This window comes from Zalophus californianus, chromosome 15, assembly GCF_009762305.2.
Source record: "Zalophus californianus isolate mZalCal1 chromosome 15, mZalCal1.pri.v2, whole genome shotgun sequence".
NCBI classification, from domain to species: Eukaryota; Metazoa; Chordata; class Mammalia; order Carnivora; family Otariidae; genus Zalophus; species Zalophus californianus.
This window is the reverse complement of record NC_045609.1, coordinates 65186818-66340250: the sequence shown is the minus strand read 5'-3', so window position 1 is coordinate 66340250 and position 1153433 is coordinate 65186818. Positions and strand designations below refer to the sequence as shown.

General features: G+C 39.5%; 1 protein-coding gene and 2 pseudogenes across 5 annotated transcripts; 2 read left to right on the top strand and 1 right to left on the bottom strand.

Annotated features, from left to right (window-relative positions):
* The first annotated feature begins 69286 nt into the window (after window positions 1-69286).
* Window positions 69287-69486, top strand: LOC113924007 (annotated as a pseudogene).
* A 319325-nt stretch (window positions 69487-388811) lies between these two features.
* On the top strand, window positions 388812-950864 carry SORCS1 (sortilin related VPS10 domain containing receptor 1). Of its 5 annotated transcripts, none has more exons than XM_027596987.2 (27): window positions 388824-389381; window positions 586017-586084; window positions 689820-689919; window positions 743691-743849; window positions 760205-760278; window positions 798338-798402; window positions 819767-819885; window positions 822416-822505; window positions 828598-828777; window positions 836992-837138; window positions 844888-844990; window positions 845254-845330; window positions 847189-847280; window positions 848567-848674; window positions 850388-850505; window positions 852336-852466; window positions 855631-855744; window positions 876020-876191; window positions 903274-903460; window positions 911259-911392; window positions 913547-913670; window positions 919872-919984; window positions 922691-922822; window positions 932425-932524; window positions 947260-947365; window positions 947488-947648; window positions 949462-950864. In XM_027596987.2, exons 1-27 carry the CDS (start codon window positions 388824-388826, stop codon window positions 949524-949526), a joined length of 3597 nt encoding a protein of 1198 aa, XP_027452788.2. In that variant the 3' UTR covers window positions 949527-950864. The 5 variants fall into 5 exon arrangements, with proteins under 5 accessions (XP_027452793.2, XP_027452788.2, XP_027452790.2 ...); XM_027596989.2 differs by lacking the exon at window positions 949462-950864 and adding an exon at window positions 949182-949310; XM_027596992.2 differs by lacking the exon at window positions 947488-947648 and having other exon boundaries at window positions 388812-389381; window positions 949182-950864.
* Window positions 950865-1061384: 110520 nt separating this feature from the next.
* Window positions 1061385-1061873, bottom strand: LOC113920250 (annotated as a pseudogene).
* Between the last annotated feature and the right edge of the window lie 91560 nt (window positions 1061874-1153433).

Genomic DNA, 1153433 nt, shown 5'->3' with positions numbered 1-1153433 from the left:
TCCTTCTTTCTCCTTCCTTCCTTCCTTCCTTCCTTCCTTCCTTCCTTCCTTCCTTCCTTCCTTCCTTCCTTCCTTCCTTCCTTCCTTCCTACCTTCCTTCCTTCCTTCCTTCCTTCCTTCCTTCCTTCCTTCTTTCTTCCCTTAAATGCTTGATACTTATTGAACACACAATGTATTCCAACATCTGCGGATGTAAGAGGATCATGATCTACACACACCACGGAAACCCACATAAGCACACCCACAGACTGATGATCAGAATGTGGGAAGAACAGTGCTATAGAGCCACATACACTGGGAGTTCTGAGTGCATAGAATAGGGACAGCTGAAGTGGATGAAACCAGGAGAGGCTCACATATAGCTAGAACCAGGGGGTAGGTAAAACTGAATGACCTAGAAGTAATCCCCTCTTGGAGAGAGGACCAAGTCAGCTAACAGTGTTTCTTGCATAAACGAGGGCCCAGGTTTACCTACTCGTTATAATAGTGATTCTCCTATAAAGATACATAGCCTAAGTGGGGAGAAAGGAACAAAAAAATCCTTTTGCATGTAATTACTATTCCCAACAACTTCCACCCTGATGAGAGAAAAAGTTTGGGGATGTTTCACAAATATATTTTAGCTGAGTCAAATACTTTTGTTTGGTGCCTGTTCAGGCAATAACCAGGCAGCAAGCCACTTGTGGCTTAATTACTAAATCATATTAAAACAAGGCAATATAATTGCAATTAGTGTTAGAATAATTTATTCATAAAATGCCAGTATATGTATTTATTTTCTACAATCCATTACTTTCAGCCTGGTCCTATGTGTGCTCCATTAAATTATAAAGTACAAGGTCATTAACCTACAGTTCTGCTTGTGATCATGTTTTTAGATTGCATTGTTTGCTCTTCAGTTAGGATTAAATTGTTAGCCCTCTTAGGTCATTTATCCTCAGCTATTTAATTTCTCTGTGATCATCTAAAGGCTCTTATTATTGCTAATTAAACAGGTGTGATCCACTCAGAAAACAGTTGTCTTTCTCTGAATATCTGGTAGGATCCAAAATCAAGTCAATCCTCTTCAGCTTTCATTGTTCCTCATAACTGAATCCCCTCGTTAGTGATTTTGAAATTGTGGTATGTGTCTGCCTGTTCTGGATTATTCAAGTTTTGGAGGCCTCTACACAGAGCACTGGGCATATGGAAAAGTACACACATGCAGGCACTCTTTTATTCTTTTTTTTTTTTCCTGCGTCCAGCCTAGGACTTTAGTTTTCCAGGGATGGTCAGCAGAGTATACAGATAATGAATCTGGAATTGTGATATGAGGCTTCCCAGGCAAGTAGCTTCACATAGAGAAAAACCCATGTTCTACCAGTAGAGAATGCATGTACCTCTACTCAAAGTTAGCCTTCTAAATAGCTCTTTAATAAATGTGTTTGAGAAAGAATAAATGGTTTAATCCAAACCCACTCCCACTATTGGCAGATTCACTGCTTGTTGGTAGGAATAGGAGAGAAATCCAATTTGTTAAGTTCCTCCTGCCAAAGTGGCAAGGAATGTTGAGATAGAGATTTTCAGAACCATGGCCCCAGACAAATTTCCCAACTCTTCAAGAGAAGAACTACTGCAACAACTATTCTCTGTAGAAGGAGAAACCGGATCCTAGAGATAGTTACTTACCCCAGATAGCTGATATAGAATTCAAATCTCCAGGATTTTAAGGCTCAATATAATATGCAACATTCTCTTTTCTCTTTAGCATTACCATATGCAGAACAAGCAATATTCTAGGAACTAGTTGCACTGTTTGAGAATTAATCACATTTGGCCTTTTTTTTTTTTTTTCCCTATTCCACATTCTTGCTATCCTCTACTAAGCATGAGACTTCCTGAGAGGCCAGGACAGCATATGTAAGGCAGTCTGTGCTGTGTATCATGGTGTGTCACAGAGGTTTGCCCCTTGAGGACAAACATCCACTAACCCGGCTTCAGGGAATGTTGTTACTGATAGATCTCAGCTGAATTTCTCCCCAGAAAATTCCCTTGGCCAATGGGAAATGCTTTGCCCAAGTTTAAACACCCTCTCCATGAAACCCCCCTCCACCCAGTCGAATGGCAGGTTGATATAGGGACATAAAGGTCTGGCCCTTGCCTCAATTAGGGATACCTCTGGTTATTCCAATTTTGAGCTCCCTGCATGCTTAGCTCAGGCCGCTATTGTAACTGGATCATGGTCCAGTTCTTGCTCTGTCTTCCTGCATCTCTCTCTCCCATACAGGCATTGTTATTGAACACTCCCAACTAAAATGCCAGAACACCAATCTGTATCGCAGAGTCTGTTTTATGACTTTGACACTTGATGTAGAAAGAGTCAGGAGTGTTGGGGGAAAATCTAAAATGATGTTTTGGAGCAGGATCACTCGCCAGCTGTCAGTGAAGACTTCAACATTGATGGAAGTTGGAGTATTGATAGTCTCTTTAATGCTTGTGCTGTGCGTGTATTTAACTTCCACCAGTGGTGAAATAGGATGGGACAATGGTGAAAGGGAATGCGGTATGAGGTGAGCTGTCTCTGGCGTTTGAAAAGTACAGAGAAAGCAGTTGTTCCGTGGAGCAGGATGGTTGTGGCTAGGGCTGATCAATGTATTATAGAAAGACAATGATGGGTGTTACAGAGGGCACGTTCTGCGTGGAGCACTGGGTGTTATACGCAATGACTCATGGAACACTACATCAAAAACTAATGATGCAATGTATGGTGATTAACATAACATAATAAAAAAAAGACAATGAAATTCTAAGGGATTAATCAATAGTTTATTTTTTTAAAAGATTTTATTTATTTGACAGAGAGAGACACAGCAAGAGAGGGAACACAAGCAGGGGGAGTGGGAGAGGGAGACGCAGGCTTCCCGCCGAGCAGGGAGCCCGAGGCGGGGCTCGATCCCAGGACCCTGGGATCATGACCTGAGCCGAAGGCAGAGGCTTAACGACTGAGCCACCCAGGCACCCCCAACAGTTTAAAGATAAGAGCAACTGGTTTTGAAATCAGATGACGGGAAAAACCTGAGGATCAAGTCTGATACTCCATTTAAGGGAAATAGAAGTCCAGAGAAGGTTGAAGTCTCAAAAATATCAAGTTTGCTGTTCTAGAGCAGAGCCCTGACTACAAAGACGTGGTGAGAGCCTGAGAATTGGGCTGCAGTTATATAGAGAGGTAAACTCATTAATCTTGATTACTCTCTAGTACCTAAGCTGCAAAAGGAAAACATTCTTCCTTGCTAGAGGCCAGTACTTCCCCATCATTCGAAGACAAAGAAGAGGTCTCTGCCTTACAAGTCCATATAAATCCCCTTTGAGAATCGACCCTTATCACTCATACTGGCCCAAGACCAGCATGCAGGGTTAATCACAGTGCATGCTAGGCAGGGGAATCTGAGCTAGTAAAGTAGAAAAGTACTCTACCCCATGGAGCTGCAGGACTTGAAGAACCAAGCCAGCTCAAACTGACAGGAGCCAGGAAATTATGTGTAGGACTGGGTCCAGAGGATGCTTCATCTAGGGACAGAAAGACATAATTATCAAGGAATAGGTTACTGAAGAAAGTGATCACTATCCCACAATATAGGACTTACCCGCCCCCCCCCCCCCCCCCCCCGCCTTGTAAGAGTCTGGGAGACAGCGCTGATGTGCTGCTAGGGTAGCTCTTGAGGACTTTAATAGTGAGATGGCTCATAACAAACTGACGTAGAAATGCTAGGGCCACTGAGGGGGATGCTGGGAAAAGGGATTGAAAGGCTCAGAGACATGGAAATAATAGAGCATATATACTATAAAAAGCTATTTAAAAACCAGCTGGATTTGTTCCATGACAGGACAAGAAGGCTTTGTGTTCCAAAGAGATAAGGTGTGTCCTGGTGAGAGGAACCCTAGCATCCCTGAGTAGTTCATACGGACTGTCCTCTGTAGGCTGAGGCTATGCTGGGACATCCTATTACAGAATGGACCTACCTAATAACAGTGAAATGATAAGATACTAAAATCACAGGGGCCAGGGTGCCATGCTGAAACATTAGATAGGTAGGCACAATACTCCTAATGAGTTATACAATCAGAATGACAGCCAGGGCAGTCTAACGTATAAAAAGATATGGAAAAAGTTAAAACATAGCATCACTAGGGGCAAGAATGCGAGCCTGGAAACAAGAGTGTTGCTCAATCTATAAAATCAAAAGAAACCAAGTACAATCAAGGGACTAAGGGAAGACACCCTAATAATAAAATCACAATTCTTTGCCCAGATTTGCTCAATTTTATGGAAAAGAATCAATTTTCAGATACATTATACTTTGGTGAAAAGGTTGTATTCTCTGGAGGAAGGATCATGTAACATCAAAAGTATATATACTAATGGAGTCCCTTGTTACCAGAGTCAAGACTATAAATAGATCATTTTTCACTTGAGAAATGGGAATACCAAGGTATTTTGAAGAATATTAGATACAGGATCTGCTTTAACATTAAAGCCCAGAAACCAGACATGTGATTATGGTGCCCCTGTTAGAGTAGGATATGAGTATTCTCAATGATTATTACCTTGGTCTTCAAATGAATAGTTGGAGTAAACATATGTGGTTGTTGGTAGAAGTTTCCACTGGTTCCTTGGCCTTTGGGGAAAAGCCTACAAAGTGACAAAAGCCACATAAGCCAAGATTTTAAATTAAAAACAATATTGTATTCCAAGAAAGGCCAGGACTAGAGTGGGACAAGTGAGCCTCGTAGGGCACAAAATTTAATAAAATATTCACTTTCAGGATCATGTACTCTAGCCCTGACCCTGCTCCTGAACTAAGAGGCAGAGATTAGTGGTATACCGAAAGACCTAAAGGAGCCAGGGAGATGGTCCAAATTGTATCCATATTTAATGACTCCACCAAAAAACAAACAAACAAACAAAAAAACCCAGAGAGCTATGGGGAGATGGCAGCAAATTACCACAAACTCCATGAAGTAATACATCTAATTGCATATGCTCTGCCAGATGAGGTAACTTTGCTAGAGCAGATTGACAAAACCTCAGATACATACTATGAGGTCATTGATCTGGAAAATGTATTCTTCCCCATCCCTACCAAGATGTATCAAAAACATTTTGCTTTCATGCAGGATAAAGAACAGTATACATTTATATTTATGCTTTAGGGCTACATTTGTTCTACTATCCTCTGGTATAATATAATCTCAAATGATCTTCACTGTCTGGACAGTCTACAGAACATACTATTGGTTCACTATTTTAATAATATTATGTAAATCAGACCAGATGAGCAAGAAGTAGCATATATGTTGGTGCCTTTGGCTCTTCACATGCACACTAGGCTGGGAGGTAAACTCTGTAGGAGTTTGGGGGCCAGACACAAAAGTGGAGTTTTTAGAGATCTCATGTTCTTGACATGACAAGATATCTGCTTAAAAATAAAGCACAAATTACTGCTTCTTGCACCTCCCACAACTAAGAAAGGAGCACATGATAATCTTCCAGTTCTAAAGACAGCGTATTTTACACTTAATATAATTTCAAAGCATTTGCCAAGTGACATAAAAGACTACCTCCTTTGAGCGGATCCTAGAGCATATAAAGACTATGAATCAAATTCAGGATGTGGTGCAAGTTCTACCATATGACCCATCATATACTTTGGTGTTGTATCTGTCTATAATGGACAAGATGCCACGCAGTGTTTAAAGTCAGATCCAATAAAAGAAGCGGATTATAGATCCCCTGTGTTTCTTGAGGCAGATCATGATATCATATGACTTTATGGCCATAACTGTTCATCATCAGTTCATTTCTCTCAGACCCAGCAATTTATTTTTTTAAAGATTTTATTTATTTATTTGAGAGAGAGAGAGAGAGTGAGCAAGAGAGAATACACACAAGCAGGGGGAGTGGGAGAGGGAGAAGCAGACTCCCCTACTGAGCAGGGAGCCTGATGTGGGGCTTGATCCTAGGACCCCAGGATCATGACACAACCCAAAGGCAGATGTTTAACAGACTAAGCCACCCAGGTGCCCCATGACCTAGCAATTTATAAACTTGGACACCATTACATAGAAATGATATATCCAAGATCAGGCAGGTGTAGGGTGCAAGTAAGCTGATCAATCAGGTTTCCTAGATACCCAGGCCATCTACCACTTTTTGCTTTAGTTACCTCAGTCTCTGCTAACACCTATGGTAACCAGCCAACACATAGAAAATTTCTGAACTTGATTCACAGGCATGTTAGCTCAATAAGTTGACAGATACTGAATGATTGGTGGACACACTACAGATCCACCACAGTGACCCTGACAGATAGAAATGAGGGAAAATCATTCCAAGTGGCAAAGTTTCAAGTAAAAACTTAAGACTTTATTTTTTAAGAGCAGTTTTAGGTTCATGCAAAATTGAGCGGATGGTTCAGAGATTTCCCATTTAGCCCCTCCCCCACACATGCATAGCCTTCCCTATTATCAACATCTCCCACCAGAATGACTTAGACTAGTAGGAAAAACAAAAGATTTTTCTGCCCCATGTGTTGAACTACCCTGGTCACTTCACTTAGAACTTAGGTAAGTAAAGCAGATATTGTTATAACTATTTTAAAAATGAGAAAACAGGCATTCAGACATATCTGAAATTTTTCAATGGCCTGTAGCCAGTAGATAGTGGAGACCACTGGATTCCAAGCCATGACTTCCTTCCTGTCCTCTCTCAGTGGAAACAGCATGTTTCTGCCTGTGTTATAACAGCACTAAGCAAACTTATTTTCTTTATTCAGACAGACCAGCAAATAAATTGCCTTTTGCATGGTGAGCAAGCCATTTTGCTGCAAGTTTTTGCTTTCTTCCCAAGCAAAGGGAAAAAATAAAATTATCAACTAACAAAATAAAACTATTAACTGTTTTCTCTTTTGGGTGGGATCTTTTCCTTCTCATCATCAGTAAGGAGACATATTTTTCTCAAATATGTGAGTGACCCAATCATGTGTTTTGCTGACCATTAACATTGCATAATCAATATTTATTCTTTTTTCACTGGTTCAACCCTTTAGAGAACTTACTATAGACCAGCTCTCTGCTCATGCTTGGAGCTTTATAAAGGAACATTAAACATGCTCTTTGCCCTTGCAAGTCTCACATTTTATGGTATAAACAGATGTGGAGACTAAAAATGACAATATGGGGAGAAAAATATTTTAATTGATACCTCTGTCTGTTTGAGTCAAGGATGACCCGGACACAATGAAGTAAGGTCTTGTTGGCAGAAGTGGGAAGATGTATATAGTACAGCAATTCTGAATGGTTGGAATATACATGAGGGAGAGATGTCAGGGTAAAGTTAAAGGGAAGAGTAAGAACCAGATCAGTAAGTTGAACATCAAGGATTGAACATATTTGGATTTAAAAAATATGCCAGAATTTTAACCTCTATTGTTAGCTTCACAGCCTCCATAATTGGCAGACAATGAAAGTAACCATCTTTCTACACTACCTTGTTCTGACATCTGGAGGAAACTCATACCATTACAGGAGGAAATAGAGTGATTTACTAGAAGTATAGGAATTGATGATCATGTTTTCAGAGCAATTTTGGATTTATGCCAGACCACAAGCAAGCATATTTTAAATTGAAATGGCTGGAGGGAATCTAGGATAATTTAGTACCTTTTAATGTTTTCTAGGGGAAGTGAATTAGATTAGGGTTTCCTTGTCCTTCTGTCCAGCAGAGTCCTATTCAGGTAATTTGAATCTGCATCTCTTGGCTCTAAAGTCTGGGTGCTTAATAATACTGCCACAATTCTGACATGGTTTCTAGGTCTAGTATTATATGATTCTGTAGGGCTATTCCTTCCTGGCCTCTTCATTCGCAAAGTATGTGTTTTCATCACCTCAGTGCTTGACAAATGACCTCCCCAGGGCTTGTCTACAGTGTTGGCTGGACATCTGAATCACCTGGTAGTGGTTAAAAACCATGACTCCCAAGCCAAACCCATGACAAATTGAATCAGAATATCTGACATTTGGAGATGGGACAAGGCGTACATGCACGTGTGTGTGTGTGTGTGTGTGTGTGTGTGTGTAACTTACCAGGTTACTCAAATGGGCAGTTAAGGTTAAGAATGACTACTATGTAGTATCAGCCATGAATTATTTATTTTGTTTTAAATTCACATACTAGCTGTTTACTGTGTACCTGCTAGCAGAGGGTTAAGCAGTAATTGGAAAAACAAAGGACATAATGTAGGTTCTATGTTCTCTGGGACTGGGACGTGACATTTTAGATTGCAGCTCAAGTCAAACACATATGAAACAGTTAATAAAGAACTGAGAGATCATAGTAGCAAGTTACTCTGTATCTCCGTATATATGTGCCTTTTCTATGAAAGGGGGACAACAATACATTTAAGTTTGCCCAGAGACAATAATGGCTTACATTATCTCTGTCTTCTTGGAATAATTATTAGCAGCACTCATGTGCTCTCATGTTTCCTGTTTAGTTGATAAGTTATAAGCTCACCCTAAATATTAAATAATGAGACATTGGGAAATCATTGGATTTCCAGTAGAGTGCCCAGCTCTGTGCTCAATCTTAAGCATCCACCATGGACCCCCAGTTCCTGTTGGACTTCATGGTCTAGCTGTCTCCTGTTCTGCACAGAGGTCTACACTGAGCTGTTACATAAATCATGAAACTAAGATAATTATTTCCTACACTCTGCCACACCATACTCTCTGCACTGGCCCCATGATCAGCAGTCCACCCGATGTGAAGCAACTAACAGATGCTACATCCACAGCATCAGAGCTACATTCTATTTATATATAGAAACCCATCCCTCAGCAAATTCTGCAGCTATGGGCATGTGGAGCTGTGTTTTCAAGGACAATTTCTATGTTGACATGTCCAAGGAAGCTTAATGAAATCACTGACTTCAATCTCAAGTTCCCCTTGGAGCTTGAGGAGCAGGCAGACTGAAAGACTCTGTACCCAGGTGAAACAAAGGAACATCCAGTGTCTACCTTGTCACAAAACCTCTTCCTCAGAAAATGATTGTCTCTGGGATGGGCTACCTGTTGTTTCTAGAAGATAATTCAGCTGAATTCTGCCAAGTCATTGAATACATTTAACAGTCATTTATCATAAATATGTACACGCTGCAGTGATATGTTTGGCTATAGAATCAGCTCAAACTTTTACCTATTTATTTTACTCTTTCATTCCTTTTGTTTTCCTTCATGTAAGCTTCTCATCATCTCTCTGACTTTAGTTTTGCTTGTATTTTTAATGAAACTATTAGCTGAACCAATAATTGGTGGGCAAGCAACTGTTGTGCATTAAAGATATAGATGACCTTAAAATCTAAGGCAGAAAAAAAAGATACAATATTAGGCAAAGCATGTGGTAATAATTGGTTTACTTCTTGGAAATTTTTTCCTATGGCTGTTTGTCCTTGAACCTTGTGGGCATGGTGCTGGGCTTAAGGGCCAGTCTTACACTATAAGTAACAACTGCATCAATAGTAATTTCTTTTCTGTTAACACCTATTAAAAGGAATAGCACCATGGGGTAGAAGGTGTGAAGTGCCCCAATCAATCAGAAATTACAGGAGCAATAAAGTAGTAAAGGCATAACTTATTTATTCAACACATATCCATTGTGCCCTCTGTATCTTGAGCAGGAGCCTAAACGGCAGGATAGAAGGATGTGTGACACAGCATCCTATCTTCTCAGGGAGCTCACAGACCAGAACACAAACACACAATTATAAAAGACACAAGTGCTGTAGGGAAAGAGAAGTGGGGATGGGCATGCAACCTCATCTAAGGAGATGTTTTCTGAGAAAGAGAGACCTTGGAGCTCAGATCAGAAGTAAGAATGATGAGTGAGAGGCAGCAAAGGGGCAGGGAGGGGAAAGTGCTCTAGGCAGAGGCGTACAACATAGAGATGAAGGAGCCTGTGGTGTAGTGGGAAGCAGTATGGCAGGAGAAGGATGGGAGACATGTGGCCGGAGAGGTCTGCAGAGCCACAGGATACAGACCACTAGAGGGCACCCTTGAGGCTTTACCAACATGGTTTTGTTGCCAAAAATGCATCATACAAATCCCTTTGTGAGCGAAACATCAAACACAAATTGACAGACATTCTACAAAGGAACTAGACTCTTCTCTTCAAAAAAATATCAAGTTCATGGAACACAAGGGTAGAATGAAGAATTTTGCTGAATAAAAGAGACTAAAGAGTCATGTCACTAAATGCTGTTTGTGATCCTTGCTTATATTCTAGTCAGGAAACAAACATACAAACAAAGTTATAAAGATAATTACTCCAAAAATTGGACACATTTGAATACAGACTGTGGATTGCATTATAATATTATATGACATTATATTTCATTATTATGCCAATTGTACTTTAGTTATGTGATAGAATGTCCTTGTTTTAAGAAAATACTGTGATGCATTTTAAGGGTAAAAAGATACGTGTGTGTCATTTGTGAGAGATAGACAGACATTGTTCCCCCTTGATTTCCATGCCTTTGTTATGTTCAAGCTCTGACAACTAAGCGTGATAGAATGTCAGAAAAGATTGAAATCCTCTCTAAATCCTTGAAAAAAACTAAAACCTCCTGTTCCTTAAGACCAAAAAATGCATATTAGTTATCTTATTCAGCTCCTGAAAAATGTTCCCTGGGGTCACCTAAATTTTATACTAAACTTAGAAATTATTAATAAAAATAACCAGTTATTAAATGCTTCCTTGTGCATAGCACTATAAGAAGTACTTAATCCTCAAATAGCCCTACAAAATATGAATAGTCATTATCCCCATGTTTTGGTGAGGATCTGAAATTTTAAATAAGCCATTGATGGTCACACCACCAGTAAGTGTCAGAGTCAGGCTACAAATCCAGCTTATGTTGTTTCCAAATCCATTCTCTTAATCACTACACTAAGACTAAGAAGTACACCTTGACATTTTAATCTTAAAGACAATTCCCAGATCCTCTGGCCTGCCAACAATGCCACTTTGGCACACAAGGGACAAAGCATCGGCTTTTCGAATGATGTTGGAGATGTAAAGTTCTTACTGTTCTGTTCTTCCATGTCAGTAGGACCAGGGACTCTCTGTGAATGTTACAAGATGTTGGCTACAGACTCATGCCATTTCACCACTGTCCCAAGCACAGAGATGACTGGGTGTCCTGAATGTTCAAGTCCTCAGTTCCCTCCGAGTGACAAGCACTGGGATGTGACACGGTGCATCTCCTGCCAGGTCACCTGCCAAGCACCTGAGTTAACAGCGAGGACACCTGCAATGTCATGGTCAGTTTTATGCTTTGTCCTTTCCTAGGAATATGGTATTGGGAGTAAGTACTACAAATGCAGGCCTGGACGTGAACAATGACCTAGAGTCAAAGGGAGACTCTTGTCTCTGCAATAGGTTGTTTCCTTTTTTTAATTCAAGAGATCTATCCTCACCTGTCTACCTTCTTGCCTCACTTTCCATCAACCATTTAATTGAAGATGCAGATTAGCTTCCTCCTATGGTCGTTTGTGTTTGTGTTTTGTGACTAGCAGTGTTAGCTGCTGACAAAATGTGGGAAAGGGGAAGCAGGACACAATAGAAGTGAGGTAGGGTAGCCCCGATGCGTACCTCCCGAAACCTGGTTGGTCCTGGCTCTGGCACCCATGAGCCAGGCATCTCCAGGCCTCGGACAGCACATCAGTAATAACTCAAGAGAACTAATTCCTTGTTCACTCAAGGCAGCCTTTTTTATGCCTGTTTTCCCAACATAGTTATTACTAGGGCTCAAAAGTGTCCCCATCTGGATGATAAATTATACAATCACCCAAACACTAGAGAGAATAATTGGGTTGATATGAGGATCAAGAGGAATAATACAGCATGGAGTGGAGATTACCTGCACAGACCATGAACCCAGACTGCTGAGGTCCGAATACTGACTTAGCCACTTCTTAGCTCTGTGGCTACGAACATGAGACATGGTAGGTTGGGCCACCCCCTCCAGGAACTATGGGCGCGTCATGAAGTGATACACGTGTATAAAACAATGTACTTTTTGGGATAGTCCTTTTGTAAACATTCCTCATGAGCCTGTAGGAGGCAGATATTTGGCTATCCTGGTTCTTATTAATATACAACCTCTTGTGATGAATATAGATAAACCAATTCTTGTCAAAAGTCATACAATGACCATTTCTACATACAGGGCAATACCTACATGCGTACATGGATTTAACTAGCTCTAGGGAAAACACTTATAAATGTTTTCTATATTTTAAAAAAGGATGCTATTGCCTTAATGTCAATAGAACTTCTCCTTGAAATTTCCCCTAATAGTGGTGATGGGTTTGCTCTGAATAATCTGTACTTTCTAGCCTAGGTCTCTCGGTGAGAGAGCTGGGTTGGGCACTAGCTATACAGACTTATTCATTCCCAAGAATGATCCCTCTGCCTCTGGGCTGACCCTGTGGGTTCCCCTGTGGCCCTGTGAGGTGTGGCATGCCCCTTCCTCTTAGGAACTCTGAGTAACACACTGTTTGTTAAGGGCAATTGTCTCCTGATGTGTTGACCTCACCATACCTGTAAATAATGAAACCTGCAATTTTAAACAGATCTCAGGGCTCAGAGTCACTCACTTGCCTGGTCTGGGACATTTGACTCGGTCCTTAGAGAATCATTTGTTCTTCTCTTGGCAATCCATTCAATCACAGCAATTATTTGCTTTTCCAGTCAAGTATCATGGACTCTCTCAGGACTTTAGAAAACCCCATTTACAACATATTTGCAACAGGTAAGGAAAGAGAGTGATGAGTTGACAAAAACTATCTTAACATTGCCCTAGGAATAATTTTAACATATAGAACAAAATCCCCTTGCACCAAAGCTTAAAATAACCTTAGAAGGAATACCTATTATTCAACACTACTTCACAACCAATGCCTTATGATTTTTCCTTCTTAAAGCACATCACGTACATCCCATCATTTGATCACTGTGATAACAGGTTTATTATTTGTACTTTCTACATGAAGGACATTAAATTCAGAGAGGTTGTGACTCACTAGCTGCAGAGCTAACATTAGAACTGTGGTCGACTTGGTTCCAGCCTTCTGTTCCTTCCTTTGAATCATGTTGTTTCCCACCTATGACATTACTTTTTATGAAGAAAGAGAGATAATGATGATAATGATGATAATGAGATGTATTCAAAGTGTTTCATGGCTGACATTTTTATTTTTATTTCTGTGAAGGTAGGCTTTCCTTTATGCCCAAACATAAATAAGAGGTCATGTTTCATGATCTAGAGAAAAGAAATTATTCTTTCAATTTTTCCCTAGGCTTTTTTCTTCCACGCTAAGAAATATTTTTCAATGTTGTTTTCTTAACTGTAAATAAGGTTACAAGAGGGAGTATTCAACCAAAACAATTATAATTGGCTACAAACATAATCCAATAACCTCATTTCACCCATATTGTTAAAGGAGTTAATCGGACCGGCACATACAGCCACCAGCTAAATATATTGTTGTATGCAAACAGTGAATCCAATGTCCTCCATAAATATCCCTCTGCAAAAAGAAAGGGGAAGGAGGGAAGATCCTGCAGTGTAAGTCCCCAAATTCACCCATTTATCCATTTGGTCCAAGGACGTGATTCAATCAATTCAGGAAGGAGAGAAACAGACAATATGTATTTATTATCTGTATGCATTTTCAAATGAAACAGTTAAACAGTAAAAAACCAAAACAAAACAAACAAAAAAAAACTTGTAATTGCAGGAAGTTCAGCCCAAATCAGGTGTCTTTTCTGCCAGGACACCTTGTAAACATTGCATCTCACATCTATGACATTAATCTGAAGGAGATGAAGTATCTTTTGTCTAGGTAATTATTCCCCCTCCGGGCATATCAGCATATTTATATTTTTCTTTAAAAACTCCAGATATAAGAGCTCCTTATACCTTGGTTGGTTAAGTGTCTGACTTTGGCTCAGGTCATGATCCTGAGGTCCTGGAATCGAGTCCCGCATTGGGCTCCCTGCTCAGTGGGGAGTCTGCTTCTCCCTCTCCCTCTGCTTGCCACTCCTCCTGCTTGTGCTCTCTCTCTCTCTCTCTCTCTCTCTGACAAATAAATAAATAAAATCTTTAAGAAATAAATAAATAAAAACTCAAAGTATAACAAAATCTTACTTTTTTCAGATTTTCCTGGCTTAGAAATGTTGTTCAGCCAGTAGTTACCTCATCAGCAACATTACAAAGACATTTTGTGTCTGGACCTCTGCTCCCACTGTGCTCCTTATTCACACTGTAACCTAAGGCCAATCTGGAAACATTTTAAGCCTTATATTCTTTGCTTCTGAAAGGGAGTCATGATCATGCTTTTTTTTTTAATTAATGGGGTCATGAATGAATGCGAATGGATTTTTTTAAATGTGCAATATGTACAATGTGAGGAAATATTCAATAAACAAATTCAACAAACAATAATGGAAACAAGGATAAAAGAGAAAATTTATCTTACTTCCAAATACAAGTCACTTTGAGTAACTCTTAGAGCATAAATTATATCCTAACAAAGAATTTGCAAATGGCACATGTTCACTGTTAGTTCATTAAGGAAGGTCTCTACCTTGAATGTTTTCTGGTAATGTTTAGTTAATTCAGATTTTAGTTGTTGTGGCTTTTAAATACACCTCTTAAATGGGGTTTTCCCTGATTCCGTTGTTTATCATTTTCATTAGTCCAAATGAGTGAGCTTGTCTGCCAGCCATTTTCATGGTCTGAGTTGACAAACCTCACACTTGGAATTTGTGTTAAAGCAAAAGTTCTATTTTTCTAGAAAATAAATTATTTTTCTCTGTAAATTGTATTAACCGCCTTTGCTTCTGAGACATTCCTTAAATAAGGAAAAGGCAAAATAGAATACTGATTCCTCATTCCAAGTTTAAGCATTTTACAAATACTGTGTTTGAGTTTATCCCTTAACATATTAGTCAGTATTTTTTTAAAAGATTTTATTTATTTATTTGAGAGAGACAGAAAGCATGAGAGGGAAGAGGGTCAAGAGGGAGAAGCAGACCCCGCACTGAGCAGGGAGCCCGATGCGGGACTCGATCCCGGGACTCCAGGATCATGACCTGAGCTGAAGGTAGTCGCTTAACCAACTGAGCCACCCAGGTGCCCCTTAGTCAGTATTTATTAGCCCATTTATGTCTCAAGAAAGAGACCATACCCCGCCACTCATCTGTTCTGCTTGCTTTGAGGATCTTCAATGTGCTTTGTACAATTAGTGTTAATCTTATCTCCCCCAAATTTGTTCCTATACATATGTTTACCAAGAGTACACTCTGCATTGTGCTATCTGCTGTGAGAGGCAGAATAAAGGTAATTTTAATTGTTAGTGTACCAATAATAGTTATTATAAAAGACTTATGGAGCTCACAGTTCTTTGGGGGAGATGAACCACAAGCCCAAAATAGTTAACAATACAAGACAGTATATGATTAAGGAAAGCAATTTGTGAACCCAGTTGTCAGTGTTAATAGGAATGGAGAGAAGACAGGAAACAATACTTGGGGGAAAGCTTCTTGGAGGAGGTGAGGCATGAACTGAGCCTGAGGGTGAGGGTTGTATGCGACTAGGATATAAATAGCATAAAATGTGAGAAGAAAGATTTGAGACTGAGACTTCAAAGTGACTTCAGGGCTGAGCTATTGATGCCTTTGGGCGAGTGGGTATAGTAAGCTGCTCTTTTTTATCCTTTGCTTTAAATGAAGGTAAATTCATGAATGTCAGTGATTTGGGCTTTTCCCAATTTATGTAGCCTCAGTGGCTCTTAATTGTTTTGTCTCATCTTTAATATTTCTTATTGGAATAGCAATCTACTTCTTGGAATACTCCTTCCTAGCTCAAACTGTATATTTTATAGAGATTTTTTTTTTCCCCTAGAACCCTATTGAGATTTTATACACACACACACATACACACACACACACACACACACACACACACATATATATTTCTTTTGGCTATTCTGCCTATATTTGATTGGTTCAGGATAGGACCTTGACCTAAGCTTAATAAATGAGTCACCTAGCCAAGATTTTTGATCTCAGAACAAGGGAGCTCATTAGGTCACTTTCTCCATTTGCATCTGTAAGATGTGAAACTTGGAAGCTCTTATCAATTGTGTGTTTGGTCAGGTGTAGAAAGCTCTTCTAGATAGGAGAGAAGAATGATTTCTTCTTCACATAGAAATGGGTGTGCATGCATGCATGTGTGTGTGTGTGTATGTGTGTGTGTATGTGTGAGGGAGAGATCATCTTCAATACATTGATGGTTCTATTACATTTAAGGCCCAACCACAATCTTGTTCTCAGTTACGTTTTTAGTTCTTGCAAGTAAAACGATATTTATTCTTTAACAAATGGTATGTTCTGAATGATTGTGTCTGCCTCCCTCCCCAAAATTCACGTTGAAATCTTAACCTGCCAGGATGATGATTTTAGGAGGTGGGGCCTATGAGACAGGATTAGGTAATAAGGTTAGAGCCCTCCTGAAGGGAATTAATGGCTTTATAAGAGCAGCCCCACATTGCTCCCTAGCCCCTTCTGCCAAGAGATGAAATGCAAAATCTGAAACCCAGAGAAGGCCCTCTGCCTACCATGCTGGCACCTTGATCTTGTGCTTCCGGCCTCCACAACTGTGAGAAATACATTTCTGTTGTTTGTAAGTGACCAAGTCTGTGGTGTTTTGTTGTATCAGTGCACATGGATGAAGACAGCAAATTAACAGTTGATTTGGAGATACAAAGTTCAGACTGTGCTTGTCCACATAACACCATTTTGCAAATTAAAATAAATATATTCCCTCTGGTTGCCCCATAAGCATAGGACTCATAAAAGGAGCACAGAATGTCTTATAGTCTCCATTGACCCACCCCTTAACCTGTTGTCTCTTTACAGTAAAAAAACCTATACAACCATTCACAGCAATCTTACAGAGGTCATGGATCTTTAGCCATGGCTGTAAGGACTATTTTCGTTTAATTATTGTCCTCTATGTCTTAAACAGCCTATTAATTTATTCTGTCCAGTCAAAATATCCTGGGGCACTTACCAGGAATATAGACTAGCTGTGTGGAGCTTTCCAGTCATCAGGAGATGGGTTTGTGATTGCCTTCTTTTCCTGATAAATTCTGCCATAACATAAACAAGAAACCTTTTTTTTTTTCAATGAAAGTGAGGAATAGTAGTGGATATGAGTGAAAACTGTGTGCAAAAAAGAGCCAGTCCTATTTGCCTTAAGTTTTATGATTTGAATACTCTAAGCAGGGAGCTGTAACTTGGTTCCTGAGCCATGAATACTTTTGACAGTTACACTAAACTTGGGCACCAAATAATGTCCCTAGAGAAATTGAAAATTGGTATGTACATATTATATTGCAGCACCAAATGAAGTCATAATGCAAACAGAATGCTCACAGCAGGAACAGTTATTCCTGGGCAGGTCTGGTCATGCCCCACGGCCTCTACAAACAGAGGAAGCCCTCCCCAAGGTTTGGGAAAAGGCTAGGACATTTTATTTTGTGTGTAGAAAGGAGGGCCGTAGTGGGGTAAATTCTTCAACATAAATTATTGCACAGTCTGTAACTATTTTTAAAATGAAGAATATAATTTAACTTGTCAGCTCAGGGGTAGAAAAATCCATTTTCTTTATAAAGGAGATAACTTGCAGGGTAACTGAATACGGAACTAAGGAGAAATGCCCTTCCTAAGAACAGATATGCCTCAACCACGGATTTAAAGATAAAGAAACCAATCTGAATGGGAGGGTGGCAGCTTGTGATTTATGAAGCCAATCAATCAACCTGAGTTTACGTGACAGGCAGGTGGGAAACATAGTTGAAAACACAACTCCTGCCTCCGATTGAGTATAATTTCTTTCCAACCTCAGAGCAGTTGTTTAGATCTTATCCAGATTATGACTTTCCAATATCTCTGATCTTAGCCTTGTCTCCCTGAGCTGTGTGGTCACAGTTATTTTGCTCGGTCTTGGGAAACACTGTGTTGCTTGGGGTTCAGACCACCTTGGCTCTGATCCTGACTCTGTCATTTTCCAAGTAGACCTTGGTCAAATCTTTTCAGGATCTTGCTTTCTGCACCCATGAAATGGAGGTTCAAATAGCACCTGCCCTGCAGAGTTGTTGACCTTTTCAAAGAGAAACCTTTTGGTTTCATATATTTTCTGTATATTTTTCTACTATTTCCCTTACTTCCAGTTGAATTTTTATTATTGCCTTCCTTTCCCTTGCTTTGAGGTCAGTTTGCTCTGCCTTATCTAGTTTTGCTGCATCCAATAAGTTTTGGTATGTTGTGTCTTCACTTTCATTTATATCAAAGTATTTTCTGATTGCTCTCTTACTTTTCAAGTCATTGGTTACTTAGGAGTACATTGTACAATTTCCACATATTTGTGAATTTCCCAAATTCCCTTTTATTCTTGATTCCTAATTAAACCTCACTGTGGTTGGTGAACATACTTTGCATGAGTTCGATACTTTTAAAATTACTGAATTTTTAAAATCACCTCATATATGGTTTATTTTGAGGAATCCTGCTGTTGTTGGGTAGAATGTTGGATAGATATCTGTTGGGTCTAATTAGTCTATACTGCGGTTCCAGTCTTGTTTTTCCGTATTGATCTTCTGTCTAGTTGTTGTATGCATGATGGAAAGTAGAGCACCGGAGACGCCATAACCCGAGTAGTCCTGCCAACGAATTCTTTATGTGTTAGTGCATATCTCCAATGCTTAGGCAGGAAGTTTACAACTCTGACTTAGCCTTAATTTCATGACAGCAGAGTCTCAAGGTCAGCCAGAGGAGAGAGATTAGAGACTCTTTGGGTCTTTTCCTGTACGTGTGCATAGCCCAGGGCATGCAAACAGCCCTGGCTATGTGTGTGGCCTTCTACATTCCCAAGAATATGTCAGAGATTCCCAAAGCTCCCTGTAACATCTATTCATTCCTCTCCCCAGCATTTCCTTTTATTGTAATTATTTTTATTCTTTGAGAACTTATTTTGTGCCCCATTTCTTGCCTCCACCTCAAGTAGATGTAGTATTAAACAAGTGACACTGATTTTTTTTTTTTTTTCCTGTTTACAGACACCCCTGGGAGAAAGTGCATTCACATGGTGTGAACTCTGAGTCAGGTCAAATCAAGACAAATGAGTGCAGTTCAACAGGGAACTTCTAGAGAGATCAAAGAGCAGTTCTTTGGGAATGGGACTTTGGAGAAGCTCAAGTCCTATTCTGTCCCGTCCAGTGCTGCTGACGTTTTGGTTTTCCCTGTGACTATGGGGCAGCTGCTTCTCAGGACAACCATGGAGGCACAGAGCGGGAGATGGTAATAGGGTAAGTTCATTGCAGTAAAGCTCATTATTATAACCAAAGTTCAGTCTTCCTCTCTAATAGATGCCCCTTACATTGTTATAGGCCTTTGCTTAATTCCCAGAGCTCTGAAAAAATTGATTTTCACAATTTTTCCCACTGTTCTCATTACTCCAGGGAGGAAAGAATTTTCAGAGTTCCTTATTTTGCCATTCTGCCTGACTTTATCCAGGTGCAATTTTAATCTTCATTCTCTTATGAATAATGTTTTTATTGCCTTTCAGGCTTCTTTTTTCTTCTTTATTTTTTAAATCTTTTTATGATATGCCCCTTTTGTGGTGATTTTCTTGCTTCAACTTATTTTAGTTTCTTTGTATGTAGATTAAGGTGTTTTCATTAATTTCAAATTGGCCATTTTTTATGTTGTTTTCTTCTTCCTTCCTTCCTCCTCCTTTTTCTCCTTCTCTTCTTCTTCCTCTTCTTCCTCTTCTTCTTCCCTCCCTCCCTCCTTCCTTCCTTCCCTCCTTCCTTCCTTCCTTCCTTCCTCTCTTTCTTTCTCTCTTAAATCTAGCCCCACCCATCTCTCCTCCCTTTCTTGGACTCCAATTATACATGTGTAGAAAATACGCTATTGTCACAGATTCTTTGCTTGTTTTTAGTCATTTATGTGTCCTGACTGCTTCAATTTGTATAGTGTCTACAACTATGAGGTCAGCTACATTGTGCTGTTTTTTTTCTGCTGTGTCTAATCTGATGTTTGAGTGATTTTTTTTAAATTTTAAGATATGATATATTTCAATTCTGGAAATTCTGTCAGGTTACCTTTTAAATTATCCATTTCCCGCTACATTCTATTCATGCTTTCTCCTTAATTCCTTGACTATATTTGTAACAGATATGGTAAGACCTTTCTCTGCATATCCCATCCTGTCTCTCATTCTCAGTAGGTTTCTAATGATTGATTTTTCTCTTTTTTTATGGATGACATCTTTTATTTTTCTCATGTCTAGTCATTTTTGATTGGTTGTTATATATGGTAAGTTTTCTGAAGTTTGTGCTTGATTTTATTTTCTAGCCATGTTTACAAACCATTGAGCTTTGATCTAAAGGCAATTAAGTTACTTGAGGAACAATTTCATACTTTCAAGATTAATGTTTTAGTTTTGTTAGGATATAGTACTGCCTGGGTGGCTCAGTTGTTAAGCATCTGCCTTTGGCTCAGGTCATGATCCAGGGTCCTGGGATCAAGCCCCACATTAGGCTCCCTGCTCAGCGGGGAGCCTGCTTCTTCCTCTCCCTCAGTCCCTCTCCCCACTCATTCTCTCTATCTCAAATAAATAAATCTTTAAAAATAAAGGATATAGTAGCTTATACAGACATTTCTTGGGCTTCTATTGAATGTGCTAGATATTTAACAATGACTCCTCACTCTGGCCAGTTGGAACTTGAAAACCTTCCAGCCCTAGGTGAATGGTAGGTATGTTCAGCTTGCAGCTGTTTGATAATATTTTTGCCCAGTACCCTGGGGTGTCATATGAGATTTCTTAGTACTTAACCCAAAACTCAAGGGACTTGAATGTAGATTTATGATATTCTTTCCCTGGGAAGAAATCTCTAGCACGCAGCTCCTCAAATTCTACTTGTGTCCACTACCCTGAATTCTAGACTGCATCTCAGATTTCAACACAACACATTTCCCAAGTACTGTTGGGTTTCTTTTGACCCCTCAAACTGTGATTTGCAAAATATTTGTCAGGATAATTGTAGGGTTGGCATTATTAGTTTCCCTTTTATCAGAGACCATAACTTTACACTGCCAGTGGGTCAATACCTGAAAATAGTTATTTCTCATGTTTTGTTCGGCTTCCTCACTGCTAAAAGTAGGAGGAAGAGTCCATATCCAGCTACAGAATCAAGGTTGGAAGCAGAAGTTCCAGTCCTTGCTAGCTGATTTTTAATTCCTTGGCAATTTTGATCTTTTTTCCAAAAATACTTCATGTAATTAGCAATTTTAAAATGCCCTGAAAGATTTATTAACAGTAATAGCAAATGCATCAGTCTCATGCTTAACCCTACCCCATTTCCCATTAAGCTTTCCAAAAATAATTACTTTTCTTTCTTTTATCTGTTTCTTAAAACAGATTAGCCATTAGCTCCCTGGATTTTCCTTCCAATGTTGATGCTGACTTGTTACTTTTGGTTAAGAAAATTTCTTCTATGCATTAATAAGCCAGTCATACTCTCTATACATTAATGCTATTATATTCAAGATAAAACACAAAGCTAATTAATCACTTCAGCATGTACCAAGACCTCTGCATCAAAGGGTTCAGACATGCTTTCACATAAGAGGTGGCATAGCATAATGGTTAAGGACTCAGGCTCTAGATTTAGAAAGACAACTCCATCTCTGGCATTCACAAATTTTTTAGCTTTCTGCAATTTGAAGACATCTTTGGTTTTTACATGGATAATGGCTATAGTGAGAGTTCCTACTTCATAGGAATTTTTCTGAGAAGTAAATTAGATAATGCTCGTAAAGTGCTTAGCCTAGTATATGCTTTATCTAGTATATGGTACATATTTACATTTTATCAGTGTCGTAGAGAAGTAAAAGAAGGAGGTGGGAAAAAGAAGATCAGATGAGAAAGAGGAAGGAAAAGAACAGGAAGAGAAGAAGACATAAAGTGTCAAGAGCTATCAAGAAATATTATAAAAAGCCTTGGGTTGTATCTTACAAGCTTAATTTTTAACAAGAGTTTCCCTCTGTTATTGTAATGGACATTTATTCAACCCACTGTTATTGAGCTGTATAACTTTACTTTTCTACCGGAGGAAAATTGGATCTGTCACTAGTTAATTATATTAGTTAAATACCTGGAAAGGTGGTAGGAGTAATTTACTGGGAGCAATACCTGCCACATTATGACATCTTCGTGTAGTACAGTTAATGATAGCCCCATTACAAATTTAATCACACGTAAATATATACTGTGGCCCCTGGGACTCCAACCAAATTTAAACTCTAGGGAAATTTACAGTACAAAAAATGAAGGAGATGAATGTTTTCAGTAGCTCTTTTAAAAATAGTTAATCTTTGGGGAGTGCAATAGGAAGGTTTTCCAAATCAGACTGATCATTAAGGTAGATAAATATCATTAACTCAAGATGTCCTAGAGATTTTTGTCCTCTATCTGAAGTCATCTTCTTTCTTTCAGGGTGCTGCTAAATCCAAAAGTATAACACAGAGCTACTTGCTCTCAGAGCCCAGGTGTTCTATGGACATTTAGGGTGTACCCCATAATCCAGCTCATGGGTAAATCATAGCCAGGGATGGTTATGCAGCTACATTATTTCTAAAGCTCCCAGAAAACTTCAATCTAATGCTTTAAACTTCTCCTAACAAAGCATCAGAGGTAGAACCAATTCTGTTCCCAAAGACACCCTGGCCCTTGAGTACATACCCAGTAATAGAATCAAGGTTTCATACAGGTAGACAACTATATAATGACTATAGACAGAGCAACTGCTTGCAACTCAGTGAAGGGCTTCAGGTCTTAACACACAGTAGATTTTCAACACAGGAATGTTGATCTCATCTCAATTCCCTGTAATAGAATGTAACAACTAGGCTCACTCCACCAACCCCCCAACATATTTCTCGTCAAACATGATTCCACAATTTGGTGTTCTAGAAAAGGTGTTTTTTTTTTTTTTTTTCATAATATCTGGAATAAAATTTACTTAGGAAAACAAGCTGCTATAAATAAAAATATAAATCCATGTAGAAAAGGTTATTATAGTTTAATTGTTTCTCTTTATTTTCTACTGGGTAAAATTGGGCTGCTGCCTTATACCCATCAGATTCAGAGTTAATTACTCACACAAAATCAGCATGCTAGGTTTGGGGCCATTATCATAACCACCTTATTTGCTTTGCTTTTCATATCACACACATATATACGGATATATGTGTGTATGTGTATGTGAATGTATATATGTGAGCAAAGTAAAATGCAGCATAAACAAAACACCAGACAGAAAGCCTATTTCATTTGGAATAGGTGTATTGCGGACCACAAGTGAATAACTTCTATATGACATTCAGGTAATAAAGCAGTGCCTACTCCAGGCAGCCTGTCTTAACACCGAATCTGTTCTAATTCCAGAAAAAAGGCAACTCCGCATGAGGAAGGCATATATTTTCTTTCAATAAATCTCTGTTGTGAGCATATGCCTCACTGACATCAGCAACACCAATGTTACTTATGAAGAATCACATTTAGAACATGTACCTCGGGGCACACAACATACTTGCTAACTGAAGATGGGGCCAGGATCTGTTTATTGATTGTTTTGTGCCAGGATTTTTACATTTATTCTTATAGTAACACTGCAAGAAAGTTCATTTTATAACTTAAGAGAAAAAGTCTCAATGACATTAATTAATTTGTCTAAGGCTACACAGCTGGTATATTACACAGCAGAGATGCCCACCAGTTCTACATTTGTTCAACGTTCTACCATTCTCCCTTGCATCAAGATAAAAATAGAAGAAGAAAGGTAAGCAGGGGTATCTTTATTATATATGTCAAAGTGAAAAAAATGCACTGGACAATATTAAACAAAGAAAGATTTTATTCAAGCCTGTTGCAATAGGGAAAAGAAGCCAGAACCATTTCTAAACTCAACTCCACTGAAACAAACAAACAGTAGGGTTTTAGGAGCTGGATTAGGAGGAGATCATAGGCCATCTGTGTTTGCTAGTTGGCTTTACCCAAAGTAAAAGTAAACTTTCTCATATCTTCAGGACAGGAGGTAGTTTTACTTCTTGGGGCAAGGCACCCCCAGGGGAAGGTGGGCTTCTTACGCTTCCACAGATACTGAGAGGTAGAAGCACTACCTTCTCTCATGATGACATTTCAAACAGATCGCTCCCAGATCCTTCAGAAAGACACTCCTGGGTTGTAAAATTGGCAAGAGAATTTTAAAAAAGATTTACATCTCAAAGAGGCAGAGAACGAATTTATAATTACAAGTTTTCAAAAGGAAATGCTCTAAGAGAAGGGAAATCAGGAGCCTAGAGGCAGAAAGAATTCAGCACAAAATGCAGTCAAACTGAGGGGAACACTAAGGTAGTTTCAGTGAATATGCATACATCTGCGTCTAGCTTCTTGCCCCTTTGCCTCTTGTGCCTCATCCTTCTCCTCAGTTTCTGTATTTGTGTACTTCTCTCTCATCTCACCATTAGTAAAGCATAATAGATAAATGTGACTCTCATGCAAATATACACAGTATTAATAGCTGACTGGTTTTGCTTATTGGTAATGGCAGGAGTGCCCAGGAGGGCCTTCTCTCCAGGAACTTCTTGTCTTACATCTTCTAACACTGTTTCTTTTGGTGAATCCTCATGTCCTCCAAGGCATAGGTTATCTAAAAAATATATGTTGTTACTGTTATTCTGCATTTACCTTTAGATTTTCCATTGTTACATTTCATTATCTTTTGCTATAGTGTTTGCAGCATTAGATTTTTAAATCATGTGTGATGTGTGCTTGGATTTATTTTTAGGTATACATTTTGCTTTCTTATCTGGAGAGTTGCAGTAAAAAGGAACTGGCATCTTGGCAAAATTAGGGACTTAAGAGCATTCTAGTGGTATCACTTTTGATCAGATGAGGCTCTCTCATTTTCCTCATCTCTTTCTCTCCCACTTCCTCCCTCCTTCATCCTCTCTCTCTCTCCCCCTCTGTCTGTCTCCTCTTCCTCTATCTCTTCTCTCTCTCTCTGTCTCTCTCTCTCCTCTCTCTATCTCCACTTTCTCTCTCTGTCTCTCTCTCCCTCTATCTCCACTCTCTCTCTCCTTCTCTCTCCCTCTATCTCCTCTCTCTCTCTCTCTGTCTCTGTTTCTTCTTTCTCTATCTCCTCTCTCTCTCAATCTCTCTCTCTCTCTCTTCTTTATAGTTCCAAACTCTGGCCCACCTCATGTGAGCTCTTTCTTAGGTCATGGTGAACTCACGGAGAGGTCTTACATGAGAAAATGCAAGACGGAAACAGACTAACCTGCACAGGCTGCAGCATTTGAAACACCACACTGCTTGCACTAATCAAATAATTCCTCTGGGTAAATGCTGTTACCCTGACAATACGATCTTGGAAGATGGATATTTGAAAAATGAGCATCCTAGAAGGATATGAGCAGGGAAATGAACTTCAGGTTATAAAGAAAATTAGAAGGGAAATAAACATATCAATAACAGAGGAGCCGAGGTGGCTATCTATCAGGGGACAGTGTTATCCATCCTGGTTCATTGAGCAGAAGTGTAAACACTGAAATATTCATGAAGAGGATGGATGCAGGGAAGCTGAGTTACAACCCAGAGCTCCAATTTGATGAATGCTATGCCGCGAGGGTAAAGGGACAAAAAGAAATGGGCATAAACGAAGGCAAAGGTTCATCTTTTATTTTTTTTTTTTTGCTTTTGCTTTCCATTATACTCAATTATACAATAAAATGTCAGAAAATAGAAATATAAACACACATGCTTTGTGTAGTATATTGAAACTTTCTGCAGACAGGAAAGAGATAGAGTATGTCTTTCTGTCTTCTGGGAATATTTAGATATTTAGATACTTTTGTCTGAGAAATCAGTGGGGGTCTTGATGGTGGTGGACTCCATGAGGAGTGGGTACAGCCTCAGTACAACCTTGCTGTCTGATGACATTGACTCCTTGTGCATGCATGGAAGCCAGTGTTCAGTTATAAGCATCACACTTACACAATATTTCATCGATGGGATGAAGGCAGATGAGACATCACTCACACACACAATGTGCCAACATTGCCAGAGGAAAGACTGGTGAAGGACCCCTCTGCAGGGTCCTCAGGAGTAAGTCTGTTTGCTAATCAATATCTCAGTGACACTGTATTTTACTACTGCTAACAGTCAATTAAAGAGATTTATTCTTCTGTTTTCCCTTAAAATGTATTTCTAGAAAGCAAGCTGAGGAAATAGTGACTATACAGGAAATAATGAATACCCTGATTATGTTTCCAAGAAAACCAGCCAACAATACTGTTTATTTATCCCTTCATTTTGAAGATATATGAAAAAGGCAACAAACTGTGCTTGAGAATATAAATTGCCTAGAGTGCTAAAAATACTAGTTGGGCATTTACTTAATAAATGTATAGACAACATGCAAACTGTTTTCAATTAGATGGACTTTGCCTTTCCTCTCTAAAATAGGGCAATTTGAGTAAACTTCAACAACTTTTATTCAATGACCAATAATCCAGTTCATCCATATTTTGATCTAGCAAAATATTGAAGTTTAAGATGAAGCTCTGCCCAGTACTTATAGTCAAAAACATTTAGTAAATAGATAAATTAGGGTAAAAGGGAACACTTAGCAAATTAATGAAGGAAGGGTCTGCTTATACATCTCTTGTGAAAGGTAATTTATTTTTCATATGCTCTGAATTACTTGTAGAAATAGAACTTAAGGGAAGTCCTACTGTGAACTAATAAAATATATGAAGTTAAAACAGAAGTGAGCACAGAAGTGAGAACATTTTAATGGCCACTAATGACTTAATTAGTATAGACCATCACACTGTTAACAAATTATTACCCTTGATAGATAGAAGTGTGCCTAATGGATTTGGCCATTATTTTTCTGTGCTCCACACTTGAGATAGTTATTGATCTTGGTCTACGACATGTATTTATGATGCACTTGTCTCCAATCTTCGTGTACCTAAAGAGGCTAGCGGGTCTCGACTTGCTCTTTCTGTACTATTTTCATGTAATTGTCTCAGGTAAACTGCCCCCTACCTCTTAATTTTCTCATGAAACAGGTCTGCCTATGGCTACATTTCCTCACTTGTCTCTCTCTCTGCTTCTTTGTCATGCAGACATCAGGATGCATGTAAGATGTTCCACTCTTTTTGTCCACACTGCAGCTCTTTGTCTCTAGCTGGACTAAGACCTCTAAGCATAGCACTTGATACTTCTGGGAGTTGCAAAGAGCATCAACTTTTCTCATTATATTCACTACAAGAAAATTCAGAGAAGAACTTGTATGGCCACCCCTTATGAGCATAAAGGAAGGGAGGAAGGAGGGAGGGAGGGAGAGAGGGATAAAGGAAGGAAGGAAGGAAGAAGTTTATATCTTTCTATCCTTTGTGCTTGTTGGCTATGGCACGGTTCACAAGCAAGATGCCCTCCTCATCCCGCTCCCAGCTCACCACCCAACCAGGAAGGCTAAAAAGGATGAATATATAACTGCTGTGATTTGTTTACTCTGAAGAAAGTCTCTATTTTAAGGTGAAATTAGAAAATGCGTCATTTTAATGGTTGAGAACAGGTGTCATTGCTGCTTTTCAAGCTTTTTGGGAAAGTTAAAAGATGACAGATGTCACAGATGTGGTTGGGAGGCAAGAAATCTGCCCCTTCACTCTTCACCCACCATTAATAATAATTGTAATTTCTCCTTGACTTTATGAGCCGCTGCTTTCCCATGAGGAGATGCTTGAGTCCCCTTAAAAGCTCCGTGTTCTGGCATCATTTGCTGGCCTTACTCCACGTAGCTTAGCCCAAAAAAGATTTAAGGTGAGGGGGTGGCATAGATGGTGACATATACTGAGGCAGCTGATTTGCTTTTTATGGGGTTTTAATGCTAACTGCTGAGCTATATGTGATTGCTCAACAAACTTTACAATGGAAGTTCTCATCCATACTCTGTGCTGCTTATTGCTAGCCACAAGAAGCCATTATGAACAATGGCACAGCACACTGTGGATGTGCCTGCCCCTTGGGGCAATAAAACAGTTACCTCAAACTCACTGCTCTCTTCTATAAAATCCCATTCATCTGAAATCCAAGAGATTCTAGAGAAAGCAAGATTCCTATTAAAGGAGATCTCCTGGTGAAAATGGGGCACTTACTAAAAATTAGCTCATAACCTTCAAATCCCAATAGTAACTAGACAAGGTTTGTGAATTTCTTCATTTCTCTGTCTTTTCTCCCCTCTCCTCCCACCACCACCCCTGGTTTTCTTGCAACTTACTCTCCTTTGACTCTTCATAATTTCATGTAACCAGGCCCTCTATGCCTCTTCTCTGATGTGAAGTATATACCACTGCTGTTAGGGTAAAATGACTGCTTTGGGTCTTAAAAGAACATCTATCATATTTCTAACCATCTCCTGCTCATCTGCAGCAGGAAATCCATTAGCTTCTTGAGTCAGCATGATTCAAAAACACCTCCTCCTTCAGTACCCATCATCCCAGTGCCTGGCATTACTATCTCCTTTGCCACCCAAGCATAGACATTTTTCCCCATTTTGTCCTTTTTCGAATCTCACCTCTAACTGTCACCAGTGGTTGTTGACTTACGTTCAATGTTATTTCCTGAGCTGCCAATGCCTTGTCAACCCAACAGAGTTACTGAAAGACCCTGAAACTGTTGACCCCTGTCTTGTCCCTTATCATCCATATCCCTACCATCACTAGTATGATTTCATTAATATGCAAATGGAATGTTTCTTCCTTGTTTCAAATCCCAGGGGGTTTCTTAAATCTCAGACTGTAAAGCTCAAACTCCTTAACTGGAATTGCATACCAGCCTCTTCTTGCTTTGCCCGCTATCTTTTATTATATGCTAGTGTTTCCCTTTCACACTCATTGGTGGTTCTGAGTCCCTGTAAAGCGCCATGCTTCCAAATGATTCTGCAACAATTTATACACTTTTTCTTCTTCTTAAAATGCTTCACTCAGCACTTCTTTCCCTGGAAAAATTCTTACTGAGACCTCAAAACAAGGCTCAAATATCACCTCCTTCCCTCCTCACCTTGTGAGTTAATGACTTTCCTTTGCATTGTAATTTTTACTCCTTATGGCACTATTTTCTAATCTGATCTTTTCTGTTGTTTCCACAGAACCATGAGTTCATAATGGTTTCATAAAGAAACTATATAGAATCAATGAAATACATTCAATAATAAATGAGGGTACTTTCTCTTCTAGCCAAGAAGGAGTAACCAGAGTCAAACTGACCTTACTGCACAAACAAATTAAAAAAAAAACCTAGAAAATAGAATACATGAAATAAGAGTTTTCAAGACAATGGACACCAGGCAACTGAAAATGGTGAGCCCTGAAAATAAGAAAATGGACAAGGGCAATTATGATTGATGGCTTGTTGCCTGGAGAGCATGTCCAAGCCATGGCACAATGAGGGGAAACCCAGGGAGAGACTGGTGGTCTCCTTGAGTTGAGGAAATAAAATTATGAGTCGGGTGGCCAAGGAGCTAGAGTTGATAGGGCAGAATACCAGAAAAGAGAGGCCAGCAGAGAGGAGAGTAATCGATTAGATTTGTTTTGTCTTTTTATATAAATTATCATTATAAAATGCCCTCCCTATTCCTGATAATATTCTTTGTTGTGAAATCTAAAAAACCTAAGATTTATATAGTCTCTTCAGCTTCAGCTTTCTTTTGATTAGTATTAAGTCATACATCATTTTCCATCCTTTTACTTTTAATTAACTTTTGTGTTTATATTTCAAGCATTTTTTTCAGCCTTATGGACATATAATAGACATGTAACACTGTAAGTTTAAGGTGCACAATGTGATGATTTGATACATGAATATGCTGAAAAATGATTACCACCGTAAAGTTAGTAACTCATCCATCACCTCACATAATTACAATTTTTATTGTGTACATGTTGAGAACATTTAAGATCTACTCCCTTAGCAACTTTCAAGTATACAGCACAGTATTGTTAACTATAAGTCACCATGCTAGATAGTAGATTCCAGAACTTACTCCTCTTATAACTGAAAGTGTATAACCCTTTGGCCAACATCTCAACAATGAACACCTGTATCTTGCTTTTTCCTCCAACCTGATAATCTGTCTTTTAATTTGGCTGTTTAAACCATTTAATTTAATGTGATTACTGATAAGACTGAGTTTAAAATCTACCATCTTATTTGTTTCCTATGTATTTGTTGTTTTCCTTTTTTTACTGCCCTTTGGGGGACTTCTATGTATACAGATTGTTCCATCTATAGACTAGGCTGTGGTTTGAAAAATACAATTGTGATCTAAAATGACACTCTGTTATAATTATTTCATTGTTAAGAACAAAATAAAAATCAAATACTTACAAACCAAAACATATCCAGAAAGAATACTACCATTGAGACTATGGTAATAAAGACATAGATGACAGAGACAGAGACAAGGAGATGATACAAATAGATAGATATAGACATGAAATGGCTATAGAAATGGGTACAGACATAATTTTGACATTTGGATCTCTAGCCTGAAGTATATGCAAGATTATATCTCCATATCTTGCAAGCACATTTTCTGACATTGTATGAATGTCTCAGAAACACTATTTTGATGTTAGCACATGATAAATCTTGCTGACTTCATCCCTATCCTCACACTATTTTTAAACAGGGCTCACATCCTGTCTTGTTTCCCCCTGATGTCTTTGGGTGGCAACCTTATAAAGTTCTAAGTTGCAAGAGATTTATCTGTTGTTTTTATAACTTTGCTTTACTCTAAAATAAATAATCAGAGCAAATCAATTGAAAAGAGAAAATAAAGCAGTGGGGTGGGGGGCAATATGATTTCTTCTTAGAGCCAAGGCTATCAGGGCTGCCTGACATTATAGTAAGCACACTGTCAGTAAAGCACTTCATGTCAATTAAGTACTTGTCTAAGGGGCTGAACATTTGTTGGGAACGAGAATCTGTGTGTATAATAGTGAACACTGTTGATCCACTGGTTCAAGAACTTGGAATCTGAAAGGGTCCGGGATTATAGAGCTTTCCAAAAGGGTTGTGCTGTGATCATGCTGATTTCTGCAGCCTACTGAATTTGGACAAGTCTTCTTATAAAGGAAGTATGATAAATTTTATGTATTTATATATTTTAGGGGCTACATTTCATCCCCCCTCACCCAAATTCCTATGTTGAAGTCCTAACCACAGTACCTCAGTATGTGACTGTATTTGGAGACAGGGTTTTAAAGAGGTAATTAAGGTAGAACAAAGTCATATGAATGGGCCCTATTCCAATATGACTGATGTCCTCATACTAAGAAGAGATTAGGTAGGACACAGACATATACAGAGAGGAGACCATGAGAAGATACTGGAAGAAATGTATATCTATAAGCCAAGGGGAAGAAATCCCTTAGAAAAACCAAGACTGACACCTTGATCTTGGACTTCTAGCTTCTGGAACTGTGAGAAAATAAATTTCCAGTATTTAAGCAACTCAGTTTTTGGTACTTTGTTATGGTAAGCCTAGCAAACTAATGCAATTTATTTATTTACTGTGTTATACTGTATTAACACAAGATCAGTTGTTCAAGTATCACCTTTTAAATATTTGTCCCATTTTCCACCAAGAAAATTAAATGGGAAAGAATAGTCTTTTCAATGATGCTGGACAGTTGGATCAACCCATGCAAAAGAATGAAATTGAATACCTTATTATACCATATGCAAAATTTAATTCAACATAGATTATAGATCTAAATATAAGAACTAAAACTCAAAGATGTCCAGAATTTAGTTCTGATTGGAGGAGGAGAGCAGGCTCTAAGTGGAAAAGATTAAGTATCCCTCACCAGTGGCGCGTCCCATGAGTTTAACATTGGGCACAAAGTTCCCAGGATTTAGAAGCATCTTTAATGGTAATAGGAGGAAGGGAGCGAGCAATAGAACAGATGAGAGTGGGGATGAAAGGTAAACTTTGTCTCTCACAACCCCCTCCTTTTTTTTTTGCTAATGCTAAATCTAGAATGAGCCATGATAAAGGTGGGTACATCTTCTATATGAATGCAACACTGGGAAGATTTGAGAAAATGATCGCCTTTTTTCAAAGTGAACATGGGACTAGGATGTGGTTCTTAGAAACAAGGAAAGAAAAGAGAATGCAGAAATTATTGGGCCTGAGCTGCGGAGTTTCACTATTCTTTATTCTCCAGGTCAAAAATTGTCAGCTCAAGTGAGCTACATCACTTTCTGTAAGGTTATCTTTTTGAGCAAACCAAAGACAAAGCTGGTTTCAGTAAACTGTAAGGTCACTGAGTACATATGTTCTGAAGTACAGTTTTGGGCAGTGAAGTTTGTTGAGCTCCCATTATTTTCCTTCTTTCTTTCTTTCTCCCCTTCTTTCTCTCTTTCTCTCTCTCTCTTTCTTTTTCTTTTTCTTTCTTTCTTTCTTTCTTTCTTTCTTTCTTTCTTTCTTTCTTTCTTTCTTTCTTTCTTTCTTTCTTTCTTTCTTTCTTTCTTTCTTTCTTTCTTTCTTTCTTTCTTTCTTTCTTTCTCTTTCTTTCTTTCTTTCTCCCTCTCTCCCTCTCTCTCTTTCTTTCTTCTTCTCTCTCTTTTTCTTTCTTTCTCTCTTTCTCTTTCTTTCTTCTTTCCTTCCTTCCCTCCTTCCTTTCTTTCCCTTTTTCTTTCTTTCTTTCAACAGCTCTACTGGGGGTGCCTGGGTGGCTTAGTCGGTTAAGTGTCAGCTCAGGTCATGATCCCAGGACCTTGGGATTGCCTTGCATCTGGCTCCCTGCTCAGTGGGGAGTCTGCTTCTCCCTCTCCCTCTGACCCTCTCACGCCACTCTTTTTTTTCCCTCTCTCTCTCTCAAATAAATAAATAAATAAAATCTCTTTAAAAACCCAGCTCCACTGGGCATCATTATAAGCTCTTAGGCATTGCTATTGTCTTTAGATCCTAAAACATACAGGGTGATTGTCCTACATGTTTCTTACTGCAATTAGGAACCTTCTGGGGGAAGTTTTGTCCCAAACTCTTGATGAAATCATAATGACTGACATAAAGACAAATATCCTGAAATCTTAAGGGCACCTAACAATTATTGAGCACTCACAATATGCAAGAACTTATTTAACAATTCACTTACCATATCACCCAAGATTCTCAAGCAGTCTTTGAAATATTAAAATGTATATGCATGTACATACATTTGTATATGCACACATGAATACGTATAGGCACACACATGCAAATACATATATGTGCACATATACATGTATAATGTGTATTGTGCATATACATTTATGTGTATGAACAAATTATATAAAAACACATTCCTAAAATTCTAAGACTTCCATCAGTTATTTTGTTCTATATTTCCCATATGTACCCCTTAAATTTTACCTTCTTCACAGGGAGTTATCTTTCTCTCAACCTTACTCACTGGAGATATATAAAAAAAAATTTGTTAAATTCACAGTATCCCAGTGTGTAAGGCAAAGATAATAAAACAGGTGTGTTCAGGACTCACACCATATCATATGTACATATACATATATAGCTTATTATGTCTGGCTAGCTGAAGTTTCTCAAAATTACAGAGTGTATGTGTGATGAGAGAGAAAGAGAGAGAGAGGTTGAGAAGAATGATAATAGATTATGGACTATACCACACAAAATAAAAGGAAAGAATCCTAGAACTGAGTATATGAGGTATCTCCTAAAGTATGGAAATACAGGCAGATATACATCTTGTCTATCAAGTACATCTTTAGTATTAAAAGTAATCATTATTATATTATTATCTATGTTTCCAGACTAAATGGATAGCTGATATGCTATTGGGGAACTCTGTTCCCTCAATGAATTCCTATTATTTCTGCTTCTGAAGGTCATACACACAAGAATAATTATTACAAGGATTTTTCTCTCATTGCATTTTTTTTCTAGAAATGCTTCACAACCCTACATGTGCAACAACCACTTAACAAAATGTCATCATGAGACTGAGGGTTTATAATTTTAAAAAACATAACTAGGAGCCCTGGCCACTATGACTCATAAAATACGCAATAAGATGTTTTGAGAAAGATTGAAAAAAACAGGAAGAATATGTATGCTCTCAGCAGGCAAAACATTGCTGACATTTTAAATAGTAATGAAACCCAAGAATTTAATCAATTTTGCATGTCAAAAATAGGTGATTAATTTGTTTAGTTTACTTCTTTAAGTTTTGTGTTTCTTATGGAATAAGTTCCAGGGTATTAAAAGTAAAATAAAATAAAAGCCTAGTGATTGTAGAGAAGTAACTGATAGTTGACTTTTTTTTTTTACAGATTTATTTATTTATTTATTTATTTATTTATTTATTTATTTGAGAGAGAGTAGAGGGAGTAGCAGAGGGAAAGAATCTCAAGCAGACTCCCTGCTGAGCACAGAGCTCAACATGGGGCTTGATCTCAAAACCCTGAGATCACAACCTGAGCTGAAATCAAAAGGCAGATGCTCAACCAACTGAGCCACCCAGGCACCCTAAGAGTTGACTTTTAAAACCAGACTGAGGGTCACCTGGGTGGCTCAGTAGGGTTAAGCCACCTGCTCATGATTTTGGCTCAGGTCATGATCTCAGGGTCATGAGATCTAGCCTCAGGAGGGACTTTGCCCTGGGTGTGGAGCCTGCTTAAGATTCTCTTTCTCCCTCTGCCCCCCACCCAACCCTGCATGTGTGCGTTCTCTCTCTCTTGAAAAAAAAAATTAAAATTAATGAAAAAAATAAAATAAAATAAAACCAGACTGAAGAGATACTTATGCAACAACTGACTTTTTAGCTTCGTCAACACAGTTGTGTTTCACTTTCAGAAAGCAGAAGGAAAAGCCCACCATTAGCCAACTTATATTAATATGATCTATGTCCCTATGGCTGTGCATAAAATTAGGGCTCTCTTCCTGCTTCTTGTTCTAACTGGTGAGATTTAACTAACTGTAACATTTCTGAATTTTCCTCAAGAGAAATTCCATCACACTGAACCCCTGAAGTTTAAAAGTGTGGAGGTCATCTAACACCTTACTGTATCTCTCTTCCATGGAAAAGCTAAAGGGACAGGGCTGTGATTCAAGGTGAAATACAGACCCACAGTGGAAGTCTTAGTGTTGACACAATAATCTGCCAATTGAACTTTAGTTTGACTGAAAATTAATCGATGTAAGGGCAATTTTTAAAACGCTTATAGTATACTTAAAAATAATATTCTTACATTAAATATTTAGCTTGTAATTGGTCATTCAGCAAGCAAAGAGTGCCTTTCATGATTAGACAGTTTCTAGGGTCAGGTGGACAATTCTTCCATAAACTTTTATATGTTAATCATGTCATACTTGTTATTTATTTAAGGAAGAGGGAGGGAGGAGGAGAGAGTGAGAGAGAAAGGAAGGGGGGAAGAAAGAGAATAAGAGATGCTGAAAAAGTGTTGGACTCAAACAGAAACATGAGGTCCTTTCGGAAGGAAAATCATTTTCTTAAGTTGAAGTAGCTGAAGAAGGGAGAACTCAGTTTTACAAGTGCTCACACCTTATTGACAAATATTCCCTAGACTTTGTTGAACTACTCCACAATGATCAGAATTTCAAATATCACTTAGGCATATTTTAAGGTATTGAAATATGCCATTTCCAAAAATTTTGAAATAATTGTCTACCACTGAATTTTCTTCCCTGTAAAGTATAAAATCAGTACCTAATGTGCTATCATAAGCTATGTAGCCTAAGTGTTCAGGTTATTGTAGAAATATAGATGTTTGAATAAATTAATAAAAGGATGAGTAAGGGTGCCTGGGTGGCTCAGTCGGTTAAGCATCTGCCTTTGGCTCAGGTCATGATCCCAGGGTCCTGGGATCAAGTCACCCATTGGGCTCCTTGCTCAGCAGGGAGCCTGCCTCTCCCTCTGTTTGTGTGCTCTCTCTCGCTCTCTGACAAATAAATAAATAAATAAATAAATAAATAAATAAATAAATAAATAAATAAAATCTTTTTTAAAAAAAAGGATGGGTACATGTGTGGATAGGGGATTTTAACTTGAATTTTTGGCAGGACCTGTGCTAACTTGCCAACATGTGAGGGCAGTGACTCAGACTGGTTGAGATTCACATTTGGGGCTGCTGATCTCACAGGTGGGAGCCACAGCTTGTTATATAAATAAGATTTGTATCTTAATCATAAGTTTAGATTATCTGTTACATCAATTTAAAATGAGAATCTAACTGCCATTTGTCTTATTGTGAACTCTCGCAAAAATTTTCTTAATATCACAATGTCTTGAGTACTTTCACAACATATCTTACCAATATCTTCTAAATATCCATGGGTCTTCTCTGTGGCATTTTTTGAGTCCTAATCTCACTATCTGTGAACTCCTGGTTCTAAATCTCATTTTATTTGGAAGTTTGGAAAAATTACTTACATTAAACTACTACTTTATTAAAGGCTGACACTATACTCACCTTTAAGTTATAAAGAGCCAATGAAATAATATATGTCTAATGCTAAAAATGAGATCTGGTCTCTAAGAATATGACAGAACAGCTATTATTATTATCACTAATACATCATAATAGCCTCTCAAAATCATACTCTCTTAATGGAGACAACAAATAAGTTACCTATAAACTCATCTGTCCCAGTGCTAATTGATCAATTGCTTACTCCTAAGATAAATACATAACATAGGAACAGTATATTATTTCCATTTTTTGAAAGATCTTTTGGGAAAAAAAGTCCTTTGGAATTATGGGAATTGCAATTTTCATAAACACCTATCTTATTGCTGCCTAGTTTATGTTTTACATGGAAGAAAAAAAACTATGCAATATAGGGAAGCATGAATTTTGACATAAGCATGTCAAAACATCCCAGAAAAATACAAAATCTACACTGATATATTTTTTAAAGATTAAGTAATAATGTAGAAGTTACAACTTATATTACCCAAGATTATAGAAAACCTTCAATTTCTTCTTTATTTCATAAGGAAGATTAGTTTGTTTCACTTATTATAATAGTAGAGTAGATCTTATTGGAATAACTCTCCCACAGATAAATATAAATTCTTATAAATATTATATTTTTAAAAATATCTTTAAAGCCATGAGAAAGCAAAAAAAAAGGGGGGGGGAACAGAAACTAGAAGAAAATTGAGCCTTGAAATAAAGGGATTGCAATGGGAATCATTTGCATTGCTACAGCATTTCACCTGGGCATATTTATAGTTTGGGCATGGGATACTTGAAATGCAAAGATAAAGCGAGAGTATTACCAGATTGAGACATTACAGGACTGACTCTAAGGCCACCAAATTGACTAGAAATAAAGGAGAAATTCCTAGAAAGGACCAAGACTCAGGAGTGAGTGGAAGAATGAAAATCTGTGTGTAAACTCAGTCCAGTTCCATGACTGACCCTGAAATATCCTTTACTAGGGGAAGTGCCAAGGGATCAAGTTCAAGTTACAAGGTAAAAGAATGAGGGAATTAAACAGAGGTTTCAGCTGCTTCCCACTATAGAAGCAATAGAGTTTGCCATTCAAAACCAGGTTACCTACTTACCAACATAATTTCTACTATGTAACCTACAAATATTAGGTATACAATAAAAAATTACTAGACATGCAGAGAAACAGAAAAATGTGACTCAGAGACAAGGGATAAAAACAGTCAATAGAAAGTGACCTTGAGATATCTCAGCTGTTGGAATTTGCAGAAAAAGATTTGAGAGCATCTATTATAAGAACATTCAAGGATATATACAAAATAAAATAAGAAAATATGTTCATCATGCAGGATGAAATGTGACATATCAGTGAATAAATATAAACTATAAAAATTCCAATCTGGAAACACTAGAAATGTAGAGTTCATTATCTAATAGATAAATGAATAAATATAGAAGTCTTTGTACATGTTGGCTAGTATAAATCCTTCTGTTTCCCAGTTTGGTCCATTGAGAGGGCCTAGAAGTCATAAAACCATAGTAAGAATAAACATACATAGAACCCCGATGTTGGTTTCTAAGGACCATTCTCTATAAAAGAAATCAGGGATCCTTGGAAAATGGCCAGTTCTAGAGCTGGGGAAAGGGGAAATATGAGGATCCTGTAGCATCTACTAACACGAAAAAGTAAATGGATGCTTGGGGCTAGAGAAAAGATGAGCATATGCCAGAATGACAAAGCTGCACCAATATGAACAAAAATAACAGCAGGATTGAATTCTAACACAGGGAGTAAAACAAATATGAGTCCATATTGATATAAATACATGATTAAATTAATAAATAATGGTGGAGAAGGGATATATCTGCCTTTTATAAGAATTCCAAATAATAATGTAAAGCAATGAGGGAAATAAAAACTTACCATTAGAATATCTCAGTAATAACTATTGCAGGCAAATCCTCTAGGCAAAACTTTTAAGAAAAAACAGTATATCTTCATAGGCTGCAAGTATCTCTCATCAACTATTAATTACTGGGGTGTCTTTAACTTTTGTCCACAAATTATTTGATATACCTCCCTATAAAAAGTAGAGCTTAATTCACTCCCCCTTGAGTGTGGGCTGGACTTAGTGACTTACTTCCATCAAATATAATATGGAAAGGGGAAATTATTACTGTAAGGAAATCTCTGAAGAAACTGGGCAGATCCCACCTTAACTAAGCTATCAGATTGAAAGTCACCAATAGTAAGTCATGCTGAAATGGTGTCAAAAGGGCACTGAAGCTAACCAGAAAAAAATTCCAATGGCCAAAGTGAGAACAACATACACAGCAAAATAAATAACATGATATACATGTGTACACATGTACACATTGTGTATGTACACATACACAATGTATATATACATTATACATATAATACACACACACATATATATATGCACACAATGAAAACAGTACTCAACTTCTATGGCATTTTTTCCCCATATATCCATAGTGCCAGTTTAATCATGAGATCTATTCAGCCAAATCTACCTTGAGAGACACTCCACAAAATACCTGATCATTACTCTTAAAAAGGGTTAAGGTCATGAAAGACAAGGAAAGCCTTAGAAATCATCACAGATTGGAAGAGATTATGTAGACATTATAATTAAATGTAATGTGGTATTCTGGATTGAATTTTAAAATAGGAATAAAGGACATTAGTGAGGGAAGTTTTGAAATCCAAATAGTCTGCAGTTCAATTAATAGTGTTGTGTCAATATTAGTTTCTTAGTTTTGATATCTGTATTATGGTTATACAAGATGTTAACATTAGGGAAACGTGGGTGACAGATGGACAGGAATTTTCTGTACTATCCGTGTAACTCTTCTGTAAATCTAGAATGATTTAAAATAAAGTTAAAAAAAAAAACAGTTACCTCCAAGAAAGGTATCTTAGACCTGGTTAATCCTTCACAGGTTCCTGACTCTAAACCCTCCCTCTAAAGGAATTTCATTGAACAGAAATGATGGATGTATATTTTTCAAAGTGTAGCACTACTTTTTATGAAGTAAATTGAGGGCTTCTTCTGAAGTCTGAAATTCTGACCAAGAAACATACTGTGGTTCCCATAACCTTACTCGTCCTTCCTCTCTGCCAACCACATATATATGTGGTGAGTTCATACATATGTATGTGGTGTGTGTTCACACAAATGTTAGGAATGCTACAGAAACATGGGCATTCCAACTCTAGACTTTCACACTGAAAAAAGAATATGTTTAGTGATTAAGCAGCCAACTATATTAATTAATTAATTGAGAGTAATTGAGTTCATGTCTCTATAATTGTCAGAAATAAATCAGAGCATGCAATAAGACTAAGCTAAACATGAATTCTGAGATGGAGCATTTACCTAGATTAATTGATAGTTCTTTCTAAGATAAGTAAAATTTAAAGCAAATTTATCTCCACCTCAAGCATGCCTTCAACAAATACAGACCGTCTTGGTAAACTAAACCACCAGACCCTGGCCTGCCTTCACAGAGCATATATTCTAGCTGGGTGTCGGATGTCATGGAAATGAAATACAGAACAAATTTTTAAAATATGTGTATAAATTCAATTCAGATACCATAAAAGAATTGCGAAGAAAATAAGAAAAGATCATGTAAGAAAGAGTTACCATGGATGTATTGTTAGACTGAATGGCCAGAGGAAATCTCTCTGAGGAGGCTACAGCTTTAAACTATTTTCTCTCCACTTTGAAACCAGCCTTCTACATTCTTCTTCATGATGGGGCTGGAAATCTGCAAACTGTGTATTTGCTTTTCCAGCTGCTCCTTATTAGGCTCTGCCAGTAAGTGGCACTGAGAGTAGTCTGAATGTCTCTGGAAGGGAAGAGATACACTCCTTTCTGTTGCTTTCAGCCTCATCTCAGCCAGAGTTTTCACCATGGTTGTGGGAGTTCATCCTAGAAGCAACAGTTCATTATAGAATACAACAATTTACTTTATTCCCCACATTCCCATGATGAGCCTCATCACATCCCAATAAGAAGCCAGAACCAGCTGCCTGGCAACCCAGAGATTTTAATGGATGCAGACTAAACAGGCCCAACAAAATTTTACTCTCTCTAGACAAAGGACCACGGAAAGGACAGTCTAGCAAAATAGAATGCTTTTAGACACTAACCATGCTACTGCAGCCAAATACCACCAAGGTTAGGAAAGGCTAAGTGGAGAGCTGTGACTTCTACTTTCAACAGGCTCAGTTTTTCAGGGCAACTTCCTTTGATACAGTCTACAGCAAATGTCCATTCTTGGACAAATGTGTTGTGCTGTATTTATGCCAGTTAAACCTTATCATTAAAGTCTTTTCTTCCATGTTTTCAGGTATTATCAGTAATTCTGGTAAAGGAACATATATAAACTTGGTATATTTTTTATATAACACATTATCCTGGTAAGTTTATAACAAATGGCATGGATGAACACACATGGAACATGGATGAATCCATATGCAGACTATAAATTCTTTGAAGCAGAACCTGTTTTATGCCCTCTTATGTAAATCAGGATTTCTTAACTTTGGCACTACTGACATTTTGTGGCTAATAATTCTTGGTTGAGGGCTGTCTTGTGCATTATTGTATGTTTAACAGCATGCTTGCAATAGATGCCAGTAGCACCATAGCTGTGATGACCAAAAATGTCTTCAGACATTGCCAAATATCCCTTGGGGGCAAAATTGTCCCTCTGTTAAGAAACACTGTTGTAAACAAATCTCTAACATAGCATTGTGGCCAGTATTTCAAACAGAAAATGGAGAGAGATTTGCATGAGCATTCTTCCATCTCAAGCAACGGTATATGCAGGAATGTTTGTCAGGATAGCTATTAAAAGTGGGAATTGTGTCTATGTTTTGCTGGGGTTCAGGGCACATTCCCCCAAAACATGACACTTTGTCATGTTTTAAGCTGAAGGAGTTTGAGAAGATGGCAGAAGCACAAAGGTCTCTCTGCCCATCCCTCTGCTATTCTCCCCTGAAGCAGGTCCTAAGACTTTCATGAGAGAGGTGCCCTCTATACCCAGAGAAAGGAGCATCCCTCTCTCCAAGATGGAGCAACACGAAGAAAGAGCTGAGCAGCAGACCTTGTGAAGGCTTCCATCTTTTATTACACTTAGCTCATAATCTTTGTCCTATCATATGATTCCATGGCTGTCAACTCTTTATCAAACCTAGCATAACCATTCCCTTATGAAGGCTCCCATGTCACATAAAACTTAGATAAATGAATACAGTTTTCTTGGTGAATCTGTGCTTTTCAGTTTAATTTTCAGGCCCACCAGCAACCTTAGGAGAGTTGAGGAGAACTTTTTACCCCTCTACAGATCTTCTCCGGTGTCTTTCCAGGGCCTAGTGCATAGTCATGACCAGAAATTGCCTTATGGATAAATGAAAATACAAATAAGCAGTAATGACAATCTGTAGCTTGCCAGTGGGACTTGATAGTTGATAGTTGTCTTCAAATTCTTTACAGATATGTTCAAATGAGACTTGTTGTGTCTAATGAAAGAAGTTATCCCAGAACAGTGAGTATAATTTGAGACAGGAGAGTACAGTTCCAAATAAGGAAAAATGTGATCTCTGCTGACTCAATTTTCTCTCTCAATATATTCTTGCTTCTCTAGGGTAGGAGTTACATATTCCTTGATCACTGTTACGTTTCCCCTGTTGGAAGAGTGACTGCTAAATAGGAGAGAGTTAAAAAAAATTACATAAATTCCCAAGTGAAAAAATTCAGACCTTTTCAAATATAAAAGTAGTGAGTTCCCCATCACTGGAGTTATTTTCACACACCCAAATGATCACACATTGTGGATCTCATCGCAAAGATGCAGGCATCAGGTAGGTGTTGAACTATATGATATGAAAGACTTTTTGCCTAGTCTGACCATGATGTTTTAGAATTCTATTAAATTTATGCACTTAATTTGCCTACTCTTGGCACAGTTGTTAGGAAAATCTGCCCCACCACCTGTGAAGCTTTCCTCAAAAAATGAAGCTCATTGGACCAAGTGAGATGAGAGAGGTAGATCTCTTATCCTGGGGCCATGAGATGAATCTTTCACAGTGGTTTAAAGACATTAAAAAGCCCTTTTCCTTTATTCTCCTTTCAGATTATCTCACCCTATTACATAAATCTCAGAACTTTCAGTTTTCCCAGACCTGGGGTAGGAGCCCGCCTTCATAGAAGCTAACTGAATAAAATTTTCTTCTTATATGGTGGCTGATTATTGGGCTTCTGTCGGGGAATACACCACGGAAGCCAGGCCATAATCAATAAAACTTATGTTGTTAAATGTTCCTGAAGTGTTGCTCCAAAGTGCCGTACAAATGTTATATATTGGGGTGTGTGAGCATTCTCTTCCTTGTGGATGCATTAGTGGAGTAAACAGAGAGAAGTAATAGCAGTGTCTTTAGGGCCTTCTAGCTCCTGGAGCACCTTTTTGTGGGGACAAAACCACACTGGTTGAAATTCTCTTTCTGGTGGAAATATTCTGTTATTGAAAGACATTCCCAGAGAGGCATTGTCTGTTGCCACAGAAGAGCATCTTAGTTTTAAAAATAGCACCTGCTGAGGTTTTCTTAATCTGCCTGGAAATGGTTGTGTGCCATTTGGGCATTTGCCTGTTTATTTCATTTCTCATGCACATATTGCTCAATAGAAACATAATTTCCTCTTTTCATTTTTTTCTTAATTTAGAAATATTATCAGCTTTTGAGTGACTAGAAATAACCATTAGTAATAAATAATGGTTACAGAATGCTGGAAAAAATCTGCAAAGGAGACTGCAGTTGATTAGAAAAATGGTCACAATACTTTATAGTACCTCTGATTGAAAGATGGGGCTTGAATCCCCAGCTCTTTCTGTGTGCTGTGGTATTTTGACTTACCTATTGCAGAGGTGACCTTGTGAACTTAGGTCCTGGGCCTATGCTTGAGATGCCTTGCAGCTTCAGCTGTTGCTTCTTGTGGATTCCTGTACCCCTGTGTGAAGAAACTGAGGCTTGCAGGCCCCCCACTGTTGCCACAGCTGACAACCTGCCAAATGCCAGACTTGGGAATGCCTGGAGCCCAGTTCACCCAACTGCTAGGCAATCTGCTAGCCAGAGCCAGGTGACTACAGACTTACAGGGAGCCCGGCTGAGTTCAACCAGAGGAACTGCCCAATTGACTCATTAGTGTGAGCTAAAAAAGGTTGCTGTTTTAAGCTACCAAATATGAGTATGGTTTGTCACATAGCAAAAGATAACTGGTACAGAAACTGCTTCATAGAAACGAGGACATACAGTAACAGATGTAGATCTTATGCCTATTTTTTTACTCCTCTTGTAGATGTAAGCTTAATAAAAGCAGCAACCTCATTTTTCTTGCTTATGGCTGTGTGGCCAATAACTAGGACGGTACATGAAAAAGAGTTAATGAATTCAATTTAGTGGCAAATACTTTGAGCATGACACTGTGTTAATTTTACAAGATTCTGTCCTCCCATATACTCTAAGAAAACTGCCATCAAGGGGCAACCTCTATCCAAGTCAAACCAGAGGATTTCACTCCTGGGTGCAATTTGAATGTTCCTTTCATCCTAAGCTACAACTGCATAAAGAATGGTATCAGGCAGGCAGTCTCTCTCTCTCTCTCTCTTTCTCCCTCTCTCCCTCTGCCCTCACTCCTCTTTGTCTATAAAGTAGAACTTAATATACTGTATACCTTATACCAATAGTCTGATAGTTAATCAGCCATAGCAACTGGTTACAACTGGTTTTAAAGCTGGGTTGCTGTCAACCATAATATTTAAAGATGCTTGTCTTTGGGGAAAAGGGCTTTCTCTAAGCTGAAAATATGGTAGTGATATAAGAGATACAGTTGTGGTTTAAAATAACTGTTTATAAATAAGAATAATACCATGCCCACTTTCGGGGCTAAACTTCTCTTGAGTGGATTGTGGTTTGGGAGAAGAGAAGAACTAGGTTTTATATTTCCTTGATTGGGTATGGCAGATAGCAAAATATTATCCTGACACATTCACAGAAGGCAACAGCAATCTTGTAAACTTTATGAACATAGAAAACCCTGACAAGTCTCAAGCTAACATCAGATGGTTAATGTCAATGTATATTCAGGGAAAATAAACAAACCAAACCAAACCAAAACAAAAACAACCTATAGTCTAAATAAATAGCGGCAAGAGTAAAATATACCTTAACAAAATGCTGAATTTAATTGATAATTTTGAATTACAAGCCACAGTTCACTAATTCATATTATAAATATGTTTATATAAAAGAAAGGAAATGACATGTTAATGTTTTATTTAGTTAATAAATTGACATGAGGAAATTACTTGAAGTGGCTGATTGGTTAACTTCTATCATTTTCCTACAGAAAGATTTGAATTTTAAAATGTTACTGATATTTGCTAATATTCTAATTAGTAAGCCCTACGATCATACCGCACACCTCTGAATTCGAATCCTTAGATCAGCAACCATTAGAAAGGAAGATTTAAAAATTAATATTAATTGTTTTACTACTACAGCAAAGACATATATAGGGTAGAAAGGGATAATCATTTTTCTTAGTCCATTCATTTAGCACTTGTTTAATGACTGATGCCATTTAATTTTGGTGAGGAGGGTAGAAGAGAGGTGGAGCAGCTAAGGAAGTAGAATAAAGAAGCCAATTAACCACCCTTCTCTCTGTTCTCTGTGTTGCCCAATACCAGAAACACTAGCTGGTGATAAGGAGAGATTTAAATATATATTAATGGACACTAAATAAAAATAAAAATTCAGTTCTTCAGCCGCACGAGCCACATTTCAAGGGCACAGTATCCAAATGTGGCTACTGCCTGCCCTTTTAGACAATGCAGATATGGAACATTTCCAGCATGACAGAAAATTCTATTGGACAGCACGATTTTAGAGTATGATTTCTTCAGTCTCAAATGTCATTCAAATGAAAAACTACATACTATAGCCGAGTATGGGCACAATCTTTATTTCATATTCTTCTATCCATATTATTGATATTTATGAACATTTCCCAAGTATTATATAACAAGAAGATGGTTCCATATGCACTTGAGAAGATTGTGTATTTTGCTGTTTGGGGGTGAATTTTTATATCGATGTCCATTGTGTCTAGTTGATTTATAGTGTGCTTCAGGTTGTCTTCTACCTAGTTGTTCTTTATATTATTAAAAGTTACTTGGACTTCTGCTTTTGCTCCAACATGTAAAGAGCTTGGAAGTCACCACACCCATCCTACAATAAGAAAAAAAGAGAACAAACTAAAAATCAGCAACTGCTAAATGCATCGGAGACTTCAAGTCTCAGAACAAACAAATGCCGTAGAAACTGGAGAGATAGATAAATACAGGGATTTGGAGCATACTAGGAGTTGAAGCTGCTGGAGGCAGAAACTTAGAGGAAAACTTAAATGGTAATTGACAAATTTCTGGAGGTTAAGCATGGACTAGTTTGAGAGTTAGAGACTCCTGGGGCCTCAGTCTTGAGGACTTCCACACTTTTGTGTTTTACCTCCAGGAGCCTAACCAGGTTCTCACAGTGAAGATCAGAGTAAAATTTCCTGTGTTTCCATCAGAAGTACAATGAAAGTAGTCATTTAAAAATATTCCCAGAGTGTTCCTTTTTCACCTTCCCTAAAGAGAAACAATTTCAGCAAAGCCTAATTAAGGTATAGGAAGGGAAATACTCAATTCCACACCCTCCACACACTCCATACCTTTTACTGTATTCTGTATTCTTGTCATGTGTGGCCATTGAAATCTCTGCTCAGTAATCTTAACAGTCAGCTAAGAACTGAACGGAGATTTTATTAAAGTCCTTGGACCAGAAAATCTCCCACCCTTTGTTGCTGGACTCTGTGTGTGTCTTAGGACACAACTTCAGCACTCCAGAAGTTTAAATCTCTGCATTAGTCTTCATCTATCTCTTATGCAGAGTCTCAAGGTCAGCCAGAGGTGAAAGATTTGAGCTTGCTTAGATTTTTTTTTCCTGTGCATGAGCAAAACTTTATATATGTTTACAGCCTTCTAGATCCCTAGGAATATGTCAGAGTTTTTAAAAAGTCGGTAGACATCTCATTCTCCAGATTTTCATTTTAAGTTTATCATCTAGTTTTTTGACCCAATTTATTCACCAATTCAAGTAGCCACAATGTTAAGCAATTGCTGCTGGTTGTTTTCAACGAACATATTAGGGATAAGGTTTTCCTCCATGAGAAAGCTCTGAGAACAAGACTAGCCCTATGAATGGAACTTTTTTTATGAGTTCCCAAAGAAGTCAAATTGTGACCATTCCTTAAGGATGACAATTTTGTGCAGCACTGCCAGATCTATTCTACCTCCTCAGTTAATTGTTAGACTGCTGATTTTCACAACCTCCATGGCTTCTGAAGCTACTAGTTTTCAAGTTTACCTTGGACCTGTGGAGAGGGGTATGGTAATAGAGCAAGTTACAGTACTGCAAATTGTTTTGTTCTTTCTGAGAGTTAGCCGTTTTTCTTAAATAAGGGCTCCTCAGATTGGTAATACTGGTTAATTTTTAGAGTTCTGAAAATTTGATTTGACAAAGTTTGCCAGTGTTCTGATTGGTGTTATGGAGGAGCATGTTTTTGGCAATCCTTACTCCATTATTCTGGATATGTTTCCATATTAATAGCTTTTAATTTAAAATATCTAGAATTGATAACTCTAAAATTATTATTATTATTATTATTATTATTAATTCTAAAATTTAATGTGTATTAAAACAAAGTTAAGAAGGTATGGTTCATACCAGTTTTTCACCTGTTCATGCACAATGGTGCTTTCAAGTAGGGTTTAATAAAGGGATTATATATAGGGATTAATATAAGGAACTCCTCCCAAAATTGCTTGACTGTAAGACTTTCATTTGGAAGATTTGTTTCCTTGTTTGTTTATGGGATGAGTACTTTGTAAAATACTGGGAAATGCTGGGATAAGAAGGTCTTGGTTATTCTCACTAGGTATTTATAGTTGAATCAGCAAGGAGTCACTAAAGAACAGTGCAGGAATTTCATCTTCTCAACAGACCATGGATCCTCTATGTGCCAGGTAAAATTTCCTGCCTATGATCAAGAGGATGGTTTATGTTGAGGGAGGTCCCAACTGCCTTCTCAACTCACCCCCTACAAGTTTAGTAGTTTACTAAAAATCAAATCTCATGGTAATAAGAAAGCTTTCTCTAATCACTTTAAGTAATTGAAAGGACAATTAAATCACTAAAAATCAGTAACATTTTAATACATTTCAAAAGTTTTCAAAGGGATTTTAAATCTCATAAAAGGATTAGAGACAATGAACACTCAAAGAGTTGTCTGTGTTGCCAAAAAGTAATTCAAACATGCTAGTAATTTATCCCCGATTTAAGCTAATATTTATTGAACACCTAATACATGAAAGAAAATGTGCTACCAGGATCAGCTAAATCATTTGAGGGGTTAAAAATAAAAATGTGGGCTCTTTTATTCAAAACTATCAAGAATTTGAAGTAAGCAACAGCAGAGCTTAAAAACCAAGTGTAGGACCCTTCTAAGAATGGAGCCCTGTGTGATGGCATAGATCTCATATTCAACATCTGGCCCACTATGCTAGACACACTCGTAAGTAGTATCATATTTAACGAGGTAAACTCTTTATTCTCTTTTATGAGACATTTAACCTTCAACAAATTAAATGTTTGCCCAACTTACAGAGCTTGCAGATGGATTTGGGATGGGAACCCAGGGCTTCTGGTTTTAACCAGTCCCTTCCAGCCTGCCAAATCACACCATCAGCAAATTGAACTTATTTTTCTTGATGGCTAGAAGGGACATCAGAGCAATACGTGAAAAATGATGTGTTTAAAAATAGGAAAATAAATTGCTAAAATAAAATATTTTATAAAACATCATGTGGTGGAAAAGCAGGAAACTTGTTAATAAAATAATTACCATTAGTAAATGTACCTGTTAAAAGATAGGCATTGAGCAAAATACTCTCACAAGTTATTGTGTCATTTAGTCCACGTAATGACTCTATGATCAGTGCACTAAGATTATTATCCTCAATTCACAAATGAGTTCACTGAGGCTTATAAAGAATAAATTATATATGTAAGAACACAGAGCTTGGGATTTAAATTTGAGCAGCCTAATCACTACATGATATTCCCCTTGGTTGGAGTCAGGAGACCTGACTCCTAGTTCTGGCTCTTTCAGAGCCTCAGTTATAAACTTTAGACAAATCACTGACCCTTACTTGACTTTTGTTTTCTAACACTGGATTAAACAGATGCTTAGATCCTTTATACCTCTCAAAGGCACTTCTTTTATACAAAATGAAGGTAGTGGTATGGGAAACTATAGCCTATTTTTTCTAAAAGCGTGTTTTTCCAGACTGTCTCTGAAACCCAGTGAAATTTCAACCCAGTTGAAATAAAAAACACTTCTCACAACCAAGTGCAGATGCATTGATTGCTCTTATATTTGAGGTCTACTGTGTACTATCAGCATAGATTTTCATTTGTGATTATTTACCCTATGGGATATATTGGAATATTAATATTAATATTAATTTAGAATATTAATAGATATTACCTGTGAAAGGGTTTCTAGCATTAACAGTTTCCAGGTTCTCTCTAAGTTAACTAAAAATGCATATAGCAGAACTTTTCATTGCATTTAAAGTGTTTGTGCTTGTGGTGACTCTTCAAGGAGTATAATATGTACACTGATTCCTAAAGTTATTTAACCCAAGAAACGTATTTTAAAAGTTTTTTCCGGGGGGGGGGCATTCTTATTCAGAATTCATAGTTCTATTGGCAACATTCAGGTTTCTTATGAAAAATACCAATTAGCAATGCATAAATTCCAGCAACCCTTCTCAGAAGGCTACACATCTCTGTGTCAAGGAAAATTGCCCAAACAAGGAAAGGTGTGCTTATGTTAATGGCAGGTCCTATTTATTTTCTGAAATTCCCTCCTCCCTTGAAAAGTTAGTAGGTTGTTAAAACTAAACTTCTCAGAAATAGGCAAGAGTTTTACAGCAATGGTCACATAAGTACAGGAAACAGTGGATCACTAAGATTCGGAGTTATGGTTTATCAATCAAAAAAGCATTTACATCAGTCCCTAAATCCCATAAAGAGGAAAAGTGATGGAAATCCAAATGTCTGTGTTACCAAAGATTTAGTAGAATCTGACTTATGGAGCACTATTTCCATCCCTGATTCAAGTTAATATCTACTGAATACCTACTATGTGTCAGACAACGTGTTAACTAGGCACATTTGTGGATGGTATCTCATTTAGTCCTTCTGATACTTCTACAAAGATAGGTCTTATTATTCCCCTTTCAGTAAGCATCTATCATTCAAGTGAAAGTTTCCCTGACCGATAGGGCTGGTGTATAGAGAAGCTAATATGGAAACACAGGGCTTCTGATTCCATAATCCTTTCCCACCTACCACCGCCCTGACCAATACAACTGACTCTTCTTGGTGAGAGGAAAAGGAACTTCAGAGTCCTGCAAAGAATAAGAGCTGAAATAGACAATTCTGTTTTTTTAAGAAAAGGAATACAGTAAGAGGAAAATAGCAGTTATTGGTCCAGAGTGGTTCCAAAATGCAGCTGGAAACATGGTGTCTATTCCTTAATTAGCGTTCAATTCTGCCACCTGAGAATGCTTCTTTATAGCTTTTGGGTCTATCTACTTGCCCTTAGTTCATTTCTGTGAATCATTCTTTTCTTTTTTTTTTCCTTAATTGAAATTATCTTAAAGTCTTCATGAGATTCTTCTGAATGCTTTGGGGTTCAATTCATTAGAAGAAGTCATACCTACAAATCTCTTCAAGGCAGGTTCCTCTCTGGGTGGGCTGAGAGCCTGAATGCTATAGACAAGGCTCCTAAGATTCTTAAAAGCCTAAGGGGGTCTATGAAGCATAGCTTTAAATCCTTTTGAAATTGTAACAAAGGGCCTAGGTTTTAAACCTTTAAAATATTATTTATCCTGATGTCATTTCTTACTTTGAGAGGTATTTGCTTTCTGGATAGACTGGTAATGAAAAATAGTTTAGTTTTGAATCCAGAAAAACTGGACTCATTTATATAAAGTTTGCCTAAAGTCTGAATAACTCTTTGTTTAAAATCTCTCATAGATAGATAGATAGATAGATAGATAGATAGATAGATAGATATCCATATTTTATCATCTGTCACTAAAAGAGACCAGATAACACTTTCAATGATGTATGTAGGTATTCTTTTAGCCAAATCACCAGTTCATCACCGGTTTATATTTTCCATTTTATCCCAGGTGACAATGTTGTCAAACTTTCTGCCATCACATTACAAGTTTTACTTTTTATCCAGCCTTCATTAACGGTCTGCCTGAGACTTTTTCAGCATGCCTGCTGCTGCCCAGTCCTATTTCAATGTTAGATTTTGTAAGGTTTTGTTATAGAAGCATTCCACTTCCATGTACCAAATTCTATGCCAATAAGCGGTTGCTGAGTAACAAACTACTCCTGGGTGGCTCAGTTGGTTGAACGACTACCTTCTGCTCAGGTCATGATCCTGGAGTCCCGGGATCGAGCCCCGCATTGGGCTCCCTGCTCAGCGGGGAGTCTGCTTCTCCCTCTGACACTCCTCCCTCTCATTCTCTCGCAAAAAAAAAAAAAAAAAAAAACTAAAACAAACTACTCCAAAACCTAGTGGCTTAAGTTATAAATATTGTGGGTCAGGACTTTAAGCGAGGATTGGCTGTGTGATACTTCTGTTCACATAGCACTAATGTATGTTAATGGATTATAGTTACCTGCAGAATGAGTTCGTCTGCAGGGTCCAAAATGGCTTCATTCCTATTTCTTGTACCTGGATGTGGATGGCTGGAATTCTGGGCTCAGGTTGGGTGAGGGGGGGTGTTAAGCTAAACATTTACATTTTGCTTTTTCAGCATGGATTTTCAGGTTTGGATTTCTTACTTGTGGGCTTAGCACTTTCAATGAGTTTTTCAAGAGGCCTAAACAGAAGCTACAGGTCTTGTAACGACATACATTTGGTAAAGCTAGTCACTAATACCACACTGGATTCAACAAGATAGAATTAGATTCCACTTCCCTGTAGGAAAAGTAGCAAATGATTTTTCAGCATCTTTAATCGTAAAAGAGTTCCCCTTCTAGACTGTTTTTCATGAGAATGTGAAGTGCAGGCCCACACTGGATGAAGGTGTCAATTGCAGAGAATTTTTTGTTTTCCAAACAATTTTCTCTTCTCTAACCTATTTTTTTCTCTGAAACCCCAGTGTTTTCCCAGTGTTATACATTTGTTCAATAATCAGTTAGATCCATTACATTCTAAGTGACTGAATGGGGTGGCTGGGTGACAGACATTGGGGAGGGTATGTGCTATGGTGAGCGCTGTGAATTGTGTAAGACTGTTGAATCACAGACCTGTACCACTGAAACAAATACATTATATGTTAAAAAAAAAAGAAGAAGAAGAAGAAGAAGAAGATAGAAGGAAGGGAAAAATGAAGGGGGGAAATCGGAGGGGGAGATGAACCATGAGAGACTATGGACTCTGAGAAACAAACTGAGGGTTCTAGAGGGGAGGAGGGTGGGGGGATGGGTTAGCCTGGTGATGGGTATTAATCAGGGCACGTACTGAATGGAGCACTGGGTGTGCTCCGCAAACAATGAATCATGGAACACTACATCAAAAACTAATGATGTAATGTATGGTGATTAACATAACATAATAAAAAAAAGAACATATGAAGCATATATACAGTTTGAAGAAAAATTATAAAGTGACATACTTGTAAGGTAATAAAACTCTGCTATCAGCCCCCCAAAAAACAAAAAATAAAACAAAACAAAAAAAACCAAAACCAATATAAAACAAACAAAAAAATAAGTGACTGAATGTCTGACTAAAATCAGATTTTCAGATACAAAAATTTTAAAAGAATCTTGGTGAAAAGAACACATTTCTGACCCAAATAATGGAAGAGACAAGTCACCTGATTTTGAATGAAGATTAAACTAGAGAATCGAATGGTATGATCAAATCTCAGTGTCTCCATATTCTGACTCTATGTTCATTCAGTCTTTTTGCAATGGCAAAATTTCTGTAAGATTTTTTAGGTCTGTATATCCCCACATTAAAATTCAGTGGCAAAAATGCCAATTTTTTCAGTAATTAAAAAAAAAGTCCCAGGATTAGTTCTGACTGGATCTGAACCAGCATTATGGACAAGAAAATAGAACAATGAGCCTCGATCACATGCCTGTGGTCACATACACTCCTGGAGCAAGGGGTGTGTGAAGCTATCTCATTTCAAAAAGCATATGAGTAGGGCAGGTATTTCTACAGAAAACAATTATGGTATTTTTATCAAGAAACTAACAACTTGATGCTAAGAGGCAGATAAAACTTTCTGTCACACTTATGCTGTTCCTTCACATGAAGGACCATCCTTACCATCTCAACCTGTTGAGTCCTACCCAACCTTGCAGTGCTGTCTAAAATGCCACTGCCTCTCTGAAATCTATCTTGATTCATTAACCTCTTTTAATACCTGAACTAGATGTTCTAATTTCGGTTAAACTGAGTTTTAAATTTCTTATGTGGCTTTATATGAGCCTGTCTTACAGCTGTTCTTGCACTTCTCTTAAATTCTCCACAAACACATATAATTCTTTTCTTTTTAAAGATTTAGGAGGCCTGGGTGGCTCAATCGGTTAAGTGGCTGCCATCGGCTCAGGTTACGATCTCAGCATCTGAGATCAAGTCCCACATCAGGTTCCTTGCTCAGTGGGGAGTCTGCTTCTCCCTCTGCCTGCCTCTCTCCCTGCTTGTGTGCTCCCTACCTCCCTCCCTCTCTATCTCTCTCTGACAAATAAATAAATAAAATCTTAAAAAAAAATAAAGATTTTATTATTTATTTATTTTAGAGAGAGAGCACAAGTGGGAGGGGGAGGGGGAGAGGAAGAGAGAATCTCAAGCAGACTCCACACTCAGCGTGGAGCCCCACATGGGGCTCAATCTCACAACCCTACGATCATGACCTGAGCCGACACCAAGAGTCAGTTGCTTACTTAACCAACAGTACCACCGAAGCACCCCATAAGCACATATAATTCTTCAGAGTAGAAACTTTGATACCTTTGCAGATGTATGTCAGTAACCTGTACTTCGCAGATACAGTAGATAAAGATCTATTGAAATAGGTGAGTTCAGTGACCCCATACTTATCAGAAAGAAATTATGCTTCCATTATATATGTTTTAATTTTATATAAGCCTTTTTATATCAATTTGTACAACTAGTCAATGACATAGTATAATAACCACTCTATTTTCCTACCTAAGAATCAGTCCTGGGTGTTAACTTCTTCACATGTGATTTAGGGAGGAAATATCGGTTAGGTTAAGCCAAATTAGCCATTTTTTTTTCTCACTTTTCTTTTCTCTTTTCTCCTGTGATTAGTTTAAGGGTATCCATGTGACTGATGGAAAGATGAGCAATCTTCTGGAGGGCTCTCTGAGTAAAATGTCTTTCTCTTAAAAAGAAACACAAGGGAAGAGACTGTAGCATTTCTTTGGTTAGATCTTTTCCTACCTGTGTGATACATGAAACTCTAGCAGATAGTCTGTGACCATTAGAGGAGCTTGCCTTGATGGATAAGGGGAACACAGTGAGGCTGGAGAGCAGAGATAGAGCACAGTTGTGAGGAGAATGGTAAGCTTCTGTCTTAATAATCCTTGAACTGCCAAACTCTTCACATGATAAATGTGTTCATTGTTTAAGCCAGTGGTGTTGATTTTTCCATTATTTGTAGCCAAAAGCATCTTCATTAATGACAACAGGCAGGAATGGAATGTAGGTTTATTGATTCTCAGCTCAGGGATTTGTCCAAGAGATCTTTACACTTAGTGAGAAAGAAGAACTTTGCCTGGAGCATGGAAGCCCTGTGATTTGTGGGCCTGGCCTAAGTTGATAGAGAACACTGATCACTGCGATAGCTACTTCATAGATTTAATGCTTAGGAAAGGATATACTGGCATCTTTAGATATTCTTGGAGCAATAGAACAACCTTCATAACATAGATTCTATCCTTAAGTATCTTTCATTCTTACCATATGCCTGCAAACTGAACTGCCCAGACTCTTAATGCATACCATGGCAGATTTTTCTGTTTCTAATCTCAACTGTGCTACATAGGATGTAAATGATAGGCTCTCAGGCACTTGATATCCACAAGGTGATTGGCTGCCTGTGTGACTCCAGAGAAAACAAATCCCAAGAAGGACAGAGGGAGAAGAAGAAATGCAGGACAGAGAGAAAAATTTGGCCGATTTCTTTTCTGTGGTGGAAACATCATCCTAATTTTTACTCTGAAATACTGTCAGGGCTAGTTTCAGAAATTAGCAGTGACTTGCACTCAGAGTTCTACATTTCCACGTGGATGAATGAGGAGCATCTCTTATAAATTATAAATCATAAGGCAGAAGATGTTCTATGTAACTCTTTCTAAATTGCCATCTTAATGTGGTAATTATTTTGTGTGGGCATGTCCTGAACAGATATTTAAATCAGAAAGCAGAGAAGAGGTTGGGGAGAGACATGGTTGGACAATACTAGTGCTTTTTCTAGCAAGTTTTGGCTCCTTAGAGCTGAGGTGCGTTTCATAAACACAGCACAGAATCAATTGTCACGTTTTCTAGGGATCTGTGGTAAAACAAGATAAAATGACAAAAAGCTAGTCAGTGTCTTCTTATTTGTCATGATTTATTTTTCCTGTTGTACTAATTAAGTACTACATTAGAATCCACCCTGACCTCTAAGTGATGGGCACATGAAACTGAATTGTAATTTAACTTCCACACTTTTAAAATGTGTTTTATTTCCTGGGGGAAAAGCATAGCTCTGAAATCGGTATTTTCTTTTTTTCCCATGAACTGATTATGACCTCAACTGACATGATTAAATGGACTCTTCTTATTGTTTGTGTTGTGTTTGTAATTAATTTATCCATTAAATCTTTATTAAACATCTATAATGTGCTGAGCATCCTACTGGATGGTGCATTGGATTCCTACCACTGCTGTAGCAAATTACCACAAACTTAGTGACTTAAAACAACACAAATGTATTTTCCTACCATTCTGGGGGTCAAAATCTAAAATGAATCCTATGGAGCTAAAATGAAGGTGTCAGCAGCGCTGGTTACCACTGGAGGCTCCAAGGGAGAATCTTTGTCTTGCCTCTTCCATTTTCAGAGGCTGATGGCATTCCTTGGCTCATTACTATGTTATTCCGGCCTTATTTTCTGTCCTTTATCTCTTTTTTTAATTTTTTTATTTTATTATGTATGTTAATCACCATACATGCCATCTATCTCTTATGTCTCACTCTGATCTCCCTCCGCCTCCCATTTCTAAGGATCCTTGTGATTAAATCATATCCACCCAGATAATCCAGTATATCTCCCCATCTCAAGCTCTTTAATTTAATTACATCTGCAAAACCCATTTTTCCATATGAGGTAAGAAAGATTCATAGATTTGTGGAATTAAGAAGTGAACGTGTGTGTGTGTGTGTGTGTGTGTGTGTGTGTGTGTGATGGTGGTGGTGCTGGTAGTGAGGATACTATTCAGCTAGCCATAAACAAAAACAAGGAGATAGCTTTCTTCTGTTTTTTTAATTATGTTATGTTAATCACCATGCATCACATCATTAGTTTTTGATGTAGTGTTCCATGATTCATTTGTGCATAACACCCGGTGCTCCACGCAGAATGTGCCCTCTGTAATACCCATCACCAGGCTAACCCATCCCCCCACCCCCCTCCCCTCTAGAACCCTCAGTTTGTTTTTCAGAGTCCATCGTCTCTCATGGTTTGTCTCCCCCTCCAATTTTTTCTTAAGAGTTTTATGGTCTAAAAAGGGAAATTAATATATTTAATTACAATCCTTTGTAAAAAGAGAAATACTGGGGAAATGGGAGGTCAAAAGTGAGAATGCTCATACCCATCTGAGGGTACAGGAAAGGTTCCCTAAAGGAGATTGTTGTAAAGGAATTTGAAGGATGGGAATATTTGGAGCTTCATCAATGAGAAAAGACATGTTTTAAGTACTTGGTAAGAGGCAGGACACTTTAATAAGTGCTTTATGAATTCCTTTATTTGTTATGAATGTCTCATAAGGTACGGACTACTATGATTCCATTATAACAAATGGCTAAAGGGAGATGAAGACAGATTAAGCTGTTTGCCCCAAACCACACACATCCTGATTGGAAAAGCTCTTCGGCAGGACACCCCAGGCTGAGGTAAGAGCAACTGTTAGGGCAGAGGCATAATGGTAAATGGAAAGTGGCTTTACTTGTCTCCCCTACACTCACCACAATAAGCCCTGTCACTGATAGAAATCTCAAGACCCTAACTAGGCAGAGGAATTGGCTTGTGCAACAACTAAGCTCAGTTGGTTAAGCATCTGCCTTCGGCTCAGGCTCAGGTCATGATCCCAGGGTCCTGGGATCCAGTCCTGCCTTGGGCTCCCTGCTCAGTGGGGAAACTGCTTCTCCCTCTCCCTCTACTGCTCCCCCCTCTTGCTTGCACTTTCCCTCTCTCTCTCTCTCTCAAATAAATAAATAAAATCTTTAAAAAATACCCTCAGACTCTTAAAAATAGCTCTGCTTCTGTTTATCCAGCTTTTAAAAAGAGTGACTTCTAGAAGGTAGTCATGTTGCATAATTAAAACTTTGTATAGTGGTGTGGCTTTAGTTAACAGTACTGTATTGTATACCTGAATTTTATGAGTATAATTCTTCAGTGTTCTCATCACAAGAGAAAAAAAGAAAAAGAAAAAATGGTAACTGTATGAGGTGACAGATATCTTAATTAGCTTGATCGTGGTGATTACTTCACAATGTTTTGTATGTGTGTGTGTGACATATCAAACATCAAGCCGGGAATATACCCCAAATATATATAATTTTTCTTTGTCAATTATACTTCAATAAAACTGGGGGGGGGATTGACTTCTAAGATCGGGGTAGAAGAATTGCTGTCACTGATCCATAGAGCTTCTAACGTGGGTCAAAACAGCCTCATTTTAGAAGGAAATCCCGTATCAGTCCTCCCACTAGACTACAGGAGAGCAGTCAGAAAGAAACAGAACCAAATACACTGGCTACACCCACATAGCTATTCGGGTTGAGCCTGGAACAATACGGGATTGAACTGCATGGGTACACTGATACGCAGAAATTTTTTCTCATACAGTATAGTATCATAAATATATTTTCTCTTCCTTATGATTTCCTTAATAACAATTTTTCTAACTGGCTTTATTGTAAGAGTACCGTATATGATACATTTAACACAAAATATGTATTAATTGACTTCTTTATGTTATCGATAAGTCTTCCAGTTAACACTAGGCTATTAGTAGTTAAGTTTTGGGAGAGTCAAAAGTTATATGCAGATATTTGACTGAGTGGGGGTTGATGTCCCTAACTCCCATGTTGTTCAAAGGTTAAACTCTATATAGCAATTGAAAATTGGCAACATAACTTGTATCTATGCAACCATTAAAAACGATGATGTGAATCTGTATTTATAGACATGGAAAGATGCACCATCTTGTTAATTGAGAAAAATAGGTTACAAAACAATCTCACAGAATCTCAATTTTGTTAAAAAAATATGTGTACAATGCACAGATAAATGTTGCCAGAATAAACAACAAGGTGTTAGCTTCTATTTGCTTGACTAGGATGTAGATGGTTCTGTTTCTTTTCTTCTTGGTTTTCTTTATATTCTATTCCTTCACTCCTTTTTAATGGTGAACACGGATTTCCTTTGTAATAAAAAAAGAAAAAGAAAACGATGCCAATAAAGACCTTTTAAAAGAGAGTTCCCCATTTTTATTCCCTTCCATCTCACCCCAAACACTACAAATATTTTATAGGATTATCTCAGGGATATCCCTGGGGGCTCAAGCAAACAAAAGTTCCAGAGCAGGGAAGCATGAACGTGAAAATGTTTGAGAAAACAAAGAAGTTTTTTCTGCTTTCCCCAGCACTGATTTGTGGTTTCTCAGGGGGATAATTATAACATTGAAGTTGGGGGGAAAATAGTACAATTATATTAGTTCCAGTGCTGTTGGCTATTTTAACCCTAACCTATGAATATTATTAGTGAGAGGATTGAATCTTGCCATTGTAACCTACATTAAATAAGTTTTGTGTTCACTTGCTTATTTTATTTTTATTCCTTGTTTGTTTGTTTTCTTTTTCCTTGGCAAGCACTACTGGGGTAATAGATTAGATTACTGTTAAGTCTTATATGATACATTATTTTAGCAGTGCTTATACGACAGTAATAAAGAGAAAATTCAATAGTATTGGCATGATAAAGTGGAAACTATCAATAAGGAGAAAGAATTCATCATAGTCATTAGATTTGAGGGTTGGAAAGAAGCACAGTATGTTAAGGGTTGGCAAAATTGCATTACGGAGTCATTTAATTTCTATATGGATTTTCATTTTTTTAGTGAGTAATTAGTATAAATAACTCTGACTGGTTTTAAAAACCATGGATACTGACAAAAATAAAGGAGTAGATGATGGGAAGCAGATGGATCATTTAATTTATTTCTCAATTACAGTTGACACATTGGGCACGGAAATCTGCAAGTCATCTATTTCTTTATGGTCCATTTTGCAGCTGTGTTTATTGTCATAACACATAAATACATTATCTCATTAATGGAACACTGAATAATTTTTATTCCAAAAAACACATTCACACACAATGCTTATGCTCCAGAGAGAATACAAAAAAAGGAGAATATTTACCCAACCTAATGCAGCAGGGGAGTAGGGCTTGTGTGGAGTGAAGGCTTTAGAAAATAAGACATGGTCACGGCAGAGGGTAACCTGCTACCTTTTAGATATCATCTATTAGTCACTGGGACACTCTTCTTCTCAGATAGTAACACTACCTAATGAAGCCACACTTGGAAATCTGTGTGCAGTTCCTAGGTAATGTGTATTGCATCTGAGATGCAGTTGGATAGTAAACTTTATTATAGTCCGTTTTAGGATCTCTCTTCTAGAAATGCCAGATAGAGTGAGGGAAATACCAGAGCCTACTTCTGGTGCTGTATTTAAAGTTGTAAAAGCAATACACATCAGACTGGGAGCAGATAGATCCTTTATTCTCAAGTGAACAGATGGATTGTTACATTCCAACAGCTTCCCCATTAGAGTAGTATAGTTGATGGTGGGGTTGTGTACCAGTTTAGGATATAGAAAAATGACTTATGTTTCAACAACACATGCTAACCCAATAAGACATAATTTCAAATTCTTTGCACTTCCATATTATGCTGAGGTAAGGTGCTATATAAACACTCAAAGTTCATAAGGATTCCAGTGGTTGGATAATGTTAAGACTTTGGTATGATGATAGATTTGATGTCATTGAAGAGGTAAAAGTTAATCCAGCAAAAGTGATTTGGATGCCAGCATATTAGAATATCTGGTACCTTATTCATTGTAATTTCTAAAACTCACAGACTATTGTGAATGGAGAGATCCTTACTGATAGACCTCTCTCTCTCTCTCTCTCTCTCTCTCTCTCTCACACACACACACACACACACACACACACACACACACACACACACACAGGATGTCAGTGTCTCTTCATTGTTGGAGATCTGATGATGCATAACTGTTGTGTTCTTATCCCAGGATGCTCTCTGATGGTGAGTCCAGGGCAAAGTGAAAGACTGACTACACAAGAGAAAGGAGAAATTGGCAAAGGAGGGTCTGGATTCTGGGTCGTGAGCTGCTAAATAGGACCTTAGGAAGAAAATGTCTAATGAAAACCATCAAATTGTTTACTTTATAGTTTGTCACGTGACTGCCGATTTCTTCATGACCCCTACGTCTTCAGTGAAGTAAAATAAGTGAATTAATTGTGCAGTTGTGGCATTGATGAGGAATGCATTGGAGGATTGAGTTTAAAATCTGGATCAGTGTCCCGGAAGTAAACAAAGATACCAGCCCTAAGAAGCAAGAGAGGTCAAGGAAACTGAAGCCCCCATGAAATTCACAGAAATCTTTTGTGGATCTGTGGACCCCCACAGGCCATGGAATTACATGTGTCCTACATTTAAGGCAATTTTGCCCAGATCCTTAGGGCCAGAGGCTCCAGCAACCATCTGATTTACAGTTACAATTTTCATGACATTTACTTTTGAGAGTATGTCTCCTATATATGTTGTGTGATTAAAAGCATGGGCTCTCCAGACAGTGATGGGGAGGAAGGATGGCCACAGCAGTTACTGCCTCTATGGAGGCATCTTCCCAGAGGATGTTTTGATCTTTCACCAAATGATGAGCAAAGAGAATGCAGCTGTCTCCAAGTCTTCTCAGAAACACAATATGTAAAACTCTGGGCTCTCTCTCTCTTTGCAAAACTCAATTTTCCTGAGTTGACAGCTCAACTTACTCATAAGCAAGCTCAGACAATTCACTCTCTTGATCCCTGCTCAGTGGGGGTGTTGCGTGAATAACAGTGACAGCTCAAGACAAGCAGTCCTGGGAACAATTGCAAGAATGCAGGGGTGGTTGGCTGTGGTTTTCAAGAGTGTGAAGGGATGTGTGGGTTCCTTGAAGATGCCAATTCCATGAGTCTCAGGAGGCAGCAGTTGGAAGGGTAAATGAGGAAACAGAGGAGTTTTAATTTCAGGCTAAGGTCTCAATTGCAGTGGAAAATGGGTGACAGGTGGTGGCTGCTTTCTCAGTGATTTTAAGCTCATTTAAAAATTACATAACTTGGCCATCAAGTGACAAAAACTAACTCTGTAACAGATGACTTTTACTTTTTAGTCCAATGGTGCTTTCTTCCATACATATCTCTCTCTCAAGTTGGAGCTGGGATTGGACATGAATTTGTGCCTGTTTAAAAGACAAAATTTTACAGAGGATATTAGCAGTATCTGGCAGAGCAGTCCATGGGCAAGCCTGCATTCAAGTGATCACTTAATCCTAGCAAAGTGCACTGCAAAATTTATCATTTCTTCCTAGAAATGAATCCTGAGTCCTATACTAATTAAGTTTTGGAAACAAAATGGAAAATTTCCTGTTCACTGCCATAGTTCTACATGTATTCATTTGTTCTCTCCAAAGCAATTAGTTCAAGCAATCTTTTAGATGCTGTCAGTTATGGATTTTATTAGACTGTATGTAACAGAAAACCTATTATAATGGCTTAGCCAAATGGAGATTATTGATGTTCGTCATGTAATGAAAACCCAGAGCTAGGTAATCCTGGGCTTGTGTAGCTGCTCAAAGGACCAGGCTCCTTCTACTTTCCTATAATTTAGCTCAGGGATTTCTTTCTCACCTTGTAAGTAGGCTTCTCCTTTTGGCTCATGTCAGTATTTCAGGTAGAAGAAAAGAAAAAAGCAACAAGAAATGGTAATGCTTGCATTAAAAAACTAAAATATTTCCAGAAATTCCCAGTAGATATTTGCTTACATTTCCTAGGAAAGTACTGTCATTTGGCTTCTCTTACCTTAAGAAAAACTGGGAAATTGAATATTTTAGTTTGCTACATCACTGACCAAAGTAAAATAAAGCTTATATAAGAGAGAATAAAAGTCGAAGGGATACTGGGAAGAAAAACAGCCATGTCTGCTACACCTATGATAAGCTCATGCAGATGAGCTTCTGCTCTGGAGGAATCTAAACATGAAGCAAATTATATTAATTCATTCACATACTCATTTACTCATTAAGCAAATGTTGATTGAGTTATAATAGTGGTGCTGATGGTGCAAAGGTTATATGCAATCCCTTCCTTCAAACATATTAAGGTCTAGTGAGAGGAAACAGACACATGGATGACTGCCCTGCGATGGGGTACCCCTTGTGAGAACAGAACCAGGGTGCAGCTAAGGAAGCACGAAGGAAGGGCAGGTGGGCCCTCAGGAAGGCGGTAAGCAAAGACTTCTCACATGAGGTGCTTGATAAAGGAACACTTATACACTACATTTCCAAAGGATTGACTTGAATATCATGTCAATTAAAAGGTAGAAAATTTTAGAGTCCATGTGCCTCTTATTAACTATATGATCTTCCTGAGCATTGAGTTCCTTCCACTGTTTTTACCAAAATCATAGGGCTAGCATAAAGATCAAATGAGCTGGGGTGCCTGGGTGATTCAGCTGGCTGAGCATCCAACTCTTGGTTTCAGCTGAGGTCATGGTCTTGGAGTCCAGAGATTGAGCCATGTCTCAGGCTCTGAGCTCAGGGGTGAGTCTGCTTGAGATTCTTTCCCTCTGCCCAACGCCCTCACCCAACTTGCACTCTCTCTTTCTCTCTCTCTAAAATAAAATTTTTATAAAAATATCAAATGAGCTAATAAGAAATGAAATTAACTTGCACTAATAAGTACTAAATCACTGTTGATTGAACACAAGACTGAATGCAGATTCTACCACTATCTCCATTTCACAGCTAAGGACAATGCTGTTGACAAGGTCAGGTACCTTATTTATAGTCTCATAGACAGCAGTGAAAGAACTGAAGTCCCTAACCCAAGACATCTGACTCTAAAACCCACCTGCTTCATGCCTTCCCCACTTCCACCACAGGATTTAGAAAACATCCAATAGTGTAGTTTATGTTGTGCATTATCAGTTTACACAATGTCTGTGAAGAAAATGTGTTGGTTCTATAAAGTCATCAAATTAGGGTAATTTGGCCAATTTGGTGGAATGCTCTCTTTACTGGAACTTTGAGTTTTATGTGAAATTATTTTGCTTTCTATAAATGCCCAGTGTATTTATAAGTATCAGTTATTCCTCTTTCATTAAGGGCTTTCAAAAAACACTTAAAGTAGTGTTTAATAAAATATACAAATACCAAAACAGGATAAAACTCACTAACTAAAAAAACCAAAACAATGAAAACAAAGCTAAATATAATCACCAAAGGAAAAGGAAGAATTAAACAATAATGAGTAATATTGATAGAACTGAAATCAAAAAGTCTACATTTAAGAATTTTAAGATCATGAGATACATTTAAGAACTGTAAGATCATGAGACATAAAACTCACTAACGATCTTCCAGAGAACCAAAGCAAAATTGAAATAGGACATGTGACAGAGTTCTAATTGCATAATAAAAGGAAGTGGCTCTTCCTGTATTATAAAAGGAACTGAAGCTAGATTTTCATTTGTTTTACCAATTTTGAAATCACAGGAGATTGTCATTTTGCTCTTTATGGAAGAGGTGCTTAATGTCCCTATTTAGAAGATTGTTAAGGTTACAGGTATTTTTAAAATACAGGTGACCTACTTGCCAATCTTCTCAAAGAATTGTTTTAAAATAGGTAACATGTCCATAAACATGCCTAAGACCAAAGTGGTTTGATGCTAGGATACAGAGTGGACAAAGGAGCCTTTCTGGGAGCACATAACACTCTGTTGCTCTGGACAAGTGGAGATCTGTAATTGCACTAATTCTTTAATATCAACAAGGCACTAGCACTAGTGGAGACTTTCCAGGCAGCTGTCTTCAGAGAATAAACCAATTATATCCCAGAAAAAAGGGGCTGAATCCTTCAGTCTTGCCTTTAAATGACACAGTATTGCTTCTAAACATCTTTTCCCGACGTCCCTAGGTATTTGAGAAACAAAGCTTGTTTATGTTAGTTTCATTGAAATGAAGCAAGAAGAGAAATACAGAAAACTCTGGTATATCATCAGGTCAGAATTGTTTTCAAATAGTACTTAATTTTACCCTTCTGGACATTCCTACTATTTTAAAGTTCATATTTACTCATTTTATTCGGAGGTCTGGGTGGGTGACAGCCAAGCACAATGTCTTTTTCAAAGGAGAATATTTTCCAGGAAGAAAAGCCCAAGAATGTTGGGATGTGTTTGTAAGTATACAGCATCTAGGTTTTCTTAATGGAGTGCTGGAATGTCATACCAATAAAATGGGAATGGAAATGAAATCCTTTTTTGTGTGTGTATGGGGGAACTGGATACTGCAGAGATTTGTCAGTGATCTTATCTGGCAATCAATTCCTGGAAGGGGGAGTTAAAGTAAGTCCATGCATTCATTAAAATCACTGAACAAAAATCTCAGCTTCATATGAATAGACATAGCATTTCTCCTATTTTATTTTTAATATATTTATGAGGGAAAAATCTCACTTCAACAGTTTCATTAGAGCATTTTTGACTTACAATTGGCATGCAAATGTCTGGCTAAATTGTTGAGCAGATTCATCACTATTCATCACAGAGGAGCACTCCTGAGGGAGACAGAGAGAGCAGAATTACTGGCCTGCACCTTATTAAATCCACATAATCCAGAGATAGAAACTGCCTTTAAATGAAAAGTCAGGTGCAGGAGTTAGGGGGTGGGTATTCTCGGCCACTGATGTGGAGATTAGGGCCCTGTGGCAAACCTTGGCTCTGTTTTTGGTCTCTGCTTCTCCAATTCTGACACTTGACCTCTTGTGATCTCAACATCTTACCCAAGTGTTTCTCAAACTCTATGTCAATTTCATAATAATAATTAATTATATTTTCCTGAAGAATAAATTCATGTTGTTTCAAACCTGTAGCATTGCTTCTCTTGCCACTAGGCATGCAGATCAGACAGTCAGACAGCTGTAGAAGTTGGCATAAGTTCATACTGTACTACAGGATCCTGGAGTCCCACAAATAAATGCAGGGAGCCTCCACTCACTCTGTTTCAATGTGGCCATCCCATAATGCATTTCCATAAGCTTTTAACATCCTAAGTGGAAGCAGAACTCTCCATAATGTTTTTAAACTTACTGTATGAGATATTTAAAGTTTATAGTCAGAACACTTCAAATGTCAAGCAACAAATATCATTGGTCTCCTCCGTGAAAAAGAAATAGTGTTAGTCTCCAAAAGCATTTCTGCTATCATGGAGCTCACAGAATATGGGGGTAACAAGACAATCATAACAAATTGATTCTACAAAATGGGGAATTAGGAAGTAAGAGCTAACAGTACCTATTCATTTTTATTCAAGTGACATTATTTATTCCTCTGACTTGGTCACTGTGCTTGGTCCTGCAACCAAATTAATGAATAAAACACACAAGACTCTTGCCTTCTTCAACTCCCAGTGAAATGAGGGACCAAATACTAAAAATAATCAAACACATAATGCAGTATCAAATTCTTATGAAGGAATAGTCCAGACCACTATCAAAAACAGGGGGATTCAATTTATATTGGACCTTCAAGATATTCTGTCTGCAGATGTGAACTTTATTCTGAATAACGGAAACAAATGAAACAAGGAGGGGAAGGCAGGCGGTAACCTGGAAAGAAGATAAAGCTTGGACCCAGTGGAGACATAATCTTGGTACATTTAAGAAACAGAAGACAAATGTGACTAGTGTATGCTCCAAGAGCAAGTAAGTGTGGTTGAAGTTAAGAGAGGGGAGATAGGCTGAGGTTTTATGAAAGAGATAAAACTTGAGTCTTGATACTTCTATGGAAAGTATTCTTCCTGTGATAGAGAACAAGCTTGACCTTCTCTCCCCCATGCTTTCTCTTGAGGTAACATAAAGCCTGACAGTGGTCTGTGATCCCAGCAAATTTCATCACTGTCAACCATTCCGGAGAAATTTTCAAGAAAGTCTCTTGGAAAAGCAAAATGTGAAACAGGTAATATCAAAAAGTGTCTTAGAGAAGGTCAGCTGTTTGCTTATAAATCTTCCTTTGCTTCCCACATGAAATAATATTCCAGGGGCACCTGGGTGGCTCAGTCGGTTAAGCATCTGCCTTCGGCTCCGGTCATGATCTCAGGGTCCTGGGACTGAGCCCCGTGACGGGCTCCCTGCTCAGCGGGGAGTCTGCTTCTCCCTCTCCCTCTGCCACTACCCCCCTGCTTGTGCTTTCTCTCTCTCTCAAATAAATAAAATCTTTTAAAAAAATAAATAAATAATATTCCAAAAACTTTCTTCAGATGTTCTTGTGCACTTTGGTATTTGTGTTTGGTTGAAAGAAAGGTCTGCGGGGTTTGCGGAAGTTGACATTTGCAATATCCAATTTGTAAAGCTCTATGTAAAAGTGTCACGGAGATGATTCAAACTTACTTTCACTGGTCAGCTGGACTGGTGAATGAACAAATGTTTTACATGCGCTGATTGTTTTTAGACTTTCCTTCAGGGAAGACGATGACTCTTACTATCTGCATCATGAGGTTGTTCTTTCTAGAGCTCTTTGAAAGCTACTCACTATTTGAGGGCATCACAGTCTCCTCAGCCTGCCTGGGAATGAAAGCTTTTGCATCCAAAACATAAATTAGAATGAACTTTAAGATTTCATATTCAAATAGTTTGCAGGTTTGCCACTGGAAACATTTTTGCTTTGATGAGACCAACATGTCCTCCAACATGCCCCTGAACTGGCCTGGATTAATTAATTCTGAGCAGAAGCAAGAATAAACAAGAACCAAGATTCACCCTTTAATAACAAAAAATGCATGCATATACATGTACATATATTGATATGTGCATATTTCATTTTATTTACACATAAAGAGAATTATGTGATATATAATAAGCAAGACCATAGGCCAAGCATAATTTCAATTATGTCAGCCTAGCTCTCCAGCGCTCACAAATGATCACTCCCATATGATATCCACATCATTCACCCCATGGGCAGACTCTCCCTCTTACAAAGACATTTCAAATGTAAGCATTGTTTGTCTTTTTTTTTTAAGGTTTTATTTATTTATTTATTTATTTATCAGAGAGAGAGAGAGCAGGGGGAACTTGGAGCAAGGAGCCTGATGTGGGACCCTAGGATCATGACCTGAGCAAAAGGCAGACCCTTAACTGACTGAGCCATCCAGGCATCTGTGAAGTGTTCGCTTTTGAATTTTCAAGTCATCTTCTTCAGGAGTAAAGGCAATGATAACTGCCATTTATTGAGTATTTACTGGTGTCAGACACTGGGCTGGGCACTTTACAATAATTTCATTTACTATTTGGAATAACTCTATAACAAAGATATATATTATGATATTATTTCTATTTTTCATGTAAGCAAATTGAGGTTTATATAGGTTACTTAGCTTGCCCTGAAACACACATGTACAATAAATCAATATTAGAATACAGTCCAGAATGACCACAGAACATAAGCTTTGAAATGTCTATGAAAAAGTTGGTAATAATGTCCACAATAGCCAAACTGTCGAAAGAGCCAAGATGTCCATTGACAGATGAATGGATAAAGAAGATGTGGTATATATATACAATGGGATATTATGTAACCATCAAAAGGAATGAAATCTTGCCATTTGCAATGACATGGATGGAACTGGAGGGTATTATGCTGAGTGAAATAAGTCAATCAGAGAAAGACATGTATCATATGATCTCACTGATATGAGGAATTCTTAATCTCAGGAAAGAAACTGAGGGTTGCTGGAGTGGTGGGGGGTGGGAGGGATGGGGTGGCTGGGTGATAGACATTGGGGAGGGTATGTGCTATGGTGAGCGCTGTGAACTGTGTAAGACTGATGAATCACAGACCTGTACCTCTGAAACAAATAATACATTATATGTTAAAAAAAAAAAAAGAAGAAGAAGAAGATAGCAGGAAGGGTAAAATGAAGGGGGGAAAACCGGAGGGGGGGATGAACCATGAGAGACTATGGACTCTGAAAAACAAACTGAGGGTTCTAGAGGGGAGGGGGTGGGGAGATGGGTTAGCCTGGTGATGGGTATTAAAGAGGGCACGTTCTGTGTGGAGCACTGGGTGTTATGCACACAATGAATCATGAAACACTACATCAAAAACTAATGATGTAATGTATGGTGATTAACATAACATAATAAAATTTAAAAAAATAGAGAAAGAGATCTAGATTTAAAGCCAGGAAGACTGAGTTTATATCCAAATTACCCTAATTTTCATGTGTGCCTCTTATTCAACCATTCCAGTTCCTCAGAGGTAAACTCCTCAGAGGTGTAGTTTCCTTATCTTAGAAAAAGAGACAAAAGATTTATGAAAAGTGGACAGTGCCTTATCTAGTATTAAGGGTAGAAACCATTAACCTGAACTTTAAAGTTATACCAAAATTCAGATAATTTTTTATCATGTGGTGCTGTTTGAGGTAATACACCATATTTTCATGAATGACTAGCTATTAGCATCCTCCAAGCAATTTGGAAATTCTGTCTTTGATGGTACTGGCTCCGTAAGTTTCCAGTATTTTGGATGGAAAGGACTGCGTTTTGGAAATAATCACATGGGATACTGTGAGAGTTTATAGATGGCTTAAACTCAATAGGTAATGTTCTATTCCTTTGGCTGAGAGGTAGGTACAGATGCACAGTAAGTTACTTGTTTTGTGCTTTGACTAGCTTTGCGCAGTGGCAGTATCGTAGCCAATGAGGTTTATCCGAGGCGCGATTATTGCTAATTGAAAACTTTGTGCTTTTACTATGGGAAAAAATTAACAAATGCAAAATTGAGTACTGACAAATGAGCCCTCTTAATGCCTATGATCTCCAGGCAGGACTCGATTATCTTTGTATTACCTGTGTTCTCCTTTCTTAGGGAGAACTCTCAAAAGGAGATACCTTTCTCCTTATGCCCATGATCCCTCTCTGGACCACTGCACTAAAATTCTTGTGAGGTTCATCATTGAATTGTTTCATGTGTGATTCTAATGTCTCCAGGTAGAACGTCTACACCCTGAGGACAGGGTCTGTATCTGCCAGTCTCGGGTTTGTTTCCTCACAGCATAAAAATACCTGCAGAACCAAGACTGAAGGCCCCAGCTCTCCATTCTGTCCTAGCCTAGGTTTTTGGGGACTAGACATACTGGATTTGAATACTCTTTTTCTTTCCTATCTGACATTCTATGATTCTGTGAATTCTCATATAGAAACACCCATGAATAATCTGCAGGGAAAAAAAAAACAGCTCTCAAAATCTAGATGCTTCTCAAATCATAACGTAAACAAAGGAACTTACAGAACTCTGCAGTAATCAGGCTGAAAACTATGATATTTTGGAAATAGAACTTCTGCCTTTGAAAGAAACTAGTGATAACATTTCATTAAAATCATATCTATTTCTAAAGGCTACAGTTTCCCTTTCCAAACTCAGGACATTTAAGTACAAAAGCCCAGTGGCTTTTTTTGGATGTCCCATCATAGGGGACATTTACAGGGCAAACACACAGGTTTTGTTTTTCTTTTTTTTTTAATTTTATTTATTTATTTGAGAGAGAGTGAGAGGGCGAGAGGGAGGAGAGGCAGAGGGAGAGGGAGGGAGAGAGAGATAATCTCAAGTAAACTCTGTGCTGAGCACAGAGCTGAACATGGGGCTCGATCTTAGGACCCAGAGATCATGACCTGAGCTGAAATTAAAAGTCGGAGGCTCAACCAACTGAGCCACCCAGGCACCCCACAAACACATAGGTTTTTAAAACCCTTCCCTGCCAAGCAGCCATGGAGCTTCTGAACTGCATTTCCGAGCATCCTTCAGTGCAGTTTCCCAATTTCCTAAGTGAATGGAGTACTTTGGCATTTGGCCTCTAGCTAGTTCTTGATGCCCATTGATAAAACTGGGCTATAGGAAAAGCTTGTCCTAAAGATGCCTCGGTGTCTTTCCCATTCTGCATTTCTATCTCTTCTTTCCACTCTTCCACTGCAGCCCACATACTGGATCCTTTGTATAGACTGCTGACATCTGAATGGCTAGGACTCCACATACGGCACTATTGGAACTGAAGTGCTGTCTTATCTTTTGACTCTCTGTACTCCCTTCATTGCTTAGAAAGGCTAAAATTCAGATAATATATTGGATTTCCGAGCCTACTTTGAGTTTAGTTTGGACCTAGAGTAGGTCAACGAAGCCTGGAAGAAGGAAGAGAGTATCCACCGAGAGAAAGCAAGGGTGGCCGAAGGGAAGATGGGAGAGGTAGACAGAGAACTTACAGAAGAGACTCGGGAGGACCCAGTTTCCTTCCTGCGGTGGAGCACAGACGTGCAGGAGAAGGCCTTCAGCAGGGAGCCAGCGTGCGATCTGTCAGGATCTGGAGAGTGCAGGCAAGAGTTGCGGCCAGCAAACTGAAGATGGCTAACAAGCAAGATGGAAGCACATGGGTTACTGACACCACCGTGACGCTTAATGAATCAACCCTGGGACCGTCTATATCTTGCTCAATGACAAAAGAAACACACTTATTCTAAGCTATTTTGAATTAGCTAAAATCTTTCTAATTCAAGACCAACATAGACTCTTTGGGGTTTTTCCACCCCACTGTCTTTTATACCATATTTTAATTCACAACCGTACTAGAAGGGAGATGATACATTCTCCTTAATTCTAACAGTTGGAGGACATTTTTATGCAATAAAATTGGACTGTGAAAAGTGCATGGAATGACTAAATTTTAAAACATATGTCAGATTTATTTATTCTGCAATTGTATAAAAGCATACAACTTTGATGAAGGTAGAAAGAAATATCAAGGAAAATTTGAACACAGGAGAGGTGGAACAGGACTCTCCCTGCCCCTGATCTGTGGGATATAAACATATCCTATTACAAAATAATAGTTTAGAAGTGAAGCTAGTGACACTCAAGTTTCATACAACCCTGACATTTGAGTCAGGCCAGCTATAAAGCCTGTAGTTGATCCTCTGGGGGAGGCTGAGGGTAATTGAAATGTGGCTAAATAGGGAATCATTATTCATTGCCTCCTGGCTCTTGTCAGTAGCACTCAAAGGTCTAGGGAACTGGAAACGTCATTAAATCCATAATAACCACATTTCCAAATTGTGGCCTTTGTCTTGGTTTAGTTACCGGCTTGCCACCAAATTACCCCTTGCTATTAGTGTGGAAATTAGCTGAAAGATGGTAACTGCTTTCCTCAGGATCTTCCTCAGAATAAATTCATGCACAGCTCTCCTTCTATTTGAGGACTGGAGGAATTTGAAAACAGCAAATCAGTTATCATTCGTTAATGTTTTGTTCACTAGGGAACATTTTTAATTTAAAAAAAAATTGTTTGAAAGTGGTGTTTTCCTCACATCTGCTGACGTCTGGGAAACTAACTGTGACCCACCCTTCAGCTGTGGGTGACCATGTTTGAATATACCGCCGTAGAGTATTAGTTTGATACCTTAAAAAAAGAAAGACAGTTTTACTATTGAAATAAAATTTAAAACTGCATTTTATTTCTGAGAACATAGCCTGGTTAAATGGAAATGAGGGGAATATAGTTATTAAATTTTTCTCCACAAATGCTCTGTGTCCCTTGGGCTGGGCTGCTGTTCCTGGTGGCAGCTCTCGCTGCTTAATTGCTTTCATCGGCGTGTCAGACTAAGGTTGAAAACAAACAATGTGTTTCAGAATGTCTTCTCTTTTAATTAATTATGACAGTGTAATTTGCTTCAATCTTAAACCAAGTCAGAACTTGACAATATTTTTCTTAAAATGTTGAGAACAAGTCCATAAAAGCATGGAATAAAAGTACATCTCCTCGTGCAACATTTTTAAAAATGAAATGTCCAAATGATTTTTACAATTTTACTGAACTAGCTGTTATAAATATTAACTTTTTAGACTGACACAATCTTTATACTATCATTAATGAACTATGGAAAATGAGGTCTAAATGCTGAACTCATTTGGCAATTATTCAAATAGTTGGAGTATCTTCTCCAAGGAAGAATTATGAAAGGTGAAGTGTCAGTGTTGGATGGGAACATATTTTATACATTCATCGGTAATTGGGTAATCAGTACAGTTATTTCTGATATTGGGAGTGCTGAAAATTTTTTTACATAGAATATTGAGTAAAGGCATTCAATTTAACAAATACTTAGGCCTTTACTGTACTCACGAGAACCATCCTTCCTGTCCCCACACACTCAGTCAGTCAGTTACAAAACTAAGATTACAGGTAGATTCCTATTCAAGAATAAAAAACACTGTTATTTACTGAGGGCACTTAGGTCCAGTGCATAAAGTTTGTAATACTCAAAACACTCCTGTGAAGTTATATAACAAGCCCATTTGACACCCATGGTAAATGAAGACCAAGGAGTTTACAGATCATGCTCTGGAAGTTATTGAACCAGAATTCAGAGAGAAGTTTATTTTGTTATTCTACAATTAAGCTCTTAACCCACTATGGAACAAACGGTGTGCAAGTGCATGCGCGCACACACACACACACACACACACACACACACACACTCATGCACATTCACAGCGTGAGGAAGATTGCTATAGTGCTGGTGCTAATTACAGGGGGAAAAATGGAGAAAGTGCATTCTAAAAAGAGAAATTCATGAGGGTCAAAACTAGTGGCTTCATTAACCTTCTCCCACTAACTTCTGAAAGTTTTAGGGGACTGTCTCAAAGAACAGTTATGAGACATGACTGTAGGCTCCAGATTGAAAGCATGAAAACAAAGTTATGAAGTGTGCTCTGTGCCAGAGAAATAGAATCTAGCTGAAGAAATTCCGTACAGACAGGAGCAGCACAGAATCCTACACCTATTTGCTTTAAAATTCTTGTTTCACTCAAGCTTCACTTCATAAATATAGGAAATGATTTTAGATACACACTTTATAGTAGACTCTGTTTTTACTTCCCATTTGATTTTTAGAATGAATGTGGTTAGCAGGAAATACATCATGCTCAACTTAGGATCTTTAAAACTCAAATATCCAGGACAATTTAACCTTATTTTTATTTTTTAAGTATTATTTAAAGATATTTTAAAGCTGGTTTGGGAATGGGGTAAATTATATTAGGTTTGAAAAGGACAATTGTAAAAGTAAATGTAACAGTAAAAATAAACAATGCCTCAAAGAGTACCCAGCACATAGTAGGTCTTAACTAAATATCTGGTAGATGGTTAGATAAAGGACAATGTCAATGTATTATATTATTGTTTTTGTAGCATATGAACACTTACCATGCTACAAAATTTCATCTAGGGGTGCCTGGCTGGCTCAGTCAGTTAAGCATCTGACTCTTGATTTCAGCTGAGGTCGTGATCTCAGAGTTATGAGATTGAGCCCTGTTTGGGGCTCCACACTGGGCATGGAGTCTGCTTAGGATTCTCTCTCTCCCAATTCCTCTGCCACTCCCTCCTCTAAAAAATTCATCTAGCATTGGCTAAATATCATCTTGAGATTTTATTTAAAACATGTCTGAAATGATGTTTCATTCTGGGGAAAAAAAAAACAGAAGGAAAAAATCTTGCATTTGAATCATATACTAAAATACCAATTTTCATAAATAATATAAAAATATTTTCAGTGACCTGTTTCATTTTAGATTAAGCCTGAACAAATAATTACTATGAAATCCTTCAGAAATAGTATTTCTGTTCCTCAAGGAGGAAATAGATGTGAAGAAAGAAATGCCTTCTTTTTTTTTTCAAAATGCTTTTTAGATTTTTCATTTTATAAAATTGGGGGAAAAAAACCTCCTGTCTCCTACTTTTTATGTTCCACAAATGAAAGACATTTTTAGGAGTCTACAGCTCTCCAAGTAAAAAATAATCATAAATTGAATTTTGCAAGGCTCTGTTTTTTTTTAATGCTGACTTAAAAAATATAAAAACAAGGAGGGGTTGCTTGAGAGAGATTCAGAATCAATCTCATTTTAGTGGTGACTGCTCATGATTTGCATAAAATAAATTAGTCTTGTTTGGAACAACCAGAAGTACATAACAGGATTGTAAAGTAAGACAGCATGGTTGCCTATCTGGCAAAATAACAGAAGGAAATATTCGGCTCATCTTTGTTAATCGTTTTACAAAATCATTAATGTTTGTGGCAGAAAAGGGAAGGAGGTGTCAATGTTTAACTTCTCCAGCCAACAGCCTGGTCGATTAAATACATTGTATGTGCATTGGGCTTAATGTAGTCCAAATAAAAGATGTTACTTCTCATTGTCAAGAATAAAGTTTAGGGCGCCTGGGTGGCTCAGTTGGTTAAGCGACTGCCTTCGGCTCAGGTCATGATCCTGGAGTCCCGGGATCGAGTCCCGGTCTGCTTCTCCCTCTGACCCTCTTCCCTCTCATGCTCTCTGGTTCTCATTCTCTCTCTCTCAAATAAATAAATAAAATCTTAAAAAAAAAAAGTTTGGTATGAAATACGTAATAACCATTTAGTTAACTTTTTGTTTCATTTTGGACTTCTCAAATCTTCAGATTGTTTTCTGGATGAGTCATAATAAGCTAAGAAATCTAGCATATTCCATGTGCAGCTATGTTACCAACAGACGTTTGTCGGAGTACTGTTTACATGCAAATCACCAGGTGCACTAGGGATTGGTGCTCTCTGGCAGCTCTGTTCTCCAGGGGTTGCTGACCTGCCTAACAGAAGAGTGACTCAAATGATGCAGTTCTTCACCAAGTCTGGCAAAACAACTGCTCTTTGACCTCTGCTTCAGGAAACTGAGGCTTGGCCACTGTGACAGAATTGTCACTCTTTCTAGACCTCCTTCACCCCCTTAGAAGTCTCTCATCCAAGTACTTGTGTTAGGGAAATTGTTATGCCCCTTGCCCCTGAATATTTTCCGAATTGTTCTCAGAAGGTCATTTTGGTGTCATGGACTCTCTCTGTAATCAGGAGTTTAGATATTTTTCCCTGGATTTTTTTCTCTCAGGAGTACTTAAGGCAGGTTGAATGCATGCCCCATATTAGTGCACATTTGTGTTAGCACATTCGCGTTAGCTCCCTGTTAGCCCACTCCTGGTAACAGCCCATGTCCCATGTTAGTCTCTGGCATTTTAGGCTTCTTTCATGTCAAAGACACAAAGGAGAAGCACTTTTTATTCTTTAAAAGCAGGGTTAACTACATGGAAAAGATTTCTGAAAGGCCAAGGAAGGAAGTTCATGTGCATTTAAACAGCTTCAAGTTTGAGCAAATGCAACTCCAGCGAAGCTGGCTTTTGTTACAGGACAGTGCCAGAAGTTAAGGGCTGGGGAGGTCAGCCCAGAACAGGTAGCCATCCAGTGAATGGAAGAAGAGCCAAACAGAGATAAGGTACAAGCAAAGTCGGCTGGGCATGCAGGCTTTCTACCTCTTACTCTTACCTAACTACTATATTTTCCTCATTTCCAAAGTTCCAGCTGCAAAAGGCCATGTGTATAAGGACATGTTTGAGGATCTTGTAGACTGAATCTAGAGGATGTGAAGGAGAAGCATTTGTGAATAGCAGAATCAGGTGGCTAGATGAGAGGCTGCTCAGAATCCTGCACTATTCCATGATGCTGGGATCAGGACAGGTGTGAGTTTCACTGTGTTTGCTGTTTCCCATAAAGAATTCTCTGTGCTGAGAGTGGAATCACTTGCTTTTTTTGGTTTAGTTATTTTTAGAGAGGCAGAGGGGAAGGGCAGAGGGAGAGGGAAAGAGAATCTTAAGCAGGCTCCATGACTAGCACAGAGCCCTATGTGGGGCTCAGTCTCAGAACCCCAAGATTATGACCCGAACTGAAATTAAGAGGCAGACACTTAACCAACTGAGTCACCTGGGTACCCCTAAAATGACTTGTTTTTTCTAGCTACATGCTAGAAGTTCATCCTTCTCCCTGCAGTGAATGGTGGCAGTGTAGAGATTTTCTTAGAAGCCCATCATTTTTTGTTTTTGATTAATTATGCAATTTCACTGTTGAATTTTGCATCTTATTTTCTTCACTTCCTATTTGCCTATAAAGTTCATTGTTGGGATTTAATTATAATCATTTCATAATTACTGTATTACATCATTAACTGATGTCCATTTAAGCCATTAACAATATCATTTGATATAAAATTCATAAAGTCTCAGTGGTAATCTGTGGCATCACTGTAGTGGTCAATCTCTCCTCTCTAGCTCGTTTTTTTTCTTTTTTTTTTTAAGATCTGAAAGTGCTTTTGGATCCAGAGATGATCTTAAATCCTACCCCATTGGTAATCTATAACACCCATACACTTCTTATGGAGTCTGTTCTCAAACATAGTTCTGTCTCCCTTCACCATCAGTTACTATGTTCCTCTCTGTTCCTACCAGCTCGAATTCATTATATTTCTTCCCAAAAAATATCAGAAAGGAAGTGATAGTTTCAGAAACATAGTGCTGTATTGTGACCTCCCTCAGGACTGGCTTCATGCCTCCTAATGTCAAACTGCATGCTTGTCATTCTACTCTTAAGGCTTTACTAGGTTTGAGTGTCCTTGTATTTTCTGGATCTTCAAGAAGATTTCTATTTTATTTCCACCCACACTCTATGTGGGCTCCTTTGGTACATTATCTTACCATTGTTGGACCTTAGTTTCCTCATCTGTACAATGTGGAAATGGGGCAGGATCATGGTCAAAATCGATTGCTATATTTTTTTGTTATATTCAATTCCATTTAAATATAATTATATCCTAATTGCTTACAGGCTAAAAGAGGCCCATCACTAGCTTTTATGTGAATTAAAAATTAACTAGAGTTAATACTGTGTTGTGTACTTGAAATTTGCTAAAAAAAAAATAGACCTTAAGTATTCTTCTACACACACACACATAAAAAAATTAATGCTACCTATTTGAGATGATATATTTTTAATTAAGCCAATCATGGCAATCATTTCACAAAATATAAGCAGGTCAATGCATCATGTTACAATGTATAAATATATACAATGCATAAATATATACAGTTTTGTCAACTATACCTCAATAAAGCTGAAGAAAGAAATGTTAACTACTAATAAAATGTGTGCTTCTCAATGAAGAATGATTTAAATGGACTGAATATTACCTCTTTAGAATACGTTGGATCTCAGATCTGGTATACACCAAAGGTTCATCCACTCGGAACAATGGAACAACAATGATAGAACCCCTATGAAAGTAAACCCAAAAATATCCATTTTGTCTCAGCAGAGTCTGGGGAATAAAAATCATGAAGCAGGCTTGGGCAGGCAGATTCTAAGCCTCTAGCAGACAGCACAAGCATGGGAAGGACATGGGCAAGTGGTACAAAGAAAGATCAGGGAACAAACTCAAAAATATTAGTTTTAATGAGGATGTATTTTGTACCAATTTTGCTGAAATATTTCCTCTTGGACCAGCTTGGCACCAACTAGGATTCTCTAATCTCATAAGACATTCCTCCCATTAACACATTTCTTCGGATAAGGCAACAAATTATGTCATTTTGTGAAAACTCAAACCTAGCTATGCTCCATTGTGCAATATTTTCAAGCTTTGTGGTATTATTTGATCCATTTCAGGATGGAGGATCAGCCTTACTTTTTTGGAAGGTTTCTCTAATCATAGAATCCTTAATGTCTCTTGTGGGATCTTCTCTTTATCCCCGGCATTCTGAAATTCTGAAATATGTTCCTAGCTTTGGGTGTATTCTCATTCTTTGGGCTAAGCTAATAGTAAACTATTTTAATCACTGTCACTCTGTCTTAAGAAATTTGAAAAAATTGATAGAAGTATTGATATCTATCATGTTCATTGGAAACAAATTCACATCTCTTCACACCATACTTGCTTCTTTGAGGTCCTGGAGACATTGTTTGGCACAGTCATGATTTCTAGGCTCATGCCTCATTCCCCTCCTTCCCGTACATAGTCAGTCCAAACTTTGTGCCCTCTCTCATTCAATTCCGTTAGTCATCAGGGCTTGGTCCAAGTCCCATGTGCTCTATCTAGCAAGACCTCTGACAATTCCAATGTTTATGACTCTATTATTTACTGAATCCCATTGTCAATGCCGCACACTTAAGCACCATGTTATATACATGGCCACAGGCGTGAGGAACTGTAAATATATTAGCATTTCCTAATCTCTTCTATTTAAGTATGTATACTTTCTCTCTCTCTCTCTTTTTACTTTGTTGTCGAAAGAATATCAGGTGATTTTAATAACAGAATAACTAGTGATGATAGTCATCATAATAGATTAGAACTTTAGTTTCATAGGGGTGCCTGGGTGGCTCGGTTAAGCATCTGACTTCCGATTTTGGTAAGGTCATGATCTCAGGATCATGAGATCCAGCTCCATGTCCTACCTATTTGAGGTGATATATTTTTAATTAAGCCAATCACGGTAATCATTTCACAAAATATAAACAGGTCTTAAGATTCTCTCTCTGTCCCTCTCCCTCTGCCCCTCTTCCCCCCTCTCCCTCACACATGGTCTCTCTCTCTAAAAAAAAAAAAAAAAAAAGAACTTCACTTTCATAGAAAATGTAATGTTTTTCCAACAGCTTTCACTTGAAATCTTCTACCATTTCCTCTCTCAGATAAACTATACAAGTTCCTTTCAACTTTCCCAAGGAAGAATGTTAAACTATCGCGAATTACTACAAAGCTTTCTTACAGGAGTAGAAAACAAGTTTCTTGACTGCTTTAAAAAAATTAGCTAGAAAATTAAGCCCTTACTTTCTCATGGCGACTGAAATAAATACATGCTCCAATGAAAAGGAGCATAAATCAATTTCAATGTTCTCATTGAGCTGCAAATTTTGTTATTGTCCCTCTAGCACAATATAGTTGCCATAAACCATGTCTAAGTAGGCAGAAGAAATTATTTCCATGAGATATTTTCAACTGGATGAGACTTTTTAGGTTTTTCTGTTCTACCTTATAAGTGCATTTTAATTTAAATGTATTCTTAATCATAGCAAAAGAAAACTCATCTCCTCACAAACTAACCAAAGAGCATTAATTTCTAAAGTAATGGAATATCTTAAAAATTCATCCAAAATATCCTAGTCAAGATCTTTAAATATTCTACTGGTATTATTTTTTAAAGGTATTCCATTGCACTGTAATTATATAGAGCTTTTTTATTAGTGGAACACATGAGATGATGTAAACTTTCCAGCTCCCATTTCCAGGCTTGTTATCAGAGGAACACATGAAATAACAGAGTTTACAAAAACAGAGGCTTTCAGGGAACGTCCTGATGAGGAGCTGGGGCATGCAAACTTCTGAGTGTTAAAGCCGTCAAAGACAAATGTAATCAAATACAAGAAAGCAGGCTTGTGAAATGGGGAAGAGAGGAAACTGACCTTCACACAGTACATTAGGTGATATATGATCTGCTGAGACAAAATGCCAACTTCCTCACTTTCACATTCATCCCAAATCCTCACTTTCAATGCTTTCGTTTCAAAGGAGTCTGCCAGGGATGAGGAAGTGGGTTCGATTTGGTATATGAGTGATAAAAATGAAGTGTCCAATTTGTGCACATATATATCCTGCTAAGGACAAACTGCTAGATTGCCCCAAGAGAGTGAGCTGCCACTGTTTCCACCAAGATGCCCACTCTCCTTTGCAGCGAAGTGGGCATATGGCTCGTGTGTAATCAATAGAGTGCAGCAGAAGAGACACTGCATGACTCTTAGATTAACTATAGCTTCCACCTGATTCACTGCAACAGCTGTCCTCAGAGCCTTGAGCTACCATGTAAGAAATTTAACTTCCCTAAAGCATCCAGGCTTTAAGGAAGCCAAGCCAAATAAAATAATCACATGTAAACTCTAAGGTTGGCAGTACTAATCTTTGAGTCATTTCAGTCATATGAATGCATGTAAATTATCCCTTTGATGACTCTAGTTTTCAGCTAGAGAGTCACCTCCAGTCTCTGAGACTACCCACCCGAGGCTCCAGCCATAAAAAGAGTTAGGGTACCCCACTGAACAATAACCAAATTCCCAACTTGCAGAATCCACAAGAATAATAAAGTAGCTATTTTAAGCAAATGAGTTTGGGAATAATTTGTCACACAGCAATATAAAATAGAAAAGAAATTTGTTATTTGCAATTTGGGGCAAATAAAACAACATATAGCTACCACTAGCACATAAGGAATACAATAATATGAGGGAGACAGGTGTGTTTTTTTTTAAATATGTTTCCTAGATTTTTTTGGTGGGATGGGTTGGAAGTAGAGCATGCAAGTGAGAAATAAGCCTAGAAATATTGGTTTGAACCAATATGTCCTTTCAATCAATTGAATTTCACTTTATATGCTATTTCAAAAGAGGATATGCAAAGACCTTCCTGGACACTCCTTCTCTCTAGAGTCCCCTTAGCAGATTTTGCCATCTTGAGCCTTAATTTTAAAATCTAGTACCTAAGATTTTGTTTCACTTTCACATCATCAAAGGATGCTCAGGCACAAAACTATAGCTAGGCCCTTTGGGCACCACACACTCACTCATGATAAACACCACATCTTGGAGATATTCTTGGAAGAATGAAGACTCCAGTTATGGTGTTTATGGATTTCATAATGTCTTCAGTCAGGAGACAGGGACTGTAATCAAACCTTGAACCTTTATAGTAATATGTTCCGCACCAGCCTGGACATTGATCTGCTCCTGATCCACTGTGTTCCGTTTCACTCCCTCTCAGTGAATTACAGAGTGCTTTTCCACTTTTTTTTGAAAGAATTTTTCCTTTGAATTTGGAAGGAATGCTTCAAGATAAGTGTGACAGTGGCAATTTTCTTATTTTTCTGAAGCACTATACCTCAGAAAGAGAGATGCTTTTCCAAGGTTAAATGGGTAATTAGTAACTCATTCAGGATTGGAACCCATACCATAAAATTTAACATTAGAGGGCGGAGCAAGATGGCGGAGGAGTAGGAGACCTGGATTTCGTCTGGTCTCAGGAATTGAGCTGAATAGGGATCAAACCATTCTGAACACCTATGAACTCAACAGGAGATCGAAGAAGAGAGTAGCAACAACTCTCTGAACAGAGAAGCGACCACTTACTGGAAGGTAGGATGTGCGGAGAAGTGAATCCGAGGCGATATTCGGGAGGATAGACGGCGGGGGAGGGGCCTCCGTCGGCCGCTTCTGGCAAGTGATAGAGCCCCGGAGCACAAAATAGGACCTTTTAGAAGTTGGCTCGGTGGAGGGACGTCGCTGCAGTGGCTAAGTGGGGGTGGAACCCTCGCGGGACAGTGTGGTCTCAGGACACTCGGGGTCACAGAAAGACCGGGGATGCCTGAGTGCAGCAGAGCTCCCAGGTATCGGAGCGGGGAAGCCGGCTGCAGAGACGGAGCCGAGGCGCGGGCTCTCAGCTCGGGGTTGCCATAAACTGTGATCCGCGGCCCAGTCGAGCCACTGCGCCTCCAGCAGGGACCCAACAAGCGGCAGAGCCGGGGAGACTCCCCTTTCTCCCCGGGGAGGAGCGGCGCGGGAGCACACCGCAGGGATCTGCTGGGTTTGCAGACTCCACACGGGGTCGGGTGCCAGAGATAGAAACGCTCGGTCACAGGCCGGGTGAGCACGGAGTGCAGCCGAGAGACTGCGGAGATGGGAGTGACTACTTTTCTCTGGGGGCGCACTGAGGAGCGGGGCCCCGTGTTCTCAGCTCCTCCGGGTGGAGATTGGGAGGCCACCATTTTCACTCTCGTCCTCCAAAGCTGTACCGAGAGCTTGCAGGGAACAAAAGCTCCCGAGAGCAAACCCGAGCAGATTGCTTAGCCTGGACCGACAAGGGTGGGGCAATTCTGCCTCCGGCAAAGACATTTGGGAACCATGGCAACAGGCCTCTCCCCCAGAAGATCAGCATGAACAGCCAGCAAGCCAAGACCAAGTTTACCGATCAAGGAGAACGAGAGAACTCCAGCGCTAGGGGAATACTGCACATAGAATTCATGGCTTTTTTTTTTTTTTTAAAGATTTTATTTATTTATTTGAGAGAGAGAATGAGATATAGAGAGAGAGAGCATGAGACGGGGGAGGTCAGAGGGAGAAGCAAACCCCCCGCTGAGCAGGGAGCCCAATGCGGGACTCGATCCCGGGACTCCAGGATCATGACCTGAGCCGAAGGCAGTGGCTTAACCAACTGAGCCACCCAGGCGCCCGAATTCATGGCTTTTTTACCATGATTCATTAGTTTTTCAAAGTTAATTTTTTAACTGTTTTTTTTTTGAATTTTTCTTTTTCCCTTTTTCAACCAACATCTTATCAATCCCTTTTTTATAAAAAAAACATTATTTTATTTTTCTTTTTTAGAGTCATATTTTCTCCCTTCATAGTAGTTACCCTTATTTTTGGCATATATATATAGGTTGTTCTCTCTTTAAAATTTTGAGATACAGTTTCTTCTAACAGATCAAAATATACCCTAAATCACTGGTGTATGGCTTTGTTCTAGTCTCCTGCCTGATCACATTCTCTCCCTTTTTTTTTTTTAATCTTCTTTCTTTTTTCAAACAACTTTTATCTTATCAATTCCTTTTATAAAATCTTATAATTTTAATCTTTACAGTCATCTTCCATCCCTTCATTGTATCAGACCTCATTTTTACATATATAAGTCTTTCTTCCTTTAAAATTTTAGGAGGCACTTTCTTCTAACAGACCAAAATATACCCAAAATCCAGTGTGTGGCACTGATCTATGCACTAACCTGAACATATTTGATCATATTCTGTTTTTTTTTTGTTTTGTTCTGTTTTTGTTTGTTTTTATCTTGATCTTTTTCTTTTTCTTTTTTCTCCTCCTTCTTTTTTCTTTCTTTCCCTTTCTTTTCCCCTGGTTTCAGGTCTTTTCTGATGTGTATAAAGTATATTTGCTGGAGACGTTGTTAACCTGTTAGCATTCTGTTCTCTCATTCATCTATTCTCCTCTGGACAAAATGACAAGACGAAAAAAATCACCTCAGCAAAAAGAACAAGAGGTATTACCGTCTGCCAGGGACCTACTCAATACTGACATTAGTATGATGTTAGAAATAGAGTTCAGAATCATGACTTTAAAGATACTAGCTGGGCTTGAAAAAAACATGGAAGTTATTAGAGGAACCTTTCTGGAGAAATAAAAGAACTAAAATCTAACCAAGTTGAAATCAAAAAGGTTATTAATGAGGTGCAATCAAACATGGGGGCACTAACTGCTAGGATAAATGAGGCAGAAGAAAGAATCAGCGATACAGAAGACCAAATGATGGAAAATAAAGAGGCTGAGAAAAAGAGAGAGAAACAACTACAGGATCACGAGGGCAGAATTCGAGAGATAAGTGATACGATAAGACGAAACAACATTAGAATAATTGGGATCCCAGAAGAAGAAGAAAGAGAGAGAGGGGCAGAAGGTATATTGGAGCAAATTATAGCAGAGAACTTCCCTAATGTGGGGAAGGAAACAGGCATCAATATCCAAGAGGCACAGAGAACCCCTCTCAAAATCAATCAAAATAGGTCAACACCCCGACATCTAATAGTAAGTTCCGAGTCTCAGAGATAAAGAGAAAATCCTGAAAGCAGCTCGGGAGAAGACATATGTAACCTACAATGGTAGAAATATTAGATTGGCAACAGACCTATCCACAGAGACCTGGCAGGCCAGAAAGGACTGGCATGATATCTTCAGAGCACTAAATGAGAAAAATATGCAGCCAAGAATACTATATCCAGCTAGGCTATCATTGAAAATAGAAGGAGAGATAAAAAGCTTCCAGGACAAACAAAAACTAAAGGAATTTGCAAACATGAAACCAGCCCTCCAAGAAATATTGAAAGAGGTCCTCTAAGCAAAAAGAGAGCCTAAAAGCAGCTTAGATCAGAAAGGAACACAGACAATATACAGTCACAGTCACCTTACAGGCAATACAATGGCACTAAATTAATACCTTTCAATAGTTACCCTGAATGTAAATGGGCTCAATGTCCCAATCAAAAGACACAGGCTATCAGATTGGATTAAAAAACAAGACCCATCAATATGCTATCTGCAAGAGACTCATTTTAGACCCAAAGACACCCCCACATTGAAAGTGAGGGGGTGGAAAAAGATTTACCATGCTAATGGACACCAAAAGAAAGTGGGGGTGGCAATCCTTATATCAGACAAATTAGATTTTAAACCAAAGACTGTAATAAGATATGAAGAAGGACACTATATCCTAATTAAAGGGTCTATCCAACAAGAAGATCTAACAATTGTAAATATCTATGCCCCTATGATGGGAGCAGCCAATTTTATAAGGAAATTAATAACAAAAGCAAAGAAACACATTGACAACAATACAATAATAATGGGGGACTTTAACTCCCCCCGACTGAAATGGACAGATCATCTAAGCAAAACATCAACAAGGAAATAAAGACTTTAAATGAAACACTGGCCCAAATGGATTTCACAGACATTCAGAGCATTCCATCCCAAAGCAATGGAATACACATTCTTCTCTAGTGTCCATGGAACATTCTCCAGAATTGATCACATCCTAGGTCACAAATCAGGTATCAACCGGTACCAAAAGATTGGGATCATTCCCTGCATATTTTCAGACCACAATGCTTTGAAACCAGAACTCAATCACAAGAGGAAAGTCGGAAAGAACTCAAATACATGGAGGCTAAAGAGCATCCTACTAAAGAATGAATGGGTCAACCAGGAAATTAAAGAAGAATTAAAAAAATTCATAGAAACTCATGAAAATGAAAACACAATTGTTCAAAATCTTTGGGATACAGCAAAGGCAGTCCTGAGAGGAAAGTATATAGCAATACAAGCCTTTCTCAAGAAACAAGAAAGGTCTCAAATACACAACCCTACCCTACACCTAAAGGAGCTAGAGAAAAAACAGCAAATAAAGCCTTACCCCAGTAGGAGAAGAGAAATAATAAAGATCAGAGCAGAAATCAATGAACCAGAAACCAAAAGAACAGTAGAACAGATCAACAAAAGTAGGAGATGGTTCTTTGAAAGAATTAACAAGATTGATAAACCGCCGGCCAGACTTATCAAAAAGAAAAGAGAAAGGACCCAAATCAACAAAATTACGAAAGAAAGAGGAGAGATCACAACTAACACCAAAGAAATACAAACAATTATGCGAACATATTATGAGCAACTCTATGCCTGCAAATTAGATAACCTGGAAGAAATGGATGCATTCCTAGAAATGTATCAACTACCAAAATTGAACCAGGAAGAAATAGAAAACCTGAACAGACCTATAACCGCTAAGGAAATTGAAGCAGTCATAAAAATCTCCCAAGAAACAAAAGCCCGGGGCAAGATGGCTTCCCAGGGGAATTCTATCAGACATTTCAAGAAGAATTAATACCTATTCTCCTGAAACTGTTCCAAAAAATAGAAATGGAAGGAAAACTTCCAAACTCATTTTATGAGGCCAGCATTACCTTGATCCCAAAACCAGACAAAGATCCCATCAAAATGAGAATTACAGACCAATATCCTTGATGAACATGGATGCAAAAATCCTCACCAAAATACTGGCCAATAGGATCCAACAGTACATTAAAGGGATTATTCACCATGACCAAGTGGGATTTATCCCTGGGCTGCAAGGTTGGTTCAACATCCACAAATCAATCAATGTGATACAATACATTAACAAAAGAAAGAACAAGAATCCTATGATCCTCTCAATAGATGCAGAAAAAGCATTTGACAAAGTACAGCATCCTTTCTTGATCAAAACTCTTCAGAGTATAGGCATAGAGGGTACATACCTCAATATCATAAAAGCCATCTATGAAAAACCTACAGCGAATATCATTCTCAATGGGGAAAAGCTGAGAGCTTTTCCCCTAAGGTCAGGAACGCGGCAGGGATGTCCACTCTCACCACTGCTATTCAACATAGTATTAGATGTCCTAGTCACAGCAATCAGACAACAAAAAGAAATCAAAGGCATCCAAATCGGCAAAGAGGAAGTCAAACTCTCACTCTTGGCAGATGATATGATACTTTATGTGGAAAACCTATAACACTCCACCCGAAAACTGCTAGAACTCATACAGGAATTCAGTAAATTAGCAGGATATAAAATCAATGCACAGAAATCAGTGGCATTCCTATACAGCAACAACAAGACAGAAGAGAGAGAAATTAAGGAGTCGATCCCATTTACAATTGCACCCAAAACCATAAGATACCTAGGAATTAATTTAACCAAAGAGGCAAAGGATCTGTACTCAGGAAACTATAAAATACTCATGAAAGGAATTGAAGAAGACACAAAGAAATGGAAAAACGTTCCATGCTCATGGATTGGAAGAACAAACATTGTGAAGATGTCAATGCTACCTAGAGCAATCTACATATTCAATGCAATCCCCATGAAAATATCATCCACCTTTTTCAAAGAAATGGAACAAATATTCCTAAAATTTGTATGGAACCAGAAAAGACCCCGAATAGCCAGAGGAATATTGAAAAAGAAAAGCAAAGCCGGTGACATCACAATTCCGGACTTCCAGCTCTATTACAAAGCTGTCATCATCAAAACAGTATGGGACTGGCACAAAAACAGACACATAGATCAATGGAACAGAATCGAGAGCCCAGAAATGGACCCTCAACTCTATGGTCAACTAATCTTTGACAAAGCAGGAAAGAATATCCAATGGCAAAAAGCCAGTCTCTTCAACAAATGGTGTTGGGAAAATTGGACAGCCACATGCAGAAGAATGAAACTGGACCATTTCCTTACACTGCACACAATAGACTCCAAATGGTTGAAAGACCTAAACGTGAGACAGGAGTCCATCAAAATCCAAAAGGAAAACACAGGCAGCAACCTCTTTGACCTCAGCCGCAGCAACTTCTTCCTAGAAACATCGCCAAAGGCAAGGGAAGCAAGGGCAAAAATGAACTATTGGGATTTCATCAAGATAAAAAGCTTTTGCACAGCAAAAGAAACAGTCCACAAAACAAAAAGACAACCGACAGAATGGGAGAAAATATTTGCAAATGACATATCAGATAAAGCGCTAGTACCCAAAATCTATAAAGAACTCATCAAACTCAACACCCAAAGAACACGTAATCCAATCAAGAAAAGGGCAGAAGACATGAACAGACATTTTTCCAAAGAAGACATCCAAATGGCCAACAGACACATGAAAAAGTGTTCAACATCGCTCGGCATCAGGGAAATCCAAATCAAAACCTTAATGAGATACCACCTCACACCCGTCAGAATGGCTAAAATTAACAAGTCAGGAAACGACAGATGTTGGCGGGGATGTGGAGAAAGGGGAACCCTCCTACACTGTTGGTGGGAATGCAAGCTGGTGCAACCCCTCTGGAAAACAGTATGGAGGTTCCTCAAACAGTTGAAAATAGAGCTACCATTCGATCCAGCAATTGCACTACTGGATATTTACCCCAAAGATACAAATGTAGGGATCTGAAGGGGTACGTGCATCCCAATGTTTATAGTAGCAATGTCCACAATAGCCAAACTGTGGAAAGAGTCAAGATGTCCATTGACAGATGAATGGATAAAGAAGAAGTGGTATATACACAATGGAATAATATGCAGCTATCAAAAGGAATGAGATCTTGCCATTTGCAACGACGTGGTTGGAACTGGAGGGTGTTATGCTGAGTGAAATAAGTCAATCAGAGGAAGACATGTATCATATGACCTCACTGATATGAGGAATTCTTAATCTCAGGAAACAAACTGAGGGTTGCTGGAGTGGTGGGGGTTGGGAGGGAGGGAGTGGCTGGGTGATAGACATTGGAGGGGCATGTGCTATGGTGAGTGCTGTGAATTGTGCAAGACTGTTGAATCACAGATCTGTACCTGTGAAACAAATAATGCAATATATGTTAAAAAGAAGAAGAAGAAGAAGAAGAAGATAGCAGGAGGGGAAGAATGAAGGGGAGAAAGTTGGAGGGCGAGACGAACCATGAGAGACAATGGACTCTGAAAACAAACTGAGGGTTCTAGAGGGGAGAGGGTGGGGGGATGGGTTAGCCTGGTGATGGGTATTAAAGAAGGCACATTCTGCGTGGAGCATTGGGTGTTATGCTCAAACAATGAATCATGGAACACTACATCAAAAGCTAATGATGTAATGTAATTAACATAACAATAAAAAAGTTAAAAAAATTTAAAATGAGTAATTTAACAAATATTTATGGAACACCTCTCTAAGGCCTGGTCCTGGGTCAGGCATTCCTTGTTCATAAGGACTGAATGCTTGCTATATAAAAGGGGCTTTGCAATCAGCATGGTGAGGACTAAACCAAGTACAATGAGATTACAGAGAAGAAGCAAATGACTTTGAGCCGAAATGAAATGCTGGCATGTTTTAAGTTATGTCGTTGAGGATAAAAATGATGAGCTGCAGGGAGCAAAGAGGCATTTAAATGTCTTCCTGTCTCAAAGAAGAGAATGGGCAAGGACACAAAGTGCCCAAAGTGTGGAGGGAACAGGACGGCATTCAGTGTAACTGAAGTAGGGCCAGAAAAATACAGGTAGGATATCGAGGTGTCCCTTGAGACGATTATAAATTCATATTAATATGAATACACACCAATATACACACAAATATTTATTTATTTAAAAATGTGTGGCTTACTGTCAACTGGGATAAAGGTCATGGGAAAGGACTATTGGGAATCTGCCTGGTTTCTATTACAGTGAGACATTCTCATCTATTCCAAATTTACCTGTAGACAAAGTTACTTTCCATAGTCAACACTTGTCTTAGGGTAGTGTCTAATGTAGGGACCACATGATGAAATTCAGCCTTGCATTTTGGAAGTTTCACTATAGACCCAAAGCAGCCCCCCAAAATATCACTTACAACCATTGTAAAATTACCCCAAAATGAGATGTGGTCAGTGAATATTTTCCTCTTGTAAAATTTGAGCATCATTTTTGTGCTTTTTTATAGATTAGTGTCCTGGGCAACTACTTTCCCAGCAGCCACTCTCCCCTGCCCACTGTCAGGCTGAAACATAGGGAGAAAAATGGAAAAAATGGCAGAAGATAAGGCCGGTGGCCAAGTTACAACATTTGGACTAAATTCTGCAACCTATTGAGAGAGAGAAGAAGTTCTCTCTCTCTCTCTCTCTCTCTCTCTCTCTCTCTCTCTCTCTCTCTCTCTGTGTGTGTGTGTGTGTGTGTGTGTGTGAGAGAGAGAGAGAGAGAGAGAGAACAGAACACAGAGCCTGACCTCCCTTCAATCTGTCAGTAGGTCTTAAATTCCAGGTGAGAGTTCTGACTGGTCTTTGTTAGTCTATAACTTTAGAGAAAGATATAGCCAGGAAATGCCCTAATAACCTATTTTAAAACTTTATACCATAAATTCATTGGTTTTCACTTTCTTTCCGCTTCATTTTTAATTTTAGCTACACCTTACTTCTTCCTTCCTAATTCTACCTCATTACCCCAGTCTCTCTATTTTAACCCCACGATTCTTTTTATAATACTATATAGATGACACCTTTATTTTGTGTTATGGAGACAAAGTCATCTTTCCCTCATTAAACCAATAAAGAAGCCAAACTATTGTAATACCTCAAAACACTTCTCCAGTGAAAGGAATCACCTGAGCAACTAAAAGATACTGTATCAAAACTTGTAGACAGTCTCATAAGATAAAGCACATACAAAACCTACTGCAGTACACATTCAACACATGCTCCATAGATAGATGCTTAACGATTAAGTCTTAAAAGACTTAGACAAACCTGTCCCTCACTAGAACTCTGTTCCCATTGTGACAAACCAGAGGGATTTAAGTTCTCCGTTAGAAGAGACTTCACTGAATAATGTACCCCTATTAGATTTAATGATTTGGGGTGGGGATGTCTGATTTTTTTTTCCTCCTGTAGGAAATATATGTAGTGTCATTTCGTTCTACCAAAAAATTTGAGCACGCAATTTCAGGAACCAACAATGAATCTGAGGACAGAAAGTAACCCGTGAGTTTTGACCTCAGTTGCTTCCTGAGACTGGAATCCAACAGTGTGCCCACCGATGGCGTGGTGCATTTGAGTGACACAAAGCGCATATGTGCAGGCCATGGCTATGTGGAACTTGTTCCCTAATTTAAACAAGGCAGGGTATTATCCTGGAACCTGATAGCATTCATAGACATTCCATTTAAGTCAGCTAGAAGAGTAATCAAGTTGCAGTGAATAAAACTATTGCCTTGGAGGATCAGAAAGTGTTCTCTTTTCCTATGGTCCATTATTCTATAATTTTTCTGAGATAGTGTTCAGTCTGGGGACAAAATTGCTACATTACACAGGGCTGCTTTCAAATCCAAATAGGTTATGCTGAAAACATCAGGAAACCTGGAAAGTAACTCTAAGGTCTCTCTAGTTCTTCTCTGGAAAGGAACTTCAGAATCATTTATTTTCGTAGTTTCCAACCTTCTTTTAGCTGCTAACACTTTTTTTTTCTCTCTCTAAATCAACCTTGGACAATTAATTCAACACAAATAATACATAGAAGTCAAGTGTTCTGATAAGAGATCCAAATTTTTATCTTAGCTAAGAATGTTCCTAACAATGTGAAATTGAAAAGTCACCTAATTTCTCTGTGCCTCCCTTACTTTTAATCTTTGAATGGGAAAAATAATACCTGTCTTCATAATATTTTAAAAACCAAACAGGTAATTTATGTGAAAATACCTTGGAAATATTATATGTATCTAAGATATTCTTAGGGTGTGAAAATAAAAGCATAAAGTTAGCGTGTTTTTAAAGTAATAAATTGTGTTAAAAACCAGGAGTATTCTAAAATGGAGAAAATGAAATATTATTGGTAGTGTAGGCAATGACCCTTTTCCGGAAATTCTGGGTTGCCCAAGGATTAGGATTTAGTTTGTCTGGGTTTGGGGATAAGAGAACATGCTTTTTCTCGTGTAATGCAGAAGGGGGTGCTGTGCATTTGCCACCCCCTCTCCTGGGTTTTCTTCTTCCTTCTCTTCTTTTCCAAATTTCTCCATTCTTCTTCCTTGGTGTTAGGACCCATATTGCTTGTCAGGACACATAGGGTACATTATTCACATTTGCCCAGTGAGGCTGGGAATCACACAATATTTCATTAGCAGTCTGTTTCCAGTAGCCAGAGCCTTGCTGTTGTGAATTCTGACCAGTCTGAATGGGAGTCTGGCATTCTCCTCAGTGCCTTTTCTGCATACCACATTCTCTTTAAATTACATAGGACTAAGTAATCACCTAAAATGATAAAATTCCATTGGGATCCATATCACTAGGGATGGACAAAGTTACCAATATAACATTGTAAATGTTTCTTCTCTCTTTCTATCACATTTTGAATAGAAAAGCAAGTGCTCTATGTAGGAGGAGGGTGGGTATCCTGAACATGTTCAGTGGACCAGCAAAATAAGAACATAGTCTTATCAGGGCACAGTGGGGACATATAACACAGGGAACATATAACTTCCTATGCTAGGACTTGTTTATCTGTTTTCAAACCTGGCCCTCCTTCTTGGAGATGGAACAGGAGTATAAGATACACAACCCCACAGGCTTCCTATAGATGTGATGAAACAAATTGCCTGCATCCCAGAGGCAGCCCTGGGGCCTCCTGATGTCCCACATGGAAGCACTGCCACAAAGTCAAGTCTCTGATATATCTGCAAACATTCTGCTGCTCAAAGCAATAATCCAAATTATGCCAAGAGAGAGGTGGTGACAACAGCATTTCTATGTCTCAGTCTTGCCCCTATAATTGTGGTGGCTCATGAAGATACTGGTCTTAAGTCTATCTTTGGAATCAGCAGAAAACAACCATTTTCTATTCTGAAGCAGGCACAATGACTGATTGGAGTAGGTATAAAAATCGCTTTCTGCTTTATGATGTGTGGATTAATGAAAGTATTAAACCATACTAATGATAGATAAGGAAATTGTTTCCACTGTAGCTGAAAGAAATAAAACTGCTCCATCTTAAATTAAAGAGGTCTAAAACTTTGCAAGCTCATCAAAAGCGCATGGGCAACAAAGAGGTACAAGTTTATAACCCGTTCTGGAGCACCTTAATTTCTTAACATCCATCATTTTTCTGCTTCATTAGTGTTGGTGTGCTTCTCAAAAGCTTCTGGGAAAACTAATTTTTGCAGAAAAGGATAATAAATATGGGTCAGGCTAATATCTTTTTTTTTTTAATAGGGAACACTGGGATTTCCCCATTTTATTAGCATGCTGCTCTGTTAATTTTATTTCATTGACACTGTTACCTTTGTAGCAGCTGGGTCCTAAGCTTGAACGGCATGATTTACTACTCAAAGATTAAATCTGAACTTGAAAAATATCCAGGCAATATCATTCCTGAGAAGGTCACAGCCTGTGTGCATATCCCCTCAAACTGGTGAGATTTGGTCGAGTTTTGTTTATAGAGTCAGCATAAGCTTGTGGAAAATGGGAACATAAAGAGTGATGTCAAGATATACGTACCAATAATCTCCTGTGCAACACTTTTTCCTCTCAGAGGTTCATCTGATTTCAGAAACAGCTGTAGTTCTCAATTCAACACAAGACTTTGACCAACTTTATTAAAATTCAACCTCAGGGCCTGGGCCACTTGTCCTTTTCCTAACAAAACTGTGGCCTGGGAAACTGATGGGAATTTATTTGTCATTCAGGCATGCACAATGTGGAAGTTCAGTCAATCAGTGACCATGGAGCTGCCCCTTGACCCATGGGTTAAGAACTTAAGAACACATGCTTTCCCCCTTTCATTCCCTGGGCAAGAAATTTAGAGAGCCATTTCAAAAGCTCCACAGAAGGTGCCTGGGATCAGTCACCCCGAACAGTGGCCAAATCAATAACTTGTCCTTGTGTTGGCTTCACTTTATTTCCTCTGTCCCTCATATGTGCTCTATGAGATTACACTACAAAATAAACTACCTTTTTCTCCTGCTAAGCTTTAGGGGGGGAGCCATACTAAAACAACATTTCTCTTACTTCTCTTCAAAGGTGTTGATTATAAGTCACTTGTGCTGATGTTCTTTCTTCCATTACCCACCACTAATGAATCATGGAACTCCTGCACCCAGCCAAAGAATGGCCTCACAAACCTTTCAAGTATAATGTCCAGTTAGATTTATCACTTGTTTTAATTTGGCACATATCACCCTTCCTTGCCTGAGGTCCTCTGCCTCTGTTCCAGAGGGAATCCAAAGTCAGCATGGGCCTCTGCTTGTCTTTCTGGAATGAGCCGCTTTCCATAACTGCATGAAGGACTAAGGCCTCCATCACTCAGTGTGTAGTTCTTCCATCCTTTCATGCATTTGGATGTGGATGCCAGGCAGTCTGCTAAGCTATTCCTCAGAGCAGTTCTCTTTCTTGCATATCAGCCAATGGTGTGTAGGATTCAATTTCCTGTCTCACAAAGAACCTGCATTTTTGAGTTCCTGACTTCAATACCTGATCATTTTTCTTCAACTTACTAACTTAATCTGCCATTTTTCAGTCTCTTTTTTACCAAATTAAGCCTCAGAGATGCTTAACCATGTCTTCATTTCTTGATTCTAATTAATTTGACTTCATCCCTGGAAACCTGGAATAGTGTCCTTTACCTCAAGAATACAAAATTTGTTTCCAGAAGTAAGAATGAGAATATTATGATGGTATGGAAGTTCTGATACCTGTTTCCTCCCCAATTATTTCATAGCAATGTGAAGGTGAGGTGTAGCTCTAGCTAATTACTATGTCCTTCTTGCCATCATTGCACATTAAAGATTTACCATGAGTAATTGTTGAAAGAAATTATTAATGGATAAATCAATACTGGCTGGAGAAAAGCCACTAATCATGAAAAATGTGGAAATCCTGACAAAGTGAAGTGAAGAATTTCAGGCAACAGAGAAGAGGGTGTTTCCTTTACCTCCCAATATGTAGGCAATTGTAAACTCCTGAAATGTGCCTTAGGAATTTCATTTATAAAGACCCTGAAGTGAAAAGCATTTGTCCCAGTACTCAATACATGGATGGGTAGGTATGCTCTATGGTATACCACTTTTACCCAAACTCACCACGTCTTAGATCATATTTTATTCGAGTCATTGCTGAGCAACCAGTTGCATGTAGGTGTAAGCTGACAGCAATTCTATGGATCTAGACTTGCTTAGATTTAATAGTTAATTTGGCTAATATGTTACTTTGTGTTCTTAAGCAAATTTGGGTTATATTTCTGCTATTCCTGAGTGATCTAAGCCCACCATGGTATGTACTTATCAGACCATGGTTGCTGAAATTGCCTATTTACAGTTAAACCTGGGCATGGAAATAGCCACAGATGTTCAAGTACATTATTTTGATGTCATATTCTTCTATGTACCCATAATGAAGCAGCACCCTACCTTTTGATGATCAGGGTCAGTTACCAGTGTGTATATGAAAATGTCTTTCTTTGCTCACTGAGGAGGCAAAAGTGACTAAATCCAGCTACAGACTTCAAGATTAGTGGAATTCATATTATACTGCCTGGCCAGGATGAACAACCATCCAATTTGTCTGGGATGAAGGAGGATCCTAGGAGGCAAGACTTTAAGTTTTAAATATGGGTAGTTGTAGGCAGCCTGGGACAAGTTGGTTACCTTACCTTTGGTCAAGGGCTTTCCTAATTAGGAAGAAGTACCTCTATATCCATGGGCACATGATGCACAAATATTGCAAGTGGTTTACTATGAGGGCTGGGAAGAAGGTCCACTCCTGTATTTACCCTTAAAATCCCAGACCTATATATTCTACCTATTAGAACCACAATACCATATAATCACTATTGGTTTAAGTTTTAAAATATTGCCCAACATTCATTGATTGTCAGCTCAACCTGGTGCTTCAGCTGCACTTTGAAGAGGCAACTGTTACTATAGTTTATTACACTAAGCCTGATCTTTTGAGAAGATGAATGGTTTGTCATAGAATAAGAGCCTTTTTGTGGATTGGATTTAATGTGAACATTAGTGGATCTGAGCCACCCAAGGGATGAACTATCATCAGGTACTTCCTGTGCTCTGCTTAAGAGTACACCTGCAGGAAACTACTTAGCCATTTCTAATACCTGTGTCTGGAGGTAGAAAGAAGTTAGAACTCTGAGGGACAGTCTGTGACCTATGGAGACAGAAGCCAATTCTCTTTTCCCATTCCTTGCACATAAAATATTGAGGCTCATTCTACATTGGTTTCCACAAAATCTCTTATGGGGTCTAGCCCCATTTTCTCCATTCTCCTAGTGGTGACTAAACTTAAAAACACACTGTTGAATTTGCCTTCCCTCTTTTCCTCTTTCACCCCCATCGCCTGATATTATTTACCAGAATAAACTACCTCTTCATGAACCTTGTTTCAGGCTATAATGTATGCATTGTAGAAGTGAAGTTAGGGGATCACCTAGCCTAAAAACAATGTCTTGGTACTTTGTGCAAGTTGGAACTCTTGCTTGCAAGTGACAGAAATCTAACCCAAACTGGTTTAAATGAACAATTTGATTCACTGGTCAAATTAACTGTTAAATCTAGGCAAATCTGGATCCAGAGCCTCAGAAAATTATATTAGCATCTTTCCACTCTGCTTTCTTCTTGTGATAGCTTCATTTTGAAGCAGACTCCCAGACACAGTGACCCCAGGCAGCTACAGATATAGAGCAAATAGGTTTTTTTAATTATTTTTTTTATTTTATTATGTTATGTTAATCACCATACATTACAACATTAGTTTTTGATGTAGTGTTCCATGATTCATTGTATGCGTAGAGCAAATAGTTTTAAGATCAACAGAAAGAGATGTATTCTTTCCTGAATTCCAACAAAAGGCTTGGAATTGGACCTCATATTGTTGTCCTAGATCCATGGGTTGTATCTACCCCCGCAACCCCAACAAATTGTTGACTGGGATGATATGACACCCTGACTGACACTCTTGAGCTACATTTCAGTCCCTGGAATGGAGAGCAGGGGGGACACCACATCCCTAGCTCAACAGATGCTTTCAGAGTAGGAAAAGGGGGGTTCACCAAGGAAAATGAGGAAGCAATGACCACTAAAAGCAATAGAGAAGTTGGGTAGGCAAACATACAAGTGTTCCTACACACTGCAACCCTCTCAATCTTACAGTCCCTTAGCCCCTTTTCAAAACAAAACAAAACAACAACAAAAACAAAAACAAAAACAGCTTGGGGGTTTGTGTTCTTCTCTGCCCTAACCTCTACTCCTAAACAAAACACACAGCCTTCTCTCTAGGATCCCCACTTCTTTTCCTCTGCTTTTCCTGGTAAATGTGCATCCCTTTACAAACCCTCCATTAGCTTTTATATTTGCCTCTGTGTCCAGGTGTGCTGAACAGCTTCTCTAAGGTCTGCTGACTCGTCTCCAGTGCTCTCCATGAGATTCTCCATTTCTTCATGAGACCATCATTCAGAGAAAGTCACTCACTTCATCATTACCCTTTAACACCATTTGTCTGTGTGTGAGAGAGCATGTAAGCAGCAAGGGAGACATACTGAGGTCATCAGAGCTTTACCAATGCATTTTGTCAAGTACCGGGGAGTCTCCATAATAAACAGAGAAACAGGCTGAGGCATTTTGACTGCTCAATTCATCATGGAAGAAACAGCACATGTGAAGTGGGATGATGGAAGAAATGCCAAGGGGATAGGGAAGAGGCACTGCTTAAAATGTCCAGCAAAGTCTCTTATTTTTTTATGTTTACTGCGCATAGGGCTTAAAAATGGATCCATTTTTCAGAGGCTCCTACAACAATTCTATCTTGAATTTCAAGGAAAGGTGCAGTCTCTGTTCTCTGCTGCTTGTCAGCTGTGCAGTGGGGAAAACTCAACTATCCCTAATTGGAACAGGTACTTACTTAGTAACTCATGTCAAAAGGACTGGATGATATTGCCTCAATGGTACTATTAAAGTTGTCCATGGTCAGTGCCCACTGCAGTTTACAATGAAGGATTCAGTTCCTAGGTGTCCTAGTTAAATTCAGTTCCTGTTCCTGGCTGCAGCTAAATTCTTATTTAGGCATTTCATAAAGAAGCATTGCTTTGTCACAATGTGAAGGAAGGAAGAAAGCATATTTAGGTCAGGGCATATGGACCTATACTACTTTTAAGGGAAATCAACATGTATGATTTATTCATGATAAGTTCAAGAATGTCATTTTCAAAGTAAAGAATGCCTAGCAATTAGAGCATGATTCATGCATGGGCAGGTGAAAAGGTGTTCTAGTGGACTTGCCAGAACCCTCATCCCTTTTTATAGCTACACAAAGAAGATGTATTCCTGAAGTCTTAAAAGAGTTTGTCTTGGTTTCCTCTCTAGCTCAAGGTAGGGTCTTCATTAAACAGCTCTATCAGAAGGATTATGCCACCATTTTTCAGAGTTCCAATTTCTGTATATCTAGGGACATTTATTCTTCCCAAACTAGATTTGTCATCTATTGACATCAGATTTAAATACCACACACTGTATCCCCACCATGATTAAACATTTCTCTTGACCTTGCATTGCCTATAGGTTACATCCAAATTTTTGGCATGTCATGTTAAAAATTTCAGAATTTTGTCCCGACCAGACACTCCAACCATATAATCGCAATCTGGCCATTTCCTGAATACACTATGTTCATTGGTCCCATTATACATGTTTTTAATTCTCTCTGAAATGGCCTTCTGTGACTGGAGATATCCTATCAAAAAGTTACCTTTCTGAGAAATCTTTCCAAATCCTTGAGCAGAGGTTAGCTTTTCCCTCCTCTGTGCCTCTCAAGAAAAGGAATCCCTTTTCAATTTATTATAATTATTATTATTTGCTACTAGGTTAAGGTAGTCCCAGATGAGACAATTTTACTCTGCTCCAAGTGATCTTGCATTCTCTAGTAGACCACCTCAGGCTTATCTCATGTCAGATTCAGTCATAGAGTCAGAATAGAATAAGAAAAGGCCTCTTGAACCCTAAGTTCAAAACTGGCACACTATCACTTCTATTGCCTCCTACTGATCAAGTGACAAAGGGATTTTTTAAAATTTGTTTTATTGTTATGTTAATCACCATACATTACATCATTAGTTTTTGATGTAGTGTTCCATGATTCATTGTTTGTGCCTAACACCCAGTGCTCCATGCAGAACATGCCCTCTTTAATACCCATCACTAGGCTAACCCATCCCCCCACCTCCCTCCCCTCTAGAACCCTCAGTTTGTTTTTCAGAGTCCATTGTCTCTCATGGTTCATCTCCCCCTCCGATTTACTCCTCTTCATTATTCCCCTCCTGCTATCTTCTTCTTCTTTTTTTTTCTTAACATATATTGCATTATTTGTTTCAGAAGTACAGATCTGTGATTCAACAATCTTAAACAATTCACAGCGCTCACCATAGCACATACCCTCCCCAATGTCTATCACCCAGCCACCCCATCCCTCCCATCCCCCCCAGCACTCCAGCAACCCTCAGTTTGTTTCCTGAGATTAAGAATTCCTCATATCAGTGAGGTCATATGATACATGTCTTTCTCTGATTGACTTATTTCACTCAGCATAACACCCTCCAGTTCCATCCACATCGTTGCAAATGGCAAGATCTCATTCCTTTAGATGGCCGCATAATATTCCATAGTGTATATATACCACATCTTCTTTATCCATTCATCTGTCAATGGACATCTTGGCTCTTTCCACAGTTTGGCTATTGTGGACATTGCTGCTATAAACATTGGGGTGCACGTACCCCTTTGGATCCCTACATTTGTATCTTTGTGGTAAATACCCAGTAGTGCAACTGCTGGATGGTATGGTGGTAGCTCTATTTTCAACTGTTTGAGGAACCTCCATACTGTTTTCCAGAGTGGTTGCACCAGCTTGCATTCCCACCAACAGTGTAGGAGGGTTCCCCTTTCTCCGCATCCCCGCCAACATCTGTCGTTTCCTGACTTGTTAATTTTAGCCATTCTGACAAAGGGATTTTTAATGGGCCTGAAAAGTGTGGCAATAAATTCCACCTTTAATGGTGGGAATAGGTGGCTGCATTTTATATATATATATATATATATCTCACATCTTCTTTATCCATTCATCTGTTGGTGGACATCTTGGCTCTTTCCAATGTGTGGCTATTGTGGACATTGCTTCTATAAACATTGGGGTGCACATACCCCTTCAGATCACTACACTTGTATCTTTGGGGTAAATACCCAGCAGTGCAATTGCTGGGTTGTAGGGTAGCTCTATTTTCAACTTTTTGAGGAACCTCCATACTGTTTTCTTTTTTTTTTTACTTTTTTTTATTATGTTATGTTAATCACCATACATTACATCATTAGTTTTTGATGTAGTGTTCCATGATTCATTGTTTGCGTATAATACCCAGTGCTCCATTCAGTACGTGCCCTCTTTAATACCCATCACCAGGCTAACCCATTCCCCCACCCCTCTCCCCTCTAGAACCCTCAGTTTGTTTCTCAGAGTCCATTGTCTCTCATCGTTCTTCTCCCCCTCCGATTTCCTCCATACTGTTTTCTAGAGTGGCTGCACCAGCTTGCATTCCCACCAACAGTGTAGGAGGTGTCCCCTTTCTCCACATCCTTACCAAGATCTGTTGTTTCCTGAATTGTTAATTTTAGCCATTCTGACTGGTGTGAGGTGGTATCTCATTGAGGTTTTGATTTGGATTTCCCTGATGCCAAGTGGTGTTGAGCACTTTTTCATGTGTCTGTTGGCCATTTGGATGTCTTCTTTGAATAAATGTCTGTTCATGTCTTCTGCCCGTTTCTTTATTGGATTATTTGTTCTTTGGGTGTTGAGTTTGCTAGGTTCTTTATAGATTTTGGATACTAACCCTTTATCTGAAATGTCATTTACAAATATCTTTTCGCATTCTAATCTCACTGATATGAGGAATTCTTAATCTCAGGAAACAAACTGAGTGTTGCTGGCCTGGTGGGGGGTGGGAGGGATGGGGTGGCTGGTGATAGACATTGGTGAGAGTATGTGCTATGGTGAGTGCTGTGAATTGTGTAAGACTGATGAATCATAGACCTGTACCTCTGAAACAAATAATACATTATATGTTAAAAAAAAAAGAAGATAGCAAGAAGAGTAAAATGAAGGGGGGGAAACCGGAGGGGGGGATGAATCATGAGAGACTATGGGCTCTGAGAAACAAGCTGAGGGTTTTAGAGGGGAGAGGGGTGGGGGGATGGGTTAGCCTGGTGATTGGTATTCAGGAGGGCACGTATTGAATGGAGCCCTAGGTGTTATTTGCAAACAATGAATCATGGAACACTACATCAAAAACTAATGATGTAATGTATGGTGATTAACATAACATACTAAATAAAATTAAAAAAAAGAAGCAATAAAAAATGGTGGGAATATGAAGGCAGGGGAATAGGCAAGTCACTTTGCAAAATGTTGTGAGGTGGAACATTGGGGCATTTTGGTAATCAATCAGTCACTCACAGTGAGCCTTCTTGCAGGTCTGGAATTGTATATGGCACATATATGTGTATATTATTTTTCAAACTCTTCTGGAAACCAAGACTTACTTCTCTGTAATTGCAGAAGATGGATTTTTTTAAAAGGCACATTCTGAAATTTTCCCATAACCACTGGTATAGATAACAGTAATCCATGAAATACATTTCATCAGTCATGTATTAACTTGGCTTAAATTTCAAAAAATGAATGTATTCCCTATATGTCAGTATTTGTAGCCTAGTACTCAACATTGCACAGTGCGGACAGCATGCTAACTGACTTATTGCCTCTACACTTCTGCCTTCTCCCTGTCATTTTGTCTACTGTCTCCATCTGTGTTGTCATTGGTTCAACCTTGTTGGAAGGATCTCTTAGAGGGTTTGGGGAAAAGGTAGAAACTTGTGGAAATTTTTCGGTGTGATGTAATTCACAGGACTGAGACTCTAGAGCCATGCATGCCCATAACTGTGTTATTGATACTCAAATTCAACTCCTATAAATAAAGATGTTAGACTGTGTCTTTTCCAGTTTTAACATTGGTTGTTTCTTGGATTTAGTGCCTTTATGCAATTTGTTATGAAACTTTTTTGATGGATGTCAGAGAACTTAATAATGTCCCTAAAAAATCTTTGTGGTATGTCATATTGTAGGTGCAACATCTGGAATCATCACTGCCATTATTGCAATCTTTTACCTAGTGCTTTTGATGTATCAGACATACATTACTTCATTTACTCTCCCCTTAGAAAATTCAGTAAGAGATATACGATTATCCTAATTTTACAACTGACATTCAAACAAAACAAACAAACAAAAACAATCCTGAACCTTGCAGGGAGCTTGCTCTGGGTCCCATAACTGGGAAAATATAGAATTTTGGTTAAGTTTGGGTCTGTGTGATTCAAAGGTCATGTTCTTGTCCACTGAGCTCCATCCCCCCCATGAATTCAGAGTAAGAGCAATCGATGACTGAACGTTTTCAGGATTCTTTACAAGATCCAGAAATACAGCAGAAATTGGTATTTCCATTCTTGAGGACTCCCACTCCAACCAATACACACCCACTATGTTCTTTGAAACCAAGCCTCTATATCTTACCCCTTCCAATGAAAATAATCTCAGAGACCTGATAATATTAAGATTTCAATATTTATAGCTTCAAAATATTTCCCTTACATAATTTTTAGTTTTGAACCTTTCTCATTAAGAAGTACTGGCTGTGACATTGATTTCTATGCTAGAAATTTTATATACCTTATATTACACATATATACACATCTAAATATAGGTATATAAATATATATTATAATGTGTTCATGTATATATAATCTGTACAATTTTTGTTAGGTTAAAGCCTATGGATTTTACAGGATTCCCAATTTTTCAAATAAGAATAAGTTTAGCAATCCACAAATATAATTTATGGACAGAGTGATCCAAAAATTAAAAGCCAAAACTCAGAGTGGCCAGCGTGCTGATGTTCTCAACTTTCAAACAAACAGTGGAACAAGACCTATGGACATTTTTCCCCTTGCAGCAAACCTTCGAAAAAGGAAATTAGTCATACTAACTTTTAAGATGCATTTCTTTACAAAATATTGCAACTGGTCATTTCCTTATGGGCATCACAGAAAGATGAGGAGAACAAATAGTTCCACAGACAACTGCATAAGAATCTTAAATTAGTCTCCAAAGACTAGAACCAGAAGGAGGACTGCAGGAAGAATTTGCATATATTGCTTGCCTATGTTTATTTAATGTACTTCCAAATATTTCCTATAACCTTAACACATATATTCAAAAATCAGATAAAATGTGGAGATTTCCACTCATTTTGAGGAATGAAATTCAGAAAAGATATATTTATGGTGGCAGAATAACATTCTATATGTTATCACCAAGAGAAACGTGATAAAAGCAACAGAACCTATTTATTAGAATTAAGCAGTAAATACTTATATTGAGGGTTCAATGTATGCCACCTCTGGGCTTGAAAGCCTTGTTCTTGAGTAATTTGTCATACAAAATAGGATGCGTGTGTGTAAGATTTTTAGTTGTGTATCTACTAAATGGTAAGTGCTTTAGAGACATTATCTCACACCAGGCACACCAGGTTAGTGTTATTATCTTCACCTGATAGGTCACCAAACAATTTATTCAAACTGTATGGTCTTTATCTACTCAGTGTATATAGCCTGCAGTGTGTTGGGTGTGGTGGATGATGAAGACAAAACATGTTGTAACATTGGGAAACTCAGTATGACATGAATGTCAATAGACACAAAATATCCTATTTTAAGCACAAACTTGGATGTCTCAGGCTGTTAAGTAGGGGGGAATAGAGATCGGTGGACAAGAATATGACCTTTAAGGGCACCTGGGTGGCTCAGATCGTTAAGCATCTGCCTTCGGCTCAGGTCATGATCTCAGGGTCCTGGGATCGAGTCCCGCGTCAGGCTCCCTGCTCAGAGGGGATCTTCCTTCTCCCTCTGCCTCTTTCTCTCTCTCTCTCTCTCTGTCTCTCATGAATAAATAAATAAAATCTTAAAAAAAAAAAAAAAGAACATGACCTTTGAATCACATAGGCCCAAACTTAACCAAAATTCTTTATTTTCCCAGTTATGGGACCCAGAGCAAGCTCCCTGTAAAGTTCAGGTTGTTTTCTTAAGGGAGATCTTGTGAAAACAAGACAAGTGAAGAGCTTTCCCTGTATGGGTAACAGTACAAGCAACGACATTCAGGCGGAGAAACACAGTAACAACCTTGCACGTTCAGTGATGTGCATTATGTGGCATAGATCAGTATTAGGAAGGAAGGACTAGACTCAAGAGAATGAGGGTTTATTGGGGAAGAATTCTCCAGAAAATGATGTGTCCTGACTCTTTGGCAATGTTTCTTCCCCTCCCTGTGATTGATTCTGCTATGATTGTTAATCAATGGGTATTCCACATTTCTTCTTGGGAAAGAAGATTTGCTCCAGGCCAGCCATTAACAGCTCCTTTGAAGACTGATATGGATGGTTGGGCCATCTCCATGTTCCTGAGTGTTGAGGAGCACTTAGGAATGAAGCTGCTGGAAGTCAGAGTGTTCCCACCACAAGACAGAATCTCCCTCAGAGAATACAGGCAGAGGCCACAGAGGCAAGAATGAGAAACAAAATCCTGATGGTGTACTCGGATTGCTGGATACAGCCCCCACAAGGATCACTACAATTCCTATTGTTGTTTTTCTTGCAAGATGGAAAATTTGATAACTTTAATTACAATTGAGCAAAAGACTTTGGGATCTCTAAACAAAAGATAAATCAGGAGAACATGAATATTTATTACAAAACATCCAAAATGAGAGTTGTTCCACTGTGTCCTATTAGAAATATTAAAGTGCGTTAGGAGCTGGGAAGAGGTGCATTTTTCAATAACCAAAAGTCATCTATTTAACTTGCACTGTTGGTTTATTATTTCTTTTACAGGAGTAATTTCACATACTGCTGCTTCTGAGAGAGCTGCTGCCCCCCTTCCCTCACACCCCCCCACCCCCTGTCTTCTTTTCTTTCACAGTCACTCAGCCAGTCTGTGTGAGGGTTGCTCTTTTTCCCTTCACTTCCTCAGCATTTTCCATCTCAGAAAGAGAATCTTCTAACTCTGAACTGGGCAAGTGATAGGCAACCCAGAAAATTATCTTCTTAAAGGGATTTAATCATTTTTATATGTCCACTGACTGACATTTTCTATCCCTCACCCCACACCAAAAGAAAAAGCAGTGACATGCCGGCCTTCACATCTTAAATGGAAGTAAACTTTGTTCACTACCTTTGGCTTCTTGTGATCAGAACTTGCACTCCTAAAAGTTGATGCTGTTGGTGGGATAGATGTAAATTCGAGTTTATAATGAGAATGAAACTTCATTATTCCCAAAAGATCTTGTGCTGTGTGTAGGCAGTGATTAAATAAGCATCTCAGGACTCATGAAAACATACAGAAGTTTCCTAGTAACAGATCTTTATTGAAGCCAGTCTAGGACTGAGCTTAGAATAACTATGTAGCCTTTCTTGTCAAGGAACTATTTCAAGAATCAGGTAGGGAAGGGATAGGGTGAAGTATGTTGAGGCCCCAGTTGATAACAAGCTCTGTTCTGAAGTATCCTCAGAAATGTAGAGAGGTCTTGTGGGAGTTATCACAGCTATTAAAGAAGGGCAAGTAGATCTCTGAGAAAAGCTTCAGATTCAATATGAGTAGTTCTTAGGTAGGATGAATTTTTCAGTCACTAACCTTAATAAATATTGGTTTAAGCAAGGGGGAATGAGGGGGTTATGTACCTATAAGAAGTTGGGTGAGGCAGAAGTAAAACTTTTGAACCAGGTAGATGGATAGGCTTTAGAATGGAGACCAAACAGTAGTAATTGAAGGACAGGAAAGACAGGAAGAAAGATCCCAGTGTATGCATCCATTATTCAGTGACCAGCAGGACAAGTGTCATCAGGTGGAAATGAACATCAACAGTATGGAAGGAATAAAAATCAGAAACTGAGCTATAAGGTAGCAACTTTCAGCATGAGAGCTAGAGTATGACACAGCTAGGAGAGGGCTATGATACAAAGTCAGCCAATCTAGTTTTCTCTCAGTGTCAGGAGATAGCCTAGACCTGAGTAGTTTCTTGTTAATTGTATGAGTTCTTTGTTCCTTTTGTAATCTGTTTTTTTGCTTTGTTTTCTTTTTCCCTTTGTAATCTATTGGTAGTGGCACCTCTCTCTCACTCTCTTTCTCTCTCCATTCTCCTTTCTGTTTCAATAAATTAGTGCATCAAAGCATCTGATGTTGAGAGTTACACGAGGTTTGGCCAAGTGTTCTAGTTTGACGTATGCTGATTATGCCTGAGAAAAGTAAAGATCCAGCACAAGTGATGTGTATTAAAACAACAGCCAGACAGATCTGCGTGTGATGTTCTACATTACACTGCATAAATGTTGTGGCCTTACCAAGTTTATTAATCTCTCTAAGACTCAGTTTCCTTATCTTTAAAATGTGTATAAATGCATTCATTTTAGGATTGCAGTGAAGAATGAAATGCAAAAGTGCTTAACATCGTTCTTGGCATTGAATATTATAAAATCCCATAGGAATAAGGTAAACAAAGAATCCAAGATGAAGTTTTTGATACTGAGGAAGAGCAAGAGGCAATATAGTGTTCTAAAAAAAGCTTTGGCTTAGGAGACTGGCAGTCCTCAATTAAAATTCCAGCCCTTCAATGTACCAATTCTTTGTATTGGATATGCCATTAATTTTCTTAGCTTCAGCTTGCCCATCTTCAAATGAAAATAATAAATCTACCCTATGGCTTTTGTAAGGATTAGTCATAATGCTTAGAAAGAGCAGCTTAATCGTGAAGAGGAATGATTTATAGGAAAAGAATATGGAAAGACTATGTGTCCTTCTTATGCTACCTCTTGACTTAGACTAAAAAGATTGGGATGATAATGAATCATCCAGGTAAAGACTATCAATTCCTGATCAGAAGGTGAAGAAATTGCTTTGATGTGTCAATTGAGGCTTGAGGAACATCTCTCACTGGCAGTGGAATTAATGTCTAAAGGTTGGAGATGGTGCGGATAAAAACAAGAGAGTAAACTGTTGCATGTTCAGAGCAGACAGCTACTAATGTGAGTGTCTGTAAAAAAGGCAGGGCAAGCAGAAAAAAAATAAACCTATCAAGGAAGGGAAAAATGAAGGGGGGGAAATTGGCGGGGGAGACGAACCATGAGAGACTATGGACTCTGAGAAACAAACCGAGGGTTCTAGAGGGGAGGGCGGTGAAAGGGTGGGTTAGCCTGGTGATGGGTATTAAAGAGGGAACGTACTGAATGGAGCACGGGGTGTTATATGCAAACAATGAATCACGGAACACTACCTCAAAAACTAATGATGTAATGTATGGTGGTTAACATAATAAAAAAATAAATAAACCTATCAAATAATCACCTTAACAAACAGTGTTTGCCTCTGTTAGATTTACTCTGACCTGTCTTCATGACTTCAGATCTTCAGGAGTTTCCAGACCCCAGAATATTAAAACTTTCAGAAATCCAGGACACGGCTACTTAGCTTCTTAGTTTCTTTATATTCCTCATTCCTATTTCTCATGGTTTCCCTCTGGTTTCTCTCTCTCTCCATCAGTTCCTCCCTCCCTTCCTCCCCACCTTCCCTCCTTCCCTTTCTCTCTTCCTCCCCTCTTTACAGAACCCTTTTCTCTGCTACAGAGGGCATATAGTGGTAGAAGATAACTTCCCTCAACTCTAAAATGCATGTATTTTAATTCCACATAGAAGCACAGACTCCCTCTGGCCACAGCAGCTCCCAGTCTGCATTCAAGACACCTACTAGAGAGAAGGCAATATTTATCTAAATTATATCAATGCCAAAGGATGGTTCAATCAACTAAAATCAGAGAGTCGGGGTCATACTGTGGTCAAGAAAACAGTATGAACTAGTAGATCCTATAAAATTTAAATAAGGAAGAGTTGCCCAAAGAGATTGTCCCATAGTTTTCCACTTTACACAGGGCACTTAGTGACAATTTTTCTCACTTATTATTTTGCTTCAAGTGAAGCAACATGTTAGAAGTGAACATGCTAGAGGAGAAATGCTCAACTGGAAAGAGTCCAAAGGAAAAAATATGGTGGACTGTAGTTTTCCTCAGCCAGTCAGAAGAAGGTATTAGAGATTTTCCCATCACCCCTTCCATATTTCAATTTCCCATCAGAAAACATTTGTTTTTTACATAGGCTAAGAATTTTCTTGGGGAGTCAGTGTGACAGACTTTTCCCATCACATCCTGTTCAAATCAAGGACCATAGCTAGAGGTATTGCACCAAATCCCATTCACTTAAAAATAAACCCAGCATCAATCCAGTAATTAACTGCATTGAGTGTTAATCAACCTTCCTGTGAGAAAATAAATTTCATAATCTTTCCCTACTTGTGAAGAATAACTGCCAGATGATATTCTCTGCATTTTCCCTCCTCCATACCCCAAGTTGCACAGATAAATTCTACTGTCATTTTTATGGAAGCATCTATATGAACCCGAAACTTTTATTATGTTAGCTTTTCCATTGATAAATTTCCAAAAGTAGCTAATTTAAGGTCTTGTAAATCACAATTCTGGGTTAATGAAGAATGACAGGAAATGAATTTAACACAAGTTGCAGGCAATAGTAACCAGTCTTGGTCCTCTTTCTGACCACCTTAGTCAACCTCCTGTCCTCCCTCCAGCTTAACTCTGTGTCTGAGCTGCAGTTCAGCATTATGTCAGCAGAGAGTTGGCAAATTTGTTACATCTCAGGCACTGGAATGGATTAGTAGTGCTGTCTACAATATGTGTTGAGAAGAATTCTGATGGTTTTGTCTAGACTTTGTTTGGAAAGAAGGCAAGGATTGACATTACTGACTCTCCTGGAGTAGAAGAGATTACCAACATGTATACCTTTCTATACATACTGCTGCTTCTATCAAAAGGAGGCTGGGGGAGTACAGTTGCTCCCATACTGGCATTAAGTCCTTTGGAATATGACTGACACTCAACATCTATGACTATGCTAACACAATCTCCCTCTCCCTCCCCTCTCCATTCTCTCCCTCCACTAATTCCCCTACAGAGTAGGTACTATTATCCTACAGGCCAGGAAGCTGAGGCAATGAGAAGGAATGTTCCCATGATCACATCGCTAGGAATGGGAATCTAGGCCAGACAATCTGAGTCCAGTGCTCTTAAACCCTGTGCTTACAGGCTCCAGAGGGTAGGGAATTAACACTAACTTAGACCCAAATGTTGGACAGTCAGCTGTCTATTAGCTCAATGATGTGCTCCTTCATACCAACCTCACTGCTAGCTTGATTCAGATCTTTCATTGTCTCTTTTACCTCCACAACAATCCTATGGAATAACTGTAATTACTCTTAAATATGCACCATTAGAACTGCTTGCAAATAGTAAAAATTGTGACCATTAAAACCCTAAATAACAAGGAGAGATTCAAGTATATCCCACCCTATAGTTAAGATACTGGCATCTGGAGAAGGCTGCAATAGAAACACAAAGGCAAACACATTTGCAAGTCCCTATGAAGGCTCAACAATGGTTTATTTCAAAAAAGAAGTTTCTTAGGGGACAAATTAAACAAGAATTCTGGTTGCAGTGGAGTGGTATATTTGTATATATTTATTGTCAAATAGTATCAAATCCACTTGACTGCAGGTAAATATTTTATGAACTCATTTGTGTTTATAACTCATTGTGTATCTCATTTCTTGTCTGTCAGTTATTTATGCTTTATTTTAAAGGACAACAAATTCATAAAAAATTACAGTATTAGCAAAACCTTCTATCAGCCACTTCTCTCTCCCCTAAGTAATTTGTGTCTAGAGAATCAGTTTCAGGCTGATTTATTTTTATCAAACCTTTGCTTGGAAAAGTCCCTTTTCTGCTTATGACCAGTACAAATAAATCTTGGATTCCTCATTCCCAATCCATTGCCTAGGCAACACGCACAGATGGTCAATAGTTCACACAAGCATGCAACAGACCATGTAAACAAGCCTTCAAATAATTACCAGCACATTTCAGTAATAAAGTAAAAATTCTGCCTAAGAGCTGATTGCATGTATATACCTCCATGCCCATCCCCTTGGGAAAAGCAACAACTAGGCTTTCCAATGCTATGTGATTTCAGCCCATTATTAGCATGGCTGCTTCACCAGATAGTGTAGACATCAGAGAAAGAAGCCTCAGTTGGCAGAAAAAGGGGTTCATTTTCTGCACCAGTTTTTTAGAGTCAGAAAGGTTTGTATATAAGAACTGACAAGGGTATGTCTATATGCCAGATGGAAAGTTGGAACTGCACCTACAAACCAAACAGAAGACAAGGAAAGCAGCCTCCATGATACAATGGAGGAAGCAAGGACTATCACAAATACAGACCCAGGATCCAATGCATTTACCATCTGTGAGGCTTCTGAGCAGGTTACTTAATATCACAGACTATTTCTTCATCTGTGAAACAGAGAGATGATGATGGTTTCATATTGTTGGGCCAATTAAATGAGATAATATAATGTCCACAACACTCTGGCTAAACGTTTGCCTCAAGGTAGTTGTTCAGCAAAGGTCAGTTCCATGAGTAATACTGTCTAGCACCTCCCAACAGAAACTAAGATTTAATTTAATCCCATACCCATCATTTCCGCAAAGACCTCTTGTTAATTGCTAACTGAATAACTCTACAGGATGAAGCCCCTCTTTTGTTGAACACTAAGGTTATCAGGGCTGGGATTTCTGTGTGTGTGTGTGTGTGTGTATGTGTGTATGTGTGTGTGTATTGTGCTTCAAGCAGGGTTGTCTACCACTTTCAAGATTATTCTCCCTTCATCCATCTAGTACCCTCTGATTGTTTAATTTATTCCTTCTTCTGGGTGATTATACCCTGCACCCTCTCTTCAATATACTCTTGAGAAATCATCACTTTTCCCATTCTCTGTCCACTAAATTCAGGTTGGGTGAACTGTATATCCTGGTTCAGCACTTAACTCAGGCCCTGGTCAGTGTAAGCATTCAGGGTTGCTTTTGTTAAAGCAAGTTCAAAGAAGGCCATTTTTTTCTTTCAGAGATGATGGACCAGAACCCAAAATATGAAGAATTTTTCTCCACAGTGAGTTTAACATTGGGACAGAGGGGAAAAAAAAGATAGTTTTTGTTGGCATGATTTGAGACCTTTGATCCATCTATGTCTGAAGAGTGAACTTTTGATATTAGCACAAGTGCTAAAGGATGATGAACACCTAATGCAGACTGGGTTTAAAGCCAGAGATGTCTTTTCAGAGAGAAGTGTTTGATCATAGTCAGTCAGGAAAGAATGTAGATAATGTGAGCCTTGAAAAGGAAGCACAAGTGTACCACTATGTGAATATGAAAGAGAAGATAGAGGTTTGGGCAATGGGAAGAATTTAAAGATTGGAGATACAGTTTGATGGGACAGGTATGTGGTAGAGCAATTTGTTATCAATACTTTCATTTTGTTGTTGTTGTTGTTGTTTTGGAGGTGGGGGAGAGAGTGAGACAGAATCTTAAGCAGGTTCCATACCCAGCATAGAGTCTGAACTGGGGCTCAATCTCATGACCTTGACATCATGACCTGAGCTGAAATCAAGAGTCAGACACTTAACCTACTAAGCCACTGAGGCGCCCCTCATTATTTTTCTTTGCAACTCATCACCCTTTAACTATAAATGTGAATGGTGGAAAAACTCCCGATAGTCACGTAAATAATAAAGACTATATGTTTCTGAGGAAGAGAAGCTAAATAATCTGGATAATAAAGCAGTTCAAAGAAATAAGATAGAACAAAACATTAATGAGGAAACAAATGAGAGTAGTATTTACTACCAACAGGATGGTTCAAAATGCCTACTAGAAGCAGAGAGGAATATTTTCCTTCATTTATAAAAGTGTATAAACTGGCTTCTTACGTATAATGTAAAATATTCCTTCCTTCCATGCCACATCTATTCCCTCTTTTAATGTCTGCTTTTCTACTTCTTCAAGAAAATGCTAGTAGATTCTTCCCATATAAGCCCAGCCCACAGCTTACTTCTTTTCTTCCACCATTATGACTTTGACATTATCTTTACCAAACAGAGTTCCATAAATATTTGTCAAATGAATGAATAATGATATAATGCCAAATAATGTCAGATGAATGTACATTGAATAATTTGTTCATTTATTCAATAAGCAATTATTGAGCTCAGACTATTAGGCACTGGGGATATGGAAATGAAAAATCCATTCCTTATCCTCAAGGAGTTTACACATGATTGCTTGTCAGAGGAGTTTCCCAAGAGCAGAATTTGTTTCTCCTTTCCTCTTTCTTTGTGTGTGAGAGCCACAAGATGAAATATCTAGAACATAAATAAGTATTTATTAACATACTCTGTCCATTTCATGCCTTATGAAAAGGGAAGCAAGTAATTTTCATTGCAAGAGAGGTGGAGTTGTCCAGGAGGTGGGGTCAGGTTCATGATGTCTGCTATGAAAATGAATTGAAAGTCTTTTTTTTAAAGATTTTATTTATTTATTTGACAGAGAGAGAGAGAGCTAGAGAGTGAATACAAGCAGGGGGGGGGTGGGAGAGGGAGAAGCAGGCTTCCCACTGAGCAGGGAGCCCCATGCAGGGCTCCATCCCAGGACCCTGGGATCATGACCTGAGCCGAAGACAGACGCTTAAAGACTGAGCCACCCAGGTGTCCCGAATTGAAAGTCTTGTAGGGTTCCAAGAACCATGATTTTCTCAAAGCTGAACACTCAGTCTTTTTCCACTACAAAGTTTGGAAATTCTCAGTGCTGAACTCCTGAAGTGAGGATTACTGCCAGGAGCAAGGAGACACAAAGCATTGGGTCTTATCACCAGAGTGTGAGCAAATATTGATATCTTCATAAGATGGTCAATTGTCCCTTCTGGCTGTAGTGGGGGAAGATGTAGAATCTGGAAAGAGGGAAAGAGTTTTGCTTTCAGTGAAAAAAACCTTTAATGCTAAAGTTCTAAATTATCCCAGCATTAATAGATTTGTTTGAGTCATAATTTATATTTCAAACTCCATCGTCTTTGAATATTTTAACCAGATATGAGCTGGTATTGTGTTCATTGATCCATAAGATATTTTAACAGAATATTTTTGTTTACAGATTTCTTTTGTTTTTATATTTTCTAGTCTTTGAGAAAGAATATATAGCAATGTCATAGAAGCCAGATGATGGGTTTTTAGTCCTTCTTTATCAGCTAGGAGGATTTTGATTGAGAAAAGACAGTTTCTTAAATTCTGTGCCTCTATCACCTCACCTAGAAAATGGGGATAATGTTTCTAGAATATTGAGCTAAGAGTTTGTTTAAGATCCTGTGAGTACATTGCCATGATAATTCCCTATTCTTAACCTCCCTCCGAATCATTCTTTTTCTTATAAGTTGAATCTGAGATAAAATCCTTCACATTGCCTTTTCTTAGGATCTTATTATAGTTATTATAGTATAGCACAGAGTAGGTGCTCAGTTAATGTACTTGGGAGGAGAGGGGAAGGAGGCAAAAATATTTATTCATTAACTCATTCAACAAATACATATAGGAGCAAGTGCCATTTAAATACCAGGTATCAGGGGCTCCTGGGTAGCTCAGTCAGTTAAAGCATCCAACTCTTGATTTTGGCTCAGGTCATGATCTTAGGGTCATGGGATCGATCCCCGTGTCGGTCTCTGCGCTGAGCATGGAGCCTGTTTAGGATTTTCTCCTTCTCGCTCTGTCCCTCCTACCCCACTCCCTGCTCACACACACACACCCTCTCTCTAAAAAATAAATAAATAAACAAACAAATAAATACCAAGTAACATTATGATTTATAACCAGTAAGACAATGTGACTTCAGCTCTCTGTTTGTTTCACCAACTGATCCCCATTGTGCTTTCCTGGGACATTGACCTGCAGGTATTATGTTCATTTGGTCATCCTATGAAGCTCTCAGACTTAAAGCAGTGGAACACATCTAAACATCTACTCAATACATGGGAGAAAGGGAGGACAAACTGGAAGTAGAGGACTGGTTTGAAGTGACATGAACTTTTCCCCATTCATTTCTTTGAGCATTATTTTTCTCCACCTAATGCGGGCAGGATTCATTGATGTTTGGGAAGGAACATCCCCCCACCCCATGTTCCAGCCTGCCCTTTCTTCTGTAGGATAAATGTTTTGTATAACACAAGCGATTTATGTATTGACTAGTATATATTTGTAAACATAGGTTATAGTGTAATGAATATACATTTTGGAAGTAACAGATTGTAGGTTCAAATCAAATCTCTACCATAATCTGTGATTTTAAAAAATACTTAACTTCTCTGCACCTTATTTTCTCTTCTTAAGAACAGGGTAACAATATTAACCTCATGGTAAGCATTAAATAAAATCATGCATACCAATATCCTGGTCTTCATGTAAGGTAGGTAGTAAGTAACATTCTAAAATCTAAAGATTCTAAGATGCCAAGATTCAACAATCAAATTTGAATAAAATTCACTATTTAACAAAGATTAGTCTAATTTCTCATAATCCTAGATTTTTAACTGTATCTGTCTTTATTTAGTTCTTTTTTGGTGGGAGAAGTTCAGACTCATTTCAGAATCAAGACCGAAACCTGACAACCTTCCCACCACCCAGAATCCAGTCTTGGTAGTGACACTTGTTTCCAGAAAACCTGCTCTTCTCAACTGACCCACAGGATCACGATAAAAGGGTTCTCTATGGATGGATGACAGGATGTCTTTGATTATTTCCCAAATCAGGGAGCTGTTTCTGGAGTTAGGATGTTTTGTCCTGAGATTCTTTAATCACTTAGCATCCTCTCTTCACAGATTTAATCTTTCTTCCAAGGGACCTAATGTTGCAGATAAATGCTTCCTGCAGTCTGGGAATTCGTAATGGACAGTAATTAATTACAAGTTAAGAAAATAAAATAGGAATGGTGCGCCTGGGTGGCTCAGTCGTTAAGTGTCTGTCTTCGGCTCAGGTCATGATCCCAGGGTCCTGAGATTGAGCCCCACATCGGGCTCCCTGCTCAGCGGGAAGCCTGCTTCTCCTTCTCTCACTCTGCCTGCTTGTGTTCCCTCTCTTGCTGTCTCTCTCTGTTAAATAAATAAATAAAATCTTAAAAAAAAAAGAATAGGAAATAAGGTAGTAGTTTTCAAGTTCAGAACAGATAGAGTCAAGGGTTGGACCTCAAATAATTGGTTTCCTGATAAAGTTTTCCTCCAGGGGCTCTGAAAGACCTTTTATTTTAATAAGTATTTGCCAAGATTAGAGATTTCTCTAAGCTACTGCCACCCTGTTACCATGAAGAAAGGCTGAAGAGTCTTGTGTTACAGGCTCCAAGATTTGCTGCATTCAAAAAGAATATCATATCAAAAATGACAGTGCAGTTGGAGGGTGATTGGTTTTCCTTCTGTAAGTCACCCGAGGGATCTTATTTGAATTTTATGATTGTGCAGAGTTGAGACTCAGGATAGATGGGATTTGCTCTGTCAAAAGTTTCTAAGTTAGAATTAAGGTTTCCTGATCCCCACACCTGAGCCTCTACCTAGAGCCCCACTCTGCCAGGTAATTAAGAAAGCTCTATGTTTTTATCAATTATGGAATAATTTCTATTTTTATTATTAATATAATAAATGACCCTCAAATGCCTGAATTAATCAATGAGCTAGCCATTCAGAGTTGTTCTTCTCTTTTAAGACTGCACTGTATCTTTCCCGTGAGGGAGGTAGGACATGCACATGCAAAATGATACATAGTATGGCGGGCTGTAAAAAATATTGAAGGAAACAAACAAAAAAGTGTTGAAGAAAGTAGTTCTGACATCACCGGTGGCTTCTGTGAAGAAGTGATAGTTAACTGTGATGTTAAAATAAATAGGACTTAAATGAGTAGAAAAATGAGGTAATCTTGGGAAATGGTATCTCTATTAATACAGAATCTTGAAAGTACAAATTATTATGTATGTTTTTGGTGGTGTAGCATTTTTACATATCTTCAATCAAGAGTTGGAGTCTAATTCCATACCCTTGAATATTTCCTGGCCTAACTGACTTGCTTATAACAAATAAAATGTGGCAAAATGATGTTGCATGACCTCCAAGGTTATATCATAATAGGTGTTCCAGTTTCAGTCTGGCTCTCTCTTTTATGGTACTTGTGACTTAGGAACTCTAAACTGCCATCTAGAATTCTGGCTGCACCGAAGCTGCCATGCTGGGGAGAACACATGGAGAAACTACATGGAGGAAAATGGAGATGCCTAAGGAGATCTGCTGATTCATCCCCCAGGTGTTCAAATCTTCCCAGTTCATGTACCATGTGAATAAAGAAGACCTCAAGCTGTCACCTCTCTTCAACTACATGAGAAGACCAATCAAAGAATGCCTAGCTTAGTTCAGACAACCCCAAGAACCATGACAGACGATAACAGTAAGGGATTGTTGTTGTTCGTGCTTCTAAATTTGGGGTGTATGATTACATAGCAATAGATAATGAAAATAGGAGAATAGATATGATTAGACTGGTGGGAAAAAAATATATCATCCTAGGGATAAGAGTGAAATATAACTGGAGAACATGGTTAGGCTAGACCAAGTGGAAACTTGAATATTGGGCTGAAAGGTTCAATGTTTTCTCTTTGACAAAAGTAAAACATTTGGCATCTTCAGGAGATAATCCTGGCAGGGGTGTGCAGACCATGACTTGGAAAGAGGTGACAAAGTCTGGGTAAGGAAATTATTGGAAATTTCTAATGATTCACAGATAGCACAATGAAAGTTCTAAGAGAGCGAAGTGGTGGAAATGGAGATCATGAGACTTATTCCAAATTTATGAAAAAATTGTCTTAGTTTAAAAAAAATCGTCTTAGTTTGACTTCTGGCAGATCAAATGCTCTTCCCTTATTCTTGTTTTCTTGTCCTTATGTACTTTCCTCATGATGAGCATATGGTTGGTCCTTATGTACCTTCCTCATGATGAGCATATAGTCATGGGCAAGAAAGAAAGCATGGCTTAATAAAAGTATTTTTGGATTGGGGCACTTGGGTTGTACAGTCAGTTGAGTGTCCAACTCTTGATTTCAGCTCAAGTCATGATCTCAGGGTCAGAGATCAAGCCCTGCACCAGGCTCCACTCAGTGTGGAGTCTGCTTGGGATTCTCTCTCCCCTCTGCCCCTGCCCCTAACTCATGTGCTCTCTCTCTCGGTCTGTCTAAAAATAAATAAATAAATCTTTAAAAATATTTTTGAATTAAGAGAAGAACTTGGTTCTAATTTTGGCTTCATGACTTACTGAGCATATAAAAATTGAGTAAACATCATGGGACTAATTTTCATCTCTTGAAAATGTAATAATATTAACTGCTTCATAGGCTTGCTGCAATCAATTCATCTTCTTTTTAAATCTCTCCTTAACCAATTATATCAGTATCTGTGGTTTCTGCTGCCTTGTATAGGCAGACCCTCTGAACAAAATCTCTATCCCCAATCTGTCCCCCAGTCCAGATGATAGACCCACCTGACATATACATCTGAGTGCCTACAGGTAACTCAAACATGTCAAAAATGTTCCTTATTCCAAATTCCCCACTGCCACCACAAACAGTTTAAAGAATGCTTGTTCAAAGGAGCCATGACTTAACCAAGAGAAACAATTTTTAGTGACAAAATCTGGCTCCAGGGTAAAATCATCAAGAGGAAAATATTTGATTTGAAAAACTGTCTAGAACCATTTGCATTTTCCACCATCATAAACAGCTATCCCTTCTAACCAAATCTAGCTTTGTCCAACTTACCTCTTGTGCCCTGCATTTATTGTTTACTAGATATTAATGAATTAATGAATAGAAAGCCTGACGTGCGGTGTATACACATGTAACTGATGGATTTAAAAGTCATATGCCCACATTCACATACTTTAGGGCACCTACAGCTGAAAAGTAAAACAAAAGATATAACCAGGATGCCCAATGATACCACAGACTGTGATCATAAATTCATTTACTATTGACTCCAAAATAGCTCCTAATTTCCTTTACTTAGAAAACATGAAGCATATACAGTGACACCTGACTTTAGGGTTTCTCTGAAAACACAGAATGAGAGCTCAGATCACTGTTAACACACAGAATTCTGAATATTAATTTAGACTTCCATTTGAAAGGAACAAGATGGCATAATATAGTCTAGATTTTGGTACCAGAGTGCATATGTATCCTAAACAAAACAGAAGGAAGTAAAATTACGATCATTTCCCCCTATTAATCCCAAGTGGAAAGGGATTCTGAACCCCATCAAGTCCTCTTTGCACTTTCAGACCTCTCTCATTCTCTACCTCGTGTCAAGGAGAACTCTTAGCTAGATTTCAAATCAATCTTAATTAAGATCACAGCTGAGATAAGAGCGTCCCTTCTGGTCTGAATAATTGAACTTTTATTTGGTGTAGGGTTTATTCGGTGTAAGTTTGATGCATTCTTTTACATAACAAGGAATGTGAAAGAAACTATAGCTTCTCATAAATCAGTGGGGTAGAGAGTTTTGAAGAGTTTCTTCTGCTCTTTTTCTTAGTGGCTGCTATTTTTTTTTTTTCTTTAGCAGCCTGAGCTGATTTACATTTGGCAGTTTGGAGACAGCTGGGGCAAAGCCCAGGTTTACTGAGGGTGACTGGGGAAGCATCGACTGCTGGAAAAGCACAAGCCAAACTAGAATTTGCATAAAAAGAAGCCAGGCTTGACACTACTAAAAATGCCACCTGTTTTCTGAAAGCCTAAACCTGCTTCTGTCTTGCTTTCCAGGTTATTATCTATAGGCAGGATCAGCTGTCCCTGATTTCAAGGAATAAGTCCTGAACATGATGATGTCAGCCATTTCTACAGCCCAGATATATCACAAGTGAAGTTATGGCTCCACCCAAAACCCTTAGGAACCCATTCTTTAGGAGCTAGTTAAAAGGACGCTAGATCATAATAAAAATAATTCTTTGTTCTAGTGGTAAGAAAAACTGGTACTTATACAAACCAAACTCATTACCAAACAATATTTAAGTGCAATTAGAGGCAAATGTTTATCAAAGAGAGCCATTTAATAACTACATTTGGAAAATTTTATTCATCTGAAGAATTAGGTATAAGCTATACCCTCACCTACTAAGTCACCAGAAATGCCAGAGATAGTATTTTTGTTTGCTTGACTCTTTGTTTTTAAGTAAGCTCTCTGTCCAATGTGGGTCTTGAACTCAGGAGCCTGAGATCAAGACTCACATGCTCTACTGACTGAGCCAGCCAGGTACCCTGAGAGATATTTTTATTTTTTTATTTTTTTAAAGATTTTATCTATCTATCTATCTATCTATCTATCATCTATCTATCTATCTATCATCTACCATCTATCTATCATCTACCTATCTAAGAGAGGAGGTGAGCCGAAGGGGAGGAAGAGGGAGAGAGAATCTTGAGCAGAATTCACACTAAGCATGGAGACCTATGTGGTGGCCCAATCTCATGACCCTAAAATCATGACCTGAGCCGAAACCAAGAGTCTGATACTTAACTAACTAAAGCACCCAGGCACCCCCAGAGAAAAATATTTTTTAAAATACCATGTTTCTTGAATACAAGAAGGAGGAACTGTAGCAGATGAGAAACAGAGACATCCTAAAAATGGTAGAAATCAAAAGGGAAAGAGTGCATTCCAGTTCCAACAATGCTAAAATAAAGTATATTAACCCCTCTTAAATAAAAATTTAGAACTCTGGAAAAATTATAAAAAATACTGCTTGCAGTAATAGAGAATGACAAAAAGGCAAAAACGCAAGGCCACTTGAACTTCGAAGGGAGGAAATGGCATCGTGTGAGATCTGTGTTTTATGGATTTTATCCTTGGGGCACTCTGCATTACTGTGAAATACAACTCATGTTGTAAACGGCAGGGTTACTAGGTTGATGTGATAGAAGACAGAGGCTGCAGCTGAAATAGTGGCTGCAAATGGAGAGAATAATCCTAAAATGGAAAGAGCCACAGTTGGGGCAGCCCCCAAATTTACATATCCCAAACCCACAGCTGAGGACCCCTGCATTTCATTTGCACAGGGAAAATTCTCAAGGAACCCAGCAGAAAGTAGTTAAGTGCAAAACTGAAAGAGCTGAGCAGAAATTTGAGCTGTTCATACCACAGAGGGTAGAGGGGGAGTTTGGGGTTTGAATCCTGCTAAATCACATATGTGGTAAAAACATTGGGATTCCCATTGAAACTCCAGAGGGATTAAGCCTTAGGAATAAAGACAAGATTCCCCAAACTAAGAATTCTTAGTTTCCATAAGACTAAGGGAAAATTTGTAGGAAAACAAAAACACCCTTATGGAGTATAAACCTAAGAATGCATACTTTCAGTGTGATTAATAATTGTTTATTAGAATAAAAGTGAACTCTCCTCAGAGGAAAATAGTTGAAACCAGAATCTGCAATTTAACATATCCAGTACACGATTTTCTCCAGCATACCAAATTTTCTAGGAATGTGAAGAAACAGAGCAATTTTAGTGAACGTTAAGAGAAATAGCAGCCAACAAAAAAAAATGTCAGTATTACACTAGTGTTAAGTTAGCAGAAAATAAGAGATCTCAAGGTAAAATCAACAGATAAATTAATTGCTTGTAAAAGAAGTGAAAGGAAATTCTAGGATCGTGAAATGAAATATATGAATTGAAAACATACTGATGGTGTTCAAAGCCAACTGAACAGCAAAAGAAGATAGGGTCAGTGATAATGAAAACAGACTGATAAAAAAAAGTTTGAGAAAAAAAAGGTAGAAGATCAATGAGCAAAATATCAGTAATCCATGAGACAATATCCAGGGATTTACCGTATGGGTATTTGAAACCCTAGGAGGAGAGGAGAGAAAAAGTAGTGGATTGTTTATTAACCCTTATGATAATTATTAGTAATATTTATTAAGCATTTATCATGTTCTAGGCATTACGCTAAGCCCTTTCATAGAGAGTTTCACATTTAACTCTCTTATCAACCTCATTTGTTAGGTATTAGTATGCTCCCCTTTTCACAGATGTGTAAAATAGACTCAGAGAACTTAACTGGTTTTCCCAAGTTCCCAGAGGGACAGAAAATAACTAAATACTGCCACAGATCTCTTCAGCCTGTTGGTTTCTATGCTTGTGTTCTTAACACATCTTACCTTTCATTAATAAGAGTTTTATAAAATAACTCAAGTGTTCTAAATCTACTCCTAAAGTTTTCATGGGGTTGTTATTCTTCATCCTCTACTGGCAAACTGAGGAGAAAGTATTCCAAGCATTATCATGTCACAGCAACAATTTACAGATGGAGAAAAAAAAAAAAAAAAGATGTGATTTTTTAGAGATAGTTCCTCTGAACTTGCAAGAGCCAATTATAGACATCTCTTTCCAGGTCCATGTTCAGTGGCATCAGACTAATAGCATGAAATTGGCATAATAGAGCATTTACACGAGAGAGATTGCCAGACACTACAAACTGGAACTTGACTTCCACTTTCATTCCACTTCCTCTCCCTGCCTGGACAGCCAGGGACAAACATTTGCCAGCTTACAACTGACACTTACCAGTATACACTGGATCCCACCTCAATGGCTTAAAATAAAACCTACTTTTTTCATGAACATACATAAAAAATCAAAGATAAAATTTATCTTCATGTGTAGCATGAACCCAGTAGTACATCATTTTTTTCTCTATATATGCGGGCTCCACTTTCTCCTCTGCATTGGCCCCATTCTCAGACAGGTTCTCACTTTATGATGAAAAGGAGGCAACAGACATCTCAGGAGGAAAAGGAAAAACAAAAGCATGTCCTTCTCTTGGGCATCTTGATCACAACCTGAGATTAGTTTCATTGGTTCCAGGTTGGTTCCCTAACTACCTGTGCATCCAATTTTGTGGCCAAGGGAGATGTTCAAGCCTATATTGCATGCCTCTCTCTGGAAGTGGGGTCAGCTCCACCAAAGCACATAACTTGAGATAAAGGAGTTCCAGTTGCTCAGAGAGAAATGAGGGCTCTTTTTTACCAAAGAAGGGTGATTCCAGGTTGCATGGCTAAAATAATGACAGACATACACTCTATTCAGTGTGTACATGGATATTCTATTTCAAACTATGGTGGGAAATAACTCATGAAATAAGGCTGCTAATACCTCCCAAATTATGGAAACTTTTAGCCTTGCTATATAATATGCAGGTCTTTTATGCCCATTGGAGCCCTCTCTCATACACCTTCTTTTCCACTGAACTATTTGAGTATGATCTCAACCAAACTCCTTAGCAGCCAAATCTTGTCCACATATGTCTTAGATGCTGTCCAGGCACCTAGCACAGTTTCAGGGCAGTGGGAACCACTGACTTTGTTCAAAGCTGGGGGGAAAAAAGGAATGGCAAAAACTTTATTTTTCTAACTTTACTAGAGTCTATATACACACACACAAGAACATGAGTTTAACCTTCTGTGTTTTTTCCTACCGATCTGGGATTTAGCATAAGAAATATTGAATGCAATCTAAAACCTTGAGAAAGAATGTGATTCTATGCGTTAGTCTTATTTAAAATGAATGAGGCTGCCAGTTCCCATTTCAGCAACAATATTTTATAAAATTGTGCTTTGTAGGTTGATCTTGCTGCACACATGGATTACCAGAGAGGTACTGCTTGGGTTTCCAGAGCACAGGAGTGGTCCTTTGAGACACAGCTAAAGAGACAAACAGTGACAGATAAATCTCTGACTTTCAACTTATTTTCCCCTTTTCACTTCCCCTTTTTCCTTGAATAGGGTTACATTGCTGTCACAAATGATTCATTCTGCTGTGGCTATGTTTACCATCCCCTTTTGCCCAAAGTGAAATCGGTCCATATATTTCCAAACCATGTCTTTGGTGGGGACAAGGGATTCTGTTGGTCAAATGCTCAGTCACATTTAACTGTTATAGAAAAACGTGTATGCTCTCCATGCTGGATCAAGAGATGACCTTTTCTCTAAAACATAACAATGCACTTTGAAATTATTGGATCTCAGACCTCCCCATCACTACTTTTGGACATGCACAGAATTGTGTAACCTTTATCCTCAAGACATTCTCTCAGCTCTTCGTTAGCCTAAGCCTATTTATCACCACTGCACATTTATTCATATTGTTTCTTCCTGTCACAAAATTTCTTTTCTCTTTCATCCATCCCATCTAAATCCTGACCACATTTTAAGACCTCTTATCTTACCATTTCCTTCCCAAATCGTCACCATCTATGTTCACTGGTCAATCACTGAAACCCTATATCATTTATCACTTAAATGAGCATAATTCATTTTAGTATTCTTCATGGGAGTTCTTTTTTTTTCTTACATACTTCCCATTGTTTTTGTTTTGTTTTGTTTACATTTTTAGAGCCAAAGTAGCCTCTACCCCTGAAGAGCTGGGCACACAACTTTGTATTCCTTATACCTAATTTTCTAGTAACACTTGTTGCTGTGGTAAGCCCAATTCCTTCCTCATATGTTAGCATATTTCTCTAACTCCTGATGTCTTAATTCTCAAATTTGGTATATTTCAATATTATCTAGGAGGTTTGGAAATATAAACCCATATTCATGGGATTTGCTCCTGAGGTTTCAATTTAGAAGATCTTGATAGACTCAGGAATTTTGCTTTCATTTTCATAATATTAACCCAAATTATTCTGAGGCGAGTGAGGAAAAAGTGAACTGAAAAAAATGTTTGTGAGGAACTTTTAGCTGAATCTTTCCAGAGTGTTCCTGAATCATTAGTAAATGCTGTCTTAAAAAAAATGGCATCTCTGCACATCCCACAGCCACACAGCCCTCAAAATCCTCATCATTTAAAGAAGGAGGGGGAGGAGAAAAGGGAAGGGGAGGAGGAGGAGAAGAAGAAGAAGTGGTGAAGGCTGGAATTAGAAGGGATCACTGTTGAGAATATGAAGTTTGAGAACATCTTGCTGCCCTTGGGCATGGAAATAGCACGGGTCTTTTATAAGTGAATTTTCCAAACTAATGATGCCACAGAAGAAGCCATATCCTAGGTGACCATTATATCGTGCAACACTCTAGGATTTGTGAAAGTCATCAGCTGGAATCCCAAGCCATCATTTACCTAACAAATCATGTAATTTGATTCCCTCATTTCTGATTCCCTACCAGTTGCTGTGAAATGGTCATAAAAGAATTCAATCCTATTTACAGCCTAGTCTTTTTATATGATCACTGGGTCATCTCACAGATAGAGCCTTCTGCATATTTACCTTATAAGAAGTTCTGGGGTGGAGCAGATGGTGAGTAGTTGCAGGGGGTCATCAATGTCCATTAATAGCCCCAGTGAGGTTTTCTCCTGTGAAACTTCAGAAACCGTGGACTAGGGAGACGCATGAGACAAGAGGTATAGCAGAATGGCACAGTAGAGATAGCCCCATTTTGGTTCCAGGAGACACGGGTCCTTGTGCCCAGTCTGTACAAAATAAGGATACTAAGTTTATTAAACGCTTAGCTAAAGGTTTTCATTCGTTTTTCTCATTTGAGCTTCTCAATTAATGTCACATTGTCCATTTTGCAGCTGAAGTAATCATGTTAAGAAAGATTAAATGATTTGCCTAATATTGCAGAGCCCGTCAGTGCTAAAATGGAGATTTAAAGCCGGCCGACTGATTCTGGAAACAACTCCAAACTACTAAAGCTATATGCCACTACTTCTCTTGTTAGGGACATCAGCTAACTCAGTCTACAAATATCTGTAACATATGTGTATGCACATGCCAATTCTGGGTATTGCATAGGGTTAACATACAGTTCAAGTTTTAAAAAGTGCATAGAAGAGAAGGTAAGGTAAAATCAAATGCCTACATTGTACAGACAGGTAGTGGGCAGTATGTAATTCCTGTTTAAATGGGTAAGCAACATTTACCTTGTCAACCAAGAAAGAATTCACTGAAAATTTAAACAAAGAAACATATATTGGGGTAATCAGAATTGCAATTCAGGAGACACAAATTCAGGTTAGAAACATGAAGTATATTCCCAGAAAGACAGCAGAATTTTAGGGCAAAAGGTCATTTAGGTTCTCTATGCAAAACAGGGATCGAAAGGATAGCTGGGATTGGTTGGGTTAATATGCAAATGAGCAATTGAGACTTGTCAAATGGTGTTGGCTCCTTTCAAAGAATGCAAAGGATTCAGGTGTCCCATGAGGAGGGGGAGTTAAGTCCAGGCTGAGGGCATGCAGCTGGCAAAAGTTTCATGGGTTTATCCAATGAGGATATGCATAAATTGCTCCTCTCTTCCGGCCTCTCAACCCTATTTTAAAAAGACTCTCTTAGGTAGGCTTGCTTTTTCTCTTACTCTCTCTGTTTTGAAATCCTTGACAATCTCCAGCCTTTTGTTACTATGTAGAATGCCAAGCTAAAATTATAAGGTCTTTTAATGTTTCTTCAGGAGTGGTAGGTAAAGTATTTGACTTTAGAAATTTAAGAAAAGGCTATGATGGGGTGACTGGGTGGCTCAGTTGATTAAGCATCTACCTTTGGCTCAGATCATGAGCTCAGGGTCCTGGGATTGGGCCCCTTGTGGGGCTCCCTGCTTAGGGAAGAGTCTGCTTCTCCCTCCCTCTGCCCCCCCACTCCTGCCCTCTCTCTCTCTCTCTCAAATAAATAAAATCTTTAAAAAAGGAAAAGAAAAGGCTATGATGAATAGAAAAACATGTCTGCAGGGTGCTAGTATGAGTTCTATGCAATACACAAATGTAGTCTCACTTACAGAAGTGGCCTTTGTACTAAGAGACAGGAGGAAATCACTTACCTTACTAGGATCTTTGATGTTTTAGCTCCAAAATGGGTCCAAGGGTAGAAATTTGCACCATTTGTTTTTTTAACACCTGCAACTGTATCCCATTCTAAATCTCTGGGTTCTAACTGAATAAATCCTACTCTTGATCTTGAGCAACTTACATGATGATTGAGGACATGGAGACCACATAAATAAAAAATCTGAGACTCTGCAAAAGTTTAAACAAAGAACATATTCCCTATGCATTTGAGAAAGAATAAGACATTAAAAAAAAAAAAAAAAACTTCTAAGGGGGGCAGTTATCAGAAAATAGTAAGGATAAGGCAACTGAAACTCCAGCAGTGGGAGTACATTTGGCAACATTTAGTAAACTGGAAGCTGGGATTCTGGGACATGGGCTTTGTCAGGACGCATGGCCGTATATGACAGAGAAGACTCAGGAAGACAAATAACTTCAGGGTTTTCTAATGAGAGGAAGGGTTAAATTTTTCTTCGTAACTCCAAGGCTTAGAATTAGCATGTGGAGGCAGATTTTGTTTCTCAGAAGAGGAGCACTTCTCATACCGGTCAAACCTATCCAAGAGATAGCAAGTTCCTTATCACTGAGAAACCTCCGGGGCGCCTGGGTGGCTCAGTCATTAAGCCTCTGCCTTCAGCTCAGGTCATGATCCCAGGGTCCTGGGATGGAGCCCCGCGTCGGGCTCCCTGCTCTGCGGGAAGCCTGCTTCTCCCTCTCCCACTCCCCCTGCTTGTGTTCCCTCTCTCGCTGTGTCGCTCTCTGTCAAATAGATAAAATCTTTAAAAAAAAAAAAGAAAAACCTCTAAAGAGAAGCTAGAAGATGAGTAGGGACGCTCTGAGAGATTTAAACTTTAAAAGATGGGGTTAAGGTGGCACTGCTACACAAACCCATCTGCTCATCAGAATCCTCTAGAAAGATTTTCAACATGCAAACATAGTAGAATCTGATTCACTAGGGGTAGAGAAAGCCTGCAAACTTGTTTGGGGCAAGCAATGCCCAGTTGCTCTGTCGTCACCACCTGTCGTTGAAACCAATGGACTATGTTCCCCAAAAGTCCTCTTTCCGGTTTAGGAATCTCTAAAATAGCTTTTAAAATATTTACCTTGTATTGAGTATACACGTACGGTGGGCTATGATACTTGCATTCCATTCATGGTCTTTTCTAGTGCTTGTCCTATCCCATTGGACTGGTTCTCTTTTATAAATGAGGAAAGTGATATTTTTTGAGGTGTGCAGTGATGAAGTAGAAAACTACTAGTCATACTGCCCAGTGCCTATTTCTTTGTGCCTAAAAATAGTTCCCCCTGGACTCAGAATCCAGAGTAACAGAAAGAATGTGCCTCCAGGAGGATAGTAATACCTGTGCACGTCTTGTGAGCAATGACTCTTTGTAAAGCCCTTTACCTCACACAGGTAAATTGCAGTTACTAGTTTTCCAACCCACACCTGAGTACTAAGTGCCTTCCGTAGCATATGAGTGAAATTAATTCAACGGACAAGGATAATCAGGAAGGGAATTGTAAGAGAAGAATCTGGAAGAAGAATTTTTTCCATATGCAATGCATTTATCTGATTAATGCCTTGGCTTCCTGCCCAAATTTAATGTGTATCAACACTTAGGGATATACAGAATATTCACAAAAGGAGCTGACTGAGCAGGACTGTGGTGAATACGTAAAGAAAACTCAATAATACAAACGCAATCAAGTTGACCAGTTTCGGGAGAGGGGCAGTGCCTGTAGTATTACAAATGGTCATTTTTGATGCCTCCTCAGCTGCAGAAAGGCAGCATGGGCATTTTGTGATGATCAGATGGCTCTATTCACCTCTTTGATTTATTTTTCCCTTCAGGCTAGGACAAGAGAAGTAAGAAAGTCAGATTTTTTTCTCAACCCAAAGCCGACCAAATTTTGCTAAATTAAAATGATTCTGGATAAGTCAGATTGTAGGGCTCTTCCATCATTAACAAAAAATCAACAACTGTGTTGTTGCTTCTAGCATTTTTTATCAAATGAAGATACTGGCCGATGCCATCAGCAGGACCCAGGGAAAAATGCGTTACATTATCAGAATCATAAACTGCTGAGACAAGGGCCAATTATTATATGTATGCATGAAATATGTATTCATGTAAGCATTAAAATTATATTTCACTGTTTTAAATAATACCATTTACATTAGGGATAATGACCTTTCTGAAAATAACAGTGGGGTAATTATAGTGTATAATTATGCTTACTCAGGTGTTTTGTGTTGTTCTGTAATAAGACTATAACAATGGAAGCCAGATGGCCTCTGAGACGTGGTATGACAGTTCTCTCGTTAAAAAACAAAATTCATGTGTAAGACTGATGAATCACAGACCTGTACCTCTGAAACAAATAAATCATTATATGTTAAAAAAAGAAGATAGTAGGAAGGGAAAAATGAGGGGGGCGGAAATCGGAGGGGGAGACAAACCATGAGAGACTATGGATTCTGAGAAACAAACTGAGGGTTTTAGAGGGGAGGGGGTGGGGGGATGGGTTAGCCTGGTGATGGGTATTAAGGAGGGCACGTACGGCATGGAGCACCGGGTGTTATACAGAAACGATGAATCATGGAACACTGCATCAAAAACTAATGATGTAATGTATGGTGACTAACATAATATAATAAAATAAAATTTAAAAACAAAATTCAACAGTAAATTTAAAGATATAATTGGCTTCATTAAACGATCTATGAATTGGGCAGCATCCTACCCAGCAAATAGAAAAGAGCTCTGTCCAGCTGCAGAAATGGATGGAAGGTTTTTAAAGACAGGGAGTGGGGTGAAAAAGGAAGTTATTAGCAAAGAATGCATTGTTTTAGGCAAGGTCACCCTTCTCCAGAATGGAAGGGGCTAATCAATGAACTACCTCCAGTGTTGACCAGGACATCCAGTTTGGCTAGTTAAAGGTTATATTCCTGGGGCAGTTGAAACTGCAGTTAAGTTAGGTATTAAGTTTTTGGTTTACTGACGTGGGGCTTTAATGTAAGTGACTCCATTTGGGGACCTGGGATTGACTTGAACAGAATGAAATCTACCTCAGTCTAATGGCTTTCTTTAATTAATTAAACAGTATACAGTGGTAGACATCGATGAAATTTGCTGTGGAAATAAGATTTGTACCATGTCAGGTAAATAGCATGTATTCAGGAAATGTTATTGAACTGATTTGAATTAGGAATTTGATTAGGCATAGAAGCTAAAAATTGTTATTAGGCATAATGCCTACATCGGGAGTAATCCTAGTACTTCCTAGGGGCCAGCTGTTTTTGTAAATAGTTTTATTGGAACACAGCCCTGCTTCTTTGTTTACATATTGTCCATAGCTGCTTTGTGTTACAGTGGTAGAGTTTGCATAGTTCTACGAGAGACCCTATAGCTTTTAAGCCTACAAGTCTAAAATGTTTAATCTCTGGGACTTCATAAAATGTTTGCCAGCACCTGTTCTGCATATTTGTAATGGTGATGGTAGGAAATACAGAAGGAGGTCTGAAATTGGAAAGAAGGTAATGAGTTGAATTTGAGCAATTGGCTTTGCAAACAACTGCTATCACTGTAAGAAAAATACCCAAAAAAGGGCATAAAAATATAGATCATGTGTTATCAGTATTATATCAAAAGGTTTTCTCTACATTTAAGAAACACCGAAGTTTGTTTTTTTTGGGGGGGGGGATTTGTTGTTTTTGACTTGATTTTTTTTTTTTTTTTAACATACTAGACTCCTAAGGAAAGTCTGACCCTGTGATATGGTCAGAAAGTAAGGAATAAACAACAGCAAGACTTTATGAAGAAAATGGACAATTATTATCACTTTTTCCCCCACATCTTGAAACTATTTTATGAAGAATAAAAAAAAGAGATCAGAATTATATACTAGAGTGCTGTCAGGAAATTAAAACCCCACTAGCTATTCCAGCAGTGAATTTATTATAGGATTTTTGGGTGGAGAATGGGCAGGCTAAGCTTCTTTGATACTGTAAGTCAGGATGTTTCTGAAAAGAGTCAGAAAGATTCAAAATTTCCAAGTTCATCCAGCTATTCCCACCAACTTTTCAGAACCTCACTCTGTCTCTGTCAATGCCTTGTTTATGACAAAACAAATGCAGCAAATCTGTGAATTCAACATATGTTGTAATTCTGCAACACAAACTAATAGATTTTCTGTGTACTTATCAGTAAAGTCATCCCTGCAGATAAAAGGAATTAGGGAATATTTAGGGAATATCAAAGATGCATTCTAATTGCTTGATAATGATTTAAGCTGGGATTTAAAATTCAGAGCTTGTAATTTTTTTTATGAGGTCTCCAGCATAGTCACAAATAGTCACACTGCTTTCACAGTTTTTTATAAAGCTAGTATAAAACCACAGTAGTGAAATATGTCTCTCACTTTGTCCTCCAAAGTTCCTGCTTAGTAAGTACATCATTACATTCAAGCTTACAACAAACCTCTGGATACTCACCTACATTGTGCCACAAACATTTTATTATATTATGTATCCATGCGTAAATCCATAACTTTCTCCATTTTATTATTGATGTATTTAAATAAGTTACATATATCAGTATACTTCATCCTAAATATTTACTCACTAAAGTTCAATGTTTGTTTATTTTTTGCCCCCCATTTAAGTAAGATTTATATATTAAAATTTATAGATGTTAACATTCACTGAATTTTTACTCAAACCTGTGTAAATATTTACTTTGCTTCATTGTTTACAAGTATACTATAAAATACTATTGATTTTTATATAGTAATATCATTCTACAATCTTGCTAAATGCATTTTCTTATTCTAGCACTTGTAGGTTTTATAAAACTCTTCATGAAAACAATTTTTTATTTCAGTGATTGGGACCTCCAGTGTAATAATGAATAGAAGGGGAGACAGGGATCCTATATAATTTTTTTCCAATCTTGAGAAGAAAGCATTCAGTATTTCACCATTCAGTATAGGATATTAACTGTAGGCTTTTCATAGATGTTCTTGATTATGTTAAGGAAATGCTCTTCTAATTTCATTTTGAGAGTTTTTATGATGGATAAAAGTTAAGCTTTTCAAATTTACTGCTTGCAAATAGGGAAACAGTCATATGGTTGAATAAATTTCTGCAGTATATCTTAAGTTATTCTAGCAATTAATTCTTAGGTCTATTTGATTGTTTGAAAAAGTCTTTCCTTGATTTATTTTTGAAAGATATTTTTTATGATTATGGAACTCTGACCAGATAGATTTTTGTTCTTTGCCTACCTCCTCCAGCTTTCAGTACTTCAAAATTTTAAAGATGTTGCTTCTTTGTTTTCTAGTTTCCCAAGTTCTGAAAAGGGATCTGTAGGAATCCATATTTTTTCTTGTGTATTTTGTTTCTCTTTCCTCCAGCTACACTCAAGGTTATTCCTTTCTCTTTGTTTCAAGAGTTTGACTATGATATGCCTGTGTGTATATCTGTTTGGTTTGGTTTGATCTTGTTTGGGGTTTTTTGTTGGTTTTTATCCTAAATTCTGAATAGGGATTTCTGAGCTTCTTGGATCTTGGTTTGTTGTTGTTAATTTTGGAAAATTCTTGGCCATTAACACTTCAAATATTTCTTGAGCAAAACTTTTTCCCTCTCTTCTCTTTGGGACATCAATTACATATATATTAAATGTAAGATACTCTCCCATGATTCTTAGATGGTCATAGGGTTCTTCACATTTTTTTTGTTGTTGTTGTTTTACTTTAGACAATTTATGTTGGCCTATTTTCAAATTTGCTGATTGTTCCTCTGTTGTGATCAGATCATTGAAAATGTATCAGATTATTGAAAAAGTTCTTTGAAAACACCATATATGTATCTGTGTGTGTGTGTGTAAGCTGTGTGTTATTTCTATCATTTGTATTTCAATCTTTTTTTATTTTGTTAAGAATTATAGCCACCCAAATATGTATATAACCCAATCCTCAGAACTGGTGAAAATGTTCTATTTCATGGTGAAAGGGACCCTTGAAGATATGATTGAGGTTAGGGCCTTATACAGAGTGTCCTGGATTACCTGGGTGGGCCTAATTTAATCACACAGACCCTTAACAGAATTTTCCCTGGCTGGAGGCAGAGGAGATATGGCAGAGGTAAAGTCAGACAGAGCTGAAACATGAAACAGCCTGACACACCAACCTCTTTTAAGATAAGAGAGTTTAAGGTGATGAAGAATTCAGATGGTCTTCAGGAGATGGGAGAGATACCATACAGACAACAGGAAAGCAGAGATCTTAGTCCTAGGACCACAAAGATTTGAATTCTGCCCACAACCTAAACATTGTATAGCCCTTTATTTATTTAAACCTTCTTGATTTGTTTTATCAGAGTTCTGTTGTCTTCAGCAAGCAGCTTGCAAATATTTTGCAGGATTATAATCAATCCATTTTTCCTTACTATTGTAAATGATATTTTTTAAAATAATGAACTTTCTGAAAAATGTTTTTAGGGATTGCCCTAGAGTTCAATGCATCAAACATGTTTAATAGATTAGATATTCAAGTATTTTTATGCCAATTCCCAACTGAATTATTTCAGTTGTGTATGTATGAAGAAGTCCTTGTTTCTCCATTTTTGAAATCTACTTTCTCTAGGTGTAGAATTCTTGTTTGTGCTGTTTTTTGTGTTTTTCAACTCATCACTTTAGGTATTATTTTATTTCCTTCCATTTTGCATAGTTTCATACAAGAAGTCTGCTGTAATTCTTATATTTGTTACTCTAAATGCTAAATGTCCCAGCTACACCCCACCCCCATGTCTTCTATTTGGTTTTTGTTTCTGGCAGTTAGAACATTATATGCTTAGAGGTAGTGTTCTTGGTATTTATTCTGCTTGGTGCTCTCTGAAATTCTCAGGTCTGGTGTTTGATGCCTGTCATTTTTAAGTTTTCAGCTATTTCTTGAATATCTTTTCAGTGCCATTTTTCCCTTTCCCTTCTGTGATTCTAATTACACAACTGTTGGATCATTTGATACTCTATTTACATATCGTGATGCTTTATTCTACTGTCTCTCTCTGCTTTTGTTTGATAATTTCTACTGACACATCTTCAAGGTCCCTCATTCTTCTGTGACCTGTCTACTGATGAGTGGTAGAAGGCACTATATATTTCCATTATTGTGGTTTTCATTTTCAGTGCTTAAATTTGATAGTTTCTTAGAGTTCCCATCTCTCAACTGAAACCACCTATCTGATCTTTGGTGTTGTCCAACATTTCCACTAGAATCTGGATCATACTAAGAGTTATTTTAAATCCCATCAGATAATCCTAATCTCTGTGTTCTTGGTTGAGCTTATTTTCTTCTTGTTCTTTCACATCCTTAATATGTTTTGTTATTGAAAGCCAGATACTTTGTGCAGAGTAGGAAAGATGGAGATAAACAGCTCTTATGTCTGGAAATGGGCACATTTTTCTTTCTGCTTGGTCTTTATTGATGGGCTTTGACTTAATGTAGTTAGAAATTTCACTGATACTGATTTTTTTTGTTGCTATGGTTACTGTCAATGCATCACATTCTTCAGATAGTGATGTCCTTTATTTAAAAAGGCGGCTGGTTTCCAGACATTTTTTGTTTTCAATGCTGCTGACCCTTCAGCTTCATCAGCCCTGTGTCTTGGGTCTGGGGGATATAGCCTACACTATAGCCTATAGGAATAGGTCCTGCTGCTACCTTGGCTATGGTTTTGAGCCCACCATTCATTCCTGCCTCTCCCCTAGGATAGGATAGGGACATTTGTTCCCCCATTCTCTTTCCTTAGTTAAAATGGATCTTCATCAATGCCCTAAATACAACAGTGTTTTATTGATTTATTTTGTTAAATAATTTATTTGACAAGAGAGAGCACAAGTGGTGGGAGTGGCAGGCAGAGGGAGAGAGGGAGAAGCAGTCTCCCCAAGGAGCAGGGAGCCCGATGTGGGGCTCTATCCCAGGATCCTGGGATCATGACCTGAGCTGAAGGCAGACACTTAACCAACTGAGCCACCCAGGTGCCCCACAAACTGTTTTTTGTTTGTTTGTTTGTTTGTTTTTGTTTTACCCTTCCCCACACACAGATGAAAGCTTTTGTTCCCTGGAGGAGATAGGGGAGAATTCTTTCTTCTGTTTGAACTCCTGTACCCTCCCCAGCTCTGTATCATAAAAGACTTCTTAAATTTTTTCCCAACCTTTCTGTGAAGATCCAATGAGGTTAATGGATTACAAAATATATAAAAATCTTACACCCTTCTAAAGGGTATAGGATTCCTCAATTCCTGTGGCTTTCAAGAAGCTTCATGGTCTCTCAACAGACATGACCAGTCTCTACCAATTTAACCAATGATCATTGCTGAGATAATAGCATAACAATTTCCAATATATGTGGGCCTAAAAAATGGCTTAATAGCACATCTGACCATATTTTGTATAAAATATTGGGGGGAATATATAAATTGAAGGAAGAGAATCAGATATAGTTGTAGGAAAGAGAATAAACATAAATGCAGTCATGGTTATATTTTTATACAGTATGGAAGTGTAATATCTTTCAGTATGGTTTCATTACTTTGTGATCCTAGTTAAGAAAAACCTGGTACATATGTGTGTAGAAGAGTCCAGGAATATGAGTGTATGTATGTTTCTCTATTCTTATGCTCCTCATCGTATTTGAACTTAAACAGCAAGTCTTGTATGCACATTTACCCCAAGTCAAATCAATTCTCATTCATTTTGTAATAAAATTAAGTATAAGTCAAAGCAATACAACAAATCATTACAGTAAATAAGTATCAAACATAAAACAAAAAAATAAATAAAACAAAATTAAGGTAGTGACAGCTTATTGAAATTACCTTGCAAGAGGTCTCCTTTTTTCTAAATGGTTTATCTTTCCTAAAGAAACATTATATGGGAACTCAAATGCAATGTCATGGTGCCCAGTAATAAGAGAGTAGAGCCTTTTGAAATTCCTCATTTTATGTCTCCATATTCTTCCTGTATAAGCCACAAAAAAATACTATAGATGGTGATTCCCTCTACAAGAAAGGAGTCCCCTTACAGGAAATAAAAGGAATCAGAGTGGTTTTGGAATAGTTAAATGTTATTTATAAACCATGATCTCTAGCAGAAAGACAAACAGGAAAAATTGGTTGTACTGGAAAGGTTTTAAGAGATAAATAAGAGGGAAAGCAAAGAGCTAGATTTTGCCAATCAAACTACAAATTGGCAGACAGTTCTGGATTTCTCTCAAGTTCCTGTGTCTACAAATAATTACACCACTAATTGCCAGATAACCCAGAGCATTCAGGAGGAAGAGCTACAGAAATAATTTGGAATCAAAAGCAAAAAATTATGAAATGAGACTTGGGCTAAAAAATCCTGCTCTGAAGTTTGGAGATTCAATATGTATTGTTAAAATTCTGCCCCTCTAGTTCATGCCCTGATTGATGAGCAAGTTCAGGGGATTTGAATAATAAATAAAAGATAGGAGAAGACAAGATAATCTCCTCTACAAATTGTAGATACTGTATCAAGGTCAAAGAGCATATTCTTAACACTAAAAATAGTGATTTTTTTTTTAAGAAAGATCAATATGGTCAAACTAATATAGGACTCACTTGAAATCCTGCATGATTAAGTTGGGCAATTGCCTTCATTCCCATTTTTTTTTTTAACCTGGGGGTGGGGAGGGAAGTCAGAGTCAACAAAATGTGGTTATCACTTTTCCATCAGATGTTGGTGATAAGTTCCTAGAATTTTGGTTTTTCAATGCTGATATTTTTCATAATCAACCTATACAGCATTCTTTGACTAATGGGCTTGGAATCAACTGAATGGTTTAGGATCAAAGCTAGTTGTCCTTGCCTTGAACCAAGACTTGGGTGGATCACAATTTATTTCAATCTAAGATTCTTGAGGCATGCCTGAGTTACCAGTTCTTATGTGGGTCAGTTCTCAGCTGCCATGATATAACCTAGAAGCTGATTGAGTAAATAACTACACGGTGACAAACTTCAACCTCCTAGCAACCTCCTCATCTGTGTCTCTGCATGTTCATTCCTTCAAAAGCTGGAGCCTGATCGCCCATATCTTCATGTGGGAAACTCCTATTCATTAAACATCTGCAGTGGACCAGACACTGGTATGAGGGATTCAAAGCTGAATGAAGCACAGCCCTTTCCCTCAGGATGTTTACAGTCTTCTAAAGGGAGATAAACCTATTTAGAAAGGGGGGGGGTGGAGTCCTACATTAGGTAACAAATCAAAGTATGCCCAGTGTTTTAAGGGAACCCACTGGAGGAAAAAGAATAGAACAGGATGGTAGAATTCCAGGCCAAAATGGTCCTTGAAGATGTATGGTCAAAGTCTTAAAACATGAATAGGTCCTTTAGAAAAAGAAAAATGAGGTGATAGAAATATTAGTATCAATAATTTGGAGTGACTATGTTTATAACTATGCTAATTTATTTACATGCATTACTACCCTAAATACCCTAAACAACGCTATGGTATAGATGTCATTACTATTTTCACTTTACAAAAAAGAAAAGGGCAATTCAATGGCATGAAGTGTGAACTCAACATTCAGAATCAGGGTATCTAACTCTAAAACACATGCTCTTGAATACTATGATCCTTGCCTCCCATATTGCAATGGAGCAAGATCACTGGAGGCAAATAATAGTACCTACAAAAATAGGGAGCTGGGCAAGAACATAGAAAAGCAAGAAAATGACTATATAGTAGAAAGGCAGGAAGGAATCACATCAGAGAAGACCTTGACACCACAGTTTGAAGCATGGGTTTTTAAATGGAAAGCAATTGGAGGCCATTGACATTTAGCTAGAGGGATGCCATGGTTGGATTTGCAATTTATTAACTTATTCCAGCAGAATTGCTCATAAATGGATTACAGACCAATGACACCAGGGACAGGGAGACAAGTCCAAAATTTGTATAATCCAAATTAAAAATAGGATCTGAAATAAAGTCAGTGCCGTAGAATATAGGGGTGAAACAAGAACTAAAACCCACCTAAAGGAACAGTTATAGATCTTGTTTAACAGTTGTGCACAGAAGGTGAGAGTAGAAATCTCACATGCATCCATGGATATTAGGCAACTGGATAATTGATCATGCCATTCACTGAAATATAGAATAGAGGAAGAGAGAGAGACAGTTATACAGAGGAAATAATGAGCTTACTTTCTGTCCAAGCAAAGAGGGGTTTCTAGGTCATCCATGTAGAGCTATTTGCAGGAATATGTGGACCCAGAATTCAGTTGAGAGATGACTCAGGATGAATTATCTTTGAAGAGATTGCCTTGGTGGAGATGTAGAGATTGAATATAACCATCTGATAGATATTGGGGTTATATGCCACAAATATTGACTGATAATGTTCTAAAGGCTAAATTGCAGTACCAGAATATTTAGTAATATATCTGCTTACATTTGTACCTAATACTGATGATAATACATGCAAGGTTTAAACAAAATGACTCCAATTCTCCACTCTTCCCTGCATTCACATCCTTTGATGTGGGTGAATGCCTTTACGTTCCTCCCATCATCATAAATAGTTGGTGTATATTTTCCCAGCCCTTAAATTTGGGTTAGGCTTTGACTTGCTTTGGGCAATGGAATTCATCAGAAGTTGTGAGCCAGGGTCTCAAGAGGCTTTGTGTGCTTCCCTCTCTGTCTCTTGGAACCTCACCACCGTCATTATGAAAAGTCCTAGCTAATCTGCTGGGACATGAGAGATGACATGGAGGAAAGTCCCAGTGGTTCCAGCCAAGGCCAATCCAGAGCAATCCAGCTGTTACAGGAGCTCCAACACAACTGAGTCCTGTGAAACTTCCCCCTGACCTCTAGACTCATTGGTAATAGCAAATGCTTGTTGTTTCAATCCACTGTTTTGAAATATTTTGCTGCCCAATAAAACCTTTCAATGTTTAAATTACCTTTGGAGTTTTCTACAGGAATTCAAAGAAAAAGTAATGAGAATATAATTTCTAAAAAGATTTTAGTGATATTAAATATTCAGTTACATGAAAATTTGGCTTTTATGTTTTATTATGCACATAGATATTTCTGTATGACCTATTCATATATTTTTATGGTTTGTACTAGAACATGAATACCACCATTCTAAAGGGAATATTTTTTTTCTGCAATCTGAATCACTTGTCATTTAGAAAGACATTCCAAGACCCTTGGAAGAGGCAGATCATGGCTAACAGCTACTCTACACGGTCATTATTATCATGACCCAGAGCAGGAGCCCCTTTGTTCTCTATTCTCCTCTGATTTTTTTCCCTCTCTTTTCAGACCTCATGTGATGATTTCATTTTATAATAGTGGGAAACCTCCTTAAAGAACAAATACATTCAGATGAATTTTCATCAGAATAGTCATAAAGGGATTGTACTATGTCTCCTATATCTCCTATCTCTTCAACATCCTTTAAATTTTTTAATTAAAAAAGGATTCTGATAAAAGATGTTATGTGATCACACATAGGTTTCTCTGACCTAGAGCCCCTGAGAGCAGAACTATCTATTCCAACCCATGCACAGCTTCCACATGCTCTGTTTCACATCCATTTGGACATATCTGGTTGACTGGATAGAAGATACTTTTAATGAAAAGATTTCCTGGCCCAAATCAGTCTACCAATCCTTTTACTCTTAGCCTAGCCTTCTAATTGGTATTTGAACTGGACTGGGCCTTAAGTATCATTGCTATCCCACAAAACCTGCACTGTTCTTAGGCACTCGGCAGTTGGATGTTCAGGGAGGAAATGATTGTTTCCTGCAACCACGGAAGGGGCTCCCTTGCCTGAGCCCGGGTCTGACGGGCCCCAGCCTCTGGGGCTGGTGAGCCTTCCTTACTGAGGACATGGGACTCTGCTCTGGTCTGATGTCACTATCTCTCTGGCTCCCAGGATTTCCTGTATCTGACTTGGTTCTTTTGCTCTTTTCTACATCTGCCTCAACAGTCCTAGTTATGACTGACAAATTCACAAAGATAACCAAAAAAATATGAATGGTCCCTGTGCTCATGGAGCTTGTTTTTTTGTTTTTGTTTTTGGGGTTTTTTTCCCCCCCTTTATCCCTTCAGAGCATATTTGCTAAGAACAAGAACATTCTTCTATATAACCACAGTGAAGTTATCAAAATCAGGAATTTAATATTGATATAATATTCTTTAGTTTCACCACCGTTCCAATCATGTCCAAAGGACATATTTAGACCATTTGTTCCAGTCAGTTGTCATATTTTTTAACCTGCATTTAATCTGGAAGTCTTCTTAAATTTTTGTTTCAGGACATTGATATTTTTGAATAGTCCAAAACAAGAATTTGTGGAATTGTTTTATGGAATTTCCCTGAATTTGGGCTTACCTGATGTTTCCAAATGACTAAATTCAGATCATTAGTGGCTGGAATTCCATATCAGTGATGTTTTTCCTTCTCAGCGTATCTTGTCCCAAGGCAGGTGATATTGATCTATTGCATTTCTGGTGATATTAACTATGATCACTTGGTGTGTCCAAAGTATAGTTACTATGTTGTCCCTTTTCCAAATATCTTGGTAAGATATATTTGGAAACTTTTATGGACTGACAGTGACCCTCCCCAAAATTTATACATTGAAGAACTAAACCCCAGTGTGATGACATGTGGAGGTAGGGCCTTTGGAGGTATTAGGTTAAAATGAGGGTGCAGCCCCACATGATGAGACTAGTGTCCTTATAAGAATAGAGACGAAAATTAACCCCCTTTCCTATCATCTCTCTTCCCTTCATCCCATAGATCCCTGGTCATGCAAGAAGATGACCATGTGAAAGCCAGAAAAATGACTCTCAAGAGGTTTGAATATTGACAAACCTTGATCTTAGAATTCCTAGTGTGTAGAACTGTGAGAAGTAAATGTCTGTTTAAGCAACTCAGTCATTGCTATTTTGCTGTGGTAGCCCCAGCAGACTAAGACAGAAACAATGCAAATATGCCCTTACTCAATTTTTCACCCACCAGTTTCAGCATCCATTAATGATTTTTGCCTGAAACAATGAGTATAATGATGATTACCAAATGGTGATTTTCTAATTCCCTCATTCCTTCTACATTTACTATTGAAACTTTTATTGTAAAGATATATCCAAATGGACTCATGGATGATTATTTTATTGTATGTATTAAAAACTCTACTTCTATTTATTTAGATGTGCTCAAATGGTACAAGATTTAGCATGTGATGCCCCTTGAAGCTGACATTTTTCAAGTACCTCTTTACTTTATGGCACAAAATAATATTCCAGGCACATCTAGTTCTCTTCCATTCTATTCCTGAAATCAGCCATTTCTATCAAGTATCCTCCTAGATTCTTTAAGTGGAAGATGGTATGAGAAACCAACATATGACCACTAGGTGTGCTCATTGCTACTTAAGTTCTAGTCTTTCTCAGTACACAGTTAGAACTATAGGTATGTACAAACAAATATGTATACAGTAATACATATATACCTACATATTTATATGTATTTCTCAACATATCTATATTGATGCATGCATATACATACAACCATACACACATATACATATATGTGAATATACATATACAACCCAAAACATCTAACTTTCTTTAACTATTAAACGAAAATCATCTGTTCACACCAATGCCTCCAATTTCAACTAAATACTAGACAGTTCATAATGTCCTTCTCAATATTTGTAACTTCCTTTTATGACACTAAGAAACCTGGCTCCCATTTTCTTCAATATAGTTATTTATTTGCTTTTATCAAGAATACACAGAAAATAGTTTTCAGAATTGTTAACACCCATTACTTTGTGAAAAAGAAACGTACCAGAGTCCAACATATTTTAGAATTTTGTCTTTAGCCTGAAGCATATAATGTACTGAATAGTTGAAAAGTTAGTTCCTTTTGTCTGACTTAGTTCTTTTTCTCTTAGTTCTGATTTAGTTCTTTTTCTCTTTCCCTCCAGTGTGGTTACATTATTTCTTCAAATATGGTTTATAAAATGTGCTTAAACTATGTTTTAGTATTCCCCTTGTACATATTTATATTTTCCTTTTTTGAGGATTTGGAACATAAGCATAGTTGTAAAAGTGAAACTATTCAAAAATGGTTCATCAGAGAAACATTATTGCCCACCCTATACTTCCATACTTTTCATCTTCCTCACCCATGTCCTGAGAGTACCCAGTTTCATTAAGCTCTAGTTTATCCTTCCTATGTTTCTACATGTACAGTTAAAGGATAGAAGTGTATCTTCTCATTTTGTCCCTCTTACACAAAGAATACCATACTTTGCGTGACTTTTTTTTGTATTTTGATTTTTTTACTGAATTATATATCCTAAAAATTATTCCATATCATAGAAATCTTTCATCCCCATTCTTTTATTCTGGCTGCATTGTATTCCATTATGTAGCTATATGATAATTTACTGAACCCCTCTTCAATGTATGAATATATAGGTTTGCAATATTTTTTCATTTATAATTAATAAAATGAATGAATTTAGATATGCTAATTTAGATATTCCTAAATATTAATTTTTCTATTTTTGGAGATACACCTTCAGAGAAATCCCTAGAAGTTAGATTTCTTGGACCTAATGTGTACATACATGTAATTTTGTTGAATATTGACAAAATCTCCATAATTTATTGCCAAGTACATTCCAAAGAGCATCACATGAGTATCAGAGTGACTGTTTCTCCCTTTTTTCCAACAGAACATGTTGTCATATTTTTTTTTTTTTTTGCCAGTCTGATATATGAGAAATGGCAATCTGGTATAATTTTGTCTTCTGTATTTCCATTATGAGAGAAATTAAATATCTAGACATGGAGGGTGCCTGGGTGGCTCAGATGGTTAAGCGTCTGCCTTTGGCTCAGGTCATGATCCCAGGGTCCTGGGATCGAGTCCCACATTGGGCTCCCTGCTCCTTGGGAGCCTGCTTCTCCCTCTGCTTCTCTCTCTCTCTCTCTCTCCCTCTCTTTCTCTCCTCCTCTGTCTCTCATGAATAAATAAATAAAATCTTTTAAAAAAATAAATAAATAAATAAATATCTAGACATGGAGAGACTTTAGATATTATGACCTTAGCGCCATTAAATAGGTGAGGGAATGGAGCCTCAGAGAAACTGAATTATCCAAGTCAAGATACACACACACACACACACACACACTCACTCTCACATTATGTTATATAAACTAAGCCATATATATAGATATTTAAATAAATATCTCAATATCATATAAATGACAGCAAGCTAGTTTTTTCTGGAGATACAATGGGGAAGATAACCAGGCATCCTACCTGTAAAGAACTTGCACTCTGGGAAATACATTTTAAGGGAAGGTTACAAATATTAATCAAATATAGAAAAATTATAGCAAGTTATAATTTAATTTCTGTATTGTTAGAGCATATCATAGAAATGATTGACCTTGTCAGGGAGGTTACTGTGAATATTCCTAAAGGAGCAAGAAATGAGCTTGCATAGAGGAAGAGTGCATGTTAATTAGGTGACTGAGCACACTGAGGACCAAACAGAAGACGCTGTGTGTGTTGAGGGGGTACAACAGGTGTCAAGAGCAGAGAGCAGAACTGTGGTTGTCACAGCAGACAAAAGGACAGTGTGCAAGGTGCGCTGGGTCTGTAAAGAGAGAGATTGGCTAATTGATGTGATTCAGGAAGATCAAAACTTTAAGTTATTCAAGCTGAGGAAAGGGAGATGACATGATCTTACCTTGTTTTGGAAAGTATCCAACTTAGTGGCAAAATGGAGAATTCATACAGTGAGGTAAATTTGGATTGAGGAGATAATTCAGAAACTCTGCAACAGGCCAGGCTTTAGTGGAGTGTTGATGATAGAGACTCTTTTAATTCAAAATTACTGAGTTTCCCTTATGTCAGGCCCTGAGTTAGGGTCTGGAAAGAGGTAAATAGATACGAACAATACTTCAGAGTTAAAATAGGCAATCCATGTTGGTAGTTTGGATATGAAGTACAAGAGAGACTAATTTAAAGATAACTCAACTTTCTGGCTTGTGGAAAACAAAATGTATAGTGATTTTGAAGGAGACATATTTGGGGAGGAAATTCAAACATTTGGGCTGGACATTTTGAGAATCTGTGAAGACTTTGAGACATCTTTTGGAAGCTGTCAGAGGTTCAGTTGGTCAGGGGAGTTCAGAGCTCAAGGAGCTGTCGGAGTCAGAGATGCAGGGTAATTTGTGAGTTGCCTGCAAATAGATGACATTCCATGTGTTGGTGTAGGTGAGGTCCTCTAGGGGAGAGTGAAGGGGAGGAGAAAAGAGCAGGGCTTGGACCGAGCCTTGAGGGACATCAGCACTGAATGACTGTGGGTGGAAGGGAATAAATTTAGCAAGAGCAGTAGGAGGGAAATAGAATGGTATAGAATCATGGAAACTAATTGACTCTGGTTTTTAAAGAAGCAGGGATGCACTGATAATGTCAAATTCTTCTACTAGAAAAGGGCTAAAACAATTTATTTGATTTAATGACAAGGAGTCTTTTCTTGATTTCAGTGAAAACTGGCCAGTGATGGAGAGGTGAGGTTGTGGAAGAGGAGGAAGTTCGGCTGTAAAGAGTTAAAAAAGGAGATTGGAAGCTGCGTAATATTTTCAATGAAAACATGCAAGTTTACTCTGGGTCTGAGATTCTACTTTTTTTTTTTTTATTATTCCCTTTAGTTCCACACTTTATCAAACCATGCAGGTGTGGATCTTAGGTTCTCACAGGAAGTGCCCCCAGGGATCAGTTAAAAAAAACCCACCTGGGATTCTGAAAAACACACACGAAGATCCCCCACTAAGCAAATCATCTCAGAGAATTTCCCAGGTTGCTGTCGGAAGGGTTCCCGAGATAGGAAGAAAACATCTGACAACTAACATAAGGGTTTTATCTTTATTAACCAAAGTGCAGCTCTGGGGAGCATGCAATATGAATAAATGATGTTTTTACTAATGCAGCCAACATTCAAAAGTAACAAATCCACTGCTTTACATAGCAAGCAATAGTGACAGTTCTATTTTCCTAAATCTGTCTCATTAACAGGAGCTGTCTACTTTTTAAGCATTAACTCACTGAATGCTGCCACTTGGATAGACACAAACTGCTTGCAACAGATATATATGCTTTATGATCCCCCAAACCCTGCATTTCTATGGCTCCTTTTGTTTTTATTGAGCGAATTTTATTGTGGCAAAAAGTTTGCAAAGTGAGACTTGTCACTTTCCAGTGGCAGTAATTTAGCATCTAACAAGCAAAACTCATAAGCCCTGGAGAAGTGCAGTAGCTCAGGAAATGATGCTGGGGTGCAAATGGGGTTGACTTTCCAAAGCAGTGAATGTGAGTCAGAAATGGAAATGAGGCTGGGAAAGCATTCTCCAGTATGGATGTGAGAAGGAACAAAGAGGAAATACAGATCAGATTAGTAGAAGATGTTAATCCAACTAAAAAGGGGCAGCTGATGGCATGGGAGTAATGTTAATAAAATAATAATCAGGATATTGGTAATAGCCTTCATTGATAAAGTGCCATAAACGATGGAGTCATGCACTATACCATGAGCTTTACAAACACTACCATTTCATTACTATGTTATAAATTCTGTGAAGGTCTTAACTTCTTGAAACTCTATTTATAAATCTGAAAAAATTGAAATAAAAATGACTGAAGTCCAAAGCAAGTTCAAGTCGTGGAGATAGATTTTAAATTTCAGTTCATTGTTTAAACTCTTAACCATCATGTCCATTGCTGAACAAGTAATAAGGGTCCTTCTACTTATGGCTACAGATCAACTATGTGACTCAGTAAGGTGGAAGTAAGAAGTTAACATATGAGCTGCCCCACATGTAAAATAAGGAGACAATTAGACAAAATCATCTGATCCTATTCAGAATTAACCATTTACCCCTTTTTATTGCTAGAAATTTATACAGAGAGGCTGACTCTTAAATCCCTACTAAAGCCACTAGAGAAAATAAAACCTAAAGAGACCTTCAGAGCTGAAGCCCAGGATGCATAAATGAAGGATTAAATGGGTGAATGCATGAATGATCAAAGGCCTGTGTCCACAGCATTATTTTAAGTGCTGTGGAGATGCAGTGATAGATAATGTGAGGCTCAGAATGTGTACTGTCTCATGTCCCTGGGGGAGGGGGTTTTCTTATGTAAGAATTCTTAGATTGGGTGGAACACTCAGATGTCATTCAAAAAAAAAAAAACTCTTTAGCGTTCTTTTTTTTTTAAGATTTTATTTATTCATTTAAGAGAAAGTGAGAGAGAGAGCACAAGCAAGGGGAGAGGCAGAGGGAGAGGGAGAAGCAGACTCCCTGCTGAGCTGGGAGCCTGACATGGGGCTCAATCCCAGGACCTAGGGATCATGACCCGAGCTGAAGGCAGACGCTTAACCATCTGAGCCACCCAGGAGCCCTTCTCCTTAACATTCTTGATGCAAGAATTGTTTTTCCATTTTGATTTCCAAATACATAGTGTCCTTGAGGGCACAATACTCTCCATGAGAGAGTAAATATGGGTATTACTATTATGTGACTACTCATAAATACAAGAGAATTCCTGTCTATACTTATTTTATTATCAGGATCTCTGGGACTGAAAAATGTGAGTATAAAACTTGCAACTTCATAACACATATATATTGCAAAACTTTAATATTCAAATCAATTTTTATGATACCAATATTAATACACCAGATTTTTGCTTCATACTTATTTTGCTAATCCTCCCACTATTTTTGTTAGGTATACCTCTTGTTATAATATAAAAGACTTATTTAAAAATCTGAAACCTTTTTTAAACATACAAGTATAATTAATTTACATTTACTATTGTGTTTATATTTTTGCTTTATTTTGCTTTATCATTCTCACTTTTTCCTTCTCTTCTTCCTGCAATCTGTTATCTTTTACCTTCTTTCCTTCCTGCACTAAACTGTGTTACATTTTTTCTACAATTTTCAAAAACATTATTTCATCTATAGATTTTTTGCAAATCTATAGATGTTTGCCATTTTTTCTTATTCATTTGACAATTTTGTAATGATTTTGTAGTCTTTTATATTTTTTTGCTTTTGATTTATTAAGATACGTGATTGGTTATCTCCTACAAATCTTATTTGATATTTGTTTTTATTTCATCAATAATAACCCTAGCATTTTTTGTTTTATCTCATTTTAATCTCATCAAAAATGGCCAAAGGGTTGTGGAAGCGACCTAAGCGTCCCTCGACGAGTGAATAGATAAACAAAAGGTCACATATACACTCAATGGACTATTACTCACCCTTAAAAAGGGAGGAATTTCTAACACATGCTGCAATATGGATGTATTTTGAAGATACTATACTAAGTGAAATAAGCCAGTTGCCGAAAGACAAACCATAAGATTCCACTTATGAGGTACTTAGAGAAGTCAAAATCCTATAGTACAGAGGAAAGAGAATGGTGGTTGCCAGGGGCTAAGGGTTAAAGGGGAAATGGGGAGTTAGTATTTCACGGGTATAGAGTTGCAGTTCCATAAGATGAAGAGTTCTGCAAATAAATAGAAGTGATGGTAGCACATTGTGAATGCATCTCATATCACTGACTATATAGTAAAAAAGGTTATGATCAACTTTATGTATTTTACCACAATGTAAAAAAAAAATTGTGCATAGCTGGTCCATGTATACACGTGTTTCTGTTGAAGCTGTAACATTTTTTTTTCCTGCCAGGAATCCAGGAATTAATTCATCTTATGAGTTCTGTTAATGTCTCAAATAGAAATTTCAAATTCACAGAACTCATGAAAATCTAGGTCACCTGTCTTATGTGTTCCAGACATAGATAGGAATAGTTTCAGTTTTTTTTTCTTCCCAAAAGCTCTTTAAGTCCAAATACTACCAATCACTAGTTATTTCAGCAGCTATTAGGATAGGGAACATCTCATCAATTTAAGAGAGAGATGAATATCGGAAATAAATTAACCAGGCCTATTCATAATCTGACAAATGAAATAGTTTAGTCATATATTTGTTGGTTCATAGTTAATATCTTTACATATCTTTTTTTTTTTTACTGAGGTATAATTGACCTACAACATTATACTAGTTTCAGGTATACAACATAATGTTTTGATATTTGTATATATTATGAAATGATCCTCACAAAAAGTCTAGTGAACATGGATCATTATACATAGTTACAGAATTCCCCTTCTTGTGATGAGAACTTTTAAGGTCTGTTCTCTCTGCAACTTATTTTTTTAGAGATTTTGTTTATTTTAGAGTGAGAGAGAAAACAAGTGGAGGGGAGAGGCAGAGAGAGAGGGAGAAGCAGACTCCCCTCTGAGCAGGGAGCCCGATGCAGAGCTCCACCCCAGGACCCGAGGATCACAACCTGAGCCAAAAGCAGATGATTAACTGAGCCACCCAGGTGCCCCTCTCTGCAACTTATAAATATGGAATACAGAAATATAGTCACCGTGCTGTGTATTACATTCCCATGACTTATTTTATAACTGGACATTTGTACCTTTTGGACTCCCTTCACCCATTTTCCCATTCCCCCTCTCCCACCTACTGGTGAACACCCATGTGTTCTCTGTATCTTTAAGCTTGGTTTTGTTTTGTTGTTGTTTTGTTTTTTTTTAAGTCCACATATAAATGAGATCCTATGGTATTTGTCTTTGTCTGCTTTAGTTCACTTAGAATAATGCCTTCAAGTCTATCTATGTTGCTGCAAATGACAAGATTTCATTCTTTGGTACGACAAAGTAATACATACATAATAATACTTCCTTTATTCATCATCAATTGGACACTTAGGTTGTTTCCACATCTTGGCTACTGTAAATAATGCTGCAATGAACATGGGGGTATCTATAACTTTAGGTATCTTTACACATTTGTATATCAACTCATGGAATAAGCTGAAGCTACAAACAGCATATGGTAAAGAAAGAAAATTAAAATATCAATTAGGTTGAAATTTTAATTTAAATATATTTTATACCTTTAGATACAATAATTCCACCCTCAGAATTTACTCTAGGGATGTAATTAGAGAAGTGTGAAAAGATGTAAATATAAGAATGTCCACTGAACACTGAATAATGCATGGAATTACTGAACTGTTACTGTACACCTGAAACTAATATAACACTGTACACTAATGATACTGGAATTAAAATGAAAAAGTTAGTAAAAAGAGTTTATCACAGCATTGTTGACAGTATTGGAAAATCTGCAATATACTTGTCCCAATAATAACTGCTTAAATTATGACTTCTACACAATAGAATATTATAAAGCTATTAAAATGATGTAAGTAGAGTAAGGTATAAATGGATTCAAATTTAGTTGCCTTAAAAAGGCACAAGTTAGGGCACCTGGGTGGCTCAGTTGGTTAAGTGACTGCCTTCGGCTCAGGTCATGATCCTGGAGTCCTGGGATCGAGTCCCACATTGGCTCCCTGCTCAGCGGGGAGTCTGCTTTACCTCTGACCCTTCCCCCTCTCATGCTCTCTATCTCATTCTCTCTCTCAAATAAATAAAATATTTTTTAAAAAATGGTACAAGATAGTTGCCTTAAAAAGGTACAAATTATAACATAAGTCCATTTTCTTTTTTTCAAGATTGAGAAGTCCATTTTCAAAAGAAAAAAAGTTGTAGAATTAGATTATTTTTAGATGGTGGGTTGATGAATATTTTTATTCATGCTTATCTTGAATTTTTATTTTCTCTCTCTATATAAATGTGTGCAATGAAATTGATAAATTAATATTATAAATATTATAAATATTAAGTATTAATATTAAAATATTAGGGAAGATTTTGAGCATATAAAATATTTTTCTTCGGGTTTGCTGGAATTATTGCTTCCAATTGGCTAATAAATATGAAATCTAAGATTTTGCAATTTTTTTTCCAACTGAGTGCCAGGTTTTAGAATTAAAATGTGATCACCTGAATAATTCATAAATTGGTCTTTCATGCTTCCTATCTGAGGTCATAGTGCCCATTGACAGGCTGACCAAAACTGGAGAGAAAGTAGAAAATGTGTTTTCTTGGACAGGACCTACAGTAGGGATGTTGCATTCATTCTCATCATGAGTCATTCTGCAACCACTCCTGCCTCCTTCCTGATACAAAGCAAACACTTGGGGGGTCCTTCTGTGATGTTCTGACTTCAAAAAGTATTCTTTAGCGGGGCAGAGCAAGATGGTGGAGGAGTAGGAGACCTAGATTTCGTCTGGTCTCAGGAATTCAGCTGAATAGGGATCAAACCATTCTGAACAACTACGAACTCAACAGATCGAAGAGGAGAGTAGCAACAACTCTCTGAACAGAGAAGCGACCACTTACTGGAAGGTAGGACCTGCGGAGAAGTGAATCCGAGGCGATATTCGGGAGGATAGATGGTGGGGGAGGGGGCCTCCGTCGGCTGCTTCTGGCAAGGGATAGAGACGCGGAGCACAAAATTGGAACTTTTAGAAGTTGGCTCCGCTGAGGGACGTCGCTCCAGTGGCTAAGCGGGGGGTGGAATCCTCCCGGGACAGTGTGGTCTCAGGACCCTTGTGGTCACAGAAAGACCGGGGGTGCCTGAGTGCGGCAGAGCTCCCAGGTATCGGAACGGGGAAGCCGGCTGCAGAGACAGAACCAAGGCATGGACTCTCAGCTCGGGGTTGCCATAAACTGTGATCCGCAGCCCAGTTGGGCCACTGCTCCTCCAACAGGGACCCAACAAGTGGCAGAGCTGGGGAGACTCCCCTTCCTCCCCTGGGAGGAGCGGCGTGAAAGCGCACCACAGGGATATGCTGGGTTTGGAGACTCCACACGGGGTCGGGTGCCAGACATAGAAACGCTCAGTCACAGGCCAGGTGAGCAGAGTGAGGCCGGAGACCAGGGAGACTGGAGTGACTGCTTTTCTCTGGGGGCGCACTGAGGAGCAGGGCCCAGAGTTCTCAGCTCCTCCGCGTGGAGATTGGGAGGCCACCATTTTTGCCCTGGTCCTCCAAAGCAGTACCAAGAGGTTGCAGGGAACAAGAGCTCCTGAGAGCAAACTGGAGCAGCTTGCTTAGCCCGGACTGACGAGGGCGGGGCAATTCAGCCTCCAACAAAGACATTTGGAAACCACGGCAACAGGCCCCTCCCCCAGAAGATCAGTACAAACAGCCAGCAAGCCAAGACCAAGTTTACCGATCAAGGAGAACGGGAGAACTCCAGCCCTAGGGGAATACTGCACATAGAATTCATGGCTTTTTTTAACATGATTCATTAGTTCATCAAAGTTAATTTTTTAACTGTTTTTTTTTTTATTTTACTTTTTCCCTTTTTCAACCAACATCTTATCAATCCCTTTTTTAAAAAAAAAACATTTTTTATTTTTCATTTTTAGAGTCATATTTTCTCCCTTCATAGTAGTTACCCTTATTTTTGGCATATATATGTAAGTGGTTCTCTCTTTAAAATTTTCAGATACAGTTTCTTCTAACAGATCAAAATATACCCTAAATCACTAGTGTATGGCTTCATTCTAGTTTCCTGCCTGATCACATTCTCTCCCTTTTTTTTTTTTAAATCTTCTTTCTTTTTTCAAACAATTTATCAATTCCTTTTATAAAATCTTTTATAATTTTCTTCTTTACAATCATCTTCCATCCCTTCATTGTATCAACCCTTATTTTGTACATATGTCTTTCTTCCTTTAAAATTTTAGGAGGCACTTTCTTCTAACAGAACAAAATATGCCCAAAATCTAGTGTGCGGCACTGATCTATGCACTAGCCTGATCATATTTGATCATATTCTGCTTTTTTTGTTTTGTTCTGTTTTTGTTTTTATCTTTTTTCTCTTTCTTTTTCTTTCCCTTTCTTTTCCCCTGGTTTCAGGTCTTTTCTGATTTGTATACAGTATATTTGCTGGGGACATTGTTAACCTGTTAGCATTTTGTTCTCTCATTCATCTATTCTCCTCTGGACAAAATGACAAGATGAAAAAAATCACCTCAGCAAAAAGAACAAGAGGTAGTACCATCAGCCAGGGACCTACTCAATACGAACATTAGTACGATGTCGGACCTACACTTCAGAATCATGACTTTAAATATACTAGCTGGACTTGAAAAAAGCGTGGAAGTTATTAGAGAAACCCTTTCTGGAGAAATAAAAGAACTAAAATCTAACCAAGTCGAAATCAAAAAGGCTATTGATGAGGTGCAATCAAAAATGGGGGTATTAACTGCTAGGATAAATGAGGCAGAAGAGAGAATCAGCGATATAGAAGACCAAATGATGGAAAATAAAGAGGCTGAGAAAAAGAGAGAGAAACAACTACAGGATCACGAGGGCAGAATTCGAGAGATAAGTGATACCATAAGATGAAACAACATTAGAATAATTGGGATCCCAGAAGAAGAAGAAGAGAGAGAGAGGGGCAGAAGTTATATTGGAGCAAATTATAGCAGAGAACTTCCCTAATGTGAGGAAGGAAACAGGCATCAAAATCCAGGAGGCCCAGAGAACCCCTCTCAAAATCAATAATAATAGGTCAACACCCCGACATCTAATAGTAAAACTTACGAGTCTCAGAGATAAAGAGAAAATCCTGAAAGCAGCTCGGGAGAACACATATGTAACCTACAATGGTAGAAATATTAGATTGGCAACAGACCTATCCACAGAGACCTGGCAGGCCAGAAAGGACTGGCATGATATCTTCAGAGCATTAACGAGAAAAATATGCAAGAATACTATAACCAGCTAGGCTGTCATTGAAAATAGAAGGAGAGATAAAAAGCTTCCAGAACAAACAAAAACTAAAGGAATTTGCAAACACGAAACCAGCCCTCCAAGAAATATTGAAAGGGGTCCTCTAAGCAAAGAAAGAGCCTAAAAGCAGCATAGATCAGAAAGGAACACAGACAATATACAGTCACAGTCACCTTACAGGCAATACAATGGCACTAAATTCATACCTTTCAATAGTTACCCTGAATGTAAATGGGCTCAATGCCCCAATCAAAAGACACAGGCTATCAGATTGGATTAAAAAACAAGACCCATCAATATGCTGTCTGCAAGAGACTCATTTTAGACCCAAAGACACCCCCTCATTGAAAGTGAGGGGTGGAAAACCATTTACCATGTTAATGGACACCAAAAGAAAGCGGGGGTGGCAATCCTTATATCAGACAAATAAGATTTTAAGCCAAAGACTGTAATAAGAGATGAGGAAGGACACTATATCCTACTTAAAGAGTCTATCCAACAAGAAGATCTAACAATTGTAAATATCTATGCCCCTAATATGGGAGGAGCCAATTATATAAGGCAATTAATAACAAAAGTGAAGAAACACATAGACAAAAATACAATAATAGTGGGGGACTTTAACACCTCCCTGACTGAAATGGACAGATCATCTAAGCAAAGGATCAACAAGGAAATAAAGACTTTAAAGGACACACTGGACCAAATGGACTTCACAGACATATTCAGAACATTCCATCCCAAAGCAACAGAATACACATTCTTCTCTAGTGCCCATGGAACATTCTCCAGAATAGATCACATCCTAGGTCACAAATCAGGTCTCAACCGGTACCAAAAGATTGGGATTATTCCCTGCATATTTTAGACCACAATGCTTTGAAACTAGAACTCAATCACAAGAGGAAAGTCGGAAAGAACTCAAATACATGCAGGCTAAAGAGCATCCTACTAAAGAATGAATGGGTCAACCAGGAAATTAAAGAAGAATTTAAAAAATTCATGAAAACCAATGAAAATGAAAACACAACTGGTCAAAATCTCTGGGATGCAGCAAAGACAGTCCTGAGAGGAAAGTATATAGCAATACAAGCCTTTCTCAAGAAACAAGAAAGGTCTCAAATACACAACCTAACCCTACACCTAAAGGAGCTGGAAAAAGAACAGCAAATAAAGCCTAAAGCCAGCAGAAGAGAAATAATAAAGATCAGAGCAGAAATCAATGAACTAGAAACCAAAAGAACAGTAGAACAGATCAACGAAACTAGGAGATGGTTTTTTGAAAGAATTAACAAGATTGATAAACCCCTGGCCAGACTTATCAAAAAGAAAAGAGAAATGACCCAAATCAACAAAATCCTGAAAGAAAGAGGAGAGATCATAACCAACACCAAAGAAATACAAACAATTATAAGAACATATTATAGGAACACAATGCCAGCAAATTAGATAACCTGGAAGAAATGGGTGCATTCCTAGAGATGTATCAACTACCAAAATTGAACCAGGAAGAAATTGAAACCTGAACAAAACTATAGCCACTAAGGAAATTGAAGCAGTCATCAAAAATCTCCCAACAAACAAAAGCCCAGGGCCAGATGGCTTCCCAGGGGAATTCTATCAGACATTTAAAGAAGAATTAATACGTATTCTCCTGAAACTGTTCCAAAAAATAGAAATGGAAGGAAAATTTTCAAACTCATTTTATGAGGCCATCATTACCTTGATCCCAGAACCAGACAAAGATCCCATCAAAAAGGAGAATTACAGACCAATATCCTTGATGAACATGGATGCGAAAATCCTCACCAAAATCCTAGCCAATAGGATCCAACAGTACATTAAAAGGATTATTCACCACGACCAAGTGGGATTTATCCCTGGGCTGCAAGGATGGTTCAACATCCGCAAATCAATCAACGTGATACAATACATTAACAAAAGAAAGAACAAGAATCCTATGATCCTCTCAATAGATGCAGAAAAAGCATTTGACAAAGTACAGCATCCTTTCTTGATCAAAACTCTTCAGAGTATAGGCATAGAGGGTACATACCTCAATATCATAAAAGCCATCTATGAAAAACCTACAGCGAATATCATTCTCAATGGGGAAAAGCTGAGAACTTTTCCCCTAAGGTCAGGAACGCGGCAGGGATGTCCACTCTCACCACTGCTATTCAACATAGTATTAGAAGTCCTAGCCACAGCAATCAGACAACAAAGAGAAACCAAAGGCATCCAAATCGGCAAAGAGGAAGTCAAACTCTCACTCTTTGCAGATGATATGATACTGTATGTGGAAAACCCAAAAGACTCCACCCCAAAACTGCTAGAACTCATACAGGAATTCAGTAAAGTAGCAGGATAACAAATCAATGCACAGAAATCAGTGGCATTCCTATACACCAACAACAAGACAGAAGAGAGACAAATCAAGGACTCAATCCCACTTACAATTGCACCCAAAACCATAAGATACCTAGGAATAAATTTAAGCAAAGAGGCAAAGGATCTGTACTCAGAAAACTATAAAATACTCATGAAAGAAATTGAAGAAGACACAAAGAAATGGAACAACATTCCATGCTCATGGATTGGGAGAACAAACATTGTGAAGATGTCAATGCTACCTAGAGCAATCTACACATTCAATGCAATCCCCATCAAAATACCATCCACTTTTATCAAAGAAATGGAACAAATAATCCTAAAATTTGTATGGAACCAGAAGAGACCCCGAATAGTCAGAGGAATATTGAAAAAGAAAAGCAAAGCCGGTGGCATCACAATTCCGGACTTCCAGCTCTATTACAAAGCTGTCATCATCAAGACAGTATGGGATTGGCACAAAAACAGACACATAGATCAATGGAACAGAATCGAGAACCCAGAAATGGACCCTCAACTCTATGGTCAACTTATCTTTGACAAAGCAGGAAAGAATGTCCAATGGCAGAAAGACAGTCTCTTCAACAAATGGTGTTGGGAAAATTGGAAAGCCACATGCAGAAGAATGAAACTGGACCATTTCCTTACACCACACACAAAAATAGACTCCAAATGGTTGAAAGACCTAAATTTGAGACAGGAATCCATCAAAATCCTAAAGGAGAACACAGGTAGCAACCTCTTCGACCTCAGCCGCAGCAACTACTTCCTAGAAACATTGCCAAAGGCAAGGGAAGCAAGGGCGAAAATGAACTATTGGGATTTCATCAAGATAAAAAGCCTTTGCACAGCAAAAGAAACAGTCCACAAAACCAAAAGACAACCGACAGAATGGGAGAAAATATTTGCAAATGACATATCAGATAAAGGGCTAGTATCCAAAATCTATAAAGAACTTATCAAACTCAACATCCAAAGAACAAATAATTCAATCAAGAAATGGGCAGAAGACATGAAGAGACTTTTTTCCAAAAAAGACATCCAAATGGCCAACAGACACATGAAAAATTGCTCTACATCGCTGGGCATCAGGGAAATCCAAATCAAAACCTCAATGAGATACCACCTCACACCAGTCAGAATGGCTAAAATGAACAAGGCAGGAAACGACAGATGTTGGTGGGGATGTGGAGAAAGGGGAACCCTACTACACTGTTGGTGGGAATGCAAGCTGGTGCAACCACTCTGGAAAACAGTATGGAGGTTCCTCAAACAGTTGAAAATAGAGCTACCATATGATCCAGCAATTGCACTACTGGGTATTTACCCCAACGATACAAATGTAGGGATCCGAAGGGGTACGTGCACCCCAATGTTTATAGGAGGAATGTCCACAATAGCCAAACTGTGGAAAGAGCCAAGATGTCCATCGACAGATGAATGGATAAAGAAGAGGTGGTATATTTACACTATGGAATATTATGCAGCCATCAAAAGGAATGAGATCTTGCCATTTGCAACTACATGGATGGAACTGGAGTGTGTTATGCTGAGTGAAATAATTCAGTCAGAGAAAGACATGTATCATATGACCTCACTGATAGGAGGAATTCTTAATCTCAGGAAACAGAGTGTTGCTGGAGTGGTGGGGGGGTGGGAGGGATGGGGTGCTTGGGTGATAGACATTGGGTAGGGTATGTGCTATGGTGAGCGGTGTGAATTGTGCAAGACTGTTGAATCACAGATCTGTACTTCTGAAACAAATAATGCAACATATGTTAAGAAAAAAGAAAAAGAAGAAGTTAGCAGGAGGAGAAGAATGAAGGGAGGGGGAGATTAACCATGAGAGATGATGGACTGTGAAAAACAAACTGAGGGTTCTAGAGGGGAGGAGGGTAGGGGGATGGGTTAGCCTGGTGATGGGTATTAAAGAGGGCACGTTCTGCATGGAGCACTGGGTGTTATGCACAAACAATGAATCATGGAACACTACATCAAAAACTAATGATGTAATGTATGGTGATCAACATAACAATAAAAACATGCATCATGGCTGTAAGTTAATTCATTAATATATGTAATATTGCATATTGAACTGAACAGATTTGGTCATGCTCAATGCCATAAATAAACCAGTAGATCAATCTTAATGTGGATTATTGTGTAATGATGGAAAGGCTGAGACCTTAAGACACTCTTTCACCTTACTCCCAAACTCCCTGTCTTAGTTTCTGTTTTATAGTTCTCCCACATACAGATTAGACAGTATGTCTGTTGGGGAATTTATTTCCCCTGTCCCTGTGCTTTTACTTAAGTCATTTATCATACTTGGGGTGCCCTCCCCTTCCATACTGCTTATGCAGATCCTATCCTATCAAATATTGCCTCCCAGAAATTTAATTACCTTGCCTCCAATATACAGGCAAGAGTCCTTTGTTTTCAGATAAGTAGCATGTCTGAGTGTCTGTCACATATGTCCAATGTAAAGTCAAACATCACGGTTGCTGACTGCATTAAAGAATCAATGAATAGATTCTAACATATAAAACATAAGACTTTTCTGTGTCTGTCTATCATCTATCTATCTCTAGCACTTTCTTTTATATCTTAGGTTTACCTGGACACACACTTTCTTCTTTTTTTGATGCCAAGCCATTTTAGACCAGGGACTGTGTCAATGGTAACTCTGTACTTTGCCTCTTTTTCTCTAACAGTGACTGGCACTGTTCTTCACATAGATTAGAATTTCAAAATAAATTGATTAAATGCAGGATTTTATACACTAATGAATAAACTTATTGCCATCATGCATGTTTTACACTCATCATATGGTAGTATTCTCATGTTGCCATGTATTATTTGTTAGCCATTTTCTTTTCATTGAACAGGAAATCAATTGAAGAAAGAACCTACATCTTGCGCATATTTATACATGTATTACCTTGTTCCACTTTTGTGTCTGAAGTTGAAGAACTCGTGTCTCCCACTCATCATGTGTTTGTTGAATAAATGAATAAGTCTTAGCATAAAAAGACACTATCCCATCCTTCCAGGTTTTTTATTTATTTACTCTTGTTATTTGGGGTACTCCCTCTGTGCCAGACATTAAATTATTCACTGCATATCACAAACACTTAGTACATCCCTGCTTAAAGTCAATTGTGTGTGTGTGTATGTGTGTGTGCATGCAGGCTCATAGAAGAGTTCATTGTTTAGAGAGGGCAGAAGAAGTAGGTGTTATGCTTATACTCGAGAAGAGAGCTTATATTCTGATTTCCTACTATGATGATGATAATATTGAATATGTGCAGAGGACATTCAGGATAATACTGAATATGTGCAGAGGTGAGAAATTCAGTTTCCAGCCAAGAAGGGCTAAGCTGCTCTAACCACAGACCCACACTCTGGGTTCTGAGTACACACCCAGATTAAAGGGGTTGGGAAGATTTTGAGATTTCTTTACATCTCAAAAAATAGGGGTGCCTGGGTGGCTCAGTCAGTTAAGTGTCTGCCTTCAGCTCAGGTCATGATCCCAGGGTCCTGGGATCGAGCCCCACGTCCGGCTCCCTGCTCAGCAGGGAGTCTGCTTCTCCCTCTCCCTCTCCCTGCCATTCCCCCTGCTTGTGCTCTCTCCCTCTGTCAAATAAATAAATAAAATTTTAGAAAAAAAAAAAAAGCTAGAGAACTAGAAGGCCACGGTCCAGGCAAAATGTGTACTTGGGACATTTAGACAGCAAAGAGGAATCCAAAACTAGAGCTACTCAGAAGTGAAGGGCCTCAGGCATTTGGCATGGTGGAAATCTATTTCTGAGCCATGGATCTTAGTAAAGCTTTCATTTTAAGGAGTTAAAATAAAAGAACAGCAAACCACACTCGAAGAATGTTAACAAACAAATCGTGAAACTCTCCTGGCATAAAAATTTCCATTTAATAAGATTTAAAAAAAGATGCAGTTCTTTGACCACAATAGTAACATAATATTCTTCACCAAGACTTATGAAAATGAATCAAAGAAAAATAGAAAAGAGATCAAGAGATCAATGTGAAGATTATATAATGGTAGATCATTTCAGATTTGTACAGATATTAAAATAATAATACGAACAATATTATCAGTGGTGAAATACTGAATTTCCCACAGAAAGATAGAAAAAGGAAACTATGCCCTTTATAATCACTTTATTTAACATTTTACTGGATATCTTAACTATTTCAACAAGATAAGCAAATGAAAGACTGATCAGTTTGGAAAAGTTCTTTTTTTTTTTAATACCTGTCAGTTTTCTTGAATGATGACTATCCCCTTAGTATATCTAAATACTAAGAATACAGTATTAAAGTACAGAAAATTAAATTAATTTTAACAAAGCAGTAAAGTTCATATGCTAATGTCAATTGTATATATATATAGCCAATGAAGAAATAAACAAATTAAAAAATCAGTCTGCTTTTATTTGGCAACAAATAGCAACAAATACTTGGGAATAAATCTTTTTAAAAATGTCCAAAACTCTATACAGAAAACCACAAATGTTATTGATATAAAATGTTTAAGGTTACAAGAGTGTACATATTTGCTACATGAACTAGAAAAATCAATAATGTGAAAAATTTAATTTTCTTAAATGTTTTATAAAGTGAAACCAATCTCACTGTAAGTCCCATCAGGATATTTTGAAATTATAAACTGATTCTAAAGTATATTTGGGAATTCTAAGAGAAAAAAACAGCCAAGACAATTTTTTGGAAAAAAAAAAAAGCCAGGGAATTTATACTAACAAATAACAATACTTGTTACTAAACTACAGTAATAGAGGTAGTGTGGTATTGGCACAAGGATTGACAAATAGACCACTGGAACTCAATAGAAAAATCAACAGACTCACAATTATATTGTCTTATTTCTCTACAAAAATGTTGTTGTATAAATGGGAAAGGATAGATATTTCAATAAATTAGGCTAATCTAGGGGATCTCCATATTGGATCTCTACCACCCAGAACATTTTTTTAAAAATTGCAGGCAGATTACAAATTTATATAGAAAATAATAACTCTGTCTTTAAAAAGCATAGAATATCTTTGTGATCTTAAGGTAGGCAAATACTTTTTTTAAAAAGTAACTATTACTAAGCTGGACTACATTCATAACATTTTTTTTAAATCAAAAGAGGCATGTAGAAAGTGAAGGAGAGTCAATTTTCCGTATCTGTATATCTGTATCCGTAAACATATAGATATATAGGTAGATAGAAAAACAATCCGTCTTTACACTATGCTTTAAAAATATTAATTTGCAATGGTTAAAGTATTCTTCTAAAAAAATAAAGAAATAGGATCACACGGAAGGCAAAGATTACCTAAATGTAAAACAAGGACAAACCACAAAATAAAATACTAATAATAGAGATTAAAATTAACTTTTCATTCAACAGCATTAAGAGAATGAAAAAGGGGGCACCTGGGTGGCTCAGTCTTTAAGCGTCTGCCTTCGGCTCAGGTCATGATCCCAGCGTCCTGGGATCAAGCCCTGCATCGGGCTCCCTGCTTGGCGGGGAGCCTGCTTCTTCTTCTCACACTCCCCCTGCTTGTGTTCCTTCTCTCACTGTCTCTCTCTGTCAAATAAATAAATAAAAATCTTTAAAAAAAAAAAAAGAGAATGAAAAAGAAAACCAGACAGGGAGAAAATATTCCTAAAACATTTATATAATAAATGACTAATCACCAGAATATACAAACAATCCCTTCAAATTAATGATTGAGAGGCTAAAACCCAATAGAAAATGGGTAAAATAATTGAACCACCTCCACAGAATGAGGTTTGTCAAATAACTATATGAAAAGATGGTCAAATGCATGTCATCATGACATGGAAATTAAAACTACTGTGGGGGGTGCCTGGGTGGCTCAGTAAGTTAAGTGTCTGCCTTCCACTCAGGTCATGATCCGGAGGCCCTAGGATTGAACCCTATGTCAGGCTCCCTGTTCAGCAGAGACTCTGCTTCTTCCTCTCCCTCTGCCCCTCCCCCTGCTCATGTTCTTGCGTTTTACCTCTCTTTTTCTCTCTCTCTCTCTCTCTCTTTCTCAAACGAATAAATAAAAAATCTTTAAAAATGGGCACCTGGGTGGCTCAGTCAGTTAAGCATCTGCCTTTGGCTGGGGTTATGATCCCAGGGTCCTGGGATCGAGTCCCACATCTGGCTGCTTCTCACTCTCCCTCTGCTGCTCCCCCTGCTTGTGCTCACTTGCTCTTTCTTTCTCTCTCTCTGTCAAATAAATAAAACCTAATATATATATATATCTTTAAAAACTGTGAAACCTCTACAAATCTACCCAAATTACTAAAATGATAAAGACAGATGATATTAAGTGTAGGTAATGAAGAACTGGAACACTGCAGTTATGAGTGTGGTGAGTGTAAATGTGCTAAAACACATTTAAAACTCTTTGCATTCGCTAAAGCTGAATATATGCATACCTTACGGTGCAATGATCCTCCTCCCAGGTGTCTACCCAGTAGAAATTCCAAATCTCCTAAAGGTCTACACAAGAATTTCCAACAAGAGTTAAATAAACTGTGATATATTCTTTTTTTTCAGTTTTTTTAAAATTTTTTATTGTTATGTTAATCACCATACATGACATCATTAGTTCTTGATGTAGTGTTCCATGATTCATTGTTTGTGCATAACACCCAGTGCTCCATGCAGTACGTGCCCTCTTTAATACCCATCACCAGGCTAACCCATCCCCCCACCCTCCTCCCCTCTAGAACCCTCAGTTTGTTTTTCAGAGTCCATCGTCTCTCATGGTTCGTCTCCCCCTCCGATTTACCCCCTTCATTCTTCCCCTCCTGCTATCTTCTTCTTTTTCTTTTTTCTTAATATATCTTGCATTATTTGTTTCAGAAATAACTGTGATATATTCTTATCTGGAAATACTAGGCATCAGTGAGAATGAGTGAATTATGAACTGCATAAAACAGTGTAGATGAATATCCCAGTCTAACACTGAGGAAGAGAAGCCAGACACAAGCAAGTACATACTATATATATGAGAACATTTCTATCAGGTTTGAAGAGAGACAGCAATAATCTATAATGGTAGAAGTCCATGTATCAGTTACTTTTCTTGGATAGAGGGTGGGGGATATAGAGACTGGAGAGAATGGAACTATTTTGTCCACATTTCCTCTTCTTATAAGGACAGCAGTCAGACCATATTAGGACCCACCCTCACAACCTGGTTTTAACTTGAGCACCTGCCAGTGGAATGGTTGAATAAAGATAGCCTAGTAAGAGAGTTTGAGGGGAGGGGGATAAAAGGTAGGGGGCAAATATTCCTAGAAGAGCAAGCAGCCTAAATATAAACCAAGGATATGTAGGAAATTATTCATGTTACCAAAAGTGGTTCAACTAGCATGGGTTCTGAGTATGAATCATTGAGTAGTGAAGGAGAAGGCAAGAATAGTTAGGCTTTTGTCCAGTTATGAAAAATTAGGATTATGGATGGTAATAAGGTACTTTGCCTTTTGATGGGAAATTTGATAAATACTGCATTTGTCCCATATGAAGGTTGATGACTGACAGACAATTACTATAACTAAGAATCACTTTAACTTATGAAGTGGCCTAGAAACCATCAGGCCGTAACTCACTCCCAAATTTATTTTAATCCTATTTAGATTGAGGAAAATGCATTTTCTGTTCTATGATTTAAATGTCAAGTGTGCCACATTTAAAAAATTCTCTAGAAAAATTTTCCAGGAGAAATACAATCTGACTGGACTTCTTTGCCTATCATTGTCTTTCTTTTAACACCAGCATTTCAGCTGGGTATGTTCAGGTGTGTAACGTGGCTTCATTTCCCACAGGACTGCAACTCAGGACATCCAGCCATGGTGTGGATCTCACCAAGTGCACAGACCTAGAGGCTCAGCCAGAGGCAGGGCTAATTCTTCTTGGAGTGCCATGTGAGGCCAACACAGTGGTTCTGGCCCAGAAAACGTGAAAGCATCTAAAAGCCCTTTTGTTGTTTTCTCTCTCCATGCTTTTTTCTTTTATTTATTTTCCCTTCAGTCTTTCTATATTATTTTCTTCATTCCTATTTTTCCTTACAATTTCTCATTGGATTCTCTGTTTTCTCTATCTCCCCCTGCCTCCGTCATATACTTTATCATCTGAAGTTCATGTGCTGCAGATTTCCCAGTTGAGTACAGCCTTTCTCTATCTCTCTTCCTCTCTACCTGCTGAGAGTGCCCTCGATCCTTGCTTCTATTTCTTTGGTCCTACGCAGACTACATGATCCACTGAACCCTCATTCCTGCTGTGAATCCTTTCCTCAATTCTCCAGCTGGAACAGACCTCTCCCTCTTCTGAAAGCCTGTCCTTCTGAGAGTCTGTCCTACCCACTTGGCACTTACCCACCATTGCACAAATGATTGATGCACCTCAAAAGACGCATTTGAGGAGATATATATATACCCAGAAAATAATAGATGCTCATTCAATGCTCGTTGATCAATTCTCCTGCTAGTGAGAAAGAGAAAATGGGAAAACAGACATATAGTTAAACAGGCATTTTAGTGACCCCTCTCCTATCTTTCTATAATCTTTTCTCTGTACACTTTTTCAGTTATGAGTTCCCCTCATCCTTTCTTGGCCTCTGTTTTATTTTCCTACCTGTTTTACTCTCTCACTTCCTCTCATTCTTCGACAGGTGGTCACATATTTTTCTCCTCTTCCTTCCTTGAAAGATGTCAAGACCACTGTGTAGACAGCATGCACTTTCTCTCTCTTTCTCTCTCTGTTTCTCTTCTGCTCTCCTCCTTTTCTGCCCTTTTCTTTCTCCTTCTCTTGCCAGCCTTCTCTTTCCTGTTCACCCACCCATACACTCTGAATAATTCAAGTTTTATTTAGAATGAGTCAAAATAAAATTGCTTGAGGGCTCAGGCCATGTAGGCCAAGCTTTGCCTGGAGACAATATTTACAGCTGAGTGATAAATAGGGATTGCTGGCAAGGGGTTGGTGGCCTGTCAACTAAAGCAAGCCTAGAAATACTGCCATAACAATTGCTGAATGTAGGAGAGTTCATAGTTAATGACTCCTGCACTAAAAACAAATTGGCAAATGGCAACCAGCACAAAGAGAATTACTGTGGTCAGTTTGGAGATAGAGTTGTGCTATGAGGTTAGGCTTGTCAGAACACACTTTCACCTGGCCTGGAGACATTACCTACAGGATAAGACAAAAATTCCTTGGGAATCCAGGCTGACAGTTTGCAATATCTGAAAGCTGGCCTTTGGACAAGTAGTGGCAAATGGGTCTTTCTAAATATATCAGAGTCTCCTGTCTCAAAGTACTAGAACCATAATACCGGCTGGGGCTCAGACATAGAAAACGAGAAAAGAAGTTCTTCTTTTGGACTGGAGCATGCATGGCTTTTTTTTCCAGGAACCAGAAGTCATTTATTAGCTTCAATGAATGAGTTCCAAGTTCTTTCTATGCTCAGAGATGCACTGCATCATCAATACCCCTACAGTTAGGTTTAGCTAAGTTCCTAAGTTGTAGCAAATAAAATGCAGGTTTAAGTCTTATACATATCTCCAGCCTGCCCTATATGACTATCCCATGCATGCTCCCAATCTGCATATCTTCCCCTAGCTGTGACTAGCTGAAGAAAACTTTCAGATGGTGAGTCTCAAGACAGAAGAAACCTGGAAGCCTGAGTAACACCTAAGGAGAGTCATTCGGGGAAAAAAAAATGCAAACATATGCCCAATTACAAATGCCAGTAAAACTTTGGTCAGAATGTAGAATATTAAATAAGTGTTCATTTTATTTTTTGTAAGATTTATTTATTTAATTTAGAGAGAATGCATGGGGGTGTGGGCATGGTGGAGGTTTGAGGGAGAGAGAAACTTCAGCAGACTCTGCACTGAGCACAGAGCCTGATGTGGGACTTAATCTCACAAACCTGAGATCAGGACCTGAGCCGAAACCAAGAGTCAGATGCTTAACAGACTGCACCCACCAGGAGCCCCAGTGTTCATTTTATGAAGAAAATAAACAATGGACAGAAATTAGTCTACCATGACAAATATAGGATCATAGAATAGTTGGCAACAAGATTGATCAGAATGAACACAAGTTGGTTGTGATCTTCCTCCTTTGCCATTCCTAATTTTTTAAAGCCCCTCATTCTTAGAAAACAATTACTATTCTCAGTTCATGTGGTTTGGTTGGTCCCAATGTTCTCCATATTCAGAGGTGGCATATGACTCAGGTTTGGATAATCAACATATTCATTCTCTTAGACTCTTGCTCATATATGGATTCATAAACAAAAATGGTCCACTGAAAATGAATCTTGAGACATGCTAGGGCCAACTAGAAAGAAAACTTGCTAATGGATATGTTACAAGAATTAGAGTCTGGATCTTCTGGGGGTGTCCATGAGGGGAAAAACTCTCCTAAGAATGAAGCCAGCATAGTACAAAGCAAAAAGGAGAGGTAGACATAGTTTCTTGATAACATTGTTTGAACATCCAAAGACAACTATTCCTGAAACGAAGTAGTTTTGAACTTTTTATTTACATAGACTATAAATGGACTTTTCCTTTATGAAAGTCCAAGTGGGATTTTTGAGAATCAGAACTAAAATTATTTTGAAACTTTCTACCTGACCTTTTATTACCTTGCATCTGCAGGTCAGGTAAAGCGGCCCCAAATAAAAGTAAAAATGGGAAGAGAAGATGTGTGGGTCGGAATGTCTTCCTATCTGGTCCTCATTCAAAGGAACAACTAATACTGAGCTTAGTAGACAGAGAACACTCAATAAACGTTTTTGATGGATCAGGTAAATATTCTGTACCATGTAAATATATGACTCTTCTTTGATTTCTTATGATATCTTATCATAAAACTTCCTTATGACTGGTATGAAAATATGATTTTTCTTCAAAACTGAGACTCTTCTGCGAGTAAAAGAAGGAGCTCTTAATAATTACACCAAAATAACATGCATAAACTGGGACTTTCCTGGGCAAAGCTGGGCATATATTTTTTCTACATGTAAATAAGCACTTTTGACACAAGCTCATATATAACATAAACCTATTTATTCAAATCCCAAGAATGATACCCAATTCTGATTTATTCTCTCTAGGAAATAAAGAATAATAAAAAGAAGTATGAGTATGTTAAAAAAAAAAGGCAAGAAAGAAACCATAAATAAAAATTATCCGGTAAGATTTTTGTTCCTCCTAAGATAAAAATAATTGTGAATATATCTATAAAACATTGAATTTTTATGAGGGCCATAAGAAACTCTACAGTCATTGTGATCTTCTAGAAAATAATTCTTGCTCAATGCACAAATTCTTACCAGGCAGATCTAAGGCTTGCTACTCCTTTCCTTCCCTTATTTTCATTCATCCATTCATTAAGGAAATATTGACTGAATCTTTTAATCTTCCATTCACTATGCTGAGACATAGATTAGTCTTAGGCATTTCAGGTGTAAAACAAAACAAAACAAAACAAAAACTAAGAAAACCAGGAAGAAGTTCATTGAAAGGAAATAAAAAGATGCATTATGTTTGAAGAAGAAGGATATGTTTACTAGGTAGGACCTAAATATTGCATAAAGTTAGAGAGTACTCAAAGGAAAGAGGTAGAATGGGTTCAGATACTGAAAGGCCAAAGATTTGGGAGTTTGCCTTCCTTTCTCCTGACATGACCATAAATATGCTTTCAGATATGTGGGTGATAAGGTTCTGAACACTGTGTGATAGCTAAGATACCATGAGGCTGGAGTCCATGTTGAAAATAGTAAAAATGATGGTAAACATTTACAGAGCTCCTACTATTTTCTGGGCACTGTTACAGGTGCTTTACATGTTTTAATTTACATAATCCTCATAAATCCCAGTAAATTAGTTATTCTTACTAACCCTATTTGATTGGGGAGGAAAACAAGGCACTAATATAGTAAGAAACTGTTAAAGGACTTAAAGATTGCAAGTAGTGTTGCTGAGATTTAAATCTAGACTTTTTTTTTTTCAAACCCCTCATATGATCACTACACTATAAGCAAGACCTCCCTGAGATGAATAAGCATTCTCAGCTAAGGAGAATAACCTTAGGAGAAATGTGAAAAAGCAAGGTATAAGATAGAACTTTGGAGTGGCAATGTTTTGATGTTCTGATAATACAATAATGTTGTTTTAAGATTCAGGGAGAGGAAAGAATTGGGAATAAGGTTGAATTTAATACTTGAACTATAGAATGGATGGTATCAGAAAAACCCAATCTCACAGAGCAAAGAGTAACAAAACCCTAAAGAACATGGCTAAGCCAGCAAGCAGATTGGTTTGCAATAACTCCATAGGTACAAAAAGTAGACATTGAGACTCAGTGGATCAGAATAAGACAAGATATTAGTCACTGCACAGAACACAGCAGGAATGTGAGCATGGAAGTACCAGTGTGTCTCCCCAAGGCCCACAGAGTGATGTGATGAGCCCAGATGGAAGTTACACACTCTATGGGTTGCACTGCAGCTGACGAGCCCATGGCCAATGGCCCAGTACATTTTATAGCAAGCAGTAAAAGGAAGAGTCCCCAGGCTCCAGGGGGTGAGTAGTTGTACTATAGTCGTGCTGCAGCTGTCTTGTCCTACTTAATTGCTTACATGACTAGCAATAGAAATGACTCCGTGTCAAGGGACAGTTAGGTCTTGAGGTTTGGCACACCAGTTAGAATGGGCAAAGACAGACAGCCTCTCCTAATAGGTGTAGTGATGACCTCAGTCAAGAAAGGAACTATATATAGTGCCCATTTTTAAAGAAAAGATAATACTCCCAATACATGTAAGAACGTCCTGAATCTGAGATATTGTTAGGATATCTAGAGAGCTGTTTTCCAAGAACCAGTGAGAAGAGTCGGGGGTGAAGACATATAAAGGAATTATCAGTAAGTTGTTAAAGCCAAAGCAAAGGAAAAATTGAATAACATTCTTTTTTTTAATTCTTAGTCAATAAATCCATAGAGAAATAATCCCTGTTGCCCCCTTTTCTCTATGTATTTCCTATTTTCCTTTTAAATCCCAACCTATCATTATCTCTAGCACAGTTCTTGGGACAATATTGGTATCACTAATATTAGAAATTGACAGACTAACTAGAAAAATGAAAGACTAAATAAAACAAAAGATGACTTTTTTTGTGAAATGTTTCCCATTTGCTCATCTCAATTCCTATAATACTTGCTATTTTGACTGTTCATTAAGTCCCATGTATATATGACATTTTCCAACTTTTTTTTCCTATTTATGTTTTACTGGCTTAGAAGCTATTTAAACACAAGGCTACTAAGTAAATATCTTTTTATTCCCCACAGGTTCTAGCAAACTGCCTTGTCCAAGATTGGCACTAAATAAGGCCTTCATTTTGACATAAGCAGGCAGAAAAGTAACCTATAGTTTGTGTGTGTGTGTGTGTGTGTGTGTGTGTGTGTGTGTTCACCAAAGAAGAAAGCATCAAATACTTTCATATTTGAACATTTACTGTATGTCCCTCACAACACTCATCTGATCGCATATGTTATCTTATTTAATCACATTACATTACAACAGATCAGAAGGCTGGCATTATTATCCCCATTGAATAGATGAGGACCCAGAGACTCAGAGAGCATGTATCATCTATAGAGAACTGTAAAGACCGTGAATAGCAGAGCTGGGTTTTGTCCCATTGTATACCCGATTCCTAAGCCCTTGGTAATCATAAGTGTACCCCTTTTGCCTTTTTTATGCTGTTGCTTTCTCTTGAAAAGACAGCTCTTATTATCATTATTTCTGGAATCTCGCTTTCAGCAACAAAACTATCCTTTGCAGGCCAGCCTGTTTCCAGGTCACAGCCACTGAGTAAGCCTGGGGTGCAGCCAAAAGTTACAGAAGTGGGTGCCACAGTTATTAGGAAAGTTGTTGGCCTTGTTCCACCTGCCTGCTTTGCCCAGCTCCCCCCGCACACAAGACACTCTGCATCTGCTCTCCCAAGGACCAGCACGAAAGGGCTGAGGCTGAGGAAGACAGATCTATCTTACTCCTTTCTCTTGAAAAAGGAAGAGCACAGACTTGCCTAGCTCAAGCTCTTATCAAGACAAGATTAGTAGTAGTAGTAAATAAACTTTTATCTACCAAGTCTTCTTAAACCCCCATCACTGAAGAGAAATGCAGTTGACCCTTTTCCAGCCAACTCAGACTATGGAGCATAACCATCCAGTACAGGTTACTCCTTTATACAGGCACCTCCATAAGGCCCTCAGGGGCCTGCAGTTCTTTCAACAAATCAGACTCATCTCAGTGTATATTTACATGCATTTTATAGGAAGTCCTTACTTCCTACCAATAATCAGTTACAGTAGAGATTAGAATGATCTGCAAACAACTAAATTCTAAGCAAACACCCTAACCAAACTTCACAGGAACCCTGTGAGTAATCCAAAATCCCCATTTTTCTGATTAGGAAACTGAAGCTCAGGGATTAGGAAACTGAAGTTCAGTGACATGCACAAGCTCACTCTGACAGCGACTGGCATCACTAGGATGTTATAGGGACGGAAAACATTTCTCTTCTTCCCTTCTGGGTTCTTTGGCTGGCCTAATAGTTAAATTGACAGAAGATAGATTAGCAAGAGAAAAATTGAATTTCATATGTATGGAGGCCTCAAAAGTATGAGGCTTAAAGAAGCGGGCATAGCAGCCAGTCTTTATAGATAGTAGACAAATAATTTGTGAGGTATTGACAAAACAAAGGGGTTTGTCTTGGGGGAGCTAATTAGTGAAGAAGTAATAAAGTTTGTTTATACAGTCTTCTTGGTCCCAAATTCCCTATCTCTGGTGATAAGGGTGTTTCTCTACCTCCTGGCACAAGGAGGGTATTCTCACATGAGAGATTTATTTTCTGATTTCAGGGACATGAAGGAAGGTCAGTGTCTTCTTACACCTGCTATTTCTTAAGTAACTTTAATTCAAGATAATCAATATGCCAAAATGGGTGCCTATTCTACTTCCCTTCATTGTGAACTCAGCTCCTGTTATTCTGATTGCTTCTGTACAGCAAATCTGCCTGCCAAATAATAACGCTCTCCATTTGTTTAATGCTTTATAATTTAAATTTTTTCGATCTGAATGATCTGATTTCATCCTCATAGCAGCAGGCAGTGTTCCCTTTTTTCATAGATGAAGACACTGAGGTCCAAAGCATTTAAGAAGATATTTGTCTGAGGGAACTTAGCAAGTGAGTGGCTGAGTCAGATCCTAAAGCTGCTCACAGGTTAAGTTCCATCATTGCTCCTCTCAGAGCATGCCATGTGGCCATTCATTGAAAGGTCCATTTTATAACTATCTTTTCTGTCAATAGCACGCAGACAGAGTTGTATAAGTTTTCAAAGGAATACATAGTTGACTGAGAAGAGAAGGAAAAGAATATTTAGGGGCCCAAGGATAAAGCCAAAGGAAGATGCCAAAATGGGATGCCCTGGGTATCCGAATTCTAAGTCTCAAGGAGCAGCATATGGGCAGCATGTCCCTGGCAACAAAGTCTCTGTGGTATAACCATAAAGTCCTATAGCAAAAACTTGTCAGCCTTGGCATCTAACAGAGATGTACTAGATTCAAGCCCTGATTCAGCTAACTAAAGACTATGACCTTGGCCTGTGTACCTACCTACCTCAGTACCACTTTTTCTATCTGGGAAATAAAGAAACAATCATGCCTACATGCAAATAATGATTTGAAATCATGCAAATAATGATAATGAGAGGTTGGAGAAGGAAGTAGTTAAATACATGGCATTGACTTATACAGCATGTACCACTGAAGAGAGAGAATGAAGTCAGGATTCATGTATGAATGGAGGTGGTGATGTTTGGGGGTTGGTGTGGAAAAGAAGTATACAGGAGATTGAAGTCTAGCTCTATCTTCTACCCTGTTCCCAGTACCAATTGTGAGTTTAAAATATCAAATTCATTCTACTTTCCTCGGTCTTACATTGACACTGTCCATGACAACTTAGCACATTCATAGAAATTTCTTAAATCTTCACAGCCTCCAGTGGGAGAGATACTGAAGGGGGATACTTCTCCACGCTACCCATATTGTATGATGTGTGAGGAACATACCCATGGAATCAATGACAGGGGAGGGCCAAGAAATCACCTTTTTTTTAGCCCAATATATTCATATTGGCAGGACCCACACAGCCAACCACAGCATCTGAGCTTAAGGAAAAAGTTGGAAGTCATCCATCCATCTTCCACCTGAATCAGGATTTCCTTGTGATGATTGTGGTATTGGGGATCTCCCCACAAACTTAGGCACCTCTTTCTTTTCTTGAAGATTTGTTTGTGCTCAAGCATGCCTCCAGACCCAGATTCTACCACTAACCTATAAGACCATTCTCTCCTCCATTCTTCTAAACAGGAAGAATCTGCTCCAACCAAGAGGATCCACTCATTGTAGAGACCAGAGCCTTCCTTTTTCCATTCCCTCCTACATGTGCCATGAATTTTCTTTCCCTTTCATCCAGACCGCATGTATTTCTCCTGTAAAGTCTAACTTAAACTGTTCCCCATAAGTGGTCCCTCCATAGCTCATACTGATCTCTCTCTCCTTTCAATTTGAAACATATATTATTTATACAATCTATTTGACAAATTATCATTAATAGAGCAGTCTGTGATGCCATTTACATGTATTCATACCTTACTGTACTACCCTGTTGCCTGCTCCTTAAGAGAAGGAATGGTCATTTTTATTTTTTGTCAGCTACATTATATAGACTGGTACTTAGCACATATCAAGGATTTGATAAATATTTGTTGAGTCATAAATTTAAAAAGAGAATGCTTCTTGGAATTGTGATGAACTTACACAAAATCAGTGCCCCAGGTAAATAATAATGGTAGTTCCCATTTATTGGGTCTCATTGTTTGACAAACACTGTTCTACATGTTCCAAAGGGATTGTCTGATCTTATAATTGCAATAACACAAAGTATGACAAAAAAAGGAAAGAGAGGTTAGGTAAGTTGTTCAAAGGTACACATAGGGTAAGATGGTGGAATTGAACTTTGATCTCAGGTGGTTTGACTTCAGCTCACATTTTTAACCACTATTTTATTTTTTTTTAATTTTTTTATTGTTATGTTAATCACCATATATTACATCATTAGTTTTTGGTGCAGTGTTCCATGTTAACCACTATTTTATATTGGTTTTCAGTACTTGGCTGAGCCACCTAGGATTTCTTTACATAAAGTAGTAAATGAGTTTCGTCCTTGGTCATAGTGTTGGCTCACAAGACTCCAAGGAGGGAAGCTATTGTCATCTCAGATTCCTGGAATGTAATTGTATCTCAATAGATTTTCAATCTGATTTAGATTGTCATACCTACAGTGAAAGAAAGAGTGGTGTTTTTTTTTATACCTGCTCCCACCAGCGAGGTCCAAAATATACTTTCCATAATTATACATATGTCTTTCTTACAAAACATGCAAATGCCCAATAACCTGAGCGGAGTTTCATTTTCCATGGCAGTTCCCTTCTAGCCAAAATAGACCAGCCGGCAAATATCTCCAAAACATAGTTAAAAAATATATTTTTATCTGTAATAGAAATGTCACTTGTCCTAGTATCCCCTTTAGCAGCAGGAAGGGGAGAGTGAGAATGAGAGAGAGAGATCTATTTTGTGTGATTCTGCTTTTAAAATGCATGGCACTTTGTCCCTTTCAAACAAATGTTTCAATCTTTGAGGAGTTTTTGGGTCCTGCGCCCAAGATTTTTTTTTTTAATCACTTTCAAGTTTCTCTATAGTCTTGGCTTATTTGGAATTCAGAGTCCTATTTTTAAAAAATAAAGGAAAAGAAAGAGAAATGGGCTTTCTTATCCTGTTTTTCTCTGGAAGGTCAGAGGCCATTCCTCTCAACAATTCATGTAGCTCTGCAGGACCCCAGAGGAGCAGCCTTGAAACCCAGCTCTGTCAGGGTATGCAGCCCTGGAAAGGAAAGGTTTACTGACTTAACAAAAGCTCCAGAGCAGAAACAAATTAGGAAGAGCTGTTCCCATGTTCTCAGTGTCAATCCACTGTGTCAGCTCAGTCTTGAAACTGAGGACTGAGAAAATCTTTGACTCCAAAGAATGACCGAGTGATATAGAGAATGGACCAAAGGGAGTTAGACTTCTGTACAGTCCCTGTAGTATGTTACTGCCTTAACTGCTTTGTCCCCTGGTCACTGAAACAGTCTCCTGTGTCCTTCCCCGGGGTCCGAATCACACTGAAGTAAGCCTTCCCTTGACCATCCCCTTTTACTGGATAGTCACTCCTCACCCTCCATATTTCAGCTCACTCACTGCTTTATCCTATTTTTTACCACCTCCTCTGAGTCATTTACTATCCTGGACGTGGTGGATAGAGCCAGGAGCAGAAACAAGGAAAAAAAAAAAACCGTATTCAAATAAGCAAGCACATACATAAGATTTCCAGGGTTCAGAAGTGCTGTGAAGAGAAAGGAAGCACGGTAAGGCAATGAATAAGAGCAAGATAGGAGGGAGCTATGTTGCTTCGGATGTTCAGGAAAGGTTTCTCTAATATGGTGACAAAAGAACTGAGATCTGCAGAATGTGAGGCTGAGACAGGCCAATATTAGAGAGAAAAGCATTCTAGGCAAAGGGAACAGCAATCACAAAGACACTTGGGTAAGAGGACATAAGAACTGAAAGATAGAGAATGTGGCTGGAGGGGGAGGACATGATGGAGGGAGGTTTGTGACCGATCAGTCAGAGCAATAGTTGGGGCCGGATTATAAAGCGGTCTGCCAGTTGTGATATGGGTTTGGGATTTTATTCTGACTGAGATGGGAAGCCAGTGATGATTTTTGAGGTGAGATGTGATATGATGTGACCTTTGGTTTAAGGAGACACCCTGGGGCAAACAGGTTGACCATGGAGTATATGTGTGACCGTGGGTCCTCATGGAGTGATGATGGCAGGTGAACCATCCATGTAACAGTAGTATGATACTTCAGATGAGAGAGATCATTGAATCCAGAGTGGTAGAGATGGAGTTATTATGAAGTGATTGCATTTTGTGATACACTGTGAAGTTAGTCTCTGCAATAATTAAGGTTTTCATGTGGTGTGAGAAAAAGGAGAGAATTAAGAGTGACTTCAGTTTCGGGTCTGAGAAAATTAAGAATAGAAAGCTGAAATTGCCATTTACTGAAAGAGAATTAGCAGAGATGATTTGGGATGAAAAATCAAAATTTTGCTTTTGAAACTATTAAGTTTGAAATGCCTATATCAAAGGAAGAACATCCCCTTGGTTCCTCTTACTGCTGAATAAGGTTATGTAAAGACAAGGTAAGTGGTATCTCCTCATGACTTTCAAACCAGTCTTCTGTAGGAGTTTCCAAACCTGGCAGCTCATAAGACACAGAAGACAGAAAAAATAAATAAAGACATAGGTTTCTATTTCTTTGTCAACAATGTGTCACTACTTATGGAATCACTTTTGACAAAAATTTTTCAGCTGCCCCATGACCATCACAAGCATGGTGCTTCACTAAAAGGATTCCAGAGACTCAGCATATAGTTTTCATGGTCAAGATATATATTGCCACAATGCAGTAAGAATGCACAACTGTGTCAGTAAGGGGAAAAGATATATCAAGCAGTGTCTAGTGTCTATATTCATGTGCAGGCTTCTTTTAGCTCTCCCTAAAGAGAGCACACAGAGCATATTCTCCCTCCACCCTTGAAATGCAGAAGGAAATGCATACACTGTTCTTCTGCCCAGGTATGCCCATTGAAAACTCAGAGGCCAGGATTTTCATTAGGAACTGGTCACATTAGGCATGATGGCTGACCATAACTATCAAGCTCCAGACTCCTAGAAGGAAATTAGGTGATCGTGATTGGTATGATAGGCAGGCAAAGCATTCTTATCACTTAGAGAACTTGACAAGATCCAAGTGTCCAGACACCAGGCAAGGGCCAGCCTGCACACAGACCTTTCCAAAGAGTAGGCATGTTGTGTTAATTCTTTCCTGCCTAATCATAGATTTTAGGACAGGGGCACTAGCATAGATTCAGATATCACAAGCTATGGAGTGAGACTTAGCTGTCGGTTTTTAAAAGATTCATAGCTAAATCTGATGATCACCCAGGTTTTAGAACCATCACTTGTAGTTCAGCTACATGAAGCTACTTTTCCAGTGAACACGCAGACAGGCATGGAAGAGGAGGTCGGAGACTCTCTGTCAATAATTAACTAAGGTTTTAGGCAAATCACCTCATCACTCTGTTTCTTTATCTATAAATGAATGGGGATGGATTTAAATGATCCCCAAAGCCCCTTCAGTTCTAATATTCTTTGGTCTAGGTTAGAGAAAGCAGGTGAGATGGAAAGATACAGGCATCTTGCCCAATGCTCTTCCCTACTCCCTCTCTTCACTTCCTTGAAATCCAGAAAGCAAAGCCCATTGTCTCCTCTCTATCTCTTGAGGGATGCCTGAGCTGAGGCATGCCATAAGATCAATAGAAGCAAAGACTGCCTTTAACATATTTCCCCTTTACATTAATGTCACAAATGACAAGACAATTTTATAGGGGAAGAAGGACATGTACTTAGTTTGTCGGAGTGAAAGAGAAATTAAAATTTTGAAGAACCACAAGGGCCTTTTGGGTAATTTTAAAGACAAGTCTACTCTAAGACAACTCTACTGATAAATCTAGATTCCCAGCCGGGGGTGTGGGGGGGGTGTGTGTTCTTTAGCATATTTTCTGTCTGTAATCTTTTGTGGGCTTTATGAGAAAACTGTGCGTACATCTTACCTGCAGTAACCAAGATGAAATGAGAAACACAAGTTTGTAACTCTGTCATAGAATTAAGAGATCTTGATGGCAGGTCTCTTTGTTTACATTTAGGGTCTACAGAGGGATTGAGTGGGCTTAGGTGCCCCACTAAGGTGTAGTTTGGGACTAATAAAAGGATTAATGCCTGACATGTATTAAACCCCTTTTAATAGAGCAGATCAATAATAATATACAATAAAGTCTCTCTTAAAAGTCTCAAGTTTAAAGAAAAACACTCCTCCTTCATTTATCCTCTCTTTTTTACTAGCTCAAATTCTTCCTGTCTCCTGAATTGTATCCATATACAAGCATATATTAGTATCTCCATCATGGTAAACATGATATCATCTCAAATTATTAACCTCCTATTCACTACACACCTACTATAAAATGAGATTTCTCCCCAACTGTTTCCATGAACACTGCTCTCATCAAGTATATCAACAACCTCCAGGTTGCTTAATCCTGCAGTTTTCATCTCCCTCAATCTTTTGACCACATCGACAGAGTTGACCATTATTCTCTCCAACTTCTGTGATACAGTACTCACCCAGTTTTTCTCACAACTCATGGTAAATCCTCCAGCTACACACATGTGTGTGAGTGTGTGTGCATGAGCACACTTGTGTATAGAGAGTAGGGACAATATTCACAAGAGTAAATAATACTTGAGCTCATTGAATTTTTACATATGCACATATATGTGTAACTACCATCCTGATAAGGACATATAATATTTTCAGCAGGTTCCTTCGTGCCACCTCCCAGGGAACACACTCCTGCTCAAAGAATTCAGTGCTATTCTGACTTCTGTAAACCTACATTGCAGGGCTCCCAATAGCAGCAGGAGGTAGTAAGGCCTGCTGACAAGCAGTTTGCTTTTCTCTGTGTGAGAAAATTTATTTTCTTTTAATATCCCACTGGACAAATTAGGTAACGTGGATAAACCCAGATTAAGAGTAGAGCAAGAGACTCACCTTCTTGTTGAGAGGAGCTGCAAAGTCATGGTCATTACAAAAGGATGTCCCTGCTATGCTAAATACAGAGAGAGAGAGAGAGAGAGCAAAATTTGAACATATATCCTCTACCCATCTACCACCACTCTAACTGTGAGTCAAATTACATCATGACAGGGGAAAAGCCTACTGCTTTCCAATTCTTCCCTAGAGCCAAGTCTACTGTAACATAGATACTAATAAATATTGTATTAAAGGAATTAATGACTAATAGTTGATAGTTTTTTAGATCCATGTTTAGATCCCATTTGATGTGTAGAGAATGGTCTTAGAGCATGGTGGCTGTAGATTTGCAGAGGGATGAACCCAGGGCAGGGTACAGGTTACCGACATGGGTGGATATTATAGATTATGCTGAGGTGACAACATTTCCCCATATCCCCATGTTCCAAGTCAAGGAAAGATCCATAATTTTTTATCGTTGTTGCTGTTCTTTCAGAACCTCTGCTTCTGTTTGGTTTGCTCATTAGTTTTCTGCTGGAAGAATTGTTTATTGTCCCTTCTGCTTTCAATTACTTTCAGTAATAAGGCTAATGATAATAACAGCTAATATTTGTTCAGTGTTTAGAATATGGCAGGCACTGTGATACACATCTTTAATTATTACATTTAATTCTCAAAATATTTTTGTAGTGATATTTTTATTCCCATTTCATAGGCTAGGATCCTGACACTCAGAGAATTAAGCAACATTTCAAGGTATCAAAGAAAATGTGGTAGAACTCAAACACAGGACTATCTGATTCCAAGCTCATTATCTTAAGCAACACACCATCCTGGCTCTCATGGATATATTTGTTTAGAAGTTTTAGAGTTAAAAATTTAGTGGAATTTGGGGCGCCTGGGTAACTCAGTCGTTAAGCATCTGCCTTTGGCTCAGGTCATGATCCCAGTGTCCTTGGATCGAGCCCTGCATCGGGCTCCCGGCTCCGCGGGAAGCCTGCTTCTCCCTCTCCCACTCCCCCTGCTTGTGTTCCCTCTCTTGCTGTGTCTCTTTGTCAAATAAAATAAATAAAATCTTTTAAAAAAAATTTAGTGGAATTTATCTACACAAGTAGATTCTTAAGCTTGTACACAACTTTAAGTGTCATCTGGTTCAAAATCCAAAGTTTGAAACTTCTCTCCAATATACTTGGCAAGCACTCACCTGGTTATTTTTGTAATCCCTCCAGTAACAAGGTAGCTAATGGCTTTATTAGAAAGCCCATGACCTTTCTAGGGTACAAAATGTATTTTATGATCATAATGAAGTTGAAACCCAACAGATTATCTTGAATTGTTAGGTATGCTAATATTATAATCCATCATCTCATTGCCAGTAAATTGGTAACAATCAAACACGGGAACCCCACGGAGATTAGGTTGACAGTGCATTCATTTTATTACTGGCAAAGCTGGACTGGAATTGTTTATGGCTTCCTACCTCAGACCTTGGTTTAAATTGAAATGCCAGATCAGAAATGGGGAGACTGTGAATGGGAGATTTACTTCATTGGGAAGAGGGAAAAAGAGCAAAAGCATCTGGTCCTGTCAAGCTCTGTAATGTGAGGCAAATATTCAACATTGAAGAGAAAAAGAAATAGTCAGATGAGCCCCATGCCAATATTTCAGGTCAGTATCCGTGCCTTCTCGTGGGAGATTATCCAACTGATGTCAGATTCTCCCCCAGTATCTCTTATCAGATTAGGAAATTCCTCTTCCAGAAGGGACAGAGAGGGAAGGAATTGGCAAATGAAACAAAAGTACTCACTCAGAAATGCCAAATTTGGAATGCACATGTGTGTCTGTGCACATGTGCATGGATCAAGGAAGCTGAAATAAAAATCTCAGGGAATCATGGGGAAGTAAATGAGACGTAAGTGCCCCTCCCTCACCCCAACAAATACTCACACATCATCCAATGGGAAGGAGTAGGGTTCTTCTTTCTTAGCAAAGCTGATGTAATGATGGTGACTATAGGGGAAATGAGGAGTGTTATTTCTTTAGATAAATTTTCTTCCAGATCTGTTTCACAGAACATTTTCCCTGTAGTTTGTCCCTTAAGAAAAGGGTTTATTCGCCTCCTCCCCTCCTTTGGGCCTAGAACTCTGGGGAATGCAGTTATCCTCCTGTTTAGAAATCTATAAAACCCATTAGTCTATGAAAGGATATGGCAAGTACAACAATCAAAACAAAGCAAACACTAATTAAACATAACTCTCAATCACTCATTTCCCCATATAACATTTTTATTAGTCTGTAGAACTAGTGTCTGAGAAAACAGAGGTCACCACTTACCATTGTTCAAGTTGTACGCTGCACAAGTCCGGAGGATGCCTTTCACCTTGTCGTTCTCCTAGATTTGCGTAGCTATTATTTCAATTTCCCGGCAGATGGCAATAAAGTTTCTTAAGGAAGGGATGTCTTTTCTTTTCTTCCTTTTTTTTTTTTCCTAATTCACCTGAATTCACCCTTTACTGAAGCTAGAAGAATATCCCCATGCATCTCAGAGCTATGCTTTTCACTGGCACTGGAAGAAATTGTGTGATCCAAGACATGGTTCCTTTAAGGTAGTAAGCTGAGTTGTACTCCTTCAGGGTTTTTAAAAAACATAAAATTAGTGTTCCAGGAATCATTAAATTCGATTTCCTTCAAATATCTAATACCTTCAACTGAAGACACAATTTTTTTCCCTCTTCAGAACTTAATAAAACCAGTCAGCAAACAAATGGGTTTCATCTCTGACCTGGGACAACAAGCCATGTGAAACCAGAGTTCTTTGCCCTTTCAAAGCAGTAGCATTTGTGGACTTCATTAGTTACAGGGATTCCAGTTACCTGTGGATTTGTAGGAGTCACCTGCAACAGGGATTAGTCAATGATCTGGTAGACAGGGTGTCCTGGTTCCAATTCTGCCTTTGTGACACATGTGATTTTGGCATATGAATGGCTGTCTACTCCCATTTCTTCATATGGGAAATTAAGGTGATAATGTCTGCCATTCCTGCCTTTTGGAACTGTGGAGCTGAATTACAATTAACTGTTTTAAAAAAAAAGTGAAAGGACGTTATAAACCATAATGTAATATATAAAATATAAAGGATTCTAAAATTTCCATTTTCTCCTTAAGGCAAAGGTCACAAGGTCTAGTCTTTAAAGGACCAGTTAGGTAGTTCTGTCAGTTATTAAACTACTGATTCTCAACTTCTTTTTTTTTTTATTTTATTTTATTATGTTATGTTGATCACCATACATTACATCATTAGTTTTTGATGTAGTGTTCCATGATTCATTGTTTGTGCATAACACCCAGTGCTCCATGCAGAACGTGCCCTCTTTAATACCCATCACCAGGCTAACCCATCCCCCCACCCCCTTCCCCTCTAGAACCCTCAGTTTGTTTCTCAGAGTCCATTGTCTCTCATGGTTCATCTCCCCCTCCGATTCCCCCCCCTTCATTTTTTCTATCACTGTGAGCATCACATTTCACCACCCTCGTAAAAGCAGTCCATTCCAGAACTAGCAGTTCATCCTAGTGTGCCAATTGTCCAAACTTTGCAGGTTAAGCCTTATTGTTCCTTTTCAAAGACACACACCCCAACCAGTGCCCTTTTCTGCAAAAGCCCAGGATGTCCCTCAGAGTATTCCTTCTCAGAGACTTATTTCGGCTCTTGAGAGGCCCTCCCAAGACCTTTGCATTTTAACAGGTACAGCCACTTGCCTGTTTTTCTCCCACCCGCTGAGGTGACAACAATGGCTTCCTGAAGTTGTGTGGGTTCCATCACCTCACTGTCTCCTGACTAATACAGAAACAGAAACGAAGCAGGCTTGGGATAATTGTTTTTCTTACACATTTACTCTCAATTTGCATAGTAAACATGTATCTCCACTTCCACAGATTTATGTGTTCTTTTTCTTTCCTCTCTTCCTTCTTTTTTCTGTTGAAGCATGTAATGCTCTTATACTAGTTTAATTTACATGTGTCTGCTAAATGTGTGTGTCCAATGAATATTTCACTTTTCCATTAACATTATTGGAAAATCTGAGTACAATTGCAACAAAAAAAGACAACTGTCGGGGTGCCTGGGTGGCTCAGTCATTAAGTGTCTGCCTTCAGCTCAGGTCATGATCCCAGGGTCCTGGGATCGAGCCCCGCATTGGGCTCCCTGCTCGGCAGGAAGCCTACTTCTCCCTCTCCCACTCCCCCTGCTTGTGTTCCTTCTCTCGCTGTCTCTCTCTGTCTGTCAAATAAATAAATTAAATAAATAAATAAATAAATAAATCTTTAAAAAAAGATAACTCTCACTGGAACTCAGTATTGAGGGGAAATAAGGAGAGATGGGGACAGTGACAAAGCAGAGAGGACATACTGAAGGTGAGAATTGAGGACTCTGACTGTTACAAGGGAGGCATGTGAGCTCAGCATCACTAGATCCTCAAGTTCTTCGTGAGAAAACAGAAATCCAGAGTTTTGTGTCCTGAATGTAAATGCTCATAACTTGTGGAAAAGAACATTAAATATTGTGCCGGTTAACACTGGGTGTTGCAAACAATAGCCATCAGTGGGTCAGAGCTGGTCCGGTAGTTGTCAAAGTTGCTTCACGGCATCAGATACTGTTTCTATAAGCCAAATTTTCATGCATGTACTCACTCTTGGAAAATTACTTTGCAGCAGAAGAAGAACATAGACTCTACAGCCAAGAAGAAAAGCCCAGTTATTAATGGAAGTCTTTGATCACATAATCATGATTTTAGAAAGTCCTACTAAGAAGTAAGTGCTCTTTATTACTGAAACAATTTAGGAAAAAGTTGATGTTGGAAGGTTTTGTGGAATAGAGGCTAGCTTGGAAAGAAAATCCTCTAAATTACCTTTTAAAATCACTTGAATATAATTGACATTTCTATCCAAAATAGAAACCTCAAAATAGTAATAGCAAGTTCCAGACCCTTGAATGGTATTAACAGTTCTTTGTACAGAGCAACTGCTGTTCACTAGGGGACCTCTGAAAAGTTTTAGAAAATGTTGATTGTGGGTTATCTTTCAGTAGCATATGATTTTGGAACTTTTTAATGGTAGATAATTGGGCCAAATTTGTAGTTTGAGATATTCTTGCACATGGTGGTGGACTGAACATAGTATTTACAGTGGGAAGATTCCAGTTTTAGTTTACAATCAGTTAATTTGCCAATGACTCATTCATTTAATGGGACTAGCTGTTCATTGATTGAGAAGCTGTGAAGAAAGATTGTCCACTTCCTCTTCACTTTCGCTCAACCTGTTTAAATTACCTTTATCCCTTCCTATCTTATACTATTTCCAGCTGCCATAATATTACTGAATTTTCACTTCCCACCTACCTAGATAACTTTTTTTTGAAGACTTTATCTCTTTAGAGCAGTTTTAGGTTCACAGCAAAAAGTATAGAAATCTCTCAGAGATTGATGAACCTACATAGACACATGATCATAATCCAAAGTCCATAGTTTATAGTTCACTCTTGGTGGTGTATATTCTGTGAGTTTAGATAAATGTGCAATGACATATAACCATCATTACAGCATCATACAGAGTATTTTTACTGCCCTAAAAAATCCTCTGTACTCTACCTAGTCATCTCCCCCCTTAATTCAACCCCCTGATATCCACTGATCTTTTTACTGTCTCCGTAGTTTTACCTTTTCCAGAATGCCATTTAATTGGAATCAAAAGTTGTGTAGCCATTTTAGATTGGCTTCTTTTTTCTTATTAACATGCATTTAAGTTTGTTCCATGTCTTTTTGTGGCTTGGTAGCTCATTTCTTTGTAGCCCTGAAAAATATTCCATTGTCTGAATGTGTCACAGTATATTTATCCATTCACGTACTGAAGGACATCTCAGTTGCTTCCAAGCTTGGGCAATTATGAATAAAGCTGCTATAAATATCCATGTGCAGGTTCTTGTACTGACACAAATTTTCCACTCTTTTGGGTAAAATACCAATGAGTGTAATTGCTGAATCATATAATAAAATTATGTTTAGTTTTTGTAAGAAATGGCCAAACTCTTCCAAACTGTCTGAACCATTTTGAATTTAACCATGAATGACAGTTCCTGTTGATCTACATCCTTGCCCAGCATTTGATGTTGTTGCTGTTCTGGATTTTGGACATTCTAATAGGTATGCCGTGAAATCTCCTTGTTTTAATTTTATTTCCCTGATGGCATATGTCCCATGGAGGAGTATCTTTTCATAGGTTTTCTTGGCCATTTTTGTATATATCTTCTTTGATGAAGTGTCTGTTAAGATCTTTGGCTCATTTTTTAAAAATATTTTTTATTGTTATGTTAATCACCATACATTACATCATTAGTTTTTGATGTAGTGTTCTGTGATTCATTGTTTGTGCATAACACCCAGTGCTCCACGCAGAATGTGCCCTCTTTAATACCCATCACCAGGCTAACCCATCCCCCCACCCCCTTCCCCTCTAGAACCCTCAGTTTGTTTTTCAGAGTCCATCGTCTCTAATGGTTCATCTCCCCCCTCCAACTTACTCCCCTTCATTCTTCCCCTCCTGCTATCTTCTTCTTCTTTTTTTTTCTTAGCATATATTGCATTATTTGTTTCAGAAGTACAGATCCGTGATTCATCAGTCTTGTACAATTCACAGCGCTCACCATAGCACATACCCTCCCCAATGTCTATCACCCAGCCACCCAATCCCTCCCACCCCCCACCACTCCAGCAACCCTCAGTTTGTTTCCTGAGATTAAGAATTCCTCATATCAGTGAGGTCATATGATACATGTCTTTCTCTGATTGACTCATTTCACTCAGCATAACACCCTCCAGTTCCAACCACATCGTTGCAAATGGCAAGATCTCATTCCTTTTGATGGCTGCATAATATTCCATTGTGTATATATACCACATCTTCTTTATCCATTCATTTGGCTCATTTTTTAAACCGGTTGTTTTTTTTTTTTTCTCTTATTGTTGAGTTTTAAAGGTTCTTTGTGTATTCTGGGTAACAGTCTTTGTCAGATACGTCTTTTGAAAATATTTTCTCCTAGTCTGTGGCTTGTTTTCTCATTCTCTTTTCTCTCTTCTGGGGAGCAGAAATTTTTAATTTTGATGAAGTCCAGCTTATCAATTGTTTTTTTCATGGATCATGCCTTTAGTGTCATACCTAAAAAGTTATCACTATACACAAGATCATCTAGATTTTCTTCTATGCATTATAGTCTAGGAGTTTAATAATTTTGCATTTTATATTTTTCTCTGTCTCATTTTGAATTAATTTTTTGTGAGAAGTGTGAGGTCTGTGCCCAGATTCTTGTTTTTTTGCATGTCAGGTATAGATTTCTTTTCAGAACCATTTTGTTGAAAAGACTTTATTTCTCCATCATTTTGCCTTTGCTCCTTTGTCAAAGATCAGTTGAGTATATTTGGGTCTATCCTGGACTCTCAATTCTGTTGAATTCTTTCATTTGTGTGTCACAAACACGACGCTGTAGCTTCATAGTAAGTCTTGACATCAGGTAGTGTCAGTCCTTCAACTTTTTTATTCTCCTTTAATATTGTGTTGTATATTTTGCATTTTTTACCTCTCCATGTGATATATAACCTTTTAAATATTCTTCCTTGATTTCTTCTAAAAAATGATGTTTTGGGGTGCCTGGGTGGCTCAGTTGGTTAAGCGACTGCCTTCGGCTCAGGTCATGATCCTGGAGTCCCGGGATCGAGTCCCACATCGGGCTCCCTGCTCGGCAGGGAGTCTGCCTCTCCCTCTGACCCTCTTCCCTCTCGTGCTCTCTATCGCTCTCATTCTCTCTCTCTCAAATAAATAAATAAATCTTTAAAAAAAAATGATGTTTTGTTTCTCTTCTCTTCCCTTGTTAAGCTCTTTGTATAGTTGACCTCCATAATTCCATAGTTTTTCTTCTAAGATTACTTCAAGTGAGACTCTTCTACTACCACTCCTTAATTATTGTATATTCAAGGTTTAATATTCAGCCCCTTTCCTTCTTTCCCCATATCCTCATCCTGAACTATTTTATCTACACTCTTTGCTTGAATTATAGTCTATGTTATGATAGATCCTATAGTATAGATTTGGTTCCAAGCTCTTTCTTGATTTCAGACAAATCATGCTGCATGACTGTTGGGCCTTCCCAACTGGCTGCCAAATGGCTCTCCATCCCAATATCATCACAACAGATCCAACTGTCTTTTTCTTTCCCCTTGTCTATAGGTTTCTGCCATAGCTCTTAGAATTAAAGCAATTAAGCCTGGGTATTCACTCTCTAACTTATCTCTCAAGCCAATGAGTCATGACACTTACTCTTTTTTTACCTTGTAGTATTTTTAAAGTCTCTTTAACTTCTCATTTCCACAACAACTATCATCTCAGTCAAGACCTAAATTCCTCTTATCTATATTTCTGCTGCAAGCTATGAACAAACCATTCAGGTTCAAGTCATGCCATAAATCAACCCATTGTCCACATTGTGGACAGTGAAATTTTTCCCCAGTACAATTACAATCTGCTTTCCTGCTTGAAAAACATGCATTGGCTTAGTTTTTATAAGTATTTTGTCATCTGTCCCATGATTGACTCTGCAGCTTTCTTTCTGTTTCCCTTGTGCCCTTTACTCCTGTGTCCATATAGGATCATTTTCTTTTCACTGAACTTACCTTGATCTTGATCTTTGCAGGCCATTCTCAACCTATTTCCTTTTCTTTTATTATATATTAAGTATTCTCTTCTAACCTTCTTTCCTTTTATTCAGTGTTAAATTTATCTATTTGCTTGCTGGTGTCTCCAGTTAGACAAAGGAAAATATAAAGATCATGACCTACATATCAAATCCAATTAGTTGGTAGATGTTGTATGAAGCTGTGTTGACAAGATTTCTGAAGATTAGTTGGACTCATTAAGGAGAAAAATGACATGATTGATTATTATTGTCTGCTCCAGAAAAGACAACAACTGACACATATTTTTATTCTTTGCACTAGAAGGAATAATATTTATCTGAATATTATTGGATCATGTTTATCTGAGTACCTGCTATATGTAAGGCACTGTTAAGACCAATTTGTCTATAATTTTACTCTTATAATCATTGTTTGTGGAACATAATCCTATGTGTTCAAATAAGAAGAACTAAATTGTTAAGTTGTGTTTTTATTTAAGGACACATAATACATGGCAAAGGCAAGATTAACCCTATACCCTCTGACTCAAACACCTGTAGGTCTTTGAGAAACACATGCTATACCCAATGTTCATAAAATTAAATAGCTTGGTGGAAAAATCTGATATACTCCCGGTCCTGTGCCAGATATTGTTAGAATAAGAAGGATACAAAAGAAGATATTATACTTGCCTTCTTTGAGTTCATGTGAATGTGACAGAAAATATGAAGTAGCTGGCAGAAAAACTAAGGATTAGACCTTATTCTGCATCTCTGCTTGTTTGGGAAAAGCAAATGAGAGAAAGGAAAAAGAGACATTTTATAATTGCAAGGCTATAATGATGGCAGTGTAAATGTAGATGCTATGAAATCTCTCATGGAGAGTTAATTACTCCTTATTAAGACAAATTTTATTCTTTAGAAAAACAGACTACCTTATATCCATTAGGCCTTGCTACTTTGGGCATCCTTTAGCTTTCTCGAGGAAAGTTAGAATGGATGATGCCCTTATTATTGGAGCTACAATTAGGTGCTGAGAATTATCACCTTTCCCAAGCACAAAAGTCCATGTAAAGTACTGGAAAGAACTTTGATTCAAAGTAATCCAGGTACTAATGGAAGTTTCTGTCTTATCACTTAGTAATTTTATAATTTTGTATAAGTAACATATTTGCTCTACATCATCCATAAAATGAGGATGATAAGACCTACTTACCAGGATTTTTGTGCTGATGAAATGAAATCATGCATACAAAGCACCTGACAAGAGGTAGGTGATACAAAATGGGGATTGTGATGGTGGCAGCCATGATGCCTATGGCGCTAATGACAACAATGACAATGAGATGATGACGATATCATAAGGTATTTTGGTTGGGATGCAGACCCGGGATCTCCCAACTCTATATTCCAAATCTAGCACCTGAGGCCTGACTAGTCCCTCTAAACTTAGTCGGCCTCCATTGTCTCTAGGAGTTAAATTCTGCTTGATGTATTCACATACTCGGGGGTAACAACCACACTTCGAATTTTATAATATTTGACAGTTCACAGATATTTTCTGATCAAATCAATTAATATTACAGAACACACTTGAAAGAAATCCTGGTATGTAATAAGTCCTATATAAATTTTAGCTGTTATTAGTATTAATGTTATTATCAATATTTGTCAGTGCATTTAATTCTTATATCAATATACTGGGAAGTAGAGGATTTTTTAATTCCCAATAAAGAGACTAAGATACCAAATCTCACAAGAGTCTGGTGATTGCCAGCATTTAGCTCTGTGCTCAAGGGCAAGTAACTTTTATGCTTAAGATGACTTCTCCCAGCACCTGTGCATAGCTGCTCACACAGCAGGTGCTTGGTCAATATTGTTAAATGCTTATGTAGCTGATTTATAGAGGCCATAGGAAAACATTGGTTCAGAGGCCTATTTAGGTCTAAGTCAAGGATAACCTCCATATTAATGTCAAAAATAAGAATTAATAACTTGACTCAAACATTTATATACAAATAAAACAAATAACTAATTAAATATACATACTGTATAAACTGCACAAAGTCTTTGCTTAAAATCACAAGGTCTTGTGCATCCACTGACCCTTCAAATATCCTCAATTGACTAATTTCCTTGCTTTTGCTACCTTTAAGAAAACTCTGAAAAGGGCTGGTGAACAATACTATACTTAGAGAGCTGGACAAAAGAAGTAAATGTCCAGGCCCTTGACTGGGGCAAAAATGACTGGGAGATGCTCCCTTGCAATTATCTCTTAAGATAAAGTTCACTTACTGAACCAAGGTCCTTCCTCTTTCTAGAATGTAGTACAAGAGGCATATAGACCTGGAAACTAGCAACCACAACAACTACTTGTTATATAAACATATTTAACTTAAGTCAAGAAAAACATAAGTAACTTGATCCAACTGATGAGGTAGCACTTGAAATTCTCAACAGGTCACCAATATGAGACAGGCTTCACACTAGGTGAGATGGGGAGGAGGTTTTGTGCTACACAAATAAGAGAACTCCAGTATTTTATACAACAACAATGTTCATCACTCAGTATGTAGCATTATTTTCACAAATGTACCACAGTAATTTAAGCTGATAACTAGTGAAGAAGAATATAGGATACTCTCTGTATTATTTTTACAATTCTTCTATAAATCTAAAATTATTCAAAAATAGTATTTTAAATGTCTCATAAGTTTCCTATGTTAGGGTGGTATGAGGGTACAGAGGATGACTGGGATAGTCAGGAGCATTTTCATGCAAAGATGGTAGTTAAACTGAAAGTTTAAAAAAAAAAGTGAATAGGGGCACCTGGGTGGCTCAGTTATTAAGCATCTGCCTTTGGTTCGGGTCATGATCCCGGGATCCTGGGATCCAGCCCCCACCAGTCTCCCTGCGCAGAGGGAAGTCTGCTTCTCCCTCTCCCACTCCCCCTGCTTGTTTTCCTTCTCTCACTTTGTCTCTCTCTGTCAAATAAATAAAATCTTAAAAAAAAATGAATAATGGTAAATAAGGTGAAACAGGTATAAGGAAGTCCATGTTAAGTAACCTAACCTTGTTACCAAATAATATTTCACAAACATCTTTATATGTCAATTACTAAAGATATATATCATTTTTATTGAGTTCATATTTGTTTCTGAAATGTACACTAATTATTTCTTTGAATATTCAAGGTATGATCATTTTTCTTTTTTAATCAAATCTATAGGAAACCTATAATTCCATTTACACTTATATTTTAAGTATCTGCTAAATTTTCTCCCAGGAAACTGTAATCTTCCTAAAGACAAAAGCTGTGTCTATCTTGTTCACTTAGTCTCTAGGACATAGTATGCTATTCAATAAAACTTGATTGAATAAATGTGGATGTATGCTGTGCAAAGACACAGACAGAAAACACAACAAGGAATGTAAGAGAGTTGCAAGTGGTTTTTCTACAACTGGAGTAAAGGATTCCTGTTGTGGAATTTGCAAGGCAGGAATTGAATTTTAATTCTCTCTCTAATACAATCAACAAAATGTTTATTTTGAACCTGGTCTGTGTCACACACTATAACTACAAAGATGGAGACCTATTGGCTCACTAGGGAGGTTATGGGATTGCAGGGTCCATAATATGAAGAATTTTTTTTCTCCTCGTAAAAACTACAGGACATCTCTGAGGTATTTTATGTAGGAACCTTAGAAAGATCTTTGAATCAGCTATTCTTCTGCAGAAGGAAATAGAAGGAGGGTCAACGTTAGGGGGCAGAAATTCAGATGTCTGTTTCAATTGTTGAGGCAGAAATGATGAGTGTTTCCACTCCATTAGTTGTGTGGAGATCAAGGAGTGGCTGGAAGGGTAGCTGAGGTTAGGAGAATGCAATATGGTGGCAGTTGTGAGAGGAGATTCAGGAGGAAGAAGATGGATTAAAATCAGTCTGAAGGGTGGCACCTGGGTGTCACAGTCGGTTGAGTGTCCAATTCTTGGTTTTGGCTGAGGTCACAATCTCATGGTCATGAGATCGAGGTCCACATTGGGCCCTGCGCTCAGCAGGGAGGCTGCTTTTGATTTTCTCTCCCTCTCCCTCTACCCCCACTTAAATAAATAAGTCTTTAAAATAAAATAAAATCAGGGTGCCTGGGTGGCTCAGTTGGTTAAGCGAGAGCCTTCAGCTCAGGTCATGATCCTGGAGTCCCAGGATCGAGTCCCACATCAGGCTCCCTGCTCAGTGGGGAGTCTGCTTCTCCCTCTGACCCTCCCCCCTCTCATGCTCTCTCTCTCTCTCATTCTCTCTCTCAAATAAATAAATAAAATCTTTAAAAAAATAATAAAAAATAAAAAATAAAATAAAATAAAATAAAATCAGTTTAAAGGTAGTAATATCAGCTGTCCTGTGACGGATTTGATGTGAAGGAAGATGAGCAAAGATGGAGAATGATTCTCAATTTAACGGCTTGCATAACTAGGTGGGTAGAAATAGCACATAATGGGGAAGTAAGCTAGAAGACAACACATCCTATTGTAGGATGGGGATGGGTTGCTGGAACACACCGAGTTGGAGGTAACTGGAAGACTTCTAGGTGAAGGGGCTAGTTGGCAGTTGAGTGAGTATACCAGTCTCTAGGGAGAGAGCTCTGGGCTAAAGATGGGGACTTCCAAGTGAAGAGTATATGAGTAAACATTGATTCCAAAGATCCTATCTCTAACCCTTTCTTTATGTAATCATTGTAAATGAGACCACTCAAGGAGACTAAATAGAGGAGAAGTAAAGAGAATCCACAATAACCTCTAGAGAACACCAGCATTTAAGATAGAAAGAGAAGAGCATGAGAAAGAAGAACATTTTGAAGTCATGGTCAGAGTGGTGCCAAAGGTAATAGGTGAGAATGATTTAGAAGAGTCCATTGAAGTATTGTTCAGGAAGGAGGAATAATTCAACACTCAAGTGACAAAGCTCCCATAAACGATAGGATTTGCAATCAGGAAGTCATCCATGGCCATAATTAGAGCAATGCCTGGCACTGAGCTGATTGCTTTACATGGAGAATTATGTTTAATTTATACACAGTTGATGAGGCACATAATATAATCCTAATTTTACAAATGACAAAACAGTAGCTTAACTAACTGACTCAGAGCCACACGACTAGTTAGTGGTAAAACTCAGATTCACACCTAGGAAAGCTGATGCTGAAAACTGCACTGTGAGTAACTAAGCTCTACTGTGCCACCCACTGACACATCTAATTATTTTCAACTCAGCACTTGATAGTTCAGAATTATGTGGGAGTTTTTGTCCTCCAATTTTTCATAAACACAAATATTAATTCTCCAGTGTTAGGCATCCTTAGGACTGAGATATACCATATGCTTCTGTGTGTTCCCCGAGTTTTTAGCCCAAAATGAGGTATACCCATAGGTGTCGTATCAATAAACAATACTGAAGAAAATGAGCATTTAAGGTGTTATTATAAAGGCAGACCAGCCAGATTGTCCTCCAATGACACAAGTAACAGATCAAAAGAGCAACATAACTTTTGACTATGCTCCTTGCTTCTAAGCACTAGATCATTATACCTCTCTAATGATTTATGTGTGAAGTTTCCAAGGTGATGAGAATAGGCCACATATAGACCTTAATACAACCATAATGGGTTAATAATACATCCTCCGTTCTTTTTTTTTTTTTAAGATTTTATTTATTTGCGAGAGAGAGAATGAGAGACAGAGAACATGAGAGGGAGGAGGGTCAGAGGGAGAAGCAGACTTCCTGCTGAGCAGGGAACCCAATGTGGGACTCAATCCCGGGACTCCAGGATCATGACCTGAGCCAAAGGCAGTCGCTTAACCAACTGAGCCACCCAGGCACCCTACATCCTCCATTCTTAATGCAAGAAAAAGCAAGCCACGAGAATTGCACAAAAGAGGTCAAACTCACATCTCTGGTGGGCAGTTCCTTTGAGCTTAGAGTCTGGAACAAACTACTGTGGAAGGAGAATACTCTTCATCTTCCAGCTGATAAATCAGTCACCAGTTGTTTTATATTTTAAAACATCTGAACAGTATCTCAGGGCTCAGGAAAGGCTTTATTCCCTAGTTCCATTGGCACACAAGCCATTGTCTTAATTGTGTACATAATCTCCTACATAAGCAACACCATGGATTTTGCACCCTTCTGAAAAAGAGGGCACTATAGATATCTCTTGCATAGAACTACTGCCATGGTTCAATTAGAGGAGAAATAAATTTTACTATCTTGATGAGAGCCTGTGAAACCAAAACTAGGCAATATAGCCGGCTTTAAGAAAATGGAATCTTGTATTCTTTGACAGTGTAATTATTACTCTCTGTCAGCTTATTCTACTTTTTCATAAAAATCACTGAATGCTTCACAAAGATATTACTTTTGTAATCAAATATCACTTTGGGAACTGTTAATAATTTAGGAACTTCTATATTAAAAATGGCTAATTCACTAAATGCATGAGATGCCATAACCTGAGAATACCCCCATCCTGAAAGTTCTGTTTTAATGGTTTGCTCCCAATGTAGGACATTAGAGAGAGCCAGGGGACTGCATTGAGGTTCTACAGTCTGGTGTTTAGAGCCCAGAGAGTCAACGATTCAACTGCAAAGAATTTAGGAAAGTTATTGCGAATATTTTTAGAAGAAAGAGTTTTACTCTGTAGCAACAGACTTCTACGTTATTATATGATTATTTTTTAAACTTAAGGTTAAATAAAGCCTTGTTTTTAGAGACTTTTCTCATTGAGCTAAAGTATTCTGACAATGGGAAGCTTTTAATCATTTTAGTTGACTTTTTAAATGTATTTTTAAAAAGTAAAACTTGCTCTTTCTGATGTAGACCAATGTGAATTTTTACCAATACATTCAGTCTTGCGTCCACCACCACAATTAAAATACAGAACAATTCTGTCCACCCTAAAATTCTTTTGTTTTGTCCCTTTATTTGTAATCAACCTCTCTCTCCTTCCCCAGTCCCTGGAAACCACTGATCTGTTTTCCGTTCCTATAGTTTTGCTTTCTGCTCTTGTATAAATGAAATTATGCAGTGTGCCACCTTCTGAGCCTGGATTCTTTCTCTTAGAATAATGAACTTGAGATTCTTCTACATTGTGTGTCATAGTTTATTATTTGGTGGATACTATTCCATTGTAGAGAATAGTAGCTTGTTAATTCTGAAAAAATGCATATGTAATGCTACCCTGGCAATGATAATAGTGACACATGGCATCATGTGGGTGCTTATTGTGGATCAGGCATTGTTGTAGCTCTGTCCACACACTACCTCATTAAAATCTGTCATCCTAGGAAATAGGCAATATCACTATTCCACTTTATAAAAGGAAAAGGAGGAGAGGCTACATGAAGTCACCTTCCCAGGATTATACCATTTGTAAATGTCATAGTCTGTATTAGAATCTGGGCAGCTTCACTTCAGACCCACCAGTACAGCCACTATCACAAACTGCTGCCCAGTAATAGCGACCAACACTAAGCATTTACCCTTGGGCCATGGAAAGCATTTCCTCTTTATTTTCACACAAATAAAGGTGGGTTGAGGAAACAGAGGTTTACAGAGATACAACATGCACCAAATCACCATGATAATAACTAATTTTCAACCAAATTGTGAAAACTGAGTCCTAGTACCTTTAAGAGTATTTAGTTTTGAGGGGATTCTGGGTTTCAATTTCAATTTTTTGTTTCCTCCTATGACACTGAATTTTCAGTTCATCGCAACATGCACAGAGCCTTTTGCAGTTGGAATAACTTCTTGGACCTTGGTACAAATCATCTCCCAGCCTTTAAGATTAGATAATAAAATGTATTTAGTACAGAAGAGACCTAGTCGCTATCTTGATTTATCTCTGCCTGTGGGGGAATTGAAGGGATGAAAAAAATTCATCCTCAACCAAACTACATGAAGTTGACATGTAGAAAACATTCTTAGATTCATTTTAACTTCAGGTTGTTCTTCAAGAGGTTAAATCTTTATTCCAGGAGAAAAAGATAAAAATAAAATTTGATGCTAGATTGCATGTTATCACCTTATCATAAACACTGTAGACTTGGAAGCAATATCCTCCAGTAGAGATGAGTAAAGGGAAAATGTGATTTTATTTTTCAATTGTATTTTTAGTAAAAGTACTATACTCAGCTCACATCTGTAAGAAAAAGGGCTTAAGGTACTTAATGTATTTTAATTAACACTTACTCTACTAAGGACATAAATAGTATACCAATTTTATTAAGGCGTAGAATAGGAGGAAAATTTGAGGTCTTAGGGTTGAAGTCAGGCCCTGCTGGTAGTAATGTTTCATGGTGGAGACAGATTTACTAAATGAAAGAATTGGAAACAACACCAAGAAAACACTGTGGGCTGACATTTCAGCAAAAAAATGCATTCTTGCACACCACAGTAGTCCTTGTATTATTCATTTTCTCAATAAGTTTCCATAAAAGAAACCTATCTTGAATACTCTTTCCTACCTTCCTTTCTGGATTCATTTACAGGATGTAATTGGGGAGTAGTGTGGAATGAGTGAAGTATGGAAGGTGTATCTCTTTTCTGAACAACATTCTGGTCAACTTTCAAATGATTCCTAGTTAGATATTTGGACAGCTATCCTTTTGAGACCCAGATACATTTGGGGCATTATAGAAACTATGCTACAAAACAAAAGATTTGTTCTGAGGTGGAGCTAGGACAAGACCAGTCTTGATATGGGGCAGGATTATGGCCTTGTTCTTAGGTCTTCATACTGGTGGTAACTGCCAGCTATTTGCAAATTTCCGCTCAATATAAGGGTGAGTTTTTTTCAGATAACTGTAGTGGGATATCCAAAATGAGCTAGTTTATCTTGAAGACAGTGAATTGAGAAGATTCCTGAATGCTGTGGGTGAGATGACAAGGCACAAAGCAAGAAACAAGCTAGGAAAATAGCTTAAACTTTAAAAAATAGCTTTATTGAAATGTAACTGACATACAAGAAGATGCACATACTTAAAATATATCATTTGATAAATTTATTTTGCCATTAAGCATGCAGTCCAGAAGTATTAAGTATGTTACACTATTGTGCAACAGATCTCTAGAACTTTTTCTTCTTGCAAAACTGGAACTCTATACGCATTAAACAACTCTCCTTTTTCCCTCCCTCCAACCCCTGTAATCACCACTCTGTTTTCTTATTCTATGAATTTGACTACTTTAAATCTTGCATATAATTGGAAGCTTAACATATTTGTGTTTTTGTAACTGGCTTATTTCACTTAAGGTAATGTCCTAGGGGTAAATCCATGTTGCAGCAGGTGACAAGATTTCTTTCCTTGTTGAGACTGAATAATACTCGTGTGTGTGTGTGTGTGTGTGTGTGTGTGTGTGTGTGTGTGTGTGTGTTGTTTATCCATGTACCCACTGATGGACACTTCAGTTGTTTCCCTATCTTGCCTATTATGAATAATGCTTCTATGAATATGGATGTGTAAATATCTCATTCAAATCCTGCTTTCAGTTCTTTTGGACATATATAAGCAGAAGTGAAATTTCTGGAGCATATAGTAATTTTATTCTTAAGTTTTTGAGGAACTGCCATACTTTTTTCATAGTGGCAGCCCCATTTTATATTTCCACCAACAGTGCACATGGGTTCCAAGTTCTCTACATGCTCACTGACACTCAATATGTTCTTTTTTTTATTATAGTAGTGATCCTAATGGATTTGAGTTATAAATTTATAACTAGAAAACTTATGAATTGAAAACCATACAATTTTCCAAGTTCAGATTATTTTCCTTCTGTTACTAATTATATACCTGACCTTATACACATCCACTTCACCTCTTCTTTCCAATTTTCTAACACATTAATTAGAATAATACATATCCTAAAAACAAGGTTTTTAATATTATATGTGATATGATTATATGTGATATAGAAAGATACGGTATGCAGAGAGATGGGGATATAAATAGAGATGATTATATGTCATGGATGATTATATGTCATTGAATCCTTATGTATAATAAGATATAGTAAATAGAGATAGGATAACTTCCTTGGCAAATTTCCCTATATAGCTGCCTTCTTTCTCTGTCTCACTCCCCATTTCCCTAGGATCACCTCTCAAATTAACTCCTTCCCTGGAGTCCTTGTCTCAGGGTCTGCTTCTAAGGGAACCAAACTAACACAAGTACCTAATCATTCTTAATTATTCAGAAATATTATTTATTTAAAGTTTAAATTAGAAGGAGTATATTTGATGGGCCTGGCACAGTTCTTGGCAATTAGATTCTGTTTGTTATACTCATCATAAAGTGTGACAAGTGATTCACAATCCTTTATCACTCCCCACCACCATCTCTCCTCCTGGAGGAAGAATGATAGCCCTGGAGAGAGCCCTATGCAAATGGAAGTTGAGAATCTAGACCTAAGCGAGACCCACAGCAGCACAAGGACCATTTTCTCCATGTCTATTAGCAAATATAAGGGCTATGTTTGACAGTCTCATTTTTCCCTCTGTATTTACACTTCTAATCATCAGAAGATGAGCAGTGATGAAAAATAAGAATAATAGAAATTGGAATTAATTCTGTGTAGGTTTAAAGAGTGTTTGACCTCCCTGAGGCTAACTCCTGGAAAGAATTGTGTAGAGGGTGGATTTTTCTGTTTGGATGGAATGTGGACTCCTTAAAAGTCAGAACCACACTTTTTTCTTCTTTTTCTTTTCTGGGATCCAACACAGTACTTGGCATATATGCATGGGTAGAAGTTTTAAAATCTAGCACTGAATCTATAAGCTGTTTATTTCAGTGACTCAGAGTAGCAGCTGACATTATTGACTGTTTACTCTGTGCTGGGCACCATGTTAAATACTTTATAAACTCATGTAATCTCACAAACACTCTGTCCTTTATATGTGGCTGCAAAACAAACTATCCAAAACTAAGTTGCTTAAAACAAAAACAACTAAGTTTCTAAAGCTGGTCATCAGAGGGCACTGGTTTGGGCATATGCAAAGTCACCTAGGATGACAGTGATTTTAGCAGGTGTCTCTCTGTCTCTTTCCTGATCTCTCTTCCTCTGTTTCTTTCTCTTTTTTTTTAAATTACTATTATTTTATTTCTTTTTATTGAAGTATAGTCAATATACAATACTACATTAGTTTCCGTGTACAACGTAGTCCTTTTGACGATGCCATACATTACATGATGCTCTCCATGACGTGCAGTTACCATACAACATTATTACAATATTATTGATTATATTCCCTACATGGTACTTTACATCCCCGTGACTTATTTATTTTTATTTATTTATTTTTATTTTGTTATGTTGATCACCATACATCATTAGTTTTTGATGCAGTGTTCCATGATTCATTGTTTGCGTATAACACCCAGTGCACCATGCAGAACGTGCCCTCTTAAATACCCATCACCAGGCTAACCCATCCCCCCACCCCCCTCCCCTCTAGAACCCTCAGTTTGTTTCTCAGAGTCCATAGTCTCTCATGGTTCATCTCCCCCTCTGATTTCCCCCCCTTCATTTTTCCCTACCTGCTACCTTCTTTTTCTTCTTCTTTTTTTTTAAGATAATACTGTATTATTTGTTTCAGAGGTGCAGGTCTGTGATTCTTTTAGTATCACACCACCTGTTAATCTCCACTATTTGCTGGCTGATTGCCCTATTGTTACTAACAATGCCCTAGGGCATAAATTGCTACTTAGTCTGGGACAGTTATATTTGAGTCCTTCTACTGAGCAGCTTTTGAGACTAATCTTTGGGGTTTGTTCTGACCTCGGGGGCAGTGTCTGCTTAGTTGTTTCCGGGCTCTCTGCTCTGAAGGACTACCTCCATCCCTGGGGAAATCGTCAGAGCTACTGATGTGGAGCTGGAGACTCAGGATCAGTGTTCAGCTCCTCTGGTAGATATATCCCTACTTTATGAGAAGGGAGCTCTGTGGGGACAGTAACTTTTGGTCTTCCAGGCTTCTCTGTCCAGTATGGAACCTCTGCCCTATGAGTGAGCTGCACAAAAACAATTGGGGCCCTATTATTCTTAGCCAGCTACGCCCGAAGTGGAGCCTCTTCTCTATTTGTTGGAGGAGGGAGAAACACACTTTTGGCCATACTCACCAGAAATTTAGGTGCTGCAAGACACAGCTCAAGGCGATGGGGGCTTAGAAATGATTACTCCTCTTCCAGGGGAAAAAAAAAAAAAAAGGTCAAAGTCATGCCTCATGTCTCATGACGATACCATTGTGCTCAGGTTCTTAACAGTGAGCTGAACTGTCATTGCTGCGACCACTACTGCTCTGGACCCTGAAAGTGGCTCTTTCTGCCACTGCCTTCACTACAATGGACTTTAAAATGCTTTCCTTCCTGATTTTTGCTTCACTAGCTTTAGAACCAAAGTTGAGTGTGGGCGGCTCTGATTTACAGAATCTCGGTTACATACCATAACCTAGCTATAAGAGATGTTGAAGGAGTAATCATTTCATCCCTATAATGTGAAGTGAAATGTGCCTTCTACCAATAGTTAAGATTCTGCAAGTTCTTTGTAGATGGTAGATAAGGAGTACAGATCTCATTATATGGATCTTTGGAAAGAATCTGTTGAATTAATGAATAACAGAACTGGGAATAGTTACTAAGAGAGGTTATACTTGCCTGTTAATGTGGATTTCCCTGAGGTTTCTCTCAAGGACGAAGAGTAGGATCACACTTTCCTCATATTCCTAGGTTACCAATGAGGAGAGTGACCTGTTTCATTCTTTTCATGAGTCTTTGTCACATACCTTCTCTGTGCCAGCCATTGTGTTAGGTACTAGGATCAATGGTGAGGACAAACAGACATGTGCTTGGATTGATGGAGATTATGGTCTATTACAGGATAAACATGTTAATTTAAAAAAAAATGTAAACATGTAAGTATCTCATAAGTATGAGAATGTGCAAAGGCATATGACCTGGGAAAAAGATTCAGAGAAACTTACCTGAGAAGGAATGGCTGAACAAAGATCCGAAGGATAAAGAGAAATTAACTTTATAAGAAGGGAGATAGGGATGGCAAATAAAAAGTATTCCTCACAGCAGAGGGAAAATACTTGCAAAGGTCATAAGGAGGTTGAACAAGTTCCCTCTGAAATACTGAAAAGGAGTAGTTGTTGGATGCCAGAGAGGATTTTGTGCAATTTCAGGATGCAAATGGATACAGAGATAAAACAATATTGAGATTTAGAGAGCTTATTAAGGATAGGCACTTTTTAAAAAATTTTTTATTGTTATGTTAATCACCATACATCACAACATTAGTTTTTGATGTCGTGTTCCATGGATAGGCACTTATCCAAACAACTATGGGAAGTCATTATGGGAAGTCACTGAGGGGTTTCCAGGGAGTTTTCAGAAAAAGAGGCCTGAATGCAGAGTCAGTCGGCACTACTGACTATTGTTGGTACTACTACGCTCCTCATCTTCCCCCTCAAGGCTGTTCTGGGAGTTCCAAATCCTTTTTTTTTATAAGCTGAACTTTACTCTTCCTCTGTTAATCACATCTGTGTTTTGAGAAGGAAACTCTAGTTCCAGTGAGGAGAATGGCTTAGAGGGTGTATGAGGACACCAGCTGGGGGACGCTGTCAGACTAGCCTTGGTAAGGGGGGATGGTGGCTCCACCTGGAGCAGTGGCAATAAAGATAGAAACAAAGAACTCGGTCCTAAACTGGAGCCAAGGGTGATGCTGGACACGTAGGTGGTGAAGGAGGACAGACACCGGCTCTGTATTCACTGAAGCCTAAATTAATTCTGTGCAAGGGGTAGTAGTGAGTGTCTAACCAGATCATACTTTTCCCAAAATTCATTATCTGCTGCTATTGACTTTAAGCAAAATATATTTAGGTTCTCATTATTCTTCTTTAGTAAAACTCAATGTCCAGTTGATTCAGCAAAATTCTTAATAACTTCTTTGCATTTCTAAACTTGAAAAGTCATCATCTTTTAAATATTTCAGGTAAAATAGTTATTTACTAGGAATCATATTTTTTGAATCCACAATTATCTCATTAAATATCACTAGCTTTAACATGTTCAAAATCTAAGATCTGTACAACAAATAATATATTTGGTTTAATAAGTATAATAATTTCCTCTAAATTATTTAAGGTGTAGGAGAGAAATTTATTTGAACCAAAAAGCTCTGGTCTTTATTTTTAGAAGACATCTCCTCTGGTAAAAGTCAGACAGAACTTATCTGTCATCGCGAAGTGAGGCAGCAATAGATTAAGTACCTTGTTTCCTGTGGAGTATTAATATATGTGAACATATATGTATGTTTTTAATTTGTGCATATGGTGTGTGTATGAGAGAGAGAGAGTGTGTGCATAGAGAATGGAGCTTGTCATAAAAGAAGTGTGTTTCCCCAACAGGTAACCTAAAGTTGAATGATTATACATGGGAGTCTCAGTGGCCAGGAGATGTAATGAGTTGTTGTCTTTGTGGCATGGATTCTTTCTACCCTGATCCCATGCCCCATAGTATCCCTCTCTGGTCTCTATCTCAGTACATGAAATGTCTTTGTGTTAAATAGAAATACTCCTTAGAGAGGTGTTGCAGGAAATTTGGGTCAAATCTTAGATGCTTGATGAGATCATAATTACAGATCTTCTGTATTTGCCAATGGTGGAGAATAAATCACAGGAGCCATGGGAGCTTTGAGGGATGACATATCAAAATCATAAATTTGGGGTCCATGGTTCTTCTGGGAACTACAATGGACAAGTATAGGGTACTGGACACTTGTTCGTGAATAATGATTGTGAGAACAGGTAACCAAAACAAACTTAGCTAATTTCTCAAAATTGTGGGGGCCAGCCCTGCCTACTATCTTGAGAGTCTTCCAAAGGCTTATCAAAGCTCACCTTTTTAGAAACAAATGTGTGTTCCTTCAGAGGACAGTGCTTTTCATAGTATGGTCTCCAGATCATCAGCATAAACATCACCATGGAACAACATTCACCACACACATTTGGAAGTAAAATATACTACAGAATATTTTAGGGAAATTGGAAAAGAGCTCCGAGTGCATAGTCAGCCATCTTTGGAAGCTCTGTACTTCTATGTCTGTTCCTCCTCTCCTCCCTCTGGGACTATCCTGGGAGTTCCAAATTCTTTTCCTTTATAAGCTGAGCATTACTCTTACCTGGCATCAGGCACTCAGTCTCACTTTCTACACCTAACCCCTAATAAAAATGATCCAATTATTCAGTCTCCCAGCAAGAAGGAGGCTGATGCTTGTTGTCAATGTAAGCAGTTTACTGTGCTTCATTCCATTCTCCTACTTCCTTTCCTAGATTGAATGCTACCTGGGAGCCAGGACTGTGTCTGCCTTACCCACTCCTCTATTCCCAACAGTATGTCTGGCACATAATTCTGGGAATAAATTATTGAACAAGTAGATGAATAAATGCAAAGTTAATGATTAAATTAGGGGAATATCATCCACCTATGGAAGTGACTAGAGTCTTTGGCTTTATGATATTCTTAGTCAATAAACTCATGGGTTGGTCAGCCCTGCAGGGAGATCATTCAAGGTAATGAGGGGGAAGGAAAGACAATGCACATGTAAAACAGAAAATGGTGATAAGCTAGTGGAGAGTAATATGTGTACTGGGAAAATGTGAGATCCAAGAGCAGACAAGTACAAACTGTGGTTGCAGATGCCTGTGTCAGAAGACTGAAGGCAAAGCATTTGGGCCCATACCTGAGAGTGTAATAAGCCACTATAGGCTCTTGAGCAGAAGAATGACATGATATCAACTTTTGCTAATTCTTTTTAGCCAAATCTAAGCTCCACCCACAACTACCTTGTGGTGGAGCTTAGATAATGTTTCCAAAGATAACAGAACTGAGGTTCAGAGAGGCTATGTAATTTTTCCAAGGTCATGGAGCAAGTGAAAGACAGACATGAGATCCATCCCAGAGTCCCTCACTCCAAGGCCACTGCCCTTGAAAGAAAGATTAATCAGTCAGTAATGTGTGAAGAGGCACAACTTTCAGAAAAAAAAGTTACTGGTGTTAAAAAAAAAAAAAAAAAGTTACTGGTCCTAAGGTGGCCCTCTCTTTCCTAATAAGTGGAAGGAAATGGGAGGGGTAGGTGTGAAACTCTCAGTAGGTTAAGACTGCACATAACAAATGCTCGCAAAGGCTCAGGCTCCCAGTTCACTATGAACTAACTGACCAAGGGCAGTCTGTGATCCACTCTATACTCTTACAGCATCTCCCTTCTCTGGACTGTGAATCGTGTCTCTGAGAAATCACAGCAGGGCAGGCGAGGTGCGAAATGAATGTTTCGTCCCTGAATGTGAGCCAATGCTGACACTCCAGTCAGTCCCTAATGATTTTCTGTCTGAGTTTCTACCCACTTTGAGGTTTCTTGATTTCCTGCATGGTCTCTAACCAACATGTGGTCCCAGAGTGCAATTGTGACATTAGGGAAGGGTGAGGTAGCAAAACAAAGAGAAGAAGGAGGGGAAAAAAAGGTAGCTATCCACTGTTCAGTGACTTGATCCACATGTTTATATGGACACACAGCAGGGATCTACCTCGTGGTCAGACATTTCTATGGGACTCTGCACAGGCCCCATATCAGTAATGATTAGAGAACAGTGTTAGGGGACCCATCAGGCCAGGCTGCCATTTTTAAAAATTTGAATATAGTTGACACACAATGTTACATTAGTTTCAAGTGTACAACATAGTGATTCAACAAGCTTATACAGTATGTTATGCTTACCACATGTGTAGTCACCATCTGTCACCATACAATGCTATTAAAATATTATTGATTACATTCTTTATGCTGTGCCTTTTATTCCCATGACTTAGTCATTCTGTAGCTGGAAGCCTATATCTCCCAGTCCTTCATCCATTGTGCCCATCTGCCAACCCCCTCCCCTCTCGCAACCATCAGTTTGTTTTTGTACTTACAAGTCTGATTCTGCTTTTTCTTTGCTTATTCATTTTTTTCTAGATTCCACATATGAAGGAAATCATGGTATTTGTCTTTCTCAGTCTGATTTCTTTCACTTAGCATAATACTCTCTAGGGGTCCATCCATGTTGTCACAAATAGCGTGATCCAATCCTTTTTTATGGTTGTGTGATATTCGTGTGTGTGTGTGTGTGTGTGTGTGTGTGTGTGTATCACATCTTCCTTGTCCATTCTTCTATTGATGGACACAGGTTGCTTCCATATTTTGGTTATTGTAAATAACGCTGCAGCAAACATAAAGGTACATATTTATTTTTTAAATTAGTATTTTTGTTTTCAGCCTGCCATTTTGATTCAAAGAAGGTAAGAACCACTCAGAGGATGTCTCTAAATGTCCACTTTGTCTGGTTAGTCTCTAATCAAGCATGGCTTCTGTTGACAATTCCATGAGGTTTCTTTCTTTCAGTATTCCTAGAGGCATTGCATACTCATAGTTTCTTGTTTACATGGAATATATCACTCTGTCAGCTAAATCTCTCTGCTAGAGATGAGAAATGGCCCTTGCCACTGTTAGATGGGTGCTAAGAATGAGGAATATTAGCTTCTACTTGAGTTTCAAGAGTAGAACTGGGATATTCATGGAAGCAATAGAAATAATTATATTCACATTATTGGTTCTAAATGTATTTCTCATTTACCAATGCATTTTTATGAGCCAGGCACTGGGCTAAATTATTTTTACATATTATTGTTAATCCTTACCACACACTTGTAAGTAAATGTTATGTTTTCCTGTTTTTCAGTAAAAGAAACTGAGAATTAGAGAACTGAGCTGACTTGTCTAAGATCCTTCAGCTCATACATGGTAAAATTAGGATTAAAACTTCAGTTTATCTGTCTGAAATCTTAATACTTCCTACTGCATCACTCACACTGAAATTTCAATCAACAAAAATTCAGAGGTTGGTTCACAGTGAGGCTTTATTTGAAGTCAGGAAAATTCAGTGTATTCTATGTGTCCTGTTTCCAGATCATAAAGTGTTGTGGTTGATTTTTCCATAATTGTCATGCCTGATTATTTTTCCACAGAAAAAGTCACATAGAGCAAAACATTATATAGTATTTCTATCATATGATTTAAGAAAATTATAGTCAGGTTTTTTTCTTTCATATTTTACTCTTTAGCCATAAAGTACTAAAAGGTGTGTCTATATTCAGGATAGTTTCCTTCTCAGAGAGAAGCCAGACAAGGAAGGAACCCAAGTGAGTAGAAACTGGATAATCTTGGCCTCCATAGTATAGACATAAAATGGTGTTATTCCAAAGATCAGAGCATCCCTTATTACATTTCAGTGGAAGAGAAGATCAGCAGAGTGGCTACAAGGTGTAACAAAATGGAAATGACTAGGGCATCAGGATGCCAGTGATCCAGCCCTAAAGTTTCCCCTACCTCCCTGAGGTGAGGGAGGTTTCTTCTCTTTGGGTCTTCTAGAGTCTCATGTAAAAAGAATAGTTTGTTTAATTCACATTTATATCTATTTAAATTTCAGACAAAATATCTAGCAAAATTAAATCCTTATTTGAAAAAGACTAAGTATAGGGGTGCCTGGGTGGCTCAGTCGGTTAAGCAGCTGCCTTTGGTTCAGATTATGATACAGGGGTCCTGGAGTCAAGCCCTCAGTGGGGCTCCCTGATACTCTCTCCTTCTGCCCCTCCCCCCACATGCACACACACACGCACATACACTCTCTCTCTTTCTTTAGCTTGTTTCTCTCTCAAGTAAATAAATAAAATCTTAAAAAAAAGAAAAAGACTAAGTATAAATACATATGAAAATAAATAAAAATCCAAATCTTCTGAGAATTCTTTATTTGTAGGAATTACCAGCTGATATAGGAACTCTGGAGACAAAATTAACTTTTAGTAAGTAAAGGAATATCAGTAATACCCTCAGCTCTGAAATAGGATGAGCTATCCCAGGCAGTAAATTTTTAAATGACTAGTTAATATAGGTTTCTCTTTGAAATATAGCCTGACTACTACAGAGTTCAAATTGTTTTAATAAACTTGATTCTGAACACTAGAATATTAATAAATTGAAGATAAGAAGTACTAAGTTGAAACCTAGTTAGTTACAATGACCACAGAATCTTAACAGCACTATTATTGCCTGGGGTGCTGTAATCCCACAGCATAATGGAACAGGATGGTAAGAGTGTCAGACAACAGGAAGACCAGGAGCCCATGAACTGGATCCCACACAGTCCTATTAACACAGACTACACTTAGATAAACACATTTTTTTTGGTGTTAAAAGCAAAATGTCAATTATATTAGAAACTGTATATTAAATGAAAAATCTCTGGTCTACCTGGGTCCCGGGATTGAGCCCAGTGTTGGGCTCCCTGCTTAGCATGGAGTCTGTTCTCCCTTTCCCTCTCCCTCTGGCTCCCTTGCTCATGCTCTCTCTCTCTCTCTCTCAAACAAATAAATAAAATCTTTAAATAAATAAATAAATAAATAAATAAATAAATAAATAAATGCAATATCTCTGAATAGTTGACAGTCAAGGGAAATGAATTGTTACACTCCAAACACTGAGCAAATATGGTAGTCTCAGATCATGCAGCTGTAGTGGAAGAACAGTAGTGCTTTTGCATCAAGTTAGGGCAGAGCCTCTGTTGTTGAACAGACAAAGGATTGTAAAGAGCATTGAGGTACGGTACTTGGGCAAGCTTGGCAGCAAGGAATATGCACTGATAGAAGTCAGTGTTCAAAATACCAAAACAGGGTGTTAGAAAACTGGTTTGTAATATGAGAATTCACAGGAAAGCAAATTGTACAACAATTTTTGAGTGTCACCTCATAGTTTCTTAAAAAGTCAGGGATAATAAAACCTGTTACCTGACAATTATATTTTGGGAGTACCCCTAGAGAAACCTGCCCACCTGTGTGCACAAAGACATCCATAAGAGTGTTCAATATTTATTTAAACATTGAAGCCATCTAGATTTTCATTAATGATAAATGGGTAAATAAATCGGAGTATGGCCACACAATGGGACACTCTTCAGCAGAGAACACAGCTTCAGTAGAAGAGCATATCCAAGGTTGGGGGTTCCCCAGCAAAGAGACCCCAAGTCACACATTTCCCACAGGAAGTTTATTAGGCATTGCTCTTAGGAAGGAGATGTTCTGCCGTGATGCAGTCACAGCAAAGTCCTCAGCTAATCCCATGTGGAACTCTGACATGGGGAGAGCTTTTCAAAATTATCCAAAATTCAGACAAAGGGAGCCACACCTTTGTATCTTAATCAGCTGTTCAGTGGATAGTTGTTCCTGGGGAAGAGTCACCAGGTATACGGCAGACCCCTTTGGCTGAGGGCACCCCTTGGAGTGGGCATCCCCTGGAGATGGTGCCTCCTGCAGAGGGTCTCAGCTGAGAGCAATCAGCAGCCAACATATCCAGTTGCTGAGGGAAGGACTGGCTAGCTCAATTCTGGAAGTTCTGAAAGAAAATCTGAGCAGCATACCAGAGCATCCAGAATTGGCATATAATAACATGATTTATTTCCTAACATAATGTTGATGCAAAAAGTTGCTTAAGAATACAGAAAAATGCGATGTAATAACTGTATAACATTTAAAAACATGAAAAAACAATAATGTATGTTGTTAGACCTCCATAAAGAAGAAACATTCCATATAATAGTTACCAATGAGCACAAAAGGAGGTGTATTTAGATGTTCACTACCTAGGTGTCAGGATGGCACATGTAATGACTCGTACTATTATACAAATATTTATACATTGGATATATTTCATTGGAAAATCTTAAAAGTTTAATCTGAAAAAATAAGATTTCTCATATATTTATCCATCCATGCATTCATTCCGTAAATATCCTTTTTTTTAACTGAGCTCAAACTTAGAAATAAGCCTTCTTCTAAAGGCTAAGAGAGAAATAAGAGAAGTACAAGGTATTTGTCTCTTACAGCTCAATAAATCTGGAGAAAATATGAACTAAGAGAAATAGCAGATATTGTCAAGTTCGGGATATCCTAAAGAAATTCTATTAGATCATTCCATCTGAAGGCTATTATTAATGGTTCTCAGTCAATGATAAAGGATTCTGTGAAGAAATGAGCCCAGGGGAAGTTCAGTGAAAAAATACGAAGTATGTTTCTGTGCTGCAGGAATTTTCAGAGCCTTTAGAATATTAATGGTTACTCTCTAAGCATAGATACAGGGGATGTTAGAATACATTTTCTCAGGTTATTTTGATCACTGAATTCTTGTGAGTATTGCTTTGTCTTGCCAAACACATTTTGGCAAACACTAGTCTGAGCCAATGCTATAAATATGTAAAACAGGAAACTAAAGCATGGAGAAATGGAGTGATTTATCCAAGGTCACTCAGCTGATTAGTGAGTGATACCAGAGAGCCGGCAAAGAGAAGAGAGAATGCTCATTGAAGAGCATTCGCCCAGATACATCTGAAAAACAGGCAGCCATTTTTTACAGCTTGCATGATGCTAATGAGAAAATGTGCCCATCTGTAAAACCAAATAGAGGGTAGTGTGCAATACGTATGACTTTTTTTCATATTTTTAAAGATGTCCATCATCATTAAACAGCAGACAGAAAACCCTGAAACAGATTACGGCAACAACAATACTATTCTTCTGTTAAATACCTTTTAGACATCTGGAACTCATAGGAGTTGCTTAACATTGCTAATGGGATTATCCTCTTGCATGTACATTACTTAATAATATGCATGTTGCTGTTAAATTATGTTAATAGATTGTCAAAGGAGAATGGGACCTTAGGGATCTCTTACTCTAAACTTTAGTCACTTTTCAGAAATGGAAACTGAGACCCAGTTTGGGTAAACAGCAAGGTCAAATGACTATTTTGTGGCAACACTGGGCTTGAGACCCTGGGTCTCCATCGTTCTCGAGAAAAGTGCTTCCAGTCATGTATGAGTGTGTATAAGAATGCCAGATTACTGGAGGTTGTTCATAGGGTGCCACACTGAGTTTTGATTTAGACTTCCATTAGGTTTTTCATGAAAGATAATGATTCTAGAAATAAGGTGACTTGTCATCCCCTGGAAGCTAGGGCTCCTGTTTAAGGAAGCCAGAATGTGAGGACTTCGGCCTTTGCCATCTGGGTGAGGTGAGAGGTAGAGAATAGTTGTTTACTGCATGCATGAGTCATCAGACACAAATCCCTGCTGAAGAAATATTTCCACATAGATCTTGCTTACCCCCTTCAGGGGGAATAATAGCTTGGCTTTCTTATCTATAAATGTCAACAGTGCTGCAAAGCATAAGTAAGAGCAGTAATCAAAAGAAATATGAAGATGAACTAGCTCAGAACAAAAGAACGGCAGATGGCAGATTCAGCTTCTCCTTAGAATATACAGTGAAGGGAAATATTGAGGTGCATGTTGTTATTCTGATTTTTGACTATAGGGGAAAGGCAAATCCAAGAGTGTTGCTCCTCAGCCACTTAAATATTTGTCTTTGGGGAGGCGTGGCGTCACCAAGAAGGCTCATAATGTAAGAGGAAGAACCACATGGACTCTATTAACTGCACAATAACTGGCTGCAGCTGCCTTACCACTGAAGTCCAGATTGATCCTGATTATAATACTTCCTTACTTCCTTTAATAATAAATGTGTCCATTTATCTGTAGCTCCTAGATTCTCTCACCTTGCCTCTCTACTACCAGTAAAATAAGAAAGCCCATCTCTAACTGGAGGACTTTCTCATGGTCATGCCTGGCCTACAGAGTAAAGAAAACATAGATAACTTCAAGGTTGAAGCTGCTCTCCTTACAAATATATTTATCATTTAAGGAGATGTCTTCTGAGCCTTCCCAGGGAATGTAGCTAGGTTATGTCATGAAGAATATTAAATATAATGCATTAAGCAGATCAATAGCCAAATTTTATGTACCCAAGGTCAGGCTGATCGGTTACAGTAAAAAAGAAAAGAAAAAGAAAAATCCTGTCTTGAACAATTATGCATTTGGGAAACAGGAAAGGACTACTGTGTTCCAGTGCAAGCCAGGAATCCATTGATTACTTGACGCTCAGATGCTCTTGTTTTATCAGAGGTCTAATGATACTTCATTTTTCCTAATATCTGAGGTTATCTGATAAGCTCAATGTTGTGTTACAGCATCTCTTAAATGATTTCAGTTTTCCCAGAACTACAAGTAGACATTTGTGAACAAGTGAATTGACGACCTATGACAAAAGCCCTAGGTGTGGACTCTATTTATTGCTATAAATTTTTGGAGGGGACATGTATTAGTTAGGGTTCTTGAGAGAAACAGAACCAATAGGATGTCCAAAATTTGCAGAGTGCTCCAGCAGGCTGAAGATCCAGGGAGAGGACCCAGTCAAGAGCCGTTGTGGTAGTTCAAGTATGAAGGCACTCTGATGGTAAAATTCCCTCTTGCTCAGGGGAAGTCAGGCTTTTGTTCTATTCAGGCCTTAAATTGATTGGATGAAGCCCACCTGCATTATGGGGGGGGAGGGACAATCTGTTTTACTCAAAGTCCACCAATTTAAATGTTAATTCCATTCAAAAACACCCTCATAGAAACATCCAGAATAATGTTTGACCATATATTTGGGCACTGCACCCTGCTAAGTTAACAGATAAAAATTAACTATCACAGAGCCTTTTGGAATTTTGTTTCCCTTTACATCTGTAAGGACAGCCCTTGGGATGTAGGCAATGTTGGGGTTCAGAGCCAGTGGTCAAAAGAGAATTCTTGAGATGTCTTCAGTGCAAAAAGTGGATGGGGACAGGACCCATGGGCAGAAAGAGCCGCACGGGGTTGTGATGGGTGACTGATTATATACTTACAAGTCAGGACAGGGTTAGAGATAACAGAGTCCTCCAAAGTATTTTGGAAACAAGGTTTCCAGGATGCTGAGGGGGCTAGCTATTGTTAGGAAAAGGTCATTTATTGCTGTTTAGCAAAAACTCAGTCATGAGATCCTTCAGATGTATATTGGTGGGCCAGAGGATTGGAGGATGATTACCAACATGTATCCTGTGGGGTAGAGATAAAGGAAGTTTCTAAAGGAATATTTATATGTTAAAGTAAACTTATTGGGATCCTGGGGGCATCGGGCTAAGATTGCCTCTTGCCCTTAGCAAAGTATCCACATCGAGGCAACTGAGTCCCTAGAGGAATTTCACCCTGCCTGTTTCACAGACTTGTTGATGGGCTGTAAGTAGTAAGGAAATTTAACTTTTCTTTTGTCTTTGTTTCCCACATCACTTGTATCTAACAGCTCTTGAAAGATCTGGAGATCTTGCTCTCTTACATACAGTTAGATGGGTAATTCAAGGAAAGTCCTGCTTTAGAAAGAATCACTCTAGTCCTACTGGCTGTGCTATTGCATGTTTGGTTTGGTTTGGTTTCTTGTTGGTTTTGTCTATCTTTCAAATGATGTGTATTTTGTCTGACAACTGGCTCTGATTTGGAAACCAGGCAAGGCATCCTGCCTTTTATTTGTGTGGCTGATGTTAAGCTTTTGTTAATCTATTTTTAATCTCTTTTAAAGATATATATAATCTCAAATTCTTGTCAGCTGCCCATCTAGCTTAAACCCAAGAATACATCACTTTTAAGTCATCTCCACAAATCCTTGCAGATCAGAGTCCACTGAATGTTCTTTACCATAATGATATCCACCTTACTTTTCATGTTTATGTGCTATCACCTGGCTTCTGCTATTCCAGAACCCTATCAACCCCATTGATACTAGGGAGCCCAATTTCCTAACAGTATCTCCTACTCCTCTCTGGCCTGCAACAAATACCTGTGGCTGAACTTCTCACTAATGTCAATGGCTTCTTCACCAGCACATTCCTTATCATCTTAGCAGGGAGAATATCTTTGGGTCCCTCCTGAGGAGCATAGCTAGATGATGATTTTTCAAGTTTTATATAATAGTTCCATTCTAGCTTTCCAACTTATGAGTCTTTTAATCTCCACACAGACACTATGCCAAAGCAGTTCTGGCATCTCTTCTATACTTACCATGGGCTGCTATTTTTTCTAACCTTCTAAGAGTCATTATAGAAGCATATTAGAACCAGTTCCTGGGATGCTGGCCTGGGTGTGAGGACTTGAGATTCAAGAGAGTGCCCCAATAGACACAAAATCTACTTTTAGGTATAATCTCTCAGTTCCTGCCTGGATATATGATTCAGGTCTTCAGTGTATGATCCCTGAGTATAATCCCTCTCTCTCCTTAGCTGGCACGGGATGCCCCAGTAAGGCCATTGTGAGACTTGCCCTTGGTTATTATTCTGATATCCAGAGGGAAGACCCTGCAGGTGTCTGTCTCACTTGAAGTCTCCACATAGTCTTTGGCCAAAAGATGAGCTGTGGGTCTGTAACAAGGGGAAACAGTCTGCTTATCCAGGCCCAGAGGCTCCAGGGCAACCTGGAGTTTCAGTTTACAGGTAAGTCTAACCATATGTCCCAACCCAAGTCTAAGTTTTCCACTTACTCCCCATCAAGGTGCTGATTTGGGCATTAGAGACTTACCAAGCCTACAAATTTAGCCTTCTCTCAGGTTCAACTACTTCTATAATTAAGTCCAGTCCTTGGTGGTCACTACGGTTTGTTCTCTTGCCGCTGGGGAAGGACACTTTAAATGCTGCCATGTAAACCACCAAGATTTCCTATATTACCTTAAATTGTTAACTGGTCACATTTGTCATGTTCTCTCTTTAGTGCTTCAGTGATGATCAGCAGCAATCTCCCAGTTCTACTGCCCTTTATAATTTCTATTTTTCCCTTACCACTCAGATTCCAGCAATACCCCACAACCCATCCTATCAGTACCCTGCCCCTAGCTGAGCAGAGGTAAAAGCTCCAGTTATTGCAGTGCTACTGCGTGCCTTGGGTTACCAACATTCCCTTTCTACCATAATGGGTTCCTCATTGCCTGCTGGCCAATGAGTGCTCTAACTCCAGAATCCTTTTCTTAGAAGTACCAGCTGTCTTAGGTCAGATTTTCTAAAAGAAGCTTGCAAAATTAGAGTGCTTCTTTGAGAGGTTTAGTAAGGAAATGTTCCTGGGGAGAAACTAGTAAGTGAGTGGGGAAGGTACGTTAACAAAGAGAAGCCAAATTACAACTCAATTTCAGTTGAAAACCCATCCTTACTCTGAACTCATGAGAAGTACTAGATTCTAAAAAACTCTGATTTGTCCTAAGTTGACAAAAGAAAGTTGAGCTTTTATCCCCCCCACCCTTATCAAGTATTTACTGGTTGCGAGCTGCCGCGAACCAGGCAGAGTGGTGTAAATCCCTGGAATTTCTAGATGTCCATAAAAGCAAATGCCCCTTATAGCCCAAGAGTATACTCTAAAGAAAGTTATGGGTGGAAGCCCTTTGCAGGAAAGCTAACAGATGCATGATTGCAGAAGAGTAGTAAAGGGGATCTAAACAGACCTGGGAAGAGCACAAGCAGCATCTGCTCTACTTTGAAGGTTTTTCTGGCACCCAGAGAGCACTATGGCACCATAGGCTCGGGTTAATACTCATGCCTGGGAATTTGCATGACATTACACGTTTTACATCCATATTTCTTTTGTATTCATAATATCCAGGTAGGAGAGGAAGAAGGATATTATGTCTTATGTTTGATGAAGAAACACAGTTACAAGTAATTAAATTAGTTAAGAACCACAGATGGGTCAAAGCCCCAATTATCTGACTCTGTCTACATCTCTGGTTCTCCCATTACTGGGTTCACCATAGTCTATATTTGAGCATCCCCCAAACATATTATTCACTTGTCCAAAGTAGCTTTCTCATCTAAAAGTCCTTTTACTTGCCAAACTTGTCAGTTTTCAACAAAATTTGTGTTCCCTAACATACCAAATATCAAATATTAGTGTGATCAACACTATCCTAGGAGACACAGGTGACACAGAAGAGGACAAGAGGAACTTTTTTGTCTGTAAAGAGATTATGGTCTGTTACTGGTTGAATTGTTCCCCTAAAATGATATGCTGAAGTCTTAAATTCCAGTACCTGTGAATGTGACCATGTGACCCTACTTGGAAATAAGATCTTTGCAGGTTTAATTAGGTTAAGATGAGGTCATTAGGGTGGGGCTTCATCCAATCTGACTGGTGTCTTTATAAGACAGCTGTGAAAGGATGCACTGGGGGAATCCCGTATGATGACAGCAGTGAGGGAGGTGAGTCAGCTGCAAGCCAAGGAACAAGAGCAGTGATGTCCTCCACTAGAAGCTAGGAAGAGACAGGAAAGGATGCTCCCCAGCCTTCCGAGGGAGCATGGCCCCACTGTCACCTTGATTCAGACTTCTAGCCTCCAGAATTTGGATACAATTGAATGTCTATTTTTCTAAGCCTTCCAACTTGTGGCACTTTGCTATGGCAGCCCTGGGAAACCAGTACATGTTCTATGTGGAGAGACAAGAATAACACGCATGCCAAGACCCAGCAGATGATGAGCATAAAAAGGGAACATTAAAAGACTTGCTGTAGAATCTTGAGTGTCCATGAGGTGTAGGTGCGAACTTTGCATAAGTCATTTGTTCTCCTTGAATCTGAAGTTGCTCAGGTAAGCTGTTCTCTTCCCTCCCACAGGTGTAGCACCAAGTCAAGCAAAGGAGCAGTTAGGCAATGGAAAGTGAACAGTACTTCCCACCTAACTTCTGTTTTAACTGGAGGGGAGAGATTTACATTATTACTTTTTAATTCGGGTGTAAAAGCAAGTCGCTTTCTATTTCTTTAAACATATTTCAAAAGCAGTCCAAAGATACAAAATGCTCTCTGGAGTTGGACTACATTTAACTTCTCTTTGCATATTTCCAGGAACTCACAGGCATTTGGTTTTTAAGGTTCTTTGCTTAACTGACAAACATTCCTATACCTGTGCCATACTAAAGGGAAGACAGAGATAAATTGAGAGGAGACTATTGTTACAACACTTGGATGATGACAACTCATAAGGAAAAAGCAACACCGCATTAAGAAGACTAAAATCGGTGCACAATTGTCGGAAATCACTTATGTCACTGGAATACTTTACCAAGTTCCCGTGCATAAAAGAGAGATGTTTGGACACAAGCCTTCACTGAGAGTAAGAAGTTCCAAATATATTCACAGTTGTCTCCCCTCAGAGTTTAGGTTTTGCTCCAGAGCCAGTTTCAGAAGCTTATATCAAATAAAAGATTTTACTCAATCTGTAATGAATTGAGATTCATTCCAGCAGGTAAATCTCATTGAGGGAAATTACTTCCTGCAATGATATATGATTCATTCATTCACATCTATGAGCTATTTAGAGGAAATTATCCATGGGATTGTATCATTAGTTTAAAAGCTGCTTCAGTTGTTTTTCTGTCAGTATAATTTTAAAACATGTTAGTGTATTCGTGGGGAAAAATGTATTTGAAAACACATCTAGCTCTTTCCATATTGTTAAAATTGGGATATCAGAGATTTTTTTTTCATTTGTAACCAGTTTCATGAATAAAATTGACAAGAGTTAGCCTTCTGCTATGTATATCACAAGACATAGTTCCTTGCTAATTCTTCTGTTAGAAAAACTTTTCTGAACTCTGCTTTAAGATTGGTCATCTGGATATATCAATTCAGTTTCTAAGTTCCATATGGAATTTGAGCTACCATTCCAAATTCCAAATGGAATAGTTTTCCTCCAAGCCACATATGAAATTATTTTTGCTAATAGGACAAAAATAGAAAATTATATCCATGAAGGAAATATTAAGACACTGGAGAAGTAAGCAATGGCGAGACATTAGGCCTACATAGCATGTCATCTGGGTTTTCCTGATGGAATTTTAAATGTCAACAGAAGCAAGTAAATAAATATGTAAAGAAATACCCCACAGAAGGAAAGGATGGAACATTGAAAGAAAACTTAATTGAAACTTATTATGTAAGCTTTTCCTTCCAATAAGCAGAACATCTTTAGCTTTTATTCTGTTTGCTTTGTTTTGTTTTGCTTTCTTATAAGATATATCTGTTGGTATATGTGGGGGAAAATGGGAGTTTTTCTTTTTCTTCCCTAGACTATTGGTATAAAATTTAATATATAAAGTTTGTCTGTGGTAAATAGTATATAGTTGATCTTTGCTTTTAAATAGTCTAAAAATCTTAAACTTTCACTTGGAATAATTCACTCAGTTACAATTAATGTAATTAATGATATAGTGAGTTTGTAACTTCCTCCTTTATTTTCTATTTGGTTTATGTTTGCTGACTTTTTTTTCCACTTTTTATTGTCCTCATTTGAATTAATATATTTTAATTTACTTTTTTCCAGTAATGTGTTATTTTTTTATAATTTTTATTGGATATGTTGGAAACAACAGAATGCAATATAAAGCAAATTGCTTTATATATGTAATTCTTTGCTGATTACAACCTAATGAAAATCACTACTTTATCATTTGCTCTATTAGAATATCAACATTTTAAAACAGAATATACATTTTTTAATTTTTTCACTGGCTATCTCTTTCTAAGTTAGAAATTTTCTTTCACACTGTGACTACTTTCTCAACCTAAGGTATTGAGAAATTAGTTTTGTTGTTGTTCTATTGAAGATAATGACTTTTATTCGTTTTGTGTTACATTTAATATTATTTCTTTCTTTTTGATTTTCAGCATTGTTTGCATAATATGCCAAAGTGTGTATTGTGTGTGTGTGTGTGTGTGTGTGTGTGTGTATCATGTCCAGTGTTTGCTGAGCTCCTTTAATTTTTAGGTTTATATCTTTCATTAGTGTTAATATTTTTTCAAGCATTTTATCTTCAGATATTATCCATTCTCTCTTCTCTAAATGTAACTCTTCTTATTCTTATAACTTCTTGGTATGCCTCAAATATCTCTTACATTCTGGTTTCTTTCCATCTTCTACATTTTATAAAATTCTATTTTGGAATTTGTTGGAATCGGTTAGATTTTTGAGTTCATGAATACTTTGTCCAGTTAGTTGATAAATCCATTGATTGAATAGTTTTTCCTTTTCTTCCTCACTTCAACTCAGGTATGAATTATATGCAATAAAATTCAACAATTTAAAGTGCATAATTCAATGGATTTTGATGAATATATAGTTTTTTAACCATCACCTTAATCATTACATATAACATTTCCATCACCCCCAAAATATTTCCTGTGTAGCATTCATCTCCCCTTTCAGTCTTGGACTACTACCAGTATGATTTCATTCATTATAACTTTGCCTTTCCTAAAAATTTGTATTGATAGAATCCTATATTTGTATTGTATATCTGGCTTCTTAGTATATTCTTTTTAAATTTTAATAATGATCTTGAATATATCAGTCATTTATTTTTTATTAATGGGTAGCAAGCTCTTGTATGGATATACAACAACTTGTTTATCCATTCCCATGCTGATGAACATTTATGTCGCTTTCAAATTTGTCTATTATGAATAAAGCTATTATAAACATTTTTGCATTTTTGCATGAGTCTCTGCATGGATATACATTTTCATCCTGCTTAAGACAATAACTAGGGAGAATGTCTGGATCATTTCGTAGGTATATATATAAAACTCCTTTTTTTCAGTTTTATTGACATATAATTGACAAATAAACTGATAATATATTTAAAGTGTACAACATGATGCTTTGATATGAGTATACACCATGAAAGGGTTTCTACAATCAAATTAATAAACATATCCATCACATCCCTTCACACATTTCCTTCTCTTATTTTTTTTTGCTGATACTTAAATTCTACTCTCAGCAAATTTCAATTAAACAATACAGTATTATGAACTATGTCACCATGTTATACATTAGATCCTCAGACCTTACTCATAATGGAAAATTTGTTCCTTTTTATCAGGCTCTCTCCATTTAACCGAACCCCCAGCCTCTGGAAACCACCTTTCTGCTCTGTTTAATAAGTTTCTTTTAAAAAAAATATTCCACGTATTTAAATTCAATTAGCCAAGTTACAGTACATCATTAATTTTTGATATAATGTTCAATGATTCATCAGTTAAATAAAACAATAGAGATTCCACATATGAGTGACAGTGTGCAGAACTGTCTTTCTCTGTCTGGTTTATTTCACTTAACATGATGGCCTCAAGTTTGATTCAGGATTTTCTTCTTTTTAAGGTTGGATAAGATTCATAGTGTGTTTGTATGTGTGTGTATGTATCTATATAAAACTTCTTAAACTTCTTAAAAATTGCCCAACATTTCTAACATGGTTTGTTCTATTTGATGTTCAATGTATGAGAGTTTCAGTTGCTCCAAATTCTCACCAACACTTGGTATTGTGAGTCTTGTTAATTTAATATATTCTTAAGCTGTGGTATTCCATTATGGTTTTCATTTCTAATAGATAATTATGTTGAAAATCTTTTCATATGCTTATTTGACTCCCACATATCTTCTCTGGTCTTAAAATTTGTAACTAATTTTTAATTGAGCTGTTTCTTATTCTTGGATTTCAAGAGTTCTTTATATATTCTGATATGTCATTTATCAGATAAGCAAATATTTCATCCCAGTTTGTGGTTTATATTTTCATTTTCTTAATAGTGTCTTTTGAAGTCCCATTTATCAATATTTCCTTTTATGGATCTTGCTATTGTTACCATACCCAGGAAAACTTTGCCTGGGTATGGTAAAATGTGCTCCTATGTTTTCATCTATAATTTTTATAGTCTTAGGTTTTACATTTAAGTCTATGATCCATTTAGAGTGAATTTTTTTAAAGATTTTATTGATTTGCCAGAGAGAGAGCGAGAGAGAGAGGGAGAGAGAGTGCAAGAGTACAAGCGGGGCCGGGAGGGTGGCAGGCAGAGGGAGAAGCAGGCTCCCTGCTGAGCAGGGAACCCAATGCGGGACTCGATCCCAGGACCCTGGGATCATGACCTGAGCCGAAGGCAGACACTTAACCGACTGAGCCACCCAGGTGTCCCTAGAGTGAATTTTTATATGATGAATTAGGAGCCATAATTCCTTACTTCTTTTGTTTTTTTGCACATACGTATCCAATAGTTCCAGGACCATTTGTTGAAATTATGATTCTTTTTAAAGATTTTATGTATTTGTTTGACAGAGAAAGAGATAGTGAGAGCAGGAACACAAGCAGGGGGAATGGGAGAGGGAGAAGCAGGCTTCCTGCCGAGCAGGGAGCCCGATGTGGGGCTGGATCCCAGGATCATGACCTAAGCCGAAGGCAGACGCTTAGCGACTGAGCCACCCAGGCGCCCATGATTCTTTTTTTTAATTGTCTTTGCACATTTATCAAAATCAATTGACTTTGAGTGTGAACTAATTTCTTAACTTTTTGCTTTGTTCCTACTTTTTTTATTTATCTATTTTCTAATACTAGACTGTTTTGGTTGTTTAGATTTATTTTAAAAGTCTTGATATCAGGTAGTTTAGGTTACCAACCTCTGTTTTGAAGTTCTATAGGCAATTCTAGATACTTTGCATTTCCTTATGAATTTTAAAACAAAGCTTGTCAGTTTTCTACCAACTAATGCCTACTGAGATTAGGATTGTGTTAAACATATAGATAATTGTGGGGAGAAGTGACATCTTAAAAATATTGAATCTTCCAATCCATGAATATGACATAAATTTCCATTTATTTAGGTCTACTATAACTTCCGTAAGCAATATTTTCTGGTATTCTGTATACAGGTTTTGTGCATCTCTTGTCAGATTTACTTCCGAGTATTTTGTATTTTATTATAAGTGGTATTTTTTAGCTTGAAACTTTTATTTTTCATTCTATTGAAAACACAATTGAATTTTTTGTATGTTTATCTTGTATTTTGATGATGAGTGTCTGAACTTGTCAGTTTTTTCCTGTTTCAATTAGATAGTTTCTATTACTATGTCTTTAAGTTTACCAATCATAATTTACCATTAATTTCTTCCATTATAATTTTTACCTCAGATGTTATCATTTTCATTTCTAAAAATTTGATTTGGATATTTTTTGTATCTCTTATGCCTCTACTTAACAGGTACACCTTTACTCTAGCACCTTGAATATATGCAATATTTTTGTAATAATAATATTTATAATAACTGTTGCAATACCATTGTCTATCAAGTTTGTCATTTTGGTCATTTCTGGGTACGTTTCTATTGATAAATTTTTCTCCTGATTATGGGTCTTTTTTACTACCTTTTATCATGCCTGATAATTTTTTATTGAATATCATACTATACAAATTTTACCTTCTTGCATGCTGGATGTTTATAGAAGGGGGGGAAGATAAGTCATCAGCCTTCCCTGAATCTAAAGGAGGTCATGATCAATTTGATATGAAATATATTTTGCTCCCTAATAATATGAGATTTACAAAGGAAAACCCACATTTTCTCCCTGCCCTCATTTTCCAGTTCTAGACTCTATTGAATGAGAAACTGATGCTTGGCGAGGGAGTCATTTCGCAAATATAAGAAGTAACTTCATCAACATACTGAGGATAGAAGAGCAGAAAAACCTAGGTCTTATATGACATTGTAACACCATATCATGCCTACAGGTGTCTAATTTTAAATTTAAGTTTAACTTTAAATGCCATTATAGATTAGGCCATTATTCTTTGTTATGGTTGTATTGATGTTTCATACATTCTAAAATCCCCAAACGTTTTAGGCACATGTTATTTTATGGGATAGAAATGGGCTCAGGTCTGCTGGGGCAGCAGTCTTTAGTATTGAGAGGACTTACTGTGTTTTCCTGGAAAGGAAGTCTAATTGATCACAGATGCAAAAAAGTTTAATTTGATAATTCTCTCACAGATATGCTGTGAATCGTATTATAGAAACACAGAATTGGAAATTAGATGCCAAAACTCAAATTATCCTCAGAAAATATAGCTCAGCCTCCCCTATCCTTGAAACTCTCCATAGCAATCTATAATACCTCATACATTGAAAGATATCATGAAAGTCTAAAGATATTTCTAGCTGTTCAGAATACTATATAAGTATAATTTCTATAAAATCTTTAACTATAATTATAAATATGATTATGTTATCTCACTGAACAAAATTTGCAGAAACCATCCCAAAGTCCCATTATATATATATATAATATGCTGTATATATATATATATAATATGCTGTATATATATATATAATATGCTATATATATATATATATATATATATATATATATTCCATAGCTTTCTAAGTGTGATGACTTTCTTGGTAGTTCATGCCTGTCTTCTTAGAGCTTCTTTGGTCATGAATCAGGAAACATCACAATTTCCACTTCTACCCTATTTGATAAGGTTTTATGTAGAACAATGGTATAAAGGTTGGGTAGGTGAAATTGGTGGCTTATAAAATCCTATGAGAAGTATTAAGTCCTATTTCCTATATGACTTAATCATACCTAATACTAGAGTTTTGGGTAGTAAATAAGATGTGTAAAATAATTAAGATCATATGTGTGAAATACTTATACAGTGTCTGGCCCATATTATGAGTGTTTAGGAAAGAATATCTATAAAGAGGAAGGAAAAGAAGAGAATGCCCTCCCCTAATTATTTTTACTTCATTTTTCTTTCCATTTTTCGATTTAAGAGAAAAATCATTCCCAAGATTCTAATTCAAATAGTCACAAAATTCAACGTTCTGTCCAGACTAATTTCATGGTTTGCTTTTCTAACTATATGGGAATACAGTATACCTGTATGGAATCTGTTCAGGGATAACTCCTTCAAAACATTTAAGATTGAAGGACCAAACAGTATAGAGATCTAGTGACACAGTGGCAGTGGCTATTTCTTTCCTTTTCCTTGACACTTAGGAAGAACATGACCATGGCAGGGAGAAGGCAGAACAAACAGAAACAAATGTCAACAGGAAGATAAAGTTTTTTTCCCCCATCTCCCAAAACAAGTGTTCATGCATGCGCACGCGTGCTCACACACACACACACACACACACACACACACACAGGGTTGTTCCCCTGTGGCTCTTTTTTCTGGACTCTGGACACTTCTCTTCCCTCTAAGGCATCCTTCCTTTTCCACGAGGCATGGCCTGTGTTTGCAGCTGAATAACCTTATTCCTCCTTGCAGAAGATTGGGAATTCAGAGGACCCTTTCCCTTTGAACTACTCTTTGGAATTTGTCTTGTCACTATGGGGGCTGTGGGACACCAAGCCTCATATTCTCGGAAATGCTCTAGTTTTCTACCTGAGAATGTTCATACAACAGCACTATAAATTTAACAAGGGATGTTGCAACCATACACTGGATGTATATTACGCTAAGACTGAGTCTTACATGCAATAAACAAGATTTTATCTTTATTCTGGTGTCATTTCTTTCTTTAAGAACCTTTTGCCAGTTGGAATAGTTAAAACTTACAGTTTGGTCCATTCCCACAGAATTCATCATTTCTTTCCTCCACTCTGTATCTGTATCCATTTTTGTCCGTAGTGAGAAACTAGGCTCCCAATATTACCAATACTTTTGCTCATTTGTGCAAAGGGATAGTACAGTGAAATAGTTTCATGATTGTGTCAGTCATACCACTTAAACTCAAAGCAGAGTTCAGTTTACTTCCTCCCATCCCAAATAAGCATGTATAATTAAATTAGTATAAATCTGTGTATAAAAAGTTACCTAGATTAAGTTTTTATTTATTTATTTTTAAAGATTTTATCTATTTATTTGACAGAGAGAGACAGAGTGAGAGAGGGAACACAAGCAGGGGGAGTGGGAGAGGGAGAAGCAGGCTTCCTGCCAAGCAGGGAGCCCGATGCTCGATTCCAGGATCCTGGGATCATGACCTGAGCCGAAGACAGATGCTTAACGATTGAGCCACCTAGATGCCCCAGTTTTTTTGTTTTATATTTTCATTTTTCCTTGAATATAGCTATATTATCCTTTTGGGACTGAGTTGGGTCCATTTGTCTTGGTATGATTTGCTTTAGCTCTCTTTCCCTTACAGATCCTTTACAGTAGGGTTTTGTATTTGTATTTGGCTTTTCTTAGAATATCAACATGTTTCCATAAATTAAAATAGATATTTATGGCACCCCTCGGTATAAGCGTATCCTTTTTGTATTATATATCACTCATTTCCTTGCTTCTTCCACCCATCCCCCAAAACCTTGTGAGGTCTCCATTATTCTGAATGGGTGCAAAACATCAAGATGCCAAATAGAGGAGAAGCTGAATTACAGGCAGAGAAGAATTTTGAATTCTTGGGAATAACCCAGAATAAGGTGGAAAGAAAGATAGAATTGATAGAAGAGAGAAGAGGCAAAAAATTGGTGAAAGCTATGCAACACGACTTAATCCTGTCTCTTTCTGGTCCCCCCCGGAACTCAAAAAACCATCTGACACTTCTACTAGCACCACAAGAACATATTGCGTTTCTTGTCAAGTTGAGAGTTCTTATGGAGAGAGAGCGCATCATGAAGATTCAGAAAATTAGTGATTCTTAATACAGAATCAGAAGTAGGGGTGCCTGGGTGGCTCAGTCGATCAAGTCATGATCTCATAGGTCATGGGATGGAGCCCTAGGTCAGGCTCTGTGCTGGATGTGGAGTCTGCTTGAGATTCTTTCTCTCCCTCTCTCTCTGCCCCTCCCCCTACTCTCTCTCTCTCTCTCAAATAAGTAATTCTTTTTAAAAAATGGACTCAAGGATGGTATCACCCCATCATCCAGCAAGCATATGCTCTTAGGAATGTATATGTGAAAACATGTGGGATAAAGAGAAACTGTAAACTGGGGGAAGCCAACTTTGCACTACCATTATTGGCAATTATATAATAATAGCTAATAGTTTTATATATAAAACCCATAATAATAATTTGGAGTAATTTGAAATAGCTACTGTGGTTTTGTCTGTGTATGGGTACATATCAGGAAATCAATGTTCAGAGGGACAAAGTAACTTGTCTAGAGTGAGCTAATAAATAGCAGAATTGGACTTAATGAAATTTGATCCCAGAGCACAAGTAACTAACCACTTTTCTGGTGCTCCTCAATGTGTTACTACATCTGGCTAGATGGAATGTGTGACAAGCAGAGATGACATTTGGAGAAAGACTATGCAAATCAAAAAAAAAGATCAAGGGTTAACTGAGAAAACCTTTCAGTGCTTCTCTTTTTCTGCCAAAAAAATAAAAGAAAGAAAGAAAAAACCTAAAACAAGAACAAAAAAAGAATAACAGCCAAGAAATAAATCACATGTGTAGGTGACACTTGTAGTAGTCCCTTGAACAGCTTCTGTGTTCCAGAAGGTCATCAGTTCGTGTCTTTTCTCTTGTCTAGGACAAGAGTTGCTCTTTCTAAAAGAACTAAAGAAATGCATAAAAAAGAAAAATAAAGCCAATCTTTACAAAACATTTACAATATATATTCTGTTTTGGAGGAAAAACAGCAGGTAATTTTATTTTATTTTTTTCAAATTTTGCCCCAGGTGACTATTGTTAGCTCTAAATCACAGCCACAGAATCTGTTAATATTGTGGTAATTAATGCATGCTGTATAATGTCTCATTATTTCAATGTATTTTATTGCCAAGATATGATAAAAGAAAACTAAAATAACCAAGGAAGCATAATTTGTGGCTTTTTTTCCTAAAGCATGCTTTTAAATAACATTTAGTCAGAGCAGTGTTATCCAAGTCATTTGGGAATTACACATTGTATTAATAAGTAGTTTGGGTAAGATAAATTATATTAGGAGTGGCAACACAATGACATATGTATTTCATAGTGTGAATGTCTTCCTGGGGAGAGTGAGCTATTGTGTAACCCTGGATAGGTCATGGAAGAGAGATATTGAGAAAGCAACAGGAGATCTGTGGAGATAGGGATCAGAAACCACTACTACCCTCAGATTCAAGTATACTTTGACCAAGGAGGGATAGGTGAATCTGCCAGCCTGTGGGGTGGGAGTATAGCCAGTCTCCACTTCCCTCCTGCTCCTTGAAGAGAGTCATGGTCACAAAGACCCTGTGGTAGATAAATTAGTTCTTTGTCTCTAGGATGATTCTTATGGCTCTGGGATTCCTTACAAACCTCATTGCTTCATTTGGGGCTACATCTGGATATCTGCTATATGCAAAACCATGTTTCCCCATGTAGAGGACAGAACAGAGAACAGGGGAGTAGAGTGATATATGGGAAAGAAAAAAATAACAGGGCCTAAAGATAATGCAATTTCTTTCAAAATTTGCAGAGCTAAGAAATATGAGGTACATGAGAGACTGGAAAGAAAACTCAGGCCAGTATCATGGAAAATGAGGCACCAACCCCTCAGAGGACAGATGGAGATGGTGGACAGGGGGGCAGAATAGAAAGGGGCTTCTTTTCAATAGTGTATTTGATGTCTCAGTGAGTGCAGTAAGGCACTCACTAAGTAAGTAGTGAGTAAGTACACAGTAAGTAGATAGAGGATAGACATATAAGAAAGGTAGACATAAAATCTGTGAATATCAGAAAATAAGAAAACTCTTAACCCATTAATCTTTAGACTGTTGAAGTTTTTTTAATCTACTAACAAACTATGAAAATTACAAACAATTTTAACAAAGTTTCTGCGTACATATTCAACAACAAAATAAAATATATTTCTACATACTGGCAGTCAAAAATAATGGAAAATAAAGTTTTAAAAATTACACTTACCAGAGTATAAAAAGAAATATTTATGAATAAATCTAAGTGAAAATTATAATATATTGCTGTGAGAAATTAAAAGACTAAATAATTTTGAGAAATAATTGAATCAAAATTCTCAACAATATTAGAATGTCTGTTTTCTTCAAAGGTATATATAGATTCAAAACATTCCTCTCAGAATTATGATACTGACTTACAAATATGTGAAAATTAGCATGTTGGATCTGAAATTTATAGGGAAACACAAAGACTTATAAGACCCAAGACAATCTTGAAGGCAAAGAAAGTTAATTATGCTACCAGATGTAAAGTCTTATTATAAAACACAATAATTATTTCAATGGTATATTGGCAGAAACATGGACAAACGGACTGATAGACTATAATAGACTCCCAAAATAGATCAACATATAAGGGACACTTAATTTATGACTTAATTCATAATTTATTTAAGTGGTGGAAAGTATGGGCTTGGCATTAAAACTTGGGGAAGCAACTGTATATTTATAAGAACAATATTCTTTTTTTAAGATTTTATTTATTTACGAGAGAGAGAGAGAGCAAGCAAGAGAGAGCACGAACAGGGAAGGGAAAAGAGAGGGAGAGGGAGAAGCAGGCTCCCCACTAAGCAGGGAGCCCAATGAGGGCTCCATCCCAGGACCTCAGGATCGACCTGAGCCAAAAGGCAGATGCTTAACTGACTGAGCCACCCAGGTACCCCTATATGTACTATATTCTTAAGTCCTAATAGAAACGATTAGACATGAATCATAGACCTAAATATGAAGATTACAATTGTAAATCTTTCTAGAAGATGTAAAAAGATATCTTCAGAACCTAAGGATTTTTTAAGCAAGTAACAAAATACGCTAATTTTAATAGATACAGATAAATTATGATGATAGATAGATGGGAAATAGTCAGAGAAATAGATAGATATAGATAAATGATGACTTAGAGAATATTTTTGATAACAGAATATATCTGGAAAAAACCCTATATCCTGAATATATAAAAAAATTTCAAATATAAGTAATAACCAAATCAAACCACCCTGTTAAATGTGGGAGAAATTTTTTGAACAGTCTCTTTATAAAAGAACATAACCAAATGGGGAATAAGACATCAAAAGTTGTTCAACATCACCATGTATCACGGCAATGCAAATATTAGCATAATGTGATACCACAGCAATCACATCAGATGAATAAAATAAAAAGACTTAAAATACTAATGCTGGCAGGAATGGGAGCAACTGAAACCTTTGAATATTGCTGGGAGTGCAAATTAATTCTGCCACTTGGGAAAGTTACTTTGTAGAATTTATTAAAGTTAAATATACCTATTCTACAGTCCAAGATTTCCATTCCTTGAAACATACCCAAGGTAAATAAATAAATCCACCAAAATACAAGTATAATTTTATTCATAATGACCCCAAACTAGAAATTTTACAAATGCTTATTAACACTGGAATGGTAAATTGTTGTATATTCATAAAAAGATCAAATCATTGATATACCTAACAACACGGATGAGGTTCACAAACTTTATGTTCAGCTAAAGAAGCCAGAAAGAAAATAGGGTGTCATAAGATTCTGTTTATATGATGCTTAAGAACAGGTTAAAATAATCTATGTGTTTATCTAAGTTTTAGCCTAAGATTACTTCTTTGGAAGTATTAACTTGAAATGGTTATCAGGGGACCTTGTGGGGTTCTGGAATTAGTCCATACCTTGATGTTGTCATGTTTACCCAGGTGACTACATATAAAAAATGCATTGAACTTTGCACATAAGATTAGATTACTAGGCATGTTCATTTAATTAAATGAATGAATAAAAGAAGTAGAAATATATTAATGAATGAATGATTGAATAAATGAATGAATAAAGCAACATGAGCAATATTACCTCATCTTGTATATATTAACCACCTAACCACAGCCTGTTTAGTGACTACATGTCTGGAGTTGCCCATAATGTGCTGAGTATTGTGGTGTCCATATCACTGTGAAGGAAATACAAAAAATGCAAATGACCATAGAATCCATTCATCCTACCACATATACATCTCTCAGACACTACCAGTTAATGCAATATTGAAATGACCTCCTAGAAGCTTATCTAAGGCACCAGGTGAGGATGATTCTCTGAGGGCTTGCGGTGCTATCCTTTAAAAACTCGTTTTATACTTTGAAATGACAGCCATTATATGGGGTAATTTCCCTAATAAGTAAAAAAACGGGGGTGGGAAACCGGAAGGTGGACTGAAGAATGGGTCTACCTGCCATCACTCTCAGTAATCCATTTGGGGATTTAGGGATTTGCTGAATTAGAAGTTCAGTTTTCCAGGATGAGAATGTTTCTGCTGAGGGATAAAATAAAAGTTCTATTAAACTTGAGAATATAGCTGCTGTTGGTCATTTGGTCTTTTATTGTTATATGAGCAGGCAAAGAAAAGAGTTGCTATTCTGGTAGTGGTAATCTTCCCAATTATCATGAGATCTGGTTGCTGCTACATAATGGGACAGAAAAGATGTCTATAATTTAGGGTATTCACTGGGATATATTTTGGTTCTTCTATCCCCAATTATAACCATGAATGGGAAGTTAGAACCAGAGTTTAGTAAGGGCATGATAAATACATCAGACCCCATAGGGATGCTGGTGTGGTTTATGACACAGACTAATCAATCTGGAGTAACCAAGGGCTGGACAAGTTTGAAGGGGATTTTTATAATGCCTGGCAGAGGAGAGAGACATTGAAAAGCAGGGAGTACCTTAACAACAACCACAGCAACAAAAACTCCTATGATGGGCTAGCCATTAAAGTGTTCATGACAGGATGAAGCACATTTAAGCTGCTGCTGAGTGGATGCATGGTACAAAAGCTGGACTGTAGTAGAGGCCATGCTGCCCAGCCTCTGCCCTCTGAACCCTGCTCTCCTACCATCCCATGCATCTCTTTCCTTGAAAGTGTTCTTTGGATACTTCCACCAGCTCTGCCTACATGTCTTGTATGCTGAACATTTCAGTCAGTACCAATCAGGAGGAAAATTCAACAAATGAGTAATATTAGTAATTGCAAATGATTTCTCATTCTTTGGGTGAAGTAACTCTGAGATGCGTGTAATACACTGGCTTCAAGAGTTCTCCAGAAGGCTTAAGCCTTGAACACTAAATGGTACCTTGCTTGACAATGCATTTTATTGACTGCCTCTTCTTTCCTATAGCCTCTCCTCACTTAGCTACCAACGTGTCCTAGAATCACCTCCCAAATAAAATTCTTATGCCAATGTTGACTTCTGGAAGACCACCAAACAGAGCACTATATGCAATATTGCCCAGTAGATTTTTGAAAACAAGACTACATGTCATTAAATAAGTTTCCTTTGCATTTTGGGGTAACTATTTAAAACAGAAGAAAGAAAAAGCAAAGCATTGAGTTTAGGAGATGGGGACTAACACCCCAGCTTTAGTTACTGAGTAACCTTGGAGAAGTCACATAATCCCCCTGGACCTCATTTTCTACCACTATAAAATGAACTCTTAATGATGTAAAGCTGGTCTTATGTAATTCAATTCTATGCATTGTTCTACAAAAGACTTAAATCTTACATTTTTCCTTCCCATCCTCTCTCCTCTCTTCTTCCCAGGCATGACCTCTGCACCATATTATTTTCAAATATATGACACAAATTATATTTTTGTCTAGTTACTATGGTGATCAATGTAACTCAAATCCGTAGATAGAAGTGCTAAATTTTATTCCCATCAAAAATAATACTTACGGTTCGTGTTGCCTCTTGCATGGAGTAGAGAAGCCAGAGAGCTGGTAGGACTGGAGAACTGGACTCAGGCTGATATCCTCTGCAGCAGGGCAAGAAGAAACACACAAGAAAGAATCCAAAGCAGCAGCACACTTAATAACCAGGAGGTAAGGTTGTACAGGGTTAGGGATTATTTGTGAGTATTTTACATAGTATTTTTAAAAACATTTTCAAATCCATATCCCACCTATAAAAATTCAGAACTTCTACATAGCTATGGAGCCCTTCAGTTTGACCTATCCTCACCTCTCCCTGTTGTCTCCCAACGACAAGGCCAAGACATTGTCTTCTCTCTCAGGCTATTGGCCTTACCCTTGACCAGCTTCACTTATTTATGTTCCTTCCCTGGTCCCTAGCAGTTTTTGAGATTACAACCCATGTCCTTCAAATATCTTTTTTTTTTTTTAATAGATAGCTCATCATCCAGAGATACGCAGAGAACACATTGCTGTCTTTTAGCACAATTCAAACATGCTTGGACATACTCTAAAACTTGATTATTTCATCTCTATTTTTCTAATGGCTCAATTATTTATTAGTATTTCTTTATCCCCCACAAGACCATCACACACACACACACACACACACACACACACACACACACACACACACACTGAGACTGAGTCATAGACATTTACTGGATCATCAATTCACTCTAAATATAAGATTTGTAAAATGTGGAGTGAAGTAGGGAGGTTACATGGAGTAAGCATAAGAGAATGGAAACAGCTCGTTTAGAAAGGTATGGTCCTGCTGATGAGAATAGAAATTTGCAAAGATACTTGGGATAGCAGTTTGAAGAAAAAACAGGGCTATGTTCCTAATGATCCATCATTTTCATTTCTCAGCATCTACCTTAGAGAAACACACTTGTGGCTCCACAGGCACGCACAGTGATGGCGATGCTCATTTAGCATTTATTCAGACTGCAAAATCTGGCGACAAACTACATGACAATGAATGGAGGAATAGTTAAATTGTGGAATGTCTGTATTATGAAATATTAAACAGAGTTCAAAGAATGAGATACATCTTTACCGGCTTTGTAAGACCTTTGTAACTTAGCAAGTTAAAAGAGAAAGTAGTAGAACAAAATATGTAACACAAAATATTACATAAACACAAAAATGAAACTATATATGTAAGTATGTTACTGCATGCATTAAAAAAGTATCTGGAAGGAAACACAACAAACTCGTAACAGCAAATCTCTCTAGGAAGTGAACAAGATTTCAAATGTCATCAAAGGAGATTTAGCTATTTATCTTTTTCTTTTAAGAGAGAGAATTACAAATACAGAAAAAAAGGAGAAAATTGTAAACATCCGTATTGCTATCACTGATAACTAACCACTGTTAATTATTACTTTTTGCTTCCAATTTATCATTTGTAGAAATAATGGTTGTTATTATAAATATTTCAAAAGTGTGGAAAACTACACAAAAATAAAAACACCTCATATCATGCCACCCAGAAAATAGCTATCTTTTATATTCACTAGGCATTATTCCAAAGAACTTTCTTAAGAGTATATAAAGAGAGATAGTTAGATACATATACAGATGATTTTCTAAGTATGATTTCATATTGTATAGATGATTTTTTAAATATAAAAAGTATTAATTTTCCATCAACAGATGAATGGATAAAGAAGATGTGACATATATAAACACTGGAATATTACTCAGCCACCAAAAAGGATGAAATCTTACAATTTGCAATGATGTGGATGGAACTGGAGGGTATTACGCCAAGCAAGATAGGTCAGTCAGAAAGACAATTATGATATGGTTTCACTCATAGGTGGAATTTAAGAAATAAGACAGAGGATCATAGGGAAAGGGAGGGGAAAATAAAATAAGATGTAATCAGAGAGGGAGACAATCCATAAGAGACTCCTAACTCTAGGAAACAAACTGAGGTTTCCTGGAGGGGAGGTGGGTGGGGGGATGAAGTAACAGAGAGATGGGCATTAAGGAGGGTGAGTGATATAATTAGCACTGGGTGTTTTATGCAATTGATGAATAACTGAACTCTATCTCTGGAACTAATGATATACTATATGTTAAATAATTGAATTTAAATAAAATAAGATAAAAGATAAAAAATAAAAAGTATTAATCTTTTTACTCATTTTATTTAAAAATGAGTAAAAATACTTATTTTATTTAAATAAAATAAATTTTATTTAAATTAACAGAAGATAGTAAACTAAAGTAATTCTTGAATTTAAAACATATGATGTATTACCACAGATATTAGTTCCAAAATTATAACGTAAGGGAAAATTCAATTAAAAGACTAAGGGGGAGGGGGCGAAGCAAGATGGCGGAGGAATAAGAGACTTAGATTTCGTCTGGTCTCAGGAATTCAGCTGAATAGGGATCAAACTATTCTGAACACCTACGAACTCAACAGGAGATCGAAGAGGAGAGTAGCAACAACTCTCTGAACAGAGAAGGGACCACTTACTGGAAGGTAGGACGTGAGGAGAAGTGAATCCGAGGCGATATTCGGGAGGATAGATGGGGGGGGGGTGCCTCGATCGGCTGCTTCTGGCAAGTGAGAGAGACGCGGAGCACAAAATCGGAACTTTTAGAAGTCGGCTCCGCGGAGGGACGTCGCCCCAGTGGCTAAGCGGGGGGTGGAAACCTCGCGGGACAGTGTGGTCTCAGGACCCTCGGGGTCACAGAAAGACTGGGGGTGCCTGAGTGCGGCAGAGCTCCCAGGTATCGGAGCGGGGAAGCTGGCTGCAGAGACGGAGCCGAGGCGCGGGCTCTCAGCTCGGGGTTGCCATAAACTGTGATCCGCGGCCCAGTTGGGCCACTCCTCCTCCAGCAGGGACCCCAACAAGTGGCAGAGCCGGGAGACTCCCCTTCCTCCTCTGGGAGGAGCTGCACGGGAGCGCACCGCAGGGATCTGCTGGGTTTGAAGACTCCACTCGGGGTCGGGTGCCAGAGATAGAAACGCTCGGTCACAGGCCGGGTGAGCACAGAGTATGGCCGGAGACCGGGGAGACGGGAGTGACTGCTTTTCTCTGGGGGCGCACTGAGGAGCGGGGCCCCGAGTTCTCAGCTCCTCCGGGTGGAGATTAGGAGGCCACCATTTTCGCCCTGGTCCTCCAAAGCTGTAGCAAGACCTTGCAGGGAACAAAAGCTCCTGAGAGCAAACCTGAGCAGCTTGCTTAGCCCAGACTGACAAGGGCGGGGCAATTCAGCCTCCAGCAAAGACATTTGGAAACCACGGCAACAGGCCCCTCCCCCAGAAGATCAGCATGAACAGCCAGGAAGCCAAGACCAAGTTTACCGATCAAGGAGAACAGGAGAACTCCAGCGCTAGGGGAATACTGCACATAGAATTCGTGGCTTTTTTTTACCATGATTCATTAGTTCATCAAAGTTAATTTTTTTAACTGTTTTTTTTTATTTTTCTTTTTCCCTTTTTCAACCAACATCTTATCAATCCCATTTAAAAAAAAATTTTTTTTATTTTTCATTTTTAGAGTCATATTTTATCCCTTAATAGTAGTTACCCTTATTTTTGGCATATATATATATGTTGTTCTCTCTTTATAATTTTGAGATACAGTTTCTTCTAACAGATCAAAATATACCCTAAATCACTAGCGTATGGCTTTGTTCTAGTTTCCTGCCTGATCACATTCTCTCCCTTTTTTCTTTCTTTTTTTTTTAAATCTTCTTCTTTCTTTTTTCAAACAACTTATCAATTCCTTTTATAAAATCTTTTATAATTTTCATCTTTACAGTCATCTTCCATCCCTTCATTGTATCAACCCTTATTTTGTACATATATGTCTTTCTTCCTTTAAAATTTTAGGAGGCACTTTCTTCTAACAGACCAAAATACACCCAAAATCTAGTGTGTGGCACTGATCTATGCACTAGCCTGATCATATTTAATCATATTCTGCTTTTTTTGTATTGTTCTGTTTTTATCTTTTTTCTTTTTTTTTCTCCTTCTTTTTTCTTTCTTTCCCTTTCTTTTCCCTTGGTTTCAGGTCTTTTCTGATTTGTATAGACTATATTTGCTGGGGACGTTGTTAACCTGTTAGCATTTTGTTCTCTCTTTCATCTATTCTCCTCTGGACAAAATGACAAGACGAAAAAAATCACCTCAGCAAAAAGAACAAGAGGTAGTACCATCAGGCAGGGACCTACTCAATACGGACATTAGTACGATGTCGGACCTAGAGTTCAGAATGATGACTTTAAAGATACTAGCTGGGCTTGAAAAAAGCATGGAAGTTATTAGAGAAACCCTTTCTGGAGAAATGAAAGAACTAAAATCTAACCAAGTCGAAATCAAAAAGGATATTAATGAGGTGCAATCAAAAATGGGGGTGCTAACTGCTAGGATAAATGAGGCAGAAGAGAGAATCAGTGATATAGAAGACCAAATGATGGAAAATAAAGAGGCTGAGAAAAAGATAAACAACTACAGGATCACGAGGGCAGAATTCGAGAGATAAGTGATAAGATAAGATGAAACAACATTAGAATAATTGGGATCCCAGAAGAAGAAGAAAGAGAGAGAGGGGCAGAAGGTATATTGGAGCAAATAATAGCCGAGAACTTCCCTAATGTGAGGAAGGAAACAGGCATCAAAATCCAGGAGGCACAGAGAACCCCTCTCAAAATCAATAATAATAGGTCAACACTCCGACATCTATTAGTAAAACTTACGAGTCTCAGAGACAAAGAGAAAATCCTGAAAGCAGCTCAGGAGAAGAGATATGTAACCTACAATGGTAGAAATATTAGATTGGCAACAGACCTATCCACAGAGACCTGGCAGGGCAGAAAGGACTGACAAGATATCTTCAGAGCACTAAACGAGAAAAATATGCAGCCAAGAATACTATATCCAGCTAGGCTGTCATTGAAAATAGAAGGAGAGATAAAAATCTTCCAGGAAAAACAAAAACTAAAGGAAATTGCAAACACGAAACCAGCCCTCCAAGAAATATGGAAAGGGGTCCTCTAAGCAAAGAGAAAGCCTAAAAGCAGTATAGATCAGAAAGGAACAGAGACAATATACAGTAACAGTCACCTTACCGGCAATACAATGGCACTAAATTCATACCTTTCAATAGTTACCCTGGATGTAAATGGGCTAAATGCCCCAATCAAAAGACACAGGCTATCAGATTGGATTAAAAAACAAGACCCATCAATATGCTGTCTGCAAGAGACTCATTTTAGACCCAAAGACACCCCCAGATTGAAAATGAGGGGGTGGAAAACCATTTACCATGCTAATGGACACCAAAAGAAAGCTGGGGTGGCAATCCTTATATCAGACAAATTAGATTTTGAAACAAAGACTGTAAAGAAATGAGGAAGGACACTATATCCTACTTAAAGGGTCTATCCAACAAGAAGATCTAACAATTGTACATATCTATGCCCCTAACATGGGAGCAGCCAATTATATAAGGTAATAGTAACAAAACAAAGGAAACACATTGACAACAATACAATAATAGTGGGGGACTTTAACACCCCCATGACTGAAATGGACAAATCATCTAAGCAAAAGATCAACAAGGAAATAAAGACTTTAAAGGACACACGGCACCAAATGGACTTCACAGATATATTCAGATCATTCCATCCCAAAGCAACGGAATACACATTCTTCTCTAGTGCCAATGGAACATTCTCCAGAATAGATCACATCCTAGGTCACAAATCAGGTCTCAACCAAATCCAAAACATTGGGATCATTACCTGCATATTTTCAGACCACAATGCTTTGAAACTAGAACTCAATCACAAGAGGAAAGTTGGAAAGAACTCAAAAACATGGAGGCTAAAGAGCATCCTACTAAAAAATGAATGGGTCAACCAGGAAATTAAAGAAGAATTAAAAAACTTCATGGAAACCAATGAAAATGAAAACACAACTGTTCAAAATCTTTGGGATACAGCAAAAGCAGTCCTGAGAGGAAAGTATATAGCAATACAAGCCTTTCTCAAGAAACAAGAAAGGTCTCAAATACACAACCTAACCCTACACCTAAAGGAGCTGGAGAAAGAACAGCAAAGAAATCCTAATCCCAGCAGGAGAAGAGAAATAATAAAGATCAGAGCAGAAATCGATGAACTAGAAACCAAAAGAACAGTAGAACAGATCAACGAAACTAGGAGCTGGTTCTTTGAAAGAATTAACAAGATTGATAAATTCCTGGCCAGACTTATCAAAAAGAAAAGAGAAATGACGCAAATCAACAAAATCCTGAATGAAAGAGGAGAGATCACAACCAACACCAAAGAAATACAAACAATTATAAGGACATATTATGAGCAACCCTATGCCAGCAAATTAGATAACCTGGAAGAAATGGGTGCATTCCTAGAGATGTATCAACTACCAAAATTGAACCAGGAAGAAATAGAAAACCTGAACAGACCTATAGCCACTAAGGAAATTGAAGCAGTCATCAAAAATCTCCCAAGAAACAAAAGCCCAGGGCCAGATGGCTTGCCAGGGGAATTCTATCAGACATTAAAAGAAGAAATAATACCTATTCTCCTGAAACTGCTCCAAAAAATAGAAATGGAAGGAAAACTTCAAACTCATCTTATGAGGCCAGCATTACCTTGATCCCAAAACCAGACAAAGACCCCATCAAAAAGGAGAATTACTGACCAATATCCTTGATGAACATGGATCCAAAAATTTTCACGAAAATACTAGCCAATAGGATCCAACAGTACATTAAAAGGATTATTCACCACGACCAAGTGGGATTTATCCCTGGGCTGCAAGGATGGTTCAACATCCGCAAATCAATCAACGTGATACAATACATTAACAAAAGAAAAAACAAGAATCCTATGATCCTCTCAATAGATGCAGAAAAAGCATTTGACAAAGTACAGCATCCTCTCTTGATCAAAACTCTTCAGAGTATAGGGATAGAGGGTACATACCTCAATATCATAAAAGCCATCTATGAAAAACCTACAGCGAATATCATTCTCAATGGGGAAAAACTGAGAGCTTTTCCCCTAAGGTCAGGAATGCGGCAGGGATGTCCACTCTCACCACTGCTATTCAACATAGTATTAGAAGTCCTAGCCACAGCAATCAGACAACAAAGAGAAACCAAAGGCATCCAAATCGGCAAAGAGGAAGTCAAACTCTCACTCTTTGCAGATGATATGATACTGTATGTGGAAAACCCAAAAGACTCCACCCCAAAACTGCTAGAACTCATCCAGGAATTCAGTAAAGTAGCAGGATATAAAATCAATGCACAGAAATCAGTGGCATTCCTATACACAAACAACAAGACAGAAGAGAGACAAATCAAGGACTCAATCCCATTTACAGTTGCACCCAAAACCATAAGATACCTGGGAATAAATCTAACCAAAGAGGCAAAGGATCTGTACTCAGAAAACTATAAAATACTCATGAAAGAAATTGAAGAAGACACAAAGAAATGGAAAAACGTTCCATGCTCATGGATTGGGAGAACCAACAGTGTGAAGATGTCAATGCTACCTAGAGCAATCTACACATTCAATGCAATCCCCATCAAAATACCATCCACTTTTTTCAAAGAAATGGAACAAATAATCCTAAAATTTGTATGGAACCAGAAGAGACCCCGAATAGCCAGAGGAATACTGAAAAAGAAGAGCAAAGCTGGCGGCATCACCATTCCGGACTTCCAGCTCTATTACAAAGCTGTCATCATCAAGACAGTAGGGTACTGGCACAAAAACAGACACTTAGATCAATGGAACAGAATCAAGAGCCCAGAAATGGACCCTCAACTCTATGGTCAACTTATCTTTGACAAAGCAGGAAAGAATGTCTAATGGCAAAAAAACAGTCTCTTCAACAAATGGTGTTGGGAAAATTGGACAGCCACATGCAGAAGAATGAAACTGGACCATTTCCTTACACCACACACAAAAATAGACTCCAAATGTTTGAAAGACCTAAACGTGAGACAGGAGTCCATCAAAATCCTAAAGGAGAACACAGGCAGCAACCTCTTCGACCTCAGCTGCAGCAACTTCTTCCTAGAAACACTGCCAAAGGCAAGGGAAACAAGGACAAAAATGAACTATTGGGATTCCATCAAGATAAAAAGCTTTTGCACAGCAAAAGAAACAGTCCACAAAACCAAAAGATAACCGAAAGAATGGGAGAAAATATTTGCAAATGATATATCAGATAAAGGCTAGTATCCAAAATCTATAAAGAACTTATCAATCTCAACACAAAAAGAACAAGTAATCCAATCAAGAAATGGGCAGAAGACATGAACAGACTTTTTTCCAAAGAAGACATCCAAATGGCCAACAGACACATGAAAAATTGCTCTACATCGCTGGGCATCAGGGAAATCCAAATCAAAACCTCAATGAGATACCACCCCACACCCGTCAGAATGGCTAAAATAACAAGTCAGGAAATGACAGATGTTGGCGGGAATGTGGAGAAAGGGGAACCATCCTACACTGTTGGTGGGAATGCAAGCTGGTGCAACCCCTCTGGAAAGGGTTTGAGGTTCCTCAAACAGTTGAAAATAGAGCTACCATACGATCCAGCAATTGCACTACTGGGTATTTACCACAAAGATACAAATGTAGGGATCCGAATGGGTACGTGCACCCCAATGTTTATAGCAGCGATGTCCACAATAGCCAAACTGTGGAAAGAGCCAAGATGTCCATCGACAGATGAATGGATAAAGAAGAGGTGGTATATATACACAATGGAATATTATGCAGCCATCCAAAGGAATGAGATCTTGCCATTTGCAACGACATGGTTGGAACTGGAGTGTGTTATGCTGAGTGAAATAAGTCAATCAGAGAAAGACATGTATCATATGACCTCACTGATAGGAGGAATTCTTAATCTCAGGAAACAAACTGAGTGTTGCTGAAGTGCTGGGGGGTGGGAGGGATGGGGTGGCTGGGTGATAGACATTGGGTAGGGTATGTGCTATGGTGAGTGCTGTGAATTGTGCAAGACTGTTGAATCACAGATCTGTACTTCTGAAACAAATAGTGCAACATATGTTAAGAAAAAAGAAAAAGAAGAAGATAGCAGGAGGGGAAGAATGAAGGGGAGTAAGTCGGAGGGGGAGATGAACCATGAGAGATGATGGACTCTGAAAAACAAACTGAGGGTTCTAGAGGGGAGGAGGGTAGGGGGATTGGTTAGCCTGGTGATGGGTATTAAAGAGGGCACACTCTGCATGGAGTACTGGGTGTTATGCACAAACAATAAATCATGGAACACTACATCAAAAACTAATGATGTAATATATGGTGATTAACATAACAATAAAAAATTAAAAAAAAAAGACTAAGGGGGAAAAGATGAGGATAAATACATAATGTGTCTCTTTAACATTGCGTTTCAGTTTAATGCAATATCAATTTACTCCATGGTGGTGGATGAGGGTAGTGGGCTGCTTACCCTGCCTTACATTTTCCCTTCCCATGTTTTAAGTTACACTGGTATTTCCACTGCCAACTTCCTTTAGCAGCCTGTTCTATAAGCATCATTTGATATAGTTTTTTACAGAAACTTATTAACTGCCCACCATCAATCCTTTTTGCAGTTTGTCCACTCCTGAGAGCGTTTTTACAATATCTTAAATCACATGAATTGAACATTAGCCTGGTAATGGGTATTAAAGAGGGCACATTTTGCGTGGAGCACTGGGTGTTATGCACAAACAATGAATCATGGAACACTACATCAAAAACTAATGATGTAATATATGGTGATTAACATAACAATAAAAAATTAAAAAACAAAAAAAATAAAATGCTACCAACCAAAAAATTAAAACCTACTAAATAATAATAAAAATGCACAAAAGAACAAGACTTAAGGATTTTGCCAGAACAATCCCTGAACCCTGTGAGGATACAAATTATGTGCACCTGATCTTAGAAGTTTCAAACTATATCCTGTAATTTAAAATTCATTTCTTATGCCATATTCAAAGATACATAACAGTCTCAAAGCTTTGAAAGCTCTAGGTATAATTAAAATTCTTTGAAATTTCAAAAAAAAAAGAAGGACTCATGGGTACTTTGTTCTCTGAGATATTTCATTTTTGAGACTGTTTGCCTGTTGCCTTTGCATTTGGATATTCTCGGATCACTCTTTTTTGTCTTCAGAACATTATTGCTATAGAGAAATCAGAACACCTTCTGATTTTTTTTTTACCTTATAAATCCTTTTTTTCCCCTTTTCTTTCTTTCTTTCTTTTATTTTATTTATTTATTTTTTTTGATGCCTGAAGTGTCTTTAGGGTTATTCCTGATGCTGAGAAGCTTAACTATCAGCTTGTATGTTTTGTATCAAGTTTTCATGAAATATTTTATAATCTTTCAATATTTAGATATAGTGCTCATTTTTTAAAATTCAGGATATATTTTATTTCATAATTGAATGAATTTCTCTTTTGCATTTTCTCAAATACTCCAGTTATTTCTCTGTTGGAATGCATTTATCAAGTTGTTTTTCTTTTTTTTAAAGATTTTATTGATTTATTTGAGAAAGAGAGAGAGAGAGAGAGAGCACAAGCTGGGAGAGGGGCAGAGGGAGAAGCAGGCTCTCCACTGAGCAGGACCCTGGGATCATGACCTGAGCCTAAGGCAGATGCTCAACAGACTGAGCCACCCAGGTGCCCCGTCTTTCTTTTTCATGTATACTTCTGTTGAAATTAGCTTAAACTTGTCCTTTCTGTCAATAATTTTCTATTTTTTTTACCATTTTTTGTTTCCATTCATTTTTTACTTCGGCTATTATCGTTCTGAATTTCTACCTAGATCTACAGGCTTCTGTCCCATCTCCTTGTGTCTTTCTTTCCTCTAGTCTTTCAGTCCTTACTTCTTTGAATTAAAATTACTTTTATGTACTGACATAAAATGAAGAAATTATAAATAAGCTCCCTATTTTCCTTGGAATATATTCATCATTTGGATCTGGTTGTTTTCATTTTCTCTGATGTCTTCCTCTCCTTCCTTCTCTCTTTTTCTTTCTTAGTTTACTTTGATGAGGGAACCCTTGGACAGTACATCAGGTCTGCAGGTCAGTGTATCACCCTGAAATCTCAGCATTTGTCAGAGGCAGCCTGTTCTCTTTTTACCAGCTTGCAATTCTCCTAAGTCAAAAGAGGTGAAAACCATAAATATTTATAGTGCTTCTTTCCCAATTAGGTGTACTAGGAAGAATTCTCAGAAATTTTTTGCAACAAAGACTGTTTGGGGTGGTGGGGATTCAATTAAGAATCAAAGTGTCACTGTAGCTCCCTGTTTCCCTCCAGAATCTTCTGTTTCTTTTCTTTCCTGTGTACCTGTTTTTGAAACCTATCAATTGCAGTTCTAAATCCTAGGTGCATATTAGACTCATTTGGGAATTTTTTTTAATGCAAACACCTAACTCCCATCTCTCAGAAAATCTGCTTTAAAGGGTCCAGAGTGGGATCGTGGCATCCTTATTTTTTTTTAATTACCTAGGAAATTCTAATAATCAGGCAAGTTTGAGAGGCACTGCATTATACTCTGCCTCTCCCTTTGTTTGATCGCTATTAATAATTACTTTTTAGGGGGTGAGGTTCAATTTTGCTCAGCTAATGAAGGGTAGGAGTCTGAGACACAGCATCAATTTATGTTCTCAACCTTGAAATAGTAAAATAAACTATATCTGTAGCAAATGGTCCCCAGTCTCCAAGTCCTAACACAATAAAGATTTCTTTCTCTTACATCCTAAGTGAAAAGTCCAACATGGATGTCCCTGACTGTGTAAATCCCCTGAGTGGCTCTGAGGTCACAGCTCTCTAGTTATGGCCCCACCATGTTCAACACATGCTTTGGAAATTACACTGTCATCACCCAACTGGCAAATGAGGGAGCAGAAGATGGAGAAACACATGCACTCCTCACTGACACGGCCTAGAAAACACCTTACATGATGTGAGTCCCATGCCAGATATTCAGCCATGAAAATGAAATAAGCTTAGTGAGCAACCAGCCAGTCTCTTCCACATATGCTTGCTTAAATTTTCATATTTTTCTGCAGCAAATATTCATGTATTATTTTTATAACTAAATTTAGTTTTTAAGATAAAGGGGAAATGATAAAAATTTGACAAAGAAATCTGGCAATGAAGAAACACGGCTGTCTAGAGGAGAGGGTTTTCTGAAAAAGAGGAGAAAAATAATGATGGATTGGACAGAATAAACAGAAAGAAAGAGAAAGAAAAGGAAGGAAGGAAAGAAAGAAAGAGCAAGAAAGAGCAAGGAAGGAAGGAAGGAAGGAAGGAAGGAAGGAAGGAAGGAAGGAAGGAAGGAAGGAAGAAAGAAAACAAAGGAGAACCTAGGCTTCCACACGGAGGATCCTAAACTGGATAGAATTGGCAGCAAGAGCTACAAGTTTCTTGAGCAGGGACAGAAACATTACACATCGAGCCAACTTGAGTTTCAGTGCAGAAAATTAGATGAGATCTTTGCCAAATTCCCCAAAGATATCAGAAAATAGTCGTATATATTTAGAAGCCATAGTTCTTCTTGTCCCAATTTGTTCCTGACTTTCTGGCAGAACAGGTAGAATAGAACTCTGTTTTCTATGCTCCCAAAACTTTTCTTTGACCTTCGTGTACAAAATTAGAGAGGCAGGCATGTTTACAGGAAAATGAAAAACCATCCAGAAAGCAATAACCGTATCCCAACAGGAGGCTCCATTTTTTTGTGGAAAAGCACTAATAAAAGTAGAGAAATAAAGATCCATGTAATCTGCAGAGGGAAAAATGGCTTTGTTTCCTGCAGGTGTTTGGAACAGAACAGTCTGTTGAAACAAAGTGTCACTGACTTCTCTCCCAGACACATTCCCAGAGCCTCCTGAAGAAGCAGCTGGGAGAGTTATTAGCAGAATAACCTCAGAATCTCTGTTTCCATCCTGCCCTGCCTTATATTAAGCTTACAGAAACACTGGGTGGAATGGTTTCCTGAAACGTGGTGCTGTGTCCTGTAGGCTGGGCCCACTAGGTGGCCCTTGCTCTGAGCAGAATTAGGACACTGCACAAAGCTTCCCTGGACACAGAGAACAGGGCTACAATTTAGACTATACTTATACTTCTTGCCAGACCATGAGTCATTGCTCCCTGCTTCCCAAGGTGGACACCCTTGAAGATTTCTTCACACTAAAGGCAGAGTCTTCCAATTGCTCTCCTAAAAATGTGGACCTTTTCTAATTTGCACCAAAGGCTCCATTCAGGTGAGGTATAAACTATCCCAAACGGAAGCCATTTCTGGCTGATACTTGATCAGATGTGAATCTGGTCTTTGAGATGCATGACAGGTGCTCTGTCCTTTTATTTTGCTGGTCGTGGACAGATTAGAAGTAACCTTTCCTATCCTCTGTCCTTTTATGTGGTATTTTCTTGCCAAGGATGCACACACAAGACTTAGCATATTTTCTTCTGAGGCCTATCAGTCCATCGTTGAACTCCATTGAGAAAGCAGAAATTCAATTCTCTTATCTGTATCCAAGGAAAATAATAATAGTTAATATTTTTGAAGTCTTTCAGTAGACCACCTTCTGGCTTAATCACTTGCTATCCATCATTTAAGCCTTGTAAATACTCTGTAAGGTATGTATTATTGCTCTCGTTCAAAAAAGGACCCACAGAGAAGTTAAGTCACAAGTGCATGGTCATGCTTCTGACAGGGGTGGGGGGCAGAGGTTTAGAATTGGAACCCAGGCTTCTGTGACTCATAGGCCCATATACTACTCCAGTTTTCCCTACATGCTTGCTACAGAGTTGCACTGGTGCTTTAATAGCTCCTATTTGCAGGACATGCTGTGTAAAAGGAAAAGTAGTGCCTATTCACTGGTGCTTATTTCCAGTCTGCATCAGTGGTGTGATATGAAACTGTCACAAACCCTTTTGAATTTAGGTCATTGTACTCTAAAATTAGGATGTAATCCCTCTTTTTTTTTTGATTTTTTATTGTTATGTTAATCACCATACATTGCATCATTAGTTTTTGATGTAGTGTTCCATGATTCATTGTGCATAACACCCAGTGCTCCATGCAGAACGTGCCCTCTTTAATACCCATCACCAGGCTAACCCATCCTCCCACCAACCCTCCCCTCTAGAACCCTCGGTTTGTTTCTCAGAGTCCATCATCCCTCATGGTTCGTGTCCCCCTCCGATTTCCACCCCTTCACTCTTCCCCTCGTGATATTTCTCCTTTTTTTTTCTTAACATATAATGTATTATTTGTTTCAGAGATACAGATCTGTGATTCAACAGTCTTGCACAATTCACAGTGCTCACCATAGCACATACCCTCCCTAATGTCTACCACCCAGCCTCCCCAACCCTCTCACCTCCCCTCACTCCAGCAACACTCAGTTTGTTTCCTGAGATTAAGAATTCCTCATATCAGTGAGGTCATATGATACATGTCTTTCTCTGATTGACTTATTTCACTCAGCATAACACCCTCCAGTTCCATCCACGTCGTTGCAAATGGCAAGATCTCATTCTTTTGGATGGCTGCATAATATTCCATTGTGTATATATACCACCTCTTCTTTATCCATTCATCTGCCCATGGACATCTTGGCTCTTTCCACAGTTTGGCTATTGTGGACATTGCTGCTATAAACATTGGGGTGCACGTAACCTTTTGGATCCCTACATCTGTATCTTTGTGGTAAATACCCAGTAGTGCAATTGCTGGGTCTTATGGTAGCTCTATTTTCAACTATTTGAGGAACTTCCATACTGTTTTCCAGGGTGGTTGCCCCAGCTTGCATTCCCCCCAACAGTGTAGGAAGGTTCCCCTTTCTCCGCATCCCCTAACATCTGTTGTTTCCTGATTTGTTAATTTTAGCCATTCTGACTGGTGTGAGGTGGTATCTTATTGAGGTTTTGATTTGGATTTCCCTGATGCCGAGCGATGTTGAACACTTTTTCATGTGTCTGTTGGCCATTTGGATGTCTTCTTTGGAAAAAAGTCTGTTCATGTCTTCTGCCCATTTCTTGATTGGATTATTTGTTCTGTGTGTTGAGATTGATAAGTTCTTTATAGATTTTGGATACTAGCCCTTTATCTGATATGTCATTTGCAAATATCTTCTCCCATTCTGTCGGTTGTCTTTTGGTTTGTGGACTGTTTCTTTTGCTGTGCAAAAGCTTTTTATTTTGATGAAATCCCAATAGTTCATTTTTGCTCTTGCTTCCCTTGGCTTTGGCGGTGTTTCTAGGAAGAAGTTGCTGCGGCTGAGGTCGAAGAGGTTGCTGCCTGCGTTCTCCTTTAGGATTTTGATGGACTCCTATCTCACATTTAAGTCTTTCAACCATTTGGAGTCTATTTTTGTGTGTGGTGTAAGGAAATGGTCCAGTTTCATTCTTCTGCATGTGGCTGTCCAATTTTCCCAACACCATTTGTTGAAGAGACTGTCTTTTTTCCATTGGACATTCTTTCCTGCTTTGTCAAAGATTAGTTGACCATAGAGTTGAGGGTCCATTTCTGGGCTCTTGATTCTGTTCCATTGATCTATGTGTCTGTTTTTGTGCCAGTACCCTACTGTCTTGATGAAGACAGCTTTGTAATAGAGCTGGAAGTCTGGAATGGTGATGCCGCCAGCTTTGCTCTTCTTTTTCAGTATTCCTCTGGCTATTCGGGGTCTCTTCTGGTTCCATACAAATTTTAGGATTATTTGTTCCATTTCTTTGAAAAAAGTGGATGGTATTTTGATGGGGATTGCATTGAATGTGTAGATTGCTCTAGGTAGCATTGACATCTTCACACTGTTGGTTCTCCCAATCCATGAGCATGGAACGTTTTTCCATTTCTTTGTGTCTTCTTCAATTCCTTTCATGAGTATTTTATAGTTTTCTGAGTACAGATCCTTTGCCTCTTTGGTTAGATTTATTCCCAGGTATCTTATGGTTTGGGGTGCAATTGTAAATGGGATTGACTCCTTGATTTGTCTCTCTTCTGTCTTGTTGTTGATGTATAGGAATGCCACTGATTTCTGTGCATTGATTTTATATCCTGCTACTTTACTGAATTCCTGGATGAGTTCTAGCAGTTTTGGGGTGGAGTCTTTTGGGTTTTCCACATACAGTATCATATCATCTGCAAAGAGTGAGAGTTTGACTTCCTCTTTGCCGATTTGGATGCTTTAATTTCTTTTTGTTGTCTGATTGCTGTGGCTAGGACTTCTAATACTATGTTGAATAGCAGTGGTGATAGTGGACATCCCTGCCACATCCTGCCTTTAGGGGGAAAGCTCTCAGTATTTCCCCAGTGAGAATGATATTCACTGTGGGTTTTTTATAGAGGGCTTTTATGATTTTGATGTATGTACCCTCTATTCCTATACTCTGAAGAGTTTTGATCAAGAGAGGATGCTGTACTTTGTCAAATGCTTTTTCTGCATCTATTGGAGGATCATATGATCCTTGTTCTTTCCTTTGTTAAAGTATTGTATCATGTTGATTGATTTGCAGATGTTGAAGCAGCCTTGCAGCCCAGGGATAAATCCCACTTGGTCGTGGTGAATAATCATTTTAATGTACTGTTGGATCCTATTGGCTAGTATTTTCATGAAAATTTTTGCATCCATGTTCTTCAAGGATCTTGGTCTGTAATTCTCCTTTTTGTTGGGGTCTTTTTCTGGTTTGCGGATCAAGGTAATGATGGCCTCATATAAGGAGTTTGGAAGTTTTCCTTCCATTTCTATTTTTTGGAAGAGTTTCAGAAGAATAAGAATTCTTTAAATTAATTCTTTAAATGTTTGGTAGAACTCCCCTGGCAAGCCATCTGGCCCTGGACTTTTGTTTCTTGGGAGATTTTTGATGACTGCTTCAATTTCCTTAGTGGTTAGAGGTCTGTTCAGGTTTTCTGTTTCTTCCTGGTTCTGTTTTGGTAGTTGATACATCTCTAGGAATGCATCCATTTCTTCCAGTTTATCTATTTTGCTGACATAGAGTTGCTCATAAAATATTCTGATAATTGTTTGTATTTCTTTGGTGTTGGTTGTGGTCTCTCCTCTTTCATTCATGATTTTGTTGATTTGGGTCATTTCTCTTTTCTTTCTAATAAGTCTGGCCAGGGGTTTATCAAACTTGTTAATTCTTTCAAAGAACCAGCTCCTGGTTTCATTGATCTGTTCTACTGTTCTTTTGGTTTCTAGTTCATTGATTTCTGCTCTGATCTTTATTATTTCTCTTCTCCTGCTGGGTTTAGGCTTTATTTGCTGTTCTTTCTCCAGCTCCTTTAGGTGTAGGGTTAGGTTGTGTATTTGAGACCTTTCTTGTTTCTTGAGAAAGGCTTGTATTGCTATATACTTTCCTCTCAGGACTGCCTTTGCTGTATCCCAAAGATTTTGTCCAGTCGTGTTTTCATTTTCATTGGTTTCCATGAATTTTTTTAATTTTTCTTTAATTTCCTGGTTGACCATTCATTCTTTAGTAGGATGCTCTTTAGCTTCCATGTATTTGAGTTCTTTCTGACTTTCCTCTTGAGATTGAATTCTAGTTTCAAAGCATTGTGTCTGAAAATATGCAGGGAATGATCCCAATCTTTTGGTACTAGTTGAGACCTGATTTGTGACCTAGGATGTGTTCTGTTCTGGAGAATGTTCCATGGGCACTAGAGAAGAATGTGTATTCTGTTGCTTTGGGATGGAATGTTCTGAATATATCTGTGAAGTCCATTTGGTCCAGTGTGTCATTTAAAGTCCTTATTTCCTTGTTGATCTTTTGCTTAGATAATCTGTCCATTTCAGTCAGGGGGGTGTTAAAGTCCCCCACTATTATTTATTGTTGTCAATGTGTTTCTTTGCTCTTGTTATTAATTGCCTTATATAATTGGCTGCTCCCATGTTAGGGGCATAGATATTTACAATTGTTAGATCTTCTTGCTGGATAGACCCTTTAATTAAGATATAGTGTCCTTCCTTATCTCTTATTACAGTCTTTGGTTTAAAATCTAATTAGTCTGATATAAGGATTGCCACCCCAGCTTTCTTTTGGTGTCCATTAGCCTGGTAAATGGTTTTCCACCCCCTTACTTTCAATCTGCGGGTGTCTTTGGGTCTAAAATGAGTCTCTTGCAGACAGCATATCGATGGGACTGGTTTTTTAATCTAATCTAATAGCCTGTGTCTTTTGATTGGGGCATTTAGCCCATTTACATTCAGGGTAACTATTGAAAGATATGATTATTTAGTGCCATTGTATTGCCTGTTAAGGTGATGGTTACTGCATATTGTCTGTGTTCCTTTCTGCTCTATGTTACTTTTATGCTCTCTCTTTGCTTAGAGGACCCCTTTCAAGATTTCTTGTAGGGCTGGTTTCGTGTTTGCAAATTCCTTTAGTTTTTGTTTGTCCTGGAAAATTTTTATCTCTCTATTTTCAATGACAGCCTAGCTGGATATAATATTATTGGCTGCATATTTTTTTTTAAAGATTTTATTTATTTATTTGAGAGAGAGAGAATGAGAGATAGAGAGCACGAGAGGGAAGAGGGTCAGAGGGAGAAGCAGACTCCCCGCTGAGCAGGGAGCCCGATGTGGGACTCGATCCCGGGACTCCAGGATCATGACCTGAGCCGAAGGCAGTCGCTTAACCAACTGAGCCACCCAGGCGCCCCTGGCTGCATATTTTTCTCATTTAGTGCTCTTAATATATCATGCCAGTCCTTTCTGGCCTGCCAGGTCTCTGTAGATAGGTCTGTTGCCAATCTAATGTTTTTACCATTGTAGGTTACATATCTCTTCTCCCGAGCTGCTTTCAGGATTTTCTCTTTGTCTTTGAGACTCATAAGTTTTACTATTAGATGTTGGGGTGTTGATCTATTTTTATTGATTTTGAGAGGGGTTCTCTGTGCCTCCTGGATTTTGATGCCTGTTTCCTTCCCCACATTAGGGAATTTCCCTGCTGTAATTTTCTCCAGTATACCTTCTGCCTCTCTCTCTCTTTCTTCTTCTTCTGGGATCCCAATTATTCTAATGTTGTTTCATCTTCTGGTATCACTTATCTCTTGAAATCTGCCCTCGTGATCCAGTAGTTGTTTCTCTCTCTTTTTCTCAGCTTCTTTATTTTCCATCATTTGGTCTTCTATATCACTGATTCTCTCTTCTGCCTCAATTATCCTAGCAGTTAGTGCCCCCATTTTTTATTGCACCTCATTAATATCCTTTTTGATTTCGACTTGGTTAGATTTTAGTTCTTTTATTTCTCCAGAAAGGGTCTCTGTAATAACTTCCATGCTTTTTTCAAGCCCAGCTAGTATCTTTAAAATCAGGATTCTGAACTCTAGGTCCGACATTGTACTAATGTCTGTATTGAGTAGGTCTCTGGCAGTCGGTACTACCTGTTGTTCTTTTTGTTGAGGTGATTTTTTCTGTCTTGTCATTTTGTCTAGAGGAGAATAGATGAATGAGAGAACAAAATGCTAGCAGGGTAACAACTTCCCCAGAAAATATATTCTAAACAAATCAGAAAAGACCTGAAGAAAGGGGAAAAGAAAGGAAAGAAGGAAAAAAGAAAAAGAAAAAGATAAAAACGAACAAAACAAAAGAAACAGAATATGATCAAATATGATCAGGTGGTGCATAGATCCGTGCCACACACTAGATTTTGGGTGTATTTTGGTCTGTTAGAAGAAAGTGTCCCCCAAAATTTTAAAGAAAGAAATAGTTATATATGTACAAAAATGAGTGTTGACATGATGAAGGGATGGAATGTGAATGTAAAGATGAAAATTATAAAAAATTTTATAAAAGGAATTGATAAGAAGTTCTTTGAAAAAAGAAAGAAGAGGATTTAAAAAAACAGGAACAAAAAAAAAGGGAGAGAATGTGATCAGGCAGGAGACTAGAACAAAGCCATACACTAGAGATTTAGTATATATTTTGATCTGTTAGAGGAAAGTGTATCTCAAAATTTTGAAGAGAGAATAACATATATATATGCCAAAAATAAAGGTAACTACTAGAAGGGATAGAATATGACTCTACAAATGAAAAATAAAAATGTCTTTTAAAAAAGGGATTGATAAGATGTTGGTTGAAAAAGGGAAAAAGAAAAATTAAAAAAAAAAAGACAGTTAAAAAAAATTAACTTTGAAAGACTAAAGAATCATGGTAAAAAAGCCATGGATTCTATGTGCAGTATTCCCCTAGCGCTGGAGTTCTGCCATTCTCATTGATCGGTAAACTTGGTCTTGGCTTGCTGGCTGTTCGGGCTGATCTTCTGGGGGAGGGGCCTGTTGCCGTGGTTCCCAAATGTCTTTGCCCGAGGTGGAATTGCCCGGTCCTTGCCGGGTCCGGGCTAAAAATCTGCTCACGTTTGCTCTCAGGAGCTTTTGTTCCCTGCAAGTTTTCCATACAGCTTTGGAGGACAAGAGTGAAAATGGTGGCCTCCCAACCTCTGCCCCAGAGGAGCTGAGAACTTGGGGCCCCGCTCCTCAGTGCGCCCCCAGAGAAAAGCCGTCACTCCCGTCTCCCTGGTCTCCGGCCGCACTGCGTGCTCACCCGGCCTGTGACCGAGCGTTTCTATCTCTGGCACCCGATGCCGTGTGGAGTCTCCAAACCCAGCAGATCCCTGCAGTGCGCTCCAGCGCCGCTCCTCCCCGAGGGAGGAAGGGGAGTCTCCCTGGCTCTGTAGCTTCTTGGGTCCCTGCTGGAGGAGCAGTGGCATGACTGAGCCACGGATCATGGTTTAGGGCAACCTTGAGCTGAGATCCAGCTCCTTGGCTCCGTCTCTGCAGCCGGCTTCCCTGCTCTGATACCTGGGAGCTCTGCCACACTCAGGCATCCCCAGTCTTTCTGTGACCCCAAGGGTCCTGAGACCACACTGTCCCGCGAGGGTTCCACCCCCAGCTTAGCCACTGAAGCAACATCCCTTAATGGAGCTGACTTCTAAAATTTCCGATTTTGTCGGGGTGTCGATCTGTCTCTTACCAGAAGCGGCGGGCGGAGGCCCCCTCCCCTGCCATCTATCCTCCCGAATATCGCCTCAGATTCACTTCTCTGCACGTCCTGCCTTCCCAAAAGTGGTTGCTTTTCTGTTCAGAGAGTTGTTGCTATTCTTTTCTTCGATCTCCTGTTGAGTTTGTTGGTGTTCAGAATGGTTTGGTCCCTATCCAGCTGAATTCCTGAGACTAGACGAAATCCAGGTTTCCTATTCTTCCACCATTTGCTCCACCTCTTCCCTCTTTTCTTCTTAACATTGTTTCTGAAAGGCCCAGATTTATTTATTTATTTATGTTTACACTCCATTAAAATATGTTAATGCTCTTATGTGTCAGGAATTATTCTAAGTGCTGGAGATACAATGGCAAAGAAACAGATGAGAACATTGCCCTCATGGAACCTACAATCTAGTGGGGCAGTCTGATAAAGCATTAATAGAACAAGCAAAGCCAAGGGGCACTCTTTAAGAATAACTGTCTCTCCAAATCATAAAATACTCTTAATCTCAGGAAACAAACTGAGGGATGATGCAGCAGTGGGGGCTGGAAGGGAGGGGGTGGCTGGGTGATGGACTTTGGGGAGGGTAGGTACTATGGTGAGTGCTGTGAATTGTGTAAGACTGATGAATCACAGACCTGTACCCCTAAAACAAATAATACATTATATGTTAATTAAAAATTTTTTTAAAAAAGAATAACTGTCTCTCTGATGAGGTGCTATCTGAGCAGGGACCTGAAGGCAGGAGGCACAGAGCTGTGCTAAGCTTCCTAGAGGGATGATGCTAGTTCACGTCGACACACATTCCAACAACATGAGAGAAGAATGAGCTTAATATACCCAAGAAAGCATAAATTTACTTAAAATCATGTGTGCAAAATTTTTATAATGTATTATTTCTTCTGAATTATAGTTAATCTTTATTATTTATTCATTGTTTTCATTAAAGAAGCAAGTGGCAAAATTTGGGAGGATCTTCTGCAGGTTAGGGAGTCAGAGTGATCTTTTTATCCTTTTGGAGAATTTTATTCCTTCAGAATAACACTACTTAGCAAGGAGTTGTGAGAACACCCCAACCCAGGGTAGAAAGGTGAAAGAAAGGGGCTGTTAGGGTAAAATATAGAAGTGGATGAAAGTGATCTCACATATGTGGTCTGTGACTGCCCTGTGTGTGTGTGTGTGTGTGTGTGTGTGTGTGTGTGTGAGAGAGAGAGAGAGAGAGAGAGAGAGAGGGAGAAAGAGAGAGAGACAGAGATAGAGATAGTGGGCGTAGTCAATTTGATGACAGGAAGGATTTTCAGTGCCCTCTAACAAAGAGAGAAAAAGTCTGGGAGAGGTCCATTTTTAAAATTTTTAATTTTATTTATTTATTTATTTATTTATTTTTAGAGAGAATGGGTGTGTGAGTGGGTGGGGAGGGGCAGACGGAGAGAGAGAATCTTAAGCAGGCTCCACGTCTAGCACGAAGCCCAACCACGGGCTCAGTCTCACAACCCTGAGGTTATGACCTGAGCCAAAATCAAGAGTCAGACATTTAAGTAATGTAGCCATGCAGGCACCCCAAAGGAGAGGTCCATTAAATCTTATCTTGAGGGGAAAATATCCAGAAATACAGGAACCAAAGCATCATAAATTATAATATTGTAATAGCTGATCATTTAATTCAATTGCACCAATACCAACCATTGATATGGTCTATTGTTGTTTATGTATTGATATTTTATTGCATCTGTTCAAAGCTGCACCCTTTGTGGGATGTAACCCCCACCCTACCCTCGCCCCCACCATCAGCCTCACGGTTACCATGGAGTGAGCACAATTTTGTGACACACTGGTCTGATTCAGTTGATTGATTTAGGATGGACATCAAAAGGAAACAACATTAATCTGTTCATCTCATTTTTTGCCCTAAGAATATGATAGTTTTCTTGTGATTCCAATTTCTGGGGGAGAAATAATACAGATGGCTACCAGATTTTCTGTGGATCAGGGAAAGGGAAGGGGAAACTCTACATAAAAAAGGAAGAGGGGAATGAAGAAAGGATCCGGTGGTGTTAAAGCTTCAGGTTCCACTCGTTTCTTAAGGTTGGTAGAATCCTTCCTTATCCTTGAATTCCATGAGACAGTCCAATCTCTCTTTTTTTGTTGTTTTAAGATTTACTTATTTATTTGAGAGAGAGAGAGAGCACAGGGGGCGGGGCAGAGGGAGAAAGAGAATCTGGAGCAGACTACACGCTGAGCCCAGAGCCTGAGACTGGCCGTGATCTCACCACCCTGAGATCAGGGCCATGAGATCACGACCTGAGTGGAAACCAAGAGTCAGACGCTTAACCGACATGCCACCCAGCTGCCCCCAGACAGTCCCAATTTCTTAATAGCATTTTCCCTTTTATTAATTTAAGGTAGTTGGTGTTGGGTTTCATTTCCTTGTAATCAAAAGTATCCTTTCTAGAATTTTCCACATATTTCTAGCTGGATCTTCACAATACCTGTGTAAAGTGTATATAATTTCTTCCATTTTATTGATAGGAACTCTGAATCAGAAAGTTGAAGTGAAGAGCATACAGTCACATAGCTCCTGAAGAGACAGTTCCCCTTTAGCATGATCTTGAGCACAATACACAAGCTGCAGAAGAGGAGGAGAATAGGTGTATGTGTTAGGGTTGCGTCTATAAAGATTTCAATGGCTTTATTATCAGACAAATCAGAAATATTTCTTAAGGGTAGGTGTGGCACTTACTGCTGGCTGTGACTTACATCTTCCAGGTTAGTTTTCACAGAACTGATGTTGGTTGGTCATATGAAACTACACACTGAGGGGTAATGTAGGTGGAACTGTGCCTTGGGCAAGAAATCCCCTTGTAAGTTATGGCCCATCACCAAAGTATCTTCTGGCTCCCAAATCCAGAAGAAAATAGAAGCCTTTAAAAAATGTCAACAGACTGACACAACACCCAGCCTATGCTCTCTATCGACCTTTCTTTTCTCCTTTGCTGTTCCAGTGGGAAATGTGTCCAGTCTCCTTCCAAGGCAAATCATTCCACCTATGTGTTTAAAATCTTTCTCATCTGCCTCCTTCCGGGGACCTTATTCTCTGGCTATGTCTCCACTCTCTTATCTTACCCACCCCTCCAAATATGTTTTAAAGTAATTGAAACACCTTCCCAGGATCTCACAGCCTCCTTTATCACCATGTTTCTTAACCACTCTTCCTAAAGAAGGTTCTTAAAAAACTGGTCCATGCCTGTTACAGCCACATATTCTTCAATCCATTATAATTCAGTTCATTTCCCTCATCATGTCACAGAAACTTTTCACACTTTGGACAAAAAATAACCTTTTTTGCTAAAACTCAATGCACTCTTTTCAGTCCTCATCCTTCTTATACTCTGGCACTATTTAATGCTATTGATTATTCTTTCTTTCACAAACTGGTCCTTTAGGTGTTTTTCCCCTTCAATCTTTGACCATTCCTCACCCTCCTCTATAGGATTTCCTCCCTTTTTCCCTTTTGTCCATCCCTTACCCTTTGATGCTCTGAAGGTTGATCTCTCAGCCATTTTCCTTTTCATTCCATAGTTGATCGATTGGTTGTCGCTTCCACTATTATGGCTTCATTTACTATCCATACCCCTGTGATCCCATAGCTTATGCCAAAAGTTTAACTTCCCACTGCTGAGTGGATATCTCTCTTTGGGTGTGTCACTATAACTGAATACATTGTTTTCCCCACACAGTGAAAATTAACATCATCAACAAAGCTGCTCGATTCAGAAAATGTGAAGTGACCTTTGACTCCACCCTTTATTCATCCCCATTTCCAGGTTGGCAAATTAGGGCTTTCCCTTCCTAAATATTTCCCAAATGTTTTCTATCTCCACCACGGTAACTCCTCTTCATCTTTTGTGATGTCCCCTGACAGCACTCTTGTCCCTCTATACAGTTCCCCACCATGAAGCCTGAAAGAGCTTAATAATACGCAATTCTGACCTTGTCAACTTTTACTTTAGACCCTTCAATAGGTTCTGATTATATTTACAATAATGTTTGATATCTTAATGTCTTCCCTCTTATTTTATGGACAGGGATTATGTCTATCTTGCTCACAACTGTATCCCCAGTGCCAAAGTACAGTTCTTGGCACACAGTAGGGATTAGTAACATAAATAAATTCATGTTTACCTACTTTGCCTTTTGGTAAATATTCCAAAAAGAACTGCATGACAGAAATACCTTGTAGCACAGGGAACTGAGTCCTAATTTCCATTCTACCACCAACTTAAATTGCATCCTTGGATCACTGAGGGTTTTGCAACCTGGGGAACCTGCTGGTCTCCCAGGTTCCTCAACATCTAACATCCTGTGCTTCTTTGTTTGATAATCCTCTTCTTAGTCTGTGTCAGAGTTCATGAATGAACAAAAGAAAATTAGGGGGAAAGAAGAGTCAATGTTTACTAATAAACAGAGTCTATAAAAATAAAATGGCTTTTTCTAGTGCCTTTTTATTACATGAACTTCTAGTAGTCATGTGTTGAGAAAACAAAAAATTGTTCTCATCCCACCTTCTCTATTAAATTGTGCAGATAGAGCACACATTCCCATTAACTGGGATGCCAAGTGTGAAATTAATTCATGTTGTCCACATAAATCAAGGAAAAGAGAAAGAAATCTAATGTCTCAATGCTTGTTAGCTTGTGAACATCAGAATACACTATTATCATTTCATGGAGTGGCCACATTAATCCATACATTGTCATCTGAAATTATCAGCCCTGCCAAAAGAGTTCATCAAGATTGTAACACTAATGTTTTTGTGTGACAATGTTAATCTAGAAAAAAAAGTGCTAATTGTCCTTAATTGCATGCATAATCTCAAAATAATGCATATCAATTTCTAAAAGAAAAATTTCTGAGCAATGCTTGATAGTCAAAAATATTTAGTGAGATGATTCACCACTTGAGATTATAAAATCTTCTCTGAAAAGGAAAGCTCAATATGTTTTCAATGAGGCAAATTGGCTCTCCTACATTCATAATAGTTTTCTTTTCCTATCTGAGTAGTGTTTAATGACATCAACAATTCTGACTTTAGCTTGTTTTCATTCACACTATCATAAACAACCTTGGAATATTTCAAGTTTTGTACTCAGTTGAAATTAATTATCACAGACTGCCAATGGAATGTTACAGTGTGACGTATTGTACTCTGGGTATCTTGCCACCAAATGTAGCAAATGTATCAACAACACTATGATGAATATCTTAATTATTAATGATTATATTAACTGCTCATTTGATTGTTATGACAAATGTATTTAGTAGCCACATACAGAAGTAACTAAATGTTGGTCGCTTCTTGGAAAAATGCAAAAATCTCACTGTTATTTTTAATAATCTAAAATGATCTTTTTGGTTTACTTTTTACCCTAGAGTCAGATGCCAGCAGTAAAATTAAGAAGGAGCTAAGGTTATTTTAAGCATTTTCCCAGTCTCCTTTCAAACCTTCTCTTCCACATGGAATCACATGCATACACATCGCAGTCAAATATTGCCTTCATGTGGTATTCTGGACACCCAGAGAGTATCCCTGCACAGTCCAACCCTCTCCAATTGATATCCTGGTACAGAACATTACCAGTTCTTCCATACCAACATATTCTCTCTTTTAGTTCTGTGTCCCTTCCCTGCTTTCTTCTTTTAGATGAGTATCAGTTGAAAAGGACTGGTGAATTTCATTGGAAGTACTGTTTATCTTGCTTTTTTGTTTTCAGGTATGGGGAAAAGCTAGTGAAAATACATTTCCCATCCTGCATGGCTCTATCCTTCACCCTTTTTTCAACACGAGGAGTGATTTATCTACCTTAGTAAGTCCAATATTCTGTCCTTTAATTTCCTGCCTAGCCTACAAGATCTATGGAGTGAGAAGCCCTGGGGATTTTCTTTGGCTGTGCTGCCCATTTGGTGAGCAGATCAGGCTAGACCTGAGAGAATCAATCCACCATTCTTCCAGGTTCTTACTGCGTCACTGGGTGGGGGTTCAGTCCATTTCAATAGGGAAAAGAATAGAAAGCCCTGCTGGTCTCCTCTAAAGCTGAGTTCTCCCTTTCAAGTTTCCTTTTAATGGTGTCTCTCCCTATGCCTCACTGAATTTGAGAACCCAGAGGAGAGGAGCGAGAACTCAGAAATACCAATATGCAAAGCCATCTATGGAGTGTTTGCAGAGAAATGGGAAGTTATATTTTAGTTATCACAATGAAAAACAACTTAGAAGAAATTTTATTTATCACTGAGAGACCAATGTGAAAAATATTTGAGGCTAGGAGACTTCTTCAGTACACCGTAAACATAGGAAAACTATTATGTCCCCATCTCTCTATTCCAAAGAAACATACTGAAGTTTGATCATGTCATCATATTTTATATCATTTTGTTTATAAACTCTGGATTCAGTGCATTCGGCTCCTGATCTCTTCTCCCCTTTCTAATAGATCGGTGACTCAGAGCAAGTTACTTAAATTTTCTATGCCTCAGTTTGCCCATTTGCAAAATGGGGATAATATTATGAAGCTCATAGGATTGTTATGAGGAGTGAATGAATTAATGCTTAAAAATTCATAGAATAAAAAATTTATGGAATAACACCTACAATATAATAAGCAAACTCATTATGATTACTATGTTTAATCTAATACTTGTAATTTACACTGTTTTTAGTTTTCAGGACTTTTCTCTGCTATCTTTCTCCTTCACTCCCGTCCTCCTTTCTGCCCTCATGAGTTTCTATCCTTCATGCTTGCTATAATATATTGACCACACTCGTTTCTTTCTCCTTGGAATGTGTTCTCTTCTGGTGTTTGGAAGAAATTGACATTCACAGTTCACAGTCAGTAATGTACTGAAAATTAGCTGGACACTTGGAATATTCTAAGCAACCTTAAGTGTTGGGGACATTTACAGGCATTAAAACTAATTGTTCCAGCTGGAATTTATCCAGAAGAGCCATGGGAAATGCATCGTGAAGATTTTATTGACTATAAGTGGCAAAGACCTTGATTTTATGTGTCCTCTAAATGAAAACACCTCCCTTCTCTCAATTGTCTGCCAGAAGTAGAAGAAAGCAAATTGCATTTCTTGACAGAGATTACTTGGACCTAAAATGTCATAAAACCAATTTTTTTCAGGGGTAGCAGCAACATATCAAGAATGTGAGAGGCTAGGTGACAGAGACTCATCAAAGTATGGGTTTCCCTGACTTCTAATCTCCAACCTGCTAATTACTAGCTGTTAAGCTTGGACAAGTGCCTTATTGCTTTAGAATCTTGGTTTCCTCATTTGAAAAATGAGAATGAAAACATCTGTAGGACAGGTTTGCTCTGAAGAGTAAAGGAGGTAACATTACGAATGTGCCTTGCACGGGGTCTGGATCAAGTAGGCAGTCAATAAACACTACTTTTGCCAACCTGGTTTCAAAGCCTTCCCTTGTTTTCAGATTTCACTTAGGCTGAATTTTGGGGAAGAAGTTACATCTCTAATACATCAATATTCAAACATAGAATAAGGAAACGATAGCCCCAAATCTGAGTTCAGAAGCCTTCCTTTTCAAGTCTTCACAGATTCTACTGCTCATGAGATACCTTATACCCAGTCAATAATCAGGATGTTGAGTTATTATTCATTTATCTGATGCATTAAATAAAGGAGTTTTAACACCTGCTGTGGACGAGGGACTGTTCAAAATACTTAGTAAGACAGTCAATGGTCCTCTCAGAGGACTGAGATCCTAAAGATGGAGAGTCAGAATGAATAAACAAACAAGAAAGATAATTACAGAAATCCAAGAGTGCTATAAACTAAAACAGGAAACTCTAAGAGACAATGTCTGGGTGGGGGATATAATTTTATTGATGAATTTCTTTGATAAATATTTCAACTCACTATTTCTAAATGATGAGGGAGTCCAGCTGCGAGACAATCTCTGGGAAGAGCCTTCCAGGCAGAGGAGAGAGTAGTTCATAGGCCCAGAGGTGAGAATGAGATTAGAATATTTAAAGACCAGAAAGAAGGCCAGTGTTGCTGTAGCACAGTGACCTTACAGGGGAGTGGTAGAAAGAGAGGCAAGAGCCAGATTAGGCGAATCTCGAGATGATGAGTCATACTTGGGTTTTATTCCGTATGCAGTGGGCAGACTGAAAAGTTTTAAGCATGAAAACAGCTTAATCTGAATGCTGATAATATTTTCAAGGATGCCTTTGTCTGAGAAGTGGGTAAAGATAGAGACTCCTTGAGCTGGAAAGGGCCAATACATCTTTAACTTTAAATTCCTCGTTTTAAGATAAAATTGTGGCCCACAAAAATAATTTATTCAAAAGCTTACGTAGTGTTACTAAGTACACATGGAGAATGGGTTCTTGGCCTATGTTCTTTCTACACTAGTACTCTAAAGTCTGCTTCATATCACCCAAGTCCTCAATGTTGCTTAATTATAAGAAAATAAAGTAGACCAAGTGTCCCATCAGGGCCCTCGCAAGGATCTCTAAGAGTCTCCAGAGATGCCCCATATATTAGCTAGCATGTCTTTTCTAATCTTTCTCTCCTCTGGGGTTCTCACAAGAGTGAGAAGGAAGTGTCTGTGTCTGGAGTGCCAGCTCCCAGTCCTCAAAATCCATCAGTCCTGAAGGGGACAAAGGAGTACCATAAAGCATTGGGAAAATTGTCCTTTTATAGCTCCACAAAACATGTTGTCTTCTCAGCCCCAAATTGACACTTGGGCCACAGGTTCAGAGCCTCCATTAAAATAGCTCCTTCATTGTCCCCCTAAGCTCTTTCTGGCCAGGGACCATAACAGAAACAAGTGACTAGGAAAAAAATATACACCACTTATTTCTCTCTGTTCTCTCCTCTCTCTGCCCATCCTTCTTGTATCAATCAACAGTCAAATATACTTCTGCCCAAATCAAAACCTAACAAAACAAAACCTACATATTTCAATTTATGCAACTGGGTACTCTAAGGAGTCATTTCACCATAGTTTGGTTTTTCAAAGACCCCAACTCTGGATGCCAGTCTAGATCACTCAATATTCCTTCCTAGGTGAAGCATTACTTATAATAGCCATGATATAGAAACAACCTAAGTGTCCACTGATAGATGAACGGATAAGTGAGATGTGATACATATACGTGTGCGTGTGTGCGTGCTTTATCTCTCTCTCTCTCTCTCTCTCACACACACACACACACACACACAATGGAATATTCTCAGCCATAAAAAAGAATGAAATCTTGCTACTTGTGACAACACAGATGGACCTAGATGGTATTATGCTAAGTGTAATAGGTCAGAGAAAGACAAATGCTATATGACTTCACATACATGCAAAATCTAAAAAATAAAGCAAACAAAATAAAACAGAAACATATTCATATATACAGGAAACAAACTGTTAGTTACCAAAGCAAAGAGGGTTTAGAGGTTGGGAAAAATAGGTGAAGGGGATTAGGAGGTACAAAGCTCCAGTTACAAAATAAGTAAGTCATGGGGCTGTAATGTGCAGCTTAGGGAATATAGTCAATAATGTAATAACTTTGTATGGTGACAGGTGGTAATAGACTCTTCATGGGGATCATTTAGTAATGTATAAAAATACAGAATCACTGGAAGGCACAACTGAAACTAATAGGATATTGTATGTCAATTTTACTTTAATAATAATAATAATAATAATAAAGATTCTTTGCTACATGAGAACAGTGGGAAATATGGCTGCTGATTGAGGTTGCTGACCCTGCCCAAAGTCCTCCCTGATGTGGCTTCAGCAAGTAAAAATTTGCATTTTAAGGTGTCACCTCAGCAAAGGGTAGTCCTGTATTTCTCTGTGACTTAAGCGATGCCATTACTGCCTAGAGAATGGAGAAAGACGGGATTTACTGCTTGAAAGACTTCTTAATAAGTCATTGGCCTCAGCAAAGGTGCTTTTCCTTAATTTATAGAGGAAGCTATCAATCACGAGAAAATACGTCCTGCTCATTAAAGAGAGCAGTTGGCCTCCTGCCAGCTATCCCACTGAACTGGAGGGTCTGGGTCAAGTGCACACGGACAGCCACTGCCATTGGTTTTCAGGGGATGGTTATGAATTTTGTCATTGCAACCAGACCCCAAAAAAACATAAAGGAGCAGTGATTTGTAACAAAGTTATGTGGGATGAGATAGGAGGGCAAACAAGGTTTACGTTTCATGGGGCTGACTGAAAAAGTTATCTGACCCTCCCTGAACGTATAAATGACCCTATGCCTATGGACGGTGATCATCTTTAAGATTTAGAAGCCTGAGGCTGGCGCTCAAACCAAGGGATTGTGAGATGGACAATGAGCACTGTGTTATCAAACACCTAAGCCTCTCCTCTTCAGAATACAGGACCAGGGTGGGAGGAAGTTTGGAGCACAGCAGGAATGAGAGGAAAATCGCTGGCACCCTGAGGAACCCAAAGCGACAGAGGAAGCTGGAATGTGGAGTCACAGTACATCTGCGGTTGTTCAGCACTCTGGAAAACTGGGCCCAAATCTAATGTCACTTATTTACAAACAATGCTCAGGAGCTCAAAGAGATACCTGTCCCTGAGATCTACGGAAATGAAAAACCAGATGCCAGGAGGCCATCTTGGCAGACATTCCAGGTCACGCTGGCCGCTTCTCTGGACCACACGGCAGGAGCTTTGGGATTGCTGCTTCCCGACCCACAGGAACTATCCGTGAGCTCCTTGCCCTCCTAAGAAGAGAAAGGCTTTGGCCAAGAGAGAGATTTTGCTCTCCTGCTTTTAACAAGGCATTTCTATAAGGGCCATCACAGGCCAAATTATGGAGCAGGCCCCGAGTACTTCTGTTTCCTTCACTCCAGGCTCTCATAGGAGAATTCATCCCCTACTCTCCCCATACAATCTGTTCTCAGAGATATCATTTGTCCCAAGATGTCATGAATCTTCCATCTGTGTTTAAACTCTTAGTCCAAAAGAATCAATTACTTAGAGTGGGATTTAGTTACTTTCTAGACTTACAAGCAGTTTGTAATTAACAGAGCCCACTGAAACCACCCTTGAGACCATATCTCTAAGATCCTAACTGATCTGGCCTCTTCCCAGGTTTCTGACTTATATTCTGCCACCTGTGATACTCCTCTTCCCTCAAACCACCATTTCACCAGCCAGAGGGCCTTTGTACATGTTCTTCTTTCATCTGGAACTGTCTTCTGTACTTCATATAGTTACACCCAGCCTAGCCTTCATATCTCAGCTCAAATGTCACTCTTTCAGGGAAGTCTTCCCTGCCTCCCCAGACTGGGTCAGGCCTCCCAGCTCTTAGTGCTTACAGTGCTTATGGTTTGTTTCTTATTGGTATCATTTCTTCAATGGTCAACTCTTCCCCAGCACTGTAAATGGTATGAGTCTGGAAGTTTGCCTGCTTTTTATATATTTTTTTTTAATTTTTAAATTTTTAAAAAATATTTTATCTATTTATTTGAGTGACAGAGCAAGCGGGGAGAGGGAGAAAGATAAGCAGACTCCGTGCTGAGTGTGGAGCCCAACATGGGGCTCAATCCCACCAACCTGAGATCATGACCTGAGCCAAAATCGTCAAGCAACCGAGCCACCCAGGGGCCTCACATGTTTTTACATGTTGTTTTCCCAGTATTAAATGAAAATCTAGAAGGAGAAAATTGCAGACTGAAAGAGAGCTATCTTAAAGGCCCTAAGATGAAAATAAGCTTGACATGTTCCAGTCAACAGAGGAGGCTCAATATGTATGACCAGTGGGCAAGAGGGAAGAGGAGCAGAAGATGAGATCAAGGAAGAAAACATGGACAGAACTGTAGGAACCTCAAGGCTTAGTCCCAGATTTACTGTGAGAAGACAAATCATTAGAAAGGAATTCTTATATGGATATTTTACTTTTCAGTTTGCAAAAACAGTATAGATTTCCTATATACCTTTCAAGCAGGTTTCCATAATGAAAACACCTTTATAAGTACATTATCAGAATGAAGAAATTTACAATGATACAATACCGCTAACTACAGGGTGGATTTCATCAATTTTACACGCACTGTGTGTACATTACTGTGAAATCATATCACATGTATAGATTCATATAACTAGCACCACATTCAGGATGTAGAATGATTCCATCAAACTACCTCATGGTCACAACTACTGATCTCTTAGCTATCACTATAATTTTGTCATTTCTAAAGTATCACATAAATGGAGTCATATACTATATAACTTTTGCAGTTGGCTATTTTCACTCAACATAATGCCCTTCCTTGTGGTCATCTTGCAGAGATGAAAAGGATGCCTGATCCAAAATTTGGTCTGGATGTCATAATTTAGTTTGGATACTACATACCTGCCAAGAGGGTACGAAAATGTTTATTTCTTTTTTTAAGATTTATTTGTTTATTTGAGAGAGCACAAGCATGAGGGACAGAGAGAGAGGGAGAGAGAAACTCAAGCAGACCCCACACTGAGTGCAGAGCCCGAAGTGGGACTTGATCTCATGACCCTGGGATCATGACCTGAGCCAAAACAAGAGCCAGATGCTTAACTGACTGCATTACCCAGGTGCCCCAAAAATGTTTATTTCTATTATAACAAGGCTTTGTGGAGAAATCTGAGTATGCTCACAAGAAAATCCAAGTGTTTTGAGAGAGCAAGGAGGGGAAAGTACCTTTGTCTTTTATTGTGGTCAGGAAGTGGGACTGTGGTGAATGTTCCCAAATGCAGCCCAGGGCTTGTGTGGTTTAAACTTTCCACCAGCACCAGAGGAGAGAGAATCCAAGCTTTCTTATCAGCTTGCCCACATATGAGACAAAGGGGGAAAAGGAAGTGTGGTCTTCAAAGAGGCAGATGTCAAATATAAAAAATGGTGTCAGACATTTTAACGTACCTTGAGATCCATCTAATCGTTGCATGTATCAGTTGTTTGTTTTCGTCGCTGGGTAGTTTTTATTGCATGGTTGTATCACAGTGCATTTATCCATTCACCCTTTAAAGGATTTGTGAATTGTTTCTGGCTTCTAGCTATTACAAATACAGCCTCTCTGAACATTTGTATATGGGTATTTTTGTGGATATATGTTTTCATTTCTCTATAATAAGTACCCAGGACGGTGATTGCTCAATCCTGTGGTAAGCATGTCTAACTACGTAAGAAGTTGCCAAACCATATTCCAGAGTGGCTATGCCATTTTACATTCACTAACAATGCATGAGAAATTGCATTAGAGGGGTTAAGTATGAGAATGACATAAACTCATTTACACTTTTAAAAGGATCACTTTAGCTGCCAAGTGAAAAATGGAAAAGAAAGAATTAAGGGCAATAGTAGGATCAGGAAGACTAGTTAGGAGACCAATGTAATACTCCAAGGTGAGAGATAATTATTTTATGTATGGAATTATAGTAGTAGAAGTAGAAGGGGGTAGACAAAGTCAGCACATCAGTTGAAAAAAAAAAGTTCAATGAATTTGGTAATGTGTCTGTGGTGGTAGTTGAGGGAAAAAGAGAAATTAAAGAATCAAGATTCTAGCTTGAGTAATTGCATAAAAAATGATGGGTTTGCTTATTGACATGAATGCAGTGGGAGAAGAGCGGTTTATGGAAGGAATCAATTATTATAGTTTGGTCATCTTAAGCTTGTAGTGCACTTTACCTAAATGGAAATGCTAAGGAGGCTGGTAAACTTGTTAGGGAAGGTCAGAACTGGAAATAAAGATTTTTTTTTTTCAGTAATTGACAGGAAGGTCTAATCAGGTTTGAATTTTTCCATTTGAGTACAAGGAGGGGGCAGGGATTGAATAATTCATCGTGTTTGTAGGACAAAATAAAATGGATCATAGAACCTAGCAGGGTAAAAGTGGTGAGAAGGACATGAAACAGTAGGGATAATGAAAAAATAACATCAGAAGATTAAAGACTGCAGTGAGTTATATAATTGGTAAAATGGAGGTAGCAGGTCAATGATCTGGAAGGACAGAAGTCTAAGAGTGTAATTCAGGAATCAGATACCTTCTCTTCAGAACCACCATCCCGTGTATTCCCAATCTTAAACCTTGACTAAGGTGGTGGTGTTGACATGATCTAGGACAGTGTTATGGTTCATTTTCCATGGCAATTTGGCTAGGCCATGGTACCAATGTTAAACTATTCTAGATGTTTCTGTGAAGGAAATTTTTAAATAAGATTAAAACTTAAGTCAGTTTATTTTTAGTAAAGCAGTTTACCCTCTATAATTTGAGAGGGATTCATTCAGTCTGTTGAGACCTTAATTAAAAAAAAAAAAAAAAAACTGACCACCCCTAAACAAGAAAGAAATATGACAGCCAACTGTGTTTGGACACGAATTGCAACTCTTATCTGGGTCTCAAGCCTACCAGCCTACTTTGCAGATTTGGGACTTGCCAGCCTCCTCCATATGAGCCAATTCCTTAAAAGTCTCCACACACACACACACACACACACACACACACACACACACACAAACACACACTTCCTATCAGTTGCGTTTTGTTTCTCTGGAAAACAAAACCTGGTGAATACAAACCCCCTCCCTCTCTTTTTAGGTACAATTTAATCCACATCCTTTAAGCCAATTCTGAAGCTGTAAAACAACTTGATATTCCTAGGGGCTATGCACACATCTGCAAATAAAGGAGAGTTGAGAAGACTCCAAAGATGTTTATGAAAATCTTTACAGAATACTTCTTGTTTGCTGCTCTCTTGCTTGGTTCCTGAACTCTAGGCTCCAGATTTTTGGTTTCACCATACACTTGTCTTCCTGCCACAGTTAGCCCCTTACACCTCAAACCCTGGCCTAGAGGGTAGTTCAGCTGGGGGAAAATGGCTGCCTTTGCAAACTCAACTCAATTTTGCAAACTTCTCTTCTTCTGCATCTCTACCCCATCTTCTCCCAACATTTGGGAATATGTTCCACTTTGACTACTTTGGTTATTATACCTACTTTATTTCATTTGAATATTTTGATGAAATACTAAAATATTTTGAAATACTTTGATGAAACAATGAAATACTATTCAGTCATTAAAAAATAAGTAAATTCTGCCATTTGTAACAACATGGATTAAAATGGAACACATTATACCGAGTGAAATAAGTCAGACACCGAATAACAAATACCGCATGTTCTCACTTTTATGTGAAATCTAAGAAATGCCAAACACATAAAAGCAGAGTATAGAGTGGTGTTGCCAGAGTTTGGAGGGTGGGGGAAAATGGGGAGATGTTGGTCATAGGGTACAAACTTTTAGTTATAAAATGAGTGTGTTCTGAAGACTTAATGTACACCAGGGTGACTATAGTGAAGCACATATATTGTATACTTGAAATTTGCTAGGAGAGTAGGTCTCACATCTTCTCACCACAAATGAAAAAAGTTGATGCATATATAAGTTGATGTATATTTTAATTAGTTTGATTTTGGTAATTATTTCATAATGCATACACTTATCACAATACTGCATACACCTTAAGTAAGCAAAATTTGTGTCTATTTATCTCAGTAAAAATGGAAAAAGCACAGTTACACATAAAAATAACATAGTGTTAGCTGATTAAAAATGACCAATTTTTTTTCCTTTTCTGTTCTCGTACATTTATGTTAATGTCTCTGGAGATATTTGTTTTTGATGGTCTGAAGCTTGTTTTGTAGTAGAATTCTGGAGGAGACTCATGTGAACAATATTCTCTGAGTTGTCGGTTGTTAGTGACAATTTATCTTCCATCTTTATACTTGGAAATTTATTTGGGTGGTTATAACATCCTTGCATTCTATTTTCCTTCTTTGGAAATACTGAAAGTGTCACTACATTTTCTTGTAGTGTTGCTGTAGAAAGTACTGATGATAAACTGATTTTATTTCACTTATACGTGTTGTAATTTTGCTGGGGTATGCAGAGTTGTTGTTGTTGTTGTTGTTTTCAAGTTGAGAAATTTTACTAAATATATCTCAGATTTGGTTTTTCTGGTTTCCTAAGGATGTAATGGGCCTTTTAAAATGTAATTTTAAGTCTTTTGTTTGTTTTTTGTTTTCAGAAAAATTACTTAGAATTATAATTGTTTGTATTCACTCTGTTTCTATACCTTGTTACTCTTTTCTGGAGACACATTATTTTTTCTTTAAGTTTTTTATTGTTATGTTAATCACTATACATTACATCATTAGTTTTTGATGTAGTGTTCCATGATTCATTGTTTGTGCATAACTCCCAATGCTCCATGCAGAACGTGCCCTCTTTAATATCCATCACTAGGCTAAGCCATCCCCCCACCCCATCCCCTCTAGAACCCTCAGTTTGTTTTTCAGAGTCCATTGTCTCTCATGGTTCATCTCCCCCTCTGATTCCCCCCCCTTCATTTTTCCCTTCCTACTATATTCTTTTTTTTTAAACTTATATTATTTGTTTCAGAGGTACAGGTCTGTGATTCAACAGTCTTGCACAATTCACAGTGCTCACCATAGCACATACCCTTCCCAATGTCTATCACCCAGCCACCCCATCCCTCCCACCCCACCCCCACTCCAGCAACCCTCAGTTTGTTTCCTGAGATCAAGAATTCCTCATAACAGTGAGGTCATATGATACATGTCTTTCTCTGATTGACTTATTTCGCTCAGCATAACACCCTCCAGTTCCATCCACGTCGTTGCAAATGGCAAGATCTCATTCCTTTGGATGGCTGCATGATATTCCATTGTATATATATACCACTTCTTCTTTATCCATTCATCTGTCAATGGACATCTTGGCTCTTTCCACAGTTTGGCTGTTGTGGACATTGCTGCTATAAACATCGGGGTGCACGTACCCCTTCGGATCCCTATATTTGTATCTTTGGGGTTAATACCCAGTAGTGCAATTGCTGGATCAAATGGTAGCTCTATTTTCAACTTTTTGAGGAACCTCCATACTGTTTTCCAGAGTGGTTGCACCAGCTTGCATTCCCACCCACAGTGTAGGAGGGTTCCCCTTTCTGGAGACACATTTTATATCATGCTGTATCTTCTTACCTATGTTTAAGGTTACCACTTCCTATCAAATCATTTTTTTAATTCAATCTTCTGTGCATTCATTGTTCATTTTCATTTCTGAACTAATTATTTTTAAATTTGACCTACAAATCTTTATTAAGATCTAATACATATGCAACTGTTTCTAATTATGGTTTATGTTTTATTTCCTATCTTGTGCCATTATCTTTATGTAGTTATCTTCCTTTGAAATACATTACAATTCTCATCTCTTCTGTGGTCATGTTTTCAGGCAAGCTTTCCTTGATGTGGGACTATCATTCCCCTCCTTACTCTCTTTTTCTTATAGGACTGTATAAAATTTCATCTTAATCTTCTTGTTACTTATAACATAAGAAATTAGGGTTTTTTCCCCTTCATGTCTCTTGAGTACCCTTTTCTGTTGTTTTGGTGTGATGTTCAAAATATGTTTACTCTTTGAAAGCTCCTTCCTCTGTTCCTCTCCTCCACTTTGACGTGGACTGTCTTTTGTCCATGTAGTATGTCCCCGAAAGAAAGCTTCTCTTGACTGATTTAAGAATTCATGAGCTTCAAACTGCTCAGCCCCTTTAGAGAACCTATCAACACCCTGCATTCCATCCCTTTTGGAGTTGGCAAGCCTCTCCAGTTTTTTGTTTTGTTTCGTTTTGTTTTATTTGACAGAGAGAGACACAGAGAGGGAACACAAGCAGGGGGAGTGGGAGAGGGAGAAGCAGGCTTCCCGCTGAGCATGGAGCCCGACGCAGGGCTCGATCCCAGGGCCCCGGGATCATGACCCAAGCTGAAGGCAGATGCTTAACAACTGAGCCACCCAGGTGCCCCAAGCCTCTCCAGTCTGAGCAACTGTTTTCAAGTTGGCTGTCTGAAGTTTCCAGTGAGCGCATGTTGATTCACACACTTTTTTGTTTCTGTTCTAGGGACTTTCAAGTCCACTAGATGCCTAGTTATTTCCCTTTGCTTTGTCCTGCAAATTTTATAGTAATATAATGACTATGATGGTGGTTTAATAATGACAAGACTGATGGTGGTTTACCTCCACATTCTATATGGCTCATGTTGAAAAAAACATTTTAACTGGTATTAATGTAAACCTTTTCTGATTTGGTTATGTTGTTTGTTAGGATCTTTGTTGCTACATAGATATTGTCTATTTCACAGGGCATTGGAATGTGTTTTAAATTGTGCTATCATTTCTATTTTCAAGAATTTCCTTAGATTATCTTATTTGTTATTTTTCACAATCCCTGAAACTATTTAATGTTATTATTCTCATTTTATGGAGGAGACAAAGCTTTAGATATTAAACAAATTTTCCAAGGGCAAGCCTCTAGTAAGAGAAAGCATTGAGATATGAATTTGTCATTATTTTGCAGAGTACCAACTATCAAACACCCTCATAGGCTGCTTCTGAGTGTAACTGAAGCTGACAACAGAAGGATAACTCGGAAGTGAATAAGTGAAGGATAGGGAGGAACTTGAGGCATGGGGAGAGAATGGAATTGTCACAAGCCCTGGTGCTTAGGGTTTGGGAAATTGAAAGGTTAGTGTGGCCAGAGGCTTGTGGGCTAGGAGAAAATCATGAACTAACAAATAAGGAGTGAACAGGGGTATATGATTCAGAACACTGTAGAACAGAGCCAAGACTTTGGATTTTATGTGAGTCCAAGTATTTTAACATGTGCGCAAAATAACATGCATGTTCAGAAGGATAAATTAGGCACTAGGTATCTTGGACTTTGAATCATTCATAGACTACAGGTCCAAGAGCAGAGGAGGATGGGACATGTATAGAGCATTCATGGTTTGGTGGGATGTTAACCAAACCTGAAATTAAAGTCCCAGGGCATCTGGGTGGCTCAGTCAGTTAAGCAACTGCCTTCAGCTCTTGTCATGATCCCAGGGTCCTGGGATTGAGCCCCACATCAGGCTCCCTGCTCAGCAGGAGAGTCTGTTTCTCCCTTTTCCTTTGCCCCTACCACTGCTCGTGGGCTTGTACTCTCTCTCTCAATAAATAAATAAAATCTTTAAAAAAATATAAAATAAAAAATAAAGTGGTATCCAATGTGGGCAGAAGCCACAGGAAGTGAACTGGAGAGTTGGAGTAGGTGAAGCCAGTCCTCACCCAGGACCTCATGGGAACTATGGCTTCACCATCACAGTAATCACTGCTGTCAGTTGCCATGGAGACCATGAAGCCAGGTTGCATAATCAGAAACTGAAGAGAACAACAGCTTTGGTTTGAAATAGGAAAACACATTTTTTTTAAAAAAGCCACATTATCTTAACCACGTTATAGTATTCAGACCCCTGCAGCAGAAGGTCCATGATATGTACATGTGAAAATGTTGTGGCAATAATGACTTCACTTCCTTACTTTGTATATCAGCTAGCTTTTATTCCTACCCCTGAGACTTTGTGAGTTGGTTTTGTGATGTCTCTTAGTACACTGTAACATCCTGTACTTTGTCCTTTCTTACTCAACAAAGCAAATGCATCAGGGAAAACAGTGGAAAGGAAAATGTCTGTGACTCAGGTATTATTTTTATATGCATTCAAATGACTAAGGATGTTGAAATGCTTGTACCTCTGTTTATATGACTTAATATACGCATTACTAAAATAGAAATTAAAATAATACATAAATTAAAGTCACAGTTTCACGTTCCATTATCACATCCATTATCCCTTTAGTGTTAAAAGTTTTGTGTTTCTATTTAAACTTTGGCTTCTTCTATGTTTGGGATATGTGGGAAGTGTTTGTGTAAAAAACACTGAATAATGTGATGCAGATGAGGGGACATTAATACCTTCAAGGAGGTAGTTAATCAGCAATATTTTTAAGGACCTACTTTTAAAAATTCTTACCTTGTTCTGAATTATGAGTCATCTCACCACCTCCAATGAGTTGAATGATTGATTATGTCTTATGTATCTTTACATGCCCAACTGTCTGGATACAGAATTGTAAGACAGTTCCAAAAAAACGCAAACATAACTGGACATCTGCTCTGTGCCAATCACTGTTCTTGATATTGGAGATTATAGAGCTGATAAAGATGCTATACTTGCCCTTAGTGAGCAGACGAATTTGTATGCTCAAATGTGGGCATTATAAACAGCTTTAGATGGAACAAATAATGATATAAGTTATAAATAGAGCTTTCTCTTGCTTTAGTCCCCTTTACTTAAAACCTCTGTGAGAGCACTGACTGGGTCCTAATCAATTCCACATCTCTCAAAGTGCCTGAAACTTATTTTTGTTAACATAATCCTTGTGTTGGGAAGACAAAGCAAAAATACCTGAAAAATTTTAACAATGTTATAAAGACACCATGAAAACACAATAATTCAGAAATGATAACAAATATTTATTTACCTGAATTCCATTGTTGAAGGTGATATAAGAAATACAGTTTCTATTTCCTTTTTTTTTTCATGGACCTTGCAACTTTATGGGAAAGTAGCAAAACCAAGCACTGAAAACATTCTAGAACTTTTAGGAAGAAACCTACAAATACACGGGAATACAAAATGCATGTGGTAAGAAGGGTAGGGGATAAAGACTGCTTTTTTTTAAGGTGTTTTGCAGTAGTTTAACTCATTCTTTGGGAAGCAAGAGCACTGTATTATCGTTAATAGAGGGAAAGGCTGTGGTTGAGGTTAGGTGAAAGGCAGTGACATCCAAAAAGCAACAGATATTTGCTTTGAATTTGTCATAAAATAGCCACAGTGTCTGGCCTAGTGGAGAATTTTGAAAAGATTCCTCTCCTATCATTAATGATCATAACATCTCACTGGTCATCAGAAATCCATTGCTCTCTTACTTCATCCCTTCAGTAAAATTTGATAGTTTTGCCTTCAGATTTCTCTCTTGGAGTACTTAATGGTTTTAAATACTGGTTAGCTGTTCTCTATGAAATGTGTTTTTTCTCTTAAATAAAAAAAAAGAAAAAATGTCTATTTTAGTTCATGACAATGGTTAGCAGAGACAAGTCAAGTCATTTAGAGAGTGTGTTCTGCTCTATTGCCCATCTCAAATATATTCAGTGCCCCTACAATAGTAAATTGTCAGTTTTCTCTTCCATGGATTTTAGCTTTTCTCCATCAAGTACTTTTACTGTTAACTCCCACCATATGTTTAGGGTCTAATGGCCCTATTTTATTTCCTGCTAGTTCCAAAATAATCCTCTTTTCCCAGAATTCTGTCTTCTGTGCCTCTAACCATCTTTCATATCCAATGGGCAAAACAGTAATCCACTTGTGAGACCCTGGGACCCTGGCAATAGCCACCTACAGCAGTTTCCTTTTCCACGATACTGCCCACCTAACCTCAAGGAAAACCTGGGCAGCCTGGCAGTACAGAGAGGAAAGCAGAGGGATATCCTCACTGAATTTCCAGGTCCCTGTCAGGCATTATAGGAAAGATTATATATAGGAGGAGCATAAGGTTGAATCTAGGTTTACTGGCACCTAGCCAACAAAGCATAGTGAACTCTTTTAAGAAAATAAAAGTATCAATGATAATCAGATAGAAAAGTCACTCTTTACTAAAATAAGAAACTAGGGAGCTTTGTCTTAAGTGGGTTCAGGAAGGTCTTCAGTCCTTCATCTCTTATAGGCACAAGTCCCAGGAAGAAGACTCTAAGGGATGGGAATATGTTATTCACTAAAAATTTTCTTAGGGGCATGATGTCTGGCTAGAAGGGAAGACCCCGAGTGCAAGCTCAAGTACACAACTACAGTCACAGGAGTGTTTTGTTATATCAAGGAAGAACTCGTGGAGCTACTGACTGAGATGGTAAAAGAGGGTAAATAGAAAAATAAGTGAAGAGGCATGCTAGAGTATTCCAGTGTGTCCACTGGTGGTACAGGAGTCAAAAATATCGTTAGGAGAATATAATTTCCAATAGGTGTGCTTTAGATCATCTTGCTGAAAATAGACAATATAAAAAATTGCCACTGCTCTCACCCCAGCCTTCTATCCCCATGAGACCTTCAGTATAGGCCTTTTTGCTCACTAGTGCACTAGAGGGGAAATAGAGAAAGTACTGCATTTTGCATTCAGAAAGTCAACATCAGCAGACACAAGGCAAGCAGAGCTGTATCTGATACTTTACAACCAGAATAAATGTGGGAGTTATGATGGAAATGAAGCAATAAAAGGGGAGAAATCCTTTTTTTGTGTTAGTTTAATGCAGGAGCATTTTTGTTCTACCTCTCATTATTCTCCATTTTACAGCTGGAGAAATGAAACAAAAACCCTGAAGACATGTGCTTTGTATAGGCTAGATTCTATTCATCCCAGAGCATCGAGTCCTTGGACTCCAAGCCCAGCTGTCTATGTCCAAACCACACTTACTTTGACTGGCTTAGCTAATCCCTTTTCTTTCCTCTTGGAGATAAAGGGGATGTCTTTACCCTGCACTAAGATCTGAGCATTGACATCTGCTTGGTATCTGTAAACAGAGCCAGCAGAAGCCCCAGAGCATCACATTCTCAAAGTCTGCACATCACATCAGTGGAGCCTTGGTGTGAAGACATGAGAGCACCTTGCTGCTTGTTCTTTATCCTTGAATTCCCTGTGGGCCTCAAGGCATGTTTTTAAGTGGCGAATCTACTTGTAAACATTAAGCATTTATCAGACCCTTCCTAATAATGCCGTAAGTTTTAAATTTAATGATTACATAAAAAAGGGGGATTTTTAAAAAAGTCACATTTCTTTTGTTTTGCATTTTGTGGGCCAGAACTCATTATTTTAAAGGTCTCTCTACATATTCCGATAATTTTCATGAACACAATAAAATGCTGAGATTTTGTCTCCTCTGTCCTGGAGCCATTTCCTTGGCAGATTGTAGGTAACTCACCCCAGCGGCTCTCTACCTCACTGTATTATCATCTATTCAGGCATAAGAAAGACGTGTTAGGCAAGGTGTGGGTTCTGACTGGGCAGTGTGGCCTAGCACAAGAAATCCAGATGTTTCTGTTAGTTTCTGGGGTCAGGGAAACCCAAATCAAACTTGAAACAGACACAGGGGTGCAGAAAATTGGTGGATAAAGAACTGATAGACCTCGCTTGAAATCCTTTGTTCAATTGCAGTTTTAAGATGCTCTTTTTTCTATCTGTATATTAAGAATTTAAGTCTGAAATTACTCTAAATGTGTACTTTTTATTTCCAGAAAACATGGAATGCCAAAAAGCCACATTCATAATTTTTTTCTGAGGTGTCTCACTCCATCTCTAGAATCCAGAGTTAATTAAGGAAACAGAGTTTATCAGGTTTCTATCAGATCATGCCCTTAATACTTCTGAGAATCCTTTTGTTCTGCTGAAAGGATTGAGTTAGATCACCTTAATCCTTCCAGAAATTCTTAACAAAGAATGTGACAACCACATCCTAGACTTCCTTTGCCCTTAGATTGCCTCTTAATGGCAGTGTCCAGTTTGGGACTTTGTCCTAAAGCTTTGTTTGAATAGCCAAAACTTTGAAATAATTAAAAAGTTTTCTATTTTAACTTTGCAAATCTTAGAATGTGTAGGCTATATATATTTTCTCTCAATTACATTTACCAATCTTCTTTCTTTCTTTTTTTTGGGGGGGGTGCATCATTTGTTTTGTAATAAGAGCTTCTCAAATTTACTTGGTAGCCACCAGCTTACGCTTTCAATACTATGACTCAAAACCACCTAGCTGAGGGCTCATATATCAATAATACCTTCTGTATTGCAAGTTTCCACAGGTGATGGATTTACCAAATATTTTGCCACTACATATAATGGATTACCACTTTTCCAGCATCCTCTCCATGTTTTCTCACTATTCATTCCCAGTACCAAAGCCAGCATTTTAGACATCTGTTATTGTAGCACATCACTGTCAATGCCAATTTCTTTATCAGTCAGCAACTGCACAGTAATATTGCAAAATATGCCACACCAAATATTAACAGCTTGCAACAACTAACTGATCTTATTTTCAGAGTCTGTATATCAGCTATGGTTTGGCTTACCTAGACTGGCTCCATTCTAGGCTGCTTGTTTGATTTATGTCACATATATTCTGAGGTCTGCACAGAAGGAACAGCAGCTACTCAGAACATGTTCTTCTAATGGCAGACCAGTGGAGTGTAAAAAGACAACCTTTGGAGCACAGTTAAAGCTTCTGCTTCTATTATTATCAATTAAAATCCCATCAGCCAAAGCACCTCACACACCGAAGCCCAAAGAGTAGTCTCTGCCCAATATGAAGCCATCATGAGGGTAGGAATGTTATTATTCTTCTACAGGGAAATAATGAATTAGGACCAATTATTTAATCTACCACAGCATGAAAGTCAGCAAATGTTCATTGACATTGAACAGTTACTTTTTTATCAAAAGAGCCAAAGAACAGCACCCTGTACCATGTAATTGCATGTGGGGGTAAGGGGAAATCCAGTGTATAGAGAAGGAGAAGCATGAAGCAGAATGACCACATAAGGCAGAAATGTGAGAGGCACAGAAGACTCCGTTGATTCCTGACATCTTTCCCAATCCTGCTTCCAGTTCCTTCCTGAGCCTCAGGAGACTTCTTCTGCTTCTTTGAGACCCTGACCTTATTCTTAAAATACATTTCAATGTTGTTCTTAAACTCAATCAAAAGATTTTCTTGTAATTTGAAACTAGACATTACCAGAAATTACACAAGGGTGTTAATGAGGGCAAAATCCTGTATTATGTACCCTCCCTGCATTCAACATACCAGCCCTAGTGAATAGGAAACCAAACTAGATGGTCTCTCAGGTCACTTCTAGCTTAGAACTGGTGGAGGAGATTCCTTTGAGGGATCTAGCTGTCAGGGGGTGGCCATGTTTCATCACACTAGCACGTGTCACCAGTGTCAGTGAAAAACACACAAAAGTAGGTAGATAACTTGGCATACTCCAATGCTACACAAATGACTCAATGTGTGTATACTCTCCTGGGAGAAAGTAACAATTATCTAAACATCTACTGTGTACCTTCTTTCAAGATATAAAATAAGCCCATTAGCTCGAGGATTATTGTCTTTATTAATGTAAGTGTTAAAAAAAAAGGTAAGCCAAAGAGTCATGAGGAAGTGACATGAGTTGACTTTATAGATGGTACTCTTCACAGATAGCAATGATGTGTACATACAACACTGCTTAAGGGTAGAATAGTTTGGGTTTTTTGTTTTGTTTTTGTTTTGTTTTGTTTCTAGGGCACAGGACTATTCATCCAATCCACTTATTCTGCTTTCCCCTTCTTCAGAAAACTGGTTTGCAAGTTGGAGATTTGTGTCCTTGGGAATATTGTTGGTGAACACAGCAGAGATGCTGCCTCCTGAGAAAGGACAAGCAGAACACTCACTCCATCTCGCATCTGCCTGAAGTGAATGATACTTCTTAATTAGTCAAAGCACACTGTTGATAGAAACATGTAAATTCCAGATTTCTTCATAGACCCTGGAACAAAACCTCCTATTATCTTCCCTTACACCGGTAAGGACTCTAGAGTTCTCCAGTGTGGATCCAAGTATTAAACCCAGAAATTTGCTAAAGAATATGGTGTGGCACCAGCCTCCAGCCTTCTGGGTTGGCAGTGTTATTTACTTCAAGAAGATTTGGATTGGAATATGATACACACAATTTGTTAGTGATCTGTATTTAACCTCTTTAAGGCTCATGTGTAAAAAAGTCTCCACCTCCATGCCTACCTATAGAGCCTACCTATAGAGTTGTATTTTAAGAAGGTGATACATGCAAATTGATCAGCACAGTGCCTGACAAATAGTAAGTTCTTACTATTTTCTCTTATCTTGCCTTATTGCAATAATGTTATACATGGAAACACTATGGATGATACAGCTTTTTTTAGGAGAAAATAAAGGCATTTCCTCTTGACTTTTTAATATCTATTTTCTCTTATCTTGCCTTATTGCAATAATGTTATACATGGAAACACTATGGATGATATAGCTTTTTTTAGGAGAAAATAAAGGCATTTCCTCTTGACTTTTTAATATCTATTGATCTTGACTTCAGTCTTTAACCAAGTATTCAGTGGACTAAAGCAGTTCTGTCCCTCTCTATGGCTTTCTGGCTTCTGTGCTTTCTCCATAGTGTATTAGAACCAGAGAGAGCTTTGGAGTTATTTGTTGTGCTGATGGAGAAACAGACAACTGAAAAGATGAGGTGGGTTGCTCAAGGTCATTCAGCAAGGTAGTAACAAGGCTGAAATTACACTCTATTCTAGTCCACCTTTCATTTCACCATCCAAACTAATAAAAGAAAATAAAGTAACATACGCATTTCTCTGGGTTAGTTTCCTGGTGAGTTTCTTAGCTAAACCCACAACAAAAATTAAAAACAGGGATAAAAAGTACAAAATGGGAACAGGTATATTTTCCCAACTCAGATAATGTGCTTATATATTAAATCTAAAGTTTCGCAGGCATGAGACATAAACACAAATAACTGTGGGTGGATTTCAAAAATCAGTGTGAACTAAATAATTTTGTAGAGCCCAGATATCTCTAAAAAACAATAATCATACACTACAGGACCCAACAAGGGAATAGAAGGGCCTTCCCAGAACCCCACCAAACTTTGGATGTGGGAAGACTCAGCAGGGAGCCAACGTATGATCCCAAAGCAAGCTTAATTAAAGCACACAGCGGTGTACAAAATTGGACCACCTGCATCCATCGCTGAGACCTGGAATTTGTTCAAAACAGATAGAATAAAAGAGAGAAAGAAAAGAAAAAGAAAATTCCAAAGCTTTAGTTAGCTCCAAGAAAGATATGTAATGGTTGCCATAATGCTACCTGAGAGGGTGTCTGCATGGAGTAGCCAGGCCTGAACATCCACAGCTGTGTGGTTGAGAGTTCAGCTTTAGGACAAAGATACATCAAGAGAGTTGGTAGGATATGTCTGGTGATTGCTGGGACTGTAGGTGGAATGATGCATGTGACTTAGAGAGAATGGCTGTTTACCAACTTGAGGCATCTGTAGGCATCACATTTTGTGCCAGGCATAGATGTAGTAAAAAGAATGACTCAAGGTGCTACATTTGAAGACAGTGACCACCAGAAGCGTCAAAATCTCAGTGCCTTGCTAGCAAAACAGGCAATGAGTACAGTAGAGCCTAAGTGAAAAGAGACTACTAGGGTTGAGGGGTAAAGGAAGACTGCACATAGGAAGTGAGCCTGGGCTCCGTTCACCTCAGCCCCGCACATCCAGGATGAGCTGTCTTCTCCCTTCTGGGTCATCCATTATTGGGTCTTTGGGCCCTGAACTTGGCAGCTCAATTTAGGTGTGGTATCAATTTGCTGGGATATCACCCTTGGCTAAACGTTCGATTCCAATTTAGAGGTTTTCTAAACATTATGACCATGAGACACTACTTCTGAGATTGCCTCCTGATGTTTTTAACTGTCAGTACCAATTTCTGTGGAATGCTCTCTACCAACCCATACTTAGTGCACTGATTGGTTTTCATGCTTCTTCTTACATAATTTCCAAGCTTCTGTGTCTTCCTAGCAAAGGCCATAAAATACTGCGAATACCCTCATATTCCTAAAAATATCCCTGCCCTTTCACCCCAGCAATAACTCTGGAATAGATCTCTTCTCACAACATAATCTGCTAATGCTGAATTTTAAATTTACCAGTTCCCTTTATTCATATCTTGAATGACTCAGCTTCTGAATGATCAAGAATTGTTCCTATCTACAGTAGGGTACTTCAGCCTTATAAGCCAGTCCTTACCTCTACAGGAATTTGAGTACCACAGTTAGCCATACTCTGTTAGTGACTAACTGTAGCCTGCTCTGAGAGCCTCTTAATTTTCTCAAGATACAGGTAATCATTATCCTTAACTATTATAACCATTGTTTTTTTTTTTCTGGTAAATATTCAACAGCCAGTCCTCCATAGAAGACAGCCCTGATTTCTAATGTTTGCTGATTTTCGTTCTGTAAATATTCCTACCATGTCTGACTTCAAGCTACATATTTGACATGACTGAACACAGAATTGGGAAGAGAAGCTCACAATTGGCTTTTGCAAGCCAATAGACGCTGGCTTCAGCACACCACCGAATAAGTTATTATTTAACAGTGCACTTTATGCTGTAACAAAATAAAGATGTCATCACATTTCAGTAGATTTACAGTCTGAATCAGAAAAAAAAAATACACAAGCATATAAACATGCATATGCACATGTATAAACCATCAGGGGGATTTTTCAGAATCCACAAAGGAAAGGTAACTATTAGGATGTTTCAAGTATATGGTGAAGTAGTGTCTGTGTTACATTGTTGCGTAAAACACTAGGCATCTATTACAAGATAGTTGCACATGTTTAGAGATCGATTTGGTAACTTAAAAAGGCAGCAAACAAGTTTCCACATGGAAAATGCTTTGTTTACTCAGTTCAATTATTTTGAACAGCCACCCAAAGGTCTCTGAAGTTGGGCAGTTATCTAGTTATTCTCTGGCCATTCTCAGGTAGGGTTGTAACACACAAAGTTATTTATCCAGCAAAAAGCTACATAATGTACACTCTGTATCAGGCGCTGAAATAGACAAGGTCTCTCCCTGTCTTCATGCAATTTGCTGTCCAATGGGGAAGGACAGGGGGAAAGGACACAGCTGCATATTTACCTATACAACTGTGTGCGTTTACCTGCTATAAAAGACCTGTGCAGGGCATTGTGAGAGCTCATGACAGGTAAATTGACTTAGTATGGGAGTACGGGTGCTCAGAGAACTTTTTTCTGAAGGTGTGACAAATAATAATATGAAAAGTGAGTGGAGTTTGGTGACGGAAAGCGGAAGGTATTGGAGGGTGCAGTAAACCCAAGGGAACTTGCAGCATGTTGAGACCTCTGAGGCATGAAGGAGTGTGACTCATTTTAGAAACTTGATCAGTGTGGACAGGATGCAGGGTAGATGGCCAGAGATAAGGCTGGAGAAACAAAGTCCAGATCAGGCCGGGTCCAGTGGATGGTGTTCAGTATTTTAAATTTTATTCCAAGAACTAGGTTAGTCATTGGGCTGGAAGGTGGAGGAGAGATCAACAAGAGAGTGATATGATTAGAGGCATCCCCAGAACCTCAAAACTGTGGCATTAAATGTATATAATATATGGAAGGTTTTGATTCCATTTAAAGCATTTCTGCTTCAGGGCAACATAAAGAAATATGTCTTTTAATATCACTCCTATTTCTGCATATCTTTTTACAAAACAGCCTTAAGAATGTCATTGGATGTTTTTATCTTTGTGGCAATCATCCGGAAGGACTACCCTGACAGGTGGGTGGGGGAAATCTGGTGTTTTTTGTCTCTGGAGACAATAGAGACCAACCAGCTTCTTGTTGCTAATTACAGGAATTGCATACTTGGAGAACTGAGTTCCAAGACTGATGGACAGGAGGATGTCTTCTGGGATGGGGAAGAGGAGTAGTGGTTGTCTGTGGGAAAAGGAACAGATAGATTACAATATTAGAATTTAGAAGAGAGTTCATCTCTTCAACAGGATTTTCCAACCCCGCCAGCACAAATGTTCAAGGACAAACATTACTGTGCAGCTTTTTCAAATGGTTAAATATCATTTCGAAGTTAACAACTTGAGACTCCAGCAAATCCACAGAAAGTACCAAAATCAGCAGCTTGAGGTTCATTTCACACAGAGTGAGAAGAGTCAGACGGGGGATTTGCTATTGATTCTGGTCTGGGTTGCCTCCTCAGATCCATTCGGAGGGGCATGTTTTATTTTTGTCTCTGCTCAACTCATCTTTCCTTTCATGGTGTCCTGGTATAGGCTGCCTCCTCCTGCATCCCCCGTACCCTGTCAAAACAAAACAAAACAAAACAAAACAAAACAAACACTCCCTTGCTCCAGTTCATCTCACTGCCACTTTCTTCTCTTGTTTTTCTATTTGTATTCTTATTGATTTTCTTTATGGAGGTAAAATTGAGTAAAGGAAAATTCCTCCAGAATTCAACACAAGAATATCCTATCAAGAACTCTCTAACGGTCAGCTCCACTTTATGGTGGAATTAGATCCCAGGAGGAATAGTAAGAGGGCAATCATCTGAGTTATTTAAAACTCAACTGGACAGAGTCATGGGATATGTGCTACCAGTAATGTCACAGCCTGTGCCAAATGGGAATGAAGAAAATGAACATAAAAGATGTATCTCCATCCTCAGCCCAATTTTTCTCAAAGGTGAATTATGTAGCTGCGGCTAAGGTCAGCTGAATCCACAGGCAAAAAGATGGCCTGTTTCTCTGTTCCACTTTCCTTAAACAAGGTGGGGAAAGGATGATTCCTCCTTTGTTTATCAAGGAGGAGCATGGACTCATAAGCTCACAAGTAAAAATTTTAGGACCCAAGTGTGAATTTCAGGCTTGCTCCAGACTCAATAGCAATTCTATGGAAATTATATGGGAAAAGATCAGTATGTGCCATTTCCGCAAATGTGCCTCCTTATACATCACTTCCTGTGATTCCTAAGTGTCACTTTTAATTACAAATGAGTAATATTTTCTTGTCACCAAAAAAGCACCTACTTTCTGACAGCAAGATATTATAGCAACTGCTCTGAGGTATATTTATATATTTCTCTATTTTTTGTGGGTTTTGTTCGTTTGTTTGTTTTTTAAAACATATAGCAGCTGGGAAGTCTGGTTCCAGGCCCAGATCTTATGTGATCTTTCAGGGCTGCCCATGGCCATTTCCAAGCGTTGCCGGGCAGGCTTCACGATGCACACCCTGGGAACTGCAGTTGTTTGGAGGAAGTACAGTCAAGGACTCTGGCTTAGGCAGCTGCATCCAGAGGCACTTCTGCCAAGACCTCCCAATCAGAGGCCTTGGTTGATACCCTTTTTTCACTCTGAGCCCATTTTCCTCCACTGCTACCTCTCCCCTCTCTTCCTCTGGTCCCTGGGTCCATGGAAAGGAATGAGCCCTATCTGCAGGCTCGTCAGCAGTAAGATCATTCCCCCATCTATGCTACATGTCCTCTGACCCCAGCCAGGTGCTGCTTTGAGGGGAAAAATAGAACACTGGGGAGTTGGCACGTTTTCCTTTTGCCTCTTGCTTGCTGTCTCCTGAGGGAATAAAAGCTTGATTGCTAACTTTGAGTTTGACTCATTGTCTCCTCACCTGGCAGCTTGACACCAGGACTGCAAAGTGTTACAATTTTTCTGGTCCTAAATATGTGGCATATATGCATCAAGGCGTGGAGGTAAGTCAATGTCCCTATCGCCTAGCCCTCTAGGTCCAAGGAAAGATGAAGTGACTTTCCGTGACAGTGGCAAAAGTTAGATAAATATAATCCTCATCCCTCCCCAGAATTTCAGTTAAAAACCACAATGTACTAATATGCCAATGGCCTCATGCGCGTAGCTCCACAGCATATCAGCTCTGGGTGGACAGAAGAGTTCCCCCAGAAGCATCCACATCCTAATCCCTGGACACTATGGCTATGTTCCACTACATGGTGAAAAGACTGTGTGGATGTGATTACACTGAGATGGGAAGATTATTCTGGATTATCAGGTGGGCCCAATGTAATCACTAGGAGAGAGGGCACGAAGAGGAAGTCAAAATGATGCAGCAGAGAAGGACTTGCCCCACCCCACTTCTGGCTTTGAAGATGGAAGAAGGGGATATGAGCCAGGGAATGTTGAGGATCTCTAGTTGCCGGAAAGGGCAAGGAAATGGATTCTTCCCTAGAACCTTCAGAAAGCAATGCCACGTTGCTACCACCTTGACTTTAACCCATTGGGACGTGTGCTGGACATCTATCCTACAAAAGTATAAGATAATAAATGTTTGTTTTTTTAAGCCACCCCAAGTATCATGGTCATTTTTTTATAGAAGCAATGGTGAATGAATACAGGCTCTTCCACAAGTGTTCTTTTGCTTGATCCTCAAAAGCGCTTCCTAAAGTAGGTATTGTTATTGTTATTAACTCTATTTGAAGTTATTGCCTATTTCTAAGCTTTAAGTGGTCCCTTTTACCTAACGTTCAGCTGGGGGAAATAATTTGCTCAGGGTTGCATGGCCAGTAAGAGGCAGAGCAGGAACTCAAACGCAGCTATATATGAACCCAAGCCATGTCTCCTTTCTATGATATTCCCCTATCCCTCTCAAGTGTTTTCGCAACCTCAACCTCAGATGAGTTTCATTGCTAAATATTGCCTCTTAACCCAGTCTTTTACATATGCCTGGCCAAATCACCACACACATAAATGCAATGTTTAAATCAGGATCCTGAAAGCAATTCCTTCTTAGCCACTTGCAATTGGGAAAACTCTCATGAAAATTGTCCTGGATTTTATATCGCTAGGATGAAGAAATTAACCTTGCACCTTATCTCTGTGATCACTTTGCAAGACTCTCTGTTCCCTGGCCCCTTTACAAACTCAACCTCCACTACCACCAGACCACAGCACTTAAAAGCATTTCCTTCATGAGGTAGCAATAGTTTACTAGTGACTAGAGTTAACAGAAGGGCCATGTTTACAACCCCACTGTTACAAGCAAGAGTGTGCTGTCTCCTGCAGCTGATTGTTTCCTTTGGCCAGGCATGGATAACCACCAAAAAAAGTCAAAGCCCTGGCTTAACAGGTGACAAGTGTAGAAGTGGCAAAGTGGTAGACATGGAATGAATAGTCAGAATATTGGGACTATTGCTCAGGAGGAAATGTGCCTCAGTAAAGTAGTCAATCAGATCTCCACTCAGTTGTCCTTCACGGATGAACTGCACCACATTCACTCTTCAGGTATCCCTAACAGTGGGTTATGTCATTGTCACCTGTCTATAGGACCCGTCGACAAAGTGTCTCTAATCTACTGTATATCCCTTTTTTATCCACTTAACAATATCTGTACTACTGAGCTCTGCTTTCTGATATTTAGCAAAGATCATCTCAGAAAAAATAATAATAATAAAAATCACTTCTCTTGATTTTTGTCTTGTGGGTCCTTGCTCTCATGGATCCCTCAGAAAAGGCTTGTCTTTGGAAGAAATAGCTGCCTACACAGACAGCCAACAGAGCCTAAAGCCCGGATGCCAGGGCAGGGTGAGTCAGCAGGCAATACTCCTTGGATTCTCTAGAAGTTGCCAAGAAATGGATTATTTGGAATTGGTCCAACTACTCGGGCCCATTGTAAATAGTGGTAGTGGTGTAGTAATAAGCATAATAATAGCATTAAAGTAGTAATGATATAAACTTTTATTTCATTTTCCTATGCTAGAATAGTAAGAATATTAATTCATATTCTCATTTAGTCATCACATAAACCCTTAGAGGCATGTATTAACATTCACTTTATTTTTTCAGCTAAAAATAATTGAGCTTAAAGAAATTAAGTATTTCTGAAGATCACATGTACACAGACCTGGGTTTGATTCATAACCAAATATTCTTTCTACTGCTGCTTGGCAGGGTGAGAATGCATAACTGGCTTTCTTACTGGTGACTTCTTTGGGCCATAGGTGTCTGATTCTGTGCCATCTCATCATCTCTGCACAATGAACAAGGACTGGGCTCCGGGAAAGTGGATGAAGATTTATGGTCAAGGTGCAAAGGTGCCCATTAAAAAGACCAGGCAGACAGATAAACTGAGTGATCAGTCTAAAAGTTTTATAAAGAAGAAAGAATCTGGATTCAAGACTAATGGTATATTAAGGAGGGCACTTGTGATGAGCACTGGGTGTTATATGTAAGTGATGAAGCACTACATTCTATTCCTGAAACAAATACTACACTATATATTAACTAACTTGAATTTAAATAAAAATTGGAAGAAAAAAAAACTAGTGGTATAGAAATTAGCCCAAAGCTAGGGCAAAAAGTAAGTGGTAGAGCCTGGATTAATTCTCCACACTGACTGGCACCAGGATGGTATCTAATTATAGTGAAGATATGTCTCTAGGGTTTAAGAAGATGGGCAAAAATACATAAAATGTAATTTTAAAAAGGGGTGCCTAGGTGGCTCAGTCAGTTAAGCATCTGCCTTTGGCTCAGGTCATGATCTTGGGGTCCTGGGATCGAGTCCTACGTTGGGCTCCCTGCTCAGTGGGGAGTCTGCTGCTTCTTCTCCCTCTGTCCCTCCCCCATTCATGCATGCTGTCTCTGTCTCTGTCTCCCTCTCTCTTTCTCAAGTAAATAAATAAAATCTTTCAAAAAATATAATCTAAAAAAATAAAATAAGACTGGCCTATCCTCCATATGGACAATCTAACTCTTGTGACTTGTAGGAAAATTTGGGTGGTACAGAGAGACTTTTAAAAGTTATTGTCATTGCTATCAGGAAAAAATAAAGCTTCAGTAATGCATTTAACTCATGTTTCATGTTTGCTGTGAGGCTAAGTAGATTCAATAGGTGATTGACAGATAGATAAAAAAAAATTAAAGCCAATTTAAGGAAATACCACTAAGCACATAAAATGGGTGGTAGTTATGGCAAATTGGATAAGGCAGAAGCTGTTAAGCTCTTATGAGGATAGTATTTAAATTTTTAAAAATTCTTTATTAATCAATATAATTGTAGCATTCCCAACCAAAAGAGACAGATGACTACACATTTTATTGAACAATATTTCTTATGATTACCTTAGAAGCTCAATGTGTTTGTTTCTTTAGTGTTTGACAAAACAGGGAGAAGATAAAAAAAAAAAAAGTACTGCCTGTTCTCAAGAAACTTATAGTCTATTGTGAAGAGATGTTAAAACCCAGAGGAAAATTGGCAAAAACAAAGTGTGTATGAGTCTGAGAGGACCTGATGATATATCAGAGGAGCAAATACAGAGGCATGAGAGTGTCCAGAGAGGTTCCATGGAATGGAGGAGGCATAGTCTTGTGCTTGAAGGATATGTTGTATTTGCCTAAGTATGGAGGACAGGAACAATATAGGAGACTAAAAGGTATTATTCCAGGTGGAATAAGTATGCTGCATTTTGATAGAAATGTACAGGTGAGGGGGGGTAGGAAGTGGGTGTTACAGAAGTAACCTGAGGTTTGATTCAGTAATCTACCCAAAATTAGTGTGTTCAAGTACTTCAACCAACATAAAGACCTGGGATTAGTGTCTACTTTCTAATTGGGAGGTCTCCTGGACTGGTAGTGACAAAGATTTTCCATCTCACACACTTTTCCCTTTATGAATAATAGGGCTCAAAAACTCACCTCTTTCAGTCTAAGTATGAAGTCAAAAATATTCATGAGTAAACCCACTAAAAAGTGACCTAGCACATGCTATGTGTCAGGCACTATACTAGCACTAGACCCCAGAGGTACTGAAATGTACCTAACAGAATCCCTCTCAATAAAAACTCACAATCTAGGGATAGAAACAGACAAATGAACATCTGATTATAATATATTATGAAAATGTTATGGGAACAGTTAAAGACAGTTTCAAGTATCATATAAAAGTATTAACCAATTCATCTTGGTGGGGAAAAAGAGACCGTTAAGGATGGTTAAGTCAGTACTAACTTGAAAGACAAGTAGTCATTTACAAAGTTGATGGGGTAGGAAGAGGTATCAAGGAGAGAAGGAATACCTTATGTAAAACAAGGAGACTAAGAAAGAAGAATGATCGGAGAATACTAAATATTTCAGTATACTAAAGTATAGGTTGCATTGAAGTAGCAGTTAAAAACATGAAGTTACCAAGAGAAGCAGATATTACAGTTTACAAATGTGTGAATTAGATTAATCTTCTAGAAAAGAATTATAAATATATATACACAAATATATATACATATATATGGTTATGGTTAGATGTATGTTTGTATTAAAGAGCAACCAACTCAAATAGTACCTGAGGGGCCCCAATCCTTGGTGATAAGGATAATATACAAGGTGAGGGACACATGATTCTTGAGTTTTCTTGGGGTATTTTCTTGTTGGCAGTGCAGGGAATAGAGCCCCAAGCATTAAGTGTCAATTTTAGTAAACTGAGGAGTATGAAGAGTCAGAGACCATGCTTCAGGGCACCAGACAGCATAAATATGAGGGACAAAGTTGTGGAGCAGAGAGAACCACAGAGAAACAATACTCAAAATCCGCAAACACATATTCTCAAGTCATCAAATAAATCCCAAAGTCTTTATAGAAAACTCCATGAAACCCAGCACAAAACATTAGGTAGTAAGTGAAAGACCAGAGTAGAGTTTTCTGTTGTCACTCAGAGTGGGTGTGATACAAGTTGGAGTTCAAACACATAGGGATTTCTCCTGCAACCCAAGAAGGACTTGGCCTTGGGAATAAGGACCATTCCTAGGATTAAACAAAAATGAACTAGATCAATAAAGCCTAAAATCATTCTTGAAAGAATAAAGCCTATTTGTTGTAACACTACCTGCCCGATAAGAAAATGTAAACATCTTTGCCGAAAGAAAACATCAAGATTCCTTTTTTTAAATTCATAAGTCCAGCATCCAATTAATAAATTGTAATACATGGCAAAAATGAAGACTGAGTGACATCAAATCAATAGTAAAATAGGGAAAAATAGAGAAAAGACCAAAATAAATTGGACTTTTCACAAAATAATTTTAATTAATACATTTAAGAAAATAAAAGAAGATAAATTTTGAGAAAAGATTTAAAACATGAAAATGCCCAAATCAGAAATTATAGACATGAAAAATTCAATCACTAAAATTAAATTCTGTGCATAATATCATATAAGAAATAGCAGAGGGATACCTGGTGCCTCAGTTGTTCAGCTCAGGTCATGGTCTTGGCTCAGGTCATGACCTCAGGGTCATGAGATCGAGCCCCTCCTCAGGCTCCACACTTGGCATCGAGCCTGCTTAAGATTCTGTCTTTTTCTCTCCGTCTGCCCCTCCCCTATCTTTCCCTCTTGAAAGAGAGAGAAGGAAGGAAGGAAGAAAGAAAGAGCAGAGAGCCTATAGAAAATATCCAAATTGAAGGAGGAGACCAAAACTGATAGGAAATAGAAAAAGAAAACTATAAAATACTGTAGAAAACATGCAAATTGAAGGAGACCAAAACTGATAGGAAATAGAAAAAGAAAACTATAAAGTACACACGATACATGGGATTAGGCTCACGTGAAAAAAAAAAAATTGTGTAGAAATACTAGCCTTTTTTTTTAACCTGACATATTTCAAGAAACTCCAAGAATCCTAAGAGGAAAAATATCTTAGAGAGCTCCATCTAAGCAAATGATACACAAACAATTAAAAACCAAAGATAATAAATTAAGAGCATGCAGAGGGGAGGAAAAAAGATGAGTTACCTTGAAGAAAACAATAATAAACTGATGACTGTTTTAATTAAGTGAATGATTAAAAACAGAAGTCAATTAAATGATGTATCTAAAGTACTGAAAGAGGATAAAGAATATTCCATCCTGTTCAAGGTAGTAGTTTTTAACTCCCACTGTGGACATTATAACCACATATCTGCTGATTTGGGGTTCTTCTTATACTGTGGTTAAAATATATGCAAGTGGGAAGTGCAAGAGAGTGCACGTCCAAGCAAACTACAAGAAGAACTCCAAGACATACCCTGAACCCTTTGTGCTATTGAACATGGAACAATGATTACATTTGAATACAGAAATGAAGAAATACACAGTGGAGATTAACCATGACTGGGGATTAGCAACACAGGGAGAGATTCTAAAGTAGAGGCATCTGCATTGCTCGAATCGCTGACAAAAGTCCAACAAAGTGAACAACTTTTGAAATCAGACCTTAAATAAGAGGTCTAGAGAATATGGAATAGTGTGTGCCTGGTAATCAAGATGAGGTCAAAGAACAAGTTTTACTAGAAAGAGGAAATAGGAGGGAAAAAAAAGAAAGAAAGAAAGAGGGAATAGGAGAGAATGGGGAATTTAATCAGAGAGGGAATTTTGAGAGTTTGAGGTAGAATCAGTAAAGTGTAGGGGATGTCCCGATGATGGACTGAGAGAGTTGACTGAGTACCATGGAGTGAGGCATATGAGGCCTGGTCTCAAGAGAGTCAACATGGTACCAAGCAATGGGCAGAGGAAAAATGAGAGCAAGGGGCTAAAAACATTAAAAAAGAAAGAAAGAAAAAGTACTTTAGACAGGCAGACAATGGACCAAGATGGGAAGAAAGCATTTAACTTGATGATACTAGTTTCAAAGATGGAGGAATGACAGGAATTTCAAAGATGGAGGAATGACAGATGGTTGAGTGTAGAATGTGGTCTGAAGTGGCAGGGAAAGCAAGCCCTAATGAAGATGATTCCATTGTATCGTAAGTCAGGAAAGAGAAGCATGTGACATTGGAGAGGGTTGTGAGGAAAGTGTAAATGTCAAAGGAAAAGCAAGACTCATTCAAAGAACAAGAACTAAAGATCTATTTGTGGAGAAAAGGTCAAATGTACTACCTCTTAAAACCTGCCTCCTATGTGAAAGCTATCATATGACTCTATTTGCTTTTGTACGTTCTTTTAGCTTTAATGTTTACAAAGTTTTAGAAATCTCTTATTTTGTAATTTTTGTTTATATTGACAATAATATTATTTATTTAATAGCTAAACATTTTTCAATGAAAAAAACAAAAGAATATGCCATCCTAGAATTCTATCCCAAGGAGAATATGTCCCATAATTGAGAGCAATTCCCAGACATTTTCAGATTAATAGATCTGGAAGAATCTGTTGCCCATATACTTGCCTGTAAAATATATTAAAAGCTGAAAAATAATCTCAGATATAAATATGAAACTGCAAAAAAATGAAGGACATAGGAAAAAAGAAAATATGAGAATGCCACAAGTTAGGTTTTTGAGGAAGTGCACAGAAAGTTCACTGAGGAGTCCTCTCAGAATCAACACCTTAGGGGGAAGTGAAGATGCTGAATTGAGTAGAGGAATCTGGCTGCTGTAGGGGACCTACAAAGGCCTCAGCCAATCCTCCAAAGATAAAAGCCTAACCTTTTATCTTTCATTCTTTGCATGAGGCCTTCTCCAGGAAGTGAGGGGTGATTCTTGGGCAAGATGGCTCTCTTCCAAGGGCAAATGCTGTGAAGGAAAACCAAGTTTTGTAATATTGGTTATTAACACTACCAGCAGCTGAGTGAATGAGTGTTTCCGTCCCAAAGAAGTTAGATCTGGACAGTGCACCACCGTATCTATTATAGACCACCTCTTGGGCACTTGGTTCTATTTATATCCTATAAGTTCTGGTAGCAACTTCTTCAGGATTCTAGTAGGCTCCCCCCCCCACTGGATGATTTGTATGAGGAAAATATTTATGGTATTAATTAGAGCCCTAACTATGGCAGCTGCTTTCTTGGCCAAAACTGATACTTACCATCCTTTTCACCTACCTGAGCTGAAGGCAGATGCTTAATTGACGGAGCCACCCAGGCACCCCTGCAGGAGAAAATCTTTATGGCTGTCAGGAAATCATATTTTTTTTAGATAGAATCTTATAATAAGGAAGAACTATAAAAGAAAAGAAAACTGATTAAATGGGCTTCATGAAACTTAAGAACTTTTGTAGTTTATAAAAGTTTAAAAATTAGGGGTGCCTGGGTGGCTCAGTCGTTAAGTGTCTGCCTTCGGCTCAGGTCATGATCCCAGGGTCCTAGGATTGAGCCCCTCATTGGGCTCCCTGCTCAGCGGGAAGCCTGCTTCTCCCTCTCCCACTCCCCCTGCTTGTGTTCCCTCTCTCGCTGTGTCTCTCTCTGTCAAATAAATAAATAAAATCTTTAAAAAAAAAAGTTTAAAAATTAGTATTGTCTATCCTTTTAGAAGTGAGGGAGTAGCTACCTCGAAGGGTGTTGTGAGCATAAGGGAGCTTCTGCAATGCTCTTAATGCTCTCTGTGGCTATATAATATATATTTCTATAGGGATGAACGCATTTTGGTTTCCATTTTCCATGCATTGGGCAAGAATTGGTCATTATGGGGCACCTGGGTGGCTCAGTGGTTAAGTGTCTGCCTTCTGCTCTGGTCACGATCCCAGGATTCTGGGATCGAGCCCCACATCGGACTCCCTGCTCGGCAGGAAGCCTGCTTCTCCCTCTCCCACTCCCCCTGCTTGTGTTCCTTCTCTTGCTATATCTCTCTCTGTCAAATAAATAAATAAAATCTTAAAAAGAAAAAAAAAAGAATTGGTCATTATTCCATGAATAACTCCGATCTGGTCAAATAATGAACGCCATGTGGGGTGACAGAGCCTCAGTCCTGGTTGAATTACCAGGACTTTCTCTGGATGAGGTTGCCATGTTTATTCATTTACCATCAAAGTCAAGAGAGTCCCATGTGGATCATTTAGATGCTAAACATGTTTCCCTGCCGCATTTTATAACAGTAATCTTAGCTCTTCCCAATGATCGAAGCCTATGACATGCCATGATGGTGACTCCTTTCCTTGCCTGAAGTTTGAGAAACTCAAAACATTTGGGGGATAGTTACTATGTGCAAGTTAGTAGCATTACTACTGTCTGGAAGTCGAGACCTCTAAACGTACAGAGTCTAGGATTGGTTTTTCTCAGCAGGCGCTGGGCCCTGTGGGGCTGAGATCATGGCAGGAATTTGAGGATTCATGACTGTCCAAAACCACCCTATATCTGCCACATGATAATGAAAGTACCTATTCTAACCTCCTCCCAGGAAGGAGAGAACCAAGCCTTCTCATTCTTCTTGTTTAACCGTCAATGTTAAAGAGAACTATAGAACTAGAGGCAGGCAGCTGGGGTACTTTGCAGCACTTGGAAGAATGCCAGAATAAGTTACCTTCTCTGACCTAAAGAGTGGCATATAGGGGACTTGTGGACATGACACGTTTGGCACAACAGTCAGCCTCCCGTTCCAGGCTTTCTTTCTCCCCAGCACCGCCAGGTTCCAGCTTGACTCCCATGACATGATCTGCTATTTACTGATGTGCATTGTGGCTAAAGTGAAAAGAAAATCAATAAGCTGTCCATCCAACATCCAATGCTAATGATATTTGCCTTCTGGTCCAGCCACCTCCTCCATACTGCAGACTCTTGTTGCCGCTGACAATGCCTATTATATGCTCACTGTCCTTCTTGGTGTGTGGTAAGGAAAGTCAGGAATGCCACCAGGATTGCTTGTTTTCTTCTGACTTCCTATTCATTTTCATCCCCCCACCTAGATTTTGTATCTAGACTATTACTGGAAACAGTTGGAATAACAGCGAGAGGGCAGGATTTAGAATTTGGTAACCTAAGGCTATAATATTCCAACATCACTTTGGGTAAAGCATTGTACACTCCGGGACATCACGTCCCTCAGCTCTAAAAGGAAGGAGTTTAATAGAGATATTACCAATTTCCATTTCAATCAAATAATTTTGTGATTCTATAACCAAAGACATTTCAGGGATTTGAATTTGCCAAAGATTTACCTAAGGGAAATGAAATCTTACATAATCTTAAAACTTTCTAAGGATGAGAGAGACCTGATTCATTGCTATTATTTCTGCCACATGGCATCTATTTGACCACACCTGAGTTAATTATTCATGAAAGGAATTGAGTTTAGTTACCCAGCGGATTTCATGAACATGGTATAATGAAACACTATCTCATGACCATGACATAGGACCAAATATAGAAATTCACGCAACACATGAATTGGCCCTAGTTAAACCTCAGCTTCCTTATCTATGAATTAGGGACATTACCTACCTCACAAGGTTTCCAGAAGATGACATAATTTAATATTTATAAATCACATAGCATAGTGCCTAGGCATATTAACCTTGCTGCTTTCCTTAGGTTTTGAACATAACCATGATTTCAGAGTCAGTAATCATGTAAATAAACAATAAGGTCCCTCTTGACAAAGATTAGAAAGAATGTTCCTCTTCCTTTTGACTAATAAACCTCATAAGCCTGGCCATGAAAATACTGAGTTCTAAACCTCCAGCTTTCCTACACATATGGTACCATTACAAGCAAAGTGAAAAATGGGAAAATGGGATCCAAAATGTGTTCATCCCTATGGAAATATATATTATATAGCCAAGGAGAATATTAATAGCATTGCAGAAGCCCCTACCTTGTGCTCCCTTATGGTCCAACACCGTTCTAGGTAGCTACTCCCTCACTTCTAAGAGGATAGATGATACTAGTTTTTAAACTTTTTATAAAACACAAAATTTCTTAAGTTTCATGAAGTCCATTTAATCAATTTTCTTTTCTTTTATAGTTCTTCCTTATTATAAGGTTCTAACTAAAAAAAAAAACAAAAAACAAAAAAACAAAACAAAAAAAAACTATGATTTCCCGACAGCAATAAAGATTTGCTCCTGCAGGGGAACCTGGGTGGCTCAATTGGTTACACTTCTGCCTTTACTTTATGTCATGATCCCAGGATCCTGGGATAGAGCCCCACATCCGGCTCCCTGCTCAGCATGGAGCCTGCTTTTCCCTCACCCTCTGCAGCTCCTCCTGCTTGTGTTTCTCTCTCTCTCTCAAATAAATAAAGAAAATCTTTAAAAAAAAAAGATTCACTCCTGTAATTATTTCAGACTGTGTGGTTTTATTTATATGATCCATTTTGAGTAAATTTTTGCATTTAGTGTGATGTAAGGGTCAAAGTTTGTTGTTTTATCCCAAATAGATATCTAGTCATTCCAGCTTCATTTCATGAAAGATGACTCTTTCAGTTTGACATCTGATAATTTTACCAGAATATCAATTAAATAAACAAACAAACTACTTCTGATGTCATTGTTCTATTCAATTGATCTATATGTCAATTTTTAATGTAAATATGACATTGTCATAACTGCTGAAGTTCAGGTAGTGTGATTCCTCTAATGTTTTCTTTTTCAAGATTATTTTGTGTATTTTAAATCTTTTTGTACTTTCATAAAAAATTAGTATTAGATTGCATTTTTTTTCTCTTTTTAAATACTGCTCATATTTTGACAGGGCTTGTGTTGAATCTAGAGATAAATTTTGGCAGAACTGACATTTTAACAATACTAAATCTTCCAGTCTATGACTATGGCACGTATCTCCATTTATTTAGTTCTTTTCAAATTTACCAAAGCAATATTTTCTTTTTTGTGGTCTGTGGTTCAAGCACACATTTTGCTATATTTATATCTTAAGTATTTCATGTTTTGATATTATTATAAATGATATTGTTTTTCAATGTTATTGTTAAGTATTTATTACTAATATATATAAACAAAATTCATTAGTGATTATAAAACTTGCATCAGGTGACTCTGCTATTTTATGTCTTAATTTAGTAGAGTGTTTTGGGGTTTCTTTTGGTAAATTCCTTGGCAGATAATCATTGAATTAAGGCAAATGAGAGTTAGATAGATTCTTCCTCTCTAATCGTATGCTTTTAGTTTATTCTTCTGAATCATTGGTAACTAGGACCTCCAATACAATACTGAGTAGAAGTGATGAGAGTATAACCTTGTATTATTAATAATATTAAGCAGATAATATTCATTCTTTGATCTTTAAAGAATGATTTTTGCAGTGGACATTTATTAAATGTCTTTTATCAATTTTAGGAAGGTCTTTTCTATTTTTTTTATTATGTTAAGTTCATCACCATACATTACAACTATAAAATACTCATGAAAGAAATTGAAGAAGACACAAAGAAATGAAAAAATGTTCCATGCTCATGGATTGGAAGAACAAACATTGTGAAGATGTCAATGCTACCTAGAGCAATCTACACATTCAATGCAATCCCCATCAAAATACCATCCACTTTTTTCAAAGAAATGGAACAAATAATCCTAAAATATGTATGGAACCCGAAGAGACCCCGAATAGCCAGAGGAATGTTGAAAAAGAAAAACAAAGCTGACGGCATCACAATTCCGGACTTCCAGCTCTATTACAAAGCTGTCATCATCAAGACAGTATGGTACTGGCACAAAAACAGACACATCGATCAATGGAACAGAATAGAGAGTACATCATTAGTTTTTGATGTAGTGTTCCATGATATATTGTTTGCATATAACACCCAGTGCTCCATTCAATATGTGCCCCCTTTAATACCCATCACCAGGCTAACCCATCCCCCCACGCCCCTCCCCTCTAGAAACCTCAGTTTGTTTTTCAGAGTCCATAGTCTCTCATTGTTCATCTACCCCTCCGATTTTCCCCCACTTCATTTTACCCTTCCTACTATCTTCTTTTTTATAACATATAATGTATTATTTGTTTCAGAGGTACAGGTCTGTGATTCAACAGTCTTACACAATTCACAGCGCTCACCATAGCACACACGCTCCCCAATGTCCATCACCCAGCCACCCCATCCCTCCCACCCCTACCACTCCAGCAACCCTCAGTTTGTTTCCTGAGATTAAGAATTCCTCATAACAGTGAGGTCGTATGATACATGTCTTTCTCTGATTGACTTATTTCACTCAGCATAATACCCTCCAATTCCATCAATGTCGTTGCAAAAGGCAAGATCTCATTCCTTTTGATGGCTGCATAATATTCCATTCTATATATTTACCACATCTTCTTTATCCATTCATCTGTTGATGGACATCTTGGCTCTTTCCATAGTTTAGCTATTGTGGACATTGCTGCTATAAACATTGAGGTGCACATACCCCTTCAGATCCCTACATTTGTATCTTTGGGGTAAATACCCAGTAGTGCAATTGCTGGATCATAGGGTAGCTCTATTTTCAACTTTTTGAGGAACCTCCATACTGTTTTCCAGAGTGACTGCACCAGCTTGCATTCCCACCAACAGTGTAGGAGTTTTCCCCATTCTCCGCATCCCCACCAACATCTGTCATTTCCTGACTAGTTAATTTTAGCCATTCTGACTGGTGTGAGGTGGTATCTCACTGAGGCTTTGATTTGGATTTCCCTGATACTGAGGGATGTTGAGCACTTTTTCATGTGTCTGTGGCCATTTGGATGTCTTCTTTGGAAAAATGTCTGTTCATGTCTTCTGCCAATTTCTTGATTGGACCATTTGTTCTTCGGGTGTGGAGTTTAATAAGTTCTTTATAGATTTTTGGATACTAGCCCTTTATCTGATATGTCATTTGCAAATATCTTCTCTCATTCAGTCGGTTGTCTTTTGGTTTTGTGGACTGTTTCTTTTGCTGTGCAAAAACTTTTTATTTTGATGAAGTCCCAATAGTTCATTTCTGCACTTGTTTCCCTCACCTTTGGCGTTGTTTCTAGGAAGAAGTTGCTGGGGCTAAGGTCGAAGAGGTTGTTGCCTGTGTTCTCCTTTCACATTTTGATGGGATCCTGTCTCACATTTAGGTCTTTCAACCGTTTGGAGTCTATTTTTGTGTGTGGTGTAAGGAAATGGTCCAGTTTCATTCTTCTGCATGTGGCTGTCCAATTTTCCCAACACAATTTGTTGAAGAGACTCTTTTTTTCCATTGGACATTCTTTCCTGCTTTGTTGAAGATTAGCTGACCATAGAGTTGAGGGTCCATTTCTGGGCTCTCTATTCTGTTCCACTGATCTATGTGTCTGTTTTTGTGCCAGTACCCTACTGTCTTGATGATGACAGCTTTGTAATAGAGCCGGAAGTCCAGAATTGTGATGTCACCAGCTTTGCTCTTCTTTTTCAACATTCCTCTAGCTATTCGGGGTCTTTTCTTGTTCCATACAAATTTTCGAAGAATTTGTTCCATTTCTTTGAAAAAAGTTGATTGTATTTTGTTAGAGATTGCATTAAATGTGTAGATTGCTCTAGGTAGCATTGACATCTTCACACTATTTGTTCTTCCAATCTATGAGCATGGAACATTTTTCCATTTCTTTGTGTCTTCCTCAATTTCTTTCATGAGTATTTTTTGTTTTCTGAGTACAGATTCTTTGCCTCTTTGGTTAGATTTATTCCTAGGTATCTTATGGTTTGAGGTGCAATTGGAAATGGGATTGACTCCTTAATTTCCCTTTCTTCTGTCTTATTGTTGGTGTATAGAAATGCCACTGATTTCTTTTTTTTTTAATTTTTTTATTGTTATGTTAATCACCATATATTACATCATTAGTTTTTGGTGCAGTGTTCCATGATTCATTGTTTGTTCATAACACCCAGTGCTCCATGCAGAACGTGCCCTCCTCAATACCCATCACCAGGCTAACCCATCCCCCTACCCCCCTCCCCTCTAGAACCCTCAGTTTGTTTTTCAGAGTCCATCATCTCTCATGGTTCGTCTCCCCCTCTGACATACTCCCCTTTTCTTCCTCTCCTGTTATCTTCTTCTTTTTCTTTTTTCTTAAAATATGTTGCGTTATTTGTTTCAGAAGTACAGATCTGTGATTCAACAGTCTTGCACATTTCACAGCGCTCACCGTAGCACATACCCTCCCCAATGTCTATCACCCAGCCACCCCATCCCTCCCACCCCCAACCACTCCAGTAACACTCAGTTTCTTTCCTGAGATTAAGAATTCCTCATATCAGTGAGGTCATGTGATACATGTCTTTCTCTGATTGACTTATTTCACTCAGCATAACACCCTCCAGTTCCATCCACGTCGTTGCAAATGGCAAGATCTCATTCCTTTTGATGGCTGCATAATATTCCATTGTGTATATATACCACTTCTTCTTTATCCATTCATCTGTCGATGGGCATCTTGGCTCTTTCCACAGTTTGGCTATGGTGGACATTGCTGCTATAAACATTGGGGTACACGTACCCCTTCGGATCCCTACATTTGTATCTTTGGGGTAAATACCCAGTAGTGCAATTGCTGGATCGAATGGTAGCTCTAATTTCAACTGTTTGAGGAACCTCCATACTGTTTTCCAGAGGGGTTGCACCAGCTTGAAATGCCACTGATTTCTGTGCATTGATTTTATATCCTGCCACTTTAGTGAATTCCCGTATGAGTTCTAGCAGTTTTGGGGTGGAGTCTTTTGGGTTTTCCACATAAAGTATCATATCATCTGCAAAGAGTGAGAGTTTGACTTCTTCTTTGCTGATTCAGATGCCTTTTTTGTTGTTGTTGTTGTCTGATTGCTGTGGCTAGGACTACTAATACTATGTTGATTAGCACTGGTGATAGTGGATGTCCCTGCCATGTATCTGATCTTAGGGGGAAAGCTCTCAGTTTTTCCCCATTACAATGATATTTGCTGTAGGTTTTTCATAGATGGCTTTTATGACATTAAGGTATGTACCTCTATCCCTATACTCTGAAGAATTTGATCAAGAAAGGATGCTGTACTTTGTCAAATGCTTTTTCTGCATCTATTGAAAGGATCATATGGTTCTTGTTCTTTCTTTTATTAATGTATTATATAATATTGATTAATTTGTGGATGCTGAACCAACTTTGCAGCCCAGGAATAAATCCCACTTGGTCGTGGTGAATAATCCTTTTAATGTACTCTTGGATCCTATTGGCTAGTATTTTGGTGAGAATTTTTGCATCCATGTTCATCAGGGATATTGGTCTGTAATTCTCCTTTTTGATGGGGTCTTTGTCTGGTTTTGGGATCAAGGTAATGCTGGCCTCATAAAACGAGTTTGGAACTTTTCCATCCATTTCTATTTTTTGGAACAGTTTCAGAAGAATAGGTATTAATTCTTCTTTAAATGCTTGGTAGACTTCCCCTGGGAAGCCATCTAGCCCTTGACTCTTGTTTGTTGGGAGATTTTTGATTACTGATTCAATTTCCTTAGTGGTTTTAGGTCTGTTCAGGTTTTCTATTTCTTCCTGATTCAGTTTTGGTAGTTTATACATCTCTAGGAATGCATCCATTTCTTCCAAATTATCTAATTTGCAGGCATAGAGTTGTTCATAATATGTTCTAATAATTGTTTGTATTTCTTTGGTGTTGGTTGTGATCTCTCCTCTTTCATTCATGATTTTATGTATTTGATTATATATATCATTTCTCTTTTCTTTTTGTTAAGTCTAGCCAGGGGTGTATCAGTCTTATTAATTCTTTCAAAGAATCAGCTCCTAGTTTCATTGATCTGTTCTATTTCATTGATTTCTGCTCTGATCTTTATTATTTCTCTTCTCCTGCTGGGTTTAGGATTTATTTGCTGTTTTTTCTCTAGCTCCTTTAGGTGTAGGGTTAGGTTGTGTATTTGAGACCTTTCTTGTTTCTTGAGAAAGGCTTGTATTGCTATATACTTTCCTCTTAGAACAGCCTTTGCTGCCTCCTAAAGATTTTGAACAGTTGTGTTTTCATTTTCATTGGTTTCCATGAAGTTTTTTAATTCTTCTTTAATTTCCTGGTTGACCCATTCATTCCTTAGTAGGATGCTCTTTAGCCTCCATGTATTTGAGTTCTTTTTGACTTTCCTCTTGTGATTGAGTTCTAGTTTCAAAGCATTGTGTTCTGAAAATATGCAGGGAATAATCCCAATTTTTGGTACCAGTTGAGACCTGATTTGTGACCTAGGTTGTGTTCTGTTCTGGAGAATGTTCCCTGGGCACTAGAGAAGAATGTGTATTCTGTTGCTTTGGGATGGAATGTTCAGAATACATCTGTGAAGTCCATTTGGTTCAGTGTGTCATTTAAAGTCTTTATTTCCTTGATGATCTTTTGCTTAGATGACCTGTCCATTTCAGTGAGGGAGGTGTTAAAGTCTCCTACTATTATTGTATAGCTGTCAATGTGTTTCTGTGCTTTTGTTATTAATTGCCTTATATAATTGGCTGCTCCCATGTTAGGGGCATAGGTATTTACAATTGTTAGATCTTCCTGTTGAATAGACCTTTTAAGTATGCTATAGTGTCCTTCCTCATCTCTTATTATAGTCTTTGATTTAAAATCTAATTTGTCTGATATAAGGATTGCCACCCCAGCTTTCTTTTGGTGTCCATTCGCATGGTAAATGTTTTTCCACCCCCTCACTTTCAATTTGGAGGTGTCTTTGGGTCTAAAATGAGTCTCTTGCAGACAGCATATTGATGGGTCTTGTTTTTTTATCCATTCTGATACACTGTGTCTTTTGATTGGGGCATTTAGCCCATTTACGTTCAGGGTAACTATTGAAAGATAGGAATTTAGTGCCATTGTATTGCCTGTAAGGTGACGGTTACTGTATATTGTCTGTTTTCTTTTCTGGTCTGTGTTACTTTTAGGCTCTCTCTTTGCTTAGAGGACCCGTTTCAATATTTCTTGTAGGGCTGATTTCGTGTTTGCAAATTCCTTTAGTTTTTGTTTGTCCTGGAAGATTTTTATCTCTCCTTCTATTTTCAATGACAGCTTAGCTGGATATAGTATTCTTGGCTGCATATTTTTCTCATTTAGTGCTCTGAATATATCATGCCAGTCCTTTCTGGCCTGCCAGGTTTCTGTGGATACGTTTGCTGCCAATCTAATGTTTCTACCATTGTAGGTTACAGATCTCTTGTCCCGAGCTGCTTTCAGGTTTTTCACTTTGTCTCTGAGACTCGTAAGTTTTACTATTAGATGTCAGGGTGTTGACCTCTTTTTATTGATTTTAAGTGGGGTTCTCTGTGCCTCCTGGATTTTCATGCCTGTTTCCCTCCCCATATTAGGGAAGTTCTCTGCTATAATTTGCTCCAATATACCTTCTGCCCCTCTCTCTCTTTCTTCTTCTTCTGGGATCCCAATTATTCTAATATTGTTTCTTCTTATGGTATCGTTTATCTCTCAAATTCTGCCCTCATGATCCTGTAGTTGTTTCTCTCTCTTTTTCTCAGCCTCTTTATTTTCCATCATTTGGTCTTCTATATCACTAATTCTCTCTTCTGCCTCATTTATCCTAGCAGTTCGAGCCTCCATTTTTGATTGTCCCTCATTAATAGCCTTTTTGATTTCAACTTGGTTAGATTTAAGTTTTTATTTCTCCAGAAAGGGTTTCTCTAATATCTTCCATGCTTTTTTCAAGCCCAGCTAGTACCTTTATAATCGTCATTCTCAACTCTATTTCTCACATCTTACTAATGTCCATATTGATTAGGCACCTGGCACTCAGTACTGCCTCTTGTTCTTTTTTTTGAGGTGATTTTTTCCATCGTGTCATTTTGTCCAGAGGAGAATAGATGAATGAGAGAACAAAATGCTAACAGGGTAACAACAACCCCAGAAAAATATACACTAAACAAATCAGAAGAGACCTGAAACTGGGGGAAAAGAAAGGGAAAGAAAGAAAAAAGAAAAAGATAAAAAAAAAGAATATGATCAAATATGTTCAGGCTGGTGAATAGATCAGTGCCACCCACTAGATTTTGGGCGTATTTTGGTCTGTTAGAAGAAAGTGCCTCCCAAATTTTTTAAAGAAAGAAAAGCTTACTTATATACAAAAATAAGGGTAAATACAATGAAGGGATGGAATATGACTGTAAAGATGAAAATTATAAAAGATTTTATAAAATGAAGTGATAAGGTAAGAAGCTTATTGAAAAAAGAAAGAAGAGAAATTAAAAAAAAAAAGGGAGAGAATGTGATCAGGCAGGAGACTAGAACAAAGCCATACACTATAGATTTGGGGTATATTTTGGTCTGTTAGAATAAACTGTATCCCAAAATTTTAAAGAGAGTACAACATATATACATATATATATGTATATATGCCAAAAATAAGGTTAACTACTATGAAGGGATAGAATATGACTCTAAAAATGAAAAGTAAAAAAGAAAAAAAGTGATTGATAAGATGTCGGTTGAAAAAAGGAAAAAGAAAAATTCAAGAAAAAAAAGAAAAAGAAAATTAAAAAAAGTAACTTTGAAAGACTCTAGAATCATGGGGAAAAAAGCCATGAATTCTATGTTCAGTATTCCCCTAGCGCTAGGGTCCTGCCGTTCTCATTGATCAGTAAACTTGGTCTTGGCTGGCTGTGCTTGCTGATCTTCTGGGGGAGGGGCCTGTTGCCGTGGTTCCCAAAGGTCTTTGCCGGAGGCGGAATTGCCCCGCCCTTGCCAGTCCGGGCTAAGTAATCTGCTGGGGTTTGCTCTCGGGAGCTTTTGATCCCTGCAAGCTTTCCGTACAGCTCTGGAGAGTGCAAATGGCGGCCTCCCAATCTCGGTCCTGGAGGAGTCAAGAACTCGGGGCCCCACTCCTCAGTGCGCCCCCAGAGAAAAGCAGACAGTCACTCCTGTCTCCCCGGTCTCCGGCCGCACTCTGTGCTCACCTGGCCTGTGACCGGGCGTTTCTGTCTCTGGCACCTGACCCCGTGTGGAGTCTCCAAACCCAGCAGATCCCTGCGGTGCGCTCTCACGCTGCTCCTCCCAGGGGAGGAAGGGGATTCTCCCTGGATCTGCTGCTTGTTGGGTCCCTGCTGGAAGAGCAGTGGCCGACTTTGTCCTGGATCACAGTTTACGGCAACCCCGAGCTGAGAGCACACTCCTCGGTTCCGTCTCTGCAGCCGGCTTCCCCGCTCCGATACCTGGGAGCTCTGCCGCACTCAGGCACCCCTGGTCTTTCTGTGACCCTGAGGGTCCTGAGACCACACTGTCCCAGCAAGGGTTCCACCCCCCACTTAGCCACTGGAGCAATGTCCCTCAGCGGAGCAGACTTCTAAAAGTTCTGATTTTGTGCTCCGCGGCTCTATCACTTGCCAGAAGCAGCCTCGGAGGCCCCCTCCCCCACCATCTATCCTCCCGAATATCGCCTCGGATTCACTTCTCTGCGCGTCCTACCTTCCAGTAAGTGGTCGCTTTTCTGTTCAGAGAATTGTTGCTATTCTTTTCTTTGATCTCCTGTTGAGTTCGTAGGTGTTCAGAATGGTTTGATCCCTATCTAGCTGAATTCCTGGGACCAGATGAAATTCAGGTCTCCTCCTCCTCTGCCACCATCTTGCTCCTCCCCAGGTCTTTTCTATTCTTTATTTGTGTAATGAATGTGTTGACTTCTGTCAAATGCTCTTTCAGGGTATATTGATATAATCCTATCATTTGTCCCCTTCATTTTATTTAATATGGCCAATAGAATTAAAAGTTCAGTTGTTAAAACAGCCTTGCTCCTTGGTATAATTCCTCTTCCGATGTTATATATTATTAATTATATAATTGGAGTTGTTCTTCTAATATTATCTTAAAGATTTTTTTTTGTCTCAATTCACAAAAAAAAAGTGGTTGGTAATATTTTTTGTGGTGTCTTTATCTGGTTTTGCTTTCAGGTTTAACTTATTCTCACAAAATGTGTTGGGGTAGTTTTCCTTGTAATCCCTGTTCTGAAAGAGTTAATGGAGAATTCAGAATATTTCTCCCTTATATGTTTGATAGAATTCGCCTGTGAGGCCACCTTTACCAAAAGTTGGGTTTTTTGGAAAGTTAATGTGTTATTAATTCAATTCATTTACTATCTATTGTATTTACTATTTGGATTTTGTCTTCGTCTCCTAGTTTCAGTCATTTGTGTCTTTTAGAAATTTTTATCTTTAAGTTATCAAATTTATCAGTATACCTTTCTTCATAATATTCGTGTATTCTCCCATTTAAACAACTGCTTTAATGAGGTATACTTCATGTACTATACAATTCATCCCTATATAATGTACAATTCATTGTGGGTTTGGGGATGTTGTTTGTATTTTTTTTTTTTTTACTTTATTTGCAGAGCTCATCAACAAGGATAATAATTAGTTTTAGAACATTTTCTCAGCTTAGAAAGAAACCCACCACCCATTAGCAGTCACTCAGCATTTCTTCCCACCAACCCCAGCCCTAGGCAACCACTAACATAAGTTCTGTCTGTGTATTTGCCTATTCTGGATGTGTCATATAAATGGAATCATGCAATATGTGATATTTTGTGACTGACTTCTTTCACTTAACCATAATATTTATAAGGATTATCCATGTGGTAGCATGTATTAGAACTTCATTTTTTATTGCCTAACAAATATTCCATTGTATAAATATATCACTTCTTTTATCCATCATTCAGTTGATAGACGTTTGGGTTGTTAAATAATATTTTTCCTATTATAAATAATGGCTCTATCAACATTAGTATACGAGTTTTTGTGTGAATGCATTGTTTTATCATGCAGCAACTTTACATTTAACCTTTGGAGTAACAGCCAAACCATTTTACAAAATGGCCATGACATTTTACATTCCTACCAGTAATATATGAGAGTTCAAGTTTCTCCACATCCTTACTGATGCTTGTTTTTATCTGTCTTTTTTATTGTAAGCATCCTAGTAGATGTGATGTATTATCTCATTGTGGCTAATGATATTGAACATCTTTTCATTTGCTTATTAGATAATTTTATAATTTTTAGACATGTGTATTCAAATATTTGGCCCATTTGTAATTGAGTTAATTGTCTTTTTATTGAATTGTAATAGCTCCGTATGTATCTTAGATACATGTCCCTTAGCATATATAAGATTTTCAAATAGTTTATCCCATCCTATGTGGTGTTTGCTCACTTTCTTGATGATAGGTTATGAAGTACAGAAGATTCCAATTTTGTTTAAGTCAAATATATATGTATTTGTCTTCTTTTGTTGCATGTGCTTTTGCTGTCATAACTAAGGAACCATTGCCTAATCCAAGTCATGAAGATTTATGCTTGTGTTCTCTTCCAAGAGTTTTATGGTATTAAATCTTACATTTGGGTATTTGATCCATTTTCAGTTAATGTTGGAGAAAGGGTCAAATTCAGTTTTCCTATGAGGATACCCAGCGGTCCCAGCACCATGTACTGTCCCAGCACCATGTACTGAAGTCTCCAACTACTAATGTAAAGACTATTCTTTCTCCCATTGAATGGTCTTGGCACACTTGTGATGCCTGAGTTTATTTCTAAACTATCCATTTTATTCCAAAAACCTATCTTCTCATTGTGTTTTTTGTCAGTCTAGATAAATGTCTACAAATTTATTCAAACATTTCAAAGAACCGACTTCTTAAAACTTTTTTCTTTTATTTTTCTTCATGAATTTCCAGTTGATAGTTTACTATTTCCTGAGTTTTGCCTGCTTTACTCTTCTTTCTTAAGTGTATAAATGTGGAAAGTCATTTATTTCGGTTATTTCTCCTTTTTTGATGAGGGTATTTATAGCTATGATTTCCTATCGAGGCATTGCTTTTGCTCCATTCCCTATGTTTTGGTACATTGTCTTTTTTTTAAGTTTGTCTCAGTATTTTCTAATTTCCCTGTAATTTTGCTTCTGATGATTTCATTATTTAGTATGGTGTTTAATATCCACATATTTACAAATTTTGCAAATTCCTATGTTGTTTCTAATTTCACTCCATTCCGTTTAAAGAACATATTCTACATGATTGTAATTCTTTTAAATATTTCGAGACATGTTTTATTGGTTAGCAAATGGTGTCAAGGAGAATGTTCCGTGTGCATTTGAAGACCAATTTATATTTTGCTGTACTTATTTAGAAAGTTCTATGGATGTCTATTAGCCCTTGTTGGACTATACTATTGTCCAAAGCTCTCATTTCCTTGTTGCTCTTCTAATTAGTTTTTCTACCCATTTTTGAAAGGGGGTACTGCAGTCTCCAACGACGATTATCAAATTGTCTATTTCTCTCCTTCTTGTCGTTTTTACTCTTCCTCTTTGTTTAGACTTCTGCTTTTTACTTCCTCAAATTCCGTGCTCTGTCATTAGGTGTGTATATATTTATAGTGCTATATCTTCCTGATGGGTTTATTTATTTTTTAAATTGTGGTAAAAAACACTTAAACGAAATTTATCCTCTTGAAGATTTTAAGTGAACAATATTATTAGTTATAGACACAGTGTTATACAGCAGCTCTCTAGAACTGATTCATCTCGAACATTGAAATCTCATGCCCCTTAATTAGCTCCATCTCCTGTCCCCTGACACCCAGTCTCCCTGGCAACTACCATTCCCTTCTCTGTTTCTATGAGTTTGATTATTTTGGGTGCCTCATATAGGCTAGTCATGAAGTATTTGTCCTTCTATGACTGGATTATCACATTTTGCGTAATGTCATCAACATTCATCCAAGTTGTCATATGTTGCAGGATTTTTTCTTTTTTAAGACTGAATACTATGCCATTGTATGTATATACCATCCTTTTAGAATCCATTCTTCTTTCCATAAACAATTATGTTGTTTCAGCATCTTGATTTTACTGTGAATCGTGTGGTCAAGATAGGAATGCAGTTATCTCCTCAAGATTCTGATTTCAAATTTTTTGGATAAACACCTAGAAGTGGGATTGCTGGTTCATATGACAGTTCTATTTTTAAATTTGGAGAAACGTCCGCACTGTTTTCCATAGTGGTTGCACCATTTTGCATTCCCATAAACAATATACAAGGGTTCCAATTTCTTTACATCATCACCAACACTTGATATCTTTTGTTTTGGTGATGACAGCCATCCAAAACGTGTGCGGAGATATCTCACTGGGCTTTAATTTGTATTTATTACCCTGATGATTCATGACATCAAGCACCTTTTCATACATGTTGGATATCAGTATGTCTTCTTTAGAGAAATGTCTACTAAAGTCCTTAGGCCACTTTTCATTATATTATTACTTTTTTATTCTGATTAGTGAATTGTAGGTGTTACTTACATACTTTAGGAATTAACCCTTCATCAGATATATGATTTGCAAATATCTTTGCCCACTCTATAGATGTTCTTTTCACTTTATTGATTGTCTCCTTTCCTGAGCAGAAGGCTTTTAGTTTGGTGCAATCCCATTTGTCTATTTCTGCTTTTGTTCCCTGTGATTTTGGTGAAATCAGGAAATATTCATGAAATCATTGGCAAGACCAATGTCATGAGGCTTTTCCCCCGTATTTTCTTCCAGGAGTTTTATGGTCTTAAGTATTATGTTTGAGTCTTTAATGAATTTTGAATTGGTTTTTGTTTATGATGTAAGACAAGGGTCCAATTTCATTTTTTTGGCATGTGGATACTCAGTTTTCCCAACATCATTTGTTGAAGACACTCTCCTATCCCCATTATGTATTCTTGACATTTTTGTGAAAGATTTGCTGACCACATATGCATGGCGTTATTTCTGGGTTCTCTATTTTGTTTCATTGGTCTGTATGTCTATCTTTATGCCAGTACCATACTGTGTTTTAATTAGTGCAGCTTTGTAATATATTTTGAAATCAGGATGTGTTATACCTCCACCTTTGCTCTTTCTCAAGATTGTTTGACTTTTAGGGGTGTTATTTGGTTAAATTTGCATTTTAGAATTGTTTTTTCTACTTCTATAAAAATTCCATTGGATTTGGTGGGGATTTTATTGAATCAGTAGATTGTTTTGAGTGGTATAGACATTTTGACAATACGAAGTCTTCTAATATATGAACATGGGATTTCTTTCCTTTTTTTTAATCTTACTTAATTTCTTTCATCAGTGTTTGGAGCTTTCGGTACATAAGTATTTTACATCCTTAGTTAGGTTTATACCTAAGTATTTGATCCTTTTTGATGCTGTTATAAATTGAATTGTTTTCCTAATTCCCTTTTAAAATATTTAATTATCAGTGTATAGAAAAAACAGTTTTAGTATTTTGATTCTATATCCTGCAATTTTACTGTATTATCTATTAGTCCTAACAGTTTTTTGGTGGAATCTGTAGGGTTTTCTATATGAGATCAAGTCATCTGCAAGCAAAGACAATTTAATTCTTTCTTTCAGATTTTTTTTTTTTTTTTTTTTTTTTACTTCTCTTTCTTGGCTAAATTGCTCTAGCTAGGACTTACAGTATTATGTTGAAGAGAAGGGGCGAGAGTGGACATTTTTGTTTTGTTCCTGATCTTAGTGGAAAAACTTAGTTTTTCATTGTTGAAAATGATGTTAGCTGTGGTCTTTTCCTATTCAGCCTTTATCATGTTGAGGTAATTTCCCACTATTCCTAGTTTGTTGAGAGTGTTTATGATTAAAAGGTGTTGGATTTTGTCAAATGCTTTTTCTGCATTTACCAAGATAATCATCTGTTTTTTTTTATCCTTATTCTTTTAATGTGGTGTATCACATTGATTGATTTTTCATTTGCTGATCCTCCTTGCATCCCAGGGATAAACCCCAGTTGGTCGTGGTGTATGATCTTTTTAATGTGCTATTGAATTTGGTTTGCTAATATTTTGTTGAGTATTTTTACATCTATAGTCATCCAGGATGTTGGCCCATAATTTTCTTTTCTTGTACTGTCTTTGGCTTTGGTTTTGGGGTAATGCTTGCCTCATAAAATGAGTTTTGAAGTGCTCCCTCCTTTTAAATTTTTTGGAAGACTGTCAGAAGGATTGCCTTTAATCTTCTTTAATTGTGCAGTAGAATTTGCCAGTGAAGCCATCTGGTCCTGGGCTTTACTTTGCTGGGAGATTTTGATTACTGATTCAATCTCCTTACCAGTTATATGTCTGTATATTTATAAGATTTTATCCAACTCTTTTACTTATCCAGTTCATTGCTGTATAATTGTTCATAGTCTCTTATGATCATTTTATTTCTGTGGCATCATTGTAATATCACCTCTTTCAATTTTTTATTTTTTAAAATTTGGATTCTCACATTTTCTTAGTTGTTCTAATGATTTGTTCATCTTGTCTTTAAAAAAACCAGTTTCATTGAGTTTTTCTGTTTTTCTACTCTCTATTTCTGATATAATCCTTATTATTCCATTCATTCTGCTAACTGTAGGCTTAGTTCTTTTTCTCATCCCTTGCGGTGTAAAATTATATGTTGTGGGGTTTTTTTAGATCTTTCTGTAAGCATTTATCATTTAAACTTCTCTCTTAGTATGGCTTTTGCTTCATCCCATATATTTTAGTCTGTGTGTTTTCATTTTCGTCTGTTTCAAGATATTTTCTGATTTCTTTTTTTATTTTTCCTTTGACTTATTAGTTGTTCAAAAGTATGTTAATTTCCACATATTTGTGCATTTTCTAGTTTTCCTTCTGCTATTGATGTTTAGATTCCTTCCATTATGGTAAAAAAAATATACTCAGTATGATTTCAGTCTTTTAAATTTGTTAATACTTGTTTTCTGACCTAACATGTGGTCTGCCATTCAGAATGTTCCATGTGCACTTGAGAAGAATGGCTTATTTTACTGTGGTTGGGTTGTATATTCTGTATATGTCTGTAAAGTCTATTTGCTCTATACTGGTGCTGACGTCTTCTGTGTCTTTATTTATTTTCTGTCTTGTTATTTAATTCATTATTGAAAGTGGGGTATTATAGTCTTCTACTAGTGTACTGTTGTCTATTTCTCTCTTCAGTTCTGTTGACATTTGATTTATATATTTAGGAATCTTGATATCAGGTCTATATCCATTTATAATTGTTATATCTTCCTGGTAGATTGACCCAACTATCATTATGTAATGCCCTTTTATCTTGTAACATCATTGACTTAATATTTATTTTGTCTAGCACTGGGTAGGGTATGTGCTATGGTGAGCACTGTGAATTGTGCAAGACTGTTGAATCACAGATCTGTACTTCTGAAACAAATAATGCAACATATGTTAAGAAAAAAGAAAAAGAAGAAGATAGCAGGAGGGGAAGAATGAAGGGGAGTAAGTCGGAGGGGGAGACGAACCATGAGAGACGATGGACTCTGAAAAACAAACTGAGGGTTCTAGAGGGGAGGGGGGTGGGAGGATGGGTTAGCCTGGTGATGGGTATTAAAGAGGGCACATTCTGTGTGGAGTACTGGGTGTTATGCACAAACAATGAATCATGGAACACTACATCAAGAACTAATGATGTAATGTATGGTGATTAACATAACAATAAAATTTTAAAAAAAAATTTATTTTGTCTGGTATATATATAAATATTAAGTCTATATTATATAGAGAGAGCTATATAGCTATATATATAGAGAGAGCCATCTTCATCTCTTTTGGTTACTATTTACAGGGAATATTTTCCCCCATCCCCTTATTCTCAGCACATGTGTGTCCTTAAATCTAAAGTGAGTCATTTGTTGGCAGCATATAGTTGGCTCTTGTTTTAATATATATTTATTAAATATATATTTAGCGGGCGTCTGGGTGGTTCAGTCGGTTAAGCGAATGCCTTCGGCTCAGGTCATGATCCTGGAGTCCCGGGATCGAGTCCCGCATCGGGCTCCCTGCTCAGCAGGGAGTCTGCTTCGCCCTCTGACCCTCCTCCCTCTCGTGCTCTCTGTCTCTCATTCTCTCTCTCTCAAATAAATAAATAAAATAAATAAAATCTTTAAAAATAAATAAATATATATATATATTTAGCTACCCTATGTCTTTGGGGGAGGTTAATCCATTTATACATAAAGTAATTACTGGTAGGGAAGTATTTACTGTATAGCCTTTTGTTAATTGTTTTATGATTGGCTTGTAGTTCTTTTGTCCCTCTTTTCCTCCCTTGCTATCTTCCTTTGTGTTTCGTGTGTTGTATTCATATGCTTTGATTTCTTCTCCTTTTCCTTTTGTGTAACTTCTATAGGTTATAGAATATAGAATATAAGTATATTCCTTGTGGTTACCATGGGCGTACATAGCACATCTTATAAGTCTATTTTAAGCTGATTACAACTTATTTCAAGCTCATACAAAAACTCTACACTTTTATTTCTCCTCACTTTGTTATTGATATCAGAATTTATACACTTGATATTATTGATACCACAATTTGCATCTATTTATACTGTGCATCTGTTAAATTTTATTAGTTATATTTATTTTACTAACTTTCTCTTTTAGGTTTTATGCTACAATTAAGTGAGTTACCTACCACCATTACACTAATACAGTATTCATTTGTCTATATATTTAACTTTACCAACAAGTTTTATATTTTCTATGCTAACCTATTACTGGGCTGTCGTGTTTTGCCTCCTTTCATTTCAACTTGAAGAAATACCTTTAACCTTTCTTTCAAGTCAGGTCTAGTGATGAACTCCTCCTTTTATTTGTCTGGAAGGGTCTTTATCTCTCCTCCATCTTTGATGACAGTTTTGCTGGGTATAGTATTCTTGGCTTGTTTTAGTTTTTCTTTCAGCACTTTGAATATATCACTCCACTCCCTTCTAGACTGCAAGGGTTTTGGCTAAAAACGTCACTGATAATCTGAGGATTCCCTCAAATGTGACAATTCTCTTCTCAAGCTGCTTCAAAATTATCTCTTATTTTTGACAATTTGATAATAATAAGTCTCAGTGTTGATTTCTTTATGTTCATCTAATTTGAGATGTCAAATTTTTTCTCTCCCCAGAGATAAGTTGAGATCTAAGGTTTTTCACCTGTTTGCCTTTCACAAAGCTGGAAGAAACTATAACAACTACTTGCATGCTATATCACATTTTCATCTTTGTTCTCACTGGCCACCAGGAAGCAAGAGTATACTGGTCATGTTAATGCTCTGAGATAGGCAAGATGGAAGTCTTTAAACCACCCTGCAGAAATATTGGGGCATTGTAAGCAGGGTCAAACTCCTTCCTTCCTCATGGAGAAGCTGGGAGCTGGGGTATATCACGATTCACAGGTTACAGTTGTTGTGGAATGGATCTACAGGTTTCACACAACTATTCCAGAAGTGGAATAATTCCATTTATCCTACAAATGACTATAGGATCTGTAACATCTCACTTTTCTTTTTATTTCTACTTTTCATTTTGATATTCGTAATTTCTGTGTTCTTTCTTTTTGCTTCATTGGTCTAGCATATGGATTACTAATATTCTTTTCAAAAATCCAGATATTGATTTTATTGAATTTTCTCTATTTTGTAGATACTACTGGATTTCTGGGTAGGTAAACACTTAAGGTTTGATATAAAAAAGTCTCGAGTTCCAAACCTAATTTTCAGCTTATTAGCTGTGTAAAATTGAAACCAATTATTTACTTTCATTGTGTCTGTTTCTTTATCTTTGGAAGCAGATTAGAATGCTATATATATATATCTCATTTGGCTGTAGTAAAATCACTAACTATAAAACCCTGGTATAATGTCAGCCATTACATGGGGTTTAGTTTATTTTCTCTTTATATCATCAGTTGTTATATCTTTGAAGATCTGTGGAAAGGACATTGTGAAGGAGATGGACCCCACTTCAAAGAATTTTAGAGGACCTGGAGGTAAAGGTGCCTAGAAAGCCAGACCCAGGTATGACTTCAAGTACAAAACATTGAATTTTTCAGACTGTGAAGGGATTTATTTTGCATATGAGAAATCTGCTACAGCTTTGAAAGAATGACAAAATAGTTCCTCAGAATTGGGGGCATTGGAATTTCTAAGATCCTTAAGCATGGGGCTCATTTAGAGTTCCTGTTTTCTGAAAGAAGCACTCAGGTGTCTGGCTGTTATTTCAAGGCTCATATTGCTGTGGTGTTTGTTGTTGTTGTTGTTGTTTTTAGTTTAGTATTGCTCTGCCAAGCTATACTGCCTGAGAGTATGTCCAGCCTGTGAAGCTGGGAATTAAAATCCTAACTTATATTTTCAGAAACTAGGGAAGCATTTTTCCTCAGGAGCACATGTCAGTTATATGTAAGAAGAAATAAACCTCATGAAAACATGGGAATGATGTGAATACTATGGATGAAAGTCACAGACAGATAAATTTATGGGACAGGGTAATGTTTTAAGGAGGCTTCTTAGAGAAAGCCCTTTGTGTCCACTAGTGGCCAATGTCAACAATATAACTTCTTTTTTTTTAACTTTTTTATTGTTATGTTAATCACCATACATTACATCATTAGTTTTTGATGCAGTGTTCCATGATTCATTGTTTGTTCATAACACCCAGTGCTCCATGCAGAACGTGCCCTCCTCAAAACCCATCACCAGGCTAACCCATCCCCCTACCCTCCTCCTCTCTAGAACCCTCAGTTTGTTTTTCAGAGTCCATTGTCTCTCATGGTTCATCTCCCCCCTGACTTACTCCCCTTCATTCTTCCTCTCCTGTTATCTTCTTCTTTTTATTTTTTCTTAAAATATGTTGCGTTATTTGTTTCAGAAGTACAGATCTGTGATTCAACAGTCTTCCACAATTCACAGCGCTAACCGTAGCACATACCCTCCCCAATGTCTATCACCCAGCCACCCCATCCCTCCCACCCCCAACCACTCCAGTAACACTCAGTTTGTTTCCTGAGATTAAGAATTCCTCATATCAGTGAGGTCATATGATACATGTCTTTCTCTGATTGACTTATTTCACTCAGCATAACACCCTCCAGTTCCATCCACGTCGTTGCAAATGGCAAGATCTCATTCCTTTTGATGGCTGCATAATATTCCATTGTGTATATATATCACCTCTTCTTTATCCATTCATCTGTCGATGGACATCTTGGCTCTTTCCACAGTTTGGCTATAGTGGACATTGCTGCTATAAACATTGGGGTGCCCATACCACTTCGGGTCCCTACATTTGTATCTTTGTGGTAAATACCCAGTAGTGCAATTGCTGGATCGAATGGTAGCTCTAATTTCAACTGTTTGAGGAACCTCCATACTGTTTTCCAGAGTGGTTGCACCAGCTTGCATTCACACCAACAATGTAGGAGGGTTCCCCTTTCTCCACATCCCCGCCAACATCTGTCGTTCCCTGACTTGTTAATTTTAGGCACTCTGATGGGTGTGAGGTGGTATCTCATTAAGGTTTTGATTTGGATTTCCCTGATGCCAAGCGATGTTGAGCACTTTTTCATGTGTCTGTTGGCCATTTGGATGTCTTCTTTGGAAAAATGTCTGTTCATGTCTTCTGCCCATTTCTTGATTGGATTATTTGTTCTTTGGGTGTTGAGTTTGGTAAGTTCTTTATAGATTTTGGATACTAGCTCTTTATCTGATATGTCATTTGCAAATATTTTCTCCCATTCTGTCGGTTGTCTTTTGGTTTTGTGGACTGTTTCTTTTGCTGTGCAAAAGCTTTTTATCTTGATGAAATCCCAATAGTTCATTTTTGCCCTGGCTTCCCGTGCCTTTGGCGAGGTTTCTAGGAAGAAGTTGCTGCGGCTGAGGTCGAAGAGGTTGCTACCTGTGTTCTCCTTTAGGATTTTGATGGACTCCTGTCTCATGTTTAGGTCTTTCAACCATTTGGAGTCTATTTTTGTGTGTGGTGTAAGGAAATGGTCCAGTTTCATTCTTCTGCATGTGGCTTTCCAATTTTCCCAACACCATTTGTTGAAGAGACTCTCTTTTTTCCATTGGACATTCTTTCCTGCTTTGTCAAAGATAAGTTGACCATAGAGTTGAGGGTCCATTTCTGGGCTCTCTATTCTGTTCCATTGATATATCTGTCTGTTTTTGTGCCAGTACCCTACTGTCTTGATGATGACAGCTTTGTAATAGAGCTGGAAGTCCGGAATTGTGATGCCGCCAGCTTTGCTTTTCTTTTTCAATATTCCTCTGGCTATTCGGGGTCTCTTCTGGTTCCATACAAATTTTAGGATTATTTGTTCCATTTCTTTGAAAAAAGTGGATGGTATTTTGATGGGGATTGCATTGAATGTGTAGATTGCTCTAGGTAGCATTGACATCTTCACACTGTTGGTTCTCCCAATCCATGAGCATGGAACGTTTTTCCATTTCTTTGTGTCTTCTTCAATTTCTTTCATGAGTATTTTATAGTTTTCTGAGTACAGATCCTTTGCCTCTTTGGTTAAATTTATTCCTAGATATCTAATGGTTTTGGGTGCAGTTGTAAATGGGATGGACTCCTTGATTTGTCTCTCTTCTGTCTTGTTGTTGGTGTATAGGAATGCCACTGATTTCTGTGCATTGATTTTATATCCTGCTACTTTACTGAATTCCTGTATGAGTTCTAGCAGTTTTGGGGTGGAGTCTTTTGGGTTTTCCACATACAGTATCATATCATCTGCAAAGAGTGAGAGTTTGACTTCCTCTTTGCCGATTTGGATGCCTTTGATTTCTTTTTGTTGTCTGATTGCTGTGGCTAGGACTTCTAATACTATGTTGAATAGCAGTGGTGAGAGTGGACATCCCTGCCGCGTTCCTGGCCTTCGGGGAAAAGCTCTCAGCCTTTCCCCATTGAGAATGATATTCGCTGTAGGTTTTTCATAGATGGCTTTTATGATATTGAGGGTGTACCCTCTAACCCTATACTCTGCAGAGTTTTGATCAAGAAAGGATGCTGTACTTTGTCAAATGCTTTTTCTGCATCTATTGAGAAGATCATATGATTCTTGTTCTTTCTTTTGTTAATGTATTGTATCACGTTGATTGATTTGCGAATGTTGAACCAGCCTTGCAGCTCCGGGATAAATCCCACTTGGTCGTGGTGAATAATCCTTTTAATGTACTGTTGGATCCTATTGGCTAGTATTTTGGTGAGAATTTTTGCATCCATGTTCATCAAGGATATTGGTCTGTAATTCTCCTTTTTGATGGGGTCTTTGTCTGGTTTTGGGATCAAGGTAATGCTGGCCTCATAAAATGAGTTCGGAAATTTTCCTTCCATTTCTGTTTTTTGGAACAGTTTCAGGAGAATAGGTATTAATTCTTCTTGAAATGTCTGATAGAATTCCCCTGGGAAGCCATCTGGCCCTGGGCTTTTGTTTCTTGGGAGATTTTTGATGACTGCTTCAATTTCCTTAGTGGTTATAGGTCTGTTCAGGTTTTCTATTTCTTCCTGGTTCATATATGGTAGTTGATATATCTCTAGGAATGCACCCATTTCTTCCAGGTTATCTAATTTGCTGGAATAGAGTTGCTCATAATATGTTCTTATAATTGTTTGTATTTCATTGGTGTTGGTTGTGATCTCTCCTCTTTCATTCATGATTTTGTTGATTTGGGTCATTTCTCTTTTCTTTTTGATCAGTCTGGCCAGGGGTTTATCAATCTTGTTAATTCTTTCAAAGAACCAGCTCCTGGTTTCGTTGATCTGTTCTACTGTTCTTTTGGTTTCTAGTTCATTGATATCTGCTCTGATCTTTGTTATTTCTCTTCTCCTGCTGGGTTTAGGCTTTATTTGCTGTTCTTTCTCCAGCTCCTTTAGGTGTAGGGTTAGGTTGTGTATTTGAGACCTTTCTTGTTTCTTGAGAAAGGCTTGTATTGCTATATAGTTTCCTCTCAGGACTGCCTTTGTTGTATCCCAAAGATTTTGAACAGTTGTGTTTTCATTTTCATTGGTTTCCATGAAGTTTTTTAATTCTTCTTTAATTTCCTGGTTGACCCATTCATTCTTTAGTAGGATGCTCTTTAGCCTGCATGTATTTGAGTTCTTTCTGACTTTCCTCTTGTGATTGAGTTCTAGTTTCAAAGCATTGTGGTCTGAAAATATGCAGGGAATGATCCCAATCTTTTGGTACCAGTTGAGACCTGATTTGTGACCTAGGATGTGATCTATTCTGGAGAATGTTCCATGGGCACTAGAGAAGAATGTGTATTCCGTTGCTTTGGGATGGAATGTTCTGTATATGTCTGGGAAGTCCATTTGGTCCAGTGTGTCATTTAAAGTCTTTATTTCCTTGTTGATCTTTTGCTTAGATGATCTGTCCATTTCAGTCAGGGGGGTGTTAAAGTCCCCCACTATCATTGTATTGTTGTCAATGTGTTTCTTTGCTTTTGTTATTAATTGCCTTATATAATTGGCTGCTCCCATGTTAGGGGCATAGATATCTACAATTGTTAGATCTTCTTGTTGGATAGACCCTTTAAGTAGGATATAGTGTCCTTCCTGATCTCTTATTACATTCTTTGTTTTGAAATCTAGTTTGTCTGAAAGAAGGATTGCCACCCCAGCTTTCTTTTGGTGTCCATTAGCATGGTAAATGGTTTTCCACCCCCTCACTTTCAATCTTGGGGTGTCTTTGGGTCTAAAATGAGTCTCTTGCAGACAGCATATTGATGGGTCTTGTTTTTTAATCCAATCTGATAGCCTGTGTCTTTTGATTGGGGCATTTAGCCCATTTACATTCAGGGTAACTATCGAAAGGTATGAATTTAGTGCCATTGTTTTGCCTGTAAGGTGACTGTTAACTGTATGTTGTCTGTGTTCCTTTCTGATCTTTGCTGCTTTTAGGCTCTCTCTTTGCTTAGAGGACCCCTTTCAATATTTCTTGGAGGGCTGGTTTCGTGTTTGCAATTTCCTTTAGTTTTTGTTTGTTCTGGAAGCTTTTTATCTCTCCTTCTATTTTCAATGACAGCCTAGCTGGATATAGTATTCTTGGCTGCATATTTTTCTCGTTTAGTGCTCTGAAGATATCTTGCCAGTCCTTTCTTGCCTGCCAGGTCTCTGTGGATAGGTCAGTTGCCAATCTAATGTTTCTACCATTGTAGGTTACAGATCTCTTCTCCCGAGCTGCTTTCAGGATTTTCTCTTTGTCTCTGAGACTCGTAAGTTTTACTATTAGATGTCGGGGTGTTGACCTATTTTTATTGATTTTGAGAGGGGTTCTCTGTGCCTCCTGGATTTTGATGCCTGTTTCCTTCCTCACATTAGGGAAGTTCTCGGCTATTATTTGCTCCAATATACCTTCTGCCCCTCTCTCTCTCTCTTCTTCTTCTGCGATCCCAATTATTCTAATGTTGTTTCATCTTATCGTATCACTTATCTCTCGAATTCTGCCCTCGTGATCCTGTAGTTGTTTCTCTCTCTTTTTCTCAGCCTCTTTATTTTCCATCATTTGGTCTTCTATATCACTGATTCTCTCTTCTGCCTCATTTATCCTAGCATTTAGTGCCCCCATTTTTGATTGTACCTCATCAATAGCCTTTTTGATTTCGACTTGGTTAGATTTTAGTTCTTTTATTTCTCCAGAAAGGGTTTCTGTAATAACTTCCATGCTTTTTTCAAGCCCAGCTAGTATCTTTAAAGTCATGATTCTGAACTCTAGGTCCGACATCGTACTAATGTCCGTATTGAGTAGGTCCCTGGCTGAGGGGACCCTCTTGTTCTTTTTGCTGAGGTGATTTTTTTTCATCTTGTCATTTTGTCCAGAGGAAAATAGATGAATGAGAGAACAAAATGCTAACAGGTTTACAACGTCCCCAGCAAATATACTGTATAGAAATCAGAAAAGACCTGATACCAGGGGAAAAGAAAGGGAAAGAAAGAAAAAAGAAAGAGAAAAGAAAAAAAAAGAAAAAAAGATAAAAACAAAAACAGAACAATACAAAAAAAACAGAATATGATCAAATATGATCAGGCTGGTGCATAGATCAGTGCCACACACTAGGTTTTGGGCGTATTTTGGTCTGTTAGAAAAAAGTGCCTCCTAAAATTTTAAAGGAAGAAAGACATATATGTACAAAATAAGGGTTGATACAATGAAGGGATGGAAGATGACTGTAAAGATGAAAATTATAAAAGATTTTATAAAAGGACTTGATAAGATAATAAGTTGTTTGAAGAAAGAAAGAAGATTTAAAAAAAAAAAAAAGGAAAAAGGGAGAGAATGTGATCAGGTAGGAGACTAGAACAAAGCCATACACTAGTGATTTAGGGTATATTTTGATTTTAGAAGAAACTGTATCTCAAAATTTTAAAGAGAGAACAACTTATATATATATATGCCAAAAATAAGGGTAACTACTATGAAGGGATAAAATATGACTCTAAAAATGAAAAATAAAAAATGTTTTTTTTTTTAAAAGGGATTGATAAGATGTTGGTTGAAAAAGGGAAAAAGAAAAATAAAATAAAAAAGAAAACAGTCAACAAAAATTAACTTTGATGAACTAATGAATCATGGTAAAAAAAAGCCATGAATTCTATGTGCAGTATTCCCCTAGCGCTGGAGTTCTCCTGTTCTCCTTGATCGGTAAATTTGGTCTTGGCTTGCTGGCTGTTCGTGCTGATCTTCTGGGGGAGGGGCCTGTTGCTGTGGTTCCCAAATGTCTTTACCGGAGGTTGAATTGCCCCGCCCTTTTCGGTCCGGGCTAAGGAAGCTGCTCCAGTTTGCTCTCAGGAGCTTTTGTTCCCTGCAAGCTCTCGGTACAGCTTCGGAGGACCAGGGCAAAAATGGTGGCCTCCCAATCTCCACCTGGAGGAGCTGAGAACTCGGGGCCCCGCTCCTCAGTGCGCCCCCAGAGAAAAGCTAACACTCCCGTCTCCCTGGTCTCCTGCCACACTCCGTGCTCACCGAGCCTGTGACTGACCGTTGCTATCTCTGGCACCCGACGCCGTGTGGAGTCTCCAAACCCAGCAGATCCCTGCGGTGCGCTCCCGCGCCGCTCCTCCCGGGGGAGGAAGGGGAGTCTCCCCGGCTCTGCCGCTTGTGGTGTCCTTGCTGGAGGAGCAGTGGCCCGACTGGGCCGCGGATCACAGTTTATGGCCACCCCGCGCCTCGGCTCTGTCTCTGCAGCCGGCTTCCCCGCTCTGATACCTAGGAGCTCTGCCGCACTCAGGCACCCCCAGTCTTTCTGTGACCCCGAGGGTCCTGAGACCACACTGTCCCGGGAGGATTCCACCCCCCGCTTAGCCACTGCAGCGACATCCCTCAGCAGAGCCAACTTCTAAAAGTTCCGATTTTGTGCTCCGCGGCTCTATCACTTGCCAGAAGCGGCCGACGGAGGCCCCTCCCCCGCCATCTATCCTCCCGAATATCGCCTCAGATTCACTTCTCCGCACGTCCTACCTTCCAGTAAGTGGTCGCTTCTCTGTTCAGAGAGTTGTTGCTACTCTCCTCTTCGATCTCCTGTTGAGTTTGTAGTGTTCAGAATGGTTTGATTCCTATTCAGCTGAATTCCTGAGACCAGACGAAATCCAGGTCTCCTATTCCTCCGCCATCTTGCTCCACCCCTTAACAATATAACTTCTTGAAAGAGAGATCTGACTATCTAGATGTTCTCGATTTTGACTCTTAAACTTCAAGTTATTAAATATGCCAGACGATATAGCTGCGGGAGCAGATAAGAGTCTTATCTCTTATTTCATGCCCACATAGGAAAGAATAAGGAGGTCTGATGGAAAAATAAAGGAGTCCAAATTTTTTGGTTCAAAATAGTGGAACCCAACTTTTTTTAAGTCCAGCACCCAACAAATAGATTCTGATAAAGAGTTGCTTCAAGTTTGTTTGGGGAATCACCTTTACCAATGCTCAGCTCATGTGTTTTGAAATGAATTGGCCTTAGTCAGATGTCCAGGGTTGGGTCCTAAATCATGTGAACTGGGCTTTGCCAAACCAGGATATAAACTGGAATTACTAGGGTGCTTCCAAAAACTAGTGCCTGGATCTCACTCCCAGATATGCTGACCTAATTTCTCTAGAGTAGTAAACCTACTTAAGTATTTCAATCTCCTAAGAGATTCTACTGTAAGTCCATCCAGATCTTAGAGCTTCTGCTACAAGATTATCAATGGATATAATCTCACTGGCCAGAGTGATTTGTTCACAGATAGGAATTCAACCTAACAAAAACCAAGATGAGATCCTGGTCCTACACAACTGTCAGGGCCTAGGGAGGAGAAAGTTCTCTCTTTTCACCCGGACCTCATGATAAAATAATGTAACCCATGGAGCTTCTGTGGCTATCTTGTAACTACGAAGATGGTGTCATTTGAGAATAAAGCCAAAACAAAGGAGAGTGGCACTGTACTGAGAGAGAGAGAGAGAGAGGGAAGGATCCCGGTGACACTGTTCAAGTCATACCTGAAATCAGCCCTGTCTCTGGACTTTACAATTCTGGGAGTTAACGACATTCTTTTTTTGGCTTAAGAGACCTTGAGCTGGATTTCCTAATACTTGGATCAGAAAGTGTCCTAAGTAATACAGTGGCGTGGAAATTGGGCCAAAGTTAATTTTCAAGCTTAATTTACAAATAATAATAAAAAAATAGAGTCATTGAAACTAAGAGGTTTTAATTCAATGTTTTTAATTTAGAAATGAAAAAACTAAGGTACATAGTGGCTGGTTATTATAGTTCAAGCTATATTTCAAATGTAAGGTTACTAGAACACTAGTGCATTGTCCACCACCCTATACTACTTTCATATTTGATTTCTTGAGATCCAACAATATACTTATCTCTGTGTTCTTTAATGAAGTAGAGGAAGAATAAATAAATGAACCTATGCCTCAGCACCAAGTCTTTGAATCAACATTTGCTAAAAATCTTCTATATGAAAGAAAATTGCAAGATTTGGGGAAAAATATATGACGCATGGTTCCTGTCTTCAACAAGTGACATTCAACCTCAGAAACAAAAGAGACATTAATTGGACATAAGTAAAATACTGTCCAGCTTACAGAAAAGAAGATTTATGCAATATATAGCATTAGCAATCAGGCATCTGGACTTAATGTCAAACACATTAAGTAAGCCTCAATCGTGCCACTTCCACCTACTAATTTTTGGCCTTATACAAGCTACATACCCTATTTTAAAGCCTCCATTTTGTGGTCTTAAAACTGGAACCATGTATACCTTCCCAAAGTAAAGATTAAGGGAAATATTATAGCATGAGTGCTCAGCACAATACTTGATAAGTAATGCTCAATAAAATAATACTGTTTTCCTTATGCACATAAAAATACATATGAAAATGTATGTCTCAAATATCATTATAACACTGTGGTATGCAAAATAGATCTCAAAATAGCAGATGCATGTTATTCAGAAGGTACAATAGGCAGATGGTTGAATGTGGTCAGCACATTTTTTTGTTTGGCCCATACAGTATTTTTTTTAATATTTTATTTATTTATTTGACAGAGAGACAGCGAGAGAGGAAACACAAGCAGGGGGAGTGGGAGAGAGAGAAGCAGGCTCCCTACTGAGCAGGGAGCCTGATGCGGGGCTCGATCCCAGGACCCCGGGATCACGACCCAAGCTGAAGGCAGACTCCTAACTGACTGAGCCACCCAGGTGCCCCTGGCCTATACAGTATTTTTAAAACTTTCTAATTATTTGCCAATATTTAAAAATAAGATTATTTCACATAAATATCTGGATTATTGTCTTCTCTTGGAAAATCAAACGATCTGAATATATTATGCCTAAACTTTTCCCTAGCAGCAATCAGCTGGAGCAGGTCAGTAAGTGCCCATTTTTATGAACATAAACTTTCTTATTTGCCAAATTCCGTACCTTGTCTCCTTACTCATTTACAGTATCTGCCTGGTCTTTGCAGGCATTTAAATTAGGGAATGCTAATGAATCTGTACCAAAATATCATCAGTTCCATGATCTGTTAAATAGGGTTTACACACACACACACACACACACACACACACACACACACACATAGAATTATATACACACACAAAGAATTACTCAGCTAAAATGGTTGGAATTAGAAATGCTTTAAACTGTAACTTCCCCTTCCTGCAGTATCTCAATTGACTAAGTCTCCAAGAAATGCTTAAAGAAACCTATCTTTTAAATTAATTTAAGCCAGTTTTTCCAAGTGTATTTCCCCAAAGAAGGTTTGTTAAGAGTGCTAAGAAAAGGTGTTAGTGTAACACAGTTGCTGTCCACTGGTACAGATGTAAACATACCTGTGGGTTCATGTCCTATATTTCTAATATTCAAATACACTCTCCAGAGCAGGGCCTCAGAATGGAATTAATAAATAATCTAAAATTGAAAAAATACAACAAAAATTTAAAAATAAATTTTAATTTTAAAAATAGTAATCTAAGAATAAGAAAATATTGGCTATCAAGTGGGTGTATATAATTATGTGAGTTGTATGTTGGACTTTCAGGAAAAGTGAGTGTGCAAAATTAACATGCCTAAATTATTGACCCCATTCCTTGAACTGAAGGTCTCCATGGTAATAACACAGCATTATATCATCTTAATTTTGAGCAAGTGTCAGCTTTGTATGTTTCCCCTTTTCCCCCATATTTTACATTATGATGATCACAGTCTTCGAGAAGAGCATTAAGTTCTGTTTTATAATCAAAAGGATTGGAGGATGTGAGGACTAATTATTTGCTTTTCTTCTCTGACCTGAACTCAGGATGATCAGTAAGCTTCCACTTTACATCTTTTGTCTATTTGATCTTATTGTTCTCTCTTCCCTTTGAGGGATGTTACTCAGAGAAGCATGGTTTTGCTCTGCACCACTGGCTTTCCTTGGGAAGATTTGAAATATTAATAAATGTCAATAATAAATTAAGATATTCATTACATATAGTAGGCAATTTGTAACATGCAGATTAGAATAAAGACAATGAAAATGAAATCAACCAGCAATAGTGCTAGGTTATATTTTAACTTTCTATGACCAACATGATCTTAATGTTCATTTCCCTAATGTTCATTCAGACAGCTTTCTTCCTGACTATAAGGCCCTACCCTCCCTTTGTTTAGTGCATGTACTTTAGAAAACTTGCAATTGTAAATTCTTTCTATCCCCCTCTGAGATGTAAATCTTCTCCCAGTCCCTTGCTAGTTTCATCACCCAGGAATGTCTTTCTCCAAGACCAGGGAACCATTCTTCTAAATGGAAAAAATAGGGTAGAAGCCTACCTCCCAGTTACACTGGGAGTAATAAGAGCCATAGACCAATGTCTTCCATAATATCCTCCAGTACTTTCTTCTCCCCAGGGGTTAAAAAACCCTCCTGCCTTCTGTTTCATCTTCCTTATGTTTCAACCAAGTTGAGTTCAGTCTCTCTCACCTGTGGTGACAGTTTTAATTGAAGTCTTCCTTTGCCTGTTTAATTCTGTACAATTCTTTGACAGCTCTTTATTTGCTGCCCTCCCCCCAAAGTACAGTTTAATAAAGTCCTTACATTGTCCTGTATCCCATATAATATGTATTTTAACCACAGGGTCATAAGAAGTTCATTCAAACACTATTTAATATTAATCAAAGAAAACTACTCAAATATCTATCAACAATAGAAAATTGCATTGTCATGTATTTATAACATAGTATAATATACGCAAAAAGAGTAAACTTCAACTGCATGCAGAAGTATGGATGAATCCCACAAACATAATGTTGAACAAAATAAAGAAGACATGAAAGAGTAGATATTCTAAGATATTATTGATACAAATTCAAAAAAAGACAAAACTAGTTTATGTTAACATAACTAATGTTTGACACTCCCTTGGGATTGGTAAAGACTGGGAGAGATCATGTGGTGGGATTCTGGAGTGGGGGTAATGATCTGAGTTTTGATCTATAGTGTTTAACTGTACCCTTCTGGTAATATGCAAGTTTTCCTAAATAATTGTTCAAAAAACTACATATGTCAGGGCACCTGGGTGGCTCAGTCATGAAGCATCTGGCTTCGGCTCAAGTCATGATCCCAGGGTCCTGGGATGGAGCCCCTCATCAGGCTCCCCACTCAGTGGGAGGTCTGCTTCTCCCTCTCCTACTCCCCCTGCTTGTGTTCCCTCTCTCTCTGTGTCTCTCTCTGTCAAATAAATAAATAAGATCTTTAAGAAATAAAAAAATAAAAAACTACATATGTCACACATCATAAAATCTACAATACCATGATACTGTATCATACCAACTCCATCATTCATTTATATCAGAGCCTTTTGAGGACAACCACCTGCAGATGATGGAGACACTGCTTTCTTTTTTTTTTTTTAATTTCAGGGTGTCTATTATTCTACTTCATAACATGTTAGTAAGTTATTTTATAAGATAAGGTATCACATAATTTAAAACTTTTTAAAGGTCACCAAAAAGATTTCCTAGGTAAACAGCAACCTGGGGGTAAAAAATCCCTTGGATAATAAGTTGTAGACAAAGAGTAATCTTAGTAAATGTAAAAACATTCTATGGACCAATAAGGAAAACAAATCATCAAAATGTCAAAATAAGAAAGTTATAAAAGAAGAAATACAAGTGGACAAAAATATAAAAAAAAATATGTCACCTAACCAGTAAACAAGCAACAGATTAAAATGATACCATTTTCACCTACCAAATTGATAAAGATTTAAAAATTTATTAATACTTGCTGTTGACAAGGTACAGAAAAAGAAGTGCTCTCAACCACTGTTGGTTGGAGTATAAACTAGTTCAACATTTTTACATATTTGAATGATTATGATCTTCTATGATCTTGATAATTTTTATTTTTCAATTATACCTCAATAAAACTGAAAAAAGTGAGGGAACGTTTGGGAGCAAAAAAAAACATGCACTACACTGACAGGCTGTTTTCTTCAAAAACAAGTTAATTGTTCATTAATTTCTTCTCTTGCTCCTCTCTTCCTACCCTCTCTGCTCAGTCTCCACCATCGCATTTATCAAGTAATACTGAACAGTACTTCCTTCTGTAGGTTATTTGTTCACTGGTAACATTTAATTGAGAAGTCCTTAAGTATATCTGTATATATACATACATTTACATACACTACATATGTGTGTGAATATATATATATATATATGGCTATGCTTATTTTAAATAGGATCCCAGCCTGCACTTGGAAGCAAATAACTCACATTTGGATGATCATCTTCACATTTCTTTGTCATAAGAGAATGAATTTCTAATTCAAATCCATTAATAAAATTAAAATTTCTATTTTCAAATATAACCAAGCAGTTATCACCCTCCCTCAGTCTAATTTTAAACCTAGTGTTCTAGATTTATTGAAGTCCAAGGATAATTGATGCCCATCTTATGTTTTTATTTACTTTTAGTCAGCTCAAGGAAAAATATATTATGTTTATTCCAAGAAGTCATTCCATTTAGTAAGGGAGATTCTATCCATGTAATTAGAAGTATTGAGTTAACAATGATTTATAAATATGGGTTGCTATTTGCTATAGACCAAATGTTTGTGTTTCCCCAATATTTGTATGTTGAGATCTAACCTCAATGTAATGGCATGTGGAAATGGGGCATCTGGAAGTGATTAGGTCATGCGTGGGGAGCCCTCCTGAATGGGATTAGTCGCCTCATAAAGGGTCTCCAGAAAACTCTCTTGCCTATTCAGCAATGTGAGGACACAGCAAGAAGACAGGTATCTGTGAATCAGAAATCAAGTCCTGGGGCACCTGGGTGGCTCAATCATTAAGTGTCTGCCTTTGACTCAGGTCGTGATCCTGGGGTCCTGGGATGGAGCCCCACATTGGGCTCCAGGCTCTGCGGGAAGCCTGCTTCTCCCTCTCCCACTCCCCCTGCTTGTGTTCCCTCTCTGGCTGTGTCCCTCTCTGTCAAATAAATAAATAAAATCTTAAAAGAAGAAGAAGAAGAAGAAATAATCAAGTCCTCACTAGACACCGAATCCCCTGGCACTTTGATCTTGAATTTCCCAACCTTGAGAATTGTGAGAAATAAATTTCTGTTATTTGTTAAGCCCCACCCAGTCTATGCTATTTTGTTATGGCAGCCTGAATGGACTAAGACACTATTACATGAGAAACAAGTGGGCTTTGGGGATCTGTTTCAATATGGGTTATTATGGCATGCACTGTCAAATGTAAATGCAAGAATCACAATAATTTTTCCCCTTGAGATTAATTCCTATTTCTCATGTGAAATTGTTTCTCTCAAAAGACAACATACTGATGGGGCGCCTGGGTGGCTCAGTGTGTTAAGCATCCGACTTGATTTTGGCTCAAGTCATGATCCCAGGGTTGTGAGGTACAGCTGGGTGTTGGGCTCCATGCTCAGCAGGGAGTCTGCTTCAGATTCTCTCTCCCTCTTTCTTTTCCCCTCCCCCACCCAGGTAAACACACGTGCATGCACTTTTTTTCTCTCTCTCTACTAAAAAATAAATCTTAAAAAAAAGACAACATACTGATGATTTGTTGCTCTGGATCTGAAAAATTATTTTCTGCAACATGCAATTGTCACCTCTGATGACTAAGAGATATGTCCTTGAGGTGGTCCTTCAAACTGAGGATTGTGTTCTTACTTTTAATAATTTTCAAGTAAATTCACCCACCTGGAAGGGGGAGCGCCTCCCTCCCTGTCCCAAGGGATTGAGACAGAATTCTGATTTAAGATAGCATTTAAGACAGCATTTTGATTTAAGGCCTGTGTAATTTCTTTGTTCTCATTATGGAAGTATTTTTCCAAGGGCTGCAACTTAGGGAGAATTTTGTTTGGCCCTTGGTAGGCTTACTGGTTGTGAGAGGGCAGAAGGAGGAAAATTGGCAAAGCATTTTCAGCAACTGTACAGGTAGAATCTATTAATTTTCTCCATAATTTTGGTACTTTTCATTTCTCAATCCTCAGAAACTCAGGCATTCTTAAATAGCACTGTTGAAGCAAATTTTGCCATTATACATCTAATTAATAAGAGAAATGAAAAATGAAAATAATGAATAAAAAGTCTAAATGAAGCTTTTCAACAGCTTATTGTCAGAAAGCAAGTGACCTATCATAAATGCCAAGAAATGACCATGGCATAATTTTTTTAAAACTGGAGAAACTTTTCAATGACTAATGTCAACCTAACTTGATCACACATTTTTAAGATGCTAGATGACCAGAAAGCCATGAATTTCATCCATCAATAAAGAAACTTGAAAATGTTAAGATCTATTGAAGGAATACATATAAGTTTGCTATCCTGTAAGTTACTAATAAAAGAACAATTTTCAGACTATAATATATCATGGGATAGAAGAGAACTAATTGCCAGTCTGTTTGTGAGGGTGAGGAAGGGAGGGGGAGTAGCAGGAAGAATTGTCTGCTTCAATTTAAGGCCTTTGAGATCACCTAGATCTGAGCTCACCAACTTTCAGGCTATGTGATGCTAATGCAGAAGACAATGGAATTTAGAGGTTATTGTGGCTGTGATTTCCAGGGTGATTTCTGTGCTCTTAAATACCTTTTGTAAACAAACATTATTTCATGTTAAAACAGAGATGTGCAATAAATTCAAATAAGCAATTTGCATAAATTTGACAAATAAAAGTTAATATTGTAATGAATTTTACTGATTTTTTAAGTTTTGTAAGTTTGGTAAGGATAAGTTAGATTTTTTTATATTCTTGATGAATAGGTGAAGTAATAGCCTGAGTTCTCACCACACCCAGATGCCAGTGGTACTAATGAGCATCTTTGTGATTTCCCATACAGATTATATTCACCTAGTTGGGAGATCATCATAACTTCTGGTATGGGTAGAGTACATTTTGTTTGACACAGAATTTTCATACACATCATTTTATTTGATTCTTGTAACAACTCTATAAGATGTAAAGCACAAAATACCATTATCCTCATTTTACAGAGGTAAAAACATAAACAATTAATGTTTAGTAAATGTCTACTCTATGTCATCAATGCCATGAATGCTGCAAATATAAATTTGAGCAAAGCACCTTCCCCCCTCCCTCGAGAAATGAATAGTCTATTGCAGAAGATGAATAGAAAAACAGAAAATTAAAATACAAAATGGTATAGGCACCCTAATAACATCATACCATTGTACAAGCATGAAAATAATGAAGGTTATGCCATTGTTATTATTATTCAAGGATTGTTGTTAATCAACTCTACAGGGGAAAATCAGAGGGAATGTCTATTAGAGGTGAAACTTGAAGAAAGAGGAGGAATACTCCAAGACATTGGGGAAAGAAGGGAGGTGTTTTCAAGAGGTAACACCTTTTGCAGAGGCCAAGGGCATTAATTATGTAGTTTGTACCATCAGCCTAAGGTTGTGCAAATATTTAAAGCCAGAGCTTAGGTTCAAGTTCCTGTTTTTTCTATGTGGTCTTTCCTCCCCAATTACAAGTATTCAAAGTCTGACCAACATACTACTTTGAGCTTCCTAAATAAAATACTGCCTGACCAATTACCTCTAAAATGGCTGCTCAGAGAAAACTGTCATTGACATTCTTGATTTCAAGCCCTATTACTTTGGGGAAAAAATCGCTCTGTACTGACAAATCACAACAGTTATGAACATAGTAATAACATAACAAGAACAATCAAATGCAATTGAAATGAAAATCCATCAATTCAAGCTGAGTTTCAGTTCTCGTAACGTTCATTGAAGTTTAACGTCCTTTATGACTTTTCTGGAAGTTCAGATAAACTGGTTTCTGCAGTTTGGGCTTGTTTGGCTATTTATGTTCACATCCACATTCTCAAATTTTTAAGAGCAGAAAACCAACCCATGTACTATCATCTGGTCATATACCCACTAATAGGGCTACGGTAAGAGGATTGGGTAATTTATATTCATGTTCAAACTATTATCACAAGGCTCGGACTGAACTAGTATACGTTTATGTGTAAGGAACCTTTGAAAAGCAACTTGCTAAAAATTCGGTTCTTTTATTCTCAGAGACTGGTCAGAGATTATGGAATCTTGCCCAGTGTTGACGATCTCATTCTGATTGCTCTAGTCATGTTCATATGCTTGGCTGGTGACAGTTTTTGCCATCGATTTTCTATTTTAAAAAAGAAGGGGGTAGAATCTGGTTGGAAGTGGGAGCTCTCAGATTTGTTTTGAAGCTTTTTTTTTTTCTTTAACTGGGATTGAAAAGCAGGAGGAAAAGATGAGGGGGTTTGGTGGCATAGCTGGAGGTCTCCCAGGTCACTCCCCAGAGCCACCAATGATTGGAGTTCAGGTTTCCTGTTTCCCTCTCTTCCATTGTAATGGGGTGAGTTTTTCCCAATGGCTGATTGCATGTTGTCCTTAAGTCGGCTGTGCGCATGTTCTTAAATAACCCAATGAAAGAAGACACTCTGGCTGTGGGACAACTCACATCAAGAAAGACTTAGCCTCTCCCTCACTGGCTTCTCTCTCATTATTTGCCCGTATAACAAAAACAAGCGAAACACTTATACTCTCTAAAATTGGACTAAAATTGGAAGCTTGCCACGGTAACTGATTTCCTGACCAGCTATTTTCCCAACAAAGAAATACAAACTGAAAACACTAGATTGACAAGTTGCTGAAGTTAGTTATTGAATTGATTTACCTTGGCTACATGTCCTATGATGGTCTTGCAATATATGTCTTATTAGCCTCTGTGCAAAGAGGTTTTCCCTGGTATAACTAGGTTATCTCTGTGTGGGGAGAGAGTGGCCTTCTTTAGAGCTCCACCTGTCGGTTCTTGATGAAAATAATAGTGAATTCATTCATTCACCTACTCTGTTGTAACCTTAGATGTTCTCTACAAACTATAGCCTGGGGACAAAAATCCAGCCAAGTGCCTCTTCTGCTTATGTGTGTGTGTGTGTGTGTGTGTGTGTGTGTGTGTGTGTGTGTGTGTGTGGTGTGTATTATTTTTCTGATTGTTTTTTAAGCACATGTATAGAGTTTATTATAAGGATACAGTGGTGTCTCATGAATGCTGGATGGAAAATACTTAAATGAGGCATCACTCAATGGTGAATTTCACTACCTCCGTGTTTTCCTCTGGTTTTACTTTCTTCGGGTCTTCGCCTGTTTCTGTAAATAAAGTTTTATTGGAACACAGTCAAGCCCATTCACTTATGGGTCCATGGCAGAATAGGATAGTTATAACAGAGGCCATATGCTTCCTGCAAAACCTAAAATACTTACTGTCTAGTCCTATCCGGGAGAAGTTTGCCAATTCCTGCTCTGTTCTAAACAGCTTCAAACATAAGCATCTCACTCCCTTTTATTTTCACAGAAATAAAAAATAATGGGAATTTACATATTAAAAATTTTACTTTTCTTGCAGTTCAAATAGATCAAAGAAATAGTTTAGAATTAGCACACTAAATTAACCCTAAGTCTACAGTCATGAGAAATAGAATCCACTTATTCGCATTAGCATTACTATTACTGTTATTATTATCAACATGCATTACCCATGTGAATGTCACGATGAAGAGCATCTTACAAATTTCTGTAATCCCTACACCAACCCTGCAAGACAGGTAATGTTCTTATGTCCATTTTATAGATGAAGAAATCGAAACTCATCAGTGCCTCATAACTTGCCCACAAAACATTTCCCCAAGTACACGATAGCCAAAAACTAGTCTATGACTTTCTGACACAAAAGCTTATGATCTGGGGGCACCTGGGTGGCTCAGTCGGTTAAGGGTCTGCCTTTGACTCAGGTCATGATCCCAGGGTCATGGGACCTAGCCCCGAGTTGGGCTCCCTGCTCAGGGCTCACTGCTCAGTGGGGAGTCTGCTTCTCCTTCTCCTCCTCTCCCCCAGCTTCTGTTCTCTCGCTCACTCTCTCAAATAAATAAAATCTTAAAAAAAACAAAAGCTTATGATTTTAAATACAAAAGGAGTATTTAATTCATTTGATCGCAGTGAACTCAACATTTATTTGAATTCTTCACTTACTCAAGGCATTGTGGCAAATACTGAGGGATACAGAAACATGAATGAGATTCAGATATGTCTTTAAGGAACTCAGTTTTGGTTAGCATGTGTTGTCCTTTAAAAAATAAATACTCCATAAATGATAAAACTTTGTTTTTACTTTGCACTGAATTTCTTTTATTCATTTCCTTTCTTCTAAGCCTTAGCTAAATAAACTGGTTTCAGTGGAAGTGTAACTGATTTATATAGCTGTAGCACTTTCTGATATACTAACAGAATATAAAATTGGATATTAAGAGAGTGAAGAAATGTGGTTTTGAGTCAGGGAATATGATGATGTTTCACAAGAACTAAGTATGGGTCAGGCTGGGCTTGCAGAAAGCAGCACGAGCATCCTGGGTGTCTGTGTAAATGAAAAGATGAGAGGTGAGAAAAAAAAAAAACAAGAAGTCGAAAACGAAGGCCTTCAATAACAAACTCGCCTATTGGGCAAATTAACCAAAGTCATGCTGAACAGGAGATTTGGTGAGAAGGTGACTGAGTACAGTGTCAGTTTTAAGTACATCTAGTCTGTGTTGCTATATTTGGAGGGTCCAGTTGATCAGAGCACAGGGTCAGGTCCCAAATCCAGGAGGCACATTCTGTGATGTAACTCAGGCCGCTAAAACAGTAAGAAGGATGAGTAGTGCTGCCTCCAGGGATGCCCGTGGTAGAGTAGTTGGGGGAGGTGACCACCTCGGTGAGTGATCCCATTCTGCCCCTCCTCTGCCTCTTTGGTGGGCAGGGCCCTCCTCATCTCCAGTCTATCTGATACTATCTCAGAGCACAGTGACAGGCCTATCCCACATCCCATCCCAGCAACAACGAGGCCATTTCTAAGTCTGGATCTCTCCCAAGCTTGCAAATTAGAGAAGGTCAAGTCAACAAAAGAGAAAATGTTTTCTTTTGCTTTTATGCTGCCAACCTTCATTTTTCCTGATGTCTTTGTCTCCAGTATCCTGGATCTCATCTGAAGATGTCAGTATGAAAAGAAGGGCTTTGAATCCACCAAGACTCTCTTTAAAATTAATGTTAAAAAAATCCTCTTAGTCAGAAATGGGTACAGTCCTGAAGTCATCAGGAAAAATGAAGACTGACAGTTTAATTTTACTAAATACTAGTAGAGAAAGGATGTCAGCCACAGTGGCTGGTGGGCCTGCCCTGGGTGACAGCAATAGACTATGTCGAAGAGAATTAATAGGTATTTTTTAATCTTTTCATGATTTTACATGGAAAACCCGAGGGACAACTACTCTGGGTGGGGACTTCAGATGATATTTTGCCTCACTTCTTGATTTCAGTCTACCACATTGAGTGAATTGGGCTTATTTATGTATGGATGCATAAAACAAAATTCCCAAATGCCTCTTCATGTTCATCTTGCTCAGGCAGTGTGCCCTCTGTGCATCCCCAGCTTATGCAGTCTTTGAGGATGACATCTCAGCGGTGACAAGTACATTTACAAGGCTTAGGTCTTCTCCATTCAGATGCTTCTCAATTTAGAATCCGTCAAACACATCATGTGCAAGAGGTTTGACATTGTTGAAATAGGTAAATACATACCATGTTCTCACTTTCCCTTGGAGACAGGGATGGTAACCTTGGAATTAATTGCAGAGGGCAAGTTTACTCAACTGAAAAAGCAGAACCAGTACCCCAGACAGAAAACAGGACTCCACACAGTGGGGAGGCAATGATGAAAATAGGAATTTCAGACAATTTAACCTGTATGTCAGTAAATGAAAGGATAACTAGGAGAGTGAGTTTTAAGGTAGGTATGGTGTGCGGACAGGACCTGCCAAAGATCAGGGCATCTAGGAAGTGGAGTCTACAAGAAATGTTTCAAGGAGCACTCAAGTCGACACCTGTGGAAGAAGTGAAGGAAGAGAATTTTCAGGAGAAACTGGATTATGATGAAACCATAATAAAGGACTCAGTTGACCTTATGGGGGAACCCAGACACTGAGATGACCCTGCAGAGTTGTTACAACTTGGGGTAAGGGAGTGCTGGCCCTTTATTCCTCCATTTTACCTGGAGAGAAGATGTGAAGTTGGGAAACGTGTTTCTATTGAGCCTATGGCAGGATCTTGTGGATAGTAAGCTGCAAAATTTTAGTCTCCAAAACCAATGGTAGCTGGAAGAATTAGGGTTTTGGTCTGAAGCAGGAGGAATTGGAGATGCAATGTTGCAACATGACAGCTTTCCTCATGAGTCACTCCAATTCATTTCCTTCATTTGAGTTCTGGAAGCCATTTCTTCATGATTCTGGTGGCCTCTTCCCTTAGAGTAAATTTGCAAGAAGAAGGATGAGTCCAGGGACTCCCACTGCTGCAGCTGGTCTTGAAGCACAACTACATTCATCACCTCTCTCTTCTATTGTCCATTCTGTATTCCCTTTTGCTTGTCTAGGTGACTTACACTTGTCAGGCTGTAGCTACTATACTTGTCTAATAATTGCTAGCGTTGGTATCAAGAAACCCTTCTGTGGATCAGTAGGGTGAAAATAATATTTCTCCCCACCTCCAAGAATATTCTCTCTACTTCCTCTCAATGAGTAAGATCATGACCACTGTCATAGTAGTGACTCTTTTCCTTCTGGTTTCTCAGTTCAGGAGGCCCATGGGGACTAGCTATGAGCCAAGGGCTATTTTTAAAAAGATTAATACATTACTGTGAATTACATAGTCTTGCTCAGAACCCTAGGGCAATACATTATGGAATCTCCTACTCAGTGCTTGCCAGAATTTACTGAGCATCTTTTCTACCACAGTCACCTTAATACACAGGGGATGATGACAGATCCTATATACCAAGCAGCAGGGCTCTTTCACCAGAGCATGGTCCTGCTACAGGATACTTTCCTAATACCTTTTATGTGACCTGATATGTGAGTCAGTACAGTACTCCCAAAGGTGGAATGTGCTGCCTCCAAAATGTCAGAGGTCTACCAGGCATTGTGCTTCCTTCTTCATGATAAGTATTATGAGATGCAATAGTTTGTCCTTTGGAGGTAATGTCTTGGCATGCCTCATTGGATCCTAAATAATTAACTGATGTAGCTAGTTCCTGATATTCATGGGCTTTATCACCCATTCTTTGAAGTGCATGCCTTATACCAAGTCCTCCAGTGAACTTGTCACTTCTTTCTAATCTGGCCTGATTAGCATGATGTCACAAATTAGTTCATCACTGTGATGCTCTGTGGGGTGTCCAGATGGCCTAGGTCTCTTCAGACTATATAATAGCACAGAATAAGAGAACATAACGGTCTCTGAGCTTCTTGGGGGGGGGGTGCTGGTTCCCTGCTCACCAGCACATTCTTTATTTGTTTTGGCAAGTGGATGGCCTTTCAAGTCTTCCCAAGGAAAAATACTCATCTAGTGGATTTTCAAGACTTATATGGTATATAACTCTAACAAATCCACTTTTCTGAGCCTTTTGAATCCTTCATTGACCTTCTCCCACAAAAATGCTGGCATTTCTTTTCTATCAAGCAGGGACCACTGCTTTCTCTGACTCCTGAGAGAGTATACCCATATCAATAAAGTCTCCAAACTCCGGCTCCACATTCTGCAACCCTTGATCCAGCACCTTAAGAATTTTGTTCCATATGTACTGTCCCAACTCCTGCCTGTATATGATTAGTATGTCTTGCAGCTCTTTAAAAATATAATTCATCTCTTCCTTTAATAATCACAGCATTCACTGGCTCAGCTATGTTGTGCATTAACTCTATCTCATAGGCAAGAGTGGAGGTTCTGTCCAGCAAAGGCAAAGGCTTCTACATAATCTTCAAGTAAGGGGGTAGGTCTTGGGATACCACTTCTGTAGAAAGTGGGTGAAATGGTACACTTCTGTCAGCACAGATAATTTGAGGGAATCTAAGGAATCAACATTTTTTTAGTTCAGCAACCCAATCCCATTTTCCAGGATTCTATTCCTTCCCAAATTGGATCCTGATCATGGCTCACAAACCAATCGGGTCTGGGAAACCTGGCCCTCTTTAAAGCTCTGGAGGTCTTATGAGTAAGTCCTGAGAATTGTGCTCATCTTTTTAATCAGTCCAGCTGTAAGAGATAGGAATCTCTTTATATGCTACCAACAAGGTCCTCTGGCTTACATTGTTTGCTTTTAATTGCTAGCTAATTGGTCTTCAGCCTTTTATTATCTTTCTTCAAAGCTTTTATCACATCCAGGAATAGCATTCCTTTGTTCCTGTTTCCCGGTGTTACTCAAATCCTGGATATCTTGCTCCTGCTAGTAAATTTCCTTCCCCAGTATTATCTCAGTTCTTCACTGGTCAAAGTTTTTAAAATTGTATTGCAGTTTTGCACCAGGGTCTATCCATGCTCCACATAACACCAGTAATGAGTTCTCATTGTCATCCTCCAGTTGGTGCTTCACCTCCAAAATCTGATTGTAAGACCCACTTTCTCAGACCACTCCTGGACACAACTATCACAGGTTTTTTCCTGGATGTCAGATTCTGAGATGGAGATTGTAGTAGAGGGAATGTGTTAGGGAATGATCTTGGAATCAATTCCTAGGGAGAAGTTGGGCTGTGAGACAGTCACGTAAAAGGCCGGAGCCAGTCCACCAGGAAACTTTGATGGTCCTTTAGAGTTTTCTCCAATCAGGACAAGGATCTTTATATCCCACATCTACCCGTCATTATTTCTGTATGTCCCCCAGGAGGGTCCTGTGATCCAGACAAGACAGCTGCCATTCATGAAGGGTGATTTCCGGAAGGGACTGAGCAATAATCTGCCATTAGCGCTCAGCCTCTGAGGGAATGATTGCACCAGTGCTTAATCAGGAGAATATAGACACAGCACAACATCCAATATAAGAACAGAAACATCAATACATCAATAAAATGAGAATATGTTCAGCACTGGGACTAGGCCAGTGAGGCCTCCCAAGCAAAATTTAAGGGGGCACCAAAAAGTCAGTAATAAAAATAAATATTTTAACTCAATATTTTATAACAAAAAGCAGTGCAAAAACAGTGATGAACAAGATATCAACATTTTAAATGAGGACAAGATCAGTATTACTGGTTTTGTTTTTTTTTCTTTTGCCTTGGGCTCTAATATGGCTTGGCACAGCATGGATGTACTTGATTGGTTTTGTTTTATTTGTTGAAAATAATTTCTTAAAATATAACTAACTCTTCAGTACCCCTGGGAATGGTGCACATAATAATAAAATCACAGCAAAAAATTACTGAGGGTCTTTTATACAAGGGATTGAACTAGAGACTTCAGTAAAGCACAGGCTCCAAGATCTGCAAGACAGGTCTTGTGTTTCCTGTTTTACAGAGGAGGTGGAGATAAGTTAAAAGATTAACAATTTTTATGCACAGAAATATTTGCATGAATCATGGTCTGTGTTTTATGTATTTTTAAAATTTTTACTCATTTTTTTAAACAAAACAAACAAAAAAACCCAGTTTACCCATTTATCCCACTCCCTACCTCTTGCATCCACCAACCTCTTTGCTATAGCTATGAATTTGGTTTTGTTTTCTGTTTCTGTTTCTTTTTTTGATTCCACATATGAGTGAAATCATATGGTACTTGTCTTTCTCTCACTTATTTCACTTAGCATAATGCCCTAGGGGTCCATCCCTATTGTTGCAATTGACAAGATATAATTTTTTTATTGATGGAATAATATCCCATTGTATTATATGTATATACCACCATTTATCCATTTTTTTTCATCAGTGGACATTTAGATTGCTTCCATATTTTGGCTATTATAAATAATGCTGCAATAAACATGGAGATGCATATATCTATTTGAATTAGTGTTTTCATTTTCTTTGGATAAATATCCACAAGTGGAATTGCTGGATAGTATGGTATTTCTATTTTTAATTTTTTGGGAACCTCCATAGTGTTTTCCATAGTGCCTGTACCAATTTGCATTCCCACCAGTCGTGCACAATGGTTCCCTTTTCTCCTCATCCTCAACAACATTTGGTATTTTTTTTGTGTGTGGGGGGGTTTTTTTGGTACTAGCCATTCTGACAGGTATGCAGTGGTATCTCACTGTGGTTTTGATTTGCATTTCCCTGATGATTGGTCAGGTTGAGTATATTTTCATGTGTCTGTTTGCTCTTCATCCATTTCTCACACTTTTTCAATTAATGCTGTCAGTGAGATATGTTCAATTATCTTTCAAAATTTCAAAAGAAGGTTTAGCAAGATAAGCTACAGGACTTGTTGCTGCAATTAATCTCCAAGATATAACTGATATTCATACTCTCTGGCCCCCCAAGTTAGCTGATCCATTTCACATTCCACTTACCCTTTGCTTGTACTTCTGTTGGTCTAGATAATATATCACATGGCATCATGCCTACCTAATTACTGAGGTATCTACCCCAGTTACTGTTCACTTTTCAGGCTGTGTCTACTGTACTTACCCATTCAGGGAAAAACCTGGCTAGGCAAACATCAAGAGACACCAAATGGTGCCTGAGTGGCTCAGTCAGTTAAGCCTCCAACTCTTAATTTCAGCTCAGGTCATGACCTCCAGATTGTCAGATAGAGCCCCATGTCAGGCTTCATGCTGAGCTTGGAGCCTGCTTGAGAATGTCCCTCTCCTTCTTCCCCTCCCCCTGCTCATGTTTTCTTTCTCTCTCTCTCTCTCAAGAAAAAAAAAAGAGAGAGAGAGACAGCAAATGGATCACCTGATTAACATATTCCCACTACCATCTTCTTGTACAAGAATGCTGTTTCCTCAAGAAGATGAAAGCCAACTATTTTCATCAAATGGTACTTCCCTTCTTTGTCTTCTGTTACACTGTCATGAGGAAACCAAACTGATCAGACAGCAGTGACAGTTTTAAGTTTAATGAAACTCATGTTGGGTCTACTAGTGTAAGTATCCCCCCTCATAGAATCAGGACCTCTCCTACACTATCCAATACGGTAGCCTCTAGCCACACATGTCTTCTGAGCACTGGAAATGTGGTTAGTGCAACTGAGAAACAGCATTTTAAAGTTCCTTCGTTTTAATGAATTTAAATTGGAAGTTAAATTTAAGAACTGGCATAGTGTAAGTTTTGTGTGTGTGTGAAACACAACCTTATCATTCTGGGACAATAACATTTTGCTTTAAGAGTGAAATTTTATAGCAATAAACACATTAAGAAACAAAGATCTCAAACAATCTAACTGTACATCTCAAAGAACTAGAAAAAGTAAAAAGTAAGTCCAAAATTAGTAGAAGATTGTCTTACGTTACTGCTTTCCAGATAATTTATGATGTCCTATTTGATTTTCCCCTTTAACCCAAGGCATACATTCCTTAATCTCCAAAATTTAGGATTTTTGGTTCCTTTTAGTAAATATATTTTTTAAACATTTCATTTATTTATTTGACAGAGAGAGAGAGAGAGAGAGAGAGAGAGCACACAAGTTGGGGGGAGGGGCAGAGAGAGAGGGAGAAGCAGGCTCCCTGTGGAACAGGGAGCCCGATGCATGGCTTGATTCCAGGGCCCCGGCATCATGACCTGAGCCAAAAGCAGACACTTAACCGACTGAGCCACCCAAGTGCCCCAATATTTTAATTTTATTGTGTATGACCAAAGAACCTGGTTAAAAAAACATTGTTTTTTTATTTTAATTTATAACCAAACCATGATCTATTTTTGAAACATTCTATGAACAAAATAAACCTAACATTTTTATTCAAAAAAAAGAGTGAAATACATAGATATTATTGTTTTGTTATAGCGCTCATTTAATGTTTGTGTGTAATTTCCAGGATACCATAAACACAATACCAATCTAAGCATCTTAACAGTATCAGCAGTTTGATTTAATTAGAAGGATTTTTTTCTATCCATTGATATAACATTATAATATGCTTATTTGAATATATTATACAGACGGCAAAATTAAGATATACTGTGTGAATTATAATAGATAATTCAAGCATATATTTATAATGATATAATTAAATTATTTTTCATGTTTAAAAATAAGTATGAACAAAATTTAATATTTAAAGTATAGACATGGCACTAATGTAGAATACAGTGGGGCAGAACCACAACCAGCAATTTTCTTAAAAAGAAAACAGAAACTGGAAGAAAGTATGTCATAAATTTCATATTGAATGACAATTGTAATTTTCGGAAATGGAGCAAAATAAAAAGTCCATCTGTTCCTTGTATTAAAAAAATTAAGGTAATAAAGTGAAGTGTTAAGAGACATTCTCGGAAAATGCATGGTGAATTTGGTAAGAAGTTTATTCTCAAATCATAAGAAAGTCGATCAAAATTAGTCAACTGATATCAGAATTAAACATCCAACAATAAATTTTTTAATGATTTTTAAAAGGACCTGAAATTGTAACTTCTACCTATTATAAAATGGTACGAATGCTTGTGAGTGTGCACAGACATGCACACACACACACACACACACACACACATTAGATGGAAAGGTTATTGCTTCAGTTTCAAAATTTTGCTGCAAATCTGTGAGAAACAGACTAGAAAAGATATTTCACAAAAACAAAATTCCTCAATTGAACCACCAAGTAATTACGGTTACCAGATCTTTCTAGCAATATGAAAGATCAATTGATTCAAATTTGAAAAATTGCAAATACTTTTCTTTAGCTTTAGATGTTTAGTTTGATATAAGAATCATGGCCCAATTAATATGTTAGATACATTTTACCTCAAAGGGCTTCCAAATTTACCAAGAAATGTCAATTTAAGGCCAAAGAAAATAAACTCAGAGCACAGATATTTTTTAATCTTTCACATCTGCCCAAGGAGAATTTCAGGTTGATATTAAAAATTTTGTTTCTATCACAATAAGTGGTGCTCCAGCTTTGTTAGGTCAAAAGTCTGGATGTATTAGATTTTAAAATAAGATACTATTCTCCCTAAAATAAGAGACTGTTATTCCACTGAATGAGAGATTTAAACAATTTGTACACAGTTAAGCAGACTATATGAAAATTATCAAAGATGTAGTTGTTAAATTTTCTCACTATATTAGTGCAAATCATCACCAGTTTATACAACCTTTCTAAGAATTAAAGGATAATGAATCTATTAATTTTATGTTGTATGCCAATACTAACTGGTTGAGTCATGAAGTAATATTTCCAAGATGCACAATTTAACTCCAGTCCAAGATTTTCTTGAAATAAAAGTAATTGTCTTAGTTTGGGCTGCCATAACTCAGAGTACAGACCAGGTTATTTAAACAACAAATGTCTATTTCCTAAAATTCTGGAGGCGAGGAAGTGCAAGGTCAAGGTGCCATCAGGGTGGTGCCTGGAGGGAGCCTATCTCCTGGCTTGTAGACAGCTGACTCCTTGTATTTCTATCCTCATATGGCAGAAAGAGAGGAGTGAGGAAGGGAGTGAGAGCTGCCTCTTTCTATATGGACATTAATTCCATCACGAGAGGCACACACTCTTATGATCTAATCTTACCCTAATTATTTCACAAAGGTCCCACCTCCAAATACCATCACATTGAGGATTAGTGTTTCAACATCTGAATTTGGATGTATGAACATTCAGCCTATAGCAATAATATTTGATAGATATTCTGTAATCAAAGACAAAACTGGCAATGTGATTTATGTTTTTCTCACTGATATTACACTGCATATGAAGAAGTTAAATTTGAAGATTCAAGGAAAAGAAAAGCTTATTTGTGAACTACTTAGACAAGTGTGATCATTTTTGTTGAAATTAAAACTTTCATATTAACCACAAAGCATTTTACACATTTTTCTAACTTGAATCCAATGTGCAGACTTTAACTATATAAATTGACTTCAGGGGCACCTGGGTGGCTCAGATGGTTAGACGTCTGCCTTTGGCTCAGGTCATGATCCCAGGGTCCTGGGATCGAGCCCCGCATCGGGCTCCCTGCTCAGTGGGAAGCCTGCTTCTCCCTCTCCCACTCCCCCTGCTTGTGTTCCCTCTCTTGCTCTGTCTCTCTCTGTCAAATAAATAAATAAAATCTTAAAAAAAATAAATTGACTTCAAAAATTCCAAAAAAAATTGAAAACTCTTTGTTGATAAGTTTGGAGTTCCTTTTCATAATGATAGCTTGACACAAAAAATAGTAAATTTATTTAACACAGACAGATGTAGTTTCAAAATGGATAAACTTTCACTTCAAAGCCAAATGAAAAGATGAATCAGTGTTGTGTGGATGCAAACACTGAAGAAATTTTTTTGCTTCATTCAGTTATTGGAAACTTTTTAAAATATGTTTGAAATAACTCAGGTATGTTAATCTACTTTTTCAACTATAAATTGGATTGGGCAAGAATCATCCAGGATGTTAAACCTAAGGGGAAATTTTGATGAGAACCAGGATATTTGCATTATATTAAAGTGATTCTTCACCAAATGTTTATTACTTGCAGTGGATAAAAACAATAACGATACAGTACAGTACAGGGCTGCCTGGGCATTTTCCTTCAGCTCAGGTAATGATCTCAGGGCCCTGGGATGGAGCCCAGTGTTGGGCTCCCTGCTCAGCGAGGAGTCTACTTCGTCCTCTCCCTCTGCCCCTCACCTCCATTTGCTCTGTCTCTCTTTCTCAAATATATAAATAAAAATATTTTTAAAAATAACTATACAGTGCAAATATCAGACAATACTATGACTGAGTGATCAGAATTTACACTCTCAACAAGGGAAATATAGCAATCATGTGCTTCAGGCTGTGATACCTGGAGGAAAATACAGGTTCACCTATCTAGCATTCTGGCACAGAAGTCATATCCTAATCAAATCTTGAGTGAACATAAGGCAAACACAAAATGAACAATAGTTTATTAATCAAGGGAGAGGATGACTATATTATTTCAAAATGTTAAGGTTATTTTTAAAAATGGGCTGTGGAAATATTACAGATTAAAAGAAACTAAAAAACATGACAACTGGGGCCCCTGGGTGGTGCAGTCCATTGAGCATCCGACTCTTGGTTTTGGCTCAGGTCGTGATCTCAGTGTCATGAGATCGAGCTCCATTTCAGCCTCCATGCTCAGTGCAAAGTCTGCTTAAGACTCTCTCTCCCCCTGCCCCTCCCCCTGCCCCTAAAATAAACAAATAAATCTTTAAAAAATGGTGACGACTAAATGTGACACCTGACTATAGACTGGATTCTGGTTTGGGGGTTATATAATGTTCTAAAGGATCTATTGGGTCACCTGGTGAGACAGGAACACAATGTTAGATGAAAATATGATACTGAAGTGAAATTTACTGAGGCTGATAACTGTATTGTGGTCATGTTAAAAATTGTAATCATCATTAGTAGTAGTATGATTACTGTTATCATCATGACCATTTGTTGAACACACGCTCTGCTAAAAGCGTTATGTGTGTTGTTTCCTTCAATCCACACAAAACCCAGAGAGAGAGACAATCCTCCAGTGGAGCTTTGTCCTTTTAAAAGTTTTCCAATGTGGGCATCTCTGGGATTACAGCCAGCTGATTATTGAATCCAGACAAGTGAAAGCATCTCTGTTGTGAAATGTAGTTTAATTCTGCTTGAAAACAAATTCTGTCCCTCAAAGCAGAGCACATCTGGATGGAATTAGTGCAACCAAGGTGAGAGGCTCAGAAAGGTGTACTTGCTCTCCTGTGAAGTGGGGAGTTGGGAGAGGGTTCAGAAAGCATTATCTGAGGATGCCTTTACTTGATAACATGAGAAAAAAAGACAATAGAAGGTGGTCATGATCAAAAGTACAATATTAACCATTAGATGTGTGAGGCTTTAATCAGATTTGTTGTATGTCCCCTTGGGTAAGTCACCTGACTCTCAGAGCTGACTTTCTCTTATAATTGGAATCACAAGAAAGTTTCATCAGATCTGTGGTTCTTAACACTGGCTGCAGATTAGAATCACCAGGGAAGCTTGCTAAAGTAAAATAGCAAGGCAGACAAATTACGTCAGCCTCTGGAGGGTGGAGTCGGGAGATACATATATATCCCCAGGTGATTTTTGTTGTTGTTGAGGTATGACTTACATGTAAGTGAACTAATCTTATGTTTACAGTTCAATGTATTTTTACCATTTATACACCTATGTAACTACCTCCTGCATCAAAAATATAGTAGAACAATTCCACCACTAAAGATGACTCCTTCAGGTTTTCTCCCCATCAATACCCCCCAATGCATACCCCAAAAGTAACTACCATGCTGATTTCCAACACCATAGATCAGTTTTGCTAGTTTTTAAACTTAATATAACTGGAATCAGGCAGTATTTCTTATTCTGAGTCTGGTTTCTTTCACTTAGTATTAAGCATATACAATTTAACCATCATTTTTTTTGTGCAGCTCATTCATTTATTATTGTTTCACAGTATTCCATTAACTGAATACATCACAAGTTTTAGTCCATGTTATGGTTGATGGATATTTGAGTTGTTTCCAAAATCTTGCATATTATAAATGGTACTATTATGAAAATATTCATACAAGTCATTTGGAAAATAAACACACTGTTCTCGGGTGTATACCTAGCAGAGGAATTGTTGGAGCATAGGGTGGTAGCTCTGTATTTCCTTTTAGTAGAAAGGACAGAAATATGTTTCAAAGTAGTTGAGCCAATCTAACTCCCACCAGTAATATATGAGTTATCCAGCTGTTCCCCATCCTTATCAATATTTGCTATTGTCAGTCATTGTGATCTGGGCCTTCTAGTGAGTGTATAGTGTATGGCATTGCTCCACAGTTTTTTTCTGTTTTGTAGTCTGTTTCAGTTTCACTCATGATGAGAAGAGAGCACCTTTATCTATGTTTACAGGCCATATGTATATTCTATTTGGGAAATACCTTCTTGAGTTTTCTCAATTTGTAATACAATTGTCATCTTCTTATGGATTTGTAGAAATTCTTCATCTATTCTAGATGTGTGACAGGTCTTAGATATATGTGTTGCAAATATCTTAATGGGGTCTTTTGACGAATAGAAGTTCTTAGTTTGAATGACTTCTAACAGTTTGAGTTCTCCAGACAGCGAGCTCTGAGAGAGTTAGTGTTCAAGATGTTTATAGACTGTCCTTCGGACAAACACTGATGGGAAAGAGGAGAGAAAAGGACATGTCTGTTCATGGTGTATGTCCAACAGTCTTGGCTGACCACAGGAGCTCTGGAGCACATATAATTTCTTAGAGTTGTCCTACATTGGCCCAAATGGCAGAACTTTTGTACCTTTGTCTGGATCGGGTCACTGATCTGACCCTGAAAGAGTATGACTTTGGGCAAGATAGTTCTCTGCCCCTGAGGCAATCCCTAAAGTGGATTGCTAGCTGAACAGTGTCCACTGACAACCTTCCCTGCAGCTGGGACAAGTCATTCTTTGGAGGGGGCTCTAAGTATCACATCTCTATGCCTCCCCAATAACCAAATCATACATTTTTCAATTCACAGTTAATGCTTTTTTGTGTTACATTTAAGAAATTTTTGCTTCCTTCAATATTACGAAGGTTTTCTCCTGTGTTTTCTTCTTGAAGCTTTTAATTTTTTTTCATATTTGGCCTCATCTATAATTTTTGTGTATGTTATGAAGAAAGAGTCAAAGTTACTTTTTTTCTAATATGGATATATAACTGAAATCAGCTCTGTTTATATAAAAGACCATTGTTTGTCCACTGCATTTCAATGGTACCTGTTGTATTTTAATGTGCAATTGGAGTTGTGAATTATGCTAAAGATGAATTATAAGCTCTCTCTCAGGTCTGAGATTCCAGGTACAAGATAATAGGTAGTAGTGTGTAAATAAAGGGATGTTACACCATTGGTTAGCATGAAAAGTGGTCAATGATAATGGTGTGCAACAAGTAGCAGTTATGGCAACCTAATAAGTTTGGTAAAATATTTGTGAGACTGAACCAAACCTGATGAAGTGATGTTTGAGTTCAGATATGGAAAACTGAAGTGGCAGTGGAAGATTTGTTGGCCATGTGCAAGCTATGAAACATAGCGGAACACTTATAAAATGTATGAAAGTATGAATACTGGCAAAGTCTTTTCAGTCTATTCAGAGACAATTAGACACACCATAGAAACACTAATACCTTTTTCCTATCGGCATCAGAAAAGTTTCTTTGAATATGTGGTATTTTAATTAATTATTTTAATAAAGAGTGGAGAGTAAAGAATATGTTCATGGGGAATGCAAGATTGAAAGTGGAAGAAATTTGAGGCAGGAGAAATTTCATAAACAAAGATTTGCTTCCACCCAGCAACATTGAACTCTCTATGCCATTACATTTATTTTCAAGTCTTCTCATTCTTTAAGAGCTTTCTCAGGGTTACCTACTCTAGGAAATCCATCTCTTGCTCATCTGACTTCTTGCCACCATCATATTTACCATGTCAAATCCTCAACTAGGCTGTGAGCCCATCAAAGGCAAGGACCATGAATTGTAAATTCCTTCATTGTTTTGTTCCCAGGATTTGTCCCATGGCCTGGATCACAATATGTTATCAACAAATTTTTGTTTGTTAACTTTAGTTAACAAAGGTAAATCAAATGGTGTCATTTCCCAGCTCAAAATCCTGAAATGGGGCTTGACACATAGTAGGCTCTCCATATTTCTCTACTTAAGAAAAGTGAATCCTCCTCACAGTGTTCTCATTTTAATGTTATGATGGTAATCACTTTACAATATATATCAAATCAACACATTCTATACCTTAAACTTACACAACAATATGTCAGTTATATCTCAATAAGGCTGAAAAAATGAATTAATTTAATTTTTTAATTTTAAAACAACCACCTCCAAAGAAAAGTGAAAGTAAGTGTATAGGAAATGATGACTTTTTTCCACTTGATTTATCATGCTTGTTAATTAGAGAAGTGAGAGAAAAAGCCAAGTTTTACTGGTACTGAATCATAGGAGTAAAGGAGCTTATCTTAAACTGCCAAATCCTTACATTTGCTATTTGTCTTTATGAGCAAAAATAATAACCCGACAGATGAAGTGGGATAGACTCCTAGAAAGTTGTGTAACTGACTTAATTTCTGGAAATTTACTTTTTACAAAAAATGATGTCTTTCTCACAAAATCATTCCTGGTTTGAAGAATGGGTTAGCTGTGGCTATTCATCTTGGCATCCCACATTTCCAATGCATAAGTAAGGTAGATGTTTTTTAAACAACACATTGACGTTCAAGCCATATCCTCAGAAGCCTTCAGTTTCTTTAAAAAAAGAGAAAATATACTTGTAACCTAGAGAAAGTAGTAAGTATACCCTTCCTTGTCACCAAATCAATAAAGAAAGAACATTAACAAAAATGGTAGCTTTGGGAAGACATTTCCAATTGTTGTTTTCATTTTCCCCCTTATTATTTCTAATTATAACATTTTTTCATAGTCCCAAGCATAAAGTCCCTAGAATAAAGGCATAACAAGATGTAGGAAAGATATTGCATTTTCCTGAATTTTATGAAGCTGGTATCAATCTTTTGTTTCACAAACTTCAGACGGGCTATTACCCTAAACAGAGGCTTGGTGCATTAGAAGTGGTATTGACAGAATAAGAGAATTCCCAAGGATACAAACAAGGGGTGGGGGATAGGCTTCTTTCCTACTCCCAGAGAATGGAATTCGGGAAAGGTCACACAGTGGTCAGACTGGAGATAAATTTGAGCTTAACTAGCTCAATAAATGACTCAGAGATACAGTTTTCACTCTTGTTTGTTTCCCAGTAAGAGGAGAAAGGACAAAGGATTGATTGAACCTCAGGACCAAAGCTGAGGGTGGTGCATTTGGAAGTGCCCAGACCTAAAGTCAGGAACCTGGAGGGGTTTTTTGACCCAGCTTCTAAGGGTCATGTGACCTTGGACAACTCATTCAACCCGCTTGGCCTCAGAGGTTTTTTTGGTTGGATTTTGGTGAGTTCCTTTTTTTTTTTTCCCCTAATATGTGTAATTACAGTATCGAATTTCTAACGGCTTTTCTGGCTTAACATGTTTGTGGACCTACAGCTGCAATCCATAATACTTGTGAAATTCTTGACCATACCAGTTGACCATTCACAACTGAGAAGAATTAAAAGTAGATATTGTTATTCCCAGTTTTCAAACTGAGTAAACTGAACCTATCCTAGGCAAATGACTCACACCTGGCTACAAACTGATGAATCTGGTTCTAGACTTCATGGCTTCTAATCATGTGGCTTTTTTTACTCCCCCACACCACACTTCAACAAAGAAAATACAAGTTCTGTATTATTTGAGCATTCAGATAAAACTGGGAAATAGTTCATTTAGTCTCCTAGTGATATCCAAGTACAAGGAAGGCAGAGAAATAAAGTCTTTAGTGAAATGGCTTCATGCTGAACTAAAATTCTAAATTTATCTAAGAAGGGGAGATTGAATAATTAGGATATGACCCCAAAATCAGTGGAGGACGGCTAATTAGGGTCAACAAAAAAATCAGCCACAGAGACCATCAAAGGCTTCTAAGCAAATAGTGATGTAATTAAATTGTAAGAGAAAGGAACGTATATTATGCATTTTTATAGAATCACCAAAGATATTTCAAAATACATTATATAACTACTTAAACTTTATTTTTTCGAGAGAAGCCAAAGCTAGATATAGTATATATAAAAAGTAAATGTGGCTCAGTAAAATATATAACTCAAGTGATAAATGCTGTGAGTAATCAATCAGGAAGCAGTGAGGTTTATATGAAGAAAGGCTATCATTGAAGGCTTCATGGAGGAGGTGAGACTAGACCATGATAGGTAGGATTGGGCTGGTAGATCAGAATGGTGAGAGCTCTTTAAGTAAAAAAAGAGGCTTGATTTTTCCTTAATAAACGGGCAACCTTAGAAGTAGCCAGGTAGCAGATTTCAAGTATAATGTAATCTGGGTTATTCATAAAAAAGAGTAATTAGTTATAAGATGCAGATGACAAATAGATGCATGACCGTCAGGAGTTCTTCAGCCCAAGGGATTCTTTCTGGGCATTGTAGTAAATACCTACTCTGTATAAGACACCATGCTACACACTTCATATTGAATTTAGTTTTCACAGTTTTGTTCTGTTGAGCATAATATGAGCCCTACTGTGTAAATGAGGATATACTAGTAGATAAATGTGAAAGTAATTTTATTAGAGCACTCACTCTCAGTGATTTAATCCCTGGCATCTGAGACCTCAACCCCTTGTTGAGCAGAAGGTACAGGGAAGTTCTGGTGAGAAATGGCAACTGTTACCTTATTCCCCCTGTCACAGACTGCCAAGTGATTACCAAATGCAAGTTCACAGCTCCTTCTGATAATGCAGACTACATGGAGGTTCTGCCATATTCAGCATGTTGCCTTCCAGGTCATTGTGACGGTTTTGTGGATCCCACCCCACCAGAGGGGGAACAACAGAGTAGGCATGAGAGTTCATTTTTTTTTTTTTTAAGATTTTATTTATTTATTTGAGAGAGAGAGAGAGAATGAGAGAGAAAGCACATGAGATGGGGGGAGGGTCAGAGGGAGAAGCAGACCCCCTGCCGAGCAGGGAGCCCGATGCGGGACTCGATCCAGGGACTCCAGGATCATGACCTGAGCCGAAGGCAGTCGCCCAACCAACTGAGCCACCCAGGCGCCCGGCATGAGAGTTCATTTAAGGGCAATTTCTGGAAATGGTTTGATCACTTTGTTTATACCCCATGACTAAAACTTAGTCCTAGGCTACACCTAATGGCAAAGTGTGTGTCGCACTCACACTCTTCTTCTTCACTATGGTCTCCTACCTCCTGTCAAGATGGAGGGAGACACAAATCACTGAAGAATTTCATGAGAAATATATTTTTTCACAGCCCTAAGCATGCATGTAAATTCCCACTCTCACAGAACTGATAATTCTGCTCTGCTTTAGGAGGTTCATCCAGAAGTGAGATGTTGGGAAGAGCACTTGGAAACTGGTAGGTTTTCTCTCCTTTACAGCTCCCTCAAGGAAATCAAAAGTGCTTGTTTTGACAGTGGTACAAGGAGATAAAGAAAAGATTTTATGTTACATGACTTGGAGTAATTTCTCCATTGCCCACGAATAAAAAAACAAAATCCTGAATTTGGCTTTCAGGGTCTTCAATTGGCTTTTATTGCTTGCTATCCAATCTTATCCTTGAAAATACAAGTTTTCCTCTGTTCCTGCCCCATAATTTCCTAAAATCACATTTTTACTCACCTTACTTCCTTTTTCTATAATGGTCTTCACCCTTACCTTATGACTGCCATATTTCTAAAAACCAGTCCTGGTTCTTCCAATGGGGCATTCATATTCTCTCTCTCTCTCTCTCTCTCTTTCTCTCTCTCTCTTTCTCTCTCATTCTCTCACTCTTTTCTTCCCTCTTTCTCTCCTTCCCTCCCTACCCCTTCCCCTAAACCTTTGTAGCCACTTTACTTTTCTCCTGTACTATAATCTTTTCTGAACTTACTTTATCACCCCTATTGAATGCTATATTCCTTTAGAGAGATCTGAAATTTTACAAGACATGGAATTAGGTGTGTAATGCAAACATCTATATCTCCAAGGCCCTGGGAAACCAAGCTACATGCTAAGTAGGTATGATTGACTAATAGGGGTGTCTGGGTGGTGCAGTTGGTTAAGCCCAACTCTTGGTTTCAGCTCAGGTCTAATCTGAGTCCTGAGAGTTTCTCTCTCCCTCTCTCCTTCTGCCCCTGCCCCCCAAAATAAATAAATAAATCTTTTAAAAAATAGATATGCTTCACTAATAAAAAGAGCCCTTGAGATAATAAGTATTCAAAAACATTTGTTGAGTTTTGTTTTCTTGTTTGCTTGATTTTTGAGGCCACTGTAACATTAAATTTTTTTCATTATTAATACATTAATTAAAACTGATACCAAATATATATCATTTGTTACCATTTTAGTGTCCTATTTAGTGTACTGTTTTAGTTATCTCTATCATGGACTTAATGGTTAAACAAAAAATTAATATCTTATAATTCTGGTGGTCAGAAGTCTGTAAAGTGTCTCAGTGAACAGAAATCAAGGTGCTGGCAAGACTGCATTCCTTCTAGAGGCTCTGAAGAATCCTTTTCCTTGCCTGTTCTAGCTTCTAGAGATTGCCTACCTTCATTAGCTTCTTCCTCCATTTTCAAGTGAGCAGCAGAGCATCTTCTAACTTCTCTAATTATAAGCCCTGCGTCCACCTCCCACCATCTCAAGATTCTTAATCACATCTGCAAAATCTCCTTTACCATGTAAGGTGACATAAACACAACTCTAGGGATTCAGATGTGGACATCTTTTCCATTATTCTGTTGACCAAAATAAATGTGTGACCTAGCTGAGGATTTGTAATTAGATTTTTTATAGCATTTCCTCTTAGAATAAGAAAGAACTGCAAATCACAACTCAGGACTCTCACTCTTGGTATCACCAGGAGAATGTTGGGTTTGGTCCTAATATGTAAGAAGTAAAAATAATATTGAGATGTATTTTCAAAGCTCTCAGATAAATATAAAAAAAGAAACTTTTTCATTTTGATGCCATAAAACATTATTCAGTTGACTACTAAAACACACTTAATCATGGTACATTTATAAAGCCATGAAATATTTACAATCCAATGCCTAAGGCGGATGTCATATACTATATTCCTTCCACATTTGAGCAAATCATGGATACAAACACTCAAATTGGTGCTTTCAAGCATGTTAGTGAAAACAAACCTTTCTTTAAAAGTTGTTTTTTTGTTTGGCAATTTTTTTCATTCTGAAATAAACCATTTTCTAGATACTTCTGAAATGACATAAATGAGCCTTGCTTGTAAAATTCTTTTTCAGCTATCATTCAGTCTTTTGGCTCTACTATTTCCATAGAGATATGATGATCTAACTGTTCTTTACCAGACATAGTATGGTTATGCCATGCCATGCCATATAATTTAAGTAGATACCTTTAGGTGTACTTTTGAGCATGTATATTTATAGATTTATCTATCTATGAATACAGAGATATAGTTATTTTCCCTAAGCTGATTTTTCTAGAGCTCTAAAAAGCTCTTCACTACTGTTTTGGTGCTTCTAGCTCTAGCTACATAAGTGCATTTGTAATCCCTGTGAAGCCCTAAGTTGATGACAATTGGCACAGACACACACACACACACACACACACACACACACACACACACACACACACAGTCATATGGGAAACTTTACTTTGTAGAATATTTATATTGTTTTACTAACTTTTATCTTGTATGTATTTACCCTTTTGTATTTACCTTTCTGTATTATAATGATTCTACTTTATGGTCTATAACCATTATTCTTTCTTTACTCTTCTCATTTTAAGCAGTTGTCACAAATGTAGTTACATGGTATTTGATCAATATTTATAAAGTAAATAGAACATTATTTATGAAAGCAAGTATTATGTACTGAGTGTTGTACCAGGTTCTGGGATACAATATGAAGAAAAATGACATTGCCCCTTCCCTCATGGAGCTTATAGGAGTCTAGTAGGGAATACAGATATTAGGTCAAATTATCACAGAAATGGAGACTCACAGCTGTGATGAGTGATAAGAAGGAGAGGCATGTGATGATATGATGGTTTATGAAAGCTCATCAGGAAGGTCAGGGAGAGCTCCCCTGAGAAATGTATTTAAATTGAGACCTGAACAATAAATGATGTGTGACCAGGTGAAGAAGGGAGAAGCTAAGCATTCCACGCATGGAGAACAGCATGGGCAAATGCCCATGTGGGAAGCCACAAGCTGCTGGAAGTAGGGTGGTGAAATTGGAACAAAGGTATATGTGGGCTCAACATGACGAGGGGTAAGTCCATGGCAGAAGGGTGACATCAGATGATGCAGCCCCTAACTGTACTACAGGGCCTTTATTCGAAGAGCTATCAGAAGCTATGGAAAGATTCTAAGCAGAAGGGCAACATGGTCAGTTTGGATTTCAAAACCGGTATTTGAGAATTTAAAACTAATGTGCAAATTTTTGAAGACCATGGTGCAAAGGAAGGAAGGCAGTAGAACTTCACGATCAGAAGAGGGAAATATTAAGTAAAAGATCATAATAATATTCATACAGCCTCATTTATTTCCCTCTTAACTGTTTGCCAGTCATTTTATTAAATCGTCATGTCTGATCCTCAAAGAAAAGTCCATTTCAAATCAATCCAAGTATATTCTTGGCAGCCTAACCTCTTACTGGCCTTTTGCCCTGCATAGGTATTATCATTATCATTATATACATTATATAATGTAGAGAAGGTCAGCATTATGTGACCAGTTGTTTGAAAGTATGGTGTTTATGTCACTGGTCATTAATTATTTCATTCAGCATGAGCTGGAGTCTAGAGCTCAGAGGCAATCTGGTGGGCAGAGTCCCATGGCTTTGTATCCTAACCAGTTTCACATTGTTATTAAGTTCCAGACTCCTTACTATGATGACCATTTTGTGAATGTGGGTCTTTGTTACAGAGGACCAGTTGGCAGAGTGCCACCACCCTTGCAGAATCTCAGAGCATATGACTTATTGAACATGGTCAATGGCATTGTTTTTATAAAGAATGAACAGTGCAGGGCGCCTGGGTGGCTCAGATGGTTGAGCGTCTGCCTTCGGCTCACGTCATGATCCCAGGGTCCTGGGATTGAGTCCCGCATCGGGCTCCCTGCTCCTTGGGAGCCTGCTTCTCCCTCTGCTTCTCTCTCTCTCTCTGTCTCTCATGAATAAATAAAAAAAATCTTTAAAAGAAAAAAAGAATAAACAGTGCATTTGCTTATCATCTAGGATATGATACCTAATACAGCTCTGAATTTCTAGTTCATGCTACAGACCTATCTATTATGTTATATAGCTTAATAAATAAGGATTTTACCCAATCGTGATTTTAATCATCTTTTCATGGTCCATGAAATTGATATTTGGATTATAATTTAACTATGAGTACTCTTTATGTGCCAAGGGCATTCTAATTAAATATTTGAGTCTATTATTCCTAATTTCTATCCTCCCAACTAACATACCATCTCTTGACACAGAGTCTAATTATTCACTGGCTCTACCATGTCTGTGTATCCAAACACAACTCATTGGCTTTTTCTTGTCCTTTTCTTCAGCTGAAATCCCTCCCAAACTTCAAGGTCATACTACTAACATCCAATGAGTTTTTGCCGAATACTGCTCTTTAGGTGGTTCTAATAGTTTTCTCCTCCAAATCCTCAAATCTTCCTTCCTCTCAAATGAATCATGTGGCACAATGCCTGCTATAAGACACTTTAGATATTAAGTTAGGCAGAGATTTCCACCCTCCCCCCACAGATGTACCTTAAGCAGTAGATGCTTAATATATTGAGTTTAACTTTAACAGAGTTAAGAGTCTCTGAGACCCCTCACTTGAGGCAGTATCTTTCCACATTGCCTTGACGCTACAGGAAAACTTGCTTCTTATGTTAAAGCTGGGCCAGGTCTCCTTGCTGCCAAGCTAATAATAAACATAAATCCAGGATTCTTAACTGAGAGAAGCTTTTCCGCTGAAATGATTTCAATCCCAAGTGTTAAAATGTGTGAAAATAGCTAAAAATAACAATGAACGTCAATTACTGTATATAAGGGGCTTCTTTTCCACTTCTTTTTTTTTTTTTTTAGCAGTTAGTTTTGTGTTCTCATAGAAACACACTCTGAGAGGAGCAAGGCTGGCTTTGTTGGTTAGTTGGTTATTAGTTTGTTTGTTTTATTACCTGCATAAGAAAATCTTCAACTCTCTAGTATAATAGTTGTTCTAAAGAGCATAAATAGAGGTTGTGATATGGACTTTAAAAGTTCATAGTGTAGAGGAAAATAAACTACCTAAATCAATCAACCTATTAAGAAAGGAAGTAATGAACACCTATTTCCTATACCAGGTCCTGTGCCTCATTCAAAAAATGTGAATATTTCCATAGCATTTACTATATGAAGAACAATGTCCTAAGTACTTTACATACATCACCCTCTTTGATTTTCCAACGTTACAAGTATGGTTCTTTAATTACTGCCATAACTCCCATTTTATAGACTGAACTGAGGTACAGAGAGGTTGGTCATCTACTTTGCGGTAGATCTACCCCAAGTCACATGGCTAATAAACTGTGGAGCTGAGCTATGAGATCAAATAGGTCTAAGGATTCTGCTACAGTTATGTGGTAAAGCATAAGAACTTCCAAAATAAAGGTGATAAAAGCACTTTAGATACATTAGAACTCTTGTTCCATGGTATAAAATAGAGAATGTAATAAAATTGGATAGAAGACAGATTAGTGTGATTTAAGCTGGGGAGTTGGGAAAACCCTTTAAGTGATGACAATAATATGGACTTGAATTTGGCTTTGAAGATAAAAATTTAGGCCCTCAGCCTAACGCTGTCTTCCTAGAAACCTCTGTGCCATGAGAGCCAAGTGGAGGAAGAAGTGAATGTGCAAGCTGAAGCGAAAAAGAAGGAAGACGAGGCAGAGGTCCAAGTGAAGTGCTAGCTTGTGCATCCATGGAAGCCACAGGAGCAGAAATAAGGAAAGCCAGAGGCCAGGGATGCTGGTTTAAATTATTGGACTGCATGCCCACTTTCTACAACTTGAATCAATGGATCAAAAACATCCATTGCTATCTGATCACAGTGACCACCTGTAAGAGACCTACCTTGCTCTCATATTAAAACAGTCTGTTTTGGTCCTTTGCCCTGGACCTGTGACTTTTGGGACTAAACTCTGTCATTACTACCATAACTTCCAATTTATAAAGTCCCAAAAGTGGAACTTCATACATTTGTGGCTAAATGTAATGTGTGTACAATAAATCATGTCTTCCGCTGTCTTAGCTGAAGGAAAAAGTCATTCAAAAAATAGAAAAGAGAAGAAAAGAGCACAAAACAAAACAGAATGAAAGATTTAGCTCCACTCAGAGGGAAGGAAGAAGCCACTGCAGGTAGAAAAGAAAAGAAAAAGAGAATTAGGAAAGGCAGGGGCATGACCAAACCTAGTGTCTAGGGAGAGGCAGTGGAAGAAGGTTGGTTCAGGACTTACATCAAGCCACACCCCGAGCTTACCTGTTTTTTAATGTTTTCATTTTTTCAATATTTTCATTTCCATATAATTTCAAACTTAGAAGAGGTAAAAGAATAGTGCAGGAAAAATACACCTTTAACCCAAATTTTCCATCTTGTAGACATATTGTCACATTTGCTCTGTGTAGGTATGTGCATATGTGCACACACACCTTTCTCCGGATCCACTTGAGAGCAAATTGGAAGCACTGTGTTCCTTTATCTCAAATTCTGTGATGTATAATTACTAAGAAGTTTATTTTCTTATATTAATTACCATGGTACAATTTTTAAAATCATGAAACCTACATTAATACAAGATTATTAACTAATTTGCAGGCCATAATCAAATTATGTCAAATGGCCAAATAATGCCCTTCATAGGTATTTTTTCATCAGGTCCGGGATCTAATGAAAGATCGAGCACTGTATACATGTCATAACTCTTTGGTTCTTTTTCATCTGAAAAAATTTTCAATCTTTTTTTTTTTTCATGACCTTGACATTTTGAAGAGCAATTATTTGTTAGGTTGCCCCATAATTTGGGATTGTCTGGTGTTTTCTTATGATTAGGTTCAGGTTATATAATTTTGGCAGAAAATGGCAGAAAAGATTCTGTGTCTCTATCAGTACCTCACAATAAGGGTTACAAAATGTCAATTAGCTCCAAAATTGATGGTGTTAGTTTTGATCATATGGAAGTGTGAATTCAATCAGGAAACATAAAATACTAGAAGGTTAAACAGGAGAGGTTTAACATAAAGAATTATTAGCTGTGATAAAAGAGTAAATATTAGACAAAATATAACTACAAAGAAAATCTATATGGTATTTTAGGTGGAGGGAGAGTACCCATGAAAGTACAAACTTAGAAGTTCAGACCTCTTTGGAGAAGGTGTGGTTCATTCCACAAGATAGCAGAGACATTTCCTGGTTTAGCCAGCTTGGAGCTGGTTTGGACTTGCTGGGTAAACAACAAATGATCCTCCAGAGAGCTGGCAGAGATAGGAGGCCATCAAAGCATGCAGGACATATGGGGGCTTACAAATCTGTGGGATCACTCACGACACAGGTAGGCAGCCTGCAGAAAGTTCCATTGGTAGTTTGGCTTCCACTTCTAGAGAGCTATAGAGCAATTGTCACAAGCTGAAGCTGCAATATTGTGGAAGTATTACATTCCGGCATTCTGGGCTCATGCGGGGGCACACTCTACTAGATATCTATGTGTGTGTGTGTTTGTGTGTGTGTGTGTGTGTGTATATATATATATATATATATATATAGGTATAGGTATAGGTATATGTATATATGTTTTTTCATACTGATATTTAAAAATTCCAATCTAACACAATATGGTATATTAAAGTATTCTCCTCTTTCATATTTGTAACTACCTTCTCCAACAATGAAAATTCTTGCTCCCATTACATTCTATATAGTTACTCAATTGCTCAATCCTAGAATATATGGCAGTAGCCTCATAACAGCAAACACACCATCAACGAAAGTAAACCTATTAGAGTTATCTATTTGTGATTCTTTTTTCCCTTCTTTTTGGTAGAATGTTTATGCTTATACAATGAAATTCACCAACATTAAGTGTGAAATTCAAGGATTTTTAAACTGCATAAATGTTTATCACCCCAGAAAATTCATTTGTGCCCCTTATGACTCACTCAGTCATGCCTCCACCCAAATAAAATATTTCTTTGAATATTAAGTTTGCCTGTTTTAGGATGTCATACAAATAAAATAATACCGCATGTGCTTTCTTGTGTCTGGATTCTTTCACTTAATATAATGCTATAAGGTTTATCATGTTGTTGTGTATATCAGTAATATACACTTTTTTATTGCTAAGTATCATTCCATTATTTAAACACATGACAATTTGTTTAGATAGTCTTCTGTTTATGTGTTTCTGGGTGGTTCCCATGTTTCCAGTTGTTAAGTTTTATGAACAAGACCACTATAAATATTCTTGCACGGACCTTTGTGTGGACATATATTTTCATTTATCTTAGCCAAGTACCTAGGAGTATATTCATGTTTACCTTTATAACAAACCTTCCAAATACGTCTCCATTTTCAGTACTCCCATCAACGACTGAGCGCGCCAGTTGCACCATGTCAGTGCCAGCATCTGCTGTTGTAAGACTTCTTTTGTTTTTGCCATCCTAGTAGATGTGACATACTGTATCTGTGAGGATTTAGTTTGCACTTACTGGCAAAAACCATGTCCAGTATCATTTCATGAGATTATTTGTCTATTAGAACATTGTTATAAACTACATGTTTGTATACCCATGAAATTTTTCTGTTGAAGACCTACCCCCCATGTGACTATATATTTGGAGATGAAGCCTTTAAAGAAGTAATTAGGGTAAAATGAGGCCATAGTGTCCTTATAAGAAGAAACACCAAAGTCCTTTTTTTCCCCTGCTGCATCACTCTCTCCCCATCCATGTACTGAGAAAAGGTCATGTGAGCACAAAGTGAGAAGATGGGTAACTCTAACCCAAGGGAGAGTCCTCACCAGACACTAATCCTGCTAGCACCTTGGTCTTGAACCTCCAGTCTCCAGAATTGTGTGAGAATAAAGTCTTGTTGTTTTAGTCACCCAACCTGTGCTTTTTGTTGTTGTTGTTGTTATGGCAGCCCAAGGTGACAAATACAGATCTCTTTTTTTGTGAAGTATCTGTTCAGTTTGTTTGTCCATGTGTTTTATTTGAGTTGCTTGCCTTCTTATTGTTGACTTATAAGAATTTCATCATAATTCTATCTCAGTCAAGTGGTATGGGATCATAATGGCTGCTGTACTGGATTATTTAACACATGCTGAGTACTGAACTGTGTGCTTTCTGTACTTTATCTTATTTAAACCTCAAAACAATGCTATGAGGGAAATTGCTGTTTTATTTCCTTAAGATCTGGCACAAGGCTCTATGTTACCCAGGTGGACTAATTCCATTCCTGACTTTTACTAACCAAAGTTATGTTGATTAATAAAGAGATAGTTTTGTCTTTTTATATATTTTTCATTTTTAGAATTCTTCATAATTTTTCTCATATTGCCTATTAACTGATATGTAGAAATATGTGTATGTGTGTTGGTATGAATGTGTGTAGAAGGCACTTAATAATGCATACAATTTCATCACAAGTTGCTTTTGTGCTTCACTTCTCTATTGCTGTGTAACAAACCACCCCATAATTTAATTCATTAAAAAAATGATTTACTGTTATTCCCTATTCCTGTGGGTTTACTGGGCAATTTGTGTTGATCTCACTTGTAGATCACCAGACTCACTTGTGTGGTTGAAATCAGATATGGCTTGAAAGGCAGATGGTCTCAAAGGACCTTACTCACCTGTCTGTCACTGTGTTGCCTATGGGCTGGGATGCCTCAGTTCTTCTCTGTGACGCCTTTCTTTTTCCAGTAGGAGAGATCAGCTTTCATGTGGCATGAAGATCTCAGGGCAACCTAACAACAGGGACAGTGCTAATGTGTACTTGTCAAGTCTTACTTTGTTGATGGCCCCTTGCCCAAAGGAAACCACATGGTCAAATTTGAGTAAATGTCTGAGGGGACTTGAATGCACCTCTTGGTGAAAAACGTGGGTGTCTCAAAGTGTACCTGTGTGATTTTAATTTAAAGAAGTGACCAATTAGGGGTGCCTGGGTAGCTCAGTTGGTTAAGAGTCTGACTCTTGATTTTGGTTCGTGGAATGATCTCAGGGTCATGAGATGGAGCCGTGTGTCTGGCTCTGTGCTGGGTGTGGAGCCTGCTTGAGATTCTCTTTCTCCCTCTCCCTTTGCCCCTTCCACTTCCTCCCCACCCTCCCCACCCCCTGGCTCATGCTCTCTCTCTCTCAAAAATATTAAAAATAAAAATGAATAAAGAAGTGACCAAGTGATGACATGGAGAGTCCAGTGTTGTTGAAAGACAAATTTAATGTAACTTGTTGTTTCCCTAGAAATGAGAGGCAAGGCACATCACACAGGTCACAAAGGAAAAACCAGTGTCAATCAGAGGCAGAAAGAAAAAAAGGGAAATACATAGGTCATAGCCTTTATTGGGGTTTCTGCAAGAACGATAAGGCAGAACAGGGTAAACATCTTAGTATTGGCTAGTTTGAATAATTTTCCTGTGGGCTCTGGTGTTTAGAAGCTGTCCCTCATTGTCTGGCACCTGTCCCTGAGTTGATTTAAGGCTGGAGAAATATTGGCTTAGTGTGTGGAAGTTAGATAAAAGAGATGGTTGAGGATACAGATTCCAGGTTGATTGGTTTGTAAATGAAAGGCAGGTCACCAGCAAGCTGTTTACCGTATAGAAGGAAGTAGTTAGCCCTGGGAGGGACAATCTCTCTTCAGCCAGCAAGGGTCCCCCAAAATGTCAAAATGTCATAAAATATAGAAAATTAAGAGTATGATTAATACACTGGAGAAAATTTTGTGCCCACTATTAATCCACTTTTAGTTGAAGAACCCCAAGCATCAGTGTTCTGTGTAGCCCCTGTCAGAAAAGTGCTAGGTAAATCTCCTTCTCTACAAATAACAATAGTGACAAATAATGTTTATTGAGAGAGTACTGTGTGCCAAACATGACACACATAGTACATCATGACTTGAATGATCACTATTAATTCTCACATAAATCTTATAATATAGGCACTATTATAATCTCTACTTTCCAGATAAGTAAACCAGAGTTTTAACAATAGAATTTTTTTTCTTTTGGATCTCAGAAGCAGAAAGTTGAATTAACCAGTCTCTTTAGTGCAGAACACATTATAATGGTTGACCTGTACAATAAAAACAAGTTTCAATGAGGGGACTTGCCTGTCATTGGGCCGGGGTAGGGGTTCCTCTAACATCTTTTCATCAGCGTCTTAACAGTTATCCTAACAAAATAAAACCTTTAAAAAATATTGAATAGGGATCGTTTTTTTTGGAGAATTTGTACTGAATTTCTGACCTTTGTGTGACTCTATAGCTTACACATTTAATCACCAAGGTCAACTGTCCTGAATAATTAGCTGTAGAGAACATTTCTTATCATTGCTCACTCTGTGTATTCTCTCCTGTATCAGAGAAGGTACACATTTCCATAGTTTAAGTAATTCCAGTTTAACTTCAAACTTAACTCCCTTTGCTCATCTTTATTGTGCTAAATCAGTCAGAGCTTCTCGGTCATAGATACATTTCCAACCAACTGAATGAAAAAATAAATGTGTGTGAAAAGTACATAAAAATGTTTCTTCTAGACTGCTTAGTTATCTGTCTCCATCTGGATTCCTCGGTAATTCTCTCCTTGTTTTGCGTTTTTTTGTTTAATTTTTTCTGGAAAGTAACATTTGTACACTTTACAAAACCATTTATTTTCTTTACTTCTCTAAGTGCCAATCTAGGGGCCATTTCTGAGTATCTGAGATTTTTTTCCTTTGCTCATTTCCCACTTTTCTTTTTATGGTAACTTCATGAAGCAGGTGGTCCCTCCTGTCGTAATTACATTCCCTGAATTTTCTGGGTGCAGTTCTAAGAATTACTGCAGAACCTTTAGTAGTGAAGACAAGAGAAGTGAACACCATTGCCTCCTCATCATGAAGGCTCAGGTCTACAAGAAAGATCTCGGGAAATGCTCCACCTCTGCTGCTTTCATGGCGTTCAGTAGACAGCATCATCTCCTTCGCATAAGAACCAGGAGAGAGAGTCTTGGGGGGGGGGGAAGAAAAGTTGAAAGCTAAGAAACCAGGTATATCCTCATATTTTATGGATTATAGTACCGAGAGCACTAAACAAACAATAACACTAGCAATATTATACCACACAGATATGCCAGAATCCAATCTGGAATTAATTTAAAAAAATTTTTTTAATAGCAACGACCATCGTCAACCCACAAAAACTGAAACATATTGAGATTGGATAAAAATTAAGACCCTCTGGGCGCCTGGGTGGCTCAGATGGTTAAGTGTCTGCCTTCGGCTTGGGTCATGATCCCAGGGTCCTGGGATCGAGTCCCGCATCGGGCTCCCTGCTCAGTGGGGAGCCTGCTTCTCCCTCTGCTTCTCTCTCTCTCTCTGTCTCTCATGAATAAATAAATAAAATCTTTAAAAAAAAAAAATTAAGACCCTCTGAGAGGTGTCTAAGACATAAAACAAATGCATTCATGATTACATTTTATTTTTCTAGCCTAAAAGCTACAAGGGGACAATTCAGATTATGAAAATATTATTGTTTATTGGCTGACAGAATTTTAAAGTCACAGATACAAGAGAAAAGGGAGACCCAGTTGTGTCAAAATTCTGGAGAACAAATGTTGAGATTTTTAAATTTAGGAATGGTTTAAGGGGACTTTATAGCAAAATATAGGATCAAATAAAAATGTAAATGAGCTAGCTGATCCATTGTGGGATTATGAAATTTTATATATGTGTATATATGTATGTGTGTGTGTGTACATATATACATATAGATATACAAAATTGGAAGATGTTAGATGAATTTTGTGCATGCAATATCATTATTAGTTTTTATATTTTAACACTATAAATAGTGAATCATCCCCTCTTCTTCTTTAGAAATATTTCCCTACTATGGTTTCTGAATTACAAAGTTCAGTTCACAAATATATTTTCATTTAAATATCAGTCAAGTTCCGGTAAGGAGGCAGAAGCAAGATCTTCCATTTTAACAGGAAGAATTTATATTATTAACTAGGTATTAGAGACCTGAATAAAACAAAAAGAGGAATCTGAGGTATGGCAGAAGCAGTGATTGAGGAAAGAGCTACTGCCTGGGGGATGGAGTGGGGGGTGGGGAGAAAGGAACGAAGTTGGGATTTTTTAAACGTACAGGTTTGGGGAAGTGCCTAGAAGGAGCTGGAATTCAGGACTTTAAGGAGGACCTACTACTGCTTGATTACCACAAGTACTTTAAAAGCTCAGAGCAAGTTCCTGCAGAAGTAGGGCCAAGACTACTGATGCATGGTTGCTTCTAGACTAGTGGTCATAGCTAAGAAGCTTGGAAGTCAACCCCAGTAGCGCCACAAATCACACTACTAAGAAGAAGGTCCTGGAGAGGTGACATGTCTCTAGCTTCATGGGTTTCTCAGTGAAAGTCTCAGAGTGGCATCTGAAAATACGTATAAATTGCCCATAAGATACAAAAAGTCCTGCTAAGCATGGTGCCTTCTATGTAATAGTATCAATGCAAGTTGTCTTTCACCTCAGAGGGCATAGCTCAGCATACTTCACAGGACCTTCAGATATTTCGCAAAGATTGTGTGAGCCTTCATAAAGTTCAGTGCACCACCTGGATTGCATGCATTTTTCCAACGAAATGGATGTAATTGCTATTATCTGTGCTTCTGGTCTGACTGGCACAATGTCATCAGTGTAGTGGACATTGTAAAGACCTTCAAGATTTCTGCACACCATAATATGATAGTATGAGATTTGATGTTGCCATGAGGTAACTTTGTGAAGATCAATTGTGGGATAAAATAGAATTGTTTCAAATGGATGGATCTTACAAACTGGCATGGAGGGGGAAAAAACTTTTGCTAGCAGCAATCTGGGTACCAGGAAATGTATTCATTTGTTCTGAAAGCTACTTTACCTTATCTGACACAGCAGCTCTATTTGGAGTTGCCACTTAATTAAGTTTAAGATAATTCGCAGTCGTTCTTGGAGATCTTTCTCCCTTTATCATGGGTTGAATAGGACAACTAAATGAGGTATGATAGGTATCAGGACTCATGAATATTTCAAGATTTTGATGGAAGCACTAAATTTTGCAGTCTTTATAGGGGGATGGTATGATTTTTTCTTTCTTATTCTAGTAAGGGAAGAGAAATTCTCAGGGCTCCCACTTAGTTTTCATTTTCACAATGACCTTCAGTCAATGGTCAAAGAGATATGTGAATTCCAACGTTTGCTATGTCTGTCTATTACAATTATTCATTCAAGCAGTGGGAAAATATATTAGAGTGTATCGACAAAACTGCTGGGCCAATTTTAATTCACATTTGGCTAAAAACTCCATTTATGGCCTAAACTCCATTGTCCCCTAATTAACTTGTAGATCACAGTCACATTTTGGGATTCCCAGAAATTACTGTCAGATCAAATACAGTGTCTACTGATCTTGATAAGTGCTAAGTGTTCCCATTTCCCTTTGTTAAAGGGCCTCAAGCCCCTTTGAAGAAGGTTTGGAGGAATATTTCCATACATATTTGTGGCAGTGTGGCAGGCCCTGTTCCTAGGTATAGCTCCAGGTTTGCGAGCTGGCTATGATCTCAAAACTGGGTGAGTGGCCATGATTCTCCATGATGGTAATTGTTTGTTTGTTTTTTAAGATTTTATTTATTCACGAGAGAGAGAGAGCACAAGCAGGAGGAGGAGCAGAGAGAGAAGGAGAAGCAGGCAAGCAGGGAGCCCAACTTGGGGATCAATCCCAGGACCCTGGGATCACGACCCAGGCAGAAGGCAGATGCTTAACCGACTGAGCCACCCAGGCACCCCTCCATGACGGTAATTAAAAATCACCAGAACTAGAGTGTTTTTTCTTTTATTTTTTTAATGTGGATCAAGTAATATTTATTAGACCAATCATCTATTTTTTCATAAAGGCATCATAATTAGTGACCTCAAAAGTTCACTACAGGTACAAATAGTCTGATTTCTACCGCATCCTTACTGTTGGTTAGGTAAATATCCCCAGCTTGTCCATGGTGGTTATGCACTGTCAATTGTCTTTTGTTCCTCTGATCTTATCATCCCATTTGAAATCAGGGAGTTATTTCCTATTCTTATACCCATACGAATGCTCTCATCATTCAGGTATTTCTGAATGCCTTAGTGAAACTATAACCTTCTGGGCACTCCTGGAGGAGGTAGGGGGGATGTGATGAAATGCATGCCTCTTCCACGTTTCTATGTCTCTGAACCTTTGGATTTCTTCCTTTACATTGTTCCATGGAAGTTCTGGCATCTCAATCACATTAAGTGAGGTTTGAAACCATTAAGTTCAAGCTTTAGTCTATCATCAAAATTCTTAAAAACTTTTCTAAATTGGTGAACATCAAATCCAGAATTTCTGGTAAATACACCTATATAAATATATTTAACTGAATCAAGAGTTACACTAAAACTTCCTTTATCCTTAAGGGGCTACCATAGAAGCTGTTAGAATCCATTCTCATAGATAGTCCCTGGTTTCTGCTGGTATAAATTAGCAAGATCTTGATTTTTTTTTAAATTTTATTGTGTTATGTTAGTCATTAGTTTTTGATGTGGTGATCCATGATTCATTGTTTTCATATAACACCCAGTGCTCCATGCAGTATGTGCCCTCCTTAATACCCATCACTGGGCTAACCCATCCCCCCACCCCCTCCCCTCTAGAACCCTGTTTGTTTCTCAGAGTCCATAGTCTCTCATGGTTCGTCTCTCCTCTGAATTCCCCCCCTTCATTTTTCCCTTCCTTTTCCTAATGTCCTCCCTGTTATTCCTCATGTTCCACAAATAAGTGAAACCATATGATAGTTGACTTTCTCTGCTTGACTTATTTCACTGAGCATAATCTCCTCCAGTCCCATCCATGTTGATGTAAAAGTTGGGTATTCATCCTTTCTGATGGCTGAGTAATATTCCATTGTATATATGGACCACATCTTCTTTATCCGTTCATCTGTTGAAGGGCATCTCGGCTCTTTCCACAGTTTGGCTATTGCGGACATTGCTGCTATGAACATTGGGGTGCATATGGCCTTTCTTTTCACTCCATCTGTGTCTTTGGGATAAATACCCAGGAGTACAATTTCTGAGTCATAGGGTAGCTCTATTTTTAAATTTTTGAGGAACCTCCACACTGTTTTCCCAAGTGGCTGTACCAACTTGCATTCCCACCAACAGTGTAAGAGGGTTCCCCTTTCTCCACAACCTCTCCAACATTTGTTGTTTCTTTCCCTGTCCATTTTGCCATTCTAACTGGTGTAAGGTGGTATCTCAATGTGCTTTTGATTTAAAAATCCCTGATGGCTAATGATGATGAACATTTTTTCATGTGTCTGTTAGCCATTTGTATGTCTACTTCAGAGAAGTGCCTTTTCATATCTTCTGCCCACTTTTTGACTTGATTATTTGTTTTTTGGGTGTTGAGTTTGAGAAGTTCTTTATAGATCTTGGGTACCAGCCCTTTATCTGTAGTGTCATTTGCAAATATCTTCTCCCATTCTGTGGGTTGCCTCTTTGTTTTGTTGACTGTTTCCTTTGCTATGCAGAAGCTTTTTATCTTGATGAAGTCCCAAAAGTTCATTTTTGCTTTTGTTTCACTAGCTTTTGGAGATGTATCTTGAAAGAAATTGCTGTGGGCGATGTCAAAGAGGTTACTGCCTATGTTCTCCTCTAGGATTTTGATGGATTCCTGTCTCACATTGAGGTCTTTCACCCACTTTGAGTTTATCTTTGTGAATGGTGTTAGAGAATGGTCGAGTTTCATTCTTCTGCATGTGACTGTCCAATTTTCTCAGCACCATTTATTGAAGAGGCTGTCTTTTTTCCATTGCATGTTTTTTCCTGCTTTGTCAAAGATTATTTGACCATAGAGCTGAGGGTCCATATCTGGGTTCTCTATTCTGTTCCATTGGTCTATATGTCTGTTTTTGTGCCAGTACCATGCTGTCTTGGTGATCACTGCTTTGTAATATAGCTTGAAATCAGGCAATGTGATGCCCCCAGCTTTGTTTTTCTTTTTCAACATTTCCTTGGTGATTCACGGTCTTTTCTGATTCCATACAAATTTTAGGATTGTTTGTTCCAGCACTTTGAAAAATGTCATTGGAATTTTGATCGGGATGGCATTGAAGGTATAGATTGTTCTGGGTAGCATAGACATTTTAACAATGTTTATTCTTCTGATCCATGAGCATGGAATATTTTTCCATCTTTCTGTGTCTTCTTCAATTTCTTTCATGAGTCTTCTGTAGTTCCTAGAGTATAGATCCTTTACCTCTTTGGTTAGGTTTATTCCAAGGTATCTTATGGTTTTTGGTGCTATTGTAAATGGAATCGTTTCTCTAATTTTCTACAGTTGCATTGTTAGTGTATAAGAAAGCAACTGATTTTTGTGCATTGATTTTGTATCCTGCCACATTACTGAATTGCTGTATGAGTTCTAGTAATTTGGGGGTGGAGTCTTTTGGGTTTGCCACATAAAGTATCATGTCATCTGCGAAAAGAGAGAGTTTGAATTCTTCTTTGCCAATTTGAATACCTTTTATTTCTTTTTGTTGTCTGATTGCTGTTGCTAGGACTTCTAGTACTATGTTGAACAATAGTGGTGAGAGTGGTCATCCTTGATGTGTTCCTGATCTTAAGGGAAAGGCTCTCAGCTTTTCCCCATTGAGGATGATATTCGCTGTGCGTTTTTCATAGATGGATTTTATGAACTTGAGGAATGTTCCCTCTATCCCTCTATGCTGAAGAGTTTTAATCAGGAAAGGATGTTGTATTTTGTCAAATGCTTTTTCTGCATCAGTTGAGAGGACCATATCGTTCTTCTCCCTCCTCTTATTAATGTGTTCTATCGCATTAATTTATTTGTGGATGTTGAATCACCCTTGCATCCCAGGGATAAATCCCACTTGGTTGTGGTGAATGATCCTTTTAATGGATTGTTGGATCCTATTAGCTAAGATTTTGTTGAGGATTTTGGAAGATGTTGATAATTTTTAAGAGTACAGCTCTTTTCTACTGGGTCAAATTTTGAGCTTTTTTTTTTAGAGGATTTTAAGATATTATCCTGGGAGTCTAAGTTATGATTCTGGTGGTAATAATAGGTGGGCATATAGCGGGACTTGGAGATAATAGACGTTCCCCTGTAAGGCAACACCCCAGATGAAATTACATGGTATTCAAGAAAAAGAAAACTAGACTCCTCAGACACAAGAAGGTAGGTTGTATAGATTGGCAAAAGAGACTCAAAATAACTTGAGAATCAAGAGTCTCAACTTCATCTGAGTTCACCTATATATCCCCATTCCAAATGCTAAGACCCCAATATTTTCTAATAAATGTCTTAACTTTCACATGAGGTACTTGGCAAAACTCTGAATCAATGTAATCTGTAATTCTGCAACTTGCACAATTAATGTTTGTGTCTGGATTTATTGAGCTTACCCCAGTGGCTATAAGAATAAGATACTCTCTTCAGGGCCACCAGAGAAGTTGTTGGTTGTTGAGTTGTGACCTTGTAACAGCACTCAACCAGTCTTAAGGGTGAACTTGCTTCAAGCTTATGCACTCCTTGCTCACTGACCTAAGTCCCTTGGTCTGTAGAAGAACTAACCTACTTTCCTTAACATTTCCAGACTGCTGCTCTGGAGGAGTGAAGAACCAAACTTTCCCAGAAAATAAGGCCTGACTACATTTGAAAACATCTGCCACTGATGCCAGCAAGTCTGTTCAGGGTCATGTCCACATATGACTAACTGCATAAGCACTTGCCTCTCCTGCACATAACCCCCCTCCCTTTCCCCATGCCTTCCCCTTTAAAACCTTCACCTAGTTGGGGGAGATGGTCTTTGGGATGTTAGTCCACAATCTTCTCAGGTTGCCAGGTTCCCAAATAAGGCAGCATTTCCTTTCCCACCATCACTTCTCTCAAGTATTGATTTGCAAGTGGTAAGCAGCTGAACCTGAGTTCAAAACTGGTTGTCTGTGTGGTACCAGCCTCAACTTGTCATTTCTTTCTTTAAGCACTCCAAGACACTTAGAAGCAGTTGCCCCACACCAAAGTTCATGGGATCATCATTGCTGCCATCATAGTCAAATGCAGCAAGTATTGCATCTCGTAAACAAACGCCTTACCTCAGAGGGCACTTTATCACAACCATGGGTAATAATTTAATTGCTTCTCATACCACTAAATGCCAGAGATTACCAGCATTCCATTCCTATTTCAGGGAGTACAGAACTGCATTCAAACCCAGAGATACAGACAATCGAATCCCAATATGTCATCTTCGAGGGTTTGTTTCCTGGGACCACAAATTACCAATTTTGCATCATTTGGGTTCCAGTGAGGATACAGAGCAGCCCACCAAACTGTAAGAGAACAAATTTAATGTATCATGCTTAACCAGATATTAGATAACCAAAAGGCAAAAGACATCACTGATGTACAGCTACCACCCCCAGGACCTGGGAAGACAACAGGAAGACGATGAAAAGGAAGAAGTCCCACTGAGCAGACACTCAGCTCTCTGAGGAGAAGACATCAGCCGACTGCAACCCACATTTCAGAGTCTCAGAGATGCACTCCCATTAACCTGGAACTCAAACCTCCAAGGAAAGTGTGCTGATATTTCAGAGGGAGTACTAGGGGGCAAATTGGAACCAACCACTGATACAGAAACCAGCTACCACAGTCAGGATGAACACAGTCCCTCTGGTGGTGACTCTTTGTCTTTCTCCTCTTACAAGGCTCCATCTAGCTCCCCCTGCTGGTCGAGCCTCACAGGAAGCCGGCAGAACGGAAATAAGTATAATTTGCACAGTACTAGGCACAGCATCCCATAGTATGAAAGGGTGGGTTTTAAAAGAAGAGACACTATCATGATATTCACCACATACCGAATGATTTGAATAATCCCCAAATCAAAACAAACTGCAGGCGTTAGCTAAAAATGGGAATAAAAAGATACTTTGGCATTAGCTCAAAACTTACTTAATGTGGGAATAATTTCCCATATTAATGTGTTAGAGAAGACTGTTTCTCTTCACGGTAGCACAACTAAGAATAAAATAATTACGTGCTTTAAAAAAATCTGTCCTAATTAAAATGAAATGATTTTTTGCAGTAATAAAAATGGTGAGATTCTGGAATTGGTGACTAAGAGTATTTGCTGAATTTCTGTGCATGAGATTTTTAAGAAAAGAATATGCCATCTGGATAAGAAGAAGAATGAGCTGTGGAGGAAGATGCAGGTTCTCTGGATAACCTTTAGAATTTCTTCCCCACTCGTGGTAGCATTTTGGTATGCTTTAAAAAAAAAATGTTCATATCACATCCTTTTAGAATATCTATCTTTATCACCACCAGAGCCTGCCTTTGCACTGGGTTCTGAACTTTTAAAAATGTTCACACTTGTTTTAGTTTTCTGTGGCTGCCATAACAAATTACCATAGATGTAGTGGCTTACCGATACAAATGTATTCTCTGGAGGTGAAAAGTCTAAATGGGTCCTACTAGACTAAAATCAGGCCATTGGCAGGCTTGTGCTCCTTTCTGGCGGCCATGGGGAAAAAGCACTTTCCTTGCCATCTTTAGCTCTAGAGACCTCCCACATCCCTTGGCTTGCACTCCCTTTCTCTATCTTTAAAACCAGCAACTTTCCATCTCTTTGACCATTCTTCTATGGTCATTGTTCCCTCTAACCACAGCTGGGAATGGTATCTGATTTTAAGGACCTGTGTGACTGGGTTAGGCAGACCTGGAAAAGTACTCATTTGTAGGTCTTTTCCTTAAGCACATACGTAAAGTCCCATTTCTCATGTAAACTGATATAGTCACAGTCTCCAGGGATTAAGACATGGACATATTTGGAGGCTATTACTCTAACTACCAACATCTTTCTGAGTTGCATAACCACCTATAGGAATGCAAGGCGGGCATTTTACAGGTAAGGGAACTGTAACATGCAGAAATTAGGAGACTTGCTAAAGATCTCATTTCAAGCTAATAGCAAAAGCTTGAACTAAATGTATATTTCACACCTTAATTTGCTTTTATGATGTCATGGAATCATAACTGCCAACATTTAAAATTATCTAGCCCAGTCTTCTATAACACAGATGAAGAAACTGAGACCTACAGAATTAGTGGTTTACTCTGTACCACATGCTAGGGAATGGCAGATCTAATATTTCAAGAAAGTACTGAAAACAGAAGCATGAAATCTATATTTATTACACCACTTTGGCCCTACAAAATCACTCCATATCTTCATCAACTATTTTAAACATAAAATTCACAGTCAACATTTCTGTGGGCATCTGGGCACTTGTCCACATGTGGACTTGCTGTAGTCTAGGCTTCACGTGCACAGAGCTGGCTCAGCTCTGGTTTTTAGAATTTTTGGACTTGAACCAAATTGTTTAAGGCTCAGTCTGTGTGTAACCAGTGTGTTGAGCAAGCACGACTCCTGACATAATCAAAACAAAACTTTATTTTTGTCTCTCACCATCTTTCCAAAATGTGTTCAGTTGTGATAATGTTTCTCTGCCCCTGGATGAAAACTTCAAGTCAATGATATTTTTGCTCACTTTTTTTTTTTTTTTTTTTTTTTTTGGTTAAAATATCCTGGAGTCACTTTAAGTAACAAACTGGTCCTAATTCAGGAAGTAGAATGTCCAGTTCAAGATACTGATACAAACTTTGGATTTGATTTAGCATTAAAAACTCTCACCTTCCGAGCCTGCAGAAGCCTGCATCTCCTGGAGGCCTGCAGTGGAAGAGAAGCATGGTTGGCTTCTTTTGTATTTCCTTGCGTGTGCTTTCACTGCCCTCACCCTACCTTGCTAGATTGTTTATGACTCCTATGCAGTTGGAGCGGAGTGAGAATGGAGTGGAAAAGAAGTGTAATCTTTTGTTTAAATGGCAGTTTCATGAGCTAGTTTTCTGCTCCCTGGGCAACTGTTTAGAACCGCTTTTTCTTTGGATGCTGTCAGACTTTTTTGAGTTTCTTTATTGGGGCCCTCTGTCCATAGATCTCATACTCTGGACATCATACTGTAGTTGATGGCATGCCCTAACTTCAGCAAGCCCTAGTATCTGGGGCCATCCCTTAGCTTTTTGCTGCTGAGACCTGAAATTCATTCCTGAACTCTCTCAGTGACACTACTAGATGGTGGCTACTACTAGATGGTGGCTACTACTAGATGGTGTCTACTACTAGATGGTGGCTACTACTAGATGGTGGCTACTACTAGATGGTGTCTACTACTAGATGGTGGCTACTACTAGATGGTGGCTACTACTAGATGGTGTCTACTACTAGATGGTGGCTACTACTAGATGGTGGCTACTACTAGATGGTGTCTACTACTAGATGGTGGCTACTACTAGATGGTGGCTACTACTAGATGGTGTCTACTACTAGATGGTGGCTACTACTAGATGGTGTCTACTACTAGATGGTGGCTACTACTAGATGGTGGCTACTACTAGATGGTGGCTACTACTAGATGGTGGCTACTACTAGATGGTGGCTACTACTAGATGGTGTCTACTACTAGATGGTGGCTACTACTAGATGGTGTCTACTACTAGATGGTGGCTACTACTAGATGGTGGCTACTACTAGATGGTGGCTACTACTAGATGGTGGCTACTACTACAAGGTGATTCTAGGTTGGACAATATTCTCCCACATGACCTGCCACTGGCCCAAGAAAAAGACCTAAATATCCTCTGTACTGACCAATTCTTGGAGGAATGCAGGTTTATTGCAAAATAATAACAAAGCTGGGGCACCTGGGTGGCTCAGTCGGTTAAGCATCTGCCTTTGGCTCAGGTCATGATCTCAAGGTCCTGGGATCGAGCCCCGCATCAGGATCTCCGCTCAATGGTGAGTCTGCTTCTCCCTCTCCCTCTGTGATCTCTCTCGCTTTCACTCTCTCAAATAAATAAATAAAATTTTTTTTAAAAAGATAATGACAAAGCAGCCCCTCTAGCACCACTGAGATTTCAGTAATAGGAGTTAGACGATAATCTTTGATCACAGAAATCATATATTAAGTTTCCTATATTCTCAGGAACACACACACACACACACACACACATACACACACACACGTTTATATTATCTAGCTAAAAGTTCTCAAAGTTATAGAACTAAAGACTTTCCTTTGAACATTTGCATATATTAATTTGGAAAGTTACTTTGGAATTTTCCATCTCTTGTACCTTGGTGCTTAGTTGAAATATCACCTATAATTAACTTTTCCATGTGATTCATTGCCAACTTATTAAAATCCATATCCTAGAGCAGTGGTTCTTAAAGTTTTGTGTGCACTGGGATCCCCTGGAAGGTCTGTAAACTTTCTGTTTCCGATTCAGTGAGTCTCTACATTTCTAACAAGTTCTCCAGTAATGGTAATGCTACTGGTTCCAGGGACCACACATTGAAACCACTACTGTAGGACAACAGGATGTCAATGTATCCCTGCTCTGGTACTGTCTTGGAGTTAACATTTGGGAGATAGAGAAAATTCATACATATGAACTTCTCATATAAAATTTAATAAATGTAATCCTTCCTCCCATCATCTCTGATCCTAGTATCATAGAGTTAGGAACTTTGTTTCCAAATTACAAGTGATTCTATGGAGCAGTATGATTGATTTTGTTTATCAATCCATCTATTTATTCAATTATTCAATAAGCAACTATTGATCACCTATATGGTGCCAGGTATTGTATTCTGGGATAATGTTTCTCAAAGTGTGGTCTCTGGTCCACCAGCATGAGCTGTGGGGTTTTTTTTTTTTTGCATGAATCAGAATCACCTGGAGGGCTTGTTAAACACAGATGGCTGAGCTCCACCCCCCGTGTTTCTAATTTAGGAAGTCCAGAGTGGGGCATGAGAATTTACATCTCTAACAAGTTCCCAGTTGTTAATAGACACTTCTAAACTGTCAGTAGACACTTCTAAACTGTCTTGAAGTGTTAGGCATTTCTGTTTTCTCTTTCCAGTTTTTAAAAGTAAGGAAAAACAATGTCTTTCTTATATGACCTCACTGATATGAGGAATTCTTAATCTCAGGAAACAAACTGAGGATTGCTGGAGTGGTGGGGGTTGGGGGAGATAGGGTGACTGGGTGATAGACACTGGGGAGGGTGCGAGGCTGTTGAATCACAGATCTGTACTTCTGAAACAAATAGTGCAATATGTGTTAAGAAAAAAAAAAGTTCGCAAGAGGGGAGGAATGAGGGGGAGTAAGTCGGAGGGGGAGACGAACCATGAGAGACGATGGACGCTGAAAAACAAACTGAGGGTTCTAGGGGGGTGGGGGGATGGGTTAGCCTGGTGATGGGTATTAAAGAGGGCATGTTTTGCGTGGAGCACTGGGTGTGATGCACAAACAATGAATCATGGAACACTACATCAAAAATTAATGATGTAAGATATGGTGATTAACATAACAATAAAAAAATTAAAAAAAGAAAAAAAACAATGTCTTTCTTTAAAAATTAAAGTCTCCATCCAGCACTGGGTGTTTTGCACAAACAATGAATCGTGGAACACTACATCAAAAACTAATGATGTAATGTATGGTGATTAACATAACAATAAAAAATTAAAGTCTCCATCTAAATCATTTTGGAATTATTTGCCAACAAAGAAAAAGGCTTATTTTTAGCAGTACAAAACATACCATCTTTAATGATGAACAACTACAAACACAGTTCAGAGTTCATTTTATTTACAATCTTCTCCTTTTTCTCATTATTCTCTTTCTTCCAATTAGCTCTTTCAAAATAAAGGGCTTGTAGGTGACAGTGATAGACAAGAATTTTTATAATCCTGTCAATCAAAATAAATTCCTAGTATGAATATGTCATACTCTTGTTGGCAATGACTAAAATCCAGTGATGTATTTTAAAGGGTCCAGTGGACACACAAAAACAAAAGAGCACTATGATATTTTAGAATTGTGATTATAGCCAAGGTGTAGGAACTTGAATCAGAATAACCCCCTGTTGAAAACTGAAAAATTTAGGCGATAACACAAAATGACTGTTTTAATGGCCTTGGAAATAAACTATGCATAGAGGACTCAAGGGGCTACAGTTCATACAATGAGTTGAGCTCCATTTTCCCAGGGTTTTACTCTTGGAGTCCATTTATCATTTCATGCTTGGGGGAATATTTTCCTTAGCAAAGTAGCAGTCACATTGGGCCAAGGAGACTGAAGCTTAAATTTAGGATGGACAAAGCATCTAGGACTTAAAGGAAAGATACCACAGATATAAGAAACACTTAAAGTGAGTAAAATAATATGCATATAATCTCCCCTTGGAAATTCGTGATTGCACATTACAGGATAAAACTTGAAAGAAAGCAGCAGAAAGTAGCACCTGCTTGGAGATTAAAGAGCTGAGCTGCACAGTGATTTCAGCCACCGTTCCATTCTGGGGAAACAAAAGTTGAAGACCCATCAAGATGCAGTGGTCCTTTCCCTAGTTTGGTTTGAGAACCCAGAACTATCATATCATAGCAGCAAGGGCAAAACTGACATAGAGCAGTTCTAACAAACCCTAAAAACAAATCTCATCCAGATAAAGTTTGTGTATTCTATCTGTCATCCAAAAGAAATGTTTATACAATATGTTAAAGATAATTCATCCAGATATCTAAATAATTATATTGTGTCTGAGATCTAAATAAAAGTACAAAGCATGCAAGAAAACAGGACTAAAATACTGAGAAAGAGAGAGAGAGAGAAAGAGAATAGAAACAGATCCATAGATGAGTCACATAAACAGGCATGTCAAAATAATTATATTTAATATGTTCCTAAAAAGAAAAAAGAATAATGCTTAAAGAATCCTATAAGCTATAAAGAAATAGTCTACAACTGAAAAAAAGTTTAATTTTGAACCTAAGAATTCAATAAGGGGGTGTAACAGAACAGAGTATGTTTGATTGAGAATGATGTCAGAATAATGTGATCAGACTGATGCTTTAAAGGAAAAAAGATGGGATAGTTTTAACACACTTTTTTTTTTACAATTTTATTTATTCATTTGTCAGAGAGAGAGAGAGAGAGAGCACAAGCAGGGGTAGCAGCAGGCAGAGGGAGAAGCAGGATGCCCGCTGAGCAAGGAGCCTGATGCGGGGCTCGATCCCAGGACCCTGAGATCATGACCAGAGCCAAAGGCATTCGCTTAACGACTGAGCCACCCAGGTGTCCCAACACACTTCTAATTACATTCCATAAGAAGAGGAAGATTCATAGGCAATATTTGAAGAAATACTTGCCAATATAACTCTCCAAAACTGGCAAAAAAAAAAAAAAAGTGAAATGTAGCATCAAGAACAAATGAATATCATGTGATCGTGAACTTCTTATTGGATACCATTACTTAATTAGAACTTGGGGAGTCCTAGATTGGTTGCACGTCTTGCATTAATCTCATGGAGGATAGCATGAGCATCTTTGATTTTTGACTTTGGATTCAGTCATGAGACTTGCTGAGACTAGTTAGATGATAGCATACAATATACAGAAGAGACTTGGGAAATACTTCCACACTAGGGCTTCTTCTCTCTTTCTTCTATTATCATCATGGAAGAATATACCTCAGACAGCCTGCTGAACCAAGAGGGATGGCAAACCAATAAAGCCCTTGTGTAAACAGGTGCCTCCTTTATGCAGACCCAGCCAATCAAAGCTCACACCCAATCACAACCAACCTGCAGATGTATGACTAAGAATTAAAGACTCTTGGGGTGCCTGGGTGGCTCAGTCGTTAAGCGTCTGCCTTTGGCTCAGGTCATGATCCCAGGGTCCTGGGATCAAGCCCTGCATCAGGCTCCCTGCTCCATGGGAAGCCTGCTTCTCCCTCTCCCACTCCCCCTGCTTGTGTTCCCTCTCTCGCTGTGTCTCTCTCTGTCAAATAAATAAATAAAATCTTAAAAAAAAAAAGAATTAAAGACCCTTGTTTGTAATTCTATCTTTAAGTTAATAGTTTGAAGGACTTTTTATGCAGGATTATGTGGCAAATAATATAAAATGTAAAATGTAAACGTACTAAATTCTCTATAAATTGAAAGAAAGTTGTTGGGAAGATGGGGTAGAAATACTTTTCCCTCTTCCTCTCTGTGATACATTTAAGAACATTGGGCATTAGACATTACAAACAAAATGATTTTGAAAAGCGGAAACAAGAGGGCAGATCAGCTGGGTACCTTAATGCCCAGAGAGCAATATGGTAGCAAGTTCCCTAGGTTTTCTTTTTGCCTTATATATCACAGATTTCAAGTTGGAAAGGCTGACAACCTAAAAATACTAACAGTCACAGACAAAGAATTCTAACAAAAGACTGTTCTCTCTAGCCAAAGGACAAGGAAAGGTACAGACTAGCAAGACACAAACTTTTAGTCAACAACTGCGCTACTTAAGCCAAACATAACAAAACACACACATACACACCCTACCTGTGGTCTCACCCTCAACCATGGCAACAAAGGCCACATGAGGATCTTAGCCTTCCATTCTTGCCAGGCTGTGACAAGGTATGCCAAATCCCCCCCCCCTCATGTGTGGTATCAGAGAAGACAGAGGAGGGAGCAAAGATTTTCATCCCTTCCAGGCAATAATAAGGCACTCCTTCCCCGTAGTGAAGACCATATAAGGAGCTTAGACTTCCATATGTAATGAAAGTAATGCAGAGTCCCTCTCTCTGCCTTCTGAGGTAGTGTATAGGAGGCCTAGTAGAGACACAGATCTTTCACAACTGTCCAGTGGTAACACGGCAACCCTCACTTGGGTGTTATTGAGGGTATACAGACGGCAGTACTAAGAACTTTTAGTCTCCTAGATAGTGAGGTATTAATGCTAACCTAGTGGAGAGCCAGAACTCTAACCCCACCTGGTAGTAACAGGGAAGACACCCTTGTGAGTGTCAAAGAGACTGAGAGGGCAATGTGGAATTCTTCCCTCACCTGGCAGGAATGAGACAGCAGTCCATTTTTCTCTCTTGGGAAGAAGCAACTAAACCAGAGGTTTAAATAACATAATACCATAAATGCCCAGTTTTCAATTGAAAATCTCTCATCATATCTAGAACCAGGAAGATCACAATCTAATTGAAAAAAAGACAAGCAATAGAAGCAAAGACCAAGATCACAGAAATATTAGAATTATCTGACAACAATTTTAAAGTACTCCTTAAAAAAAATACTTCAATGAACAATTATGAGCATACTTGAAACAAATGTAAACATAGAAAATCTCAAGAAATACATAAAGACACGGAAAATGGAAGACAAAGAAGAACCAAATGAAAATTTTAGAACTAAAGAATACAATAACTAAAATGTAAAACTCAGTAGATGGGCTTAGAAGAAGAATGGAGAGGACAAGAGAAAAATATAAATGCAGAAATTATCAATAAAATATTAATAAATCAAATCCAAAAAAGTATAGAAAGAATTATACACCACAACCAATTGGATTTATCCCAGTTATACAAAGCTCACTCACCATTTGAAAATCAATTAGTGTAATCCATCATATCAACAGAGTAAAAAAGAAAATCACATGATCATATTAATAGACGTAGAAAGAGCATTTGACAAAATCCAGCCCTCACCCATGACAAATATTCTTGGTAAACTGGGAATAGAGGGGAATTTTCTCAACTTTATAAAGTCTATCTACAAAAAATCACCAACTAACATCATACTTGATAAAAAAATTCAATGCTTTGCCACTAAGATTAGGTACAAGGCAAGGATGTCCACTCTCACTACTCCTCTTCAATATTACAGTTGAAGTCCATGCTAATGCATTAAGGCAAGAAAAGGAAACAAAAGTTATGCAGATTGAGAAAGAGGACATAAAACTGCTTTGTTCACAGATGTCATGATTATCTATGTAGAAAATCTGAAATAATTGAAACAAACAAACAAACCTGGAACTAATAAGCAACTGTGGCAAGTCACAGGATGCAAGGTTAATAAACAGAAGGCAATTGTTTTCCTATATATTAACAATGAAATATAAAACAATACCATTTACATTTCTATCCCCTCAAAATGAAATACTCAGGTATAATTCTAACAAAAGATGTGTAAGATCTATATGAGGAAAACCAGAAAACTCTGATGAATGAAATCAAAAAACTAGACAGAAAGACTTATTATTGTCAAGATGTCAGTTCTTCCCAATTTGATATGTAGATTCAACGCAATCTCAATCAAACCTCCAGCACATTATTTTGTGGATATCAACAAAACTGATTCTAAAGTTTATAGAGGCACAACACCCAGAATAGCCAATACAATATTGAAGGAAAAGAACAAAGTTGGGGGATTGATGCTACCCAACCTCAAGACTTACTATAGTGCTACAGTAATCAATACAGTGTGGGGGCGCCTGGGTGGCTCAGTCAGTTAAGCGTCTGCCTTCAGCTCAGGTCATGATCTCAGGGTCCTAGGATTGAGCCTCATGTCAGGATCCCTGCTCAGCAGGGAGTTTGTTTCTCCTTCTTCTGCCCCTCTCCCACTGACGCTCCCCCACCCCACTCATGCATGCTCTCTCAAATAGATAAATAAAATCTCAAAAAAAAAAAGACATTGTGATATTGGCAAAAGAATAGACAAATAGATCAATGAAACAAAATAGAGAAATAGACCCCCATAAGTATAGTCAACTGATTTTTGACAAAGGAACAGAGATAATACAATGGAGAAAATATAGTCTCTTCAGTAAATGGTGCTAGAACAAGTGAGCATCTACAAGCAAAATAAATAAATAAATAAATAATAAATCTAGCAGAGTTTACACCCTTCACAAAAATTAATTCAAAACAAATCATAAATCTAAATGTAAAACACAAAACTATAAAACTTCAAGAAATAACATAGGAGAAAACCTAGATGACCTTGGGTACGGTGATGCCTTTTTAGATACAACACTGAAGACACAATCCATGAAAGAAATATCTGATAAATTGAAATTCATTAAAGTTTAAAAGTTCTCTTCTATGAAAGACAAAATCAGGGGAATTAAAAGACAAGTCACAGACTGGAAGAAAAGACATCTGATAAAGGATTGCTGTACAAAATATACAAAACATTCTTAAAACTCTTTAAAAACTCTTAATAGGAAAATAAACAACATAATTAAAAGTGAGCCAAAATCATAACAGAGACCTCAATTAAGATATACATTTAGATCTTTCATCCATTTTGAGTCTATTTTTGTGTATGGTGGAAGGAAATGGTCCAATTTCATTCTTCTGTGTGTAGCTGTCCAATTTTCCCATTTGTTGAAGAGACTGTCTTTTTTCCATTGGACATTCTTTCCTGCTTTGTCGAAGATGAATTGACCATAGAGTTGAGGATCCATTTCTGGGCTCTCTATTCTGTTCCATTGATCTATGTGTCTGTTTTTGTGCCAGCACCATACTGTCTTGATGATTACAGCTTTGTAATAGAGCTTGTAGACTCAAAATGGATGAAAGATCTAAATGTGAGACAGGAATCCATCAAAATCCTTGAGGAGAACACAGGCAGCAACCTCTTTAACCTCAGCTGCAGCAACTTCCTCCTAGACACATCTCCAAAGGCAAGGGAAGCAAGGGCAAAAATGAACTATTGGGACTTCATCAAGATAAAAAGCTTTTGCACAGCAAAGGAAACAGTCAAGAAAAGCAAAAGACAACTGACAGAATGGGAGAAGATATTTGCAAATGACATATCAGATAAAGGGCTAGTATTAAAAATCTATAAAGAACTTCTCAACTCAACACCCAAGGAACAAATAACCCAATCAAGAAATGGACAGAAGACACGAACAGACATTTCTGCAAAGAAGACAACCCAATGGCCAACAGACACATGAAAAAGTGCTAAACATCACTCAGCATCAGGGGACTACAAATCAAAACCATAATGAGATACCACCTTACACCGGTCAGAATGGCTAAAATTAACAAGTCAGGAAGGAACAGATGTTGGTGGGGATGTGGAGAAAGGGGAACCCTCCTAAACTGTTGGTGGGAATGCAAGCTGGTGCAGCCACTCTGGAAAACAGTATGGAGGTTCCTCAAAAAGTTGAAAATAGAGCTACCCTATGACCCAGGAATTGCACTACTGGGTATTTACCCCAAAGATACAAATGTAGTAATCTAAAAGGGCATGTGCACCTCAATGTTTATAGCAGCAATGTCCACAATAGCCAAACTATGGAAAGAGCCTAGATGTCCAACAACAGATGAACGGATAAAGAAGATGTGGTGTGTATGTGTGTGTATACACACACACACACACACACACACACACACACACACAGGAATATTATGCAGCCATAAAAAATGAAATCTTGCCATTTGCAACAATGTGGATGGAACCAGAGGGCATTATGGTAAGCAAAATAAGTCAATCGGAGAAAGACAATTATCATATAATCTCACTGATATGTGGAATTTTAGAAATAAGGCAGAGAATCATAAAGGAAGAGAGGAAAAAATGAAACAAGATGAAACCAGAGAGGGAGACAAACCATAAGAGACTCTTAATCTCAGGAAACAAACTGAGGGTTCCTGGAGTGGTGGGGTGTGGGAGGGATGGGGTGGCTGGGTGATGGACCTTGGGGAGGGTATGTACTACGGTGAGCGCTATGAATTGTGTAAGACTGATGAATCACATGAAACAAAGAACACATTATAGGTTAATTAAAAAAATAAAAAGAAGATATACAGATAGCAAATAAGTTTATGATGCTCCACATCATATGTCATCACAAAACTACAAATTAAAACAACCATGAGGTATTGATACACACCTTCAAATAACCAAAATACAGAACACCAACAACACTAAATGCTGACAAAGATAGGGACAACAGGAGTTCTCATACACTGCTAGTGAGAATACAAAGTGGTATGGCCACTTTGGAAGACAGTTTAGCAGTTTCTTATAAAACCAAACATACTCTTAGAATATGATCCAACAATTATGCTTGTTTGTATTTACTCAAAAGAGTTTAAATTTATGCCCACACAAACACCTGCATAGGGATATTTATAGCAGCTGTGTTTACAATTGCCAAAATTTTGTTGCAGGCAAAATGCCCTTCAGTAGGTGAATGGATACATGAACTGCTATACCCAGACATTGAAATATTATTCATCTCTATTAAGCTATGAAAACACATGGAGGAACCTTAAATGCATATTACTAAGTGAACAAAGCCAATATGGAAAGGTTACAATACTGTATGATTCCAATTCTATGACATTCTGGGAAAGGCAAAATTATGGGACAGTAAAAAGTTCCATGGTTTCCAGGGATTAGGGCATCATGGAGAAATGAATAGGTAGAGCACAGAGGACTCTTAGGGAAATAAAAATACTCTGTTACAATAATGGATGGATACATGTCATTATACATTGTTCAACCCATAGAATGCCCAGCACCAAGAGTGAACCCCAAGATGAACTATGGACTTTACATGGTTACAAAATGTCACTGTAAGTTCATGCTTGGTTAAAAAAAAAAAAAAAAAAAAAAAAAAAAGTACCAGTCTGGTGAGTAGTGTTGATAATGGGAGAGGCTATGTATATGTGGGGCTTGTGAGAAACCTCTGTAACTCCCTCTCAAATTTGTTGTAAACTGAAAACTGCCTTAAAATGAAAAATGTTAAAAAAGAATACAAAGTAGGAAGAATTCACCTACCCAGTTTCAAGATGTGTTATACATCTATAGCATCAAGACTGTATGGAGGGTAAGCACACAAATCAACGGAACAGAAGAGAGCTCAGAAATGAAAACCCCATATGCCCAACTAATTTTTTACAAAGATGCATGCAAAATCTTATGGGGGGAAGATACTTTTCAACTTAAGACTCACACCTTATGCAAAAAATAACTCAACATATATCATAGGCTTAAACATAAAGTGTTAAACTATTTTCTGAGCCCAATGCCATCAGCTAAAGTAGCCCATTGCCACCACTTCAATTCAACATCATATTTGTCTTCCTATCCAAAGCAATAAGCAAGGCATAAATAAATAAGTATATGATAGAAATATTTGAAGGAAAGAAATAGATGTTCAATTTGCACATGATATATCATTAGGCACATAAAAATTCTAAAAGATTCTAAAAATTATTAGAATTAATAAGTAAAATTAACAAGGTCACTAGGTGCAAAATTAATATAAGAATTAATTCCATTTCTATAGACTAACAAATAATTGAAAATTAAGATAAATATAATATTCAAAGTGTCACAAAACACCTCCTATATCTGAGAATAAATTTATTGAAAGGTGTGCAGGATTTCTACACTGAAAACTAATGAATATTGCTGAGAGAATTTAAAGAATGTCTACATAAAGAAAGAAAAATAATGTATTCACAGATTGGAGAACTCAATATTTTTAAAATGTTAATTTCTCCCTAATTGATCTATAGATGCAATGTAATCCCATTAAAAAGTCCAGCCTTTTCAAAATCAACAAGGTAGTTCTGAAATGATCTGGAAGAACGAAGTAGGGGACTTCACCCCAGATACCAAGATTTATTATAAAGTTACAGTAACTAATGTATTTTATTAGCACAGGGTTTGACAAACTGATTAAACAGAATAGAAAACTCTGAAACAGACACACACGCATATGTTACCTGATTTATAGTAATTATGTTACAGCAGTGTAGTGGGAAAAGGATGGTCTTTTTAATTAATGGTATTGGGTTAATTGGTAGCCAAATGAAACAATATGAATGTTCACCTCATACCATATACAAAAATTAATTACAGATGGACTATAGACATAAATCAGTAAGTAAAACAACACAGTTTACGGAAAAAATAAGATAATACATCCATGGATATGGTATAAGAAAAGACTGCTTGAACTAAAAATAAAAAGCATTACCATAAAGTTTTGAAGTAATTGATGAATTGTATTACATCAAGATTAAGAATTTCTATTCATCAGGAAATAGAATATAGAAAAAGCAAACCATAGATTGGGACATTATATATAAAATATCACTACTGTCTCTATAAATCATATGAGGAAAAGGATTATATAAGAACTTCTACAAATCAATAAGAAATACTGACCAACTAATATTTTTAAAATGACTAAAGCCTGAGACAAGCACTTTAGAAAATAGGATATTCAAACGGTCAATAAATACTTTAAAAATACTCAGCGTCGTTAGTCTTCAGGAAAATGTAAATTAAATGACCAGAAGTTACCTCTAAACTTTCGCCAGCTTGGCTAAAATTTTTTTTTTTAATTAAGTGTTGGTGAGGATGTAAAATTACTGGAACTCTCATACGTTTATATTTGGAACAAACACTTTGAAAAATTGGTACTATATAGTACAAGTAAACACATGCCTTCCTAGGACTTCTGGATTCCAGGCCCAAGAATGTATCCTAGAGAATGAGTGCTTATGTCTACCAAATAACATGAACAGTGATGCTCATACCCATTGTATTCATAACAGCCATAAAGGGGAAAGTACTTAAAGATCTGCCACTAGTAGAATGAAAGAATAAATGGTTGTATATTCATACTGTTGGAATACTACACGGTAGTAGAATGGACTGATCACTAGTACATACTACATGCATGACGAATCTTACAAATATAGTATTGAATTATAACACCCAGATACAAGGATATATATTATTTGGTTCTATTAAATATTTTCAAGAAGAGCAAAATTAATTTTTGCTGACAGAAGTCAGAATAGGCATATCTTTGTCAGAGTGGATGCACATTGGTGTTATTGACTGGTAACATTCAAGAAGCCTTGTGATTCTGGAAAAGAATTCTATCTGTGTGTGTGTGTGTGTACGCACATGCATGTGTATGTGCAAAAACAAAATCACTGAGCAATATAGTTAAGATTTGGACATTCTTTTGGCTGTAGGTTAAACTTCAAAATAATTTATTAAAATAAATTTTAAATGCTAAAAACCATTGTCATGTTTATGGGGTAGGATTCTCTTCAAACAAGCTGTAGCTAATAGTGATAGGTTGGAAGACATTAACATTTCAGTTAATGATTTTTTAATTGCTTATTTATTGATTCAACTTTTGTCTTGGGTGTAAATTTAGCTTTATGTGACATCCGGGGTGGGTGGCTGTGATTCATCCTAGTGATGATTATCTGACAATATTAAGAAAAGCTATTGAAAAAATAAAAAGAACCATATCAAAGATGGGAGAATGCCAGCCTTGTCGTTCATTTATTCATTCAATAAACACTTACTGCATGTCTACTGTGCTTCTGCCTTGGGTTGGATACTGAGGCTGGGAGATAAATATATAAGACCTACAGGACCCCTAGTCCACTGGAGTTTGCAGTCCAATGAAGAAGACGGATGGATAAGACAGATGATTATAACAAAAATATAACGTCAGAATAGATGCAGGATGGCAACAGAATATAGAAAACAGATACTGGTTACCTATGTAGTACTAAAACAACAGCACTGAAATATATATTATAAGATGATTTCCATGGTAAGAACCCTTAAAAGTCAATGGGTAAATTCCAAACATTCCCTAATGAAATACTCGGGTCTAAGAGGTAATGATATATAGGCCATGGTAGGCAGGGACCAAGAGTTAGGTTATAAAAAAGATGACTGGTACGTACCATGAGGCTATCAATTCAGAGCTGAATCCATGGTCAGCAGATATAAAGGAAACAAAAGTAGATAATGTGAATCTAAGTAGGTAAGGGAATCAAAACCTAGAAATATCAGGGAGTTAGACTAGGAGATGGAGAAATGGGATAAAATACATTGGTGTGGGACCTAGATAGCAGGCACATAGCACTAGATTAACAATGAACCAATCACCTTCTTAAAAAGGAGTTCTTTAGACCACCACAGCTAGGACCACATCTGACTTTAGAAAATGGACCAGCCTCTGCCCACAATGTGACTCTGAGTCATACCTGGTCATAGTAACTGAGAAGATAAAGGTAGCTAGCTGAGCGCTTTAGTAACATTGTTCAAGGCAAACAATTATGGGTCCCCGTCTAAGTGTTGATCTAAGCTTACTCACATCTTCAAACTCTAGAATATCTCTACATGATAAATTGTATGTATTTATTCCATGATGTCTTAAATAAGGGATTCCCTCTGACCTATCTTAAGTTTATTTTCCACATTGCAAAAAATAATTCAAATACATAGTCAAAATTTCAGACTACCATCCAATCTACTGCTTACCTCCTAGAAGCTTGTGAAACTCAAGGGCAGAGTCCTTGTACTATGATTCACATAAAAGACAGGTTTGACAAAATGTAGGAAGACAGTAGTTCATTCCATCCTTTTAATTTAATTACAACACAAAACGTCTGAGTTTCAACCCCTGTTCTCTATTTCTCAGTATGGTGGCCTTTAAATTTTGTTTTATTTCTAGCAGGAAATAAGTTTATTTTTGACTGGATTTTAACTTCTTGTCTTCCATCTAGGCAGGCATGTTGGAGGACAGTGTCAAGTGAAAGGTGATATTTGAACTGTGAAATAAATTTAACAACAGCTAACATGTATTACTCTGTGCAATTTGTGTATTTGCTCCATGCCATATAGAGCAAACTTACCTATAGAAGGTGACGAAATGTCCATTTTACAGATTAGGCAACAGAGATTCAGAAAGTCAAATGATCTTGTACAGCTAGTGACTAGCATATACTGGACTGAAAACTAGGATTTTGACTTCAAAATTTAGGAATTTAAGCCCCACCCTGTACTATTCCAAGCAGTAGAGGCTGATAGACACAATAAACCTTGGGCTTTGATAATTTCCCTTCCTTTCTGTTCTGTGCTCCTATCAGAGATTAACATACTGTCGGGCATATCTGCACTCTTGGGGGCTGGACTATATCTACTCTTTGTCCAGATCAAATAGAGAAATGGGAAGCCACACAGAGTAGTTAATATCTACCCAGCTGTGCTACTTATTCTTTGATTTATTTCCTCCTTTTCTTTGCAAGCTACTCTTGCCCTCTGAAAGAGAAGTCCCAAAGATCTTATTTTTCAATGGCTACTGTACATTTTATGGAGTTGTATTCTGCTAGAATATTACGCCCTAGAAATCTACTGAATTTGGCTTCAATGTTAACCTCATTCATCCTTGGATCAGTTCTATGGAAAAGAGACAAAAATAACAAAAGACTTCTTGTGATATGAAAGCTTTTGGTTGTCATTTCAGTGGCCCTTAAAGATTTGGGGAGTAGCTTCCTGTCTCTTTCTTCACTCCCCTACCCAGTACTCCCAAAGAAAAAGAAGCAAAACCAACTGAGTTCATTTCTTACTACTTGTACTTTCAAGGGGACCGTAATCAAAAAAGTGTTATGAAGCTGGTTTTGTGATTTACTATGATAAAACCTTTTTATTTTGGACTAACACAATTGGAGGACAGGAGAGAGATGACAGAAGTTACTTTTTATGGTTTCTAGATAATTTTAAGATTACAATAATTTTTAAAAACATTCTAAGTCTTTTTGGTAACGGTATAGTTTTAAAGTCTAATAATACTGCTCTAAATAAACTTACTTAGTCATAGTACACATTTTATCTATTCCACATTAAGTAGGACTATTAAAATGGGAAAAATACGTATGCATATATGAGTTCACACAATAACAGTGATATTATTTCATGCTTCTCTCTTCCTATTTAATTATACAATCTTTTGAAACCTGAAATGATTGTGTAGGCAGTGCGTAGTAGCTAAACAAAAATAACGGGGAGTTTTAATTCATGTATATATAAATTGGGTGCAGATTTGGACTAAATGGTAGAAGTGAAGTATAACAAAATTCAGTGCTAAGTTTTTTCTCAAACTCCATGACCTTGGATAAATTTCTTTTTATTCTGTATGATGCAGGCAAAAACTGCCCCCTACCTACCTTTTGAAGCTGCTGCAAGATTTATTAAACTAGGGGAAAAAAACCCAAAAACTCTTTACAGGTCTGATGAGATAAGAGTTTCGTAAATATGAAGTTGTATTGTTATCTCCAAGAGGTATACGAAGTTGAATTAAGTTTTACAACATCCTTATGAGTCAGGTAGATAATCTTAGACCTATTTTTACAGATAAGAGAGTTTAAGCCCTTGCATTAAAGCCACTTAAATTGGGTATATGAGAAGAGATAAAATTACTGGATTCAGACTCAGGTCAGTATTTGTTGATACCTCAAAGTATTTTAAAGGGCAGTTTTGCAAAACTCCCATCTCCCCTCAGCAGTAATGAGAAGAGTCTGCATCTTCTTCTCCCTCACTTTCTTCCTATGGTTCCTCGTGTAATTGATCTGAAATGCAAGACACCTTGTCTCAATGGTATCCAAGGGGAGCCAAGTATTTTCAGAGCTATTAAAAGACATTGTTCTAATGATGAAGCATATAATGTGATTTAGTGCAGCTGAAGCCAAGTTATCCACTAGCTATGGAGAGACCTAGGGAAAGGGGAAGAGAGGAAACCGATGTGACAACTCCTATAACTGGTGCAGGAAGGTCATGTGTGTAGTGAATACACCACGGTCTTTAATATTAACCCCCACCCCCACCAAATAAAAGCGAACGTAAACTGGAGAACACAAATTTCACCTTCAACCTAAACAACTTGTTTTCAAAATTGTTTGTTCAACATTACTAGAAATTATTCAAAGTGCTAATTGTAGAGCCTGACACAAAATAAATCACCAATAAACATTATCTGTTATTAGTGGGATTGGGAGAAAAAGGAGTATTGCATAAAGTCAAGAACATACTAGGAATAAGAAGCCTACACTGAAGCCTTCATCTTTCACTAAATTGGTGTGTGACTGCATTGTTTCGAAAGGGATCTGTGAAGTGGGAACAATGATCATACTTAGCTGAGTTTTGCTTAAAATAATTAATTAATTAGTTAATTAACTAATGAGCGGATACATGTAAAATCCTTAGCAAGTTTTCCGGCATGGGTACACATCTAATTGACAAAATGTTAATACTGGACATTGTGCAGCTGAGGCTGCTATACCCGTGTGGCTCAGCCAGCCAAACATTATTCAGTGAGCCCTCCCAATGAGTCACGCACTGAAGGAGGCACTGGGGAAACAACAGATGAATAAGGGAGATGTGATCCATACCTACTTGTAGATTTGTGGGGAGTTTTAGCAAAAACCACTCAAATGAAAGAATTGAAGACTACCATATATGCTAAGAAGAAACTAATAGGGGACTGACACAGAAAATGTGAAAGGAATTTTTTTGTTGGGTAGGGAGTCAGAGAAAGTTTCTCCAAGGAAGTACATTTAAAGTACAGATGTCAAAGAAGAGGAGTCACCCATATGAAGTAGGCGTGGTCATGGGGATTCCAGGCAGCATATGCAAAACTGAATGAGTTGAAAAAAACTTGGCACATGGGAGGAAAGGATGCCCAGAATGGCTGGAGCATATGGGTGAGGGGAAAGAGAGCTGCCAAAAGTAGTTGAAGAACAGGCAGCACTCACCTCTTGCAGGCCTAATTGTCCATGCAAGGATCCCATGGGGATTTTATTCTGTTTGCAATGGTAAGTCAGTGAAGAGTTTCAAATAATGGCAAGGAATAATATTTTTTTATCCATTTCAAAGACCATTTTTGCTGCTTGGGAGGGCAAGTCCTCGGAACCTTTTTGATCATTCAACACCAATTAGCACATGGCTCCAAAATGTTCATATTCTTTTTCTGTCTCTCTGTGTATAGTTAGAAACATACATTTATATATGTTAATCGGTAATTAAATATTAACAAGGCTGTTTTCTTCCTGCACACAATGAATTATCTTATGGTACTATTTGGATACTTGTGCCCCACTTTGGAGATGACTATTTCAGAGATAAGATGGAGCAGAGCGTATCTTTCAATGTACAATGAAAAGACTCCTTATTGGAATTACAGAGTTCTCTACTGACATTTGATAGCAACTATTTTCGTAATAACCCATTCTTAATGCAGTATATTAATACAATCTGTCGGGTTGCTTAGTGAGTTGTTGGATTGGAAATACCTTGAAATAGGCTAGACCACTTTCCCCCATAATTAAGCCATTTCTTGAAGTCTTCCAGGAAAAGAAAATGGTTTAGGAAACTACTGGTACTTTCCTTTTCCGCTTGTTGACAAAGGATCAGAGACATAAGAAATGAAATGAATTTATATAAAAAACAATTCTTGGAGCCAATTTCACCCACATCTGTGTAACCTTTTTCTCAAATGAATAATTAGAATCAGGCGTTTAAAAAACGCCTGCCCTCTATGAATTCTCAGCAAATGGATTGCAAATGATTTCATTTTAAAGGGATTATTGTAATGGGTCTGTTTTAAAAGATGGGAGTTGTAAATGATTTGGGAAGGAAAAGTCAGCTCTCTTTCTACCAATTCTTCAGGTGGAACTTCATTTTGAAATCAAAACCACCTAAATTTTGGTAGGGCAATAATAGACTAAGGCCAGAAAATTTGAATTCACTAATTTCTTTCTTTTTTCCATTTTGCATTTTCCAGTCCTATATTAGGATGGGAATTTATTCGGGTTCTAACTCTTTAATCTGGTTTTTCCTCTCTTGGAGGAAATCTCACACACTCATCCAGACTGGAAAGGAGTTTAGCAGGGTATAGAAAGAAGACATAAGGCAAAGAATCCCACAAAGCTCTGAAAACCTTTCTCAGGAGAGGAAAACAGTTGCCCTGGGTTTTAAGGAAGAACATTTGCAGTTTTGGGAGGAGGGAGGACCTCTGGCTCTCCTCTCCATCTAGAAGTGTGCCAGACAATGTTCCTTTTTTAGGAGGATCCAGGCTTGGGTAGTCGAGGTGCTTCTGGAAGAACAGTCTGTGTCTCTCTTAAAAACAAACAGGTCACTCTGTCTTTAGTACTTACATTCAAAGGCTAAGAAGTCGGCTTCCTTGCATTTGCATATTTCTTGGATTGGACATAAGAACAAGAATTTAAATAATTGTTTGTGTAACACAGCTCTGGGTTGGACTGATATAAGAGAATTTCCTCTTGAACAGTATCAAAAAGAGTATCATTAATTGAAGAATAATCATCACCGCTACTTTTAAGTTGGTCTTATCACAAACTCACAATTTAGATTTTTTGGGAAGGTTACCTTTGCAAGTGTGAAAATGAACAAAAATATAATTAGAAACTGAAGATTTGCATGGCATTCATTTGTTTAATCAGTAAATATGCTTTGAATAATTTAATAGCTACCATGTGATAAGGAAGTGTTATTAGGCACATGAAGACTACAGAAAAATTCGAAGGTATTTCAACCCTTAGAAGCAAACTTTCCATTTGAAAAAGGCTTGGGTTTGGGAAAATTCTTTGTAATTTTCAAAGCCCATTCACCTACTATAAATCTTCATCTGAACTTCTGAACAGTAGCAGGGGAGCTGGAATGGACAGACATTATAATCATACAATTATAGAATTTTAGAAGTGGAAGGAATTTTAAAGGTCATCTGATGCAACCGCTTAATTTTAAAGTGTAGGAAGCTGAGAGATTGCCCCTTCGTCTGAGGCCCCACAGCAAACTAGGCTGTGGCAGAGCATCCAGCATAGCCGTGAAGTTTGCTGATAAGAATCTTCAGGTATGTGGCTAGCAGCTCTGGGCTAGGCACAAAAGATATAGGATAAATATAGCACCGTGCCTTTTTCCCTGTATCTATGTGCATACGGACGTAGAATAGACTCACAATGCGTATGTATTCAATTAAAGACTGACAGATTTCCTACCGCGTAGGACACTGTGTCAAGCAGAGGATAAAAATAGCAAAGAAAATAAACTGGCCACTTCTTCCAAGTTGCTCACAATTCCTGTCCTCAGTGAGTTTGTGGTCTCTTAGGGGAGCCAAGATACATGTCCACAAAATGCAGGAAGATTGAATTCAAATACAGTGAGCGCTTTAGGAGGTCCGGAAAGGAATCTAAGCGTAATAATTTATGGGGAAAAAAAAAAAAATCCCCCCAGACCACACACACACACACACACACACACACACACACGATCATTTAATTACATCATTCTCTGCAGTTGCCTTCCTGGGATCTCCCCCAGGCTGGGACACTCAGGCTCTGCCTAAGCTACCGTCAAGACGCCAACTCGCGGAGACGAAGGAGGGAAAGACCAGGAGCCCACCCAACCTTATCATCTAAACTGGAAGAGACGAGGAGGGGGTGGAGTGCGGGGGAGAAAACGGCAGCAGAGACTGACAGAAACAGTAAAACAGGAATAGGAAGTCCCCAACACAGCGAGCACTCCGCGAGCTCCGGCTGGCCGCCCCCACGGGAGGGAGAGCGGAGACCGCGGCCGCGGGGGCGCAGAGCGGGCGGCGGCAGCGCCCGCGAGCCCAAGGGGAGGGCCGACGACGCATCCAGTCCCCGCAGCCACCCGCGCGGCGCAGCTCGGCAACGGGACGCGGCGCCCGGAGCCCCGGCAGCTCCCTCCCTCCCCCCCTTCCCGCGTCGCCCGCCAGCGCGCCAGCGCCCGCTCCGCCCGTGACTTCAGTTCAGCTCCACCCCCGCGTGGCGGCGGCTCGCTCGGTCCGAAGCCACGCTCGGCACCAGCCCAGCCTGGGCAAGCGGCCGCCACCTGCCCCGCGCCGCCTTCGCCCGCCCCCTCCGCGGCCCAACTTGGATGGAGTTGGGGTCCTGAGCGCCTGCCCCCCAACAGCCGGCCAGCGGAGAGCCCCGCGCAGCCGCCTCGGCTCCGGCCCCCTCTCCGCTCCTGCTCTCCGCTCCCGCGATGGGAAAAGTTGGCGCCGGCGGCGGCTCCCCAGCCCGGCTGAGCGCGCTCCTCACGGGCGCGGGGCTCTTGGCCCTCTGCGTCCCGGGCGCCTGCGGCGGCGGCTCCTGCTACCCCCAGCTATCCCCCGGCTCGGCCCCGCGCTGGGCTCCGACCCCAGGGGGCTTCCTTCGCCAGGGGCCGCGAGGCAGAGCTGCTGCCACGCCCCTGCCCCTCCTTGGGCGCCCCTTGTTCGCAGTGGCCCCCGGAGACCGAGCGCTGTCCCTGGAGCGGGCCCCTGGCACCGGGGGGTCGGTGGCGGTTGCCCCACGCTCTGGCCGGCGGAGACGGAGTGAAGCGGATCCCGGGAAGGCAGAAAGGGGAGAGGGCGCGAGTCGAAGCCCCCGGGGAGTGCTAAGGGATGGAGGGCAGCAGGAGCCTGGGACTCTGGAGCGGGACCCGGACAAAGCCACTCGCTTCCGGATGGAGGAGCTGAGACTGACCAGCACCACGTTCGCGCTGACAGGCGACTCCGCACACAACCAAGCCATGGTCCACTGGTCTGGCCACAACAGCAGCGTGAGTAGATGGGGACTGAGGGCAAGGGGTGAAAGATGGAAAGGGTTAAAGCAGAATGTTGTGTTCTGATGGAGAATTTGGGGGAAATGAGGTTTCTGGACTTGAGAGATGCTGCAAACTAAAGTCTTCCCTGCCCACCTCCCTTAGGAGTTAATGTCATCTATCAGGAGACCCATGACACCATCAGAGTCCTCTCAGAACCCCCCAAAAGCTTCAAACTGGGCAGGCAAATCCCTGTTTCCTGTTTCGTGGTCTCATTGGTGTAGTAACAGTTGAAGACAGGCAAACAGAGGGGGTTAAGTATTCTGAATGTGGAGGTGAATGGGTTAAATTTCCAGGCAGGATGACATTCCTTTAAGTGACTTTCCTTTTACTTGCTAGACTTATGGGTGAGCACAAGTAAGATCAAGAAGACTTTATGTGTAAGCTTATTTTTCTGCAAAGCTTCTAACCCCCTCTTCCCCAGAAGGGAAGAGAGATGCAGCGGACACTAAGGTGCCCTTAATGTATTCTCTGTTTCTGGGGACCAAGTGGATGCAAGTTTCAGGACGGGAACTCTCTAGCATCTTCTAACAGCACCAGCCAGTGTGTTTTGAGAGCTGGGGCTTTCCAGCCTGTGAATGAGTGGTTGTTCTCCGGCATGATCAGTCCCAGGAAGATCAGATATATCCCAGTGACAACAACTCCCTGTTCTTCCCCATTGACGGACCTCCTCTAGAGAAGAGCACAAATAAAGACAGCCCTCCTTTTATGAAGGGACCAGGGAATTGCTGGATTCCCCATGCTGACGCTGGGGAGAGTGGGTGCAAGTCCATGAGCATTGGCCACGTCAGGGGAGGTTTTAGATTTTTGGAAAAGCCTGCATGTCTGGAATCTGGGGTAGCTATTCCAGCTTAAACTGCACCTAGAAAACTTCAATGAGCTGAAATAGTAAAGATCCAGCTTTGATGGTAATAAGTGAAGATGACTTAAAAGTGTGGAAAGTTCTCTGAGCTGCCATTAAGCAGACAAGAACATAAAAACCAAGGATGGGTAAAATTAAAAAAAAAAAATCAGAGTTTCAGCTTCCATTGGGTTATTGAGAGTGTAGTATTTGTAATAGGTACAGTCTATGCAGCCTGGTACCTTTCAGAATGTTTTCAGTTGTGATGTCATTGCCAGAAACCTTCCCAGGGAAGTGCCACTTTAGTGAGTTGTGCTCATTGTCAGCTTTTTAACGAAAGTTGTGAACGTTTTAAAATAATAGTCTGTCATCATGGGTTCTTTGGGTATATAGATATAAACTGTATTAAGGCAAACCATGATAAATGGTTTTTTTTGCATTGATGTCTCTGTCCTGAGAGGATCAGCAGGGTTTTCCCTACAATTCAGCTCTCATGACTGAGGCTATGGTTTTCTATGGTTCTCAGGAATGATTTAATCAAATAATTGAAGCTGAAATTCTTTCCATTCAAGTTCTGCAGACCCTTGCCCTCATTTCTTTCCTTAACTATCATATCTTTCATATCAAAACCGCTAAAATTAATCCCCCAATTTGAACTCAAATCTTAAACTGATTGAATGACTTTCACACTGCTTTAAGTGATTAACTCAAAGCTCCTGGCTTTAAGGGGAGATTTTAAACACATCAAACATTATATCTGGTTGTACCGAGAAGTAAAAGACATTGGACTCAAAATATTTCTGGCTGTTAATGTAATTCGAGCTGTAAAATATCACTCACCCATTAGACCTCTACTTTAGTTCATCTCTTGAAAGATCTTGGAAAGAGCTGGAAACGGAGAGTACATCTTTGGCAAATTTTAAACTCCATTTAAGAAATGGCGCCAATCACTGCCAGCCTTTTTTATTTTTTAAATGATGCTTATAAGCACAGTCCGGCTTATTAGGGTCAGGACTTGGATGGGCAACATGCAGGCATGTCTGAGATAATGTAGCAAATAATCAAGGTAGTGCATGTGAAAGGTTTGAGCATTCAGATCATGTTGCTAGTGAGATTTCTACCCTTTGAAGTTTTTAATTCTGTAAGGAACCCCCCTGCTCCGCATCCCTGCCTGTTTACACACAAATTGTTTTTTTTTTTTTTAGCATATATATGCAGATGGCAGAGGGAGAGCTATAGTCTTAATCCAGGTCCCACAAAACAAAACTGGCCCAGATTCATAGGAGACACAAAGTTTAACATTTGTTTTTAAAGGAAGGAAGGCAGAAAAACTTTTTCTGGGCAACTCTGTGAGGTGAAAAGCTGTGTGGAGACTTGAGTTCTAGTTCTGCTTATTTGTGGTTTGATCTTGGCAAGTCGATTGCACTCTGAGTGTGAATTTCCTCATCCTTAAAATGGGGTCCGTGCCAATTCATTACGTGCCAGGTTGCACATAAGTGTGTTGTGATTGTCAAGTGCAGTACAGTACACCTGTTTGGAACTCTCAACTTACAGCACTTCACATCTTCCTAGAGCAAGAAACCCACTAACTTAAACCTGAGGGCAACACTGTGGGGCTCTCATTTTTTTCCTATTTAGATGTCAGTACCCCTGTAAATCCACCCCCTGACCCACTCAGGGCCAGAGGCAATACACATCCTCTGACCCTGTCTCACCTTTAGCTAAAAGTCTTGTTAAGTAGGGTTTCTGATTACAATAACACCCGCATTAAGGTGTAAATGTATGGTAATTATAGCCTGCCTGTCAAACTTGTGAGGAATTCTGGATGTTTTTCTCGCCTCCTTCCCTTCTTCCTGCCCCCTCCACTGTTGGACTTGTGCAGTTGTGTAAAGACATGACTGTTTTGCCTCATCCGTGGGAGTGATGTGATTCCTCTATACTGCAGTCTAGCTTGATGGAAAGTGTTGCTAGAGTTGGTGGAACACCTGGGGGTATCTTTTGGCATGAAAGGTGCTGGGTATGAATCATTTGTCATGAGCTTGGTGTCGTAAGCAAGAACATATTGTTCCTACCCTACTCATCCTAGGCATGCTGTGCCCTGATCTAAATTTATACAGTAATCCTTAGTTTGTTAAAATATATATTTGTCTATATATGCATGTGTGATGGGGCATGTGTTTATTCTTTATTTCCAAGAAATTTCAAAGCTCCACACTTATTAACCCTTATAAAACCCTAGTTAGGTAATAGGTGAGTGGCAAGTGTTAATATTGATTATTCATATTTTTATGCTGGAGTCAATTTGAGTATTTCAGTTCACTGCCTTGTCCTTTTCTTACCGGAAATAGTGTCAGAGGCTTTTATTTCTATTTTGCCATTATGATACTTTAATGCTGCATTAGTATAGACCACGATGGTCTGGTTGATTTCCGTGTACCACTTTGCCTTTCGTTGTTCTGGAACTTGACATTTACCATCCAACCTTCGTGAATAAACTGAGTCCCAGCTTGGGTCAGGTTTTGGGTAGATGCCTTACGTCCTATAATCTCACTTAATTTTCACAAAAATGTTATAAGTAGGTATTCTCATTACATAGAGAAGCAACCTGAAGCTCTGGAAGCTAACTGAGTTACTGAGATGGTACAAAAGGTCAGTGGCAAATAGGGGCTGGCACCCAAACCTCACCGAATGGCTGGTCTTAAAGATTTTCAGGTAGGACAGAAGAGCTCAGACCTCTTGGAGTCAGTATTTTAAATAATCCTCTCTTGGGGTGGCTGTCAGATGATGCTGGAAGAGGGCGCGGTGTTAGCTGGGAGCTCCATCTCCTTGTAGAAAAGCAAGGGTTTTAACACGTGCCTGTCACATTGCACTCTTTACCTTAAGTAGTGATTTGGTTGTTCTCTTATCCGCCTACCTCTTCATCTTTAGTGAGACATGGAATCCGCACCTGGTGATTCATTGAGCACGAGGTAACCTGCCGTCATTCAGCTCTCAGATCTGGTGTTCTTCAGGAACAGATTCCTTTTCTAAGTGTCTTACAAACCTGATTTTGGAGAGAGGTTGCATGTAAACACTTGCTTTGACTGCACATTTAAACATATTTTTTACTTTTTAATAAAGTAAAATGATAAACGATTTTAGCTTTCTCTAACAAGCCCACATATTTCCTTCTCTGATAGGTGCTTTATGCTATTAACGAATGTTAATGTGGTGTGACATGGAAGGCAGTGGGTTTGGAGCAGACAAATTTGAGTTTGAATGTTAGCTCTCCTGCTTACCACATTCTGCCTTGAACAAGACATTTAAATTCTTGGAGCTTCACCTTCCTCAACTAAAATATGGGGATAGTGTGTCTTTCGCAGGCTTTTCTTGAAGATATGACATCATGTATGTGAAGTGGCTGGTACATAGTAAGTGCTCAATAAATGCTATTTGTTCTTTTAATTGCAGAAATAATTCTCTACTGGCAGATAAGAATCCTGAGTTGTAGTCTTGACTGTGTACAACAATTAGATATGTAGTCATAATGTGGCTTCAGTTTCATCCTCTGTAAAATGATGGAAATAGACCAGAGCACCACAGAAATCCCTGAGGGGTTAAAAGTAACTTAATAGTTTGTTCAGCGTGCAGATATTGTGCGCCTACTACATTTAAGTGCACTAGGAGTGTTGGGGATGCACAAATGACACAATGACCTATACCCTTGACGTATAAGGAGCGAGCCTCTCATTCACGTGATTCCTCCTTTTTTCCATGGTTCATGTGTGTATCTACTTATAGGAAATCAAAACATTTAAGATCCAAGTAGGCATTCATTTCAATGCATGTTTGCAGCAAAACCTAATTTAGTATATTTATTGTATCACATCTTCATGTTAAGGAGTTTTTTATCTTTGGACAAAAAAAATGCTTCATATGAAATTGGGAAGTTAGCTTCTCTTAAGATATTTAAGGGGTTTTCTAGAGGAAAATGACATGAATGTTAACTCTGGGAACTCTCTCCACATCCTTTTATAGAAGACCCCCAGAAACTCAGACCAAGGTACAAAAGCTGATGGACTTATTTATTTAACAATTATTTAGTAAGAGAAGAATGATTGCTCACCTTCAAGGAGAGATTGCCATGTGGCAACATTATGCTAAGAAGCTTACACAAATTATCATATTTACTTTTAATTCTACAAATATGTATTGAATCCTAATATTTGTTAGACACTGATAATAGAGATATATGCGGAGTGATGCACAAAGGTGAAAAGAAATAATACGCGCCCTCAAAGCACTTTCTGTCTTGTACTGAAAGAATCCTCTGAAGAGGCAGCCAAAGCTAAGTGTCCTCTGAGGGCATAGCAGGCTGTAGGAGTTCAGAAGAGGATCAGACATCTACAAACTGGGGTGGTCTTCAAAGTTCATTGCAGAGCAGGTGCTTCAAGTGAACCTTGAAATGGAGAGAATATTTTGATTAAGAGATGGAGGTTATTTATTTTTATTATGTTAATCACCATACATTACATCATTAGTTTTTGATGTAGTGTTCCATGATTCATTGTTTGCGTATAACACCCAGTGCTCCACGCAGAATGTGCCCTTTTTAATACCCATCACCAGGCTAGCCCATCCTCCCACCCCCTCCCCTCTAGAACCCTCAGTTTGTTTTTCAGAGTCCATAGTCAAGAGACGGAGATTATTATGAGAATATTTTGAGCTGAATGGATGGTGTGACTGAAGGTCAAGGGTAGAGATATATAAATTCCTATGTATTCCAAAAAATTAGCCTACATTAAATGTAAACTATGTTTAATTGAAGTTTTTGTCTTAGAAATAGTTTAAAAAATACTCCTTAAGCAAAAATATACACATTCATCTTCTAGTGACTTTGGGTATAATCCAAGCCCAAAAAGAAAATAAAACCAGAGTGGTCACTTAAAGATATGATTGCATTTATTGTCTTTATTTGCACATTAAATCTCAGCTGGAGACATCATTGTTTCATTTTTACCTAGACATTTGCCACACACAGTTTTCTCCAAAGGGCTTTCTTTTGTTTAAGTCCTTGGTCAGAAATATCATAGGCCCGGCTGCCCAGAGGGTAAATTAATTTGGTTCCCAGCCAGCTGATGTTAAATCACTAAACATATGTAAAATATTTATCCTGTCTTTGTGTATGTCTCAATTACTGTTCTGTATCTCTGGCTAGAAAGGGTGGAGAATGCATCTGTGTGTCCTAGGGAGGAAACTAGCCAAAATGGCGTTGCTGCGGTGGCCAATGGTGATGGCAGAGAATAGGCATGGTCAGCGTGAGGGGGAGCCAGGTGCTGTGGTGGAGGAATGGTTACTCTGAAGGGGGGTGCGCTGTGCTCAGGTGGGATGAAAGGAATCGTCAAGTGGTTGGCAAGAAACAAAGGTGGAATCTTACTGTGCAAGGTTTATGAAGAAAGAACAGAGCCTCTTCTAAAAGGTAAGTAGAGAGAAAAAGAACATGAATGTTCTGTAGGAAATCCCACGTGAAATTTTCCATGTGTATAAAAGATATTGTGTCTGTTTCTATAGCACTCCTGAATGTTGTTGTACCACTTTAGATCAGTTATAGCCATTTCCTTTGCAAAATGCTTCAGCTTTCAAAGATTGGAATATTATTTCCCCTACCTCTGTTTTTTTTTTTTTTTTTTCACCAAGGGCCTATGAGATAAGAAAGGCAAATATCATCTACATTTCTCAGGTAAGGAAATCAAGGCACTGCTCTTAAGCAGGTCAGTTAGTGGAAGAAGAGGGTCAACAATGCTTTGTCACACTGTAGACTGATTCTTGGTTTGGCCCACCGCTGGCTTTCCAGAGGTAAGAGTTAGAACAGCTGCATCCCAGCCTCTCGGTTTGCCTGAAGCCTATGCACCTGTGTCTATAATGTTTGCTGATGTGGGAAGAAGTGTGGATATTGGCCACGAAGCTCCTGAGTTCTAGGCTCAGCTACTCAAGTTATTTATACTGGGCTTCAGAGCAAGTGGCCTTATCAAAAGTCATGCTCTTGGCATTGTTTAAACCTCTCAGAGGGAACCTTAAAAAGAGATGATGGGACTTTCTGCAAGCCAGGTCTCTGGCAAAAGCCCATTCTCCATCTTCCATGGCTAATGGACTTCAGAGGTCAGATTACTTATAACTGAACTAGTTGTAGCAGGGGCTTGGGGGCAAGAGGGAAATGGCCACGTCTTCCCCTCCTTAATTGTCTGATGCAGAGGAAATGCCATTTGAAATAATATTAAGTATGGTCTAGTCAAGGGAATGTCAACATTTGGGGACAGCAGTAGCCAAACTGAAGTGCCTGTTGAAACTCATGGATTTTATTTGCTCAAGGATTATAATTGAGTTACCAGCTATTGCCTTTTCTACTCCTTCTGACTTTGGGGGTTGGGGTGGGGATGTGAGCAAAGGAGAATTTGCTGAACACCGTGATAGCTCCCTATGGCCAGATAAGGTATATCGATTATAATAGAATCCCCTCTTCATAATACTATAAATAACCACTAATTTAGTGAGCAGCTTCCCTGGAAGTACATTCTAGAGCATCACATTATTTCACTCCATCCTCCCACCACCATAATACAAACGAGGTATTATTGTCCTCATTCTAAAGTTGTGGAAGTCGGGGGCACCTGGGTGGCTCAGTCATTACAGTTGTGGAAGTCATGGCTTAAGGAACTTGCCCAAGGTCACCCAGCTGAAGGGTGGCACAGCTGGAATTTGATTTTTGCCCTTTCTGGCTCTAAAGTTTTTTCTCTTTGATCACGTTGACCCTCTGTAAGGGTTCAGTTCTGAGTCTCTTTAGGGAGAACCTCACAAGTCAGGGCAGAGGGGTCCTAGGGGAGCTCCTAGCACAGGCACCCCACCTCAGTGTTTTCCCTGTCCTATCCCGATCTCAGGGCACTAACCTGATACATTTTACTTGATAATAAGCTACTTCGTGATGGAGCTTGATCAAAGCCTTAAGGGCCATCTGTCCGCATGAGTGGCTCTCCTGGGGTTATTAATATGTGTCGTCTTGTTATTCTAGGAGGATGTGTGGGATGTGCTATTTGGTTTCTCCCTGCTGGCTAATGAACCTAGAGTGACAGTGTGGGCAATTTGTATGCTTTCTAAAGAAAGTGCTAATAAGAGTCATGTTATTAGACCACCAACTAATCCCGTTGCGCCCTGAAGCCAGTGGATTGATGCCTCTAGTCATCTTCCCCTAACCAGAGTAGCAGAGACTCCTGAGACACAAAATTATGGGCCATAGATCCTTCTGCTTCAGGGTCTTTGGAGGAGCGTTGGGTGGGTTAAATGCAAAAGGTCTTCCCCTTAACACTTCCCAAAATACACTCTTTAAACATTTTTTTATCTATTTGAGAGAGAGTCTATGTGCAAGAGTGGAGGGGAGGAGCAGAGAGAGAGAGAGAGAGGGAAAACAGACTCCCCACTGAGCAGGGAGCCCAACTGGGGCCTCAATCCTAGGATCTTGAGATCATGACCTAATCTGAAGGCAGACACTTAACTGACTGAGCCCCCAGGAGCCCCCCAAAATATACTCTTGATATGAACCATTAAAGGGGAGAAAAAGCTTTTTTAGGCATGGTTGTCACCTGCTTAGAAACCTATCTGTAACCCTGTTTACCCTGACTTACATTTTGCTGAGTTGATGGGAGAATCCTAAACTGGGCAGCCATGGTCACCTCAGGCAGCATTTCTCAAAGCTTGACCTCATGGGACCTGCTTTTAAATCTGTTGATGGGGACTAGGAATCTTTATTTTACAAATTCCCTTAGGAACTCTATAACGATTGAAAATCATTTCCCTAAAATTCATATGTGAGATTTGGGGTCCATGAACCCCTTCCATTGTCTGCACAGTGTATAAGTATCAATATGCTTCACTTTTCCCCATGGCAAACTAAAGCCCACAGCTTTTATCAGCTTCTCCATGGAAACTATGACCCCAGGGAAGAAGACCTGGTGTGACGTATTGTAGGAGAATGAGAGACAATTACAGGGGACAGCACAAGTCCCCAGACAGAAGAAGATGATACTTTTTGGCCAAATGGTGATATTTTTATCACTGGATGTATTCTAGGCAGTTTCTTTCCTGGATGTCCATATGACCATGAGTAAACCATGTCTTCAGTGGCTGAAAGACTACATTATTTTAACTAGAACATAATGTTTTGTGATGGGGTTGAATTCTTGCTCCACTATCTACTAGATATGTGAACTTGGGCAATTAGCTTTACGACCCTGTGCTTTAGTTTTCTCAACTGCAAAATGGAAATAAGAATGATATACTTTTTATAGGGTTTCTTAATGGTTAAAGGAGACAATAGATATAAAAATGCTGAAAATGGCATGTGGCACATAGCAAGCAATCAGTAAAGTTTAACTATTATCATCATTGTTATCACCATTATTTTGTTAGTATTAATACTAGAATTACTCATGCTCAAGTAGGACCTACTAAATGGTGTTTTTAATATTTTGCTCTTGATATTGCTTCTGTTTCTGCAGTTACATTCTTCCATTCCAGTTCCATTTTCTTATAATGAGGCCAGGACTCTGTCTTACTCTTTCTGTCATCCCTCTCAAGGTCTCCAGCTATTTACACATAATAGTTGTAATAAGGCTCTGGACCTAATTTCCAGTGTGTGTGTGTGTGTGTGTGTGTGTGTGTGTGTGTGTGTGTGTGTGTGTATGTGTTGGGGTGGGGGTGGGGGTCCATACCAACAAACAATTCCCTGACACCAGATGGGTGTCTATAATTCAACTCAGTTTTGACACCATCCACCCAGAGGTAGCATTGGATTCCACTAGTTAAGGGCTCAGTCCCACAGGACTGCCATCTCCCACCTCCCAAATTCAGATGTCAGGGTGTCTCCTGTGCTTTTGACTAAGCAGCTATAGATTAGAAGTTCCAATGACTCTTTCCTTGAGTTTGGTTAATTTGCTAGAGCAGTTTACAGAACTTAAGAGAAACATTTCACTTACCAAATTGCCAGTTTCTTACAAAAGGATATAACTCAGGAATAGTCAGATGGAAGAGATGAGCAAGATGATGCCTTGAGCAAGGTATGGGGAAAGGGCATGGTGGTCTCTCTGAGCATGCTGTCCCTGAATCTCCACATGTTTACCAAACTAGGATCTTTTGGAACCCTGTCCTTTTGGGTTTTATGGAGGCTTTATTACATAGGCATTATTGATTAAGTCATTGGCCGTCAATTCAGCCTTCAGCTCCTCTTCCCTCCCCAGAGGCTAAGGAGTGGGACTGAAATTTCAGAACCTTCCAATCAGGGTTGTAACCAGCCTCCATTCTTAGGTGTGAACCCATAGTCATCTCATTAATATAACAAAGGACACTTTTTTTTAAGATTTTATTTATTTATTTGACAGAGACACAGAGAGAGAGGGAACACTAGCGGGGCGGGGGGGGGGGGCGGGGAGTGGGAGAGGGAGAAGCAGTCTTCCCACTAAGCAGGGAGCCCGATGTGGGGCTCGATCCCAGGACCCTGGGATCATGACCTGAGCCGAAGGCAGACGCTTAACGACTGAGCCACCCAGGTGCCCCAACAAAGGACACCCTTATCTTTCTCATCACTTGGGAAATTCCCAGGGTCTTGGGAACTTGGTGCCAGAGATGAAATGAAGATCAAATATACATTTCTTATTATAAATCACAATATCACAACTTGCTTACTAAATATTTGCTGTTTTGGGGATGGGGAAATTGTCTAAATTCTAAAGAAAGTGCTTCTAGCTAGGGGCGGCACCTGGGTGGCTCAGTTGGTTAAGTGTCTGCCTTTGGCTCTGGTTATGATCTGTGGTCCTGGGATTAAGCCCCACGCTTGGGCTCCCTGCTCCATGGGGAATCTGCTTCTCCCTCTCCCTGTACCCCCTCCCCCTGCTCGTGTGCATACTCTTTCTCTCTAACGAATAAATAAAATCTTAAAAAAAAAAGTTCTTCTAGCTGATCGAAGGATTACATTGACAGGCAGAGTAAGAGAAAATAACATTTAATTCTTGTGTGTAAGGAATCCACATAAGCATGAGATCCCAAAGAGAGTAAAGCAAAATGGGGTATATATGTCATTCTGAACTAAGGAGAAAGGGGTATGGGTCTGAGACTTGAAAGGGGAGGAGGACAATTCACGGGAAGATGAAAAAGAAAAAATGTTTGGTAAACAAAATATTTTCTGGACCGTATAGAAACAATGGGACACAGAGAGGAATTTTAACAAAGACTTCGCTGGGTTCTTCCCTGTCTCCTACACCTTGTTCATGTTATACTATAGTTGTCTATGGGGATAGCTCCCGTCCCGGAGCAGGTCCTCCATCTAAATTCTTTTTAGGAGTTGTGGGGTAGGTCAAAAATTCTTCCCAAGTCTTTTGGGCTTTGATTATTTTCAGCTTGAAATAATCTGCACACCAAAGTGGTGCATTTTGGGGCCATCAGCCCTTAGCAACTACAGTGTTTTATTTGCTCTTTCCATGGGGAAAATGCCTTTTCACTTAGAACAAACAACCCATGATCTTATTCATGAGTGTTATGGATATTCAGCCACTAAAAGATTGCTTATGTAAAAATATACATTGAATTGGGAAACCCCCCACAAAATAGTAGAAAAGGAAAAAATAGATTAAAAAATAGTACAAATATAAGCCACATGAAGTCAGGGGGTTTTTTTGGTCTGTGTTGTTCCATCAAATATCTCAAGCCCCTGGAAATATACCTGGACATGGAAGGGACTCAATATTTTTAAAAACTTATTATATACTATAAAATACCACTTTTGTAAAAAAAAAAAAAAAAGACGAGGAAGAAGAGGAAGAGTATGATTCGAAATGTTCACCTGCGATTATAATGAATGTTGGGTTTATAGGTGATGTTTTTCACTTGTCCATAGTTTCACTGTTGTTGTTTCTCAATAAACACGCATTGTTTGAGTTATTTTTAAAAGTTATTTGAAAAATGAAAAAAACAAAACAAGAGAGCAGGCGTGATTTTGAACTTGGCCTCATTAGAACTGAATTCCAGGCAACTGTACTAAACAAAGAGCCCACGTTCAAGTTGCCTGATTTGCTTCCAATCACTGTTGTTGGGAGAGAGCTAGTGTCCAGGGCTTTTGCAAAGCAGTAAGATCACTCTGTGTCTCTCTTCGGGTGGCAGTGAGCAGCAGCAGGGGCTACCAGGCCTTTTGTTTACCGTCCCCCTTGCTGATTTCAGAAAGAGAGATCCAGAGGTAATTTCAGCAACCTGCCTGACAGCCCCTTCCAGAAATTCTAGTGACCTCCAGTCTCCAATAAAAGAGCGTGTATTTTGTTTTAAATCTTAGTCTCTGACTTGAGCTTCGTCTCCATCTCTAAATCATATATGTACATATGATTGCATACATAATAGATGTGTGCATCCCTGTGTGTCTCCATATACTCACAGTGGCTTAAGCTCCGATATACAACACTTAGGTCTCTACCCTTAAAAGTGGAATGTTGGATACAGCTGTAGCGATGGTCACTGATTGTGAGAGCTGAGTGGAAGAACACCTCCAAGACAGAGAGAGAGAAAAAAGAAACACAGGAATGAGAGAGACAGTAGAAGCAGAGAGCTGGTGAGCAAGACAGAATAAGAGGGAGAGGGAGAGACGGTATGAGATCCTGACAGAGGCAGAGAGAGACAGCCAGACGGAGACAGCAGAGGTAGACCAAGAGAGAGGAGGATAAAGAGAAGATGAGGCAAGAGACAGACAGACCAGAGACAGAGAAAGGCAGATGGAGAGACAAAAAAGACAGAATTATAACAGAGGCGTGGAAGCGCTGGAGTAGATCATGGGAAAAGAATAAGAGATGAAATAGAGAGGAAGCGTGTCCGTGAGCGAAGAGAACTCACTATCAACTCCAAGACTTCGCAGTAGAACTGAGTGCTAGTCTAATGGCACCCTTGTCCTGTAGCGACAGCACTTCTCTGGCCGTTACCCTGGGGTCAGGGGACTCATACCCAGCCCTGCTGTGTTGCCAGCAGAGGCGGCCAACCTTGCATGTGTGGCAGCTTTGAGAGCCATGCATGTTGGTTAGCTGGGTGTGGGGTAAAAGGGGGGCATGTAGTGCTGAGGCATTTTTAAGCATGCCTTAAGAGTGATTTCCTGTGGGAAATGGAACCAATGGTCTGGATGATGGAAAGGCAACTTTTAACCTTTCCCTTTATACCAGTCTGTGCTGTTTTGAATTTTTAACATGGTCATGCATTTCTTTAATAATAAAAATACTAAAACATGTTTTAAGTGGCTGTTGGGTCAGTGCTGACTGTGCTGAGCACTGAGAATACAAAGATGAATATGACCTGACCTTTAACCTCGAGGGTGCATATTCTGGTGGAAATAGACACATAAACAGATAAATTGCAATTTAGTATGATAAGTGCATAATAGCTGTAATAGAGTTTTGTGCAAAGTGCTACTGGAGCAAAGATGAGCAGAGAACAACTAATTTTTCCTGAGAGTGGGAGGCAGTGCTTTAAAGGGAGGTGATATTTAAGCTGGTCTTTATACAAGATGAGGAGTTTTGCAGACAGAATAGGATGGACAGGAGGAAAGGCCCCTCCTGCCTATTCTATTTTATTTTTTTAAAGATTTTATTTATTTGACACAGAGAGAGAGATAGAGAGCACAAGCAGGGGGAGCAGCAGGCAGAGGGAGAAGGAGAAGCAGGCTCTCCGCTGAGCAAGGAGCCCAGTACGGGGCTCGATCCCAGGACCCTGGGATCGTGACCGGAGCCGAAGGCAGCCGCTTACCCGACTGAGCCACCCAGGCGCCCCTCCTGCCTATTTTAAACTCCCCAAATCTTAGGTCCTGGATTCATTTTCGGTTGTTAGCACAGTCAACAAGCTGTGACAACGGATGGTACTCTCTTCATTATCTCCATGCCCAAGATATTTGGAACGGAGCCTCACAGTATGTTTAAATATCAGATTGGACTCCCCAGTTTAAAAAGTCCTATTAAGTTCTTGACCTCACACTGACCAAGGGAACCTGATTTGCCCAAAGGGAAAAATTTTTCCCCTGAATCTTTGCGTACCCATGTATACTTGTAGACCATGTGCACAGATGCATACACACACACACACACAAAATCCTATTGCTATCTGCTGTATTCATGGGAGAATTTGATTAAGCAATGATGGAATTTTCCATTGGTTATTCTGTATGTTTCTGCTTTTAAAGAGTTAAAAGTGGGTGTTTCTGTCATTTTCTTGGACATGCCTCCCAAATCAATATGGGGACTTGGGTACATTAGGATGAGTTGGATGATCACCCTGCAGTATGGACTGCAGTATGATACAAGGCAGTAAGAGAATACCATAGAGTATTGCATATCAGTGTTATCCATACTGCACTAGTATGCCTGGCAAATCACAGGGAGAACATATAAAAATATATAGGAAAATCCCAAAGAATAAATTTAGCTTTTTATTGGTTGGCCCCTTTTCTTCCTTCTTGTACACAAAGAAGAAAAAAGAAAAAGGGGGGGGTAGCTGGTGAGGAAAGGCATGGCCAGAGATAGACCATGAGTGGTCAAAGGGACATTTCTGTGGTCTTTGAGTTCCACCCTCTGCGTGCACAGGACTCTCAATCAGACTGTGGTTTAAGATGATGTTACAAGGTCCAGATCTGTCTTTGGAGTATTGTGACTAAGGAATTTTTGCCTAGCTTTTTGTGCTACTGTAGTCAATTTAGTGACTTAGGAATGTCACCATTTTCAGACAGAAATTTGAGAATGTGCTTTTCAGCTGATAATAAATATACCTTGAGACATATAAATGACCATCCCCGAAGAGTAAGATGAACTCTGCCATGGTCTGAATGCACCCTCCCCAATTCATGTGTAGAAGCCTAACCCCCAAAGTGATGGTGTTATCAGGTAGGGCTTTTGGGAGGTGATTTGGTCATGAGGATGGAACCCTCATGAGTAGGATTGGTGCCTTTATAAAAGTGACCTAAGAAACTCCCTTGCCCTTTCCACCATGTGAAGACCCAGCAAGAAGGTGCCATCTATGCAATCAGGAAGTGGGCCTTTATCAGACACTGGATTTTATGCTGTCTTGATCTAAAACTCCCTGGACTCCAGAACTGTGAGAAAGAAGTGTCTGCTGTAAGCCACCCAGTCGATGGTATTTTGTTATAGCAGCCTGAATGGACTAGACAAGTTCTCTGCCAGTCGCCTAAGCTTCATTTCCTATGAGACTCTCCTTGATACTCATTTAAGTTAGGTTAAAATCTTAGGAAAAGGAGAAATAAAAATTGTATTTGCCTTAAAATCTCATCAACTATGGAAGTACCCAAGTACCTCTTGCTCAACCTAAATGTAGGTTTTGTCATGAATAGACATTTCTCCAAAGAAGACATGCAAATGGCTAACAGACACATGAAAAAATGCTCAATATCATTCATCATCAGGGAAATACAAATCGAAACCACGGTGAGATACCACCTCATGCCTGTCAGAATGGCTAAAATTAACAACTCAGGAAATAACAGATGTTGGTGAGGATGCAGAGAAAGGAGAACTCTCTTACACTGTTGATGGGAGTACAAACTGGTGCAGCCACTCTGGAAAAGAGTATGGAGGTTCCACAAAAGGTTAAAAATGGAACTACCCTACGACCCAGCAATTATTACACTACTAGGTATTTATCCAAAGGATACAAAAGCCGTGATTTGAAGGGGCACGTGCACCTCAATGTTTATAGCAGCACAATCAATAATAGCCAAATTATGAAAAGAGCCCAAATGTCCATTGACTGATGAATGGATAAAAAAGATGTGGTATGTATAAAATGTGTGTGTGTGTATCCAAAACTAATGATGTAATGTAATGTATGGTGATTAACATAACAATAAAAAATTTAAAAAAATAAAATGTGTGTGTGTAATGGAATATTACTCAGCCACGAAAAAGAATGAAATCTTGCCATTTGCAATGATGTGGATGAAACTAGAGAGTATTATGCTAAGCGAAATAAGTCAGTCAGAGAAAGACAAATACCATATGACTTCTCTCACATGTGGAATTTAAGAAACAAAACAGATGAATATAGGGGAAGGAAATGAAGAATAAAATAAGATAAAAACAGAGAGGCAAACCATAAGGGTCTCTTAACTATAGAGAACAAACTGAGTGTTACTGTAGGGGAGGTGAACAAGGGGGATGGGTTAAATGAGTGATGGGCATTAAAGAGGGCACTTGTGATGAGCACAGGATGTTATATGTAAGTGAGGAATCACTAAATTTTGCTTCTGAAACCAATGCTATGCTATATGTTAACTAATTTGAATTTAAAGAAAATCTTAGAATATAAATAAATGAATAAATAAATAAGTAAATGTAGGTCTTGAAAATATCTGTAAAGAAACAGCACTTCTATTACCATTTGAGGGAGAGGGATTAATTTATCTTTCTTTTACATGGGGGATTTAAGGTAGTTTATTTAAGGCAGGCTTGGCAAACTATGACCCATGTACCAAATCTGGCCTAAGACCTGAGTTTGTATGGCCCAAAAGATAGGAGTAATTTTTACATTTTTAAATGGCAGAGAAAAATAAAAATAAGAATGATAGGTTGTAACACCTGAAAATTATCTGATATAACATTTTATTGGAACACAACCCTCATTCATTTGCATATTATGTAGGGCTGCTTTTGTGCAAAAATGACAAAGTTGAAAAATAAAATGACAAAGTTGAGTAGTTGTGACATAGATCATATAGCTCATAAAGTCTAAAATATTTATCTTCTTCCCCTTTTTGAGAAAGATTTGCTGTCCCCTGATGAGATTGGAGAGCATATGAGCAGTGGTGCATGAGAATGAAGATACCGAAGTTGTTGTCTGCGTGCTAACTTGAGGGTGGTCACTTGACCCTGGTTCCCTTGCCTCAGAGGCATACATAATCCTAGCCACTGCAAATTCTTGGTTCCTGTGTGGACCTTTTGTTCTCTGTTTCTGTCCCTTTGCTCACACTATTTCCTCTGCTTAGAAACTTAATCGGCCTTGGTTCTGCTCAGTTAAATCCATTTCATTTTTTAAGTCCTTGCCTGGGTATCACCTCGTTGGTGAGAGTTTCTTCAATACTTCCAAGAAGAAGAGACAGCTGAATCTTATGAGAAGAGATCTTGTGTCCCAAGTTACTCTCTTTGTGCCTCTCTCCAAGCACTGGCTTGTATTCCAATCAATGGACAAGGCTCCATCCCATTCATTTTTATATACCAGTATTTGGCACACAGGAGGTGCTTGATAAATGTACTTTAAATAGGGGCACCTGGGTGGCTTAGTTGGTTAAGTGTCTGACTTTTGATCTCAAATCAGGTCATGATCTCAGGGTCTTGAGATCGAGCCCTGTGTGGGCCTCCGTACTCCGTGTGCACTCTACTGGAGATTGTCTCTCTCCCTCTGCCCCTCACACTCTCTCTCAATAAACCTTTAAAAAATTAAAATAAAATATTAGAACACTAAAGCAGTATAGGATCATTTTATTGGCCTTTTTTGATAGGGAGGGTTACTCGTCAACATTGAGACACCATAATGATGGGCCACGTGGATATTTTTCACTGTCCTGATTCATGAAGTATAAACTATCTGGATTGTCTCATCCAGATAATTCTAGTAAAATGACCCAAAATTAGACAGGCAGACAGACAGACAGACTGAGAGGGAGAGATTGAGAAAGCATAGATTCAAACCAAATAAATCAGATTGTGCTGGAGTCACAGCATCCTCATAGCAGGAGGGGTAGGGCTGTGTCCTAATGAAGTCTGATGTTCTGGCTGCCAGGATGTGCTGATGGCTGGTAGGGGCTAGCATTGCCTCAGGCCTGAGGGAGAAAAAAACTTCATGCTCCTAATTTAAGGAGCTGGATTGAGAACCAGTCCCCATGATACAGAAGTCTTAGCAAGGCTTTGAGAAATGGTGAGGACATATTGCACTGTGAGAGATAAAATTGCATGTGTGATAATGGACTGAACTGAGAGCCCCGTGACAATGAGAAAAGAATTATATATTAAGCAGACATGTTTTTTTCCGGCACATTTACCCGGAAGGGTAAATTGAGGGTTGGTGGATTTTCCAAGTGAGTTTGGACAGAATGGGAATTCAATTAAAGGTGGGCAAGGACTGCTATGTATTGATGACTTAGGCAAAGGTTGATAAAATGATAACCAACACTTACTGGGTGTTTACAATGTGCCAGGCACAATTCTTGGTAAGACACATATCAGCAATAGGAACTAGGCAATGTTGTTATCCCCATTTTAGAAATAAGAAACTGAAAAATGGGAGGTTAAATAACCCACCCAAAGTCAGTAGGATAGCAGAAGGTAGAATTGGGATTTCAATACAGATGATTATGGTTTAAAAAGCTCAGCTCTTTGCCATTATATCCTACTGCATTTGGGACACTATGACATTTCATCTTTAAGTAGCTTCAGCTTGTTCAGGTAGTAAATCGTTATTTATCATGTGCCTAATACATGTCAGGCATGTGCCAGACACTGGGAATTTGTTCACGATTATAAACCAGTAATCGTCTTGACCCTCCATGTGCTTAGTTAGAGCTTGGTGGTCCACCCACAGATTCTCTGTAGACTTTGAGAGATTATGATCCAGGACTCCTTTTGAGAGTTAGGCTTTTCAGAACTCCTAGAGCTTACTCATTCTTTAGGAGTTAATTGAAAAAAAATGTGGGAGAAACATTTTTTTTAAAATGAGATGAACATTGTTAGGCAGCAGGTAGAGTTCTGGTTGTCATGGCTGAAATTATTCACAGAAATCTTTTTTTAAAGATTTTATTTGCTTATTTGAGAGAGAGAGAGAATGAGAGAGAGAGAGCACGAGAGGGAAGAGGGTCAGAGGGAGAAGCAGACTCCCCGCCGAGCAGGGAGCCCGACGCGGGACTCGATCCCGGGACTCCAGGATCATGACCTGAGCCGAAGGCAGTCGCTTAGCCAACTGAGCCACCCAGGCGCCCTATTCACAGAAATCTTTGTCCAGAGAGATATAAACACTTGGGGGTTCTCTTTGTCGCGGACTTTGGCAAATTAATGTTTGTGCGTGGGTGTGTGTGTGTGAAGGACATTTATAAATGCACACACATCTCTGCTTCTGCCTTCATATCTAAATCATCAGCCATACTTATAGCTGGACAGTCTCATTCAGTGTCTCTGCTTTATTTTGCAAGTTTGAGGCAAATTCTGTTATGTAAGTATATAATAAAACTATAGGGCTGCTTTTCTATGAAAACAAAACTGCTTGCCCCAGTTATGTGATTAAGTAAATATTTTCTCTATAGATGGGGAAAAATGATAAAAGTGTTGCAAATGCAGTAGTAGCTACAGCACTGAATTAAAAGTAGAGCTGGGCGCCTGGTGGCTCAGTTGGTTAAGCGTCTGCCTTTGGCTCAGGTCATGATCCCAGGGACCTGGGATTGAGTCCCGCATCCAGCTCCCTGCTCCGTGAGGAGTCTTCTTCTTCCTCTCCCTTTGCTCCTACCCCCGGCTTGTGCACGCTCTCTCTCTCAAATAAATAAATAAGATCTTAAAAAAAAAATGTAGACCTTAAGTGGAAGTTATTTAGCAAAGAATTTGGGGTTCTTTATTCTTGCAGTAGTTCAGTACCTTTTCTTACTTGGAGAATGCTCCTTTCTATTTTTTTTTAAGAAGGAGTGCTTGATTTCTTTCTCTAAATCAGGGACTGTTTAAACTAGATAGTGTTGTATGCAACTGCTATATTTCATCCTAACAGCTAAGTGGCCCTAATTCAATCAGAACACATTCGAATTGTCTGACCTTGATTTATTATTAAAATGACCCTATAGCTAACATTTTTGTGTCTTTAGTGGACTTCCTTATTTTTAGGCCTGCTTACATTTTATTTATGCTAAATTGCTTGCAAAATCATGGGTTTCTAATTAAAACCTATTCTGTTTCTTTGTTAAAACACTTGGTGCGTGCTGCTGGATTTTCCTACACAGTGATTTTTTGTTGGATAGAGTTTCTTAAAATGCAATATTTGGACTGCAGTCTGGACAGAAAACCAGGATAGTAAATGAGTTCCACATCCTTTAGACAAGACCATTTCTGCAATGTGCCCATCTGGGATGACTGACAAAATGTTTCCTTCCCATAAGTTGCTGGTTTCTGGCCTTTCTCCAGTCTCATTTTCTTGTAGGTGATTTAATTCAGGAACTTTCACTTCACTGTTCCTGGTAGTTCAAATATCTTATACCAGCCAGAAATGCCTAATGTGTTTGCCCAAGATTTTCCTACCAAACAATCTGCTTTATTCATTGCTTGCCCATGTTTTAACACCACCTCCCACTCACATCAGTATTTATCACATTGTTTGGTGATGGATAGGAGCAGAGAAATCAGAATGCTTTCATACCTCTCCCTTTATCCACAGGAAGATAGAGATTATCACCACCTTGCTGAAGAGGAAGGTCCTTTAAATAACACCATGCATCCTGATAGCTTAATTCTTTAAAAGAGGCACTACAGAAAGTCTTGGCATATTGACGTAACCATTTATTTTTCTTCCCTCTTTTTCAAGAGGTGGTGTGGTTATTTGTCACACATACAGCCTTATAATCCTGTACAAAATGCAGGCAAGCAACTGAATGCAAAATGCCTTTGTCCCCTCTGTGAAGCTATTGTTTCTCAAAAATTGTGACCACACTTACACAATAGGTTAGAGGAAAACTGCTAAATGGGGAGAGAAATATGGAGGAATTCAGCAGGTGGAGCTGTTCCCATGAAGCAGTGCTGAACCTAGCTCTTGCAGTGGGCTTCAGCCACTCCCTGCTGCATGCCCACCTGGGCAAGGCCACGGGCTCTTATTTGTTTGGCAGAGACAAGTTAGCTGCAGGATTATGCTCTCTTTAAACTCAGGCAATCTCCACATGGGTATATCCCTTTATATGATGAGATGTTGCCAATGTGTGCCTAGCTCTGTAACTGACCATTCTGATTCTCAGGAACATCATGTGTGGTCAATAAAGGCTTACTAAGAGGAAGGGGAGAGTAGTAGTTGAAAATATGGACTGTGTTGCCTCCTGGTTTTGTTTTATATTTACTAACTCCTTGCCTTTTGTTGTATCATCACATAAACCTTTCATGTGCTTAATTTTCTGGTAGGGCTGAGAACACAGAAGTAGTCCTCCTCTCAGGTGGCTCACAGTCTAAGGGGGAAGATAAATAGTTAAAATACTTTTGGTAAGTGCAATATGCAGGTATTTACAGAGGAGAAGAATCTAGCCAGAAGGGCGGTGGGTGAGGTGATGACATAAGCAAAGACTTCCAAGAAGAAGTAACATATCATGTCCCTGGTAACGTAAAAGGATAAATGGGAATTTTCAGGTGAAGCAGTGAAGAGAACATGCTCCTTGTGAAAGGATTGGCTCATATGGCAGCTCAGAGGCACCAGAGGGAACAGATCATGAAGGGAACGGAGAGCCACTGGCACTCTGTGGGGGAAGTAGATGAGGCCAGAGAAGCAAACTAGCATCATGTCCTGAAGGGTCTTGCGAACCAAAGTGAAGAACTTGGGATGAATTCTGAGCATATTATGGAGTGATATGATCAACATTTCAATCTGGAAGAAGAAATATGGTGACAATGAATTGGATGGAGGAAACATTGGAGAAAGAGGGGCTGCTTAGAAAGTGTCTTGTAGGACTCACTTGTCCATGGAACCCATTTGTGAGGCACTGTGTGAACCGCTGAGTGCCTGCCTATGGATGATGATGCTGTCTTGTGACTTTCACACGTACTTTTCAAGGAAACACTACAGAGGGCAGGGCCAACACACAGTGTGTCACAAAATGTGTGATCAATAGTGATATCCTTTGTCTGTTATGACTTTAGCCTTCATCTTTGGAAACATAACGCATATTATCTCAGCAATGCAGAAGCCAGGTAGAGGGAGGTCTGTGGTAGGATTCAGGATGCCCGGGTGTGGCCCTAGTTTCCCCCCCAAATTTCTGAGTACCTAATGTGAGTCATTTTAGTTCCCTGGGCTTATGTTCTCCCTTCCAAAATGGAAATGCCAGACTGGACAATAGCAAAGGTCTCATCCATTCTATAGACTTATAAATGTGATCCTACCTATGATCTAGTGATAAGAAGGATTTGAAATGGTATTTAGGAAGCGCTGGGAGAGGAGCCACAGGTGAAACTGGAATTTACACTGATGTTCTAATGATTGAGAGGACTTTGTAGGGTTAGAGAGTATGGATTTGAACCATGCTAAGACATTTTAATATAGGTCACTACACAGATAGCAGCATATAAATAAGGGCTATGGATAAATAGGCTGAGCATACAGGTGGTGTTAAATAAATATTCAAATTAATTTTAAGCAGCTTTAACAAACAGATGACATCTGTTTTCCTCTAGTCTCCATGCCTAATTCAGTGCCCTCCTTACGCTAATGCTTGAGAAATGTCAGCTAATGAAGACGATTTAAAATGCCTTCTTCTGAGCATGGTTGGACATTTTTGTAAGAATAGCACTAATGTTTTCAGCTGCTTCTTGCATTGCAGATTTTCTATGCCACAAAATCCAAGCTTCCCACACAATCCTGGGTAGGATTCATGAAAGCAATCCCCAGTGGGACCTCTCCTACAGTCCTTATCTCCCAGGCTCACATTTTAATATCTTTCCTCCTCCAAAACCTCTGCTACATTGTAACACTACAGGACAATGGAGAATGCCCCCAGGGAAGCAGGACATGAGAGGGCTAGCTACCCCAGGATCCATTTTCCCAAAGTTGAATGAGGGAAGCTTTGGAAGACGAAAGCAGGGGAGGGTAGGTAATACAAGGTGCCTGATCTCTTTTCCTCCTTCACCATCTTTTCTGTCTCCTTAGAATTAAGCTTCATTTAAGTGTGTTGTCAAGGACTGTGTTGCAAGTCAGCGGGGAAGAATGGGGCTGTTTTTCAGGACGGTGAACACTGTTGTTTTTTCTAATGCTGTGTTCAGTGAAGTCAATGGGATGGTGTTGAAGACAGGAAGTGACACTGTTGCCTCAGCATAGCTCCCCGAGTGCGGGACCTGCCACTGGGACCCCACTGGGAAAGCTCCTGTGTTCAGCATGAAGCCAGGCATCTGGGGAGTTGTGATCAAAGGCAAAAACTCCTCTTTGCTACAGCCAGCCTCTAAAATAGACCCAATTAAGCCCTTAACTAGGAGCCCAAGGGATTCCTCTGTGCCATGCCCGTCATCACTCCACACTACCTAGGACTTCTGCATGCACACAAACAAGAAACAGTAATAATAACTTCTTTGCATTACATGATAAAGAGCCAGGAAAAATTTTGAGTTAATGATCTGAGCACTGCCCCAAAGCAAGTCTGCCTTATATAACTACCACTTTCTTGAAAAATAGTCCAATAATCCCTGTTGGGCACTCTGCATACTTTCTCAGCTTGTTCTGGCTTGGAGAATTGTAACAGTGCTAACAACTGGCTCAGAGAGGAAATGTTGAAGTTTATGTTCACAGTAATAATATTAATTTGTTCTAATGTTAAATAACATGGTTGTACCCCTCCCCTCCATGATGTCCATCTCTGGAAATTTGGCCAAGATGAAAGTTTGCCCAAAGGATGATCAATACAGATGCTTAGGAGCTCAATTTGAGTGCACATGGAGATTTGGCTAGATACTTCCATCCCTTGCTTTTCCACCAGTCTGATTTTGGTAATTGAGTGTTGTTAACTGTTGGGTCCCTTATGAAGCAGAAAGATCTCTGAGATCATTCCCTCCGATGCTCTCATTTTACAGATGAGAGATCTGAAAACTGTAGAAACAGAACTAAATATGCTGTGAAGGACTTCAGTGGATTCTTGATTTTTACAAAGGGTTCAAAAGATGTGTGGTGTAATTTGGACGGGGTTTGGATTCTTGGTTCTGCCGTTTCCTAGTTGGGCAATATTGGATAGGTCACTTAATCTCTCTAAGACAGTTTCTTCACCCCTAAAATGAAACTAATATTGCATCCACCTAACAGGATTCACCTGAGTCTTACCAGAGATAATACAAGCAAAGCATTTTGAGCAATGCCAGTACTATGTGTGTTACCTGTTGGGACATTGAAAGACCTTTTGAGGGGTGCCTGGGTGGCTAAGTCATTGAGCGTCTGCCTTCGGCTCAGGTCATGATCCTAGGGTCCTGGGATCAAGCCCTGCATCGGGCTCCCTGCTCAGCGGGAAGCCTGCTTCTCCCTCTCCCAACCCCTCTGCTTATGTTCCCTCTCTTGCTGTGTCTCTCTCTGTCAAATAAAAAAAAAAACAAAGAAAGAAAGATCATTTGAGAGGATGTACCTATAGACATCTTGAAAATCATTAGTTGCAGGAATATGTATATATGTGCATATATACAATTTTTTCCATATCACAGAGTTTGATGAGGCAGCAGACCTTTATAACAGAAGAATTTTCTACTAAAAGCAGTTGCAGAATGCATTTCACTTATAAAGTAATAGGCATTCACTGAGAACATTCAGAGCTTTAGCTCAGTTGTGACAACATCGTCCAATAAAAATGAATATGTGTTCATTTGCTTGAAAACTCAACACTTAAAAGTCAACCACAAAGAAGCAAACCACAAAAATGACAGTGTGAAATGATTGCTGACAGTAAAACCGCCTGTCATGCAGTTAGAAGTTTGAATTTTAACAGGTTTTAACATAACACATTTTTTATTTTCATTATTTATTTATTGAGGCAAAAATTGGTATATAATACTACACTAGTTTCAGGTGTACAACATAATTTGATATTGCATAACACCACATACAAAGTGTCACCACAGTAAGTCTGGTATCAGTTTTGTTTGTTTTGTTTTTAGGATTCCACAAATAAGTGAAATCTTAGATATTTGTCTTCTCTCTCTGACTTATTTCACTTGATACCCTCGAGGTCCATCCATGTTGCCATAAATGACAAGGTTTCATTCCTTTTTATGGCTAAATAATATTCCATTGTATATATACCACAATTTCTTTAACCATTCATCCAATGATGGGCACTTAGACTTGTTTCCATATTTTGACTATTGTAAATAATGCTGCAGTTAACAAAAGGGTGCATATATCTTTTCAAATTAGCATTTTTGTTTTCTTCAGATAAATAGTCAAAAGTGGAATAACTGGATTGTATAGTAGTTCTATTTTTAATTTTTAAGGAACCTCCATACCGTTTTCCAAAGTAGCTCTGCCCATTTACATTCCTACCAGCAGTGTACAAGGGTTCCTTTTCTCCATAACCTCTCCAATAATACTTGTTATTTCTTGTCTTTTTAATGATAAGCCATTGTGACAGGTGTAGATGATATCTCATTAGGGTTTTGACTTGCATTTCCCTAATGATGAGTGATGTTGAGCAACTTTTCATGTGTCTGTTGGCCATCTCTGTGTCATTTTTTTTCTTGGAAAAATGTCTATTCAGATCCTCTGACCATTTTTTGATTGCATGGGTTTTGTTATTATCATTATTGAGTTATCTGAGTTCTTTATATATTTGGATATCTGCTCATTGGCAGATATATGATTTGCACATATTTTCTCCCATTCAGAAAGTTGCCTTTTTAATTTTGTTGATGGTTTCCTTCATTGTGTAGAAGCTTTTTAGTTTGATGTGGTCCCATGTGTTTATTTTGCTTCCATTGCCATTGCCTTTGGAATCAGATCAAAAAAATATATATATTACAAAGCCATAATAATCAAAACATCATAGTACTGGCATAAAAACAAGCAAATAGATCAATGGAACAGAATAGAGAGCCCAGAAATAAACCCACACATATATGGTCAATTAATTTACGACAAAGGAAGCAAGAATATGCAAAGGGGAAAAGACAGTCTCTTCAATAAATGGTATTGGGAAAACTGGACAGCCATGTGCAAAAGAATGAAGCATACTGCTATGTGGACTACAAAATTAACTCAAAATGGATTAAAGATTTGAGTGTAAAACCAGAAGCTGTAAAACTCCTAGAAGGAAACCTAGGTGGTGAGCTTCTTAACATAGCACACTTTTAAAGGCCTCTTTGGAAACCTGTGTTGCTGGAATTGGTATGTATGAAAGAATTGTGATGGTAGTAAACCTAGCTTCATGGATTTCACGAGGAAATTTGGTTGCCTAAGCTTGAGATATTTAGTGCACATTCGGATAAACACAACTATACACTCATTTTCTTTTCAAATGTTAGGGAACTGAATATTGTGAATGACTCTTCAGTCAAAATTGAGATTGTTTTATTCCTGGATTAATTTGAATGCTGCTTTGGCATTACCTTTGTTGATATGCAGGAGGGAAATGCAGTGGTTAAGAGAATCACTAATAAAATAAGATGAAAATTGAGAGGGAAAGACCATAAGAGACACTGAACTCTAGGAAACAAACTGAGGGTTTGCTGGAGGGGAGGTTGGTTGGGTGAAGGGGTGAATGGGTGATGGGCATTAAGGAGGGGACTTGATGTAATGAGCACGGGGTGTTATATGCAACTGATAAATCACGAAATTCATCCTCTGAAACTAAATAAAAAGAGAGAGAGAGAATTGCTAGAGGCCCACAAACATGGGTTTGCATCTTGGGTCTCCTTTTTACCAGCCAGAAGACTTGGACAAATCACTTAAACATTCTGCCCCTCAGTTCCTTCACGTTCAAAATGGGGTTGATGATGGTGACCCTATAGAAGTGTTGTGAGAGACAAGTGAGAGAACATACCTGAAGCACTTTGTGCTTGGTTAGGTGTGAGGAGGTTCTGAATACCTGCCAGTTATAATTTTTAGTTTTATGTCTGGGCTATTATTATTATCTCTTGGTGACTCTGGATTTCTCAGAAAGGACTGTACAATCACTAGAAATAGTTAAAAAAAAAAAAAAAGTCCTGCCGAAAGACTAGTCAACAAGGATTGGTTCCATTTTCTGTTCTGGATGGCAATGGAACAGCCTCATGCATACAGGCTTCATGAATTCCTAAGTCCTGGTGTGTATGTGTGGGAGCCTGACTATACTTTTAAGGGTCTCCTTTCCATTTGTCCCTCTATCTTTCTTTTTCTCTTCCTCTCCCTCTCTCCTCCTTGCCCTCTCATTTGTGTCCCCTGGACTTCCTAGGAGTTCACTGCTAAGTCACCAATTGATTTCAAGAGCAGACCACAGGGTCTACAAGTCCTTATTTTATTTGGAAAGATTTTGGAAGGATAAAACAATAATGGGAATTATCTTTTGTCCCCCCACCCCCACCCCACCAGGCTTTCCAGATAAGCTCATCTTGCATCAGCAAGGCTAAAACTAAGTGTATACCTCTGCCTTTTACCAGCTTGGTTTCTAATTTTAAAAATTATGTTTGTATATGTCTTTCTAAAACCAGCAACTTAAATGTCCTCCTTTCTACCTGCAATTTCTTTTAAAGAAAGAAAGAATATCCAGATGATTTAAGCAAATGAGAATTTAATTCATAAGATTTAATCTTATTTCTGTGCTTAGATTCATAGCTTTAATCTGTAAACAAGCACATCATTAGGGAGATAGGTAATTACACAAATTAGATTGGAGAAACTTTGCCAGGAGAGATGGATTTTGTTTACCCTCATGTATTTGGCACCAAAGGAATTTCTCTCTCATACAAAGCTATGTCTTGTGTGGCTTGAGAAAAGGAAAAGAGTGGGAAGTCTAGAGAAGGAACACTTTTGGCCCTAGGACTAAATCTTGTAGCAATGAACGCTTGTCTGGTCTCTTGATGGGGGTTAAGTCTATACTGAAAGATAGCAGAGAGCATGGAGCAAATAGAAGCATGAAGGTGTCCACTTCTCAGGAGCCGGGCACATGTTTGTTGCTCAAACTATGTGGTTTGGTTTAAATGGAGAGTCTGCTAAAATTTCAGGATGTGCTTTGCACATGTTGAAGTGTGCCCATGAACAATCAATCAGATTGTCCTGGGGATCTTTACTGTTACAAGTAATTTCTAAGATTTAAAAAGAGGTACATTGTTCCCAGAGTGTGCTTGGTCTACTTGAGAAGTAAACTGTAAATATGAATTGATGTTTCTGTTTGCTCATCTTAAAGAGGGACTGGTAAAAGTTGGTGAGTCATGTAGGCCACCAACCTTGGAAGGAGTTTGCAGGCAGATATGGTTACTGTGGGTTGAGGTAGGCAGAGAAGGTGGGGAAGGAGAAAAGACATTGTCTGTGGAAAGATTGATCCTCATGAAGAGTAATCAACAATAGATTTGCAAAGATAGTTTGGATCTGGGCACTAAGTATTATCTTTCTCTCATGGGCATTAAGGACAAGTAAATACTTTAAATAAAAAGTGACCTAAAGATAATTGCATTAAAATAAGGGTGATCAGGTATGAAGTTCAGAAAGAATTACGGAAGTGGAGGGATCGTTTAGGAAGTCAGCCATTCATTCTTTTATTTAAAGAAGATTGAGCACCTGCTATGCACTAGGGACCATACCAAGAACAGGACATTCAACAGTAACAAAGCAAATATGAATTTTGCCCTGAAAATTTTCAGATATCAAGACCTGAGAAAGATGATTATAGCTTTGATTATTTTGGTGATAATGAGAATTGAAAGGAAACTATTTATCCATCTCTTCCACACCTCACTCAACAAGTATATGAGAGAGCTCATTATATTCTGGGAACATAATAACAGGAGACAGAGTTCCTCTAATGAACTGGATGCTCATGGTCCCTGCCCTCATGGACATCAGAGTTTAGTAGGTAGAGAAAGATATCAAGTACAGAACAGTATTGCTTTTTTCTTGGTAAAAAATTACTGAAGTATAACACATACAAATCATAAATGGTACATTTTCACAGAGTTAGCACACTTGTGTAGCCAGCACTTAGATCAAGAAATAGAATATTATCAGTACCCCAAAATGCCCTGTGCTCTCTCTCAGTCACTAGCCGCCAGGGGTAATCACTATATTACTCTTAAAAGCAAAAAAATAATGTCACCTGTTTTTGAACTTGATATAAATGGAATCATACCCTACACACTCTTTGTAACTGGCTTCTTTTGCAACATTCATCCACATTGCTCCATATAGTAGGAGTTTGTTCCTTCTTTTTGCTATAGAGTGTCCCACAGTGTGGATAATCCCCCATTTATCTATCCATTCTCCCCATAATATGTGCTTGACTAGTTTCCAGTTTGGGGCCGAATACTGCTGCCATGGACATTCTTGTAAAGAGCAATATTACAACAGTTGATACATTCTATGAAAGCACATATAGAGGAGGTTTAACCTAACCTAGTGGGGCGGAAGAAACCATGAGGAAGTGAAATTCAGCTTAGGGGAGATGTAGTCCAGACAGAATGAATGCTATATGCTGACATCCAGGGCAGGAACAGTTTCAAGAGCTCCTCTAGGGCAGGAATGGCTAGAGAGTGAGTGAGATCAGTGCAGTGGGCTTCACAGCTCCCTCAGCACCTGCGTTTTCTACAGCCCATGCAACAGCCAAGGTCTACTCTGTCCTTTCTGGCGGTCCCACCTCCCCGCCCTCTCCTCCTCTACTTGGCTCTCAGGCTAGAATGACTGAGGGGCCAGGCTGGTAACCACAGAATACAGGGGTTCCTTGGTGGGAGACAACAGGAGCCCTGAGACCACAAAGCCCCAGATTCTTCCGTTGATGAACACTTATTTCCAGGATGGAACACTGGGCATGATTTTTCATTAAGAGAGATGGCTATACCATGGTCTTAGACCTGTCTAGTGCAGTGATTTGAAGGGAATTTGTCCCCAAATAGAGTTAGATGGAACTGATTGGTTCTCCTAAATTTGTTCTACAAATGGGAAGAAAGGAGGGGGGGTGCTCAATGGAGTAGAGGGAAGTAGCCAGTGTACACTGCATTAGTGGAAATAAGGAAAGGCCAAGAGAATATTGTGTTTTATTAGAAACTTGACCTCGCAGCTATTTCTATTTGGGTGCAAGGCAAGGACAAATGGCTGAGTGGCTTACTCAGCAGATAGCAGTTCCTGAGGGGAGGCAGTGTTGCAAAGAGGCTAAGAGAAATGAACCCTGAGGTCAGATGGCATGGACTTGAATCCTGACATTCCTCTTTAGTAGCTGGGTCATCTTGAGCATGACACTTAACCTCCCATGTCTCTGTTTGCTCATATCTAACATGGACATCATAATAAAAGCAGGCACAATGACTACAGGATTATATACAAGGCGTGCAGAACACTGTCTGCTATATCTCAGCATCTTGTGTTAGTTATTGAACTGGGCACCCTGCCTTACCAGCTGTGACTTTGAACAAGTCGCATTCCCTCTCTGAGCCTCAGTTCTTTCACCTGCACTCCAAACTCAGGTCTCCACGCTGCCCTCTGATGGTAAAACGTGATTCTCCAGAACTAAAATGGTATGATCACAGCCTGGTGCTGAAGTATGTTTTCTATGCTCCCGATGATGGCAATCACAGCCCCAAATTTGTCTAGTGAAACCCACTGCTTTCAAGCTTTGACTCAATCTGGACTTGATGCATTCTGTTTTCATTGAAGTCTCTGTGGAACCCTAGAGTGGATCAGAAAAAGCAAAGATTTATTGTTTGTATTCTATTCTTTCATTCCCTTTTGATTTTTAAGATTTTAACAGATCATTTGCATGAAGACCAGTCAGGATTCTTTGCACTCTCCTTGAATATGGGTTCACTGGCCACGCCTATGAAAAGTCTAATGAAAAACACCCCTGTAAGTTTTGCATAAACAGATTTCTGGCTTCTGCCTTCTTGATCTCAAATCGTCTGTTCCTTTCAGCCTTTTTGTTTCTTTTTCTGTTTTCCCCTAGGACTTCAGAATCTTTCCTACTAAACAGAGGCCACAGTTGACTTTCATCCTGATGAACATCTTAAAAGAAAAACCAGAGGTTATTTATCTGAAAACAGGATTGTGACAAAGGGTGGGGACCAATGAGGAGATCAGATACACTTTCAGTTGCTATAACAACCATATGTAATATCTATATTCTCTTTCTTTTTTGCTTTTAGTAGCATATCTAACCCATCTTTTGGTTTCTGATTCTAAAACTCACCTGGGATCATTTTACAAAAGGACATGTGATTTTTAACAATACTTGAAAAAGAAACACAAATGCAACAGTGACTATCAAGTGTTGTGGGTCCCCTACCTGCCAGGTGCTCTACTGGATGTGTTAATATATGTCATTTCATGGTAATTTTCTGTCTCTTCTAGAACACTGGAAGATATATTGCTTCCTGGAGAATACAATATTAATCTGAAACACGTATAGCTGGAGTCATTAGGAAACTCCTAATGCATGTTCTGAGCTTCTAGAGGAGCTCTCTTATGGATTGGCAGGTGTTGGGTGGGGAGGCTAGTTTGATCAGTGCCCTTGCATGACTTGTCCAGTGACTTCTGCTCATTTTATACAATTAAAGCTGTGTTTGGCCACATAACTGTCTGAATATCTTTCTCCTTTGTCAAAGGGAATTCTGATCTGTGTGTATGACACTATTACTTCTTCAATGCTTAACTAGAAAAGAATATAAACCACAGTTATACTTCAGTGCATTCAATTTTGTACCTACTATGTGCAAAGCACTGCACTCAGTGCCAATTTGGGTGAGTAGATACAGTCTGCAGCCAATACAAAGAGTCTTGTAATTGTGGTAAATCCTGGGAGAAGCATTCAATGATTAAAGGATGCTGAAGACTTCTCTTCAGAATAAATTTACTGTAACAAAGACTTATCTATCATTGTATAATAGTTTTTTCTCAAGGTCCCTTTTTTCTCTCTTTGAAATCAATTCACAAATATTTAGGGAGCACCTACAATGTATTGGGCTCTCTGTGCAGCACAGGGTTTACAGTGGTAAATAAGAAAGGACCCTCAATCAAAGATATATTGTACATATTTAAATGTGGAGTAGTATGAGTGTGTTTTCCAAAGCAACGTCTTCTTCTTTCCAAATTTGCCACCATTAGCCAGAGTTAGGTTTTCAAAGATTTTATTTTGTCACTCCTCTTCAAATCCTTCAGGGCTCCCTATAGGGAATAATAATGGGAACGATAAGGGCCATCCCTGCTGAGCTTTCCATGGCCCACTCCACTCTACCCCTCACATTCTTGTCTAACAACATGAAACTCCAGTAGACTGACAGGATGTCAATCTTCAATGATGCACTCTAGTCAGAGATGGAGGGAGGGAAGGCTGGTCTGTAAGAATTAATAGCATAAAGCCTAAAAGTTACAAAGTGTTGTAGTGGACTGATAGCTATTTCTTTATGAAGTGTATCGTACCCACATCATTTCCTTTCTTCCTTCCTCACATCTGTGTCCCACCCCACACCTCCTTCCCATTAGAGTGAAAGTACACCAGTTACTTTGCCCAGAGGCCACATGCCTCTGACCACTTTCTTATTTTTAGTAGTAACAGCAACAGCACGGTACACAGGGACAATAATCTCAATGACTCACCCAGAAATTTCAGCACAAGGTTGTGGGAATCTGTAGTTGTCTCTTTCAGCGGCTCTCCCACATATAATGGAAGAGCACTTCCATAAGCTGCTCATGTTTGTTGCAGACATAGCAATAGACAGAAGACAATCATTTAACTTGGAATGGAAATCTGGGGATCTGTTGAGGATTTCCATTCCGTTCTCGACCCTATCCTGGTTTTCAAATTCCTGGAGTCATGATACTAGAGATTTTCAAAAGTTGTGGCTGTGTTCAAGTGCCGAGAGTAGTCAAAGAGAGGCGATGCGGAAAGAAGGATGTGAAGGAAGCGGCAGGGCTGCGTTGAAGGGCTCTTCCAACAAAGTCTGTCCCGCAGTCTAGATTTCCAGCCCCTTTAAAGACGTCTTATGTTCTTGACAAGGGAAAAACAAAACAAAACTGCTCTAAGGCTCTTCCAAAAGTGTGACTTTTTTTCAAAGCCAAGAAAAAGCCTGCATATGTTGTTAAAGTAAGCTATGCAAGGACTCATTTCTCTAGATTTTATTCTTAAAATATGTGACAGAGAAGAAATAATAGCTGAAACGTGGTTGCACGCTTAGGGTAACAGCACGGCTGTTGAATGAAGATCGTAATCTTAGTGAATCTTGTTAATGCTTTAACAAACAGACGATAATCACAATCAGCCCATTGATTCTTTGAATGGAAGCAGCCTCGGAAGTGCTGCTTAAAATAGTGTGTTGGTTTTCACATTAAAGTAGGCCAAACTCTCTCTGTTTACAGTATTAATTTGCTTAGCAAGCCCTTTATTTCATAGACAGTAAGGAGATAAGCTTCAGCCCAGCTGCGACTGAATTATCAATCAAGCAACAAGTATTTGTTGTCTACTGTCTGCTAAGGATTGCTAGGCACCATGGTGGATATGTCACAAATAATATATAATAACTCCAGTTTTGAAGGAGATTCAGTCCACAACTAAGGACTTAATGTTCACTGATTTAAAACTTAAATGCTACCTTGTGGAAATGAACATAGAGCATGGGAAATGAGAACAGAGACAGAGGGATAGAGCTTTGTAGAACACAGCAGATTCTCACCAGATGATTTAGGATAGGTGTGTTTGGGTCCAAAAATTTAGGTGTTTCCCATCAGTGGGGAAAGGCTTGGCTATAGGGAGAAGTAATGAGATTTTCTGGAGTTAACAAAAACTTGACCCTGGTAAGGTGTTATGGATGAAGGCTGGGGATGATGAGGGAGAGAAGTGGGGAAAGAGGGGGAGAGCTGATGGGGGAGGGGGAGACCGATCAGACTTGGAAGCCTTTCAATGTGAGGAAGAAGAGAATTATAAATTCCAGCTCAGTTGAGTCTGAGAGGTTTAATTTTTGAGGTTTGATTTTACTACTTTATTCTTCTTAAAGAAAAACATTGATGGCAAACAAAGTTTCTATTTTGGGTCAACAGTAGACTTGTTGGAAGGAGGCTGGGGACGAGTGACAGGAAGCAATGGACAAGGGAGAGGAGGGATTGTCTCGTCTATGATTCTGTCTCACCTGCCCAGTCTGTAAATGGGTGGGAGATAACTCAGTCACAAAGTATCATCGTGGTGGTGTCCTCTGTGTAGTATAGACTCTGCCTAGAAATATTCTAGATGAGGGGCGCCTGGGTGGCTCAGTCTTTAAGCATCTGCCTTCGGCTCAGGTCATGATCCCAGAGTCCTGGGATCCAGCCCTGCACCGGGCTCCCTGCTCGGCGGGAAGCCTGCTTCTCCCTCTCCTAGTCTCCCTGCTTGTGTTCCCTCTCTCGCTGTCTCTCTCTCTGTCAAATAAATAAATAAAATCTTTAAAAAAATATTCTGGATGATAGAAGAGTGAGGTACCCTTTCTAAGGTACCATAACATCCAAGAGAGGTGTTGAAGCCAGACCATGACAGTGACAGTTTTTGAAAGAAGTTTGCAGTTGGTAGATGAGTTATAGGAGAGGGAAGTGGGGGTCAGAGGAGCTGGAATTGGGAGAGGACATAAGGCAGAAATGAGATCTGAATGATCTCAGTAACAGGCCCAGGGAAGAGGGCATGCCAGTAATAATGGCTCTGCCAACACCAGCGGACAGACATGCTTAAAGAGCCCATGTGCAAGACAGTTCAGAATTGGAATAGGTAGAGTAAGGAGCAAGAGAGAGTACTCAGGGTCTAGCAACCTATGTGTGGTGTTTGCAACAAGAAAGCCTTGAAAAGCGATTTCAGCTTCTAGCCCTTCACACCTATATGAGGTACCTAGAATAGGCAAATTCAGAGACAGAAAGTGAAACAGAGGTCACCGGGGTTAGGGGAGGGAAAAATGGGGAGTTACTGCTTTATTGCTGTAGAGTTTTTGTTTGGGATGATGATACCCTTCTGGAAGTAGATTGTGGTGATGGTTATATGACATCAAGAATGCATTTAATGCCACTCAGTTGCACACCTAAGCCGAAGGCAGATGCTTAACTGAATGAGCCACCCAGGCGCTCCTCAAATAAATAAAATATTAAAAAGAATAAAATGAAATACAGTTTACCATGGGGCACCTGGCTGGCTCAATTGGTTAAGTGTCTGACTCGTGATTTGGCTTGGGTCATGATCTCAGCATTGTGAGATCGAGCCCCAAGTTGGGCTCCACGCTGGGCGTGGAGCCTGCTTAAGATTCTTTCTCTCCCTCTCCCTCTGTCCCTCCGCCTCCTTTTTCTCTCTCCCCTTATCAAAAATAAATAAATAAATAAATAAATAAATAAATTAATTAATTAAATAAATAAAATTTACCTCTTCAAGTTATTTAACTCTGTCACTGCTTGGAGAACTTTTTGCATTTTCCCTTTTAAAGATTAGAAATATCAAGCTTGATTTCAGGAAATGCTGATTATTTGTTGCTATGCAGTCTGTAACTCTATAGCAGTCAACTTGTTCCTTCTGCAGATAAAAGCAGCCTTAAGATAAAGCATCCTATTTTTTTTTTTTTTTTTGAAAAATTTACTCTGGCCCTAGGGCTGTCAAATGGCTTAGATTTTCCAGATTTTCTCACTGTTGGTGGTTCTAGTGAGGGTGCTTGCATTCTCTTGACTCCCACTGAAGTCTCAGTTTCAGGATCTTAAGACAGCGATTCCTTCTAGTCAGTCCTTTATTGTATGTAAAACTCATCCCTCCTTCCCTGATAGTTTGGTCTTTTTTCCTCAAAAATATATAGAAACCTTGGACATACCTGAAGACGTTATTGAGTCTGCTTTAGTTATAGGGGATGGAATCTTTGTAATGCAGAACAACATAATTCCATCTCCAATAAATAAACTGACACTGACACCCACAGGAACTCCCACTTGAGCAGGGCAGAGCTTTTGTGAACTTCAGAAAATGATCAATGATCTCTCCCGTAGAACCCAACAATAGCACTAGTGCTAGTGACCGGGAAACTAAAATCAATAAAGAAAAGAGATTTCAGCCAAGGCATCAGAGAGGTTATTAAGGACAGTGAGAAAGGGGAATTAGAAGAGCACCTGGAGAGGGTCTTAAAGATCTCCCTTGGAGGGCTTGTTCAGAGAAGGCTCTTGAATGTAAGATGACAGATCTGCACTCCCATTTTCAAATTAAACGGCAAATTGGGAAAAGTGGATAAAATATAAAAACCTAAATCATGTTTATGTGAAACGCTTTCCTAATTAATAAGTTAATCCATCTCTACCTGGTTTCTCCCTAATGCCTAGTAAAGGCAATTGTGTTTTCGTTCAGGCTCGTGTGGAGCCTCTGATAACAGGAGTTATTTGTACATTTTTTTCTCCCTCCTTTTAAAGCTAGTGTCCAGTTGAGCCCAATCATTGTATTTCTTTTGCTGTTGAAGGAAATGGCAGCTCTTGTGTGAGCCTGACTGATTTATTCTGTGTTCTTTCATCCCACAGCAACTAAATTCTAGTTAAATTTATTTTTGGACAAAGGTAGTCCGCTTCCGAGAGATCCTCTTTTAAATGAATGACAGCAGACAGTTCCAAGACCATTCATTTGCTTATATCTATTTGCTGTATCTAGACAGCTATTATCATGCATGTGGTACTTCAGAGCAATTTTACCCAGTCTGCTGTCAGCAACAACCAGCTGAAGGAGCCTGCTCAGCCAGACTTGTGCTTGGCATCTTGAATCAGAACTGAAACTTTTGATATTGCCTTGCTGTTTTTGCAAGTTTGTGTTCAGAGATAGGTGATGGGAAAGAGCATCCTTATTTGCAAATAATTTATTGCTTTTAAGGGGCTATAGGTGTGTATGATAGGGTTTTCGGCAACCATCTTAGGAACAAGTTTGTACACTTGAAATGAAATGTGTTCCTCCGCAGAGCCTGGTTGCTAGAAATAGTGACACCACCTGAGAATAAGACTCCGGAAACTATCAAATACTGAGATGATAGCTAAAGGGAAGTGAGGAAAAATGCCGGAGAACTAATGTTAATCCACATTATGAAGCAAGGAGAAGGCTGGGGGAAGTGCTCCCCCTCCAACTTTTAAAGGGATGTTGGCATTCATGAAATCCCAGTTAGGAAAATGTGTCCTAGAAAAATAATGTTGGTAATTATTTAGTAATCCCTTATGTTGTGGTTAAGATTTTTGTTTCTTTGCTTGCTTGTTTTTGCTAGGCACATTATATGGATTTTGTCATTAGATTTAATCCTCAAAAGCACCCTTGTGACTTCCATTTTGCAGAAGAGAATACTGAGGCTCAGTAAGCTTCAGACACTTGTCCAAAGCCAAGCAACTGGTAGATGGCAGAGATAGAGTCAACCACATACCAGCCTGATGATTCCAAAATCTTAACTACACTGCCCATTTGCCTCCTCCCTGCCAGTGAAAGTTCGCTCTTGCTTCAGGCAGGCTTTCCTAAATGTGAAGGGAGAATGAAGCCTAGTCTCAGCCCTGGATCCTGCTCTCACAGAGGATGCCTGAGGTTTCTGTTGCTTTTGTGTAAAGTCTTCTTCATGTAGGGCATGCTTTAAGCTAAGTTTACCTTTTTTTTTTTTTTTAGATTTATTTATTTGAGACAGAGAGAGAGAAAGAGAGAGAGAAAGAGAGAGGGGGGACATTGTGAGAGAGAGAGAGAACCTTAAGCAGACTCCCAACTGAGCATGGAGCCTGATGTGGGGCTTGATGATCTTACGACCCTGAGATCGTGACCTGAGCCGAAGCCAAGAGTCAGAGGCTTAACTGACTGTACCACCTAGCTGCCCCTAAGCTAAGTTTATTTTTATCTGGAAGAAGGAATTAACACCCCTGAGCAATGCAGGTGTTGTGGAATTTTTGAAGATTTGTAAGACTTTTCGCTTACCCTGAAGAGCTTACAATCTAGTAGAAACATCGACAGAAAGTAAAGTAACATGTTTTGAGAACCTCCTGAGTTGTAGTCACTTTCCTAGCTATTTTGCAGAACTACTTTTATTCAGTCTTTGAAACAGCTGAAGACACCCTTGTGTCCCCATTTTCCAGTGAGAAAAGGTTCCAAGATGGAAAGTTTTTGGCCCAAGGTCACACAACTGGTAATCATATGAGAGAGGCACAATTTAAACCCAGGTGTGCCCGAGTCCAAAACCAGTCTTGATTGCCATGTTCGCCCAAACCCCTGTTACACAAGACAGTGTGCCATCAGATCCAGGGGAGGAAGTAGGTCCAACCTACCAGTTGGAAGAAATCAAGCAAGGTGTCATGGCTTTGAACCAAACCACATGGAAAGGCAGAATTTGAGCATAAGAGCAGAGGGGTGATCGCTCCACACAGGAATGAAGCATAAGTGAAGTGACAGAGAATCAGAAAGGCCTGGGGTCCATACAGAAGACATGATCAGAGATTGTTTAAGTTTCTCTGCTGTCTTCAGGAAAATGATTCCATCTTCCTACCACCTTGAGAACTAAACAGATGGTAGGCCAAGTTATGCCATGTGGGAAAGATACCCACAAGGACACACAGACATTTAAGAAAATGAACTAAAAGTCATACCGGTCACATAGAAGTGCCTACAAACAACATGTCTTCTAAGAAAATCAAAGTACTGGTGGGGTCCAAACCTATGCAGCGTCAAGCAGTTACATCCTCGAATTGGAGGAATTTGAAGCATAGCCCTGAAAGCAGAAGGAGCTGTGTACAGGGAAAGTGCATTCATTGGTCCAAGAAACATAAGGAAAAGAAATACCCTAAGTGGCAGCATAGAATCCTGGACCAGTTAATTTCTCTTACCTGGCATGATCTGGCTCATTATCAGCAAGCTTTCTTGAAGAGCCAATGTACCATGGGCATTTTTTGCAATTACACATCTCCTCTGAATAATCAGCCTGTCATGAACAGGATTGAGGTTGGCATCTCATTTGCTGCCGAAGCCACCAAAGATCTGTAAATCATGTTAACCACTGCTGGGCTCAAAAGAATGGGTGGGGGAAGGAAAGGCTACTTGCCCATGGCGCTAAGTTGTGTGTGTTCCCTCGCTGTTGCTCTTTATGGCAAGCAGAGTGCTTATAAGTATTCTCCCAATTTGCTCATTAGTTCCTAACAAATCTTTTAGACTCCTTTTTCTGTCATGGACAGACTGTGTCCCTTCTGCTTGGAATTGATTCATTAATACAATTATCTTGAGGTCACAGATCCTCTCTCATAACTGGGATACAGGGAAATGCCCACAGTTAGAGGAGATTAAATTCCCATCTATCAAAAGAAGTGCCCCAGTGATGAGCAGAACTGTTGTGTCCCCTCTCATTGGTGTTTCATAATGAGGCTAGAGACATGGACACAGGCACTCACTCCACACATGTGCAGGGAAAGGGTCCTAAGGAAGATTTCTGACTTCATCCCAGAGGCTGAACATGGCTTAAATCAAATTAGTGGAATGCAAAAGATCACAGGGGTTATTCTCCCTTAAAAGTCACAGGTGGTCAGATTATTTTTGTTTCTCATTGAAATTTAATTATAATCTAGAGTCCAAGGATTGTAGTAAAGTAGAAACCTGTCTGCCTAAGATTTTTCTGGTTTATGAACCGTAGTATTCTGAGTGGTACGGGGAAATTTTCAAAGATGCTGACCATGTGTCTTCGAAGTCCTAGGATGTCAGCTTCTTCTAGGCTGATGACCTAAGTGTTTTATTTAATGGCAGTTTTTAAATTTAGAAGCAGGATTGGAGGGTTGTTTTTTGTTTGTTTTGTTTTAGACAGGGTGAGGTGATCATTGGTTTCCTTGGAGGAGGTCAGGCTTAAAGTGAGCTTAAAATGAAGAGGAATATGATGTGACTCAAGAGACTCTTCCAAAGCAATGACATAGACAAGAAGGAAAGTAAAGGGACAAGAAGGTCAAAGAGGAGAAAATAAAGTCAAGCAGAGACAAGTATGACCTTAAAGAGGTGTTTAATCAGGTTGCATCATGTTTAATCATGTGTTATAGACCTTTGCTGACATGTTAGTCTATTGGCAAATCACCTTAGGGACGAAGGAAGGAAGAACATTCCAATTTAGAAGCATTGGTCGCCTTTCTTCTGGGACCTGAAGTATTTCCCATAATGATGGTTTAATACAATCTTGGTCAATTACCTTTCTGTGAGAGCTGGGGATATGTGCCACCTTGCTGGAAATGTTAAAATCCCATTAAACTTCAGTTATTAGGGCAGAGGAGAAAAAAAAGAAACACAAAACTGAGTGATTCAATTAAGACACAAGCGACCAGATGTCTTTGGCACGGAATTAGCTTTCCTGTTATGACCAAGAAATACTGATTTTCAAGTTAGCTTGAAGCCTATTTCCCCCCGTATTCACCATTGTTATTAGCTTCCCAGTGTTCCCATGCTGTGCCCATTGCCAGATTTTCAGAGATTTAGCTCGTATCCAAACACATTAAGCCATTTCTTCTGTATAGAAAGACGCTATAGCCACCACCACGAAGACAGGTGTGCAGTGAAGTATTTACATCCCCTGCCTTGCTTTGTTTCCAGAGTGTAGCTGGAAAGATATTGCCAGGGTTTGAGATACTGCTTCTTGGGACTAAGGGACTGAATGAAACTTCCTTACTCTTGTGTAGGGCACATTTGTGTATAGCTCACTAGCAATTTCTTTCTTTCTTTCTTTTTTTAATCTTTTTTTTTAACGATTTTATTTACTTGACAGAGAGAGAGAGAGAGCACAAGCAGGTGGAATAGCAGGCAGAGGGAGAGGGAAAAGCAGGCTCCCTGCAGAGCCAGGAGCCTGATGTGGGGCTCGATCCCAGGACCCTGGGATCATGACCTGAGCCGAAGGCAGACGCTTAACTGACTGAGCCACCCACGTGCCCCCACTAGCAATTTCTAAGAAATGAACAAATTGCAGTGTTTGTTGGCAAAGGGAGAAAATTACCTCCAAAGAATGCTGAATTTTAGGTCCAGCTTCGTTAATGTTCAGTGGTGGGTAAAGTGCTTAGTACTTGAGAACACCTTTGTTTTTTTTTTTTTCTTCCATAAATTTAAGAGAGAGGGTGTTCTGTAATTTCTATGGATCCTTCTAGCAGCTCTGTTTGTGAAATGGTTCTGCAAACACCAGGAAAGACCAAAGCAAGGCAAACAAACAAAACACACACAAATCTTAAAATCTATGTGTTAGATACCAGTAGATTTTCCCATAATGATAATTTTTATATTGAATTTTTTGTCATTGTGTTTGTAGGTCCCTTAATTATTACTTTTGGAGGGAATCTACCTTGATTTTAATTGTATTGTGATACTCAGGACTTTGGGTGAATGGATTTATTTTGGTTAGTCATTAGTTCATGATCGATATTACATTGGTAACCATATCATGATTGATATTACATTGGTAACAAAATCAGGCTGATCTAGGGAGCTTGAATGAAGCTCAGTATTGGAGGTCTATGTAATTGGTAAGAGGGAGATCTAGAGAGGCAGGCTTTTCTGATCTGATAGTTCTAAGGAAGCCCTTCTAGTGAGAACAGGCACAGCAAGGGTGGTTGCTGTGAGTTGGTCCCAACTTCCAGTGGCACAGCCAAAACAATTTTCATGTTGAGATGGCCAAATATCACTATAATCCTTGCAAATTTCTGGCTGAGCAAATTGACGAAGCTTCCAGACCCTTCTGGAAATAAAGAAAATGGGCATTTTTGTTTTGAGAAAGCTGGGAACAATGGGTAGTAAAGAGAGAATTCAGCTCTCAACTGTTGCATTTAGCTGACCAAAAGGCTGACAGTTCCCGTGATCAGGTTGGAAAACTGCTGTCTACTGTGTGAGTTTCATAAACAGAAACTTACACATTTTATACACGCTGGCTGGTTCCTTCCTTTTTTTTTTTTTTTTTTTTTTTTTTTTGGTTTTGCTCTGACATAACTTTGCAAGTTGATGGATCACTGACTCTTAGATTGGATTACCTTTTTGTTTGTTTTGTACTTCCCACCACGGGTAACTACACCAGTGCTCACATCAGACTAGCTACCAGTTCCCAAGAAAACGTAGACAGGGAAGAGTAGACACTATTAATGATAGGCTTCCTTTCTTTTCAGTTTTCTGTACTCTGAACACTTTAGAGCTAGCTTAAGATGTCACCAGTTTGGGAGAAAAACATATATTTCAAAACTGCCCATCCTTGATTCTGTTTCCTGTCAGCTGTTTGGCAGGTTTCCCACTGCATGCCTGATCCTAACATTGGAATCAGAGTCGCAGAGGGAGTAGGACTTAGGTGCATTTAATAGAGGCTTGTCTCCACTGCAGACAGGCGTCAGAACTGGGAACTCTAGGTTGGAACACGCCATGCTTATTGAGACCACTGCACACATCTCCTATCTTTTGGAGACGGCCGTGCTCGACAAGAACAATGACAACATGTATTTCATAAGCACACGGACACTGAGAGGCATGGTATAAAGGAGTTTTCATGCAGTGTATTATTTAACCCTCACTCCATGGGTTTCAGTGCTGTGTCCCTTTTGCAGAGGAGGAAACTGAATCTTTGACAGGGTAATGTGCTCAAGTCACCCAGCTTGTAAAATGGTAAATCACAGATTTTAACTCTTATCTGCCTTCTCCATGGCACCTGAATTTAAACATTAAGCTCTATCTTATGGGTAAAAGAAGGTTGTCACATTTTGAGTTAAACATTCCAGAAATTATCCAGCGATAATATCATCTTTAACTCTGGACAGACTTTAATCTTGTTTGTAATCTTGGCATTAATTTGTGACACATTGTATTTATTGAGTGTGCCTCATGTGCTAGGTTCTTGGCTAATTGCTGGGGTATAAAAATGTTTAGAATGTATTTTATATTCCTTGCTCTCAAAGTGTCCTGCCTTGTGACTTTTCATCCATTCATTTCAAGATTCTCTAGTTGAACCTACTTTCAAGAATTAACATTCACATAGTTCCAGTCCATTTTAAGTTCTTTTTTACTGGTTATTGAATAGTATGGTTGTCTACCATATTGCTTCATGACCATATGCACATTATTTCATCTGTTCTATGCACTCGGCATCATTTGTGGGAAAACTGTGAACGTAAGGACCAATCATTTCACTTTTTAGTGAGGAGATGCAACTTCATTTAGAATCTTTCACCATGCACCCACTTCTCAGTTGGAAATTGCTTTGGCTCTTTAATTAAATGCTTTGGGCCTCATTCAGTTTGTTTGCTTGTTTTCTTACCTTTTTTTTTTTTTTTTTTTTTTTGGCCAGTTTGTTTCTCCTCCGTAATTTTTAGAAGTTAGAGAAAAGTGAAAATGAGAGAGGGGAAATTGTGGAGGTGAAGCAATATATTTTCTCATCTTGAATAGGCGGGAAAGCAGTAACAATGAACAGAAAGGGGCTTGTCAAAATGACTGATATTGTCTCTGCATCTCTAATAATGTCTAGAGTAACATCAACAACACGGAGGGTTTGCTGAGCATTATCCCAACTTGAGTTTCCTCTCCTGCTTCCCTTCACGTCCAATTCATAGCTTATCTCCAGCTGCAAATTCAGGCTGCAAGACAAGTGCTAAATTGGTGCCTCACTTTGGACCATGGATGGGATGTTTTTCCTCTCTTTGTTTTTAGCCTGTAAGGAGATGATAGACATTTAGACACTGAGGTTTTCCTGAAGCTGCATCATGCTATTGTGCTATCAGTATCAGTATCAATACTTTTGTTCAATAAAAAAATAACAGAATCTATAGCCATTCATTTATGAATCATTTAAGATTAGGGTTTTGTGTTCTTTCCTTCTTCAGACTCTCTCTCTTTCACACACACACCCAGAGTCAAATGTCCTATTTTTATCTATAATTAATTTGAGTAGCTTCTTCCTCACCTTTCCTGGTTTAGTGATCAGGGAAGCAGAACCCTGACATTAGAGCAGAATGCCTGCTACTTTCTGCTCAGCAGTTCTCATTCTGAATGGGAAAAAAAAAGGAAGAAAATGAAAAACAGACTTCTGATGGTTTTACTTGAAGATGAAAAAAACAAACAAACATGGAAGAAATATCAAGACTGACCACGGTCAGGAAAGGCTTAGGGGTGAGAACAGAGAGATGGAAATAAGGATGTAATTTGAAAGGATATTTTCCCCTATGAGATGACCTCTTTGTGCCCTCTGGAGCAGAGGAGGCCAGATAGAGGCTCTGCAGCACTTGCCCATCCTGGCAGTGCGTGCAGACCAGCACCGTCTACATCCATGGAGGCGTCCTTCTGTTGCTCTCCTCCACTTGGCACATGCCCCGTGCCGACGTCTGCATGTAGACGTGCTTGCCTTCATTTCCTTATCTCCTTTTTCTGTTATAAAAGTAATGCATGAGAAAATTTTTGCTGTAAAAGATAAAAAAATTGATAAAAATATTGGTTTTTCTCTGGTCTGTGCCCAAACCATGGTTCTTTTGCCAAAGGGAACTGCTGTGTATTTTTTTCAGATGTTTCATATTTGTTGTGTATGGAGATGCATATACAGGGAAAGAAAATGCATTTTTTGTTGTTTTTAAATAACTGGCTTCTCCCTGTGTATACTGCTGTACAGTTTTCTTTCTTCTCTAAATGGTATTTCATGGGCATTTGCCATGATGTTACCTACAGAATACCATGCGATTTTTACTTATAGGATGGCGTTTTAGAATGTGGTTAAATCACAGCCATTTTACTACTAATATATTTCACAATATGGTGATGACAGCCACCATCTAGCCTCCTCTGCTGTGATTTTCTTGAAACACCTGAAAAGCAGGATGGCATTGGCCCAAACCCATCACTGTTTGGATTTTGCCCTATGAAAGCCTAATTCATGGAGAGCAGGGAGAATGCTTATGTTCTTGTGGTCAGCTCAGCTCTGAACTCCTGCCCCACTTTAATCTGTGCATTTTGTGGATCATCTCAACATGCCACACATGTTTGTTGAATCAAGAATGTCTCTGAGGAGAGCCAGAAAGGAATCATATTTTACAAGCTCCTCCTATATGCCAGACACACTTAGGAATGACCTCATGTCATCCTATGGCAATTCTGAGAAACTGCCTCCAGTTTATAAGGGAAAATGAAGCTCAGGAAAATGAAGTAACCTGTCTGAGACGACACACACACTCAGTAAGTAAGCGCATTATAAATTTAAATACTCTGGCTTCAAAGACATTTGTGAATTGCACTGTGCCACATTGCCTTCTAATTTGAACTTCATTGTTCAAAGTGCTGGTTATTTTGCTCTTCATCCTCTTCATTTCTTCATACAGAACTTAGGTAAAGCTCTCACCGACCAGGGTTCCTCTGCTCCTCCTAGATCAGTGCTTGCTGCTTTTCGCACCGGAGCCTTGAAATATGGAACCTAGGGATTTTCTCACTGTGGTCTTCCCTACAAGGAGCGTGTTACAAGAAGGGATGTTCTATGGAAATTAAATGGGTTTTCTTGAATGGGGTTAGCCTGCTTTTCACATTTTCAGTTGTAGCAATTTGGTGCCAGTGATGCATGGCTGGTTTAGGCAGTCGTGCTTTGCCTCTCAAGTTAGTCATCTCTGATTTCATGGAAAGAACCCTCCCTTAGAGAAATAACAGGTGGAAAAGATCTATTAGGCTATCCTTTGCATTATGCAATTGCTTACTGCTGGGAATTTGTTGGGTCTTTGCTTTATCCCTATTTCAAGTGACCCACGTTAGAAGTCTTTGGTCTTTTTCTATAAACTAATAAGTATCACTGTTGTGATTTGCTTCGTCTGAATGGCCTCTTACTTATTTTGAATCTGCCAGTCTAAATCAGACTCTTACCATCAGAGAACAGAATAATATAGTACTATACAATCATCTCTCCCAGGCACTTGGTTATTCCCAAGTAAGTTTCTTTTATTAGTTTGTTTCTTTATTCATACATTTATTTATTCACTCAGAAAATATAAATTAAGTGCCTTCTATGTGTATAACACTGTAATACCTTATGACCTAGCAATATGGGATGTGTTTTATGATACACAATGATGCAAGGTACTCAACATCTAATACCTACACCCTCAAAGGTTTTGACTAATTATTTATTTCTGACACGAAATGTGTTCACTTGCGAAGGTAGTGCCAATATGAAGTGGAATTAATAACAATGATAACAAGGAGATAGGTTACAAAGCAGGCTATGATTAAAATCCTGGTATTTCTCCCAGATGGCATGTGCTTTGTGCTCTGAAAAGGTAGGTAGAATGAACTGGAAGAGACCATGAAAAGCTCTACTGAGGGACAGGTTTTGGAATAGTTGTGATAGGTCTTGGATCTCAATGGATAACTCCATGCACAGATACTCCCCAGATTCCTTCATTTTCTACAACTGCATTGTCTTGATGATCAATACACATATTATGTTACCTATCTGAAAATTAATCTGATTTAATTTGTAACGGATCGACTTATTTGGTCCTTAGGAAATATGAAAAGTACCCAACACCTATGAGGAATCGTAAGACTTTTTTCTTAGCTCTACTGACCAATTCTGGGATGTGGACAACTAGGTTAACCTCCCTGGACATAGGACATTCATATGTAAAATGAGAAGTTTGAAGAGGCTTCTAACAATTCTTGAGGTTTTGTTTTGTTTTTTGGCCAAGGATTTATGTTGACTATTCGATTGCCTCAACAGTGCTGTAAAGCAGGCACAATACTCTCTCCATTTTACTAGTAAAACAGAAATCAAGGCCAAGCAAGGCAGGTAACTTTCTCAAGGCCTGAGATATAGTAAGGTATTTCTGCTTTATAATTCTCTTAACAGGTTTAATTGGATTTCTGCTAGGGACCATTTAAATACAAACCTCATATAAGCCATCTTCTTTCTCTAAAACCAGCTGTATACCTCAGCTGAGTACAAAGCAACAGGAATCTGCAGGTAAACAATAACAGCACCTCCCATATTTGTTTCTTGTATCTGTGTCCATCCTAGTAACTTTGGTCATGCGTCTCTGAACTCTTCCTAATTCTTTTGCACAATTTTGAAAGCATATATCAAAATCCACAATAAAGTTTTGCTATTTTTACCTTCTTCTTTTACTTCCTGTACTAAAAGATTTGGCTCCTTTGTAGGGTTGTCTGCTGCTTTCATTTTACTGGCTGTGTGCTGCTTTTCATTAGAGTATGTAGCAGGACAAACTAGCTGATGCTGCAGTAACAAGCAACTCTGAATTATCCGAAGCTTTAAACAGGGAATATTTGTGTCTTATTTATATTATGTGACAAGAGTAAGTCATTTAGGGGCTGTGCTCTGTGTAACTATTGTTCAGAGACCAAGATATTGAGGAGTTCACCACCTGTAACTTTCCTAGTTTTGAGGCTGGGGAAGAAAGCTGCAGAGGATCTTACATTATAATTAAGTGTTCTGATCTGGAAGCTGTATATGCCACTTCTTATCACTACCCATTGCTCACATCTGGTAATATGTCTTTAGGTGCCTAGAAACAATCAAGATGCTGATGTACTCAGTTGTTAATATTTCAAGAGAAAAATGGTGTTAGTCTTGCAGATATCATGAAAAACTAAAAGGAAGTGGACAAGGGCATAACAACCTTACTTGATAGGTGTTGTGTACCATAGCTATCAATTCACCTATGTAGTCACCCATTGATCTGTTTATCCTTGTAAATTATATACATTTTTATCAAGTTCCTTATGATCTTATGGAATAAGATAGGGATAATTTTTAAATCAAAGGACCTTGGATGTTAAGTAAGTCAGTGGAGGAAAATGATAAAGTACTAGAATAAATCTGTCATGGGCATTTGTATATGATACAGTTCTCTTCAACTGATGGATTATTCTCCACATTCACTATAAACTTTCTAGTAGCTAAAGCAAAAAATATACACATGTATTTATAAGATTAACAATGTTCGTTTGATAAAAAAAATTGTGGTTAAGGAGAGGAATCTTACTCTTTTTTAAAGATTTATTTATTTATTTTGGGGGTGCAGGGGCAGAAGGAGAGGAAGGGAGAGAATCCCAAGCAGACTCAGTGTGGAGCCCGATATGGGGCTGGATCCCAGGATCCCGAGATCATGACCTGAGCTGAAATCAAGAGTTGGATGCTTAACCATCTGAGCCATCCAGGTGCCCCAGAGTCTTTCTTATTCCAGATACTGCAAGCTAGGTGTGATTTTTCTTCAGAGCTCTGCAGGAGTAATTTCCTTTAAGAGCTATAACAGCTTTGTCTTATAATGCATTCAATATTTAGATGGCTGGCTGGTGGAGGAGGGGCACTTTTTTGCTAGCTAAGTAAGTACAGAGTAAATAGGTAATTCTTAGATTTGGCTTGATTCCAGTAAAAGACCTTTTGTACTCATCTGTCCATAGTACCCATTTGACAAATACTTATTGAGCTTGTGATATGCTGAGAACTGTGCTTGATTTGGGAAGTACCAAGATTAGGGGCTCATTGTGTAGCTGGATTGACCTATTGCGTAATTACTGTCAAGGAAAAGCCTCTTGCTCTTATCAAATGTGGAGTGATGTTTGAATTTGTCCAACATAAGGCTATCCTAGGAGTGAGTCTCCTTTATATCATCTGAATGTACATGGTAATAGGAGAGCATATTTGGCGAGGAGATCCTAAACCTAACTTCTCATTATCTGCATCCAATAGCAGAGGCATATCCATTTCTTGCTTTGATCAGTCCTGGGGGCTGAAGAAGTCCAAATCCAGTGCAGCTTTTTAACATTTTTTTTTTTTTTTTTGCCCTTCTAACCTTCTGGACATCTTCTATTCTTTTTCTCCCCTCCTTTTGCCCTTTACATGGGATGTGTTAGCCATGAAGAAGTACTCTTTCCTTCCTGATCTCTGCATTCTCTGACCTGTCACAAGGGCTTTGTATATATTGTGTTCACTTTCTAGATCAATCTCCCTCTCACTCTGCCTTTTACAGTGTCCTTCAGATCTTAACTGACGTATCACCTTCTGTCTTTATACTTCCTGGAGTCTCCAGATAGTTAATATGAGCCACTCTTATGTTTGCCCCCACAATTTGATTCCTCATTAGGCTAGGTATGCTAAGCCCAGTGATTGATCCATAGTTTTCACTCAATACATGTTAACAGTTTGATTGCTAGTATTATTATTATACTTTCAAAATTTATGTTGATTATTGAGAAATAAAATTGAGCTTTCTGTCCAGCATTTCTTTCCCAGGTTGGTTCTTTTGGATACACCACTGGCAGTCAGGTCATCTTTGGCTCTTCAGGTTCTGCCCTTTCTGATTCTATCTTCCACATAAAGTTGAGTTTGTTTCATACTTGCCAGCTCCCTATTTCTTAAGCCTGACTACTAACTCCTGACATGCCCTTTCTTAAAACCTAGACCCAGATGTGACTCTTTAAAAGGAAATTAATATGACTGTATCCCAAAGGAATTTTCTGCACTCTTCAGGGGGTTTGGTAAAGGGGTGGGGTGGGGCGTGAACAAAGGAAAGGACTCTGCCAATACTATGATCAGATGAGGTTAAATAAGTATCCAAAATGCCAAGTCCTAGAATGTATTTTGGGCTTCCCATTCTGGAGTAGACACCTTTGCTTTGGGTCTGTTTAAACATGATTTCTACTGGGAATGTCACACTGATAGTCCTTTCTGCTTCCCTACTCTCAGCCCATGTGGTTCCAGTAGAGTAGATCCCACACTCCAAATCCTGAGGGACACATACTCTGATCTGTCAGTAAGGGTATAGCATCCCTCTTGGCCAGAATCACTGGCTCAAAAGAAGGAAGGTGACCAGAACCTTTCAATCCAAAACCTTTCAAGCCAAAGAAACTCAATTTCTAGATTTTTGCTGGAACTAATGAATAATAGGGCTGCTAAGCAGGTCAGATATTAACTCAGCATAAAAGGATGGCATCCTGATGAGAATTTACTTGAGTAAAATCCGACAGCAAGGAAAGCTGAGCTAACGGGTGGGGGAGGCTGTTTCCTGAGACTATTTGAGCACCTGGACCAGTCAAACCTGAGGATTCCCTCCTTAAACTTCTCAGATGCACGGACAATATATCTTCTTTGTTGTTGAAGCTTGATAGAGTTGGGTTTCTGTCATTTGTATCTAAAAGGGTTCTGACTAAGCCACCACTCATTAAGGCAGAGGAAAAACTATATCTGGAATTTTTTTTTCCGAATAGAGGGGTGGACTGTGAGTCAATTCACAATGAAATGATGGCCTGTTTAGAACTTGAGTTTGCCCTGCTTTAAAATGGTGCCCATGGCAGTGGTCACAGGTGATCAGGAGCATTTGGTCTTTGAGTCATGAATGAAGGAGCACAAAGGGGGTATTTTATGGCTAATGGATTCCTCTTTGGGATTCCCCTCTTTGCTTCCTACTGAAATGTAAAAACCTACACAATGCAGATGGCATATTTCATTAATACAAACAGAAGTCCAGGCAACAGATGCTTCGGGGACTGAGGGGAAAGGAGATTTCTATATTTCTCCAACAGCAACAACTCCGATGACAAATTTCTCCCACTGAGCATATTGAACCAGGAGCAAAGAAACATGTAGTTTTCAAGCCTTAGGCACTCTATGGTATTTAAAAGTAGGAAGATCAAAACCAGCATTTTCGTACAAAGAATGTTTATGCAGAGGAAGCTGTAGGGAAAAGGAAGGAGCAGAAAAGTGAGGCATGCTCTGCGAATTTCCTGGGGCTTCAGGATGGGTAGGACTTATAATGTTCTCTGTCTGTCTAGAGAGCATATATTAATAAACCTTAGTCAGGGCCACTGTCCTCTACAATGACAAAAGCCAAGTCAGGCAAATTATTTGCACATCAAGGACTGGATTAGAATGGTTCCTGTTCCTTTGTTTCTTATATTGTTTTGTGGAAAATGTAATGCAGAAATGATTAATTACAGAGTAGACCCAGTTCTTTTTCTGTTTATGATCAGGTTAAATCAAAATGCCCAAGTTTAAATTATGAAACTGTGTCAAGGTGCAGTGATTAAAGAATTATAAGAATTATACAATACTTTCTGATCGTATTCTCCTGAGCTCATTGTGACTTTGGACAACTGCCCAGTCAGGAATATGAAAAGAGAGAGGTATGGGGACAGAAAGAATACAATAGGCAGAAAGTGCTTCTTTTTGTGCTATTTCATGGAAGAGGGAAGATTGATAGCAAACATTTGGAAGCAACATTATGGTAATTTTTGTGACTCCTCAGTAGGGTAGGCATTATAATGACTGTGATCACAGGACATCTTTCTGCTTAGAAAATGTAAAGATTTGCATTACTCTTTACAATGTGTGTGTGTTACACACACTCACACACACACATATATATATTCTTTATTTGACCCTCTAATTGTGTGTGCATTTTTAGCCTGTTCAGTTGTCAGAGTAGAAAAGGCTGAGTTAGGCCAAAGAATCACAATCCATAGCTTTGCATCTTATAGGTAGATGTTCAGACTCCTCTGTTTTTTAAAGGCTTTTCTTTCTTTTTCTTTTTCTTTTTTCTTTTTAGAACAGAAGTAAAACCCTAATGAAATGCCTAGTGAGATATAGGAAGCAAAATAAAACACTTTTAACAAATCCCAGTTAGATTCCCTTTTTAAGTGTAACTCAAAAGAGGTGATACCATTGAAAGTATGAACACCTTAAAATTCGATACCATGCTGCTGCTGGAAACCAGGCTTCACTTGGTACAATTTGCTTAATCCTGCTGTCCTGGCCCACATCCCTCATACCTTACCCATTCCCCTGACTTTCCAGAACTCAGAGGTCTCCTTGTATCCAGCTCCAGGGAGGTAAGATATGCAGATTGGTTTGCACAAGAAAGGCCACAGGTTTTACCTTCTAAACTTTAAATTCCCTCATATCCACAGTGTTTGAAAGAATAATGAAATAGGGGTGCCTGGGTGGCTCAGTCGGTTAAGCGTCTGCCTTTGACTCAAGTCATCATCCCAGGGTCCTGGGATGGAGCCCTGCATTGGGCTCCCTGCTTGGCGGGGAGCCTGCCTCTCCCTCTACTGTTCCCCCTACTTGTGCTCTTTCTCTCTCTGTTAAATAAATAAATTTTAAAAAAATCTTAAAAGATAAAAGAATAATAAAATAAAATAATGAAGGCTTAATAATGACAAGTGTCTAAAATGCAATGACTGCTGTTAACCATTCATGTATTCATTCATTCTGTGTTTACTGTATAACAAATACTTATTTTGTGATGCCTTATTCTAGTCATCAGGGGAAAATGGTGAACATGATATATGTGGTCTCTTATGATCTATAAAGGAAAGCTCCTTTTCTATTTTGTCCAATCCATGTTGAAAACGTTGAATATTCCACAGCAAGGAAAAAAGATAACAAGTAGATCATGGGCAATTAAGAATTGCATAGACTAAAGAGACTGTGTAGGTTACATTTGTGTACAAGGTGGGTCATCTTAAAGTTGATAGGGTGCAAAGGGACTCATAGTTAACTGGACAATGTCATGCTTAAAGACATTCAAGTTATTTTTATTTTAAAGAAAATTGAGTCAACTCTGCCCAAACATAAACACACACACACACACACACACACACACACACACACATTTAGTCCATGGAAGACTTGCTTCTGGAAATATTTTATTTTATTCTAGAATTTGAGGTTATTGCTTTTGTTCAGTATATGCCCATTGTTTCTCCGCAGGAAGAATTCATATTTTCTTAAGGAGGGAGAATTTTGAAGTAACATTAAGAATCTTGTCAGATAAACTTTTGCTCTTATATGGGTATTTTTTTTTTTAATCTTTCTCTTGAATCCTCTGTGGGAGTTAGATCTTAAAACAATGCCAGGAGGGAGTGATCAAGATCCAGCCCACTAACCACCGAAGTTGTGGGTTAGAACTAGTGCTCACTCCTCTGAGTAATGTTCAGTTTGAAGAGATATCTGTAGTCATCTGTAGGATGACTTAAACCAACCTAACTGAAGCTGATTTTCAGGCTCCTTTTTTGATATTTTTCAATGCTGGCTTGTGCCACAAGACACATAGCTTTGATGCTATCATAAAGCCTGCCTAAGAGACTCTGTAGTTACCTATTATTACAGATTACAAAATGTACCCATGTCAGAAAGACTCATATTTGAATCTGTGTGAGGTAAATAGACCTAAATTCTTGTTCTTAAGCTCAAACCTCAATAACCTACAGAAATGTCTAGAAGAAAAGTTCCCTTTAGTTAGTAGGGGTTTTTATGTGACTCAGAAAGATTGTAACCTCTCAGGAGACAAAAGTGTTTGCTCCCCTTCTCACATGTAAATGTCAGAGAGTTGCCATTTGTTGTAATTGCAACAAAATTAGAAGTAACAGTAAATAATCACGTTCTTTTGAAATTACATATTTTGTCTGTGAGATGAATGAGGTCAGGAATCATATCTGTTTTGCTAATTATGTCTCCTACTACCAGTGCAATGCCTGACATATAGTAGGCACTTAATACATAATTGTTAAATCCATGCAGAACAAATGAATGGATTAATTTTAGAATACTTTCATCTATAATGTTCTTGTGGCTTTTTATTATGTGGTCCTATGGTTCTTTGATTCAACAGCTTCAAGGAAAATGTATTTCAAACATACACTAGCACTGTTCAATAGAATTTTCCACAATGATAAAAATGTCTTCTACTCCTCTGTTCAATATGGTATTAACCACATGTAGCTATTAGCACTTTAAATGTAACTAGTGTGACTGAGAAAGTGAATTTTTAACTTGGTTTAAATTTAGTTTTACTTAATTTAAATTTAAACAGGCATGTGTGGCAAGTGGTTGTCATACTGTATGGCACATAGACCATTTCTTAACTTTAGGGAATAATGTTTAACTATTGACTAGGAGCTCAGTGTTTGCACCTGCTTATGGAAAGGGTCACATTTTAGGAGGTAGATGTCCAGACGTCTTGTATTTTCTAGTAGTTACTCCCTCAAGAGGAGATGCAATTTGAGTCTTAGTTAAAGTACAGAGGATACATTATGTAGCCTATAGTTAATAGAGGAAGAAAACATCTTGTATCAAAACTTCCACTTTAATGCAATGGACCCCGTATCTTTTTATTTTTGTGCAAAAGGTATACTGGGCCTAACTTAATACCTCACCCATGGTTGGTCTTGCATGAATAGTTAGTGAAAAAGAACGAAATTTCGTGTCAGCAGATCTGAATTCTAGTCCCATCTCTGCCATGTTCTTAGGGATCTTGGGTCTAACACAATACTTCTCAGTCTCAGTTTTCTTAATTGGAAAACAAGAATATTAACAAGTGCTTCCCAAGGGTAATGCTTGAGTATTGCATGGAAGAGAGTATACACGCATCAAGGTTATCAAGAGTAAGTGGATCTAACTGTTGTCACTCTGGAGCTTCAGACTGATATCTCCAAGGAACTGACTTTAATTCCAGGAAGAAGTCATTCAGAAGTGTTGGGAGTTATGCCACAAGGCATTAAATTCCCTCATTCCATATAAAATGATGTCATCTGCAAGAACAAGGTGTTGGGTGAGCCCAAGCAGAAAATGATACATTATCTAATTGGACATACCTCCATGCCATATGATACCCACTCATATGCCAGGTCCTTTGCCTTTATAACAGATGAAGGTAGTCTAGAAACGTCATGGGGGAAAAACAAAACATACAATTATTGATCTAGACCATAGGAAGAACTCGCCACTCTACATTCAGAAAAAATGACTAGTTCTAGCAGCTCCTGGAAAATGGTCGTTGTTTCTGGGCCCCTCATTATCTGCTGAGTGGCTCTCTACATGTTCCAAGAAGAGCCATAGGATTGATTAGGGTGGCATGGATTGACTTGGGAGGAAAGATAGAAAGAAATAAAGACAAGCTGGCAAAGAAAGGCCTACGGGGAAATATCATAACTGCTTGCCAGTAGTTGTCTTAACTTAAAGAACAACCTGGGTAGTAGCCAGAAAATGCAGTTGTTACGAAAGTTTGCTCTACAGCTTACCTAATGATCGTTTGCATATGACACAGGACCTGATCTGCACAGGCAAAAATCCTATCAAGGTAGTGCTTTGCAGAAAATGCTGCTTCACAGTAGGATTTAACAGATATTCATTGATCACCTAACTGTGCAACAGGCGGACATTTTCACTTGTTTCATATCATTTTTACAATGTCTCAGTGATGTAGACTTTTGTGTGAGTCAATCCTGGCAGCAAAGGGATGGCACACTCAAATGGGAATAGAGGAACATTTAATGAAGGGACTATTCAAGACTTACTGTCAGAGTTAAAGGAAACTAATAAGCAATGAGGATGCACATAGACACTAACAAGAGTGTGCAGCTATCACCTCCAGTCCAAAAGAGACAAGGAGAGAATATGGTGACCAGGTTGGAGAGGGAGCCATTGCAGTGATGGAGGCAGAACATAGGAGAGTGGTAAGCACAGATAGAGGAACATGGCCACTGCTTATCAGTGGCCTGAGAGAGAGGCAGATGGAAAGGAGAGAGGGATGAACAACTTTGATCTCTCTCTCCAGCCTTGAAACTCCTGCCACTTCCTCCCCTTGGCCCAACCAGAAGCCATAGGGCAAGGGAGCCCAGTTGACACAGCCCCAAATATCAGCATCCTTTGGCACACAGCCAAAAGGAGAAGGAGGGTAGGAAAGAATCTGGAGGGGCAAATGGAAATTATCCAGCCAATTTTTTGCCTTCATTTTGCAAATAGGGAACTTGAAGCCCAGAGGGAATAGATGATTTGCTTAATTGCATGCAACAAAGGGATCAAATCAAACATTTCTGATTCCAGAAATTTTGTTTAGTTAAGTTCTCCACTTCTGGCTCACTTGTTTAACATAAAGTGCTAGGTTAGACTTTATTGGACTAGGTTCATGACTCTATCTGCTGAGCACAGAGGGTTTTATTCAGTTCCTTGATTGAAGACTACACCCTAACACTGACCAGTGATTTCCCAGAACTTTACATTCATCCCAAGTGGATATGGTGAGCATAGATCTCAATACCAAGAAAGGTTGTTCTCTTTAAAGTACATGAGTCATTTAATACAATGTGAGAGTTGGGGGAAATTAATGTTGGGATAGCATAGAAAAGTGAATGGGGGAAAATCAGATGGGAGATCTAACTGAGAATCACGTGTGTAGGGGGGAAGCTTATGGGAAAAATCTTGGGTTAAGAGTGAGTTTCAGATTGGTTATGTTAGGAATTTGGCCTTTAAAAATATTGATAATTTTAGCAAATCTTTAGTGTGTATGATGTGGCAAGCTGTGTTCTAAGCTCCGTCTTTACCTACGAAAGCTCTGTGTTCCCTAGCAATTTGAGCACTTATATGTGAGAAAATGGAGGCATTACAGAAGCTGGAAGTCATACCAGTAATATGTGGTAAGTAGGAATTGAATCTAGTCATCTGGCTTACCTCATGGCCAGTTCTACTTTTTAATGTGTATTAAAGCAATGCACAAAGCCTTCCAATTCTTATTCCTCATTTCTTAAGTGGGAGTGAGACATAATTTTGTCTATGTGTTGCTTCTGCAATACAACAATAACTTAGCTATATATTATCCACATGGAAGGTGACTGCAGATACCAGATAAGATGTAACTCATCTATTAGCAAACATAAGTAACTGTGTCGACTTAGTATATTTTATAATGGTGATGATTGTTTCTAGTTGGTCGGAAACAGAATCCACAGTGAGGGTTTCATAAATACCCCAGAGGGAAATTATGGGGCAAGTTGTGAAGTTTCTTTTTATTCTTGGGTTTTTATGCATATTGAATCCCACACACCATTTGGAAATAACTACGTTGAGGTTATATAGTTTTTTGTAGACAGGACACATAACTGTTTTTCATATTTGGCTTTAAAATATTTTAGCTGAATCACTTTTATCATGCTTCCTTGGATGAGAAGTAAGAAGTAAGTTTTTTTTTTTTTCTTTCTTTCTTAACTTTTTTTTTTTTTTTTTTAATTCCCCATGATTTCTGCCATATACCTAGCCATTTGGTAGCTTTCTAAAATTTTATTTTACTGTGAAACTCAGCACTGATAAATCACTGGCCCTTACATATAGAGTGGATTTAAAATTTATACACTGTGACTCAATTGGGTAGAAATATAATATCTTTATTTCTCCATAACTGAATATTGCTTGCTCACTAGCACCCATTTCTGCCTAAGGAAGGAATACTCATATGCCATTTGAATGTGTCTCCCTTACTTCCAATTTCAGTCTGTCTCTTTTCGGTTAAATCCAACCCCCCAAACCCTCTAGAGAAGATACTCTTTCAGACTTTTTAACTCATCCTTTCTCTTGCTCTTCCACCTGGGTTCAGGGGGACCATGAGTTCAAGAGCCACATGGAGCCCCTGAAGTGGGGAAGAGGCTCAGTCATACTCTGGTTGTTACACACTTCCACTGACGAACGTCACCCCTTGGTCTTTAGTGTTGACTCTGATGTGGTTGTAGATGAGATAAATTGTTTTCGCTTTCCTTTTGTATGTTACGCTTTAAGATCACTGACCTGGTGGAGTAGGCCTCCATCTTCATGCTCACTTGTGTGATGATGTTCCCCAAGACTGACTGTGGCTACCATTTAATCCCTAGCTTGGACTGTCTACCCTAATTCTTCTGTGTGTTCCCTTCCCCTCTTACCTGATGACTAGCCAGTGCCCTTAGGAAATGTCTGTGTCCTACATGAGGCCAGGGAAATTTCCACATTTCTTCACACCATGCCGATACCCCGCCTTAATATGAGATACTCTGAAAGGCTGCCTTCTTCCGTTTCCAGAAAGAAATGGAGTCCCTACTACCCACGGATCACCATACCTGTCTATGAGACTCCTGCTGTTTTCCCAACTGAAGATTTTCTCTCCAAAGGGGGCAGGGTTGATTGAGTCAGGGACCATACTTAAATCTAACCATGTTGCTTCTTTAATTCTCAAGGTTTCTGCCTCCAGGTCAAATGGTTCCCTCATTTTTTGTGGGGTGGGGGGAGGGTGCTGGCAAACTACTCCTGTATCTTTTTATACTCAGTGCTTACCCTACTCTCTCATTCTACCAACCATTGATACATGGAGACTTACAAAAAAAAAAATTTAAAAAACCACTTCTCTATTTTTTTTGTATCTAAATATTACCAATCAAAAGTCTTGGGCTCTAAATCATTTGTAGAGGCTATGACTTTGGGAGAAAAATTTTTGGAATTCACAGTTGAATAATGAAATTACCTCTCTAGTCTATAACTGTTGCCCTCCCTTGAGTTATGTGCCTCACCTTCCTGGTCTATTCTTAAGGAGGAGGGACTGCTTAAGGGAAAAAAATTACTAAACAGGAATGTAATTTAGGTAATATTTAGAAATATTAGCCAACTTTAGTAATAGATAGGAACAAATGTCAATTTGAAAGAATACTTAATAGAAAAGATTTCCCAGTGAGTTAAGATTCTCTATATGATTGACAGACACTCCTTAGAATAGTAAGACTATGCATTATGCATTCTACAACAAATATTTGCCATGCATCACTGTTTGGGGGCTAGAAATATAGCAGAAAATAAAAAAAAACAAAACGAAACTCCCTCCCTCATAGAGTTGATATTCTAGAGAAGAAATAGAAAATGTATGATACATAAGCAAAATATGAAGGACATTATATGGTCATCAGTATTATGGAGAAAACAAAGCCAGAAGAGTGATAGGACATCTGGGAGAAGCAGGCTTTCTGCAGTGTTAAATGCAGTGATGAAAGTTGGCACATCTTGAGGAGATTAGGGAATGAGCCATGTGTGCATCTGGAGCCATCGTGGTCTAGGCAAGGGTATGGCAGGTGGAAAGTTTCTGAGGCAGGAAGGACCCTGGTGTGTTCCAGACAGAGCAAGGAGACACAGTGGCTGGAACAGAGCAAGTGAACGAGAGAGTAGAATGGGGTGAGGTCAGAGAGGTCATGGAGGAAGAGATAGTGACAGGCACACAGCCTGAGGTTTTGGGGGCCATTGAAGAGAATGTGGCTTTTATTCTGAAGGAGTTGGGGATCTGGTAAAAGGTCTTTAATAAGGAGTGACAGGAAAGGCTCACTTTTTAAAAGAATTACTCTAGTTGAGAGTAGACTGGAGTGAAGAGTAGAAGGAAGAGATTCTAGTCAGGAACTTATTTCAGAAAGTGAAGCAGGTATGCAGCATGTAGTTGAGGAAGGTGCTCACATGATGGACGTATATGTGGAAATCACTCATACATTTTGGGAGCCAGTACTGCATTATGGTTCAAAACAAACAGACAAAGAAAAACAGAAGAAACCACACACACACAGGCTGTGCTCTCTGGCTGCTTAGGTCCAAGCTGTAGTTTAAGTACTTACTGACTATGGAATCTTGGAGAATTCCACTAACGTCTAAGCCACATGGGGCTTTTAAAAGGATTATATGAGAAATGACATGAAAAGCAACAAAGAGTACCTAGCTCATAAAAACTCAAACTGTCACCTGACATCATTATTGTCATGGTTACTTTTATCATTGAACTTGAGAAAAGCAAAACTGGAATCACAGAGCATTTAGGATCTTTTCCCTTTCGTTTTCATGGTTGGTTTTCAGCCCGAGCATCTGGGGATATTTTCCAAAAAGCTTTCAATGCTTTCAAGATTTGTCTGGTATAGGTGCTTAGAAGTAAAATATAGAGCCTTCTGTTTCTCAAGTCCTACACTTGGTTCTCAAGTTGAAAGCCACAAAAACATGCATTTGGCATCTTATGGTTACTGCGAAAGAGAGTGTAAAAAGAAAATTGTGATAGGTCTCTCACATCACCTTAATTCGTTCTCAAGCCAATTCCTTGCTGATATGTAGTAGAAGTTTTGTTCCCAAATGGTGACTCAGTAGGAAGAATGAAAGATCTTAGGAGCCATTTGACTGGCAAGCATATTGGACTGCATCCCTCTCCTGTCCAAGGCAGGGAGGATGATACCATCAAGAGTCAACATTAATAGCTGTCCTGCATTCAGCACTTAGTGTGTACCAAGCACCATGCGACATCCATAACTTTCATCCTGCAATAGAGATATTGTTCCTACTTTCTAGATAAGTGAAGCTCAACACTACTCATTTCCATGGACATAAACAGCCATCTACTGAAGGGTCTTTGTCTAACATCCTGGCTTTTTACTGCAAAAGTTGCTTACCTCCATCTTGAGCAACATCAACTCTTGAAGTGTTCTTGGCATCTTACAGTCTACCAGAAGGTATATCTAACAGTCAGTGAGTCTCTATTTTCCGAGCTCACATTTTTTTTCCAGTTGCGTTTAGCATGGCTTCCAATGCTTCTAGGTAGGAGCATATCTGAACTTCCGATGTGTGCATGTGCTCTCTTTACTATCTTTCCACAATTGGCTTAAGTATGGTATCTTTTCATTTTCCTTCGTAAATCAACTTCCAATACTCTTAAATCATCCTTGTTCCTCTTCTAGTTCTCTTAGATTTACTGGCATTTTGGGTCCTGTATGTGCTCCCATAGGCAGTGAGGTTTAGAGAGTTGTGCATTCTGATGGCTTTACTGAGGAACTCGCTTGTACACAAGAACAGGATAATAAGAAAGTGAGTGATGGGTCATGAAACCATATGGCAGCTACTTTGCTATTGGGGGATCCTAAGGTTTTTCTATTTCACCATCCAAAAAAGTAAAATGAGTTGAAGAAAATATGTAGCCATATGGACCATTTATGCTCTGAGGAAGCAGGGTCCAGCTGTTAGAAGCAGGTGGGGGGTTCCGGTGGTTACTCTATCTTTAGTATTCAAAAGCTTTTAGGCAAGAGGCTCTGAGGTAAGCATTATTGCTAAAGGTGTTTGAATCTCAGTGACTTATTCTCCACCTGACACTTTAGCAGCAGATGAACTCAGTCAGTCTCTGGAATTTCAAGCCCATGCCTAAACTGTTAATGATGACTTTAAAAGAGACACTCCATTCATCTTCCTGAGTTTACAGGATTGTCAGAAGACCAGAGGCACCGATTTAGAAACTACAGAAAAGTTATCCTGCCAGAAATGGAAATTGATGCCTCGTCTTCACTTCTGAAATCCCCCTCCTGTTTATAGGACCCCACTGAGTGATGAAACAATGGATTGTCATCATCAGAAGGCTGATTCCATAAAAAAGGGAGGGGGGCAGTGTTCACTTGAAATTCTAAGACATCGGCATCATTAATGCGCGGGACTCGTAAACAAATGGTGAGGATTATGGGATTTATCAGAGAAAGCTTAGACAGGGCTACTCACCAGCTCCATTACACAGGCAGGGAAAGGATTAGTAGAGAAGTTAGGTTAGGCAGCTGCAGGACAAGATTTGTGACAGACTGTGGTAAAGGATGGCTGTATTAACTGCTTTTGTTGTTTTCCCAAGCTGCACCAGACCAGAAGGCTTGGGTCTCCCTTGCTTTTTCGTCTGGAAACCCCATGGAGGGAATACTTTTTCTCATATGATTGCTCTCTTTTGGGAGCTGGCTCTCTCACCTTTCATTCCACTCACCAGATAGGTGTGTGTGTGTGTGTGTGTGTGTGTGTGTGTGTGTGTGTGTGTGTGTGTGTGTGTGTGTGTGTGTTTGTGCGCATGCGTGCTTGCATGCACAAATGCTCACTTGTGTGTGTATGTTAGAATAGATTTCTGGCCATGTTGTTTTGGCCCATTAATCCTATATTTAGGGTTTCCCCTGACAATGTTTCTCCATATCATTTCAGCTGTGAAATCTTGGTGTAGCAAAGGGCAGGAGAGCACCAGATGAAAAGTTTGGCTTGTGTGCCTGAGAGACTTGGGTCTATATGCCTGCTCAGCATCTCACTGGCCAACCTTTCCAGAACCTTGAATAAAGGCTTTGGTCCAAATTAAGTGTGCAGTCAATGAGGCTATTATTATTTATGGTTTCACCATCTCTCCCATGGCCAGAATTTCCCAACCCCACTAAGCTAAGCATCCAGGTTGAGTGTTGGTTCCACACAGTTGGAAAAGAATAACTAACAGCTACCCACAGCTTTAAATTTTGTAAAGTAATTGCATACTTTCTCTTAACATCATCAAAAGTATTGGAAGATAGAAAGTATTAATATCATTGTCAATTGTCATCGTCACCATCACCATCATCATCATCACTACTACCATGATTTTACACAGGAGAAAAGGAAGGTCAGCAAAGCAGTGACCCAGTCCAAATTACAAATCTGCTTTGTTCACTCTTTCTATGGGGACAATGCTAAACAAATCAACAAAAAAAGATAAGTTACACTACGGAAAACTCTAATTTCTCCTCAGCTTACATGGTCACTGGAGGCTGATGCCTCCCATTCCATTTTGCTCTCCTACCCTACTTCTTCCCTCATAGTACCTGATTCAGCTCATGCTTCTACAAGGTTCTCTCCAGGGGTGAATAGACTGTGACAGTTCACTGGTGGGAAAAGTGCTCTTGGTCCTCCTCTTCCTACCCTTACAAAAGGAATTGTGAGTGAGAGGAATGGAGATCAAGAAGGCTTATTCACCCCAGGCAAAGTCCTGAGCTCCTCTGCTTGGAATTCATCAGCCTCTCCACCTCTTCTCGTTCTGTCATTGTTGGCTGAGTTAGGAAATGAAATAAACACAGACTTAAGGGATTTGGTGGTTCTATGGATGATTCATTTTTCCCAGTTTTCCGTTCAGGGTTTTAAGTCTGAAAAGAGCTTCAGGATTCTTAGAGTCCTTTTAAAAATTGTAAAGATGGATGGAATAAGTATTGCTCGAGTTTGGTGGGCTTATTTTAAGGCTCTAGGAATTTACAGTAACTTGAATTTAGTTTTGTGCCATTTTTCTGAGTTCTGTGCCTTAGGTGGATAAGAGACAGTGTTTGGGAAGGTGTACAAGTGACAGCACTGCATCGACTTTATACTTGGGAGAACTGGTTTGCTTTTTTCCTGACAGCATCAGACTTGAATCTTGTCGTCATTTTGTTAGATTATTTTACCTCTTTACTTCATGCGTTTATTCTTTCCTTAACTTAATTATATAATAACCGGTTTGAGCCCTTGCTCAAGGTTTGACTCTGTGCTTAGTGATGGGAACAAGGCAGTGAGAAGGGCACACACTGAATCCTCAGAGATAGGCAGTATATGTTAAGACAAGATAGATTTTTCGTGTGCCTGGATTAATTTAGACTACTCTTTCCCGAAGCTCAGAGTAATAGACTATGTATAGTATTAGTATTATTTGTGCAGAAATCACACAAAAATGAGGACATCTATGCCATTTTTTGATAACCTCAATAAATATTCTTAGTTCACCATCAAGTAACATCAGCCTTTTTGTTAGTTTATGCTGTGAAAACTTTGGCTTTATATTTTATTTCACTCTAACAAAGATGCCAACAAAACAAAATTAACAAGTAAAATGCTCAAAAAATGACAGGGTTTGTCATATACTTACATGAAAAACATAGGGTGATTATACCTATTGATGTTTTAAAGATTAGCCATTGATTGATACAGACTATTTTTCACGAGTGACTTTGGCATGTCATGAGATTCTGAATCAGCCTCCTATTGCAATTTGAGTGTGGCCAATAGCAGCAATTAATGTTAGTTAACAAAAATAAATTGTAGTAACATTAATGGTAATTTTCTCAAATGAGCTTAAATAAAGGGGGCACTAGTTGGAAGGGACACAGATCTCTCTCCAGTAAGCCAAGGAAGAGCTGAACCAGAAGGTTCCAGGAAAAGCAGGAAACATAGCAACTCCAGGGGCTGCAGTAGAAGTTGTTCAGGAACTTTATTCTAAGACCTACCACTGGTGTGATGGAAACTCTGCATCTGCATTCCACATGACTGTGCCCAGAGAGGTAGAGGCAGAAGGCTACTGATGACCGAGTCCTGGCTGTAAGAGCTGACTTTCTGAGTGAAGGTGAGTCAGACACATGACCGGCATGCCTACTTCATTACATCTCTGGGTCTGCCACATCCGTGTGTATATACTCTTTTCCCTGTGGTTTAAAGATAACCCAGCTCAGCACTATCCAGCTATTACACAGACAATCAGTGTGCCAGTCATCCCATACCCAACCAGGAAAAAGCCAAAGTTCCAACCAGAGGCTGCCTCCAAATGCAGTGAGTGCAGTGAACCACCGTAAAGTAGCTTGTCCGTCCCTGAGTTTCCTAGGTGATGTGCTTGCCTCTCCCAATGTTTATGTCCATCTTGTCTCACAGTTCTGAGACTCCTGGATCAAAAGGTGAATTTAACTATCATCAATGCAATCTGTGTACAGTATTTGGGGAAGAGAGTGGGGAACAAAACAAAAATCCAACCATTTAAAAAAAAAAGGAAAGAAAAATTCAGTGTGTGAGTCAGTTACCTGAACCGTAGCAATTGAGAAACTCTAGGAACCAAAAGAGAAAGAGGTAGAGGCTATAAGAAAGATTTCTGCAGAGAGAAGTCTCTCACTAATATTTCTCTTTCTCCTCCTCTACTCTTCGTTTTATTTTTGCCATGTCTTCATGATGAATGAAATGCTTATTCTTCAGACATTTGACTCCTTGATGGCCCTGCCTATAGAAGGTTCTAGTCATCTTCCTCTTCATATTTTTTACTTGTCATTATCTTCATCATCACTACTTCTATGTATTGAACACCCACCAGGCTCCAGGAATTAGGCTTGATATATAGTTACATAGTTATATGTATAGCTATAGTTCTATAGTTTTATATATATATATATATATATATATATATATATATAATTCAGTTTTTATAGCAATTTAAAAGATCATTATTATTTAGAGAAAATTTAATGGCTATTCAGATACATGAAACATTTGCCCGTTAGTGTAGCTAGGAAGTAATAGAACCAATCTACATAGGTCTTTCAGGATCTTTCCATTATACTGTGTTGCCTTTTATTTATGAAATAAAGGTGTTTTTCTCCAGGAAAACTGAGCATATGGCACGAGGATGAAGCTGCTTAATAAAACTAGACTGGCTAGTGCTACTATGGAGTGCCATGTTTTCTAAGGGAAAAAAAAGGAGGGGAGCTGTTCTTAACCCATTGATAATGGTCCAAATTTGAAGAACCAGCCAACCACATCATGGCAGGTTAAGTGCACCGGGCTTCTTATATTTTATAGAGGACAATTATTTGCCATTACCAAGGACAATACCAAGACTTAAAGTACAAGAGGAGAAGTCATAGAGGAATAAAAATGAAATCCAAATTTTGAGACTCTCACGTTGTGTTCTGATTACTGGCATTATTTTCTAGTGGACTTAAATAGCATGATGTGCTGGCAGTGCTGTCTTTCCAAACCATGCTGGTAGGTCACTTAATCCACCCAAGAACAATGATAGACATGTTATTTCAATAGTTTTGTCTTATTTTTTTACAGTGAGAAACAAATCCAAGAGATTGGTTAGTGCCTAAAGTCACACAGTTAGAGGTGACAAAGTCAAAATAATGAATCTAGACCTACCTGATTCCTAATTCATGGTCTTTCCACTCTGACATATTATTTCTAATTTGATAAATTTATTTGAAGAGTTAAAAAATCTAGGATAGAAATTTCAGACTACCTCAACATTTTAAGCTATTACATATTAACTTCTCTTGGCTATTAAAAACTGTAGTCTCTTAAGGAGTTTAGAAACCCCCCAGCCACTCCCCCCAAAATAATCCATCTGTGTTATTAAGTATATCATCTACTCACATTGGAGTCTTGAGAGTAGATTAATTTTGCATCTGTATATTCACATCTTGGACTTTCTGTAGTATTGGCTGGGTCTTACTACAATACACAATGGATTAGGACTTCTGTGTGAATTGTGAAGCTATTAAATGATTATATGTCTCTAGAAAGCAATAAGCCCTCTAGGTATTGTGTTTCTATGAGATTACTCAGATGCTTCTCTGGTGCCTGAATTCTCTTCACTGTGAAAGCAAGCTTTGAAAATTCTTATTTTGACAGCATCTGTGGAAGTGCTTTAAACCCCAAGTCACTTCCAGGCTTTGAACTTCTTTATTCAGTCACATTCTTCTTTTGAACAATACAGCTTAGAAATTTGTTTGGTAATGGGGAAAAGGCCTTAGTTTGTTTTATTGTCAAATTCCAATTGCTTTGTGAGTGATTGTAAAATGTAGAGCTAGTGTCTGTAATGCAATTGCCTCGGCATAAATACAAAATGCTCATTGTTGACTCCTCCTGAGAAAAACATTGTATGGCTGTTAGGAAGGATTGTGCTCATGCTTCTACAATGTGCAGCCAAGTAGGATCTTTAAGATCCATCTTCAGCACGTGATGTGCATTTGGGTGTCACCAAACTTCTGTATTTTCTGGGTTGAGAAATGGAGCAAATGCACTCAGGGGCTTGATTTACTTGCCCTATTTCCCTTCACAGGAGCCCTTGGCAATTTTTCTTTTTCACCCGCATTTCCCCATGGTCACATTATGTTGTCCTTACTGTAGTCTCTAATTAGGATGCTATTCGATAGTAAATAAATTATTTAAGAGTTTAATAAAATAAAACATGGCATGAATTGTCCATAAAGGATAAACTAAAATGAGCTTTAATCATGTTTCTGTGTTTGGAAGTAAATTTCACATTTATTTGCAGAAGATGAACCATTAAACTCTGCATAATAAGTCACCCCAACTTGAGGACACCCGTGTTGGGTCAGCTCAGATGTGGTATGTTGATATTCGGATCAGCTTTTGTTTGTTGTTGTGTTTAAATGGGATTACCTAAGGACAAAGGAGGCTTTCCTAACATTCAGACAATGTAGTTTTCAGAGTTATCTAAGATACGATGATTTAGAAAATCCCAGAGTCAGAGCGACCTTGAGTAACATTGAGTAAATCTCTGTCCCTATCTCTGTCTCTCCCTGTCTCTTTTCAAATGTGAATGGGCCAAAGGACTTGCCTCTTGGGTCTCTAAGATTTTAAGTATCTGGAACCTGAGGTCTCTTCAATAAAACAGGGGCTTTGAGGGCTTCATCCTTCTCTAACCTCTCATAAAGACCTGATACTGGTATTGAGAGATGAGCACACAGTTTCAGAAGCTGAGATTTTGAAAATCGTTATCCCCTTGAGTTTATATGAGGTGGATCATCAATGTTTTAATAAGCTTGTCATCAGGATTTCATGAACCATGGACCCAGTATTTTTCAGGGAATGGAATAGATTAGAGCCCCAAATAATTTTGGAAGTTGTATTCTTTTTAAACCAATTCATAATATCTTTTGAATAATTTGTCTTTGTAGTTTTGTAGCATTTACTTGGTCTCATTATGGGGCAGGAAGTTCATTGAGAAATACATCAAAGAATGCATTATTATACTTCTATTTATTTTTTAGATTAAGAAGCCGAAGCATGCATTTGATTAGCTTGCATTTGTAACTCTGTTGTAGACTATTATTGACCATTAACAGATGAAATTACATTTCAGTTTTCTAAGTCCTTTTTCTTTACATCAGAAAATTCAGTGTAATATTTTCATTCTCCCCCCCCATCCTCTCCCTCCGTCCGCCCTCTCTGTTTCCCCACTCTTCTCTCTCCATACATGTACATACATACACACACACACTGACATCTGTGCTCATTATACAAACCATGGCTTAAACGAAGATTTGGCTTCTGACAATAAAAAAAAAAAAAAAGTATAGTTCTTGTTCATTTACAACCTTTTTTTTATCCCCTACTGTAGAAATTCACATTAGCATTAGGAATACCTAACAGTTATAGATGTATACACTTTTAAAAAGTACCCTTAGCTAGAATATGGGAGGACATATCATATTCATCCAGTCCTGGATGAATTTCCTTACAGTATGCCCTTAAATAGCAAGACAAAAGGCCACATGCTGGAGTGCTAGAGTCACATCCAAACCCTTAATAGGATCCTTTTGCAGTCAGAATCTAAATGGAATGCCTGCGGTTGCCCCAGTTCCTATCAGTGTTCCCAGTTAGAGGCCCAGTGTTTCCAGAAAGAGGTCTATTCAGCCTCTTTCTCGTGAAGATATAGATCCCTTGTCCAGAGAAGGAAAGCTTTCACTTCAAGCAGTTATGACTCATTTTGAAGCATAAGGATAGGTTAGGGATCTTCTAAAAATGGGGTCCCATTTCCTAGAATTGGGAGGTAATTGGTTTGAAGGGTTACTCGAGTTCACAAAACGGTTATGAACATTCCTAATCTTTCTGAGAGTAAGGATTAAAAACATAAAAAAGAAGTATGACCCATGACACTCTTGTACTTTAAATGTCTGGGTCTTAGGCAAGAAAGTTGTTAATTAAAAAGCATGTGAAATGGGATTGGAATAATAACATGAAAAAAATAAAACTCACAATTGAAATAAAATCATTTGAAAGTCTGATGGAAAAAATGAAACAAAGCTAGAAGTCTGTTTTGAAATATATAATATTAACAGTCCTCCAAGATTTTATGTCATAGGATGTTGCATTGGATTTAAATATTTTCTTCTTCAGATGATCATTTCCTTTAAAATTTTCCTTTGAAATATTTAAGCATCTCACTCCCATAGATACCTTCTCATATCAGAAAATCCAGCTCTTGGATTTTTTAAGGACCTTATTTATTTAAAAAAAAAAACTACTTCCCTGCGTAGTAAACAACCTCTTCACCTTTGAACAGAACTGTGTCTAAAATGAAAAAGAAGAGAAATGTATACGTAAGAAATGTTTACAAAGTAAAAAAAAAAAAAAAGTTAATTAAAATAAGCTCTTTTTAAAGAGTAGGGAAAGTAAAGTTTCCAACATTTGAGGCCATTTCAATTCTACCCTCAGAGCCCCTGAGGGCAGAGGAAGCTCTGTTCAGACAGCTGGGAAACCGGGCTTTGACAACAGGAAAATCTTTGCTCTGAGAGTTTCTGGAAGTGCAGGTGTGATTAAAAAACAAACAAAGCCTGAAATTAAAATGAAGGAAAACTGAGCAATTTCACAACAAATTGGGCAATTTAGAAACTGCACTGTTGCTTCAAATATGCCAAATGGGAAAGTGCTGCTGTCTCTTTGTGGGATCTCTTCTTATCAGTTTTAAACTGAGTTTTTTCTTCACTAACATAAAAAGAAGGCCATGTATATTTGTTGTAAGTTGAGAGACTAAGAGGATTTTTTCTGGTGCTGTCCTCTTGGTCTGGGTAGCTTACAGCAGTGTTTTACTTTGTGAGTTCTTCCTCGTGGTTTCTGGGTCATGTTTGTCACCCATGAGATGGAGAGCCACAGAAGGGGCCAATGATGGTTGCAGAGTTCTTGGTTTTTGTTTGTTGATGTTCTTCCTATTGTTTCATCTTAATCTATTTTTCTTCCCATCATGTATTGTTGGTTTCTTTCCCTTTCTCTTTGTGTCTTTATATATTCACTAGGTCTAAACCTCTGCTAATCTAGAAATGGACTAAGTGATAGCCATGGGCAGGCAATGCATAACATGTGATTAACTTTTTCTGAATGCAGCTGGATTCAGTTGTTACAGAGGGCAAAGAGAGAAAGCAGCATTGAGGGGAAATAGCTGCTCAAGTCTTTCACCCACCGGAGACAGACTGGGTGGTTGGGTTGCTGAGAACAGCTCTCAAAATGGCAAACCTTGTGGGTCAATGCTACAGTGGTTTCCTATAGTGGTAGGCATGTGTCTGAATTTACATTCCGTTCACATCATATATGAAAAGCAATCAAGTCGACTTTCTATTCCAATGACTTAGACAAGATTCCTGGTAAAGAAACATAAGCTGTTTTCAACTTAGGTGATTTTATTTGGGGTCAGACTGTGACTCGGTGACCTGGGACTTATTTCAGGAAATGTGTTCTTACTTTAGTATGATCCCTGAGTTGTAAAGTTATGGTAAGTTTGGACTCATGTGGAAGAGAGAGGGAATGACTATTGAAGTGTCTTAGCAAAGTGCTTAGCGGTACAGGTTCTAGAATCAGAAAGATTTTGAATTGTGTCTAGAGTACTTCCTAGCTTTGTTATCAGGTTGACTGACCTCTCCACACCCCTGTGGATTCATTTATTGAATGGGAATATTGATAATACTTCAAAAGGTCGTAAGACTAAAATGAGATGAAAAATGTAATGTGCTTAACACACTGTCTTCTAAGGAGAATATTAGCTGTAATCATGAAAGGTGGATGGGGGGAGTGAAGAGAAGGCTCTAGGTGCATTAACCTGAGGACCAACCATGCCCTTGAATTTTCTGTACGATTATTTTAAATGTGATATTTTTTAAGCCATTGAGATCAGTCATTGAGATACAGTTGATCTAGGAGATTGTGTATTATTTTTACTGTTTTAGTAATCAAGTTTTGAGGATGAATAAAGAGGAGAACTTGTTAAAATTTACTTTGCTATTTATTATAGCAGAGGGGCAACTTTTAGCCCTTGTGTGCAAAGCACTTCTGATAAAAGTGTAGTAACTTCTTAACACTTTGGTTACAGAACTGCCAAAAGTCCTTCACTTGCAAAGCTCTTTATAAAATGAAGCACTATTTGATTAAAGGCAATCTTGTATCAATAAGTATGTCGTTACTTAGACACAGGGACTTAGAGAAAGGATTGTGGGTAGTTGATCAAAGAGTTACATAGGTTTTTCGATCTAAGGAAGCAAGTTGTCTTTAAATTGGAAGCATTATGAGTGTTTAGAATCCCTTCTGGCTAATGCTGGAATGACATGGGTTTAAGGGAGATCGTCTCATTTTATGGGTTGCCTGTGGATTGCAGAAGATACCTTGGAGGAGAGATTTAGTGCTGGGGAACCTGAGAGAAAGCTCTTACTTGGCAGCAGGAAGACTGCACACTGAAAAATAACATTATTGTTTAGTGTCAGCCACTCAAAAAAAACACTGCGGGTTTTGTCATTCATTGGAAGACTTTGAGGGTGCTAATAAAATACATTAGAAGCAGGTTGTTCAAAATGGTTCTAAAAATGGAAAAGAACCCAAATGTTTATTGCAGCAATTTTATTGCTGGGTAACATGGTCTTTACGACCAGCTTGTTTATAATATATTCAGTTGCGTCTCTGAGGAATTTCAGGCTGGTGAGAATTATTTGGATTGCATGAGCATAATTATGTTACAATTTGAAAACTAAATCTCTCTTTGTTTTTATCATACATTTTATTTTATTAATCTTTTAGATCGGAGCAGCTCATGAGGAAAATTGTTAGCCAGCCAAAGGCAGGCACTGGGGTCCATCCAAGATACCTTCGTTATTGGCCAGTAAATCCAGGTTTTGTGACAACTCAGAGTTCTCCCCTTGGCAATGTTTGTGTGGCATCTGTGCTGACTTCCACTGAATTGTCACTCCACCAAGGATGCTAGTCGGATAGAATGAGTTTCTCGCACAGGACCTCCCTGGTTTGTTTCTAGAGAATCGTTTGCCTCAATTTTTTATTATCCATTTTTCCAGAATCAGGGGGCAAAATTTCTTTGGAGGGTTCATTAGTTGATACCTTGGCATCTAGGAACCTTTTTCTTTCCTTACTCCTTGCTTTATACTGAAAGATGTAGCAAAAAAAAAAAAAAAAAAAAAAAAAAAAGAAAAAGAAAGAAAGAAACCTTTAGTAATGGTGACTTTTGGAACAAGTGATAATTGTTCATTTCCTTGGTATTTCCTTCAGGATTAAGTGCTAAGAACACATGAAGCATCAAAACCAACCCTCCACTCTAGTCAATGTTATAGAATGTGGCTACTTAAAAGATGTGTAGTTCTTCATACCTTAACACCAAAGACCCAATTCCAGATAGAATCTGTGTTGACACACCTATGGAACTCTTCCAAAGTATGGTGAAAATTCTGTATGTAGTGAGAGGTATTATCTCCTTCAGAGTATTTCCTTATGATCTCACCATCATTTATAACCAATTAACTTCTTTTTTAATTTAATTTAATTTTATTATGTTATGTTAGTCACCGTACAATAATACATCGTTAGTTTTTGATGTAGAGATCCATGATTCATTGTTTTCGTATAACACCTAGTGCTCCATGCAGTACGTGCCCTCCTTAATACCCATTAACTTCTTGAGAAGCTTTTATGTATTTCATGGGGAATACAGTATAATAAAATGTGACAACTGGGCTCAATGAATTTAAGGCTTGTTGTTGAGAATATTTTACATAAATACCACCGCCGTGAATCAATGAATGATCTTACTATTGTTTGGTGCTTAATTATGAGATATGGGATGTTACTGCTTTGGAAGCTTAGAAGAGAGAATGTTGGATCGTCAGTCTCAGTAGTGATCCTGGAAGAATGACAAAGTACAAAGGTTTAGGTAATTCAACTGGGAAGAGTTTCCTAAACACAGCGCATGGAGAAAAATGCAGAGAGCAGCTTGTGTAAGATTGGGTGCTGGAGGGATTCTTGGGGACTGGGTTGAATGGAAGAGGTGTATCCAGACCAAAGGCATTCATTATGTTTGGAATTGTTTTCATTGCCAGAGAAAACTTTAGTCTGGGACCTGGGCAAGACTATTATGCAGAAAGAGTTCACATGCAAAGTCCCTAACCCCACAATTCAGTGTCAGACACAGGCTCCCCTCCCTTTCTTGTTTCTAATCTGGTTTTGAATTCTCTGCAGGCTGAGCTAGAACTGAATGAGTATTTTTTTTTTAATCCCACACACTTCTACTACTCCAGGGTGGGAACCCCTTTTTCTGGCTGTAAGTTATCTAACAGTGTGGCCTTCTTCTAGGAAAAGTGAAAATTGTTACATTGGAAGACTTTGTTGGTAGGATTAATGAAATAGAACCACTGTCCCAAAGTATTTTTACAATAGTATTTAATGTACATCACCTAGGAAAGCATTTCAAACGTAACATTGGGCTTCCTCTAAGTTTTTCTAATTCCCTTTTACTCACGTAACACTCTATATTGATTTTAAGTGATCTAGGAATAGCAGTTACATTGAACAGATGGGAACCATAAGTTTCCCAGACATTAAATGGTGGTTTGGAATTGCAAAATCAGTGAAAATGAGTTTCTCGATGTCCCAAATTCTCACCCTACTTTTCCTAAATGTTTCCTTCTCCCCAAATTGCCATATTCTCATCTAAACCTTTTCCTTTCCTCTTGCTATTGGAAGCATATAGAGAGCAGATTGTCATTTTCTAGAGGCATCAAGGCCTCATGGGTAAAAGGGAAGTCTCTGGAGTTAGAGATCTGAGTTTGAGATCTAGCTCTGTGTTACACAGAAGTGTGGCCTTGACCCATTTATTCAATTTTTCTGTGTTTTGGTTCTCTCAAGTGTAAAATGGATATAATAGTGGTAGCTAACTAATAGATTATTGTGAGAATTAAATATGGCACTTAAAATGCTTAATACAGTGCTTATATTTTAACAAATATTCAATCAACTTCAGTTATTAATAAATGAATACATAAAATGAAGATCTCTATGTATGTTTTCCCAAGTTTTATCCTATACTTCTTTTCATATAAGCATCCAGAAGCTACAACAGTAAAATCATGCCCGTTATTTGACAATAACTAGTAGTAGATGAGTGGTAACAGTTTATAAGAATGGTATGATTTTCAAGTATGTACTTTTTTAAACATTTGAGACTGAATTTAGAATTCATACAGCACATGACATTCATTATGCCATCTAACTTGAGCTAAAAATGTTTATAAAAATGGTATTCAGTTTTGAGAATTTTGATTACCTAATTAAATGTTTAAGTATTTTAAAAACTGGAAACATGGTTAAACCACATGCAAGAGCACAGAGACCATGGGGGGAAAAAGTAATAAAACATCAGAGGGGAAAAATGAAACAGGAACACATGAAACTCTAGGTCATTAGAGACTGAAAGTTGGGGGAAGAAAAGCATGATTAGGAATGAAAAAAAAAAATAGGGCGAATCCCTCCAAGGTAGAGTTATTAGAAGTAACAGATGCCCATAGTCAACAGGCTGCTTTCATCTTGAAGAAGCACAACAGATAAAGGATGCATGTCAAATGTGAGCGCTACAATATAAGACTTTTCACAAAGGAGTTAAATGTATTGGATAAACACACCAACTTCTCCCATGATGCAAATCTTTCATTCATACCACTGTCCCAGATACCTACAGTATTATGAGAAACGGTTCCAGGGATGAGTGGGGTAACAACTGCCATAGTCAGGACAATCAGGAAAACAAGCTCCAGGGACTCCTAGCAGAGTCCTCCTTACCATGATCCTCCCCTCAGCGGGAGCCCAAATAATGGTTCCTTACAAACAGCTCTGTGGTGCTTTCTCAAAAGTTCCATCCCTGGGCTCACTAAGTGTTGGCTCAGAAAAGGAAAGCGAATTATGCTCAGACTGAACCAAAAGAATAAACAACTTGCCTTTACATATTATTAATTATTGGCAAATAGTTGCTGGATGAATGAATTAGACCTTGTTCAAACATTGGTGATGTGCTGGGCGCCCTAGTTTTGAACTCACTGGGGTACTGTGCTTATTGTTTAGAAGAGATTGCTATGAGGAATATCAATGTTAGAGGATATTAATATGTGTTAACAAAAGTGTTAAAAAGGCTTCCATAGTCAAATATGTTTGGGATATGCTGGCTTATGCAATGTTAAGTAGATTTCCTGACTGTAGGGCGTCAGAGACTTTCATATGCTGGTGTGCATTGTAAATCACCAAGAAGGCTTCTTACTTATGTCACTGTGGCCTGAGTTTTTCAGAGTATCGTATCTCACAGTCCTGATGTTCTGCTAAACTCAGTGCCAAAAAACCTAAGAGCAGACTTTGATATTAAAATATCACCAATTTGTGGCAGCCCTTGGAAGCCTATGGTCTGAGATAATTTTTAATTTTGTCCAAGTTAGTATTTGAGTTTCAGGCACTGTACGGAAAGTCATTTTAGTTAATCAGTGAGTCCAGCTGTTTTCTACATCCTTAATTTTTTTTTCCTGGTGGTGTCACCCTTTTGAAGTAATAAAGCTTTGTTTCTTTATGGGAAAAGATAAAAGAGAGAGAGAAGGGGCATCAGAAGAAAGTCAGCTGATATGGTGATATGGCTGGGGACAATGATAAAGTGAATGGGAAGCGAAGAAATCTTAGCCAGAAAACAGAAACTGCAGAGACAACTAAGGAGTGAAAAACTGAATTCAGCTGTGGCTGTTCTTGATAGGAACACATCCAACATGTAATCTGTATGGAATCAAGAATGATTCAAGAACAGATTTCACTAAGTTCTCCAGCTAGGGCCAAAGTTGCTCTCTATATAGCGAAAAGAGCTTTCCTGAAAGGTAAAAAGCTACATTATTTGTCTGTAAAGCTGTACATAGGAAGGGTGTGACTTTAGAGACATGAATGGAGGAATTCAGGGGTCTGAAGAAGTGTTCTCTATTTGTGAACCTGAGGATTTCTGACAATCTTCATGATTTTATCATGTGAGAATATTGATCTCTCTTCTGTGTGGTGGTAATGTTTATCCAGTTCTCTGTGCCAAGGACATTTACTCTAAAGAAGACATTGACTCCACTTTGCAGATGAGTAAACTGAGGTCCAGAGAGATTAAGGCTCCCCATCACATAAGACTGCCTACTTCCATACCATGCTGTACCATCCTGCTTTCTAATAAGGAAGTGGCTTCTTCAGTTGGCATTAATTGAGGAGTCACCATTACTGGTTTGTGGTATCAGAACCTCAAGCCCTCTATTTTAACATATCAAATTTAATATATTCTATTCATTATGAAGCTGAACTGTCCAGTTGATAAAATCTCCAGTGATAATTTTGAAGATTTCTTCCAGGTAAATGAACTTAATAAGGCTGATTTTTACAGATATTTACTATCCCAATTTTGGATATCTATGCCTTGACTTTCTACTGCCTAACAGTCAATACTCAATAAATGTGATTACTATTATCAATGAAAACCGTTATAGAATGTATCTTATTGAAGAGACCCCTGAGCCCAATTACATGTTATCTTCTCCATGCCATTTTCCCTGGTCCCCCAAATTAGAAGATATTTCTCCAGTCTCTAAGTGTCCAAAATGCTATATGGCATTTTGTATTTCCTTGCTGTCATTATGAGAGGCAGTAGGGCCCAGGAGAGCACAAAGGCTTTGGAGTCAGAGTTCCTGGAATTAAATGCTGGTTCCACCATTAACTGGCAATGTGACTTGGGCAAAATGCTTAAACTTTCTGCGCTTCAGTTTCCTTATCTGTAAAATGGAGATGCTAAGAATATCTGCCTTTTAAGGTGTTGTATGTTATTGTATGGTCAGCAGGTGCAACAGTGGCTGGCAAGTGTTAAAACTTAACAAATGGAGGTTGCTATTGAATTCATGTCCCTACTCTCCATTTGATTGTAACCTCCTTGAAGATAGTGGTCATACCTCATTCATCCCTGTCTGGCAAATGATAAGCACTGGATAAATATTTTTTACTGAATAAATGTGCCGAGTGAATGCCTATGGAGATGTTTTCCTCACGGTTTTGCGGTGGTTTTCATGTGTTTTTTAAAGAACTGTAAACGTCAGGTGAATGCTCTTTAGAAAATTAGTTGCATCTCTTTACCCTGTTATTCTTGGCCATTCCACCTTGGCTGATCCCATCTCTCCAAATCTTTTCCTCTGTTTAAAGTAGTATCCTTAGGGAAGAATTATATAGGAATATCTGTGCTACATGTAATTGAAGCAGTAGCTCATTGTAATTAAAAGTAATTGAGACCATACTGTGAACGGGCTTTAGTTGAAGAACAACAGGCATCAACTAGACAGAGTGTCCTGATGCTCTCCTAGCCCAGTGAACTCTAGTAACCCTACAGCCCTGGGGCACAACGGGCCTTTGTGTCAGTGCCACTGAAGAGCACTGAGGGCCCTACTGGGGAAGTGGCCTTTGAAAGACAGAGATCTGGTGTGTCTCTTGCGGGCTTTGGATAGTAGTGTGTAGATAGAGTAGTTAAGAGCTTAGGGTTGAGGGTCAGGTCTGCATGTGGCTTCTGGGGCAATTACTCAAACTTTCCTAGTCTTGCTAGTTCCTTTCTGTTGTTGTTGTTATGTGTTGTTTTGTTATATTAGTTCTCTAGAATTGATCCAAATAATGCATGTGCTCTCATTTTCTTTCTCTTTAAAGATTTTATTTATTCATTTGTGTGTGTGTGTGTGTGTGTGTGTGTGTGTGTGTGTGTGTCTGAGAGAGAGAGAGAGAGAAAGTGAGAGAGTGCTGGGGGGAGAAGCAGAGGGAGAGGGGCGAGCCCACTCAATGCTGAGTGCGGAGCTTGACACAGGGCTTGACCTCTCAACCCTGAGACCATGAGCTGAGCCGAAATCGAGAGTCAGAGGCCTTAGCGACTGAGCCACCCAGGCACCCCTCATTTTCCTTCTCTTTTTTTATACAATATTAAGAGCTCATTCTTTTTTTCTCTTTTTATACATATGTCTATAGAGGTATGTATATATGTGTGTCCATATTATATATACTATTAATATACATATATAAAGAGAAAGAAATTCATGTTATAGAGATGAAATGAAATAGTGCCGATTAAATCATACTCTGACATTTGCAGATGCTCAAGGTATGTTGTAGTGTGATTGGCCTTTTAAGGCATCTGTATGGGTTAGGTAGATAAAAACTTATTTAATTGCTGATTTGAAAATGAAATAATCTGGTTGTTCTCATTGGCGGAATGTGGCTTGCCTGATTTTATTACTGGCTCCAAATCCACCCCAAGGTGCTCCTCTAACCGCCCTTCTTTCTCTGGGACTCCATGTTCAGCTCCGCCCAGAGAGGGCGCTAGAGCAAACCGGCAGGTGGGAAGGGAGGTCAGGACCCGCTCCTTCGCTGCCTTTGGCTCCCTGTCTTCCGGTTACCATGAGCATCACCATAGCAATGCTGCTCACCTGAACAGCGGGGTTGCTTCCCTTCCTGTAAAGTCAGTCGAACCCAGGTGTAGTTTTGCCAGCACTTGAAGAACCAACCTCATGGTGCCCCTCAGAGACGCCCCACGAGCCAAGCAGCACCCGCTTCTCTCGGGTATGAATTCCTGAGTTTTGGCAATTCCGGCCTCTTTCCCCTCTAACCCCCAGCTTTCTGCAGTTAATCACCTCGTGATACCCTTTAAGTTCCCTTTAGCCACGGTCAGTTACCTAGTTCACAGTTTTATACCTAGCTCACAGTTCTTCATTTGAAATTCTGCCTCTCGAGATACGATACGCTTTCCGCCTGATGCGGGGGTTGCCACGTGGGTCAGTGCGCAGTGTGGGCAGTGCCGGAGTGAGGCCAGTCGGCAGATGCCAGTTGGGTGGTGGCTTGCTAAGTACTGTGTATTTCTTAGAGCCAAGGAAGTGCACCGGTCTGGAGGGACAGTTCTCCACGGATGTGGTGCCCTCAATGCCTACTTAAATGAAGAAGTCTCACTTTCCCATGGGAACCTTAATTGCAGAGGATGTTCTCTGCCCATGACCAGGGCCACAGAGGTGAAATGACTCACCCCAAGGCAGGTGTCCCTATGAAGGTTCATAAGTTGCAGGGGTTTCACATAATCTCTTGCAGTGGTGTGCAAAAGCTGAGTGCATGGTGGACACTTTTCGAAGGGGAGGCTTTTGTTTTCAGTAGGTTTTTCATGGAGCCCCGACCCATAAAAACTTAAGAAACACAGTTGCAGTGGCGTTATTTGGAAGGAAAATATAGATGGATTTTTAAGAAAGCCTTTAGAATTATTTTAGGAATGAACATAAATAAAAATAACTACACAAAAAATCTAGTGGGATATTTCCTGCCCTTGAGGCTGATGTTGGGAAGAGCTACTCCTCTTCCCTGCCAAAGTCCATGCTCCCTCTTTTGGCATCATGATTCTGAGCCAGATGGGCTGTGTTTCTGACTTGTGCTGGTCATTCCAGCATGTCTGACCTCAGGCTGGATAGAGCCAAAGCAAATGTTTACATTTTGTATCTTTTGCATTATTCATTGTTAACACCTAGTAGATGCCAAGTGGGGGAAAAAAACTTTCTGGTGACTTGACTCAGGTCAGTAGCAAGCCTCATTTATGAGACTTTTTTTGTGTGTGTGTGTATCTTCTCTTAAAATGATCATTGGAAGATTTATATTACTCTCCTTATGTAGCATATATTCACAGGATAAATGTATGTATTTGTAAATATATACTTTTATATATATATATATAAATATATATTCATATATAAGCATATATATGAATTAGAGTCTCCAAAATATTCAGTGTCATCATTAAATAAGTAATAATGATTTTTGGTGGTTTTTTTTGTCTTGAGAATTTTCCAGCAATCCATGCAATCATTGCAAACCGCATATTATTTTTCTGTATTACTCATGCCCTATGAGAGTTGGTAGAGTGGATTAAAAAAAGATTTTAAAAAATGATGAGGGGAAAGTAAATTGTCTTTCTTGAGACTGATTTTGCATCCACCAGATCTGAGCACGGTAGGAAGCCTAGGAAAAGATGATTTAAGTGGAGGATAAGTACTCAAAACTGAGTTTTAAATTCTGCAATTCTCTTCTCTTATTTGTCATTATTTCTTATTCTCTCATAGTGAAGAAAGAGGCATTTGAGTGGGAGTGTAAAATGGTGCAGCTGCTGTAGAAAACAGTCTGTCAGTTCCTCAAAAAGTGTAGACTTACCATGTGACCCAGCAATTCCACTCCTAGATATATACCCAAGAGAATAGTCACAGGCAAGAAAATGTACCTGAATGTTCATAACAGCATTATTCTTACTAGCCAAAATGTGGAAATAACCCATGTCAGTCAGCTGATGAATGGAAAAAGAAAATGTAGTCAATCCATATTTTGGAATATTATTCAGCCATAAAAAGGAATAAAGTACTGATAACATGCTACAACATGGATGAACCTTAAAACATGCTAAGTGAGAGAACTCAGACACAAAAAAAGTATATACTATATAATTTTATTTATATGAAATCTCCAGAATAGGCAATTTCATAGAGAATAGAATCAAAATAAATTAGCGGCTTGGGGGAGGGGAGAAAGAGGAGTGACTGACAAGGTGTATGGGGTTTCTTTTGGAGTGGTGAAAGTGTTCTGAAATTTGGTAGTGGTGATAACTGCACATTTCTGCAAATATACTAAAACTCACCGAATAGCGTGATTTAAAAAGATGAATTTCAGGGTTTGTGAATTATATCTCATTAAATTAAAAAGAATTGATAAAAATTAATTTTTTGCATTGAAAGAATCATTGCATAAGACACTGTTTGAATTGTGTACTCCTTCCTCTTTCAAATAAAGACTGCTTAATTTGCCTAATTCAAAAGAGATTTTTAGGGACAGACCCATGATTTTTAAAACGTAATCTTCGATGGAATTTTGGAAACACGAAAATGTTAGAGATGCAAATGGAGTCAGCCTGGATATCTTGCAGTTTTGTGGCCGCATTCCCTTCCCCAGGTAAGATCCCTCCACGCTCACGCTGGAGCATCTCCTCAGCTCCTCTGGAGGTGCTTATTCATCCATAGCTACACCTACAATGTCAAACCAAAGTCAAGGACACTCTTAAGATTGAGAACTGAATTTGTAATCAGAAAGACAGATGAGGTAAACAGCAACAACAATAAAAGAGCAAGTATGCGTCTTAGAAGCTATTGGGAATCTGCTAGCAGTATGTTCTCTCACCAGCTAGGTCTCGTATATAATTAATTATTGTTGTGCTTGGATAATGCCCACTCTCCCCCACCACCCAAGATCATAGTGAAGGAGAAAAACAAACAAAAAAAACCACCACCACGAAACCTCAAGCTTTTAGTCAGACTGATTTGTGCCTAAAGTAATGATTGTTCAAATACTACTAGTTACCCGACCTTTAGAAGAAAATACTAACCACTTAAGTAACCAGTTCTTTGTGGTTTATCGTAAGATTTGAAAGGTATAATGTATATGGGGCTTGATAATATTTTGAGGAGTTAAAACTATTGTCTCTCCTTGTTACCTTGTACTGTTACACCAAATTCAAGCAGGTAGTGTGCTTGCTGCTCAATTGCCTCAGTGAGGAAATTGGTTGGAAAAAACGACAAATGTGCTTTACAAATCTTCCAGGCCTTTCTTTCCAAAAGCCCAAGTTCAGGGTAGACTCCGGACTTGTGGTAATAGGCTTCTCTAGAGCAGATGAGAGAGAGTTCCTCCACGCTAGGAAGGGGAGGGGGATTAACATCACCAAAAAGCAAGGCAGTCCTTGTCTTGTTTCTCAGCAATACCATTATGATGGAGGCAAGACCTTGGAGAGGAAATGAGAAATGGGGTCTTTTTTTTTTTTTAAAGATTTTATTTATTTATTTAGTTGACAGAGAGAGACACAACGAGAGAGGGAACACAAGCAGGGGGAGTGGGAGAGGGAGAAGCAGGCTTCCCGCTGAGCAGGGAGCCCGATGCGGGGCTCGATCCCAGGACCCTGGGATCACGACCTGAGCCAAAGGTAGATGCCTAATGACTGAGCCACCCAGGTGCCCCAAGAGATGGGGTCTTAAGAAAGCTAACAAAATCATTCTGCACCTTGCTTGCCATGGAGGCAGCAAAAAGCTGGCTTTTCTTTTTTCTTCCTTTTTTTCTCTTGACTGCTTTGTGGGATAGGGGCTTAGAATCATCACAGTTTTCATCATTGTCATCATTGCCAACAATGAAGGTAGTGCTTTAAATGTGCCAGACATTTTCTAAGCACTTTACACATATTGCTTTATTTAATCCTTAGAACAACTCTTATGAAGTAGGTTCTCTTTATTATCTTCCTTTTACTAATGAGGAAACTGATGAGGACCACAGAGGTAGAGTGAGTTGTCCTGGGTAACACAGCTAATAATGGGAAGAACAGCCATTTGAACCCGGTCTGATTCCAGTGGCATTTAGGCACCATGTTATGTGCCTCTCGTGATGATGAATTAAATCTTGTGTAAAATAAGGGAACTAATAGTTCCTAAAAACGTGTATTTATGGACCAGATTTCACACCTCCTCTGCCTGAAAAGCACATAACATTGTATAAACCTCATCAATATAGTTCTATAAATACAAAAAATACACTAAGATGTTTTGGAGTGCTAGACAAATTGATGCCCCATTTCAAAGGAAATGTTGTAAGTGTCACCTGGCAGTAGGGACAAGTCTAGGAGGCCAGTGTGACCTTTGCTCAGACCACTGGGCAAGGGTCAGAAGATGGTCATCCAGATGGGCATCCAGAGACTGGCCAAAAACTTACTGTGTGGGGAAAAATGTTGAACCAGCTAGCTGCTTTTCTCCCGAGGATTTGGACTTGGATCCAGGGGAACTGTGTCAGTCAGCTATAGGAGAGAAGGCAGGCTGCATTTATAGAGCAGATGAGTTTACAAATGGCAGAACCCAGGGGGATGACTTCAAAAATCCCACAGCTGAAATCCCTGGAACTGCCTCATCGCTAGAGTGATTCTGAGTTTCAGCTGAAACTCCCATGTTCCCATGAAACCACGCTACCCTATCAGTTCTTTATAGGTTTACCAACATACTAGATGTTAGAACTTTTCTGTATTAACCACACATTTTTAGTATTAGAGTTGGCTAATTAGATAAGCAAGATTATGTTACAGAGGGCCCCACTGTGGCCAAAAACAGATTTTTTTTTTTCATATCCCAGTGGCAACAAGTCAACATCTGTCATTTCTCCTTTCCCTCTGCTTATATGTTTGAGAACACTCTTTTCTTCTTCCATTTATCCCTTAATCTTTAATAAAGGACCCAATCCTGTGTTGTGTTTCTCCCCTAGAAAAATTTCACTAGGGTTCAGAAAATAGTGATAAAAATGATTAAATTATTGTAACAAAGTAGGCATCTGGACTCTTAATAAGAGTCAAGGCCTAATCAGCATTAACTGAATGACTCTTGATCACTGAACTTCATTTCTCTCCAGTCTTGGGTCTCCAGTGTCTAAGCAATAGATTCATTTGTGGAGCCTTGTAGCAGATGGCTGGCTCTTCATTTTCAGATGGCTATTATCTTTGAAAAGGAAGACTGAAGATACTAAGTAATATTTGCAGATTTCCTTGTGGTTTGCATAGCGCATTCTCATTTCACTCATAAACATTTTTATTTGGTAAAGCGATTGAAGGATAATGAACATGGTAGCAACTCCTAGTTTTCTGCCTGAAGGGATTTGAGGCTCTTGGAACACAGGGTACAGAGACAACTCTAGAGTGAAATGTAGGAGCTATTTCATGCCTCAGTGGCAATAGAAAGTGCTCCTGATGCTTGGAACCCTAGGGGTGGACTCCGAGCCACAGATGCCCTCTCAGCTTCGGACAGAATGAGAAAATCAGCCATCTAGATTGATTTGAGGTAACCTTAGGACTTGGGGGAAAAAGTCATAAAAATATTAATGCCCATGAACATTTCCACTTTTCTTCAAAGGTTCAGTCTCCGTAGGATTGAGAACTTGCTTTATGAAGGTTGAGAAAAATTGTTTTCTTTATAACAAGGAGGTGGTGGTTAAGTTTCAGGTCCTAAAATTAAACAGATTGGATTTGAATCCTGTCTCTGCAACATTTTAGGTTTGAGTTTGAGCCTCAGTTTTTTTTATTTGTAAAATGAGGGAAATAATAGTACCTACCCTTAGAGCTTCTGACAAGATTAAAAGAGATGATGTTATTAGAAGCTTGAAGCACTCACTAAATGTTAACCATTGATCTTTTTATTATTGTCTTTTGCTGCATTCTTAGGGCTTGATGTCAGAACATGATAGTTAGGAATGCTAACTATGCAGAGCTGCTTAGGATTCATGGTATTGATAAGGGAAGAGAATACTCATTCAAATTACAGGCAGTTCTAGGATTTCAAAACAAAGTGGTGCTGCCTTTATTTGGGTTCACTACTCTGCTTTGCCACTATTTAGATGTTGTCCTTAGGCAAGAACTTGAGACTCACTTTCACCTTCTGTTAAATGGGAATCACTGTAAATGACACTTCATGGTTGTCTTGAAGATGGACGGAAGCTATTTGCAAAAATAACACTGTAGAATTGCTACTTCCTTTAATCTGTAATCCAGACCACTGGGGGTGTATAGTAAGTCTTCTGAACAGCGCTTACAGAGATGGTATAATTATACAAAATATAACACAGTACATCAACAATAGGAGGTTGCTGTCAGCAAGAGAAGAGGAATTCATGTCTGCCGAGGGATGGGTAGGATCAGGGGGGTAGATCCCACTTCGGGCTAGACTGTCAATAAACAAACCTTCAAAGAGATTAAGTATTAATAAAATTCCATCATATAAAATAAAATTCCATCATATAAAATTCCATCATAAATAAAGTGCAGCAGACTGTTTACATTAACTGGGGCTTGATAGGAGGCAGGCTGGAGGGAAGGCTTCAGAGAGAAATCACTTTCCTGGTTCTTCCTTTTTGCCCTAAGCACTGTTTCCTTGGGAACAGCTGTTACCAGTGAGCCAGAGTGGATCTGCTTCTCCTCCTTGTTTGTCTCCCTCAGGTGCAGAACGTATAGCTTTGAGCAACAGGCTATTGAAGGCCTAAAATCAATCAAGACAAATGTATCAATTGATTGTGGGGGTCAGGGGAGACAAGGGTAGGACAGATAAGTCTAAATAATTTTTAATGTCCCTTCCAGTTCTGAGTTTAGGATTCTAAGATGGTAGGCCCAGCTGCTGGTACCTTATTTAATCTCCTATTATTAGCCAAGACAACTGTTTAGGTTTTAGAAGTGAGTTAAGCTTGGTGGGGGAGGGGGGGCGGTTTAAAGCCCCAGGTAGCTGCCTAAAAAAAATTGTAAACTTTTGAGAACAAACAGTATTAGTTAGTGGAGGGAGTGAGGGTGAAGGGAGGATGTAATGAAGATTGTTGGTTAAATGTCTTTCAGCTCAACGAGGTTTAGCAAGTATTGAACTCTACTGAACATTTTCGGCCTGGTATCTTTACTGTTCTTCCCATTCTTCATTTACTTCAAGTATTTTAAAATACACTCAGATTTCATTGCAACTAAAGAGTTACTATCATGAACTTTTGCACGATCCCAGTGAGTTTCCATTTTTAATTGGGAATGTGGAGAACTGAGGAAGAAGTTGCAAATTCATTTAGGTACTTGACTGTGGTATGAGAAAGCTAAGGACTGATATCAAAATCTTATCATCTATATTCATATGTTATAATATGGGGGTAATAAACATGCTAAGCTCCTTTCATTAAGAATGCAAAAATGAGGGATGCCTAGATGGCTCAGTTGGTTGAGCATGTGACTCTTGGTTTTGGCTCAGGTCATGATCTCAGGGTCCTAAGATTGAGCCCCATGGCGGCTCTGCACTGAGCACAGTCTACTTGTTCCTCTCCCTTTGCTCCTCCCCCCACCCCCCCAACTCATGCTTGTGTGTGTGCATGCTCTCTCTCAAATAAATAAAGACAATCTCAAAAAAAAAAAAAAAAGAATGCAAAAATGAAAACTTATAGCCAGGCTTTGTTTAGACTCATGGTCAATGAGGATTTATTTTTATTGTTATGACCATGAGGCACCATGAGAATTTGATTGCCTTTCAAATTATCAAATGGTTAGTAAATAATGTTAAACATCAATGAGTGTCACATATCCTAGTGTTTGGGAATTGATTTTCTACATATGGTACTCATGGTTACTTTTTATTAACCAGAATTGAAAAAGCCACCAGCTTTTAAATTTTTTTTTAAGATTTATTTGAGAGAGAGAGAGAGAGAAACATGTATGAGGGCACACACAGGAGTTAGGGGTAGAGGGAGGAACAGACTCCCCACTGCGCAGGGAGCTCAACACAGGGCTTCATCCCAGGGCCCGGAGATTATGACCTGAACTGAAGGCAGAGGCTTAACCAACAGAGCCACACACGCACTCCAAGCTTTTTTTTTTTTTAAGATTTTATTTATTTGAGAGAGAGAGAGCATAGAGGGAAAGTGAGAAGAAGCAGACTCCCCACTGAGCAGGGAGCCTAACGTGGGGCTCAGTCCCAGGACCCTGAGATCATGACCTGACCTGAGGTCAGACACTTAACAGACAGCCACCCAGGCACCCTGCCCCCAGCTTTTAAATGGTCTTAAATGGTTGGGGTTCTGCAGAACTTTCTCAGCTACTGGTAATATCGGAATGTTCTCCTCTCATAGAAATAATAATAGTGTTTAAGTATTGTGATTTTCTCCAGAAGGTTTTTTTATAAAACTGCCTACTCACTTTAGAAAACGTGAAAATAGAGAATCATATACAGAAGAACACAAAAGCTCCTATTTTTCCACTAATAAGAAATAACCCCTAACATGTTGGTGCATTTCATTACATACCCATACACATTTACATAAATATATACAATAATTTATGTATCCACACATAGATATGTACATACACATATATACGTAAACATATGTGAGAATAATTGCATATACACACCCCTTCTGGCCAACTTTCTAGTGTCTAGCAGTCATTCAAGGCAAGGTCATCCTCTTCTACTGTCTGATTGTCTGATTTTCTGGAAGCATATTTATTCCTCTGTAATTTGAAATGAATACTGTGGAATTTGTCTCTTGGCTAGAAAGAATTATTTGAAATAACAAAAGCAAAAATCAAGCACAAAGCACCTCCGTGAAGCACAGTAAAACTCTTAAGTCTTCATACATTCTTACCACTGACTTCACATTAAAGGGTGCATTATCCCTGACCTTGCTGAATTCTTGGAACTGGAGAAAGAAGAGGTACTAAGGAAAAAGGAAGTAATGAAGGCATGGCATAGATTCAAGTGATTTGCAGATCAGTCCCCATGCACTTATGGAGTGGCCACAATTCCTTTTGTGGAGCTCTCTTTGGATTGTTTAAACAACTAACTTCTCTTTTCTTGACCCTGAAATTCAGACCGCATGTCTCAGCTGGGCTGTATTAATTGTTCTGAGCTATCACAGGTAGGTGATAAATAGTTTCAGCTTCCTGTGGTGTTTTAACATTACATCTCCTGTTTTTATGAATATTTTAATGAAGAGTGTTTTTAGTTAGCTCTAATTATAACCCAAAGTGCCCCCTCCTCAAATTAATTTCACCTACCTCACTCATCTATAATGGAAAATGATACCATGGAGGTATTAATCAATTTTAAAATGTTAATATTGATTAAAATATGGTGAGGATTGAAGGGATGACTTGATTTTTCCATCAACTTTAGAAGAAATTAAATTCAACATGCATTCCTTTTATGAGTATTACTGTTGTGAATATAAGCTCTTTTAAGTTAAGAAAATAACCTTGCCTTTAAAATGATATATGTGGGGTACCTGGGTGGCTCAGTTGGTTAAGCGACCGCCTTTGGTTCAGGTCATGATCCTGGAGTCCCTAGATCGAGTCCAGCATCGGGCTCCCTGCTCGGCAGGGAGTCTGCTTCTCCCTCTGACCCTACCCCCCTCTCATGTGCTTTCTCTCTCTCTCATTCTTTCTCTTTCAAATAAATAAATAAAATCTTTTAAAAAAATGATATATGTGTGTCCTGCAGGCTGTGTGGTTTTGGACAGATTACTTTACTTCTCTGTGCCTCAGTTTCCTCCTCAGTAGATGAGGAACTGGGGGCTGCTTATACCTACTTTATAGGGTCATTGTGAGGATTCATTCATATAATAAAATGTGAAGTACATTTAACAGTGTCTGATATACAGTAAGAACTCAGTAAATGTTAGCTACTAATATTACTATCCACTCAGATTAGTTTCTAATGTTTCTTTCACATTTATTATTGACCAAACCTTATTCTGTTAATGTATTTCTCTGTTGCATTGCAATCAGCAGATTTGCAATTTGCAATGATTCATTCATGTATATACTTTGCCCTACTTATTTCCAAATTAATTTTAAGGTATTTTATATGATAGATAAAATGAAATAAGTTATATGAATGAAATAAAACAACCGCATTACTAAAGGGATGAAAGAATAATTATATCAGAGCCTAGGCTAAGAAAGCTATTATATCGGAGGCCTGGAGTTTGCTCAGAACTGCCCACAAAAAAGGCAAAAAGGAAAACAGTGAATTATGAGTTTTTAGTATCTTATAAGGGAAAGGCTGTTGGTTTTTCAAAGTTTTTTTCTTATACTGCAATCTAAATGAAACGTATTGTATTGGCCTTTACGTAAGGGATGTTGAAAAACCAAGTGGATGGTGTCTTTGTTAACAGTTTTACTCCAAAAAAATCATGAATAGTCTTAAAGTCATATTCTTTGCCTTTTATAAGCTGGAAGTAAGCATTTTAATTAGGTATGTAGTCTTTTGTTATGATGTTATAGTGATGCTTGGGAATTTACTTATTAAATTTATTTTCCATATGATAAGCATCCATTAGGGATGTTTTTGAACAAGTTATTTTTCTTTTATCCTTTGATTATTAAGTTGTATATTTTGTTCCCTGAAATAGATTATATAATAAGCGGTGAAAATTCATGTTGAGTATCAGTAGATTACTTGGTAGAGAGTCTGAGCTGGTTCATTTTTACATCTAATTTTCCTTAAAGTTGTCTTTTTCTTGATAGAATATATCACTAGCATAGCTCTTATACTTGTCAGGGAAGATTACTGTTATTTTTTACTCTTAGATTTATCTAGGTGGAATGGAGACAGAGGATAATTTTTTTTTTTTATATTTTATTTATTTATTTGACAGAGAGAGAGAGACAGCAAGAGAGGGAACACAAGCCGAGGGAGAAGCAGGTTTCCTGCAGAGCAGGGAGCCCCATGTGGGACTTGATCCCAGGACTCCGGGATCATGACCTGAGCTGAAGGCAGTCGCTTAACCAACTGAGCCACCCAGGCACCCGAGGATAAATTTTTATGAGTTAACTTGGGAAGACGAAGAAGGTATATTTGAAAATGTTCTTGATTCAGCATTTTTAAGGCTTTGGTTTGGGTCTAGTGATTATTAAAATTAACTAACATATGATTTTTTAAAAAGATTTTATTTATTTGACAGAGTACAAGTAGGGGGGAGTGGGAGAGGGAGAAGCAGGCTCCCCGCTGAGCAGGGAGCCCAATGTGGGACTCGATCCCAGGACCCTGGGATCATGACCTGAGCCAAAGGCAGATGCTTAACCGACTGAGCCATCCAGGCACCCCTAAAATATGACTTTTAAGCCCCTTAAAAATCTAGTGGAAAAGGAAGACAAACACAAGGCGATAAAGAGAGGAATGAAGTGAGTTACATTCAGTATTTTTTTTTCATCTAAAATATATTGTCTAAGAGTAAACATAATTGGAAATGTCAAAGAGAGGGGAGAATTGTGACCTAGGGCTTGTGGTCACAATTATGACAAAGTAAAGGAAGAGAGTTGTTGGCACAGATACTGAATTGGGCAGCTCCTTTCGTGATTACACAGGGATGCTTTTGATCCAAAGGGGGTGCTCGAGGGCTGAGAGCCTGCTGGGGACTCTAAGGAGGAAATAGCCCTGTGTGAACAGAGGACAGAGTAAGTCTGGCAGCCTGCATTTGTAGGTCTGGAACGTCTGAGACCTCACTAAGTACATGTCAGTAAAAATTAGAGCAAAGAGACCTACTTCTGTGTATACTTTGTTATCTTCAAGGCATTTCATATGCGTTAATTAATTATAACCTCACAAGAACCCTCCTCAGTACTATTATCCCAGTTATACAAATGAGAAAAAAAAGTAAGTTGGATGGGTCATAAATTACTGAGAAACTGATAAATAAAAGCATGGAAGACAGGTGTAAAACTCAGACTTTCTGTTTGTTTGTTTTTGAACTCAGACTTTCTAAATCCTTGTTGCCATTTCCATTCTGCTCTCTACATTTTAATATTGCGGTGATCATGTGTACAAGTGTGTGTGTGTGTGTGTGTGTGTGAGACAAGGTCTGGCAGGGGATATTTAGTTACAGTAGAGCTTGTTCAGTCACTGGTAAGGATTCTGTGTATGAGGACAAATGATAAATTAAAGATTACTGTGTTTGTCAGAAGCATTCTTTGACTCTCATGATAATCAAATCTCTGACATTCTGATATACTTCATAATTGAATTTTATTTCATTTGGTAGAACATCTACTGTAGAGTCTGAGTAGATTACTGAGGGTTTTTTTTAAATTTACCCTTTTTTTTGACATCCAAAAACATTAAATAAAGTATTATCTCCATTGTCTGTGCTTGTGGAACATAAGCCTGCTTGATGTCAGGAGGATGGGCCAGATGGACTTCTGAGGTCCCTTTCATTTTACAGAACTCATTATTGTCTCATCTCCAACTGCTCCAAAGCAGTCCTTTCATAATAAAGCTCATAGTCAAAGCACTAAACACGGCCGTTTATACAGAATCCCCTGGATTCTTTATAACAGCAGGACTGCAGTTCCTTGAATCTGACATCCACAGTGTTTCTGAGACTTTTGCTTTCATTGTCATTAATGACCTCGTGGGAAATCTGAGCTTCTTGTTTCACTGGGATTTTGAACATCTCTTCGGCCATCTGAGCAGTTATCAGGCAGCATAGAGGCTTTGTCTCAACCAGAGATGATGCCTTTAAACAGTGTAAAACATAGCAAAGTAATTGCTTTTGTTTTAAGGTCCTTATCTTGGAAGAGAAAACACTGAACAATAAGATTGTGTGGGAAACTATAGCCATATCATGTCACAGTTTCAGCAAAATGAGACTGTTTGCATTTGTCACTTTTGCTGAAAGAGTGTCTTTATAATGTGTGCGTGGGATTTGCTTTGGCCCTCGTTGTAGGAGCTGGCTCTGTGGAGGGAAGTCCCTTATTTTGAGCCTATTGGCTGGCCTGCCTGTAACCCGAGGCTCCAATGAGAAAACAACAAAGACAGGTTTTATGTTCTGTGCTAGAGATGATTTAGATTATGCTAAGGAATTTTTATACAGACATTCGTCATAGGAAACAAATTCAGGTCAATGAAGACATAAAAATGGCGTATTGGTTTTCTGTCACAAGATGCACGACAAGGAAGAGTTTCAGCACATGAAAAACAGCCAGGGTACCACTGTTAGCGTTGTGCCTTTCCAGTTGGTGATTTCCCTAGTCTTCTCTGAAAAGTTGAAAAACTGTGTTTACTTTAATGCCATTTTGATATCAAACAAATTCAGATTTTTTTGTGCTTTAAGTTGTACTACTTGAAAATAAAATCTTAGGCAGTTGGAATTGTAAACCAAAATTCTGTGTCAGCCCCCCCTTTAAGGATAGTTAATATTAGGAAAAAAAAAGGATAGTTAATATTTGTAATTGCTAACGTGTGATTGCTAACATTTGCTTTCTGGTTCCCATGTGTCATACCTGGTTCTGTCTATACAAATCTACCACCCTATGAGGTATTATTTTCCCCATTTAGCCATAAGGAAACTGAAGCTAGAGCGGGTGAGCCGCTGACTCCAGACCACACTGACAAGTTAGCAGGGCTGGGATTCCAACTCAAGCATTCCGAACTGGGAGTCCTTGTTCCCTAAGAAAGGACAGCAAACAACTTGAAGTGCTTTCTGAATCATCGAAGAAAATTACAGTCAAGATAACTCAAGATAACTTTATTGTTTCTTAATCTAACACATTCTGTATTTTTGAATGACAATCCATGTTGGATATTTAAATACAAATCCTCTGTTAGCCAGAATATTTATTAACCAGAAATCCCTATTTCTCTGTCATGTTGAATAAAAGTTGACTTTGTCTCACTTTTGAATTAGGTCCAACAGACACATTCCACTATAGGAGGGTTGTTATTTTTGTGCCATAATAGTTGTCTTGTAACAAGTTCTGTGTACTCTTTTTTTCTTTCGACAAGCAACAAAAATGGTCCGCAAATCAAATGGGTTTCTTTCATTTAAGGTGCTATAGCCTGAGTATTTTTATCCCCTCAAAATTCATATGTTGAAACCTAATCCCTAGAGTGATGGCATTTGGAGGTGAGGCTTTTGGGGAGGTGATTAGGTCATGAGGGTGAAGCCCTCGTGGATGGGATTAGTGCCCTTATTAAAGAGGCTCCATGGAGCCCCCTTGCCCCTTCTGCCATGTGAGGACACAGCCATCTAGGAACAAGGGATCTAGCAGAAGAATTAGTATTAATGTGTTGATTGCAGTATCCTTCTATTTTCATGTAACATTTAAGTGTGTAATTTTAAATTGGGCTATACAGAATTTGGAATTTCTAAATTGAGAACAAATCTCATCTAAAATTTAATATATTTTTCTCTTATTGCCCTTGTTAAATGCTGGAATCTGTGCGCCAAATAAGATACTGAAGCTCAGTTCTATCAGACATTGTAAGAACCTGGATTTTGAGAGAGAGAGGGAGGGAGGAAGGAAGAGATGGGGGGAAGAAAAGGAGAGACAGCCACAGCTCATGGACAGAAACTCTATACCTAACTCTAGTTAAACATGAGAACAGAATAACTTTGTTCAGGTTTAGGAGCTGAGAGCAGTTGGACTCTTGTTGCAGGAGGTGTGGATTGGGAAAGCCTATGACTGAAGACTATAACCACAAGAGGCAGAGGCAGATAATGTTTTATAATGCCTGTTATATAAAGGATAGGCCATTATTGTAAAGGATTCCTTTTTCTAATAATTAAAGTTAGTGAGTTGTGTTTATGTGTATGTAAGAAAGAACACACTGGTTGTCTTTATAACGATGATCACTTTAAGTTGAGATTTGTGTTCAAGAAACTCATGGGTAATTTTTAAGTTGGGGGGATACATCTGTTTCACAAAATGGTTTTACACTAATTATTTGAGAATAAACAATGGGGATTTCATCCTTTTCCGTGTCCTTTGAGCTCTAGTGGTGTGTTTTTCACTCCTCTGTGTGTCCCAGTCATGTTTTTTGGAGTATTAATGATGACATTTAGAACAGAGAGAGGTCAGTGGTCAGACGTGAGGATTTGGGAAGTGAAGATTGGGTGCTGGAGTTTTTGAGTATAAGGTGACAAGGAAGCCACCCAGCACAAAGAGGAATAAGCAGAAAATAAATAAATAGAAAATGACAATAAACTGAACATATAATGTCTCATGTATGGGTATATTAACTGTGGCTTCTTAGTGACATGAACCTCCCCTATATGATTGGGCCATAGATAGTTACTATAAGACAATAGTAAGATTAGAAATACAGCTCCAGTTTTCTCTCTCTGGCCTGGAAAAAAGTTTGGCTAAGGAGAGAATAAATTTCTCCAGTGCATTAGCCAATGCGATCAGTTTATTTCCCTTATTTCTTGCCCTCTTGCCCTTTGTGAGTTATAAATGAGTTGAATGAAAAAGAGCAATACTATTCTGCTTTCTGTACATCTTTGAATTAGCTATCAGTGGCTATGTGCTCAATATATGGTGGGAGATTTTCTCCCGCCCTCAAGAGCCATTTCCTTCAGTAAACTCAAGTTTCTGTGCCACTGGGGGACATGGCGCATCCTTCTATTTCCCAGTAATTGGCAGAGAACAATTAAAATGAAAAGCTCAGTGGCAAAGGCAGGGCATTTTATCTGTGTCTCACAGACTGATGGCCAATAGCCCTCCTCCCGTGCGCCCTGCAAGGTGGGGCGGTGGTCTTGCCCCGTGCTTTCCCAATGAGGCAAGAGAGCAGAGTGTGGTAAGTGACTTGTTTTTCCAGGACATGGTGGCGGTTTGGAATCTCTTGAGTCCTGGCCCATTGCTCAGTTCACTGAACCATACAAGTACATCACTTCATCTAGGCTCTTTTATGAGGTTCTTTCCCATTCCTAGAGCACATTTTTTATAATGGTTGATGGGCTGTTTGTCGTGATTAAAGCCCCCCAGACATCTGTACTCTGTAACAACCAATGTCTATAAGGAGCTAGTTCCACAACTTCTAACATTCTTTTCTGCCAAATGTCATAAAGAAACTACTGGTTTCTGAAATTAAATAGCTTTGTTTCTCCATGGCTGGAGATCAAATCATCGAAGGGGGGTGTGTAAAGAAGAGTAATCTCTCAAAGTAATCCCTCACGGGTGACTTCAGCCTTCAAAAGAGAAAAGGGAGTTACGGATTGGGTCTGATAGCAACTGCTTTGAAGGGAGTATTTCTCCTTGTTTCTATGTTGATATGGCTCATGTTGTAGCAAGTTGCACTCTCAGCAGACTGGTGCCAGGCATGTCCTGGTATCTTCTCTGTTTCTGAAGCAACCAGGAGGCAACTCCAGATTTTAATTAGAAATGTCTTGCTGCATTATTTTCCCGGTCTCCTGTCACCTCTGTGGACTTCTCTTCCCTTTGAATCAAACTGTCATTGCTGCTGTCCGGTAGGGAAAAAAACACAAACTTTGTGTATTGACGAACAAGTTCATCACCAAGTCAGATGGTGCAGAGTGCACTTAAAAGAGCACTAATATGCTCATAGCAATATTCCCTGCCCACTGGTGAAGTGCAAACATGTAAGGCCGACACTGCTTTTGAAAAGTATTTTTTAAATTATTTTTTGTTTAAGTTATAAAAATGTTATCAGTTAAAGTCATCTTCGTTGTAAGTAATGTAGGGAATCTTTGGACATGTATGAAGCGCTCTTCTTTATTAAACCCTGCCTGTATAAATTGAACTTAGCAACTATTCCTTTATGTCCATCTCTCTTTCCCCTGGGCCAGATCTCTGCTTCTCTTCTGCATCCTGTCTTAACATGAAAGGATGCTAGTGCTTTGCTCTTGTTTAGAACACGGAAGGTAACAGGGATGAAAGAGCTGGTGGTACAGGCGAAATAAACCAGAGGGGAACAGGAAGATGATCTCTTTGTTCTTCAAGGGTTCCCTCAGACATCTTCTCTCCCCATGAAGTCTTCTCTGGTCCCACGATTCAGAATCAATGCGCTTTCCCTCAGTGCATTCTCTGGTGGATCCGAGGTAGCCATGTTCACATCTGGTCTCTGACTACGTGGTAGGCTCTTGTGAGTCTTAAGGAGTATAGCTAACTTTTATTGGGCTTGCCCTAGTGACAGGGGCTCAACAAGCATGATCTCATTTGATCTTTTCCTAGTAGGCACTAGGAGGAGAGTCTACGCGTTACTGCATTTTATAGCTAAAGTGAAGGGATGGTAAATAATTTGCTTATGTCAGATAGTACTTCCTAGGTGTTGGGATTGAATTTGACAACCCCAAACCCACTCTGATCAGTGCATAGCTCCTGCCCTGCTGTTGCCACTTGGCCATTGATTAATAAATAAATGTCTGACGGAGTAGAATTCTCGGCATTTAGCTGAACCCGTTTCACCCCCTGCCCTGAGTTGTCATGTTAGTCTTTCAGCAAGATTGTAAACCTGACTTTTCCCTGGTTATCCTTAACTCTCAGTTAAAATCTCTCTCTTGCACTCAGTTCCAGCCAGACTTTCCTTCTTTCTGTCCACCGAATGGGCCCCCGCTGTTTCTGTTGCACAGGTAAGGTATACATGCTGATCTCTCTGAAATCCTCCTCTCTTCACCTGGTGCTTTTCTTCTCCTCCTTTAGAACTCAGTCGAAACTTCCTCAGGTTATCCTCCAACCAGAGCCCCCAGTTACACACTCTCACGGTGCCATGTACCTTTTCTTTTTCAAAAGTTATTACAGTTGGAGTTCTGTGTTGTCTCAAGGCCTTTGGCTGGATTTGCTTATCACTGTATCATCACCACCCATCACAATAAAGATACTGAAGTTAAAAAAAAATATTTAAGTTGTTTGTTCACTTTTCCACTTGTATCTCACCTGTTGTGAAGGTTTCCACTTCCTATTTCCTCTCTCTGCACCATATTCCATATCCATATCCTTCTGGAACCATTTGTGAGGCATTTCAAAATAAATATCACCTAAATGAGAGGTCTTCAACACTTGAGGGATATCAAAGTCACCTAGGGAGCTTTTAAAAATTTTGATAGCTGGGTCCCACTCCTGACCAATTAAGTTGGAATCTGGGGTAGGTCCCAGGTATTGACATTTTTATTCCCTTAAGGGCTTCTAAGTGCAACAAGGATTGGGAACTACTGATTTGAATGGTGATTGCGCACCATAGGGACTCTGTATAGAAATGCTCTTTGCCAAACAGGTGTGTGCATTTCATAAATATAGACAAGTTATGTGCAGCAGGAGGTGAACTTGTGTGATTGAAGGGACTTACAAACTCCTACAAGTGATGGTAAGACACCAAAATCTTTATGAGACACCAGGATTTCTGCTTAGTTTCATTTTTAATGAAACCTGTTCAACTTTTGAATCATTTGGTTTGCCTCTTCTTTTGCCCCAGGCAGATTTTTTTTTAAAGATTATTTATTTATTTTGAGAGAGTGAGAATGAGAGAGAGAGAGAGAGAGAGAGAGAGAGGGTACATGAGAAGGGGGAGGGTTGGAGGGAGAAGCAGTCTCCCCGCCGAGCAGGGAGCCCGATGCTGGACTCGATCCCGGGACCCCAGGATCATGACCTGAACCGAAGGCAGTTGCTTAACCAACTGAGCCACCCAGGCGCGCCCCCCTCTGGCAGATTTTTGCAAGCATTTTCAGTGAGCTCTGTAGGAGGACTATCCATGTGTGCGTTTCAAATATTGTAGTTCTTCAAAGTTGCAAGTCAACCTTCTTTTCCAGTTGGAGTCACTTGACTAAAAGTGTTTTTTCTGATTCAGAAAGAAAATACACAAATGGTGAAGTATAAATATTCATATCTGGCTCACTCTGCATTTCATATTCAACTACCTACTTAACCTTTGCCTGTCCAACTTCATTTACCTGTGACAAAATGTGATCTGCAGGGTTTTTTTTTTTTTTAGAAGTAAAAATTTTTAAAGACTTTCAGTAATGGCAAAAAGCCTGCTAAAAGCTGTTCTTATTTTAATATAATAAATCATAAATGTGTAAAGTGGATTTCCCTGGAAGTATGCATTTTAAAATTTAAGTGGGGGGGTACATATTTGAAGAGACTAATGCATCACTACTCTGCTAGTGGAAATCACAAAGAATTTAAGTAGGAGAATTTGGCTTAGGACAGGGTTTCTTAAGCGTTTGAGTGAATGATTGAGTGGCTTTAAGTGAGAAAAAGCAATGGGATTTGCCTGTAGGCTTTTAATGTACACATAGAAAATGTACTTCCAGGTTAGATGTGCCATTGCCTCAAGATTTCACCACACGTAGAAAGTAGTTGATTCCTGCTTTGTACTGATTATGTCCTTAAAGTAAAGTGAGCCATATGGCTTGCAGTAAAAATGCTGAGAAGGGAGAGGGGAAAGTTCCTTTGTGATGAGTTTCTTATAGAGTTCAATGGGGGAAAAATCATTTTCTGCAAATATGGATTTCAGGCCTTTTCCTATCACTGATGTTCTAAAAAGGGACTCTTCTACTAGAATATGATCCACAAAATTTGATGAAAAAAATTCCCATTGTAGGACAGAAGTTGACAGGTAGCTGGAAAATAATTCATGGGGACAAGGGAAGACAAATAAATCCATGGGAGACTAGGAGCAGATTTAGGATTTCTGTAATATTGTTGTTTTAAAAAGTGCTTCTGTGATTGCAGAGGCTGGAATTCAGTGTATGTCTTCACATTATTGCTTAAGGAGTTGATATCTACTTATCTATCTACCTATCTGTATCTCTATATGTATATATACCTGCCAGTACCTGGTGCTCAGTAAATGATATTTGAATCCGAAGATTCGGAGAAGTAAGGTGAAAGTTGTCCTGGAGGGTTACAGTTTACATCTGTTGTTCTGGGTAATTATTCGTGGTGCCCTTTTCCAAAAACATCCTGAGTAATTGCTCATTTATATGGTCACTTTCCTTAGAAGCAGTAAGTCCAACCTCGTGGATTTGATTAACTGAGATGTAACTGGACAGATCTTGAAATCTGAAAATGATGCTTGATTTGGACTAAAATGTCATCCTCATGTCTGAGGTTGTAACCCATGGATTCCCAGCTGCTGAGAAGTGATAAATGAATCTGTCCTGTAACCAGCAGGTATCTGCAGGGGTGGGTCAGGACCAGAGGTATTTAACAGCTCCATTAATGACCTGGAAGAGCTGTGATAAGCAGCTTGCTAATGAAACCTGCAGATGATGCTAAATTTGTAGGTGTTGGAAGCAACAATTGAAGCATGAATAAAAAAGGATCCAAGCCAGGCAGGGGCCAGAACGCAAAAGTCCATTTAGGGTGACTTTGTAAAGCAATTTTATGGAATATCAGTAATCCATAAGACCAAAGTGAGGCATAGCACAGAAGTGACTTACGTCATTGAAAAGTCTGTGGCCACAATTCCCTTTGTCTCTAAGTCAGAGAGAGAATACTGGCAAGACATAGGATTAGTGTCAAATAACTGGATCCAAATTCCAGCCCTTTCATGGATTAGCAAGGTTTGAGTGACTTTCTGCATCTCTGGGATTCTCAGTTCCTTTTGTAAATGTTAAAATAATTACGTATCGGAAAATGTTTGGTACACCCATGTAGCTCATTATGGATTGGTTGAATCAAATTTTAAGAGCAGCATCGTAACACCAAAAATTGTACTTTCTTTTGTATCAAGAGTCCACGAGTCTCCAGTAAATATATAGATGGGCTTCAAAGCTCTGAGATAATATACCAAATATTTGGTGTGTGCCTATGAGCGTGGCCGGGTGTTTTCCTGGAGAAAGTGTCTATAGCTTTCATCCTGTATTCGATGGTGCTGACATCTAGAAACACATTAGAGCCTCAGCACTGGACTGTGAGCTTCTTGTAATTTCCTTTTCAGTGCTCTGGCCACACATTGCACTTTCTCTACCTTCATCATGCCAGAATGGCTTGCAGCTCCGGCCTCGGGCAGTTGCTGTTACTTCTGCCATCCCCTAGATGTTTTCGTGGAGGAAAAAATGCCAGCTCCTTGGAAAGGTCTAAAGTTCTACCCCATCCATCTTCAGGTACTCTCTATCACTGTTTTGTTATCCTCAAAACACAAAACCAGCCCATAGTGTGAGAACTTCTTGTTTATTATTTCATTCACTTGTGTGTTGCCAGCCATTAAACTACAAGCTCCTTGAGAACAGTGTCCTCGATTTTCTCACTCACTGCCACATGCCTAATACCTAAAACTGACCCATAATAGGTGCTCAGTGGCTATTTGTGGCAGGGAGAAATGAAAACACCTACCTTACTTCACATGGGACCTGGCACGTAGTATATATTAAATGATTTAATGACTACAAGATGGAAAGGATATGTGAATGAATAAATACAACTCACTGAGGGCTGCCTGGGTGGCTCAGTTGGTTAAGTGCCTGACTTCGGCTCAGGTCATGATCCCAGGGTCCTGGGATCCAGCCCTGTGTCAGGCTCCCCGCTCAGCAGGGAGTCTGCTTGATCCCTTTGCTCTGCTCATGCTCTCTCTCTCTCTCAAATAAATAAAATCTTAAAAAAAGGTACTACTCACTGAGATCGTAAAAATGTGGAGGGAAGGATGACATCTGAGCAACGGCAAAATTCACGCCACTGTTCTTTGGCACAATAGAGAGTTTTGCTCTCTAGCCTTCAAAACCTTTTATATTATCTAGTCCTTAAGTAGATTTGGGTGGTGCTTTTGATTCTAAAAAGAAGATTCCCAGGCACATTTCCTCTGTTGCAAGAATGGACTGAACTATCCACCGATCCATTTCTTGGGTATACACAGGAACTGTGGTTCAACTGCTGACAAGATGAACTCTTGACATATTGAAGTTCTATCCAGAATTCAGTTTTGAGGAGAGGTTCCAATAAAAGTATTTGTGCCTCCTTTTATTCAGCAGGACTAGAAGATTCCAGAAATAAAGTGTAAATGGAATGGCATTTTTGTCACTGGGGTTTCTGTTGAACTGCTCTGCAATCAAAATACATCCTTCAGAATCAGAAAGCAATGCCTTAGATTCTTCCCCTCACAGGAATCAACCTCTTCTGATTGTGGAAATGGAATTTGCCTTATGGCTGAAGCCTATACTCCTGTTCTTATTGGATTGATTCATATCTCACATTGGATTTACTCTGTCAAGTGTTTAAAAGTGACCATTTTCTCTGAAAGCCTGTAACCCTGGATAGCAAGCTGCAGAATAAAAGAAAATATATGACCCTCATATGTAAGCATTGGCTATTGAGCCAAATCTACCAATATCTAAGATTCAGAAAGGTTAATTAACAAATATATTTGTTTTGACCTAATCTCTCCCTTAGGCTAGTTTTTTTTTTTAAAAACTTAAGGATTCTGGTTGCTGAGACCTCTTCCTACAGGAGCATGTGTTAATAGGCCAGGTTTCTTGAAACTCTTGGGATATATGTGTGTACTTTGTGGAACAACAAACCCAATTTCTTATACTAATATCCCTTATTAAATGGGCTTGAAGCCAAAATCCTAAACTGAGGCAGATTGCATTTGTTTACTGATTATCCTCTCTTCATATAAACCATGAACCAGAACTGGAACTTCAGCAATATCTTATATGTGCCAGAAGTACTGGAAAAATCTTTTTCCTAAAAATCCAAATTCATTTCTAGACTTGTAATTTTTACTGCATAATTAACAATAATGTCTGACACTGTCATTCTCTTGACAGAATCTAACCTGGAGCATCTGGTATTATTTAGCCAAGAGCCTAGTTCTATCCTCCCAGTACAAAAGGGCTCTGATTAATTAATCATTGCTCAACCTGAATAATACATTAAAGATAAACTTCAATGCTTAGTAAAAAAACAAAGGGGAAAGTTTTCTTATGTTCTAGATGATGGGGTTTCCTATGAATAGAAATGTAAAAATGAGTATGGTTTAGCATTTACTCACCACAGGTTTTAAGCCAGAAATGAAATAGGCAAATGTCTTCTTAGATGGCTAGTTGTAGGTTCAACCAGCTGAGCTTACCACCTGCCCTAGGGTGTTTGTTCCCGACTCCACCCCACCCCCAGGCATGCTGCCTTACCTGTGATGCCTCTGTCTCACACCTAATATGTCGTTGTCGATGAGCCAAGAAGGACTCAAGGAGAGGGCAGTTCATTGGGAGGCTAGATTGTGAATTCTGTGTGAACTTTCTCTGTTTCATTCTCTGTTGGGTCCATAGTGCCCAATGGAGTCCCAACCAGCTGTGCCAACTAATGGTGTCTAGGTTCCCAACCTATTAGTGCCCTCCTCTGATCAAGGACTAGAAGTTGGTGCAGTTTATCATCCCGTCTGTTTTTCTCTGTGTGAATGTGGCTCTCTAACCCACAGGTTCCGTATCTACAGGCTTCTAAAATGCTTAAAGCGTGTGATCTTCATTGGGCTGAATAAGATTATAACGTGTTTATGATTGGTGTTGCTTTTTTGCCTATTTTAAGAGTCTTTAATGTGAGTTTTTCAAACACAGAGTCTCTGTTACTGTTATTAAATGTGGCCTTGCGTGGCTTTGTCAGAATACCTCCTCCATAAAACCTGTCCTTCTGTTTGCTCATTATGTCCCTTCGATGGCTTTTCATTTAGACCTAACACAGATGACTTTTCTACCAATCCAAAAGATTCTCTCACCTACATTCTGAATGGGTGTGAAAAGTTGCACTTCACTAAACTTACGTAGAGCGTATAGCTCAATTCCAAAGGTCATGAGATATTTTTCCATCTTCACATACCCCATGCAGTACTTATTTCTGAGTGCTTATCAGTTATCAGTTCATTCAAAAAACATTCACTTTGCAAATAGTATACCCCAGGCAAGGTCCTAGGCACTGGAGATAGAACAGTGAACAAAACAACAGGCTCCTGCTTTCATGGAGTTTACACCTCATTGAAAGATAGCAAATAAATGCAAGGCGTACTATTTTAAATGGTGTTAAGTGCTACGAAAAAAAGTAAGGCAGAAAAAGTGGAAAGACAGTGAGATGGTAGGCTAACTTGTGTTGTAACTGAAGAGCTTCTTGGGCATGACTGAGCACCAGTTAGATGCAGCGCTTTATACTAATAGCTCATTCCTTATAACGCGCTTTCAGTGTAATGATGGAGATAAGGAGTCATAAAAATAGTTAAAACAATATTGAATATAAGCAAGCCAATAAGAGAGGTACACTGTATTGTACCCCTCTTATTGGGCTCTGAAAAAGAGAAAAGACCCAGAACAGGGGTGTAGAAGGTGGGACTCCATTCACAGGGAACAACATGAGCAAGGACATGACATTGGAAAAGGGTTGGCAATGCACTGAAGTAATGAATGACCCATTTTGGCTAGAGTGCAGTGAAAGAGAGAGAAGTGTCAAGTTTCCTTGCTGCCGGATTTTGAAGGGCTTGGTATGCCGAAATGAGAGATCTGAATAGAAGAGCAACTTTAAAATATATATATTTAAAACATTTTTTCTGGTTATCAAAATAACACATTTTTATGATGTAAAATGCAGGCAGTTCTTAATAATGAAGTTTCAGACAGAAAGGCAACTTGATCAGAGCTATGGTAACACAGTAATAAACTGTCAGTAGTATATAGACAAGCTTAGAGTAGAAGAGTTGCAAAATATCATTTAAGTTTATTGACGTCACCTGCAATAGTTTTGATTTTTGATTTTTAATTACTTGTTCTCCTGACATCTGGGTTCTATCTAAAATAAAATTGAATGCCAGATGGGCCTTTTCCAGAAACCTTATGAAATTCAAATATGCAGCCACCATCATGGTTTACGGACTGTTTGACAGATACCAGGCCACCTTTGCTGAATACTTTTTCTTGTACTTTCTACTCTAAATGGTTGTCCAAAGTGTCGTCAGGCCTCAAGGGAGACTGAACCTAATTAAAGATTGTATTTTTTTCTGGAAGGATTTTAAATCCCAACAATTAATACAGGAATTTAGAAAGGCAAATGATTCTTTCCCTGGAATCAAAGCCATCCCGCTTTTTGGATTTGTTGTTTCCTGTTGGAATAATAACTGTGTCTCCTTTCATACCCCCTGGCGCATGTAAGATGTCTGTCAGTGCCCGATGTAAAGACTTCTTCATCCTGTTGCATTTTCTCACCCTCTCTTGGCTGCGTATGGACTTTTATGGGCTCTAGTCACTTTGCCTGTGGAGCCTGTTTCTCTCTAAAAATATATTAAAATTATATTTTATGACTGAATTGGTATAAAGACAAACATGTTATTTATTTAAACATTTGAGCTAAAATCTATTTTTTTCTTCTGATTTCAAAATAAATTAAAACCTTGCCCTGGCAATCTAAAACTAATATGAGCCTTAGGAACTCTGTGTACTGTGCCTTTTGGGTTGGTTTGTACTTATTCCTTTCTGTGGAGAATTGATGATAAGCTGAATTGAAAACCCGTATGCATGGCTGGGTCCAGGGTTGTTCATGCCCCATAAGACTACAAATATGGACTTCAAGTCAGATATTGCATACTTTGAAAATACCTTCCGTTCTCCAATAGGAGCATGGGGAAAGGTCAGATGCATTTTACTGACCTTTTCATTCTGGTCAGTAAATGGCAGGTGTAATCTCTTATTTGCAGTGAATTTGGGAAAAATAAAACACTTGCATAAGAACAACCAGCTTCCAGAATACTTACATGAGAACTACCAGGAGCAGTTAACTAGGCCCCTTTTAATGGACTTTCAGCTGCTTAGGCCCTGTTTAATGGAATCAGGTATTTTGGATCAGAGTCATAGTGTGTGAGGCATAGAAATCTCATGCACACATGAGCTTGTAGTCACTGTCCTAACAAAAATCTATTTGTGTTCCTTCCTTCTAGTAGTTCTCCATTATAAGATAAAGCCTAACTCTTAACCTGCACTGACTGTCCTTCATACTATGGTCTGACAGCTCTCAAAGCCTGGCAGCTCGTTCTCCAGCCATGCTGAAGTACCTGAAGTTGCTCAAATGCTCAGCCTTCTCTTTGGGCTAAAATCCCCTTCTTTCAGAGTCCTGAGCTTGTGTTGACCCCTTTGTGTAAAAGCCTTTCCTTTCTTTGTGCCCTGTCCGCATATCTGCTATACCATTGATGACACATTATTGCATTTGTTTAGTTGTGACTTTACCCATACGAGTAGAATGTTTGTTTCTTTAGAGTAGGACCTATTATTGCTTTACAAATTGCAATGCATGTTTCTTAAAAGTAGAGTAGGGGGCGCCTGGGTGGCTCAGTCATTAAGCGTCTGCCTTCAGCTCAGGTCATGATCCCAGGGTCCTGGGATGGAGCCCCACATCGGGCTCCCCGCTCCACGGGAAGCCTGCTTCTCCCTCTCCCACTCCCCCTGCTTGTGTTCCCTCTCTCGCTGTCTCTCTCTCTCTGTCAAATAAATAAATTAAAAAAAAGTAGGGTAGATTTCTTATTTATGTTTGTTTGCTCTGTGTGTGTGTGTGATTTGTTTATTTATTTAAATCCTAAGACTAAACACAGACTCTAACTAATGTTAGGCAGGCAGATAGGATATCTTGATTTCTTTCCTTCCTCCCTTTTTTACCTCCTTCCTTCTCCTTCCTCCTCCTCCTCCTTTTTTTTTTTTTTTTTTTTTAATGAGGAAATAGCCAGGCATGTATTGGGTTAGATAAGATTGAGATTAGGAAACAAGTTGAACATCACCAGAAAAATATTGAAAGCCAACAGTTAAAAATAAAGGATCATCTGACTTCATTATAAGACTTCATTATGAACAGTTCTCCACCTAGGTTTTTGTTTTTGTTTTTGTTTTATTTTTCTCTAGCAAGAGAGAGAAGAGAAAAACTAGCAAAGAACCAACACTGTGTGATCTGTTGTTAGAGTGAGTAAAGGTGGGGAAGCTAATGTGGCATAATTGGGAGAATATAAAAAGGGACAAGTATGTACTCCCTACTTTTGTGGAACTTAAATTTAAATGCAAACATTATCAAAGCCCAGAGACAGAAACTAGCAGGGCTTTTGGAGAGATAGTTCAGTTCAATTCATTGAATATTTATTGAACCAAAGACACACAGATCATGGAACTTTTTTACTTTAGTAGATGGAAAGACATTAAACATCAAATCCTACAGTGAAAAATATAATTGTCATTTCTTGTAAACATCACAGGTAGTTTCTTGTGGATGGGCAGGGGCAAAAGGGGGCTCGGTGTGAAACATGAGGCTGGAGGGATAAAATAGGGCCAGATCTTGGCAGAGAAGAGTGTGGCCTGAAGGCAGTGATAACTTAGAACACTTTAAGGCAATGGAGAAAATATTTACTTTGGAAGTTTTGGGGCCATGGAAGAAGGGAAGAAGACCACCACAAAGAGTGCTAAGAAACACTCCTTACCTTATTAAAGGTAGAATGATTTGATTGCTTTTTGTGTTTGGAGAGCTGTTCTTCCTATAACCTCAATACAGCTATTTCCTATTTCCCTTATGTCTTCATGGAAGGAGCACCATTTTGATACAGGCTGGCTGAGTCTGAGGACCCAGAGGGGATCCCACAGGACTAACCAGGAGGGTCCTTGGTGTCAAGCAGGATAGAAATCAAACACAAGCTGAGAGGAAGTGGGAATAGTTTATTGAAGACAGAGAGTACAGACACAAACAAGAGTGTCTGGGATACAGAAAGGAGAGTGTGTCTCTGTCTTAGCCCCAGGGGGCTGTAGTTTTTATTGAGGATTGTTGTCCAGCACATGTCTTCTCATGCAGCCAGGAACAAGAATGAGTGTTTAGGTTCCTCCATTAAGTCACTTTTACCCTGGAGCCAGGGGTCTTGGTGAGTCAGTAGTCTCGGAAAACATTCATGACAAGCTTACCCGGTCACTCCTTAGATGTTATCTCCTATGCTGGAAGACTCCAGAGAAATCATTAACTCCTTGCCATTTACAAGGAGGACATGCATTCCCTGTTCTACAAGGCCTGTGTAAGGTGGAGGTGTAGGTCCTAGCGAGAGCAGAAGCAGGAAAAGGAGGAAAAAAAAAAAATCCTTCACGGAGTCCCTTCAGTTTCCCTATCTCAGTTTCATCTGGCAAGGGAGAACATGAACCTTTCAAATGCAAAGTCAACGTTGTAAGACATTTTCCAATATGAAACCTGCAGGTTGAATAAAAACTGTGACAGAAAGGATCTATGACACTACCCAAAATAAGTCCTCCTCCTTCGGTATGTGCGAAAAGCGTTTTTTCCTTCTCCTTACATGCTTTCCAGATTTTACCTGCACCAGATTTTAATAATTGAGAATCCACAGGTCCCAGTATTTCCCTGGAAAAATTTCCTATCAAATCGGATTATCTTGCAGATTTTTTTTCTTTTTCTCTTCACTTAATTTGATTCTTGATTTGGTGGGTGACAGATGATGAAGAGGAATGAATTAGAAGCCTGGGGTCTTTGGGAAAATACTTGGGTAATCTAGCTCAAATATTTTAACACATTTATTTGGGAATAGCCGCAGCATCTGCAACATGGAGCTCTTACCTGCCACCATCACCTCCCCACTGGTACAGTGGAAGCCTGAGCTGAGTCAGAGGTTTCCCACATGCAGCATTGAGAGCAACAACTCTCTCTTCCCTTGCCAAAGGCAGATATTCCTGATCTGTGGCAACACATTCACAGTCCTTGGATGGCCGTGAAAAAGACTCACTACCAAGAAATTTGAGTTAGAACCAGAAAGAACACTTACTTGCCAGCCTGCTTCTTGATGATTTCCAAGGTTCTTTGTAAGTCTAGATGATGTGAGTCTCCTCCAGGTGTTTGTCCTAGAATTCAGTATGGGCCCCTTCCTGCCAGGTGAGAGCTCTTTGTTATTATTATTCCGATTCATAGTTCTTGTTTTTGTTGAGTTATTGGATAATTTTTCCCAGTACAATGCCCGAAATGATTACACCAGACCCTAAGACAGAGTGAAATCTATAGGTACAAGTTCGAAACCACAACAGATCTGTGGCCATCTGGTTTGTCAGCACCCTTTATTTAGTGTGGTTGTCCCATGCATAATTACAGAGGGGGTGTTTAAGAGTTTGCTCTGCTTGAGGGTTGACGGGATTGTGAAGTTTTGGAAGCTGTCATCTCTTTGCTTGAGATGGTGCATTTTAAGGTTAATGAATCTTTGTTATGGACTCATATTTGAAACCCAAACAAGGATTTTAATTTTAAAAAGCTTTACAGTTTTCCAAAATGCCTTAAGAACTGTTCTTCTCTCTTTTATCAAAACCTGAAAGGTACACAAGGAACATATTATTATTCGCATTTGTGATAAAGAAATCGAGGCATTGGAAGGTTAATTGGCTTGTCTAGGGAAACATAGATATGGACTCTGAAAGCACTGTTTGAAATGCAGTGCCCCAGCCCTGCTGGCTAAGGGTTCTGAGGTCTGTGATCTCATTCCTCCTCACTTTTCACTGCATAGCTGGATTTACTGGGCTTTTATGTAAAATTCTATTTGAATGTAGGGCTAAAAATGTTTAAAAAACGATTGGTGTAAAGGAAGGAGAAATGAGCTGGAAGCCTGAGTGTTTTCCATTTGCAAGTGAAGAACACAAATGGAGCCCCACTGACTCCAGAGCAGAGGGGGTACCACTCCTGTAACTACAACCGTAAGCAGCGGCCCTATCTTCGGGGCCCCCTTGAAGCCTGGTGCTTTAGTCATCAGAAAGCTCCCTCCCCTGCTTCCCTCTGGACATTTCTCTAAGTATGTTTCATTCTTGGCCAGGATCTTCCAAGGTGGCCAAGATAGCCACCAGTCAAGAAATGCTTAAGCCACCGCAGAGGGAGAGACCCTCCCTCTCTCCCCGTGGCGTTAACCAGAGGTCTGTGGCTGCCTTTCGTTGCATTAGACAGAGCCATGTACTCCTGGATGAATTATCAGATAGGAATATATGTAGTAAAATATGCTGCATTTTAGTGGTTCCCCCCAAAATACAAGTTATGTCATACCACACATTTGTTCTGAACTTGCATTTTCCCTCCCACTTAGGAATACATTTCATAGATGTGTGTGTGTGTGTGTGTGTGTGTGTGTGTGTGTGTGAGTGAATACATGTAGATCTATCTTATTCTTTTCAACTGCTGCATGGTATTACATTGTGCAAATAGAATATTGATTATTTAAAAATTTACCAATGTGAGTGGTTTTTGTCTTAGCAAATAATACATCATAGTAACAGCATTGGGCTACATATGAGGTTGTTTCTCAAGAATGGATGTCAAGGAGGTAGATCTACTGCGTTAAAAGCTATGGGCTTCCCACCTTTGATGGGTGCCACTTGACCTCTAAAATTTTCACCAGTCTCATTAGATCTTCAAGTTAAAATAATGTTGCTGGGGCTGTTCCTAGCAAATTCATGTTGAATATTTACTCTGTCAGATGCTCAGTCAAGTGTTCCCTTTTAATTCTTATAACAGGCCAGATAGGGTTACCCTTGCAAATGAGATACATGTTAATACTAGCATGACTGTTTACAGAAAAATCTGCTGAGGCTCAGAGAGTTCTAGTCACTTCGCTAAATTTAGAAAGGTGTTTGTATCATCTTGATAAACTAAAGATGAACTTTATGTTCTAAAGGTAGAGGGTATATTACGTAGGCCATCCCAGCTGGCCAGGGATTCTTTGACCCCTCAGTCTTGGGCTAAGGAGCACATCCCCAAATGTTCTATCCTGGTGTTCTGTATATGGGATCTGGGTTCTGTGCAGTATTTCTACACTTCCTATCTGGCATAATGAAACGTGCAGTGAAACACAAAGTCAATAAAAGAAAATTGCTACTGAGGTTCTTACTGATCTGAGAGCAACCCAGAGAAAATTAACATGGCACGGAGAAAACTGGAAAAAAAAATGGGTCATTGGTTAATGCAACATATACCTTCCATAGAGTAGGGCATGTGGAGAACAGTGCAGTCTTTGGCTCTTGTGCAACATGCTTAATGTGGTGACAGTGACCTAGGAATTCTTGAAAGATGTAAATGTTGTCACTTTGTTGCTGGCTTCCTGGAATCAGTTGGTATTAAGTAGCCTGATTTTCCTTAATCCTGTGAAGAAATGTGTTTATTTAACCCTGTTATTGTGGTCACATGTTTAGCTTATTTAACGTAGATTGCAGTGGTGGAAGAGTGTCTGGTCTCTTTAAAAAGTAGATCAGCTGCTGAGCTCTTCAGAGGTAGTTAATTGGTAGCTGCTGAGTCGGAAAAGCACCCCATGCCTCCCAGCTGAATCCAGAGGAGACCCAGAGAGGAAGGAAGGCTGCTTCCAACTATTCCAGCACGAATGAGCTGAGCGCAGTTATTCTGAGAACCAGGAAATAATCAGACCAGATAAATTTAAGACACTTTGGCCCATGCTAGAGAATATTAAAATATTCTTGGTACATCGAAATTTTAGAAGTTTCTATAGAACAAATGAGAAATTAGCATATGTAGGGCCAGAATTTTCAATTTATAAAGAGGTCTGGGATACTTTTTATTTTACGCTTTTTGGATTACCTTCATACTGTTTAGCTTAATTGTGTTTGGTAGTTTATCTCTGTTTTGATCTTGTAAATGACTCCTCCTTGTTTTGGCGTAAACTCTTGTGGCTTATCTTTAGCATTATTTTTTTTAAACATTCTGGACCTATCATGTTTTAATATTGGTCTTTTTTTCTGTCCTCCTCAAGGTCCTCAAAAGAAGAACCAATCACTGTCGACCTCTTGGCAGGGATTAGAAGGTAGAGCATCCTATCAGATACTAGAAATAGCTGACTCAGCCGATGGGAGGCTGACTCTCTGCCCATAGATGGTGAATATTTATTTGGAGCATATTCTTCTGTCATGCAAGTTTAGGTCCCATTTCTAACAGAAGTGCTACCAATTATGACCTTTATTGCCCTTGAAATGTGTGTCATGCACCTGGGAACGTTAAACATTGCCTTATGTCTTTTAATCCACACCCCCCCGACCCCTCTCAGGGAGGTTACACCTTCACCCTCACCCCAATTTTACCAGTTAGAAGCAAAGAGAATTCCAGCAGCTCCCATGGGACCATAGTTATTGAGCAACTCAGAGGTGGAACTCACTTCTCTCTGATTCCAGGATTCATTACACTACCTTGCTAAATGCTTGCTTTAATTTCCCTGCCCTTTTTCCCCCTACGCATCTTCTACAGCTTTAGGAGAAATTTGTTTGTTTTTTGTTTTGTTTTTCCATTTAGAGAAGCTTGGTACTCTTTAACAAATCTCCTTTTTCCTCTGTAACTTTGTTTGGTGACACCTGGCCATAAATAGCTAAGAGGAAGAATGAACACATGAATAAAGTGTCCTCAAAACTAAGTGCAAAGAAAGTTCCTTCTTTTAAAATTTTATCTGGGACCTGATGAGCAAGTTTCGCCTATTAGCCTCTCCAGCTGAAGCAATTGGGACTAATGATCCTTTTCTGGTGTTTACCTCAAAGGGATGTTATAAGAATTAGATGAGTCGTTTGCTGGAATAACAATATAATATTCAATATTTTGAGAATTGCACCAAGTGTCCCCATGGTTTGATTTTTATCTGAGAAAGACACTGGATTTCCCTACTCCTGCAACTTATTTATAAAATATGCCAATATTTATTCGAACTTCTTTGGGTCCGGAAGGCAGATAGAAAATGCAAACATATTATGGTCATTTAATTCTTATTGAGCTACCACCTGGGCCGTATACAGTCCCAAAATGAGCATACAGACTCCTCGCTCCTTTCTGGGAGCTTGTGTACTAGCGTGTCCTCATGCGCTAAAATTAATTACATAACTAGTGTCACCATGGGAGTGTATTACAATCATTGAACCTATTGAAAGACTGGCTTCATTTGCTTGGTTCCTAATTTTAAAACATAAATGACCAGATAGAGAACTAGCAAAAGTGGAGCCTTCTTTTTAAATGGAATTCTGAACAAAAAGGAAGGGTGACTATAACGCCCAATTAAATATTTTAGAACTCGAAATTTTCCTAACCAAGAGATTTCCTTTACCCAAATGTGAGTTGGGTGGTGTGAGTCTAGATATTTTTGCAGGGGGTGTTCAGGAGATGCAGAAAAGGAGGAAGCAGCTCCTAAGGAGGTCTCACGTCTTAGGTCTGAAGCTACGGCTGACTCTAACAGTTGTAGTTCTAACTTGTGTTGAAATGACCATTATGAACAGTCATGTGGAACCAGCTCAGAGAGAAACAATGGATCTCTAGGCCAGACAACTTGATGAGGTCACCTATAGGCTTGATGGACTAGAGAATTTGAGTCATGTATAAGTATCACCGCCCTCTTCAACAAACTTGTGTGTGTGCGCACACGTGGGAACATGAAGTATACTGGCGCTGGTTCAAGGTTCCCCATCTGTACTTCACAAATACTCCCTCGAAGTGATGTCTAAAATGAAGGGACCTGTCTATGGCTGTAGTGCCCTGAATGCACCTGATCTTGTCTAAAATGAACCTAAAACCCAGCATTTCTTATTACCAAAGCATTAAATACTTTCCCTTTATGCTGCCTAAATTAAACAAAAAATACATGCTTTGGGGGCAGGTTTTTAATGTCGCTTTATCCCTAGCAGGTACAGCCTTTTGTCACAGTATAATCATGTACAGTCAGGAATCACACTGTCTGGGTTCAAATCCTGATTCTGCCATTTACAATAAATATGACTTTGAAATATAAAATATAAAATGAGAATAGTAGTTATAATGTCAGTTTCATAGGAAGTTTGTGAGGATAAAATCAAACCATCCACATAAATTTATGCACTAAGAGGACCAGAATTCTAGAAGTGTTATCCCTTTAACTATCAGTCTGTTTGGAAGCACAGATTTAATGATTCTCAAATGTGAAATAACTTTGAATTGAGATATGAGATTTACCATTGACAGGCAAAAGCAAGTTAAAGGAGGAAAAGCCCAAATTATGGGTGATGTTTGCAATCACTCACCGAGCCCTTGTGTGTCATCTGTGGAAAACCTCATCGGTGGGACGCCTGGGTGGCTCAGTCGGTTAAGCATCCGCCTTCAGCTCAGGCCATGATCCCAGGGTCCTGGGATTGAGACCCTCATCAGGCTCCTTGCTCAGTGGGGAGCCTGCTTCTCCCTCTGCCTGCCACTCCCCCTGCTTGTGTTCTCTCTCAATCTCTCTGATAAGTAAATAAAATCTTTAAAAAAATAGACCTCATTGGCAACGATAAAGCACCATACATAGAGTCCTGATTCACTTTCAATCTTTACTAATAATAAATAGGAGGTTTTTACTCCATTCTTCTATCAAAGCATGGTTCTCCTATGGAGTTGGCAAAAGGTGGGGCTCTGGGTCACTGGGTTCACTTTGAAGGGTTTTTTGTTTGTTTGTTTGTTATCACTGGGAAGAGATGTCTCATTCTTGGTGGGAAGCTAAGCGCCTGTTTCCCTGTGCTTTTCCCTCAAAGAGTAATCCTGCATAATGTCATGTGTCAAAATTATTTTTTTTTTCTGGAGGAATTCACTGAAGCAAGATGTTCTAAGCTGCCTTATAGGAACGCTGGAGCAGACTCAGCCTCCACATCTCTAAATATGTAGGGAACCCAGCGATCATGTGCAGCAGTATCTTCCCTTTAATGTGGAGATTGGTTGGGATTATCAAGGTGATAATAAATATCCTAAGCTGCTTTTTTTTAATTATAGATGCTCAGTTAAAAGTCTATATATTTGTGTTTTTAATTACGCAGAATAGCTAAATCATTCAGCTTTTGGTGGATATTCTTTTAATATGCTGAGGATTACATTGAGTTTATCAAAGTGATTCAGAAGTCAGGTTGGCATTTTTATATATTGAATAAAAATAAGTAAATCGATACCTCACAATATATTTTTAAAAAGGTAAAACTTGATGTTTATGGGAGAACACTGTGAATGGTGTGGTAAAAGAAAAATAAAAGATAGAGGAGTCAACATCCTTGTAACCCAACCTCCTCAGAGAAACAGGTATTTCTTCCATTCTTGAGGTTTGGAGTGGAGCTGGAGAGAGATTCAGTTTTCTCCATTAGAATCATTAGCGTTGCTTTACACTGAAGTACAAAGGAAGGAAAGGTAGCACCCTCCTAAATGCCTCCCAGCCACACTTCCTTAAGCAGCCTCTGGGCTCCTCACTCTCCACTTGCCTCTGATCCTTGGAGCCAGGCCCGCCGGACGCAGATTCAACCACCTCAAGCTCCCGTCTTGCCCCTTCCCACCCGTTTGCTTATGAGACCCTCTTTACTACACAGTCTAATTAAGACTTAGCCAGGGTGCTTCCAGATGTGACAAATAAGAGATTTTCCTGTTGAATTGATCTGCCTATCTCTGTTCTCGCCAAGCTGTCCCGTGGAACTCTCTTTCCAAATGTGTTTATGATGCTGATTAACAGTTTCCCCAACCCACTATCAATGAGCTAGGGGATTAACGGACTTATAATTATATCTCACTTCTCCCAGAGCATCAGGAGTGATTAATGTGCCACATGCGGCTGGCTTTGCTCACTCTGTATTTTCAGTATCTGGGAGGCTTATCTCCCCAGGCTCCTTCACTGTACATGGCTGAAAAGTTCTCCTGGAAGCAGAAAACTCACTTGTTCTGTAGACAACAGAACTCAGAAAATAAGGAAGTGGGGAAGGATTTAAGAAAAGCAGCCAAAACTTCATATACCTCAAGGAGGGAAGAAACAACCGCTAAACTCTAGAAGCTTTCTTTATTTTTTAAAATTTTTTAAAGATTTTTTTTTTTATTTGGGAGAGAGAGAGAGAACGCACAGGCAGGGGGGAGTGGCAGGCAGACGGAGAAGCAGGCTCTCCGCTGAGCAAGGAGCCCGATGAGGGACTCCATCCAAGGACCCTGGGATCATGACCTGAGCCAAAGGCAGACGCTTAACTGACTGAGCCACCCAGGCATCCCTAGAAGATTTTTTGAAACTGTGAATAGGAGTATTTAATCTTGTTCACCTGTAGTTCTTCTCTCTGTAAAAGGAGGGCTTCCCTACCATACTGAATAGTTGCATGATTGTTTATTATTTAATTGAAGAGCGTAGCATGGTTCTTGGCACATAGACATTAGTGTTTACTTGTAGATAAGTCACTGTTTTTGTTCAAGGCCTTCACCATCACCTGTTGGCTGTAGCAACCAAACACTTTGCACAGCCCATGCTGTGCCCTGGACAGGATTCAAACCGTTGCCATTTTGTAGCAGTGAGACTGGCGCTTTGTGGGGAACAGGATTCGAGAACGGCATGTCATATTATATTGGCTCTTGGACCCATTCCTCCCTTTGAAAAGAGGACGATGAGCTTGTTCTTTTGGCAGGTTTTGTGGTGGACAGTTTTGGTAGTGATTGTGACACAGATCCCTCCAGTGGTCAATTTTTGTTTCAGATTAATGGGTGCAGCAGTGAGTTTGAAGATGTGATGTGGTCTGAAGTGTCCTGAGTGAGGAGGAGGGTGGGCAGGAGGCTTAAGTGTTGATCGCTCCTACCAAAACGATGTCAAATAACAACAGCCCTGTTGTCATTTTCCTTTGGCATTGGACACTGTGGAGAACTACCCAACTCATAAGACCTCTTTTTTTCTGGAGACATCTCCACATATCTGTGGGGCAACAAGAGGAGGTTCCTAGCAGGCTTGTTTATAGTAAGTGACTTACCTCTCCTAACTTAAAGCTGGTTGAAATCAATGCACTTTCCGACCCCAGGAAACTGGAATTGAGACTGAGGGAGAACAGCTGTTGGTACAACTGACAGAAAGTCTGGTTGTTCTGGGGAGGCCACTTTCCACCCATCGTGCGGACTGAGGAGCGAGAGAGGGGGAAAACATTCAAATAACGAGAGAAACCAAGAAAAGATATGGACAAAGAGCACTCCTTGGATCTTCATGGTTTTCATGCCTGCTTTCAGCCCCAAGGCTTTCAATCCATGCTATGCCCCTTTATGCATGTAATAACTTTCCCTTTATTTTCTCTTTTTTGTTTAATCTAGTTCCATCTGGTGTCTGTTAATTGTTGGAACCACAAGAGTCCTCACTAGTCGATGTATGTGTGTTTTATGTGTATTTATGTATCTGGAATGCAGCTCTGGGTAACATCCAATTCAAAAGGCAATCCTTCAGAGTCTCAGTCCCACAGAGAAGCTGTGAGACTTTGTTTTTGGGTCTATCAAAACATTGCAAATGATGCTGCTGATTCCAGTGGACTCTCCTTTCTCTCTGTTGGCACCACTGGATCATGCCTAGGTCTGAGATTCTGAACGTGATTGAATAACATATGAGGAAGGATGACATATCAGTTAGTCCAGATTTCTGGCTTTGGAAGACAGAACTACACAGGGTCCTAGAGCAGAAAAGTTGGGCAAGGGAACCAGAAGAAAGGAGAGGAGATGCTGAGGCTACTATGGAGCACAAATAGGCTTTCAGGTGTCAGAGAGAACTCCAGAGAAGGGTCTGTAAGCAGTTAAACATAATTACCCGAAAGCCAGGGCTGAGTGGAGATTGGGTGTCATTCACATTTTGAGGCTGTTAATGCAAAGTTCTTCTTTCCTATCAACATTACAGAAACCTTCCAAAAAAAGTCAATCATTTTCAATAAGAATGGAAATAAAGTCATTCAAGGCAGTTTGCCAAATTATATTATTCTGTGCCTCCAAGCTGTAGGCATTGATTCCTGAAATGACTCTGGACATGATCAATTGCTTTTGGATTGCTAATCTGATGAGTATTATAGGCCATGGCTAGAAAAAAAATGCGTTAGAAATGGGGAAAAAAAATCTGGCAGGGGTTGGAAAGGATCACTGGAAAGTTACTTTTTAATGAAACCAAAAGAGGTAGCTTAACAGTGAAAGAAAGGAGACACTATCGACACGCCGAATAGTTCTCATGATCTCTCATGATCTCTTACCTCAAGGATTAGGGAAAGGAGAGTTTGTTCTATCATTATTTTCAGCCAGAGGTGGGACATTTCTCACTTGTGCTGTGACTTCATGTGTTCAGACATCTGCCTCAGCATGGGAGATAATGCCCCCCAGGTAAGCTTAGCTCTCCTCTTTGGAAACAAGCCAGTTTCTGAAAAAAGAACAGTTTGAGAACTGTGGGCAGTAATACCCCCCCTCTACTTGTTTCTCTGAGGACAGCGATGAGAGGCAAGATTCCAGGATTCAGGTGAACTGTGCAAATGGTACTTAGAAGACTCAGAAGACTCAGTGCCCTGTGTGTATCTCCACGTTGTGGCCCTTCTTTTACTGGCATTTCTCCTGCTCTCTTTTTGTGTTTGTGATTCTCTGCCTTTTCTTTAGTTCTTTATGAGCCACTCTTTCTTTTTCTCTTGTATTCTCTTTCTCCCTTATGTCTATTTCTCTTTTTTATATTTTTTAAATCCTTTCAGCATAATGTAGAAATGAGTTTTGCCCTTAAAGTGATTATTGTATTAATCGAGCAAATTTTTTTTTTCCGTTCAAAGTTGAGTTTGGCCATGAATATGCTTTTACTGCAATCTTTCACTATCCCTCCAAACAAAGAAAAATACTGAGTAATTAAAGTTGCTGTTCCACTTCTGTGAATTTGGACTTAAAAGAGTTTTATTGGGGTGCTTGGGTGGCTCAGTCAGTAAGGCCTCTGACTCTTGATTTTGACTTGGGTCATGATCTCAGGGTCATGGGATCGAGCCCCACATTGGGCTCCATGCTCAGTGTGGAGTCTGCTGATCCCTCTCCCTCTGCTCCTCCCCCTGCTTGCACTCTCTCTCAACTAAATAAATAAAATCTAAAAAAAAAGTCTTATTAATATATTTCAATACCTTTATATTTGTGATTTCTCTTTGTTTGCACAGCAGAGCTATGGGTATGGGGAACCAAGACACAAAGAGGGCATAGATAAAAGCACAATGGACTTTAGAATGTACAAATTTTGGATTTAGATGTGCTTCAACTACTGAAGAACAGTTATATGACTTCAAACAAGATATTTAACCCCATTTTCTTATCTGTGACTTTTGGGATCAAAATAACGCCTACCTTATGGTATAGAGAGGAGGATAAAGTACTATGTGATGTAGGTAGAGCACTTCACCCAGGTCTTTGGGCATTCTCAATAAATGATTGCCATTATTATTAATAATGCTGTTATTAGACTTGTCTGAGTTCATCTGATACTAAGTAATAAATGTGGGGACTGGCATTTGACCAACAAAAGAGATGTTCTTAGGACTAAAAGAAGCAACATAGAGTTGCTTCTCTATGTCCTTCACTTTTTCAAGTGGCAAAATGGTTCACATAATTTTTGAATCTGTAAGTTCTTGTATGCCATGGTAATCCTCTCTGGTCCAGCATACCCCTCCAAAGCTTCCTTCTATCAACTCTTCCTTTGCCACAATGTTCCTTCCTACCTCAAAGACATCACACAAGCTGTTCACCCTGCTTAGAATGTAGCTTATGTTTTCAACACTAGTAATTCTCTGGTATAAGAATAAAGAGCCTACCTGCCAGACTAGAACTTGGATAAGAGTGAGACAGACAGAATGAGTTTGTATGTGTACGTGCAACTGTATGTGCTTATATTTGATTAATGCCTGTTCCCCACCCTTAATTGTAATGTCTGTGAAATCAAAGACATACTTTCTTTACCTCATCCCATATCTTGAATACCTAGTTCTGGTCTGACAGAAAATACGAGTTCAATACATATTTGTTGGGTTAATTGAATGACCTGTTGAGCATTTAGGAAAGAGGTTTAAAATGGAAAGGCTCTCTTTTCAGTTGTGGGATTTTATTGGGAGTGAGTGAGCTAACATTCACTGTACACGTTTACCACATACTATGGTTTGGGGAAATTACAGGGAAAGGGAGACGCAGACTGATTTTTGCAGTTGAATGCTTGCATGAGTGGTGTATGGTAAGGAGGCTGTGGACGCCCACGCAAGTAGGTAGATTTAGTGTGACTTTTCCTGACTAATGTGTTCCCAAACCAATAAGCCCATCCCCCTGACTGTTGGAAGGGAATATTGACCAAAATGCACATGCCTTTATGGTACTCTCCCGGTATTACACAGAGATGCCAAGTTACCAATGAATGACCCAAACATTCTGTATAAAAACAAAATTAAATTTCAGGCTTGCCTTAGGGAATTTGCTTTAATGAAGTATAACAATTGATTGAAATCCCTTATGAGAACATCTAGCACAGTGTCTGTACATCCTATGGGCTTAATATATATTAATCTTCCCATTAGAGCAAAGTTAAGAAAATTATAGGGCTTCATTTGGCTTAATATCTTTAACTGGGCTGACTTCTTGATTTGTTATCTAGCAACTGTGAGTGTTCATTTCCTAGAATCACAGACCATTGAGCTGGAATGACTTTAGAGATTCTCTGGTCCAACTGATTCATTTTTATAACAAAGAGTAAAGAGAAGCCAAGGGAGGTTAAGTGACTTGGCAAAGGTCACACATGTGCTTCTTTGATTTAGAAGTCAGCATGTGTAATATGTTCTGTCCCTCAAGTGAAGAGACGTGGGGAGAGAACACAGATTGATAGTGCTTTCTTCTACTTATTGAGCACCTGCTACCCCAGCCAATATGTTAGAGCCCTGACACTCAGTACCGTATTTCACTTAAAGTCAAGTAGGCACCATGATCACATGTGGTCTAGAAAGATAGGAAAACTGAGGCTCCAAGGTAATTGACACATTGCCAAAATTACAGATATAAGAAGTGGTGTGGGTGGGAGCCTGCCTGAAAATGGGCCACTTTTTTTTTCTGTTCCCTGGCGGCAGTTTCACATGAGGAAAAGATGGGAAATTCAACATTAAGGATAGTCAGATGAGAAACGATTAATGCCACCATCTAATATGTGTTAGCCGAAACCTTAAAATGCCTTTTGAACTGAACAGTTTTACCAGGTAAAGATATAGAGGCCCCCAATCCACGTGGCAGAAGTCTGCTGATCCAGAAAACACCTTCCTCCCCATTAAAACTAGCCAATTAGTTCCAAATTGTGAGGGATAAAATTAAAAAAAAAATAGAGAAGTAAATTCAACCCCAACTTTCTGTTTTCTTTGGTAAAATAACCTTATCTCCTTCACCAAAACTCATTTATTCATTCTTTTATTTGCTCACCAAACATAGTTTAAGAACTTACTTAGTAGAGACACCAGGTGGAGAACTGAGAAGACAGACGAAGAAGTCTCTGTTCTTTCCATCAGAGTGTTCACATTCTCATTGAGGGTTGATGGACAGGCTAACAAATAATTGTGATGCAGTGGTTTCTGTACCTTGACAGAAATCCATTTGCCATTGAACCCAGTGGGTTGTGTTTGGCTCTCAGGTAATTCTGTATGTAAGGACCTGCCAGAGGAATCGAGGATGGGAACCTTCCCCTGTAGCACTGGGTGATTGAAACTTCTGCAGTGCCCTTGCTGATCCTGCTAATAAATCAGGTAGGATCCACTGGGTGGCTTTCATGGCTGTCCTTGAGGAAAGGTGTCATACAGCGTCTCGGGGATGAGTGTAATGGTTTATGACTAAAGCACCTGAAGTCCTATCACACAGCAAGTTCCCTGGAGATGGTGATCATACAGAACGAATATTGCTTAGCTGGTGATAATGTCACGCTGCCGTGCTGAGTTACACGGGTTGCCTGATTCCTGCAGCTAAAAAACTCCTGGGTGATTAATCCTGATGTAATGTAAATAGAGTCAGTGTCAAGGAGATCATAAATGAGAAAATGGATGCTCGGATGGGGACATTAGTGAGGAATAGAGAGACGCCATCACCCTGTTCATTCCTCAGTCAGCCCCTGACAACATCATTATCCAAGTGAGAAGAGGCACATCACTCAGCTAGATCCTGGAAGACTTCCAGATCTTCCTCCCCTACCCCCACCCCCAGCTCTATTTTAAACAGTAAATATTTTACAAGTCGTGTAACCAGGTTTTCTCTTGCTTGCCATGCCTTCGGGGAGGAGTTATAGGACCACCCCAGTATAAGAGAATCTGATAGTCAGGCACCTTAATTGCCAACCAGACAAACTGGGGCATGAGTTATTCATAATTGTTAAAGGCCTCATTAGAGATTCCTTTAAGACATGGTCTCACACATATGACTTACAGAAATTTAATTGCACATACATGCTAGATTTCCGGTTTGCTGACATTCAGCTCTTTAATTGGTTTCTACCCAGACATGTAGAAGTCCACCCACATCATTTGTCTTGTGTGTTTGGTAACTTGACTGCCGATGTGAAGGGTCCTGGGAAGGTGTCCCATCACACTGGACACTTTCTCGCCACCATGCTTGAGCTTCTCTTTTCTTTGTTTTCCTAGTCCTTCCCTTTCCTCCCCTTCCTACTTCTTCCCTTCCCTTTCTCTGTGTCTCTCTTCCCATCTGGAAAAAGATATATATATTTTAGAGGTAGCCTCTGCTTCAAGCTTTAATCAGAGCACTCCCTCCAAACAAATCCGTTGCTCTTCCAAAGGAAAAAAAAAAAAAGAAAAGAAAAAAAGAAACCCATTGCTCTAGTCAGCTGAAGAAATAAATACTGTGAAAGAAATTTCATTGAATAACATTTTTCTCCATCTTGTTAAACTTCTCAGAAACATTTCATTGTGTAAATGAAGTTTATCTCAAACTCATTTGAAAGTCTGTAGAGCTTTGGAGTCATTTATTCTTTACCAAGATGCTCGCGATTTCCTTTTAATGTGGGTGGTCACATTCCTGCAGCAGATGGTGGATTTTTAGGTTGGCAACCATGGGGTCCTGGGTGGGAGAGAGGAAGGCTGTTAAGTTGTCTGAAGAGAGGCTGATGTAACTCTCAAGGCTGACATTCAGTTGACCTTCAGCTGTTCCAGGGCTTATCTCTTCATGCCAGGATTATTTCAGCAATCCCTCCGCTGGCCCTACTTCTTCTCGGATCTCCCTCTTGCTTACTGCTGTTATCAGAAGCACCTTTCTGAAGGGCTCTTTTTACCCGGCAGACTCCCCTGGCTTCCTACTTAAACTGCCTGTGGAGCTAAGTTCCAGCTCCTTAACTCCGACATCTGGGGTACTCCAGAATATATCCTTCCTCTGACTGAATTTACCTTCCTGAAATGTGCCGTGGTTTTGACATTCCCCTTGGAGTATCCCTCGGGACACAGAAATTAACCATTCCGGGGGTGCCTGAGTGGCTCAGCTGGCTAAACGGCCAACTCTTGCTTTTCGCCTAGGTCATGATCTCGGGGTTCTGGGATTGAGCCCCGCTGATATCAGGCTCTGTGCTCAGCAGGGAGTCAGCTTGATATTCTCTCTTTCCCTCTCCCTTTGCCCCTCCCTCCCACTCCCACTCTCTCTCTCGCTTTCAAATATATTTTTTTTAAAGAAATTAACCATTTTGTTACACTCCATAATCAATTGGTTTTGTTTTGGGTCTTGTTTCCAGTGTATCTGATTTTCTTCATCTTCTCTATATTCATATATGCTGAGCATTATAAAATATAACATGGTCACACCTCTCTCTCTCACCTAAACCCCCCAAATAGTTCATGATCATTCATTTCATGATTAGGCTTCCTTTGTAATTTCAGTTACCTGCTTCAGTTGAGGGGCACGCCTCTTGGAAACTCCCTGAATTTTCAAGTCTTCCTACAAGTCTTAGCCACACATCTGGGGTCTGCTTGAGCCTTCAAGAACTATTTATACCCAAGCTGGCATTTCTTGGGTTTGATTCCTTCTTTTAGACAGACTTTACCATGACAGTAGTTCTAAATCTCTGTGTTTTATCTAGAATTTTTAGCCAGGTTATTATAAACTTAGTTTTGTTTGTTTGTTTTTAGTTTTAACATTTTCAGTCCCTTTTACTCCCTTGGCAAGCCATTTATAACAATGAACCCCTCCTCACTTTTTAGATTCAGGCTTTGTGACCCCTTATATAACACCTGCATCTGGCAAAAGTCATTTGCCATAACTCATGTTAGTAGGGATCTGGTGTGCTTTGCATCAGGTAATTTTGTGGGCATTATTCAGCTTCACAAGTCTCCAATACTGAGAAGACTATCCCTCAGCTTTAAGCAGCCTAGGTAAATCTCTGCAGAATCTTCCAAAATAGAATATCCTTTCTCTTCCTAATCTATTCAGATGCTTCCAGAATATTTAATGATATTCAGGAATTATTATATTTTTAGATATGGCAAATGTCTTACAGTTATAAATGTCTTACAGTTATTATTCTTTGTAAGAGACCATGCCTTTTAAAAAATGTACCCTGTGAAACAATTATCAATGAAATGATAGGGCATACTGGCTTTCCTTTAAAGTAATCCAAGAGGAAGGTGAGAAATTAGGCTGAGGTACACATACAACAGGACAGCCTATGGGTGACTATTTAACCTGGGTGATGGGTACTTGGGTGCTCATTACACTCCAGCCTCTCAAAACTTAATACACAGAAGTCACTTGAAGTTCTTGTTAAAATGCAGATTCTGATTCGAGAAATCTGGGGTTGGCATGGAATTCTGTATTCCTAACAAACCTCCAGGTGACACTGATGTGCTGATCCTCTGACCACACTTTTGGAAGCTTTGAGAAGTAAGGTATTAATAATATTTTCTTCTCATTTGTAAATATTTGGGATTTTCCAAACAACAAACCCCTTCTGTCCATCATGTTCTAACTCAGGTTCTAGGACTACCTTGAGGTTTTTCTCCTCATTTTAGAACAGATTGGTTTCTCCATGTTTTAAGCTTCACTAGACCTTCTAGTCTATAGTATGCACTGATAGATATAATCGTAGAGTATCCTGACTTGTTAGTTTAAATTACTATGTCCCTGTTTTTCTGAGACTGCAAAAATTCTCAAGTCCCAACTGTGCTTTATGTCTTTTGTACCCTTATTCCCCCTAACACTTGCTTTTAGAGTTAGATTTGCCTCAGGGTAGGAGAGGAAAAGGTAGATATTGCCTAGATTCTGAAATGCTAAAATGGATGCAACCAATTAAAACCCAGAAAGGTAGTTCGGGGACAGAGAGTGGCAGATAATGATGGACAACCTGTTAGTCTTAGAGGGCCATTGATTAGCTCCCTTGGTGGCAGGAAGGCCAACATTTCTGGGAAACCTTTGTGTGTGGGTAAAAGAGTGTGGTAAGGACACCAGGGGCCCTGGATGTTGCCGTGACTCAAGAGTGACGAGCTGCCTGGCCTGCAGCTAGTGCTGGAGCTCAGGAGATGGTGGCTACAAGTGTGCGATGTTCCAGATGCACAGATTTACATACATCATCTGATAAAACCCTCATAATACCACTGCAGGTAGTTACTACTAGGTTCCTTTTCCTGAAGGCATACTTCATGGTGAACTTGGACAGGCCACTTAACCTCTCTGAGTCTGTACCATATCAGGGTTTCAAACTCAGACCTTGGATTTTGGAGGCCAAGCCCTTCCTTATTAGGCTCTCACTTTGATCAAAAGTGTCTTAAGTGTGGTCTGCTTAACTTGAGGGAGTCTACCTGGGGTGTTTATGCTCCTCTCTCCCCACACCCTAAATCAGAATGTTGAGGGTGGGGTTTAGCAATCTGTATTTTTACCAAGTGGGTTTGGGCACCCTGAAGTCTGACCCATTGCCATGTTGTTCTGACAGGTTGAATTACACACATGTGCATGCACACGCACAAAGCCAGCCCTCAGCGTAAACTAGACTGGTACTCTGGTAGCTTTACACATGCTCTCTGGGTCTGTTTACTCATCTGCTTTTCTTTAATTGTAAGGTTTCATTGAAATTTTGTATGTAAGACATTGGGCATATAATAGGCACTCAGTAGATATCAGGATGTTCTTCCCTTTTCAATTTTTAATGGGGAAGAGAAAAAGCTTAGTTATCCAAATGAAAGTTCTGTATCTTATAAATGTGTATATTGTATGTATGCAGAGAGGATCCAGTGGGGAGGGGTAAAGTAGATTTAATTGAGAATTTAGTTCCCTAGGGGAACAACAACAACAAAAGTTTAGAGATTACTGCCCTCTGTTGTTCAAAATTTCTTAAAATTGCTTTCTCTGAATCAACCACCCAGTCAAAAGTACGAAATTTTGCACAGCTTCCAAAATCCATTAGAGAGATTTCCCTCTAAATGTTTAGGGAAGAGACCTACGAGACAGAGATTCAGTGTGTTTGTTTTCCACACTGTCTGAGGGCTTGCGTACCAAAATGAGCCCTGGAACAGAATTTCCTTAAAGTACCTTTTGAGGAACATTGATTGGAGCAGTGTTCATTGATTGTGTTAATCACAAAAAAGGTGTAGGGATGCTAAACCTAAACAGATTTTCTTACTAAAGAATGTTTTAGGTCTTTAATATGCCAACATCTATAGGAACAAAAGTTAAAGGCCTCAAACATGTGGACATTACACATTCTCCCTTTCCATCCTCCTTTCTGCCCCCTTGCCCCTCCCCCCAGCATTGCAGAGGACAGATAATCCTAGCAACAAATCCAGGCATCAGTTTTGAACAAATCTTACAGGCCAAGTCATTTGGGGGTTATTCCAATTCCATCCTGCAGTCCATTTACTACATGTAATTCTAACCAAGGTTTTTGTTTTTTTTTTAAGCCTATTAGTGAAATTCAGAGATTAGAGGCTACACATTTATTAGCATAAAAGGTAGAGGCATTTGTCCTATTCATGGCTCCTTTTAGTCATTCTTGTCTGGGCAGAGTGACTTGGATAATTTGAGATAAAAGCACTCATCCCAAATTGACTTGAGCTCAGTGGTCATCACCATAGGGGACATGGGGCAACTCTCCCTAGATAGAAGGTACAGAATGGCCTTGGCTTATTGAATTTTGGGTCCATATCCTCAATGACTGCATTACTTCTAAAAAGCCTTCTCAGATTTTCTGTAGTTTACAGTGATTGCTCCTTCTTGGAATCCCAGAGCACTCACTCTGTTTGTAGCTCTTGTTCTGGCATTTACTTTCCTTGTCGGTCCAACAGATTCCCCTGTTGGAGCTGCCTCCCTAAGTAGATCATAGGTTCCAAAAGGGCAGAGTCACACCCCAGTGGGCTTGGCACAGCATACCACATGCAGTGCACGGCTGATTAGGACAGAAAGCACAGCCCCTCTGTACTTGCCTTTGGCATTTGAGAAATTCTAGTGATACATTTTGATTGAATGGCATTTCCCCCACTGGGGCTGTTAGGGCTTTAAAAGGGATGACTTCTAGAAGGAGCCTGCAGAGACTGAAATACGTAGCACAGGAAAAGGGATCGGCAGAGTGAACGAGCTCCCTGTCAGAAAACCCCCTGACTGAACCCTACTTCAGTCTGGAATTCTGCAAACCAATTGCCTCTTTCGGTTTAGACAAGTTAAAACACAATCTTTATAATACTGTGTTTTGTGGTTCACAGAATCCTATTCCTATAATAGCCAGTTTTGCAATAAAAAGGAATAGTGGAGGCTGTGGTGAGCCTGAGAATATATGATCCATTGAAGGAGGAGCAGCTACTTCTTACCTTCACTCAGGTGTTGCCGTCAAGGATGTGAGCCAAGGATTGCAAGATACACAAATGTTAAAACAACAACAATAATCTGAAACCAGTATTTATAATGACAAATCTGATTTTTACGAAGTTTGTTTATTGAAAGTTTATAGAGCTATATTCTAAATCTACAGTTTACCCACTAGTCTGCATTGTATATTTATGTGATGCTTAAGAGTTTAACAAACAGTTCACAGTTATCTCATTTAGTATTTTCAACTACCCTGTGAGATGGGCAGGGATCCCCTTCACAGGTGCAAAAACTGAAGTTTAGATTGGTGAAGTGAGTTACCCAAATTTATAAAGCTATTAAATAACAGAGCTGGGGCTAAAATGTGGAACTCCCAGTTGTGTTTTTTTTGTTTTGTTTTGTTTGGTCTTCTTTCATCCAAACTGCTTTGTCCTAAGCCTGTATTTATTTTTTCTTTCAGTTTTGAAAATCTATTTTCTTACTAAAATAGAACACATACACATAAAAATGTACAAATCATGAATTCACTGCTCAATGGATTATCACAAAAAAAGAGAATGTGCCTATAAAACTATCACTGTTGTGAACGGACAGAGCATTCCCAGCATGTCAGGAACCCAGGTCTGTCCCGGCCTTAGTCCTCAAAGCTAACTACTCTCCTGATTTTTGACTCAGTAGATTATTTAGATTTTGCCTGTTCTTGTTCTTTTTGTAAATTGAATTAGACACTTCATATTATTATTCCATGTCTGGTTTCTTTCGATCAGAATTGTGACTCTAAGATTTATTGCTGTTTGTTTCATGTAGTGGTGGTTTGCTTATTTCACTGATTGTAGTTTTCTATTGTATAAATATTCCACGATTAATTTATCAGTTTCACTGTTCACGGGCATGTGAATTGTTTCTAGTTTTTGGTTGCTACAAGTAATGCTGAAATGAACATTGTTGCACCTATCTCTTAGTATCTAAATATATGAATTTTTGTTGGATATATGGGATTTCTGCTTTATGGAGTAAGCACTGTTCACTTTTATTTTTTAAAAGATTTATGTATTTATTTTAGAGAGGGAAAGAGAGCAAAATAGAGCATGAGAGAGTGTGAGTGGGGGGGAGGCAGAGGGAGAGAATCTCAAGCAGACTCCCTGCTGAGTGAGGAGACTTGTGTGGGACTCGATCTCATGACCCATGAAATCATGGCCTGGGCCCAAACTAAGAGTCAGATGTTTAAGTGAGCCACCCAGGTGCCCACACTGTTCACTTTTAATAAACACTGCCAGAGAGTTTTTCAAAGTAATTAAACCAATAATCATACTCCCACTGGTGGTGTAGGAGGGTTCCAGTGGCTCCACATTTCACGACTATATATTTTTCATGTCTTTCTGATCTTAACTGTTCTTGTGGGTATGTTCAGGTGTATCATGATAGCTTTTATTTGCATTTCTGTGAAGAATAATGAAGTTAAGAATTTTTAAAATGATTATTAGCCACCTAGCTCTCCTCTTATGGGAACTCCTTGTTCATGCCCTCTTTTTTTCTGTTAGGGAATCTTTCCTTTTGACTGAAGGATTCTTTATATATTCTAGATATAAGCCCCTTATCAGTTACATATATTGCAACTATGTTCTCCCACTTGACACCTTGCTTCCCTTTTCACTCTGTTCATGGTTTCTTTTGATAAGTAGAAGTTTCTCATTTTAAAATAGTCAGTTTACCATTTCTTGCATTTCTGGTTAGTGCTTTATGTGTTCTGTTTAAAAAAGTCTCTTGTCTACCCCAAGGTCAGACAGATATTCTCTTATATTATCTTCTGGAAATTTTATTGTGTTGCCTTTCACATTTAGACCTACAGTCCAGCTGGAATTGATTTCTGTGTATGATTCACATTAAAGGTCAGGATTATTATTTTTTTTTATGTACGGTTGTACAGTTGACCCAGCATCATTTATTGAAGAGACCATATTTTCCTCACTATTCTACAGTGTACCATTGTTATAAATCATGTTTCTATCACTGTGAGCCTGTTTCTGAATTCTCTGTTCTTTCCTGTTCATTTAGCCTTTCACATTGTTTAATTTTTACAGATTTACAGAAAATCATAATATCTAATATGTGGTAGTTTAAGTCCTCTAAATTGTGGGTGGCTCAGTCTGTTAAGTGTCTGACTCATGATTTCAGCTCAGATTATGATCTCAGGGTTGTGAGATTGAGCCTCTGCTCTGGGCATGGACCCTGCTTAAGATTCTCTCTCTTCCTCTCCCTCTCCACCCCCCAGCCAGCCCCGTTCCCTCTCAAAAAAAAAAATATTCTTGGACCTTCTTGGCCAGTTGTGCTTCCCTTTTATTTTATAATCAACTGCTAATGTTCCATTTTGACTTAGATGTTTTTAGTCCAAAGTTATTTCTTTGAGAACTTCATAAATTTGTCACCTGCAAAGTATATATATTATTTTCAAATATATATGTCAATTCTCCATATTTTGATTCCAGGATAACTGTCTTTGTTCAAGTTTGGGTTCTTCGGCCTCTGAGCCTTTGCACTGGCTGTACCTTAGGCCGAGAATGTTTTTCCCCCATTACTGGCATGCCTAACTCCCTCACCTTTTTCCAGATCTTGCTTAAATACCACATTCTCAATGAAACCTGATTGTAGTTAAACTTATAACTTCTAACCCCCTTGCCCTGTTCTACTGGTATGTATGTGCTTGTGTGTGTGTGTGTGTGAGAGAGAGAGAGAGAGAAAGAGAGAGAGAGATGACAGTAACACTTGTCACTTTCTGATGTACCATCTAATGTATTTCTGATTAGGGGTCATTTATATTGTCTGTCCACATCAACAGAGGTGTTGGCTTTATTGACTAATATATCCCAAGGGAAGAATAGTACCTTGCACATAGTATATGCTCAATAAGTATTTGTAGAATGAATTGAATGAATGGAAGGTTTCTTTCTTACGCCTAACCCGTCTCTACCTGTGATTTAGACATATAGGACAGTCTAGTGAAAGGGTTTGACAGCCCTAGAAAATTAGTTGGTGTGCATGAGAATCTGAGGAGCTTCCTGGAAAGAACCCATCCTAATCTTAAACATGGCATTTTAATCCAGCAATTTACTGCTTCAGTGTTTGTAGAGGAAGGGTGATTCTGGCCACACTGGCTGTTTCTTCTAGGAATTCATGTCTGTATCCTAGAGGGAGAGAAGATGTAAGTTGGAAAGAAAATGAATCTTTTCTTTTTCTATAGAAATTCTGTAAAACACAGACTGCAGGGCTCCAACCCCAGTGTTGTGTTGTTGTTGTTGGCATTGACCTGGAACCAGATCATTTGTATTTCTAACAAGTTTCTAGATTGTGCAGGTCCTGCTGGTCCAGGGCCAACACTTTAAGAACCAGTGTTATTACAAGGTATCAGGAAGCAAATGCCCTGGACTCCACGACCCCTTTGAATGTGACCCTAAGACAGAAAGAAACATTTTGGCACTCCCTAGTCTGGCAGTTTGCCACAAAAAAGCTTTCCAAACTTTGACACTTTGAAGCATTTTAACAGGTATGAAGTATCCACTGAGATGAACAGTGGAACCCATAAGAGGGCCAGTGCCCTGAAGCACTAAAGCAAAAGCCAGAGAAAGGGTGAAAGAGAATGGATGCCACTTGATGGAAATGTTTCCTTTTTTCCTTCACTCAACCTCCTTTTTTCTCTTTATGCTTTCCTTCCCTCCCTCCCTCCCTCCCTCCCTTCATCCTTTCCTCCCTTTCTTCCTTCCTTCTTTTAATGAGCACATTTGAGTTGCCCCCCTCCCAGAAGACTATGGGAAATAACCAAGTGTGTCTTCTTTGTGGGAACCTAGAGATTCTGAATTAGCAGGAACAGGAGTCAAGAGTGACACATTTTTCCAGACCTTTTAGTCCTGATAATCTTGTTAGAAACAAAACCTTCAGCAGCCTGGACCTACATCTTTGTAGCATGAGGAGATCGGGTATGTTAGCAGCAGGAGGCCTAGAGGGAATTTACGGTGTCATTGCAGAGTCCAGGTTTTATTTAATTCTGTTTTCCAACCACTAGCCAAAGGGAGCCTACAAGCTGAGGTAGTTCTGCATTCTAATAAATAATCCTAAAGAGCTCTTCAGGTTCCATCTAGGCATAAGTACTACGTATAAAGACGCAGACAGCCCATCATTGATGTTGATCCCAGTGCTAGTGCAGGAAGGGGGGCTCGCAATGAAGGGAAGTGTGGGTAAGGGCCTCTTATTAGCCCCTTCAAAGTTCGAGTGAGTCTCCTGCTGGCTCCTTGTGACTCACAGTTACCTCAGAACTAATTACCTTCGTCTTGGTGGCAGGTTCCATCTCAGCGCTCTGTGGAGTTCCTGGCTAGTTTGATGCCATTTACTTTACCTTCTGCAAGCCGCCTTACTGAATTTCAGCGAAGCCTGGGCTCTGGGTTAAATGCCACGTTAGTTATGCAACTTTTCCTACAGGTTTGATTCCTTGCCGTCCTCCAAACCTACTTGAGGCAGATGCAGTTTAACATTGTGAAGAGAGCCTATCTACCAAGGGCTAGGGCACAGTACCTAGACTTCTTTTTGTTCATTAATTCAACATTAATGAGCTACCGACTTAGTACCAGGTACTCTGCAAGCCCCTGGGGTGTGGAAGTGAATGCTCTTTCCCTGCTCTTGAGGAGCCCAATAAAGGGACAACACTGGACACATTGACAGAAAATGGCAGAGACATGAACCAAGTATTAAGAGCTTCTAGAAGAGGGATAAGCAGTACAGCCGGAAGGGGCAGGTGCAAGCTTCTTAGTAGAGGTGGGAACCTGACATGCATCTTTACTATTTTATAGGAGTTAGGGAAATGGAGAGAGAGAGAGAAGAGCATGAGGTGTAGATGTTATAAAATGTTATAAATAAAAACATAAACATGAGTCACAGAGTATCTTTGGAGAAGTGTATTTATTAAGACAGGGATGGAGGAGAAAGGATCATGGTGAGCTAACAGTCATCCTGTTAATGGTCATTCAGTTTTCATGTATAAAATAGTGGTAGAGTACATGGATTCTGGAACTAGATAGTCTAGGTTCAAATTTTGATTCTTCCACAATTAACTGTGTGACCCTAGGCAGGCCACTTAATCTCTCTGTGCAGGGTGCTTAGCTTCTTCATGTCTTAGTCATATGTAAAATAAGGATGATGATATTCTCTCAGAGTTACTGTGAAAACAAGTTCAATGCTTAGCATAGCAAGAGTTAAATAAATATTAGCAATTATTATTATTTATTGTTATTAAACGTTTAGTATGCTTAATATCATCATCATCTCCATCATTTCTCCCAATAATCCAATGAGCTGTTAGTGTCCCCACTTGGATTTTTTTTCCAAACCCGTCCAATGTCAGGACATTGGCTCCTAATCCTAATACTACACTATGTTCCACAAACTACTACTGGTATGCCTCAGATGTCTGGCCAAAAAGTCGGTAAGGGAGTGTGAGAAATGAAACCAGATCAGTACAGAGGGTTATCCCCTGAAGCTAAACAACGATGTGGGGAATGGAAGGCAGGTGCACAATTGAAGCCAAGCAAATATCCCCTTGCGGTTTTAGGCGGTTTGTGTAGGAATCCATGAAGTCCAAACCCACTGCAGTAACAGCCCGCCCTCTCCTTTGCCCGGATCCACACAGTGCTTGTGTGGTCCTCAGACAGCTGCTTCCGATGTTACATATTGCCAAGAAAGAAGATGAAGCAGTAAACATATTTCATGATATTTTTTTTCCCCTTTGAGAAATGAACATCTCCTTATCCCACTATTCATCATAAAGATAAAATAGTGAAATCTGTGTTTGAACAGATTCACCTTTTCAATCCAGTGTCTTCTGACCTAAAATTCTCCAAGTGTAGTAAATTAACTGGTTCTCTGTGTCATATACTGAAGGAGACTGGGGAGGGAGAACCCCTTCTGCAGGCAGGCAGTGATTTTTGCCTAAGTGGGAGCTATGTAGGGAAAAGATGGGATATTCTGTTGGGTTCTCTGTTGTATTCCTTTGTATTATCTGACAAATCTTTAAACACCTCCATGGACCAGGTTTCTAAGAGGTGGAGACTTGTCAAGATCTCCTGAGAATTGGAATTCTGCAGGAGGTTGTGGCTAGCTGCAAGATAAACCTTGTGTCCATAAAGATTGGATGAGAGTCCACATAGCATCTGAAGGAGCAATCATCAGGTGGCTCTCAGGGCAGAAGCAAGGATACAGTGTTGGCAGGAAAGAATGAGAGCAATTGTCTGAGGCTTACATGGATTTTTATTAAGAAAACAACGTGCTTTTCTCTTATGGGGAAGGTCTTATTTTTTGTTATCTGCTCTTGGTGAGTTTGATCTCTCATTCTCTCTCAGACTTCCAATGAGCACATTCTTCCTGCCTGCATGAGGCGCATTTGAATAAGGAGTGAAAAGTGGTTTTGGACATAAGAAGTGAAAGTTTTTCCCCCTGTGGACAACGATGTGTGAAAGGGAGAATAGAACTAAAACCAACCCCAAAATGGGGGCTTCGTTTTGTCCACGGCCAAGAAGGTGGAGCAGTGAATACAAGGAGCTGCTGTTCATGGGGTATCTGTCTGGATTACCTGGTGATTAGAGCAGAATTATTTTTTTCTCCTCCTCTGCCCCCTTTCCTCTGCCCAGCCCGACGTGCAAGACTGGACTTTGTCATTTTGGGCAGATCTTATAGTGTGTTGCAGAGTAACAAGTCTCAGCTCCATACAGTTCAGTTGACTTATGCATTTTCTGGTGGGGACTGTGAAAACTCATTGTGTGTCTGTTTCTGGTGGGATTATCTGATTTGAAAGCTCTGATATGAGAGAAGCTAAAACATTATCTGCAAGATGTGTTCCATACAGCAGGAAAACAAAGATGCAAGACAACTCTGCCAATAGAAGCTGCCATGGGCCCTTGTGGCCACCAGAGCTCTGAGCTCTGCCTTAGAAAAGGGAAGGGACATCTGACTTACTCAGACATATGAGTCCTCCCTAAATGACCACAGCCCTGAGGTTAACTTAATTATTCCATCTGTTCCTACTAAACTCTCCAAGCTGGGCTGATTTTCCGAGCTTTGTGCTTGGTTTGGTAAGGGAAGAGCCTGATAGAAACTGACGCCGCAGTACTTGACATCCCAGAGCTGTGGATAAACACATCTGCTGGAGAGATGAGCTGAGTGATGAATGTTCACCAAAGCAGGATGTGTAACTGAATGGCATTTTCTTTTCAAGAGCCATTCAGAGAAAGCTGGGGTGAAAAAATGCTCTGCCTTGTGAGCAGGTAACTAGGCCTCAGATCAGTGGAGCATGACCAGGTATGTCTGGAGTTTTATATTCTGTCCTGCAGAGGAGCTGTTTGAAATATTTCTGGCTTGGTGGATCTTCAAACTCATTTAGCTGGGAACCCATTTTATAAACAAAACTTTTTCTGAAATCTCCCTTACTCCATCCTATCAAAAGATTTAAATAGTATTTTGTTTAAGTAATTTATAAGTTTGGATTTACATGTGCTTTTAAAATCTGCCACTTCAAACATTAAGCTTATTTTGATGAACAAAAACTTGATGAGCAGATGTTATGGATGGTTATAACTGCTTTTAGAAATATGTTCAATGCTGTGGTTGTTGATGCTAGTGTGATTTTCCAGAGTTGGAATACACTAGCCCACACAGTTAAGTAATTACGCGTCGTAACAATTTTTCAACAGCGCAATCTCAATCTCAAAATGTCCTTCTGTTTTCCTCCGGTCTTCTTTCTAGTTGAATCCACGGAATGCCTTGAATCACTAATAATTATTTACATTTTCCAATAAATAAAACCCAACTTAAAAGAAGTAAAAAAAATAGGTTCCTCAGTGAGTTTAAAAGCTTTTTGTTTTTTTACAAAATACTTTTATGTATATTATGAGATTGTGATATTGTCAATCATTTTTTAATTGTGCATATTTTGGTGAGTTTCTCAGTGATTCAGCACTTTATTTTTTTTTAAAGCTTTTATTTATTTGACAGAGAGAGACACAGCAAGAGAGGGGACACAAGCAGGGTGAGTGGGAGAGGGAGAAGCAGGCTTCCTGCCAAGCAGGGAGCCTGATGCAGGGCTGAATCCCCGGACCCTGGAATGATGACCTGAGCCAAAGGCAGATGCTTAACGACTGAGCCACCCAGGCGTCCCAGTGACTCAGCACTTTAAAACAGAAAATTTTATTTTGCTTTGCCTGTTGACTACAAACTTTAAATTTCCATTTTATTCTAGTCCCTTTGTCCGTAGTTTGTAAGCTCAAAAACCTTATGGCCTGCGTTGCTAAATTGAGTGTGTTCTATGTACTAAAAACTTTAACAAGATTCACAAAAATCTTGCTGCAACCATATTCTATGTTTGAGAGAAACAAACAAAAATTTAGTGATTTCTTGTCTCACTTGAAATAGTCATACTTGTACCTTGCATCCAGCATAAGAGCTGAAGAACTCCAGTGAAAACATAAAACTTGGAACTCACTGCCTAAATAGTTGTAAAATGTCTGTAATTTAATGAACAGTATAAAATGCATTCTCCAACAGAGTTTTGATAGAAGATGGCATTTTAGAAAGTGGTGTTAGCTCATGCAAGATACAGAGGCTACTTGAACATATTAGGGGAATAGCTTTTACAAGGACCATGATGTTTTACAGATTTTCCTATTGTTTTCTCAGCATCTCTACAGATGTAATTACATTTTGCTGTACTGGATTATATGTTTAAAAATCTGATCCAGGGGTGCCTGGGGAGCTCAGTTGGCTAAGTGTCTGATTCTTTTATTTTTTTTTAAGATTTTATTTATTTATTTGACAGAGAGAGAGACAGCGAGAGAGGGAACACAAGCAGGGGGAGTGGGAGAGGGAGAAGCAGGCTTCCTGCGGAGCAGCGAGCCTGATGGGGGGCTCGATCCCAGGACCCTGGGACCATGACCTGAGCCAAAGGCAGACGCTCAACGACTGAGGCAGAGGACACCCCAAGTGTCTGACTCCTGATTTCCGTTCAGGTCATGATCTCAGGTTCATGAGATCGAGCCCTACTGGGCTCTGTGCTGGGTGTGGCGTCTGCTTAAGATTCTCTCTCTCCCTTGGCTCCCCTCCCCACTCAAGTGCTCTCTCTCTCTCTCTTTCTTTCTGTTCTCTCTTAAAAAAACAAACAGAAAACCAAAACTGATCCAGACCCATAAGAGTTTCTGTTGTATAAACAGAATAATCAAATAATAAATCTTCCCAGATATCTACTTGCCTGTTCACAACTTACCTAAATATGCAAAATGGAGAGAGCCTATGATAACCATTTTCATTTACAGTTGGAGTCTCACGATCCCATATAACCTGGTTCCAGGCAGATTTATCCCATATGTAGAATTCACGTTCTCAGCTCCATCTCTGCCCTCTATTATCAAATAATATTTCTGATTGTGTTTTTTTAACATGATCTGTTTCCTAAGACTCCATACTGCAGTGTCATGGTCAGGGATTAATACACTTTTTGTCTGTTGTGGGCACACCTCCTTTACATGTGATGAAGCAATTTATGTTGGACAGTGCTGCAATTGTGTTTTCATCAACATGTTTGAATTTTTTTTTTTTTTGCATTCATCTCTTTAATAACATTTACATGTTAATGGGCTCTGAGAGAATCTAGGATGTACTTTTGTATTTTGGTGTTAAAATGACCTTGTGATTTGGCCGAAACACTGAAACACAAAATTGCACTGCATAAATTACATTGAGGGTTGGGACTTCTATCACCTTAAAAAGTGAAACCAATGATAAATGCTTATTGTACTTTCTTTTTATGAGTGACTTTATGAAATATTGGGGACACTGCTATTTTATGTATTATTGAAGTTGTCATTAGCACTAGTTGAAGAATCATATGATGGTAGTATAAATTGCTATCACATTTTGAAACTGATCAATGTCATCGCAGTCTATTCTAATAAAAAAATTATCTGTAAATGTAATGATACATTTCTAATATTATTTAACCTGGAGTAACTAACTAAAGTGCTCTTGAAATGTATACAACATACAAAAATTTTATAATAGTTGTCATAGGAAGACCTAAAACTTAAATAAGCACTGAAATTCTATAAGAATATGTTGTACAGTTGACCCTTGAGTAGCAGGGGTTCGAACTGCATGGGTCCACTTACATGTGGAATTTTTACCATATGGTACTGTACATGTATTTTCTATTTCTTGTGATTTTCTTAATGACATTTTTTCTCTAGTTTCCTTTATTGTAAGAATACAGTATTTAATACATGTAACATATGAAATATGTGTTAATCAACTGTTTTGTTATTGGCAAGGCTTCCAGTCTGTAGTAGGCTGTTAGTGGTTAAGTTTTGGGGAGTCACAAGTCATACATGGATTTTTGACTGCCTGGAGATCAGCGCCCCTAACCCTATGCTGCTCAAGGGTCAACTGTGTATTCACTTGCTATTGCACACGTATCAAACTGTCATGACCAGGGCTTGAGCCTTGAGTGGGACCCGGAATAGATAGCAGTTCATTCACTTTAGTACACTCCTGTGTAATGGACCAGCACAAGTCTGATTTTTTAAATCTTTTTTAAAGAGTCATGTAGAATATTCCATTTAGCTACTTCTGAGTTACTAACCACTCCAGAACGTTATGGCCTAAAATCCCAACACTACTTATTTTGGTTATGGATCTGCATTTTGGGCATGGCTTAGCCATGGCATTGCCATGCAGTATCAGCTGGTGAGGCTCAGCTGGGGCTGGAGAATCCATCTTCGAGATGGCTCACATACATGACATGACACGACGGTGATGGCCGTTCCCTGGGAACTCAGCCAAGGGCCGACCTTCACTGGGGCCTCTCTGTGGGGTTTCTTGGGCTTCTTCTCAGCATGCAGGCTGTGTTTCAAGAGAGAGTGTTTCAAGAGACAGGAAATGGAAGCTGACAGTTTGTTAGGGTCTAGCCTGGAAGATGGCACAGTATCACTTCTGCTACATTCTGTTCTATTTAACCGTCAGAGACCTACACAGATTCACAGGGATGAGCCCAGGATTCTCCTTCTTGGGAGCATTATCAAGGAATTTGTGACTATCTCTAATCACCACACAGAATTACCACCTTGGGAGTCGATGAATCTTTACAAGAAATTCCAAATAATTACACAGAATTACAGGAGATGTTTTAGACTGAGTTAACACAGGTAAATAACCTAAAGAAAAATGAACAACTTTGATTTCCTGTGGAATGTTAGTATTTGCTATAGAACACCTTTGAGCGTGCAAGATTGTTTTTTAATTATAATCAGTAAAAATACTGAAAATGTAGTTTTATTTTTTTCAATTTTTTTCAAGATTTTATTTATTTATTTGACACAGAGAGAGACACAGAGAGAAAGGGAACACAAGCAGGTGGAGTGGGAGAGGGAGAAGCAGGCTTCCCTTTTTTTTTCTTTAAATTTTTTTATTGTTATGTTAATCATCATATATTACATCATTAGTTTTTGCTGTAGTGTTCCATGATTCATTGTTTGTGCATAACACCCAGTGCTCTATGCAGAATGTGCCCTCTTTAATACCCATCGCCAGGCTAACACATCCCCCCACCCCCTCCCCTCTAGAACCCTCAGTTTGTTTTTCAGAGTCCATCGTCTCTCATGGTTTGTCTCCCCCTCCGATTTACCCCCCTTCATTCTTCCCCTCCTGCTATCTTCTTTTTTTTTTTTCTTAAAATATATTGCATTATTTGTTTCATGGGTACAGATCTGTGATTCAACAGCGTTGCACAATTCACAGCACTCACCATAGCACACACCCTCCCCAATGTCTATCACCCAGTCACCCCATCCCTCCCACCCCCCACCACTCCAGCAACCCTCAGTTTGTTTCCTGAGATTAAGAATTCCTCACATCAGTGAGGTCATATGATACATGTCTTTCTCTGATTGACTTATTTCACTCAGCATAACACCCTCCAGTTCCATCCACGTCATTACAAATGGTAAGATCTCATTCCTTTTGATGGCTGCATAATATTCCATTGTGTATATATAACACATCTTCTTTATCCATTCATCTGTCAACGGACATCTTGGCTCTTTCCACAGTTTGGCTATCGTGGACATTGCTGCTATAAACATTGGGGTGCACGTACCCCTTCGGATCCCTACATTTGTATCTTTGGGGTAAATACCCAGTAGTGCAGTTGCTGGATCCTATGGTAGCTCTAATTTCAACTGTTTGAGGAACCTCCATACTGTTTTCCAGAGTGGCTGCACCAGCTTGCATTCCCACCAACAGTATAGGAGGGTTCCCCTTTCTCCACATCCCCGCCAACATCTGTCATTTCCTGACTTGTTAATTTTAGCCATTCTGACGGGTGTGAGGTGGTATCTCATTGAAGTTTTGATTTGGATTTCCCTGATGCCGAGTGATGTTGAGCACTTTTTCATGTGTCTGTTGGCGAAATCAAAGGCATCCAAATCAGCAAAGAGGAAGTCAAACTCTCACTCTTTGCAGATGATATGATACTTTATGTGGAAAACCCAAAAGACTCCACCCAAAACTGCTAGAACTCATACAGGAATTCGGCAAAGTGGCAGGATATAAAATCAATGCACAGAAATCAGTGGCATTCCTATACACCAACAACAAGACAGAAGAGAAAGAAATGAAGGAGTCGATCCCATTTACAATTTCACCCAAAACCATAAGACACCTAGGAATAAATCTAACCAAAGAGGCAAAGGATCTGTACTCAGAAAACTATAAAATACTCATGAAAGAAATTGAGGAAGACACAAAGAAGCAGGCTTCCCGAGGAGCAGGGAGCCTGATGCAGGGCTCGATCCCAGGATCCTGGGATCATGACCTGAGCCGAAGGCAGATGCTTAGCGACTGAGCCACCCAGGTGCCCCTGAAAATGTAGTTTTAAAAAGAATGAGGCTAATAGAGAAATCTGGGATTCTGTGAACATAATTTGAAACATATTTTCATGTACTCCTCTTTCAAAGTTGAATTCTCGTTCTTTCTGCAAAAATATTCTTCTTAGTTCTATTTGTTACCCTCCTGGGCTTCCTTAGTTTTTTCATTGCTTATGTAGTGCATCACTCTGCTGTCTATTTTTTTGTTGCTCTGATTTAATATATTTTAATTCATTTATTCATTCATTTAACAAATGCATATTGAATATTAGTGTTAAGGACAGGGTGAGCTGTGATACAGAGACAAAAGGATGTGAGTTAGACTTTTCTCTCTCTTTTCCACCCACTGATCTATCACCAGAACCTTGAACAGGGTCTGTGAGATAAGTTGTCAATAAGTATGAGTTTTGAGTGCCTGAATGAAAGTTCACAGTGTTCAGTGAACTGAAAACCTAGTAGGAGATACAGAAGTACGTTATTAAAACCCTGTGATATGTATTCTAACAGATATACAGTGTGTTATGGACATATGAAGGGGGCCCCAGATCCAGCCTCCAATTACACACCACAGCCAAAAACAAATTACCACAAAATCAAGAATGAACAATCAACAATTGAAAATTTTCAATCACAATAGTATATAAACTGGAATATTGATTCTAACTAATTCAAGTCTTCACTCAGATAATTATCATTAGGTATTAACAGAGAGATAAAAAGGGGACCTGTACTTTCCTTTAATTTCAGTGTCAGAAGATACCTCAGGATCATATGTCTATTTTGCCATTTTCTTTATTTTTATGATCTCACTCATTAACATTTTTTCTCTGATTACCACAGCAAATATTCTCATTGTAGGAAATATGTAAGGTACAGAATAGTACAAAAAGGAAAAAAATACCAAAAAATTACCTAGAGTTCTAGCAAGAAATAACTATGTTAATATATGTTATATGTAGTCATATATATGTATGTATATATATGTAGTCATATAGAAAAAGAACAAAATACAGTTGGGGATCATAATGCTTACACAGTTTTTAAAAGTTCTATATATTTCAGTTAAAATTCTCTACTCAGCCTTTATTCATGAATTACTTTTCAAAAAATCATAATTTCTGACATGAATTGTTATTACATTATATGAAATTTCTGCAATGTAATCATCCTCTTTTCAAAGCTTGTATGGTGTTCACCCTTTTTTTTCTGTTATAAATAATGCTGTGGCAAAATTTTATATGCTTATCTTTGACCATATTTCAGTTATTTGCTTAGAATTGTTTGCTGTATCTGTGATTTTTTTAGTAACAGCCAGGAACATTATAGAATTTTTTTTTTGTATGTGTAGACACATTCTTTTCTTGAAGTTTGCATGAAAGTATCACTTCCTCTCTGTCTCTGTCTCTGTCACACACACACGCGCACACACACATGCGCATGCACATGCACACGCATGCACACACACACACGCCAGCATACTTATGGGGCTTTATCCATTTCCTCTTTTACAATGCCTTGACTACAATGGGGGTGATGTGTTCCACATTTTTACCTGCCCTGCCTGTAACCTGAAGTATGGACCTGTAGAGGAGGAGTCTAAGGGGGATTTCCCAGAAAAGCAGACACTTGAACCGAATTATGAAGAATAATTAGGAATTAACCAAGGAAGGGAATGGGAGAATGATTGTAGTGGCCTGTGTAAAAATCCAAGCTTGCATATGGGAATTTATTACACATAGGAACAGTAGGATTCTTAGCTTTAAAGAGGAATATGGCATGGATTTTTTTTTAATTTTTATTTATTTTGGGGGAGGTTTTAGGAATCTCTTTATTTTACTTTTTAATGCAGTGTTCTATAAAATACACTTGATGGTATTGAAAGTATCACCAGGTAAATCATTCACTGATACTTTTTTTTTTTTTTTTTACAAAGTAAAGACATTAAGGTTTATTTATACAGTAAAACACACTATGGGGATTATGGTGAAATGCTTGTGTATGTATTTATAATGGAAACTTATTGGTAAATTACACATTTAAAATAGATTAGGGAATAGAAGGTATAATTGAATCATATTCCTTCTTTTTTGACAAATAGAAGTGTATATATTAAAGTATACAATGTGATGATTTGATATACATAAATATGTGGAATAATTGCCAAGATCAAAGTAATTAATATATCCATCACCTCACATAGTTAATTCTTGGTGTGTATGTGGTAAGAATGCTTGAGATCTACTCTTAGCAACTTTCCAGTGTACAATACGGGATTATTAACTACAGTTACATGGGTTGCCTTTTTTTTTTTTAAGATTTTATTTATTTATTTGAGAGAGAGAGAATGAGAGATAGAGAGCACGAGAGGGAAGAGGGTCAGAGGGAGAAGCAGACTCCCTGCTGAGCAGGGAGCCCGATGTGGGACTCGATCCCAGGACTCCAGGATCATGTCCTGAGCCGAAGGCAGTCGCTTAACCAACTGAGCCACCCAGGTGTCCAATGATGGCACATTTTTATTAGCTAGCATTTTATATATGGAAAAGACACCAAGAGAGCATCGGAGCTAATACTCCCCCTTGGATATTTAAATGATTAATAGTAGATTAAGAAAACAAATTTATTAATAGGTAAGTAGGTAATCAAAAAATATTTGTCTCTCTACTTGTATATGGACTTTAGCTTTCCATAGACCTATGTGTTCTTATACTGCTACTCCACTGAAAGAATGTAAAGGGTAGGTATTTTGTTTATGCACGTAGGCACCTCTTGTAGAACAACTTTTTGTAGTAACAGGTGGGCTGAGCAATACAACTCTACACTGATTTCTGTCAGAATGCCAGTTCCCTGACAGAGTCTCAGTGACGGCCGCCGCACTGAATGATACATGTCAGTAAATAGTGGGACAGAAGCTATGTGGAACCTGTACACTTTTGTTTAAAAAAACCTATGTTATTTCTTCTAGGATTTAAAATCAGATGTATTAAGTTATGAAGAGAATATAGTGGAACCTGCTTGTTGAGCTCTTGCTAGATAGAGATGAGTTTCTTTGTACAGAATGTAGCCTGGATTTTCTAGACATAATTGTCTTAGTTCTTATGTGTAGGAAACTCCAGCATGCATACAATTCATGTGATCTAGCATATTCAGGAAAGTTACACTGTTTTCTTAAATTCTCCCAGGTTTTTGTAGCTATAGAAATGAGGACTCATTAGCTACCGTTTCTGCTTCAGCCTGTGCTCTGTGGGCTGGAAGGAGTTGCAACCAGGAAGGGAGGCAGGGCATACAGTAGCCCCAAAGAGTGACTGTTTCTCAAGGCCTCCTATATTAGTCTCAGGTAGGAGCTTCCCAGGGCCCAGGTCTGAGAGAGTAATTAAAGGAAATTGGGAAGGTACACTTGCTCCATAATTATTTTTTAGTTCCAATGTAGTCTGACTTGACTAATTCAGAATTATTGAGAGAGATATTAGTTTGGCTTAATGAGAAGCATGAAAAATGTAACATTTTAAATTAAAACACGGCTTTATTACCTGAGGCTATATTCAAAACCACAAACTAGTAGCCTAACACCTTTTGTGGTGATGCTCCTGGGCCTGCTTTAATGATGAGATAAAGATGATTTTTAATTTGCTCAGGGCCATTCTTTTTCCTGATTTGGCATACAAATCCAGTAGTCTTTGCTGTGTTCATTTGCTATGTAACTCCTTTTTAAAAAAGATATATTCTTGGAATTTTTTCCTTCAAAATCATAAAAGTGACACATTACCACTAAGAAGTCAAAGGAAAATAAATTATATGAGGAACAAAGTTAATAAAGACCTTCTCTTTCAAGTCAAATCTCAAATATAACCACTAATAACAGTTTGACATGAAATCTTTTAGATCTAAATTTAACTGTCTCAGCCAGGGTATACAATAGATGCTCAATTAATAGTTGTTAAACTGACCTGAAGCCAGCCCCAGCTTATAAACAGCCAAATTCTGTCTCTGTCCTATTACCCCAAACCCAGCTTGACCCTCCATGGCTTTGCTTTTATGTAGATTACTGAAATGGCTTCTAATGGTCTGAAATGTGCTCTGTGTTATATTTCCTTCTCCCAGAAGCCTCCCACCACACTCCCCATTGCTAACAAAACAATGAAATTCCATTTAGACACCTCCACATTTGACCACAATCTAAATAACCTCCATTTTCTTGCACTTTTCCCCCTTACACATCTTAAGTTCCAGACAAATTAGACTTCTGAAATTTCTTGTCTACACCTTACTCCTTTCTACATCTCTGCTTATATTAATGATCAGCCTCAGCCTGGCCTTCAATCCAACATTAATTTAAAGGAACTACTGTGTTCAAGACAAGGAGCTAGTCACTCCAGAGTGACTTACCTTAGGTAAGACATTTTTACTACCTTTAAAGGTAATGTGAGAGGGCAGAGCAAGATGGCGGAGGAGTAGGAGACCTGGATTTCGTCTGGTCTCAGGAATTCAGCTGATAGAGATCAAACCATTCTGAACACCTACGAACTCAACAGGAGATCGAAGATAAGAAGAGTAACAACACTCTGAACAGAAAAGCGACCACTTTCTGGAAGGTAGGACGTGCGGAGAAGTGAATCCGAGGCGATATTCGGGAGGAGAGACAGCGGGGGAGGGGGCCTCCGTCGGCCGCTTCTGGCAAGTGATAGAGCCGCGGGGCACAAAATTGGAACTTTTAGAAGTTGGCTCCGCTGAGGGACGTCATTCCAGTGGCTAAGCGGGGGGTGGAACCCTCGCGGGACAGTGTGGTCTCAGGACCCTCAAGGTCACAGAAAGACTGGGGGTGCCTGAGTGCGACAGAGCTCCCAGGTATCGGAGCGGGGAAGCTGGCTGCAGAGACGGAGCCGAGGCGCGGGCTCTCAGCTCGGGGTTGCCATAAACTGTGATCCGCGGCCCAGTCGGGCCACTGCTCCTCCAGCAGGGACCCAACAAGCGGCAGAGCCGGGGAGACTCCCCTTCCTCCCCGGGGAGGAGCGGCACGGGAGCGCACCGCAGGGATCTGCTGGGTTTGGAGACTCCACACGGAGTCGGGTGCCAGACATAGAAATGCTCGATCACAGGCCGGGTGAGCACGGAGTGTGGCTGGAGACCGGGGAGACGGGAGTGACTGCTTTTCTCTGGGGGCGCACTGAGGAGCGGGGCCCCGAGTTCTCAGCTCCTCGGGGTGGAGATTGGGAGGCCACCATTTTTACCCTAGTCCTCCAAATCTGTACTGAGAGCTTGCAGGGAACAAAAGCTCCTGAGAGCAAACGGGAGCAGCTTGCTTAGCCCGGACACACAAGGGCGGGGCAATTCCGCCTCCAGCAAAGACATTTGGGAACCATGGCAACAGGCCCCTCCCCCAGAAGATGAGCACGAACACCCAGCAAGCCAAGACCAAGTTTACCGATCAAGGAGAACGCGAGAACTCCAGCGCTAGGGGAATACTGCACATAAAATTCATGGCTTTTTTACCATAATTCATTAGTTTTTCAAAGTTAATTTTTTAACTGTTTTTTTTAATTTTTCTTTTTCCCTTTTTCAAACAACATCTTATCAATCCCTTTTTTAAAAAAAACTTTTTATTTTTCATTTTTAGAGTCATATTTTTATCCATTCATAGTAGTTACCCTTATTTTTGGTATATATATGTAGTTGTTCTCTCTTTAAAATTTTGAGATACAATTTCTTCTAACGGATCAAAATATACCTTAAATCACTAGTGTATGGCTTTGTTCTAGTCTCCTGCCTGATCACATTCTCTCCCTTTTTTTTTCTTTTTTCTTTTTCTTTTTAAATTTTCTTCTTTCTTTTTAAAAACAACTTCTTTTCAAGTCCTTTTATAAAATCTTTTATAATTTTCATTTTTACAGTCATCTGCCATCCCTTCATTGTATCAACCCTTATTTTGTACATATATAAGTCTTTCTTCCTTTAAAATTTTAGCAGGCACTTTCTTCTAACCAAAATAAGCCCAAAAGCTACTGTGTGGCACTGATCTATGCACTAGCCTGATCATATGTGATCATATTCTGTTTTTTTTTTGTTTTATTTTGTTCTGTTTTTATCTTTTTCTTTTTCCTTTTTTTTTTCTCTTCTTTCTTTCACTTTCTTGTCCCCTGGTTTCAGGTCTTTTCTGATTTGTATAGAGGATATTTGCTGGAGATGTTGTTAACCTGTGAGCATTCTGTTCTCTCATTCATCTGTTCTCCTCTGGACAAAATGACAAGACGAAAAAAATTACTTCAGCAAAAAGAACAAGAGATAGTACCGTCTGCCAGGGACTTACTCAATACTGACATTAGTACGATGTCAGACCTAGAGTTCAGAATCATGACTTTAAAGATACTAGCTGGGCTTGAAAAAAAGTGTGGAAGTTATTCGAGAAACCCTTTCTGGAGAAATAAAAGAACTAAAATCTAACCAAGTCAAAATCAAAAAGGCTATTAATGAGGTGCAATCAAAAATAGGGGTACTAACTGCTAGGATAAATGAGGCAGAAGAAAGAATCAGTGATATAGAAGACCAAATGATGGAAAATAAAGAGGCTGAGAAAAAAGAGAGATAAACAACTACAGGATCACGAGGGCAGAATTCAAGAGATAAGCGATACAATAAGACAAAACAACATCAGAATAATTGGGATCCCAGAAGAAGAAGAAGTAAGAGAGAGAGGGGCAGAAGGTATATTGGAGCAAATAATAGCAGAGAACTTCCCTAATGTGGGGAAGGAAACAGGCATCATTTTCCAAGAGGCACAGAGAACCCCTCTCAAAATCAATAAAAATAAGTCAACACCCCGACATCTAATAGTAAAACTTACGAGTCTCAGAGACAAAGAGAAAATCCTGAAAGCAGCTCGGGACAAGAGATCTGTAACCTACAATGGTAGAAACATTAGATTGGCAACTGACCTATCCACAGAGACGTGGCAGGCCAGAAAGGACTGGCATGATATCTTCAGAGCACTGAACAAGAAAAATATGCAGCCAAGAATACTATACCAGCTAGGGTATCATTGAAAATAGAAGGAAAGATAAAAAGCTTCCAGGACAAACAAAACTAAAGGAATTTGCAAACATGAAACCAGCCCTCCAAGAAATACTGAAAGGGGTCCTCTAAGCAAAAAGAAAGCCTAAAAGCAGCATAGATCAGAAAGGAACAGAGACAATATACAGTAACAGTCACCTGACAGGAAATACAATGGCACTAAATTCATACCTTTCAATAGTTACCTGAATGTAAATGGGCTATATGCCCAATCAAAAAACACAGGCTATCAGATTGGATTAAAAAACAAGACCCATCCATATGCTGTCTGCAAGAGACTCATTTTAGACCCAAAGACACCCCCAGATTGAAAGTGAGGGGGTGGAAAACCATTTACCATGCTAATGGACACCAAAAGAAAGCTGGGGTGGCAATCCTTATATCAGACAAATTAGATTTTAAAACAAAGACTGTAATAAGAGATGAAGAAGGACACTATATCCTACTTAAAGGGTCTATCCAACAAGAAGATCTAACAATTGTAAATATCTATGCCCCTAATGTGGGAGCAGCCAATTATATAAGGCAATTGATAACAAAAGCAAAGAAACACATTGACAACAATACAATAATAGTGGGGGACTTTAACACCCCCCTAACTGAAATGGACAGATCATCTAAGCAAAAGATCAACAAGGAAATAAAGACTTTAAATGACACACTGGACCAAATGGACTTCACAGACATATTCAGAATGTTCCATCCCAAAGCAACGGAATACACATTCTTCTCTAGTGCCCATGGAACGTTCTCCAGAATTGATCACATCCTAGGTCACAAATCAGGTCTCAATCGGTACCAAAAGATTGGGATCATTCCCTGCATATTTTCAGACCACAATGCTTTGAAACTAGAACTCAATCACAAGAGGAAAGTCGGAAAGAACTCAAATATGTGGAGGCTAAAGAGCATCCTACTAGAGAATGAATGGGTCAACCAGGAAATTAAAGAAGAATTATAAAATTTCATGGAAACCAATGAAAATGAAAACACAACTGTCGAAAATCTTTGGGATACAGCAAAGGCAGTCCTGGGAGGAAAGTTTATAGCAATACAGCCTTTCTCAAGAAACAAGAAAGGTCTCAAATACACAACCTAACCCTACACCTAAAGGAGCTGGAGAAAGAACAGCAAATAAAGCATAAACCCAAGAGAAGAAGAGAAATAATAAAGATCAGAGCAGAAATCAATGAACTAGAAACCAAAAGAACAGTAGAACAGATCAATGAAACTAGGAGCTGGTTCTTTGAAAGAATTAACAAGATTGATAAACCCCTGGTCAGACTTATCAAAAAGAAAAGAGAAATGACCCAAATCAACAAAATCATGAATGAAAGAGGAGAAATCACAACCAACACCAAAGAAATACAAACAATTATAAGAATATATTATGAGCAACTCTATGCCAGCAAATTAGATCACCTGGAAGAAATGGGTGCATTCCTAGAGATGTATCAACTACCAAAAGTGAACCAGGAAGAAATAGAAACCTGAACAGACCTGTAACCACTAACAAATTGAAGCAGTCATCAAAAATCTCTCAAGAAACAAAAGCCCAGGGCCAGATGGCTTCCCAGGGGAATTCTATCAGACATTTCAAGAAGAATTAATACCTATTCTCCTGAAACTGTTCCAAAAAATAGAAATGGAAGGAAAACTTCCAAACTCATTTTATGAGGCCACCATTACCTTGATGCCAAAACCAGACAAAGACCCCATCAAAAAGGAGAATTACAGACCAATATCCTTGATGAACACGGATGCAAAAATTCTCACCAAAGTACTAACCAATAGGATCCAGCAGTACATTAAAAGGATTATTCACCACGACCAAGTGGGATTTATCCCTGGGCTTCAAGGCTGGTTCAACATCCGCAAATCAATCAACGTGATACAATACATTAACAAAAGAAAGAAGAAGAATCATATGATCATCTCAAAGGATGCAGAAAAAGCATTTGACAAAGTACAGCATCCTTTCTTGATCAAAACTCTTCAAGTATAGGGATAGAGGGTACATACCTCAATATCATAAAAGCCATCTATGAAAAACCTACAGCAAATATCATTCTCAATGAGGAAAAGCTGAGAGCTTTTCCCCTAAGATCAGGAACACGGTAGGGATGTCCACTCTCACCACTGCTATTCAACATAGTATTAGAAGTCCTAGCCACAGCAATCAGACAACAAAAAGAAATCAAAGGCATCCAAATCGGCAAAGAGGAAGTCAAACTCTCACTCTTTGCAGATGATATGATAGTGTATGTGGAAAACTCAAAAGACTCCACCCCAAAACTGCTAGAACTCATACAGGAGTTCAGTAAAGTGCCAGGATATAAAATCAATGCACAGAAATCAGTGGCATTCCTATACATCAACAACAAGACAGAAGAGAGACAAATCAAGGAGTCGATCCCATTTACAATTACACCCAAAACCATAAGATACCTAGGAATAAATCTAACCAAAGAGGCAAAGGATCTGTACTCAGAAAACTATAAAATACTCATGAAAGAAATTGAAGAAGACACAAAAAATGGAAAAACATTCCATGCTCATGGGTTGGAAGAACAAACATTGTGAAGATGTCAATGCTACCTAGAGCAATGTACACATTCAGTGCAATACCCATCAAATACCATCCACCTTTTTCAAAGAAATGGAACAATCCTAACATTTGTATGGAACCAGAAGAGACCCCGAATAGCCAGAGGAATATTGAAAAAGAAAAGCAAAGCTGACGGCATCACAATTCCGGACTTTCTGCTCTATTACAAAGCTGTCAACATCAAGACAGTATGGTACTGGCACAAAAACAGACACATAGATCAATGGAACAGAATAGAGAGCCCAGAAATGGACCCTCATCTCTATGGTCAACTGATCTTTGACAAAGCAGGAAAGAATGTCCAATGGAAAAAAGACAGTCTCTTCAACAAATGGTGTTGGGACAATTGGACAGCCACATGCAGAAGAATGAAACTGGACCATTTCCTTACACCACACACAAAAATAGACTCCAAATGGTTGAAAGACCTAATCGTGAGACAGGAATCCATCAAAATCCTAAAGGAGAACACAGGCAGCAACCTCTTCGACCTCAGCCACAGCAACTTCTTCCTAGAAACATTGCCAAAGGCAAGGGAAGCAAGGGCAAAAATGAACTATTGGGATTTCATCAAGATAAAAAGCTTTTGCACAGCAAAAGAAACAGTCCAACAAAACGAAAAGACAACCAACAGAATGGGAGAAAATATTTGCAAATGACATATCAGATAAAGGGCTAGTATCCAAAATCTATAAAGAACTTATGAAACTCAACACCCAAAGAAGAAATAATCCAATGAAGAAATGGGCAGAAGACATGAACAGACATTTTTCCAAAGAAGACATCCAAATGGCCAGCCGACACATGAAAAAGTGCTCAACATCGTTCAGCATCAGGGAAATCCAAATCAAAACCTCAATGAGATATCACCTCACACCCGTGAGAATGGCTAAAATTAACCAGTCAGGAAACAACAGATGTTGGCGGGGATGTGGAGAAAGGGGAACCCTCCTACACTGTTGGTGGAATGCAAGCTGGTGCAACCACTCTGGAAAAGAGTATGGAGGTTCCTCAAGCAGTTGAAAATAAAGCTACCATCCGATCCAGCAACTGCACTACTGGGTATTTATCCCAAAGATACAAATGTACGGATCCGAAGGGGTATGTGCACACCAATGTTTATAGAAGCAATGTCCACAATAGCCAAACTGTGGAAAGAGCCAAGATGTCCATTGACAGATGAATGGATAAAGAATTGGTATATATACACAATGGAATATTATGCAGCCATCCAAAGGAATGAGATCTTGCCATTTGCAATGACGTGGATGGAACTGGAGGGTGTTATGCTGAGTGAAATAAGTGAATCAGAGAAAGACATGTATCATATGACCTCACTGATATGAGGAATTCTTAATCTCAGGAAACAAACTGAGGGTTGCTGGAGTGGTGGGGGGTGGGAGGGATTGGGTGGATGGGTGATAGACATTGGGTAGGGTATGTGCTATGGTGAGCACTGTGAATTGTGCAAGGCTGTTGAATCACAGATCTGTACTTCTGAAACAAAGAATGCAATATATGTTAAGAAAAAAAAAGAAGAAGATAGCAGGAGGGGAAGAATGAAGGGGAGTAAGTCGGAGGGGGAGACAAACCATGAGAGACGATGGACTCTGAAAAAGAAACTGAGGGTTCTAGAGGGGAGGCGGGTGGGGGGATGTGTTAGCCTGGTGATGGGTATTAAGGAGGGCACATTCTGTGTTATGCACAAACAATCATGGAACACTACATCAAAAACTAATGATGTAATATATGGTGATTAACATAACAATAAAAATTATTATAGAAAAATAAAGGTAATGTGAGAGATGTTGAGATAATTATGTATGAAACTCTAATGAAATAACCTCTCCCGCACTACCCATTATTTTTGTCCATACACATAACATCCTCTTTTCTTATTCACTGACATCTTCCTTTCCTACCCTCCCCGAAAGTGGCATTGATACTTCTCCTGGATTTGTGTTCTCACTGGACTTCTTATTCTGCCTCAGATTACAGACTGTCCCAATTTTATGATTTTTCAACATTATCATGCAGGCAAGTGATACACATTCAGTAGAAACTACTTGGAATTTGAATTTGGATCTTTCCCAAGGTGAGCAATGCATGGTAGGATCCTTATTGGTGATGCTGGGTGTGGCAGCCTCAGCTCCATCAACCCCATGATCACCAGGCTAAACAACCGAGACACCTACCACCATTCTCTGTCTGTACAGCCACTCTGTCCTTCACTCGCAGTACAGTATTCAATAAGTTAAATGAGGTATCCAACACTTTATTATAAAATAGGCTTATGTTGGATGATTTTGTCCACCCCGAGGCTGTCAGTATTCTGAGCATGTTTAAGGTAGGGGAGACTAAGCTATGATATTTGGTACGTTAGGCCTATTAAATGCATTGTTGACTTAGGATATTTTCAATTTACAGTGGATTTATTGGGACATAATCCCATCATAAATTGAGGAAGATGTGTGGAAGTACTTATGTCTGTATCTTATCCTCCCCCTACCCCCTGCTAGGTTGTAAAACCCTTGAGGACAGGGATTGTGTCATTCATTCCATGGGTCCCCTGAAGCAAACAAAGTACTGAGACTAATGTCTTAAAAATATGACCTCTGAAACAAATAATACATTCTATGTTAAAAAAAAAAAAACGATAGCAGGAAGGGAAAAATGAAGGGGGGGAATCGGAGGGGGAGACGAACCATGAGAGACGCTGGACTCTGAAAAACAAACAGGGTTCTAGAGGGAAGGGGGGTGGGGGGATGGGTTAGCCTGGTGATGGGTATTAAAGAGGGCACGTTCTGCGTGGAGCACTGGGTGTTATGCACAAACAATGAATCATGGAACACTACATCAAAAACTAATGATGTAATATATGCGATTAACATAACATAATAAAAAAATACAAGTATTTATGAATTTGTATGTATTTGTTCAATATTACCTGTGTAATCTAATTTAAAGACTCATGTTGGGTAAGATAGGTATTAGCATTAGGCTTACTGAAACTCAAATTTTTAAAGATTTATTTGTTTTTTTTGAGAGGGAGGGATGGGCATAGGGAGAGGGAGAGAGAGTCTTAAGCAGACTCCACACCCAGCACAGAGCCCAACGTGGGGCTCGAACTCACAACCCTGATATCATAACCTGAGCCAAAACCAAGCAAGAGTCAGACCCTTAACCACCTGTGTCACCCAGGTGCCCCCCTGAGATTCAAGTTTTGAGGTAAAATTGACTCCTACAGTTAATGACCTCCCCGAGGTTTTTGCAAGTTCAGGGAGAAAGGTAGATGTTCTCAGGACCACTCTGGCATCCACTTCCTGGGTGTGCACCACACAAAGTAAAATAAAATCTTTTTCTGGCTTCTACGGTAACAACCTTTTTAAAAAATCAGCAATTTCAAATCTTTGTGAGTTTTGTGGACTTATCTGAAGATTTGGCAGCGGGGGGTGGGGGTGGGGGAAGGAGGGACCCCAAGAGCATAGGTTTCCACCATGACTCGGGTTTGATTTCTTTCTTCCTTCTCCACGTCTCTTTCCTCCTCACCTGCCCCTTTCCAGTTTGCTCCCTGTAACTCTAAATGTTCCTACCAGCCATCATCTGCTCAGATCTTTTTCCAAAACAAAGAGAACAAAACAAAACAGAAAACAACAACAACAAAAAAACCCAGGATCCAAATCCAAGAGGAATTCTGGTGTCAACGGTTAAGATAATACAATTTTCCCTCTTGTTACAATTGAGAAATCTCATTTTCATCAGGCATAAATAAAATTTAAGCTCAGCCCTTGGCTGAATTTGTAAGGCCTGAATTAAGGAGGTGTATTCTTGAGGCTACTGCCTGATCTGGAAATAAAAATGGCTCAGAAGTCTCTGAAGCTCAGTTATTGTTTGAAAGAGCTGAGCTTCTGCTGGTGCAAATGGAAACAGTTTGTCTTCAAGTCAAGTCGAAGTGATTTCGCTTTTGACAAAGTGAAGAGATGGGAGAATAAATATGTACCCTGAACTCCAGAATCCTGTTTCTGTTTCTGCTGTTTAATCTAAGGCCAGGGACTAAGCACATTTTCTGAAATGAAACAAGTGGTGCTATAAATGGTAATAGGAACAATGCATCTTCACGTTTTGATGTGGCTCTGATGAGCTCCTTTTAATGAAACAGGACACAGCAGATGCAAAATGATCAGAGTAGAAGACCAGAGATGGAATTCCACATGAAATATAGACCCTCATGCCTGGACATCTGATGTTAGGAAAAATGATGTCTATTTGTGTATGTGTATGTGTATCAGTGTGTATGTTTGGCAGTGAATGTGTGTATGATGGGTTGTGTGTGGGGGAGGTGTGTATCAGTATGTGTGTTTGGTGGTGATGGTGGTGTGCATGTGTATTTTTGGCAGTATATGTGTATATGATGGTGTGTGTGTGTGTGTGTGTGTGTGTGTGTGACAGGATGCGTGTGGGGAAGTATGTATCATTGTGTGTGTTTGGCAGTGTGTGTAGATGATGGATGTGCGTGGGGCAGTGTGTATCATTGTGTTTAACAGTGTGTGTGTGTGTGTGTGTGTGTACGATGGGGTGTGTGTGTGTATAAGTACATATTTAGTGGTCTGAAGGTGCTGGGCATTACTCGTGTGTTTCTATTAAACCTGCAGAGTATAAATCTAAAGCTGTTATTTGACTCAGGCTTTTGGGAAGGCATTTGAGGACTTGCCTTTGTTTGACCAAACGGAGTTTTATTACTAGTTATTTCTTAAGATTTTACTTAGAGTCATTCCTTGCCAACCTCAGATCCCAGGAATTATTCGTCGTTGAAGGTGTATAGTCAGTGACAAATGGGAGAATTGAGAAACGGTGCAAGGAGCTACTTCTAATTGCTCGTTTATTGTCTTTACCATCTGATTCTACTCTAGAGACTGTTAGCTTTACTAACCACAGAAATTAATTTTTGCAGAGTTCAAAACTTTAGGAGCTCAATGTATCGGAGAGGTTATTTTTTTTAAAAGATTTTATTTATTTATTTGACAGAGAGAGACACTGAGAGAGGGACACAAGCAGGGGGAGTGGGAGAGGGAGAAGCAGGCTTCCCACGGAGCAGGGAGCCCAATGCGGGGCTCGATCCCAGGACCCTGGGATCATGACCTGAGCCAAAGGCAGACACTTAACAACTGAGCCACCCAGGCGCCCCCCAGAGAGATTATTTTTAAAAAGAGATGCCTGGGTGGCTCAGTTGGTTCAGCGACTGCCTTCGGCTCAGGTCATGATCCTGGAGTCCCGGGATCGAGTCCCGCATCCGGCTCCCTGCTCAGCAGGGAGTCGGCCTCTCCCACTGACCCTCCTCCCTCTCATGCTCTCTCTATCTCATTCTCTCTCTCAAATAAATAAATAAAATCTTTAAAAAAAGGAGATGAAACCACTCCTTGTTTAAAATGAGGTAATGGTATGTGTGTAGGGGGAGGGAATTTGGAAACATTTAGTGCTAATGAATAATTCAATTTGATTTACTGGAGAAATGAAAGGGGATGGCATTCTGCCCTTCTCTTAATGTAAAAAAGATAATGGCTGTTTCACTTTAACATTGTATCTGAAAGTATCTAATACAGCTTATTTTTATTCCAGGTCAAGCTATCAGCCTTTAAAAGTAGTTTAAGACTGGCTGTCATATTAAAGTTCACTTTTAAAAATAAAAGGAGTCTGAGATGAAATTGTGCTTGCTTGCTCCTTTATGCCACCCCTACCCCGGTCTCCTTGCAAAAGCAAAATGTGTTTCTTAATTGAACATTAAAGACAGGAAAGAAGCCAGAGGTTGGGAATCCTGATGACAAGAAAGGCCAGTGTGAACGAGCCCAGTAGTTCAGGTAACCAGGCCAGCCTGCTGTTAGGCTACTACTACAGGGAAATGATTTTCACAGCCTGAGCTGATGCTTGTGGCTGTTACTTGGCACCGTTCTAGAAAGTTCTATGCCCCTTGGCTCAGGCACATTTTAATACAAGACTGACAAGTCATGTGAAGGCAGTGGATATGAACATGCGTGAATGCGTGTGTTAGAGTGTGCTGGTGAAGTTGTGGGGGTTGACATTCTCACTACAAGGAGGTTTTGTACGTTAGGCTTCTGTTCTTACATTTGCAAGGCTGCTCATAGGTTGCATTCAGGGTAAGTCTTCTAAATTAAAAGCAGACAGTGTAAGTATCTGCTGAAATCTCTGAGAAGTGACCAGAATAAATGGTCTCTAATGCAGAGTCTTTTCTCTCTCCTTGCCCCACCCACACAGCTACAAGCAAGGGAGGTGGGCAGCTAAGAGGTAGTGAGAAAGGGCACTGTTCAGTGTGGGGGGAGACAGGTAGTTCACCAGTGGAAGCACATTTTCACATTTGTTTGTTTTTTTACTGCAAAAATGGCCAAATCATATTCTTGAGCTTTTCTGTAGACATTTAGGAAAAACCTTCAGTAGAGTAGCCCACATTTCTTTGGCTTTTGATGCCCTTTGGGAGGTTTCTTGAGTAAGGGAACTCTCTCTGTGTTGGTTATAATTTCTTTTCAAAGGACTTGAAACATGCCCCTGTTTGCATGCGTGTAAAGTGCTTAGACATGAGATGAGTTGGGATAGTTATGTTCCTGGGGGCTGGGGATTGCTCTATGTCAGCATATCTATGATAGTGTAGTCTAGCCATAGTCAAAGAGCAAAGCACTGGGTCAGATTCAGAGAATTTGTGCCAGTAGGGAAGTTCTAAGAACATGGCAAAGCTATAAGCGTGGGAAAATGAGTCAGAAATTCAGAAGCAGTAATGATCAGGACAGGACTGGGGAACAGAGGCGAGCCCAGGATGAAGGCAGAACAAGGTGAAGGCTGAGTTTATAACCCACCTACTGTGTGCCAGGCACTGTGTTGAGTATAAAGGTAAATAATGCATAGCTCTTGCCCTCAGGGTAGTTAAAATTACTGTGAACAAGAGTATCAGAGGATTAATTTATGTGGTATCAGCTTTGCGGCCACAACACTGTATTCAACACCTTAAAGGCACCAGGCTATTCTGGTGCAGCTTTATAAAGAAAAAAGGATGTGAAAGGGATTTTATGCATTCCTCCTACTCTTTCCTTTTCCCTAAATGAAAAAAATCCAAGAAAAAAATAGCGATGGAAATGGAGTCCCATATGCTTCTCTTGTGATTTTAAATATATATATATTTTCATTTTTAGAAAACATCATAGATATTCCTTTATAACTGTCATGTAGGCACTGGGCAAGTTTCCTTAAGTGTTAGAGACATTGAGTTTAAGTTCTTTACAAATTGGGCTCTATCATTTCCCCAGAGTATCAGCACTAATCACATTATGTAGGTGACACGCTCCGGTCAAATCATCCAGAATGGTCACCACATTGCCTATCTGCTATTATATCATCGGGCTGCCTCATTTGCAAATGGGAAAATTGAAGCTCTGAAAACAATATGCTTCTGATTTCTTGATACAAAAAAAGGCAGGTGGTGGTTGGGGTAATGCCTGAGAGAAGTTATGACATGTGACTGTAATGTGGAATTCACACTGATTTCTGAGGATCTTGCGTTTCCAGTTTTAGCTCAGATAATTCAGGTTTTGTGTGTTTGTGTGTGTGTGTGTGTGTGTGTGTGTGTGTGTGTGTGTGTGAAAAATTTGTGCCTCGGTGGAAAACTTTACATTGTAGCACACCCTTCTGGTAGCTACCTGATTCTGATTTTATGAAAGCCGTTTTACAGTTTTTAAAATTGTAGATAAGTGCTAGCCAGCCACACAAAAATAATTTTTGTCGATAGACAAGCAAATTCTGTCCTGACCTGGGGAGGTCCATTGACACCCCAGCCCTGCAAAGGGGGTTTTGCCTGCATTTGCACATTCATTTCAACGTTCTTGTAATCTATATACATTGGTGCTTTTTTGGACTTGACTTTGACGGGTTATAACATCTTGCAGGTTCCTTTGTGATAAGTAAAAGAAGTCTTTAAGCCATGTTCTTTTCCTGTCTGTATGAGAATAACGATGTTGCCGTTTTTGGAAAGTGATCTCTGAGCACCATGTTACCACTGTTGCTGCTGCTGTTACCAGGGTTGCTATAAGTATTATGTCTGCCGTGACCGGTGTTTTGGGGATAGTGTCCGTGCCCATGTAGTCCTAATTTAGGAAGAAAAGAACAACCTAATGCTCCAGAAAAGCAACACTTCAGGTAACTTTTAGTAACATATTTCACCTGGCAAAGCAAAGGCTACACTTCATGCCTGCACAGCCTTCCCCCACCCCCCACACCTTTCCAACTTAGAGGATCACCTGATGGTAGCCTCCTCTGTGGTAATCCTTGCCAGAGTGTAACAGAAAACCTATAACTTGTTGAACGGATCCCATTCATTTTCCTGACCGCCCCCCCGGCCAAACCCCCACCACCAACAGATGTGTAACTACAAGATTCAGTGCCAATTCAAATTCCTAATTCATTCCTAACACTGCTCTTCTAGTCTCTGCAATTCTGTTCTCCCTTCTTAACCCCTAATATCACCCATCCCACATGTATTTTATCCCTCCTTTCAGGTATTACTAATAGTCCTTCTGTTGACAAGGTTTCCGTTTCGTTTTTACGAAATGGAGTGGTAGGTTTACTTTGCTTTTTGTGCTCAAGGGATGGAGAGGAGGCAAAACACATTTCGGCACCCGCCTCCCTGGGGTAGTTGTCGACTCAGCCAGACTGCTATCAGTAAGTTATGGCCTCTTCATATCATCCTTCTCCTCAGAAATATTCGTCACCATTTCAGAATATTTTATCCTGAGTTGTTCAGACTTCACTAGTATTTTCACATTCAAATAATGCTAAATAGCACGTTCACCAGCAAAATTTAAATGGAATCTGAACTATTACCTTTACTTCAGGGCAAAAACAGCTCAGGGGCATATACTTCTGTCCAAGATAGTTTTAATCAGCTGCTAAAATCAAAATCACCATTTAAATTGATAGCATTTTCATTAAAAAATGGTTTCAGAATCTTTTCCCAGAGTTATCTGTTGGCTTAAATAGGGTCAATTGCTATAACTGTATCTCTGTGATCTTTATTTGCTCTTTATATGATATAATCCTATTTTTTTTAATTCCCTGATTACTTAGAATGGAATTACATAGTGAAGAGTACCATACTGGTAGAGAAATGGATACCTGATTATATTGTTTTTCTCAGTTCTATTTTTTAAGACATTCAGCATATTTCCTGAGGATTGTTGTCATGCTGTGGTCATTTTCCATAAAGGGTTGACCTCAAAAAAAAAAAAAAATCAATTCTGTAGGTAGAAGAATTCGGTATTATGCAGGTTCTCTGAAACTCCTTGGGATTAGATTTAATTAGAGTTTTATTTTTTTATTTTTTTAAGATTTTATTTATTTATTTGAGAGAGGGAGAATGAGAGACAGAGAGCACGAGAGGGAAGAGGGTCAGAGGGAGAAGCAGACTCCCTGCCGAGCAGGGACCCCGATGTGGGACTCGATCCCGGGACTCCAGGATCATGACCTGAGCCGAAGGCAGTCGCTTAACCAACTGAGCCACCCAGGCGCCCTTAATTAGAGTTTTAAAAGGCCTATATTAATAGCAAAGTAGGTTTATTTTTTCTTATCAGTATCATAAATTAAGAATATATTTGTTTCTAATTTCCCCTTCTATACATCTTATTTCCCCTTCTTCATATCACATCCTTGGATGAATAAAATTTACTTGGTTGATTAACTTCGAAAAGAGCATTTTTCCCCTCATAGATAGCACATTCAAATAAAGTGCTGATAGTTTCAACTGTGAATGCTGGGGGAGGATACCAGGCCAGACTGACACTTATATTTGCTGCAGAATGAACAAAAATATTATCTAGTTTTTAGCTTTCAAAAATTATTTGTTTACAAAGGGAAATCTTGGGGTGCTCAGGTGGCTCAGTTGGTTAAGCATCTGCCTTAGGCTTAGGTCATGATCCTGGGGTCCTGGGATCAAGTCCTGAGTTTGGCTCCCTGCTCAGCGGGGAGCCTGCTTCTCCCTCTCTCTCTGCCCCTCCTCCCACTTGTGCTCTCTCTATCTCTCTCTCAAAAAAGATAGATAAAATCTTTAAAAAAAAGAATAAGGGAAATCTGTACACTCCTCTAAAAGTCAAACATTCGAATTCAAAGTTTCACCTTCATCATTTCCCTTATGTCATTGACAGATCTTTTATTTCTTTGAGCCTCAATGTTCTCATCTGTGAAATGGACATGATAAAACTAGTAAGATAGATACTTTGAGGGTTATAGTAATCAAAAATACCAGTGGAGCTTCATGTGAAGTTGGTGACCCAAACCAAAGCAAGTGAGCAGTCTGCTGTTGGCGCCCATGCATGGGAAGAGTTGTCAGTCCGACAGGGGAACTGAACAAATGCTTAGAACCTTGGCCCAGGAAGTAGCATCTTGACCTGATAGAAAGCCCTATGAGAAACAAGCGGGGCCTTAGGGTTGATAGGAAAGTCTAGGAGAGGAGTCTGCGATACACGTCATTAGAAACCACTGTATAGTTTTCCCATCTTGGAAAAACTGGTAAATTTATGATACTTTTCACTCTATTATAAACTGTTGCTAGTGAGTCCAGAATCAGCCTCTCTTTTCCTGGTTTGAGCCTATACAGAAGGCCACTCCAGCTCCTCATTATCATGACAAGGAGAGGAAGTCTGAGCACCGTGAATGCTGGGGAAGCCTGTACAGAAGCAGGGGCTCCTTTGTCAATGCCTGTGCTTTTGAAGAGCATGCAGACTGTGGTTCTTGAGAGATGTACCGAGAAGCAAATTACAAGCAAGCATCCAACAGCCTAGCTATTGTGATCCTGTGTTGATTGCTCAGTCTTCACCTTTTTGTTCCCTGTACCTTTCTTCACACTAAGTTCTTGAGACAGTATTCACACTGAGTCACATTATAACATACGATATTTAATTGCATAAAATATTTCATCTCTTTCAGATCTGTCACTGGTAGAAGTGGAGATAAAAAGACCCAAAAGACTAATTTACTTTTACCATCAGAATCAGATTCTAAATGTAGAAATTAATGAGACGTTTGCATACTTTTAAAATGAAGTTACAAATGGAAAACGCAAAAATGACTTTATACAACCCCAGTTTCATGCTTTTTTCTTCTCGTCTCTCTCTTGTTCTCTCTCCTTCTTCCATTCTCTTTCTCCCTGTGTATTCCCCCTTTCCCCTTCTAGTATTTTATGTAGCCTGCCTGGGATTTAAAATCTAGCTCTGCTCCTGGGGTAATGATTTTTTAATCAAAGACAGATAATTATTAGTGATGTTTGAGGCTGAAAATCATGGATTCACCTTTCCTTGATTCTATTGACTCTGTTCCCAAAAGGCGTCAGTACTTTTGTCAGTAAAACTGGCAGGCACACGTTGAGGACTCACACAGAGATCTGTTCTGAGAAAATCAATTTTCAAGTTAGAATTGCCCACTACAATTAAGATCTATGCCCTTTCAAACATTTCAGCCTAGCTCACCTGTTAAGTCCAGCTAAACGTGTTCTCATTGTTTCAGGTTTGATTTCACCTACCTGGGGAGTATAGAAAGGACAGAATGAGGGTGCTGTCTCCCCACCGGCTTGTCAGACACATCACTGTGGGGAGAATTATTGAGCCATTTGAGTCCTGTGCCCAGGAAACGAGAAAGCTGCAATAACACTCTTACTTCTAGAACACATGCTGAGTAGGCATTGGTTTGGGTGGAAAGCTCTCTGGTATCCCAAGGGCCTTGCATGTCACATATAAAACGTAAGTCAGAGGCAGTGGAACATAAAGTTCTGTGCTGTACCTGGTATTTGACAAATGGCTAAACATAAGTCACATTAGTTTGGCTCATGGAATACTGAACAGGTGAAAAAGTGACAGCCTTCTTTTCAGCAGAGTAACGGAGCTCCAGTAATCATTGGCCATGGATAAGACTCTCTTTAAGCAAACTTATTTTTTCAACAATTGTAACTATGAAAAGCACAAATTAGAAGGTCATTGTTCATTTTGCAGAAGGGTCATTTGCCCTGATTAAAAGAGGAGTACATAAATCTCTTTAAATTATAAACTCTTGATAAAATTATAATTTTTGTGTTTTTAATTGGTTTTGTCTTTTTTTTTTAAGGAATCAGTTTACTCACACTTTTAAAAGTAGACCTATTGCATTAACTGTATGTGTGCACAAAAAATGAATAGGATATAGGTAGAAATGGAAAGTGGCAAATAAAGACTTAGGTTCTCTCCGATCTCTTTAAATCCTGTTCTTAATTGCAACTATTTGGTCTCCATTTGCCCTTTGGTTTGTGGTACCATACACTATGACACTGGTTGTAGCATTCATTCTGAGGAAAGAGCAATTTGAAACATGTAGTAGACTCCCAAAGCTGTGAAAAGGATTTCAGTTTTCAGAGTAGGATGAATGCTTGCTTCAGTTGGGCCTTGACTGGATAAGATGTGTTAGGTTTGAAGGGACCTAAGGAGACTATCTCCTCCCAACTACTTGCTTCTGAGCAGGTGATCTTTTTTTTTTTTTAAGATTTTATTTATTTATTTGACAGAGATAGAGAGAGCACAAGTAGGCAGAGAGGCAGGCAGAGGGAGAGGGAGAAGCAGGCTCCCCACTGAGCAGGGAGCCCGATGCAGGACTCAATCCCAGGACCCCAGGACCATGACCCGAGCCTAAGGCAGCTGCTTAACCAACTGAGCCATCCAGCCCTGAGCTGGTGATCTTAAAAAGGAAGCTGTGTGCTATTTCAGAAGTGTCTTCATCACAAGAGAATTTTTTACAAGGTGACCCTTTTTGTACCTATTCAATAAATGACCCTTAATATTAAGAGCAACTTAGATGAAGCTGAATTAGGGAAGGATGTGCACATAAAGAGAAGCTCTGATTTAGAATGGATTATGTCAATGAAGGCATACCCAGAACCAGTTGTTCAACTTGAAAAGTCCTCTGCCATAAGACAGAGAGGATCTCCATGGTGGATAATGGGGAGGGGCTCTACTAGGGAAACTGCATTGTGGTTGAGCTTTAAAGTGTCAGCGATGTCCTGCTGAGTGGAGACAGAAGAGATGAGGCTTGAATATGGGTAGTAGAGAAAAGAAGTGAGAGAGAGTTAACTCTCCATACATCAAGGTTATTGCTTACTATTAGTGAACTTGACAGAATGAGGGTACTGCCAAGGGAGAAAGGCAGCCTGAAGGGGAGTTTTAGGGAATGCATTTGCAATATTCTAACATCATTTAAATTAGAGGGGAAAAAAAAAAAGCCCCTCCTAGGGACATTTGATCCTTGTCTCATCAGTACAAGATTGTGTTTTATAGAATAGTCTCCTCCACTTTGCTCAGGATACTATAGTTTTATGTGATGGGACTTCTGGCTGTTTCCCCTGGGAGGTTATTACAAACTCTGAAGATATTTCTATGTTACAATTGTGTTAAAAAGGCAAATTTTGAGACCTGATTTTATTTATTGTGGAGCATTGCAAGCATTTATACTGCTATATGAGTGTTAAATATTAATGCATTTTTCCTGCTCTACTGATACCTAGGCATCACATGACTGTATAATTCTGGAAAAGCAGTCGAAAGCTTCCCAGGAGCTGTCCTACTTTACACTTAAAAGGATGCCCTCTTGCAAAGGATTCTTTAAAAAAAAAAATTAAAATGATTTACCCACTTTTTAACCCAGTGGCTCCCTAGAAATGAGTTTCTCTCCAGAAGTAGACAGATTTTCTTAAATACACAGAAGCTGAGCTGAGGGGTTGGCATAATTATCAACCCTCTAGCTTTATGTTAGGGCTAGGTAGTCTTCCCTTAACCAGTGGTAAGCAGAGATCATATATTTTTCAACCACTGCCTTTCTTGTCAGCTGAGATATGGATGCCGCTCTTCCTCTGGTACCTCTCTGAACAAACAATAACTTTAAACCCACCCCTACTTTAGATCTTGGGAGTAGGTAGATTGATCCCTTTGCCCCACGTCAATGTGGGTATGGTGGTGACTCACATTTTGTGGAATAAATGTGCTTTTCCAAGTTGATATGTGAGATAGAGGTCTGCTTCTGCTTTTCCCATTGCTTCCTGTGATGACTTAATTTGACACGATATAGGAACTTCACCGAGCATGGAAAGAAATGGCAGATTGATAGCTTCCCATATTCCTCTCTAATCCAGGAAGAGGAAAGGAAGATGAGGCTGCTGAAACGTCCTTGCTCTAACCATTTAGTCTGTTTTTGTTTCTATCATTTTTTTTGTTAAAGGTGACCCTGGAATCCACCTTGAACACAGCAGAAAAGATGAAGAACATTCTAGAACATAAGCAAACAACTGATTTTGCAATCGTTGTTGTCGTCTTCCAAACGTTATTTGAAATCGAGTTAAAAAAGGAAACAGCACTTGTAAAAGACAGAGTTTGGGAGGTTTTTTGTTTGTTTGTTTTTGAGAAGGAGCCCTAGGGTGTTAGAGGAGTAGTTCATAGTGGACTAGCTCTTCTGCAGCTAATCATTATAAACTCCTGAAAACAAACACACAGAAACTACCGGAAACACTGGAGAGCAATCAACAACAGGCAGACTGAAGGCGATTTAGCTCATGAAAGAAAGGAACCAAACTGGGTGAGACCTGAGTTTTCCCTGAGAACGTAGCCCTATTCATGTGGCACAGGGCGAGTGGACCTCAGGGAGGGCAGCTATATTCAGGGTGTCAGTGGGTGGGGTGTGCGGCATCCAAAGACGCTGTGACGATGCCTCTAAAAGGAAGAAGCCACAGAGGTGGGAGCCTCAGCACTTCTCAAATACTAGCTGATTCCTGAATAGTAAGGAGCCAGCAGATGAAACAGTTTTAGGATGAAAAGGGCTAAAACAGGGTGTCAGCTGCTGCTTACTGAAAGGGAAACAGTTTATAGTTTGAACTTTGCCCAACCAAGAGAGAAATACCTTGAGCCTTCCATTCAAACACAGAAGGAATACACCTTAGGGATAAAGAGTATATAGGAAAGCTAAGGAGTTTTCCAGAAGCCTAAGTGAAAACTTATACTGTCTCGTGCTGATAAAGTATAAAGATAAGCTTCCACAAGCTCCAGGTAATTGGTTAGTAATTTTTTAATAGCCTATTTGGAGGAAAAAAAAAATCTTCATAAGAAGGTAACAAAGTCTAATTCCTTGCAACAAAGCATCCAGTATCCGAGATGTTCAATGAACAGTAAAAAGTTACTAGTCATACAAAAGTGGAAAATGTCACTTAAGGTCAAGGGAAAAAGTTGTCCACAGAAACCCACTTGAAGATGCCCTAATTGTTAGAATTGACAACAAAGACTTTAAAGTAGCTTTCATAAATATGTTCAAGGACTTAAAAGGTGATCATACTGAGAGAATAGTTGGAGGCCTCAGAAGAAAAATGGCAACTATCAAAAAAAAAAAAAAAAGAACCAGATTGGGGGGAAAAACTATATAAAATGAAAACACGTATTAGATGAGGAGATTTGACAGAGTGTAAGGAAAAGATTAATAAACTTGAAGATAGGTCACTAGAAATTACCTAACCTGAAGAATAAAAGAAAACAAAACTCCCCTCTAAAATATTTTTTAAAAATAGAGCTTTAGTGACCTGTGAGAAAAAACAAGTTATTTACATATGTATATTATATATATGCTAAAAAGTCTCCAAATTTGATTAAAACATTTAAATATCTATGAAGCTCAGCAAACCCGAAGTATGATAGATACAAAGGAAACCACAGTTAGCCACATCATAGTCAAGCTGCTGAAAAAACATCATTTGTGTTTCAAAATTCATTTTAGACAAGACTGCCATCTAATATGGAGCCAATTCTTAGGAAACTTTTAATTGTTACATTATGATTACCGGTAGAATACAAGGATGTGAATGGAACATGCCAACTGTGAACAAATAGACCAGAATTTGAATTTTGGCTCTGATGCTCAATGACTGCACCTTTGGAGAAAGGGGCACCCTGTGTCACATTTTGTCTGTAAGATTGTCAGTAACCATAGAAACCCCAAAAGGCTGTGTGAAGCTTGAATGAGATAATAGGAGATGCACAGACTTAACATAAGGCCCTGTGAGAGGTGCTCTGTAAATGCTCGCTTCTTTTCTTTCTTCTTCCCAGGCATTTAGAGTGCCTTTGAGTATACATGATTCTGGCTATTCTATGGGATATACATAAATGTATATATTATGAGAGGGGAAAATCCACTTTCTAATTCTAAATCAAAGACCTCTGGTAATTTCAACTTGATTTTTAAAATATTTCACATAATGTTTCCACTTAGAAGACATGTCTCCACTTACAAGTCTTTGGAAGACATGCATGGAAAACAGAAGTCTGAAAATTAGCTCATCCATGAGCAACTTAATGAGAAGGTAGTTCACATTTGCTAATGTTTTCATTGTCTTCATGTGTCCGTGAGGTTTCAGGATTGAAAGCATCTCTGAAGTAAGTTTTTAAGAATGTGCCTATAAAGATAAAATTCACTTCCATGTCTTCTAGTACCACATGAATGATGGCAAGAACATTAATTCTTATGATTAAGAATGGTGATCACTGTCATTTCTGTAAAGTTAAATTGATTTAGCTATGCCTAAAGCTTTGCAAGGAAATCTGACAAATAACTTGAGACATTGGTTAGGCAGTTTACATGTCAGTAAATAAGCCTGTGCCATTGGAAATATTTCTAAATTAATTAAAAAGATAACACTCTCAGCTATAAATTATCATTCCATCCTCTTAAAACCTCACATTTTGATTTTGGAAATGTTTCAGTGGGACTTTTAGGATTCTCTTTTATAATTGATTAAAATGTATCATCCTTGTGTGCCTGGGTGGCTCAGTGTGTAAATGTCCAGCTCTTGGTTTCCGCTCAGGTTGTGATCTCACTAGTCCTCTGGTCTGCACCCAGCCAGAAGTCAGCTTCTCTGCCTCCTCTTCCTCTGCCCTTCCCCCTGAGTGCTCTCTTTCTCTCTCTCTCTCTTTCTCTGTCTCTAAAATAAATAAGTAAATCTTTACAAAATGCATCATCCTGTTTCAATATGTGGTCCCTTATTCCACTCCAGTTCCTCTGTAACATAAAATGCATTGGTAATTTCCATTAATCCAGACATTGGCAAAAGTCATTAGCTCTTGCATTTAAAATTTCTTACCAACTGGCCTTTAACAAATTGTCATCTTTCTTAATAATTATCACCCTACGTATGAACATAAAGTTAGATGTGACCTTTACGAGTTGTCATTAGGGCCTTGGAAAACTTAGAGGTAACAAGAATTTTGCCATTGGTTCCCCTATTGGAATATTCCTCATGATTGCTGCTGCCTCGGTGACTTAGGCTTCTGTCGTTCTGTTGCTGCTGTTTTGTAGAGTTATTCCATCAGGAAGTTGTGGTAAAGTCAAAGACAGAGATGGCAGTGCACTGTATGAACTTAAATAAATGTTTACCAGTGGTTACTAGTCATAAGAATGGCTACTAATATGGTTTCAAAGACGATGGGCAGTGTTGCTTATGGAACTCTAGTAGTGACAAAAAGGCAGTAAATCCATGGGAAGCAGGAAGCACTTTTTTAAAAAATTTTATTTTATTATGTTATGTTAATCACCATACATTACATCATTAGTTTTTGGTGTAGTGTTCCATGACTCATTGTTTGCGTATAACACCCAGTGCTCCATTCAGTATGTGCCCCGCTTAATACCCATCACCAGGCTAACCCGTCCCCCCACCCTCCTCCCCTCTAGAACCCTCAGTTTGTTTCTCAGAGTCCATAGTCTCTCACGGTTCGTCTCCCCCTCCGATTCCCCCCCTTCATTTTTCCCTTCCTGCTATCTTCTTTTTTTTATTTTTTTCTTTTCTTAACATATAATGTGTTATTTGTTTCAGAGGTACAGGTCTGTGATTCATCAGTCTTACACAATTCACAGCGCTCACCATAGCACTTTTTACTTGAATGGCTGACCACATTCACTTCTTACGTGACAGAACAAAAGCAGGGCTGTTTTTGTCAGGGCCCCCATTGACTAAGGAAAGAGAAAAAAACACTGTCTCTGATTTTCAGAATTCTGTCCATTGCCTATAAGGGTAGATTACATAAGAAAATAATATTGGAATGCAACTGTATATATGATCATTCTGAGTTAGGCAATATACTGTATATTGTTAAAATGAATATTTAAAAGACAGCACAAGTTTAAATGTTCTTTTTTAGTAGTGTCTTTGGTATTTCATTCATTTGACCAACGGTTACCATCCTGTGCCAGGAAGCTAGGCACTTGTCTTATCAGATAAATATAATAAGGCCTCTGATATCAAAGAACTTTCCATAGATAGCCTTCGAGAATAATCCAATGTTCTTTATTTGGTTATTTTATATCATTAAAAAAATTAACACTGGGGGGGATCAACATATTAATGGGTAAATTTTAGGGAAACTCTGATAACATTCCAATAACATTAAAATGCAGTTCTGGTAAGCTATAACCAGCAAGGCAGAACTTTGTCTTTTCTAGAATATTTGATTGTCATGTTTATATCTTTTACCCATGATACTGATCTCTTTAAGGGACCGGGAGCAAAATTATACCCATAAGAAACATAAGACAATAGAAAGCCTGTCTTAAACAACCAAGTGCCTTGAAAAGATATTTTTCTTAACTGTGAGTTCAGATAGATTTCTGAAATGGTAATAGTTTGATGAAAGAAAAGTTCCCCCCAAACCCCTTAAAATCTAAATTAGTTTTCTCATCCTTGAAACCAGGCACAGTTCTCTGTTTACATTTCCACATTCCATGGACTAACATACTGTAAAATTTCAAGCCTAGCTGTCTTGGCTAATGAATATACAGTATGTTGAAAAAGCATGATCCTTAGCTTAGAAGACAGAAGCACAGTTTTGTTAGCAATTCCTTTATATCAATAGTTATTTAGCTCTAGTTATATACATATATATATTCCCCCTAGTGTTAATATATATATATATATATATTAATGTTATTCTTATAAGTCAACACAGTGAGAATCTTAGGCATTAAGTTGTGGTTGAATCTAAAGATTGCATTTTCCTTGATCAGATTTCAATAACGGCCTTTCTTGTGGTTAAGGAATCCAATTTAGCCTCTTACACACAATCTAATCTAAGTCTATGTTCTATCTCTTTTAATTATACCTGACCATCTACAGGGGCCAAAGTCCTTAGAGAAATAATTACCATGCTTTGGCTAATGTATCTTGCTGACTTAGGATTTGGAAGTCTAGAAACATGATGAAAGCCAATAGGCTTGGTTGGGTCTTGGGGTCAGTAACTCAGTAACCCTCAGTGAATATTTGGTACTCATAACATTTTCTGAGCTTCTCACAGGATATCCACGAGAGTTTCATACCCTAATGGACATAAGAGAATTGAGCAATTGGGAATGCATTTATAGAGAAGGAGGTGACAGGAAAAACCAACAGACAACAAAACAAACAGGCTGTTAAATGCCCCTTTGCCCTATAATGAGGAGCCCTGTTCTACCTGTTTTCTCTTTGGATAACTGGTTATTTTTCTGAATCCCTCAGTCTAAAGTTAGAGACAGGGATAGAATTCTCAAAGATGAAAAATCAATTATTCTTTTGAATCCTCTGAGGTTGTAAGTGCCCCAGAGAGGTGATTACATCGGTCTTCCTCTATCCTCTGTTTTGAAAGCACATAGGTTGTATGAGAAAGATCATCTGCATCTCTATAACTGATGATGTTCTTTACCCAGAGTTAAATAAATTAGCTTCAGAAAGTTGCCCCAGAATTTTGTTTATAGCTATTGTTCATTGGAAGTGGTGTATCTAAAGTCCTTAGCTTTTATCAGATATTCAAAGAAATTTATACCCTCCCCTCAAAAAACAGGTGCAACAAGCTCAGAACTCACGATCTCACTAGAATTCTGATTTTTTAAAAAGATTTTATTTATTTATTAGAGAGAGAGAGAGCATGAGCCTGGGGGAGGGGCAGAGGGAGAGGGAGAAACAGATTTTCCACCAAGTAGGGAGCTTGACGTTGAGACCATCCCAGGACCCTGAGATCATGACCAGAGCCTAAGGCAGATGCTTAATCGACTGAGCCACCCAGGTGCCCCTAGAATTCAGATGTAATTATTCTCCCCGATGAAGCATTTGGACAGACTCCTGGCAGCCCATAGTTATAAGCAAATGCATTCTTGCACACAGGTTGAAACTCCTTTAGCTTCTAGTATTGGGTGGATTTCGGCAACATTTACCTCCTATTTTATTTTTTGATTTGGGGGGAAGGACAATGTTAAGCCTCTCATATACTGACAACATAAAGACATCTTCTGGATCACTGGATTCCTGGAAAATAGACTTTATGAATCTCCTCTCCGTACTGTGATCTTTTGATTGGTTCAAATCCCTTGAAACTTTTACCGTGTACCTATTTTTTTTTTCTTTCTCATAAACAAATGAAACCTTTAGTTCAAAGTTCAAGGAATCATGTTTCCATGAAACAAATTATATCTCTCAAGAGAATGAACATTGAAAGAGAAGAACGAAGAATTGATGACTTATTGACAGTTGTAATTCTCCACCTTGAATTATTGACAGCATGTGACATTATAACCTTACAAATTGCAATCTATAAACAGCTTAGAAAATATGACCTTTGCATTACAAATGGTCTCACAAAGCCTTCGGCTTATTTCAAACAGCTACCACCAGCATATTTTCTTATGGGCTGCAGAAAAGAGGGCAGGCATATAACCAGAGAACTGGATGCTATTTAGAAAGAGCTCAGCAAGGCCACTTACAGGCAGAAGTGATGGATGGTGAGTGGCAGCAAACTTCTCAGCCAGGGTGAAAGTATTAGAAGTTTGCTTGTCATTGATTTACAGTCACCAAATAAAAAGAACTAATTAGCCGAAGTTGGTTGACTTAGCACTTTCTCTCCTCCGCTTTTGAAACAGACAGGGACTTAGAATTCATAAGCAGGACAAAGTAGCTCCAGGGTATTTTTGCCAGTCTTTCTACCCACAGTTGTTCTTCAGGATAGAATGCAGCTAAAAGTCACCAGACTTTGATTTGAGATGTAGGCTGGTTTTTACTCTGCCACAAATGATAGAATAAATGTTTAGAATCCCTTATGTAGCTTTGGCAAAAAAAAAAGTCAGTTAGAGACACACAAGTATTGTCTGTTTGTTCCAGTATACTGCATGTGTTGGATGTTACCCATGAAAATGCTTCATCATACTGGCCCATAATCATATCTGACTTGTTCCTTTTACTTTTTCTTCTTGATTCAGGGCTTACCTTTGTTAGGTTTTCCAAACATCCCAATTGCATTTGTGGTAGAGTACCCTCAGAGTATTGGAAATAGCCCTGAAGTCATGAGAAATGAGTTTTGTTACTGGTTCTATCACAAACTGAGTGTGGACTTTGGCAACTCATGTGACCTCTCTGGGCTTCAGTTTCCCTTCATGATAATAAATACAGTATCTAGCATTTAAGGGGCTGCTCTGTGACAGTACTTTACATACAGTCCTCCAGTTAAGCCTCCTAATAACTCTCTGAGAGCCTCTAAGGGGCTGAAATTTTCCCACAATCCCCTGATGGAGAAACTGGAGCTTATGAAAGTTAGGTTACCTCCCATTAGAAGGAGGCTGAGTCGGAACACCAGCCCGGCAGTTTGCCTCCAGAGCCCAGACGTTGAACTCAGGACTCACTAGTTTCACGGGTGGTGTCTGTGATTAATAGCATTGCATTTGCTCCGGGGAAAGAACTCAGTTATGGAGAACAACTGCTGTATCCTGCTGGCTAATGATGCTGTGTGGGGATAGGAACCTAGTATTGCTCGAGTTTTCTGATTTTTTTTTTTCAAGAGAAGTAAGAATTCCAGTTCAGTATATAAATTCCTGAATTTTGAATGCTGGCAACTTGATCCACTTTGTTTTTCAAACTTGCTGAGGACCAGTATTGTGTAGGACGAAAGCATGATTTGGGGCAGCTGTGGTGTGTCCTCTGCTTAATGATCTATTATTTAAATGCTACCTACCCTGCTACATTATAAAATGGCAAATTTGGACTAATTTGATAATTTTAGTAATCTCTAGGTACCCCCTAGCACCAAAATTCTGTAGAATTCTTTGATTATCTCGTTTCTAGTTCTCATATATGCATCTTTTCAAATTGCTTTCTTCCAAACTTTTTAGAATTTTTCTCAGATGCTTAACACAGAAGACCCTGTCCTGTCAAAGATGCCTCTAGTCTTCTAGTCCTCTTTTTTAAGATTTTATTTATTTATTTATTTATGTATTTGAGAGAAAGAGAAAGCTCAAGAGGGGAGAGGGCCAGAGGGAAAAGCAGACTCCCTGCCAAGCAGGGAGCCTGATGCAAGACTTGATCTCGGGACTCTGGGATCATGACCTGAGCCAAAGGCAGTCACTTAACCAACTGACCCACCCAGGCACCCAGAGTCCTCTTTTTTCAAAACCTCAAAGAGTTACTACCTTAGATGCTTTCTCATTTTCCCCTACATCATCAGTTAGTCGCCTCATCTCCCCAACCCACCATAATCTCTCTTTCTTTTGTTCTCTTCTTTCCATTTCGACTCCTACCACCCTGGGACCAGCCTCCAGAATTTAGCACCATTGCATTGAAATAGACTTTTAAATGTCTCCTTAACTTTCGGCCACTTATTGCTCTAATCCAGGGGTTGGCAAACTACAGTCTGAGGGCCAGATTTGGCCATCACCTGGTTTTGTAAATAAAGGGTTTTGGAACACAGCCACACCCATTTGTGGACATATTTTCTATGGCTGGTTTCATGACACAACTGTGGAAATGAGTAGTTGTGACAAACATTTTGTGGTTCACAAGCCTAAATTATTTACTCTCTTATTCTTTAAGAAAAAGTTTGATGGTAAACCACTAATCTATTTCTTACATAGGTGTCAGATTTAAAATACATAGCTTTGTATCTTTAGTATTATGTGTGTCTCCTCTGTGCTCAAAAGTCTTAAATTCCTCTTCATATTTTACCACGTAGATAGATACACACAACAAGTTCTAGAGATTTCTCATCCTGGCATTAGAGACCATCCAAAAATTACCTCAGTTTATCTTTACAAGCCATATTTTTCAAACATCATTGTAATCTCTGGTCAGGTTTGGTTAAATGATGAACCACAAATATACCATGCTCACCCTAAGTCTGAACTTTTGAGAATGTGCTGCCAGCAGTATAATTTATACTCCATCATTCTTCAAACTATGATATTCAATGGGCATTTGATTCTAACCACACTAATTTTTATTGAGCATCTATCTACTGTGTATCAAGGATGGCAGTAAGCTTGCAACATATAAATCAATTTCATTCCTTCCAAATTGACTCACATTTTTAAGCATACATGTCTGTATATTGTGTAATTATTCACTGACCATATATACTGTTTTTTTATGTCATATTCCATCTTAGTACAAGAAATTATATTTGTCATTAAAATTATTTTTTTTAAGATTTTATTTATTTGAGAGAGAGAGAGAGAGATAGCGAGAGAGAGCAGGAGCTGGGGGTGGGGGGTGAGTAGTGGGCAGGGAGGGAGGGAGAGGCAGAGGGAGAGGGAGAAGCACTGAGCAGGGAGCCCAAAGTGGGGCTTGATCCGAGGACCCCGAGATCATGATCTGAGCCAAAGGCAGATGCTTAACCAACTGAGCCACCCAGGCATCCCAAGCACAAGAAATTAACTAGATGATAACCTAATGGAAGAGACAGGTAAACAAGAAATGAAAGTGGTGTGTGTAGGCCATAGTTGAAACACACTACACTAAAGAGGCAAGATGGAGCCACACACTCTGCTCAGAGAGGCTGGGATGGCTTCATGGAGGACATGGTGTTTGAACTGGGTACTGGAAATCAAGAAAGCCCTAGAAGCCTGAAAATTCATGGTGGATCAAAGAATAGCAGGGTGGTCATGAAGGCAGGATTACAAGGAGAAGCAGCAACCAATACAAAATAGAAAGAGGATCGGTGCTGTACGGAATGGACTTTCGATGTTCTATGGAAGAAGAGGGAATTAATTTAGTCCTCTTGAGGCAAGGGAACCTTGAGTGTTTCTGAACAACAGAGTGATAATCAGATTCTGCCTAGATCGTAAATACCTAGGTGGCAGAAATTACATTTTCTATCCTTTTGTCTCCCATAGGGTCTACCGGTTCTGCTGTGAACATAGTGAACATTCAGTAGAGAGTTGTTCATTGATTAGTTTCTTCCTGAGAGGGAAGCATTTCTGATTGGCTGGTAGCCAACAACATTTTGAGTTTTGTCTGAGCTTGATAAAATGCTGATACCGAGATAGTTAAAAAAAGAAAAAAAAAGGAAATATCATTAAGGTGATGAGAAGCGTCAAATTCGTGACATTTCTCAGTGCCTTGTCACCTTCACTCCAGCGGCCAGAAGTGTTGTTTTCAGCTTTCAGCAAATTTTTGGCAAAGTTGAGACTATCTTATAAAATAAGAGGCCGAGAATTTATTCTTTCTTAAACCACTTAAAGTAGGGCTGGGGAGTAGGAGTTTTCTACACTCCTTGAGGGTGACATGCTATTAATTATTACTATTGAAGCTGGAGGGAAATGAGATGAAGGTTTTCGCCGCGGAAACCTTTGATGCAGTTGATAGAATGGAAGGGTTTTGCTCTTTGCTCTTCCTCCAGATGTGTGAACATCAAGCTGTCAGCCTTCTGCACTGTAAGTGACAGGAATTACCAGCCTGTACTAATTGTCACAAGTTGCCAGAAGTAATGGAAGGCTGCGGGGATCTCAGCTTTAAGTGTCCGACCTCAGGTTATGTTTGTGACATTGGTTAAAAAAAAAAAAAAAGACGTTTTAAAATTTGTAATCTGAGATGGTTTAGCTCCTGGGGGACTGCTTTGTTTCTCTCCCCAACAAAAACTAGGATTATTATTTCATTGGGAGAACTTCATAAAGCTGGGACAATAGAACATTCCACTTTCTGATTTGACTGTAAGGAGAGAACCAGGGTCATTCTTTTGGCCTGAACCAGTTTCCCTTGCTGTGGTTCCAATGTAGATAAATGTGGTAATTAATTAGCAAGACAGGTAAAGAACAGCATTCATAGCCTTGCCTTGCAGACTGACGCTGGTTTTGGATTGTGGTCTCTCAGGCCAAAGTATCTAAGAGGCACAGTGTCTGCACAGGGTCCATGAAGATCTCCCTGCACCCCTGCTGATCCTCATCAGCCTCTTCTCCTGCCTCCCTTCTCTCATTTCCTTCTCCACCCTCAACGAGTTGTACCATCTCAAAACACACCCTCTCCACCCAGATATCATGTGCATATCATGTGCATTTCACGCTTGCGCATTCCTCTGGCCCCACACACTTAAGATTTTATTTATTTATTTGAGAGAGAGAGAGCATGAGACAGGGGAGGGTCAGAGGGAGAAGCAGACTCCCTGCTGAGCAGGGAGCCCGATGCGGGACTTGATCCCGGGACTCCAGGATCATGACCTGAGCCGAAGGCAGTCGCTTAACCAACTGAGCCACCCAGGCACCCTTGCAATGTATGATTTTCACTTTTTTAGCCCCCTTAGCTAGACCAAGCTTTGGATACAATATTACCCCCTTGGTGAAATCTTGTTTCAGACTCCCATCCCCCTACTAGGCAAATCCTCATAGCATTTTGTATGCACCACTATCTTTTTTTTTTTTTTAAAGATTTTATTTATTTATTTGAGAGAGAGAGAGAGAAACAGCATGAGAGGGGAGAAGGTCAGAGGGAGAAGCAGGCTCCCCGCTGAGCTGGGAGCCCGATGTGGGACTCGATCCCAGGACTCCTGGATCATGACCACTATCTTATGTATATGACATTGTATGTATAATGTCATACATATAATTATATGTATAGCCCTGAGGTAATAATAAGTTATGCCCTGCTAGTCGTAATATCAGATGCATTAGCAGAAGTAGGTGCTCATTTAAACCTTGTGACTAAAGGGAAGGGTCTCATTCCTGAATCTTATTCAGACCCAGAGTCCTTCGAAATCCCCAAGTGCAAGGACATCACCGTTATCTTTATTGTGCCTGCCTCCCCGCCAGGCACTGCCATTCAATAATTCTGCCAAGTGGTATCTTTTCCTCACGACAGAGTGCTAAACAGTGATTTATTGCTTGAATACACATTGCTTCCATGGAAGTCATTTGTTTAAAACAACAGTAAAGCACTAAGTAAATTATTCATTCCATGCTAATTCTTCACTTTTATGTTCTGTAGTAAGCATCAAAATAAGCAGCCTGTGGGGCGTTTTATTTTTGCCACATTAATCTTGGACAGTTTAAAGAAGAAAAAAAAAACAGGAGGAAATCTAAAGAAGAGGATCTATTCTCAAGAAAATAGATTATTTTTTCTTTTTTTCTTTTTTTCCTTCTAGCCTCCTGCAGCAGGCGCTTCTCCTTTCTCCAGTTTCTCTGAATCACTTCCCGAAGCTTCCCTCCTGACGGGCCCAGAGAGCCCCTCACACTCATGGTCAGCTTTGTGATCAACACATGACCTTCTCTCTGCATAGAGCCATTCACAGTGGGTCAGCAAGTGGGGTCTTTCCTGGGAGATTTGCATTTCCTAGGGCAGACAGGGTATGGGGTTTCTAAATTTCACTAGTGTCTTGATTTAGGGTTAAAGGATTAAGAGGAGAGAAGCAGCAGTGACATACTTACCCGTTTTTGCAACTGATTTCCCACATGGGACTGAGATACCATTCTAGTCTTATCTTTCTTTACTGAAGCCTTGTTTCCTGTGTTTGGGACATTTGAGTGACTTTCAGCTTTTTTCATTAGCAGAGGGGCAGATAAATGGTCTTGTTGTAGACTCTTGGGAAGTTTCTCTCCTCTTTTCTGCACACGACCCCTCCATGTTTTATACCTGCTGGTGGATGAGGAGAGGTGTGACTTTCTGGCCTGTGGAGTCCACAGAGGTCTCGGGAGGAAAGACGCAAAGCTGACCCCTCCTCAGGACAGTGGAAATGCTAACTCAGCCTGTCGTTCAAGCCCCCGCTCCAGATCAGAAGCCAAGAAGATCTAAGCTTACATATGTGTGACCCAAGCCCCAGGCCATCCCAGTTTCCTGTGTGAGAATTGCAACTACTACCACCCAGCACTGTGAAATGAATTAAATGACATACTGTGTGTAAAGCACCTGCTTGTTGTAAGAACTTGAAAAGATCCCATTTATATCCAGCTAGGGATTGCTCCTTTCTCTTTATTCCCACAGTACTTCCTTTCTAAAGCATTCAGCTCTGTGAGTCCCTTCCCAGCTACAATAGACAATGAGGGCAGGTATCCGTTTTCTCTTTTTGCATTCTCAGTAGCACTTAGAAAAACAAATGTGGATTGTGGAAAAACGACCGAATACGTGATGGATAGATTGATTGATAGCTAGCTCGCTAGCGTTTGGCATCAGGTTGATTGAAAGCAAGAAGTATACTCTTTGAAACTCTTTAAAGCTCTGTCTTTCCCTCTCCAAAGAGACCGAGTATCATGGTGGTTAAGCACCTGAGCTCTGGTCTAAGTTTATTTGGGTTCAAATACCAACATCCCACTTATATGCTAGCTGATGTTGGACAAATTCCTTAAACTCTCCTCTGTCATCTGAAAATGACCAAAAAAAAAAAAAAAAAAAAGTATTGGCTTTATAGGATAGTTAAGAATGTACATAGACTGGGGTGCCCGGGTGGCTCAGTTGGTTAAGCAGTCAACTCTTGATTTTAGCTCAGGTCATGATCTCAGTGTCCTGGGATCAAGCCCCATGTCGAGCCCCTGCACTCGTGGGGAGTTTGCTTGAAGATTCTCTCTCTCTCCCTCTCCCTCTATTGCATACATGCACACTTGCTCTCTCTCTAAAATAAATAAATCTTAAAATAAATAATGTACATAGATTATATTATTCAAAATGCTTAGCAGAGTGAAAAAAATTTTTTAAAGTATTCCATAAAGTAAACTGGTGATAATAATCCAGTTAGAAATGGAATTCTGATGTTACCAATCTTATTCAATAGGAAAAGGAGGAAAAAGAGTTAACCTGGCTAAGGGCATACGAGGAATTAAAATTGACTCTGTAGCCAGAATCTAGTCCTCTCAACTTCTAATTTTAAGTCTCCATCCTACCAAAATAGAGACTTGATTTGGCTTTGTCCCATTGTACAGAGGAAGCAATTTTGAGTGTCCTATAGGAAATAGTTGAAAGACCTAGAATTCAGACTGTGATTCCAAATATGCACCCTGATATACTTGTACTGATCCAGGGCTGTCCATTTCTGGATAGAAGAAACTCACGGAATGGGAAGCAGTTCTCTGCAGTTCCTGGCCAACTTTTGGGGCTCTTGCGGATCTGTGCATGAAAGCTAACACTTTTGAATGAAAGGACAGAAAATCAGTAAACCTTTGGATTGGTTCATAGGCACATTTTACAACTACCAGCCCTCCCAAAAGAGATACACAGAATTGAATCATGTAGCATTTAATTCCTTAATCAGCCCACACTTCCAAGAGGAAATCCAAAGTGTTTGGAATATCATTCCTAAGATTAGAATTTCATGAAATAGCAATGCCCTTGTGTTACAATTACTCAGATTTTTTGATCCCACTCTATTCTAGGTGCTTGCTACAATAATTGCTCATGTAACTGAAACGTCTTGTTTATGCCTAGAAAAGTCCATCACCAATATAACTACAGTCAGTTAGTCAGACCATTAACAAATACTGAGGTTCTTTAGGTCAGCAAGAGAACATTATGTCTGGGTTCACATGCAGTTGTGAGAGTAAAGAAGTATTGAAAGGAGTGATTTGAATGTGCATGTAGGGGCCATGTCATACTTGGCCTTGTAGGTCAGATTATGAAATTTAAACTTTAAGATCAATGGGAGGACACACAGATGTTTTGAAGAGGGGGGAAAAACAATTTTAATATTTAAAGAAAGTTATCGTGGTTATCAGTACAGAGGGCGGTTGGAGGGAAGCAAGACAGAAAGCTGGTGGCATTGTCAAAAGCAGTGCAGTAGGCCAGAACAGTTGAGGTGAGGTTAATGAGAGAGGTTTGTAGGGCTCAGTGACTGATTAGGTTTGGGGAGAAAAGGAGGGGGGAGAGTCAAGGAAGACTCACTCAGAGCTCTAGATTGAGCAATGACAGTAGCATTTATTAAGCCTGGGAACACTGAAGATTAGAGTAGATTGGGGTATTTGACATTGGATGGTATTATAATGAGAAGAGATCTTACAAATGTGTAGTGTAACCATGGAGGAGACTGAAGCCCCAAGAGTGCATTGGCTTCCTCAGTATCCCAGAGCTCAGGCGTAAGTCCATCTCTCTGGATTCACAGCCCAGGGTGGCAGAAATGGAGAGCTCCATTCTTAATGAGCGTCTAATGTGGGATCCCACTCAAAGGGGACTTCACAGTGAAGCCAATGAAGCTTAAGATTCAGAGCCTTCACAGGCATAAACTCCTGTGTATGCTGGGCATTTGGGGGGAATTGTAGATTGTTTCAGGTGTAGAAAGCTAGGTTGCAATCAGGAAACATTTCTATTTTCCTATTTTTGCCAAACTGCCTACAGGTATCTCAGAAGAGAAGTATGTGAATTTTTAAGGCACTGGTAATTTGTTTTGAGCTAATTTGTCATTCTCATAAATGTTCACTGTTAAACTTCATTTTATTCATCATTTTGTGTTCTGTTTTGTGAAAAAAAGCCCTCAAATTGTGTGACTCTCATCCTCACAAAACCGGTGTCTAGGCCTGATGCTCCTGGTTGCAGTCCTCACTTGACTCCTTGATCTCTCCCCCTTGTCAGAACTGGCCCCCTCCAGTCCTCCTTCTGTACATAGGAACCCCTGCTTCGTGCTCCGAGTCAGCATATGGTATGTTCAGATTATTCCTTACTCTCAGAAGTGCCTTATTCAAGAACATATTCTTCTAAAAGTATAACCTCCACCATTTGTCAGACGAGATGGTTAGAGTTACATGATCTTTGCAGTCCTTTCCAATTTTGTCTTAAGTTTCCTGTAAAAGAGTGACAAAGTGCTAAATATTTTTATAACCACCCACCAGTCATCTAGATGCCGTTGTAGAGGATCAGAACTAGAGTCCTGTAGAAGCATTTGGGTTCTGTGATTAGATGACAAGAAATGCGTAAGAATCATTTAACTTCTAGAGGATTCTTTCCTCCAACAGAAGCCTTTATTATTTATTAATATATTTTACTTGGGATTTCAAGATGTTATTTAAATTTCACTTTCAAGACAGCTTTTTTAAGCTTTGAATTTCCTCTTGGGCAAATTGTGTCCCATCACGCCTTAGCACTCAGACAAGGAGAACAAAAGATCTCTTAATAGAGGTCTGTTGTTTTTGCTTATTTATTTATTTTTTTAAAGAGAGTAAAATGTTTCTCTTTCTCCCTGGTTCACCTTAAGATTTTCCCAAGGTAAAGGAAAATATTTGAACTTACCATATTAACTGTCACTGATTTTTTTTTAAGGACTTTATTTATTTGACAGAGAGATAGAGAAATAGAGAGCACGAGTAGGCAGAGTGGCAGGCAGAGGGGAGAGGCAGACTCCCCGCCAAGCAGGGAGCCCTACATGGGGCTCGATCCCAGGACCCTGGGATCATGACCTGAGCCATCTTAATGGACTGAGCCGCCCAGGTGCCCCTACTGTCTCTGATTTTTTATTCTTACTGTTTTTGTTAGTTTCACTGTATGGTAAATGAGAAGAGAAAATGAAAAAAAAAATTAAAGCCTTTATTCTCATTTTTTTATTCCATTTTTATTGAGGTTCATCTTCTGACACTTGGATCACCGTTAAGATGCATATCTTTATTTATTAGCTTCCTGTTAGTGTGTTGTGTTAACCTTGGAAAAATAGTATTTTTAAAAATTGAGTTAACCTCTTCAGATCCATGAATAACAGCATAAAAACCAAGATGCCAAAGTAGAAAAGGAATGACTTGGTTCATTTCTTTGTATTGAAGCTTAATATAAGGAAGCATAAGAACAGAAGGTCCCCTCATCATTAACAGACAGTTTGATGCTTAATGGTTTGTTCATTTCATGTGTGGCTTCTCATGTCGGGAGAGTTTAATATTTAGATTATGTCTATAATTCAGATAGAGAGTGATTTGAGAACTTGGAGGCCTGTATCCCTCAGATCAGTGTATGGGGGAAGTTGAAAGGAACTTCTCCATTCTTCATATTCCTTTTCCCTCTCCTTACATCTCTCTCTCCTTACAACCTCAGGTTGTCCCCCTTTAACATAGACATAGGGGTTTCCTCTCTTTGTTTTATAGATTTCCAGAGAGAAGATAATGCAAGAAATATTTCCTTACTGTTTTATAACTCCTTATTTGTGTTTCTATAACTAAGTACCCAGTGACCTAATTCAAATAGGGATTAAGTCAAAGAAAGATGGTCTGTTCCCTTCTTATGCAGGGGAATGAGGACAGCCTGGTATATGGTTGTCCATAAAGTACTATGTCCAACATACTACTTTATGAAATAGTAGATTTGCACTGGGTATTTTTTGTGGTTTCCTTGAACTGTGTCTCTCCAAACAACTCACTGATTTTCCTGCTTCTCTCCCCCTCCTCCCTAGCCTCATTTGCTTTGATGTCTTGAAGCTTTGCCTTTAGGTCTCTCCAGGTCTAATTTTTCTATTTTACTCTCTCCTTCTTGTCTAGAGGTCTTGTCTAGAGTATGCATTTTCTTTATATTTTGTACAATCATTTTAGCATGGTACTCTTTGGGGATTACATTGATACAGGTATCAGCCTTTTTTCTAGGAAAAAAAAAGATCATTTAGCATCTCTCTAGCTCTCCTGGTGTAATGCAGATGTTTAAAATAAAGTATAATTTAGGGCGGAGCAAGATGGCCGAGGAGTAGGAGACCTGAATTTCGTCTGGTCTCAGGAATTCAGCTGAATAGGGATCAAACCATTCTGAACACCTACGAACTCAACAGGAGATCGAAGAGGAGAGTAGCAACACTCTGAACAGAAAAGCAACCACTTTCAGGAAGGTAGGACGTGCGGAGAAGTGAATCCGAGGCGATATTCGGGAGGATAGACAGCGGGGGAGGGGCCTCCGTCTGCCGCTTCTGGCAAGTGCTAGAGCCGCGAAGCACAAAATCGGAACTTTTAGAAGTCGGCTCCGCTGAGGGACGTCGCTCCAGTGGCTAAGCAGGAGGTGGAACCCTCGTGGGACAGTGTGGTCTCAGGACCCTCGGGGTCACAGAAAGACCGGGGGTGCCTGAGTGCAGCAGTGCTCCCAGGTATCGGAGCGGGGAAGCCGGCTGCAGAGACGGAGCCGAGGCGCGGGCTCTCAGCTCGGGGTTGCCATAAACTGTGATCCGCGGCCCAGTCGGGCCACTGCTCCTCCAGCAGGGACCCAACAAGCGGCAGAGCTGGGGAGACTCCCCCTCCTCCCCTGGGAGGAACGGCGCAGAAGCGCACCGCAGGGACCTGCTGGGTTTGGAGACTCCACACGGGGTCGGGGGACAGAGATAGAAACGCTCGGTCACAGCCCAGGTGAGCACGGAGTGCGGCCGGAGACCAGGGAGACGGGAGTGACTGCTTTTCTCTGGGGGCACACTGAGGAGCGGGGCCCCGAGTTCTCAGCTCCTCCGAGTGGAGATTGGGAGGCCACCATTTTCACTCTGGTCCTCCAAAGCTGTACCGAGAACTTGCAGGGAACAAAAGCTCCTGAGAGCAAACCGGAGCAGCTTGCTTAGCCCCGACACACAAGGGCGGGGCAATTCCGCCTCCGGCAAAGACATTTGGAAACCACGACAACAGGCCCCTCCCCCAGAAGATCAGCACAAACAGCCAGCAAGCCAAGACCAAGTTTATCGATCAAGGAGAACGGGAGAACTCCAGCGCTAGGGGAATACTGCACATAGAATTCATGGCTTTTTTACCATAATTCATTAGTTTTTAAAAGTTAATTTTTTAAATGTTTTTTTTTAATTTTTCTTTTTGCCTTTTTCAAACAATATCTTATCAATCCCTTTTTTAAAAAAACATTTTTTTATTTTTCATTTTTAGAGTCATATTTTTATCCATTCATAGTAGTTACCCTTATTTTTGGCATATAGATATAAGTTCTCTCTTTAAAATTTTGAGATACAATTTCTTCTAACAGATCAAAATATACCCTAAATCACTAGTGTATGGCTTTGTTCTATTCTACTGCCTGATGACATTCTCTCCCTTTTTTTTTCTTTTTTCTTTTCCTTTTTAAATCTTCTTTCTTTTTAAAAACAACTTCTTATCAATTCCTTTTATAAAATCTTTTATAATTTTCATCTCTACAGTCATCTGCCATCACTTCATTATATCAACCCTTATTTTGTACATATATGAGTCTTTTTTCCTTTAAAATTTTAACAGGCACTTTCTTCTAACAGACCAAAATATGCCCAAAAGCTAGTGTGTGGCACTGATCTATGCACTAGCCTGAACATATTTGATCATATTCTGTTTTTTTTTTGTTTTGTTCTGTTTTTCTTTGTTTTTATCTTTTTCTTTTTCCTTTTTTTTTTCTCTTCTTTCTTTCCCTTTCTTGTCCCCTGGTTTCCGGTCTTTTCTGATTTGTATAGAGGATATTTGCTGGAGACCTTGTTAACCTGTTAGCATTCTGTTATCTCATTCATCTGTTCTCTGGACAAAATGACAAGATGAAAAAAATCACTTCAGCAAAAAGAACAAGAGGTAGTACCGTCTGCCAGGGACCTACTCAATACGGACATTAGTACGATGTCGGACCTAGAGTTCAGAATCATGACTTTAAAGATACTAGCTGGGCTTGAAAAAAGTGTGGAAGTCATTCGAGAAACCCTTTCTGGAGAAATAAAAGAACTAAAGTCTAAACAAGTCGAAAACAAAAAGGCTATTAATGAGGTGCAATTAAAAATGGGGGCACTAACTGCTAGGATAAATGAGGCAGAAGAAAGAATCAGCAATATAGAAGACCAAATGATGGAAAATAAAGAGGCTGAGAAAAAGAGAGAGAAACAACTACAGGATCACGAGGGCAGAATTCGAGAGATAAGCAATACAATAAGACGAAACAACATTAGAATAATTGGGATCCCAGAAGAAGAAAAAGAGAGAGAGGGGCAGAAGGTATATTGGAGCAAATAATAGCAGAGAACTTCCCTAATGTGGGGAACTTCCCTAATGTGAGGAAGGAAACAGGCATCAAAATCCAGGAGGCACAGAGAACCCCTCTCAAAATCAATAAAAATAGGTCAAAACCCCGACATCTAATAGTAAAACTTACGAGTGTCAGAGACAAAGAGAAAATCCTGAAAGCAGCTCGGGAGAAGAGATATGTAACCTACAATGGTAGAAACATTAGATTGGCAACTGACCTATCCACAGAGACGTGGCAGGCCAGAAAGGACTGGCATGATATCTTCAGAGCACTAAACGGGAAAAATATGCAGCCAAGAACACTATATCCAGCTAGGCTGTTATTGGAAATAGAAGGAGAGATAAAAAGCTTCCAGGACAAACAAAAACTAAAGGAATTTGCAAACACGAAACCAGCCCTCCAAGAAATCTTGAAAGGGGTCCTCTAAGCAAAGAGAGAGCCTAAAAGCAGTATAGATCAGAAAGGAACACAGACAACATACAGTAAAAGTCACCTTACGGGCAATACAATGGCACTAAATTCATACCTTTCAATAGTTACCCTGAATGTAAATGGGCTAAATGCCCCAATCAAAAGACACAGGCCATCAGATTGATTAAAAAACAAGACCCATCCATATGCTGTCTGCAAAAGACTCATTTTAGGCCCAAAGACACCCCCAGATTGAAAGTGAGAGGGTGGAAAACCATTTACCATGCTAATGGACACCAAAAGAAAGCTGGGGTGGCAATCCCTGTATCAGACAAATTAGATTTTAAAACGAAGACTGTAATAAGAGATGAAGAAGGACACTATATCCTACTTAAAGGGTCTATCCAACAAGAAGATCTAACAATTGTAAATATCTATGCCCCTAATGTGGGAGCAGCCAATTATATAAGGCAATTGATAACAAAAGCAAAGAAACACATTGACAACAATACAATAATAGTGGGGGACTTTAACACCCCCCCAACTGAAATGGACAGATCATCTAAGCAAAGATCAACAAGGAAATAAAGACTTTAAATGACACACTGGACCAAATGGACTTCACAGACATATTCAGAACATTCCATCCCAAAGCAACAGAATACACATTCTTCTCTAGTGCCCATGGAACATTCTCCAGAATTGATCACATCCTAGGTCACAAATCAGGTCTCAACCGGTACCAAAAGATTGGGATCATTCCCTACATATTTTCAGAGCACAATGCTTTGAAACTAGAACTCAATCACAAGAGGAAAGTCGGAAAGAACTCAAATATATGGAGGCTAAAGAGCATCCTACTAGAGAATGAATGGGTCAATCAGGCAATTAAAGAAGAATTAAAGAAATTCATGGAAACCAATGAAAAGGAAAACACAACTGTTCAAAATCTTTGGGATACAGCAAAGGCAGTCCTGAGAGGAAAGTATATAGCAATACAAGCCTTTCTCAAGAAACAAGAAAGGTCTCAAATACACAACCTAACCCTACACCTAAAGGAGCTGGAGAAAGAACAGCAAATAAAGCCTAAACCCATCAGGAGAAGAGAAATAATAAAGATCAGAGCAGAAATCAATGAACTAGAAACCAAAAGAACAGTAGAACAGATCAACGAAACTAGGAGCTGGTTCTTTGAAGAATTAACAGGATTGGTAAACCCCTGGCCAGACTTACCAAAAAGAAAAGAGAAAGGACCCAAATCCACAAAATCATGAATGAAAGAAGAGAGATCACAACCAACACCAAAGAAATACAAACAATTATAAGAACATATTATGAGCAACTCTATGCCAGCAAATTAGATAACCTGGAAGAAATGGGTGTATTCCTAGAGATGTATCAACTACCAGAATTGAACCAGGAAGAAATAGAAAACCTGAACAGACCTGTAACCACTAACTAATTGAAGCAGTCATCAAAAATCTCCCAAGAAACAAAAGCCCAGGGCCAGATGGCTTCCCAGGGGAATTCTATCAGACATTTCAAGAAGAATTAATACCTATTCTCCTGAAAGTGTTCCAAAAAATAGAAATGGAAGGAAAACTTCCAAACTCATTTTATGAGGCCACCATTCATTACCTTGATCCCAAAACCAGACAAAGACCCCATCAAAAAGGAGAATTACAGACCAATACCCTTGATGAACATGGATGCAAAAATTCTCACCAAAGTACTAACCAATAGGATCCAACAGTACATTAAAAGGATTATTCACCATGACCAAGTGGGATTTATCCCTGGGCTTCAAGGCTGGTTCAACATCCGCAAATCAATCAACGTGATACAGTACATTAACAAAAGAAAGAACAAGAATCATATGATGCTCTCAATAGATGCAGAAAAAGCATTTGACAAAGTACAGCATCTTTTCTTCAAAACTCTTCAGAGTATAGGGATAGAGGGTACATACTCAATATCATAAAAGCCATCTATGAAAAACCTACAGCGAATATCATTCTCTATGGGGAAAAGCTGAGAGCTTTTCCCCAAAGGTCAGGAACGCGGCAGGGATGTCCACTCTCACCACTGCTATTCAACATAGTATTAGAAGTCCTAGCCACAGCAATCAGACAACAAAAAGAAATCAAAGGCATCCAAATCGGCAAAGAGGAAGTCAAACTCTCACTCTTTGCAGATGATATGATACTGTATGTGGAAAACCCAAAAGACTCCACCCCAACACTGCTAGAACTCCTACAGGAATTCAGTAAAGTGGCAGGATATCAAATCAATGCACAGAAATCAGTGGCATTCCTATACACCAACAACAAGACAGAAGAGAGACAAATCAAGGAGTCGATCCCATTTACAATTGCACCCAAAACCATAAGATACCTAGGAATAAATCTAACCAAAGAGGCAAAGGATCTGTACTCAGAAAACTATAAAATACTCATGAAAGAAATTGAAGAAGACACAAAGAAATGGAAAAACGTTCCATGCTCATGGATTGGAAGAACAAACATTGTGAAGATGTCAGTGCTACCTAGAGCAATATACACATTCAATGCAATCCCCATCTAAATACCATCCACTTTTTTCAAAGAAATGGAACAAATAATCCTAAAATTTCTATGGAACCAGAAGAGACCCCGAATAGCCAGAGGAATCTTGAAAAAGAAAAACAAAGCTGGCGGCATCACAATTCCGGACTTCCAGCTCTATCACAAAGCTGTAATCATCAAGACAGTTTGGTATTGGCTCAAAAACAAACACATCGATCAATGGAACACAATCGAGAGCCCAGAAATGGACCCTCAACTGTATGGTCAACTCATCTTTGACAAAGCAAGAAAGAATGTCCAATGGAAAAAAGACGGTCTCTTCAAGAAATGGTGTTGGGAAATCGGACAGCCACATAGAGAAGAATGAAACTGGACCATTTCCTTACACCACACACAAAATAGACTCCAAATGGTTGAAAGACCTAAACGTGAGACAGGAGTCCATCAAAATCCTAAAGGAGAACACAGGCAGCAACCTCTTCGACCTCAGCCGCACAACTTCTTCCTAGAAACATTGCCAAAGGCAAGGGAAGCTAGGACAAAAATGAACTATTGGGATTTCATCAAGATCAGAATCTTTTGCACAACAAAAGAAACAGTCCACAAAACCAAAAGACAACCGACAGAATGGGAGAAAATATTTGCAAAGGACATATCAGATAAAGGGCTAGTATCCAAAATGTATAAAGAACTCATCAAACTCAACACCCAAAGAACAAATAATCTTATCAAGAAATGGGCAGAAGACATGAACAGACATTTTTCCAAAGAAGACATCCAAATTGCCAACAGACACATGAAAAAGTGCTCAACATCGCTCGGCATCAGGGAAATCCAAATCAAAACCTCAATGAGATTACCGCCTCACACCTGTCAGAATGGCTAAAATTAACAAGTCAGGAAACGACAGATGTTGGTGGGGATGTGGAGAAAGGGGAACCATCCTACACTGTTGGTGGGAATGCAAGCTGATGCAACCACTGTGGAAAACAGTATGGAGGTTTTTCAAATAGTTGAAAATAGAGCTACCATCCAATCCAGCAATTGCACTACTGGGTATTTACCCCAAAGATACAAATGTAGGGATCTGAAGGGGTACATGCACACCAATATTTATAGCAGCAATGTCCACAATAGCCAAACTGTGGAAAGAGCCAAGATGTCCATCGACAGATGAATGGTTAAAGAAGCGGTGGTATATATACCCAATGGAATATTATGCAGCCATCAAAAGGAATGAGATCTTGCCATTTGCAACGATGTGGATGGAACTGGAGGGTGTTATGCTGAGTGAAATAAGTGAATCAGAGAAAGACATGTATCATATGACCTCACTGATATGAGGAATTCTTAATCTCAGGAAACAAACTGAGTGTTCCTGGAGTGGTGGGGGGTGGGAGGGATTGGGTGGCTGGGTGATAGACATTGGAGAGGGTATGTGCTAATGTGAGCACTGTGAATTGTACAAGACTGATGAATCACGGATCTGTACTTCTGAAACAAATAATGCAATATATGTTAAGAAAAAAAGAAGAAGAAGATAGGGGAAGAATGAAGGGAAGTAAGTCGGAGGGGTTTATGAAGCATTAGAGACGATGGACTCTGAAAAAGAAACTGAGGGTTCTAGAGGGGAGGGGGTGGGTGGATGGGTTAGCCTGGTAATGTGTATTAAAGAGGGCACATTCTGCGTGGAGCACTGGGTGTTATGCACAAACAATGAATCATGGAACACTACATCAAAAACTAATGATGTATGGTGATTAACATAACAATAAAAATTATTTAAAAAAATAAAGTATAATTTAGAGCAGAGTAATTTAAATAGAGAAAGGAGAATATGAAATGGTTAACATTATCCACTAGCTATGGATATATGCTTTGGGAATTATCCTTTTTTATTCAAAAAAGAAGTGGAGGAGAAGAAAGAAGACTATGGAGGCCTGAAGTGTTGCGTATTGTGAGATTAACAGATTTTGGAAAAAATGCTTTTATTTTTTGAAGTTGATAGTGTCCCTCCCCTTGAAGAATAGAAAAACTAGTTCTATTTTCAAGACTTGCATCAAAGAACAACTTAGGTCCATTGGGTTTGTTTGCTAAATATAATGACCTGCCTCTAGGAAGAGAGTTAATAGCCTTTTAGTACACGCATTTCTTTGCTGGTCACTACCAGGAAAGAACTTCAACTTTCAGCAGAAGACGGGAGAGAGATGAGAGTTGTCTTGAGTGAGAGCGGTAGTTTTTCTCACATGGAAACTCCTAGGACAGCGGTCCACAGCTCACGTGCCATCAGTGACCTCATATCTTAGCTGCAAATGACCTCTAGAGGGGAACAGAGTCAGGGGAGGATATGGCAGATTTTTACTTAAAAACGTTCTACTCTCCAAAAGGGCAGTCCCATATTCTACGGTGTGCTCTGTGCCTCATGCTGAGTCAGTTACCTATATACTGCTGTGTCTGTCTGCAATAATGTTGGCTGTCTGGTCTTTTAAGTTCCTCAGGGAGGTCCACTAGCCATGTAACTCACTCACACTATTTCAGTGTCATTCAGAGGATATTACATAAAGAAACGTTTTATTAAATTATGTGTGGGTTCTTAGAAAACATGAAGGCCATTTGGAATGAAGGACTCCCCAGAGGCAAAAATCTGATTGCTTTCTGGCTGGCCCTATACCCCAAATTCATCCCACCCTTTCTACTGTTTTTTCTTTTCAAACTGTGTTTGTGTGTGCTGAATTACCTCTGTCTGATGACTTCAGACGCCCATGTGTGGTGGTTGTGCGCACCCTTATACCAACCTTTCAACTCCCCTCTGAGGGCTCTTAATCCGATTTAGCTTTTATGGAATTCTCATCCCTTTGATGAGTCAAATGGAGTGCAATTACACATTCACTTAAATCTTCTGAAAATGAAGATACTATAAGCTGTTCTGTTGAAATCTGCAGTTCCATGTGCATGCATTCATTATCCGGAACCTCTGATCTGGAAGCCGCCAACTTCTGTGATTGAAGTGGAATGATCATCCCTTAACACTGGATTTCACAAAGGTTTTTTAAAACAAATTAAAAATGACAAATGAAAATGCTGCTTACCTAAGGTCAATAAAGAATTAAAACTCAAGTTTATCTCATTTAAGGAAAACATATTCCAGGGATGTCTGGAAGAAGGCAGAGTGAAGGAGGAATCTGTGGCCAGTACCCTGTCTCATGGATAACAGGTCTACAATACTCTTGAATTGCACAGAAAGTGAAGATCCTTCACTAACCTTTAGTAACAGAAATACTCAGGACAACATACCATAGAGATAATGAAGCACAGTGAGTAAGAGTCTATATATAATGTGATTTAAACTTGTCCACCACTTACCAGCTGAATAAATTACCTAGCCTCTGTGTGCCTCAATTTCCTCATCAGAAAAGAGAGAGAGAGAGAATTACTTGAAATATGCTTAATAATGAAATTTGGCACACAGACTAGTGCTCCAATAAATTCGAGATGTTATTAATGATAGCAACTACTTACATTTGCAGAGTAGTTGAACATTTTAACAGAATTTTTCCACTTCCTGTTGTTTGCTTCTCCCATTTCTAAGAGATTAAGGAGAGAGACAACATTATCTCCTTTTTTTTAATGCTTGTTTTTAATGTCTTTTCAGTATTTGAGTGACTTATTTGAGGTCTCTCAGTGGCAGACATTACTCGTTGTTACTTGGCAGCCACTACCCACTATTTCTTTACTGGCAGAGCCTATCTCCTACCACAGAAAACACCAAGTCCATTTCCAGAACCCTGTCTTCCTCATTTTCCCAACTTTCATTGAAGCCATGATGTGGGCCTGTGGCTGAATAGTGTTCATTGAGACTACAGAGATTTTGCTGGAAGGGCTTTTAGGAAAGTGTCCTTTCTAATTTGAAAACAAAAAAGCAGATGTACAGTAGAGGTCTTTCTTTTCTTTGCTGAGTGTAGCTGTGTCTGCACGTGCTACAAAGAAGTGTCAGGACCACCTTGCAAACAGGAGGGCACACAACTCTAAGTGTTAACACTTTCAGAGAGGAACTGTGTACATGGTGTGGATGCCTGATGGCATTGTTAAGCTGTATTAGTCCTGGAACTGCATAAACTGAGGGCCTTTTTTTTTTATCTGAGACAATATATCCCTCATTATTTGAGTGGTTTTTAGTGTTCTGTTTCTTGCTGCCAAAGACATTCCAGCAGATATGGGGCTAAACCAAGACTCAAAGTCTGGTCTTCTTCTGATTCCAAAGCCTTTATTTGTTTGCTTGTTTATTTGTGTGTTTTGGCAGAGCCTACTGTCATCCTGTATTTAAGGCATCCACAGTAGAGCCTCACGTATCTCTCTATTCTGATACTCTCTGTGTCCCAGGGACTTGCTCTCTTCTGACTGCTCTGTGAGCTTTCACACCTCTGGACTGCTATCCTCATGCCCCCTCCCCTTAGAATACCAGCTCTATAGCTTCTCGTCACCATCAGAATCACGCACATCTTCTGGTTTTTGTCTTGACTGTCTTCTTTTGTAAGAGTCTATACCTGATTATACTTTTCTTTCGTGCTTGCTAGATTTAAACACTGTTCTCCTGCTGCAAACCTTTGTCTTCCTTAGTGTAACCATCTGCACAGCTCTGCCTCCTCACTTGACTGTGAGCTTCCAGGGCCCGTACCGAGTCTCATTCTTTCTTTGTGTCCTCATAGCATGTAGTTTTTTGTTTTGTTTTGTTTTTTGTTTTTTTGTGTTTTTTTTATCCCTGCCTCTTAAGAAGGCTTAGTAAGTGTTTATTGAATTAAATGTGTGCTGAATGTTCTTTCTTCTGAAGGAAGTTCTCATTTTCTGGGAATTACAGAAGGTTCTTGTTCTTGGATTCATGACCTGCTTAGGATTCAGGAGATCAGTGATATCATTAAAGTTATAGTCATTGTTTTATGCTCCTAGATTTTATTGGATCAGATTCTTAAAGAATTCATGGCTACTCAAAGGAATGAGAACTTGTTTAAGTTAGAAAGTTGAATAATTTTGTCTTTGGCTCTCTCAGCCAAAGACACAATCTGGAGTGTGCATATTTTTAGGAAAACCACTGTTGTAAGTTTGCTTCTTTTTCCCTAAAACTGGAGTGTGAAGAAAACAACCCAAAACAAAAACAAAAACAAAAAATTCTGGCTATTGAACACCCCTCTTATATTGTATCCGGTTCTTCAGTCCCCTGAAAGATTGTTCTAAATCTCTTTAGGCCTTATAATTTTTTGTCCCCATATCACTTCTATCCACGTTTTTTAAAATATCCAACCAGCTGGTCTCTGGTAAGCAGAGAGGAGGCCATTGGAGACAGGGAATTGAGGAAACATCAGGGCATGCTGGAAGTTGGTGGTAAAAGGATGGAGGTAGCCAGCTTTAGCCCCTGAGCCAATCTACTGGCATCTTCAGTGTGGCTTTGCCATTGCTCACCCACGCTAGACTGTGGCCCATCCCAGGTAGGTGGAATTAGGAGTATTAGCACGGATGAGTTCTGTGGAGTCTCCCCATGTGTTACAATGACAAAAACACCTGCCCAGGCCAGCCCTGAATCACTAATAACCGAGAGAAATACAAAAGAAAATGCCTTGTTTTATAGACTAGCATCTGTGTTGCCATCTACATTATTCAGGATTTGGAACTATAGATCTTCAGGAATAAAAGAGACTTTAGGATCTTCTAGCCTAGATCGCTCACTGTCAAGGAGCCAGGGCCACACTTCTGTTTGCCTCAGGATTAGAATCTTCTTCTGCAGTTGGACACAAAGAAAAAAGGAGGCAAATCACTAATAATTGGAAAGTGAGGGGACATGTCTTGCTTTTCTAAGATTTCCCAGAGAGGATGAGATGAGGTGAGGTGCAATGGCCAGGCCAAGGATTCTGGTAGAAGTCAAATCTCCCCAAATGTCCATAAGTTCTCCTATAGCTATCCTAACCTAAATTCATCATTTAAGAAGAATAGTAAACTTGCTAAGCAAGCTCCTCCTTCAAGAAAGATTCTCAGTAGCCCTCTACCAGGTTGCTACTCCTAAGCTAAAGAATTAGGAGAGAACACTCGCAGGGGGAATATGTACATCCTCCTCAGGGAGTGGGGGGAATGGGAGATATATTGATGCCCATCAACCTTCCATCCCCCTTCCACCAACATACATTGTTGTAAGTTAGCAAAGGAGAGGGTCAGCACACTATATTCCTTCCTTAGGAAAAGAAATGGAGAATTCCTATCCTTCTACTTGGGAAGTGTGGAATAAACGTTGCTGTAGTTATTCATACAGGTGTTTTCAAAAATATATTGTGTCGAACCAGGTTACCAGGAAGGTGTTTTGGGGTTCCTTAAGTGTTTGGGGTTTCATTTCTAAATTATATTTTTACGTTGATTAAACAAAATATGCTGTCATATTCAAAGGTGTCGTATGTCCAAATACTGGGCATAATGGAGACTGCTCACGTGTAAATTTAGGTTGCTGCCATACAACAGTCGAATGCACACCTGGAAATAAGGCTTGTCCTGATGTTTGGCTGCAACAGAATAGTTTTGGCCTCCTTTTGCTGTTTCACAAGAGAACACTTTTAATAGCCATTGGCATAGTAGTGTCTCTGTTTATCTCTATGCATGCTTTTGTTTTGTAACCCAGTGAAGACGGGAAGTTGGGGTTAGATGAGGGGGGAGGTGGATTGACATTTTCCTCCCCTAGGGTCCATTGTGATGGTTGCTTCTCGCTCCCCAACTTTATTTGAGAAATAATTGACAAATATAATTGTATATATTTAAAGTATTCAGTGTGGTGCTTTGATAAACATATGCATCGTGTAATTATTGCTAAGATCGAGATAATTAACATTTCCATCACCTTACATAGTTAACTTTCTCTCTCTCTCGATTTTTGTTTTGTGTTTTTTGTTTTGTTTTGTTTTGTTTTTGGTGAGAATGCTTAATAACCACTCTCAGTAACTTTCAAATGGACAATTTTTTTTTTTTTTGCTTTTATGGTATTTTTGTTTTGTTTAGTTTTTTTATTATGTTATGTTAATCACCATACATTACATCATTAGTTATTGATGTAGTGTTCCATGATTCATTGTTTGCATATAACACCCAGTGCTCCATGCAGTACATGCCCTCCTTAATACCCATCACCGGGCTAACCCATCCCCCACCCCCTCCCCTCTAGAACCCTCAGTTTGTTTCTCAGAGTCCATAATCTCTCATGGTTCATCTCCCCCTCCGATTTCCCCGCTTCATTTTTCCCTTCCTGCTATCTTCTTTTTTTTTTTTTAAACATATAATGTATTATTTGTTTCAGAGGTATAGGTCTGTGATTCAACAGTCTTACAAAATTCACAGCACTCACCATAGCACATACCCTCCCCAATGTCTATCACCAGCCACCCCATCCCTCCCACCCACTACCACTCCAGCAACCCTCAGTTTGTTTCTGAGATTAAGAATTCCTCATATCAGTGAGATCAGAATGTGAGAAGATATTTGCAAATGACATATCAGATAAAGGGCTAGTATCCAAAATCTATAAAGAACTTACTAAACTCAACACCCAAAGAACAAATGATCCAATCAAGAAATGGGCAGAAGACATGAACAGACATTTTTCCAAAGAAGACATCCAAATGGCCAACAGACACATGAAACATCACTCAACATTGCTCGGCATCAGGGAAATCCAAATAAAAACCTCAATGAGACAATATTGTATTATTAATTATAGTCACCCTGATGTACATTAGAGCCTCAGAACTTATAACTGAAAGTTTGTACTTTAGATCCTTTGACCTGGATCTCCCCATTTCCCTTTCCCCTCCCAGTCCCTAACAAACCCCATTATATTCTGTCCTTATGAAATCAGTTTTTGTTTGTTTGTTTTTTATTCTGCATGTAAGTGATACCATACAGTATTTTCTATCTGGCTTATTTCACCTGGCAAAATGCCCTCCAGTTTCACCCATATTGATACAAATGGCAAGATTTTCTTTTTAATGGCCAAACAACATCCCACATAGATACATATACATAGTGTATATGTGCACGTATATGTATATACCATAAACATTTTTTTTTATTTATTCATGAAAGAGAGAGAGAGAGGCAGAGGGAGAAGCAGGCTCCCAAGGAGCAGGGAGCCCGATGCGGGACTCGATCCCAGGACCCCGGGATCATAACCTGAGCCAAAGGCAGACGCTCAACCATCTGAGCCACCCAGGTGCCCCTACCATAAACATTTTTTTAACGTGATGGTTTCTTAGCACCTACGTAGAGGGGTGGGTGAGAGGCTGGAGTGGGTGAGTTGGTGGAATTATTCTGTAGGAGCTTTGGAAAACTCTGGGAACAGGGGTAGTAGTTTGGTGAGCCCAGATAGTGTCAATTTAGCTCAGTCCTAAGGAGGAAGCCCGTGATCACTTCCTGGAGGAACCTCACTCATCCCTGCACAGATCCTGGCACTGTTTCTGGCACTCTCTCACCTTCTAAGGGATGGATGGTTTGAAAATAACAGCTTGGTGGGTTGGCTTCAACATGCTCTTTATGCACACGGACCAAGTGACGTTCCCCCAGTAGCTTTGTAAACAGTGGATATGGCAGGAAGGAGCCACAGCAAAACAAAAGTACAGATGGCACATGGTGACAGACCGGGTGGGGAATCCTGAGCCATGCCGTTGCGCCAAGACCCACAGATAACTGGGTGCTGAGGTCCTGGCCCAGAGTAGGTAGAGGTTGTTAAGCCACTGATAGTTGGATTATAGCTATTTAAAGAAAGTATCCTAAAATTTAAAAAGGAACCTAAAAAGGCTATTACCATATGGTCATCACTTGCTGTTTTGAATCAGGGATATTTTGGTACTATCTAATGAAAACGAGATATAGAAAGAAAGGAGATGCTGATGAGTATTCCATTTTGTGTGTGTATGTATCAAAACAGCCTTTCTCTCATTGATTGGATTTATAATTCTATGCAGTTGGGCTCGTAGAATTAAATCTATACATGAAAATTGTTTACCGAATGAATAAAAATAAATTACCATTTATGTATTTTTAAGTACATATAACATTTCACTTGATGAAAAAGTTTCACTGATTTTTTTTTTAAGTTTGGGAAGAATGCACATAAACAGTAGACAATGGGACCAGAATAGGCAGGTAATTGCGTTCTCCCCTTTTCCTCATGTAATACTGGTAGTTTGGGTTGTGGGCCCTTTAACAGGTAGTAATTCTAGTAATAGTATTGCTAATTAACCAGGACAGAAAAGTGAAGAAACAACAACAAACCAGATCTAATACAATGAGGCATCACTATCCAGGAGTATGGGGGTAAATAATGCACACAGACAGAGAAGGGGAAAAAAATGGGGGAGAGAGATCGCAAGGAATCGACTGGAGACATAACTAAAGGTTAGCAGTTCGCCCTTCTTTCTTGCTCTCGTTCTGAAAACAGAAAGATTAGATTGATTCAAGCAGATATACTTTGCAATGCCAGAAAGGATGCCTCTTCGGGTGCGGTATTGATAAACTGCCCGAGTGTATCAGTGGCATTTTGTTTTACTGGCCCCTCAAGAAGAGGCAGGGAGTGGATTTTTACCTTCCTGCCCACCTGTCTGAGAATTGCTTAAACAGTTTCTGTGTGTGTGCGTGTGTGAGGGGCTCCACACCATTACCTGCTGGGTTAAAAGATTCCTTCTCTGGGACTCCTCTGGATTCCTTCATCAGATGGATGGGAGATGCAGCCTGTGCCCAGCTGAACTTCATTATTGAGTGTACTGCTGTATTGTATCAAGAGAGCAACTACCGAGAAATGCTTTATGTCCATACCCCCATATTCTTGGTGGGGGATTTATAGGTCTATTTGGCAAAATCATACCGAGGTGGAGTGGTAACGTCACTCTGTGTCTTCCAACAAACAGCCACCCTGCTGCCGCTGATCAGCGTTCCTGGGATGGCGGTGATTGAAATTTAGCACTTAGAGTGACTTAATTGGCACGCAGAACTGTTCAGCATATGCCCCCACCACAGGTGCACCATCTGATATACCTGTAGGGTGCCCAGTACCTCACACATGCTCACATTTTGTTAAAGAAGGAAGTTTTGAGCAGGTCCTTGAAGGAAGCCTGCGCAGTGGTTCAGTAGAGGGGTGGTCTTAGAGCACAGCTCCTCAGATCTCTGTCTGTCTTTGGGTTACCATAGTTCTTCATTCCCTTGAACTTGGAACAGACCTAAGATTGTGGAGTTCTAGTTTGCTTACTGTGAAAGAACTGTTGGGTATCTGCTCATTGATGCTTGTGCCTTCGGTAAATCAAGCCCTGTGCTAGCAGAGTGGAACTTGGAAAGGTTCAGTACTCCTTGGCAGCTTGCTGCCTTGAAATTCAAGGTTAGAATGTTCTGTGCTCACTGTGACTAGAACCGATCCCTTGGCCTTCAGGGAAAATCCTGGAAATCGATGTCAACATTTTTCTGCTGAGTTGGAAACAGCAGGGCTGGGCCAAATGGTCTCGGTTATGTGAATCAGGAGAGAAATGGAAACCTCAACAGAAAACAGAGCAGACCTATTAAGTTCTTGGCCTTATGTAAGGAGAGCGAATGAGGGGTGAGGACTCACTGGGTAGGAACACACTGCTCTGTGGACTCTTCCCATGTGTCCTGGGGCTCATGTGCTCCAGGTAATGGGGGGCCCTGGTCATCACTGCAGATGCCGGAAGAAGCAGTCTTCTCAAGCTGCCATGATGGGCATGAGTGTCCGCGGGACTGAGGAGGGGTAGATAAGCTGTCTGTCAACTGAGGTTTTCTTTGATGAGCTCCTCCTGTCCTAACTGGATCACAGACTACAGGCCTCATCTGTATTTACGTTCTCCTCAGGCATCAGGCGAAATCCTGGGTTCCTAATAAGTGTTCAATGAGTGTTGAATTCTGAAAGAAAGAACAAAATCGTTGGGGTTCCTCTGAGTGATGTTGAGAATAGCAGTGGCTTCAAAGCCAAGAAGGGTTTGCCGTGAAGCTGTGGAGCTGAAGTGTCAGTGTCCCAGGACCTGTTCTGAAGTTTGAATTTGTATGTTTATATGCTGTTCCTTACAGAGGGTTCCCCAAATTCTGTAAGCTTCAGGACCCCATAAAACATAAATAAACTCCTGTTAAAATGTTCTTGCTGAGCTCTTGTGGCAGCCTGGATTCCATCCAGTGGCTTTCCCAGAAATTGGAGAATCAGAAGAAACAGATAAAGCCAGCCCTGCAAAGGAGAGGAAAGGGAAGGAACTGACATTTAAGAAGCCCATGCAGATGGAAGAATAATTAGCCTTTATTACCTATTTTAACTCCTCACAGCAAGCCTTTCTGGGTGATGGCATTACTGCTTGCCCTCTTAATAGATGGGGACATTGAGGTTCAGAGAAGCTAAGCAACCTGCCCAGTGTGGTACAGCTACTAGGGCTGGGACCTACATCACTGACCTTACTCTCTCCTGACCATCTGCTCAGGGGCTCCCTTACAGGGTGCATATTTGACAGCTCTGCTAGCCTTCCCTGAAAGCCTTTCAGCCCACCAGGGTAAGGAATGCCTGGATGGGCAGGCAACTCTTACTGCAGGACAGAGGGAGAAAGTTGGGGAGGGGATCAGGCCTGAGTGGTTTAAAGGAAGGCCCTGGCAAACCCTTCCCCAGTCGGTGTTAAGTGATGCTGTAACAATTCATTCAATTATGTTAAGCACCCATTAAAGGAATCCTAAGTCCTCCCTTGGGCCATTTCAGTTCTATGATATTATAATTGTTTGAGACTAACCATGATGTCTTCTTTTGCCTTCAGGTGATTCTCATTTTGACAAAGCTCTATGACTATAACCTGGGGAGCATCACTGAGAGCTCGCTTTGGAGGTACGTAGATAAAGTGAGCTAAGGATTACTGTGTTACTTAAACATGACGCCCATGACTGCTCTTCCCCACCCCTTTTTTTTTCCAGGGGTGGGGAGATTTTTGGCTCTGTGTTCTCACTGCTTCGTCTGTTTGCTCTCCGTTTTCTTTAGTCACAGGTTGGGGTTTATCGCCAGGCAGGCCAGATCCTTACTTCTTTATAGACCCCTTGTTTTGGCCACAGGTCTTTTTGCTAAACTGTTCATTATTGGGTTGCCTTTATGCGTTTTGGTTCCCACGGTTCTCACTGATTTATGAGCTTGTTGGAGCAGAAACAAAAGAACGGAGGGGTGTCTGCAGAGAGAATCTACAGCACCACTTCCTTCCAGGCCCTCAGCTCACTAGCACACACGTGTATGCACACACACTCGCGTGCATGCCTTCCTCTCTGGGATTCACACTGTATTGTGTGAATATAAATTCTTCAGATGAATGCTATTGATCCTCGAGGATCTGACTGACTCATTGAACACCAGCACACATGTGCAGTTAGGCTGAAACTAGGGACAGGAAGGTGCTCAGAAATCCAGGCAGCTCTCGGCTCCTTTTGTTCTTAGGGGCTATATGTTCCGTTGTTTCTGTTTGTTTGTAAACATGGGCTTTATTGGTCTCATCCTGCTTGGGTCTTTGCCAGCCCGTGTCATGTGCCCACACCCAAACTGACCTCAGGCACAGGAGGTGCATGGTTGCTTAGGCCTGGGTCTTGTGATAATCCCTGAGCCAGGGAGAGGGTGGAGATGACCCCAGGGATGATATTCAGCAATCACTGGGTTGGCGCCCAGCCCAGAGTCTGATGGGTCAGTGCCGTCATTACAGTGATGGCTTAAATATGTTGACTATCACTTCTGATCAGCCATCCCTGAGCACATACACTGCTGTGCACAGAGGATGGTGGGGGAGGGGGGGAGGTGGTACTAAGAACATAGGAGCTGGGAGTCGCCTCCGGGCAGACATAAGCGGGCGGTTCTCCCACACGTAGGATTACGGGGAACTTCACCCGCTGTCAGTTAACATGACCAGGAGAGACTGGCTGCTGGGCCTCAGTCGCAGGGCTAATGTCTAGGGAGAAGGGGTCCAATCTGCCCTTTGGGTCAGGGGTCCATCCCTGCTACAGTGAACAGTGATGGGGCTGGAGGGGAGGTAACTGTACTTGCTTTAGCAATTGGGTTGTAGGGCAATGCCCTTGTCACACAGAAGAGGGTCCTGAGTTATACACCCTAAAGGAATCTACCCCACAAAAGGATTGTTCGCTAAATTTCATTTTAACCTGATGGCTGTTTTCCATTAGGCTTCACACTCTATATAAGAAACCCCGAATAAATTGTTGTGTGCTTTAGGAAAACCCCAGCAGACCAAAGAAAATGATAGGATCCTGTTCTTGTGCTTGTGGTGAGGTGTTTAGATTATTGAACTCTTCCCCCAACAAGGTCAATTATGCAGAGTTTTGGTCCCAAGGAAATGATGTAACGAAATTAAAGTGTGGGAAGTTTGGTAGGAGCCTCAGAAAGTACAATTCTTTAATGCATTAAGGGCCTGACACTCGCTTTATTGTTTAAATTCAGGACCCCTTCATCAGACTCTCTGTGACTCCACGTAAGCTTATGTTTCCTTGATAGATTGCTCTAATGTATGTACATACATGAAAGTAAAAGCCAGCTTTTATTTTGCGGTGCATCTGCTGTGTGAAGTGTAGTCGGCATGTTAGAAAATTAAAAGATATGCAATTCTGTCTCAGTGGGGACAGAGGCTGTTAGAGGCCCTAAGTCTCAACCCGAGCAGTGAGAAGGGCATGCCCCAGGGACAGGAGGAACAGCTTGCCCTAGACTGCTAAAGTCAGGTTCACCAGGCTCCTTTCCCCCTTGTGGGGCACTGTGACTGATGCCCTGGCCTAGGGAGGATGTTTTTTTCCTCATCTCAAGAAGGGGGGTGAGTTAGTAAAATAAAAAGATAAATAAAAATTTAGTGTGCAAATAAGCAAACAAAAGTAATACCAGGCCTTTCTTCTGAAGGAGCAACCTCTATGGGCTTAAGCTTTGGAAAGTGTGGAAGGAATCATCTGTTGACCCTTCAGTCTTAGGATCACTTTCAATGGAGGATATGTGCACATACATATGCACACGTAAATACACACACACACGTATACACATATAATATACCTGCATATGTTTACTTTTCTGATCGAGCCACGATAGTCATTTACCGTGTCTGCCCTATGTTACATGTCTCATTTGTAGCAAATAACTACTGTGGGTGCTCTATACCATTAGAACTATCAGTTTAATACTTTGATAGAAGAACCCATGCCTAAATGAAAATATAATTTAGAAAAGAAAAGAGGGAAGGAAAAAGAAAATATTTTGAATACTTCATAACTGCTTTGGTAGGGCTTGTGTTTTAGGGTGGTTCACAATTCCCATGTTTGGTCTTTAGGGGATCTCTTTGGGGTGTTAATATAGAAGAGGAGAGGGGGAGTCTGGGTTAGCCCTGCTTGAAGGAAACTGGTGCCAAATTCGTTTTCTCCTACATCAGCTCTTACTTTCTTTTTAGAAACCTGGCTTAAAATTGGGGGCTTGCTGGGGACAAGGTGGAATTTAGGTATTCTCATTATATCCCTAGCACAGAGCACTGGACTTAGCCCATTGACGATGCTCAGTAAGCATCTGTTCTTGAACAGACCAGTGAATACTTAAATTTCATATTCTTACTCATTTATTCAACAAAGATGTATTGATTAACTCCTGTAGGTCTTAGATTGTTCTGGTCCACGGAGGCGAACTTGGGTGTGTACATAGATCAAGAGCACGTAAGCTCTGTCTGTCTTTCAGGTGTTCATTGTCTACAGGGGGGCAAAGATCTGTGGACGGTTCAAATGAGAGTTAAATGTACTTGTATGGAACCTACCTTCTATAACTGTATTGGATTGGGTACTTAGGCAGCCACCTAAAGCTGCCCGATCCCAGAAGAAGATAGATCTAACGTAAACAGACAGACTGTCATACGACCTAAGTTTTGTAATAAAGACACGAGATAAGCGTTGCTTCTTTACTTTACTCACATGTCTATTTTCTCTCAACTAGACTTTAAATCCTTAAACCCAACACCTTTCTGGTTTAATGATAATGGCAATGATGCTTGTGATAATGATGATAATGACAACAATAATAAAAACGAACTGTTATTGAGCGGTCACTATGTGCCAGGCATGAAATTAAGTGCCACACATGCAGTATTGCGTCCTCTTACTTCATTTTTATGGTGTGCTCTGGGTTATGCAATTAGTAAATAATAGGCCATACACTTACGGGGATGTTAATAAACTTCAATCATTTTACCGCTTACCTGTCTTTGGGAGTCCCCTCTGCCTTCTGGTGATTCTTTCTGTACCTGAGCAAATGAGCAAACAAAATTTTAATCCTAAATATATGAAATAGAGTTTTTAAAGAACTGTGACATTCTGAGCAGCTTATTACTATTCCAGAAAAATATCAGGCAAAAGGGAAATGGCTTCTTGTCCAACAAAGAGACACAAGCACTTTTCAGTGGAGCCCTTATTCTTTACAAATTTTTCCCACCAAACAGTGAGAAGGGGTCAAGTGGCAAATGGCGTGGGGTGTCAGAACAAGAGAGAGGTCGAGAGGCAGTTGACCTTGTAGTGATGTCCTAGGCTTCGCACCTTGCTGGCTCAGCAAGCTGTGGATGATAGGGTGAGGTGCAGCTGCGCTGAATTAATGAGCTCCTACTCCCAGGTTGTCTTGTCATTGACTACACCTTAATCTTGGAGCAAGTTGTTGATTTTGTTTTGTGTTGAGTTGTTGTTCACTCAGGGAGTCCAACCGAGAGGAAAGGGGGATAATCTGACACACAACAATTCACTACCCCTCAGAATCTTCTCCACTTCACAGTGGATTAAGCTTTGAGATTCGGTAGAGCTGGTGGTTTTGCCATATTGGAGCAAGATAAGCTTAAAGGTTGAGATAAATAAAATGTCAAAATCTAGATACAGTATCTCTGAGAAGAAATATATTCATCTTTTTTCCCTCTAGTGCCTGGGTAATCAGCACTTTGCTGAGAGAGGCTTAGCTGGTGAGAAAGCCCTAGGCAATTCTGGAAGGAGCTGAAAGGGATACTCTTTTTTTTTTTCTATTTATTTATTTATTTCTGATGTAGTGTTCCATGATTCACTGTTTGCGTATAACACCCAGTGCTCCACGCAGAACGTGCCCTCCTTAATACCCATCACCGGGCTAACCCATCCCCCACGCCCTCCCCTCTAGAACCCTCAGTTTGTTTCTCAGAGTCCATCGTCTCTCATGGTTCGTCTCCCCTCCAATTACCCCTCTTCATTTTTGAAAGGGATACTCTTAAAGGGACAGGCAGCCCTCAGTGCCCGTGTCCTAGAGCTCAGCTGACATGGCTGACTTCTCTTCAAATCCAGGGTACCATTTCAGATTCAGGTGAAACACAAGCGTCCGAACACATCTTCAAATTGGGTACTTTTCTAGGAGCAATACCTGCTTTTTGGGCACAGGGAGCATGTGGCTAAGGTAGGGAGCATGGGTAGGCTTTCTGTGTGATTCCACCCTGGGAGCCAGCCCTGTGTCCTCATTCCAGGAGCAGCTTTGTTTCATCTTGGGTGTTACACACAGCAATTATCAAGAGAGGCTTCCCCGTGAAGTCTTTGTGGAGAGAATAGCTCTGTGGAGAGTCCCCTGAGGCAGCGTCTGTGGGGGGTTGGCTGCAGACAGTGCTGTCTGGAGAGTGTCCGCAGTTCAGGCTGACAGAAGCTGACCGGAAGTCTGGGACTCTGCCTTCCCTGTGGTGGATGCGCATTAGCTGGGCATGTCTTGCCTTCCCACTCCTCATCCAGGGCAAGAACAAAGGGCCGCTTGGGACAGACAGGTTGTTAGTCCCTGCTTTGAAGGATGCTTTGCTACAAAATCCAGCTTTCAGTCAACTACAAAAATAAGAATATAAAAAATAGGGATACCCACCCTAAAAAAAGAAAAAGAATCAAGCTACAGTATGGTAATTTCCCCATAGGAGGACTCTTCATGTCACACAGCTCTGATGATGTTACTCTTCCTGGTGCATGCACATGTCTAGTGCCTTTCCAGGGGCCGCAAGGAGAGAGCCACACTCCCCGGCAGGATCATGACATGCTTTGGATTCTGGCTTCTGGATTCTTTTGAGCTTTCTAAATCTCACTCCCTTTCCCATATTTGAGTCACATGGAGTTGCTTGTCGCTCCTGGAGTTATAAGACTATTGTATTAAACCTTATTGTTATTTTTTAAAAAAATTGAAAAAATCTAATATATGCTCAATTATGATGAGCCAAACAGTGCAGAGACAAATAAAAATGTTAATAGTCTCTTCCCACACAGATCTCGCCTTCCTGAGGTCGATGATGCTAAGAGTCTTTGGTGATTCCACCCATACCATCATGCCCCAACTCAAAAAGATCAACAGATACACACGTATGTCAGGATCACTTTTTTGTTTGTTTAGGAAAATAGGAATAACTAGTCACAGAACTCTGATAACCTGTTTGTTTCCTTGACAATGAGTCATCGGTGTCTGTCCTGATGACTGTGTTAAGAAGATAAAGTTAAGCATCAGATCGTATGGATGTGCAGTGCAGAGTTAAACAGCTACACCCTAACTTACGCAGTGCTTCATGCGTGCCAGGAAACGTTCTCAGTGCTTTTCACCTTCCTATCAGCCTACAGAACAGGCACTCCTAGGATCCCAGGTTTGCAGGTGAGAGGAGTGAAGCTTGCAAAGCTGAGTCATGTTCCCAACACAGTGCAGCCAGAAGTGGTTCCTGAATCGATCCCTTTAATGTCTGTGCCCCACGGCCTCCCCATTACCCTTTCAGTGGATCTCTAGCTCACGTCCACAATATTTGCTATTACATATAGCACTTCCATAAACATATTGTAATCATGTCCTTGTGTTGGGGTAACTTTCTTGCTGTAGCTACTCTGGAGTCCTAAAGGTGATACTGTGGTATCAAAAATGTATACATAATTAGCGTTAATGGATAGCTGAGATGATTTTTAAAAAAGATTGGAACAATTCACACCCATAAGCAGTAATAAATTATGTATTTCCCAATGATTTCGCCAGCCCTGGGGATTTTCAATTTAAAAATTGAATTTAAAATTAAAATTTAAAATTTAATTCAGTTGAAAATTTTGCGAGTCTTTTCAGTGAAAATGGTGTGTTGATCTCCGTGTGGTTTAAGGGGTATTTCTCTGGTGGCTAGTGACGCTGAACACTTTTTCATAGGTTTATTTCTCTGTGGCTCTGTAGACCTTCTGTTCCCACCTGCCTCTCCCTGAAGCCAAACTAAATTGCTCCTTCCTCATTAATACTGTAGCACATTATGTATCTTTGTTTTAGGATGGTTGTCAGGTATATATTTATTTCGTTCAGTTTAACGAACATCGACTAGCCCCCTATTTTGTGCCAGGCACTGTGCTAGACAGACCCTGGGGAAAAAGATCCAAGTAAGAAATCGTTTCTTCCCTACAAAAACTGCAAATCTAGTGAAGGGCAGACACTCAGCAGGTGATTACAGAAGTGTGGCAAATGCAGCGTGTAGCTACGCACGAGCTATTGTCAATACTCATCTATTTTCATACTGGCCTGGAAACTCAAAGTCTGTGACCACGTCTTAGTTACTTTTGTTTGCTTGGCACCTAAAATAGAACTTGGCACACATTAAATAGCATTATATGTTTTTTTTGCTTAGAAGCAATATATTAAGAAATGGTTTAGGGTTTCTAAAATCCGGGTTTGTGTCTTGTACTGGTTTATATCCTAAATTTTTTTTTAAGTTTTATTTATTTATTTGACAGAGAGAGAGAGAGAGAGAGCGAGAGAGGGAACACAAGCAGGGGGAGTGGGAGAGGGAGAAGCAGGCTTCCTGCCGAGCAGGGAGCCCGATGTGGGGCTTGGTCCCAGGACCCTGGGATCATGACCGGAGCCGAAGGCAGACGCCCAACAACTGAGCCACCCAGGTTTATATCCTAAATTTTTTAACCTCATGCCCTCCAGGTAGCAGATACTGTTATGAATCATGTGCTACATTATCTTGTGAAAGGACATCACAGTCGATCAAAGAGTAGGAACACAGCCAGTGCCAAGTGGGAAGAGCCCAGATTCAAGTTCGGGAAACTGGTAATGTCCATAGATGACCATGAATGTTTGTTGGCCTCCTCAATTCTGACAAAATCTTCTTGAATACCCACATGAAGGCCGTTTCTATAAGGATCCTCCTGCAGACTCTGCACACCTTCGTGAGATCTCTGTGAGGGTTAGGCCTCGGGCTGCCCCCTCTCTGCGCTCCTCGTTGACCTCAGTGGTTGGCTCTGTGCTGAGTCCCCCATTTCTCTTTTTAGCAAAGTAATGGATGAGATACACATTAAAGCAATCATTGCCCTGATGTTCTCGTAACTTTATCAATATGAGCCCAGGAAACAAGAAAATATTCCTAGAGAAAGCGGAGCAACTAACATTCTAATATCAAAACTCGTTATAGATTCAGGAAATACTTAGAATGTTAATTACCATTTTACTCCACTGTCTTTGAGTATAGAATTCTATACTGAGCACAAAGAATTTCAGAAGATGCACAATTTAATTATGTGTAGCAACATACAGTTTCATTATTCGGTCAATGTAACTCATTCATATTTCAGATCTCAGCCTGAATACCACCTTATTTCTAAAAAACTATTTATATCCACCTTATTTAAAAGAAGGCCCTTGTTTTTGTCTGCCACAGGTTCTTTATGTATTTCATTCAGTGTACATGTTGTGATCTGTAATGATTTTATTACTTGGCTATTGTCTGATGTCCACCGCTCGAATATAAACTCCCTGAGGGCAGAGACTTTGTATTTTTCACTTTCTGTTTTATTGCAAATGCCCAGAAAAGTGCCTGGCACATTGCCATTTAAGTGAGATTTGTCAAATTAACTGAATTTATAAGTAAGTACACATCTGGAATCATGCTAAATGGTGTGAATCCAGATATGAATAAGATCTGATTGTCACCCTTAAGCAACTCACAGTCTGGTGGGAGAGACAGATAAATAAATGAGATTAATGTGTCAAGTACCATAATAGAGGCACCATAACACGCTCTGGGTTGGGGAAGAGAAAGCTTCCTGGATGAAAGGATACCTGATCTGACTTTTTTTTTTAAGATTTTATTTATTTGAGAGAGAGATTGTGCATCAGCAGAGGGGAGAAGCAGAGGGAGAGGGAGAAACAGACTCCCCACTGAGCAGGGAGCCCAATGTGGGGCTCAATCCCAGGACCCTGAGATCATGACCAGAGTTGAAGGCAGCCGCTTAACTGACTGAGCCACCCAGATGCCCCCCTCACTCTTGATGAACAAGTAGGAATCAGGCCAATAAAAGAGGCTAATTATTTTTTTTAAAGATTTTATTTATTTATTTGAGAGAGAGAAACAGAGATAGCAAGAGAGAGCACAAACAGGGAGGAGAGGGAGAAGCAGGTTCCCTGCTGAGCAGGGAACCTGATGTGGTACTCAGTCCCAGGACCCCAGGATCATAACCTGAGCTGAAGTCAGAAGCTTAACCGACTGAGCCACCCAGGCGCCCGAGGCTAATTATTTATTTATTAAGTGTATACTGTATTCCAGGCATTTTTATATGCTGATGACACAGCCTCTTAAGGAGATTACACAAGATCACAGTATAGTCTGTGTATGGATGGAGTATTTTAGAGATGATGTCAGAAAAATAGAAATGGGCCAATTCAAATTCATCTGTGCTAGGTATTCTGACATTTATCCCAGAGGAAGTAATGCATCATTGAAAGTTTGGAGCAAGGGAAAGACTTGATGAAATGGGAATTTTAGGGAAAAAATTTTCATGGTATCATGTTGAAGATATAGTTGGAAAAGAACAAGACTGGTGACCATGAGAACAGTGGTCAGTAAGGTAAGAGATGAAAAGGGGTTGACTTTTGGTGGTGGGCGGGCAGGAGTATGGGATTTCATGGGGTGGTGAGTCCAATAGATCTTATAAAGTAAAAATGAATGGAACAATTGGATGAGTGAGAAGGTGGGAGGAAGAGACATTTCTAGAATGACTTTTCTGCTATTTTCTTGGATAGTCCAGTGGATGGTGAGGGCATGTACTGCATACATCTGCTCTACTGATGTCTACTGAGCACCTACAACTGAGAATAGGTTATAGAAACAACTCTTCCAAGGAAGAAGCTGTGAAGGGAAATAAAGGAAGAAACATGATTTTCCATAAAGGAGGTCATAGATTATATCTTCCTTTCTTGAAGAGAGAGCAACCCTGACCATGTTTTATGGGGGGGATGAATCAGTGGGAAGATGTTGAAAATGTGGGAAAACCTCAGAGTGAATCCAACTGGTAGAAGGTTGAGTGGCAGAGAAGATAAGTGTTGGGAGCTTATCCAGTCATGGTAGATCAGGATGGACTGAGGGGTGAGCACAGGGGAGTATTTCTTCTACCAAGCAAGGAAGCCAGAGTGGGGCACACACAGATCAGCTTTCCTGGGAGACCAGGAGTTGAGGGAGTTCCTGACATTTGGATTTACGGTGAGTGAGAAACAGACTTGAGGATCAACAATGTGGAAGGGCTGCTGAGGAGGCATGAGGCGGGAGGGCTCAGGGGCCTGCAGGTGCAGTGCTGGGCGGCTATAGACTGGGGTTAGCATGACTGTGCTTTCACTGCAGTGAGCCTTATGTCATACTCAAGAAGACAGTTGGTTTTGTAGTTCCTGAGAGGTGTTGAACAATGACAACAGGGTGAGGGAGCTGAGGAGGTTGCCATGGTAGATGAGGGGGTCCGTGCTACATAGAGAAGAAAGTGAAGCTGGGGGTTGGGGGAGGACAAACAGCAGAACAGTAGGATCCCCAATCCAAGTGTGTTTAAAAGCCTACAGCACACTTAAGAAATAATATCCAGAGGAGTGTGACTTTTAATAATATTAAACTTAGTACATATCTAGCCCCCAGGGGACTTTGTGAAAAGGAACTGGTCAGAGCAGGTGGAGTTTATCTGAAAAGCCTTTTATTAAAGCTATTGTTAAGAAATCCATTCAGCTCTGTAGGAGAAGGAGTTGCTATTTTTCTGCATGTGTATGGAACTGCTGGATCTGCTTGTCAGGTCCCCCACGTTCCTAGGTATTCGTGAGTGACAACTTACCTCCATAGCTTTGGCGAACACTGAGCAGCCTCCTCTGATCTGGTTATGGCAGGTTTTTACCAGGCAGCTCTTAACCTCCAAGACCTACGGCTTGTGTATTAACCACGTCTGGTAGTCACTGTCATACCTTTCTTGAGGGAGAAAAAAGAGAGACAGAGACAGACCAGCTCAGATGTCACATTGAAGTGATGTTGAGTTTCTTTTGGTCCCTTTTTTTTTTTCTTTCCACAGTTTGCTCTGGAGCCCATTCCAATGATTTGCTCCTTTTATATTTAAAAGTCTAGTTTTTGGACTTTAATTTTCTGGATTCTAAATTTATGTTGCTTTGGCTTCCCCTATCCCTCTCCTCTTGGATAACCATATTCCTTGAGTTTGATCACTCCGCTTCCTAGAATTCCAATGAAGGAAGATCATTATATGCTCTAGCCATGGTCAACTGCTTGTAGGTTCCACCAGACAACAGGTGCGCTTGGAAGGCCAATCCATAAACAGGTCAGCACTTGGGCTTGGATGTTGAACTGCCTAGACAGGAATCCAGGCTATGTCCACTCACTAGCTCTGAGATGGTGGTGGGGTTTCTTAATCTCTCTGCTCCATTTCCTCATCAGAGAAAAAGGAGTCATAATAGCACTTATCTCATAGAATTATGGTGATGGTTATGTTAAATGTGTATCACCTGCTAAACACTCAGTAAATAATGCAAAACAAACAAAAACATTGGATTTTATACTGCTGTGGTTGTCTTTGCTTGAAATATTTTTTCTCCTGTATTCGATTTATCTAATAAATGATGATGATAGCCATTTATAATGGCTGTTTCCTTTGTGCCAGGAACTTCTTCAAGAGAGCTTTATTCATATCAACTAAATTAATTCTTCCAATAACCCTATGAGTTGGTACTATTTTTGTACCCATTTTATAGATGAGGAAACTTATACACAGGATCATAAGGGTAGTAAGCAGTAGAGAAGGGATCTGAATCCAGGCATTCTGGGTCTAGGATGCAGGCTTTGAACCCCATAGGGATTCTCTCTTCCCTGACCACCCTCTTCCATATAGAGAATAAATTACTGCTCATGTGCTTTTACTGTTTTACATGTTTTCCTTTTTGAATGCATTACTTTGAATTGTAAGTACTTTCTGTATATTTATTCCCCTTACTGGCAATATTTTGAAGGTTGCCTGTTCTCTTATTTTCTTTTGTATCCCCAGTGCTGAGCACAGTTCTCGGCCTGTAGTATGTGTTCAGTAAAAAGGAGCACCAGGACAAATATATTGGGGAAAGAAGATTTTTAAAAAAATTATCTATGTCACCTGTGTACTTAATTAATGGATGTAAAGCTTGCCGCATACTGTATATCACAGGTAATCAAAGGTTAACTTCCCTCTGTTATTGAACTCGAATGTCAGTTCTTGGTGTAATTTATTGCCATGGCACATGAAGGAGGGGACAAATATTAATTTGATTTCAGTGTGTAGGTTGACACTGTTATGCTGCATGTCTATAGCGATGTTTCCATAAGTGTCAGAAGCTGGTATGCTAGTAAAAGGAAGATAAATTTATTCCCATTTGTGTCTCCTGGTTGTATTTCCTTCTGTTAGCATCAGAGGGTTGTTGAAAAACAAATATATGTTGGGCCTATTTGGATTCCTGATCCTGAGCTCTGTGCTGTGCTGTCACCAGAGAATTAACTTTAGGTGGAGGGACATGGGACAGTCATGATAGAGCAGCCTCCCTGTGAGCAGAGGCCAGGGGAGTTGTGCATGTCAAAGAAGCTGGTAGCCAGGGGCGGGGGCTTGCCCTGTGTGTCATAGAACAAGAGGAAAGCAGCCTTTACTGGAGAACTTCAGAAAACCCTTCCTTTTCTTTCAGGTGAGGTTTCTGAAATACTGTTCATCCATAAATCAAGCTGGGGCACTTTCAGTTCCGTTCTCCTGTTTCCAAAGGGAAATGGTGTGCTGAAGAGTTATTCCTCAGCACGGCTTTATTTCTTCCTCCTGCTGGGATGTATTAGCAAGGTCATCACCTTTGGTTTATTGGCTTCAAACAATCTGTGATTGCAGAGGATTATGACTTCTTAGCTTGCAGAAGCAGGAGATGCAATCAATTCATGAAAGGCACAGGACTCTTTTTTTTTTTCTTTTAAAAAATGTATATTTATTTCTGCCAGCATTTCTGGGGACCAGGACTTAAAAGAGCTTTTTGAAAAGAATTTATCTTTGAGTGTCCTGCTTCTTTGCCACTTTCAAATAAGAACATTGAATCAGGCCAGTGTGAACTTAGCTTTAACTCTTTGAGTTTGAAAGAAAGAAGATGACTTGATGAAAGTCTGTCTTCTCCATTCCCAACTCTAAACCACATTAATTGGGAAATTTATACTTGCTGCATTATGCATTATTCCATATGCTTGGAAATAATTTGGGACTTGGATTAGCCATGCCTGTAATAAGTCGATGCATAAATTCTTTTCTTTGGTGGGACAAGGAGATTTCTTCATCTGAAAACCCTTAGAACTTGATTAGTATTTATTGTGAAATTTTTCTCACTTATATTGTCATTTCCCAACTTCCTAGATCACCCGTTCTTGATTTATTTTTGCCTTCTCTCAGTTGGGAATCCATCACTTCTGACCTCAAAGGAGCGTGTCAGAATTTAAACCACTCTCTTCCTTCTACATTGCATGAGACATTTCCTCTTGTTGGGTTGCAGAAAGCAATCCCAACAACCTGTCTCTTCAAAACTGAAATGAATGTTATACGATGGAGACTATACTTTTACCAGGTGACAGTGGGTCCCAGCCTGTAGTAGCCTTAGCAATCAGAGTTTCGCTGACGTCAAATGATTCTAGTTACTGCTGCTTTCTTGATAGAGGTCTGGCCTCTAATTTTCCCTTCTTGGCAGCGCTGCAAAGAGGCTGATGCTCTTGATGCTGAGATGATCTATGAATCTATGGACTCTGCCTATATCTATTACATTTTTTTTTTTTAATTTGGGCCAGTTTTAGAGTATCTACAAAACTGGAAGACTCTTACTCAAAAGGGCTCCGCTTACATTTTCCATTGGCTTGTTTGAAACCAACATGATACAATTGTTCCTCCAATCACTAGGAAGCATTTGGAGCTGCAGAAGGGGGCGACAGAAGTCAGCTACTGTCTGGACTCTGGTCAGCTAAGAAGGCTGCCTCCATGACAGTCCTGATTAGCTTAGCTAATGGCAGCATGGCATTGGTAGCCCGAGGTACATCGGTTTGCCACCTTTGCTCCTGGGTACTAACTCATCTGTGTTCTTCACCTTTTCCAGATACAGCTCTGCAGGGTGTATTCAGACTGAAACTTAGAGCAATTTCACTTACTCCAAAGACCCATTGTAGTTGGGCAAAGGTCAAGGTACTGGTACCAGTCTAGTTTATAGTGGCAAACATCAAGCTGATGGATGTGGGGTGTGATAAGCCTTGAAATAGGTCTTGTAGACTAGAGCAGATTTAGATTGTGGATTTTGGTTCCTCTTGCCTCTAGTTCCTGGGCCATCTTTCTTCATTGATTTGACACTTTCTGTCACCCAGTAGTTCCTGTACCCACTGGAAATAATGCTACCCTTCCTTTCTTATGGATTCTTTATCCTCCTGGAGGAGATAGAGTTGAGATGTGTAATTACCCTCATGGGCCCTCATTTCCCTCAGAAAATACACATGTGCTAATTTAAGATTAGATAGAGTTTTTATTGTATTTAAGCAAGGGCAGAGATTTATCAAAAACTGGGTGGTCACCAAGAACTGTTAGTGATTTTGTCTGTGAAAGATGGTCTGCAGCCCTATCTGAAAGTCCAGTGTTTTGATTTTCCAAGATGCTTCTGGAGTTGAAGCTTACATTATATTCAAGAACAGTCTTTGCACTTGATGCTTCCTTTTAAGTTTTCATTTTCCTCCAGGGCTAATGTCATCATCATCAAACCTGTCATCATCACGGCCACAGCTGATCTGTGGAGGAAATCATGGTTCACTAAATCCCTGAACAATAGCTCTGCTTCCAGCTTCCCAATGTCCATGAAAACCTCATTCCCTACAATTACATTTCATGTTAGTTTGCTGTGAGGAAAAAATGTCTTTGAAGCTCCAGATGCAGAGTAGGGCTCATTAAATGTAAGTTCCCTCTTTCAATAGTATGTTCATACTTCGTTTTTTTCTTAATGGCCGAAGACGTTGATTTCAAGCCACTGAAAATTGCATGGGGGCTAGTAGAAAACCTGTTCTCAGATTGGCTCAACAAATCGGGGCTCCGGTCATGGACTTCAGTATCTCCTCACTGCATTTCATCTCAGTTTTGTGCTCTTTTCTGGGCATAGGATCCTGGGGTTGTGAGTTAGTAGCAGTCCTGTTGTTCTGCCTCAGAAAATCATGCAACTGTGGTCCAAGATACCACTCAGGGCCCAAGTGGACATAGGAAGGAAAGAGCTTGGGTGAAGTACCTCTGTCACAGCTGATGCTTTGGGGCCAAGTTGAAAGTTAGAAAAGAGGGGAGTTGAGATTTTCAGCAGTGAATCTGCATTTAAGAATGTTAGTTTCCTGCATCATACTGCAAAGATCACCTTTGCAGATTTTCAGGAGGTAGAAAAGAAAAGTTAATATTCAAATGTGGTTCAATCAGATGGTGATAGAGGTATGTACTCAAAAGAACAGAGCTTAAAAACAAACAAACCACAAAACCAAAAAAAAGAAAGAAAAAAACAAAAAAAAAGAACAGAGCTTACAGGATGCCAGTTTTTAAATTTCATTCTTAAGTTTCAGAGTATTTTTAGAAATGTTAGAAATTCTAAATGCAAATTGAATAAGCATTATCTCCCTAGATTTTTCTCAAACTTTTGCAGATACATAAAAATGTTTAATCTGTTAGATCAGTACTTTAGTCAGTCCTATAAAGAGTAAATAGTATGTCCTGTGTGTGTTTTGAAAGCTGGTATGAACACATCCTGTGCACTGCCACTAATTGTGTGATCTCAGCCAAATCATTTTATTTCATAGAGTCCCAAGCTCCCCATTTATAAGAAGAAAAGTACGTACTAGATGTGATGTAGGAAAGACATTAGGGTTCGAAGCCGATGGCCAAGAAAGAATTCTTGAGTTGTCTTTGGTGCAAAAAGGTGGTTTTAGGAGGCGGAGCAAGATGGCGGAGGAGTAGGAGACCTAGATTTCGTCTGGTCTCAGGAATTCAGCTGAATAGGGATCAAACCATTCTGAACACCTATGAACTCAACAGGAGATCGAAGAGGAGAGTAGCAACAACTCTCTGAACAGAGAAGCGACCACTTACTGGAAGGTAGGACCTGCGGAGAAGTGAATCCGAGGCGATATTCGGGAGAATAGACGGCGGGGGAGGGGCCTCCGTCGGCCGCTTCTGGCAAGTGCTAGAGCCACGGAGCACAAAATCGGACCTTTCAGAAGTTGGCTCGGCTGAGGGACGTCACTGCAGTGGCTAAGCAGGGGGTGGAATCCTCCCGGGACAGTGTGGTCTCAGGAGGCTCGGGGTCACAGAAAGACCGGGGGGGCCTGAGTGCGCCAGAGCTCCCAGGTATCGGAGCGGGTAAGCTGGCTGCAGAGGCAGAGCCGAGGCGCGGGCTCTCAGCTCGGGGCTGCCATAAACTGTGATCCGCGGCCCCGTCGGGCCACTGCTCCTCCAGCAGGGACCCAACAAGCGGCAGAGCCGGGGAGACTCCCCTTCCTTCCCGGGGAGGAGCGGCACGGGAATGCACCGCAGGGATCTGCTGGGTTTGGAGACTCCACACGGGGTCGGGGGCCAGAGATAGCAACGCTCGGTCACAGCCCAGGTGAGCACGGAGTGCGGCCGGAGACCGGGGACACGGGAGTGACTGCTTTTCTCTGGGGGCGCACTGAGGAGCGGGGCCCTGAGTTCTCAGCTCCTCCAGGTGGAGATTGGGAGGCCACCATTTTTGCCCTGGTCCTCCAAGGCTGTACCAAGAGCTTGCAGGGAACAAAAGCTCCTGAGATCAAACCCGAGCAGCTTGCTTAGGCCTGACCGACAAGGGTGGGGCAATTCCGCCTCCGGCAAAGACATTTGGGAACCACGGCAACAGGCCCCTCCCCAGAAGATCAGCACGAAAAGCCAGCAAGCCAAGACCAAGTTTACGGATCAAGGAGAACGGGAGAACTCCAGCGCTAGGGGAATACTGCACATAGAATTCATGGCTTTTTTTTTAACCATGATTCATTAGTTCATCAAAGTTAATTTTTGTTAACTGTTTTTTTTTTTTATTTTTCTTTTTCCCTTTTGCAACCAACATCTTATCAATCTCTTTTTAAAAAAAAAACATTTTTTATTTTTCATTTTTAGAGTCATATTTTATCCCTTCATAGTAGTTACACTTATATTTGGCATACAAATATAAGTTGTTCTCTCTTTAAAATTTTGAGATACAGTTTCTTCTAACAGATCAAAATATACCCTAAATCACTGGTGTATGGCTCTGTTCTAGTCTCCTGCCTGATCACATTCTCTCCCTTTTTTCTTTTCTTTTTTTCTTCTTCTTTCTTTTTTCAAACAACTTCTTATCAAGTCCTTTTATAAAATCTTTTATAATTTTCATGTTTACAGTCATCTTCCATCCCTTCATTGTATCAACCCTTATTTGGTACATATATGTCTTTCTTCCTTTAAAATTTTAGGAGGCACTTTTTTCTAACAGACCAAAATACGCCCAAAATCTAGTGTGTGGCACTGATCTATGCACTAGCCTGATCATATTTGATCATATTCTGCTATTTTTGTATTGTTCTGCTTTTCTTTTTATCTTTTTTCTTCTCTTTCTTTTTTCTTTCTTTCCCTTTCTTTTACCCTGGTTTCAGGTCTTTTCTGATTTGTATACAGTATATTTGCTGGGGACGTTGTAAACCTGTTAGCATTTTGTTCTCTCATTCATCTATTCTCCTCTGGACAAAATGACAAGATGAAAAAAATCACCTCAGCAAAAAGAACAAGAGGTAGTACCGTCAGCCAGGGACCTACTCAATACGGACATTAGTACGATGTCGGACCTACAGTTCAGAATCATGACTTTAAAGATACTAGCTGGGCTTGAAAAAAGCGTGGAAGTTATTAGAGAAACCCTTTCTGGAGAAATAAAAGAACTAAAATCTAACCAAGTCGAAATCAAAAAGGCTATTGATGAGGTGCAATCAAAAATGGGGGCACTAACTGCTAGGATAAATGAGGCAGAAGAGAGAATCAGTGATATAGAAGACCAAATGATGGAAAATAAAGAGGCTGAGAAAAAGAGAGAAACAACTACAGGATCACGAGGGCAGAAATTGAGAGATAAGTGATTCGATAAGACGAAACAACATTAGAATAATTGGGATCCCAGAAGAAGAAGAAAGAGAGAGAGGGGCAGAAGGTATATTGGAGCAAATAATAGCAGAGAACTTCCCTAATGTGAGGAAGGAAACAGGCATCAAAATCCAGGAGGCACAGAGAACCCCTCTCAAAACCAATAAAAATAAGTCAACACCCCGACATCTAATAGTAAAACATACGAGTCTCAGAGACAAAGAGAAAATCCTGAAAGCAGCTCGGGAGAAGAGATATGTAACCTACAATGGTAGAAATATTAGATTGGCAACAGACCTATCCACAGAGAACTGGCAGGCCAGAGGGACTGGCAAGATATCTTCAGAGCACTAAACGATAAAAATATGCAGCCAAGAATACTATATCCAGCTGTCATTGAAAATAGAAGGAGAGATAAAAAGCTTCCAGAACAAACAAAAACTAAAGGAATTTGCAAACACGAAACCAGCCCTCCAAGAAATCTTGACAGGGGTCCTCTAAGCAAAGAGAGAGCCTAAAAGCAGCAAGGATCAGAAAGGAACACAGACAACATAAAGAGTCACCTGACAGGCAATACAATGGCACTAAATTCATACCTTTCAATAGTTACCCTGGATGTAAATGGGTTAAATGCCCCAATCAAAAGACACAGGCTATCAGATTGAATTAAAAAACAAGACCCATCAATATGCTGTGTGCAAGAGACTCATTTTAGACCCAAGGACACCCCCAGATTGAAAGTGAGGGGGTGGAAAACAATTTACCATGCTAATGGACACCAAAAGAAAGCTGGGGTGGCAATCCTTATATCAGACAAATTAGATTTCAAAACAAAGACTGTAATAAGAGATGAGGAAGGACACTATATCCTACTTAAAGGGTCTATCCAACAAGAAGATCTAACAACTGTAAATATCTATGCCCCGAACATGGGAGCAGCCAATTATATAAGGCAATTAATAACAAAAGCAAAGAAACACATTGACAACAATAAATAATAGTGGGGGACTTTAACACCCCCCTAACTGAAATGGACAGATCCTCTAAGCAAAAGATCAACAAGGAAATAAAGACTTTAAAGGACACACTGGACCAAATGGACTTCACAGACATATTCAGAACATTCCATCCCAAAGCAACGGAATACACATTCTTCCCTAGTGCCCATGGAACATTCTCCAGAATTGATCACATCCTAGGTCACAAATGAGGTCTCAACCGGTACCAAAAGATTGGGATCATTCCCTGCATATTTTCAGACCACAATGCTTTGAAACTAGAACTCAATCACAAGAGGAAAATCGGAAGGGACTCAAAAGTGGAGGCTAAAGAGCATCCTACTAAAGAATGAATCGGTCAACCAGGAAATTAAAGAAGAATTAAAAAAATTCATGGAAACCAATGAAAATGAAAACACAACTGTCGAAAATCTTTGGGATACAGCAAAGGCAGTCCTGAGAGGAAAGTATATAGCAATACAAGCCTTTCTCAAGAAACAAGAAAGGTCTCAAATACACAACCTAACCCTACACCTAAAGGAGCTAGAGAAAGAACAGCAAATAAAGCCTAAACCCAGCAGGAGAAGAGAAATCATAAAGATCAGAGCAGAAATCAATGAACTAGAAACCAAAAGAACAGTAGAACAGATCAACGAAACTAGGAGCTGGTTCTTTGAAAGAATTAACAAGATTGATAAACCCCTGGCCAGACTGATCAAAAAGAAAAGAGAAATGACCCAAATCAACAAAATCCTGAATGAAAGAGGAGAGATCACAACCAACACCAAAGAAATACAAACAATTATAAGAACATATTATGAGCAACTCTATGCCAGCAAATTAGATAACCTGGAAGAAATAGGTGCATTCCTAGAGATGTATCAACTACCAAAACTGAACCAGGAAGAAATAGAAAACCTGAACAGACCTATAACCAGTAAGGAAATTGAAGCAGTCATCAAAAATCTCCCAAGAAACAAAAGCCCAGGGCCAGATGGCTTCCCAGGGGAATTCTATCAGACATTTCAAGAAGAATTAATACCTATTCTCCTGAAACTGTTCCAAAAAATAGAAATGGAAGGAAAACTTCCAAATTCATTTTATGAGGCCACCGTTACCTTGATCCCAAAATCAGACAAAGACCCCATCAAAAAGGAGAATTACAGACCAATATCCTTGATGAACATGGATGCAAAAATTCTCACCAAAATACTAGCCAATAGGATCCAACAGTACATTAAAAGGGTTATTCACTATGACCAAGTGGGATTTATCCCTGGACTGCAAGGCTGGTTCAACATCCGCAAATCAATCAACGTGATACAATACATTAACAAAAGAAAGAACAAGAATCCTATGATCCTCTCAATAGATGCAGAAAAAGCATTTGACAAAGTACAGCATCCTTTCTTGATCAAAACTCTTCAGAGTATAGGGATAGAGGGTACATACCTCAATATCATAAAAGCCATCTACAAAAAACCTACAGCGAATATCATTCTCAATGGGGAAAGGCTGAGAGCTTTTCCCCTAAGGTCAGGAACGCGGCAGGGATGTGCACTCTCACCACTTCTATTCAACATAGTATTAGAAGTCCTAGCCACAGCAATCAGACAACAAAAAGAAATCAAAGGCATCCAAATCGGCAAAGAGGAAGGCAAACTCTCACTCTTTGCAGATGATCTGATACTGTATGTGGAAAACCCAAAAGACTCCACCCCAAAACTGCTAGAACTCATACAGGAATTCAGTCAAGTAGCAGGCTATAAAATCAATGCACAGAAATCAGTGGCATTCCTATACACCAACAACAAGACAGAAGAGAGACAAATCAAGGAGTCGATCCCATTTACAATTGCACCCAAAACCATAGGATACCTAGGAATAAATCTAACCAAAGAGGCAAAGGATCTGTACTCAGAAAACTACAAAATACTCATGAAAGAAATTGAAGAAGACACAAAGAAATGGAAAAACGTTCCATGCTCATGGATTGGGAGAACCAACATTGTGAAGATGTCAATGCTACCTAGAGCAATCTACACATTCAATGCAATCCCCATCAAAATACCATCCACTTTTTTCAAAGAAATGGAACAAATAATCCTAAAATTTGTATGGAACCAGAAGAGACCCCGAATAGACAGAGGAATCTTGAAAAAGAAAAGCAAAGCTAGCGGCATCACAATTCCGGACTTCCAGCTCTATTACAAAGCTGTCATCATCAAGACAGTATGGTACTGGCACAAAAACAGACACATAGATCAATGGAACAGAATCGAGAGCCCAGAAATGGACCCTCAACTCTATGGTCAACTTATCTTTGACAAAGCAGGAAAGAATGTCCAGTGGAAAAAAGAGAGTCTCTTCAACAAATGGTGTTGGGAAAATTGGACAGCCACATGCAAAAGAATGAAACTGGACCATTTCCTTACACCACACACAAAAATAGACTCCAAATGGTTGAAAGACCTAAACGTGAGACAGGAGTCCATCAAAATCCTAAAGGAGAACACAGGTAGCAACCTCTTCGACGTCAGCCGCAGCAACTTCTTCCTAGAAACATCGCCAAAGGCACGGGAAGCCAGGGCAAAAATGAACTATTGGGATTTCATCAAGATAAAAAGCTTTTGCACAGCAAAAGAGTCCACAAAACCAAAAGACAACCGACAGAATGGGAGAAAATATTTGCAAAGGACATATCAGATAAAGGGCTAGTATCCACAATCTGTAAAGTACTTATCAAACTCAACACCCAAAGAACAAATAATCCAATCAAGAAATGGGCAGAAGACATGAAGAGACATTTTTGCAAAGAAGACATCCAAATGGCCAACAGACACATGAAAAAGTGCTCAACATCGCTCGGCATCAGGGAAATCCAGATCAAAACCTCAATGAGATACCACCTCACACCCGTCAGAATGGCTAAAATTAACAAGTCAGGGAATGACAGATGTTGGTGGGGATGTGGAGAAAGGGGAACCCTCCTCCACTGTTGGTGGGAATGCAAGCTGGTGCAGCCACTCTGGAAAACAGTATGGAGGTTCCTCAAACAGTTGAAATTAGAGCTACCATTCGATCCAGCAATCGCACTACTGGGTATTTACCCCAAAGATACAAATGTAGGGACCCGAAGGGGTACGTGCACCCCAATGTTTATAACAGCAATGTCCACAATAGCCAAACTGTGGAAAGAGCCAAGATGTCCATCGACAGATGAATGGATAAAGAAGAAGTGGTATATATACACAATGGAATATAATGCAGCCATCAAAAGGAATGAGATCTTGCCATTTGCAACGACGTGGATGGAACTGGAGGGTGTTATGCTGAGTGAAATAAGTCAATCAGAGAAAGACATGTATCATATTATCTCACTGATATGAGGAATTCTTAATCTCAGGAACAAAGAGTGTTACTGGAGTGGTTGGGGGTGGGAGGCATGGGGTGGCTGGGTGATAGACATTGGGGAGGGTATGTGCTATGGTGAGTGCTGTCAATTGTGCAAGACTGTTGAATCACAGATCTGTACTTCTGAAACAAATAACGCAACATATTTTAAGAAAAAAGAAAAAGAAGAAGATAGGAGGAGAGGAAGAATGAAGGGGAGGAAGTCAGAGGGGGAGACGAACCATGAGAGAGGATGGACTCTGAAAAACAAACTGAGGGTTCTAGAGGGGAGGAGGGTGGGGGGATGGGTTAGCCTGGTGTTGGGTATTAAAGAGGGCACATTCTGCATGGAGCACTGGGTGTTATGAACAAACAGTGAATCATGGAACACTACATCAAAAACAAATGATGTAATATATGGTGATTAACATAACAATAAAAAATTTTTAAAAAAAAGGTGGTTTTAGTAAAGCACAGGGACAGGGCCCGTGGGCAGAAATGCTGTACCTGGGTCATGAGGAGTGGCCCATTATACACTTTCAAGTTGTGAGGGGGTTTGGGATAGTGTAAGTCTCTAAGGAATTTTGGAAGCAAAGTTTCCAGGACCTTGAGGGGTCTAGCTATAGTTGGGAAAAGGTCATTTATTTCTGTCTAATAAAACCTGAGCCATGAGAACCTTCAGATGTATATCAGTGGGTCATATGCTTGGGGTATGATTGCCAACATGTATCTTGGAGGGTAGAGAGAAAGGAAGTTTCCAAAGGAATTTTTTTATGTTAATGTAGACTTACAGGATCCTGGGGGGTTGGGCTAAGATTGCCTGTTGCCCTTAGCAAGGTATCAACATCCAGGCAGCTGAGTCCCTAGAGGAATGTCACTTGGCCTGTTTCAAAGATTTGTCAATGGGCTGTAGGTAGTAAGGAAATTTAATAATTTTTCTTCTGCCTTTGTTTCCCACATCAGATGGACTCTGTTTTTCAGTATAGCTTTGGCATTCCATATTTCTGAAAATTGTTGCCCCAAATAGCTGCCATTAAAAGCACATGTCCTCATATATTTTGGACTGCTAATGAGAAAATACTAGTACCCTTGTTCTAGGATTTTTTTTTCCTTAAATGTCTCCATCATAGCTCATTGCTAGTTGATTAGAGGTCGACAGAGGCTGGCAAACTCACTCTGGTTTTGCAGATAGTAATCTGGTTTTATGTGCACTAAATTAAAAAATCCATATCCCAAATTAAAATGATAGAAAACAAAGAATTACCTTGCCTAAGTCACCTTATGTCTCTGACCCTTGATTTCCATATCCTATTGGGTATAATAGTAATTCCATCAATTAGGTTCTATGAGGAGTAAATAAACATTTTTAAGAACTTGTCTGGTACATTTTCAGTTTTAAAAGGTAAAAGCAACTAACAGGTCTTCTGACTGTAAAGGAAAAGAGGGAGGAGAACTAGCTATCATTTACTGAAAAGCCTCTGTGAGCCACAGTTTTGTAAATTTGTGAAATGAGGATTTTAAAAATGCTTTCCTTAGTTAAGGTTGCTATAAATATGTGGTAGCCAGATATCATCATGGTCCCCACGTTCTTCAAGTTGTGAAGTGCTCTGTGGACATAGTTATCCTTAGTTAGAAGTTGGAGCAGGGAAAACTTGACCTTTCTGTTTCCTCCAACATGGCAGGGGACTAAGTATGATTGTAATTCACTAGATACTGGTATCCTTGAGAATAAGTGTTTAGTTTGCAACCTTTTTTTTTTTTTTTTTTTTTTTGCCTTACAGCACTGGAGCAAGAAGAAGGCCTGTCACATAGTGAGCACTCAATAAGTATCTCTTTAGGGCGCCTGGGTGGCTCAGTTGGTTAAGCGACTGCCTTCGGTTCAGGTCATGATCCTGGAGTCCCTGGATCGAGTCCCGCATCGGGCTCCCTGCTCAGCGGGGAGTCTGCTCCCCCCTCTGGCCCTTCCCCCCCTCATGTGCTTTCTCTCTCTCTCATTCTCTCTCTCTCAAATAAATAAATAAAATCTTTAAAAAAAAATAAGTATCTCTTTAATGAATCAGTGAATTAATAAATCACTGATTTTATTTTAGCTTCTATTTTATTGATCATATGCCTGGCAATATGCTAAGTATATTTCACAGTGGCTTTTAATCCTGGGGAGCTTTTTAAAAATATGTGTGTTGTCCCACCCAAAATTCATGGAATCAGAATCTCTGGGACTGAGCCCAGGACATAGGTAGTTTAAAAGCTATACCCAAGTGATTTTAATGTGTGAGAGACACACAGAATCAATGAACTCTTGATCCATTGTTTTCCTGGGGTTTGCATGACTGGGCTGCTTGCTAATGTTGCCAATTACTTACTTCTGGGCATCCAAGTTTCAGTGAGCATGTTCTCCCATCTTGCTATTTGTCATGGCTAAAATATTCTACTTTAACAAGGATGCAAATTTATCATCCACATTAAGAGTGTAATCTTTTTTGCATCTAGTCCTGAAACACAGTCGTGCTCTCCATGTAAATCATAAACTTAGATCCTTTTGTAGTGTGAAAGAAAACACGTGAATCAAGATGGAGAAAATTAATGTTGACAAAGATCACTGATATGTTGTAAATTGCAGAGGCCTGGGTCTCAGACTGGTTTCAGAATCACAGCCATTGGTAATTGCCATAACATTATGAAAGGAGGAGGCAGCACTGGGAAGGTGGTTTGAATTGGAGGCTAATTCCTGTTTAAGTGTTTGCTTCGCAACTGTATTGGCACAGACCAGCTAACTATTGCCATTGCCACTCAAGAGGGAGTGGTCACCTTGAAGGTACTTCTGATTCTATGGATTGTAGAGCAAACAGCCTCCTCCTGGGTGTGTGATGAGGATCTCCTTAGAGCAAAACCTGGTCTGGATTCTTGGAAACTATGTTGCTTTGTTCTTCTTGGATGGTTAACATTTTCTTCCTCTTTAGTTCCTGAGTCCCACCAATGTGTCATTTTGTTTAAAAAGTTAACATAAGTCCTGCAGTAGAAGGTATGCTCACACATGTGGTGAGGACTAGGAGAAAAATTGCTGTCACTCCAAGGCAGCAACATAGACCTTTGCTTTGTCACCCAGTGACAAAGTAAAATAACAACTCAGGATTCTAGTAATAACACAGGGTGACAGGAGTGCTGTGAGGTGGGTGCTTCAAGGAAGGGTGATTAGATGCCAAATGAATGGTATCGGGGAGCTATTAGCAGCCACATGTGAAGTCATTTTTACTGAAGGCAGTGATTTCTACACTGTTTTTTGTTTTTTTTTTTTAAACCTTAGGGTATCTCCAGGTATTTCAAAAAATGTCACATACTTCTCAAAAATAATAATATACTTGTAGAGTATATTAATATCATAGTATGCTTTTTAAGTGAGCATGGGGGTGGACAAAAATTCACATAATGTGCTGATCTGCTTGACACATCATTTCCCTGTGAGAACACCCCCAGACTCTGACTGTCAGTGTCCCCAAACCCTGTATTTCTTGAGCTTCCTGGAATGGTGCAAGCCTGTGACTATTCCTGCTCTTCTGGAAGAATCTGCATTTCCCCGCCCCAGACTTTTGTGCTATCTCAGTGGCACATGCATTCTGGATTTGCAGTGCATTGATCTCTTATCACCCTTTTGTTTCTCTCTTTACTCTTACCTTTGATTCCAGAAACATTTTTAAAATAATGGTTGGCAGTTAATAAACAGCATGGCAGGCAGGAAAAATGAACAGTGGTGTGCTCATTTTGATAGACTATGCTGTCTGCAGATAATTTACCAGGGCAGAGTGCTGACATACACAGCCCCACAAAAAGGGCTTATCCCTGATCTTAAACCAAAATCATTCTTGAGAGTTTCCATTATTCATAAGGCATGATCCATGAAACCTGCAGGAGGCTGTGCTGTGATGATGCCCCTGAGCTGGTGGCTCTCCGGCTCAGGAGTTAGAAACAAGCAAACATCTGTATTTGTGCACTTGGGGAGATTGCCAACTTTCAGAGAAAGAACTTCACTCTGGAGTTCAGCATGGTGAAACAGAGTTTTCTGCCTTTATTACCAAGCATCCCCCATACCCCCTTCCATGCTCTCCCTGATGAGTTCTGAGACCCTACTCTTGCAGCTGCTTTGAGCTTCATCACATTGAATATATTTCATCACTCTTCCGTCTTGCTTCTACTGTAAACCCTTTGATGGTAGGACAACATGGCTTTGTGTGTCCCTCGCCTACAGGAGTGCCTGCCACATGATGTCGGCTCATTAAAATTAAATGACCAACCGAATGAATGAATAAAGATCCAAAAGGATATTTCTGGAATTTTCTACGTAGGATCTAAGTGAAACCTCCTCCCAAATATTATTGAGCCTTCAGAGTCCGCCAGGAGACAAAGAACAGGATAAGGATTTCCAGGTCTTCTCAGAATTAGAAGAGAAATCAGACAGTATTAATCTTCCCAGGATCCTATCTCACAACATGTGGCTTTTCCAGAATCAGACCCCTCTAATTTGTGGGGATCCTAAGGCCACAGTATCTGCATTCATATACCACACAGCCGGTTTCACCACACTTCTACTCTAGGAAATTCAGATTGCAAAGGTATTGAAATCTGTGGAGATAGTCCTGCGTTTGAAAGGCACGTTCCCTCATGGCTGTCTTTGGTTACTAAGGCTTTGAGCCTTTTGAGTTGTGGGGGTCATGGGAAGTATTAGGACACCAGGCTTCCTAAACTTTTGATAGAAATTTCACTTAGGAACTTTACCTGATCAACAGTGCCATTAAAAAAATAAAACAAAAAGAGAGTCCTTATTCCTCTAAGAAGTTCCTATTCCTTTCCAGATTCTACGGAAAAAAACAAAACAATACAAAACAAGACACGACTGATCTAAGCACTTGGCACATAGGTAGAGCCCTCCTGTCTAGGTGCCATGCCTATGAGCTGGCCAGTCTCTTTAATACAAAGACAGTGATTTATAATGAGATGTGCAAATGTACACATTCATGCCAGCTTCTGCATATTCCCAGTGGCAGAATGAGGCAAGGCTAGCCGAGCGCTCTGCAAATAATTTGTATTCAGACATAGAGCAGCCATGCCACTTATTTTGCAGGGTAAGCCGATAGCTATTTACTCTAAGCATAAATGACTCTGTTAAGAGTGACCTTTCCTGATGATTTTCTAACCAATCAGTCTTAACACTTTAATTAATTAATTTGCTTAAGCAGAGGGAGCATTTCTACCCCTTCTCTCTTAGCAATCATTCATTTTACGCCATACTCGAAATTATTAGTTTGGGAATTGTAATGACCATACACCATTTATTTTCATCCTTCTGGCTGGAATCTCAGCAACTTGAGTGTTCTGATTATTTGTGTGTGTGTGTGTGTGTGTGTGTGTGTGTGTGTGTGCGCGCATATACCTTTGCAAGTGTGTATGGTCATCTGTTTATTCTAGAAACCTTGCTGATTGCTCCAAAATCCAGCCAAGAACAACAGCATAAGTGACAAAGTTTGATTTTTCATATACCCAGGATCCTAAAACAATGGAGGGAAAATGAACCAGAAAGGCTGTAAAATAGCCTTCCTTGGGTGATCTGCTTTTTCAGAAGCTGATTAGAGTTCTGATCTGTCTTGGTGTGGCTTCATTATTAGAGAGATGGAAAGAGGAAGAAAGAAACAGTGCCTTTTCTTTTATTAAAAAGCCATTTTTATAGGGAAGGAAAGTAAACACAGTCCATATCTCTGTGGATCTCAGTTTTCTCTAATGGGCCAATTCCCATCTTTTTCTGTTCTAATATCCCAGGTCTTTTTTCTTTCTTTTTTTTTATGATTTGAATTTTTCTATTAACTATTACAAGGAGACCTACATATAATGTATAGTGGAAAGGAGATGGAAAAAGGCTGAGCAATTTTAGAAGATTTTAGAAATCTTTTGTTCTGGAAAAATTCATTCTCTTCTGATCTTTGATATAATCGTAAGCCCCTTCTAAGTCTCTCCTCTAAGGCTAAGCCACCCTTGAACATGAAGCTGTTCGTAACCACTAAAGCATATTCATGGAGACCAAGTGGCACAGAAGTGGCCATTGATATGTCACCTGTGAGAGTCCGTGCCTTTCCTCTGCATGTTTCGGTGCTTCTCGTCATTGGTATACTTTAGTTGTCGTCTTTAATTGGATGCAACTGCAAGTAAAAGAAAATGTTCTTTTTTTTGCTATAAAATCACACATATACACAATCACAATCACAGTAGGAAAAACATTTGAAGAAATAGAGCAAGTTTATTTGCTAAGACAAAAGGCAGAAGTGAGAAAAAGTAGACATAGGGGCAGGGGTGGGTGGGTGGAAGCTATCAGCTCCCCTCCTCTTGTAGGGCAGCCTTCCTTTCCCTTACTCCTCCCAGAAGAATGGAATACTTCTGCTATGGTCACTTGAAATGCCAGATCCCATGCTCCGATGGAGCCCCCTGCTTCTGTGGGCCCAGGACCCAGCCAGGACAGGACCCCGCCCTCCCCTGTGCTCTGTGCTGTCTCTCCTGTTTACCTACCCAGCTCCGAAGAACCTTGGCTACCACCTTGTACCACATAGTATTTTTATTTTATGTTCTATTTCTATGATAGCATAGATAAACCCATGTTATGACTGACATAAGCATTAGTCATTGTCTCTTCAGTATGTAAATATATCTTTGTGGGAAGAATGGTTGTAGTTTAAGACTCTTGATCTAATATCAATTTAATACCAGTACCATTCTTTAATAATTCTTCGACTTCAGAGGTAACTATTCCATGTGTGCCTGCTTATACTTCTGGGTGAGATTTCACAGTCTACTTCTGTATCCTGTCTTCTCTAGTATTCTTTTTAGTTTTAAACATGTGAACTTGGAAATTTCTGACCATTTTGAACTATGAGAATAGGAAGTACTCAGTAAAAGGTGACTTTATCATTCACTGAACACTTCCCACGTATCACCTGCATTAAGTCCCAAAACAGTCCACTCAGGATTGTTCTTTAATTCCCACTTTTCAGATGAAATAATTGAGGCTCAGAAAGGTAAAGTGGCTGCTCGGTACTAGATGTCAGACAAGGAGGCAAGCCAGTATTAATATTCAGTTCTCTTTGACTTTCCAGCTTTTTATTCAAGGCACACACGTTATTTAAAAAATACATATTCTTAATGGCAGCATAATAGCTCATTAGATGAATCTATTTTAGTAGTTTTACCTTTAAAATAGTAAATCCCCTGATTAAGATTTACATTGTTGCTATTTCCTCATTATTATGAAGAATGCTGTGATGAATATAATTCTTAATGTATGTATAACCATGTGCTATGGCTGGGATTGAAAGTATTTTCTGTCTCTGTATCTAATCCTCTGGTCTCCATAGATGGATAATATCCAGTACGAGCCTCGAGATACCAACAGGGAACTTAACTTTTTCTTAAGTCATTTTTTTTTACATTCAAAGTGTTTTATTTCAGAATATTTTTAACAGCAGAGCCCTGGTAATGTGTTTATATAAAACATTAGGTTTGTGCACAAATTTCCAGAGATACACCTACTTTAGAGAGCCTGATATACCTGTAATTGCATCTCCTTTCCATCACCAAGAAAATCTTAGCAAAGTCATTGGCTTTCCTACTCCATAGAACACATTGTCCCTTGGGCTCTAGTATTACCCCCAAAGATATAGGGCAGTTGTTTTGCATTGTGCTGTTTTGCTGGGAAGGAACAATTTCATCATAAAAATACAGAAATAGACTTGAAGCAATTGTATGTGAAATGCTATATGAACAAATTTCAGGTTATCTAGACATAAAAGGAAACACTAATTGTCTGGGCTCAAACATTCTTCTTCTCTCAAGCAATTTTCTTTTCTTTTTTTTTTAAGATTTTATTTATTTATTTGACAGAGAGAGACATAGTGAGAGAGGGCACACAAGCAGGGGGAGTTGGAGAGGGAGAAGCAGGCTTCCGTGCGGAGCAGGGAGTCCGATGTGAGGCTGGATCCCAAGACCCTGGGATCACGACATGAGCTGAAGGCAGACACTTAATGACTGAGCCACCCAGGCGCCCCTCAAGCAATTTTCAAATGGTGGGAACAGTGAAGGGGGGAATTGCTAATCAGGGTTGGAGAGACCCTGGCTTTTGTCCTGGGGTCTCAACCAGTTACATATCAGTAAGCAAGCTTGAGGCCAACAAGAGGGGCTGGTTATTAGCCTCTGTATTTCAAGTCAATTTTATGCTAAGCAAGGAGCCAGTGTAATTTGGGTGTTTAGTGTGTGCTGCAGGGACAGCCGAGTTAAAGTGTGGTGGTGGCCCATCCAGGAGTCCAAAAGCAGAGAGCGAATGCTGTGCTTGGTGGAAGATGAATCATGCAGTCTGTGTAGCATGAGCAGTGGCCAGCAATAGGCCCTGGGGGAGATCTGAGGCTGCTTTGGCTGCAGGAGAAGACAGGACTGGGGAAGGGACCTTTGGTATACCACAGAAAACCACATAGAAGACAATCATTTATCCAGAATTATGAGGCTTTTCCTGCTCCAAGTTAGTCATCCTGCCAGAGTTTTGATACTTTAATTTGCAAGGATTCAGTGGTTGCAAAATGATATTTTTGTGCATACGATATGATGCATACTACAGGATTGAAGAGTAAAGTATAATTTTTAAAATAATTTTTGAAGTCAACATGTTTTAGAAACTATGTGTGTATTTTTTTAGTATAAATCTATCTCATGAGTGAGAAAATCATTGTCACTCTGCGTAGATCAGAGCATCTGAAGTTTGTTGAAAGCAGAGCAAAGATTGCAAAAAGCCTAGATAGTTATGAAAGTTACACAAGGAATACATTTTGCTGGTCTGTTTTTGCAGAAAAAGTCAATTCACCTTACAGTCACGTTACCTTAAAATGAAAACAAAACAAAATATAGTTAAATGTAAAAAAAAATTAAATGAGTAGAGGATTCCAGTATTCCTGTTCACTCTGGGGGATATCCAGCAGCATCACGAACATCTGCAGAAATAGAGAGCATGGTGGGCACCTGTTTGAACTGTCCTTCCATGCCACTCATCCTCTTGTTCTTACACTTTGTTTTCAAATTTCTCTTTTGCTTTTTGCATACCTTTTGGAACAGCTCCTACAAAGACGTATATAATATAGGTATTCTATCTATCATCTATCTATCTAACATCTATGTCTATCCATCTATCTAGTGAAGTTTCTGGGATTTTCATGATATTAACAAATGGCAGAGCCTTTGTTTTGATTTTGTTTTACCTCATTTTATTTTTTACCATATTGGACCATGGTATCATATCCAATAGGCTAAAAGATCCCTTTTAATCATTGATTAAGGTATCACATGCCTCTGTCATCTGGCATTTCTCACTGGAACAAATTTTTTTTAAAGATGTTATTTATTTATTTGACAGAGAGAGACACAGGGAGGGGGGGAACACAAGCAAGGGGAGTGGTAGAGGGAGAAGCAGGCCTCCCATGGAGCAGGGAGCCCGATGCGGGACTCGATCCCAGGACCCTGGGACCATGACCTGAGCCGAAGGCAGACGCTTAACGACTGAGCCACCCAGGTGCCTGGAACAAATGATTTTTAATTAAAATGTAGATGATCATTTTAGAAGCTTTTTCAAAAGAATGAGAACGTAAGCCATAGACTGAAAGAATGTTTGTAAAAGGCATATCTGATAGAGGTGTGTTATCCAAAATTTCTAAAGGGTGCTTAAAACTCATCAATAAGAAAAGAATCCACTTAAAAAATAGGCAAAAGATATGAACAGACACCTCACCAAAGAATATATGCAGGGGGAAACCATATGAAAAGATGCTCATCATCATCTATTATAAAGGAATTGCAAATTAAAACAACAGTATTCTACTGCACACTTTTTAGAATGGCTGAAATCCAAAACACTGGCAAAACTACACGCTAGGGAGGATTTGGAGTAACAGGAATTCTCATTCATTGCTGTTGGAAATGCAAAATGGCATAGCCACTTTGGAAGGCAGTCTGGCAGGTTTATACAAAACTAAACATAATCTTACCATATGATCCAGCAGTCTTGCTCCTTGGTATTTACCCAAATAAGTTGAGAAATTACATTCACAGAAAAAACTTGCACATGGATGTTTATAGCGACTTCATAATTGCCAAGGCTTGGATGCAACCAACATGTCCTTTAGTGGGTAAGTGGATAAATAAACTGTGGTATATTCAGACAATGGATTATTATTCACCACTGAAAAGACATGAGCTATCAAGCCATGAAAAGGGGTGGAGAAACAAACCTTAAGTACATTCTTCAAAGTGAAAGCAGCCAATCGGAAAGGCTACATGATTCCAATTATATGCCATTCTGGAAAGGGTAAAACTCTTGAGACTATAAAAGGATCAGTGATCACCAGGATTTTGGGAGGAGGGGAGGGATGATAGGTGAAACAGAGGGGGTATTTATTTATTTATTTTATTTTATTTTTTTGAAGATTTTATTTATTTATTTGACAGAGAGAGACAAAGTGAGAGAAGGAACACAAGCGGGGGGAGTGGGAGAGGGAGAAGCAGGCTTCCCGCGGAGCAGGGAGCCCGATGTGGGACTCGATCCCAGGACCCTGGGATCATGACCTGAGCCAAAGGCAGACGCTTAATGACTGAGCCACCCAGGCGCCCCCAGAGGGGATATTTAGAGCAGTGAAACTATTCTGTGAGATACTACAGTGGTGGGTATTTGTCATTATATACATTTGCCAAAACCCGTAGAATGTATAACACCAGGAGCTGAACCTTAATGTAAACTATGGACTTTGAGTGATGGAAGGTATCAATGTAGGTTTATCCATTATAGCAAATTTACCACTTGGGTGTAGATGTTGATAGCGGGGAAGACTACATGTTGGAGGCCAGGATATAGGAAGTCTTGTACTTTCCACTTAATTTTGCTATGAATCTAAAATTGCTTTAAATGAAATGAAGTCTATTAAAAAAGAAGAGAACTTAAAAAAATCTTTGATGATTCTATTACTTTTTGGTTTCGGCGCTTTGACGTTCTGGTCAACAGTTTTGTCTGTTTGTGGTGTTTGCTTACTTTTATAAGCCCTTCAAAGGGGAATTGGGGACCTGCCCAGATGACAGAACCTACTGGAGTCTTCATGTTGAGGTGAAGCTAAGTAGTTTCATCCTCCATGTCCCTTATGAGGCAATCCTATAATTCCTTGTTGAGGTTCTGCATTAGTGCTTAGTGGCAGTTGCATTTTGAGCACATGACACATGGAAAAGAAATAAAAACTTTGTCCTTGGCACAAAATTAAAGTGTTCAAAGTAACTTATACCTTTCATTCTTTCTTAAGCCCTAATTCACCACCTGAGGAGCCCGGTCTACTCAATACGACTGTCCATTTACAAGTGGCATTTTCAGATTCTTGACCTTATTATATATTTCTTAGTGTTTTCTACTTCTGGGACTTCAAAAGTTCAGCAGATCAGAGGGGATTTCTCAACTCTGTATAAGATAGAGCACACAGGAAAGCAATTTCTTAGATTTCCCTTGTGGGAGTAAGGTGCTTGGATTGTATGAGGTTGGACCCCAGAGAGAGCTTTTCTGGAAACCCAGGCAACACAGAAAGAAATAAGCATTGTTCAGATTGAAGTTGTAACGGGTAGAGAAGGGATGTCAGCCTGCTAACCTGGTTTTGTGTTCCTGGGCACTAGACCCTTAATGTTAATACTCACAGAGGGTTTATAGTTGCCTCTGAGTCTGCATAGTTTCTGCTGAGGGCCCAGTGTGATAGAGGTCATGGTTAAGTGTGAGGTGGACACTCCCCTCCCTTCTCAATCCCTGCTCCCCCCTCCCCCACCGTGTACTGACTTATAAGGCAAATGTTAATTGTAACCTGTTTCTGGACATTTACACCCTTCAATCAAATAGAGGAGTGGGATAGAGAATATGCAAATAGGCAAGGAGGGTGAGAGAATTTTGTAAGGTGGTACCTCAGAAGGTAGACTCTGAACCCTACCTTCTCAATTTTGTGAGGTTGGTGCCTGTCACATCTGCTGAGCCAGATAAGGATCAGCAGGCAGAGGCATTCAGTAGGACTCACATGTGAGGAGGTAGATGAAGAGGATGTCTCGAAAAAAGAGTTGTCAAAGCACTGAGTTATTTCTTGTCTCCATCACATGGTGGTGAAGGATTGCGCTTCAAGAAGGCTTCCTCAGTGTCTCCCCAAATTTGGGGTTACAAAGACTGGCACCTGACTCTTGATTGAAACAAAATGATTTATGGATTGTGTTGTGACTCCTGCCTGGGAAGTATAAAGCAAGAGGCAGCAACTGATGCCTGGGTCCAAGAGGGAGCTGCAGCTTTGGTGCCCTGGGTCTGGGGAAGTGGGATCATTTAGCAAGGACCACGAAGGAGGAAGGAGAGAGTGTCCCTGGTGTCCTCTTGGGTTCATTCAGCAGGCCTGTCCAAAGGGGCAAGGAGACTGCTTCTGACGGGGAGGTGGAAAGGGGTGGAGTTGGGCTTCCAGGTGACCACCAGCTGGGGAGAGGGTCTCCAGTTACTACTTAGAATGGAGATGCAACAGAAAGCCCAGGGGTCTGCCAGGAGTTTCATCCAGGGAACATTGCCCAAAGAATAAAATTTAAGGGGAGGAAGAAACAAAAGCATGTTTTAAGACACTAGTCATGCTTGTTTAACACTGTGGTTACAGGAATAGATGTGAATGTGGATGTCTGCCCAATCCCAGCGGGTGGCTGGGGCCCTTTACTTCATGCATAGTGACTGCCTTTCTCTTTGCATTGGCTCTTGTTCTCTGGCATGCAGTGGCCGGAGTATAAAACTCCTCTTCCGAGAAGTGATAGTGTAGCCTTTGAAGAGAAGGGAGGAACTTGCCACCTAGTCCCTAAACCTATCTAATATCATGAACAACCTAGGGGAGGAAGCATACAACTATTTTAAATGTGATTATACATGAAACTTAGTAATATACTAACACAGTCAGGTACCTTGTGAATCTGGAGCCACATTTAGCATGATTATATAATTTAGCTTTCAAACTGCAACGCTTTTGAGAGGGGACACTGTGAATAATCATGTTGAGACAGCAGGAACAAATGAGGATTGTCCTGAGTAAGGCAGTACATAACATGGGCATTCTACCCATCTTCTGTCGCTTCTGATCTATAGAAGAAAGAGGTTCTTTTTCTTTATTTTTTTCTTTTTGCCAGAAGTGAGAGCAAAAATCTTACCCTGCTTTTGTGTAGCTTTATGACATTTATTATGTAACACCATTAAGCATCCCCTGAACCAAGCAGCTCAGGGAATTTACTATTTATTCACTTTATGCTTGATGGTATTATGGGTCACACACACACCTATCAGAATCCAGCCAAGGCATTTAAACCAATATATCAAATTATGAAGCAATGTATATCTCTCCAGGAATCTGTACGTGCACCTGGTTAGGGGTCCCCGCAGATATTCTTTTCCCAGGCAGACCACGTTCAAAGTAATAGGGAAAAACAAATGACCACAACTGTCAGGATAGTAGTTGAAGAGTTAGTAAAATTAGGTGTGGTCCTTGTAAGAGTCAGTGGGATCAGGTTGGAAAGTATATAAGATTTAAAATCAGAAGACCTGGATAGAAGTACCTCACACTGGTACTTGCTGCATGAGATTTAGCAAATATTTAACCTTTCCTCATCAGAAGAGCATTGCTCCCTTTCCATCCACTCTTTATAAAGAGGTGTTTAAGTGGTCGATATTATAAAGGGCATTAGAATATGTATTATATTATACCATTTCCACGGTAGTCACTATGAAAACACCTGTTAGTTCTTTTTATTTGCCACTAAAATTAAGTATAAAACTTTTCAGCCTCACCTCCGCACCTGAGCCCAGATGTTGAAACTTCTGGTAAGGAGTAATCACTTGTTTTTCACTCTGGTCATAGATTTTAAACCACTGAATACCCTATTCATTTCTCTCTGTCCCTGTCTGTCTCTCTCTCCCTGTGTGTCTCTCTGTCTTTCAGCTGTTTGATGAGATCATATATGTGAGAATGCACAGCAAATGGCAAAGTTCAACCAGACCTTCATTATTAAGAAGGCACTTTGCTCAGGTGTTCTTGCATCTGGCAGAAGGCACTGAAATAAAGCAGGTGCAGATTCTTACGTCTCAGGAGGATGTAGTGAACAGGAAGATAAAAAATACAAAAGGCAATTACAATGATGAAAAGTTAATTGGTGAGTTCAGGGAATAGTAAACAAGATATAAATTCACCTAGTGTTCCAAGGATGTTCAAAATGAACTCTATCTATTGAGAAAACAATTACCAAGGAAGAAGTTAGCATAGGCCTCCAGCCAATTTGGCTACAGTCTCTAGCCCTTGAAGTGAGCACGACTTATAGGAGCTGTCAGGTATTTTTAGACATTTGTTGTGTTCCTTGCCTAGAGTGGAACCATTCCTCCCAGACTTTGCGGGACTCTTTAGAACTTAGCAATTGCCAGGCTGCTTTGCAATCCATTGATCAACCTTGATTGAATTAAATACTTAACCCAGTGATTCCCAGTGGGGTATTGAGGGGTGAATTTTTCCCACACATGATATTTGGCAATGTCTGGAAACATTTTTGGTTGTTATGACTGACGGTGGGGATTACTACTAGCATCTAGTATTTAGAGGCTGGGAATGCTGATAAACGTCCTGTAGTACCTGGGACAGCTCCTCATGACAAAGAATTACTGGGCCCATGATATCAACAGTGTGAGTTGACAGATGCTGGCCTAACCTTTCTGTGAACTTAGCACCATGGGAGTTTCAAAACGAGGAGGAAATAGGATCCCTGCCCTCAAGAGATTTAGAGAACTAATGCGGAGACCAGAGCAATATGTCCATTAGTTGAAATACTGCTACATCCAGAAATATTTACTGAGCCCGTACTATCGCCAGGGAATCTGCAAGGTTTTAGCATTACTAGGAGTCATGGTAGTACCTCTACCAAAGAAGCCTAGGATGTACTGAGGAGGACACATGTTATAAAGGAAAACATACAGCTTACTCACTGTATCATGAGGTAGATCATAATTGGAAGGGAAATCAGTGTTGTCCTTAGAATAAAGAGAAGGTTAGGTTGGGTGATCAGGGGAAACTTCCCTGGGAATATGGTATTTCAGCTGAGAAAGAGTTGGCCAGTGAGAAGTGAAGGTGGGGGAGGGAGGCAAGCAGCAGTAGCAATGTGGCCCAGACCCCAAGGCAGGCAAAAGTTTGTGGTTGTGAGTAATGCGGGTGGTTTGTGTGAGCCAGAACATGTAGATGGGGGTACAGTCAAGCCAATTAACCCAGTAAGAATTCAGGGAAGAGAGAGATAAATACAGCTAAGGGTCACCAGGGAAGATCTAGAGGAGAAAATAGGAAGTTGGTGGCAGGCGGGGTGTGTGTTTGGGGGAGGATCGACAGGCAGTATTTGGAGAGAGAAATAAGCATGTCTGGTTTGTAAAGGGAAACAAAAGAATCTGGCCTTCCTGGGCTAAAGCAGGATAAGAGAGATAGGAACTTTGACTTTCATCAGAGTGCTTTTTAAATGAGGTCCTTTCCTTGGTGACATTGTATATGAGTGACAGAAAAAAATGAAAATTTGGGGGAAAGTAGACCCTTGTTTGTAAAGGGATTAGTACAGGTAACTTCATGTGGAGGGACTCTCTAGCGGTGAAAGATCACACAGTTAAAAGAGGCAGATGGAATTGACCGATGGTGGGATAGAAGAAAATAAAACAAAACGTATTGCTATCAGCAGCCACTCACTTCATTCACTCAATAAATGTGTTTGAGTGCCTTTGATGCACTAGACCCTGGACCGTTTGGTGAGCAAAATCAGAAATGGTTTTCAGATCTCAGGAAATTTACAATTTAGTGGGAGAGATGCCACTAAAATAATAAAAATAATAAGGTATTCACAAAGTTAAGTACTGAAATGAATGGATATTTGTCTTCCTAAAAACCTGTAATTACAGGTTTCTAGCTAGACAGCAGTGACAGGGAAGACTCTTCTGAAAAAGTGGTGACCAAGAGGCACATACAGGTTGACCAGGTGAAGTGGGACTGAAAGGAAGAGCGGAAAGACCTCAGCTGTGGTAGTGGCATGTGGAGGGAAGAGTCATGGCCCCAAAGAACTGAAAGAACTCCAGTGTGACTGGAATAGAAGGGCTGTGGGTGGTAGGGAAGCTGCGGGGAAGATGGGGCGGATTCAGGTGGGGATGGGGAGAAATGGGCAACAATGCATTTTAGAAGATCCAGGAGCAAGTCCTGTCAACTCATGTAGGAAAATACTGCAGAAAACCGGGGAAGGGATAATGCATCCATTAAGGTCTTGATGGTGGAAACATGCATTGGTTTGTTCGTATTCAAGAAGTGTTCAGCAGTGGTTGGGGGCTAAAATAGAAGATTTAGGGATAAACCAGTTGAAGGAGATGGGAGTGTCAGGGATGAAGGCTGGGTGCCTGAAGTGCCTAACAGCATAGATAGTGGTACCAGTCACTGAGGGAGGGAAACTCTGCACCCAGACCCATTTTTGGGAAGAAGATTACAGATTCAGTTTTAGAAAAGTTGCTTTTGAGGTGTGTTTGAGGTATCTAAGAGGAGTTCTCACATGCAGGTCCAGAACTCAGAGAAGAGGTTGGGGCTGCAGATAAGTAACCACCCTGCCCCTGCTTACTTTTAAAAGCTGACACTCTTTCCCCTGCAGAGGCTGGTACCTTGCCCTATCTAAAGAACTAAAGAGAGTTCCATCTCTTTTATTTATTTTTGAGGGGCGTGGGGCAGAGGGAGAGAGAGAGAGAATCATAAGCAGGCTTCACACTTGATGCGGAGCCCCATGCAGGGCTCGATCTCATGACCCTGAGATCAGGACCAGAGCTGAAATCAACAGTTGGACACTTAACGGACTGAGCCACCCAGGCGCACAGCTCTGCTATTCTGAAGCGAGTCAAGGAGCCAAAGAGAGTTTAAATCCAAGCTCAATTGTTGAACACATGCTTCGGGGAGAAAGAACATGAAGGGTTAGAAATCAGATGTGCCAGTGTGAAGGGGGAGCACATCCACCTCACGTAATTTGGAAAGAATTGAGGTCTCACATTAGCCATTCATATAAGCCCTGAAGTAGCTGATTAATGCTGTGCTGGCTAATGAGCTAATTGGATGACAGGACTGTGTTTTGGAAAGGGATCTTCAAAGTTATCTAGACCAATGCGTGCCTTTTGCAGTTGAAGAAATTTAGGTCCAGGGAGGGTAAATGGCTTACCGAAATTCATCCTGCATATTAACAACAGAGGATGGCTACCATCTATCCCAATTTATTTCACTGTCCTACTGGGCTCTTCCCCTGAATTCCGGTTGTGAAAAGAGTGATGCAGAGTATTATTTCACTGCCTTGCACTTCAGGGTATAGATGTTGATCAAAAAGCCCCAGGCCCCTTTAGCTGAAGAGAAAGTGTTTTGTTGCCTTTTGCTGGCACATACTCATGAATCTCCCCCCGCAACTGAAATCCAGAATAGCTTAGATAATGATACGAACTTTAGCTACCCATTTAGCAGTCTCTTACAGCAGCCAGCAATTTTACAGTATTGCTGTCCCAAGGGGGGAAAGGGGGGGGGACAGTATAAGAAACAAGCTAATAAATCTGTTTTTAAAACCCAACGTCCTCCTCCCTCCCCCCAGCAAATGTTGTAAATTCTGGGCATTTATGATTTGCTTGAGGAAGCAAGCTCAGTGTCAAAAGTGTTTTAATAGCCTTTGATTTACTTTTTAAGTGCTTATTAGGATGACTGATGACAGTGTTTTCAAGCCAATCACAGACTTGGGAGAGACAGGAATTCATTGCTGTCTTCCCCTTGACTGGTGTGTGTTGGTTTGTTAGGTTTGGGGAGGGACTCACAAGCAGAGCAGAGACTCCACCTGCATTTCCTTTCCTCTGTGAGTGGCAGGACTCCACCTGCATTTCCTTTCCTCTGTGAGTGGCAGGTGTCTCTTCTTTATCCCTTTTGTCACCTAAAGGAATGTGGTTTGGGCACAAGGACATTCCTTAGGCTTCTGTCCCTCAAATGCCCAGTTCCAGAAGCCACCCACTGAGTAGGAATGGAGGGGCCTGCTCCCAGGGCTTCAAGATTTACAGGAAAAATTATCCCTCTATGTTAAGTCATGAATTCAGACAAGAACCAGCGTTCCATCTTGCATGCCTCAAAGTTCTACTGAAAAGTAAACCAGGAGGTTGAAGCAGTAATTGGCCTGGGTTTTCATTTGTTCAGGCCATAACTGCCTCACCACGCACAGCCCTGGCGGGGTGAGCTGTGACACCCCTCTCTCCTTAATAGACAGAATTAAGTTGCATTTCATCCTGTGCTCCTCCGAAACCCCAATGGCCAGAGTAACTGAGAAGGCAGTGGAAGTGGGCTTTTCAGATGTAAATACCATAGCCTCTGCATGAAAATCCATGAAGTCAGTTCCTGGGTCTTTACTTACAAGACATTTAGATGAAAAATCAGTGTATTTCAGTTCCAGCAGCATTTTTCTTCCCTCTAAATCCAGGCACAGTGTTCATCAATTTGTTTAATAATGCCTGGGGAGCCTCTGGTTCCGGCATTGAATAATGGACATTCCCAGAGCTTGCTGCTTTAAATACTTTCTAAATTTCTGTTCCCTTCTGTGCAAAAGGCAAATTGACAGGAAGGAGATTTTCATTTTTCTCATTCTAAAGAGAACTGACACAGAGGAATGTGTTTTAGTAATGACACCTGGCCCAAGAAAAAGACACTTTGCCAGTGTTTTCCCTGCATTTTTTTCCCCCTTTTCCGCTGCCCAGTGGCTTTGCCATTATAGCAGAGGCTCGAAATCTGACTGCCTGCCTCTCAGAATCCCTTATGAAGCTTTCAAAACTTCAGCAGCGCCGGTCCCACATTTGAGTGCCTGGAGTAGAATCTGGGTGCCTAGACTTTAAAACTCAAGGAGTTCAGTTCTGCTTGTGCAACCAGAATGAAGAACCCCCAAAAGATTATGCTGTCCAGAAGGGATTACACAGCTCTCATGCAATTGCATAGAGAGCAGAAGTTCTAAACCTTTGTGGACTTAGATGCTCTGGAGAGCCTGCTGAAATGCAAATTCTCTGGCCCCCAGAGACTCTGATTCCTGTAGGTCAGGGGTGAGTACTAGGCATCTACAGTTTAACAGGATCTTCTTGTGCAAGAAATAAAAGGATCATATCATGAGATAAAGTGGTGCAGGCAGATTGACAGGTGCCTTTGCTCTTATGTTTTGCCTGTTTTTGTGTTATTCTTGTTTGGTTATTCTGACTTCTAGGATTTGGCCAGTTTAAGCATAATTGGATTTCATTCCCACTTGTCTCCATGCTCAGTAAGTGCAGCCTTACTGTCTAGCCATGGTTAACCTTAAAGCAGTAGTTCCCAAGCAGTCTTAATATTTGAGGAACTGTTAATATAAATGGATCCCCGAACCCCTACGCCCACCAAGAGATCCTAGTTAAATCGGTTTGGGATGGTGCTCAGACTAGTATTTTAAAAATAATTTCCCCATGTGATTTCTAAGATGCAACCAAGATTGAGAACCACTTCCTAGAAAAATGTACAAAGCCCAGGAGCTCTTGGATTGGCCGAGAAATGCAAAGAGCTTTACTGTGACCACAGATACTGACAGTGCTGATGGGGTCAGGTCTTCCGTCCTTGGGGACTGCACTACCTGATACTGAGATCAGGATCCTGACTCCCTGATGCTGATATCATGAAGCTAATCTATAGAGAGATTAGGGCCGAGACTGTGTAACTTAAAAAAAAAAAATGTTGAGGGGCACCTGGGTGGCTCAGTCAGTTGAGCATCCAGCTCTTGATTTGGGATTGGGTCATGATCTCAGAGTCCTGGGATCAGGTCCTGCTTCTGGCTCCGTGCTCAGTGAGGAGTCACCTTGGGGATCTTTCTCTCTCTCTTTCCACCCCTCTCCCCCCTTGTTCTCTATCTTTCTCTCTTGCCAATAAATAATAAATCTTTAGGAAAAAAGTCAAGAGAAGGAAAAAAAGGACATGTGTAGGATTTGTTCTTATTACTGGACTCCAAGGGTGATGTCGATATCATCTGCTGTTGCAGTAGGGAATCCCAATGTGCGCCTGGCTGGGGGTACACTTGTTCATGGAATCCTGAGTGACACATCAAACAGGGAACTTATGGATGAAAGAAACTCTCTTTTCTTTGAAAAGCCTCCTTTTTGGTTGTTGAAACTAATCTATAGATATCGTTAGTAACAACAAATAGTTCATGGATGTCAACTGAAAATTAACACCATGTACTTGTCCAGTGCTTTCCAGTTTACAAAACCCTTTCACACACATTTTCTCCTTGATCTTTACAAGAGATCTGGGAACTGGACCCATTGAAGCAAGTGGGGTTCAGAGAATTTAAATGAGTTATCCAAGGGCACAGGATAAGAACATACCAGACAGTATTGGGGTGCAGGAGTCAAGTCTTGTGATTCTGCTTCCAAATGCAGACAGTTACAATAGTTGGGACATGGATAGACTTATTTAAAAATGTTAATTATTGCTACTTATTTTACAAACATGAATCAATGATTCACAGCACATCAGACCTATGATGTCATGGTTGTTAGCTTAGATCAGGTCCAAGAAAAATAGTTGAGTTGATTTAAAGAAGAAAAAAGAAAAGTGGGATGAATAATAGCACATGCAGTCCAGCAATTAGATGGAATCCCACTGGTGGCACACGGAAGACCTTGGTTGGGCCATGCTGCTGTAATCATGCCATCGGGGTGTGTGTGTGTGTGTGTGTGTGTGTGTGTGTGTGTGTGTGTGTGTGTGTGTGTGTGTGTGTGTGTGTTCAGACAATAATCACTGGATAAGTTAAATAGAGAAAAACTGTGCTGTCTAAAACTTCCTATGGCTTCCTTTACCTTCCATGGGAGACAGTTGTAGTAACTGATGTTATTGGTATCTGCACACTAATTGTTCCCTGCAGGAGAAGGAGTCAGGATGCAAACTCGTGCATGACCCTCTGTCTAGGATGAACACTAAAGAGGCTTTACTCTGTGCCAGGCTCCTGATGAGCACCTTTCCTGTGTCATCTCAGGTACACCTCATGGAACCCTATGGCTTGGTATCATATATATATCCTCCTATTGTATCTCCTTAGCTGCAGTTTATATGTAAAAACACTATGGCACAAGTTGTGCAGTAGCCTACCCTGGTTTCACACTGTAGAAAACCAGGCTCCTGGCCTCCAGAGCCCAATCCTCAACTCCTTCCCTGCATCTCAACCAGTTACATACTTTGCATATGAAAGGGGAGCAGGGTCAAATCTAAGTTTGCAGGCAGAGGCCAAAGAGAACAGAATTGTTCTGCATTATGTATTTAGCAAAACTTTTACTTTGTTAAAGCAGAATGATGTGGCTTAAAAAAAACATCCAGTAAGTAGGCATGAGTGAAAATTACTAAAGAACTTTTGAAGTCATTTTTCCTGCCATGGTATACAACATGGTTTCCTTCCCACTGTGCCAAGCAGACCTTAATTCCCCGCAGATCGGCAACCATATTGTAGCAATACCTGCACATGTGTTGTGTGGATACGTATTGTTTGGTCTGTGTGTGTATGTTGTGGTGTGTGTGTGTGGGGGGGTGTGTATGTTGTGATGTGTGTGTGTGTGTGTGTGTGTGTGTGTGTGTGTGTGGAGAGAGATCAAGCGAAGAGGACTGGATTTTACAGATGAGAGGCAAAGGAACGGTCACTAGAGGTCACAGGTAAAAGCGATGGAGAAAGCAGTTTGGAGGTGGAAGTAATCTTGAAAATGAAATATTTTGGAGCGTCTGGGTGGCTCAGATGGTTAAGCATCTGCCTTGGACTCAGGTCATGATCCCAGGGTCCTGGGATCAAGCCCCGCATTGGGCTCCCTGCTCCGCGGGGAGTCTGCTTCTCCCCTTCCCTCTGTTTCTCCCCCTGCTCATGCTCTCTCTCTCTCTTTCTGTATCTCTGTGTCTCGAATGAATAAATTAAAAAAAAAAAAAGAAAATGAAATATTTTGAGAATGCATAAAAATCTTGAGAAGGATGTGGGGGTAAAGAGATTAAACTGTTAACTGGGATAGACAAGCACACATTACCACCACCCCCCCATTTATACAGTAGTGCGTAGTCGCTAGAAAAGGCATATCTCCGTGTTCTTGGCAGAGGTGGAGTAGGGAGGGACACAGGCATGTGGATTTCAGAGTTGATATGATGCCCTGGACTGGGAACAAAGAATTCTTGTCTCTAACTGTGTGGACATGTGTGAGTCTGCATTTCTGTATTTCAGTTTCTATTCCTGAGCATATTTTCTCTGCCCCTTTCTTGCCACACTTTATATTCTCCTACTCTCTACCTGTAGCCACTTTGTAAGGAAAAGATGATGACTTACGACAAATGGAAATACGTTCTTTTCACCCCAGTGAAGTCAGCGAGGGTCCTCAGCATGAGAACTGTGGATTGAGGGCAAGCGAGGCATTCATGCAGCCAGCATAAAATTGAATACAGTCCTCAAAGACCATGTGTTCTGTGGAATTTCAAAAGGCTATGTCAGAGCCTTCTTCCCAGACACCAGGGGGGGCTAGTACCCTACACCACGGGAGGGAATGAGGTGGAGAGGGCAAGATGTTACTTGCCTAGTGGGTGCTGTATGATTAGCCAAGGTATGCATCGCAGGGAAAAGCTGACCCTGAAAAATGGCATACATTTCCTGCAAAGCATCTGAAGGAACAAGGAAGACAGGAAGGGTACAGGGACTATGAAGACAAAACAATGGAGCGCACGGAATGTTGGAGGGACAGGAATTGTGCAGCAGAGCCTAAAGACTTGTAGTGCGGACTTCAGTGGTTTCCATGGATGCAGGTTGGGACAATTCTTGAAGTTGTCAATGAACCCCCCAGGAGCTGACTAGGAGAAGCAGAGCAGTGCAGTCGCCTGCCTACCTGGGATGGCTTCTCGGGCCGCAAAGGGAACAGTTCTGTTGCAGGGTCCCTCCAGTGTTCAGGGTGTACTAGTGGGCCCTTGGGAAAGAGTAGACAGTGTATCCTACTTAAGATGCATCCAGCCTGACTCTCAGAGGGAACAAATTTAATTACACAGTGAAATTCTTCAGCTGAACAGCTAATGCAGAGAAGTCAACCCTGTCAACCATGCCAATCCAGAGAAAGGACAAAATTGATCATTGGAATAAAAGGGGATCAATGCTAAGAGCTCCTAGAAGCCTTCAGTGTTGATAGGCAAGTTATATTAGCTTCAGGTTTAACATCTGAATTCTGATAATTGTGTGTTCACAAAACTTCTTAGTACTACTCAGTGGTAAAAACACCTATTGCAAACATTAAACAATTCCAAGACGGTTGGGGAGTTAAGACAAGGAATACGAGCACATGCCCAGAGGTCCTCTGGAACTGTTGCCCGACAATGATGAGGGGAATGCAGGTACTTGGGTTTAATAGTAGATAAGCTGTCATGCTGGGGGCAGAGACATAAATACATATGGAGACATGTAAATCATGATTGCTGACCACTGCAGGGAGACCTCTGCCCAGACAAAGTGGTTGAATAAAAACTTAAGGTGGCATATTTTGAGAGAAAAATCATGGTACACTCATTACTTCCAAGGAAGGACAGTAGTCAGTGGCTGTTAATGAAGCTTTCCTAGGAAATTTGGAACCAGGACTATGCTTAAGAGTATGTATGAGTTGAGTTTCTATACATGAGGCATAATCTTTTTTGACCTTATTTGTAGATATTCCTATTTTATTTTTGTTATCAAAATGAAAATACTCTGATTACTTTTCTAATTATCAGAGTAACATTTATTTCCTAAATATTAGAAAAATAGAAGCACATAAAATCTGTATCTCTGTACACTAGGATGATAATTTTCGATATTTGTATATGTATATTTATTTCTATATATATAGGTACAAATAGGGAGCTGGTTTAATCATAGTACATTTGACCTATGTCCTTTTTTTTCTCATTTTAGTGTGTACTAATCATATTTCCACATCATTATCTTAATGTGACAGTATTTAATGGGTATATAAAAAATGTTTGCTAGTGTCCCCATTATTGGACATTAGGTTCTTTCTGATGTGTTACTATTATTTGTAATACTGGGATAGAATCTTTTGACCCCGCCGGGCACCTGGGTGGCTCAGACGGTTAAGCGTCTGCCTTCGGCTCAGGTCATGATCGCAGGGTCCTGGGATAGAGCCCTGCATTGGGCTCCCTGGTCGGTGGAGGTCTGCTTCTCCCTCTCCCTCTGTTTGCTACTCCCTCCCCTCTCCCCTGCTTGTGCTCTCTCTGTCTCTCCCTCTCTCCCTCTCTCTCTGTCAAATAAATAATAAAATCTTTAAAAAAAAAAACCAGAATCCTTTGACTTAGCAATTTCCCTGCTAGGAAATAATGAAGAAATCTTGTAAAGATTTGCACAAAATGATGTGAACAGTTATTCTCTGGAATAGTTGCACTGAATATACACCTACCTGCAAGTTATTTGAGTGCTTGTTTCCCCATACACTTGGAAGGAAGGCTTGGTGAAGTAGCTTTTTCTTTTTCTTTTTTCTTTCTTTCTTTCTTTCTTTCTTTCTTTCTTTCTTTCTTTCTTTCTTTCTTTCTTTCTTTCTTTCTTTCTTTCTTTCTTTCTTTCTTTCTTTCTTTCTTTCTTTCTTTCTTTCTTTCTTTCTTTCTTTCTTTCTTTCTTTCTTTCTTTCTTTCTTTCTTTCTTTCTTTCTTTCTTTCTTTCTTTCTTTCTTTCTTTCTTTCTTTGTTTTTCTTTTCTTTTTCTTTTTCTTTTTCTTCTTTCTTTCTTTCTTTCTTTCTTTCTTTCTTTCTTTCTTTCTTTGTTTCTTTCTTTCTTCTTTCTTCTTTCTTTCTTTTCTCTTTCTTTTCTTTCTGCCCTTTATAGTGTCTGGAGTCTAATTCTTTCTATATTATGGCAAGTTGGTCACTTGGCACATCCCTCAATCGTGTGCTCAGCTATTGATTTAGAGATGCCTTGGGATCCAAGCAGAATGTTGATTTCCATACTCTGGTCTCCCAGGTTTGTATTTAAAGCAGACTCACCTGTTATTACAACTTATAGTTGTTGAACCTAAATGTTTCCCCAAAGGGGAGAGAGGTGTTGATATGAGATGGATGAGATTAGGTTACAAGAGGATAGAAATTGACTTAGTTATAACCTCAGAGACCATACGAAGAGTTTACGATAAATTACGGGAGGTTACTGTTAATAAATTGTGAGATTGTTTTAAAGCATTCTGGAACTTTTAACTCTCAAATTTAGTGTTTCCGCAGTTGATAGTAGATTTGGCTGGCATGCATTATAAGTCATCCTTCTGACACATAAACACATCACACATGCATGCACATGTGAACCAGTGCTTCTTTTACGGGCAAAGGAAGTGAGAATCAGGGAAGTAGAGTAATTTGATGGAAGTTAGACGTGGATTATTGGAAAACCAGAGTCCTGAATGCCCAGGCTTGTTGGCAAATTTGTTCCCTCTTCCATGATAACTAACTGTTTTAATTATAAAATTACTTGGAGTGAAAATTACATATATATTTTAAAAATCACTCACAAAATAACCTTACTCTGTAGCCTTTTTTGAGGAGGGGGGAGGTATGGAAGAATGAGTAATAGTATATTACCTTTTAATAATCCTGCCCCATATAAGTTACAGGGATGAAAAATACAGCATAGAGAATGTAGTCAATAATATTGTAATAATGTTTTGTATGGTAACAGATGGTGAGCATTTCATAATGCATGTAATTGTCAAATTACTATGTTGTACACCTGAAACCACTATAACATTCTATGTCAACTATGCTGCAATTAAAAAAAATATTGCCCCAAAGTTCTAGTTTTTCAAATCTTTATTACATTTGGTAATACCAATTTTCTTAGAAATGTATTTATTTGACCAAATTTTCAAATATATCTACATTGAATAGAGGAATTCATATATTTTTTAAACACTGCATTTATCTTTTCCTTCTCGAGTTTTATCTCTTTGCTTTTCTATTAATAAATTCACCAGAGTCACATCTTAATGCTTAATATTCATATACTAATTCTGTTTGCCTAAGAAGCAACTCCTGGATTTATTGAGCAATTTTAATATTTTTCTTTTTTTTTCCTCTTCTCTAAGTCATCCTTTCCTGCCTTTATTTTTATGATTTCCTTTCTCCTGCTTTTGTTTGTAAAAATTATGGTTATTTTTTACCTTCTTAAATTTAATAATTACCTCTTTTTTTTGCTTTCATTTTAACTACTTAATTATTAAAGCATTTGAGGTGAAGCATTTATTTTAAATGCACAGTAGAGTTGTGGTATATCCCATGTTTTGATAATGGTGTTTGCATTTTCATTATTTTCTAATTAGTCTCTAATTGTAGTTTTTCCTCTTTCATTCAGTGCTTCTCTTTGGAGAGTGTTTTTGGTTTCTTAGTATAACATTGCTCTTATTTAAAAAATTATCTAATAATCTCATTTTACTTCTTGAAGTTAGCAAGTTATATAGCCCAATATAGAAGTCACAGGTCCCACCTCTCCTCTTCATTTTACACCAGATGTCTACATCCAAGTTGGCCAACAGGGGTCCACTCTGTTGGACCCATCTGTGAGATAATTAGGTAGGCTTTTTCCAAATTTGGCATAGTTCAGCTATAATCTTATTTTCCCCTTCTATGGCTGTGCATCTTTCCATGATTTTATGGGTTTGTCCAAAGGAGGGGAGAGAGATACGGATGCCACTAACTGTTCTATCAAAAACAGTTAATGATCTATTTCAAGTCTCAGTGTAAGCACTCAGGATGCTTGACTTCTGCTTTCCTCTCAAGCCCCAGGGTCTGAATTGTCTTACCACTAAACTTCTGTAGTCCTTAGCTGCATTCCTCTCTGGCATGTCTCGCTTTTCCCCTTTCTGGGGCTAAGCCATTGAATATGGATCTCCTCTTCTCCATTAGAAAGTAAGCTCTTAGAAGGTATTCTTACATATTCTGGTTTCTTTTATATGTCTGAAGATAGACCTGAGCACATACCATGCACATAATAAACTCCGAGTAAAGTTTTTTGTTTTAAACTTTAAATCTTGAGACCAAGTTTAGATTCTAAAATTGATGTAAATCTACTTGATTTGGCAAATTTCAGCAAATTTCATGGCCGCCTCTGAGACTGGTGGAGAAAGGCAAAGCTGTATGTATGCATTTACTGTATGGCGCATTTCCCTGTTTTCAACTGTTGAAAATATTCCGAAGGAGAGATTTAAAGGAGCTGGATAATATCCACGAGCCCAGTAGCAAATATGTGAACTTTGGCAATGCTGATTCACTTCTCTCTGCTTCTTCCATAAGCAAATAGAAGCTATGTTTTCCTAGAGCTACGACTCCTAACTCCTAGACTCTGCGTTAGGGCTAGGGGAAGAAGGGTGATTTTTCTAAGTTATTACAAGGCAAACAATGGCAAAGATGCAAACCCCATCACTCCTCTAGGAGAAACCACAGTCAGCTGGCAAATAAAACCATCTAGTCTTTTGCAAACCATGGATGTACATTATAGGATTTATATACAGCTATCGTCCAGTCCCTAAGACAAAACCAAACAAATGAAGAAAGGAAACCTTTTCCCAAGCTAATGAGGAATCTCATAGTAAGTAGGATTTGATTTCTTTGTCCCACTGAGAAGGTTGTTATTAGTGTAATTTAAAGGTAATTAAAAATACATTTGGTTTAGCTGTTACTTTCCCTTCAAAATGTCCATTCTTTCTTGTCTCTGAGAAAGTCCTGCTGGGTCAGTTTGATCTTCCAGAATAAACAATGTTCATTAATTTACAGAAATTTTAGGCAAAAGCATTAAGAGATGATGGTGTGGGAAATCACCACAGAGCCAAATCAAAACAGGATTGTTTTGGATTGTATTATTTTTTAATTTTCTAACAGTTATTCTGCTGCAACTTTTAAGAAATGACAAGAAGCAACTGGTATTCACAGTGAACCTCTTTTTTTCTCAATTCAGGAAAACAGTTCATTATCAGATACATGACCTTGGCTTTGCTGCTTTTTATAAAGCTTGTCAGTTGTTCCCTAATTGAAATTACAGAAACAAATGACTTCGTTGGGGTCCATGAGCCCTGAGAATTCGCAAATACCCATTAACAAGACTCTCCAGTGGTGGATGTTAGGATTGAAAATATTAAAACAGAAGGAGAAAGGAGGCATGCAGCATGCAAACTTGGGGGATGAATTAGACAAAGGGAACACTACATGAATTACTTTGTTTATTTCACCTGTTAGTACTTGTTCTTGATTCAATGCCTAATATCCTGTTATACAGGGATAACCATCCATAGATTCACTTTCCAGACATAGCCAATCCAGATATTTTAAAATAACTTCACATAAATATAAATATTAGGCATATGTATTAGAGAAAGTTTGGAAATTTCACAAGAGTTGATAAGAAAATAAGTCACCCATAATTCCATTGCCAATTATAATAATTATGAATCACTTGATGTTTTCTTCCTGTCTTTTTAGAAATTTTTTATTGTTATGTTAATCACCATACATTACATCATTAGTTTTTGATGTAGTGTTCCATGATTCATTGTTTGTGTATAACACCCAGTGCTCAAGGTAGAACATGCCCTCTTTAATGCCCATCACCAGGCTAACCCATACGTCCACCCCCTTCCACTCTAGAACCCTCAGTTTGTTTTTCAGAGTCCATTGTCTCTCATGGTTTGTCTCCCCCTCCGATTTCTCCCCCTTCATTCTTCCCCTCCTGCTCTCTTCTTTTTTTTTTCTTCTTAACATATATTGCATTATTTGTTTCAGAGGTACAGATCTGTGATTCAACAGTCTTGCACAATTCACAGCGCTCACCATAGCACATACCCTTCCCAATGTCTATCACCCAGCCACCCATCCCTTGCAACCCACCCCCACTCCAGCAACCCTCAGTTTGTTTCCTGAGATTAAGAAGTCCTCATATCATTGAGGTCATATGATACATGTCTTTCTCTAATTGACTTATTTCACTCAGCATAACACCCTCCAGTTCCATTCACATCATTGCAAATGGCAAGATCTTATTCCTGTTGATGGCTGCATAATATTCCATTGTGTATATATACCACTTCTTCTTTATCCATTCATCTGTCGATGGACATCTTGGCTCTTTCCACAGTTTGGATATTGTGGACATTGCTGCTATAAATATCTGGGTACACTTACCCCTTCAGATCCCTACATTTGTATCTCTGGGGTAAATACCCAGTAGTGCAATTGCTGGATTGAATGGTAGCTCTATTTTCAACTTTTTGAGAATCCTCCATACTGTTTTCCACAGTGGTTGCACCAGAAAGCATTACCACCAATAGTGTAGGAAGGTTCCCCTTTCGCTACATTCCCGCCAAAATCTGTCATTTCCTGACTTGTTAATTTTAGCCATTCTGACGGGTGTGAGGTGGTATCTCATTGAGGTTTTGATTTGGATTTCCCTGATGCCGAGCCATGTTGAGCACTTTTTCATGTGTCTGTTGGCCTTTGGATGTCTTCTTTGGAAAAATGTCTGTTCATGTCTTCTGCCCATTTCTTGATTGGATTATTTGTTCTTTGGTTGTTGAATTTGATAAGTTCTTTATAGATTTTGGATACTAGTCCTTTATCTGATACGTCATTTGCAAATATCTTCTCCCATTCTGTCGCTTGTCTTTTGGTTTTGTGGACTGTTTCTTTTGCTGCACAAAAGCTTCTTATCTTGATGAAATCCCAATAGTTCATTTTTGCCCTGGCTTCCCTTGCCTTTGGTGAGGTTTCTAGGAAGAAGTTGCTGCAGCTGAGGTGGAAGAGGTTGCTGCCCGTGTTCTCCTTTAGGATTTTGATGGACTCCTGTCTCACGTTTAGGTCTTTCAACCATTTGGAGTCTATTTTTGTGTGTGGTGTAAGGAAGTGGTCCAGTTTCATTCTTCTGCATGTGGCTGTCCAATTTTCCCAACACCATTTGTTAAAGAGACTGTCTTCGTTCCATTGGACATTCTTTCCTACTTTGTCAAAGATTAGTTGGCCATAGAGTTGAGGGTCCATTTCTGGACTCTCGATTCTGTTCCATTGATCTATGTGTCTGTTTTTGTGCCAGTACCATACTGTCTTGATGATGACAGCTTTGTAATAGAGCTGGAAGTCCAGAATTGTGATGCCGCCAGCTTTGCTTTTCTTTTTCAACATTCCTCTGGCTATTCGGGGTCTTCTTTGGTTCCATACAAATTTTAGGATTATTTGTTCCATTTCTTGAAAAAAGTGGATGGTATTTTAATGGGGATTGCATTGAATGTGTAGATTGCTCTAGGTAGCATTGGCATCTTCACAATATTTGTTCTTCCAAACCATGAGCATGGAACATATTTCCATTTCTTTGTGTCTTCCTCAATTTCTTTCATGAGTATTTTACAGTTTTCTGAGTACAGATCCTTTGCCTCTTTGGTTAGATTTATTCCTAGGTATCTTATGGTTTTGGGTGCAATTGTAAATGGGATCGACTCCTTAATTTCTCTTTTCTGTCTTGTTGTTGGTGTATAGGAATGCCACTGATTTCTGTGCATTGATTTGATATCCTGCCACTTTACTGAATTCCTGTATGAGTTCTAGCAGTTTTGGGGTGGAGTCCTTTGGGTTTTCCAGATAAAGTATCATATCATCTGCAAAGAGTGAGAGTTTGACTCCTTCTTTGCCAATTTGGATGCCTTTGATTTCTTTTTGTTGTCTGATTGCTGAGGGTAGGACTTCTAATACTATGTTGAATAGCAGTGGTGATACTGGACATCCCTCCTGCGTTCCTGACCTTAGGGGGAAAGCTCTCAGGTTTTCCCCATTGCGAATGATATTCGCTGTAGGTTTTTCATAGATGGCTTTTATGATATTGAGGTATGTACCCTCTATGCCTATACTCTGAAGAGTTTTGATCAAGAAAGGATGCTGTACTTTGTCAAATGCTTTTTCTGCATCTGTTGAGAGGATCATATGGTTCTTGTTCTTTTTTTATTAATGTATTGTATCACGTTGATTGATTTGCAGATGTTGAACTAAACTTGCAGCCCAGGGATAAATTCCACTTGGTCATGGTGAATAATCCTTTTAATGTACTGTAGGATCCTATTGGCTCGTATTTTGGTGAGAATTTTTGCATCCATGTTCATCAAGGATATTGGTCTGTAATTCCCCTTTTGAAGGGGTCTTTGTCTGGTTTGGGAATCAAGGTAATGGTGGCCTCATAAAATGAGGTTGGAAGTTTTCCTTCCATTTCTATTTTTTGGAACAGTTTCAGGAGAATAGGTATTAATTCTTCTTTAAATGTTTGATAGAATTCCCCTGGGAAACCATCTGGCCCTGGGCTTTTGTTTGTTGGGAGATTTTGATGACTGCTTCAATTTCCTTAGTGCTTATAGGTCTGTTCAGGTTTTCTGTTTCTTCCTGGTTCAGTTTTGGCAGTTGATACATCTCTAGGAATGCACCCATTTCTTCCAGGTTATCTAATTTGGTGGCATACAGTTGCTCATAATATGTTCTTATAATTGTTTGTATTTCTTTGGTGTTGGTTGTGACCTCTCCTCTTTCATTCATGATTTTGTTGATTTGGGTCATTTCTCTTGTCTTTTTGATAAGTCTGGCCACGGATTTATCACTCTTGTTAATTCTTTCAAACAACCAGCTCCTAGTTTCATTGATCTGTTCTTTTGGTTTCCATTTCATTGATTTCTGCTCTGATCTTTATTATTTCTCTTCTCCTCGTGGGTTTAGGCTTTATTTGCTGTTCTTTCTCCAGCTCCTTTAGGTATAGGGTTAGGTTGTGTATTTTAGACCTTTCTTGTTTCTTGAGAAAGGCTTGTATTGCTATATACTTTTCTCTTACGACTGCCTTTGCTGCATCCCAAAGATTTTGAACAGTTGTGTTTTCATTTTCATTGGTTTCCATGAATTTTTTTAATTCTTCTTTAATTTCCTGGTTGACCCATTCATTCTTAATAGGATGGTCTTTAGCCTCCGTGTATTTGACTTCTTTCCGACTTTCCTCTTGTGATTGAGTTCTAGTTTCAAAGCATTGTAGTCTGAAAATATGAGGGAATGATCGCAGTCTTTGGTACCGGTTGAGACCTGATTTGTGACCTAGGATGTGTTCTATTCTGGAGAATGTTCCATGGGCACTAGAGAAGAATGTGTATTCCTTTGCTTTGGGATGGAATGTTCTGAATATGTCTGTGAAGTCCCTTTGGTCCAGTGTGACCTTTAAAGTCTTTATTTCCTTGTTGATCTTTTGCTTAGATGATCTGTCCATTTCAGTCAGGGGGGTGTTAATGTCCCCCACTATTATTGTATTGTTGTCAGTGTGTTTCTTTGCTTTTGTTATTAATTGCCTTATATAATTGGCTGCTCCCATGTTAGGGGCATAGATATTTACAATTGTTAGATCTTCTTGTTGGATAGACCCTTTAAGTAGGATATAGTGTCCTTCCTCATCTCTTATTACAGTCCTTGGTTTAAAATCTAATTTGTCTGATATAAGGATTGCCACCCCAGCTTTCTTTTGGTGTCCATTAGCATGGTAAATGTTTTTCCACCCCCTCTCTTTCAATCTGGGGGTGTCTTTGGGTCTATAATCAGTCTCTTGCAGACAGCATATCGATGGATCTTGTTTTTTAATCCAATCTGATGGCCTGTGTCTTTTGATGGGGGGCTAAATGCCATTTACATTCAGGGTAAGTATTGAAAGATATGAATTTAGTGCCATTGTATTGCATGTAAGGTGACTGTTACTGTATATTATCTGTGTTCCTTTGTGATCCATGCTGCTTTTAGGCTCTCTCTTTGCTTAGAGGACCCCTTTCAATATTTCTTGGAGGGCTGGTTTCGTGTTTGCAAATTCCTTTAGTTTTTGTTTGTCCTGGAAGCTTTTTATCTCTCCTTCTATTTTTATTGACAGCCTAGCTGGATAATGTATTCTTGGCTGCATATTTTTCTCATTTAGTGCTCTGAATATATCATGCCAGTCCTTTCTGGCCTGCTAGGTCTCTGTGGATAGGCCTGTTGCCAGTCTAATGTTTCTACCATTATAGGTTACATATCTCTTCTCCTGAGCTGCTTTCAAGTTTTTTTCTTTGTCTCTGAGACTCGTAAGTTTTAGTATTAGATGTCGGGGTGTTGACCTATTTTTATTGATTTTGAGAGGGTTTCTCTTTGCCTCCTGGATTTTGATGCCTGTTTCCTTCCCCACATTAGGGAAGTTCTCTGCTATTATTTGCTCCAATATACCTTCTGCCCCTCTCTCTCTTTCTTCTTCCGGGATCCCAAATATTCTAATATTTCGTCTTACAGTATTCCTTATCTCTCGAATTCTGCCCTCATGATCCAGTAGTTGTTTATCTCCCTTTTTCTCAGCTTCTTTATTTTCCATCATTTGGTCTTCTATATCGCTGAATCTCTCTTCTGCCTCATTTATCCTAGCAGTTATTCCCCCCATTTTTGATTGCACCTCATTAATAGCCTTTTTGATTTCGACTTGGTTAGATTTTAGTTCTTTTATTTGTCCAGAAAGGGTTTCTCTAATAACTTCCATGCTTTTTTCAATCCCAGCTAGTATCTTTAAATCATGATTCTGAACTCTAGGTTCGATATCGTACTAATGTCTGTATTGAGTAGGTCCCTGGCAGATGGTAGTACCTCTTGTTCTTTTTGTTGAGGTGATTTTTTCCGTTTTGTCATTTTTTCCAGAGGAGAATAGATGAATGAGAGAACAAAATGCTAACAGGTTAACAACGTCCCCAGAAAGTATATTCTAAACAAATCAGAAATGACCTGAAACTAGAGGAAAAGAAAGGGAAAGAAAGAAAAAAGAAAGAGGAAAAAATAAAAAGAAAAAGAAAAAGGTAAAAACAAACAAAAACAGAACAAAACAGAAAAACAGAATATGATCAAATATGATGAGGCTGGTGCATAGATCAGTGCCACACACTATATTTTGGGTATATTTTGGTCTGTTAGAAGAAAGTGCCTCCCAGAATTTTAAAGAAAGAAAGACTTATATGTGTACAAAATTAGGGTTGATCCGATGAAGGGATGGCATATGAGTGTAAAGATGAAAATTATAAACAATTTTATAAAAGGAATTGATAAGAAGTTGTTTGAAAAAGGAAAGAAGAGGTTTTTAAAACAAGAAGAAGAAAAAAAAGGGGAGAGAATGTGATCAGGCAGGAGACTAGAACAAAGCCATACACTAGAGATTTAGGGTATGTTTTGATCTGTTAGAAGAAACTATCTCAAAATTTTAAAGAGAGAACAACTTATATATATATATGCCAAAAGCAAGGGTAACTACTATGAAGGGATAGAATATGACTCTATAAATGAAAAATAAAAATTTTTTTTTAAAAAGGGATTGATAAGATGTTGGTTGAAAAAGGGAAATAGAAAAATTCAAAAAAAAAAGACAGTTAAAAAATTAACTTTAAAAGACTAAAGAATCATAGTAGAAAAGCCATGAATTCTATGTGCAGTATTCCCCTAGCGCTGGAGTTCTCCCGTTCTCCTTGATCCGGTAAACTTGGTCTTGGCTGGCTCGTTATTCATGCTGATCTTCTGGGGGAGGGGCCTGTTGCCGTGGTTCCCAAAAGTCTTTGCCAGAGGCTGAATTGCCCCGCCCTTGTTGGTAGGGCCTAAGCAATCTGCTCGGGTTTGCTCTCGGGTGCTTTTGTCCCTGCAAGCTCTTGGTACATTTGGAGGACGAGAGTGAACATGGTGGCCTCCCAATCTCTGCCCTGGGGGAGCCGAGAACTCAGGGCCCCACTCCTCAGTGCATCCCCAGAGAAAAGCAGTCAATCACTCCCGTCTCCCCGGTCTCCGGCCACACTCTGTGCTCACCCGGTCTGTGACCGAGCGTTTCTATCTCTGGCTCCCGACCCCGTGTGGAGTCTCCAAACCCAGCAGATCCCTGCAGTTTGCTCCCACGCTGCTCTTCCCTGGGGAGGAAGGGGAGTCTCCCCGGGTCTGCCGCTTGTTGGGTCCCTGCTGGAGGAGCAGTGGCCTGACTGGGCCGCGGATCACAGTTTATGGCAACCCCGAGCTGAGAGCCCACACCTCGGCTCCGTCTCTGCAGCCAGCTTCCCTGCTCTGATACCTGGGAGCTCTGCTGCACTCAGGCACCCCCGGTCTTTCTGTGACCCCGAGGGTCCTGGACCACACTGTCCCGTGAGGGTTCCACCCCCTGCTTAGCCACTGGAGCGACGTCCCTCAGCGGAGCCAACTTCTAAATGTTCGGATTTTGTGCGCGGCTCTATCACTTGCTAGAAGCCGACGATGGAGGCCCCTTCCCCCACTGTCTATCCTCCGGAATATCGCCTTCGATTCACTTCTCCGCACATCCTACTTTCCAGAAAGTGGTCGCTTTTCTGTTCAGAGAGTTGTTGCTATTCTTTTCTTCAATCTGCGGTGTTCAGAATGGTTTGATCCCTATTCAGCTGAATTCCTGAGACCAGACGAAATCCAGGTCTCCTACTCCTCCGCCATCTTGCTCTGCCCCCACACCTCTTCCTGTCTTTTAATCTAGGTTTATTAACGTTAAAAAAGTAAGCTCATACCATATATAAAACTATAAACCCTACATGTTTTAAAACTTTATTATTTTCTATACTATTCTGTGGCTTTCAAGATCTCAAATTTTAATGTTTTACGTATTCTAACATATGTTTGAATAGTTATTTTTCTTCTCTTCGTTGACATTCAGGTGATTTTTTAATTGGCTATTATAAATAATAATGTGATGTCAGGACATATTTTTGTTATATGTGTAGGTGTGAGTTATATCCTTAAGGTAAATCTGTAGGGGAAAATATTTTAAATTAAAGGTTAGGGACTATTTTGAAAATTACTGGTCCAATTTCAGGATCTGTATTAAGGCTTCTATTACAAAATGCCAAATTAACTTTCAAATATGTTCTCCCAATTTATACTTCCGCTGACATTATACCAAGTGCCTATTTTACTGGTTACACAAGCATTGCCCATTATCTTGGTGTGATATTAATCTCTGTTTATTTTAAAATAGAATAGTAAAATTTCATTTTTAAAACTTTGTGTATCATTGATGGAAGTTGAGAATTTAAATGTGTTCTTTTCCAATTCTTCATGTTGTAGATAAATTTGTATCTCATATACTTTTCTGCCTTGTCTGGTTTTCATCTACGAAAAATAACTATAGGTTCGTGTACTGCATTTGTATATTTTGTGCATTGCACTGGGCTGCTTTCTAGTTATTGTGGATGAATCTCTTGTATCCTGGATGATCATCATGATGGCAGCACAGTTCCCTAGACTCTAGAGTGATCCTTGTGTTTGGCCCTAATGTTCTTTTACGGAGAGAGTTCAGCTTGTGACTCTGTAAGTGCTGTGCTATAATCTTTCTCTAGAGAGCAGCCTTTTGGATGGACGGTACCATCAGCAACTGGTATGCAAACTTTTTAATTAAAGATGCTAGAAAGACTAGTGAAAAAACAAAGCTGGTGGGGGGAAAAAACCCATAAAGTCCTACTTGAGTAGATTGTCTCTTCAATTACATGTTCTAAACTAATGCAAGTTTAAACTGTCTATACCTCATTTTCCTCAAATGTGTAATAAAGATGATATGAGTTCCTACTTCAGAGAGTTATAGAACTGTTTTTAAACCTAAAAACAAAAGTAGTACTGGAAACTGTCTTAGATGAGTTCCCCCAGAAACAGATTCTGGGAGTGGGATTCTGGTATAAGATATTTATTGTGAGATGATCCCTGGAAACCAAATTTGGACAGTGGGAAAGTGAGATAGGAGTAGGAAGGGTACAATAAAGCATACATTATCAAGTCAGTCAACACTGTGGGTGATTAGAGCTTAATCTCATCAGGGAAGTCTGGGAGTCAGTGTAGAACTCACACCCCTGAGTTACTCTATAGAAGGGTGAGGGAATTAGATTATTTATATACCAACTTTTATCAGTGTTTGATCGAGGACTGCCGCAGGGGCTGTTAATTCCCTACACCTTTGCCTGCTTCTGTAATCACTGGAGAGGAGGAGGGCTCCTGAAACCCTAGAAAAGCCACAGGCAGTTGGAAGTAGGTGTATGAATACATACTGTCATCGTGAAGCCAAGGAGTGATGAGTTAGAGGACTGGCAGCTTAGCTAATATACAGGACCAGAGAGGTGTAGGTCCCTGGATAGTCTGTACCTTAACATCATTGTGATCAGCATGCCCAACCTCAAACACAAGCAATGTAACTTCTGATTTCAGTTCTAGTCAATAAACATTGTTGCCAGACACTGTGAAAGCCACTCGGGATATAATGACTAAGACCTGGATTCTGGATTCAAGCAGCTCACAATCTTGTTATTATAAACAGAGGAGTAAGCCAGCAGTGTGATAAATGTACATACACTATTGCAAATGCGAAATCAGGGTTTGATGAAAAATTTTTGGAGAGACAGCCATGAGAACTCACAAAGGGAAGTCACATCTATTTAGTGGTTGGTTTGGAGGGTAGTTCCAGTAGAAGTAACCTTTGAGCTTCCTTTTGAGATATAAATAGATGATAGCCTGTCAAGGAAGGAGGAGGTGGATACCCTAGGGAGAAAATCTGTGTAATATAACATGAGTAAAAGCATGGGGTAATGAAATAAGAGGGTTTATAAGTACTTCCATATGCCTGGAAGGAAGTGTTCATTTGGTCAAGTGATAGTTGTTGAGTTTTGAGAGCCATACTAGTTCTAGGTCATAGAGGACTGGTAGAGGAAGGGGTGAGAATCTTGGGAAGGTCTTGACAGGTCATGGAAAAACTTTACACAGAAGGCGTTTTGAGTGCTATTTGGAAGATACTTTGTACAAACATGATTCTGGAAGCACAGAGACCAGTGTAGGGGCAACTATAGAAATTATAGCAAAAAAGAAGTAAGCCCTAGTGGCAGAAGAGATTCAAGTGATGGTAACGAGGGTGGAGTCAAAAGGATGTAAGCACTGAGTAATGTATAGAATCGTTGAATCACTGTATTGAACACCTGAAACTAATATAACAGTAATATACTATTAACTATAGTGGAATTAAAATAAAAAAAAATGGTTGTGAGATAGGTCATGGGTGTTGGGGAGTCAGATGAGTGAGGTTGATTTTCAAGATTTCTGACTAGGCAACTGACTGCATGCTTATGCCACTCATCAAGTGGGTGCTGGAGAGAGAGCCACAATTTATGGGATGGAGGATGGGATGATGTAATAGGGCAGGGTGTTGCTTTCTTTCTTTAGTATCCACCATCCCTTCCCTTCTTCTTCCTCATTAATGCCTAGTTGAATCTTCAGTGTCAGTGGGACAGATTTCCTTTTTCTTGCCAAACCCATTTTATGAAATCCTCAGGGCTCAGTGGGGAATCCATACAGAGAACTTCATGGCTGCCATTTGGGTTCATGTATAGACTGAAAAAGCAAATGAGTTGGAATAGGGTGGGTTTTTCACTGGTACACAAGAAACAAACAAATAAACATGATTTAACCCTGGCTTCTCAATCCAGCAGTCCTTCCACCTACCAGTAGGACTTTGGAATGGACCCCTTAGCACCTGGAGAGATTGTTGTGAGAAATTAACAACATAAGGAGTAAATATATGCCTAGTAACCCTTAAGGACCATGTTAATATAAAAGCAGTTAATTCATGAAATAAGGGAAATAAATTCAGTAAAAAAAATAAACAAAAGCAACACTCTGATAAGAGTTGTCAGGACCATACAGTGGGTCCCTTACCTTTGAACGGGGGACAGAACGTAAATAATTGTGCTTTACAGTTTGTGGGAAAAGGTGATAATAAAGATAAAGGCATAAATGCATGACTTAGAACAGGGCAAGAAACCATCAGAATGGTAAATAAAATTAGGAGCCATTTCTTAGGAGAAAAATAAGGAAGGGAAAACAGAATAAAAGGAATGATGTAATCAGGTTAGCAGTCCCGTGTCTTTCACTCCCCGCAAGTCTGGCCCTGGTTCCTATCAAACACACCACCCACATCTTTTTAGCAGTGTAACCTGGATCTGCACCCTGAGAGCCACATCCCAGCCCCCCATACAGAAATTCATCTTCTGATTAGTGGTGGTGGCTATTCGTTTGACACTGGGACTGTGGCTTCCTGTGCCACGTGGATTTTGGAATGGTTGACATGGTTCTTTCATGAATAATCAGAGGAAGATTATGGAGTGGGCGGCTAACTAGTCCCTCACCTACCTATAAAACTTCTGCATAGAAAGTCCAACAGAAGAACAGAAATCTTGCTGAAGAAGTTGGTTGTCAGACATCTAATTAAATGAGAGGATGATTAGCAGGCTCAGTGCCATAGGTGAGTTTGTTTTAATAGTGTTTGGGACATCGGTGGGCAGGACAGGAGCTGATCAGCATGAATTGAAAGAAATCTGAAGAGCAGAATAATAAGACTGGAAGTAGAAACATGGAGACATTTTCAAAACCTTGCCTTAAAAAGAATCAAGGGGAGGGGAAGGGAGGCTGTCCCAGGGCTCTAGTAGCTTGTTGAGATGGCAGCCACAGCATTGCTCTTTTGAAGTTACTTGTGCAAATAAACATTGTCAGGTAGGGTTTGCTATTTGCAAGCAGCAGGAACCAACTCCGTCTAATTAACTGAAGGAGAGTTTACTTGCAGGATAATTGGTGCCCGTGGAATCAATAGGGGTGATGTCCCAGCTTGGGAATGGATGGTGGCCAAAGCTGCGTCAGAGGTCTGAAAAACAGGGACTTCGGTGCCATCCGGTCAGGATGCTGATAGCACATGTCCAAACTCAAGTGTTTCTTCCATTCCTATGTTTCTTACTTCAAGTTTAAAATCCTGGGCTAGCATGTCCCGCTGGCTAAGCTTTGGCTACAGGATCACCCTGTGGTTCTACAGAGTGGAAGTAAAAGAACTCTAACCCCTTCGACTTCTACAGAGAGAAGACACCTGCTTTTAACCATCCCTCCCAAGATTCTTCTCAGTGGTGGAGAGAGAATTCCCTATAAAGGAATTTGGATGTTGGGAAGGCAGAATGGGCTTTGAGTCACAAACATGTACATGTGCGTGTGTGTGTGTGCACTCACACACACACACACAGGAAGGCAAATTTCCAGTGTGGAAGTGGTATGGAGGTGGTAGGAAAGTCCAGCCATAAAAGTTGATTTTTTTATGATGGGATTTTTAGATATTAAGATGTCAGGTGGAGAAATAAATAGAAAAGGTGCATTCCTTTTTTTTACAGGCCATAGTATAAGGGTAAACCGAAAGATAGAAAAAGCGTCAAGAAAAGCAAATAGCAGATTAATCATGGGGCAACCAAATATCCTCAAACCTCTCTGCCATTTCTGGGCCCAGGCACAAAAAATAAAATAGTATTCGGGGCAGGAACATTGGAAATGGAGTGGGTAGGATGTCAGAATACCTGAGCCTGTGACCTTGAGTTATTTCACCTTTTCTCCTAAACTCTAATAAACTGAGGTTCAGCTCTAATATCTAATACTATGGGTGGATGCTTTAATTTGGAGAAAGTTTCTAGAGAGTGTACATCTGGTGTGTTTGCCAAGTTTATTTTTATCTCCTTAAACATATACTGTAAAATTTATACATATATAAATAATTTACAATTAGAACAATATAAAATGTATCATCTTAACCATTTTTAAGTATACGGTTCAGTAGTGTTAAATATATTCACATTGTTGTAAAACAGATCTCCAGAACTTTTTCATCTTGTGTATCTGAAACTCTACACTCATTAAACAATAACTACCCTTTCTTCCCTCCCATAACCCCTGGTAACCATCATTCTATTTTCTGTTTCTGTGACTTTGACTACTTTAGAATGCTTAGTTAAGTAAGTGGAATCATAAAGTATTTGTCTTTTTCATTGGGGAAGATATGTGCTACGGTGAGCGCTGTGAATTGTGTAAGACTGTTGAATCACAGATCTGTACTTCTGAAACAAATAACGCAACATATTTTAAGAAAAAAGAAAAAGAAGAAGATAGCAGGAGAGGAAGAATGAAGGGGAGTAAGTCAGAGGGGGAGACGAACCAGGAGAGATGATGGACTCTGAAAAACAAACTGAGGGTTCTAGAGGGGAGGAGGGTAGGGGGATGGGTTAGCCTGGTGATGGGTATTGAGGAGGGCACATTCTGCATGGAGCACTGGGTGTTATGAACAAACAATGAATCATGGAACACTACACCAAAACAAAATATGTAATATATGGTGATTAACATAACAATAAAAAATTTAAAAAAAAAGTATTTGTCTTTTTGGGACTAGCTGATTTGCCTAAGGGAAATGCCCTCAAGGTACATCCATGTTGTAGTACAGGACAGAATTTTCTTTCTTTTCCATTGTGTGTGTGTGTGTGTCACATTTGTTTATCCACTCATCTATTGATGGACATTTGGGTTGCATGTTATGTTCTGGCTATTGTGTGTTGTGAATAATGCTGTTGTGAACATAGGTGTGCAAATAGCTCTTTGAAACTCTGCTTTCAATTATTTTAGGTATATACCAGAAGTAGGATTGTAATCATCAATCATGGTGCTTCTATAGAATTCTTTTTAAATCATCATGATAATTCTATTTTTAATTTTCTGAGGAACTTCCATACTGTTTTCCATAGTGGTTGTACCATTTTATAATCTCACCAACAGTGCACACAGGTTGTAAGTTATCTGCTTCTTCACCAACTTCATTTTATCTTTTTTTTTTTTTTAAGATTTTATTTATTTATTTGAGAGGGAGAGAATGAGAGATAGCACGAGCGCGAAGAGGGTCAGAGGGAGAAGCAGACTCCCTGCTGAGCAGGGAGCCCGATGCGGGACTCGATCCCAGGACTCCAGGATCATGACCTGAGCCGAAGGCAGTCGCTTAACCAACTGAGCCACCCAGGCGCCCTTCATTTTATCTTTTAAACAAAAACTACTCTGCTTAAAAGTCATAGACCATGTACAGAATTAATGTCTAGAGTAAGTGGGGGGTCACTAAACTGCTGTTTCTCATCATTTCTTGGGAGCCCCCAGTGGTTTCAAAATACATACTATGAAGGGATATGGGAGAGGAAACCCAAGAGGGACTTGGGGAAGGTAAGCAAGTAAACATCTAATGTTGGGGTCTTAACTGAATGGACAAATGAACTAAAGTGCGTTTAGTCTAAAAGCTTGAGTACATCAAGTTTACTTGGGAATCCCTGTCAGGAAGGCTCCCAGCTGATATCTGGAGTATATCTGTTATGAGAACAGCTATTGTGTTAGAGTATTAAAAAAAAAGACTCATGTAATCTCAATAGCTGTATGAAACACATTCTCAGTAATCCCCATTTTGTGGGTTGAGAAACTGAGGCTTGTGGAAAAAAATTTGCCTGAGATTATACTACATGTTTCTGAATCCAGCCAGAGCTCTTGGCTCTTCTACCAGATTTTAGGATTCTTCATAGCATCAGTCGTGTGATGAAATAGCAAGTCACTTTTGTTTTACCTGCGTAGAAAGCTTCGTTTTGCTGATTTTACATATATCTAAAACTAGGTATAACTGTTCAAAACTCATGAGCAACTACTTTTCTTGGTGGAAAAGGTCAGATTGACAGCTCCCTCAAGTCCTTCCTTCCTTCTTTTGGAGGCTTCCAGGCTTATTCCACACCGTCTTTGTAATCCCGCCTCGGAGGTCTCCAGCATTGCAGGGTTTTTCTTGTAAGTCCAGTCCTTTAAGGACCTGGCCTGAGATGGCCTCATCTCAATAAGAATGGTCTCTCTAGCCCACATAATTGCTTTAGACCTGTGTCAACATGGATTGGAACTAGTGGCTTTAAAAGAAACGGCTTTTTTACACAGACCGTGTCAAAGCAGCTTTATTCTTCCCTCACCTTCACCACAGAAGCCTTCCCTTTTGCTCCCTGTGCCCCCATGCACACACACACGTACACACGTGCATGCACACCCCCCACACACACACACATGCCCCACTAACTCCCCGCATGCTGACAGATTTTCCCAGTTTGCTGTTCATTAAGTTATATGACTGTGGAAATAAAATATGTCACATGATCAAATGTTATTAGCTAAAAATGAATTAGCCACCTGCTGCTTCACCCCCGCCCCCGTGGAAAATAAAAGGAATTGAATTTGCTGAGAAATCCCCCTGACTTGTACTTTTTTTCCCTTTAAGCAGGTCCATATGTCAGGGAGAGAGCCAAGCTGTAGAAAGGAGTTGAAAGTCCATCTCTGTTAATGATGAAGAACCTCTATGCAAATAAAAAGCCCCATTTTATAAGATAAACTTCCTGTTTACTTGCAAACTCATGTTTTATATCAAACTGATGATGTATTCAGCTTCATGTGCTGGCCTGAAGAGTTAGGAGAGAATTACCCGTTTCTGGAAGACTGTGAAGTGTTGAATAAAAATGTCTAGTTTGTCTTTTGAGCTGAACACTCCCTTTACAATTCCTTCTACTCTTCTTTCCCACCCATGTTTTTTTTTTTTTTTTGTCTGTGACTCTTTTAGAGGGGGAAAAAATTACCCTTCCTGGCCGTTTCCGAAGATGTGCACTAATTTTCTACTTATTTTTCCCCTAGACTTGTTGCAGCATGTGATAGCCACATCTTTTAATTTGAAGGCTATTTAGGGATATTTATAGCTTTGCGTGTGTGAGTTTATATTGCATTAATTTATTTCATTCATTAACTCATTGTATCCATTCCATAAATGACTAGTGAGTGCAGTATGTGTCAGGCACTGTACTAGGTGCAGATCACATATTAATGATCATAAGTACACATGGCCCTTGCACTCATGGAGTTTTTAGGCAAATAGTGAAAAAAAAAACAATAGGTAAGTAGCTTTAAGTGAATGTATCATTATAAAATCTGAGCTAAGGTTAATATTTCACATCAGAAGAGGTGCTTCTCATTCATTTTGTTGACTTTATGCATTATATATTTTTTAGAGTAGTCATTGAATGTGACCATATTTAGTAACTGATGACAAAAACTCTGTCCTTGGGTAGGGGTAGGAAAATGATAATTGATAAAATTTTCAGATGGGTCTTGTTTTTGTTTTTCCTGTGATTTTATTGAAGGAGTTTTACAAAGTATATAAGAAAATAATTTTTTTATTTGAAAACTGGGGCTCAATATGGGCTTTCATTTATCTAAAGCCCTTTAGAATGTCAGTAGTACACGCTATGAACCCTAGAAGGATACGAATTATCCTTATTTATAGTTACATCTTACCTGAAGGCAACTCCTTTAAAGATTGGAATAATTGGAGTGGATGTATGAATGAATGAGTTAATGGATGGATGAACGATAGGCCTTGATAAAGTCCCAACATATGTACCTACAACCTTTGTTATTGAAGTTTAAAGGCTTTGAACTGAGAGGGCTTCTTTGGTAAATGCTGGCGTGGAATAATGAGTTGTGCTAGATGTTCTGTAGAGCATAAGAATGACACAGACCCTGAGTTTTGTCAGCTATGGTGTGATTGAGGACACTGTCTAGGGACTATTTGAAATAGATAAACAACCACATCTGTTTAAAATAAGTCAAACTCTAGGTGATTTAGAATAATATATTGTTTTTGAGTCTGAGAAATAGCACACAGTTGCAATTCTATTTTAACTGCTGCTTTATTCTAGGGTCAACAAGGAACGTTGACCCTGGTTGACTTGACTACAGGGGAATCTTGGTCTATTTCATTCAATTTCACGTTTGCAGGTTAGTCAAGTAGCAAACCCAGATATGGTACAAAATGCCGGGAGACTTGGCCCATGGATATAGAGAAGGCTTTGTGTGAAGCATATTCAGGGTCACATATAAAATGTAGTTTGGCATTGAGTGTTAAATTTGGAGCGAATTTGTCAGAATTAAGGCAGTGTTGATGCTTGCCAAATTGGGCAAGCTATGGTGGAAGAAATGGTTTATCTGCTGCCCAAAAGGAAATGAAAGAACAATGCATCTCTGAAGTGAGTTGGGTATGGGAGATTGCCAAATAAAGCTAGAGGTCTTTTAATTCTCATTTATGTCTTTACAGAAATGGGTAGTTGGGTTGGTTTATTTGAAACCTTAAATTAAGACAGAAGTCTGTGATGTGATTCTTTTTTGGTCTGTTTCAGTCTTTTATTCTGTGTAATTATCAAAGAAGAAATCATTATATTCAATTTAAAGATCCAAATTGAAACTTATGATTTCTTTAGTGTACTAATAAGGGTCAGGGGAACTATAAACTCGAATCTGTTCACTCACTCATGCATTTGGCACCTGCTGTACACAGGCATTATCCTTCATTGTGATCACTCCGTCAACTTTATGCTAACTTGTTTATTTCTCATCCCAAAATACTTTTTCTTTAAATTTCTAAGGGGCTACTGGTTAATAGCACAATTTACCAGGTGCACTGTGTAAAAATAGCTTCTTACCCCCTCCAGACCAATCATCAGCTTGATTAATTAATTTAATCAAACACTCTAGTGTGACAGTTCATCCTAATTAGCTAATAATATTCTATTTCTCAGCACTCTTGGGACCTAGATATTTTTGTTGTGTAAAATAACACAGTCACCATATTGCCTTTCTATTCCTAAAGGCGTGGAGTCTACCAAAATGTGGGAAAAGTTTAGGTGTTTTCCACTGAGAGGGAAATAATGGATCATAAATAATACTAAAAGAATAATCTTTGATTCTGGTACACATGCTAAGTGCTGGCCTTTTTGCTGGAGCAGTCATGGTTGCTATGACCTGGCATCGATGCTCTGAACTCTGTTCCATAAGACAATTTATTTAGTTCCTGTTGAGATATGGAACCATGATTCTACTTTCAGCATAGTTGTCCAGGAAAAAAAAAACATATATATATATAAAACAAATCTATCTATCTATCATCGATATATCTAGAAATATATCATATGACCACAAGTGGTGCCAGTAACTGTCAGTCTCCTTAGGTTCATAGTGCCCCAAATGTGGCCAGAAACCACAGTAACTAAGCTTTTCCCACCATAAGCCAAGAGTGGATTTTGTTAATTTCAAAACTGCTGGTGAGTTAATAATTGAGAAAATTCCCTTATGTTTCTATTCAGCATTTTCCCCTAGTAGCCCACTGATTTATTTGACCATCTTGTGTTCCTTTGTCTGCCTAAGATGCCATTTAGAAAAGTTTTCCCCATCATTAATGCCTCTCAGGGCTGATTTTACATACTCAAAACCAGCGATCACATTTTAATTACATGGGCCTTTGTTTTGTTTTCTCCTTTTTAATAAGGCTCCACTGAGGAGATCTTCCCCTTTCTGGGTCTAATGAGGTTGTCAGATCAATTAAGGTAATTGACAGCAGGTTTATCACATTCCTTAATCAGGAGTGTAGCCATTTTTATTAGAGGAAAACAATCCCCAGATGATTTAGAGATAGAAAAAAAGGTTCAATCCGTATACATAGAGGGAAAGAGAAAGACAACCTGAAATGTCAGAGTTTTGAATGAGAGAGGAAGATAGGACAGAAATAAAGCAGAGGGTCTTCAGAGCCAGTCCCAATCTAAAAGTAATACAGTGGTCCCCAGAATTGAGCTTCAGAATCACTGGAGTGATTGTTTAAAAATTAGATTGCTGCTGATAAAGAAATGCATCCAGTGAGCCATTATTCATCTTAAGCATACACAATGTTACATGTCAATTATATTACAATAAAATGAAAGAAATGGGAAAAAATAGATTTTTTGTTTCCCACATAGCAACTTAAGTAGGTATTTGGGAGAGCCCAGAAATCTGTATTTTTACAACCCCTCCCAAGATGATTCACTGCAGAAGGTAGTCATTTGCACAGTGCATTCTGAGAAATCTTAGTGTAAAGATATTGGAAGAGCAGGGTGCCCTAGTAAAAAGTTAGGTCAAAGGCAGTACTTCTTATACTTTACTGTGGGCACAAATCAGCTGGGGCTCTCTTTCATTGGGTATACGTGAGGTGTGAGCCTCTGTTCTCCTCTAAGAAGCACCAGGGAGTGATGCCATTTCTCCTGGGCAGTGGAATGCACTTGGGGTGCATCGAACATTGGTCTGCTTTTCTTGGTTCCCCAGTGCAGAAGGTGAGTTGGCAGGGCTGGGGCCAGGTTGTCTACCCTTTAGAGCTACTCAAAGTCCTAAGGTAAAGAGGTCAGGCTTTCTGCCAATGTCTGGGTTGTGTGGGGAACCAGTGAATGGGGCTTAGTCCCAGGATGCCTCAGCCTGCTGTCGCAGAGCGTAACATCTTGACTTTTGCCAACGTTCTCTGAAGTACAGAAGGATTATATTTAATCTCTGAATACATAACACCAAGACAAGCATGTGTGTTTCTTCTTTTTTTTTTTTAAATCTACCTCCCAGGAAAAGAGTACTGGAATGACCTTGATGTTTTGCAACTAATTATTCTCCCGTTGTTCTTGAGGCACATAGGCCTCTCCCTAAAAACAGCACCTTGTAATTTTTAAATACTTTCAAGTTTTCTAGATGCTTTCACATCTGTGGTTAATTAATTTATTGAATGTGCCTTCTGTTCTGTTCCTCCGCTGCCTGACACAATGCTTGGAGCAAGGTCTAGGACTGGGTTCTCCTACATTTAGGCTCATAATTGAATTGAGAAGATAAGACATCATTCCATGGTGTGTATCACTGGCTTTATTTTTATTTTGTATGCAACTAGGACCTTCAGTCCAGGGCAGAGTAGATTAGTTCTATCTGAGATAATCACTGAAGTGACACTTGCATTGGGCATGGAATAAAAACCTGTGAGTCCAACAATACAAAATACTACTCCTCTCAGTTTAAGTAATGTACCCAAGGCTAATTGATTCCCTAGAGTGAACAGTTAAGTCTATGGTAAACAGCTCAGTCTTGATTCCTTCCTCTGTGTTGCTCAGGGCCTCCATCTTTTGACTTTCTTCCAGTGCTGTTTCCACCATCAGAGAGAGAGAAAAAAAGGGGGGGGGCCTAACCTCCCTAATAAACACGCACCATGCTCAGATACCTTCTAATTGTCGGCGAGGCCATGAGCTTGACTTTATTAGAAGGCTAGAGACTTTACCTCTTTATTAGGCCACTGACATTTTATTCTTCCCATCCATTGCGTAAAATATATACCATCTCAGACCAGCTTCTGAAGAATGGAAAAGTATGTTTCCTGTGTTTTCCTCTAAGAATCCAAAGAACATTCTCAGATTCTGTTTCACTTTGTGACACCATGGAAGGTGGGGATGAGCCAACACTGGGCTCATTTATAGTTGATAAAACGAAGGCCCAAGGAGCTGGTCTGTGCTAAAGGACAACAGAAAACTGTCTTGGTGAGCACATAGTTTGTGGCTTTGTCTGCACGGACATTCCATCTTCAGGTATAGTGTATCTGTATGTGAGAGAAAGAACACAGAAATACAGGGTGTGCAGTAAATTGTCCACACATTAGGAAACAATGCATTTGTAATGAGAATTATAGTCATTTAAACATTACAGGACATAAGAAAGTAAATCTCTAACGAACAAAGAAAAAAAAGACAAACCGAAGAACAGACTCTTAACTATAGAGAACACACAGATGGTTACCAGGGGAGAGGTGGGTGGGGAACGGGTGAAATAGGTGATGGGGATTAAGAGGACACTTACCGTGATGAGCACTGAGTTATATATGGAATTGCTGAATCACTGTGTTGTACCCTGAAACAAATGTAACACTGTATGTTAACTGCCCTGAAATTACAGTTAAAAAAACAAAACGAAACATGTTTTTCTGGGAGGCTCAGCCAGTTGAGCGTCTAGCTTCGGCTCAGCTCCTGATCTTGCGGCCCTGGGATCGAGCCCCGTGTCAGGCTCCCCGCTCAGCATGGAGTCTGCTTGTCCCCCCTCTCTCTGCCCCTCTCCCCGCTCCTGCTCTTTCTCTCTCTCAAATAAATAAAATCTAAAAAAAAAAAAAAAAATTAAAAAAAAGAAAATAGGGGCACCTGGGTGGCACAGTCAGTTAAGTGTTCACCTCTTGGTTTCGGCTCAGGTTATGATCTCAGGGTCCTGAGATAGAGCTCCAGGCCAGTCTCCCTGCTCTGCACAGAGTCAGCTTCAGTTTCTCTCATTTCCCCTTGCCCCTCCCCACTACGTGTGTACTCCCTCTCTCTCTCTAAAATAAAAATAAATAAATCTTTTAAGGAATGATAAAGAAATAAAAAAAAAATCAGTCACAGAAATCTAAATACTGCACAGTCCCACTTAAATGATGTATCAGAAGTGGTCAAATTCATAGAAGAAGAAAGTAGAATGTTGGCTTCCAGGGCCCGGGGGGAGGGAGAAATGGAGAGTTATTTAATGGATATGGAGTTTCAGTTTCACAAGATGAAAACGTTCTGGAAATCTGTTGCATGGCAGTGTGAATATACTTAACTATTGAATTGTACCCTTAAAAATGGTTAAGAATGGTAAATTTTAGGATATGTGTTTTTTTACCACATTAAAAAATTTTAGTTAAAAAAAATCTCTAAAGTGCTCAACACTGGATCCTATTTTTTCTTTTACATTGAGTGTGTAACTGTCACGTGGGCAAGTATTTGTAAGCTAATTATTTTTCCCACTAGTAAGAGTTACCAATTGTTGAAAGCCTACTATGTGCTAGCACTTCACATCTGCTTCTTTATTGGGAGGTTTTAAGTTTAGTCTCATGAACTCTGTGCCATAGTAATAACATTTTTCATTTTCCAATAACCCTTTAATCCATCTAAGATTACTGCATGTCAGGTGTGATTTCACCACCTTGATCTCTTTATTCTTTTTAACAAAGAATACTATAAAAAATGATTATGTAAATAATTCCTGAATTAGTGATGTTTTCCCAAAATAGTGTAAATTAACACATTTCTGACTTCGTTTTCCTTTGACCTTGTCAACAGTTCCATAGTTTTAACAATCTATTTAATTTTATTGGATTTATTGAAATATTATAATCATGATTAATTGTTAATCAATATTGATATGAACGAAGATTAATACTCTCCTTTGTGACTAATATTGGTACTTCATTGGTATTTATGAATCTATTTGTTATACCTGTTGTAAGTGGTATTTCTACTTTATTTCAGAAGCCGTTGACTCTTGGTTCTCTGCAGACCACTCTGTTTCTGAACATTCTCTGTTTAGTATCTGGCATAGCCCTAGAAACACACTAGCTTAATCAGCAACTGGTGGGTTTGAATCCAGCTACTCCAGTCCTGGCTTTGCTCCTTTATTTGGATTGTCTAAAAGCTGAGCTTCCACATCACACTGGGAGAGTAGGTGTTTCCTTTTCCATCTGTCTGTGCTTTGGGGCATGACAGGTTCTAGATTCTGGGAAGGGAATGGATCTGCTCCATAATCTTTCTGTATGCTTGAAAGTCAGTACATTTAATTTACTTCTAATGAATGATACCTGCAGAGTAGCTACTCAGGATCTTTAATAACATCCATCCTTCTTCCATGACCAGCGTGGTAAGGTTGAGTTGCAATGAGCTGAACAAATCGATAGTAATCACAGGGTGCTTGGAAAAGACAGCCTCCTCTATAATCTTGGGACAGCTTAGTTAGTCTTGCCCCTCAACGCCAGATGAGTGTGTGTGTGTGTAATAGTCGATTTTAAGGATTTCTAAGAACAAACAACAACAAAAATTCACAGCTATGACTCCCTTGTTGTCTTCTTTATCAGAAGATAAGGACGTGAATGGCACAGTGAGTGTGTCTGCTTCCCCTACTCTGAGGCTGTCCTTTACTTCCTTACCCTGGGGGTGCTTAGAGATAGCCTTCTTAGTCGCTCACGTTTGTTGCAACAATAAATGCAGTCTTTTTGTTGGGCCTGCCAAATCTCACTCCTTTGCTGCTGACCTCATGGACAAAAATCATCTTTAGATGTTTGGCCCTGAGTCCTTTCCTTTAGAGTAAATTATGAACCATTTAATAATTAAGGGCCAAAAAGCAGAGAAACCAGGACATGCAGTCCTATTGGATAGGAGACTGACCTGAGGAAAGTGAAAAGGGAGGCTTTTTTCTTTCTTTCTTTTTCCTCCAAGCTCTCTCTCTTTAAAAGTTTTTATTACATTTTTGATAAAATAATTGATGCATGATATAAAATTTGAAAACATAGAGAACCAAAAGAAAAAAAAAATAATGTGATTACAATAGCACTGCCTATCTGTGACTGTTGATGATATCCTGCCTGTTACATAAAGCTTTCCCAGAAATCCAACACATAAATTTTTCTGCTGTCCAAAGCACTGTCTTCAGCATAACATGAGGACCATAATTTTATCAAACCTTGTCCCATGTTAATTTCCAGTTGTTCGTGTGCTTTTGTATCCGTGGTGAAATTCATAAGCTTCAGTGAGGGTTTAAAACCTCCCCTACGTCTTTCCTCAGTAATAGATGTTCAAGTGCTTATGTCATTGAAATGATTTTAATTATCCAGTAAGATAATGTTTTGTTTTGTTTTTCCATTACCATCTTGAGATAGCTTTTTAGTATGAAAAAGCTAATATTTATTTATTTATTCAAGAGTTAGAGTAAATTGAATAAATAATAAATATTGAATAAATAAATAAATATCCAGGTCTTAAAAAATGTTCTCAGTCTCTGTTGTTTGGGTCGTTTTCCTAATTGACAACCACTGGTGATACTCAGTATTGAAAGTGTGTGTGCTCCAGACAAGTGGAGGAAAATTTAATTTGTCTGGTATGGGTTTTAACTGACAAATGTTAGAAATTGACCTTTTCAACAGAAATTTACTTGAAAGTCCTAAGTGTAGCTCTGCTTTAAGCTAAATTTGTCACTAAGACATGATTAAATTCTTTTAAATGTAGATCAATTGCACATATTATTAATGGGAATTGAAATCTCCCTAAATGGTGTCCATAAATTTAAAAGAGAGGAAAAAAAAAAAGAATGTGAAAATTAAGGTCCCTCATCTGCCAGATGGATACTCTTGTATTATTTTGAAACCTGTTTGAGGGAAAGAAAGTTCTGCATTCCACAATAGACGAGGCTGGACTATTTGCAATCTTGTATGAAGGGATTGAATGTTAAGTTTTCAACATCACTAGAATCCAAGAGCCCCACATCTCATAGTGCATGGTAACAGTGCTATGAATATGTTTCAAATGAGAGAGAGAGAGAATGAAGGATAGAGAAAGAGAAGGAATCAGGGAGGAAGGAGTAAGTTTTGAGAACTCGCCTAGATGCTGAGTAGCTCACAGAATTAAGGAGAGGAAGCAGTGTTTCAGAGATGTGGTCTGAGAGATGGCTGATGTGTTCGGCAAGGAAAATAATAATTCATTGGCGCAGAACTCCAGCTATGGGTGCATTGTGAAGTTTGAGCAAGAATTTGTGCCTTGATTAGAGATGCCAAAATATAAAAAGAGTGAATACACCAGATTCTTCCTGCTGTGACACCGTATGAAGGGTCACTTTACTTGTGCAAGGTCAGAAACATCATTATTTTCTTTCCTCTGAGTCAGAGAAGCTTAAGTCAAAGAAATAAGTAGAGCTGGTAACAGAGATGCAGCCAAGATCATTGGTTGATAGATTTGCTAATTATGTTTTATGATTGTGCACATTAGGTCTTATGTGTCCCATTCAATCTTTAAGCATGACAGAACCTGCTAGATGAAAGAGAAATGAAAACTCTTTCAAAGGGTAAAAGGAAAAAAAATGAAGATGTTATTAATATTTCTGATAATATATTCTAAACTTAGGGACCTCGCCCCTCATTCAGAGGTCCTCTTAGGGCTTATAACATGCTTATGCAGATCAGACACATATCTGAGATTGGTGGCAAGTGGCTCTTCTAAAATCAAATCAGATTGAAAGACATCTGCTTACTCTGAAATGTCAATGACTCTGCAAATGGCTAAGGGAGCAGGCTGGGTAGGTTTCTCCTAAGCATGCTTGGGACACCTTATATTGAACGTCTTCTGAGACTTTCAGCAGTTATTTCTGCATATCATCTGGCTTTTGTGGGCAAAGTGATATGACTTCTAATGCATATGTGGTGACAGTTGTTCACTTTGAGTCCATAAAGGTTTTGCTGTTTTTTTGATGTTGTTGTTTGGTTTTTTAATTGAGTCATTCAACCTCAGCAGTCATCAAGGGGCCACTTACTCCAGAGCTCCAAATCCAGTCCTGGGCTACATCTCCAGAAAATGTAATATGCTATTTATCCCATTCGTATTAAAATTCTTTAGGAAAGCCTTCTATCAGGAGAACCACTGCTTTTGGTTTGGTTTTGTCATTCCCTTCCTATCCCATTAGACTGTGTGTGTGTGTGTGTGTGTGTGTGTGTGAAAAATCCTCAGGATAAAAAGCTGAGTAAAAAAGTAAATCTCTAAAGTGCTCAACACTGGATCCTATTTTTTCTTTTAGATTGAGTGTGTAACCAGGAAATCTAGTCTAAAGAATCTGGACTGTAGAACAGAGTTATCAAGTTATGGCCAAATTCTGCCTACCACTCTATTTTCATAAATAATAGTTTTATTAGACCACAGCTACCCTATCTGTGTATTGTCTATGACTGCTTTCCTGCTACAGTGATAGAGTTGAATTGCAAGGGAGACTCTATGGCCCACAAAGCTGAGCATATTTGGGGCACCTGGGTGGCTCAGTCGTTAAGCGTCTGCCTTCGACTCAGGTCATGATCCAGGGTCCTGGGATCAAGCCCCGCATCGGGCTCCCTGCTCTGCAGGAAGCCTGCTTCTCCCCCTGCCACGCCCCCTGCTTGTGTTCCCTCTCTTGCTGTGTCTCTCTCTGTCAAATAAATAAATAAAATCTTCAAAAAAAAAAAAAAAGCTGAGCATATTTAGTGTCTGGCCATTTACAGAGAACAGTTTGCTAAACCCTGATCTAGACAGTATTCCTAACATTATGCCCAGAATCAGGTTGGTAGAACCAGATGAACTGCAAGCCGTTCTGCAGGTACCTTGTTAAAGATGAGAATGATACACAGACAACCCAAGAGTAACCACAGTAAACCTATAGGCAGAGAATTTAGGTATTTGCTACTTTTATTGAGCATCTGATAGTAACTCAGATTTCTCTTCACATGAGATTTCCCTTAGAAATCCTAGAGGGAACTGGGCCAATTCATATTCCTTTCTGTGTCCAAGGTATTTACAGGGCCTGTGGCAAATAATCAAATGTTCAGTACATGTGGTTGAATGAATACAGACATATCAAAAGGCAGTTGGCACCATAATTATTACTAATCCGCTGGGGTTTGATAGGATACCAGGTAAGAAATCTATTTAAGAATGGTGGGTTCGTAGGCTGGCAGCAAATTTTAATCTTCTCAGCTCTTGCTATTAAGCCCATTGGTCTTTAACTACCTTTAGTTATCTCAATTTAATTTTTCTCTTCTCCATAAGTACATGTTGTGGATGGATAATAGGCTTGAGTTTTATTAGGTGGGATCTGAAGAAGGCATTCCTGGTATAAATGATGTTACTGGAACAAATGACTAAGAGATGTTAATGAATTTCCTTTTCTGGCCTTTAAAAATTAATGGGATGCAAGCTCTTCTCTCTGAAAAGGTTAGAGACCAGGGGTGGGAATTAGTCAACTTAAAATATATTTATCACCCTTGGAACTTTTGTTTCTAACAGAGAACAGAAGAATAGATATTTATTAAATAGCTACAGTGTGCCAAAAATCATAATAGTTCTTTTAATTTTCACCACCATCCTGAAGGCTAGATACCATTCTCAGTTGCAAAGAAAGATACCAAAACTTGAGGAAGATGGAGAAATTACTTAGAGTCACCTTGTGAGTGAATCACTCAGCACATGAATAAAGGTCTAGCCATCTCCACAACCCATGCTCTTTCCACTGGACCTTTCTGTTCAAAGTAATTGGTCCTTTCTCTGTTTTGGAAAGTGGAGTTCCTGCTTGGTTGTTAGGCTAGCACTGATTCTGTGCACTCACAGCGAGGAATTTTGAAATTTTCATTCCATTTTTTTTTCTTCTTCCCTGTTTGTTAGCCTCCTCTTTGCTTATCCTGTAGAGTCTCAAACACTTGGAACCTTTTCTCAAAATACACTGTTATAAATCTAGAAAACTTTTTTTTAAATTTTTTGTTATGTTAATCACGATACATTACATCATTAGTTTTTGATGTAGTGTTCCATGATTCATTGTTTGTTCATAACACCCAGTGCTCCACGCAGAATGTGCCCTCTTTAATACACATCACCAGGCTAACACATCCCCCCACCCCCCTCCCCTCTAGAAACCTCAGTTTGTTTTTCAGAGTCCATCGTCTCTCATGGTTCGTCTCCCTCTCCGACTTACTCCCCTTCATTCTTCCCCTCCTGCTATCATCTTCTTTTATTTTTCTTAACATATATTGCATTATTTGTTTCAGAAGTACAGATCCGTGATTCATCAGTCTTCTACAATTCACAGTGCTCACATTAGCACATACCCTCCCCAATGTCTATCACCCAGCCACCCAAACTGTCCCACCCCCCACCACTCCAGCAACCCTCAGTTTGTTTCCTGAGATTAAGAATTCCTCATATCAGTGAGGTCAAATGATACATGTCTTTCTCTGATTGACTTATTTCACTCAGCATAACACCCTCCAGTTCCATCCATGTCGTTGCAAATGGCAAGATCTCATTCCTTTTGATGGCTGCATAATATTCCATTGTGTACATAGACCACTTCTTTATCCATTCATCTGTCGATGGACACCTTGGCTCTTTCCACAGTTTGACTATTGTGGACATTGCTGCTATAAACATTGGGGTGCACGTACCCCTTCGGATACCTACATTTGTATCTTTGTGATAAATACCGAGTAGTGCAATTACTGGGTTGTAGGGTAGCTCTATTTTCAACTGTTTGAGGAACCTCCATACTGTTTTCCAGAGTGGCTGCACCAACTTGAATTCCCACCAACACTGTAGGAGGGTTCCCCTTTCTCCGCATCCCCGCCAACATCTGTCATTTCCTGACTTGTTAATTTTAGCCATTCTGACGGGTGTAAGGTGGTATCTCATTGAGGTTTTGATTTGGATTTCCCTGATGCCGAGCGATGTTGAGCACTTTCACATGTGTCGGCTGGCCATTTGGATGTCTTCTTTGGAAAAAATGTCTGTTCATGTCTTCTGCCCATTTCTTGATTGGATTATTTGTTCTTTGGGTGTTGAGTTTGTTAAGTTCTTTATGGATTTTGGATACTAGCCCTTTATCTGATATGTCATTTGCAAATATTTTCTCCCATTCTGTCGGTTGTCTTTTGGTTTTGTGGATTGTTTCTTTGCTGTGCAAAAGCTTTTTATCTTGATGAAATCCCAATAGTTCATTTTTGCCCTGGCTTCCCTTGCCTTTGGCGATGTTTCTAGGAAGAAGTTGCTGCGGCTGAGGTCGAAGAGGTTGCTGCCTGTGTTCTCCTTTAGGATTTTGATGGACTCCTGTCTCACGTTTAGGTCTTTCAACCATTTGGAGTCTATTTTTGTGTGTGGTGTAAGGAAATGGTCCAGTTTCATTCTTCTGCATGTGGCTGTCCAATTTTCCCAACACCATTTGTTGAACAGACTGTCTTTTTTCCATTGGACATTCTTTCCTGCTTTGTCAAAGATGAGTTGAACATAGAGTTGAGGGTCCATTTCTGGGCTCTCGATTCTGTTCCATTGATCTATGTGTCTGTTTTTGTGCCAGTACCCTACTGTCTTGATGATGACAGCTTTGTAATAGAGCTGGAAGTCCGGAATTGTGATGCCGCCAGCTTTGCTTTTCTTTTTCAATATTCCTCTGGCTGTTCGGGGTCTCGTCTGGTTCCATACAAATTTTAGGATTATTCATTCCATTTCTTTGAAAAAAGTGGATGGTATTTTGATGGGGATTGCATTGAATGTGTAGATTACTCTAGGTAGCACTGACAACTTCACAATGTTTGTTCTCCCAATCCATGAGCATGGAACGTTTTTCCATTTCTTTGTGTCTTCTTCAATTTCTTTCATGAGTATTTTATAGTTTTCTGAGTACAGATCCTTTGCCTCTTTGGTTAAATTTATTCCTAGGTATCTTATGGTTTTGGGTGCAATTGTAAATGGGATCGACTCCTTGATTTGTGTCTCTTCTGTCTTGTTGTTGGTGTATAGGAATGCCACTGATTTCTGTGCATTGATTTGATATCCTGCCACTTTACTGAATTCCTGTATGAGTTCTAGCAGTTTTGGGGTGGAGTCTTTTGGGTTTTCCACATACAGTATCATATCATCTGCAAAGAGTGAGAGTTTGACTTCTTTGCTGATTTGGATGCCTTTGATTTCTTTTTGTTGTCTGATTGCTGTGGCTAGGGCTTCTAATAATATGTTGAATAGCAGTGGTGAGAGTGGACATCCCTGCCGCGTTCCTGACCTTAGGGGGAAAGCTCTCAGCTTTTCCCCATTGAGAATGATATTCGCTGTAGGTTTTTCATAGATGGCATTTATGATATTGAGGTATGTACCCTCTATGCCTATACTCTGAAGAGTTTTGATCAAGAAAGGATGCTGTACTTTGTCAAATGCTTTTTCTGCATCTGTTGAGAGGATCATATGATTCTTGTTCTTTCTTTTGTTAATGTATTGTATCACGTTGATTGATTTGCGGATGTTGAACCAACCTTGCAGCCCAGGGATAAATCCCACTTGGTCATGGTGAATAATCCTTTTAATGTACTGTTGGATCCTATTGGATAGTATTTTGGTGAGAATTTTTGCATTCATGTTCATCAAGGATATTGGTCTGTAATTCTCCTTTTTGATGGCGTCTTTGTCTGGTTTGGGGATCAAGGTAATGTTGGCCTCATAAAATGAGTTTGGAAGTTTTCCTTCCATTTCTATTTTTTGGAACAGTTTCAGGAGAATAGGTATTAATTCTTCTTTAAATGTCTGATAGAATTCCCCTGGGAAGCCATCTGGCCCTGGGCTTTTCTCTGTTGGGAGATTTTTGATGACTGCTTCAATTTCCTTAATGGTTATAGGTCTGTTCTGGTTTTCTCTTTCTTCCTAGTTCAAATTTTGATAGTTGATATATCTCTAGGAATGCACCCATTTCTTCCAGGTTATCTACTTTGCTGGCATAGTGTTGCTCATAATATGTTCTTATAATTGTTTGTATTTCTTTGGTGTTGGTTGTGATCTCTCCTCTTTCATTCAGGATTTTGTTGATTTGGGTCATTTCTCTTTTCTTTTTGATCAGTCTGGCCGGGGGTTTCTCAATCTTGTTAATTCTTTCAAAGAACCAGCTCCTAGTTTCGTTGATCTGTTCTACTGTTCTTTTGGTTTCTAGTTCATTGATTTCTGCTCCGATCTTTATTATTTATCTTCTCCTGCTGGGTTTAGACTTTATTTGCTGTTCTTTCTCCAGCTCCTTTTGGTGTAGGGTTAGGTTGTGTATTTGAGACCTTTCTTGTTTCTTGAGAAAGGCTTGTATTGCTATATACTTTCCTCTCAGTACTGCCTTTGCTGGATCCCAGAGATTTTGAACAGTTGTGTTTTCATTTTCATTGGTTTCCATGAAATTTTTTTAAGGCTTCTTTAATTTCCTGGTTGACCCATTCATTCCTTAGTAGGATGCTCTTTAGCCTCCATGTATTTGAGTTCTTTCCAACTTTCCTCTTCTGATTGAGTTCTAGTTTCAAAGCATTGTGGTCTGAAAATATGCAGGGAATAATCCCAATCTTTTGGTACCAGTTGAGACCTCATTTGTGACCTAGGATGTGATCTATTCTGCAGAATGTTTCATGGGCACTAGAGAAGAATTTGTATCCCTTTGCTTTGGGATGGAATGTTCTGAATATGTCTGTGAAGTCCGTTTGGTCCAGTGTTTCCTTTAAAGTCTTTATTTCCTTGTTGATCTTTTGCTTAGATGATCTGTCCATTTCAGTCAGGGTGGTGTTAAAGTCCCCCACTATTATTGTATTGTTGTCAATATGTTTCTTTTGTTTTGTTATTAATTGACTTATATAATTGGCTACTCCCATGTTAGGGGCATAGATATTTACAACTGTTAGATCTTCTTGTTGGATAGACCCTTTAAGTAGGATATAGTGTCCTTCTTCATCTCTTATTACAGTCTTTGTTTTAAAATCTAATTTGTCTGATACAAGGTTTGCCACCCCAGCTTTCTTTTGGTGTCCATTAGCATGGTAAATGGTTTTCCACCCCTCACTTACAATGTGGAGGTGTCTTTGGGTCTAAAATGAGTCTCTTGCAGACAGCATATTGATGGGTCTTGTTTTTTAATCAATCTGATAGCCTGTGTCTTTTGATTGGGGCATTTAGCCCATTTACATTCAGGGTAACTATTGAAAGGTATGAATTTAGTGCCATTGTATTGCCTGTACGGTGACTGTTACTGTATATTGTCTGTGTTCCTTTCTGATCTGTGCTGCTTTTAGGCTCTCTCTTTGCTTAGAGGACCCCTTTCAAGATTTCCTGGAGGGCTGGTTTCATGTTTGCACATTCCTTTAGTTTTTGTTTGTCCTGGAAGCTTTTTTTCTCTCCTTCTATTTTCAATGACAGCCTAGCTGGATATAGTATTCTTGGCTGCATATTTTTCTCGTTCCGTGCTCTGAAGATATCATTCCAGTCCTTTCTGGCCTGCCAGGTCTCTGTGGATAGGTCTGTTGCCAATCTAATGTTTCTACCAATTTAGGTTACATATCTCTTCTCCCGAGCTGCTTTCAGGATTTTCTCTTTGTCTCTGACACTCATAAGTTTTACTCTTAGATGTCGGGGTGTTGACCTATTTTTATTGATTTTGAGGGGGTTCTCTGTGCCTCCTGGATTTTGATGCCTGTTTCCTTCCCCACATTAGGGAAGTTCTCTGCTATAATTTGCTCCAATATACCTTCTGCCCCTCTCTCTCTTTCTTCTTCTTCTGGGATCCCAATTATTCTAATTTTGTTTTGTCTTATCGTATCGCTTATCTCTCGAATTCTGCCCTTGTGATCCTGTAGTTGTTTCTCTCTCTTTTTCTCAGCTTCTTTATTTTCCATCATTTGGTCTTCTATATCGCTGATTCTCTCTTTTGCCTCATTTATCCTAGCAGTTAGTGCCCCCATTTTTAATTGCACCTCATTAATAGCCTTTTTGATTTTGACTTGGTTAGATTTTAGTTCTTTTATTTCTCCAGAAAGTGTTTCTCTAATAACTTCCACACTGTTTTCAAGCCCAGCTAGTATCTTTAAAGTCATGATTCTGAACTCTAGGTCCGACATCGTACTAACGTTCGTATTGAGTAGGTCCCTGGCAGACGGTACTACCTCTTGTTCTATTTGCTGAGGTGATTTTTTCCGTCTTGTCATTTTGTCCAGAGGAGAATAGATGAATGAGAGAACAAAATGCTAACAGGTTAACAACGTCCCCAGAAAATATGCTCTATACAAATCAGAAAAGACCTGAAACCAGGGGAAAAGAAAGGGAAAAAAAGAAAAAAGAAAGAGGGGAAAAAAAGAAAAATAAAAAGATAAAAACAAACAAAAACAGAACAAAACAAAAAAAAAACCCAGAATATGATCAAATATGATCAGGCTAGTGCATAGATCAGTGCCACACACTAGATTTTGGGCGTATTTTGGTCTGTTAGAAGAAAGTGCCTCCTAAAATTTTAAAGGAGGAAAGACATATATGTACAAAATAAGGGTTGATACAATGAAGGGATGGAAGATGACTGTAAAGATGATAATTTAAAAGATTTTATAAAAGGAATTGATAAGATAAGATGTTGTTTGAAAAAAGAAAGAAGATTTTAAAAAAAGAAAAAAAAAGGGAGAGAGTGTGATCAGGCAGGAGAGTAGAACAAAGCCATATACTAGTAATTTAGGGTATATTGTCATCTGTTAGAAGAAACTGTATCTCAAAATTTTAAAGAGAGGACAACTTATATATATATGCCAAAAATAAGGGTAACTACTATGAAGGGATAAATTTTCTAAAAATGAAAACTAAAAAATGTTTTTTTTAATAAGGCATTGCTAAGATCTTGGTTGAAAAAGGGAAAAAGAAAAATTCAAAAAGAAAAAGAAAAAAAACAGTTAAAAATTTAACTTTGAAAAACTAATGAATCATGGTAAAACAAGCCATGAATTCTATGTGCAGTATTCCCCTAGCGCTGGAGTTCTCCCGTTCTCCTTGATCGGTAAACTTGGTCTTGGCTTGCTGGCTGTTCAGGCTGATCTTCTGGGGGAGTGGCCTGTTGCCCTGGTTCCCAAATGTGTTTGCTGCTGGCAGAATTGCCCCGCCCCTGTTGGTCCAGGCTAAGCAATCTGCTGGGGTTTGCTCTCAGGAGTTTTGTTCCCTGCAAGCTCTCGGTACAGCATTGGAGGACCAGAGTGAAAATGGTGGCCTTCCAGTCTCCACCCGGAGGAGCTGAGAACTCGGGGCCCCGCTCCTCAGTGCGCCCCCAGAGAAAAGCAGTCACTCCCATCTCCCCGGTCTCTGGCCGCACTCTTTGCTCACCCGGCCTGTGACCGAGCGTTTCTATCTCTGGCACCCGACCCCGTGTGGAGTCTCCAAACCCAGCAGATCCCTGCGGTGCGCTCCTGCGCCGCTCCTCCCGGGGGAGGAAGGGGAGTCTCCCCGGCTCTGCCGCTTGTTGGGTCCCTGTTGGAGGAGCAGTGGCTGGACTGGGCCGCAGATCACAGTTTATAGCAACCCCGAGCTGAGAGCCTGCGCCTCGGCTCTGCCTCTGCAGGCAGCTTACCCGCTCCAATACCTGGGAGCTCTGGCGCACTCAGGCACCCCCGGTCTTTCTGTGACCCCGAGGGTCCTGAGACCACACTGTCCCGCGAGGGTTCCACCCCCAGCTTAGCCACTGGAGCGACGTCCTTCAGTGGAGCCAACTTCTAAAAGGTCTGATTTTGTGCTCCGCGGCTCTATCACTTGCCAGAAGCAGCCACGGAGGCCCCCTCCCCCGCCATCTATCCTCCCGAATATCGCCTCGGATTCACTTCTCCACACGTCCTACCTTCCTGAAAGTGGTCGCTTTTCTGTTTAGAGAATTGTTGCTATTCTTTTCTTCGATCTGTTGTTGAGTTCGTAGGTGTTCAGAATGGTTTGATCCCTCTTCAGCTGAATTCCTGAGACCAGACAAAATCCAGGTCTCATACTCCTCTGCCATCTTGCTCCGCCCCCTAAATCTAGAAAACTTTTGAAGTTAACGGATTCCTGAGTACTTCTAGGACCTGTTGGACTAGCAGCTCTGGGGGAGACAACCAGGGATCTGAATTTTTAACAGACTTCCTTCCTCTGCCCTACATCATAAATGTCAGAGAGACTGTCCTTTAGAGAGTTAGTCCTTCAATGCTCTTCAATGACATAAGATTTAGGAACTCCTCAACTTAGAAGTATTCCTAATTAAGTTTATAAATATACTCTTTTCTTTCCTTTCCTTTCTTTTCTTTCACTTTCTTTCTTTTTCTTTTCCTTTTTTTTTGTACATAAAAAGATTATTTTGTAGTTCTTCAGTTCCAAGGCTAGTCTAGTTAATATTTCTAACTAGAATATGGCTGGCTCTTTTTATGATTCTGTCAGGAGAAACAGAGCATGCTTATGTAACAAGTAAAATGGAACTCTTGAACACAAAAACTTTATTTTGCACTGTCATCAGAGCCTGATCAATATCTGTCCTAGAGTCCAAATAAGGATACAGACTATGCTTTGCATTCCAACCATCTTAGCCACCAAGTCCATCATTATCAATCTTATTAGAACTAATGTCTCAGGGGTACCTGGGTGGCTCAGTCAGTTAAGTGTCTGACTCTTCATTTTGGCTCAGGTCATGATCTCAGGGTTGTGAGATCGAGCCCTGCATTGGGCTCCATGTTCAAAGCGGGGAGTGCTTGAGGATTCTCTCTCTCCCCCTCCCCCACCCTCTCTCTCCCTCCTTCCTCCCTCTCTAAAAAAAAAAAAAAAGAACAGCTATCTCACATGAAACTGTATTAGACTTCTATTGCTGCCTAAAAAATTACCATAAATTTAGCTGCTTAAAAAAGCAAAGTTTTGTAGATCAGAGGACCAGGTGAACTCTGCTGGTTTGCTACTTAGGGTGTCATAAGGGTTGAAGTTAAGGTGTCAACTGGCTAGGGTCCCCCCCTGGAGACTCTGGGATAGCATTCTCATCCACGTTCATTCAGGTTACTGATAAATACAGTTCCTGAGGCTGTAGGTCTGAGGTCACTGTTTCTTTGCTGGCTGTCATCTGGTCTTGTTTGTTCTTAGAGACCACCCACATCTCTTCTCACATGGCTTCTCCATTTTCAATCCAGCAATGGCACCTAGTATCCTTCTCATGCTTACTCTCTGGCTTACTCTTCTGCTTTTCTTTCTTTTTTTTTCCCCTGCCTTTAAGAGCACATGTGATTAGATTGGGTCCATCCAGATAATCCAGGATAAGCTCCCTATTTTAAGGTTAAGTGATTAGTAACCTCAATTATATATGCAGTGTTCCTTTTGTCGTGCAATCTAACATATTCATTAGGGAAGGACATCTTTGGAGGGGGGAGGCAAGATTCTGCCTACCATACTCACCCACACACATCATTAAAATGTAATAAAAATAGATCATCTATAATATGAAGATAAAAGAAGTATAATGTATAATACGTGAATACATTTGTTCATTTATTTTAGTATGTGAGAGTACAGATCCTACACTATTAGAAGTCAAGTTGCCCAAAAGAAGAAAATGATGAAGACTGATACAAATGGGTAGGATTGGCAACCCAATTTCCATTTGCAGCATGGTTCTCAGTTATGTGATTTTAAGAAATGGTGAGGGGCTCCTGGGTGGCTCAGTTGGTTGAGTGTCTGACTCTTGGTTTTGGCTCAGATCATGATCTTGGGGTCGTGAGATCCAGCCCCAAGTCTGGCTCTGCACTCAGTGCGGAGTCTCCTTGAAAGTCTTTCTCTCCCAGTGACTCCCCCATCTCTCTCTAAAATAAATAAATAAAATCTTAAAAAAAAAAAAGAAATGGTGAACAGCTCTTGGAAAAGTTCTCAATAAAATTTTGAAAAAGAATTCAGTGTTCCCTTGAGGTAAATGGGAGTTAGATTCTGTAAAACTTAGTATATGTTAAAAATTCAAAATAATATATGTTGATATATAAAATAGAGTTTGACTCTAGAGATATTTTTCCAGCTATAGGAAAGCCTACTGTAATATTTGAACATTATGTGTGGTGATATCTAGCATCTCCTGGCCCATACTCTGTGCTGCCCCCAGTCATTATGACAATTTTAAAACATCCCACAAATTTACAAAGGGTCCCCTAGGAGATTGTGGCACCCCAGATGAGAAATACCAGCGAAGTGACAAGGGAAATTTTTCAGCTTAGAAATAGTGGTTGCTTTTCTCTGGACCTTTAAAAGAAGCCCTATCTGTTCTTGGCCTGCTTATATAGGTTTATCAACTAATCAAAAACACATTCCCTAGGTCATATACAAATCTGGCCATTTATACCATAGGGATATGCATAGGTAAGGAGTGAGGGTCAGGGAGACCTGCAGTATTCAGTTCATTCTTGGGTTGTGTGTTGCAGAGAGAGTGTAAGGTAGAGGTTATGATTATGGACTTGGGAGTCAGCCAGATTGACATTTGAAACCAAGTTCTGCCCATTATCAGTTGCCTAAGTATGGACAGGTTCCCTCCATTCTTGGAGCCTTGTTTTCATCATCTGGAAAATAGGAAAGTATGTCTGTAAGAGTACCTTGCCAGGTGCTTTGGAAAAGCCCTGCTTTTTTTAGGCATGCTCCGTCCCTTTGCTTCTCTTCTCTGCACCGCAGCACCAGCCCAGGGTTCTGCACGGAGCAGATGATTCCTCTTTAATGCACAAGTGCTTCTTGACTCTGCAAGATGAGATTGGCTTTCCAGAGGGACTAGATTCTTCCAGAATCTGCATATTCCCTGGTCCTTCTCCAGAATTCTAGTCCATCAGGTCCTAGAAGTCTCTCATTATGAGTAGATCAAATATTTATTTTGTTTTCCACTGTTCACCAAACTTTTTCTGTGGTGGTTTTTTTTATTTGTTTTGTTTTGTTTTGTTTGCCGAGGGCTCTGTCCATTTTTTGACTAGAATGTTACCTCTTCAAAAATAGACTGATGTTTGAATTTTCTCCTAAAGCCCATTAAGCATCCTGAATTTTGTTCCCTGGATTTTAGGGAAGATTGGTTATTATTCATCATTTGTATAAAAACCCAGCTGTGGCAAAAAAGAAAAGGTCTCTCTCAGGATTTTCAAACACATTTTAAAGCAAACAAGAGCTGAAATGTCTTCAGAGGTATGAAAATAGCAACAGATTCTCATTAGCCTTATCACTATAAGAAAAAATTAGATAAATACCTAATTACTGAAGGCCTTATGCTGGGGGCTATGCAGAGGACACCATACAGGTGCAGTCTCTGTCCATGGGCACCTTGCTGTAGAACACCCTCTTAATGAAAGCACCACATATTTGGGTACAGCATGAAGGGACTGATTAAGTGGGTGCTGATGGTGGTGGTAATTTGCAAGGGACACAAGAAATTACATTGCAATGTGGGAGGGAAGTATAGCTTTACAGCTTACCACATAAATGATACTCAATAAAGAGCTGAAGATTTAACAAGTCCTGGAGACTTCTTTCCCAAGGCAATCTCTGAACAGAATTTTGGGAGATCATCCTTCATTTTCAGAGAATTAGGCTCATGCAGCCTGATGTGGAAATGCTGGGGCGTCCTGTCTGTCATTTCTCTGCCACCCCTCCACATAGCTTTGACACACAATCCACATTACTGACCATTTTTCTTCTGGGAATGAGCCAGAGAGTGCGTTCCCTTGAGCACTTGCTCTGGCATTAATCTCCAGCTGTGTGCTTTCATTTCACTTCCTGTAAAATTCCATCGTAGATCCTGTGCCTGACCTAAGGTTAGATGGCAGGGGAACAAAATACTGATTCTCATTTCGAATCACAATTGTTGCTATAAATAGCAAACTTTATAACCTGGTAGCTCCCTTGGATACAAAGTGATGGATGAGCTTCTGCTGATTAAAAAAAAAAAAAAAGTCCATAACTCTCAAACTATAGTTCAAGTTGAAGTAAATGGTAATAATAAAGCACAACTAATATACTACTGAATTATTCATGTTGATTATAAAAAACTTCACCCTCAATGTCAAAGAAGCCACATCCCATACAAGGTATCTGCAATCAGAAATCACAGCAGTTGCCTAGTCCTACATGAAAAGGAACATTCACATACTGAATCAGGATTACACTAAAAAGTGTAAACTGAAAAAATTACTGTAACTGGAAGATGTTGTAAATAACAAAGAGAAATTATTAGAAATTGTTGATAAAAATAATTACAAGGTAATTAGGGGGGATATTCAAGATATGTTCTGGTGAAATTGATAACTTGATGATGACCTGTAAGTAGTCCTCGCTGAAAAACGAAGCCTAAGCACGGCTCCTAGTCTAAGTCCTCTGTCCAAGGCATCCTATCATACCCTAACTGGACTTCCTGCTTTCCTACTTCTGCCATTCTCTAGTTTATTCTACACATAGCAGTCAAAATGACCATTTAAAAAATGTTGTCAGTTTCTGTCATATTTTTGAACACATCCCTTGTGTGCCTTCCCATCTCACAAATGAGAAAATCCAACCTTCTTACGCTGTCCTCCAGGGAAGGCTTTTTGCCTGATCTAGCTCCTGCCTGCTTCGCTCTACTCATCACCCTCTGAGCTATAAGTGTGCAACTTTCTTTGGTTCCTTGAATATACCTTAAAGCCTTTGAACCTATCATTTCTTCTGCTTTACATGTACACCCATTTCCCTCCCCAGCTTAATTCATCTGCCCAGAGAGGTCTTCCAAGGCCATCCAAATTAAAGCAGTCACCATGCTGTCACTTTTTATAGCCATACCCTGTTTTGTTTTATCTTTTTTTTTTTAGGGGGGGAGGGAGGAAGAGAGAGTGAGAGAGCACAGGGGGTGGGGTGGACAGAGGGAGAGAGAGAATCTTAAGCAGGCTACACAGAGCTGGACGAGAGACTTGATCTCACGACCCTGAGATCATGACCTGGGCCAAAATCAAGAGTCGGACGCTTAACTGAGCCACCCAGGCACCCCTATCCTGTTTTGTTTTCATCTGAGAACTTATATAAACAACAAAATATCATATAATCTTATTGGTGGGATTGATTGTCTCTTACGCTAAAATGCATGCTCCTTAAGACTGGAGTCTTTCTTATTTTATATTTCATCCTCAGTATCCAGCACGGTGTCTGTAATATATTGTTCCCAATTCATCTGGTTTGTTGAGTGATAAGCTCAGTTGTACACACATGTTATTATAGGAGTGTTAAATGCTTTTCCCCTGCATATCATTTTACTGCTTTAATGGGCTAGAATTGCTGTTTTCTTTGTTTAGAGGGTAACTAAACTTCTCTGATCCCATTCACTCCCATCACTTACGATAAGAAACCCAAACCATCCCAAAATGCCAGTAGACTTGTATTTAAGAGTAAAAGATCCATTTCAGGTACAACAGTGACTATTTCAGGGTCTGGATAGTGTTTTCTCTGATGATGCAAATTCTTTGGCTCTCAGATGAAATGAGCTCATTGTATATTAGTAAATATTTATGAAGTATTCTATTGACTAAGTGTTTCACAATCAGGTTGATTATGATTCCTCCCAGCAACCTTGTGAAGTCAATCAGTATTATTAAAGAACAGCCCAGAGATGTTGGGCAACTTGCCCAAGGTCACTCAGCAGGTCATTGGCAAAGCCTGCACTGGCAACTTCAGAGCCCATTACTGTGACGAGACCTGATGTTGTCTCCTCTTGGAAGGGTGACCCCTCATCGCTTTCCTTGTAAGGTAGACATATAAACACTAACTGTTCTGAAGTAAGGGAAGTATAAAGGCCTTGAGTTGAAGGAGTTATTGGTGCAATTAGAAACTGGAGCCAGCTCCAGTTTCAATTGAAAACTGAAAATGGTGCTTAGTGGAGGTGAATTAGAGGACGTCATTTCTGAGAGGAGAGAATTATAGTTTGAAAAAGTAGGAATGTAAAAAGTAGGGATATGTGTAGAAAATTAATTTGGGTGGCTTTGGGGGTTGAGAAATAATGAATTATAGGACCAAAATATTTTAGGACGAATCTGGGTCATGGTATCAGATCTAAGTTCTAGTCAGAAATAAGTCGAGTTCTCTAAAATAATATGCCCCCGACTCACCTCCCTCAAGCAGTGTTTTCTGATGTTTTGTGAGGGTGAGAGTGCTTTCAAGTATATCATGTTTCATTCCCTGAAGTCCAACATACAAATTTCACAGGCCCCACCATTATCAATGTGTCCTGCTAAATATCTTCTAGGAATATTATATCAAGGAGAATGCTCTGTTTTAAGAAACCATGCTGTATCTCACTTCCCTTTATATTTTTTTTCCTTCCTCTGGGATTTCAGATAAGTTGTTCTAAGTCAGTGATCTATTATGTTCTATATCATTTTCGCCCTTTGGACTTTCAGATTATATCTCCTAAATCTGTTCCTTGGAAGCAAATGCTGTTAAACCAACGACCACCTATAATAATAACTGCTTACATTGATAAATTCTTGCTATACATCGAGAACTTTTCAGGGAGCATCTCCTTTAACCCTTCCAACAATCCTATGAAAATGGATACCATTTTATCCCCTTTTTACAGGCAGGGAAACTAAACTCCTGGAACCTTTGTGCTATTAAGATGTTACTAAAAAAAAAAAAAAAAGATGTTACTAATTGGGCACCTGGGTGGCTCAGATGGCTAAGTGTTTGCCTTCAGCTCAGGTCATGATCCCAGGGTCCTGGGATGAGTCCCGCATCAGGCTCCCTGCTCTTTGGGAGCCTGCTTCTCCCTCTGCTTCTCTCTCTCTCTCTCTCTCTGTCTCTCATGAATAAATAAATAAAATCTTAAAAAAAAAAAAGATGTTACTAATATGCCTCCCCCTCTCAGAACCTTCCAAAGGCTTAACATGGGCTGTGAGGCTCAGGGTGGTGTAGGTGCTGTTATCTTCATGAAGTGGCCAACTCTGTTCCCGCTCTCCTTGTTTTTAGCCTCTGCCCTAGGTGTGCTCACCTCCTTTCTGTGAGTCACACACTCTGAGCTTGGACCTCATTTAATATCCTGGTACTTGCTCTTGCCACTGCCTGTAATACTCTTTCTTACCATACATACCTGCCCGCTTTCTATCATTCCAGTGTATTCTCAAATGTCTGATCATAGCGGCCATTCTCTGACCGTGCTATGTAAAGTTGAACACCCCATCTTCACTCTCTGTCCCCCTTACTCTTTTCTTTTCCTTCAAGGCATTTACCATCCCTGAAAAATTATACATTTATGTCTATGTTTACAGTATGTCTCTCCCCACTGAAATTTAGGCTCTGCAAGAACAGCAATTTTATAGTTGTTTTTGTTGTTTTGTTTTGTTTTGTTTTTCCCTATCTCTCTTTTATTGCCCAGGCCCAGAACAAGGCCTGGAACATGGGAGACACAACATAACATAAATAATTGTTGAATGAGTGAATGCATGGACCATTACACTATAGTGCTACACTCTACTTCTAGTAATTAGATTAACTTCACGGGAGCTGCACATTATGCCTGATTACGAAGAATCAGGCTTGGATTCTGGTGAATATCTTGCAGCACCTGTTACCACATATTCAGATGCCACCAGTGCCACAGAAAGATGCAAGCCAAAAAGGATCTGAGTGTTTTAATTTATACTGGGTTCATCGACGCATGTAAGAATTCAGGGAAGGGACAATTTTTTTTTTTAAGATTTTATTTTATTTGCGAGCAAGAGAGCACATGTGCATGAGCAGGCAGAGAGAGAGGGAGAAGCAGGCTCCCTGCTGAGCAGGGAGCCCATTCCCGGGGCTGGATCCCAGGACCCCTAGATCATGACCTGAGCCGAAGACCCACACTTAACCGACTGAGCCACCCAGGCATCCCAAGGGAAGGGGCTGTTTTAAGATTGTGGATGAGACTGACAGTTTTTCCGATATTACTTTGCTTTTTAAACAAAATTGGAAGATCTGAGGGCAGTGAAACCTGGCAGTTGTCCTGGGTACTTGTGGATGAATGTTAGTGTGGCCTCAAGTGATGGTGTAGGTTAGAACTCTGTCCCTGGTTGGCTGGATCCTCCAGATGTTGTGGAAGGGATTTTGCCTGTGGGTCAGTTAGATATCACTGCATGCAGATTGGAGGGGGTACACATCAATGATACAAGTGTTTCTGGGCGTTTTTGTTTGTTTGTTTGTTTAATCTATTCCATGAGGGATGCTGGAATACATTCTCTTTAAGGATTATATGTAATTTAAAAAATTTTAATATCCTCTTGACTACCAGCTCTAGTCCTGGTCCCTTTCCCAAATGTTGCCATCATTTTCAGTTTGGTATGATTCTAAAGTATAATTGTACAGGTTTCTTAAACATCTAAGCCTCTGTGTTTTTTGTTTATTTTGTTTTGGAGGAGAATTGGCTTTTTCCCATATAGTATTATGTTCCTTCGTTACAGTATTAATCAATTCTAAGATGGATAGGCTTTATAAAGTGAATTTTATTCTCTGATGAGATTAAAGTACTTTTGCATATTTGATAACCTGTAATTCTGAGAAGTGTCTTGGCACAAGAATCAGAAAACCTGGGTTCTCTTCATGACTCAAGTCTCACCTGAATGCTTGACTTGCTTTACCCTGACCCTCAGCTTCTTCATCTGCAGAATCCTAAAGTTGAGCCTGTTCCATTGTGTGGAAACTACTTTTTTGATCCTTGGAAGCTGTGTTAAAATGTTAAAGAATTACTAAAAGAGGGAGACTAGGGTGTGTGTGGGTGGGGGGGCACCAGTTGGAGTGGCATACAGGTGTTTCAATGAAGATAGCTCTCTATCTGTTGAATATGTACTTAGAGTAGGGCTTAAACTCTCCCACTGCTTTAAAAGAAAAAAAAAAAAAAGAAAAGAAAACGATTGAATAGAGATGTAATCATCTCTAAGACTTTATTGAAGTTCTAGTAGTCTAGAATTTTTAGCTTTCCTGAAAGTAATTGGGACACAGAAATGGTGATACTATAAGATATTGCAATGATATGCAACAATGAACAAACCATGTTTTCTGGCCAGGGCTCAATCATTTCACTTTTAAAGAAACTAAGAAGAAAATAGATAGGATATAACAGGCAAAGGATATACCTCCATTTCAACACTTCAACCCCTGGCTGTCTCCTACAATTTCGGGATGGTATTTTTCTCTAAGCCTTACTTCTCAGAAGTGTGCTGTATGCTTCCCTATGGATGCAGAGTTCCCCCAAACTCCTCCAGCTACAGGAATTCTAAGAATATTGCAAACAAGGCTAGAGATCAGCTAGTCCATTCCTCTCTGATTACATATGAGGAAGCACCTCATTCATTTTTCATTCACTTAGCTTTCAGAAAACTCAAAGTAGCAAAAGCTCAGTTATGCACCATCATGTAAGGCTGAGGTTCTAGCCATCTATGGGAAACAAACCCTAATTTGACCCTAGACAGTGACACCCAGAGAACAACTTCCACACCTTAGGATAATTGGATCATTTACAGTCAGGGAATCAAGTAAAGCCCATTGTCACCATTAAACATTCCAGAATACATTTTTCATAATTTTTATTATGTTCAATTAGCCAACAGATAGTACATCATTAGTTTTTGATGTTTTTCATAATTTTCATATGCATGTTCTGACTGAAGGGTGAGGAGGACCAAGTAAGGTTGGCTTCATTCAATAAATATTTCACTACTGTTTGCCTATTCCTAGGGCAGGACAATTACAGTGCTTCTTTAGCCAAACAGGGTGTTCTGGAAGAGAGTGGAGCACTCTGGCAGAAGTCACATGTTACAGTTAGCAATTGTAGCTCAAATTCATTTTCTGGTGAGGATGGCAAAACACAGGATTCTGTATGCCATTTCCTGTTTGGAACTCTTCACAACCAGAGGGAAAGTCTGCAGTGGTCCCTAGTACCATCACTACCTTTGAGTCTTGGCTTATTAGATGCTTGGCCTGGGGATCCTCCTTCAAACACAAAATTAACTTTAGGATAGTAGCTGGCAGATACTATGCATAGAGGTGCTTCATTGTTTGGGAGGCAGGTGATCTAAGTTATGTGTGCTTCACTGGGAAATTCCATTCTATTTCATTTTTTCAGACAAACTATTCTTCTATAAAGAGCACAATTTCAGTACATGAGCTGCTACATCTCTGTATTAAGCATCCAGGCTTCGAAGACTAACTGCCTGGGTCTGAATTGGGCTCAGCTCATTGTTGCCATGTAGCGTTGGGCAAGTCAGTCATCTTCTCTAAGTTTCGATCTCCTCATCCATAAGTTGTGAATCACACCAGTACTTAACTCATGGAATGCAAATTAAGTGAGCCAGTCCTTGTAAAGTGCTCAGCCAGAGAGTGGTATGTCTTAAGTGTTCAGTAAGTGTTCATTATTATTATTCATAAATAATTTGGCAAGCAGGTATGAGCATGGGGTGACGCAGCCTATGAGGATGTGACCTCAGCATGAGGATGGATGTGCTATGTGATGAATCAGAAATGCCTGGGGATTAGGGTCATATCAGAAGAGAGAGCCCTTGGTAAAGCTGAATAGTCATGCCCCCCTCCTAAATTTATCGTTGTGTAACTGATAAATGCATATTTTGTTTTCCATTGCTATATTTATATTGAATACTTTAATAATGTATAAGACATTTTATGTATATATTTGTATGAGTTCTTCCTAAGTAAGCCCCTAAATTCTCTTATATTTATGTCTCATATTGACTCTTGCCTGACATAAACTCAGGGTAGGAGAGCCCTGAAGTTTTCTTGCCCCCTCACCGTGCAAAAAGAAATACAAACATCAATTGTGAAATTTCTCCTATTATATTTTGTAATAACAGAGGAGAACATTTAGAGAAGTGGTGTTCGGTTCACTCAGCACCATGATCGGAGCCCCTTCTGGATTGCAAGAAGCAGCTACGATGTTGGAGAGACAGAAGAGTAAGTGTAAATGCACTGTGCTCTCCAGGAGGTGGTAGCAGGTGGGGAGAGCCGCACCGGATTAAGGTCACACACAGCAGAATATAAAAACAGTGTAGGAGCCATTTGGATGAGTTTGAGCACATTCTTCAGAGGGACGTAAGAAAGTTCAGTGAAGGAAGAGGTATTTGAGTGCAGCCTTGAAACAGAGCAATGGGCAGAAAGAAGGGTAAAAGGGTAAATATGAATGAGTCCTGCCTACTGAGAGCAGAGTCTGTTAACACAGAAAACTGTGAGCATCGACACTTTCAGTACAATGGACAGGGATCTGGGATGTCACGGAAGAAAGAATGAAGTCCGCTAGTCGTGGGGCATTGCCAGGAGAGGTGTCCCAGGGAAAGTGTCTGCAGAGTGAAATCTTGAAAGATAAGAAGGAATAAATGCCCTCTGCCCTCGCCACCACCATCAACGTGTCTGCTGAGCAGTGGGTATCGCATTTGCAAAGCCTGGGAGGCATGAAAGCGGCCGCCCCTGAGAAAGAGCGAGCATTCACTTTAGTGTGCTCCTGCAAGGAGTTCTAGCCACAACAGGATGGTAACCGCCTGCCCCAGCTTGGGAAGTAGCAGGGGAGTGGAGGGTACAGATGGAGATGCTGCGGACAGGCAGGTGCGTGTGTGTGAGATGGAAGTCGTGGAGCTCATCTAGTTAAGGATAATGCTCTTCCCTGTCCCTGCTCCCGAAAAAGAAACCTTTACTTGAAAAGGAGGCCTCGATTTAAATTATTTGCCCTCCCTTTCTTAGGCAAAATAGTTAGAGATCCAGGTATCAGCTCGGGTTTTAGTTATTTTTATACTCGGTGAACTGAAATATCTGTCAGAGGTACAAGTAAACGCTATTTTGGTGTTCTCTGTATTATGGACGAACACTTTTGCCTCTGGTGGAAATAAGTGGCGTGTGTGACAGGGTGGTGTGGACGTCATTGCCACCTTTTCCTTGGAGTCCTACATAGTCACATTCAAACGCATTCAGCGTTCTTATTTCAGCTACACTGTGTGATGAGAAAGGAACATCAGGAACACAACGTGATAATCCAACCAGGAAGCGAAGACAGTGGCTCAGCAGGACCAGAAGGGTGAGCGGGAACTTTTATAACTTGTGGACACATAGGTGCCCATACCTTACATTTAAAAAATAACTTTAAAAAATTTACAAATCAAATTAAATTGGAAATACTGTGACCCGTGGCAGAGTAGAAATATCTTTATATCACCTTGACATGCCTCTCCCTAAGCCCACTATTTAACCCCCTTCCCTCTAATTCTGCAAATTAACCTGAAAAGCTCAGGGTATCCAAGAAACAGAGGGAAGCTTGTTCAGCTCAGGATGCACCATAATGTCTCAGCAGCCTGTTTAAATTATATGTTTAGGCTGACAGGCAAACGTATTTCACGGCAGAATCCTTAGAAAGCAGGAGACAGTTTCCTTCAGCTCCACGTCACCGTTTGATGTAGATTGCCTATTATATTCTTGAGGTATTATGAAAAACGGATTTGGAGATATTTTCTTGACAGTGGGTAGACTAATGGAATCTGGTGACTGTATTTAAAATGTGCAGGGGTTTGTTATAACATGGTAATAGAAATATCAGTTGCACTGACAGGTTAAAAAAAAATCTGTCAATGAATGATAATGAAGTTATTTAAATGTCGACTCACTCGCAAACATTTTCCAAACCCTAAATTACTCTCGCTGCCTTAACCTCATGCATCCTAAGTTATTAAGGAGCAGTGTCTGCAATGCAGCCGATGTACCTTTGGCTCTGGAAGCTATTTTTATGCCGCCAAATGCACTAGGAGCAATGAAAGTGGCTGCTCTTAATGATTTTAGGAAAGAAACAAAACACAGAAGCCACAGCTTCTTGATTGAGAGGAGGATGTTGCTCCGCTTTTGGGAAATCTCACTGGTACTGATTTTTGAGCAATGCCCCAGTGCTCCCTTGCTTCCTGTCCCTGAGCTTCCCTCTGCTGCTCAGGTCTTCGTTTTGTGACCTTGGCTTGGTGTGCATGGGCTAGGGCATGTTACTTCCCTGGAGTCCGAAGGCTACTTCTTTTTGAAGTGGCCTGGCTCATTCTTGGTTCAGAGAGTGTCCAGTAGGCTTCTGCATTCATTCACCTTCTGTATGGAGAAGACATCTGATATGCCACCACTGTCCTGAGGCCTGGGGATTTGGGGGCAGGGGAACCAAACTTATGTCCACTGCCCTTATGGCACTTGGAGTAGTCTAAGATGCCAGGCAGGGGTTTCTCGATTAAAAAGTGGAGGAGCATAGGACATGCTCCCCACCCTGGTCCCACTTCACCCCACACGCTGATTGAACCTGCTGGGAACAAGGACTGTAGGAGTCCCTGCCGGATGATGCAGGCTTCTTCATGTTGGCTTAGTAGAGATCCAGCTGGCCATACAAGAAGAGCAAGGTTCCATCGAGTCAGCCAGTCAGTGAAGAACAAATTGTGAGTGCCTGCCATGTCTGGGACACTCTTCTGAGAGTGAGGAAAACAGCGGCAGGCAAAACAGACATCTTTTCTACTCTACTCTCATGGAGCTTTCATTCCGGAGGGGGAAAGACAGAAAATTAAAAAAATAAAAAAGGTAGAAATCTATCAGATGGGGATAAATACTATGCACAGAGAAAACAGAAGAGGATAAGGAGGTTGGAGTGTGCTGGAGGGGTGGGAAAGTTGCTGTTTCATACAGGATTACCAATGTTCAGAAAGAAATGAGGAGGCCATCTGGAGAAAGAACTTTCTAGACACATGGAATAGCAAGGCTGGAGTGGGCTGGGGTGGGGGGCAGGCAGAAAAGGCAGAGGAATTAAGAGTTGGTCATCTTTTATGTCACCAACTTAGTAGATAAAAAAGCACGTCTGAAGTTGACTTGTTGAGGACATCGGGGAATGGACTGGTTACCCAGCTGGTTGAGAGCCCATGTCTGGTTCTGTTTGACTTTAAGTACTTCTTCTTTCTGTGAAGCTGTGACGTCTTGATAATCTTCATGAGACGTCATCAGATAATTCACAAGTTGACCCAATTTTTCCATATTTCTAACCTTTCTAGGAGCTAAAGTGGATCAGATGAAAGACCTACTTTCTCCTCTTCTTAACCTATCGTAACAGTTTCTGCTTACGGTTTTCTTAAGATGGATTCTCTCTGGCAGGCCCCCGTGCCTTTACCTGGTATGAAGAAAAGCCAGCTTTTGGTCTACACCATGTAAAACTTCAAACAGCTTGAGTTCATATTCCTTTTATAAAGAAATGTTGAACTAGATTTTGTAGATGTATTTCCTTTTCCTCTTGTGGCTTTTGAGAGAGGCAGTGCAGCATGGGGTTAAGGATGAAGGCTCTCGAGTGGCAGCCTGAGTGAGGACTGCATCTTCCAAATTCTGTGGCCTCATTTATACTCCTGGTTCCTCCTTGTCTATAACCTGTGATTAGTATCAGTGTACATCTCATGGGCTTCTGCATGTGAAGCATGCAGAATGAAGATCACATTGTAAGCACCCCGATAAACATTCATTTTTATTATCTGTTAGGTTTCCTAAGCATAATAGTACATTCAGGAAATCCTGGCACACTTATTATAGAAGCAGAGTGTAGAATCAGTCACTCTCCAATTCCAGTTCTTATCCTTTCTTCTCTAATTCAAGCCCCATGCAAAGCTACTGGCACCCATATCCTTTAAAATATGATAGACTAGATTTGGTTACATTTAAAAATGGTAGTAACTTCATGAATATTTTCTCTTCTAAAAAAGCTAAATCTAAATTATTTTCTGTGATTCAAATTCTTCTTAAGGGTTCATGTTGTGGGTTTTAGTAAGTGATGGGTAAAGGATACCAAAAATAATCAAGAAAGAATTAGTGACAAAATAAATAAACACACACTGTCATTTAGAGATTGCTATTACATGCCAGTCATTGTGTTAAGTACTTTTTATGGATTAATGTAGTTTACAGATGATTCTGTGCTTATTTATTATCTCATTTGATGGTATATGATTATAGCAGAGGAAATGCAATCCTGTTTTCTTTCTGCCACTCCCTGTGGAAACTAGTCATGCTCTGTATTGATTCCTATTTGCGTGTGATGGGACAGTGCCCTCTGAAAGAGAGCACAAGGTCTTGGAAGGTGGGTGGTGCCATACATTGAACGTGGTTTCTCCATCCATCAGGGCAACTCGTTTCAGCTCTATGAATACAGTAAATACTTAAATCAAGACATACATTCAAATGTTCTAAAAGTCACTATTTAAGATATGTTTGCAGAAAGGTAGTATAAGGATTAAGGATCAAAAGCAAAAACCTGAGCACCTTGATTTAATCACTTGTATATTTACTGGAATGCACTTTTTTTAAAGGTTTCAGCTTTTTCTTACACAGCATAGATGTTGACAAAAACCCTGTTTTCCATCTGTATATGTCAACTTGTAAATAAAATCTGAAAAAAAATGTTTGTTTTGGAATGTTTTAAGAAATGGTACAAGTTGAGAATTCAAGGCTGTTTATATTGCATCTTAAATACATTTCTGTGTGCTATATATCTTTTTAAGATTACTTTTTTTTTTTTGGCTTGACAACAGTAGTCATTTTATGGTTAGCATAGGCAGGCATTTCTCTTTGCAAATTTGATTTGTTTTAACTATTTTTATTGTTCCCCTTTTCTTATAAAACAGATTCATAATATTTCTTGTGCCTTTTTTTGTTTTTGATATGCTTTTTCAAAGTATGTTGCTCAGAACAGTAATTTAATTAGATAGCCCTCAAGAATGAACCCTATAGTCAAATATGTTTGGAAAATGCTCCATGGAATATGCGTTTAGTAGGTTCACAGCATATATTAAAATAAAAAGATTTATGTATGTATTTGAGAAGAATAAAATTTATAAGTTCTCAAGTAAAGGAACATTAAATTTTCCTTATCAAACATTTCCTAACATTTTTCGATCTCAGATAACTCTCCTCTCCCCCATACCTAGGGATGATACTTAAAATATTTAACAGCCAGTACATTAGCTCAACTGTCTGTCTCTCATCCGCTCTTTCAGAGCCCAGATCCCTAGAGGGCTGCAGTTCCCACCGTTAACCATGCAAAGCATAACTGGAAGCATCTGTTAGCTGGGAAGGGGAGTTTGCAGATGGGCACTGGGAATTACTTTCCAGGGTGCAGTGCCTTCTCCAAGGTCACTGTCTCCTCCACTGGGGCTCAGGCTGATTGGCATAGGCACTAACCAATCAGAACAGGTGCTCCTCTTAGTGCTAAGCAAATTTCTTGAGGACCTCTGCTGTGCCTTCAGTCTTTTGGTTGCTGGACTGTGAGGAAATCTAGGTCTCCAAGGGAGAGGCCATGTGGTAAGACTGGCAGAAGTGCTACTCGGAGAACTTAGCACAGTAACTATTTACCAACTGGTCTGCAGATATTAAATATTTTCACTTCTGTACCCTTGAATCGATGTATCCTGGCCGACTGTTAGTATTGCCCATGATGCATGTAGCACTATCTAATTCTAATTTTGTGGGACAAATTTGAACAACTGCTAGTCTGTGCAGTTTTGGGCATGTGGAAATGCATAATTTTTTCTCTCTCTGTTAATTATTACAATGCCATAATGTTTAAACACTTAGCTCTGCTGGAATTGAGAATTAAATTTTGATTCAGTTGCTGAGCTTTGAAAAATCAAGGGGCAAGAGACAGCATTAAACAATGGTGGCAGACACCTTGAAGGATCTGGACTGGTGATATTATAATAAAGGGAAAGTATTCAATGACATATTGTAAGCTCTCTGAAAAGAAAGTTACTAATGTATGTCTGAGCTGGTCACTCTATTATCATCCTGTCACATTGAGATTTCAGCTAAACACACACACACACACACACACACACACACACACACACACACAAACGAGAATGATTCCATGTAGATTCCTCATGGAGTCACCCTCATTTGCCCTTGTAGAGTATACTTTTTAAATGTAAACACATCCATTAAATAGCTCAAGGATCAAGTTGATAGAAATGATAAGAAACTAATTATTGCCCCGCATAGACTGGTTCCTACTTCTCTAGCCTCCATTCCTATTATCCCACTAGGAAAATTAAACCATTCTCTCATCTCCAACATAGTCCTGCTGACGTCCACCTGTGGCCGGGCAGCATGTGCCAGTGGAGCCATATTTGCACACTCTCTCCCCCTCCCACTACCACCACCCTCCCCCAATAGATTTTTGCATCTATTTGTTGGTTCTTGAACTCATGAGTATTGTTTAGAATAAAGATTAGAAAAAGTTATCTGATGAAAGGAGCTAGAGAAAGGCTAGTGAAATTTTGGAGACAAGTCTTAGGAAGGAGGGGAAGTTGACCTAGGAGTAGGGGAAAAATATGTCAAACACCAAGATTCAACTGAGTGAAGAAAGAAGTCTCAGGTATTTCTTAGAGATCTGGAGGAAATTTCGCATCAGCATGAGTTTGAGGGGGGAAAAAGACGAATATGGAAGGAGGATCTAAAGAAATTTGTGGTTTATGGATAAGATCTGTGAAAGTTTTGAATGCTCTTCAAATATTCTTGGGTATCAAACCACTGTTTGTTGGATTGGGATAGAGAGCAGGCTGGTCCAGAAGAAAGCCAGTTATATATTTGGGTAACACAAGGTGCCCTCTAGTTCATGATGCTCTGCTCTGATTACTTCCCTTTCCTAAAACCCTACCCATTTTCCATTTTGAAGTACAATAGTTCTTCAAGAAACTTTACATAATACCCCAATCTTCTCTGATTTGCAAGTCACCTAAATTCTATAAAGTGTTGACTATTATCTAATTATATATAATTGATTATTTAATTTATAATAGAATTAATTAATATAAACACACACACACACACACACACACAAACTTTAGGGGGAAAATGCCCTAGATCTCCTCCAGCCAGATTAAATTCTTAATCCCTTAATGCAGGTTCATACATTATGCAGCTTTCGTGCTCCAGTCCCTGGTCCAGGGTAGCTTCTTAATGCATGGTGATGAGGTTGTTAACACAAACTTCTTCTAGTAGTCTCCATGGCCTGTAGGAATTTATGCTTTTATCACTATCAGGAATGAATTTAAATGGTTGCATTTTTTATTTCTGTTTAAACCAACTTTAATGTCTAAGCCTTGTTAATTCTTATCTATAGCATTGAACTAAACACATTATAGCCTTATATTTCTTTTTTTTTTTTTTTAAAGATTTTATTTATTTATTTGAGAGAGAGAGAATGAGAGACAGCATGAGGGGGAGGAGAGTCAGAGGGAGAAGCAGACTCCCTGCTGAGCAGGGAGCCTGATGCGGGACTCGATCCCGGGACTCCAGGATCATGACCTGAGCCGAAGGCAGTCGCTTAACGAACTGAGCCACCCAGGCGCCCATAGCCTTATATTTCTTTCTCTCACATAAAGCTGTGAGATTTTTGAGAGTGGGGGCAATGTGTTGTATCCTGGTACATAGCACAGGGTCTGGTACATTTTAGGAATTCTACAGATGTAAATGAATGAATGGATGAATTGGGATCTCCTATATGTAAAAAGAAGGCCAAGAGGAAATCGTATGTTTCCTTTAAATTGAAGCAAACAAAAACAATGGAAAAACTGTGGTATAGAGTAAGTAACACAGGGCTTAGGATCAGAACACCTGGATTCAAATGTTACCTGGCAATTTATCAGCTGTTTTCTTTGAATAGGTCACTTAGATTCTGTCAACTACTTTCTTTAAATACAGATAATATTTCCTCCTGCACATGGTTGTAATGATGATCTAATGAGATTACAATTCTGAAATATGTAATAAAATTTGATAGACATGCTGATTAAAGCCTATTGATTCAGTCAGAATTAATAAGTTATTAACCAAGGGCTAGATAAAGATGAGAGAATCTTCAAAAAAGATAGGTAAGTGCCAAGAAGTAATGTCCTCCCAACTACAGGTTGCTTAACACCAGAAAAGGCCAATGAGTAAGGCTGTGAAATTTCCTTATTATTAAGATGTTTTCTTACTCTTAAATAATAGGAAAAGACTGAATGACCTTTGAAGGGACTGACCCACCATATATTCTATGACTCATGAAAGGAAACGCAATTTGTAGATAAATCAGGAGAACCTGCTTTTCTGCTGTGCCAAAGATAAAGCAAAAGTTTGAAAATGTCAAATCTACATAAAAACTCTTTATTGTTGTGGTCAGTTCAAGAGATACCCTTATCTCTTAATCTTTTAAACTTAACCACATTCTTTATGCAGTGTATGTACATTAAGGAGCACTAAAGAGATGGAGTTTTAATTTTTACCAATTCAATCTAAATGCAAACGTTAACCACTCACGTGATGCTTCTGTGTACATAACTAAGCATCATTATATACTAAATGAATCATCTAGAAACCTCCCGAGAGCCATGCTACTATGTAAAACATGCATTGTACTGACAACCAGGCAAATGACATATACTTCTGTCCTCATTAATGCTCCTTTTGAATTATAGGTCAACTGATTATGGAACCACTTATGAGAAGCTGAATGATAAAGTTGGTTTGAAAACAATTCTAAGCTATCTCTACGTGTGTCCCACCAACAAGCGTAAGGTAAGACATGTATATTCAGCATGCTGCTTATTCATGATATGACTTCTTTTTTTTCCTTAAATTTATTTGTTATGTTAATCACTGTACATCACATCATTAGTTTTTGATGTAGTGTTCCATGATTCATTCTTTGTGCATAACACCCAGTGCTCCATGCACAACGTGCCCTCTTTTATACCCATCACCAGGCTAACGCATCCCCCCACCCCCTCCCTTCTAGAACCCTCAGTTTGTTTCTCAGAGTCCATCATCTCTCATGGATCCTCTCCCTCTCCAGTTTCCCCCCTCTTCATTCTTCCCCTCCTGCTATCTTTTTTTTTTTCTTAACATATATTGCATTATTTGTTTCAGAGGTACAGATTTGTGATTCAACAGTCTTGCACAATTCACAGTACTCACCATAGCACATACCTTCCCCGATGTCTATCACCCAGCCACCCAATCCCTTCCACCCCACCCCCACTCCAGCAACCCTCAGTTTGTTTCCTGAGATTAAGAATTCCTCATATCAGTGAGGTCATATGATACATGTCTTTCTCTGATTGACTTATTTCACTCAGCATAACACCCTCCAGTTCCATCCACGTCATTACAAATGGCAAGATCTCATTCCTTTTGATGGCTGTATAATATTCCTTTGTATTTATATACCACTTCTTCTTTGTCCATTCATCTGTGGATGGACATCTTGGCTCTTTCCACAGTTTGGCTATTGTGGACATTGCTGCTGTAAACATCGGGGTGCACGTAGCCCATCGGATCCCTACATTTGTATCTTTGTGGTAAATACCCAGTAGTGCAATTGCTAGATCGTATGATAGCTCTATTTTCAACTTTTTGAGGAACCTCCACACTGTTTTCCAGAGTGGCTGCACCAGCTTGCATTCCCACCAACACTGTAGGAGGGTTCCGCTTTCTCCGCATCCCCGCCAACATCTGTCGTTTCCTGACTTGTTAATTTTAGCCCTTCTGACGGGTGTGAGGAGGTATCTCATTGAGGTTTTGATTTGGATTTCCTTGATGCCGAGCAATGCTGAGCACTTTTTCATGTGTCTGTTGGCCATTTGGATGTCTTCTTTGGAAAAATGTCTGTTCATGTCTTCTGCCCATTTCTTGATTGGATCATTTGTTCTTTGGGTGTTGAGTTTGATAAGTTCTTTAGATTTTGGATACTAGCCCTTTATCTAATATGTCCTTTGCAGATATCTTCTCCCATTCTGTCAGTTATCTTTTGGTTTTGTTGACTGTTTCTTTTGCTGTGCAAAAGCATTTTATCTTGATGAAATCTGAATAGTTCATTTTTGCCCTGGCTTCCCTTGCCTTTGGCGAGGTTTCTAGGAAGAAGTTGCTGTGGCTCAGGTCAAAGAGGTTGCTGCCTGTGTTCTCCTTTAGGATTTTGATGGACTCCTGTCTCACATATAGGTCTTTCAACAATTTTAGTCTATTTTTGTGTGTGGTGTAGGGAAATGGTCCAGTTTCATTCTTCTGCATGTGGCTGTCCAATTGTCCCAACACCATTTGTTGAAGAAACTGTCTTTTTTCCATCGGACATTCTTTCCTGCTTTGTCAAAGATTAGTTGACATATAGTTGAGGGTCCATTTCTGGGCTCTCTATTCTGTTCCATTGATCTATCTGTCTGTTTTTGTGCCAGTACCATACTGTCTTGATGATGACAGCTTTATAATAGAGTTGGAAATCCGGAATTGTGATGCCACCAGCTTTGCTTTTCTTTTTCAACATTCCTCTGGATATTTGGGGTCTCTTCTGGTTCCATACAAGTTTTAGTATTATTTGTTCCATTTCTTTGAAAAAAGTGGATGGTATTTTGATGGGGATTGCATTGAATGTGTACATTGCTCTAGATAGCATTGACATCTTCACAATATTTGTTCTTCCAATCCATGAGCATGGAACGTTTTTCCATTTCTTTGTGTCTTCCTCAATTTGTTTCCTGAGTATTTTATAGTTTTCTGAGTACAGATCCTTTACCTCTTTGGTTAGATTTATTGCTAGGTATCTTACGGTTTTGGGTGCAATTGTAAATGGGATCGACTCCTTAATTTCTCTCTCTTCTGTTTTGTTGCAGGTGTATAGGAATGCCGCTGATTTCTGTGCATTGATTTTATATCCTGCCACTTTACTGAATTCCTGTATGAGTTCTAGCAGTTTTGGGGTGGAGTCTTTTGGGTATACCACATAAAGTATCATATCATCTGCAAAGAGTGAGAGTTTGACTTCCTTGCCGATTTGGATGCCTTTGATTTCTTTTTGTTGTCTGATTGCTGTGGCTAGGACTTCTAATACTATGTTGAATAGCAGTGGTGAGAGTGGACATCCCTGCCGTGTTCCTGACCTTAGGGGGAAAGCTCTCACTTTTTCCCCATTGAGAATGATATTCGCTGTGGATTTTTCATAGATGGCTTTTATGATATTGAGCTATGTACCCTCTATCCCTATACTCTGAAGAGTTTTGATCAAGAAAGGATGCTGTACTTTGTCAAATGCTTTTTCTGCATCTGTTGAGAGGATCATATGGTTCTTGTTCTTTCTTTTGTTAATGTATTGTATCACCCTGATTGATTTGTGGTTGTTGTACTTTCAGCCCAGGGATAAATCCCACTTGGTCATGGTGAATAATCCTTTTAATGTACTGTTGGATCCTGTTGGCTAGTATTTTGGTGAGAATTTTTGCATCCGTGTTCATCAAGGTTATTGGTCTGCAATTCTTTTTGATGGTGTCTTTGTCTGGTTTGGGGATCAAGGTAATGGTGGCCTCATAAAACGAGTTTGGAAGTTTTTCTTCCATTTCTATTTTTTGGAACAGTTTCAGGAGAATAGGTGTTAATTCTTTAAATGTTTGGTAGAATTCCCCTGGGAAGCCATCTGGCCCTGGGCTTTTGTGTGTTGGGAGATTTTTGATGACTGCTTCAATTTCCTTAGTGGTTATAGGTCTGTTCAGGTTTTCTATTTCTTCCTGGTTCAGGTTTGGTAGTTGATACATCGCTAGGAATGCATCCATTTCTCCCAGGTGATTTAATTTGGTGGCATACAGTTGCTCATAATATGTTCTTATAATTGTTTGTATTTCTTTGGTGTTGGTTGTGATCGCTTTCATTCATGATTTTGTTGATTGGGATCACTTATCTTTTCTTTTTGTTATGTCTGGCCAGGGGTTCATTCTTTCAAAGAACCAGCTCCTAGTTTCGTTGATCTGTTCTACTGTTCTTTTGGTTTCTAGTTCATTGATTTCTGCTCTGATCTTCATTATTTCTCTTCTCCTGGGTTTGGCCTTTATTTGCTCTTTTTTCTCTAGCTCCTTTAGGTGTCGAGTTAGGTTGTGTATTTGAGACCTTTCTTGTTTCTTGAGAAAGGCTTGTATTGCTATATACTTTCCTTTCAGGATTGCCTTTGCTGGATCCCAGAGATTTTGAACAGTTGTGTTTTCATTTTCATTGGTTTCCATGAATTTTTTTAATTCTTCTTTAATTTCCTGGTTGACCCATTCATTCTTTAGTAGGATGGTCTTTAGCCTCCAGGTATTTGAGTTTTTTCCGACTTTCCTCTTGTGGTAGAGTTCTAGTTTCAAAGCATTGTGGTCTAAAAATATGCAGGGAATAATCCCAATCTTTTGGTATTGGTTGAGACCTGATTTGTGACCTAGGATGTGATTTATTCTAGAGAATGTTCCATGGGCACTAGAGAAGAATTTGTATTCCTTTACTTTGGGGTGGAATGTTCTGAATATGTCTTTGAAGTCCATTTGCTCCAGTGTGTCATTTAAGTCTTTATTTCCTTGTTGATCTTTTGCTTAGATGATCTGTCCATTTCAGTTACGGGGGTGTTAAAGTCCCCCACTATTATTGTATTGTTGTCAGTGTGTTTCTTTGCTTTTGTTATTAATTGCCTTATATAATTGGCTACTGCCATTTTAGGGGCATAGATATTTACAATTGTTAGATCTTCTTGATGGATAGACCCTTTATGTAGGATATAGTGTCCCTCCTCATCTCTTATTACAGTCTTTGGTTTAAAATCTAATTTGTCTGATACAAGGATTGCCACCCCAGCTTTCTTTTGGTGTCCATTAGCATGGTAAATGGTTTTCCACCTCCTCACTTTCAATCTGGTGGTGTCTTTGGGTCTAAAATGAGTCTCTTGCAGACAACATATCGATGGGTCTTGTTTTTTAATCCAATCTGATGGCCTGTGTCTTTTGATGGGGGCATTTAGCCCATTTACATTCAGGGTTACTATTGAAAGATATGAATTTAGTGATATTGTATTGCCTGTAAGGTGACTGTTATTGTGTATTATCTGTGTTCCTTTCTGGTCTATGTTGCTTTTAGGCTCTATCTTTCCTTCGAGGACCCCTTTCAATATTTCTTGTAGGGCTGGTTTCATGTTTGCAAATTCCTTTAGTTTTTGTTTGTCCTGGAAGCATTTTATCTCTCCTTCAGTGACAGCCTAGCTGGATATAGTATTCTTGGCTGCATATTTTTCTCATTTAGTGCTCTGAATATATCATGCCAGTTGGCCTGCCAGGTCTCTGTAGATAGTTCTGTTGCCAATCTAATATTTCTACCATTTTAGGTTACATATCTCTTCTTCCAAGCCTCTTTCAGGATTTTCTCTTTGTCTCTGAGACTCGTAAGTTTTAGTATTAGATGTCGGGGTGTTGACCTATTTTTATTGATTTTGAGCGGGTTTCTCTGTGCCTCCTGGATTTTGATGCCTGTTTCCTTCCCCAAATTAGGAAAGTTCTCTGCTACAATTTGCTCCAATATACCTTCTGCCCCTCTATCTCTTCCTTCTTCTTCTGGGATCCCAAATATTCTAATGTTGTTTCATCTGTTTTTGTTTTTTTTTTAAAGATCTTATTTATTCATTTGAGACACAGAGATAGAGAGAGAGCATGAGCAGGGGGAGAGGGAGAAGCAGGCTCCCCGCTGAGCCAGGAGCCCGACATGGGGCTTGATCCCAGGACCCCGGGATCATGACCCAAGCCGAAGGCAGACACTTAACCATCTGAGCCACCCAGGCGCCCCTAATGTTGTTTCATCTTTTGGTATCGCTTATCTCTCGAAATCTGCCCTCTTGATCCAGTAGTTGTTTGTCTCTCTTTTTCTCAGCTTTTTTATTTTCCACTTTTTATTGTTCTATATCACTGATTCTCTCTTCTGCCTTATTTATCCTAGCAGTTAGTGCCCCCATTTTTGATTGCACCTCATTAATAGTCTTTTTGATTTCGACTCGGTTAGATTTTAGTTCTTTTATTTCTCCAGAAAGGATTTCTCTAATAACTTCATGCTTTTTTCAAGCCCAGCTACTATCTTTAAAATCATGATTCTGAACTCTAGGTCCGACATCGTACTAATGTCCGTATTGAGTAGTTCCCTGGCAGTCAGTACTACCTCTTGTTCTTTTTGTTGAGGTGATTTTTTCCATCTTGTCATTTTGTTCAGAGGAGAATAGATGAATGAGAGAACAAAATGCTAACAGGGTAACAACGTCCCCAGAATATATACTCTAAAGAAATCAGAAAAGACCTGAAACCAGGGGAAAAGAAAGGGAAAGAAAGAGAAAAGAAAAAGAAAAACATAAAAACAAACAAAAACAGAACAAAACCAAAAAAACAGAATATAATCAAATATGTTCAACCTGGTGCATAGATCAGTGCCACACACTAGATTTTGGCTGTATTTTGGTCTCTTAGAAGAAAGTGCCTCCCAAAATTTAAAGAAAGAAAAACTTATATATGTACAAACATAAGGGTTGATACGATGAAGGGATGGAAGATGACTGTAAAGATGAAAATTATAAAAAATTTTATAAAAGGAATTGATAAGAAGTTTGAAAAAAGAAAGAAGAGGATTTGGAAAAAAAAAAGGGGGAGAGAATGTGATCAGGCAGGAGACTAGAACAAATCCATACACTAGAGATCTGGGTATATTTTGATCTGTTAGAGGAAACTGTATCTGAAAATTCTAAAGCGAGAACAACTTATATATATATATGCCAAAAATAAGGGTAAGTACTATGGAGGGATAGAATATGACTCTAAAAATAAAAAATAAAAATGTTTTTTAAAAAAGGGATTGATAAGATGTTGGTTGAAAAAGGGAAAAAGAAAAATTAAAAAAAAAGACAGTTAAAAAAATTAACTTTGAAAGACTAAAGAATCATGGTAAAAAAGCCATGAATTCTACGTGCAATATTCCCCTAGGTGTGGAGTTCTGCCGTACTCATTGATCCATAAACTTGGTCTTGCCTGGGAGTTCTTGCTGATCTTCTGGTGGAGGGGCCTGTTGCCGTGGTTCCCAAATGTCTTTGCCGGAGGCGGAATTGCCCCACCCTTGCCAGGTCCGGGCTAAGTAATCTGCTCGGGGTTGCTCTCGGGCGCTTTTGTTCCCTCCAAGCTTTTGGTACAGCTTTTGAGGACGACAGTGAGCATGGCAGCCTCCCAGTCTCTGCCCCGGAGGAGCTGAGAACTCGGGGCTCCGCTCCTCAGTGCGCTCCCAGAGGAAAGCCGCCAGTCACTCCCGTCTCCCTGGTCTCCGGCCGCACTCCGTGCTCACCCGGCCTGTGACCGAGCGTTTCTATCTCTGGCACCCGACCAGAGACTTCGAAACCCAGCAGATCCCTGCGGTGCGCTCCCGCGCCTCTCCTCCTGCAGGAGGAAGGGGAGTCTTGCCGGCTCTGCCGCTTGTTGGGTCCCTGCTGGAGGAGCAGTGGCCCGACTGGGCCGCGGATCACAGTTTATGGCCACCCCGAGCTGAGAGCCCGCGCCTCGGCTCCGTCTCTGCAGCCGGCTTCCCCACTCTGGTACCTGGGAGCTCTGCTGCACTCAGGCACCCCCGGTCTTTCTGTGACCCTGAGTGTCCTGAGACCACACTGTCCCAGAGAGGGTTCCACCCCCTGCTTAGCCACTGGAGTGAGGTCCCTCAGTGGAGCCGACTTCTAAAAGTTCCAATTTTGTACTCCGCGGCTCTATCACTTGCCAGAAGCGGCCGACGGAGGCCCCCTCCCCCGCCGTCTATCCTCCCGAATATCGCCTTGGATTCACTTCTCCGCACGTCCTACCTTCCAGTAAGTGGTCATTTTTCTGTTCAGAGAGTTGTTGCTATTCTTTTCTTCCCTCTTTTGTTGAGTTCGTAGGTGTTCAGAATGGTTTGATCCCTATCCAGCTGAATTCCTGAGACCAGACGCAATCCGGGTCTCGTACTCCTCTGCCATCTTGCTCCACCCCCCATGATGTGACTTCTGTCTTGGTTGACCAACCTCTCTAGCTACATAAAAATCCATTACAGTCCAGCCGGGATTAGAGGTGTAAAGATGAGTTGATGGAGGTTAAGGTGGTAAAATGTCCGAAACCTCATAATGTTCAGGGCAACAGCTGTGAACGTAGGAGGGTGAGAGGTAGGTGTATCATTACCATTTCTGAAAGGCAGTTCCTAGGAATGGGTCTCCTTGAGTGGATGCTGTCTTGTAAGAGCTCGGAGTAGTCAGTCAGAAGAATCAGAATGAGCTTTGACAAGATGGAGGAAAAGGTGGGGTTTTCATCTGAAGTCTCCCTGTTTTCCCTTGACATGAGTGAATAGATTAACTAGAATTTGGACGAACGTGTCCTCCTGGTGCACGTTGGATATCTCATTTCTAAAGTTTATTCAGCCTGCACACAAATGTTGGGATGGAGACACTGCTGGAAGGAACCTTGGAGATCATCATATACTGCACCCTCATTTTATAGATGAGAAAATTAAGGTTCAGTAAAAGGTAATGCTTTGCCTCATTGCAGAGTTACGGACACAATTGGAACTAGGATTCGGGTTTCTTGGTTGGCAGTCATACTATTTCCGCTGTATTATACTGCTCCTGGTAAGAGGGTTTATCTCTTCAGAGAGAAATGTTATTTTCTCAAGGAAGACAATATTTGCTTTTAAATGAGAAAGACTTACTTGTCTGAGGAGGAGAGTGGCACTACATCCGTTCTTCAGTTTTTATAAACTTGTATTGTCAGGTTCTGAATTCTGACATGCAGTTTCTAAGTGTTGTGTGAATTGCATGAAATCACAGTATCCTTCAGGAAAAAGTGTTGTTCATTAGTATGTCCTAAGTCATGTTATTTTATCACAGTAGCAGTGATACCCAGGTTCTCCATTCAGATTTGTCAGTAGTTACTGTTAATGATCTTGGGTAGCTATTTCATTTTGTTACCTGAACTCTGGGAGGTGGATGAGAACATCTCTGAATGGTCATTCCTTAACTCTGGCTGCACATCCAAAGCACTAGGTGATTCCCAAATGTGCAAGCTCTCATTTCACCCCCCTTGCTCTGGATTAGGGCTCAGGTAACTGTACCTTGAGCAGGCTCCCCATATGTTTCTTATATGCATCTAGGATTAAAAATTGCCTATGCAAAGTGTAACATTCCCTCTGGCCCTAACATTTCAAGCAGCTGTGCAGAGACTCCGATATCAGATGGCATGAGTGAAAACCCGGCTAAACCAGTTAACAAGTGTATAACTATGGTGATTTACTTAATCTCTCCAAGCAGTGTCATTGAATTTAAAATAGGGACCATTATAATTCCTACCTCATGGGAAAGTTGTAACTGTTATCTGAAATAAGGCATTTCAAGTGTTTAGCACAGAACAGCTAAGGCTCATCAATGTTTTTCTCTTTATTTTTTTCCTCATCTGCCTCCTTCTTCATATAATTATTAGAAGTAATAGTACTGATTATCCTCCCTAAATAGCAATGTTTAGTAGAACTTTCTGTAATGATAGAAATGTTCCTTTAAGCTGTCTGAAACCTTAGACATTAACCACTTGTGGCTATTGAGTATTTGAAATATAGCTGATGTGACTGAAGAACTGGATTTTAAATCTAATTTAATGATAATTAACTTAAATGTAAATAGCCACCTGTGGCCGATGGGCCCCAGTATTGGACAGAATAGCTCGATAATGTCAACCTCACAAATGTAGAAATACAAGCTGAACATTCCTGTCTTCCCCTTACTGACTAATTACTGGCCCATCATCAGCACTTACATTTAAACAATTTGACCTGCTGTATACAGTCCTAAATGGAAGAGCTGAACTTATACCCTTTAGTTTTGTAATGCAATTTAGTTATGTTTGTTAGCTTTGAATCAATTCTTAAATTCCATATTGATTTTTTCCTCTAGTTTCACATTTTCAGTAAATTTCATTTAACAAATCAACAATCTGTAGGTATCATAGGATACAAAGAGAAATAAGTAGCATTCCACCCTCAAAGGTCCTGTATTCTAGTCATAAATGCAATATGACTTTTTTGTCATTGAAAGGTCCTTTGACTCTGCTTCCACCCAACAGATGACTTTGGGTGAGACATTTACATTTTCCCATTTGTAAAGTGATAGAGACAAAAATGAAGGAATTTACAGCTGGAAGAGACCTTAAAATTGTTCTTAGAATTGTTCTAAGTTACTGATAGCCTTTGTTCTATTGATGGTGTTAGAGAGGAATATGATTAAAAAAAAAAAGTAAGATGCCAAATAGTGAATAGTGAGCATGGGATTTTCTGTAGCAGCAGAATATGTGACTCCAAGATGGTTTGCAGGAGCAGAGCTTGAAACGTGAGACTCTCAAGTCCAAAAGCAGCTCCTAAGATGGGAAGGAAAGCTTAGAGGGAACACAGCAGGAGCCCCATCTTCTAACCCATTCATGCCAGTGTGCCAGCACCAGCAGGCCTGCATTCTCAGTCTGCAGTCATCTGCAAGACTTTGAAAAGTCACTGGCCATGGCATTTAGTGAAATTTTCACTAAACTTGGCAGACCCTATTTCCACAGAAAGAGAAGTCCTTGTCCATGACTATTAGAGAACAGCTTTCTCTGGGCCTTTTGCCTTCCAGAAACAGAGGCGGGCCTGAGCTGTTTAAATCGCAGTGTTTATGGGTGAATCTAAGTGGAGGAATCTTTTCCTGTACAGATAAACGAGGCCTTCAGGGTCACTTTCTGAGATGCTGATAGACTTAAGAAATATTGGAGGACGATGAAGGTCTTTACAATGGTGCAAAAATCAATAAAGTTGACATAGCAGTATATTTGTGTATAGTTTTTCTACTTATGACGTGAATTTATCACCATGAAATATGTACTTTCCTCCCCCAAAGGGACTTATTGAACCAAAGAGATAGTACCTATACAACATTTTAAAGTGTGAATATATTTGCCCCCAATCAATGAGAGTTTATGTAAAAGAAAAGAAAGAAAAACAAAAAAGAAGAAGAAAAAAGAAAGAAATATCAGGCTCTCTTAATTATGCAGGACAAAGGCACTCAAGTTCACTGCAATTCTCCTAGGACTTGTGCATCCTCTAGTGAAAAGGCAGGCTCCTTTCTAGGGTAGTATTAATTCTTTTCTGTCCCTAGGGTGCTATCTAGCAAGTTAACATCTTTTGTACCAGATATGTCTCTCTGCTTTTCACATCAGTGGGAGCAACTGGCATAAAACTGACATCAGGGAAACTGCCTTGCCTTCCCAGAAACCTGTTTTGCCTTCACATGCTTAGTGCTATTTTTAGCTGCTTGTGAGGACAAGCTCAGTTCTTCAATCAACGTGTCTCCAACAGTGGGCATCATGCCCTGGCTTTGCAGACAGCTTGTTAGGGGCATTACTGGGATCAGAGTCCAGAACAAAACAGGCCCTTATTTACAGTTTAAATTAATGATCATCCATTGGCTGTTTCTTCGCAAGCCTGCTGTAAATGACAGCAGCTTTCCTTGGATACGTCTGTTACAGTAAAAACTGTAATCTCATCATAGGTCAGTCTAGGAAATCTTGACTAAGAGACATAAAAAGCTTACTCCCAGGTATTATCCTAGCTCATGCATACCCTCTTTCAGCAGAGCCCTGCAACCTGGCCTCTGACAGATGAGGTAGGCCCCCAAGAACAAGCATAAGTCAATCCTAGCCCCAGAGGAGAGACAGGCTAGCTATCTGTCACCATGTCTCCAAAGGAGAGCACTCCTCAACCCAGTCCATGATAAATCCCAAGGCTCGTTGGTGTGAGCGGTGCTTAATTGGCTACATACATATAATCTTTTATGAGAAAGGGTGATTTAATGTGCACCTGGAATGAGCAGCTGGGATGTGGAGGATCATGATGGAAAGAACTAATACAAATGTAACAAGGGAAAACAAAATCAGTGCTGAAATCTTAGTCTCAATCTTAAATTCTCACTGAGTTTATTTGTATTCTGCCTAAAAAGAAAACTTCTTGATACTCTGGGTCTCTCTGTCCGCGATACCTTTCCTTTCACCCCCAACCAACCTTAGCTGCTCTCCCTTCACGAGGTGTGCTATAATATCTTCAAGGATTAAAGAGTACCAAAATCCCAAGTGGAATACACTGGGGGAGAAAAGAAGAAAAAAAATGTTTTGTTTTTTTAAACTTGGAGCATCCACTTCATTTCATTGTTACATCCTTGTACCCTCCATGCACTGTGTTCTCAGCAAAGAAGAAACCTAGAGAGTATTTGCTCTTTATATTTCCTGTGCCCCTCCATACCCCAGTTTCTTTTCCTTTCTGTGTTATCACCACTTAATTAAAACTATTCCTGCTGAGAGAGCCTTCCAAGACTTTCATCCTATAAATAGGACCCCAGCTTCTCAGACGCATTGATCATTTTTGCGGGTCCCTTGGTACATGCCAGCATTAAACACTGTTTGCATTTTCTCCAGATGTTTAGGTTTTAATTACCTTACTGTATATGGCACTTTCTAAATAAGCATTTGATTATTGACTCTTTGCCTCTTTATATCCAGGGCATGCTTAATTCCTTGTCATTTCCTCGGGAGAGGAAATATATATATATATATATATATATATGTATATATATATATTTTTTTTCATGCAGGTGACTTTTGGGGACAGAAAAAAGGTATTGTTGATAACATCTGCCAACTTCTCTTAGGAAAAATATGGAATCATTGAATCAGAACCTCAAAGATATGGAGTCATTGAATCAGAACCTAAAAGATGTCAGAGGTATTCAGATTCTGCTTTTTCATTTAACAGATAAGGCACCTGAGTCCTTAGAGTTTAGTGACTTGCCTGAGGTTACAGGCAACTGGTGAAAGAAAAGCTGAGATCATTAGACCTTTAAGGTGAACCTCAAATGCCCTCTATTCCACAAAATGTAATCAATTCCATTAGTCAGATATTCTCACTCCTCCGATTTTCCAGGCATCTGCTTCTCGTTTCTAGCACTTCTCTCTCACTCCTGATGAGTCAGTTTTGACCCTGTCTAATGCCCCATTTAGAATGAGAGGCCCCAGAGGGGATAAAGCACCTTCTTCAGCTTCCTACGCTGTAACAGGCCGAGCCCAGTGTCTGGTAGGTGTCCAACACATGGCTGAGGATTTCACCTGAGCTTGGTTCAGTGTGGGGCTCCTAGGCTGGAAATTGAAAAGCAAAGTACAGTGTAACACAAGCTTTGACTCATTTATTTTCTCTAATTATGAAATTAATTCTTTCAAGTGAATAAATAAGGATAGTAAAAATCCCTGTAGATTTTAGTCCTTTCTAGGCCAAAATGTATAATTTTATCTTTTCTAGCCAAAAAGAGCATGATTAATATTTAAAATGCCAGGACTTTGCATAGCACTCACTAGACATTATCTGGCAAGGCCAAGGGGAACTAGTGTATTGTATAATACATCAAAGGGGATACATGACATTTCCCTTGGCAGATACTCCGCAGTTGCTCATTCCACCCTAACTCATTCATCTGTCCCTTTGTACACAAGATCATGCATTTGCCTCTGATCTTTTAAAAATAACATCTATTTCATTCATAAAGAAGTGCATGAACTCCGAGACATAGTGGAAGTGCCATTTTCCAAACTTCCCTATACTTAACCTAGGCAATGACGGCTAAAGGGAGAGATCATCTCCTTTGATCCTTCCTGGGTATAGTCGAGTGTGGATACTGGTCCAGTCCATCAGGCTCTGTTCTGTTCTGTTCTTTTTTCGAGCATTCAAAAAGAAAATCAAAACCAAAAAAACATGCTGCACGTACATTTTTTTCCTCTGGGTAATTTTCCAACAGTCATCCAAACCATTGGGTTTCAAACAAGCTGCCAAATAATAAGTGCAAAGTGCTCTGTTTGAAACAGGCAAAGTGCCAGGAGCAAGGCCCACTAGCACACCCCCTCACTACCTCAAGGTGGCCCTGGGGAGCCCTCTGGGACTCCTGGGCTCCATGGAACACTGTTGGGGAAAAATACTGAGCTAGGCCATCCTCCCTCTGTATATACTAAACTATACCTGGAACAACCATGTACCTTGTACAATTTTATATAAATCAAAGCACCTGCGATAACATTCATGAATAAATAAATGTGAATAAAACCACAAACTTCGATTTTAGCACATTATGTTAGTATAATAGGGACCTACTTGATTTTTATTGACTCTCATCTGTGTCTAATGTAAAAAAAAAATAGCAGGTTTATAATATACCAAATTTCTCAGAACTGATCCAGTTAAGTAGTAAATTACAGCTTTATTTCATGTGGTGTTAAGTAGTGCTAAGTACTTTTTTGCTGGAAAGAAGCTTTTTGCGTAATTAACATTGCAAATTTGCCATTCCTCATTTGTAAGATGTTGTGTCTATCACATGTCAGCATCTACTACATTAAATATTAATCGTGAATTGCTGATTAAAAAGTTGTATCTGTATGAAGATCAACTTTACAGGATGTTGCTCTTAAAATTCAGAGTTTATTAGTCACAATTATGTTTAAAAAATATGCACGTAGCTAGCTAGACAAATGGGTAGGTAGAAAGGTGATAGATCCACAGATCAACTTTTTCTAAGTTTAGATAATGCTTTCTGGTTGACATCAGGTGATATTTATCAAAATGGGAACAAATTTAGAACTCTGACTTTTGGTTTTATTCTTTTGTAACAAATGAAGCTAATCAGGATAAATATAGTCTGAATTGGTCTCCAAATATTATGAAGTAAGATTGGTCCAGAAGCTGCATGTTTCTTATACCACTGACTGGGTCTGAAAAGGTAGGTTACCTCTGTGGCCAGGTGAACGGAAGTTTTCGAAAAGGAAACGAAGCCTGAATCAGAGGCTGATCATTCCTCACATGTGCACAATAGACTACCTGCTCAAACTTCTTTGGGGAGCTGTTTTCTTTTTTTAATTTAGTTATCTACCTGCCTATTTTTTAAATTTATTTTTGCCTCATCATCTGTCCTTATTAGAACTTGTATTCTCTGAAGTCTGGCTGGCCTAGTGTTAAATGTCCATCCATTACCCTTTTATGAAGGTCAAATGCATTATTTCAGGTTGGTTCCAAGTTACGCTCTGCTGTGGAAAATGGTCAGAGGTCTTTTCAACATTCTGGTCTGTTTGCTTCCAGCGTACTCCCTGTGGCTTCTCAGAGGTTTCCATCATCCGGTGTTTGACATACTGTATCTAGAACATTTGTTTCTAGTGAATAGCCCTATAGCCGCTGTAAGGATGGATGAAGTGAATGCTGGCTGCCACAGGAAATTGCCATATTTACTAGGGTGGGAATGTTTCACTCCAATATATCAGATCTGCCTCAAGCTTTCTCTTGGTGCTGTCAGGAAAAACAAAGTCAATGTCGATGAATCTTTGATACCCCCCCCCCCGCCTCACTGGAGAAATTAAGAGAACACCACCAGCCTCAGGGGCTAAATTGCTTCCATGTAAACCATTCCTTCTTCTGACCTGACCTTTCTCCTGACCAAATCTTCTTTTGATGGTTTTGTCCCTCTGTTCCTCAAGGCCCCTACCTCCCGGTTTACTGGGTCCCTAACTGCTAACATACATCTCATTCCGTAACTTTCCAAGTCAGCTACTTAAAATAACTTTTCCAGAACAAAATACTGTTATTTATAGGCAATAAGATGGGCTTAGATCTTCATAGGTGAAAAGGCCTGCACTATTTTGGTGACTGGGAAAGAGAAATCTCTTCTTCTGGCTGCTTGGGGCTCTGTGTGTGTGTGTGTGTGTGTGTGTGTGTGTGTGTGTGTGTGTGGACTAGAATACTAAGTACTGCCTTGATTGACAGCATCTGCCACCCAGGAATGAGCATGCTTGTAGTGGAGAAGAGGATCAGCTGGATGAGTCCAAAAAATAAAGAATGGAGAAAAGCAAAACACCTGAATACACAGTCTCTCACAGATAAGAGAAGAAGGGGTATCTGAGGAAAGGCACAGATACTAAGCCAAGAGAGAAGCTGGTGGAGATTACTGCAGAGCATTTCAAGTAACAAAGTAGTGATGAGAGAAAGCTAATGCCAAAAGCATGGTGAGCACATAAGGTAGAAGAAAAAAAATAATAAAATCAAAAATATTTTCTACAATAGATTAAGAATCTCTTGAGATCTCTCAGGGAGAGGAGAGCTAATTTACCAAGAACTTATTAAGGCTTTCAGAGGGAGTACAATTTACCCTTATCTCTCTGTTCTTCCTTGGTGCTTTCAGAGGGGTAAAGGATGTTGATGGCTGTGGCTGAAATTGGTTTTGCCAGAAAGGAAAACACAATTATGACTCAAGTGTGGGGGAGTAGCAGGCCTCCATCAAGGCTCCCTAGCTCCCCAGCAGCAGATTCAAATATCATTGCTGCTTCCTGCAACTTAATGAACTTTTGTCCTTTTAATGCCATCTCTCCTAGCTACTCCCCAACCCTCTGTGTAATGGCTTCTTCTATTTACGTGTACACCTTGTAATTTCTGCACTTGTCAGGTGTACCAACTCAGCACCTATTTGCAGTCACTGTGGAGCTACACTTTGTCATTTGAAGGTGCTCATTGTAAATTTTTGCCTGGTGGAGTCATTAGTTGTGGTGTAGTGGTTCATAGAATGGACCCTAGAGTCAGTCTGCCTGGCTTTAAATTCCAGCCAAGCCACATACTAGTTGTATGCCTTCAGACAGGTTTTATTTGTTGGTTTGTGTGTTATTAACCTCTCCATGATATAGTTTCCTCATGTCCAAAATAAAATAGAATGATTGTATCAATATCATAAGGTAGTTATGAAAAGAATCAAAACAAGCAGAGAACAGTGCCTGACACACAGCAAGCATTCGATAAATGTTAGTCTCATTGTTACCACTATTACCTCTTTCAGATGACTTGGCATTGCCTTATGCTGTCATTTGTCAACCCAACCAAAATTATTAAATGTCTGTTTTGTGCCAGATCTTTTTAAGAACTAGGAAGTAGAATAAAAATATAAGACATTGTCCTTTCTTTTAAGGATTGTGCAGTCTGGTAGAGGAGATGAATGTATAAACAATCAACTACAGTATAGAACTTATGTATCTTAATAGCTGTGTACATAGAACTCTCTCTTTGGGGATTCAGTGAAGGCTTCATAGAGAAGCAAATATTTGTCAAAGGAGAAGGGAAAAAGAAGATGAAAACTGTCTTTCAGTGTATGTGTAGTGAGAAACCAGTGCTCATAGACCACAGTGCATACATAACTTTGATTTGCAAATATTAAATGAATTAAGCATGTGCCTATTTTGACTCTTAAAACATGCTAATTTCCATTTATATCTGGCTGTGCTAGTTAGACACAAAAAATGCCTTCATGACCCATTTGCATTATAATTCTAAAATAGTAACACAGTGTCTTTTCAATTGTTATAAACTTTTTTTCCATCTTGCTTATGAAATCAGGGGGGCAGTGGTGACATTATTAAGATTTAATTAATAAAAGTAAATGTTACCTTGTTACAGTTGATTGATATTGATATATTCAGCATTTATCTTTACTGGTCATTCAGAACTACTGATGAGATTTGGAGATACAATTTTAAGAAGTCAATTGATGCATTTTATTGAACATTTGGCTTGTGCCCAGTTCTTTGAAAGCTCATCGATGACTGTTTAAAAAAAAAAAAAAGTGTGAACCTTACATTACCCTTATGTAGTTTACCATCCTGCTGCGGGGCTACAATTAAAGAACAGTGCAAGACAGAAGATGATGGATTGCATGGTACAAATGACAAAGGCTCTGAGAGTTTAGAGAGGAATGTAGTCTGGATAGTCAGGAAAACAGCATGAGAGGAGCTTAAATCGCTCAGTGAAGCGGACTGGTATGACACAGGGTCATGACACTCACAACAGAAAAATATAATTTAGTTGAACCGACATTATTTAGTGCGAGGTGGTAGAGATACAAACACACATAAAACAGGGTGCTGTCTGCAAAAATGGAAATTGAAGGGAGAGCTAGGTACTTAGAGATGAGTGTAGGTTTACCCTGGTACAGGTACTACACCTTTCATTTCCTGAAATCTTAATAATTTGATAATATATATTACACATCTTACTCTTTTGCATTCTAAAAGTGCTCCTTAAAGTGCTGCTTTGTTTATCCTAATTGTTGATTACGAAAATATAGTTTCTTTAAATTTATTGAATGCTTAGGAGAGAGCCCAGATTAGGGCAATAGGTGAATATCAGGGATGACACCTGGAATGAGAAGTATAGTCAAAGCAGGGACAAGAGAAACAGTGTAGCATTTGCAGGGAGTGGGGGGGGGTGGCCTCTGGTATTCCAGTGACTAGCAATTCATTGTTTCCCCTACTGCTACTTTCTCAAAGGGATCCGCATTCTCCTGAGAGAAGGGCTACAGCTTCTTAGCCAATGCTGATCCTCGCTCATTCACCAAACACATACTTCACTAGGATGGATGTAGCTTTAGGAGGTAAACCCATCCCACTTGACCTAAGTAATTGTAGTGTTTGAATTCCAGAGGATGTCCAGGAAAAACAAAAACAAAAAATGAACTTGAGCTGAGGAAAAAGATGTTGGATCATAGGAAGGCACTTGTCTGTATTGGAAGCAGTCTACTTTAATTTGAATTTATGTTATGTGGTATGTTTGTGGGTCTCTGCTCCTTACGCTTTATTAATGCCTTATTTAGCCAGCAGATTTACGTATTTTCTCGGCTGGCTATCACCGTCTTTGTTCCCTGGGCCCAAGCCCTTTGTGCTTCCATTTGGAAGTGTGTTACTGACATTTACAAACTCCCACCGAGGACTCAGTCAGTTACCACCATAGATGTCCATTGTTCCAAGAGAGCTGACCTTTATCCCTAGACACCAATTAAAATCTATTGCTATTCACCCCTGCAGTGCTTCCTGTAATTCTGGCTCACTGCCCAGTGTAACTGGTAGGATGCCTTCTTTTTAGTGTCATCTTCTTATTTTTGTTCCCAAACAAGAGTGACCTACAAATGGAAATGCGTGCTTCTGGAAGAAAAAGAAGCAGACCATCAGAGTGGACAACTTTTCAGTTGTCTGTTGACAGTTTTCAGTTAATCACATTTTGTGTCAATACAAATGAAAACCTTAAATAGTATAATTAGGCAAAATTTGGGATATTGCCTACAGGTTTATTCCACATTCACGTATCAGCAGAGTTCTCCAGTTACTCTGCTGGGGGTGATTTGTGGCTAATTGCAGGGCTATTCTGCCCGAAGCATGGCTGGGCCTGCTCCATGGCAAGCTGACAGAGACCAAAGTCCCAGCTTGGGGGAAGCCAGCCGCCAAGCCCTCTCTGTACATGTCACATTGTCTGTGTTACCCGCATAATGCGAGGATGGTAGCCTTTTAGGCAAACTTAAGTTCCTTTCTGTAATGGATTTTGAGATCAGGGCGTTTAGTGCTGGAAGTAGTTTGTATGAGATCACAGATGCTCATCATAAAAAGATTGCTATTTCTGGCAGACCAGCAAATTAAGATGTGCTAGTTTGGCGAAACAAACATGGCCTTGTATTCAGAGGTATATCACCTCCTTTGCAACTCCTTCCACTCCTCTATATCCCCACCCTCTGTGTGCTGGGGGTATGATGATGCTGACATTTTAATGGTGTTTGAAGACAAATTCTAGTGACCCAGTTATTTTAGTAGAAAATGGCTATAGTGTAAACATAGGGACAGGTGGCCCAAGAACAAGGTCTCTATACTCAGATTGAGACAAAAAGTCCCGATTTGCTTAAACTACATGGAGCTTGAAATTTGCCTTTCCCTGTTTAGCTTAAAATTCCAGAGCTAAGCAAGTTAAAGCTCGACAGAAAGCACTGTCCTCTTGTAGAAATAGCCTCTCCCTCCTACCTTGTCCGTGCACTGCTAGTGTGAACCAGAGTGAGAGAATGCAATTCTTTGATCTGGTTCCTGGAGTTGTATTATGCTCCCCCTTTTCTCCTCTCTTTACTATTTGAAATTTTACAGACTTGTGAAGGTTATACTTGGTATGAGGGCTTAAAATTTCCCAAGAGCCACCAACATTTCGCTTTTCCCACCCCGCAGCCTTGGTAGAGCCTGGGAGGGTAAAGCGGTGAGCAGGAAGCCACCTGGCTCCCTGGAGATCCATGTCAGCATTCCATTACCCGGAAACCAATGGAACATGCTTAAGCTCATCTGACAAAGCCCAGAAGATTATCAAACCCAAACCATTTGGCTCCATTTATTACAAATACAAACTTTCATCCATAGTTCATTATGTTCCTCCTATACAAACCCAACTCGGGAATGACGAAGGACTCTGAAATAAATATGTGGGGGACAGAGTGTTGAGATTGGATATTACCTATCTACAACTGCTTAGTTTGTTTCCCTCACTCCCTTTTCCCCTTCCTTCTATAGTCTCTCCCTCTTTGTCATATAAATAAGCTTTCCAAAGCTTGTTTATATGAGAGAGTAAGAGAGAGTAACAAGACCACCTTATATATTTCACACAGAACATATTTTCAAAATGATTACAAAAATGTGTGTGTGTGTGTGTGTGTGTAATCATGGCATGCCTACAGAAACAATGGGTGGGGAGGAAAGTTACAATATTTTATACCTGAGACCTTGTTAATAACTGGTGGTCTTTAACTAGGACCCAGGTCTTCGCATTTCTGGTCTGCGTTCCTTCCATCATAGTTCACCATCTCCTAAATATTGCCCCAGTTGTCTTGTCTGGGAGGTTACTTTGTCATAGTATCCTTGAGACTAAGTGCTGATTCGTTTCTAGACCTTTAATAAATTTCATGTTTGAAATATGAATTATATAATCTCAGATAAAATGCAAAGCACAGAGAAAACGTAAAGGCAAACCGTGTGTCACATTTGAAATCAGCTTGTATAAAATCATTTGGCTTCCTGCTTATCATTTCATGATAATAGGCTTGGCAGCTTTACAGGATAAACCTGATACTTTTAGAAATCTGCAAAAGGACTCCATATATACAGTCCCAAGGAAACTTCCTTTTAACCCCAATTGAATCAGACTAGATTTTCTCTGGCAGGAGGATGGACAGAGTAACCCTCATAGTGCCTTTGTACTCTGCCATGCCGCCTGTGACTGGCACTATTCCTTGTGCTGGCTCTGACCTCTCCTGGGGGCCCAGTAGGCTCTCTCTGTTGACTCGCGATGTCTTTTTATGAACTCTGGGTTGTTATTTTCCATGAGAGGGAATGCATATCAGAAACGCACTTCTCCTGCCATCACACCTGTGGCCAGTGACCTGAGGAGCAAAACAACTAGCCAATGTTTGGCGCAAGGATCTACTGAGAAGTAGACTCCATTGTCCTGGAGGGTGCTCCCTGGAGAAATCTCACCTGAGGAATGGTTCCAACCTCATTGCCTGTACACACTGCAGTGGACTTGTTCTTCCCCTTGTACAGCTATAATCATGGGCTCTGATTAGAACTTGTGACTCCATCATTGCATTTTTAAAATTTGAAATATACCACCATTAAATCTCTAGACACCAGCTTTTTCTGCAGAGGCTACTACTCCCTCTCAGTTCCTTAGATATTCTCTTCTTCCAAGCAATTTCCTCTGTAACAGCAGTGCCAAAAAAAAAAAAAAAAATACCCTGTTAAGATTTGACACATGGGCCCAAGTATATAAACTTACGGACTGCCCCCCCTCACTTGTTTTTTCACGTTTTTCTATATCAAATGTATAAAAGAAAGTATGAACATTATAAAAGGAAGAGATGAAAAAAGTATTAGAAAGGAAGTTGTTTCAACGAGACCTGAATTGGAACCCAAAATCTTCCTTTGCCTTTTGAGCTAAGAAGTATTTGGAGTAACCCAGACTCTCACACTTGTCAAAGAAGTAATAGAACAGTAGGCTTCCTGCTTCTCAAATCAGGCAATACAATAAACTGTAAGCTGTAAGATACGCGTAGATGAAATGTACTGAGAACATTGCCATGTATGAGGATAGTTGATGCAGAAACAGAACAAACAGAACGAAACTCTGAAATCAGCAGGGAAAGCACCATAAACTCCATTTTAACTTTGAGAAAAGTAAGGGTCAAAAAGTGAGTTGTCCAGGGGCACCTGGGTGGCTCAGTTGCTTAAGCAACTCTTGATTTCGGCTCAGGCATGATCTCAGGGTCATGAGATCAAGCCCTGCATCAGGCTCTGCATTGGGCATGGAGCTGCTTGGGATTATCTCTCCCTTTCTCTCTCTGCCCCTTCTCCCTCTCCCCCGCTCATGGGTGCTCTCTCTCAAAAAAAAAAAAGAAAAAAGAAGTAGCTGTCCAGGTCATGTAGCTGGTAATGCACATAGATTTGGCAGCATGTCTGCAGATTTTCCTGAGCTTCTTAGTTAATATTCACCCTCCCTATGTAGTAAATAGAGTATAGTCTCTCTAGAGCCACAGTTATTTCCTGTAAGAGGGCATGGGGGACAATAGCATCTGCTCAAGGAAGTGAGCGGTAGCAGTAGTTCTGGTTTTTAGCCATTTATAGAAGAATGCGGTAGCTTGAATGTTTTACTGTCTGTTACCTGATATATGTGAAAATCCTTAAAAATACATCCACCTGCCTTTCAGAAATTAGTGGAATGAAGTAGCCAAATTAGTACTAAGTTCCTAAGCCTCCACACATATTAGATATAGGATCATCTAGGGAGATTGTTGAAATGTAGCTTCTGGGTCAGAAGCTCTGAGAACCTGTGTGTTAACCGGCAGACCCCGCCTCTCCATCTCCCCGTAACACTGCTGCACACAGACCTCGGGCCACACTTTGTCCAACAGGAAAGAGCTGCACTAACAGTAAGGTATCATTTTTCAGTGACTCTCTTGGTTTCATTTTTGTCTATAGAAGTAAAATAAATTGGTACAGTTCTTGGCATTGGTGACACAAGTATATTTAAGTTACGTGTTTGGAACCAGCCGCCCTCTGCTGGACGATGGAAGATTTGATGTGAAATTAGACTTTCTCACCATGTGTCCCTTTGACAATTAAAACTGGATTCATCATTCCCCTCACAGAAAGACAACTGTATATGCATTTAGTGGCTGAGTGGGATAAAGGTCAAGAGCATGTAGACACACTCAGGGCAGTTCTGAGATTCAAGGACAGGGGTTTAAGAATCTTTGGTAGGAAATTAGGAAACACAAGGTACAGGCAGCAGGTTGCCCTTCTGCTCTTCCAGCTAAGAATGAAATAAATAGGGGCTGGGATAAATAATTCTTAGTCACTTTAGTGCATAGTGCTGCTTACTAGCAATTTAACTTTGCAGAGCTGTGGGGAGGCTACTATTACAGCGTTTCAGAGATATTTGTTTAGCTCAGGGAGGGGGCTTCTTGAAATTTTACTTGTTGAGAGTTCCGCTCCATTATTCCAGGGTTCTGACTTCATTCCTTTGCCCAGCAAGTGGCTCTGTGTTGGTATGAAACACAGGCGCCCACAGAGGCTGCCTAGATAAAAGCTGCTGTTCCTAGAGTTCAGGAGAGAGGAACATTTAAAAAAAAAATGGCAGGTATTTTTTGAAAAGCAGAATGGGGAATGAATTCGAACACATGCCATTGTCTGCAAGATGAATGACAGGAGGGGGATCATCGCTTTGAGTTTGGACCAATGAAAGCGTAGTTTTAAGGAAGCGTGGCAGTGTGAACTCTCACCTGTCACTGAACTTGAACCCATCCCAACTCCCAAAAGAAAGAAAGATGGTCGTGAACATGACTACTTTTTACTTCATGTCTCTGAGGCCTCGCCTTCCATACCTACAAACACGAGATCAGTGAAATAAAAAATTAAGGAAGAAAAGGACCAATGTGAGTTGGAAAAAGAGACAGATACAAATGCACAGAGAGGGTTCCCTCACTTTAATCCAGAGCCAGATGCTCATATTGGCCTCCCATACAGATTCTGGAGTTCTTGTTCGTACTGAAGGAGAGTCTATGAAGGCTGTAAAATGAATGGAAGAATAAATGGTTTAGATACCACCAGATGCCCCCTTTCCAGTCCTTTGTACTCAGCAGCTCAGCCTTCCTCTGCCCCAGCCTTGCCAAAGCTTAGCTGTCACTCATCTCCCTTTTGCAGTTTGGCTGTCAAGTTTTTCAGGTTCCTGCGGTGACAAGTGGAACTGAATAGGGCTGGGAGGGGGATCCTGGCACAAGAGGGCCTTCCTGGGACACCAGTGTGGATCAGGTCCCACTATCTTCTCCAAAGGGCAGCCTGCCTGCAGAGCAGATCAGCCAAGGGAAGACTAAGTTCCTCCATCTCTGGCACCTGCGGTATCTGTGCCAAGCCCCGAGTCAGGCTTCATTTCTCATGCCCAGGAACTTGGAGGAGACTTTTAGTCTGGGAGGGATTTGTTTGTTTGTTTTGATTATATACCTATATAGTCTTTCCCTAGCCCCCCACTCCCACCCCCAAAAGCAAGAAAGTTAGCAGGCAAGAAAGAAAGGAAGGGAGAAAATTTGCCTTGGCTCGAAAAAAAAATATGCGAAGATTGAATTTGAGTCTGATGACTTGGCTCAAATCCCATATCTTGTTTTCTTTACAACTGGCAGTAAAATGGACAACTGCTTCAAAACCATCTCAGCTTTTCTCTGAACAAGTTCAATATCCTTTTTATTTCCTTTTGCTCTTCTGTGTTAGCTCTTAAAGTCCTGTAGCAAAACGAGAAGCAGTATGATTGCTGGATGTGACAGTGAGAATGGGCAGAATAAATCAGGGGAAGTGGTACCTTTGTCCCACCTACATTTAGGCGATGCTGAAGGGTAGTTAAGAGTGTGACTCCTAGGGGCACCTGAGTGGCTCAGTCAAGGGTCTGCCTTTAGCTCAGGTCATGATCCCGGGGTCCTGTTCAGCGGGGAATCTACTTCTCCCTCTCCCCCTGCCCCTCCCCCTGCTGGTGCTCTCTTTCTCTCTCTTTTCCCCCCCCTCTCTCTCTCTCTCTCAAATAAATAAATAAAATCTTAAAAAATAGTGTGGCTCCTAGAAACAACCAACCTCTACCCCATACCCCAACTTCAGTGACACTGGTGTGTGTGCTTGAGGATGTACTTCTCTGTGTGGTAGGGAAGATGACATGGATGGAGGGGTGTGGTGACAAAGTATATGGTGAATACTCCTGAGTACTGTGTTCTAGACCTTTCTTTCAAGGTACCAGCTTTTGCCTTTTGTGAACTCAAAAGCCAGTGGACATTTCATTCTGATGTACCTTTTGTAGGAAAAACTCAAAGTGCAATTGCAAAGAATTTTTTTCCGTGTGTGTGTGTGTTTGTGTGTGTGTAAGACAAGCTATACTTGCTATTGCAGGTCATTTTTGCTACAAGGTGCAGATGGTCCTATTTTAGGCACGTATGGACTAGTAGCACCAGCCTTCGGAAAAGAAGCCAAGAGAGATTATAATCATTCATTCTGAGTTGTAGAGTAGATTCATTTCAGAACCAATAACAGCATCCAAAATGTCTTATTCTATCTGGGAAATGGAGAAAGTACTAATTCTTCTGCCTCAGGATTATTAAAAGAGTAAAATGCAGTCACATATGAAAAGATGGTTTGATATTTCAAAACTAAGGTTCAGATGTACAAGATCAGTGTTTTCATAGTTACTTCCAAGACAGCGTTTTGGAAAAATGATGGGGAAGGAAACTGTGCTTTATATGGAAAAGGCATTAGTTGAGGTATGGAGAAACATGTACGTGAGAAAAAAGAGTAAGAAGCAGATTCCTCTAGGATCACATCTGGCACGGGTGCCTGGGTTTTTGCAAAATTGTGAAAGTGCCACCTACAGAGTAGAGGGAATTTTAGAGAACAAAAATCTCTAACTGGGATGGAGGTAGCAGACTCTTCTGATTTTAATTACCACTCCAGCTAACAAAAGACACCCTCTCATCACTTTGCCTTAAATATTCTCTTGTCTGATGTACATGCAAAGCCACACAGTCTTGGGTGCTGCTGTTTCTTTACCTGTGAATAGAGATAATAGCACATTTCCTTTTAGCTCACTGCACAGGGGCAAGGACCAGGAAATGACAAACACAAGGGATGCATATTTATTGAGCTAAATTCAGTATTTTTCAACTGTATTTATACCACAGGGAAGAAACTTGGGGAAGGGTTTTGAAGGACTCGGGAAGAGAAAAAGTTTTAAGCCCGATCTTGGCCAATGGGAAGATTTAAAGAATGCTCTGACCTTGTCAACCAAGGAGGGAATCATCGCAGATCACAAAGGAGGCTGTGGGGATGGGGCGCACCATACAGATTCTCTGTATCACTTAGCTCCCGGAACTGCTTTGCCACAAAGTAGTTGGAGCCCTGAAGCTGGTATTTTATTGGCCGAGGAGCCCAAGAAGACTGCATGGGAAGAGGTTTTTGTTACAAAGTGCCTGGTGGAATGCAATTACTTGGAATGGAATCTGGCCAGGGCAGTTGCTGTTAATATCACTTACCCTTGCAGAAAGTTTCCAGGGAGCCTTCCTAGCTCTGAGTGGTCAGGACCTCTGTTTTACATCTTAGTGAAGAGCCTGCAAAACCATACAGCCAGAAATCAGCCGCCAAGAAAAATCACTGTTCTTACATCCATCTGTAAACTCAACATCTGAGCCCACAGGTGAGGAGCAGGCTGTCAAAGCGGTCCTCATGCTAAGTCAGTGAAACAGTTTATTATAGCATGTCTTCGGTGCCATTTCAATAGAAGTCTACATTTTCAAGAGGGGCACCTTCTCATTCACTGTTACTTTTTGGTCTCCATCCTGACCACAAACATTAGGAAGAGAAAGTATTTTTTTGTTTTGTTTTGTTTTGTTTTGTTTTAATCCAGCCCTGCATTCTTCTTACTGATGGAACCACTCTCATCCTCACCTCCCCTTTCTCCTCCTTTCTCCAGAGCGATTGTCATGTCAGCAGAGCGCCTTTTGAGAGTGTCATTGACCTACCTTTCAGTACAAGCGAAGAGGCCTCTGGAGTAATCTGAAGAGAAAGATGGGAAAGAAAGGGAAACCACCAAGTTGGGGTCCCTTGAGTTAATCTCATTGTGCTGAATTTCCAAGGGAAGAAGGATGGTACACATATGTGCTTTTCTCCCATGTTCAGGACTATGAAAATTATCAGTTCCACTTATAGCATGATGTGGGACAGGATGTTGAAAAGAGCCAAGCGGTTATGCATTTGTCATGGGTAATGGGGAAGGTGGAGTTGTCCTCTTTATTTAAAGGGTGGCTTCTTCAATCAGATGGGCTCTAGTCCCACAGGACTTTGCTTGCCTTAAATTCGTAGTTTCACTGTTGTTCTGAATACCCAAGTGTAGAGGTTGCTACATGAAACGCTCTTTTCTCTATTTCCTTTAGATTACTATGATATGTGATATATATATATGTATTATATATAAAATATTGTGTGTATTATTAATACACACACACACACGGGGGGAAAAAAGCTAATAAATGCTATACCCAAATGCCACATGGGTATATAAATCCATTTCTGATGGCATGAGTTCACTATTGGGAGTGACAAGCCAGTCAATGGGCCGAGTGGCCTTGGGCAACTTGTCTTATCTTCCTGGGATGTGGGAATAAAATAGCGTCATAAGATTTTTTTTTTTTAAATGAGTTAAATGGATAGTAACCTTAAGATCTCATATAAATGCGAGGGGGTTCTTTCTACTCAACATATTCTCGTTCCTTCGATGTCTGCTACAATCTGGTCTCTTCAACTGACCTTTGCTTTGTAAGACTTAAGTAGTAATTCGTAGGTTCTGGCCTCTGCGAGGGGTTCCTGAAGGTAATAGATGCCAAGCCTTACCTCTTCCCGGAGTAAGTTAATCCTTTACAAATCTCCACAGTTAGTGCCTTATCATCCTTATCAGGCTTTCTGATACTTGTTAGATAATACCCTTTAATCTAACTAATTGATTTGTTATCTCGAAACACCATTGTAGTCTAATTTGCAGCAATGATATCCATTAACAAGTGAATCCAGTGAATAAACTTAAATGCTATATATTGAGATAAAACACCTTTTCAAGTTCTTTGGAAGACCTGGGGAGTGATAAATCTGTAGTGCTGAGGAAGGCTGAAAAGGTTATGACAATTGGATCTTGAGGTTGATACAAATGGCTTTAAAATTCAATTTCTTGTATTTATAGTTTGCACATAATCTTAGGGCCTCACTGAAAGGTCATTCTGAAAATACTGAATAACTGGAGCTAGTTTGCATAAGTAAATATAAATGAATTCTCTTTTCTTAGTGCATTCATATCCCATAGAATGGGTTCTCTATCTTCAGAACAGTCATGTTCTTTCCCAGAACACCTCCTTTAATTCTCAGTACACCTCTGTGCTCTGGGATCTGCTGTAATGTGATATGTTGATGGAGAGATCCACATATATTAGTGTTGTGTGTGCACCATGCTCTCTAGGGGATTTCAGTGCTCTGTGGAAGTGGATTTTCTAGACAACCTTAGCTTGGCTTTTAGAAGACAATAGTGCCTGGGGCACCTGGGTGGCTCAGTTGGTTCAGCATCTGACTCTTGATTTGGGCTCTGGTCATGATCTCAGGCTGATATCGAGCCCCAGGTGGGGCTCCATGCTTGGCGTGGAGCCTGCTTGAGATTCTCCCTCTGCCCTCCCCCCGCCTCGCACTCACACGGGAGCACTCTCTCTAAATCTCAGAATCAAGGACAATATTGCCTTTCTTTTATTTTACTTAAAAAATATTTCAAAATTATATTCTCACCTTATTAAAGAAAATACTCTAGATTTGTTACTTCCTTCATTATGTGAACTTTAAATATATTTTTCTTTACAATGGTTGTGGTATATAAATTTCCTTTATTGATTGAATTTTCTTTATTTTTTGTTGTGGCTAACCTGCTTGCCTCTGTTTACCATATGGAAAAATTTCTCCTTAGATAAATAATTTCCTCTAGCTACGCTATTAAGGTTTTCATTTTGCTACTTTTAATAAGGAATTTTCAAATCTGAAATGGGAAAGAAATGAAAATTTTATAAGGGTTTAAATTGAAACAATTATATTTTGATTAGCTTCTTATGACAGTGAAGGACTTCTGTGGCCCTCTTAACTAGTACTGATGAGTGGATAAAGGAGATGTGAAATTGTGTGTGTGTGTGTGTGTGTGTGTGTGTGTGTGTGTGTAAACTGGAATATCACTTAGCCATCAAAGAGTGAAATCTTGCCATTTGCAACAATGCGGTTGGAACTAGAATGTATTATGCTAAGTGAAATATGTCAGTCAGAAAAAGACAAGTACTATATGATTTCGCTCATATGTGGAATTTAAGGAACAAAACAGATGAACATAGGGGAAGGAAAAAAAGAGAGGGAGGCAAACCATAAGAGACTCTTTAAATATAGAGAACAAACTGAGGGTCACTGGAGGGGAGGTGGGTAGGGGCTGTGCTAGAGGGGTGATGCGGATTAAGGAGGGCACTTGTGATATGTAAGTGATGGATCACTAAATTCTAATTCTAATTCTACTCCTGAAACCAGTATTGCACTATATGTTAACTAACTAGAACTTAAATAAAACTTGAAATAAAAAGAAAGAAAGACAAAACTAGTGCTTTGCCTGCTAACCTGTAGTAGCTCTCTACCAACGAGGTACATTCTTTCTAAATGACATAAATTTTCACTGCCTGGCTGTTCATTCCTTTCCCATAACACTTCAGATAGCAGTATTTGCTTACCACTGATGCATCACGGATGCGATTCTAGCTTGACTCACCCGAACTTCTAGGATACAGCTTTGCTATAGTGATGTCTATATTTGAAGGTCTGTATAGGCTCTTCAGAGTGGAGCCACCCCATGTACTTGAAGCAGAGAAGAAGTGGGTACATTCTGAGTGAAAAAGAGAAACAAGGTGCAATCTTCCTGCATGTAGTTCCATCCTCCCTTTGACCTCGAAATGAAAGTGTTAGAGCCCCACTGAGATGGGCCTTGCTTCTCTCAGTATGGCATTCCTACGCTGGGTAAGAGCCTTCTGTTGAAGAAGGTGCATGGCCCCAAATCACACCTCATTCCTCTACTGGTGACGCTGGGCTAGATAACTTGATGTGGTTCCCACTCTGGTGTGGGGATATTCATGATGGACTTGAAAGGGTAAGAGGAAATATTTCTGAAGAAGGGAGACAGATTCTACCACAGGGTTTCAAATTGCTTTCAGGCCACTCAGCTGTATCTGTCAAGGTTATATGGGCATGTGCCAAGCTTCCAGCTCTGTCACAGACTAGGCTGTACTCCGTAAATGATTCAGCCATTACTTATTGAACGTCTACATGTGAGGCAATAGTCTAATGTATGGGATAAGATGGGCAGGGTACGTCTTCTCCATCATTTGCAGTTTAGTGAAAAAATGCAGGTTATGGAGTAAATACGTAATTTCTAAGGATTTTGTCATGTACAAGTCAGGGTTCCTTAAATAAGCCCATGGAGAGTACTTGGAGTACTTGATCCAGATTTAAGGTAGGCAGAGGGTCAGGAAAGGTATTTCAAGGTTAGAGATGTCCAAATGAGACTAAGAATATGAAGAAGGGTGGCTCAGTTGGTTGGGTGACTGCCTTCAGCTCAGGTCATGATCCTGGAGTCCTGGGATCGAGTCCCGCATCGGGCTCCCTGCTCGGTGGGGAGTCTGCTTCTCCCTCTTACCCTCCCCCCTCTCGTGCGCTCTCTCATTCCCTCATTCTCTCTCTCAAATAGGTAAATAAATAAAATCTTAAAAAAATAAAAAATAAAAAAAAGAATATAAATAATTAGGGGAGATGAGAAAGTATGTCTAGCTAAAAGTATGTATGTCAAACACCAGTGAGAAAGAACACTCATGGTCTCAAAGACAGTTTGTGACAAGAATTTTGAGTTTATGGGGGAAATAGTTATTCAAGGCTGAAGAGGGAGGTGGGAGTAAGATCATAAATGGTTTTGTGTACAATATCGAGGAGTTTAAATATCATGCTGAAAAGGATGGAAATGCATTAGAAATTTCAGGCAGAAAATGGACATGATCAGACATTTATTTGGAGAGTCAGAGAGGGCAGGAGTGAAGGCGCACAGATTTAGGAGCCCAAAGCAGCAACCTCTGAAAAAGAGGATGCATTTCTAACCCCAGGCAACCAAGTCTGAGAGAAAGTAACTAACGTAACCTACTACCTAGTGGACACACCAGTCTACAGTATGCACTCTGCATGAGACAGGAAGAAGTACGTATGAGGACTATAATCAGGGACTTCAAAGAGTCCAAGTCCAAGCATACTGGGATATGAAGACTTGAGATTAGCGAACACCAGGCAAAAAAATTACCATTATATTCAGTGAAGTCCTGGTTTAAAAGGCCAAGAGGCAGGTGGAATCTGCACCCTGAAGAATTTCAAGTGTTCCCACATTCATACCTTGTCCTTCAGAGACTCTAAGATGTTCTTCCCACTGATAAAACTTTTTAAATACCTAAGGTTTACTAGAGACTTCTGGGAAAGGATTTTGCCCTGGTGATTTAAACACAAAGAATTTGAGAATATTACCTGACCTTAGATTTCCATGGGATTTGAGGGCTATCAGTGGATGTTTTGCTTTCCTAAAACAGGATTCTTTTTGGGTTTTGGGGTGTGTCTGTAGCTAGCACACCTTCCTTCATCTCTTGTCTCAGATGGCATCCAAGAAACATGCGGGCTGTATCCATGACATCACTGATCTAAAAGTTTCTCCTCCAGCATTGCTTCCAGATGTCCAGATCCCAAGATGCCATCCATCTTCTTCTGAAAGAAAACATTTCATCATACATTTTTCCCAGGAGCATGGGATTAATTATTTCCATACACACAGTTGTTAATTTTTATGTTTCCAAACTACTGCTGTGATATGGCAGCTAGCAGAATTAGTCTCTGGGCACAGTGTCCCCCCCCTTTTTTTTGAATAAGAGATTTTCTTTGATGCAGCAATTTTGGCAAGTATTTTCTCGCTCTTTCTCTCCCATCAGTTTGTTTGACTTATCTGTGCCTTGCCCAACAGACTTCCTCTTTCTAATGAAATAACAGGTTTCTAAATACCCTCCTTTTATGACAGTCTCCATAAATTGGCCCCATATCCTCCTCAGATTTAACCTGCAAGATAGGCTGATTGTTAAATGGTTGCATTTCAGTTTCACTCCCACAAATCATTTATACAGTAGATGTTTGGAGATTTTGATATGAAAAATGTCCTTGTAGAAATCAACTGTAAGAGGAAACCTTCTCTGCTGCAAGCCTAGAGTGGGAGCCCGGGAGAAGTTGTACAGTAATTTATCTCATTGCATCCCTTGGCTGTTAACAATTCTACAGATGCTGCATTCAGAACTAATTTTATCAGTTGTTCATAACTTTCAGAGAATGTTCTACTCTCCTTACCTTATTCACATCAATCAATAAACAGTATACTAGCTGGAGATAAGCCAAGATGTGTCATTGAGATAAGGAGGCCTAAAGAGCTGGTAGATGTTGGACCAGAGATACTGAGTGTCACCAGTAGCCAGAACAGCTTGGGTTCTGACGAACAACCTTCAGCCGTGCTATCAAGAGGACATAATCTAACCATTCAAACACACCAAGTATTGTGAGAGTGCAGACAACTGCCAGGCATCACGGTTGTATGTGTTTCTGCATGTGCATGTGTAGGTGAATGAGCATATAGCCCTACTATAATACATATATGAGTAAATTTGGTGCCCCAACCTTGCGTATTTCCCCAGTGTTCAATATTTTCATGTAAGTATGTGCTCCTTTTATCCGGTAAAATGTACTTCCTTGTAAAGGCATTGAAGGAATGATTGTGTCATTAAATCTGTTCCATCAAGAAGACTATCCCTCGTTCTCAAACCATGTTTTTTATCTACTGGCACAATTGTTAAGTGTCTCATTTTAAATCTTGCAACCTCGGTGATTTTGCTTTCGTGAACTAAGGCCTAGGCCCAAGATCTGTGCTCTAGGTTGGTTCCAACTTACGTTACAGACAATGAGGCCCATGTACATAATCAGGTGATAAGAGAAGTGGCTCAGGCTTCCTTATCAGAGGGACGAGATTATCCCCGAATAAAGGGTAGCTCTTTCCTCCCTGTGTCATCTGCATTTTTTTTTAATTGTATAAAGTCAAGTTTTGCAGAGCATCTATATGCTTTTCTTTACCTTCTCTCCAGGCAGATCCTCCCTGAGGCCAAGCTTACCTTAACTGCCTTATGATACTTTCTATGTCTAGACAATCTTTAAAAAATATCTTCCAACATTTTGCTTCTGCAGTATCTATACCCCATTTGAGATTTTGTCTTTAATCTTGGGTTGCTACTTTCTATTTTAGAAAATACCATATATACTCAGTAAAGGAACTGAAGGTAGAAGGTGTTATGAGGTAGTGACTTAGACATATTTATCCCTCATGTGCCTGACTGAGTTGATCTCTGAGTGTGCTCAGTAAATGCTTATAAATTCACAGTGAGACTGTATAGCATAACGGGTGGAAACCTTACTCTGGAGCTAGATGCTTACATTAAATCTGGGTTTGGCCACTTTGTATGTGTGATTTTGGGCTGGTCACTTAACCTCTTTGTGCTTCAGTATATTAATCTGTAAAATATTACTAATAGGAGCTGCCTCAGAATTATTGGCTTACAAGAGTTAATATATATAAAGCTGTTAGAACAAATCATAGCACATACTAAGGGCTGATGATACTTACTTATTAATATTATCTGTGAATTAATAAAAAAATCAAAATTACAGTCTACTTCTGGTTACTACATAACACACATACAGAGATTTAGTTTAATGCCCTAGACAATTCTATTTAGAGATGTTCTCACTGCCTTCCTTCCCTGTTCTTTTTTCTTCCTCATTTTCCTCTTTTTTTTTTTTTAAAGATTTTATTTATTTATTTGACAGAGAGACACAGTGAGAGAAGGAACACAAGCAGGGGGAGTGGGAGAGGGAGAAGCAGGCTTCCCGCTGAGCAGGGAGCCCGACGCAGGACTGGATCCCAGGACCCCGGGATCATGACCTGAGCCGAACGCAGACGCTTAACGACTGAGCCACCCAGGCGCCCTGATTTTTCCTCTTTTCCCTTTCTTCCTTTGTTCCAACTGCTATCTTTAAAATTAGGAACAATGGCACATACATCAGGCAGTGTAGTAATATGTGAATATTAAGTGCCCATTTAAAAACTTAATGAGTTAAGTAATGAGTAAATTATCCTAAAATACGAAATAAAATTCTGTTTCTGTCCACTCCGTCACCATATAGTAACAACTTTTTGTGCAGAAGGCACTAGAGGAAGTTGAAAAATTCGAAGTCTGCTATGGATACCCCAGTCTGCTAAAGAAGACACCCAAGTAAAGCAGCAACACGAGCAGTTAGCTCAGGGATGGTATTACATCCAGCATGCTTCTGAAGGACAGGGAGTGTCACCCAGCCCAGCCTGCTGAGGGCAGAGGGGACTCTCTTTCTTCTCAAGATTGACCTACAACCTATTTATTTTTTGGCCCCTCAGTTTGTGGTGTCAGTGGTTCACTGGTGAACTAGAACACGTAGACACAGTAACCTCTTGTATATAATTGTGTTTATAGTCTTAGAAATGTTCTGGAAAGCAGAGATACCAACATTTAGGAAGGCTTGCATCCATATGTTCTTTATTTAAGTGTTATTTGGGAATACATTTTTATTTTCAAAATGATTCATGGAGATGAGCAATTACTTCCTGTGGTATATGCAAGTCCTATCTGTACATTTAATTGTTCACAAATAAGATTATTTCTTGCTTGAGAGATTGGAGCCTTAGCTTAGAGCTAAAGTGTTGGGACATACCACTCACTGTAGGTCAATTACAAATGAGATAATGCATCCAGTTGCAACAGTGCATCACCATCAGAAGCTCGGTCTGGGTTAAGTTGCAACAAAATAGGGCTGGCAGATGATTCTCATGCTCTGTACTGAGGCCTGCTTGATCCCTTTTGCCAATGCAACATTTGAGGAAACGCATGTAATGGTTTTGTCTTCGGTCGTATAGATCTTTGCCTGAATCTAGGAATTGTAGGCTTCCATGCAGGAAATGGAAAAGTAAGGTGATCAAAGCCAATTCTCCGTTTAGGACCTTTAAGAAATGGTACCTCATATTTCAAAAAAAGGTCAAATAAACTTTTTATTTGTGTGGTAGGTAGCTTTACTTCTTGGCCAATCTATGCCTACTGCTTTTTCTAAAAAAAAAAAAAAAAAATGTGTGTGTGTTTTGGAGGATTGTGTGATTAGCTTTACTTTCTCTATCCTTGCACCACTCTGGGGGTGTACCATTTTCCTGGGTGTCCAGACTACTCAGTCAGAACCCCAGCCTGAGAGATCCATCAGCTGGGTAGGTCTGGCTGCATGGATTTGAAGGTGGTAAAAGCAAACTGGCCATCTGTCTGGGGCTGGTGTAGACACATAACAGAGATGATATTGGATAATAATTCAGATTGATGTTTTACCCCAAGGGTGATAGGAGGGGTTTTGTTTTGCATGTTTTTCAACAGACCTGGTTTAAAAATTCATGGATGCACCTGGTTGTTTGTTCCTATCCTCTGTTTTTCAGATATTCTGGTACAGCGAAAAACCTCCTCAGCAAGAGACTAAATTGGAAAAGGGTTGTATTCAGAGCTTAGAAGAAAATCTGTGCAGTTTTCATGAAAATCACCTAAGCATAGTGCAGTAAACTGAAAAGATGGGGTGTTTTTCAGGTCAAGATTCCCAAGAGTTAGCAGCATCATGCAGTTTACTTTTTAATCAGTCTTAGAGTAAAACATCCTTTAGCCAAATGTTATATTTGAAAAATGGAAATTTAGGTTGGATCCTATTGCCCATGAATTCCAAAATGTGCAGAGGTGTTTGATGCACTAGATGCAGACAAAAAGAGCCAGAACAAAATGGCACTGTTTTTCCCAGCAGGTAATCTTACTGAATCTCTTAGAGAGAAGGTGATATATCAGTGAGAAAAGTGGTTATCAAATTAAAATAAAGGTGCTATCTCTTCTATGTAAGATTTATTCTTCGTTCAAAGTGAAAATTCTGGTTCAACTGTGGATGAGCCAAATTAAATTTGGTTAGGATCCAGGGAACTCTGTTTCAGATCAATTAATCAGTGAAAGTTTCTGTTCCCCATGCTTCTTTGTCTCTCTGTCTCTCGCTCCCTCCTTTACCCCAGGAAAAGTGAAGAAAAAGATTTAGCCTCAAAGCTGAGCTTTAATAAACAGAGTGACCTTTACATTTTAGCTCAAAGAAGTAAATATAATCTTATACGTATCATTGGCAACTGAGCCTGGGTGGGATGGGACTTATGGGTAGAAGGCAGCACTAGAATTTACCTTCAGGGAGAAAACAAATTTGATAAAGGGACTGGTGAGAAATGCTGTATGTCAAGAAGATATACATCTTCTTAAAAATTTGTGATCTTAGATTTAGAAGGTTGCTGAACTTTCCACAGTTTAAAGCTTCCATTTAGCACAAACTTCTTTCGGCTGTTTTTGGTACCATAGTTTTACCTTGATTTCAGAAAATCTAAACTACCAACATGTAAATTAGGCAGTTCTTCACTTAACACAAAGAAACAGCACAGGCTTCTTAGAAATAACAGGCAGTCCTTATACATTCTCCTAACTAAGGGCAGAATTTAAGACTCCAATGCTAGGGTTTAGTACCAGAAAAAGATCAAATAAGATGAAGAATGGTATTTTTGGAAAAGGTAATGCCATTTATAGGTAGAGAAGATTTGATTCACTAGAATTTGATATGCCCATAATCTCACTAGAATGTACCTTTCACCCTAGAAAAATTATATAATGTTTGAACCAAAAGAGATACTAGAAACTATCTTTCTGTTCCAACCCAGCAGTTTAAGAGGATGTATTTGGGCTCAGAGAAGTTAAGGGACTTTCCCAGTGCCCCAGAACTAGACAGTGGCAGAAATGGAACGCAGTTTCCCATCCAAGTATATGCTGCCTTTCCCCATGACCTCTCCTGCAGGTTCCCTACCTTCACAGAACATCCCAATTGGGAGCAGTGGACCTCTTTCCTAGTCCCATAGTTGTAGCAACTTTTTTTTAACTTCCTCATGTTGGATAACTCAAGTACATGTAGCGAATATCTTGTTCCCCACAAATGCCAAAGATAACAGAGAAGTCCATTATTCTAAGGACGCAGAATAGATGCAGATATAGTCATCTCTCCAGACAAGAAAGATCATCAAGACCACAGCTTCCTTCCACATCTGTAGCCAGCAACAACATCACCTGATCTGTTGCTCAGTGTTCCCATTCTGATTATTTTCTTGTTCTTACAGATAAATTTGAAAGTAGTGAGGGTGATCTAAAGCCACAGAAGCTAGAGAGAGTTGTAAGAGGGAACTGACAACTGTCATGTGTCTTCTCTGAGCCAGCAATGTAGATGGTAGACCAGTGCTTCCCAAGGTGCATTCACAGAGCCCTGCTTCTGAGAAGCTCCATGAACAAAAATGCACTCTGTCTTCTAATACATTTGGCAGATGTTACACATGACTTCCCTTGTTTTGCTTCAGAATGTGCTCTCTAGAGACTTTAGTAAACGAAAGGACCTTTTTGTTTTTTTCTTTATGCTAGTTTTCCTCAGATTTATATAACAATTTTTTTTTTTAAGTATTACAACAATTTTGCTAAGAAAATGCTGTGCTCATTGCTCTGGCCTCATTTAATCATCATAACCACTCTGTGAAGAGGGCATTTTTAGCCCTATTTCATAGCCATGGAAATAAAGGATCAGACATAAGAAGTGGTTTCCGAAGGTCACATGACTAAGAAGCCCAGCTGGGATCCCAAGTGAAGCCTGTGTTCCTAGTACCTACAGGAGTCTCAATTTGAATACCTATTGGTTTGAACAGTTGATTGTAGATGAGTTAAGTGACAAGGGACTCTTTGAGCACAGGCACTTTATTTCAAGAAAGAAAAAATGAGAGAGAGCATATGCACTGGGGGAAGTGAGGAATATCCTCAGTGTCTAATGTGCTCCCTGTCGTCTCAATCTGTTGTTGTCCCATTTTGAACAGCAACAAAGATGCAGTACTTCTCTTTTATTTTAGCTCTGAGTTTATGCTGTTTTTTTTTTTTCTTATATTAATGACAAGTACCAACAGAAAGCGACAAAGGATGATGTGGACTGTGGTAAACTGGAAAACATATGACCTCTATCAGGAATGGCAGCTCTAAAGCTCTTGTTGATTATGACCATTTGGGAATAGGGTCTCTGTAAGTCTGCATGTTATTGGAAAATTTAAGGTTTTCTACATCAAACAGAACCTGGGTGCTGGTCAGAGTGGGCTTTGGACCAGGGGTTTTTAACCTCTGCATTTTACTGTGCTACTGGCCAAGGAAAAAAGTCTCTCACTGAAATGATTCTTTTTATCCTGATGGTTTCCTTTGTGGCAATTCCACATTCTGTGGGCTTGAGGAATTTGTTGAACACTGAAAAGGCACATGTGCTCATTTACATTGGCAAGTGTTAAATTGGGGAGACATATGTTTATTCTCCCCTCCTGTTAGATCCTTGAAGAGCGTTGGTTATCAGACTTAGCTGTAATTTCCCAAGTGGTGTGCTTCTAAAAAATCCTTTTTAGAATCTCCAGTACTTATAAATTTAGCTGGAAATAACTATAAGGTATGATTAGAATCCCAGTGGATTAGAATCCTTGTGGAAATGCTTAAACGACCAACTTTAGGGATACTTTTATCTGGTCTAGGATTGTCTGGGTATGTTCCTGACAAACTTTTCTTCGATGAACCATTGCAATAACCTCTTAAGTGAGTTCCTTGATTCTGTATTTTCTTCTCTTTAATCCAACCTCTTTATTACCTCCAAGGTGAATGTCCTAAATGAGCTATGGTCTTTCCATTTCCTGTATTTTCCTGTATTGAACCTGAGTGGATGGCTCAGAATAAATAGGTTCTCTTGTCATTTAAGTCAAAATCCCTTTCCATGGCTAGTCAAGCTCTTTGAACTTGACTGTAGACTGCTTTAGGTATCCTCTGCTGTACTGAGGAACTTGCTCTTACCTGAACATGTAGCACCTGTTCACATTTCTCTGTCCTTGTTTGCTGACTCCTCTGCCATGAAATCCTCCCTGTCCCTTCTGTGACATACTGGCATGACCTTCAAAACCCTCTTTAGTGTCAAGTGTTCTGTAGCTCCTTCCCTCATTCCAAGAACTGGAACACAAGTGCTCCTCTGTGTTCTCACATTACTTTGTAAGTACCAGTACCAATGCACTTGTACTCTTCCCATGGAATTTTGTCTGCCATTTCTGTATCAGAGCTGACTGTAGAAGAATTCAGTTTTGTAAGGCATTCAGTGTCTCATTCATCATTTACTCCCTAGTCTTAAGCACAATAGCTATCACTTGGTACCTGAAACTACCTAAATAAGTTGGAGAGAAAAAAAAAGAAGGAGGAGAAGAAGAAATAGAAATGAATGGTTGAATGGAAAACATCTGGCCACCCCACAAGAAGTGACAATTTTCCCTCAAAAAAAAAAAAACAAAACACAACTCTATTCCAAGAGTCGTATTTTTCTATTCTTGAAATGCCTGAAAAGGGATTGTAAGAATTTTAATTATTGAGAGTGTTTTTATTGAAATATCCTGTAAATAAGACAGATCATACTGTTCCATTTAGTGCCTCAGGTATGACTTGAATGTAAGTTGTATCAAAGAGGAAAAATTGTTTAATTTACATTATTTCATATGTTTGAGACAAAGTTGGTTAATACTCAACTCAAGCTTATGCTCACTGCTTAGGAGATCTGCTTATCCTGTGGTCTAAAGTTGAGAATTCAGCCCTGAGAACTAGGTCCTTAGGTGTGAGCCATAGAAATGCCAAAAATGCTCTGAAATTATCTTGACATCATCATACCCCACCCTGCCTAATTTCACTCCCTTGAGGTTTGCTTCAGTTTCCAGTTGGAATATCTTAATTCATATTTGTAAAGTGCTGTATCATGCATAAATGAAAACATCATAGATGTATAAAATCTTCTTAAACAGTAGTTTACCCAATTTGAATTTCTTTGTGAGTGAACTATTTTTTAACATCTTACAATTTGCAGTAAATGGGTGGCAAGAAAGGTTTGCCTGCGAATTGATGGCATAGTGAAAAATGGAGAAATAATTTTTTTCTGCAGCTTCTTTATTCGGGGAACACAATTACGGAAATGTTGTGCAGTGCAGAGTTTCTAATCTCTTAGGAACTTTGTCTTCAAACTTGAAATACTCACTTGAGGTCACCCATGTGTATGTGTATATAATATATGCAGAATAATACTACATTGCTTTTTCCAGAAACTTAGATAAGGACAGGAAACATGTATAAACGTGTATAAAAACACATTAGGCACTTTTATAAATAAGCAATGAGGTCGGAATGGCAATTTATACAAATCAATAAGAAAAAGAGACACAATCATGATTTAAAATGGAGAAAAATTATGAACTGGCAGTCTACCAAATGAGGATCTTCAAATGACTAAACACAAATGACAAAAGGCAGAAAGGGAGGAACGGAAAATTCACTATCATTAGTAATGTGTATTGATGCAAAATATGCCTTTTTCCCCCAGTCAGCTCAGAAAACATTATAAAAAGAGAGAAAAAAAAAAACCTCGTGTTGGTGATAGGTACTTCCCAAGCCCTGCCGAGGAACTATGAATTAATACTCTCTTTTTCAGAAAGACATTTGGTGATATGAATCAAAGGGGTTTACAGAATTCATGTTCTTTGATCCATAAATTCTACTTTGAGGAAATTACTTGAAGGATTAATAACTGATGGACAGAAATATTAATATACATTGGTCATAAGATTATATTAGTGAAATTTGGACACCTTTGGTTAGGGGTTAATTACAGAGTGGCATATCCATACAATCAAATTCTATGTAGCCAATAAAATGTAATAACACAGGAGAATATTTAATATCCTGGAAAATGTTTGCAGCATAGTTTTAAAATGAGGAAAGCAGGTTAAAAAACAAAGTATCACATGGTACTCTCTCACTCTATAAATCTCTTTTCACTCTCTCCCTCTCTCCTTTCCTCCCCTTTCTTCCCCTGCCCCAACTATATATGTTTCTGTATATCTATATTTGCATAAAAACAAAGATTGGGAAAGCAAACAACACACGAGTGATAATTATCTCTGCCTAGTGATGGTTGAATGATTTTTCTTTTCTTTTCCCTAAGCACTTTTTGGGGCATTTTTCAAAGTTTACGGTAATGAATACATGTAATTCTTGCTCATATTTGAAGAGAAATACTAAATTTTAAAGCAAGATGAATAATTAAAAACCAAAATTATCGTATCTTTGGCACATTCATATTTAGCAAAAGCTAGAAACCTGTGCGGTAGCTTAAACACCTGGACTCCTATCACTAGGGGTGCTCTTTGTCTTCATCCTTTTATTCTGAATTGAAGGAATTAGGTCCAGTACCAGCTCTTTGTGAATTGAGGAAGCACCCGGGTTGAGGGGGCCCCCAGTAGCAAGACTGAGCTGCAGCCCGACAGTTAACGTGTGGCCTTTGGAGGAAAAGACCATGATTGGTGAGGATACTAAAGAAGAACTGGTCATTCTCATACCACCCAAGCCTAAGTCGAGAATATCTAAGAACTGCGAAGTAGCCAGTCACTGTTTCACAGGTGAGGCTTCACTTCATGATCCACATATTTGAGTATGGTTTCTAGAAAAACATCTTTTTTTTTTTTTTTAAGATGTATCTTTTTATTGGGGGGTGCGCAGAGGGAGAGGAAGAATCTCAAGCAGACTCCCCACTGAGTGTGGAGCCCAACGTGGGACTCTATCCCAGGACCCTGAGATCATGACCTGAACCGAAATCAAGAGTCCAATGCTTAATCGACTGCACCACCCAGGCACCCCAAATGGGTTTTAAGACAGGCTTTACTTTGGACATGTGTCCCTAATTTAATGAAATCCTTCATTGGGAGAATTATTTAGATTGAAGATGGAAGAGAGGTTTCTATTAAGTTAGCAGGAGCCTGTCTGACAGTGGAAAGGCTGCAGGGGTGAGATAAGAAGAATGATCTGACCTCGGAGAACTATTTCATGTTCAGTGGAGAGCTTAGCACACTTCAGTAGTTCCAGAAAGTGTTACTATATCATAGTAACATGAATTAATTGAGATATATTTTCATGACCCTGGGGTCAGAGAAAGGTCAATAATACCTGGTATATTCTTTTAAGGAAAGTGTGGGTCTATCCGTGAGTTTGAAGATTTTTTTTTTCTTTCATTAAATGTAATCACTGTTTCTTGTTTATTTTGTTTGTTTTTAATTTGCCCAGTTACCTACTTTTGTAATAATTTTTCTGAGGATTTCAGATAAAGAAATGACTTCAGATAAAGGATGACTTCTAATTTACTGCCCAAACCATACATTTTTGAGTGTCAGGAATAATATTTATGATGATACAACATGACTAAACCAGGACTGTCCCAGACAAACTCTGACATATGTTCACCCTATCTAGGATTCATTCAGAGAAAGCCAAATTGACTGTGAGCTGTCATATGGTCAAAGCAGCTCCTAAATCAACATCAGCCAACTTTGTAAATGATTCTATCTTTATCAGTGGATTTGACTCATCATATATATGAATCTCAGTCTAAAAATGCTTTTGCACAGTCACAAAATAGAATGGCACTTTTATAATTGGATTGTATGATAGCACCTTGATTAAGAATCAGTCTAATTGTTAAGGGTGCTAACTTCTGAGCAGTTGTGATGACAAGACTCATAAATGATATTAGTTCAGATACATAAAAGATCATGTTGTTTGCAGAGGTACAAAATTTTTGTTCTTTTTGAACGCTTTTTTAAAAAAAGATTTATTTGAGAGAGAGACAGCAAGTTCATGAGTGGATGGCGGGGGGCAGAGGGAGAGGGAGAAGCTGACTCCTCACTGAGCAGGGAGCCTGACACCGGGCTAGATCCCAGGACTCTGAGATCATGACCGGAGCCAAACGCAGATATTTAACTGACTGAGCCACCCAGGCACCCCCTGAACACTTTTTTTTTTGAGAACCCTTTTGTTCCTTTTGAATAGGGGTGCTATGAAATACCACCATAGTCAAGAAGGCTGATTTTTTGTGGTTATTTTCTTAAAGCGTGGATTCCCCGTTGGTAGTAACTTGGAGCAGATGAGTGTTTTATAGGGTTGGCATAGTATCAGTAGGAATTGAGTTATATAGCAGGATGCATATAAAATAAAAAAACATAAAAATTTTGGATGGTTTTATATGGGCCTGCGCCATGATAAAAATTGATATATCTGTATGTTTCTGGGACACATTTACCATACAACCATTCACCCTCAGACCCAAATTGCCTTTTGTTTTTTTTGTTGGCCCAAGGTTACCTAAAAGTCAGTTGTTTGTTTGTTTGTTTGTTTAAGACCCAAGGGAACAGTAAGTATTCTGCTTTCAATTGCTAGGCTGTATTGTAATTGATATAGGTGCTTTTGTTGTGAACATAAAGAGACAAGGACTATTTGTTCTTAAGAAACCCATTTTTTAAAAAGTATCAGATCCTTAATTAAATGATAGGATTATAATAGATATAGGCTACCTTAATAAAGACTTAATTATATACACCTTCATGGACATTAAACACATTTATCCTTCTATAATTTAATCTGGATATTTTATGCACCCTAAAAATCCACAGCCTGGAATTTCTTGACCTTGGGTCTCTTTTTTTTTTTAAGATTTTATTTATTTATTTGAGAGAGAGAGAATGAGAGACAGACAGCACGAGAGGGAAGAGGGTCAGAGGGAGAAGCAGACTCCCTGCCGAGCAGGGAGCCCGATGTGGGACTCGATCCTGGGACTCCAGGATCATGACCTGAGCCGAAGGCAGTCGCTTAACCAACTGAGCCACCCAGGTGCCCCTGACCTTGGGTCTCTTGATGTCTCTGTGACTAACTAACAATAAAAATCACTTGGTCTTCAATAAATGTTCACCTTGAATTGATATCAGATTAGAAATGTACAGCCTTCAAAAATTTTAAGGTAGCTGAAACCCAGTGAAAAATCTGACAACTTCAAGTCATGAAGTCATATCTCTGTCAGATATGCTATGATCACAAGACCTCACAATTCATACTGAGTGTAATAATAATAACAAACTTTTTATCATATCCGCTTACTTTTAATTTTAAGTGAAATAGTACAGAACATCGTTGTCATCATGTATCTCCAAGATGGCTGCCACCAATTCTTGCCACCCTTTTGTATGCGTGTGTATGTGTTCTTCTTCCCTTAAGAGGTAGAGTCTATTTTTCCCCTCCCTTTACACCTAGCCCAGAATTGGTGACTTGTTTATCCAATCAAATGTGGCAAAATGGATGTCCTGGGACCTCTGAAGCCAGGTCATAAGAAGCATTGCAGCTTCCATGTGAGTCTTGAAATACTTGTTCTTGAGACACACTTTGAGGAAGCCAGCCACCAATGAAGAAATCCAAGAATCATAAAAACACAATGCTTTGTGAAGTTCAAACCACATGGAGAGAATGCCCTTCTATGTAGAAAGAGAGAGAGAGGCTCAGGCCAGGCCAGATACATCAGTGAAGAAGCTGTCTTGGAAGTTGAACCTCCGGTTCCAGCCCCACAGTTGACATCACGTGGACTTGAAACTAACTGCCTAGCTGGGCTCTTCCCGAATTCCTGACCCACAAAACCATGAGCAAAATAAATAGTTGGCTTAAACCACTGTTCTGAGGTAGTTTGTTACACAGCAATAAGTAAGTGGGACAGAGGTCCTTTTCTCTTTACTATATTGTATCAGTTCTGCTGTTTATGAGATGCATATTTTGAGATGAAATTAGCCCAAGATATAGAACTACCTAGAAACCACAATCATGAAAAAATAAAAAAACGTCTTAAAACACCGCACTACTATATCACCTGCTCTGACTTGCTCGGACCGAAGGAAAGGAGGAAAGTATAGAGGAAAAGCAGCAGATAATGTAATTACACTCAGGGGCATGTCAATTAAGCACACTCACCCTTTTCTGCCTCTTGAAAACAACTTGAAATGATCAGTGTCTGTCTTTAAATAATTGAAGGACTAAGAAAAAATTTGACATGAAGCAGATCTCTTTGTTAATAGGAGGTACTTCTTCCTGGATGTTCCCCATCAGCGCCATTTTCCTGGGAGCTTTGTGGTAGAGCTGCAGAGACTATTCTCACTTCACTAATCTGCAAATCCTGTTTGAGAGAAACCCTTGGTGGTCTCCACAGTCTTCTCAGGAAAGCTTTAATAGCCAAATGCATTAGCAAGATCTCGTGTGGCTGAGACTTCATTAATCTTCCCCGATCCACCCTGGTATAGTTGCCCATTTGCCATGAAGCATTAATGTAAGTAAGTAAAACTAAAACATACTTGTCAGGATGATGGTACAAGTAAAGCAAGGAATGAAGACTATGGATACATTCTGTCCACTCATTTTTAGAATAGATTCATTCCTAAGGGCTCTTCTTTTCATTCTCTTGACTTTCAACTTGATATTTATTCAAACTCTAAAATCAAATGCACAACTTAGAGATTTAACCAAAAATGGTGTGTCCCTCACCTAAATCAGTGTTAAAATATACCGATAGCTTCTCTTTCTTGCTCTCTTTTCCTCCTCACCTCTTCTCCTTTATCATTTCTGGTGGAATAAAGAGATTTCTTATCATTAAATGAACATCATTTCTTGTAAAGTTTCCCATGAGCAAAGAAGATGAATGTCCGCCTCTCCCAGCATTGCCGCTCCTTCTGATAGTAGCTAACATTTTAAAATGATGTAACCTTTGGGCATTTATAGATCTTTGGGGATTTAAGAGATAAGTTACTCTGGGACTTGTAATGCCCATGGAAGTGTGTTCTGATTGAGTTTGAGCAGAGGCTATGGGATAATGCTGGGATTTTTAATGAAGCTCAAATATTCTCAAGGTATCTAATCAGTCTCCATAGTGGCTGCAAGAATAAAAATGTTTCTCAAATTTGTCCATCATTCTCTTCCTCTAAAATGACATTTTTAAAAAACCAGAGGATACAGTGCTAAGCATTAATGAATATTCCATATTCCCTACTATCCCCTTAGTATGACAATAGCTATTTCTCTGGCAAAGTGACTTTTTTACATTTGATCTTAGCCAAAAGGCCGAGAAGCGATGGCAAAGTGACTTTTTTAGATGCCAGTTAGTCATATGATCTGTTTCCTGGAAAACCAGTTACACTGGGATGACTCTTATTGGTTTTAGCATACATTTCTTGGAGAATTCTTTTATGAGGAAATGTTTGTTTCCCTACCTGTGCTATTATTACGTCAGAGCTTTTTGCTCATTTCTGTCATATTTTTGTAACCCATACTTATGACAAAGCATAAAACCAGGCTTCTGGAGGAGAGATGCTAGAAGGATGAGGAAAAGAAGGCCAGGGCCATTGTGAAAAATCTGAGTGTGAAGCAGGTCTGGGTATTTTGATTTCATAGATTTATATTTAAAGGCAAAAAATTTTTAGAGCCAGGAAATTCTTTATTGCTGTAGGAATATCTTACCAGTCATTTTGTTATTGGGAGTCTCCATTACCTAGCACCTAATTCCTTACTGCCAACCTGCTTTTCCCATCTAGGCAATATTTTTATGAGATATTTGCAATACAGTCTCTCTCTCTCTCACTCTGTCTCTCCCCATCCCTCCCTCCCCTTCCTCTCTCTTGAACTCAACTATCACATTTTTGCAAAACATATAGTACTAAATGTGCCATTTTTTGTGAAGTAATGATAGTAACATTAACACAAAACAGTATTGCTTTCACACAGATGATCTTATGTAATCTACACATAAACCGGTGCGGTGTATGCCGTAGATAGCTTTAGCACTGACTAGCTGTGTGACCTTGAGCTAATTGCCTCATTTCTCTAAGCCTTATTTCCTCATCTGCCAAATGGACATAATATCTACCTGAAGTATTTTTAAGCAATTTAAGGAAGTAATATTTTAAAGTTTTAGTAGAGTGTTTGGTATACAACAGATGCTTAATAAATGTAAACATTTTTATAGTATCACTACTCTCAACAAGAAAACAGGCTCATGAAAAGATTAAGTGAGCTATGAGCTCTTCAAAGTGGCATAACTGATATATAGCAGAGATGAAACTCAAATCCATCTTTGGAGTCAGGCCCCGTGTTATTTCTTGTGATTATAGTATATATTTATAGTTTGTTTTTCCTTCTTCTCCTGACATGAATGACCTTCACTAAACACACACTCTTTCTTTGTCTTCTCTGAAGAAGTACACACATTCACGGTGACATTGACTAGGGTGAGGTTTAGGATTTGGTCATGGCTTTGGTCTGTAGTTTGAGATCCCCATGCTCAGCCCTGCAGATCAACCCTCCCATATCCATGATCATGTTTCCTTTGTGAGAGGGGTCAGTTTCATCCTCAGTAATGGAAGCAAGGACTTACCATGAAATGCTATTTTTTAGTTTGAGATTGTCTAAGTTGAGTCAAAGGAGAGGATTATGTTCAGTAGTTCCAAGAGAAATAAGAAACCTTGTTTTTGTGGGAGTGGGGGGCAGAGAGAGAGGGAGAGAGAGAATCTTAAGCAGGCTCTGTGCTCAGTGCTCAATCCCACAACCCTGAGATCATGACCTGAGCCAAAATCAAGAGTTAGACGCTTGACTGACTGAACCACCCAGGCACCCTAAGAAATCTTTTTAAAGCTTTCTTTTTTTTAAGTATTTTTAAATTTTTTATTGTTATGTTAATAATCATACATTACATCATTAGTTTTGATGTAGTGTTCCATGATTCATTGTTTGTGCATAACACCCAGTGCTCCACGCAGAACGTGCCTTCCCCAATACCCATCATCAGGCTAACCCATCCTCCCACCTCCCTCCCCTCTAGAACCCTCAGTTTGTTTTTCAGAGTCCATCATCTCTCATGGTTCATCTCCCCCTCCGAATTCCCCCCCTTCCTTCTTCCCCTCCTGCTATCTTCTTTTTTTTTTTCTTAATATATATTGCATTATTTGTTTCAGAGGTACAGATCTGTGATTCAACAGTCTTGCACAATTCACAGCGCTCACCATAGCACATACCCTCCCCAATGTCTATCACCCAGCCACCCCATCCCTCCCACCACCCACCACTCCAGCAGCACTCAGTTTGTTTCCTGAGATTAAGAATTCCTCATATCAGTGAGGTCATATGATACATGTCTTTCTCTGATTGACTTATTTCACTCAGCATAACACCCTCCAGTTCCATCCACGTCATTGCAAATGGCAAGATCTCATTCCTTTTGATGGTTGCATAATATTCCATTGTGTATATATACCACCTCTTCTTTATCCATTCATCTGTCGATGGACATCTTGGCTCTTTCCATAGTTCGGCTGTTGTGGACATTGCTGCTATAAACATCAGGGTGCACGTACCCCTTCAGATCCCTACATTTGTATCTTTGGGGTAAATACCCAGTAGTGCAATTGCTGGGTCATATGGCAGCTCTATTTTCAACTGTTTGAGGAACCTCCATACTGTTTTCCAGAGTGGTTGCACCAGTTTGCATTCCTACCAGCAGTGTAGGAGGGTTCCCCTTTCTCCGCATCCCCGCCAACATTTTTTAAAGCTTTCTTTATTGAATTGTGTTCCAAGGAGTGTAACCCATACACTCTAATTCCTGGTGAACCTCACTCTTTTTCTGTGTACTCTATAGGATTGGGCAAAAGGAGTATAGCTTATTGTTATGTAATAATTAATAGGCAGTTTTCTGACAGGGCTAGTAAGAGACATGTGAAGGACTGAAATTGTAATATATACTTCTTGAAAATTCTTTTTCTTCCCTAAAGAGTCAAAGCCTTTGGGTCAGCATTAAGAGAAAAAAAAAAAAAAAGTTTAAAAGTAATCTCACACAATGAACTCTTTAGAATACAATGCCAAAGTTTCCCTGTAATTTCATTGAATCAGCTTTCAGGTCAGGAGTAGATGGTCTGTTGCCCAGACGTTCTTGTGGTTTCTTGGTATTGAATGACCTGATTTTGTGTTAATGAACATGGATTGTGCATTAGATGAGCTTCACTGAATTTGGGGGGGGAGGGGGGAGTGGGATTTAGGACAAGTGATTGCACACTGAGTCCACCTTTCTACAGAGTCTATCAGTGTATACTTATTTGAACTTTTTTTTTTCCTATTTAATCACTTGCCTGTCCTTTTCTTGCTATTGTTTGTACTTCAGTGATTTTCTTTTCTTGGGTCATTCTGGGATCCTGTATAACTTTCCCTAATACTGTCCTCCAAATAGTAGCCAATTGATAAGCACTTATTGCTCTCACCTTCTGCTCATCTGGGAAGGATAAATGCTCAAGCCTCACATTGGGAATAGGCAGGTTTTCCACCTACATTGATCAGCAAATTATTTACTTGCTCTCATTCAATTTTACTTAATTTGTTTTTAATATTGAAGTGAGAGGTTTACAAATAGCCTCTTATAGTGTTTATAGATAGATTCTTGTTTAAATATAGTGGTTAGATAACTGGAGTGCCCAGTTGCTACTACTGATATTTTTCTTTGCCATTGTCATTATCATTATGGAAAGTATTTGTTATGCACCTATGATACAGGCATCTGGATCTGAGTTAAGCCTTAAGCAAAGCAAGAGAGATATCCCTAGCATATTACCTCTTTGTGATTACAGTCCATGAATGACAAGGGGTAGACAAATGAGCAAACAAGTAATGAACAACACATAAAATAAATACTCTGTGATTTAGGACCAAAGGAATGGTAGGGAAAGGTATGTTCCTGGAGGTGGTGAAGCTGCCCCTTATTAACTCCCACCATGTCTAAAGAGGTAAATGGCAGAATTCCAAGAACAACACACTAGGAAAAGAATCTGGAAAACTAAATAGTAGCAGTATTCCTTAGGGAGGAATGTCCTCAGTAGGCACCTGGAAGGATCAGAAAGAAGACTGCCAGGCAACCTTTCGTAGAATTACATCATGTAGCTGTATGTTGAATCTGGATCAAGTCAAAGAGAGTAAAGATGCATTTAATTTCTGATGACACTGTGTTGTCAGAAGGACTAATACCAAAAAAAGGGAGAAGTGACATATTTTAAATCTATAAATTGCATTTCATGTTCATTTGTCACCTCTAGGAAAAGCAAATAAAGTTTCTTCCTTCTCCCAAAGTGGATGATGAATGATTGCTTAGGATTGGGTGGCTGGAGCCTGTGTCGCCATTATTGACTTTCTATGGAAAACAATTCGTTGGCAGATGCAGTCAGTGCAGTGTCTGCACACCCTGCAAGGCATAAGTAAACTGGTTCTAATCACTCATGGCTGATCTGAACAGAGAATAATTACTTTCCTGTTGAAGACACACTCTTCCCCTTGTCTCAACCCTCCTTTGCCTCCAAGTACAACAGCAGGGATTTGTTCCAGAGAACTCAGACTCAATGTCACAAGGGTCCATGGACTGCTTTCAGCCAAAGTCAGGTATGAAGAGGACTCACTCACTCACTTACTGATTTGTTCATTCATTTGTTTATTTACAAAGATGGACGGACCTACTATGGACCACGCTTTATGCCAAAGACCCCTCTTCTTAGAGAGCTCACTTGAGGAATTGTGCAAAGTTTAGATTCATGCCTTTTACAGAGTCCTCCTAAAATTCTCTCCTGATCATATTCTAGAATGCAGAGGATTAAGCATGCAAAGCCAGAATAGGACAGAGAGCCAGAGTAAACCAGCAAAACCAGGGATCATTGAGCATGTCTAAGAAATGTAATCTGTTATTTTTTGAGGAGTATTCCCTAACTTGAAGGTACTATTTTGATAATATTTCCCAGGAGAACACCGTCTTGAGAAGATAGGACTTTATTTATAAATGACATCATTTACGTCTAAAGATTGGATCACATTTATTTTTACATTGTTTCTTTTGCTCAGATAGGTTACACAGTTTCTGTTTAGATCTTGTTGAAATTCTTTATTGTTAACTTATTTACTTTTAATAATCTTCAAAAGAACACAACAGGGGTGCCTGGGTGGCTCATTCGTTAAGTGTCTGCCTTCAGTTCAGGTCATAATCCCGGGGTCCTGGGATCGAGCCCTGCATCGCGCTCCCTGCTCAGCGGGAAGCCTGCTTCTCCCTCTCGCACTCCCCCTGCTTGTGTTCCCTCTCTCACTGTGTCTCTCTCTGTCACATAAATAAATAAAATCTTAAAAAAAAAAAAAGGACACAACAAACCTAATTTATTTAGGAATAAATTACTAAAGAATTTGAATTTAAAGACTGAAATAATAAAATTCCATTTATTGAGTTAATAATTTAAGTACTTATTGACATTCAACCACTGCACTGATTGTAACCTAATTATGTTGAAGGCTGTGATTAAGTAATTGAAATACATTGTACACAATGGTACATACTCGTGTGTACATGCATTTGTGTGTTTATGGTTCATTTGGAAATGAACATGGGTCATAACATTAAATGGAAAAAAAACCAATGCATCCATGATATTATATAGAGATGTGAATAAAGAAGTAGAGGGGAGCACACACATGGTTTGACTTGTTGAAGGAAGAGGGTCACGAGCAATTTATTTTTCTTTTATTTTGAATTCTGCTGGCAGTCCTACAAAGTTTGTGCAATAAAAAATGGCTAAATAAAAATGGATCCAGATTGACCTGTTTGTTTTGTGTGGGTTTGAGCAGAGATTTGAGAGAGGAACCACTGGAAGGTTTGTGTAATTCAGATCCATCTATAAATCTGACAGGGAGACTTTCCTGACAGCTTCCATCATTTCCAGAATGTCAGATTTTCAGATAGAGGGTTTCAGGTGAGGACTATAGAGCGAAGGTGAGATTTTGGTCTACATATTTTCAGCACTCAGAATAAAAAAGGAAGCCATGAGTGTTGTTTATTCAATATTAAGTATCCATATGTTTGAAAATATTTGTGTTATTCTACCTTTCCTCATCTAGTATTATCTGGAAGCAGAAGATCTCATATAGTCTGCTAACTTGGAGCACATATGCACATATGAGTATCAAAAATATTTTAGATGACACATGAAAATCAGCTTTATTTGAGGATATTCTGTGGAACTACTGTTTTTATTTTGATGAAATAGTCTGCCAGGAGAAGCAGGTGGTGAAATCTTCACTCATGGGAATAAAGGAAAACATATTTTGGTTAACAGGGAACTAGAAAATCAGAGGAGGGAAAAAATCACCTTGCCTGACATAATGGATGCTCTATAAAATTGAACTGCTTCATTTTATTATGGAAAGGACTTTTTGGCCATAGTGCCAAAAGGTTGTTATATATCCTTGTTAATTGTGGCTGGAGACACAAAGCAATGTGATCATTTGATAACTTATTTGTTATTTGGAAAATGACAGCTTTTATGTGCCAATAAATATGAAATCACCTGGAAGTATTGTTGTGAATTTAGGAGCCATCTGAACATCCTTGTTTAATGCATACACTAGATTTTAATGAAGGGACATGAGTTTGTACTTAGTAGATTACCTGGTGGTTCTGCCTCAGCCATCTGATGAGCGGACACTGTCTGCTTAGTGAATGAGAGACAGAGAAACCTATGTAACCCTGTCACAATTTTTGGTTGGTAGACAGTGGCTTCACTGGAACATGGAATGAGGCAATTAGTCTCCAGTTTCGTGTGTGCTTTTCATCTTGTCCAGAGTGCGGCTGACAGCCAGGATTCCACTTACTCACCGCGTCCCGTTCTCCTCTTCACGAAGGGGCAGGTTGAAGGAGTGGCAAGGAGCCTTGAATCCATCCTGGGTTACATAAACACAGTTCAGTCTGCGTGTTTCTGGTGTGCGCTCTTCATGTGCCATTTGCACTGACAGGACACTGCTTTCAGAGATGACACTAACTATTCTGAGGTTTTAATGTGATTGCCTCCAAATGCTTGAGAAAGCCCTGTGTGTTTGTCTGGCAGGCGGATCTTTTATGACATGGCTCTTTTTTTTTTTTTTTCCTTCCCTCTCTCTTCTTTTCCTGGAACTGCCGCATCCTTAGCTGGCAATCTTTAAACCCTGGGCTGCAGCGATTTCTCTTCATGCGGCCCCACATTAAGCACATCTTTCATGCTTCTCCAAACCAAACTCAGAAAGTGCCAATTAATAAGTTGATGGGGAAGAAGTCAGTGGGTAACATTAAGGCCACCTGTCTGGAGACATTAGGTGAGCATTTTGACTGAGTGAAAGCAGACCTGCGGAGAGTCAGGAATGAGGTACTTTATCACACATTCCTAGAGGCATAAAATGAGAGAATAAAAAGCAGTTTCCAGGGCAGCTCCTCCATCTTGTTCCTGTTGTGGATGGTTTCCATTGCTCTGGCCATGGTTAACCGTCCTGACAAGAAAGTACAAAGCATCTGAAGCTGTAAATGTGTCCACATTTAAAGCATATTCTTTGGTCAGTAGGCTACAGACTGAGCAGGACACCCGGCTACTCTTTCCAAGGTGCTCCCACTCATACCCGCTCAGACTGTTCTGGGCGTCTTTCTACTTCCGTGTGACGACTCTGAAAACTCTTTTCATTCATTCATTCATTTACTTATTCATTCGTTTGGAAAATATTTATGGAGTCTATAAAATATGCTGGGTGTTACTCTAGCTGCTGGGAATATACCTGTGGGGCGGAAAAAGAGAGAAATATCCGACATCCCTATTCTCATGGACCTCATGGACTAGTAGGGAGTTATATAGATGATAAGCAAAATAAAAAAGGAAATCATAAAATAGGTTAAAAGGTGACAAAGTCGCCTTTATACAATTTCCAGAGAAGGCTTTAGAAAGCCCAGCCTTTGAGTCAAGACTCAGAAAATCAGCCTGAAGGTAGGATGACATACGGGGATAGTGTTGATGTAAGTAAGAGGGCTTATGGTAAGAGAGAAAAACCAGTGGAGCCCATTCTATTTCTGTTTCTTTCCACCTTAACCACAACAGATATGACAAGCCTTGCTCTTTTATTTCTCCAAAATGGAAAGTAGATAAGGCACAATACGAAAGAGGACTGGGCTTAGGGAAAGAGTGGGACATATTTTAGATTAAGGAAATAACCTCGGGAAAAAAAACAAGGAGCCCCGTAGAAGAAACTAAAATGCACTCCTCTGTGCCCTCTTCCTTCCTGGCACCTTGTCTGCCTCTTTGAGGTTTTTTTTTTTTTTTTTTTTTTTTTTAATAGTTTCATGGCGTTGGTCCAGGAGAACAAACTGGCAAAGTCAAGGTCCTTGTTTGACCAAACATTCTTTGCTCCTTTTTCCTCTCTTTCCAAAAATTTAACTTGTTTCTAAGTTTTGTAAATTTGTAAACTTAACTTTTTGTTGTTTTCTTTCCCCAACAATTCTTGGCTGCAGATTATGTTACTCACAGACCCGGAGATTGAGAGCAGCTTATTGATCAGCTCGGATGAAGGGGCCACCTATCAAAAGTACCGGCTGAACTTTTACATCCAAAGCTTGCTTTTCCACCCCAAGCAAGAGGACTGGATTCTGGCATATAGCCAAGACCAAAAGGTAAGCATGATTACCTTGTTTGAGACAACAGTGCACGGTTTTCCAGGGAGCAGGCCGCTAGCTAATTATCTCTACATTTCTTCTCGGTGGTGACTTTTGTTCTGTGCAGTGGCCTGAACTCTGAGCCAAGGGGTGAGGGGGCAGCAAGGAGGATTTCAGGGTGCTTGCTTGAGCTGTGTCAACATCTGAAACAGCGTATAAGGGAAAAGCCTGACACGGAGGAAGACATGGTGGAGAAGCAGTTCTTAACCTAGATGCTGCAGGCCATGAGGAGCTCCCAACATCCATGGAATCTGAGACTGCTTTGTGCATGTGTAGATGTGATTGTTTTTCTGGATAAAGGGCTCAGGGCTTTTCTCAGAGCCTTATAGGGAAGGACAACCCTGAAAAGGTGAAGAGCACTAACTAGGGATTTGCTAAAACAGTGAGAGAAATGGCCAGAGGAGCGATAATAATGTCCATAGATAGTATTATTCAGAGTCAAGTAATGTCAGGATTTGTCTGCTCTTGGTGGTTGCATTGAAGGAGAAGTCTACTTTTCAAGAAAGCATCGAATGAGGTTGTGTGTACATGTGGGTGTGTGAGATATGTATATGTATTTTATGGGATACATATGTACTCTATACTACAGATGCACTATAAAATACCTTTAGCTCCTGCTTTTAAAAAACTTACATTTTCAGGTAGAATGTAAGGCTAGCAACAGCAAATATAATTAAATAAAAGATTCACAGGCAAATATCAGACTCTAGCCATAAAAGCCAACTGGAAAATAGGTGCAACACTGGAATGTTTTTTGTGAAGTGCATGATTCAGTGTAGTTATCCTGCAAATTATTTTTATAGGAATCTTATGCTAGAAATTTCATGTATTTAAAGAAATGTGAGTGAGGAGGGTACTCAAGGTTTTCTTTCTGTTGGGAAGATGTAGATGTGTGGGGTTCTTCCTGAAGGGAGGGGACTGGTGGACGTAACTTTCCAAGGTCTCTACTGACGTGGGCATTTTGGAGGAAGCAAATTAAAATTAAAATTCTCAGGATTGGAATTTTATTCACGCTGCCCTTACTGCCAAATAAAATGCACTTTGAGCCTAAAAATAGAAAAGATTTACAATTAGTATTTTTTTCCTCTTAAGCAGCCTGCCTACCCTTTCAGCAGAATGTACAATTCCATTCCTGGAGTCAAGCCACTGGGCATCTGGTCCAAGATGGTGCAGTGACCAGAGGCGAGGCTGAGCAGCTCAGGACACAGAGTAGTAGTCATTTAATCCACTGGGCTATTGTATTTTATTTGACAGTTGGTTAATGTTCCCCCTGATGCCAGAGGCATAGGGAGGGCCAGATTTGCCTGCCTGAGGGAAAACTATGCATCTCTGCAGTTGTGCTGGAGGAGATGCCCAGAAATGTAACCCTTCGTGTCCCAGCACTTCCAACAGTGCCTCCCACAATCAATGTCAGAGCTGGACAACTGTGGAGGAGTGAGGAGAGGACATCTGAGTTGTGGCCCCAACTCAGCCATGGACTTGTGCACAGTCCTTGGTGCTGGCTCTCTTTGCCTTAAGGTACGTTTGTACGGATCAGTATACTTGCAGGTGCGTGTCCAATGAGATTAAAAAAAAAAAATACATTAGGCCCCACATCTGTTTTAGGTGCTCATCATGGCTCAGTGTTGATCTAAAATAACCTTATGAAGGAGCACTCAGTCCATTTGGGAAGAGAAGGTAAATGCACGTGAGTTCACCGGTAGTCTAAGAGAGGCCAAAAAGTCAGTGCCCGCCTTCACACATAAATAGATACCCAGTTAAAGTAGCTGGATGAATTGTATGAAATTGGCAGCCCAAAGTTCAGGAGATGGCGATCTTATGAAATGATTTCACCTTGACCTTAAAGGATTTATGTCATATTTCTGTTTGGAGGGTCACACTTCATACTTCACACAAGAGGAATGTCATAAACGATAATATAAAGTTAGAAAAACTGTGTTTATGTGGTTGAGAACGTGTCCATTTGGCTGAAACTAAAATTTTGTAAAGTTAATTCTGTGTATATTTGTGGAATCTGATCTTGATTGTTTTTTACTGTTTGCTAGGCAGAATGAGTTTTGTTTTCATAATTAGGAGCCTTGCGAAAATTTTGGTCAGTGGAATAGTGTGTTCAGAGGTATAGATTACAAAGGTTAATCTGGTAGCAATTTTAGGATGAACTGTGGTGATATGAAGTCAAAAGCAAGAAGACCAGTTAGGGTGATATCACCATAGTCCTGGTCGGGACCAAAAAGTACCTCCTGTGACCGTGGACCCAATGAATTCTGTCATTGTAGAGCTGGAAGAAGCCTTAACAGTCCTTGCTAGTATGTAGCTAACAAACCACAAGTCTGAGAAGTTAATGAATTTTCCCAAAGGGAAATACCACTCATTGGCATCACATGTCAAAGTTCAGTGAATGGAATTAAGGCTTACCTGGAATTTGGTAGGGTTCTCATTCTTGACTGTGACATCTCGAGATCAGCAGATAGGCAGAAACCAGCCTTTCTGCTGCTCTCTCTGTTTTTCCAGGAAAGAATGAAGGTGAAATCATCCTGGATAAAAATTGTGGATAAGCTTCTAATCTGAGTAGGGGATAGAGTACTCCCTGTCTCAGGGCTTGGATCAGAATAAGGAGTGGGGCGTTTGCTGGGAGGAGAATGGCCTGCAGCCATCACGTGACCCTCTGGCCAATGCTTTTGGCTGGAAGTCAAGTTGAGACGGTTTGTGGCTGCTCAGGTGGGCCAGCGATATGGAAATGACAGCTGGCAATCCCCCATGAATCCTGGAGCGTTTACCACTGATGAGATGCAGCAGTGAGCACCAAGGAGGGCCCTGTGCTGGTGTCGGCAGGCCAGTGACTGTCCTGGCCCAGGAAAAGGGAACTTTTAATTCTTCCATGTAAGCATTGCTCCTCCGATTTTCTGTGACAGCCACTGTTGCTGCTGCGGCAAGGCTCCCAGCTAAGAGCCTCGCCTCGGCGCGAGAACTCACTCTGCTGGATGCTTTTCTGCACCGACAGATGGCAAAGAGAATCCTCAGGCAAAAGGCGCTGTCTCTTAGAATGAATCTTCATGAGGTGGCAACTCCTCAGACTCACCTGTGAACAGAATCCTCCACTCTTCCCTCTTCCCTTGTGTCCCATCCTCACTGTCTTCTCAGGCATCCATTCCCTCTTTTGCATACATGCTCTCCCTCTTTTGCCAACTTTATTTCCCCGCCATGGCTTTCTCTCTCCTTCAGTGCAGGAGACTTTTTTTTTTTAATTTTATTGTATTATGTTATGTTAATCACCATACATTACATCATTAGTTTTGATGTAGTGTTCCATGATTCATTGTTTGTGCATAACACCCAGTGCTCCATGCAGAATGTGCCCTCTTTAATACCCATCACCAGGCTAACCCATCCCCCCACCCCCTCCCCTCTAGAACCCTCAGTTTGTTTCTCAGAGTCCATAGTCTCTCATGGTTTGTCTCCCCCTCCAATTTCCCCCCTTCATTCTTCCCCTCCTGCTATCTTCTTCTTTCTTTTTTTTTTTTTAACATATAATGTGTTATTTGTTTCAGAGGTACAGGTCTGTGATTCATCAGTCTTGCACAATTCACAGCACTCACCATAGCACATCCCCTCCCCAATGTCCATCACCCAGCCACCCCATCCCTCCCAACCCCCACCACTCCAGCAACCCTCAGTTTGTTTCCTGAGATTAAGAATTCCTCATATCACTGAGATCATATGATACATGTCTTTCTCTGACTGACTTATTTTGCTCAGCATAATACCTTCCAGTTCCTCCATGTCATTGCAAATGGCAAGATCTCATTCCTTTTGTTGGCTGCATAATATTCCATTGTATATATATATATCATATCTTCTTTATCCATTCATCTGTCTATGGACATCTTGGCTCTTTCCATAGTTTGGCTATAGTGGACATTGCTGCTATAAACATCGGGGTGCATGTACCCCTTCGGATCCCTACATTTGTATCTTTGTGGTAAATACCCAGTAGTGCAATTGCTGGGTTGTACAGTAGCTCTATTTGCAACTTTTTGAGGAACCTCTGTACTATTTTCCAGAGTGGCTGCACCAGCTTTGCAGGAGACTTTTAAGGCCCTGAGGACAGAGTCTGGACAGAGCTTGCGGGATGGAGCCCATACGGGTTCAGTGTTCTGCTCTGCCTGCGTTTCATCTTGAATGCCTCAATACCCAGTGGATGCTTTTTGATGTGAGCATTTTAAGGGACTCAAAGAGCTTTGTTGAGCAGATTGTCCTTTCTGGTCCAAGATAGAGTTTTACTGGCCGTCAGTTCCTTAGCAAATCAGATTTTTTTTTTTATAGCTTTTAATCTGGGAGAAATGCATATGGACAAACGGCCTCGGAATTCATAAAATCAGGATTTTTTTGATGTTTTAGTCTTTTTTTTTTTTTCTGAGAGAAATCTGTCTGTGATATGCAATGTCTAAGCAGTTGCCAAGAGGTAAAAGCTTTCTTGAGTGGGTAGGGAGGTTAGGAGCCCTAATCCCTCTGAAATCCTGAAGAGGTATCCTGGCTACTTAGGAAGCCCTTGTCTGGGCCTTATATGGTATAGACATAGGAGCTAGCCTCCTGGCTTCTAACAGATGTTTGTGAGGATGTGCCTTTGGAAAGCCTTGGAATTTCCAGAAAAATAAGCATTATAGACCTTAAGGAAATTTTATGTCAAATGGACAGGGGAATACTGATCCCATAAAGTCACACTGCTTAGAATTCTTATAAAACAGTCCATCACTGTGGACACTATGAAGAATCCACGGCATTTAGTATAGGAGCACCAAAATCGTGCTTTCCTTTATTTATTTTTTATTCCTGTAACTAAGCAGTAGGCAAAGTAAATATTCTGTGCCTTCTTTTTGTTTCTTTGCATTTGGAAACCAAGCAGGTACTGGAAAACAGAGAGAGTTCTTCACTTCATTGCTAGTTTCCTCTCACTTTCTTGCCTCAGTGCAGGAAACCACCCAAGGAAGGCTTAGCAGCAGGCTGAGCCTGCCAGATTACATCTTTATTTTAATTTGGCAATAAACTAGTGTACAAACTGTGCTATAAAACATTGCCTGCAACAGCATCTCTCAGTCTGCCTTAAACACCTCACTAAACATGATGTGTTGGGAAACATTTGAAATGAGAGAAAACAAAACGCAGATGTGACTGAAAGAAAAAAAAAATGGGAAAAAGTATAAGAATATGCATATAGCTCAGTTTTGCAGCCCACCGTGGCACTGGGCTCATGGCCTCTCCATTAGGGGTCATGCCGCCAGAGCGATTTCTAAAGGGGAGGGTCTGCAGTGTTGTCAAAGGGACATGAACACTGCTGAGCAGCTCGGGGAGAAGAGGCCCCCCTCGCTCTGCTTATCCAGGCTGGCAAAGCTCTGCCAGGGGGCCCGCTGCCCCTGGCCCCTTTCCCCTGGTCCTGTGTGGTGTGCTTCCTCTCGCCACGCGTGTGGATGTCCAAGTCCATTGTGGCCGTGAATGCAGTTCCCACTCCCACAAGCAAGAAATCGAACTGAACAAAGCGGCTGGGTCTGAGCTGTGGGAAAGTGGAGAGCGGGTGTTCATGTAGACATTCAGAAGGGCGGGGGTGGGGAGGTGTTGGGAAGCGCCAGCCTGCTGTTCTTGCAACCGAGGATGGCTTGCCCAGTGTCACCAGACCTTCATAGTTTTTCAAGAGAAGTAATCCTGCTTTGTGTGAAATCTGATATTTTCTTATTTTTAAGTATTTATAACTAACTCAGAAATTTAAAACAGAAAACTGCGCCAGGCAAAGAAACCTCATCTGTTGCCTTGCATTGGTCCCCATTTTTCTGTCCCTTCTGTCTTTCCCATCGTCTTTGTTTTTCTCCTGTTCATGGATCTCCCTATCAGTTTTATTTTAGGAGATGTTAAGTTGTTTTGTGAGTTAAAAAAAAAAATGCATCCAAATTGGGTGATCAGTTCTGTGGAGGGAAGACAAAAGCTTTAATACAGTTCCCATGGACCACCCTGCACTTTGTGGCAGTTCTAGGATATTCACCAGTTTGTATTGTTTCATTTATTTTGGAGCTCTGTGATTTGGCAGTGCAGGTACTATCACGTGGGGACTTGCTTGATTCCTCTGTATTCCAAATCAGAGTTTATGAACGAAATAAGAAATCCTAAGGCTTGCATGTTAGCCTCACCTTCAGTATTTTGGCATTTATGTATACGTGTAAGATACACACAAAACCAAAACATTGCTTTAAAGGGGGAGAACATGTTTTGATAAGAGAGTCTCTCTTTACGAATAGTTGAAACTCTGGTGCGCCTGGGTGGCTCAGTCAGTTAAGTGTCTGCCTTCAGCTCAGGTCATGATCCCAAGGTCCTGGGATCCAATACCACATCAGGCTCCCTGCTCAGCGGGGAGTCTGCTTGTCCCTCTCCCTCTGCCCCTCCCTCCTGCTTGTGCTCTCTCTCTCTCAAATAAGTAAATACAATCTAAAAAAAAAAATAGTTGAAACTCTAAATATTAACGGTCAGCACTCTGTATGAGTGAAGACTGATTTTGGGTTAAAATGATATACTGATAGAAAAGGAAAATTATACTGCCAGTGTGTTTGATAGCATACCATAGAATTTTAGTCACTTGCATAAAAGTAAATTAAAAAAAATACTTGTAGTTTCATATCCATTCTTAGGAAAAACAACAACAATGTCTTTTCATTCCTTTTTAATCATTCATACTTCTCCTAACTGGGGCCTAACAGAAGGCCATTGCTGATCATGGCGACTTTGGATGCTGGGAATTCCCTGTGAAATTTTGACTGCTTGAAGAAGGAATAAATGTCAGCATTTTCCAAAACTCAGTTGTCCTCGTTTCTCACCAGTGGTAGACAGTACAGAAGCCAGGTAAGAGCATGAGCTCTCTACTGTGTCAGGTCCTGCCAATGGCTGGGGGACCTCTGACAGGTCATTGAACGCTGTCGGCTCTCCCACAAGACTGTGTGAGGAGGCTGACGTAACATACGTGGGACACTTAACACAGAGCCTGGTACGGAGCAAGCATCGTGGAGATGCCAGCCACTGCCTTCTTCACAGGCCTGAGAGATAGGTGACCCGGTGTGGCATAGCTGGATTTCGACACAAAGCTGTCTTAGCAGCAGTGTCTCCCCAGTACCTGAAGTCACAGACACTTTAGTCATTGTCGAATGCCCTCTTAGCGTTCAGTCACTAAAAGGTACCGTGGAACCAGAATGAATGGAGCAAGGAAAAACCAACACACAGTACTCAGAAAATATTGATTATAATAACAGTAAACCATTAAATATTAAAGCATTTGTCTTCACCGTAACTCTATTTGTTTTTTAATAGACCCAGCAGCCCCTAATGTCAAAAGGTCAAAATTGAAATAAAAGATAAATAGATCCTTGAAATTCAGCCCCCTGCAGATATTCAAATAATTTCTGCACAAGCACAAACACTTAGGAAACTGGTATCTACCTAACACCATCATGTTTCCCCGAGGCACTGCATTAAGTAAAAAAACACTCAGTTATTTATAAGAAATATGTTGAGCATTATATTCCATGCTGATTTGGTAGGAATTCCGTGTGCTTGAAATTTTCCAATATCAGAGTTGATTTCTAATCTCATGAATATGTAAATAACTTAAGTGTCCAAGTACAAAACTGGCAATTAGAGTGGAAACCTGGGAGCTTGCTAAATGTCATCCCAATGCTTGTTTATAAAACAAATTCTCAAGCTGAAATGCCATCATATGTAAACAAGAGAGGCCCCCATTCACCTTAGATACCTTGTTTAACCAGGTTGTATCATTTATTTTTCACTTGCATCCTGGGACACTTTGCTCTACCTGTTCCTAACCAGTTGAGAGGAATGGGCTGGAAGAATAAGGAAAAATGGACATTTTTAAAAGGAGTCAATGGGATTAAGGTTTGGACAGGCACAATTATGCTATTTGGTAGCTCTTTAAGCTTTGAAATAGAGTTACATTTTCGCTTACGCAACTCCTTAGCCAGCTCTTTTGATCTGTTCTGTCCACTAGCACTTGTCTGAATGGATTATGATACATCCTTAATCCAGGCACCAGTCTGGGAAAGTTTGAAGGACATTCGAGCTCATAAGAGAACATGGATCTCTTTCCTTAAAAAGCTCATGGAATACCTGGAATGACCTGCCTCTGGGGGCGCGGTGGGGGGGGCTTTAGAAATCTAGTAATGCTAGGGTTTTCCGCATTCTTCCATGACAAGAGTGGTTGCAAGCAATGATGCTGCCAAGAAAGGGAGTGATTATGGGAGGAGGAAGGCTTGGCCTTGTGAGTAGACACATTTTGTGAATTTATGACTCGATGGTTTTCATATTAAAAAAAACAAAAATGTTACCTTGTTTAATCTCTTACCAGGATATTGTAAGTATAAATTACAAATGGTACAGTCATTGCCTCAAGGGACAGAGATCAAGATCACATAGCTGGCAAGAAGAAAAACCTGAAATCACGTACCCTCCTAAAATTGCCAGGTTCCTTTACTGAGGTATACTCTTAATATAACATATTATCAAATGAAGAGGCACCAATATAGACCTTGAAGGCTCTCCCTCTCCTGACTTGCTTAACTCCAGTGCCTGTTTGGATGATCCAATTACTCACATGATGAGAAAATGTCTCAGAAAAGCAAGACATGAGATTCAAAGCCAAACAGTGTCAGTTGCTCTAGGAAAGACCATGATAATAAAATATTCAGCTTCAGAGGTTGGGAACTGGGAGCCTTGTCTAGGACCCTTCCTTGCTTCCAGAACATGTGGAATAAAAAGGCAGTCTCATCTGCTTCTCCGTTATTCTTCCCTTCCTTGGAATCTGAGGACAGTCAGTGAAGGCTGATGGCAATAATCTGTAGCAGAAATGAGCGAGCGAGAGACAGAGAGAGAGAAACTAGCACTGACCATTCGCTCTGGAGCAAGCATTCTGCAAGACATTTCACATCGATTGCTCAACTTCATTCTTAGAGCAGACATTAGAGATGTTATTATACCCATTTAGCATTTGGGGAATCTGAGGCTCTAAGGAATTAAGAAAATTTCCTAAGGTGGCCTGTCAGGTGATTGCTAGAGCCGTATTATAGGCTATGTTTGAATGTCTTCCCACTTTGTCCTCCCTGCACCATAGATCCCAAAACCAAAAACCAAAAAACCTAGAAAAACCAGTGTGATTTTTAAATTTTCTTTAATTGCCATTGTTTTATCTAATTTTCTGTAATGATTTCTTCTCTGTCCCACCTACCACGAGAACTGTTCCCTCTGACAGATGCTGCGGCACCGATTTCGGGAGCTGATTTCACAGCAGGGGGAGGACTGTTGTTTGAAGATTATAAGGGAGAGGAAGTGAGGGGTGGCGGGGTGGGGGGGGACCTGTGAGCTGGAGGGAAAGCACCCCTGGCTGGCTCCTAGGCACCCTGCACCCCTTGTGAAAGAGTGGAGTCTGTGTGTAAAATTGCCCCCCGCCCAGGATAAGGGACGGGGGCGTTCAGAAGTAACCCACTTCCGGTCAGATGTTTTCCTTTTTCTTTTTTTTTTCTTCTTAAATTTTGTTTTGTTTGTTTATATTTTTTAATGGTGTCCCTCCCCTTCCCTCCTGCTCATACCCAGGGGCCCTGGCTAATCGGGGCACTCACCTCTCCCCTGCCCAGGTGCTGCACCTTCCAGCTGGGCTGGCTCTCCTCCCTTCCGTCTTCACAGTCCTGAGGCTTCCGTCTTTTGGAGGCACAGTTCCAGTTACATTCCAGTTGTGTTTCACAGCTGCTGTGCTCTCTCATGTGTGCATTTAAATAATGGTAGGAACCTATCGCTATTGAGGGATTTGTAACATAGATCCAATTTCAGCTTCCAATTATTTTATTTATCTTGTATTTAGTTCTCTGTCTCTATTAGATAGATAATCTTTAAGGCCAAGATTCCATCTTACTTTTTTTTTTTTTTTTTTTTGGTATACCTCCAGATCCAGGTGCACGGGAAGTACAAGGGGCCCTCGATCACTTATTGACCCTTCCTTCCCAGACAGCCTCACTTCCATATGTCTAATCCCCCAAGCCTGCCTCAAAGTGCCAAACCCAGCTGAGGGGCATGTGACAGACTTCAGTGACAGCTGGGGAATGGCCAGTGACAGATTTGATAAATCCAGCCATAGCAGAGATGGATGGAGCCAGCAATGTGTCATCATTCCTGCTCACCGTTCATCAGCAAAGGCCGAATACCCAGCCTCGATGCTCTTGTCCTTTGACCTTGTTGACATTTGGATCCAGTCTCTCTATTAGCTCCCCACGAGTTACAGTAGGATTGCATCTGTCCAGCTTGCAGCCAGGCTCTGTTTATAATCTCTGCTGCCCCTTCACTTCTCTGTATGCAGGCCAGTCAAACTGAGTCTCTTGCAGTTCCCAAAAGAAGAACAAAAACACCACCCTAAGCTTTGCTGCTCTATTTATTTGCTCAGACTGACCCAATCATTCTGGAACACCTTTTCTCTACATAGTTATAGTAAGGAATGTATACTGTACTCTAGGCCCACTTTGAAAGCTCTGACAGATGCCCACCTTTTCCTGTCCTACATAGGCCACCATAGTACTCTGAACAAAACATTACACATTATTATTCTAGGTTGTCTGGATACTCCCTGATAAGCTAGCCTTTTCTCTAAGGAATTTTCATCTGTTGGGGATGGGAGAGCTCGTCTGTGATGGCCATAGTGGTTCTCACCTTCTGTCCCTGTAACCACCAGCCAGGAAGAAGACTCATGCTAGCACTTAGTGAAGTTTTATCAAATTATTTTAGGTACCACAGGATGTTTTTTTCCCGTAGAGTGAGTTGAGGCCTTTTCCTGTGCTGTAGAACCAGAGCATCAGAGCATACTTCTGAAGACCATAGATTTCTGTGGATGGATTCTCTTACTGTTAAAGCTGGTAGAGGAAAGAGCTTGATATTTGCTATGCCTTAGGCCTGGTGCTAGGAAATCATTTGAAGTCCTCAAGGTACCATCTCTTTCCTTCCTAAAAGGAATTCAATAACAGCAGTGAGAACTGGAGAATCATGAGGTAGATGAGTGCTTTGTACCCAGGCCATCCCCAGGGCAGTGTTAGGATGAGGCAAGTGAAATAAAACTGGCAGGGTTTTCTGTCAGCCTTCTCAAGAAGTGCAATTTGCAGGCCTCCTGCCTCTAAAATGTTAAGGGCAGAGAAGTAAAAGGGAGTGAGCAGGCAGCCTTGAAAAGAGCCCACTGCAGGACGTGTTCTGCCAACATGGAAGCCTCTTAAGGAGTCTACGTGGAGGAGACCCGGAATCTACCTCCTGACCTGGAAAGTCTCCATGAGGAGCTTTGTGGGGAAAGCATTCAATCCCATCAACCAAAGATTCAAAACATGTTATCACTCCTCCCTTTTACCAAATTGTGTTCTTGTACCAGTTTCCTAGCCACAGAAGAAAATCCCTAAAGTGTACCTGTCTGACTTGAAAAGAGGGGCTATGTCGATCTGATTTAGAAATATTGAGAAGACTCTCCAGGGACAGTGATGAGTGCACGCTTTTGCATCAGCACAAGGAAGTTGAATTTCTCTCCAAAGAAAGATGCTACTCTGCTAGGGCTTCAACCACCACGTGGATGCTAAGAAGATGGAAAATGAACGTTGGCCACAGCTGCTCTCATACCCCCCTTCTCTCACCCCATTTTAGTCTGCTCTAGATCAGGAATGCTGAGCTATGCCAGTGAATCTCACTGTTTCCCAGCCACTCCCCCCCCCAGTTATTGTCTGCCCCTGGCATCCCTTCTTATCCTCCCTCCACGCCTGTGCCCCTAATCCAGCTTGCAGCTCTGCAGCCTCCTGAGGATGGTGCCACAGATGACTGAGCAACTGGTTAAAAGCTCCTCACAAAACTAACCCTCGCCATTGCCTCCTTTGCAATTAACTGTATTTTTATCTGTACTCTTCTTACAGCAGACAAAGGCAGATGGCAAGCAAACAAGCCAATGTGAGGGATGTCTAAAAGAGAAAAAAAAAATAAGTAAAGAAAGCGGGAAGGAAGGAGGGAGGGAAGGAGGAGGAGAGAGAGACCATCAGGAGAGGAGCATGGCAGGAGGCAGAAGTATTGACAGCCCTGGACCAGCATAATGACAGAGTGGAGGGTCAGGCCCTGAGGCTGACAGATCTTGAGCGTAGAAGAGCATTGGGTTTGTGCTCATTAAGTTCTTTTTACTGAGGCAGGGAAGCAGTCTTGGATAGTTTAGGATGATTTGAGACAGGAAGGACTTTCTGCCTTGCATTCTTAGTCAACCAGAATCTTTTCCCTGTTCTCTTTCTAAAATTTCTACTCCTGCAAAAAATTTCCCCGGTACTTTGTACCAGAGTTAGCACAACCAAAACAAAGCCAAAACTCCTCCAAGAATGGTGTTTTGGGGTTTATGACAGAGGTTAGCAGATGAATGTTGCCCTCCTAAAGCTAATTCATATATTCTGTCTTCCTTTCCCTGATACCTCTCTCTCTTTCTCACTCACTCTCTTTCTCTTTCTTCAGCATTGCTGGAGAAAGGTGCTCTGCTTTCTCTGATGTGACAGTACTGATAGTTCTCAGTTCTGTGTTCTGATGGTCAAAAGAAACCTTAGAGCCAGAGATAGACTGAGAAGGAAATAAATCTTACTTAGGTGCCGCCAACAATATGAATTTTATTAAAGGACGTTGACTCGTTTTTCAGGAAAAGCCTTCCACTGGCAGCCGAGACAGTGTCATTGTGTAAGAGGCTTTGATCCTTTTCTCTTCTTTGTGGAAGAGAACTTGGCTGTCAGACTCTGCAGGTTTAATTAACACATTAACCTAAGTGGCTGTGAGTTGTTGTTGTCTCCTTTTGGTATGACACCAGGCTGGACAATAGGGGGAAAATATTTGAAATAGTAGGTGGAGTACACAGAGCAGCTTTGGCTAAGGGTAAATATGCAAGACCCTGCTTCCAAATCTTTGGAAGCTTCAAATATACTGATATTTATAGTTCTGGTTTGTTCATTTGTTTGTTTTTTAGGTATAGGTCTCTACCATGGCTCCATGGAAATAAAATATATTCCTCTGATAAGTTACCTTTGTCCATCCATTGGGAAACCTGGGTACTTTACTAGATAGATTCATCACTAGGGAATTTGCAGGGTGCGAAATTGACACTTCTTTCCCCCTTGCCAATCTACTATGTGCTAAAAAGGAAAGGATTCCCAACACCTGTAAACTTTGTGGTTTCATTGAAGGGGCAGGGAGTGGTCTCAGATATTTTAGAGTGACTTTAGAAAGGAAGGAATTTCTGCCTTTTATTCATGGATGGCTCTCTTGGAAGGTTCCTAAGAAAATTAAATATAAATATGTGGCCTGTAGCTTGGTACCATCTGTTGAACCATGGAAATGAGGCCACAGGGAATTTTAATGTCTAGGAGAAGGTTCATAGAAAACGCATACTTTGGTCTGGGCCTAAAAAGAGGACTGGCAGTGAGGTAGGCAAGTCTTGAAGCCACCTCAGCCAGAATGGGGAGCATCAGTGAAGACACACCAAAGGAAGCCTGCTCAGATGTGAGCGAGAAAGTGAGAAGGTGCATCTGTCAGCACCAAAGGGTCCTTTTTGAGAGAGAAAATGGAAAAGAATGTCACTGAGCTGAATAATAGAGCCTTGGTTTATTGGATTGTCTGGTATCCCTTTGGATGCTCACAGATAACAAAGCAGCCCCTTGAAGAGGATAAAAACAAATATCATGGGACGTACCTGACTGGCCCACAGATTCTGCATCCAAGCCGAGGGGGATCAATTAAAAAAGACACACACACACACACACACACACACACACACACACAGATGGTGGTACCCAGTAATTTCTCACAAAGATAAATTTTGTGTGGGGGCAGGGATGGCAATCCTTGGTGTCACCGTATGAGCCCTCAGAGTTAATATTTGATTTTCAAGATACACGTGAGTCCAGCCTCATGTGCAGAATTGTTATTATTTCAAGCCATCCTGATTCTGTTATATTTGCATAAGTCTTTGTATATAAAGATAGATGTTAACATACATTTACATATAGACACAGGCACACACAATGGTGTGAACTCTGTTCTCTTTATTTTTTCTTTTTTTATTTAAATTCAATTAGCCAACATATAGTACATTATTCATTTCAGATGTAGAGTTCAGTAATTCATTGTTGCATATAACACCCAGTGCTCATCACATCACGTGCCCTCCTTAATGCCCATCACCCAGTTACCCCATCCCCCACTTACCTCCCCTCCAGCAACCCTCAGTTCCTTTCCTATGGTTAAGAGTCTCTCATGGTCTTTCTCCCTCTCTGATGACTTTCCATTCAATTCTCTTTAAACTCATGGGAAGAAGTGCAGCTGTGGGCTTAAAAAAAAAAAGATAGAGCAAGGGGAGCGGGAGAAGCAGATCCTCCCAAACCCAGGTGCTTGTTGTTACTCTACAAGTCTGTGTAGTCAGATGCCAAGTGTTTGGAACATGCTGGTGAACCAGAAGCAGGACTTGCACACTCTGGCCACTTGGGTTTGGAATTAAGAGGGAATGCATTGTCCCCATCCTCTGTTATTTCTGTGAGGGGAACTGCCTCCCCATCTCCCCTTAGCACTCTTAAGAGGAATCAAGCATAAAATGTACCCAGGCATAATGAGGCAGAGAAAAAATAGTAAGACTTAAAAGAAAAAGCCACAGATTCTCCTTGACTGGATGCCCAAATACTATGTAGTTTGAGCCAATTGAGCTGCTTGCTTAGTAATCACATATTTCAGCTTCTTTTTTGGGGGGCTTTAGAATGTTTTTTGATCCAATGGACACAATATCGTAGGAAGCTCTTCCAAGGGTTGGTAAATAGTCACTTGAGCTGACCTGTTCCTAGACTTGCCCAGTGTATGTGCAACTGGGGTGAATCACTTGGTGAGTCATTTGACCCTTCACTGAGTGCTGGAGCTGGAGACAGGACAAGGCTGGGCAATCACGGTACTCAGGATGGTATGGCTCATTATCCATTCACTGTGGGATTTGGCGAATGCAGTGGTGGAAGATTGGAGTGTCAGTAGGTTACAGACAAGGCACATAGTAGAAAGGAGATACTCCAAATGATATTTATCAAAGCAGTAGCCAGTAGTCCACGGGAACCAGAATGCCTGGAGCAACAGGGATCTCCAGGCTGCCGTCAGAGGGTACTTCCATGGAGCTGTAAAGATTATTGGAGAAGAGCAGAGGTGTGGAGTGAGCCAAGATACAAAGCAGGAAGTAAGAGAAGAATCATGTTTGGAGAGGAGGGAGCATGTGGACCGTTAGACCCTGTCTCATGAGCACTGCTTCTTTGCAGTTGCCCTTGGAGAGTACTGAAGCAGTGTAGCATGTGGACTTGAACTCTTACCAGCTGTAGAGCCATCTGTAAAATAACTTCAGATACCATCACAGCGATGGAGTGTGGATTAAATGAAATAATGCATGGAAAGCACTTGGATCACAGTGTAGTCCGTGTGGGCTGCCCGAATAGCATGAAGCTTCTGTGGCTGTTGTCGAAAAGACCAGCCACAGGGTCCGTTCCAGTCTCCCGAACTTGCCATCCAAAGCCATGTTCCAAGCTGCCCTCAACATTCACATCTACACTTATTTAGATAAGCCGGGTTTATTTGTATATTGTCCCTGCATATCCCACCACTCTGACCCACGTTGCTCCTTGTGCCACGCCTGTCCCATTTCTGTCAGTTTGAACACTGCCATTCATTTGGACCTCAGCTGTATCCGCACACATCTGTGAAGCATCCCTGACTTCTGATTCTCCTTCCTTGGCATCCCTCTGTCACTGGTGGCCTCATGCATTTCTCGTGATTTTAGTCAGGTGCAGTTTACACTATCTGCTCTTCAAGAGCCAGATCTCAGATTTTGCACTTCTCTGTATTCCACACAGTGATCTGCACAGGCTAGGTCAAGTGGCACTGCTGATTCTGTCACCAGGTAGAATGGGGTATGAATCTCAGCTCATTCTCTTGTTTGGAGGGCATGTGACTTCCAGCAAATCACATAATCTTCCTGAGCTTCAGCTTTCTCAGTTGTAAGGTGGAGATATTAACATCCGCCTTGCAGAATGCATATGAGGAGTAGAGATGATATGTGGATCATTCACCTGGCATATGGCAGGTACTCAATAAATGGTAGGTACTACTATTGTTGTTGTGATTGTTATTAATATTGAGCCAGTGAACTAATATTTGTATATTTAATGTACCCTGGGGTCAAGGTGCTAAATAATTTCTCTTCTCTACAGTTATACAGCTCTGCTGAATTTGGGAGAAGGTGGCAGCTTATCCAGGAAGGGGTCGTACCAAACAGGTTCTACTGGTAAGTCTCTTTTTATCTTGTAGCCCATTAAGGGATCACCTAGTAAATGAGCATTGGAATCTTTTTCTCACCCAGATCTCTCACGTGAGGTCTGTCCTTATCGAGATTTGCCCACATCCCCGTAGGGCAGGTTGTGATACTGGAATAGTCAGCATTTCAAGGGAATGTTAAAGCTGTACCACCAAGGGCACCTGGGTGGCTCAGTTCGTTAAGCGACTGCCTTCGGCTCGGGTCATGATCCTGGAGTCCCGGGATCGAGTCCCGCATCGGGCTCCCTGCTCGGCGGGGAGCCTGCTTCTCCCTCTGACCTTCCCCCCTCTCATGTGCTCTCTCTCTCTCTCTCTCATTCTCTCTCTCTTTCAAATAAATAAATAAATCTTAAAAAAAAAAAGTTGTACCACCAAATACTCAATGATCTCCAAATAGATCATTGAGATTAGTGAACAACAAGGGCTTCATAACTGCTGTTTTGTTATATTTTGATGGGACTTGTGAAATAGACACTTAAAAACATTTTAATACTGGCTTTTATTACTAAAAGCATTATACACACATATGTTACATGTTAAAATAAGGGTTTTCAGTGTAAATAAGTAGATCTTATTAGCCTAAAAGTAGATCTTCCTTCCATTCCTGATTTCACATCTCCTGGATCTCCTCGTTGTATCAGACACAACCAGCATTCTTAGTTTCTTATTTCTCCTTCCATAAATATTCTGTGACTTACCAAACATACATATATATATAATCTTAGCTTGGCCTGCTGTAACACAACACCATAGAGTTAGTAGCTTAAACAACACATTTATTTCTCATGGTTCTTGAGGCCAGGAAGTCCAAGGTCAAGGGGCTGGCAGATTCAGTTCCTGGTGAAGACCAGGATATTTGAGAGGATATTGCAAGATATTTCAGAGGATGGTTCAGGATATTGCAGAGGGCTGGCTTCTCGCTGTGTCCACACACAGGGGAGAACAGAGGAGGAGCAAAAGAAAGAAGGAAGCAAAGAAAGTAATATTCTTCCTTTTCCTTACCACCTGTGCCCATCCCCCTGTTTAAACTAGAGGTGTCATCCCTCCATGGGAACCAGTGGCCACAATTGAAAAGAAAGGAAATAATACAAGTTCTTTTTGGTTTTTGAGTTTCTAAAGGCCTAGATCCTGACAAAGTAAGAGCACAGGAAGAAGCATTCTAGTGTAATTTTGACTTTACCTATCAGTTGCTTTTGAATTTACAACCTAATGTTTGCCAAAAGATATGACTCTACCCTGCTTGACCTAATCTGCCCACGATAAAGGTTGTTTCTAGACTTTTGCTAGTATAAACAGTACTATAAGAACTAGCTCAAGTAAGAGTTTCAATATCTCATGTCCACATCATTCAGAATCATTGGAACCATGACCTTTTAGGGGCCAACAGGCTCCCTGCAACTCTGAAAGGTGTCTCCCCTTTACTCCTGAAATCGGACTGCTTCTTATCAGCCTTTGGACTTACAGGTGCCCGCTAGCTCCCCACACCCACCCCAATCTCTCACTTCTAAGGGCAATGCATTTTCATCTTTCTGGTTTTCAAACCCTGCCCTAAAAACCCCTGTGGGAACTGAAAGCCAGAGGAACTGCATTAGAGGAATCTCTTAAAATGCTTGTGAAACTGCCTGAAAAAGTGAAGGACAAGTCATTTGCAAACAAACGGGCTCAAAGATAACACAGAGGGACTTCTATATGGAATGATAGCTAATTTTCCCCCATCAGAAAGAGACATTTATAACTAAAGAAGGATTTTGTTGCACAGAAGCTGTTCACCTCTTTCCTGCTGCTGTTCTGGTTCAGCAATGGCTTGAGTCTTGCTCTCAGGGTCCACATTGGCCTCTCCCTCTCCGGGTATTCCACTCTAGCTGTCACTGAGCCTACCTTCCCTGGTCAGCATTTCATCTCTTCCTCTCTTACTCATCCTGTCGCTTATTTACATGACACCTCGAACCTCTGTATGTTTTGCCTGTAAAGTATAAAGTCACTTTTTGGAAAGAGGGTCCATGTTGTTTTGTTTCTGTTTTTGTTTTTCATTCTGTCTTTACTTGGTGCCATATGTGCAAAGAAAGGCTTCAGAAAATAAATAAATGAAGGACTAAAATAAACTAATGGAGCCCACCTAATTTAACCTGGCAATGGAGTTGATAGTTTGCCAATGAGAAAGTGTAAGGGACCAATCTTTCACGTCCTGATTCTGAGTGACTTGAAATAGCTGCCTGTGGACCCAGCAAAGGAAAGTAGAAAGTTGTAATTCACAGAGGACTGGATGGACATGTGTTCTTACCAGTAGAAATGAAGAAAAATGTTGACTAAAAAGAAAGACAAGAAAAAAGAACTGAGATGAGAATATTTTCCATGTAGGTGGTACATGGAACAGAATATTTTCTAGCTCACTAAAGGTCTTATTTACACACAGCATTATGAGGTGAACAGACCCCATCATTGCTTTGGCTGGTGCTAATTGCAAACATTCTTATCTATTCTTTGAATAGGGGTCTTTTATCTGAAAGCCTGATTAGCAAAGCCCTTGTAACTAAATGTCATAATATCATTATCTTTATAAAAATGATTGTGGATGAGTTCTGATTAATCTGTCCATTAAGTAAAATAAATAATGCCCCTCCTTCTACCTTTGGGAACAGAGAGACACAGCTTCTCCATTCAAGCCCTAACATTGTGATAAGCGTGATTCAAACTTAAGCTGTTTAATTCCCCTAACAGTTTAATGAAGTAAGCCTTGCATTATCATCATTCACAGATGGGGAACTTACAGCATGGAGAGGTTAACTAGTTTAGCCAAGGTCATACAGCTGGAAAGTAGCAGAGCCAGGATTCAAATGCAGGCAGTCTGGCTCCAAGGCCCATGCTCAGCTAAATCAGTGGACTTCCTTGCCTCTGCCTCTTGGCCTTTTTTTCTGGGCTGGGGCTGTGAGCTCTGGAAACCCAGCCCATTCAGGCAGGTGAGTAGAGAAAAACCGAAGCTCTTTTGGCCACGGTGCCTGCATGAGTATGTCTCTGACTGGGCTTGGCAGATGGCCCCCATGGATTCTTTAAGCTCTGTTGGTTTTTCCAGAGAAGGCATGAGACCTTATAAATTGCACAGTGCACATGACTGTTGATGAAAATCTCTTGATCTCTGGCCACATGGTCTGTATTTCTGACTGAGCAACTTCCTGAGGCTGGCAGCAGAGGGGTCAGTCAGAGCGGTATTTATTAGACTCACTCCTGGAAACCAATTGCTTCAAATTGCATGGGAACTATGGGGCTATCTAAGCTTGCTCAGCAAGCTTAATTAAAAGAGGCCCCCTTTAATCATTTTTTCTTGGAGCCTGGCTGTGGGGGTGTGGAAAGGACTGGGGGCAACATTTCTAGTGATAAATTTTCTAGTATAAGTGACTTTGGGTAATAACATAGCATTTCCCCCAGAGAAAAATGAAGATTAATTCATGTCTTTTCCCCATCACCTAGTCCACTTGAAAAATACCTCTTTTGGGTGGCAACAGCATTGCCGCCTCTGAAAGTAGTCGATGGCAATTGGAAAATTATTCTGGAACATAAGAGCGTATTCTTACGTAATCACAGTGGTTGCTGTTCATACTCCCATAACGAACATAAATATGAACTTTCCTCCAAGGAGTTCATATTGTTTTTAAAACAGATTTACGTGTGTGTGTGTGTGTGTGTGTGTGTGTGTGTGTGTGTCAGCGTATAAAACACGTCTTAGTACAATATTGCCCTTAACAGAGGAGGTGTTCTTTTTATTTAACTAAACATGATAGCAGTCTTGTTCTTTATTATGTCAGAAATCAATTACCCTGGGATACAGCCTGGAGATTAAGGGGCTCAGAGATACTGAGGTGTGGGTTCCAGCTCTGCCATTTACTCAGTAAGGGATCACGGGGAAGTTATTCCTGTGAGCCTGTTTTTTTTTTCCACTGTGAAGATAATTAATACCTGTACTTCATTAAATGAGATGTTTTTCATGAACTGGTTACATGCCTGGCACCTAAGAATTGTATTAAGTGCCCACTGACTAATAGTAATAATATTCTTAATAGTGGCTCACCTTTTACATCTATTAATTTTGTTTTCTCCCCCTGCTGGTTTCCTTCTCAGGTTGGTTTTCTCATTTGTGGCAATGATGGACATTATCAGCTTTTAGTCTACTTTCTAACAGTTTAGAAGCCCTATCAAACCAGCCTGCCTCTTTCCTTATATTTCCAGGGACTGAATCTGAGTGGTCAAGGCTATAGAAGGTGGTACATTACTCATGTAGGTCAGGGGCCTGAAATAGGAGATGGGGTTGAGTCCCAGTCCAACTGCATGGTTCAGGGTTAGGGGAGAGATGGTTGCTAAAAAGGAGAAAAATGGCATTCTGTTATCATCAAAAGGGAGAATAGATTTTGATTAGGGAAAAAAATACAGATGGGAGAACTGAGCATCTGCAAGATAAAGTCCCATAATGGGGATTTCTATTAAGTTACTAGAATGATCTGGGCACATGATAAATTGTGTCATTTGATCCTTATAACAAGATTGTGAGGTAGGGATTCTTATCCTCATTTTGATGAAATAGAAAAGTGATATATTTTATCCAACATAACACACATAATATGTAATATGGCTAAGTTTTGAAACTTGGTCTGTCTGGGCCCATGGACCTTGGTTGCAGTAGTAAAAATCAGCTTTATATTTAAGATTTATTTCTGACTTGCATCCCCCAATAATAACTGTTACTTTAACAGTTCAATAGATAAGAGCCAAGGTGTTGCTTTGACATGGAACAAGGACATAGATTTGGATGATCAATGGTATCCAAAATACTTGAATAAGGGAAGGTCCTGCCCAAAGCCAAATTCGCTATTAGAAGTTGCTGCGTACTACATGGAGCACTGGGTGTTATACGCAAACAATGAATCATGGAACACTACATCAAAAACTAATGATGTAATGTATGGTGATTAACATCATATAATAGAAAAAAAGAAGTTGCTGAATATGGCCTCTTTGGGATTTGTTTCAACTTTTGAACAAGGCAGTGGAAGGCAGTTTTCATTATAAAACACTCAGCAATCTATTATCTATGCAAAAGACAAGGCAATCTTAGAGCTGTTTCACTTAATTAAAAATAGGTTCAGACTTGCCTTATTAATTATGTTGTTCTGACATATAGGGGGCTGGCTGTAAACAGGGACAGCTGAGTGGGATTACATATTTTCTCTGACTAATTCACACACAGAAAATTAAGAGTTGACTCAACAATGAGCCTTTGTATTCTAGAATGTCAGCCTTGTTTCAGTTAGGTCCCTCAGGGGGCACATGACAGCTGTATTTTCCAGCAGAGAGGTACAGGAATACTTGTTAGTCCATACTCAGTGCTTTTGAGCCATGTATACATACACATTGCCATTCATTGCTGTGATTCAGTGCCAGTCAATATGAATGACTCCCCATTCCATATCTTTGACAGGTCCCATTTATTGAGCACTTACTGTGTGTCAAGCCCTATGCTAAGTGCCTTGCATACACTGTTTCAGTCAATCTTCAAATCAATGATCTGAAATAATTTAGTGCTCAAACTTTTTCAAGACATGTGATAGAAAAATGCAACCTGTTCTAAGAAAAATAGATTTTTTTTAAAGAGATATTGCCTCATGGATCTAGAAAGTCAAAAGGTCCAACTTTATCCAGACTGCACTCAATTCAGAGGCTGATTAAGTTCATCAGTTCTTGCTATGTCAGCTCTACCGTCCTCAATGTTAGCTTCACTCTCAGGCAGGCTCTTCCTTTCTGGTAGTCTCTAGCAGCAAATATTTTCCCATTTACTCCAGTGGAAAAGAAAATACCTTCTTACATCCAAATGGCCAACAGACACATGAAAAAGTGCTCAACATCGCTCAGCATCAGGGAAATCCAAATCAAAACCTCAATGAGATACCACCTCACACCAGTCAGAATGGCTAAAATGAACAAGTCAGGAAACGACAGATGTTGGCGGGGATGCGGGGAAAGGGGAACCCTCCTACACTGTTGGTGGGAATGCAAGCTGGTGCAGCCACTCTGGAAAACAGTATGGAGGTTCCTCAAACAGTTGAAAATAGAGCTACCATACGATCTAACAATTGCACTATTAGGTATTTACCACAAAGATACAAATGTAGGGATCCAAAGGGGTACATGCACCCCAATGTTTATAGCAGCAATGTCCACAATAGCCAAACTGTGGAAAGAGCCAAGATGTCCATCGACAGATGAATGGATAAAGAAGAAGTGGTATATATACACAATGGAATATTATGTAGCCATCAAAAGGAATGAGATCTTGCCATTTGCAGCGACGTGGATGGAACTGGAGGGTGTTATGCTGAGTGAAATAAGTCAATCAGAGAAAGACATGTATCATATGACCTCACCTATATGAGGAATTCTTAATCTCAGGAAACAAACTGAGGGTTGCTGGAGTGGTGGGGGGTGGGAGGGATGGGGTGGCTGGGTGATAGACATTGGGGAGGGTATGTGCTATGGTGAGCACTGTGAATTGTGCAAGACTGTTGAATCACAGATCTGTACTTCTGAAACAAATAATGCAACATATGTTAAGAAAAAAGAAAAAGAAGATAGCAGGAGGGGAAGAATGAAGGGGAGTAAGTCGGAGGGGGAGACGAACCATGAGAGACTCTGGACTCTGAAAAACAAACTGAGGGTTCTAGAGGGGAGGAGGGTGGGGGGATGGGGTAGCCTGGTGATGGGTATTAAAGAGGGCACGTTCTGCGTGGAGCACTGGGTGTTATGAACAAACAATGAATCATGGAACACTGCACCAAAAACTAATGATGTAATATATGGTGATTAACATAACAATAAAAAAAATTAAAAAAAAAAAAAAAGAAAATACCTTCTTGCTTGGTGCTCCCGCAGAACTCCTGGGATGAAATCTCATAGTCCTTGATGAGGTAACATGCTCACATCTAGACCCTGGGGGTAGAACCAATTCTAGTAAACCACATGGTCATAAGGTAAGGAATGGCGCTGCCCCAGGAAAGATTCGGGAACTTTTCTCAAAGGAAGGGAGAAGGTTAATGGGAAAACATCAACAAGAGGTGCCCATTGCTGGTGTTTTCATTCCCATTTTTAGATGAGAAATAAATAAGAAGATAAATAAGAAAATAAAATCCTAGAGAGGTTAAATAACCCTGACTAATATTATGTGTTTATCAGTTATGGCGACGGAATTTCAACCCAACAGGCTCAGGAGCCTATGTTGTTTAAGCACGTTATGTCCCCTCCAGTGTACCTTCACAAGCCCCACTGTGTTGGGGACCAGTGAAACCTAGCTTGAGCACCAGCTTTCCTTGAAGCTTTTCGGAGGACCCTGCTCCACAGAGCTTTCTCCTTACTCAGAACTGTTATGTTAGCAGGCATTTCCTTTGTCCTCCCTCCCATTGGGCCCTGTGCCCAGTCATTAAAGTCCCATTTGTCTAGATACCTGGCCTGTCATCCCTATCTACCATTCTCTCCTCTAACCTCAGGCATAAGATGCAGATCCATGAACTTTTTCTGGTGTTATCTGGCTATGTCAGAAAACACCTCACGACTTGAAGCAGTTTCTGTCTCTGATTCTGACTCATATTGCTACCACCCATCCTCAAGTCCTTGTTGGATATTGCTGCTGGGCCGGCGTGAGGTTGTTTTGTTTTGTTTTGTTTTTCCCTTGTTGATTGATAGTTTGTTTTCTATACACCGGGTCATCATGACCCTTCTTCTTCCTCCTTCAGATATGCTGGCTGGTGAGTGTGGCCTCTCCTAGACTCCTAAGTCATTCACACCCAAGGGACATAGAGCGTGTGGTATGAATTAGCTCTAAGTCTTTTCTCTTTTCCCAGATAGGTTTAATAGACTCCATAACAGAATCCTCTGCACTTTTCCTTCCCTGTGTCCTGCAAAGTAGAAAAGGGTTGGAGTCTAATGATATTACAAAAATAAAAAAAAAATAGAATAGAATAAACTTAGTGAAATAAAATAAAAATGTAAAACTCTACACTATCAAAATAACTAGAAAATCAGGTGTGCTGTAATAGAAAGGGAGTATGGCTGTTTTCTGAACATACTCTGCTTCATCCTTCACCCAAAGCTCTGAAGCAGGTCTTTGTTTGCAGGGAACTTCTTAACAACCACCATCACTAGCTTTCAGTTTTATGCTCACCTGGGAGTGGAACATCTCACTATTCAGAATTAGATTTTTCCTTATAGGCTTTTGTATTTCTGTATCTCCTGTGTCCCAGCCTTAACACTTGAAACATATTCAACTCTTTTCTCTTACTCACCGCCTCTTAAATGTTGTGTTTCCAGTCCCCATCATTTCTACCTCTGTGAAGTTACACCTGTCTACTTCCTCTTCTTCTTCTCCTTAGCATTACCCTGGCTCATTGGGGACAGTGAAAAAGCCCTACTCTCCTCATATCCTACTATTGCCTAAGGAATCATGTAAGCATGTCCCTGATCAAGCATTTGCCTTGTTCCTCATTGCTTACAACATAAATTCAAAAAGAGTATGAACATAACTAGATGCTTGTCAACCTGAGTTTGCACATTTTTTTCACCTCCCTCGCCGCATACTCCCAATTCTATGTGCTAAATTCCCAAAAGGCCAGGTAATTTTTTTTTTTTTTAAGGCCAGGTAAATAATTCTAAGCAGTGATTAGTCTATGGACCAGTCTATACCTCTTATCTCTATGATTTTATAAATGCTCCTACCTAGGAATAAACTGTCCTTATTTATTTATTTATTTTAGCAGAGATTAAATTTTAGCACTTATTATGTGTTAGGACAGTTTTGGTCTGACTACACAAGATAATGGATGGGGATCTTAGCCATTATTAGGATCACAATAGTGGATCTTTATGGACTCATACTGATTCCTGCCTTTACCCTTGGAGCCTTCTTCAATTCAAGAAGAATCTCCTTCTTTGAATTTAAATGTGCATATGTCACAAATAAAATGCAGTGCGTCATAACATGTGTTGTACTGCAGGTCTGTATATGTGACTGATGGAAAGAGCACAGGCTTAGAGTCAGCATATTGAAATTCAAATTCCAGCTTTGCTCTTTCCTAATTGAGCAATCCTGAAAAACTCCTTCACCTGCCTGAGCTTCAGTTTCCTTCCAAGGCTCATTTTGAGAATTGAAAAATGACATATTATCATAATTATTAAGTAACTTAGCACTTAGTATGTTCTGCATATCTATCTTTTTATTTCTTCATTTCCTCTCCTGCTAATAGATAATTCCATAAGGACCTGTCTTTAACATGTTTCTATCTATTGTGCGTATGACAGTAAATGGAATAGTAGAAACGGTGTACGCATGCACACACACACAGTGCCGAAATTCATTGAGTACACACATGTATATATATGCACACACATAAACCCACATATACATCCAGATTGAAACACATCTTGAATGGACTTCATTTGTTAAATCCGGGAGCCATTAACAGATGACCTTTCTTTCCAGCATGTAAAGGTTAGACTCCTAAGCCATCTAAGTACATATTGAAGAGGGAAGAATTCTGCATCAGTAAAAGGAACACTTTTTTTATGCAGTAGTCTGTTTATGAACCCCACAGGCTGTCCTAAGGGGTAATGAGATCTGTGTAAGCAAGGACGAAGTGACTGCAGCCTAGACTGCCCAAATTGACAGATTCTTTACACAACTTAGAGCATGGGTTTCAGGAGAAGAACCCCAGCCCCTCCTTTCTATGGGGTTCAGGAGAAGAACCCCCGACCCCCTTTCTTTGAAGTATTGACTTGATTGTTTCTTAACACTCTACCTCTTCCTCCCAGACAGTCTTTTCTGGTTCCTAGCTCTCTATCATGTGAGCTGAACCATGTCTGTGGTTTGGGTAAGAAGCCGGGAGAAGTGGCAGGAAATCATTCCTGAAATCACATCCCAAGACCTGCACTGGGGCATTTCTGGTTCCCGTACTGTGAGTGCTCGATAAGAGAATTTTCATTATCCTTGAGGGGCTGATGTTTTATCCTTTTTTTTCCTGTTAATGATCTCCATGTGAATGCGGTTTTCTAATCCTCTTGCACTTTTCCTCCACTTCGTAATCTCTCCCGATGATTAGCAAGTTTTCCCTACAAATTAAGTCCATTTCCCCCTGCTCCTGCGTGTGAGCCCATCACTTTTCTCATAGCCTTCATTCACTAATGGCCATCATTGATCTCTGTCCTCCTTATCTTGATTATTTCCTGTCTCCCTGGGCTGAGCTCCTCCATCTGCGAGCAGCTGAGACTCGGTCACTTCTCCAGATCCCCACCAACAGCTACTATGGTAGCAGAGTGCAGGGGGATGGCAGCAAAGAAGCACAAAAGAGGGAAAATCCTCATAATTATGGCTTCTAATTTAGAATAATAGTAAAAGAAATTGACTTATGCCCTAGTGATCAGACCTCACTTAGCCTTCAAGTTCCAGAGCCTCTGGGTTTATACGATGTCTGCACGTGTGGTTTCTCTTGCTCGTTCAATGATGTGTCAACTTTCTGTGTTGCTTTGAGCCAAGAAGAGATGGTGTTTAGTGTTTAAGAGTGAGAGCTCTGGAGTCAGAATTACCTTGTCAGAATCCTGTTTTCAAGGGCTGTGACAATGAGCTATTTAATTAGCTTCTTTAAGCCTTACAGTCTTCATCTGTGTATCAGTCATCATTGTGCGGTCTTCCTTATCTACTTGTCAGGATTAAAATGAGAACTCAGGTTAAACTCCAGACACATATAATACATGAGTGAATATTTTTTTTTAATTTTTTATTGTTATGTTAATCACCATATATTACATCATTAGTTTTTGGTGCAGTGTTCCATGATTCATTGTTTGTTCATAACACCCAGTGCTCCATGCAGAACGTGCCCTCCTCAATGCCCATCACCAGGCTAACCCATCCCCCTACCCCCCTCCCCTCTAGAACCCTCAGTTTGTTTTTCAGAGTCCATCATCTCTCATGGTTCATCTCCCCCTCTGACATACTCCCCTTTTCTTCCTCTCCTGTTATCTTCTTCTTTTTCTTTTTTCTTAAAATATGTTGCATTATTTGTTTCAGAAGTACAGATCTGTGATTCAACAGTCTTGCACAATTCACAGCGCTCACCATAGCACATACCCTCCCCCATGTCTACCACCCAGCCACCCCATCCCTCCCACCCCCAACCACTCCAGTAACACTCAGTTTCTTTCCTGAGATTAAGAATGCCTCATATCAGTGAGGTCATGTGATACATGTCTTTCTCTGATTGACTTATTTCACTCAGCATAACACCCTCCAGTTCCATCCACGTCGTTGCAAATGGCAAGATCTCATTCCTTTTGATGGCTGCATAATATTCCATTGTGTATATATACCACATCTTCTTTATCCATTCATCTGTCGATGGGCATCTTGGCTCTTTCCACAGTTTGGCTATGGTGGACATTGCTGCTATAAACATTGGGGTACACATACCCCTTCGGGTCCCTACATTTGTATCTTTGTGGTAAATACCCAGTAGTGCAATTGCTGGATCGAACGGTAGCTCTAATTTCAACTGTTTGAGGAACCTCCATACTGTTTTCCAGAGGGGTTGCACCAACTTGCATTCCCACCAACAGTGTAGGAGGGTTCCCCTTTCTCCACATCCCCGCCAACATCTGTCGTTCCCTGACTTGTTAATTTTAGCCATTCTGACGGGTGTGAGGTGGTATCTCATTGAGGTTTTGATTTGGATTTCCCTGATGCCAAGCGATGTTGAGCACTTTTTCATGTGCCTGTTGGCCATTTGGATGTCTTCTTTGGAGAAATGTCTGTTCATGTCTTCTGCCCATTTCTTGATTGGATTATTTGTTCTTTGGGTGTTGAGTTTGATAAGTTCTTTATAGATTTTGGATACTAGCCCTTTATCTGATATGTCATTTGCAAATATTTTCTCCCATTCTGTCGGTTGTCTTTTGGTTTTGTGGACTGTTTCTTTTGCTGTGCAGAAGCTTTTTATCTTGATGAAATCCCAATAGTTCATTTTTGCCCTGGCTTCCCGTGCCTTTGGCGATGTTTCTAGGAAGAAGTTGCTGCGGCTAAGGTCGAAAAGGTTGCTACCTGTGTTCTCCTTTAGGATTTTGATGGACTCCTGTCTCACGTTTAGGTCTTTCAACCATTTGGAGTCTATTTTTGTGTGTGGTGTAAGGAAATGGTCCAGTTTCATTCTTCTGCATGTGGCTGTCCAATTTTCCCAACACCATTTGTTGAAGAGACTGTCTTTTTGCCATTGGACATTCTTTCCTGCTTTGTCAAAAATAAGTTGACCATAGAGTTGAGGGTCCATTTCTGGGCTCTCAATTCTGTTCCATTGATCTATGTGTCTGTTTTTGTGCCAGTACCATACTGTCTTGATGATGACAGCTTTGTAATAGAGCTGGAAGTCCGGAATTGTGATGCCGCCAGCTTTGCTTTTCTTTTTCAGTATTCCTCTGGCTATTCTGGGTCTCTTCTGGTTCCATACAAATTTTAGGATTATTTGTTCCATTTCTTTGAAAAAAGTGGATGGTATTTTGATGGGGATTGCATTGAATGTGTAGATTGCTCTAGGTAGCATTGACATCTTCACAATGTTGATTCTCCCAATCCATGAGCATGGAATGTTTTTCCATTTCTTTGTGTCTTCTTCAATTTCTTTCCTGAGTATTTTATAGTTTTCTGAGTACAGATCCTTTGCCTCTTTGGTTAGATTTATTCCTAGGTATCTAATGGTTTTGGGTGCAATTGTAAATGGGATCGACTCCTTGATTTGTCTCTCTTCTGTCTTGTTGTTGGTGTATAGGAATGCCACTGATTTCTGTGCATTGATTTTATATCCTGCTACTTTACTGAATTCCTGTATGAGTTCTAGCAGTTTTGGGGTGGAGTCTTTTGGGTTTTCCACATACAGTATGATATCATCTGCAAAGAGTGAGAGTTTGACTTCCTCTTTGCCGATTTGGATGCCTTTGACTTCTTTTTGTTGTCTGATTGCTGTGGCTAGGACTTCTAATACTATGTTGAATAGCAGTGGTGAGAGTGGACATCCCTGCCGCGTTCCTGACCTTAGGGGAAAAGCTCTCAGCCTTTCCCCATTGAGAATGATATTCGCTGTAGGTTTTTCGTAGATGGCTTTTATGATATTGAGGTATGTACCCTCTATCCCTATACTCTGAAGAGTTTTGATCAAGAAAGGATGTTGTACTTTGTCAAATGCTTTTTCTGCATCTATTGAGAGGATCATATGATTCTTGTTCTTTCTTTTGTTAATGTATTGTATCACGTTGATTGATTTGCGGATGTTGAACCAGCCTTGCAGCCCAGGGATAAATCCCACTTGGTCGTGGTGAATAATCTTTTTAATGTACTGTTGGATCCTATTGGCTAGTATTTTGGTGAGAATTTTTGCATCCATGTTCATCAAGGATATTGGTCTGTAATTCTCTTTTTTGATGGGGTCTTTGTCTGGTTTTGGGATCAAGGTAATGCTGGCCTCATCAAATGAGTTTGGAAGTTTCCCTTCCATTTCTATTTTTTGGAACAGTTTCAGGAGAATAGGTATTAATTCTTCTTGAAATGTCTGATAGAATTCCCCTGGGAAGCCATCTGGCCCTGGGCTTTTGTTTCTTGGGAGATTTTTGATGACTGTTTCAATTTCCTTAGTGGTTATAGGTCTGTTCAGGTTTTCTATTTCTTCCTGGTTCAATTTTGGTAGTTGATACATCTCTAGGAATGCGCCCATTTCTTCCAGGTTATCTAATTTGCTGGCATAGAGTTGCTCATAATATGTTCTTATAATCGTTTGTATTTCTTTGGTGTTGCTTGTGATCTCTCCTCTTTCATTCATGATTTTGTTAATTTGGGTCATTTCTCTTTTCTTTTTGATCAGTCTGGCCAGGGGTTTATCAATCTTGTTAATTCTTTCAAAGAACCAGCTCCTAGTTTCGTTGATCTGTTCTACTGTTCTTTTGGTTTCTAGTTCATTGATTTCTGCTCTGATCTTTATGATTTCTCTTCTCCTGCTGGGTTTAGGCTTTCTTTGCTGTTCTTTCTCCAGCTCCTTTAGGTGTAGGGTTAGGTTGTGTATTTGAGACCTTTCTTGTTTCTTGAGAAAGGCTTGTATTGCTATATACTTTCCTCTCAGGACTGCCTTTGCTGTATCCCAAAGATTTTGAACAGTTGTGTTTTCATTTTCATTGGTTTCCATGAATTTTTTTAATTCTTCTTTAATTTCTTGGTTGACCCATTCATTCTTTAGTAGGATGCTCTTTAGCCTCCATGTATTTGAGTTCTTTCCGACTTTCCTCTTGTGGTTGAGTTCTAGTTTCAAAGCATTGTGGTCTGAAAATATGCAGGGAATGATCCCAATCTTTTGGTACCGATTGAGACCTGATTTGTGACCTAGGATGTGATCAATTCTGGAGAATGTTCCATGGGCACTAGAGAAGAATGTGTATTCCGTTGCTTTGGGATGGAATGTTCTGAATATGTCTGTGAAGTCCATTTGGTCCAGTGTGTCATTTAAAGTCTTTATTTCCTTGTTGATCTTTTGCTTAGATGATCTGTCCATTTCAGTCAGGGGGGTGTTAAAGTCCCCCACTATTATTGTATTGTTGTCAATGTGTTTCTTTGCTTTTGTTATTAATTGCCTTATATAATTGGCTGCTCCCATGTTCGGGGCATAGATATTTACAATTGTTAGATCTTCTTGTTGGATAGACCCTTTAAGTAGGATATAGTGTCCTTCCTCATCTCTTATTACAGTCTTTGTTTTAAAATCTAGTTTGTCTGATATAAGGATTGCCACCCCAGCTTTCTTTTGGTGTCCATTAGCATGGTAAATGGTCTTCCACTCCCTCACTTTCAATCTGGGGGTGTCTTTGGGTGTAAAATGAGTCTCTTGCAGACAGCATATGGATGGGTCTTGTTTTTTAATCCAATCTGATAGCCTGTGTCTTTTGATTGGGGCATTTAGCCCATTTACATTCAGGGTAACTATTGAAAGGTATGAATTTAGTGCCATTGTATTACCTGTAAGGTGACTGTTAACTGTCTGTTGTCTGTGTTCGTTTCTGCTCTTTGCTGCTTTTAGGTTCTCTCTTTGCTTAGAGGACCCCTCTCAATATTTCTTGGAGGGCTGGTTTCGTGTTTGCAAATTCCTTTAGTTTTTGTTTGTTCTGGAAGCTTTTGATCTCTCCTTCTATTTTCAATGATAGCCTAGCTGGATATAGTATTCTTGGCTGCATATTTTTCTCGTTTAGTGCTCTGAAGATATCTTGCCAGTCCTTTCTGGCCTGCCAGGTCTCTGTGGATAGGTCTGTTGCCAATCTAATGTTTCTACCATTGTAGGTTACATATCTCTTCTCCCGAGCTGCTTTCAGGATTTTCTCTTTGTCTCTGAGACTCGTAAGTTTTACTCTTAGATGTCGGGGTGTTGACCTATTTTTATTGATTTTGAGAGGGGTTCTCTGTGCCTCCTGGATTTTAATGCCTGTTTCCTTCCTCACATTAGGGAAGTTCTCTGCTATAATTTGCTCCAATATACCTTCTGCCCCTCTCTCTCTCTCTTCTTCTTCTGGGATCCCAATTATTCTAATGTTGTTTCGTCTTATCGTATCACTTATCTCTCGAATTCTGCCCTCGTGATCCTGTAGTTGTTTCTCTCTCTTTTTCTCAGCCTCTTTATTTTCTATCATTTGGTCTTCTATATCGCTGATTCTCTCTTCTGCCTCATTTATCCTAGCATTTAGTGCCCCCATTTTTGATTGCACCTCATCAATAGCCTTTTTGATTTCGATTTGGTTAGATTTTAGTTCTTTTATTTCTCCAGAAAGGGTTTCTCTAATAACTTCCACGCTTTTTTCAAGCCCAGCTAGTATCTTTAAAGTCATGATTCTGAACTCTAGGTCCGACATCGTACTAATGTCCGTATTGAGTAGGTCCCTGGCTGACGGTACTACCTCTTGTTCTTTTTGCTGAGGTGATTTCTTTCGTCTTGTCATTTTGTCCAGAGGAGAATAGATGAATGAGAGAACAAAAGGCTAACAGGTTTACAATTTCCCGAGCAAATATACTGTATACAAATCAGAAAAGACCTGAAACCAGGGGAAAAGAAAGGGAAAGAAAGAAAAAAGAAAGAGAAAAAGAAAAAAAAAAAGAAAAAAAAGATAAAAACAAAAACAAAACAATTCAAAAAAGGCAGAATATGATCAAATATGATCAGGCTAGTGCATAGATCAGTGCCACACACTAGATTTTGGGCGTATTTTGGTCTGTTAGAAAAAAGTGCCTCCTAAAATTTTAAAGGAAGAAAGACATATATGTACAAAATAAGGGTTGATACAATGAAGGGATGGAAGATGACTGTAAAGATGAAAATTATAAAAGATTTTATAAAAGGACTTGGTAAGATAAGTTGTTTGAAAAAAGAAAGGAGATTTAAGGAAAAAAAAAAAAAGGAAAAAGGGAGAGAATGTGATCAGGCAGGAGACTAGAACAAAGCCATACACTAGTGGTTTAGGGTATATTTTGATCTGTTAGAAGAAACTGTACCTCAAAATTTTAAAGAGAGAACAACTTATATATATATGCCAAAAAGAAGGATAACTACTATGAAGGGATAAAATATGACTCTAAAAATGAAAAAAAAAATAAAAAATGTTTTTTTTTTTTAAAAAAGGGATTTATAAGATGTTGGTTGAAAAAGGGAAAAAGAAAAATAAAAAAAAGTCAACAAAAATTAACTTTGATGAAATAATGAATCATGGTAAAAAAAAAAAAAAAAAAGAAGCCATGAATCTATGTGCAGTATTCCCCTAGCGCTGGAGTTCTCCTATTCTCCTTGATCGATCAACTTGGTCTTGGCTTGCTGGCTGTTTGTGTTGATCTTCTGGGGGAGGGGCCTGTTGCTGTGGTTTCCAAATGTCTTTGCCGGAGGCGGAATTGCCCAGCCCTTGTCTGTCCGGGCTAAGGAAGCTGGTCCAGTTTGCTCTCAGGAGCTTTTGTTCCCTGCAAGCTCTCGGTACAGCTTTGGAGGACCAGGGCGAAAATGGCGGCCTCCCAGTCTCCGCCCGGAGGAGCCGAGAACTCGGGGCCCCACTCCTCAGTGCGCCCCCAGAGAAAAGCAGTCACTCCCGTGTCCCCGGTCTCTGGCCGCACTCCGTGCTCACCCGGCCTGTGATCGAGCGTTGCTATCTCTGGCACCCGACCCCGTTCGGAGTCTCCAAACCCAGCAGATCCCTGCAGTGCGTTCCCGCACCGCTCCTCCCCGGGAAGGAAGGGGAGTCTCTCCGGATCTGCTGCTTGTTGGGTCCTTGCTGGGGGAGCTGTGCCCCGACTGGGCCGCAGATCACAGTTTATGGCAACACCGAGCTGAGAGCCCGCGACTCTCCTCCGTATCTGCAGCCGGCTTCCCCGCCCCGACACCTGGGAGCTCTGCCGCACTCAGGCACCCCCGGTCTCTCTGTGACCCCAAGGGTCCTGAGACCACACTGTCCCGGGAGGATTCCACCCCCCGCTTAGCCACTGCAGCGACGTCCCTCCGCCGAGCCAACTTTTAAAAGGTCCGATTTTGTGCTCCGCGGCTCTAGCACTTGCCAGAAGCGGCCGTCGGAGGCCCCCTCCCCCGCCGTTTATCCTCCCGAATATCGCCTCGGATTCACTTCTCCGCACGTCCTACCTTCCAGTAAGTGGTCGCTTCTCTGTTCAGAGAGTTGTTGCTACTCTCCTGTTCGATCTCCTGTTGAGTTCGTAGGTGTTCAGAATGGTTTGATCCCTATTCAGCTGAATTCCTGAGACCAGACAAAATCTAGGTCTCCTACTCCTCTGCCATCTTGCTCCGCCCCCCTACATGAGTGAATATTAACTGTCATTTAAAAGAGGAATAAGGAAGAGTTGGGCATTCATTTCAGAAATCTGGCAATCTCATTTTGATACCCAGTTTCATAATTTATATTTTCATTGGGAATTTTTTTTTTTTTTAAGAGAGTGCATGCAAGCCAGGGGAGGAGCAGACGGAGAGAGCATCTCAAGTAGGCTTCATGCTCAGCGTGGAGCCTAATGTAGAGCTTGATCTCACGACCCTGAGATCATGACCTGAGCCGACATCAAGAGTCAGACGCCTAGCCGACTGAGCCACCCAGGCACCCCTCGATGGGAATTTTTAATGCACACATGTATTTTACTTTTCTGTTGCCCCAGAATCAGGAACAGTGGATAAATCAGCTCAGTGTTTAATTTTATAGCTTCTAGATTACCTAAAAGCCCTTGTTACTCGGTTCATTTAATTTATATTAATTGAGTAATTTTTAGCTCTAACTCCTGGCTGTGAACATACTGGAAACACAGCCCCTGCCTGCCCTCAAGGGGTTTGTAGCTGCTGAGGTGGGACTGCAGTTGGGACCCCCTCTGGGAGTTTGCAACCTCACATCTGGCTTGAGGCCCAAGGGCACAGGGCTGGCATTTTGGAAGAGTGGCCAGGCAGTAAATTGGAAAGGGAAGAGCAAGGACAGACTGGGACCTGCCAGCACTTTGTCACTGTCTCTACCTTGAACCCTTGAAGCCTTCAGAGTGAACTGACTGCTACTCCCCTCTTGTCTTCCACATCTCACGTGTATTTCCTTTTGGTCAGTTCTAATCTGAAACTATATGGAGACCCTGGGAAAGATAGTTGTAGGTTGGCCAGGTTGATCCACTACAAAATCACCACAGTCTACCCCTTGAAGACTTGGTACCTGGTACATCTTGTGAAACCATATATAATTTCTAAATACAAACAAAAACACAATTATGCTTCAGCCTACAATGATGAGATTGTCCCTCATACAACTTAAAACGTGATAAATGCCTCCCCAAAAAGATGAGAAAAATTTGCATATGTCACTTGGTTTTCAGGTGGTATTCCTCTTCTAGTTGAGTCGCGCTTCCCCTTTTTTTATAGTCTGTCACCAAAACGCTGAGATGTAAGGTCAGCCACTATTAACACATCTCGTGTTAAAACACTGAGAAGTGGGAGGAGGAGAAGGAAAAAGTAGACACACAAATATACATTCATATTAAATTATGATAAGGGGGTGTTCCTGGAGAATGGTTTCTAGGGAAAGGGAATTGTCTGTTGTTAGGACAAAGATGAGAAGAAATTGATCGAAGAACTAGTACAGCAAAGTATCTAGAACACTGCCTGACACATACCGTATACCATCAACTCTAAAATCCCATGGAATGAAGATACACCCTTATTTTGTGTATTGTCAAAAAACTCTGCCCGTTAAACTTTATCATGTCAATGATTGTAAGATACCAGCTGATTTAAGAAATGTTAAAATGAAAAAATAAAAGTGAGCATTTTTGAATTGGCAAAATAGGTACTCTATAAATATTTATTGAATACGGGAAAATTGGAAAACGAATATGGGGATGAGGTAACCATAGATACCTACTTTTAAAATCAAAGATTAGATAAGGTTGTCTTAGTAGGTAACTGATAAGATATGGGATGGTAAATTCTAAACAGAATGGTAGAGAAGACCCAGAAATTGGCTCATTTGACTAGGTAGGAAGGAAAGGCAGAAGAAGTCAGAGGAAGATCCTAAAACCAACTCCCAGACTATTAAATCCATGTAGATGACCAGCCAGCCCTGATGTGTTTATGAATGTGTTAAGAATTTTACCAGGATTCTTAGAGAACTTTGACGCTACCACATCTGACCTCTTATGAGTTGCAGGAATCCCTTCTACACAATTCTAGATAAATCGCTGAAAACAGCCTTTTGGATTGAGAATGAACTTTTTGTATCTGTCAGGATCTCTCTTTCTCTAAAGAGAATAACTACAACAGATGGACCTGTCCCACTGTTTTTTATTGTTTGGCTCTGGCGCTTAAAACATCAACATCTCTAAACAAAACAATTCCATAATTTAGAGAAGGCTGTCAAGCTTTTCACAGGCATGGCAAGATGTGCCCTGAGGTGGAGGACAGAACCTGCTGCAGCATTTATGAAATTTATGGTAAAGGGTTTTCCATGAGTGCCTGAAGTTTAAGGCAGATAAATACCAGAAGACAAATTCTACCAATAGTTGAATTACAAAGCCATCATCATGTGCTGAACAGAGCAATTTTGTGACTTTATTGTGACAAGATGAAACTTGTTAGAATACTTATGTGCCTGGGATAGCTTCCGCATCACTAACCCAGGGAACAAACTAGCTCTTCTAGAATGTGCCTCCTAGCAGCAGTTAGCCTTCCTGACTAATTCAGTAGCCAAGGAAAACAGGGTGCCTAAGAGAGAGGAACCCCAAGCAGGTGCAGCTTACAGCCTCATCAACCACCGCTTCCCACTCACCCTCACACTTCACCCGTTCCTAGGCCACCATATTTCTGTCATCAGCTGTAATCAGGCCCTTCCCCTAGTAACCAGGGCAGCCCTAGAATTAGTAAAAACCCTGGCTGTCTACATTGTTTTCTACTTCTAAACAAATGAAGAGTAAGAACATCTCCATAATAAGAACCGCTTTTCCAATCTTACCATTTTTAAAATAGAATAACTTTCTTTTTTGTGATTGTTGAAATCTGTGAATCATAAACTTAGAACAAATGAAATGCTACAGTGGCTTGCCTGCTTTATGTGATAAAATGGCATGACCCATCCTTTCCCTGGAGTGACAATGATTTAGAAAGACTAGAAAGAACAGATCACTTTCCTATCTATAGTAATTTTGCTATTGGGTATGGTTTTTTTTTCTCCCTAACTTTTTATTTCAAAGTAATTTTACAATGAAAGAAGAATTGCAAAGAGAGGACAGAGAGTTCTCTTATGATCTTCAATCAGCTTCTCCTAAGTTAACATGTTTTATAACCATGGAGCAGTATTTACAACTAAGAAATTAATATTGGTAAAAGGCTGTCGACTAAACTAGAAATTTTATTTGGATCCCCCCAGGTTTTCTACTAATGTCCCTTTTTTTCTGATCCAGGATCCAATCCAGAATCCCACATGGCACTTATTTGTCTTACCTTTTAGTCTCTTTGGTCCTCAGTCATTCATTGTCTTTGATGGCCTGGACAGTTTTGAAGTGTACTACTCAGATATTTTTAGAATGTCCCTCAAATTGGGTTAGTCTGATATTTTCACATGATTACAGGGTTATATAGATTGTTGGTAAGAATATCACAGAAATGATGTGCCCTTCTCATGACATCATATCAAACAGTACAAGATATCAATATGTCTTATTACCAGTGATGTTAACCTTGATCACTTGATGAAGGGAGGGTCGGCCACGTTTGTCCATTGCAGAGTTACTGTTTTTCCTGTTCCATACGCTATTGGTTAAATCAAGTTACTAAGTCCAGTGCGTACTCAAGGGAAAGAGAATTAAGCTCCAACTCCTGGCAGGAAGAGTATCAAAAATTGTGTGAACATATGTTAAAAGCACCACAGTAATTAATAAATGCTTTGGGAGAGATACTTTGAGGCTATGCATTTCGCCCACTAATTTCTGTATTCATCAGTGGATCTTGCCTGTCACAGTGATTTCTGTGGTGTCCTAATGGAAATTTTCTATTTCCATCATTTCCTGTATGTGTATTAATTGAAATTCTGTAAGGAATAACTGGCCCATCTTGACCAATTATTTATTTATGCCATCGGTTAGTTGTTCAGCCAACAATGTGACCAGAAAAGATGGTGAGTAAACCCAATTCTGGATTATGTTTGTTGTCTCTTCTTCACCTCAGGTAACTCTGTGCCCTCACTCTAACCTCGTGGACCCATAATTCCTTTAGATGCTAGTATGCCATTAAGGTGCCACCTGCTAATTAAGGGCAAGATCTGTCTGCCTAGTAAAATTATTTTTAAGAAATATTTTAGGGTCTGACCTGAGATGAAGATCTCAGAAGGAAATGGATTTTCGTACTGACGGAGTCCCTTTATTGGTCCTAGAGGAGAGGATTTCCCCCTTCCCCCGACCCCGTAGTTCTGGGCTCTCCCCAGTTTGTTCAGTTGGGCATCTCATAGCACCTTCACTATCAGGAGGGTGACTTGTAGGTACTCACCATTACACACACACACACACACACACACACACACACACACACACACACTGTTCCTCCCTTTCCCCATTTTCTTTGTCCTCACCAAAGAAAAAAGCAAGGTTTGCTGTTCCCTACCCAAAAACAAATCTCTATGAAAGGGTGCTGACCTCCTTTATTCAACAGTGATTTTAATTCCCAAAACAGGGGCGCCTGGCTGGCTCAGTCGGTAGAGCTCGTGACTCTTAATCTCAGGGTTGTGAGTTTGAGCCCCAGGGTGGGTGTAGAGATTACTTAAAAAAAAAAAATTAAAATCATTAATTCCCAAAACAAACAATTCAGGTTCCAAACGAACCAACTAAAAAATATGTGAAAAAGACAGCACAAGAAGTGGGTAAATATCCTCGACAATTTAATCCTTCTTATAAATGAAAACTTGCATAAAAACATCTCTATAGATATAAGTCCCATGATCCTGAATAGGCATTCTATACAAGAAAAAAAAAGAGACAATGTAAAAATGTTGAATCTCACAAATAGGAAATAAAAATTAAAACAAAAAGGATGTAAAAATTAAAAGAGACACCTGGGTGGCTCAGTCGGTTAAGCATCTGCTTTTGGCTCAGGTCATGATCCTGGGGTCCTGGGATCGGACCCCATGACGGGCTCCCTGCTCAGCAGAGAGTCTGCTTCTCCATCTCCCTCTGCTCCTCTGTCCCCAACTTGTGCTCTCTCTCTCAAATAAATAAATCTTTTTTAAAAATTAAAAAGGAGGGGCGCCTGGGTGGCTCAGTTGGTTAGGCGACTGCCTTCGGCTCAGGTCATGATCCTGGAGTCCCAGGATCGAGCCCCACATCGGGCTCCCTGCTCAGCAGGGAGTCTGCTTCTCCTTCTGACCCTCCCCCTCTCGTGTCCTCTCTCTCATTCTCTCTCTCTCAAATAAATAAATGAAATCTTTAAAAAAAATTAAAAAGGATATGCCATTTATTAATCTGCCAAAGGGATAGTTTTTTTGAGAAGATAATACTTAGCCTAAGTGAGGGCTTGGGAAATGGACACTCATCTTTTCCTAGCATAATTTATGTAAACTTTCTGCAGGACAGCTGGACAGTATATAAGGAGTCTTAAACAAATGCTCATTCTCTTTGTGTTAGTGAAATTCCCTCTTCTAATAATTCTGCTTGTTGAAAAACTGAGAGATAAGAGAGACATGCAGATATTTACCTGCAAAGATAATCAGCGCAGTATTACGTGTAGACACTACTGATAGTCTGTGGTCAGCCTGTCAGTTAAGAAAATTATAGAATATTGTACAGCTGGCAAAACAGTGCATTCCAGCATTGTAGTATGTCACGCTGTGCTCTGTTAACAGTATGATGCAAAAGTTGTTTTTTAAAAAAAGGAATGCCTACAGAAACAGAAAAATACTCTGAAGGATCGAGGACAAAATGTTAAAGGTGATTGTTTCCAGATGGAAAGACCATGTGAATGTTTTATTTTCCTTTTTATACTTCAGTCCACTTTCCGTTGTATTTTAAATGAACATGTATTATTGTTACAATTAGATTTCTTTTTTTCTAAGAGTTTGTTTATTTGAATGAGAGCACAAGCAGGGGGAGCAGCAGAGGGGGAGGGAGAAGCAGCCTCCCCATTTATCAGGGAGCCGGATGCAGGGGCTCGATCCCAAGACCCTGGGATCATGACCTGAGCCGAAGGCAGATGCTTAACGACTGAGCCACCCAGGCGCCCCTAGAATTAGATTTCTAAAAGCAGTGTTATTTCAATAAATGATGCCAATTATAGGAATAATAGAGCAGTCAAGCCTATTTCCCAGCTGGCAGAATTCAGAATTCGGGGTGGGTGGTGGTGGGAGACGAACAGGAATGGGCCCTGCAGCACAGCCCCCTAGCAGGGCATCTCCTTTCTCCTTCCCCTCTGGTCATGCTCCTCACAGCTCTACCCTTTCATCTCCCCTCTTTTTCTTCTTCTTTGTCCGCTCTTCCCCGTCTCCTCTTCCATGGCCGCTCCTTCCCCTCCTTCTAACTTCCCCTCCCCGTCTCCCTCTCTTCTCTTTCTGTCACCCTAAGATGTTTTCAATGAGAACTTAAGAATCTGCATCCATACTGGAGTATTAATTTAAAAAAAAATTAGAAGGTATGTTTTACATTTTCCATCACCACGTGTGTTTCCTTGGCCAAGCAGTTAGTACGAGTTCGAAGGCACACTGGCATGGCCTTCCGAGTATTTTCACAGGATATCATCACTGAATTGGCCCAGTTCCAAATCCCTTGACACCTTGTACTCAGTGCACCAGAAATTCTTTGTGAATAAGCAAAGTGCTGAGGAGGGTAACTGCCGTTTGACACCCCAGGAATTTGTGCCCCTGCTGTGAGGGCGAACGGTCCGGGTTGCTATAACAAAATACCATAGACTGGAAGTCTCATAAACAACAGAAGTTTCTTTCTCACAGTTTGGGGGGCCTGCAGTCTGAGATCAGGGTACCAGTGGGATGGGAGTCTGATGAGGACCCTGCTCTGGGTTGCATGTGGTTACCTTCTTACTGTGTTCTCACATGCTGCCCTGAGCAAGGGGGCCCTCTCTGGCCTCTTCTACATGGGCACTCATCACCTCCCCAGGGCCTCACCTCCTAATCCTGTCTCCTTAGAAATTAGGTTTCAGCATATGAATTTTGGGGATACGCAAACATTTAAGCCATAGAAGCACATGACCCTTGTAGGATGTCAAATTGAAGTTTCCCATCATTTCTCCTGACCTTTTGGGTGTAAGACACATACATTATCTTTTGAGTCAATACTGTCTTTGCTGAGACACTAAGGAATAAAAAGAAAATGAATTTTTTTCATGAGAAGGGTCATTGGAGTGAGTCAGGAACCTGGGTTCGTAGTTCCAACCTTGATGCTCTCTGAGTGATATGAACTTGGACAAGGTATTTGCTCTCTTGAAGCCTTGATTTCCTTAACTGTGACATGTGGTGTTTGGACTAGTTAATCTCTAACAGACTTTCCATCTCTAAAGGACCCCCTAATTCTTGACAGTAGTGATGTTGCACCTACTCTTCCTTTTACTCTCCACGTTATTATTAGGTCTTATTATTAATATCCTTTTACAGGTGATACATGGAGCTGTAGAAAAATTAGAGAGCCTACATTCTGATCTGATTATATCATTTATTAGCTGGATGCCCTTAGGCAAGTGACTTGCTTTCAGAGCTACCACCACCTTTGTTATCTTGTTATTATTTTTCCTCAGTTTGTGTCATGTGTGAATTTTGTAGGCACACAATAGGCATTCTTATCCACATTGTTGACAGTTGACGAGCAGGATGCCAACAAGGGCACAGCCCTGCAAGCCCCCCTGTATGATATCAATTCTACACTTAACAGATGAACACCAGCCTTTGATTAACACCATATAACAGTAGTGTTTTTGATGTAGTTAAAGCTTCTTATAGTTTTTTTTTAAAGATTTTATTTATTTATTCATAAGAGACAGAGAGAGAGAGGCAGAGGGAGAAGCAGGCTTCCTGCAGAGCAGGGAGCCCGATGAGGGACTCGATCCCAGGACCCTGGGATCATGACCTGAGCCGAAGGCAGACACTTAACCATCTGAGCCACCCAGGTGCCCAGCTTCTTATAGTTTGTATATATTTTTTTTCTACACAACTTTTAGTAAATGTTGTTATCACCACCTGATATATATTTACATTTATTTATACCTTCCCTGTCTTCTGTGTGGAAATGAAAGCTTCATAAAGTGCAGGGATTATCCTCTGTTTAATTCACTCCTAAATCCTCAGCACCTTAAAATTGCCTCTGGCATATTGTCGGTATTCAATAAATATTTGTTGAATTTATTCATTCATTCATTTAAAACACTTAATTGAGGATCAGCTGTCTGCCCCTCTGGGTGCTAAATACTAAGGATAACCCAGGAATCCACAGTTTAGAGCAATAGTCTACATGGGAAGGTACCTGCAGCGGCACCCCAGGGGTGTATAAGATGATTCATTGAGATGTAGGGAGAAGATACTACAATTCTTTTTTTTTTTTTTTTTTTTTTTTTTGCTATTTTACTTTCTATTTTGTGTATATTTTCTAAAGGTAAAGCATAAACACCCTAGTACGTTTCCTCAGCTTACAACCAATAAGTCATCATATATTGGCATGCGCTCATTTTCGTTTTCCCTGCTTGGTATGTTCAAACCAAAACTTTGGAGATTGCTATTTTTGGAATTCTCTTATAGAATATAATTTCTCTGGGCCAAATTTTCTCCAGCAGCAAAATGCTCAGGTTTCAATCCTTGAACATACTACCCTCTAATCTGAAGCTCTTTGTCCTTAACAGAAAGGGAAAGAAAGGGGGAAGTGGTGACGTTCTGTGCTCTCCTTGTCTTCTTTTACCCTGGCCCCTTTAGTCCCAAGCCGGACGTCGGTCCACACCTTCCTCCTCTCGCTCCGAATTTAAGACCAACACAAACATGCGCCTCCTGTTGTCCTTGGCGTTGTTTCTTGCTGCCCATAGCTGTTCCACAGCTTTAGTTTTCCAAGCACTTGTAGTAAGATGGTGGCAGAGTTGCAAGGAGTCCGAGGTTTGACATATTCCAGGTCTCCTCTCCATACTAACTACGCTCATTCCTTCCCACCACCCCTTTGTGACTTCCACACATTGATTATATGTCTCCTCACAGACTGTTTTCCAGACTGAAGAAACTTTCTTGTTGTTCATAATAGTACAAATTTATTAATATTAATTATAAAAATAATGCATAAATACATTGCAAAAAATTTTAAATGACCGACAAGGGTAGTGATCTCTTTGTCACCCCCAATTCCAAAACCTCTCAGAGAGGGCTACTATTATGAATTTTGTCTTTGTATTTCCAGTGGGTTTTTTTTTTTTCATTTATTATACGTTTTTGCTTTGGGTCAATCAATAGACGATGGACAAATTGGATATTTTAATTTAATAAATTGCAATCTAGTAGTTAGAGATCTATCCCATTAATTTTATGTCCTGGCATGGAACAGTCTCCAAGATGGATTAGAGTAAAATTAACAAGTTGCTAAAAATGCATAGTGTATAATAGCACTACAGTTTAAAAAGGTAAAAAGAAGCCTTATTAAAAAAAATATTTCGAGCCACTCCTTTACCTCAATCCCAAACTGTTTGATCATTTTAAATATATTTCTGTTATCTCATTGGCACAATGATTTCTGTTTGGGGACTGGGCCGGTGATGTGGTCATCTTCCCTGGTGCCTCCAGATCTCCTCAATCCTGTACGCAGGAAACAACGAAGGCATGGAGAGGGGCCCAAACAGTGGGGAAATAAGAAAATGGGAAGTGAATACATGGTTTTAGAAGTAAAGCCATTATATGAGAGAAGGGGAAAGTGGGGGAAAAGGGAGCATTGTAGAACAATGGCTTGTCCTGACCAACTTCGAGCTGGTCTTTTTGATGTCTGGAAGCAACATGTTGCTTGTTGCTCACTATGAGCCCTTGCAAATTTCAGCTTTGTTTTCTACCATGAGCTTTGTCCGACAAACATGCTCATCCCCTTATATATTCCTTCATTCCTGAGGTTTATGGATTCCTTCATTCTTTTTTTAACATTTTATTTATTTGAGATAGAGTGAGAATGAGTGAGTGAGAGCGAGCATGAGGGGGGGGAGGGGCAGAGGGAGGGGAGAAGCCGGCTCCCCAGTGAGCAGGGAGCTTGATGCGGGGCTCAATCCCAGGACCTGAGCCGAAGGCAGATGCTTAACGACTGAGCCACCCAGCACCCCTGTATTCCTTCATTCTGAGTCAGATACCCCATTCCTCACTTTGCTCCTATAAACACACACACACACGCACGCATGCATGCCCACACGTTCATATTCACATACACTTTGTTGCAGACATCACCTAATTCAACAATTGGGCTTTTGACTTAGGGGGAGTAAGGATGGCAAAATGCAGAATTTGTTGGGCCTGAGGATGTTGGCCACGCTGATTCTCAGTAGCCATTATGCATTTAAGAAACTAAGCACCTTTTTGTTTGTTTTTGTGTCTGTCTTTCTATTTATTTGTTATTTGTAGTGGCTATCTTTGGCTCTGGGAAACCAGTGTGACAGTATGGAAGCCAGAAGAAATCAAGCAAGCATGTTTCTTAGGACTAAGAAAGAGGCTAAAATGACACTTTGAAGCAGCTTTTTTTTCCCCCTAGCCCATTTTCCCCAGATGGACAGGAGATCAGACCTCTGAATAAGCTGCTTTGTTCTAGAATAAAAGTTACTGCATTAGCCAGGACTCTCCTGATGACCTGTGTCTTGACAGCCTAACTGTGAGGCCAGGGGAAAGGGGAACCCTTGGCTACAGAAGAGGAAATCAAGGGAGCCAGCCACTAGTACCAGCCAGTTTTGCTTCTTCTTGAACAGATAGAACCACTTGCTTCTAGGGGCTTTGTTTATGGAGAGAGCCTGTGGGAACATGATGCTCCTTCTAAAAAAAAGAAGGCAGGTGTCTCCAACTCACCAGCCCCCGTTACTCTGCAGATCCCTGTTCTTTCCTCCGTATGCCATTAGCTGCAATTCTAAATCTGAATAAACAGGTGCTATCCTGGCACGGTATTTATTTTTTAATACTTGCTCTGCGGTTATCTATGTCAGGACATTTTGTGGCTCTGCACCATCTATGGAGCACTATATTAAACTGGTATAAACTCCGACAAAATGCCAGGAGAATGATAAACTAGTGACATTTCTGGGTTCCTCTGTAGAAAATGTCTACAAAGGCTGCATTTGGCTGATTACATTTCAGAAGGCTGACTCTGCACTGCTAATATCACAGTGCACTATATCAGGGTATGATTGTTTTATTTGCATTCTTGACTCTAATTATCCTCAGATTTTATTCAGAAATGGCTGCTGTATGTGAACACCAACTTTAAGATACTAGAAGCAAGGATGAGTGAGGCTGGCCTTGTCTTGTTTTCAACAACAGAGCTGGATCTAGCCTAGCCTGAGGGCCTTCACCGTCTACTTTCTGTGCACGGGGAGGCTCACACATAGATGGGGACAGAAGTTCTTCTTTTTAGCTATTTATAGCTATGCACAGTTAATGTACTTCAGTAGCATTTCATGGCTTTTAGGATCAAATAAAAAACCTTAGCATGGTGCACAGGGTGCCTCATGATTGGACCCCTGCCTAACTTTTTATTTTATTTTCTACTGCTCTACTCTGAAAACATTAGATCTACTGACTTGCTAGCATATGCCTCTCTGGGCCATCCTCTCTCTGACCTGCGGCCTCTTTACTTGCTGTTTATCTCTAAATAGAATATTCTTCCACCCCTTCTGTCCATTGATCATATTATTGCGTATCCGTGAAGATTGAATTCATTTACCCTCAAGGATTCCTGGGCCCTCCTTCTCCCACAGGTTTCTATCTGCAAGTGAAAAGTCATTCCTTCTATGTGTTCAAGTAGCACCTTGAATATGAGCACTCTCATTACATGGGGAACTGTAGAGCTCCTCCTTAGCTCTAAAGTTCTTAAGGACAGAGAATCCATAGCCTTTATTCTTATTACATATTAGGGGCTTGGAATGTTTCAGTGAATAAAATAGTGATTTTATTTATTCATATAGTTGGTCTCTGGGCTGTTGATTCTTTTTTTTTTATCTTTTGAGTTATGACGATAAATCATGTTGATAAATCATTTTGGCTAATGGGGTACCCGTGAAATCTCAAGAAGCTTTTATTACCAACATTAGCTTTAATTTTCAGATGGGTATTTACATTCCCCACCTCTCTCCTAAAATAAGAAAGGGAAAAAAAGAGAGGAAAGAAATCGGCTGCATTTCTGAACCTTTGCTATGTACAAGGAATCTGCTAAGTTTTAGATATATATTGTAGGAAAACTTATTTTAGCCTCATTTTATCGATTAAAACAATAATAAAAGCACAGAGATGTGAAGTAACTCACCAGATTTCACATATACAAATACATTGATAAATGCTTGCATGTTGGTTGTATACTTCTCCTTTTCCCAAAAGCATTCAGTAAACATTTATTGAATAGTTGTACTTGTCATGCATGGAAATGCATGGCATGGAAATACAGAAAGATTTGAGCTCATTGGTCCATAAGAGGGGTATACAGATGAGTTACCAATTGAAACATGGCCTAGTTTATGCTATGCACAAGTATGTGCGTGATTCTAGAAGTCTCAGAAGGAGTAACCAACTTAGTCTAAGTGGTATCTTCACTGGGAAATCTATTTTCAACTTCATATATCTGCTGCCAAGCCTATAAGAGCTCACAGACTATAAGAGTTAAGAAGGCACAAGGGGCGCCTGGGTGGCTTAGTCGTTAAGCGTCTGCCTTCAGCTCAGGTCATGATCCCAGGGTTCTGGGATCGGGCCCCACACCGGGCTCCCTGCTCAGTGGGGAGCCTGCTTCTCCCTCCCCCTCTGCTGCTCCCCCTGCTTGTGCTCTCTCTCAAATAAATAAAATCTTTAAAAAAGAAAAGAAAAGAAGGCACGGGGTACATATATCTTTTAGAATTACTGTTTTCTTTTTCTTGGGGTAAATACCCATCAATAGAATACTGCATCATATGGTAACTCTATTTTTTAATTTTTGAGGAATCTTCATTCTGTTCTCCACGGTGGCTGCACCAGTCTGCCTTCCCACGAACAGTGCACAAGGTTTCTTTTTCTCCTTGCCAACACTTGGTATTTCTTGTGGTTTTTTTTTTTTTTTTAATTTTAGCCGTTCTAATAATTGTGAAATTTATAGCAGCATTATTTATAATAGCCAAGATAGGGAAGCAACCCAAGTGACCATTGATAGATGAATGGATAAATATGTGGTACATATATACTATGGAATTTTACTCAGCCATAAAAAAAGAAAAGAAATGAAATCTTGCCATTCACAACAGCATGGGTGGATCTAGAGTGTATAATGCTAAATGAAATAGGTCAGTCAGAGAAAGGCAAATACCGTATGATTTCACTCATCTGTAGAATTTAAAAAAAAAACAAATCAACAAAGAAAAAAGAGACAAACAAACAAAAACCACTCAAATGTAGAGAGCAAAGTCGTGTTTGGTAGAGGGGAGGTAGGTGGTAGGGAGGGTGAAATAGATAAAAACGATGAAGCGTACATTTATCCTGATGAGCACTGAGAAATGTATAGGATTGTTGAACTATTGCACATGAAATGGAAAAAAAAATATTAAAATAAAAGAAGAAGGCAGAATAAGGGTAAGGGGGAATTCCAGACAGAGACCCCAGTACATGCTAAGGCATGAAGACTTCCCTGCCCTTCTGTAAAATTTAGTTCAAGAAGGGAATTCATTTTCTTAAATAGACATACAGGCAATATAAAGATAAATTAGATAACGCCACCTATTGCCTTTTTATATAATTAAAAGATCCTGGATCAGAATTTTTCATCTCATAATACAGAGTTTCCTTTGAGTCCCAGAATTGAACAACCCAATATTATAGTAGATACTGACCAGTGTAAAAATGTTGTCTATATGTTTACAGAGGAAACATTCTTCTCTGTGCTCTGGTAAGCACAGAGAATTTGGTGATAAAAAACAGAGCACCTGCCTTATGGGAGCTCCATGAAGTCAAAGAGGCATTTATGCAGAGAGATCGAGCAAACCATTACGAACCATGACAGGGATACATACATACAGGGTAATCTGGACGCATAAAGCAAGGGTGTCCGACCTTTTGTGCTAAATGCCAAAAGTCAGACTTACTATCATGATGGACAGAGATACTTTAAGCCATTCTTGAGGTCTCACTCTGAAAAGAAGATCATCAAGGGAACATTTTGGATTGAATTTTATGTTTATGCTATTTTTATTTTTGAGCCTTACTGAGGTAGAGTTGACAAATAAAATTATAATATATTTAAAGTATACAATGTTAATGGTTTCAGAAACATATACAGTGTAAAAGGATTTCCACAACCAAGTTAACAGATCCATCATCTCCTATGTTTACCTTTCTTTTCTCCTTCCTTCCTTCCTTTTCTTTTTCTTTCTTTCTTTTTCTTTCTTTCTTTCTTTCTTTCTTTCTTTTCTTTCTTTCTTTCTTTCTTTCTTTCTTTCTTTCTTTCTTTCTTTCTTTCTTTCTTTCTTTCTTTCTTTCTTTCTTTCTTTTTTTCTCTTTCTTTCTTTCTTTCTTTCTTTCTTTCTTTCTTTCTTTCTTTCTTTCTTTCTTTCTTTTTCTTTTTCTGTGAGAACACTTAAGTTCTACTCTTTTAACAAATATTGGTTTACAATACAGTATCAATCAGCTATACTCCTCACCTCGTATATTACGTCCTCAGACCTTATTCATCTCATAACTAAAGATTTGTACCCTGGACTGTCCTGTCCCCTGTTTTCTGCCCCCGCCAACCCCTGGCAACCACCTGTTAACATTATCGCCATCATTAGTAAGCAAAGCACAGTAATTGGTCTTAATATACGCAGATAACCACCCAGCTCTACCGTTACAAGTAAAACGTATAAGTGGGCTAGAGAATGATATTTTGTGGTCAACTGCTGTGATGTGCTCCTGCAAGGTGTCCGGTCAATGATAGGACCATTAAAACCAGCACCTTTGCAGACATTTAGCATTGTTTGGCTTCAGCTTTTGAGAATTCACCAGGGCCACAAAATATTTATTTATTTGACAGAGAGAGACAGGGTGAGAGAGAGAACACAAGCAGGGGGAGTGGGAGAGGGAGAAGCAGGCTTCCTGCGGAGCAGGGAGCCCGATGCGGGGCTCGAACCTAGGACCCCGGGATCATGACCTGAGCCGAAGGCAGACACTTAATGACTGAGCCACCCAGGTGCCCCTCACCAGTGCCACAAAATGAAAGCAGTGATAATTCTTTATGATCTATGACTGCAGATCTAGAGGTACTCCCCAACTACCAGGAAAAGGGGTGAGCCTAACCGCAAATAAAAGTTGTTGGAAACATTGTAGTTTGACTTTAAAGTTTTATTTTGTTGTTACAATTGTTTTACTCCGGATGGGGGAAAAATTTTTAGGCAGTGTAAGGAGAGTTGGTTAGCCACAGTAGACTCTAGAGAAGCAAGGGACTCTGTTTTGTTCCCATGTCTTTTTGTGAATCAATAAGAGTGGAAATATCACTTGAAACAATAGCTCCTGCCTTTAGAAATAACAAAAGATCTTTTTTTAATCCGTTTTTTATTATGTTAATCACCATACATTACATCATTAGTTTTTGATGTAGTGTTCCATGATTCATTGTTTGCGTATAACACACAGTGCTCCATTCAATACGTGCCCTCTTTAATACCCATCACCAGGCTAACCCATCCCCCCACCCCCATCCCCTCTAGAACCCTCAGTTTGTTTTTCAGAATCCATCGTCTCTCATGGTTCATCTCCCCCTCTGATTTCCCCCCCTTCATTCTTCCCCTCCTGCTATCTTCTTCTTCTTCTTTTTTTTTAAACATATAATGTGTTATTTGTTTCAGAGGTACAGGTCTGTGATTCAACAGTCTTGCACAATTCACAGCGCTCACCATAGCACATACCCTCCCCAATGTCTATCACCCAGCCACCCCATCCCTCCCACCACTACCACTCCAGCAACCCTCAGTTTGTTTCCTGAGATTAAGAATTCCTCATATCAGTGAGGTCATATGATACATGTCCTTCTCTGATTGACTTATTTTGCTCAGCATAACACCCTCCAGTTCCATCCACGTCATTGCAAATGGCAAGATCTCATTCCTTTTGATGGCTGCATAATATTCCATTGTATATATATACCACTTCTTCTTTATCTATTCATCTGTTGATGGACATCTTATCTCTTTCCACAGTTTGGCTATTGTGGATATTGCTGCTATAAACATCAGGGTGCACGTACCCCTTCGGATCCTTACATTTGTATCTTTGTGGTAAATACCCAGTAGTGCAATTGCTGGATCATATGGTAGTTCTATTTTTAACTTTTTGAAGAACCTCCATACTGTTTTCCAGGGTGGCTGCACCAGCTTGCATTCCCACCAACAGTGTAGGAGGGTTCCCCTTTCCCCGCATCCCCGCCAACATCTGTCGTTTCCTGACTTGTTCATTTTAGCCATTCTGACTGGTGTGAGGTGGTATCTCATTGAGGTTTTGATTTGGATTTCCCTGATGCTGAGCGATGTTGAGCACATTTTCATGTGTCTATTGGCCATTTGGATGTCTTCTTTGGAAAAATGTCTGTTCATGTCTTCTGCCCATTTCTTGATTGGATCATTTGTTCTTTGGGTATTGAGTTTAAGAAGTTCTTTATAGATTTTGGATACTAGCCCTTTATCTGATATGTCCTTTGCAAATATCTTCTCCCATTATGTCGGTTGTCTTTTGGTTTTGTGGACTGTTTCTTTTGCTGTGCAAAAGCTTTTTATCTTGATGAGGTCCCAAGTGTTCATTTTTGCCCTTGCTTCCCTTGCCTTTGGCTATGTTTCTAGGAAGAAGTTGCTGCGGCTGAGGTCAAAGAAGTTGCTGCCTGTGTTCTCCTTTAGGATTTTAATGGACTCCTGTCTCACGTTTAGGTCTTTCAACAATTTGGAGTCTATTTTTGTGTGTGGTGTAAGGAAATGGTCCAGTTTCATTCTTCTGCATGTGGCTGTCCAATTTTCCCAACACCATTTGTTGAAGAGACTGTCTTTTTTTCATTGGACATTCTATCCTGCTTTGTCAAAGATGAGTTGACCATAGAGTTGAGGGTCCATTTCTGGGCTATTCTGTTCCTTTGATCTATGTGTCTGTTTTTGTGCCAGTACCAAACTGTCTTGATGATGACAGCTTTGTAATAGAGCTTGAAGTCTTGAATTGTGATGCCACCAGCTTTGCTTTTCTTCAACATTCCTCTGGCTTTTTGGGGTCTTTTCTGGTTCCGTACAACTTTTAGGATTATTTGTTCCATTTCTTTGAAAAAAGTGGATGGTATTTTGATAGGGATTGCATTGAATGTGTATATTGCTCTAGGTAGCATTGATATCTTCACAATATTTGTTCTTCCAATCCATGAGCATGGAATGTTTTCCATTTCTTTGTGTTTTCCTCAGTTTTTTTCATGAGTATTTTATAGTTTTCTGAGTACAGATCCTTTGCCTCTTTGGTGAGATTTATTCCTAGGTATCTTATGATTTTGGGTGCAATTGTAAATGGGATCGACTCCTTGATTTCTCTTTCTTCTGTCTTGTTGTTGGTGTATAGGAATGCCACTGATTTCTAGGCATTGATTTTATATCCTGCCACTTTACTGAATTCCTGTATGAGTTCTAGCAGTTTTGGGGTGGAGTCTTCTGGGTTTTCCACATAAAGTATCATATCATCTGCAAAGAGTGAGAGTTTGACTTCCTCTTTGCCGATTTGGATGCCTTTGATTTCTTTTTGTTGTCTGATTGCTGTGGCTAGGACTTCTAATACTATGTTGAATAGCAGTGGTGAGAGTGGACATCCCTGCCATGTTCCTGACCTTAGGGGGAAAGCTCTCAGTTTTGCCCCATTGAGAATGATATTCGCTGTAGGTTTTTCATAGATGGCTTTTATGATATTGAGGTATGTACCCTCTATGCCTATACTCTGAAGAGTTTTGATCAAGAAAGGATGCTGTACTTTGTCAAATGCCTTTTCTGCATCTATTGAGAGGATCATATGGTTCTTGTTCTTTCTTTTGTTAATGTATTGTATCACATTGATTGATTTGCAGTTGTTGAGCTAACCTTGCAGCCCAGGGATAAATCCCACTTGGTCATGGTGAATAATACTTTTAATTATACTGTTGGATCCTACTGGCTCGTATTTTGGTGAGAATTTTTGCATCCATGTTCATCAAGGATATTGGTCTGTAATTCTCCTTTTTGATGGGGTCTTTGTCTGGTTTGGGGATCAAGGTAATCCTGGCCTCATAAAACGAGTTTGGAAGTTTTCCTTCCATTTCTATTTTTTGGAACAGTAGGTGAATAGGTATTAATTCTCCTTTAAATGTTTGGTAGAATTCCCCTGGGAAGCCATCTGGCCCTGGGCTTTTGTTTGTTGGGAGATTTTTGATGACTGCTTCAATTTGTTAGTGGTTATAGGTCTGTTCAGGTTTTCTATTTCTTCCTGGTTCAGTTTTGGTAGTTGATACATCTCTAGGAATGCATCCATTTCTTCCAGATTATCTATTTTGCTGTCATATAGTTGCTCATATGTTCTTATAATTGTTTGTATTTCTTTGGTGTTGGTTGTGATCTCTCCTCTGTCATTCATGATTTTGTTGATTTGGGTCATTTCTCTTTTCTTTTTGATAAGTCTGGCCAGGGGTTTATCAATCTTGTTTATTCTTTTAGAAATAAGAAAAGATCTTAAGAGACAACTGCTCATATTGATTTGGGGCCATGAGCACATGGAAAGATACAACTGGATGCAGGGTACTTATTTCGTCTCGCACTGACACTCACCATGAGTCAAGCAGATAGGTCTGCATGTTAGTTTTTACCATTGTGTTTCTGCAATGCCAGCCTTCTGGGAATTACAAGTGCTAGTCATTTCAAGGAAGAAACCCAGGGTAGCCGGCATGGTGGGAGGTGAACAGTATGGAACTACCCACTAATAATTTACAAAAACTAGTTAGCTGCTGAGATTTCTAGCTGGAAGACTTTTAAGGAGCTTGTTTTCTTTCTTAATCTCCTGACTATGGCCTCGTCAGAAGAGGTCGCCTGTGGATCCAGTTGGGGCTTCAGTGTGGGAAATGGAGAGCCTCCCTCCCTGGACCAGCAACTTAAGTGACGGTCAGATTCTCACCGACTGCCCGCATTCAGATTCCAAGGATGTGGAGTGTCCCAGTGCATGTCCCCTGGCTCTTTGGGGAAAATTATCAAACCCTTACTAGGACTTTTCGGCTGCTGGAGAGAAGAAAGCAGGGTTTAGTGTTTCGAGCATAGACTCTGAATTTCAGGCCATGTATCAATCAGAGAAAAGTTACTGACAGTGATAATTGGGCCTTTAGGAGACTTCTTAAGATGAAGAGAGACTAAGCTAACTATGCTTCAGACTCTTTGAGCTCAGAAAATGAGTTCAAATAAGAAGAGTTCTGGGAATGCCCTTAGGACAATGATTAATTTACTTATTTCAAAGAGCTCACAGACCATTATATACTCCTTCCCTCTGTTCATTTCCTTCCTTCTTTCATTCAACATTTGACTATCTATTATAGCTCAGGTAACAGAATAATTATTTTCTACTTAATAAGGCTTACTGCAAGAGTACGCTAAATAATAGGTGCCTCCAAGGCATTTTAAATAGACTTTTATTTTGCTTTTATTTTATTTTGCTTACACATATGGTTTCAAGCACCTACTGTGAAGTGTGGTGCATCTGCATTTTCCTCTCACACTGGCTCAGCGACACAGAGCATGGTCCCTCTGTGCCAGTACTGGCCCCTGCATCGGGTGGAGTCACATGATATGTTCATAGTGCGTAGGATAGGGGAACCAGTTCTGCTAATTTCAAATGAAAAAATTAATTAGATCAGTTTGCTTTGGAAATCACTGTTCAGGCAACCCAGCTAAAGCAGCCTGCCTGGAATTTGCCTGCTATGTCTTGAAATTCTAATATATGGTTAGTGAGATTGTCACAGGAGGACATCCGGGCCATGTGTAGGACTTATTTGCAGGTCGGAGCTAATAACACGCAATATCCTTGTCAGACTTAAGCCTGGCCTTCATCAAATAAAGGTTTCATTATAGCTTTATTTGAAGTGGAAATTTTACTGTCAGGCTATATAAATAAATACGGCAGATGTATTCCAAGGATTGTGGTGTTTAAATCCTGCTAACATTAGTAGTCCCTGGGCTCCACTGAGTTTCTCTGAGGCACATGTGAAGTCATTAATGTTGGTCTTCCTTTTCCTGTTTCTCTGGTTTTTTTTTTTTTAGGTCTGTGATGGGGTCAAATAAGGAACCAGATCTTGTGCATCTCGAGGCCAGAACTGTAGATGGTCGTAAGTAATTCATCTTCTCCATGATGTTCATAGTAATACTAGTTTTACCAATCTACCATGAGCCAAGTCTGTGTCTAGGGAAAACATAGCAGCAGTAGTCCAAGTTCTTAGTAATCCAGAGTTGCCTTAACAATTTCCAACATCTCTCATCCAGCCAAGGTGTTTTCCTTTCCAGGTAATGAGGAAATGCCCCCGTTTCTTATTTCTGAAGTGTTTTTGTAGTTATTGTTATGATTATGTTTTTGCCGCTGTTTTTTGATTTGTTTTTCCAGTTTCCTTATTTTATCAGATATGGTTTCAAAAAAACCATAGAATAATATCATAACCAGAGAAGGCATCCATTTCTTAAGAGAGTCTTTCTTGAACTCCCAGTCTAAACCGATTTCATGTTTTATTTGCTTTCATTCTGTGGTTATACTGGATGTTATCTTTGGGGGAAGCCAAGAAAGGGTACAGGGCAACTCTCTATACTAGTTTTTGCAACTTTTATGTGAGCCTAAAATTACTTCAAAATAAAAAGCTAAAAAAGTAGAAATGGATGTCTGAACCATCCATAGTGATTAATTACAATGAATTGGCCTCTGGGTTCTAGGATAGGAGGGGCCGTGTGCATCTTCAGTCAATATCGCTTCTCCAGCACATGCCACATTGTCAACATGTAGATGGAGCTTAGTAAATATTAGTTGAGTGAGTGGATACATAGTTGACCAATTGTCAGGGTGACCGAGTCACTTACTAAGTTGGAAAATTTTAGGGCATTGCATCTCAAATTTGAACATAACATGGCCCAATGAGGGATCTTGTTAAAATGTGGATTCTGATTCAACAGGGGCCCAAGAGTCTGCATTCCTAATAAGTTCCCAGGCGAAGCCTGTGCTGCTGGTCAGCGGAACACATTTAAAGTAAAAAAGTCCCACAATGAAAAACTAATGAAAGAGCTTTAGGGTCTGTTTCCCATGACTGCACCTCTTGTTTAGGAAGCTCCGGATGGAATTGGTAACATCCCAGATTGCTTTCATTTTCAAGCTTTTGGGGATAATACCACTTCTGGCTTGTGGCATCTAATGCACATAAGCCCATATCCTGAAAACAATAAGGCCGTCACTTTCCCTGATGTGCACGTTTTCTTTCACCCAACATTATTCCTATGCTCCCTGCAGCCATGAAGGTAGATAATGCCAAACTGTCATCTCGGGCTCAGCTTTCACATGGCATGAAATAGATCAGTTCTAATTTTATTTATTTTATTTTACTTTTTTGCAAAGGCAGCATCTTCAGAAACTACCCAAGAGTGAAAATTCAATAAAGGGATTTAATTTGAAAAGTTATCCCTGTCAAAACAGAACAGAAAAAAAATTACCTACCAATTGAAATAAAGGATCTAGGCATAATGCCTGACCTGACTGGGTATTAAAAAAAGAGATTTTTTAAGTATCATATCCAGTCCCTCTCTTTCTCTCTCTCTCTCTCTCTTTCTTCCTTCCTCTCCCTCTTCCTCTTTCTCAAGGTACTTGGTAACCAGGACTCCAGGGCAAAGAAACAGAGGAAGGGGAGAGAAGGAAAGAGCACAGAGAGATCAGAGTAGTAAGGTATTAGCATGTGTAGCGGAGACTGTATTTATTAAACCCAGGTTCCAGGCTGGTCAGTTGCTCCAGGAATTCTAATGTCTGTATGTCACTTCTCTATTTTCTGACTGAGATCCTTCTGTAGTATTCAGGACAAAATTTAAGGCTGTGGAACCCATTGTTTATACATCTTGTTGAGTATATGCCAAAATAATACAATATTTTGACTTTGGATAAGTGATTGCTTTCTGATTTTAATGGATTCAGGAATTCTGGTATTTTGACACAGGAACAAGCCCTCAGTAGCTTATTTGGCTCATCCCCATAGGGTGGCTTACAAATGCTTATCTGGGTTTGTTATTCAAAGTTCAGTTTTAGTCTCATTTCACATTTCCCTAGATTACATTTTATAATTGATTTCTGCTTCACCTGAAGTCTCCAGAGCTCCATAGCTGAGGGCAGGTAAGCTCTGGAAAGAGCTTTTTTTTTTTTTTTCCTTGCTCTGCGACAGTCTATGACTACCATAGACATTTCTGCCACTGTGCTGTGGAATCCGGATGTCTTGTAGTTTACACTGTGACAAGGATGTTATTCTTCCTTGCATTACCTCTCTGCCTTGGGAGGCAGGCGGGGGAGAGCAACCTCAATTACCATCTATCACAGGAATTATTACTGGAAAATTTTGAACATGTTTATTGGATGTGGCATTTGTTATTGGCCCCTGCATTTAACTGAGGACAAATTGACAGGTCCTCATCCCAGAGACAAAGATTTTACTATTTGACTATCATGTGTGTGTATGAATGTGCATGCACTCAGGCATCCTATGTACCCAGTACATTAAAACTGCTGCCCAGTGCATTAAAACCATAAAAAGGAAACCTATTCTGTTGATTCACCTAATATAGGTGCATTTCTGTATATGTATGTAATGTATGTAGTTAGAAAATGTTGACTAAACTGCCGGATTGAAAGCTTTGTGTAAAGCCATATCTCATTTTATTTTGATTCTCTGTACAAACAAAGCTCAGAGACTGACCCATTTGTTGACTTAATAAATAACCTTATCTGTGTAAGCATGTCTTCTTAAAGAAGGGCTTTAACCATAGGGTCTACAGAGTCCTGAAGGGCTCTGCATGTTACGTATATGTGATTTTGGAGGAAAAGAATGTAACTGTGATCAGAATTCTTCACATGGCAATTACATAGGAATGCAGAGTTCTCTATGCACATCTGTAAATATCATCTTGCAAGAAAACTTGCAGTATCAGGTTTGACCTTTATCGCCCCTCCCTCTGACTTCTGAAATGAAAGGCCTGGTCAGTGACATGACTATTTCCGTACTGGTGGTGATCCCTGCTAACATGGACAGGGAACAGGGGACAATTACTGGGCTCATTGTCTATTTGCATGAGTAAGTAACCTTGTAACAACTTGCACAAGGACTAATCTCTTTCACTGGGGAGAAACAACCTTGGCCCTTTAATCAACTGTGAAAATGATTGTCCAAAAACTCTTGCTGAAATGAACCACAGACTAGCATTTTACAAGCTGAAATAAAAATCAGAGGAGAGTCACAACTTTATATAGCCACTTTCCCACAAATTCTGGTCTTGGGTGAGAACTGCACATCCCATTCTACTTCCCATTTTCCAGTGCTCCAGTTGACTTGCGTATTGAGCGGCTTGCCTAGCAACGTCTGAATGGGGGGAGCGTGGGTACAATGCTGAGGGGCTGGGATGGAGACCTCGGTTCTCATCAGACCTCAGAAGGTGACCTATGGGGTGCTTTCAGTTCGTCCTATAGAAATAGGTTACTTTTATAACAAGAGTAGCAACAATGACAATAAAAAGATAAGTCATACTCAGGTACATCAAGTGAAAAGTAAAATCCGCTTCTTGACCTTCATTCCCATTCCCCAGAGGTACTATTTTTTTTTAATATTTCTTCTGCATTTTTACAGAAATTGTTCGGGCTTACACAGGTGAGTATGCGTGTGAGTACACGTGCATACACATTCACAGATGTTCGTGCCGTAAAACCATTATTGCCAAATTCGCTGTTGGCGAGCACAATAGCAAGTTAAAATTTTTCCATATCAACACATGCAAATGTAGCCACTTCGTGACCAATGACTATAAAAAAAAAACACTTTGTACAGTCAACTATGCTCTTGTTAGCCCTTCTCTCATTAATAGACCTGTAGAGGTTTGGCTCTTTCATACAGTGCTAATACATCACACACACACACACACACACACACACACACACACACACACACACACACACTACTGATTTGGTTAGTACATCACACACACACACACACACACACACACACACACACACACACACACACACACACACACACACACACACTACTGATTTGGTTAGTAAGCAAGCCCTGCTGGGAAGAGAAATTACTGAAGGCAAAGTCCGGATCTGAGACTGTGTACATTGATATACAATAATATACATTGTATACTTGTTACATTGTCCTCTGAGATGGTTGTATCATTGCATACTGTCAGTATGATGATGCTAGGATGCTTGTGTTTGTAAGCCTTCAATAGCCCGAGACATTATCAAAGATTTTTTAAACATAACCCATCTGATGAGCAAAGAGCTATATCCTTATTGTTTTCATTTTCATTTATTTAATCGTGAGTGAGGTAAAAGAATTTTTATTTATTTTTCTTGGCTATTTGTGTTTCCTCATCAGTGCACCTTTAAAAGTTAGTCAATCTCTTTAATGTTCCGGAGAAGACGAACACTTGGGCATTTCTATACAAAAAAAAAAAAAAAAAGTCAAACTGGCCACTCCCACTCCAGTGAGGGTCCCAGCACTGACCCACCAACTGGCATTATTCGACCCCACATTTCATAACCTTCATTTTACCTTCTTTTCAGTCAGTTTAGGAACAGTTTCTGAGGTGGGACCTGGGAAGAGGCTAGAAGATTCCAGTTCGGGGCGGCTGCAGACTCCGATGGCCCCCTCCTAGTCTCCAGCGTGCTGAACAAGCACCTCTCCCCTCTTGCCTGTGCCCACAGCAGGCATCAGGGATGAGGTAGTGCGGGGGCACTTTGCACTTGGCTTTTTCTCCTGGCTGCCTCCTTCTGACCCCATTGTTCATATTGCAAAAGCCGCTTGATTTCAACCCCTAGTGATTTCGGCTTGGCCTCTCTGATTTAGTAGCCTTAAAGACAGCCCTGAAAACCAACCAGAAAAGCATGCAGCATGGTAACACAGGCCCCTCCACACAGCAGTGAAAACCTAACAGGAACATGCAGGGGCGGGCCCCGCTGGGCAGCTTTCAGAGTGGGCTCTTTGTACACTTCTGTGCTACTTCCCTTGCATGCTGTGTGCCCAGCAGGCCGGGAGGAGGTCTGTGCCCTTACTTCTCATGCTCAGGAAGAGAGGACAGAGTGTGCAGGTGAAGCCTGTTTTCCCCTGGCCCTCACTCGATGACAGAGGTCTGCATCTCTCCTGGGTTTTCAGGATCCCCCAGGACATAGCAGCACTAGTCCATATAACATGTATGGCAATTTCCAAGTGTCTGGAAAATTCCTAATGCTTCTTACTCCTGCTTCCAAAAAAAAAAAAAAGTGTCATAATGGTCTTGGCACTCACACATTTCCTTCCTTGGTCCTGTATGTTGTCAAGCAACAGTAATGCTAGTACTATGCATTATATTCCTCTCATTCACCTGGTGCTACTGCAGCACTAGGTACTTTTCAGCTGCATTACTTATACCGATTCTTGTAAGTAGACTCTGTTGTTATTTTTCTCATTTTAACTTTGAGGAAAACAAGGCTTTTAGTGATTAAATGTTTTGGCCATTGCCTCAGGGCTAGAATTTGAAGCCCTATTATTCATTCATTCAGCAGGTACTGTTGGACTGTATGCTGTGCTGCGTGCTGTCCTAGACACGGATGGGAGATAGGAGGGAACGTTGCAAAGGCCCTGCTCTCATAGAGTTTCCCTTGTAGTCAGGGGAGACGTTCTAAACGCGTGTATAATGCCAAGTGGTGCTAAGTTCCAGGAAGTAAAACAAAGCAGAGCAAGGGGAGTAGTGATTGAGGCGGAGGGGAGGTCAAGGAAGGAATCTCTGATAAGGTGGCATTTGATGTTTGAGCCAAGTCTTTATGGAGGTAAGGGAGACAGCCTGGTGGAATAGCATTCCAGATGGATGGAAGAGCGCATGCAAATGATATGGAGTATGGCCATGCTTGGCAGGGGCGGGGGGGCGGATAGCAGGAAGGCCAGGGATATAGACAGGACAGGCCAATGTGTCATCTTTGTTCATTCCACCATGAAAGGCAGAAATTGTACCCTATTGGTCTTGGTTGAATATTGGCCATGTTCCAAGTATGATATTTAGTATTGAGGGTGATAAAAATAGAAAGTTATTAAGTGAAGAAATAGTGGATTGACCATACCCACGTGCCTCAGGCAATCCCTTGAACAGACTCTTTGTCCTGAAATTAATCACATAACATGTGAACACATCTAAGTAGACATTGTACACCTCTCCCCCAAAAACCCTGGAAAAAATTCTGTGTACTTTTTCCCCCATGCACCAAACTGCTTTCATTTCTCCCCTTCCTCTCTTTTTCCTTCCCACTTTTATTCCTGCTTTTGTTCCTTCTGGTTTTCGTACCATTTGGAAAGTTGTTTGAACAAATGTGCTTCAGTGTGACCTTCTAGATAACTTTGTGTCTTTTCTCAATTAAACTGGATTTCCAGTGTGGTTTTCCCACAAAACAGACAGGGAGCATTCCTCAGACACATTTCATACCCTGCCCCTCATGCCTCTGTGCTGTCACCAGTGTTCCTTCTTTCTGGATTCATCCTTATCACTCACCCTATCACCGTTCCAAGCAGCCTTCCAGACTTTTCTCAGCTCCTCCACAAAGCCTTCCACGGGTGTCCCCGCCCTACCCCCACACAGGTCATTGTTCCCTCTGTGCATTAGAGTGAATAGTAAAGTGGTCTCTGTCCCCCAAAGTACTGTAGGCCAGGGAAGCGTAACAGGTCCACAGTTGTGTGTGACGCAAAGTAAAATAGCTGCAGTCAAGGAGAAGTCGTGGCACAAGGTAGACCGTCTGTGGAAGGGTATAAATTTGTGTGTCCCTCACCTGGGGGTGGGACACACCTGATCCTTCCTGAGGTACACTCACCACACTGCCTTGTAGTGGGCAAGTGATATTTTGTTTTTCAGAGCAGATTTTTTTATTGTTATGTTAATCACCATACATTACATCATTAGTTCTTGAGGTAGTGTTCCAAGATTCATTGTTTGTGCATAACACCCAGTGCTCCATGCAGAATGTGCCCTCTTTAATACCCATCACCAGGCTACCCCATCCCCCCACCCTCCTCCCCTCTAGAACCCTCAGTTTGTTTTTCAGAGTCCATCATCTCTCATGGTTCGTCTCCCCCTCCAACTTACTCCCCTTCATTCTTCCCCTCCTGCTATCTTCTTTTTCTCTTTTTCTTAACATATCTTGCATTATTTGTTTCAGAAATGCAGATCTGTGATTCAACAGTCTTGCACAATTCACAGCGCTCACCATAGCACATACCCTCCCCAATGTCTATCACCCAGCCACCCCATCCCCCCCACCCCCCACCACTCCAGCAACCCTCAGATTGTTTCCTGAGATTAAGAATTCCTCATATCAGTGAGGTCATATGATACATGTCTTTCTCTGATTGACTTATTTCACTCAGCATAACACCCTCCAGTTCCATCCACGTCGTTGCAAATGGCAAGATCTCATTCCTTTTCATGGCTGCATAATATTCCATTGTGTATATATACCACTTCTTCTTTATCCATTCACCTGTCGATGGACATCTTGGCTCTTTCCACAGTTTGTCTATTGTGGACATTGCTGCTATAAACAATGGGGTGCACGTACCCCTTCGGATCCCTACATTTGTATCTCTGGGGTAAATACCCAATAGCGCAATTGCTGGCTCGTATGGTAGCTCTATTTTCAACTGTTTGAGGAACCTCCATACTGTTTTCCAGAGTGGCTGCACCAGCTTGCATTCTCACCAACAGTGTAGGAGGGTTCCCCTTTCTCCACATCCCCGCCAATATCTGTCGTTTCCTGACTTGTTCATTTTAGCCATTCTGAACGGGTGTGAGGTGGTATCTCATTGAAGTTTTGATTTGGATTTCCCTGATGCCGAGTGATGTTGAGCACTTTTTCATGTGTCTGTTGGCCATTTGGATGTCTTCTTTGGAAAAATGTCTGTTCATGTCTTCTGCCCATTTCTTGATTGGATTATTTGTTCTTTGGGTGTTGAGTTTGATGAGTTCTTTATAGATTTTGGATACTAGCCCTTTATCTGATAGGTCCTTTGTAAATATTTTCTCCCATTCTGTCGGTTGTCTTTTGGTTTTGTGGACTGTTTCTTTTGCTGTGCAAAAGCTTTTTATCTTGATGAAATCCCAACAGTTCATTTTTGCCCTGGCTTCCCTTGACTTTGGTGATATATCTAGGAAGAAGTTGCTGCGGCTGAGGTCGAACAGGTTGCTACCTGTGTTCTCCTTTAGGATTTTGATGGACTCCTGTCTCACGTTTAGGTCTTTCAACCATTTGGAGTCTATTTTTGTGTGTGCTGTAAGGAAATGGTCCAGTTTCATTCTTCTGCAGGTGGCTGTCCAATTTTCCCAACACCATTTGTTGAAGAGACTGAGTTTTTTCCATTGGACATTCTTTCCTGCTTTGTCGAAGATTAGTTGACCATAGAGTTGAGGGTCCATTTCTGGATTCTCGATTCTGTTCCATTGATCTATGTGTCTGTTTTTGTGCCAGTCCCATACTGTCTTGATGATGACAGCTTTGTAATAGAGCTGGAAGTCCGGAATTGTGATGCCACCAGCTTTGCTTTTCTTTTTCAACATTCCTCTGGCTATTCGGGGTCTCTTCTATATTTTTAGGATTTTTAGGATTATTTGTTCTATTATTTGTTCTATTTCTTTGAAAAAAGTGGCTGGTATTTTGATGGGGATTGCATTGAATGTGTAGATTGCTCTAAGTAGCATTGACATCTTCACAATGTTTGTTTTCCCAATCCATGAGCATGGAATGTTTTTCCATTTCTTTGTGTCTTCTTCAATTTCTTTCATGAGTATTTTATACTATTCTGAGTACAGATCCTTTGCCTCTTTGGTTAAATTTATTCCTAGGTATCTTATGGTTTTGGGTGCAATTGTAAATGGGATCGACTCCTTGATTGTCTCTCTTCTGTCTTGTTGTTGGTGTATAGGAATGCCACTGATTTCTGTGCATTGATTTTATATCCTGCTACTTGACTGAATTCCTGTATGAGTTCTAGCAGTTTTGGGGTGGAGTCTTTTGGGTTTTCCACACACAGTATCATATCATCTGCAAAGAGTGAGAGTTTGACTTCCTCTTTGCCGATTTGGATGCTTTGATTTCTTTTTGTTGTCTGATTGCTGTGGCTAGACCTCTAATACTATTGTTGAAAAGCAGTGGTGAGAGTGGACATCCCTGCCGCGTTCCTGACCTTAGGGGAAAAGCTCTCAGCTTTTCCCCATTGAGAATGATATTCACTGTAGGTTTTTCAAAATGGCTTTTATGATATTGAGGTATGTACCCTCTATGCCTATACTCTGAAGAGTTTTGATCAAGAAAGGATGCTGTACTTTGTCAAATGCTTTTTCTGCATCCTTTGAGATGATCATATGATTCTTCTTCTTTCTTTTGTTAATGTATTGTATCACGTTCATTGATTTGCGGATGTTGAACCAGCCTTGCAGCCCAGGGATAAATCCCACTTGGTCGTGGTGAATAATCCTTTTACTGTACTGTTGGATCCTATTGGCTAGTATTTTGGTGAGAATTTTTGCATCCATGTTCATCAAGGATATTGGTCTGTAATTCTCCTTTTTGAAGGGGTCTTTGTCTGGTTTGGGGATCAAGGTAATGTTGGCCTCATAAAATGAGTTTGGAAGTTTTCCTTCCATTTCTATTGTTTGGAACAGTTTCAGGAGAATAGGTATTATTTCTTCTTGAAATGTCTGATAGAATTCCCCTGGGAAGCCATCTGGCCCTGGGCTTTTGTCTGTTGGGAGATTTTTGATGACTGCTTCAATTTGTTAGTGGTTATAGGTCTGTTCAGGTTTTCTATTTCTTCCTGGTTCAATTTTGGTAGTTGATACATCTCTAGGAATGCACCCATTTCTTCCAGGTGATCTAATTTGCTGGCATAGTGTTGCTCATAATATGTTCTTATAATTGTTTGTATTTCCTTGGTGTTGGTTGTGATCTATCCTCTTGCATTCATGATTTTGTTGATTTGGGTCCTTTCTCTTTCTTTTTGATAAGTCTGGCCAGGGGTTTATCAATCTAGTTAATTCTTTCAAAGAACCAGCTCCTAGTTTCTTTGATCTCTTCTGTTCTTTTGGTTTCTATTTCATTGATTTCTGCTCTGATCTTTAGTATTTCTCTTCTCCTGCTGGGTTTAGGCTTTATTTGCTGTTCTTTCTCTAGCTCCTTTAGGTGTAGGGTTAGGTTGTATATTTGAGACCTTTCTTGTTTTTTGAGAAAGGCTTGTATTGCTATATACTTTCCTCTCAGGACGGCCTTTGCTGTGTCCCAAAGATTTTGAACAGTTGTGTGTTCATTTTCATTGGTTTCCATGAACTTTTTTTAATTCTTCTTTAATTTCCTGGTTGACCCATTCATTCCTTAGTAGGATGCTCTTTAGCCTCCATGTATTTGACTTCTTTCTGACTTTCCTCTTGTGATTGAGTTCTAGTTTCAAAGCATTGTGGTCTATAAAAATGCAGGGAATAATTCCAGTCTTTTGGTACCAGTTGAGACCTGATTTATGACCTAGGATGTGACCAATTCCGGAGAATGTTCCATGGGCACTAGAGAAGAATGTGTATTCCGTTGCTTTGGCATGGAGTGTTCTCAATATGTCTGTGAAGTCCATTTGGTCCAGTGTTTCATTTAAAGTCTTTATTTCCTTGTTGATCTTTTGCTTAGATGATCTGTCCATTTCAGTCAGGGTGGTGTTAAAGTCCCTCATTATTATTGTATTGTTGTCAGTGTGTTTCTTCGCTTCTGTTATCAATTGCCTTATATAATTGGCTGCTCCCATGTTAGGGGCATAGATATTTACAATTGTTAGATCTTCTTGTTGGATAGACCCTTTAAGTAGGATATAGTGTTCTTCCTCATCTCTTATTACAGTCTTTGTTTTAAAATCTAATTTGTCTGATATAAGGATTGCCACCCCAGCTTTCTTTTGGTGTCCATTATCATGGTAAATGGTTTTCCACCCCCTCACTTTCAATGTGGGGGTGTCTTTTTGTCTAAAATGAGTCTCTTGCAAACAGCAAATGGATGGGTCTTGTTTTTTAATCCAGTCTCTTAGTCTGTGTCTTTTGATTGGGGCATATAGCCCATTTACATTCAGGATAACTTTTGAAAGGTATGAATTTAGTGCCATTGTATTGCCTGTACGGTGACTGTTACTGTATTTTGTCTCTGTTCCTTTCTGATCTGTGCTGCTTTTAGGCTCTCTCTTTGCTTAGAGGACCCCTTTCAATATTTCTTGGAGGGCTGGTTTCGTGTTTGCACATTCTTTTAGTTTTTGCTTGTCCTGGAAGCTTTTTATCTCTCCTTCAATTTTCAATGAGAGCGTAGCTGGATATAGTATTCTTGACTGCATATTTTTCTCGTTCAGTGCTCTGAAGATATCATGTCAGTCCTTTCTGGCCTACCAGTTCTCTGTGGATAGGTCTGTTGCCAATCTAATATTTCTACCATTGTAAGTTACATATCTCTTCTCCCGAGCTGCTTTCAGGATTTTCTCTTTGTCTCTGAGACTCGTAAGTTTTACTCTTAGAGGTCGGGGTGTTGACCTATTTTTATTGATTTTGAGAGGGGTTCTCCGTGCCTCCTGGATTTTGATGCCTGTTTCCTTCCCCAAATTAGGGAAGTTCTCTGCTATAATTTGCTCCAGTATACCTTCTGCCCCTCTCTCTCTTTCTTCTTCTTCTGGTATCCCAATTATTCTAATGTTGTTTTGTCTTATCGTATCGCTTATCTATCGAATTCTGCCCTTGTGATCCTGTAGTTTCTCTCTTTTTCTCAGCCTCTTTATTTTCCATCATTTGGTCTTCTATATCGCTGATTCTCTCTTCTGCCTCATTTATCCTAGCAGTTAGTGCCCCCATGTTTGATTGCACCTCATTAATAGCCTTTTTGATTTCGACCTGGTTAGATTTTAGTTCTTTTATTTCTCCAGAAAGGGTTTCTCTAATAACTTCCATGCTTTTTTCAAGCCCAGCTAGTATCTTTAAAGTCATGATTCTGAACTCTAGGTCCGACATCATACTAATGTCCATATTGAGTAGGTCCCTGGCTGACGGTACTATCTCTTGTTCTTTTTGCTGAGGTGATTTTTTTCACCTTGTCATTTTGTCCAGAGGAGAATAGATGAATGAGAGACCAAAATGCGAACAGGTTAACAACATCCCCAGCAAATATACTCTATACAAATCAGAAAAGACCTGAAACCAGAGGAAAAGAAAGGGAAAGAAAGAAAAAAGAAAGAGAAAAGAAAGAAAGAAAAAAAAAGGAAAAGATAAAAACAAAAACACAACAATACAAAAAAAAGCCGAATATGATCAAATATGATCAGGCTAGTGCATAGATCAGTGCCACACACTAGATTTTGGGTGTGTTTTGGTCTGTTAGAAAAAAGTGCCTCCTAAAATTTTAAAGGAAGAAAGACTTATAAATGTGCAAAATAAGGGTCAATACAATGAAGGGACGGAATTTGACTGTAAAGATGAAAATTATAAAAGATTTTATAAAAGGAATTACAATAAGAATTTTGAAAAAAGAAAGAAGATTTTTTAAAAAAAGGGAGAGAATGTGATCAGACAGGAGAGTAGAACAAAGCCATACACTAGTGATTTAGGGTATATTTTGATCTGTTAGAAGAAACTGTACCTCAAAATTTTAAAGAGAGAACAACTTATATATATAGGTCAAAAATAAGGGTAACTACTATGAAGGGATAAAATATGACTCTAAAAATGAAAAATAAAAAATGTTTTTTAGAAAAGGGATTGATAAGATGTTGGTTGAAAAAGGGAAAAAGAAAAATTAAAAAAATAACAGTTAAAAAAATTAACTTTGAAAAACTAATGAATCATGGTAAAAAAGCCATGAATTCTATGTGCAGTATTCCCCTAGTGCTGGAGTTCTCCCGTTCTCCTTGATCAGTAACCTTTGGTCTTGGCTTGCTGGCTGTTTGTGCTGATCTTCTGGGGGAGGGGCCTGTTGCCGTGGTTCCCAAATGTCTTTGCCGGAGGCGGAGTTGCCCCACCCTTGTTTGGCTGGGCTAAGCATGCTGCTTGGGTTTGCTCTCAGGAGCTTTTGTTCCCTGCAAGCTCTGGTACAGCTTTGGAGGACCGGGGTAAAAATGGTGGCCTCCCAGTCTCCACCTGGAGGAGCTGAGAACTCGGGGCCCTGCTCCTCAGTGTGCCCCCAGAGAAAAGCAGTCACTCCCATCTCCCCAGTCTCCGTCCGCACTGCGTGCTCACCCGACCTGTGACCGAGCATTTCAATCTCTGGCACCCGACCCCGTGTGGAGTCTCCAAACCCAGCAGATCCCTGCGGTGCGCTCCCGCGCCGCTCCTCCCGGGGGAGGAAGGGGAGTCTCCCCGGGTCTGCCGCTTGTTGGGTCCCTGCTGGAGGAGCAGTGGCCCGACTGGGCCGCGGATCACAGTTTATGGCAACCCCGAGCTGAGAGCCCTCGCCTCGGCTCCGTCTCTGCAGCTGGCTTCCCTGCTCCAATACCTGGGAGCTCTGCTGCACTCAGGCACCCCCAGTCTTTCTGTGACCCCGAGGGTCCTGAGACCACACTGTCCTGCGAGGGTTCCACCCCCCCACTTAGCCACTGGAGCGATGTCACTCAGAGGAGTGTCCCTCAGCGGAGCCGACTTCTAAAAATTCCGATTTTGTGCTCCGCGGCTCTATCACTTGCCAGAAGCAGCCGACAGAAGCCCCCTCCCCCGCCATCTATCCTCCCAAATATGGGCTCGGATTCACTTCTCCGCATGTCCTACCTTCTAGTAAGTGGTCGCTTCTCTGTTCAGAGAGTTGTTGCTACTCTCTTCTTCGGTCTCCTGTTGAGTTCGTAGGTGTTCAGAATGTTTTGATCCCTATTCACCTGAATTCCTGAGACCAGATGAAATCCAGGTCTCCTACTCCTCCGGCAAGTGATGTTTTGTATTAGGATTAAATTATTATGTCCTTATGGCCTCTTTCATGTCCCTAATTTCTAGTCTTGTGCTTGGCAAAAAAATTTATGATCTCAGAACTTTTCCTGTAGTAATCATGGCCTCCTAAATGTCAGAAGGCTAGCCATAAAAGACAACATTTAGAAAGTTATCTTGGACCAAAATCAAGAGATTTCATAGAAGAACGCAATGCCACAATGTCATTATATTGAGGGAGAACATTTGATCTAAGTTTATAATTTTCACAGACATGTATTGAACTTAGTCTTTTCAGGGGCCATAGCTCGAGTTCAGCTTTGCAGATGTCAGTTTCTAACTGGTACATGCCACAGAGGGTTCCAGAAACCTGATGGTAATGAAGTGTACATGAGCACAAGCATGTTGACACGTGTGTGTGTGTGTGTGTTTGTGTGTGTTGTGTGTGTGTTGGTTGGGAACATTTAATATGAAGGTTCTAAAATAATAGAACAACATAAAGAACAAAACGAAGATATATATTCAGATATATGGACTTTAAAAACTGCCCTGTTTTAAACCCTCTTACACTGTTGGTGGGAATGCAAGCTGGTGCAACCACTCTGGAAAACAGTATGGAGGTTCCTCAAACAGTTGAAAATAGAGCTACCATACAATCCAGCAATTGTACTACTGGGTATTTACCACAAAGATACAAATGTAGGGATCCGAAGGGGTACGTGCACCCTGTTGTTTATAGCAGCAATATCCACAATAGCCAAACTGTGGAAAGAGCCAAGATGTCCATCGACAGATGAATTGATAAAGAAGTGGTATATATACACAATGGAATATTATGCAGCCATCCAAAGGAATGAGATCTTGCCATTTGCAACGACATGGATGGAACTGGAGGGTGTTATGCTGAGTGAAATAAGTCAATCAGAGAAAGACATGTATCATATGACCTCACTGATATGAGGAATTCTTAATCTCAGGAAACAAACTGAGTGTTGCTGGAGTGGTGGGGGGGTGGGAGGGATGGGGTGGCTGGGTGATAGACATTGGGGAGGGTATGTGCTATGGTGAGCGCTGTGAATTGTGCAAGACTGTTGAATCACAGATCTGTATTTCTGAAACAAATAATGCAATATATGTTAAGAAAAAAGAAAAAGAAGAAGATAGCAGGAGGGGAAGAATGAAGGGGAGTAAGTCGGAGGGGGAGACGAACCATGAGAGATGATGGACTCTGAAAAACAAAGAGGGCTCTAGAGGGGAGCGGGGTGGGGGGTTGGGTTAGCCTGGTGATGGGTATTAAAGAGGGTACGTATCGAATGGAGCACTGGGTGTTATGCACAAACAATGAATCATGGAACACTACATCAAAAACTAATGATGTAATGTATGGTGATTAATACAACATATTAAAAATTATTAAAAAAAAGAAAAAAAAAGAAAATTAGTGGGGATGGGGAGAGTTCCAAAGTGCTTGTGACTGCCTACAGAGTTTATGGTTTTGTTTAAAATGAAACATTTCTAATATTAAGGTATATGAAATGATTTGTTGCTAAATAAATATTTGTTGAATGATAAAATCAGTGGTAGAGTCCTAGAGATCTGTGTTGCATTTCATTTAGTAGCATTTGAGCTCATACAAATCTCATCCCTAAGTCTGGAGTTCTTCATCTGTAAAAACTACCACTTTCTCAAAATTTTTTTTATAAAGTTTAAAAGAGAAAAAGCATGCAATCCATTTAGCATAGTTCCTAGCCCAGAGGAGAGGGTTGCTCTGGTTGTTCTGGGGGTTAATACCACTGCTGCCATCTTTGGAGAGGTTCTGGGAAGGGAGAGAGAGGTCAGCCTGAGCCTCAGGAAAAACTCCATAAAAGAAAGCCCAGGATGTGTTTGGATGGGGTGGCCGGCAAGGAAGGGCAGTTCAAACCAGAGGAACCGTCTGAATGAACATAGGGTGTCAGCCAGGAATGAGCGTGCTGTTTAGAAATTGCAGAAGCCCTGATGATACAAACTTACCAACATGACAGAGGTTTGTTGGCGCAGGGGTGGGAAGGGGACAGGTTTCAATGCGTATAGTAAAGACCTGTCAGATGTTAAAGTGATAGTCTGATTCTTAACATCCTTTTTGAATTGTAAAGTTCTAATAACCTTCATTACATAGACGAGAAGTCTGAAGCCTAGCTTGCTCAGTAAGTGACCTTCTCTGAGTCACACAGCTTAGTGCAGATAGACCTAGGACCTAGAACATCACCCCCAGCAGAAGGGCGCACTTGCAGAGCAATGTGGCCGCAGGCTGGCCAGCCCCGTGTGCTAGGCCCCTGCACGCCTCCCACGTCCTCCCCATAGCCTGAGTTATTTGCCAGGTCTGCCCACTGACCACTGCCTCACACCATTATCTATTACTTATGCAAGGAGAATATTTTTCACGGTGTCATAAAAAAATTACTTAAAAAAAAAACAAGTCTTTAACCCAAACCACACAATGAACATGAAGAAAGCTACTGGGTCAGGTAGAAGTATCTGGAGTACTTCACAGTCGGTTCCATGAGACGCAGTGGGCAGTACTGGTAATAAAGAGAGATCACTCAGTAGCAGCCCCAGCTCCTGTTCCTGGAGCACAGACTAGCCTGGCACCGGACTCTTTGCCCTTCATGACTGAGCTCTTCCCTCGTCACGGCCGCTGTTTTACAGATCGGCATTGAGAGAGGTGCAGCCACTGCTTAGGTTTACCAAGCTAGCAGGCCTTGAAACTGCGTTTAAAGCCCTGTCCCTCTGCTCAAAGCCTGGCCCCTGAAAGGTGGCCTTTCTCTAGATCACAGATTTTGCAGGGGTGGGAACTGTGTGACACTAAGCAGCAACTGTTGCTAAGAGTGAGGATGCCTGTGAAGAGCCCCCAGAGCCCTAATTACCTATGGCAAGGAAAACATCTGTGTGGGGAAAGTAATGAAATTAATTCTAAAGTCTAGCAGTTGCATGCATTAATTGACGTTAATTAATGCCAAATTACAAGATACTTCCTATGGAATCACATCATACACTCACTAGAATTGAATATGGAAAGAGTTCATCATACTTAATGTTATTACAGCAAGCCCCAAGGGGAATAAGAGTGATTGGTCCCTCATTATGAAGTGCAGCCAATTTCTTTCTGTTTCCATTAGAAGGAGAAAGAGAACAAACCAGGAACACTTTACCAGGGGCAGGCAGCTCAAACCTGTTCATTTCCCCTTCAGCTTGCAAATTTCACTTTGAGCCACTCTAAGCAAGAAATGGTTTTAAGACCTCTTCCTGGGGCATTCCTTGTGTCACCCAGTTGAAGCTTCTGTATTTCTTAGCCAGAGGACAGGCTCATGGCACATATTGCTCATAGTGCTCCACCTCAATATGTGTCATGTAGAGGAAGATCGAAAAGCAGATGAATTAGAGATGGTTCTCTAAGTCTTGAGAGACAAATCTCACAAGCCTACCGTGGACCACACCCCCTCCACCCCCTGGGCTAAGAGATACTGACCAGGGGATTTGCACACAGAGTTGTCTCCCTCTCTCACATCACTGCCTGTATGCTACTGTTGACATCTCCTATATATCTTTTATTCATTTTTCCAGTGCAAACATACATATGTAGGTATCTATATATACAACTTGCCCAGAATCTGGTTGATACGCACATATTTTGGTAACCTAAAAAACTTTTATTTTAGAATAATTTTAGGTAAACAGAAAAGTTACCAAGACAGTAGTACAGCTTTTGCCTGGCTTCTCCTAATGTTAACATCTGGAACAACCAAAGTCTGTTTTTCAAAACTAAGAAATTAACATTGATACAATATTATTAATCACTAAACTATTTTTATTATATGAAAACTATTAAGCACTTCTGTACATACTTGTATACTCTTTAGAAGCACGGTTTTAATCACAAACCATACATGTTCTGAAGTTTTCAAAAATTATTCCCCCATTTTTGGCTATTCTTTTCTCTTTCTATTATAAACAACACTGATAAATATTGAAATAGCTAAATCTTTGCATAGATCACTAATTATGTCCTTGGGTAGAATTCTCAGAAATGAACGTGAGGTTAAAAGATCTCATTTTCAAGGGTCTTGATTCATATTGCCAAGTTACCTCAAAAAAATATAAATTTACTGGTCTTTTTTTTTTGTATCTAGGTATATGCATTGATACTTAGCTCAAAGCCAAAATATACTTAACAAAAATTGGCCCCCAGTTCATCGGCATTTTTCACACAGCATAGAGTAGTAGAAATAAAAGCCTTGGAGCCAACCAAGTTTGAAACCCATAATGCCATTTCTATAAATCGTGATCTATTTGAGCTTCATTCTCTTTATCTAAAAAATCAGTTGATATATTATACTTTGTCATACTGTGAAGATTAAATGTATGAAATAAAGGTGAACATGCTTCAGAGTACCTGGTACATAGATGGTCAACAAAAGTTAGTTTCCCTGTTCTTTTATTTTCTTCCCAAATCCCTTAGATTCATAATTTCCAAATAGTTGAGTTATAAATATGAAAATTGTATCTTGTTCTTGTGCAGGAACCTTTGAAAAGGAGGTTAAAGTCTTAAGAAAGAAACTCTTAGACTCCATTACACATAAAACAAGCACTGTGTATTTATCAAGAAGTCCTCATTAGGTGGCAGTCCCAAGAAATTTTGATTGGAAGTTGTATTTGTAATTTCAAGACCAAGACCTCTTAATCAAGAACTTTTGATTCAGTTTGGTTAATCGTTGTTTTTATTCATTATCTCACATAAGAAGCACAGAGAAAGAGCAACTCTGGGCTCTGTACAATCAGTAACTCAGTGTCATCTGGAAATAGGTCCTTTCCATCTCTTTACATACTCATTATGTAAGTTTAACTGTAAGACTGGCTCCTCTGTGTAAAAAGAAGGCTAACGCAGTCCCAAGCCTCCCACTGGACACAGTGTTCTAGAGGGGCAGAAGAGGGTCTTCTGCTGTAGCTCCTCGTCCCCTCCCTGCAGCCCCTTCTTATTTACTATGACAGGATTTTAATGCCCTTTCCTGAACCAACCAGTGGCAAGGGGAGTAGGAAGACCTTGAATGGGCATAGACCCAAAAGGATTAATCCTTGCATATGAGCACTTATCAGTCACACAGGAGGAAGGACAAGCCTACAGATCCAGTATTGGCTTTTCCATTAAAGAGGCCGGGAAGAATGGGTATTGGCAGGTCACTGAGGGAACATAACTGATAGAGAAACATAACTGGAGTGCTCAAATTCAGTTTAACTACCCTTTTAAAGGACCTCCTGTGTGCCCCCAAACTGATCTTATCACTGTGAAAGTAGCAAAAGAGAAAATAGGAATATTACCATTATTGATAACAACTGAGATCTGTATACATTTGAGTTTAGAAAAACATGCAGCATATACATTAATTAAAGCCAAACTGCAAGAGCAGTGACGTTGGCATCCCCATTTAATGGATGTGGGTAGCAAGACTCAGGAGGATGAAATGATTTCTTTTGAGCTATGCAGCTAGTAAGTGATCAAGCCCAGGTCTCCTAGCTTGCCAGTGTCCATTGTTTCTGTGACCCCAGCCTACCTTTAGGAAAACAGAAGTTGATTAAAAATTGTAGAAGGGTCTGGTGGAGTGTGAAATTGTGAGGTAAAGATTTTGTGTGCTGTAGTGGTGGGGAAGGACTGAGTCACAGAAATTGTCTTCAAGGAGAAAGATCTTGAGTTATGCCTGAAAATAAAACTATGATAACTAAAACTAAGAATGTTTGCAAAAGGAGATAATTAAGAGTGAGTAGTGGCTCTTCTTTAGTTTATCTCTGGAGATGATTTCACCAGGACTAGATGGCTTAAAGTACTTCAGAGCCATCCCATCCCCACAGATGGCAGTAGGATGAAGGATTTTGTAGATAATGGTCTCCTCCAGTCTCCTAAGAGCTTATCAGCAATTACATCAGTCATTGGTCAGATGGAGGAAACGTGCATGCCGCCCCCTAGTGGTCCTCCTTCTGGAATACAGGTTTACCCAAGTTCCTTAAGTAAAGATGATCCTGGAAATTTTCTTCAGGAAGTCATTAGCAAATCCTTGTATCCAACTCAGTAGTATTGCGTACCCCCATTTCATGTAAGTCTTCATCTCCTGATCTCTTTTTAATTTGAAAGAGTGGATTTCTGTATATATCCCTGATGTCCTAAAAGCAAACTCATCCTTTCATTCAGCATCAAAATAAAAAAGTAAACTTTTTCATTTTATATATATATATATATATCTCAAGAAGCACATTCCCATGAGTATTTACTTATTTCCCAATATGTGCCTGGAACAGTATTAGAACCTGGGGGTACGTTAGTGAACAACCAGAAAAGGCAGTCACTGCCTTCAAGGAGATTATAGTCTAATGGAGAAGGACAGAAATAAATAAGGAACAGGTATTTTATATTGTGATAAATTCCATGAAGGGAATTGACAAAATGGTGTGTGATCAATAGTAATAATGGAAGACTCTCCAAAGTAATACTGCACTGAAATCTAGAACTTTCTTTGTGAACAACCTGGAGAGAAGCATTTCAGGCAGAGGGAATACAAATGAAAAGTCTCTTACGTGGGTAGAAAGTTTGGCCACATTTCCGAACATAAAGGAGACCAAATGAGAAGAATCACAGAGAGAAGAAGAGATGAGCATGTGGGGAAATTGGAGTGGTGGGTCCTAGAGGGTTTGAATTTATTTCAAATACAATGAGGGAAAAGGAGTTTTAAGTAAGGAAGCGACATCTGATTAGTAGACAGGGCAGAATAGTTGTAGTCGAAAAACCAAGACAGCCTCCCTGGTACAGTGTACTTCCAGCAATAGATATCAAATCTATGTAAAAATTATTATCACTGATAGGTTTCCTATCTGCTGGGAGAGGCAGAAGAAGGTCTTCTGCTGCAGCAGAAGTCTCAGGTGGGGTTAGTTTACTTTTCTGTAAAATGAGAGCAGGGCTTTGGACTCAGCAATCTCCTCTCTATTCTGTTTCACTTCTAATCCTTAGGAGAAGAAAAGCCTTTTTCTTGATATGGAATCTTCCTGTTTATAACAGTACACTTCTTGCATGAGATGACTGGTGATTGCGTGTATGACATGTTTACCTGCCTGTTGGTCAAAGGTCAAAGTGTGGAGAAAGAGCCTACAAGTGCAAAACAAAATGAAACAAAAAATACCCGACAAAATCACTAGTATTAATGGCAGTTTTTAAAAATGTTTTCATTTAGGTTTGGGAGGGGAGAACTAATTAATGAGAATTTAGTATTCCAGGACGGCAAGATCTGGTGGAGGCACTGGGGCATAGTGGCGATGGTGTTGCTAGAAAGTGAGTAAAATAATAACGATACTACTTTTAACAATAATAACAGGCTGAATAATGCAGTTAAAGAATGTGAGGTTTGTTTAAAGAATTGGAGATAGCAAGGGAAATGGAAAATGTCCACTCCGAGTCCAATACTCTGTGTGTATACATCCCATGTACCCTTTCTTTTTTTTCAGATTCACAATACCTAACTTGCCGAATGCAGAACTGCACAGAGGCCAACAGAAATAAACCTTTCCCAGGCTACATTGACCCAGACTCTTTGATTGTCCAGGATGATTACGTGTTTGTTCAGGTATGAAAGATCCACTTCTGCTGATTGTCTCAGACATTTCTCTTTCCTGCTTCTGTCCTAATGCAGCCTCCTTAGGCCTGCTTACACTCCCTTGAGAGTAAAAAAGGAAAGAAAAAAAAAATCATTCTCCTTTTGACAGAAGGAGCATTACCAAGTGTTGAAGCTTCTATGCTAACAGAATATTAATTAACTCCTTTGGGCATTGTCTGGAGGACCTTATCAATATGGGGTCATGGAGGTCAAGGTTGTCTCAGAATGATGCACACTTCTATTCACCCCCCTCCTCTGCCTTCATGGGACTGAGCGGATATGTCAGTCTCTTCCTATCAGAATAGTCAGCCAATCAGCCTGTTCCCCAATATTCACCTTAAAAATAGAGAAACAGATGGGAGCAGGAAGCTGTGGGGAAGCTGTGGGGTATCTGGTGGTGGGAGGCAGGGGTGAGGTGGGAGAGTAATCAGCCGTTATTGTCAGGCTCTGACTGTGATTAGGATCAGAATTAGATGAGATGAGATGTGCTCAGCCGGGTTTTTCACCCCTGAAGAGAGTAGCAAACCTTTGAGGTTGAATGGTTAGAACAGACAGGGAGCAAGTATGCTTTGCTTCTTTTCAGCATTTAAGGAAAATTCTAGGCTTGTTTAGATAATGCGTCAGTTATTAGTTAAATTTGGACAGACTTCACTTATTGCTTCCCATACTAAGAGTGGCAAAGGCACAATTGCTAAATAGTTTATATCTGTGTAGTTTATATATTAAATATATATTTATATGTATTTGCTTATTTATACATACTATGTATACATATACACACAATTTCACTATGATTGAGACACATTCTAAACACTGTTTATGTGTTTGGACAAGAAATCATAATTAAGAATATTCAATCCCATGTTTTGAGGAAGCAAATGTTCAAAATGCCCAACATCAGCCTATGTACTCTTAAAATGTTTCACAAATGGCTACACACACACACACACACACACACACACACACACACACACATATATCAATTTTCCTGAGGGAAATGAGTAATGAGTACTCTGATAACTTCAACATCAAATTATCAAGTGGTATTAAAATGGTTACACGTATTGGTTCTATCTATAATTCATTTCTCTATCACTATTTCTCCCAGCATCCGTTTCTGTTTTCTAATAATGGTTTATAATTCACATACATAACTTACAAATGGGAATCACTTCTGCATTTGGAGTGTCATATATTTTCTACCCATGCTGCTGTGAACATGATCCTACAGCCTGTCACAAGGACTACAAGGGGATCTGTCCCCATAATGGGGAAATGATAACTTCTGGTCACTTTTTTATGTGTCTGGGGCATATTCCCCCAGAGCATGTGTTGACACAGTCTGAGCATGCACACTCTAGTAGCTGGTATCCCAACTCTGGATATTTATATGGATTAAGAGTGACTAAACCAAGTCACAGAAACAGGGAGTAGATGGTGGTTGCCAGGGGTTGGGAGGTGGAAGATGGGAGTCAAAGGGTACACATTTCCAGCTATTAAATGAGTAACTTCTGGGGATCTAATGTATAACTTAGTGACTATAATCAACAACACTGTAATATATACTTGACAGTTCTTAAGACAGTAGATTTTTAAAGATATCACCACACACAAAATATCATAATGAAGTGAGGGGACAGAGGTGTGAACTAACCTTATGGCAGTAATCATTTTGCAGTATACACATGCATCAAACCATCAGGTACCATCTTAAACTCACATACGTTATATGTGAATAATATCTCAATAAAGCTGGGAAACGAGTGGCCACAGAGGAGAGAGATGGTCAGTGGAGCCTGGGACACTGCATGGGATAGTGCTCATGCTGAGGTGGAGACCACACCCCTTCTTGCTCTCCCTGGCACCCACGGGGTTCACAGGGCTGCATGTGCCAGACAGACGTGGAGGAGGTCATTCACAGTTCTCTTCTGGGAGATAGAGATCTATAGTGATTTTGGACCACGATCCTGGTCAGCTTCCCGTCTACTGTGTCAGCAGCACTGTTGGATCTGACACATACTCAGAGGCATCAATGAGACAGCCTCAGATGGAATTCAGTGCTCAGAGGTGAGGGGCTCCTGCTCTGGCACTGTCTGACCTGGGCCATTTCCTTCTGGTATGGCTTGGGGACCTGTTTGCACACACATAGTCGGGCTAGACAGCTGGGGACTGCTGATGGGCATGAAGCTAATCTACTCTGTGGCTTGTATCATTAAAAAAAAGAAGAAGAAGAAAAGAAAGAAACTGAAATGTATCTTGGCTTCTGAGCCACAGGGCAAATTGAAGAATTATATTTTCATGCAGTGGGTTTAGCTTGGACCTCTGACCAACTCACATACACTGTATGAGTTGTTTTTGAATGGAACTCTAGTTCTTCACAATTATCCACAATAGTCATTCACACTGCTGGGTTGGCAGCTAGCCCCCACCATTCGTGGCTGTTTCTCTATGGCCTGTAACTGTTACAACAGCTCCTCTTACCTTTGTGTTTGTGATCCAGCTGACATCAGGAGGACGGCCACATTACTACGTATCCTACAGGAGGAATGCCTTTGCCCAAATGAAGCTGCCCAAATATGCTTTGCCCAAGGTATGACCTGAATGGATTTCTTCATTTCAGTATTTTTCCAATTCCCCTATTCTTGCCTTCACCCCTTTCCCAAGGACCCTCATATTCATTTATCTTTTCTCATCCCCCCATGACCATTTTTCAACTTCTCACTCTCTCTAATTCTTGCTGTAGGAGCATCTGAATAGATTGTCAACTGATTTGCTTTTGTTTTTCAGTAATAAAGATTTTCAAGCAGTATGTATGGGTATTCTAGCAAGACAGAAAATAGGCTTTGGATACACGTTATATCAGTACAACAGGTGTGATACATTTCTATCCCATTTTATTGTTAATTATTGAGAAGTGGCACATCTAGATGACACCCAGCCTTTGCTTTGTCTCTCAATGGAACTTATGAGACTGGTTTTAGAGTTCTGAAGCACAGCTAATTTTTTGGACTTCCCCAAAGACATACTCCTTTGAAAATAATGACAGACAAAAGTTAAAGACCCTCTCAACCGCTGACATCCCTGGGCTAGCTTTCCAGAAACACTGAACAACTGTGTTAATATGGAGCGCCACCTAGTGGAGGACAAACTGACTTGGGAGCTCGAAGTTATGTGGATTTGTGGTCTGAAATAGTCAATGTATTGTGCCTTGATCTTAGAGCAAAGGATGTATGTATGGCTGTAGGAGGGGACAGTGCAGGTTTAAATGTAGTTGTAGCTCAGCTTTGAAACCTTTAGGTTGGACAAAGAACATAGGGAACTTTTTTTGATTGAGTGTTCATGACTCCTTATCTTGTGTTTTTATCCATGAGTCTGTGGTGTGCTGTCCTGGACCAATACCAGCTAGCTGCCAGGAAATCATGGGATAGCACAAGGACATCACAGGTCTCCTCTTCCAGGAGAGCCGGTGGTAGCCAGTTGCTCTGGCCTTTACAGGCAGAATGCTCCTTCTTGGCCATCACTCTGCCCCTAAGCCTAGCAGGATAGTAAGGTGGGCTGAGACATTGGCCCATTCGAGATAACAACACACATTAAATTGCACTGTTGACTCCAGAGAACAATATCCATGTTAGTAGTTCTTATTTCCAGCTGCTAAGAGATTAATGACAGTGCTAATTGCCCAGAACTGTATGTCTGTGCTCCCTGCTCTTGATTCAGCTCAAAGTGTTTTCCAAAAAGGCAAGCACTTACAACTTTGGACTTGTGCCTCAGACGAGAATCAGGTAAAGTCCATATGTAAAATTAAATCTGAGTGTTGTTAAAATTACACTGGATAATCTTTTAGGAAGGTCCATGAGGGATATGATCATGCCTCCTCAGTAAGTCCAACAGAGCCGTTTGGGTTTTTTTTTTTTTTTTTTTTTTTTCCCCTTGAGTGCTGAAATAAATTGCTATTTCTTTGATCAGCAAATGCAGTAGTTTAGCTTGCAAGATTTACACCTTTAAAAATAAGAATTAAAGTCAATGCGGGGAGATGCTCTCGCATCGGAATTGAGACCAAATCAGGAAACAGCAGATGTGAGTCATTCCTCTTGTGTTCTCTCCTGGGAATATACTCTTTGTGTGGAATAAGTCCCAGCCAAACCAAAAGCTGTTTGCAGCCCAAGTGAGGCAAGCACTCAAGTCTCCTGAGCTCCCAAATTGGCATCCTTTGTATTATACTTTTCTTCTCTTGAAATAAATTAATAGCTTACTATTAGAAGATAGCCGATCCCCCACAAATTTTGATATACTGGAGGACCATCAAAAGAAAATGTCCTGTGGACCTAAGGAGCCCCAGGAATGGTCATTTAAAACCAAAGAACCATCTTTGGATCTCTTACTGGAGTGTTAGGAAACACATCCTTTGTGTTGTTTGTTCATAGCCATCACACAGATCACTGTTGACACTTGCCCCAAGTGACATCCAGCCATTCTGGAAGGAAAAGTGATACTTTTATCCTGAATCAGCGGTCTGTCTCCTCCCCTTGCTATCCAGATGAGCAGGCTCCATTACTAGCCTCATCCGAGGTATGAGGGTAGAATGCCATGATTAATTTCTCTTGTCCCCGGAAAAATAGGAGCCAGGACAGGAAATGAACATATTATGCGGTCCAAACAGGTGTTTATTATTTAAGGCAATGAGATGTCTCATTATAATCCCATTACACCTTCAAAGAATAGCCCCAGCTTGGGTGGAGTGATCTGCCAGAAAGATGCCTGTATTTCATGGCCTTCTATCAAAGTCAGGGCTGCCTTGGCTGGAAAGGAACAAAGCTTTATGCCCACCAAAGGAATCGAGACAAACCAGCACTTTCATGTTCAAATTTTCTGTAATCATCCACTGCCATTGTATCAGCTATTGAAAGACCATGGTTACCCTGAGCTGTGTTAAAAAAAAAAAAAAAAAATAACATAATGGTAACACTGACCGGAGAGGGAGATGGGGAGACTTTAATGTTGCTGCCGCTATTAAAAACATGAGCCCCGCCCCCCAACCCAGGCTGGGAGACATGGTGATGGTTTCCTTCCCTTAACTTACCTGGAGCTCATTCTGAGCTACTCAAGGGAGATGAATGAGGCAATACATATGAAAGTGCTTTGAGCATTTTGGAGGACAGATACTCTATAAAAGCAAGGTAATATTATTATCAGAATGGATCTAGTTGTCTCTGTGGTGGGAGATCGATGGGAACAGGGGCGTGAGTGGTGCAGAGTTTGGTTGGCAGCAGGAGGCCCGGATTCCAGACCTGCATCTGCCACTAACCTGCTTTGAAGCCTTCGACTGGCTTACCAATTTCTCCTTCTCTGTGTTTTTGTTTTGTTTTGTTTTTACATTTTTAAAATGAAATAAATATTACTCTGAATAAAATGTCCTTAGAGATGCTTCATGAAAATTTGGTTCCATGATCAAATAATCTTAAGAAAAAAAATTAACTCCATTCTATGCCCCTTGCCTCAAGAGTAACGGTAGGTCACTGGTGTCAAAAGCTCTAGGATGTCCTGTGAGCAAGAAAACTCTATAACTCGGCATTAATCAAAACATTTTACAAAGGGATCCATTAAAAAAAAAAAGTCTATTAGAATCCATCAATGCTGATGTCCTATGGAACAGATTTTGGGAAACACTCTAGTAGATCTCAAAGGTCACTTCTTGTTCTAAAATTTTGTGTCTCAGTAAAAGTATTGAACATAAAGTGCCACTTTATGTAGAAAGAGTGTATTTTCCTGATAGAGGAGAATGTAGGCAAGAAGAGAAAAGAAAGATGACATTTAAATATGTCACATCTTTCAATTAAGATATCTGAGACCAACATTTTTTAAGTCTCTTCAGTGTAATTGGATTATATGGAGAGAGAGAGAGAGAGAGAGAGATCTGATCTTGGCCCTTATCTAGAGATGGCCATTTGAATCTGTTATGGTTACTCGACTAGTTCTCTAGGTGACCTTGAAGCACTGTTTTAGTTCCGAATCTACAAAACAAAAATTTGCATGAGTTGGGATAATATAGTTGATATATCTAGCCCTGAGCGTTTATTAACAAGATTATCTGTGATGACCTGGACTTCAGAGGTTCACCAGTGCCCAAATTCACTCCAAAGGCACAGAGGTGGACAATAGTTACGTGGGGGCCAGATCTGTGCTTAAATATTTTGAATTGAATTCAGGGAAGATGCTTCATCCTGCTTACTTGTGAATTGGGAGTAGTTATGTGAGGATTCCAAATGGCAGAATAACTATTTGAGTTTTTGTCCTTTAGGAAGTGGGGAACCATAGAAAGTTTGGCCCTCAGTGGTTGAATGGCCCTCAGTGGTTGAATAGCTAATTTCCATAGCTAATGCCCTCCATTACAAAGAAGCAAAATACTTGCATGAACCACTTTTTATTAAGTATACTAGTTAGCCCGGCAACATTTGCAGTGAACAGAAAAGCCAAATCAACCTCGCTTCATCAACAAAGGGGATTTAACAGATGCTATGTGTCAGGCACTATTCTAAGTGCTTACCACTTAGTAACTGATTTAATCTTCATAACTCCATGGAGGGCACACTAATATCTCTGTTTTGCAGGTAGAAATTCTCAGACGCAGAGTTTAGTTCACACAGCTAAGTTATAGAGGGAGGATCTGAACTCAAGTAGTTTTACTTCAAAGTCCATTCTTTTAACCATTTTGTTCTACTGTTCTCTCTAACTGAAAGGTTTACAGGTGGGGCAGGCTTCTTAGCTGTCCACAATCAAAGGCTCAAAGACTTTCACAGAATGTGGCCTATCTCTCTTCCTTTTGAGCCTGTTTTCTTCAGGACTGGCTTCATCCCCTGCCTCCCCTCCAAGATATGCCTCCATCAGATCTAGACTTTTTTTTTTTTTTCTTTCTGATAATACCCGTGTCATTGTAGAATTGTTTCTTATTGACTTCGTGTTGCATACCCATCACTGATCCAACCACTGTGGTCAGAGATATTGAATATTCTGAATGCTAAGCCAATAAGCTCTTTTCTGGTGTTGAGGGTAGCAAAAAGTAGCAAAGACTAAGTACAGGGAGGAAATTTGTCTGAGAGTAATAAGGGTGTTTTCAAAGAACATTAACTACAATTATCAGAAGAAATGGAATAGACATTTGACTGATAAAAACAATGGCCAACTTCCATACTAAACATAAGTTTGCATTATTGATTCACATTGAATTAATGGGAAAGATTCATTTTTGGCCTCCCACTCTGTATTCTTTATATAAAAGCATTACCAAACTCTAGAGTATGGCATGTGAGACCGAAGTAGGGGTGAGGAATATGAAACTCTGTGGATGAAGACTTTTTCCTTCTGGGATCGTCAGAGTTCACTGTGATCATGGTAAAGGAGGGAGAGACTCGTTCCTATATGTTTAGAGCAAGGTCCAAGCTGAATTGCTGATCGTTTGGTTGAAAGAACGTGGGCATATATTACAAAGAGAAATTTAGGTTAGAAGTTAGTAGAACTTTCTAGTACTGAAATTCTTGCCAAAGAAGATTGGAAGTTCCCTTGAAGCTTTTCAAGGATGGAGGATGGTCCATCTGGGAAGATTTGAGTACTAAGCTACACAAAAGCCAAGAATCTTTCCATACTGTTCTTCAGTCCTTATGCTTATTTGTAATTCTGTTTTTGTTTTGTTTTGATTTTTGGTTTTTGAAAGTTACACCAGTGTGCAGTAGACAGCTGCCAAGAGCTTATGTACAGAAGACGGCAAGCCTTGGTCTGAGGCAGCAAGCCTTGGTCTGTGTCAGCCTCCCCTGAACATCCACTTCTCTGGACTTCTGAATGGGGAAGAAAGGATTTGGAATTCTCATTCCGGGGACATGTGCTCACTGCGTCCACATTACCTTTGCCTTGGACTACCAGAGTCTGAAAGGAGGCCTCTTTTTTCCTCTCTCACTTAAGGTTCCCTGCTGAACTTCTCAGAGTAAAGGTCTAGATAAGTCACTTAGTCCTTGACCACTCATTGACGTGAAGATGAGTGCTTTGGGGTGATTCTCAGGTGAATGTTTTCCTCAGGGGCTTCTGGGAGTTGCTGAGCCTTAGGGAATGTTTCTCAAACTTTGATGTGCATATGAATCACTCAGATTTTATTTACATACAGATTTTTGATTCAGTAAGTAAGGCCTGAGATTCAGTGTGTCTACCAAGCTCACAGGTGATGCCCATGCTGGTGGCCCATGGACCACTCTGAGAGAAGCAGGACTTACCTATTTTCTCTCTGTCTCTCCAAGTTTTCCTCATATTTGCTCCACATAAGCCTTCTGAACACGTACCATGTTTGTGCCTGGCCAAGTATATCAGGATGACTGATTCTCCAAAGTTATACATATTTGAGAAAGTATTCTTCAATTATTTAATGCGGTAATTAAATTATAAGTGAGCTACCAGGCATCTCTCTGCCCAGTTTTCTCATGACCTTATTGCCTAACCCCACAAATGACGAAGGAAATGATTAACATTTACCTAATTAATTACTATTTCATGAGTATACAAAAGGAAAATTTTTATCTTCCATGACAGTGCCTAAGAGCCTATTCTGGTATTCTTCATGAGATTCCACTCTCTTTGGACACATGCCATGTTAACATATGAAGCTCTTCATCCTTTTCACTTCTCTGTGTCTTTCTTCAGGACATGCACGTCATCAGCACAGATGAGAATCAAGTGTTTGCAGCGGTTCAAGAATGGAACCAAAATGACACCTACAACCTCTATATCTCAGACACCCGTGGGGTCTATTTCACACTGGCCTTGGAGAATGTCCAGAGCAACAAAGGTCCTGAGGGCAACATCATGATCGACCTCTATGAGGTATGTCACAAGGCATGTATAGTCCTGAGCCCCTGCAGTGCCTGGGCTGGCAGTTAATGTTAATAAGGGCGCACCATTGGCTGTCGCCTCCATCATTTTAATTCCTAGTTCCTTATGTGGCCTCATTTCATTTGGGAGAGGGGAGGATTTGTAGAACATTTTTATTGGTTAATTTGCATTCCACATAACACCTCTGGGAGGAATCCTTTCTTGATGAAGTCCACAGTCCAATGAAGTCTCCAGGGACCTGGAGAGAGTGTCTGGGGAAGCAGTCAAACAATTGAAAGGTTTGAACAAGGGTGATCCTAGTGTGAAATTTGAAAATTATCTTGAAGGGCAAACAGGGTGTCAGAGTTTGAGCAAAGGGGCAGTGGGCATCCTCCTTTCCTCTCTGAAGAAGGAACAGGGCAAGGCAGGGGGGTATTGCACTAGAAGATACTCCCGTTGGACCTGAATACTTTTCTAAACTGGTAGCTTCCACTGGCTAATTGTCATCTCCTCAGAGGGCCAGTGAGTGAGACAAAACTGATAGGTCTTTCTCTACTAAATGGGAAGGGGGGAGGTAGAGACAAAAAACAGAGTTTACCATATTTCCCTAAAACAGCTATGGCCCTTTGTTTCTCAAAATGACCAGGATACAAAATAAAACCATACATGTTAGATTGCTTAGCTTTCATAACAAATACCAACACTTGAATGCCATTTAAAGCATGGCTAGGTAGAAAGCAAGCTGCTATTTGGGGATGGATTTTGGCTATTTGTCAGTCTTATCTTGCACCATGAAGGATTTATAGCGGGTTATAATGAGCCATTACAAAATGTATTGAGAATTTGGGAAGTACACTCATTTACCTACATCCTATCTGAAAAAAAATCTGAAACTGATTCACATATGTATAGTCATAATGATGCTGTCTTTTGGATGAGTATAAGTTCATAGAGTCAAGAGGTTGTTTATATAACGAGAAGCAAGGGAATGATATCTAGTATATCAAAGAAAGGAACCAATGTCATTTAACAAATTTAAACCTATCATTGTAATTCCTTTTAATGCTGTCTACCCACCCCTCTTCTCCTTTAGGAGCTCTTGGGGATTTTCTTCTAGTGTGTAAACTTCTCTGTATGTATAAAGTCATGTTAACAAACTTGCATGCCCCATTCAGAGCCCAAACTAGCGTGAGACATAGTTTGTGTGTATATATTTAGAAAAATGCACTGCAGACTTTTTTACACATTCACAAAGTTTTTCCACTCTTTTCCTGCCTATGTTCCAGATAAATATAGTAGTATCATGTATCTCAGCCTCAAACTGAACATGTATTCTGGAAAACATTTACATATTCTGGTGATTTAGTTTCAAATTCATGTTGGATAAAATTGTGATTTAAAGTATAAATTTTGGAGTCAGGCTGCCTGGATTTAAATCCTAGCTACACCACATGTATGTCTTCTAGAGACAAAGCCAAGAACTTCCAAGCCTCAGTTTCCTTGTTTAAAATATGGAGCTATACATGATACCTACTTGATAGAATTTCTGAGGATTACTTAAGTTAATCTTACCGTGTGTACTATGAACAGTGCCAAAAATGCATCAATATTCAACAAATTATAACATAATTAATATTATATTCCAATGAGGTTAAGCCCCCATACAATGTTCTGTTCTTAGAGTCTTAAAATCTACCCACATTTTTAAAATATCCAATACACTTCCATACTTTTGGATCTTTGTTTCTTCCCATATTGCACTTAGCATGGCCATAGGATGTTGCTTAACGCCAACCAGTCATCTTCTTATAAACAAGTGTGAATTACCACATTTATTTCCTCATTTGTAAATGTCGTGCAAACATTTAAATTGTTAGTGCGTTTTGTTGAAATGCCACGCATGTTCATGGCTGATTCCAGCATTTACAATATAAATATCTTGCTTCAAGAGTCTGATAAGAAGTCAAAGCGGCTGCCCCAGATAAATCACATGGTTTGCTTCCCTGGCCTTGACTCGGTCCTTGTTCTCCCAAAAACATTTTCTCATTTTCAGGTTGCATTTTTCCCCTTTTTGATTAACTTCTCCCCTCTTTTCAAGTCACTGTGAAAGCATTTTTTCTGGGATAAATTTTGTTTTCTGCCAAAACAGAGACCATTCTAATTGGTCCCTTGATGATGACAAAAGACGACAGATTTGGACAGGGACAGCTTTGCAATGTTCTGTTATTTACACCTGTTTTCCTGAATGGTTTTCTGAATTCAGATATTGCTAACAGGCATGGAATGAGAAGAGGAAACAGGGTAACTTCTGGACATGGCAAATCATTTCTTGGTTAATCCTTGTGTTTCCCTTTTGTGTCTCTCTTGCATTTGACTGTCCGTAGGACAACTGCTGGCTCTTATTATAATCACTGTGAGCAGTGGTGTGACTGCATTATGTAAAGGTGTTCTGTATCCCGGGGCCTGGGAAGAAGAGTCTTTGGTTTTATTAGCCTGACGGTGTGCAGCAACTTGAATTGAAATTGATGTGATCAGAACGGCGGTGCCGTGTCTGCTGATTACCTAGATAGAAAGAATATTGGCTGACGTGGAACCTGGCACAAATGTTCCTTAAATCTGATTGTTCTGGCTAGCAACAAGCTGAAAGCCATCCAGCATGAATTTCCCAGTAGAATTGCAATGAATGATGAGTGCATAGAGATAAATGAAAAGTAAGAAAATCCATAAATGAATTAATAAGGAGCATAGATGAGCAACATATGAGGTAGGGGTGACAAAGATAGAATATATGGAGTGCACGTCTGCTCACATTTGGGGGTGACTGAGGAGGATGGTGTGAGTTCTTTGCTTGTATGCTTCTGCATGCCAATGACCTGTCATTCCTGTGTGTTCTTTAAGCTGTTTTAGCAGAGGCAAACTGTGTAATGTATAATGGTATGAGTCTGTGTATCAAGGAGATGCATTGTTGATGAGTCTTTGTGAAGCACATTTCTCATCAAATTCAATCATTTTGTTCACATACACACATTGAAACCTTACAACAAACGTGGCTCTCTCTGCCCTAGAGGTGCATGTGTGCATGTGATGTTGGGGACAGAGTGTTGGATGACCATCTTGCATGGTTCAATTATTCAAATACCAGAATTTTCCTTGAGTCAGTTGACTACTGAACTTGAACTACATTCAAAAGACTCAAGAGATGTTAGGCAGGAAAGTGGACCACAGAGCAAAAATGCTGGATAGTGATTTTTGTTGATGAAAATTCATAATAACAACAGATAATATTTTGGGTGCCAGTATGTGCCAGGCACCGTGTAAAGAACTTTCCATAATTATCTCATTCAATCCATGTATTAACTCTATGATGCTGGGACTATGATTACTTCCACTTTAAACATAAGTAAATGGAGGCAGAAAATGCTATCATTTGTGCAAGATTACATTAGTTGTGGCAGAATTAGGATCTGAATCCTAGAGTATGCAAACTCTTAAGAACAAACTATTTGTGTCTCTTGAAAGATTTGGGCTTGTATTTGATTGTGGCCCAGTAATAGCCCTTAGACTGGAGGTCATTGAAGGGTAGAATAAATAGTATTAGACTTAACTAGAAGTAGAAGAAACCAGACAAGAAAAATGAAACAGTCTTGAAAAAGCCAACATAAACAGAATCCACAAATGATAGCTCTGGACCTATTCACCACCTTCTGACCCAAGTCCTGAGTCTGCAGTTATAGCTCAATTCAGGCAGTACTATCATTATGCCTCCCAATTTTGTCTGGTGGCTATGTTTCCATAAGAGAAGCCTAGGAACAAGCGTCCTAAAATTCTGTCATTCCTGAAAGCACAAATGCTCCAGTGGCATCACACGTGGGATGTGTAACGGAAGATGGCGCCTGATGGTGGCAAGAGCAAAGGAGACATGATGAGTGTGTCTGAGACATATGATTCCTAGTGTTTTCGTGTGGTGTGGTTGATGAGAGGGGGTCTGACAGCTTTGGACAATATCCTCCCTCCTCTGGGAAGAGAGTATTAATTAATGACGATGAAGAGCACTTTGGCTTACTGGACAATGACAGTTCACCCCAGCCAAGTAGAAAAGGGCTGTGTTGGGAGTGAAGCCACCTGGCTGGCACATTTGGAATGCACAGAATGTGCGCACACATGAGTGAGCACAGTGGGCATCATGGAAGACATAACCAACGAGCAGTTCATGTTCGGTTACACACATCATGTCTTCTGCACATGGTGAGTGCCCCCTCTTTAAAAGAGAAAGCTCAACAGTTGTGACGTGTACTTACACCTTGATTGCTTGGGGAAAGGTGCCTCTTACAATCCAGCATAGGAGGTGGAGAAGAAAAATGCTCTCCCTTCCGGCGCATATTGCTTACAGGACATGGAATGTTACCGTCTAATTATACTTAAGGCTACTCTCTCCTTAGGAGAGGAGTTCTTCCTGGTTAAGTCAGTAGAGGGAAGAAAAGAACACTTGGGCATTTGGGGGGAGTAGGCTTCTTGATTGCAAAGTCACCCCTGGCCTTTCTCCCTCTGAGTTTGTGTTTCTCTTGGCTGCAATCCTCTCTTTAGAACAGAAAAATATCCTAGAACAGAAAAATATCCATATATGGTCACGGATATGTTCTCTTTCTTGCCATGCTTGTTGATTCATAATTTTTATTCTCTTCTAATTGTGACACCTCGGCTTTGTAGTTGCAGTCTGAGACAGAGAGGGTGGGAGGGGTCATCTCCCAGTTAAGCAGTAGAATCAGAAATAAGCAGAAACTCTTGTTTGGGGGGGGGGTCTTCCCAGCTTAGCCTCCGTTGGAGCACGTGAAAGAAAGATTGAGATACAAGAGCGCTCTGTAGAGATGCATATAAAAAACAAAGGAAGTAGGTGGGTGGAGACATATCAGCATGTTATCCAAGGGAGTGGGAGATAGCCTGTATGAACCTGGGCAGTGAAATAGGAGAAGGGAGGGCAGCAATGTGAAGCTGGCTCCCAGGGGCACACTAAGTGTGCGGATGTGCTCTGTGGTAGCTTGAGGTTTAAGCTGTAACGCTGTGTATTTAAAGTCTAACCAGAACCGTGTTTTGGCTCCTGTGAGATTAGAGAATAAGAAATAATAACTAAATACCTTTGAGACTTCTGGTATCACACTCCCCATATGAGAGGCAAAGAAAGATAAGTGGCTTCTCAACTCACTCAGCATTTTTGAGCAGAATTCAGAAAGGTAAAAAAGGTAACGGGTCTTTCCCCAAAGGAAGACAGACTCCCTGATGTGAGTGTCATTGCCGTAGGAATGTCACTCTCAGAAACTGTCCATGTTCACATGAAGGCATGTCTTCGTCAGGAATATTACTTTTTCCCATCTTGCACCATCCCTCAGCCCTACCCCGTTCCACACAAATATGCACATACTCTGAATACTGAGGTTGTCTGGCAACATAAACCTTTCTCCCCATCCTCAGTGAAACCCCAGACCTTATACATACATATGCACATACATGTACCCACCAGTACACACACATTCCATATTTTGGGCACTGACACTGCTCCCTTGATATCTAAAAGTGATATCCAAAGTAAGAGGCGAGAGGTTTCAAGAAATAGAAGGTGAGACCTCAGAAAAGAGCCCTTGAGGAAAGTGTTTTATGCCTAGAGGGGCACCAAGACACCCAGGAAGATGGGCTTCTCAGGCTCAGAGCAAAAGGAGGAGTGGATGGCCCAAGAAACTAAAGAGCCAGGGTGACCATCTCTGCAGAGTGGACCGAAAAAGCAAGAAAAATAAAAAGACACCACACATGGGACTTTCACAGATACAGTGCCTTGGCCACAAGAGGAAAATAAACAGACCCACTCCAGCTCCATCCCCTATTGTCACCCATTTTGCCTGCTTTGGCAAGTTTTTATTCACCAAGGTAAACCGGAGGGCCAGGCTGCCAAAGATGAATTACAAAGCACAGCTCTCCACTCAAGTGGCATTTGATAATGCCAAGCAGTCGGGGGCCAATAAAGTCACTGCTTCTGCAAATCAAATGAACCAGCTCCTAAACACATACAACCCTGGTCTGACACTCTTGCCAAAAGAGGGAGAGGCAGGAAGGAAAATGGGCAAGGAAACTACTGGAATAGGTAATAATTTCATTCTTTCTGTGCTTTACCATAACCTAGAGTGTCGAATGGTTAAGACAGCATTGTTTCTCATGGACGAGTATGCTGTGGAGAGAAAACGAGCATGACTTGTGAAAATTCTGATTCATGAAATTTCATTTTTAAAGAACTGGCAGTTTAGTCATATTTAAATATGTAACAGCCTCTGGAACATATGCAAAACCAATATGGGGTTCCCTGGTGAGCAGTCCTTATTGAGCTGGGATAGTGAATAACTAAATACTATTCGTAATTAACATACCATCCTTGGGAGGTACAGTGCCCCTGGAATTTATATCTCCCACATTTGTCGAGGATCAACAATGCATAAGAAACCGCTTGCTGTTGATTGCCCAAGTGAGGCTTGTTTTCCTAAGTAGTTCCAAGTATTCCTCCCAGCTACTTATTTATACCATTTATTTGCTTAACAAACATGTCGTTCCAAAAGAATACAAAGTTGGCCCAACTCTAAATTATCCCATATGCCACATCAGCAGGTACAAACTAATGAGGTTTGACCGTGTCAAAAGCCAAGGTAAAATGTACATACTCTGTTGATCGAGACCCGACCTCTTTGAGTTGAGAAATTCAGAGCTGTATTTGTTAAAAGAACATTGGAAGTCGGACAGATTTGAATGTGAACCCCAACTGTCTGTTATCATAAGCAATTAAATTTTGTCTATGCATCAGTTTCTTCGTCCGTAGAATCTGGGCCATAGCTATGAGGCAGGTTTGTAGTGAATATCGGAGGTTTGGTATATAAATCACTGGGCATAGTGCTGGGTGAATGGCACAGACTCATGCTCTTTTTTCACTCTTCTGCTTATAAATGTTCATATTCTCCTATAAAGGGCCTGAGATAAGTGGGTTCAAATATACTTGTTAGCTTGTCCACTTACTACCACCACCTGTGCTCCACAAAACCACTCATTCTAAGGTTCTGTTTCCTTATCTTCAAAATGTGGCTGCCGGTGACTCTATCTCATGGTTACCGTGAGCATTAAATGGGATGGCCTGTGCTGTTGCACACATTCAGATCCTTCTCTCACTGGCCCTCAGTCTTCCTGGGTTGTCATAATAACAAGTAGGGTAAAATGAGTATGAATGCATTTAATACACCCGAAGACGCTTGAAAAATACGGGACACAAGTCATGATTTGTTATTTCATGGCTTCATCAACTTACCCAGTTGACCTCTTTCTTCAAGTATGGAAGAGAGAAGGCAATCATATTGTCAGAGCCAAGTAATTAATGCGGACTGGTTACAGTGGGAACAAGGTGTTTTAGGAATGGAGGAAGGAATGATTGCACAGCTCAGGGAAACCACTGCTTCTTTATGTTGAAATGCTGTTCTCTTCTGTTCAGTATATTCCAGTGGCTTAACAGAGCCATCTTTTTACAGGAAAAAAAGAGGGGGGAACAATAGCAATTGGATCATGAGCTTTAAACTGACCTTTTTCAATTGCCGCAGGCTGTAGATAGCTCAGTGACTTAGATAGTTGTTAAGAGCATGGCCTGTGAAGCCATCAGCTCTGGGTTAAAATTCCAGGTCTGCCACTTACTCTCTGTGTGACTTTAGGCGGCATGACCTTGGAGAAGTCACTTTACCCGGATGAGCCTCGGTTTTCTCATACGTGAAAAAGAATAGGTTATACTTAGCCAAGAGGATTGCTACAAAGATTAAATGAGATCAAGTATTTAAGAGCATGGGTGCTATGCCTAACATAAAATTAAGGTAGCCCCATGTACATATCATTTACCAAGCAGCAGAACTGAAAGCACCAGATTGTAACTCTAGGCGATGGTGAGCTACCACTAACCTACCTTAGAGGAAATAAGAAGCTTCTATCCAACTTAGGATACAACCACCGTACCATAAGGGGCAAAGATATATTCCTTTTCTGTCCCATAGTCCAGGGAGTCATTATGCTTAAGCATTACCCCCTTCCCCCATCCTCACCCTCTCTTTTCTCCAAGACAAGTGCTTAAGCTGAATTTGACAGTCCGCATTTTTTTAAGTAAACAAATATATCCTATCTCAAATTGATGTATTTTTCAGCCATGTCAATTTTTCCCAGGTAGCAGGGATAAAGGGAATGTTCTTGGCTAACAAGAAGATTGACCACCAAGTGAAGACTTTCATCACGTATAACAAAGGCCGAGACTGGCATTTGCTGCAGGCACCGGACACGGATCTAAGGGGGGACCCTGTACACTGCTTACTGGTGAGTTTTCACCTTGGAGAAGTATGTTCCGCACAGCGGAGGGCTGGAAGTGGATATTAAACAGGCATATGAAGTGGGTTCCAGGGCTCGTTGTTCAGTTGGTGAACAAAAGCGGGCAGGGCTGGGCGTGCAGGCACTCTGCTGCCTTACATGTGGGGCCAGAGAGGTGGGAGGGCGTGAGTGGGCTCCTTGCTCACATCAAGGATTCTGAGTTGTGACCAAGTTCTGTTGAGAACCTCAAATTGTAGTTTCAGGGAGAATGCAATAGTTTCCATATATGGTGGGGATATACACCCTTACTTTCCCATGAATGGCTTGTTACATATCCAATGATGCATAAATTCAGCTGCAGAACTGATGAACTGAAAGGAGAATTTTGTAGATGTGTTTTCCAGCAAAGGTGTTTAGTCATATTTTCAGAGGAGTTTATGCCTCAAATAAGGGTAAGAACCACTGATCTAAACCCTCTTTTGTACTCTTTGTAATATGTTCCGTTCATCTATGTCTCATTCCGTGAAGCTGGGGTTGGTAAACTATATGGCCTGTGGAGCCAAGATGACCCACCAGTTGTTTTTCTGAATAAAGTTTTACTAGAACACAGTCATGTTTAGTTGTAGACCCACTGTGGCTGCTTTTGCTTTACATGGCAGAACTGAGCAGTCACAGCAGGAACTGTATGGTCTATAAAGCCTCCAGCATTTATTATCTGGCCCTTTAAAAAAGGTTTACCGTCCCCTCCTTTGAAGCATGGCGTTCTTTTAGTTGTCTAACATTTGGACACTGAGTAGATAGATGAGCATGAATTTATCTATGTATTTGATTATATGAAGGTGTCCAAGAGAGGGATCAGAGCTGAGTCTTGCCCTCAAGGAGTTTACAGTCTACTGGAAAGAGACTAGATTAATAAATGCAAGATTAGAGGGTCACATCCCACTCCTCACTGTAGCTCTGTTGCTGCCCTGTGCTTGACACATGAATATATACTGAGTGATGCAGAAGGAGGGGAGGAAGAGATTAATAATTGCAAAACAAAGTATACATAAGTGCTAATTTCTCTGAAATAGTTTATAAAAAGGAGAGATCAGTATGTAAACAGGGGAGACTTCTTCATTTTAGTATGAAGGGTTTAGTTGTGTGTCTACACACACACACACACACACACACACACACACACACACACACACACACACATCAGTGTTCACACTCTCCATACAATTCTGACCTTGATGTTATCCACACTCAGCTTGCTTTGTCCCATCAAGTCTGAACAGTCCCTTTGCAGGTTCATCTCATACTGCTGTGGGCGGGTCACCCTCCTACCCAAGAAGATGCCAGCAGCCGTGGCTTGACCTAATTAGTTGCAAAGGATATCATGGTTGTCACTGTGCGTCAGCAAAGCAGTCTAAAATTCAGCCTCCCACTCAGCTTCTACCCTTATTACCGGCAACTTACAGGGGGAGAAAACCGGTTGTTATCGTAAGTGCACAAAGCCAGTGACAGAGTAAGGAAATGTAACAGTTATTTATTGAATACCTACTCTGTACAAGGCACTGTTCAGTAGCATTTTAAATAACAGAGCCACCTTCCTAGTTTTACTCTTCCAAGTTGGGGCATCATGGTACTTAGCCAGAGAAGCATGGGATGCACCAGTGCCTCTCGGTATAGTCCTCCTTCCCACCATGCACTTTGGAGATTAAATGCCCATGAGAGAGAATTAACCAAAGCACCTGAAGAGGCTTGCCTGTGATCACTCTGGCGTCATAAATGGGTCATGACAAATGCCTCTGACACACAGAGCACTTAGTGAAGTGCTTCGTACGCCACCTCCAGCCCAGTTTTAGGAAGTCTTTTTTATTTTTTTAAGATTTTATTTATTTATTTGAGAGAGAGAGAGCATGAGTGGGGGGAAGGGCAGAGGGAGATGGAGAAGCAGACGCCTTGCTGAGCAGGGAGCCGGACTTGGGGCTTGATCCCAGGACCCTGAGATCATGACCTAAGCTGAAGGCAGACACTTAGCTGACTGAGCCACCCACGCACTTAGGAAGTCTTACTGTCATGCCTCCAAAATATAAATGCAGTATCAGCTTGCTTACCCATCTCCACTGGGACTGTCATAATCCAAGCCACCCTCATTTCTCGTCTGCCCTACAGTGACGGGCTCCCAACTGGTCCTCCTGTCTCTACCTGGCAATCTCTTTGCCACACAGCAACCAATGAGATCTTTTCTTTTGCAATCTAACTTTACTGAGGTCAAACATACATAAAAAAGTACCCGTTTTAAGAGTATAGTTTGACAAATCTTGACAAGTGTAGATACCTATGTGAGCACTACCACAGTAAAGATAGAACATTTTTATCACCCTCAAAAATTCCTTTGTGCCCTTCGCAGTCATTTTCCACTCCCCCTGGCCCTAGACAACCACAAATCTGCTTTTCTTTACTATAGATTAGATTTATCTTTTCTCAAATTTTATGTATTAAATGTATTTTTATGTATAAAAAGATTTATCTTTTCTCAAATTTTATGTATTAAATGAGATCGACTTGACCTTTAAAAATTCAAATCTTATCCCTCCTTTACTTGAAGTTTCGAATGACTTTCTAACTCAGGTAGAATAAAGTTCCAGTACTTCACCATGGCCTGTGAGGTCTCATAGGATCCGGCTCCTGTCTGCCTCCACTGCCTGCTGTCCAGCCTCTGTATCCCCCCTTCCTCACATGGGCTACCCTGGGAGAGGACCGTACCTCTTTCCATACCTTGAGCTCACCATGCTTCTTTATGTCTTAGGCCCTGTATTCACCATTATTTCTCTTAAAATCCCGTTTCCCTAGTCTGGCTTTTTCTTGGCTTTCAGATTCTTGCTTGATTACCTTAATCTCAGAGGTTTTCTTATGCTTTCTCGAAGGTGGTGCTTGGCCCAACTCTTTTGTACCCATGACCCTTCTCGTTCTCTGAAATCAGGGCATGTGTTTGTTGACTGTCTTTTCTACCTCCCTCTGCTAAAACGTGAGCGGCATGAGTATAGGATCTGTGTCTCTCTCTCTGGCCACTCCAGAGAATCAGCTCAAGGATTAACTACGTGGGAGGTGTTCAGCACGTGTTGTTGTTATGGGTGTCGTTTGTCTGAAGTCGATGCTCCATTGACAAGTGGTATTGAGTTTCACACTCGGACTTGAGTGGAAACTTTCCCTTGCCACGGACAGCCACACTGAGGGATCTGTCATAATAGCCATCTCTGAAGCTCAGAGGCTCAGGTTGACCCTACAGTTAACAAAATCAGTAGGCTCATTAAGATCCAGCAAAGATGAATTAATGGGCTCTGGATGTGTGGCACCCAGGAGTCTTTTGGCCTGCCTCCCTCATTAAACTTGTTCGATGTAGTTTCAGTCTGAGTTTTAGAAAACAGGCTGAGGAAATGAAATGGCAAGGGGAGTGGGGGGCAGGGACCAAAATCACTTATAAAAATCTGCCAAAGGCACAAAATAGGAAAGAAAATCTTTGAGCTACAGGAGACCCGGACTGTTAAAAACCTTCTTTAGGCTTGGGAGCTGGTGGCAGAGAGGAGATAAAAAGTGCTTTTAGATTGTGAGTACTTGGAAAGTGACAGTGTCACTGAAAGCACAGCCTAGTGATTAGAAAGGAGATTTTCCAGCAGGGCTGTTACAAATGTGGAACAAGTTCAGAATTACAGCCCCAAACGGAATGTCCCTGGTAAAATGCATTCTATAGAAATAACACATCCAGAGTAATTTGGGGCTGTAGTTTTAGGACTTTTAGACTGATTGCCCGGAGGGCTCAGCTAGGATTTCTTTTTCTCTGAAGAGTACATTGTACAGTTAGATGGGGTATTACAGGTCGTGGTCCGCCTGCCTCCAAAGCCTCAGGATTGGGCTCCCAAGAGGCGAGATGCGAGCTGAGCCTGTGACAAATGCTTTGGGTCCCTAGGGAAAGCATAGTGTTCTGTGGAGAGAAGCCGTGACTTCTTTATGGATTCAGTTGACAGTTCTCTGTCGGAGCTAAGCAGCCAGCTACCCCAGGAGATTCTTGACGCTGCTTTCCATTCCTTTGCACAGGCTGTGACTCCGCATGTTATGTTGGATTGGAGTGGAGCTGAATCTCCCCTTGGCCCAGAGCCCTCTCTCTTCTTTGCCATTGACTCTTTACTAAAAATCTAGTGGATTTCTAGTTCCAATTCAGGATCATAAACAGTGCAAATGTGTGTGTTCAGGGAGTGGATTTATAGGATACTATTTAAGACTTTAGCTGCTGCCTTATTATTTATAAAAGGTGCGATTTGGCTTTTCAGTGTAATACTCGGATTAAGAGCCCTTAGGGATGAGAGTACCATGAAGACAAGACCTAAAGGCTGTTAGTACAGAGGTTGGGGAAAAGAGAAAGTGGAATGAGAAGCTGATTGATCCTCAAATATATCTAACAGTTTTTTTAAGTTGATTTAATTCATGTTGGAGGGCATGTCTCCTATCATTTAGTAATTCTCCATTGGCCATCCACAGTGCTAAGAAGACGGTAGCTAATTAATGGATCAATTAAATCCAACAGATATTTATTGAACACTAGCAATGGCCAAAGGATTTCACTGGTTAAAATAAGAAATAAAAGAATAAGGCAAAAGAAAGATCTTTGGGACCTAGAGTTCCATGATGGGCTTCAAGAGTCTGTGAGCTCCCTGAAATTGAACACAGAACTCTGTGTGCATTTGCCTTTGTGTAGTTTTTCTTGGGATAGCGTCCTTAATTTGCCTCAGATCCTCAAACGCTAAACCTGATCCCGAAAAGATGAAAGACGAGAGATCTAAATGTTCCTAGGATTGACCACTTGATGATATGCCATGCCCTGTGACTATGCGTGAAGACACAGAGGGCAATTTTAAAACTGTAAAGTCAGCTGCTAGGTCGCGATGGCCTCGGTGTACAGTGCTGTATCTTCCTAATGTGCAAAGATAAGGGGAATAGGAAGATGCCCTTGGGACAAAGTGTACTTTGACTCTACTGAGTTGCAGAGAACTCTGGAAAGATACTCACATATTTATGACATGGTTGGTAATGGGAGAAAAGAGGACAAGAAGGCTGGAGACAAGGCAGGAAAGGAGAAAGGAGAGGCAGACAAAGTGCCCCCTGCCTGGGCACAATGTGCATAATTAGAGAGCCTTGTCCGGCGTCCTGCAGGAATTGGCAGTGGCTTAATAGCCATTCTAATAAACCTCTCTATTAATTTTTGGTGACATGACTTTGACAGATGTCCAAAACTGGTCAGGTACAAAAGTTTGACTTCCAAAAGTAAAGATGAATCACTTAACATTGTTTTTCTTTGAGCATCGATGTAGATGATATAACTTCCTTGAAAAAAATGAAAGAAGGGGGATAAAAAGCCACGAAATATTCTCCTCATACCAGCTGGGGGCAATCCAGTACTGCAAATGTGAGAGTGGAAAAAAAGTGCACCAAAAAGAACACTTCTAATGTGGCTGCTACAGCCTGAACTGGTATCTTTCCTTCTCAAATTAATTTATTTTGAGCCTCTGAAAGCCCTAGCAACAGAGCAGTGCCGAGATGGCCAATTGAAAATGCCCTCTTTCCTTTGTAATGGCAAGTGCCCTGTGTCAAATAACCCTTGAGCAGATCAGATGGCAACTGAGCTTCACAGTCTTCGAGACTGTTGGCTGATGACGTATGTGGCAAGCATCTGGCTCAGGATGGCAGACTTTGGTGCTGCCTTAGCCACGGATGTTCTGCTCTACTGGGTGACACAAAAGGCCCACATGACTAGGCTAATCCCCAAGGAGTTCTGGACTTCTTGGAATGCCATGGAGATACTCAACATTAATCTGATGATGTGGTTTATACATTAGCCCAACGTACTTCTGGCATTGTTCTGAGTCAAATAGTCAACAAAGGTCTATCAGGTCCTCACTTATATAAAGCATTGCTTGATACTTCAAGCATTTATTGTCTCTTTCAGATTCTATGCCAGGTTCCACAGAAGACTCAAAGGTGTAGTACTTGACGTTTTCTCTTTATTTGTAGAGTTTATCTCTTAGGGAGATAAAACTGTACATACCTCAAATAGATAATATGAGATTGCACATGGTCAAATAAACCATTGTAAATCAGAGAAGGAGAGATCCCGATAGGCTGCAGCTGTCGGGAAAACTTTCTTGGAGGCACGGTTTGCCGTCTCTCCTTTTTCCTGTCTTAGCATCTGAGTGCAGCACAGCCCTGTCCGGAACCTCCGCAACCTACAGCCCTACCCATTCTCGTCTTCCTCTCAGGCAAAAGGAAGCCAAACATTTGGGTCCCACTGATTCTTTTTATAGGGGCAGTCTTCCTTACTCTTATGAAACGTTGTAAAGTAAAAATGCCTTTTCTGAAAGCCTTCCATGCAATTTTCAGGCAAAACCCATCATTTATGAAGATCATTATCCCTTGAGAGTTTACTCTGCGTTGGCAGTAAGGAAAGGCCCTGTTGCAATCCGCTGTTTACCAGTATTTTAGCCGCTTTTATTCCTGCGCTTCATTTTTAGTTTGCCGTTTACTCTATGCCGTATAAATTTAATCATTGTATCTCTGTAGCTCTCTGAATATCTGCTGGCTGAGACTTACAGAGCAGAATGAAAGTAATAACAGAGATACATTGGTGATTCCAAAAACTCAAGTCGATAAGATTAGAAAGTAATCTTTCTGAGAGATGAAAAGAGATGTGGGTTCAGACACAAACTTGTAGTTTTTGACAACTCAGTACCAGAACTGTTTTAAATGAAATTCGTATAAGATTTATTATCCTGTATTTGAAAACTGTTGGTATCTTAATCAGAGAATTTGATCGAGATTTTTACACATAGATAACAAGTCCCTTAAATTTTCACTTGAATTGTTATTAGTATTGCATTTTGTCTAAAAGCATGACTTTTATATTGAATAATACTGATTCTGAGAATACCTTGACATGGATACTCTGTTGATTGCCTGGTAGATGTTAGGAAAGTTTCACATGTCATGCAGTTTCTTCTGGACAGATGAGACCAAGGTCTCCAATGGACAGTGGCCAAGCGGTGCCACTGACTTCTTCAGATCCCTCCCAGACGGAGCAAATCTTTTTCCTATCTTTATATCCAATTTTTCCTCCTCTGTCTTACCTGGCTCAACTCTTCTGCTTCTTTTCTTTGTTACTGATATCACTCAGGCCTGAAATGTTCTTTATCTTCCTGAACACCTCACCTGTAATTCATACCCATCTTTACCTCAGGCACCATTTTCTCCTTGAAGCCTTCCTTGATCCAAAGTTGGACATAGTCGTGTCAGCCTCTAGAACTTCATGTTTCATCTTTACTGATCTTATGGCTGTTACACTAGTCTCTCTTTATGGTAATCAATAGAAAAATCTTATTTTTTTTTAAATTACCCCATAAGGGCAGAGACCAAATTTTAGTCAATATAAGTGTTTCATAAGCTACACCTAGTGCTTTACAGATAGAGTACTAAGATATTTGTTGAATGGCCAAATGGCAATCAAGGCAGTAGATCAGACCTAAAATGAAGATGCTCCCTCCTTCCCCAATTTGGTACCTGTCTTATACTTAGTGGACACCAGATATCTGTGGAATAGAAGATGAGCACATGAATGAATGGCTGGATGGGATGGGTGGATGAATGCATGGATGCTCTGAATCTGGACTTAAAATGACCATTTAGATTATATGCTTTTATGACCCTCATTTCTCCTCTTCTCAGCCCTATTGCTCACTACACCTTCACCTTAAGGTCTCCGAGAATCCCTACACATCAGGGATCATTGCCAGCCGAGACACAGCTCCCAGCATCATAGTGGCTTCAGGTAAGAAGCTTGCCTGGTGGGCTTGCCGTTGCAAACTGTATTTATTTTAAGAAGCTAGATATCTGTGCTGGGAATTTAATGAGCAAGCAAAAATATTTTGCAAGTCACCTAAACCATTGACCCTGAACAACTATGCTGAAAAACCCTGCTCACATACAGTGTTGACAGTCTCGGTCCATCTTGGGCAGCATAGATTGCCAGTAGAGCCCATTGTTAGCTTTTACAAACAGCTCCTTTCACTAATGGTGACATGCTCTCTCTAGGTAATATCGGTTCTGAATTATCAGACAGTGACATCAGCATGTTTGTCTCTTCAGATGCAGGGAACACCTGGAAGCAGGTAAGAAGGCATCCCGGGTCTAGTTGCTGTGGTTTAAATGACATAAACATTGTTCAGCTTGGTTAAATTCTGGGAACTCATTCAGCTATATGTAATTCCTAAAGCTTGTCAGTGTGTTTATTTTCCTTTTTGTTTTATGAGAGTCTTAAGTAAGACTGAGTTTAGCAAATACTTATGCAATGTGAGTTTTTGCCATTCAATAAAAATGACCCTTTTTTCAGATCCTTTATGTAAGAAAGTTTATAAGTGGCGGTGAAACCAAATTGGATCTGACTGAATTTTTTTTCCCACAAAGAAAACCAGGATCCCAAAGAGGTTATCGTATAGGGAACAGAGAGTCTGAAGGGTAGATTATATACCCAACACTGAGTTGCCTCCATAAATTCCCCTTGCCTTGGAGTCAGAATAGAGAGGAATGCAGTGATACAGAAACAGCCGTTACCCAGGTGGTATTTTGAAATGTTTAAATTTCATGTGCAGAAGACAGAGTAATAACCATCAGGGTGGGTGCATATGTTTTGAAAGGTAGAAATGGAATCTCTTTAAGCCAACGTGTTTAGCTTAAATGCTCCCTCTCTTTCTTCTGAATGAAAATTAGATACCCATAGCTTATAAAACGGACATTTAATGAGGTTTAGCAGTCATAACAAGATATGTGCCTAATGCATGGTTGTTAACACTTCAATAAATATATTTTAATAACCTACTGACGTTTAATTATCATACAATAACTAGCAAGCACCATAAATTGAAATCTAATGCACAGGTAATCACACAGAAATGAGAACACTCTGCTTTAAATTTTAGACAGAGATGTCCATGTTATGGTCCAGTTACCATTTCCTAGCTTCAGACCCTTCGTAGGCCCTCCGTGTGATTCACATGGTTTGAGAAGAGCGAGGCGGAAAGAAATTTGCTTAAGAAACCCCAGGGATATTGATCTTGGAGGTAGGTATGTAGGAATATGGACTATTAAGCTGCTTCTGAAGAACAGTTCAAGAGCCAGGATCCCATTTTGTTTCTTCCAGCACCCCAAACCAAGCAGAGAGCTCTCATTTCCGTAGTCCTGGGATACCTCTTAGGTATAAGAGGTAAACAAGGGGGAAAATAATTATGTCTGTAGTGTAGCCACAGACAAGGCAATACCAACAATGCAATCATGAGAAAAGAGCACGCGTCTCGTATGGAGAGGACACAGAAATTGTTTGCGGCCCGTCTGCACTGGACTTCAAGTTGATTTCTCCACATCTGGAGAAAAACCTAAAGGACACATGTACCCAAGTTGATTCCATTTTGATCAGAACTACTTTAGATTTGATAGAGAATCTGAATTGAACAAGAACAGGTTTCCTTTGTAATACTTGGAAACTGAAATAATTTCCTCTGGACAGGGCATTGTAATGAGGCAAGTCCCAGCCCCGTGAGTCACTCTACACATGGCCTTAGGCATGTCACATCTCTCTAAACCTGTCAAAAGGAGAATGTTGGAGTGAAGTATCTCTAAGGTTTCTTCCTTCTAAAGATGATACACAATTGGATGGTTACCCAGTATTCTGATACCGTCATCAGTGGGAATCAACAGAACTTACCACAAAAAGATGAGAATATAAACATGAATACATTACTATTAATTCTTCAGATTTCTTTTGTGGCACACCTAAAATCGTTTTATCTAACTCCAATGGTACGTGCGGCCCACCTTGGGAAGCATTGTTTATAACTGTCTTTCCAAAGATTTTTGGGAAACCCTGTTCTATCACGGGAGGGATTTATCTCCTCAGACGAAGACTAATGCTCTGAACTCTGGGCGTGTGTGGGCGTGGATGTGTGTCCATGTGGATGTGTTTCCGTCTTGCAGATCTTTGAAGAAGAGCACAGTATTTTGTATCTGGATCAGGGTGGAGTCCTGGTTGCTATGAAGCACACGTCTCTCCCGATTCGACATCTCTGGTAAATCATGAGTCATGGACCGGATGGCTCCATACCACTAAGCCCAGTTGAGGAGTCAGGCTGTCAGATGGGGACTGTGTTCGTAGTAAAACATCAGCGTCTACTAGAACATAATTTATACCTTTGCTCTATTAAAATAAGATTATTGCCTGAAGTTTCACAAAAGAAGGAGGAAAGGAGATAAAAGAAGGGAAGGGAGGAGGGAAGGGGAGAGAGAGAGAGAGAGATTGAGCTCGATTCTGCCCCTGAGAGAGGAGTTGCATGATGGTTTTCAAATATGTCAGTACCTTCTCCAGTATCTTCCTTATTCCTTCAGCACACTCCCAGGTACAGTGGCGTGTCAGGTACAACGGGGAGAAGTTAAGAGTAGCTTAACGTGTATTCATTATGTGTGTTCTGCACAGAGATCAGCAGTTCAGGGCACTGTTTTCTTCTGTCTGCTTTCCCCTGATCCTACTTCCTTCGCTTTCTTTGGGCGGGGGGACAATCCACAACTCTACCTGTAGGTCTCACGCAGATGGATGTGCAAGGCCTAACTTCCAGAATGCTTTCCGGTAGCCTCCTTCATCTGTGTTTTTGAAAGGGCCTCTCTCCACAGGCAAGCTTGTTCAAACCCAAAAGCGTGATTTTCCCTCTGGTGCCAGTTACTTTGGAGACTGCAGGAAAGCTGCCGAAATAAGAGACACGTAGGCTTAGCTTGGGGGACGACATCCACAGAGAAAGGCAGAGCGAAGGAAACATCCTGTGTGACCAGCAGAGTTGCAGACCTCTCTTACTCTCAAGAGCCAGTCTTTTTGTACCCCCTCCCTCAATGACTCAGCTAGGATTCATAACAGGGTAGGAGGGAAGCCGCTCAGGATTTGCTCACTTAGAGGCAGCTGGTCCAAATCCATCTAAGTGCGTCCACTGAGGCCATTTGCTCTTCAGAATCACCAGTAAGGCTTGCTGCTAGATTGCAGTGAGGTTTTGGAGAGGGTCACATTGAGATCTAAGATCTAATAAAATACCCAAATTAAAAAAAAAATTTCTATCAAAGACTTATTATTATTCCCATTTCATGCAGCTCTCCCCTTATGGCTGTTTAACACATCTGGGTCCCAGATCGCTTGGCTAACTGTATTTCTACCTTCTGATGTAATTAAGAATAGTTATTCATATAAAAGGCTCACTTTGACAGCGCCCCAGATACTTTTAAAATGTATTCTCTCTTGGCTGATAGTATCTTTCCTCTGAAAGGAATTTTTTTTCTTTTGAGATCTGATGCCTGCTATTTTTTCTTTCATTAGGTTGAGTTTTGATGAAGGGAGATCTTGGAGCAAATACAGTTTCACATCTATTCCACTTTTTGTGGATGGGGTTCTGGGTGAGCCTGGGGAGGAGACCCTAATCATGACGTAAGTGGAAAAGTATGATGTCTTCTAATCTCAAAATATAAATCCAGAAACATGTTGTATTTTGTTTTACTTTTCAAGATTTTATTTATTCATTTATTTGAGAGAGTGAGAGAGCATGAACAGGGAGAGGGGCAGAGGCAGAGGCAGAGAATCTCAAGCAGACTCCGTGCCATGCACGGAGCCCCAGGTGGGGCTTGATCTCACAACCTTGAGATCTCCACCTGAGTGGAAACCAAGATCCGGACACCTAATGGACTGAGCCACACAGGTGCCCCCAGAAACATGTTGTTTTTAGCAAATCCTAGTCACTTTGCTACTGTTAAATTTGAAATTGCCAGCAAGGTTAGTACATCTGACTTCATGGTTTCCCAGCAAAGGGGAAAGAAAAATGTGGGTGGCCATTTTCTTGGCTCTTTACTAATTAGGACACCCACACTGAGGGCTGGCAGCAGAAGGGCACAACTTATTTCTTCCTATACTGAATGGGCCTAGGGAAATTAGAAATGATTATTTCAATAGAAAATAAACTATAAATTTAAAACTTTTAATAATAAACTCAATATACAGAAAATCACAGGCGTAAAAGAATGATTTCACTTTAAGGCAGAACACAGAGCTTGATCAAAACCCCACAAAGGATTTTTTTTTTCCCTGGCTCTTTACCTAACCCACTTGTGAGGCTATATTAGAAAAACTGGGAGAAAAATCTGTTCTTGTGAAATTGTATTTGCACTCATTCTTGTCTGGAAAGTGATGATCATTAATTTGTGAAAGACTTGATTAATGAGTTGCCTGCTTAAGGGTTTCAAAACATGAACTTGGAATTTGAAACATGAAACTGTGAGGGGTTTTTTTCTTCCCCTGGAAAATTGGACATGGAAAACAGAGAGAAGGTTTTAAAGTACTCAACCCTGTCATCAATGAAAATTTAAAAGTCATAGCGAATAGTTGATACTAGTTCTAATTTTTTCTTCCCTTCTTTTAATGATAGAAAAGATCAACAAAAATTTAATATGCCCAATAGCTGCACTTTTGCCCTCCGAACACATACCCAGATTAGCAATTTGTTCCATAATTTGTCTTTATTCAGTTTTCATATTTGCAGAACGCAGATGAAAAAGGCTACTTCGTGGCTTTTCTCCACAGATGGCTATAACTGGTGATTCAAACACCCATTAGATACCCGAGTTTGAGTAAGGAGAGGATGCAGAGTGCAGGACACAGTTCTCATTCCTGGCCCTGGCCCTGCTGCGCACACTCCCCAGGGACTGGAGGGAAGGTGAAACAGCACAAAAACCGTGGGAACCACAGACCTTAGCAAGGGAACCCAGAAGTGTGATCCTGCACCACGTAGAAGGCAGCACTTGCGATTGTTTTCTTAATTTTATTTTTCTTGTCAGCCATTCTTGTGGTGCAATATGCAGAAGTGGATTTTTCGTCAGACTTTACCTGGTTCTGGGTTCTGACTCGACCAGTTCTTAGCGGTTTGACTTTGGTTTTTTGCATGTTAGCGAAACTCTCTGAGCCTCAAATTACTCGTGGGTGACACGGAGCCAATAACAGTAACCTCCCTCGTCAAGCGTTTTGAGGATTAAGTGATCTGCTCAATGTAATGCGTTGAGCATTGTGCTAAGCTCGTGGTCAACACCCGGCACAAGCTGGCTACGGGAGGTGCTCCGATTTTGATTATTTTTCTCGTTATGAACTGTGTAGCGTGTTTGGACACTTCAGCCACCGCTCGGAATGGCAGCTGGTCAAAGTGGACTACAAGTCTGTTTTCGACCGACGGTGTGCCGAGGAGGACTACAGACCATGGCAGCTGCACAGCCAGGTAGGAGGCGCAGAGCTGAAGTGCAGTCCTGGGTGGAAGGCATGGGGCATCAGGTAGGTGTAGGAATCGGGGTCCTCATGGCCACAGTTTACCTCTCCGGCTACATTGGAAGCTACATCGACTGCTTTCTTACATGTTTTGTGTTCCACAGCAGTGAACAAACTCAACATTTATGGCTTGTTGTAAAGTAATTTCTTTTTTTATTATACTAGGATATAATGAGATAAAATTCAAATGTGCTTGGCTTAGACTTACGACTCAAAATGAAATACCAGCGTAGCATGCAGATCCAAACAATTTATCTGAGCATGTAGTGTGGGTGCAGGGTAGGGGCAGGGGTGAGGAAAGGATCTTCAGTTTTATCGAGCAATGCAAAGAGAGACATAAAATTATAAAATTAACCCTCGGTGAGTGGTGCCAGTAAAATCCTTCCTTGTCACCCTGTGATTCCCGGGGATTAGGCAGTGCTTCTTGCCTCCTTCCAAGGTACTTGTGGTAAGAGGATGCAGAATCATTAATAGGACACTTTCCTTCATTCTGGCCCCTCAGATGATCAGCTTGTATCAGAATGCTTAGCTAAAAGCATCTTTCCTTTGATTTCCCAAGGTGGAAGTCATTCTTCAGGGCCCTCCAAGGACGTAGCAGAGGTTCCCCCTGCATAGCCATCGCCATATCCAGGCAGTGACATATTATATCCCTAAACCTAGGCTAAGTACGCTGAACCCTTTAACAACATGGGTTTGAACTGCACAGATCCACTTACATGCAGATTTTCTTTTTCAATAAATACAGTCCAGTGCTGTAAATGTATTTTCTCTTCCTTATGATTTTCTTAATATTTTCTTTTCTCTGGCTTACTTTATTGTAAGAATACAGCACGCAATACATAAAATATACAAAATCTGTGTTCATTGACTATTTATGTTATCAGTAAGGCTTCCAGTCAGAGGTAAGCTATTAGTAGTTAAGTTTTTGGGGAATCAAAAGTTATACATGGGCTTTTCGACTGTGTGAGAGGGTCAATACCTCTAACTCCTGCGTTGCTCAAGGGTCAACTGGAATATTTTTAATAAAGATGTGTATATGCGATAGAGCCAGTTAAAGTGAATTTGTTCAAGAGACAGAACTCTTTTCTGTCTTTCAGACAGAAAGCTGAGTTTGACAGTTGGGGCTGCATCTGCTAGAATCATATACTCTTTTTGGAGACTCAACAATAAAATTATTGCTCATTTACATCACTGTTATTTTCCCTTTTGGGATCCACAGGCACTGTGATATTCAAAGCTTTTACTGTGGAGAAACACTGAGTTTAGTTCTCTCACTTGTCTGGTAGATGGACATTAAAATCAGTGCTATAACGTTGTGTGGGCAGAGGCATAATAAATCAAGGCAAAATAGATCTTTATATTTTTTAGCAATACTCTTCTTTCATATGCTCATAAATGACCAAGCACATAAATCTTTCATTATAGAAGAATTGAACTTAATTACCATAGATTTGTTGGCAACACATTCGTTATAGGCTGAGTCTGAGTTGACTGTGTGTCCCTCATAGCACGGTGCCTCATACCTTGACAAGCGAAGGTTTGCCGAATACATGAGGAATTAAGGATGTTTTTTGACACACCCTCCATGCTTCTTAGAATTGTCTTTGTAGTTGCATTCTACACCAGGGTTCTAGACATCAAAATAAAATGCCATTAGCACAAAGCAGGCTACCTATGTCCAGATTACACTAAGGCTTGGGAATATCTTCCCGAGTCCCCTGATGTGGAGCAGGGAAGGTCCAAGCTATGTGTCCAACTGTCTGAGATCCTTTTGTCCTTATAGGGGGAAGCATGCATCATGGGAGCAAAGAGGATATATAAGAAGCGAAAATCAGAGCGTAAGTGTATGCAAGGAAAATATGCAGGAGCTATGGAATCTGAACCCTGTGTCTGCACAGAGGCTGATTTTGACTGGTAAGCTTTGCTGTTATTCCGTGGAGTCATTCCGTGTATCAAATTCACATGGGTCTTAATGAAAGCTGAGATTTGAAATAATAGTAGCATACACCTATGCTCTCACAAGCCTCATATTCTTGTGAAATTACCTCTTGAAGACAACACGGTTTATTAGCTACGTGCATGTGTATATGGAAAAACTAGGAATTTCTTCCGACTGAAAGAGGATTCATAAGATGGCTGATAATTAGCTTCACATATCTCATAGATCTTAGGACAAAAAAAGAGTCCATATCCACCCTGAGTTGCTTCAGACAACAACACTGAAAACAATAAGTTGACTTTTTAGACAGCAAATATATCCGTGCTCAAGGTAAAGTCTTCCTAGATTCTTGGTTCCTCTTGGTACTGGAACAATCACCTTATAAGGCAGTAGATTTGCTGTCCCTGGAAGTTTTCAGTCAGTGGTTAGTTAGCTGACGATTGCTTGTGCAAGGTGTGGAAGACTTTTCTGACTTCAGTGCAAGGATTGATTCAGTGGTGTTGGCAATCTGTGATTCTGTGGACCTGGTGGTACAGAAGACTTGTCCCTCTTCCGGGATTCAGCTAGTATAAACTGGAAAGGACTAGATATTTGAGCACCCTAGCATTCTTTCTATAGCCTTTGGTAAGCAGAAAGCTGGCCTATGAGGTTGGTGCTTCCCTTGCTCCATTCTAGGTTGGGGTTTGGCCTTCAGGTGAGGTTGGAAATGATTGAGGATGAGTAGGTGGTAACTCCTTGCCTCATCTCCATCTCATTTAATGCCTTTTTTTTCTTCTTTTCTTCCTTTTGCTTTAAATTTATGTATATGTTTTGGTTTAGAGAAAGCAATTGCTGAATATATATGTCAATGTTAAATGATTGAAACTTAGCCCACATAAGAAACCAAGTCATTCTTTTAATATTGGATATCTGCCTGTATAGCCGTAACAGATCACTTATCTGATCATCAGAATATCAGCGAGTGGGCTGAGATACTGTGTGCAATACACATCATATGGCTTAGAAAAAGTAAGTCTTCTCTTATGGTAGACCTCTGGAGACATTCTCTGAATAAATAGTCCTGTGCAGGCCTGCCAGAATCGGCCACCAGTCTTCAGTCTGATAACCCAAGGCTGTTCCCCTCTTGTTAGTAGACAAGGCTAGCCAAGAGCCAGTGCTGTATCTCTTGGGCTCAGCCAGAGGGCAATAGAACTTCAGTTACATTGGAGCTCACAAGGAATTCTGCAAGGGCCTTCCCAGCTGTAACTTCTGTTTTAGCTAGTGCACCATTATTAACAATGATAAAAGTATCCTATCTCTGCCCTACCTTTCAGGATTGACACCCTGAAATGCAGTCACAGGGAAAACTTCCATGGAATTTTAAAGTCCTTCATCCCATCCCTCTTTCTGACTGCTTCTCCTTTATCCCCTCTATTCAAGGAGAGTTTGTAAAGGAGGTTAACATTTTATCTTAGTCATTTAACTTCAGCCTTACCATACAGTCGTCCTTTAGTAAAGAGCAAATTTATGCTGGTAGAGAAGCAAAGAGAAAAAGTGAGATTAGACGTCCGATTCCCCGATTTTTCCTGAAAATACTGTTGGGGGGGGGCATCTTTTCTACAAGGTTCCAAAATAAGCTGGTCTTTTCTTGTTGTCATTGTCATGTGTTGTGTTTCTTTTCCAGTTTTAAGCTAGTCTAGAGTGAAAGGAACATGGGTAAGGGAGGCAATTTGGCTTCTCCCTTCCCTTATCTCTCACTCCCCTACAGTCTTGGCCCAATTCTTGTATTCATTTGTGATTGGAATCTGCTACTCATCCCACTAACTGAAATGTATTCTGAGAAGTGGGTAATGAATCATAAATGAGGCCATTGTAAGGTTTTCTGGTCAAATGGGATTTTTATTTAGTGCATGATTTCTAAAAATATTTTGGAAGACTCACCATGACCTTGTTGAGTCTCCACCTACAGTAGCTAGAGCTTCGGTGATTCCACTTGAATGCAGTGTAATAAAAGGTGGTTGTCACTAAATGTTCCCTCTAAGCTTGGCTGTCCCCTGGACAGTCCCCCAGATGACCTTGCCTGCCATTCTTTAGCATTTGTAAAGTAATTCCCTGAAATGAACGCCGGGTGTCCTGTAGGCAGCATTTCTGAAGTTTTCCTATCCATGCCATGTTGAACCAGCACCAAGTGCAGCCGATGTGTGCAGAATTCTAAGTGCCAGCTGCCTGGTGACAGGCCCCTTGGCTAAGCCTGTTTCTCCCTTCCCGCCCCTTGTGTGCCAGCATCTCACCTCCATTACACAGATGGGCCAATTCATACTACTGCTTGCTGGTTACTGTCTACGATTTGTCTGTGCATGTGGGGGTGCAATTTGTTGTCATCCTCCGTGCCCAAATTCTTCCTCCAGAAGCCAAGAATATCAGGCCATGCAGAGGTCCCTGGAGGCAAGAAAGAGAAGAGATGGAGAGAAGAGTCTTTGACTCTTTCCCAACTACAGAGAGGATTTAAAGCAGTTAGTCCCAACTGACGATGCTAACTGACTGGGACAAAACTTTTCCTTGGGGGAGTGCCCGTGACACCCCTGAAGGACATTTCCTTTTGTGCTGTGACTCTGAAGCATATGGAGCATGCACAGAGAGACCTGGCTCAGCTATGCTTAGTAGATCCAGATGTCTTGAAAGAGCACTCCAAAGACATCACCAGTAATAAAACTGTGCCACGTGTGGCTGTGTTTCTTCAGCGATGTGTGCACTGAGGCTTGAGCTTCCACCGTTGCCTGCTTTCTAACTGCAGCTTTCTTGGGGCCCAACCACCAGCAGTATTGTGGACTCTCCTCATGAGCACGTAATCTACTCTCTCAGCCTAAAGCCGTTTACTTGGAATTATTGGTCATTGAGCCTCCGTCTCTACACAGGCTTCTCTGTTGCTTTCACGTCAGCCTTTCTGGAAATGGGTCTCGTAGGATATTGTCATGGGTAAATAATTGATAGATATTCCACAGGGGAAAGAACAGTTGCATTTTTGGAAAGGTATTGATTCAGTGAATTCTTGTTTTTTGACTCATTGGCTAGAGTAGAAGCTGGCTGTGTGCTACCATGAAACTGTTCTCAGTAATTTTGCCACCTACTGAAAGGTCTCTCTTGACTCTTTCCCCCACAGTGACTATGGGTATGAGCGACACAGCAATGGTCAGTGTCTGCCAGCATTTTGGTTCAATCCGTCTTCTCTGTCAAAGGACTGCAGCTTGGGACAGAGTTATCTCAACAGTACTGGGTGAGTGTCTGAGGTGGTGACCTTGAGAGGTCAACCTCCGCTGTTTTTCAGCCGGTGTTAAACTTACAGAATTACATCTGATCGAAGACCAGGTCTTTTTCATTACAGCACAGTGATTTGTTTTTGTTCCTGTTAGTAATGCAGCTCAGATTTGTATTAATAGTGCAATTTTCATCTGAGAATAAGACTTCAGTTGCAAATAAAGAAACAAAACCGGTTCCTTGGATGAAGATGATGATGATAATCTATACATTTCTTCACTTTTTGATACTTTGTTTCCGAACTATTTCTGTGAACTCCCTTTCCCCGCTCACTGCATCTCTGTGAAGGGGGCCAAGTAAATATTTCATAGGTGCATTTCCTATTTTATAGATGCGGAAGATAGAGCGAACAAAGAAGCTCATTGACTTTTCAAGAGTACCCTGCTGTTAGTTGAAATGGGTTTCATTTTTGTCCTATGTCCAGTCTTGATACGTTTAAGGCATACATTCTGAGCTTTAAAAATATGGAATCAGATTCTAAAAGTTTGTGTTTAATGTTTTGAGTTGTAGGGCTTATCCAATATTATTTAAGAAATAACATAGCAGGGGCGCCTGGGTGGCTCGGTTAAGCGACTGCCTTCGGCTCAGGTCATGATCCTGGAGTCCCGGGATCGAGTTCCGCATCAGGCTCCCTGCTCAGCGGGGAGTCTGCTTCTCCCTCTGACCCTCTTCCCTCTCGTGCTCTCTCTCTCTCTCTCTCTCTCTCTCTCTCTCTCTCTCTCTCTCTCTCTCTCTCATTCTCTCTCAAATAAATAAAATCTTTAAAAAAAAAAGAAATACCATAGAAAAGAAAACATTTTGTGACCACAAGTGGAGTTGATGTTTATAGACTTTAAAAATATTTTGTGGAACTTATTTGGATTCAAATTCAAGCAGTATGTAAAAAGACATCTTTGAGCCATTTGGAGAAATGGAATATGGTCTGGTGATTAGGTAATGTATTAATCAGGGATTCCCAGAGAAAGAGAATCAATAGGAGATCATATAGATGTATAGATATTATATATATGTGTGTGTGTGTGTGTGTGTGTGTGTGTGTATTCATTATAAGGAATTGGATCACATGATTATGGAAATGGCAAGTCCAAGTCCCAAAATCTGCGAAGTGCCTTGGCAAGCTGGACGCCAAGGAGAGCTGATGGTTTGTTTCTAGTCCAAGTCTGAAGGCATGAGAACCAGGAGAGCTGATGGTGTAGTTCTGACTAAAGGCTAGAAGGCTCAAAACCCAGGAGGAGCCAGTGTTTCAGCATAAGTGTGAAGGCAGGAAAAAAGGCGAATTTCCAGTTTAAAGACAGTCAGGCAAAAAGAATTCCCTCTTGCGCAGGAAAGGGTAAGCCTTTTTCTTCTATTGAGACCTTTAACATATTAGACAAGGCCCACCTACATTGGGAGAGCAATCTGCTTTACTCTGTCTTCTATTTTGAATGCTAAGCTTATCAAAAACAACCCTCACAGAATCACCCTGAATAATGTTTGACCAAATGCCTGAGCACACATGGCCGAGTCAAATCGACACATAAACTTAACTATCACAGGTAATACTAGGTTATATCTAGGTATAAATATTTATATTATATTTATTGTATTAACTAAATATAGTTATATATTTGTGTGCAATAATGGTATTTTGGATGACTAAAAAAAAGAAAACTAATTATTTAATTGTTTAATTATTTATTTATCTGTCAGAGAGAGCGAGCACAAGCAGGGGGAGCAGCAGGGGGAGAGGGAGAAGCAGACTCCCCGCTGAGCAGGGAGCCCGACACCACAGGGACTCGATCCCAGGACCCCGGGATCACAACCTGAGCCAAACGCAGACGCTTAACCGACTGAGCCACCCAGGCGTCCCAAAACCTTATCTTTTAAAGATACATGATGTATGACATTTGTTTTAAAATGCTAAAAAAACAGGTGTTGAAAATCTTTGAAAGTGAATTAATGGAGGGCAGGCGTATTTATTATACTCTTTCCTCTCATTTGTGTATATTCGAAAATCCTGATCTTAAAACATGAGAAGGAGAGGAACTAAGGAAGGGAGGTAGGAGGAAGGGGGACGCCTCACCAGCAGGCCTGTCCCATTTGAAAATTGCTCTTCTCATTTCTCATGCCTGTGGCAGGACAGAGGTGAGGACATCCACATTTCCATTTGTGTGCTTCTGTATTTGAAATGTTTAAAAAGTTTTTTTTTTTTTTAAGATTTTATTTATTCATTTGAGACACAGATACAGAGAAAGAGAGAGAGAGAGCATGAGCAGGGGCAGAGGCAGAGGGAGATGGAGAAGCAGGCTCCCCGCTGAGCCAGGAGCCCAACGTGGGGCTCGATCCCAGGACCCTGGAATCACCACCTGAGCCGAAGGCAGACGCTCAACCATCTGAGCCACCCATGTGCCCCTAAAATGTTTTTAAATTAAGAAAATAAATTACCATAATAGCATATACTACTCTTCTAAAGGAGGGAAACAACACAGACTTGTACCCTCAAATGTTCTTATCTCTATGGTTAGGGATTCCTAGAACTTTTGAATATAGGAATAAGCTGTGACTTATTTGTGCTATAACATAAAACCCGAGGAAAATACAAATGACATTTTTACAGCAGTGGGTCAGTGAGGCCTTTAGCATGCAGCACCGTGGGAAACCAGAAAGGGGGCTGCTGAAATGAGTACACTTAATGGTGAAGGAGCGCCGGAGAACTGAGTTTCACTACTTGCATGCACCAGCATGTTTAGACATTGTAAAGGGCACTGGGAATCCCTAATGCTAGTCTCTGAATTGATTTTTTTTTTCACTAAGTCAAGCAAGTTAGATCATTTTTTCTTTGGTATTGATGAGGGGAGGTCCCAGTACAGTGGGGTCTAAATTATTCCACGTGCTACTCAAGTCACCCGAATAAGGCAGAGTGTAGGCTATGACCCTCACTCTTCAGTATATTGAGAATACACACACACACATTTCAGGCTACCCTTAAATAGTTTTCCCCATTCCTTTGGTAAACTTAGTATGTGAAATTCAAGTAAACCCTGACTCCTATAAAATAAAACATCAGAAATGATTAAATCATAATAAATAATCTATCCAATGGGATTTTTTCATCTATGCCCTATAAAATTAAAATTTCAATTAAAAATGTGATTCAGCAGGGGCGCGTGGGTGGCTCAGTCGGTTAAGCGGCTGCCTTCGGCTCAGGTCATGATCCTGGGGTCCTGGGATCGAGCCCCACGTCCGGCTCCCTGCTCAGCAGAGAGCCTGCTTCTCCCTCTCCTTCTGTCTGCCACTCTGCCTACTTGTGCTCTCTATCTATCTGGTGAATATATAAATAAAATCTTTAAAAAAATGTGATTCAGCAATAAGTGTTCAGATAGATAAATGTTTGTCAATGCAGTGATGTTTATTAATCACAGAATCACAGGATTATTCCCTAGGGCTCACCTCCACTCTCAGAGTGTTGTTCATATAAGTGGGTATTACATGATAGCGTATGACCCAAAAAAATTTTTGTAAAGTTACCACATCTACTGGTTTCATCTGTTCCATTCAGACGTTTTCCAGAAAAGCATCCACATCAGTGAGTGAGCTTGTGTAAAGAAGAGGGATAAATTCCAGCCATCAGCAGGGAGGATGGAATGCCTTGCTCTCAAAAGCGAGGTGCTCACAGGTGGAGGAGTGATCACCCTCACAGGGCCCTGTGGGCTAAAGGTCGGGGGAGGGGTATGAATAGTAACCCCACCGATGGGCATATTGCCTCCTTATACATTCTGCGTTAAGGACAAGAAGACCCTTAGCTGGTACAGGTGCCTGAAATCATCTTCAAAGAAGACCTCATCCCATCAAATTCCTATTTACTGTGTCTGTAGACAACTCAAAAGTTGGCAAGAGGTAAAGTATAGATGAAATTGGAAAAGAATGCAATGTCCCTCCAGCCCTTCACCCCAGAAGCCCTGGGCTGTGTGTGGACTCAGTGGCATTTCATGAGCACAGACTTAGTTTTTAATGTTGTAACCACTTTACTGCTGCCATTGAACATTGAGCTTTTCACTTAAAAATATTTAATTATGAAAAATATATATACATATGTTTTCTGTTTAAAAAACCAATTTAGGGGCCCCTGGGTGGCTCAGGAGTTAAGCGTCTGCCTTCGGCTCAGGTCATGGTCCCAGGGTCGTGGGATCAAGCCCCACATCGGGCTCCCTGCTCAGCAGGAAGCCTGCTTCTCCCTCTCCCAATCCTCCTGCTTGTGTTCCCTCTCTCGCTGTGTCTCTCTGTCAAATAAGTAAATAAAATCTTTAAAAAACCAATTTAGATCATCACCCCCTATCCTGCCCCCTTTTCCTGCACAACTGTGATCTCTTTGGTATGCATGCTTCCAGACACTTTGCATTTGCCAGCAAATACTTATGCCGAGAAAAAATATACAAAATTAATTTGGGAGGTTGTTCTTACATTTCATTTCCTACTAGATATATTATTTTTCTATTTTGCTTTTCATTCAGAAATATGTCTTAAACAACTTTCTAAGACAGAGTATATAGGGCTATCTTCCATCTAATTTCTTTTAATTTGAGAGTATTAAAGCACCTGGTATTGCTTCGTCATCCCCTGTCATGGACATTTGGGTTATTTTCTGTTTTTAGCTGCTATAAACATTGTTGCAATTAACATCCTCCTACCATAATAATTGTTATAAAAACACACAAAGATAATTGGATTCTCTTTTGGCAATTAGAAGTGTTTCAGCTAACTTGTAAAGCAAATCCCACCCAGCCAACTGCTTACTTCTTAGACCTGAGGATCCAGGCACACCAAATATTTCCCCAAAAGGATTAAAACACTAGCCTCTGGCTCACAGACTGCCAGGAGTCCCACACATTACAGATTCGTTTGTATTAACTGCCATCCTCCTTTAAAATACAAATGCCAGTGGATTCTATAAGGGAAAGCTGAGTGGGATTTCCCAAAGTAAAGTAAGGAAGGTCACTTCAGGCAGAAGGTGTAAGATGATCCGGCTGAAAGGGTCAACTGATGCCAGTGCCTGGAAGTCAATCATAGGCTAAGGAGCCACCGTGCACCCTCAGTCTCTCCCCTGTCAGCTTTAGCCATCTGTGGGCATCCCATGCTCTATCAGTATGGATCCTATAGTGGCATCAGGCCAGGATGAAGTACAGAGGAATCACAAGGGCAAGGTCAGCCTGCGAATAAGAGCATCCATCTGTTGTACTCCCCAGGCGCCCCTCTTACTTCACCACACCCCTTTCAGCAGAGCCCATAGTGCAGATATGCATCAGAACTTGAACTTTTGAAAGGGCCTATTGAACGACTGCCCCTTGTCAGTGAAGTTTAACAAGCAAATCTCCCAGCAGCACCTTCTGAGAGTTTAGTTCAAAGCATCTAGGTGAACCTTCCTTTTCCTTTTATTTTTTGTAATACCTCACTTTATAAACGGTTATGGTTGCCTTCACAGTCACCTTATTACCCTGGTATATATAGCAGTGTCCGCAGGTTTGCTTACTTCACCAGAATGGAGAAAGTCTAGCATCGGTTGTTATTATGCCTAATAGAAATACTATTTTTGGGAGATGCCAACATTTTTATCAGCATTTCTATATAGACATGAACAGTCATGCAACTTTTGTTTTAGTTCTTGGCTAGGTCTTAGAAAAGAGAGTTGGAATAAGAGCTGAAATGAGTGCAAAATGTTCCTCCAGGAGGCTGGCACTACCTGTCCTTAGTCCTCGGCCCTTGGTCCAGTGGCGTCTGATTTCTAGGGTTCACACCATGGAACCACATGTGAGCGAAGTTCTTCCATGTTCTCCAGTGTAAGCTCCCTGCCTTTGCCCTCACACCTTCCCCACACCAGTCCATGGAAAGCCAGGAGGCTGATACCGAGGCCACAGCCTGTTATGGGCAGGAAATGAAATATAATGGGGTTGTTTTGTCTGGTGAAAAAGAGTTATTTTAGAATGAAACAAGTAAGGGTTTTAAATGACTTCTGCCATTTACTGTTATCTTAGCAAGTGGCTTCCTTTCTTTGAGCCTTTACCTCTTACCTATAAAATTTTGCTATCTGCTCTTGATACCTGCTTTGACTTAAATGTGGCACTGTATATAAAGCATGTAGCCCAGTACATAGCAGATAGTAGTCACTTTGCAAAATGCAGATACCATCACCAATAGTCATCATCTAAGGGCTCCTCTAGAGTGAAGTAAAGAAGAGGGGATTGTTGTGTATCTATAGTCCTGACATTTATTTGACCCTTAATAGTCACTGCAGCACTGAGATCTAGGACATATTTAATCTAAGCCCGTTTTTTTTTTTTTTTTCATCTGTAAAACAAATGATCACCTGCATACACTCATAAAGTCACATGATTAAAAACTATTAGGCATCAAAACATGTGTGTCCCTCTCCACCACTCAAGGCAGATAACACATTTACCTGATGAGTGAAAAAGTTCCTTTTGTCCAAATAGAATGAAATCAGTATTCCTTCGTGTATTTTCTTGCATTTTAGTGCTGAAATTACCCTAAATTTGTTTCTCTTTGTTTCTCCATCTGTGTCTATAAATATCTCTGTTTGCACACACACAAAGCACAATCTCTAGTTGTACTTATAGATGGTTAAATCTTGTTTATATGGTTTTGGATCCAGGGAACATGCTGCAAATTCAAGTTGCTAAATTAACTAGGACATTGCTTGTTTCATGCCAACTGAAAAAGATTCTGTAAATATAAAATAAAGTGGGCATTGGGCTGGTTTATTATAAGAAACCAAGATAATCTTCTCAGGGGACAGATTTCTTCTTGCTATTAAGCTAGAGATATTTCTAGATGTGTTAAAAAAGAATGTGTATAGAAATTTCTGTCTATGGAGTTTCTTTTGAGAAGCCATTAATCCCTCCCAAAAGAATGTGCAATGACAGCTCTTATTGTCCCTCAGGGTTAGTTTCTTAATATACTATGAAGATATTTACTCAGGAGGCTTAAAAAAGATTTTTAGCATTAATTTTAGCGTTAATTTTTAACATTAATTCAGTATCTATGTAAGAATATTTAGTGGGTCTAGGAAAATATATATATATATACCTAAATTCTAGCAAAATGGTAATTCCATACTATCAACATACATTTGGAATGTTTTAAAAATGCTTTATAGAAACATACTCCTTTCTGTATCAGCCACGAGAACATTAGACGCCAGCTAACCTGCCATTGCCCTAGAGTTGCTATTTCCAGGGGCTTTGAGGGTTGTCTGTGGTCTTTTCCCAGATGACCCCACTCCTGTGCCTGGAGGCGATTTTGATGTTCAATCTGATCTGCTCAGCAAGATTTGTTAGCGTGCATCGTGGAGAATAATCGGTCTGAAAAGTGGTGTATGTGTTTACAGTCCACAGAAAGGAAACCACTTGCATAATTTACAGACAACACAGCAGGGGCCCGTGTGGAGGTTCTCTAGCAAAGAGCCATGTATTGTCACAGCAGACACTCAAGAAATGTTTGTGGCTATGAAGTTGACTCTTTAGAGCACCTTGCTTAGATATGGTTTTCCATATTTTCATGGGATGACATTGGGGTCAGGAATTGAAGAAGAAGGTGAATGTTGCTATGTGGAGACCTAGATTCTCATGTAGCTGTTGTTGCCCGTGTCAGTGGTGTCGGCTATTCTCATCCAGGTGGTATGGCACAATGGCAAGAGACACCAAACTCAGTCCAGAGGCCCAGAGCCACTGATCACCTCCCATGGTAATCAGGTTACCTTGGCAAAATCTAAAGTGTCTGCTTTTACTCATGTGAAAAATGGAGGGGTCGTATTGGATGATCTCTGCTATCCCTTCAGACTCTGACATGTCCATGACCAATTTGGAATAACTCAGTATTAGGATTCCTAGGACTGTAGGTGCTCAAAAAGAAGGAAAATTTCTTTATATAAATTAGTTGTACAACTCGTTGACTCAGATTGTGGATTCCATGAGTCATTCTCATGATTCTTGATTTTAAGTCATTTAGTTTAGTGTGGCCATATGTCCCATTTCATCAAGTTGACATTCAAAATAAAGTCACATTCCATTTACTAGTCAAAATAAAAGACTTGTGCTTCCACCCTGCCTAAAAAAAGGAAAATTTTGTCACTTCACCTAGTCTCCTCCTGGTCTCCTAATCTCAAGGTTGCTTACTCACTTTAAAGGAAAAGTCCTGAGAACTGTTCCTTTGAAGAGAGAAACTCGTAGAACCTGCTCAGTCAGCCATGGAACCACATTCTTTCTGAATGTTAAGGTTGTTACAGGTGTTAAGTTAAGGTGTTAAGGCTACTACACAGGGTTTTTTGTTGTTGTTGTTGCTGTTTTTGAAACATGGGCACATTGGGTCTAGGAAGATTTTAAGTCTTAGTCATACTCTGTAGCCACAGCTAGTCCCCTTCTCTATCCCTAAGGCTTGCTCCATTATTTGTTTTGTTGAGGGTTGTAACACAGCACTTTTCCCTTGAAAGCAAAGGCATGTAGTACGATCCAAGAAAATAAACCATTTAAATTCTTCACATTGTGAGCACAAACGAGGGACACCATAGCTCAGTGACAGTAGCTTCAAGAAGACCTACAGTCCCAGCTCTAGCTTGGTCATGACGTGTGATAACTACTCTAAAAAGGCAAGAGACAACTTCACAGAGAAACATGTATTCTAATCTGATTTTTAAAGAATGAATAAAAGCTTGACGGGAGGAAAGAACACCCCAGAAAGAACGAACAGCACAGGAAAAAAGAAGGCATGCAGTCTTGAATATGGCCTGGGCTCAGGAAGCATGTTGGGAAAGAGCTGAAACTGGACAAATGAACTGAGGAGAGATTGCGGACTGTATTTAAAACTTCAACCTGACGCTCTTTGAATAATCCCACGGGAAATTGTGAATGCATCCAAGAAAGAAATTGATGTGGTCCGATTTGATTTTAAGATTATCTTGGCAATAAGAGTGCCACTTCTATTTTCTGGGAACTTGCTGTATAATAGCAAGTTGATGTTTAATACTTTAAATACTAACTTTTTAACTACTGATATTTTAGTATTTATTAAGTTTCTAACAATGCGCCAGACTTCAGGCTAAGCCCTTTTCAATGCAGTATCTCATTTAATCCTCCCAAGAATGTTATTGAAAAGATTCTGTAATTGTACCTATTTGATAGTCAGAGAACCCAAGCATTAGAGAAAGGTTGGGTAACTGCCCAGGTTCATACAGTAAGTACCTGAATTTAAACTCAGGCAGTTTGGTTCTACAACACTAGTTTTAACCACCAGGGCAGTGGTCTTTAATTCTGGATGCACGCAAGAATCACCACGGGAACTAAGAACAAAAACAAAAACACACTAATGCCCAGAATTCTCAATAAAATCATAACATAATTAATTACCAATTAAATCAAGACCCCCTGGGAGCAGGATCTTGACATCCATTTCTTTTAAAAATTCCAGCAAGTGAATCTAAAGGACAGACAGGGTTGCAGTCTACTGAGCTAGACCATACTGTCACCTTAACATACAGTGGATAGTCATAAACATCCATAATCCACCACCACCCCCAAATCACAAGAGAAACCAAAAAAACTACTAAATAACAAAATCACAGACTATGAAGTCCTTCATGGCTTTTTTCCAGTTTTACACTCACAAAGAAGAACTATGGCCTTGATCTGTGTTAAGACTGGCAGGAAGCACAGAAGAAAAACCAAAGAAGGTGGGGGTAAAAAGGAAAAGGTGACAAAGGGGTTTCGGGATGGGAAGGAAGAGAATGGTTGAAGTTGGGGCTGTTGAAGTAATAAGACACTATCTACTGATGAGTGGTCGGTAATATCAAAGGCACATTTGCAGAATGTTTCCTTTTCAGTAATTGTACAAAGATCCCCTTGCCATTACAATGCACTTTTCTTGGTGAATTGAAGAATGCTTTACCAACTAAATGCATCCCAGTAATATTCAGAGCTTAGGTCCAACATAATCATAAGTTGCCTTGTTATTATGGAGGTAGCAGCCCCATTTAATAACATATTAAATGCATTATTCATTTATGTAACTCAGACCCAGGGACAGCTGCTGGGATGAAAATAGAACCATTCTGTAATGCAAAAAGCAGGTGTGTACTTACTTGAGTAAATGAACTCTGTATTTCTGCACAATTTTCTTCTAAATTTCAGGGACAGGTCTGGTAGGGCTAATGTGATGCCATTTTCATCCAGGAAATAAAATAGTTTCAGAATGCTTTTTAATGAGCGCTTTAAAAAAATTACCAACAGTCTTCTCTGTGGCAGAATCCCGGGGGGAGGATGGATTCGTGCTTAGGATTTAAGCAGAACTGTTGCTGCAGGATTCAGGAACGCCTGAGGCAATGATTGGTCAGAAGGGCGACAAACAAAAGGAATGTTCTCTAGCTGATGATGCTGGTGGTGATGGTGAGCCCATGCCTCTATAGCCACTCACCAAAACAGAGTCACAGGTGTGCTTGGATGCTAAGTGATTAAAAATCATAAGCTACCTTTAGTTTTCATAGTGCCTTGCCTCTGAAACACGCAGGGAGTTTCTGATGCCCAAACTCACTGGGATGCCGTAATTACTATGTGACATTGCTGGTCATTTTCTTGCTACCATTGCTGGTACCAGAATGTCAGCATTCTCCAGTGCTGGCACCTTTTTATTTTTTCCTTCCCTCTCCCACCTGCTATTATTTTCTCTATTAATCAGCATGCACTCATAAGCACCTACAATGGCTTTACGTAAATAGTAGATGGAATGATTTTAAACATGCTCAGGCTTAATAATGACCAATGGAATGAGTAGGGATCCTAGTGCAGGAGCAAGGAGTTCCAGGCTGCCTGAAGGGCTGGGTGCTAACTCCTTAGTTGCTGGATTGTGAAGAGAAGCAGGGACTCCAAAGATAAAGATTAGTCACGGCTGGTTCATGAGGGAGGTGCTTGAAAGGTTCGGGGGCAGAAGTAATAACAAACTGCTGCGCAGATATTGCAACACTTAAGATAGCACAGTCATCCCACTGTGGACCTCCTGATTATCAGCTTTGCATGTCCCCAGGGACAAGGATGCCCTCAAGGAACTTAAAGTTCACAGTCACACGCAGGAAGGCAATCATACAAGGCATAAATGGGTTCCTATCAATAAATCATAAGGATCCTTTAAGAGTTTAGAGGAGACTGGGAGCAAGATGGCGGAGGAGTAGGAGACCTGGGTTTCGTCTGGTCTCAGGAATTCAGCTGAATGGGGATCAAACCATTCTGAACACCTACGAACTCAACAGGAGATCGAAGAGGAGAGTAGCAACAATTCTCTGAACAGAGAAGCAACCATTTACTGGAAGGTAGGACGTGCGAAGAAGTGAATCCGAGGCGATATTCGGGAGGATAGACGGCGGGGGAGGGGGCCTCCATCGGCCGCTTCTGGCAAGTGCTAGAGCCGCGGAGCACAAAATCGGACCTTTTAGAAGTCAGCTCCGCTGAGGGACGTCGCTCCAGTGGCTAAGCGGCGGGTGGAACCCTCGCGGGACAGTATGGTCTCAGGAGCCTCGGGGTCACAGAAAGACCGGGGGTGCCTGAGTGGGCAGAGCTCCCAGGTATCGGAGCGGGGAAGCCGGCTGCAGAGACAGAGCCGAGGCGCGGGCTCTCAGCTCGGGGTTGCCATAAACTGTGATCCGCGGCCCAGTCGGGCCACTGCTCCTCCAGCAGGGACCCAACAAGCGGCAGAGCCGGGGAGACTCCCCTTCCTCCCCCGGGAGGAGCGGCACGGGAGCGCACCGCAGGGATCTGCTGGGTTTGGAGACTCCACACGGGGTCGGGTGCCAGACATAGAAACGCTCGGTCACAGGCCGGGTGAGCACGGAGTGCGGCCGGATACCGGGGAGACGGGAGTGCTGCTTTTCTCTGGGGGCGCACTGAGGAGCGGGGCCCCGAGTTCTCGGCTCCTCCAGGTGGAGATTGGGAGGCCACCGTTTTCACCCTGGTCCTCCAAAGCTGTACCGAGAGCTTTCAGGGAACAAAAGCTCCTGAGAGCAAACCCGAGCAGCTTGCTTAGCCCGGACCAACAAGGGCGGGGCAATTCCGCCTCCAGCAAAGACATTTGGGAACCACGGCAACAGGCCCCTCCCCCAGAAGATCAGCCCAAACAGCCAGCAAGCCAAGACCAAGTTTACCGATCAAGGAGAACGGGAGAACTCCAGTGCTAGGGGAATACTTCACATAGAATTCATGGCTCTTTTACCATGATTCATTAGTTTTTCAAAGTTAATTTTTTTAACTTTTTTTTTTGAATTTTTCTTTTTCCCTTTTTCAACCAACATCTTATCAATCCCTTTTTTAAAAAACATTTTTTATTTTTCATTTTTAGAGTCATATTTTATCTCTTCATAGTAGTTACCCTTATTTTTGGCATATATATATAAGTTGTTCTCTCTTTAAAATTTTGAGATACGGTTTCTTCTAACAGATCAAAATATACCCAAAATCACTAGTGTATGGCTTTGTTCTACTCTCCTGCCTGATCACATTCACTCCATTTTTTTTCTTTTCTTTTTCTTTTTTTAAATCTTCTTTCTTTTTTCAAACAATTTATCTTATCAATGCCTTTTATAAAGTCTTCTATAATTTTCATCTTTACATTCATATGCCATCCCTTCATTGTATCAACCCTTATTTTGTACATATATAAGTCTTTCTCCCGTTAAAATTTTAGCAGGCACTTTCTTCTAACAGACCAAAATACGCCCAGAATCTAGTGTGTGGCACTGATCGATGCACTAGCCTGATCATATTTGAAGATATTCTGGTTTTTTGTTTTGTTTTGTTCTGTTTTTGTTATTATCTTTTTCTTCTTTTTTTTTTTTTTCTCTTTCTCTTTTCTTTCTTTCCCTTTCGTTTCCCCTGGTTTCAGGTCTTTCCTGATATGTATAGAGTATATTTGCTGGGGATGTTGTTAACCTCTTAGCATTTTATTCTCTCATTCATCTATTCTCCTCTGGACAAAATGACAAGATGAAAAAAATCACCTCAGCAAAAAGAACAAGACGTAGTATCGTCTGCCAGGAACCTACTCAATACGGACATTAATACGATGTCGGACCTAGAGTTCAGAATCATGACTTTAAAGACACTAGCTGGGCTTGAAAAAAGCGTGGAAGTTATTAGAGAAACGCTTTCTGGAGAAATGAAAGAACTAAAATCGAACCAAGTCGAAATCAAAAAGGCTATTAATGAGGTGCAATCAAACATGGGGGCAGTAACTGCCAGGATAAATGAGGCAGAAGAGAGAATCAGTGATATAGAAGACCAAATGATGGAAAATAAAGAGGCTGAGAAAAAGAGAGAGAAACAACTACAGGATCACGAGGGCAGAATTTGAGAGATAAGCGATACGATAAGACGAAACAACATTGGAATAATTGGGATCCGAGAAGAAGAATAAAGAGAGAGAGGGGCAGAAGGTATATTGGAGCAAATAATAGCAGAGAACTTCCCTAATGTGGGGAAGGAAACAGGCATCAAAATCCAGGAGGCACAGAGAACCCCTCTCAAAATCAATAAAAATAGGTCGCCACCCTGACATCTAATAGTAAAACTTACGAGTCCCACAGACAAAGAGAAAATCCTGAAAGCAGCTCGGGAGAAGAGATCTGTAACCTACAATGGTAGAAACATTAGATTGGCAACAGACCTATCCACAGAGACCTGGCAGGCCAGAAAGGACTGGCATGATATCTTCAGAGCACTGAACGAGAAAAATATGCAGCCAAAAATACTATATCCAGCTAGGCTGTCATTGATAATAGAAGGAGAGATAAAAAGCTTCCAGGACAAACAAAACTAAAGGAATTTGCAAACACGAAACCAGCCCTCCAAGAAATATTGAAAAGGGTCCTCTAAGCAAAGAGAGAGCCTAAAAGCAGCACAGTTCAGAAAGGAACACAGACAATATACAATAACAGTCACCTTACAGGCAATACAATGGCACTAAATTCATACCTTTCAATAGTTACCCTGGATGTAAATGGGCTAAATGCCCCAATCAAAAGACACAGGCTATCAGATTGGATTAAAAAACAAACCCATCAATATGCTGTCTGCAAGAGACTCATTTTAGGCCTAAAGACACCCCCAGATTGAAAGTGAGGGGGTGGAAAACCATTTACCATGCTAATGGACACCAGAAGAAAGCTGGGGTGGCAATCCTTGTATCAGACAAATTAGATTTTAAAACAGACTGTAATAAGAGATGAGGCAGGACACTATATCCTACGTAAAGGGTCTATCCAACAAGAAGATCTAACAATTGTAAATATCTATGCCCCTAACATGGGAGCAGCCAATTATATAAGGCAATTAATAACAAAAGCGAAGAAACACATTGACAACAATACAATAATAGTGGGGGGACTTTAACACCCCCCTTGCTGAAATGGACAGATCATCTAAGCAAAAGATCAACAAGGAAATAAAGACTTTAAATGAAACACTGGGCCAAATGGACTTCACAGACATATTGAGAACATTCCATGCCAAAGCAACGGAATACACATTCTTCTCTAGTGCCCATGGAACATTCTCCAGAATTGATCACATCCTAGGTCACAAATCAGGTCTCAACCAGTACCAAAAGATTGGCATTATTCCCTGCATATTTTCAGACCACAATGCTTTGAAACTAGAACTCAATCACAAGAGGAAAGTCGGAAAGAACTCAAATACATGGAGGCTAAAGAGCATCCTACTAAAGAATGAATGGGTCAACCAGGAAATTAAAGAAGAATTTAAAAAATTCATGGAAACCAAAGAAAATGAACACGCAACTGTTCAAAATCTTTGGGATACAGCAAAGGCAGTCCTGAGAGGAAAGTATATAGCAATACAAGCCTTTCTCAAGAAACAAGAAAGGTCTCAAATACACAACCTAACCCTACACCTAAAGGAGCTGGAGAAAGAACAGCAAATAAAGCCTAAACCCAGCAGGAGAAGAGAAATCATAAAGATCAGAGCAGAAATCAATGAACTAGAAACCAAAAGAACAGTAGAAGAGATCAAAGAAAGTAGGAGCTGGTTCTTTGAAAGAATTCACAAGATTGAGAAACCCCTGGCCAGACTTATCAAAAAGAAAAGAGAAAGGACCGAAATCAACAAAATCATGAATGAAAGAGGAGAGACCACAACCAACACCAAAGAAATACACACAATTATAAGAACATATTATGAGCAACTCTAGGCCAGCAAATTAGATAACCTGGAAGAAATGGGTGCATTCCTAGAGATGTATCAACTACCAAATATGAACCAGGAAGAAATCGAAAACCTGAACAGACCTATAGCCACTAAGGATATTGAAGGAGTCATCAAAAATCTCCCAATAAACAAAAGCCCAGGGCCAGATGGCTTCCCAGGGGAATTCTATCAAACATTTAAAGAAAAATTAATACCTATTCTCCTGAAAATGTTCCAAAAAAATAGAAATGGAAGGAAAACTTCCAAATTCATTTTATGAGGCCACCATTACCTTGATCCCCAAACCAGACAAAGACCCCATCATAAAGGAAAATTACAGACCAATATCCTTGATGAACATGGATGCAAAAATTCTCACCAAAATCCTAGCCAATAGGATCCAACAGTACAGTAAAAGGATTATTCACCATGACCAAGTGGGATTTATCCCTGGGCTGCAAGGTTGGTTCAACATCCGCAAATCAATCAGTGTGATACAATACATTAACAAAAGAAAGAACAAGAATCATATGATCCTCTCAACAGATGCAGAAAAAGCATTTGACAAAGTACAGCACCCTTTCTTGATCAAAACTCTTCAGAGTATAGGCATAGAGGGTACATACCTCAATATCATAAAAGCCATCTCTGAAAAACTTACAGCCAATATCATTCTCAATGGGGAAAAGCTGAGAGCTTTTCCCCTAAGGTCAGGAACGTGCAGGGATGTCCACTCTCACCACTGCTATTCAACATAGTATTAGAAGTCCTAGCCACAGCAATCAGACAACAAAAAGAAGTCAAAGGCATCCAAATTGGCAAAGAGGAAGTCAAACTTTCACTCTTTGCAGATGATATGATACTGTATGTGGAAAACCCACAAGACTCCACCCCAAAACTTCTAGATCTCATACAGGAATTCAGTAAAGTAGCAGGATATAAAATCAATGCACAGAAATCAGTGGCATTCCTATACACCAACAACAAGACAGAAGAGACACAAATCAAGGAGTCGATCCCATTCACAATTGCACCCAAAACCATAAGATACCTAGGAATAAATTTAACCAAAGAGGCAAAGGATCTGTACTCAGAAAACTATAAAATACTCATGAAAGAAATTGAGAAAGACACAAAGAAATGGAAAAACGTTCCATGCTCATGGATTGGAAGAACAAACATTGTGAAGGTGTCAATGCTACCTAGAGCAATCTACACATTCAATGCAATTCCCATCAAAATACCATCCACTTTTCTCAAAGAAATGGAACAAATAATCCTAAAATTTGTATGGAACCAGACGAGACCCCGAATAGCCAGAGGAATATTGAAAAAGAAAAGCAAAGCTGGCGGCATCACAATTCCGGACTTCCAGCTCTATTACAAAGCTGTCATCATCAAGATAGTATGGTACTGGCACAAAAACAGACACATAGATCAATGGAACAGAATCCAGAGCCCAGAAATGGACCCTCAACTCTATGGTCAACTCATCTTTGACAAAGCAGGATAGAATGTCCATTGGAAAAAAGACAGTCTCTTCAACAAATGGTGTTGGGAAAATTGGACAGCCACATGCAGAAGAATGAAACTGGACCATTTCCTTACACCACACACAAAAATAGACTCCAAATGGTTGAAAGACCTAAACGTGAGACAGGAGTCCATCAAAATCCTAAAGGAGAACACAGGCAGCAACCTCTTCGACCTCAGCTGCAGCAACTTCTTCCTAGAAACATCGCCAAAGGCAAGGAAAGAAGGGCAAAAAATGAACTCTTGGGATTTCATCAAGATAAAAAGCATTTGCACAGCAAAAGAAACAGTCCACAAAACCAAAAGACAACCGACAGAATGGGAGAAAATATTTGCAAATGACATATCAGATAAAGGGCTAGTATCCAAAATCTATAAAGAACTCATCAAACTCAACACCCAAAGAACAAATAATCCAATCAAGAAATGGGCAGAAGACATGAACAGACATTTTTCCAAAGACTTCCAAATGGCCAACAGACACATGAAAAAGTACTCCACATCGCTCGGCATCAGGAAAATCCAAATCAAAACCTCAATGAGATACCACCTCACAGCAGTCAGAATGGCTAAAATGAACAAGTCAGGAAACGACAGATGTTGGTGGGGATGCGGAGAAAGGGGAACCCTCCCCCACTGTTGGTGGGAATTCAAGCTGGTGCAACCACTCTGGAAAACAGTATGGAGGTTCCTCAAAAAGTTGAAAATGGAGCTACCATACGATCCAGCAATTGCACTACTGGGTATTTACCCCAGAGATACAAATGTAGGGATCCAAAGGGGTACGTACATCCCAATGTTTATAGCAGCAATGTCCACAATACCCAAACTGTGGAAAGAGCCAAGATGTCCTTTGACAGATGAATGGATAAAGAAGAAGTGGTATATATACACAGTGGAGTATTATGCAGCCATCAAAAGGAATGAGATCTTGCCATTTGCAACGACGTGGATGGAACTGGAGGGTGTTATGATGAGTGAAATAAGTCAGTCAGAGAAAGACATGTTTCATATGACCTCACTGATATGAGGAATTCTTAATCTCAGGAAACAAACTGAGGGTTGCTGGAGTGGTGGGGGGTGGGAGAGATGGGGTGGCTGGGTGATAGACATTGGGTAGGGTATGGTATGGTGAGCGCTGTGAATTGTGCAAGACTGTTGAATCACAGATCTGTACTTCTGAAACAAATAATGCAATATATCTTAAGAAAAAAAAGAAAAAGAAGATAGCAGTAGGGGATAAATGAAGGGGAGTAAGTCGGAGGGGGAGACGAACAATGAGAGACGATGGACTCTGAAAAACCAACTGAAGGTTCTAGAGGGGAGGGGGGTGGGGCTATGGCTAAGCCTGGTGATGGGTACTAAAGAGGGCACATTCTGCGTGGAGCACTGGGTGTTCTGCACAATGAATCATGGAACACTACATCAAAAACTAATGATGTAATGTATGGTGATTAACATAACAATAAAAATAAAAAAGAAAGAAAGAAAGAAAATACAACCACAAAAAAAAAAAAAAGAGTTTAGAGGAGAGACAATCTCATTCCATTTAAAGAGGCAGTACATTAGTGGTAAAGAGAGGATAGTCTAGAGACAAATTGTCTGGGGTCCTGACTGGGTGATCTTGAGAAAACTGGTTAACTTCTTTGAATCTGAATTTCTTCATCTGTATGTTGAGAGTAATTATAATACCTTCCTTAAGCAGAACTGTTCGGGATATTTTGAAGATAAATGACAAAAGTCATGTTAAGAACTTAGCACAATGGTAAATGTAGTAAGTGCTCTCTACATATGAAATTCTTACTCTTTCAATTACTATTTTACTATCACAGGAAGAGACAGAGGAGAGAAGCTCTAACTCAAAGTGGAAGTTTTAGGCAGCTGATAGAGCATGTAGGGAGATATAGAAGCAGGAAGAGCAAAAGAAAATAAGTACTTTCAAGAGGCTTGAAAGAGAGGTTTGACTAGGTCAAATGAGCTTTCTGGTGAGAAAGAATTCAGAGATGTAGTGCAGTTAGCTTGTGGAGGGCTTCATGGGCAAGGTTATGGGCTTTACGACTTATCCTAAGGACGTCTGGAGGCTGTGAAGGTTATGAACAGGTAGGAGAAATAATATTAAACAAAAATAACTGGCAACATTTCATAAGCACTTGAGAATTGTCAGGGTGGTTTTAAATACTCTGTGTATATTAATCCATTTCATTTATACAATTACCCTATGAGGTGAATTAAATATTAATAATTGACCTTGTAGTGATCCATAGCATTCAGAGTACTTTCTCAGACAGTATTTAAGTTGTCTTTCTCAACCATGCTCTTAGGTGGTCGAGCCCAAGACTCAGGGACAGAGGAAAGGATATTGGCCAGATTTGAAGGGGTTGGAAAACTATAGTTTGCAGGTCATATGTGGCACACTGCCAATATCTGTAAATAAAGTTTTACTGAAACCCAGCTGTCTCCATTCTTTTGTGCATTATCTATGTCTACTTCTATGCTACAAAGAATTGAGTACTTGTGACAAAGACCATATAGCTGGCAAAGCTAGACCATTTCCTGTCTAGCCCTTTATATTAAAAGTTTCTCAACTTCTGGTCTAGAAGAGTGGAAAGATCTTAGACTTTGCTTCCACTTTGAGCTTTGCCACTCTAGGTAAGTAGGCTTGGGGAGTCTGATATATGAGTATTCGGAGTGGTTTCTGTGGACCCCACTCAAAAGGATGATGAACAGATAACATTGAAGCCTAAAGTCTTAAAGATGAATTGTCCTAAAACCACAGATTCTAATTTATTATGAATCTGATAAATTGCATGGGACAAATTTGTAGAATAATCTTTTTTTTTCCTATTAAAGCTAAAATAAGAAATAAGCAAAAGAGGAGGGAGGATTTACTCAATATGCAGACTGGTCTCTTTAATAGGAGTTTTCAATAGTTAGCCAATATAGTCCCTCATAAAATATTGAGTAAAAACTATTAAATTTAGCCAACCTTCTGTACAAAACTCTTACCATAGCATCCTCTGTGGGGTCTAATGTTAAATTACATAATCCATAACAATCTTTGTCTGAATCGCAAATTCCCTTGCAATCTATAGTACTCATTCTAACTCTCAATTATCTAGTCTTTAAAGTGTCTCCTGGATTATCCACATATATCTCTTCAAAATTATAAACATAGTGAGGGCCAGGACCATGCCTTCTACTGCTGTGCATTTCCCACAGCTCTGAAGCGAAATGATTCATTGAGTGACTGAATAAAAGAATTCCCTTAAAGTGCTAACAGTAGGTACAGTTATGTTACTATGATGATTTGTCTTTTTGTTGGGTGCTTTGTACGAATTAGCTCTAGTCCTCATAGTGCCCCGTAGTTCTTCATAGCCCTCCGGGCTACACGGTAATAGGTCCAGCTTAAAAAATGGGGAGTGATCCGAATTGTAATGAGCTGGATTACCACTTGAGCTTTTCTCCATGTAGGTATAGGAAAGTGGTTTCCAACAACTGCACGGACGGAGTGAGAGAACAGTACACCGCCAAACCGCAGAAGTGTCCCGGGAAGGCCCCGCGGGGGCTGCGCATCGTCACTGCGGATGGAAAGTTGACAGCAGAGCAAGGGCACAATGTTACCCTCCTGGTGCAGCTGGAAGAGGTGGGACCAGATCCCCAACCACTTTATCTTCTGGGGGCAGTGATTTTTTCCTAGGAAATCAGATTTGGTGTATGTGTGTTTTTGTTTTAATTTTTTTTTTCATTTTAAATGTTGACATTTTTAATTTTTTTCTACTCTTGGCTCCTTGGTTTGTTGGTGTCGCTCTTATTTCCCCTTCCTCGGCTCTCATTTCACTGCAAGTTGTTCTTCACTCTTACTTAATGTATCATTTCTGGGAAGTTCTTTTTGGATTTAACTATGCGTCAGTGGCATTTCCAGCCCAAAGTTTTCTCAGAATACATTAGTGGTATTCCAAAAATAATTTACTGCACACACGTTCCAGCCTAACAGATACTGGGGCTGCCTTCCTGTCTCAACATGACGTCTGGGCTTTTCTTTTCCAAAGGCAGCATGCTGGTCATACATAAAACACTAAGGCTAATCTAAATATAATTGAGTATGCTTTCTTTGGCGATTGAAAGTTTGTAATTTTGTAGCATCTCAGTGATATCATTATGAGCATCAGTGACTGACAAATTATGGTTATCTGAGATTTCTGAATATTTCGGTAGTGTATAAAATGAAATTTATACCATGTATTTTTAAATATGCACAAGCGTTTTTATCATCTTATAAATGAAGATGTTCTCTGAAGGATAAACAATTTCATTAAATGATCTCAATTATCAAGCCAGACAGTCCTGTCTTCAGCCCTGTCTTCTGAGTACTAAAATATGGGCAGCACCCTGCTAGGCCTTGTGAACACAAAGGGATTTAAAAAGTTAATGATGATACTAGGATTCAGATCTACATCATTGAATTCCAGCTTCTTCTTCTGATAGCTCAGTGGTTTTCAGTCTTTAACATGAATAAAAATTACCTGGTGAACATGTTAAAATAGTTTTCTATTTGGAGATTCCAGAATCTCCAAAGATCCTGATTCAGTAGGTTGGGTGGGGCCTATGAATATGCATTTATAATAAGACTATGGGTTATGCATTGTGTCCCAAGAATAAACAGAACAAAACAAGAGCAAAGTCAAGAGGGATAGAGTAGCCTTTAGAGGCTCTGAGTGTGACTTGAAAGGGAAAAGATGAAGCATTTAGGATTACTTTGTCAGGATTGATCAACATTATTGGTATTTTAATTCCTCTAGGAAAGACAACTGTGAAATAATGAGTTTGAAATTCTGGCTCAGACGATCCTGATGCTTAAGGACCGCTTAGAGAATCATCCCTATAACCTAATACTCCTTTCTGTTATCTCCTTAATAAGTGCCTTTCAGCCATACCCATTCTCCTAAATACAAGGTTCCCCAAAATTCTTCAGCTGGAAGTAGAAAGATACAGACCAATTTAGGCCAATTGGAGTTGCTCGCATTTCACAGAAATAAAATCTTTAGGCTTCTGCCTGAGGCTATGACATATTAGCTTGCAGCAAATCAAATATATATGTATATATTTAGAGCAGGAGTAAGATTCTGAGAGAGAGAAAGAGAGACATGAGGAGGAAGCAGAGCAGGAGAGAATTGTCATGAAGATTTGGGCAAACAGAACCCTTTTCTTCAGAGACGGGAAATTCACTGTAGCGGTCCAACAATTCATGCTGTATTTGCCCACAGTGACTTTGCCAATTCATACATCACACTGTAGAAGAGGTCAGGTTTCAGATTCCCAGTTAGAAGGCCAGACAGAAAGTCTTGGCTAAACAACTGGCAGTAGGCTCACAAGGCTGGGAAGATAAAAATTGACTTCAGGTCAGATCCCAGAGAGAAAGGAAGCATAGAGAAGTAGCACCGTGTTCTGTGCATTTTTTTCTCTCTGAGCTGTGTGGTGGTATCTTAAGTGATACAAGCAAAAGTCAGGTATAGTTTTTAGAAAGTATTACATAATAAATAAAAATAGGAAATAAAAATTAGAGCTCAGGAACTAATTAAGAAGGAAAGCCCTGGTGAATAATACAACACTAGATTCTTGAGACTCCTGGAAAGCTCCATCCTAGGAGTGAGGACCCCAGAACTAGATTAGGTTCTCTAAGTGCTGAAACCCAATCTGGAATTATTTCAGTCTCTGAAGGGGTTAGAGTGATTTTCCCCCACTCTAAATCTGCCAGAAGCTAAAATGAATCCTCTTTAGAGGAAAATAACATAAATCAGAAGCCTTACCTATATTTTTTCATAGAAAATGTTGGGTGTTTAATTTAAAATATTACATATATATCAAAGAACAGGACCAGGAGGAGGAAAAAAGCATCAGAAAAAAGAACAGTTGTCTGAGATATGATTAATATGTTCATGAATATAGGTTAAGACAGAAAATGCAGCCCTCCATCAGTCATCAGTAGGAGGCAGTAACAAATGGAAGTTGTAGAAATAAAGATATAATAACTGATATTAAGGGGCACCTGGGTGGCTCAGTCAGCGGAGCCTTGGAGTCTTGGTTTTGGCTCAGGTCATGCTCTCCTGGGTGGTGGGATGGAGCCCCAAGTCAGCTCCACACTCACCAGGGAGTCTGCTTGAGGATTCTCTCTCCCTCTGTCCCTCCCCTCCCCTCTCTCTCAAATAAATAAATAAATAAATAAATCTTTTAAAAAATAACTGGTATTAAGAAGTTAGGTGGGTTGACAGCCCACTGAACCCAGATGGATAGAGAGTCCATTAACTGGAAGAAAGGACAGTTGGAAGTACAACATTTGAAACATAAGAGAGAAAGAATAGTAGAGAAAAGAGTAAGAAGAGACACGTGGAAAACAGGGAAAGGGCCAACACATGTAATTGGAGGCTGAGAGGGGAGAAGGAAGGTAAGGAGCCAGAATCCGTTTTGAAGGGATAATGTCTAAGAATTTTCCCAAACTGACAGGAGGTATCAGTGTATCAATGTAGGTTGGAAAGAATCCACAAACCCCAAGCAGGATATATACAAGGAAAAAAAATGTACTTAGGTATCATATTCAAACTATTGAAATCAAAAAACAAAAAGAAAAATTTAAAAGCAGTGCATAAGAAACTGGAATGACATCTTTGAAGTGCTGGGGAAAAACACAAATGTAGAGGTAAAATAGAGACATCTCCCAAACAGAAACCGAGCTGAGTCGTATAAGATGATTTCTATAAAAAGAAACACTAAAGGTAACTCTTCGGGCATAAAGAGAATGAACCCAGATGAAAGCACAATAGTGGAAAGAATGAAGAGCAAGAAAGAGGGCATATATGTGGGTAAATTGAAATTAATAATAACTTTGCAGACCAATAATGATAATCCACTGTGGGTTTAAATATATATAGAATTAAAATACATGACAACAATAATTCAGTATGTATTAAATGGAGTAAAAGTGTTTTAAGTTCCATGAAATGTCTGTGAAGAGATAAAAGTACTAATTTATATTAGATACCAGCATGTCCAGAATATGTGCTTTAATATCTAGAGAAACAGCTAAAAGAATAGAGAATATTTAACTATCAAGCTATTGGCAGGGAACTGGAATAATATTAAATGTGCCTCATTAATACCAAAAAAAAAGGCAGGAAAGAGAGAAAAAGGATCCTACTTACAGTTGAGACTAATAGAACAGATACTGAAATGGTATATATAAACCCAAATATTATCATTAATTACATAAGATGAATAATTAGTGATTTTTGTGGCTTACGTAGGAAGTCTGTGTCTAACCCAAGATTGTGAAGAAATTGCACCACAGGTTTTTTTCTTTAGCTTTCACATTTAAGTCTGTAATCTATCTTGAATAAAACCAAGGTTTATGTAAGTTTTTCCATTTGCATATTCAATTGACCCAACACCAGTGAAAGACAATTCTTTTCACACTGACTTGCTTGCTATGAGTCTTTGTCACAAATCAATTGAACATATCTGTGTGGGTCTACTTCTAGATACTTTATTTTGTTCCATTGGTTTTGATTTTTGAACCTGTGTTAATTGATAATTTTAAAGCACTTTTTTTTTTTTTTTTTTTTTTAGAGAAAGAGCATGGGAACAGGAGGTGGGGTAGATGAGGGAGGTGTAGAAGGAGAGGGAAAGAGAACCTTTTTTTTTTTTTTTTTTAATCTTAAAGCAAGCTCCACTCCCAGTGCAGAGCCCAACACAGGGCTTGATCTCATGACCCTGAGATCATGACCTGAACTGAAATCAAGAGTTGGACACTTAGCCAACTGAGTCACCCAGGTGCCCCTAAAATACATTTTAATTACTCTAGATTCAGAGTAGCCTAGATAAAAATTCTCTGAACCAAAAGAAGATCGTACATATATGTGTGTGTGTGTGTATATATATATATATATATATACACACACATATATATTATACATTATATACAATTATATATAATATGCTTTTTAATAGCATAAAAACAGTGCATACTTACAGGAAAACCTAACATCTTATTTTGAATATCTCTACCCAGAAAACTACAACACATTTGGAAAAATTTTAAAAAACATAAACATATGGAGAGATATATACCATGATTGTGGATCGGAAGATGCAATATTACGGAAAGATGCCAATTTTCCCCACATTGATCTTATATTCGAGGCAATTTCAGTAAAATCTCCAGGATATATTTATGGGTTAAAATTGACATGATCATAAATCATATGAAAAAGCAAGGGCTCAAGAATAGCAAAGATAATCTTAAAAATGACTCCCCAAACTGGATGGCTCACATTATCAGATATCAAGATTTATTATAAAGCTACGGTAATTAAGAGTGTGGTGATATATATATCCTACATACACAAGCTAATTAAGAAAGGGAATAGTGAGTCAAGAAACACACACACACACACACACACACACATATATACACGTCTACACACACATACTCTATGACATATAAGACACTGTAGTAACAGTAGATCAATGATAATTTTTTCAATAAATGGTGTGATGACATCAAAATCCATGTGGGAATATATGAATCTTGAACGCTCTCAACACAAAAAATAATTCCAACTGGAATAATTTTGAAAGATTAAAGTGTTTAAAGGAAAATGCAGAAGAGTATCTTCATGAACTTGGGTTAGGCGGAGATTGTTTTAAAACAGAAAACAAAACCCACTAAGTATATAGAAGAATATAGTTTGATTAGACTACATTAAAGTTAGGAATTTCTTTTCTTCAAAATATACTATATAGAAAATAAAAAGAAAATTTAAAAAGCCCTGGAGGGTAAGAAGTTATTTGCAATACATAATTTTAATAAAGCACTCATACCCAGAAAAATATAAATGAATTCTACAAATCAGTAAGAAAAATTCTGGCCATGCAATTAGAAAATGCACAAATGACTTAACTGGACTTTTCAAAGAGGGTAATCATATAGCCAATAAGCGTATGAAAAAATTCTCAGCGTCACTGCTCATCAAAGGAATGCAACTTAACACTAAAATAAGATATTACTGGGGCCACCAGGATGGCTCAGTCAGTTAAGCCTCTGCCTTCAGCTCAGGTCATGATCCCAGGTCCTGCGATCGAGCCCTGTGTTGGGCTCCCTGCTCAGCGGGGAGCCTGTTTCTCCTTGTCCCTCTGCCTCTCCCCCAGCTTGTGCTCTCACTCTCTCAAATAAATAAATCTTTAAAAAAATAAAATAAAATATTACTGTCTAGCCATCAGAAGATATATATTTTAAAGTACAAATAATATCAAGTGTTGTTGGGGCAACTAGTCATTCATACAATGGTGTTGGGAGTATAGATTGTTATCAACATATTGGAGATCTGTTTGACATTAACTACTAATCACTTTATTCTTCTGTGAATATATGCACAACCTATGACCCAGAATTTCCATTCCTAAGTATTCAGTCATCAGAATGCATACAAATATGCACCAGAATGTACATAAAATAATGTACATAGCAGACTTATAAGAGGTCACAACTGGAAACATTTATCAACTATACAATTGAGAAATAAGTTACAGTATACTTATAAAATGGAATGCCATAGAACAATGAAAAAGAACAAACTATTGCTACCTACGAAAACTTGTATGAATCTTATATCTACTATCATGCTAAAGAAATCAGACTGAAAAAATATGTATTGTATGATTCTATTTAATTAAACTTCAAATGTAGACAAAACTAGTTTATGGTGAGAGAAGTGAGAGTAATAGTTACCTTTGGAGGGGAAGTGGCAGGGAGGACAAGGGGATACTGGAAACTTTTTTGTTGATAAATTTTTGTTGATTAATGGATTCATTCATTTTGTAAAAAAATCAAGCTGTATATCTGATTTACATATTTTTCTTTATGTCTATTATGCTCAACAAAAAGCTTACTTAAAAGTCATTTGGGAAATTCAAATAGCATTGATTTGTACATTTTGTATGTAGGTCTTTAGGGAAAAAAAGAAAAAAGAAAAAAACTTTGGGGACATTTAGGGAAAGATTTATTTTCTGAGCCAATCCTATACCCTGTGTCGCCCTGCATAGTGAATGTGAAGTCCCCTTTCCCAGGGATATAAGGAACCTGGTTATGATAACTTACAAGAACATGGTCTTTTGAAGCAGCAGATGTTTATGCTGGAGCAGGCTTCAGAATTCAGATTTTTGTTCCATTTCTAATATAATATAGCAAGATCTGAAACAAGAACTCAGGCCTGGTTGGCTCTGACTTTTGTTCACCCTCCAGGGACAGAGGCCAGGCTCTCCTCCATCCAACTTTGCTTTCAATGTAACGAAGATCATCAGGCATCTCAGATTTGGCTGAATGATATGAGAACAGATCGGGGAATCTGGTTCTAAGATGTGTAAATTCATGCCTTCTGGGTGCAAGAAGGGAAAAAAATAGTTCATTCCACATGAGTGGGCAAAACTACAACAGCAGGGAGGAAATCTGCTACCTCCAGCTGTCAGACCTGGCCCCTTGATGCTCTTGTCTCATAGTGCAGAGCACAAGCTGAAAAGACCATCCTCACATGAAGAGGCCCTGGGGACCTCACATTCAACTGTGGGATCCTGTGCTGATGATTCACAAGCTTTCCATACAGAAACCACCTGTTTCTCTATTAATCTCTAGATTATATACATAGGCACGGGTGATGCATGTGATGAGCAATGCAAAATCAATGAAAGCAGAGTAGCTCTGAGAAGCTGGGGAGTCTTGAAATTTGACACCGTGATAACAATTCGGGTATCTAACACTGAGCATTAACTGTAGTCTGGTTTGTGAATGCTTTTTTGGATTGTCTCATTTAGATTCCAAGCCTACGAGAGTAGGTGTTATTGTCCTCATTGCATTTTACAGATGGCCCAGCCGAAGCACAGAAAGGCAAAGTCACTTAACCTAAGGTCACACAGCTACTTAAGTATCAAGTCAGGAGTCAAATCCAGGCTCTGCAGTATCCTGTCTTTTTATTACTTCTCTCTGGTGGAAAGAACCATTTCCTGGAAAGAATTTCCCTAAGGCTCCCTAGAAACACTTCACTGGGGGGCAGGTAGTATTAACAAAGACCAAAGAGTAGAAAGAATAGGTAAAATTATCTATGCCCTAACCAGTCTGGCCCATAGCCGCTGCTATATTCCTGGACAATGATCAATATATAAAACATGATTTTCCTCCTGGATTTTCTGAGAATATTCATGACCTGTGATCAGTTCATTAAAAACCATTTCAGCAAAGAGAGATTCCAAATCTTCTCTAGGTTTCCTTCTCTTTGTAAAATTATATCTTTATTGAATGGCTTCCCTGTATCTGGTATTGTTTTATCCATTCTGAAGAATATCGGAAAACATAGGATAAGAATGCCGCACTCTAGGACTTTGTCATCCATGTATGCCGAACTTCTCCAGAGTCTTGGGTATGATTTAGGCTATCAAATCCAAGCAAAAACAAACAAAAGCTCTGACATATGCCACTGGCAATACATGGGGTCTGTATTATCCCCCCTAAAATCTCTGAGTCCACTTCTCATTTGAACCTGATGCTCCTAAATTTACTTAGAATACAATATTTGGCTCTTGCCACCATACCTAGTGCCAATTTTTCATAACAGTAGGGACATTAATGCCAAGTTTCTGATGCTCCTTGAGGAACAAGTCCTCAAGGTGCCAAAGGGACCAACAGGTTCCCACTACATTCTGATCACTACACTACAGTGTGATTAATGCAGAAATAGGCATAAGACTCTCCAGGTTGGTATAATATTTTGTCATTTGGGCACCAAGGATTATGCCTCTGTGTCTCATGGCTTACTCATAGTTCTGCTGTCTCCCATAGACTTACTTGTCTTCTCTCTGTGAGGTTGAGTTGGGTTGGGTCGGGTTAGGGACTGAGGCAATGCCCCTTTCTTTGTCCCCAGGTATGTTCTATGTAGGCGCCATCTCCTGTGCATTCCAACTAAAGTGTGAGTGACCCGAGGAATCAACTGTCCCATGAAGTAGTCAGACATATGTGTTCATTTCTTCTTCAACACATATTTTACTAAGTTCCAATTTTATATCATGTACTCTTCATTCAAGACATATTCATTTTGTGGAAATACATGTTTTAGGTTAACTAGGGCCTCCGCTGTTATCAAGTTTTAAATAAAAAATCTAACTGCATGAAACAGAGAATTGTAAATATTTTATATCCATTCGAAACAAAAATAAAATTTAATTTACTGCATTATATTGTAGCAATATTTTTGGCAGCCCCCATTACATTATAAATATCATTAAGATACAAATCATGCCATGCCTGGTCCCAGCCCTAGCATCTCTTCTCACTGTGCCTAACACATTGATAGGAACTCAATAAATGTGTGTGGATTTGGATAGGCTTCCCCAAGGAGTGTAGAGATAAAGCCCGAACTTAAAAGGAAAAGACTCTTAAAATTTGAATAACATCCAAAACATGTTAAAGTCTTCATCTGAAATCTAAATTCCTTCCTTTATTCTATACTAATGCCTGTCCTAATTCTAACATAAGAATATCAGTGAAAACCTTGTTAAAATCAGAGCAAAGAAGAGAACTTCTTATTGCTGGAAGATAATCAAAGGCTAGATACACTGATGCTAGCTCATAACTCCATGCACAATAGTATGTAACCGAGTCAAAATTTTGCCGATCTGACATAGGCAAGAAATGGAATCCCTTCCTGCAAATAGCATGTGAGGCCCACCCTCCACATCTAGGAGACAGAAATAGCTCTATAACACAACTCCTTCAAAATCCCAAAGCTTGGCTCACACCTGTTACTTAGGACCACACAAATCTGTAGGAGCTGATGAAAAGCCCCATTGTCAGGAACTGCATCCCTGATGTTTTCAGGGGTCTCTCCCAATATACTGTAATGAAGGAACCTTCATCAGAAGCAACAAGGCAAAGGAGACCATATTTCTTCCATCCCAGACTCTCTTGTCGTGGCTGATCCAAGAACACGCGTACACACACGCACACCCTCTGCATTTATGCATCAGTGTTTCCTTGAGGACAAAGGACAGTTGATCCAGAAACCAACCAAGAGGGGAGAGGAAGTGTCCATAAAGGTATACCTAGCCAAACATTTTTCCAGTACACCTGAATTTTAGGAAGCCGATCGAAAGTATTTTGTACTGAGAGCCAGGTATCCAATGAGGGGTGGCATCTCTCTGTCTGGAGACTTGCTTAAGATGAATGTTCTCTGGACCACTAATGAGCACCTAATGAGCCTATAGACTTTCAGTGCAATAACTAGGCTTCATGGAGAAATCCATTGTGAGGACCTGAAGGCACAGGATGGATGGCAAAGGGCCTAATCAGTCTTAAGAACTCAACAAAACCGATTTGGAAGGCATTCATTTGAGAGGACTGCTAGGCAGAAGTAGTGTCTGCATGTTACTGAAGATAATTAAATCTGTTTTAAACAGCTGTAAGAATAAAGAGATGCAATTCGCTGCATAATTTAAGACTTTTAAATTAAATCTGAGGCAAGGGACTAAAATTAAAACTTTGATCTGTATCTCATTGTCTTAATACTTCAATTTACATACAAAGACTGGAACTTAATAAGGAAAATTCATGATTATAACTTCTGTGAGATTTAACTCCAAAAAGTGAAGGCTGTGTCCTCATTAAATGGATTTCAATGATCTGTAATTTCACATACTTTGAAAGACTTATGGACAGCATAAAAGTAACCACAGCGTAATAACACTTCATAAATATTGCAGGATGCTGCCAGCCATCGGATGGCAGAGAAGATGACTCTGGATAAAATTTGCTGTGAGACCCTCATTTGTTGAATTCATAAAAGAATTTGACCTACTTTTTCATCTGGGGAAAATTTGGGGCTTTTAATAATGGCACAAAGAGTTCGCAGGCACTGGTAAGTCTGGGCAGGTACCCGTTTTCTAAGCCCGCCCAGATGTGACTCAGAAGCCTCGGCTGTTTTCTCTTTCCACACAAAGGAACAGGAGCTGATTTCAATGAGCCATGGAGACTTAAGAGGCTTTCTCATGTGTTATTCCTTACTCCATTCAGCTTTATTCTCTTTGACTCAAGCAAGGTAACTGAGCCACTTCATTTCTTATACCTTGCGGCTTCAAGTTACAAAGGAAAAGAGGGAAATGAGGCGGGCAATATAGATTGTCTTTAGCCAGAGGCCTAACGTCTGAAGTTCAGCTTGGCTTAGTTAGCAACTCTTCCTAAGGCTCCAGTTTTCCTTCCTCAGTTCTGGTCCACAAAGGTTGGGGTGTTGCTCTTCTTTAGAGTTTCAGGGAATCAGTGTTTGCAAAGAACTTCATTCTGCCTTGATAAGCAAAGAGCGATACCTGGCTCATTACTGAGAGTTTCAGTTCAGTGCACATCCCAACGACTGGGGTCATAGTCGTCATGTAGGAAATAGTCTTCAGATGGATTTTCAGTTTCTCAGCCTGTCTGCTTTAGGCCCTGCAACAGTGGCGCCCCATTTCTTCCCCATGGGTTGCCACCACCCCTGAATGTGAGAACTTTGCCCAACCATACAAGTTTTGTCTAACTTCCTCAGGTTTCTGGCTTTGCACTTTGCCTATTCCATGACTCGCAGCCTTATCAGCTCGTTCCTTAGTGTGACCCACAATTGATGTGCAATGGAAAGTCTCTGCCCTATGACCTATAGCACTTGAATAAGCTCGACTTCTTCACCTGAGAGCTGAGATTACTTCAGCAGCCTGAAGGGATGCTGGAATATGAGTGGATCTTCAATAATGCCCATAGCAAGAATGATAGAATTTAAAAATAGCTGATCCCCCCTACACTAGATTTGATGATTAGAATCATGATCATTCTCCTATCTTTATAAGTAAAGAAATTGAGGTTGAAATATAAATTGCATTTCAAAGGGCATGTAACTCCCAGGTTACTGCCTGACTTCTGTAGGGCCCCTGCACATACAGTGCCTCTGTAGAGCTCTGTAATATCACTTAGATCTCTCAAGAACCTAATAATTTGGAAAAGTGACAAAGTAACATCCAGGGCAAGAAATCATATATCCATTTCATAGATAAGATCTTATGACTTGGGTAAGCCTAGCAATAATATATAATGCTAGATATAAAGTTTTGAAAGCTATTTAGAAATTTTGAAAGCATGACATAAAACTGTAAGGATTCCAGTGTTTTGTGTGTGTTCAGGTGCTTCTCATCAGCTAGTATGGCATTTACCAATCTAATGTTGATCTCTCTGGGTAGTAGGATTATGAGCAATTTGAATTTTATTTTTCCTCATTTTATGTATTTCCTACATTCTCTTTATAAATTTTTCATGGCTTTCTCTCTTTTTTCTTCTTTCTTCTAATTGAGCTAACATATTTCTGTTACATATTTTACTACTAGGAAAAACCCATTGCATAGGTTTATTCCTAAAGGCATCTTACCACTTTTTTTAAAAAGCATAATTTTGTTCTTATTACATACCTGAATGTTTTACTTTTAGAGTGATTTTCAAAGTCATTCAAAAACATCTTTATGATTTTTATTATTTGGTGGCACCATGGTTTTCCTACCAAAGCCTGCAGAGCTAATTCCTAAAACCACCATGTAGTGGTAACAGTGTAGTAATGTCCTTTATTACCTAAAAAGTATTTTCAAAACATAATGGGTCAAGGTTCTGACCTCTTTCTACCACCATGTCTAGATGGAGTAAAGAGACCTTGGCTTTCAGTTACTTATTTGCTTACACAAGCCAAATGTTCCTCCAGCCTTATGGTATTCTGTTCCATTCTAAGCCAGACACCTAGTACAGAAGACATAAAAAGGGAATGTGGAAATTTGCTGTTCATTCAAACGCATGATGCTGTGGCTCATTCGCAAGCGAAGGATTAAACCATTTAGTGATGTTCCAGTTGGAAATTCTTGGTCTAAGTGTTAGATCCAAAAGTATTTGGATATTTAGTGAGACAAGTCCCAAGGCTCAGAGTTCTCAGGGAAGGGCTGAGCCATCTTCATTTCATCCTAAAGAAGGTGAAATATGTATCCAGGCAAATGGTTTGGTGGATCCATAATCTGGTCTTCTGGCATCACTGACCTTGTCAGACCTGAGTTCTCTGGTGAAATCTAAAACCCCATGCACGCACTGCCCTCCTCACTGGTGTGAATGTTCTTCCTCCAGGTCAGAGTATCCAAGTCCACCGCTGCCTTTTCTTGCAAGAGGCGCGGGGGTCGGCATCTTCAGAGGGGCACCTGTACTCTAGATAACCATCGCTGAACAGACAAGGGGAGAAGCTGACTCTGTAATTTGCAGTTATGCCAGTATCTTCATATCTTGGGATTGTGTCCAGAGCTCAGTTCTGAAGCTGAAGAGAAAAACCATAAAGCATGAATTGAACCAAATATTCAGGAAATACTTTCCCAGCTGATCTAGTGAGGCAACCTCAGCTTTCAGCAATGGTAGCACCTCTTGAAAAGGATACCAGAGAGAACCAAGACTTGCTTAGGAACAGGAGATAGGGCATTTGCAACTACCTTTTGTCATAGACTGGTTTTGTCTGTGCTGGAAGGACTCAGTTTACTGTTATCAAAGGGCAGGCTCGACACAGTTATAGCAGTTGATTCTTGTTTAGAGTCCTTTCACTCTTGGTTGAATATTCACATTGGCAGGGTCTCCCCAGACAGATTTTGCAGCTCCCATAGTATTTTATAGAGCCTGGCATATTACACCGGGCTCCTCTTGCATCGCTACTTAATGAAGAATTTGATCCATGTTGGCATTTCTCTAAAAGGTTTTAGTTACTAAAGCTTACAAAAGCTTTCTGGTTTCACATATGAGTGAATACATTCTTCAAGAGCACCCACCGGGAATGAGCACAATAAAATAGTAGAAGCGCTCAACCTGGAGTTAAGGAGAGCTTGGTTCAAACTAGTCTTTGGCAAATTTTAGCATCTTTTAGGGTCGAAGATTAAATGAGATACTATATAGAGAACAGTTATTATTTCTGCTGCAATAAACTCTCAAGAAATGTTCTCTTTTCTCCTAGTGACCACCAGGATATGTTCTAGAACAATCTTGCATACTTTATATTAGAAATCATACGTCATAGTTCACTCTTATTGAATAAGCCCAAAGTGGATAGCACTTCTCCCCATGAACTTACTTCTACCAGCTGACAAAATCTCTTCTTTGAAAGCTCATCGTACCATAGTCCTCTCCTTTCCTCTTTCTTGTCGAGACTCCACTAACCTGAGTCTAACTAAACCTACCTGGAATAGGGTATGCAAAGCACAGGCAGGTTACTGTTGTTTTGTGCTCCTCACTCTACTAAATATTCTTAGCCTTAAAAAGAAAGGGTTGAAATATCTAATTTTTGTTTCTGTCATTCAATGCTGCTTAATCATTTTTTTTTTTTTAATCTTACTGTGTGGTCAAAAGAGCATTAAAAAGAACAGAAGTCTAAGACCAAAGTTGGTTGTATTCCATCATCAATCTGTTATCAATTTGTGTTACCTTCTGGTTATATCTCATATACTTAACCAATATTTAAATATTGATTTACAGTAATAGTAGAAATAGAATGTTGTGTTTTGCCTTGTTGCTTGTGTTATACCATACTCCACCCCCCCTTTAAATTTGGTGAACTCTCTACTTCCCCTCATTTACTCCCTCCCTCTTTTAATCCTAAATGCTGGTCTCTCTCTGCCCCCACTCCCCTGGGGAGAATCAGTGTTAACAGACTGGGTTATATTTGCCAGCACCTTTATGCTCATACAGACACACACATATACAGTACATACCCTGTTATCTGCAGTGTTTTTGTTTTTGACAAAAAATGGGTTATACTAAAGTCGGTTCTCTACAACATAGTTTTTGCTACATGAACTTTAAGATCACTTTCAAGACTGAATTCCAGTGAAGCCTGAGGCAAGCCTGAACTTTGCAGGGGTCAGCCTCTGACATAGGAGTCCAGTTTCTCTCTGCAGTGAGTCTATAATGCCTTCAGGAGTGTCTCGGAGTCTCATTTTTGGATGAGGCTGTCAGTATTGAGTTACTATAGCATTTGTTTTCCCATTTTTCTCTCAAGCCATGTTGCAGGAACTCTGATAGGTTCACACACCTTCCATTGCTCAGGTTAATCTTGGCTCCTTAGTGGCCATTTGATATATTTGTTTTTCTATTACTGAAGTCAGTGATGCCCTTGGAGAATCCCCATATGGATTTCATGTGCCTTTTGTGCTTTTCTTGGGCACATCTTTTGATAATATTCTCAGTTCTGTATCTGTATCAGAGCAGGTGATGAAAGGGCAGTAGGTCTAAAAAATGTTATACGGTTGCCTAGATATTTGCCAGCCTAGGAGCCATTTCAGGAATGATGACTTGTGATTTATTAAATGGAAGTAACTCTCAATTATACGGTGCATCGTCCTGACTACTGAGTTATGAATACCTATTGTTCCCCATATTCTCCATCTTCTTTCTGACTTGAACACAATACCGTTTCACCAGAGGGAAGACATCAGAATGCAGTATGGCGTTCATGCTAATCCATCTTTCCACTTCTAAGCAAAGCTATTGTCAGAGGGGGAAAGAGTCAAAGCCAGGGATGGAGCCTAACAAAAAAAGAAACCTAAAAAGAAAAGAAGCCTTTGTTTTCACCTTTCTGTAACTCTGAAAGGCATTACAAGTAACTTTCAATTAAAGAAGCTTCACCAAGGACTGAGCTGCATGGATAAAGTTAAACCACAGATCATCTTTTTTTTTTTTCTTTAAATTTTTATTGTTATGTTAATCACCATACATTACATCATTAGTTTTGGATGTAGTGTTCCATGATTCATTGTTTGTGCATAACACCCAGTGCTCCACGCAGAATGTGCCCTCTTTAATACCCATCACCAGGCTAACCCGTCCCCCCACCCCCCTCCCCTCTAGAACCCTGTTTGTTTTTCAGAGTCCATCATCTCTCATGGTTCATCTCCCCCTCCGACTTACTTCCCTTCATTCTTCCCCTCCTGCTATCTACTTCTTTTTTTTTCTTAACATATATTGCATATTTGTTTCAGAGGTACAGATCTGTGATTCAACAATCTTGCACAATTCACAGCACTCACCATAGCACATACCCTCCCCAATGTCTAACCCCAAGCCACCCCATCCCTCCCACCCCCCCACCACTCCAGCAACCCTCAGTTTGTTTCCTGAGATTAAGAATTCCTCATAACAATGAGGTCATATGATACATGTCTTTCTCTGACTGACTTATTTCACTCAGCATAACACCCTCCAGTTCCATCCACGTCATTGCAAATGGCAAGATCTCATTCCTTTTGATGGTTGCATAATATTCCATTGTGTATATATAACACATCTTCTTTTTTTTATTAATTTTTTTATTGTTATGTTAATCACCATATATTACATCATTAGTTTTTGGTGCAGTGTTCCATGATTCATTGTTTGTTCATAACACCCAGTGCTCCACGCAGAACGTGCCCTCCTCAATACCCATCACCAGGCCAACCCATCCCCCTACCCCCTCCCCTCTAGAACCCTCAGTTTGTTTTTCAGAGTCCATCATCTCTCATGATTCGTCTCCCCCTCTGACATACTCCCCTTTTCTTCCTCTCCTGTTATCTTCTTCTTTTTCTTTTTTCTTAAAATATGTTGCGTTATTTGTTTCAGAAGTACAGATCTGTGATTCAACAGTCTTGCACAATTCACAGCGCTCACCATAGCACATACCCTCCCCAATGTCTATCACCCAGCCACCCCATCCCTCCCACCCCCCACCACTCCAGTAACACTCAGTTTGTTTCCTGAGATTAAGAATTCCTCATATCAGTGAGGTCATGTGATACATGTCTTTCTCTGATTGACTTATTTCACTCAGCATAACACCCTCCAGTTCCATCCATGTCGTTGCAAATGGCAAGATTTCATTCCTTTTGATGGCTGCATAATATTCCATTGTGTATATATACCACATCTTCTTTATCCATTCATCTGTCGATGGGCATCTTGGCTCTTTCCACAGTTTGGCTATTGTAAACCACAGATCATCTTAAACCCTTCCTTCAGTCTCACGAGCAATGGGACTCCAGGCATCTTACTTAACCTGTCTGTGTCCCAGTTCTCCTGGGGGAGCAAATCAAAGCACATCTGCCCTCACTATCTCCCTGGAGTCCTAACAGCCAACTGAGATAATATATAAGAAAGCACTTCCACGAGTAAGGAGATGTACAGTATTCAAAAATGTATTGAAAGGAAAAGAGTGACCTGCAGGCACTGTGTTAGGTACTGAGGATACAGCCAGTAAGGACACATCTCAGCACCTAGGACTTTATACAAACTACTCATGTACTATCCAGCCACTCGCTTTCCTGCACAGGTTAATGAATCTTGACTACATACACTATAGAACTTTTGTTTGTAGTTGTGCTTCAGTCACTTAAAGACGAGTTTAGTTCTTTCGTTCCTGGCTTTTATTTGCACCTTTCACACTAATCCTAAAACGTCCTGGGAAAGGTTCACCCCCATACCAAAATGGAATGAGAATAACATCAGCTTGTACTGGGTTGTCCTCATCCTCAGATGTATTAAATGATGAGAAAACCTAATATTCGACAATCCAATCCCAAGGGCCTTAACCTTTGGTGCAGTCCAGCATCTGCTGTGGACCTTCTCAGACCACAGCAGGACCAACCGAGCATCTTCCCAGGAGGGCCTGAGTCAAGACGGGAGTCTTGGGTGGTAGCTGGGCATTAGCACTTTTTTCATTTAATTTCTACAAGAGGTGAAGATGTCAAAATCTGAGACTCATTGGTTTTAAAACCAATCAACTATGGGAGTTAATTTTGATAGGAAGGTACATGTAATTTCCTGTTGCAACTCATATTTCAATCTACCATCATCTACCCTGAGCTACCCCCTAATTAACCTCCCAGAATCCTTGGGCCTCCTTCCAATTTACCCTCCATATTGTAACCAGAGTGATCTTTTTGAATTAAAAACAGCATCATTCCATCTTCTGCTAAACCTCCACTTAAAACATTTTAGTGGTTTCCCACTGCTCTTAGGAAAAAAATAAAAATCAGAAACTCGGCACCAATTCCTAAAATGCCATTTTCTCCCCTTCAGTATAATTTCATAACATGTTCCTACTGTGTCTTTTTTATTTATTATGTTATCTTAATCACCATGCATTATATCATTAGTTTTTGACGTACTGTTCCATGATTCATTGTTTGCGTCTAACACCCAGTGCTCCATGCAGAACATGACCTCCTTAATACATATCACCAGGCTTACCCATCCGCCCACCCCCCTCCCCTCTAGAACCCTCAGTTTGTTTTTCAAAGTCCATAGTCTCTCATGGTTCGTCTCCCTCTCCGATTCCCCCCCTTCATTCATCCCCTCCTGCTATCTTCTTCTTCTTCTTTTTTAACATATAATGTATTATTTGTTTCAGAGGTACAGGTCTGTGATTCAACAGTCTTACAGGATTCACAGCTCTCAACATAGCACATATACTCCCCAGTGTCTATCACCCAGCCACCCCATCCCTCCCACCCCCCACCTCTCCAGCAACTCTCAGTTTGTTTCCTGAGATTAAGAATTCCTCATATCAATGAGGTCATATGATACATTTCTTTCTCTGATTGACTTATTTCGCTCAGCATAACACCCGCCAGTCCATCCATGCCGTTGCAAATGGCAAAATTTCATTCCTTGTGATGGCTGCATAATTTTCCATTGTATATATATATACCACCTCTTCTTTATCCATTCATCTGTCGATGGACATCTTGGCTCTTTCCACAGTTTGGCTATTGTGGACATTGCTGCTATAAATATCGAGGTGCATGTACCCCTTTGGATCCCCACATTTCTATCTTTGGGGTAAATACCCAGTAGTGCAATTGCTGGATCGTATGGTAGCTCTATTTTCAACTTTTTGAGGAACCTCCATACTGTTTTCCAGAGTGGCTGCACCAGCTTGCATTCCCACCAACAGTGTAGGAGGGTTCCCTTTTCTCTGCATCCCTGTAAACATCTGTCGTTTCCTGACTTGTTAATTTTAGCCATTCTGACGGGTGTGAGGTGATATCTCATTGAGGTTTTGATTTGGATTTCGCTGATGCCGAGCGATGTTGAGCACTTTTTCATGTGTCTGTTGGCCATTTGGATGTCTTCTTTGGAAAAATGTCTGTTCATGTCTTCTACCCATTTCTTGATTGAATCATTTGTTCTTTGGGTGTTGGGTTTAATAGATTTTGGATACTAGCGCTTTATCTGATATGTCATTTGCAAATATCTTCTCCCATTCTGTTGGTTGTCTTTCGGTTTTGTTGACTGTTTCTTTCACTATTGACTATTTCTTTCTTGATAAAGTCCCAATAGTTCATTTTTCCCCTTCCTTCACTTGCCTTTGGAGATGTTTCTAGGAAGAAGTTGCTGTGGCTGAGGTCGAAGAGGATGCTGCCTGTGTTTTTCTTTAGGATGTTGATGGACTCCTGTCTCATGTTTAGGTCTTTCAACCATTTGGAGTCTATTTTTGTGTGTGGTGTAAGGAAATGGTCCAGTTTCATTCTTCTGCATGTGGCTGTCCAATTTTCCCAACACCATTTGTTGAAGAGACTGTCTTTTTGCCATTGGACATTCTGTCCTGCTTTGTCAAAGATTACTTGGCCATAGAGTTGAGGGTCCATTTCTGGGCTCTCGATTCTGTTCCATTGATCTATGTGTCTGTTTTTGTGCCAGTACCATACTATCTTGATGATGACAGCTTTGTAATAGAGGTGGAAGTCCGGAATTGTAATGCCGCCAGCTTTGCTTTTCTTTTTCAACATTCCTCTGGCTATTCGGGGTCTTTTCTGGTTCCATACAAATTTTAGGATTATTTGTTCCATTTCTTTGAAAAAAGTGGATAGTATTTTGATGGGGATTGCATTGAATGTGCAGATTGCTCTAGGTAACATTGACACCTTCACAATATTTGTTCTTCCAGTCCATGAGCATGGAATGTTTTTCCATTTCTTTGTGTCTTCCTCAATTTCTTTCATGAGTATTTTATAGTTTTCTGAGTACAGATCCTTTGCCTCTTTGTTAGATTTATTCCTAGGTATCTTATGGTTTTGGGTGCAATTGTAAATGGGATCGACTCCTTAATTTGTCTCTCTTCTGTCTTGTTGTTGGTGTATAGGAATGCCACTGATTTCTAGGCATTGTTTTTATACCCTGCCACTTTACTGAATTCCTGTATGAGTTCTAGCAGTTTTGGGGTGGAATCTTTTGGGTTTTTCACATAAAGTAGCATATCATCTGCAAAGAGTGAGAGTTTGACTTCCTCTTTGCCGATTTGGATGCCTCTGATTTCTTTTTGTTGTCTGATTCCTGTCGCGAGGACTTCTAATACTGTGTTGAGTAGGAGTGGTGATAGTGGACATCTCTGCCGCGTTCCTGACCTTAGGGAGATAGCTCTCAGCTTTTCCCCATTGAGAATGAAATTTGCTGTAGGTTTTTCATAGATGGCTTTTATGATCTTGAGGTATGTACCCTCTATCCCTATACTCTGAAGAGTTTTGATCAAGAAAGGATGTTGTACTTTGTCAAATGACTTTTTCTGCATCCGTTGAGAGGATCATATGATTCTTGTTCTTTCTTTTGTTAATATATTGTATCACGTTGATTGATTTGCGGATGTTGAACCAACCTTGCAGCCCAGGGATAAATCCCACTTGGTCATGGTGAATAATCCTTTTACTGTACTGTTGGATCCTATTGCCTAGTATTTTGGTGAGAATTTTTGCATCCATGTTCATCAAGGATATTGGTCTGTAATTCTCCTTTTTGTTGGGGTCTTTCTCTGGTTTTGGGATCAAGGTAATGGTGGCCTCATAAAATGAGTTTGGAAGTTTTCCTTCCATTTCTATTTTTTGGAACAGTTTCGGGAGAATACGTATTAATTCTTCTAAAACTGTCTGGTAGAATTCCCCTGGGAAGCCATCTGGCCCTGGGCTTTTGTTTGTTGGGAGATTTTTGATGACTGCTTCAATTTCCTTAGTGGTTATAGGTCTGTTTGGGTTTTCGATTTCTTCCTGGTTCAGTTTTGGTAGTTGATACATCTCTAGGAATGCATCCATTTCTTCCAGGTTATCTAATTTGCTGGCATAGAGTTGCTCATAATATGTTCTTATAATTGTTTGTATTTCTTTGGTGTTGGTTGTGGTCTCTCCTCTTTCATTCATGATTTTGTTGATTTCGGTCCTTTCTCTTTTCTTTTTGATAAGTCTGGCCAGGGGTTTCTCAATCTTGTAAATTCTTTCAAAGAACCAGCTCCTAGTTTCTTTGATCTCTTCTACTGTTCTTTTGGTTTCTAGTTCATTGATTTCTGCTCTGATCTTTATGATTTCTCTTCTCCTGCTGGGTTTAGGCTTTATTTGCTGTTCTTTCTCCAGCTCCTTTAGGTGTAGGGTTAGGTTGTGTATTTGAGACCTTTCTTATTTCTTGAGAAAGGCTTGTATTGCTATGTACTTTCCTCTTTGCTGCATCCCAAAGATTTTGGACAGTTGTGTTTTCATTTTCATTTGTTTCCATGAATTTTTTTAATTCTTCTTTAATTTCCTGGTTGACCCATTCATTCTTTAGTAGGGTGCTCTTAGACTCCATGTACTTGATTTCTTTCTGACTTTCCTCTTGTGATTGAGTTCTAGTTTCAAAGCATTGTGGTCTGAAAATATGCAGGGAACGATCCCAATTTTTGGTACCAGTTAAGACATGATTTGTGATCTAGGATGTGGTCTATTCTGGAGAATGTTCCATGGGCACTAGAGAAGAATGTGTATTCTGTTGCTTTGGGATGGAATGTTCTGAATATGTCTGTGAAGTCCATTTGGTCCAGTGTGTCATTTAAAGTCTTTATTTCCTTGTTGATCTTTTGCTTAGATGACCTGTCCATTTCAGTCAGGGGGGTGTTAAAGTCCCCCAGTGTTATTGTATTGTTGTCAATGTGTTTCTTTGCTTTTGTTATCAATTGCCTTATATAATTGGCTGCTCCCATGTTAGGGGTGTAGATATTTACAATTATTAGATCTTCTTGTTGGATAGACCCTTTAAGTAGGATATAGTGTCCTTCCTCATCTCTTATTACAGTCTTTGGTTTAAAATCTAATTTTTCTGATATAAGGATTGCCACCCCAGCTTTCTTTTGGTGTCCATTAGCATGGTAAATGGTTTTCCATCCCCTCACTTTCAATCTGGGGGTGTCTTTGGGTCTAAAATGAGTCTCTTGCAGACCGCATATTGATGGGTCTTGTTTTTTAATCCAATCTGATAGCCTGTGTCTTTTGATTGGGGCATTTAGCTCATTTACATTCAGGGTAACTATTGAAAGATATGAATTTAGTGCCATTGTATTGCCTGTCAGGTGACTGTTACTGTATATTGTCTGTGTTCCTTTCTGGTCTATGCTGCTTTTAGGCTCTCTCTTTGCTTAGAGGACCCCTTTCAATATTTCTTGAAGGGCTGATTTCGTGTTTGCAAATTCCTTTAGTTTTTGTTTGTCCTGGAAGCTTTTGATCTCTCCTTCTATTTTCAATGACAGCCTAGCTGGATATAGTATTCTTGGCTGCATATTTTTCTCGTTCAGTGCTCTGAAGCTATCATGCCTGTCCTTTCTGACCTGCCAGGTCTCTGTGGATAGGTCTGTTGCCAGTCTAATGTTTCTACCATTGTATGTTACAGATCTCTTCTCCCGAGCTGCTTTCAGGATTTTCTCTTTGTCTCTGAGACTTGTAAATTTTACTATTAGATGTCGGGGTGTTGACCTATTTTTATTGATTTTGAGAGGGGTTTTCTGTGCCTCCTGGATTTTGATGCCTGTTTCCTTCCCCACATTAGGGAAGTTCTCTGTTAAAATTTGCTCCAATATACCTTCTGCCCTTCTCTCTCTTCTTCTTCTGGGATCCCAATTATTCTCATGTCGTTTCGTCTTATGGTATCACTTATCTCTCAAATTCTACCCTCGTGATCCAGTAGTTGTTTATCTCTCTTTTTCTCAGCTTCTTTATTTTCCATCATTTGGTCTTCTATATCACTAATTCTCTCTTCTGCCTCATTTATCCTAGCAGTGAGAGCCTCCATTTTTTATTGCACCTCATTAATAACCTTTTGGATTTTGACTTGGTTAGATTTTAGTTCTTTTATTTCTCCAGAAAGGGTTTCTCTAATAACTTCCATGCTTTTTTCAAGCCTAGCTAGTATCTTTATTTATTTTTTTTAAAGATTTTATTTATTTATTTGACAGAGAGACACAGTGAGAGCAGGAACACAAGGAGGGGGAGTCGGAGAGGGAGAAGCAGGCTTCCTGCTGAGCAGGGAGCCCGATGTGGGACTCAATCCCAGGACCCTGGGATCATGACCTGAGCCGAAGGCAGACACTTAACGACTGAGCCACCCAGGCGCCCCAGCTAATATCTTTAAAATCATGATTCTGAACTCTAGTTCTGACATCTTACTAATGTCCGTATTGAGTAGGTCCCTGGCAGTCGGTACTGCCTCTTGTTCTTTTTGAGGTGATTTTTTCCAACTTGTCATTTTGTCCAGAGGAGAATAGATGAATGAGAGAACAAAATGCTATCAGGGTAACAACATCCCCAGAAAATACACACTAAACAAATCAGAAAAGACCTTAAACCTGGGGAAAAGAGGGGGAAAGAAAGAAAAAAAAAAAGAGGAAAAGATAAAAACAAACAAAACAAAAACAGAATATGATCAAATATGATCAGGCTTGTGCATAGATCAGCGCCACACACTAGATTTTGGGTGTATTTTGGTCTGTTAGAAGGAAATGCCCTTCAAAATTTTAAAGAAAGAAAAACTTACGTATGTTCAAAAATAAGGGTTAATACGATGAAGGGATGGAATATGACTTCCAGAAAGTGTTCACTTTTTTGTTCAGAGAGTTGTTGCTATTCTTTTCTTTGATCTCCTGTTGAGTTCATAGGTGTTCAGAATGGTTTGATCCCTATCCAGGTGAATTCCTGGGACCAAACAAAATCCAGTTCTCCTACTCCTCCACCATCTTGCTCCTCTGATCCCTACTGTGTCTTTATCTTCAGCTTCCTATGACTATACCATCCCCCTACCGCCACAGGGCCCTTGCCGAGCTGATTCCCTCTGTCACCATTGCCTGGACTCCTTACCTCCATCTCACTCACTCCTGTCCTTTGTTTGGTTATTTCTTTTTTTAAGATTTTATTTGACAGAGAGAGACACAGCAAGAGAGGGAACACAAGCAGGGGGAGTGGGAGAGGGAGAAGCAGGCTTCCTGCTGAACAGGGAGCCAAATGGAGGACTCCATCCCAGGACCCTGGGATCATGACCCAAGCCAAAGGCAGATACTTAACAACTGAGCCACCCAGGCACCCCAGTTCTTTCCTTAAGGTCATGTCAGCTCAGATATAACTTCTTCTGGGAAGCTTTCCTTGAAGTTCTCAATCAGATCAGATTTTTAGCTCTCTACCTCTCCCTACTGTACAACTTAGAACACCGTGGACTTTCTTTCATAACATCCCCTGTAAAAACTTTTTATTTATCTGGGATTATTTCATCTGTCTCACTTAGTAGTCCATATGCTCATGAAAGCCCAGACCACATCTGTTTTGCTTGGTTTATTATAATTTACTTACCATCATTTTCCCATGTCATGCCTGACACAAGATAGACAATAAATATCTGCCAGTTGCTTGGTTGGTTGAGTAAATGAATGAATAACCAGAAAGCCATTTAAAGCAGGGCAAGTGTGCCTAACCATGATGATCTAGGACTTCGGCTCTCTTGCCTTTGCCCTGTTTCCTATTCTCTGAAAGGAGTTTTGGCATTCCTGTCTCAGATGGCAATTACAGCCCAAGGAAGGCAGAGGCTGATGACTGATGAGCCCCAAAGCGATGCATTGACAGCTGTGTTAGGCTTATGAAGCACCTGAGAGCCTCTGAAGGCAAAAGCATGGCATCTGGTATGTTCCACTTGAGTGGGCACAGCTCCAACAGCAGAGATGAAATCTGCTGCCTTGGCCTCTTGGTGCCTCTGTCTCCTGGTACAGAGGACCAAGCCCAGGGGCCTGCACTCACACCAGTGAGAGCGAGAGCTAGAGCTAGAGAGATCTTCCTAATACCTGACCGAGTACCCTAAAAGCATGACTCCTCTGTGAAGGCAGCCCTACTGATACAGCCATCCCAACACCATGGCTCCCTTCTTTCACCTGTTACATATGTGGGGAACATTGCCATGAGTGGATAATGAGGAATACTTTCAGGCCAAAAGCCTAGCATGAAAGACAGTAGACATCCAGACAGAACTTGAGAGGAGTTTTACGTCGCTGAAAGAGGTCCAAGTCCAAGCCCACAGAAGCACAGTGGTGAATACCAGACAGAAAGGGCAAGGCTGGGAGACTCAAGCAAGGGCAGCCCAAGTTGGACTTTTCTCAGGTATGTGGGTAGATGCTGTAACTTGTGGGGGCTGAGGTAGAATCAGCTGAGATGTGAGTCTCCCCTCTGTGCTCTTGCCAGGGTGACCCTTACCTGATGCCCACTCTGTCTCCACAAAGAACCCGAAACCTCTCTTTCTTTCTCAGTCTCTCTCTCAATGCCCCACCCCCTCTCTTCCTCGCTCCTCACTTTCTCTCTTTCTCCCTCTTTTCCCTCCCTACCCTCTTTCCCTCTCTCCCTCTTTCTCCTTCCGTCTTCACTCTCTCCCTCCCTCTCTTTCTCAGAAATTATATTGCTTGTTTTATTTCATGGCTGACCCAGTTAACCCTAACTATTCCTGATAATTCCCTCAGACACTTGTCCCAAATGATGCAAGTAGATTTTAAGGCAGTTTCTTCCTCTGTGCCCATACCTAAGATTGGCTGGCAGCACCTCTGTTGAAAATCCAGAAAACATGGGAGAACTGACTAGAAACAGCACCGAGAAATTGACCAGTCTGATTTGTGCAAATGAAGGACAAGTCAGCAAGAATCGTTGACATTTATATTTATTAGCGAAGGGAATTCAAGTAATTGCACAGTGTCTGGGCTTGTGGATAATTTGTCTTGTGGTTCCGAGTGCAGTTTCTTTCTCCCTCCCGGGGGGAGAATTCTTGCTCATGTCCTCCCTGAGAGTTAGCTGCCCTGCTGTGTGCCCCCCACACGATGCTTGGCCAGGCATAGATCAGGAGAGTAGGTCACAGAGGTTAGGATTTGAACTGCTTTTCCTCTCCCTGTGAATTAATCTTTTAAATGTCAGCATTTTAAACTTGGCCTTTTCAAAAAATATGATACCATATGAACCTTACTTAATTGAAAATACTTTTTTTTTTTTTTAGTTCAAAGGGTTTTTGTGTGTGTGTGGTTTCTGGTTTTTTTTTTTTTAAGTTTTTTTTTTTTTTTTTTAGGTTTTTTTTCCCCTGAAAATGGGAAAAGCTAACAAAACAAACAAGGAAAACTTGATAAAGGATGGGCTGCATGGGAAGGAAGCTGTTTTTTGTCAGTTGAGTCTAAGAAACTTTGTTCCTTAAGAATCTCTACTGTTATTCCAAAACCGTTTTCTTACAGGTCTGGAATTTTAGAAAGCAGACTTTTGTCCTCCCTCTTCCTACCTTCCACTGGGAAATTTAGATGTGTATGATTCCAATCCAGCTGTAAAAGGGGATTGCACACCCTTCACAGCTGCATGGTTTTGACAGTCATTGATTTAGTCCAAATTTTTACAGAGGATTAATTAACTCACATGTCTTATAACAACCCCTTGAGTGAAGACAGTAAGGTATTATTATGCCCATTTCATAGATGAGGTAACCAAGACCCAGGGAGGCTGAATGACTTGCATGAAGCCATGCAGCTTGCTAATGGCACCCTGGGATTCAAGCCTGGAGGAGCCATCTGTGCTTTATCCACCTATAATGAATGAAATCCAAGCCCACAGAGATGGGTTCAAATCCTAGGTCTGCCCCTAACTAGCTGTGTTAGCCTTGAGCAGATAATGAAGTCTTTCCTGACTTCAGCTTCCCTACCAGTAAAATGGACAAATGTAGCCTATTTTTCTCTCCCAGCTAAGATTCTGTGAAGAATAAAATATTATCATTTTTTATAGCACAAAATACTGAAGTATAAAAGAAGTAACCATCATTACCTTAAATAATAATAGCACTGAACCCAGTGTCCTATCAGGTGTGAGGCAAGGTGTCTTTTATCCTTCCTTTAACATGGTAAGGGAACCAGGAATAAGAAGGGGATTCCAGGGTCCTGAACACAAGGGAAGAGGTCTGTAACCATGTCAGGTAGGCTGAATCTTTAAAAAGCTGTGTGTGTACACATTTTATTCATGGGGACGATAAGAGTGTAAACAGATCCCTCAGAGAAATTGAATATCCAATTGGAATGGATTATCAAAGACTTAGTTTTCCAAACCTTGAAACTTTTGGTGGTGGGTGCCCTTCAGATTTGGAGAACATCCATCTTGGTAAGCTCCTGTCTGCCAGGGAATGTCACAGGGATTCTGTCAAATGCAGACAGATGCTCCCAGCTGTAGGAGGGAGCCAGAGTCTGCCATTAGCCCTGAGCCAGGGACCCAGGGGCGGGGACAAGCCCCGGCCCCCGGGGCAGAAGCGGCAAGCACCGACTCCCCTTCTCTGACGTTGGGCTGTTTTTCAGGGTGACGTCCAGAGGACACTCATCCAAGTGGACTTCGGTGATGGCATTGCAGTGTCTTACGTCAACCTCAGCTCCATGGAAGATGGGATCAAACACGTCTATCACAATGTGGGCATTTTCCGAGTGACCGTGCAGGTGGACAACAGTCTGGGCTCTGACAGCGCCGTCCTGTACTTACATGTAACTTGTATGTTATTACTGTTGTTGGTTTATGACCTATTTCAAATATCGTGTCCCTTTTAAAGTATAACCCAGAGTTTCCTGTCTAGAAGCAGCTCTCCAGTTATGTTTAAGGAGATGGGGAAGGAGGATAAGAGAGCCAAGTGGGGAGAAAGTAAAAAGAAAGTCAGGGAGTGGAGCTTGAATAATCCTAGGATTTGTGTTGCTTGAACTTGTTCTCATTGCACTTACTGTGCCTCTTCCAGGAGCCTCCAACACAGCACCCCTGTGTCTGGCCACTGGCCGAGCTCTTTGATTGCACATGAGTTTGTCTTTTTCTTCTTTTAAGTCAGAAACATTTAAAAACAATCCCCACGTATGGCTCAATCTAACACATTGAGAATGAGCACAAGTGACGGGATTTCTCCCCATCTGATTATTCCTCTCTTCCCATGATACGTCTCACTGTAAATTACGCTTTTAGACTTTTGCTCCTTTTTTAAAGCATTTCCTGGGCCTTTATCTGTGATGTTTGGTGTTAGAGGGAAGGTGGTGTTGAGAGAGGGAAAGCGCTGCATTGAGAAGTGTTGAAGCATTTGTCCCATCGAGGAGTATGAAGGTGTAATAAGTATGATGAGGTCACGACAGCTCCTAAGTTACGTGTAGGACAAACGTGCGCCACGAATGCCCCTGGTGGCAGGTGTGTGGGTGTCCCCAAACAGGCTTAGGGCATGTTTAGGTTGCTACAGAAATGCTTTGCTTTAAAATGAAAGTAGCTACGTGAAACTCCAGTGACCTAATGGCCTTCTACAATGAAAGCAGCTCCTTTTACGAATGGCCTTGTCCAGATTAATTCTAAATTCCAGGCCAAGAGCGTTAAGGCTGGGCAGTATTCCATGCCTCCTACTTGCCTCTTGCGCATTGAACTGAGTACAGAACATACCAACTAGATTCCTTTTCTCTTAAGCTGCTGTGGTCCAGTGGGGGACAAGACTGTTTAAGGACCCCCTGGTGATTGTTCATTACCGGGGATTCCTGCAGTATCAGTGATTCTTGGTCTTCCTCTCCCACACACTCATGACAAAGGTGCTTTGAAGAAACACATCGCTCCCTTCTTTGCGTTTAAGCAAAGCTTTATAAGATTCACAGTCTGCACACTCCTCTTGCCTCTTTTCAGCTAAAGTTGATTAAGCAATTACTATGCGCCAAGCCTGTGCTAAGCAAGCTCTTTCCCTGTATGATCTCACTTCTCAAAACGACCTGATGAAGTAGGCACTATTAGAAACCCTACTTTACAAAGAACAGTGGGGGCCAGAGAGCTTGAATAATGTATTTGAAATTGCAGACCTGCTATCTGGCAAAGCCAGGCTTCAGACTCAGGTCTACCCGTGTCTGGAATGCCAGCTCTGGATCCCCGAGGTCATTGTCAGTGCTGTCGGTGATGGAACTTGTCTCCAGCAGCCCTTGTCCCCTCCACCCCTTTGCAGATTGTCCCAAAGGAGCATAAGCAACTCACTAGACAACTATGTAGGTTCAAGGCACATTTCAGAGGCCCCTCTGATGCCGTGGTGGCCCCTCCCCTCTCTAGGCTGTCCTGTATGGACTTTCTGGAGGTGCCTCTTACTAAGAAATACTCTTCCTTACTAAGGAATGGTCAGAAAATCTCTCAGAAATACATCACAAACATTGGTTATTGGTAGCCAAACTAACTTACGGCACAAACGCCAGTACATTTGCTGGGAATGACCACCTACCTAGCAGCCTCTCATTTTCCATGGCTTATTCTGTAAGGGGAGGATTTTTGTTTGAGAGCTGCTCTCCTGAAGAATTACAGTTATTTTAGTCCATATCGTGTATATGTATGAAACATCTACCGCACTCTAACCACGTGTGAATACTGATTTCCAATTCAGCAGCTTTTCAGTCTCCCTTTCTCAGGCTCTCCCGTAGATCATCCACACCTTGCCCTCCTGGTCACCCTTTGGATTCGTCCTTGCCCCCAAAAATGATCATATCCCTTGAGGACTAGTTCCCTACCCTGGCCTCTGCCAGGTTTACTCGACCCTGGGAAGGAAACCAGCACAGAGATCAAAGGTTGCTGACGCCAGGACTTCTAAAAGAAATAAGTTTCTTTTTCACTTTTTTTTTCTTCTCATTAGCCTAGTTGAGTGGCTCAGCAGTGTGCCTTTTACCTTAGTGGCAGACGCTTTGTAAGGGGAAGTTTTGTGCTCTGATTTTAATTTTGTTAGGCTCATCTTGGGTTCAGTGTTTGGATAAGCATACCTCATATAATGGAACCCCTTTCTAAGCCTGACCTTGGGCATAAGAATTAACCCTTTTGTACTAACTCTATCGAAGCAGGATTCTGCCTCGCATAACGATGGGCATACCTTTCTGATGGAGAAAGCAGAGATTGGAGAAGGACCTTGTCTTTGATGCTGTTTTACTCTAAGAGGAAATCAGAACAAGACCATAAGTGATTAACATTCCCCCAAATTTCAAACCTGAAAGGGATCATGGAAATTTTTGGTGCTGCAGTCCCAGGGCCTGGGGGCAGGGCAGGGGGTATTCTTTGTAGAAAAAACAAACCAACATTGGCCTGGGTTAGGAGTGGTTAGGTCCAGATGCTGGCCTGAACTCCTGCCAAGTCACTCCATTTCTCTGAGCCTAGGTTTTCTCCTCTGTCATGTGAGGAAGGCACATCTTGTTTCTCAGAGGTTCCTTCAAGCAAAATATGCTGTGACCCATCAGCTAGTAAAGCTTGCTTCTCCATCATCACAAAGCAGTGTGTGTGTTTCTCCTTAGTGGGTTCGGAGCAGCAACTCTTAGCTCATTTTCCATGCCTGCCCTCTGCCTCTGTCACCAGGGATCCTTCCCTTGCCTGGAATTCTCGCCCATTGCCTGACTTGATGGCATACTCTCTCTCTCCTCTCCAGGTCAGAAAGGTGATTTGATTCCAAATCAGAGGGCTTTGTTTTTTTGGGTTTTTTTTTTTAAGATTTTATTTATTTATTTGAGAGAGAGAGAATGAGAGACAGAGAGCATGAGAGGGAGGAGGGTCAGAGGGAGAAGCAGACTCCCTGCCGAGCAGGGAGCCCGACGCGGGGCTCAATCCCGGGACTCCAGGATCATGACCTGAGCCGAAGGCCAGAGGGCTTTGTTTTGTTTTTGTTTTTGTTTTTTTAATATGGGTTTGCAAAGGTCATCAGAAACAGATGGAGATGATGTGCCTGCTCTGATGTTCCCAGGCGTGGACCAGCCGTTCTCACTGGGAGGCTGGGTAATCTGTTGTAACCTGACAGTTGGAAAGTCCTTGGGGACGGGATTTACTGCGCTCTGCTAGTTGGCAAACTAACAAGACACATGGTGCAGCCAGTGTTGCCTTCCGCCGGCAGGGCAGGCGGTAGAATTTAGAGGACATGCAAATTTCTGCTCAGAAGGCTACCCCATCTCAGCCAGTCTCGCAGAAAAAAGTCACTGAAAACTGTGCAAATTTGCAGAATGGGAGGTTTGAAAAAACAAAAAAAAGATGAGACAGATTTTTTAGTTCTTCCCAAATCTCCCCAACTACCTCTGTACACAGGTGCCATTTGCAGATGTCTTTCTGTTCCTATCTTAAAGTGATTGTTTTCTTGAAAACCCATGCAGCTTTGCAACTTTTCACGTGATTATTATATTGGCCAGCAAACATCAGACTTGAGTTTTGTAAAGTGTGGTTTAACGAGTCACCTGCCCCAGAATTACATGATAAAAATAGTGTCCTAGGCCTCATCCCAGACCTGCTATATTGGAATTCCTAGAAGTGTGCATCATAATCTGCCTTGAACAGATTAGTATAATCCTTTTGCACATTGAAGTTTAAGGAACTCCGTTTTAGGATCTCATCTTTATACTTTGAACTACTTTTATTTCTTCTAGAGGATTTTTCACATTTCAGACAAACAGCAATGTAACGCATGCGCAGTATTTAATTTGGTGGTCAGATGAGGTCTCCACAACAAATGTCAGAGTCCAGAGCAAGCATTACAAAGGTGTGTATACACATGCACGCGTGCGTGTGCCCGTGCGCACACGCGCGTGCACACACACAATGTTCAGCCTCACAAACGTCAGCTGCTTCCTCTAGCACATTAGGGCTAAACAAGAAAAGAGGAAGACCCAATTCCACAAGCAATTTCCCAGTTCCCTCACCCACCTTGCCAGGAAGATTCATATGGAATGATGCAGCGCCACCTGCTGTCCTTTTTGTGCATCACAGGCACCTGTCTTCTGGAGCCACTTCGGGCTTGTTCACCTCTGGATTTAGTGCAGCCAGCCAGCTGCGGGCCTCCAGGGGCTGGAGTGGTACTTCCACAGTTCAGCTAGCTTAGTGCAGACTGCACCCTCTGTACGTAGAAGAGATGCTTAAAAGATCGGCTTTTCGGCAGCAGGAACTAGGTGTGTTAAGCACCTGAAAAGTAAATGAGTACAAGAGGACAAGGCAGGAATATGAAAGGTAAATTGCGCACACTTGAATGAATGTGTAATGCGTATACCTGCAAGAATGAACTCATACAAACACACATATGCATACTTCAGGGCCGACTAGCCGATATGCTGTGAGTCCTGAATCCTTCTTAGATCTCATTGGCTCCCACTCTTTCCCTCCATTTCTCACCTGCAGCCACCTGGGCTTTCTTGCTGTTCCTCAAACATGGCAAGCAAATCTCCTGCTCAAGGTCTTTGCACCTGCCCTGCCCTCACCCTGGAGCATCACGAAGAGTATGTGGTGCATTCCTTCACTTTATTCAGCTCACTGCTCACATGTCATTTCTCCTGAGAGACAAAACCAGCACTCTATCACCTACCGCTGCTTTATGTGTTCAGTGCCCACCTCCCCCAATAAGACATGAGCTCCACCAAGTAGCAGGTGTCCCCAGCACTTAGAATAATGCCTGACATGTGGCAGCCCTCTGAAACTGTTGAATGAATTAATGACCACATTTCCCGAAGAAGATTCCATTTTTGCCATTAACAGGACACACAGACACTGTCCTTACTTTGATGGTCAGACTTTAAAAAAATATTCAATACTCATATGTGAGAGAGACACAGATAATGAACCCCTTTAGGATGGAAGTGGCATGCTTAAGAGAGCTTATCTAGTCCTTGTATTCTAGCTGAGTCACTTACCTCCGATCAGGGGAGTCAGAAAGAACATTCCAGAAGCCTGGTCACTGGAACTGAGATTCGAAGGCTGACAGGTGCCCTGAGAGAGGAGTCTATGCCGAAGCCTCAGGGCATAACAGGGCAGAACCTGCTGGAACAAACTGAGTGATAGGAAACAGCAGAACCATGTAAGAAATGAGAGCACATGTAAAGTGCCCCTGCCAGCGCCTGGGATACATTTAAGTGATGGGTAGATACTGACTCTTCGTAGCTGTTTTGTGAAGATGGGAGGGATCTTTTTGAGCATTTGTCAGCTGGCCAGAGCATGGGCTTTAAAATCAAACTGCTTTGGCCCACACCCCAGAATTGATGTTTCCTAGCTGCGTGACCTTGGGAGAATCATTGTCCTCTGTTTGTTCATCTCTAGATGGAAATGGTAGTAGTGCCTGCTTCATGAGGTTGTTGTGAGGAGCAAATGAGAATGAAAAGAGTCATTAGCAGAATATGTGGCACATGGTCATCACTCAGTAGATGTGCCCTTTTTTAGCACATTGAACCGTTCTGACTTATGAACAACTACTTCTTATATGGCTTATAAGCCAGAAAATCAATTCTATTCTGTATGCTGGTCACCAGGCCTCTAATTCTCTAAAGAGAGAGAAGCATAGACAAAAGCAGCAACAAGAAATTGCACCATCTGTTCACCTACCCAGCAAACATTCGATTATCTGCTACATCTCAGGAACTATGCTAGTCTTTAGATGCAAAGATAAATATGAAAGACTCTTACCCTCCGAAAGTTTGCAGGCTGTGTTCTCTGTCTCACAAATTTTAGATCAATATGTGTTAACTATCATCATCATCATTAGGTAATGGGAATTTTAATTTTGAACAAGTAGCATGATCAACTTGGCTTTCTAAAAAATCACTCTCACAACAGTTTGTAGTGTGAGAAGATACCTAGTCATTGCCATACGTGGTATGAATGTATAATGTGCATACATGTAAGAATGAACTCATATAAACACACATATGCATACTTCAGAGCCTACAAAACAATATGCTATGTGTCCTGAATCCCTCTTAGATCTCATTGGCTCCCACTGTTTCCCTCCATCTCTCTATGCAGTCACTTGGGCTTTCTTTCTATTCTGCAAACATGGAGAACCACCTCGCCCTCAAGATCTTTGCACTTCCTCTACCCTGACCTTGGACTAGATGTTTTATTCTGGGGGCTGAGAACCCTGGCACTTGGTGCAACTTATTATTACTGAGGAAGGCAGGCACTGAACACATAGGGCAGGAGGGTGGATTAGGTTGGGGGCAGGTTGGAGGCAGGAAGATTGGTACGGCTCCTGATAGTCCGGCTGTATGAGCCAGGGAAGGATTGGGGACAGTGAGAGGAGCTCTCACTGAGAGATATTTATGAAACCAAGCCAATGGTTTCCAACACAGAATGGGTGGCAAGGAATAAGGAATCCAGATTGACTTTATGCTCCTGGGCTGGTCCCCTGGATAAACATTGGTTTCCATTCATCAAGACATGGAGAATAGAAAATGGGAGGGGGGGGATAATGAATTTCTTAGGAACATCTGGCTCCTAATTGAGTCCCGAGTCAAGTAGGTGGTTTTTGAGTTATGAGCACGTACTTTATTGTTGAAGGTCAGGGTGTGGATGAGATTACTCAGCAGAACAGTACATGGAGGGAAAAAAGGCCAAAGTCAGTACTGTAGGAAACGCATTTAAAGATCTAGCAGAAGAGGTAGTGATTAAACGAGGTGGAAAGGTACCACTTTCTTCTCTGCCTCATGGAATAATGGTGGGATGACAGATTTTTGCCACGTTCACCTCAGAGGAAACTGCATTTTTGCCTAGGAGAAGTGACTCAAAGGGAAGACCAGGGGTCAGAGGAAGGGCCCTACTGGTTCTCTCTGAAGAGAGAACTCATAGCTTTGTGGGTTTGTGCATCTGATCAAGGCTTCTCTCTAATGGATCTCCATAAGTAGAATCATCCCCTTTTTCAGTTGAGCACATCCAGAGAACCACAAAGCTGTCTCTCCCTGCTCATGCATACTTGACCTGAACAAGCTGAACTCAACACCAAACAGTTTGAACCAGGTGGTGTTAAATATACTCCTGCGGAGAGATACACACACTCTCACACACAAACACACAGATTTACACATATACAGATCTTGAAAATCCCAACAAAGTGTCAAGAATAATGACATCTAGAATGGTTTGGGGATTTGTGCCGTAACCACCACCCCCTACCCCCGTGGCCACACACATGGAGTCCGTGAGGTTTTCATCATCCTCGTTTACCACCACGGATACGATCTCTTAGAAAGACTTTGCATCTTCCTATGAATCCTCATATTATGCCTCTTCATTTAAGGAATTCATAAATTACTTGTAAGTTTTTAAAGTTTTACACATAAATAACTCAGGTTTTAGGTCTGGCAGAAAGATCAGTAAATGGAAAATATTGAGACACAGTGGGTCACAAGATATCTTTTCTCCAAAGTAGGGAAAGCCCCTTAGCAATTTCCTCAGGGAGCATGACTGTGATGTTTTGGAGGCTTCCAGAACGAATATGTATTCTCTTCAGAGCAGGGAAGGTGAAGCAGAGAAAGATCTTCCTTCTCTATGCCTCGTCTTTTCTCTTGTGCCTCAGGTCCCCTGGAGCATGTACACCTGTCTCTTCCCTTTGTCACAACAAAGAACAAAGAGGTCAACGCAACAGCAGTGCTGTGGCCCAGCCAAGTGGGCACCCTCACTTACGTGTGGTGGTACGGAAACAACACAGAGGTGGGTCAGCCTTCCATGCAGCATCTAGTCACAGCTCCACTCAAACTGGCTGAAGGGAGAAAGGAAAGGAAAGGGCTTATGTAACTCAAGAGTCCAGGGGTGGTTCTAGCTTCGGGCACAGCAGGCTCATAGTGCTCCAGTAATCTCATCAGTGTGTTCCCTCTGTCCCTCTGTCTCTCACTACGCCACCCCTGCCCCTCACCTCTGCCTTCCTCCATGTTACCTTCTTCTCCAACTGGCCTTCCCTTTGCAAAGACCTTAGCAGCAGCCCGAGCTTTATACTCTCACAGCTTAGCAGAGAAAATGAACAGAAGTCCCAGGATGGAGTATCATTGACCAAGCCTTCCCAGTGCTCGGAGCAGAAAGAGAGGTGTTGAAGTCAGCCTCCTTGGAACCACATGGACCAAGAGAAGGGGGAAAATGCCCCCCCCCAAAAAAAAAACAGTAGATACCAGACAGTCAAAAGCAACAAATACTTATTATAGCCTGGCCCCAGGCCCCCTGAATGGATGTGGTCACTCCTTTCTCTCAGCTTTACCCTTTCTGTTTTCCCAAAACATGCCCTGTGATCAAAAGTCAGCAGCAACTTTAAAAGCAGCAGAGATCGTAAACCTCATTTACTCTAAGGCCTTCATTTTACAGATGAAAAAGTCAGGAGGACACATGTGAAGGGCTTCCCTCCTGCCTCGTTCAGCTGCTTCACGTGGAGGCCGGATCCAAGGCCTTCTCATGTGTATTTTCCTTCCCCTAATGCCAGGCTACCAGGTCCGTTCTGAACTTCCTCCATTCTCAGAGATTACAATTTGCTTCCAAATGTCAGTTAAGGCAGCCTGGGCAAAGGCCTCCCCAAAGGGCACTGGCATGAGCTGCTCAGGATGAGAAAGCTTCGTCTTCCTCCAGCAGAACCACTCTCTTGTACTTGGTGATTTTGCTCTTCAAATAGAGTGCATCTTATTCTGATGCCAATCTTTTTCTACCCCAGAGCTGAACGTTGGCTTTAACTGGAGTCATAATTTTTGCACAGGCCCAGGGAGGAAACCTCCCCTGAGCCCAGACCTGCTACATGCCTGGCAGGGGAAGGAAACGCTCACCTCTACTGCTAATTTAACTCCTCTGAAAAGAAGCTTTTTTAAATTTCTTCTGAAACTCTGCATGTAAATGTGGCCTAAATTGGACCCACTACCCACAGTGGCAGAGGAGAAATCTAAGTTATTTGCCTAAAAGCTGGTGCTAAAAGGTGAATGTACTAAACTTTTTTCTATGTCTCCTTTTTTTTTTTTTAATGTTTTTTAACCTGACAGCAGAAAACCAAATTCTCAAAAGATTACATTGAGTAGGCTTCTTATGCTGGGCATTGGTCTTTTCTCTGCTATACAGGGAGTTGGTTACATGAATTTAGATTTTTTAATTAATTAAGAAAAGACAGGAAAGAAATGTTTGTGCATAATGAGTTGAGGGAGGTCATTAGGCTAATCATCTTTTCCTCCAGGATCCCGGCATCCGATTCTATCACAGGCACGACTCCAAATTGTATTTTTCTTTTCAGTCCTCAAACCACTGTCCAATTAGTACTTGTTTCCATAGCAGCTACTTCCAGAAACAGCTGATAGGGCTTTTCAGAGGAGCCAAGCCACACAAGGCCACTCCAGTCTAATGAGGACAGTTTTGGTGTCCATGGCTGCTGTGTTCCATTGGAATATTCTATGAATCGTACCCCCTGGAGATGACCAACCGGAAGCTTAGAGATTTTCAGTAACTGCTTCCTACATCCGATTAACATGAGCTGCCTGTGTGGGTCCAACCTGAGTATTTCTTTGTATGAAGAGAACTGCCTGTTACGAGTAGGTTGCAGATAGAGAGATCTGTCCCACCAGCAAGCAAGACCTATCCATCTCCCCAGCCCTGAATCAGGATGACACCAGAAGAGAGGTGTCCTAGTCACAGGGAATGGGCAGAGTCACTTGGGGTCATGGCTAATAGCTCCTTTCTGGCCCGGACTGGAGATGATGGGCAAGCAGATGGAGCCAGTTGCACAGGGGCACACCAGGAAGCGCCTGTGCTGATTTAAGTGGCTGGTTGGTGGCTCGGAGCTCATGGCTGTCTCATCGGTGACTGGCCAGCTGTCCCCTCACTCTGTGCCCTCCCCTGTTTCAGCCTCTGATCACCTTGGAGGGAAGCATATCATTCAAGTTTACTTCGGAAGGGATGAACACCATCACAGTGCAGGTCTCAGCTGGGAATGCCATCCTGCAAGACACGAAGACCATCGCGGTGTATGGTGAGTGCCTGTGCGTGTGAGCCCCTGGCTGGCCCCACGCTCAGGGAGGTAGGGTGCTTGTAGGCTACCAGAGGCCACCAGGCCTCCACCCAGAGAACAGAGGCTGGTGGTGGAGAAAGAGCTGAGTCAGGTCTGGTCTCCTCCTTTGGGGGAGATGTGGTTTCACCAGCACAGTTATGGCCCCAAGACCCCCAGATCCTTTATTGGTTTGTGTTCTGAAATGGCTCTTCTACTTCACTCGCCTGAAGTGGGATAGAATGAGCTTCATTACACGTAAAGCTGATTCGTTCCATTTGGTATGTTGGCGGTGTTTGAATAACGAAAACCCATTATAAAAGAAAATAGTTAATATTGAGGCTTTTTTAAAATTCAAGAACAAGATACCAATATCTAAATATTTTGAAAATCTCTCCCTCAAATATGTACCATCAAAAAAAAAAAAAAAAACTCTACTGAATGAAAAGCGATGAAGGGCCACACAAGCAGATGTCACGTATCATCCTAGACTGGATATTAGTTTGAACAAACAGCTGTACAGAACAATCTTCTAATCGGTTGGGAAGTTGAATATAGTCAGTATTGCATGGAGTGAAAGTTTACTGAAGTGGAAAGGTAGGATCACTGACTGAAAATGCGGGATTAAAAACAGTTTATACAAATTGATCTCATTTTGGTAATTTTTGTCTGCACAGAAAGATAGGTATGCACTGTTATTCATGGATGATAAAAACGTGAAGTGTATTTATTGTTCATATCAAAGTGGTACATATGCATCACGGAAAATTAAAATTTAAAACAACAAGAATTTAAAAGAAGATAGGAAAGGTAAATGCTGTGCAGAGAGAGAGCAAAAGGGAAGGATGAAGGGAGGAATGGATAGAGACAGAGAGAGACAGAGAGAAACTAGCTAGTGGTCCAAATAATATCAATTGCACCAGTCCCAGAATTATTTGGTTCTGATGCACATCTGCTTTTCATTGCTCATCTTGCCAACTTGACCTTCAAATTCAAAAAGTAATTTGTAAGGAACTTTGAACAAGTCTGAGGACACTATTCTTCGAATGCCCTATGAATCGTATTAGAGTCATGATGTTTCCTCCCTCCTCCCCTCCCCTGCCCACTGCCCCCCACCCCAACCACCTGCAAGAGGCTTGAGAAGCCCAAACAGTAACTGAAAGCAAACCAGGGCCATGGTTTTCCTAACAAGGTCCCATCAATGAGGAGACCTCTGAGCCAGGTGGACAAAATGGAGGAGAGCTTCTGCTTCTCTTTCCTTCTGCATCTCCTTTCTATACTCTGGGCATGCACTGAATCCTCACAACAACCCTAGCATAGGGTAGGTGATGTTATTACTCTTGGTCCTTCAGCAGGGCACGTAACTTGCCCTAGCTTATATGTGGTGGAGCTGGGCTTCTAACCCAGCCCATCTAGACCCAGGGCCCATGCTCTGCAATAACCCCACTAACCAGTTTTCATGGCTGTTCCATGTGAGGCTCTCTCTCTCCTCTCTCTCTCTCTCTCCTTCCTGGCTGTTGTGGGCGTCATGACCCATGACTCCCCACATGTGTCCTCTTGGTTAAGCCAAGCAGCAGCCTCATCAGAACCATGGAGAGAATGTTAAACCTAGAAGGTCTTTGGGCTTATGTGGCCCATCCCATCATCTCCCAGATAGGAAATTGTGGCTCAGAAGTGGGAAATCTCTGGTTTCAAGTCATCCTGCTCTTCAGTGACAGCTCCAGTAATAATAATAACAGCGATGGTAGTGATAGAAATTAACATTGACAAAGCCCTTACTAGCATCTCTTCTAAGCGCTCGATAAATGTTTCCTTGAATCCTCTGAGCAGACTTATAAGAAATATGCTATTTTTACTCCTATTTTGCAAATGAGAAAATATGAAATAACTATCATAAACAGAGCCTAGGAATTGAATCCAGAAGGAGTGTCTCTAACCACCTCACACTCCCTCTCCAGGCTTACCTATTCCTCTTCTAAAATATCTTGAACAGTGTCATCCAAGAGTGGATCACTCTCCATCCAGTGAGTTAGTGAGTTACCTTCACCAAAAATGGTCTCTTCATCCAAAGCTTGAGCAAGGAGGTGGTCTTCCCTCCCCTAACCAAATTTCTGAGCAAACATCCTTAATTTGTCTACAGTTAGATGAAGTGTCAGTTTCATATATATCACTAGAACATTTTAATGACATGTGTGACCTATTAAAGACAAATTATATCACACAGAGTTCAACGGGCAAGATTGAACTCAACTGAAACAAAAGTTGAATATTTTTAAACCCTGGGATGACCTAATGGAAAAGTACTGGAGGAATTTGGGGGTGAGGGGATTATCAATGTGATTAGACCATCCGTGTTTGTTAATTGTGCTTCTGGAAATTAGGCTCCTGCCCTCCAGGAGACAGAGGGCCTTTCTTCCTTCCTCCATTTCTTTCCTTTTCTTTCCTTGCTCTCATAGTATACATGGCAATAGTATATCGATCTTATTCTTTTATTGAGATACAGTGATACGGTCGACCTACAACACTATATCAGTCTCAGGTGTACAACATAATGATTCAGTATTTGCATATATCGTGAAATGATTACCACAAATCTAGTGACCCTCCAGCCCTGTATGTAGTTACGATTCTTTTTTCCTTTGTGATGAGAACTTTTAAGATCTACTCTCTTAACAATTTTCAGACTTACAGTACAGTATTAATAATTATAGTCACAAATAAGCTGTGACTTACTTATTTTATATCTAGACGTCAGTACCTTTTGACCCTTTCACCCATTTTGCCCACCTTCCAACCCCTGCCTCTAGCAACCACCAATCCTCTGTATCTGAGGTTTTGTTTTTGCTTTTGTTTTTCGATTCCACATATAAGTGAGATCGTATAGTATTTGTCTTTCTCTGACATAGTCCACTTAGCACAAGTCCCTTAGCGTCCCTCCATGCTGTCACAAATGGCAGGATTTCTTTCTTTTATGGCTGAATAATATTCCATTGTGTGTCTGTACCACACTTTCTTTATCCATTCATCTGTCTACGGACAATTAGGTCATTTCCATATCTTGGCTATTGTGAATAATGCAGCAGTGAACGTGGGGAGGCAGATATCTCTTCAAGTTAGTATTTTTGTTTCTTTCTAGTAAATACGCAGAAGGGGAGTTCCTGGACGATATGGTAGTTCTACTTTTAATTTTTTGAGGAACCTCCATACTCTTTTTCTATCTTTCTTGATGGTTACACTTCAAAGAGATGCCTCCCAGGTTCCTGACAGAGACATTCCTGGGTTGGAGAAGGTGTGTATCTCAGAAGAGCAGAGAAGGAATTTACAATTGCAGGCTTTCTAAAGTAAATGCTCTAAGTAAAGAGACATCAGAGACCTGTGGTCAGGAAGAAACTTGTCTAAAATTTAGTTAAGCTGAGGGGAACAGTAAGGCCCTCATGGTCAGAATGCAGGAAGCATTATATTTAGGAAATTGACGGGGGAAAAACTGTCCACCCAAAGCCACAAAATAAACTGCAGGAAAGAAAATCTAGTTAATCTAGTTTGAATTGTTTTCCTTAATTTGCTTCAGGGCACAGGTTTGCTTTTAAATACAAAAAAGAAAATGTAAATGTGTAGAATTCATCTGCCTCAGCAGCTGCAAATACACACACACACACACACACACACACAAATATAGTTGGCCCTTGAGTAACACAGGTTTGAACTGCAAGGGTCCTCTTATACATGGAATTTTTGTACTGTACATTTACAGTACAGGACTATAAATGTATTTTCTCTTACTTATGATTTTCTTAATAACACTTTCTTTTCTCTAGTTTTACTTTATTGTAAGAATACTGTATGTAAAAACTAACATACAAAATACATGTTAATTGACTCTGTTATCAGTAAGTCTCCTGGTCCACAGTATGCTATTAGTAGTTAAGCTTTTGGGGAGTCAAAAATTAAATATGGGTTTTCAACTACGAGGGTAAGGGATGGCCTCCTAAACTACACATGGTTCAAAGCTCAACTGTGTGTGTGTGTGTGTGTGTGTGTGTGTGTGTGTGTGTGTGTGTGTGTGTGATTACTGGTATTTACCTTTTTTAGTGCTCCCACATGCACCTGTTTGTTGAGTAAACTTAAGTATAACACTCCTGTGTCCTGCTACTGAGCTTGCTAAGTTATTACAGAGAGAGCCACATTATTTTTCTATTTGTGTCTTTTTATTAAGATAAGCAGCTTCCCTTATAGATGAAATTTCTACAGTTTGGTAAGAGGTTCAGGGAAAGTGAAAATGACATCAATTTATATCTTTAAAGTGAAAAGTTAGGACTCAGTGGCTGATTCCTTGGCTGATTCCCATTTGCCATGCTACTAATTAAGATGAATTTCATTATTCTACATCAGAACTGAAGTGATGTTCACATAGGTGACCAGTGTCTCATAAAATAGTCAAGCTGTGAAAAATACGTCTTTGAAATAGGTGACTGTCATAATACACCCCTTGTAATTTTAGAGTCTTCAAAGCCTGCGTCTGATAAGTCTTTAGCATTGTTAGGAAATGTGCAAGTGGGCTTTTATGTTTCCTGAATGTATAATCAGCATTATGGATGTCACTGAGCCCCTACTGAAACATGAAGACATGCTTTAAACAAGAAAGAAATGTTTGTTGAATAAGTAAATGCATAAATTACAGAGAGCCTCCAGTGTTATGTATTTATTTATTTAACAGATTTATTAATTAGATGACTAGCTAATAATTGAAAACCTACCATTTGCTGGGTACCATCCCACAGGGCCAGGAACGTGACCTTCCTGTCCTCATTGACCTTAGGTCTCAGTGTGGGAGACAGACAGTAAAAGAAGAATTTAAGTGGCAAGGAGTGCAGATGACAAATAGGGCCATATAATGAAGGGTATCTGAGGTAGCAGAAAGGAAGGTAACTCAGTTTGCTAGTGGCCGAGTTTCTCCTGGGAGAGACTGATGGGTGATGAGAAGGAGCCAACTGTGCCGTATCTGGGGAAGTGGAATGTGCTTATGAGGGAAGGAGCATGGCAGCCCGGAGGGGTCCTGGAGCACAGAGGAGCGTGGAGTAGGCAGCAGGGCAAGTCAGCCCCGGGTTCTATGGGATGATGAAGGCCGTGGTTAAGAAGCTGCTTTTTTTTTTTTTTTTTTTTTTTTCCCTAAAAGCCACTAGCAGGTTTTAGGGCGGTAACATGACCCGACTTGTCCGGGGCTGAGTTCCCCAGGGCTGGGCTCTGAAACCCATCACTGTCTTGGGCCAAGGCCACACCTCCCAGGTGCTGACCACAGCCACTGACCGAATGTGACAGGCATATTAAGGCAGACTCATCCCTGGCACGCGGGGACTCCTCCGTCGCTGCGGTGGGTCAAGGACTCCCTGACAGTCCTGCCGGACCTTCCTCACGCTGCAGGGCAAGCCTCCCTCCCTTCCACAAGTGTCACGTATGCCTCTCAGTGCTGCAGTGCTCCCCGCTCCTCAGCCTCCCCATCTTCTCCTCCTAACACCCTTGCTTTTGCAATCCCATCCTACCTTCGGGAGGACCAAGACGAACTCAAAGGCTGCAAAGACAATTAACAAATTCTTTGAGTTAAGGAGCTTAAAATTCCATGAAGTAAAGCTTCCATACAAGCAAAACATAGCAACAGAATGACTCTAGTAATAATTATCATCATGTAATCATATAATTATACAATCATAATGATAATGGGAATGTGTGCAAGACACAGTAGTGCCATGGAAAAGAACTTTGAACCATGGTGGGGAAGAGTATGCCATCGCTAAGTGCTCGAACTAGAGCTTGAACGCTCTGTGTGTGGCAGAGAGAAAGGATGCACATTCTGCGGGAGAGACAGTGTGCGCAGGGGCCCAGGGTCAGGAGCCTGCGGTGCATCCAGGGCCCTCTGGGGCTCTAGTGTCCTCGAGTGCTCAGTCTAGAACCGGGACCAGTGAGCAGAGGCTGCAGAGCGAGGCATGGGCCAGACCTATGGCTCTGGTTTAGAAAACGAGGGCTGGGAGAGACAGCAGATTGCAGATGGGATAGCAGATTTGTCTTCTAGAAGGCTCTCTTTGGTGAGTGGGGAGGAAAAGGGCCCTTTGTTAAGGCTTTGCATGCAATATATAACATACTTTTGAGGAAACTATTGGACTCTGGGTAATCAACCTACTGTTGTATCCCCAGAGGAATTCCGATCCCTTCGCCTGTCCTTCTCTCCGAACCTGGACGACTACAACCCTGATATCCCCGAGTGGAGGAGGGACATCAGCCGCGTCATCAAAAAATCCCTGGTGGAAGTGAGTGCAGACAGTTCCTTCTCTTGCGTGGGGCACATTCTCTCTCTGTCCTCCACGAGCTGCACGGTGAGGGACCCTTGGGCCAAGAGCTGCCAGGAAATAGCTGGCACCCATGGGAGATCTGCTGGCCACCTGCTGTCTGCACCGCTGATCCCCACGTGGGCAGACACAGCATAGGTGCTCTGGGTGGGGGGCTGAAACTGGGAACAAACACACGGTCCTTGAACCTCGCGATACTTTTCTTCCACTTAGAGAAGAAACACATGGAAATTTGTGACCGTCCTCTTCATACGGCAGGGTTCATGCTCAGGTCACTAGCAAGTGCAAAGTCAGCCACCGTGCCCAATACTGAAGGGACACGGCGAGAATACAGTTCACAAGAGCAGCCCTGGGCTCCAGCCTCGCAGGCGTGAGCACTCAGTACGTGATGGTCAGTCATCTCTCTCTGTCCCTGTTCTTTCAAAGGCATGTCTCTGCTGCCACAGCCCCAAGAGGAAGGTATTATTGCAGGCAAAGCAACTGAGGTTCAGAGAGGTTAAATAACTTGCTTAGGTCTCACAGCTGGTAAGTGATGAAAGTAGTGAATTGAAGCAAAAGGTCTGAGTCCAGGGTCTGGGTTTGTACGTATAAAACATGGCCCCCTGTGGTTTCTGGGAGAACAGCGAGGTGGTGAGGTTTATCCCCGTCTGAGTAAGTATCACTGATAGTTTGAGAAAACACTTTCTTTTAGGCACATCACCCCCTGCAAACATACAATTTCATGAGTGAACAGAGGAATGGAATATCTGCTTGTGGAGCTGCTCGGATTTATTGTACAAACCCAGAAAATCAGAGATGAGCTCCCTCTCCCCAGGGCATCTTCTTAGCCTAATAGGAAAATCAGTGTAGGGTGTTTTATACATTATCTCTGGTACCCAGCACATGATGCCTTGTGACACAAAGTGCTGATGGGATAAAGGCATTCAGGTACCGCCTGCTCAGAAAACAGATCTCACATTCAGCCTGTTGGCAAAGGGCTGGCCTTCCCCATACTCAGGCCATTATCTGTGTTGATATTGATTTAGCACCTACAGTACTCCCAAAACTCTTCTCAGTGATTTGCATTTTTTAGCACATTTAATCACAAAAGAAGTAGCTTATGATGTAGCTACTATAATCATTCCCATTTTACAGATGAGGAAACTGAACATAGAGACTTCATGTGCTCTGGCCCCGGCCACACTGTTAAAAGTCAAACTCTGGAGTCAGACTGCCCTCGTGGTTTCCTAACCTCTCCATCCTGTGGCCATCCTTTGCTTCCTCCCATGGAATAACAGGGACACATGGAGCAGTGGGGGTGGAGAATGCTGTCTTCACCTCTGTGTAAATGCCACCTCACCTTTGTCTTCATGACTCAGTGTCCACGACCGCCGGGTGGCTAAACATCAGGGCCACCAGGGGGCGCATCGACTAGCCCACAGGCCTCTCTGGAATAGATCCTTCTGCCCTTGGACCTGTTTGTTCCTGGTGTGACTATGGGTTTCTCTCCTCTGCTGTCCAAGAGAGAGGACTACACCCCTCAATGAGTCCACAGCCCCCTCCCTTCCGCCTGTAGTGTTCTAGGGATCCGTGACCCCATAGACCTCCAGGTAGCTGCCCGATTCCCCCAGCTGATTTATCAACCAAGCATTAGCCCTGCAGTGACCAACCTTCCAGGTGGCGTTCTCTTCACATTGATAGTCTAGGGATCACATCCCCTGGGCCTCTACCTTTCCACCAGCTGTCCAGAAGGCTAGAAATTACTGCTTATCAGTATTTCCAGGCTGCTGCATAGCATAATCAGCTAAAGGCAGAATAAACCGTTTGGATCCACATTTCTCAGCACAGGGTGTGATAGGGTGGAGGGGTTGATCCCTTACAGTTTCAAAGGCTCCTTGTTTACCCCATCTCAGGAGGCAGCTGACCCGTCCCTGGTTCCTGGAATCCCACCCTGTCTCTGAGATTAGCAGTTACACTTGGCTACTTCCTTAAGCCCTGAGGTACCTACTGTCAAGCGGACTCAAATAAACCCTACAAGAGTTCCAACTTGAGGTCATTATATTTGCAGTTTTCTTCCTTTTTACTGTGTAACAAAACGGGATATAAAAGCAGTTACCTTTACCTCATCAAATGGGGCTTTTCTATTGAATTTCACAATGAAATCTTTAATCAGATATCATTCAATCAACATTTTTGTACATAATGAGGATGATTCAGATATAATCTCTGAGTTTAAAATCTGGGAGGGCCATAAAACAGTTTGTTAGCTGTGACCCAGGCTACTGAGTGCTAAGTATCAGGTGAAGGGAGGCTGACCTCCTGAGATGGGGTAAACAAGGGCTTCATGGTCAGACCCAAGTTCCAAGCTCAGTGTCCCCATGTGCTACCTAGATGGCCTTAAGCCACTGTTGAACCTTCTTGCATCTGCCATCTGTCCAGCAGAAAGAGAGATGCTGCACCCACCTCCCTCAGGGAGAAATCACTGTCTTAGCCCCTAGGAGTGCCATGGACTCAGGCTCCAGCTGCCTTACCCCGTGTCATGTCCCTTTCCAGGAGGCTCACGTCCTGCCTGCCTGCTTGCCCACCCCACCCACTGTGTCTTCCTGCCGCCCTACTGCCCGCGAGTACTCCATATATCCTCACCACCTTCTCCTGTAGAGCTTACGTGAGCTTCTGTCTCTCCCTCAGGCCACAGGGGTCCCAGGCCAGCACATCCTGGTGGCGGTGCTTCCTGGCTTACCCACCGCCGCTGAGCTCTTTGTCTTGCCCTATCAGGATCCGACTGGAGAAAACAAACGGTCAGCTGAGGACCTAGAGCAGGTGAGTCCCCCAGGTGATATTCAGCTTCCACACAAGTCTGAGCCACACCCCCGCTGGTACCAGACTCCCCCAGCACGGCAGCTCTGAGGGATCCCAGCTTGAGGGCGAGGGTGCTGGCTGTTTGTGGTCTTCTGTTTCTCACCCATAATCTGCTGATCCTAACTACAGCTTCACCGCCAAACACGCGCAAGCATGGTTATTGTAGGTGGTAGCTAACCTCCTCAGATTATATCTCCACGCTATAGAATAGAGGGCTTACAGTGAACTAGATAAATCTGTGAGGCAAACTGTCCAAGATAGTAAGTGGGGAAAAAAGCATGTGGCTGAATAATACATGGAAGTTGAACCCATTTATTCCTTTTCTGACTTTCATCACAAGAATGGCATTAGAGTCAAATGATATGTGATGCATGATACTGTTTTTAAAAGGTATGACTTTTATACATATCATAAATCCTCTGTATCGCCACCATGCTAAGATGACCTGATTTGTGTTTCTAATAAATGAAGTAATATTGGCTCCAGACCACCTTTGCTGGCTGTGTGGGGTCCATCTTTTCTTCATGTCCACCACCTTCTGGAGTAGTAGACTCTGTGTGTGTGTGTGTGTGTGTGTGTGTGTGTGTGTGTCCTGCCCCCTTCCATCTCTGTTTTCCCCCTCTCCTTTTAACTTCAAAGGAGTCTAATCTTGTGTAGTGAGAATGATTATTATATTGTTCTACTTTCTCTTCCTCTTCCTCCCATTTTCCTTCCCCTTTCCCTTTTTCTTCATCATCCATTCAGTTAAAATCATCAGTCTTGGTCTGGTTACCCCGTTAGAAACTGCATGAATTTGGTTTCTCAGTGCTTTCTGGCAGAAAGATTAAAAATAGGATTCTTCTCAGACTCTGAATAAATATTGGCTTTTTCTCCTCCAGTACATGGAGTTTTTCACTTTGCTTAGAATGAGCCCGTAATCTAGTCACATGATCTCTCGTCTTTGAAGATGGCTTGAGAACCTCCTATGACAGCCTTATTAACAACAACCCCGAATTACAGCATGGCCCACCTCCTAGCACACACCCTCCTTTCAACTGCGCTTTCTCACTTGGCAGAAGGCTCACCTCTGTAATTTTCTCCATGTGCAAGTAATGAAGAACAAAGCTGTCCTGGAAAGCCCTGTTGAACTCCATCTCCTAGTGAACTGTGATTAAAGAGCCCGCAGCAGGTCGTCCATCGGTTTTGCATCTGACCCCACTCGGCCCTGGCACTCAGCTCCCCATTGTTTTCCACAAACTGTTATCTGCACCTGCAACTTTGTGGGAGAATGAAATGGATTGCTTCTTATCCCAGCATTGCTGAGAACCTGCAGGGGAGGTAGATGAGTATCTAAGGGCTTGAGGTATGAGCATGTACAGTCATTCGTCCCCTGGAAATCGTATCAGTCTTCCATGAAATCCAGATCATAACCTTTTCAAGTATGGAAGAGAGTCCACACTTAGCACCAGCCAATTTCCAAGGCATCACATCATCTGGGCATCTCTGTTTCTCATACTTTCCTTTTTTTTTTTCTAAAAGTATCTAAAAATATCTTTTTTTTTTTCTAAAAGTTCTAGATATTTTCTTGAGAAATGTGGGAAGAAGAGGGATATATTCTATAAAGTTTCTTTTGCTTGTGTAGGAATGTATCTTCTCTGAAGCTCTTATTTCCCTTCTTCTCTCTCTCATCCAACTACCCCCCTCCAAAGACATTCTGAGAGTTGAGTGACTGTCTCTGAGGCCGTCGGGTGTCACTGATGAACCCCTGAGTCAGATTTGAAGGCTGTGTGACTTAGCATTTGGCACATATTGTAGGGAGACCAGCCGTTTCATTAGAACACGGAGTGGGGCACCTGAGTGGCTCACTCAGTTAAGGGTCTGACTTCAGCTCAGATCTTGATCTCAGAGTCCTGGGATGGAGCCCCACATCAGGCCCCGTACTCAGTGGGGCATCTGCTTCTCTCTCTCCCTCTGCTCCTCCTCTCACTTGTGCCCTCTCTCTCTCTCAAATAAATAAATCAAATCTTAAAAACATAAGAACACAGGAATGGAGAGATAAAACCCAAGTTTCTAGTTTTAGCTCCAATATCCATTGTATCATTTATAGATAAAGTAATTTAGGACTAGGAAAGTTATGTAAGTCAGCCAAAGTGAGGCAGTCTATAATACCCATTTCATAGGGTGAGAGAACATTCAAGAAATGACCTGCAAAGTACTTGGCTCCTAGTAAATGCTCAGTAAGTGATAAATAGATTATGGATACATTTGTGGCCATCTCGAGATAGGAAGAGGGTATATGGAAACGCAAAAGGGAAGTGTAAGCTTGTGAAAGAGACTATTTGGTATAGTCAAGGGCACATATTGGAAGCAAGAGGCTGGCAGGAGTAAGAAGAAGATGACCGCATGAAATTATACAAAATCAAGAAGAGAACGAGAACAATAAGAAACAGAAGGAATGTGCATGAGTTGACTACACAGGAGTGAGGGAGCCCCATCAGAGTTTTCATGTGGATTTTCAGCATGAAGGAAAACAAGCTACCAGGCTAGCGTTGTACGTCTGTTTAAGGAAATTGCAAGTGCATCCACCTTATCTAGGACTCTAACCAAACAAATGCCAAACCAGGCACATAAGAAATGAGTGTCTTTGTCGTGGCGAATATTCTTACCCTGATTTAAAACATACAGTAACAAAATCAACATATAAAGCTGAGCCTCATGTCGAGATATTGTGAAACGGGCTGCCATTGGAAACCTGTAGTTTTCTACCAAAGAGGGTTCTTTGACCCTTCTCGCTGACTCAGTCCCTTTAAAGTGAGGGAATTCAGGCCCCGACACGGAGGAGTGACTTGCTTGAGGTGACACAGCTCTTCAAGACAATGAGATGCTAGTTGTGTTTCTGCAAGGAACTCAAGCCTGTGGCCCCCCACCCCGCCCTGCTGCAGACGTGGATTGGCTGCCACTTTGTTTCTGTGGGCCTGAAATTACCAAGGCTGCTGCACCAGGAAATGAATAAGAAATGCATTGTTTTATTTTGAGTTTTTGTATCTTTTTTTTCTTTTAATTTCTGATGCAACTGAGAGAGAGCCAATTCAAACCAGTTTAAGCAAAAACAGTGAATCTATGAGCTTATTTAATGGGGAGGTCCAAGGACACAGTTCAAGCATGGATTCATTCAGTGAATTCAGAGCCACTCAAAAATGCCACCAAATACCCGCCTCTCTCCCTCCTTCTCCATCTCTTTTCTTTGTTACCCCATGGGGAAATCGGCCTGAGAATGAAGCCAGCAGGCAGGAAGGCAAGGATGGGTACCAGAGCCCCGGGCTTCTGTTTAGTCAGCCTGTCAGCCTCATCGGAAAAGCAGTGCCTGTCTCCCTAGAGCACCGCAAGAGCTCCAGGTGGACAGTTCTCACTAGCCCAGCCTGGGCGAAGTGGACATCTCTTACATCATCCCTGTAGTCAGAGGGACGGTGTGCTGGCTCCAACAACTCAGATGTTTTATATGCCGCCTGGATCAGGGGCTCAGGAAGCCTCTCCAGAATCAAGGGGACAGAGAATGGAGGACATGGTTCCTCAAAGAAAAATGGGGAGAGAGAAGTAACACCGGGCAGACAAAAGCAGCTGACTCTCTTTGTAATAAATTCCACAGAAATTTTAAATGAATGCAGAGCAGAAGCAAACAACAGAAGGAAATGCTCCCCACCATGTGCCCCGGCCCCCTCCCTCCCAGAGGTCTGAACTCCAAATCCCAGATGGAACTTGGGAAGGGCTGACCTTAACCCTCTCTTGGTGCTCTGGCTCCTTTCTTTCTTTCTTTTTTTTTTTTTTTAAGATTTTATTTATTTATTAGAGAGAGAATGAGAGAGAGCACGAGAGGGAAGGGAAGAGGGTCAGAGGGAGAAGCAGATTCCTCGCTGAGCAGGGAGCCCAATGCGGGACTCGATCCCAGACTCCGGGATCACGACCTGAGCCGAAGACAGTCGCTCAACCAACTGCGCCACCGAGGCGCCCAACTCCTTTCTTGTAAGTGTACCACACAGAACCCCCAGCAGGGGAAGAAGTGGGACCCTGGCTAAACGGACCCAGGAAACTGCAAGGGTGAGGTCCCAGCAAAAGGCTCTTGGCTCTCCTCCCTTAGCTTCCCCAGGGGAGCAGCCAGGCAGGCTCATATCAAGCTATCTTGTCTGTGAAATAAATTGAAAATTCCTTACAGTGAGAAAGTACTTGACCCTGTTATCAGGCTAACGTGGGCAGGGTTAATCAAGTGACCTCTGTCTGGGAGGGTTCCACCAGTCTTTATTTCAGATCTCTGGGGAGTAAGAAAAGGCTCACTTGCCCTTAGCTGGCCTCATCAGGGATAGCACATCCTGCTGCCCCAACTGCTCAGGTCTGGAGCAACGCCAGCTCCCCCGCCTCTGGCCTCTACTCCCTTGCTTCTCTCGGAGTCCTCAGAGGGGAGCAGATTTATATCTGGCTCTCCTGGAGGGAGGAGAGACCACCATGTTCTATTGAGGGTCTTTGTGACACTGTGCTGGAGAGATAGGGAGCCTACATGTTGTCTTGCAGAATCCTTAAAGGGCATGAAAACATTGAAAAAGAAACAAAAAGATTATGGAAAAAATGTCAACCACCATCACTGAATTTCCTCCTTGGCTGTTTTTGTTACCATATACCTTTGACCGATGGAGAATCCAAAATCCAGAGAAAGGAAGGGAGCCTCTGAAAATGGAACCATCTATTGGCAGCATTTTAAGGAAATAAAGATTCATTATGAACTATAATTGATAATCTCAAACGATTACCCACATAATCTACCCTGTCTGAATTTTTTAACATGGGGATTTGGATTGTACAAATACCTGGAGTTCACAAGGAAGATCATTAAAGCAGGAAACTATAATTGAAAGGTGATTAGGTAAGAGTTGTACTGGAAGGAATATGGCCAAGGGAGACAAATTTAGAGCTGATGATGGGGAATACCGGGAAGGAGATATGTATAGCCAATGTGTTTCTTCATTATATCACCCAGGAAACTTCTCAGGCACTTTAATCAAGACGATTCTTTTGTGTTAAGAAAGAAGGGAATTGGGTAAGCTAGTGTTAACTGGAATTAGTGTTTGGTTCTGTTGCCCTCCCCATGATTTTATCCAAAAAATATGTTGTATGAATTGGGAAAGCTCTTCCTTTGTTGAATCCAAAAGGAAGATTCTTCAACTGCTATTTCAAAAGACCTTAATAATTTAACAGGATCAGGAGTGATCTGGTGGGTCAGCTCCAAGATCATTGCAGGCAAGTATCTCTGAACATGGCACCAGAATGCTATTTATGTTCAGTAGGGTTTGCATTCCTCCTGCCAACTTCAGAGATAAACGTTAGTATTTTGGCCCAGTGCAGCTTTATCACTGATCAATCTGCCAAAGACCATTTTGCCATCTATAGTTTCACCTTGTACCACTTTCTTGGCCTGTATGTTTCATAAATTTACCAACTGCTCTGTTCTTAAATTCTCTTTTTTCATGTTTCAATATTTGACACTTTTCATTCTTATAATCTGAGAGTGTGTTTTCTCCTATTGGTTTCATTAAAAATTTTTCAGCATTAAATGTATTCTTTGTGTGGCAACCATCACTGCTGTTGACTATTTCCAGCTCACTTCCTTCTGGATACACGTAGGCTGGTACCCATGGGCCTCTTCTTTGGGCAGAACCATGTGACTGATTCTGGCCAATGAGCTAGGAGCAGAAGTGATTTGTTTCCTTGTAAGCAGAAGTATTCAAATACCCGTTGTAGACCCTTGAGGGCTCCTTTTCCCTCCTGTGGTTCTGTGGACAGAAACATTTGCGGTGGGGGGGGCAGTTACACCAGCCTGTGTGACCATAATGAACACAGCACCACGCCCACCTGCACTGGGTATGAAGTATGAGCCAGAAATATACCTTCATTGTTGGAAACCTCTGAGCCTTTAACCCTGTTACCCCAGCCTAACCTAGCCTGTTCTGATTGCTGTACTTAAATTTTATATTTTGTGAAGAACATACAGAAGAGAATTGGTGTTTTCCCCTATAGCAGGTCCCTCCCACTACTCCGTGCTGATGGGAGCTTTCCAAGTGTTTTTCTTGTGTCCCCACTGTGTTTTTAACTGGTACTTCAAGGCAAGTGTGGGTTGCACTGGAATCCCTGGCCAAGTCCACCAATGGGCAGATACCAAGAATAATATGTTGTTTCATTGGTCATGATTATTTAGGAAGAGAATAGAAAATGGACTGTGTGGGAGAGCAGCAGGAGAGGGCTAACATCACAAAGGGTACGTGCAATTTGCTAAGACAACACACTTTCACTGGACAGAGAAAGAAAAATAAATATATTGAACTGGCTCCAACAAGTTCAGTGTCCCAGCAGTCACACATTACCCCACTTAGTCTCTATCATGCAAGGTTTTGTCCTTCCCATTTAGGCTGCAGCCACCTGCCCTACAGATTCCAGTTCATTCCATTCCTTTCATAGCCAAAGTCTCTCCCGATCAGTACAAATTATATTGACTGGTGAGCAGAATGTGGCGGTCCAGGGGAGAGGGTTGGCAGTTGCCTGTTGGTGCAGCTCGTACTGGGCAGCTGACCTGGGACTGGTGTTACAAGTGCGCCTCACAGATGAGTAAGAGATGGCAGCATAATTAATGAAATGCTGCAGTGGTGTTTTTTTTTTTTTTTTTTTTTTAATTTCCTAAACCTGCTCAGCCAGCCCTCTTCCCATATATCTCTTGCTCTCTCTTTTTGTCAGCTGGTTCAAGGAAAATGTTTTTAATGAAAATGCCCCAGGATTAGGAGTCAAACAAAACTGAAGTCTGGTGTCAACTCTTCAAATATTAACTGGGTAAACTTAGGTAGGTCCTGTAAGCTCCATGGTCCTTTCCATGGAGATACCAGCAGTAATACCTAAGACATGCTATGTTAGAAAAATATTGAGAAATAGGCAACTTTGCCAATATAAAGTGTTCAATGCATATATATTATATATATGGTATATATACTTATGTATATTTTATATAAAATATATAACAACTCGTGATAGAAAAATACAGAATAAACAATTCTGCAAATGGCTTGAAAAACATTTAAAATTGTGAAAATCTGTCAACAATTTTGTACTCATTTATTTGAGTAGAGAATTACATGGTTCTAATTGAGATTATGCTTGTATGCAATGTACATTTCATTTAGTTTTGTTTCTGTGCATAATTTCTTTCCCATAGATACGTGTTCTTTACTGCATGTCCTTTGATGCAAGTTAAATACATGAAACATACTTTCTGCTACCAGATTATTTTGGCATAGCCTGCTTAATTTTGTAAATGATACAGATAAATCCAGTGAAGCAATGTTATAAACCAAAACAAATCCGGGAAGTTAATTATTTTCACAAGGAACTCTCCTGGAGATTATAAATTAGAAATATGTTTTTCTGATGAACACTTTCTTCTGGTTTAGTTATTTATACCTCTCACTTGAGGAAAAAACATCCTCAGGAATAAGAAATAAATATCACTTCAACTGGTTGAAAGAGAGAAGTCTTTCTCTTGCAAATACATATTTCCCTTTTGGCCACATGATGGACTCTGCAAAACAGGGCAATTCATTAATTACTTCTGACAAGTCTTTCCCATTTGAGTTAAAATATTCCTCTGCAAATATAAATGTAGATATGTACACATATATATATGCATATGTGTACATATATATATGCATATGTACACATATATATATGCACATGTAAATGTGTATATTTCACATATATATGATGTGTGTATACATATATATGGTATATATGTACACACACACACACACATTTCTGGGTTTCATTAGCAAAAACCTTGCTGATTGACCTCTACTAAAAATCCTGTCAGATTCCCATAAAGACCTTACCAAGTAAATTGTAAGATAGAATAGGAACCTATACATTGCAACCCTTTAGAGATCACACAGGAAAAACATTCTGCACAGTCTGTGCTAGAGATCTATTCCTATAAACCTGGAGCATTCCAGAAGATTCCCAGTGCCCAGGAAAAAGAGTAATATAGAGCCTAATATAGAGGAGAAAGTTGTTTTCAACATAATTGTATCACAACCTTGTTTTCCTGCATGGTATGCCAAATGAAGGCATTTGAGATGCTGAGCTTGCACTGGATCCCAGGTGCTCAACTGCAGGTCACTGACAGTCATCCCAAGTTCCTGTTGTTAAGCAAACAAGTCCATCTGCAAGGCAGTTCAGTTCCATTACCCATCAGGGGGTCTACCAGGGACTCTCTGCTTCAACACAAAGCCATCAGGCTCTGCTTAATTGATAAAAAGATCATTCAAAGGTGTCATTTTGGCAATTCAGTAGGCTAAGTGAAACTGGACAAATTTTTATAAAAGGAAAAAAAAATGGTGGTCAGAAAGGCATCTAACTAGGGGCGCCTGGGTGGCTCAGTCGTTAAGCGCCTGCCTTCAGCTCAGGTCATGATCCCACTGTCCTGGGATCAAGCCACACATCCATCTCCGTGCTCCACGGGAGGGCTGCTTCTTCCTCTCCCACTCCCCCTGCTTGTGTTCCCTCTCTCGCTGTCTCTCTCTCTCTCAAATAAATAAAAAATTAATTAATTAAGGAAAAGAAAGCATCTAACTAGACTTAAATAGCTTATTAAATAAAATATTAAATTGATGATTAGACTATTAAAAATAAAGTAAGGAGTCCAGATAAAAATAATAGGAGCATGATTTTCCCTGATAGCTTTTCAGAAATTGCTCAGAAGGATAAGAAAATTGAGCTGGATTTTCTACTTTAAACAAGTGAACAGAACAGAGGTTTACCTTTTCTATCAAACCCGTCCTTATGCTGTTACTACCTAAACATGGTTCTTTGCCCTTTGTTGGGGTTTGGTATTTCATGGCCCAGAATCCCACAGGTCTACCCTGTACACAGGTGTCAGCCTGGGGAGTGTTTTAGCTAATGTCCATAAGCAGGAAACAAGGATCAGCCAATGCATCACTGAGATTGTGTTTACAGTTTGTTTCCACTGTATAATTTATTATTTTAGTGGAACTACATTTACCGTTCAATAAATATTCATAAAGTATCTATTCCGTGAAAGCCACAGGGTACAGTTAGGGTAAGAGGAAAGAAGCACAGAGAGGAATAAGATGGAGTCTACTCTCAAGAAGTAAAATTAGTGCATACCAATCTCACCAGAATGTGTAAAGTGTACATAATTACTTCTTTTAGGTTTTGTGTATAACAAATGCTCTTTCAAAAAACTGGGGGTGACTTTTCTAGGATAACACAGGATAATTTTTTAAGAGCAGAAATGTTTGTATTTACTAATAGTTTGTCCTATTTTGTAGCAATTAGGATGTAAACTCGGGCCATGCTTTAAAAATCACTATGTGTGCGTATTCTGGAATAAAAACTCAAAATCATACAAGACTCATTTATAGAATTCACAGGCATAACATGAGGATGCCTTAGTAACTACAGTAAATATTTCTCCGCACGTTTGTTTATTGTTGGCATGGCAATTTTGGAGGCACTCACTGTAACACTTCTTCTTTCAGATATCAGAGCTGCTGATCCACAAGCTCAACCAAAACTCGGTGCACTTTGAGCTGAAGCCCGGGGTCCAAATCCTTGTCCACGCAGCCCACTTAACAGCAGGTCAGTTTCCAGGTCCCTGGCTGCCAGCTGGTCGCCCTAGCAAAGGGGGATCCCAATCCACGTTTTTGGCATAGATGAAATGATGGCACTGCTAATGAGAAAGAAGATCACCAGTCTTTAGAGGTTCCCTTACTTGGCGTTTTTGCCCTAATGGGGACCCGTAACACAGCAGAATAAGGAGACTTTCCTACTTAGTCACTGGCAAAAACTGTCAGGGAATCACCTAAATACATACTCCTCAAATGATGCCATGATCCTTCTCAACAGAAGTCTTGAAAATAAAGTTAACCTTACAAATAACTTTTTTCTGATCTTTCTGCAACACCTTATTTTCAGTTATTTATGTTATAAAGGATTTTCTTTAAGTTTTGGGATAATGAGTAGAGATAGCTGGGACTTAGGCATTGCACAGGACCATAACCAAGATAAACCCTGAGTGGGTCATTCACGATCTTAGTGTCATTAAGCTTCTGTCTCTTCACCTGGACAAGGTGGAGGGAGGGGGGGTCCTCCTACTAAGGCTATGTAGAAATCTCAGTGATAACTCAGATAATTCCCAGTGTATAGAAACAGATATTATTGTGTTACATTAACAATAAATTAACAATATTTATTGGGTACTTATTTTTTCAGAGTATAGTGTTGGTGCTGCATGGAATACAAAGGCTAACAGGAAATGGTCTTTCACCTCAAAAACCGTAAATCTGATTGTGGTGTGGCATAGTTGGATGGTAACAGTCGTGGCGGTGTGGTGAGGTGCAGGAAATGGGCAATGGCGGGACATCTCATGAGTAAAATGAATAAATGCTTATATAGAGAGGTGATATACTTTGCAGCCAGATCATTGGTTTCAGTCTTAGCTCCCTCACTTACTTGCCAGATAGACCCTGAGAAGAGACTTAACTTCTTGGAAGCTTTGAAATGGCACTAGCACCTATGTCCATGGGATTGTGTGAGGATGAAGTTAATTCAGGCAATGCACTTAGAGTAGTTTCTGGCACATAGTAAACTATTTTTCCCTTCTTTTTTTATTATTAACAATCAAAGTTGTATAGGAAATTTAAAGCAGAAAGGAACTGTGTGTATTCATAATGATACGGGAAAGCTTCATGGAGAAGATGGTCTTTGGGAAAAGATGGAAAGGATTGACCTCAAGAGACCATTCCAAGCACCAAAACCCCAAGGAAGGAGTGTGAAAGTCTCCAGGGCTTTGGGGAGCCTGAATAAGTGGAAACAAAGAGCAGCAGTTCCCACCTCCATTCTTTGGATTTCTGGAGATTCCAGAGGTGTGCCTAGGTCTAGAGGAAGGCCAAGCAGTTTGGCTGCTTGGCCCTTTTCTGTTTGGATCATATATTTTTTTCTTTGTTTATTAACGTTTCATGAAATATTTTGTTTAGAAAAATTCCCACTGCCTTAAAAATAAATATTTAAAAGTCACTGTTGTGAGCATGGGATATGGAAGAGGAGCATGGAAGTATGCCAGGCTGCAGTTTGTACTTAATTTGGTGGGCTCTGGGAAGCCATCAAGATGTTTAAATGGAGGTGTGACTGATTCAGAGTATCCCTTGAAGAAGATGACTCTTAAGAGCAAGGAGGATTGAGGAGAGCTGGTTTTGTGTTCTCCAGCCTGCCATCCTAATTCATCCATTGAACAGGCATTTAGAGTGCCTGCCTACTCTGAGCCAAGCAATGTCCTCAGCATAGGATAGAGTCTGTGCCCTCATGAAGCTTCCATCCCTGGGGAAAGCCATACAGGGAACAAATTAACAAATGCTACTTTCCGAATTGTATTGCTGATGAAAATGCCATAAAGAAATTGAGAAAATGATGGAGAACAATTAAGCAAGACCTATGGAGAAAAACCTTTAAGCCTAAGGCATGAAAGAAAGCTGCCAAGTTATCTCAGGGCATTTGATGATCTAGATTAGCAGTTTCCACCAAAAGGTTGACCTTTGGTCTTTGGTGAATGGTGGTGACACGTGGCAATTACACATGGCTCGTTGTACCAGAAAACAAAGTATAAGAACATCAGTTGTAGTCATCCTGATAGCCAAGCCACCGACAAAATTTTCACATGAGTGGCAAGTTTAACAACCTGAAATTGTTTTAAATAGATTTACTGATTAATTCGACAGCCCAACCTGTTGAGGTGGCAGACTGAACCTTATCGTCCCCTCCTATAATAGCTAGAGCTACTTGTGCTCTTTCAGTTTAGAGGTTAAAAACAGCTGAGCCTGATGTTGCATACTGAATTCTGGATTTGAAGGGAAGTGGCCAACTTAGCCCATCCCTTGTAGTGCAAAATTTGCTTTACAGCTGCGCAACTTCTAAATGAACACTATCTTCAGGCAACATATTTTGCCGTGGAGTAGCTTGATTTATTAGAAAAAACTCCCTTACTGTTTACCAGGGGCCTCTATTGGAAAGGGGACCATCTAGGTTAAATTAGAGAACTAACCCCACTCCTCCAGCTCTGAAGGCCACCTGCATTTCACACCTTTGCTTCCTCCCATACTCCCATCAGTTATTCTATGTGCCTGATTTTTATTTAACTGATTTTCACATCACACTCCAGAGATGGTTCAGAATATCTTGCTGAATTTGAAACCTAATTTCAAATGTTACTTAAGGAAGTTTCCTATAATGGCAACTGGTAGAGCTGGGATCAGGCTAAAAAAAAAAAAACAGAGGTCAAAAAAGTGGTAATTAGCTGAAACTGATTTAGCCAGGGCTTGGCCAGGGAAATGGATACAGCCAAGGCATGCGAAGCCATCTGTGTGGGATTCATCGTTCCACGTGGGAAAGAAAGTCCATTCGCGGTAACCATGAACCGTTAATTCCACCAATGTAAGTTCCAGATGGCAAAGTTGGGAAGATGTGGAACTTCTCCAGTTAATGTTCAAGGTTCGTTCCATCGCTGGGGGCTTGGGGAACAGGACTCAGATCTCTGGGAAGAGGGGATGGCTAAAGGAAGGTATGCTACTGGGAGGTCATGTCAACCTGCCGAGATTTGAAGACTCCCCACAGCGCAGATCAGTATGATGCAAGATTATCAAGAGAGTAAAATTAAAAAGTAGTTTGAGGCAAAACCCCAGTGTTAGACTAGGCAATTGGGAGAAAGTGAAAAAAGTCTTTGACTTCCAACCATTGTGGGTTGTTCAGGGTTCTTCTTTGGCAGGATAATTCCGAACCTTGACCAACTGGCATTATTGATCTTCCTCTCATGACTGGCTAAGTGACTGCAGTAGATGTAGACTTATATGTGAATAATCAGCTCGAGTTTGAAGAGTAAAGGGAGAGGACATCAAGGGCTGACAGAATAATGGAATTGGAAACTTTGTCTGTGTTGAGTGTTGCCATGTTCCTCATAAGAGTGGCAAAATTGGCCCTACCCACAGGTGTGGCATCGCTCTCAGCCTGACCATCACGACAAAAGACAAGGTTTATGTAAAGATGGGCACTCTTTGGTACCTCTGGTGAGGAAGTGAAATATGTGAGGTATCCATTTCCCTTAGAGTGTCCCTGAGTCGGCCCTGGCCGTCTGGAGAGTGTCCCTGAGTCGGCCCTGGCCATCTGGAGAGTGTCCCTGAGTCGGCCCTGGCCATCTGATTGCTGTAAACTATTTGAACAGAGTAGTAGATTGTGTCTACCAAGACACTAGAGTGAATTCTTTCACACAGAAAACGTGGCACACTGGGTGGGAGATCAGTGGGTTGAGACACTTGCCACACTTTCTTTGATTGAGTTAGAATCAGCACATTCCTATTTGGCTGGCTAGGAAGAGAGGGATGAAGGTAAGTGGGGAAAAGAGGAAACAGGAAACAGTGAGGAAGAGTATTTGATGCCGAAGTTCCACCTCACTCCCTTTCCCTTCTTTTCATCCCCCCTGCAGGCAGGAGGACATAAAAATTAAAAAAAAAAAAAAAGGAAAAAGGACCACGGTTTGCAACATTTCATGTCTCATAAGCAGGATTGCTAATACCTTCCCAGGGACCATTACAGCACGCTGCTGCATTCCATTAATTGCCCAGCAGATGTTCAACAGCCTTCTTTTAAAAATGTTTGAGCCAGAGTGTGTTGGTAGTGAGAGAGGCAGTGCATAATTTGGTTTGTCTCCAAGGAAAAAGACCTGTCTCCTTTCAGGAATTTACCGGCCTTGTTTTGTTTCTCAAATTCAGTTCCCTGTTTGCAGGTAAGCACTTCTAGGTCTGAATGTCATTAGAGACTGACTGGATTTAGGTTGTTCGCCCCATGTTCTACCTGGGAATTCATTAGCTTTGGTGTCTACACTGAGCTCAACTTTGAACGCAGTCCTTGTTTTGTTCTTAGTGATTCCTGTGCCTCTCCCTTTCTCTTCAGTTCCTCTGGAGAGTTCAGCCACTCAACAACGTTGTTTCTGAAATTCTCTTTGTGGAAAAAAGAGATTTGAAGCTACATGTGAATAGGGTGAGAATGAGAAGCTGTTAAGGAGAAGTTGAGGGAGGACTGTGACCAGCTATAGCTGTCCTTGGCTTTGGGGACCAAAAGTATCCTAAAGCAACACTTTAGCGGACAAAGGCCATGACGTTACACAGCCCAAAGAGTGGGAAGAAGGGGTAGAAATCGATCAAGCCGGGTCCTAGACTAGAAACGCTGGTGTTTTGACTGAAGTGTACCTTTGCTCATGCTGTTCCCAAGCAGAATATTCCTCCCCCATTCGCCACCTCTCTCCAGCTCCCCTTTGTATTGTAAGGCTCAACTCAGTGCCAGCGTTTCCATGGTGTCTTTCTAGAGACTTCACTAGAAAAAAGTACTTTTACTACTTTTACTTTTATTATCATCTCTCCCTTCTCTGAACTCACATGGATTTTAAAACCTGTATTTGTCTGATGATGATGATGGTAACCATTGTACCTGGCAGAGAACTTGCACATATCAGGTGCTCAGTAACTATGGCTTTTATAAATAATTATATGTGTAATCAATTTATAACCACCAGAGATAGATTCAAAATCCTGTTCCCTCAGTTAACCTTTAGGTTCAATTTATTCAATTGTTAACCTGCTCCATGACATGCTGCTTCTTACTAAACAACTGGTGAGGGGAGCCTTGCCTTCCTGTATCCAATAAGCATCTGAGGAAAATGCATCTCAGTGTTTTTCTTATGTCAGGTATCCCTTCAGGAAGTATTATAGTTGTTTATATACACATTGTGGGAAATGAATAGATTGAAGAAAAATTAGAGTTCTGTGTCTTGTCGGGCTCCCTGCTCAGCGGGGAGTCTGCTTCTCTCTCCCTCTGCCGTTCCCCCTGCTTATGCTTCTCTCTCAAATAAATAAATAAAATCTTTTAAAAATAATAATAATAAGTTTGGGCAACAGTCAATCATCCTTTCTCTTTTTAACAAAGTATCTATGCATTTTACAAGACCTTTTCAACCCAAGAGGCAAGAGATAGAGATGGAGACTTAGAAGTAGGAGCCTCTTTTTTGGTTGCCACACATTAGTGGTTCATGTTGGGTTTGATGTCATAAAGCATAGGAGTGGAAAACCCCACCTTGAGGCTGGAAATAAGAGGTTGAAACTCAGGTGATCCCAGGAGGAGACTATACATTCAACTCAGAGCTTTGATTTACTACCTTTTAGCAGGTTCCTGGGTTGGAGGGGTCTGCTGACAGTGGATAGATCAAAGCCCTAATTGCTGGTACAAATCTTTCAAGCTACTTCACACTCTGTATCTTTGTTGCTGTGAGGACCCATGGTCATGAGTAAATTTGGTGATTATATTTGAGAGTGGAAGAGGGGGAAAGCAACTTAAAAATGTGTCATTCTTTCAAGGTAGAAGAGGTGAGGCCCTGCATGAGAATGAAAGTTACTCAGCTGACAAGCGAGGGATAACACCGACATCTTATTTGAGAGCACAACACCTAACCGGATTGATTCACACTAAATTAACAAACAACAGCACTATGGGGATGATTTGCATTTCACAGGAGTGGTTTATTGGATAAATAAACTGAAATTAAGGTGGTAGGGGCTGCTCCACAGAGGACCTAGAAGAGCTAGAAGGGCTGGAACTGATCCTTCCCTCAAAACAGGTGTGGGTTGGAAAGACTCTGTACAAGCCCATGTAGACTATCCCAGCGATAAAGCAGCTGTTCTTGACCCTACTCTACATGGTGGTGACTTCGGCAGCTTCACGAAAATAGAAATTTTTCAGGACTCCCTGTACATACCCTGAATCCGAATCTCAAGGAGTGATACGTGGATATCTGCGTTTTTAACAAGTTCCCCCAATGATGCAGATACAGCCACACCTGTCCCCAGGCTCACAAACCACTCGAGTAGAACATTGCACAGACACAACTCCATCTGCATAACAAGGGGAGGTGCATGCACGCGTGTCTGTCACCAGCAGTAAATCCAATTTACAGCTCAGGGCATCCACTAAAACAGAGGCATGCATTAAAAAAGAAGGGTGATATTGTGATATTAAGTGTAGGAGGAAATTAGTAATAAACATTAAAATCTAATTTTTCCACCTATCTGGAGCCAACCTAATTGGCAGAATGGGTAGATGACAGTGGGAGGAAGGGGGGAAAAAAATGGAACATGTCTCTGAATCTGAGATCTCCTCCAACCATAATCTAGACAAATGGCAAAGGCCAGCCAAGAGCTGTGGCCGTGAGGCAGTTGAAAAATGATTAAAGTGTGAACTAGAATCTTAGTGGCAGATGTAATTGAATAGCCATGAGTTTTATGAAAGTTGAACAAATTATATTATCTAGATGCTATTAATGTGCTAGTGTGAGCAGAAAATGATACATCTGCATCTCACTGTAGTTTTGCATGTGTTAGAGAATCAGGGTGCCCTTCAACCCTCGGCTTCTTCAGAGTTTTGGATACATATGATAAAAAAATGTGAAAGGTTAATACTTCTCAAAGGAAGAGCCTCAAATTCCAGGTTGAATTAAAAAAAAATTAATACACAGTAACCTCCTACCCCCTCCTGTCTGCTACCAGTCACCTGATTTAAGCTGTTGGGTTTAAGAAAGCTGTCCTTTGTCAAGGGTATGTGTGGGTTTTTAATAAAACTGTTATCTTGTGTGATCTTGGCCCTCCACGGTTGCTGCTGACTGGTTCAATTTCTTTTTTTCTTTCTTTCTTTTTTCTTTTTCTTTTCTTTTCTTTCTTTCTTTTTTTTTTTCTTTTGGTGTAATAAAAAGATACTATCACAGAGATATTAGAGAATTAATATTTCCGGGCTTCAGTTGCTACCCTTGGATATGTATGAGTAAATGTGGAACCAGAATTTCAGCCTAGGTCAGGATACATCATGAATTCTGCCTGACAGTTTCACATTAAGAAAGATCCTTTCCACTTGAAGGCAGAATTAGCATTAGTCAAGAAGCTTTAAAAAATACAGTATAATCTAAGCCACATCATTATGGATGCAGATGCCACATTGTGGAGTTGTAGGCCTCTGAACTGTAAAGTGAAATAAATTGTTGCAATAGCATTTTCCATTTAGGGATGAAATTAATACTAGTGAAATTCTTCCACAGCCAATAAATTCATCTGTCCCTTTAGTCTCTGGTTGCCTTGTTATCCACACAGTTATCATTTATAAGCCTTTGTGAATAAAGTCATCCTAGTAGTATTTTTCCTTTCTTCTACTTTTTTGCCCCAGATAAGTGTATATATATATATTTTTTTTTTTCCTTTGCAAATATTTAGGCTGTTTCACATCATGTGGATCCATTGGCTTCCAACAACTACTAAGCCATTATGGTGTTATGGCAAGTAAGAACAGATGCCAAGATATCTAAACATACCCCTTTCCCCAGTGCAGTTATATGATGTGATACTTTCATAAATATACCAGGGGCCAGCACTGAGGTTGCTCTTTAGCTTCTAATAGATTCTTTCTTCATCGTTTTTTTTCTAAGATTTTTCTGGGCCCATAAAGAAGCCTTAAATATCTACGTGGTAACTGGCCTGAGTTGGCCCAGCCTGAGGTGTTTCTAGGAACTCTTGGGTGAAAAATGGTCAAGGGGGAGTGATCAGATGAACCATTCAGAGACAGGGTACAAACATGCATCACGTTGGACATAGGTAGAAGTAATAAGTAGTTAGGATGCACCAGATACAGTTCCCCAAGGGGAAGGCAAGGCACATAGTCCAGAGAAACTGGCAGGAAACAGAAGGCAGGAGAACACACGTAAAAGACAAGACACAAGAACGTAGGTCAAGCTACCTTTTAGACACTAAGTTTCGTATATCTAGAGTGACGGAGGACTGTTCTGGATTATATCTATAGTGTGTGCATAAACTTTAATTGCATTCCTTTTCATTAGTAAAGTGTTCTGGTTTAGAATAGTTAGGATTATCTTACTTATATCCTGCCTCCCTGCCAGTGGGGGCAGAGGTCCATAGCAAGAAGTGAGGAGGCAGAGATCCATAGCAAGAAGTGAGTAATGTAGAGCCCAGACATAAGAATTGCTAATTGGATATTTAACCAGTTGAAAGAGAAGAGTTTTGGATAGAGAAGGTATTAGTAAGCTATTGCTGTGTAACAAAGACCACCCAGAAATTCACTGGCTTAACGGTGAGCATTTATTATTGCTGTTGAGTCTATGATCAATTGGATGGTCCTGGTTCTGCCTGTGCTCATTGTGTGTTTGCAATCAGCTATTGATCTTTGGGTAGGGAGTTCTACTGGTCTTACCTGGGCTGCCCCAGGTGTTGGGCATCTGCTGGCTCTAGGCTGCTCTAGAACAGCCTTGATTAGGATAATTAAGTTCTCCTCCACATGGTCTGTCATGCTTGATCAGGCTACTCTGGATGTGTTCATACGTGACAATGACAGGATTCCGAGAGAGAGCAAAAGTGCAGAGGCCTTGAAGCTCAGAATTGGCACACCCTCATTCTCATGTCATTCCATGGCCACATGATGTTGTCACCCTAGCCCAGATTCAAGGGATGAGGAAACAGATTTCACTTGGTGGTACGAAAAGCTTCAAACTCAAATTGTAGAAGGCTTGGACACAGATGGAGGTAGAGAATTGATCCAGCAATACAATCAATCTCCACAAGGCTGAGCACTCTCTTGGGGGAGACTTGAATGCTTTAAGGAAGTCTAGCAGGCTCTCCTGAAGTCATAACCAGATTAAGGTACTATGAGTAATCAGAGGGTGTGTTTTTTGTTTTGTTTTATTTTTAGTGACCCAGAGAATGTAAAGGTCAGCCACACTCTAAAGATAAGGACTGGATGTTTTAGGAATGATAGTAGGTGGGACCTAATATGCAGTGCTCTCAAACTGGTATGCATAACAATGACATTTGTAGTGTGTTACATGTCCAGATTTCTGGGACTGATTCTTAGAGACATAGTTTTTTTTTTTTCTCAAGTGAAGCCTAAGAGACTGCATTTTCACACATTCTCCAGGTGATTCTGATTCAGGTAGTCTGTAAACTTCTACTTTGAGAAACACTTTCCAAGGTAAGCAGGATGTCTTGTTGACTTTCAACCCTAGAAAATCAAAATGCATCTTTCTCTTCCTATCTGTCAATTACAGTGATAAGTTTGGTCTTTGAGGTACCCAGAGTTGTCATTACTTGGCCAAGTGACTTAAACTCCATGACTGGATGTTCTTGAAGACTCATCTTCAGTTTAAAACTAGCAGCACTGCTTCACTCGTCATTAGAGCTTCCTTGGAGTTCTCACACTGTCTGGCTGTTAGTCCTGCTGGATCATGGCTTTATCCCAACAGGGTATGGCAGGCCTTAAGACTGTCATGATTGGGTTTGGATTCGAACTGACAGGCCTGTTGGCCAAGAAAGAGTGCTTTGTAAATGAAAACCTTTTGCTCTTTCTAAAGTTTTCTTTTATTTTTTTTGTTTAAGATGTTATTTATCTATCTATTTATTTATTTATTTGAGACAGAGAGGTTGGGGAACGGCCAGAGGGAGAGAGAAGCAGACTCCCCACTGAGCAGGGAGCCTGATGTGGGGCTCCATCCCAGGACCCAGAGATCATGACCTGAGCTGAAGGCAGACACTTAACCAACTCAACCACCCAGGCGCCCCACTCTTTCTGTTTTCTAAATAAATTGTTTGTGCCATTCCCATATCACTTTAATTTCTGGAAAAGAGATTTCAGAGCACATGGATTTTGTGATATTCCAGGCATGTAACTGAAGCCCAGTATAGTTCTGCTTTGGAGGCAGTAGAGTCAAAAAGAAATTCAAGATTTGGCAAACTTGCTTTTGTAAGTTCCTTGACCACGCTAACTTCTGGATTAGAAATGTAGAAATGAATTAGAAATGTAGTTCAGGGTTTCAGAGTACTAGTGCAGGTAGAAATTCTCCAAGAAAGTCCTTTTGCTGGAATGAGAGTGAATACAAAGAGCACCAGGTGATGCCACCTTATTGTTGACTTTACAACTTGGAAATAAACCAAACAAAGGGGCAAGGCTGCAGCAAAGGGAAAAGTGGTACGCAGGGTAAAGCTTTTCCTCAAGCATGTTGTGTGGGACCTTGGTCTGGAAAGGGGCTGTGGCCATATGAGTTTGGGAGACACTATGGTAGAGTTTAATGAATTTCTTTCCTGCAGGACTGCTGTGAATTTTTTTTTTTAAGATGTATTTATTTATTTTAGAGGCAGGGGAAGAGCAGTGGAAAAGGGAGAGAGAGAATCCCAAGCAGGCTCCACACCTAGTGCAGAGCCCAAGGCAGGGCTTGATCCCACAACCCTGAGATCATGACCTGAGCTGAAACTAAGAGTCAGACACCCAGCCGACTGAGCCACCCAGGTGCCCAAGGACTGCTGTGAACTCTGTTACTGATAAGCATTGCAAATCTCCAAGATGGGGAATACTGTACATACCATTTCCCAAAATTATCTAACCATAGAACCCTTTTGTCATCTTTTGGGGCTTGTTTTCTGTAGAATATGATAGCAATGATATGACAGTGTTAGAAATACTGAGCATGGGGGCGCCTGGGTGGCTCAGATGGTTAAGCGTCTGCCTTCGGCTCAGGTCATGATCCCACGGTCCTGGGATCGAGTCCCGCATCGGGCTCCCTGCTGGGCGGGGAGCCTGCTTCTCCCTCTGCCTCTCTCTCTCTCTCTCTCTCTCTCTCTCTCTCTCTCTGACTCTCATGAATAAATAAATAAAACATTAAAAAAAAAAGAAATACTGAGCATGTTCCTATGTGCTGGACACTATGCCAAGTGCTATAAAGATCCCATCTTGTTTTATTCTCACAACTTTCTAGAACAATCATTTAGTGTTACCTCCATTATGCAGATGATGAACCTGAGGTTCAGTTTAAGTCACTTAAGTCCCACAAGTGGCAGACTCAGAATCTGATTCTCAAAGGGGGCTGTATCAATTTCTTGACCACAGACATGGAGTTCTGAGACTGCTCTCATGTGCACAGCCTGTAAGCATTTATTTATATATTCCAGTCACTTTTCACAGGAAGACTGTTGTCCTTACCGTAAGCATTGCTGTTGTTATAACCAACCTGGGTCCTCATGAATAGAACATAATAATTCAGTGCATTTCTTAGTCCTCCCAGGATTTCAGAAACAGTGTGTGCCCTCACCCACACTTAGAAATGTGAAGTTAGTGGCACCTGGGTGGCTCGGTCGGTTACGTGTCCGACTCTTGATTTCGGCTCAGGTCATGCTCTCAGGGTCCTGAGGATCGATCCCCACATCCGGCTCTGTGCTGGGCATGGATCCCCACATCCGGCTCTGTGCTGGGCATCGATCCCCACATCCGGCTCTGTGCTGGGCATGGATCCCCACATCCGGCTCTGTGCTGGGCATGGAGCCTGCTTAAGATTCTCTCTCTCCACCCCTCCCTCACTCCCTCTCTTAAACAAAAAAAAAAAAAAGAAGAAGAAAGAAAGGGGAGTCACCTACAGTACGGTCTTATCCATGCTTTACTCTGTGTGGATCAGGACAAATAAACCGCTCAGCATTTTCCTTCACGCGTCTACCTCGTTTAGGCTGCAACTGGAGAGGGATTAATTTATGCTAATTCCACACAACCAGCTAAAGCCCATTTATCACAAGTTTCCATCCTCAGCAGAATACACTCAAACGCACGTTAAGTGTCGGGCACACGAAGGTAAGGCAGCGGCCGCTGTGAGCAGCGGTAACCGGTCCGCTTACATTCAGGGCAGGTCAGCAAGCAGCTCCGCGGAACACTCGGGGCAGTGGCGTCCGGTCTCCACCTGCTCGGCCGGCTGGCCCGCCTCTGAGACTAAGCGGTGCACAGATGGGGAGCAGAGAGCCGCGCTTTAGCTCTCAGAACACAGAAGCTCCTTTTCCCAAAATACTATGCTAATTACTTACCAGTGCTAATGCCCTTGTGTAGGAATGATGTTTCAAGTAGGAATGATTTAGAATTGAATGGCAGAAACTTGTGATGTGGAGAAAGAGGCCAAGGAAGGGAAGAGAAGGGAAATGTGTGTGTGTGTGTGTGTGAGTGTGTGTGTGTGTGTGTGTTTGCTTTCTCTTTTAGCAAGAGCCTGGCCAAAGCAATTTCCTCTCTTTAGTTTTCCATTTATTTCAAATGCCAACCCTTTCAAGCAGGCTTAGTATCGCTCGTGGTTACTCCATAGCACTGCTCTCTGCTTATTCTGACAGAGCAGGCAGCTAGGAATTACAAGTTTAGCTAATAAAGCTAACCTGCCTCTAACCATCCTAAACAGAGAGGCCCGTCCCTGAACCTGCCTTTGTTCCCTGTCAAACTAAGGGTTTGCATTAGGAGATGACCTATAAAATAGCTTCCCATTTTTATTTCCTTGAGTGTGATAACAGTATTGTGATAATTGTCAAGAGAGAGAAGGACCTTATCTTTTAGAGTTACAGATGGAATTACATGATGGCTAAGATTTGCTTCAGAATAATCCAGCGGTCGGGGTTGTGAGGACTGGTGGGGGATAAAAATAAAACAATATTGTCTGCAGGTTGATGTTTGTTGAAGCGAGGTGCTGGGTACATTTCTTTACACACATGTACCATGTGTGTAAACACACACATATGCATATGTATGTACACACACGTGTCACCCAAGTGTAAGACAGCACGCTTTATGATTCTAACTGGTCCTTCTAAGACTTGATAATATTTAATTTGCTTCTCGCACTAAAACTGTAGTTTTAGCCCTAATCCCCACTCTCAGAAATATGTTTTTAAATTTCTGGTATCTTCCATTGAAATTAGCTCCGCGTGTGTGTGTGTGTGGTAGGACTCAGGTTCAAATCTTTGTTCTTCCACTTCCTAGTTTCGAGTCCTTTGGAAGGACATTAGCCAGTGAGAGCCTCACTGTTCTTATCTCTTCAGCGGAGGTCACAGCCCTGCCTTCCATTTGTGGAAATCAGTTACGATAATGTCTATGAAAAATGGAAGGTGTTCCCTTCCCTGGTGACATCCTACCAATTGCAGTGTGAGTTCTGAAGGTTTTCTGGACTCCTTTGCTAATGGCACTGTGTTTGCCTAAGTAAATGAAAGACACTTTTATTTTTCTCATTTTGACCTGGAAGCACGGGAGCCTTGGGTGTCTCCTTGCGGCCTCCTCACACACGGACTCACCCACGGGCCCTGCAAGGCATAAGCGCTGCTTGATGTAGGAGAGAGAGAATCACAGGGGTTGCTTAATTTCCCTGTTCCTAAAAGCTGATTCTACTAAAACAACTAAACCTGTTTTCTGAGAAAGAAGGTTTGACCTGTTTCCCGGCAAAACTATTTGGTGTCTGGAACATGCTCTCCAGTTGCATCGAGTGGCTGGAACGTAACCTGACAGTAACCAGACAGAGCAGAAGGAGCCTTGAGTCGGGGGATTTGGAGGTGGAGAGAGATGGTCCCGAGAGCTAAGGTCTAAGGATAAACTCAGGGAGGAGGATTTGTTATGGATGCAAAGAGGAGAACTCCGTGCCTCCTGGTGTCTCCTGGCACGAGCTGCTCTCAGGGCTTTGGGACATCGATGTCGAGACAACATCGGGTCTCACACCCCTCTGCTTGCACCACAGAGGCTGCTCTTGTAAAATACTCACTTAGCTGTCAGTTTCCTGTGTGCCCAAAAGATAAGCGTGCTCCATGACCCTCCAGCCCTTTGTCTCACATGACACTTGCAGGGACAGGAGTGAGAGATGGCAGATCATTCATAAGAATATTCCTGTTGCTTTTTCTGGTGATGTGCGTTGCTTAGTGTGAGAAAAGCTTGCACTCAAAGAATAGGAAAAATTAATAATTATAGTCTGATAAATATTGATCAAATAGAATAGCAGCAACAGTAGTAACACAGCTGATACTTAAGGAAGACTTCCTGTGTGTCCCCCTCTGTTTTCAGTGCTTTACATACGTGGACTCACCTGGTCCTCACACAGACCCGATGAGATATGCACTATTATTCTCTCACCACGTAAGCCCATTAAGGTGAAATCACTTGCCTAGAATCACGCACAGGGCCAGTGCGTGCTAGCGCAGGCCTGGAATCCGAGCAGTCTGGCTCCAGGGCCCCACTGCACTTCCCAAATAAGCCAGCTGGAATGTTCTGGGGGTGGGGGCAGGCTCAGTTGCCCCCCACCCATGCCACCCATGTGACACGCATCTGTGCATAGGCCCGCCGTGGTTTCCTGGGACTCACCATGGCTCTGTGTGAATGAAGAGCGTCAGCATCTTATGGAGTCAGACGTGCCCGCATCTCTGCCCATGACCGTGCCTTGTGTTCTCCCCTAGCCCCACTGGTGGACCTCACTCCAACCCACAGTGGATCCGCCATGCTGATGCTGCTCTCAGTGGTGTTTGTAGGGCTGGCCGTGTTCGTCATCTACAAGTTTAAAAGGTATGTGGCCCTCCGTCCACGTCTCCCCTCCCCCTTCCTTCTCCCTGACAGGTTTGGAAGCACGTGTTGCCGTGATGTATGTCTCTGGTGCATAGCAATGATGCTGTCTGTTAATGTTTTAGGAAGATCCCGGGGATTAATGTTTATGCCCAGATGCAGAATGAGAAAGAACGAGAGATGGTCAGTCGGGTCAGTCACACTGAAAGCAGGGCCCATATCCCTCAGACTGAACTAAGGAGGCCTGGCCAACTGATAGATGAGAAGGTGGAATGCCAGCTCATAGGTAAATGATTCCCAGTAGCCATCAGCTGCTCAGCCTGGTAGTCAACGGCTGACTCTGTCTAACCCCTTTCTGGCTTGACGTAACCACTTTCTCCTGCTCTAACATTCCTGAGAGAAACGGCTAAGATGTCTCTTTCCCTGCTTCCTTCCATTGGAATGAGTGGGGCGGGGGGGAAGCCTTCTTGCTCCTATGTAGTGTTTTTTTTTCTCTCTTGTGACTTTATTCCACCTTTTGCAAAATCTCTTGCTCCAAAATACGGGGCTTCAAAATGTTCATGGGCAAAAGAGCAGAGTGTTGGCTCTAACAATGTGCAAGAAGGAGGCCTCGGAGGCTGGGTCTGGTGATGTGGAGGGCCAGGCAGCATAGGGAATGACAGGGTAGGCCACCCGCCTGGCCTCGAGACAACTCCTTGGAGGGCAAATTGCTCCAGAATGCTTATAGAGAAGTGACGTCATGAGACAGAATAGAGGAGGGCCAAGCTGATTGCCCTGGGATTTTTTTTTAATTAGCAGGAATCTTAAAACTGGCCCCCACCCCCCACCCCCGAGGAAACATGGAACCTGAGAATTTTGAGGACAAGAGGCAGAACGTTTGCAGAACATCCCAGGAGTGAGGTTTCCTGAGAGAGACCCCTGAAGGGTTAGCCTGTTACAGAGCAGATGGGCAGATTTCTTCCTCCTCTTTACCTGCCCCCTACCAGAAGTCTTACAGTGGACCTTACCATATATCAGTAGAGCTCTCTCTCTTTCTGCCTGCAAAGTATGCTGGGAATCCAACCACTAGGTCTAGAGTCTCAGGCATAATTGCTAAGTCCTACTCTCTATGGCGGAGGAAAATTTCCAGGGAGTTAGACAAACCCGTGGAGCTACCATTGTGATCCGTGGCTGGCCTTGTTTCCTCCTGTCTGTTGGTGTCGGGACTTGAAGCTGTAGTGTTGCCACCTCAAATCCTACATTGCTGACCGAAACGGAAACATTACTAGATAACCATCCGTGCCTCACTCTAATGTCAGAATACCAAACCTTCTAGAAGGCCGCTACCTAAGATTTTTAATCTGTTACTTAGAAAGGGAAAGGAGCACCTAAATGGAAACAAAAGCCTCTCTTTAAGTGGATGTGGAAGAGTTCTGTGATGGTACTGGGTGAGATTTCAGTGCAGGGCCTGGCTTGTCTTGGACGTAATAATACCAGCTGGAGCCACATCTGGGGTCCGATGTTCACAGCGTGCTGGCTTTTATTTGGGGAGACAGGGTGATAAATGTGTAATTGCTTTAGGTTCAAAAGAAAAAGGCTTTTCTGTCTTCAAGTCCAGAGAAGCGTTCACCCTATTTACTTCTAAAGCTTCTAAGTGAATTTTTGTGGGTCATTTGATTTTCAGTCCCATTTCCACGGGGTATGAAGCACAGCGCTGTTGACTTTATTAAAGTAGCAATCCCTCCTTCACCAGGAGCATCCGGCAGCACACTGCACAGTCTCTGACACCTTTCCATTGTCAGTGTCATTAAATGAGTAAGTGTCACACGTTTTCTCTTAGGAGAGTAGCTTTACCCTCCCCTCCCTCCCCTTCTACTCAACCTGGTGACTCATCTCTCCGATTGCAAAGAGCAAGACACGCCACTCCACCTTCAACGCCAAAGCGGGGATCTGCTGGGGCACAATTTGCAATTTAAGGAAAACCCCCAAAGGCTACAGGCGACCTGCTGATCAGGAAAGAATTTCGCTCTTGTCAAGTGCACCATCCTTCATGACCACTAACTTGATGTTTTTGTTTTTTTTTTTTCTTTCCTTTGTTGTTCTGTTTCCTATTTTGCCAGGAAGTATTTCCATAGTTGCTGAGAATCAAAGCACAAAAGAAATCCCTACCTATGTAAATGTTTGAATGGAGGACGCCAGTAAAAACAAAAACAAACAAACAAATAAAATAAAAAACTATCAAAATCCAAACAAACAAACAAACAAACACTCACTGCATCGGGACTTTTTAATTCTTCAGACACAGACAACAAGGGTTTTTAGCTTTAAGCCTGTGCATGTGGACAGTACCTTGAGAACATGCGTGGAGGGGCAGTGTACAGGTGCTCTATTTTAATGGAAAAACACTCCCCTCCCCCTTTCCTCTTCTCTCTCTTTTTTCTGATCGGTCGTGTTTGTAGAAAATTCATAACATATAGAGGCCAAGGAAATCTGCATGTGTTTTTGGAAATATTCTTGGCTCTCGACTTAACAGCTATTTTAGCACTAGAGGCTGATGGGGGGGATTAGCCACCCCAGCGCCTTTCATAAGACACAAAGACATGCACAGGAGTGTGAAACCCTGAGCTGTTTCTCTGTCCCTGTTTCTTTTCTAAGTTATCTCTGGTAGCTTCGGTGGCCAGCCGTGGCCACGAGACTGCTTGCGTTCTTGCATTCTGTGCAGCCACAGGGACGAAGGAGCGAGGTGAAGTTCCACATACGCAGGCAGACTAGGGAAGGCAGGCAGTGGGGCAAGCATGTCCGAAGTGGATCTCTGTTTCCTGTTCAGTTCTTCCCGTCGCCAAGGCTTTCCCTCGTAGCTTTTCTACTCCTGCCCCCCAACTTACGTAGAAGAGAGAATCCCAGCTCCCCATTGTCTGGCCTCCCCGTTTGTTTGCTATCCATGTGTGGTCATGATCTGTTGATGTCTTTGTACCTCTTCCTTCCAGTCTCCAAGTTGTCTTTCAACTCCTACTTTTTCCTTCCAAACATGTCACTGGATTCTAGACATTAACTTCAGTGTTCCCTAAATACTGGCCTGGTCTCTGCTGGCCTTGCCCCCCACCACCCACACATTTCTGATCTGTTAGCATGCCAACTTCCCTACACACTGACCAGCTGCATCCTGCCCTGCAGGGTTCGGCTCCGTGTATCCTTTGTCCCCTCCTATAGAACCTGCCTCTTCCGAATAGCTTTGCCTTTTCCCACCTGGAAACATGCAGAGTGTGTGAAAGAGTTGATGTATGCAAAGCAATTCAAACCTGGCCATGTACACTGGAAAAGAAAGCATACAGATGAATAGTGGTATTCTCACACCTTAACAAAAATCTCGTGTGCAGATTCCAGAATATTCTTGTGAGAAATGTTTTGAACGTGTTACTATGTGGCAGGGCAATTTCCTTCTGTAATGGTTGCTATTACCCAGTATTTGTTCTCACACAATACAGTAAAAATACTTGTAAAATAAAACTGATTTTAACCAGAAGAAGAAACAGGTTAATGGATTTAATATTTAAGAGTGTCAAAAAGTCTGAGACTATATGGAGGTCTTGTCTTACATTAGGATAAGATTTTGATGATGTGGGATGGTCCCTGACATCTCCCAGGTATGCTCTCTGATCTCTGAGTATCCTAGTATTGGCAAAGGAAAAATTAGTAAACTTACATGGGAGGAGGTAGATGTCTAAAGCAGACTGGCTCAGAGCATGAACAATCCTCATTTGCCCAGGGCAATGATGAAAGAAGGTCCAGAGAAGGAAGGAAACAAAAATGTGTTCAGCAGAAGCCCTTGGAGGATTATGAATTAGGCAAAGCCCACTCTAAAATACAGGAGAAAGCAGTTTTGAAAGCCATTCAGAGAAAGCAGCCTCCTGCTTGGCCATGTTCCCAGGCCAGTCACAGTCGATAAGAGGGTCCTGGTGATCCTGGGGATGTCCCAAAGATCCTGGCCATCCCTGCCCTTGTGTAGCTCAGGCAGGCGAAGAGTAGCAAAGCTGCAGTCAGAAGTGAATCAGACAGAAGTTTTTGTGGTTGAGGATGCCCCGGATGAATCTGGGAAATGGATTATGCCTGAGGCAGCCATCTGCTTGTAGAACTCAATTGATCCCCAACCTGCCAGGCTTCCTATCCCATAGGAAACATCTTCATCGATCCACTTCAGTTGGAGCCTTCCAAGTTTAATCTGGAAGACAAAATGTTTGGAAACCAAAAGAGGCTCACTCAAAACAGCACAGGGAGTCCTCAGAGTTGCAGTTCAATCAGTTTTAATTGGAAAATTATGAAAAAGGGAATCACCCTCTTAATCTTGCACAGTGCCTTGCCTAGAGCGGGTATTAAGAAGATTACTTTGTTGAAGGGATAAGTGGAAGAATATGTGAGAAAATGTAAGGAAAAATGGGTGCGTAAGTCCTAATTAAAAATAGAGGTAAACATGAGATGCCTGGCATTTTGGAAAGTGATCACAGATGGCCGGCTCTCTATTCAGCATCTCCAGGATCCTCATGTGCCTCTCCTCGAAGCTCCCCCCCACCTGTAGGACATGAGTGAGGCAAGGTACCGCTCAGAGGGGGACCTCATTGTTCTTATGATCTAGTGCTGTGGTTCTCAAAGTGTGGTACCTGGACTGAGCAGTATCAGCATAACCTCAGACTTACTAGAATTTAGGGTCCCCCTACTGCAGACCTACTGAACCAGAAACTACAGGGGTTAGGGCCCAGCAGTCAATTTTTACCAGCTTTTCAGGTTATTGTACTGTACACAGAACTTCGGGAACCACACCCTGCCACTCCAGCTCAATCCCAAAGAGAAAGTAGTAATGAGAGCCTACAAATGGGAGGGACCAAAGTGCCTACCCACTCGCTAACAGCAGGTGCAAACACAGTGAGGAGTTTGGTGGGCTTCAGGCCAGAGGAGTGGGTGGGGAGGGATGGATGTGGAAGGGAAGATTCAGGGCAAGCTAAGAATCTGATATTACAACGTTTTCCAAAAATCCCAGAAGGCAAACTGTGCGTGCTCTACCCTGAACTACCCAACCAACATTTTCTCCTTTGCCTTATTCCTAATTGGATTCACTATCCAAAATGCAGAGGTTTGCTTTGGTTTTTTTCAGAAGTTCCAAACAGCAACTTTGAGAGCAATGGGGTGTTTGGCAGCTGTTCTGTTTTCCAGGATTCCAACTGAGCATTGAAATCCCTCATTTGCCAACTTATTTTTCTAGGAAGCCAATTTAAAAAAAAAAAAAAAAAAGAGAAAGTTTTCTTATAGTATCGGACCTACTTCTAATTTTAAGATGACTTTTTTGATGTATTTTTTTGTTAAATACTATGTAGTGTAATGTATACTTGCTCTTGTTTATTGCTTTTACAATCATATTTATTAAACAGATAATGTCTCTAAAGTCTTGGCCTCAAGGAGTTTATTTTATGTCAAACCAAACCGTGGTGTTCGGTCTTCATACAGAAGTGATAACAACTGTAGGATTTTATAAAGGCTAATGGTGTGAGGATATAGCAAGTACCGCAATCTCGAAGGTTCATTTTTGTTTGTTTGCTTGCTTGTTTTTTGTTTCTGCTAACAAAGGAGACTATATTCTACTACCTGAATTCTACCTGCATTTTCGTTGACTATATAATGTCTGTGCTTTATTAAATGACTTTATTTAAACTACTTAAAAACCACTCCAAACTGGTCATTGTGGAGTAACATGCTTATTATGTTTCGTTCAAAATTAGAAATTATTAATATGTGACCGACCTATTCAAACTTGTTCAGAATCTTGTAGTTATGGAAAGAGCAAACCTGCCTGTAATGTAATGAGCTGAAACTCGGGGCATGGTAAAGGCTCCAAGGACAGCATGAAAAAGGCTTTGACCCTGAAATTAGGCGAGTGGAGTTCTTCCAGCGATGCCAACTGTGTGACCTTGAGCAAAGCACTTTCCCATACCAAAGCTTCAGTGTCCTCATGCATATAATCTGACGGAAGAAGACAACTTCCAGCTTTGGTATCCTGCGTGGGTGAGTCATTCCCGAGAGCCCCGTCCAGCTGATTTAAACTCGATGGAAAACAAAGAGGTACACTGGATCCAAAATCCTCCAGCCTTGTGGCTTGCCTACGTAGGTAACATCTCTTCTTGGGCAACATTTTGCCCTTGTATTTGTATAGAAAGAGAGCCTTCCTCAGCCTTCCAGAGACCCACCAGGCGCCAAATGGCGTTGCCTCAACAGCATAGTCTCCGCATGTCTGAGAATCCCTGTTTTTAGGTGGCCTTGACCCTCTCCTTTCCCACAGGCTAAATCTTCCACCTGACCCTTCATTCTTTTCCAGACCAGAGCCTGTGCTGTTCTTCCCCCTCGGGAGTTGATCTCCTGTTCACCGAGGGCGCAGGCAGTCAAACAAAAGCCATCCCTGGAGATTTAAAACAGAGGAGATTTAACACAGGGAATTTTTGCTTGAGTAACTGAAGAGCCAAGATGCCAAATGGAGGGAGGTGATGCAATGCCACGATGAGCCTCAGTAGGGAGCCTCTACCTTCCCTGGCCTAGAAGGACACAGGGATTCCCACAGCCCAGGACCAGCACCAGCCCCTTGACACTGAAACCGTGGAGGACGTGGCTGGCGCTTTCTGGAACCACAGAGGAGCCACCACCTTAGCCAGCCACACTGCCCAAGTAAAGGAGATGGAGAGAGGGAGCTTGCTGTCGCCCTTGCTCTGGCCCTCCCATCTTCAGCTGAAGCTTCCTACCAGCCAAGCCCATCCACGAGCCAGTGGGCACTGACTGGACCCTGGGAAATACGGTTTCCTGAATTACCAAGCAGAGCAGGGAGGAGTGGGGAATGGACTCTAGAGAACACAGGCAGGTGATTAGCACAGCACCCCTTTCAGGTTCAGCCCACATCAAATCCAAACTCTCCCCCAGTCCGAAAGCAAATAGTTAAATTGTAGGTGCCCCTTTCCCTGCGGAATTCTTTCACCCACTTCCCTTTCGACAGTACCTATTTAAACCAGGAATCTGTTCACGTGTGCCACTTTTTACACCTTGCTCACCGAATTCTACACTCGGGTAGGAAAGGATCTTGATTTTTCATTTCATTCCTTCAGCCTCTAGCACTGGACATGGCCATTAGGGGGCACTAGATAAATGTTTGCTGAAACTCAACCCTGGATTTTCAGCTTTGTGTTGTGAGCAGCAATCTTGGAGTTGCCATTGGTCTGACTCCCCTGGCCCAGCCAGCACCTCTAATTACATGTTCAATTGGTGTTTGTCAAGAGCCAACACATCCTTGCCCTTCCTCTCTCTTTACCACTCAAGCCACTGTATTCGGGGCCTATTCTTAGATATTAATGTAAGTGAAATAACTGTAGTTTGGAAAAAGAAAAAAAAACTGGTTAGAAAAGAGTACGAAAAACAAAGGCCTAAGTTTGGTTTCTGAATCATTATGTGTTTACCTATTTCTTAGAAGTTAACAGTATTTTGAAAATGAATGTGAGGCTGACGCTTTCATAGTAGGGAAAATCCCAAAATAATTCTAGGTGGACGAATAAAAGGAAATAGGTGTTACAGTTTTCATGTTAAACACCATAAAAGGGATCTTCGGTTGAAAAATGAAAATCGGTGTTACTGTCTGTGTGTCGCAGACTTCTTTAGACGGTGATAATACAACTATGAACAAGGCAGATAGGCTATCTGCCTTTATGAACATGTATTCTAGTAGGAACAATGAACAAATAATAAAATGTAGTGTGACAGATCCAAAGCGATCATACATATAATATAATTAGGATAAGTAAAAACAAAACACAGAAGAGAGCATAGTGACCAGGGATGGGGATGGAAGAGGGGGAGTTGGTCCCAGCTTCTCTAAGATCTGAAAGCTGAAAAGGAGCCAGCCATTTGGAAACACTAATATTGTCCCAACTTGTTCCACATCAGTCTTAGATCAACCTCAACCAGAAAACAAACAGTTTTGGACCTCAGCACAGCAATTAGAAATGCTTCTGAGTTTAAAGAAAAATTAACTTTCACAGTGGTCATGTACAGGAATTTCCCCACAGAATTATATATACAGTCAGTTCTGTTATGTGGCATATGTGCTCCTAAAATTCACCTCACAATGCAGAATAGCACAATAAAAATACTAGGCTTGGGAAAAGAAATGGGACCAGGGCACAAGCCTAATGTGTAACGTGTCAGTGACACATTCAAACAAGATACAAACCCATCTTAGTCCATTCTGCTGCTATAACACAATAGGAGAGACTGAGTGGCTTAAAACAGGAGTTTATTCTTCATGGTTCTGGAGGTTTGGAAGTCCGAGATGCAGGTGCCACCACATTCAGAGGACCAGTTTTCCGTCTCATACATGGCATTTTCTCACTGGTCCTCACAGGGTAGAAAGAGCAAGGGAGCTCTCGGGCATCTTTTCTGTAACAGTGGTAATCACCTCCCAAAGGCCCCAAATACCATCACTTGGGGCATGAGGCTTTGGACGTAAGAGTTTGGGAGGAGACACAAACATTCAGACCATAGCAAAACCTAATAAAAGTGTCCACTTTCTATGGTGTTAAAAGGTTAAGAAATACACAGATAAAACACCTTGAAAAAGACCCAATGTTGGCTCATGGAAGTGGGCATTAGAGTGCTTATAGCATGTGAGTATTGTAAAGTGAGTTATTGTGACATAAGTTACTGTGAAGTGAGTTATTGTAAAGAAGGAGAGTTACCTGAAATCCGACAGAAAGTTGTTACACCAAATGGATGGTATGGCTGGGTCACATGAGGCAAATGGAGGTACCTGGTAGATGGTGGAGGGGTGTGTGTGTGTGTGTGTGTGTGTGTGTGTGTGTGTGTGTGTGTGTGTCTGTGTGTGTTGTGCATGGTACATAGCTGAATCCAGCAGAGTATAGTTTTGTCTGTTCACTTAATATTTCTTATTGGCAGAATCGCACATAAACACAAAATTTGCATTATCTTTGAATTCTCTAATATATCAACCCCTTTAGAATAAATGTACATCTTCAGAAAAGTTTTATCATAGGACAGTAACTCAGATGTTAGTTTAAAAGTAATTTGCATATACTGATAAAAGGAATAGTCTAACTTGACCTCAGAGGGGAAAGATAAGAACAGAGCACGGATCCTCATTATCATCATGACCAACCTGAGCATTTTGGCTGTGAGACCAGCAGCCTGCCTGCTTGCACAGACCTCAGAGCACCACTCAGTTTCAACCAACCTCACCAACTCATGTTTAGAAATAAGTCTTTGGCCCAAAGAATGTTAAATTGTGGTCAGAACTCTTTGTTAAAAAGGATAGTATGAAAAAGACATTTATAAAATGTTCCATGAAGAGTGAAACAGGGGAAGTGTGAAATATTTAAAAATAAGCTTAAGCTTACATTTGTCCTTTATGGACAATCCTGAGTAAGACATTTCAACGTATGCACGTACAGATAACATCATGAAATCTCCCTGCCAATGGAAGCATGAATACAGGTTGCAGGCACAGAAAAAGGATGCAGTAAACTGTATTTGTAAACTAGTGTTATATATATATATCCATGTAATAAAATAGAATGCTTCCACTAAAACTTTTCTAAAAAATACTTAATGACATGAGAACATTTTCCTTAATGTTAGAAGGATGCAGAATTTAGTACTTTACATAGCGTGAAAACAACTTGTACAGAAAATATGTAGGGACAGACTGAGAGATTGAAATATAGGAACACTGCTTATTTCTTTTTTTTTTAAAGATGTATTTATTTTAGAGAGAGGGAGAAAATGCACACGAGAGAGAGTGCAAGCATGAGCGGGAGGGGGAGCAGGAGAAGGAGAGAGAATCTCAAGTAGACTCCATGCTGAGCGCAGAGCCCAATGTGGTTGTTGATCTCAGGACCCTGAGATTATGACCTGAGCTGAAACGGAGAACCAGACGCTTAACCCACTGCCCCACCCAGACACCCCAACACTGCTTACTTCTAACTGATAATATTCCAGGTTTTGAAAATTCTCTTCTTTTTGTATATTTTCTAAATTCTTCTAAAATGATCATATATTACTTGTATGGTTAGAAAAAAATGTGTTTTTAACAAAAATTACAAGAAATATACTGTGAAGTTAATCTAAAATACTCTATTTGCTTATTTTATTATGTAATTACTTATGAGTAATAATATATTTAATATACTATGTGGAGTTGATAGAAAAGTTCAAAACTGTTCATTTAAATTCCTTTAAGAAGTTAAAAATAGTTTCTATACATAAAAAAGACATATTTCATCTCATTTTTCAATTTAAATTCATACTGAGATGAAAACACTATTTTGCTACTCTGGTACCTGCAATTTATTTCATGAAGTTTCAAATGTTTAAAATTTTTAAGCTGTGTGTGTATATAGGTATTACATATATACACACGTACATACATATTTACACATTCTTTGGATATATGCACATACATGTGGAAATAAACCCCCACACATAGACATGCACAATAATGAAGTAACAGTAATGAGTTATGGGCCATACACTTGCAGAAACATGTCCTATTAGTGAGTCTTGACCTGTCACTCAGATTGCGTGTTAAGTATTGCAAGCCATTGCTCTCTGAAGAATGTTTCATGCTCTTAGGTACTTGTGGTCAGCTCCCAGACTGCACTGGGGAGGGTGTGTGTAAACAGAAGACTTACTTTTAGAGGAAAAAAAAAAAAAAAAATATATATATATATATGGAAGCTTCTGGAAGGTACCCTGACCTAATTTCTGTAGTAGTAATGTTAACTGTTCAACCAGCAGCTGTTCACTCTCCCCGCCATCTTCTGGCCACAGGAAGGTGCCAACCATACCTCTTAATACTAGACACACACACACACTCACATACACAGAACAAATGGTGGGGACTGCCTTAGCCAAGTATTCGCTAAATGACTGGGCAGGATGTTCTCATTGGCCAAGGCTAGGGCACAGAGGCAACACTGACATCCAGAGGTATAAGCAAACCAAATTCAGAGTGTAATGTCTAGGTCCAAGCACTGGTGTGAAAATATATGAACACTGAGTCCAAAGAGCCAAAAGCTATCACGATTTTATTCGTAAACTAAGAGTTCAGAGCTACATAAAAATAAAAGATGTGAATGAGGTGAAAGTATAGAATGAGGAAGTTGTGAATGGAAAATATATTAATGATGATAAAGTGGCTAGCGTCTTGTAACATTATTTGTATGTCATTATGCAATGCACTCTATAGTCACTGTCTCCTTTAATCCACAGAAGTTCCCAAAGTAAGAATGGTTACTTCTTTACATTTGGTGAAAAGAGGGCTCAGAAAAGTAAAATGACTCACTCATGATCCCCGGGTAGCAGGTCTGTGTGACATCAAAACGTTCACTTTTCCTTCTGTACGGTGCTTCCTACAAGATGAGCAATGTTTTAGATTCATCATTGTGGTTAGTAGGGGGCTGGGTAATTGGTGGTCTGGGCTGACCCAAAGGGTGGGTCGAGACTCAAAGACCAGACAGGCCTGGGGCTTGAGCAGCTTAGAAATGCTCCTGGATCTGCTCTAAATCAAAGCCTCTCATGCGCCGGATTAAAGGAAAGAAAGCTGCGCTCGATACAGTGAGGACTGTTTTCTGAACCCTGCAGTGAGCTGCATCTCAGATGGCTCAAAACAAAGCAGACACAGCCATCCTCAGTGACATGCCTGGCCAGGAATGCCCAGAAAATTTTCAGTTCTTCCTTCTAGCTCTGCAGAGCTTTTTCCCTGGTTGGGATTGGATAGAGGGGGGATTTATGGAATTCAATCTCTGGGCATCCAGGGAGGGAGGGTGGACATAAGCTGGTAAAATGGATCTCTCTCGAACATGTGCATTTTATTTGGGGCGGGGGGGCGGGTGGTGGATTGCTAGACTAGCAAGAAGAAGGGAAATAATTAACATGAGATTTTCCCCAAAGAAATAATCTGAAAATGCTCCCAGGAAATCTGGAAGGGCAGGAAACTATTACTGGTTTGTTTGTTTTTAATACGGCAGACAAATCAGTTCTTTGGTCTGCCTAGTATATCATTCCCAATTTCTAGATGTATTTCTCAATGTGCTATATGCATTATTTCTTCTTTTTAGCTTCTTAATTTCATGCAATATATACAAGTGTTTTGCAGCTATGGGACAGGTGGATGTGGCATTTTTTTATGTAACAAAGCAATAAGATATAAAAGGAGAAGAGGGATGTGTGGGACATTTGCTGTGTTATAAGGAATAAATGATTTAAAACATGCATATGCTTTAATGCAGTACGTTCATTTAATAATGCAGAAACCTGTGTCTGGAAAGTTTCAAGTTGCATGTCCAAGGTCACGTAGCCCATAACGTAGTAAAGTCAGAATTTCAACCCAGGACTCCTAAAGGACATGCCCACTCCTTCCACTCTACCTGCCCTCCTCTCCAATCCGTCTACAGGTAAGCCACAAACAGGAGATGGTTTAAAATGAGAAATTGTACGTTCACTCAGTTCCCGGCTCCAAATGTGGTTGTGGGAAAGAGTTTACACAAGGAAAAGAGTTATCATTCTTTTGAAAGCACACATCAAATCTCATCTCAGCCCTTGCTACTGAGTTACACAAATGAAGACTTACCCCTTTTGACCTTACTTGATGTGGTGCATGGGGAGGATAGGCCGTCTAAGCTCTCCCGGAGGAAAGAAGTGATATTTGCTACTAACTTCGGCAAACAAGTAGATATAGAGGAAGTGTTTTCCAAATACCAACACTAAGAAATCTGAAACCCAGGAGCTCACACTTCACCCAGAGTACACGATAGACACAGACATGGCTTAGTTCATTGTGACTGGACTCCTTACTGTGATCCTCATGCGTCGGCAACCTCACTGTAGGGCAAGACCTTCCCCCATGGAGTAAGAAGTTTCTTGTAATAACTCACAATGAAGCCTTATGGTTCTATTATGTAATATGAGCACATTCAACCAAACGTAGTTTTGTTTTTGTTTTTTAACTGATGAGAATCCACAGTATTACTGTCAGTAGGACAAAACTGGTTGGGGATGTCTTGCTGAGTCATCATGAGAGGTAAGTGGGAAGGACAAAGAGAGCAAGACTGAAAGGACACCGGTAAGACAGGCCTGACCCAGCGGATTGGCTGTTTCTTGAATGCAGTACCCAAAGAGGCATGAAAACTTTAGGTTGTGTTAGGCACAATCCCATAGGTGAAACATGTAGCTGAAGATTCCAGTCAGTGATTCTCCTAGAAGGCAGGCTGGTGGCCATGATCCAGGAGGCCCCTGCCTCTCCTCAGCCATCAGTATCGGTCTGTTATGAATGAGACTCTACTGAAGCACCTGGGATTGGGAGGTCGGCGAGGTCTGACCCTGAAGGACAGGATGTCAGGAACGAATCAGGGCATCTGGGTTCCATTTCAAGTGGGCTGTTAGCAGGACATAGCAAGGGTTTGGAGTCTAAGCAAAAAGCTGAGACAAAGGCCAAATACCTAGGCCTGAGCCATGTGGTGGAGACAAGAGACTCATGGGGATGCAGTAAAAACAAGCATTAAGAGCCAATCCCAAGCGCACTGGACCCACAGCTAAAAGCATCGCAATTTCTCCCAGAATGAAGAAGTGAGCTGGAGACTTCTATATTCTTCAATCCTGGGAGCCTTGGTTCTGGGACAAAGTGGATTCCAGTTTCTCCAAACCATCTGGGAATGGATTCTCTGGCCATGTCTGGGCTTCTTTGACAGTCTCCCAAAAAGTGACATGAAGAAAGAGCCAAGTAAATGAGAGTAACTGCCCATTTGTTACCAGGCTCAAATAGATTTTGTTTGTACTTTCTTTTCCTGCACGTTCTCCACGCCATTGGTCTCTCTTTGCCATTGGCACTGATCTGGGGTCTACCTCTGTGTAGTTTTAGGGGACAACAAATAAAGACAGTGAACATGTAACCAACTCACCCTCGACTGTTTTTCAGGGTAAGCTCTTTAATAAACAAGCACATTTGTTTATTCTGTATGTACAGATGCACTCTTTTTGGTAGAATATGTGGTAGGCAGTTTTTAGGAACAAACCGAAAGCAACACCAGGATGGTTTATTAAGAATATTGCAGTGGCCCACTCTGCATAATTTCAGAGACCTTACAAATGGGACTGCCATCCATCCAGTCATGGGAAGCAGAGGCAGAAAACTCTGCCTGAGTTCAAAATTTTCAGCACTCAGAGGCTCTATTAAGAGTCAAGTCAGCCAAAACTGCTTTGCTAGAACCATAGACTCAGAATTCTAGAACTGGAAGGGAAATTTAAAAAAAATCATTCTCTAAGTATTTCTTGAGCACTGAGTAAGTGCTGTGCATCATGTTAGACTATCAACTTGACCAGTCACCTGATTTGATCGCAATCCAGCAATTTTCTCATGGACACATAGCAGGCTATCAACAGAGCAAAGACTCACGCACCCAGATTAAACCCTCTTGCAGATACCACATTGCTAGTTTCTGTTCTTTTCTCAGTGATACCTTCTTCCATCCTCATTTTTGCAGAACACAGCCAAGAACCTTGGAATGAAGAGAAGAGGGTCCAGGAGAGGTGAGAAAAAGGACTGCCCTCAAACCCAGGCTTTGAGGGTGTGACATGGTCCCCAATCCATGAAAAATAGAGCATTTGTGTATCCATTCATTTCTTCAACAAACCATATGACTACTGAACCACAAGACAGTCTCAGGTGTGTAGCTTCCAAAGCAGCAGCCTCGTTATCAACTAGCAATTTTTTAAAAAGCAATTCTAACCTTTGCTTGCATCTTTCAAGGATCTTTATTGGGGAAATGATTCATAACCCTAACAACGATTTTCAGAAGCACTTTTGACAAGTCCCAATTTTCTCCTTCTGATTGCTTTAGCTTCTCTTGCAGCAAGAAACCAAACTCTCCCTTCTGGCTTGTACCCATCACCTAGGGCTCTTGATTGAGGAAGTCAACTCAGATTGCTGGTTAAATCCTGTCTCTGGCCAGATCTCTCCTCGTTCACTTGATTCTGCTTTCCAAATTCTCTCTTTTACACAGTGGATGAGGGAAAGGGAGGGAACATTTATGCTTCCCTAAATCTTGCCTCAGAATGATATGTATTAATAGGAGGAATTAGATCCAGTAGGATTTGGCAATATGTCAAACATGAGAAATAAGAGATAAAGAGGAGTTCAACAGTAATACCAGATTTGGAGCTTGGAGAATAATGATGCTATTTGCAAAAGAGGATCTTGGCAAAGATACTGATTTCAGATTTAGTTACATTGCATACAAGAGGCAGTAAGAACCCACTAACAGCAGTGGTGAGCAGTTCCAACAGATAATATAAGGAAATTGAAACATAAGAAGTAGACAAAAATATAAAATCCTAGACATCCAGGGCTCTTTAGCGCAGAGGAAAGAAAATCCTAAGTACATCATTACTTAGTTCTGGAAGATGTCTCTATGAACAAAGGTGTATAGTCATATTGGTGATCTACATCAGAAAGATGCATTTGTATTATTCAGGGTCTCCATATGGAGGAAGGGGGTGCCAAGTACAGTATATTTTAGAAAATCCAGTGACAATTATTAAAAATACATTTTAGCATTTACAGTGATATGGTTCAGTTATTTTAAAATGAAAATAAGAAGGGACGCCTGGGTGGCTCAGTTGGTTAAGCAGCTGCCTTCGGCTCAGGCCATGATCCCAGGATCCTGGGATCGAGTCCCGCGTTGGGCTCCCTGCTCAGCGGGGAGCCTGCTTCTCCCTCTGCCTGCCACTCCTCCTGCTTGTGCTCTTTCTCTCTCTCTCTGACAAATAAATAAATAAAATCTTAAAAAAAAATAATAACATAAAATGAAAATAAGAAAACCTCACTTATGTAAAACTCCTGATGCCCCAAAGTTGCCGCATAAATAAACTAAATGAAGTGTGAACCTCCTCTATCTCAATTATCCTAAAGAAGCCAATAAATTTGGAAGTTTGAGTTATGGATTGTCTTTTGGTAAAGAAAATTTTTTTTCAGTTCAGGTGTAACCCATTTTCACCAGGGCCAGCTACTTAGAAATTGCCTAGTAATGCTGGTAAATAGGATCACTAAACTGTATTTCTCTCAGTGTGCGTGGAGTCCCTAATATCAGAGCCTCAATTCATAAGTTACTAATGGATTTTCCTGGCCCTAAATTCAGTGTACTGGTATCAGTGTGAATTTGGAGTTAATCCGGATCTCTGTCCTGGATCTTCCTCTTCCCTGGCTGTGTGGCATGGGCGAGGGTTTCACTTCCTTCCTTCCTTGCCTTTCCTCTACTCTCACTTCTTTTCCTTTATTTTCTCTTTAAATCCAATTGTACAAAATAAGGTATACAGCAACTTTAAATGAGTTGTGTATGATTTAAAAACATAATCTATGGAAAATATTTAGTGCACAGTCTGGTGTATAGTAAGAACTCAATAAATGCTGGCCAGGAACTCTAGTAACTGTAAGTGGTACTGGCAGCAATACAGTGCTCCAAATGTTCCTGTATCTGGTTATTTCAGGTCATGGATGAGAAGCATGGCTTCAATGAGGTGTTGTCATATATTAATCAGAGTTCTCCAGAGAAACAGAACTAATGAGATATGTACATGGAGAGAGAGATTTTAAATTCGCTCATGTGATTGTTGGGGCTGGCAGGTCTGATACTTGCAAGACATACCAGCAGGCTGGAAATTCTGGTGAGTTGATGGTATAGTCTTGACTCATAAGGCAATCTGGAGGCAGAATTTCTTTCTTCTCTGGGAAGCTCAGTCTTTTAATGCTTTCAACTCATTGGATGAGGCCCATCCACATTATGGAGAATAATCTGCTTTACTCAAAGTCTACTGATTTCATTGTTAATCAAGTCTAAAAATAATAACTTTCACGGTGCAGTTGGGACTGGTTTTGACCAAACAATTGGGCACCAGAGCCAAATTGACATTTCAAATGAATTACTTATCACATGTCATCAGTGTAATTCCCTGGACTCCGAACTGGTATGACAATTAGGTAAACTATTGTTTGTCCCTTTGATTCTCCTTTCTTTTTGGTCTCCTTGGTCAAGCCACTTATTTCTCTGAGCCTCAGTTTTCTCTTGTAGGAGATCTTCCAATTTCTCATGTCCCTTCCTAGGCATTGTCTTCATATAGGAAAGTTGGTCATTGTGTAAGAAATACTACACAAATATGTAACAGACTTGAAGAAGCAAATATAACTTCTTTTTTTCTTCTCTTCCAGATATAAAATTAGCAGAGTCTGGTACTTCAGGAGGTGAGAAGTATTAACAAGTCACTGTCCACTTTAAGGATATAGGTAGATGGCTGGCTCACCTGACAACTCTATTCTCATGAGAGAGTTGGGTAAAAATAGGCCTTAATGCATTCATATGACTAAATTAAGATGGCTCAAGGGGGCAGTGTACATCAGGACTAGAGATATCCCTTCATGAACCCAAAGGCACTAGGCGGGAGAAGTAAAAACTCAACCCTTGCAACAGCAGCTGCTGACCCACAAGGGTTGAACTACTATTGTATTGTTTTCACTAAATTTAAAAATATTAACTTTTTTACACAAGCATATTTTCCACAGGGTAAAAGCATGAAGAACAGCACTTAAGCAGGAGAGAAGGAAAGGACAGAGAATAAAGATTAAAAAACTGAAAGCAAGAACAAGGAAAAAGAGAAGGGGAGAAAGAAAGGGAGTAGAGAGAAATGTTTCTAGACAGATGGTGCATGCAATAATCATCATCAACTCCAGGAACTCATCACTCCATTTATGGTGAGAAGCATCCATGAGGGTGGAGGGGACACTCACCACTTTTCTTTCTATTGTTTCTTGAACCTCCAGGTGGGCGAAGGTGGCTGAGAAACCCTCTGAGAAGGAGGGAGTGTGTGTTGGGTATTTTGCTTTCTAAGAAACTAAGCTTCTAAACTGAATTTAATTATAAATCTAAGTAGAAGAGCCATAGAATTAGAAATCGGCTATTGAAGAAAACAAAAGCTAGTCATTCTTACTGTCAAACTTGGAATAGAGCAATCTAATATTTGGGAGGTTGGAACAAAGTATCATGATCAAGCAGGAGCCAAGGCAGTGGATATTTAGATAGGATACTCCAAAAAGCAGCAGCTCTAGAGAACTGGACCCAAGCCATAGCCAGGAAAGGATAAGAGCTGAGAAAGAGGACAGAGTTATACTCCTGACCAATTAAAACAGAATGATTCCAGTGTCTTCAACTGCAAAATGACAGATAGCCTGAAGTATATTCTAGACCCCATCTTCCTTCAAAGTTCTATCCTTCTGCTATACTTAAGAGAAGTATTAATATCTGGATTTCCCCAAGGAAGGAGGTTTGAAAAGATAGTGAAGCTAAAAGTCTCTGATCACCATAACAAAGCCATTACATTCCTCTGTAGGACTAGGAATGGGATAGGATATACAGAGCCTATTACACAGAGAATGGATAATCTTCCAAACTGGCTGAAGCATGGACTCCAATAGTGAGTTTTCTGGGATATAAAGCTTAAGGGATGGGTTGGTGATATATTGTAGAGGGCCTTGAATACCAGACTAAAAAGAATTTGTGTCTAATAGAAAGTTCATGTCCGAAGCCTTTGGAATTTTTCAGCAATGAAATGGCATAGTGAGAATTTACTTTTAATGTTTGTTTTGGAGCAGGGTAAAAGATACAAGGTCTCTCAGGTATCTATTGCTGTGTAAGACATTACCCCCAGATTTACCAGTTAAAAATAACAAACATTTATTATCTCACAATCCCCAAGGGGCAAGAATCCAAGAGTGAATTACCCAGGCAGTTCTGACTCGGGGTTCCTCATGAGGTGACAGTCAAGCTGTTGGCCAGGACTACATTCATGTGAGGACTTAAGTGGGCTGGAGGATGCACAAACATAGGTCAGTCTCATGGCTCTCACAGGAATCCTTAGATTCTCATCACGTGGACATCTCTACAGGGCTTCCTGAATGTCTTGTCCACATGCCATAGTGGCTGACTTCCTTTAGCGTGGATGATCCAGGAGAACGTGAGTGAGGAGGAAGCCTGGAACGTCTAATGACCTAGTCTCTGAAGTCTAACACTAGCACTTCTGCTCTAGTCCATTCATTAGAAGTGGGTCACTGTGTCCAGCCTACACTCAAGGGAGAGTAATTAGGCTCATCTCTTAAAGAGAGAGATAGCAAAGAATTTAAGGACCCAAATTAAAACCAGTATAGGTAGTTTAGCATCAGAATATTCTAAAGATTTTCTACCTTACACCTGGTGCCTCCCATCCCAACAGGTATCTGGGACAGGAAAACAAATCAGAAGGCTAGTGCAGTGGTGAAGGGGACCAAATAAGCAGATCCTAGCTAACACAAGAGAAATGTTAGAGGCAGCATGTGTGAGATACATTTTGAAGGAAGATTTCAGGAAGACATGCAGTAAATTTCATAAGCAGGAAAGAAGAACAAGAGATAATCAAATTTTTTTTATTATTTATAAATGACATGTGATCATCAGATGTGGTAGACTGGACTGGTCTGATGATGTCATTGGATAAATAAGAAAGTCTAAGAATGAGCTGAGGAAAGATGGGGAGATAATGTATTTGCTTTTGGAAAGGCCGAGTGTTATCAGTGGGCCTTCCATGTGCAAACACTAGCAGGCTGTTGAAATACTAACCTGGAACTGATCGATGAGCCTGGGAAATAGGGGTGGATGTGGCCACTGTCTGCACTGAGCAGTAACATAAACCAGGCAATGAATGAGTTGACCAAAGAAGAAAGAGTGAAGAAGGTTACGTTCAGACTCATGAGAAATAGTTACATTTAAGGGAAGGAAGGAAGAAAAAAAGCTGTTGAAACTGTTCTGAAAAGAGTTCAGAACTGCATGGGACCCAAGAGATAACAGTATTGTGGGAGGAAGGTAGGTGGAGTCAGCTTACACTCTCAAATGCTGAGAAGTCAGGACGGATGTGGACTGTGTGGGGACACTGTACTTGGAAGTTGTGTCCTCTGTGACATCTAAGGGAAAGTTATAAGGAGGATGGAAAGGGAGGCAAAACACGCATGCTATGGCATTGAGTAGTGAGTGCAAGACTTGAGTGGTGTGCTGAAAAAGGTTTCATCTGTCTCACTGGTGGGTGGGGGCAGACCCTGATTTGTAGATTTGCCAGATTTCATGGTGTCAATACTTCCATCCTAGCCAATTACAAGCTATAAATGGTTTAACAGTTGACTCACAAAATTCCTGAAAATTTTACAGTTGATTCTCACAAGTCTGTATGAGCTGATTACAGTATATCACTGGAGGGAACTAAAAGATGAATAGGTATATATAAGGCATTCTTTTGGACTTTTTGGAAATAGATAGGGTAACTTCACTTATGTCTTCTAACTGTGGAAAGCATGGCATACTCTCAGAAAGCCTCCAGGACTCTTCACAATATCCAGAGGGAGGACAGAAGAAATCTTTTTTTTTTCTTTCCCCTGCACTCTCTGTGTCCTGTTAGTGTCACATAGCTACTTGCAGCTCACTTTCCCTTAGTGTCCCTCCCTCCTTCCTTTCCATCACTCTTCCCCTAGGGCTCACTTCACCTCACAGCAGCTACATTTCTCCACAATGAACCTTTTGCCTTGAATACTCACATTCTTCATGAATGAAGTACAAAAAAAAAAAAAAGAAAGAAAAGAAAAGAAGAAGAGGAAGGAAGGACTTTCTAGTATCTGTTATCTTGCGGTAGATTATTGATATGTCATGTTTATAGCCTTCTCCCCAAACAGGGATAAGAACCAGTGAGGGGTAAAGGGACAAAGAAAGGTGGAGAAGCATGTCTTCCCACACTCAGAATATGTAAAATGAGATTTCATGGTGAAAGACCAGCTACCCACTACCTCTTTCTACCAGAACACTCATATTTCTCACCATCATTGTGATTTTGGTCAATGGCATTCTTGGTCCTGAGCCACCACCTCTCCACAAAGGAATCCCAACAAAAACAACACAAAGACAAGGGTGCTCTTCTAAACTGTGTTTCTTCTGTGCCAGAGGATAATGTGCTTAATGGAGAATTTGAAGAAACTCATTGCCAACATTTATTCATGATACATGTTCTCCCAAGCCTAAAATTACAGGACTTGAAAGCTGTGTGAGTTTAAAGAAAATTGATCAAAACCACAACTGTTAATAAAATGCATGACTACAGTCTGTATATTAACTATGATCTCGGAGAAATACCCTTAGGAATCTCACACCATGGTTTTGCACTTGAGCTTAGAATCCTTATTTTTTAAATGAAACTTTATTGTGATTATTAACCTGCAAAAATTTTAATTATCCTTTCGATGCTTGAAGGTTCATAATGGAGAGGTGCCAGAAAAATCTCACTGCTAATTAAATCCAACTGAATATTTCCTTTACCTGAAGATATAAAAGTGCTTCTTATTTGTCAAATCCCTTTTAGCCAAATAACCACTTAACTAATCTCAAATTGAATATCTTATTTAAGATTTTGAATTATCCTTTCTCTCCAGGGAGCTGCTGTTGAATATTGTAATAGCATCATCCAGGGAAATATTTCTTACCCTCCTGACTAGAGGAAAGGGGAAAAATATGTTTCTTTATATCACTAAGTAGATTGAAATCTGGGAAAATGAACAAGCTGACATTTTAAAGCAAAGAATATTAGTAGAAAAGGTAGGAATGGTTTCCATAACTGCATACAAATCCTAGTTCTGAGCTCACAAAAAAGGAAAAGATGATTTGGATCATTTCAAATTTGGACTAATTTGATTCTTCTTCCTGAGAATTCTAAATTATGGATCTAATAATCATTATCCCAAACCACCAAATAATGACCTGGAGGTCCTGCAGGTTACTAGAAGGTGCAGAATGACCTGGACATCAGCATATTATGAGAGAGAAAAGAGAATCAAATCTGGCTGTCACTTGCTAGTGTTGTAGCCTTTAATAGTTCAGGTTAGTAGATTGCCTTCCATGGTGTGGGTGGGCCTCATCAATTCAGTTGAAGGTTTGAATAGCATAAAAAGAAGCTGCCTTCTTTTAGACTAGAACTGAACCATCAGTTCTAGATCTCCAGGTTGCTGGCCTTCAGACTAGAACTGTACCGCCAGCTCTCCTGGGTTCCAACCTGCTGGCCCACACTGTAAATTTTGTAGATTTATATGAGTTAATTCCTTATAATCTCTCTCTCTCCCTCTCTGTTGTCTCTCTGTCTCTGTTGGGGGGGGGCGTGTGTGCATGCACGTGTGTGTCTATGTATCCTATTGGTTCTGTTTCTTTGAAGAGCCTGGAGTAATACAACATCAAATTAACAAATATCAAATATTTCATTTGACTCATCAATTAATGAGTGAACCAGTAAGATGTGAAGACAGCTTCTAACATAAATTGCACTTACAGTTTCTATGAGTCAGGAACCTAGGTATGGCTTAAACTAAAAGGCGCTGTTTAGTGTCTCACCAGGCTTCCATCAAGGAGTTGGCCAGGGCAAATTTATCATATGGAATATCAACTGGGGAAGAAGCCATTTTCAAGCTCATTCAGATTGTTGGCAGAATTCTTTTCCTGAGGTCGTGGAACTGAGGACCCTGGCTTCTTGCTGGCTCTCAGCTAGAGTCTGTCCTCCCTCAGTTCCTAGAGGCCACCTATAGTTCCTAGAGACTGACTACAGTTCCTTTCCATGTGGGTTTCAACAGTATGGCCACTTATCAAGCCAGCAGGCAGAGTCTTCAGAGCAAGTCTGCTAGCCAGACAGAGATTTATATAACATAAAGTAATCATGGAAGTGACACTCTGCCATCTTGTTACAGATTCCAGGCACACTCAAGAGGAGAGGGTTACATAAAGGTATGAACACCAGAGGGTGGATCACTGGGTGTACCTGATAGCCTATCCCTCATATAATGAAGATCAATCCACAGCTCAGACTCCCTTAGAATCATATAATACCCAGAGGATCCACTACCTAAAACCCAGTTTTCCATTGGAGGGATACCCAATAATCTATAAACTTTCCTAAAATCCTTTCTGAGCAACACCAATAAAAACAAAAATAAGATAAATTCCATCATCTATCTCCTTCATTAGAATATGAGCCCCTTTGTAGAGATACTTGTCTGTTTTGTTCTCTGCTGTAGCATAGCATCAAGAAAAATGGTGGACACTAGGTATGCAATAATATTGGGGAAGGAACAAATGAATGATTAGCCTGTTTTGCAAGAGGTATTGAGGAAGATGAAGGTGTGTTGCAAAGAATACTGGGCTAGAATCCTGAAACCTGAGTGTGGGAATTGCTCTTAATTGATTACAAGCCTACCAGCTGCCCTAGTCAAAATTCCTTTCCCTTAGAGGGAAGTAGGAACAGGGAAAACTGCATCAAAGGGCTTTTCTAAGAATGAAATAAATGAAATTGAGACATCTGGTCTTAGCACTGACCTGTAAAGAGCTTGGAGGTTGTCACTACCATCCTTACAACAACAACAGAAAACTGAACAAACTTAAAAAAAAAAAAAAAAGGCTATTCTTTGACCCATCAGAGAACTGAAGTCATAGGCAAACTACCACCCCCAAACCTGACAAGACAGATGAACCCTAAGAGTCATAGCTGAAGCATGCTTACTTGGAGCACAACCTGCAAGAGCCATAACGTGGTAGGAACATTTTAATGGTAATTTTGATGAATCTTTGAGGATGAGTGTGAATTCTCCTAAGAATGAGAGACTCCTGGGGTGCTGAGTTTTGGGGGCTCCCAAAGTTTTGTGAGTTTGACCTCCAGGACATACACCAGGTTTTCATGGTTAAGAATGAAGAAAGATACCCTCATGGCTCTGCCAGGGGTAGGAGATAAGTAATCCTTGTGAAAACACCCAGAGCCTCATAACAAAGACAGGCTCGCAGGAAGAAAGTATTTTATTAGAACCTTAAGTAACCTGGATTTAGTGGCTTTCCCCCACTCCAGACATCTCTAGCTTTCCCGTTCACCTAAGGGGGAAAATGGTAAGCAACACTGTGGAGGTCACAGCCCAGGAACACAGATCCACTAAAAGTCCGGGACAAAAGATTATAGAACACTTCCCATTGCCCACACCTAACCCCCATACCAACAGGGCTGCAGCATAATAATAGGGGATTGCAGCTAAGGGAACAGCAAATACAGACTGTCTAAGTTAGACTTCTTAGGAAAACCCAAAGACAATAGGAACACAAAAAACGGACCCTGGACCTGAAGAGACATCTCATCAAAGAATATATGCAAATGGAAAATAAGCATATGAAAAGATGTTTAACATTAGATGTCATTAGGAAAGGTCAAAGTAAGCAATGAGATAAGGTTTCATACCTATTAGAATACCTAAATCCCGAAACATCTGACCATGCCAAACACTGGGGGAGATGCAAAGCAACAGGAACTCCCATTCATCGCTGGTGGGAATGCAAAAGAGTATAGCCATTTGGAAGATAGTTTGTCAGTTTTTTACAAAGCTCAACATAGCCTTACCATATGTCCAACAATCAGGCTCCTAGGTATTCACCCAAATGAGTTGAAAACTTACGTCCACACAAAAACCTGCACATAAATGTTTATAGCAGCTTGGTTCATAATAATAAAAACTGGGTGCAAGGGATTCTAGGGAAGAGGAGGGAGGGTTGAATAGGGAGGTGAAACTGTTCTGATACAGCAATTGTGAATACATATGTTATGCATCTTTCAAAACCACTGAACTTTAATAAACAAAAAGTGAACCTTAACGTATGTAAACTAAAAAAAAAAAAAAAAATGACGTAGGAGTTCAAGAGAATCCTAGCCATTGATTTTGAAGTAGATAACTCCTGTGCCCCTTCCTTTCTCTCTCCTACCAATGATTCTCACGTTGGGATAGGAGCTGAAATCTCAATGACTTGGAAGAAATGGTTTTTTGTGGGTCTCTCGTAAAAAAGTGGCCCATTTTAAACTTAAACTTGAAGACAACTGCTCTATACCATGCTCTCTCCTAGAAAAACCTTAAATTACTTCTCCATCATTTTTTTTTCTTATGGTTTTCCTCCCAATAAAACAGAAAAGGAAACAGTAGAGAAAGGAAATGCAAACCCTGGCTTTGTAAATAAGCATTGCAGCAGTGAAGTGTAGGTTTGAGGGTAAATGAAAAAAAGCCAGTGCTGCTGCTGGGCCCAGTTTGGGAAAAGGCAAAGATTGACTCCTTGGTTGTGAGTTGGAGGATGAGTTCCAGCAGCTAAGCCCCCCTTCTACAAATTATCAGTCAGTGCCCATGAATGAACAAAGTGAAGTTGCAGAGTGGCACAGTGTTGGCTTGCTGGTCAACTGGCAGGCACATCCTCTCAATGACCTCATCCAACACACAGGCTCATTCCTCATCTGTTGGCACTGTGGAGCTGGCACTGATGAAGGTACTCTTCTGCCTAAATGGGTTGCCTATTTTCCTACCTGTGCTACTAGTCCATCTTACTCAAATTAAAAGAATCTGACTTACTCTACCCTCTAGTGAATAGCATTTTATTACCAAAGCAATGAGAAAAATGTATAGTTTCCATCAGTAATGACTTTTACCATTCCTTTAAGATATCAACAGAGAAAATAAACGTGGCCCATCAGGATAGACATGAAATGATATTTCCCAATCAGCATTGAAGTTCTTAGCAACTAGGGAAGATGTATGTAGAAGTTACCCACATAAACATATCTCTTGCTCATTTGTTTTCAGAACCATCTTGCCTTTCTTCACCCAGTGAGGGAAAAAGAGCTTTGGAGGAAATGAGAGAATGCTTTTTGTTTCTGCTTTTGTTTGTTTGTTTGTTTTCCTTGTTTTAATCATCTTTCATTCAGGAGGATTTTCTTTCCCTATACAAAGAAGCTTTATTCATCCTTACATTCTTCTTTTATGTAAAGCTGACATTCATTGAAAACCTGCTTTGTGCACTGTTTTACAAGTTTTATTACTTGATGCTCATAATAACCCAATGAGGTAGATTCTGTTATGAATGTATTTTACATAGGAGAAAACAAAGTCACAGCGAGGTGACATACTTTACTCAAAGTGATAGAGCTAATAATGATTCAGAGTGATGGAGCTAATAATGATTCAAACCCCAGCAGCTTACAATTCAACACTCTCAGTCACATCACTAGAATAGAACCAGACAAACCATTCTTGCCCCCACCACTGTGATATTGCTTAAATCACTTTGTTACCTAAGACAACCACCATGTCTGTTGTCCTTTATTTCTTTTTCTTCTTTCTCTTTCTTTCTTTCTTCTTTTTTTCTTTTTCTTTCTTTCTGTCTGTCTTTCTTCTTCTTTCCCTCTCTCTCTTCCTTTCTTCCTTCCTCTCTCTCTCCCCTTTCTTTCTTTCTCTCTCTCTTAAAAAAAAAAGAAAACTATTATAGCCAGTAGGTAAACTCAATTTATGCCCCAAGCAATCTACCTGTTCATGGCCTTCTTTCCTTTTGACATTAAAATATCAATTTATCACTTCCTACTTATTCCTAGATATATAAGAAAGCAAAGCATGTTAATCTTAAATATTCAAAGCATTTAATGGAAACATGCAGTACATTTAAAGAATAATCACTGGACTTGGTATACTCATGGTTAGGATTCCTTGAATCCCTAACATGGAAGGCAGTGTTTAGGTCATGTCTACAATAGAAGTTCTAAAACATATGATCTGAGCGTTTGGCAGAGAGAGGGTGTACTGAGATATAAAATGTCTAAAGAGATTGATTTTATTCTTGTGTTTGTTTGCTTGTTTGTTTTTCCTGGGGGGGATGGAGTTGTTTTGATACAAAAGAAAAACAATACATCTTCTAAAAACACACATTTTAGAGTTTCACTTTCATGAGAAAGAAAACAAAGAAACAAATAAATAAAACACCCAGAGGGGCACCTGGGTGGCTCAGTCGGTTAAGCATCTGCCTTTGGCTCAGGTCATGATCCTGGGATCTTGGGGTCGAGCCCCACATTGGGCTCCCCCACAGTGGGGAGTCTGCTTGTCCCTCTCCTTCTACCCCTCCCCTGACTCATGCTCTCTCTCACTCTCTCTCTCAAATAAATGAAAAATCAAATCTTAAAAAACCTTGAGCTTCCAAATTCAGGAATAATGCAATTAACCTGGGGATGGTGAGGGAAATAGAGCTTAATCACCAATTATTTATTGAGTATCTATTATGTTCCAGGGATTGTGATATGCATTATGATAGATAACAAAGGAGAGCAAGTCCTGTTGGAGCTCTGAAATTTACAAACCAGTTTGTGGCATGAGTTACAGACATATGGAATGAGGAGAAAGACCTATAGAATAATTTAACTTGATATAGTACTATTTTTAAATCACTTTTTGTTGTAAATGACAGAATACCAGCTCAAACTGATTTAGGCACAAAAGGGAATTTTGAACCCCTGGACTTGGCACAGCCAAATCCAGGGGTCCAAAAGTGTCACCTGGAATCTACCTATCTCTTGGTTCTGCTTTACTCTGTGTCTCTCAAATGGCTTCTAGAACCTTATCTTCTTTTAGTTTAGTAACTACAGATGAAGGAATTTTTTTTCAGTAATTCCAGAAAATTTGAGTCTTGTAGTACTTGTTTAGATTATGTGCAATCCCTGAATCTATCTCTATGGCCAGTAAGAAGAAATTCACTAATTGACAAGGCCTAGGATTTTTGTCCATCTAAGTATTGGAGTAGGTCAGCATTATCCATATACTAAGATTAGGAGTTTCCAAAATGAAAATCAGATGCTCTAAGTAGATGAGGGAGAAATGGATGCTGCATGAGCAGAACAGAATCTTCTCATAAGACCACAGAACCATGGTGTGTAGTATCATGTGACCCAACTCAGTGACCTTCAGGCTTGTCAGTAATAGCCTCAAAGGTAAGCTCACTTTGTGGATGACATAGAGGCTTTCTTTGGTCTGAATCTAGGGTGCAGCTTATTCCAGAGCTAGCCGGCTGACTTCCAGAGCTAGCCAGCTGACTTTCAGCCCACAACATTAACTTTTACTTTTTTTTTAAGATTTTATTTATTTATTTGAGAGAGAGTGAACATGAGCAGAGGAAGGGGCAGAGAAACAAGCAGACTCCCCGCTGAGCACAGAGCCCAATGTGGGTCTCAATTTCAGGACCCCGAGATCATGACCTGAGCTGAAATCAATAGCTGGTAGCTTAACTGACTGAGCCACCCAGGCATCCCAACATTAACTTTTTAATTTACACTAGTTCTTGGTCAGCCTCCAAGTTCAAGTCAAGACCTAAATCCCTGGTCACTGTAGTAGCAACAGTAGAACTTGCAATTTTGGTTCTGCAGACCTAGCTTCCTTAACCGATTGCCTTATTTTTGGTGCCCCACCATGGTCCTAACTTCATTTTCTTTCCTGTCTCCACTCACCAGAGCTCTGAAATAAAGTTTAACAATGTCCATCAATAAGATCTACCATCGATGAGTAGAGAATGGAAACATCACCATGGGCTGTGAAAGAGATCTCCATTTTTGCTTATTTCCTCAGCTGCCTTTATTACATGGATCCATTGTCATTTTTTTTTTTTTTTGGTTAAAACACATAACATATTTACCATCGTAACCATTTTTAAGTGCACAGTACAGTTGAGTAATAGCTCTCTATAACTTTTTTGTCTTGCAAAACTGGAACTTTATACCCACTGAACAAAACTCTGTTTCTCCTTTTCCCCCTCCTAGGCTTTGGCAAACACCATTCAACTCTCCAGTGTCTCTTATAAGGGCCTTATTGCCTATTCATATGAGAAATAATTGACGGACCAGGAATGCTTAAATGGGACGAGAGTATGCCTAAGGGACCTGAGAGCTTTTCTTATGCATCAAATATCTGCCATGCATGTCTTCTGAATAGACTGCTTCGAATATGATTTTGAAGCAAGTAGGACATGAATGATTAAAAAAATTATATTCTGTATTATCCCAGTGTCTGGCAAAAAGGTCAGGTACTGGAAAGTACAAAAGGAAAGAAGTTAGGCTCACTTAAGAAGGCATTTTGTAACAGGGCTCTCTTATCATGGGATATGATTCCTCTGGGGGAATGGAGTTCCACACCATTACAGATGTTCAAATATAAGTTCCTAATAAGACAGAACAATTCTAGAGACGGTCCTCCAGATATCACACAAGGATTAACTTAATGTTCCCTTTATTCTCTTCTAACAGTGGAATTTCTCTATGACTTTGGAAGAGAAAGACTATGATTTATTAGCTACTTGGCATGACATAAATACAAAATTCGGTGTTTTAAATGAGATCCAGAAAGTTGAAAATTCAAACTATCTTGTGAACATACTCAACCAAAGTATACTTCATCAAAATTTAAAATACATATGGGAGATAAAGGGATTCCTTTCACTCCTGGCTATAATGGAGTATCAAAACCCACCACACACAACTATAAAACTGGGCAACATATATTAACTGACTTCATTCATAACTTGGGCACTAGGAAATGTTGGAATATAGTGCCTGAGAGAAGGGAAATAAGTGAAATGAGTACTACGATTTCCCTGGATAAATGCCTAGGGACAATTTTTGAACCATGCTGCAGGGAAGAGTGAATGAACAGGGCCTGATGAACTTGCTGAATGGAGGACATAAAGCTCAAAATTCAAGGAGGCTGAGTCCTCTGGAAGTGTAGGTAGAACTCTAAAAAAGAGCAATGTAAAAAATTAACTCTAGAAATCTGCATAAGGATCCTCTTGAGTAATTGCTAAGTAATAAGCTACCCTTCTATAAGATGAAACCACAGAGATAAACAAATAAGGATCACAGAGCATTGGGATGAACCAGACTCAAATCTCACAGAGGGTCAAGAGGTGTTCAAGCTTCAACCCCCCAGAATGAAGAGTTCTTTGTGATGTCCCAGAGCAACGAATGAATTCCAAAAATTTCATATTGTAGGAGGAAGCGTGAACTTTCCTGGAGTGAAAACTACTCTAGCTCTAGACCCACCTTAAAAAAAAAAAAGCTTAAATCATACCATGAAGGGACCATATGGATCAACAAATAATCTAACTGCCTAACAGAAAAAAGCCCAGTGCTCTTTAATTCTAGACACTCAGCAATGTAATATTCACAAATTCAAGCTATTACCAGGCAAGTCAAAAAGCAGGTAAGGGCATTCCATAACCAGAAGAAAGAGTAGTCATTAAAAACAGACTCATCAAAGAACTAAATAAATGGAGAGATATTCCATGTTCAGTATTATCAAGATATCTATTCTTCCCAACGTGATCCGTAGATTCAAAGCAATCACAATAAAAATTTCAGCAAGTTCTTTTGTGGATATTGACAAAGTTTTTCTAAAGTTTATATGGAAAGGCAAAAGACCCAGAATAGCTAACACAATATTGATGAATAAAACAAAGTAGGAAGATTGACATTTACCTGACTTCAAGACTTACTATAAAGCTACAGTAATTGAGACAGTGTGAAATTGGCAAAACAACAGGCAGATAGGTCAATAGGACAGAATGGAAAGTTAACATAGTCACAAATATAGTCATAACATAAATATACTCAGTGATCTTTGACAAAGCAACAAGCACAAGAAAATGGAGCAAGATAGTCTTTTCAAACAAATGGTACTAAAACAACTAAATCAGCATGCAAAAACATGAATCTAGACACAGACCATACACCCTTCACAAAAAATTAATTCACAGTGGACATAGGCCCAAATGTAAAACACAAAACTATAAAAATAGAAGATAAGTTTAGAGAAAACCTAGTTGGGTACAGCAATGCATTTTTAGATACAACACCAAAGACATGACCCATTACAGAATTGATAAAGTGGACTTCATTGATATTAAAAACTTGTGCTCTGTGAAAGACAATGTCAAGAGAATGAAAATACAAGCCACAGAATGGGAGAAAATATTTGCAAAGTATTTTCAAAAGACATCTGACAAAGGACTGACATCCAAAATATATAAAGAATATATAAAATATACTCAAGAAAATGAAAGCAAAAAACCCAATTAAAAAATGGACCAGAGATCTAAACAGACACTTCACCAAAGAAGATACACTTATGACAAATAAGCACACAAAAAGATGCTCCACATCATATGTCATCAGGGAAATGCAAATTAAAATAACAATGAGATTTCACTACACATTTAGTAGAATGGCCAAAATATGGAACAATGTCAACACCAAATGTGAGAGAGGATGTGGAGCAACTGGAACTCTCATTAATTGCTGTTGGGAATGCAAAATGGTGCAAGCACTTTCAGAGTTTCTTACAAAACTTGGCAGTTTCTTACAAAACTAAACGTACTCTTACCAGGTGATTCAACAACCACACTTCTTGGTATTTATCTAAAGGGGTCAAAAACATGTATCTGCACAAAAATCCTGCACAAGATATTTCTAGCAGCTTTATTCATCATTGTCAAAACCAGGAAGCAACCAAGATGTCCTTCAATAGGTGAATGGATAAATAAACTATGGTACCTCCAAGCAATGAAATATTATTCAGTGCTAAAAAGAAATGAGCTGTCAAAGCCAGGAAAAGACATGGAGGAATCTTAAATGCATATTACTAAGTGAAAGAAGTCAATCTGCAAAGGCTACAAACTATATGATTGTAACTATATGACATTCTGGAAAAGGCAAACAATGGAGACAGTAAACCAATCAGTAGTTGCCAAAGGTTGGGGGTAGAGAAGGATGAATAGATTGAGCACAGAGGATTTTTAGGGTAATGAAAATGTTCTGTATGTTTCTATAATGATAGTTACATACCAGTCATCACATATTTGTCTAAACCCAGAGAATGTACAATACCAAGAGTGAACTATAATGTAAACTATGGAGTTTATGTAATAATGAGGTGTCAATGTAAGTGCACCAATTGTAACAAATGTTCCACTCTGGTGTAAGATATTGATAATGGGGAGGCCATGCGTGGGGGGGGGCAGGAGATATATGGAAAATCTCTATGCCTTCCTCTCAATTTTGCTGTGAACCTAAAGCTGTTATAAAAAACTTAAGTCTGAATTTAAAAAAAAATCCAGAAATGACAGAGATAATAGAACTAGCTCAGTGGGATGTCAAAACAGCTTTTATGGATATGTAAAAGTTTTTAAAGATTAGCATGAGAAAAAGAAATGATACATAAAAGAACCAGTGGTATATCTAGAAGTCAAAAATAAAGTATCTGAGTTGAAAAATTCACAGCATGGAATTAATATGAGATTAGAGATTACAAAAGAAAATATGATCTAACTTCAACAAAGAACACTAGAATTTATCCAAATTGAAACATAGAAAAAGAGAGACTGTGAGAAGAACATTGCCTCAGCAACCTATGGGACGATACCAGTTGGTACAACATACGTATAATTTGAGTCTCTGAAAAGAGAGGAGAGGGGAGAAAAATATTTGAAGAAATAATGACCAAATTGTTCCAGATTTGATGCACAGAGATTATACAAAACCACACCAACAGACATCATAATCAAATGGATAAATAACAGTAACAAAGAAGAAATAACATAAAAGCACCAGGATATTAAAAGACATTTGAAACACTGAGGAACCCAAATCAGAATTGCCACAGAGAAAATGGACAGAACAAAGGCAGAACAAGGTAAGAGCTGCTGAAGGTGTCTTACAGAGAACACACATCAGAAGGTAGTGGAGTAAATCAGGTGTCTGTGAGGAAAAGCTGATAACCTAGAATTCTATATCCAGCCAAGAAAAAAAAAAAACTGACCAAAAATCAAGGAGAAATGAAAAATTTTCAGACAACAAACGCTGAAGGAATTTCATGCCAGTAGATTCATACACCGTGGAGAATATTTTAAAAGTTCTTCAGGTGGAAAGAAGTAACACCAGAGGGACCCCTGGGTTTGCGTAAATAAATGAAAATCACCATAAATGGTAAATACAGAGATCATTTTCTCTAATTTTTAGGTGTCTTTAAGAGAAAATTAGCCATTTAAAACAACAGCAATGCATTGTGGGGTTTATAATATATGTAGAAAAATGTATGACAAGAATATCCTAAAGAACAAGAAGAGGAAAAGTAAAGAATATTCCTGTAAGGATCATACATTTTTACATTTTGGATGCTTATTGCAAACTCTGAAGCACCAACCAAACTGACAGAGGAGGTGGAATAGAATAAATCAATCTGATAAAAGGCAAACAGAAAAAAAAAAACCCAGACAGATTCATGATAAGTAGGAGACAAAAGATTATAGATTTAATCCTATTCATATTTAAAAATCATGAATTTAAATGTTATAGATATTCCAGTTGAAAGGCAGAGATTTTTCAGACTGGACAAAAGGGAGTTCCAACTGTAAACTGTCTACAATAAAACCATTTAAAATATAAATCCACAGAGAGGTGTTGATAGGGAGATAAAGTTGGTGTGATTGATGTTTTTGATCTTGATTGTGGTGTTAGTTTCACAAGTACATAGCTCAGACCCTTCTGTTTGTACACTGAAACGGGTGCATTTTATTGCATATAATTTATATTTCATTATACATGTTACATTATAATGCAGATGATACAATATTTCATTGAATTTTAAAACAATGAAGTTGATTTTTAAAAGTCAAAACCAAATCCATTCTAAAATATAGTTATGATTAGAGATATCCTGTTTTCATGTAGCCAAACGCCAACCAAGTCTTTGTAGGGAAATTTGTCACATGGCCCAGTAGCCCCTAGCACTTTCAGGAATATTCTTATTTCCTCTCTGACCCTGGAGCAAGAACACTGACTTTTCCCAGGATTAAAGCTGAGTTGGACTGAGCCATCTACATTCTGCCTCTGCTGTGGCTTAAAGCTTCCATTTACACAGGGCTTCTTATGATATGGGCTAAGAGAGCATGATCAAGCTACTTGCCTACACAGCACTTTGGTCTCGCTCCAAGCTCAGTAAGCACAATTAGCAAGGTAAATGGCTAGAGTTCAGGAGTTCCTGAAGACCAAGAGAGCCACAGGACCCAATACATGATGCTCAGGTGTAAGGTAAGGGCCTCATCCTTTCTGTTATACCTTTAATTCCGAGTAAGGTCTGTGCCCATAAGCCAAGCCTGTTCCACCGTGAAAAATCTAAGTGAATTAATTAAATGAATTCAGTATAGTGTGGTTTAGAAAGTCATTTATAACCAATTTGGTTCGAGACTTGTTTGCAATACTGTTGATAACTTTAGGCCTCTTTCTCCCAAAGGTAAAAGGACTTCCGTTGAGCTCATTTCTCTTAATAGCCTAAAATCCTTCATTGATTACATAGCTTTGGGTTGGTATATTGCCTTTCCAATCATAAACCATTTTCTTTTGGATTAACTAATGAACTGTAGGAGTCTTATGTATTAAAGTTGTTTCCCAGCTGGATTTTAAGTTCCTAGAGGCCCCTTGCAAGTCTGAATTCTGAAACACATTCCCAGCAGGGCTCCATTTGGTTGCTTGGTCTTAGAAGTACAATAGGCATAAAAACATTCAGCAAGAATTTTGCTTTCTTGTAGTAGTTCGCTAAACTTTAATGTCACGGAGAGCCAATCTTCTAGAGCAGTTTCCCAGAGTGTGGTAAACAATTTACTAATGAGAAATGCCTGATTTCAGATGCCACACAGATCACTTTTTAAAGAATTTTAATAGGTCTGTGTTTATTTTTGTATACATTATAAAATATATAGGCAGAACAAATTTCTTAATTTCACAGATGGTGTTTTTAAAGACAAGGCTTGAGGCAGATATTGATCTGAAAACAGAAATGTAAGTAAAAATTTTAATTGATAAATGGGGAACACAGATGCTAAAACCATAGAGGTGATATGGAGAGGCTTGGATTTTGTGGGTGGGGGAAACTACTTTAAGACACAAGCTAGGGTGACTCATTACATACTCTGATTTTTAGGGTTATATTACTTAGACACCATTTGCATCATGCTTCCTCCCTCCACGCGGCAAGTACCACACAACGCCCCTCCTTGGCCACAGCTGTGCACACACACACTTCTAATGGCAAACATTCCAGCTGGCCAGTGTTTAAGGACAGAAATGACTTAGTTCTGAACCTAAGGGGCTCTAGGAGAGGAGCCCAGATCTCTGAGCAGATCCCTTGACCTCTTGTACTTAGCTACCCAACTCCAGTTTATCAAGTGGAGGCTCCAGCAAATGAGTTTCAGGGTGTGAGCTTACAAACTAGGTCATGAGTAAGAAATAAGTGCTGTTTGTCAGTCAATGGCAGACAGCTGGAGTAAGAGCTGACTCCTAAGCCTATTCAGGAAATAGCTCCCACCTGCTCAGGTGGGAACACCGCTCACCTATAGCCAGAAGCAGGGGGGCTTCATCACACTTCTCACCAAACACCTCTTCCGCCAAGTGATTTTTTTTTTTTTTTTGGTTCCAGTTGGGACTCTTAAAAAAAAAAAAAAAGGACGTGTCAAAATTAATGTTGAGAATTGGTGTTATGAATAAAAAATTGTGCCAAATTAGCACTTCAAATTTAATTTTATGTGCGGCATGCTGCCAAGCAACTTGGAACATTTGCAGGTTGTTGAGAAATAGTTACAAATGGCAAATAGCTTCCTTCACCGCCTTCTCCTCCCCTCTCCCTTGTAGCATCTGCTCTGGGAGACACAGGGATACTGGGTCTGTGTGGGTGTTGGAGCAGGTGGGAGGGTGACAGGTATCAAAAGGGCCTGGGGTGACTATAGAAAATTGTTAGATTGTTTCTATCTGCATTTCACATGAAGAATTTTCAGCTCCCAGATTTTAAACAATAGGAACTGCTTAAATTCAGATCCCTATGCTTGAACTCACATTCCTTGGGACAGCAATGATTAAAAAGAAAAAAATCAGCCTATTTCCATTACCTGCTCTATCCAAGAACCCGTAAGAACAATATTGTACAGCGTTTCTCTACGTTAAAAAGAAGTTTTAACTTTTTAAACTTTTTTGAAAAATAAAAAAAATAAGTTAACTTTTTTGCACTAGTTTGAAATGGGCTCTGATTTGTGTCACTTGGGACCTGACATCTTTTCCTCTGTCCCCTACATTCTGACTCCAAATCAAGTGACTCTTTGATAATGTCAAATCTTGACTGAATTGTATGAACTTGATCCATTGAAATGGGGCTTTTATTTTTCTAAAGTGGACTTCAAAATACTTTTCCTATTTTTTTAAAAGATTTTATTTTTAAGTAATCTCTACATCGACCGTGGGGCTTGAACTCACAACTCCAAGATCAAGAGTCTCATACTCCACTGATTGAACCAGCCAGGTGCCCCTACTTTTCCTATTTTTAACCAACCCCTTCTTCGTGCTGGTCTGGTTTATTATGTTATGCATTATACGTGTTATACGTTTTATATTCATGCAACTGTGCATTTTGAAAGAATCTGAGAGGACATCTAGTTTACCCTCCTTTGCACAAGGGAAGCTGTGCAGCACAGAGGAGTCAATTCCTCAAGCTCACTAAAAGCCGTTCAGGAATTCTGGTCTTTCCTGCTTTCACTCTCAGGCCAGGATGATTTCCATGATAAGCCTCTGTCTCAGCAGGGGTGGGATCTGTATGCAAGAGAAGACTGCTTTGTTCCCTCTACACAGAATATCTTGAATGTTAGGTGACTTCATTATTTTGCACACTTGCCTCAAAGTTACTCTTAAAATGTTAATGTATTTTCTTGTCAACCCACCAAATGTCCAGACTTCTACTCTGCTGTGTATCCTGGAGTCTAACTACCTGAGCACTGCCAGTGTGAGTTTTGTCCTCTTTTAACGGGCCGCAGTGGACTGAGAGCTGAACACTGGCTGAGTAGTGCGTGCAGTGGAATATGAAAAGGGAAGGAACTGTTCACAGGCTGGGAGATAATCCAAATTTCAGACTCTTGTGGGGGCAGAAGAACCAACAAGCAAAATATTCAGAGGAAGCTTAGCCACAAGCTATACCTCAGGAACCAAGTGAGCCACCTATTTATTCATTTATTCTTACAAAAAAATATTATTGGGCACCTTTTATATGAATGCACTTTACTAGATGCTATGGAGAATGTAGAAATAAATATTCTTATCCTTAAAATTGAATTAGGAAGCCACACCTGAAAACAATTCTAGAAGAGGTGCTGTCAAAAATAGAACAAGTTAATGTGTCAAGCACTGTGCTAAATATATTTACATATATTAACTTATTTAAATTCTTATAGTAGACTATATATTTTCCCTTTTAGGGATGAAGTGTATTAAGCCTCAGTAAATTTTAAGTAACTAGCTCAGGGGTGCCTGAGTGGCTCAGTCAGTTGAGGACCTTACTTCTGATTCTGGTTCATATGGTGAACTCCACATCATGGGTTCTTGCACCTCGTCAGGCTCCACACTCAGTGGGGAGTCTGCTTCTCTCCTTTTCCCTCTAATTCTATCCCTCCCCCCTGCTTGCTCTCTGTCTCTCTGAAATAAATAATAAATGAATAAATAAATAAATAAATCTTTAAGTAACTAACCCAAACTTAAACCAGCTATGAAGTATTAGAGCCAAAAGTCAACTTCAGGGATTTTAATTAACAGTCAGATTCTGGCCCAGGGAGGCAGCATGGAAGGCATGAAGTGAACCAGAGGTTGTTTGTGATTTGAGTAGATGAGGATGAAATCACTGGAGGGAAGAAGGAATGGAGAACTCAATGATTTAGGAAGCTTATAATTTATGCCAAAGTCACATCTACTGGGTTCATATCCTTGGCACGCTGGTCATGTATTATAGCAGTGCCCAAGAGGGCGGTTGTTCAGAATACCGTGAACGGGAAGTACAGAAATAGATTACGTCCTATATCAGGAGAGATGACGTGTGGAGTTACTCTCCATTGGCTACATCCATTAGAACAAGAGAAACACAGGCCTGTTGAATCACCCTGCTATTTGTCTTCTATGTCATCATTTTCTCTGCCCTAGGCTGTGGGTAATATCACTGATCAGACCCTCTCCACCTAAGGAACATCAGTCTGGAGAGAAAAAATAGACCACAAAAAAAAAAAAAAATAGATCTTTCTTTCACCAAGAAAACAAACAAATCAGCACTGCAGCTTTTTAAAGCAGTTCTTGTCCTGTACAATAGAAGACAGAGATGAAATGAACTATGTCCCTGAAACTAGAGATATCATCTCACAATTGGATCATGTTTTATTCTTTTTCTAAGTGGTTTTTAATATGTTTTGGGTTTCTTTTGTTGTTTTTTTGTTTTTGTTTTTTTTAATTTGATCTAGTAATTCCTCTTCACAGTTGAGGAATCTGGGCCAAGCAGGTCAAAAATTTTGCCAAGGTAATGCTGAAGTGAGTGATAGAGCTAAGCAAGACGGCAGGTCTAGATTCTGCCTGATTGAACTAGATGGTGTATGCCCTTGCTCTTTACTTTCTTCCATTTGCATGATTGGCTGTCTCTTAAGGAAAAAATAAATTTCCTTCAAAATTACCACTTTCATTCCTTACAATCAAAATGTATATTTGTGAAGTATTCCTGTCTTCTTACATTAAGAGTTTCTTGAGCACTGGGGCCATGTCTTAACCATCTTAGTATTTTTCACAACCTCTGGCATACACCAGGGTTCTACACAAGGATGTCCTGCTTTATGTACTGAATGAATAACTTAAATGTACATGTGCCACTGAAGCAGAGAGGCAGCAGGATGTAGTTATTCATGGTAGGGTTAAAAGGTAAACAGACCTGGCTCTGTTATTTGCTATTTGTAGAATTTTAAGCAAGTTGCTTCACCTTTCTGCTTTTTAGATTTTGAAAAATCATTTGTAAAATAGAGGTACTAATGGAACCTATCATAAGATTCTTTGAGAATTGAAATGGATTAATGCATGTGAGATGCTTAGCACCATTTATGGTGTTGGTAGGTTTTTGGTTAATTGTAGCTATGATTATCTAACTATTCATGTTTGAGAAAACGGGTCAAAAAGACTTGCATTGCCATAGTTGGCTATGAACAAGTTTAAATATGTAATGTTTCCATTGAATCAAACACTACTCCTCTTGAAAACAACTATTTGAACTCAGCAAAAAAGAAAAACACATGGTGAGCCTTAACTTGTAAAGAAGTGTATTGTGTTCATTGAAAACACAGCCTTGAGTCTTCTGTAGTGTGTGAGATAATTTAATAATTGATTCTCCTGTTATTAATGCAGGAGAGATGGTTCTTGTACCTTCTGTCCTTTTCACCATGGTAGCTCGGCTTCAGGGGGATGATGGTAGGCTGTAATAATGAATTAGAATTGATGACCCCACTAACTTCTCTCTTTGTGGCTCTGAGTGCCTGTTTTGTGTTCAGATAAGTGAGTAGAAAGCTTCACTTCTCTTCAGAATGACATATACTTTGCCAGTAATTACTTTCCTAAAATGGAAAGGGAATTAAAATAAAAGCCTGAATGCAGAAGGAGGTGGCAGGTTTTTGGAAAGTGTATCGACAATTTGAAGCATGAATAATTAATTTTGTCTTGAGATTAAGTTCAGACTGTGTTTATGATCTGTTGAAAAAAAAAAAAAACCCTAATGGGTTCTAAATAAATTCAGTATCAATTTAAACTATTAGAGGAAGTTAAATCAAAATAATTAGGATATTAAAATACTTTGTGCATTTCCAATCACTGCCTTATTGAGGCTCTGGATCTTTTCCAAGGAATAATAATAGCATGAATATATTAGGATGTTTGCTTCCCTTAGAATGTGACAGTTTGCTCATGTAAAGATGATTGAGAACTTGCAGGAGACAGAAAGCCAGATTGATGTGTTGACATATTCAAGGGAGAAGGTGCTATATAAATGATAAATTATTTTGTACATATAGATTAAAAACAGCATTGTGACAATTTATTGTTAAAATAGTTGGACTTGATTATTCCTTATTTACAGTAATTGCTTAATTTCACGCTATAGTGAAGGAGGCATTATTTTTGTGACATTTTCAGTTACTATAGAATGAGTTGGCAAAATCAGAGTACGAGTCAGGTGAATTCCAATAGAACCCAGAGGTTGGTCACTTGTTTATTTTGCTTGTGGCCATCAATTCTCATTGTCATTTAAATGGAGATCAAAGGATTCTTCCTCTATGTTACTTATTCAGATTTCCCTTCCTTTTATGCCTGCTTGGAGCATAGCAAGTGTGGAAATTTGAACAAGTATAAAGAATTTTGAATTATATAGTTTTCCCGTTTTCTGAAGCAAAAGCTCATTTATTTGGAAATAATTTGGGTGAATTTATTTAGGGACTGCCATGGTGGAATGAATGCCCATCAACATTCGAGAGCTCATAAGCTCTCTGGATTTAATTATTCTAGAGCTTGCAGGAATCGGTCTCTGAGTGATTTCCTTGTAATATTTCAATGTTTGTGTGCTTCTTTTCTCCTAAACATTATCCAGCTCATCTACATTTAATATTCTCTCTTGAAAAATATTAATTAATCCAGCATAAATATGATTTGATAACTGGACATCTGAGTTATCATAACAATTATTGTGGCAATTTATAGCTTCCTTTCCTTTTTTTCCCAGAGAGAGAAGTAGAGAAAACAGAATTTCAGGGCACCTTAAGTAATTGATTCTGAAACTAAAGCATTGCAGCATTGCATTGAATACTTTGCTTCTTGGAGAATCAGAAAAGGTAGTCAGGAATTGAAAAAAAATGGATCCTCTCTCTCCAACAGACATCATAAAGTATAATTTCTAGTAATATTACAGATGATCCAGCAAAACAATAATAGTGTGAGCTCCAAGGAGCTCAATAAAACTGTAAACAAAACTTAACAAGCAACTGAAAAGTATTCTTAGTAAAATTATGAAAATGTTATGTATCCTAATGAGAATGAATAATGGATACCTAATTCACTATACACATAGTGAGTTTTCCCTTACTTGAAATACCCTTCCCAGTTTGTAATGTTAATCGAAATGCATTGTTTCTTTGCCTCATTAGAAAGGGGTTGTTATGCTTTCAAAACAGAAGTTCTATATTTTCTAAAATACGGCTGAGCATCAGCAATTGGAAAATTATATCTTTAAAGGTTTTTGCCTCACTTCAGAGGATTCAATTCAAAGAGGCTCTACTGTAGATGAGGGCAAGATTTTTTTCTGAGTTAATTTTCATAATATTTCTAAGAGAGAAAGCAGGCCTGCATTTGTCCCAGGACAATGATGACTCATTTCTGTCACTTTCTTCCTTAGTTGTCTGTCTATGCTTTAATTCCTCATATGTACAATAAAGCTAAAATCATCCTCCTTCGGCGTTCCTGCGTATGTGGATAAATATTGTGTGAGAGAAACGAAAAAGACTGACAAGAGGAAGGTAAGCGAATATGGTGGAAAAGCATTGGGTTCGGAGCCTGAAAATCCTGTGTTTTCTTGCTGCACCATCACTGATCTTGGGCAAATGGTTGTATCTTACTGAACTCCCTTCCATTCCCTCAGTTGTAAAATAAGTAAATTAATAATACCTACTTGCAAGTTTCTCATAAGTAGCAGACATAAGTTATGTAAAGCATCTATTACAGTGTCTGATAAATAATGTGTACTCAGTAAAGGTGGACCAGTAGTGGTAGAGGCAGTCAAGGTCATAGCTATTTCAACAGTAACGTTAACATCCAGGTCTTGTCATTTTGCTATAGGTGATAATTAGTCATGTATTCACAAATTATTATTTTTTAAAAAAATTTCAGAGTCTTTTAAATCCAGTGCCTACAAGGTCCAGCTAGATAGCTTGAAGTGTCTCTGAAGAGGTATGATGTGAGGAATGGCGTGTGGTATTCAGAATCCTGGTCAGGGAGGCAGCACACAGCTGTGGAGCCCAGAACACTGGAGAACACCTGTACTGTCTACACAGGGCAGATGCTCCTTGCTCCCAGCTGATTTTTTCCATGTAGTAAATAAAGGTTTGTGTTAACTAAGCCTTCCATTTTTTCCCCAAGAAAATCCAGAAATCTGGATTTAATGTAAAATATCCTATTAAAATGTTGGTAACAAACTAAAAATTATTGTGTATAACAACAGTGTTATACAAAACACAGCACGATTGAAGGACAGATCCAACCTGTGGATGCCAGTTTGAAATCTCTCATCTATATAACAGACAGCAAAGCAGTTAATACTTATATAGCATATACCGCATGCTGGGTGAGCATACTTCTACGAACTTTACCTATATCAATAATATATTTAAGCCTTCCAATGACCCTCTAAGATTGATATTAATAATCAGTTTTATTATTATCAAGTTCATTTCACAGATGAGGAAACCAAGGAAAAGAGAAGAGAAGTAACTTGCCCAGACAGTAAAGGAACTGGGATTTGATGTAAGTAATCTGATGGCAAAGTTTTTGCATTTGACCCCGGGTTTGCAAAATGAAATAGGGAATTCCTTTTATTTATAGGAACCATTTTTTTAATGGGGTCTTGAAGGACAAATTTCTATAGGACTTCAATTTTATTTTAGGCATACATCATTCAGTAACATTGAATATGTTCAAAATGCAGAGCTCTGAATAAAGAACAGTGATGAGAATAAAGACACATAAGTTATGGATGCCATCTTCAAGGTTCTTTTAGTTAGTAAGAGGAAATGCATGACTAGCAAAGTATCATAATATATAGAGGGATTCCATGGGATGTTTCTAAAGGTTTTTGGTATTAGAATGGAAAATTTGACTAGCAGTTAATGGATGTCTTGACAGGCATGGTGTCATTTTTACCCATATCCCCCCAAAATAGGTTACATTTCAATGGACAGATACTAAAAGTACTAGGGGTGTGTGCAAGCAAGAGATTTTGTGGCAGAAGAGACTACATTGTAGCAAATACCAGGAATAGCCCAGTTATTCTATAACTAGGATTTGTAGAGGAATAGAAAACAGTGGAAAGATATCTGAGGGCTAAGTTGGGATGCTAATGTGTTCTGTTTTCTCCCTGTTGTAATTATAAGTCCATTCCCTAATCATCACATGCACACACACATACACTTTCACAAAAACAATAACAACACCAAACATGAAGTTTCCAGAAGGGCCGAATTATCTCAAACATGTAAGCAGGGTCAGTTTTTGAAATGATTTTCTATTAGTGCCTACAACAGAATTGTGAACAGTCAAAGACAGAGCCATGAAGAATCTCCTTTCCTGCTTTGTTTATAAAATAAGAATCACAGGAGATAGAGCTATTTCAGAATGAGACCATAGAAAGGAAGACATATTTTAGCAAAAGGAAAGGGGATTATGAATGGCCATGAGTGTGAGCTAAGAATTACTGGCCCACTACCTAGACTGAATTATAATTCTCAGACCTCTGCCAGAGTAACAAACACTCATTATAATCTATTGCCAAGCACAATACTGTTAGGTGGTCATAGTGATTCTGTAACTTCTTCTAAGTTAAGTGTTAGCTTCTAGAATAAAGTGTTCATGCTTAATGACTACCACTACATAGAAGTGGTTCTTTTCCCTTTTCTTATATTTTAAAAAAACTTTATTATTTTATTTATTTTTAAAGATTTTATTTATTTATTTGACAGAGAGAGAGAGACAGCGAGAGAGGGAACACAAGCAGGGGGAGTGGGAGAGTGAGAAGCAGACTTCCTGCTGAGCAGGGAGCCTGATGCGGGGCTCGATCCCAGGACCCTGGGATCATGACCTAAGCCAAAGGTAGACGCTTAACTGACTGAGCCACCCAGGTGCCCCAAAACTTTATTATTTTAAAAATATAAATGCAATTTCAAGTCTAGCTGATGTGAAACTATAATGTCCTAATACACAATACTCAACAGAAATAAACTAGGACTATAAGGTAAGGTTCTCCTTTGGCTCTTCAGTCTCCTTGTTAAATCATGTCTTCAAGTAAACATGCTTTATGTGTATAAAATGTTCAGCACAGTGCCTGGCATAGAAAACTGCTCTGTGCATTTGGCTATGATAACAATATTACTTGCTATTATTTCTATCATCCTCAGCAGAAGATCTCCTCCCAGGCTGGATTGGAAAAACCATACTCTAAATTTATTTTCATCATTAACCTCACCCAGGATGCTGCTGGATTCATGAAGTCTGACAAGGCAGAGTTTGGACAATATCCTGTGGAAGGCCATCGAATTTCATCACCAATCATTGTGAATCTATTTATTTGCTGTCAAAGCCTTTAATTTGCTGTGTTAAATCAGAACTGTAAAAATTGTCAACTGAAATTTTTCCCATCAACTATAAAGCCTTAAAACACAAATTATATTTTTAAAGCCTACATTTCTTATTCTATCTTATTTCTTTTCTTACTGTGTCATTTTCCCCAGCGGGTAGGAAAAGTGGTTCAAGAGGGGCCTGTCTTTGAAGTTGTTTTAATCTTTATTCTAGCCAATCCTTTCTGGACTCATTTAATCTGCTTGATTTTTAAGTTGTGTTTATATCCTCCAGATATCAATTCATGACATCCTTCCAAAGAATTGTTCATTAAAATCTAATTTTTACCTTCTAATGCTGGCTTTTTAGCTAATGAAATCTGCAGTAATTATAAATATCCATCTTGCAAAACCTCAGAATTATTGGCATTTATACATAAAGTCAAGCAATGAGAGAATGATTTTAACACCGAAGTTAGCTCTTTCCTTTTCATTTCAATCAAGTGAAGTTAGTACATACATAGTTATGTATATTTAAATACAAGAATCTCGTTTAGCTTCTTTCAATATTTTTATACTGTCATTAGAACTCTTTTGAATGGTACCCAGGGGAGACCACATCTAATTTAAACCTCACGGCAGAAAAGACATCAGGAAACTTCAGATCCATTATTTAGCTTGATGATCTAAAAAGATTGGGGAAAAGTTTCTGTGATATTAGGCTCTGATCTACCCAAGGTGCCCTGTAGTGATGGATTTTCCTCATTTTTTATGAATTATCAGATGAAATTTTATCAAAAAGACAAATCATTTATGAAAAGTTGGAACAATTCCCTAGCCCATGAGTTTAAGCTTTGCATCAGCAGAACAATAAGCTCTAAATTCCCTTGGCACTAATGACATAAGAGCAAGGGTATGCATCTTCATATGATGGAAGTAAATCCACAGAGAGCTCAGTGCAGGTCTGTACCTACTCTGTACAGTCCAAAGTAAAGAGCAGGTAGTAGACGTGGAAGGTCAACAAACTATGAGTTCCATGACAGTTGACTGTTGGAGGGGAAAATGGACTTACTACAGAGTAGTGGAAAGAGGACAGACTTTGCCCAAGGATACAGGGTAAGAATGCAGCAAAGCCGTGATTCAAATCCAGGTCTGTTGGATGCCAAATGTATGTAATATATCTGAGCTTCCATTTCATTATCTATGAAATGAGAATAATAAAGCCTACTTCAATAGAACTGATCCAAAGGTTAGATAAGAAGTTATCCACCATCTATTGAATGCTTTCCATATGCCAGTTTAGTGTTTTCATTTAATACCAAGTGTGCCCTGGGGACTAGAAGGGAAAATTAGCTACTGTTCTTCAGTGATTGAATAAAGTCCATTGCCTGCTAGAACAAAGCATGAAATGAAGCCCATTGTTCACAAGCAGATAGGCTTCAGTTTCTTCCCCTTAGGCTGGTGTTTCAGACTCATGCAAATAGATGCTTCATGTATCTTCCTTGGAGATAATTGAATGGGAAATACAAACTTCTGGGTCCCTGCACTGAGCTTCTCTTTTGGGAGGGTGATTGAACTGACATCAACATCAAAGGATACTTTTGAAAAAAATAGTTTTTATTCTTCTAGCATAAAATGAGAGAAGACCTAACCAGGTTAATATACTTCCTCTTATTTCCACACCAGACTTAATTTCAAATGCCTTGGTTAACTCTGATAGTTTTCTGTCCAATATTTAAAGTTGGGTTATACTACCTAACTTCTTTGCATCTTATATCAAAAAGCCCTCAGGTTTTGCAGATTGAGAAAATACTTCATTTTATTTTAGCTATTTATCCCTATTTTAGCTTTAATAGAAAAAAATAAATTATTATTATTTTTTTTAATTTATTCATGAGAGACAGAGAGAGAGAGAGAGAGAGAGAGAGAGGCAGAGGGAGAAGCAGGCTCCCAAGGAGCAGGGAGCCCGATGCGGGACTCGATCCCAGGACCCTGGGATCATGACCTGAGCTGAAGGCAGACACTCAACCATCTGAGCCACCCAGGTGCCCAAAAAATAAATTATTTTTTAGGGCTTTCTATACCTTTTGTAAGATTCATAGCTACTCATACTCTATGATTTTAGGGTCATTAACACCTAAGATTTTTGAGTTTCTTTTACTTATTCATCGTTTCTTTATTTGAGGGGTCCACAGCAAGCACTATATTCATTCATAGATAGTTTAACTTAATATATATTTGCTATTAATTAGTGTACATTAAGAAATCTGTCGAGTAAAAATAATAAGGAAACATTTTGTTGTTTTTCTTGCCCTCTAAGCTCTTAAAGATGCTCCAGTAAGACATGATTAATGAGTAAAACTAAGTTACTAAGGAATAAAACAAAATTATAGATGTAAAAAGTGCAATGATTATTAAAAACAATGGTTATCACTTGATAGCTATGTGCCAGGCACTGTGTATTTATTATCACATATAAAAATTACATGTGATCTTCACCAAAGTTCAGCAAGGAAGATGCAACTAGTTTCTTTCTAAAGGAAAGAAATAGAGATTGTAAATGATCACATGACTTGTTAAGCCCACTTGCTAAGTTAGTGGTAGAGGTAAAACAGGAAGTCCAAGGTCTACCCACTCTTCTAGAAAATCTTTTACACATAGAGAAAGTCAAACCCAAAGCCAGGGGCAAATTGGTATGGAATGAAATTAGCTGAAAAAATGTCCATGGAGGAGCTGTGTGTTTTCTCTATACATCAGTTGTGTTCCTGTTCCAGGGTGCAAGCTCCTATAATGCTATATCCCTTTGAAAAAGTAAGTTATTTAATAATTTGTTTCTAATGAGACTGAAATGATGCATTTTGAGTAAATTTTAAGGTCCTTAGAGGTCTACAGATTAAGAATATGAATTTTTTCACCAGGGAAAGTAAGAATACATCTTCCTTTAGGGGACATAAAGCTGAGAGGCCGTTGAAATCATGAGGTTGATCCCTTGGTTTTTATAAAAAAAACTGAAATTCAGCACTGTATTCAGTTCTGTGTACATATTTTAGGAACGGAGTTGAAAAACAGGAATGTGTTTTAAAAAACCCAAACACATTCTGGAGAAACATGATATTGTTTCTATTTAGCATATTCTAATCATTCACCCGCTCCTTCCGTGCACATTTACTCTGTGACTGTGGGGGCGGTGTGTGCACACGTTTACAATAAAACAGCAGGGAGTTACAGTCTGCTTAATAGTGAAAAAGCCCTGAGACCTGAGTCAGAAGACTCGGGTTCCAGTCAGAGCTCTCAAGTTAACAGCCATGGGACTCTGGGCAGCTAGTTTCACATTCTAAGTTAACCTTGTGACTGACAATGTTGGTTGACTTCCTCTAAAGCCATATTCCTCCTTCTTTCCCTTGATAACCGAAGACTGATTTGGTTCCTGTGTCAAACTGGGAGAGGTGGTTCGGGGAAGGTGAACTTCTTGTGTGACTCCAGAGGATGAATCATTTTTACTGCAGTCATGATAATCCCACCATTCTCAGTCTCTGGGGTAGGGGAGGACATGTGACTCATGCTGCCTGACCAGAAATTGGGGGATGTTGGCTGAGTGAATTCTGGGAAATATTTTCCATCCCATAAAAACAGAAAGCTTCAGGATAAGAAGATTCCCTCCCCTCCTTTATTCTTACAATTCCTCTGCTAAAGGCTGTCATATGAGCAAATGATACTGCTCTAGCCATCCTGTGAACCTGAATGAAGATATCGCTAACTAATATGGAACAGTAGAAAGTTAGAAATGCCAAGCTATCTTCCCTTGCTTTGTTGTTCTTGTTATCACTACCTGCTCTAACATGTATGTGTGTGCTTATGTGTATGTGCATATTTATACACACACACATCTATCTATATCTAGCTCTCATCTCTCTTCTAACTACCCATCCATCCATCTACCCATCCATCATCTATCTACCTGCCTGCCTATCCACCTACCTATCTACCTCTTTCCACCTGTCTCTTACTTCCAAGCCCAAATATAGCTAGAATAAAAATTCAAGAGAATAACAATTCCTGGGATCACTGCTGAATCACTTGTGGAATAAATGAATGAATGACTCTTTGACAACATTGTTGAGATGCTATACACACCTCTAGATTTCTTATAAACCTTTAGTATTGAAATGGCTTTTACCCAGGTGTTCTCTTATTTACCAACAGATATAGTATAATTTATATAATATATAACCCAGAATATTCTAAACCTATAAAAGTTTGTATCAAATGCTATCCCATTGATTTATCTTTTTTTTTTTTTAAGATTTGATTTCTTTATTTGACAGAGAGAGAGAGCATACAAGCAGGGGGAGCAGCAGACTCCCCACTGAATAGGGAACCCGATGCGGGGCTCGATCCCAGGACTCCAGGATCATGGCCTGAGCTGAAGGCAGTGCTTAACTGACTGAGCCACCCAGGTGCCCCTCCCATTGATCTATCTTAAAAAATCTTAATAATTTGTGAGTATCTTTCTATACTTATAGTTTCTACTTTTATTCTCCTTGTATGAATATCTGCTTATTCTCTTTGTATAAATCAAAGGATTTTTAAAAGGGAATATACGGAGGAATGATGTCAAAAAATAATTGTTTTTCTTGGTTAATTTGTTTATTTCTATAAATCTAGGTAACCACAGGGAGAAAGGAAGAAACAACTAGTAAGAATCCCTATGCTAAGCAGTAGGAAGAACACACAAGTATACTGCAATCCAACATTGTTTTTGTCCTCAAGCTGCATGTCCTGAAAACCAAACTGAATGCATATACAACATCAAATGACAAGGCAATAAATATACAGTGTTCTCAAATATGCAAAAGATATTTACGGATTGTAAATGTACTCCTATGGCCATCTGTGTACATTCAGATTTGTGCTTATCTCTCTACATTGTAATTATTTATTTACATGTTCATCTTTCCCACTAGAATATAAGAATTTCAAAACTTGTACCTGCATTATACTAGTATGTGCATCCCTGGCAGCTGGTAACTTTGTATCTCAGCACATAGTAAATGAACAGTGAATGACTGAAAGATCAATGAGATATCAGTGAGTTTGAAAAGACTTCACAGAAGCCCTGTATCTAAGTATTGAACACTCATTAGCATTTGAAAAGACAGAAAGAAGCTGGGTATTTGTAGCAATGGAGAGTGTGATGATGTAAATCACTGAGAGGAATGGTTGTTGAATGGCCATGGATCAATAAGGCATGAGTGCTAAGACAAGGAAAGGATAAAGTCATAGGAAAGAGAAGGATGGGAAAGGGGGTTCAATAGGCCAGAAATCATGGAAATCCTTAAAAGTAAGGATAAGAAATTGAAATTCACAGGTATTGCAATAGGGAATGAAGAGCTTTGGTCAGAGTTGTGAGATGGTGGAGACAAGGACCAAGCATGGGAGTTGGGCAGACAGGTAGGTGCAGAATGAACAGGAAAACCAACTAGACAGATCCCATGTGACTGGTGCCAGCAATCAAGCAGTGACATAATGACTACTAGTCATCTGACTCTACCATCTATGGTCCATCTTACAGAGGCTATTTAGTCTAATGAAAGCTGATATTTGCAACTATACTGCACTCTCAAAATCGAAGGATTTATTCATTTGTTTATTCAATACACATTTCTTGAAAATCTGTTATGTGTCAGGGAATATGCAATATGTGGGGATTCAAATGTTCAGAAACTGATTAAAGATATGGAGCTGAAACACGCTGCCTCAAAATGTTCAGCTCAAATCCCTAACTAATTTTATCTATACGGTTTTCGAACAAAGGACTTTTCCTTTTATAATGCCTTGGTGTTGATGTCTTTTGTACCACAACACCAAACTCAATTGTGTTATACTGTCGTGGTGCAATTTTTAGGGTCCTGTCTGACGGCATTGCAGACGTGAATGTTTGTTGAAGCAAGAATAAAGGAAGGCAATATCATCCCAGATGTTCAGTTTTCTGAGAAAATGACAAAACTTGACTTGTAATAGCATATTAAAAATCACAGAAATGAGGCTGAGCAGAGAAGCTTAAAACATGCAACATTTTGCAATTGCTATTGGTTTCACTCTGCTAATGACATGAAATTATACCCCAAGGGTCAGTATTAATCACTGTGTTGACTTTTTCTGGAGGAGGTAGACTGCTGTAGTATGTATTAAAGAAATTCAAGGGAAAAAAAAGTAAGCGAAGAGTCATCAGCACTCAACTGAGGGAAGAACGAATACATTTGAGACCATCTAGATACTGTGTTGGCTTCATGACTCATGTTTCAAGGGATGCCACTGCCTATATTTGCTGATGTAGACATGACAGGAAAAGCTGACTTCTCAGTAATTAGGGAAAAATGGTTTATTCAAGGAATGAGTCAATGAGTACAGTGAATATTGTATTTAGGGTAACTACGGTATGCTAATCTGAACATAAGAAATTAATGAGATTATCCCAGTTAGGAGTAAACATGAGATCACAATATCAGTAATGGAATTTTGTTGTGGTTATTATTTGCTGTGTTCACCTACAAGAACTCCATTTTCTACTAATTTTTCCTGATTTTGGTAAGGTCACAAGTGAATTATATTTGCCCTAATATATGTCTTTTCGATTCATTTTCCTACACTGTTTATATATTATAAAATCAGAGGGAGAAAAGTTATAAACATGTAGTTCAACCCAAATAGTCATCAAAGTCTCCAGGGGGCATCCTATATTATTTCTTTTTGTTTGTTTCTGCTCTGTGCCATTGTCTTCTGTTAGGGCCATCGAAAACGTATTGATATTCTATGTTATTTCTTATTTTCTCTGGTCTGTATCTTTGCTCACATGAACTTCTGTATTTCACATTCACATACATAAGAGCAAGAGAGATAGTTCATTCCCCTACTTTTGATTTATTCTCTTTCCCAGGTACAAAGTAGAACTACTCCATTTCCTCAATGTTTTCACAAAGTTCAGTAAGACAGTTCTTTTATTTTTAGTGATTAAAAATATTCTAACCAATCTACTCAACTGTCGGACATAAGTTCTTGAAGACTGGACTATAAAACTGTAAGTGATCAATACTATTTTCTACTCAAGACCACTCTTCCTCTTTGGCATTATTTTATTGTTCCTGGACCAGCTTAGTGCTGCTCAACTCTCTTTTCTCTTGAGATAAGGTATTTCTCAGAAGGCTCCTAGATCCATTATATAAATAGGCTTCTGAAGGACCTGCCTCACCCATCTTCAGACATGAACAGATCAATCTGAAACCCTGAAAGAATATAATCTAGCTTCCAACTTGGAAGCACCCATTTTAATATAGAGGTCCACTCCTATTCTTGTGTTTTTCATTCAATATATTTTTCATTGTTTACAAGTATCTACATGTAAGATAGATATCATTTGCCATATTATCACAGAGGCCCTGAATAATATTTTTTCATATATTATGCATTTAATAGTTAATTATGAACAGAGTGAAGATCGGTTTTGGATCATTGTTACTTTCAATTTTAATATCTTAAGAATTTAAACATTTAATGGTTGAATGTCTTATGACTTGAGCCTTTTTCTTTGTATATACCTCCATTGAAGATAGTAAATACCTTTTTACCTAAACAGGCAATAGGGAGAACACAGAGTGATATAAGCAGAAACATCGCATTGTTGATATTTGAGTCTGGACTGTGACACGATTTTATATCTATGATACCCTACTACAGTATTCAATCTCAAAAGTAGGTGTATGAGTCATTGTATAGTAGGTCAAACCCTGAACTGTATAATGGATAGAATTATTTGCTTTGGCATCACATAACTGCAATGTTCATATTAAAATAGTTCATGTGTTCTTGAATACCCATTTGCAATTCAATAATTGTGGAAACCTTGTATCCCTTTAAAATTATTTTAATTTGAAAATTGAGAGCTCGGTTGAAGGTACAACTTGTTAGATGCTATAACTAGCGCTCAGTGACCCACGGTGTATGTCTGATTTATTATGCAAATACAGAGGCAGAATAATATATTCTGTTTAATCATGCAGAATTTCTTTTTTTGTTTGATGGAGTGTCCAGGCACACAATGAATATTCTATGAATCCAAAATCGACTTCAGAAAGGAAGGTATTTATATGGGATTGTAAGAGCAAGGTGCCAGAACTGTGATTTACAGAATATGCTTGGTCGATTTTAGAAAAACAGTTTGTCTTCAAACAAGTGAATTTTATAATGAGAAAATTACCAAAAGCTTTTAGCTACTCAGGTTATTTAAGTGAAAGATGAATTTATCCATTATGAGCTATAAAACCTATTGATTACTTGACTTGATTACTTAAATCTTATGGCCTGAGAATCTTGTGTAACTGATATATCCCCCCTTCACCCAGAATGTATTATTGAAGAATGATTTTATGATACTACAGCATTTCAGGTAAGCACTGTTCTCGCAACAAACATGAGGAGATAATTCACATGGGCAAACAATAATGTATTTAGAGGCCAGCAGCATTTCTGGGCAGCTGTTAACCATTACCACTCCAGTGCCAAAACTCACATCTCAAGCCTAAAACCTGAACTCAGTGGGAAAACCATGAATAATTTGGTTTCTAGCATTTTTCAGCAATGAAAATACCTTTCAGCAAAATTATCTTTTTTCACATGAGAACTGATACACATATCAGAGAAGAATAATTGGGAAAATGCTGAATATATGAATTATTGTGAAGATTAGTTTAATGTGGGTTGTTTGGAGAAGTGAGAATACCGTAAAATTTCTTTATTCCTTATGCTCACCTTTAACATAGGTACTATCATTCTTATTTTATAGATGAGAAATCGTCAGAGAAGTTAAGTCACTCTTTCAAAGACATTCACCTGAGAAATAGCAGCGTTAGGATTTCAAAACGATTCTTTTACATTTTTGTGTGCACTTAGGGAACATCAGTGATGTCAGACTTGATTTTTAAAACTGTAAGTAGAGGGGTGCCTGGGTGGCTCAGTCATTAAGCATCTGCCTTCGGTTCAGGTCATGGTCCCAGGGTCCTGGGATTGAGCCCCGCATGGGGCTCCCTGCTCCTCCGGAAGTCTGCTTCTCCCTCTCCCACTCCCCCTGTTTGCATTCCTTCTCTCGCTTTGTCTCTTTCCATCAAATAAATAAATAAAATCTTTAAAAAGTAAGTAAATAAATAAATAAATAAAAACTGTAAGTAGAATGTCATGATAAAAGTCCTAAAACGAAACATATATAAAAGGAAACAACCAAAAAACCAAAATTGCACCTAATATATTGTTAACATGCCAACGTACTGTGGGCCTATATAATTTGATGGTTGTCTTCTAGTTCATTTCAAAAATCAGATCAATGTTTATGACTAAGTTAGTAAAAATTACAGTGTTCATTGCAATTATCCAAACTGAGCAACCTCTTCCAGATTTCCTGCTCTCTCCACAATCCGTGAGAGATTGATGAATTCTTTCAAGAAAAAAATTTAGAGCGTATTAAAAAAAATATAAAAGTTACAATTTGCACTCAAACTGACAGATTTTAAAGTTGCATGATTTGTAATGTTTGAAGGAAGCCAAGGCCAAGATTAACTCATGATGTTCTTAAAATTACGATGACCATCTGCCTTCCAGTATGTTAATGTAGAACCAATCTCTGAAAAGTGCTCCTCGTTACTGAAATAATAATAATGCAGAGTGTTGTGCAAACTGTGTTTATTTGATCGCTAAAAGTCTTTGTCTTCAGGGCCATCTCTAAAAAAAATGTTCAGTAGTAATTTGAAACAATTCTGGCTATTTACCACATTCAGTCTTGTTCATAGTCATTATTTACTTTCCATTTTTTAGGTAATTCTTCTCTAAGACAGTTGAGTAGAGAAATAATTTTTGCTTTTAAAAGTTTATTAAATTCTAGTACTCTATTCCTACTTGAAGTCATAGTTTGTATTTTTTTTTTCTTTCTGTTTTTATCACAAGTTGCCATGAGGATGAAGGAGTTGCTTTGTCCAATCTGATGGGTAGTTTTCTTGTTCTGTGACTTGGGGAAGAAGAGGAACAGATTTCACGAAATCCCCTTCATCTCCTTACTTAGAATAAAGCAAAGAAGAAGAGGAATGAGAAATAGAGCTCCTGTCAATGGTTCCCCAAATGGCTTTTGCTCATGTCTTTCTTCTCTGTAGCTGTATTATTATCAGTGGTTCCTTCTTTTTAGGGACCACATGTACTCTCATGGGGCAGCACAGAACAAGGAAACCAAAGCTCAAGATGGGGCTTGTGTAAGATCCAATGGTTGGTCAAGGTAATGTAGCATTAAACGTTAGCCCTTAGACTGTGATGTCTCTGAAAGTAGAGACAGCAGGTGTTTTGCTTCTGTATCTCCAGTGCCTGGCACATGGTAGGAAGTCAACCTATTTTATTTAGAGAATGAAACTGGCAATCCCATTCTCTTCCCGTCTCTACATCTAGGTATTCTTAAAAGCAGTTTGCAACTCCTTAGGCTTAGTTAAGGGACGGAAAACTTCTTAGGAATAATAACCAATCTGTTTGGTGGAGCTTGTTGGAGAAGGAACACCGAAGTTTAGGGTAATGTGTGTTGTCAAAAGAAACAAATTGGCTGGAGGTGTGGTGGAAGGAGAGACAGAGGGAAAAATAAATTACTGTAGATTCTTCAGCAGACATACGAGCACACTGAGAAGGAATAGCCAGAAACTTTCAAAAGTGGTTTGAAACAAGTACCTCCTTCAGTGACTTTATAGGGTTATTATGAAAAACCTGTGCTCCAAATCATGGGAAGGATGGTAAATACCTCAAATGGTATTGCCGCAGGTTTGAAGTTGCTAGTTAATCACATGCATTTCTCCTCCAAATTCCGAATCAACGGGACAGCTTTATTTCTGCCTATTTGGGTTAAAAAACATAGCAGGAACATGAATTTAGGTTTCCTAACAGATCCTCTCTCCTCTCCAAACCTAAAATTCAGGTGTTTGGGGTGGCCGCATCTGCAGAGCACACATTCACCCACTGGATGTGGGGAAGGTGGTGGCCAGCCCCACACCTTACCAAGCACAAAAAGGGCAAGAGTCTGAGATTCAGGTGGCACAGTCAGCCTTTAACATTCTAGTCCTGCCTGAGAAAGAAATAAGGACCAATGACTGCTGTATTTCAGTGGTCCCAACAATCAAATGAATGATCCCCCTTCCACCAGGGAGAGGGGGAAGAAGGGTAGATTCTTTCTCCCCATTACCTGCAAGCAGTAGAAGTTCCTTGCACACAGGTTGGCAGGAGTTAAGGGGAAGGAAATGATTTCTATTAATATGATCATCTCCATTATCATTGTGGCCTCCCCTTTCAGTGACAAAGGATTCAACTCTCGGCCAATACTTTCACAGTGAGTAGAGGAGCTGCCTTGGGAGTTTTGGCATGATTTCTCTCTAGCTACCGTAACTCATTCTAACAACACTGGATAGTAAATTCTAGACCCTGGTTGTGTCATACCCCGAGTATCCTTCCTAGTAGTTTACATCTCTAGGGACTCGCCAAACTCTGTGGGAAGTATTGCGTGAACGTATCTTTTATGAGATGGGTGAGTATGAAAACTCTAGAGAAATCTGCTTCACAGATGGATTCCTCTTTGGATCTCTTTTTGTAAATTCCAAAGACCACCACATTTCTATTAAATTAGAAGGACAGAAGCTATCTTAGTAGTGTTTAGGTGGTTCTCTCTCTCTCTCTCTCTCTCTCTCTCTCTCACACACACACACACATACACACACACACACAGAGCACATACTCACAGCCAAAAAATTGTGACTGCAGGATTTATAAACCTTTCTACATAAATGTGGACTGGAGGTTGTGTGTGTATGTTTGGGGGGGGCTATTCTTTATAAAGAATCATTCTTTATATGAGATATATATGAAAACTAGCTACAAGCATAAGCCGATTAGGTAAATGATGGACAACACAAGTACACTAGAGTTCCTCTTGTTTCAGTTGTGTTTAAGGTAAGTGGCATTCTGTACTGTTCAGAGTGAGGCTTCTAATCAAGGCACAAATGATCTTCTAATTAACTGCCTTTGTCTGATCCTCTGGAATAAAATGTAGTTTTGTTTAGGGAAATCAAGCAGATGTTAGACTCATCTCAGACTTTATTATGGGGCTCCTCTCTCTGCTTTCCAGTGGCTTTATCATCAGAGCCAGAAAATTAGTGCTTATACATTGCAAGCTTCATGCAATCACTGAGTAAATCATACCAGTATCTTTACCAACCAGGCATATTACAAAACTCTGAACTGTGACTTGGTCATATTTTCTAATTCTGTCTCCAGTGGTTTTGATTGTTATCACAATCAGCTTGTAAAAGCAATTCCTAGCCAGTGATTCTTAAGCCTGACTGCACATTAGAATCACCTGAAAGATTTTTAGAAACCATAAATGCCCACATTCCCATTCCAGAGCAATGTAATGAGTCTCTCTAGAGGTAGGAGGACCTGATGGTAGGTGATTCTAATATGCACTAGAGTTGAGAATCACTGACAGAGACCAAAGGTCGGCATGATTTTTTTCTGTAAAGGCCCAGATGGAAAATATTTTAGGCCTGTCACAACTATATAACTCTGTAATAACTAAGCAACTGCCATGAAAGCAGCCATAAACAATATGTAAATGAAGGGGTATGGCTGCATCCCTGCAAAACTATATACAACAGTGAAATTGTGATTTATAATAAGAAATAGTTATTTAGTCTTTGTCCTCATTTCTGGCACGGAGCTGAAACTTGTGGCATTTTCTAAATGATGAGAGTGTACAGTTGTCTTTTGTTATGCAAATGAGGGGACTTTGAAATGCACTTAAGGATGCCAGACCTCTGGGGAGGGCGCTGGAGATTGAATCGATCGCCAATAGCTTATGATTTAATCGATTGTGCCGATGTAGTGAAGCCTCCATAAAAATCCCAAAGGCACAGGGTTTGGAGAGTTTCTGGGTTAATGAAAACGAGACCTGGGGAGTGCCTTGCTCAGAAGAGGCATGCAAACTCTGCCCTTCCTCCACATCTTGCCCTAGGCTTCTCTCCCATTGGGCTGTTTCTGAGTTACATCCTTTTTTAAGAAACCATTATCCAGGGCGCCTGGGTGGCTCAGTTGGTTAAGCGACTGCCTTCGGCTCGGGTCATGATCCTGGAGTCCCGGGATCCAGTCCCGCATCGGACTCCCTGCTCAGCAGGGGGTCTGCCTCTCCCTCTGACCCTCTTCCCTCTCATGCTCTCTGTCTCCCATTCTCTCTCTCTCAAATAAATAAGTAAAATCTTTAAAAAAAAAAAAAAAAAAGAAACCATTATCCAGGGCGCCTGGGTGGCTCAGTTGGTTAAGCGACTGCCTTTGGCTCGGGTCATGGTCCCGGAGTCCTGGGATCCAGTCCTGCATCGGCCTCCCGGCTAACCAAGGAGCCTACTTCTCCCTCTGATCCTCTCCCCTCTCATGGCTGTTTCTCTCTCTCTCTCTCTCTCTCCCCCCCTCTCAAGTAAATAAATAAATAAATAAAATCTTAAAAAAAAAAAAAGAAACCATTATCCAGTAAATAAAATGTTTCTCTGAGTCCTGAGCCCCTCTACCAAATTAATTAAACACAAGGAGGGGGGTCGTTGGGAACTTACTCTATAGCTAGTCCATTAGAAGCACAGGTAAGAACCTGGGATTGTGACTGTCATCTAAAGCAGGAAGGGAGGGGCCGTCCTGTGGGACTGGAGCCCATAACCCATAGAATCTGATGCTGTCTCTGGGTAAATAGTGTCAGAATTGAGTTGATTCGTAGGACATCCAGCTGATGTCAGAAAATCTCTCAGTGCGGGGACTCCTGCCACTCACACACACACTGTAATAAGTTTAAAGGCAGTGTTAAAATTCAACCGACTAAATTAAAAAAAAAAATCTGATTGGCTTTATTAATTGATTCGAGAATTAGGCAGCATCCCATCTATAGAGTAGAGGGTAACTCCAAGGAGCTGTAGAAAATTGGAGGTTTTTATGAGAAAGAAGGTGGGGCAAGGAAATAATTAACAAAAGAAAAGGAAGGTTGCTGGAGTCAAGGTCCCTTCCCTTAGGGGAAAAGAGCAAGGGGTCCTACGATGCAGATTACCTCATCTATTAGAGGGGAATGAGAGATTACCTCACTGGTGTGGAAGAGGAAATTCCTGACCAGTTAAGACTGCCCTCCTGGGGGAGGTTGAAATTTTGATTAGGTTAGGTATTAAACCCCAGTTTGGTGACTTGGCTTCAATGCCTCGTTTTGGGCCTGTGCTTCTCTTTTTAACATTAAACAAGCTATATTTGGTCTGATATAAAGGACTTGGATTAGCAAAACTTAATCTTTTAGCCTCAGAATCCATAGTTAACTTCATAAATGAGCACTCACCAAGATGTGTTGACTGACAGCAAAATATACAAAAGAGAGCATTAGCTTTGTAACTGAACCAACATGAACTGGCTCCTTGGTAAGTCTCAGATACACCAGGTGGAGTTGTCACCCAAAGGAAATTTTATTTGCAGCTTAAAATAAGGGGAACACAGGGAATGACTTCCAAAGCTGGAATTCCCAGAGCAAGGGTGAATGAGTTCCTTTAAATATTTAAGGTTAGGAGGAATCTTCAGAAAAGGGGAACCTTGTCATAGTATGCAGAGGCGGGCACAAGGCTGTGTGTGCACCTCCCTCGAGGAAACATGCCTACACATTGTTATGTCATATAAATGAGGTTTGTGCTGCTCCTTGGGCAGAGATTTTAGAATTATAATAAAGGTATCTGCTGGTCATTCTAGAGGTCCCTCAATGGTCCGTCTGTGCAGGTGTGAGTCCGGGATTACATTTGAATGAGTCTGAGCCACCTGGGCCCCAGAGCTCTGCCTTCCAGTTTGAGTCCTCATTGCTTGAGGGATAGTTTCGGTTTCTATTCTGGGGTGTTATGCCCACAGGGTTCTTTGCCTGAGTTAAGAGGTAAGCTGGAAAGAAGAGCTTAAGGAAAAATGTGGGAGGAGTGTCTGTGAGTATAAGCAGGTGAGCAGTAAAGGTCAGGTCTTGGGTGTGGAGCACGCTTTCAGGCAAACAGGCTTGAGCAGGGGAATGTAGAAAAGGCCCATCAGGTGACCCACCTCAAAATATTCATGGACTAATGGGCTACTTACAACTAGGCACAGTTATCAAAAAAGGGAGAATTTCATAGGTTGCCACACCTCCTCATCTTCCCCCTTTAAAAACAGCCCCCAAGGGGCACCTGGATGGCTCAGTTGGTTAAGTGTCTGATTCTTGATCTCAACTCCCTACCTCACTGCAAACAGCCTCTCCTGCTGTCCTGCTTGCAGCAACCTTGCAGTACATTCAGTAAACTTCTATCGCCTTTGTTCTGCCTCAGGGGAATTCTTTGACCTCCCTCCCCCCACCAGCTTCCACCAGATCTCCACGTTTGGGGGCCCCCATCCAATGGAGAGACATCCCGTTTAGGCACCACATTGGGTTCTAGCTGGTAACAGCTTTAAAGTAAAAAATATTCTGGTTCAAAACTTTGCTTGCACTGCCTCTAGGTGCTATGTAAAATGTGAGAATGCCATTTGGCGTGTGTGAGATACAGCTTCTTCACCTCGGAAAAGGAAATAGCCATTCGTAAGTCAAGATGTAACTGAACTCACATGATTTGGCTCCCTGGTGAGTCAGAATCTTACCAGGAAGAGTTATTGCACAGAGAAAACTTTATTTGCAGCAAATAAGGAGATCACAGGCTTCCGAAGCTGTGACTCCCCGAGAGAGGGTGAATGGGGGTCCAGTGACCTTCATTCTAGGTCCTCCATAGTCCATCTGCACAGGTGTGAGTCAGGGAATAAGCTCAAACTGGTGTGGGTGGTCTGGCCCACCTGGAGGTCTTGTCAGAGCACAGCAACCCCTGAAGGGGCAGTTTGGTTTTCCATTTGCCAGAGGTAAGAGATAAGCTGGAAAGAAGAGCTTACAGAAAAATGTGGGACAAAGGTTGGTGAGTACAAGCAGGTAGTCAGTAAAGGTCAGGCCTTGGGCTCTAACTGGTGACAAAGGGACCGTGGTGCTGCTGAATTTCTCATAAAAATTCAGTAGTTTCTCTAGCTAATAATACTTCATTTTATTGAGAATTTACCAAATAGTAGCTACTGTCTTAACCATTTATATTCATCAACTTATTTCACTCTCCTCTTGGGGGCGGGGGGGAAGATAAAAAAATAGCACAGAATTTCCACCACAATGGAGAAAAAAAAATATTCATAAATTGCTGCATTTCAGGAGGGAACGTGATAAAGTGGTCAATCCTAAAAGATTTGCAACGCTATATTAGGTATTAAGGAAGGAGAATCACATACAAGTGGGTTAATTAAATCTTTAGGAAAACAACTGGTAGCAAAAACTGGTGGCTGAAGGCTGACTGCAATTTCCTTTTGCAGATCTGGAAGTAGTGGAAGGAAGTTGGAAAAAGATGTGGAAGGTGGGAAGCAGGAGATGTGTTTAGGGAGGAGGTCTTGGTGTGACACTGTGCTGGTGGAGTAGAAGGTGATCGGGCAGCTTAGAGTCAGAACATCCAGGGCCCAGATTTCCATGTTAGATAGTTGAACTTATTATAAATCAACAGAGAAATATTTAGGTTTTTAGAGGTGATGCTATGTTTTGAGCTGGGCTTTAGAAAGATTAATCTGACAGTAGAGGGAGGGAACTATGGTGTTGTTCCTTTATTCATTTCATAGAGTTGTTATAATGATTAAATAAGTTAATATAGTAAAGCTCTTAGAGCATTGTCTGGCAAAGAGTAAGGATTATGTAGGAATTATTGTTCTGTAAATAATATGAAACTTATCTAGCCTTAAGTTTTTTTTATTTGTCTAGTGCAACACAGCTATATAAGACAATTATAGATGCATGTGCATCATACATTCTTTACTGATTTTAAGGGGAAAAAATGCTAACTCTTGGAATTAAGGCATAGAAGGTGGTGGCAAACCTGTCAGCGTCATAGTAGTGTATTTATAAGCCTGTCCACAGATTATTTTATTTAGGCCTAATGCCTTTGCAAGTGGACCCATAGAAAATTTTGAGCAAAGGCAGAACCCGTGTACTTAGAAGTGCAACAGTGGAATGTTGGGTAGATTCAAATGGGAGAGAGGAAACCAGAGCTCAGTTAAGCTTTCCAGCTAAGAAGCTATGAGAATCTTAACTACTGTGATGATCTCAGAAGTATAAAGGAGAACATAGATTTAAGAGTCTTGCTAAGTTCAACATCATCAGGAAGGAGACGATGGTTGAATGGCAAGAAACAAAACGTCTAAATGTTTTCTAAGTAGTGGAGTCATTAACAAAACTAGGGAAGTCTCAAGGAGAAGGTGATTCTCAGTGAAGCTGTAGTTGATTTGTGGTTGATTTAATTTGACCATGTTCTGTTGGAGGTATTCAGAGAAGAGCTGTCCTATGGGCAGATGGAAATGTGAAAATTAATCAAAACCAAATGGGAACCCTGTAATTCCATAAGTTGGGTAACTATGAGAAAAACATGAGTAAGTTTCCCTGCAGAGATATCCTACTACCTCCTCCTTTCCTGTTGGCTCAAGATTTGGTCAGGGCATGCAAATGATAAAGGATACACTTGATTGTTAAAAAAGACTAATTCACTTCTGCAGATCACTAATGTATTCTAACTGTATGCTTAGGGTAAGGTGTTTTTCTCAACCTGTCTTCACTAAGGGGAGAGTTTTATTTAATACTTCTTAGAGCAGATCTGTGTGCCATAGTAAGCTAGTTAATTTTGTTTTGTTTTCTCATTTCATAGTTGATAAATTTGATACACTTATTTACTCAAGGAGAATGGACGCAAAAATTTGAAGAACTCAGATATTTTTTAAAAGATTCTTTTATTTATTTTAGAGAGACAGAGAGAGAGAGCGAATGGGGGGAGGGACAGAGAATCATCAGGCAGACTCCCCACTGAGTGTTGAGCCAGATGTGGGGCTATCCCAGGACCCTGTGATCCTAACCTGATGAAACTGAGAGTCGGATGCTTAACTGACTGTGCCACCCAGGCACTGCTGAAGAAGTCAAGTATTAAAATATTAAAATGGGAAAATGTTCAGAAAGCCCACACATCTCTCTGCACCTTCTCTTAGGGTATTGTGGACTTCCAGACAGTTGAAAAGCATTGGCTGAAGGTCTTATACAAAACCATGTGGATGAGAGAAGGAAAAGAGCTGGAAGTACCATTTGAGGGTAGCTAGGAATCAGGAAAAGTTTCTGAGATGAGTATTTGCACAACCAGATTCCTGCAGGTGTGTGATGTATACTAGTATAGTAGTCAAGATGAGAAAGAGACAGGTGAGTTAGGAAGTTCTTGAAGTAGGATGTGAGACTGTGCATAGTGTCAAGTATATGGAAGGCACTGAAAAAGTAGAATTGATAATGTTTAGCAAATGATTAGATGAAAGGAAGGAATGGTGAGAAGCATGTATGGAAGGCTGCCACAGGCAAGATGGCGGAGGAGTAGGAGACCTGGATTTCGTCTGGTCTCAGGAATTCAGCTGAGTAGGGATCAAACCATTCTGAACACCTACGAACTCAACAGGAGATCGAAGAGGAGAGTAGCAACAACTCTCTGAACAGAGAACCGACCACTTACTGGAAGGTAGGATGTGCGGAGAAGTGAATATGAGGTGATATTCGGGAGGATAGAGGGTGGGGGAGGGGGCCTCCATTGGCCGCTTCTGGCAAGTGATAGAGCCGCGGAGCACAAAATCGGACCTTTTAGAAGCCGGCTCCCCTGAGGGACGTCGCTCCAGAGGCTAAGCAGGGGTGGAACCCTAACGGGACAGTGTGGTCTCAGGACCCTTGGGGTCACAGAAAAACCAGGGGTGCCTGAGTGCAGCAGAGCTCCCAGGTATTGGAGCGGGGAAGCCAGCTGCAGAGATGGAGCCGAGGCGCGGGCTCTCAGCTCGGGGTTGCCATAAACTCTGATCCGCGGGCCAGTCGGGCCACTGCTCCTCCAGCAGGGACCCAACAAGCGGCAAAGCCGGGGAGACTCCCCTTTCTCCCCCAGGAGGAGTGGCGCGGGAGCGCACCGCAGGGATCTGCTGGGTTTGGAGACTCCACACGAGGTTGGGTGCCAGAGATACAAACTCTCGGTCACAGGCCGGGTGAGCACAGAGTGCAGCCGGAGACCAGGGAGATGGGAGTGACTGCTTTTCTCTGGGGGCGCACTGAGGAGCGGGGCCCCAAGTTCTCGGCTCCTCTGGGTGAGATTGGGAGGCCACCATTTTCACCCTGGTCCTCCAAAGCTGTACCGAGAGCTTGCAGGGAACAAAAACTCCTGAGAGCAAACCCAAGCAGCTTGCTTAGCCCAGACCTACAAGGGCGGGGCAATTCCGCCTCCGGCAAAGACATTTGGGAACCACGGCAACAGGCCCCTCCCCCAGAAGATCAGCGCGAACAGCCAGCAAGCCAAGACCAAGTTTACTGATCAAGGAGAACGGGAGAACTCCAGCACTAGGGGAATACTGCACATAGAATTCATGGCTTTTTTTACAATGATTCATTAGTTTTCAGAGTTAATTTTTTTAACTGTTTTTTTTTAATTTTTCTTTTTCCCTTTTTCAACCAACATCTTATCAATCCCTTTTTTAAAAAAAATTTTTTTATTTTTCATTTTTAGAGTCATATTTTATCCCTTCACAGTAGTTACCCTTATTTTTGGCATATATATATATATAAATTGTTCTCCTTTTAAATATTAAGATACAGTTTCTTCTAACAGATCAAAATATACCCTAAATCACTAGTGTATGGCTTTATTCTAGTCTCCTGCCTGATCACATTCTCTCCCTTTTTTTTCTTTTTTTTTAAAATCTTCTTTCTTTTTTCAAACAAATTCTTATCTTATCAATTCCTTTTATAAAATCTTTTCTAATTTTCATCTTTACAGTCATCTTCCATCCCTTCATTGTATCAACCCTTATTTTGTGCATAGATAAGTCTTTCTTCCTTTAAAATTTTAGGAGGCACTTTTTTCTAACAGACCAAAATACACCCAAAATCTAGTGTGTGGCACTGATCTATGCACTAGCCTGATCATATTTGATCATATTCTGTTTTTTTTGTATTGTTCTGTTTTTGTTTTTATCTTTTTCTTTTAGTTTCTTTTTCTTTCTCTTTCTTTTTTCTTTCTTTCCCTTTCTTTTCCCCTGGTTTCAGGTCTTTTCTGATTTGTATAGAGTATATGTGCTGGGGACGTTGTTAACCTGTGAGCATTCTGTTCTCTCATTCATCTATTCTCCTCTGGACAAAATGACAAGATGAAAAAAATCACCTCAGCAAAAAGAACAAGAGGTAGTACCGTCAGCCAGGGACTTACTCAATACGGACATTAGTACAATGTCGGACCTAGAGTTCAGAATCATGAATTTAAAGACACTAGCTGGGCTTGAAAAAAGCATGGAAGTTATTAGAGAAACCCTTTCTGGAGAAATAAAAGAACTAAAATCTAAACAAGTTGAAATCAAAAAGGCAATTAATGAGGTGCAATCAAACATGGGGGCACTAACTGCTAGGATAAATGTGGCAGAAGAGAGAATCAACTATATAGAAGACCAAATGAAGGAAAATAAAAGGGCTGAGAAAAAGAGAGAGAAACAACTACAGGATCACGAGGGCAGAATTCGAGAGATAAGTGATACGATAAGATGAATAATTGGGATCCCAGAAGAAGAAGAAAGAGAGAGAGGGGCAGAAGGTATATTGGATCAAATAGTAGCAGAGAACTTCCCTAATTTGAGGAAAGAAACAGGCATCAAAATCCAGGAGGCACAGAGAAACCCTCTCAAAATCAATAAAAATAGGTCAACACCCCGACATCTAAGAGTAAAACTTACGAGTCTAGGAGACAAAGAGAAAATCCTGAAAGCAACTCAGAAGAAGAGATATGTAACCTACAATGGTAGACATATTAGATTGGCAACAGACCTATCCACAGAGACCTGGCAGGCCAGAAAGGACTGGCATGATATCTTCAGAGCACTGAATGAGAAAAATATGCAGCCAAGAATACTATATCCAGCTAGGCTGTCATTGAAAATAGAAGGGGAGATAAAAAGCTTCCAGGACAAACAAAAACTAAAGGAATTTGCAAACACGAAACCAGCCCTCCAATAAATACTGAAAGTGGTCCTGTAAGCGAAGAGAGAGCCTAAAAGCAGCACAGATCAGAAAGGAACACAGACCGTATACAGTAACAGTCACCTTACAGGCAATACAATGGCACTAAATTCATACCTTTCAATAGTTACCCTGAATGTAAATGGGCTCAATGCCCCAATCAAAAGACACAGGCTATCAGATTGGATTAAAAAACAAGACCCATCAATATGCTGTCTGCAGGAGACTCATTTTAGACCCAAAGACACCCCCAGATTGAAAGTGAGGGGGTGGAAAACAATTTACCATGCTAATGGGCACCAAAAGAAAGCTGGGGTGGCAATCCTTATATCAGACAAATTAGATTTTAAACCAAGGACTGTAATAAGAGATGAGAAAGGACACTATATCCTACTTAAGGGTCTATCCAACAAGAAGATCTAACAATTGTAAATATCTATGCCCCTAACATGGGAGCAGCCAATTACATGAGGCAATTAATAACAAAAGCGAAGAAACACATTGACAACAATACAATAAGAGTGGGGGACTTTAACACCCCCCTGACTGAAATGGACAGATCATCTAAGCAAAAGATCAACAAGGAAATAAAGACTTTAAATGACACAGTGGACCAAATGGACTTCACAGACATATTCAGAACATTCCATCCCAAAGCAACGGAATACACATTCTTCTCTAGTGCCCATGGGACATTCTCCAGAATTGATCACATCCTAGGTCACAAATCAGGTCTCAACTGGTACCAAAAGATTGGGATTATTCCCTAAATATTTTCTGACCACAATGCTTTGAAACTAGAACTGAATCACAAGAAGAAAGTCGGAAAGAATTCAAATATAGGGAGGCTAAAGAGCATCCTACTAAAGAATGAATGGGTCAACTGGGAAATTAACGAAGAATTAAAAAAATTCATGGAACCAATGAAAATGAAAACACAACTGTTCAACATCTTTGGGATACAGCAAAGGCAGTCTTGAGAGGAAACTATATAGCAATACAAGCCTTTCTCAAGAACCAAGAAAGGTCTCAAATACACAACCTAACCCTACACCTAAAGGAGCTGGAGAAAGAACAGCAAATAAAGCCTACATCCAGCAGGAGAAGAGAAATAATAAAGATCAGAGGAGAAATCAATGAACTAAAAACCAAAAGAACAGTAGAACAGATCAACGAAACTAGGAGCTGTTTCTTTGAAAGAATTAACAAGATTGATAAACCCTTGGCCACACTTATCAAAAAAAAAGAGAAAGGACCGAAATCAACAAAATCATGAATGAAAGAGGAGAGATCACAACCAACACCAATGAAATACAAACAACTTTAGGAACATATTATGAGCAACTCTATGCCAGCAAATTAGATAACCTGGAAGAAATGAGTGTATTCTAGAGATGTATCAATTACCAAAATTGAACCAGGAAGAAATAGAAAACCTGAAGAGACCTATAACCACTAAGGAAATTGAAGCAGTCATCAAATTTTTCCCAACAAACAAAAGCCCAGGGCCAGATGGCTTCCCAGGGGGATTCTCTCAAGCATTTAAAGAAGAATTAATACCTATTCTCCTGAAACTGTTCCAAAAATAGAAATGGAAGGAAAACTTCCAAATTCATTTTATGAGGCCACCATTACCTTGATCCCAAAACCAGACAAAGACCCCATCAAAAAGGAGAATTACAGACCAATATCCTTGATGAACATGGATGCAAAAATTCTCACCAAAATACTAGGCAATAGGATCCAACAGTATATTAAAAGGGTTACTCACCATGACCAAGTGGGATTTATCCCTGGGCTGCAAGTTTGGTTCAACATCTGCAAATCAATCAACGTGATACAATACATTAACAAAAGAAAGAACAAGAATCATATGATCCTCTCAATAGATGCAAAAAAAGTCATTTGACAAAGTACAGCATCCTTTCTTGATCAAAACTCTTCAGAGTATAAGGATAGAGGGTACATACCTCAATATCATAAAAGCCATCTATGAAAAACCTACAGCGAATATCATTCTCAATGGGGAAAAGCTGAGAGCTTTTCCCCTAAGGTCAGGAATGCGGCAGGGATGTCCACTCTCACCACTGCTGTTCAACATAGTATTAGAAGTCCTAGCCACAGCAATCAGACAACAAAAAGAAATCAAAGGCATCCAAATCAGCAAAGAGGAAGTCAAACTCTCACTCTTTGCAGACGATATGATACTGTATGTGGATAACCCAAAAGACTCCACCCCAAAATTGCTAGAACTCCTACAGGAATTCAGTAAAGTGGCAGGATATCAAATCAATGCACAGAAATCAGTGGCATTCCTATACACCAACAAGACAGAAGAGAGACAAATCAAGGAGTCGATCCCATTTACAATTGCACCCAAAACCATAAGATACCTAGGAATAAATTTAAGCAAACAGGCAAAGGATCTGTACTCAGAAAACTATAAAATACTCATGAAAGAAATTGAAGAAGACAGAAAGAAATGGAAAAACGTTCCATGCTCATGGATTGGGAGAACAAACATTGTGAAGATGTCAATGCTACCTAGAGCAATCTACACATTCAGTGCAATCCCCATCAAAATACTATCCACTTTTTTCAAAGAAATGGAACAAATAATCCTAAAATTTGTATGAAACCAGAAGAGACCCCGAATAGCCAGAGTAATATTGAAAAAGAAAATCAAAGCTGGTGGCATCACGATTCCGGACTTCCAGCCCTATTACAAAGCTGTCATCATCAAGACACTGTGGTACTGGCACAAAAACCAACACATAGATCAATGGAACAGAATCGAGAGCCCAGAAATGGACCCTCAACTCTATGATCAACTCATATTTGACAAAGCAGGAAAGAATGTCCAATGGAAAAAGGACAGTTTCTTTAACAAATGGTGTTGGGAAAATTGGACAGCCACATGCAGAAGAATGAAAGTGGACCATTTCCTTACACCACACACAAAATTAGACTCCAAATGGTTGAAAGACCTAAATGTGAGACAGGAGTCCATCAAAATCCTAAAGGAGAACACAGGCAGCAACCTCTTTGACCTCAGCCGCAGCAACTTCTTCCTAGAAACATCACCAAGGCAAGGGAAGCAAGGACAAAAATTAACTATTGGGATTTCATCAAGATAAAAAGCTTTTGCAGAGCAAAAGAAACAGTCCACAAAACCAAAAGACAACCAACAGAATGGGAGAAAATATTTGCAAATGACATATCAGATAAAGGCTAGTATCCAAAAATCTTTAAAGAACTTATCAAAGTGAACACCCAAAGAACAAATAATCCAATCAAGAAATGGGCAGAAGACATGAACAGACATTTTTCCAAAGAAGACATCCAAATGGCCAACAGACACATGAAAAACTGCTCCAGATCGCTTGGCATCAGGGAAATCCAAATCAAAACTTCAATGAGATACCACCTCACACCCGTCAGAATGGCTAAAATTAACAAGTCAGGAAACGACAGATGTTGGCAGGGATGGGGAGAAAGGCGAACCCTCCTACACTGTTGGTGGGAATGCAAGCTGGTGCAACCACTCTGGAAAACAGTATGGAGGTTCCTCAAACAGTTGAAAATAGAGCTACCATACGATCCAGCAATTGCACTACTGGTTATTTACCACAAAGATACAAATGTAGGGATCCGAAGGGGTACGTGCACCCCAATGTTTATAGCAGCAATGTCCACAATAGCCAAACTGTGGAAAGAGCCAAGATGTCCATCGACAGATGAATGGATAAAGAAGGTGTGGTAAATATACACAAGGGAATATTATGCAGCCATCAAAAGGAATGAGATCTTGCCATTTGCAACGACGTGGATGGAAGTGGAGGGTGTTATGCTGAGTGAAATAAGTCAATCAGAGAAAGACATGTATCATATGACCTCACTGATATGAGGAATTCTTAATCTCAGGAAACAAACTGAGGGTTGCTGGAGTGGTGGGGTGTTGGAGGGATGGGTGGCTGGGTGATAGACATTGAGTAGGGTATGTGCTATGGTGAGCGCTGTGAATTGTGCAAGACTGTTGAATCACAGATCTGTACCTCTGAAACAAATAATGCAACATATGTTAAGAAAAAAGAAAAAGAAGATAGCAGGAGGGGAAGAATGAAGGGGAGTAAGTCGGAGGGGGAGACGAACCATGAGAGACTATGGACTCTGAAAAACAAACTGAGGGTTCTAGAAGGGAGGAGGGTGGGGGAATGGGTTAGCCTGGTGATGGGTATTAACGAGGGCACATTCTGCATGGAGCACTGGGTGTTATGCACAAAGAATGAATCATGGAACACTACATCAAAAACTAATGATATAGTGTATGGTGAGTAACATAAAAAAATAAAAAAATAAAAATAAATTGAAGGCTGCCACATGTTTTATGCTCAAATAGCTGAAGAATGATTGTCCAATTAAACAGGTCAGGAAAGCTGTCAGGAGAAGATGTAGTCTTGCTCCCTGTTCTGGGGGAGGGAGGCCTTTGAACATGATTAGATTAGCTGTTAAGGGCATTTAGTGAAAGAGGTGATCTGTGTGAGGTGAAGATTAGGGAAAGCAGGAGGGCGTAGGTTGCTCTTTGGGTTGAAATTAAACAAGAGAAGGGGAGGTTTTTATTTTGCCAACATAGGCAATGATCACCAGTGGATTCTGAGCCCATTTCCTGAGTCCAGTTTCTAGGAAGTGTGATGAAAGGACTGAGCATCTGTGATGAGCCCTTGTGCCAGAGGGAATACCACATCCATACTTGGTGGGTCACTGAGGGCCAGGAAGGAGAGTGTATACATGCCAGAAATGGGAAGCTGCTAGAAAACTGTGGGCTCTTTGTTCAATGCATATACCATCTCCTAATGTTGGAGGGTTCCCTCTGTTTTTTTTTTTTTAATTTTGTTTTGATTTTCCTTCTCAGACAATTCAAGACCCCTACAACATGCTTGTCAGTTTTTTCCAAACAAATGTCTGCTGATATCACTGTAGTAGTTCAAGAAAGGGGCAGGCTTTGCTCCCATCTCAAACATTTACAAAGGCCAACCCTTTGCATTTTACCTTTTTGCTTCATTGAAAAATGTGTTCTTTTGTTTGGAGAAAGCTGCATTGATTTTTATTTATTTATTTTTTTGCTAAGCTGTGTCTTATACCCACAAGTAGCCTATGAAAGGTGATGGATGCTGACAATAGATTGTGGTAAAATTATTTGTAAGATGGTCCTCCTCATGGTGACCTTTTATTAGGGTGGCAGAACTAAATCCTCCATTGTACTATAGCCACAACCACACAACAGCCCCCCTCCAAAAAAAAAAGCCCCAAACAACAACAAAAGCAAACAATACAAACAAGCAGTTGAACTCATGAATTCCTCTACGCCCATTTCTACACAACTAGTTAGTAATCAGTTGTTGGAATAAATTCAGAAGGTGTTGTTACTTGGCATTTTGGTAGCTCTTATTCACAATGAAGACATTGGTGAATTATGTTAATGAAGCTGATGCTGGTATAATCATTTTTTCTGCAGTTCTATTCAATTTGGTTTCATGCTCTAGCCCTTTTGAAAAATCATCAGTGAATAATGTCAGCATAATTGTCCCCATAATCTACCACAGCCATGGCTTGCTCCGGTATCCCGTTAACAATGGCTGTTGATCTAGTTACTTTTAAAATACCCAGTTGTTTCAGTGAACTAACTAGATTGTGTTGGTGGCCAAAGGCATTTTTAGACTTCCTAATGGGGATTTACAATCAGGTTGAAGAAAAGCACTGCATTTGGTAGTGACAAATATCTTTTATTATCTTCACTCATTTTTTTTTTCCTGGTATTATTAGCACTGAGTAGTTTTCCAGTTCAGGAACAATTTCCAGGTTCTACACTCAGTGAAAACATGCAAATCCTTACTGCGTCTTCATCCTGTTCCCTTAAAAAAAAAGTCGCTTCCAGATTCTATGATGAGACAAATAGCGTCCTGAAGAGGGAGATTAAGTACAACTCATTTCTATTTTGTTGGAACTGGTGACTCCACAACTAGGCACCTTCTCACCAGTAATTATTATGTGGCGGCTTTCATTTCAGCAGGTGCCAATGAATGGAATCACACCAATCTGTCTCTCACACCACTGACGTGTCAATGAAAATAAGAGAAATTGCACGGAGAAAAAAAACCCTGTGTCTGAAACAAAACAAACAGAAGAAGGTCTCTAAGAGGATTTTTATCAGCACAAACAGTATCAGTTTAGTGATGATGATTCACGGAATTAGGAATAGAGAGCTTCTTGTGCTTGGTAGGTGTGTCTTAAAGCCGAATACACTACCACATGCCAGGTGTTGCTGGTGAAAGTACCTTAAAACTATAGGTTCTCTGAGAAAATTTCTTTCTTCACTTGGGCTAATGTTGTTGTTGTTTTAATTCGACTCCTCATTGAGAAGACACTGCTCATCATTAATTCTGTATAACACTCAACACTTTCTACTCTTTACTGAATGCAACCCAAATCAAAGGGGGTTAAGCAAAAGGGGATTTCTTGCACACTCACTCTTCTTAAAATCATGTCACTGAGAAGCCCAGTTTGGAGTTTGCTCTCTTCACAACTATATTCAGGACCTTAAGTTATGTCATTAGAACTTAGTCTATTTGTCTCCATATATCAGTTTGTCCTTCTCTTAGGCTGTATTCATAGGCAAGTTTCCACTTTGGAATGGTATATGCAGCTCCAGGCTTTTGTCTCATCAGCTGAGCATAGTCAGCAATTCACCTGCCTTTCATTGGCTTGGGTCATAGGCCCATCTCTGAATCAATCACTCCAACTACATGTCATGGAGTGCATCTAACTGACCAGGAATGGGTCTTTTGTCAAAATTTGGGATAGAGGTATAAGAAGGATGATTTCCCATTGGAAAAAAAAAAAACTTATTTCAGTTATTAGTATATGAGTTCAATTATTGGTATCTGGGTGAATGAATGCCAGATACACACAATGTAAAAAAATCTACCAGCCTTTGAAATGCTTTAACCAGTGGCTTTCCTATCAGTCCTTGGGCAGAGCATCTCTCTCACACCTGGCATTTTTATAGCACTCAAATGTGTTTTGACCATAGCCTTTATTATATTGCCACATAATTATCGTGGACATTACTATTTCCTTAGCTTTCTATTCCATAGAAATGTGAGATTCATGAAGGCAGGGACAAAGTACTTCTCTTTTTTGTCTTGTGTAACCTCCAACACTGCCTCCATAGTAGTGTCTCAATAAATGCGGTGCAAATGATTTCATAGTTGGTTCTGACCTATTCAAATGATTGGGCTTACTTGCCTTCCCCCCCGCCCTCACATTGAGTCCTGGTTTTTATTTCTCTGAGAAGATTATATGAATTGTTCTTACTTTTATTATTTTCTAAAATTTTATTGATTTATTAAATCAATAAGGGAAACCTCATGTCATCTCCATGAAGTCTTTCTTAGGCACCCTGGTCTTTATAGATCATTGCCTGTTTATTAAATGTGTTAATAACATCCTTTCTTGCTATTTTAACACCACTTTATGTGTTTTTATATGCTGTCTAGTCAACTATATTAAAATGCCATAACATACTTACAATTCCTCTGCAGCTCTTGAGAGCAATTATATGAATGCGTGGTTAATATATGGCACATGGGGGGTGCCTGGGTGGCTCAGTCATTAAGCGTCTGCCTTCGGCTCAGGTCATGATCCCAGGGTCCTGGGATCCAGTCCCACATCGGGCTTCCTGCTCAGCGGGGAGCCTGCTTCTCCCTCTCCCACTCCCACTGCTTGTGTTCCTCCTCTCGCTCTCTCTCTCTCTCTCTCTGTCAAATAAATAAATAAAATCTTAAGAAAATATATATGGCACATGGAAAAGTGTGAAACACAAGAAATCAAAGGGAAAAATATATCATGAAGTGAGAGATGGCTGAAAAGAACTCGGCTAAATATATACGTTAGTGATATCAACTAAAATACCAACAGTCAAATCTGTCTGTAGGTGAATAGAGGTGACATTTCTTCATTTCCTAGTTTTCTACCACAGATATGTTTTCTTGTGTAGTTAGAAAGAAAGCAGGTTTTAGAAAAATCCAAAGGGGGTAATTTGGTTTTGTATTATGCATATTTACTCTAATTTTATAATTTTGTCAGTATCAATTATCCTGTTGAATGTGTATAGGTGTGTGTGTAAATATATGTCTATGTGTGTGATTACATAAGGTTTGCAAAGATAAACTACAAATCACTTTCTGGTCATGGCTATGTCAAATTCTGAATTAGTGGTATTTCAAATTAATAATGACTTTGTATTCTTGGATATGCTATTGTATTAATTCCCATACAAAATTCAATAGGTAATAGTCCTTTTGCCTGGAGCTTTCAAAAAATCAAGGAATAGTTTTTAAACAATATAGTAATTACCTTAAAGGATTATATCATGACTCGGTGGAGAAATAGAAGACCTAAAAATTGGATGGTAATTCCCTAAACTCTGCATTAAATGTTGCAAAGAAAGGATCACAGTGAATTTGTGATACACATATCTGATGAGTGTGTTAAGTGCCCTATATTCTTCAATTTTGATTAAAGAGAAATCCACATACTTTAGAATATCACATGTTTAGATAGAATAAGCTTATATTCTACACATGTATTAAATTTATGTTCTTGATTGTGTAAATAAAGAAATGGGAGAATCAAAAGGATACATTTAAATTTTCCTGGGTAAATATTTAGTTGGGACTCCCAGAGTTTTGTGGTATTTGATTTAGGAAAGATAGTTTATACATGACAATGCTAATGGTATATATTTCAAACTAGATGCCTCAATTGTATGAATGTATTTGCAGGGGGCTTCTATGATCATTGAAAACATTTACTGATAGTCTATGAGTTGCCCACCTCTGATTAGGATGGTTGAGGCAGGTGATGAATAATATACAGTAACTGTCATCAGAGACTTGAAAATATGCTATAGGGTGCTATATTATACATAATAGAGAAACATACATACATATTATACAGGGTACATATTATACAGAGTCTAAAGTATACATCATATTATACAGGGTGCTCTATTATATCAGAATAGAGCATGTCATGTGCAGTGATGATGGTGGTTTCAAGAGACTCTGGTGGCTGTGTTGCGGTTCAGTGGATAACTGACTCTAGACTTAAGTCAAAGGGACCTATAATAGTTTAGTGGTGGGCAAAGGCCATGGGGAGGATAGGTGAGGGCAGACTGTATGATTTCCAGTAGAACATCTGGTGTTGAGAACTCTGAATAACACTATGCCCATTAGCAAGATGTTGACCATGATTAGTTCTATATAGTAAAGTCAAATAAAAATTATTTGGCATTGGTCATTTGCTTTTTGGAGAATATCTATTAAATATGTTTGTTTTAAATTTTTAATTCAGCAAGTGTTAAAGTCTTCTGTTCCATGATAATTTATCAATGATATCTATCTTGAAACTTCTTAAGCTTATAATTATAAAATCACAAATCATCATTAAACTATTCTTAACTTTTTTAAAATAATTTTTATTGTTATGTTAATCACCATACATTACATCATTAGTTCTTGATGTAGTGTTCCATGATTCATTGTTTGTGCATAACACCCAGTGCTCCATGCAGAACGTGCCCTCTTTAATACCCATCACCAGGCTAACCCATCCCCCCAAAACTATTCTTAACTTTTATTTGCTATAGCAGATGAACATGATTTTAAGTGATAACAATGACCTTGTTTAAATACAATTTAATGAATGTTTAAGATACAGATGGGCATTTTTATTATAATGTAACCTATAATGTAATATTTCCCCAGTTCTTGAAATAGGCAGACTTTGAGACACATTACCAGTTTAGTATTTGTACTGAGATTATGAAACTTGACTTAGTTGATATCTGTAGAATTTAAGGCTGACAAGAGATCAATAATAGTATGGCCAATCACTCTTTACTCTTGATCATTTTCTGAATGCAGTTAAAGAAATACAGGAAATGGAAAAGTTGTACTTCAAATCTAATTATTCTTTGAGTGTCATTAGATTAAGAATTTTAATCTAGCATTTTTAAAAAGGGATTGTTGGCATCAAAGCTTAAAGTGTTGTCTTGCATATTAATGGGCTCTAAGGTTTTGAATCACATGCTTTAGGAACATGGATTCCCCTGTCTTGATGTTTCCCTCCATGTGATGGTTAGCAGTTAGTATGATATCTCTTTTCTTTGCCTCTTGACTCATTTTGCTCCCAGGAAACAGAGATATACTGACTTGTGAAGTTGAAGAAAACTTGGTATGTTTTCCTCAGCCCCTTTCTCTTCCCTCTATCATGGTGATATACCTAGAGTACCATGCTTGCTTTCTCTTCTGCTTTCCATGCCATATTTCCTATCAGGGTCAGACTGACCAGGGAGAGGCAGGAGAAGCCCTGTCTAGGGCTACCTGAGACTGAGGAAGTAGCTAGTTAGTTCTGATAGTCATTGCTAGGAGTGCCATTTGCCCAGATATAGATGTGTCTACTTGTTTGCAAGATATTGATCAGATTCATTAGTAATAAAAATATTTATGGTACCTATTATTATTGGTACCATATATATTATTCTCTTACAATGACTTTCTTTTAAAAAATGAGATTCTTTAACAACTTTTAATTGGCTCAGAACTCTGGCAGAAACAGGAGGGCTTTTTATTTGGTATCCTCAAACTCCATCAATGAGATTGGCTAAAAGGATCTGTCTTATTTTATAGTCTCACAGAGGCAGACCCTGCCTGAAGATTAGAGAGCAAATAATTTACTAAGGAAAGGGAAGGAGGTAGATAAAGGACATGATTTTAAGCCAGTTTCCATGTGACCAACTTGAGATTGATCTGACTGGGGATCTTTGGAAACAGACTGGAGTTATCCCAACCAAGAGGTGAAGGACTTGGACCATTTATACATCAACTTCCACCAGTCATGATTTGGCAGCTGCTCCTGAGGGGCATTAATTCTCTGACACTTCAGAGACAGAGCAGTGCAACATGGCCAGAAGGTTCTGGAACCATGGGCAGGGTGCATAGCAAAAATATTCATGTACTGGCAGTTGAAATCCTAGCCCCTATGTACTGAAGTAGAAAAGGGTAAGGTGATATATGTGAATCTCAAGAGTGTGCTCTAGAGCTGGACATGAAGGCTTTATTAGGGCAAACTGTATTGTGGGCATTGAACCCCTCAAGTAAAATAGACTTTTTATAGTTCTGACATTGAGATCCCCTGAAAGCTATCTGCTTATGTGACTAATATGACTTTAAATTAACTACTATACCAAGTCTCTGCTTTAAAGAACCAATATACAAAACTTGGAGATCTGTTTGTAAAGTCAACTTGATATCCCTCTTTAGCAAACATTGGCTGCTTACCAGGTATCAGTTATCATATTAGTTACTTTTCCAATACATTTCTGTATTCAAACCTCAAAATTCTGTGAGGCAGCCCCTTATATATTAACTCTCCAAGCTGGTATGATACCAGCTAGAGATCCTAAAGTCAAGCAGAACTAGATTCCAAATCTAGCTATGCTATTGAATAACTATCGTCTCTGGTCAAATTACTTAAATGTCTTTGACCTTCCAGTTCTCAACCTAGATAACGGAGATTATATTAAACACCCAACAGATCTGACAATTTAATGAAGTAATGCACATACAGCACCAGCAGGGAGCAGCTAGCAGACAATCAGCAAAACCTTAGTTTCCAGCACCATGAGGAAATGGAGTATTAGAAAAGTAAAGTTTTAGAGATCATTCAAGTAGTAAGTATTAGAGATAAAATGAAATTCAGATCACCGACACTAAACACAGTAGTCATTCCACAACACCAGTCATCAATAGAAATCTTTGCCTGTGTTTTTGATCTTCTAGGTCCCATTCTGTTGTTGACTATAATTATTGTCCCTAAAGAATGAAACCAAGACCTCCCATTAAGACCCATTATAATCCAATTTATATTTCAGAAGTTTAACTTCTGAAATATAATTAAGTGATTCCAACACAAAGATTCAAAGACTTGAATCTTTGTTTGAAATGCTATTCTGCTATAAGTATCTTGCGATAGAGCTGGTATATACTTAAGCCCATCAATAATACTTAAATTTTATTAAAATGATGAAGCTAGGATTTGGGCTCTGAAACTAGACAGTTTGGGTTTGAATCCTATTCTACCATTTACTAGCAGCATTTGTGCCTCAGTATCCTCATTTATAGAATATAGATTGCTTTCACTATAGTTGCTATGAAGATGAAATCAGTGAATACAAAGAAAGTGCCTAAAATGGTGACTGTTTCCATAGTAAAGCCTCAATAAATGTTATTATTTGGGAGAAAAGATTCCTAACAAAATGTTGTGTGATGCCATGAGATTAATTCATAAATAAAGGTGGGGTTAGGAGCCCTGGCTAGGAATTTTTTAAGTCCCTGCAATTGTAATTAAGAAGAAAGGAATAAGAAAATGATCAGGACCGGAAAGGAGTCTTTAGTAGTCAAGAGAAAGCCATGTAGACAGAGACTAAAATGGAAACTACAAACAAAAGAATTTAGGACTTGCCTCCTGGCATGTTTCCAGAAACTGCAAGTCAAGAACAGGCTGATTGGCACAATTATGCAGTTGCCAGGAAATTCCTTGAAAAATGAAAACAAGAGCAGATAATTGAATGGGTATGTAAGAGATGATATCAAATGTGACAGAGAGCAGAGATAACTGTCTTTTGTGACAAACGTGATAATATATTTACTGTCTTCTCCCAAGACAGTGTATGTTGTGAATGAAAGTTAGTCCTCAGAAGGAAGGAATCACATCATCATGAAACATTTGTCCTGTGGGCCTCAAATGATAGAAGTGGAGTCTCAGTTAAGGAGGTGGTGAGACAGAGTCTCACACCATATTTGGAATCACTATACCCTTCTGGCCCTGTGATTCAAGCTGTTCATTTCTGTAGCATCAGAGTCTATACACATGGGGGGTTTTCTTTGTTTTTCTCTTTCAAGGCTGGTCTCCTTTAGTGTGCACAGTTCACCCCAGAACTTAACTCCACTTTTGGGTGAAATTCTTTCTTACGTATGTCCATTGACATCGAGGGCCGAAGGTGGGAAAGAATCCGTCACAGAATGGGGAACTTCATAGTGGCCACAGAATGTTCAAAGACAGTGCCAGTTGGCAGGATGCCACACCTTACAGAACCCAGAGAACCTCTGAAGGCAGTTGTCTAATTCTAGAAGTCAGCCTAACAGTATCTTACCTTCAAATCTTTTGTACTATTCCATGAACTGAATTTATTATAATGTGTATGATTGTTACCAGGAAACACAGAGGATGCTTTGAGAGTTCATCATGAGTCCATAGGATCTGAGTTAGTCCAGAAAGGAACATTTAAACTGACCTGCAGAAATAGGAGTGAAGTATGAAGAACAGTCCAGAGGTAAAACTCTAAAGGGGAAAGGTGTTTTGGCATTGAGGAATTGAACTTTGTTTATGGGTCAATCTGCAGGTAAGTCTAGTAGTCAGATCGCCAGAGATTAGAGATAACTAGACCTCTGTAGCTAGGGCTAGAAGCAAACTCTGTATTCTGATGGCCCCTTGATTTGTGTAAATTCATGCTGCTCTCTAAAGCAGCACTTCCAAAAGAATCTTATGGGTGGATGCATCTTGTACTCCCTAAATGAATAGGTGAGAGGGCATCAGGAAGTACCTAGAAGAAGCACCTAAGACCTCTTAACCTCTTAACCCAAGCTGGATCATCTGCTAGCTCTTTGAGGGCTGACTTTGTACTTCAATGGCAGTAAAATTATTTTTATTTATTTTTTGTTAGTTCACAATTAAAATTTACCATATTGCATAAACTGCAGACATTGTTTTATCATTCTCTTGCGCTCTAATACCTTTTCCTGAGTAATACTATATTTTGTCTCCTGTTTTATTTAATGCCAGTTTATTATGGGAGTCAGAAGAATCAATTGTAAAACGAACCAAATGAAATCATGGATTTATATGTACTTCTCTGTGGTTATAGATAAAAATGCAATGGCAGTGGGAAAGCCTGAATGAGGATGAGAAGACAAAAGCTACTTAATGTCAGGATTTGCCCTAATGCATTGTAATCCGGATGGTAGCTCTGCAGGAGGGACCCACATCTGTAACTCTCTATTGAACCACCAGTATACAGAACATTGCTGTAGCTCCAGAATTTCGGGATTTTTATACTTTTGTGTCTAGCAGTGTGGTTTACATGCTAAGGAATTTATTTTTTATTTTTATTTTTTTTTAAGATTTTATTTATTTATTTGAGAGAGAGAGAATGAGAGATAGAGAGCACAAGAGGGAAGAGGGTCAGAAGGAGAAGCAGACTCCCTGCTGAGCAGGGAGCCCGATGTGGGACTCGATCCCAGGACTCCAGGATCATGACCTGAGCCGAAGGCAGTCGCTTAACCAACTGAGCCACCCAGGCACCCTACATGCTAGGAATTTAAACCTTGGTAAGCTAAAAGGTAGTCATCAGTTATTATTTAACCAATACCATGTGGTAAAGTCAAGAGTAGCCACACACACACACGAAGTAACCAACAACATGTAGAAATGTTATGTTTAGAGGAAAAACTCTGTTCCACTGAATTAGCTTCTCTATAAGGGTATAAGCTTCTCTGGCCAGCCTAGGGATTACAATGTTCATGCATAAAATCTCAGGGCAGAGCACTTAAGCCCTGAACATGTTCTTTTGTGGTTTTAATGAAGTGAGATCAAGAATAGAAATTATTCTGGATGGATTCAAGAAATTCAATAAAGCAAAAACAGGGAAGTATTTATGATTCAGTTGTACTACCGTGATTATATCGGATGATTATAGTCAACAGAAACAGTCAAGGCTGTGTTAAATTTGAGAAGGAAAAAAGTATGTTTTATCGTTCATATTTCAATAATTTTCTAACATGTTTGTAGTGGAGCTGAGGCACTAACTAGGACCATGCCATCCAGAGTCAGTTATGTTTGGGAAAATCATTCCATCAGGATTGGTATAAGCAGATGTACAATCCGTGCCTTGGAGTACAGAAGAATTCAAGACCCAATTTGCACACAGTTTTTGCTCTAAAATCTGGTTGTAATTTGGTTATTACAGATTCTTAATACTTTTTCTTAAGACTGATGTGTGGTTTTGTTTTGTTTTGTTTTGTCAACCCAGAGACCCAAACTGATTTAACTTTTAATGCAACGGAATGCACATAATACTGGCTTGGTTTCTGAACCTTTAAGTGAAAGAATCAAGGCAGTGAAAAGAGCACGAGAGGAGAGGATGAGCTGAAAGTGAAAGAGAAAGAAGGTAGAAATCAAATAAGCAGAAAGCACACAAAGGCAGAGGTTATAAAGAGAAGGGAGTAAAACTTCTCTCCAATTCCAGAGCAGATGGCCAACCCGAGGCAAACTAAGAACTGTTCTGGAAGCATCCTGTGTCTCTATAGCTCTTTCTCCTTCTACTTATCACCCCAGGCTTTTATGTCTCTAAACCCTTGCCTACTTTCCACTTCAAGGTACTTTATGCTCCAGGAGTATATTTGCCTCTTATGTTCTGTCTCCTCCATATTTCTGGTCTAACCTATATGTGAAGGAAAAGTAAACAACTAATTTACACTAAATTCAGAGCTGCTGCTAGAATTACAACACTCCTCGAAGCACTTCTATTCAAAAACTATTTAATCCAAAGTATGTTGAACGATGGTTTGAGGATAAGTGCCCAAATACAGGTAGAATGGAGGGAGGATTTAAGGCTCAGAGGCCCAGAAAGCATAGTCTCTCAGGAGACTGTTCACAAGCCAGCTGTGCTTGTCTTTCATTGCTTCATCCAAAGAATCTCTCAAAACTCAGGTTTTTCAAGAGGATCTCTGTCTAAAGTTTTCTCTCTCCTTCTCTCTCTCTCTCTCCCTCCCTCTCTCTCTCCCTCCCCCTACTGGACTATGAGTGCCAGTGCAGGTGGGGCAGTGTGAAGTCATCTTTGTGTTCCTTTACCCTTCCCTCTGTCTTCTAGTCTTACCTGACATTAAGTGTTTGATATCTGATAATCTTCAAATGTGTAATGTATGTTTTCTACTTCCCTTCTAAAGGTCTACATTTTAAAATAATACTTTTTCTATTGCTTTTCAAGGAAAAGAAAGTGTGGCTTTTCCTCCTCCAAATAGAAAATCATAGTTGTATTTCTATGATTTAGAGAATGGAAGCTTCCAGTGAAAGTAGAATGGAAGCTTCCAGTGAAAGTAGATGCAAATATGGGGATATGCTTTTAGACTGGGCGCTTTCCCTAGAGGTGGAGTTGAGACAACTTGAAATCCATTCCCAAATTGAAACCAAATTTATTTCCTCTTCCAAATAACGGGAACTTGGTGAACTGGGTCTCTCTTAAGTAAACAAAGACAACACATTTTCAAAAAGCTCACTGTCATCCTCATGACATTTGATATAGAAGAGGCTGGGATGAGAAGGCAGATTTCCAGTCACCTGACAGATCTGCAGCCTGAAATGATATTGGAGGGACTCAGTAAAGGGGAAGATGAAAAGACCATGAAACCGAAACACTGAAGGGTTTTAATTATTTCAGCATGTGGTCTAATAGGCAACAAATTCAGCAAGATGAGGATTAGCATAATGTAATGAGACCAGAATTAAGGAACCACAAAACTGGAGAGAGAGTAGTGAATATTTTTCACATAGGCAACAACAGATCAGTTTAGGGATGACTGAAAGGCCAATCAGATACCATATTCTCTTAGAATTGGCCCCCATTTTTAATGCAGAGAATGCCTCTGAGGCAGGAGTGTCATAAAAGCCAAGATATTTCATAGATATTTCTCTGTGTGTCAGGATATTTTCTTTCGTTATATAATTCACACTTCTTAGGGAAAATGGGACTTTTTTAAAAAGACAAATTAAATCCCATTTGCAAATGGATCAGTAATGCCAAGTTGTCAGAATTTTAAAACCTGTGAGAAAAGATGGAAGACATTTGCTTCACAATTACTGGAATTTGGGTGACATCACTGGGTGCTAATTGCTTCTTCACAATTGAATAAGGGGCTTGTTGAAATTGATTTAGTTGGATTTAACACACAGTCCAAGAGCAGATAAATGGAAATGATGTGCTCTATAAAGGAGGTGTTATTAAGAGAAGCAGATTGTTGTTCATGATGGGACTTCATAAAATGGGCATAAAGAGGTTAAAATAGGCATAAGGAGGTGATGAACACTTACAAGCCAGGAATAATGGAGTCATCTCCTAGAAGACAAATGACAATTTATAATGTACTTTTGAGATCTTAATGAGGAATTCATAGGCATTTCAAGCCAAGTGTCATTATTTTCCTTTCCTTTAAAAAACATATTAATGTTGCATGGGTCTTTGAATATTCCTACCAAGTTTTCTCTTTCTGATCAATTTCCATAATAAGGGCATCTACAATGATGGTCAAAGCAGTGGGGATGAGATTTTCATATTCTTACCTTTTTCAAGAAGATACTGTACTGGGATATGCTTTATTGCAAGAAAGGGGATGTATTAAATTGTTCTTTATTTTCTTTCTAGAGTGATTTTGGATCACCATGCAATGGGCCCATCAGGTTTTCTAAGGGATTATTTTAGTGTGCAATCCTATTTGGGACAATACTGAAAAATTTACAATAGCCTCTGTGCAAGGCTTGGCAGCAGAAACTAGGAAATGAACTCAAGAGGAAAGCTCTTTTTCTTATCAATGTATCTCACACTTCATGTCCTTTCTTTTCATATTCTGGAGGATGAGGCATTTGGGGAAATTCATTACATCATGTGTGTGTAGTTCTTACACCAGAATGAATGTACAAGGAAGACTTCTGGCAGTTCTTTCTGAGATACACTAAAGAAATGGTCAGAATGTCCCCAGAGATTTCTCAGGCTAGATAAAACTTGTAGAGTAGTAATCTGGGTCTCTGCTTGCCTTTGAAGTTTTGGATATTTTTTAGATTATGAGCAGTGTACCCTTTTATGAGCTTAGGGTAGAGTCATTCTCCAGCTTGCATCATGTGTTTAAAGTTAGCATGCTTGCCTTCCTTTCTTCTTTTGCTCCTTCCTTACTCCTTCCCACTTTCTCTCCTTCCTTCCTTCCTTCCTTCCTTCCTTCCTTCCTTCCTTCCTTCCTTCCTTCCTCCACCAGGCATCAGATGACTTAAGAAACTAATAGCAACTGTAGATCAAATAATCTGGGAATTAGGGTAGTGCATTATTTTGTATTCTTTTGTTGCAGGCAATGGAAACTAACAATTTTGAACTTCACAGGAGCCCTGTGATTCTGGAGAATCTGTGAATTTTAGGAAATCCTCCAACCCTTTTATGTTCTGGGAAACAGTTTAAAAAACAACCTATCCCCATAGAACTTAAATAGACTCATGGATACTCCTCTCGCTTACTTATGACAAGACCAGATACAGACATTCCAAATTCCTATTCCTTTTGCCTCCTAAATGTTGAGCTGAAATGCTTGTCCCCACTGATCAACTGGAACAAAATGCTCATTCACCAAATTTGGTTACGTTTCTTTCCTTCCTCAGGTGCCAAACTTTGGCCAACCCTCAGCTTGAGTCTTCAACCAGCTTCTTAACAGCCCTCAGAGAATAGGCTGCTCTCAGGGTAAACCATTCTCTAATCTACTACCCACCAAGCCAGCCTTTCCCCACACTTTTCTATGCCTGATTCTTTCCAAACTGGTTTATAGCTCTCTATAAAAGAAAATTTTTTTGCCCAACCTTTGAGAACACTTGCATATCTTATGGTCTGAGCATTCTCCTTATTGAAACAGTCCCTTTGCTACCTCCCATTCCTTGCAATAATCCTTTTTTTTTTTGAATAGTCTCTCCTTACTAAATCCAGATTTTTAGTTTTTAAATTTTTTTTTTTTAATTTGACAAAAGCTTGCAGAGAAAATCGAAAGAAGGTATGGAGCAGCTCAAGGACATAAAGTAGCTAATTGAATAAATAGATCTTAGAAAGGACAAACTCTAGGTAGAAATAACCAGACTCAATGGAAAGTTGGTTTAGATCTCCAGAGTTGGGAGTGATCAGCTCCATCCATTTCTTGCCCTTACGTTATTCCTCTCAAAAGATAAATTCCAGGGACAGAGAGTTAGCCCTGCCTGACCCAAGTTACTAAAGGGCATGTTGGGTTCCCCGATGGGAAGTCCCAACAATAGCATATATAATGGAGGAAAGGTGATTTCTCAGATAAAAGCTGTGAACCTGGTCCAAAATAGGAGTGAAATGTTGAGTAGGTGGAGACAACAGTGGTTTATTATAGGAATGATACTTCCCTAGAAAGCTTAGCACGTTTAGAATTTCTACAAAAACAAAATATATGAGAAAATTACAGATGGGGATATCCACATAAATGCAGCTCTATGCCAAAAATTCTCATGGCTAATCTGCAAAGTAGCCACTTGGTGTCACTTTGATATATATTTTTTAATTCTTTGTCAAGCAGAAATATTAACAGTTATAGTTAAACAAATTCTCTTTATATCATTATATAACCTATATCTCAGGAGCCCCACTTGGGGCGCAGTAGCAGGGGAAGTCATTAAGGTACAGCTGACTCTTTGTAACTAACCTGATCAGTGTGTTTATATAAAAAAAGATACAATGTCTTCTAAGACTTCCTGACAATCTTCAGTTTTTTTTTAAATTTTTTAAAAGATTTTATTTATTTATTTGAGAGAGAGAGAATGAGAGACAGCATGAGAGGGAGGAGAGTCTGAGGGAGAAGCAGACTCCCTGCTGAGCAGGGAGCCCGATGTGGGACTCGATCCCGGGAGTCCAGGATCATGACCTGAGCCGAAGGCAGTCGCTTAACCAACTGAGCCACCCAGGCGCCCGACAATCTTCAGTTTTATAAGCAACTCTGCAGAACCATTTCTTTCTAGCCTCACATTTTGTCTCATTTATTTTGGCAGTGTACAGGCATGGGCTAAATCATGGGAGCTTTCTCCTCACCAAAAGGCATGTTATGTTTCAGATATTTAATAACTAAGCTAAAGTTTGGTCTATAAGATTGAGCCTCATTCTTTTAGTCAAAAAGCAATTCACTTCAAGAAATCTCCTCTGTGTGTGTATGCATGTGAGAGAGAGAGGGGGAAGGAGGAAGAGAAACAGAGAGGGAGAAGGAGAAAGGGAGAGGTATTTAAAAAGGACTAAGTGCTGTTTTAGACCGGGCAGGGTGTCATTAAGACTTACGTAGAAATCACAACACATTTTTAATCTAGGGAAGCTACTAGAGCTGTAACTCAGCTGAGCCTGGTAGATATTTTCATGTTGACTGAAATGTCCTTCATTTCTAAGGTGCTTATGGTATGAGAAGTCAGGGTTCATTGTGGCTGATTCGCAGACCATATGAATCAGCTCACATTCAGCTGATTCATGAAACAGCTAGAGTATTGTTCAGATATAATACTCAGCAAACAGAGCCACAAGGAAAACAAAACAAATTAAAATAAAACAACAAAACAATACAAATTCACCACCACCACATTTCCGTAGGACAACCTAGAGGAGAAAGAACGATTAGCTTTAGAAAAAGGTCACATTTACTTATGGGACTTCCAGAAAGTGGAAAGCACAACACTAACATTCATAATAGAGACTCAGTAAACTCTTACAAATGGATTAAAGCATTTAATAAAGCTTTATTATAAAGCAAACAATACTACCATAATTTCTTCTGCAAGTAGAGACTTTGAACCTAAACTTCTTGGTTCAAATACTGGTCCCACCTTTTGCTAAAGGTATAACCTTAGAGAAGTTACTTAAAATCTCTGTCTGAGACTCTGCACCTGGCAAACACCTGGGGATAACAATAGCTACTTCATTGTTTGTTTCTGAGAAGATTAATTATGTTAATATAGCATAGAATGCTTAAGAACGTCTGTCACATAGTAAATTTCCACTAAATGCTAGCTGTTTTGTTTTTTTATTATTGTTAACCTATTAGAATGCACATGTAACAATAATATTCGCTTTGGAAAAGTCAGTTTCTCTGAATCTGAATTGCCTTTCTTATAATGGCAAACTTTGAACCATTGATCTCTATATGTGATTGTGATTATTTCTAGTTTACAGGGCCATTTCAAAATATGACATCATGCAACCTTCACAACAATAGTAGGAGATAGAAGAGGCAAGTAAGAAGACTGTTTTCCATTTTGTGGACAAGACAGTGGGAGCTCAGAGAGATTAATTGTCTTGCCAAAAGTCACTGTAACACTATGACTTCAATGCAATATATGTGGCATAAACTCCTGTACACTTTGTAGCATGATTTCTAGAATCTCCCCAAACATAAAGATGTTTATAGAGTTTCTGGCTTGTTGAAACTTTGAAGTTAATGGGCAGGCAGTCTCTCATTAAATCTCTCTCTCTCTCTCTCTCTCTCTCTCTCTCTCTTTGATTGCATAGTAGCTGCAGACCTATAGAATGTTATCATATTACAGTTTACTTAAGTCAGTTTGAACATGCAACCTTGACGTATTACATTGCACCCATGTAATTCTGTTCTGGTTTACAGAGAGCCACTCATTTTCATTTGCATTCTGCCAAAGCAATTATTGTGCCAATACCTTTGGTGTCAGGTGATGTGGTGATGAAGCCAGGGCATGACTCAGTCACCTGCTGTGGGATAAAATAGCTGGAGGTCTTTAAGAAATGTGTTCAGCTTAACTTCTAATGTCATGGTTCTTCCTAATAGCATGGATTACAATGCCAAAGCCTTTTGCATTGGTTTATTAACCTGTCAGAGGCATATCTATGAATAATAATGAAGTCAGGAGATGATATTACCTTGCTGCATGAAAGGAGTGTTGAAGAGCTTTTCCAGCCCTCACTTCCATCCTGTAGAATGTAATACTGCACCCACACTCTTCCCAACCCCTATGCTTCTTTTCTTGCTGCCTCGAATCCCCTCAACAACTCAATGCCAGTGTCCAACAACCAACCAAATAGTAGAATTAGATTATCAACAATAACTTGTTATAAGAAAGGGTTTCTTTAGTTCCTCAACAGTACAGGTGTGCTGTCAGTGGGGATTTCAATAACAGTGTCAGTTACACTGACAGAACAAGCCCAGATTGGCAGGAAATGTCACACATCAGCTTCTCAAGGCTCTGTGAAAGCTTTTATGTATCATTATTCACCTTTAAATAAAATACAGCTAAAGCTGACACTCAAGTTTGTAATGAGATGAACACTATTGATGTTTTCTGTATAGTAAGGCAGGGAACACACTCTGAAAATTCCCAGAAAGAAAAGCAATCATTTTTAGTGTGAAATAGCAGTCATCAGAATATTGAAGTGGATATTGGGTATCCGCTTCATTCAGCCCTTGGCTAGACACTGTGTGGGAGACTTAGAATAAGCAAATGAAGCAGAGTTGCCTTTTAGGACTTCATCACTTCTCTAGGGAGGTGAAACGTATATACTGGAAATAATTTTTTAAAATCATAAATGAACTGAATGCTTAACTGAACATAGGCAAGTGTATGCAAGTGGATGATAAAGGGAATGCATATTTTGAGTGATCAGGAAGAGAACACCTATGGAGGAAAGAACTGTGCCCACGAGGAGAGATTAAATCAATTCCTTCCTGACCATCTAACATACAGAAGGCTATGTGCTAAACATTTTTTTATAAAGGATGGGGGAAGAATAAGGGTATCACCATGAGGAATACCTAGGTAAATCGAATGGATGGTCCCAATTTTTCACTTTCCCAAAATAGAATTCTACATCTACACTCATACATGGTGTGTGGTTGGGTGTATATACATACTTTCCCTTTGGTGGTGGCCATGTGACTTCCTTTGGCAAATGAGTTGTTACTGGATGTGATGGGAGCAGAAGCATGGCATGCACTGGCATTGTTGAACTCACTCTTGTGTCTTTAAATCTGCTGCATGAAACAAGTTGCTGAAATATGTCCCCCTCTACCCAGACCTGAGAAGGAACATACATGGAGCAGATCCACGCCCAACACTCAACTGTATCCTTGAACAGCTGGGCTCCATTATGCAAAAGCACAACTCCCCAGCTGAGCTCATTTGAGATCAGCTAATTTATTTTTAAACTGACCGACAGTAGGAGAATAAATGTTTGTTATAAGCCACTAAGATATTGGAGTTTTTTGCTACCCAGTAAAAACTGACTGAGAAAAACAGAAAATAGAAATTCAGGTTGCCCCCATATAAATTTGAATCTAGAGGGGAAATAATGATTTGTTTAAATAACTATCCTATTAAATGACTGCCCTATTCAGTAAACAGGATAAGTGTCTTAAAAGTAGTATAAAGTATGCTGGGGAAGTGGTGTCACAGAGGAGGTGAGAGGCCTCATGTTTACAAAGACTCTATGAAAGGGATAGCAGTACTCTTGAAAGGAGGATAAGATTTGATCAGATTGTGGGGAGACAAGGGAAGCAAGGAGAAAGTATCTGGTGTAAGCACCTGACAGTTGCTTGCCTTTTTTTTTTTTTTTTCTTGGTAACACCAGTGCCTGACATTAAGGCTTTTCTCCTCATCCACTTCTAACACAGCTCTCCCCAAAAAACACTTTGCCAGGTATGGGCCTAGAAAAATAGCCAGGCTTCCTCTGCTGAAGTTTCTTTGTTTTAGAGATCTCTGGTTGACTTAGTAACTGACCATTTGATTGCTTGTTTTTCCCTTCCCAATCAAGTTTTACATTCACCAATAAAGAGTGCACTTGAGAAACCCAGAGGAAAACTGCCTCCCATAAAAACAGAATGCAGGGCTTGTACGTGCATGTGTGGGCTCTCTATCTGCAGCCCTGCTGTGGGGCCCTAGGTATGCAGCATACCCTCCAAGACTTGTGAGTAATAAGACTTGTTTTTTTCTTTTTTATCCTCATTTATTTGATGGTCATGGCCGAGGTGTGTCTTGCACTCACAATAAGAAGCACGAGGGCTGGTCCAGTTGCAACATTGGCTGTGAAGGAGGAAATACGTGTATGGGGGTTCCTGGGCTTAGGTGAGTGCCCCCAGGCATTTCTAGACAATAATGTCACTGTGGAAAGGCTGAAGCCGGGGCACGAAGTAGTATCTCAGTTTGTAAGGTGGAATCCACTGCGGAAAGAAAGCAGTGTATATGGGGTGATGTTTTTGATTTTTATCTCTGTTATAATGATTTATCCCAAATTTAGTGACTTAAAACAATACTATCATCTGGTTGTGTAGGTCGAAGTCTGGGTGCAGCCTCATGTAGCTGGGCTTTCTTCTTGGAATCTCACAAGGCTGTAATAAAGGAAGGCAGAGCAGTATCCTTTTCTGAGGCTCTGGGCATGTACCCACAACCAAGCTCACTCAGTGTGTTGGCCAGATTCAGTTCCTTGCAGTTGTAGGACTGAGGTCCGGTTTCCTTGCTGGCTGTCAGCCCGGGAACTGACATTTGCTCTCAGTGCCTGCCTCCCTCCTCTCTTGCTGTGGCAACTGGGTTAGTGAGTGACTTTTCTCATCCTTCCTTTCCCTCCAACTGCCTTTTTTGCTTTCCCATTCTGCTTTTAAGAGCCCCTGTGATTACATTGTGCCCAACTGGATAGTGAAAGATAATCGCCCTGTTTTCAAATCAGCTGATTCGTAATTACTAATTAGTAATTCCATCTGCAAAGTTTTTCTGCAGTATCTAGTGTTTGACTGAATAACCAGAGGACAGAAATCTGGGCTGGGAGGTAAGAAACTTCTTTAGAATTCTACCTAACACAGGGGCTAAATAAGAAAATTAGTCCTTGATAAATTAAGGCAATAGGTAAAGAAGTATAGAGAAACAGTATAGAGAGACAGATGGACAGATACAGAATGGCGTGTTGGAAAGCTTTATATGCTAGGACGAAGGTAATAGGGAGCAATGGAAGGTTCTTATGCAGAGTAGTCATGAAATCAGAATTCTATACTTCTATACATTATACAACAGGCAGTTGTGTTGCCCAAGAGGCATTTGTATAATGTATGAAATGTAGAGTTCTGCAGAACATCAGCCCATTTTGTTTGGGAGAAGGTGCAGGAGACACAAGTTCCAGTTGCTGGGTTATTGTAATTGTCACGGTCGTCTTAATAGGATATAATCTTGTTTTTAGTAGTAAATATAGCAAGAGGGACAGATATGAAAGTCCACCAGGGTCAAATGTAAAAGATTTTGGCTCCTGAGTAATTAAGCTGGAAATTAAGGGAGGAGAGTGAGGTCAGGAATGGCTGGGATTCCGGGATTCCAGGCACAGGTAGTTAGGAAGCAAGTACTGCTATAATGGAAACAGGGAACAAAATGCATGTGAAGAAGGTTAAGATTTGTTTGCATGGTTTGAGAGGAGTTGCCCAACCCGCAGGTGGTGATATAACCTGGGCTAGAGACCCTGCAGCTATCTGCAATGAGATGAATGCCAAAGTTTGGGGGCACATGAGACCAGTGAGAGACTGGGGCGGGACCGCAAGGAGAGGCTGAGAACAAACTTTGAAAAATGTTTGCATCTTGTGAGTGGGAATAGGAACAGAGTCCAGTGATGGAAACTGAGAAAAAACAGCCAAAGTCCTAGAAGAGAGAGAAGGAAAATCCAGAGCCAAAGAGGTGGAGAGAAGTTTAAAAAGGAAATGATCAGTGATGTAAACTGCAGAAAAATTAGTTTATTCCCATCTTTGGCAAGCATGAGAAGTTGACCAGAAACCAATTTACTCTAACAGATGGGGAAAAAGATCTCAAGCACATGATGATCTCAACATTGTGGAAAACACATGTGGCTGTGGTTTTAACTGTGCCTTTCATTTGCAAAAACTCCCAACTGGTACCCACTAAAAGACCCTAATAAACAAAAATTTCTTGGCTTTAAAATACCTAGATAATTCAGGAAATGGCAAGGAAAGAAAATTTAGTTTCCTTTTCATTGGCTATTATGGGGAAAAGTTTTCCCTAAAAAGCATTCTTTCATTTGCTAAAAAAAGGGAGACAGTGATCTTTTCCCAGGAAATGACACTTTCAGAGTGGAGTGGCCTGTTTTCAGCATGTCACAGGTTAGTGTCTGGCAATTAATTCTGACGTTGAAAAAATGATTAGAGAAAAGAGCACAGAACCCCTCTCCTAAATTGTATGAAGCTCCGAAGTAGCACCCACCCACCCTCAAATCAAATGTGCTCCAGAATAAAAGTAAAAATTAAAGAGACATAGCTATTGATTATGGAGGGGGGAAAATGCTTGGACTCTTTTTTTTTTTTTAAGATTTTATTTATTTATCTGAGAGAGAAAGCGCGTGGGCTGCACACACAAGCAGGGCAAGGGGTGGAGGTAGAGGGAGAAGCAGACTTCCCGCTGAGCAGGGAGCTCTGACACAGGCTCGATCCCAGGACCCCTGGGATCATGACCTGAGCCGAAGGCAGACGCTTGACCAACTGAGCCACCCAGGTGCCCCAATACCCGGACTCTTATTTACATCTAATTTAAACATTTTTATTGTAGAATTGTTCAAATGAAATATCTTGCATTTTCTGTCTCCACCCTGCCCCCAAGAGAGTCTATGAATTGATCTTTTTACCTGTGTATTTACGGCACAACCTCAGCTTCCCATACTTGGATCATTTATAGTCCCTTATTTTTGGTAGGGAGAGTCAGACATCTTAGCAGTTCAATAAAAATGTCTCCAGTCAACATTGGAGACACTTGGCCAATACAGGAGAAACTCCTGTTCTTCCCACTTCACTGGGGTTTGAGAGGGCTCCATGGAGGAATGATGTTCATACTGATTGCGTTTCCCTGGGACTTGCTAAATGGGGTTCAGTTTAGGTGAAACTGACTCTTGTCCCTCCCTGTCCCCATAGGGCTTCAGCTTCTAGAAAATCTTGCCTGAACCTGAGTGGATATGTGTTCACAAGCTGATTGATTAATTGCACATGCCATGGAGCATGTGATTTTGTTCTCCCATGTCTGTAACCCTCTCCCTCAAGTGATGCCTGATGACCAAGAACCCACTGGAACATATCACAGCAGTGCTATTCTCTCTACATTGTGGTGTGGCCTCCAGAACTGCCTCCTGATGGTCTGAGCTGCTGGCTCCATGCAGAAAGGGGAGAAGAGCTCTTCTCCAGAGGCTGTCATGCTTGTGTTTGTATGCAAACAGGTCTTTAAGCTGGTCCCTGCAGTTGTTTTCACAGGGCTCAGAGACTCAGTTCACCTAGCTAAACATAGCATAGCTTCCACACTATGCTGTTCATCAGTTTGCCATACAGCTCCCAGGTACCTGTAAACTACCTCCGCTTTCTCAGGCCAAACCAAAACTTAACACACAAATGCATAATTTTCAGCCCATTAACCTATTTGCGGGATATGTTTCAATTTCATTTTTTTGGATCAAGCTATCTCTGATAGCAAGATATGATCATAAAAGTATGAAATGTATATCTGTATCCATGTCTGTAAAATGGGGAAAATAACATAATACTGACTACTTCAAAAGGATAAAAAAAGGTTTTTTGTATAAATTATAAAATTGAATGTGATAAAATTGAAGACAAGTGAGATATCAGTAAAATCAAATTTGCTAACATTTACAAGGCAAAGTATTAGTATACTAATACATAAGAGTTCTTGTATAAACAACCCAAAAGAAAATAATTTTAAATAACAATAAATCAAAGAAGAAATATAGCTGATAAGTTTATGAAAACATATCCAAATATGCCAATAATTTAAGTATTTAAAATTAAGTATTTGTCATTAAATATGCAAAATTACATTATACATTATATAATGTATATATGTATATAATGTATATAATGCCTATAACGTATAATGGTTACAGTGAAGGAGAACCATCTTTTATGACTTTTGGGAGTGCAATTTGTTTTAAGTACAACTTCCCTGGAAGTGATCTTAACCTATTCATACACTTTCACCTAGTAATTACATATCTACTGCAAAATCAGATGAACACAAACTGTAGTGTTATTTAGAATGTTCCAAATTGAAACTAGTGTAAGTATTTAACAATATTAGGTTGGCCATTGTACTTGTTGAGTATGGATACTGTAACAAATTACCACAAACTTGGTGGTTTAGAGGAACAGAAATCTCTCAATCTGGAGGCTAGAAGTCTGAAATCAGTGTGGGCAAGGCTTTAGGGGAGAATTTGTTTTTTGTGTCTTCTATCTTCCAGTGGCTGATGGAAATCCTTGATTTGTGGCTGCATCATTCCAGTCTCTGCCTCCATGGTCATGTTGTGTCCTTCTTTCTCTGTATGTGTCCTTCTAAGGACACTTGTGGCTGGATTTAGTGCCTACCTGGTAATCCAGGATGATATCCTAAACTTAATAACATCTACAAAGGACTCTTTTTCCAGATAAGGTAATATTCTCAGGTTTCAGGGTTTCTGATAGGAATATATCTTTTTTGAAAACCACTATTCAACTCACTACTGCTATTAAGTTTTGGTATATCCATTTGTTGAAATATACAGTCATTGAAAACACATTTAAATGGCATGAGGAAATGACCTCAAAAATATTAATATAGGAAGATAGAATTGTATATGCTCTAAAATTTCAATTTTGCAGAAAGAAAAAAAATCCCACGAACACACATAAAAAGGAAGTGGAAGGAAAAATTTATATTCTGATGTACCAAAATACTTTTCAAGTTTATCTTTTTCTGAATGGTGGGATTTAAGTTTGCTTTTATTTGCTTTCAGCATTTTTCATTGACAATGCGCATGAGTTTATTTTATAACAAGTTGGTTTTATTCTGTTAAAGAAGAGAATAAAAGACAAGATGTAAAAAATTAAAACTGATAAGAACAAGGAGATATTTCACTAAAGTAACCAACTGCAAGTAAAAATACATTTATTTTCTGTGTACTTGTAATAAATTACAAAATACAGTAGGAAAGAAATCTAATACTCTTTTAAAAGTTCAAATAAAAACCGTATTGTAATTACATGGAAAAAATTAAAAATAAAAACGCTACTGAGAGACAAAAAAATTGGGAAGTGGAGACCTAGTCTGCATTATTTGATGGGGATGTGATATTGTAAAATGCTATATCCCTCAATTGCATAACAAGTTAGCAAACGAGAGAGCAAAGTCATCAGACATACTGGCACCCGGACCAGGGAAATGTTTCTGCTATCACAATGAGGTTCAGGGAAAACATTTGATGATCTAAACATGCTGCTAAGGCAGAATCCTCAACCCTGCTCTCAAGGTGCAAGTGTTAAGGCTTGAGTAAATTATTTCTTTTGGCTGAGTCAGTTTACTTACCTGTAAAATGGGGAGCATAGAACCATTGACTTTCAGGGCTTATTGTGAGAGTCCATCAATGCAACAGGCATGGAAGTACTCAGTAAAACTGTAAAGAACTCTGTAGAAGTTACTGCTCTTTCTGCCTGTAGTACATGCATACAAGTGATAATAGTCTCTGGGGGCTCATAGAATGTCAACCAAGGAAACCTTCCTGAAGACATTTTTGATAACGTCCTTTATCCTCATGATTCTGAATTATTTCCATGACCATTGGTAAAACCAATTTTTGATTAGTTTGGCAGATACAATTATTGTTCATTTAATTAATCATCACATTTTCAAGGTGGAAGAAGCCCGTGATATAGTGCAACTCTCTCATTTTATAGATGAGCAAATAGGCTCCATCTTGCCCAGCTGCTGCCGCTGAAGGTAGAAATAAGGAATAAGCAGCAATGGATAAGTAAATGACTATACTGAGGCTCCTCACCTCTTATTGGAATGTTAATACCTCCAGGACCTTAAACTGAGTGAAGTCACTCTATACATCAACAACACTCAGTGATAACCTAATGGATCACCTTTGCATAGTGTGACTAGATCCAGAGGACACCCAAGGAACTAATTAATTTGGTTGATTTAATTAAAACAGTTGGGCAGTGTTTATCTGGCATTTGATAATGGATTTTGGTGGTCTGTTTCCAAAGTAAAAAGGGACTCTGGTGGTATCTGATTGATAAGGTTGTAACAGGAGACTCAGTGCTGTAGAGATTTAGCTGAAACTTTCACTTCTAGGGAGGATTTAGGAATAGAATGAAGTTCAATAGAATTGAGAAATGGACTAAGTGCCTCAGAGTTGCCTTCTGCCCTAAGAATCTGTTGGGAAAGAAAAAAAAAATCTGGTTTAGCAAACAGTAAGAAAATCAATAATACTTAGGATGTTAATGATATTTGAAATTTAAAAAATGTGCTGTTATGAGCTAGTCTGAAGTGTGCCTGCAGAATGATTAATAGCAGAAATTGAGGATTCTTTTGGTTTACCTCAAACTCTTCCCCTTATATAGGACTTTGAACCCTATTTATAAATGGACTTCAGTTTAAACTGAACCCTGTGCGTAAACAGACTTAAACTTGAACTCCAAAGGGATTTGTCAACTTGAGCCAGTTGGCTTATGACCCACTAAGACCACCTAGATATTAAAAAGTACTACTCTTGAATTTCAAAAAAAATTGGACCTCCCGTACTTCCTCCCTTAACGCACACATTCTTTGAAGAAATTTTGTTCCCAGTAACTCAGAAGACAAATTGATAGGGGGTAAAACCTAAGAGAGGGCTCCTGTTATGTAAGAGATCATTAGGTTATTGCCTATCTTTTCTTTTTTTTATGTGCATTTTTCAAATGCTTTTTAAAAAATTTTTTATTGTTATGTTAATCACCATACATTACATCATTAGTTTTTGATGTAGTGTTCCATGATTCATTGTTTGTGCATAACACCCAGTGCTCCACGCAGAATGTGCCCTCTTCAATACCCATCACCAGGCTAACCCATTCCCCACACCCTCCTCCCCTCTAGAACCCTCAGTTTGTGTCTCAGAGTCCATAGTCTCTCATGGTTCGTCTCCCCCTCCGACTTACTCCCCTTCATTCTTCCCCTCCTGCTATCATCTTCTTTTTCTTTTTTCTTAACATATGTTGCATTATTTGTTTCAGAGGTACAGATCTGTGATTCAACAGTCTTGCACAATTCACAGCGCTCACCATAGCACATACCCTCCCCAATGTCTATCACCCAGCAACCCCATCCCTCCCACCCCCACCACTCCAGCAACCCTCTGTTTGTTTCCTGAGTTTAAGAATTCCTCATATCAGTGAGGTCATATGATACATGTCTTTCTCTGATTGACTTATTTCACTCAGCATAACACCCTCCAGTTCCATCCACGTCCTTGCAAATGGCAAGATCTCATTCCTTTTGATGGCTGCATGATATTCCATTGTGTATATATACCACATCTTCTTTATCCATCTGTTGATGGACATCTTTTGCCTATCTTTTCTACACAAGGAAAATTATATTAAGGGAAAAAGTGGATTTTTGCACTGCTTCATTTCCCCAGAATCCCTTGGCTGATGGCAGCCTTGGGCATAACCTTAAACCCAGGAGTATTAGGTACCTACGTAATATGTAGGTGTGATAGTGGTCGCTATCTATATGAGATGATAGATTTGCACTTTAATTTTTCATCATTATAAAAACTGGTGACTAACGTAATAAAAAATAAATAAAAATTAAAAAAATAAAAACAAAATAAAAACTGTACACTGCTGAAGAACTAATAAACCCCAACACAGCAAGCATTCCTTAGATGTTTCCATGATATTTATGAAAACCACATTTTTTCCCTTGTACTTTAGTATTACATTAAGAATTATGTTGCAAATGTATTAAATTCAGGAGCAGGGCACATTAAAATGTAAATGGAGATAAAGGGTGAGGTTCAATTCTCAATGTGATACTACTCAGGTTTGAAGATACCATCTTTGCATTTTTTCAGGAATGTGGAGTCCCTGATGGTGAGGATTTGGGGAACGGTGTTTGCCTTGGAGAAGACTTGCAGTGCCCCTTGGATCACAGGTAAGCTGCTTGTGTGCTGCCTCTTTCTTAGAACAGTTCTGGGTGTTTGGCATCTTTCTTCAGATTTGACTTGTAGAAGCATTAAGAAAATATTGACTACAACCATGCCATATCTAAAATGAATTTATTGCTCTACCTTCTTTAGACTGGCCTGATCTTCTGCAAGTTACTCTGAAAGATTAAAGAAATTGTACAGTTTTTTCAGTGTGTTTTGGGTGTGTTTTTGCTGAGTTTGTAATTGGACATGAATTCTGGGCTATTGAGTAACGGTAACAAAGCACAGTAACAAGCTTTACCCTTCCATACTTCAATGGGCATGCAGATTTGGCCAGTTGCTTCTCTAATAGATTCTAATAAAACAATGCCTTTTCTTGGTACTTCACGCTTCTAAGCATGGTCCTGTATCTCACTAAGCCAGTCTCAGGAATTTCCTCCTTTCCTCTCTGTGTTTGGAAATAAGTATGTGATAGAATTCTGACCAGTGGCAGTCAAGGAAAAGTCTTCTGGGAAAGTTTGCCCTATTTGTAATGCCAGACACAAAGACCTTGTCTTTCTTCTGTTGGAATTTTTTGTGTCTGAAACTTATATCTAGAATTGGGAATCCATTTGTTGACCCTCAAGACAAAGCCAACAAACTGAAATGGCTAAGGGAAAAGAGGGAGGTTACATGTGTACCTGATGTTGTTGAGCTAATGAGTGAACTGCATTGGAGCTGCCCTACCTTGGAGTTTCTTAGGAGTTATTTTTCTTAATATTAAGGACATTTTGAGTTGGATTTTGTGTGATCATACAAGATGTATTAACTGTTCATCTGCCTGCCCAGTTTCTCCAAGAAGATAAGAGAGTATGCTTAAACAATCAGTAGGAATAGGAAGAAGTAGAATAGGAAGAAAATCTGAAAGTCTACATCATGGGATCATTTCAGCAATGGTCCAGGGAACAGTCTGCTTTTCTAGGGAACTAAGCACAGAGAGGGGAAAAACTTCTCATTGACATATGTAGCTTCTGAGGTCCACTTTGTAAATGAGGACGTGCAGAGAGAAATTTGTTGAAAACTAAAGCACGGTAGGACCCATACTGGTATTATTCAAAACACATATCTGGGATTGAATCAAGCAGGATCTTGAATGCTGTCATTGTTTCAAAGCAGAAGACTATGGGCACAGATCTCAGAAAAGGGGTAAGACCAGAAAAAATAGGCAAAACTCACAATAATGAATGATAAAACTTTCTAGACCTGCTTGGTTTCAACAAACTCATTGAACTGGGTTTTGACCATAAGCCAGAGATCTTAGCATGAGCTTCTCACATGCTTAATTGGAGTAAAACATAGTTTAGCACACATGTGTATATGTTATTAATTCTCCTGAAGTTCGCTTTCACCTAAACAAGTAGTGCAAATTAGAAATTGTCTCAAAAAGATGTGCCATTTTGATGCAAACTGAATCAGATGGTTTATAATTACTGGTTAAAGTATAATTGCAAAGGAACTATACTCCTGATGAATTTTCAAGACTTGACTGAGTTGTCAATAGTATTCTTAGACCTAAAGCTAGTAGAAAAAGCATATTTGGTTTATGTTGGAAATTTCACAAAAGAAAGCACACATACTCCCTTTTCTAGGGAAAAGAAAACACAAACAAAACCCAATACAGCATTGCCATCAGGATGCAAGCTAAGATTAATAACCAATCCTTAGAGCAGCTTGATGAGTGGTTGGAGAAAATTTTACATTGCTTCAATTTAATTTTCTTTCAATTTGGTAGTTGTTATGTTGAGGTTCAGAACTCGGATGATAATTTCTTTCCCTTAAAAGTTGAGTTAATCTCTTATGGAAACAGGAAGTAAAGAAGTTGAATATATGATGTGTGTGCACATGTGCCCTGTGGAATGTCAGGGAAAAGTGGAGATTTTATGGTTTAGGTGCAAGTAGGTATTCAGCTTTGGCCAGTACATCTTACTCATATCCAGGAGTTGTGGCTACTATATTGGACAATAGAAGTTTAAGGAAATATCAGTTAGGATGCTTTTGATGGGTCACGAAGAAACCATTCAAAATGGACAAGAAATAGAGTGGTAGATAGGGCAGGTTCCATGACATTCGAGATTCAGTTTCTTTCCACATTTTCGTTCTGCATTCGTTGGGAAGTTGGCTTTGCACTTGAGACTACTCTACCAAACAACCAGAATTCCACAGAACATGATGTGAAAACCTCTGAACTAGATGGATTTTCATGTTTCTTTAGGTTATAAAATTCTGATTTATTCTATCTGAATATATTATAGAGAAAAGCCTAGATGCCTTTCAATCTGGAATCTTCCTCAGAACACCTATAGAACCAAACTATAAGGCTGAAGGCTTTATTTCTGTCTGAGAAATTCTGGTATGAAGAAAGATAAGTTTGGCAGAAATAGTAGGCTACACATGAACTGAATAGCACTTCAATGTTGTGAGCAAAGAATTCCCTGAAATTATAATAGGGAAAAAAGTTGGTTAAGTTCATTCAAATAATTATACACATTCAACATGAATTTAAGATAACTGAAGATGATAATTTGAAACACTCATGCAGTATTGGCAAGCTTGGGATTTCATTTACCCACTAACATAATGGCCAGAAAAAACTTTAACTCTATAGTTAAATGTCCATGCCAGATTGTCAAAGGAGACCATTAGAATTTAATAAACCCTTTGATGAATATCTGGAATATAGAGGTATTTGTACTTTCTGGTTCACATGATGATGACAAATATTCACTGTTTTTTGTATTAAATATTAAAAAATTCACTCACTACTATTAGTGTTTGGGATGGCCTCTGGGTGAACTGTAATTCAAGAAAACCAATTTAAAAGCCTAGAAATCTGTCATCCACGTATATCATACTGATAAATTTTGATCAACTGTCACTGGTGATTTTAAACAACAGCCTCCATTTTCAATACTTATGAATAAATAGGGTGTACTCAGTGTCTCATGATCCCAGTCAATCTAGAAATGCTTCAGGAACAGCTGCTCCCACAGGATTTTGGCTCCTTGAGTTTCTGTCAAAACTCAGAACTACAAATACTGCTCTGAAGATAGGAGGTGAGGGAAAACTTCAAGAGTGAAAATGATTTTAAAGCTCAAAATAACTCACATTGACTTTGGCACAGGAGTTCTTAAATCTATTCTTACTCAAGCCTATTCAGGGTCCTTTGTAAATGAAATAGTTTGCAATTTGTATAAAATCTCATCACGAAGCCTAACTTTGCATTCTTTTACCACGAAGGAGATGGGGACCAGGGGCCACCCATCAGAGGTAGGTAGAGGCAGTATACATAGTGGTTAAGTATTTGGGCTTGAAAGCTGGGCTGCCTGGCTTGAATTTCTGTTCTTCTACTACTAGTAGTAGGATCTCAGGCAGGTTGCTCAAACCCTCTGCACCTAAGAGCAAAATCAAATGGAATAATGCCACTCCCTAGAGTTGTCAGGAGGGTTAACAAAGTTGATACATAGAAAGAACAGTTCCTGACACATACTACTCAATATCTTTAAATGGCTCTTTTAATTTATTACTAAGATGTCTATTTGCTTGCTATACTCTGCTAACTCCAATTTTTCCCTTTTTAAATAAGTAACATTCAATTCTTTAGAGCTGTTCAAATCATCAAGGTATAAATCTTAACAATCTTGATGACATTTCAATCTTAAGTGGATAGGAGTCCACAAATCCATTCTGGAGAGCTCTCCATCATTCTCTCTCAAGAGATTAAACACACCTCTTGGAAAGTCAGAAGGGCCAGCTTGCTGTGGTATAGAAGGGCAAAAGTTCTTGAAGTAGCCATGAAGTGTTTGGGTATGGAGCCAACATGTTCTTTTGATAGGCTTTAATCTTCCATCAGGGTTATATTTATTCCTAAAGTCGTTTTCAGTTTCTGAAAGATGATTCATTTTACTTTGCATGTACAGCCAGAGAGGTTGTTATGGTTCCTAATTCTCTTAAATCTCTGGATATGAAATTCCTTTCAGATAATATAGCTGACCTGGAGTAAGTACTCAGTGATTTGTTAACATGATAAAACCAGTAAACCACAGGAGACGGGGGAGCCCTCTGGGGCCTGTGATTTCTCATAGCACTTGTACTTTATGGCAACATCTTTCATCCTGGGAATATATTTGATTATTTTAACATCCTTTAAAGATAAACAATTTGTAGGGTGTTTGAGAGGTGGAAGCTTGGATAGTTTGCCGACACAAGGTTAGATTTTTTTTTTTTTTTTTTTTTTTGAGATCGAACTATTTGAACAAATGCTCTCACATCTTTGTGGTTCTTTTCTACTGAGACCAGAGATAAATTTATATTAGAAAAATTCTGACTATGATCATCTTTAAGGAAGATACTTTTATACTGCTGTTTAGAGATGGGAGGTATTCATTACCTGACTTTTCACAAACTCATGTCTTCAGCTACAACTCTACTTTATTTCAAGACAACGTAATAAAATGTCTTTGGATGAATTTCTCAATCAGAGCTCCCATGACATGTAATTAAGTAATGAAGCTCAGATTTTCAGGAAGGACTTTGTGATGAATTAGAAGTAGGGAAAATGACTTAACCAGGCTTTGTACAAAGGAAAGTGAAGTGTGACAAGGAGAAAATCGTGTAGCTAGAATGACTAATGAATCTGCTCTTGTTTTAAATTATAACATTATGCCTTGGAAAGGAGTAAAAAGAGAAAAAAGGGGTCAGTAGTTGTGTTGCTTTTTTTATTTTTGTTATTGACTCTACTGTAAGTCCCACAGCGATTATTCTGAGTTCAGCGTTTGTAATAGTCACTCCTGATGCCTATTAAAATGGCAAATGACTGTGTCCCATCTAAGAACTCCTAAAGGAGGAATCTGAAGTATATGCACAATAAAATTAGAGACTAGCTGGCATGAACTCTCCCTCCATTTGCCCCATTTTTCCTTGTTCTCTAATTTGCCTTTGCTAAATTTCTTTCTTTTTCTTTCTTTTTTTTTTAGAGTGAGAGAGAGCATGCATGTGTGTACATGTAGGAGGGAAGGGGCAGAGGGAGAGGAAGAGAGAATTTTAATCAGGCTCCACGCCCAGCATGGAGCCCAACATGGGGCTTGATCTCTTGACCTTGAACTGAAATCAAGAGTCAGACACTTAACCGACTGAGCCACCCAGGCACCCTGCCTTTGCTAAATTTCTAATTCAGTCAAGTCACTGTCCATTCCCCACCCCCAGCTTTATTAAGGTAAAATTGACAAATACAGTTGTATAATTTAAAAAATATAACATGATGATCTGATACATGTGGTACATTGTGAAATGATTACCACAAGCAGATGAATGAACACATTGATCACCTCACATAGTTAGCTTTTGGTGTGTGTGATGAGGATGCTTAAGCTACTCTAAGAAGATTAAAGGTATGCAATACAAATATTAGCAACTGTAATCACACTGTATAGGAGATCCCCGGAATTTGTTCATGTTCTAACTGAAGGCTTGAACCATCAACCGGCATCTCTCCAGGTACTTCACTCCTCAGCTTCTGATAAATGCCATTCTAATCCGTTGCTGGGAGGTTTTTTTTCTTTTTTTAGATTCCACATGGAAGTGTGATTATTCAGTATTTGTCTTTTTCTGTATGGCTTATTTTACTTAGCATAATGTCTTCTACGTTTATTCGTGTTGTTGCAAAAGGTGGGATTACCTTCTTTCTCCTGGCTGAATAATATTCCTGTGTGAGTTTTGTGTGCGTGTGAGTGTGTGTGCATGTGTGTGTGTGTGTGTGTGAATACCACATCTTTTAAAAACTTTTAAAATTTTTATTATTGAAACAGTTGACATACAATATTGTATTAGTTTCAGGTGTACAACATAGTGATTCAACAATTCTATATATTTAATTCTTACCATAAGTATAGTCACCATCTATAATCATACAATGTCATTGTAATATTATGGGCTATATTCTTTGTGCTATACCTTTCATCTCTGTGACTGTTTTATTTATTTATTTAGGGATCTTGTGAATGGTGGGGGAGGGGCAAAAGGAGAAGGAGAGAATCTTAAGCAGGCTCCACGCCCAGCATGGAGCCCAAAGGTGCTCAGTCTCATGACCCTGAGATCATGAGCTGAGCCAAAATCAAGAGTCCAACACTTAACCGACTCAGCCACCCAGGTGCCCCATTTCTGTGACTATATTATAACTGGACGTTTGTATCTCTTAATCTCCTTCACCTATTTTGCCCACCCCCCCACTCACCTCCCCTCTGGCAAGCACCAGTTTTTCTCTGTATGAGTCTGTTTTTTTGTTCATTTGTTTGGTTTTTTTAGGTTCTGCATATAAGTGAAATTATGTGGTATTTGTCTCTCTCTAACTTAGCTTAATTCTTTCTAGTTCCATGCATGTTCTTGTCAATGGAGAGATCTTACTCTTTTTTTTGGCTGAGTAATATTCCATTATTTACAATGTCATCTCACATTTTTATCCATTCATCCATTGACAGATCCTTAGGTTGGGTCCATATCTTAGCTATTATAAATAATTCTGCAATGAAAATGGGTGTGCAGGTGTCTCTTTAAGATCCTGACTTCAATTCCTTTGGATATATATCTGAAAATGGGATTGCTGGATCATCTGGCAGTTCTATTTTTAACTTTTTAGGAACTTCCATACTGTTTTACATATGGCTGTACCAATTTACATTTCCATCCAACAATGTACAAGGGTTCCCTTTTCTCTTCATCCTCATCAACACTTTTTATGTGTTGCTTTTTTTTGAATAAAAGCCATCCTAAGAAGTGTGAACTGATATTTCATTGTGGTTTTGATTTGCATATGCCTGATGATTTGTGATATTAAGCACATTTTTATGCACTGGTTTGCCATTTATAGATCATCCTCGGAAAAATTTCTATTCTATCCTCTGTTCAGTTTTGATTCAGATCATTTAATTTTTGTTTTTATTTGCTATTAAGTTGTATGACTTTCTTATATATTCTGGATATTAGCCTTTTGTCAGATATTTGGCTTGCAAATATTTTCTCTCATTCTGTAGGTTGCCTTTTTATTTTGTTGATCTCTTTGCTTTGTAGAAGCTTTTTAATATGATGTAGTCTTATTTTTTGTTGACTGTGCTTTTGGGGTCATATTAAAAAAATTGTTGCCAAGACCAATGTAAAAAAGCTTTAGGTCTGAAATTTAAGTCTTTAATTCATTTCATATTAATTTTTGTAAGTGGTATAAAATTTGGGTCCAGTTTTATTCTTTAGCATATTAGATATCCAGTTTTCCCAATACCATTCATTCAAAAGACCATTCTTTCCCCATTGTGTGTTTTTTTTTCAGCTTTTCTCAAAGACTTGTTGAAAGTATATGTGTGAATCCATTCCTGGGTTCTCTATTCTATACCACTGGTCTGTGTGTCTGCTTTTATGCCAATACCATATTGTTTTGAATATCATAGCTTTGTAATATAATTTGAAACTGAGAAGTGTGGTGCTTCTGGTTTTGTTCTTCTGGTTAAAGATTGCTTTAGCTTTTCAAGGTTTTTTGTGGTTCCCTATGAATTATAGGATTATTACTTCTATTACTGTGAAAAATGATATTGGAATTTTGACAGTGATTGCACTGAAACTGTAGATTGCATTGGGTAATAAGGGCATTTTAACTATTCTTCCAATCCATGAATATCAGTTATCTTTCCATTTATCTGTCTTCAGTTGCTTTCATTAATGTCTTATAGTTTTTGATATACAGATCTTTCACTACTGGTGGTATTTTTTTACATTTTTGAAAATATACTTAGATGCTTAGAGCTGCTGCAGTTAATAACTTAAGTTGAGTCTAGTTTTTATAACATTTACTTAGTAATGACCTCCTGTCATGTACAGAACATCTGGTCCTGAAGTCATGGATCTTGCCTTCAAGATGCTCATTCGTGGTAGAGTAAAATACACAAACAAGCTAACAGATACCTGTGTCTGGTCAGTAATCTTTGAGATGTACTTAAAGTAGGCCCTGAGGGAGAACATCTAGCCTAGCATCAGGGATGTGGGGAGGGTCAAGAAATACATTCTGAAGGAGATAAAAAAGAGAGGTGATTCTAAAGTGATAAGCAGCCTTTAGGACAATGAGGCATTTGAGAAGATGGGAAAGCAAGATGGGGTGGGGAGAGTCTTTTCTGACAAAGTCATGTTTTTGGAGATAACACATCTTAGGTCATCCTGAAGATAAGTGTAGAGAAAAAAAAAAATCTTCAGATTTTATATTTAGGATATGGATTTTGTCCTGAAAACAAAGGGAAGTTTGACAAAAGGATTTGTTTTAGATCAATTCAGGTCAGAGGTCATACACATTTAACATGTAATGGTATCAAGTGGTGGAAATTTTTGCCCATCAAATCAGTTTGCAGTTTAGGCAACAAGGCATAATTCTTCCTTTCGTTGTGGATGACAGCAAACCCCCTTTGGCAATAATCACTCAGAGTTTCATCTCTGAAATAAACAGATAAGATTAATGGGTGATATTTACTTGAGCCAAAGCTTTATGCTTTTGGAATAAAGATATCCTAGCATGCACAGGTGATGCTACATTAGGGAATATACATTAGCACAGCTCTGTCTACACATTAGAGGAACCTATTATACATAGAGACAATATAGCCTGGTGACTGGGGATTCCAGATATAGATTCATGTGCTCTGGGTTAAGTCTGAGCCCTGCCATGTTCTGTCTGTGTGACCTTTGGTAAATTACTTAATCTTTCAAAGTCTCAGTATACTTTTGTTTTGTTTTGTTTTAGTGTGGATGATAATACACCTACTTCTCGAGAGTAATTAAAATTAGATAATATAGAGGTATGAGTTGAATTGTGCCCCCAAAAAACATATCGGGGCCTTAACCCCTAAGAAGGTATGACCTTAGATTATGACCTGATTTAGAAATAGTCTGGACAGAGGTAATGAAGTTGAAATAAATTCATTAGGGCAGACACTTATCCAATATGACTGGTGTCCTAATACAAAGGGGGAATTTGGACACAGAGACAGGCACACTGAGAGACAGCCTCTGAACAGGAAGGCAGAGATTGGGGTAATGTATCTTCAAGCTAAGAAACACCAAAGATTGCCAACAAGCCACCAGGTGCTAAGAAAGAGGCCTGGAATGGATTGTCCCTCACAGCCCTGAGAAGGAACCAACCGTGCTGACACCTGATCTTAGACTTCTAGCCTCCAGCACTCTGAGACCAGACATTTCTAGTTTTTTTGCCATCTAGTTAGTGGCTTTGCTACAGCAGCCTTAGCAAACTAATGCATACGCATAATCTGCCTGGCTCATGGTAAGTTCTCAGTGATGATTAGTTTTTCTTATTGTTAATACTGTTTTGTCACAGTCCCAGCTTCCTAATCACTCTGCCTTATCCAACATTGGTCATTTGGTGAGTGGGCATTGTTCTAGGAGTCAAGAGCAGGAAAACCAGAGGTACAATGCAATGTGTGATGCACAGGTACCTCCTAGGTATGGGTATAAGGCAGGGCCATTCTGGAACTACTAGCACCAGTTATTCCCCAGTCCCACGCAGGGCTGGATGCTGACAGGACAGACCAGCAGAGAAGAGCAAGGACTTCAGAGATGAACAGACTAGACCTGATATCTTCAGAAAAGCAAACTAACAAATGAAACGAGAAAACACAAAAATCAAAACAACTTAATGATTTGTGGGCAAAGTGGAGATTTAGCATGTACTGATAAGAAGGAGGTCTGCTTTCATGGTGTGTATCTTTATTTCTTCCTGAATAAAAAATATATCCTTTTTATATAGGATTGACCACAACTAAAGATCGTTACAAGACGGTGAGGGGGCGAGGAGGAGAAGAAAGAGGAGTGTGTGGGGAGACCAGCTGTAGGTGATGATTTCTTCCACTGTGAAGGAGGCACGTGGCAAAATATCTCAGGAAGGTGTGAGGGAACCTGTATGAGTGCACTTTATTCTTGAGGGGCTCTTTTCAGGTTTGGGAGCCCATTCACTCTGGATTTAACATACCTGGGCTCTGCTCACACAGCTGACCAACCATTGTAAGAGAAGGAAGAGACGATAACTGGGAGTATGTGTGTGTGATAAAGGAGTAGGGAGGGGTGATGGAAAAAGAAAGAAAGAGAGGGGAGAGACAGAAAATAAAAAGAAAGGATAGATAGGCATCATGATTAAGTACCTAGATTTTATATACTAGTTCTCTGACGTGGGGTAGATTATTCATCTCTGAAGATTATTTCTTCATCTGTATATTGAAATTAATAGCTCCTATCTCACAGAGTTGTTATGAGGATTAAATTAGCTAATACACAAAAACACTTAGATTTTTATTCTTGTATTTTTATTGTGCTGGGCATCTATCGAAATGATTAAATTATGGTACATCTAATCTAGATGCCATTAAAAAGAGTCTGATAGAGCTTCATGTGCCAAAAAGGCAGGATGTTCGACATCAACAGTTAAGTATAAAAAAAAAAATTCTGTAAAATGTAGGGCACAGTGTCCGCCCATTTGCATGAAAAATGATATATTTTCTTGCATATTTCTGGCAGAATAAGAAATTGGTTATAATCGTTCCTGTAGGAAAGCTGTCTGGGACACTATAGGTCATAAGTAAAAAGAATCACATTTTTCTTCATTTTTTCTTTGTCCCATTTAAAGTTTTGTCATTTGTATACTCTTCAATTAAAAACAAAAATAAAAGAAAAAGGAGAGCATGAGGGTGAGAATAGCTCCTGTCCCATAACTTGAAAGATTAAATGAGATTATATATGTTAACATTTTGCTTGGTAGTTAAAAAGTCCTCGAAAACACTGCCTATGACGATATTAACGAAGGAAGTTTCCTTTGGCTTTCAGTAGAATTATAGAATGGATAAAAAATGAGTGACTGTGGAAGGATGGGGCATTAGAATTGTGAATAATGTTATTTGTGTCACTTAGCTGCCTCGATTTGGGGGGAAGATAAACCACACTTTGTATGGTCTGATTTATGTGCATGGTTAATGTTGGTTTTTCCCTATGGTTTCCTAATCTAATGACCTGTAGTTATGTGAGGGCTTGCATTTTCATGTTATCAGGTTAGAAAGAGTTTAGAGAATGGGTCTCCAGGTGCTCCTGAGATTCCCCACCAAAATGAGATTTCCTGGCCCTATGCTTTCCTATGGGGAGCTATAATCCTATTATGTACTTGAGTAAAAATTTTCAGTTGAAGGGGGAAATCACAGAAGAAGAATGTGTGCTTTAGATCTAACAGTGTACAAGTGAATTTTGGTCCTCCAGACTAGAATGTGAAAGAGTCCTGTTCCCTTCTGCCTTGGTTTTTTGCCATTAAACAGCCATCAAGTGAAACCAGAATCATTATAACTAGTTTGAAAATGTTTAAATTATGCACTGGATAAAGTTAGATGTTTTTCTGGTGTTAAATTAGGGCAGAAAAATTAGAGTCTTGAAGGGGCAATCCTTAGCTAGATGACTAACTTAGGCCGTTCTCATCTTGATCTTTGGTAGACATTATTTATTTATGGATTTATTATAGAAGCCACCATGAGTCAATCTATATCCCACTTAATTTCAGGAGACTGGGGCTGGAGAACCTTGTTTTATTTTCTTCGGCTGTACCTAGACCAACGAGAGGCTACCTTTAATTGGTGATTTGTGGGAAAGCAATTAGACTACAGCTCATTAGTGTCTGAGCTGGCGACTCTGAGACCATCCACTGGAAATGAGCTGAGAAAGTTGCCCTGCATTGAAAACTTGCTCTTGGAGTACACAGTCTAACCTCATACCATGTAAAAAACAAAAACCTTTAACACTAGAGAAAATACTTTGTTTCTCTTAAATGTCTGTGCTGTGTAAAGTGTACTGCCTCAGTATATATGTAAGTGGTCATGACATTTGTTTCACCTTGAGGGGAAAATCTCTCTCCATCTTGGCCAGGTAGCACATTCTAAGAGCGTAAGGGGGACTGTGAAAGAGTAAAAATTTGAAGTTTCTCTTCCTAGTGTCTTTGGTTCTTCTTTTATTAATCTATAGTTGTTAGTTGGTTAATCGTATTTTCCGGTCAGCACATTTCATGGCAAATAGGAAACCCATTTAGTGTAAAATGATGTCAGTTATTGTTGGTAAAACAACCAAGACATTAGTAATCTTGGAACGAGAAAAAAGAATAATGGGTTTGGTTTTTCCTTCAGCTGCTTTGGGAAATAGATGCTATGGCAAGATAACTATTAGCTTTTATTTTCTCAAGGTCCTAGAACTCTATTAATCTGATCTGTTTCCCAGATAATTCTATGTCTTTAAGTGTCAAGTAGAAATTGAAGCTCTAGTTCCTAAATATGCAGCTCCAGGCTTGCTTGGTCCAATGCTTCTTTCAGAATCATATTTTATGCTTTCATGCATGCATGCATGTTTATCAACCAACACTTATTGAATACTTACCATGTTCCAGGTGCTGGTTGAGAAGCTGGAGGTAAAACTATGAACGACAAATAATGCAAAATCTGATATGGAGGATCTTTGATTTAGGAAACAAGTAAATAGATGATTCTACCACAGTGTCTCGGTAGTAAATACAGAGTATTCCAGGAATATAGAGGAGGGGTACCTAATTTAGACTGTGATGGCGGGTGGGAGATAGGGGAAGCCTCCAGGGGAAATCGACATCTGAATTGAGTCTCAAAAGATAGGTGGATGTTGGCTAGGTAAAGGGTTGTTCAAATTTACTTTTTTTTGTGGTTTAGAATTCTTAATATTGATAGGAATGTGGCGAAATCAAGATCCATTGAAAAAACTCAGGAAAAAAAAATCTAGGTAAAGAAAACATTGAACTTAGAATATTTGGCAAAGGAGAATACGTAATGAGCTGGGTAGAAAGAGAAGGTGATGAAGGTGATACTTCTGAGTTGTAACTTCCTTTCAAGTATAAGGATCAACATTTAATGATCTGGAGACTCATTGGGATGCTTTTTAAAAAATTACTTGTGTGTTCTCTTATTCATGCATTCAGACTTAGGAGGTCTGGAGGGAGGGCCAGTAATAGGAATTTGCAACAAGCCACCCAGATAGGCACAGGGTTTTCCTCCCCTTAACTTTTGTTATTATGTCTATACCCAGCCTCTTCTTTAGCCTTCTACTAGCCCATCCATGGAAGATTGGCATTTTCAAAAAGAATTATTTTAAAATACTAAGTAACAATAGGAAGGACATAAAATAAGAGTCATGATTAGTGAGGTTACACAGCACAAGGTCCTGCTGCTCTTGCAAATACAATCTAGGGTTCAGATTTAGAACAGCTTTCTAGGCCATTTTTGGATTTCTTTCCCTCCTAGCAAATTTCTCTGTGAGACAGCTCACAGCTTATTTCCTGCGCCTAAAAATTTATCAACTTCATTTTACCTGTAACTCACTTGAGTGCAAATGTCTACTTTCACCTTTACACCCTACCTGGAGTCCGTCATTCCCACTCGGGTTTCCTACTAAGAGGAATACACTCATCCTTAGCTGATTTGAAAGGATACATTAATATTTTAGATCTTCTGATGCTCTAGTCACTCTAAGCAGTAAAGGGCCTTTGTGGAATCCTTACTAGACAGTGCCACAGCTTGGAGATAACATTTACCATGAAATGATAATGTCCATGACAAAGCATTTGCACATAGACCATCAAAGCGTATACATACTGCTCAATTGATATTTCAAGAATGAAGAATTACAGTAATTGTGAGCCATTCCGGGACAAGTGTGTCACAGGATACTGATATCTAGGAAGACACATGTGATATCTTACTCATCTTCCAGCTGACATCAGGAAAAGTGATTTTTGTCAAGGCACTATTTCAAGAACTCATTGAAATAAGTAGTCATCATCCCCACCTGTCTCAAGTGGTTAGTTTAGTTCTTGTAATTTCATCAGAGATGATTGATTAGGGATTATTGGATAATGGTAACTGGGCTACTCTCTTGGAGAAATCAGAACTGATTTCTCAGTGAAAGTGAAATTATGTTACAGCTAGTTTAAACATAGTCATTTGACAAACATTTTAAGAGTGCTTTGCCATGAGATTCAGGGATAGAAGAATAAAATACTGTTCACTAAGAGCTTGTAAGTGGACCAAATTCAGTAACCACATTTGATTAAAAAAAAAAAAATAAAGCTTGTGTTTCTACTGCTACATATAAACTAGTAGAACTTTAGACTAAGTCTCCAGCCCTGAATGAGGGACCTTTCTTTAAAGTGAGTAGGCCAGGGCAAGTAATTCAATCATAAGGTCTGAATTGGAAATGCAGTTGCTAAATACAAGTCCTGATTATGCTGAGAAGTGCCCAGCTGTCCAAGAAAATTTAGAGGTAAGGTCAGGGAGATTTATCATTGCAATTTGATTTCAAAATCTTCAAGACAACACTTTTATTTTGGAAATTTTAAATCTCTGATACATACAGTGCAACGGGGAAGAGGCTACAACAGGGCCCTGCTCTGCCTTGTCTCTTTTATTTTTCCTTTTGACGCTCTCAGGCTGTATTCTAATGATGAGTCAGATGGGCTCATTCTCCTGAGAAGGCTGCTCAATTAGGAGGATACGATAACCTTTCAAAAAAGATGAAATGCTGATGAGCCAACATAAGAATTAACATTTTAAAATTGCTTCTACACCAGCTCACAACATTGGTAACAACAACAGTAATTACCATTGTTATTTCAGGAAGCTGTTACTTTCAGGAGTGGGTGTGGAAAGTCAAACAGGAGAATAAACTTCCTCTGTTTGATTGACATTTTGGAGGCAATTCTTTTTTACCCTAATCATCAACCTGGATTTATAGAAACCGTTTCTTCTGAACAATACACAAGGCCTAAGAATATATGAATTCCCTTAAAATAAAATGAAATTAAGGGAAAAAACCTAATCCAAAGTCCTTTGCTACTGCAGAGTTATTCTCTCTGGCTCTATAGACACTTGGAAAATATATTTACAAGATATTTGAAAAAGCTAAATAAAAATATATTGTGCATCATGTTTTTGGTACAAAATTAATGTATTTTCAAATAATTCAACATCACTTACTGAGGATATTTTTGTGTAGGCACTGAAAATGATAGGTTTTGTGTGTGTGTGTGTGTGTGTGTGTGTGTTTTTTTTTTTTTTTGGACCGGGGGTTGCAGAGAGAGAATCTTAAGCAGGCTCCACACCCAGCATAGAGCTGGACATGGGGCTTGATCTCACAACCCTGAGATCATGACCTGAGCTGAAATTAATAGTCAGATTCTTAACTGCCTGAGCCACCCAGGTGCCCTGAAAATGATGATAGGCTTAAGGGCTATAAGGCAGATAAGATCCCTACCCTCTTGAAACTTGCCTTCCTTTGTCCTCTGACCTCTTCACACCTCCCGCTTTGGTATTCCCTAGTCAATTACCTCAGTATTAGGGCACTAATGTCAAGTATAAACTGTTGACTCACAAATTATCTTTTGTGTGGGCCTGTTTCTTAAACTTCAGATATATATCTCCTTGATGACATCTTCACTGAGCTGATGATTTGGTACTTTAAATGAACTGTTAAAACAGAACTTTTTTTCCTCTTCCCATCCATGTCTCTCCCAGTCTATTCTTCTCCATTTCTCCATCCACAGAATACTAACTTCATTCTAGTTGATCTGGCTAAAAATCTTCCAGTCCTCCGTAATCCTTCTCCCTCCTTATTTCCCTCATTCTGTCTCACTGTACTTCCCTGAATCCAATCTAGAATATATTCTGTTAATGGTAAACCTGAAATACATTTCCAGTTCCATGGCTTCTAAATATTATCTCTACTTTTGGGCTACATTAAGCCATCAAGTTTTCTTATCTGGAATATTGGACTTACTCCCAATTGGTCTCACCTTCCAATGTTGACCCTTAGAGTCTGTTTTCCATAGAGCAACCAACAAGGACATTTAAACAACATTTAGAATTTGATATAATTGTGGCCAAAACCCTCTTGCGATTTTCCATCTTATTCTATGTAACACAGACCCAGTAATGACCTCATACATGGCTTGCTTTCACCCTTCCACCCCAAACTGTCATAGCGTCTGCTACTTCTGTGTCCACATCCAACTCCAAGCACATCTCCCCCAGATTTTGCAATTGGTCTTCTCTTTGTTTGCTATGTTCTTCCCCACAAATACCTGCATGATTTGTCTTTCATTTTATTTAACTGTTGAAATTTTACTTCCTCTGAGTGACCTTCCCTGACCAAGCCATCTGGACTAACACATTCATTCTCTCTGACTTTAAATTTTTCTTAGTATTTCTCATCCTTGCAATCAACTGTAATTATAGTTGATGTTCCATTATTCACAGCTTACATATTTGTGAATTCTCCTACTTGATAAAATGGATTTGTAATCCCCAAATCAATACTTGCAGCATTTTCATGGCCATTCACAGACATGTGCAAAGTGGTGAAAAATTGGAGTGTGTGATGCATGCATGTCCAGCTGAGGTCAGACAACGGATGCTCTGCTTTCTTACTTCAGCTCTCAAACTGCAAACAACTGTCCCTGTAGTCTGTTAATGCCAGATTTCTCTCTGTCTCTCTCTCTCTTTTTTTTTTTGGTTGTCAAATGATCCTTTATTGAAACATTTTCCTTTGTAGTTAACTAGCTGGGCATTCCACCGCACCACTGTTGATGTCATCTATGATGTCATGAGGGTAGCGGCCATCAACACTGCAGACTGGGTAGTCCCCAGGATTTCTTTAATGGTTCCAGAGAGTTCTCTGGCTAAAGATCGGTGTCGCATCTGTCGGGCAATATTGACAATCTCGTCAAAAGTGATATTTCCACTGTGAGTAATGTTTTTCTGCTTCTTTCTGTCTCTTGGTGGTTCCTTGAGGGCTTTGATAATCAAGGCAAAAGCAGAAGGTACCACTTCAATCTGGGCCTGTCTGGTCTGAATGGTCAGTTTCACTGTAATCCTTAGACCCTTCCAATCACCAGTTGCCTTGGGGATGTTATCACCAACCTTTTTTGGAGACAGACCCAGTGGGCAAATTCAGGGCCAGGGCAGATGTGGCACCGACTTTGCCACCGGTGCACCTCAGGTACACGACTTTGATTTCATTGGGGTCGAACTTAGGCGGCATGGTGGCTGGTGTCAGATGAACCTGGATTCCGGACGCCCAAAGGAAGTTGCACCTTTGCCTCCCCAAGCCAAAAGCCAAGAGCAGACTTTTCTCATTTTTGTCTCTTGGTGAGTTCACAGTTTAAAACAGCTTAAGTGGTTCTAGTGTTCCTTAAAGAGAAAATACCTGTATTAGATAAGCTTTGTTTAGGCATGAGTTAGCGTTGCTGGCCCTGAGTTCAGTGTTAATGAATGAATAATATATATTAAATAAGGTGTTTCTAAACAGAAACACACTAAAGCAAGGTTATGTATTGATTGCTTGATGAAAATGTTGTGATCAGAAGCTTGCAGGTACCTAACCTCTTTTCCCTTAGGAGCAGTGGTTCAGTATTCATTAATTCAGAGTTTGTGGTGAATTTATAGACTGTAACTACTGCTTAATAATGAGAATTGCATTTTGTTGTTTTATTTCACTGTCCACCAGCCCTTGCCCCCATGATATAAACTTATAAGCAAGGACTTTGTGTCTACTTCCACATGTCCAGTGCTTAGAATAGTGCCTGACACATAATAGGTGCTCAATAAATATTTAGTGAGGTAATCAAAGAGAATTCTATTGTGAGAGACATACAATGTTAGTAAGGTGAGAAATGCAATAAGCTAGGATAAAAACCTAACAGACATTGTGATACAGTGTCTGAAGGCAGTAAGAAGGGCAGTAAGGTCGAGCTATCATTAGGCATGCATGTGTCATTTGATCTGAGACCTACCAGGGGAAGACTAAGTCAGCCTTGAGAAGCAATGAGGAAAGAGTATGCTGGGCAGAGAGACTGTGAAGTGAAGATACACAGTGAGAGTGATGATTGCAGACACTGAACAACAAAAGGAGGACAGTGTGAGCAAGGGGCAGAATGGCAAAGATAAACTGGAAGAGGTAGACCGATGCAAGATCAGGAAGACATTTTGTATTTTATTTTTGTATTTTTTTAATTGTATTTATTTATTTGACAGAGAGAGCGTGCACAAGCAGGGGGAGAGGCAGAGGGAGAGGAAGAAGCAGGCTCCCCGCTGAGCAGGGAGCCCGATGCGGGGCTCGATCCCAGGACCCCGGGGATTGTGACCTGAGCCCAAGGCAGACACTTACTGGCTGAGCCACCCAGGCGCCCTGACATTTTGTATTTTAGATATTCTAGGAAAACAAGCAATGCACGGAAATATTTTAAGCAAAGTGAATTGATAAATTTGATAGATTTGATTTACACCCCAAAGAAAAGAAAGATAAGGGAGGAACTGATTAGTCCACGAAGAGGCCCAGTTTTTAATTACCATACATTCTGTAATTGCTAAGTAAATACACAGGGATGGTGTCTTACCTAATTCAAGTACCTGTACAGGTGGCTGCAGGACTGCTGCTGTTTTGATTTCTTACAAATGGACTCAAGGAAACCATATGGGAATTTCCGGTGGATAGCATATGGCTTCAACTGCAGAATATTCTCTGTTTGGAAAGGCCCTCTTCAAACACTTGTGGTGATTTTGGAGAAGCTATGAAGAGACAAACTGGGGAGGAAGGGAATATTTTGTGGTCACAGTGATCTGTCAAATGAACCCTGCTGATCTGGACATGACGGAGCTTCAAATCTTGTAACCAAACCAGATTAGGGATGATATATAAAAGTCTGGTCCAGGGCTCAGCCCTTACAGTGTTCTGAGTAATAGTGATTATTGTAAATTCTCATAATGAGTTTTGTAGTGAACTAGTTGAGAAGTGTGTATGAAAGAAAAAAAAATGCCTGCGTAATAGATTTCTCCAGATGTCCATGTTTAAAAAATGTTATTTAAGAATAAATGAGTTTGAATTTTCATTATGTTAGCTGGTTGTTGTTAATGTTGACATAATTTCCAGGCCAGAGAATCTCTGTGATCACAGTGCTCATTTCATTGCTGCTAGAAAAGTCACTGGCATTAGGCATGTTCCATAAGTTTAACTTACACAAAGAACTCTTATTATTTTCTTGTTGCCATTGTTTTTTAAAGATTCATTTATTTATTTGAGAGAGAGCGAGAGAGCGAGAAAGAGTGTGTGTGAGTGGGAAGAGGGGCAGAGGGAGACAATCTTCAAGTAGACTGCCCACTCAGCATGGAGCCCGAGGTGGGGCTTGATCCCACAACCCCATGAGATCATGACTGGAGCTGAAACCAAGAGCTGGTTGCTCAACCGACTGAGCCACCCAGGTGCCCCAAGAACTCTTACTTTTAGTGGCCACTCCTATTACTATGTAAAAATGCTGGTGCAGAATCTGGACTCAGAGTACTATCATCAACTATTCATGTCTACATAGTTACCCCCTCCTAATCTTAATGTGCCACAATTTGGTCATGTCTTAAACAATCCTGGAAAAATAACCTCTGCTGAATCGACATGATGTACTGAAATGAGCATAGAATTAATAGCAGCCAGAACTGATTTCAAATCCTTGTTACATCATTTCTAACAGCATGTGCTTCAAAAAGTATATCAACATCACTACTTGTCTCTATACAAGGAGGGTAATGATATCTATATTCCATGGAGACTAAATAAAATAATGGATATAAGTGCATAGCATATGGTCAGAACTTGGTAAACATTAGCTCTCTTTAAATTCCCATTTCCTACTATCTGGGGAAGACCATTTGTTTCAAATGCACAACTGCCATTTTTAGCATACTCCTTTTATGGGCCATTCTTAGAATTGAAGACTTCTATTATTTTCCTTCATGTGTTAACATTCTATCCCTCTCTAGCTCTCCTCATTCATTATATATAATGTCCGTTTCTTACTGTGCACCACACCTCTCATTAGTGTTGAAGCCAGGAGACCTTTGTCTTCAGGGACTGCCCTTCACTTTATATCAGTTCAGATCCCCTTCATATACCTATAAAGAGCTCTCCTATGAGGGAACTCAATTTTTAGCAAAAATAGGAATCTGATAAATATAAAATATCAGGAAATTAATCTTTTTTTTAAGATTCTATTTATTTATTTGACACAGAGAGAGAGACACAGCGAGAAAGGGAGAACACAAGCAGGGGCAGAGGGAGAGGGAAAAGCAGGCTTCCTGCAGAGCAGGGAGCCCGATGCGGGGCTCGATCCCAGGACCTGAGCTGAAGGCAGACGCTTAACACCTGAGCCACCCAGGTGCCCCAGGAAGTTAATCTTTTGTCTCTCCCAGAGAGATATGTAAAGTTTAAAATGGGTTTTCTGTGAGAGAAAATTTGTTAAAACAAAGATATTAAATTTAAGTATTTTATGTGTTAGGAAAGAAATCATATGTACTATAAATCAGGGTAGATCATGGGTGATTTCATATTCCATCTCTCCACATGTTTTTATTGAATACTGCTGTGTATGAGATATAGACTAAGCCCTAGTTTCTAGAAAGGAGACTGTGACTTTGTAATCACTAAGGGATAGAAAATAGGCAAGAATTTGATTTTGTTTAGTGTTTGGCCAGTGGTTATCACAGAACTTAAATGGAAAATATTACATAAGTAATAAGACCTGGAAGATAACCTGTATCTGTGAAGTGATGAGAGAAGGCTTCATGGGGGAAAGTGCATTTGAAATTTGCCTTAATGAATAGAAACTTCTAAGTTGATACAGATTAAATTAGAAGGGAGAGAACTTTATGTATAGCAGTAACTTATGAAAATGAACCAAATATGTTTAGGAAACGAAAAACAGTTCAGTGTGGCTCAGTTTAGAGTATGTGTGTGTATGGGACAGACTCGGGCCAGATTACAGAGGGTTTTGAATGTATGCATTGGCATTGATTGATTAAAAGAATAATAAAAAACCGCTAATTTGAAGAAAGAAAACTATTAATAGAACAGTGTTTTAAAAAATCTAGCATTTATATATAAGTTGCCCTGGAGATGGGAAAGAATAGACTGGGAACATGTCTTAAAGGGCTAGTATTAGGGAGATAAGACAGGAGCATGTAGGACCTGAGTTAAGATAGCAAGGGTTGGAATGTAAAGGGCATAATAAATGTGAGTTATATTGTAAAGGGAGACTTTATAAGGGTTTGTGAATTATTCTTACTAGCAAATATATTTTGGATCTATACTTGCATGTTGAAGTAAATCCAAGAGTGAATGTATGGGGACATTCCGCTTGGATGTGGGACAACCACATGGGAAATGCATTACTGATACCAGATGAAAACCACCACCAACAAAACTTGTTGACATTTAATATTTTCAATGTGGTTGAATTGTGAGAAAAAAAGTTGCTTCCCATATCTGAAATAGTACATTAAATTTATGTTACAGAGAAGGAGTGAAAAAAGCCATCAGTCATCCAAGTAAAATATGCACGTCAAGAGTGTGCATTAGATGCCATTTTATCGCATCTTCTCTACATGTTTTTAGGTCAAGTGAAATGATTTATTAGCTCGTGCTAAATTGCCAATTCTCAGATAATGTATACCACCAACTAGATCATTTGAAAGGATTTATCTCCTGTAGAACACTACATACAAAATCGCATTGTTTTTCTTCTGTGACTCTGCTTGCAGAGGAGACACTAAATACACAAAACTATCAATTTTCTTGTTTCACAAATACTTCCAAAGCTCTTAACTTGACCTTCTCCAACCAAGGGCAACCATTTTACATTTGTCAGTGATCACAAGCAGTTGCAGAACATTTTACTGAGGCTGACTCTTCCTTTTCTCTTGCCTTTTTTGTATGATCAGGACTTAAATTTGGACTGAAGTTAGAAAGGAGAATATGAAAAACTGAGTTTCAGTTATCTAGACTTATTTGTAGATTTCTGCCGGATTCTGAACTTCATTGAATCTTCAACTCTACCAACATAGTGTATTCTTTTATTTATTTTGATCATCTTTGATTTCTTTTATCAGCATTTTGTAGTTTTCAGCACATAGATCCTATACATGTTTTCTTACATTTATAACAGAACATTTTGAAAATATTTTAAATGAGATTATTTACTAAATATCAGTATATAATCATACATTAATAGTATATAGAGATGTGATTAATTGTGTTGACCTTGCATCTTGTGACCTTGCTAAACTCAGATTAGTTCTAGAAGTTTCTTTTTGGTAGATTTGTTGACATTTTCTAGGTAGACAACGTCATCTGTAAATAGGGACAGCTATTTTTTCCTATTTGTATTCCTTTTCTTTCTTTCTCTTGACTTACTGTTACGCTGGGACTTCTCACAGAAAGTTGATTAGTAATAGTAAGAATGGAAAACCTTGCCTCGATACTGATAATAGGAGAAAAATGTTAAGTCTTTTATAACCAAGTCTTTTATAACCAACCTAGCTCTAGGTTTTGTTTTTGCATAGATGATCATTTTTTTTAGGAATTACAGTTGAAAATTTTTATTACAGATGTTGAATTGTCAAACGCTTTTTTTATCATGGGCTGATGTGATTATATAGTTTTTCTCCTTTTAGACTATTAATGTGGTAGATTCCATTGATTTTTTTTTAAAGTTAAATTCAACTAGCCAACATATAGTACATTATTAGTTTCAATTGTAGAGTGCAATAATTCATCAGTTGCATATAACACCCAGTGCTCATCACTTCAAGTGCACTCCTTAATGCCCATCACCCAATTATCCATCCCTCCACCCACGGCCCCTCCAGCAACCCTTAGTTTGTTTCCTATAGTTAAGAGTCTCTCATGGGTTGTCTCCCTCTCTGATTTCTTTCCATTTTATTTTCCCTCCCTTCCCCTATCATCCTCTATGCTGTTTCTTATATTCCACATATGAGTGAAACCATATGATAATTGTCTTTCTCTGGTTGACGTATTTTGCTCAGCATAATACCCTCCAGTTCCATCCATGTTGATGTAAATGGTAAGTATTCATCCTTTCTGATGACTGAGTAATAGTCCATTAGATTACACTGATTTTTGAATGTTGAATCAGTCTTGTTTTCTTGGATTAAACTCTACTTGATTGTCATGTACTATTTTTATATGTTGCTAAATTTGATTCACTTCTATTAGGTTGAGGACTTTTGCATCTTTTCATAAGATACATTCTCCTGTAGCCTTATTTTATTGCACCCTTTTGTCTGGTTTCGATATCATTAATTTTGGCCTCATTTTATGAGTAGGTAGCATTCCCTTGCTTAAGACTGGTTGGAAAAGTTCATGTAGAACTGATACTTCTTATTTAGCAATTGGTAGAATTCACCAGTGAAACTGGGCCTAAGGATTCCTATTTTAGAAGGATTTTAACATCATTTCAATATATTTAACAATTACAGGACAATTCAGGTTATCTAGGGTCTCTTGAGTGATTTTGGACAATTTGTGGCTTTCAAGGTATTGGACTACTTAATCTAAATCGTCAAATGTACAGAGTTATTTTAGTATTCTTTCATTATGGTTTTAGTATTTTTTAGGCTCTGTAGTAGTAGTCTGCTTTCAATTCTAATATGAATAATTTGTATTTTTTCTTTGGTTAGTCTTGCTTGAGATTTATCAATTTTACCGGTCTTTTCAAGAATCTGTTTTTCATTTTTGAATTTCATTAGTTTCTACACTTCATTGTTTTATTCTCTTTGCTTTGGATTCATTTTGCTCTACTTTTTTCTTATTTTTTTAAGATAAAATCTGAGATTATTGCTTTGATAGGTACAGAGACACCTGCTGAGGGCAGCTAACCCAGACACTGGCTGTTTAGCCTGTTTTGCTCCAAATTCCACACCCCTGTGCACTGGTATGGCTGCCCTTCTGGGTCATACCTGCATCATTCCCAGCATGGTGAGACGTTCCCCTAGAACACCAGCACCAGTTCCTCGCTATACTAGGTCGCTAAAGTTTGGAGTTTTAAAACTCAGCCAGCCTGGGTAAGATAGAGCCCAAAGCACTCTGTGCTGTTCCAGGCAGGCAAACAACCTGCAGACTGTGTGAAAACAGCGACCTGAAAAATGCCTAGGTTGCACAAGGGGTTATTATTTGCTCTTCTGAGAGGGTTCCCTGAGAGCAGCAAGCGTGGACTCCCCTCTCCAGGAACTAAGGAGATGGCTGGTACCATTTCCCTCCCCCACCCCTCAGCAAAAGCCAACTTCAGTAAACAGCACAGTGCCAATACTGACTGCCTAACCTGCTTACACCAAGTCTTGCTCCCTGTGATCCACTGGTACTGCTTTTCTTGGGCAAGTGTGCCTAAGTACCAATGTGCTGGTCCTTTCCCCAGAAGACCAGCACAAACCTGCACACACCATGTCTACTGACCAGACAGTTCTGCAAAGCTTTAGTTCTAGTGGAAATAGCATCAGGTGTCATTTAACAAGCAGACCAGAACACATCTGTTTACAACTCACCAGACTGTGGCCAAGGTCCAAACACTGACCACTGCAGGCAAGGAAAATCTCTGCAGAGGACTGACCTAAGGGATAGAGCAGCCAAAACACAGCAGCAGAATGCATGTAGCCCAGACCAGACACTTCGTGAAGCACCAGGCCCTGGACATTATATGACATCTTCTTCATAAAGCTATTCTCTCAGGAACAGAAATAACAAAACAAAACAAAACAGGATTTTCTGACATACCAAAGAAGAAAGAGACCTCGACAAAATTCCATGGCAAAAGATTCATTCCAAAAGAAAGAACAAAAAAAAAGGTCATGGCCAGAGATCTAATCAAAACAGGTCGAAGTAATATGTCTGATGTAGATTTTAAAGCAACAATCATAAGGATACTTGCTAGCCTTGAGAAGAGCATAGAAGACATCAGGGAGAACATTTTTTATTTAAATTTTTTTATTGTCATGTTAATCACCATACATTACATCATTAGATTTGATGTAGTGTTCCATGATTCATTGTTTGTGCATAACACCCAGTGCTCCATGCAGTATGTGCCCTCTGTAATACACGTCAGCAGGCTAACCAATCCCCCCACCCCCCTCCCCTCTAGAACCCTCAGTTTGTTTTTCAGAGTCCATCGTCTCTAATGGTTCATCTCCCCCTCTGACTTACTCCCCTTCATTCTTCCCCTCCTGCTATCTTCTTTTTTTTTTCTTAACATATATTGCATTATTTGTTTCAGAAGTACAGATCTGTGATTCATCAGTCTTGTACAATTCAAAGCGCTCACCATAGCACATAACCTCCCCAATGTCTATCACCCAGCCACCCCATCCCTCCCACCCCCCCACCACTCCAGCAACCCTCAGTTTGTTCCTGAGATTAAGAATTCCTCATATCAGTGAGATCATATGATACATGTCTTTCTCTGATTGACTTATTTCACTCAGCATAACACCCTCCAGTTCCATCCACATCCTTGCAAATGGCAAGATCTCATTCCTTTTTATGGCTGCATAATATTCCATTGTGTATATTTACCACACCTTCTTTATCCATTCATCTGTCGATGGACATCTTGGCTCTTTCCACAGTTTGGCTATTGTGGACATTGCTGCTATAAACATTGGGGTGCACGTACCCCTTCGGGTCCCTACATTTGTATCTTTGGGGTAAATACCCAGTAGTGCAATTGCTCGATCGTATGGTAGCTCTATTTTCAACTGTTTGAGGAACCTCCATACTGTTTTCCAGAGGGGTTGCACCAGCTTGCATTCCCACCAACAGTGTAGGAGGGTTCCCCTTTCTCCACATCCCCGCCAACATCTGTCGTTTCCTGACTTCTTCATTTTAGCCATTCAGACTGGTGTGAGATGCTTTCTCATTGAGGTTTTGATTTGGATTTCCCTGATGACGAGCGATGTTGAGCACTTTTTCATGTGTCCGTTGGCCATTTGGATGTCTTCTTTGGAAAAATGTCTGCTCATGTCTTCTGCCCATTTCTTGATTGGATTATTTGTTCTTTGGGTGTTGACTTTGATAAGTTCTTTATAGATTTTGGATACTAGCCCTTATCTGATGTGTCATTTGCAAATATTTTCTCCTATTCTGTCGGTTGTCTTTGGGTTTTGTGGACTGTTTCTTTTGCTGTACAAAAGCTTTTATCTTGATGAAGTCCCAATAGTTCATTTTTGCCCTTGCTTCCCTTGCCTTTGGCGATGTTTCTAGGAAGAAGTTGCTGCAGCTGAGCTCGAAGAGGTTGCTGCCTGTGTTCTCCTTTAGGATTTTGATGGACTCCTGTCTCACGCTTAGGTCTTTCAATGATTTGGAGTCTATTTTTGTGTGTGGTGTAAGGAAATGGTCCAGTTTCATTCTTCTGCATGTGGCTGTCCAATTTTCCCAACACCATTTGTTGAAGTGAATGTGTTTTTTCCATTGGACATTCTTTCCTGCTTTGTCAAAGATGAGTTGACCATAGAGTTGAGGGTCCATTTCTGGGCTCTCTATTCTGTTCCATTGATCTATGTGTCTGTTTTTGTGCCAGGACATACTGTCTTAATGATGACAGCTTTGTAATAGAGCTGGAAGTCCGGAGTTGTGATGCCGCCAGCTTTGCTTTTCTTTTTCAATATTACTCTGGCTATTTGGGGTCTCTTCTGGTTCCATACAAATTTTAGGATTATTAGTTCCATTTCTTTGAAAAAAGTGGATGGTATTTTGATGAGGATTGCATTGAATGTGTAGATTGCTCTAGGTAGCATGGACATCTTCACAATGTTTGTTCTCCCAATCCATGAGCATGGAACGTTTTTCCATTTCTTTGTGTCTTCTTCAATTTCTTTCATGAGTATTTTATAGTTTTCTGAGTACAGATCCTTTGCCTCTTTGGTTCAATTTATTCCTAGGTATCTTATGGTTTTGGGTGCAATTGTGAATGGGATCGACTCCTTGATTTGTCTCTCTTCTGTCTCGTTGTTGGTGTATAGGAATGCCACTGATTTCTGTGCATTGATTTGATATCCTGCCACTTTACTGAATTCCTGTATGAGTTCTAGCAGTTTTGGGGTGGACTCTTTTGGGTTTTCCACATACAGTATCATATCATCTGCAAAGAGTGAGAGTTTGACTTCCTCTTTGCCGATTTGGATGCCTTTGATTTCTTTTTGTTGTCTGATTGCTGTGGCTGGGACTTCTAATTCTGTGTTGAATAGCAGTGGTGATAGTGGACATCCCTGCCGTATTCCTGACCTTAGGGGAAAAGCTCTCAGCTTTTCCCCATTGAGAATGATATTCGCTGTAGGTTTTTCATAGATGACTTTTATGACATTGAGGTATGTACCCTCTATGCCTATACTCTGAAGAGTTTTGATCAAGAAAGGACGCTGTACTTTGTCAAATGCTTTTTCTGCATCTATTGAGAGGATCATATGATTCTTGTTCTTTCTTTTGAAAGAACAATCTTAATGTATTGTATCACGTTGATTGATTCGCGGATGTTGAACCAACCTTGTAGCCCAGGGATAAATCCCACTTGGTCATGGTGAATAACCCTTTTAATGTACTGTTGGATCCTGTTGGCTAGTATTTTGGTGAGAATTTTTGCATCCATGTTCATCAAGGATATTGGTCTGTAATTCTCCTTTATGATGGGGTCTTTGTCTGGTTTTGGGATCAAGGTAATGGTGGCCTCATAAAATGAGTTTGGAAGTTTTCCTTCCATTTCCATTTTTTTGGAACACTTTCAGGAGAATAGGTATTAATTCTTCTTTAAATGTTTGATAGAATTCCTCTGGGAAGTCATCTGGCCCTGGGCTTTTGTTTGTTGGGAGATTTTTGATGACTGCTTCAGTTTCCTTAGTGGTTATAGATCTGTTCAGGTTTTCTATTTCTTCCTGGTTCATATTTGGTAGTTGATACATCTCTAGGAATGCACCCATTTCTTCCAGGTTATCTACTTTGCTGGCATAGAGTTGCTCATAATATGTTCTTATAATTGTTTGTATTTCTTTGGTGTTGGTTGTGATCTCTCCTCTTTCATTCATGATTTTGTTGATTTGGGTCATTTCTCTTTTCTTTTTGATCAGTCTGGCCAGGGGTTTATCAATCTTGTTAATACTTTCAAAGAACCAGCTCCTAGTTTCATTGATCTGTTCTACTGTTCTTTTGGTTTCTAGTTCATTGAGTTCTCCTCTGATCTTTATTTTTTCTCTTCTCCTGCTGGGTTTAGGCTTTATTTGCTGATTTTCTCTAGCTCCTTTAGGTGTAGGGTTAGGTTGTGTATTTGAGACCTTTCTTGGTTCTTGAGAAAGGCTTGTATTGCTATATACTTTCCTCTCAGGACGGCCTTTGCTGTATCCCAAAGATTTTTAACAGTTGTGTTTTCATTTTCTTTGGTTTCTGTGAATTTTTTAAATTCTTCTTTAATTTCCTGGTTGACCCATTCATTCTTTAGTAGGATGCTCTTTAGCCTCCATGTATTTGAGTTCTTTCCGACTTTCCTCTTGTGATTGAGTTCTAGTTTCAAAGCTTTGTGGTCTGAAAATATGCAGGGAATAATCCCAATCTTTTGGTACCGGTTGAGACCTGATTTGTGACCTAGGATGTGATCAATTCTGGAGAATGTTCCATGGGTACTAGAGAATAATGTGTATTCCATTGCTTTGGGATGGAATGTTCTCAATATGTCTGTAACGTCCATTTGGTCCAGTGCTTCATTAAGGTCTTTATTTCTTTTTTGATCTTTTGCTTAGATGACCTGTCCATTTCAGTTAGGGGGGTGTTAAAGGCCCCCACTACTATTTTATTGTTGTCAATGTGTTTCTTTGCTTTTGTTATTAATTGCCTTATATAATTGGCTGCTCCCATGTTAGGGGCATAGATATTTACAATTGTTAGATCTTCTTGTTGGATAGACCCTTTAAGTAGGATATAGTGCCCTTCTTCATCTCTTATTACAGTCTTTGTTTAAAATCTGATTTGTCTGATATAAGGATTGCCACCCCAGCTTTCTTTTGGTGTCCATTAGCATGGTAAATGAATTTCCACCCTCTGTCTTTCAATCTGGGGGTGTCTTTGGGTCTAAAATGAGACTCTTGCACACAGCATATTGATGGGTCCTGTTTCTTAATCCAGTCTGATAGCCTGTGTCTTTCGATTGGGGCATTTAGCCCATTTACATTCAGGGTAACTATTGAAAGGTATGAATTTAGTGCCATTGTATTGCCTGTAAGGTGACTGTTACTGTATATTGTCTGTGTTCCTTTCTGATCTATGCTGCTTTTAGGCTCTCTCTTTGCTTAGAGGACCCCTTTCAAGATTTCTTGTAGGGCTGGTTTCGTGTTTGCAAATTCCTTTAGATTTTGTTTCTCCTGGGAGCTTTTTATCTCTCTTTTTATTTTCAATGACAGCCTAGCTGGATATACTATTCTTGGCTGCATATTTTTCTCATTTAGTGCTCTGAAGATATCATGCCAGTCCTTTCTGGCCTGCCAGGTCTCTGTAGATAGGTCTGTTGCCAATCTAATGTTTCTACCATTGTAGGTTACATATCTGTTCTCCCGAGCTGCTTTCAGGATTTCCTCTTTGTCTCTGAGACTCGTAAGTTTTACTCTTAGATGTCGGGGTGTTGACCTTTTTTTATTGATTTTGAGAGGGGTTCTCTGTGCCTCCTGGATTTTGATGCCTGTTTCCTTCCCCACATTAGGGAAATTTTCTGCTATAATTTGCTCCAATATACCTTCTGCCCCTCTCTTCTTCTTCTTCTGGGATCCCAATTATTCTAATGTTGTTTTGTCTTATCGTATCGCTTATCTCTCGAATTCTGCCCTCATGATCCTGTAGTTGTTTCTCTCTCTTTTTCTCAGCCTCTTTATTTTCCATCATTTGGTCTTCTATATCGCTGATTCTCTCTTCTGCCTCATTTATCCTAGCATTAGTGCCCCCATTTTTGATTGCACCTCATTAATAGCCTTTTTGATTTCGTCTTGGTTAGACTTTAGTTCTTTTATTTCTCCAGAAAGGGTTTCTCTAATAACTTCTACACTTTTTTCAAGCCCAGCTAGTATCTTTAAAGTCATGATTCTGAACTCTAGGTCCGACATCGTACTAATGTCCGTATTGAGTAGGTCCCTGGTAGACAGTACTACGTCTTGTTCTTTTTGCTGAGGTGATTTTTTTCATCTTGTCATTTTGTCCAGAGGAGAACAGATGAATGAGAGAACAGAATGCTCACAGGTTAACAATGTCTCCAGCAAATATACTCTATACAAATCAGAAAAGACCTGAAACCAGGGGACAAGAAAGGGAAAGAAAGAAGAAAGAAAAAAAAAAGGAAAAAGAAAAAGATAAAAACAAACAAAAACAGAACAAAACAAAAAAATGACAGAATTTGTTCAAATATGATCAGGCTAGTTCATAGATCAATGCCATACACTAGATTTTGGGCATATTTTGGTCTGTTAGAAGAAAGTGCCTGCTAAAATTTTAAGGAAAGAAAGACTTATATATATATACAAAATAAGGGTTGATACAATGAAGGGATGGAAGATGACTGTAAAGAGGAAAATTATAAAAGATCTTATAAAAGGAACTGATAGATAAGAAGTTGTTTTTAAAAAGAAAGAATATTTTTAAAAAAAAGAAAAAAGAAAAAAAAGAAAAAGGGAGAGAATGTGATCAGGCAGGAGACTAGAACAAAGCCATACACTAGTGATTTAGGGTATATTTTGATGTGTTAGAAGAAACTGTATCTCAAAATTTTAAAGAGAAACAACTTATATATATATATGCCAAAAATTAGGGTAACTACTATGAAGGGATAAAAATATGACTCTAAAAATGAAAAATAAAAAATGTTTTTTTAAAAAAGGGATTGATAAGATGTTGGTTGAAAAAGGGAAGAAGAAAAATTCAAAAAAAAAAAGGTAAAAAATTAACTTTGAAAAACTAATGAATTATGGTCAAAAAGCCATGAATTCTATGTGCAGTATTCCCCCAGCGCTGGTGTATTCCCATTCTCCTGGATCGGTAAACTTGGTCTTGACTTGCTGGCTGTTCGGGCTGATCTTCTGGGGGAGAGGCCTGTTGCCATGGTTCCCAAATGTCTTTGCCAGAGGCAGAATTGCCCCGCCCTTGTGAGCCCGGGCTAAGCAAGCTGCTCTGGTTTGCTCTCAGGAACTTTTGTTCCCTGCAAGCTCTCAGTACAGCTTTGGAGGACCAGGGTGAAAATGGTGGCCTCCCAATCTCTGCCTGGAGGAGCCGAGAACTCGGGGCCCCGCTCCTCAGTGTGCTCCCAGAGAAAAGCAGTCACTCCTGACTCCCCGGTCTCTGGCTGCACTCCGTGCTCACCCGGCCTGTGAAGGAGCGTTTCTATCCCTGGCACCTGACCCCGTGTGGAGTCTCCAAACCCAGCAGATCCCTACGGTGCGCTTCCGCGCTGCTCCTCCCGGGGAGAGGAAGGAGAGTCTCCCCGGCTCTGCCACTTGTTGGGTCCCTGCTGGAGGAGTAGTGTCCCGACTGGCCACGGATCACAGTTTATGGCAACCCCGAGCTGAGAGCCCACGCCTCGGCTCCGTCTCTGCAGCCGGCTTCCCCGCTCCAATACCTGGGAGCTCTGCCGCCCTCAGGCATCCCCAGTCTTTCTGTGACCCGGAGGGTTCTGAGACCACATTGTCCTGCGAGGATTCCACCCCCCACTTAGCCACTGGAGCTACATCCCTCAGCGGAGCCGATTTCTAAAAGTTCTGATTTTGTGCTCCGCGGCTCTGTCACTTTCCAGAAGTGGCCAACGGAGGCCCCCTCCCCCACCATCTATCCTCCTGAATATTGCCTCGGATTCACTTCTCCGCATGTCCTACCTTCCAGAAAGTGGTCGCTTTTCTGTTCAGAGTGTTGTTACTATTCTTATCTTTGATCTCCTGTTGAGTTCGTAGGTGTTCAGAATGGTTTGATCCCTATTCAGCTGAATTCCTGAGCCCATACAAAATCCAGATCTCCTACTCCTCTGCCATCTTGCTCCGCCCCCCCATCAGGGAGAACCTTACTGCAGAGATAAAAGAGCTAAAAAACATAATCAGTAAATGAAAAATACAGTAACTGAGATTAGAAACTGACTGGATGTAATGACTACAAGGATGGAAGAATCAGAGGAATGAATAAGTGACACAGAAGATAGAAGTAATGGACAGTAATGAAACTGAACAAACGAGAAAGAATGATGGATCACAAGAGTAGATTTAGGGAACTTAGGGACTTCTTAAAATGTAATAACATTCATATCATAGGAGTCCCAGAAGAAGAGAGAAAAGGGGGCAGAAGACTTATTTGAGGGGCGCCTGGGTGGCTCAGTTGGTTAAGCGACTGCCTTCGGCTCAGGCCATGATCCTGGAGTCCCGGGATCGAGTCCCGCATCGGGCTCCCTGCTCAGCAGGGAGTCTGCTTCTCCCTCTGACCCTCTTCCCTCTCGTGCTCTCTATCTCTCATTCTCTCTCAAATAAATAAATAAATAAAATCTTAAAAAAAAAAAAAGAAGAAGACTTATTTGAGGAAATAAGAGCTGAAAACTTTCCTAATCTGGGGAAGGAAACAGAGATCAAAATCCAGGAGGTACAGAGAACTCCCATCAAAATCAACAAAAGCAGGCCAATACCAAGACATAATATAGTTAAATTTGCACTAGTGATAAAGAAAAAATCCTAAAAGCCTCAAGACAAAAGAAGTTCCTAACTTATAAGTGACGACCCATAAGGCTAGCAGCAGATCTCTCCACAAGAACTTGGCAAGCCAGAAGGACGTGGCCTGATATATTTAATGTGCTGAATGGGAAAAAATCTGTAGCCAAGAATATTCTATTCAGCAAAGCTATCATTCAGAATAGAAGGAAAGATAGAGTTTCCCAAACAAACAAAAACTAAGAGTTTGTGACCATTAAACCAGCCCTGAAAGAAATTTTTTTTTTTTTAGATTTTTATTTATTTATTGGACAGAGAGAGACAGCGAGAGCAGGAACACAAGCAGGGGGAGTGGAAGAGGGAGAAGCAGGCTTCCTGCTGAGCAGGGAGCCTGATGTGGGACTCGATCCCAGGATCCTGGGATCATGACCTGAACCAAAGGCAGACGCTTAACGACTGAGCCACCCAGGCGCCCGCCCTGAAAGAAATATTAAAGGGACTCTTTGAGTGAGAAGGAAAGACCAAAAGTGACAAGGACTAGAAAGGAACAGAGAAAATCTCCAGAAACAATGACAAAACAAGAAATAAAATGGTACTAAATACATAACTATCAATAATTATTCTGAATATAAATGGCCTAAACACTCCAATCAAAAGACATAGCATGTCAGAGTGGATAAAAAGTCCCATCTATATGCTGCCCAGAAGAGACTCACTTTAGACTCAATGACACCTGCAGATTGAAGGTTAAGGGATAATGAAACATTTCTCATGCAAAGACATGAAAAGAAAGCTAAAGTAGCAATACTTAGACAAACTAGATTTTAAACCAAAAACTGTAACCTGTAACAAGAGATGAAGAAGGGCACTATATCATAATAAAGGGGTCTATCCAACAAGAAGACCTAACAGTTCTAAATATTTATGCCCCAAAATGGGAGCACCCAAATATATAAAACAATAATATAAAGGAACTCATTGATAAGAATACAATAATCGTAGGGGACTTTAACTCCCCACTTACAGCAATTGACAAATCATCTAAGCAGAAAATCAACAAGGAAACAATGGCTTTGAATGACACACTGGACCAGATGGACTTAACAGATATATTGAGAACATTTCATCCTAAAAAGCAGAATATACATTCTTTTTGAGGGCACATGGAACATTTTTTTTCAGAATAGATCTCATACTGGGCCACAAATCGGCCTCAACATGTACAAAAAGATTAAGATCATATGCATATTTTCCAACCACAATGCTAGGAAACTTGAAGTTCACCACAAGAAAAAATTTAGAAATATCATAAGTAAATGGAGGTTAAAGAAAATCCTACTAAAGAATGAATGGATCAACTAGGAAATTAATGAAGAAATAAAAAAGAATACATGGAAGCAAATGAAAATGAAAGTACAACTGTCCAAAACCTTTTGGGATGCAGCAAAAGTGGTCACAAGAGGGAAGTATATAGCAATAGAGACCTACCTCAAGAAGCAAGAAAAATCTCAAACAACCTAACCTATAGGAGCAACCTAAAGGAGCTAGAAAAAGAACAACAAATGAAGCCTAAAGCCAGAGAAGGAAAATAATAAATATTAGAGCAAAAATAAATGATAAAGAAACAAAAAAACAGAAGAGTTCAATGTAATCAGGAGCTGGTTCTTTGAAAAAAATTAATAAAACTGATAAACCCCTAGCCAGACTTAGCAAAAAGAAAAAAAGAAAAAGGACCCAAGTAAATAAAATCACAAATGAGAGGGGAGAAATAAAAACTAGCACCACAGAAATACAATTATAAGAAATATTATGAAGAATTATATGCCAACAAATTGGACAATCTGGACAAAATGGATAAATTCCCAGAAACATATAAGCTACCTACCTCTATTTCTTAATAGAAAACTTGGACAAATAACAGCAAAGAAATTGAATCAGTAATCAAAAATCTCCAAACAAACAAAAGTTCAGGGCCAGATGGCTTCACAGGGGAATTCTACCAAACATATAAAGAAGAGTTAATACCTATTCTGCTTAAACTATTACAAAAAATAGAAATGGAAGGAGAACTTCCAAACTCATTATATGAGACCAATGTTATCCCGATTCTAAAACCAGACAAAGACTCCACTAAAGAGGAGAGTGACAGGCCAATATCCCTGATGAGCATGGATGTAAAAATTCTCAACAGGATACTGGCAAATCAAATCCAACAGTACATTAAAAGCATCCTTCATCATGATCAAGTGGTATTTATTCCTGGGCTGCAGGGGTGGTTCAATATTTGGAAATCAGTCAATGTGATACACCACATTTGTAAAAGAAAAGAACCACAATATCGTCCTAATAGATACAGAAAAAGCATTTGACAATGTACAGCACCCTTCCTTGATAAAAACCCTCAACAAAGTAGAAATACAGGGAACACACCTCAACATCATAAAGGCCATATATGTAAGACCCACAGCTAATATCATCCTTAATAGGGACGAACCAAGAGCTTTTCCTCTATGGTAGGAACAAGTCAGGGATGTCCATTCTCACCAATGTTACTTAACATAGTACTGGAAGTCTTAGCATCAGCAATCAGACAACAAAAAGAAATAAAAGGCATCCAAATTAGCAAGGAAGAAGTAAAACTTTCACTATTTGCAGATGACATGACACTCTATATAGAAAACCCAAAAGACTCCACCAAAAAATTGTTAGAACTGATACATGAATTCAGTAAAGTTGTTGCATACAAAAATCAATGTACAGAAACCTATTGCATTTCTACATACCAGTAATGAGGCAGCAGGAAGAGAAATCAAGGAACCTATCCCATTTATAATTGCACCAAAACCCATAAGATACCCAGGAATAAACCTAACCAAACAGGTAAAAGGTCTATATTCTGAAAACTATAGAACATTTGTCAAAGAAAATGAAGATGACACAAAGAAGTGGAAAAATGTTCCATTCTCATGGATTGGAGGAACAAATATTGTTAAAATGTCTATATTACCCAAAACAGTCTATACATTTAATGCAATCTGTATCAAAATACCACCAGTGTTTTTCACAGAGCTAGAGCAAACAATCAAAAAATTTGTATGGAACTACAAAAGACCCTGAATAGCCAAAGTAATCTTGAAAAAGAAAGGCAAAATCAGAGGCATCACAAGTCTGGACTTCAAGTTATATTCCAAAACTGGAGTGATCAAGACAGTATGGTACTGGCACCAAAACAGACACATAGATCAATGGAACAGAATAGAAAACCCAGAAATGGACCCGCAGTGATATGGCCAACTAATCTTTGAGAAAGCAGGAAAGAATATCCAATGGAAAAAAGGCAGTCCCTTCAAAAACTGGTGCTGGGAAAACTGGACAGCAAAATGCAAAACAATGAAACTGGACCACTTTATTACACCATACACAAAAATCAAATTCAAAATGGACAAAAGTCTTAAATGTGATACAGGAAACCATCAAAATGATAGAAGAGAACACAGACAGTAATCTCTTCGACATTGGAGCAACTTCTTAATATATATGTCTCCTGAGACAGGGGAACAAAGGCAAAAATAAACTATTGGGAGTTCATAAAAATAAAAAGCTTCTGCACAGTGAAGGAAACAATCAACAAAACTGAAAGGCAACCTTTGGAATGGGAGAAGATATTCACAAATGACATATCTGACAAAGGGTTATTATCCAAAATATATAAAGAAGTTATAAAACTGAACATGCAAGGGCGCCTGGGTGGCTCAGTTGGTTAAGCGACTGCCTTCGGCTCAGGTCATGATCCTGGAGTCTGGATCGAGTCCCGCATCGGGCTCCCTGCTCGGCAGGGAGTCTGATTCTCCCTCTGACCCTCCCCCCCTCATGTGCTTTCTCTCTCTCTCATTCTCTCTCTCTCAAATAAATAAATAAAATCTTAAAAAAAACACAAAAAACTGAACATGCAAAAAAGAAATAATCCAAATATAAAACGGGTAGAAGACATGAGTAGACATTTTTCCACAGAAAACATAAAGATGACCAACAGGTACGTGAAAAGGTGCTCAGCATCACTCATCATCAGGGAAATACAAATCAAAACTACAATGAGATACTACCTCACACCTGTCAGAATGGCTAAAATTAACAACACAGGAAACAACAGCTGTTGGTAAGGATGCAGAGAAAGGGGAACTGTTGGTGGGAATGTACACTGATGTAACCACTCTGGAAAACAGTATGGAGGTTCCTCAAAAGTTAAAAATAGAACTACCCTACAACCCAGCAATTACACTACTAGATATTTACCCAAAGGATATAAAAATACTGATTCTAAGGGGAGCATACACCCTGATGTTTATAGCAGCATTATCAACAATAGATGAAAAGAGCCCCAAATGTCCATTGACTGATGAATGGATAAAGAATATGTGTGTGTGTGTGTGTGTGTGTGTGTGTGTGTGTGTGTGTGTGTGTGTGTGTGTGTGTAATGGAACATTATTCAGCCATCAACCATCAAAAACAATGAAATCTTGCCATTTGCAATGATGGGGATGGAGCTAAATACACATATATACATATGCACACATACACACACATATATACACACATATATATATAATGGAATATTAGTCATCAAAAACAATGAAATCTTGCCATTTGCAATGATGGGGATGGAGCTAGACAGTATTATGCTAAATGAAATGAATCAATCAGAGAAAGACAAATACCATATGATTTCACTCATATGGAATTTCAGAAACAAAATGGATGAACATGGCAGGGGAAAGAAAGAGAGGCAAAACAGGATATAGACTTTTCTTTAAAAGATTTTATTTATTTGAGAGAGAGAGAATGAGAGAGCACGAGAGGGGTGGAGAGGAACAGGGAGAGGGAGAAGAAGGCTCCCCGCTGAGCAGGGAGCCCGATGTGGGGCTCGATCTCAGGACCTAGGGATCATGACCTGAGCCCAAGGCAGGCACTTAATGACTGAGGCATCCAGGTGCCCCCAGGAAATAGACTCTTAATAATTGAGAACAAACTGAGGGTTACTGGAGGGGAGGTGAGTGGGAGAATGGGTTAAATAGGTGATGGGTATTATGGAGGGCACTTACAATGAGCACTGGGTGTTATATGCAATGATGAATCACTAAATTCTACACTTGACATTAGTATTACACTGTATGTTAATGAATGAATTTAAATAAAAACTTGAAAGAAAAAATAAGATTATTTCTTTGAAAACTACCCCCCTCTCAGTTTTATTGGGGTATAATTAACAAATAGAAATGGTATATATTTAAGTAGTACAACTGGATATTTTGATAATTGCATACATTGTGAAATGATTATCATTATTAAGCTAGTTAAGATATCTATCACCTTAGTTACCTCTTTTTTTCTTGTAGTGAGACTACTTAATATTGATATTCCTACCAAACTGCAAGTATACAATATTGCTAACTATAATCACCATGCTGTAAAATAGAGCTCCAGAATTTATTCATCCTGTGTAACTGAAAGTTTGTACCCTTTGACCAATATATTCCCATTTCCTCCACCCCTTTATTTTCTAATAGAAGCTTTGTTGCTGTCACACTCTTCCTCTTTATTGCTTTAGTAGTATCCCACAGATTTTGATATACCTTACTTCTGATTTGTTTAATTAAAATATTTTCTAATAACTCATGAGACTTTTCACATTTACCCATAGATTATTTAGATGTAAGTGCTTGAATTCCAAATATTTTCAGATTTCTGTTATCTTTTTTTTAACTGATTTATCCAGGTTAATTTCATATACTCAGAAAACATTGTATGATGTCAAGTTTTTTATACTTGTTAAAGTTTATGGCCCAAAATATGGTCTATTTTGGTAGATGTCTCATGTACAATTGGAAAAAAAAATGTGTATTTTGCTGTTAGTTGGATGTTCTAGAACTGTCAATTAAATCTTATTAGTTGATGCTGCTCAGTTTTATATTTTTGCTAATTTTCAATTTACTGCTCTTGATTATGGGAAGACAAATGTTGAAGTCTCCAACTATAATTATAGATTTGTCCATTTCTCTCTTAAGTTCTTTCAATTTCTGCTTCATGTATTTTGAAACTCTGTTATTAGGTGGGTACACATTTGACATTGTTACCTAATTTTGGAGAACAGATTTTTTTTTTAACCATTATGCAATGTTTCTCCAATTCTATTTAATTTCCTTTGTTCTAAAATCTAGTTTGTCTTCTATTAATATAGCCAGTTCAGCTGTCTCTTTAAATGTTACTATTTAATTTTTTCTCATCACTTACAGTTTACAATGTAAATATGAAAAGCTATAATTTTTTTCATTGATCTCTGCTTTAACTGCTCAAAGATAGGTTTTCATTATTGCAGTTATAATTTTTCTTTACTCTTAAAATTGGAGACCATTTTGTTTTCTATCATTTGATATTAAGTGTTAATTGTATTGAGTATAACTTTTAGAGTGTTATTTCTATTTTGGAAAATCTACTTTTTAATAAATGTGTAGTCAGTTTTAGTGTATGTGTGATAGTTGAAACGATATGTTCTTATTTCAGGATTTATACATATGTCAGACACTACTATCTGCTCATTCATCCCTTCTATAATATAACTTTTTAAAAAAAGATTTTACTTATTTATTTGAGAGAGAGAGAGAGCACACATGAGAGAGAACATGAGTGGGGAGGAGGGACAGAAGGAGAGAGATAGAAGCAGGCTCCTTGCTGAGCGGGGAGCCCAACATGGGGCTCAATCCCAGGAACCTAGGATCGTGATCTGAGGCAAAGGCAGTTGCTTAACTGACTGAGCCATCCAGGCGCTCCTATAAGATAACTTTTTGATAGGCCATCATTGCTTAGAATTAAGTCAGTAAGTTCAGCCTCCGTGCAGCTATATGATGGAGTTCTGGCCAATGGGATATAAGCATATCCTCTATCAATTTTGAGGAACTTCCTGAAGAGATAGATGTCAGGCATTATTGGCCTGTTTTCCTCATTTTTTCCACTCTATAGCTTGGAATATAATAATATTGCTGATCATTTTATCATCCAAATTCTATCTTGGGTCATAAGAATGTGGGTCACTCCTTTATGATAGTGGAGTAGAATATCAAAGGAAATGTGGGTCTCTGAAAACTTTGTGGAACAAAGTAACATACTAGGCATGGATTGATCAACCATATTTAAAAATATATATATAATACAGATTTTTATTTTGCTTAAAGTACTATTGTTTTAGGTTTTCTGTTACCTACCTAAACCTAATTCCAGTTACAGCCTTATGGTATTTTGTTTTTCTATATCTTCATTTATAGTATATTTGATATGTCATGGTGGTAGATATCACTACTTTATGAACTTATGTCTGGAGTCTTTATTGAACATCTGTAGATGTTTTCTTCTGTTCTCTTCACTTAACCTATTGATGAATGGGGGTCTTATGTCTTGTCCACAACAATTAGCTTTTCATCACAGATCACTTTAAAAAAGATTCCTTGGGGGTACCTGGGTTGCTCAGTTGGTTGTGTCCGACTCTTGATTTTGGCTCAGGTCATGATCTCAGGGTCCTGAGATGGAACCCTGTTTTGGGCTCCATGCTGAACGTGGAGTCTGTTTAAGATTCTCTGTCTCCCTTTCACTCTGCCCCCCCACCCCCTCTTCCTCCCTAAAAAAATAATAAAAAAAGTTGATTCCTTGTTTTCTCATCGAGATCTTCCATCTCCCCTTTCCACTCCATTCTGTATCTGGAAGTTCCTTTGTGCCTTTGCCATCACTGAATGTTAAAATTTTTGGTTTATATAATATTCTAGTGTCAACAGGTTTTTTAGATTCTCACCCACAAGTGAGAAAACTATTGTTCAAAGGAAGTGCCTTGGCTTGGAAGCCAGTTAGATAACTTTACCTGTTATGGTGCTCCGAATGAACTCTGATAAATCAAGAGCACTGGGTTATATCCACCATGTTTTAAAGACCTAGAAAAAGAGTTTTGTATGAGTTACTTTATTACTTTGCACTATAACACGTGCAACTTATGACCTATGAATATTTTAGTTTCTTCATAGAGCAATTAGATTCAACTGAGGCCTTCATTTCTTTTCCCTATCAAATAACTTTTAAAGTTTTGCAAGTATTCATTTGTAGTCAACCCCTCTTAAAGTCTATGGAGTAGGGATCAGAATTGTGATAATATCTAGTGATGGCAACGAATAGTAACAAATAGCTGAACTCTCAAATCCCTCACTAATACTATTTTCCTATGTCTAAAGTAATGGACTCTGAGCACCAATAATGTTAGCCAGTTCTGGGGAAATCTCCACCTTTCTAGTGTACCCTCAAGGTAAATCTTTTAGATTGTAGGTAAAAGAGTAGGACTCTGAAAAAACACTGGAAATGAAAAACTAACATCACAAAAAATGTCAGCTTTATAAAGATCCTAGTTAAAAGATAACCCCACACTTTTACTTGAATACAAAGTGATTAAAAAATGGATTTGTATATTTAAGTATAACTGACCACAGTTTTATCATTTTTTCCCAAAGGATATGTACTAGTTTCCTATGACTGTTGTAAGAATTTACCTCAAAATGGTTAGCTTAAAAAGAACAGAAATGTACTCTCTCTCCAAGTTTTGGAAGCTAGAAGTTCAAGATCAAAGTATCAACCCAATTGGTTCTCTCTGGAGGCTCAGAGGGAGTATCATTCCATGTCTTTCTGCCAACTTTTGGTGGCCAGCAATTCTTGGCATTTCTTGGCTTATAGCAACATAACTCTAATCTCTTCTCCAATCTTTGCATGATCTTGCCCTCTGTGTATTCCTGTCTCAAGTCTCCCCTCTACCCTCCTCCTTTCTCTTATGAGGGCTCTTAAATAAGAATCTCATCCCAAGATCCTTAACTTACTAATATCTGCAAACATATATTTTCCAAACAAGATAACTTCACAGATTTTGGAGGTAAGGTCGTGAGCTTCTCTCTTTTGGGGGTTGCTATCCAACCTACTAAAATGCCCATTATATATTCAGATAAATGTGATTCATTTTCATATTCAGAAACTGAAGATGTTTTGGTGGCATAACAGGAATATCTTCTGAACGACCAAGAGGGAAAGGTATAAGTTGGAGCACTCACAGCCAGGGGAGAGCTACTCTCTAAACACAAACCTCAAACTATTTGTTATAAGCCTACCTATGTATCTCCTCAGAATATAGCCACTCTTATTGTACAGGACAAATATGAGAATTCTATTTCACACAAAGAAATTACTTTACACAAAATCATTATTCTTACTCTAAGATTTCAATGTAACATAATACTTTCAAAAATAGCTGTTGATTAAAAACAGGTAAGGGTACACTTGGGCAAAATAAGCATGCAAGGTCTGAATGATCTACCATCTGAGGTGTTAATGGATTTTGTTGAAAAACTTACTGAACCACTGCTGATGGTTATTTATGAAAATTTACTGAGAACTGGGAAATGACAGAATTGAATGCCAACATTGTATCAATTTTCCAGAGTAGAAAGAACTGCTATCATGGTAATTATGGTTCAGTGAATGTAACTTAAATCCTTCAATAATGGGACAACTATTAAAAAGAAGAACCTGTAAAAACCTCTCAAAGGTAACAAAATCATGAACAATAAATAGAATTGGTTTATAAAAAAATTGTGACAGATGGAATTTAATAGCTTTTTGATAGGATTACCAAATTAATAGACTATGGAAAGGAAGCGATTGTAACATGTTTTTATTTTATTATATGTGATAGTCTCTAGTGAAATTTATATCAATTCAAATTTTCTGGAAAATGAGTAGTGCCTATGGATGGAAAACTACTTAAGGTCTCAAACAGTAAAATATCAACAGCAGAGTATCTAGTTTGGAAAAGAGTAGGTTATTCTGATTCATTTGGGTTTAAAGTGAAACTAAATTTTTCTCCCACTTTTGAGAGAAGCCAAATTTTAATACCTCATTTGAGGTCTCAGAGAGACAATTTTGTGGCTAGAAACTCTTACCAGTGTAGAAGAATGAAAATTTTAACACATTAGTTCATGCCAATGAGAACTGTACACAGTGACCATTTCCTCCTTGCCTTTAATTTTTTTTTCTTTAAAGAGAAGTAGGAACGTGATAGAATTTGGAAGTAAAGTGATCAGGTAGCTAAAAGTAAAGCAAAGAATTTGGACCTGGTCTTTAATTTAGCTCTAAAAGCTATATTTGGTTTAAGAGGCTCTCTAATGTTTAATCTTTTTTTCATTTCTTAGAAGAAAGATTTTTTTAAAAGATATTCCCTAGTTTTAGGTTGTATTTGATTTTTTAAAAATTTTTAAGGATTTTAACTATTTATTTGTCAGAGAGAGAGAGCATAAGCTGGGGGAGCGGCAGGTAGAAGGAGAAGCAGCCTCCCTGCTAAACAAGGACCCCAACCCAGGACTCGATCCTGAGGTGAAGGCAGACACTTAACCAACTAAGCCACCCAGGTGTCTTGGTTGTATTTGATTCTTAAGAGAGGTTGCCTTGGGAATATTTGATCCAAGAAAGACAAAAGAGGTTTTTAAGTTTGAAAGGATATGAATTATATTGATGCAAGTTAGGGGATTTAGGTGAAATAGGACCATAGACCTGAAAAATTATAATTGAGACAGCACTGTGTCAAAATTATTGCATGAAAGATAGTATAGCATTAAACATTATATTCACCAAGTATGTTAAAACATTATAGAATTATAAGACAAGTTAAATGAAAAATCACAATGCAAAATTGTATATATAGCATGTGCTCAGCTATGTAAACAATAAGCAGAAAAAAAGTAAAGGAGGTAAGTTAAAATTGTAACCATTTTTATTGCAGGTTAAGATTAGGAATGATTATACATCTGACTTTTTCTATAATGAAAGGCAATATAGTGTTAAACAACCTCCTGAAAAAATATATTTTTTATATGTACCAGTGAAGTTTTCTTGAGAGAAGTCATAAAATCGGGGGACTTAAAAGCAAGCACTTTTTAAGTATTATATGTTAAAAATGTGATGGGAACTTTATATATATTATTTCCTTTAATCTTTAAGACAATCCCTTGAGATAGATGCCAGTTTTAATTGTCCCTTTGTGACATGGTTTTGGGTTTGGGGTAACACATTGATTCAAAGATGTCAAATGAATAAATATCAGAGGCAGTTTAGAAAAGAGAAGAATGATGATTTATGATGTGAGACAGTTTATAGAGAGTTCTGTCAGGCATAAATGTGGTCCAAAAGAGGTAAAGTAAGGACATAAAATGACACAATTATTTTAAGAGTACAGAGCAGGTAAAATTGGTGGAAGGTATTGAATTGTCATGGGACAGTGGGACATGAAAAAAAATCCCATCAGGGAGTCATATCTGAATCTAATGAGTGTCCTATAGTTAGAAAACTAATATTTGGTATTTTAAAATTAGTACTTGTCAGCAAAGCTATTGCTTTGCAATAGCAAGAGAAGTTGAACAAATACTAAGAACAGGTGTGAAAATACTGAAGTCAGAATAATTTCCATTGGGTCACTGGTTAAAAATGGGAGATAACCCTTAATAATAGATCAAGGCAATTACAAAATAAACTGGTAAGGATGATTATAAATGATGCATCAGAATGACTACACTTAAGCTTATTGATCAGACTTACGGTCACAAAGAGAGTCAACCAAAAATTATATATCAGCAGTTGGGTGGCAATAGATAACATATTAAACAACCTAAGAAATGTTTTGACAAAACAATCAAATATAGTAAAGGAAGAATTAAATCATGTACACTTTTAAAAAAAATCAAATATAAATCTGATTATACCTCAAGATTTCATAATCAGTTCCAAGCAACATAGAGGACAGAAAAATATGGGGATGCAAATCATAAAAATCCATAAAATAGCAGAGAAGAAAAATCCAGTTTCTTTAACATATTAATTTCAAGAAAAGAAAGAAGAAGAACATAATGAATAAAAGAGAATTAAAAAAGGAAAATGCCAATTGCTCGCAAGACTGTGAAGCAACAGGAACTCTGATTCATTGCTGGTAGAATTCAAAATGTTACAACCATTTTGGAAGACACTTTGTCAGTTTCTTTCAAAGCTAAATAAAGTCATACATGATGCAGTGATTGTGCTCCTAGGTATTTACACAATCGATTTGAAATCTTCTTAACATTGCATGCAATGTTATATGTACTTATATGTGCTCATAACAGCTTTATTCATAATCACCAAGAACTGAAAGCAATCAAGATGTCCTTCAATAGGTGAATGCATTAACAAACTGGTATATCCTCACAATGGAGTAGTCAGTGGTAAAAATGAATGAGCTCTCAAGTCATGAAATGATATGGATGGATATTTCTAAATAAAAGAAGACAACATGAAAGATTATGTATCATGTGGTTCTAATTAGCTAATGTCCTGGAAAAAGTAAAACTGGGGACAGTTAAAAAAAATTGTGACTGTCAGGAATTTGGAAGGAGGGAATAGTGTTAACTATGTGACAGAGGGCTTTTTAGGGTGCTTCTATTCTGTATGATACCATGTGCGGGTATATGACTATGCATTTGTCATAATTGAGCTTTATAACAAAGAATAAACCTTACCGTATACAAACTTAAAAAGTCATATAGGAAGTGAGGGGATTTCATGATGGAATACAGAATGTACTAAAACATTCTATATTACAAAAATATGAAACAACTCCCTGAGGGGTTGGGAAAAAATGCTAATGTAAATAACTTTGGAAATGAAGTTCGTAAAAAGCAAAGGAAACTGTACACAAGTACTATATGCCATTTGAAAAATTTTCCCAGAAGGATATAGGTTAACAAATCTGATACTACCACACATATACAATGGATTTGAACAATTAAATAAATGAATGAGAGATGATGTGAACCAGGTTTCTCGCTGTTGAAGTGAGAATTTATAGATGAGACGATGAGAAGAGCTAGCTGGAATAATTCTTGCAGTAATGAATTAGAGTTGGAGATGTCAGTATGAACTTAGGTTTAGCTTAATATATAGATGGTTACATAGAAACACATTTATATAGGTAGATGCATGCACATGGACTAACTAATAACTACACAAAAGATTCTTTGCTGTTAGCTGAGAAGGCCTAAAAGAAATGATATCTCAGTAGCAAGGATGAGCACCCCTAGTACCCAGAATTTGGTTTCTAATACCATTCTCCAATAAAAGGAACTAAGATCCTTAGAGAAGTGGCTGATTCTAGGACTGCTGTGGGGAAACATACAGGATGAGACTGGAGTGCCTGAAAGTAAGAAAGTGCTTAAAAACAAAATGTTGTTGAGGAGGGCACATTCTGCATGGAGCACTGGGTGTTATGAACAAACAATGAATCATGGAACAGTACACCAAAACAAATTATGTAATATATGGTGATTAACATAACAATAAAAAAAGTCCAGAAAAAAAAAACAAAAAAACCCAAAATGTTGTGATGATACTATGTCAAAGGGACTAAGAAGTCTGCTAAAGGAAGTCCCAAAGGCCATACCTAGAACACTTTGAGCAACAAAATAAAGTAGTATTGGAATGGAAGTACGAAGCAAAATATAACTCCACATATAAAATATTTGTGAATCCATACTGATAAAATTAAAAGTTGAATGACTAGGGGTGCCTGGGTGGCTCAGTCATTAAGCGTCTGCCTTCGGCTCGGGTCATGATCCCAGGGTCCTGGGATCGAGCCCTGCATCGGGCTCCCTGCTCAGCGGGAAGCCTGCTTCTCCCTCTCCCTCTCCCTCTGCTTGTGTTCCCTCTCTCGCTGTGTCTCTCTCTGTTAAATAATAAATAAAAATCTTTAAAAAAAAAAGTTGAATGAATACATAAATGGAAAGTTGTGAAAAATGTACAATGCAAAAAAATATTTTCAAATAGTTCTGTAGATACTCTGTGCTCAAAGAGGTGGAGCATAACTGTTCATGCCTTAAGTGTGTACTGCATGGAAGGCCTTGATTGTAAAAAGTGCAGCATGGAAAAAGGGGGGTGAAAGGGAGAATAATTTTACATGGAGACCTGACAAACACTCCCTCTGCAAGGTGATCAGGGTCAACATTAACAGTAACTTCAGCCAGGTAGATAGTGTATACTTCTGATATGTGATGAAAATGACATTGTGTCTCTCTTATCTTCTTTCTAAAATTCATAACCTAGTTTAATCCCAGTAGAGGGATATTCTACAAAATACATGGCTGGTACTCAAAAACTGTCAAAGTCATCAATAACAAAGGAAAATGAAAAGTTGTTACAACCAAGAGGAGCCAAAGAAGACCAGGTAACTAAAGATAATGTATTTTGAATGGGATCCTGGAACAAGAAAAAAACTTAGGAAAAAAAATCTAAGGAAATTGAAATATGGACTCTAGGTAATAATCTATCAGTTTTGGTTCAATAATTATAACAAATGTACCATAGTAATGTAGGATTTTTAATAGGGGAACTGAGTGTGACATATATGGGAACTTCTGTACTACTTTTTCAATTTTCTGTACATTCTAAATCTTCAAAAATGATTTTTACTAGAAATTTAAGCTATAAAAGAGATATTTATACTAAGTTTGTAGTACCTCTTTGGGCTGTGATTTAAAGAACAAAACTATACAAAAAAAAACAAGAACATTTGGATAATGACTGGATATTTGATTACAATTATTTTGAATTATTTTAGGTATGATAGTTTAATGATTTAATAAAATTTTTTTTTTTTACAGTTGCATACAGAAGTATTCACAGAGGAAATGACATGCTAACTCAGCTAGGAAGGAAAACAGGGAATGTAGGAAGTTTGCATAAAACAAGGTTGGTCATGTGTTAATTGTTGAAAGTTAGTAATAGGTATTAGTTCATTGCACTATTCTATATTTTAAATGTTTTAGAATCAGGTTTTTTTAAGCTTGAGAAACATGTATGTGCATGGAAGTGAAAGAAGAATTAGCAGAAAGCCTGGAAAGCCACCATCATGGATCATGGCGAGTGTGGTACAAATATATATTCTGAGTTTTATTCTTAATTCTATCCAACATACTGCTCACATTTAGGATGATTTCTAAGGGCAGAGGGAAGGTTAGTCTCTGGAAAATGTTTGATTTGACTAGTTTTGAGCCATTTCATCAAAAGCATTTTTGTCTCAAACTCCTCTGTAGCACTGGTCTGCCAACTGATTTATAATCCATTGAATAAGTTCATGAAAATGGATGCAATACAAGTTTTTGTTTTGTCAGTGAGCTTGAAGGTATTTCTTTTTGGTTTCTTTTAACTTTCTTACCTGCCTATGCTTAAACATCTTTATATATCTTTACATGGAATAAAAGTTCTCTCTGAAAAGGAACCCTTGTATACTGTTGGTGGGAATGCAAAGTGGTGCAGCCATTGTGGAAAACAGTATGGAGATTCCTCAAAAGAATTAAAAATAGAATTACTGTATGATCCAGTAATTCCACTACTGGGTATTAACTCAAGAATACAAAAACACTAATTTGAAAGGATATAGGCATACCTATGTTTATTGCAGCATTATTTACAACAGCCAAATTATGGAAGAAGCCCAAGTGTCCATAGATAAATGAATGGATAAGGAAGTGGTATGTATTTGTGTGGAATGGAATATTAGCCACAAAAAAAAAATGAAATCTTGCCATTTGCAACAACATGGATAGATCTGGAGGGCACAATACTAAGTAAGATAAGTCAGCCAGAGAAAGACAAATACCATATGATTTCCCTCATGTGGAATTTAAGCAACAAAACAAATGGGAAAAAGAAGAAAAAATGAGACAAAAGAGACTTTTAAATATAAAGAACAAACTGATGGTTACCAGAGGGGAGGAAGATTGGGGGTGGGGTTGAACTAGGTGATGGGATTAAAGAGTACACTTATGATGAGCACTGAATAATGCACAGAATCGTTTATCACTGTATCATACACCTGAAACTACACAAACACTGTGTATTAATTATGATGAAGTTAAAAAATAGTTCCCTGAAAAAAAATTTTTTTTTTGGAGAGAGTGAGAGATGGTGGGAGGGGCAGAGGGAGAAGGAGAGAGAGAATCTTGACCAAGCTCCATGTCCAGCACAGAGCCCCAGCACACAACCCTGAGATCATGACCTGAGCCAAAACGAAGAGTTGAAATCTTAACCAACTGAGCCACGCAGGTGTCCCATTTTTTCTTCCTGAAAATTTTCACTGTGGTAAGAAATCACTTAAAAATCTGATTTATGCAATTTTTGAAAGATAGTAACAGCTACTTTTAAATTCATGGTAAATCTATAGAAGTCCTTAAATGTAGTGAAAATAGCTTGGTTTTAATTTAGAAACAGGGTGAGACTGCTGTGCAGATGTGCTATGATCAATTATGACTAGTTGGTATTTTTTCTTTCTTTCTTTCTTTTTTTTTTTTTTGCACCTGTATATGTTTTGCAGAGTGTTAGGATGTGGTCATAGTGAGGGCAAATGTTGAATTTCTGGCAAACTGCAAATGATCATGATGTCAGCCAGTTGATCCCAAATGTATTCTAATAACTCACTTGAAAATAGATATTTTATTATCTTACTGTTGACAGAAGGTAAGGTTTATTCACTGAAGAGTATCCAAAGCATAAAAACATTTATGCCATGTAATTCTGGAAATATTAAGGACTTTCTTTCTCTCTCTTTCTGCCTCCTCTCCCACTCTCTCCCTCCCGCCCCCTTTTCTCTGTGTGTGTAGAAGTTTACTGCTTGAGTTGGAGGCAATTTTCCTAAGGTAACACTGCTAATTCCTACCAGAAAGAAACTAAAATCCCTGTCCTCTTCCCCCCAAATCTCACTGTCTCTGAGTTTTGAATATCTTTACTGCACCCTCTTGGCATGATCCTCTTTAAAGGACAAGCAACATGTAGAAAGGATTTATTTTTTTCACCTCACATTGAATTATGTGTGTATTCACATGTATGTATATATGCTTTGCAAAAATATGACAAGATGCAGATGGAAAAGGTTAGTAAATAGACAAAATCTGGACACTGAATAAATGTCCAGTTTACTCACACAAAGTCTATAGATATTTAATTCACCTTTGGCTAATATCTCCATCAATAATTAGTCACAAAATGTGCCTGTTTGTGGTTAGAGTTGTTACTGTCCACCTTAATAAACATGAAAACGTCTTCATAAACTTAAACCATGATCTGTTGCCTCTAGGATTAAACCCTGAATGCTGGCATTCAGTCCTCTCTTGGGCTCTATTTCAGTATCATCTAACCCTATGGCTCAGCATAAAATGTTTACTATTTCTCAAAGATGTTTTAATCTTTTATCTCTCTGTTTATGTTCCATAAACACCTCTCTGCATATTTTTGTTAGTAGCTCTAATCTTAGTTACCCCTTATGTGTATTCCTTAAGTAGGAATTATCTGCCTTCACAAGCTCCCCATGACTTCTTCCTTCTTCTGAATCCCTCGAGCAATAACATACCACTAAATGGGAGGCTTTTCAGATTGCTGGCAATATGTGGACAAGAGCCAAGTATTATGTATCTTTGTATATGTAAGCCCAAAGTTGATGGGACATAAACATTTGTGAGTCTAGTAAACAACAATTTTTCCAAGACAGTGTTTTATCCTGAACCCCGAATGGTTATTGGTTAATAAGAAAAAAGAAGCAAGATCATCAGCCTAGAGCAGTGGTTTCTAAAAGCCTATGAATCATAGATCAGCCAAGAGGGTTGCATCATAATTTTGAAAGCTCAAAAAAATTATTCAGAGCACCGCCTCAGAGAATTTGGTGACGATTTGTGGATGTGCCCCAGAATTTTCAAGTGTAACCCAAGAGAATTAGCACTGAGCAAGGTGTGTGTGTTCATACAAAATTGATGTTTTCTAGCTTGAAGCAGAGGTTTTCCACCATAGCTGCACATTATAATCACCTGGGATGCTTTCAAATCAGACTCATGCCAGGGCCTCACCTTTAGAGATGCTGGTATAATTAGTCTAGATTGGGCCCTGGTATTAGCATTTTTAAAAGCTCCCCAGGTAGTTCTAATGTGCAGCCAGGACTGAAAACTACCGAACCGACATCTTTTAGAATTCAATTCATTAAAACCACTGGAAATATATCATTGTGCCTCTAAGCCATTTACCATGCTTTTCCTTTCCCCTCTCTCATCCCACTCCACTTCCCACTCAAACCAGGAGGGGCTTTCTTCTTCTCTGGACTTATCCCACCTCTCCCCACCCCCACAAGCTTGTAAGAATTTGTGTTTGGTGAAAATGTTGAATAGATGATTTCGCCTCCGAAGGCTGCTTGCAGGGGGAGGGGGTGGGCTATGAGGTGTTTATATAAAGATTTTACCGTCTTCTTTATCTTCTTACTGAGCAAGGGAGCTAAAAAATATTTTAAAATGCCTTATATTTACAAGATAATGGCCTGTACTTAAATGGCAGTGGGGACTAATTCTTTTTCTCAAATAGGTCAGCATGGAAGGTTAGTTTCAAAGAATTACAAAGGAAAACAAATACGGATGGATATGTTGGCTGTTTCCTGGAAACCCAAGCTGCCCTGCCCCCTCAGTCCACAACTGTGTTTTTCCCACCTGAGACCTTCATGCCCTTTTCCCCAAGAATACATCAGTTTTGCCAGAATTGAGATTTGCTTTGGAAATGATTCAGTGCTAGGTCAAAGCAGCAAGCAATGAATAGTTGCTTTTGAATCATCCTGTCATCAGTTCAAGACCTGAGTCTGATGCATAACTTAGTCCCTCAAAATGAAAGAGAACGAAGTATATATAAATATTTTTAAAGCAAGCCGAGGACCTGGGTGGATTTCTGGACTTTTGCCTCCTTACAGATATGTACAGGTGACAGGTATGGTTCCACTCATCCCTAGGATACCACAGGTGCATGTGTTTTCAGCTTCAGATAATTGCAGTTGAAAAAAAAAATGAGAGGGAATGTTCTATTTTGGCCTTCAATTAATTGGGTCCTCAAGGCACCAAGCGCTGAGCCTACTAGTTTTAGAAGCAAAAGAAAGTTATGCCCAGAATACAAAGGCATAAGGACGCACACATCATCCTCCCCTGGGAGTTTACACTGTAGCTTGTGTTGCTATCTTTTAAATTGGCCTTTATTTAGGAGTTGTATTTGTATTCCTATCACTGGAGTTTTGATGCAAGGTTCATGGATATAACCAACGGGGGCGTTGATGAGAAAATTAGAGTTCCAGCATGTTGCACCAATTAACTAGTTGTTATTGCAGTGATATTCCTGAAGGAAGCGATGCCTATTAGGTATTGAAGCATAAAATGAGTCCCAGCAATGTCTGCCTTATTTTGAAGATAGATTTTTAAACTACTAGGTCTTTGGAACAAGTTTTTGAGTCTGGAAGTAGCCAAAGAGCAGTTGTGGTAGGCAGACCGGAGTCCTTCTCTACCATCCCTATCTTTTGATGTATATATGCTTGTGTGATCCCCTTGAGTGTAGGCAGGACTTGTGGCTTTTTTCTAACCAGTATGACAAAGGTGTGGAATCTCACTCCCCTAATTAGTTATGTTATATGGCAAAGATGATGGGATGTTACATTTTATTATGAGACTCCATCTTAGCAGATTGGGACTCTGTGGGTTTTAAGAAGTAAGTAGCCATGTTGGAGAAGTCTATGTGGTAAGGAATTATAGGGGATATTAGGAACCGTGCATGGTCTCTAGGGGCTGAGGATGGTTTCTAGTCAATAAGCAAAAAGTTTGGACTCCTCAGTCATACAACCTTAAGGAAAGGAATTTGCCAACAAACTGAGTAAGTTTGAAACTAATTATTTCCCAGTCAAGCCTTCCGATGAGAATGTAGCCCAAGTGAATTGTTAACTATAGCGTTTTTTAGACCCAGAGCAGAGGACTAAGCTAAGCCATATCTGGACTTTGGACCTACAGAAACCATGAAAAAATGTTTTGTCTTAAGCCACTAAATTTGTGGTAATTTATTATGCAGTGATATAAGACTTCCAGGGGCTTTTAAACTAATAAATAATCCTAGCTGGCATTTATTTACCTGGACCATGTAATTAAGGAATAGTAATTTAAGCCTGCAACATCATCTTAATCTTCTGGGTTGGTAGTGGGCTTTATGGAAATGAAGAACTTTCTCTTATTCCTACCACACATCATACTTTGGGGAGAAAAAACTTTTCTGTTAACACATTGGCATTATGCAGTTCCTTTTTGCTATTTTTTCTCATAAATTTTCATTATAGGAAAGAGAATAATCTTCATTTCTCATCAATGAAAGTACTGTTTCCCATTTTGCATATCCCAAGGATTACTTTTGAAAAGTAACAAAAGACTTCATTACAGAAGCCAGGCTTCTGGGGCTTGATAATTTATTTGCCTTGTTATTCAATGTTCAGTTGTTACAGCTCAAGGCAGGTGTCTCGATCTTTAAAGTAGGACAATGATATAATATATTTCCAATCAGTGGCTAGAAGCAAGGTTGTAGCCCACATAATGTAGAAGTCAATTAGGCACCTTGGTTGGTAAAGAAGAAGGTCTGCATTATTGCCTAGAGGTAAAAATTGCCCAGGTGTCAGAAAGATTACTCCATTGCTTTCTCTGTCCAATCATACTTATTTTGCCACTCTTAAAAAGGTAATTTAATTTTTTCTTTATATATTTACTAGGATACTACTAACTTTATTTTCTACAGTCATTTGGGATGTAACTGCAGAAAAGTGAATAAAGCATATTTAAAACTATCAGATGATACTAAGACAGAAAAAAATGTAATTTCATAAATCTAGTTGGATCAACATCTAGGTTGATTTTTACCAATTGCATACAAGTACTTACATTCTTTGGCAGGGCTGCTTTCTTCTTATATAAAATAACTCTATTGAAATTTAGATATACTTTTACTAGGTGGCCATTGTTCTTCAGTCATAGCCTAAACCTGTATTTCAAAAATAATACAGTAGACCCTTGAACAATGCAGGTTTGAATCACACAGGTCCACATATACATTGACTTTTTTTGATAAATACAGTCCTATAAATTTATTTTCTCATGATTTCCTTAACATTTTTCCCTCCCTTTTTGTAAGAATAAAGTAAATAATACATTAAAACAGACAAGATATGCATTAATCAAGTGTTTAAGTTATCAATAAGGCTATTAGTTAAATTTGGGGGAAATCAAAAATTATATGTGGATTTTCAACTGTCTGCAGTTTTACCACCCCTAACCTCTGTGTTGTTCAAAGGTCAACTGTATATTAAAAATTGACCACACTACACATTACTAAGACATATATATAAATCGTTGTGTGAGAGCATGTGTGTGTGGATATCCATCTGTTTACTTTCCTGCCTGTCTACTGGTCTATCACCTCTCAATTTTATTCCATTGATCTATAGATCTATCCCTATGTCAGTACTACTATTATCTGGATTACTGTAGCTTTGTAGTAACTTTTGAAATTGGGTACAGTGAGTCCTCCAATTTTATTCTTTTTCAAGTTGTGGCGACTTTGGGTCCATTGCACTTCAAAATGAATTTTAGGATCACTTAGTTTCTGCAAAACATTAAAAAATGAAAAAAGAAAAATGAAAAAAAATTTTAAAGGCAGTTGAAATTTTGATGATGAATTTGAGATGTATTGCTATTTTAATGACATTAAGTCTTTCCATTTATCTAGGCCTTCATTATTTTATTTAAAGTGTTTCATAGTTTACAGTGTGTAAGTCTTAAACTTCTCTTATTTTGCAGGAATGAATTGATAAATTTATTCATAAGTATTTTATTATTGCTATGCTATTTCAGAGGGAATTATTTTTTAAATTTCATTTTTGGATTCTTCCATTTAATATTTAGAAAAATAATTGAATTTTGTATATGTGCTTTTATCCTTCAACTTGCTATACTTGTTTATTGTTCTAATAGTTTTGGGGTTTTTTTTTTTTGATGGATTCCTTAGAGTTTTCTACGTGTAAGTTTATGTCATTTGCAAAAAGCACTATCTTTCCTTTTTTCTTTCCAAAACAACTGGGGTTTTTTTCTTACCTAATTTTTTAACCTTCAGTAAAATGTTGAATAACAGTATGAGAATAGAGACATCTATGCCTTGTTCCTGATCTTAGAGAGAAAGTTTTCAATCTGTCAACATTTAGTATGGAGTTACTATGGGTTTTCATAGATAACTTTATCATGTCGAGGCAGTTATATTCCTACTTTGTGGAGAGTTTTTCTGATTAAAGTGTACTGGACTTTATCAAATGATTTTTCAGTACCATTTTTTTTTGTACTGGGTTTTCTCCTTTATTAATCGTGTAGATTTTTCCTCAATTAATTAATTGATATTCACATGTGAATCAGTCTGGGATTCTTGAGATAAATTCCACATGGTCATGGTGTATGCTTTTCATGTGTTTCTGGGTTTAGCTTTTTTACTTTATTGAGAATTTTTGTGGTGGTAAGTGTTAGTATTTAGTTTTTTGTTTTTGCTTTCCTTTTAAATCTTTGTCTGGTGTTGTTATCAGAGTAACACTGACCTCATAGCATGACTTGATTTCTCCTTGTCTAATGTTTGACAGTTTGGAAGGATTCATTCTTCTTTATGCTTATGGTAGAACTTACTGGTAGAGCCCTCTGGTACTGGACTTGGGAATTTTTTTCTTTTCTAATTACTACCTCAATTCCTTGTTATATGTCTACCCAGAATTTTTATTTATTTTGAATGAGTTTTAATATTTTGTTTATTTCTAGAAGTTTATTTCATCTAATTTATTTAACTATTGACATGCAATTGCTCATAGTAATTTAATAAAACTTCTTTTTTCTCTAAGGTCAGTAGTTACTTTCTTATTCCTGATTTTAGTAATTTGAGTCTTCTTGTTTTCTTAGCCAGTCTAGCTAAAGGTGTGTCAATTTTGCTGATAACTTTCAAAAAACTATCTTTCTGTTGATTTTGGCTTTCTTATTTGTTTTCTAACATTTATTTTGTTTTTGTTTTTTTTTCTCTTTCTTACTTGATTTCTAATATTTATTAATTCCTAAATTTGCTTGCTCTGGAGTTAGTCTGCTCTTCTTTTGCTGGTTTCCTAAGGTAGAAGAATAAATATTGATTTGAGATCTTTCTTTTTTGATGTGTATTTATAATTATGATTTTCCCTTGAAGACTGCTTTTGCTGCATCCAGAAAATTTTGGCATTTTGTGTTTTTGTTTTCATTCATCTCAAAGTATTTACTACTGTAATTGTGATTTCTTCTTTGATCTCTTGGTTTTTCATGAATGTATTAATTTTTACATTTTGTAAATGTCCTAAATTTCCTTTTGTTATTCATTTCTTTTTCATTTTATTGTGTTCGGAGAACATACTTTGTATGATTTCAAATCTTTTAAATATATTGAGACTTGTTTTATAGATGAACAACTGTTCAGGTCTAGTTGGTTTATATTATTAAGGTCTTCTATTTCCTTGCTGAACTTCTGTCTTGTCACTCAATACATTATTGAATTGTAGTACTAAATTCTGCAACTATCATTACTGAATTGTTTATTTCTCCCTTCAATTCACAGTTCTGTCAGTTTCTGCTTCATGTATTTTGGGACTCTTTTGTTAGCAGCTTACATATTGTCTTAACAGGTTGCTAGATTTATCATAAAATGCCTTTTTTTCCCCCTACTAAACAATTTGGTCTTAAAGTCTATTTGTCTGATACTGGTACACCCAATCCAGGTTTTCTTCTGTTGATGTTTCATAGTACATATATGTTTTCATCTTTTTGCCTTCAACGTGCTTGTGTATTTGAATCGCTATATAGTTGCATCATTTAAAACTCTTTTCTACCAGTCTCTTTATTATAATTGTAATCGTTAATTAATTTAAATTTAATATAATTACATCTGCCACTGGTTATTTATTTTCTGTTTTTTCACGTATATATTTCTCCATTACTATCTTATTTTGTGTTAAATGTATATGTTCCAGGGTTCTATTTTAAATCCCTTTTCATTTCCTTTACTATATCATTTAAAAATCATTTTAGGGGCGCCTGGGTGGCTCAGTCATTAAGCGTCTGCCTTCAGCTCAGGTCATGATCCCAGGGTCCTGGGGTCGAGCCCTGCATGGGCCTCCTGCTTAGCAGGGAGTCTGCTTCTCCCTCTCCCACCCGCCCTGCTTGCATTCGTGCTCTATCTCTCTCTCTGTCAAATAAATAAATAAAATCTTTAAAAAAATAAAAATAAAAAAAATCATTTTATAGTGGCTGCTCTGAGGATTATTATAATTCATTACATGGTAAAATTTTACTCTTTTATAGCTCCATTCCCTCTTTCTTTGTGTTGTTATTGTCTTATAAATTACGTATTTCTACATTGTATATACATCAATCCAGGTATAATTAGTACTTTATGAAGTTGTCTTTTTAAATCAAATGGAAAAAACTGTTACAATCAAAAACATATTTATTATTTGTCTTTTATATTTACCTATTTCATCATTTTTAATAGTGCTATTGTTCATGTGGATTTATTTTAGTGTCTAGGATTTCTCTCCAGTCTTAAGAATTCCTTTAGATATCTCTTTATGGCAGATCTGCTATGGACAAATTCTCTTAGGTTTGTTTATTTGAGAATGTTTTCTTACTTTTTCATATTTAAAGGGTAATTAGATCTGATATAGAATTCTTGGTTGACAGTTTTTGTTTTTGTGTTTAGCAATTTGAATGTCACCTCGCTCTCTTCTGGTTTCCATGATTTCTGATACTAAATCAGATGTTCATCTCCTTGACATGCCCTTGTACATGGGGAGATGCTCCTTCTCTGCTGCTTTCAAGATTCTTTGTCTTTGCCAGTTTGTTTGTGATGTGTCTAGGTATAGAGATCCTTGAGTTATCCTACTTGGAATTTGTTGAACTTCTTGGAAACATAGATTAATGTTATTTATAAAATTTGATATATCCTGGAGGGCGGAGCAAGATGGCGGAGGAGTAGGAGACCTAGATTTCGTCTGGTATCAGGAATTCAGCTGAATAGGGATCAAACCATTCTGAACACCTACGAACTCAACAGGAGATCGAACAGGAGAGTAGCAACAACTCTCTGAACAGAGAAGCGACCACTTACTGGAAGGTAGGGCGTGCGGAGAAGTGAATCTGAGGCGATATTCGGGAGGATAGACGGCGGGGGAGGGGCCTCCGCCGGCCGCTTCTGGCAGGTGCTAGAGCCGCGGAGCACAAAATCGGACCTTTTAGAAGTTGGCTCGGCGGAGGGACGTCGCTGCAGTGGCTGAGCGGGGGGTGGAATCCTCCCGGGACAGTGTGGTCTCAGGACCCTTGGGGTCACAGAGAGACCGGGGGTGCCTGAGTGCGCCAGAGCTCCCAGGTATCAGAACAGGGAGGCCGGCTGCAGATACGGAGCAGAGTCACGGGCTCTCAGCTCGGGGTTGCCATAAACTGTGATCTGCGGCCCAGTCGGGGCACGGCTCCCCCAGCAGGGACCCAACAAGCAGCAGATCCGGGGAGACTCCCCTTCCTTCCCAGGGAGGAGCGGTGCGGGAACGCACTGCAGGGATCTGCTGGGTTTGGAGACTCCGCGCGGGGTCGGGTGCCAGAGATAGCAACGCTCGGTCACGGGCCGGGTGAGCACGGAGTGCGGCCGGAGACCAGGGACACGGAAGTGACTGCTTTTCTCTGGGGGCACACTGAGGAGCGGGGCCCCGAGTTCTCAGCTCCTCCGAGTGGAGATTGGGAGGCCACCATTTCTGCCCTGGTCCTCCAAAGCTGTACCGAGAGCTTGCAGGGAACAAAGGCTCCTGGGAGCAAACCGAAGCAGCTTCCTTAGCCCGGACCGACAAGGACGGGGCAATTCCGCCTCCGGCAAAGACATTTGGAAACCACAGCAACAGGCCCCTCCCCCAGAAGATCAGCACAAACAGCCAGCAAGCCAAGACCAAGTTGATCGATCAAGGAGAATAGGAGAACTCCAGCGCTAGGGGAATACTGCACATAGATTCATGGCTTTTTTTTTTTTTTTTTTTAACCATGATTCATTATTTCATCAAAGTTAATTTTTGTTGACTGTTTTTTTTATTTTTCTTTTTCCCTTTTTCAACCAACATCTTATAAATCCCTTTTAAAAAAAAAATTTTATTTTTCATTTTTAGAGTCATATTTTATCCCTTCATAGTAGTTACCCTTATTTTTGGCATATATATATAAGTTGTTCTCTCTTTAAAATTTTGAGGTACAGTTTCTTCTAACAGATCAAAATATACCCTAAATCACTAGTGTATGGCTTTGTTCTAGTCTCCTGCCTGATCACATTCTCGCCCTTTTTCCTTTTTTTTTTTTCTTTTTCTTAAATCTTCTTTCTTTTTTCAAACAACTTATCTTACCAAGTCCTTTTATAAAATCTTTTATAATTTTCATCTTTACAGTCATCTTCCATCCCTTCATTGTATCAACCCTTATTTTGTACATATATGTCTTTCTTCCTTTAAAATTTTAGGAGGCACTTTTTTCTAACAGACCAAAATATGCCCAAAATCTAGAGTGTGGTACTGATCTATGCACTAGCCTGATCATATTTGATCATATTCTGCCTTTTTTGTATTGTTTTGTTTTTGTTTTTATCTTTTTTTATCTTTTTTTTTTTCTTTTTCTCTTTCTTTTTTCTTTCTTTCCCTTTCTTTTCCCCTGGTTTCAGGTCTTTTCTGATTTGTATACAGTATATTTGCTGGGGACGTTGTAAACCTGTTAGCATTTTGTTCTCTCATTCATCTATTCTCCTCTGGACAAAATGACAAGACGAAAGAAATCACCTCAGCAAAAAGAACAAGAGGTAGTACCGTCAGCCAGGGACATACTCAATACGGACATTAGTACGATGTCGGACCTAGAGTTCAGAATCATGACTTTAAAGATACTAGCTGGGCTTGAAAAAAGCGTGGAAGTTATTAGAGAAACCCTTTCTGGAGAAATAAAAGAACTAAAATCTAACCAAATCGAAATCAAAAAGGCTATTGATGAGATGCAATCAAAAATGGGGGCACTAAATGCTAGGATAAATGAGGCAGAAGAGAGAATCAGCGATATAGAAGACCAAATGATGGAAAATAAAGAGGCTGAGAAAAAGAGAGAGAAACAACTACAGGATCATGAGGGCAGAATTCGAGAGATAAGTGATATGATAAGACGAAACAACATTAGAATAATTGGGATCCCAGAAGAAGAAGAGAGAGAGAGGGGGGCAGAAGGTATATTGGAGCAAATTATAGCAGAGAACTTCCCTAATGTGAGGAAGGAAACAGGCATTAAAATCCAGGAGGCACAGAGAACCCCTCTCAAAATCAATAATAATAGGTCAACACCCCGACATCTAATAGTAAAACTTATGAGTCTCAGAGACAAAGAGAAAATCCTGAAAGCAGCTCGGGAGAAGTGATATGTAACCTACAATGGTAGAAACATTAGATTGGCAACAGACCTATCCACAGAGACCTGGCAGGCCAGAAAGGACTGGCAAGATATCTTCAGAGCACTAAACGAGAAAAATATGCAGCCAAGAATACTATATCCAGCTAGGCTATCATTGAAAATAGAAGGAGAGATCAAAAGCTTCCAGAACAAACAAAAACTAAAGGAATTTGCAAACACGAAACCAGCCCTCCAAGAAATATTGAGAGGGGTCCTCTAAGCAAAGAGAGAACCTAAAAGCAGCAAAGAGCAGAAACGAACACAGACAACAGACAGTTAACAGTCACCTTACAGGTAATACAATGGCACTAAATTCATACCTTTCAATAGTTACCCTGAATGTAAATGGGCTAAATGCCCCAATCAAAAGACACAGGCTATCAGATTGGATTAAAAAACAAGACCCATCAATATGCTGTCTGCAAGAGACTCATTTTAGACCCAAAGACACCCCCAGATTGAAAGTGAGGGGGTGGAAAACGATTTACCATGCTAATGGACACCAAAAGAAAGCTGGGGTGGCAATCCTTATATCAGACAAACTAGATTTTAAAACAAAGACTGTAATAAGAGATGAGGAAGGTCACTATATCCTACTTAAAGGGTCTATCCAACAAGAAGATCTAACAATTGTAAATATCTATGCCCCGAACATGGGAGCAGCCAATTATATAAGGCAATTAATAACAAAAGCAAAGAAACACATCGACAACAATACAATAATAGTGGGGGACTTTAACACTCCCCTGACTGAAATGGACAGATCATCTAAACAAAAGATCAACAAGGAAATAAAGACTTTAAATGACACACTGGACCAAATGGACTTCACAGACATATTCAGAACATTCCATCCCAAAGCAAAGGAATACACATTCTTCTCTAGTGCCCATGGAACATTCTCCAGAATTGATCACATCCTAGGTCACAAATCAGGTCTCAATCGGTACCAAAAGATTGGGATCATTGCCTGCATATTTTCAGACCACAATGCTTTGAAACTAGAACTCAACCACAAGAGGAAAGTCGGAAAGAACTCAAATACATGGAGGCTAAAGAGCATCCTACTAAAGAATGAATGGGTCAACCAAGAAATTAAAGAAGAATTAAAAAAATTCATGGAAACCAATGAAAATGAAAACACAACTGTTCAAAATCTTTGGGATACAGCAAAGGCAGTCCTGAGAGGAAAGTATATAGCAATACAAGCCTTTCTCAAGAACCAAGAAAGGTCTCAAATACACAACCTAACCCTACACCTAAAGGAGCTGGAGAAAGAACAGCAAATAAAGCCTAAACCCAGCAGGAGAAGAGAAATCATAAAGATCAGAGCAGAAATCAATGAACTAGAAACCAAAAGAACAGTAGAACAGATCAACGAAACTAGGAGCTGGTTCTTTGAAAGAATTAACAAGATTGATAAACCCCTGGCCAGACTGATCAAAAAGAAAAGAGAAATGACCCAAATCAACAAAATCATGAATGAAAGAGGAGAGATCACAACCAACACCAAAGAAATACAAACAATTATAAGAACATATTATGAGCAACTCTATGCCAGCAAATTAGATAACCTGGAAGAAATGGGTGCATTCCTAGAGATGTATCAACTATCAAAGTTGAACCAGGAAGAAATAGAAAACCTGAACAGACCTATAACCACTAAGGAAATTGAAACAGTCATCAAAAATCTCCCAAGAAACAAAAGCCCAGGGCCAGATGGCTTCCCAGGGGAATTCTATCAGACATTTCAAGAAGAATTAATACCTATTCTCCTGAAACTGTTCCAAAAAAATGGAAATGGAAGGGAAACTTCCAAACTCATTTTATGAGGCCAGCATTACCTTGATCCCAAAACCAGACAAAGACCCCATCAAAAAAGAGAATTACAGACCAATATCCTTGATGAACATGGATGCAAAAATTCTCACCAAAATACTAGCCAATAGGATCCAACAGTACATTAAAAGGATTATTCACCACGACCAAGTGGGATTTATTCCTGGGCTGCAAGGCTGGTTCAACATCCGCAAATCAATCAACGTGATACAATACATTAACAAAAGAAAGAACAAGAATCATATGATCCTCTCAATAGATGCAGAAAAAGCATTTGACAAAGTACAGCATCCTTTCTTGATCAAAACTCTTCAGAGTATAGGGATAGAGGGTACATACCTCAATATCATAAAAGCCATCTATGAAAAACCTACAGCGAATATCATTCTCAATGGGGAAAGGCTGAGAGCTTTTCCCCTAAGGTCAGGAACGCGGCAGGGATGTCCACTCTCACCACTGCTATTCAACATAGTATTAGAAGTCCTAGCCACAGCAATTAGACAACAAAAAGAAATCTAAGGCATCCAAATCGGCAAAGAGGAAGTCAAACTCTCACTCTTTGCAGATGATCTGATACTGTATGTGGAAAACCCAAAAGACTCCACCCCAAAACTGCTAGAACTCATACAGGAATTCAGTAAAGTAGCAGGATATAAAATCAATGCACAGAAATCAGTGGCATTCCTATACACCAACAACAAGACAGAAGGGAGACAAATCAAGGAGTCGATCCCATTCACAATTGCACCCAAAACCATTAGATACCTAGGAATAAATCTAACCAAAGAGGCAAAGGATCTGTACTCAGAAAACTATAAAATACTCATGAAAGAAATTGAAGAAGACACAAAGAAATGGAAAAACGTTCCATGCTCATGGATTGGGAGAACAAATATTGTGAAGATGTCAATGCTACCTAGAGCAATCTACACATTCAATGCAATCCCCATCAAAATACCATCCACTTTTTTCAAAGAAATGGAACAAATAATCCTAAAATTTGTATGGAACCAGAAGAGACCCCAAATAGCCAGAGGAATACTGAAAAAGAAAAGCAAAGCTGGCGGCATCACAATTCCGGACTTCCAGCTCTATCACAAAGCTGTCATCATCAAGACAGTATGGTACTGGCACAAAAACAGACACATCGATCAATGGAACAGAATCGAGAGCCCAGAAATGGACCCTCAACTCTATGGTCAACTTATCTTTGACAAAGCAGGAAAGAATGTCCAATGGAAAAGAGACAGTCTCTTCAACAAATGGTGTTGGGAAAATTGGACAGCCACATGCAGAAGAATGAAACTGGACCATTTCCTTACACCACACACAAAAATAGACTCCAAATGTTTGAAAGACCTAAACGTGAGACAGGAGTCCATCAAATCCTAAAGGAGAACACAGGTAGCAACCTCTTCGACCTCAGCCGCAGCAACTTCTTCCTAGAAACATCTCCAAAGGCACGGGAAGCCAGGGCAAAAATGAACTATTGGGATTTCATCAAGATAAAAAGCTTTTGCACAGCAAAAGAAACAGTCCACAAAACCAAAAGACAACCGACAGAATGGGAGAAAATATTTGCAAATGACATATCAGATAAAGGGCTAGTATCCAAAATCTATAAAGAACTTATCAAACTCAACACCCAAAGAACAAATAATCCAATCAAGAAATGGGCAGAAGACATGAACAGACATTTCTCCAAAGAAGACATCCAAATGGCCAACAGGCACATGAAAAAGTGCTCAACATCGCTCGGCATCAGGGAAATCCAAATCAAAACCTCCATGAGATACCACCTCACACCCGTCAGAATGGCTAAAATTAACAAGTCAGGGAACGACAGATGTTGGCGGGGATGTGGAGAAAGGGGAACCCTCCTACACTGTTGGTGGGAATGCAAGCTGGTGCAACCCCTCTGGAAAACAGTATGGAGGTTCCTCAAACGGTTGAAATTAGAGCTACCGTTCGATCCAGCAATTGCACTACTGGGTATTTACCACAAAGATACAAATGTAGGAACCCGAAGGGGTACGTGTACCCCAATGTTTATAGCAGCAATGTCCACCATAGCCAAACTGTGGAAAGAGCCAAGATGCCCATCGACAGATGAATGGATAAAGAAGAGGTGGTATATATACACAATGGAATATTATGCAGCCATCAAAAGGAATGAGATCTTGCCATTTGCAACGACGTGGATGGAACTGGAGGGTGTTATGCTGAGTGAAATAAGTCAATCAGAGAAAGACATGTATCACATGACCTCACTGATATGAGGAATTCTTAATCTCAGGAAAGAAACTGAGTGTTACTGGAGTGGTTGGGGGTGGGAGGGATGGGGTGGCTGGGTGATAGACATTGGGGAGGGTATGTGCTATGGTGAGTGCTGTGAATTGTGCAAGACTGTTGAATCACAGTTCTGTACTTCTGAAACAAATAACGCAGCATATTTTAAGAAAAAACAAAAAAGAAGAAGATAACAGGAGAGGAAGAGAAGGGGAGTATGTCAGAGGGGGAGACGAACCATGAGAGATGATGGACTCTGAAAAACAAACTGAGGGTTCTAGAGGGGAGGGGGGTAGGGGGATGGGTTAGCCTGGTGATGGGTATTGAGGAGGGCACGTTCTGCATGGAGCACTGGGTGTTATGCACAAAAAATGAATCATGGAACACTGCACCAAAAACTAATGATGTAATATATGGTGATTAACATAACAATAAAAAATTAAAAAAAAATACAAAAAAAATATTTGATATATCTTAGCCATTATTTCTTTAAGTTCTCTTTCAGATCTTTTCTCTTGTGTTCTGGGATTCCTCTAGAATGTGTATGCATGCATAGGTACTTGATGGGGCCTCACAGGTCTCTAAGCCTCTGTTCAGTTATCTCATTCTTTTTGGTTTTCAGTCTGTTTCATCTCAACTGACTTATCTTTATTTTGCTGATTCTTCTGCTTGTTAAAATCTGTTATTATGCCCCTCTAGTGGTTATTTTTTTCATTTCAGTTATTATCTTTTTAGACCTCACAATTTATATTTGTTTTTTAAATGACTTCTATACATTTTTGATATTTTCTATTTAGTTAGATAACATTTTTATAGTTCCTTTTTTTTCTTTAGACATGGTTTTCTTTAGGATTTTAAAGATGCTTAATATACCTGTTTTAAAGTCTTCATCTAGTAAACCCAATGTCTGGGCTTCCTCAGGTTCTCTTTCTTTTGATTGGTTTATTTTTCTGTCTGTGGGGCATGCTTTTTTATTTCTTTTCAAGACTTGCAGTTTTTTTTGTTGTTGAAAATTGAGCATTTTAAATAATATAATGTGACATTTCTAGAAATCAGATTCTTCCCATTTTCTACTGTTTTTGTTGTTATTGTTTTAGTGGTTTTTTAAAATTAATTATGTGAATCTCTATTTTTTATTATCTGTGGCCATTAAAGCCTTTGCTCAGTTAGCTCAGTAGTCAGTGATTGGATAAACATTTCCTTTGATGCCTGGAGCCAGTAAGTCTCTTAGTCTTTGTTGAGACATCCCTGTTTTGTTGGTGTTTTCACTCAGCCAGGCAGTTTACAATTCCATATTAACCTTCAATTTCTGCTTGCACAGAGCCTCAAGATCAGCCACAAGTGAGAGTTTAGGACCTTCTTAGGTCTTTCCTGTGCATATGCACTGTCTTTTTCATATGCATGACCTAGTTTCCCAGAAATATTTTTGAGCTTTTCAAATCCACTTATGGACATTTCATTCCCCAGCTTTTCCTATTTTTGGCTAGCCACTTGTTTGCCCTGTTAAAGAACTTTAGGCAGCCATAATGTTTAACAATCACATGTGGTTTTCAGTAAATGCCTTGGGGCAAAAGGCTTTTTGTATTGTGTATGCTGAGTCATGTCAAATAAAATCATTTTTATAACTGTGATATTCCAGGAAGCCGTAAGACAGGTCAGATAATGACAAATCCCTGGGAATTGGGCTTTGAAGTAGCTCTAACACTGTTCTGCCTTTTCCAGGTTGTTTTTTACTGTGACTATGGACTATTGGTTTTCAAGGATACTGCAGATCTGGGGAGGGAGACCTGGGAATGGTGTAAGTTAAATTGCCACAAACCTTGGAGTTCTTACTGAGAGTCAGCTGTTTTTCTTTACTAAGCATTCCCCAGATTGCTGCAAACATTTGGTTACTTTCCAGAGTTCTAAAAAAAAGCTTTGATTCTGTTTTTGGTGGTGTTCTTATTGTTTTTATGGAGGAGATATTTTGATTTGAATTTGATCCTTACTCCACCCTTTTTGCTGACTGCAAAAATCTTCATCATTGTATGAATCTTTTTATCTAAGCTTCTACAGATTATTATGGCTTTTCCACAAATTGTATTAAGTAATTATAGTATATTTAAAGATGATAATTTTGAGAGAGAGCAAGAGATGTATAAATGTGTATTAGCTTTCACTAAATTCTTGAATGACAATTGTGAGCTTTTGATGTTCAGTTGGTGACAATATTGTAACATTCTTGGACTGTCAATACCTCAATATTTGGTCAAAAGACCTCTTAGAAAGAGATAAACCATGAACAGAGCTAGCCAAGAGGTTTGAACTATTAGGTGTTTCACCCCCAAATAATGAGAAATTAGGGACTTGACTTCTTTAGCAAAGCCATCAGTTGTCTTTAGCAATTCTGCAAAGAACAAAGCTCAGACTCAGATCTTTATATTTCTCTTCTCTTAGAGAATAAGCATCCCTATTATACTTAGACTAACTCTTGTTGCTTAAAAACAACAATAATATGGCACAAAGATCATTCAAGAGAAGTTAACTCTTTTATCCCAGAAGAGATTAAAAGGAAGGAGGGGAGAAGAGATGCTCACACATGTACACTTGTCTACCTCTAGGTATGGGTAGAGGGGAAAACCCATGGCACAGGTACTTTCTCCTACAGTCTGGGAGAAACCTAATAATGTGAGACCCAAGTAGAGCTAAGAGGGGAGGGGTGTCCATAGTGAGAACAGAATGAATTTAATAGTTTGCACTTGTGAGCCTCCCTAGGTCTCCAAATATTTGAATAGATTTGAGAGTCTGCCTCAATGCTTATCGTGCTCATCACAGTAGTGGTGATGGCCTAGGCTAGAGAGGAGAAAGAATGTGGCAAACTCCAGAAGTTCTTGATGGCAATTTCAGCAAAGGGAAGGCTGCTTGAGTAGGTAGAGTCTACCAGGTTAGGGAAGGATTGCTGAGAAAGAATAGACCATATGTTCATCAATTATTACTTGGTCCAAGCTGCCATATTTCTCATGTAGATCATTACAGTAGACTCCTAACTTGGTTCCCTGTTTCTACTTTTATCCTGTTTGTCTATTCTTCACCCATCAGTCACTACTCCTTAACTCTATGCTCAAAACCATCCAAAACCAGTGGGATGGTTTTCTATCTCAGAGCAAAAGTCAAAGTCCCATATGACCTAACCCCTACCATCTCTCCCACCTCATTCCCTGCAACTTAACCTCTCAGTCATTCCTCTTTAGCTACCTTGGCCTCCATTGTTTTTCCTCTAACATGCTAAGCACACCCCTATTTTAGGGCCTTTGAACTTGTCTTTTCCTTTTCTACAATGCTCTTTTTCCAGACATACATATGATTCACTCCCCCATTGGCTTCCAAACTCTACTCAAGTATCACCTTAGTAGAGAGTTCTCTCTCCATGTCTGTATAGAATAGCACCCACATGATGCCTCATTCTCCATGTCCCTTTCCTGCTTTATCTTTCTTCTCATGTGCCACCACCTGACATGATACATGTGTTCAATTTTTTTTGTCTCTTCTCACCAGAATATGAGAAGCACAATGTCTAGGGCATGGCAGAGACTCACTACCCATTTGGTAACTTTAATAATCAGACACAATAGAACTGTAGTAGAGTAGTGAGGATATATCTGTTCTTGAATGAAGAATTAAGTGCAGTCATTTTGGATGCCTGTTTTTGAATTAAATTTCTTCCTGTTAACTTAAAATGAGAGCCACATTTCTGTATTTCCAAACTGTGGCCTTGGACTCAATATTTAGACAATAGTTGACTATTAAGGAAAAAGGAAAGGACAAACTAAATTCTACTTTAACCTCAGAAGTTTTTGGTAAAATTTAGGTGAAAGTGGTCAAAGAGAAAAGAGCTCTGTTGCTTTTATAGAGTAGAAGTGTTCATGCTGTCTCATGATAATTAAAAATCTTCCATAGGTTTCATTCTCGAAAAAGTAGTGCATGGCTGATTACTTCTCACATTGTACAATTTTTTGCCTCTAGCACAAATAAGACATTACATGAAAATGAGTAAGAATGGTAAAATCCATTTTTTCCCAAGAAAACCACATAGGGCTGTGGACATTTAAATGTCATGGTATACATGATCCCATCCCACTTCCCCCCTCCCCCAAATATGCTGATATGTCACGCAGACTGTATTCTTTGGTATATTGGAAAATTCACAATGGTCCTTTTTAAATGTGTTTACGCTGTAAGTCATGTAAATAAATGATGCCATGAGGGATGTGGCTATCTAAAGAGTATTCCTCCTGAGTCCTCAGAATTCCAATTCATTGATGGGACCCAGAGGACCTCCAAACAAGTAATTTCTGAAAATCGTTTCTAACTGTATTTGAACTAGTGGTGATATTAAAAAAAACCAAACAAACAAACAAACAAACAAACAAAAAAAAACAGGTTTTAGGAGAAATGCCAGATAAGAAATTAAGGTGAAATCACTTAATTTGTTTCTATTTTATTTGCTTATGAAAATCTCTTGAACAGCATAATTTCTCAAGACCATTTCAAATTTGTGGATGGGCAATGTGTAATGGAAGGTTCAGCATGGAATTTTTTATCTGGGGTAGTTCAAGCTAGCAAGCTTGTGTTGTAGGGTAGAAAGGGTCCTAGTTTAAGAATAACAGAGCCAAGTATTTCCTTCTACTTAGACCACTAACTTTGTGACTTTTCAAATGTCTGTGGGCTTCAGGCTCTTTGTGAACAAAACAGTGGGGTTGGATGAATGACACTGAGGGTCCATTTGTGCTACCTTATCACAAGAGTGATTAAATTCCTGACATATTCATCCTCTGATTAACTCATTTTAAAATAATTGTGCTGTTTGGATTAACTAACTTTAATCTGAGGAGAGGAGGGTGTTGAGGCATAGGGAGGACTCAATCTATTTGGGGTTACTTTCTTAGCAATTGTAAGAGAATGTGGCAGTTTGTCGAAGTGGACATGGTGGAAATATCCTTCTGGTTTTACCACATATGGCCTCGAAAGCCTACCTAAAATCCTCTTGTTTCTGGGCCACTTTTCCAGATTAAAAAGATGGTAAAAATTCTGCATGACGCCAGAACTTTAACCAGCTGAATCCTAGACTTCAAGATAGACTCCCAATTAAAAATCTACCCAAAACAGCATTTAAAAACTATTTGCCAATACTTTCTATTTTTTTACTTATTAAAATAGTAAATATATAAACAAAGACACTACTCATTTTTTTTTTTTTTAATTTCATCAAGTGCCTAGTTTGAGATGAAGTTCAAAGTTTGGGTATCAAATAACTCATAGTAGTGAATACGGTACCCTGTAAGATCAGATTTTTGCTGTTCTTATTCAGCTAAGAGCAGATTCCTGAAGTTCTATGAATTAAATTCAAGTTTGTTTCTGGGAATATGATAAAATGAAAGAGTAATGATCACTGACTGATGAATTATCGGAGGTGGTTTTTTCCACTTAGTTTTAGATTGTCAGCATCTACTCTGTTAAAAGCATTGGATTTCTATTTGTAATAGATTTATCCTTAAAACAAATGAGATGGAAGACTATCAATGTCTTAGATAAGCTCCTGCATACTAACCTTCATATCACATTTTGCCTACAATTTATTTCTTCTCTGAAATGTTTAAACAAGTTTCTGAACTCCAGATGATTCAGATCATGACTTTCTTGAGCCATAAAAGTGTTGGCCCTAGTACATAATGTACCCCTGCAACCAAAGAGAGCCAGGAATATTCTGCAGTGTTCCATATCTAATTCCAGGAAAGAGTCTTTTCAGTTGTCCAGAATGTTATATGGTCTAAAAGGATTCAATGAAGATTGTATTATGCTTATATGATATTGCTTCATAACAAGGACAGATGGTCCATCTGTGTATAAAAGTTACTTTTCCAAGGGCACAATTCATTCTAATACTAAATTTAAAATGCCCTTTGAGAAGCCCCTTGAAACTGAAAAAAAGGAATAAGTCAAAGACCCTCAAATACATAAGGTTTATCTAGCTGCTCTGTAGAAATTCTGCTCTGCAGAAATTCTGCTGACAAGTTAAGTATCAATGTTCAAGAAATAGTATTTCAGAAGAGAGCTCTGTAAATCTAGGGAGGGTATGTCATAAAAAGGCACATGCAGGCCAGGAATTAGCTGGCTAATATATGAACAAGAGTTATGCATTTTCCACTTAATATACATATATATGTATATATGTGGGTATATATGTAAATATATGTACATATGTACATGAATACATATATATGTATATATGAATATGTGTCTATATACATCTAATTTAGTGGAGATATATATGTCTGTGTGTGTGTGTGTATATATATACACATATATATATACATATACATATATACATATATATACACATATATATACATATACATATATACATATATATATATATGTATTACCCTGTCACTGTCTTATTCACTGTATTTCTAGCACCTGGTATAGTATTTCACAGATAGGAAATCATTAAATATTTTTGGTTAAAAAAATCAAAAGGAAAGAAAAGTTTTCTTCATTTGTGGAAGGTATAGTTATTGATACTCACTTATTAAAATAATATGCAAAATTACACAATATTAATAATTAATTATTTTAGAAGACAACCGATCCACAAGAAAAAAATGAACAAGGACATGGATAAGAAATTTATAAAAGAGTGCTGCTTCCAGATTATTATTTAGTTTCAGACAAGCTTTCCCATTAAGAACAAGTATTAAACTAAATATAGTATTAAATAGGAATCTCTTTGAAGGAATGAGAGAGGTATCAAAGATACTGTTAATTTGCTGGGCCAATTTAGAAGACAAGGGAATTAAAAAAAAAAAAAGTTGACATTTGTTTCGTGTTGTTTCTCCCCTTGAGATAGTTTCTAAATGTTGGTTATCCCTGCTACTTCTGAAAGTAAGTCATGGCAGAGAAATGAAGCAGAGCTTTCAATAATTTTACAGTATCTAGGAGAACACAACATTAGAATTCATGGCCTACCAAGGAGGAAGGACACTAATAGACAACCTAAATTTTTGAACACAGATGTGCTACTTTCTGAAAATAAAAGTAAACTGGGAATTCTCTCAAAACAATAAAACAAAGCTTTGAATGATTGCAAACACTGAATTAAGACAATGGGCCTCTGGCCTCACTCACTACATATCCAGAAGCAAATTAAATTCTTTCGTGCATAGACTCAAAATTATCCTTCAAACTTTTCTTAAAAATACTATTTAAGAGCACTTTTATGTAAAGAGATTACCCATATACATTCACCCTCACAAATGCATAATCTTCCCCATTAACAACATTGTCCATCAGAGTTATACAATTGTTACAATCGCTGAACCTACACTGACACATTATGATCCTCCAAAGTCCATAGTTTACATTAGGGTTCAGTCTTGGTGTTGTACATTCTATGGGTTTGGACGAATGTATAATGGCATGTAACTATCATTATAGTATCATAAAGAATATTTCACTGCCCTAAAATTCCTCCATGCTTTTCCTAATCTTTGCTCCCTCAATTTTCCAAACATTGGCAACTACCCATTTTCATATTGTCCCCATAGTTTTGCTTTTTCCAGAATGTCATTTAGTTGGAATCATAAAGGGCTTTTCAGATGGCTTCTTTCATTTAATAGTATGCATTTAAGATTCTCCCATGTCTTTTCATGGTGTGATAGTTCATTTGTTTTTAGGACTGAATAATATTCTATTGTCTAGATGTACCGTAGTTTATTTATTCATTCACCTATTGAAGGACATCTTGGTTGCTTCCAAATTTTGACAATTATAGATAAAGCTGCTATAAATATCAAGGGCAGATTTTTGTGTGGATATAAGTAATCAACTCTTTTGGGTAAATACCAAGGAGCACACTTGCTGTGTCATTTGGTAACAGTAGGTTTGGTTTTATAAGAAACTGCTAAACAGTCTCAATGTGGCTGTACCAATTTCCATTCCCACCAGCAAATGAAGAGAGTTCCTCTTGCTCCAAATCCTCAACAGGGTTTGGTGTTTTCAGTGTTCCAGATATGGGCCATTGCAATAGGTATCTAGTAGTATCTCACTGTTACTTTAATTTGCATTTCCCTGATGATATATAATAAGGAGCATCTTTTCATATGCTTGTCATCTGCATATCTTTGATGAGGTATCTGTTAAGATCTTTAGCCTATTATTTAATCTGATTCTTATTGCTGAGCTTTGTTTTTTGTCTATTTTGTGTAACAGTCCTCTATCAGATGTGTCTTTTGCAAATATTTTCTCCCATTCTGTGGCTTGTATTCTCCTTCTCTTGACAGTATCTTTCACAGAGCAGAAGTTTATCATTTTAATGAAATTTGGCTTCTCAATTATTTCTTTCATAGATCTTGCCATTGATGCTGTACCTAAAATAGTCTTTGCCATACCCAAGGTTATATAGGTTTTCTCCCATGTTATCTCCTAGATTTATAATTTTGCATTTTTTTTTTTTAGGTTTTATTTGACAGAGAGACAGCGAGAGAGGGAACACAAGCAAGGGGAGTGGGAGAGGGAGAAGCAGGCTTCCCGCAGAGCAGGGAGCCCGATGCGGGGCTCGATCCCAGGACCCTGGGATCATGACCTGAGTCGAAGGCAGATGCTTAGCCACTGAGCCAGCCAGGCGCCCCTAATTTTGCATTTTACATTTAGGTCTGTGATCCATTTTGAGTTAATTTTTGTGAAGGATGTAAGGTTTGTGTCTAGATTCGTGTTCTTGCATGTAGATGCCCAGTTGTTCCAGCACCATTTGGTGAAGAGAATACTTTTGCTGCATCATATTGCCCTTGCTCCCTTGTCAAAGATTAGTTGACTGTATTTATGTGAGTCTGTTGTTGGGTTGTCTATTTTGTTCCATTGATCTACTTGCCTAGTCTTTCATTAATATCATACTTTTTTTTTTAAGATTTTGTTTATTTGTCAGAGATAGAGGGAGAGAGAGACAGAGAGCAAGCACAAGCAGGGATAGCGGCAGGCAGAGGGAGAAGCAGGCTCCCTGCATAGCAAGGTGCCCGATGTGGGACTCAATCCCAGGACCCTGGGATCATGACCTGAACCGAAGGCAGCTGCTTAACTGACTGGGTCACTCAGGTATCCCAATATCATACTGTCCTGATTACAGCATTATTATAGTAAGTCTCAAAGTCAGGTGGTATCAGTCCTCCAATTTTGTTCTTCTCCTTCAATATTGTGTTGCCTGTTCTGGGTTCTTTGCCTCTCCATTAAACATTAGGATCAGTTTGTTGATATCCACAAAATAACCTACCAGTGTTTTTTACTGAAATTGCATTGAATTTATAGATCAAGTAGGGAAAAATTGACATCTTAACAATATAGAGCTTTCCTATCCATGGACATAGACCATCTCTGCATTTATTTAATTCTTTGATTTCATTCATCAGAGTCTTGTAGTGTTCCTTATAGAGGTCTTACATATATTTTGTTAGATTTATACCTAAGTATTTCATTTTTTGAAGTGTTAATGTAAATGTTACATTTTCAACTTCAAATTAAATTCCACTTGTTAACTGCTGGTATACAGGAAAGCAATTGCCTTCCATGTATTAAACTATAGTCTATAACCTTGCTCTAATTGCTTATTGGTACCAGGAGTTTTGTTGTTGCTTCTTTCAGATTTTCTACAAAGGTGGACATGTCATCTGAAAATACATTTTTATGTATTATTTTTCTCAATCTGTATATTTCCCCCCCTTCCTTCTTATTGCATTAGGTGTTTGTACGCCAGTACAGTGTTGAAAATAAGTGGTGGGAAGGGACATCCTTGCCTTGTATCTGATCTTAACAGGAAAGTGTTAATTTCTTACAATCAAGTTTGATGTTAGCTATAGGATTTTTTAAATTTTATTTTATTATGTTATGTTAATCACCATACATTACATCATTAGATTTTGATATAGTGTTCCATGATTCATTGTTTGCGTATAACACCCAGTGCTCCATTCAATACGTGCCCTCTTTAATATCCATCACCAGGCTAACCCATCCCCCCACCCCCCTCCCCTCTAGAACCCTCAGTTTGTTTCTCAGAGTCCATTAGCTATAGGATTTTTAAGTATTCTTTATCAAGTTGAGGATTTTCCCCTCTATTCCTAATTTACTTAGAGGGTGTTTTGTTTTGTTTTAATCACATATCAGTGTTGGATTTTGTTAAATGCTCTTACTGCATTTTTTGGATAGGATTACGTGATTTTTTTTCTTTTAGTCTGTATATATGATGATTTATATTAATTGATTTTCAAATGTTGAAACAGCTTTGTATACCTGGACTAAAGCCCACTTAATCATAATGTATAATTCATTTTATTCACTGTTGGACTTGATTTATTAATATTTTGTTGAGGGTTTTTGCATCCATGTTCATGAGAAATATTGATATGTAGCTTTCTTGTAGTTTCTTTGTCTGGTTTTGGTATTGAGGTACTGCTGTCCTCAGAAGGTTGGGAAGTATTCTCTTTGCTTCTGTTTTCCTTAAGAGATTTTAGGAAATTGGTATAATTGGGGCGCCTGGGTGGCTCAGTCATTAAGCGTCTGTCTTGGCTCAGGTCATGATCCCAGGGTCCTGGGATGGAGTCTCACATTGGGCTCTCTGCTCCGTGGGAAGCCTGCTTCTCCCTCTCGCACTCCCCCTGCTTGTGTTCCTGCTCTCACTATCTCTCTCTGTCAAATAAACAAATAAAATCTTAAAAAAAGGAAAATATTGTATAATTTCTTCCTTAAATTTTTAGTAGAATTCACCAGTGAACTCATCAAGGCCTGGTGTTTTCTGTTTTGGAAAGTTATTGATTAAATTTGTTTAAATTTGCTCTTTCTAGTTTCCCAGGATGGAAACTTATATGCTTAATTTTAGATCTTTCTTCCTTTTAAAAATATACCTCCAATGCTATAAATTTCCCTCTGTGCACTGCTTTTGCTGCATCCCACTAATTTTGAAAAGTTGCATTTTCATTTTCATTTAATTAAAAATGTTTAATTTCTCTCTTGAGATTTCTTCTTTGACTCCTGTGTTATTTAGAATTGTGTTTTTTAGTCTCTGCATATTTTTGCATTTCCCAGTCATCTTTCTGTTACTGGTTTCCAGTTCAATTCCATTGTTGCCTGAAAAAAGACATTGTATGATTTCTATTCTTTTAAATATGTTATGTACTGTGGCCCAGAATGTGGTGTATCTTGATGGATATTTAATATTAGCTTGAGAAGAATGGGTATTCTTCTGTTGCTAGATGAATTAGTCTATAGATATCAATTATATCCAGTTGATTTGTATTATTGTTGTGTTCAACTATGTCCTTGCTAACATTTTGCCTGCTGTATGTGTGCATATGTATGTGTATATTTTACATAATCATCTGTATGTTTTATGAAAATATAAATTTATATGGGGAAAATATGGAGGAATTCATCAAGTTGCTAACTTTGGTTTTAAGGAGGAAGAACAGAGTATAAGGGTATTGAAGTATGAGGACAAAAGGGAAAATATATAAGAAAAAGAAAGAACAAGAAAAAGAGAGGAATGATGAAGAATAAAGATGTTAAAATAAATCTACATATATGTAATTATTGTCTTAAAATTAATGAGTTCTACCTCAGGCTGATGGGATTTTAGGTCATTTAAAATTTATTGCTATAATTCTTTCATTTCCTATTTTAAAATGAGAATGCAATGTTTACATAAAGAGGAAAGCATAATAAATCTGATTTCAATGGACTGGAAAAAGCTTTTTTAAAAAAATATTTAGGTTGAAGTCTAAAAATGTTCTTGTTTAAATTGAAACAAAAATCTTGTACGTGAAGAGTCTGAATTTCAAAAGGTGAACCAGCCTAAAAAAATATGTGGTTAAAAAAAAAAAAGAATTGCTATTTAAACCATAGTCTACTTTGAGAGGTATTTATTCAGGAAAATAATCTGGAGGAAAAATATAACGACAAAAGCACATTTATCTAAAGCTTTCTATTTTGAATATATATGCATTATCTGTTCAAAGAGCCATCCCAGTGTTAAGTATAGAATGCCTTTGCTATTTTTCTTCCTCCCAGCAATAAAGCTGTTAGGAACCACAATAAAGACTATGCATAATGCCTGGTGAAATGGTGAGCTGTGAGTTAAAGAACAATCATAATTTGCTAATTTTTCTAAAATGCATTTAAAAATCCTTTCACATTAATCTCTGTGATTCATAAAGAAGGGAGGCAGGCTGGCAAAGTTTAAATGATTGAAAATGATGCCAGTGGCCTTCTGCAAAATCTGATTACAGCTTTGATGATTGATAGCTTGCCATTAGCACAGAGGGGGAAAAAGCCTAGAAATTGAACCAAGTAAATCAAGCAAAATCTTTCTGGTTTACAAGGAACATTTAGACATGATTCAAAAATGTTTTAACCAAGATTTCATTTTCTGTAAATATATGTTGCCTTTGAATATGAAGTATTCATTTCAGTGACTTTTCCCTGAACTGCTCTTTAATCTTGTCTTCAAGAAAGTCCAGCTTGCCCTGCCACCTTCCCCAGTCTTCAGGGCTGGTGTGATTTACTTAAGTGACAGTATAGCACTCTATTTGTGTTCCTGTTTTCTTTTTTTTTTTTTAATTTTTTTATTGTTATGTTAATCACCATATATTACATCATTAGTTTTTGGTGCAGTGTTCCATGATTCATTGTTTGTTCATAACACCCAGTGCTCCATGCAGAACGTGCCCTCCTCAATACCCATCACCAGGCTAACCCATCCCCCCACCCCCCTCCCCTCTAGAACCCTCAGTTTGCTTTTCAGAGTCCATCATCTCTCATGGTTCGTCTCCCCCTCTGACATACTCCCCTTTTCTTCCTCTCCTGTTATCTTCTTCTTTTTCTTTTTTCTTAAAATATGTTGCGTTATTTGTTTCAGAAGTACAGAACTGTGATTCAACAGTTTTGTACAATTCACAGTGCTCACCGTAGCACATACCCTCCCCAATATCTATCACCCAGCCACCCCATCCCTCCCACCCCCAACCACTCCAGTAACACTCAGTTTCTTTCCTGAGATTAAGAATTCCTCATATCAGTGAGGTCATGTGATACATGTCTTTCTCTGATTGACTTATTTCACTCAGCATAACACCCTCCAGTTCCATCCACGTCCTTGCAAATGGCAAGATCTCATTCCTTTTGATGGCTGCATAATATTCCATTGTGTATATATACCACCTCTTCTTTATCCATTCATCTGTCGATGGGCATCTTGGCTCTTTCCACAGTTTGGCTATGGTGGATATTGCTGCTATAAACATTGGGGTGCACGTACCCCTTCGGGTCCCTACATTTGTATCTTTGGGGTAAATACCCAGTAGTGCAATTGCTGGATCGAACGGTAGCTCTAATTTCAACTGTTTCAGGAACCTCCATACTGTTTTCCAGAGGGGTTGCACCAGCTTGCATTCCCACCAACAGTGTAGGAGGGTTCCCCTTTCTCCACATCCCCGCCAACATCTGTCGTTCCCTGACTTGTTAATTTTAGCCATTCTGACGGGTGTGAGGTGGTATCTCATGGAGGTTTTGATTTGGATTTCCCTGATGCCGAGCGATGTTGAGCACTTTTTCATGTGCCTGTTGGCCATTTGGATGTCTTCTTTGGAGAAATGTCTGTTCATGTCTTCTGCCCATTTCTTGATTGGATTATTTGTTCTTTGGGTGTTGAGTTTGATAAGTTCTTTATAGATTGTGGATACTAGCCCTTTATCTGATATGTCATTTGCAAATATTTTCTCCCATTCTGTCGGTTGTCTTTTGGTTTTGTGGACTGTTTCTTTTGCTGTGCAAAAGCTTTTTATCTTGATGAAATCCCAATAGTTCATTTTTGCCCTGGCTTCCCGTGCCTTTGGCGATGTTTCTAGGAAGAAGTTGCTGCGGCTAAGGTCGAAAAGGTTGCTACCTGTGTTCTCCTTTAGGATTTTGATGGACTCCTGTCTCACGTTTAGGTATTTCAACCACTTGGAGTCTATTTTTGTGTGTGGTGTAAGGAAATGGTCCAGTTTCATTCTTCTGCATGTGGCTGTCCAATTTTCCCAACACCATTTGTTGAAGAGACTGTCTCTTTTCCATTGGACATTCTTTCCTGCTTTGTCAAAGATAAGTTGACCATAGAGTTGAGGGTCCATTTCTGGGCTCTCGATTCTGTTCCATTGATCGATGTGTCTATTTTTGTGCCAGTACCATACTGTCTTGATGATGACAGCTTTGTAATAGAGCTGGAAGTCCAGAATTGTGATGCCGCCAGCTTTGCTTTTCTTTTTCAGTATTCCTCTGGCTATTTGGGGTCTCTTCTGGTTCCATACAAATTTTAGGATTATTTGTTCCATTTCTTTGAAAAAAGTGGATGGTATTTTGATGGGGATTGCATTGAATGTGTAGATTGCTCTAGGTAGCATTGACATCTTCACAATGTTGGTTCTCCCAATCCATGAGCATGGAACGTTTTTCCATTTCTTTGTGTCTTCTTCAATTTCTTTCATGAGTATTTTATAGTTTTCTGAGTACAGATCCTTTGCCTCTTTGGTTAGATTTATTCCTAGGTATCTAATGGTTTTGGGTGCAATTGTAAATGGGATAGACTCCTTGATTTGTCTCTCTTCTGTCTTGTTGTTGGTGTATAGGAATGCCACTGATTTCTGTGCATTGATTTTATATCCTGCTACTTGACTGAATTCCTGTATGAGTTCTAGCAGTTTTGGGGTGGAGTCTTTTGGGTTTTCCACATAAAGTATCATATCATCTGCAAAGAGTGAGAGTTTGACTTCCTCTTTGCCGATTTGGATGCCTTGGATTTCTTTTTGTTGTCTGATTGCTGTGGCTAGGACTTCTAATACTATGTTGAATAGCAGTGGTGAGAGTGGACATCCCTGCCGCGTTCCTGACCTTAGGGGAAAAGCTCTCAGCCTTTCCCCATTGAGAATGATATTCGCTGTAGGTTTTTCATAGGTGGCTTTTATGATATTGAGGTATGTACCCTCTATCCCTATACTCTGAAGAGTTTTGATCAAGAAAGGATGCTGTACTTTGTCAAATGCTTTTTCTGCATCTATTGAGAGGATCATATGATTCTTGTTCTTTCTTTTGTTAATGTATTGTATCACGTTGATTGATTTGCGGATGTTGAACCAGCCTTGCAGCCCAGGAATAAATCCCACTTGGTCGTGGTGAATAATCCTTTTAATGTACTGTTGGATCCTATTGGCTAGTATTTTGGTGAGAATTTTTGCATCCATGTTCATCAAGGATATTGGTCTGTAATTCTCTTTTTTGATGGGGTCTTTGTCTGGTTTTGGGATCAAGGTAATGCTGGCCTCATAAAATGAGTTTGGAAGTTTCCCTTCCATTTCTATTTTTTGAAACAGTTTCAGGAGAATAGGTATTAATTCTTCTTGAAATGTCTGATAGAATTCCCCTGGGAAGCCATCTGGCCCTGGGCTTTTGTTTCTTGGGAGATTTTTGATGACTGTTTCAATTTCCTTAGTGGTTATAGGTCTGTTCTGGTTTTCTATTTCTTCCTGGTTCAATTTTGGTAGTTGATACATCTCTAGGAATGCACCCATTTCTTCCAGGTTATCTAATTTGCTGGCATAGAGTTGTTCATAATATGTTCTTATAATTGTTTGTATTTCTTTGGTGTTGGTTGTGATCTCTCCTCTTTCATTCATGATTTTGTTGATTTGGGTCATTTCTCTTTTCTTTTTGATCAGTCTGGCCAGGGGTTTATCAATCTTGTTAATTCTTTCAAAGAACCAGCTCCTAGTTTCGTTGATCTGTTCTACTGTTCTTTTGGTTTCTAGTTCATTGATTTCTGCTCTGATCTTTATGATTTCTCTTCTCCTGCTGGGTTTAGGCTTTCTTTGCTGTTCTTTCTCCAGCTCCTTTAGGTGTAGGGTTAGGTTGTGTATTTGAGACCTTTCTTGGTTCTTGAGAAAGGCTTGTATTGCTATATACTTTCCTCTCAGGACTGCCTTTGCTGTATCCCAAAGATTTTGAACAGTTGTGTTTTCATTTTCATTGGTTTCCATGAATTTTTTTAATTCTTCCTTAATTTCTTGGTTGACCCAATCATTCTTTAGTAGGATGCTCTTTAGCCTCCATGTATTTGAGTTCTTTCCGACTTTCCTCTTGTGGTTGAGTTCTAGTTTCAAAGCATTGTGGTCTGAAAATATGCAGGGAATGATCACAATCTTTTGGTACCGATTGAGACCTGATTTGTGACCTAGGATGTGATCTATTCTGGAGAATGTTCCATGGGCACTAGAGAAGAATGTGTATTCCTTTGCTTTGGGATGGAATGTTCTGAATATATCTGTGAAGTCCATTTGGTCCAGTGTGTCATTTAAAGTCTTTATTTCCTTGTTGATCTTTTGTTTAGATGATCTGTCCATTTCAGTCAGGGGGGTGTTAAAGTCCCCCACTATTATTGTATTGTTGTTGATGTGTTTCTTTGCTTTTGTTATTAATTACCTTATATAATTGGCTGCTCCCATGTTCGGGGCATAGATATTTAAAATTGTTAGATCTTCTTGTTGGATAGACCCTTTAAGTAGGATATAGTGTCCTTCCTCATCTCTTATTACAGTCTTTGTTTTAAAATCTAGTTTGTCTGATATAAGGATTGCCACCTCAGCTTTCTTTTGGTGTCCATTAGCATGGTAAATCGTTTTCCACCCCCTCACTTTCAATCTGGGGGTGTCTTTGGGTCTAAAATGAGTCTCTTGCAGACAGCATATCGATGGGTCTTGTTTTTTAATCCAATCTGATAGCCTGTGTCTTTTGATTGGGGCATTTAGCCCATTTACATTCAGGGTAACTATTGAAAGGTATGAATTTAGTGCCATTGTATTACCTGTAAGGTGACTGTTAACTGTCTGTTGTCTGTGTTCGTTTCTGCTCTTTGCTGCTTTTAGGTTCTCTCTTTGCTTAGAGGACCCCTCTCAATATTTCTTGGAGGGCTGGTTTCGTGTTTGCAAATTCCTTTAGTTTTTGTTTGTTCTGGAAGCTTTTTATCTCTCCTTCTATTTTCAGTGATAGCCTAGCTGGATATAGTATTCTTGGCTGCATATTTTTCTCGTTTAGTGCTCTGAAGATATCTTGCCAGTCCTTTCTGGCCTGCCAGGTCTCTGTGGATAGGTCTGTTGCCAATCTAATGTTTCTACCATTGTAGGTTACATATCTCTTCTCCCGAGCTGCCTTCAGGATTTTCTCTTTGTCTCTGAGACTCATAAGTTTTACTATTAGATGTCGGGGTGTTGACCTATTATTGATTTTGAGAGGGGTTCTCTGTGCCTCCTGGATTTTAATGCCTGTTTCCTTCCTCACATTAGGGAAGTTCTCTGCTATAATTTGCTCCAATATACCTTCTGCCCCTCTCTCTCTCTCTTCTTCTTCTGGGATCCCAATTATTCTAATGTTGTTTCATCTTATCATATCATTTATCTCTCGAATTCTGCCCTCGTGATCCTGTAGTTGTTTCTCTCTCTTTTTCTCAGCCTCTTTATTTTCCATCATTTGGTCTTCTATATCGCTGATTCTCTCTTCTGCCTCATTTATCCTAGCAGTTAGTGCCCCCATTTTTGATTGCACCTCATCAATAGCCTTTTTGATTTCGACTTGGTTAGATTTTAGTTCTTTTATTTCTCCAGAAAGGGTTTCTCTAATAACTTCCACGCTTTTTTCAAGCCCAGCTAGTATCTTTAAAGTCATGATTCTGAACTCTAGGTCCGACATCGTACTAATGTCCGTATTGAGTAGGTCCCTGGCTGACGGTACTACCTCTTGTTCTTTTTGCTGAGGTGATTTCTTTCGTCTTGTCATTTTGTCCAGAGGAGAATAGATGAATGAGAGAACAAAATGCTAACAGGTTTACAACATCCCCAGCAAATATACTGTATACAAATCAGAAAAGACCTGAAACCAGGGGAAAAGAAAGGGAAAGAAAGAAAAAAGAAAGAGAAAAAGAAAAAAAAAAGATAAAAACAAAAACAAAACAATACAAAAAAGGCAGAATATGATCAAATATGATCAGGCTAGTGCATAGATCAGTGCCACACACTAGATTTTGGGCGTATTTTGGTCTGTTAGAAAAAAGTGCCTCCTAAAATTTTAAAGGAAGAAAGACATATATGTAGAAAATAAGGGTTGATACAATGAAGGGATGGAAGATGACTGTAAAGATGAAAATTATAAAAGATTTTATAAAAGGACTTGGTAAGATAAGTTGTTTGAAAAAAGAAAGAAGATTTAAGAAAAAAAAAAAAAGGAAAAAGGGAGAGAATGTGATCAGGCAGGAGACTAGAACAAAGCCATACACTAGTGATTTAGGGTATATTTTGATCTGTTAGAAGAAACTGTACCTCAAAATTTTAAAGAGAGAACAACTTATATATATATGCCAAAAATAAGGGTAACTACTATGAAGGGATAAAATATGACTCTAAAAATGAAAAATAAAAAATGTTTTTTTTTTTTAAAAAGGGATTTATAAGATGTTGGTTGAAAAAGGGAAAAAGAAAAATAAAAAAAAACAGTCAACAAAAATTAACTTTGATGAAATCATGAATCATGGTAAAAAAAAAAAAAAAAAAAAAGCCACGAATCTATGTGCAGTATTCCCCTAGCGCTGGAGGTCTCCTATTCTTGATCGATCAACTTGGTCTTGGCTTGCTGGCTGTTTGTGTTGATCTTCTGGGGGAGGGGCCTGTTGCTGTGGTTTCCAAATGTCTTTGCCGGAGGCGGAATTGCCCCGCCCTTGTCGGTCCGGGCTAAGGAAGCTGCTCCGGTTTGCTCTCAGGAGCTTTTGTTCCCTGCAAGCTCTCGGTACAGCTTTGGAGGACCAGGGCAGAAATGATGGCCTCCCAATCTCCACTCGGAGGAGCTGAGAACTCGGGGTCCCGCTCCTCAGTGTGCCCCCAGAGAAAAGCAGTCACTTCCGTGTCCCCGGTCTCCGGCCGCACTCCGTGCTCACCCGGCCTGTGATCGAACGTTGCTATCTCTGGCACCCGACCCCGCGCGGAGTCTCCAAACCCAGCAGATCCCTGCAGTGCGTTCCCGCACCGCTCCTCCCTGGGAAGGAAGGGGAGTCTCCCCGGATCTGCTGCTTGTTGGGTCCCTGCTGGGAGAGCCGTGCCCCGACTGGGCCGCAGATCACAGTTTATGGCAACCCCGAGCTGAGAGCCCGTGACTCTGCTCCGTATCTGCAGCCGGCTTCCCTGCTCTGATACCTGGGAGCTCTGGCGCACTCAGGCACCCCCGGTCTCTCTGTGACCCCAAGGGTCCTGAGACCACACTGTCCTGGGAGGATTCCACCCCCCGTTTAGCCACTGCAGCGACGTCCCTCCACCGAGCCAACTTCTAAAAGGTCCGATTTTGTGCTCCGCGGCTCTATCACTTGCCAGAAGCGGCCGGCGGAGGCCCCTCCCCCGCCGTCTATCCTCCCGAATATCGCCTCGGATTCACTTCTCCGCACGCCCTACCTTCCAGTAAGTGGTCGCTTCTCTATTCAGAGAGTTGTTGCTACTCTCCTGTTCGATCTCCTATTGAGTTCGTAGGTGTTCAGAATGGTTTGATCCCTATTCAGCTGAATTCCTGAGACCAGACGAAATCTAGGTCTCCTACTCCTCCGCCATCTTGTTCCGCCCCCTCTTGTGTTCCTGTTTTCATTTGGCAGCTTCTATGGAGTGCATGTTGCTGTTGCTTGGGAGACCTGAACATTGGAAAAATTCAGAGGTGAGTAAAGTAAGGAATCTCCCTTTCACTTATAATTTCCTTGAATTTGCTAAATGCCTCATGTCAATTTGACCTATAGGACAAGCTGTTACAGCTCATTAATTTGAGCATTAGTGTATTGATGGTACATTCATATTTCTGCATAATATCAGGGACTAGAAAAGACAATTCATAGTATACCACAACGACAAAGAAATTTTTTCAAAGGACTTTAAGCATAGAATAACTATTATGGTGGGATTTACTATCACCATGACACAGACCATATTGTAGTAAATTTTCAGTAATTAGATGAGTTATGTATAGTCATGGAGAAAATATCCATTTATATACCATCCTTGCATGTGTATAAGATACTTAGTACTGCGTAAAATTATTAGTGACCCTCCATGTCTTTATTGGCTAAATATATATTTACCAACAATGCTGGTAAATATTAACTGACATTTACTGTCTCCACCATCATAAAAACTTGGCTAAATGTCATTGTTATAAGTACTTACTATATGCTAACAATGTAGGGCCAATATTTACAGAGCACCTGCAATGTGTAAGACTGTGAGGTCCTTGAAGTAGAGGTCCTGACTATATTGTTTATTAGAGTTTAACAAAATGCCTAGTACAGAGTAGTTATGTTTCCTGTGTACATATTTTTAAATTAACATATTAAGCTATACAATTCTTGTTTTCAGTCCCCCTTTCCCCTAGAAAAACCTATAACGTAGGTGCTTTTACTGACCTTGTTTTAAAGTAATTGAAATTGGAATCTAGAGAGGATTATTACTTTTTCAGAAACATGCAACTGATTAATATCTTGGAGTATTGTTTTCAAGATGGTTTGAATACTTGAGGACATAGCTAGTCATTGGAAATTTTAAGAAAAAGAGATGTTTTAAGAATTAAATCTAGGAACAAGTCAATGAGCCTCTTTGACCTCAAGATTTTCTCTCTAGTTAGAGATCTTTCAAGTTAGATATTGGGATTGTTCTGTGTTAGTCTCTTATTGCTACTATAACAAATTACCACACACTTAGTGGCTTAAAACAACACACATTTTTTAGGGTTCTGAAGATCAGAACAAAAGGAGTTTTTCCAATAGGCTAACATGTAAGTGTTGACCGAGCCATGTTTCTTCTGGAGACTACAAGAGAATCTATTGCCTTTCCTTTTCTAGCTTCTAGAGGTGGTTCACTTTCTTTGGTTTGTGATCTCCCTGCCAGTTTCCAAAGTAAAGGTAGCCAATGGAGTTCTCACCTGGCATAAATGTGGCTCTAGCTTTTCAATCTCCTTTCTGACTCTTTCTTCCTGTTTCATTTGGAAGGATTCTTATAATTGCCTTGGGCCTCTCAGATAATCCAGAACAATCTCCTAACTAAAGAGTTTTAGCTTAATTGCAACTGAAAATGTCCCTTTTGTTATGTGAAGTAACCTATTCACAGGCTCCAGGGATTAGAATGTGGACATCTGTTGGGGCTCATTATCCTATCTACTACCTGGTCCATACAGAGAATAAAATGTTGGGAAAATACCTCAGAGGCTTTATTTGAATTCCTTAAAAGATAAACCAATCAGCACTATCCAACTAAAGCAACAGAATATTTAGATTGTTCAGTGATACATGTTTTGAGTAAAATCAAATGCTAATTTACTGAGTGCAATTTTGCCTGTATTTGGGATTCTGGATTTATGAGTAAGATATAAACTGCTGATGGAGGTTGGCATTGTCGTGGATCTAAGGAAATCATTGTGGGAGAACCATTTCGTGTATTTTATTTCATACACAAAAGTGTTCACACTTCAAAAAATGGAGAGAAAATAGTAGAACTCCATTTTCCTTTTTGAAGAAGACACTTAAAGTTTTATGTAAATTTGTGGTTGGATCCTTATTGCAACTCAGACCATCTTGATTTCTCTATATGAATCTTAGGTTACATTACAACTAGACTGTAGTAATATCTATTTAATCACCTTGCAGGCAATATTTTAGTCCCTCAAGTCAGACTGTTCATCTGGTCAGTTTATTTTCCCTCAACATCACTTTCATTATACTTTTTCCTGTTCAAATGTGTCATTCAATTTCTGTTGTGTACAGGCTTATTCAAACTTGTATTCAGAATTTTCCTTAGGCTGTTCCCAGATGAATTTTTAAACTTTCATTACTCTCTTAAGGGAGATTTTGTTTTTCTTTACTTTACATTTTATTCTCAAAAGTGCTAAGGAATCTTCATAGATCCCCTGGAGCAAAAGACATGCTCCTGGAAAGATCTCTGGACTTTTCCCCCCAACTTCAGTTAGAATACCTCAACTTTATCTGGTTTATGCATTGGGTTTCACTGCAAGGTTATTGTTAAAAATTAGTTTCCAAGGGGAGTAAGTCGGACGGGGAGACGAACCATGGGAGATGATGGACTCTGAAAAACAAACTGAGGGTTCTAGAGGGGAGGAGCGTAGGGGGATGGGTTAGCCTGGTGATGGGTATTAAAGAGGGCACATTCTGCATGGAGCACTGGGTGTTATGAACAAACAATGAATCATGGAACACTACATCAAAAACTAATGATGTAATATATGGTGATTAACATAACAATAAAAAATTAAAAAAATAAATAAAAATAAGTTTCCATAGGGCTGTTGGGGGAATTAATTATACTGGTTGTTCTCTATGAACTGTTTACTTAGTCAAATGATGCCCCTTTACTGACAAGCAAATACCTCACACGTTCAGGCTTTTTATATTTTTTTTCTGTCCTTTCCCCCCATCCTAGATTATTATTCCCTATCTAGATCCTTCATCCTCAAGGGCAAACTCTTATGTGTGAGACTGTCCCTGATCACTTCAGCACAGAGTGATCTCTCCTTCTGGAACACTAAGTATGGCACTTAATCATATATTTATTGTCTGTTATATCCCTGGTGCTCTGCACAAGGCATGGTATGCAGTGGATATACAGTTCATGGAGTGGATAGATAACATGATGAAGGAAGGAAGATGGACAGAAAGAATAACAGAAGGAAGAAATTTGAAACTGCATGCATTATGTTAAGGTATCCCTAAACTTCCATTGTTTGATTTAACTTTTCAGATATAAATACAAATCTACCCAACTAGTTTACAGGAAAGAGAGATGACAGCAGGTTTAACATTTATCACATGCTCTATGATATGCTGGGTACATTATGTGATTATCCTCTTAATTTAATCTTCATAGCAATGCTGTGAAGTTTCACCAAAGAGGAAATTGAAGCTGAAGAAGTTAAGTAACATTCCCCATGTCACACAGCACTAGCAGGGCTTGAATTCAAATCCCAATGTGTGTATGCAATACAGATTTCCTCAGGCTCCCGTGAAACTAGCCACTGCTTTCTAAATGTCACAGAGTATCTGACAGGAAGAAAATGTTATTTTATATTTTAGGAATAAATGAATGAGTTATGGAATGCATTATTAAAGAAGGATGACATTAATGCCTTTTATTTTTTTAAAGATTTTATATATTTATTTGACAGAGAGAGAGGGAACACAAGCAGGGTCAGAGGGAGAGGGAAAAGCAGAGTCCCCACTGAACAGGGAGCCTGATGATGTGGGGCTCCATTCCAGGACCCTGGGATCATGACCTGGGCTGAAGGCAGATGCTTAACGACTGAGCCACCCAGGCTCCTTTTAACAAACTACTATTCTTCTGTAGATCTACCACTGCCATTGCCATGCCCTGGCTCTTAGGACCCCAGACACTAGAGTCCTCTGGCATATATGAGCCATAGATCCACAGTTAAGTTACTTAGGCTACTGTGCCTCAGTCTTTTCATTTGTTACAGGAGGAAAATGACTGCATTTACTTCATAAGGTTATTAGGAGGATTAAATGCCTTTAGCCCAGTTCCTAGACCATAACAACATTTATTGAGCACGGACTACTCTGCCGCTTCCACCAACATTTATTGGGTTTTTAATAAATGCCCAGTATTGTTCTTGCATTGTCATTACAAACCACCTAATCGCCCCATGAACTGGGCATTGTTACTGTTCTCCTTTATAGATGAGGAAACTGAAACTTGGAAATTGCTTGCCCAAGGTCACTCGACTAGTAAATGAAAGAGCAGGATTCAAGCCCAGGTCTGTCTGACTCCCGTGGTCTAAAAGGCTGAGACTTCATGGAAAACATTGGCCTCTAGCTTGTCTGCTCTTGTTGGGCTTTTGTTGTCATCTCCTCTGTCGATAGAACCTCTCCCAATATATTTTCGGTATGGCAAGTTCCTTTTGTTATGTTTGTTATTGTCCTGGCTCATTGCTTATTTAATTATATCTAGTGTCCCTCTGACTCCTCAGCTTTGTTATCGGATCGGAGGTTCTACCAAATTGGGAGGGCAGTTGAGTGTCATTGCCATACTTGATTCTCATTCTTTTGGTTTGTATCAACCTTTACACACACACACACACACACACACACAGACACACACACACACACACACACGTAGTCTTTCTGCTTTGGGTTCCCTGAGAAAATTATCTGTTATCAATATGGAATGACATCAGTTAATAACAACACCATAGATTTCTATAAGTATCCTCATGGCACAGGGGGTATTTTAGTCTAAAATAGTGTTCCCAGGAGAGTCTCATTTAATTTCCCCTAGTAAAAGCAACTTACCGTAAGCAATTTTAGTAAGGCCATGTGCCAAGCATGCTAATCTACTGCCTTGAAAATGCTTCAGCCTCCCATGTGCTGATCTCCACTACTTTCATGCATTTGGGATCTTCTTAGGAAGCACTCAATGATGGGGTACAAAGCAAAATAACTGAATTAGGAGGCTGTACTTTCACAGAGCAGTAAAATCTCTTAACTTTCTTAATTATCTCTTTTATCAAAGGCAAACAGACATTCCCAGACTATTCTGCTGATTCTCAAGGCAAATGAGGGCAGCTATTAGGTAGGTTTCCTACTATGTACTACTCAACATACATGTATTTAGTTTTTTTTTTAACAGATACATGACAAGGAGCTCAGAATATAAACAAATAAATGTTTTTAAGGAGATTGGAATCTAGTAATACCAGATAAATACTATGTGACTTGACATAAATTTTCTCATTTAATCCTCATAAGAAACCTGAAAAAAAATTATTCAATTTTTTTTGCACATGAGCAATGAAAGGCTCAGAGATGTTTGGTATCTGGTATTTCAATTAAGGACTATTTTATTCCAAAATCCATGCATCTTATACATTCTCACTGCCTCTGCCCAGTAGCCACTACAGGAAAACTCTGAGACCTTTTGTGTAATATAGTGCTAACTGTAGCATTTGGCATCAGACACATCTTAGTTCAAGTACAAGTTCTGCAACCTATAAATTCTATGACCTTGGGTGTACCTTATGCATGCACACACACACACACACACACACACACACACACACACACACATATATATACATTACATATAAATCTATATTATATGGTTGCCATGTGGATCAAATGAGATGCTGTATTAAGCCTGTTATAAACCAAGCACATAGGAGATCCTTGTTAAATGGTATTTACCATTATATCATTATTAGTAAAGGGAACTTAGGTTGGGCTACCCTGGTTATAGTAAGGAAAACACTGTGTGAAATGTAGCTCTCCTCTTCCATAGAAATAAGATAAAAGAATGGAATTAGTTGGTGGGTGAAATAGACTTTTGTCAGGTAGGACATCTAGCATTAACATGAATGAGTCAGCTCTATCATTTCCTAAGTTCTTCTAGTTTATTATTTGTTTTATAGACTATATGTTCTTATCCTTCATGGCTAATTGATACTACAACTGATTTTTGACTGTTAAGTGTCAAGCAATAAAATATTGAGGAACTTCCAATAAAATGCTATGTTTTTTCTTTAATTTATTTATTTTTGGGGTGAGAAAGGTTTTTTTTTTGTGGGTGTGTGTGTGTTCCAATAAAACTTTATTTACAAGCTTAAACAGGGGGCCAGATCTGGTCTGCAGGAGGTCATTTGACAATTTCTTTCTCTCTTTTTTTTAATTTTATTTTCTTATGTTAATCACCATACATTACATCATTAGTTTTTGATGTAGGGTTTCATGATTCATTGTTTGCATAAAACACAAAGTGCTCCATTCAGTATGTGCCCTCTTTAATACCCATCAACAGGCTAACCCATCCCCCCACGCCCCTCCCCTCTAGAACCCTCAGTTTGTTTCTCAGAGTCCATAGTCTCTCATGGTTCATCTCCCCCTCTGATTCCCCCCTTCATTTTTCCCTTCCCACTATCTTCTCTCTCTCTTTTAACACATAATGTATTATTTGTTTCAGAGGTACAGGTCTGTGATTCATCAGTCTTACACAATTCACAGCACTCACCTTAGCACATACACTCCCCAATGTCTATCACCCAGCCACCCCATCCGCCCCACCCCCCACCACTCCAGCAACCCTCAGTTTGTTTCCTGAGATTAAGAATTCCTCATATCAGTGAGATCATATGATACATGTCTTTCTCTGATTGACTTATTTCATTTAGTGTAATACCCTTGTTGCAAATGGCAAGATTTCTTTTTTTTTTTGATGGCTGCATAATTCCATTGTGTGTGTCTGTGTGTGTGTGTGTGTGTGTATATATATATACCACATTTTCATTATCCATTCATCTGTTGATGGGCGTCTTGGCTCTTACCATAGTTTGGCTATTGTGGACATTGCTGCTATAAATATTGGGGTGAACCTACTCCTTCGGATCACTACATTTGTATCTTTGGGGTAAATACCCAATAGTGCAGTGCTGGATCGTATGGTAGCTCTATTTTCAACTTTTTGAGGAACCTCCATACTGTTTTCCAGAGTGGCTGCACCAACTTGCATTCCCACCAACAGTGTAGGAGGGTTTCGCTTTCTCCGCAACCTCGCCAACATCTATTGTTTCCTGACTTATTAATTTGAGCCATTCTGACTGGCGTGAGGTGATATCTCATTGAGGTTTTGATTTGGATTTCCCTGATGGTGAGCGATGTTGAACACTTTTTCATGTGTCCATTGGCTATTTGGATGTCTTCTTTGGAAAAATGTCTTTGCCTCTTTGGTTAGATTTATTCCTAGGTTTCATATGGTTTTGGGTGCAATTGTCAATGGGATCAACTCCTTAATTTCTCTTTCTTCTGTCTTGTTATTGGTGTATAGGAATGCTACTGATTTCTGGGCGTTGATTTGATATCCTGCCACTTTACTGAATTCCTGTATGAGTTCTAGCAGTTTTGGGGTGGAGTCTTTTGGGTTTTCCACATAAAGTATCATATCATCTACAAAGAGTGAGAGTTTGACTTCTTCTTTGCCGATTCAGATGCCTTTTATTTCTTTTTGTTGTCTGATTGCTGTGGCTAGGATTTCTAGTACTATGTTGAATAGCAGTGGTGATAGTGAACATCCCTGCCATGTTCCTGACCTTAGGGGGAAAGCTCTCAGTTTTTCCCCATTGAGAATGATATTCGCTGTAGGTTTTTCATAGATGGCTTTTATGATATTGAGGTATGTACCCTCTCTGCCTATACTCTGAAGAGTTTTATCAAGAAAGGATGCTGTACTTTGTCAAATGCTTTTTCTGCATCTATTGAGAGGATCATATGGTTCTTGTTCTTTTATTAATGTATTGTATCACATTGATTGATTTGCGGATATAGAACCAACATTGCAGCCCAGGAATAAATCCCACTTGGTCGTGGTGAATAACACTTTTAATGTACTGTTGGATCCTATTGGCTAGTATTTTGGTGAGAATTTTTGTGTCCCTGTTCATCACGGATATTGGTCTGTAATTCTCCTTTTGATGGGGTCTTTGATTTTGGGATCAAGGTAATGCTGTCCTCATAATATGAGTTTGGAAGTTTTCCTTCCATTTCTATTTTTTGGAACAGTTTCAGGAGAATAGGTATTAATTCTTCTTTAAATGTTTGATAGAATTCCCCTGGGAAGCCATCTGGCCCTGGGCTCTTGTTTTTTGGGAGATTTTTGATGACTGCTTTAATTTCCTTAGTGGTTATAGATCTGTTCAGGTTTTCTATTTCTTCCTGGTTCATATATGGTAGTGGATACCTCTCTAGGAATGCACCCTTTTCTTCCAGGTTATCTAATTTGCTGGCATAGAGTTGCTCATAATATGTTCTTATAATTGTTTGTATTTCTTTGGTGTTGGTTGTGATCTCTCCTCTTTCATTCATGATTTTGTTGATTTGGGTCATTTCTCTTTTCTTTTTGATAAGTCTGGCCAGGGGTTTCTCAATCTTATTAATTTTTTCAAAGAACTAGCTCCTAGTTTCATTGATCTGTTCTACTGTTCTTTTGATTTCTATTTATTGATTTCTGCTCTGATCTTTATTATTTCTCTTCTCCTGCTGGGTTTAGGCTTTATTTGCTGTTTTTTCTCCAGCTCCCTTAGGTGTAGGGTTAGGTTATGTATTTGAGACCTTTCTTGTTCCTTGAGAAAGGCTTGTATTGCTATATACTTTCCTCTTAGGACTGCCTTTGCTGTATCCCAAAAATTTTAAACAGTTATGTTTTTATTTTTATTGGTTTCCATGAATTTTTTAAATTCTTCTTTAATTTCCTGGTTGACCCATTCATTCTTTAGTAGGATGCTCTTTAGCTTCCATGTATTTGAGTTCTTTCTGACTTTCCTCTTGTGATTGAGTTCTAGTTTCAAAGCACTGTGGTGTGAAAATATGCAGGGAATGATCCCAAATTTTGGTACTGGTTGAGACCTGATTTGTGACCTAGGATGTGATCTATTCTGGAGAATGTTCCATGGGCACTAGAGAAGAATGTGTATTCCATTGCTTTGGGATGGAATGTTCTCAATATGTCTGTGAAGTCCATTTGGTCCAGTGTGTCATTTAAAGTCTTTATTTCCTTGTTGATCTTTTGCTTTAGATGATCTGTCCATTTCAGTGAGGGGGGTATTAAAGTCCCCCACTATTACTGTATGGTTGTCGATGTGTTTCTTTGCTTTTGTTATTAATTGGCTTATATAATTGGCTGCTCCCATGTTAGGGGCATAGATATTTACAATTGGTAGATCTTCTTGTTGGATAGACACTTTAAGTAAGATATAGTGTCTTTCCTCATCTCTTATTACAGTCTTTGTTTTAAATTCTAATTTGTCTGATATAAGGATTGCCACCCCACCTTTCTTTTGGTGTCCATTAGTGTGGTAAATGGTTTTCCACCCCCTCACTTTCAATCTGGAGGTGTCTTTGGGATAAAATGAGTCTCTTGCAGACAGCATATTGATGGGTCTTGTTTTTTTTATCCAATCTGATAGCCTGTGTCTTTTGATTGGGGCATTTAGCCCATTTACATTCAAGGTAACTATTGAAAGATATGAATTTAGTGTCATTGTATTGCCCATAAAGTGACTGTTACTGTATATTGTCTGTGTTTCTTTCTGGTCTATGTTACTTTTAGGCTCTCCCTTTGCTTAGAGGATCCCTTTCAAGATTTCTTGTAGGGCTCGTTTCGTGTTTGCAAATTCCTTTAGTTTTGTTTGTCCTGGAAGCTTTTTATCTCTCCTTCTATTTTCAATGACAGCCTAGCTGGGTATAGTATTCTTGGCTGCATATTTTTCTCATTTAGTGCTCTGAAGATATCATGCCAGTCCTTTCTGGCCTGCCAGGTCTCTATGGATAGGTCTGTTGCCAATCTAATGTTTCTACCATTGTAGGTTACATATCTCTTCATCCGAACTGCTTTCAGGATTTTCTCTTTGTCTCTGAGACTTGTAAGTTTTATTATTAGAGGTCGAGGTGTTGATCTATTTGTATTCATTTTGAGGGGAGGTTCTCTGTGCCTCCTGGATTTTGATGCCTGTTTCCTTCCCCACATTAGTTAAGTTCTCTGCTATAATTTGCTCCATTATACCTTCTGCCCCTCTCTTTCTTCTTCTTCTGGGATCCCTATTATTCTAAGGTTGTCTTGTCTCACCGTATCACTTATCTCTTGAATTCTGCCCTCATGATCCAGTAATTGTTTCTCTCTCTTTGTCTCAGCTTCTTTACTCTCCATCATTTGGTCTTCTGTATCACTAATTCTCTCTTCTGTCTCATTATCCTAGCAGTTAGAACCTCCATTTTTTATTGCACCTCATTAATAGCCTTTTTGATGTCGACTTGCTTAGATTTCAGTTCTTTTATTTCCCCAGAAAGGGTTTCTCTAGTATCTTCCATGCTTTTTTCAAGCCCAGCTAGTATCTTTATAATTGTCATTCTGAACTCTAGTTCTGACATCTTACTAATGTTCATATTGATTAGGTCCCTGGCAGTCGGTATGGTTCTTGTTCTTTTTCTTGAGGTGAGTTTTTCTGTTTTGTAATTTTGTCCAGAGGAGAACAGATGAATGAGAGAACAAAATGCTAACAGGGTAACAACGACCCCAGAAAAATATACACTAAACAAAACAGAAGATACGTGAAACCAGGGGAAAAGAAAGTGAAAGAAAGAAAAAAGAAAAAAAAAGAAATAAAATTAAAAAAAAAAGAACATGATCAAATATGATCAGGCTGAAGAATAGATCAGTTCCACACACTAGATTTTGGGCGTAATTTGGTCTGTTAGAAGAAAATGCCTCCCAAAATTTTAAAGAAAGAAAAACTTATATATGTACAGAAATAAGGGTAAATATGATGAAGGGATGGAATATGACTGTAAAGGTGAAAATTATAAAAGATTTTATAAAAGGAATTGATAAGAGAAGAAGTTGGTTGAAAAAAGAAGGAAGAGAAATTTAAAAAAAAAAGGGAGAGAATGTGATCAAGCAGGAGACTAGAACAAAGCCATACACTAGAGATTTAGGGTATATTTTGGTTTGTTAGAAGAAACTGTCTCCCAAAATTTTAAAGAGAGAACAACTTACATATATGTACTAAAAATAAGGTTAACTACAATGAAGGGATAGAATATGACTCTAAAAATGAAAAATTAAAAAGATGTTTAAAAAAGGGATTGATAAGATATTGGTTAAAAAGGGAAAAATAAAAATTCAAAAAAAATAGAAAAAGTAAAAAAAGAAAATTAAAAAAATTAACTTTGAAAGACTAAAGAAACATGGGGGGAAAAGCCATGAATTCTATTTGCAGTATTCTTCTAGTGCTGGAGTTCTGTTTTTCTCAATGATCGGTAAACTTATTCTTGGCTGGCTCTTCTTGCTGATCTTCTGGGGGAGGGGCCTGTTGCCATGATTCTCAGGTGTCTTTGCCCCACCCTTGCTGGGGGCTGGGCTAAGTAATCTGCTTGGGTTTGCTCTCAGGAGCTTTTGTTCCTTGCAAGCTTTCCATACAGCTTTGGTGGATGAGAGTAAAAATGGCGGCCTCCCAATCTCTGGCCCCAGAGGAGCTGAGAACTCCAGGCCCCACTCCTCAGTGAGCCTCCAGAGAAAAGCAATCACTCCTGTCTCCCCAGTCTCCGGCCGCACTCTGTGCTCACCTGGCCTGTGACCGAGCGTTTCTATCTCTGGCACCTGACCCTGTGTGGAGTCTCCAAACCCAGCAGATCCCTGCGGTGTGCTCCCACGCTGCTCCTCCCAGTGGCGGAGGTGGAATCTCTCTGGATCTGCTGCTTGTTGGGTCCCTGCTGGAAGAGCAGTGGCCTGACTGTGCCGCAGATCATGGTTTATGGCAACCCCGAGCTAAGAGCCCATTCCTCGGCTCTATCTCTGTAGCCAGCTGCCCTCCTCCCTCCGATACCTGGGAGCTCTGCTGCACTCAGGCACCCCCGGTCTTTCTGTGACCCTGAGGGTCCTGAGACCACACTGTCCCAGTGAGGGTTCCACCCCCCATTTAGCCACTGGAGCAACATCCCTCAGTGGAGCAGACTTCTAAAAATTCTGATTTTGTGACCCATTGCTCTATCGCTTATTGGTAGTGGCTGATGGAGTCTCCCTCTCTCTATGGTCTATGTTCACAAATATCCCCTAGGATTCACTTCTCCACACATCCTACCTTCCAGAAAGTGGTCGCTTTTCTGTTCAGAGAGTTGCTGCTATGCTTTTCTTTGATCTCTTGTTGAGTTCGTAGGTGTTCAGAATGGTTTGATACCTATCTAACTGAATTCCTGGGACCAGACAAAATTTAGATCTCCTACTCCTCCGCCATCTTGCTCCTCCTCCTAAAATGCTATCTTTTCATTTAAAGAAAGTGAGTCATGTGGAACCTGATAGGAAAATGCACAGCCTTCTTGCCTTTGTGACTTTGTGGCACATTTGTCCAAAGAAAGAGAAGCTAGTATTCCAATAATACTCCTAAGGAGCTTGAATGAGTATAGGGGCAATCTGACATTTTTTCCTTTAGTGATCCATAAATAGAACTTGTGACTTGGAGACTGGATATGGAGTACACCTACTTATTCACAACTTCAGCAAATATTTTTTGAGCTCTTTGCTATAGTTTCTTCCAACATGTGGAAATTATACTTTTGTGCCCTTCATTCGGTATGGGTCACATGCTTATTATATATACCTGAGTAATATAAAGTTATATAAATTGTTACTATAGTTGTACAAAAAAGGATAAAGGTCTGTGGAATAAAAAGATAGTGAAGGACAATACAAAAAGTAGTAACTATTTTGTACTGTTGAGGCTATTAGGAATTTTTGGCATGTATGTGTACATATCTTCTATCACTTATAATATTAAACCTCCTAGATCATAACTTTATCTATAACAAAACTCCTATAGTCATTTTTGACTGAGCTCTTTCTGTCTCTGTTTTATGCATATAATGCCATTTAATCTTTGTTACACATTATTCTTTATTTTCATTCTATACTCACTCCAAAGGTGATTTCATTCAGTCTGATGACTTCCAATGTCATGTATTTGCTGATGACTCTCCAGTTTAATTTCTAGCTCTGACCTCTCCCTTGAGCTCCATACTTGAACATCCAGTTGCATATTCGACATTCTATTGAATGTTTAATAGGCATCTTGATAGCAACATGTGCTAAGCAGAACTTCTGATACATCCTCGACAAACATACCTCCCTAATTTTCTTACAAATTTTCCCTTTCTATAAAATTTCAAGCTCAACTTTTCAATGATTTGTTCAAGTAAAAAACCAGCATGTCATCCTGGATATTTCACATACATCTCCAATCAGCAAGTTTCATAAGCTTTATTTTCAAAACCTATGCCCACTCTGACCACTTCTCTTACTAGCACCCTTATCCAAAATTCTTACCGTGACTTAAAACTTTCTTAACGGTCATGGGTTACTTCCTGGAACACTATTCCTGCCCTCTTCCGCATTCATGTTGCTTCAGCTACACTGGCCATTTCGTGGTTTCCTGAGCACACCAACTTGTTTGTACCTCAGCAGCATGCTATTCTATTGTCTGGAACACTATTTCCACTACATTGTCACATGGTTCACCCCCTCACTTCATTTACATCTTTTTAAAATGTTACCTCTTCAGAATTCTCATCTGACTGAACTAGCTAGAATGTCCACCCCCCTTCCCATTACCCATCTACTTGTAACCGTTCTTTATCTTCCCCTGAAATTATATACATGTACACTTATATGTGTAAATACACATATCTATGTGCTAAGTTATTATATGAATTACATGGTATATTTCCTTAATATATTTTCCTTATAAAACTCTTTCCATTCAAGATTATGAACACCTCAAGATCTGGGAACATGTCACCGTCTCTCCCTATTGCACAGATCAGCATATAATAATTACTCAATAAATGTTTGTCAAATTGATTTGAATCAATACAGTGCCCTTCACATTTATTACTCATTTGCTTGTATAGATTTTTAAATTGACTAAAAGATTAAATAGTCCATCTTCGCAGGCTCATACAAAGCATTAAAATAGTTAAAATAGAAATATAGGTTTAGTTCTCTGCTTTCAGTTAAATGCCAATCCTTGCTGGGAAGATTCACTCTGGTAGCTTACATATATAACAAACCTTTAAGGTAGAGATTGAGTAAATATTTTTATTGCCAACTTTGAGTTGAGGAAATTGATATTCTGCAAGGATTGTAATATCATAAACTATAAAAGCACAAATGAATACTAGAGATTAACTAAATCTACTTAGAGATAAGTAAACTCCAACTGAGAAAAACTAACAGAATTCCCAAAGTTCTTACAGACTCCATGGACGAAAGCCAAAATGATGGAGTACTGGAAATGTTGGAATAAAAAATTCTGTTTTTGGAATTTGTCCATGAGTTTGTCTTGTCTTTTGTTCTTGATTGGAAAGGGGGCCCTAGGCATAGGGAGACCCGGTAGTGAAAGTACTGTGGATCCCTGTGCATTCCTCAAGGCATCCATGCTGACATCAAAGAGCAGGTTTCAGTTAATAGCAGATTTTGGCAGCAATGACAATTACTTCCGTCCTGTTTCTCCCATACCTCTCCCAAGACGCCAGTATTCATCACAGTATTTAATTGTAGTGCAACTTGTAATGCACCTAAAATGGTATGTGGTGTTAAAGAAACATTTTTTTCCAGATACACTGCTTCTTATTTAACCAACTCTGACCACAAGAATCATATCTATAAAAAAGCCAGGTAGGAGCGCCTGGGTGACTCAGTCATTGAGCGTCTTTCAGCTCAGGTCATGATCCCAGGGTCTTGGGATCGAGCCCCATATTGGGCTCCCTGATCTATGGGAAGCCTGCTTCTCCCTCTCCCACTCCTGCTGCTTGTGTTCCTTCTCTTGCTTTGTCTCTCCCTGTCAAATAAATAAATACAATCTTTAAAAAAAAAAAAACAAAACCAGGTAGGGTATGTCCATTCCATTGAGTTATTTATCTTTAACATTTTCTAAAAGAGGTTTCAGGGTTTAAAACTTCAGGAAAACAGAAAGATTGAGACTGCATGAATCTACACTGTTGAGTAATTGTGTGTGTGTGTGTGTATATATATATATATATATATACATATATATATATATATATACTGTGCTACATATTTTATATTAGCTTGATTAAGGCAACTTTGATGTTAAAGAGAGGAATACCACATTTTCATTGTTCCTAATTAAGTAGTGGGTGAAATCTCTCAGCTGGGAATGGCTGAGGAAAGACTCCTTATTTTGATAGAATCTGAATTTCTACTTAAGTTCTTCTCCATGTCCTATAACTTAGCACAGGGCAGTCCACACTGAGATTTTATTTCCTCATCACATCTTATGATTTTCAGGAGATTCTCATTATTGCTTATGTACTTAAAGTTCACTTTTAGCCTTGGAAATCTCTTTGTTACAAATTACAAAAATCCACTCAAAATGCTTAGCCACAGAACAGACTTGATTGTAAGGATATAGGACTTTTTCCCAGAACCCTGGTTTAGGGAGTGAAAGCAAGTCTGAGGGGGACCTGAAGCTTGGGGCTGTAAAGCTCTCAAGAATCAAAGCATTTTAAAGAATGGATTCCCTTTCTAGACACAATTTCATCCCTGCTTTTTTTCAACATTTCTACTTTCTTTAGTTCCTGAGTGTGCAGATCTAGCCCAAATGATGAGCTGAGACTGATAAGCAGCAATTAATCCTGATTCAAATAACCAAGACAAAGTGGATTGACCAATTTGGATGAGATATCCACTTCTGCATGAATCGGCAAGGACTGTGGAGAGAAGGTCATTAGGGCAAACAGGATGCAGGGTCCCATATCCCTTTGGTTGAGCAGGGGAAAATACCACAGATGGGAATTTGTGGGCTACGCAGTCACTGCAAAAGGTGCACACTGCCAGTACACTTGTCATCTTTCAGTAGATTTGCAAGGAGCTTCACTTCCCTTTAATATATTAATCTTCAGTGCTGCATGGTGCAGTTACTTTCTGGGGAAAGGCTTCACCCTTTGTATACAATGCAGCTTCCTACCTTTCTCCTTGCTTTGAATGTTCAGTGTTCCCTTATCAGTACACCTTTTTGTCCTTTACTGAGTAAATATTCCTTGGTTGTTCACGGCTAATATCTCTGTTACAGAAATAATAGACTTACTTCCAAAGATTACGTTTTTTCCTGCTTATAGGCAGATGGCAAGGATTGATGGAGAATAATCAAACAGTGATTTTGTTTACTCTGTTTATTTTGTATCTTAGATACAGACATAGTACTCTCCAGCAATCCTACTATACATGTCAATCATGTATATTTTCCCACTCACCAAACAACTACATATAGCCTTATTGACTCTCCTCAAGTGTCTTCCATTTAAATAATTCTTTACCTTCTGCTGATAACTTCCCTCATAATTTATTGAGCTTATAAATCAATAGACATTTCCTCATCTTTCCACCATCCACCATCAGATTTACTAATGACTAGCATTTCTACTCATTCTTATGTTAAAATGACTGGTATTGTTCTTGTTCCTAGACAAGGCTGACCCTTCCATTTGGACCCCTGAAACTATCCTTTCTTGCTCAAGGGCCTCACTCCTGCTTTATACACATACTCCTGAGCACCAATTTTTCCCCTTCCATTGGTTAGTTACCCATATCATTATAAAAGCATTTCCAAATATTTCCTCTTTTAAAATGCATTCTGTGAACTCTACCAGACTTCCTCTTACCAGTACCCTATTTTTAAAATTTTCCTTTGTTGTGAGATTCATAAAAGTGTGGTATATGGTTGGTGTTTCCACTTTATCATCTTACATTCTTTTATCAACCCACTATGATTGTTCTCTTATCCCTGCCACTCCACTGAGACCATTCTTCCAAAAGCTATCAATGACATCTATGTTGCTAACCCAGTAATTACTTCTCTGTCTTTAACTTAAACTTACATAAACACTAACCATGGCTGGTGATTCCACTACTCTTCAAAAAGTCTCTCCCCTTCGATGGACTCTGAAAAACAAACTGGGGGTTCTAGAGGGGAGGAGGGTGGGGCGTGGGTTAGCCTGGCGATGGGTATTAAGGAGGGCACGTTCTGCGTGGAGCACTGGGTGTTATGCACAAACAATGAATCATGGGACGCTACATCAAGAACTAATGATGTAATGTATGGTGATTAACGTAACAATAAAAAATTAAAAAAAAGTCTCTCCCCTTGCCTTCTGTGACAGAACATTCTCCTGGCTTTCTTCTACTTTGGTGGCCTTTTGTTCTTGACCCACTTTACTAACTGCTCCTCTTCTCAACTTTTGAATGTTGCATTGCCCCGTGGTTCAGTGATAGACCCTCTTTTCTTTTTTAACTACTCATTCTTCCTAGATGAACTCAGCCTCCTATCTATAAATAGCATCTATTTGCCCTGCACCTTCAAATTCAGTAGTTATAGCATGACCTATTCCCACAGCGCTACACCACTATATGTAACTACCTACTTATCATACTGCTTCAATATTTAATAGACATCTCAAATTTAAAAGTTATGAACAGGAGTTCTTGGTTGATGCCTATCCTTACTCTACTCATCCCGTATTCTTCACCATTCAAGTAAACATTAAAATCACCCACTCAGGTGCTTATGTCAATAATCTTTAGCCTTACATTCCCCTCCTTTTACCTTATGAGATCTAGTACCATTTTTTTTACTCTAATTCGGAATCAAGTATTCACCCACTTCTGTCTCTCTCTGCTATAGCTCTTACCCAAATCATCATCCTATCCTGATTACTTACTTGAGTAAATAGTTGGCTTTCAATTTTTCCACTATAACCCTTTGTCTATATACCTTCTATGATAAGTCTTTTAAAAAACTTACAGATAATTTGACTCCTCTTGCTGAAAATAAAAGCCTCAATTTCAAATTTTAATCAAACCCTGTACTCTTATTTACAGAATTCTCCATGACCAGGCCTCTGACCAATCTCAGAACTCATTTCATGCTAGTCTTACCCAAGTATATTGTAATCAAGAAAAATAAAACAATCACACACACACATATACTCAAGTGGCTTCTTTCTATTTTCAACACATCAACCTTGGTCACATTTCAGGGTCTTAGTCAGTTCCAGCTTCTATAACAAAATTCCAGTGATTGGATAGCTTAAATAATATTTATCTCTCAGAGAACTGGAGGCTAGAAAAATACAAATCAAGATGACAGCAGATATGGTTCTGATGAGAGCCCACTTCCTGGTTTGTAGATAGCTGTTTATTTTGTATCTTAGATGCAGACATAGTACTGCATCATGTGAGAAAATGCATCCATTTTCTCACATGTTGGAAAGAAACCCTGCTCTCTGGCCTCTTATAAGGATACTAAACCTGTTCATCAGAGCCTGACCCCCATTATGTAATTACCTCCAGTATAGCATCACAAGTATCCAAAAACCATTACAGTAGGGATTAGGGTTTCAACATATAAATATTGGGAGGACACAAATACTCAGGGTCTTTGCACTAGTTTCTCTGGAATGCTTGTTCCCTTTATACGGGCTTTTCTACCTTTCTTGACATTGAGATTTCAACATTACTGTTGCATTTTGGAAAAAAAATGTTTCCTTTGACCATGCCATCCCTTTAGCCCATGTTGTCCTATTTTCATTCCCTGCAGAGCCCTTATCTTGAGACCAAAACAGTATCTGCTTTATGGTATGTTCTCAATAAGTATTAGTTATTGCTGTTTTCCCACAACATTGCTGACATTTTGTAGGGCATGGGTTTATTTTGTATTTTGAAGAAATAAGAACGACATCTAATTTTATTTGAATTAGAGTAAATAAGACAATACAAAAGTGTGACTGAAAATAAAGTGAAAAAACTGAACCCTAAATTGAATATTTTCAGAGGCAGCATGTAATTAACCAAAATGGAAATCTGCTTTTGAGAAGTTGGGGTAGGGATGAGAATTCATAATGATTGTGGTTCTTAGCATCCTGTTTTTACATCTTAGTGGAAAGAAAAATAATTTCATGCTGGAATATTCTTTATTATTATTTTTTAACTGGTCATGACCTTCCAGAGGTTTGTGGTATATTCTGTGTGGGCAGATTGAAATCAGACTAGTACTTTGTCCTTTGATTTCATGTCTGTCCCTAATTGTAGCCCAGGCAGATGGACTTTGGCTATTCCAGTCATACTACTAAATGATCTGGGGGAAAAAACAGGTTGCATAATGGGGAAAACTCAGTGAACTGTGGTTTTCCAAAGAATTATCCTTAATTTTATACAAAGTGTTCATGGATGTTTTATTCAGGAATTAAAAAAAAAAACATACAAGGTGGGAGACTTAGAGTGTTCCCATATCTACAGATTTAAATAACCAACTGGTAAATGTGCATCTGTAGCAGAGCCCTGTGTTGTTTATATTACCCAGAAACTGTTCACTCTTCTAACAGTGCTTCAGCTTTCCTGAGGGGAACTGCCCTGTTTCCCACTTTTAGGTTGTAGGTTTTCTGTGGAGTCTGGTAAATTGCCAGCTCCAGGAGTGGGTTTATTTCTTAGTCTGGCCACTGAGAATATCATATGCCTTTGGCTGAAGTGATTGATTTAGTGATAGGCAGATAATCAGAGTCAATAAAATGAATAAGACTTTTATTAGGATTGCTGGGAGAAAAGCACTCTTGTCTGTTTTTCCCAGCTTCATCTTGATAGAGTGGGTGCCTGGATCTCTACACAAAGAGAGTGAGAGTTTAGCTGAATAGGCCCAGTGGACAGAGAGAGACCAGGCTGTGTTATTCCCCTATCCCTATTCCTTGCTCTTATTTGTGGGAACCTGTAAATTGCAATTAAGGAAAACAGATATCATATACTGCTCATTTTTATGCTACAATATAAGTTAACTTGTTTGACCTTTAATTTGTATTTATGGCTGTCTTTGTGGTGAGAAAATACTTATTAAATATAGATATATGATTGAGAATTATCTTTTTATACTACTTGGATCTCATGGCATTGGGACTTGAAGGGAATAACACAGAGGTTTAAAAACCAGGTCAGATCACTAAGTTGTACACTTGAAACTAAAGTAATATTGTGTGTCAACTCTACTCAAAAAACAAACAAAAACAACACAACACATGAAACATCTTATCATCCCACACTTTCATTTCTGGTTGGGAAGATAGGATTGCTTACGTGATGCAGTTGAATGGGGGAAATTGCTTTATATAGTTGTCAAAATGAGAAGGATCATTGAATTTGATGGTTCAGGAAAGTGAGAGATCAATATGGTTTGGGTATTCAGAGGATTCATGGAAGATTGGAGACTTGAATTAGATCTTAAAGCTTAGGTAGGCAGTGTGTAGTTGGAGAAGATTCAAGACACTCTTTTTGGTGAGGAGCAAACAACAAAACCTTGGTGCCTTTGGAGAAAAATAACCCAATGTGATCGGAGTTGAAGATGTCCCTTAATAATAGAAACTATTCTTATTATAATGTGCCAAATTCAGTCATTTGAAGAATGTGGTTTTGTCCTATCTCAAAACAAACTTACATTAGAAGACTTTATTTCCAGTTTACAATCTAGAAAATTATTTTTTTTGCAGTTTTGTAACATGTCTGATTACCTAGTTGACAGGGTACAATGGTAAGTAAAAATACATCTCATGTCTTAATGTGAGCTTGCACTTTTGAAGGTTGCATAGGCTAAGTGGAGGCAGTTCACAGAAAGTTGAGTACTCCAGTGAGAATTCTCTGGAAGGGTCTTTAAGAAGTTTTTTAGTTGCCCATACAGTTAGGGTTTTAAATTGAGTTAGGATTTTGGTGCAATTTGAAACAACATAAATAGCAAGACCTCTTCATCTGGTCCTTGGTGTGACTCTGAGCAAGGAAGTAATTTCTCAGTTCAAGGAAGGCTTTCTTTGCCTCTGTTTCATCCCAGTGTCACTATCTTCATCCCTGGATCGGTTCTCCAGCTTGTTTCTGCAGGTTAGAGTGAAATTAGAATTGGAACAGAAAGGTTAAAGCCTGTTCTGCATTAGATGTATTTAAAGTCTATTTGTAAATTTTTCTAACAGCTGCGAAGTGGCTTTTTAACGTGTCCAGTAATTGAAATGATTTTGTAATGCAAGTCTTGTCATACATCATTAAGATCATCTTCCTACCTCTAGGCTGATTTAGCAGTGGCTCAGACATTTGGACTGCCCTGCTGAATAATTCTAGTTTGTTTATAGCTATCAGAAATGCAACATTAGGTTTGGTGATTCCGGAGTGACTGCTACATTCAGATGTTCAAAGTCTCACCAGCTTTAGAGTTATTTTGCAGAACCTGTTTTTGTCTTGGTGATCAGGGTGTGGAAATACCAGTCTCTTGTTATTTATTACAGGAGATAATCTTTTCCCTGGAGATGCATGTCTCTGTCTCTCACCATTAAATTTAGAAATGGAGATTTGCCCACAGTGCTGTCCGGTGTTGGCATCAGTGACTTTGCCTCTAAAGCTCTCTTCTAATCTTGCTTTGAATTTTCTGGTTATTTCCATTATCTGGCAGCAGTTTTGCTCTTTTACATTTCATAGTGGTACTGAGGAATCAGTAAGCTGCAAAGACAGTATTTCATTTTAGTTGATTTTTATTAAGAATACTCATTATATAAACCCTTATCAGTATAAACATACTAGAATTATTCTGCTGAGGCAGAATCCAGGGATATAGCAACCATATTGTAAGCCAGGAGCATGCATCAAAATTCTCATTTAAAGAAGTCCAATGCTGGAGAGAATCAAGACAGGTGCTAGCCATCACAGGGAAATAGAAATGAAGCCAAAGCAAAGCTAGGGTTGAAGAGTAAGAGTAATTCAGGGCAAAGCAAAAGCAGAAGCTAGAAACCCAACGTGGGTCAAACCCAGCACACATCAGATGCTTCGTCCAGAGCAAAGAAACAACTCTGTTGGGCTCGTTCCTGATGCCACTGGATTTTATTTTCACTTTCTTTTTTTTAAACCTGTTCCACATTCAGAAGCTTCTACTTCCAGAAATTCTTGCCAAGTGATTTATACAACCCTTGATTGAAAACTGATGCATGGTGCTTTGCATATATTATATTTAATCCTCATAAGAACCCTCAAGGTAAGTATTTTTACTTTGGTTTTGCTGATGAGGAATTTGTAAGTCAGAGTGATTTGAAAAATATATCTGGGTTGTGTGGCAGAGCCAGGATTCAGAGCCAGGTGTGTTTGAATCCAGACCTGGTTTGGTTTTCTCTGAACTCCCTTACCTTGCTTTCCCTTTATTTAATGGGATACCAAGTCAGAATGTCCCCTCTCCTGTTGGAATCAAAACTATACATAGGCCAACACAAAGGGATAAAAGGAAATGTAGAATTCAAGTATTTTAATTTATTGTCTTTTCAGATTAGCTCAGAGAAGTTAGGTAACTTTCCAAGGTAATCCATTCCAGTGTTGCTAAAACCATTCTGAAAGGTGGGTCTCTAGATTCCTAGGCCAGCATTATGCTCCTAGATCTTAGATCCTTTGGACTGTGCCACTGAGTGTTGAGACTATGAGAATTTGGAGTTTTAGTCATTACATTCTCTCCCCTGTCTTTCCTGACAGCCTGTATGCTTTGAATCCAGAAATGTATTCACTGATCAAACACTTTGACCTTATTAAGGTTCAAGAGAGGTTGTCATCAAAATGAATATCCCTGGAGGGATGATTTCACATTAGAGAGGTCAGAGGTGAGTGCCTGGTGTCAGAATTGATCCATCATACATGAATAGGCAGCATGTGATTACATTTTTCGGTTGGTGTTGATGCTAGGTAATAATAAATTCCTTTAGCCTCAAGGGATTTGTTGCAGCTTGAGTTCTGCCATGGGAAATTTCATCAGTTTAGTAGCAATGAAGTACTTCTCTGAAAGAGGTGTGCAAATGATTTCTGATACTGAGAAAACAACCCACAGATCTAGTCATTTGCATGGAAATTAGATGAAGCCCTGGAGCTTGGGACCTGCTTTTGTTTTTCATTGAGAAAAAGAAACACTTATATGATACCAGATACCAAATAACATTTTCATTGAATCAGTTGTAATTTTAAAACTGATAAGAACAATAAAAGTAATATAATTCTCTGTTCTCCTGGCTAAAATTATTCCATCCACCAAACTACTACCTAAATAATCTCTCTAAAACAGTAGTTCTCAAAGTGTGTTTCCTGGATCACCAGCATTGGTTGCTTTAGCATCACCTGTGAACTTGTTGCAAATGAAATTCTCAAGATGTTTCTTAAACACAATGAGCCATCATGTAGAAATTGGATTTATGTTGCTACAAGCCAAGGAGCTACCAGAGGCTAGGAGAGAGTCCTGGATCAGATCCTTCCCTAGCAACTTCAAATGGAGCATAGCCCTGCCAACATCTTCATTTTTGGACTCCTAACCTTCAGAATTGTGACACAGTAAATTTATGTTGTTTATACCACCCAGTTTGTGAAACCTTGTTATGGAAGATTAGGGAAACACATGCAAAGGTCAAGGGCTTATTCCTTCTAATGGCACGTAAGGTTTCCATCAGTACTGTTCAACACTGCCTTCATACTGGAACCATTTAGTTGGTGTATCATTTAGGCTCTCAGGACACATGGCATGCTCTATGGTAATAACTGAAGAGAATTTAATACAGTTATATTTACAGAGTTGTGGGCAAGTTATGAGAACCACTAAATGATGGTGAAGGCCTCTAGCAGTATCAGCAGCAAGATGTTGTCAGGAGCTCCCTTGAGCTGGGAGAGGAAGGGCTGAATGGCCACGTGTTGGAGTAGCCATTTAAAGCAACAAGCCAAAAATGAGAGTTAAGCCTTCAGTCAGTGACGGAGGTGATAAAACAAGCAAGAGTCTAAAACCAGAGAAAGTCTAGATTCTCTGTTCCATTGTTTCCCATGGAATGGCTTATCAATCAAGAGTCAAATGGATTAGCCCAGATGTGGGAGTCATCTCAATGTTAAGGGAGCCCTAAACAAAGGCCTGAGGTAGCTTAATGGGCCCTTGAGTTGGGGAGTTGTGGGGAGAGAGTGGGTAAGGGGGAGGGACTAGGAATGAAAAATGTTAGGTATTGAGATAGGGTGGGCAAACGTCTCAAGTTTTCCCTGTCCTCCCCCAATAAAGAGGTCTCAGTGGAGGCACCTGAAGAAGACCTCTGCCTAAGGCCTCAGATAGAGAGACCTGGGAATGATGTCACAAAGCATAGAAATGTAAATGTAATAAGAACATGTCTGGCCAGAGAGGCCTGAGCCCTTGCCTTCAACTCCCTTCAGGGAGTATAATGTATTAGTTGTGAACCAATTCAAGTGTGTGTAGGGTAACTTTCCCCCATGAGGTCCATCCAGGTAAAGCACTTGTAATTGTCTGTGGTCAGGCCTGAAAATTCACACATGTCTTTTTGCCAGAAGCCAGACTTCTCAGATATCATTATTACACCAGATTAAAAGAGGCAAAAGAAGGGAAGAGTGCAATTTGAGCCCAGTGAAAGTCATTGTCTTGGTCACTGAAGGAAACAGTACCATACTCAGAATCACAGTCAGGGGGACAGCATTGTGGAAGGAACAAATCCTCCAATATCCTTCCCCTTCTCCAGATTCCTTCTATTCCCAAATCCACTGGGGGTGCAGCAGGTAAGGGGATTGGGTAAGGCAGTTCTTAGCTGTCAGCCTCCCACAGTACAAATCCAAGTATGGCCAGGAGTGGGGAAGCAAATGAAACATAATCAGCATTCTGAGCTTTGAAAGATTACCAGAGCTTGGGCTCCATTTCTAGAGATTCTGATTTAATTGGTTGGA

What these genes read in the sequence shown, in the direction of transcription:
- SORCS1 (XM_027596987.2), top strand. Translation starts at nt 388,824, where the DNA reads ATGGGAAAAGTTGGCGCCGGCGGCGGCTCCCCAGCCCGGCTGAGCGCG. An exon ending in TCATGATCGACCTCTATGAG is followed by an intron (nt 828,778 to 836,991) that starts GTATGTCACAAG and finishes AATTTTTCCCAG; the next exon opens with GTAGCAGGGATAAAGGGAAT. An exon ending in GGTGGAATGCCAGCTCATAG is followed by an intron (nt 947,649 to 949,461) that starts GTAAATGATTCC and finishes CTATTTTGCCAG; the next exon opens with GAAGTATTTCCATAGTTGCT.